At 44.7% G+C, this 1,060,164-nt stretch overlaps 4 protein-coding genes across 5 annotated transcripts; 2 read left to right on the forward strand and 2 right to left on the reverse strand.

The window, feature by feature from the left end:
- Nucleotides 1-72,330: 72,330 nt before the first annotated feature.
- Nucleotides 72,331-75,759, reverse strand: PDCD6IP (programmed cell death 6 interacting protein). The gene has a single exon (XM_063953172.1). It carries the CDS (start codon nucleotides 75,447-75,449, stop codon nucleotides 72,843-72,845), a length of 2,607 nt encoding a protein of 868 aa, XP_063809242.1. The 5' UTR covers nucleotides 75,450-75,759; the 3' UTR covers nucleotides 72,331-72,842.
- Nucleotides 75,760-75,872: 113 nt separating this feature from the next.
- Nucleotides 75,873-186,823, forward strand: RAB20 (RAB20, member RAS oncogene family). The gene is made up of 2 exons (XM_063953173.1): nucleotides 75,873-76,386; nucleotides 185,702-186,823. Exons 1-2 carry the CDS (start codon nucleotides 76,212-76,214, stop codon nucleotides 186,214-186,216), a joined length of 690 nt encoding a protein of 229 aa, XP_063809243.1. The 5' UTR covers nucleotides 75,873-76,211; the 3' UTR covers nucleotides 186,217-186,823.
- Nucleotides 186,824-197,545: 10,722 nt separating this feature from the next.
- On the reverse strand, nucleotides 197,546-909,466 carry COL4A2 (collagen type IV alpha 2 chain). Of its 2 annotated transcripts, XM_063953175.1 has the most exons (50): nucleotides 909,056-909,466; nucleotides 650,488-650,635; nucleotides 615,654-615,755; nucleotides 611,334-611,385; nucleotides 529,454-529,534; nucleotides 384,160-384,294; nucleotides 384,008-384,052; nucleotides 380,406-380,522; nucleotides 378,297-378,368; nucleotides 376,111-376,146; nucleotides 375,959-376,021; nucleotides 366,776-366,811; nucleotides 361,002-361,043; nucleotides 359,180-359,227; nucleotides 355,738-355,785; nucleotides 352,651-352,695; nucleotides 351,837-351,899; nucleotides 346,401-346,445; nucleotides 345,882-345,935; nucleotides 341,403-341,469; nucleotides 336,988-337,098; nucleotides 336,760-336,906; nucleotides 321,652-321,744; nucleotides 321,007-321,170; nucleotides 317,020-317,092; nucleotides 311,626-311,732; nucleotides 295,779-295,962; nucleotides 294,542-294,589; nucleotides 292,177-292,251; nucleotides 291,865-291,972; nucleotides 287,882-288,103; nucleotides 287,061-287,222; nucleotides 285,672-285,842; nucleotides 285,124-285,267; nucleotides 284,130-284,255; nucleotides 281,501-281,682; nucleotides 276,556-276,619; nucleotides 276,392-276,466; nucleotides 269,795-269,902; nucleotides 269,227-269,334; nucleotides 267,787-267,858; nucleotides 267,576-267,701; nucleotides 265,563-265,679; nucleotides 245,587-245,748; nucleotides 245,395-245,493; nucleotides 230,425-230,571; nucleotides 224,603-224,719; nucleotides 207,738-207,929; nucleotides 204,774-205,060; nucleotides 197,546-198,284 (listed from the first exon to the last, which is right to left on the reverse strand). In XM_063953175.1, exons 3-50 carry the CDS (start codon nucleotides 615,722-615,724, stop codon nucleotides 198,030-198,032), a joined length of 5,166 nt encoding a protein of 1,721 aa, XP_063809245.1. In that variant the 5' UTR covers nucleotides 615,725-615,755; nucleotides 650,488-650,635; nucleotides 909,056-909,466; the 3' UTR covers nucleotides 197,546-198,029. The 2 variants fall into 2 exon arrangements, with proteins under 2 accessions (XP_063809245.1, XP_063809244.1); XM_063953174.1 differs by lacking the exons at nucleotides 650,488-650,635; nucleotides 909,056-909,466 and adding an exon at nucleotides 616,517-616,647.
- Nucleotides 616,793-879,374, forward strand: COL4A1 (collagen type IV alpha 1 chain). Its single transcript, XM_063953177.1, has 52 exons — nucleotides 616,793-617,012; nucleotides 706,151-706,207; nucleotides 748,533-748,622; nucleotides 748,704-748,748; nucleotides 753,822-753,866; nucleotides 753,951-754,013; nucleotides 754,113-754,166; nucleotides 756,043-756,069; nucleotides 759,576-759,656; nucleotides 760,191-760,253; nucleotides 768,027-768,062; nucleotides 768,147-768,188; nucleotides 769,893-769,973; nucleotides 773,078-773,122; nucleotides 775,722-775,781; nucleotides 776,860-776,904; nucleotides 782,041-782,094; nucleotides 782,403-782,444; nucleotides 782,683-782,776; nucleotides 785,625-785,660; nucleotides 787,434-787,589; nucleotides 798,996-799,091; nucleotides 801,407-801,496; nucleotides 807,656-807,726; nucleotides 817,435-817,626; nucleotides 819,432-819,600; nucleotides 819,730-819,822; nucleotides 820,999-821,103; nucleotides 822,136-822,233; nucleotides 827,145-827,295; nucleotides 827,951-828,064; nucleotides 835,855-836,022; nucleotides 840,567-840,656; nucleotides 841,241-841,387; nucleotides 841,542-841,640; nucleotides 841,984-842,073; nucleotides 842,561-842,700; nucleotides 846,931-847,057; nucleotides 847,140-847,220; nucleotides 847,786-847,884; nucleotides 849,097-849,147; nucleotides 850,215-850,400; nucleotides 851,109-851,242; nucleotides 851,338-851,410; nucleotides 851,503-851,574; nucleotides 853,437-853,565; nucleotides 853,650-853,748; nucleotides 854,207-854,419; nucleotides 861,521-861,698; nucleotides 872,062-872,176; nucleotides 872,277-872,449; nucleotides 874,504-879,374. The coding sequence occupies exons 1-52, from the start codon at nucleotides 616,944-616,946 to the stop codon at nucleotides 874,583-874,585; spliced, it is 5,010 nt and encodes a 1,669-aa protein (XP_063809247.1). The 5' UTR covers nucleotides 616,793-616,943; the 3' UTR covers nucleotides 874,586-879,374.
- Nucleotides 909,467-1,060,164: the final 150,698 nt, after the last annotated feature.

Raw genomic sequence — 1,060,164 nt, forward strand, 5'->3', positions numbered from 1 at the left:
ATTAATAGCAATTGTTATTAAGTTGTATTTCTTGTACATTTGTATCGGTTATATAAGATTGAGCTAGAGTTCAGTAATACCTAGCGTTATATAAACAATGCGATCGTGATCAGAATCAAAAGTTAACTTTCAGTGGAACTAACTCCTTTGTTTTTAATTTAGGTAGTATGTTGTTAGTTAGTGTTAGTTAGGGATTTGTTATTTTACTTTGCACGTGTTTGTATTTTTAACTTACATCATCTTGTTGTTATATACAGGAGTTGCTTAGCAACCCCCTCACTGACTGTTTCATTGGCTCTCACTGTCCGGCGCTGCCCGCTGACGTCATCCTTTGGAGACCCGCATATGCAGCGGACAGACGCGGCGGGAATGGCAGCGCCGGACAGGTGAGTAGTGTTACTCATTATGAGCACTGTTATTTGGGTATATAAGTAGTTTCTGTCTGCACCTTTACATGTACTGTTTGTCCCTGAAGACGGGGTTTTCCCCAAAACGGCGTAGGACCGATATTAAAAGGCTTTTGCATTATTGATGAGTCTGCTGAGTGCCGCCATTACCAAGCATCTACATAGGATTTCATTATCCCTTGATGGCACCGCAGCAAGTATCTACTACCCACAAGTGAGTGCCGAGCCTTCCCACAGCCTATATATATATATATATATATATAAAATTATCCTTTATATTGCGCTACAAGGGATCTGCAGCACCCAATTACAGAGTACATAAATGAAAAATCAAAACGGGACAATAGTGACTTACAGTTGAAGACAATGTAGGACAAGTAAAGTGTAAATAAACATAGTTGCATCAGCAGATGACACTGCAGAGCCGGCCATAGGCATAGGTAAACTAGGCAATTGCCTAGGGCATTTGATATGCCTAGGGGCATCAGCAGTTTCTGCTGATTAAAATGATATGCAGCATGCCTATATTCTGTGTGTAGCATTTCATATGCAGATACAGCCACAGTCTCACACAGTATATAGGCATGCTGCATATCATTTTAATCAGCAGAAGCTGCTTGTGCATCCTAGCCACATAGCAATGCAAATAAGATGCATTTTCAGAAAAAAAGGTGCCCGACGTTAGCATTGAGGCAAGATTTATGAGGACACATCTGTATCCAAGCAGTGGCCACAGTGTTAGCAGCAGTGTGAGTGCTGTGTGCATGTGAGCGGGTTGGTTGTGCAGTAGTGTTCAGAATATGTGTAAGGAGCATTATGTGTGTCATGTAAAAATGCATTAATAATGTGCAACATATGTGTAAGGGGCACTGTGTATGTCATTATGTGTATGAGGGCATTAATAATGTGCGGCATATGTGTAACAGGGTACTACTGTATGTGTGTCATTGTGTGTAAAGGGGCACTAATAATGTGCAGCAAATGTGTAGGTGGCACTATGTGTGTCATTATGTGTATAAGGGCATTAATAATGTGCGGCATATGTGTAAGGGACATTATGTGTAAAAGGGCATTAATAAAGGTCATAATGTGTAAGGCGCATTATGTTTATAAGGACATTAATAATGTGTGTCACATGTGTAAGGGGCATTACTGTGTGGAAATATGTGTATAAATGCATTACTAATTTGTGGCATTATGTGTATAAGGTGCTCTACTATGTGGCGTTGCATATAGAAAGGGCACTACTGTGTCATCTAGTGTGAATAAAGAGCAATATGGTGTGGTGTAATGTGAATAAGGAGCAATTCAGTGTGATGTAATGTGAATAAGGGGCTCTACTGTGGAGAGTAACGTTTATAAGGTAAAGTGATACTACTGTGGTATGTAATATGAATTATGGACACTATCGCATGATCAAATGTGAATAAAGTTGCAGTACTGTGTGGCGTAATTGGAATTGGGGTTACTATTGTGTGGCCATGCCCCTTGCCAGCAAAAACACCCCCTTTTTGGGATGTGCGCCAAATGTGTGAGCTGTTCCTATTTAAAATATAGGGGGTACAAACACCAAAATAAGGACTGCTATAGGTGAGGGGTGATGGTGCTGGGAAAGAGGTGCAAGGTCAGAGGCGGAACCAGCGGTGGTGCTAAGGGGCATCAGCCAAAATCTTTCCTAGGGCATCATATTGGTTAGGGCCGGCTCTGTGACACTGACACAAGTATCAGGATGGCAGAAGCCATGGGATTAGGTGCCATTGAGCTTGTGTAAGTTAGAGAAGGATAAGCACATGAGGGTTGAGGGCCCTGCTCGTGAGAGCTTCCATATGATATATATGTATATATATATATATATATATATATATATAAATAGATGTATGTATTAGTGATGAGCACCGGAAATTTTTCGGGTTTTGTGTTTTGGTTTTGGGTTCGGTTCTGCGGCCGTGTTTTGGGTTCGAACGCGTTTTGGCAAAACCTCATCGAATTTTTTTTGTCGGATTCGGGTGTGTTTTGGATTCGGTTTTTTTTTTTCAAAAAACCCTAAAAAACAGCTTAAATCATAGAATTTGGGGGTCATTTTGATCCCAAAGTATTATTAACCTCAATAACCATTATTTCCACTCATTTTCAGTCTATTCTGAACACCTCACACCTCACAATATTATTTTTAGTCCTAAAATTTGCACCGAGGTCGCTGGATGACTAAGCTCAGCGACCTAAGTGGCCGACACAAACACCTGGCCCATCTAGGAGTGGCACTGCAGTGTCACGCAGGATGGCCCTTCCAAAAAACACTCCCCAAACAGCACATGACGCAAAGAAAAAAAGAGGCGCAATGAGGTAGCTGTGTGAGTAAGATAAGCGACCCAAGTGGCCGACACAAACACCTGGCCCATCTAGGAGTGGCACTGCAGTGTCACGCAGGATGGCCCTTCCAAAAAACACTCCCCAAACAGCACATGACGCAAAGAAAAAAAGAGGCGCAATTAGGTAGCTGTGTGAGTAAGATAAGCGACCCAAGTGGCCGACACAAACACCTGGCCCATCTAGGAGTGGCACTGCAGTGTCACGCAGGATGGCCCTTCCAAAAAACACTCCCCAAACAGCACATGACGCAAAGAAGAAAAAAAAGAGGCGCAATGAGGTAGCTGTGTGAGTAAGATAAGCGACCCAAGTGGCCGACACAAACACCTGGCCCATCTAGGAGTGGCACTGCAGTGTCACGCAGGATGGCCCTTCCAAAAAACACTCCCCAAACAGCACATGACGCAAAGAAAAAAAGAGGCGCAATGAGGTAGCTGTGTGAGTAAGATAAGCGACCCAAGTGGCCGACACAAACACCTGGCCCATCTAGGAGTGGCACTGCAGTGTCACGCAGGATGGCCCTTCCAAAAAACACCCCCCAAACAGCACATGACGCAAAGAAAAAAAGAGGCGCAATGAGGTAGCTGTGTGACTAAGATAAGCGACCCAAGTGGCCGACACAAACACCTGGCCCATCTAGGAGTGGCACTGCAGTGTCAGGCAGGATGGCCCTTCCAAAAACTACTCCCCAAACAGCACATGACGCAAAGAAAAATGAAAGAAAAAAGAGGTGCAAGATGGAATTGTCCTTGGGCCCTCCCACCCACCCTTATGTTGTATAAACAGGACATGCACACTTTAACCAACCCATCATTTCAGTGACAGGGTCTGCCACACGACTGTGACTGAAATGACGGGTTGGTTTGGACCCCCACCAAAAAAGAAGCAATTAATCTCTCCTTGCACAAACTGGCTCTACAGAGGCAAGATGTCCACCTCATCATCATCCTCCGATATATCACCGTGTACATCCCCCTCCTCACAGACTATCAATTCGTCCCCACTGGAATCCACCATCTCAGCTCCCTGTGTACCTTGTGGAGGCAATTGCTGCTGGTCAATGTCTCCACGGAGGAATTGATTATAATTCATTTTAATGAACATCATCTTCTCCACATTTTCTGGATGTAACCTCGTACGCCGATTGCTGACAAGGCGAGCGGCGGCACTAAACACTCTTTCGGAGTACACACTTGTGGGAGGGCAACTTAGGTAGAATAAAGCCAGTTTGTGCAAGGGCCTCCAAATTGCCTCTTTTTCCTGCCAGTATAAGTACGGACTGTCTGACGTGCCTACTTGGATGCGGTCACTCATATAATCCTCCACCATTCTTTCAATGGGGAGAGAATCATATGCAGTGACAGTAGACGACATGTCCGTAATCGTTGTCAGGTCCTTCAGTCCGGACCAGATGTCAGCATCAGCAGTCGCTCCAGACTGCCCTGCATCACCGCCAGCGGGTGGGCTCGGAATTCTGAGCCTTTTCCTCGCACCCCCAGTTGCGGGAGAATGTGAAGGAGGAGATGTTGACAGGTCGCGTTCCGCTTGACTTGACAATTTTGTCACCAGCAGTTCTTTGAACCCCAGCAGACTTGTGTCTGCCGGAAAGAGAGATCCAAGGTAGGTTTTAAATCTAGGATCGAGCACGGTGGCCAAAATGTAGTGCTCTGATTTCAACAGATTGACCACCCGTGAATCCTTGTTAAGCGAATTAAGGGCTCCATCCACAAGTCCCACATGCCTAGCGGAATCGCTCTGTGTTAGCTCCTCCTTCAATGTCTCCAGCTTCTTCTGCAAAAGCCTGATGAGGGGAATGACCTGACTCAGGCTGGCAGTGTCTGAACTGACTTCACGTGTGGCAAGTTCAAAAGGTTGCAGAACCTTGCACAACGTTGAAATCATTCTCCACTGCGCTTGAGACAGGTGCATTCCACCTCCTATATCGTGCTCAGTTGTATAGGCTTGAATGGCCTTTTGCTGCTCCTCCAACCTCTGAAGCATATAGAGGGTTGAATTCCACCTCGTTACCACTTCTTGCTTCAGATGATGGCAGGGCAGGTTCAGGCGTTTTTGGTGGTGCTCCAGTCTTCTGTACGTGGTGCCTGTACGCCGAAAGTGTCCCGCAATTCTTCTGGCCACCGACAGCATCTCTTGCACGCCCCTCTCGTTTTTTAAATAATTCTGCACCACCAAATTCAAGGTATGTGCAAAACATGGGACGTGCTGGAATTTGCCCAGATTTAATGCACACACAATATTGCTGGCGTTGTCCGATGCCACAAATCCACAGGAGAGTCCAATAGGTGTAAGCCATTCTGCGATGATCTTCCTCAGTTGCCGTAAGAGGTTTTTAGCTGTGTGCGTATTCTGGAAAGCGGTGATACAAAGCGTAGCCTGCCTAGGAAAGAGTTGGCGTTTGCGAGATGCTGCTACTGGTGCCGCCGCTGCTGTTCTTGCGGCGGGAGTCCATACATCTACCCAGTGGGCTGTCACAGTCATATAGTCCTGAGCCTGCCCTGCTCCACTTGTCCACATGTCCGTGGTTAAGTGGACATTGGGTACAACTGCATTTTTTAGGACACTGGTGAGTCTTTTTCTGAGGTCTGTGTAAATTTTCGGTATCGCCTGCCTAGAGAAATGGAACCTAGATGGTATTTGGTACCGGGGACACAGTACCTCCAACAAGTCTCTAGTTGGCTCTGCAGTAATGATGGATACCGGAACCACGTTTCTCACCGCCCAGGATGCCAAGGCCTCAGTTATCCGCTTTGCAGCAGGATGACTGCTGTGATATTTCATCTTCCTCGCAAAGGACTGTTGGACAGTCAATTGCTTGGTGGAAGTAGTAAAAGTGGTCTTACGAGTACGACTTCCCCTCTGGGATGACCATCGACTCCCAGCAGCAACAACAGCAGCGCCAGCAGCAGTAGGCGTTACACGCAAGGATGCATCGGAGGAATCCCAGGCAGGAGAGGACTCGTCAGAATTGCCAGTGACATGTCCTGCAGGACTATTGGCATTCCTGGGGAAGGAGGAAATTGACACTGAGGGAGTTGGTGGGGTGGTTTGCGTGAGCTTGGTTACAAGAGGAAGGGATTTACTGGTCAGTGGACTGCTTCCGCTGTCGCCCAAAGTTTTTGAACTTGTCACTGACTTATGATGAATGCGCTGCAGGTGACGTATAAGGGAGGATGTTCCGAGGTGGTTAACGTCCTTACCCCTACTTATTACAGCTTGACAAAGGCAACACACGGCTTGACAAATGTTGTCCGCATTTCTGTTGAAATACTTCCACACCGAAGAGCTGATTTTTTTGGTATTTTCACCAGGCATGTCAATGGCCCTATTCCTCCCACGGACAACAGGTGTCTCCCCGGGTGCCTGACTTAAACAAACCACCTCACCATCAGAATCCTCCTGGTCAATTTCCTCCCCAGCGCCAGCAACACCCATATCCTCCTCATCCTGGTGTACTTCAACACTGACATCTTCAATCTGACTATCAGGAACTGGACTGCGGGTGCTCCTTCCAGCACTTGCAGGGGGCGTGCAAATGGTGGAAGGCGCATGCTCTTCACGTCCAGTGTTGGGAAGGTCAGGCATCGCAAACGACACAATTGGACTCTCCTTGTGGATTTGTGATTTCGAAGAACGCACAGTTCTTTGCTGTGCTTTTGCCAGCTTGAGTCTTTTCATTTTTCTAGCGAGAGGCTGAGTGCTTCCATCCTCATGTGAAGCTGAACCACTAGCCATGAACATAGGCCAGGGCCTCAGCCGTTCCTTGCCACTCCGTGTGGTAAATGGCATATTGGCAAGTTTACGCTTCTCCTCTGACAATTTTATTTTAGATTTTTGAGTCCTTTTTTTACTGATATTTGGTGTTTTGGATTTTACATGCTCTGTACTATGACATTGGGCATCGGCCTTGGCAGACGACGTTGCTGGCATTTCATCGTCTCGGCCATGACTAGTGGCAGCAGCTTCAGCACGAGGTGGAAGTCGATCTTGATCTTTCCCTATTTTTGGAACCTCAACATTTTTGTTCTCCATATTTTAATAGGCACAACTAAAAGGCACCTCAGGTAAACAATGGAGATGGATGGATACTAGTATACTTATGGATGGACGAGCGACTGCCGACACAGAGGTAGCTACAGCCGTGGACTACCGTACTGCGTCTGCTGCTAATATAGACTGGATGATAATGATATAAAAAATATATATATATCACTACTGCAGCCGGACAGGTATATATTATATAATGACGGACCTGCTGGACACTGTCAGCACTGCAGACTCCTAAAGTAAGCTACTAGTATCAAGAAGATAGAAAAAAAAAAAACCACCACATGTAGGTGGTATACAATTAAAGATGGACGAGCGACTGCCGACACAGAGGTAGCTACAGCCGTGGACTACCGTACTGCGTCTGCTGCTAATATAGACTGGATGATAATGATATAAAAAATATATATATATATCACTACTGCAGCCGGACAGGTATATATTATATAATGACGGACCTGCTGGACACTGTCAGCACTGCAGACTCCTAAAGTAAGCTACTAGTATCAAGAAGATAGAAAGAAAAAAAACACAACAAGTAGGTGGTATACAATTATGGATGGACGAGCGACTGCCGACACAGAGGTAGCTACAGCCGTGGACTACCGTACTGCGTCTGCTGCTAATATAGACTGGATGATAATGATATAAAAAATATATATATATCACTACTGCAGCCGGACAGGTATATATTATAATGACGGACCTGCTGGACACTGTCAGCACTGCAGACTCCTAAAGTAAGCTACTAGTATCAAGAAGATAGAAAAAAAAAAACACCACAGGTAGGTGGTATACAATTATGGATGGACGAGCGACTGCCGACACAGAGGTAGCTACAGCCGTGGACTACCGTACTGCGTCTGCTGCTAATATAGACTGGATGATAATGATATAAAAAATATATATATATATATCACTACTGCAGCCGGACAGGTATATATTATATAATTAATGACGGACCTGCTGGACACTGTCAGCAGAATGCGTTTATAGAATAAAAACACCACACGACGAGTGTTTAACTTTTTCAGGCAGACAATCACAATATACTGGTGGTCAGACAGTGGTCACTGGTCAGTCACACTGGCAGTGGCACTCTGGCAGCAAAAGTGTGCACTGTTAAATAATATGTACTCCTGCTACTGCTCCCCAGTCTCCCCCACAATTAAGCTGTGTGAGCACTCAGCACAGTCAGATATACATAGATGATGCAGCACACTGAGGCTGAGCACAGATATGGTATACTGTTACTGTGTCACTGTGTATCATTTTTTTTCAGGCAGAGAACGGATTATATTAAATAATAATATAATAAAACTGCACTGGTGGTCACTGGTCAGTCACTAGTAAACTCTGCACTCTCTGAGTACTCCTAAGCTCCAGTAAATCAAGTGTCTCACTCTCACTCTCTCTCTTCTAATCTAAATGGAGAGGACGCCAGCCACGTCCTCTCCCTATGAATCTCAATGCACGTGTGAAAATGGCGGCGACGCGCGGCTCCTTATATAGAATCCGAGTCTCGCGATAGAATCCGAGCCTCGCGAGAATCCAACAGCGGGATGATGACGTTCGGGCGCGCTCGGGTTAGCCGAGCAAGGCGGGAAGATCCGAGTCTGCCTCGGATCCGTGTAAAAAGGCTGAAGTTCGGGGGGGTTCGGATTACGAGGAACCGAACCCGCTCATCACTAGTATGTATGTGTAGATGTGTGTGTGTGTGTGTATACACTCACACACACACACATCTATGCATACAGATGTGTCCACTTACAGCTTTGCTTTTTTACCAATTTGGCACAACATGCACAACACGGCTAAGCCGTTTTTCACGAGTAGCGAGTGAATAAAGTTTGAAAATTTTATTTGCCTTAATAGAATATGTATAAAGTAACATATTAAACAAGCAAATTAAGAAAAATGACAAGGCATGACTAAATCTCTGAGTCTAAGGCATGCAAAACTGTGCCATACATGACGGGATATAGCAAAGATGTATGTGGACACATCTGTACATACATCTATTTCAATATATATAGCATATATGTGACATATATATATATATATATAGTACATACACATCTATGCATACATACATCTGTTTCAATATATATAGCATATATGTGATATATATAGATATATATATATAGATATAGTACATACACACAGTCACACACACACATCTACGCATGCATACATACATACATACATACATACATACATGCTGTACATACATCTATTTCAATATATATATATATATATGCTACCATAATGGATGCTAGCGTGCGGTGTAATGTGACAAACGGGTGCTACCATGCTGAGTGATATGAGTAATGGATGCTACCGTGCAGAGTAATGTGACAAACAGGCACTACCATGCAGAATGTTGTGAGTAATGGATGCTACCGTGCGGTGTAATGTGACTAAAGGGCGCTACCAGCAGAGTGATGTGAATAACGGATGCTACCATGCGGTGTAATGGAACTAACAGGCGCTACCATGCAGAGTGATGTGAGTAACGGGCGCTACTGTGCAGTGTGATGTGACTAACGGGCGCTACCGTGCAGTGTAATGTGACTAACAGGCGCTACTGTGTGGTATAATATGAGTAACGGGCGCTAACGTGCAGTGTAATGTGACTAACAGGCGCTACCGTGCAGAGTGATGTGAGTAACGGGCGCTACCGTGCAGTGTAATGTGACTAACAGGCGCTACCGTGCAGAGTGATATGAGTAATGGGATCTACCGTGTGGTGTAATGTGACTAACAGGTGCTACCGTGCGGTGTAATGTGACTAAAGGGCGCTACCATGCAGAATCATGTGAATAACATATGATACTGTGCGGTGTAATGTAACTAATGGGTGCTACCATGCAGAGTGATGTGAGTAATGGACGCTACCGTGCAGTGTAATGTGACTAACGGGCGCTAGCATGCAGAGTGTTATGAGTAATGGATGCTACCGTGCAGTGTAATGTGACTAACGGGCGCTACCATCCACAGTGATGTGAGTATCGGACGCTACCGTGTGGTGTAATGTGACCAACAGGCGCTACCGTGCAGAGTGATGTGCAGGGCCGCCATCAAGGGGGTGCTGCGGGTACTGGCGTCCGGGGCCCGGATAGACAGGGTGGCCCGAGAGCAGACTGTGGACCAGCAGCAGCGTGAAGACAGCGCTGCTGCGGCAGTGGCATTTTGAATGTTCCGCGGTCAGCAAGGAGATTGTGGTCCAGCAGCCTGTCAAACATGAAGACAGCGCTGCGGCATTTCAAAACTCCGGCTGCCCACGAGCCAATCATAACTCGCGGCCCGGCAGCCAATCAGAAGCAGCTACATTAGCCGCTCCTGATTGGCTGTCGGTCAGCGAGCTGCAATTGGCCCGCGGACAGCAGGAACTTTTAAATGCTACAGCGCTGTCTTCATGCTTGGCAGGCAGGCTGCCGGACCACAATCTGCTGCTGGGACCACCTGTCTGCGGGGGAAAGGGTGCTCTAGGAGGCAGCAGAAGCAGCAGCAGCGGTCGCCACCTCCCACCATCATCCATCAACATATCTAAGGTACGTACATGAGCATTCTGTGCCCTTTGCCTTCCCCACTAAAGTCCAGCCATCTAGTTAATGTATTACACCCCCCCAAGTCCAGTCTGCCCTGCCCTGGAGCCCCCTATTAAGAGCCAGCTTTCTCTGCCCTGTGCCCTCATCCAAGGTCTAGCCTCCCCTGCCCTGTGCCCCTCCATTAAGGTCCTGCCATCCCTGTTCTATGTCCCCCATTAAGGTCCAGCCATCCCTGTTCTGTGTCCCCTGTTATCATCCAGCCTTCTCCTTCTTTTGCCCCCCCCCCCCCATCCCCCAACCAAGGTACTGCCTTTCCTGCCCTGCACACCTTCTTAAGGGCCGGCCTTCCCTGCCCTGTGCCACCCCCCGCCATGTCTATCATCCCTGTGCCCCCAATAGGTCCAGACCTCCCGTCCCTGCATCTCCCTTTGGTCCTGTCTTCACTGTCCAGTTTCAGTCCTCCCGTATCCATACATCACTGATCTGTCATATATTGCCCCCATCACAAGCCGTTACCCTGTGCCCTTTACAAATCACTTTTCCTCTTGCCCTGCCCCTCATCCTGCCTCACCACTATATATTTATTATGGATCACCACCCTCACATCCCAAACTTAAAAAGATTAAACAAAAAATTTGGTTTACACCCTAATTGATGGCATACGCCCACTGTAGCTCCACCCACCTTTTTTTTAGGGGGGGCCCTGCCTATTTCGTCAGTCCTGGGCCCCACAGTTTCTGATGGCAGCCCTGGTGATGTGAATAACGTATGCTCAGTGGCGGAACTAGCGAGCGGTGGGCCCAGGTGCGACAAAATGCTTTGCCCCCCCCCCCTCATCCCACTCAAGTCCATCCCCTCACCCCTGGAGAGGATCTGGTGAGGGGGACCTGCTCAGGGCCAGAGAAATGGATACCTAGCAACAGTGCTATAACTAGACATTTTAGCACTGTGTGCAAGAAACGGCATCGGAGCCCCACCCCTGCATGCAAAACAGGGGCAGTGTGTGTTGTAGGCGCGCGCAAAAATACATAGGGGCGTGGCTTCGTGGGGAAGGGGTTTGGCCACAAAATAATACCAATTCATAAAACGGTGCACAGTAGTCTCCATTATTGAAATTGCGCTGCACAGTAGCACCACTACACCAGGTATTGACCCTTTTACACCTTACGGCGGACAGATTCCCCTTTTTACACATTACGGCAGACAGCGTCCCCTTTTTACACATTAAGGCAGACAGCGTCCCACTTTTTACACATAACGGCAGACAGAGTGCACTTTTTTTTACACATAACTGCAGACAGCGTCCCCCTTTTTACACATAACGGTAGACAGCGTGCCCTTGTTACACATAGCGGACAGGCGATGCTGACTTTAGAAGGCACAGGAAGATTCTGCCTTATAAGGGTGAGGAATTGTTTGGGGATGGTCTCTGGGACCTCGTATCCACAGCAACAGCTGGGAAGGAAAAAATTTACCTCAAGTTTCCTCACAGCCTAAGAAAGCACCGTATTATAAGGTACAGTCCTTTCGGCTTCAGAAAAGCAAGCGGGTCAAAGGCGCTTCCTTTCTGCACAGAGACAAGGGAAGAGGGAAAAAGCTGCACCAGACAACCAGTTCCCAGGATCAAAAATCTTCCCTCGCTTCCTCTGAGTCCACCGCATGACGCTGGGGCTCCACAGGTGGAGCCAGGTGCAGTGGGGGCGCGTCTCGGGAACTTCAGCGACCAGTGGGCTCGCTCACAGGTGGATCCCTGGGTTCTGCAAGTAGTATCACAGGGATACATGCTGGAGTTCGAGCCGACTCCCCCTCGCCGTTACCTCAAATCAGCCTTGCCTGCTGCCCTCGAGGGGAGGTAGTACTGGCGGCAATTCACAAGCTGTACTTCCAGCAGGTGATAATCAAGGTACCCCTCCTTCAACAAGGCCGGGGTTACTATTCCACAATGTTTGTGGTACTGAAACCAGACGGTTCGGTGAGACCCATTCTAAAATTGAAATCCTTGAACACTTATATACGAAGGTTCAAGTTCAAAATGGAATTGCTCAGGGCGGTTATTGCAAGCCTGGACGAAGGGGATTACATGGTATCACTGGACATCAAGGATGCTTACCTGCATGTCCCCATTTACCCTCCTCACCAGGAGTACCTCAAAATTGTGGTACAGGACTGTCATTACCAATTCCAGACGTTGCCGTTGGTCTGTCCCCGGCACCGAGGGTATTTACCAAGGTAATGGCCGAAATGATGATACTCCTTCGAAAAAAGGGAGTTATAATTATCCCGTACTTGGACGATCTCCTTATAAAGGCGAGGTCCAGGGAGCAGTTGTTCGTCGGAGTAGCACTATCTCGGGAAGTGCTACAACAGCACGGCTGGATTCTGAATAGTCCAAAGTCGCAGCTGGTTCCTACGACGCGTCTACTGTTCCTGGGTATGGTTCTGGACACAGAACAGGAAAAAGGGTTTCTCCCGGAGGAGAAGGCCAAGGAGTTGTCATCTCTAGTCAGAGACCTCCTAATACAAATACAGGTGTCGGTGCATCAATGCACGCGAGTCCTGGGAAAGATGGTAGCTTCTTACGAAGAAATTCCATTCGGCAGGTTCCATGCAAGGATCTTCCAGTGGGATCTGTTGGACAAGTGGTCCGGGTCGCATCTTCAGATGCATCGGCTGATAACCCTGCCTCCAAGGGCCAGGGTGTCGCTGTTGTGGTGGCTGCAGAGTGCTCATCTTCTAGAGGGCCGCAGATTCGGCATACAGGACTGGGTCCTGGTGACCACGGATGCCAGCCTTCGAGGCTGGGGGGCAGTCACACAGGGATGAAACTTCCAAGGACTATGGTCAAGTCAGGAGACTTCCCTACACATAAAGATTCTGGGACTAAGGGCCATTCACAATGCCACAATGGTCCTTACGGAGTTCCCAGCATCCACTAGGACGTCAGAGAAAATAAGATTTTACTCACCGGTAAATCTATTTCTCGTAGTCCGTAGTGGATGCTGGGCGCCCATCCCAAGTGCGGATTGTCTGCAATACTTGTATATAGTTATTGCCTAACTAAAGGGTTATTGTTATGAGCCATCTGTTAGTGAGGCTCAGTTATATTTCATACTGTTAACTGGGTATAATATCACGAGTTATACGGTGTGATTGGTGTGGCTGGTATGAGTCTTACCTGGGATTCCAAATCCTTTCCTTATTGTGTCAGCTCTTCCGGGCACAGTATCCTAACTGAGGTCTGGAGGAGGGTCATAGAGGGAGGAGCCAGTGCACACCAGGTAGTCCTAAAGCTTTCTTTAGTTGTGCCCAGTCTCCTGCGGAGCCGCTATTCCCCATGGTCCTTACGGAGTTCCCAGCATCCACTACGGACTACGAGAAATAGATTTACCGGTAAGTAAAATCTTATTTTTGATGCGATTGTCTGTTTGGGCGCAAGCCACGCTTCGGTAATAACCTCAATATGTCAACACCCTTTTCATCCCCTTAGGGGAGGTTTATTAAAATTCTAATTATGTAGTTTTCCTATTTCCCACCTGCAGAATATCTATGTTAAATTTCATCTTCCCAACATATCGGGAAGTAAGAGAATTAGGGGTATATTCAATGAAAGTCAGATCCATTCCGACGTGCATTTGTCGGAATGGATCCGACAAGCCCTATTCAAATGAGCGGCCAAATCCGACTGTCGGATTTGTCCGCTCATTGGTGTCCCGTGCTGCTGCTGTGGCCGGGGAGAGGTATCTGCAGCGGCCGGGGGGACCTGTCAGTGGCGCCGGGGAGACATCTGCGGCGGCTGGAGGAGTCGTCGGGCGGCCGGGGGGACCTGTCAGAGGTAGTGCCCTGCAGCCCGCCGCACCGCTACCCGGTCTCATGTCCTCAATCCAACTTTTTTAAAAGTCGGATTGAGATGGTCGAAAAGGCACGTAGATCGGCAGCTATTCCGCCGATCCACGTGCTTTTCGACAAGTCGAATCCCTCGACTTTTCGAATAATTTGGGGTTATATTTGAATAGGTCGGAACCCCTTCCGACCTAAAAAAGTCGAAAACTGACGTCTTCTCGACAGACGGCAGCTTTCGACTTCAATTGAATATACCCCTTAGTGATGAGTGAGTCAGTCAGTGAGTGAATGAGTAAGGGCTTTCGCATTTATATAGATAGATGGAGTCAAGATTGCAGCAATAATGTGTGCAATTTTTAACATTAAGTCAAAATATATATTAAAAAAGCATTTATTTAAAAAACATACACATCTAGGGGGATGCGGAAACATTGCCGGCAGTCGGGAGCCCGGAGGTCAGGATACCGACCACTGACAATGCCGACAGCCAGAATCCTGGATAACAGGAGCTAATTCCGTTCGTGGGTGTCCACAACACCCATAGAGTGGGAATAGAACCTGTGGCAAGCGCAGAGAGCCACCTAGCCCACAGTGTGGCGAGCCCGCAAGGGGCTTAGTTGCGCTCACCCCCTTGGCATACCATACCCAACGCCATCTGTGAAGTTATTCAGAGATGGTTGAATGCAGATGTTTGCATATGCAGCCAGATCTCCATTAATCTCTGCACATGTTGGGGTACACTCAGCACAGGGCAAGGCGGCCCAGCATGTGTGAGGCAGCGTCCCGATGCATCCGCAATCCAATTTCGAATGCATCGGAACTAAGGTTGACCCCTGGCAGCGCAGCCGTCAGCTGGCATTTTTTTTTTATCGGAGTAGTTGTGTGTGACGTCATGCAGCCACCCCGACAATGGGCCCCGGCCCGCCCCCATTCACCCCGCCTCCCCAACACCACATCACCGCCCTGAAAATGCCCGCTGCTGTTAATCACATTACGGTTGCATCCATCGGGTCTGCAACCTCAATGTGTGTGTCCGTGCAGCCTCTGTGCGGCCGCTGCGCGTGCGCAGTTTGCCACCATTGCCAATAGCTCCCGGGTCTGAATGACCCTTTTGGTGCAACTGCCTAAAAAAAGGCAAACCTTTAAAACAAAACAAAAAACATGTCTAGTGCAACTGCCTGTAAGCCTTGCAGTCAGGACTGGGTGGAGTACTTTGCCCTCTGCCAGAATTGGGATACATTCCCTCAGAATAGTATGGGGAGGGGTGTTGCTGTGATGTGGGCAGGCCCGGCGCTACCCGCTCAGCAAAGGGATGCAGTGCAGGTAGGTGCCGGGCAGGAGAGGCGCCTTCACTGCTCTGCATCCCAGCTGAAGCGCCGTCCTGTCCCCCCCTGCTGCTGCTGCTGCGCCTGCCCTGTCACACTGACAGGCAGCCGCAGCAGCGCCGGCAGCATGAAGCCTTCTCCTCTCTCCCCTGTGACAGGGAGAGGAGTGTCAGTGATCGTTTGGCTGAAAGGGGGCGGAGCTACACGGACCAAGGGGGCGGAGCTACACAGGATCATGCTATTGAAGATCTGGCCAGCACAACTGTGGTAAGTGGATGTAAAAAGAGTGAGAGAGAAAGTGTGTGTGTGTGTGTGTGTGTGTGTGTGTGTGTGTGTGTGTGTGTGTGTGTGTGTGTGTGTGTTTGTATTTATGTATATACTGTATTTATGTATGTGTGTATCTGTATGCAGAGCCGTAATGTGTAAAAAGGGGACGCTGTCTGCCGTAATGTGTAATAAGGGGGATGCTGTCTGCCGTAATGTGTAATAAGGGGGACACTGTCTGCCATAATGTGTAAAAAAAGTACACTGTCCGCCGTAATGTGTAAAAAGGGGGACGCTGTCTGCCGTAATGTGTAAAAAGGGGACGCTGTCTGCCGTAGTGTGTAAGAAGGGGACGCTGTCTGCCGTAATGTGTAAAAAGGGGACACTGTCTGCCGTAATGTGTAAAAAGGGGACGCTGTCTGCCGTAATGTGTAAAAAGGGGACGCTGTCTGCCGTAATGTGTAAAAAGGGGGACGCTGTCTGCCATAATGTGTAAAAAGGGGACGCTGTCTGCCGTAATGTGTAATAAGGGGACGCTGTCTGCCGTAATGTGTAAAAAGGGGATGCTGTCTACCGTAATGTGTAAGAAGGGGACTCTGTCCGCCGTAATGTGTAAAAAGGGGGGCGCTGTCTGCCGTAATGTGTAAAAAGGGGACGCTGTTTGCCGTAATGTGTAAAAAGGGGGATGCTGTCGGCCGTAATGTGTAAAAAGGGAAATCTGTCCGCCGTAATGTGTAAAAGGGGCTCTACCTGGTGTAGTGGCGCTGCTGTGCGGCGTAGTTTGAATAATGGAGACTACTATAATATGTAATATGAATTGGTATTATTTTGTGGCCACACCCCTTCCCATGAAGCCACGCCCCTAATTTTTTTGCGCGCGCCTGCGCGCGCAGTGCCCCTGTTCTATATACAGGGAGGCCGCCAATGCCCTCTCTTGCACACAGCGCTAAAATGTCTAGTTACGGCACTGTCTGTGTGTAGGGCCATAACTAGCGCTGCACAGGGTGTGTATGGGCAGAGAGTTCACATCCATAGGCTTACACGGATCTCCTGCAGCTCAGGGGCCCAAGAGGCCATGGTAACCCTCCGGCCCTGCATGTAAAGTATGGGAGGGCGCAAATTTATATTTTGCAGGAGGGCGCCGAACACCCTAGCACCGGCCCTGGGTGTGGGGTCTTGGACTCTAGCAAACAAATGAGTTCAGTTATGAAATTGTTTGCTTCTGTTCCTATTTCTAAAACCTCTGCAGTATCCATCTCCCTCAGCTACTCAACCAATATGGTGATCATTGTTTCAGTGGCTTGATCCAACTAATAAAATAAATAAATAAATAAATAATAATAATAATAATAATACTAATAATAAACACATAAATAAAAATAATAAATATTATTAATAATAATAATAATAATAAAAAACAAAAACACATTAGGACCAGCAACCTACAAAACACGGGGGGTCATTTCGAGTTGATCGCTAGCAGCCGTTGTTCGCTGGGTACCGATCATTGAAAAAAACGGCTAATCTGCGCATGCGTTCACACTCCTGCAAAGCGAAAATACACTCCCCCGTGGTCGGCGACTATGCGTTTGCACGGCTGCTAAAAACTGCTAGCGAGCGATTAACTCGGAATGACCCCCACTGTCCACATCCATCTTCTGATCTCTTTCCTGCAGATTCGCTCTTGCTACAGAATCGGGCACATTTTCCATAAGCTGTGTCAGTTTCAACTCGTCCAAAATGTGGGGTTAGTAACTGACCAGGACAGCTGCTGAGTGGCACTTAGTACAAAGGGGGTCAATCAGACCTGATCGCATGCTAGGTTTTTTCACTGCGCTGCGATCAGGTCAACTGTGCATGCGTATGCACCGCAATGCGCAGGCGTGTCACACGGGTACAAAGTGGATCGTTACTGTGCATGGGTTTTACGAAGAATCCATTCGCACAGCCGATCGCATGGGAGATTGACAGGAAGAAGGCGTTTGTGGGTATCAACTGACCATTTTCTGAGAGTGTTTGGAAAAACGCAGGCGTGTCCATGCGTTTGCAGCGCGGGTGTCTGATGTCAATTCTGGGTCCGGACAGGCTGAAGTGATTGCAGCGGCTGAGTAAGTTCTGGGCTACTCAGAAATGGCACAAAACTTTTTTGTACCGCTCAGCTGCACATGCGATCGTACACTTGCAAAGTAAAAATACACTTCCCTATGGGCGGCGACTATCTGCTCGCAGCAGTGCAAAAAAACCCTAGCGAGTGGTCTGAATTAGGCCCATAGTGGGGATATTTTCCTCATGAATGAAAAGAGCCACTGCTAAACGTACTGCAAATAAGCACAGCAGTGACATTTATTTATGTATAGGCACAAACGTGTTAATTGTATCTCAGTCTGGCCTACTGCTTCTTCTATACTAATAATTTTTGCTACTGCCTGCCAGCTCTTCAGTCATCGTCTGTGACAAGGGAGAGTCACAGTATCTGCTTTTAGGGATTGTTTTTATGTTAGCAGAACTTTATGAAGAAAGGGAAATGGGGTTAAATAGAGTTACCAAACAGTGTTGCATCGTTCACGGGGCCTAATTCAGACCTGATCGCTCGCTAGGGGTTTTCTGCACTGCTGTGAGTAGATAGTCCCAGAAAATGGTCAGTTGACACCCACAAACGCCTTCTTCCTGTTAATCTTCTTGCGATTGGCAGTGCGAATGGATTCTTTGTACAATCCATCGCACAGCAACTATCTGCTTTGTACCCATGCCACGCGCCTGTGCATTGCGGTGCATATGCATGCGCAGTTCTGACCTGATCGCAGCGCAGCGAAAAAACCTAGCGTGCGATCAGGTCGGAATGGCCAGAAGCTTTCTCACTGCCAAGTCCTGCCAATTCGCAATGCCTGCTCTGCAGCTTGGAGAGGACATCATCACTCAGCTCTTCCCGTCCACCAATGAGCATCTTTTAAACATAACCCAGGTGAGTAACCATAATCCACCCATTCACCACAGCCTATCCTGCACAGACCCGGAAATAAGTCTGGTCATGGACAGAAGACACATAACCCAGGTTGACAGACCTATGGGTCACTGTGAAAGGGGCATTACTTATGCAAAAAATTCTGTTTTGGACCCATGCAGCTGGCGTAAATGGGGCAGGACTGGGATGGGTTTTGGTGATTCGGCATAGGCGAAAATAAATTTACTGGTAAACTAATATTATGAACCATATCGCCATTCACCTTGTTGATTCAGGTAGAGCATATCAAAATAGAATTTAAAACATAGGGGGTCATTCCAAGTTGATCGCTCGCTAGCAGTTTTTAGCAGCCGTGCACTGGGGAGTGTATTTTCGCTTTGCAGAACTGTGAACACTTGTGCAGCAGAGCGCCTGCAAAAAAATTTTGTGCAAAACAAGACCAGCCCTGTAGTTACTCTTCGTGTGTGTTGATTCAAACAATGGTGGGACGGCTTTTGACGTCACACACCTGCCCAGCGTTCGCCCAGGCACGCCTGCGTTTTCCCAGACACGCCTGCGTTTTTCTAAGCACTCCCTAAAAACGGTGGGTTGACACCCAGAAACGCCCACTTTGTGTCAATCTTCCTGCGTTGTGTCGCTAGAACCTGTGCAAAACCACAAAGACCTTTGTACCCGTACGTCACGCGTGCGCATTGCGGTGCATGCGCAGAAATGCAGATTTTTAGCCTGATCGCTGCGCTGCGAACAACGGCATCTAGCGATCAACTCGGAATGACCCCCATAATTTGTAATTATTCTACTATAAATGTCTTAAGAAAATTCAGATGGAGGCGGTATAGATGGAAAAGCACTGCACCACCACATCCACATTTCTATAAATATTATGCCACAAGACACGGGTTAATTAAGGTGAAAGATTGGTTGCAGGCTGGACATACTTATAAACAGTGGCATCAAAACTATAAATGATTGATTCCGGCCTAGCTGTATGTGTCCTAGGCTGATTGCTACAGGCAGCAATGTGAGCAGAAAAATATAGAAATACCAAACAACCCCCTCCAAGATATTAGTGTATTATTACATCATAATGCGTACACCCCCTTAAATAAATCAAATATATATTTTCTGTGGTACTTTATCATTTAAGCTATAAATTGACTGTAGTAATATTTACATAAATATATTAATATTTTTATGGCCATCATGTGCTTATGAGATTGCTGTGAACTTTGCACAGGGCTAGGCTAGAACAACACTGTTGTCAGGCAACATTTAGTCATTCTCATCAATATGCTGACTGAATCTGAAACAGACAATCCAATATAGACTATGAAAGATTCATTAAAAAAAAACAACTCAGCCACACATATTAACAAATGCAAAAACAGGAAAAAAAATATGCAAAACTATTTTGGTGTTCTGTAGTGTGTAATAGTGTATAATAAGTAGAGATGAGCGGGTTCGGTTCTCAGAAAACCGAACACTACCGGACTTCACGTCATGAGCCCGGATCCGAGTCAGGCTCGGGTTTTCCCGCCTGACTCGGAAACCAGAACGAGGCAAAACGTCATCATCCCGCTGTCGGATTCTTGCGGGATTTGGATTCCATATAAGGAGCCGCGCGTCGTGGCCATTTTCACTCCAGTCTCAGAGAGTGTAGTGAGAGGACGTGTCTCTGTCCTCAGTGTCTGTGTGAGGGCGGGAAAGTGGGGTGGCGATTCTAGTGCTATCTTGTGCTGCTCAGTCCAGTGTAGTCAGTGTCTTATGCTGCATCAGTCTAGCCAGTCACAGTGTTGGTGTCCTCTGCTGCTATATGTCCCCAGTGCTGCTGGCTGCTGTATAAGTCCCTTGCAGTTTTGCCGTGTTGTCTTGCATCAGACCAGGGGTAGTGTCTTTCTTGTGCAGCATCAGTCCAGTGACCACAGTGTTGGTGTCCTCTGCTGCTATATAGCCCCAGTGCTGCTGGCTGCTGTATAAGTCCCTTGCAGTTTTGCTGTGTTGTCTTGCATCAGACCAGGGGTAGTGTCTCTCTTGTGGCGCGTCAGTCCAGTGACCAGTCACAGTGGTGGTATCCTCTGCTGCCATATATCCAGTGTTACTGGCGTATAATACCAGTGATATTGCCGTACAATTCCCGTGATATTGCCATATAATTCCTGTGATACTGGCGTATAATTACAGTGATATTGCCGTATAATTCTCTGGATACTGCCGTATATACAGGGCCGGATTAACAATGGGGCTGATGGAGCTGCAGCTCCAGGCCCACCTTTAAAATAAGCCCACAGCAACTACATACTGCTGTAAACAGGAAAAAAAAATTCCTGCTACAGCAGCTTCTTGCCAGTGACGCTGCGGTGTGGTGAGCACAGCTGCAGTGCAGAGCCAACCTGCCAGCACCTCTATTTACTGCCGGCTGCAGGGCACGAGGATCCAGCCAGCGGCACTAGGACCCAGCACTGCTCTGCTGCTGGCATCTCCACAGTGTAGATGAGGGGATGAGTGGGAGGGAACAGGGCAGGCCCTACCATTACACCAGGTACTCGCAGCATGGACCACGACCCCAATTTACCGGGAAGCTCATGCTGCATTCCCTGCTCTGGCGGCTCCCGCGGTGTTCTCTTCTCAGCCGCTGCTTCCTCTAGATGCCAGACGGGCCGTCCGCGGCTGTGCCGTGATTGGCATCCGCGGAAGGCCGGGTGTCCCCTGTTGCTGTCACTGTCCGGTGCAAGTGGGTCAGAAACCCCGGAGCCCCTTATTATCGCATTACTGGAGCCACCATCTGCAAGTGACAGGTACTGTCATATACAGAATATATTACATAACCCAAAACTCTGCTATTACCCCCTCCCCTCTCTAACCAGACTAATCCTTCTCGTCCTCCTGTCACCAGGCTAATCTTCCCCCCCAGACCAGGCTAACCCCCCCTCCTCCCCTTGTCACCAGGCTATCCCCCCTCCTCCCCCTGTCGCCAGGCTACCCTCCCTCCTCACCAGCCTAATCCACCCTCCTCCCCCTGTCACCAGGCTAATCCCCCACACACCCCAGACCAGGCTACCCCCCCCCCCTCCCCCTGTCACCAGGCTATCCCCCCTCCTCCCCTGTCACCAGGCTACCCTCCCTCCTCACCAGCCTAATCCACCCTACTCCCCCTGTCACCAGGCTAATCCACCCCCCTCACCAGCCTAATCCACCCTCCTCCCCCTGTCACCAGGCTAATCCACCCCCCTCACCAGCCTAATCCACCCTCCTCCCCTTGTCACCAGGCTAATCCACCCCCCTCACCAGCCTAATCCACCCTCCTCAACCTGTCACCAGGCTAATCCACCCCCCTCACCAGCCTAATTCTCCCTCCTCCCCCTGTCACCAGGATAACTGACCCCCCTCACCAGACTAATCCTCCCTCCTTCCCTTGTCACCAGGCTAACCTGCCCCCGCTCACCAGGCTAATCCTCCCATCCTCCACCTGTCACCAGGCAAATCCCCCTCCTCCCCCTATAACCAGGCTAACCCTCCTCACAAAAATAATCCCCATCCTCCCCCTGTCACCAGGCTAGCCCTTACCAAACTAATCCCCCCCTCCCCCTGTCACCAGGCTAACCCCCCCACCAGCCTAATCCCCCATCTTCCCCATCACCAGACTAATCCCCCTCCTCCTCCCCCTGTCACCAGACTAACCCCCCTCCTCTTCCTCACCAGGCGAATCCCCTTTCCACCCTTGTCACCAGGCTAATCCCCCTCCTCCCTCATCACCTGGCTAATTCCATCCCCCCCCCCCCCCGACCCACCAGAACACCTGACTGTTCTTCCCCCTGTTTTTCTCCCATCTTCCACTGTTCTTCCCATATCTCCCTCCCCTCTTCCTCCCATATAGCCCCTATTCTTCCTCCCATCCCCCGGGTGCCTCCCATCTTCCCCTGTTCTTCCACCTGTCTTCCCTTCCTTCTTCCTCCCATATTCAAAATAGGGACCACCCAAAAAATGGGGTTTGGTCTCACTGAGAAGGGGCATCACCACACAATAGTACCCTCCTTACAGTGACGTGAGGCAGGTGAGGCAGAGCTTTTCCTGTCACACTTACGTTTAAATCAGAGTTTTGACTGACTAAAGTATATGAAAAATACTAATAATTTGTTTGAAATATCTTCTTTAAATTATTCTAATAATTTTTATAGCCTAAACTGTGGGGTAAAAAGTCTATGGCAGGAGAGGCAGTGCCTACCCTGCCTGTCTTTTCCGCACATCTCAGATCAAAACTCACCAAATTTCCAGGAGTTTATACTGCTGCACCTGTGTATAATGCCCAGATGTACCCTTTGGCTCATAGATTGCATGTAAATCTGGCTGTGGGGTCAGCCAGTGCCTCCTGATCCATTTAGCTCACCGCACGTCCCTGCCTCCTTATACACCTTACACCACACAGCAGCGCTCCTTATACACCTTACGCCACACAGCAGCGCTCCTTATACACCTTATGCCACACAGCAGCGCTCCTTATACACCTTACACCACACAGCAGCGCTCTTTATACACCTTACGCCACACAGCAGCGCTCCTTATACACCTTACGCCACACAGCAGCGCTCCTTATACACCTTACGCCACACAGCAGCGCTCCTTATACACCTTACGCCACACAGCAGCGCTCCTTATACACCTTATGCCACACAGCAGCGCTACTTATACATCTTACGCCACACAGCGGCGCTCCTTATACACCATACGCCACACAGTAGTGTTCCTAATACACCTTTCGCCACACAGTAGTGCTCCTTATACACCTTACGCCACATAGCAGCGCTCCTTATACACCTTACACCACACACCAGTGTACCTTACACACCATACGCCACACAGCAGTGCACCTTAAACATCTTACGCAACACAACAGCGCGCCTTACACACCTTACTCCACACAGCAGTGTACCTTACACACCATACGCCACACAGTAGTGCTCCTTATACACCTTACGCCACACAGCAGCGCTCCTTATACACCTTATACCACACACCAGTGTACCTTACACACCATACGCCACACATCAGTGCACCTTAAACATCTTACGCAACACAACAGCGCTCCTTACGCACCTTACTCTACACAGCAGTGCTCCTTATACATGTAATCCCACACAGCAGCACTACTTATACACGTAACGTCACACAGCAGCATTCCTTATACACATAATGCCACACAGTAGTGCTCCTTATACATGTAACGCCACACACAGGAGTACTTACTATACACAACGCCACACAGTACATGCCTTATGCACATTACAACTCACTGTAGTACTCTTTATACACGTTATGACACACAGTATGTGAGTGCACTATTTTTATAGACAGATAGTTAAATATATACACACACAGTAAAACACACATACACACACATAGTAAAACACACACAAACACACAGGAAAACACACACAGCAAGATACATATATACACACTCTGGTATTTACAGTTTTTTCCCACAACATACTGTACTGTACTGTACTGTGCGCCCCTCCTGGCTAGCTCTCTGGCACCAGCAACGCTCTTCAGGGCAACTGCTGACGTCTCCTGGACACAGCATACTTCCGAGACTCTCCCTCCCCTTCTCCCAGCATGCAGTGGTGGGCCCTCAGCCAGCTAAGACAGAGCTGCATACCTCCCAACTGTCCCGATTTTTAGCGGGACAGTCCCATGTGCACAGCGTCTATACACAGGTGACAAAGGGACTGGTGGCATTCCAGCAACTCATAGAGTGCTGGGCATTCACCCAGAGTGACAGAAAATGAGGGGCATGGCTCATGATTGTGGCATTGCCGCAAAGCCTCGCTCCTTTTACATAGACCACACCCCTTTTTTGGGAGCACGCACCTTCGACTTGTGAGAGGTACCTATTTAGGGATTCAAAATGTTGGGAGGTATGGAGCTAGTCAGAGGAGAGTGTGACAGCCAGAAAAGAGGATTAACCAATTGGCTGAGGTTAGGCGCTGGATTAGGACTGGTTCACTACCAAGCAGCTGCCAAAAAATAGGGTTAGTCACTCCTAACAATTGTAAACAGAAAACAAGAGCAAAGGAGGCAGTGCTAAAATGATAAGATGGATTGTCTGCAAAAGGTACACATGATTTAATCAATAAATTATACATACATACATAAACATAAGTTAAAGAAATCTTAAAAAGTCACCAGACCATAGCAATCATTCTCAACCAAGTGTGACAGCCAGTAGTGCGCACTGTGCAGAGTTCAAAGAGGGGTGATGATCTCATCACTCCTCTCCTTTGCTGGTGCCGGGGACCACATTTGTGCTTCCTTCATTGTTAGGTTCCGCAGTGTAATGGCGGGCAGGATGTAATGAGTCAGTCTGACTCATTATACTGCTACCGACTGTGTGCCCCTACACAGAGGCGGGCCTCAGTGCAATGTATCGGCACAAGTTCCCCCACTGCTTCCTCCCTTCTTCCTGCCATCTTCCCGTCTCCCTCATCCCCTACTGCTCTTCCCCCTACAGTATATGCCTCCTGTCTTCCTCCCATAGAGCCCCTATTCTTCTTCCTGTCTTTCTCTCGACTTCCTTACATCTAGACCCTGTTCTTCCTCCTGTTTTCCTCTCATCTTCCACTGTTCTTCCCCTTTTATTCCTCCCCTCTTAACATAATAATTAATTACTAGTAATAGTAATATAATTATTTAAGCACTGGGATTTTTCTGTTTCCAACTCACGTACACACATACAAAATAAATATATATATATATATATATATATATATATATATATATATATAGCACTGGACACACACCCATGTCAGTAGCCACACCCCCACCATGCTGGCCACACCCCTTGCAGCGACACACAATAGGCCCTTCATAAATTTCAGCTCCAGGACCATGAGGACCTTAATCTGGCACTGGCCGTATATGTCTAGTGATATTGCCGTATAATTACAGTGATATTGCCATATAATTCCCGTGATACTGGCGTATAATTACAGTGATATTGCCGTATAATTCTCCAGATACCGGCATATAATTCCTGTGACATTGCCGTATAATTACAGTGATATTGCCATATAATGCCCGTGATGCTGGCGTATAATTATAGTGATATTGCCGTATAATTCTCGGGATACTGGTGTATAATTCCTGTGATATTGCCGTATAATTACACTGATATTGCCACATAATTCCCGTGATATTGGCGTATAATTACAATGATATTGCCGTATAATTCTCTGGATACTGGCGTATAATTCCTGTGATATTGCCGTATAATTACAATGATATTGCCATATAATTCCCGTGATACTGGCGTATGATTACACTGATATTGCCGTATAATTCTCGAGATACTGGAGTATAATTCCTGTGATATTGCCGTATAATTACAGTGATATTGCCATATAATTCCCATGATACTGGCATATAATTACAGTGATATTGCCGTATAATTCCTGTGATATTGCCGTATAATTCCTGTGATATTGCCATATAATTCCCGTGATACTGGAGTATAATTACAGTGATATTGCCGTATAATTCCTGTGATATTGCCGCATAATTCCTGTGATACTGGCGTATAATTCCTGTGATTCTGCCGTATAATTACAGTGGTACTGGCGTATAAGTCCAGTCCAGTGATACTGCCGTATATGTCCAGTGGCACTGCCGTATATGTCCATTGATACTGCCGTATAATTCCAGTGATCCTGCCGTATAATTACAGTGGTACTGGCATATAAATCCAGTCCAGTGATACTGCCATATATGTCCAGTGATACTGCCGTATATGTCCAGCGGTATTGCCGAATAAATCCAGTTATCCTGCCGTATAAGTCCAGTGATCCTGCCGTATAATTACAGTGGTACTGGCGTATAAGTCCAGTCCAGTGATACTGCCGTATATGTCCAGTGATACTGCCGTATATGTCCATTGATACTGCCGTATATGTCCAGCAGTACTGCCGTATAAGTCCAGTGATCCTGCTGTATAATACAGTGGTACTGGCATATAAGTCCAGTCCAGTGATACTGCCGTACATATATATATATATATATATATACCCTATTGCAAAGCGGATTACTGGGGCCATAACAACTATGCTGGTGTTAGACGTGCATCCGGTATCCGCCACTAATGCAATGGGACTGCAGTGCCACTCCTAGATGGGCCAGGTGTTTGTGCCGCACACTTGTGTCGCTTAGCTTAGTCAAACAGCCACCTCGGTGCAACCTTTTGGCCAAAAAATAATATTGTGAGGTGTAAGGTGTTAAGAATAGACTGGAAATGATTTTTCAACAAAGTCAGAAGGCTTAGCGGCCTGGAAAACGCATTTCCCTCACATAGACCTAGGTAGGACCTTAAAGGCACACACAACGGCATGTACAACCCTTTCTTCAGCTAGATACAAGGAAATGTTTCTTAACATTCTACATAGGACGTATCTTGCACCCCATAGGAGATTCCTGATAGGTCTTTCTCCCTCTCATGATTGTTGGAAATGTGGTGGGGCCCAAGCAGATATTTACCATTGCCTATGGCTTTGCCCATTGATTAAGAGGTTTTGGGTGCAAATCCGTAGATATGTAGTGGACTACCTAGTAAAATATTTACATTTAACGCCAGAATGGGCACTTTTTGGTATCTTCCCAGACAATCAACGACTGTCCAAAGGCAGCAAGAAGTTGTTGTTAGCTGTTAGCGCGGCAGCTTTCAAATCCATTCTGCAAGTTTGGATTCTCCCTGAACCCCCGTCACTGACTTTATTTAAAACAAAGTTGTTTTACCTTTTTAGGATGGAGTGGGTGGGGATGACATTAGAAAAGGACAATAAAGCAGAAAAGTTTTTTGATGTTTGGGAAAGTTATGTGGCCACATTGTCTGCCCCTATGAAATCGCAACTCCATAAATCCTTAACGAATAATGGCCCTCATTCCGAGTTGTTCGCTTGCAAGCTGCTTTTTAGCAGCATTGCACACGCTAAGCCGCCGCCTACTGGGAGTAAATCTTAGCTTAGCAAAATTGCGAACGAAAGATTCTCAAAATTGCGAATAGAAATTTCTTTGCAGTTTCTGAGTAGCTCGATACTTACTCTGCCACTGCGATCAGTTCAGTCAGTTTCGTTCCTGGTTTGACGTCACAAACACACCCAGCGTTCGCCCAGACACTCCCCCGTTTCTCCAGCCACTCCCGCGTTTTTCCCAGAAACGGTAGCGTTTTTTCACACACACCCATAAAACGTCCAGTTTCCGCCCAGAAACACCCACTTCCTGTCAATCACACTACGATCACCAGAACGAAGAAAAAACCTCGTAATGCCGTGAGTAAAATACCAAACTTCTTAGCAAATTTACTTGGCGCAGTCGTAGTGCGAACATTGCGCATGCGCAATTAGCGGAAAATCGCTGCGATGCGAAGAAAATTACCGAGTGAACAACTCGGAATGAGGGCCAATCTGTGGTATATGACTAGGGTAGTGGGGGGGACCCTCCCATTGCCCTGTAGTGCCCTCCTTTTTCTGTCCTGGGGAGTGGGGGACTGGTGCGGATGCTATTTTTATTGATTTTTATTTTTTGGATTGTTGTATGTATTGGGTAATTTATTCACCTGAAAGAGACAACTGTTTTACTGTACTATTATGTTGACACTCCATCATGCCACAGAGACTATGTACAATGTCTGTAGTGTTTGTATTTTCTTACTTTGGATTCGGACTCCACAAACAAAGTCAACTGGAAGGTGTCAATGGTTAAAGTTTATTGTGATAAGTGGATGACATGTACAACTTCCTTAATAATAATTGTATTCTGTTTGCTGATATATGCTTTGCTTCAATAAATATATATATAAAAAAAAAAAAAAGAATAGACTGGAAATTAGTGGAAATTAATGGTATTGAGGTTAATACCATAGGATCAAAATTACCCCCAAATTCTGTGATTTTAGCTGTTTTTATGTTTTTTAAAAAATCATCCAGATCCAAAACCAAAACACGAAAGGGTGGTTTTGTCAAAACCAACCCAAAACCAAAACATGAGCTGGGAATTAGAACCAAAACCAAAACACAAATCAAGAAAAGTGCTCGCCGAACATCTCTAGTAATAAGTAGAGATGAGCGGGTTCGGTTTTCAGATAACCGAACCCTACCGGACTTAACGTCACGAGCCCGGTTCCGAGCCAGGCTCGGGTTTTCCCGCCTGACTCAGAAACCCGAACGAGGCAAAACGTCATCATCCCGCTGTCGGATTCTCGTGGGATTTGGATTCCATAAGCGGCCATTTTCACTCCAATCTCGGAGAGTGTAGTGAGAGGACGTGTCTCCGTCCTCCAGTGTCTGTGTGGGGGCGGGAAAGTGGGGTGGCAAGTCTTGTGCTGTGTTGTGCTGCTCAGTCCAGTCCAGTGTAGTCACAGTGTATAGTGCTGCATCACTCCAGGCAGTCACAGTGTTGGTGTCCTCTCCTGCCAGTGTAGCTGTATAAAGTGTTGTGCTGCTTCAGGATGAGGATATGGGTGTTGCTGGCGCTGAGGAGGAAGTTGACGATGAGGATTCTGATGGTGATGTGGTTTGTTTAAGTCAGGCACCAGGGGAGACACCTGTTGTCCTTGGGACGAAGAAGCCCATTGTGATGCCTGGGCAAACTACCAAAAAAGCCACCTCTTCAGTGTGGAATCATTTCTCCACAAATCCGGACAACAGGTGTCAAGCCATCTGTTGCCTCTGTCAATCTGTAATAAGTAGGGGTAAGGATGTTATACGTCACCTGCTGCGCATTCATCAGAAGTCAGTGTCAACTTGTGAAACTTTGGGTAAGAGCGCAAGCAGTCCACTGACACTTAAATCCATTTTTCCTCCTGTACCCAAGCTCCTGCAAGCCACACCACCAACTCCCTCAACACCAACTTCCTCCTTAGTCAGGAACGTCCGTAGTCCTGCAGGCCATGTCACTGTCAAGACTGAGGAGTCCTCTCCTAACCGGGATTCCTCCAGAGGATCCTGGAGTGGTACGCCTGCTGTTCCTGCCGCTACTGTTGTTGCTGCTGGGAGTCGCTCGTCATCCCAGAGGGGAAGTCAGAAGACCACTTGTACTACTTCCAGTAAGCAATTGACTGTCCAACAGTCCTTTATGAGGAAGATGAAATATGACAGCAGTCATCCTTTTGCAAAGTGGATAACTGAGGACTTGACAGCTATGTTGGTGTTAGAGGTGCGTCCGGTATCCACCATTAGTTCAGTGGGACTTAGAGAATTGATGGAGATAGTGTGTCCCCGGTATCAAATCCCATCTAGGTTCCACTTCTCTAGGCAGGCGATACCGAGAATGTACACAGACGTCAGAAAGAGTCACCAGTGTCCTACAAAATGCGGTTGTATCCAGTGTCTACTTAACCACGGACATGTGGACAAGTGGAACAGGGCAGACTAAGGACTATATGACTGTAACAGCCCACTGGGTAGATGTATGGCCTCCCGCAGCAACAACAGCAGCGGCACCAGTAGCAGCATCTCGCAAACGCCAACTCGTTCCTAGGCAGGCTACACTATGTATCACCGCTTTCCATAAGAGGCACACAGCTAACAACCTCTTACGGAAACTGAGGAACATCATCGCAGAATGGCTTACCCCAATTGGACTCTCCTGGGGATTTGTGATATCGGACAACGCCAATATTGTGCGTGCATTACATCTGGGCAAATTCCAGCACGTCCCATGTTTTGCACATACAATTAATTTGGTGGTGCAGAATTTTTTTTTAAATGACAGTGGTGTGCAGGAGATGCTGTCGGTGGCCTGAAAAATTGCAGGACACTTTCGGCATTGCGTGCCGAAGACTGGAGCGCCAACAAACACTCCTGAACCTGCCCCGCCATCAACTGAAGCAAGAGGTGTTAACGAGGTGGAATTCAACACTCTATAAGCTTCAGAGTATGGAGGAGCAGCAAAAGGCCATTTAAGCCTATACATCCACCTACGATATAGGCAAAGGAGGGGATGTATAGGCACCTGACTCAAGTGCAGTTGAGAATGATTTCCGTCTTGTGCAAGGTTCTCCACCCTCCGAAATTGTCACATGTGAAGTCAGTTCAGACACTGCCAGCTTGAGTCAGGTCATTCCACTCAGGCTTTTGCAGAAGAAGCTGGATAAATTGAAGGAGGAGCTAAGACGGAGTGATTCCGCAAAGTATGTGGGACTTGTGGATGGAGCCCTTCATTCGCTTTGCCAGGATTCAAGGGTGGTCAATCTATTGAAATCAGAGCACTACATTTTGGCCACCGTGCTCGATCCTAGGTTTAAAGCCTACGTTGTATCTCTCTTTCCAGCAGACACAGGTGTACAGAGGTGCAAAGACCTGCTGGTTAGTAAATTGTCAACTTAAGTGGAACGTGACCCGTCAACAGCTCCTCTTTCAATTTATCCCGCCACTGGGGCTGCAAGGAAAAGGATAACATTTCCTAGCCCACCCGCTGGCGGTGATGGAGGGCAGTCAGGAGCGAAAGCTGACATCTGGTCCAGACTGAAGGACCTGCCAACGATTACTGACATGTCTACTGTCACTGCATATGATTCTGTCACCATTGAAAGAATGGTGGAGGATTATATGAGTGACAGCATCCAAGTAGGCATGTCAGACAGTACGTACGTATACTGGCAGGAAAAAGAGGCAATTTGGAGGCCCTTGCACAAACTGGCTTTATTTTACCTAAGGTGCCCCCCCTCCAGTGTGTACTCCGAAAGAGTGTTTAGTGCAGCCAGTAACCTTGTCAGCAGTCGGCGTAGGAGGTTACTTCCACAAAATGTGGAGAAGATGATAATCATCATAATTAATTATAAATTCCTCCCGGAAGACCTTTACCAGCAATTGCCTCCAGAAAGTACACAGGGACCTGTGATGGTGGATTCCAGTGGGGACGAATTAATACTCTGTGAGGAGGAGGATGTACATAGTGAAAGGGGTGAGGAATCGGAGGGTGATGATGAGGTCGACATCTTGCCTCTGTAGAGCCAATTTGTGCAAGGAGAGACTGATTGTTTATTTTTTTGGTGGGGGCCCAAACAAACCAGCCATTTCAACCACAGTCATGTGGCAGACCCTGTCGCCGAAATGATGGGTTTGTTAAAGTGTGCATGTCCTGTTTATACAACATAAGGGTGGGTGGGAGGGCCCAAGGACAATTCCATCTTGCACCTCTTTTTCTTCTTTGCATCATGTGCTGTTTGGGGCCTATTTTTTAAATCTGCCATCCTGTCTGACACTGCAGTGCCACTCCTAGATGGGCCAGGTGTTTGTGCCGCACACTTGTGTCACTTAGCTTGGCCATCCAGCTATCTAATTGCACCTCTTTTTCTTCTTTGCATCATGTGCTGTTTGGGGACTAGTTTTTGAATAGTGCCATCTTGTCTGCAACTGCAGTGCACTCCCAGATGGGCCAGGTGTTTGTGCCGCACACTTGTGTCGCTTGGCTTAGTCATACAGCCACCTCGGTGCAACTTTTAGGCCTAAAAACAATATTGTGAGGTGTTCAGAATAGACTGGAAATGAGTGGAAATGAATGTTATTGAGGTTAATAATACCGTAGGAGCAAAATTACCCCCAAATTCTGTGATTTTAGCTGTTTTATGTTTTTTTTCAAAAATCATCCAGATCCAAAACCAAAACACGAAAGGGTGGTTTTGACAAAACCAAGCCAAAACCAAAACACGAAAGTGGAATTAGAACCAAAACCAAAACACAAAACACGAAAAGTGCCAGTCGCACATCTCTAGTGTGTGGGGGGGTTTATTTTTTTAATTTTGGTGGATGTGGTTTTTTTTTAAGAGGGAGGGGGGTTGTTGCTAATAGTAATGATGCAGAACATTATGAAGGCAGACTGTCTAGTATTTAGATAAGAGTACCCAGAAACTAGTTTGCACAGTGCAAACTGCTCCAATTTCTTGTGGAGGGAGTGTCAGTAAGACATACATGGAAGTACTCTACATATTGCCACCCTAGCATATTATGTTTTTTTTTGTTTTTGATTTGTCAATTTCTGCTACAGTATAACACATTTTAGAAAATTGTATCCCCAAGACATTTGCATAATGCCATCCCGCAACACTGAATTTGGGAGTTTCATGATCATTTAAAATAATTGATAGAATCTGCACTATAGAGAACATTTACTTCTTTTGTAGGTCCACTGATGGCAAAATACATTTGTTATTATCTGTCTAATAAAGACAGAAATTATTGCGTTTGTATTGTACGGACTCAGTATGATATCCCGACTGTCGGGATCCCGTCTGTCAGGAGGCTGCTGCCGGGATCTTGACAGCTGGAATAACAGTGGCGAGCGCAGTGTGTCCTCTCGCGGCCGGGATTGTGACCACCGGTATCTCACCAGGTGTTGGGATTCCAGTGTAGGGCTCCCGGCAGCCAGCAAACTGAATGCCTCCTGTATTGTACATCTGCCAGCACTCATGAAATGGTATGAATTGTTTTGGGAGATCTAGCAATATCAAACCAAGTCATAAGTCCAATTATATAAACATGCTACTTGTGGGCACTAGCATGATTTTGGCAAAATAGCTGCTAGAGGCAATTAGTTTTAAAGCAGACTCCGGTTGGTTTTACCTTAACAGCCATGGTCTTATCACATGCGACTGCACCGCCCTACTGTGTCCCCCAGTTTTTGACGAGATCTGTCCTGCAGATGTGCATAATATTTAAAAAAAAACTTGTTTTTTTTACTTCCGGTTTGATGGAGTGAGGAGCTCTGTTTCTGAGCTCCGTTCCCCGTGTTACTCTGTTCCGCTGCTTGAACTATCTCCATAAAATGGAAATATGGTCGGCTTCTCGCAAGGCTAAAACCTTATCATGGGAAGGACACAAGCTGCATATTTTTCATGACTGCTGAGCTGTCAAGGGCTAGGAAGTCCTATTTACCTGTTTGCTCCCATCTCGTGGCTGAGGGTCGCAAATTTGGATTACTGTATCCCTCCAGGCTTCGTATATATGATGGAACCTCTTTCAAAGATTTCTCCAACCCACCTGATGACATGGCCTAACTCCAGGAGCTCTCCCAAGCCAAAGACACTGACATCTCCAACTCTGTAGGGTGATACCTCTTGCCCCATACAGCATCTTTTCCTGGCCTACTGATATGCTACCGCCTTTCCTCCGTTGCTGACTATGATTGATTATGGCGTATTGTGTGCGTCCACCTCTGCTCGCACACCCCTGGCTGTTTACCCATTTGATGTTTATGTATATGTTTACAGCATTCTGTTGGTTCTTATGAAACATATTTTATATGTTTATTTTTCAGTGTTCACTGTGGAGGTCTCCTGGCCTCAGTTTCAGCATTCCCTTATCTGGGGGGTGGGAACGGATCTGTTGTTTCCCGCCGGATGAGTGTAGCTGTCGCTATGTTATTCCTCCTTTTGCATTTAGGAAGTCCCGCATCAAATGCGTGCTTTTGCTTCCCTTTTCTTACCTTTGTCTCTCCCCGTTTCCCTCTTGTTGTTTTCCTATTCTCCCGTCTTCCTTACCTCTCCCCTTATGCACTACTTTCTGCTTTACAGGTATGCTGGATGATGACATATTGGCCCTCATTCCGACCCGATCGCACGCTGCACTTCTTCGCAGCGGTGCGATCGGGTCTGGCATGCGCGGCCGGGCAACGACGCTGACAGCGAAGAAAGCGGTCGCAGTGGCGACCGCAAGAAGATTGACAGCAGGAAGGCATTCTGGGGACGTTTGAAGCCGTTTTCGGGGAGTGGTAAAAAAAACGCAGGCGTATCCAGGTGAACGGAGGGCGGATGTCTGACGTCAAAGCCATGACCATCATTGCTGGATCCGTCGCACAGGGTAAGAATGTCCAGGGCTGGTCTTGTTTTGTGTGAAACTTTTTTAGCCTAGCAGGGCTGCACAAGTGATCGCAGCCCTGCTATGCTAAAATACACTCCCTCATAGGCGGAGATTAGTTGATCGCACCAGCAGCAAAAAGTTGCTAGGTGTGATCAACTCGGAATGAGGGCCTTTGTACTGGGTTTATGTACTGGCAGCCTTTTTATTTCTTTTCCCGATTCCTTGATTAATGCCTGATCTACTGTACACTGTGCTACGTGGAACGTCAGCGGAATTAATTCCCCAGCAAAGAGGGAGAAACTTCTGCTCTATTTGTAGAAAAGCGGCGTGGATGTGGCAATTCTCCAGGAAACACACTTAACTTCTCCTGAGATGGCAAAACTGGGTATGTCTGGGTGGTCTGTGTTGGCTTCTTCTTCTTAAAATTCCAAAGCCCGTGGTGTAGTCATCCTGGTTAGATGCTCCCTCCCTTTCGAAATTTTGCACGTGAATGCAGACAATCTTGGTAGATTTGTTGTGGCTTATGTTGATATGCTAGGCAAGCAGTTCACGCTAGCTAACATATATGCTTGCCCCCCCTTACTCTAGGTCCTTTTTTCAACAGCTGATTACTCTTTTGACCACTGGGGGATAACCTTATTATTGGGGGAGATTTCAATTTGGTTTCTTCTCAATTATTAGATAAATCAATGGTACGTGGAACTCTTCCCTCCCTCCCCATGGTGGGTGTCCCCCTTTTTTCCAAACCGCTACAGGTTGTGGATTTATGGTGCGCTTTATACCTGACTGATAGGGACTATTCCTGTCTCTCAGCAGCACATGGCTCTCTCTCCCAAATAGATTATCTTTTTGTCTCTCACGCTCTGTTCCCTGAAGTCACTGATTGTAATATTGCCCCTATCTCTCTCTGACCACGCTTTGGTTTCATCTACTATTCATTTCCCCGATGAACAGGGCTCCTCTAAATTGTGGAAATTCCCCTCCAGATTGTGTAGTTCCTCTATATTTAAATCCTTCTTGGATGCTACATGGGATTATTTTTGTACGACTAACCCTGAGCATATCCAGTCAGACCCATCTTTGTTTTGGATGTCGGCGAAAGCTGTTCTCAGAGGGGCAATTATTTTGTTCAATGCAGCTTCCAATAAGAAAATACTCTGCCCAATACCTGTTGCTCTGGGATTCTCTATCCAAGGCCTTTCAGCTATACAAACTGGCCCCTTCCCCCGCCACGAAGCAAGTCTACCTTCTTTCAAAGACTCATTTCGATGAGTTCTTGACTGAGAGGGGTGACAGATACCTCTTTCGATCCACCACAAGTTTCACAGATTTGGCAACAAGTCCGGACGCTTACTTTCTAACCTGCACCTTTTCTCCTGCAGTTGTTCATCCCCTTCGCACACAGCAGGGCACACTGACTTCCACGAACAAGCAAATTGCTCACATTATGCAGCTTTTTTACAAAAACCTTTACTCTTCAGCGGTCCCCGGCAACACTCCCCTTGCCTCTTATTTGACGCCTCCTCCCCTGGCTTCCACATCTCCTTTACGTCGCTTTCACTTCCCAGACACCTTTATCTGTGCTATACAAATCCTGTACTCATTTCCTGCTACCCAGATCTCCTGTAACGGCTTTCTTTCTCATCCTTTCATCATAGAAAAAGGGACACGACAGGGCTGCCCGCTTTCCCCACTCCTCTTTGCCATTGCCCTTGAACCCTTAGCTATGGCCCTTAGTTTGTCTAAAGAATATACAGGTATTCATATTGGTGACATTGAGCTTAAGGTTGCTCTGTTCGCCGATGACATGTTGTTATTTGTCTCTAACCCGCTTTCTTCAGTCCCGGAAATTTTACGTTTGATTTCGGACTTTGGGAGGACAGCGGGCTATAGGATCAATGTCACCAAATCTGAACTATTGCCTGTACGCATCCCCCCTCCTCTACTCTCCTCCCTCACACTTGCCTCCCCCTTTACGATTACTCAATCACATTTTAAATATTTAGGGGTTAAAATTTCCCGTGATGTGTCTAATATTTACATAGAAACATAGAATTTGATGGCAGATAAGAACCACTTGACCCATCTAGTCTGCCCTTTTTTTAACCATATTTTTATCTCAAAACTTATTTGATCCTTATTTCTTTGTAAGGATATCCTTATGTCTATCCCAGCATGTTTATATTGCTCTACTGTCTTAGCCTCTACCGCCTCTGATGGGAGGCTATTCGACTTATCCTCTACCCTTTCTGTGAAGTAATTTTTCCTCAAATTTCCCTTGAACCTCCCCCACTCCAGTCTCGGTGCATGTCCTCGTGTCCTATTGCGTCTCTTCATTTGGACTTGGAGAATGTTTCCCTCCTGGACGTTGTTAAAACCCTTGATATATTTGAAAGTTTCTATAATGTCCCCCCTTTCCTTTCTCTGCTTCAAACTATACATATTGAGATTTTTTTAGTCTTACTGGGTATGTTTTGTGATGTAGAAAATGCACAATTTTAGTTGCCCTTCTTTGTACAGTCTCTAATGTATTAATGTCCTTTTGAAGATATGGCCTCCAGAGTTTAACACAATATTCTAGATGGCATTATTACTTCTTTCTTTCTGCTGCTGATTCCTCTCCCAATGCAGCCAAGCATCTGACTAGCCTTCCTCATTGCTTTGTTACATTGCTTACCTGTCTTTAAGTCACCTGAAATAGTGACTCCAAGATCCCTTTCCTCCTCAGTAGTTTCCAGTATAGTGCCATTAATACTATATTTTTGAGACTCAAGTGCATGATTTTGCATTTTTTTGGCATTAAACTGTAATTGCCACACTCTTGACCATTCCTCTAGTCTACCTAGATCCTCAGTCATTTGTTTTACCCCACCTGGTGTGTCTATCCTGTTGCATACCTCTGTGTCATCTACAAAAAGGCATACTTTCCCTTTAATGCCATTTGCAATGTCACCAATAAAGATATTAAAAAGCATTGGTCCAAGTACAGATCGCTGGGGTGCTCCACTGGTAACATTTCCCTCCTGTGAATGCACTCCATTTACCACAACTCTCTGTTTTCTATCCTGCAATCAAGATCTTATCCATTCAATAATCCTAGTATCCAATCCCAAACTTCCAAGTTTATTTAGCACTCTGTGATGTGGAACAGTGTCAAAAGCCTTACTAAAGTCTAGATAAGCTATATTCACGGCTCCACCTTCATCCATCACTTTAGTCACACAGTCAAAAAAGTCAATAAGATTTGTTTGACATGATCTCCCCCCAATGAATCCATGCTGTTTGGGATCCTGTAAATTGCTGGATTTGAGATAATCTACAACTCTTTCTTTTAAGAGTGTTTCCATCAATTTCCCTACTACTGATGTAAGTATCACTGGTCTGTAGTTGTTTGCCTCTACCTTGCTTCCACTTTTGTGCAGTGGGAATACGTTCGCTCTTTTCCAGTCCTCTTTAATTACTTTTGTAGCTAATGCCTGGTTGAATAATTCTGTCAATGGTGCTACCAGCACCTCTTTAAGTTATTCTAGTATCCTTGGATGCATCCCATCTGGCCCCATAGATTTGTCCACTTTCAGCTTTGAGAGTTCTGTTAGGACCTTCTCCTCTGTAAATGTACTTGTTTCATTTTCCTGAATATCCCTGCAACTTAACTGTGGCCCCTTCCCCTCTCTTTCAGTAGTGAATACTGAGCAAAAATAATTATTAAGATGATCTGCTATTACATTGTCTCCCTCAACAAGACTCCCAGTCTCTCTCTTTAGTTTTATAATTCCACCTTTTGTTTTTCTCCTTTCGCTTATATACCTAAAAAAAGTTTTGCCTCCTTTACCCACTGACTAGGCCATTTTCTCCTCAGCTTGTGCCTTTGCACATCTGATTACCTTCTTAGTCTCCTTCTGTCTAACAAGATATATCTCTTTGTCTTCATTATTTTGTGTCTGCTTATATTTCCTAAAAGACATCTTTTTGTCTTTCACAATATTTGCTACTTCTTTTGCAAACCACACAGGCTTCCTTTTCCTTGTGTTTTTCCTAACACTTTTGATACAAAGGTCTGTTGCTTTTAATATTGCACTTTTTAATGTTTCCCACCTCTCCTGCACTGCTTCCAAGTTCCTCCACTCTGCTAACGAATTGCTTACACATTTTCCCATCCCTACAAAATCAGCCTTCCTAAAATCCAACACCTTTGTTTTTGTATGGGATGAGTCAGTCTCTGTCTTTATGCTGAACCATACTGCTTGATGATCACTGGATCTCAGGTTATCACCCACTTTTACGTCCAATATTCTGTCTCCATTTGTAAGTATTAAGTCTAATATTGCGACCTTTCCGAGTGGGCTCCCTCACCAATTGGTGGAGGGATGCTCCCTGAAGGGAATTTTAAATGTCTCTACTTCTAGTGGAACTAGCAACAGACACCTCCCAGTTTACATCAGGAAGATTAAAGTCTCCCATGATTATTACCTCTCCTTTTAATGCCATTTTAGTTATGTCCTGCAATAGGTTCTTGTCCAGTTCTTCTTCCTGTCCTGGTGGCCTATATATCATGCCAATACGAATAATCGACTTCTCCCCTGTTTCTATGGTCACCCAAAGGGCCTCAGTTTCTTCTTCAATACCTTGTATTAAGGTAGTATTTATGCTTTTTTTTTATACATACATTGCTACCCCTCCTCCGATTTTTCCCATTATGTCCTTCCTAAATAAAGTATATCCCAGTATAGCTATGTCCCAGTCATGAGTTTCATTGCACCATGACTCTGTAATTGCCACAATATCTAGATCATCCCTTGTCATTATTGCATAGGTAGATTATTGTTATCTCTACTACGATTCCCAGGTTGGTAGGATGGGCTACCCTTCCCCTTTCCTTGCTAGGCAGGATTGCTGTCCTCAAAACTGTAATTTTTCCTAAAATATTCTACATTATACAATCACTTCCAATCCTTCTCTGTGACTCGGATGAACTCCGGCTACGACACATTTTCTGTGGCAGGGAAAGAAACCAAAAATTGCCTACTCGAAACTTGTGATGGATAAATCAGTTGGTGGTGCTGGTGTTCCTGATTTTCTCTCCTACTCCCTAACGGTCTTCCTTCGCTATTCTGCTGACTGGCTTCTGGGCAAAAGTACCTATACTGATCTGGCCTTGGATGTTAATATTTTTAGACCCTTTTCCTCCTGTGCTCTTCTACATATAAAGAAGTCCTAAATACCTCCTTCTATTCTGGAACACCCACTGTTTTGGGATACTTACTTTAGCTGGGTGAAATTACATAAAAAATTGTGGAGTGATCACACTGCTTCCCCTTATGTATCTCTATATGGGAACCAGTCTTTCACTCTTTCTCTTCATAATGCTCTATTCCTCCAGTGGCGAGAAAGAGGGCTGTGCTCCGCTACCCAGGCCTTCGATCCCGGAGGCCATATTACCTAGTTTGCTATGCTGAGAGACAGGTACTTCCTTCCGTTCTCACACTTCTTTATGGGGGTCATTCCAACCTGATCGCACTCTAGGATTTTCTGCTGCACTGCAATCTGGTCACTACTGCGCATGCACCGCAATGCGCAGGCGCGTCGTACGGGTACAAAGCGGATCGTTGCTGAGTGATGGATTTAACGAAGAATCCATTCGCACAGCCGATCGCAAGGAGATTGACAGGAAGAGGGCGTTTGTGGGTGTCAACTGACTGTTTTCTGGGAGTGTTTGGAAAAATGCAGGAGTGTCCAAGTGTTTGCAGGGCGGGTGTCTGACGTCAGTTCCGGACAAGAACAGGCTGAAGTGATCACAGCAGCTGAGTAAGTTCTGAGCTACACAGAAACTGCACAGAACTTTTTTGTAGTGCTCGGCTGCACATGCGATCGCATGCTTGCAAAGCAAAAATACACTCCCCTGTAGGCGGCGACTATCTGTTCGCAGCGCTGCAAAAAATAGCTAGCGAGTGATCAACTTGGAATGACCCCCTATGTTCCCCCAAATTAGGCACTATTTATCCTCACTGAAACTTGAGTCCTATCTTCATATTCCCACCTCTCCTCTAGCGAAGGTCCTTAAATACTGGGAATCACACGCTTATAAAATTAAACAAATTTATATTCTCATAGTGAATTTGCCCTCTAAACCCTGTCTAAATAAACTGATTGCTTCATGGTGTCGAAGTAAAAATTATTACTACACAGAACATACAAACTCCAAACAGAGAAGTCTCTGTTCGTGCGCATACACAGGATATACGGTAGCATACGCATTCACACAGACAAGCCACACAGATATATTCAACACATATTTCATACAACACAAACATTACACATAGACAAAACATGTCAAGCACCAGACATTATAATGTTTTTATATAATAGAGTGTAACATCAGATATATATGTATTATTGGAATGGAACAAGTTAATTATATCATGCTTAGTGTCTAAATGATCAGGAGAATGTGTGGATCAATTTGATAGCTATGGGTAAATTGTAGCACATTGCAACGATTCGTTATGATTAAATGTATGAATATGAAGCCACATTCTAATTGAACAAAAGACTTCCTGAAGACTTGAAACTAGCTTCACAGCATGGCCCTGGGGGCAGGCACATGTGCCAGCAACATAGGACAAAAGCCCTCACACTGACCTATGAGCCGTTGAGTTCTTCAGAGGTCTGGCCTCTGGACCAATGGAAGGAGACCGAAACCAACAGACTGTTAACTCCCACTGTTTTGATATTCAGTAGGCAGTTTTTCTAAGATATAGTTAGTTGCTTGCTGAGGGGGAGAGAGATGGAGACGACTGTGCACTGAGCAACAGGGTGAAGTATGCTGGCTGGAACGGATTCTTTTGTAACTGTAACTGCTTCTTGTGTAATTGTAACTCTGTACCCATATATATATATATATATATATATATACATGTTATACCTAATGATATACTGTACATGTTATTTTGTATGCATACCCCTTTTAATATCAAATATATATATACCTCTGAGCGTTGGACCTCAGTAATACCATGTGTGCGACTGCTTGCTTTCTCTTGAGGTATATAGTGCTGCAACGTTCAGCACACTTTTATCGTATATGGTAATAAGATGCGCCTTGCATCCGCAGTATATATTAATGTTAGCATTTGAAATGTTTATTTAAAATAATTGGAAATTCACAATGGCAATTGGATATCCCGGATATTGTTTTACTATGACTCCCTATTACAGCATTATCGCTCTACCATAACTATTTTAAGCTCGGCTTACTTGCAAGAAGTACATATCAACTCTATCCACAGAGATTATCTATCTCCTTGTGTTCAAGCGTTTATCGACCCTACAGTTACCAATAGATGCCCCAAATGTAGAAGGGCAAGAGCCAAGTTGTACCACTGTTTCTGGAATTGTACTAAGATTAGGCGTTTCTGGAATAAGCTATTTCTGTTAGTCAATAAGCATTTCTCTATTTCTCTTAGGCCTGATCCCCTGGCATGCCTATGTATGAATTTCTCTGTATGGGATAATGTTAAAGGTGTTAAATTGCTTTTCCCTATGCTAACTATGCTTTTCACTATTTCAGAAAAGGCTATCTTAAAACATTGGTTTGCGAGGTCTGCCCCTTCTTAACAGGTATGGGGCTAATTCAGTAAGGATAGGAAATTCTGCCAAGCAGCAGAATTTGCTATCCTTTCCCTAGCATGCTGGGGGCCGCCCAGCATGCTGACCTGAGCCTCCGCACCTTCAACAAGCAGAAATTGTGAGTGATCGCATTTTCTGCTTATTAGCAGAAATACTGGATGCCTCCTGCCGGCGCAGCTTAGCTGTGTCTGCAGGAGACCCGCCGCTTTCTCCCTGATCACAGCGACTGCATGACATCACGCAGCTGCCATGATCAAGCCAATGACAAGCCGCCGTTCGCGCCGCACCGTCTCCTCCTTGGAAACGGCGCTTTGACCGCGACCGCCTCTGCCTGATTGACAGGCAGAGGCGATCACATTTTCTGCGGCCCACCACAGAAAGTGCAGGCGCATGCACAGGACGTGCGCTGCACATGCACCCGCTGGGCGAACGTAAAAATTCCGGTTAGATCGCGATTTGCGATCCAACCTGAATTATGTTGCAATATTTATATTTTGACCATAGATCCACTGTTCTTACTGGGTATTCAGGCCTTGCGGGTTTCTATATAAAGTGGGGCCCTTATAGGTCTATGTTGGATCATGCTACTCAATCTCAGACAACCTCGGGCTTTGCAAATTCCTCTTGGGTGATGGCCAAGTGAATTATGCATATTCCATGTCTCTTCTTTTTTCTCCCCTTTGCTCCCCTTCTTTCTAACTCTACCCCTCTCTTTTTTTTCCATGATTCCTGACTTCATTCTCTTCTCACTGTCACTATGTATACTTGTATTTCAATGGGGTGGTGGTCGGGAGACCGATGGTCACATGACCTCCACCAACATCCCACCCCCTCACTATCCCGATGGTCGGCATGCCAACCAACATAGACTATTTTCACTTGTGGGTGTCCACAACACCCATAGAGTGGGAATAAAACCTGTGACGGCCGCAGGTTGCCACCAAGCCCGCAAGGGGCCTGCTGCACTCACCCCTCCCCGCCGGGATCCCGGCGGCGGTATGCCAACTGGCGGCCTCCTGACCGCCGATCAGCCATAGTACACCCATTTCAATGTGATATTATTGTATGGCTTCCAGTACACTATTTGCGACCATATGCTGGTTTCATCATCACTGCTACTGGTGTAATATTATGTTATTATAGAAGTGCTTATATTCCACCCCTCCCTTGCTATCCCTTCACCTTCTCTTCACCCCCCATGTCCAGTGTCTCCCTGCTCTCGCGGGTACTGGTAGTACCCTCGCTCTTATTCCCTGCATTTTGACAGATTTTATATATCTTACTACTTGGCCTAAGTTTGTACATGAAGTTTATTATGAGATCCCTTTTCACTCTGTATGACTTACATTGATTCTCAGTACATTACATACTGTCTGTTTTTCTATTGTAAAATACAATAAAAACAGTTTAATAATAAAAAAACAACTTTTTAAACTATATTGAATAAAAAATTGTAAAAATAAGATTTTAATTACCTACAGGTAAATCCTTTTCTCGTAGTCCATAGAGGATACTGGGGTTTCATTTAGTACCATAGACGGGTCCACTAGGAGCCATGGGCACTTTAGGAATTTGATAGTGTGAGCTGGCTCCACCCTCTATGCCCCTCCTACCAGACTCAGTCTGGGAAACTGTGCCTGAGGAGACAGACATACTTTGATAGAAGGAGGGATAAAGATAGTGATAAGATTCCGAACCAGCACACAAAAAACCAGAGGAAAGCTACGGTAACCCAACTTTAAACAGGAATAGCAACAGCTGAACCAACAATACTTAACCAAGTAACAGTGCAGGAAGAACGAAGCACCGGGCGGGCGGCCAGTATCCTCTATGGACTACGAGAAAAGGATTTACAGTAGGTAATTAAAATCCTATTTTCTCTTACGTCCTAGAGGATACTGGGGTTCCATTTAGGGAGAGTGCTGAGGGACCTGCAGAATTGATTGGCCTCTGAGGACCTTCAGTTTTGCCAAAGTATTGAACATGTAGAACTTAGCAAACGTGTTCGAACCTGACCAAGTAGCTGCTCGGCAGAGCTGTAAAGCCGAGACACCCCGGGCAGCCACCCAGGAAGAACCCACCAGCCTAGTAGAGTGGGCCTGTACAGATTTTGGAACCGGCAAGCCTGCCGTAGAATAAGCATGCTGGATAGTGAGCCTGATCCAGTGTGCAATTGTCTGCTTTGAAGCAGGACACCCAATTTTATTGGGATCATATAGGATGAACAGCAAGCCGGATTTTCTGTAACTAGCTGTCCTCTTTATGTATACCTTCAAAGCCCTCACAACATCCAAAGACTTTGAAGTAGTGGAAGTGTTGGTGATAACCGGAACCACAATAGGTTGGTTGATGTGGAATGCAGACACCATTTTTGGAAGAAATTGCTGACGAGCTCTGAGTTCAGCTCTGTCTTCATGGAAAATTAAATATACGTTATGGTAAGAACTTACCGTTGATAACGGTATTTCTCCTCTGTCCACAGGTTTCCACAGGATAACATTGGGATATGATGGCGCGACAGCGGATTGGCACCAAACGATCACAAGCTTTCTAGCCTCCTAGAATGCACCGGGCTCGTCCATATAATCCCGCCCACTGACTCAGTCAAATCAGTTGTTTCCAAAGCATTTAGGCAGGAGCATTATGTAGAACCCTATTCAGGTGAAAAACACACATGCACACTCTTCCATGCAAAAGGGAAGATTTTAGTGAGTATAAAGATTCTCAAATCAGGTGAGTCAGGGTGGGATCCCTGTGGACATAGGAGAAAGTTCTTACCATAACGTATATTTCTCCAGCAGGGTCCACAGGTTATCCACAGGATAACATTGGCACTTCCTAAAGCAATTTTTAGTGGTGGGGACGCTCCTGATTAATAGGAGAACCTTATGCCCGAATTGAGCATCATGAGAGGCAAAGATATCCCAGGCATAATGTCTGATTGAATGTGTTTATTGGAAGCCATGTGGCTGCCTTATATATCTGTTCTGCTCAAGCACAATATTGTGCTACCCATGAAAGACCTTCCTTACATGTAGAGTGAGCAGAGACATTAGCCGGGACAGGGAGACCAGCTTAAGAATATGCTTCTGAAATCGTCATTCGAAGCCATCTTGCTAGCGTCTGTTTAGTAGCAGGCCATCTCCTCTTGTGAAAACCGTAGAGGATGAAAAGAGAATTTGTCTTTCTAATGGCACTGGTACGATCCATGTAGATCCTTAATGCCCGGACTACATCCAGCGACTCATCTCCCGCAGAAAATCCCGATTCCTGAAAAACCGGGAACATAATATCTTCATTAAGGTGTACTATAGATCACCCTTTAGTAAGATACCCAGACCTAGTTCTGAGAACTACTTTATCTGGATGACATCAGAAAAGGAGATTAACATGACAGTGCTCCTAAACCCGACACTCTTCTAGCTGATGCCATAGTCAGCCGAACGAGAACTTTAGCTGTCAACCATTTAAAATCAACTTCACTTAGTGGTTTAAACAGAGCAACTTGACAGGCTTTGAGGACTAGATTTAGATTCCCTGACCCTGTAGTAGGAAAAAGGGAAGGTTGAATGCGCAGCATTCTCTGGGAAAAAGTGCGCACATCCTGCATTTTGGCATTTTTCTTTCTGAACCATACAGTCAATGCTGACACTTGTATTTCCAAGGAAGCCACTGCTAAACCTTTATCTATTCCTGTTTGAAGGAATGCTAAAACCCTGGAAACTCTGCAAGATTTCGGGTCCATACTTCTTTCATTGCACCAATTAATATAAGTTTGCCATATTTGGTGATAAATACGAGTCAAGGAAGTTTTTCCTTGCTCGGAGCATTTGTGAGAATCCTCTGGACCTCAGTATATAGATTTCAAGAGCCACACCATCAAAACAGTTGATCCAGATATCTGTGATAATCAAGGACCCTGTCTTAATCTGGGCGTAGAGTAAACAGAAAAAGTATTTAACATTTTCTGTGGATCCGTGTACCAACGCCTTCTGGGCCATGCCGGGACTTCTTAGAATCCCGGCATCTTTGTTGTATTTTCCTCACTATCCTGAGTAGCAGGATGATTTGAGAAACACACAAGAGAAATAAAATTCCCATTAAAAAGACATCCACAAAGATCACTTCCTTTGTTCCTGACCCGATTATGGCTTTTGTTGTTCAGATGGGACACCATGAAAATTATCTCTGGCCAAGCCCATTTGTCTACCCAAGTCTGACACAACTTTAGGGTGTAAAGCCCATTCGTTTACCTGAATGACATGTCGACTGAGAAATCAGCTCTTCAGTTTAGGGCTCCCAGAACAAACCCTGCGGACAAGGCTGGAAGATGGAGTTCTGCACACTTTAGTATGTGATTTACCTCCTTTCTTGCTATTTATCTGCGTGGTCCTCTCTGAAAGTTGAGGTACACTACTGCCATTACCTTGTCCTTGCGGATCTGGACCGATCTTCCTTTAGGAATGTCCCGTGCCTGAATCAGGACCCAGTATATGGCCTGAAGTGCTAACAGATTTATTAGCAGACACCTTCCTTCTGTGGTCCATAATCCCCGGAATCATAATTTTCCGGATAATGGCCTCCATAGCCGTGAAGACTTGTATTTGTTGGCAGGATTTCCCCACCTGGTATCCAAAAAGAAAAAAGGTATCCTCTGATTTAGATGGAATGTCTGTAGCCCCCAGGCCACTTCTTACCTTTATTTGCCAGTACCACGTACTTGTTTGTGTGCTGTCCATCTGGCCCATTTACTGCACCTGGTATTCACAGATGGTCTTGCGCTCAGAGAATTTAACCAGGTACAACACTGCTTAACTTCCAACATCAATTGAGATTGGACATATCCAGTGTGATGCGGCCTTAGATGGAGGAGATGCTGAAAAAAGTCTTGAGTGGAATTATGCCCACTCCACCATGTGTATTGTTAACACCATTAAACCCATAATTCGCATTGCTGCGTGAATTGATATTGTTTGACATTGTAACCACTCTCTTAGCTTTGCCTTGGATATCTTGTTCCGAGGTAACTACTTTCTGCAAACTCGAATTCAGTATAGCCCCACCGTGAGTATGTTATGGAACCAGAGATGATCCCATTTACGAACCACCCGTGCCTCTGCAGAAAAGTTATTTGTATGTTGTAGATGACATAGAACCTTTCCTGTATTTGTGTCAGGATAGGAAGGTGGTCAAGGTATGGCAATTTTCTTAACCTCTACTAACGGAGATAAATTGCCATAATCATTTTGGTAAATAATCTAGGGCTGTGGCTAACCCAAAGGGTAAGGCCTAACTGAAATTTTGCTGAAGGATGGTAAACCTTGAGATGACACTGATGGACAGTGTTACAGGAGTCTGAAGGTAAGATTCCTGACTTATCCAGTAATACCATATAATATATTGGCTCCCCACCCAACTATGGAGTTGCCTCCATGTTAACAGTGTTACCGAAATTTCTCTGTTTTGGAAATTGATAATGGGGTGAGGGATTGTTTTTGACCCAGGTGGGAATCAAACCCCCCCCCCCCCCTCCCCCATTGTGCATGGATTACTGGAATGACTTTTCCTGACAAAACATTTTCTGAATTGCTTCATGCCAATCCCTCGCCTAAGCCTCTACCCGAGATGGGCTGAGACCGAAACCTTTTTAGGAGAATGGTTCCAGAAAGGAAAGTATAACCTTAGAAATACCGCTTCTTGCACCTATGCATCTGTCTGTAGATTGCTATCAAATCTGTGCAACTGAAGAAGTCAGCCCCTTATCCTTCTGGAATCCGCCAGAAGGAGACCCGCACCATCATGCCCACCATGGCCTCTGGTTTGGAAGCTGGCCTCTGGTTGCCGTTGCTTCTTTGCCTTACCAAACTTATTGTATTGGGGCGGTTACGTTCCTTTATGACCGACAAGGCCGAACCAGACCCCTAGATTTGGGGTTATATGTGGAAGGAAACATGACCTTCTTGGAGTCTGTTTCTGACTCCGGAATAACTGTTAACTCCAACAGAACTTCCAGCCAAGGCAAAAATTTCCAGAACCTCCTTAGATTCTGAACAGCTTTCCATGTATGTGAACCAAGCTGTTCTTGAACAGCGATTGTTATGCTGATGCCCTTGAACATTAGTGTTCATATGAGGTATATAGGATTCTTACTCCCTTGCAGGCGCTGAAAACCTGTCTTCCAGTACCTCGGCCCAATGTACCTGCAGCACCTGGTATTTCAAGGTGGTCTCTCCTCTGAGAACTAACCAGGCCAAACACTGCTTAGCTTCTAAAATCTAGTGAGATTGGGCCTATCCAGTGTAGTGTAGCTGTAGATTGCAAGGTAAAGCCCTGGCTGGCCTTATGACTGCCCCAGACAAAGACAATATGGTCTTATTCTTTTGATGGCAGAGGCCCTATAGATTTTTGCATTCTCTATTTTGGGAGGCACTACCCTATTTTAAACAGTCCCTAGGATGAAAAAGATATTGGAATCCCATTTACCGGGCATTCTACTTTATTGGGTGCAACCCAAACCTTTTTCCTGAATTCTGCCCTCGTCCAGAGGCCCTTTTGGGACGTTTAAACAGAAGTGCCTTATTTTTTACCCCAGGCTCTGCTGCCTCTATTGACAGACTAGCCTATTTTTGCTCTCATTTATTCAGCTTATTTATTTAGCTGATCTCTTTTACCTGTTCTTCGTATGCTGAAGTAGAGTATATAGAGCTTTCATCGTCTGATGATTATCATGTGTAGCCTGTGAAATTGATGATTTATTTACATTCGGTTCATCAGCTTGTCTTATTGGAGACGCTGTTGGGGATATACCACAATCAGTGAGCAACATGTGTTAATATTGTAAGAATTAACATTTCAGCTAAAAACTGTACAAGGTCTGTGCAAACATCGCCTCAATGCGTCTCCATACCTGATGTAAATCAGGAATGTATTATGCTAAACAGCAAATCCTTTATACACATAATCATCCTGTACCAGATCATAGAGGATATTAGTTTTTGCCAAACAACAACATATGAGTGTTTTTGTCAGTGTATGCCACCCTTAGACATGATAAATACTCAGCATATATATATATATATATATATATATTTTCACATACATCATATGAGCAGATTATCAACTACGAACACATCTCACAGCAGGTGGGAGTACATATTACTGAATTCTGTTCTATACAGATCTTTAAAGTATTCAGACGCATTGCGAAGAAAACCACAGTAATGTACATAAAACGTATATGCAATAGGCACTAAACTTAACTATTCATACTAAGAAAAGTAGATAGAAATTTAGTGCTGTATAACCCGTACTCAGTAGAGGGGATACAGGGAGACTCACCCCACTTCCAGGATCGATCAATATGTTAGCAAACGCTGAGTGGATCCAGACGCTACTAGTGTACACTGCCGCTCCAGTAATTTTTAGTGGACACAGAAGCTCAGTGAACGTTAGTGCATGCAGACGCTCATGTCTGTGACCTAGTCTCTTAATGGTAAACCTTAGTGTATACAGATGCAGCGCCTATGCTGTGACCAAGTCCCCTCGTGGTAGCGTCTTAGACAGAAGTGAAGCAATCAGTTCCTGACGGGAGACGCACGGTAACTAGTCATGAACTGGGGGGGGGGGAGGGGCGACCAGGAAAGTGTCTGACTCCCCACTGCTGACATCAACCCTTGGGATCGCAGCCTCAAACTAATCCTGGCGCCTTATGATCCCTAAGGCCTTCTAAGCGGAACCGATGCCTTACCTTCTCCCCGTGCTTCGGCCACAGTCTGGTAACGTCTGCTGGACCTGCTAGCAACATCCGACACAGACGCCCGTCGAGACAGCACTTGTACCGTGGGTAAGCGTTGTTGCGACCCGGCGAGAGTTGTTGGAGTGACTCTTTCCAATATGCGTGTAAGACGCTGTTAGGAAATATCACTCAAAAACATCTAAGACTATAAAAATGAATCAGATAAAGCTTAGGGCTGCCAAACAAAGCAGCCCTGGGACCATGGTCCAGCTCCTGCCGCACCAAACAAAAAAAATGATTGGACTGAGACGGTGAGCGGGATTATATGGACGAGCCCGGTGCATTGTGATCGTTTGATGCCAATCCACTGTCGCTCCATCATATCCCAATGTTATCCTGTGGATAACCTGTGGACCCTGCCGGAGAAATAGGGGATCTTGTGAGACATAACCCCCAGCTCCGACACACGTCTTGCTGAAGCCAAGACCAACAGTGTGACGGTCTTCCATGTAAAATATTTTACGGCCACCTCCTGTAATGGTTCAAACCAGTCCGATTGGAGGAACTTCAGCACCAAATTGAGATCCCAAGGTACCGCAGGAGGCACAAAGGGAGGTTGGATGCGCAGAACACCTTTCAAGAACATCTGGGCCTCAGGGAGAGAAGCCAATTGTTTTTGAAAGAAAATGGACAAGGCCAAAATCTGAACTTTTACGGAGCCCAGACGTAGGCCCACATCCACACCTGCCTGCAGAAAAAGCAGGAAACGTCCCAGGTGAAATTCCACCGCAGAATAAGTTCTGCTCTCAAACCAAGAGATGTATTTCTTCCAAATACGGTGGTAATGTTTAGACGTTACCCACTTCCTGGCTTGGATCATAGTCGAGATAACTTTATTTTGAGATCCCTCTCCTGGCTAAAATCAGCCGTTCAACTTCCATGCCGTCAAATGTAGCAGCGGTAAGTCCTGATAGACGAACGGGCCCTGTTGTAGAAGATCCTCGCGAAGAGGTAGAGGACACGGATCCACGAGGGGCATCTATGGAAGGTCCGCATACCAGGCCCTTCTTGGCCAGTCCAGAGCAATGAGTATTGCTTGAACCTTTTTCCTTTTTATTCTTTTGAGAATTCTTGGGATCAGAGGAAGTGGAGGAAACACGCACACCATCTGATAGACCCATGGAGTTGTCAGAGCGTCTACTGCTTGTGGGTCTCTCGACCTGGAACAATACCGCTTGAGCATCTTGTTGAGACGAGAGGCCATAAAGTCGATTTGTGGATATCCCCACCTACGTGTCAAGCACCTGAACACTTCCGGGTGAAGGCCCCACTCCCCCGGGTGCAGGTCATGTCTGCTGAAGAAGTCTGCTTCCCAGTTGTCTACTCCCGGAATGAAGACCACTGACAATGCCATAGCGTTTTTTTCTGTCCAGAGGAGAATTCATGACACCTCAGACATTGCTGCCCTGCTTTTCGTTCCTTCCTGGCGGTTTATGTACGTCACATTGTCATACTGGACTTGAATGTCCCAATCCTGAAGAAGATAAGAGGCCTGCAGAAGGGCGTTGTATATGGCCCTAAGTTCCAGAATGTTGATTGGAAGGATGACTTCCTGACTTGACCATCTCCCTTGAAACTGCACCCCCTGGCTGACTGCTCCCCAACCTCGAAGGCTTATGTCCGTGGGTTAACAGGATCCAGTCCTGAATTCCGAACCTCGACGAGATGAGCGGTCTGTAGCCACCACAGAAGAGAGATCCTGGCTTTTGACGACAGACGCATGTGAAGATGCGATCCATACCATTTGTCCAACAGATCGAGCTGGAAGGGTCTTGCGTGAAACCTTCCATATTGAAGCGCCTCGTAAGAGTCCACCATTTTCCCCAGAAGGCGAATGCATCGATATCCTGGTTGGCTTCAGGACATCTCGAACCATCGACTGGATTTCCAATGCCTTTTCCAACGGAAGGAACACTCTCTGCAACTCCGTGTCCAGTTACAAAGAAAATTGGAAAGTGGTGGGCGCAACACCATATAATCTTACATATAATGAAACGATGGACTGAAGGATTCTCTCTTAGTCCGACAGCAAGGGCTTAGTGGGTCTGAAGTGAATTCTCTCTGTATGTCTTCTCAAGGTATGGTTTTTATCTCGGTATGAAGAGACAAATCATAGAACAAACCAGTTTGACAAAAGACAACAGATTTATTCACACTAAGCACTCACAATTTAGCATTTAACCACATGTGAAGTGGATGGGGCTAGCTGGCATCTGGTACTCAAAGTTACCCTCCCAAAAGGTACTGGAAACTCCGGAATCCACAGCACATCAGGAGAAAACGACAGTCCAGGTCAAACAGCTAGAGCCCTTCACAATCGAACGCCACCATAGCGGTGGTGCGTGCATTAAGCAAACCAAGCTCTTTTATGGCTTCCACCATAAAGTTCACAGAGTCCTGTATATGCTGCAGGAGTATAACAACATCCTCCCTAGGCAAGGAATCCAACCCCTCAATTAGGTTACCTGGCCATTTAACAATGGCTTTTGTAATCCACACACATGCAATAGAGGGCTCTGGGCCACCCCAGCAGCTGTGTACAATGATTTGAGTGTAGTCTCAATTTTACGATCAGCCGTGTCTTTTAGGGAGGCTGCACTAGGGACAGGCAATACAATTTTTCGTGACAGTCTAGAGACTGATGCGTCCACTATCGGTGGATTTTTCCATTTTTTTTCTATCCACCAGAGGAAAAGGAAAAGATGAGAGCAACCTCTTAGGGATTTGAATTTTTTTATCAGGATTAACCCATGGTTTTCCAAACAGGGTATTCAATTCCTTTGACGCAGGACTTCTTTTGTACATTAAAATAAGATTCCTCACACTCCTCTGACACTTTATCAGGAATTTGCAGAACATCTCAGATAGCCTCTATAAGAGCCTCTATTCCCTGTAACAGAGTAGCATTCCCACTCTCCAAATCCACCTCACCTTCCTCCTGTTAGGCGCGGCGGTTTTTGTCCGCGCTCTGACCGAGCAGCGGTCACGGCCGCCGCGCCTCTCGCTCTCTCTGCTCCCGCACGGCGCCTAGCAACGCCGGGACGCCGTGCGCGCGATAGCCGCCGGGTCCCTGGCAACGCTAGGACGCCGTGCGCCCAGGGCCGCCGGGTCCATAGCTATGGGGACGCCACATGCGGACCGCGTTCCCCGTTGCCATGAGAGTACTCACACCTGTTCTTCCCTGGTCGTGCAGCAAGGCAGCTGCACGACATTCATCAATCAGGCTCTGCACTGCCATTGGAGGGTTCCCTGTTATATGCCTCCTCAGTGCCTCACACAAACGCCGGTGATAGCTTCCTGCATGCTGTTCCTGCCTGGTAACGTATGTTCCGGTTTTGGCTGTATCTGGTCGATCCTGCTCCCTGGGCTCCAGAGTCCTGGAGTTCTGAAGCCGGTCCTGGGAATCCTTCCTGTCCAAAACGAACCTGTTGCAGTCATCCGAGGGTTCTCGTTATTTGGGGTTCTCTCCCGGTTTCGTGAGTAGCGGCTTGCCGCTTTTACTTTGTATTTCTTTTGTGTTGGAGGTTTTTGCGGAGGTTTCCGCTTTTCACTGTCCTCCCCGGAACTCGGCGGTGCCGTGTAGGGGAACGGACAGTGGTATCATTTGTTGTCCTTTTTCCTTGGCGGCGTGCCGCACATACCTTTAGTTTTAGGGTAGTTAGTAGCCCCTAGCTTCTGTTTGTTTCAGTTAGAGGTCCCCTTGTTATTACCCTGTCTCGGTTCACGCTTTGTCTCTCTCTAAGACCTGGGGGCATCGGAGTTGGGCAGACCTAATCCGCCCTTCAAATGCGGCTGCCGTGGGCCCAAGAAACCATAGTCGTTCAGGCGTGAGTCGACCACACGGGTAAGACAACGGAGGTAGGGTGCTAGGGGTTATTCCCGTACCTCTCCTTAGTTCAGCGTCACGTTCTGGTGCTCTGAACTCGCATCACTTCATCTCTCCAGTTCTGAGCATCAGGAACGTAACACCTCCATGTCGGACCAGTCAACGTCAGACTGCCGGATATGGGCCAGAGATCGTTTCTGCGGACAAATGGGAGGAGATTGAGACGCTGGTTTGTGGCCTGAGTCTCTATTCATAAACTCATCCACAGTATGTCTTAAGTATTTTCATTGCGGGATAGTTTTGTAGAAATATTTGAGATCATTCCCTTAATGGAATTAACCCATTCCGGTTCAGCCCCACTATTCTGGGAAGGTGCACTGGCCTGAGTACCCAGTAGTGAGTCCCCTGGTGAAGAGAAACACTCCGCTGTACAAGAAACACACTCTTTGCCTGACAATGTAAATGTGAACACACACACACACACACACACACACACACACAGGAAAAGGTTAAGCATAATGAACCCACAAAGAGCCCTTCAGGGAGACACAGAGTTAATTGGAGCCAGCCCCCACCGCGCCCTTATCGCTAATGCCAAGCTTAGCCGGGTCACAGACTAAGTAGCAGATAGAGGACTTAGTACACTAATAATCGCTGATAGGGGACTTAGTACACTAATAATCGCTCCCCCCATTCTTCTGGCTCTGTTAGGGGTGGCGGTGTACTGCAGAAATGTATGCTCGCCGTGGTGGGGCTTGTAATAGTTCCCTCAGGAGCTCAGTGTCCTGTCAGCAGGGAACGGGACTATTAACCCTTCAAGAGGTTGGGCCGTTCCCCCCTACCTCTAAGTCCCACGACGCAGACAGGCTGGTGCCAACCAGCCCGGTATGAAAATAACAAACATAATATAAATGCAGAAAACTCTTCAGGAGCTTCCTTCAGTGTGGCCGGCTCCTCCGGGCACATTTTCTAAACTAAGTCTGGTAGGAGGGGCATAGAGGGAGGAGCCAGTCCACACTATCAAATTCTTAAAGTGCCCATGGCTCCTAGTGGACCCGTCTATACCCCATGGTACTAAATGGAACCCCAGTATCCTCTAGGACGTAAGAGAAAAGTAAAACAATTACAATTTTATGAAGTTTTCATAAGAAAAATCATAAGATAAAGTGGTTAATACTAATTGCAACCTTTACCCTAGCGTTCATTCTAGCACGCTGCACCTAGTTAGTGAGGATAGCATATTTTATACGTGACGTATCACTACAGCTACTGTTGCAATACATCACAGCTAAAATGTGGCCTTTCAAGTATGCCCTCTTAACAGGTTAGGTGTAGGGTGCTAGAATGAAGATCTATTTCACCAAAATTGTGCCGCTACAGGCTATTACCATGGTCTGACTACTTTTTACTCCTTTTGAGCCACTGCCTGTACCTCATTAAGGATTATAAATGTATGTACCCCCCAGGAAAGTGTGGTAGTCAAATATGTGATTATGTATCTGAAAGCAATGTAGAGGAATGGTATGTTATATACACACAAATTTGGCATATTTTTTACCTTCTGACATATTGTATATGACAAATACATTCAAACGTTTCATTAAATGTGGAATTATTTTAGGAACAGACGTTTGATACTTTCCAGGTTCTCCAATTTGGGTTAATGCAGAGTTGGATGCAAGTCACTGCAGGTAGAACATCCCAATTCATATGCTTGGTTTTACATTCACCATTATCAGTGTGCACTTGCCCTGACTATCCTTGGTGCAGAAGAAATTTTTGAAAACAAGTGTATTTACACATACATATAACCCATCAAAACCTACAGCCACCTCAGTGTACTAAACAAACACCCTATTACCATCCAGATATGCCCCCTCAGGCACAAGGTGATCTGAAACTGATCTGCATACTTTTCTGCATTCCCCATATTGATGAGCATTCAGCTCTGCAGTATGTGCAGCACACCAGAGAAAAGTCTGAAAACCAAACTCATGTTCAACTGGACACCAGTACCATTATCTCCAAGAGAGAATTATAGAACAAAGGATATTTACCACCCTCATATGGTCCATGAGCACTAATTTAAAAATAGCTATTTTAAAGTATGGTCCACAAATTCGACAGGTTTTGGCCCCGTTTCCGACCATCTTGGTTCGACTTAAAAAAAAAAGTTGAACTGAGATGAGGGACCTGAGAGGAGGAGAGCAGCGGGGAGACAGGGGACAGCAGCGTTACAGGAGGATGTGTAATAGCCGCCGCTCACGTCAGCGTCCACCCAGCTCCAGCAAGTGAGGTCCCGGTTGCTGGAGCCGGGTGGACGCTGCCGTAAGGTCAGGCGGCTGTGCCACATCCTTCTGCAGCGCTGCTGCCCCCGTCTGTCCACGGCTCTCCCCCTCTCATCTCAATTCGACTTTTTTTAAAGTCGAATTGAGATGGGCTTTGAATAGCCCTTGTCAGATCCATTCCGACAAATGCATGTTGGAATGGATCTGACCCTAATTGAATATACCCCTAAGGGATAATGGGAGAGATGTACTAAGCCTGGAGAAGGCATAAAGAAGTGATAAAGCAGTGATAAGTGCAAGGTGATAACACACCAGCCAATCAGCTCCAATATGTAAACTGACAGTTACGAGCTGATTGGCTGGTGTGTTACCACCTTGCACTTATCACTGGTTTATCACTTATTTATCCATTTCCCATGCTTAATACATCTGCCCCACTCTGCAGTCCCCCAGACTTGCATCTTACCTTGTGACAGCAAGCAGGTCCCTCCTCCTCCGAGCCACCATCTTCCCAGTGATATTCAGGAAGATGGCGCATGCACACAAGAGATAAAAGGCTCTGGCACAAAGCCAGAGTTTTTGCTTTCTCTGTGCAGAAACGGGTGTGTTGTTAGATAGCTTAAACTTAGGTCAACAGTGTCTAGGTCGACAGTAAGTAGGTCAATATGGTTTCTAGGTCGACTAAGAGTCTAGGTCGACATAAGTTTTTTCACTTTTTTTGGTGTTGTTTTCTCCGTACAATGACAGGGTACCTCAATTAGTGCACAGTGTCCCCTTGGAAGCTCGCCATGCTTTGGGAAAGGTGCCTCGCTGCGCTCGGTACAGGTTACCGTTCCCAATTGTGGTCCACGTGAATGGTAAAGTATGAAAAGGTTCCAAAAAAAAAAAAAAGAAGTGGAAAACTGATGTCGACTTAAGAGTCCCTGACGGCCTACTTACTGTCGACCAATAGACTGGATCCCGCAGAAACACCTTACCAAAGAGGTCACTGGGAAGATGGTGCCACGGAGAGACACACTTGTCAGCACAAAATAAGCATACTCTAGCACAGTGTATGCAGTGCAGGACACATGTAGACCGTACATGTACACCATCATATACACTACAAATGACCAAATTTAAAGGAACACAAAATGTGAAGGAAAAAAAAAATACGATTTTACTCACCGGTAAATCTATTTCTCGTAGTCCGTAGTGGATGCTGGGAACTCCGTAAGAACCATGGGGAATAGCGGCTCTGCAGGAGACTGGGCACAACTAAAGAAAGCTTTAGGACTACCTGGTGTGCACTGGCTCCTCCCTCTATGACCCTCCTCCAGACCTCAGTTAGGATACTGTGCCCGGAAGAGCTGACACAATAAGGAAAGGATTTTGAATCCCGGGTAAGACTCATACCAGCCACACCGTATAACTCGTGATACTATACCCAGTTAACAGTATGAAATATAACTGAGACTCGCAACAGATGGTTCAACAATAACCCTTTAGTTAAACAATAACTATATACAAGTATTGCAGACAATCCGCACTTGGGACGGGCGCCCAGCATCCACTACGGACTACGAGAAATAGATTTACCGGTGAGTAAAATCTTATTTTCTCTGACGTCCTAGTGGATGCTGGGAACTCCGTAAGGACCATGGGGATTATACCAAAGCTCCCAAACGGGCGGGAGAGTGCGGATGACTCTGCAGCACCGAATGAGAGAACTCTAGGTCCTCCTCAGCCAGGGTATCAAACTTGTAGACTTTAGCAAATGTGTTTGACCCCGACCAAGTAGCTGCTCGGCAAAGTTGTAAAGCCGAGACCCCTCGGGCAGCCGCCCAAGAAGAACCCACCTTCCTCGTGGAATGGGCTTTTACAGATTTAGGATGCGGCAGTCCAGCCGCAGAATGTGCAAGTTGAATCGTGCTACAGATCCAGCGAGCAATAGTCTGCTTTGAAGCAGGCGCACCCAACTTGTTGGGTGCATGCAGGATAAATAGCGAGTCAGTCTTTCTGACTCCAGCTGTCCTGGAAACATAGATTTTTAGGGCCCGGACTACGTCCAGCAACTTGGAATCCTCCAAGTCACGAGTAGCCGCAGGCACCACAATAGGCTGGTTCAAATGAAAAGCTGAAACCACCTTTGGGAGAAATTGGGAACGAGTCCTCAATTCCGCCCTATCCTTATGAAAAATCAGATAAGGGCATTTGCATGACAAAGCCGCCAATTCTGATACACGCCTGGCCAACGCCAAGGCCAACAGCATGACCACTGTCCACGTGAGGTATTTTAGCTCCACGGATTAAGTGGTTCAAACCAACGCGACTTCAGGATCCAGCCGTGCTGTTGTAGCACTGCCCCAGCTAGTGCTACTCCGATCAACAACTGTTCCCTGGACCTCGCTTTTATAAGGAGATCGTCCAAGTAGGGGATAATTATAACTCCCTTCCTTCGAAGGAGTATCATCATCTCTGCCATTTCCTTGGTAAATACCCTTGGTGCCGTGGACAGACCAAACGGCAATGTCTGGAATTGGTAATGACAGTCCTGTACCACAAATCTGAGGTACTCCTGGTGAGGGGGGTAAATGGGGACATGCAGGTAAGCATCCTTGATGTCCAGTGATACCATGTAATTGTTATGCACACCAGTGCCTGCAGGAAAGTACTGGTGTCAGGACTGTTATGCACTCCAGTGCCTGCAGGAATGTACTGGTGTTTGAACTGTTATGCAAAACAAATGGACTCACAGACAGACTAGGGAATATGACATAACGTACACAGAAGGTGGTAGGGTAACAAAATACACACAACGTGAACAGAGAAGCCCAGAGGCTAAGGAACTGGGTATCTCCCTTGTATTAGAACTGCTCAGATGTGAAAAGCAAGATGTTGTGTTTTAATACATAGAAAACCCGAAATGCTGTTGCTAAGGGCAACAGCAAAACCCTAAAGGGTTACCAACGGGTGTGGCAGTAAACTCCTTGGTCAGAGATGGAATGATAGACACAAGGAGATTCTCCACAATCCTAATTCTCACTTGCAGTGCACAGGTTCGGTTTACTGCCACTAAACTGACCCCTGACACCTAGCACAGCGAGACAGGATTAGACAGGCAAGTCTTAGAATACAGCCGCAAACTTGCTAAGTTCACAGAGTAGTAACAGAACCCCAGCAAGCTAAACGACTGACTCCAGTCTTACTGCTAGGTCTGGATTGGCAGAGTGTAATACCAAATCCCCAGGCCTATTTGCAGTAAGCAACAAACAAATACAAAGCTACACAGTACTGGCTAACTTTCAGAAACTGACTAACCAACAAAGATTCAGCAGCATCTGCTTACCCTGAAAAGAGGCCTTATAAAGCAGGTGCTGTCCACGCCCCACTCAGACCTCACAGACTGTGAGCACAAAAACCAGCACCGGATCCCCTGCCATGCACAGAGCCTATAACCACTGCACAGCAAAAGACCCGAACCGGAGTATCAGCTGCGCTCAGGTTACTCCGCTAGCACTTGTCTCCCGGTTGCCATGACGACGTGGCAGCACAGGGCAGGAGACCCTAACAGTACCCCCCCTCTGACGAGGGGTCAAAGAACCCCTACCACCGGGTTTATCGGGGAACTGCGAGAAGAAAGCGTATCAGTCTGGGGGCATGAAGATCACAACTGCGCACCCACGACCGCTCCTCCGGGCCATACCCCTTCCAGTGCACCAAAAATGACAGCCGACCCCGAACCACCTTGGAGTCAAGAATCCTTTCAACAACAAACTCCCTCTGGCCACGTATCAGAAGAGGGGAAGGTCTTCCACTGGAAGAAGGATTACTAATCGCCCGTTTTAAAAGGGAACAATGAAATGTTTTATTGATACCCAAAGAACGGGGCAGATCTAACTGAAATGCCACCGGATTGATAACCCTGGTGATCTTATAAGGGCCGATGAACCGGGGGCCTAACTTATGAGATGGCTGTCTCAACTTCAAATTCTTGGTAGACAACCAGACGAAGTCTCCTAATTTGAAGCTGCAGGGTCTTTTCCGCTTATCAAAAACCCTTTTGGTCACTAATGACACAGACACAAGGGCTTTCTTCACTTTCCGCCAAATACCTCTAAGGACCGAAACCACAGAGGAACCACCAGGCGTGGAGTCCAGGGGGTCAAAAGAATTGGCCTTAGGATGATGCCCATACACACAAAGGAAGGGAGAGATCCCTGTAGCAGAGTGAGCCGCGTTGTTATAGGCAAACTCCGCCATGGACAGATGAGCAACCCAGTCAGTCTGACACTTGGAGACATAACACCTGAGGAACTGCTCCAAGGACTGGTTCACCCTTTCAGTCTGCCCATTAGACTGCGGATGGTAGCCCGACGACAAGCTGACAGAAATCTGGAGATCGGAACAAAATGCCCTCCAGAATTTGGCCACAAACTGGGATCCGCGGTCAGAGACCACATCAAGTGGCAACCCGTGGAGACGCACAACATGCAGCATAAATAATTCAGACAGGCGTCTGGCCGATGGCAGCCCAACCAGTGGAACGAAGTGCGCCATCTTCGAAAACCTGTCAACGACAACCCAGATGGCTGTCATCCCCGAGGATTTGGGCAAGTCCACCACAAAATCCATTGAAATGTGGGTCCATGGCTTAGATGGGATAGAGAGTGGATGTAGTGGGCCAACAGGAACCCCTCTAGGAGTCTTATTTCGGGCACAGATGTCACATGCCCGAACCCACTGATCCACATCCTTAGCCACCGAGGGCCACCACACCGCCCTAGATAGCAACTCCCGAGTTCTGGCAATACCCGGGTGACCTGCAGACTTCTTGGCATGGAATTCCAGGAACACTCGCTGTCTTAACCTAGGAGGCACAAACAAAAGACCTACCGGAAGGTCTGGAGGAGCCTGCTCCTGTGCTCTAAGGACTAATGATAAGAGGTCCTGGGTAATGCCCACTTTAATACATGATGGGGAAACAATGGGCAACGGCTCCTCGGTGGTCTCCTGGATTGGAGCAAAACTCCGCGAGAGCGCATCAGCCTTGATGTTTTTTGACCCAGGGCGATATGTTATCAAAAAATTAAAGCGAGCAAAAAACAAAGCCCATCGTGCCTGCCTGGCATTGAGACGCTTCGCTGACTCTAAATATGCCAGATTCTTATGGTCAGTGAGAATTGAGACCACAAACTTAGCCCCCTCAAGCCAGTGTCTCCACTCCTCGAGTGCATCCTTAATAGCCAACAATTCCCGGTTACCCACGTCATAATTCATCTCGGCAGGCGAAAATTTACGGGAAAAGTAAGCACAGGGATGAAGGCGATTATCTGACACTCCCATCTGAGAAAGCACTGCCCCAATACCCATCTCAGAGGCATCCACCTCCACCACAAAAGGACGCTCTGGATCTGGGTGTCGCAGCACCTTGGCCGAAACAAATGCCCTTTTGAGACGGGCAAAAGCCGCTTTAGCCTCACAAGACCAGTGAGCAACATCCGCCCCTTTCTTAGTGAGTGCCACCAAGGGCGCCACTATAGACGAAAATCCAGCGATAAATCGTCTATAAAAATTCGCAAAGCCCAGGAAACGCTGAAGCGCCTTCAAACTAGTGGGCTGCACCCAATCCAGGACTGCCTGTACCTTGGAACCCTCCATTTGGAAACCTTCTGGGGAGATAATATATCCTAGAAATGCGATTTGCTGAACTTCAAATTCGCACTTCTCCAGCTTCGCCCCAAGCCGGTGGTCTCTGAGTTTCTGGAGGACTAAGCGTACATGCTTCCGATGTTCCTCCAGGGAATGGGAGAAGATTAGGATGTCATCTTAGTATACAACTAAGAATCTATCCAAATATTCCCTGAGCACATCATTCATGAAATCCTGGAAGACTGCCGGGGCATTACAGAGCCCAAAAGGCATCACCAAATATTCATAATGCCCCGAGTGGGTATTAAAGGCAGTCTTCCATTCATCCCCCTCTCTTATTCGGATTAGATTGACCTACGCGGTGCGTACAATCTTAGAAAAAATGGTGGCAGTACGAAGCTGGTCAAACAAGACCGAAATGAGAGGCAGTGGGTATGAGTTTTTAATCGTGATACGGTTCAATTCCCTGAAGTCGATGCAGGGTCGCAACGAACCGTCCTTTTTACCCACGAAGAAGAACCCCGACCCAACTGGAGACTGTGAAGGTCTGATAAATCCCTTAGCCAAGTTCTCCTGAATGTACTCTGCCATAGCCTGAGTCTCAGGACGTGACAGGGAGTACAACCTGCTCTTGGGAAGCTTAGCATTTGGCAACAAATCAATGGCACAGTCATAGGAGCGATGGGGAGGTAGTACCTCTGCAACTTTTTTGGAGAACACGTCCGCAAAATCTGCATAACACCCTGGCAATCCTGGCAAACTTAGCTGCGAGAACCTGACTGGAAGGCTCAAGCAACTCCTGAAACAATCAGTACTCCAACTAAGAATCTCCCCAGAGACCCAGTCAAATTGAGGATTGTGGGCCCTTAACCAGGGTAACCCCAACACCAATGGGGCAAAAGTACAGACAGTCACATAAAAGGACAATTTTTCAGAGTATGTGGCTCCAATAAACAAAGAAATCTGGCTAGTGCAAGAGGTAATTTTACCTTGGGATAATGGTTCCCCGTTTAACCCACAAATCTCAATTTCCGATGCCAAGGGTACTAAGGGAACAGAGTGTTTCAGGGCGAATTGGCGGTCCATAAAAACCCCGTCGGCCCCACTGTCCACAAAGGCCTCAGTCTTGACAGTTTGACCGAGGATCTTCAAGGTCACCGGAATGATAAAAGTCTTCTTGGGAAATTCTGACTTCTGGCCTGACAGGATATTTCCCATCACCCTCAGGCCCTGAAGTTTTCCGGCTTTTCTGGGCATGATACTACCACATGACCTTTATTCCCACAGTACAAACACAACCCCTGCTGTCTCCTCCGCATCTTCTCACGCGAGGAGAGGCGGGTAGCCCCAATCTGCATAGGCTCCTCGGAAAATTCCTCAGAGTCTGAGGTTCCCTTGGGAAGGAAGGAAATCTCAGTCTCCCTTTCAAGCCTACGCTCTCTCAGCCGTCTATCCACCCGGATGGATAACTGCATGAGCTGATCCAAGCTATCAGGCAAGGGATGTTGTACCAGTTGGTCCTTTATCTGGTTAGAAAGACCTCTTCGGTACTGGTGTCTCAGGGCTGGGTCATTCCACTGGGTATCATGGGCCAACCTCCGAAACTCCGTACAGTAAACCTCAACTGGCCTTCTCCCTTGCTTAAGGATCGAAATCTGAGCCTCGGCTGAGGCCGTCTTGTCAGGGTCATCATACAACATGCCCAGTGCCGTAAAAAAAGCATCAACACTTTTAAGCGACGGACAGTCAGGCTGCAACCCATATGCCCAGACCTGTGGGTCTCCTTGTAGCAAGGAAATCACTATGCCCACCCGCTGAATCTCCGACCCAGAAGACTGAGGCCTAAGCCGGAAGTATAGCTTGCAGCTCTCCTTGAAACAAAAGAACTGCGAGCGATCTCCAGAAAAACGATCCGGGAGATTTACTTTCGGCTCCTTAACCCCTGCAGGTGCTGCTGCTGCGGGAGCTCCGCCAGCAGCCTGGGAGGTGTGCATTTTAATGGACAAATCATTACATTTTTGAGTCAGGACCTGCACCTGATCAACCACCTGTTGCAACGTATTTTGAGGGGTATGCTCCATATTCCCACAAAATTTCAACAGGAGTATTGGGCTGCTGAATATGTTATGCACACCAGTGCCTGCAGGAAAGTACTGGTGTCAGGACTGTTATGCACTCCAGTGCCTGCAGGAATGTACTGGTGTTTGAACTGTTATGCAAAACAAATGGACTCACAGACAGACTAGGGAATATGACATAACGTACACAGAAGGTGGTAGGGTAACAAAATACACACAACGTGAACAGAGAAGCCCAGAGGCTAAGGAACTGGGTATCTCCCTTGTATTAGAACTGCTCAGATGTGAAAAGCAAGATGTTGTGTTTTAATACATAGAAAACCCGAAATGCTGTTGCTAAGGGCAACAGCAAAACCCTAAAGGGTTACCAACGGGTGTGGCAGTAAACTCCTTGGTCAGAGATGGAATGATAGACACAAGGAGATTCTCCACAATCCTAATTCTCACTTGCAGTGCACAGGTTCGGTTTACTGCCACTAAACTGACCCCTGACACCTAGCACAGTGAGACAGGATTAGACAGGCAAGTCTTAGAATACAGCCGCAAACTTGCTAAGTTCACAGAGTAGTAACAGAACCCCAGCAAGCTAAACGACTGACTCCAGTCTTACTGCTAGGTCTGGATTGGCAGAGTGTAATACCAAATCCCCAGGCCTATTTGCAGTAAGCAACAAACAAATACAAAGCTACACAGTACTGGCTAACTTTCAGAAACTGACTAACCAACAAAGATTCAGCAGCATCTGCTTACCCTGAAAAGAGGCCTTATAAAGCAGGTGCTGTCCACGCCCCACTCAGACCTCACAGACTGTGAGCACAAAAACCAGCACCGGATCCCCTGCCATGCACAGAGCCTATAACCACTGCACAGCAAAAGACCCGAACCGGAGTATCAGCTGCGCTCAGGTTACTCCGCTAGCACTTGTCTCCCGGTTGCCATGACGACGTGGCAGCACAGGGCAGGAGACCCTAACAGTAATCCCCTTCGTCCAGGCTTGCAATAACTGCCCTGAGCGATTCCATTTTGAACTTGAACCTTCGTATATAAGTGTTCAAGGATTTCAAATTTAAAATGGGTCTCACCGAATCGTCCGGTTTCGGTACCACAAACATTGTGGAATAGTAACCCCGTCCCTGTTGAAGAAGGGGTACCTTGACTATCACCTGCTGCGAATACAGCTTGTGAATTGCCTCCAGCACTGCCTCCCTGTCTGAGGGAGCTGTCGGCAAGGCAGATTTGAGGAAACGGCGAGGGGGAGACGTCTCGAATTCCAGCTTGTACCCGAGATACTATCTGTAGAATCCAGGGATCCACCCGTGAGCGAGCCCACTGGTCACTGAAATTCTTGAGACGGGCCCCCACCGTACCTGGCTCCGCCTGTGGAGCCCCAGCGTCATGCGGTGGACTTAGAGGAAGCGGGGGAGGACTTTTGTTCCTGGGAACTGGCTGTATGCTGCAGCTTTTTCCCTCTACCTCTGCCTCTGGGCAGAAAGGACGCGCCTTTAACCCGCTTGCCTTTCTGGGGCCGAAAGGACTGTACCTGATAATACGGTGCTTTCTTTGGCTTTGCGGGAACATGGGGCAAAATGTTGATTTCCCAGCTGTAGCTGTGGAAACGAGGTCCGAGAGACCATCCCCAAACAACTCCTCACCCTTGTAAGGCAAAACTTCCATGTGCCTTTTAGAATCAGCATCACCTGTCCACTGCCGAGTTCCTGGCAGAAATGGACATTGCGTTTATTTTAGATGCCAGTCGGCAATTATCCCTCTGTGCATCTCTCATGTATAAGACTGCATCTTTAATATGCTCTATGGTTAGCAATATAGTGTCCCTGTCTTAAGGTACAGAGCATCTGACCATGCAGCTGCAGCACTGCACATACATGCTGAAGCAATAGCTGGTCTCAGTATAATGCCTGAGTGTGTATATACAGACTTCAGGATAGCCTCCTGCATTCTATCTGCAGGCTCGTCTAGGGCGGCCGTGTCCTGAGACGGTAGTGCCACCTTCTTTGACAGACATGTGAGCGCTTTATCCACCCTAGGGGATGTCTCCCAACGTGACATATCCTCTGGCGGGAAAGGGTACGCCATTAGTAACTTTTTAGAAATTACCAGTTTCTTATCGGGGAAAACTCACGCTTCTTCACACATTTAGTTCATCAGATGGGGGAAAAACCACTGGAAGCTTTTTTCTCCCCAAACATAATACCCTTTTTTGTGGTACCTGGGGTAATATCAGAAATGAGCAACACATTATTCTTATTTTTTTTTTGCCGTAATCATGTAACGGGTGGCTCTATTGGAATGTACAGTAGTCTCATAGTCGTCGACACTGGAGTCAGTATCCGTGTCGACATCTGTGTCTGCCATCTGAGGTAGTGGGCGTTTTAGGGCCCCTGATGGCTTTTGAGATGCCTGGGCAGGCACGGGCTGAGAAGCCGGCTGTCCCACATCTGCTATGTCGTCAAACCTTTTATGTAAGGAGTTGACACGGTCACGTAATTCCTTCCACATGTCCATCCACTCAGGTGTCGACCCCGCAGGGGGTGACATCACATTTATCGGCATCTGCTCCGGCTCCACATAAGCCTCATCAAACATGTCGACACAGCCGTACCGACACACCGCACACACACAGGGAATGCTCTGACTGAGGACAGGACCCCACAAAGTCCTTTGGGGAGACAGAGAGAGAGTATGCCAGCACACACCAGAGCGCTATATAATGCAGGGATTCACACTACCCACAGTGATTTTTCCCTTATAGATGCTATAATACACAGATTTGCGCCTAAATTTAGTGCCCCCCCTCTCTTTTTAACCCTTTGAGCCTGAAAACTACAGGGGAGAGCCTGGGGAGCTGTCTTCCAGCTGCACTGTGAAGAGAAAATGGCGCCAGTGTGCTGAGGGAGATCGCCAAAAAAGGGGCGGGGCTGACTTCTCCCGCTCTTATAATCATAATGTGGCAGAGGTATTTTACACATATATAGCTTATTAGGCTATATTATGTGTGATTTGCCACTCTTTCTTATTGCTGCCCAGGGCGCCCCCCCCCCCCCAGCACCCATCAGTGACCGGAGTATGTGGTGTGCACAGGGAGCAATGGCGCACAGCTGCAGTGCTGTGCGCTACCTTAATGAAGACCGGAGTCTTCTGCCGCCGATTTCCTGGACGTTCTTCTTGCTTTTGGCTCTGCAAGGGGGACGGCGGCGCGGCTCCGGACGACCGAGGCTGGGCCTGTGTTCGATCCCTCTGGAGCTAATGGTGTCCAGTAGCCTAAGAAGCCCAAGCTAGCTGCAAGCAGGTAGGTCCGCTTCTCTCCCCTAAGTCCCTCGTAGCAGTGAGTCTGTTGCCAGCAGATCTCACTGAAAATAAAAAACCTAAAATATACTTTCTTTTCTAGGAGCTCAGGAGAGCCCCTAGTGTACATCCACCTCAGCCGGGCACAAAATTCTAACAGAGGTCTGGAGGAGGGTCATAGAGGGAGGAGCCAGTGCACACCAGGTAGTCCTAAAGCTTTCTTTAGTTGTGCCCAGTCTCCTGCGGAGCCGCTAGTCCCCATGGTCCTTACGGAGTTCCCAGCATCCACTAGGACGTCAGAGAAATAAGTGTTTTCAATGGGGTATATTTACTAAGGTCCAGATTTTGACCGAGATGCCGTTTTTTCTTCAAAGTGTCATTTCGGTAATTTACCAAGCAAAAATCTCGGCAGTGATGAGGGCATTCGTAATATTTTGGAAGTCCTAGGAAAAAAATCACGAAATCGGTCAAATACACCTGCAATTTGGTAGAAATCGGTAATTTACTAAAAAGTGCAAATCACAAACACTGCCGACAATAGCCAAACACTGCCGTGCAGAAATACAATTCGTGAAAAAGTGCTAAAAAAAAACAGACCTGCTCTTTTATCCCGTGTTTGGATAGGCATGCAGGGATCCATGAGATCCATGCATGTTTATCAGTGGGAAGGGGATGGGAAAGTGTGTATTTTTTGAAAAAAAATTGCGTGGGGTCCCCCCTCCTAAGCAAAACCAGCCTCGGGCTCTTTGAGCCGGTCCTGGTTGCAAAAATATGAGGGGAAAAATTATAGAGGTTCCCCCATATTTCAACAACCAGCACCGGGCTCTGCGCCTGGTCCTGGTTCCAAAAATACGGGGGACAAAAAGCGTAGGGGTCCCCCGTATTTCTGAAACCAGCACCGGGCTCCACTAGCCAGATACATAATGCCACAGCCGGGGGACACTTTTATATAGCTCCCGGCGGCCCTGGCATTACATAACCAACTAGTCACCCCTGGCCGGGGTACCCTGGAGGAGTGGGGACCCCTTCCATCAAGGGGTCCCCCCCCCTCCAGCCACCCAAGGACCAGGGGTGAAGCCCGAGGCTGTCCCCCCTATCCAAGGGCTGCGGATGGGAGGCTGATAGCCATTGTGTAAAAAAAATGAATATTGTTTTTAGTAGCAGTACTACAACTCCCAGCAAGCCTCCCCCGCAAGCTGGTACTTGGAGAACCACAAGTACCAGCATGCGGAGGAAAACCGGGCCCGCTGGTACCTGTAGTACTAATACTAAAAAAAATACCCCAATAAAAACATAAGACACACACCTTGAAAATATAACTTTAATACATACATCCACACCTCCATATACACATACTTACCTTATGTTCACACGAGGGTCGGTCCTCTTCTCCATGTAGAATCCATGGTGTACCTGTGGAAAAAATTATACTCACATACTCAAGTGTAGAAGCCTCTTCTTCTTGTAATCCACGTACTTGTCAAAATAAAAAAACGGACACCCGACCTCGCACTGAAAGGGGCCCCATGTTTTCACATGGGACCCCTTTCCCCGAAACCCCCTCTGACTTATGTCTAAGAGGGTTTCTTCAGCCAATCAGGGAGCGCCACGTTGTGGCACCCTCCTGATTGGCTGTGTGCTCCTGTACTGTATGACAGGCGGCACACGGCAGTGTTACAATGTAGCGCCTATGCGCTCCATTGTAACCAATGGTGGGAACTTTGTGGTCAGCGGTGAGGTTACTTTCGGTCACCCGCTGACCACAAAGTTCCCACCATTGGTTATAATGGAGCGCATAGGCGCTACATTGTAACACTGCTGTGTGCCGCCTGTCATACAGTACAGGAGCACACAGCCGATCAGGAGGGTGCCACAACGTGTCGTTCCCTGATTGGCTGATGGAACCCACTTAGACATGTCAGAGGGGGTTTCTGGCATTCGGGGAAAGGGGTCCCATGTGAAAACATGGGGCCCCTTTCAGTGCGAGGTCGGGTGTCCGTTTTTTTATTTTGACAAGTACGTGGATTACAAATGGATTACAAGAGGAGCCTTCTACCCTGGATTTTGTGAGTATAATTTTTTCCACAGGTACACCATGGATTCTACATGGAGAAGAGGACCGACCCTCGTGTGAACATAAGGTAAGTATGTGTATATGGAGGTGTGTATGTATGCATTAAAGTTATACTTCAAGGTGTGTGTCTTCTGTTTTTATTGGGGTATTTTTTTTAGTAGTAGTACTACAGGTACCAGCGGGCCCGGTTTTCCTCCGCATGCTGGTACTTGTGGTTCTCCAAGTACCAGCTTGCGGGAGAGGCTTGCTGGGACTTGTAGTACTGCTACTAAAAACAATATTCATTTTTTTACACAATGGCTATCAGTCTCCCATCCGCAGCCCTTGGATGGGGGAGGACAGCCTCGGGCTTCACCCCTGGTCCTTGGGTGGCTGGAGGGGGGGGGGGACCCCTTGATTGAAGGGGTCCCCACTTCTCCAGGGTACCCCGGCCAGGGGTGACTAGTTGGTTATGTAATGCCAGGGCCGCCGGGAGCTATATAAAAGTGTCCCCCGGCTGTGGCATTATGTATCTGGCTAGTGGAGCCCGGTGCTGGTTTCAGAAATACGGGGGGACCCCTACGCTTTTTGTCCCCCGTATTTTTGGAACCAGGACCAGGTGCAGAGCCCGGTGCTGGTTGTTGAAATATGGGGGAACCTCTCATTTTCCCCCCCCATATTTTTGCAACCAGGATCGGCTCAAAGAGCCCGAGGCTGGTTTTGCTTAGGAGGGGGAACCCCAGGCAATTTTTTATTTTATTTTAACACTGTTTTTTTTTAAATAAAGGTGCACAATGAAGCCCAGCACGGATCTCTCAGATCCGGCCGAGATTCATTGTATTAAAGTCGGCAGTGTTTTACAAGTCACTCACGTAAAACACTGCCTAAAAAAACAAATGACATCGACATCGGTAAAACCGAAAATGCAGAATACGGCAGCTTAGTAAATTATTCGTAATAAATTCAAAAAGTTGCATATTTACACTTTCGATGCCATTCGTGATTGAACTTTGACCTCAAACGGGAAAATACGAATCTTAGTAAATATACCCCAATGTGTGTAAATATACTCTGCACGGTCAACAAATCCACTTTGCATCAGAATCATATTTACCAGTATGCGCCGTGCACTCCAACTTAATATTCCTGAATAATACTGCTGAATCTGAAACCCTGTTTAATTTAGTGTGGAATAACCCTCAGAGATAAGGGCGATGTATCAAACCTAAACCAAGTAAAGTTACCCATAGCAACTAATCAGCTTATATCATTTATTAAACACATTATATAAAAGCATAGCTAGAAGCGAATTGTTACAGCTCACCTAAATGTAATAAACCATTGAGTAAATCAGTGTACCCCTTTAAGAAAAGATTTACTGTCAGTTTTTTTGGGGGGAAGTTAAAGGTCATATAAAGTTAAAAGGAGTTTAAAGGATTTAAAATGCAATCTGTAAATTTACACTCATGTTTGCGAATGGACCTATTTTGTGCACTGAAAAAGGAAATAAAGCAGAAACGAAACCACAAGATACCTAAAACAGATGGTCATGTGATGTCTGCAGGGCAACCTCTGTCATAGGACAGAGAACAAACCGTCTCGGCAGGTAAAGCAAGGTAGGGTTTCAGGTTCTGCAACAACTGATGGGCTGCAGGATGCACATCCAAGAAGATTATTAATAAACCAAACATGTAGTTGTGGAACATGCTGCAAATGTGGTTAAAATAAGACCTGCCAAGGTAAACGGATGTAGGACAGACATCAAATGTGCACTTACAGTAGGCATGTGTTACAGCTATATGTAAAACTCACCTTTCGCGTCTATTTGAGCCATTGGCTGGGCAAGTATAAATATGCCTGAAAAGGATGCTGGACTGGTTGCAGCATGCTCATGTAGCTCCTGAGAAAGTTTAGAACATCAAATTGTAGGAAACTGGGTGGTTTCATGGAGATTGGCTCCATGTGTGAACATAAAAGATTTAGGTCTCCAAATGCTCAGCCTACAAATCCAGTGATGAGGGAACTTTTGGCACTCCAGCTGTTGTTGAACTATACATCCCAGCATGCCCTGCTACAGTTTTAGCATGGCCAAATAGCAAAACTGTAGCAGGGCATGCTGGGATGTGTAGTTCAACAACAGCTGGAGTGCCAAAAGTTCCCTCATCACTGGACTGTAGGCTGATGAGGGAACTTTTGGCACTCCAGCTGTTGTTGAACTACACATCCCAGCGTGCCCTGCTAGAGTTTTGCTATTGGCCATGCTAAAACTGTAGCAGGGCATGCTGGGATGTATAGTTCAACAACAGCTGGAGTGCCAAAGGTTCCCCATCACTGCTACACCAACAGCTATAGCAAATGCTTACATTAATGTAAGCAGCACATTATAGCAGGGGGTCTCCAGGATGGGGGACAATACATCAACACTAAAAAAATAAGATTTGGCATAATTGTATGCAAGGTACTCCTTTAGAGGTGCATAAATAATAAAATACAGTATTAGATTAACTAATGTACTTCAGCCTATTATACCTGCTAAAGGTGCAATTTTAAAAAAAATAAAAAAAATTCACTTATGATTTTCCTTTGAGATTGTGAAAAGACATGGGCTCAATCCAATTAACGCGCCCCCACACTCGAAGCCCTATGGGGCTGTAGACAACAATCTCTTAGTTTTGAATACAAAACGGCTATATACAGTGCTACCACCAAGCTTACCTATTTGTGACACCTTAATAAAATAAATATTGCTCCTGCATCAGTAAGGCGTTTCTAGACACCATATAAACACATCTATGAGAAACAGCCAGTGTAAGCCACACTTCTGGGTGGGTAATTACAGAACAAAAGCTTGCAGCGAGATAGATCTCATAGTTACACTACATATCAAATAACGTCACCACCAACACACACAGTATGGATTTCTATTTGTGACTGTTGGAACACCTTGTCATACTTAAATCTATCAACATTCAACTTAAACTTTTTTAGGTTTTTGTAGATTTGAAAGAATCTTTTACCACAACCATTTACAGATGGACAAAAAGCTTATTTCTGTACCCTAAGAGCTGTACATCATATAGGTCTAACAATAAATTGAGCCAAAACAAAGACAATTTGCAAAATGTAGCAGTTGTTTTATAAACTATATTTGAATTATACATCTTAGATTAACATTCTCAAGCTCTGCTGTGCTTTTTTAGGTTTATTTTTCATTATGATGATTTACAAGGCTTTTTGATTAATAGACAAAAAAAATAGCATACAATAACCGAACTGTAGAGAAATAAAGAGTAAAAAGAAAACAAATGAGAGAACATCCCAATTTTAATATATGAAAGAGCATAGGGATACCAGGGGCGTGTGTACATTATCAAAGGATCCCCAAATCAGTGTAAGGTCATCTTTGTCAGGCAAAACTATGAGTCATATTTTCATTCTGATCACGCGTAAAGGTATGCAGGCAGAAACAGCTTAGTGCACTCAGAAGTTTAACTCAAACTGTTCTTAGAACTCAAGACAGAAATTAGGGAGTTTTATATTTCTTATATAGGGCACTAAATGCCAGTGAAAGTGTTTTTTTTTCTTTTTTAGTTTTCTTAAAGCATTTTTTTCTAAGCACTTCTTACTGAGGTTGGTAAAAAGGCGGCTGAGGGCATGGGAAACCAGGTTGCTGAGTTGGGTAAGGGGCCTGACCTGCTTGGGGTTGATACAAGTAGGGAGGCATGGTTTGGCCATACATATATGGATTATAACCAACAGGCATAGGCATTCCATAATACCCTGTATATCCTGGGTAGGTTGGGAACGGAGGACCCTGTGCCTGCGAAGGTATAGTGTTAGGAAGAGGCTGTGTGGGTGCAGGGGCGGAGGCACCTGGTACCGCAGGATTCATATTTTGTCCTGCACTAACAGGAGCTGGGGCACTTGCAGGAACGGATGGTGGAGGAGGACGTGGTGGGGGCTGTTTATTAGCATAGACGTTTCTTGGTGCTGGTGTTGGAGTGCTCGATGTTGCAGTGCCAGCAGGAGGGGTGGGTGCTGCAGTTTGGTAACTTGGTACTGCTGGCATTGAAGGAGCACTTGGTTCTCTGGCAATACTTTGCTGCAAATCCTTCAGCAATTCATCTCTCTCCGTCTTCCGGGCAAATACAATATCACTGCACTTGCCTTGAAACTTCAACAGGATTTCAGTGAGGTCATTGTAAAACTGTGTGCCTTCTCTTAGATTAGCTACAAGCTCTATATAGCTGTCATGCCCAGCAGCCAATTTTTTCAAAACTTCTTCTCTTAAGTTAGCTTCACTGTTGGATTGCTTCATCTTTGAAAATTCCTGGTGGGAAACTTGAATATTGCTGATTAATTCCTCCTGCTTTGCCAAGTTTCTCTGCATTTTATCAGTGTAGCTTCCGTAGATGCGATCAAGCTCAGTCACAGATAAAGCCTCTTCGTTAATGGCTCCATCCTGTGCCAAAGCAGTAAGAAATTTGGTGGTCATGTCAAAATTGACAGACTTGATATCATTTTCAAGTTGCTCTCTTTCTCTCTTTACTTCATCTAAGTTGGCTAACAAGGATTTCAGTGTTGTCACTACCTCGCTGCCCTGCATGGTTTTTGCTGGATTGGCAGAAGGAATTGCTCCATTGAGGTCTGCTTCTCCCTTACACAAAATTGAAATAGCTTCACGTTGAGACTGGTAGCGCTCTTTCACAACGGCATCTGCTCCAACTGCTTTATCCAACACGCTACGGAAGTTGCTGCCCTCCGTTCTTAGGGGTTTGTAAAGTTCATTGGAAGGTGTTCTTTGCCATCTCTCCTTAAACTTTGCTTTTAACTCATTGTCTGTAGCTTCCTCTTCATCCAAAAACTTCAGCGATGCATCAAGAATTTCTTTATTTCTCTGGAGAAGTTCTGGAAGGTCTCTGATTAACTGATCAATTGTCTGGATGCCACCTTGTTCGATTACAGCCTTTGACTTCTGCAAAATGGACTGGGGGATACTGTCACCTGATACATCTTCAATAGCAGCAGGAAGATTTAAAGAAGCAAGTACCCCGTTACATAAAGTTGTAGCATCTCTCATCTTAGCAATGGTTGTGTTGATGAGGTCCGCCTTCCTCTGATTGTAGACACTCAGGGACTGCTGCACTGCCAAAGGTACCATCTTTTCAAACAGATCACTGTACTTCGGGCTCAGCGGGGAGGTTACTGGAGTTGGTTTTACAAGAGCAGCTTTTCCAATTGGATCGAGATCTTTTAAATCTGGGACTCGGTCATGGTAAATGAAGTCGTTGTCTTTCTTTGCAGCAGTGAGAGCACGGCTGATTTTGTCAGACAGGTCTTTGGCGCTGACATACTCGTCATACCTGGAGGACACTGTTTTCACCAGATCTGCGGCATGCTGCAGCCGGCCCACCTCTTCCCCAAATTTCTTCTGCTGCTTGGCCAGGACGGACTGGTGGTACTCGGCATAGGCCTGCATAATGCAGTGCTTGGCGGCCAGCACTGGGAAGACCTCCTTGGGCAGAGCATCTTTGTACTGACACTGCTTGAAAGCATCACCATAGAAGTCTGCAGCCTGGTTGGCCAGCTTGGCAATGAGGGCATCCTTCATCTTGTCTCTGGTAGCTTTCATGAAGAAGACCTCCTGGGCCTGGGCCAGCATGATGACACTCAGCGTGCCCACCGTGTCTGGGGAGATGTCTACGGTGGGGTCCCGGTTGAGGGCGGAGAGCACAGTGTCCTTGATGTGGGAGAAGGCCCCGGCGGCCAGCTGGTAGTACCGGGAGGCGGCTTTCATGGCCTCGTCGTTGTCCAGGTTCTGCTCGGAGGCGATCTGGCTGGCCAGGGCCCCGATGTTGAAGAGCACGCAGGTCTTCTCGTAGCCCAGGCTGGGCAGGCCGAGCTTCACCGAGCCCCCGAACAGCGAGCCCTTGTCGAAGGCGTCCTTCCAGGTGAAGGTGAGGCAGAGCTGGCCCTCCGCGAACGGGAACTTGGGCTCGATGGAGCCGAGCTGGTCGTAGTAGCGCATGACGGTGTCCAGCGAGCTCTCATGCTTGTCCAGCGGCCGGCCCACCGCGCTCTTCCGCAGCTTGCCCAGCTCCTCCACCGCCCGGCAGTACTCGGCCTGCTCGGTCCCGGGCGGGTACGTGTTCTGGATGAACTTACACAGCGGCTTCACCAACTCCACCTCCGACGTCTTCTTCAGCGGCACGGAGATGAAGGAGGCCATGGCGGCGGCTGCGGAGTGCGGGAGATCGGGCTGTAGTGACGGCTCTGCCTCTCCCTGTGCTCCGTCAGTATCGGCCGAGCGAGAGAAGCTGTTTCCGGGTGCCGCCTCCTCCTGCCCCCGTCACTCGGTCACAAGGTGCTGCTGCGGCGTCTGAGTCACCTGCGGGAGGAGAGCGCACTGTCACTTCCTGCCCCAGCCCCCTCACACACACTGCTGCTACTGTCTCTATGCCGTGGTCAGTGACACAGACAGGTAACAACAAGACAGCGCTCGCTGCTGCTGCCACCTGCTGGCCGGGAGAGCGGGGACCGCGCAGAGCTAGTATACGTACATGTGCTGGGGACGCCGGACACCTGTCACTATGACTATGCGGCTGCTGCAGCTCATTATTATGGAAGGGGGCGGGGCCGGCAGGGGAGGGGGCTGTGATGAGGGAGCTGACTTCCTGCCCTCTCCCTATCCCGTCCTTGTTTTGCCAAGTTAGCAAAGTTTTGCAGAACTTGCAGAAGTGCGAGTGCAGCAGCAGAAGAGGCAGCGACAGCTATACCCCAGCTCACTCACCCTCCATGTACTGACCAGGAGCATAGTTCCAGGGGGCAATGTGTCACCAGGGAGCCCCCACACCTGGCCTCAGCATCCTAAGGGGGCAGATGGGGCTATAAAGCTCCTTACATTGTTTGGAGCAAGACACCCCCACCCCAGGGCGCCTGCAGCACTGTTACCCATAAGCCAGATCTGGGGCTCTGCTGCCTCCCTGACAGCATGATGAAGAAACCAGACCTAAAGATTGTGCTTCTGGGGGACATGAACGTGGGGAAAACCTCCCTCCTGCACCGGTACATGGAAAGGCGGTTCCAGGACACAGTCAGCACAGTTGGGGGGGCTTTCTACCTTAAGCAGTGGGGACCCTACAACATCTCCATTTGGGACACTGCAGGTACAGTATTGCTAATGCTACAAGTATCTGGCCTTCATATGTATTATTATAGCATGCACTCCAGCACCCATTTGTTCTTACGTGTTCCAGTATTGCAATAGATTACATGCCACACTACTAGACAGATCCTCTTAGAAATGCTGAATCCTAGCAGGAACTGGCATCCAGTAGCCTACATCATACATAGTTGTTTGGCAGGCTACTCCGCAAATACCATCACATGCTGTTTTAGTAAATTCTTGTGGGACGGCTTATACAAGGAAATAATTAATGTGGCATTACCTGAAGTATATGTAATTATTATTTGCGATAGGCTTTAATTCACGTTTTCCAGTGTTGCACAAACTCAGAATGTTATAAGTTTATTGCTGTATTACATGTACGTACATTTGTAATGTTGCAGCTTAGGGTAGGTTAGTATGTACCTGCTTTATGTCTTTTCTAACATGGGTCTGCAACAATCTTCTTTAGTGAATGTAGAACAGAGAGATTACCAGGTGACCATAGGGTTGGTGTATCAAGCAGTGAAGAGTGGAGAAGTAGCAACCAATCCGATACTACCTATCTTTTTATAGAATGTACTTGATAAATTCTACATCAAAGCTGATTGGTTGCGATGGGCAACTTCTCCTCTGGTCCACTCTTTTCACTGCTTGATACATCAACCCACAGGACTCTACAAGGCTGTACTAGAGAGACATTAGACCTTCACATACAACTATTCTACATAAAAAAAACCCCAGAAAATATTGATTTGGCACTCTATAATTCAATATTCATTGGAGGAGGCATCACTATAAAGCGTATCAAAGGTAATGTTCCTATGTTAATATTAAGGGGATTCTCTACAAAAGGTTTCAGTTTTCCCTTAGCTTGGTGAATCTGTGTTCGCATCAGTCAGTCACGTTACTTAACAAATGTAAATAGCTTGTTTGATGGGAACAGATCTGTAAAGTTGAGGGAATCTTCTGATGTTAGTAAATTGCGCCCTCAAGTGTAGTTGTCTGAATTCCAACATTGGTCCTTTTATCTGCAGTGCCTTGCAAAGATCGTGCTCTGTATGACATTAACGTTTAATAAATGATTTTCTAGAACAGTGTGATTATACAGATTACAGCACTATATGTACCATAGTTCAGTCTATATTGAAACCTTCTATTTCTATAGGTCACACTGCTATATATAGATACTTTTCATATGATCTGAAAATGTTGCCGTAGTAGAGTTTCCCATGTCACAATTTCCATTCATTGAACAAGTGAAAAAGAGAAGTGGTCATCTTAGAATGTCTTTTCTTCTTCATCTGGGGGATATTTAAGTTTGCGTTGCTTTACAAAGTGAATACACTATTCTTTACCTAAAGCGGAACAGAATGTGGTAATAAATTGATCATTACAATAAATTTGTATGTTACGTGCTCTGGGAACTTACATTTTCTGTAAGGTCTTATTTGCACACACACGTACACACACGTACACACACACACACACACACACACACGTGTACACACGTACACACACACACGTACGTACACACACGTACGTACACACACGTACACACACACACACACACACACACACACACACACACACACACACACGTACACGTACACATGTGCTAAGCAGATGTGTACAAAATGCATAAAAAAATAGCACGTCTGTTAGTGATGCATTGTTAACATGTTCTTTATTTGTTGTGGGTTTCACAGTCCAATCTATTATACTGGTAGCGAGCATTAATAATGTTTGAGAAATAGTGCCTTTTGCACTCTGAGGCAGAATGGTCCTGAAGTTAGGTTTGCAGTGCATCTTGCATGTCTTCACGCTGTGCATGCTCTGACTCTCAAGCTCCATACACACTACACGATCCCAGTCGATGCCGATCTTGGTGGCGGGGGGAAAGACACACATGCAGCACCTGCAGCATGGCTGTCATTAACGAAGACCTCCCTCGTCTGTAGTACATGTTCAGACGAGGCAGGGGGTCGTTAACGACATTGAGTGTACACACTAGACGAGAAAGTAAAAGATCTCGCTCAAACTGGCCCTTCTGAGCGAGATCTTTTGCTTTCTCGTATAGTGTGTATGGGCCTTCAGTGTATGTAAGTACAGTGGTGCAAAGTCTTTTGCTACTCTATCGCATCTCCACTTGCAGCTGAAGGGACATAACTACAGTAGGCGGTAAGGGGGTGCTGTCAGTTAGGCAGAAGTCAGTGAGGGTGTAGTTTATTTATTATTTATTTATTACCAGTTATTTATATAGCGCACACATATTCCGCAGCGCTTTACAGAGAATACTTGGCCATTCACATCAGTCCCTGCCCCAGTGGAGCTTACAATCTATTCCCTACCACATGTACACATACACACATTCACGCTAGGGTTAATTTTGTTGAGATCCAATTAACCTACCAGTATATTTTTGGATTGTGGGAGGAAACCGGAGTACCCGGAGGAAACCCACGCAAGCACGGGGAGTTGCTTGGTTATGCAAAGTTGGGCCTGTTTTCAAATTGATCTTTTGCAACTGGTGGGGATATCCAGTGTGTGCTGACATGGCTACTACAACAAATGTATGAGTAGGTCCAGTTGCACAGATATGTATAACTTTATGCACAGAATGAGTGACCAACTATGGTCAACTTGCATTCAACTTTTAATCAGCCTTAATCTATTTAAATATGGCATCATGATTTTACTGTGCAGTGGTGGTGGTGATCCTATAAAAATTAATTAATTCTATTTCTCTGACGTCCTAGTGGATGCTGGGAACTCCGTAAGGACCATGGGGAATAGCGGCTCCGCAGGAGACTGGGGACAAAAGTAAAAGCTTTATGACTAGCTGGTGTGCACTGGCTCCTCCCCCTATGACCCTCCTCCAAGCCTCAGTTAGATTTTTGTGCCCGGCCGAGAAGGGTGCATGCTAGGTAGCTCTCCTGAGCTGCTTAGAGTAAAAGTTTAAATAGGTTTTTTATTTTCAATGAGACCTGCTGGCAACAGGCTCACTGCATCGTGGGACTAAGGGGAGAAGAAGCGAACTCGCCTGCATGCAGAGTGGATTGGGCTTCTTGGCTACTGGACATTAGCTCCAGAGGGACGATCACAGGCTCAGCTTGGATGGGTCCCGGAGCCGCGCCGCCGGCCCCCTTACAGAGCCAGAAGAGCGAAGAGGTCCGGAAAAATCGGCGGCAGAAGACGTTCCTGTCTTCAATAAGGTAGCGCACAGCACTGCAGCTGTGCGCCATTGCTCTCAGCACACTTCACACTCCGGTCACTGAGGGTGCAGGGCGCTGGGGGGGAGCGCCCTGAGACGCAATAAAACACGTTTTAAACCTTATATGGCTAAAGAAATGCATCACATATAGCTCCTGGGCTATATGGATGCATTTAACCCCTGCCAGTTTAAAAAAAAAAAAAGCGGGAGAAAAGGCCGCCGAAAAGGGGGCGGAGCCTATCTCCTCAGCACACAAGCGCCATTTTCCCTCACAGCTCCGCTGGAAGGACGGCTCCCTGACTCTCCCCTGCAGTCCTGCTACAGAATCAGGGTAAAACAAGAGAGGGGGGGCACTAATTGGCAGATAATACAAATACAGCAGCTATAGAAGGGAGAAACACTTATATAAGGTTATCCCTGTATATATATAGCGCTCTGGTGTGTGCTGGCAAACTCTCCCTCTGTCTTCCCAAAGGGCTCGTGGGGTCCTGTCCTCTATCAGAGCATTCCCTGTGTGTGTGCTGTGTGTCGGTACGATTGTGTCGACATGTATGAGGAGGAAAATTATGTGGAGGCGGAGCAATTGCCTGTAATAGTGATGTCACCCCCTAGGGAGTCGACACCTGACTGGATGGTCGTATGGAAGGAATTACGTGACAGTGTCAGCACTTTGCAAAAAACTGTTGACGACATGAGACAGCCGGCAAATCAGTTAGTGCCTGTCCAGGCGTCTCAAACACCGTCAGGGGCTCTAAAGCGCCCGTTACCTCAGATGGTCGACACAGACGCAGACACGGATACTGACTCCAGCGTCGACGGTGACGAGACAAACTTAATGTCCAGTAGGGCCACACGTTACATGATCACGGCAATGAAGGAGGCTTTGAACATTTCTGATACTACAAGTACCACAAAAAGGGGTATTATGTGGGGTGTGAAAAAACTACCCATAGTTTTTCCTGAATCAGATGAATTAAATGAGGTGTGTGACAAAGCGTGGGTTTCCCCCGATAAAAAACTGCTGATTTCTAATAAATTATTGGCATTATACCCTTTCCCGCCAGAGGTTAGGGCGCGTTGGGAAACACCCCCTAGGGTAGATAAGGCGCTCACACGCTTATCAAAACAAGTGGCGTTGCCGTCTCCTGATACGGCCGCCCTCAAGGAACCAGCTGATAGAAAGCTGGAAAATATCCTAAAGGGTATATACACACATACTGGTGTTATACTACGACCAGCAATCGCCTCAGCCTGGATGTGCAGCGCTGGAGTGGCTTGGTCGGATTCCCTGACTGAAAATATTGATACCCTGGATAGGGACAGTATATTATTGACTATAGAGCATTTAAAGGATGCATTTCTATATATGCGAGATGCACAGAGGGATATTTGCACCCTGGCATCAAGAGTAAGTGCGCTGTCCATTTCTGCCAGAAGAAGTTTATGGACACGACAGTGGTCAGGTGATGCGGATTCCAAACGGCATATGGAAGTTTTGCCGTAGAAAGGGGAGGAGTTATTTGGGGTCGGTCTATCGGACCTGGTGGCCACGGCGACGGCTGGGAAATCCACCTTTTTACCCCAGGTCACCTCTCAGCAGAAAAAGACACCGTCTTTTCAAACTCAGTCCTTTCGTCCCCATAAGAGCAAGCGGGCAAAAGGCCACTCATTTCTGCCCCGGGGCAGAGGAAGGGGAAAAAGACTGCAGCAGGCAGCCTCTTCCCAGGATCAGAAGCCCTCCCCCGCTTCTGCCAAGTCTTCAGCATGACGCTGGGGCTTTACAAGCGGACTCAGGCACGGTGGGGGCCCGTCTCAAAAATTTCAACGCGCAGTGGGCTCACTCGCAAGTGGACCCCTGGATCCTGCAGGTAGTATCACAGAGGTACAAATTGGAATTCGAGACGTCTCCCCCTCGCCGGTTCCTGAAGTCTGCTCTACCAATGTCTCCCTCCGACAGGGAGGCAGTATTGGAAGCTATTCACAAGCTGTATTCCCAGCAGGTGATAATCAAGGTACCCCTCCTACAACAGGGAAAGGGGTATTACTCCACACTGTTTGTGGTACCGAAGCCGGACGGCTCGGTGAGACCGATTTTAAATCTGAAATCATTGAACACTTACATAAAAAGGTTAAAATTCAAGATGGAGTCACTCAGAGCAGTGATAGCGAACCTGGAAGAAGGGGACTATATGGTGTCTCTGGACATCAAAGATGCTTATCTCCATGTCCTAATCTACCCTTCTCACTAAGGGTACCTCAGGTTTGTGGTACAAAACTGTCATTATCAGTTTCAGACGCTGCCGTTTGGATTGTCCACGGCACCACGGGTCTTTACCAAGGTAATGGCCGAAATGATGATTCTTCTTCGAAGAAAAGGCGTCTTAATTATCCCTTACTTGGACGATCTCCTGATAAGGGCAAGGTCCAGGGAACAGTTAGAGGTCGGAGTAGCACTATCTCAGGTAGTGCTACGTCAGCACGGGTGGATTCTAAATATTCCAAAATCGCAGCTGATTCCAACAACACGTCTACTGTTCCTAGGGATGATTCTGGACACAGTCCAGAAAAAGGTGTTTCTCCCGGAGGAGAAGGCCAGGGAGTTATCCGAGCTAGTCAGGAACCTCCTGAAACCAGGACAAGTGTCAGTGCATCAATGCACAAGGGTCCTGGGAAAGATGGTGGCTTCTTACGAAGCGATTCCATTCGGAAGATTCCATGCAAGAACTTTTCAGTGGGATCTGCTGGACAAATGGTCCGGATCGCATCTTCAGATGCATCAGCGGATAACCCTATCTCCAAGGACAAGGGTGTCTCTCCTGTGGTGGTTGCAGAGTGCTCATCTTCTAGAGGGCCGCAGATTCGGCATTCAGGACTGGATTCTGGTGACCACGGATGCCAGCCTGAGAGGCTGGGGAGCAGTCACACAGGGAAGAAATTTCCAGGGCTTGTGGTCAAGCATGGAAACGTCTCTTCACATAAATATCCTGGAACTAAGGGCAATTTACAATGCCCTAAGTCAAGCAAGGCCTCTGCTTCAGGGTCAGTCGGTATTGATCCAATCGGACAACATCACGGCAGTCGCCCACGTAAACAGACAGGGCGGCACAAGAAGCAGGAGGGCAATGGCAGAAGCTGCAAGAATTCTTCGCTGGGCGGAAAATTATGTGACAGCACTGTCAGCGGTATTGCGCCAGGTCAAGGGACCCTCAGGCGATAGCGGTGGACGCTCTGGTAACACCGTGGGTGTACCAGTCAGTGTATGTGTTCCCTCCTCTGCCTCTCATACCCAAAGTATTGAGAATCATAAGAAGGAGAGGAGTAAGAACTATACTCGTGGCTCCGGATTGGCCAAGGAGGACTTGGTACCCGGAACTTCAAGAGATGCTCACGGAGGACCCGTGGCCTCTACCTCTAAGAAAGGACCTGCTCCAGCAGGGACCTTGTCTGTTCCAAGACTTACCACGGCTGCGTTTGACGGCATGGAGGTTGAACGCCGCATCCTGAAGGAAAAAGGCATTCCAGATGAAGTCATCCCTACCCTGATCAAGGCCAGGAAGGATGTAACCGCGAAACATTATCACCGCATTTGGCGAAAATATGTTGCGTGGTGTGAGGCCAAGAAGGCCCCTACAGAGGAATTTCAACTGGGTCGTTTCCTGCATTTCCTGCAAACAGGACTATCTATGGGCCTAAAATTAGGGTCCATTAAGGTTCAAATTTCGGCCCTGTCAATATTCTTCCAAAAAGAACTGGCTTCAGTGCCTGAAGTTCAGACGTTTGTCAAAGGGGTACTGCATATACAGCCTCCTTTTGTGCCTCCAGTGGCACCTTGGGATCTCAATGTAGTGTTGAGTCTCCTAAAGTCACATTGGTTTGAACCACTCACCACTGTGGAATTAAAATATCTCACATGGAAAGTGGTCATGCTGTTAGCCCTGGCTTCAGCCAGGCGTGTCTCAGAATTGGCGGCTTTATCATATAAAAGCCCTTACCTAATTTTTCATTCAGACAGGGCAGAACTGAGGACTCGCCCTCAATTTCTCCCTAAGGTGGTTTCAGCGTTTCACATGAACCAGCCTATTGTGGTGCCTGCGGCCACTAGGGACTTGGAGGACTCCAAGTTGCTGGACGTAGTCAGGGCCCTGAAAATATGTTTCCAGGATGGCTGGAGTCAGAAAATCTGACTCGCTGTTTATCCTGTATGCACCCAACAAGGTGGGTGCTCCTGCTTCTAAGCAGACGATTGCTCGTTGGATTTGTAGTACGATTCAGCTTGCACATTCTGTGGCAGGCCTGCCACAGCCAAAATCTGTAAAAGCCCATTCCACAAGGAAGGTGGGCTCATCTTGGGCGGCTGCCCGAGGGGTCTCGGCTTTACAACTTTGCCGAGCAGCTACTTGGTCAGGGGCAAACACGTTTGCTAAATTTTACAAATTCGATACCCTGGCTGAGGAGGACCTGGAGTTCTCTCATTCGGTGCTGCAGAGTCATCCGCACTCTCCCGCCCGTTTGGGAGCTTTGGTATAATCCCCATGGTCCTTACGGAGTTCCCAGCATCCACTAGGACGTCAGAGAAAATAAGAATTTACTTACCGATAATTCTATTTCTCATAGTCCGTAGTGGATGCTGGGCGCCCATCCCAAGTGCGGATTGTCTGCAATACTTGTATATAGTTATTGTTACAAAAATCGGGTTGTTTATTGTTGTGAGCCATCTTTTCAGAGGCTCCTACGTTTATCATACTGTTAACTGGGTTCAGATCACAAGTTGTACGGTGTGATTGGTGTGGCTGGTATGAGTCTTACCCGGGATTCAAGATCCTTCCTTATTATGTACGCTCGTCCGGGCACAGTATCCTAACTGAGGCTTGGAGGAGGGTCATAGGGGGAGGAGCCAGTGCACACCAGCTAGTCATAAAGCTTTTACTTTTGTGCCCAGTCTCCTGCGGAGCCGCTATTCCCCATGGTCCTTACGGAGTTCCCAGCATCCACTACGGACTATGAGAAATAGAATTATCGGTAAGTAAATTCTTATTTTTTAATGCTGTTACATGTGGTTAATCAGTTGCTGAAGAGCACATTAAATGGGATGGTATCGGGATCCCAGCGCTTGGGATACCGGCGGTCAGAATACCAACAGCGGCATCCCGATGTGCAGAATCCCAACACCTGGTAGGTAACTAGTCTAACCTTAACTCCTTATCCTCCTATCCCTAACTCTCCCTTCCCACAGCCTCTAACTCTCACCCCGCAGCCTAAACCTAACCTCCCCCCTCGCAGCCTGACCCTAAACTGCCCCAGCATACTTACAATCAGGATGCCGGCAGTTGGTATTCCAGCGTTGGGATCCCGGTGACTGTATTTCGACTGCTGGCATCCCAAACGCCAGTATGCTGACCGGATACTGATTAAATGCAGATAGATGTGGAGTATATTGTTACTGGATGCTTGTATTTATGCATATGGGCATAGTGTCGTAGTGTCACTATATAGCAGTACTGGAACTGTTGTTTTATTCTGCATGTTGACTCAAATTTGTTCCATGAGTCTGTACAAACCCTTAAAAACCATGTTTAATTGCCAAATGATGGATCATCACTTTGAAAATCTTTGCTATGCAGACTACAGTATAAATATAAATATGTGACATTAGATACTAAGAAGGTAGGAACAGCACTAAGCATTGGGGTATTTCTCCCCTGAACAGCTGTTGACCATCTGCTGCGTTCATGTGTTGCAGAGCTAATCCATATTTGAAATATAAAGGGGTACCAGTTACAAATTATAATGTCTGAGTAGTTTCAATCAACTACTCTGTGTATGCAGTTATAAGTAAAACTGATGTCATTTAACCTGTATCCTGCATAACCATCGTTTTCACCATCCTATGATTAAGTAGGTAGTCTTGTGACTAATATGTATAATTTGGCATACAAAGAATATTATTCAGAACATTTGTTTGTTAAAATCATTGGTAAAAATGTACTTACTATCCTGAAGTAAACTTTACTTTCTTAGTATATATAAAATATATTATTATTATTATTATTATTATTATTATTATTATTATTATTATTATTATTATATAAATATTATTCTTGCTGTTCTGCAAATAGTTTTTTTTTCTTTTAATAAACCTAATGATGATGATTATTAGTATCCTTTATTTATATAGCATCAACTTTGTCCTTAGCACTGCAGTATCTGAAAGTTAAATGTGAATCTGTAGTGATAAATAGGGGGTCCGTAAAACAGAATGCAACAGCTAACCCTTTGTAAGTATGTGTGTTTTTTTTGTGGTTTAGTTATTTGCAAAAATAAATGTCAAAGGGGCAATTCGGTTAGCTGTAGGGTTTTAGCTCCTGGGTTAAGTGCCCAGAGTCATTCAATTACTGCCTGTGGTAAGCCAGCTAATAGGTCAGAGGGTGCACTTAACGCATACCCTCCAACTGTACCTTTTTAATAGGTACAGTACCTTTTCTCTGACGTCCTAGTGGATGCTGGGAACTCCGAAAGGACCATGGGGAATAGCGGCTCCGCAGGAGACTGGGCACAAAAGTAAAAGCTTTAGGACTACCTGGTGTGCACTGGCTCCTCCCCCTATGACCCTCCTCCAAGCCTCAGTTAGATTTTTGTGCCCGAACGAGAAGGGTGCACACTAGGTGGCTCTCCTGAGCTGCTTTAGTGAAAAAGTTTAAGTATAGGTTTTTTATTTTCAGTGAATCCTGCTGGCAACAGGTTCACTGCACCGAGGGACTAAGGGGAGAAGAAGCGAACTCACCTGCGTGCAGAGTGGATTGGGCTTCTTAGGCTACTGGACATTAGCTCCAGAGGGACGATCACAGGCCCAGCCATGGATGGGTCCCAGAGCCGCGCCGCCGGCCCCCTTACAGAGCCAGAAGACAGAAGAGGTCCGGGAAATCGGCGGCAGAAGACGTCCTGTCTTCAATAAGGTAGCGCACAGCACCGCAGCTGTGCGCCATTGCTCTCAGCACACTTCACACTCCGGTCACTGAGGGTGCAGGGCGCTGGGGGGGGGGGGGGGCGCCCTGAGGCGCAATAAAAACACCTTAGATGGCAAAAAATGCATCACATATAGCTCCTGGGCTATATGGATGCATTTAACCCCTGCCAGTTTTTCCTTAAAAAAGCGGGAGAAAGGCCGCTGAGAAGGGGGCGGAGCCTATCTCCTCAGCACACTGGCGCCATTTTCCCTCACAGCTCCGTTGGAGGGAAGTTTCCTGACTCTCCCCTGCAGTCCTGCACTACAGAAACAGGGTAAAACAAGAGAGGGGGGGCACTAATTTGGCAGATAAATCAATACAGCAGCTATATAAGGGAAAAACACTTATATAAGGTTATCCCTGTATATATATATATAGCGCTCTGGTGTGTGCTGGCAAACTCTCCCTCTGTCTCCCCAAAGGGCTAGTGGGGTCCTGTCCTCTATCAGAGCATTCCCTGTGTGTGTGCTGTGTGTCGGTACGTTGTGTCGACATGTATGAGGAGGAAAATGGTATGGAGGCGGAGCAATTGCCTGTAATAGTGATGTCACCCCCTAGGGAGTCGACACCTGACTGGATGGTCTTATGGAAGGAATTACGTGATAGCGTCAGCACTTTACAAAAGACTGTTGACGACATGAGACAGCCGGCAAATCAGTTATTACCTGTACAGGCGTCTCAAACACCGTCAGGGGCTCTAAAGCGCCCGTTACCTCAGATGGTCGACACAGACACGGACACTGACTCCAGTGTCGACGGTGAGGAAACAAACGTATTTTCCAGTAGGGCCACACGTTACATGATCACGGCAATGAAGGAGGTTTTGAACATTTCTGATACTACAAGTACCACAAAAAAGGGTATTATGTGGGGTGTGAAAAAACTACCTGTAGTTTTTCCTGAATCAGATGAATTAAATGAGGTGTGTGATGAAGCGTGGGTTTCCCCCGATAAAAAACTGCTAATTTCTAAAAAATTATTGGCATTATACCCTTTCCCGCCAGAGGTTAGGGCGAGTTGGGAAACACCCCCTAGGGTAGATAAGGCGCTCACACGCTTATCAAAACAAGTGGCGTTACCGTCTCCTGATACGGCCGCCCTCAAGGAACCAGCTGATAGGAAGCTGGAAAATATCCTAAAAAGTATATACACACATACTGGTATTATACTGCGACCAGAAATCGCCTCAGCCTGGATGTGCAGTGCTGGGGTGGCTTGGTCGGATTCCCTGACTGAAAATATTGATACCCTGGACAGGGACAGTATATTATTGACTATAGAGCATTTAAAGGATGCATTTCTATATATGCGAGATGCACAGAGGGATATTTGCACTCTGGCATCAAGAGTATGTGCGCTGTCCATTTCTGCCAGAAAAGGGTTATGGACGCGACAGTGGTCAGGTGATGCGGATTCCAAACGGCATATGGAAGTATTGCCGTATAAAGGGGAGGAGTTATATTGGGGTCGGTCTATCGGACCTGGTGGCCACGGCAACGGCTGGGAAATCCACCTTTTTACCCCAGGTCACCTCTCAGCAGAAAAAGACACCGTCTTTTCAGGCTCAGTCCTTTCGTCCCCATAAGGGCAAGCGGGCAAAAGGCCACTCATATCTGCCCCGGGGCAGAGGAAGGGGAAAAAGACTGCAGCAGGCAGCCTCTTCCCAGGAACAGAAGCCCTCCCCCGCTTCTGCCAAGTCCTCAGCATGACGCTGGGGCCTTACAAGCGGACTCAGGCACGGTGGGGGCCCGTCTCAAGAATTTCAGCGCGCAGTGGGCTCACTCGCAAGTGGACCCCTGGATCCTGCAGGTAGTATCTCAGGGGTACAAATTGGAATTCGAGACGTCTCCCCCTCGCCGGTTCCTGAAGTCTGCTTTACCAACGTCTCCCTCCGACAGGGAGGCGGTATTGGAAGCCATTCACAAGCTGTATTCCCAGCAGGTGATAATCAAGGTACCCCTCCTACAACAGGGAAAGGGGTATTATTCCACGCTGTTTGTGGTACCGAAGCCGGACGGCTCGGTGAGACCTATTTTAAATCTGAAATCCTTGAACACTTACATACAAAGGTTCAAATACAAGATGGAGTCACTCAGAGCAGTGATAGCGAACCTGGAAGAAGGGGACTATATGGTGTCTCTGGACATCAAGGATGCTTACCTCCATGTCCCAATTTGCCCTTCTCACCAAGGGTACCTCAGGTTTGTGGTACAGAACTGTCACTATCAGTTTCAGACGCTGCCGTTTGGATTGTCCACGGCACCCCGGGTCTTTACCAAGGTAATGGCCGAAATGATGATTCTTCTTCGAAGAAAAGGCGTCTTAATTATCCCTTACTTGGACGATCTCCTGATAAGGGCAAGGTCCAGGGAACAGTTAGAGGTCGGAGTAGCACTATCTCAAGTAGTACTACGACAGCACGGGTGGATTATAAATATTCCAAAATCGCTGCTGATTCCGACGACACGTCTGCTGTTCCTAGGGATGATTCTGGACACAGTCCAGAAAAAGGTGTTTCTCCCGGAGGAGAAAGCCAGGGAGTTATCCGAGTTAGTCAGGAACCTCCTGAAACCAGGCCAAGTGTCAGTGCATCAATGCACAAGGGTCCTGGGAAAAATGGTGGCTTCTTACGAAGCGATTCCATTCGGCAGATTCCACGCAAGAACTTTTCAGTGGGATCTGCTGGACAAATGGTCCGGATCGCATCTTCAGATGCATCAGCGGATAACCCTGTCTCCAAGGACAAGGGTGTCTCTCCTGTGGTGGTTGCAGAGTGCTCATCTTCTAGAGGGCCGCAGATTCGGCATTCAGGACTGGGTCCTGGTGACCACGGATGCCAGCCTGAGAGGCTGGGGAGCAGTCACACAGGGAAGAAATTTCCAGGGCTTGTGGTCAAGCATGGAAACGTCATTTCACATAAATATCCTGGAACTAAGGGCCATTTACAATGCCCTAAGTCAAGCAAGGCCTCTGCTTCAGGGTCAGCCGGTGTTGATCCAGTCGGACAACATCACGGCAGTCGCCCACGTAAACAGACAGGGCGGCACAAGAAGCAGGAGGGCAATGACGGAAGTTGCAAGGATTCTTCGCTGGGCGGAAAATCATGTGATAGCACTGTCAGCAGTGTTCATTCCGGGAGTGGACAACTGGGAAGCGGACTTCCTCAGCAGACACGACCTCCACCCGGGGGAGTGGGGACATCACCCAGAAGTCTTCCACATGATTGTGAACCGTTGGGAAAAACCAAAGGTGGACATGATGGCGTCCCGCCTCAACAAAAAACTAGACAGATATTGCGCCAGGTCAAGGGACCCTCAGGCAATAGCTGTGGACGCTCTGGTAACACCGTGGGTGTACCAGTCAGTGTATGTGTTCCCTCCTCTGCCTCTCATACCCAAGGTACTGAGAATCATAAGAAGGAGAGGAGTAAGGACTATACTCGTCGCTCCGGATTGGCCAAGAAGGACTTGGTACCCGGAACTTCAAGAGATGCTCACGGAGGACCCGTGGCCTCTACCTCTAAGAAAGGACCTGCTCCAGCAGGGACCCTGTCTGTTCCAAGACTTACCGCGGCTGCGTTTGACGGCATGGCGGTTGAACGCCGGATCCTGAAGGAAAAAGGCATTCCGGATGAAGTCATCCCTACCCTGATCAAAGCCAGGAAGGATGTAACTGTGCAACATTATCACCGTATTTGGCGTAAATATGTTGCGTGGTGTGAGGCCAGGAAGGCCCCTACAGAGGAATTTCAACAGGGTCGTTTCCTGCATTTCCTGCAAACAGGACTGTCTATGGGCCTAAAATTAGGATCCATTAAGGTTCAAATTTCGGCCCTGTCGATTTTCTTCCAGAAAGAACTGGCTTCAGTTCCTGAAGTTCAGACGTTTGTCAAGGGGGTACTGCATATACAGCCTCCTTTTGTGCCTCCAGTGGCACCTTGGGATCTCAATGTAGTTTTGGGGTTCCTAAAATCACATTGGTTTGAACCACTCACCACTGTGGACTTAAAATGTCTCACATGGAAAGTGGTAATGCTGTTAGCCCTGGCTTCAGCCTGGCGTGTCTCAGAATTGGCGGCTTTATCCTATAAAAGCCCTTACCTAATTTTTCATACGGACAGGGCAGAATTGAGGACTCGTCCTCAATTTCTCCCTAAGGTGGTTTCAGCGTTTCACTTAAACCAGCCTATTGTGGTACCTGCGGCTACTAGGGACTTGGAGGATTCCAAGTTGCTGGACGTAGTCAGGGCCCTGAAAATATATGTTTCCAGGACGGCTGGAGTCAGAAAATCTGACTCGCTGTTTATCCTGTATGCACCCAACAAGCTGGGTGCTCCTGCTTCAAAGCAGACTATTGCTCGTTGGATTTGTAGTACAATTCAGCTTGCACATTCTGTGGCAGGCCTGCCACAGCCAAAATCTGTAAAAGCCCATTCCACAAGGAAAGTGGGCTCATCTTGGGCAGCTGCCCGAGGGGTCTCGGCTTTACAACTTTGCCGAGCAGCTACTTGGTCAGGGGCAAACACGTTTGCTAAATTCTACAAATTTGATACCCTGGCTGAGGAGGACCTGGAGTTCTCTCATTCGGTGCTGCAGAGTCATCCGCACTCTCCCGTCCGTTTGGGAGCTTTGGTATAATCCCCATGGTCCTTTCGGAGTTCCCAGCATCCACTAGGACGTCAGAGAAAATAAGAATTTACTTACCGATAATTCTATTTCTCATAGTCCGTAGTGGATGCTGGGCGCCCATCCCAAGTGCGGATTGTCTGCAATACTTGTACATAGTTATTGTTACAAAAATCGGGTTATTATTGTTGTGAGCTATCTTTTCAGAGGCTCCTCTGTTATCATGCTGTTAACTGGGTTCAGATCACAAGTTGTACGGTGTGATTGGTGTGGCTGGTATGAGTCTTACCCGGGATTCAAAATCCTTCCTTATTGTGTACGCTCGTCCGGGCACAGTATCCTAACTGAGGCTTGGAGGAGGGTCATAGGGGGAGGAGCCAGTGCACACCAGGTAGTCCTAAAGCTTTTACTTTTGTGCCCAGTCTACTGCGGAGCCGCTATTCCCCATGGTCCTTTCTGAGTTCCCAGCATCCACTACGGACTATGAGAAATAGAATTATCGGTAAGTAAATTCTTATTTTTTTTATGGTCTGTACCGATTTTTGGCTCTCCAAACTTCCATTGAAAGTATAGGAAAAGGGGTGTGGCCACTCCCCCCTTTACCCGTGACCACGCCCCTTTTTCTAATTTGTACCGATTTTTATGTGTAAAATATTGGAGGGTATGTTAACGTGGATTTCTGCTTGCACCCTCATGAGGTACGAGTGCAAAAATCCATGTTAACTAGTGCTGTCAGGGCTAATCACGATGTTACCGCATGCAGTAATTGCATAGTTACAGGCTCTTCATCTGGGAGCGCTTGCCCAGGATATTATACTCTGTGGCAAGTGCCACAGATGATTGGCGGAGTATGTGGAAGTCTGGCAAGACAAACATGAACAGCATAGTTATGCAGAAAAAGGTGAAAGGATGCAGCCTGAGCAACATGCATACAGACTCAATTCCGGATAAGACATGACAGGGACACACATACTTTAGAAGACTGGATAGTTGTGGGACGTGCTGTACCATGCCTGTGAAAGCTTACAATTAAGGGACTGGGTAAGGAGAGACGGTGGGACCAATTGGAGTCGTAGGCATGCAGGATCAACTGTGGTGCACAGGGGATCAGTATGGGATCCCGGCATACTAAAGGTCAAATGTCACTATACCGACATCGGCATCCCGGGTGCCAGAAAACCAGCAGTGGGGCAAGTGCATTGAGGTCCCTTGCGGGCTCGCTGCACTCGCCACGCTGCGGGCACGGTGGCTCACTTGACTCGCCACAGCTTCTATGCTCCCTCTGTGGATGTCATGGATACTCACAGGGCGAGAATCGCCTACCTCGATAGTATTCCGGCGGCTGGATAGTACCCCGTCGGGATTACAGCGTTGGTATTGCGACCGTCGGGTGGGATTTTAACCCTATACCGTGCACAGTACTGCAGGATGCAGAGGCCTAGATGGGTCATAGCACAGTAAATGCCAAAGTGGAGAGTGTGGGTTACGCCTGATGAAGGAGAAGCTGAAAAGTGCAAGTTTCAGAGAGAGCAAATCGGATAGGTCAGTGCGCTGTCTAACCATCAGCAACTATATATTTACAGAGCACAGATTTTAGTGGATACAAAAATATACTGATAGGTTATTGACTTCTGACTAAAAAACAGAGACATGTGAGGGTGTAAGCTCCAATGTGACAAGGACTTGTGTGAACAATAAATATATAACCAACAGATGCGACCACACCAGCAAGTGCTTTATCTGATCTGATCACACAGGATGCGACCAGTCAGCTGCAGAGTAGAGAAAATTCCTTCTGCTGCCACTTTCAGAGGGACTGGAAGGTCCTTCTGCCTTCCTGCAGCCTCCCCCAGTGTTTGCTGTGCTGCTGATCACTACTGATCGGTCAGCACGGCAAGACACCCCACCCAGCAGCTGAAGACAATAGCAGCTGCTGTGTAGGTGTAAAGTACCCCCCCCCCCCCCCCCCCCCAAGCCCCCAGGGCCATCTTTTCATATGGGCTCAATGGGCCCCAGGAGTATAAGGTATAAAGTATAAGCTGAGGGTCCTCTGTTTCCAGTGGTACAAGATTTTTGAAAATAAACACTGGGAAACCGGAGATATCCGGCTTCAAAGCAGTGGTCCCCATCCGAGCCTGTTAATTGCTCTTCCCAGCCAGATTCTATTTCCAGTGACTGAAAATATGTGCAGTCAAGCAAGCTGCCCTCCCACCAGAAAATGATGAATATTAAGCCCACTCCGCTATTTACCTCTCCCTTGCGTATTAAACACCCCCTACCACTCTAGAAGTCATGTACCAAGACCCCTTCATTCAGCCCAAAGCCCCCTTCTACAGTCTCGTGTTCTCCCTCCTGCCCCATCTCCCATCATCTGTGAAGTTACTGCTCCAGGTCCTACATGCTGAGCGGAAGATAGAACACCCCCTACCGCTCGCGGGAAATCAATGCTGCCACTGCTAGTAACACCTAACCCTGCCCCTGGACAAAGCAATGCTACTAGGGTTGCCACTTCATCCCTTTAATTCTGGACACATATTAATTACACAGGTTCTGTGGCTGGCTCACTTAATGACTCCATTTCACCTGGTTTTAATCAGCCACAGAACCTGTGTAATTAATGTGTCCAGAATTAAAGGGATGAGGTGGCAACCCTAGTAGCATTGCTTTGTCCAGGGGCCTACACTGCTGTTGAGATGACCCTGTGTATCTGGTGGCTGTCCCGGCTTTTAGATTTTTCCTGAGAAATTCTACGTAAAAAGAGATACAGGTTGAGTATCCCATATCCAAATATTCCGAAATACGGAACTTTTTGAGTGAGATCGTGAAACCTTTTGTTTTCTGATGGCTCAATGTACACAAACTTTGTTTAATACACAAGTTATTAAAAATATGATATTAAATGACCTTCAGGCTGTGTGTATATGAAACATAAATGATTTGTGTGAATGTACACACACTTTGTTTAATGCACAAAGTTATTCAAAATATTGGCTAAAATTACCTTCAGGCTGTGTATATAAGGTGTATATGAAACGTAAATGATTTGTGTGAATGTACACACTTTGTTTAATGCACAAAGTTATTAAAAATATTGGCTAAAATTACCTTCAGGCTGTGTGTATAAGGTGTATATGAAACGTAAATGCATTCTGTGCTTAGTCTTATGTCCCATCACCATGATATCTCATTATGGTATGCAATTATTCCAAAATACGGAAAAATCCGATATCCAAAATACTTCTGGTCCCAAGCATTTTGGATAAGGGATACTCAACCTGTATATAGAAAATAAGTCCACTCTATGAAGGATCAGTTCATCAAAAAGGGACATAGTAAGAACTGTCTGGATAATATCCTAGAGAGGATGTAGATAAAAATAAGATTTTAAACCTACCGGTAAATCTATTTCTCCTAGTCCGTAGAGGATGCTGGGGACTCCGTAAGGACCATGGGGTATAGACGGGCTCCGCAGGAGATAGGGCACCTAAAAAGAACTTTGACTATGGGTGTGCACTGGCTCCTCCCTCTATGCCCCTCCTCCAGACCTCAGTTAGAGAACTGTGCCCAGAGGAGATGGACAATACAAGGCAGGATTTAACAATCCAAGGGCAAGATTCATACCAGCCCACACCAATCATAACATGTAACCTGGAACATACATAACCAGTTAACAGTATGAACAAAAACGACAGTAACGGTCCTAGACCGATGTCAACTGTAACATAACCCTTATGTAAGCAACAACTATATACAAGTCTTGCAGAGTTTCCGCACTGGGACGGGCGCCCAGCATCCTCTACGGACTAGGAGAAATAGATTTACCGGTAGGTTTAAAATCTTATTTTCTCTTACGTCCTAGAGGATGCTGGGGACTCCGTAAGGACCATGGGGTTTATACAAAAGCATCCAATCGGGCGGGAGAGTGCGTATGACTCTGCAACACCGACTGAGCAAACGCTAGGTCCTCATCAGCCAGGGTATCAAACTTGTAGAACTTAGCAAAAGTCTTTTACCCCGACCAAGTCGCCGCTCGGCAAAGTTGTAAAGCCGAGACGCCTCGGGCAGCCGCCCAAGAAGAGCCCACCTTCCTAGTGGAATGGGCCTTAACCGAATTTGGTACCGGCAATCCAGCCGTAGAGTGAGCCTGCTGAATCGTATTACAGATCCAGCGAGCAATAGTCTGCTTTGAAGCAGGAGCGCCAATCTTATTGGCCGCATACAGGACAAACAGAGCCTCTGTTTTCCTAATTCTAGCCGTCCTGGCTACATAAATCTTTAAGGCCCTGACTACGTCTAGGGATCTGGAATCCTCCAGGTCACCGGTAGCCACAGGCACCACAATAGGTTGATTCATATGGAACGACGAAACTACTTTAGGCAAAAATTGCGGACGTGTCCTCAATTCAGCTCGATCCACATGAAAAATCAAGTAGGGGGTCTTGTGTGAGAGAGCCGCCTATTCTGACACTCGCCTTGCTGATGCAAAGGCCAACAACATGACCACCTTCCAGGTAAGAAATTTCAACTCAACCTTGTTAAGCGGTTCAAACCAGTGTGATTTTAGGAACTGCAACACCACGTTCAGGTCCCATGGTGCCACTGGAGGCACAAAAGGGGGCTGGATGTGCAGCACTCCCTTTACAAACGTCTGGACTTCTGGAAGAGAAGCCAATTCCTTCTGAAAGAAAATCGAGAGGGCCGAAATCTGTACCTTAACCGAGCCTAATTTCAGGCCCATATCCACTCCTGTCTGTAGGAAGTGGAGAAAACGACCCAGATGAAAATCTTCCGTAGGTGCATTCTTGGTCTCACACCAAGACACATACTTTCGCCAGATACGGTGATAATGTTTTATCGTCACCTCCTTCCTAGCCTTTATTAAAGTAGGGATGACCTCTTCCAGAATCCCCTTTTTTGCTAGGATTCGGCGTTCAACCGCCATGCCGTCAAACGTAACCGCGGTAAGTCTTGAAATACACAGGGCCCCTGCTGCAACAGGTCTTCCCTCAGAGGAAGTGGCCAGGGGTCTCCTGTGAGCATCTCTTGTAGATCCGAGTACCAAGCCCTTCGAGGCCAGTCTGGGACAACGAGTATCGTCTGTACTCTTCTTCGTCTTATGATCCTCAACACTTTCGTGATGAGAGGAAGAGGAGGGAACACGTAGACCGAGTCGAACACCCACGGTGTTACCAGTGCGTCTACTGCCACTGCCTGAGGGTCCCGAGACCTGGCGCAATACCGCCGAAGTTTCTTGTTGAGGCGTGACGCCATCATGTCTATTTGAGGAGTTCCCCAAAGACGTGTTACGTCTGCAAAGACTTCTTGATGAAGTCAGTGGCGGATCTTGCCATGGGCAAGCAGGACTTTTGCCCGGGGCGCCGCCTTCCGGAGGGCGCTGGCGCCTTCCGGAGGGCGCCGCACCGTGGCAAGATCCGCCACTGCTGCCCGCTGTGTCCCTGTCCGCCTCCGCTGCCGTCCCCGTCCCCATCCCCGTCCCCGTCCCCGTCCGCCTCCTGAAGGGAACTAGACGCTATGCGTCTAGTTTCCCTTCCTGGAGAGTAACTTTGCTGAGCGGTGCGCGATGACGTCATCGCGCACCGCACAGCAAAGGTCCTCTCTACGAAGGGAACTAGACTCATAGCGTCTAGTTTCCCTTCGTGGGGAAGACCTTTTGCTGTGCGGTGCGCGATGACGTCATCGCGCACCGCTCAGCATTCAAGCGGCGCTTTTAATGTACAGGGGGCGTAATTGACCACGCCCCCTGTATTAGGCCACACCCCATTTCCTGCCCGGAGCGCAGAGCGCCCTTGAACCGGCCCTGGATGAAGTCCCCACTCTCCTGGATGGAGATCGTGTCTGCTGAGGAAGTCTGCTTCCCAGTTGTCCACTCCCGGAATGAAGACAGCCGACAGAGCGCTTACATGATTTTCCGCCCAGCGAAGGATCCTTGTGGCTTCCGCCATTGCGACTCTGCTTCTTGTCCCGCCTTGGCGGTTCACATGAGCCACTGCTGTGACATTGTCTGATTGAATCAGAACCGGAAGGTTTCGAAGAAAACTCTCCGCTTGTCGAAGGCCGTTGTAAATGGCCCTGAGTTCCAACACATTGATGTGTAGACAGGACTCCTGGTCTGACCAAAGACCCTGAAAAGTCTTTCCCTGTGTGACCGCTCCCCATCCTCGGAGGCTCGCGTCCGTGGTAACCAGGATCCAGTCCTGAATCCCGAACCGGCGACCCTCCAGCAGGGGAGCACTCTGCAACCACCACAGGAGGGACACTCTGGTTCCTGGGGACAGAGTTATTTTCCGATGTAAATGCAGATGGGACCCGGACCACTTGTCCAGAAGGTCCCATTGAAAAGTCCTTGCATGGAACCTTCCGAAGGGAATGGCCTCGTAGGCCGCCACCATTTTCCCCAGAACTCGAGTGCATTGGTGAACTGACACCCTTTTCGGTTTTAGCAGGTCTCTGACCATGTTCTGGATGTCTTGGGCTTTCTCTATTGGGAAGAAAACCTTAATTTGTTCCGTATCCAGTATCATACCTAGGAACGGTAGACGAGTTGTCGGAATCAACTGTGACTTCGGTAGATTTAGAATCCAACCGTGTTGCTGGAGCACTCTCAGAGAGAGCGGCACACTGCTCAGTAATTTCTCTCTTGATCTCGCTTTTATCAGGAGATCGTCCAAGTATGGGATAATTGTGACTCCATGCTTGCGCAGGACCACTATCATTTCCGCCATTATCTTGGTGAAAATCCTTGGGGCCGTGGAAAGTCCAAACGGCAACGTCTGAAATTGGTAATGACAATCCTGTACAGCGAATCTCAGGTATTCCTGATGGGGGGCATATATGGGGACATGAAGGTACGCATCCTTTATGTCCAGAGACACCATAAACTCCCCCTCCTCCATGTTGGCTATTATCGCTCTGAGTGATTCCATTTTGAATTTGAATCTTTTTATGTACAGGTTTAGGGATTTCAGATTCAAAATCGGTCTGACCGAACCGTCCGATTTCGGGACCACAAATAGGGTTGAGTAGTAACCTCTTCCCTCCTGGTGCAGGGGAACCTTGATTATCACTTGCTGTATACACAGTGTTTGAATTGCAGCTAACACTACATCCCTTTCCGATGTGGAAGCTGGTAGGGCCGACTTGAAAAATCGGCGCGGGGGGCACCTCCTCGAATTCCAGTTTGTAACCCTGTGAAACTATTTCCAACACCCAGGGATTCAGGTCCGATCTGACCCAGGCCTGACTGAAAAGTCGAAGACGTGCCCCCACCGGTGCGGACTCCCTCAGGGGAGCCCCAGCGTCATGCTGTGGGTTTTGGAGCAGCCGGGGAGGACTTTTGTTCCTGGGCACCTGCCGAAGCAGGTGCTCTCTTGCCTCTGCCCTTACCTCTGGCGAGGAAAGAGGATCCCCGACCTCTTTTGGACTTGTGCGACTGAAAGGACTGCATCTGATAAGGTGTTGCTTTCTTTTGCTGTTGGGGAAATAAATTTGATTTACCTGCTGTAGCTGTGGAAACCAGGTCCGTCAGCCCATCCCCAAACAATACATCACCCTTATAGGGTAGTACTTCCATATGTTTTTTGGAATCCGCATCACCCGTCAATTGGCGAGTCCATAAGGATCTTCTCGCTGAGATAGACATGGCATTGGCCCTAGAAGCTAGCAATCCAATGTCCCTTTGAGCATCCCTCATAAACAAGACTGCGTCTTTTATATGTGCTAGAGTTAGGAATATAGTATCCTTATCCATAGTATCAAATTGATCTGTCAGCTCATCTGTCCAAGCTGCAATTGCGCTACACACCCATGCCGACGCAATCGTCGGTCTTAGCACAGCACCCGTATGAGAATAAATACCCTTTAAGGTAGTTTCTTGCCTGCGATCTGCAGGGTCCTTAAGGGCCGCTGTGTCAGGAGACGGTAGCGCCACTTTGTTGGACAAGCGCGTCAGGGCCTTGTCCACAGTGGGGGGTAATTCCCAAATCTCCCTGTCCTGCTTAGGGAAAGGGTATGCCATAAAAATTATTTTGGGGATCTGCGGTCTTTTATCCGGAGTCTCCCAAGCTTTTCCAAAGAACTCATTTAATTCATGAGATGTGGGAAAATTAATAATCTGTTTCTTTTCCTTAAACATGTGTACCCTTGTGTCGGGAACCGAGGGTTCATCCACAATATGCAACACATCCCTTATTGCCACAATCATACACTGAATAGTTTTAGTCACCCTAGGGTGCAATTTTACTTCGTCATAGTCGACACTGGAATCAGAATCCGTGTCGGTAGTAGTGTCTTGTGTTAAGGGACGCTTTTGAGACCCCGACGGGCCCTGTGAGTCGGTCCAATCTGAGGATTGACCGCCTGATGTCCCCCCTAAACCAGCCTTATCAAGCCTTTTATGTAAAGATGTCACACTTGCATGCAACGTATGCCACATGTCCATCAAATCTGGAGTCGGCACAACCGACGGGGACACCACTCATTTGCTCCACCTCCTCCTTGGAGAAGCCTTCCGCCTCAGACATGTCGACACACACGTACCGACACCACACACACACAGGGAGTTACCTATAAGGGGACAAAACCCCAACCAGGCCCTTAGGAGAGATAGAGTATGCCAGTACACACCAGCGCTTAAAAACACTGGAATATATGACCAGATAGCGCTGTTATATGTTTACAATTGTAATCTCCACTCACTGCGTCGCCAAAGTGCCCCCCTCCTCCTTTTTCCAACCTGTGAAGCTCAGCAGGGGAGAGAACAGGGAGCCAGCGTTTTCTCATGCAGCCTCTGTGGAGAAAATGGCGCTGGTTAGTGCTGAGGATCAAGCCCCGCCCACCCGACGGCGGGCTTCGGTCCTATCATCTTATTCTAATAAAATGGCGGGGGTCCGCGGATTTACTGTCCCACAGCCTAATCCATCGTATTTATGGCCAAATTGAGGTTTATTGCTGCCCAGGGCGCCCCCCCCCCCCCCCTGCGCCCTGCACCCTTCAGTGCCTTTTGTGTGTGTGTGTGACTGGGAGCAATGGCGCGCAGCTTACCGCTGCGCGCTTACCTCATGAAGATCTGATGTCTTCTGCCGCCTGAAGTCTTTTCCTCAATACTCACCCGGCTTCTATCTTCGGCATCTGTGAGGAGGACGGCGGCGCGGCTCCGGGGCGAACCCCAGGTGAGACCTGTGTTCCGACTCCCTCTGGAGCTAATGGTGTCCAGTAGCCTAGAAACCGTGCCCAACTTTACAAGCCAGCTCTGCTTTTCTCTCCTCAGTCCCACGATGCAGGGAGCCTGTTGCCAACAGGACTCCCTGAAAATAAAAAACCTAACAAAATTCTTTTTCCACAGAAAACTCTGGAGAGCTCTCTGCAGTGCACCCATTCTCCTCTGGGCACAAGATCTAACTGAGGTCTGGAGGAGGGGCATAGAGGGAGGAGCCAGTGCACACCCATAGTAAAAGTTTTTTAGGTGCCCTATCTCCTGCGGAGCCCGTCTATACCCCATGGTCCTTACGGAGTCCCCAGCATCCTCTAGGACGTAAGAGAAAGAGAGGAAGGTTTTGTTGCAAAAAAAACTTAAAGAAAAGGGAGGAAGACTTTTCGTTCTCTTTTGTAACTACATATAATAGTGAATATAAAAGTATTGAAAAAATATTAAGGAAACATTGGAGTATCTTTAAAACAGACCCAATTTTAGAAAAAAATATTAAAAGACCAACACAAAATAATATACAAACGCACACCGAATTTAAAAGCGCTTTTAGTTAAGAGTGCCCCCACACCTACTATGGGAAGGTAAAGGTTTTTTTCAGACGTGGTTTATGCACTGGTTGCAGACTCATTAAAAGCAATGTAGGGAATAAGATGGAAACATTTATATCCAACCCTACAAAAAAATCCTACTAAATTAATCACTTTGTTACATGTGGGAGTAATAATGTAGTATATCTCGCACAATGTAAGTGCATGAAGCAGGTTGGGTATGCGTGACTGGCAGTCAGCATACATCCACCGGTATCCCAGCAGAGGAAAGTCGGGGGGGAGGGGGGGAGTGCAACAAACCCCTCACTGGCATGCTGCGGTTCCCACGCTGCAGTTGCCACAGGTTCTATTACCACACTATGGGTATCGCGGCCCCCCACGAGTGGGAATAGTCCCTGTTAGTCAGCATGGTGACTGTCAGGATTCTCGGGGCGGGATGTAGGGGGAGGTGTTGTGAGGTCACATAACTACATCCCCATGAAACAATATGTAGGAAGGACCAGTAGACCCATTAAAATTAGGATGGGAGAGCATATTAAGATTATAAAAAAAAAAGGTGTGGGAAATCATTGTTTGTCAGCACACTGCAAAGAGAGATACACGAATGTTCTGTGAACAGTATAATTAATTATAAAATGAATGATCAAGTTAAGGGAAATTGGAGAAGGGATGATGTCACAGCTGCTTTAGCCCGAGCTGGGATGTGTTGGATTCATGAGTTTAAAACATTGCAGCCTTGTGGATTAAATGGCAGCTTCTAAATCAAGTGGTTTCTGTAAGGAAATTACCCTTGGGTATTTAGCGTTAAAAAAGAGAAACCATTTATGTGCCTTATCCCTGTGGGGGTTCTAACCATCGGGATGCCGTGGTCGGTATTCTGAACACCGGCAAATCAATCTCAACCCCTCTGGAAGGGGCCGTGACGCAAGTTTGGGAACCATTGGACTTAGCCATTGCAACAGAGCACATATATATTTTCTTTCCTAATTTCATTCTTTACTGAACTGATCAAGCTTGCTATGATTGTATGGCACGTGCTCTATTGTTACCAGTTTTGCCTTTGTTCCCGGAAATGCTTTGAGATCATATGAGTTATAGTGGTCTGATATGGACACTATACTAAACTGTCTGCCAGCTTCTAGATGTTCACCCCAGATACTCGACCTCTCACCCCTAACATGTAACTGTAAACAGTAAAGCAAAGCAATTCCTTTCTAATGAAATGTGTGAACATTATATAATCCCATTCTAAAGGCCCCATACACTTATGCGACAACATGTCGCAGGCGATCACAGGCAATTAACCCGGCAGCCTCCCGGAGGGCAATGATCGCCCAAGATACATTGTATGCTTTCCTTTTGCATATGATGTGTCTTGGGGCGATCCCAGCCATGCCCCCAGGTCGGACCTGATTGAATGTGCAGCACATTCAATCTGGAGGATCCGATCCGATGCTCAAGGGAACGCGCATCGGATCGTAAACACCACCAAAATGCCTGATTTCATCCGATATATCTGGCCAAATGCCCGAAATCGGATGAAATTGGGCATTATCGTTCTAGTGCCCTTTAGATTGCTCCCAGTCACCAAAAGCTGCAAGTGCAACTGTATTAGAAGTAAGCATAAAATAAGAAAATATGCATCCTACATGGACCAAACATTTATGCATAGTTGCGAGATTTTTAGTGGTGGTGTAGGTTTAAGAGAGGGGAGGGGGGAATTATGCATTGAAATTTTGGGACAACAGTCTAACCTAAATTATAGTTCTGAAGATTTTATTGTATAGCCATGGAAACTTTTGCTTGTGAAAAGCAATAGATGATCTTTGTTAATGTGTACCTACCATCTAATCTGGGGTTAGTCAGACTTTCATGTTTGAGTCACAGAAAGTTTCTCATGAGATCAGTGCACATGCTCCTGCCAGTGAATAAGATAATCACGCTCTAATATTCCTGAATATACACATCAGCTCAGAATATGAAGACACGCTAACAACTACATTTACCAGAAGCTATGCAGCTCTAACACATAGTACATGTTACATGTGTTTATTTATATTTTGGACGTTTAGATATACCCTAGATTGTAAGCTCCTTGGAGCAGGGCCCTGTTCCCTCCTGTTCTCAGAGCCCTCTTCTCTCGCACTTCATTTACTGCTCTCTTACTCAGCGACTGTCTATACCCGCATCTCCTCTCGCTCGTAACCATTCAGTTCTTTCTTTTTTTTTTATATATACCGTATATACTCGAGTATAAGTCGACCCGAATATAAGCCGAGGCACCTAATTCTACCACAAAAACCTGGGAAAACTTATTGACTCGAGTATAAGCCTAGGGTGGGAAATGCAGCTCTAGCCGTACACAGCCCTCAGTGCCAGATATGCCCTCATACTGCCAGATATGCCCCCACAGTGCCAGATATGCCCCCACAGTGCCAGATATGCCCCCACACTGCCAGATATGCCCCCACACTGCCAGATATGCCCCCACACTGCCAGATATGCCCCCACACTGCCAGATATGCCCACAGTGCCAGATATGCCCCACAGTGCCTGATGTGCCAGATATGCCCTCATGCTGCCACATATGTCCCTCATGCTGCCACATATGCCCCTCATGCTGCCACATATGCCCCCTCATGCTGCCAGATATGTCCCCTCATGATGCCACATATGCCCCCTCATGCTGCCAGATATGCCCCCTCATGCTGCCAGATATGTCCCCTCATGCTGCCAGATACGTCCCCTCATGCTGCCAGATACGTCCCCTCATGCTGCCAGATATGTCCCCTCATGATGCCACATATGCCCCCTCATGCTGCCAGATATGCCCCCCCATGCTGCCAGATATGCCCCCTCATGCTGCCAGATATGTCCCCTCATGCTGCCAGATATGTCCCCTCATGCTGCCACATATGCCCCCTCATGCTGCCAGATATGTCCCCTCATGCTGCCACATATGCCCCCTCATGCTGCCACATATGCCCCCTCATGCTGCCAGATATGTCCCCTCATGCTGCCACATATACCCCCTCATGCTGCCAGATATGCTCCCTCCCCAAGTGCCAGGTATGCCCCACAGTGTTGTTACTTACCCCTCCGTCGTTCCCGCGCTGTCTTCTGGAGGGACACGAAGTGCACAGCGTGCGGCTCTCCTGTGTCCCTCCTGCATCTTCGGCGGCCGCGGCAGGTCTATTAAAGGAAGTGCCGGTTCGTGATCAGAGGTCACGAACGGGTACTTCCTGTAATAGAACCGCCGCTGCTGCCGCCGGAGATGCAGGAGGGACACAGGAGAGCCGCGCGCTGTGCGCTCCGTGTCCCTCCTTCACACTGCTCTGCCTCTGCCTGTCACTGACTCGAGTATAAGCCGAGGTGGCTTTTTCAGCACAAAAAAAAGTGCTGAAAAAGTCGGCTTATACTCGAGTATATACGGTAATCAGTTTTATTAAGGATTTTCAAAAGACATGAACAAGGAAAGAAAAACACCTATGCAGTTACAAGTACAGAAACACCGACACAAGTAAAGCAATATACACAAATCTAATTGTACAAATGTCAAAAGAAGAGGTAGCAAACCTGCAGAAGGGAGTGTAACCTTCAGAGGTAATATATACCAAATGTGCAGGCAGTTGGAGTTTAACAGCCAAGGAGAGAGGTATATTCTAAGGCAGGCCTGGCCAACCTGTGGCTCTCCAGATGTTGTGAAACTACACATCCCAGCATGCCCTGCCACAGTTTTAGCCTTCCCTAATAGCAAAACTGTAGCAAAGCATGATGGGACTTGTAGTTTTACAACAGCTGGAGAGCCACAGGTTGGCCAGGCCTGTTCTAAGGAAACATCGCAAGGAATCCAGCTATGTCTGCAAAAGGGCTGTGGTAGGGGTATTAGTTACTATGCAAGGGAGTGGCTAAGTAGGCCTGGGAGGCCTTGTATTCCAGCCAAGGGGACCATGTGGAATCAAATTCACGAGACTTGCCTATCGATGAGAGGAACAGATCCTCCATTATCATAAAATAATCTAGTTTGGTGAACCACGCACGCCTCGTAGGAGGGAGGTGGGACCTCCACATGGACGGGATTACAGCACTCGCTGTGTTACTGAAATGACGCAATAGGGAATGTTTGTGTTGAGACATATTAGTACCATTGCTTATAGTGAATGGGTCAGACAAGGTGCCATTTACGCGGACTCTTGCTGTCGGGGAGTCATACAGGGCCATTATCCAAGAAAATGCATTGGGACCTAAGCCTATATGCTCCAAAATGGATTCCATAAATTTTCCAACTGACCCTATCAAATGCCTTTTCGGCGTCAGTAGAGAGCAGAATAGTAAGGGTTGAGCTGTGGGATGCCAAATGGATGAGGTTGAGGATTTTGGTTGTGTTGTCTTTGGCCTCTCGGCCAACCACAAAACCTACTTGGTCATTATGAATCAAAAGGGGGATCAGCGCACTCAATCTATTCGCCAAAATCTTCGCGTAGATTTTGAGGTCTACGTTGAGGAGGGAAATGAGTCTGTAGCTGGAGCAGACCGAAGGGTCTTTGCCCTGTTTCGGTATCCCCGAAACATGGGCCTCCAGAGAATCTCTGGAGAAATGAGAGCCAGACACAATCGAATTAAACGCTCAGAGGAGTAGGGGGAGCAACCTATCTTTAAACACCTTATAGTATGCGATAGTGAATCCGTCGGGGCCAGGGCTTTTTCCGGATGGCATAGAGGAGATGGCCTGATCTAGCTCTTGGGCAGTGAAAGGGGGGCTTCCAGTATACTGAGCTTCGAGGGTGGGAGGACAGGATAGTCAATGGACTTGAGATAGTCCCTTATTTTATGGAGTGAAAGGTGGAGGTCTAAATCTGAGGGAGCACTTTCTAGATTGTAAAGCAAGGCGTAAAATTGTGCAAAGCAAGCCCCAATCTCAGGTGATTTTAATTTGGGGATCCCTCTGGCGTCCTTCTCCGAACTAATAAACGAAGCCAAGTGTTGGGCACGTATAGCGTGAGCCAGGACTCGGCCAGGCTTATTGCCCCATTGATAATATTTCCGTTTACATTTACGAATGGAGTGAATTATATTATCAGAGAGGAGTTTATTCATCTGTGAGCGGGCTTCCGACAATTCCACAAGGGTCACATCTGAAAGGGATACCTTGTGAGAGGTCTCGAAGGCATGAATCTTAAGTAAAAGTCCTGAGATCAGAGATTGCTTCTGTTTCTTTTTATAAGTGCCCAGTTGTATCAATTTGCCGCGGAGGACACATTTATGTGCTTCCCACACAGTAAGGTGGGAAACATAGTCTGTGACATTCGTGGCAATATAATCATCTAGGGCCTTGTCTAAGGCGTCCTTACAGAGTGTATCGTAGAGAAGAGACTCATTGAGTCTCCAGGTCCATTGTTTATGGGGACCATGAGGGAGGGCCAGTGTCAAAGTCACTGGGGCGTGGTCAGACCAGGTGATAGAGCCAATAGTGGCATCTATGAGAAGCGGGAGATGTCTATGGCTAAGAAATAAGTAATCAATGCGGGAGTAAACCCGGTGAGGGTGTGAATAAAAGGAGTAGTCACGCCCTGAGGGGTTGAGGGCTCTCCAGGAGTCAGCTAGTTGTTGTGTGTGGAATAGACGTTTAACACGGCGATATTTGGATGCAACAAATCTAGAGGTTTGGGATGACGTGTCAGTTGAAGTCCAACGTCCAGTTGAAGTCACCACCTAAAACGATGACACCCTGGAATAGAGAGTCTAACCTCGGGAGGTGGGAATTGAAGAAAGACAATTGGGCCTGGTTCGGGGCATAAATCACTGCAAAGGTGAACATTTGCTCAGAGATTTTGCAAGTCAAAAGGAGGATCCTACCCGGTACTACCCTATGTACGGTAACGTCCGAAACACGCAAGTCCCTGGAGAAAACGATAGCCACTCCCTTGGATTTGCTACCTGGGGTGTTACAATAATATGCCGTGGGGAAGTAGCGACTGGTGAGAGAGGGGTTACGAATTCCAACCTTAAAATGGGTCTCCTGCACTAATGCAACATCTGCTCTTTCAGATCTCAGTAGACGTAGAAGGCGAGATCTCTTCTCCGGCGTGTTAAGACCACGCGCGTTGAGGGACAGCACTTTAATCTTCCCCAAGGTACTCATGGTGGAATGAAGTAAGGACAATTCCCATAAATCTGAAAGGGGAGGGAGAGAAAAGGGGGGGGGGGGGGGGGAGGAAGAGCAAGCATGGAAAAAGAGACAAAGAAGAAAGAAATACAAAAACAATATAATATCAGCGAGAGACCCGCAGGAGAGAGACCGAACTGTATCACCTTCAGCCTCCCTACCGACATAAAGCCAAAGGCGGGTTTAATGGGGGGAACGGGAGTGAACCGCCACAGAAACCACGGTGAAAAAACATGTTTAAAACTGACACAAAAAGAGAGGAGAAAATAAAGAATCCTACACTAAGAGAAGTGGCCAGCGGGGGACAAGGGCAGCAGAAAAGTCCACAGCCCTCACCTCCCTCCGGCCAATCATGAGCAAACAAATTAACTAGTCATCAGTAACCTCCGTAAACAGCTAGGAGTTAACACTAAACATATGGAAGGACTCTTCGAAAAAGAAAAAAATACCCTCCATCATTACATTATCAGCATGAGTCTCTATAGGAGGAAAAAAGAACATGAACAACATTATCATTCAGAAGGGTCCTTTACAGCAAATCAGTCTTGGAGGGAGACACAGTCGACTGGACTCTTTTTTTTTTTTTTTCTTGGTGACCCTGGGAAGTCACCTGGCCTAGCACGGAGTTGGACAGACGGGGCCCCGTAAATCTAGCCTGTGCAGATGGGGCCTTGTCAGCAACCGGAGGGGCAGGATAATGTGTTATAAATGACCCGAGGGCCGTAGCTAAAATAGCCCCTGGCCTGACGGTATTCGCTACAGGGGGCGGGGAGAGGCAGTGTGGGGTGCGGTGGGAGCAGCAAGGCAGCAGGGGGAACCACCAGAAGCACAGGGGCGCCACCTCAGAAAACTGCCAAATCTAGCCAGGGGACCGCACGCTTACAAAGAGCTCGTGAGGCGGGAAGAGGGGGAAGGAGGCTACCCCAGGCAGATCGGGGCGGCGGGATAAACACACCCGGGCACAGCTGGTCACCTCCGCCGGGCCTCGGCTGTCCCTCCCTCCGCCTTCCACTAGTAAAGATGGCCGCCACTGGAACTCCGGAGCTTCGGTCGGGTCCCGAGTCTCCCCCTCCGCACGTTGGACTCCGGAGCGCAGGCTGGGAGTAAGCGCAGGGCAGGAGCAATGTTTAGGAGTCCCGGTGAGGCATCCCAGGGGATCTCTCCACATGGTGGGGGGACGGTCACAAATCAAGGCCCCTGCTTCAGGGAAGTGAGTGGGCCGCAATCCGCAGGAGCCAGGAAACCGTCTCTCCGACTCCGCAGCACCAGCTCACTGCTATTTCCACAAATGGGTGATGCAGGACAGGGCCTTTAAACAGAGAACGAACGTGGGGAGGTTATATTAGCTGTAAAAACTCCCAGGTCCCTGGGAGCTCTTGGAAAGTACAGCCTGCCCGATCAGCCTCCAGGCCACGCCCCCCCATTCAGTTCTTTCAGTGGCTGCCCACCCCTAGTAGTACTCCGATAACGCCTTGGCTTCCTTACATCTCAGCTGTATTGTGTAATGAGAATTCTGTTGCTAATTGTTACCTGTGCTCTGTTTTCGTTTTTCTGTTACTGTAATGCTAAGTCCTGTGTACCCTGTATTGTCTGCGTGCAGTTTGTACGGTGCTGCGAACCACTTGTGGCGCCTTATAAATAAAATGTAATAATAATATATGTTTAATAGAAGGACCTGACAACATTAATCCCCATGGTGTTTGATTGAAACTCCCCACTAAAGTGACCTCTCTGAAATCATCCAATCCTGGTGGATGAGATTATTATGATGTATTAAAGTATTTTCTCGGACGTCCTAGTGGATGCTGGGGACTCCGTAAGGACCATGGGGAATAGACGGCTCCGCAGGAGACTGGGCACATCTAAAGAAAGCTTTAGGACTATCTGGTGTGCACTGGCTCTTCCCCCTATGACCCTCCTCCAAGCCTCAGTTAGATTTCTGTGCCCGGCTGAGCTGGATGCACACTAAGGGCTCTCCTGAGCTCCTAGGAAGAAAGTATATGTTAGGTTTTTTATTTTCAGTGAGACCTGCTGGCAACAGGCTCACTGCACCGAGGGACTAAGGGGAGAAGAAGCGAACCTACCTAAGTGGTGGTAGCTTGGGCTTCTTAGGCTACTGGACACCATTAGCTCCAGAGGGATCGAACACAGGACCCGACCTCGTCGTCCGTTCCCGGAGCCGCGCCGCCGTCCCCCTTACAGAGCCAGAAGCAAGAAGGTGGTCCGGAAAATCGGCGGCTGAAGACTTCTGTCTTCTCCAAGGTAGCGCACAGCACTGCAGCTGTGCGCCATTGCTCCTCATGCACACCACACACTGCGGTCACTGATGGGTGCAGGGCGCTGGGGGGGGGGGCGCCCTGAGCAGCAATATTAACACCTTGGCTGGCGAACTGAGTGACACCATATATAGCCCCAGGGGCTATATAGGTGTTTATTAACCCCTGCCAGAACTTTTACAATAGCGGGAGAAAGCCCGCCGAAAAAGGGGCGGAGCCATCTCCCTCAGCACACTGGCGCCATTTTCCCTCACAGCTCTGCTGGAGGGATCGCTCCCTGGCTCTCCCCTGCAGTCCTGCACTACAGAAAAGGGTTAAAAAGAGAGGGGGGGCACAAATTAGGCGCAGTGTGTATATATATATATATATATATATATATATATATATATATATATTATGCAGCTATAAGGGAAAACACTCTCTATAGGTGATATCCCTGTGATATATAGCGCTCTGGTGTGTGCTGGCATACTCTCCCTCTGTCTCCCCAAAGGGCTTTGTGGGGTCCTGTCCTCTGTCAGAGCATTCCCTGTGTGTGTGCTGTGTGTCGGTACTGCTGTGTCGACATGTATGATGAGGATAATGATGTGGAGGCGGAGCAAATGCCTGTGAATGGGATGTCACCCCCTGCGGGGTCGACACCGGTGTGGATGGACTTATGGAAGGAATTACGTGACCGTGTCAACTCCTTACATAAAAGGTTTGACGACATAGGACAGCCGGCTGCTCAGTTTGTGCCTGTCCAAGCGTCTCACATGTCATCAGGGGCTCTAAAACGCCCGCTACCTCAGATGGCAGACACAGATGTTGACACGGATACCGACTCCAGTGTCGACGACGATGAGACTAGTGTACCTTCCAATAGGGCCACCCGTTACATGATTGAGGCAATGAAAAATGTATTACACATTTCTGATAATACCCCAGATACCACAAATAAGGGTATTATGTTTGGTGACAGAAAACTACCAGTAGTTTTCCTGCATCTGAGGAATTGATATGAGGTGTGTGAGGAAGCGTGGACTTCCCCCGATAAGAAATTGATAATTTCTAAGCAGCGTACCCTTTTCCGCCAGAGGATAGGTCACGTTGGGAAATAACCCCTAGGGTAGATAAAGCGGTTACACGCTTATTAAAAAAGGTGGCACTACCGTCACGGATACGGCCGCCCTGAAGGACCTGCTGATAGAAAGCAGAAAACTACCCTTAAAGCTATATACACACACACGGGCATTATATTGAGACCTGCTATTGCCTCGGCATGGATGTGCAGTGCGGCAGCTGCGTGGTCAGATTCCCTGTCGGATAATATTTATACTATAGATAGGGACAATATTTTGCTGAAAATAGAGCATATAAAAGACGCTGTCTTATACATGCGTGATGCACAGAGGGATATTTGCCGACTGGCATCACTAATAAGCGCTATGTAAAACCATTGCCGCCAGACGGGGGTTATGGACTCTGCAATGGTCGGGCGATGCCGATTCAAAACGGCACATGGAAGTTTGCCCTAGAAGGGGGTGGAACTGTTTGGGGATGGTCTTTCAGACCTCGTTTCCACAGCTATGGCTGGGAAATCAAAACTTTTGCCACAAGCTACCCCACAGCAAAAGTAAGCACTGTATTATCAGGTACAGTCCCTTCGGCCCCAGAAAAGTAGAGGGCTAGAGGCTCATCTTTTCTGCCAAGAGGAAAAGGTAGAGGGAAAAAGCTGCAGCACACAGCTAGTTCCCGGGAGCAGAAGTCCTCCCCTGCGTCCGGTAAGTCCACAGCATGATGCTGGGGCTGCTCAGGCGGACCCGGGTACGGTGGGGGCCCGTCTCAGAATTTTCAGCGCACAGTGGGCTCTCTCACAGGTGGATCCCTGGGTTCTTCAAACAGTATCTCAGAGGTACAGGCTGGAATTAGAGACGTCTCCCCCCCGCCGTTTCCTAAAATCTGCCTTACCGGCAACTCCCTCTGCCAGGGAGGCAGTGTTGGTGGCTATCCAAAAAACTGTATTCACAGCAAGTGATTATCAAGGTACCCCTCCTTTAACAGGAAAAGGGTTACTTTTCCACAATGTTTGTGGTACCGAAACCGGACGGTTCGGTGAGACCCATCTTAAATTTAAAATCCTTGAACACATATAACAATAGATTCAAGTTCAAGATGGAATCGCTCAGGGCGATTATTGCGATCCTGGACGAGGGGGATTACAGGGTCTCTCTGGACATCAAGGATACTTACCTGCATGTCCCCATTTACCCTCCTCACCAGGAGTACCTCAAGATTGTGGTACCGGACTGTCACTATCAGTTCCAGACGCTGCCGTTTGGATTATCCACGGCACCGAGGGTCTTTACCATGGGTAATGACCGAAATGATGATACTCCTTCGCAAGAAGGGAGTTTTAATTATCCCGTACTTGGACGATCTCCTGATAAAGGCGAGGTCCAAGGAACAGTTGGTAAGGGGGTAGCACTTTCTCGGGAAGTGCTGCAACAGCAGGACTGGATTCTCAATTCCAAAGTCACAGCTGGTCCCGACGACACGTCTTGTGTTCCTGGGAATGATTCTGGAAACAGACCAGAAAAAAGTGTTTCTTCCAATGGAAAAAGCCGAGGAGTTGTCATCTCTAGTCAGAAACCTCCTAAGACCGGGACAGGTGTCGGTACATCAATGCACACGAGTCCTGGGAAAAATGGTAGCTTCGTACGAAGCAATTCCATTCGGAAAGTTCCATGCAAGGATTTTCCAGTGGGACCTGTTGGACAAATGGTCCGGGTCCCATCTCCAGATACAGCAGCGGATAACCCGGTCGGCAAGAACCAGGGTGTCGCTGCGGTGGTGGCTGCAGAGGGTTCATCTACTAGAGGGCCGCAGATTCTGAATACAGGACTGGGTCCTGGGGACCACGGATGCCAGCCTTCGGGGCTGGGGTGCAGTCACACAGGGAATAAAATCCCAAGGACTATGGTCCAAACAGGAGTTTTCACTTAACATAAATTTTCTGGAGATAAGAGCCATTTACAAGGCCCTAAGCAAAACAAGGCCCCTGCTTCACCAGCCGTACTGATCCAATCAGACAACATCATGGCGCTCGCCCATGTAAACAGGCAGGGCGGCACAAGAAGCAGGAGGGCGATGGCAGAAGCCACAAGGATTCCCCGTTGGGCGGAAAATCATGTGGTAGCACTGGCAGCAGTGTTCATTCCGGGAGTGGACAACTGGGAAGCAGCTTCCGCAGCAGACTCCACCCGGGAGAATAGGGACTTCATCCAGAAGTCTTCCAAATGCTGGTAAACCGTTGGGAAAGACCACAGGTGGACATGATGGCGTCCCGCCTCAATAAAAAAAAAAAGATATTGCGCCAGGTCAAGGGAACCTCAGGCGATCGCTGTGGACGCTCTAGTGACACCGCGGGTGTACCAGTCGGTTTATGTGTTCCCTCCTCTCCCTCTCATACCCAAGGTACTGAGGATAATAAGGAAAAGAGGAGTAAGAACTATACTCATTGTTCCGGATTGGCCAAGAAGGGCTTGGTACCTGGAACTTCAGGAGTTGATCTCAGAGGACCCATGGCTTCTGCCACTCAGACAGGATCTGCTGCAGCAGGGGCCCTGTCTGTTCAAAGACTTACCGCGGCTGCATTGACGGCATGGCGGTTGAACACCGGATCCTGAGTGAAAAAGGCATTCCGGAGGAAGTCATTCTTATCCTGATCAAAGCCAGGAAGGATGTCAGCCTGAAGTTCAGACGTTGTAAGGGAGTGCTGCATATTCAGCCCCTTTTTTGTGCCCCAGTGGCACCTTGGGATCTCAATGTGGTTTTGAAGTTCCTGGAATCACATTGGTTTGAGCCACTTAAAACCGTGGATTTGAAATATCTCACAGGATAAGTGGTCATGTGTTGGCTCTGGCTTCGGCCAGGCATGTGTCAGAATTGGCGGCTTTGTCATAAAAAAGCCCTTACCTGACTTTCCATATGGATAGGGCAGAGTTGAGGACTCGTCCTCACTTTCTCCCGAAGGTGGTATCAGGTTTTCACTTGTACCAACCTATTGTGGTGCCTGCGGCTACTAGGGACCTGGAGGATTCCAAGTTACTGGACGTAGTCTGGGCCCTGAAAAATTATATTTCCAGGACGGCTGGAGTCAGGAAAACTGACTCGCTGTTTATCCTAGATGCACCCAACATGCTGGGTGCTCCTGCTTCTAAGCAGACTATAGCGCGCTGGATTTGTAGCACTATTCAGCTTGCGCATTCTGCGGTGGGACTACCGCAGCCTAAATCTGTAAAAGCCCATTCCACATGGAAGGGGGCTCATCTTGGGCGGCTGCCCGAGGGGTCTCTGCTTTACAACTTGGCCGAGCTGCTACTTGGTCAGGGGCAGACACGTTGCAAAATTCTACAAATTTGATACCCTGGCTGAGAAGGACCTTGAGTTCTCTCATTCGGTGCTGCAGAGTCATCCGCATTCTCCCGTCCGTTTGGGAGCTTTGGTATAATCCCCATTGTCCTTACGGAGTCCCCAGCATCCACTAGGACGTCAGAGAAAATAAGATTTTACTCACCGGTAAATCTATTTCTCGTAGTCCGTAGTGGATGCTGGGCGCCCATCCCTAGTGCGGATTGTCTGCAATACTTGTAAATAGTTATTGTTACACAAATCGGGTTGTTATTGCGAACCATCTATTCAGAGGTTCCATTGTTATCATACTGTTAACCGGGGTTCCTATCACGAGTTATATGGTGTGATTGGTGTGGCTGGTATGAGTCTTACCCGGGATTCAAAAATCCTTCCTTATTGTGTCAGCTCTTCCGGGCACAGTGTCCTAACTGAGGCTTGGAGGAGGGTCATAGGGGGAGGAGCCAGTGCACACCAGATAGTCCTAAAGCTTTCTTTAGATGTGCCCAGTCTCCTGCGGAGCCGTCTATTCCCCATGGTCCTTACGGAGTCCCCAGCATCCACTACGGACTACGAGAAATAGATTTACCGGTGAGTAAAATCTTATTATTTTTTTTTTAAGTAACCATTACTGTATGTGACAGCATCATGTTAATGAGCTTACAGACTAAAGCTGGGTATCCACTGAGCAATATGTCGTCGGTTCCGGCGGATTGGGACCAACATAATGCTCATATTGGCGCAAATCTTACACTGTGTATGCTGATATGCGGGTGCAATGCGCAGGCGCGGCGTACAGGTACAATGAGCATCGTGGATTTGCACAGAGTCTAACGAACATTCCTGTCGCACGGCCGAACGCAGGAAGATTGACATGAAGTGGGCGTTTCTGGGTGTCAACTGACCGTTTTCAGGGAGTGCTTAGAAAAACGCAGGCGTGGCAGAAAAAACGCAGGAGTGGCTGGGCGTTCACTGGGCGGGTGTGTGATGTCAAAAGCCATCCCTCCGTCATTAGAATCAACGCACACGAAGAGTAACTACAGGGCTGGTATTGTTTTGCACAAAAACATTTTGCAGGCGCTCTGCTGCACAAGTGTTCACACTTCTGCAAAGCGAAAATACACTCCCCGGTGGGTGGTGTGCAAATGCATTATCTACTGCTAAAAACTGCTAGCGAGCGATCAACTCGGAATGACCCCCATAGTCTGACTTTGAGCGTATGGATGGATGGATGAGATACATATGCCAGTATGAGGAAAGTAAACACATAAGATTACCCCATTCAGCTAAGGCATATTAATGTGAGAGCCAAGCTATTTGGGATAAGGGAGGTGTAATTCTGTTTCCTTAAGGCTGGAGCGTAGAGACTTGTGTGGTAGAATGTACTCAATAAGCAGCAGGTGAGTGTCCGCTCTGATGATGGATGGGAAGATAAATTGAGACTGTGCAGTGGAAACCATGTGATACATTGATTTATGTAGAACTCAGAGTCTAGATATTGACCATGCACAATCAAGTCAGACAAAACTACTATAAAGAGGTCATGGAACAGAGGAAGAGCTGAACACTACTCCTTTCTGGAGCGTATTTTGCATGTTTTCCCTCTGCTTATGGTCCACAAGTATGGCTCATGTGGGACATAACTGGGCTGTAATAAGGCGTGCTCACGTAGGCTTTAAGTTCAGTGAGGGCATGGTAACAGAATATGCAGTATATACAGAGCTCTGTATACCCATAATGAGGCCTGTTTCAGGTAGATCTTTTGCACCTAGTATAGAGCTGCTTAAAGTGCACACCGACAGCAATGACCAGTATCAAACCAAGTGCCTGGCCGCAGAAACGTGTACAACTGTACGGGCGAATGCATGCATTTATCCTGTGCACGCACTGCAGGATAACTTAGGCTTGACTAGTAATCACCTCTACATCAACCCCACAGTGTTGATCTAGAAACGGTAAATGCTTAATAATGACCCCGCACCCAGTTTTTCCATCATCTCTATTGTTGTATATCATTACATCACAGGTTAAGTGGGTAATACGCCCATACGTACTGAAATATCTGCTTTCTCTAACGTCCTAAGTGGATGCTGGGGACTCCGTCAGGACCATGGGGAATAGCGGCTCCGCAGGAGACAGGGCACAAAAATAAAGCTTTAGGATCAGGTGGTGTGTACTGGCTCCTCCCCCTATGACCCTCCTCCAAGCCTCAGTTAGGTTTTTGTGCCCGTCCGAGCAGGGTGCAATCTAGGTGGCTCTCCTAAAGAGCTGCTTAGAAAAAGTTTTTTAGGTTTTTTATTTTCAGTGAGTCCTGCTGGCAACAGGCTCACTGCTACGAGGGACTTAGGGGAGAGAATTTCAACTCACCTGCGTGCAGGATGGATTGGATTCTTAGGCTACTGGACACCATTAGCTCCAGAGGGAGTCGGAACACAGGTCTCACCCTGGGGTTCGTCCCGGAGCCGCGCCGCCGACCCCCCTTACAGATGCTGAAGATTGAAGGTCCGGAAACAGGCGGCAGAAGGCTCTTCAGTCTTCATGAAGGTAGCGCACAGCACTGCAGCTGTGCGCCATTGTTGTCACACACTTCACACCAGACGGTCACGGAGGGTGCAGGGCGCTGCTGGCGGCGCCCTGGGCAGCAATATATAATACCTTTTATGGCAAAAGAATACATCACATATAGCCATTGAGGCTATATGTATGTATTTAACCCATGCCAAATGTCTAAAACTCCGGGAGAAAAGCCCGCCGGAATAGGGGGCGGGGCTTATTCTCCTCAGCACACAGCGCCATTTTCCTGCTCAGCTCCGCTGTGAGGAAGGCTCCCAGGACTCTCCCCTGCACTGCACTACAGAAACAGGGTAAAACAGAGAGGGGGGGCATATTTTGGCGATATTGTTATATATTTAAGCGGCTATAAGGAACAACACTTATATAGGGTTGTTCCCATATATATTATAGCGCTTGGGTGTGTGCTGGCAAACTCTCCCTCTGTCTCCCCAAAGGGCTAGTGGGGTCCTGTCTTCGATAAGAGCATTCCCTGTGTGTCTGCTGTGTGTCGGTACGTGTGTGTCGACATGTATGAGGACGATGTTGGCGTGGAGGCAGAGCAATTGCCGATAATGGTGATGTCACCCCCCAGGGAGTCGACACCGGAATGGATGGCTTTGTTTATGGAATTACGTGATAATGTCAGCACATTACAAAAATCAGTTGACGACATGAGACGGCCGGCAAACCAGTTAGTACCTGCCCAGGCGTCTCAGACACCGTCAGGGGCTGTAAAGCGCCCTTTATCTCAGTCGGTCGACACAGACACAGACACTGAATCTAGTGTCGACGGTGATGAAACAAACGTATTTTCAAGTAGGGCCACACGTTATATGATCACGGCAATGAAGGAGGCTTTGCATATCTCTGATACTACAAGTACCACAAAAAGGGGTATTATGTGGGGGGTGAAAAAACTACCTGTAGTTTTTCCTGAATCAGAGGAATTAAATGATGTATGTGATGAAGCGTGGTTTAACCCAGATAGAAAAATGCTAATTTCAAAAAAGTTATTAGCATTATACCCTTTCCCGCCAGAGGTTAGGGCGCACTGGGAAACACCCCCTAGGGTGGATAAGGCGCTCACACGCTTATCAAAACAAGTGGCGTTACCGTCTCCTGATACGGCCGCCCTCAAGGATCCAGCAGATAGGAGGCTGGAAACTACCTTAAAAAGTATATACACACATACTGGTGTTATACTGCGACCAGCCATCGCCTCAGCCTGGATGTGCAGTGCTGGGGTCGTCTGGTTGGATTCCCTGACTGAAAATATTGATACCCTGGATAGGGACAGTATTTTATTGACTATAGAGCAATTAAAGGATGCTTTCCTTTATATGCGAGATGCGCAGAGAGATATTTGCACTCTGGCATCGAGAGTAAATGCGATGTCCATATCTGCCAGAAGGAGTTTATGGACGCGACAGTGGTCAGGTGATGCGGATTCCAAACGACATATGGAAGTATTGCCGTATAAAGGGGAGGAATTATTTGGCGTCGGTCTATCGGATCTGGTGGCTACGGCAACTGCCGGAAAATCCACTTTTTTACCGCAGACCCCCTCCCAACAGAAAAAGACACCGTCTTTTCAGCCGCAGTCCTTTCGTTCCTATAAGAACAAGCGGACAAAAGGACAGTCATATCTGCCTCGGGGCAGAGGAAGGGGTAAGAGAGGGCAGCAAGCAGCCCCTGCCCAGGAACAGAAGCCCTCCCAGGGTTCTGCAAAGCCCTCAGCATGACGCTGGGGCCTAACAAGCGGACTCGGGAACGGTGGGGGGTCGACTCAAGAATTTCAGCGCACAGTGGGCTTGCTCACAGGTGGACCCCTGGATTCTGCAGGTAGTATCTCAGGGTTACAGGTTGGAATTCGAGAAGTCTCCCCCTCGCCGGTTCCTAAAGTCTGCTTTGCCAACGTCTCCCTCAGACAGGGCGACGGTATTGGAAGCCATTCACAAGCTGTTTGCTCAGCAGGTGATAGTCAAGGTACCCCTCCTACAACAGGGAAAGGGGTATTACTCCACGCTATTTGTGGTACCGAAGCCGGACGGCTCGGTAAGACCTATTCTAAATCTCAAATCTTTGAACCTGTACATACAAAAATTCAAGTTCAAGATGGAGTCACTCAGAGCAGTGATAGCGAATCTGGAAGAAGGGGACTTTATGGTGTCCCTGGACATAAAGGACGCTTACCTGCATGTCCCAATTTGCCCTTCACATCAAGGGTACCTCAGGTTCGTGGTGCAAAACTGTCATTATCAGTTTCAGACGCTGCCGTTTGGATTGTCCACGGCACCTCGGGTCTTTACCAAGGTAATGGCCGAAATGATGATCCTTCTACGAAGAAGAGGCGTATTAATTATCCCTTACTTGGACGATCTCCTGATAAGGGCAAGATCCAGAGAACAGCTGGAAGACGGAGTAGCACTAACCCAACTAGTGCTGCAACAACACGGGTGGATTCTGAATTTTCCAAAATCTCAGTTGACCCCGACGACACGTCTGCTATTCCTGGGAATGATTCTGGACACGGTTCAGAAAAAGGTGTTTCTTCCGGAGGAGAAAGCCAGGGAGTTATCCGAACTTGTCAGGAACCTCCTAAAACCAGGGACAGTGTCTGTGCATCAATGCACAAGAGTCCTGGGAAAGATGGTGGCTTCTTACGAAGCGATTCCATTCGGCAGATTCCACGCACGAACTTTTCAGTGGGATCTGCTGGACAAATGGTCCGGATCGCATCTGCAGATGCATCAGCGGATAACCTTATCGCCACGGACAAGGGTGTCTCTTCTGTGGTGGTTGCAGAGTGCTCATCTGTTAGAGGGCCGCAGATTCGGCATACAGGACTGGGTCCTGGTGACCACGGATGCCAGTCTGAGAGGCTCGGGAGCGGTCACACAAGGAAGAAACTTCCAGGGAGTATGGTCAAGCCTGGAGATGTCTCTTCACATAAATATACTGGAGCTAAGAGCGATTTACAATGCTCTAAGTCTGGCAAAACCCCTGCTTCAGGGTCAGCCGGTGTTGATCCAGTCGGACAACATCACGGCAGTCGCCCACGTAAACAGACAGGGCGGCACAAGAAGCAGGACAGCAATGGCAGAAGCTGCAAGGATTCTTCGCTGGGCGGAAGATCATGTGATAGCACTGTCAGCAGTATTCATTCCGGGAGTGGACAACTGGGAATCAGACTTCCTCAGCAGACACGATTTACACCCGGGAGAGTGGGGACTTCATCCAGAAGTCTTCCACATGATTGTGAACCGTTGGGAAAAACCAATGGTGGATATGATGGCGTCCCGCCTCAACAAAAAACTGGACAGGTATTGCGCCAGGTCAAGAGATCCTCAGGCAATAGCTGTGGACGCTCTGGTAACACCGTGGGTGTTCCAGTCAGTGTATGTGTTCCCTCCTCTGCCTCTCATACCAAAAGTACTGAGAATTATACGGCAAAAGGGAGTAAGAACGATACTAGTGGCTCCGGATTGGCCAAGAAGAACTTGGTACCCGGAACTTCAAGAGATGCTCACGGAGGATCCGTGGCCTCTACCTCTAAGACGGGACCTGCTTCAGCAGGGACCGTGTCTATTCCAAGACTTACCGCGGCTGCGTTTGACGGCATGGCGGTTGAACGCCGAATTCTAAAGGAAAAAGGCATTCCGGAAGAGGTCATTCCTACACTGGTAAAGGCCAGGAAGGAGGTGACTGCACAACATTATCACCGCATTTGGAGGAAATATGTTGCGTGGTGTGAGGCCAGGAAGGCCCCCACGGAGGAATTTCAACTGGGTCGATTCCTACATTTCCTGCAAACAGGATTGTCTATGGGCCTCAAATTGGGGTCCATTAAGGTTCAAATTTCGGCCCTGTCGATTTTCTTCCAGAAAGAATTGGCTTCATTTCCTGAAGTCCAGACTTTTGTAAAAGGAGTACTACATATACAGCCCCCGGTTGTGCCCCCAGTGGCACCGTGGGATCTTAATGTAGTCTTGGATTTTCTCAAATCCCATTGGTTTGAGCCGCTCAAATCGGTGGAGCTGAAGTATCTCACATGGAAAGTAACCATGCTACTGGCCCTGGCTTCAGCCAGGAGAGTATCAGAATTGGCGGCTTTATCATATAAGAGCCCATATCTGATTTTCCATACGGACAGGGCAGAACTGCGGACGCGTCCTCATTTTCTGCCTAAGGTGGTGTCAGCGTTTCACCTGAACCAGCCTATTGTGGTGCCTGCGGCTACTAACGAGTTGGAGGATTCCAAGTTGTTGGACGTGGTCCGGGCATTGAAAATATATATTTCAAGAACGGCGGGAGTCAGAAAGTCTGACTCACTGCTTATATTGTATGCACCCAACAAGATGGGTGCTCCTGCTTCTAAGCAGACGATTGCTCGTTGGATTTGTAGCACAATTCAACTTGCACATTCTGTGGCAGGCTTGCCACAACCTAAATCTGTCAAGGCCCATTCCACAAGGAAAGTGGGCTCATCCTGGGCGGCTGCCCGGGGAGTCTCGGCATTACAACTCTGCCGAGCTGCTACTTGGTCAGGGACAAATACGTTTGCAAAATTCTACAAATTTGATACCCTGGCTGAGGAGGACCTTGAGTTCTCTCATTCGGTGCTGCAGAGTCATCCGCACTCTCCCGCCCGTTTGGGAGCTTTGGTATAATCCCCATGGTCCTGACGGAGTCCCCAGCATCCACTTAGGACGTTAGAGAAAATAAGAATTTACTTACCGATAATTCTATTTCTCGTAGTCCGTAGTGGATGCTGGGCGCCCATCCCAAGTGCGGATTGTCTGCAATACTTGTACATAGTTATTGTTACAAAAAAATCGGGTTGTTGTTTGTTGTGAGCCGTCTGTTCAGAGGCTCCTACGTTTGTCATACTGTTAACTGGGTTCAGATCACAAGTTATACGGTGTGATTGGTGTGGCTGGTATGAGTCTTACCCGGGGTTCAATATCCTTCCTTATTGTGTACGCTCGTCCGGGCACAGTATCCTAACTGAGGCTTGGAGGAGGGTCATAGGGGGAGGAGCCAGTACACACCACCTGATCCTAAAGCTTTATTTTTGTGCCCTGTCTCCTGCGGAGCCGCTATTCCCCATGGTCCTGACGGAGTCCCCAGCATCCACTACGGACTACGAGAAATAGAATTATCGGTAAGTAAATTCTTATTTTTTCTCTAACGTCCTAGTGGATGCTGGGGACTCAGTAAGGACCATGGGGAATAGACGTACTCCGCAGGAGACTGGGCACTCTAAGAAAGATTTAGTACTACTGGTGTGCACTGGCTTCTCCCTCTATGCCCCTCCTCCAGACCTCAGTTAGAATATGTGCCCGGACAGAGCTGGGTGCATTTTAGTGAGCTCTCCTGAGCTTGCTAATAAGAAAGTATTTTAGTTAGGTTTTTTATTTTCAGAGAACTTCTGCTGGCAACAGACTCTCTGCTACGTGGGACTGAGGGGAGAGAAGCAAACCTACTAACTGCGGCTAGGTTGCGCTTCTTAGGCTACTGGACACCATTAGCTCCAGAGGGATCGAACACAGGAACCTAACCTTGGTCGTCCGCTCCCGGAGCCGCGCCGCCGTCCCCCTCGCAGAGCCAGAAGACAGAAGCCGGCGGGTTGAAGCAAGAAGACTACCTCCTGGCAAAAGCAGCATATATACAGCTGGGCACTGTAATATGCATGAGCCCCCGCCATTAATTTTACACAAAATCGCGGGACAGAAGCCCGCCGCTGAGGGGGCGGGGCCTTCTTCCTCAGCACTCACCAGCGCCATTTTCTCTCCACAGCTCCGCTGAGAGGAAGCTCCCCAGGCTCTCCCCTGCAGACTCACGGTAGAAAGAGGGTAAAAAGAGAGGGGGGGGGGGCACATAAATTTAGCGCATTAATCATATATACAGCAGCTACTGGGTAAACACTAAGTTACTGTGTGATTCCTGGGTCATATAGCGCTGGGGTGTGTGCTGGCATACTCTCTCTCTGTCTCTCCAAAAGGCCTTGTGGGGGTCCTGTCCTCATATAGAGCATCCCCTGTGTGTGTGGTGTGTCGGTACGCGTGTGTCGACATGTTTGACGAGGAGGGCTATGTGGAGGCAGAGCAAGTGCAGATGAATGACGCGTCTCCGCCGACACCTGATTGGATGGATATGTGGAAGGTGTTAAATGATAATGTAAACTCCTTGCATAAAAGGCTGGATAAAGCTGATGCCTTGGGACAGTCGGGGTCTCAGCCCATGCCTGATCCTACAGCGCAGAGGCCGTCAGGGTCTCAGAAGCGCCCACTATCCAAAATTGTTGACACATATCGACACGGATTCTGACTCCAGTGTCGATGACGATGATGCAAAATTGCAGCCTAAAATGGCTAAAGCCATCCGCTACATGATTATAGCAATGAAGGATATATTGCACATATCAGAGGTAAACCCTGTCCCTGACAAGAGGGTTTATATGTATGGGGAGAAAAAGCAAGAGGTGACTTTTCCCCCTTCACATGAGTTAAATGAGTTATGTGAAAAAGCGTGGGATTCCCCCGATAGGAAAGTGCTGATTTCCAAAAGGTTACTTATGGCATACCCTTTCCCGCCAACGGACAGGATGCGCTGGGAATCCTCCCCTAGGGTAGATAAAGCTCTGACACGCTTATCTAAGAAGGTGGCCCTGCCGTCACAGGATAAGGCCGCCCTAAAGGATCCTGCCGATAGGAAGCAGGAAAGTATCCTGAAGTCTGTTTATACACATTCAGGTACTCTACTAAGGCCGGCGATTGCGTCAGCCTGGATGTGTAGTGCTGTAGCAGCATGGACAGATAATCTGTCTGAGGAATTGAATACCTTAGACAAGGATACCATTTTACTGACCCTGGGGCATATAAAAGACGCTGTCCTATATATGAGGGATGCCCAGAGGGACATTTGCCTACTGGGCTCTAGAATAAATGCAATGTCAATTTCTGCCAGAAGGGTCCTGTGGACTCTGCAATGGACAGGTGATGCCGACTCCAAAAAGCACATGGAGGTTTTACCTTACAAGGGTGAGGAATTGTTTGGGGACGGTCTCTCTGACCTAGTTTCCACAGCTACGGCTGGGAAGTCAAATTTTTTGCCATATATTCCCTCACAGCCTAAGAAAGCACCGTATTACCAAATGCAGTCCTTTCGATCACAAAGAAGCAAGAAGGTCAGAGGTGCGTCCTTTCTTGCCAGAGGCAGGGGTAGAGGAAAGAAGCTGCACCATACAGCTAGTTCCCAGGAACAGAAGTCCTCCCCGGCTTCCACTAAATCCACCGCATGACGCTGGGGCTCCACAGGTGGAGCCAGGAGCGGTGGGGGCGCGTCTCCGAAATTTCAGCCACCAGTGGGTTCGCTCACAGGTGGATCCCTGGGCTATACAGATTGTGTCTCAGGGATACAAGCTGGAATTCGAAGTGATGCCCCCTCACCGTTACCTCAAATCGGCCCTGCCAGCTTCCCCCATGGAACGGAAAGTAGTGTTAGCGGCAATTCACAAGTTATATCTCCAGCAGGTGGTGGTAAAGGTTCCCCTCCAACAGGGAAGGGGATACTATTCCACAATGTTTGTGGTACCGAATCCGGACGGTTTGTTCAGACCCATATTGAATTTAAAGTCCCTGAACATTTATCTGAAAAGATTCAAGTTCAAAATGGAATCGCTCAGAGCGGTCATTGCAAGCCTGGAAGAGGGGGATTTTATGGTGTCTCTGGACATCAAGGATGCTTACTTGCATGTCCCCATTTACCCACCTCATCAGGAGTACCTCAGATTTGTGGTACAGGACTGTCATTACCAATTCCAGACGTTGCCGTTTGGGCTCTCCACGGCACCGAGAATATTTACCAAGGTAATGGCGGAAATGATGGTGATCCTGAGAAAGCAAGGAGTCACAGTTATCCCATACTTGGACGATCTCCTCATAAAGGCGAGGTCCAGAGAGCAGTTGCTGATCAGCGTAGCACACTCTCAGGAAGTGTTGCAGCAGCATGGCTAGATTCTGAATATCCCAAAGTCGCAGCTGATTCCTACGACGCGTCTGCCCTTTCTGGGCATGATTCTGGACACAGACCAGAAGAAGGTGTTTCTCCCGGCGGAGAAGGCTCAGGAGCTCGTGACTCTAGTCAGAGACCTCTTAAAACCGAAACAGGTGTCGGTGCATCACTGCACGCGAGTCCTGGGAAAGATGATGGCATCGTACGAAGCCATTCCCTTCGGCAGGTTCCATGCGAGGATCTTTCAGTGGGATCTGTTGGACAAGTGGTCCGGATCGCATCGTCAGATGCATCGGCTGATCACCCTGTGCCCGAGGGCCAGGGTGTCTCTTCTGTGGTGGCTTCAGAGTGCTCACCTTCTCGAGGGCCGCAGGTTTGGCATACAGGACTGGGTCCTGGTGACCACGGATGCAAGCCTCCGAGGATGGGGGGCAGTCACTCAGGGAAGAAACTTCCAAGGGTTGTGGTCAAGTCAGGAGGCTTGTCTGCACATAAATATCCTGGAACTAAGGGCCATATACAACGCCCTGAGTCAAGCGGAGCCTCTGCTTCGCAACCAACCGGTGCTGATTCAGTCAGACAACATCACCGCAGTGGCTCATGTAAACCGATAGGGCGGCACAAGAAGCAGAGTGGCGATGGCGGAAGCCACCAGGATTCTTCGTTGGGCGGAGAATCACGTGCAAGCACTGTCAGCAGTGTTCATTCCGGGAGTGGACAACTGGGAAGCAGACTTCCTCAGCAGGCACGACCTCCACCCGGGAGAGTGGGGACTTCATCACGAAGTCTTCACTCAGATTACAAATCGATGGGAACTGCCACAGGTGGACATGATGGCATCCCGTCTCAACAAAAGGCTACAAAGGTATTGCGCCAGGTCAAGAGACCCTCAGGCGATAGCTGTGGACGCACTAGTAACACCGTGGGTGTTCCAGTCGGTCTATGTGTTTCCTCCTCTTCCTCTCATACCCAAGGTGCTGAGAATCGTAAGAAAAAGAGGAGTGAGAACAATACTCATTGTTCTGGATTGGCCAAGAAGGACTTGGTACCCGGAACTGCAAGAAATGCTCACAGAGGACCCATGGCCTCTGCCTCTCAGACAGAACCTGTGCAAAAGGGGCCCTCTCTGTTCCAAGACTTACCGCGGCTGCGTTTGACGGCATGGCGGTTGAACGCAGGATCCTAGCGGAAAAAGGCATTCCGGATGAAATTATTCCTACGCTGATAAAGGCTAGGAAGGACGTGACAGCAAAACACTATCACCGTATATGGCGAAAATATGTTGCCTGGTGTGAGGCCAGGAAGGCCCCTACAGAGGAATTCCACCTGGGCATGTTCCTGCACTTCCTACAGTCTGGAGTGACTATGGGCTTGAAGTTGGGGTCCATAAAGGTCCAGATTTCGGCCCCATCCATTTTTTTTTTTTTCAAAAGGAACTGGCTTCTCTTCCTGAAGTTCAGACGTTTGTTAAGGGAGTGCTGCATATTCATCCCCCTTTTGTGCCTCCAGTGGCACCTTGGGATCTCAACGTGGTGTTGGGTTGGGTTTCCTGAAATCCAACTGGTTTGAGCCACTTAAGACCGTGGAGCTAAAGTATCTCACGTGGAAGGTGGTCATGCTATTGGCCTTCGCTTCGGCTAGGCGTGTGTCAGAATTGGCGGCTTTGTCATGTAAAAGCCCCTATCTGGTTTTCCATATGGACAGGGCAGAATTACGGACTCGTCCGCAATTTCTGCCGAAGGTGGTGTCATCTTTTCATCTGAACCAACCTATTGTGGTGCCTGCGGCTACTCGTGACTTGGAGGATTCCAAGTTACTTGATGTAGTCAGGGCTTTGAAGATCTATGTAGCCAGGACGGCTGGAGTCAGGAAGACTGACTCGCTGTTTATCCTGTATGCATCCAACAAGCTGGGTGCTCCTGCTTCAAAGCAAACCATTGCTCGCTGGATCTGTAGCACGATTCAGCAGGCTCATTCTGCAACTGGATTGCCGCATCCAAAATCAGTGAAAGCCCATTCCACAAGGAAAGTGGGCTCTTCTTGGGCGGCTGCCCGAGGGGTCTCGGCGTTACAGCTTTGCCGAGCAGCTACTTGGTCGGGTTCAAACACATTTGCTAAGTTTTACAAGTTTGATACCCTGGCTGAGGAGGACCTTGTGTTTGCCCATTCGGTGCTGCAGAGTCATCCGCACTCTCCCGCCCGTTTGGGAGCTTTGGTATAATGCCCATGGTCCTTACGGAGTCCCCAGCATCCACTAGGACGTTAGAGAAATTAAGATTTTACTCACCGGTAAATCTATTTCTCGTAGTCCGTAGTGGATGCTGGGCGCCCGTCCCAAGTGCGGACTTTCTGCAATACGTGTATATAGTTATTGCTTAATAAAGGGTTATGTTATGTTGGCATCCATTGTTTGATGCTCTGTTGTTGTTCATACTGTTGACTGGTTAAGTTTATCACAAATTATACGGTGTGATTGGTGTGGCTGGTATGAGTCTTACCCTGGATTCCAAAATCCTTTCCTTGTAATGTCGGCTCTTCCGGGCACAGTTTCCTTAACTGAGGTCTGGAGGAGGGGCATAGAGGGAGGAGCTAGTGCACACCAGTAGTACTAAATCTTTCTTAGAGTGCCCAGTCTCCTGCGGAGCCCGTCTATTCCCCATGGTCCTTACGGAGTCCCCAGCATCCACTACGGACTACGAGAAATAGATTTACCGGTGAGTAAAATCTTCATATATCTGCATACAAAAGTTCACCAATCTCTGTCTCAATCAGACATCAAACAGTTATGCAGTGAGGTGGTAACCTCATGTGCAGCGATGGAAAATCCCTTATTTTAAAAATAAAGGGATTTAATCATTGTAAGCTGTATAATAAAAAAAGCTGTTTTTGTTCGTAATAGTCAGTAGTGATTGAAAATGTTTTATAATAAAACACAGCCCAGATATTCATTAATACACTTTATATCAGTTGTATGATCTGAAATGGATATCGTGTACCCTTTATGTTGCCTTTTTTGACATGGTAACCTGTAAACACTGAATACCTGTCCTACCTCTGCCTCTACACTTCCTATCTTCTTGTGTTACATATTATTAAACATTTATGAATATACCTTCATTACATAGATGTCCTGATTATTTACTACTTGCTGGTGGATTTGTCGCTGCCACAATCTGATAGCCAGTCAATCATTAACTCAAAAGTACCCATGAATAGTTCAGTTTGGCCTGTTTTTTTCAACCACTGGCAATCTGATCATACACATACTGACATAATGGGGAAATGTGAAAGTTATCCAAAGCAAGAGTTTGGATGGATAAATATTTGCTTAGCTAGTCCTGTATTTTGAAAATAGCTCTAAAAAACGGTACCATAATATATGCACTTAAAATGAAATAAAAACGGAATAGTTTGAATAACCGATTACAAAGTGGTCCATTCGCAGATAACTGTACCTGCAGTTGTTATAATATTTAGGTACAAACATGCATAGAACTTAAAAATATATTACACTCACTGCCGGAGTCGGCACACGCTGTGTGCGATATAGGACGGCCGCCATCTTGGATCCCGGCCGCGTCTGGGCTCCAGCTGCCGGAGAGCGCACTGGGCATTGCGCGTGCCCCGCTGCGGCTGCCTGCAGGTCTGCAGACTCTCTACCTCCCACCCACGCTCCATGCAGGCCCCGCTTCCGTACCTTCGGAGACGGCACACGCTGTGTACAGCAGGCGGTAGTGGCCATCTTCGCTCCCGGCTGCGCCGGAAGCTCTACCACCAGGGAATCTCCAGCCTTTCACCGAAGGCTGTGTTAGGGAAAGGTGCAGTGTGCAGCCTAAAATGGCTAAAGCCATCCGCTACATGATTATAGCAATGAAAGATGTGTTACACATCACAGAGGAAACCCCAGCACCCTGCCTTAATACCACCTGCTTCTTACCAGAGGCTGCATTAGCGGTTACAGGACTCTCCCCTCCTACCTTCCACACAGGCTTTTTATATGGTCACAGGGGAACCACACTGCACCTTGCTTGTCCTTTCCCTGCCTCACAACAGAGGTTGCATTCTACCTGCCCTCTGCCTAACTAGCACCTTAGATCTCATTGGGGGCCAGGAGACTCCCTTCCCTATTGCCGTGTGTGTTTCTGCCTGTTCCTACACCCCTCTCCCTGAGTGCAACAGTGTTTTCACCAAAACTGCATACTATCTAACAGTGGAACATTCCTCCAACATATCATTGTTTGGGACATTCTCTTTTATTTTGTGTTGAGTCATATTTAAATTACAACACCGGCCATGGAGCGGTATGTTGCTAAAATGCCACGGGCACTCAAAGGCTCTCAGAATAAAAATAAAACGGCATGTAAAGATAAAGATATTTGTTCGGATCACACCCTATCCCCCGCCTCACCCGGCCGGGGTGATTCCACGGATACACTGGTCGCATCTAACGGATTCAGTCCGTCTTCTGTTCAGAGGGCTAAAGAAATCTCAGACATTATCTCACCCCTTTTGGATGCAAAGCTACAGTAGCTCCGTTGATGGAGGCCATTAACTCAGCTGCTGCTCAAATAACGCAACACACCAAATGGCTTGTCGAAGCGGAGGACCGTATTTCCACTTTGGAAGATGACCAGCTTGAGGCTAAATCACAACTGCAAACACACAATGCCAATCTTGCGGCTTTAAACGATAAAATCGAAGATTTGGAAAATTGCAACTTGCAGAATAATTTACGGCTCATTGGCCTTCCGGAATCTGTTAGACCTAGAGATCTACTGGATCTGGTCTCTCGCTGGCTTCCTAACACTCTGGGTCTCCCTTCCTCGCCCACGTCTTATATGGTGGAAAGAGCTCATTGCATTGGCCCTGACAAACAAGCTTCACAAAACCGCCCTAGACCAGTGATCTTCAAGCTATTAAATTACCGGGATAAAGTGAAAATCATGGAGACTTACTGCAAAATCTCCAACTTCAGCAACTAGGACTCCAAACTGCTCCTTTTTCGGGACTTTTCGTTTCAAGTTTCTTCACGGAGACGGGAATTTTCTCCGATCTGTAAGGAACTTTTCTCAAAAAATATCTGATTTGCACTCCTTTATCCTGCAAAACTTTCATGCCGGCAAACCGCATTATTTTGACACCCATGACATTGCTCAGACCTTTCTTAAATCTTTATCTTCACCTTCGACTGACTCACGTATGGATAATGCTGATTGACTGTCCATGGTCTGATAAGTATTGCTAAGACATGTCTCCCTTTTCTTTTTCTAATGAGTTACATACTGTTTTGTTTGTATTTTTTTTTACTACACTGTTACTGTTGCGAGGGGTTCTCCCTGCTATACTGCGGATACCGGGGTGGAGAGATATTGTTTATCCATTTTCTCTGTCTGTTATTTTCTCTTTTTCGATTCGTACTAATATTTTTGTTATTTCTCTAACGTCCTAGTGGATGCTGGGGACTCCGTAAGGACCATGGAGAATAGACGGGCTCCGTAGGAGACAGGGCACTTTAAGAAAGAATTTGGATACTGGTGTGCTCTGGCTCCTCCCTCTATGTCCCTCCTCCAGACCTCAGTTTTGAATCTGTGCCCGGACGAGCTGGGTGCACCTTAGTGAGCTCTCCTGAGCTTGCGAGGAAAGAAAGTATTTTGTTAGGATTTTTTCTTTTCAGAGAGAGATCTGCTGGCAACAGACTCTCTGCTACGTGGGACTGAGGGGAGAGAAGCAGCCCTACTCACTAGAAGATAGGTCCTGCTTCTTAGGCTACTGGACACCATTAGTTCCAGAGGGATCCCGGAGCCGCGCCGCCGTCCCCCTCGCAGAGCCAGTAGACAGAAGCCGGCGTCAGAAGCAAGAAGACTTCGAAATCGGCGGCAGAAGACTCCAGTCTTCATATGAGGTAGCGCACAGCACTAAACCCACACACTCCGGTCACTGTAGGGTGCAGGGCGCAGGGGGGGGGGGGCGTCCTGGGCAGCAATTAGGTACCTCCTGGCAAAAGCAGCATATATACAGTTGGGCACTGTATATATGCATGAGCCCCCGCCATTATTTTTAATCAAAACGCGGGATAGAAGCCCGCCGCTGAGGGGGCGGGGCTTCTTCCTCAGCACTCACCAGCGCCATTTTCTCTCCACAGCTCCGCTGAGAGGAAGCTCCCCAGGCTCTCCCCTGCAGAATCACGGTAGAAAGAGGGTAAAAAGAGGGGGGGGGGCACATAAATTTGGCGCAAAAACAGTATATACAGCAGCTACTGGGTTAACACTAAGTTACTGTGTGACTCCTGGGTAATATAGCACTGGGGTGTGTGCTGGCATACTCTCTCTCTGTCTTTCCAAAAAGTCTTGTGGGGAAACTGTCTTCAAATAGAGCATCTCCTGTGTGTGTGGTGTGTCTGTACGCTTGTGTCGGCATGTTTGACGAGGAAGGCTATGTGGAAACAGAGCGGGTACAAATGAATGTGGGGTCGCCGCCGACACCCGATTGGATGGATATGTGGAAGGTTTTAAATGATAATGTTAATTACTTGCATAAAAGATTGGATAAAGCTGAAGCCTTGTGACAGTCAGGGTTTCAACCCATGCCTGATCCTACAGCGCAGAGGCCGTCGGGGTCTCAGAAGCGCCCACTATCCCAAGTTGTTGACACAGATATTGACACGGATTCCGACTCCAGTGTCGATGGCGATGATGCAAAGTTGCAGCCTAAAATGGCTAAAGCCATCCGCTACATGATTATAGCAATGAAAGATGTGTTACACATCACAGAGGAAACCCCAGTCCCTGACGAGAGGGTTTGTATGTATGGGGAAAAAAGGCAAGAGGTGACCTTTCCCCCTTCACATGAGTTAAATGAGTTATGTGAAAAGGCTTGGGAATCTCCAGATAGAAAACTGCAGATTTCCAGACTGATGCTTATGGCGTATCCTTTCCCGCCAACGGACAGGTTACGCTGGGAATCCTCCCCTAGGGTAGACAAAGCTTTAACACGCTTATCCAAGAGGGTAGGCCTGCCGTCACAGGATACGGCCACCCTAAAAGATGCTGCGGATAGAAAGCAGGAGGGTATCCTGAAGTCCATTTATACACATTCAGGTACCCTACTAAGGCCGGCGATTGCGTCGGCCTGGATGTGTAGTGCTGTAGCAGCATGGACAGATACCTTATCTGAGGAACTTGATACCTTGGACAAGGATACTATAGTACTGACCCTGGGGCATATAAAAGACGCTGTCCTATATATGAGAGATGCCCAAAGAGACCGCCTACTGGGCTCTAGAGTAAATGCAATGTCGACTTACGCCAGAAGGGTCCTGTGGACTCGGCAATGGACAGGCGATGCCGACTCAAAAAGGCACATGGAGGTTTTACCTTACAGAGGTGAGGAGTTGTTTAGGGACTGTCTCTCGGACCTGGTCTCCACAGCTACGGATGGAAAGTCAAATTTTTTGCCATATATTCCCTCACAGCCTAAGAAAGCACCGTATTATCAAATGCAGTCCTTTCGATCACATAGAGGCAAGAAAGTCCGAGGTGCGTCCTTTCTTGCCAGAGGCAGGGGTAGAGGAAAGAAGCTGCACAATACAGCTAGTTCCCAGGAACAGAAGTCCTCCCCGGCTTCCTCTAAATCCGCCGCATGACGCTGGGGCTCCACAGGCGGAGCCAAGCCCGGTGGGGGCGAGTCTCCGAAATTTCAGCCACATGTGGGTTCACTCACAGGTGGATCCCTGGGCTATAGAGATTGTGTCTCAGGGTTACAAGCTGGAATTCGAAGTGATGCCCCCTCACCGTTACCTCAAATCGGCCCTGCCAGCTTCCCCCATAGAGAGGGAGATAGTGTTAGCAGCAATTCACAAATTGTATCTCCAGCAGGTGGTGGTAAAGGTTCCCCTCCTTCAACAGGGAAGGGGTTACTATTCAACAATGTTTGTGGTACCGAAACCGGACGGTTCGGTCAGACCCATATTGAATTTAAAATCCCTGAACATATACCTGAATAGGTTCAAGTTCAAGATGGAATCGCTCAGAGCGGTCATCGCAAGTCTGGAGGAAGGGGATTTTATGGTGTCTCTGGACATAAAAGATGCTTACCTTCATGTCCCCATTTATCCACCTCATCAGGAGTACCTCAGATTTGTGGTACATGATTGTCATTACCAATTCCAGACGTTGCCGTTTGGTCTGTCCACGGCACCGAGAATATTTACCAAGGTAATGGCAGAAATGATGGTGCATCTGCGAAAGCAGGGAGTCACGATTATCCCATACTTGGACGATCTCCTCATAAAGGCGAGGTCCAGAGAGCAGTTGCTGATCTGCGTAGCAAGCTCTCGGGAAGTGTTACAACAGCACGGCTGGATTCTGAATATTCCAAAGTCGCAGCTGATTCCTACGACGCGTCTGCCCTTCCTGTGCATGATTCTGGATACGGACCAGAAGAAGGTTTTTCTCCCGACGGAGAAGGCTCAGGAGCTCTTGACACTGGTCAGAGACCTCTTAAAACCAAAACAGGTGTTGGTGCATCACTGCACGCGAGTCCTGAGAAAGATGGTGGCGTCATATGAGGCCATTCCCTTCGGCAGGTTCCATGTGAGGACCTTTCAATGGAATCTGGACAAGTGGTCCGGATCGCATCTACAGATGCATCGGCTAATCACCCTATCCCCCAGGGCCAGGGTGTCTCTTCTGTGGTGGCTGCAGAGTGCTCACCTTCTCGAGGGCCGCAGATTCGGCATTCAGGACTGTGACCACGGATGCAAGCCTCCGAGGGTGTGGGGCAGTCACACAGGGAAGAAATTTTCAGGGTCTGTGGTCAAGTCAGGAGACTTGCCTTCACATCAATATCCTGGAACTAAGGGCCATATACAACGCCCTCAGTCAAGCGGAGACCCTGCTTCGCAACCAATCGGTGCTGATTCAATCAGACAACATCACCGCAGTGGCTCATGTAAACCGCCAAGGCGGCACAAGGAGCAGGGTGGCGATGGCGGATGCCACCAGAATTCTTCAATGGGCGGAGAATCACGTACGAGCACTGTCAGCAGTGTTCATTCCGGGAGTGGACAACTGGGAAGCAGACACGACCTCCACCCGGGAGAGTGGGGACTTCATCAAGAAGTCTTCACGCAGATTGCAAGGCGATGGGAACTGCCACAGGTGGACATGATGGCATCCCGCCTCAACAAAAAGCTACAGAGGTATTGCGCCAGGTCAAGAGACCCGCAGGCGATAGCTGTAGACGCACTAGTGACACCGTGGGTGTTCCAGTCGGTTTATGTGTTTCCTCCTCTTCCTCTCATACCCAAGGTGCTGAGAATCATAAGAAAAAGAGGAGTGAGAACAATACTCATTGTTCCGGATTGGCCAAGAAGGACTTGGTATCCAGAGCTGCAAGAAATGCTCACAGAGGACCCATGGCCTCTTCCTCTAAGACAGGATCTGTTGCAACAGGGGCCCTGTCTGTTCCAAGACTTACCGCGGCTGCGTTTGACGGCATGGCGGTTGAACGCCGGATCCTAGCAGAAAAAGGCATTCCGGATGAGGTTATTCCTACGCTGATAAAGGCTAGGAAGGACGTGACGGCTAAACATTATCACCGTGTATGGCCAAAATATGTTGCTTGGTGTGAGGCCAGGAATGCCCCTACAGAAGAATTCCAGCTGGGCCGTTTCCTTCACTTCCTACAGTCGGGAGTGACTTTGGGCCTAAAATTGGGGTCCATTAAGGTCCTGATTTCGGCCCTATCCATTTTCTTTCAAAAAGAACTGGCTTCTCTTCCTGAAGTTCAGACGTTTGTAAAGGGAATGCTGCATATTCAGCCCCCGTTTGTGCCTCCAGTGGCACCTTGGGATCTTAACGTGGTGTTGAGTTTCCTGAAATCACACTGGTTTGAGCCACTTAAAACCGTGGAGTTAAAATATCTCACGTGGAAGGTGGTCATGCTATTAGCCTTGGCTTCGGCTAGGCGTGTGTAAGAATTAGCGGCTTTGTCACATAAAAGCCCCAATCTGGTTTTCCATATGGACAGGGCAGAATTGCGGACTCGTCCGCAATTTCTGCCAAAAGTGGTGTCATCTTTTCATATGAACCAACCTATTGTGGTGCCTGTGGCTACTCGTGACTTGGAGGATTCCGAGTTACTAGATGTAGTCAGGGCTTTGAAGGTTTATGTAGCCAGAATGGCTAGGGTCAGGAAAACAGAATCTTTGTTTATCCTGTATGCTTCCAACAAGCTTGGGGCGCCTGCTTCAAAGCAAACTATTGCTCGCTGGATCTGTAACACGATTTAGCAGGCTCATTCTGCGGCTGGGTTGCCGCTGCCTAGATCAGTTAAGGCCCATTCCACAAGGAAGGTGGGCTCTTCTTGGGCGGCTGCCCGAGGGGTCTCGGCATTACAGCTTTGCCGAGCGGCTACTTGGTCAGGTTCAAACACTTTTGCAAAGTTCTACAAGTTTGATACCCTGGCTGAGGAGGACCTTGTGTTTACTCATTCGGTGCTGCAGAGTCATCCACACTCTCCCGCCCGTTTGGGAGCTTTGGTATAATCCCCATGGTCCTTACGGAGTCCCCAGCATCCACTAGGACGTTAGAGAAAATAAGATTTTACTTACCGGTAAATCTATTTCTCGTAGTCCGTAGTGGATGCTGGGCGCCCGTCCCAAGTGCGGACTTCTTCTGCAATACTTGTATATAGTTATTGCTTAAATAAGGGTTATGTTATGGTTGCATCAGGGTTATCTGATGTTCTATTGTTGTTTATACTGTTAACTGGGTAGGTTTATCACGAGTTATACGGTGTGATTGGTGTGGCTGGTATGAGTCTTACCCTGGATGCCAAAATCCTTTCCTTGTACTGTCAGCTCTTCCAGGCACAATTTCCTTAACTGAGGTCTGGAGGAGGGACATAGAGGGAGGAGCCAGTGCACACCAGTATCCTAATTCTTTCTTAAAGTGCCCTGTCTCCTGCGGAGCCCGTCTATTCTCCATGGTCCTTACGGAGTCCCCAGCATCCACTACGGACTACGAGAAATAGATTTACTGGTAAGTAAAATCTTATTATTTTGACGGTTTTTAGAACCGTCCCACTGGGTTCAAAAAATTTCAAAAACCTTTGACAGGTGGCAAATGTTATGTTATTGTAGTTTTTATACACATTGTGGTACAACTTGGTTTTTCTTGATTATAAAATGTACCTTTTCTTGATATTTATCTTTAGTCCCTCCCCTGCTCGCTGTGTAAGGTGGTTGGACGCTTTATTATGGCTTCTCCTTTCATGTTCTATCAGACTGGGTATCGGATAATGTCAGGACCTATTGCTACTGATGTCTCCATGGATAGTTCTAAGACTTCTTTTAAGCTGGTCTCTTGGAATGTGGAAGGATTGAACACTCCAATTAAGAGGAAGAAAATTTTGAGTCCTCCTTAAAAAGTTTCATCCAGATGTATTCTTACAAGAGACACACTGGCGAATTACAGACCCTAACAAAGTAAGGGATACCTGGATTAGTTATTTTAGATGTGCCTCTTGCACTACAAAAACCCGGGGAGTGCTACTTCTATTTCGTAAATCATTACACTATGAGATTAAGGACAAATGGGTAGATCCTGAGGGGTGGTTTTTATTCTTGAAGGTAGATATTAAACAGGAGAGGTTCACTTTAGCGTGCATCTACGCCCCCAGAGGAACGAATTTATTATTTTTTTCATATCTTTTTGTCAATCTACAAGGTTGGCTGGAAGTCTCTTTAATTTTGGGGGGTGACTTAAATGCAGTCTTTGATCCTTTCGCTAAATGTGTCAGGTGGACCCAGACAGTCGGGTGTGAGTAGATCCGCTCCATCCACCTTGTCGCTACTGTTGGATTCATTACAAATATTAGATCCCTGGCGGTTCTTATATCCAGACTCTAGAGAGTACTCCTTTTTCTCTCATCCACATAAGTTATTTTCCCGATTAGACTATTGGTTGATATCAGGTTCACTGATCCATAGAGTTGAAGACTTGACTGTAGCTAACATTCTTCTATCTGACCATGCCCCTATAACCCTTACACTTACCCTGACAACACCCCGCACATACTCTCATAATTGGCGCTTTCCAGATTATCTAAGCTTCTCTGAAGACTTTAAACTTCACTTAACACAATCTTTTTCTAATTATGCTCATGACAATAGTGTTCATTGTGATGACATAAATCTTTTTTGGCAGGTTTTGAAACCGGTTCTCCGGGGCCACATATTATCAAATGTCACCACTAGAATAAAAACAATTTCAGGAAAGACTATCTCATGCGACTCGGAAAATCGCCTCGTCATACTCTCCATTATTAGCTGACCCTTCCGAATCTAACAGATTGTTATACAAAGATGCCAAGTCAGTCCATGATACCCTTTGTTCTGAGCAGGATAAATTGTTCCTATCATTTCAATCTAAAGTATTTTCGCTGGAGTAATCGCCTCGGGAAATTATTAGCAAACTTAGTCTAGGCCTCCAGTGGTCCTAAAAACATCTCATCTATCCGAACTACTCAGGGAACACTGACACTGACCCAGGATAAATTAGTGACGCTTTTCTTGTTTTTTTTTTAAATATATACACTGCGCCCCCTGACCAACCCGCTAAAGGTATGGACTTTTTTTAATTCAGGCAGGCCTTCCCAGGCTTTCTGAAGGTGATAGAGAAGCTCTTAACGCTCCCATTTCAGATGCGGTTATTAAATTCCTACCAAATGGGAAAAATCACGAAACCAGATGGCCTATCTGCCGCGTATTATTAACTTCTATCCCCACACCTATGAGAACATCTTTCCAAACTTTAATACTCTATTCTTGCAGGTCACTCTGCCCCACCTGATTTTAACACAGCCAGGGTTAAAGTCCTACCCAAACCGAATAAGGACCTCACTTTGGTTTCTTCTTATAGACCAATTTCCCTTTAGAACCAAGATTTCAAGATTTTCACAAAAATTATTGCTTCTCGTCTTCAGTTGGTTTTGCCCAAATTGTTACACCCTGCCCAGACAGGTTTCCTATGTAACAGACATTCAGTCCACAACGTTCGCTCCTTATTGGCGGCCATGATTAAAACACACAGCTCTCTGGAGATGGGAAACATAGTTCTAAGTTGTGATGCCGATCAGGCCTTTGATAGGGTCTAATGGGCTCATATTGGTAGAATCCTTCAACATCAGGAATTTGGCCCTGACTTTTTTTACATGTATTCCGCACTCATTATAAGCAACCACTGGCTTTCTTGACAATCAATGCCCGTAATACCAGTTACTTTACACTACATCGAGGTACTAGACAGGGTTGCCCCTTATCTCCGCTTCTATTTAACTTGGCGTTAGATCCCCTCTTTCAACATTTTTTGAAAGAAGATAGATGGCATGGTATTTAAATTGGCCCATTTGGAACTTAAATTACTTTTACATTTTAGTAATCCCGACACGGCATTGCCACACTGACTCTCTCCATTTTGAATTCCTTTGAATTAGTGTCTGGTTTTAAGATTAGTTATTCAAAGACAGGAGCCTTGGCCTTCTTTTCCTCTGCCAATCAGGCTGGGGTACCGCCTTTCATTTCACTGGCAAATGATGATTGTATCACCTACTTAGGTAACAAAATTCCCAGTCATCCTCCAATTTATACACCTTAAATTTCTCCTCACTACTTGCTAGAACTTACACGGATTTCTCTAAATGGGCTCATCTCCATTTTAACATACACTGGTCGTTGTCACTTATTTAAAATGATCAGCTTCCCACGTTTCTTATACGTGTTGCAAATGCTTCCGTTTATTCCACCCAAAAGTACATTCACGCAACTAGATAAGGCATTGACCAAATTTTACAAGCAAGTAGTTACGTACAGAGGGTTTTATCCACTTTAACCATGACTCATAAGACTAATACTTTAGATGGAACATTACGCCATGATCCGGGTGGTCATTTCTCCACTGCTTTCATAAACACCCACTCACGACCCTTATTTAATCTGGACTCTGGTACTGTGGGTTTGTTGCAATGGAAACTAGAATTTCCAGACCTCCACATTAAAGTCCATTCTGGATGCTTATATCTTTTTAGATAAAACACTATTATCAACCTATTATCAACCTCGTATATGGAGATGCATCAAAAAATATTACATAGGGCCTATGTTTCACCTAACTTAAGTTTCTCTGACGTCCTAGTGGATGCTGGGGACTCCGTCAGGACCATGGGGAATAGCGGCTCCGCAGGAGACAGGGCACAAAAGTAAAAGCTTTAGGATCAGGTGGTGTGCACTGGCTCCTCCCCCTATGACCCTCCTCCAAGCCTCAGTTAGATTTTTGTGCCCGGCCGAGAAGGGTGCAATCTAGGTGGCTCTCCTAAAGAGCTGCTTAGAGTAAAAGTTTTGTTAGGTTTTTTATTTTCAGTGAGTCCTGCTGGCAACAGGCTCACTGCATCGAGGGACTTAGGGGAGAGAAGTGAACTCACCTGCGTGCAGGATGGATTGGCTTCTTAGGCTACTGGACACCATTAGCTCCAGAGGGAGTCGGAACACAGGTCTCACCCTGGGGTTCGTCCCGGAGCCGCGCCGCCGACCCCCTTGCAGATGCCGAAAAGTGAAGAGGTCCAGAAACCGGCGGCAGAAGACTTTTCAGTCTTCATAAGGTAGCGCACAGCACTGCAGCTGTGCGCCATTGTTGTCAGCACACTTCATAGCAGCGGTCACTGAGGGTGCAGGGCGCTGGGGGGGGCGCCCTGGGCAGCAATGATAGTACCTTATTCTGGCTAAAAATACATCACATATAGCCCCTGGGGGCTATATGGATGTATTTAACCCCTGCCAGGTCTCAGAAAAACGGGAGAAGAAGCCCGCCGAAAAGGGGGCGGGGCCTATTCTCCTCAGCACACAGCGCCATTTTCCCTCACAGAAATGCTGGTGGGAAGGCTCCCAGGCTCTCCCCTGCACTGCACTACAGAAACAGGGTTAAAACAGAGAGGGGGGGCACTTATTTGGCGATATGACTATATATATATTAAAATGCTATAAGGGAAAAACACTTATATAAAGGTTGTCCCTGTATAATTATAGCGTTTTTGGTGTGTGCTGGCAAACTCTCCCTCTGTCTCCCCAAAGGGCTAGTGGGGTCCTGTCCTCTATCAGAGCATTCCCTGTGTGTGTGCTGTGTGTCGGTACGTGTGTGTTGACATGTATGAGGACGATGTTGGTGAGGAGGCGGAGCAATTGCCTGTAATGGTGATGTCACTCTCTAGGGAGTCGACACCGGAATGGATGGCTTATTTAAGGAATTACGTGATAATGTCAACACGCTGCAAGGTCGGTTGACGACATGAGACGGCCGGCAAACCAATTAGTACCTGTCCAGGCGTCTCAAACACCGTCAGGGGCGTTAAAACGTCCTTTTACCTCAGCCGGTCGACACAGACACGGACACTAACTCCAGTGTCGACGGTGAAGAAACAAACGTATTTTCCTTTAGGGCCACACGTTACTTGTTAAGGGCAATTAAGGAGGTGTTACATATTTCTGATACTACAAGTACCACAAAAAAGGGTATTATGTGGAGTGTGAAAAAACTACCTGTAGTTTTTCCTGAATCAGATAAATTAAATAAAGTGTGTGATGATGCGTGGGTTTCCCCCGATAGAAAATTATTGGCGGTATACCCTTTCCCGCCAGAAGTTAGGGCGCGTTGGGAAACACCCTTTAGGGTGGATAAGGCGCTCACACGCTTATCAAAACAAGTGGCGGTACCGTCTCCAGATAGGGCCGCCCTCAAGGAGCCAGCTGATAGGAGGCTGGAAAATATCCTAAAAAGTATATACACACATACTGGTGTTATACTGCGACCAGCGATCGCCTCAGCCTGGATGTGCAGCGCTGGGGTGGCTTGGTCGGATTCCCTGACTGAAAATATTGATACCCTTGACAGGGACAGTATTTTATTGACTATAGAGCATTTAAAGGATGCATTTCTATATATGCGAGATGCACAGAGGGATATTTGCACTCTGGCATCAAGAGTAAGTGCGATGTCCATATCTGCCAGAAGTTGTTTATGGACACGACAGTGGTCAGGTGATGCAGATTCCAAACGGCACATGGAAGTATTGCCGTATAAAGGAGAAAAAGACAACGTCTTTTCAGCCTCAGTCCTTTCGTCCCCATAAGGGCAAGCGGGCAAAAGGCCAGTCATATCTGCCATGGGATAGAGGAAAGGGAAGAAGACTGCAGCAGGCAGCCCATTCCCAGAAACAGAAGCCCTCCACCGCTTCTGCCAAGTCCTCAGCATGACGCTGGGGCCGTACAAGCGGACTCAGGTGCGGTGGGGGGGGGTCGTCTCAAGAGTTTCAGCACGCAGTGGGCTCACTCGCAAGTGGACCCCTGGATCCTACAAGTAGTATCCCAGGGGTACAGATTGGAAATTCGAGACATCTCCCCCTCGCAGGTTCCTGAAGTCTGCTTTACCAACGTCTCCCTCCGACAGGGAGGCAGTAGTGGAAACAATTCACAAGCTGTATTCCCAGCAGGTGATAATCAAAGTACCCCTCCTACAACAAGGAAAGGGGTATTATTCCACACTATATTGTGGTACTGAAGCCAGACGGCTCGGTGAGACCTATTCTAAATCTGAAATAGTTGAACACTTACATACAAAGGTTCAAATCAAGATGGAGTCACTCAGAGCAGTGATAGCGAACCAGAAAGAAGGGGACTATATGGTGTCCCGGGACATCAGGGATGCTTACCTCCATGTCCCAATTTGCCCTTCTCACCAAGGGTACCTCAGGTTCGTGGTACAGAACTGTCACTATCAGTTTCAGACGCTGCCGGTTGGATTGTCCACGGCACCCCGGGTCCTTACCAGGGTAATGGCCGAAATGATGATTCTTCTTCAAAGAAAATGGACGATCTCCTGATAGGGGCAAGGTCCAGAGAACAGTTGGAGGTCGGAGTAGCACTATCTCAAGTAGTTCTACGACAGCACGGGTGGATTCTAAATATTCCAAAACCGCAGCTGTTTCCGACGACACGTCTGCTGTTCCTAGGGATGATTCTGGACACAGTCCAGAAAAAGGTGTTTCTCCCGGAGAAGAAAGCCAGGGAGTTATCCGAGCTAGTCAGGAACCTCCTAAAACCAGGAAAAGTGTCAGTGCATCATTGCACAAGGGTCCTGGGAAAAATGGTGGCTTCTTACGAAGCGATTCCATTCGGTAGATTTCACGCAAGAACTTTTCAGTGGGATCTGCTGGAAAAATGGTCCGGATCGCATCTTCAGATGCATCAGCGGATAACCCTGTCTCCAAGGACAAGGGTGTTTCTTCTGCGGTGGCTGCAGAGTGCTCATCTACTAAAGGGCCGCAGATTCGGCATTCAGGACTGGGTCCTGGTGACCACGGATGCCAGCCTGAGAGGCTGGGGAGCAGTCACACAGGGAAAAAATTTCCAGGGAGTATGATCAAGTCTGGAGACTTCTCTCCACATAAATATACTGGAGCTAAGGGCAATTTACAATGTTCTAAGCTTAGCAAGACCTCTGCTTCAAGGTCAGCCGGTATTGATCCAGTGGGACAACATCACGGCAGTCGCCCACGTAAACAGACAGGACGGCACAAGAAGCAGGAGGGCAATGGCAGAAACTGCAAGGATTCTTCGCTGGGCGAAAAATCATGTGATAGCACTGTCAGCAGTGTTCATTCCGGGAGTGGACAACTGGGAAGCAGACTTCCTCAGCAGGCACGACCTCCACCCGGGAGAGTGGGGACTTCATCGGGAAGTATTCCACATGATTGTGAACCGTTGGGAAAGACCAAAGGTGGACATGATGGCGTCCCGCCTGAACAAAAAACTGGACCGGTATTGCGCCAGGTCAAGAGACCCTCAAGCAATATCTGTGGACGTTCTGGTAACACCGTGGGTGTACCAGTCGGTGTATGTGTTCCCTCCTCTGCTTCTCATAACCAAGGTACTGAGAATTATAAGACGTAGAGGAGTAAGAACTATACTCGTGGCTCCGGATTGGCCAAGAAGGACGTGGTACCCGGAACTTCAAGAAATGCTCACAGAGGACTCATGGCCTCTGCCGCTAAGAAGGGACTTGCTTCAGCAAGTACCAGGTCTGTTCCAAGACTTACCGCGGCTGCGTTTGACGGCATGGCGGTGGAACGCCAGATCCTAAGGGAAAAAGGCATTCCGGAAGAGGTCATTCCTACCCTGGTCAAAGCCAGGAAGGAGGTGACCGCAAAACATTATCACCACATGTGGCGAAAATATGTTGCGTGGTGTGAGGCCAGGAAGGCCCCACGAAGAAATTTCAACTCTGTCGATTCCTGCATTTCCTGCAAACAGGAGTGTCTATGGGCCTCAAATTGGGGTCCATTAAGGTTCAAATTTCGGCCCTGTAAATTTTCTTCCAGAAAGAATTGGCTTCAGTTCCTGAAGTCCAGAAGTTTGTCAAGGGAGTATTGCATATACAACCCCCTTTTTGTGCCTCCAGTGGCACTGTGGGATCTCAACGTAGTTCTGGGATTCCTCAAATCACATTTTAAACCGCTCAAATCTGTGGATTTGAAATATCTCACATGAAAAGTGACCATGCTGTTGGCCCTGGCCTCGGCCAGGCGAGTGTCAGAATTGGCGGCTTTGTCTCACAAAAGCCATATCTGATTGTCCATTCGGACAGGGCAGAGCTGCGGACTCGTCCCCAGTTTCTTCCTAAGGTGGTGTCAGCGTTTCACCTGAACCAGCTTATTGTGGTACCTGCGGCTACTAGGGACTTGGAGGACTCCAAGTTGCTAGATGTTGTCAGGGCCCTGAAAATATAGGTTTCCAGGACGGCTGGAGTCAGGAAAACTGACTCGCTGTTATCCTGTATGCACCCAACAAACTGGGTGCTCTTGCTTCTAAGCAGACGATTGCTCGTTGGATTTGTAGCACATTTCAACTTGCACATTCTGTGGCAGGCCTGCCACAGCCTAAATCTGTCAAGGCCCATTCCACAAGGAAGGTGGGCTCATCCTGGGCGGCTGCCCGAGGGGTCTCGGCATTACAACTCTGCCGAGCAGCTACGTGGTCGGGGGAGAACACGTTTGTAAAATTCTACAAATTTGATACCATGGCTAAAGAGGACCTGGAGTTCTCTCATTCGGTGCTGCAGAGTCATCCGCACTCTCCCGCCCGTTTGGGAGCTTTGGTATAATCCCCATGGTCCTGACGGAGTCCCCAGCATCCACTAGGACGTCAGAGAAAATAAGATTTTACTTACCGATAAATCTATTTCTCGTAGTCCGTAGTGGATGCTGGGCGCCCATCCCAAGTGCGGATTGTCTGCAATACTTGTACATAGTTATTGTTACAAAAATCGGGTTATTATTGTTGTGAGCCATCTTTTCAGAGGCTCCGCTGTTATCATGCTGTTAACTGGGTTCAGATCACAGGTTGTACAGTGTGATTGGTGTGGCTGGTAGGAGTCTTACCCGGGATTCAAAATCCTTCCTTATTGTGTACGCTCGTCCGGGCACAGTATCCTAACTGAGGCTTGGAGGAGGGTCATAGGGGGAGGAGCCAGTGCACACCACCTGATCCTAAAGCTTTTACTTTTGTGCCCTGTCTCCTGCGGAGCCGCTATTCCCCATGGTCCTGACGGAGTCCCCAGCATCCACTACGGACTACGAGAAATAGATTTATCGGTAAGTAAAATCTTATTTTCCTCATTGGGGCTGCCCCTACGTCTAATGGTTTTAAATGTGGCTCGCCAGAAGCTGATCTCGTCCACTGCTTGTGGTCCTACCCGAAGGTACAGACCCTGTGGCAAGCACTTCACCTGTATATTACAAATGATTTGAAAATTCCATTTATTATTGATAAAACCTGGGCATTCTGGGGCATTTTCCCTAAATCTCCCTCCACCAGATTATCTAAAGGGAACCGTATTCTACTAGTCAAATTGGCTGCTGCCGCAAAAAAACCGATACTCTCCCAATGGATTTCCGCTGAATCCGTTTCCATTTCATTACTGCAGAATCTTTCACCTAGATTGGACCAACACCGTGCTTCAAAAAGAAAAGTTTACTGGGAAACATTTTAACATATGGTTCCCATATGTTCACACTCTATCCCCGTTATTTAAAGAAGCTTTACGGAAGTGTTTCCAGTCTACCAAATGGTACAATTTAGAAGTCCTTGATTCCGGTGCCCCGTTGTAATTGCCCCTGACTTATGTAGGTGCATGTACATTTTTACCAAAGAACATAAGCTTGTGTGATTATTATGGTAATGTTTATAGGGCGATGTTCAGTTGGCCATCACTCCTGATCTCCCATCTAAAGTGACTGGAGATCGGTGGGGGAGATATTCAATTGTGCTTATTTATCACAGTTTTTTGCCCAGAGAGGTAAGGTTTAGCTGCGCAAAGCAGCTAAACTTGACCAAACTAATGGTTGCGACATGAATAGTCCAGTTTAAGCACTGAAACAGTTCACATTTTGCTCATTTCAGCTTGCTACCCCCAGGGGGTGTGAGCTAAAATGTGTATGTGTGTGTGTGTGTGTGTGTGTGTGTGTATATATATATATATATATATATATATATATATATATATATATATGTATGTATGTATGTGTATATATATATATCTATCTCTTACGTCCTAGAGGATGCTGGGGACTCCGTAAGGACCATGGGGATAGACGGGCTCCACAGGAGACATGGGCACTTTAAGAAAGACTTTAGGATTTGGGTGTGCACTGGCTCCTCCCTCTATGCCCCTCCTCCAGACCTCAGTTGATTGCTGTGCCCAGAGGAGACTGGGTGCTTTTCAGAGGCTCTCCTGAGTTTCTGACAAAGTATTTTGTTAGGTTTTTTTTTTTCAGGGAGCCTGCTGGCAACAGACTCCCTGCATCGTGGGACTGAGGGGAGAGAAGCAGACCTACTTCTGTGAGTTGAAAGGCTCTGCTTCTTAGGCTACTGGACACCATTAGCTCCAGAGGGATCGGTACGCAGGTCTCATCCTCGCCGTCCGTCCCGGAGCCGCGCCGCCGTCCTCCTCACAGTGCTGAAGGTAGAAGCCACGTGAGTATGAGAAGTTAGAAGACATCAGAGGCGGCAGAAGACTTCAATGTTCTTCACTGAGGTAACGCACAGCACTGCAGCTGTGCGCCATTGCTCCCATTCACCTCACATACTGTGTCACTGTAAGGGTGCGGGGGGGGCGCCCTGGGCAGCAAATCTCTCCTGGCAAAAGATGGGTATATACAGCCGGCCACTGTATATACCTACGAGCCCCCGCCAAAGTTTTGTATTTTAGAGCGGGACAGAAGCCTGCCGCCGAGGGGGCGGGGCTTCTCCCTCAGCACTCACCAGCGCCATTTTTTCTCCACAGCACCGCTGAGAGGAAGCTCCCCGGACTCTCCCCTGCTTAGATCACGGTGACAAGAGGGTTTTAAAGTAGAGGGGGGGCACATAATTGGCGAATTGAGTATAAATGCGCTATCTGGGTAAACATAAATATTGTGTTTTTGTCCTGGGTTATTATAGCGCTGGGTGTGTGCTGGCATACTCTCTCTCTGTCTCTCCTAAGGGCCTTGTGGGGGAACTGTCCTCAGATAAGAGGGTTCCCTGAGTGTGTGGTGTGTCGGTACGTGTGTGTCGACATGTCTGAGGTAGAAGGCTTTTTGAGGGAGGAGGAGGAGGAGGAGCAAATGAATGTGGTGTCGCCGTTGACGGTGCCGACACCTGACTGGATGGATATGTGGAATGTTTTAAGTGCCAATGTAAATTTATTGCACAAAAGATTGGATAAAGCTGAAGCTAGGGAACAGTCAGGGAGTCAACCCATGCCTGTACCTATGTCGCAGGGACCTTCGGGGTCCCAAAAGCGCTCACTATCCCAAATAGTTGACACGGATACCGACACGGATTCTGACTCCAGTGTCGATTATGATTATGCAAAATTACAGCCAAAGGTGGCTAAATGTATTCGATATATGATTATTGCAATCAAAGATGTTTTGCATATCACAGAGGAACCCCCTGTCCCTGACAAGAGGGTACACATGTATAAGGGAAAGAAAACTGAGATATATTTCCCCCCCTCACATGAGCTGAACGAGTTATGTGAAAAAGCTTGGGAATCTCCAAACAAGAAACTGCAGATTCCCAAAAGGATTCTTATGGCGTATCCTTTCCCGCCAACGGACAGGATACGGTGGGAATCATCCCCTAGGGTGGACAAAGCTTTGACACGCTTATCCAAAAAGGTAGCGCTGCCTTCCCAAGATACAGCTACCCTCAGGGATCCTGCTGATCGCAAGCAGGAGGTTACCCTGACGTCCATTTATACACATTCAGGTACCTTAGACAGACCGGCTATTGCGTCGGCATGGGTGTGTAGTGCTGTAGCAGCATGGACAGATACCTTATCAGCGGAATTTGATACCCTGGATAAGGATACCATCCTATTGACCCTAGGACATATAAAAGATGCTGTCTTATATACGAGAGATGCACAAAGAGACATTGGTCTATTGGATTCGAGAATAAAAGCTATGTCGATCTCGGCTAGAAGAGTACTTTGGACCCGACAATGGACAGGTGATGCCGACTCAAAAAGGCATTTGGAGGTTTTACCTTACAAGGGTGAGGAATTGTTTGGGGAAGGTCTCTCGGACCTGGGGGTTATTTTACTAAGATGGGAGTTCTATTTAAGATGGGATGTTGCCTATAGCAACCAATCAGATTCTACTTCTCATTTATCTAGCACCTTCTAGAAGATAATACCTGGAATCCGATTGGTTGCCATGGGCAACATCCCATCTTAAATAGAACTCCCATCTTAGTAAATTTACCCCCTGGTCTCCACTGCTACGGCAGGCAAATCTAATTTTTTACCTTCTATTCCCTCACAACCTAAAAAAGCACTGCATTATCAAATGCAGTCCTTTCGATCAAATAGAAACAAGAAAGGCCGTATATCGTCCTTTCTTGCCAGAGGTAAGGGCAGAGGGAAAAAGCTGCACAACACAGCTAGTTCCCAGGAACAGAAGTCCTCCCCGGCCTCTGCAAAATCCACCGCATGACGCTGGGGCTCCACTAAGGGAGTCCGCCCCAGTGGGGGCACGTCTTCGAATTTTCAGCCACATCTGGGCCCACTCACAGGTGGATACCTGGGCAATAGAAATTGTTTCCCTAGGTTACAAAGTGGAATTCGAAGAGGTGCCTCCTCGCCGGTTTTTCAAATCTGCTCTGCCAACGTCTCCCCAAGAACGGGAGATAGTGTTAAATGCAATCGACAAATTTGTATCTTCAACAGGTGGGGGTCAAGGTTCCCCCGCTTCAACAGGGCAGGGGATATTACTCAACCCTGTTTGTGGTCCCGAAACCGGACGGTTCGGTCAGACCCATTTTAAATTTAAAATCCCTGAACCTATACTTGAAAAGGTTCAAATTCAAGATGGAATCGCTCAGGGCAGTCATCGCCAGCCTGGAAGGGGAAGATTTTTATGGTATCTCTGGACATAAAGGATACATACCTTCATGTTCCCATATATCCACCTCATCAGGCGTACCTGAGATTTGCGGTACAGGATTGTCATTACCAATTTCAGACGTTGCCGTTTGGGCTTTCCACGGCCCCGAGAATTTTCACCAAGGTAATGGCGGAAATGATGGTGCTTCTGCGCAAGCAAGGTGTCACAATTATCCCGTACTTGGACGATCTCCTCATAAAAGCGAGATCAAGAGAACAATTACTGAACAGCGTGTCACTTTCACTGAAGGTGTTACAGCAACACGGCTGGATTCTCAATATCCCGAAGTCGCAGCTGGTTCCTACGACTCGTCAACTCTTCTTGGGCATGATTCTTGATACGGACCAGAAAAGGGTGTATCAGCCGATAGAAAAGGCTCAAGAACTCGTGACTTTGGTCAGGAACCTATTGAAACCAAAACAGGTGTCAGTACATCACTGCACGCGAGTCCTGGGAAAGATGGTGGCATCTTACGAGGCCATTCCATTCGGCAGGTTCCATGCACGGACCTTCCAATGGGACCTACTGGACAAATGGTCCGGGTCGCATCTACAAATGCATCGGTTGATCACCCTGTCCCCCAGGGCCAGGGTATCTCTCCTGTGGTGGCTACAGAGTGCTCACCTTCTAGAGGGCCGCAGATTCGGCATTCAGGACTGGGTCCTGGTGACCACGGACGCGAGCCTCCGAGGTTGGGGTGCAGTCACACAAGGAAGGAACTTCCAGGGTCTTTGGTCAAGTCAGGAGACTTGTCTTTACATCAACGTCCTGGAGCAAAGGGCTATATTCATTGCCCTTCGTCAAGCAGAGACATTGCTTCGCGACTTACCAGTTCTGATCCAGTCAGACAACATCACCGCAGTAGCTCATGTAAACCGCCAGGGCGGCACAAAGAGCAGAGTGGCAATGGCGGAAGCCACAAAGATTCTACGCTGGGCGGAAAACCATGTAAGCGCCCTATCTGCAGTGTTCATTCCGGGAGTGGACAACTGGGAAGCAGACATCCTCAGCAGGCGCGACCTGCATCCGGGAGAGTGGGGACTTCATCAGGAAGTCTTCACACAGATTGCAAGCCAGTGGGGCCTGCCCCAGATAGACATGATGGTGTCCCGCCTAAACAAAAAACTGCAGTTATTGCGCCAGGTCAAGAGACCCTCAGGCGGTAGCGGTGGACGCACTAGTGACACCGTGGGGGTTCCACTCAGTATGTTTTTCCTCCTCTTCCTCTCATCCCAAAGGTGTTGAGAATAGTAAGAAAAGGAGGAGTTCGGACAATTCTCATTGTTCCAGATTGGCCACGAAGGGCCTGGTACCCGGAATTGCAGGAGATGCTCACAGAAGATCCGTGGCCTCTTCCTCTAAGACAGGACCTGTTGCAACAGGGGCCCTGTCTGTTCCAAGACTTACCGCGGCTGCGTTTGACGGCATGGCGGTTGAACGCCGGATCCTAGCAGAAAAGGGCATTCCAGATGAGGTCATTCCTACTCTGAGAAGGATGTGACCGCTAAACATTATCACCGTATATGGCGTAAATATGTTGCTTGGTGTGAGGCCAGCAATGCTCCTACGGAAGAATTCCATCTGGGCCGTTTCCTTCACTTTCTACAAACTGGAGTGAATTTGGGCCTAAAAGTAGGCTCCATTAAGGTTCAGATTTCGGCATTGTCCATTTTCTTTCAAAAAGAATTGGCTTCACTTCCAGAAATACAAACTTTTGTAAAGGGAGTGCTTCATATTCAGCCTCCTTTTGTACCTCCGGTGGCGCCTTGGGACCTTAATGTGGTTTTGAGTTTCCTTAAGTCGCACTGGTTTGAACCACTTCAGACAGTAGAGTTAAAATATCTCACTTGGAAGGTGGTCATGTTGTTGGCCTTAGCTTAGGCTAGGCGAGTGTCAGAATTGGCGGCTTTGTCTCATAAAAGCCCCTGTCTAGTTTCCATATGGATAGGGCGAAATTGCGGACCCATCCTCAATTCTTGCCTAAGGTGGTGTCATCCTTTCATATGAACCAACCTATGGTGGTGCCGGTGGCTACACAAGACTTGGAGGATTCCGAGTATCTGGATGTAGTCAGGGCTTTGAAAATTTACGTGGCCAGGACGTCCAAAGTCGGGAAACCTGAAGCGCTGTTTATCCTGTATGCAGCCAACAAGGTTGGCGCTCCTGCGTCAAAGCAGACTATTGCTCGCTGGATCTGTACCACGATTCAGCAGGCGCATACGACGGCTAGATTGCCGTTACCTAAATTAGTCAAGGCCCATTCCACTAGGAAAGTGGGCTCTTCTTGGGCGGCTGCCCGAGGGGTCTCGGCACTACAGCTGTGCCGAGCGGCTACTTGGTCAGGGGCAAACACGTTTGTGAAATTCTACAAATTTGATACCCTGGCTGAGGAGGACCTCCTGTTTGCTCAATCGGTGCTGCAGAGTCATCCGCCCTCTCCCGCCCGTTTGGGAGCTTTGGTATAATCCCCATGGTCCTTACGGAGTCCCCAGCATCCTCTAGGACGTAAGAGAAAATAAGATTTTAAACCTACCGGTAAATCTTTTTCTCATAGTCCGTAGAGGATGCTGGGCGCCCGTCCCAAGTGCGGACTACTTCTGCAAGACTTGTATATAGTTTTGCTTACATAAGGGTAATGTTATGGTTGCTTTCAGTTTTCGACTGAAGCTATGTTGAATTTCATACTGTTAACTGGTTAGTTCAGAGGTTCTCAAACTCGGTCCTCGGGGGCCCACACAGTGCAAGTGAAATAATTAGCTCCACCTGTGGACCTTTTAAAATGTGTCAGTGAGTAATTAATACACCTGTGCACCTGGGTTACCTGCAAAACATGCACTGTGTGGGCTCCCGAGGACCGAGTTTGAGAACTTCTGGGTTAGTTTATCACAAGTTATACGGTGTGATTGGTGTGGGCTGGTATGAATCTTGCCCTTGGTTTAACAAAAATCCTTTCCTTGTACTGTCCGTCTCCTCTGGGCACAGTTTCTCTAACTGAGGTCTGTAGGAGGGGCATAGAGGGAGGAGCCAGTGCACACCCAAATCTTAAAGTCTTTCTTAAAGTGCCCATGTCTCCTGCGGAGCCCGTCTATCCCCATGGTCCTTACGGAGTCCCCAGCATCCTCTACGGACTACGAGAAAAAGATTTACCGGTAGGTTTAAAATTATATATATATATATATATATATATATATATATATATATATATATATATATATATATATATATATATATATATATATATATATATAAAAAAACGTGTGTGTAGTGTAGACCTAATCCTGCGCTGTATTGACGTACACTCTGTTAGATAGAGTACATAAATAGAATACAAGAAATAGAATGTCCAAGGGAGCTATGTATAATATGATTTCTTAATGGAATCTCTTCCAAATTGTGACCACATTCAATTTAAAAACCTTCAATTTATTCACATATTAACATTGAAAAATGTATACAATTGCTGCATCAGTGTCATATGGCTAAAACATCCACATTTAAAATACAGACATCAAATCCATCGGTAGTGAAAAATATTTCAGTTCTTATTCCAATGGTGCTTCTCAAGCCATAGATGTCTGATGATATTGCATCTGAACTTAACCCAACGCGTTTCGTCCGACTGAACTTCATCAGGGGTTCATATCAAATGGATCGGAAAAGAGCTCCATTGGGTAAATGACTGACCTTATTGGCGTGCTGTTCCCACAGTAAAAAAAATCAATATGATAATGTAATAATAAAACAATGACGTTGAGATTCACTAATAGCCACAATCACATTTGTGTTCATCAAGCTTTCCAAAGTGATTGGCTCTCCTGATCAGGCGTGGAGACACTGCTGTCTCCATCTCAAAATAGAAAATTTGTCTCTTCAGGGGGGGTTTCCAGTTTCCAGGCAGAGAGGCAGAGCCCACAAATCGAGACTGTCCTCATATTGTCAAGATTACAGATGAGAATACGTGAATACCGACAATTGAAAATAGCATCCAAGTACGTGATGTGTGATACTGCCATGGCGGATTTTGGGTCACTGCAATTCCCACCATGTTATGTGTATTGCGTTTTGCTACAATGAATGTTTTTACTTTAAAAACACTTCTCATTAAGAATTTTATTTTTTTAATAAAGCCTAGAGCAGAGATTTTCAACCTTTTACAACTTGGGGCATACTGAACAAGATTTAAATATTTCCAATGCACATTCCAATATAATGGTGATGCATGGTGCAGTTGCGTGTCCTAGGATGTCATGTCGCAGCTTCTCCATAGGTAACACCTGAGCCACATCTGAGAAAGCCAGAAGAGCCCAACACTGCCTGGGCCCAAAATTAGAGCTGGCTCTGCAACCACAAAACCCACCAGTATTGATCTTTCCAGGGCCTCAGTAGCGTCAAAACACTGACAGGCCTGGCTGTGCTTCTATGGCGGCACACCTAGAGACTGCTCAGGGCACACTAGTGTGCCACGGCACAGTGGTTGACAAAACACTGGCCTAGAGTATAAGAACAAAATGGTAAGAATCACCGTTAACATGCAGAATAAGTTTTAGATTTTATTCATGTTGACAGTCAAAACTGAGAATAGATACATTTCCAGGGCCACATTTTTTAAACCTAGAATTCCATTAAAATCTGGAAGCGCTAACAAGAATTGCATAATTTTACCTTGTTCCAAGTTTTCTTCTCACATTATCTATTTCACACAAACTAACACCGCTTACTGCAACTGAAGAATAAATGGTGAATAATGGGATGAGACCAAAATGTCACAACTGAATTGGGATATTATGTAATTAGTGACAAAGGCCATTAAATTAACTTATGCACAGTTGTATGTGTAAAAAGTGTTTTCCTTTTTTTTTTTAATCAAATTGTTTTTTCATAACAAAGGGTGTAATTCCAAGTTGATCGCAGCAGGAAATTTTTTTAGCAGTTGGGCAAAACCATGTGCACTGCAGGGGGGCAGATATAACATTTGCAGAGAGTTAGATTTGGGTGGGTTATTTTGTTTCTGTGCAGGGTAAATACTGGCTGCTTTATTTTTACAATGCAATTTAGATTGCAGATTGAACTCACCACACCCAAATCGATCTCTCTCTGCACATGTTATATCTGCCCCCCCTGCAGTGCACATGGTTTTGCCCAACTGCTAACAAAAATCCTGCTGCGATCAACTTGGAATTACCCCCAATATGTTAAGTGTCTGCATTTTTCTATTGTATAACTGTTCCAATGACTGTGGACAGAATAACAAAATTATGCTTTCCCACCCACTTTACTGCTGACTCTGGGAATATTCAGCAGTCAGGAACCAGATGATATTGAGGGGTCTATTTACTAAGCCTTAGATGTAGATAAAGTCACTGGCTGGTACTTTATCTCCAATCGGCTCCTGTCATTTTTCAAACACAGCCTATGGCATAGCAGTTAGGAGGCGATTGGCTAGTACTTTATCTCCAGCGACTTTATCTCCTTCCAAGGCTTAGTAAATAGACCCCTAAGAGTCCCACTGGGCTTGTTTTAAAGTCACATTTCAGAATTATCAGTTGTACCTCGGCCATGTAAAAACCTATGCACGAGGCAAAATTGTTGAGGCAGTGGAACCATTGGAAGGTAGCCATTCAGGAGTGAGCATTGTGATTTTAGTGTAACTAGGAATTCTGATGACCGCTGAAATGGCAATTTTATAGTTCACTTTGACTTTTCCTATTCCTACTTGACGTAATGCCCGTTAATGTAGTGGCTTCTATCTGTTGTCCTCTGCAGCTACGCATGGAATGTTGTACGTGCATGTAGAATGCACTCCAAGTTTTATAGATCTCTTGCTATTTCTGGGGTGCTCTCACTATTTGACAGGTGCCTGAAATGACTTTGTGAAGTGATCCCTTTGAGGCAGAACGTTGTGAAATGGTGGTTTATCACAAGAGCAGCTATAACCAGGCAGGCCTAAATGTTCTAATAAAGAAAGATGCCTGGTAGTCCTATTACATGCACTACCATGTATACAGTAAATTCTTTCTGTCCTATAGTTGTACTGCCACTTGCTATACTATTCAGATGTTTTACATTCCTGCAGAAACCTTCCCACTGCTGTAACAATTCCAATCCCACTGATATTTGAGACTAACTGCTTCTTTGTTAAAACTGGTAGAATTTATTTGTATTCTATTTGATGAACAGTAGAAATGTAACACTAAAGACTTATAATTCCAAAAAATGTGTGTACTTGATCATTTGTAAATGGCTGAAAGAAGAAGCCCTTGGTATTCTAAATGGCCTTTTCCCTCATCACCAGCAGATGCATGTGTGGTATTGTAAATCTGTGAGTAAACATCTGCATTATTCTCTAGCTCATGGCTCTCCCAAGTAATGTAATGGAGAGGGTCACATGTCTGCTACAACTATCTGCTCGTGGGCCGACTACCACTGAAAAAATGATCTCCCCAAACACAATCTGTATAGCGTTACAGGAAAGCTGAGGTTCATTTTATACTTTCCCTTTAACAAAGCAAGGCCCAGCAACTTATGCTACATTTACACCACGGAAATACACCAAATAAAAATCTCTTGAACATAAAGTTGTGGTGGAATTTCATGCAAATCAAATTTCACAGTGGAAATCGCCATTTCGTAGAGTTGTTAAGTTTGATTTTACTTCATTCCACATTCAGTGCTTTGTACTTGTAAATTGTGCAGAGTTTATCGTTTATAAATTGAGTTGGTTCAGTGACTGCTATCTCCGTTCGTGGTGTGGTTGGGAGTCTAATAAGAGAGCGGCCGATATTGTGCAAAAATCATAGGTGGGAAAGGCCAAGGCTAGAGAAATATGTGAAATTTCACACTAATGTATTTTGTATTTTAATGTTTTCATTTAAGTCGCTGGTTTTAAATGGGGAAATTACATTCTTAGCAATAAGCATTGCTCATTTAAAACAAAAATAGAATTGAATTGATATCCAGATAAATACATGTAGCAGGATGTAAGGAAGGTTGAGTTCAGTGGGTGTGCGGGATGCCGAACTCTGACTTTTTTTATTTTTCAAAGGGGCAGAAATTTACAAGACATGGTTTAGCCTTGTACATGATTGCCCCTTTAAAGAAAACGGCCGCTGAACTCTGACTTCATTACATCCTATCCCAACTCTTTTTTGATGTTTATCGCTTTCAGTGGCAACTTTTTTCCTCTTTTAATGACCTACCAATGGGTTAAGGGTTTTACAGAATGTGTCGCCCATGTGCTTTACAGGTGACATGGAATTATAAATTCAGATGACGACACTTTTTGTGTTCAGGTATATTTCTGATCTTTAAGGAATGGCATGTTTCTCATACGTCCTAGATGATGCTGGGGACACTTCAAGAACCATGGGGTATAGACTCGATCTGCAGAAGACATGGGCACTTTAAGACTTTCAAAGGGGTGTGAACTGGCTCTTCCCTCTATGCCCCTCCTCCAGACTCCAGTTTAGAATCTATGCCCAGGCAGACTGGGTGCACTCTGAGGAGCTCTACTGAATTTCTCTGAAAATACTTTTAGGTTTTTTATGTTCAGGGAGAACTGCTGGCAACAGTCTCCCTGCGTCGTGGGACTTAGGGGAGAGAAGTCAGACCTACTTCTGTGAGTTTAAAGGCTCTGCTTCTTTGGCTACAGGACACCATTAGCTCCTGAGGGTCTGATCGCTAGGTACGCCTAGATGCTCGTTTCCAGAGCCCACCATCACCCCCCTTGCAGAGCCAGAAGTCAGAAGACAGGTGAGTAGAAGAAGATCAGAAGACTTCAGTGACGGCTTTGAGGTACCGCACAGCGATCGCACTCTGCGCGCCATGCTCCCACACACAGCGGCACTACAGGGTGCAGGGCTCGGGGGATGGGGGGGGCGCCCTGGGCAGCATTTGAGCCTCACTAACTACCTGGCAAGAGCGGACTAAGTGCCAGGGCACTGTCCGGACCCACGCCAGTATATATTTTTTTTTAAAAAGAGCGGGTCTGAAGCTCGCCATTACAGGGGCGGGTCTTAGCCCTCACAGCACACAGCCCGGCGACATTTTCTCTACACAAGGATGCAGAGACGCTGGTCCTCCTCATACTGCTGTACAAGTCACAGGGTGCAAAACGGGGGGTGCAGTTGTTTTGGTGCATTATATGTAACCTATAAAAGCGCTGCAGGTCTGTTACATCTTCTGTGGTGTTTTCAGTCCGGGATTAGGCGCTGGGGTGTGAGCTGGCAATACTCCCTCTGTGTCTCTCTGACAGGCTTTACTGTGGGTCTGTCCCCTATAGGCCCAGTGTGTCTGCGTGTGGTGGGTGCACGTGTGTCGGCATGTCTGAGGCGGAGTGTTCTTCCCAGGAGGAGACTATGTAAGGGACACAAACGGCTGTGGGAGTGACCCGGTCGGCACCGCCGACACCGGATTGGGTGAATGTTTTGAGTGCCTTGAATGCTAATGTGGCTCTGATAAATAAAAGATTGGATAAATCTGAGTCTCAGAACCAGGCTTGGAAGAAATCCGTAGAGGATGTGTTGTTTCAAGTCTAGACCCCCTCGGGGTCACAACAACGTTCATTTGCCCAGCTGGCAGACATGGATACTGACACGGACTCTTACTCAAGTGTCGACTCTAGTGATGCCAGATTAGATCCAAATCTGGCAAAGAGCATTCAGTACATGAGTGTGGCTATTAAAAAGAGGTATTACATATCACTGAGGACCCTACTGTTCCTGATACTAGGGTCTGTATGTATAAAGGGAAGAAACCTGAGGTAACATTTCCTCCCTCTCATGAACTGAACACGCTTTGTGAAAAGGTTTGGGAAAATCCTGACAGGAAGTTTCAGATTCCCAAAAGGATTGTAGTGGCGTATCCGTTTCCCTCTGGGGATAGGTAAAAATGGGAGTCACCCCCCATTGTGGACAAAGCTCTGTCACGGCTGTCAAAAAAGGTGGCTCTTCCGTCCCCAGACACGGCAGCCCTAAAGGATCCTGCGGATCGTAGACCGGAAAATACTTTGAAATCCATTTATGTCACCACGGGTACGCTACTCAGACCATCTGCATGGGTGAGTAGTGCTATCGAAAAATGGGCAGATAACTTGTCATCTGAAATTGATACCCTGGATAGGGATAGCATTCTTTTGACACTAGGTCATATCAGGGACGCTGCAGTCTACCTAAAGGAAGCTGCGAGAGATATTGGCCTCTTGGGATCACGGGCCAATGCTTTGGCAGTCTCAGCTAGGAGAGCATTGTGGATTCATCAATGGAATGCTGATGCTGACTCTAAGAAAGCTATGGAGTCTCTACTGTATAAAGGTGGTGTATTGTTTGGTGACTGCCTCGCTGATTTGGTATCTACGGCTACCGCGGGTAAGTCATCATTTTTACCTTATGTGCCTGCACCACAAAAGAAAGCACACTATCAGATGCAGTCCTTTCGGCTCAATAAATACAGAAAGGGCTGAGGGTCTTCCTTCCTTGCTACTATAGGAAAGGGAAAAGGTAAACGATCACCGGCCGTGGCCAGTTCCCTGGAGCAGAAGTCCTCCCCGGTTTCTGCCAAGTCCACCGCATGACGCTGGGGCTCCTCTGCGGGAGTCCGCACCGGTGGGGGCACGTCTCAGGCTCTTCAGTCAGTTCTGGGCTCGTTCGGCCCTGGACCCTTGGGTCTTAGAAATAGTGTCCCAGGGGTACAAACTGGAGTTTCAAGACGTTCCCCCTCACCGATTTTTCAAATCGACCTTACAAGCTTCTCTTCCAGACAGGGAGGTGGTATGCGCCGCAATACAAAAATTGTGTCACAATCAAGTCATTGTCTGGGTTCCCCCGTCACAACAGGGAGAAGGCTTTTATTCAAGCCTGTTCATGGTCCCAAAGCCAGACTGCTCAGTCAGACCAATCCTGAACCTCAAATCCCTCAATTTCTACCTAAAAAAATTAAAATTCAAGATGGAGTCCCACCGGACAGTGATCACCAGTCTGGAGGAGGGGGATTTTATGGTGTCGGTAGACATAAAGGATGCCTACTTACATGTTCCCATTTATCCCCCACATCAGGCTTACCTGAGGTTTGCAGTTCGGGATTGTCATTACCAATTTCAGACATTGCCGTTTGGTCTGTCCACGGCTCCGAGGGTTTTCACCAAAGTAATGGCCGAAATGATGGTTCTCCTACGCAAGCAAGGAGTCACGATTATCCCGTACTTGGACGATCTCCTGATTAAGACGAGATTCAGGGAACAATTACTGCAGAACATTACGCTATCCCTGACAATTCTGCAGCAACATGGTTGGTTCCTAAACTTGCCAAAATCACAGTTGGTTCCGACGAGATGGCTGTCGTTTTTGGGAATGATTCTGGACACAGAATTACAGAGAGTTTTTTTTCTTCCAGTGGAAAAGGCTCTAGAAATTAAGAACCTGGTCAAACAACTCCTGAAACCGCCAAGAGTATCGATCCATCAATGCACTCGGTTGCTGGGGAATATGGTGGTGGCCTACGAGGCCATTCAGTTTGGCAGATTCCATGCCAGAGTGTTTCAGTGGGACCTGTTGGACAAGTGGTCCGGGTCCCATCTGCACATGCACCGAAGGATAACCCTGTCTTCCAAGACCAGAATCTCACTCCTGTGGTGGCTGCACAGCTCTCACCTACTAGAGGGACGCAGGTTCGGGATCCTTGACTGGATCTTAGTGACCACGGATGTGAGTCTCCGAGGCTGGGGAGCAGTCACACAGGGGGAAAACTTCCAGGGAAGATGGTCAAGCCAGGAAATGTGTCTACACATAAACGTTCTGGAGTTAAGGGCCATTCACAACGGCCTTCTACAAGCGGAACATCTTCTTCGCAATCAGTCCGTCTTGATTCAGTCGGACAACATAACAGCAGTAGCGTACATAAACCGCCAGGGCGGAACAAAGAGCAGAGCGGCTATGGCAGAGGCCACAAAGGTTCTCCGTTGGGCGGAAAGGCATACAAGCGCTCTGTCAGCGATCTTCATTCCAGGAGTGGACAACTGGGAAGCAGACTTCCTCAGTAGACACGATCTCCATCCAGGAGAGTGGGGGTCTTCATCAAGAGGTCTTTGCAGAAGTGACAAGTCCTTGGGGAATTCCTCAAATAGACATAATGGCGTCTCGCCTCAATAAAAAACGTCAGAGATATTGTTCCAGGTCGAGAGACCCTCAAGCAATAGCAGTGGACGCCCTGGTGACACCGTGGGTGTTTCAGTCGGTATACGTGTTTCCTCCGCTTCCACTCATTCCAAAAGTGATAAAGATCATAAGAAGAACAAAGGTTCAACCAATCCTCATTGTCCCAGACTGACCAAGGAGGGCTTGGTATCCAGATCTTCAAGAATTACTCATAAGAGATCCCTGGCCTCTTCCTCTGAGGGAGGATCTGTTACAGCAGGGGCCGTGCGTGTTCCAAGACTTACCGCGTCTTCGCTTGACGGCTTGGAGTTTGAACGCCGGATCCTAGCCAGAAAGGGTATTCCCAAGGAAGTCATCCCCACTCTTATTCAGGCCAGGAAAGGAGTAACGTCTAAACTTTAGCACCGTATTTGGAGAAAATACATGTCTTGGTGTGAATCCAAGAAGGCTCCTACGGAAGAATTTCAGTTAGGACGTTTTCTCCATTTTCTACAAGCCGGTGTGGATGCGGGCCTAAAGTTGGGCTCCATTAAAATACAAATTTCAGCCTTATCGGCTTTCTTCCAAAAACAATTGGCCTCCCTTCCAGAAGTTCAGACTTTTGTGAAAGGCGTGTTGCACATCCAACCTCCCTTTGTGCCCCCTGTGGCACCGTGGGATCTTAACGTGGTGTTGCAATTCCTTCAATCTCATTGCTTTGAATCTTTACAAAAGGTGGAGTTGAAATTTCTCACTTGGAAAGTGGTCATGCTGTTGGCCTTGGCATCCGCCAGGTGGGTGTCTGAATTGGCGGCCTTGTCTCACAAGACAGCGTTCCTGCTCTAAGCGTTTTGAAAATGAACAGTTAAAAAAACAGTTCCTGCATTGGACTGAACTTAATCATCTTCCCTTTTCTTCTCATCCTCAGGTATGTTCAAATGTCCCCATGTAATCTGGCTATTGCTATCTGCACCTATTCAAAACTTCCATATTTTTAAAAAAGTATGTTCAAATCATTTGTTAGACAGTTTTTGTGATTTTTGCTTTTGTTTGTAATGTAAAATACCTGTGTTTCAAAGCTTGGTCAGTGCCGCATATTTAATTAAGGCTCACTGGGCTGGTGTTTGTTTAATCAATCAGTGTGTAATGTAACACCTTTGATTGGTGGAACATATGCCTCAGCTGTAGTTGGGTCAATTTCCCATAGTATTTCTTTAACTTCAACCATGCACAGCTGTGCATGTCAGCTGTGCGTTCCAATACTCAAAGCGTTCCTGCTCTAAGCGTTTTGAAAATGAACAGTTAAAAAAACAGTTGAACAAACATTGAACAGCATCAAGAAAGAAATCTGGAACATTATGCGGCCTGTCCTCACCTCTGCCATGAAAACACCAGGACCAATTCCTACTACTTCTGTGTCCAAGAACATCATGACTGCCCCCAGGACTACCCCCAAGCTCAGCAGGGAACTGAGGGACGTGCGCATCAGGACCAGACTTTGCTGGGTCAGTTCCATTGGACATTAGTGTGCACCCCACATTCTCACACCCACCCGCACTGCTCTCATGAGACCAGGACATTTATCTTTTTCACAAAATAATGTTAGTACAGCTTTTTTTTTTTTTTTTTTTTTTTTTCCTGCAAATGTGTCTTTCTCTTCTCTTTCTTCTTACACAATACTTCCACCCCACTGTGTGCTATTCCCGTACATGTGTACCTCCATTGGTTGCACACCCTGCCAGCAGTAACCTATGCAGTGCGCCCCACATGGCTGCCTCGGTGGTTCCCCTGTGGGCGGGGTGTGCTTCATTTGGATCTTTCCATGCAGGGTATAGCATACGCCTACACACGTGTCAGTTCTCCCATACATGCATTTGGCCCCTGTATGGCTCATCTCCCTCTGTGTAACCTTGTAGTGCGCCCAACATGGCTGCCTTATCTGGTGCGCTTGTGGATGGGATGAAAAATGTGTGGACCTGATGTTTCTATTGGAACCCTACTCTGAACTTAAGGACTCTGCAATCTCCCCATTTTGTGTTCTCTTCTAGGGGTGGACTATTCCACCGTGGGTAATCCTACGCAGTGCGCCTAAGATGGCTGCCGCACCTGGTGCCTTGTGATGGTGGAATACACAACCCCTGGAGGTTATTACTCAAAATGCCTACACCAATCATGCATTATTCCTTCTGTGTCTTTGTCTGTGTGGTTTATCTTTTGATGTAATGCTTAAATCTTCTGTATTATGTGCATTGTGTGAGTTCTAGTTGGCGCCGCGGATGGCTGCCTCGGTGCTGCTCTGCCAAGCAGCCTTAGTTTTTAGTCTTAAATGTATAATATGTCTACTGTACAGTTGCATATGTGCAGTATGAACTCATATGTGTAATGTTTGTAATGTATGCTACTTTTTTTTTTTTTTTTTGTCCTCCATGTTGCTGCTTGGCAATGCATTGTACCACAAAGAATTCCTAGTGTACGTGAGTACACCTGGCCAATAAAGCTGATTCTGATTCTGATTCTGATTTGATCTTCCATGAAGATAGAGCAGAGTTGAATACTCGTCAGCAGTTTCTGCCGAAAGTGGTTTCGTCGTTCCACTTGAACCAACCTATTGTGGTGCCAGTGGCTACTGACCCCTTGCTGGAATCGAAGTTTCTCGACGTAGTCAGAGCTTTGAAAATTTATGTGGCCAGAACGGCTCAATTTAGGAAAACGGAGGCTCTGTTTGTCCTGTATGCTCACAACAAAATTGTGGCTCCTGCTTCCAAGCAGACTATTGCGCGCTGGATCTGTCATACGATTCAGCAGGCTCATTCTACGGCTGGATTGCCGTTACCGAAATCGGTGAAGGCCCATTCTACCAGAAACGTGGGCTCATCCTGGGCGCCTGCCCGAGGGGTCTCTTCTTTACAACTTTGCCGAGCGGCTATTTGGTCGGGTTCAAACACATTTGCGAAGTTCTACAAGTTTGATACCCTGACTGATGAGGACCTCATGTTTGGTCAATCGGTGCTGCAGAGTCATCCGCACTCTCCCGCTCATTCAAGAACCATGGGGTTTATACCAAAGCTCTAGAAGTGTCCCCAGCATCCTCTAGGACAGGGATGGGGGAACCTTTTGGCCCTCCAGCTGTTGTTGAACTACACATACTAGCATACCCTGATACAGTTTTGCTATTTGGCCATGCAAAAACTGTTGCAGGGCATGCTGGGATGTGTAGTTTAGCAACAGCTGGAGGACCGCAGGTTCCCCACCCCTGCTCTAGGACGTATGAGAAAATAGGATTTTAATACCTACCGGTAAATCCTTTTCTCTTAGTCCGTAGAGGCTGCTGGGCGCACGTCCCAGTGCGGGCTGTATCTGCAGTTATTAGTTATGGTTACACACAGGTTGTGTTACGTTTATGGTCAGCCTGTTGCTGATGTTGTTCATGCCGTTGACTTGCGTTGTGTTGAATGCCATGTTGTACGGCGTGCTTGAGGTGTGAGCTGGGTATGTATCTCACCTTAGTTTAACAATAAATCCTTTTCCTCAAAATGTCAGTCTCCCTGGGCACAGTTCCTATAACTGGAGTCTGGAGGAGGGGCATAGAGGGAGGAGCCAGTTCACACCCCTTTGAATGTCTTAAAGTGCCCATGTCTCCTGCGGATCCCGTCTATACCCCATGGTTCTTGAAGTGTCCCCAGCATCCTCTACGGACTAAGAGAAAAGGATTTACCGGTAGGTATTAAAATCCTATTTTTTGCTATTTTAAATCCTCCAGGATTGTCAGTCTCATCTTTATGTAAAGTGCTACTAAGAAAAGAACCCCCAGTCACACACAAGCTTTAGTATTTCATTCCAGGAAATGAGTAAAGCTGCCAAAACGCACAAAATGTGCACTTGCCAAACATGCTCCTTGGTAGGAGAAGAGGTTGTCTGATCAAGTAACTATCTATCAGATGACACATAGGGAGGAAGTCAGTTAGCCACAATCATTTTTAATTTTTTTCCCCATGAAAAATGGGCTTTTATAGCTACTCACGAAAAACAAACCTATCCCCTTTATTGTCAACTTTACCCGCAGCAATTCTCCTTAGGTTTTAACGTGGATTTTTGCCACCTCCTGAGCAGGTGAAAAGTTTGGGGAAAATCCCTATTTTAAGGTAAAAATGTCAGGACGTGGTTCAGAACCACTGTGGCACCCCTTAAATGACTTGGGCACGTAGAAGTTTTTAATTATTTTTATTAGGCCACTAATGACATGTCATTTTTTGGGTGGAAAAATGCAAAATGCAGGACATTGGGGTACAAGGTATGGGACAGGTATATGGGGGTGCTTTGAGTGGGACCGGTGTTTATAGGCTTGCAGGTGGGAGTAATTGGGGGGTTTTTTGCATTTTTTTTTAAAGTGGCTTAAAATGACCCATATGCTATTACCCATTTTTATTTTGAAGTAGCGCATCTGTCTTTTTTTTTCTCTTACGTCCTAGAGGATGCTGGGGACTCCCTAAGGACCATGGGGTCCGCAGGAGACATGGGCACTTTAAGAAAGACTTTAGGTATGGGTGTGCACTGGCTCCTCCCTTTATGCCCCTCCTCCAGACCTCAGTTTACCACTGTGCCCAGAGGAGACTGGGTGCATTACAGGGAGCTCTCCTGAGTTTCCTGTTAGAAAGTATATTTGTTAGGTTTTTTATTTTCAGGGAGCCTGCTGGCAACAGACTCCCTGCATTGAGGGACTGAGGAGAGAGAAACAGACCACTTTAATGCTAGGCTCTGTTTCTTAGGCTACTGGACACCATTGGCTCCAGAGGGATCGGTACGCAGGTCTCACCCTCGCCGTCCGTCCCAGAGCCGCGCCGCCGTCCTCCTCGCAGAGCCGGAAGATAGAAGCCGGGTGAGTATGAGAAGAAAAGAAGACTTCAGAGGCGGCAGAAGACTTCATGATCTTCACTGAGGTAACGCACAGCAGTAAAGCTGTGCGCCATTGCTCCCATACACCTCACACACGGCAGTCACTGTAAGGGTGCAGGGCGCAGGGGGGGCGCCCTGGACAGCATATGAACCTCTCTTTTTAGCAAAAAAAATAATAAATAAATATATATATATATATATATATATATATATTTCTCTATCGTCCTAAGTGGATGCTGGGGTTCCTGAAAGGACCATGGGGAATAGCGGCTCCGCAGGAGACAGGGCACAAAAAAGTAAAGCTTTACTAGGTCAGGTGGTGTGCACTGGCTCCTCCCCCTATGACCCTCCTCCAGACTCCAGTTAGATTTTGTGCCCGAACGAGAAGGGTGCAATCTAGGTGGCTCTCCTAAAGAGCTGCTTAGAGAAAGTTTAGTTTAGGTTTTTTTTCTTTACAGTGAGTCCTGCTGGCAACAGGATCACTGCAACGTGGGACTTAGGGGGAAAGTAGTAAACTCACCTGCATGCAGAGTGGATTTGCTGCTTGGCTACTGGACACCATTAGCTCCAGAGGGATCGAACACAGGCCCAGCCGTGGAGTCCGGTCCCGGAGCCGCGCCGCCGACCCCCTTGCAGATGCTGAAGCGTGAAGAGGTCCGGAAACCGGCGGCTGAAGACTCCTCAGTCTTCATAAGGTAGCGCACAGCACTGCAGCTGTGCGCCATTTTCCTCTCAGCACACTTCACTGGGCAGTCACTGAGGGTGCAGAGCGCTGGGGGGGGGCGCTCTGAGAGGCAAATATAAACCTTATACAAGGCTAAAAATACCTCACATATAGCCCATAGGGGCTATATGGAGATATTTAACCCCTGCCTGACTGGAAAAATAGCGGGAGAAGAACCCGCCGAAAAAGGGGCGGGGCCTATCTCCTCAGCACACGGCGCCATTTTCTGTCACAGCTTCGCTGGTCAGAACGGCTCCCAGGTCTCTCCCCTGCACTGCACTACAGAAACAGGGTAAAACAGAGAGGGGGGGCACATTAATGGCTATATATATATATATTAAAGCAGCTATAAGGGAGCACTTAATATAAGGATATCCCTTGTATATATAGCGCTTTGTGGTGTGTGCTGGCAGACTCTCCCTCTGTCTCCCCAAAAGGGCTAGTGGGTCCTGTCTTCATTAGAGCATTCCCTGTGAGTTTGCGGTGTGTGTCGGTACGTGGTGTCGACATGTATGAGGACGATATTGGTGTGGAGGCGGAGCAATTGCCAAATATGCAGATGTCACCCCCCAGGGGGTCGACACCAGAATGGATGCCTTTATTTGTGGAATTACGTGATGGTTTATCTTCCCTTAAACAGTCAGTTGAGGACATGAGGCGGCCGGACAATCAATTAATGCCTGTCCAGGCGCCTCAAACACCGTCAGGGGCTGTAAAACGCCCTTTGCCTCAGTCGGTCGACACAGACCCAGACACGGGCACTGATTCCAGTGACGACGGTAGAAATTCAAACGTATTTTCCAGTAGGGCCACACGTTATATGATTTTGGCAATGAAGGAGACGTTACATTTAGCTGATACTACAGATACCGTAAAACAGGGTATTATGTATGGTGTGAAAAAACTACAAACAGTTTTTCCTGAATCAGAAGAATTAAATGACGTGTGTGATGAAGCGTGGGTTGCTCCTGATAAAAAGTTGATAATTTCAAAAAAGTTATTGGCATTATACCCTTTCCCGCCAGAGGTTAGGGCGCGCTGGGAAACACCCCCTAAGGTGGACAAGGCGCTCACACGCTTATCCAAACAAGTGGCGTTACCCTCTCCTGAGACGGCCGCACTTAAGGATCCATCAGATAGAAAGATGGAAGTTATTCAAAAGGATATATACACACATGCAGGTGTTATACTACGACCAGCTATAGCAACTGCCTGGATGTGCAGTGCTGGAGTAGTTTGGTCAGAATCCCTGATTGAAAATATTGATACCCTAGATAGGGACAATGTTTTACTGTCGTTAGAACAAATAAAGGATGCATTTATCTATATGCGTGATGCACAGAGGGATATTTGCACACTGGCATCTCGGGTGAGTGCTATGTCCATTTCAGCCAGAAGAGCCTTATGGACACGACAGTGGACAGGCGATGCGGATTCAAAACGTCACATGGAGGTTTTGCCGTATAAAGGGGAGGAGTTATTTGGAGTTGGTCTATCAGACTTGGTGGCCACGGCTACTGCCGGGAAATCCACTTTTTTACCTCAAGTCACTCCCCAACAGAGAAAGGCACCGACCTTTCAACCGCAGCCTTTTCGCTCCTACAAAAATAAGAGAGCAAAGGGCTTGTCGTACCTGCCACGAGGCAGAGGAAGAGGGAAGAGACACCAACAGGCAGCTCCTTCCCAGGAACAGAAGCCCTCCCCGGCTCCTGCAAAAACCTCAGCATGACGCTGGGGCCTCTCAAGCGGACTCGGGGACAGTGGGGGGCCGTCTCAAAAATTACAGCGCGCAGTGGGCTCACTCGCAGGTAGACCCCTGGATCCTGCAGATAATATCTCAGGGGTACAGGTTGGAATTAGAGACGGATCCTCCTCATCGTTTCCTGAAGTCTGCCTTACCAACCGTCTCTTCCGAAAGGGAGAGGGTGTTGGAAGCCATTCACAAGCTGTACGCTCAGCAGGTGATAGTCAAAGTACCCCTATTACAACAAGGAAAGGGGTATTATTCCACTCTATTTGTGGTACCGAAGCCGGATGGCTCGGTAAGGCCTATTCTAAATCTGAAGTCCTTGAACCTCTACATAAAAAAGTTCAAGTTCAAGATGGAGTCACTCAGAGCAGTGATAGCGAACCTGGAAGAAGGGGACTTTATGGTATCCTTGGACATCAAGGATGCGTATCTACACGTTCCGATTTACCCCGCACACCAGGGGTACCTCAGGTTCATTGTTCAAAACTGTCACTATCAGTTTCAGACGCTGCCGTTCGGATTGTCCACGGCGCCTCGGGTCTTTACCAAGGTAATGGCCGAGATGATGATTCTTCTTCGAAGAAAAGGCGTATTAGTTATCCCATACTTGGACGATCTCCTAATAAGGGCAAGGTCCAGAGAACAGCTGGAGACAGCTTTAGCACTATCTCAAGAGGTGCTAAGACAACACGGGTGGATTCTGAATATTCCAAAATCCCATTTAATCCCGACAACTCGTCTGCTGTTCCTAGGAATGATTCTGGACACGGTTCAGAAAAAGGTTTTCCTTCCAGAGGAAAAAGCCAAGGAGTTATCCGATCTGGTCAGGAACCTCCTAAAACCAGGAAAAGTGTCAGTACATCAATGCACAAGAGTCCTGGGAAAAATGGTGGCTTCTTACGAAGCAATTCCATTCGGCAGATTCCATGCAAGAATATTCCAAAGGGATCTGTTGGACAAATGGTCAGGGTCGCATCTGCAGATGCACCTGCGAATAACCCTGTCACCAAAGACAAGGGTGTCACTTCTGTGGTGGTTGCAGAAGGCTCACCTATTAGAAGGCCGCAGATTCGGCATTCAGGATTGGATCCTGGTGACCACGGACGCCAGCCTGAGAGGCTGGGGAGCAGTCACACAAGGAAGAAACTTCCAGGGAGTATGGACGAGTCTGGAAAAGTCTCTTCACATAAACATTCTGGAACTAAGAGCAATCTACAATGCTCTAAGCCAGGCGGAACTTCTCCTGCAAGGAAAGCCGGTGTTGATTCAGTCGGACAACATCACGGCGGTCGCCCATGTAAACAGGCAGGGCGGCACAAGAAGCAGGAGTGCAATGGCAGAAGCTGCCAAGATTCTTCGCTGGGCGGAGAATCACGTGATAGCACTGTCAGCAGTGTTCATCCCGGGCGTGGACAACTGGGAAGCAGACTTCCTCAGCAGACACGATCTTCATCCGGGAGAGTGGGGTCTACATCCAGAAGTCTTCAACATGTTAATAGACCGTTGGGAAAGACAAATTGTAGACATGATGGCGTCTCGCCTCAACAAGAAACTGGACAAATATTGCGCCAGGTCAAGAGATCCACAGGCGATAGCTGTGGACGCACTGGTAACTCCTTGGGTGTACCAGTCAGTGTATGTGTTTCCTCCTCTGCCGCTCATACCAAAGGTATTGAAGATCATACGGCAAAGAAGAGTAAGAACAATACTAGTGGTTCCGGATTGGCCGAGAAGGACTTGGTATCCGGAACTTCAAGAGATGCTCACGGACGAACCGTGGCCTCTACCTCTGAGAAGGGACCTGCTACAGCAGGGTCCCTGTCTTTTTCAAGACTTACCGCGGCTGCGTTTGACGGCATGGCGGTTGAACGCCAGATCCTAAAAGGGAAAGGCATTCCAGAAGAAGTCATTCCTACCTTGATTAAGGCACGGAAGGAAGTCACCGTGAAACATTATCACCGCATTTGGCGAAAATATGTAGCGTGGTGCGAGGATCGGAGGGTTCCGACGGAGGAATTCCAACTGGGTCGTTTCCTACATTTCCTGCAATCAGGATTATCTATGGGTCTCAAATTGGGATCCATTAAGGTTCAAATTTCGGCCCTGTCAATATTCTTCCAAAAAGAATTGGCCTCTGTCCCTGAGGTCCAGACTTTTGTCAAGGGAGTACTGCATATACAGCCTCCTGTGGTGCCTCCGGTGGCACCGTGGGATCTAAATGTAGTTTTAGATTTCCTCAAATCCCATTGGTTTGAACCATTGAAAAAGGTGGATTTGAAATATCTCACATTGAAAGTGACTATGTTACTAGCCCTGGCCTCTGCCAGGAGAGTATCTGAATTGGCGGCTTTATCTTATAAAAGTCCTTATCTAATTTTCCATTCGGATAGGGCAGAACTGCGGACTCGTCCGCATTTTCTCCCTAAAGTGGTATCAGCATTTCATCTGAACCAACCTATTGTGGTGCCTGCGGCCACTAGCGACTTGGAGGACTCCAAGTTGTTGGACGTTGTCAGAGCCTTAAAAATATACATTTCAAGGACGGCTGGAGTCAGAAAATCTGACTCGCTGTTTATATTGTATGCACCCAACAAGTTGGGCGCACCTGCTTCTAAGCAGTCGATTGCTCGTTGGATTTGTAACACAATTCAACTTGCACATTCTGTGGCAGGCCTGCCACAGCCTAAAACTGTAAAAGCCCACTCCACAAGGAAGGTGGGCTCATCTTGGGCGGCTGCCCGAGGGGTCTCGGCATTACAACTCTGCCGAGCAGCTACGTGGTCGGGGGAGAACACGTTTGTAAAATTTTACAAATTTGATACCCTGGCAAAGGAGGACCTGGAGTTCTCTCATTCGGTGCTGCAGAGTCATCCGCACTCTCCCGCCCGTTTGGGAGCTTTGGTATAATCCCCATGGTCCTTTCAGGAACCCCAGCATCCACTTAGGACGATAGAGAAAATAAGAATTTACTTACCGATAATTCTATTTCTCGGAGTCCGTAGTGGATGCTGGGCGCCCATCCCAAGTGCGGATTATCTGCAATACTTGTACATAGTTATTGTTAACTAATTCGGGTTATTGTTAAGGAGCCATCTTTAAGAGGCCCTTTCTGTTATCATACTGTTAACTGGGTTTAGATCACAAGTTGTACGGTGTGATTGGTGTGGCTGGTATGAGTCTTACCCGGGATTCAAAATGCCTCCCTTATTGTGTATGCTCGTCCGGGCACAGTACCTAACTGGAGTCTGGAGGAGGGTCATAGGGGGAGGAGCCAGTGCACACCACCTGACCTAGTAAAGCTTTACTTTTTTGTGCCCTGTCTCCTGCGGAGCCGCTATTCCCCATGGTCCTTTCAGGAACCCCAGCATCCACTACGGACTCCGAGAAATAGAATTATCGGTAAGTAAATTCTTATTATATATATATATATAATATACAACTGGGCACTGTATATATAAAGAGCCCCCGCCAGTTTTTTAGTATATTTGAGCGGGACAGAAGCCCTCAGCACTCACCAGCGCCATTTTCTCCACAGCACAGCGCTGAGAGGAAGCACCGCGGACTCTCCCCTGCTTATTCCACGGTGAAAGAGGATTTTAAAGAAGGGGGGGGGGGGGGGGGCACATAATTTGGCGTGTGTGTGTGTGTGTATATGTATATATATATATATATATATAACAGCGCTACTGGGTGAACGTATATTTATTGTGTTTTTTCCTGGGTCATATAGCGCTGGGTGTGTGCTGGCATACTCTCTCTCTGTCTCTTCAAAGGGCCTTGTGGGGGAACTGTCTTCAGATAAGAGGATTCCCTGAGTGTGTGGTGTGTCGGTACGCGTGTGTCGACATGTCTGAGGTAGGCTCTCCTAGGGAGGAGGGGGAGCAAATAAATGTGGTGTCTCCGTCGACAATGCCGACACATGACTGGATGGATATGTGGAATGTTTTAAGTGCTAATGTAAATTTATTGCACAAAAGATTAGACAAAGCTGAAGCTAGGGAACAGCCAGGGAGTCAACCCATGTCTGTCCCTATGTCGCAGGGACCTTCGGGGTCTCAAAAGCGCCCACTATCCCAAATAGTAGACACAGATACCGACACGGATTCTGACTCCAGTGTCGACTACGATGATGCAAAGTTACAGCCAAAATTGGCTAAATGTATTCGATATATGTTTATTGCAATAAAAGATGTTTTGCATATCACAGAGGAACCCGCTGTCCCTGACACGAGGGTACACATGTATAAGGGAAAGAAACCTGAGGTAACCTTTCCCCCCTCACATGAGTTGAACGAATTATGTGAAAAAGCTTGGGAATCTCCAGACAAAAAACTGCAGATTCCCAAAAGGATTCTTATGGCGTATCCTTTCCTGCCAACGGACAGGATACGGTGGGAATCCTCCCCTAGGGTGGACAAAGCATTGACACGCTTATCCAAAAAGGTAGCGCTGCCATCCCAAGATCCGGCTACCCTCAGGGATCCTGCTGACCGCAAGCAGGAGGTTACCTTGAAGTCCATTTACATACATTCTGGTACCTTACTCAGACCGGCGATTGCGTCGGCCTGGGTTTGTAGCGCTGTAGCAGCATGGACAGATACCTTATCAGCGGAAATTGAGACCCTAGATAAGGATACCATTTTATTGACCCTAGGGCAGGCATGTCCAAACTGCGGCCCTCCAGCTGTTGAGAAACTACATATCCCACCATGCCCTGACATAGTTTTGCTGTCAGAGAATGCTAAAGCTGTGTCAGGGCATGCTGGGATGTGTAGTTTCTCAACAGCTGGAGGGCCGCAGTTTGGACATGCCTGCCCTAGGGCATATAAAAGATGCTGTCTTATATATGAGAGATGCTCAAAGAGACATTAGTCTACTGGGTTCTAGAATCAACGTTATGTCGATTTCTGCTAGATGAGTCCTATGGACCCGGCAATGGACAGGTGATGCCGACTCAAAGAGGCATATGGAGGTTTTACCTTACAAGGGTGAGGAATTGTTTGGGGAAGGTCTCTCGGACCTGGTCTTCACAGCTACAGCTGGTAAATCAAATTTTTTGCCTTATATTCCCTCACAGCCTAAGAAAGCGCCACATTATCAAATGCAGTCCTTTCGATCACAAAGAAACAAGAAAGTACGAGGTGCGTCCTTTCTTGCCAGAGGTAAGGGCAGAGGAAAAAAGCTGCACAACACAGCTAGTTCCCAGGAACAGAAGTCCTCCCCGGCCTCTACAAAATCCACCGCATGACGCTGGGGCTCCGCTAAGGGAGTCCGCACCAGTGGGGGCACGTCTTCGAGTTTTCAGCCACATCTGGATTCACTCACAGGTGGATCCCTGGGCAATAGAAATTGTTTCTCAGGGTTACAAGCTGGAATTCGAAGAGGTGCCTCCTCGCCGGTTTTTCAAATCGGCCCTACCAGCTTCTCCCCCGGGAAGGGAGATAGTGTTAAATGCAATTCACAAATTGTATCTTCAACAGGTGGTGGTCAAGGTTCCCCTACTTCAACAAGGGAGGGGATATTACTCAACCCTGTTTGTAGTCCCGAAACCGGACGTTCGGTCAGACCCATTTTAAATTTAAAATCCCTGAACCTATACTTGAAAAGGTTCAAGTTCAAGATGGAATCGCTAAGAGCGGTCATCGCCAGCCTGGAAGGGGGGGGATTTTATGGTATCTCTGGACATAAAGGATGCATACCTTCATGTTCCCATTTATCCACCTCATCAGGCGTACCTGAGATTTGCGGTACAGGATTGTCATTACCAATTTCAGACGTTGCCGTTTGGGCTTTCCACGGCCCCGAGAATTTTCACCAAGGTAATGGCGGAAATGATGGTGCTCCTGCGCAAGCAAGGTGTCACAATTATCCCGTACTTGGACGATCTCCTCATAAAAGCGAGATCAAGAGAGCAGTTGCTGAACAGCGTCTCACTTTCACTGAAGGTGTTACAGCAACACGGCTGGATTCTCAATATCCCGAAGTCGCAGTTGGTTCCTACGACTCGTCTGACCTTCTTGGGCATGATTCTGGATACAGACCAGAAAAGGGTTTATCTTCCGATAGAAAAAGCTCAGGAACTCATGACTCTGGTTAGGAACCTATTGAAGCCAAAACAGGTGTCAGTGCATCACTGCACTCGAGTCCTGGGAAAGATGGTGGCATCATACGAAGCCATTCCCTTTGGCAGGTTCCATGCGAGGACTTTCCAATGGGACCTACTGGACAAGTGGTCCGGGTCACATCTACAAATTCATCAGTTGATCACCCTGTCCCCCAGAGCCAGGGTATCTCTCCTGTGGTGGCTGCAGAGTGCTCACCTTCTAGAAGGCCGCAGGTTCGGCATTCAGGACTGGATCCTGGTGACCACGGACGCGAGCCTCCGAGGTTGGGGTGCAGTCACACAGGGAAGAAACTTCCAAGGTCTTTGGTCAAGTCAAGAGACTTGTCTTCACATCAACATCCTGGAACTGAGGGCCATATACAACGCCCTACGTCAAGCGGAGACCTTACTTCGCGACCAACCAGTTCTGATCCAGTCAGACAACATCACCGCAGTGGCTCATGTAAACCGCCAAGGCGGCACAAGGAGCAGAGTGGCAATGGCGGAAGCCACCAGGATACTTCGCTGGGCGGAAAATCATGTAAGCGCACTGTCAGCAGTGTTCATTCCGGGAGTGGACAACTGGGAAGCAGACTTCCTCAGCAGACACGACCTGCACCCAGGAGAATGGGGACTTCATTAGGAAGTCTTCGCACAGATTGCAAGTCAGTGGGGACTGCCTCATATAGACATGATGGTGTCCCGCCTCAACAAAAAGCTACAGAGGTGTTGCGCCAGATTAATAGACCCTCAGGCGGTAGCTGTAGACGCCCTAGTGACACCGTGGGTGTTCCAGTCGGTCTATGCGTTCCCTCCTCTTCCTCTCATACCCAAGGTGTTGAGAATAATAAGAAAAAGAGGAGTGAGAACAATTCTCATTGTTCCAGATTGGCCACGAAGGACCTGGTATCCGGATCTGCTGGAAATGCTCACAGAAGATCCGTGGCCTCTTCCTCTACGACAGGACCTGTTGCAAGACTTACCGCGGCTGCGTTTGACGGCATGGCGGTTGAACGCAGGATCCTAGCGGAAAAAGGCATTCCGGATGAGGTCATTCCTACGCTGATAAAGGCTAGGAAGGACGTGACAGCTAAACATTATCACCGTATATGGCGAAAATATGTTTCTTGGTGTGAGGCCAGGAATGCTCCTACGGAAGAATTCTATCTGGGCCGTTTCCTTCACTTCCTACAGACTAGAGTGAATTTGGGACTAAAATTAGGCTCCATTAAGGTTCAGATTTCGGCCTTATCCATTTTCTTTAAAAAAAAAATTGGCTTCTCTCCCAGAAGTACAGACTTTTGTGAAGGGAGTGTTGCATATTCAGCCTCCTTTTATACCTTTGGTGGCGCCTTGGGACCTTTAATGTGGTGTTGAGTTTCCTTAAGTCGCACTGGTTTGAACCACTTCAAACGGTGGAGTTAAAATATCTCACTTGGAAGGTGGTCATGTTATTAGCCTTGGCTTCGGCTAGGCGAGTGTCGGAATTGGCGGCTTTGTCTCATAAAAGCCCCTATCTGGTTTTCCATATGGATAGAGCGGAATTGCGGACCCGTCCTCAATTCTTCATAAGGTGGTGTCATCTTTTCATATGAACCAACCTATTGTGGTGCCTATGGCTACGCGAGACTTGGAGGATTTCGAGTCCCTTGATGTAGTCAGGGCTTTGAAAATTTACGTGGCCAGAATGGCTAGAGTCAGAAAAACAGAAGCACTGTTTGTCCTATATGCAGCCAACAAGGTTGGCGCCCCTGCTTCAAAGCAGACTATTGCTTGCTGGATCTGTAACACGATTCAGCAGGCGCATTCTACGGCTGGATTGCCATTACCAAAATCGGTCAAGGCCCATTCCACTAGGAAGGTGGGCTTTTCTTGGGCGGCTGCCCAAGGGGTCTCGGCACTACAACTATGCCGAGCTGCTACTTGGTCGGGTTCAAACACCTTTGCAAAGTTCTATAAGTTTGATACCCTGGCTGAGGAGGACCTCCTGTTTGCTCAATCGATGCTGCAGAGTCATCCGCACTCTCCTGCCCGTTTGGGAGCTTTGGTATAATCCCCATGGTCCTTACGGAGTCCCCAGCATCCTCTAGGACGTAAGAGAAAATAAGATTTTAAACCTACCGGTAAATCTTTTTCTCGTAGTCCGTAGAGGATGCTGGGCGCCCGTCTACTGGGCGGACTACTTCTGCGAGACTTGTATATAGTTTTGCTTATATAAGGGTTATGTTATAGTTTTTATCGGTCTTGGACTGATGCTATGTTGTTGTTCATACTGTTAACTGGGTAGTTTATCACAAGTTATACGGTGTGATTGGTGTGGCTGGTATGAATCTTGCCCTTGGATTAACAAAATCCTTTCCTCGTACTGTCCGTCTCCTCTGGGCACAGTTTCTCTAACTGAGGTCTGGAGGAGGGGCATAGAGGGAGGAGCCAGTGCACACCCATATCTAAAGTCTTTCTTAAAGTGCCCATGTCTCCTGCGGAGCCCGTCTATTCCCCATGGTCCTTACGGAGTCCCCAGCATCCTCTACGGACTGCGAGATAAAGATTTACCGGTAGGTTTAAAATCTTATTTTTTCAGTGGTTTAGAATAATGCATATAATAGCAGTCAATTGATACATTTTAAGAACCTCAGATACTTTTGTCATTGCCAATAAAATATGTATTTACTGCTATCCTGTATTAGTTTCTCTTGTGTTTCTTTTTTTTGGGGTGGGGGGGGGGGGCACAGGCAGATTTCCCCATTTTCACCTGTACTTAATTCTTGCTTATGTTACAGGCGTTATCATGTGAATGGCGAGTACACAATTTTCTATTTGAAAAGCCCAATAACGGGAGCACGCATACTGGAAATAATGGAATTATTATGTGTTATGTGCGTTAGAGCACGTTAACACCTTATCACAGCTAATTGAATTCCCCCATAGTGACACATTTTTAAAAAAAGGTGGGGAATGGTTAAACTTTGCACCACTCCCCTCCTGCATAGCACCTCCTTTCTACATTTGTGATCTGTACACTGCGATGCGATCGCAGTTCTAGTTGAACATGCAACTTACTCAGACCTACTCAGACTAGCAGTAGCAGTGCAGCTTGTGAGGACAAATAAACTGCGTCTGGGATGCAGTCCTTTTTCCTCTCTACTCCTGGCCGCCCCCGCTCCCTGGACATCTGCCTATCAATCGGGCAGAGGCATTGGCAATGCAATCTCAGGACCTGTTCTGCACATGCGCAGAACAGGTCCTGCGTGTGCGCAGTTTCCCAACCATCGGGAAACTGCAGATTGGGTTGCGTAAGCGATCCAAGCAGAAAAGAGAGTTCACCTCCTACCAGGTTCCGGCCAACCTTCTGTATAAGGAGTAATTACCCTTATGATTACCAACCTGGGCCCAAGTTTCCCTATTATTGTCAGGTTTAGTATACACATAGATAGGGAACAAGGGGGCTAATTCAGACCTGATCGCTGCTGTGCGTTTTCGTAATGCGGGCGATCAGGTCTGAACTGTGCAGGTGCAGCAGTGTGCCAGCGCATGCCAGAGATGCGATCGGCATCTCTGCCCAGCGATCACCTCTGGCTGATTGACAGGTAGAGGTATTCGCTGGGTGGGAGGGGGTGGGCCGGCGGCGTTTGGCCGCATTGGGGGGGGGGGGGTTGGGCTGTGGCGGCTGCGTGACATCACACGCAGCTGCTGCGACCCAGAGAGCAACTGGTAGCTCCCTGCCGGTATGCAGGAGCTGCGCTGGTAGGGAGCTACTCTTCAGGTACAAAAGCATCGCCGCAGTGCAATGCTTTTGTACCTGTGTGGCAGGGGCAAACTTCTACGATCAGGTCTGAATTAGGCACAAGGTTTCTTACTCTATTCTGGGCCTAAAGCCCGTATTTAACAAGTATCAAGGTCCTAGCACCAAAAGTTACAACACAACACATGCTTAATTGTGCTGAGGCACTTTATGGTTGCTTCATAGGGCTTATTCTCCAAACTATATATTTGAGCCTTAATAACATTGATTTACATGGGCACAGGAGGACAGGGCCTAATGTTCTAATGCGGTCGTAATCCTTAGTGGCCTAATATCTGAGCCTAATGCCCACTATTGCTATTGGCCAAAATAACAAGGTCCCATCACCCTGGTGGCCTAGTGGGAATGTTAAAAACACTGGTGCCCCATTGGAGCCATGACAGATCTGCCCGTCCTTGGTAGGCATAGAGGGGTCCCTCCTGCACCAACCCTCTCGGAAGTCAACATCATTCCACTGCTTGGCCTTGTCGGCTTGCCTGTTGTCGGCCGCTTGACTTGAATCAGGCTTCATCTGGATGGCAAGAGGACCAGTATAAGCTGTCTTGAAAGAGCTCTGTTGCTGCCAGGGCTTAGGTACCCAGATGTCTTCTTTCTGCCTTAAGCATTCTTCCACCTACTTACTGCCTCTTCTGTTGTTTAGCATTCTGGCTGGTCTTTTCTTTCATCTTATTGATCTCTTTTCTCCCTCTCAGCTGATGCAACACGTTTTGATTGGCTCACCATGGATGCGCCTCATTGGCCCACTCACTGCGAGCCTTGATTGATGACAAATGTAAAGTGCTGCTAGTTGGTTAGCTGGGCTTGAATTTCTAGAGATTTAAGCCTTCAGTTCTAACCCTAAAACTGGATACACAGTCAGCTGATCCGGTAAAAGCTCCCAATCAGCTGAATATTGTGTCACCAGCTTGTCCCTTGCGAGTCCTGTACACACTGCTAGAAATAGCTGTGTGTACAGGCTCCTACAGAAATGGGAGATCGGGCGGATAAATATTAAACAGCAGATGAGATGTGGGCTCAATATCCCGGCCGTTGCAGGTGCGTTTTAAGCTGTTTCTCTGTTCCTGCAACGGACCTGCATACACAACGATGCTTTTGTCGGCTCATTCACCTGATATAGGGGGTCATTCCGACCCGATCGCACGCTGCAGTTGTTCGCAGCGGTGCGATCAGGTCTGAACTGCGCATGCACCGCGACCACAATGTGCAGGCACGTCGCTGCCTGGCGACAGGAGACGCCGTGCAGCGTGGGACCATACGAAGAAGGCGATCGCAAAGTAATTGACAACTGGGTGGCAACTAACCATTTTCTGGGAGTGCCGTGTAAAACATAGGCGTGTCCAGGCGTTTGCAGGGCGGGTGTCTGACGTCAATTCCGGGACCTGACAGGCTGAAGTGATCGCAGTGTCTGAGTAAGTTCAGAGCTACTCAGAAACTGCACAAAAACTTTTTGCACAGCTCCCCTGCACAAGCGATCACACAATTGCTATGCTAAAATACACTCTCCCATAGGCGGCGACTATCTGATCGCACGGCTGCAAAAAATTGCTACTGTGCGTTCAACTCTGAATAACCCCCACTGGGTGATCCGGACATGTATTGGTGTGTACTGAGCTTAACAGACTCCAATGCTACTCACTGGAGCCGTCTTCTCCAGCAACAGAGATTATTACCATTTTCTGCATTAAAAAAATTGTAAAATTGAGATCATTTCTGACACGGGAAAAGTAGTAGTTTGTTGTCATATACCCCCCGCCCCCCCTCCCCCTCTTGAAATGTATAAAATAAATAAGGGAACACATATGGATTGTGTGTGTGTGTGTGTGTGTGTATACTGGAAGTGCAGTGACATTTGGATCCTGCTTTGAACCACACATGTGCTGCTGTACATGCAGGTTCCCCATCAGGGCTTGGAGCATGGAGTCAGGCGTCTCCATTGCCTCTGGGATTTACGCCCCTGGTGGATTACAGCTGTATTTGTTCTGTCCATGTAGAGACACCTAAACATTTTATCTAATAGTAACCACACGTCGAGGGGGCGGGGCTTCTTCCTCAGCACTCACCAGTGCCATGTTTTTTCTCCACAGCACCGCTGAGAGGAAGCTCCCCAGCCTCTCCCCTGCAGTTACACGGTAGAAGAGGGTAAAAAGAGAGGGGGGGGCACATAATTAGGCGCAAAAATCAATATAAACAGCAGCTACTGGGTTAACATTAAGTTACTGAGTTATTCCTGGGTTAATAGCGCTGGGGTGTGTGCTGGCATACTCTCTCTCTGTCTCTCCAAAGGGTCTTATGGGGGAATTGTCTTCAGATGAGCATTCCCTGAGTGTGTGGTGTGTCGGTACGTGTGTGTGTCGACATGTCTGAGGTAAAAGGCTCCCCTAAGGAGGAGATAGAGCAAATATGTGTGTGTGAGGGTGTCTCCGTCGACAACGCCGACACCTGTTTGGATATGTGTAATTAAGTGCTAAGGTGAATTTATTGCACAAAAGATTAGAGAACAGACAGGAAATCTACCCATGTTTGTCCCTATGTCGCAGAGACCTTCAGAGTCTTTCAATGACCACTATCCAAAATAATAGACACTGATATCGACACGGAGGTTGACTCCAGTGTCGACTACGATAATGCAAAGTTACAGCCAAAATGGCCGAAAAGTATTCAATATATGATTAGTGTAATAAAAGATGATTTGCATATCACTGATGACTCATCTGTCCCTGACACAAGGGTACACATGTTTAAGGGGAAGAAAGCTGAGGTAAATTTCCCTACTCTCATGATGAAAAAGAGCGGGAATCTCCAGACGAGACTGCAGTTTCCCACAAAGAGTTCTCAGGCAGTATCCTTTCCCCACTAGGGCCAGGATAGGATGGGAATCTTCCCCTAGGGTGTCACGTTTGCCCAAAAGGTAGCCCTGACGTAACGGCTATTCTCAGGGATCCTGCAGATAGCGTGCACATTCTGGTACACTACTCAGACCGGCGATTGCGTCGGCATGGGTTTATAGCGCTGTGGCAGCGTGGACAGGTACCTTATCAGCAGAGATTGAGACCCTAGTATGTAGATTATATATATATATATATATATATATATATATATATATATATATATATATAGAGATATATATATATATATATAGAGATATATATATATATATATATATATATATATATATATAGAGATATATATATATATATATATATATATAGAGATATATATATATAGAGAGAGATATATATATATAGATATAGATATATATATATATATATATATATATATATATATATAGAGATATATATAGAGATATATATATATATAGAGAGATATATATATATATATATATATAGAGAGATATATATATATATATATATATATATTTATTAAAGATGCTGTCTTAAGATATATATATATATATATATATATATATATATATATATATATATATATATATAGAGAGAGAGATATATATATATATATAGAGATATATATATTTATATAGAGATATATATATATATATATATATAGAGAGATATATATATATATATATATATATAGAGAGATATATATATTTATTAAAGATGCTGTCTTAAGATATATATATATATATATATTAAAACATGCCCAAAGAGACATGAGTATACTGGGTCCTAGAGTCAAAGCTATGTCGATTTCTGCTTGATGTGTCCTGTAGAATATGCAATGGACAGATGATGCCGACTTAAGAGGCATATGGAAGGCTGAGGATTGTGTGGAGAAGGGTTCTCGTACCTGGTCTCCACAGCTATAGCTGGTAATTCTGATATTTTGCCTTATATTCCTGCACAGGCTAGGAAAGCACGACATTATTAAATGCAGCCTTTCGAACAAAGAAACAAGAAAGTCCGAGGTGCTTCCTTTCTTGCCAGAGGCGGGGGCAGAGGAAAGAAGCTTCACAACACAGCTAGTTCCCAGGAACAGAAGTCCTCCCCGGCCTCTACAAAAATCCACTGCATGTCGCTGGGGCTCCACAGGCGGAGCTAGGCCCGGTGGGGGCACGCCTTCGTAAGTTCAGCCACAAGTGGGTTCACTCCCTGTTAGATCCCTGGGCAATAGATATTGTGTCTCAGGGATACAATCTGGACTTGGAGAAGATGCCCCCTCATCGACGGCCCTGCCGGCTTCCCCCCACGAGAGGAAAACAGTATTAACTGCAATTCACAAATTGTATCTTCAACAGGTGGTGGTCAAGGTTCCCCTCCTTCAAGAAGGAGGGGGTTATTATTCGACCATGTGGTAGTCCCGAAACCGGACGGTTCGGTCAGACCCATATTGAATTTAAAATCCCTGAACATATACCTGAAAAGGTTCAAGTTCAAGATGGAATCGCTAAGAGCGGTCATTGCAAGCCTGAAAGGGGGAGATTTTATGGTGACTCGGGACATAAAGGATACATACCTTCATGTCCCCATTTATCCACCTCATCAGGCGTACCTCAGAATTGCGGTACGGGATTGTCATTACCAATTTCAGACGTTGCCGTTTGGTCTCTCCACGGCCCCGAGAATGTTCACCAAGGTAATGGCGGAAATGATGGTGCTCCTGCGGAAGCAAGGTGTCACTATTATCACGTACTTGGACGATCTCCTCATAAAAGCGAGATCAAGAGAGCAGTGGCTGAACAGCGTATCACTTTCTCTGGAAGTGTAACGGCAACACGGCTTCTATATATTCCAAAGTCGCAGTTGGTTCCTACAGCTCATCTGCCTCTCCTAGGCATGATCCTAGACACAGACCAGAAAAGGGTTTATCTCCCGATAGAGAGAGCTCAGGAGCTCGTGACACTGGTCAGGAATCTATTAAAACCAAAACAGGTGTCAGTGCATCACTGCACTCGAGTCCTGGGAAGGATGGTGGCATCATACGAGGCCATTCCCTTCGGCAGGTTCCATGCGAGGACCTTCCAATGGGACTTACTGGACAAGTGGTCCGGATCACATCTTCAGATGCATCGGTTACTCACCCTATCCCCCAGGGCCAGGGTGCCTCTCCTGTGGTGGCTGCAGAGTGCTCACCTTCTCGAAGGTCGCAGATTCGGCATTCAGGACTGGGTCCTGGTGACCACGGATGCAATCCTCCGAGGGTGGGGGGCAGTCACATAGGGAAGAAATTTCCAAGGGCTGTGGTCAAGTCAGGAGACTTGCCTTCACATCAACATCCTGGAACTAAGGGCCATATACAACGCCCTACGTCAAGCGGGTCCCTGCTTCGCGACCAACCGGTTCTGATTCAGTCAGACAATATCACCGCAGTGGCTCATGTAAACCGCCAAGGCGGCACAAGGAGCAGGGTGGCGATGGTAGAAGCCACCAGAATTCTTCGCTGGGCGGAGAATCACGTAAGAGCACTGTCAGCAGTGTTCATTCCGGGAGTGGACAACTGGGAAGCAGACTTCCTCAGCAGGCACGACCTCCACCCGGGAGAGTGGGGACTTCATCAAGAAGTCTTCACGCAGATTGCAAGGCGGTGGGAACTGCCACAGGTGGACATGATGGCATCCCGCCTCAACAAAAAGCTACAGAGATATTGCGCCGGGTCAAGAGACCCTCAGGCGATAGCTGTAGATGCACTAGTGACACCGTGGGTGTTCCAGTCGATTTATGTATTTCCTCCTCTTCCTCTCATACCAAAGGTGCTGAGAATCATAAGAAAAAGAAGAGTGAGAACAATACTCATTGTTCTGGATTGGCCAAGAAGGACTTGGTATCCGGATCTGCAAGAAATGCTCACAGAGGACCCATGGCCTCTGCCTCTAAGACAGGACTTGTTGCAACAGGGGCCCTGTCTGTTCCAAGACTTACCGCGGCTGCGTTTGACGGCATGGCGGATGAACGCCGGATCCTAGCAGAAAAAGGCATTCCGGATGAGGTTATTCCTACGCTGATAAAGGCTAGGAAGGACGTGACGGCTAAACATTATCACCGTATATGGCGAAAATATGTTGCTTGGTGTGAGGCCAGGAATGCCCCTACGGAGGAATTCCAGCTGGGCCGTTTCCTTCACTTCCTACAGTCGGGAGTGACTTTGGGCCTGAAATTGGGTTCCATTAAGGTCCAGATTTCGGCTCTATCCATTTTCTTTCAAAAAGAACTGGCTTCTCTTCCTGAAGTCCAGACGTTTGTAAAGGGAGTGCTGCATATTCAGCCCCCTTTTGTGCCTCCAGTGGCACCTTGGGATCTTAACGTGGTGTTGAGTTTCCTGAAGTCACACTGGTTTGAGCCACTCAAAACCGTGGAGTTAAAATTTCTCACGTGGAAGGTGGTCATGCTATTAGCCTTGGCTTCAGCTAGGCGTGTGTCAGAATTAGCGGCTTTGTCACATAAAAGCCCCTATCTGGTTTTCCATATGGACAGGGCAGAATTGCGGACCCGTCCACAATTTCTGCCAAAAGTGGTGTCATCCTTTCATATGAACCAACCTATTGTGGTGCCTGTGGCTACTCGTGACTTGGAGGATTCCGAGTTGCTTGATGTGGTCAGGGCTTTGAAGGTTTATGTAGCCAGAATGGCTAGGGTCAGGAAAACAGAATCTTTGTTTATCCTGTATGCTTCCAACAAGCTTGGGGCGCCTGCTTCAAAGCAAACTATTGCTCGCTGGATCTGTAACACGATTTAGCAGGCTCATTCTGCGGCTGGGTTGCCGCTGCCTAGATCAGTTAAGGCCCATTCCACAAGGAAGGTGGGCTCTTCTTGGGCGGCTGCCCGAGGGGTCTCGGCATTACAGCTTTGCCGAGCGGCTACTTGGTCAGGTTCAAACACCTTTGCAAAGTTCTACAAGTTTGATACCCTGGCTGAGGAGGACCTTGTGTTTGCTCATTCGGTGCTGCAGAGTCATCCGCACTCTCCCGCCCGTTTGGGAGCTTTGGTATAATCCCCATGGTCCTTACGGAGTCCCCAGCATCCACTAGGACGTTAGAGAAAATAAGATTTTACTTACCGGTAAATCTTTTTCTCGTGGTCGGTAGTGGATGCTGGGCACCCGTCCCAAGTGCGGACTTCTTCTGCAATACTTGTATATAGTTATTGCTTAAATAAGGGTTATGTTGGTTGCATCAGGGTTGATTTGATGCTCCGTTGTTGTTCATACTGTTAACTGGGTAAGTTTATCACGAGTTATACGGTGTGATTGGTGTGACTGGTTTGAGTCTTGCCCTGGATTCCAAAATCCTTTCCTTGTACTGTCAGCTCTTCCGGGCACAGTTTCTCTAACTGAGGTCTGGAGGAGGGACATAGAGGGAGGAGCCAGAGCACACCAGTATCCAAATTCTTTCTTAAAGTGCCCTGTCTCCTGCGGAGCCCGTCTATTCCCCATGGTCCTTACGGAGTCCCCAGCATCCACTACGGACTACGAGAAATAGATTTACCGGTAAGTAAAATCTTATTATTCCACTAACCTGATAGAACAATCTTTTTTTTTCATCATAAATAACACTGCAGCTGGTAATGTGGCTCTTGCTGCTGGCAGCGATGCTTTATTGTTATGGATCAGGAGGAAGTTGCTATTTTGCAGGGACGGTTACTCGGGCTTTGAGGTAGAAAATATGTATAACACTTACCTGAGAAAAGATGTTTATAACCCCGGTGTAGCAGCGTGGCTGGTGCCGGCACCGCTGTCACATGTCTGCCAAGCAGCTCTGTCCGAGGCGCAGGCTCCTCACCTGTATGCGCTCCAGAAAATTCTGCCTGAGGGGCGGACCCGACCCTCCACTGTAAGTAAAAGGTATTTGTTTTCACTTGGCTTTGCTACAGTGGTAATCGGGAGGCTGGGCGCTGTTTCTAGGTGGCAAGCCTCCTGACGAGCAAAGACTGGGTGGAATTATAGAAACCTGTCTGGCTAGCTTTAAGCTGGGTACACACTGAGCAATATGTTGTCCGATCCAGCAGATCGGACTGACCTATTTCTCAATTCGGCGCATATTAGGCAGTGTGCATGCCTAGTATGCGCGTGTCCGGTGGTCGCTAGCATCGTTTTGATATGCTGCACATCAAACCTGGCGATATCGCTGGCGATACAATGTATGCTAATGAAGGTCTGAACAGTGATCGTTCCATTCTTCATTAACAGTGCTCAGTGTGTACCCAGGTTCCGATATGTCAGTCCATCAAGCCAACATATCGGCAGGATACGCCATGCTCCAGTGTGTACCGAGCTTCAGTGTGTCTATCATTTGTCATTGATGCTGCTGTTGACTGTGAATAAGGTTAGCTACACGCTGTACTGCATGTCTGTTATTAATGTGTCACTTTAGCTTAGTAGTCTTGTGACAGCATCAGTCGGAAATGAGAATCTTAGTTACTGGGGATGTGGTCAGAAATCTCTACTTTTGTCCAGGATGGAAAGCCCTATGTAAGCACTTAACTACTTCCCCAAAACTGCTAAATGATATTAGCAAATAACTACTTTTGTTATATACAGCAACCAATAACCTGTATCTGTGACGTACAAGAGTCTTATTTATATTATAAAGTGCGTGTTCACAGGCCAGAGGATATAACAACGATAAATGAGTTACAGCAGAGTCTATGGGATACATTGTTGGCATTGCTAGATGCTAGATCCGTGACCAAGCCAAAGAACATCTAGGGGGCCATTCAATTGTTATACGAATTGTGCTGATTAATAGTTTCCTGACAAAGCAAGTCAGTTGTTGCTCTCATCATGTGCAAATGCCAGGAGCACACACCTTTCTATTCGCAGCCTCTCGAGGTGGCGAGCATTCATGTGCAAAAAATCTGCAGTTTGGGTGCAATAACCAGGACTTTGGGCTGGTTTAGCTGCTTTACGTGGCTAAACCCGGTCTATTTTGGTGAGACAAGCATGATAAATAATGGGCGCCCGTTAATTGGGGCGGACCGTAAAACAATTCAATTCCCCCATCATATTGGTCAATTCAACTAGATTCCATTTAGTTGCACCTGCGAGTCGGGGGGCAAATTGCTTGCTTGTTCGCAGCGTCTCCACACTATTGCAAGAACAACTAACTCCCCTTACGTCTAGTTGCATTGATCCCATTATGTTTGCAGGTTGTCTCAGAACCAATTAGTATGTAAGGACTCTCCTATACGAAGCAAGGGTTCCATAGTAAATCTGTTTAAAAAACAAAAACACGGATTGCATGGTTTGTGAAGAGTCTCCGCATAAGCCAACTTGCTAAACGTGTATGTTTTTTGCTCTGGGATTTTGAGACTTGTAGAAGGTTTGTAGTAGAGCAGTGAGTGGGACTTACCACTGTGTGGATGAGGTAATTAAGGCATTTGCAAAGAAAAAACTTGCTGTAATTTTTGCCATACAGACATTCACTATGTATTGTTGATTCTGTTTCAGGAAGGGAACAGTTTCATGGCCTGGGTTCTATGTACTGCAGGTCAGCTTCTGCCATCATCCTGACCTATGATGTTAGTAATATGCAGAGTCTCCTGGAACTTGAAGAACGATTCCTGGGCCTAACAGACACAGCCAGTGACGACTGCATCTTCGTTGTGGTAGGGAACAAAATTGACCTCACTGAAGATTGTGAAGCAGAAAATGATTTAGAAGTAGATAGGCCTCGTAGCTCCAGTACTTCCAAGGTACGCAAACAAGTTACCAAAGAAGATGCGATTGCCTTATATAAGCGGATCATGAAATATAGAATGGTGGATGACAGTCATGCTCCAGCTGCAGAGAAGATGTGTTTTGAAAGCAGCGCCAAAACTGGATACAATGTTGATGTCTTGTTTGAAAGTGTTTTTAACATGGTCATTCCATTGATTGTTAAAAAGAGAGCCAATGAACCATATGACACCGTCAATCTTGCACAAATCAGTCGGGAAAAACAGACTAAAAAGGGCTGCTGTTAGCTTTTTGCACTTCTCTATCCCAGGGTAATTTAGATAGCCATTGACACTGGCTAGTAGATGGAATTGATTTGCGCCTGTCACACCATGCCACAATCAAATAGAAACAAATTGGAACAAACCGGATTTTGCACAACCTTTAGGAGCACAACATTGTAAGCATACCTGAGTTACTACCTAGTCTCTGTTATATATCCCTGCAGTGAGGTGCCCGCTACGGTTTGTCAAGTCATACGTTGCCAAGGGACTGCAGCTTTTTAGTACATTTATTTATAACATTCGACACAATTCCACTACCTAACAATGTTTTTTTTATTATGCTAGTGTGTCGTGCACTTGGAAAAATTTTGTATATCAATATTTGTATGTAATTACAGTTTTTTTTGTATTTTTGATCAAATTTATAATATGTATAATAATTACTTTAAAAAAGTCTGGTGGCTTAGGCTGTCCCGGATAAACCTGCCCATTTCTGTATGTGCTTTATCATGAATAATACAAATATGTAGTTTATTATGTCATGTAATTTATGATCATTACTGACAAGTGATTTATCACTAATCCTGTATCAATTACTGATCTTACATTAAATTCACAAAGAAGAACTTTATTTTATTTTTTTAATTATGTCACTGTGGTGGTGTCGAGAACTGCACAATAAGCCATAGACCATTCCTTAATTTTCAAATTGGCTAGAAGTTTGAGCTTGGCTTAAAACCCACTTAACTTCAAGTTTGGGCACTAAATAATACAAAGCCGCTGCAAAAACATATTCTATGGGTTGGGTACGAAATCCGGGCAGATGGGATCTTGACTGTCCGTTGACCAAAAGTGGACAGAATCCTAATACATCCTGGTAAGTATTTTTAATATACCCCTATCCCTAATCCTAACCCCCGCTCCCCCAAGCCTAAACCAAACCTCCCCCACCCCCACAGCCTTACTCTCTCACTTGCCTAACCATCCAACCCCTGTACTTGCCACTGGGATGTGTTGGGATTCTGTCCGTCGAGATCCCACTGTCGGTCTTCTGACTGCTGGTATTTTGACTGCATCCCTTATTCTACTATTTTGGTGCTTCATCACATTTTACTATGAGAACATCGGACAAACATAGGGGAACCAGGATGAATGGGGACTTCGTCAAAAGTTCTAAAAGTAAATAATGACAAAACAAATGCAAACTTATGGGATTTCTGCTCCTTACTGTGTACAACAAAACTGTAATATGTTTGTGATCGTGTTGATTAACCATTGAGGCAAATTATTTCAGATACATTAGCCAAGTATAAATTGTTTTTACCCTATTCATGAACAAACTAATTTAACATAAGGTTGACGAGTACTTGCCAAATCCACCCTATGTAAGAGATGATTGGTGGCGTCTTACGTCTTCCATCATGATGAAATTCAGCAGGCACAATGTTGTGTCAGTGCTGCTCTGAGACTGCTGACGACACCACTGGCAGCCTTTAGGATCCAGGAACGGTGCCAGGAACACTTTTATTTGGTTCCTGACACCTCAATGGTAGTGTGCAGCATTCAGAGCAAACACTTTCTGCTCCCTCCACATTTGAGGAAGAGGCCCTGTGAAGTCAGTTGGCAGAAAATTGTACAGGAGCAAACGTATCTGGTGTATACACAGATTAGAATTCCAAGCATAGTGATTTAGATCCAGGTTATGAATATTTTGTGTGTGAGAAGTAAAGTGCTACTCTGCATGAGCGGTCTGCTGACAGCGCCTGTGTTAACGGAGCGTGCAGGGGTATGACCATACAAATCCCTCTCCTGGAAACATTGTGCTCTGTACCCGGAGTTTTTATTCCTTGCCATTCATCTCATGCAGACTGAGTTCTCATACGGTCCATATTAATTCTCTAACAAATTCATTACTCATTACTGTTTTACACAGTAATATATATATATATATATATATATATATATATATATATATATATATATATATATATATATATATATGTACAAGGAACACACAGGTTGAACAGTAGTTATTCCGGGTTTTTTTTATTAGGCATGTTTCTACTGTAGAACTAATTTTATTCTTTTTAGATCTTGCTGCAAGTATATGTTTTATAGCACATATTTCTGAGCAATTGCTTCACGCAGATGTGTTTCCTTTTGAGAAAACACTATGTAGGGTGATGTTCACTGATTGTGAAAGAGCAGATGTTCAAAATGCAAAAATTGCAGATTAAAGACAATGGGCCTTATGAACCAGAATAAAACCTGACCTAACATTTCCACTTTCAGATCAGTCCTGGAAAATACCACTGTGCCTACTTTTTTAGGATTATTTGTCCAGTTAAATAGGCATGGCGGAAAGAATGAACTCCAGGTCCTGTTTAGTACTGCATTACAGCTACCCTCTTTCATTAATTTCAACTTTTCCGCCTCAAATACATCACATTTTAGTTAAACTGATTTAAATAGTTTGCACTAATGCCACGAAACCTTTAAAATAAAAATACACACTGTATCAAAAACACTGGTAAGTCGCTATGGAAAATTAAAAATGGCAGCACGGAAGATGCGGTTGTATACAGAAGGACTGGTTTGCTTATTTTCAACTACCGGTACAAATTCAGTGACATTTATGGAACAATAAAGGTTTGTAATTAAACAATTGGTAAAGAAAACATTTGCTACAGTATACTATGTGCAAGTCTTCTCTATGCTGACCTCCACTGTTATGTATGACTGTGCGATTACTGGTAATAAATGAGCATGCCCATAGAACGCTATTATACTTTACTGAGCACAAACTATCGTGTCAGTTTAGATGCTACTGGAGATTTGGCAAAGGCTACTCAGAAAGCTTATACACTGAGTGGCCACATTAGTATGACCACCAGGCAATTTTATACAAAGTATCTATTTGGCAGATAAAGCTGACATAAATTTAGGATGTCTAACTCTGTATAAGAATGGCATGGTGAAGGTATGCAGAGACTAATATATGTATAACTCGGAAAGTAATGTGTAAATGACACTATCTGAAGGACTTTGAACGTGGAATGACTCTTGGTGCTCGCAGCAGTGTAATCATTAGCAAAATGGTTGCACTAGTGAGATGTTCCAGGGCAGCAGTTGTTAAAGTGTAGACAGAGTGGACCAGCAGACCATAAACTGGGCTTAAGGCCTGTTATCGTAAACGGATACTGGATACTTAAGCGCAACGGAGATTGGTCAGACTTCTTCAGTACCGCAGACTGGCAACCGTGCATCAGGTTACGTATTATCTGAATCAGGGACCAGTTCCAATGGCCTCTCAACAAACCGTACACAACACATCACATTGTATAGGCCAGTGGTTCTCAACCTCGGTCCTCAAGTACCCCCAACAGTTCATGTTTTCCAGGTCTCCTAACAGGATAACAAGTGAAAAAATTTGCTCCACCTGTGGGTCTTTTGTAATGTGTCAGTGAATAATGAATGTACACCTGTTCAACTGCTAGGTGACCTGGAAAACATGAACTGTTGGGGGTACTTGAGGACCGAGGTTGAGTACCACTGGTATAGGCTACAGAAGTAGGAGCTATTTACCCGCAGAAGTGATGTGCTATTTATTTCCGTGATCACTGTAAATCCTCATTTTAATGATTATTTATACAGGTAAGCTTTATTGGAACAAATATGGAATATTGTAAAGCATTTTTTCACCAAATATGAGAAGGAGCTATAAACCTTTGAATATATTTTTGGTATGTGTTTGCGTACCGTAGTGTAGTGAAATGTACTTTGTTTTCACTGTCAGAGAAGCTGAGTTAGTGCATCCGGATAGTATTCACAGCGCTTCACTTTTTCCACATTTTGTTATGTTACAGCCTTATTCCAAAATGGAATAAATTCCTTTTTACCCTCAAAATTCTACACCCAATACCCCATAATGACAATGTGAAAAACGTTTTTGGGTGATTTTTGCAAATTTATAAAAAATTAAGAAATCACATGTACATAAGTATTCACAACCTTTGCTCAATACTTTGTTGATGCAGTAATTACAGCCTCAAGTCTTTTTGAATATGATGCCACAAGCTTGGCACACCTATCTTTGGGCAGTTTCGCCCATTCCTCTTTGCAGCACCTTTCAAGCTCCATCACGTTGGATGGGAAGCGTCGGTGCACAGCCATTTTCAGATCTCTCCAGAGATGTTAAATTGGATTCTAGTCTGGGCTCTGGCTGGGCCACTCAAGGACATTCACAGAGTTGTCCTGAAGCCACTCCTTTGATATCTTGGCTTAGGGTTGTTGTTCTGCTGAAAGATGAACCATCGCCCTAGTCTGAGGTCAAATGTGCTCTGGAGCAGGTTTTCATCCAGGATGTCTCTGTACATTGCTGCATTCATCTTTCCCTCTAGCCTGAGTAGTCTCCTGGCGCTGAAAAACATTCCCACAGCATGATGCTGCCACCACCATGCTTCACTGTAGAGATGGTATTGGCCTGGTGATGAGCGGTGCCTGGTTTCCTCCAAACAAGGAACATCTCAAGGATGATCAGTGGAAACAGGATGCACCTATGCTCAATTTTGAGCTTCATGGCAAAGGCTGTGAATACTTATGTACATGTGATTTCCTAGTTTTTAATTTTTTAATACATTTGCATAAATCTCTAAAAAAAAAAAAAGTGAAAGAAGGATGTAACATAACAAAATATGAAAAAAGTGAAGCGCCGTGAATACTTCCTGGATGCACTGTATAAGGTTATTGTTGGGTGCTGCGCACTTTGCAGGAGGCTAGTTCCATATCTGCAGTAACCATATATACAACTTCTTACCTATCCTACTTGTGTTCATTTCGTGCTTCAGACAAATAGAATAGGGGATGTACATTATTACATATCCTTTGCATAGTGCTGTTCATATTAGTTCACTTTTTATGCAAGTTTCTTTATCGAATATGGTAAATAAAATAGAGGCGTGATTAATTATAAAATATAGTTTTATTTGGGATAATTACATCATAGATCTGGGAACCTCCAAAATAAAACATACAAACAAAAGTGGGTAACAAATATGGTGTTTATAGAAACAGTGTGAATATTTTTTTGGTATGGATGATTTTTTTTTATTATTTATTTAGTTTTTATAGTTTTGTATTACCTCACTGTCCATCAGTGTAGCACTGAGTACATTAATTGGTGACAAACAGATTTCTCTTGTAGCTACAGTTTTATTATGATTGTGTGATAGTCTGGTTATGAGGCTGTCAACAGTGTGGAAATGCAGGACCTCCTTAGGGTAAGTGTAGACTAGCCATCACGCCAATGCATGCTAATCCTATAGTGGGATACAAGAGGGGCTGTGTCATATAGAAGGTGACCTGCAGTTACTGTACATAAGGCTCGTCAAGTGACCTGCATTAGTATCCTGCCATCAGGGTATTTGAGCCTTTACGTGAGATCAGAACTTCAAATGTGCTTAGGATTTGCAAAGCTCCTTTATTATATACTGTACACAGTATTAGGTAATTGCTGTCCGTGGCTTTCATCAGATCACTTTACAGAAATATTGCCTTACAAATCAAGTTCCTAGAAGAAGGGGATCACATTTTGTTTTCTTTTTACAGGGCCACATTCATCACCTAGCACACTATTACTATTGTTATGGTCTACAGTGATCTGGTTGATCTTTGTAGCTTTAATCTGATATATTTTTTCAAATTTGTTTGTTATTCTCACAACTGTCTCCTCGCATTCCTATCTTCCTTATGTCTCCGATCTCTACCGTCTCCTCACGCTCTTATCTTCCTTACGAGCGATTACTACACATCTGCCATGGCCATTGTAGGTTTGTGTAAGCTGGGTCACTATAAACTGAGGAAAATACTGTCTATTATACAGGTTGAGTATCCAATATCCAAATATTCTGAAATACTGAATTTTTTGAGTTAGCGTGAGATTATGAAACCTTTGTTTTCTGGTGGCTCAGTGTACACAAACTTTGTTTAATACACAAAGTTATTAAAAATATTGTATTAAATTCTGTGCTTAGACTTATGTCCCATCAACATGATATCTCATTATGGTATGCAATTATTACAAAATACGGAAAAATCGGATATCCAAAATACTTCTGGTCCCAAGCATTTTGGATAAGGGATACTCAACCTGTATTACAGAATAGTGTCCGTTTATTTTGTACAATGCAGGAAGATGAATGAAACCAAATCACTTAGTAATGGTGGTATAAAAAAGCCACACAAGTCCAAGCAACTGTGTTTGAGCCAAGCAGTAAAGAAGGCATCGGCCCCATGGACAATGAGCACTAAGGTTCCTTCATTCTAGTTTGAATTGAGATGTTCAAGCGGCACTCAGATTCAGCAGCTATGGAGGCATTAATATAAGGTCTCATTTAGAGTTAAGAACAAATCCAGCTGAAGGTTGCAAATCTGTACCTATACCAGAGGTTCTCAATCTCTGTCCTCAAGGCACCCCAATGGTCCAGCTTTTAGGTATGTATATCCATGGATCAGCACAGATGTTTAAATCAAATTTACTGAGGTGCTAATTAAGTCCCCTGTGGACAAGCATGGATAAACTTGTGGTGCCTTGAGGGCCACGTTTGAGAACCTCTGACTTATACCATGCTCTGATGCAGGTGCAATTTTTTGTTTATTGATGGGGGAAAAACTGGATGATTTTGCATGTAGCGCACCCTTTACGCTAACACGTAAGAGGTAAATGGCGTTAGCCATGAGGTTACAGCGGTTTTACTTCCCATATATGGTAGCCATTTGATCCTGGGATTTTGGGCTAAAATTGGCCAGGATTGAATCCCAAGATTGGAGCTTTCAATCCCTGGATTCGGGCCATGCTTTTTTTTAAATGCCGGGTAGCATCTGAGCCGGTTCAACATACGGCTCAGACGCAGCCCAGCACTCCCTGCCCCCGGCTGTGCGCACAGCCTGGCGTGACATAGTGTTAAGGTGGGTACACACTAACAGATATATCTGCAGATCAATTGATCTGCAGATATATCTATGGATGGATCGAGCAGTGTGTTCAGCATACACACTGCTCGATCCGTCGGGGACTGACGTCATGAACTGGGCCGGCGTGTACACACGCCCGCCCAGTTCAGCTGTCAATCACCGTCGGCCGACCGCCCCGTACACGCACAGCGACGCGCCAATATATCGGTAGATATATTGGTCGTCGGCTGTGCTGCGCGGCCGACGCGATACGTCTGTGAACGACGGAGTACACAGACGTATCGGCCGTACACACTGGCCGACGGTCACGCGATATATCGGCCGTTCAGGAGAACGGCCGATATATCGACCAGTGTGTACGGGCCTTTAGAGGTCACGGTGCACAACACAGCACAAGCCTCGCTGCCGGCCTGGAATGCCCACACCTGCTGCCCATACTCACTGTCTGCCAGACTCGGCAATAGCACCGCTGCCTGCCGCCCAGACCCGCCAACAGCAGGTCCTGAGAAGAGTATTTTTTTATTTCTTTTTTTTAACCCTAGCCAAAACCGGGATTGACCCTTGTTCAATCCCGAGTCCCGGCACTGAAGAAACAGCCTCCCTACTCCCCTGCAATGTATGCAGACAACTCATACTGAACATAATCAGTCCTCACTTTTTTCAGTTTCTCCCCTGCAGCACAATATGGTTATGTTGAGGTGCAAAGCTGGAGTACAGACTGAGGTACAGAGTATTTAAACTCATGTTGTAAAGATATAAACAGTCTCTGTGTATGCTTTTTCCCTGCCTTTTAACCTTTTATGACTCTTATTAGAAAACAAAAAAGAGCCATAAAGGGTTTTGGGTTTTTTTCCATGTCCCCGAGGATGTTCATACTACTTGTGATTAAAGCGCATTGGAAGGTATACAAACCTACAACCAATCACTAACATTAGCACCAAGTCTGATACTCCCGTGCCAGGCGCATCGTGTGAATTAACATCTGGGCATCTTAAAGTTGCCAGCATACCGCACAGGTATGAAGATCAGCTAACGGAAATTCAGAGCAACAACAAGTACTGCTAAATAAGGCGTGTGCAACACTCAAAGGAGAACAGTGGGGGACCGAAACCTACAAGAGGACAGAATATTGCTCACCATCAAAAATCTCTAACATTTACAGTCTAATTTGAACACAAGCACTTTGGGACTACAATCTTTCACAAAAGTGTTGATCATGTTAGTCTGCCATAAAAGCCAAAAATGTTGCACATATATTTCCTTTCATTCTTTTGTTAGAGCTTAAAAATGCAGCTTACTTAAATTTGTATATATTTTTTATTTTACCCTTTGTTTCTAACACAGATTCTATTAGGGATTCTTATAAAATCATATATGTGTTTTCAGTATGTTTTGTAAATTGTTTTTTTCTCCTATGTCATATGACAGGAACTGAAAGCCAGCCAAATTACATATATTGCAAAAGACAGTGATCTGTACAAATACATAATTAAAGGATTTAAAAATATATAAAATAATCACATAAAAATATACTTTAAAGAAAGCAATAAATGAAACTTTTTATAATAACAAATACAATAAATGACTTTTAACATTAGTGTCTTATAGTAAAGAAGATCCGTGTACACATACTGTTTGCCTGTTGTACTTTTATTTACTTGGCATCTGCCAAAGCTCTAGGTGATCTGTTCTAACTCACCCTTCTATAAGTGCTATGGGACCAACTCCTTTCTAGATACCACTCTGAAATAAAATACAAGAGCACTGCTTGCAGTTTTGCATTTAAAGAAGATGTGCAGCAATGATGAATATTTAATGGTAACCCCCCTATCGAAGCAGGAGAATGGTGGGGGTCTAACATACAGGTCACACCCCATATGCTGATTCTTTGCCCATGCCCGGCTGTGGAATTTTTAATTTCACCTGTGCTGACACCTGTTGTGCAAAAAGCCCTGGTTAAACAGCTGCAGCAGCCAACCAGTGAGATCCTCTTACCACAGGAGTGCCAGCAGCTCACATTTATCTGCCACAGCTAAAGAAAGAGCATTTGTAGATTTAGGTGACAGGTGATTATATCCTGGACATCAGAGCATTCAACCACTAAGTATGATTATTTAGTATGGGTGGACATTTCAGTATTTTGTCATAAGCATAGTAGTGTCATTGCTGTCACCAAACTGCAATATTGCCTTTGGTAGAAATACTCATTCTGATGTATTATATTTATGTTAAGCATGTGTTATCTGAGTGACTTACGTGTTTTATTGTACTGCATAAATTACAGGCAGTTTGAAATGCAAATGAGCACAAACTGTATTTAGTTTGTGGTGATGTAAGCTCTTTGTTCTACTTATATGAAGATGCCCCCTTGTGGACAAAAATGTTTTTCTTTAGGTCTATTGTGTAATCCTGTGTTGCGCAACAACGAATCATTCCACAGTGACGACTGAAATAAATAGATTGTGTCTGGGAATGTAAAGGAGGCATAAATAGCTGCTCAATTTTCTCTTTTAATAAATTTTGGTTTGCAAGGCACAATGTATCGAATTAAGAGAAACTGCCTCATAAGACAGAAACAAAGTATGTATGATATGACAGTATATGGCAAGCAGTGACGTGCGGTGAGGTGAGGCAGAGCCTTTTTAGTCATACTAACGTATAATCCAGAGTTCTGCATATATAAAGTATATATATAAAATACAAAGACTATGGGGGGGTTATTCAGACCTGGATGCAGCCGTGCGTTTACAGGTGGTCCGCGCACTAGCCGTTGTGCTCATGTGCGACCTTACACATTGCGGCCGCATCCAGGAAGGATGCAGCCGCAGTGTGATTGACAGCGGCGGCCATTGGGGGGTGGGGCGTACCCAACAGGGGTGGCCAGGACCGTTTTCCAGAAGAAGAAAAAAATGGTGGCAGACCGCCTTACGCCAGGGGTCAACCTTAATTACGATGCGGCCACAATCTAATTGCGGAAGCATTGGGAGGAAATGTGAGATGAACGCAGATCTGGCTGCGTATGCAGCGATCATCTCTGAATAAGGTCCTATATTAGAAATATCTTCTTTGTGTTATTTTATTCATTTTTATAGTCAAAACTCTGGAGTAAGACATCTATGACAGGTGAGGCAGTGCCTCCCCTGCCTATCTTTTCCGCACATCTCTACATCACCACATTTCCAGCAGTATATACTGATGGCAAGTACAGTATTTGCATTCATAGACACATTTCTATTGTTCTTTTTAACATGTTTTGCAGATTATATGCAAGGTATTGTGGGTAAGTACAATATTGTCATTCAGATTGCTTGTCATGTGCAAATCTACATGCTGGTATATTGCACTGTATACTAGCATTCTGTTACTGATAAAAAAAATATAAAAGAAAGGGTGCAGATGTGGTTTATGGGAGTAATTCCAAGTTGATCGCAGCAGGAAAATTTTTAGCAGTTGGGCAAAACCATGTGCATTGCAGGGGGGGGCAGATATAACATTTGCAGAGAGTTAGATTTGGGTGGGTTATTTTGTTTCTGTGCAGGGTAAATACTGGCTGCTTTATTTCTACACTGCAATTTAGATTGCAGATTCAACTCACCACACCCAAATCTATCTCTCTCTGCACATGTTATATCTGCCTCCCCTGCAGTGCACATGGTTTTGCCCAAATGCTAAAAAATTTCCTGCTGCGATCAACTCAGAATTACCCCCTATATACGTAATAGGATAATACAAGGTGTACGCCCCATAGTCAAGGTATTGTCAAATAATGGCACATCCATGTTATTTACCTTGCCTGTGAGCAAACGCTGCACATCATAGCTATTTTATCCATGTATTCTATTCATTTGTGGTCCAGGAGTCAAGCTGAATACAGGTGGTAACATTTATCACATATTATAGTTATTTGTGAGACTGGACTGGTTATTGATACAGAAAAATAAACCTGTTTTAAATGTGGTAAAGCGAACAGGATTATGAAAATTGTACCAAAAATTCTGGCACAGAGTTACAATCTCAGGATAGAGGAGAAGCATTGTACAGTATATACATGAAGTACACCTCATAGCAAGAGAAGATCCCTGTGCTGTCCTTCTCACATGCCAGGAATAGCACTGGTTTTGTAGCGTGAAAACAGATTCCTAACGCATGCCCTTTGTTCTAGTGTAACATACTGTATTGCATGATCTGTGAGGTGCTGCTAGAGAGATGGCTACAGCTCAACTTGCCTTACTAACTGATTGTTGCCCAGATTTATCAAGCCTTGGAGAGTGATAAATAGCACCGTGATAAAGTACCAACCAATCAGCTCTTAACTGTCATTTTTCAAACACAGCCTAGAAACATGGCAGTTAGGAGCTGGTTGGCTGGTACTTTATCACCGTGTTATTTATCTCTCTCCAAAGCTTGATAAATCTGGGCCTATGTCTTCTCCTTGGTGTGATCTGCTCACTCATGAAACTTATTACTCCAAACTTGAACAGTTGTCCTGAGGTGGGAGCTAGTAGGAGTGTGAATCATTCTGAGTGCAGCGGCCAGCCATCCAAGTGCCACAGTAACTATTTTATTTTCTTTGGCAAAACTACTGACAATACCTAGCACCTCATATTGTAAATATGTACGTGCTTAGGTTCATTCACATGACGTTGTGTCCTAAATCCATATCACTGTAATAACATTGGTCCCTACTATATGGGTGAGTAACAAAGGAAATAACAATATATGCAGGACGCTATATATGTTTGTTTTTTTAAATAAATGTGAAATCAACTTGTACTTTGCGAGGTAATAAGTTAAAATCGAGCACCATTATAAATCTTGTTAATTTTTTTCTTATAAAAAAGATAATAAGCATATTTTCTTTTCTTTTACAGATTCTTCATGCAAACTTGGCATCGGCTGATATTAGTTCGAATCAGTCCAGCTTTCAGTGTATCTGCAAGCGGAGAGGTCTGGAAGGGCTGCTCAATAGTTGTAAGCCAGAAGCTGTATTTGTTAGCAAAGTAGTGGCAAGTCCCACGGCCACCATTGCATTCAATGAATGGAGTTGCTCTGAAGTCTTCCAAGCAGCTGCCTGGAGAAGAAAGGGATTGTCCTCCTCCCTCATCACCTGCGGCTGTGTGCTGTGATAAAGCAAAGGGGACAGAAGGAAAAAAAAGGCTTAGTCTGGACTAAAAAATGGATGTCCAGCAGCTGGTGGATGCCCAATGCTCCGGCAGCTGCTAGGTAGCTCGCAGGCTCGTATAGTGTGCCTGCTTTGTGACACCATCCAAGGGGGTGACGGCAAAATAGCAGCTCTGCTATTCTGGTGTCACCCGGTGCAGCCCGCACCCCCGTAGTGACAAGCTGGTGGTGGCAGGCTTCTGTACACTGATGCCATTGTTAATACATCCCCGCCATTAGGAGCATGTTCCACTGGGGACAGTCACGTGACCCTGACATAGGTATTCAATACGTCCCGGCCTGCTGCAGAATGAATCTAGATGAGGTGGACCAGGCCAGCCCCGGGAAGGTTTACTGGCCACAGTATACTCCTGTTCAGCCCAATAAGGCATGCACTATGGTGTGGCGCCTCTGTGCAGTCGCACTGGCTGAACAGGCCTTGAGCTAGCCCTAAGTTAACACAAACACGGTACAATGGTCGTCAATTTGACTAAGCAAAATCACACATATTATTTAGAAGTGATGTTATTTTTCATTCCCTCAATATTTATCAGGGATTCCCATGATTACAGAGCATGTGTGATTGTTATGCATTTATGATCTGTTAAATACAAACATTGCCTGTAACTTGAATTTAACAGTATTGCAACAAACTTCCACATTACTTTCTCTTACGTCTTAGAGGATACTGGGGTTCCATTTAGTACAATGGGATATAGACGGGTCCACTTGGAGCCATGGGCACTTTAAGAATTTGATAGTGTGGGCTGGCTCTTCCCTCTATGCCCCTCCTACCAGACTCAGTTTAGAAAATGTGCCCGGAGGAGCCAGTCACGCTTATGGAAGCTCCTGATGAGTTTTCTGCATTTATTTTGTATGTTTGTTAATTTCAGGCAGGGCTGGTTGACACCAGCCTGCCTGCTTCGTGGGACTTAGGGGGGTGAACGGCCCAACCTCTTGAAGGGTTAATGGTCCCCTTCCCCGCTGACAGGACACTGAGCTCCTGAGGGAACTATCCGCAAGCACCACCACGGCGAGTGTACATTCCCGCAGCATGCCGCCACCCCTAACAGAGCCAGAAGAATGAAGAGTGGTGAGTACTAAACTGGCGTCCCGGCTAGCGGGTCACCGGCCACAATGGCGGCATGAGGTTACAGAGACGTATAGCTTCTAACCGGGGCGGAATGCGTCTCCAGACACAGTACACAGCTGTGTCTCAGTACACTGTACACAGTACCCACACTGGCAAAACAGCCTTAAAACGGTTTTCTCTCCATTTTAAGCACCAGATTACCTCAGCCAGTATAAAAAAAAGCAGGAAGACCACGCGCCATTGAAGGTGCGGGGCCTTCACTATGAGCGAATCCAGCAGCTCACCAGCGCCATTTTCCCTCTGCAGTGGACACAGACGCTGACTGACACGAACGCGCAGCTCCTCCGGAGAGACTCCAGATTACCTCAGCGGTACCAGGGGTCATAGCAGGGAGGAAGCGATTATTAGTGTACTAAGTCCACTTTCAGGGTACTTAGTCTGCGACCCGGCAAAGCTTGGCATTAGCGATAAGGGCGCGGTGGGGGCTGGCTCCAAATAATTCTTGTGTCTCCCTGAAGGGCTCTTTGTGGGTTAATTGTGCTTAACCTTTTCCTGTGTATGTGTGCGCGCTGTCACATTTACATTATGTCAGGCAAAGAGTGTGTTTCTTGTACAGCGGAGTGTTCCTCTTCACCAGGGGGCTCACTACTGGGTACTCAGGGCAGTGCACCTTCCCAGAATACCGGGCTGAACTGGAGTGGGTTAATTCCATTAAGGGAATGATCTCCAATATTTCTACAAAACTATCCGAAATGAGAAAGAGACGCAATACTTAAGACAGACTGTGGATGAGTATATGAATAGAGACTCAGTCCCCAAACCAGCGTCTCAATCCCCTCCCATTTGTCCGCAAAAACAATCTCTGACCTATATCCTGCAGTCTGACTCTGATGCTAACGGGTCAGATATGGAGGAAGGCGAGGTGGATTTGGAGGGGGGGGGGGGGGGGGTTAGGATGCTACTCTGTCACAGGAAATAGAGGCTCTTATAGAGGCTATAAGAGATGTTCTGCAAATTCCTGATAAGGTGTCAGAGGAGTGTGAGGAATCTTCTTTTAATGTAAAAGAGAAGTCCTCAGTCACTTTTCATGCATCAAAGGAATTGAATACCCTGTTTGAAGAACCGTGGGTTAATCCTGATAAGAAATTTCAAATCCCTAAAAGGTTGCTCTCATCTTTTCCTTTTCCTCTCGAGGATAGAAAAAAATGGGAAAATCCACCGATAGTGGACGCTTCAGTCTCTAGACTGTCACGAAAAATTGTATTGCCTGTCCCTAGTGCAGCCTCCCTAAAAGACACGGCTGATCGTAAAATTGAGACTACACTCAAATCATTGCGCACAGCTGCTGGGGTGGCCCAGAGATCCATTATTGCAAGTGCGTGGATTACAAAAGCCATTGCTAAATGGTCAGGTAACCTAATTGAGGGGTTAAATTCCTTGCCTAGGGAAGATGTTGCAGCATATACAGGACTCTGTGAAATTTATGGTGGAAGCCATAAAAGAGATTGGTTTGCTTAATGCACGCACCACCGCTATGACAGTGTCGGCAAGGGGCTTGTGGCTACGACAGTGGACTGCTGATGCGGACTCCGGGAAAGGTGTGGAAGGCCTACCATTCACAAATGGATCTCCAAAGCTACTGCGGGTAAGTCTACGTATCTTCTGCAGCTCCCCCAGCCAGGAAAGCTTATTCAGCTTCAAATTTACAGTCCTTTTGGACAGCCAAGTTTATGGGAAAATCCAGAGATGCTTCTGCGGTCTCCAGAGGCGCAAGAGGTAAACCACACAAACCAGCAACTGCAGGTGCTCAGGAACAGAACTCAGACTCTGCTTCCTCAAAGCCTTCAGCATGACGGTGGACCACGATGCCTGGAGGACTGTCAGGTGGGAGCCCAACTAAAATTCTTCAATCACATCTGGTCAAGTTCGTGCTGGGATCCCTGGGTCATAGATCTTATTTCCCAGGGCTACAGATTGGAGTTCCAAGAGCTCCCACCTCACAGATTCTTAAAATCAGGCTTACAAGCTTCACAAGAGGCAAGTATTACTTACAGCAGGCCATCCAAAAACTGGTACAGATTTAAGTCATTGTTCCAGTTTCACCTCATCTGCACAACAAGGGGTACTATTCCAACTTATTTGTAGTACCGAAACCGGACGATTCGGTACGACCAATTCTGAACCTCAAGTCCTTGAACCCATTCTTAAGAGTGTTCAAGATGGAGCCTCTGAGAGTGGTGATCTCAGGTCTGGAGAAAGGGGAATTCCTAGTGTCTCTGGATATCAAGGATGCGTACCTTCACATTCCGATCTGGCTGCCTCATCAGGCTTATCTATGATTTGCACTGCAGGACTGTCACTACCAGTACTAGGCCCTGCCATTTGGTCTCTCCACGGCACCGAGGGTGTTCACCAAAGTGATGGCAGAGATGATGTTTATACTCCGCAAGCAGGGAGTGAACATAATGCCGTACCTGGACGATCTTCTGATAAAGGCGCCATCCAGGGAGAGGTTGCGGGACAGCATTAGTCTCTCAACCACACTTCTACAGGATCACGGGTGGATTCTGAACCTTCCGAAATCTCACCTAGAGCCAAGACGGAGGCTCCCATTCCTGGGATTGATACTGGACACGGAGTCGCAGAAAGTGTTCCTTCCGTTGGAAAAGGCATTGATAATCCAGTCGATGGTTCAGGATGTCCTGAAGCCAACCCGGATATCAGTGCATCTATGCATTTGCCTTCTGGGGAAAATGGTGGCCTGTTACGAGGCGCTTCAATACGGAATGTTTCACGCAAGACCCTTCCAGCTCGATCTGTTGGACAAATGGTCTGGATAGCATCTTCACATGCACCAGAGGATCCGACTGTCGCCAAAAGCCAGGATCTCCCTTCTGTGGTGGCTACAGAGTTCTCACTTCGGCGAGGGTCGGAGGTTCGGAATTCAGGACTGGATCCTGCAACCATGGACGCAAGCCTCAAAGGTTGGGGAGCAGTCACTCAGGGTGTGCAGTTTCAAGGAAGATGGTCAAGTCAGGAAGTCATCCTTCCAATCAACATTCTATACATCAGGGCCATATACGACGCCCTTCTGCAGGCCTCTTATCTCCTTCATGATCGGGCCATTCAGGTCCAGTCAGACAATGTGACGGCAGTGATGTACATAAACCGACAGGGCAGAATGAAAAGCAGAGCAGCAATGTCAGAGGTGTCAAGAATTCTCCTCTGGGCAGAAAAAAACGCTGTGGCGTTGTCAGCGGTCTTCATTCCTGGAGTAGACAACTGGGAAGCAGACTTCCTCAGCAGGCACGACCTGCACCCGGGGGAGTGGGGCCTTCACCCGGAAGTGTTCAGGTGCTTGACATGGCGATGGGGATATCCACAAATCGACATGATGGCCTCTCGTCTCAACAAGAAGCTCAAGCAGTATTGTTCCAGGTCGAGAGACCCATAGGCAGGTGCGGTAGACGCTCTGACGACTCCATGGGTCTATCAGATGGTGTACGTGTTTCCTCCACTTCCTCTCATCCCAAGAATTCTCAAAAGAATAAAAAGGGAAAGGGTTCAAGCAATTCTCATTGCTGCGGACTGGCCAAGAAGGGCCTGGTTCGCGGACCTTCTGGAGATGCTCCACGAAGATTCGTGGCCTCTTCTGCAACAGGGCCCGTTCGTCTATCAGGACTTACCACGGCTACGTTTGACGGCATGGAAGTGGAATTGCTGATTCTAGCCAGAAGAGGGATCCCTAACAAAGTTATGCCGACTATGATCCAAGCCAGGAAGGGGGTAACGTCTAAACATTACCACCGTATTTGGAAGAAATACGTCTCTTGGTGTGAGAGCAGAAATTATTCTGCGGTGAAATTTCATCTGGGACGTTTCCTGCTTTTTCTGCTGTGGATGTGGGCCTACGTCTGGGCTCCATAAAAGTCCAGATTTCGGCCTTGTCCATTTTCTTTCAAAAACAATTGGCTTCTGTCCGTGACGTCCAGATGTTTTTGAAAGGTGTTCTGCACATCCAACCTCCCTTTGTGCCTCCCACGGCACCTTGGGATCTCAAGTTGGTGCTGCAGTTCTTCCAATTGGACTGGTTTGAACCATTACAGGAGGTGGACGTAAAATATCTTACGTGGAAGACCGTCACACTGTTGGCTTTGGCTTCAACAAGACGTGTGTCGGAGCTGGGGGCTTTGTCTCTCAAGAGCCCCTATTTAATTTTCCATGAGTACAGAGCTGAACTCAGAGCTCGTCAGCAATTTCTTCCGAAAGTGGTGTCTGCGTTTCACATCAACCATCCTATTGTGGTTCCGGTTATCACCGACACTTCTGCTACTTCAAAGTCTTTGGATGTTGTGAGGGCTTTGAAGGTATACGTAAAGAGGACAGCTCGTCACAGGAAATCCGACTCGCTGTTCGTTCTATATGATCCCAATAAAACTGGGTGTCCTGCTTCAAAGCAGACTATTGCACGCTGGATCAGGCTTACTATCCAGCATGCTTATTCCACGGCAGGTTTGCCGGTTCCAAAATCTGTACAGGCCCACTCTACTAGGTCGGTGGGTTCTTCCTGGGCGGCTGCCCGGGGAGTCTTGGCTTTACAGCTCTGCTGAGCGGCTACTTGGTCTGGTTCAAACACGTTTGCTTAGTTCTACAAATTCGATACTTTGGCCTCTGAGGACCTTCAGTTTGGTCAATCAGTTCTGCAGGAACCTCAGCACTCTCCCACCCAGTTTGGGAGCTTTGGTACATCTCCATGGTACTAAGTGGAACCCCAGTATCCTCTAGGACGTAAGAGAAAATAGGATTTTAATTACCTACCGTTAAATCTTTTTCTCGTAGTCCGTCGAGGATACTGGTCGCCCGCCCGGTGCTTCGTTCTTCCTGCACTGTTACTTGGGTAAGTATTGTTGGTTCAGCTATTGCTGTTCCTGTTTAAAGTTGGGTTAGCATAGCTTTCCTCTGTTTTGTGTGTGCTGGTTCGGAATCTCACCACTATCTTTGTCTATCCTTCTCTCAAAGTGTGTCCGTCTCCTCGGGCACAGTTTCCTAGACTGAGGCTGGTAGGAGGGGTATAGAGGGAGGAGCCAGCCCACACTATCAAATTCTTAAAGTACCCATGGCTCCTAGTGGACCCGTCTATACTCCATGGTACTAAATGGAACCACAGTATCCTCTACGGACTACGAGAAAAGGATTTACCGGTAGGTAATTAAAATCTTATTTTTTGTGTGTGACATTATTAACATACATCCTCATCCAGTTTTGTAACTAGTTCCTAAATACAGTCTAGGTATCATTACACAATCTATTCAAATTTGTCAGAATAAAATAATAATAATAATAATAATAATAATACCATAACAAATGAATATCCAATCCACAGGCTCCGCCAGCCACTTGGGCAGAATGGAATGGAAGTATCTTGGCTGTGGACAGCAACTGCGACAGCAGGAGCCTCACAGACAGTGCAGCGACTTATGTAGGGTTTAATTTCTTCATCTGCCACAGGCATCATTGGAAGTGGAGCTGTGGTTGACAGCCAGTAAGACTTATCATTACGACTGGCATAATAGCACAGATCTCCTGGGTTACAGTATAGGAAAGGCATTGTATTGAAGCGCTGCAGGCAAGAACCAGCAAGACCTATAGAAAAAAAAACCAACAGCTGATTACATTACTAGAAATTTTCTTATTGTGTCTTCTTACGACTATTTTACCAACTAAGGAAATGCCTAAAACAGTGCAAATCATTGACTGAGCGATACAAAAGCATCTCTGGCCCTGCTGTGCGCGCACAGATTAGCAGTATATTATTGTTAGTGCCAATAGAAAAAAAGCTTTCTGTTTTGTATACATATATGGCATTAATATTGCCATGCAGCTCAGCTGGTACCATGGGCCTGATTCAGAGTTGGACGCTATGCCAATGTTTTTGCAACCGTGTGATTATCGGCACATGCATTGCGATTGGATTACACATGTGTAAAGGTGCCTTTGTGAGTATGCTTGCAGTGAGGATTTAATTGCAGAGTGATTGACAGGAAGTGACCAATTGGGGGTGGTAACGGGGAGTGGCGGCAAAATCGCAGGCTCTATATGGTTGCGTCTGGTGGATTTAGCAGAATGCACACGTGCCATAGTGAACATAAGCATCTCTGTGTATCTCCAGACGTCTCTGCCTGTTTCCCTCCAACATGAAATGGGTGTTTCTGGGTGTCAGCTGGGCTGGTGCACGGAAGACAATCATCTAGTGGGAGTGGCATGGGCATGTAGCCAGTGTTGTGCGTATGACGAGGGGACACCTATTTAAGATGGATCTCTTGCACGCAGCATGGGGCAGGTGTAAGTGCTGTTACTAGTGCTGATACCTGAGCTTGTGATTGGAAAACAGTGGGGGCAGTGATATGCATAGACATGACGACATGTGTACAGCCGCATTAGCATTCCATTACCAAGTGCGGTTGCATACAGAGCTGCGTGCACCTCTGATCAGGCTCAATGTGCAAAGGCTCTCCAGCAGTAAAGTGCCTGGTGGTATGTTACTGTATTAACCATGGACAATACAGTATAATGTGGTGGTATGTTATTGTATGTAGACATGGACAATACAGAATACCTGCGGTGGTATGTTACTGTATGTAGACATGGACAATTCAGAATATCTGTGGTGGTATGTTATGTACACAAGGACAATACAGAATACTTACGGTGGTGTGTTACTGTATGTAGACATGGACAATACAATATACCTACGGTGGTATGTTACTGAATGTACACATGGACAATGCAGTATACCTGCAGTGGTATGTTATGTACACATGAACAATTCAGTATACCTGCGCTGGTATGTTATGTACACATGGACAACACAGTATACATGCGGTGGTGTGTTATGTAGACATGGACAATTCAGAATACCTGCGGTGTTATGTTACTGTATGAAAACATGGAAATTATAGTACACCTGAGGTGGTATGTTACAGTATGTAGACATGGACAATACAGTATACCTGCGGTGTTATGTTACTGTATGTAGACATGGACAATACAGTATACCTGCGGTGTTATGTTACTGTAGTCCATACATTATAGTACACCTGGGGCGGTATGTTATGTACACATGGATAATACAGTATACCTACGGTGGCATGTTACTGAATGTACACATGGACAATATAGTATACCTGCGGTGGTATGTTATGTACACATGGACAATACGGTATACAGTACCTGCGGTGGTATGTTATGTACACATGGACAATATAGTGCATGGGAAACTAGACAGGACTGCTAAGTTACAATTTTCAAGTTTTGTGTTGCTGAAGTGTAATGGTGTGTACACACGGTGAGATTTTTTCTTACGATTTTGACTATATAGTCAAAATCGTAAGAAAAGTTAGTGCAGATCGCAAGGTGAAAGTCACCTTGCGATCCCGATTTGATGCCGATGCGCGGTACCGCGCGGTCGGCATCGCAAGAATAGATAAACTGTGCAGGCAAGTCAATTTTGACTATCTCTATAGAAGAGATAGTCAAAACTGACACTTAGCCAAAATCGCACATAGTCATTATCGCAAGCACATAATGAGTGTGCTTGCGATACTGACTATGTGCCGACCTGGCCCCTGTCGCATAGTGAGAATCGGGCATAGCCCGAATCTCACCGTGTGTAGGGGCCATTAGATATGGGTGTGACTGACATTTATAGACATGTTGAATTAGCTTCTCATCATGGGGATTTCAGTGACTTTACAGTTTATATAGGCTTTATCCCGTGAATACTATGTTTGGCTTATATTGTTTATTTTTTTATCTACTTTTGTAGCATTAAAAACTCCTACCCTAATATAGCTCTTCCTGATTGTCAGCAGCTCCTCGTAATGTCACTGTGCTGAAAGTACCGGAGACAATGTAGTCGGTCATATCCAGACTCCAGCCCTGAAGGGGCACCTCCTCCATTGCTCCGGTGTCAGTGCCTGATTACCTGCTGTATTGGCCCCATATGGCCTGAAGCAACTTGAAAAATCAGAAAAAATCTGTGCTTCCAGACGGGGCGAGGTGTGGACAGAGCTGTAGGGTTAGGCTGCGGGGGAGGGTTAGGGTTAAGCTTCGGGGAGGTTAGGGTTAGGCTGCAAGGAAGGTTTAGGATTAGCGTTACCTTCCTCCTGCGCCCTTATCAGGATTTCAAGCAGTCGGTATGCTGGTGTCGGTATTCTGACCACGGTCATCCTGACTGCTGGTACTGTATGTCGTACCTAACCTGATTTGACAAATGTAACATTTAACATCAAAATCTTATTTTAAATGGAGAGCAAGGTACCCAAGTCCTGATTGTGTGCTTTCTCCTGCCCTTCAAAATACAGAAGACTGTATCCGCTCCATAGTTTTCCCATGCCAACAGGGCACATTGGCTCTTGGTCAGTCTGACTGTGCTTCACTAGGAGATAGCCAATGTTCACACTTCTTCCTGGCATGCCTGGCATCCCAGCAGTGCCTGGTACACCCGCATCTCCTGCAAAATACAGGCAATGTTAGTACATACTGTGCAAGCCTGTCACATTTATACATAATTATTGCTCCTATAAATACATTTCTCTATCGTCCTAGTGGATGCTGGGGTTCCTGAAAGGACCATGGGGAATAGCGGCTCCGCAGGAGACAGGGCACAAAAAGTAAAGCTTTTTCCGATCAGGTGGTGTGCACTGGCTCCTCCCCCTATGACCCTCCTCCAGACTCCAGTTAGATTTTTGTGCCCGGCCGAGAAGGGTGCAATCTAGGTGGCTCTCCTAAAGAGCTGCTTAGAAAAAGTTTAGCTAGGTTTTTTATTTTACAGTGATTCCTGCTGGCAACAGGATCACTGCAGCGAGGGACTGAGGGGAGAAGGAGTCAACTCACCTGCGTGCAGGATGGATTGGCTTCTTGGCTACTGGACATCAAGCTCCAGAGGGACGATCACAGGTACAGCCTGGATGGTCACCGGAGCCACGCCGCCGGCCCCCTTGCAGATGCTGAAGACAGAAGAGGTCCAGAATCGGCGGCTGAAGACTCCTGCAGTCTTCAAAAGGTAGCGCACAGCACTGCAGCTGTGCGCCATTTTCCTCTCAGCACACTTCACACGGCAGTCACTGAGGGTGCAGGGCGCTGGGAGGGGGGCGCCCTGGGAGGCAAAATGATTACCTATAAAGGCTAAAAATACCTCACATATAGCCCTAGAGGCTATATGGAGATATTTAACCCCTGCCTAATTTTTCTAAATAGCGGGAGACGAGCCCGCCAGAAAAGGGGCGGGGCCTATCTCCTCAGCACACGGCGCCATTTCCTCTCACAGCTCCGCTGGTCAGGACGGCTCCCAAGTCTCTCCCCTGCACTGCACTACAGAAACAGGGTAAAACAGAGAGGGGGGGGCACATTTATGGCGATATTTTGATATAACAAAGCAGCTATAAGGGAGCACTTAGTATAAGGCTATCCCTGATATATATATAGCGCTTTTGGTGTGTGCTGGCAAACTCTCCCTCTGTCTCCCCAAAGGGCTAGTGGGTCCTGTCTTCGTTAGGAGCATTCCCTGTGTGTCTGCTGTGTGTCGGTACGTGTGTGTCGACATGTATGAGGACGATATTGGTGTGGAGGCGGAGCAATTGCCAAATATGAGGATGTCACCCCCTAGGGAGTCGACACCGGAATGGATGCCTTTATTTATGGAACTACGGGATAGTGTCAACACGCTAAAGCAGTCGTTTGACGACATGAGGCGGCCGGACAATCAATTAGTGCCTGTCCAGGCGACTCAAACACCGTCAGGGGCTGTGAAACGCCCTTTGCCTCAGTCGGTCGACACAGACCCAGACACAGGCGATGACTCCAGTGGTGACGGTGACGAATCAACCGTATTTTCCAGTAGGGCCACACGTTATATGATTTTGGCAATGAAGGAGGCGTTACATTTAGCTGATACTACAGGTACCACTAAACAGGGTATTATGTGGGGTATGAAAAAACTACCTATAGTTTTTCCTGAATCAGAAGAATTAAATGACGTGTGTAATGAAGCGTGGGTTGCCCCTGATAAAAAGCTGATAATTTCAAAGAAATTATTGGCATTATACCCTTTCCCGCCAGAGGTTAGGGAGCGCTGGGAAACACCTCCTAGGGTGGACAAGGCGCTAACACGCTTATCGAAACAAGTGGCGTTACCCTCTCCTGAGACGGCCGCACTTAAAGATCCATCAGATAGGAGGATGGAAAATATCCAAAAAAGTATATACACACATGCAGGTGTTATACTACGACCAGCTGTAGCGACTGCCTGGATGGGCAGTGCTGGGGTAGTTTGGTCAGAGTCCCTGATTGAAAATATTGATACCCTGGACAGGGACAATATTTTACTGTCGTTAGAACAAATAAAGGATGCATTTCTTTATATGCGTGATGCACAGAGGGATATCTGCACACTGGCATCACGGGTAAGTGCTATGTCCATTTCGGCCAGAAGAGCTTTATGGACGCGACAGTGGACAGGCGATGCGGATTCAAAACGGCATATGGAAGTTTTGCCGTATAAAGGGGAGGAGTTATTTGGAGTCGGTCTATCAGATTTGGTGGCCACGGCTACAGCCGGGAAATCCACCTTTCTACCTCAAGTCACTCCCCCACAGAAAAAGGCACCGACTTTTCAACCGCAGCCCTTTCGTTCCTTTAAAAATAAGAGAGCAAAGGGCTATTCATATCTGCCACGAGGCAAAGGTCGAGGGAAGAGACAGCAACACGCAGCTCCTTCCCAGGAACAGAAGCCCTCCCCGGCTTCTACAAAAGCCTCAGCATGACGCTGGGGCTTCTCAAGCGGACTCGGGGACGGTGGGCGGTCGTCTCAAAAATTACAGCGCGCAGTGGGCTCACTCGCAGGTAGATCCCTGGATCCTGCAGATAATATCTCAAGGGTACAGGTTGGAATTAGAGACGGATCCACCTCGCCGTTTCCTGAAGTCTGCTTAACCAACGTCCCCCTCCGAAAGGGAGACGGTTTTGGAAGCCATTCACAAGCTGTACTCTCAGCAGGTGATAGTCAAGGTACCTCTTCTACAACAAGGGAAGGGGTATTATTCCACTCTTTTTGTGGTACCGAAGCCGGATGGCTCGGTAAGGCCTATTCTAAATCTGAAGTCCTTGAACCTGTACATAAAGAAGTTCAAGTTCAAAATGGAGTCACTCAGAGCAGTGATAGCGAACCTGGAAGAGGGGGACTTTATGGTATCCTTGGACATCAAGGATGCGTATCTCCACGTTCCAATTTACCCCTCACACCAGGGGTACCTCAGGTTCGTTGTACAAAACTGTCACTATCAGTTTCAGACGCTGCCGTTCGGATTGTCCACGGCACCTCGGATCTTTACAAAGGTAATGGCCGAGATGATGATTCTTCTTCGAAGAAAAGGCGTATTAATTATCCCATACTTGGACGATCTCCTAATAAGGGCGAGGTCCAGAGAACAGCTAGAGATGGGATTAGCACTGTCTCAAGAAGTGCTAAAACAGCACGGGTGGATTCTGAATATTCCAAAATCCCAGTTAATGCCGACAACTCGTCTGCTGTTCCTAGGGATGATTCTGGACACGGTTCAGAAAAAGGTTTTTCTCCCGGAGGAAAAAGCCAAGGAGTTATCCGAGCTTGTCAGGAACCTCCTAAAACCAGGAAAGGTGTCTGTACATCAATGCACAAGAGTCCTGGGAAAAATGGTGGCTTCTTACGAAGCAATTCCATTCGGCAGATTCCACGCAAGAATTTTCCAAAGGGATCTGTTGGACAAATGGTCAGGGTCGCATCTTCAGATGCACCTACGGATAACCCTGTCTCCAAGGACAAGGGTGTCTCTTCTGTGGTGGTTGCAGAGTCCTCATCTATTGGAGGGCCGCAGATTCGGCATACAGGATTGGATCCTGGTGACCACGGACGCCAGCCTGAGAGGCTGGGGAGCAGTCACACAAGGAAGAAACTTCCAGGGAGTATGGACGAGCCTGGAAACGTCTCTTCACATAAACATTCTGGAACTAAGAGCAATATACAATGCTCTAAGCCAGGCAGAACCTCTGCTTCAGGGAAAACCGGTGTTGATCCAGTCGGACAACATCACGGCAGTCGCCCATGTGAACAGACAGGGCGGCACAAGAAGCAGGAGTGCAATGGCAGAAGCTGCAAGGATTCTTCGCTGGGCAGAGAATCATGTGATAGCACTGTCAGCAGTGTTCATCCCGGGAGTGGACAACTGGGAAGCAGACTTCCTCAGCAGACACGATCTTCACCCGGGAGAGTGGGGACTTCATCCAGAAGTCTTCCACATGCTGGTAACCCGTTGGGAAAGACCAATGGTGGACATGATGGCGTCTCGCCTCAACAAAAAACTGGACAGGTATTGCGCCAGGTCAAGAGATCCGCAGGCAATAGCTGTGGACGCGCTGGTAACGCTTTGGGTGTACCAGTCGGTGTATGTGTTTCCTCCTCTGCCTCTCATACCAAAAGTATTGAGAATTATACGGCAAAGAGGCGTAAGAACGATACTAGTGGTTCCGGATTGGCCAAGAAGGACTTGGTACCCGGAACTTCAAGAGATGATCACGGAAGATCCGTGGCCTCTACCTCTAAGGAGGGACTTGCTTCAGCAGGGTCCCTGTCTGTTTCAAGACTTACCGCGGCTGCGTTTGACGGCATGGCGGTTGAACGCCGGATCCTAATGGAAAAAGGCATGCCGGAAGAAGTCATTCCTACTTTGATTAAAGCAAGGAAAGAAGTAACCGTGCAACATTATCACCGAATTTGGCGAAAATATGTTGCGTGGTGCGAAGATCGGAGTGCTCCGACGGAGGAATTTCAACTGGGTCGATTCCTACATTTCCTGCAATCAGGATTGTCTATGGGTCTCAAATTGGGATCTATTAAGGTTCAAATTTCGGCCCTGTCGATTTTCTTTCAAAAAGAATTGGCTTCAGTCCCTGAAGTCCAGACCTTTGTTAAGGGAGTGCTGCATATACAGCCCCCTGTGGTGCCTCCAGTGGCACCGTGGGATCTCAATGTAGTTTTGGATTTTCTAAAATCTCATTGGTTTGAACCACTAAATAAGGTGGATTTGAAATATCTCACTTGGAAAGTGACCATGCTTCTAGCCCTGGCTTCTGCCAGGAGAGTGTCAGAATTGGCAGCTTTATCTTACAAAAGCCCATATCTGATTTTCCATTCGGACAGGGCAGAACTGCGGACTCGTCCGCATTTTCTCCCTAAGGTGGTGTCAGCATTTCATCTGAACCAGCCTATTGTAGTGCCTGCGGCTACAAGTGACTTGGAGGACTCCAAGTTACTGGACGTTGTCAGAGCATTAAAAATATATATTGCAAGAACAGCTGGAGTCAGAAAATCTGACTCGTTGTTTATATTGTATGCACCCAACAAGATGGGTGCTCCTGCGTCTAAGCAGACGATTGCTCGTTGGATCTGTAGCACAATCCAACTGGCACATTCTGTGGCAGGCCTGCCACAGCCTAAATCTGTAAAGGCCCACTCCACAAGGAAGGTGGGCTCATCTTGGGCGGCTGCCCGAGGGGTCTCGGCATTACAACTTTGCCGAGCAGCTACGTGGTCAGGGGAGAACACGTTTGTAAAATTTTACAAATTTGATACTCTGGCTAAGGAGGACCTGGAGTTCTCTCATTCGGTGCTGCAGAGTCATCCGCACTCTCCCGCCCGTTTGGGAGCTTTGGTATAATCCCCATGGTCCTTTCAGGAACCCCAGCATCCACTAGGACGATAGAGAAAATAAGATTTTACTTACCGATAAATCTATTTCTCGGAGTCCGTAGTGGATGCTGGGCGCCCATCCCAAGTGCGGATTATCTGCATAAATTGTACATAGTTATTGTTAACTTATTCGGGTTATTGTTGTAGGAAGCCATCTTTAAGAGGCTCCGCTGTTATCATACTGTTAACTGGGTTTAGATCACAAGTTGTACGGTGTGATTGGTGTGGCTGGTATGAGTCTTACCCGGGATTCAAAATCCTCCCTTATTGTGTACGCTCGTCCGGGCACAGTACCTAACTGGAGTCTGGAGGAGGGTCATAGGGGGAGGAGCCAGTGCACACCACCTGATCGGAAAAAGCTTTACTTTTTGTGCCCTGTCTCCTGCGGAGCCGCTATTCCCCATGGTCCTTTCAGGAACCCCAGCATCCACTACGGACTCCGAGAAATAGATTTATCGGTAAGTAAAATCTTATTATTTACATACATACATACATACATACAAGAATGACTAGAACTGAACAATAGTATGCCTAGGTGTATTAAAAATTAAACCCAAGCACAAATGTTATGTTTTGGTTATCATGTATGTCTGATCATGTCAGTTTAATAGAGATGAATGATTAGATCAATACATTACTGATTTATTAGATTTTGTGATTCTGTGTCAACAAAGTACTGTAGGTGAGAACATTTTTTTCTTAATTTTCAGGATTCAGAAAGTAACCAGAGAGGTAATAAACACAACATGCTTGCAGATGAATGCAAACTCTTTCCTCATGCTGCCTCTCCATAAGGACTAATAGAAATTAATGGCGAGATGCAATAGAACTCATACAATGTAATAAGATGTGTGAACATTAAAACTTGCATGTCTCCTGCAATCATGCAACTCGCAATGGCAAAACTCGCATCCAGATGTTTTGCCATTGCACACATAAGACTCGAGCAATGTAATAGGGTACAAGTTGTAAACTCGAACCTAACACACTAATTAAAAACAGACCAGCTTCGGGGGTGGGGGGGGGCAAGTTTGACAGAAGCATGCAAAGATCAGAGAGATCCGTACCGCCGAAAATAATGAGACCAGACAGGTATTGGCTTGGTAAATGGTCCGCTTTTATTTAAATATATGTATTATTACTTATATAAATGTATGGTGGGGAAGAAAGAATGGTCAAGTATTGCACTAACGACACCTATCTGGATAGTAAAAAAAAAATTGGGATGACGATACAGGCCTTCTGCCAGGCCCTCAGACAAATAATGAGGCCTTCTGCCAGCACCTAAACCCAAAAATGAGGGCCTTCTGCCAGCTCACTTCCACATAAAATTTTCCTAGGTATCCAAAACCCTTCCAATGACCACCATGACAGGCCCATCTGGAAAGATGGATGTGGTATAATAGATCTACACAAATTAGAAAGACAGTCACCATATGGTTGACAGGTACAAAAGGTTGACAATAAAGGTTGATACAAGTTTTTTTATGTTATTTCCAAAATGTGTTCATTTTACAGTCTGTGACCATGGTTAGTGCAATGTAGACCCTCAGAGGCTTGCTTTGCTCGCCACGCTTTGAGAAAGGTGACTCACTCTGCTAGCGCCGCACTCGTCACAGGTACTATTCCTAGTCATAGTCCACGTGGATGGTAAATGAAGCAAAAGTTTAAAAAAATCCCCCCCAAAACTTGTGTCAACCATTGTCATGTGGACCTTTTGATCCTGTCAATATATTGCATGTCGACCTATTGACTGTGTAACTAGACACTATACATTGGAATCTGGACAGATTGTGCACCCTGCTGGGGTGAGCTAGCACCATCAGCCTAACAGAGTATTAGAAGGGAAAGTACCTGGAGATCTACTTGTTTCTGCTATTGTTGACGACTAACGTGTAACGTATGTGCATCCAGGGCAGACGTATCTTATTAGTAACAGGCCATAGCAGTAGCGCACGCAGGAGGGATTTCTGAGTACCCAGAAACCCCCCCTGACGGATCAAAATTATGATTTTTTTCCCCAGGACGGAGACAGCCTCGTCTCCGTGTCTGCAACAGCCGCGGACCCGCAGCCGCAATCGGTGCTGCCTGGTCACTGCCGGCTCATCAGGTGGTATCCATGTACCTGATGCGGAGTGCTGACAGCTGAACACATGCAGTGGCCCGGCGGTGTGCTGCGATCACAGCTACGAGCAAGGAGAGATCTGCACCGACGCAGTGTCAGGGAGGATGGAAGCTCTGTGTGTAAATATTAAGTGTTTGTATACCCTGTGTTTGTAAGTGTGCTGTGTGTATGAATTTGTTGTGTGTAAGTATGCTACACTATGTGTATGTGACACTGTGTGTGTCTTTCAGAAAACACTGACTGTGTCTGGTGCTATTCAATATATAAATATATATATCTCTCTATTTATATACATATATTTATATATATATATATATATATATATATATATATACGTGTAGGTGTGCATATGATATCACACATACACCCAACGCGCACACATATATACCAACCACTTTATTATGAGTATTAATTAATATACCTTAATAAGAACCCATATGTTCTAAAAAAATCATATAAAGCAGCGAAGGTAAATTGGCTTGTGGATATAGCCAACAAATTTCACCTGATAAAAATCAGATGCAAAACTACTACACAATATTAAATCCCCTCGCGCTGATAAAATAAAATTGAGTCAACAGGGCATGAATGTACTCAATACATTAATTACTTGATAACATTTTTAATAAAATCAATCATATAAAGAATACTATCACAAGAAGTTAATATGCGCATAAAACCCCCCAAATAAACGTGCAAGATATATATTAAAAATACTTAAGCATAAGAGGTGAATCATATATCTATAATTGACCACAGTAGACTGAACTAATGATCGCAAAGATGTTAATGTCCTTATTTAGTTCTTAAGTAGGACAGTCCCGTACGGTGTACTATACAGTATAATGTCCCCTAGATTGGATATCATGCAATAAGCGTAGATGGAGTTTTTTTTACCAATATCCGTGTGCTCACAGGTAAGTAATCGCTGGGGAGAAATTGCTTTCAAGTCCCGGAAGATGAAATCAAGGACCCGGGGCTCGGCGCACCACAGGCGCCTAGTTGCTGAATTGACTCCCGTTTATTGGCCGCCACTTATAGCGTCCTCTGTCTCCTGCTTGGCGACCTCAACAAAGCGGTACACACACCTTGTGGCTACGGAGGATATAGTCCGGCTTCCGGGGCTCGGCGCACCGCAAGGGCCTAACAGCTGATGGAGCTCCCGTCTTCCAGCCGCAGCGTATAGCGTCCTCCCTTCTCCCGCTTGTCAGCCACAACCAGCAGCGTTGCACACGTACTCGCATCAATAGGGGACATAAATTGGTGTCAACTGGGTCACAAGTAGGGCACTTTCTCTGACGCGTTTCGCTCCTAATTGAAGCTTCCTCATAGAAGCTTCAATTAGGAGCGAACCCAGGCTGTTGTAAAGGTCGTAAAATATATTCTAGTTTTGTCTGACCACAGCAGTAATAAACCTATATAGTGGTAGATGCTCAATTAGCTTAGTGATATCGCTCAGGTGCTTGCAAGGGAGGGGTATTTCTAAGCAAGAAAAAAATCATTTTGTTTTCCCCCAGCACCCTGAATGATAACAGTAACCAGATTTAAATCCTACACAATGGGGGTAATTCTGAGTTGATCGCAGCAGCAAGTTTGTTAGCAATTGGGCAAAACCATGTGCACTGCAGGGGGGGCAGATATAACATTTGCAGAGAAAGTTAGATTTGGGTGGGTTATTTTGTTTCTGTGCAGGGTAAATACTGGCTGCTTTATTTTTACACTGCAATTTAGATTTCAGTTTGAACACACCCCACCCAAATCTAATTATCTCCGCACATGTTATATCTGCCTCCCCTGCAGTGCACATGGTTTTGCCCAACTGCTAAAAAAATTCCTGCTGCGATCAACTTGGAATTACCCCCAATATTAGAATTCAGAGATCTTGGTTACATATATTTGTGCAAATGTATGAATAAGCCCCCAAGCTGCGTCAAGGCCTCTCTGTATATTGGGGGTCCCTGGCGCTATATCTAGGTGCAGGGTGCGGCACCCCAAAAATCAGCATATATTAGAAAGCCCAGGGCAGAATACCAGTGAAAAAATAGGATTTTGGTTACCTACCGGTAAATCCTTTTCTCATAGTCCGTAGAGGATGCTGGGGTCCATATTAGTACCATGGGGTATAGACGGGTCCACCAGGAGCCATTGGCATTTTAAGAGTTTAATAGTGTGGGATGGCTCCTCCCTCTATGCCCCTCCTACCAGACTCAGTCTAGAAACTGTGCCCGAGGAGACAACATACTTCGAGAGAAGGAATTACACAGATAGTGGCGAGATTCATACCAGCTCACACAAACATGAAAATCGTCAACAGCTGAAACAGTAAATAACGCAGAACTTACCTAGGAACCAGGTAACACTGAACTATAAAACCAATGCAGGAAACAAAGCGCTGGGCGGGCGCCCAGCATCCTCTACGGACCACGAGAAAAGGATTTACCGGTAGGTAACCAAAATCGTATTTTCTCTAACGTCCTAGAGGATGCTGGGGTCCATATTAGTACCATGGGGATGTACCAAAGCTCCCGGAGAGCGCGGAGGCTCCTGCAACACTGCCTGACCAAACTTGAGGTCATCGAACTTGTAAAACTTGGCAAACGTGTTCAACCCAGACCAAGTAGCTGCTCGGCAGAGGTGTATCGCCGAGACACCCCGGGCAGCCGCCCAGGAAGAACCCACTTTACGAGTAGAGTGGGCCTTTATGGATTTCGGACACGGCAATCCTGCCGTGGAATAAGCATGCTGGATAGTAAACCTGATCCAGCATGAAATTGACTGCTTAGAAGCAGGACCTTTAAGTTTCTTTGGATCATAGAGGACAAACAGAGAGTCACTTTTCCTATGACGAGCCGTCCTCTTCACGTAAATCTTCAAAGATCTCAAAACATCCAAGGCCTTTGAATTAATTGAGGAGTCAGTAGCCACTGGCACCACAATAGGCTGGTTGATGTGGGAAGCCGTCACAACCTTAGGCAGAAACTGTGGACGAGTCCTAAGTTCCGCCCTGTCTTCATGGAAGATCAGATAGGGGCTTTTACAAGATAAAGCCCCCAATTCCGACATGCGTCGCGCAGAAGCCAAGGCCAACAAGGTGACCGCCTTCCACGTGAGAAACTTGAGATCAGCCTCCTGTAGAGGCTCAATCCAAGCAGATTGTAGGAACTGCAACACCACATCCAGATTCCATGGAGCCGTAGGTGCCACAAAGGGAGGCTGAATGTGCAGAACCCCTTTCAAAAAGGTCTGAACCTCAGGAAGAACAGCCAATTGTTTTTGGAAGAAGATGGACAAAGCAGAGATCTGGACTTTGATGGAGCCCAGTCTCAGCCCAATATCCACCCCTGCTTGCAGAAAAAGGAGAAAACGACCAAGTTGAAACTCCACCGCCGGAAACTTCTTGGCCTCACACCAAGAAACATATTTCTTCCAAATGCGATGGTAATGCTTAGACGTTACCCCCTTCCTGGCCTGTATCAGGGTAAGAATAACTTCACTCGGGATACCCTTCCGAGCTAAGATCTGGCGTTCAACCGCCATGCCGTCAAACGAAGCCGCGGTAAGTCTTGATAAGCGAATGGCCCCTGCAGAAGCAGATCCTCCCAAAGAGGTAAAGGCCGTGGATCTTCTAGCAGAAGATCCAGCAGGTCCGCCTACCAAGCCCTCCTTAGCCAGTCCGGAGCAATGAGGATTGCCAGAACCTTTGTTCTTCTCACGAGTTGAAGAACTCTTGGTATCAGAGGAAGTGGAGGGAACACATACACTTACTTGAACACCCAAGGTGTCACTAGTGCGTCCACTGCCTGTGGGTCTCTTGACCTGGAACAGTACCTCCATAGCTTCTTGTTGAGGCGGGAGGCCATCCTGTCTATGTGAGGAACCTCCCACCAACCGGTTAACTCCTCGAACACCTCCGGATGGAGGCCCCACTCCCCTGGATGGAGATCGTGTCTGCTGAGGAAGTCTGCTTCCCAGTTGTCTACGCCCGGAATGAAGATTGCCAACATCGCCACCGCGTGCCTTTCTGCCGCGACGAGGATCTTTGACACCTCTGCCATGGCAGTTCTGCCCTTCGTTCCACCTTGTCGGTTTATGACTGCACCTGAACAGCCCGATCCTGTAGAAGGTGTGCTGCTTGTAGAAGGGCGTGATCCAGTCTTGAATTCTGAACCTTCTCCCTTCCAGAAGGTGTGGAAGTTGCAGCCACCAGAGGAGTGAAATCCTGGCTTTCGGAGACAGGCGTATCCTCTTGTGCATGTGTAGGTGAGAGCCCGACCACTGGTCCAAGAGGTCCAGTTGAAAGGGTCGAGCATGAAACCTGCCATACTGCAGAGCCTCGTAGGTGGCAACCATCTTCCCCAGAAGGCGTATGCATTGATGAACCGATACCCGGGTAGGCTGTATGACATCCCGGACCATTGTTTGAATCACCAACGCTTTCTCCGCCGGGAGAAAAACCCTCTGCATTTCCGTTTCGAGGATCATTCCCAGGAAAGACAGCCGCCTTGTCGGCTCCAGATGATACTTTGGAAGATTCAGGATCCAACCGTGCTTCCTGAGCAGCTGCGTCGTGAGTGCACCGCAACAACCTCTTCCTGGATGATGCCTTGATCAGGAGATCATCCAGATATGGAATTATGTTCACCCCCTGTTTGCGGAGGAGAACCATCATCTCCGCTATCACCTTGGTGAAGATCCTTGGTGCTGTTGAGAGGCCAAACGGCAGCGCCTGGAACTGATAGCTTGATGCGGTGCCCAAATTGGAATGTGTAGGTAAGCATCCTTGATGTCCAGGGACACCAGGAATTCCCCCTCCGACAGCCCTGAAATGACAGCTCTCAGAGATTCCATCTTGAATTTGAACTCCTTGAGATAAGGGTTCAAAGATTTTAAATTTAGAATAGGCCGTACCGAACCATCCGGTTTCGGTACCACAAAAAGGTTCGAATAATAATCCTTGTTCCGTTGTTGAAGAGGGACCTGAACAATGACCTCTGACACCACCAATTTTCTGATGGCTTCCAGAAGAATTGTCCTGTCCGCCAGCAGAGCTGGTAAGCCTGACTTGAAGAAACGGTGAGGCGGGGGCTCTTGAAACTCCAGTCTGTACCCTCTGGACACTATATCCAGAACCCAGGGGTCCAGACCCGACGACACCCAGACGTGGCTGAACTGCCTGAGCCTCGCCCCCACCTGACCTTCCTCCAGGCCAAGCTGTCCACCGTCATGCGGAGGACTTAGGGGTATCAGAAGCGGGCTTCTGGGTTTGGGAACCTGCGGGAGCGGGTTTCTTTCCTTTGGCACGACCACCTCTGAAGAAGGTGTTCAAAGGCTTATTATTTCTAGGCCTCGCGGCCTGAAAGGACTGTGACGTGTTAGATGAAAAGGGCTTCTTCGTAGCCGGTGCAGCCGAGGGGAGAAAAGGCGACTTACCCGCGGTAGCCGTGGCAATCCACGCATCCAGCGCCTCCCAAAATAGAGCCTGACCTTTGTACGGAAGGCCTTCCACACACTTCCTGGATTCCACGTCCGCAGACCAGTTGCGCAGCCAGAGACCTCTGCGAGCCGAGACTGACATGGAGGAGATCCCCGCAGCCATGGAACCCAGGTACTTCATGGAATCCACCAGGAACCCTGCAGAATCCTGAATATTACGCAAAAACAAATCAACGTCACCTTTGTCCAGCGTAGAAGATTCCTACTGCAGAGTGATCGACCACCTGGTAATAGCTTTAGCAATTCAAGCACAGGCTATAGTAGGCCGCAATATAACCCCCGAAGCCGTGTAAATGGATTTCAGCGTAGCATCCACCTTGCGATCTGCTGGGTCCTTCAACGCGGTAGATCCCGGGACCGGTAAAACTACCTGTTTGGACAGCCTGGATACAGAGGCGTCGACTATCGGTGGGGAATCCCACCTCTTCCTATCCTCCTCTGGGTAGGGAAAAGCCACCAACACCCTCTTGGGAATCTGGAATTTATTTTCCGGAGTTTCCCATGCGTTTTAAAGATAGCATTCAATTCCTTGGATGCCGGGAAGGTGAGGGGGGGCTTCTTATTATCTGTAAAGAAGGCCTCCTCCACCTGTTCCGGAGCTGTGTCAGAGTCGGTGTCCGTGTCATCCTGCATAATTGCAAGCGCACGTTTATGAGAATGTACCGCCGGGGACCCCGAGGAGGCAGAATCAGACCATACCACCATAGAGGACTGGAGGACCTGAGTGGCGTGCTCAGTCCTAGCAACTATATCAGAAATCTGGGAAATAGTCCCCCTCAGAGAGACTAACCATTCTGGCTCTCTAGCTGGGATCTGCGCTAAAACTGTGCAATCCTGATTACATGGTATGGAGTCCTCCTGGGAGGACAAATCCTCTGCAGCATATGACACATTGTCCCTAGACATGTTACCACCCACCCACACACATACATACAACACCCCACAAACACACAGGGTATTATGCAGGCAGAGTTTCTCCCCCAGGCAGAGAGACGGAGAGATTGGAGCCAACCCACACACAGCGCTTTGTAGGCAAAGGGAGTCCCTTCCCAGCGCTGACTGTGCCCCTTAATAGGTGACACAGCCTATTATGCAGCCTCCCCTCCCTTCTACAGCCCCCTGGTACCGTACAGACTGCTGGAGAAAGCTCTGGAGGGACCTGGATCCAGTGGAGAGCGACTGCAGGCAGAGAAAATGGCGCTGAACGCTGCTGGGTCCGCTCTGAGAAGCTCTGCCCCCTTCAATGGCGCCGGCTTCCCGCTCTCAAGAAGATTATACTGGCCTGGAGGATTTGGCTGACCTGGATCCGCAGACCCCGACATGCAGGAAACGACCAGTGCAGGGTACCGTGCTGGCCCAGGGCGCTCCCCCCCAGCGCCGCACAAGGTACCGCTGAGCCTTCCAGGAGCGCGCTCCTAACCCTCTAGCCGCCCACTTCACACTGTCCCCCCGCTTGCAAGGGGGGACAGTGACTCACTCGCCATCTTCAGCTCCTGAAGGGGTGGCGGCCAGCTGCCGGAGCGAGCGTTCCCCTGCGGCGGGGCGCGATCGTACCCCTCTGGAGCTAGTGCCCAGTCAGCGGGAGCAGTGGCTCAAGAACCCGCGAGGCGGACACTGCTCCCCCCCCCCCCCTCATGCTCCCCCCCCTCAGTCCCACGCTGCAGGGAGGCTGTCGCCAGCAGCCTCCCTGTAAAATAAAAAAACTGAAAACTCTGTAGAGCTCCCCTAGCTGTGACCGGCTCCTCCGGGCACATTTTCTAAACTGAGTCTGGTAGGAGGGGCATAGAGGGAGGAGCCAGCCCACACTATTAAACTCTTAAAGTGCCAATGGCTCCTGGTGGACCCGTCTATACCCCATGGTACTAATATGGACCCCAGCATCCTCTAGGATGTTACAGAAAAACTATAGTGTTAATAAATTAGTGTTAGGAAGCCGAAGCTATATACAAAAAGTGATACAAAAATAATGAGATGTAATTAAAATAAAGAAATAGTCTTAGTGAAGACACTAGATCACAGCAGTAACAAATGGCATTTGGGAAACTACAATAGTGGGAAGCAAAATAAAAGAAAGGATCTGTTGGATTCACATATACGGTCACACACTCGATTAGGAACACCGAAATGCTTATCTGGAGTTGTAAACTTATTTTGTTGCACAAACTGCAATTTTTTTGTACTGCGCATGTACAGAATTTTATTTACGCATTAATCCATTTGTCAATTTAGCACTTACACCTCCTTACACTTCTAGAAGCAGATTGGAGGTGTGTACAGTATGGGTGTGTACCCAATGAGCGTGTCTTGTTCTGTGCTGATACTTTTACATGGATTGTGGGTATATTTTATCTATAACATACATCTATCCAGCTCATGTCTATTGGGGCTAGGGTGGCCAATCCCGGCCATTTTTTCAATCCCGGGTATCGGGATTGAAAAATAGTCAATCCCGGGATACCCAGGATTGATTTGTTTCCTGTGTGCCCCACCCGCACCGCCCGCACACATAACTCACCATACTACACGGGCGGCTGGTCTGTGCGGCGGGTGACTGGCGGTTGGCTGTGCATTGTGACCTCTGACTTAATGTCACGCTGCGCAGGGGAAGCCTAGAGGAAGGAGCCGGGCAGCGTCTGAGCCTCCTGAGATCACTCAGTGCTGCCCGGCATTAAAAAAATAAAGGGCCACCTGATCCCAAAATCCCCGGGATTGGAGCTTCCAATTCCGGGATTAAATCCCGGATGATTTTTGGCTTAAATTGGGACACGACACTGGATCTGAGCCATACCATACACAGCAGCTAACATTCACCACACTGGGACCTAACAACAAGCAGAAACTAATCCACCTGCTATAGTCATATAACACTGCTTCAGCATCACCAGATAACTTGTACATACTGTAGTAAGGAAAAAAGATATACAGCGCTCATTGACACAGTGTGATCTAAAAAGGTAAGTATTTAATAATTGTTTTTTTTTTTAAAAAGACTTAGACAGTTAAAAAACATGCAATCTAAGATATAATGTGTCTCAATATTGACTTCAGGTGGACTTATAAATCTATTAATACAGCTTTGAGAAAGCTGCCTGGAGCAGTGAAACGCGTTGGCTTGAGACCTGTGTGGACATTTGCCAACTAGCACCATCACCACGCCACCATCTACAGTCAGGACCTTGCATTCTTCTTGCCTCCGTGAACCAGGACTCCTACTGGCATCGCCATTGCCTATTACATCCATAGGAGAACCCACACAATGGAACACGGAGTTCCGAGTGAACTGTGAACCAGGACCCCAACAATTGTCGCCGTTGCCATACGGACTTGTACCTTACGGGAGCCTCTTTAAACGGAACACAGACTTGGTAACCACATCCAATTGGATGAATTATTATACATCTGGTCCGTTTTTATGACTGTATATGTGCTGGTTTTAATATGTTGATGAGTGCCAAACATACCAGTTGGTGTCAGTATTAATAGATTTATAAGTCCACCTGAAGTCAATATTGAGACACATTGTATCTTAGATTGCATGTTTTTTAACTGTCTAAGTCTTTTTTTTTAAAAACCTATTATTAAATACTTACCTTTTTAGATCACACTGTGTCAATGAGCGCTGTATATCTTTTTTCCTCCTCTTGTTATTGAAAGGGTTTGACTACCCCTTATCTATTCAGCTGCTAGGAAAAGCACACTCATCACAGCGCCTGTATATATACTTGATATATATAACTTTTCAACATACTGTAGTAACCATATACTTTAGTACACTCTCATTTACCTTTATATCCCACAGGGCCCCTCTGTCCGGTAGGTCCCTGTTCTCCGCGAGTTCCAGGTCTAGCAGATGTTCCAGGTACACCCGGTATGCCTTGTTTACCGTATGGACCCTGTAGACCTGAAAGGTACTGTAGTTCAGCGTACTCATAAGTTTTAGGAATTTAATAATCATTAACTTAATATTTCTCCCATCTCATGCTCATCACGTACCAGAATTTACTATCACTGTCATCAAAAAAAATCAGCACTTCCCATGCTTGTGACCTCTTGGCTTATCCCTCACATCTAATCATTGACCACATGCTGCCAATTTCCCTCATGCAATATCTAAAGAATATGCCGCTATTTGGGACACTGTGGGCCTAATTCAAGTTTGATTTCAAAACAACATTTTCCTCTAATGGGCAAAACCATGTGCACTGCTGGTGGAGCAGATATAACACGTGCAGAGAGAGTTAGATGTGGGTGAGTTATTTTGTTTCTGTGCAGTGTAAATACTGGCTGCTTTATTTTTACACTGCAATTTAGATTTCAGGTTGAACACACCCCACCCAAATTTAACTCTCTCTGCACGTTATATCTGCCCCACCTGCACTGCACATGGTTTTGCCCATTATCAGAAAATGTTGTTTTGCAATCAACCTTGAATTAGGCCCTGTGTCAACCAAGATCTTAGACCATACACTCATTATATCTCATCTTGACTGGTATAATACTCTAACTGCTTTATACCTTCACAGACTGAGCCCAATACAGTCAAATATAAGCATCTGCATTGCTCTTTCTACCTCAAAAGATAAAACTCAAAGTAGTATTCTTAATCTACAATTACATCCACAATCAGCCCTGTCCTGCCTTCCATTGTGCTTATCCTAAACTCTGTTGCTTACCAGTCCTCCCTGGAATTCTCCCTCTCAGTTTATGAAACTTTAATCAGTCACAGACAAGTCACCTTCCATTAACCATGACAACCCTTTTTCCCCCATCCTTCCCTAAACTTTACCTTTAACACAGTATCATCCAGCTTACCTCCACCCAGCTCAAACCTTAGTGGGAATTCAAATGTTTGAAAAGTCGGTTGGGTGTCTGATTTTTCTTATCTAATAGACAGGAAAAAACAGACACCCAACCGACTTTTCAAACATTTGAATTCCCCACCTTGTGTCTCTCCTGTTCAGTTTTCCCTTTTACATTGTATGCTCTCAAGATAATTATATTAATATATGTAACTCTGTGATGTTAAACATATACTACTAGGTAATTCATCACACCCTACGGGCGCTCTTCACACTGTCGTAAGGGTCTACGCCCCCTTAACCCTTGCACACCCTTGCAGCGTGCAATATTTGTATTATATGGAGTATTACCTCCAATCATAATTGTGTGTGTGGTTAAATATTGAAAGGACAAAGGGCATGCGATGGTTAAGGGGTCGTAGCCCCTTGCAATGGCGTGAACAGCGCACGCATGGCCTGATGAATCACCTAGTAGGTGCGGTGGTTGGGGGAGTGGCGAGTGCGGGGGAGATCTGGATGGGGAAGGGAGTCCGGGGGTGTGCGGGTGGTGGTTGTGGTGGTGCCGTTGGTGGGGGAGGAGCGGGTGCGTGGGTGCCACGGGTGGGGATCCGGAACCACCATGGGTGCACAGGGTGCCATGGGTGAGGGAGGGGCGGGTGCGGAGGGTGGAGGAGGGGGCCCAGAGCCACCGTGGGTGGTGGAGGGAGGGATGCAGGGGTGCCGCAGATGGGGCCCAGAGGTACAGCGAGTGGGGGAGGGGCGGGTAATGCTTCTCCTGCTTCTCCTCCTGGAAGCAGCTAAGCTGCTGTCCTCCCTTTGGAAGTGGCTTTCCCGGACACTCGCACGACAGCCAAGCAGCCAGTCACTATTGTTAGCGCCAGTGACCCAACGCGCTGCATTACAGGGAAGAAGAGGCACTCAATAAACTACAGCTCCCAGCAGGCCTTAGCGCCGGAATGCTTTGGCGCTAAGGGCTTTGGAGGGTATGTTGCTGCAGAGGCAGTGGGCCTATTTTGGGGTGTGGACCTGGAGCTACAGCTCCATAAGCCCCATTGTTAATCCTGCTCTGGGAACACACAGCAGCCAAAGGGCAGAACCTCCCATTGGATGTAACCTGTGTGGGAGGGCGTTTCTCGCCCAATCAGCTGTGGACTGGGTGTGATAGACCTGCTGCTAACCCAATGAGAGCTCCTAGCCACTCCCAGCATTATCCACACAGTCACAGAGTGACAGATCTGGGCTATTATATACAGTAGGTGATATTACATGTAAATTCCATCAGCAACTTTGGTGTATGTAATAGGATTGTATGCAGACTAAAGACCTTTGTTTAAAGGCCAATACCAGCACATCCTACAAAATCTGAAGACAGGATAGGATTTGCAATCTTCAGTCTAGGTTGATGGAACATATTCAATTAGAGAACACTTTTTTAATGAGTTACTAAAATGAGTGATGCGTATACCTGCACGAATGACGAGCTAAGATATAGGGCCAAATGTAATAGAGTGAGAGTTTCAGAAAGTGAGAGATTTGGTAAGGTGTTTCAGTTTTTTTTAAATTGGCAATCATTTACACTGCAAAACCAGGTTGATCTTGCTGTGTAAATGATTGCCACTTTAAAAAAAAAAAAACTACAATATCTTACCACATCTCTCACTTTTTGAAACTCTCACTCTATTACATTTGACCCAGGGGTATATGCAATAGCGGGCGAATCGGCAAAAAAGGCGAATTCCGGGCCGTTTTCGCCTCCAAAAATCAATTCGCCTATGCAGTGCAGTCATTTTTCGCAAAAAAACGGCCCGTCAAAATTCGCCTTTTCTCAATTCGCGTTTTTCCGAATTCGCCTTTTCTGCAATGGTACAGATGCTGCAATTCGCCTCCAGCATATTCAATTCAAGTTTGGAAATTCGCCTGCAGTGCTTTTAGACAGCAAATTCGCGATTTTCCATCCGCCACACTTTGGAGGGTGAAAACAAATAAAAAAATTTTAAACATGTTTTTTTTGGTGTTTTTTTTTTGGGGAATAGCAGATCTATTTATATTAGAAGGGATTAGGTACTTTTTTTTTTTTTTGGGGAGGCACAAATATTATTTATATATTTTTTAAAATATTTTTTTTTTTTTTTTTTTTTTTTTATTGCTGGAACGGTAAAATCCGAAAAAAAAATGGCGTGGGGTCCCCCCTCCAAAGCATAACCAGCCTCGGGCTCATTGAGCTGGTCCTGGTTCTAAAAATGCGGGGAAAAAAATGACAGGGGATCCCCCGTATTTTTAAAACCAGCACCGGGCTCTGCGCCTGATGCTGGTGCCAAAAATACGGGGGACAAAACGAGTAGGGGTCCCCCGTATTTTTAACACCAGCATCGGGCTCCACTAGCTGGACAGATAATGCCACAGCCGGGGGTCACTTTTATGCCGTGCCCTGCGGCCGTGGCATTAAATATCCAACTAGTCACCCCTGGCCGGGGTACCCTGGGGGAGTGGGGACCCCTTCAATCAAGGGGTCCCCCCCCCCCAGCCACCCAAGGGCCAGGGGTGAAGCCCGAGGCTGTCCCCCCCCATCCAATGGGCTGCGGATGGGAGGGCTGATAGCCTTTTTGTGTTCAAAAAAAAGATATTGTTTTTTCCATTAGTACTACAAGTCCCAGCAAGCCTCCCCCGCAAGCTGGTACTTGGAGAACCACAAGTACCAGCATGCGGGAGAAAAACGGGCCCGCTGGTACCTGTAGTACTACTGGAAAAAAAATACCCAAATAAAAACAGGACACAGACACCGTCGACAGTAAAACTTTATTACACACTGCCGACACACACATACTTACCTGTGTTCACACGCCGACATCGGTCCTCTTCTCCATGTAGAATCCCGGGGTACCTGAAAAGCAAAGTTCAATATACTCACCTTAACCAGGCTCCAGAGATAAATCCACGTACTTGGCAAAATAATAAAACGCATTTACCCGCTCCATAACGGACTGAAAGGTGTCCCATGCTGACACATGGGACACCTTTCCACGATTAAGATCTGTCAGTGACAGTTGTCACTGACAGGTCTCTAAGCCAATCAGGAAGCGCAACTTCGTTGCACTCACCTGATTGGCTGATCGCTGTGACAGCGCATCGCACAGCTCCCTCCATTATATTCAATGGTGGGAACTTAGCGGCTAGCGGTGAGGTCACCCGCCGGTCAGCGGCTGACCGGCGGGTGACCCCACCGCTAGCCGCTAAGTTCCCACCATTGAAAGTAATGGAGGGAGCTGTGCGAGGCGCTGTCAGTGTACAGACGGCGTCCAGCCAATCAGCTGAGCGCCACGGCAGTAGCGCTTCCTGATTGGCTGAAGGGACGTCAGTGACAGGGAGTCACGTGACGTCCCGACATTCGGGAGAAAGGAGTGTAATGTGAAAACATTACACTCCTTTCTAGTCCGGTGGACCGTGATCGTTTTTTTATTTTACAAAGTACGTGGATATACCCCTGGACCTGGACCTCTGGACGGACGCTGGAAGGTGAGTATAATTTTTTGACAGGTACCCTCGGATCGTCGGAGATCGTTGCAGTCGGCGTGTCAACACAGGTAAGTATGTGTGTGTCGGTGTATGAAATAAAGTTTTACTATCAAGGTGTGTGTGTCCTGTTTTTATTTGGGTATTTTTTTCCCAGTAGTACTACAGGTACCAGCGGGCCCGTTTTTCTCCCGCATGCTGGTACTTGTGGTTCTCCAAGTACCAGCTTGCGGGGGAGGCTTGCTGGGACTTGTAGTACTAATGGAAAAAACAATATCTTTTTTTTTTACACAAAGGCTATCAGCCCCCCCATCCGCAGCCCATTGGATGGGGGGGGACAGCCTCGGGCTTCACCCCTGGCCCTTGGGTGGCTGGGGGGGGGGGACCCCTTGATTGAAGGGGTCCCCACTCCCCCAGGGTACCCCGGCCAGGGGTGACTAGTTGGATATTTAATGCCACGGCCGCAGGGCACGGCATAAAAGTGACCCCCGGCTGTGGCATTATCTGTCCAGCTAGTGGAGCCCGATGCTGGTGTTAAAAATACGGGGGACCCCTACTCGTTTTGTCCCCCGTATTTTTGGCACCAGCATCAGGCGCAGAGCCCGGTGCTGGTTTTAAAAATACGGGGGATCCCCTGTCAATTTTTTCCCCGGATTTTTAGAACCAGGACCAGCTCAATGAGCCCGAGGCTGGTTATGCTTTGGAGGGGGGACCCCACGCCATTTTTTTCACAGATTTTACCGTTCCAGCAATTGGGCAGGAAGGCGAATTCAGCACGCCCACTGCTCGCCGATTGGCCGGAATCCGCCTGCGGGAGGGGCGAATCTGTTTTACATTGAATATAGTGAAACCAGGGTCCCGGCGACAGGGCTGCAGCTGGCGATAGCGGGCGAATCACACAGAGGCGGATCTAATGCCGCGATTCGCCCGCTATTGCATATACCCCATAGTCTCCATATAATAAGTCTACAAAAAATGATGGGGTAACTCAGATACATTGCTTCATAGATGATTTCATTGGCATGAATTGGTATCTATACCGGAATGCTTGTGTGTACATTCAGCTTACTGTTAGCAAGTGCTGTAGTTTGGAATATGATTCTGTAATGGTTTACACCAGAATATGATATCAGTTTTTTCTTTAGCACAGAAAATGTATACTCTACTTTGATTTAGAAGAAAAACTTTAACTTTATACTTTTGAATTATATAGTTAAATAAAAAATGATTTATTTAAATTCCTTTTAGTTGCTTCACACATTTTCAGTATTTAACATTGCTGCTGAAATATTCTTACCTTCATCACCAGGAGGTCCCCAAGGTCCTATGTCACCTCGTAAGCCTACAGGGCCAACCAACCCTATTTCACCAATAACCCCTCGTTCTGCCTCCTTGCGCACTGATGCAGCGGGTAAGCCAGGAATTCCAGGTTGACCCTGCAGCCCTTCAAAAGTCAAGAAACAGATTATTTTTTCTTTTAATAATATTATTCAAAATCATACTTACCCTACTGTTATATGGACAGGGTGTCTGCTGATTATAACAATATACACCCCAGTGTTTTGTATCGACACTGCCATCACTGATGGCACATTTAGATCAGTAGGCTAAATTATAAGCTGACTCCATGCCCATAGTTAAATTGGCTTCTCAGTTTTTACATGACAAAGTGGGTTTAGGAGCAATATGGATTAGTATGTACTCTTTAATCAACAAATAATTTGTGTTTAAATGAATTTAATTTTGTAACATAAGGGAATAATTAATTATTAATATCTTCAGCCGCATCTCTCAGCTATTTACATGTAACATTTGGGTTAGTTAAAAACATTTCATAAATGTATGATTTGAAATCGTGATTATTTAGTCACTGTTAGGAAGACACAATGTTTACAGCGTGGCTGCAATGACATCAGTGTGGCTACAATTACATTTCTGCTATAGAACTACAGCGTGGCTACACTGACATATCTGCTATAGAACGACAGCGTGACTACACTGACATATCTGCTATAGAACTACAGCGTGGCTACACTGACATATCTGCTATAGAACTACAGCGTGGCTACACTGACATATCTGCTATAGAACTACAGCGTGGCTACACTGACATATCTGCTATAGAACGACAGCGTGACTACAATGACATATCTGCTATAGAACTACAGCGTGGCTACAATGACATATCTGCTATAGAGCTACAGCGTGGCTACACTGACATATCTGCTATAGAACTACAGCGTGGCTACACTGACATATCTGCTATAGAACGACAGCGTGACTACAATGACATATCTGCTATAGAGCTACAGCGTGGCTACAATGACATATCTGCTATAGAGCTACAGCGTGGCTACACTGACATATCTGCTATAGAACTACAGCATGGCTACAATTACATTTCTGCTATAGAACTACAGCGTGGCTACACTGACATATCTGCTATAGAACGACAGCGTGACTACAATGACATATCTGCTATAGAGCTACAGCGTGGCTACAATGACATATCTGCTATAGAGCTACAGCGTGGCTACACTGACATATCTGCTATAGAATGATAGCGTGGCTACACTGACATATCTGCTATAGAATGATAGCGTGGCTACACTGACATATCTGCTATAGAATGATAGCGTGGCTACACTGACATATCTGCTATAGAATGACAGCGTGGCTACAATGACATATCTGCTATAGAATGACAGCGTGGCTACAATGACATATCTACTATAGAATGACAGCATGGCTACAATGACATATCTGCTATAGAGCTACAGCGTGGCTACACTGACATATCTGCTATAGAATGATAGCGTGGCTACACTGACATATCTGCTATAGAATGATAGCGTGGCTACACTGACATATCTGCTATAGAATGATAGCGTGGCTACACTGACATATCTGCTATAGAATGATAGCGTGGCTACACTGACATATCTGCTATAGAATGACAGCGTGGCTACAATGACATATCTGCTATAGAATGATAGCGTGGCTACACTGACATATCTGCTATAGAATGATAGCATGGCTACACTGACATATCTGCTATAGAATGACAGCATGGCTACAATGACATATCTGCTATAGAGCTACAGCGTGGCTACACTGACATATCTGCTATAGAATGATAGCGTGGCTACACTGACATATCTGCTATAGAATGATAGCGTGGCTACACTGACATATCTGCTATAGAATGATAGCGTGGCTACACTGACATATCTGCTATAGAATGATAGCGTGGCTACACTGACATATCTGCTATAGAATGATAGCGTGGCTACACTGACATATCTGCTATAGAATGATAGCGTGGCTACACTGACATATCTGCTATAGAATGATAGCGTGGCTACACTGACATATCTGCTATAGAATGATAGCGTGGCTACACTGACATATCTGCTATAGAATGATAGCGTGGCTACACTGACATATCTGCTATAGAATGACAGCGTGGCTACAATGACATATCTGCTATAGAATGACAGCGTGGCTACAATGACATATCTACTATAGAATGACAGCATGGCTACAATGACATATCTGCTATAGAGCTACAGCGTGGCTACACTGACATATCTGCTATAGAATGATAGCGTGGCTACAATGACATATCTGCTATAGAATGATAGCGTGGCTACACTGACATATCTGCTATAGAATGATAGCGTGGCTACACTGACATATCTGCTATAGAATGATAGCGTGGCTACACTGACATATCTGCTATAGAATGACAGCGTGGCTACAATGACATATCTGCTATAGAATGATAGCGTGGCTACACTGACATATCTGCTATAGAATGATAGCATGGCTACACTGACATATCTGCTATAGAATGACAGCATGGCTACAATGACATATCTGCTATAGAGCTACAGCGTGGCTACACTGACATATCTGCTATAGAATGATAGCGTGGCTACACTGACATATCTGCTATAGAATGATAGCGTGGCTACACTGACATATCTGCTATAGAATGATAGCGTGGCTACACTGACATATCTGCTATAGAATGATAGCGTGGCTACACTGACATATCTGCTATAGAATGATAGCGTGGCTACACTGACATATCTGCTATAGAATGATAGCATGGCTACAATGACATATCTGCTATAGAGCTACAGCGTGGCTACACTGACATATCTGCTATAGAATGATAGCGTGGCTACACTGACATATCTGCTATAGAATGACATTGTGGCTACACTGACATATCTGCTATAGAATGACAGCATGGCTACAATGACATATCTGCTATAGAGCTACAGCGTGGCTACACTGACATATCTGCTATAGAATGATAGCGTGGCTACACTGACATATCTGCTATAGAATGATAGCGTGGCTACACTGACATATCTGCTATAGAATGATAGCGTGGCTACACTGACATATCTGCTATAGAATGATAGCGTGGCTACACTGACATATCTGCTATAGAATGATAGCGTGGCTACACTGACATATCTGCTATAGAATGATAGCATGGCTACAATGACATATCTGCTATAGAGCTACAGCGTGGCTACACTGACATATCTGCTATAGAATGATAGCGTGGCTACACTGACATATCTGCTATAGAATGACAGCGTGGCTACACTGACATATCTGCTATAGAATGATAGCGTGGCTACAATGACATATCTGCTATAGAATGATAGCATGGCTACAATGACATATCTGCTATAGAATGATAGCGTGGCTACAATGACATATCTGCTATAGAATGATAGCGTGGCTACAATGACATATCTGCTATAGAATGATAGCATGGCTACACTGACATATCTGCTATAGAATGATAGCATGGCTACAATGACATATCTGCTATAGAGCTACAGCGTGGCTACACTGATATATTTGCTATAGAGCTACAGCGTGGCTGCAATGACATCAACATGGCTACAATGACATATCTGCTATAGAACTACAGCGTAACTACAATGACATATCTGCTGTAGAATGACAGTGTGGCTACAATTACATATCTGCTATAGAGCTACAGAGTGGCTACACTGACATATCTGCTATAGAATGACAGCGTGGCTACAATGACATATCTGCTATAGAATGACAGCGTGGCTACAATGACATATCTGCTATAGAACTACAGCGTGGCTACAATGACATATCTGCTGTAGAACGAAAGTGTGGCTACAATTACATATCTGCTATAGAGCTACAGAGTGGCTACACTGACATATCTGCTATAGAATGACAGTGTGGCTACAATGACATATCTGCTATAGAATGACAGCGTGGCTACAATGACATATCTGCTGTAGAACGAAAGTGTGGCTACAATTACATATCTGCTATAGAGCTACAGCGTGGCTACACTGACATATCTGCTATAGAATGACAGCGTGGCTACAATGACATATCTGCTATAGAATGACAGCGTGGCTACAATGACATATCTACTATAGAATGACAGCGTGGCTACAATGACATATCTGCTGTAGAACTACAGCATGGCTACAATGACATATCTGCTGTAGAACGACAGTGTGGCTACAATGACATATATGCTATAGAGCTACAGCGTGGCTACAATGACATATCTGCTATAGAGCTACAGCGTGGCTATAATTACATATCTGCTATAGAGCTACAGCGTGGCTACAATGACATATCTGCTATAGAACTACAGCGTGGCTACATTGACATATCTGCTGTAGAGCTACAGCGTGACTACACTGACATATCTGCTATAGAACTACATTGTGGCTACAATGACATATCTGCTATAGAGCTACAGCGTGGTTACAATTACATATCTGCTATAGAACGACAGTGTGGCTACACTGACATATCTGCTATAGAATGACAGCGTGGCTACAATGACATATCTGCTATAGAATGACAGCATGGCTACAATGACATATCTGCTATAGAGCTACAGCGTGGCTACGTTGACATATCTGCTATAGAACGACAGCGTGGCTACATTGACATATCTGCTGTAGAGCTACAGCGTGACTACACTGACATATCTGCTATAGAACTACATTGTGGCTACAATGACATATCTGCTATAGAGCTACAGCGTGGTTACAATTACATATCTGCTATAGAACGACAGTGTGGCTACACTGACATATCTGCTATAGAATGACAGCGTGACTACAATGACATATCTGCTATAGAATGACAGCATGGCTACAATGACATATCTGCTATAGAGCTACAGCGTGGCTACAATGACATATCTGCTATAGAACTACATTGTGGCTACAATGACATATCTGCTATAGAGCTACAGCGTGGTTACAATTACATATCTGCTATAGAACGACAGTGTGGCTACAATGACATATCTGCTATAGAATGACAGCCTGGCTACAATGACATATCTGCTATAGAATGACAGCATGGCTACAATGACATATCTGCTATAGAATGACAGCATTGCTACAATTACATTTGCTCTGTGTAAAGGCTTGTCTTTTTTAAGTGCTGCTTGGATTTCTAAGTGTGAGTTGTAAACAGCAAAAAGGTGAACTCTGATTAATCTCTGTCTATCCATATAGGGATAGTAATATTGTGAGAGAAAGTTAATCTGATTCTGATTGTTTGTATCTATACTATTTCTTTTTTTGTTTTAATATATCTGTACTGGGTTTTTTTTTTTGGAGGGGAAAAAAAAGTGTGAGGTGAAAAGCCAGAGGGATTAACTCAGGTGTGAGTAATCAGGAGGAGGGGCTGACTAAAACAGCTGGCTGAGCCTATATAAGCAGTGATTAGACTCTTTGGAGCTTGCTCTATGTAAAGGCTTGTCTTTTTTAAGTGCTGCTTGGATTTCTAAGTGTGAGTTGTAAACAGCAAAAAGGTGAACTCTGATTAATCTCTGTCTATCCATATAGGGATAGTAATATTGTGAGAGAAAGTTAATCTGATTCTGATTGTTTGTATCTATACTGTTTCTTTTTTGTTTTAATATATCTGTACTGGGTTTTTTTTTTGGAGGGGGAAAAAAGTGTGAGGTGAAAAGCCAGAGGGGTTAACTCAGGTGTGAGTAATCAGGAGGAGGAGGGGCTGACTATATCAGCTGGCTGAGCCTATATAAGCAGTGATTAGACTCTTTGGAGCTTGCTCTGTGTAAAGGCTTGTCTTTTTTAAGTGCTGCTTGGATTTCTAAGTGTGAGTTGTAAACAGCAAAAAGGTGAACTCTGATTAATCTCTGTCTATCCATATAGTGATAGTAATATTGTGAGAGAAAGTTAATCTGATTCTGATTGTTTGTATCTATACTGTTTCTTTTTTGTTTTAATATATCTGTACTGGGTTTTTGTTTTTTTTGGAGGGAAAAAAAAAGTGTGAGGTGAAAAGCCAGAGGGGTTAACTCAGGTGTGAGTAATCAGGAGGAGGAGGGGCTGACCAAAGCAGCTGGCTGAGCCTATATAAGCAGTGATTAGACTCTTTGGAGCTTGCTCTGTGTAAAGGCTTGTCTTTTTTAAGTGCTGCTTGGATTTCTAAGTGTGAGTTGTAAACAGCAAAAAGGTGAACTCTGATTAATCTCTGTCTATCCATATAGGGATAGTAATATTGTGAGAGAAAGTTAATCTGATTCTGATTGTTTGTATCTATACTGTTTCTTTTTTGTTTTAATATATCTGTACTGGGGTTTTTTTTTTGGAGGGAAAAAAAAGTGTGAGGTGAAAAGCCAGAGGGGTTAACTCAGGTGTGAGTAATCAGGAGGAGGAGGGGCTGACCAAAGCAGCTGGCTGAGCCTATATAAGCAGTGATTAGACTCTTTGGAGCTTGCTCTGTGTAAAGGCTTGTCTTTTTTAAGTGCTGCTTGGATTTCTAAGTGTGAGTTGTAAACAGCAAAAAGGTGAACTCTGATTAATATCTGTCTATCCATATAGGGATAGTAATATTGTGAGAGAAAGTTAATCTGATTCTGATTGTTTGTATCTATACTGTTTCTTTTTTGTTTTAATATATCTGTGCTGGGTTTTTTTTTTTTTTTTTGAGGGGAAAAAAAAAGTGTGAGGTGAAAAGCCAGAGGGGTTAACTCAGGTGTGAGTAATCAGGAGGAGGAGGGGCTGACCAAAGCAGCTGGCTGAGCCTATATAAGCAGTGATTAGACTCTTTAGAGCTTGCTCTGTGTAAAGGCTTGTCTTTTTTAAGTGCTGCTTGGATTTCTAAGTGTGAGTTGTAAACAGCAAAAAGGTGAGTTAGAATACAGAAAAAGGTGAGTTTTATAATACACAATCAGGAACACACATTTGCAGTACCATTAAACTTCTGGTGAGGCTGCAAGGGGCTGACCTTGTGAGTGAGTGAGAGGGTCTCTTACTTGGAGTAGCAGAGGGGCTGTGATTGTGCGTGTGTGAGGGGCTTTTTTTATTATTATTAGCAGGAGCTGGAAGCCGAGTGAAAAGGAGGTGCAGTGAGCTGGAACAACTGCAACTGCTAAGTGGAGTATAGGTGCCGCAAGAGAGAGTACTACGGCTGCATAAAAGTGAAGGACCAAGAACCGCACAAAGATAGATAAGTATAAGTCAGCTTAATTATTGTATAAGTGAGATTGCTTGTCTTCTACTTTTTATTTTTGCTGCTTTTTCTTTGAGAGTAACAGGGAGTTAGACCTTACAAACAATATGGGAGGGGCTGTGATTGGGGACCTCACTCAGTGCATGTCGTGCAAGATGTATGCACACCTGGAGCTACCGGCCCAGTGTGATTACATCTGCACGAGGTGTGTGCGAACTGTTGCCCTGGAAGCCCAGGTAACTGATCTAGAGCAAACAGTTACGCGACTGAGGGAGATTCACAATCTCGAGCGTAGTTTAGACAGAACGGTGGAGGAGTTGCGGGAGGGGTCACTGGTTGAAGAGGATGATGATCAGGTAGCCAGTTGGGTCACAGTTAGAAGGAAGAAAAAGAGGGGGAGGCTCGACATCTCCGAACTATCAAACCCGAACAAATTTGCCCGATTGGACGAGGAATCGGAGGATGATAGTGAAGAAATGACGGTGCCGGAGGAGACTGCTCCCTCTAGCATCCAGAGGTGCGGTCCCTCTGGCGCGGTTGGGATAAAAGATAGAGAGGTACCTAGTCAGATGGTGGTGGTAGGGGATTCTATCATCAGGAAGGCAGATAGAGCAATCTGCTACCGGGACCGTGATCGCCGTACAGTCTGTTGTCTCCCGGGTGCTCGGGTACGGCACATCGCGGACCGGGTAGATAGATTGTTGGGAGGGGCTGGGAAAGACCCGGCGGTCTTGGTGCACATTGGCACCAATGACAAAGTTAGCGGAAGGTGGGATGTCCTTAAGAAAGACTATAGGGACTTAGGAAAGAAACTGAAGGCAAGGACATCTAAGGTAATATTCTCGGAATTATTACCCGTGCCACGCGCTAGTCCAGGGAGGCAGAGGGAGATTAGGGAGGTAAATGTGTGGCTTAGAGATTGGTGCAGGAAAGAGGGGTTTGTGTTCCTGGAACACTGGGCGGACTTCTCAGTCAGGCGCCATCTCTTTTGTCGTGACGAATTGCACCTGACTGAGGAGGGGGCAGCGGTGCTGGGGGAAAGGATGGTTAGAAGGTTGGAGGAGATTTTAAACTAGGAGCCTGGGGGGAGGGTTTAGCTAGAAACTACGGGTCATGCAGTGAGAATAGTGGGGATGGCGGTAGTAAACGAAATGGGGGAGAAGTTGGGGGGAGGGTAAGAGCAGGCGGTAAGGTTACTAACATGGGTACTAAACAAGATTTTACCAAAGCACTAACCAATGACGATTACAGGTCATCATTGCTATATAAGGTGAAAGATGTCCCTAACGCAAGGGAAAATACTTATCTTAGTTGTATGTATGTAAACGCCAGAAGCATTACTGGTAAAAAGGGTGAACTAGAAATACTTGCAGCGAGCAAACAGTATGATATTATAGGCATTACTGAAACTTGGTGGGATGAATCTCATGATTGGACAGTCAATGTAGAGGGCTATACACTGTTTAGGAGAGACAGACTAAATAAAAAGGGTGGAGGGGTGTGTCTTTACGTAAAGCCGTTTTTAAAACCTGATATACGGGAAGATATTCAGGAGGGGACTGTGGACACTGTCGAGACATTATGGGTAGAAATTGCATGCGGGGAAAAAGGAATAAAAAAGTTAGTATTGGCTGTATCCTATAGGCTGCCCGGTATCAACGCATCTGATGAGGAATTGTTACTAAAGCAAATTGAAAGAGCAGCAGGAGTAGGAGACATAGTAGTGATGGGAGATTTTAACTATCCAGAGATAAACTGGAAAAACGATTCATGTGATACTGCTAGGGGCAATATGTTTTTAAACACACTTAATGATAACTACTTAGTCCAACTAATTGAGGAACCAACTAGGTACAATGCAATCTTAGACCTGGTATTAACAAACAATGGGGATTTGGTATCAGGTATTATAGTAGGGGAACCCATAGGAAACAGCGACCACAATATGGTCACATTCAATATCAGTTTCCATAAACAGCCCTATACTGGCTCAACTAGGACTCTAAACTTTAGCAAAGCAAATTTTGAAAAGATGAGGGTATTTTTCAGGGATATTGAATGGGAAGGTTTGTTTTTAGGGAAACATACTACGGAGAAATGGGAGGTACTAAAATTCCTGCGAGCTAAAAATACACTCAAATTTATTCCTATGAGTAGCAAAAAAAGGAATAAAAATCATAAACCGATGTGGCTTAACAAAAAGATTAAGGAACTTATGGGCAAGAAAAGGCGAGCATTTAAAAAATACAAATCTGATGGGGAAGCAGAGTCATTTCAGCACTATAAGGAATGTAACAAAATCTGCAAAAAGGAAATAAGAGCGGCTAAAGTAGAAACTGAAAAACTAGTAGCAAAGGAAAGCAAAGCGAATCCCAAAAAAAACTTTAAATACATTAATAGCAAGAGATTAAAGAAGGAGAGTATAGGCCCTTTAAAAGACAAGTTGGGAGTCTTAAGCAAAAATGATAATGACATAGCGGACACACTAAATGAGTTTTTTTCAACAGTATTCACTAGAGAGGACCCAATTCAGGGACTGACACACAATCTCAATAATGAGAATATCCCACTGATAGGTACTTATTTAAGCGAGGAAGTAGTCTGTGACCGATTAAAACATTTAAAGATTAATAAATCACCAGGGCCCGATGGTATTCACCCAAGAGTTCTAATGGAGCTTCACTCTGAAATGGCAAAACCGCTATCTTTGATCTTTAAGGATTCAGTTATATCAGGTATGGTTCCCAAAGACTGGCGTATAGCGGAAGTAGTGCCTATATTCAAAAAGGGAAGTAAAGCTGAACCAGGTAATTATAGACCAGTTAGTCTTACATCTATAGTGGGGAAAGTATTGGAAGGTATTCTAAGAGATAGTATTCAGAAGTTCCTTGAAGTCAATAAGGTCATAAAAAGGAATCAACATGGGTTTATGAAGGACAGATCCTGTCAAACCAACTTACTTGGCTTTTATGAAACAGTAAGCGCAAACCTAGATCAGGGTAAAGACGTGGATGTAATCTTTTTAGACTTTGCCAAAGCGTTCAATACTGTACCACACATGAGACTTATCTACAAGCTACAAGAATTAGGGCTAGGAAGCACAATATGCACTTGGGTCAAAAACTGGTTAGATAATAGGGAGCAGCGCGTTGTGGTTAATGGATCTTTTTCAACTTGGACTGAAGTGCTAAGTGGTGTGCCGCAAGGCTCAGTATTAGGACCGCTATTGTTCAATATTTTCATTAACGACCTAACAGAAGGTCTAGAGAGCATGGTGTCAATTTTTGCAGATGATACCAAATTGTGTAAGGCTATAAATACAGAGGAGGATGCCGAGTCTCTTCAGAACGACTTAGTTAAATTAGAAGCATGGGCAGCCAAATGGAGAATGCGCTTCAACACAGACAAGTGTAAGGTAATGCACTGTGGTAACAAGAACAAAAATTACACCTACCTACTAAATGGGGTAAAATTAGGGGATTCTGTACTGGAAAAGGACTTAGGTGTCCTCATAGAAAGCAAGCTAAGCAGTAGTACCCAAAGTAGGACTGCAGCAAAGAAGGCTAATAAGATATTAGCATGCATAAAACGGGGTATTGATGCTAGGGACGAGAGTATTATACTCCCGTTATATAAATCACTAGTGAGACCACACCTTGAATACTGTGTACAATTCTGGGCACCGTACTACAAAAAGGATATCCTGGAGCTTGAAAAGGTACAGAGCAGGCCGACCAAATTAATTAATGGCATGGAGACGATGGAATACAAGGAAAGGCTTGAAAGACTAGGCATGTTTACTTTGGAAAAGCGGAGACTAAGAGGGGATATGATCAACATCTACAAATATATAAGGGGACAATACACAGAGCTTGCGCGGGACCTGTTTTTGGTTAGATCAACACAGAGGACTCGTGGACACTCGCTCAGGTTAGAGGAGAGGAGATTCCGCACAATACGGCGTAAAGGCTTTTTCACGGTAAGGACAATACGTGTTTGGAATTCCCTGCCCGAGGGAGTTGTAATGGGGAATCTGTCAACACCTTTAAGAATGGGTTAGATAAATTCCTAATGGATAAGGATATCCAGGGGTATGGTGCATAGTCATGCATTATAGTTACTATAAATAGGGATACAATGCAACGGCTGACAGCAGCATCAGTCAGAAATTTTAGTCAAATCATCATGCATAGGAGACCACAAATAGGTTGAACTCGATGGACAATTGTCTTTTTTCAACCTCAGATACTATGGGGTAGATTTATTAAAATGCCGTTTTCGTTCCTTATATGCTGGGACCCGCTTCACCACATTATCGTGGTGAAGTGGGTCCTCTTTTCCAATGCATTTACTAAGGCTGCTGTCTTCGTTATGGGAGTGCGTTATCTCACCCTGCTAGTGATACGCGTCCTCTCATAACGTCCGTCTCCCTTGGCCGCAGTTGTCACTTATGCGCCTGCGCCGTACATTTACTCCCAGCATACCTTGCGGGAGTAATGCTGGCGCATGCGCGGTTTGCTTTGCTGGATGCTGGAGCCTTTGTATGTTTAACAATAAAGTTTATTGAAAGACACGGAAAAAAAAAGAGGAACTGCTTGGAGACCTGCAGCGCCGATTCTGTGAGGCGAAGAGGAACAGGGTAGGAGAGACCAACGTTCAGGCACACCGAACGTTTATAAGTAAGCAAGCTTATCGGGGCTCTGCCTAACAGATAGAGGCGCCGATAAGGCAGAGGGCGCATACCGCCCCTGCTTACAATATCACTTCGACGGGATAATACATCAGGGGATGCGCTATTTGCGGCACATAACGTGTGCATATAGCGCATTATCCCTTAAAGAAGGATAGTAAATCTACCCCTATGTTACATATCTGCTATAGAACTACATTGCGGCTACAATGACATATCTGCTATAGAATGACAGCGTGGCTACAATTACATATCTGCTATCAGTGGTCGAAGTGGGGCGGTATACGGCGGTATGGTATACCGCCACTTCTCCACAGACCCGGAAGTTTATTTTTTTTAATTGCAGCAGCATGCAGGGGACCTGCGTCCCCTACAAGACTCTGCAGCATACAGCGCTGGAGCAGTGTGTCTGTCCCCAGCGCTGGTGGACCGGCAGGACGTGGCGGCATACAGCGCTGGGATCAAGTGTCTGATCCCAGCGCTGATGAGGCTGCAGCGGCGGAGGCATTCAAAGATTGGCGCCATCTGTGAGCTAATCGCGGCATACGGATCTGCGGGCAATAACAGGCGGGCGCGGCGAGCCAATCAGCGCTCGCCGCATCATAGACCCCACCCCCGGCATCTGATGTCAGATGCCGCTGAGACGAGGAGAAGAGAGGAGGCCACGCGGAAGAGCGGCGAAGAGCGCTCCAGGAGGAAGAAAAGTCGGCGCCGCTGGCCAGGACAGGCCAGCAGCAGAAGACAGAAGGGGCGGCGCCGCTGGCCAGGATGGGCCAGAGGCAGAAGACAGAAGAGGCGGCGCCGCCGGCCAGGACGGACCAGCGGCAGAAGACAAGCTGAGGACAGGAGAGGCCACCAGGGGTGGAAAGGAAAAGAGCTAACGAAGCTCTCCCCTGGTGCCTCTCCCACCAGGACAGGTAGGCCCTCGGTGAGGGCACCTGTCACCCCCTTCCCCTCCCTCCCTCCCTAGACCATCAGGGTTCGGGCACTAGGCCCTTGGGCACAATCAGGCTACAGGCCTGTGGCGCAGTAGGTGGGCACTAGGCCCGGGCGGTTAATTCAGGCATTAGACTTGTCCCAATGTAGAGGGCATAAGGCCCTAGTTCAGAGTGCCACTTTAGGTAAATAAGGTGACCCTGGGCACTAGGCCCAAATCACCCAACTGGCCCCATGTTAGGCGGGTTCTAGGCCCGTGGGTGAAGTCAGGCCTCTGGCCTGTGCGCAGTTAGGGGGCGCTAGGCCCAGTTAATAAGTGTTCCCCCTCAGGTGATTAAGGGGGATCTGGGCGCAAGGCCCAGGTCACTCCAACCTGTCCCTGGGGCAATGTGCCTATAATCAATAGGGGATAGGTAGGGGTCTCACTGTCCCTGCTGTCACTCTCCCTGTCACTGTCCCTAAGTCCTTGCTGTCACTCTCCCATAATTGTGGATCATACCGTGTGTCATAATTTGAATTGTGGATCATACCGTGTGCTATAATGTGCATTTCGGCTCATTCTGTGTGCTATAATGTGAATTTCGGCTCTTTCAATGTGCTATAATGTGAATTTCGGCTCATTCTGTGTGCTATTATGTGAATTTCGGTTCATTCAGTGTGCTATAATGTGAATTTCAGCTCTTTCAGTGTGCTATAACGTAAATTTTGCTTATTCTGTGTGCTATTATGTGAATTTCGGCTCATTCTGTGTGCTATAATGTGAATTTCGGCTCTTTCAGTGTGCTATAATGTGAATTTCGGCTCATTCTGTGTGCTATAATGTGAATTTCGGCTCTTTCAGTGTGCTATAATGTGAATTTCGGCTCATTCACTGTGCTATAATGTGAATTTCTGTACTTTCGGTGTGCTATAATGTGAATTTCGGCTCTTTCAGTGTGCTATAATGTAAATTTTGGCTTATTCAGTGTGCTATAATGTGAATTTCGGCTCATTCAGTGTGCTATAATGTGAATTTTGGCTTATTCAGTGTGCTATAATGTGAATTTCGGCTCGTACCGTGTGCTATAATGTGAATTTCAGCTCATACTGTGTGCTATATTGTGAATTTCAGCTTGTACCATGTGCTATGATGTGAATTTCAGCTTGTACCGTGTGCTATATTGTGAAATTCACATTATAGCACATGGTATGAGCCGAAAATTTGAATTTCGGCTTGTACCGTGTGCTATAATGTGAAATTCCGCTCGTACCGTGTGCTATAATGTGAATTTCGGCTTGTACTGTGTGCTATAATGTGAATTTCGCCTCGTACCGTGTGCTATAATGTGAATTTCGGCTTGTACCGTGTACTATAATGTGAATTTCGGCTCGTACCGTGTGCTATAATGTGAAAGGGGCACCAGTACTAGATAGTATAAGGGGTTCTACTACACTGACCAGGCCCTCTTCTGAGTGGCCACACCCCTTTGAGTGGCCACGCCCCCTTTTCAGGAGCGTGCGCATAATTACATCCTTAACTTTTGCATACCCCCACTTCAAAATTTCCACTTCGACCACTGTCTGCTATAGAACTACATTGTGGCTACACTGACATATCTGCTATATAACGACAGCGTGGCTACAATTACATATCTGCTATAGAACAACAGCGTGGCTACACTGACATATCTGCTATAGAACAACAGCGTGGCTACAATAACATATCTGCTATAGAACAACAGTGTGGCTACACTGACATATCTGCTATAGAACTACAGCGTGGCTACACTGACATATCTGCTATAGAACTACAGTGTGGCTACACTGACATATCTGCTATAGAACTACAGCGTGGCTACAATTACATATCTGCTATAGAACAACAGCATGGCTACAATGACATATCTGCTATAGAACAACAGCATGGCTACACTGACATATCTGCTATAGAACAACAGCGTGGCTACACTGACATATCTGCTATAGAACTACAGCGTGGCTACAATGACATATCTGCTATTGAACTACAGGATGGCTACAATTACATACTGTATCTGCTATAGAACGACAGTGTGGCTACAATTACATCTGCTGCTATAGAACTACAATAAGGAAAATGATTGTGTTACACACCTGTGGGCCCTCTGTCACCCTTTGGTCCTTTAGGACCTCTGTCTCCTGGAAATCCAGGTTTCCCAAATAAACCATCCCTTCCCTGTTGACCTTTTTGTCCTTTAGGTATAAAACAAAGAAAGAAATGTGTTATTGTAACAAGTATATTGAAGGATATCATTGATACAACAATGGGTAAACCATGTACACTACCTTTTACTCCTGGATTTCCAGAGATACCAGTGATGCCTTGCTGACCTCTGTCACCAGGAATTCCTTTAACACCATCAAATCCTTGTAATCCGAGTGATCCTGGTAATCCTTTAACACCAGCTTGTGCAGATACACCTGGTCTTCCCGGAGGACCTGTGTAGCCTGTAAGCAAATACAGAAGATTATCACAGTTCTATGAGGAGGTATGGGTTCAATGCTTTCACCTGTATTTGCATTACTTGTAATAAGGGTGCAAAGTCTCATGCATTCGTGGTCTTCACCAAGGACCCCTGTAGGGATGCTTGTACTTCATTGTGCCTGTTACATAGGCCATTGTCCCTAGTACCAGATACAGGCATGATTGATAGATGATAGTTATCACTATGAGAAGTCAGCAAGCCAGGGTCTGGTATACTTGAGGTCCTGTATAGGTCCCCTGTCATTGTTGCTCCTCCCCACATGTCCGCCAGCTTCTGGAGAGCAGCAGCCTCTTTTTTAATTCAAGATGGCCGATGTGAAACTGCTGTATACGATAGAGCAGTCTCTTGGATTGAAAGTGAGGCTGCCTCTGTCATGGAGCTAGCTGAGATGTGGGGAAGAGACCATAGCCTGCCTCTCGACCATAGCCTGCCTCTCTCAGATTGCGTGATTCTGAGTCGCATTCAATCCGCAAACAGGATTGACAGATGTGGATGCTGCTAGTATTGCTACTGTGTTCTTAGACAGTAGTGATGCTAACATATGGTAATGCAGCAAGAGGCATCTGCATGCATGTTTGATGTGCTGCTGCTGAGTCTGAGGATGCAGCATCAGATCACTCTGCGGAACCATCGGCCATTTGCGTAACCTTCATGTTACTCAGACTGGCCATTCCAGCAGTAAATGAGGCCAGGAAATCTGCATCGGAAAACTCGAACCCTGGCCTCTGCCCTTCTAGAAAACGGAGGCGAGCTCCACCCTCAATGGCCGCAATCTGTCAATAAGGCTGCAGCTGTCTAGCACTGAGCTTGCAGGACTCATTCTGCACATATACGCAGAACAGGTCCTGCACACGCACAGATCACCCACCATCGGATTTGTACATAAACCATTGGGTTTGCGTACAAAACCCATCATACTGATATTCACGTAGTTGAGTTTTGTTTACAACTGCTCAAGCACACACATATTACTGAATACCCCAGAGTGCATGCATTACACAGTGTATGTACATAGGTGCTGATGAGAGTGGGTCAGGCAACATCAGAAATGTAGCGGTCATTCCTGAGTGGTGTCTTGAAGGTGGCTAGTAGTGCAGGCAAAAATGGTCCAATAACTGGGCGTGTTACGGGAATGTTGCGAGGCGTCAATGCAGGCAGTTGCATTCCCAGACACACAGCTGCAGGGATAGAAGGCTGTGGTCATCCATAGGGCTGGTGCAAGTGTTTGATGGTGTGACAGATGGTGGCGTGCAATGATGCACCAAACAGTATTACAGCGTGCACCGACGCTAAACGTGGGTGTCTCAGTCTTGCACATTCGGCCATACGGATGTACATAAGGGAGGTAGTTTGTAGTGCTTTTATAGACTACCCACATCCCGTATGACTCTTGAGTCTATATGTTGCAATATCTCCCGTATATCCACTCTTTCTTTCACATGGCACCCATCCCAAGGAACGTCATGAATGTGCACAGGGAGACCCTTGATGTTGACACCAGGACGCAGATGCGGTAACATCAACATCCTCTGTCCGTAATAGTGAAAACTTTTTGAAGATTTGCTGATGCTGGTATCTGGTCCCACTGCACTTACATAAAATCTTCCAATCCTCCGCTGAGCTTTGTTGGGATGGGATGAAGTCAGGAGAGCACTCTGTACCACTCTGGACTTGTCCAAACTTAGCGTACAAGTGAACTAGCGTACACAATCTCATCACTCTTGCCACTGGCATCACGATCCATACTTTACCTACTTATTTCTGTAGACCTAGACCTATTCCTGGTGTTTTGAAAAACAGCCAGAAACTCATATGGCATATACTTAATGCAGCAAAATGTCGGCACTTAATTGGAGGTCTGCTGTTCCACAAAAGAAGTGGTCTGCTTCACATACAAGATGGAGCATATAACATCTCCATTTGGTCACTTTGGCTGACGTATCATAATGCTCCTCCTCCCCATCCCTAGGTGTATGATTTAGTCCTGGCTTGAGTGTGAGCATGCTTGCTTTGATTACTCATATCAATGGAATCTACTGATAAACTAATGTTATGCTACTATTTAGGGGGATGCATTTAGCAGCCCGGCTGTCAGGAGGCCAGAATTCCAACATCACTCAGGAGATCGGTGCGGGATCACCGACAGCTGTCACCCTGAAGGTGAGTATAGGGGTTCGGGTGTTAGGATTAGGCACTAGGGAGGGTTAGCCCTAGAGGCCACCCCCCAAGAGTAGCCATATCTGATACTCCCGTAGGGTTAGCCCTAGCCGCCACCCCCAGAGGGTTACTGTAGGGGATGGGGGAGGGGGGGGTAGAAACACCCCTCTGATGTTGGGATCTTCAATGTTGAGATGCCGTGGTTGGTCATGTGACCGCCGGCATCCCGACCGCCGGGATATAATATGTATTCCATTTAGGGTACCTGTCCATTTTTCTTATTGCCTATGTAAATATTTCCTTTATTATCCCTTCTCCCTATTGCCTCTGTTTTCCCTCTCCCTTTACTCAGTTAAAAGCCTTTAAATAAAAATATTAGGGGCATAAACATTTACCAGGGAGCAAAGAATGCTATTAAGCTTCTCAATCTTTATTCTTGTATGTCTGACCACAAAACTGATATGTCTACCTACTATGGGGCCGATTCCTTCTATACAACTGTATGTAAATGCCGCTACAATCCCTTCCCTGGGGAACAAGCGTGCTTCTGAATGTACAATTACTAGTACTAATTTGAAAATATTCTTCTGAAGACATTTTTAATACAAGGCAGCTTCAATGTTAACTACAAGATTGAACATTAGCCAAAACATAATAATAATAATCATCATCATCATCATCATCATCATAATAAACTATATTACACTGTATATGTATGTATAAGAAATAATTATTATACAGTTATAGCATTTATCAGAAAAAACTAGGTTAGTGCTCAGTGATTTTCAAGTTATGTACATTAAAGGTCAGAAAGTTGCCTAAAATAAGATTAAGGGATTGATTTACTTTTGCAAGCCACTGTTTCCCTGTGTGTTTAAGCCCTACATTTCAAAGGAAACGCTTTTTAGCAAACACCCTATTAAATGCACTGTCCTTTTAAAGTCTGAGCTTAAACACGACAGGAAGCGGTGGCTTTTGTAAGCAGCAACTACAAAATCACCTAAAAAAATCATATTATATTTTAGGGTACTTTTATCTGCTGCAGTCACTGATGGTAATTTCTTAGGCCTACTTGGTATAGGGTCTGATTCATAGGTGCCGCTATTTGCATCACTGCTGTGTGTTTGGACGCAGCAGCGATGTGAAAATATGCTAATGCCGCATGAGGGGCCTGACGACCAGAAAAAGCCTGCGCCACCGGGTTTTTCTAATATTTCGCCCCCACAACTGAATATGCCCCTGAGTCATTTTAAATCATTTTTTTAAGGAGAGAGCTTCAGTTTCCTCAGGTATTCAATTATTCAGACATTATTTTCAATTTTCCAGCGGCGGCTGCAGCCCCTGGGCACACCCATTGAAGCACACCCATTTGAACTGTTCCTTTCACTTCTCTTAACAAAAGTAAGATATCCTTAACAAAATCCTCAATAGCCAGCCCTTAGAGTAGAGATGAGCGGGTTCGGTTCCTCGGAATCCGAACCCGCCCGAACTTCAGGTTTTTTTACACGGGTCCGAGCGACTCGGATCTTCCCGCCTTGCTCGGTTAACCCGAGCGCGCCCGAACGTCATCATCCCGCTGTCGGATTCTCGCGAGGCTCGGATTCTATCGCGAGACTCGGATTCTATATAAGGAGCCGTGCGTCGCCGCCATTTTCACACGTGCATTGAGATTGACAGGGAGAGGACGTGGCTGGCGTCCTCTCCGTTTAGAGTGACTAGAGTACTAGAGAGAGACACAAATTTTGGGGAGCATATAGGAGGAGTACTACTTGCTGCTGATAGTGTGACCAGTGACCAGTGCCACCAGTTTAATTAATCCGTTCTCTGCCTGAAAAAAAACGATACACAGTGTGACACAGTCACACATACCATATCTGTGCTCAGCCCAGTGTGCTGCATCATATACTGTATATCATTATCTGACTGCTGAGTGCTCAGTGCTCACTGCTCACACAGCTTAATTGTGGGGGAGACTGGGGAGCAGTTATAGCAGGAGTACATTTAAGTACAGTGCACACTTTTGCTGCCAGAGTGCCACTGCCAGTGTGACTGACCAGTGACCACTGACCACCAGTATTGTGATTGTCTGCTGACCACCAGTATATTGTGATTGTCTGCCTGAAAAAGTTAAACACTCGTCATGTGGTGTTTTTATAAACGCATTCTTCAGACAGTGTCCAGCAGGTCCGTCATTACATAATATATACCTGTCCGGCTGCAGTACTAGTGTGATATATATATATATATTTTAATTTTATCTCATTATCATCCAGTCTATATTAGCAGCAGACACAGTACGGTAGTCCACGGCTGTAGCTACCTCTGTGTCGGCAGTCGCTGGTCCATCCATAACTGTATACCACCTACCCGTGTTTTTTTTTTTTCTATCTTCTTGATACTAGTAGCTTACTTTAGGAGTCTGCAGTGCTGACAGACAGTGTCCAGCAGGTCCGTCATTACATAATATATACCTGTCCGGCTGCAGTACTAGTGTGATATATATATATTTTTTAATTTTATCTCATTATCATCCAGTCTATATTAGCAGCAGACACAGTACGGTAGTCCACGGCTGTAGCTACCTCTGTGTAGGCAATCGCTGGTCCATCCATAATTGTATACCACCTACCCGTGGTTTTTTTTTCTATCTTCTTGATACTAGTAGCTTACTTTAGGAGTCTGCAGTGCTGACAGACAGTGTCCAGCAGGTCCGTCATTACATAATATATACCTGTCCGGCTGCAGTACTAGTGTGATATATATATATATATTTTAATTTTATCTCATTATCATCCAGTCTATATTAGCAGCAGACACAGTACGGTAGTCCACGGCTGTAGCTACCTCTGTGTCGGCAGTCGCTGGTCCATCCATAATTGTATACCACCTACCCGTGGTTTTTTTTTCTATCTTCTTGATACTAGTAGCTTACTTTAGGAGTCTGCAGTGCTGACAGACAGTGTCCAGCAGGTCCGTCATTACATAATATATACCTGTCCGGCTGCAGTACTAGTGTGATATATATATATATTTTAATTTTATCTCATTATCATCCAGTCTATATTAGCAGCAGACACAGTACGGTAGTCCACGGCTGTAGCTACCTCTGTGTCGGCAGTCGCTGGTCCATCCATAATTGTATACCACCTACCCGTGGTTTTTTTTTTCTATCTTCTTGATACTAGTAGCTTACTTTAGGAGTCTGCAGTGCTGACAGACAGTGTCCAGCAGGTCCGTCATTACATAATATATACCTGTCCGGCTGCAGTACTAGTGTGATATATATATATATTTTAATTTTATCTCATTATCATCCAGTCTATATTAGCAGCAGACACAGTACGGTAGTCCACGGCTGTAGCTACCTCTGTGTCGGCAGTCGCTGGTCCATCCATAATTGTATACCACCTACCCGTGGTTTTTTTTTCTATCTTCTTGATACTAGTAGCTTACTTTAGGAGTCTGCAGTGCTGACAGACAGTGTCCAGCAGGTCCGTCATTACATAATATATACCTGTCCGGCTGCAGTACTAGTGTGATATATATATATATTTTAATTTTATCTCATTATCATCCAGTCTATATTAGCAGCAGACACAGTACGGTAGTCCACGGCTGTAGCTACCTCTGTGTCGGCAGTCGCTGGTCCATCCATAATTGTATACCACCTACCCGTGGTTTTTTTTTCTATCTTCTTGATACTAGTAGCTTACTTTAGGAGTCTGCAGTGCTGACAGACAGTGTCCAGCAGGTCCGTCATTACATAATATATACCTGTCCGGCTGCAGTACTAGTGTGATATATATATATATTTTAATTTTATCTCATTATCATCCAGTCTATATTAGCAGCAGACACAGTACGGTAGTCCACGGCTGTAGCTACCTCTGTGTCGGCAGTCGCTGGTCCATCCATAATTGTATACCACCTACCCGTGGTTTTTTTTTTCTATCTTCTTGATACTAGTAGCTTACTTTAGGAGTCTGCAGTGCTGACAGACAGTGTCCAGCAGGTCCGTCATTACATAATATATACCTGTCCGGCTGCAGTACTAGTGTGATATATATATATATTTTAATTTTATCTCATTATCATCCAGTCTATATTAGCAGCAGACACAGTACGGTAGTCCACGGCTGTAGCTACCTCTGTGTCGGCAGTCGCTGGTCCATCCATAATTGTATACCACCTACCCGTGGTTTTTTTTTCTATCTTCTTGATACTAGTAGCTTACTTTAGGAGTCTGCAGTGCTGACAGACAGTGTCCAGCAGGTCCGTCATTACATAATATATACCTGTCCGGCTGCAGTACTAGTGTGATATATATATATATTTTAATTTTATCTCATTATCATCCAGTCTATATTAGCAGCAGACACAGTACGGTAGTCCACGGCTGTAGCTACCTCTGTGTCGGCAGTCGCTGGTCCATCCATAATTGTATACCACCTACCCGTGGTTTTTTTTTCTATCTTCTTGATACTAGTAGCTTACTTTAGGAGTCTGCAGTGCTGACAGACAGTGTCCAGCAGGTCCATCATTACATAATATATACCTGTCCGGCTGCAGTACTAGTGTGATATATATATATATTTTAATTTTATCTCATTATCATCCAGTCTATATTAGCAGCAGACACAGTACGGTAGTCCACGGCTGTAGCTACCTCTGTGTCGGCAGTCGCTGGTCCATCCATAATTGTATACCACCTACCCGTGGTTTTTTTTTTCTATCTTCTTGATACTAGTAGCTTACTTTAGGAGTCTGCAGTGCTGACAGACAGTGTCCAGCAGGTCCGTCATTACATAATATATACCTGTCCGGCTGCAGTACTAGTGTGATATATATATATATTTAAATTTTATCTCATTATCATCCAGTCTATATTAGCAGCAGACACAGTACGGTAGTCCACGGCTGTAGCTACCTCTGTGTCGGCAGTCGCTGGTCCATCCATAATTGTATACCACCTACCCGTGGTTTTTTTTTCTATCTTCTTGATACTAGTAGCTTACTTTAGGAGTCTGCAGTGCTGACAGACAGTGTCCAGCAGGTCCATCATTACATAATATATACCTGTCCGGCTGCAGTACTAGTGTGATATATATATATATTTTAATTTTATCTCATTATCATCCAGTCTATATTAGCAGCAGACACAGTACGGTAGTCCACGGCTGTAGCTACCTCTGTGTCGGCAGTCGCTGGTCCATCCATAATTGTATACCACCTACCCGTGGTTTTTTTTTTCTATCTTCTTGATACTAGTAGCTTACTTTAGGAGTCTGCAGTGCTGACAGACAGTGTCCAGCAGGTCCGTCATTACATAATATATACCTGTCCGGCTGCAGTACTAGTGTGATATATATATATATTTTAATTTTATCTCATTATCATCCAGTCTATATTAGCAGCAGACACAGTACGGTAGTCCACGGCTGTAGCTACCTCTGTGTCGGCAGTCGCTGGTCCATCCATAATTGTATACCACCTACCCGTGGTTTTTTTTTCTATCTTCTTGATACTAGTAGCTTACTTTAGGAGTCTGCAGTGCTGACAGACAGTGTCCAGCAGGTCCGTCATTACATAATATATACCTGTCCGGCTGCAGTACTAGTGTGATATATATATATATATTTTAATTTTATCTCATTATCATCCAGTCTATATTAGCAGCAGACACAGTACGGTAGTCCACGGCTGTAGCTACCTCTGTGTCGGCAGTCGCTGGTCCATCCATAATTGTATACCACCTACCCGTGGTTTTTTTTTCTATCTTCTTGATACTAGTAGCTTACTTTAGGAGTCTGCAGTGCTGACAGACAGTGTCCAGCAGGTCCGTCATTACATAATATATACCTGTCCGGCTGCAGTACTAGTGTGATATATATATATATATTAATTTTATCTCATTATCATCCAGTCTATATTAGCAGCAGACACAGTACGGTAGTCCACGGCTGTAGCTACCTCTGTGTCGGCAGTCGCTCGTCATCCATAAGTATACTAGTATCCATCCATCTCCATTGTTTACCTGAGGTGCCTTTTAGTTGTGCCTATTAAAATATGGAGAACAAAAATGTTGAGGTTCCAAAAATAGGGAAAGATCAAGATCCACTTCCACCTCGTGCTGAAGCTGCTGCCACTAGTCATGGCCGAGACGATGAAATGCCAGCAACGTCGTCTGCCAAGGCCGATGCCCAATGTCATAGTACAGAGCATGTAAAATCCAAAACACCAAATATCAGTAAAAAAAGGACTCAAAAATCTAAAATAAAATTGTCGTCGGAGAAGCGTAAACTTGCCAATATGCCATTTACCACACGGAGTGGCAAGGAACGGCTGAGGCCCTGGCCTATGTTCATGGCTAGTGGTTCAGCTTCACATGAGGATGGAAGCACTCAGCCTCTCGCTAGAAAAATGAAAAGACTCAAGCTGGCAAAAGCACAGCAAAGAACTGTGCGTTCTTCGAAATCCCAAATCCACAAGGAGAGTCCAATTGTGTCGGTTGCGATGCCTGACCTTCCCAACACTGGACGTGAAGAGCATGCGCCTTCCACCATTTGCACGCCCCCTGCAAGTGCTGGAAGGAGCACCCGCAGTCCAGTTCCTGATAGTCAGATTGAAGATGTCAGTGTTGAAGTACACCAGGACGAGGAGGATATGGGTGTTGCTGGCGCTGGGGAGGAAATTGACAAGGAGGATTCTGATGGTGAGGTGGTTTGTTTAAGTCAGGCACCCGGGGAGACACCTGTTGTCCGTGGGAGGAATATGGCCATTGACATGCCTGGTCAAAATACCAAAAAAATCAGCTCTTCGGTGTGGAAGTATTTCAACAGAAATGCGGACAACATTTGTCAAGCCGTGTGTTGCCTTTGTCAAGCTGTAATAAGTAGGGGTAAGGACGTTAACCACCTCGGAACATCCTCCCTTATACGTCACCTGCAGCGCATTCATAATAAGTCAGTGACAAGTTCAAAAACTTTGGGCAACAGCGGAAGCAGTCCACTGACCAGTAAATCCCTTCCTCTTGTAACCAAGCTCACGCAAACCACCCCACCAACTCCCTCAGTGTCAATTTCCTCCTTCCCCAGGAATGCCAATAGTCCTGCAGGCCATGTCACTGGCAATTCTGACGAGTCCTCTCCTGCCTGGGATTCCTCCGATGCATCCTTGCGTGTAACGCCTACTGCTGCTGGCGCTGCTGTTGTTGCTGCTGGGAGTCGATGGTCATCCCAGAGGGGAAGTCGGAAGACCACTTGTACTACTTCCAGTAAGCAATTGACTGTCCAACAGTCCTTTGCGAGGAAGATGAAATATCACAGCAGTCATCCTGTTGCAAAGCGGATAACTGAGGCCTTGACAACTATGTTGGTGTTAGACGTGCGTCCGGTATCCGCCGTTAGTTCACAGGGAACTAGACAATTGCTTGAGGTAGTGTGCCCCCGTTACCAAATACCATCTAGGTTCCACTTCTCTAGGCAGGCGATACCGAGAATGTACACGGACGTCAGAAAAAGACTCACCAGTGTCCTAAAAAATGCAGTTGTACCCAATGTCCACTTAACCACGGACATGTGGACAAGTGGAGCAGGGCAGGGTCAGGACTATATGACTGTGACAGCCCACTGGGTAGATGTATGGACTCCCGCCGCAAGAACAGCAGCGGCGGCACCAGTAGCAGCATCTCGCAAACGCCAACTCTTTCCTAGGCAGGCTACGCTTTGTATCACCGGTTTCCAGAATACGCACACAGCTGAAAACCTCTTACGGCAACTGAGGAAGATCATTGCGGAATGGCTTACCCCAATTGGACTCTCCTGTGGATTTGTGGCATCGGACAACGCCAGCAATATTGTGTGTGCATTAAATATGGGCAAATTCCAGCACGTCCCATGTTTTGCACATACCTTGAATTTGGTGGTGCAGAATTTTTTAAAAAACGAGAGGGGCGTGCAAGAGATGCTGTCGGTGGCCAGAAGAATTGCGGGACACTTTCGGCGTACAGGCACCACGTACAGAAGACTGGAGCACCACCAAAAACGCCTGAACCTGCCCTGCCATCATCTGAAGCAAGAAGTGGTAACGAGGTGGAATTCAACCCTATATATGCTTCAGAGGTTGGAGGAGCAGCAAAAGGCCATTCAAGCCTATACAATTGAGCACGATATAGGAGGTGGAATGCACCTGTCTCAAGCGCAGTGGAGAATGATTTCAACGTTGTGCAAGGTTCTGCAACCTTTTGAACTTGCCACACGTGAAGTCAGTTCAGACACTGCCAGCCTGAGTCAGGTCATTCCCCTCATCAGGCTTTTGCAGAAGAAGCTGGAGACATTGAAGGAGGAGCTAACACGGAGCGATTCCGCTAGGCATGTGGGACTTGTGGATGGAGCCCTTAATTCGCTTAACAAGGATTCACGGGTGGTCAATCTGTTGAAATCAGATCACTACATTTTGGCCACCGTGCTCGATCCTAGATTTAAAACCTACCTTGGATCTCTCTTTCCGGCAGACACAAGTCTGCTGGGGTTCAAAGACCTGCTGGTGACAAAATTGTCAAGTCAAGCGGAACGCGACCTGTCAACATCTCCTCCTTCACATTCTCCCGCAACTGGGGGTGCGAGGAAAAGGCTCAGAATTCCGAGCCCACCCGCTGGCGGTGATGCAGGGCAGTCTGGAGCGACTGCTGATGCTGACATCTGGTCCGGACTGAAGGACCTGCCAACGATTACGGACATGTCGTCTATTGTCACTGCATATGATTCTCTCCCCATTGAAAGAATGGTGGAGGATTATATGAGTGACCGCATCCAAGTAGGCACGTCAGACAGTCCGTACTTATACTGGCAGGAAAAAGAGGCAATTTGGAGGCCCTTGCACAAACTGGCTTTATTCTACCTAAGTTGCCCTCCCACAAGTGTGTACTCCGAAAGAGTGTTTAGTGCCGCCGCTCACCTTGTCAGCAATCGGCGTACGAGGTTACTTCCAGAAAATGTGGAGAAGATGATGTTCATTAAAATGAATTATAATCAATTCCTCCGTGGAGACATTGACCAGCAGCAATTGCCTCCACAAAGTACACAGGGAGCTGAGATGGTGGATTCCAGTGGGGACGAATTGATAATCTGTGAGGAAGGGGATGTACACGGTGATATATCGGAGGATGATGATGAGGTGGACATCTTGCCTCTGTAGAGCCAGTTTGTGCAAGGAGAGATTAATTGCTTCTTTTTTGGTGGGGGTCCAAACCAACCCGTCATTTCAGTCACAGTCGTGTGGCAGACCCTGTCACTGAAATGATGGGTTGGTTAAAGTGTGCATGTCCTGTTTATACAACATAAGGGTGGGTGGGAGGGCCCAAGGACAATTCCATCTTGCACCTCTTTTTTCTTTAATTTTTCTTTGCGTCATGTGCTGTTTGGGGAGTATTGTTTTGAAGGGCCATCCTGCGTGACACTGCAGTGCCACTCCTAGATGGGCCAGGTGTTTGTGTCGGCCACTAGGGTCGCTTAGCTTACTCACACAGCTACCTCATTGCGCCTCTTTTTTTCTTTGCGTCATGTGCTGTTTGGGGAGTGTTTTTTGGAAGGGCCATCCTGCGTGACACTGCAGTGCCACTCCTAGATGGGCCAGGTGTTTGTGTCGGCCACTAGGGTCGCTTAGCTTACTCACACAGCTACCTCATTGCGCCTCTTTTTTTCTTTGCGTCATATGCTGTTTGGGGAGTGTTTTTTGGAAGGGCCATCCTGCGTGACACTGCAGTGCCACTCCTAGATGGGCCAGGTGTTTGTGTCGGCCACTAGGGTCGCTTAGCTTACTCACACAGCTACCTCATTGCGCCTCTTTTTTTATTTGCGTCATGTGCTGTTTGGGGAGTGTTTTTTGGAAGGGCCATCCTGCGTGACACTGCAGTGCCACTCCTAGATGGGCCAGGTGTTTGTGTCGGCCACTAGGGTCGCTTAGCTTACTCACACAGCTACCTCATTGCGCCTCTTTTTTTCTTTGCGTCATGTGCTGTTTGGGGAGTGTTTTTTTTGGAAGGGCCATCCTGCGTGACACTGCAGTGCCACTCCTAGATGGGCCAGGTGTTTGTGTCGGCCACTAGGGTCGCTTAGCTTACTCACACAGCTACCTCATTGCGCCTCTTTTTTTCTTTGCGTCATGTGCTGTTTGGGGAGTGTTTTTTTTGGAAGGGCCATCCTGCGTGACACTGCAGTGCCACTCCTAGATGGGCCAGGTGTTTGTGTCGGCCACTAGGGTCGCTTAGCTTACTCACACAGCTACCTCATTGCGCCTCTTTTTTTCTTTGCGTCATGTGCTGTTTGGGGAGTGTTTTTTGGAAGGGCCATCCTGCGTGACACTGCAGTGCCACTCCTAGATGGGCCAGGTGTTTGTGTCGGCCACTAGGGTCGCTTAGCTTACTCACACAGCTACCTCATTGCGCCTCTTTTTTTCTTTGCGTCATGTGCTGTTTGGGGAGTGTTTTTTTTGGAAGGGCCATCCTGCGTGACACTGCAGTGCCACTCCTAGATGGGCCAGGTGTTTGTGTCGGCCACTAGGGTCGCTTAGCTTACTCACACAGCTACCTCATTGCGCCTCTTTTTTTATTTGCGTCATGTGCTGTTTGGGGAGTGTTTTTTGGAAGGGCCATCCTGCGTGACACTGCAGTGCCACTCCTAGATGGGCCAGGTGTTTGTGTCGGCCACTAGGGTCGCTTAGCTTACTCACACAGCTACCTCATTGCGCCTCTTTTTTTCTTTGCGTCATGTGCTGTTTGGGGAGTGTTTTTTTTGGAAGGGCCATCCTGCGTGACACTGCAGTGCCACTCCTAGATGGGCCAGGCGTTTGTGTCGGCCACTAGGGTCGCTTAGCTTACTCACACAGCTACCTCATTGCGCCTCTTTTTTTCTTTGCGTCATGTGCTGTTTGGGGAGTGTTTTTTTTGGAAGGGCCATCCTGCGTGACACTGCAGTGCCACTCCTAGATGGGCCAGATGTTTGTGTCGGCCACTAGGGTCGCTTAGCTTAGTCATCCAGCGACCTCGGTGCAAATTTTAGGACTAAAAATAATATTGTGAGGTGTGAGGTGTTCAGAATAGACTGAAAATGAGTGGAAATTATGGTTTTTGAGGTTAATAATACTTTGGGATCAAAATGACCCCCAAATTCTATGATTTAAGCTGTTTTTTAGTGTTTTTTGAAAAAAACACCCGAATCCAAAACACACCCGAATCCGACAAAAAAAATTCGGTGAGGTTTTGCCAAAACGCGGTCGAACCCAAAACACGGCCGCGGAACCGAACCCAAAACCAAAACACAAAACCCGAAAAATTTCAAGTGCACATCTCTACCTTAGAGCCCATTTTTTCGCAAACACACCTAGCTCTGGAAACTCATCCTGATCCTATGTGTTTACAGACAAAAAATAAAAATTATTTATCTGAAAAAAAAAGGGGTATAATTGGATAAAGAGGGGAAAAAATTATCATGAATGTAAAAAAAAAAAAAACCACGGAAAAAGGATGGAAGATTTTCGGGACTATTTGGATACTCCCCTATGTATTAATAATCTGTATTATGGCGGATATTTTTATTTTGAATAAAAAAATATCCCCACTATATACTAAACTTAACTCACAGGGACAGCTATTTAGCTACTGCTGTCCCTCCCAGTTACTTACACAGCATATTGGAGGAGTCTTTCACATCTGTCGGAAGATCCTTCTTCTACATACTGTAGGCTTAAAGCAGTTTATGCCAGCTGAAGATGGTGCAAATTGAAGATTTCATAGTTTGGTACATAGGGGTCAGATCATAGGCCCTCATTCCGAGTTGATCGGTCGCAAGGCGAATTTAGCAGAGTTACACACGCTAAGCCGCCGCCTACTGGGAGTGAATCTTAGCTTCTTAAAATTGCGACCGATGTATTCGCAATATTGCGATTACTAACTACTTAGCAGTTTCAGAGTAGCTTCAGACTTACTCTGCCTGTGCGATCATTTCAGTGCTTGTCGTTCCTGGTTGACGTCACAAACACACCCAGCGTTCGCCCAGGCACTCCCACCGTTTCTCCGGCCACTCCTGCGTTTTTTCCGGAAACGGTAGCGTTTTCAGCCACACGCCCCTGAAACGCCGTGTTTCCGCCCAGTAACACCCATTTCCTGTCAATCACATTACGATCGCCGGAGCGAAGAAAAAGCCGTGAGTAAAAATACTTTCTTCAAAGTAAAGTTACTTGGCGCAGTCGCAGTGCGAACATTGCGCATGCGTACTAAGCGGATTTTCACTGCGATGCGATGAAAAATACCGAGCGAACAACTCGGAATGAGGGCCATAGTCCCCATTGAAAATAATAGGGCCAGTGATCTGCAGTGCTAATTAGCCATATGTAGGAGAAATCAGGGAGATCTCCTGCATAGACTATTAGTACATAGCAACAAGCCATAAAATGATGCACGTCAACAGTTAGATCTATCGAAGAGCATTTCTTTATGAGCAAAGTTGTAGCCATTTGCAAAAGAATGAGCTTATTTTTTCTTGGACAAAACCTGGAGGTGCCACTTCTTTTAATTAAATATCGTATATGTTACACACTATAATCTTCTGGCAAACTGAGGGGCAGATTTATTAAGCCTGGTGAAGTGATGAAGTGGAAGGTGATAACACACCAGCCAATCAGCTCCTAACTGTCATTTTTCAAACCCAGACTGTAAACATGGAAGATAGGATCTGATTGGCTGGTGCGTTATCACCTTCCACTTTATCACTTCACCAGGCTTAAGAAATCTGCTCCTGAGTGCTAAAATTACAAGTAGCCAGTCAGCAGGGAAATTCCTTTGTTAGCATCAGTAGGTGCCGGAAAGTGCAGTTTGGTTATGCAAAAAATTAATTGGCAATGTCAGGAGGCTGTTTAAAAAAACGGACTACATTTTAAAGCTGCCAAGAGTGTTTTAAAGTAACCTTTAGCAAATAGTATACCATAAAGTGACTACTGCTAATTACCACTATGGGGTATATTCAATTGAAGTCAGATCCATTCCGACATTCATTTGTCGTAATGGATCCGACCTGGGCTATTCAATGACATCTCAATTCGACTTTTAAAAAGTCGAATTGAGATGCGGGAGGGGAGACGGGGAGAGTCGCGGGCAGACGGGGGAGAGCAGCGCTGCTCTCCCCCATCTGCCCGCGACTCTCCCCCGTCTCCCCCCCTCCCCCAGTCTCTCTGCCTCTCCCCCGTCCCTCCCTGCATCACAGCCACCGCTCATGGCAGCGTCCACCTGGCTCCAGCAAGCGAGGTCTCGCTTGCTAGAGCCAGGTGGACGCGGCTGTGACATCCTCCAGCGCTGCTCACCCCGTCCCCGTCTCGGCTCTCCCCATCTCCGGCGCTGCTGTCCCCATCTCATTCGACTTTTTTTTAAAGTCGAACTGAGATGGTCGAAAAGGGGGCCAATTTTTCGACACAAGCACGTGGATCGGCAGCTATTCCGCCGATCCACGTGCTTTTCGACATTCATCGACTTGTCGAAAAATTTGGGGTTATATTGAATAGGTCGGAACCCCTTCCGACCTAAAAAAGTCGAAAACTGCCGTCTTTTCGACAGACGGCAGCTTTCGACTTCAATTGAATATACCCCTATATATCGCATCATACCGATGCAATATATATAGTAGTGTTATGTAGCCATCAGTAATACTTACAGTACCTATCCAGCGATCACCTCTGTGATCCAAGCAAGCAGTGCAGAGAATTAAATATTATGGGTCCGATAAGGCACCTTTACACTGAGCATGCACCGGCATCCACCACGTCAGAGGGCGGACACTGGTCACACAAAATAGAACTGAGACACAAAACGCAAACAAAATACACCCCCATATCAGTGCATGAAGAAGCAATTCTAACACTAATGAAGGGCACGGCTGGAAAAATCTTATACTTCTCCACGGTATACCCCTTCTTAAATACAACAAATCAGTGAAAAGTATTTTTTTTCTGAAGTGCTTTGTGAAACAGGGCTTTCACTGCTGCATGAATAGACCCTTCACTCTCTGAAAAAATAGAAAATTAAAAACCCATATTTTCCTATCTTTGATATTGGTTTGTTTTTGTAAAGCATGAGTTCTCTTATTTTTGCTTCATTTATTTATTTTTCTAATTTTTATAGATGAATTGCTGCTGTCAAATATGGCGATTGTAAAATACAAAGAGCATAATGAGTAGACGACTCCCTCCAGTGGTCAGATACAATAGCTGCGGCTCCTTTTCTTCAATACTGTATGTGAAACAGGTTTGAGAGGTCTATTTACCATAGGGAGAAAATCCATAAATCCCGAATAAAAGCTTTTTGTATTTTTTTTTCCTACAGAAAATAGGGGTTTACCGTACTTAAGTAGCTTATACAGCTGCTAATAGCATTATCCGGCTACCTCTGGCGACAGACCCTTTAGTAAGAAATCTGATAAAACCAGCAGAGTAACATTTTTATACAGCAGTGCAGGGGTGGGGAACCTCAGGCCCGAGGGCCGTATAAGGCCCTCAAAGCCACTTGATCCGGCCCGGCCAGGCTCACCTAAACGAGAGGAGATGCCGAGCGTCCGCTGAGATTTTACCACCAGCGGGCGCCCGGCTCCTCAGCAGCAGCCGGACGCAGGAGCTCACTCCTGACCTCCAGCTTCTGGCTCAGGCAGTGTACATGTGTGGCTGTGCGGCACTATGGGAGAGACGTCATGACATCTCCCATAGTTTCGAGGAGAGGGAGGGCAGCGGTCCGGAAGCAGGAGTAGGGCTGGTGAGCATTGTGGGTTTTTTTTCTTTATTTTAATGTGTGTGTGTGTGTGTGTGTGTGGCACTACTAGGGGGCATATCTAATGGGGCATAACTACAGGGGGCATATTTAATGGGGCATAACTGACGGGGCATATCTAATGGGCCAAAACAACTGACAGTGGGCATAACAACTGACTGGGGGCAAATCTAATCGGGCATAACAAGTGACTGGGGGCATAACTACTGACTGGGGGCAGGCTAATTTTTAAGTTGATAATTTTTGTATGGCCCCCAAAGGATTTTATAAATATCCAAATGACCCTTGGTAGAAAAAAGGTTCCCCACGCCTGCAGTAGAGTATAAAATGTAAATATACAGTACTGATTATATGAAAACATAAGCATTTAAGTTTCCATATAATCAGCATATAAAGTTACTAATACATGAACTCTCTTTAGTGCTTTCTAGTTATAAGACATTAGATGCATGAACGTCATCAGGTATACATCACAAGCACATTCTTTTATCACTCAGTTTAAGGGGTCTTTTTATGAAACCATGAAAAGCCCTAATTCCAGTGAAAAAGGATGTTTACACTGATACAAGGTTTTTTGTTATATTTATCAAGGGCTATCAGCGGTGGTGGCTGTTTTTATGTATCATTAATGGTAGCTTTATCCAGTGATAGCTTCCCCCGCACTTGCAGTACAAATGCTGCCACTTTCCTTCTATCACTATCTCTGTTTCCAGAGGGCGACACTGGTGACCAAAAAAGGAGAAAATAATTTATTGCTAAAATAAAGTATTTTTTCCATTGTTAATAAATGTAATTATTTTTCTAACTTCCATTAATTGTTGTTGTTGTTTTTGTTTAACAAAACTGCTACTGTAAGCCTGAGAACAGGTTTTAAGTACAGTACACGTGTGTGATCTGGCAAAAACGTCATGCATTTGACAGAGGGACCTGACAGACCAGTTACGAGGTAAGTCTTGGCATACTGCTACCTGGGAGCTGAGCATCATACAACTGCCCAGGCAATTCTTTTTTACTTTTTTTGTTAAATAAGTTTAAATAATATTTTCTATCCCTACATTGAACGATGATGAAAAATCTGTCTTTGGGCCTCTTTGATAACTATGAGTTCCTATTTGGCTCTGTTTTCCCCCTCCTCAGATCATGATACTGCCCGTTACCAGGGCCGGTTCTAGCCCTTGTGGCGCCCCGGGCAAAAATGGGGGCGTGGCTTCATAAAGGGGCATGGTCAGGTATGCCCCCTGTAGAGTTGTGCCCCCGTTTGTGCCCCCTGTAGACTTGTGCCCCCCGTAGAGTTGTGCACCCTGTAGAGTTGTGCCCCCGTTTGTGCCGCTTACAAAAAAAAAAAAAAAAATATATATATATATATATATATATAATTAATACTCACCATCCCCGCTCCTGATTCCCGACCGCTGCTTACCCCCATCTCCATCTCTGGCCGCCGGCGCCACTCCTCTGATCTATGGAAGAGACGTCATGACGTCTCTCCCATAGCACAGCATAGACACTAGAGGTCAATTATGACCCCTAGTGTCTATGTGCCGCTCCCACAATGCCGTGCGGTGCGTCGCGCACCGCACAGCTGTGACAGCACAGCGCCGGGGGGCACCACCAGTAGTGGATCTTGCTACGGCGGCTGCGCCCTCTGGAAGGTGGCGCCTCGGGCAAAAGTACCGTGTGCCCGTAGCAAGATCCACTACTGCCTGTTACACATAGCCATGTCCTACTTACACAATCACAGTGAGTCCCCTGCCTTTGACCAGTACACTAATCTCCTGCTATGAACATTCTAATGATCTAATTGTCTACAGTTTCTTCTGTCTCACAAACTTCAACACTAAGAGCATCCTGGGAGAGCAGGAGTCTGATGAGAGAGCCATGTGCTGGATTGGATGGAAATCAGGCGCATCTGCTCTCGCATTGCCTGTATGCAGAATTGTTCACATCTTGTGTTATGCCTGCCCCTTAGGGTTTGCCACCTCATCCCTTTAATTCTGGACACATATTAATTACACAGGTTCTGTGGCTGGCTGACTTCAAGATTCCATTTCACTTGGTTTTAATCAGCCACAGAACTTGTGCGAGAAGAAATGCCGTCACTCGGTGTCACAGGGCACTGTATTGAATAGCCCCGGGAGCTAATTACTGACGTTATTCAACTGTCATCGAATTGAATCCTGACCATTGTTACTATGATCCGGAGGTCATAACTCCTTCATCCATTAAAAAAAAACAACACTACATTTTCAGAAAATTGTTACCTAACACCTTTACCCACTTCTTCAATTGTTAAACACAGCCCAAAACATATAAAAACATATATACAAGATGGAAAACATCTACTACAATAATTATGGAATTTTATTTGGATTAAATGAAATAAATTGCTTAAACTGTTTATTTACGTATGGGTGGTTACATTTGGTAAACATGTTTGACATTTGTTTTTGCATGTAATTACTATATTACTTTATGCATATCCCTTTCTCATTAGCTACAGGAATAAAATACAGGTATAACATCACCATTTTTTCCCTTTGGCTAATTCTCAGATTTACTGCCTAAATTCCAAGCTGATGTCTTATTTTATCAAAGATTGATTGATAGACTGGATAAATAAATGAAATACCTATTGTTGTTTTTAAATAATTGTATCTTTCTGCTGTTTTTGAGCCATGCCTTACAGTATATCATGTTATTTCTTTTCATTGCCTGGTTCTACCAAACAAACGAATTGGCAAGATGTCTCGCTGCAAGATTCCTTGCACATCCTGGTGTTTGAAAAAGTAGAAAAATGTATACATATAGTTTACCTGGCTGTCCGCTAGGTCCTGGAGCCCCAACATCTCCGGGTATCCCCGACCGGTTGGCAATACCAGGAAATCCACGCATTCCAACAAATCCAGGTAAACCCATGGTACCAGGAGAACCTAATGCCAACACAACACATTCCCAATAAGAAGGTTTACCATCAGCAACCATTAATCTAATGAGTTGGACTTTTTACAAAGCAAGCATATTCAGTTCAAACATATTTTCTATATGACTGTGCATATATATATATATATATATATATATGTATTTTACACATATCTTTATGGTATACTTCTGTACAGACTATGGGCCTGATTACTGTTTGTAAGTAAAGCTAAAAAGCATGTAACTTTGTGTCTGGAACAAACCATGGGGCAGATGTATTAACCTGGAGACGGCATAACGAAGTGATAAACTAGTGATATGTGCAAGGTGATAAAGGCACTAGCCAATCAGCTCCTAACTATTAATACATCTACCCCCATGTTACCATGCAAGGGGAGGAACTACATTTATATTTTTTCCTGTGCAGGGTAAATACTGGCTGCTTTTGCATGTACGAATGTTAGACAGATTTATTTTTAACACACCCCACCCAAATCCAAATCTCTCTGCACGTTACATCTGCCCCACCTGCCGTGCAACATAGTTTTGCCCAGTTGCCTGATTTTTTGCTATGCTTACAAACATAAATCAGGCCCTATGAGCATGCTTATGGTTTGAGACAGAACTCCGGTATCACAGGGGTGGAGGTTTAGCATATACACACTATGGTACCTTCAGGATGGGGGCGGGAGAGCACCACTGAAAAATCTGCTCATAGTCAACGCACACCGTCCATCCCACTATAACTATAGCACCACCCTCTTCATTTTTTATTTCTCTTAAACTACACATGGCTTAGCCCAATGAGCACAAGATAACATTTGACTGTATTTAATGACATGTATCACTTCTGCACTACAAATTTAGACATAAATTGCTTTCAAAGAAAAATATGCAATCTGTGTAATATGTAGAGGTGCAGGCTTCTTGAGATGCATGTGAATGTGTATATTATATAAAATGCAATTTTTTAAATCATTTCTACGAATTGCATAAGATGTGCTAAAAGCATATGATACATTACAGGCTGAGTCTCCCATATCAGAAATTCTAAAATACACAATATTCCGAAATAAGGATATTTTTGAGCACAACTGAGATATTCAGGTCAGTGTACACAAACTTTGTGTAATGCACCAAATTATTGTATAAAATGACCTTTAGGCTGTGTGTATAAGGTGTATATGACACATAAATGTATTTCTTGTTTAGACTTGGGTCTCATCCCCAAAATATCTCATTATGGTATGTATATATTCCAAACTACAGAAAAATACAAAATAATTCTGGTCCCAAGCATTTTGGATATGGGAGACTCAACCTGTATAACACATCTCACACTACTAGTGTATCTGTAGAGGTATTTAAGGTGGCCATACATTAGAACGGCTCGCAAACGAGCAATGTTGCTAACAATTTCTCTTGAACTCCCCTGCAGCTCCCTGGCAGTCCTGGACTCATGCTATAGATCTTTAAGATCTTGCAAAAGATCTGATGCGTGGCCATATCCAGGAGCATGCTGTCGTTGACGATAGCTTCCGATCTTGCCTGAGAACTGAAGATATGACAATCGATCCGCGGGACTGCGTATCGGATCGCTATCATTAGTAAAAGGTTCACAATTTGCACTTTTACGAATGATATATCGATCCGATGTGTCAAAATCATGCATATCATCATGCAGGACATGTAAGGTCTGTGCGAATGACCATAATCATCATCATCATCATCACCACAGCCTACTGTATGCATCAGGGCAGAAGCCACCACAATGGAAACTCCTTCTACTGAAATGCACATTTTGTGCTACCGAGTTGGATTTAAATCCAACTTTACATTAATTTATAATAACAATAATACATGGACAGATGTCTAAATACATATGTGTGTAGAACTGGTACACTAACCTGGTTCTCCTTTGGCTCCTTTAGCACCTACATTGCCAGGAAATCCAACAACCGTGCTCTGCTCTCCCTGACTGCCCTTTTCGCCAGCACTTCCTCTTAAGCCTGGTAGGCCAGGTACATCAGCCCCTGTTTAGAAGAATGCACAGATATTTACATCCTGTTCTAACAGTGATTGTCCTATTTACTAAAGCTCTATTGATGCAAAATGTACCTGGCGCCCCCTGATATCCTTTTCTGCCTGCTGGACCTTCAAGGCCAGAAGTTCCTCTTGGTCCAGGAAAGCCTGTAAGAATGAAATAACTGACTATAGTTTTATAGAATTAAGAGATTGTATGTTACAATAGTAGATTCCAGCTTTAAATAGTTAAGGTATGTATAAGGAACGATACAGGAGTACAGTGACCTGCTATAAACTGATCACTCCACAGTAATATCCCCTTTCAGATTCGCAGAGCCGGGTCGCACCCAGTTATTTGAACACGGCTTGAGACCTGGCTTGAGACTCCTTTCAGACTTGTGACCCAACCTGGCATATTCCCGGGTTGGTGACATCACTGCCGACACTACAGAAGGCAGCGTTTAGAGATGATCATCTCCAAGCTCCAGGTGCTGGTTCGCCGTGACCCGGCTTACCATGCACTCTGCACCGCATCACGGGTCGATTGCAGCTTCAACCTAGGTCGCGACCTGGGATGAAATGCCAGGACGCTCGACCAAAGATATTCCTTCAGGACCTTTTTAGACTAAGCAAAATCCTGGGTTCATGTGCGTTCACGTGTCCTGGTGCAGGCAGCAGCTCTTCCAGTGGCTGACGCTGCTGCTGGTCATAGGGTCTGGGGACAGGCAGAATCATCCCTGTGCACTGAACAGCAACTCCGGCTAGGGGGCCCCCGAAGTCAGGGGCACCCGGTGTGCTTACCCCCTAGACCCCCCCTTAATCCGGCACTGGCCATACAGCTAGGTATTACTAGGGGAAGATGGCCATAAAACTAGGTATTTACTAGAGAAAGATGCCCAAACAGCTACTTAATACTAGAGGATGATGCCAAAACAACTAGTTAATACTAGAGGATGATGGCTATACAGCTAGGTATTACTAAAGGAAGACGGCCACACAGCTAGGTATTACTAGAGGAAGACGTCCACACAGCTAGGTAGTACTAGAGAAAAACAGCCACACAGCTAGGTATTAGTAGAGTAAGATGCCCATACAGCTAGGTATTACTAGATAAAGATGGATTTACAGCTAGGTGTTACTAGCAGAAGATGATCTTATAGCTAGGTATTACTAGAGGAAGATTGCCATGCAGCTAGAGGTAGGAAACCCAGAACATATACACAATATTAAGTAAGTCACTACTTACATTATATAGTAATGACACTGAGGAATGCTCCTCCAGAGAAAGAACCGATTATTACTCCTAAACTATTGTGTAAAGCCTAGACTGAAAATGAACGTCTCTTCCTCATTTGCATCTATCAAGACTACTACACATTGTGTTGTAATATATTTAACAGGTGGGAGAGGTGCAGAAAATCAGCACTTTGTAGAGATCTCTTAGGATAAAGAATATCCAGTCATGGTCATTAGTATCATATATATATCTCAGCCATGAACTATAAACAATACTAGAGTGATGTGGAGTTTTACCTTGCTGACCAGGTAAACCTGGATTTCCAAATCTTCCTTTTTCACCAGTAGTCCCTGGGAATCCAGGCTCTCCCTGGTCTCCAGGCAATCCCAAAAGGCCTGGCAACCCTGAGAAATAAGAAATAAACACACATATATATATTATGACAGCCAAATGCAATAACCAGACTGAAGATTAGAGAGATAAAACAAATGAAACTGTTTGTATATTACTGGTTACTGTAAGGGGGAAATGTAATAGCATGCAGGCATCGGTGAGATCCTGAGGATTCCAGCCACTGTTTTAAAGAAACAATAATTTAAAAGGACTTTTACATGACTGCCTCTTTAAGACATCAGGCGGACTTGGGGGAACTCACCGATGCCTGCATTTTGCAGGCTGCTACAGTTATCCATAAGAATATTAAAAAGTAACGCACATCTCAAGTACATCGCTTCTTCCTAATAAATTGATAGGCTGTATTTTTTTTTTCATATTGGTGGAGAATACAAAGTGGTATGTTAGTAGTACACTTAAGAAAACCAACAACATGATATTCTTTATTGCTTATTATCCAGAAAGTAATACCTGTTTGCCCCTTGTTTCCCGGTTGTCCAGTTTCTCCTTTCATCCCTTCAATGCCACTTGTTCCTCTATCTCCAAAGAATCCTTTGTCGCCAAGTCTTCCTGACTGTCCTGTAATCACCCAAAGATCCAGATTTGTTAGCACTTTTAAAGCAGGTGTATCCTAAATATAAACTCAGTAAACTCTTAAAGTACCCACAAAATTAAACTGTGGGGGAAATGTATTAAGCCTGGAGAAGTGATAAAGCAGAGATAAGTGCAAGGTGATATCGCACCAGCCAATCAACTCCAATATGTAAATTTACAGTTAGGAACTGATTGGCTGGTGTGTTATCACCTTGCACTTATTACTGCTTTATCACTTCTCCAGGCTTCATAAATCTGCCCCTGTGTTCTAAATTAGAGTTGGCTGCAATTACATCTTAAGTCCCAGATGTAAAATGTATTCAAGCTGCAAGTGCTTGTATATGCAAAGTTGAAACTATTGCAAGATTGAAAGAGTAGTTTATTTGTCCACTTTACACCAGGCATACATCACATACACTTAAATCCATGTTCTTAACCATTTGTTTTACAGGCAAAATACACATTCTCCATTAGACTTCAATAAAATGCTATCTCATAGTCAAGAGCAGGAACAACTATCCATCAAAGTAACAAAGAAAGCACCTATCAGGGTTAGCAGAGAACTTGCAATCAGCCAGGCAAAGCTGTGTTCTATTGCTTGCATCATCCTCATCCTCATCATTATTGTACTGCACATGCCTTCATCCACCCGCAATTTATGCAGACATAAGTGAATCCATGTGCAGTTCTGCATCTGTTTGCAACTGTCCTAATATGTCCTTATGTTACTCGATCTATGGACCGTATTCAGGTTGGATTGCTAATCTTGCTAAGAAGCAGTTGCTGCGATAGAAATAGAGAAAAAAAATCCCATTTCAAAAATTGTGACTGCAGCTCAATGCGCGATGTGATCGCATAACCATATGCAAATACCGTAACATTGAAAAGTTTTTCCATCTGCGTCAGTCAAGGTCTTCCACAATTCGGCATACACAAGAGGCTGGAAATGGTCATTGCTTAAGTCAGAGACCCACCCGAAAAATGGCATCTGCTGGATTGCGTTTTCTCAATTTTGCGATCCAACCGGAATAGGGTCCAACGTTAGAAGACTCTACCCTCCCCATCCAGCTTTTTCCATTGCAAGAAGGCATATGTACCGGAATGACACAGCTGTGCATTTGGCCATATGTGCATGACCATACTTTTATAGGACTGTCCCAAACAAGTTTATGAGATTTGTCCACAGTGAATGAGCATAGTTCTGACTCTTTGTCACTTACTGTCTTCTATTGACATACAACCAGGTGCAGATTTAAGGGTGAGGGCGTCCCTAGACACAACAGTAATGGCCGCCCCCGCCTGCCTAATTTTTTTATTTATTTAATGATTGGTTATAAGCCCTCATTTGATCATATCCAATTTAATAGAATAATAAAAAGCCACTAACTATAGCATTTTAATTATCTATAACTATTTACTAAGTAGGACAGCTTACAGGGACAGCATGTGCATGTCCTACCCATTTACGTTCCATTGAAGATGGCATATGGTACAGTACAATGGAAATATTTAGCAGTTACTGGTATTTTTCGGGCTGACAGTACCCACACAAGCATTCAAGTAGCCCCTAAACAGGTGCCGCCCCTAGGCACTGCCACTTGAGTCACAGCTAAAAGATGTGTTGCTTGAAACGGTGTTCTGAAAATGTCTCTATTTTTAGTTTTGACACACTGTATATTGCAGATCATATTGTGTGGCATAAAGGGTAAGGCTCCCTTAATTTCAATATGCTAAACTGGGATACTGGTGTCATGAAATTACTATGTATATAAAATCTGCTCTACACTTCTTTTTATGAAGCATAATTATTTAAAACTATAAATAGATGATATAAAATGCAATTAAAGTGTCATAATGCATGATGCAGAGCGCAGAGCCATGTAGGCAGAACAGCACATCTACAAAATGAAAGAGGTGCTGCATTTTATTTTAAAATGTTCTCAACTATGTTCATAGCAGTTGTACAGAATCCACTTAATCTGCCCAACATCTGGCATAAATATATTTCTCCAAATGTGTGGTTCTTTGTTATATAAACAAGCCAAGGCCTAATTTATCAAGGGCATATGAGGTGTCATACGCGCAAGCAGGGGGGGTTTCCGAGTACCTAGAAACCCCCCCTGGCTGCCGATCTTTTGTGCAGCAGTTGCCGTTTTTATTTTTACACGGATTACCACCGGAGCTCATTGCCTCTTACTTTAAGCACTGAGCGCTGTGAGCCGACGCTGGCTGCAGGCAAGTAAGAGGAGCAGCATCTACTCACAGGCTGGTGGGACTTGTGAGGTCAGCAGCGCATGGTAGCGGCGCTGTCTTTGCATCTTCACTCCCCACCTCGAACGCAGCAGCAGCAGCGAAGTGATGTGTTCGAATATGCCGCTGGCGGGTGGGCGCCGGTAATCTATAATAAAGTATGCTCTCCTTGACCAGCATTACTGCAGGGACGGAAGGGGATGAGAAGAAGAGCGGAGGAAGTGAGGAATGTCTGTGGTGCCAGTACTGTCTGTTTATTGGGGGGGGATGTTTGTGGTGCAGGGGCTGTCTATAGGGGCGGGGAGGTAGTTATTGTGGTGCCAGTACGGTCTAACTATGGGAGGGGGGGAGGAGGAGGAGGAGGGTGGTTGTGCTGTGCCAGTATTGTATATGTATGGGGGTGGGGGATGGTTGTGGTGTGCCAGTATTGTATATGTATGGGGGTGGGGGATGGTTGTGGTGCCAGTATTGTATATGTATGGTGGGGGTGGGAGATGGTTGTGGTGCCAGTATTGTATATCTATGGGGGTGGGGGATGGTTTTGGTGCCAGTACTGTACGTCTATGGGGCAGGGTGGTTGTGGTGCCAGTACTGTCTAACTATGAAGGGGGGGGGGGGGGGGGTTGTGGTGCCAGTATTGTATATGTATGGGGGTGGGGGATGGTTCTGGTGCCAGTATTGTATATGTATGGGGGTGGGGGATGGTTGTGGTGTGCCAGTATTGTATATGTATGGGGGTGGGGGATGGTTGTGGTGCCAGTATAGTATATGTATGGCGGGGGTGCGAGATGGTTGTGGTGCCAGTATTGTATATGTATGGCGGGGGTGGGAAATGGTTGTGGTGCCAGTATTGTATATCTATGGGGGTGGGGGATGGTTTTGGTGCCAGTACTGTACGTTTATGGGGCAGGGTGGTTGTGGTGCCAGTACTGTCTAACTATGAAGGGGGGGGGGGGGGGTTGTGGTGCCAGTATTGTATATGTATGGGGGTGGGGGATGGTCGTGGTGCCAGTATTGTATATGTATGGGGGTGGGGGATGGTTGTGGTGCCAGTATTGTATATGTATGGGGGTGGGAGATGGTTGTGGTGCCAGTATTGTATATCTATGGGGGTGGGGAATGGTTTTGGTGCCAGTACTGTACGTCTATGGGGCAGGGTGGTTGTGGTGCCAGTACTGTCTAACTATGAAGGGGGGGGGGGTGCCAGTATTGTATATCTATGGGGGTGGGGGATGGTTTTGGTGCCAGTACTGTACGTCTATGGGGTGGGGTGGGGTGGTTGTGGTACCAGTACTGTATATCTATGGGGGTGGGGGATGGTTGTGGTGCCAGTATTGTATATCTATGGGGGTGGGGGATGGTTGTGGTGCCAGTATTGTATATCTATGGGGGTGGGGGATGGTTGTGGTGCCAGTACTGTATATCTATGGGGGTGGGAGGATAGTCTAGGAGCCGCTGCTGTCTGTCGGGGGGGAACGGTCATGGTGCCAGTCCTATCTGTCTATAGGCAGTGGGGGTTTTGTGGTGCCAGTACTGTCTGGGTATGAGGGGGAAAATGGTTGTGGTGCCAGTACTGTCTGTCTATGGGGGTGGGGGGATAGTCTAGGAGCCGCTGCTGTCAGTCTGGGGGGAGGGTGAATGGTCATGGTGCCAGTGCTGTCTGTCTATGGAAACCCCCCTTTCAAAATCCTGCGTTTGCCACTGGGTGTGCAGCAAAGTGAAATGGTTTTGCACCAAGGACCCTAGATGGACGTCTACAATCCATGGCTTCTCATTTTTTTCACATATCTGTAGATATCTTGCAATGTTTGCATGGTCTCACGCATGTGCAGTGGAGCCAGCAAGGAGGTAGAAGACAGCGCATCAGCTCTAGGCTTGTGCTCTGTGGCTCTGGCAGGGATCGCTGGAGGGGGGAGTGTTCTCTACTACGGCGGCCGAGATGACAATACATTTTGGTGTTATAACTTCCTGCAGGATAACTGCCGCTATAGTACATCTGTCCAAGTTTGGCAGTTCCAATGCTCTGACCAATCAGAGCACTCCCATTAATTCCTATGGCAGAGTCTGTAATGGACTTGTCATTTGAAAAGGACTTCCATAAGAAGCAGTTGTGCTCTGTTTTAGAGGGTTTTTGTGCCACGTTCCAGGAAGCCTACATATACGCGCCTAGTGGGAAAATCCACCACTGCCTACACGACCTGAAGAGGACCTTTCCCAAGGGATTAGTAAATTATAAATTGGTGAACGAGGGGTCTAGAGATGTTGTTTTTAAATGCAATATTACCACACTGTGTACTGTGTTTATTGTAATAGTTTTTACAGGTATACTACAGGCCTTGTGTGCTATGCCATGCTGGCGCTGGTGTTACAACTAATATTATACTATTAACTCCACACCCACACTGCTACGTGTATTGCAATAGCCCTAGTACTATTGATGCTATGGCTCAGTATACTAAGGAGGGGGGATCATACACATATTTGCAGGACTCCCCTATAGGAATCCCGGCCTTAGTGGCTTCAAGATCAAGGGCTTAATACTTAAGTCTGCACAGACCCTAATGATTTCTACAAACAAACCTGTCTGAGGTCATTTATTTTGGCAATTTTCTCAGTGTGTTTGTGGTGAGTTCTAAACCCCCTGTATATACTAAATCAGTGGTTACAATACTTATAATGGTAAAAAGATTGATGGTCAATTGATACTTTCTAAAGTGTGGATACTTAAGGTGCATACACACTTACTGAGAAAATGAACGACGTCGCTCATTTTCACCCTTCCTGAGCAACGTCATTCACTTTCTCGGCAAGTGTGTATGCCGCCGCCGCCGCCAAGTGATGCGTGGCCCCGTTGTTCGTTAATGACCCTCACTGTCAGCCGTGCATGCAGCTCAATTTGGACAGTCGTCCAAAAGCTGCGTTCACGGCCCGGCCGCTGCGCGACGTCACTGACGATATGGTCATCATGTCGCTCAGTGTGTATGTTCTGCCGCCTACCGCCCTGGCCCGGGAGGGAAAACACTAGGAAACGTAGCTCATAGAGCACTTCGCCTAGTGCGTACCCACCTTTGGCGGGATTGCACTGGTTGTACCCCTAGTAAATCTGCAGGGATACAATCCCACGGGAAAATTTAAAAAAATAAACAGAAAACCTAATGCTTAGTAAATATACTGATCAGAGTAAACTAGCTGCTGTGATATTCAAAGACAGGCAATACAATATTTGTATCATTTATTTACATTACATTTGTGACGTACATTAGTTCATTACTTCTACTATAGTGTGTGACGACTTTTTTAGGTTTAGTTGCAATTTTATTGTATGCATTTTTTTTTAGACATTTCATATACCTTACAGGGCATGTTATAATATTGGGGGTAATTCAGACCTGATCACAGCAGCAAATTTGTTGGCTAATGGACAAAACCATGTGCACTGCAGGTGTGGAAGATATAACATGTGCAGAGAGATAGATTTAGGTGGGGTATATTGTTTCTGTGCAGGGTAAATACTGGCTGCTTTATTTTTACACTGTAATATAGATATCAGTTTGAACACACCCCACCCAAATCTAACTCTCTCTGCACGTTATATCTGCCCCCCTCCCCACTGCAGTGTACATGGGGGGTAATTCCAAGTTGATCGCAGCAGGAATTTTGTTAGCAGTTGGGCAAAACCATGTGCACTGCAGGAGGGGCAGATATAACATGTGCAGAGAGAGTTAGATTTGGGTGTGGTGTGTTCAATCTGCAATCTAATTTGCAGTGTAAAAATAAAGCAGCCAGTATTTACCCTGCACAGAAACAAAATAACCCACCCAAATCTAACTCTCTCTGCACATGTTATATCTGCCCCCCTGCAGTGCACATGGTTTTGCCCAACTGCTAACAAATGTACTGCTACGATTAGGTCTGAATTAGGCCCAATGTCTTCATAGACCACACTGGTATACGTACAATAGGTCACAATGATGACAATATATGTTTAGTAAGGTCAGCTACAATAAGATAATGGTCAGTAGGTTCTACACAGGCCATAGTATGAAACCACATTTCTAGATGAATCCTTGGAAGCTGAGCATTTTTTTATTTTCAGGGACACTTGGGCTTTTATTGTGACAGACACAGAATTAGAAACTGCTGGCAGGATCTTGGGAAAAATAAGAACAAGTGTGGCAAGGAAATACAGCTTTCTGCCCCTATCACAAACACACAATGATGTACCTGGGAATCCGGGGTCACCTATCGCTCCCTTGAGTCCTCTCTCCCCTGGTATATTTAGAGTGTCTCCACTTTCTCCTGAAAACAGAAACGTATATATACAGAAGTCAGAAGTCATTCTGCATGTCATTGTTCATTTGAGAAAATGTCATTTATACAGCACCTACCTTTGTCTCCGAAAACACCCTTTGCACCTGGAAATCCATAAATACCAGGGAGACCCGGCGAACCCTTCATGGGAAAATAATGAATGAGGTCAGTGTGTGGCGCATGCTCAATCCCTGGTAATCAAGTAAACATAAACTTAATTCTAGCATTACTAGCAGCAGGATGTAGTAGTGGCTCATTGTGTCAGAAAGGAACTTCATTCTAACATTACTAGCAGCAGGATGTAGTAGTTGCTCACTGTGTCAGAAAGGAACTTCGGCTCTCATTCCGAGTTGTTCGCTCGCAAGCTGCTTTTAGCAGCTTTGCACACGCTAAGCCGCCGCCTACTTGGAGTGAATCTTAGCATAGTAAAATTGCGAACGAAAGATTAGCAAAATTGCGAATAGACACTTCTTAGCAGTTTCTGAGTAGCTCCACACTTACTCGGCATCTGCGATCAGTTCAGTGCTTGTCGTTCCTGGTTTGACGTCATAAACACATCCAGCGTTCGCCCAGACACTCCTCCGTTTCTTCAGCCACTCCCGCGTTTTTCCCAGAAACGGTAGCGTTTTTTCGCACACACCCATAAAACGGCCTGTTTCCGCCCAGAAACACCCACTTCCTGTCAATCACACTCCGATCACCAGAACGAAGAAAAAACCTCGTAATGCCGTGAGTAAAATTCCTAACTGCATAGCAAATTTACTTGGCGCAGTCGCACTGCGGACATTGCGCATGCGCATTAGCGACTAATCGCTCCGTTGCGAGAAAAAAATACCGAGCGAACAACTCGGAATGACCACCTTCCTTCTAACATTACTAGCAGCAGGATGTAGTAGTTTCTCACTGTGTCAGAAAGGAACTTCATTCTAACATTACTAGCAGCAGGATGTAGTAGTTGCTCACTGTGTCAGAAAGGAACTTCATTCTAACATTACTAGCAGCAGGATGTAGTAGTTGCTCACTGTGTCAGAAAGGAACTCATACCTCACAACTGTCCCGATTTTGGCGGGACAGTCCCATTTTTTACGGTCTGTCTCGCTGTCCCACCCGCGGGTCGCAGTGTCCCGCGGGTGGGGGGGCAGTTGGGAGATCCCCCACTGTCACTCGCTGCTCTGAGCAGAGCAGCGGTGAATAGATGCTGTGCACATGCGCACAGTGTCTATTCACGGCAGAGAGGGACAGGGGGCATGACCAGCAGCTCTCACAGCGCTGTTCATGCCCCCATAATGATGTAAACGGGGGCGTGGCTTGCTATCGCGGCACTTGCTGTGAGGCCACACCCCCTTTCCAATAGGCCCCACCCCTAATTTCGGGCGCGTAAGTGTCCCTCCTTCATGCACTCCAATGTTGGGAGGTATGGGAACTTCATTCTAACATTACTAGAAGCAGGATGTAGTAGTTGCTCACTGTGTCAGAAAGGAACTTCATTCTAACATTACTAGCAGCGGGATGTAGTAGTTGCTCACTGTGTCAGAAAGGAACTTCATTCTAACATTACTAGAAGCAGGATGTAGTAGTTGCTCACTGTGTCAGAAAGGAACTTCATTCTAACATTACTAGCAGCGGGATGTAGTAGTTGCTCACTGTGTCAGAAAGGAACTTCATTCTAACATTACTAGCAGCAGGATGTAGTAGTTGCTCACTGTGTCAGAAAGGAACTTCATTCTAACATTACTAGCAGCAGGATGTAGTAGTTGCTCACTGTGTCAGAAAGGAACTTCATTCTAACATTACTAGCAGCAGGATGTAGTAGTTGCTCATTGTGTCAGAAAGGAACTTCAGTCTAACATTACTAGCAGCAGGATGTAGTAGTTGCTCACTGTGTCAGAAAGGAACTTCATTCTATCATTACTAGCAACGGGATGTAGTAGTTGCTCACTGTGTCAGAAAGGAACTTCATTCTAACATTACTAGCAGCAGGATGTAGTAGTTGCTCATTGTGTCAGAAAGGAACTTCAGTCTAACATTACTAGCAGCAGGATGTAGTAGTTGCTCATTTTGTCAGAAAGGAACTTCATTCTAACATTACTAGCAGCAGGATGTAGTAGTTGCTCACTGTGTCAGAAAGGAACTTCATTCTATCATTACTAGCAGCGGGATGTAGTAGTTGCTCACTGTGTCAGAAAGGAACTTCATTCTAACATTACTAGCAGCAGGATGTAGTAGTTGCTCACTGTGTCAGAAAGGAACTTCATTCTAACATTACTAGCAGCAGGATGTAGTAGTTGCTCACTGTGTCAGAAAGGAACTCATACCTCACAACTGTCCCGATTTTGGCGGGACAGTCCCATTTTTTACGATCTGTCTGAGCAGAGCAGCGGTGAATAGATGCTGTGCACATGCGCACAGTGTCTATTCACGGCAGAGAGGGACAGGGGGCATGACCAGCAGCTCTCACAGCGCTGTTCATGCCCCCATAATGATGTAAACGGGGGCGTGGCTTGCTATCGCGGCACTTGCCGTGAGGCCACACCCCCTTTCCAATAGGCCCCACCCCCTAATTTCGGGCGCGTAAGTGTCCCTCCTTCATGCACTCCAATGTTGGGAGGTATGGGAACTTCATTCTAACATTACTAGAAGCAGGATGTAGTAGTTGCTCACTGTGTCAGAAAGGAACTTCATTCTAACATTACTAGCAGCGGGATGTAGTAGTTGCTCACTGTGTCAGAAAGGAACTTCATTCTAACATTACTAGAAGCAGGATGTAGTAGTTGCTCACTGTGTCAGAAAGGAACTTCATTCTAACATTACTAGCAGCGGGATGTAGTAGTTGCTCACTGTGTCAGAAAGGAACTTCATTCTAACATTACTAGCAGCAGGATGTAGTAGTTGCTCACTGTGTCAGAAAGGAACTTCATTCTAACATTACTAGCAGCAGGATGTAGTAGTTGCTCACTGTGTCAGAAAGGAACTTCATTCTAACATTACTAGCAGCAGGATGTAGTAGTTGCTCATTGTGTCAGAAAGGAACTTCAGTCTAACATTACTAGCAGCAGGATGTAGTAGTTGCTCACTGTGTCAGAAAGGAACTTCATTCTATCATTACTAGCAACGGGATGTAGTAGTTGCTCACTGTGTCAGAAAGGAACTTCATTCTAACATTACTAGCAGCAGGATGTAGTAGTTGCTCATTGTGTCAGAAAGGAACTTCAGTCTAACATTACTAGCAGCAGGATGTAGTAGTTGCTCATTTTGTCAGAAAGGAACTTCATTCTAACATTACTAGCAGCAGGATGTAGTAGTTGCTCACTGTGTCAGAAAGGAACTTCATTCTATCATTACTAGCAGCGGGATGTAGTAGTTGCTCACTGTGTCAGAAAGGAACTTCATTCTAACATTACTAGCAGCAGGATGTAGTAGTTGCTCACTGTGTCAGAAAGGAACTTCATTCTAACATTACTAGCAGCAGGATGTAGTAGTTGCTCACTGTGTCAGAAAGGAACTCATACCTCACAACTGTCCCGATTTTGGCGGGACAGTCCCATTTTTTACGGTCTGTCCCGCTGTCCCACCCGCGGGTCGCAGTGTCCCGCGGGTGGGGGGGCAGTTGGGAGATCCCCCACTGTCACTCGCTGCTCTGAGCAGAGCAGCGGTGAATAGATGCTGTGCACATGCGCACAGTGTCTATTCACGGCAGAGAGGGACAGGGGGCATGACCAGCAGCTCTCACAGCGCTGTTCATGCCCCCATAATGATGTAAACGGGGGCGTGGCTTGCTATCGCGGCACTTGCCGTGAGGCCACACCCCCTTTCCAATAGGCCCCACCCCCTAATTTCGGGCGCGTAAGTGTCCCTCCTTCATGCACTCCAATGTTGGGAGGTATGGGAACTTCATTCTAACATTACTAGAAGCAGGATGTAGTAGTTGCTCACTGTGTCAGAAAGGAACTTCATTCTAACATTACTAGCAGCGGGATGTAGTAGTTGCTCACTGTGTCAGAAAGGAACTTCATTCTAACATTACTAGAAGCAGGATGTAGTAGTTGCTCACTGTGTCAGAAAGGAACTTCATTCTAACATTACTAGCAGCGGGATGTAGTAGTTGCTCACTGTGTCAGAAAGGAACTTCATTCTAACATTACTAGCAGCAGGATGTAGTAGTTGCTCACTGTGTCAGAAAGGAACTTCATTCTAACATTACTAGCAGCAGGATGTAGTAGTTGCTCACTGTGTCAGAAAGGAACTTCATTCTAACATTACTAGCAGCAGGATGTAGTAGTTGCTCATTGTGTCAGAAAGGAACTTCAGTCTAACATTACTAGCAGCAGGATGTAGTAGTTGCTCACTGTGTCAGAAAGGAACTTCATTCTATCATTACTAGCAGCGGGATGTAGTAGTTGCTCACTGTGTCAGAAAGGAACTTCATTCTAACATTACTAGCAGCAGGATGTAGTAGTTGCTCACTGTGTCAGAAAGGAACTTCATTCTAACATTACTAGCAGCAGGATGTAGTAGTTGCTCACTGTGTCAGAAAGGAACTTCATTCTAACATTACTAGCAGCAGGATGTAGTAGTTGCTCATTGTGTCAGAAAGGAACTTCAGTCTAACATTACTAGCAGCAGGATGTAGTAGTTGCTCACTGTGTCAGAAAGGAACTTCATTCTATCATTACTAGCAGCAGGATGTAGTAGTTGCTCACTGTGTCAGAAAGGAACTTCATTCTAACATTACTAGCAGCAGGATGTAGTAGTTGCTCATTGTGTCAGAAAGGAACTTCAGTCTAACATTACTAGCAGCGGGATGTAGTAGTTGCTCACTGTGTCAGAAAGGAACTTCATTCTAACATTACTAGCAGCGGGATGTAGTAGTTGCTCATTGTGTCAGAAAGGAACTTCAGTCTAACATTACTAGCAGCAGGATGTAGTAGTTGCTCATTTTGTCAGAAAGGATACATTGTAGAAAATATTTGACTCAATTATGCAAATTTTATATACGTATATACTTCACTAGCAGGCACTTACTCTGGGACCGGTAAAACCAGGGAATCCACGAATGCCTGGTGGACCGACTTGGCCTGGAACCCCTGGATAGCCAGTGAGTCCAGTTTGTCCTGATTCTCCTTTATTGCCAGGGTCATAGTTTGGCATTCCTGGTAAGCCTGACTGGCCCGGCTGCCCGGGATGACCAGGCATTCCTTTTGATCCTGAAGAAGAACAACAAACATAACATTTGTAAAAGCATCCGTCATGCAATCTCACTCTAGTTTTCCTGTTTGTTCTGCCTTATGCAGATAGTCTGACTAAATAATCAGTACAATCTACTATATAAAAGCAAATCCACAATTTACAAGCGACAATCGTGAAATTTTACATTCGAAGCGTGTTAAAACACGGCGGAGGCAACTAAAACAATTAGAAATCCCTAGCACCCCTAGGGGGGCAGACAGCAGCACAAAGTATATCAGGAGACAGCATAACTCCGGAATTGCTGGAGCAAAGTACTCAAAAATTGGTACACATATGCCTTACAATCTGGCAACAAAGACTGTGGGGTTAAGACACCCCTAGCACCCCTAGTGGTGAGGCAGCAGCACAGAGTTTTTCAGCACAATGCATAACTCTGGAATGCCTGGAGCAATTTACACCAAGCTTGCTACACATATGACTTACACTCTGGGAACAAACACTGTGGGGGTAACACACCACTAGCACCCCTAGGGGTGGGCCAGCAGCACACACTATATGAGGACATGCATGATATGTCAGTGATGACAGAGCTGCATGTGATAGGGCCAGTGACATGATGTGAGGAGGGAAATGCAGGTAGCACAAACACACACACTGAGAGTTATATAGTGGAAGTAGCACGGTCCCCCAGCAGCACAGAGTATATCAGGAGATACATAATGTGCTGCGCTATATAAGAAACTGTAAAAAAAAAAATCAATAATTTCACAGGGGCACTGACATGATGTGAGGAGGGGAATGGAGGCAGCGGGAAGCCACAACTGAGAGTTGTATAATGGGAAGAGCAGGGTCCCTTGGGGGACCAAAAAGGGGTCCGGCCACTACACAAAGTGCGTCAGGGAAGCAAGATATGCCTATATACTAGATCTCCAACCAATGTAAATTAACGAACAACTATCATTCTAATTTACCATCCTCATCCCGTAGCGAAGCACGGGTATTCATCTATCTACAATGTTATTTATACTGTGTGGTTAATATTTATATGTAATTTTGTAAACAGACAGTCTTAAAATCCCGGGCAATGCCGGGTACTCCAGCTAGTACATAATAAAACATATAGTGAAATTTATAATCACAGAATATGGCATTTTACTTTTTTTAAATGAATGCAAATGTATCATGTAGAAAAAGCATTGAGATTTACTATTAACTGTATTTTCACTTTCAGTACTATAGTTTACATATGGGGCGGGATGTAATGCCATCCGAGTTGGCTGGAGGTGTGGGTCGCTGGGGGAACTCAGGCTTTTTAAAGTGGCAATCATTTACAAAGCAAAACCATGCCTTGTAAATAATTGTCGCTTTATTAAAAAGTCCGAGTTCGGCCGGCAACCCCAACCTCCGGCCAACTCGGATAGCCCATGACTCAAGTAGAGTTGGATGAAATTCTTTTTTTTTTGTTGCCTAATATGTATATGCATATGTCGGTATGAAGATGTTGTTGCATCTAAGGCTCTGGCCACACATAGCGGCCAAGCAGGTCCCGTTCAGCGTGACACGTTTGGCCAGAAGGAGCAGGCACCCACACATGTGTGGCAGTCCCGCCTCGGGCTGGACGACAGGACAGTGGGATTTCAATGTGAACACATACATTTCAATGTATGTGTTCACACAGTGCGGCTGTACACTGTGTTCTAATGAAATCCTGTGTGTCACTAACGGATCCTGTTCTGCGGGAAGGCAAATGAAGAGTGTTTTCAGGTATTTGCCACTGGAGTAAGCCTAGAGATATATGCATGTACCACTGTCAGGAGCAGTATGTTCTGAAGGTGCTGCAGGGCTTGTGCAATGAGGCACAATGTTAATGATGATGACTGGCGGACTTAGCTAGCAGCTTGTGATTCCCAAGATGATTCTCATTTGAGTTTCAAAGAGGGATGCACTAGATGTAAGTAATCTATTAATTAGTATTTGTATTTATATTTTCTACAAAAAATGTGGTTTAAGAACTTATGGATAACTGTCTATAGACAATATTCTCTCGTGTATATTATACTTAATTAAATTAATAGTAATGCGACTCTATCATGTCACATCTCTTCATTATCATTATGCTTTCTGTTCTCCATTGTTGTGTGTAAGTACTGTATACTCATTTCTACTTATAGCATTACCCTGGCACATATGCTAGTGCCGAAAAGCTGGGCACACTGTGAGATGCTTCTGACATATGAATGTAATCTCGCTTTTTTATACATAAGATTATAATGTAAATGCATCCAGTGTTACATGGGTCCCACAGTATGATAAGATAACCTTGCCATATAGCTGCAATAGTATGCTGAGATTACATAGAAAATCCATCTTCAGGTGTTTTACTGGCTAATGGTGCTTCCCTTGAATTATCTGCCACCAAATGTGCTTCAGTAACATATTATACAGGCGCATTCAAAATCCTTACCCTTAAGGCCTGTTTCCCCTTTAAATCCATGAGGACCAAGATCTCCTTTATCCCCCTTCATCTCCATTATCATCTCTGGCTTTATTTCAGGTTTAGGTCCTGGTGGACCTCTTTCACCACGTTCTCCTTTATATTCATAATCAGAGACAAAGTTCAAAGGTTATATACATTGCAGTTTTATTTTTATTGTGCTGTATAAAGCTATACCATATTTTTAGAGGGAAATGGCACAGTACTACATCATTTATATTACAGGACATATCAATTGTGGCTACAGAGGAATCTAAACAACTAAAAAGATAGGCAAATCTGGGGGGTTGAGGTATCAAGGTCTCCCTGTTTGCTTGCATCAAAATTTAAAATAGATACATTATGAACCTAGAATCATTTATCAAGTGGGTACTTGTCATTTCTCATTTGAATATTTTTTTTTAAATACAATAAAAACAGATATAACTAGTCTTTTTTTTTTTTTACTAAATCTACTGTACCCTACTAAACAATGTCAATAATATGTGAATTATGGAAAGTATGCCTTAATATAATGCAAATATAACCACGTAAAAATCTGTATAAATCAAGAAAATCTCAGCACCACCTGAAAGGAACAAAACATAAGAGACCTGATAATAATATTCCCAAATAGATTTGCAAAAGGCCAATATAAAATATGTGTAGAACCACCTGGAAACATGATATTACTGAATCTAATTACAGGAAAAAAAAAATATTTTACAGGGTTTGTATGTTCCAATACTTTTAAGTTCCGCACAAATTCAAGTAGTTGTGAACAGTGTGGCAATGGCTTCCTGTCACAGTGGCTGATTTCTGATCACAGTCAATGGAGGTGCTGCCTTAATTGGCTTACTGAATTTGGCCCTATATATATTTAATATCACCTAATAGCAATGTTTTGTAAACTAAACCAACTGAAAATGATTTGATTAAGCAAAAATGCATTATTATTAAATGAGTCATTTTTTTTTTTTATTACCTTTTATGCCTCCTTGTCCTGGAAACCCTTGTAATCCTGCTACACCAGGGTTGCCAAATTGTCCCTTTGGTCCTCTTCCTGCAGGCCTTCCCTTCTCACCTTTCATTCCTTCAAATCCAGCCATGCCGCGTGACCCTTTTATTCCTGTTTTACAAGGGGTGAAAAAGAAATTCTGTTTCTTGTCTATAGTGTCTTTAATTTGATCTCCCTCTACGTGCTCAGTTTGTTGATTGAGAAAACTATAGAAAGTTCATGCAAGGAATTGGCAAAAAGGAATCATGAAGATAGAAAGGACAGACACTATTTCAAATATACTCTAATTATTACAGTGGGGTCCAAGAGTAAAGGTCTTACTACATACTGTATGATAATTAAAGAAGACGGAGACTCTCTAAACTTGTAGTAAGAATAATGATTGCAACATGTTTGAGCCACCTCTCTATTGCTGTCAGTTGAATACACAGTGTAGTGACTCAGGCCTATCTACATTCTACTGACCGTGCTTAGTGTTTCCACACTACTCCAAGCTGCAACTGTCTTTTATTTACCTTTTACACCAGGGTGTCCATCCATTCCCGGCAAACCAGAAAAACCGGGATTTCCTGACCTTCCCCTTATGCCAACAGTTCCCACAGATCCTGCATCTCCAGCCAGGCCTTTTATCCAGGATTGTCCAGGCTGTCCTTGCACTCCTTCATCCCCTCTCTGTCCTTGTGAACCTGTGTTTAAATTGTTACAATGACATGACGACATATGGTATTTATACATCATTTCACTGTATATTGGGTATACAATGGATTAGATACGGGATCCCGGTGGTCGGAATCCCAGTGGTCAAAATACAGACACCGGAATCCCGTCCGTCAGAATGCCGGCAGGGGAGCGAGTGGAATAAAGCACCTTGCGTGCTCAGTGGCTCGTTTCGCTTGCCACAGGTTCTATTCCCACTCCATGTGTGTCGTGGACACTGAGGAGTGGGAATAGCTGTGGCAGCCTGCCGGCATTCTGGAGGTCAGGATACCGGCGTCTGTATTTTGACCACTGGGATCCCGACTACATCCCTATACAATATATATGTTTTTACTTTATGATCAATTTTATTATGGTAAAATAACATTGTAGCATTTTATGTGTTGTGTGTATATTTCCACAAAAAGTAAATATGTTTGACCTCTGAACTAAACTGTGCTGCCCAGACATCATTACAACGCTCATCCATCCCTTGTTCATTTTGTGTAAAATATTTATACAGAAAGTAGGTTAATAGAGCTTTTTGCATTCTTCCTTTCCAAGCGTATGTCTTTAAACGTAACCATGGAACTTAGGTTATATTCAGTGGTAACTTGTGTTTAATATTTAGATATATTAATCAGTCGCGTTTGCACGTACACAAACATGTGCCTTATGCTGTTGCACAGCCAGGCCAGAGCGTGAACTGTCACAGTGCATTGTTGCTTAGGAAACACGCACATAGTATACCCATCCTTTGGGGTCAGGAAAACTGCAGACATTTTTGTGCTCTAGCAAAGAATGAAAGATTAATATTATGTCATATGCCTGCCAGTAGGACTATGCATATGACCCTGACATTTATTATACAGTGGACTCATCCATATAATAATGTACAACATGAAAAGATACATACTCAAAAAGCATATTTCATTAGTAAAGCCGCTGTGCAATACTGTACAACTAAAATGCGAGCGATCACACAGGACTCGTTATGCGCATGTGCAGTGCACCCACAATCGGATTTGTACATAAACCATCGGGATCAGGTTTACATACGTATCGGATTTAGGCCCACTAATGGGAGTGGCCACAGTTGAAACTTTCTGCTGTGCATATATAGTTTGGGTTAGGTGGAAAATCATTTTATGTTTAGGGCAATATATGAAACTGATTTATCAATTACATTTACAGCTCTGCACTCTCACCTGGAAGTCCCTGGGATCCAACTGTGCCTGGCTTTCCTTGCTTTCCCGGCATTCCTGGAAATCCACCATTACCTGATGTTCCAGGTAAACCGGGAGATCCGGGAATTCCAGGATCACCCTGAATTCCTTTTTGTCCAGAATTCCCCGGTCTACCATTGATACCTAATAAAAAAAAAGTAAAGCATCTATGAAGCATAATAGAGTCAGTAATTGGCAGCAAGGTGAAAAACAGATTAGCTGGTCAATGGACTGCAAATGGAATCTGCCCCCAATGTGGCTCCCCCACCCACCCCCCAATGCGGTGCATACCTAAGATTTTTTTCATATTTTCTAAGGAGGAGGGCTGACCACGCCTCCCTGCATTGGCCACACCCCCTCCAGTACCTAGGCCCGCCACAGATGTTGGTGCCCCTGCTAGTTGGCTCATGAGACCTAGTATACTGTGCAATAGTACAAACATGCATTTAGAAAGTAACAATCATGATCCCCTCAATGTACAGTGCTGAGCACAAAAGTTACAATGCATTAAAATGTAGCACTGTTTAATTGTGGAATAATATGACAAATTACATGAAGATGGACATTACCATTTAGTTATTTAGGGCTGAAAAAAATATTTATGAGATGGCATGTTGAAACAGAGCAAACAAAAAGATATGGAAGCCTGTTATAAACTGTATGAGTAGGCTATATCATGATTTTGATAATGACAATATTTTTTGGGAAAGCATATCTACTAAAGAATGTTGTGGCAATAAATTTTTGGACTAAACAATAGTGGTTATTATTATACAAATTGGGAAAGTATTAATAGTAAGTACCTTGGAACCCTGGAATGCCAGCGTCGCCTAGTTTGCCTTTTAGGCCTGGTAGACCAGGAAGTCCAATATCTCCCGGGGATCCAGAAGGAGCTCCCAAGACCTCACCAGCACTACCTTTTACTCCATCATATCCCTGTACACCGGGCTTCCCAGCAGGACCAGGTGCCCCAGGCAAGCCTGATTGGCCAGGTTTACCACGGTCTCCTCTTCGACCTGGGAATCCTGCATAAAAAAAGAAAAGAAATACCTTAATTGACACTACAAGTGGATTTATACAGACACTAATAGGAAACAAATGTAAGTGTGATTAATTTTAGGAATTTCATAAAAAATTCCAGATCTGTAATCATAGTTGACCATGGTCCAGTGTGAATAACTCACTATGTGCAGCTGGCAGAACATAAGGCCATTTAGCTCTATGTGTGGGTTCCATCTTCTATAAAGGTTCAAAATATGCATTTTTGCACTGTGGTCAAAACTATCTTATCCTTCCATCCATATGCAGATTTGCTTGAATTTTGTGTTAATGACTTCTTAGGGGCTGGATTCAATTATCTGCAGTAATTAACCATGAGCTAATGCAGTGGCTGGGGCTAATCAATCATAGACCGCAGCAATTGGCAATAAACCCACCAGATGCACTTAATGCTGATTTCTGTTCGAGCCTGAGGGATGCTCAAACAGAAATCCGTGGTAAGTGCCCTTATCACGAGTGCCACGAACATGTTAACCCATAGCTTTGGGTACTTACAGATGTGTGCACTTACATCTTTGCTATTTTGCTCAATTTGGCACAACATTCAAAACACGGCTAAGCTGTTTTTCACGAGTAGCGAGTGGATGGATTTTAAAATTTTGTTTGCCATAATAGAATATGTATAAAGTAACATATTAAAGAAGCAAATTAAGAAAAATCACAAGACATGGCTAAATCTCCGAGTCTATGGCATGCAAAACCGTGCCGTACATGGCGGGATATAGCAAAGTTGTACGTGGACACATCAGTATCTTATTACCTATGGGTTAATGCGTGTTAGCTACAGCTTTACCACGCAAGGAAACAGGGATGTAAATTGAATAGTTCCAGGAGTAAAAGTCTGAGGCAACAACCGTTTCCTAACACGATAAGCTTTCAAAGCCAACCCTTAGAGAGATGGAACAGGGGAGGAAGGGAAGTTCCTAGCATGAAGCATGTACAGTGAGGCGAGTACAGCTCATGCAGACACAACAAAGATGCATATGTACCTGTCAGAAGGTGCATATCGTGTGTGCAAAATATGCCCTGATAGATGATGGTAACTGCTTAGTTTTGGCCGAGTACATCAAGACCTGTCTCACAGATGCTATAGAAGTGATTAGTGTGGCTGCAGCATTCCATTTGAATTATGTAGTCGCTATATGCATTCAGTCAACAGCTAGTATTCGGTGTCACAACCTTCAGGGTAACACAACTGTGATAAAGGATCAGGATCCTGGCGTTGAGGAGAGAGATGCCGGAATCCTGTCATTCAGAGTCGCCTCACGTGCTTGCTGCGCTCGCCATGCTTTGGGCCTACACTATTATATTCCCCCGAGGGGGAAGTGGGGGCTTTGGTCGGGATTCTGACCAGCTGCATTTCGACAGCTGTCGGGATTCCGGCATCCCGATGTAGATGCCCAGTCTCTATGTGCTCCAGATTTGCTTCTCATTCTAATAATCTTTGGCGTTTGTTTCTAAACTGGTCCTCACTTGTCACATTACGTGCTAGAAGTGTCCTGCAGTGTACTGTTTTTATTACAGTGATATCACAATGCAACAATCTCTACGATTTTGATTCATTTGTGAACACTAAAAAGTAACATATTAGAGAAGAGCGTTAGATAAGACATCAGTCACATCTAAAGTTGTGGCATTTCCAGGCCAGTCCTGTTTTTCAGGTGCCTAAAAGATCTGCACAGAGCTGTAGCAGTGTCCTGGAAGTAAGCATACAGTACCTCCCAACTGTACAGAAGTATATATATATATCTATGTTCAGGTGCTATTTTTTGAGCCGTTTCTCCTGCTGTTAAAAGGAGATAGGTGGTAATTCCAAGTTGATCGCAGCAGGAAATTTTTTAGCAGTTGGTCAAAACCATGTGCACTGCAGGGGGGCAGTTATAACATGTGCAGAGAGATATAGATTTGGGTGTGGTGAGTTCAATCTGCAATCTAAATTACAGTGTAAAAATAAAGCAGCCAGTATTTACACTGCACAGAAACAAAATACCCCACCCAAATCTAACTCTCTCTGCAAATGTTATATCTGCCCCCCCTGCAGTGCACATGGTTTTGCCCAACTGCTAAAAAATGTCCTGCTGCGATCAACTTGGAATTATCCCCATAGTTTCCTGCACAAACTTAGAACAGAAAAAAATAGAAAAATAAAATAAATAAATATATATCTACAGTATATATATATGTATATATATATCAATATATATATATGAAACTGCGCTGGTATAAACACAGACAGGTGCTATAAAATTTACCATACAATCTATTCTTACACAAATTCATTAAACATCTCCATAGAATACATAAAAACACTTCTTATAGGGCCTTTTTTTTCTTTTTCTTTTTTTTACCTTGTCTCTAGTTTGATGCAATATGTGATTTTACTCATAGCACAATAGCAAGCCAGTAAGGGAGAAATGACAATTTATATATGCTGAGCAGCCTTTCGAGTTGTATAATCCAGTCTTTTTAGTATATTTACCAGTCCTGTGGGTTTCTGAGAGTTTGTCCACTCTAGTGACAGTCCAAATATGATTATGGGCTCCACCACAGTCGTAGGTTCCCTTTGTCCGCAGGAGCTGTTGCTTGAAATCCCAGTGGCTATAGAAGTCCAAGCGTGTTTCCAAAAGTGTTCCTGGCTGTGCACACGTTCCAGAGGCTGGTCACCTACCTCCCAACTGTCCCGATTTTTGGGACTGTCCCGCTGTCCCACCCGCGGGCCACAGTGTCCTGCGGTGTGTGTGTGGGGGCAGTTGGGAGGGTCCTGTCACTAATTAAATTGCTGCTCTGCAGCGTTAATAGAGTTGGTGGGTTGCTGTTGAGAGCGGCACACCATGGGGGGAGTAATTGGTGGGTTGCTGCCAGGAGTGCACATCACAGGTGGAGGGTAATTGGTGGGTGGCTTTCCAGGAGCGTACATCCCAGGGAAGGGAAGGGAAGGGAGGGTGGGTAGTTGGTGGGTTGTTGCCAGGAACGCACATCATGAGGTAGGAAGGAGCAAGAGAGTAAATGGTTGGTTGCTGCTTGGAGTGCACATCCCAAGGGAAAGGAAGGTGAGGGGGTGGAGTATTTAGTGGGTTGCTGCCAGAAGTGCACACCACAGGGGACATAGGGGTAGGTGTGTGATTGCCAAGAGCTCAGTGAGAACATCAAGGGGGAAGGAGAGATTACTTGAGAACTATTTGCCAGTGTTCACAGGTGGGGGATAGCGCCACCAGAGCTCTTGCAGGCGGAGCTGGCTGCGTGGTTACTTGCCCGGAGAGCTCACCTTTGATTGCATCCCAGAGATTTCCTGTTGTCATGGGGGCATGTTGGTTGCTGGGACCTAGTGCTTAGCAGTAAACAGAGGCACTGAGGAGGAGCGTGCTTTAAGTCCAGTAGATGCTGTTGGTGGGGTGGGGTGGGGTTGGCTACTCCCCGGGCAATAGCCCTGGCCGCCTGTTTTGGCCTGCAAAGTACCAGTGACCCAGACCCCGTGCCGGCAACTACCAGGAACCCACGGCGACAATTAAAGATTTTAAAAAGTCTGAATGGTGAAGGGGGTCATCGGGCCCCCTAAGCCGTAGGGCCCCACAGCAAGCGCATCCCCTCCACCCTCTATAGTTATGCCACTGAATGTAGCATTTGAGTTTGTAATAAACAGAAAACGAAATGAGAAGAAGTCCCTCATTAAACAGTATGGTACAAAGTAGACAATGGTTTAATCTAGTAGTGAGCAGAAAATCAATACCTGCTGCACCCGGCAAACTGTCAAGTCCAGGATCACCTCTGTCTCCTTTAAAGCCAGTGACTCCGTCAGGACCTGGTACTCCCAACTGACCTTTTGAACCTCTTATACCTGATGTGAGGAAATAAAAAAGGAAATAATATGTATATGCGTGCATATTGTTTCGTTTTCAGTGTATTAATAATATTAATCATGATTTTACAGTAACCTAAACTGTTACCAATGCATTTGAATTGTAACTGCTATGCTTAATATTTTGCATCTTACCAAAAGGACTCAGTCTGCTTACTAGGGCATACAATAAAATAGTCCTACCATTATATCCCGGTAATCCAGGAGGTCCTGGGGCTCCAGCTGGCGCAAGAGGTGGAGCTAATACACAGCCATTACCTGTAAATGATAGTACAGTCGTGTCAGAGCTATCTGGGGTTACATTTTTATGAAATTTTGTTCTGATCCTGTGAAAGCTTTATAATCCATATGATAAAACAACACCCTTTTTCTGGTATCAATTGCATGCTCTGTTATGATGCATTAAGCCTGGAATTACAGTCTATTGTCACATTGTGTTTGATAAGTGTTGTGATGATCCCTATGCTTTGTTTGTATTTTCTGACTAGAATTAATAACTTTCTGTCAATGGGACAGTCTGGTCACATAATCAGCAGACAGACATTACAAGCAGACTTTTATTAATAGTTATTTATATAGGGTACATATATTACACCGCCATTTACAGAGAATATTTGGCCATTCACATCGGTCCCCGCCCCAGTGGAGCTTACATTCCCTACCACATGTACCGCACACACTAGGGTCAATTTACTTGACAAAAGCCAACAATGTCTATAGTATTAAAGTGATTGTGTATTGAATGCAGTGTCAGGGGTATCCCAGAAGTTTATATAATGTTACCAGAATGAAACTGTACATGGCCTAGGTGCTTATTTAAGGTGTACTGTATTTTAATAGCAGTAGATGGGTTCAGTAGAACAGCATATCCTGCTCTTACAGACTTTTCTGCGTAATAATTTTCTTGTCAACACAATAAATTAAAATTGAACACTTGGGGGTATATTTCATAAAGTTCAGGTTTTTAGAAGTGGAGATGTTGTCCTTAGCAACCAATCAGATTCTACTAATCATTTATCTAGCACCTTCTAGAACCTAATAGCTAGAACGTAACTGGTTGCTGTGGGCAACATCTCCAGTTCTGTAAACCTGCACTTTAGTAAATATACCCCTTTGTATGAAAAAAATGTTCCTTGGGGCTGAGACTGCCTATGGACCATAGACAGTTACAAATCATCAATGGTTAAACGCCAATATTAGATAGTTTTGCCATCAATGGCAAAGAAACAGTGGTTCTCCACGATCAATGGTGAGTGCACCATTGGGCATCCCTACTTGGAGCTAAGAATGTAAAAATTTAATAATGGGCCTAATTAATAGATAAGTTGTACGCTATGCTGAAGTTTTCACAAATTGAGCAATTATCAGCAGACTGTGCATGTGCTGCGATCACACTGCGCATGTGTAAAGGTGCATTTGCAAGTCCGTTTGCAGTGAGGATTTCATTGCAGAGTGATTGACAGGAAGTGACTGTTTAAAGGAATTAATGAGAAATGGCGGTAAAAACCCAGGCATGTCAAGGACATTTTCGGGGCGTGTATATGCTGTCAGCTGCGATCATGTATGCAGAGAATCATGACGCCACCATCGCTACTGCCATGTTCAGTCTGCGTAGCCATAGACCTACTCGAGCAGTCAACGTTCCCCATTATTGTGTACAGTCTGCGAATGTGTACGCAATTGCGAATGAGCTGCGATTTCTCAGGTGGGTTTCTCTTTTCATTCCTGGGAGGCAGCTTCACTTGCTAACATTAGCAATTCTACAACCCCAAAAAATCGCAATTGGAATTGCATTAGCGTACAACTCTGAATCTGGCCCAACGTTTCATACTTCTGCTAAGTATAGTGTATTCAACCCGCTAGGGCTGTTGAGACATCAACGGGGCCCGAGTACTGAGGGGGGCATAGTCCCTCCACTCCCCAAAAAATAAAATAATGAAAGGTACTGTACTATGAGCTTAAAATTTGCACAACAACAACTTATTCCATTAACATGCAGGAGGCCGCCCAGCACATGGCAAGGCCGCCCCACAAGCCGGCCCCCCTTCCTGTGGAAATGTGAGCGCTTCACTGAACAGCGGTGCACTTGCATATTAAGGGTAGCCCTCTGCCTGCGCTGCCTAGCTGCGAAGGTAGACGATGGGCGGCCATGTTTTGGGTAGCAGAAATGGTCCGGACACATCTCCGTTGTCCAGACCACTTCCCCCCAATGCCGCATCGACGCCCCCACCTGCACCGCGAACGCCTCCGCCTGTCAATCAGCCAGAGGCGTTCGCATAAGTGAGATGCCATCGCATCTTACTGTGTACTGATGCGTTCCATACTGAATTAGGCCCAATGCCCAGTCAGCAGCTGGCCTGGGGCCCCCCAGGCTCCACCAACAGGGCTGAGCCCAGATAACCTTTACTCTCCACATCTTCCTCTCTGCACACCTACATCCTTCTTCAAGTGCTCATTGGCTACAGAGAATGGTAAAATGTACAAACTTCAGCACTGTGTATAACATGGTGTCCATGTTATACAGTACCTTCATAGTAGACCATCTTACCGTTTTGGCCTATTTCATTATCTTCACCAGGCACCTTGAAACAGTCACCTATGATATAAAATTAAACAACTCAGTCACATGACCTGTCTGGAGTCTGGTGACGAACACCCTAATGAGCCATACAGATATATTGTATTATTATTAATTATTTTCGGATCAAAGTTGCAGTCACTTACATGATTATTCCATTAACTCACATTATTCCATTAACTCAATATGGAATATTTTTAGCTGTTTCATATTGAAATAATTAACTTTTATTAGATAAGTGTCAAGATCTTAGAAATGCTTTCAAAACTGTTAAATGAGGAGTTTTAACAAAGTCATGCAGGAATTAGAGCACAACTATTGCACTACCACATCTAACCAGCAGGAAGTGTGACACACTACATGTTGGCATTTCTACCCTTTGTCTTCTCTACATAAAGCCAACTGCAGAGGTGGAGCAGAGGAAAATAAGACTGGTTTCAGAGTTAAGAGCAGACTGAAGGGGATAAGGAGGGAGATATATAGGATGGTGAGGATTAGATTGCGGTAATCAAGGCAAGAGATGATGAGGGCATGGATAAGCATTTTAATGGCTTTCAGGTTAAAAAGGGTGCCTGATCCTGAAAATATTGCGGCGATGAAAACATGAAGATTGTAAGGTACTGACACCAAGACATCAGACTTGGTAAGCAAAGGATAGGGAGATATTGTCAATGGAGAAGGGGGAAGGAGTGAAGCTTTGGTGCGGGGAAAGGCCATAAATATAGTGTTAGAGTGGCTGAGTTTAAGTAACATATACAAGGAGATGACCCATTGGCAGCAGGTGATGCTGGAGAGGAAAGGAGTAGATAGGTCATGGGAAGAGAGATAAATTCAGCTGTAATAAGCATAGAGGTGATATTGAAGGCAGAAGTAACTAATGAGCTCCCTGAGAATTGGAGAGTTCAGCTCTGTTCTGTACTTTTCTGGTCATATTTGCTGTCTTAGCTATTTAATAATAATGTCATTAAAATATAGTCTTATCCAGGGCTACAATCAGAGAGTACAGGGTGTACGGGATTAGAGGGCCTAGTGGGATTGGCAGTCACAGAGGGACACTGTATACTGACAGTATACTGACTGATTGTATACTGACTGTGGTACACTAAGAAAATACAGGTTCTTTCCCCAAGGTTGCCACTAATGGTAATCATGACTTAGATCCACAAATGAGTACATCAGTTATGTCAGTTATGAAAATAGATCATACCTGGTAAACCTTGTATTCCAGGATTTCCTTGCAATCCATTGAGTCCTGGCTTCCCAGGAGCCCCGCGTGCACCTTTTGGACCTTGCAGCCCAAGACCTGGTTGTCCAGTGTTCCCTCTAGGTCCTTCATTGCCTGGAGGACCTGGAAACCCAGGTTCACCAGTAACGCCTTTAATAACTTCACCCTATGTAAAACAGATTCTATGTGTTAGATCAGCATTTAAACAAGTTGATTTTGATATATATACACATACATACACACACACACACACACACACACACACACACACACACACACACACACACACACACACACACACACACACATGTTTTGTTTTTTGCTGTTTTCCATCATTACTGCGAAACAATTTTTTTTTTGTATAATCTGTTTTTATTTAGGACAATGTAAGGATTACATCACATTTTGACAGAAAAAGAAGGAAATTATCAGGACATACAATGAAGGTCTATTACATCATAGAGATGAGCGCCGGAAATTTTTCGGGTTTTGTGTTTTGGTTTTGGGTTCGGTTCCGCGGCCGTGTTTTGGGTTCGACCGCGTTTTGGCAAAACCTCACCGAATTTTTTTTGTCTGATTCGGGTGTGTTTTGGATTCGGGTGTTTTTTTCAAAAAACCCTAAAAAACAGCTTAAATCATAGAATTTGGGGGTCATTTTGATCCCAAAGTATTATTAACCTCAAAAACCATAATTTACACTCATTTTCAGTCTATTCTGAATACCTCACACCTCACAATATTATTTTTAGTCCTAAAATTTGCACCGAGGTCGCTGTGTGAGTAAGATAAGCGACCCTAGTGGCCGACACAAACACCGGGCCCATCTAGGAGTGGCACTGCAGTGTCACGCAGGATGGCCCTTCCAAAAAACCCTCCCCAAACAGCACATGACGCAAAGAAAAAAAGAGGCGCAATGAGGTAGCTGACTGTGTGAGTAAGATAAGCGACCCTAGTGGCCGACACAAACACCGGGCCCATCTAGGAGTGGCACTGCAGTGTCACGCAGGATGGCCCTTCCAAAAAACCCTCCCCAAACAGCACATGACGCAAAGAAAAAAAAAGGCGCAATGAGGTAGCTGACTGTGTGAGTAAGATAAGCGACCCTAGTGGCCGACACAAACACCGGGCCCATCTAGGAGTGGCACTGCAGTGTCACGCAGGATGGCCCTTCCAAAAAACCCTCCCCAAACAGCACATGACGCAAAGAAAAAAAGAGGCGCAATGAGGTAGCTGACTGTGTGAGTAAGATAAGCGACCCTAGTGGCCGACACAAACACCGGGCCCATCTAGGAGTGGCACTGCAGTGTCACGCAGGATGGCCCTTCCAAAAAACCCTCCCCAAACAGCACATGACGCAAAGAAAAATTAAAGAAAAAAGAGGTGCAAGATGGAATTGTCCTTGGGCCCTCCCACCCACCCCTATGTTGTATAAACAGGACATGCACACTTTAACCAACCCATCATTTCAGTGACAGGGTCTGCCACACGACTGTGACTGAAATGACGGGTTGGTTTGGACCCCCACCAAAAAAGAAGCAATTAATCTCTCCTTGCACAAACTGGCTCTACAGAGGCAAGATGTCCACCTCATCATCATCCTCCGATATATCACCGTGTACATCCCCCTCCTCACAGATTATCAATTCGTCCCCACTGGAATCCACCATCTCAGCTCCCTGTGTACTTTGTGGAGGCAATTGCTGCTGGTCAATGTCTCCACGGAGGAATTGATTATAATTCATTTTAATGAACATCATCTTCTCCACATTTTCTGGATGTAACCTCGTACGCCGATTGCTGACAAGGTGAGCGGCGGCACTAAACACTCTTTCGGAGTACACACTTGTGGGAGGGCAACTTAGGTAGAATAAAGCCAGTTTGTGCAAGGGCCTCCAAATTGCCTCTTTTTCCTGCCAGTATAAGTACGGACTGTGTGACGTGCCTACTTGGATGCGGTCACTCATATAATCCTCCACCATTCTTTCAATGGTGAGAGAATCATATGCAGTGACAGTAGACGACATGTCCGTAATCGTTGTCAGGTCCTTCAGTCCGGACCAGATGTCAGCATCAGCAGTCGCTCCAGACTGCCCTGCATCACCGCCAGCGGGTGGGCTCGGAATTCTGAGCCTTTTCCTCGCACCCCCAGTTGCGGGAGAATGTGAAGGAGGAGATGTTGACAGGTCGCGTTCCGCTTGACTTGACAATTTTCTCACCAGCAGGTCTTTCAACCCCAGCAGACTTGTGTCTGCCGGAAAGAGAGATCCAAGGTAGGCTTTAAATCTAGGATCGAGCACGGTGGCCAAAATGTAGTGCTCTGATTTCAACAGATTGACCACCCGTGAATCCTTGTTAAGCGAATTAAGGGCTCCATCCACAAGTCCCACATGCCTAGCGGAATCGCTCCGTGTTAGCTCCTCCTTCAATGTCTCCAGCTTCTTCTGCAAAAGCCTGATGAGGGGAATGACCTGACTCAGGCTGGCAGTGTCTGAACTGACTTCACGTGTGGCAAGTTCAAAGGGCATCAGAACCTTGCACAATGTTGAAATCATTCTCCACTGCGCTTGAGACAGGTGCATTCCACCTCCTATATCGTGCTCAATTGTATAGGCTTGAATGGCCTTTTGCTGCTCCTCCAACCTCTGAAGCATATAGAGGGTTGAATTCCACCTCGTTACCACTTCTTGCTTCAGATGATGGCAGGGCAGGTTCAGTAGTTTTTGGTGGTGCTCCAGTCTTCTGTACGTGGTGCCTGTACGCCGAAAGTGTCCCGCAATTCTTCTGGCCACCGACAGCATCTCTTGCACGCCCCTGTCGTTTTTTAAAAAATTCTGCACCACCAAATTCAAGGTATGTGCAAAACATGGGACGTGCTGGAATTTGCCCATATTTAATGCACACACAATATTGCTGGCGTTGTCCGATGCCACAAATCCACAGGAGAGTCCAATTGGGGTAAGCCATTCCGCGATGATCTTCCTCAGTTGCCGTAAGAGGTTTTCAGCTGTGTGCGTATTCTGGAAAGCGGTGATACAAAGCGTAGCCTGCCTAGGAAAGAGTTGGCGTTTGCGAGGTGCTGCTACTGGTGCCGCCGCTGCTGTTCTTGCGGCGGGAGTCCATACATCTACCCAGTGGGCTGTCACAGTCATATAGTCCTGACCCTGCCCTGCTCCACTTGTCCACATGTCCGTGGTTAAGTGGACATTGGGTACAACTGCATTTTTTAGGACACTGGTGAGTCTTTTTCTGACGTCCGTGTACATTCTCGGTATCGCCTGCCTAGAGAAGTGGAACCTAGATGGTATTTGGTAACGGGGGCACACTGCCTCAATAAATTGTCTAGTTCCCTGTGAACTAACGGCGGATACCGGACGCACGTCTAACACCAACATAGTTGTCAAGGCCTCAGTTATCCGCTTTGCAGCAGGATGACTGCTGTGATATTTCATCTTCCTCGCAAAGGACTGTTGGACAGTCAATTGCTTACTGGAAGTAGTACAAGTGGGCTTACGACTTCCCCTCTGGGATGACCATCGACTCCCAGCAGCAACAACAGCAGCGCCAGCAGCAGTAGGCGTTACACGCAAGGATGCATCGGAGGAATCCCAGGCAGGAGAGGACTCGTCAGAATTGCCAGTGACATGGCCTGCAGGACTATTGGCATTCCTGGGGAAGGAGGAAATTGACACTGAGGGAGTTGGTGGGGTGGTTTGCGTGAGCTTGGTTACAAGAGGAAGGGATTTACTGGTCAGTGGACTGCTTCCGCTGTCGCCCAAAGTTTTTGAACTTGTCACTGACTTATTATGAATGCGCTGCAGGTGTTGTATAAGGGAGGATGTTCCGAGGTGGTTAACGTCCTTACCCCTACTTATTACAGCTTGACAAAGGCAACACACGGCTTGACACCTGTTGTCCGCTTTTCTGTTGAAATACCTCCACACTGAAGAGCTGATTTTTTTTGGTATTTTCACCAGGCATGTCAACGGCCATATTCCTCCCACGGACAACAGGTGTCTCCCCGGGTGCCTGACTTAAACAAACCACCTCACCATCAGAATCCTCCTGGTCAATTTCCTCCCCAGCGCCAGCAACACCCATATCCTCCTCATCCTGGTGTACTTCAACATCTTCATCTTCAATCTGACTATCAGGAACTGGACTGCGGGTGCTCCTTCCAGCACTTGCAGGGGGCGTGCAAATGGTGGAAGGCGCATGCTCTTCACGTCCAGTGTTGGGAAGGTCAGGCATCGCAACCGACACAATTGGACTCTCCTTGTGGATTTGGGATTTCGAAGAACGCACAGTTCTTTGCGGTGCTTTTGCCAGCTTGAGTCTTTTCAGTTTTCTAGCGAGAGGCTGAGTGCTTCCATCCTCATGTGAAGCTGAACCACTAGCCATGAACATAGGCCAGGGCCTCAGCCGTTCCTTGCCACTCCGTGTGGTAAATGGCATATTGGCAAGTTTACGCTTCTCCTCCGACAATTTTATTTTAGGTATTGGAGTCCTTTTTTTACTGATATTTGGTGTTTTGGATTTGACATGCTCTGTACTATGACATTGGGCATCGGCCTTGGCAGACGACGTTGCTGGCATTTCATCGTCTCGGCCATGACTAGTGGCAGCAGCTTCAGCACGAGGTGGAAGTGGATCTTGATCTTTCCCTAATTTTGGAACCTCAACATTTTTGTTCTCCATATTTTAATAGGCACAACTAAAAGGCACCTCAGGTAAACAATGGAGATGGATGGATACTAGTATACAATTATGGATGGACTGCCGAGTGCCGACACAGAGGTAGCTACAGCCGTGGACTATTGTACTGTACTGTGTCTGCTGCTAATATAGACTGGATGATAATGAGATGTAGTATGTATAAAGAAGAAAGAAAAAAAAAAAACCACGGGTAGGTGGTATACAATTATGGACGGACTGCCGAGTGCCGACACAGAGGTAGCTACAGCCGTGGACTACCGTACTGTACTGTGTCTGCTGCTAATATAGACTGGATGATAATGAGATGTAGTATGTATAAAGAAGAAAGAAAAAAAACCACGGGTAGGTGGTATACAATTATGGACGGACTGCCGAGTGCCGACACAGAGATAGCTACAGCCGTGGACTACCGTACTGTGTCTGCTGCTAATATAGACTGGTTGATAATGAGATGTAGTATGTATAAAGAAGAAAGAAAAAAAAAACCACGGGTAGGTGGTATACAATTATGGACGGACTGCCGAGTGCCGACACAGAGGTAGCTACAGCCGTGGACTACCGTACTGTACTGTGTCTGCTGCTAATATAGACTGGATGATAATGAGATGTAGTATGTATAAAGAAGAAAGAAAAAAAAAACCACGGGTAGGTGGTATACAATTATGGACGGACTGCCGAGTGCCGACACAGAGGTAGCTACAGCCGTGGACTACCGTACTGTACTGTGTCTGCTGCTAATATAGACTGGATGATAATGAGATGTAGTATGTATAAAGAAGAAAGAAAAAAAAAACCACGGGTAGGTGGTATACAATTATGGACGGACTGCCGAGTGCCGACACAGAGGTAGCTACAGCCGTGGACTACCGTACTGTACTGTGTCTGCTGCTAATATAGACTGGATGATAATGAGATGTAGTATGTATAAAGAAAGAAAAAAAAACCACGGGTAGGTGGTATACAATTATGGACGGACTGCCGAGTGCCGACACAGAGGTAGCTACAGCCGTGGACTATTGTACTGTACTGTGTCTGCTGCTAATATAGACTGGATGATAATGAGATGTAGTATGTATAAAGAAGAAAGAAAAAAAACCCACGGGTAGGTGGTATACAATTATGGATGGACTGCCGAGTGCCGACACAGAGGTAGCTACAGCCGTGGACTACCGTACTGTACTGTGTCTGCTGCTAATATAGACTGGATGATAATGAGATGTAGTATGTATAAAGAAGAAAGAAAAAAAAAACCACGGGTAGGTGGTATACAATTATGGATGGACTGCCGAGTGCCGACACAGAGGTAGCTACAGCCGTGGACTACCGTACTGTACTGTGTCTGCTGCTAATATAGACTGGATGATAATGAGATGTAGTATGTATAAAGAAGAAAGAAAAAAAAAACACGGGTAGGTGGTATACAATTATGGATGGACTGCCGAGTGCCGACACAGAGGTAGCTACAGCCGTGGACTACCGAACTGTGTCTGCTGCTAATATAGACTGGTTGATAATGAGATGTAGTATGTATAAAGAAGAAAGAAAAAAAAAAAACCACGGGTAGGTGGTATACAATTATGGACGGACTGCCGAGTGCCGACACAGAGGTAGCTACAGCCGTGGACTACCGTACTGTACTGTGTCTGCTGCTAATATAGACTGGATGATAATGAGATGTAGTATGTATAAAGAAGAAAGAAAAAAAAAACCACGGGTAGGTGGTATACAATTATGGACGGACTGCCGAGTGCCGACACAGAGGTAGCTACAGCCGTGGACTACCGTACTGTGTCTGCTGCTAATATAGACTGGTTGATAATGAGATGTAGTATGTATAAAGAAGAAAGAAAAAAAAAACCACGGGTAGGTGGTATACAATTATGGACGGACTGCCGAGTGCCGACACAGAGGTAGCTACAGCCGTGGACTACCGTACTGTACTGTGTCTGCTGCTAATATAGACTGGATGATAATGAGATGTAGTATGTATAAAGAAGAAAGAAAAAAAAAACCACGGGTAGGTGGTATACAATTATGGATGGACTGCCGAGTGCCGACACAGAGGTAGCTACAGCCGTGAACTACCGTACTGTGTCTGCTGCGACTGGATGATAAATAATGATATAAAAAATATATATATATCACTACTGCAGCCGGACAGGTATATATTATATAATGACGGACCTGCTGGACACTGTCTGTCAGCAGAATGAGTTTTTTATTTTATAGAATAAAAAAACACCACACAAGTCACACGACGTGTGTTTAACTTTTACAGGCAGACATTCACAATACAATATAGTATACTATATACTGGTGGTCAGGTCACTGGTCAGTCACACTGGCAGTGGCACTCCTGCAGAAAAAAAGTGTGCACTGTTTAATTTTTTAATATGTACTCCTGGCTCCTGCTATAACCTAACTGCTCCCCAGTCTCCCCCACAATTAAGCTGTGTGAGCACAGTCAGATATTATACATAGATGATGCAGCAGCACACTGGGCTGAGCACAGATATGGTATGTGACTGAGTCACTGTGTATCGTTTTTTCAGGCAGAGAACGGATTATATTAAATAATATAAAACTGCACTGGTGGTCATACTGGTGGTCAGGTCACTGGTCAGTCACACTGGCAGTGGCACTCCTGCAGAAAAAAAGTGTGCACTGTTTAATTTTTTAATATGTACTCCTGGCTCCTGCTATAACCTAACTGCTCCCCAGTCTCCCCCACAATTAAGCTGTGTGAGCACAGTCAGATATTATACATAGATGATGCAGCAGCACACTGGGCTGAGCACAGATATGGTATGTGACTGAGTCACTGTGTATCGTTTTTTCAGGCAGAGAACGGATTATATTAAATAATATAAAACTGCACTGGTGGTCACTGGTCAGTCACTAGTATAACTAACTAATACTATCAGCAAAATTCTGCACTCTCTGTCTGAGTACTCCTCCTAAGCTCCAGTAAATGAAGTGTCACTGTCTCACTCTGTCACTAGTATAACTAACTAATACTATCAGCAAAATTCTGCACTCTCTGTCTGAGTACTCCTCCTAAGCTCCAGTAAATGAAGTGTCACTGTCTCACTCTCACTCTCCTATCTATTTCTTCTCTAAACGGAGAGGACGCCAGCCACGTCCTCTCACTATCAATCTCAATGCACGTGTAAAATGGCGGCGACGCGCGGCTCCTTATATAGAATCCGAGTCTCGCGATAGAATCCGAGCCTCGCGAGAATCCGACAGCGTCATGATGACGTTCGGGCGCGCTCGGGTTAACCGAGCAAGGCGGGAAGATCCGAGTCGCTCGGATCCGTGTAAAAAAAGCTGAAGTTCGGGCGGGTTCGGATTCCGAGGAACCGAACCCGCTCATCTCTATTACATCATAGCCTTAAAGAGTAGGGCAGCGTATCACCCCCAGCGCTGGGGGTTGGTACAGGTACTGGCATTAGTAGGTGTTTCTATAATATCCATTTGGTGTCCGTTCGCTGTCCTTCCATACAATAATGTAATCGTGGTATCTTAAGTAACATTGTGGAGAAGTTATAGAAAAGAGAGAAGAATGAAATGAGAGAAAGGGGAGGGAAAGAACGTAGTGTGACCAAGCTGGGGGGGCTTTCGAATTGGGGAGGAGGTGCGGTGCAATCTCTCTATTTAATCAGTTGCTTGGTTAAGTCATTTGGTAGCATAGACATAGTCTTTGTAGTCTTTGGAGGACATGTAATCTATCCAGGGCATCCATGTGGTCATGAATTCTGAGAGTTTGTCTCTGGAGACCAGGAGGATGTTTTCCATATTCATATAATAACTAATTCTAGTAAACCATAGTTTCCTTGTGGGTGGGGGTTGAGATCTCCATAGTGTGGGGATGACTGCCAGCGCAGCATTAGACAGGTGGCGGAGTAGTGAAGTTTTGTGCTGAGCCAATGAGATTGAGGAGTGGGAAAGTAACCAAAACGCTGGGTCTGTGGGGACGGGAGCATGGAGTATGTCTTGAGAGATGGATACAACATCAGCCCAGAATGGTTTTAGTAGGGGACAGTTCCACCAGATGTGCATTAGGGAGCCTGTAGCGTTAAGACATCTCCAACATCTGTCCGTCACTCCAGGATACATGAAGTGGAGGAGAGAGGGGTGTCTGTACCATCTCATTAAGAGTTTATATTGAGTTTCCCTAACTTGTATGCATACTGAGCTTTTATGGGATTTAAGGAATATCATCCGCCAGTCTTTGTCTGTTAGGGGAATCCCGAGATCCCTTTCCCAGGCCAGCTGGAAGGGTGTGGGTTTCTGAGCTCCTGGAGTCTGCAGTAGTCTGTAAAGTGAGGAGATGGTATGTTGGGGGGGGGGGGGGGGGGGGGCATGTAGCAACGCACAGCCTCTCGAACTGTGTCAACTCTCGTGAGGCCTGGAGATACCTACGCTCGGAGTATAAGAAGTGTCTAAGCTGTAGGTATTTCCAGAAGTCATGTTGTGGGATTTCCCATTTTGATCGTTTTTTCGAGAATTGTTTAACTCCTGAGGAAACTGCCAGCTGGCCCACCCTAGAGAGACCTTCAAGGGCCCAGTCACGAAAATGGGAGGGTATTAAGCCGGGTTGGAAGTCGGGATTAGCTAGAAAAGAGGTCAGTGGGCCAAAACCGGAAGAGAGGGAGGGCCAGCGGCGTGCTTTTTTCCAAAAGGAAAGGGTCGAGGTGATGGTTGGGTGAGGGGATGGGGGCTTGGGTAGGGAGGGGAGCCAGGGAAAGATCTCTGGGAATTGTTGCATGTATAGCCCCTCTATAGCCACCCATTGCTTTGTGTCTTGACTCCTCGTCCAATCCAGAACCCTATTGAGCAATATTGCCCAATAGTAGCCTCTGATATCAGGTAACTGAAAACCACCACTTCGAGTGGAGCGGATCATAATGGATCGGCTGATTCTTGGTCGTCTCCGAGACCAAATAAATTGTTGTATCAAGAGTTGGATGGACCTGAACCAGGAGTCTGGGATCCGTATGGGGAGGGCCTGTTGTTTGTAGAGTAATTTGGGGAGAGTATTCATTTTTACAACATTCACCCTCCCCAGCCAAGAGAGTGGTTTGAGGTACCATCTGCTATAGTCAGCCCTGAGTGTTCGAAGGAGGGGGGCGAAGTTTAAAGTGTATAAACAAGACAGGTCATTTGGCAGCTGTATTCCCAAGTAGGACAAGTGGGAGGCATTCCAGGTAAAGGGGAAGGATCGCTTAAGTTTAGCTATTGTGTCGGGGGAGGGGGGGGGGGGGGGTGGAGATGTTCAGGGCGCATGATTTGGACATGTTGATCTTAAAGTTGGAGAGTGTTCCAAAATGGGAAAGCTCCTGCATAAGGTGAGGGAGGGAGGAAACCGGGTGTGTTATTGTGGCTAGTAGATCGTCAGCAAACAGGGAAAGTTTGTGCTCTGTATCACCAATCCTCAGGCCCGTAATGCTATCATTGGCCCTAATAGCTCTAGCAAAAGCTTCGATACAGAGGACAAAGAGTAGAGGGGATAGTGGGCAGCCCTGTCGTGTCCCGTTGCTTATGGGAAAGGAGTCGGATAAAGATCCGTTTACTCGAACCCGAGCTATGGGTGATCTATAAAGTCCCATTATTCTATCAAGCATCCGGGGACCCAATCCAATATGCTCCAGCACAGACCTCATAAAACCCCAACCGACCCTGTTGAAAGCCTTTTCGGCGTCGGTGGATAGCAGCACTGTGGGTGGTCCACCCTGGGACGCGATGTGGATCAGGCTCAGTACCTTAGTGGTATTGTCCTTTGCCTCACGGTTCGGGACAAAGCCCACCTGGTCGTTATGGATTAGGGAAGGCAGGAATACGTTCAGTCTATTTGCCATTAGTTTTGCGAAAATCTTGACATCGACGTTTAGGAGGGATATGGGCCTATAGCTGGAACATACCGAGGGGTCCTTACCGGGTTTGGGCAAGACAGAGATGTGTGCCTCCAGGGACTGGCTAGTGAAGTAGGTTTCTGCGGAAATTGGATTAAAGGCTTGAAGAAGATAGGTGGATGTGAGGTCTTTGAATTGTTTATAGTAGGTGAGGGTGAAGCCGTCCGGCCCTGGGCTCTTACCAGATGGCGTCATGGCCAGGGCAGTCTCCAATTCTTGTTGGGTAAAAGGTAGCTCCAGAGCTTCCCTATCTGAAGGTGGTAGGACGGGGTAGGACACTTTTTCTAGATATGCCTTCGCTTGTAAAAAGTCGTAAGGGGTGGCGGTGCCATCAGGTCGGTTCTCTAAGTTATATAAAAGGGAGTAATACTGTTTGAAGCATGCCGCAATTTCTGGGGTTTTGAATCGGAGAGTATTTCCGAGATCTTTTATATTGTTAATATACAAAGAGGAGCGTTGGGCCTTGAGAGCCTGGGCCAGGAGGCGACCAGGTTTATTACCCCACTGGTAATATTTGGAGTTGCATTTACGAACTGAAAGTTGGATACTATCAGTAAGGGTTTTCTTTAGCTGGGCCCGTGTATCCAGAAGTTCTAAGTAATCGGACTCCGACAGAGTCGTTTTGTGCAGGGACTCAAAATGGTGGAGTCGGTCTAATAGTTTGGTGATTAGTGCTGACCTCTGCTTCTTCATAAATGTCCCCAACTGTATGAGCTTACCTCGTATGGTGCATTTATGTGCTTCCCACAGGGTAATTTTTGAGACATCGTCGGTGTCGTTTATGGAGAAGAATTCAGCCAGGGCTTTTTCTATTTCACCCTTACAATATTGGTCTTGCAGCAATGACTCATTAAGACGCCAGGTCCATTGACCTGGGGTAGTCTGGGGGGTCGAAAGCGTCATGTGTACTGGGGCATGGTCAGACCAGGTTATCGAACCTATGGAGGAGTCTAATAAGGGGAGATGCCTATGGCTCAGAAATAAATAATCAAGGCGGGAGTAGGCATTGTGTGGGGGGGAATAGAAGGAGTAGTCTCTGTCCGAAGGATGAAGAATCCGCCAGGAGTCAGCCAACTGGAGGTCGTGAAACAGTCGTCTAACCTGTCGGTATTGACGTTGGGAAGCCCGGGGAGCGTTAGAAGATGAATCTAAGGATGGATCCATTATCCAGTTCAGGTCGCCTCCTAGAACAGTCACCCCTGAAAGGAATGGTTCTATTTGGGAGAGTGCGGTGCGGAAAAATGGAACCTGGTCCTTGTTTGGCGCGTTAAGTGCAATAAATGTGTATGGGCAAGTGCATATGGTACAACGAACTATCAGGAGTCGAGCCGGGATCAACTTATGGACTGATACGTCTGACAGCTGGAGAGTCCTGGAGAACACTATCGCTACACCCTTTGATTTAGAGTCTGGGTTATTATTACAAAAGGCCTGGGGGTAATGGTAGTTAGTCAGGGGAGGATTTTTAGCTGAGATTTTGAAATGCGTCTCCTGGACCAGTGCAACATCTACTCTATCAGCCCAAAGGGACCTCAAAAGGGATGATCTTTTCTCCGGTACATTGAGACCTTTCGCGTTAATCGATGCGACTTTAATTTTGCCTGTAGACGTCATAGGGGATATGTGTTATAATGGAGGGCGGTGGGTCCAGAATGGTCAATAGAGGAAGAGAGGGAGAAGTAGGGAGGAAAAAGAAAAGGACAGAACATGGAGAAAAAACAATGAAAACATTCAAAAAACCCGCAATGGAGTAACCGATCCAACTAAGGATCGGGAACCCAAGAGGCCAAACAGCCAGGAGCGGGTATGGGGCGGGTGAGGGAGCCACCGCCAAAGGCAAAACGATAATGAGAAAAAAGTATGCATTAAACAGTATACATGTATAGATTTAACTAATTACAAGCAATAAACTATAAGCCTTAAACCTCATCAACATAGTGAAATCTTCGAATAGGAGGATGCAAGAAATTCCGTAATAATAGAACAGGAAATTACAATAATAATCAACGACCCAAGACATGTTGGGGGGGTAGGGTGAGGGCGGAACCTCAGTAACAGCGTGGGTTCACTTGGGGGTTCTTCAGACGTGTGAGATGGTATAACGTTGTAACCTGAGAATAGTGTCACGTTGCAAACCTACAGAAACTTTTTAAGTAAAGCTAAAACAAAAAAGGAATCTCAGGTAGTCGGTCAGGTAACACGTGAATCCTTATTGGAGGGGGATCCATTGGTGCTCTTCCCTCCAGCCTTTCGCACCACTTGCCAAGATGATCCTGTATTCAGGGATTGGTGAGATGGTAGCTCTGGGATAGGGAAGTCCCAATCGCGTAGATCAGGTTTTGGTATACCAAGTCCTATACAGAACTCTGGGAGATCCAAGTAGGAGTTGAGGGTGTGGGTTTTCCCGGATGAGGAGACCTGAAGATTAAAGGGAAAGCCCCACCTGTATTTCAATTGGCGTTTGCGGAGTTCATCCGTTAGGGGCTTGAGGGCCTTCCGCTGTTGTAGTGTATGCCAGGACAAGTCTTGGTAAATTTGGATCGCGGAACCGTTGAAGTCCACTCCATCAAGTTGGCGGACTTTGCGCATGATGTCCTCTTTTTGGGAGAAATAATGCAACCTGCATATGACATCGCGTGGTCTGTCTGCGGAGAGACCTCTTGGTTTCAAGGCGCGATGAGCCCTATCGAAAGTGATGGTATCATTGGGGTCGTTGCCTAGGATCTCGTTGAAGATCTTTGTAAGAGCGTCGATCAGGCCTGTTTGAGGGACCTCCTTTGGTAGACCCCGCACACGAATATTATTTATCCTCCCTCTGTTGTCCAAATCTGTTATCCGTGTTTGGAGGGAGCGGATCTCCGATGATTGGGCTTCGATGACGGTCGTCAATGATTTTAGGAAAGTGTCAGAGGAAGTTTGGTGGTCCTCCAAGCTCGACACCCGATCAGAGATGTGAGAGATATCCTGTCTCATTGCGGCCAGTTCACGCCTCACTGTGTCTTGCAGGTCTTGTTTAGTGGGGAGATTTTTCATATAGGCTAATATGTCCTGCAGGTCCTTGCCTCCCGGGGAGTGAGCATGTGGTGTATCTGTGTTTGGGGAAGACTGGTGAGGGGTCTGCGGGAGGGAGGGGGAGGTTGTTGTAGGAGAGTTGTCTGTTGGAGCAGGCGAGGTAGGTTGTAAAAAGGGCCTCATTGCAGATTGCGACATGTTCCCCCGAGGAGTTGGTTTGCCGGTCTTCTGAGAAGATTTCTTGTTCTTGGGCATCACTCAATCAGCATCAAGAAGCTTAATTTCCTTGAGATCAAGTTGACGAGGTGAAATACGATTACATGGTTTGCATAAGAGTGCCTTCAGCGGCGCGACTCCCTATGGGTTGGCATTAGCAGCACATTACGGCATCGGTGGCCACGGCAACCGATCCAGGTGCATGTCTTATAGCATTGTAGGCACTAAGAGACTGAGAAGCTATTATATAATTTCTCTTGTGTAAGCAAAAGTTTGCTTCTCCACTAAATTACCCCAAAGTGACCGCCAGGGGGAGCCTTCTAAGTGAGTTATAGCTTGGGATCTGAGGATTGGTGTGTCTCAGGCCTGTGTGGAAATGGAGTCCCTGGCTTCAAGGGGGAAACCAGGCCACAACCCGCAGGGGGGTGTTAAGGCCCCCTTCAGCTTTGTGGAACCAGCCCTCCTAGCAGTGGAGCAACTGAGCCATTCTGGCTTGTATGTGTGAGCACTGTGGTGAGGGAGGGATGCGCCTCTATACAAGAAACGGCGTGTCAGGTAGGTCTGTGATCCCTAGCCACCTCGTGTTTTTTTTTTTTTTTTCCGGGGCTGTGTGTCCAAGGGTGGGGAGAGCCCTGGGGTCTGTAGAGTGTGGAGGGAGAGGGGTGAGTGTGTCACCTCCGATGCGGCCGGGCGGTTCGGGCGGAGGGATTCGCCGCACCTCGGGGATGCAGGAGAGAGGCGGCCAGCTCGTGGGAGTCCCGGCAGCTCCTTGCGGGCAGCTGGCGCGGCGATCGCGGGCTAAGCTCCGTCTATGGAGCAGACTCACCGCTTCGTGTAGGCCCGTCCCTCCTCTCCTCTGGTGAGTCTCGTTGGGCACGGGGAGGGCGGCAGGATCTCGCTATAAAGCCCGTGTGTAGCGGGAAGTCGTCTTCGGGTGCAGCATCTACTCCAGGCCCCGGTCTCTGTCTGGGGAGGAAGGCCGCAGTCCGCAGGAGCGCTTAAAAGCGCTCCCCGACTCCGTGGGTTCCTCAGGAGCCGGCAGCAGGATAGGGGGGATCTCTGGGGTATCGTCTGGCCGTTTAAGGGTGCGGGTGAATAGGGTTAGGAGGCCTTATATGTGCCAGTTCAGGGAGAGCTGGCGAGAGGCACATCCACTTCACTTGCCAGCCAAGCCACGCCCCGAAACAATTATTTTATAAGAAACACTGAAATAATTTTCAAAGATTTCTTTTTGACACATACTGAGCCAGGAGTACAAATCATGTAATTACTTAAAACAAATAACATCACAGCCTTCCACGCTGCATATAACTGGAGATTTCGTAACTGACTATATGTACAGAATTCCCATCTTTTTTCGTAACATTCTGTTTTACATGGTCTGAGCAAAAGAAAAATGTCACCTTTGTTGTGTGTATGTGTTTTGCATGACCTGATTACATGAGTTATTAGTCACTGTATTACCACAAATGTCCAGGTGATCTATGTAAGGCACATTCTAAGTCAGACGCAGCGGTCATGTTGGACACACTGGAGCATTGTAGAAGGTGACTGGAAGGTAGCAGGAGGTGGCTAGAAAATGGATGGCAATGCTACATCTTATGGGAATTTTGGAGGAGTGTTGTGGGCATGTCAGGGAAAGTGGTTCCATACAAAGACGTTACACTGCTCACATACATGGATGGACAACCTGCACCTGCCATAGGGCTGGTGCAAGTTTCCATGTCGCTTCTAAAGATGCACCAAACGGTATTTCAGGGTATACAGATGCTGCCAGTGGGCTTCCCAATCCTTGCACATTCAGATGCATGGATCTCCACCAGGAAGGACTTTGCAGCGGCATTAGCAGCAAAAGATGCAGCCACGACCACGTCTGTGTCCGACTCAGGATCATAATGTGCTTCCATATGTATTTCAATCTGAATTCATCTTATTACATGAAAAGTATTTGATTAAATATTTGGCCTACTCACAGGAGGCCCCGGTAAGCCAGGAATACCATGTGCTCCATCCTTTCCTGGAAGTCCTTCAATCCCAACAGCACCAGGAATACCAGAGTCACCTTTTGCACCCTTCACACCTTCAGAAATAGTAAAGGTTAGTGATTACCATTACACACATCAGTATGCCTTGTGTCAGTGGCAGGTATACACACATGCTGAGAAATAATGTTTGCTCCATGTCTACAGCACTACAACACGGCCCTAATTGTGAGACGAGTAAATATAATGGTCTGACACAAACATATTGGTATTCCATACAGAAAAATTAGTATATGTAATAATGCTTCTGAGTGTGTGTGTATATATATATATATATATATATATATATATATATAAAAATAAACCAAGAAAAAAAATAATTGTGATAAATCAAATTGGAAATCATCTACATTGCAGTACTAGACATATACTGCAATTTGAACTACTTACATTATTACATGCATTGTGTTTATACATTTGTTAACTATAGGTTTGGTTTCACTATCACTTTTGCATGTGTAGGTGAGAGCTAGGAAGTGGAACACATATATAACACTGGATGCCTTCATTTTTCTGTTTGTTACTGCCATTTACGTCTATAAAGATCTTCCACATACATGTTCACAATGCATTCCGAGATTTGAGAATCAGAAACTAAAAACTAGAACTTCACCCTGTAGCTTGCAGCTTTGACCATTTGTATGTTGGATTAACTGGGAATGAAAATGTATCACAGGTATGTGCAGCCATATATAACCATACCAGACCATATGACCACAATAGGGCCCAGGAGCACATTGGGCCTTGTCCAGGACGAAAAAACGTGACATTAAAGTATGCATTAAGAGGGCTTCATAATGAATGCATACAGGCAGTTATGATATTTGTAAATGATGTGCCAGATTGCACGTAATACTGTCCTCTACTGGACACTGACTGGAGATAGAGCAGTGTAAATGATGTGCCAGATTGCACGTAATACTGTCCTCTGCTGGACACTGACTGGAGACAGAGCAGTGTAAATGATGTGCTAGATTGCACGTAATACTGTCCTCTGCTGGACACTGACTGGAGACAGAGCAGTGTAAATGATGTGCCAGATTGCACGTAATACTGTCCTCTGCTGGACACTGACTGGAGACAGAGCAGTGTAAATGATGTGCCAGATTGCACGTAATACTGTCTTCTACTGGACACTGACAGGAGATAGAGCAGTGTAAATGATGTGCCAGATTGCACGTAATACTGTCCTCTGCTGGACACTGACTGGAGACAGAGCAGTGTAAATGATGTGCTAGATTGCACGTAATACTGTCCTCTGCTGGACACTGACTGGAGATAGAGCAGTGTAAATGATGTGCCAGATTGCACGTAATACTGTCCTCTGCTGGACACTGACTGGAGATAGAGCAGTGTAAATGATGTGCCAGATTGCACGTAATACTGTCCTCTGCTGGACACTGACTGGAGATAGAGCAGTGTAAATGATGTGCCAGATTGCACGTAATACTGTCCTCTGCTGGACACTGACTGGAGACAGAGCAGTGTAAATGATGTGCCAGATTGCACGTAATACTGTCCTCTGCTGGACACTGACTGGAGACAGAGCAGTGTAAATGATGTGCCAGATTGCACGTAATACTGTCCTCTGCTGGACACTGACTGGAGATAGAGCAGTGTAAATGATGTGCCAGATTGCACGTAATACTGTCCTCTGCTGGACACTGACTGGAGACAGAGCAGTGTAAATGATGTGCCAGATTGCTCGTAATACTGTCCTCTACTGGACACTGACTGGAGACAGAGCAGTGTAAATGATGTGCTAGATTGCACGTAATACTGTCCTCTGCTGGACACTGACTGGTGATAGAGCAGTTTAAATGATGTGCCAGATTGCACGTAATACTGTCCTCTACTGGACACTGACTGGAGATAGAGCAGTGTAAATGATGTGCTAGATTGCACGTAATACTGTCCTCTACTGGACACTGACTGGAGACAGAGCAGTGTAAATGATGTGCTAGATTGCACGTAATACTGTCCTCTACTGGACACTGACTGGAGATAGAGCAGTGTAAATGATGTGCCAGATTGCACGTAATACTGTCCTCTGCTGGACACTGACTGGAGATAGAGCAGTGTAAATGATGTGCCAGATTGCACGTAATACTGTCCTCTGCTGGACACTGACTGGAGATAGAGCAGTGTAAATGATGTGCCAGATTGCACGTAATACTGTCCTCTGCTGGACACTGACTGGAGATAGAGCAGTGTAAATGATGTGCCAGATTGCACGTAATACTGTCCTCTGCTGGACACTGACTGGAGACAGAGCAGTGTAAATGATGTGCCAGATTGCACGTAATACTGTCCTCTGCTGGACACTGACTGGAGACAGAGCAGTGTAAATGATGTGCCAGATTGCACGTAATACTGTCCTCTGCTGGACACTGACTGGAGATAGAGCAGTGTAAATGATGTGCCAGATTGCACGTAATACTGTCCTCTGCTGGACACTGACTGGAGACAGAGCAGTGTAAATGATGTGCCAGATTGCTCGTAATACTGTCCTCTACTGGACACTGACTGGAGACAGAGCAGTGTAAATGATGTGCTAGATTGCACGTAATACTGTCCTCTGCTGGACACTGACTGGTGATAGAGCAGTTTAAATGATGTGCCAGATTGCACGTAATACTGTCCTCTACTGGACACTGACTGGAGATAGAGCAGTGTAAATGATGTGCTAGATTGCACGTAATACTGTCCTCTACTGGACACTGACTGGAGACAGAGCAGTGTAAATGATGTGCTAGATTGCACGTAATACTGTCCTCTACTGGACACTGACTGGAGATAGAGCAGTGTAAATGATGTGCCAGATTGCACGTAATACTGTCCTCTGCTGGACACTGACTGGAGATAGAGCAGTGTAAATGATGTGCCAGATTGCACGTAATACTGTCCTCTGCTGGACACTGACTGGAGATAGAGCAGTGTAAATGATGTGCCAGATTGCACGTGATACTGTCCTCTGCTGGACACTGACTGGAGATAGAGCAGTGTAAATGATGTGCCAGATTGCACGTAATACTGTCCTCTGCTGGACACTGGAGATAGAGCATTGTAAATGATGTGCCAGATTGCACAAAATACTAAAAAATACTATCCTCTGCTGGACACTGACTGGAGATAGAGAAGACATCATGGTAAGCATGAATGTATGATATATAATAATAATAATAATAATAATAATAATAATATTTATATAGCGCTCTTTCTCCAACAGGACTCAAAAGCAATGCACATAATACAGAAGATTTAAGTAATATAGCAATAGACAAGTCACGCAGACATAAAAAAGAAAATCTAGAGCACACAGTACGCATAATGCAAGGTTGATGTAGGCATTTTGGGTAATAACTTCCACGGGTTGTTTATTCCACCCTCACAAGGTACCAGGTGAGGCAGCCGTCTAGGGCGCACTGCATAGGATTACTCTGGGTAGAATAGTCTACCCCTACACGAGATGACACAAAATGGGGTGATAGGAGCGTCCTAACCCTCAGAGTAGGGTCCCAACAAAAGCGTCAGGTCCATGTATTTTTCATCCCATCCACAAGCGTACCAGATATGTAATGCACACTTGTCTGGAATGTCTCCTGGATTTCCTGGAAAACGCCTAAATTACAGGGAGCTCGCCTACACTCCCAAGAAAGTAGACCAGCCTCCTGGACCAACCCATTCCCAGTGAAAAGGGTGGTCATGGGGCTGTAACTCAGATTGAGCCATATTATCACAGCCCGGTTCCTCATTAAGGGCCTGTTGCAGACTTGCATGCTACAGTATCTGCACTCAATGTTGATGTTCATGTAGCCGAGAGATTTCTTACAACTGCACATGTGCAGATATGTCTGAAAAGTCCTATAACGCATCCATTACACAGAAAGTGTGCACACAGGTGTTGTTATGATCGATTCAGACAGTATCAGAAATGTGTTGGAAATGGTCTGTTCAGTAGGAGTATTTAATAGGAGTGTTGCTGGCGTGGCAATACAAATGGCTGCATTCCCAGATGCACAGCCACAGGCGTAGGAGGCCGTGGTCAGATGAACAAACTGCACCTGCCATAGGGATTGTGCAAGTTTCTATGATGAGACCGGTGGATACACCAATCAGTATTAAAGTGTGCATGGACACTAAAAGTGGGCGTCTCAGACCTTACACATATGTCGGAATGGATGTGCACAACGGAAGGCGTAGGCAGCATATGCATAAACTGCAATATGGGCAACCGCCAAGAGATGATGCTGTGTATGGTTTTGTGTGTGGCTCACAATTAGGCCCCAAGTGATGTGTTGAGTGGCAGGTGACTAGGCCACCATGATGCAGTTTGTGATACCATTTGCCCCCATATGCAATCTGGATGATCCCTCTATGATCTCCTAGACAGGACCCAGCTGCAGTGCAAGCATTTCCACAGACTTCACAAATAGAGATGTTCTATTACTCTTATTAGAAAGATAAGCAAACTAAAGTGAACGAGCAGATGGTAGCACCAAATATGTGTCTGGAGTGTGGCGTGCTGGAAATATGAGCCTGATAATAAACTTTGCTTGGTAAGTTATTCTTTATACGTTTTAGGTACTTCCGTTGAGTGAGTGTTAAGGGGACCATACACTTGTGACTTCTCCGAGGGAGAAGTTGCATAAGAGTTCCCTTGAACCGCTCGGCAGTGGTCCTATTGCATACAATGTATCATGGGGGTAATTCCAAGTTGATCGCAGCAGGTAATTTTTTAGCTGTTGGGCAAAACCATGTGCACTGCAGGGGGGGGGGGGCAGATGTAACATTTGCAGAGAGAGTTAGATTTGGGTGGGTTATTTTGTTTCTGTGCAGGGTAAATACTGGCTGCTTTATTTTTACACTGCAATTTAGATTGCAGATTGAACTCACCACACCCAAATCTGTCTCTCTCTGCACATGTTATATCTGCCTCCCCTGCAGTGCACATGGTTTTGCCCAACTGCTAACAAAGTTCCTGCTGCGATCAACTCAGAATTACCCCCATATGCGATCCCAGCCATGCCTGCAGGAACCGATATATCTATAGTACAGTACTTCCAATCTAGGTGCACCGATCTGATGCTCACGGGACCGCGCATCGGATCGGAGGAAACGCACATGCAATTTGCCAGTTTTTATCCGATTTATCGGCCCAAAATGTCTGAATCGGATGAAATCGTGCAAAATCGCCCTAGTGTATGGGCACTGTATCTGCAACAAAGGGAACAACAAATACAAACTGCCTTGTGCTTACTGTATCTGGGGTTATAGGTTCCTAGAAAGTAACAATTAGTGAATTCACTACACGTGTACATTTACCTTTCTCTGTAGCAAACACAGTGTCTCCTTTTTCTCCAACGGGGCCAGGTAGACCAGGGATGCCTGGAAGTCCCTTTTAATTAAATTTATAGAAAAGGATTAATTACATCAGAATGTATTATCCCATAGATAGTGACATAAGGTCCAGGTGCCTGGAATCCTTACTCAAGGTCAAACTTAAGCTGAATACACACCTGTACCATCACAGTTTCCATGCAATTTTACTTTCAATTTCACTGACCACCGGAATTCCCAAAGTGCCAATCCATGGGTACACACCTTTACAATATACTTTTGATCCATAAAACTAATCTGTCTAAAATATCTGCTGAAAATACATTACGGCAGCACTGCTGCTGGTGGAGGAGCATCGGACAAAATAGCTGAAAGTGCATACACACTTTCTGTCTGATATTGTACCATCAAATCTGATGAAAATTAAACTGCACATAAAACCAGATCTTTCAATATGACCAGTTTTCTTCTGATAAAACCTGATCAAAGGTGCATACACACTCTTGAGATATCACATAAATGGGTCAGTATTCAAAAGAACGGCCCAGCAATTATACAGGTGTGTACCCAGTTTTACACCCGTGAATGCAGTTTCATTTTGTATTAACAGGTCATGGAGAAGCAATGCAGCTGCGGGGGTGGGCAGGGATGTATGTACCCATTGGCCAGAATGGCACTCACCAGGGGTTTTAGCCAAGGAGGGGCGCCATCTGGCAGTGCCCCCCATGGCCAGGGGGTAGAATCAAGTAGTAGTGCCAGTACCTGGTGTGCCGCCCTGTACAGTACCTGGCCTGGAGACATGCAGGCAGAGGCCACTATTATTGGCGCCGGTGTCTGCCACCTCACAGTGAAGAAACTCAAAATAAACAACAGCTCCCAGCAGCCCTTACTGCCGGGAGCTGTAGTTTATTTTGATCACTGTAGTGCGGTGAGGTGCCGGACACAGCGGCGACTGGAGTCTCAGGATCATGCTGAGACAGGGCACTGATTTCCCGGCTAAAAGCGCATTTTGTGAGCGTCAGCAGGGCTTCTCACTGGGTGGCCGGCAGCTGTTGACGAGGAAGGCGCCCGGTGCTTAGGAGGCTGGTGCTGGGACAGGAGCTCCAGTGTGGACAGCGAGTCCTCAGACAGCAGGTGGGACCCTTAACTGACACTCAGTGGTGGCTGCGATAGAGGTACTTAGCTGGGCTAAGGGTGTGATTCCGACCTGATGGCTAGCAGGCTACTTTTAGCACTGCTGCGACCAGGTAGTCACCGCCTACAGGGGAGGGGGGATTCGCTGTGCAGGGCTGCGAACCACTGTGCAGAGAGCTGCACAAACAAAAGTTTGTGCAGTTTCTGCACAGCTCAGGACTTACTCACTCGCTGTGATGATCTTGTCCGGAGCTGACGTCAGGATCCCTACCTAGAGAAGGCTGGACACGCCTGCGTTCGCCCGGACACGCCTTCAAAACAGTGAGTAGACACCCCCAGCCGGGCTCTTCCTGTCAATCTTCTAGCGTTTGCGCCACTGCGAACGCTTTCTTCATTCATTTCGTCACTGCACGGCGAAGGCCATCACCGGGCAGCAAGGCGCCTGTGCATTGCCGCCTGCGCATGCGCAGTTCTGACCTGTTCGCACGGCTGTGAAAAATTGCACCGTGCGAACGGGTCGGAATGACCCCCTAAATTCAGTCTTAATCTCGCAGCAGTTTAACTGGCCCCATCATGTGGCAGCTGTGTTGGTTCCTGAGCTGGATGCAAATGCAATCCACGAATGTCTTCCTTCAAATATACCATACAGTATTATTTAGCATAGTAATACCCATATCAGCACAATGTAGTGCACCTATCTCTTACACTAATTTAGAGAATTTATAGGAGAGGATAAATTAAGCCTATTCCTTCCAGGCTCAGTAAATACACTGTATCCAATTATACGTATTTGATCAGTCACATCCACCAAAGTACATTGAAGCACACAGACAATTCAATGTGAATACATACTCATATGTTTCTCTAATCAGATGATGGATCTCTATTATAAACTGCAACATAATATGCTTGGAGAGAGCTTGAGTCCAAATACATGTATAATGGGGGTCATTCCGAGTTGTTCGCTCGGTAAAAATCTTCGCATCGCAGTGATTTTCCGCTTAATGCGCATGCGCAATGTCCGCACTGCGACTGCGCCAAGTAAATTTGCTATGCACTTAGTAATTTTACTCACAGCTTTTTCATCGGTCTGGCGATCGTAATGTGATTGACAGGAAATGGGTGTTTCTGGGCGGAAACAGGCCGTTTTATGGGCGTGTGGGAAAAAACGCTACCGTTTCCGGAAAAAACGCAGGAGTGGCCGGAGAAACGGAGGAGTGTCTGGGCGAACGCTGGGAGTGTTTGTGACGTCAAACCAGGAACGACAAGCACTGAACTGATCGCAGATGCTGAGTAAGTCTGGAGCTACTCAGAAACTGCTACGAGGTGTGTAATCGCAATATTGCGAATACATCGTGCGCAATTTTACTATGCTAAGATTCACTCCCAGTAGGCGTAGGCTTAGCGTGTGCAAAGCTGCTAAAAACGGCTTGCGAGCGAACAACTCGGAATGACCCCCAATGTCCTCAGATTATAGGTTTTGCAAGCAGTGCAAGGATCAAATGCGCCCAGGCTTGGTAATGACTCCACTCAAAGAGACAGATAGGTAGTATACTATGCAGGAGTTAGGGTAAATGCCCTTGTGTGTGCTGTTTGACAATACTGTGCCACTGCGGTGTATATATCCACTGTGGGTAGCAATCCCTTTCTGCGGTCGATGTGGTATCGGGTCCCAATATGCAGTCAGCTGACCGGAACCAGAAGTGATGCGCGTTTTTCCTTTTAGCTTGATCACACTGTGTGGGCATAATGTGTAATGGGCACTAATACCATACCCTCCAACTGTACCTTTTTGGCCTGTACAGTACCGAGTTTGATGGTCTGTACCGGCCAAAAGGGCGTTGTACCAGTTTTCAGTGTCTCCCATTACAATGGAAGCCTTGTTGGAGCGCCTTTTAGCCACGTGACCACGCCCCTTTTCTGTTTTTGTAACGGTTTTTAGCTGGGCAGTGTTGGAGGATATGTAATACTGTGTGGGTATCATGTGTAACGGCACTAATACTGTGTGGCCATAATGTGTAACGTGCACTAATATTGTGTGGGCATAATGTGTAAGGGGCACTAATACTGTGTACAACTAAAGGTGGCAAGCTCTGAAAAGCTGAGCTTTCCAAGAGATTGGTAAAATGTGCCAGCAGCAGTCCCCATTGATAATTGTCAAATAATTCTGCTGTATAGTGTGGGATGGTAGGACTGTGTATCATCAGTGAAACATGCAAAACGTCACTGCCGAATGAGGCCAATATTTTCCAGTTTGGATTACCCCAACAGTTTGGGCCAATAGTTTTTCTTTTCATTAGTGGACCTAAAAATATTTCTTCTCATATTCAAACTGTTAAGGTGAAAAAGTCATTAATAGTGAAAAAATGACAAATTTGTTTGTATTATTTTACATAATTTGTCATTTTAAAAATAACATTTTAAATTGCATTTTCTGCTACTCCTGATAAATTACTCATATTTGACCTTTGATCACTCTACCGGGTTAATGTTATTGAATTCTGAACTATGATTAAGGGGGGCATTTACTAAGCAGTGATAAGAGTGGAGAAGTGAGCCAGTGGACCAATCAACCAATCAGCAGCTCTGTATCATTTTATAGTATGCAAAGTATAGATGTTACTTCAGTGTTGATTGGTTGCCAATGCCATGGGCAACTTCTCCACTGGCTCACTTCTCCTCTCTTATCACTGCTTAGTAAATGTCCGCCATAATCTCTGACTACAAACACTAGCAGACCTGGAAACAGCTGAAGAGCCACAGACTGCCAAATACGGGTGTAATAATTTGACCTGTCCTCCCTAAATTGAGAATACAATATAAAAGGAAATGTCTCACCTCAATACCGGGGGTACCTGGCTGCCCAGGACCTCCTGTATCTCCTGCTTCTCCTTTATTACCAGGTATACCAGAAGGACCTGAGAAACCTACAGGACCAGGATCTCCAGCAGGTCCTCTTGCTAATTCAGCACCAGAAGAACATTTACAATCTCCCTGATCACCTGGAGAATATGAGACATGGGTGGCAGAAAATACAAAGACATCAATGTGTTGTCATCTAGCATTCTCTTCACTCAGAAACTAATAATAATATTTATATTTAGTACTATGCGTATGAAAGCATGCAGAAAACGTACAGATGCGATAGCTTACGCAATGGTTCTGCACCAGATTGCGCAATTACAGCCTCTCACACTATTATATTGCTTTATCCTGATTCAGGTAGTGATTTCTTGTCAAAATACCAGTCTACTGTCTATAGCTGGGTACACACTGGGCGATAGTGCATGCATTTCTCACAGAGAAAGATAGTCTGTTTTAAAAACGAGGCACAGTAGGTTTTATTTATAGAGGCGATAGCAAAACATGAATTAGCACAATGACTATGTTTAAGTTTGCAGATAATTCATGAACAAATATGCTTCAACTAATTTTAAAGAGATTTTATTTAAAAAATTGAAGCTTGATAAAAAATAAGATCACCTTTAATTCCTTTTGAACCAGCAAAACCGGGGAATCCATTTGGTCCATTTTTTCCTGGTGCTCCCTGGAAACCTTTTCGCCCAATGCGTCCACCTACAATTACAATATATCAATATATAAAAGCATAACAGATGAACACATTTTATTAACTAATAAAATTACTAGATAATAGATTCAATAGAAAATGGCATGTAGAAGTACAACCTCACTAACTGGTGGAAAAAGTGGATAGCAAGACTATAAAAGGCTGCCCTAACCCATACTTGCCTACTTGACCCTCTCCATGAGGGAGAAAATGCTCTGTTCCTGGACTTTCCTGGTAATGTATGATTGCCATCACCTGTGGTGAAACGCCTTTCTTATCAATTAACTAGCTCACCACAGGTGATGGCAATCATACATTACCAGGAAAGTCCAGGAACAGAGCATTTTCTCTCTCATGGAGAGGGTCAGGTAGGCAAGTATGCCCTAACCTAGACTGTGAAATCGTGTGCGCAATGCAGGAGGTATAACTTATGAGAACAGTTTGTGTATGTAAGTCTTCCAGTCAGTTTTACCAGCTGACTATTCAGAATTTGATGTGAGCCATTTTTAACACAGATCTCACGAGTAGATGGTCTCTCCTTATTGTCCTCAGTTTAAAGAACAGACCTCCAGTTCAGCATGTGATATGCATTTTAATTTTCTTTTTGTGACATCTCTTAATTGTTAACATTTCAAATGTGGTTGTCTGGATGGTTTTCAAACTTTACATTTTCTATGTACCACTGTGCGCTGGCGCATGCCCGATGGCCGAAGGCCGTCGTTCCCTAGGAATCGCCTCTACCTGATTGACAGGCAGAGGGGGTCACTGGGCGGGAGGGGGTGGCACGGCGGCGTTTGGCCGCCGATATGGGGGCGCGGTCCGGCCAATGCAGCCACTGCGACCAGGGGCAGTGACGATCAACTCCTGGCCAGCCGCAGGAGCTGCGCTGGCCGGGAGTTACTCCACAAGTACAAAAGCATCGCCGCTGTGCAATGCTTTTTTACTTGTGCGGGGGGACACAGACATGCGGGGCGGACTAGTTCAGGGGCAAACACAGGATTTAGATAAGGGGGTTTCCGTTGTGTATGTATATGACCATGTATGTGTATCGTATATAGAGATATATATACAAATATATATATACCAGTGACGGGCGGTGAGGTTAGTGGCTGGAGAGGCACACATGGGGGTGTGGGTGTGGATCATTAGATCGACAGTTTCTAGGTCGACAATGTTTAGGTCGACCACTATAGGTCGACAGTCACTAGTTCGACAGGGTCAAAAGGTCGACATGAGTTTTTTTATATATTTTTTTGGCGTTGTTTTCTTTGTAGAGTGACCGGGAACCCCAATTAGTGCACCGTGTCCCTTCGCATGCTTCGGACAAGGTGCCTCGCTCCGCTGCCGCTTCGCTCGGCACAGATTACCGTTCCAATGGTAGTCCACGTGGATCGTTAAGTATGAAAAAGTTAAAAATTTTTTTTTTAAACTCATGTCGACCTTTTGACCTGTCGACCTAAACATGTCGACCTTCTGACCCTGTCGACCTTCTGACCCTGTCGACATAGTGACTGTCGACCTATAGTGGTCGACCTAAACATTGTCGACCTAGACACTGTTGATCTTCAGACCGGATCCCTGGGGGTGTAAAGGGGAAGGGAGGGATAAGCATTCACTCACCCCAATTCCTTTGACATTCTCTGACTCCCACTGTCTGCGGCCGTAAGCACGGGGGAAGGATGAAAGAAGCTACGGGAAAGGGTGATCCCTGCTGGCCGGGGAGGGGGGGGGGGTCGAGTCTTAGTATCTGCGGCTGCAAGCTCCGGTGGGGGGGAGGGTCTAAGTACCCACGGCTGCAAGCTGAGGTGGGAGGTCAGGTCTCAAACTGCAAGCTCTGGCGGGGGGGATTGGTGCCCACGGCTCAGAAGCACTCCACGGTCGCTATTTAGTTATTTATTGATGAAAAACCCTAATAAATAATAAATAGGTCCAATAGTGGGCAACATAATAATACAGTGTAAATATGGGCAGGTGATATGAAATACACTCACCCAGCGGAGTGTAAACAGAGGAGGAGGCCCGTGTGCAGCCTCCTCCGTCTGGGCCCCCTCCTCTCTAGCCAGCAGCACAGTAAAGTCTGAGCATTAGGGGCACAGACTCTATTGCGCATGCGCAGAACTCTGGGGAAATGTTGTGGGGGCCATTTTCCCTGAGACTTCTTTACTGAGCATGAGCAAAACGTCAGAAATATGGGCCACCCTCAATATTTCAAATAAAAGCATTTGCTGTAAATGTAGGTTACTACAACATATTTATACAACTACACTGCTCAAAAAAATAAAGGGAACACTAAAATAACACATCCTAGATCTGAATGAATGAAATATTCTTATTAAATACTTTGTTCTTTACATGGTTGAATGTGCTGACAACAAAATCACACAAAAATTATCAATGGAAATCAAATGTATTAACCCATGGAGGTCTGGATTTGGAGTCACACTCAAAATTAAAGTGGAAAAACACACTACAGGCTGATCCAACTTTGATGTAATGTCCTTAAAACAAGTTAAAATGAGGCTCAGTAGTGTGTGTGGCCTCCACGTGCCTGTATGACCTCCCTACAATGCCTGGGCATGCTCCTGATGAGGTGGCGGATGGTCTCCTGAGGAATCTCCTCCCAGACCTGGACTAAAGCATCCGCCAACTCCTGGACAGTCTGTTGGTGGATTGAGCGAGACATGATGTCCCAGATGTGCTCAATTGGATTCAGGTCTGGGGAACGGGCGGGCCAGTCCATAGCATCAATGCCTTCGTCTTGCAGGAACTGCTGACACACTCCAGCCACATGAGGTCTAGCATTGTCTTGCATTAGGAGGAACCCAGGGCCAACCGCACCAGCATATGGTCTCACAAAGGGTCTGAGGATCTCATCTCTGTACCTAATGGCAGTCAGGCTACCTCTGGCGAGCACATGGAGGGCTGTGCGGGCCCCCAAAGAAATGCCACCCCACACCATTACTGACCCACTGCCAAACCGGTCATGCTGGAGGATGTTGCAGGCAGCAGAACGTTCTCCTTGGCGTCTCCAGACTCTGTCACGTCTGTCACATGCTCAGTGAGAACCTGCTTTCATCTGTGAAGAGCACAGGGCGCCAGTGGCAAATTTGTCAATCTTGGTGTTCTCTGGCAAATGCCAAATGTCCTGCACGGTGTTGAGCTGTAAGCACAACCCCCACCTGTGGACGTTGCGCCCTCATACCACCCTCATGGAGTCTGTTTCTGATCGTTTGAGTAGACACATGCACATTTGTGGCTTGCTGGAGGTCATTTTGCAGGGCTCTGGCAGTGCTCCTCCGTTCCTCCTTGCACAAAGGCGGAGGTAGCGGTCCTGCTGCTGGGTTGTTGCCCTCCTACGGCCTCCTCCACGTCTCCTGATGTACTGGCCTGTCTCCTGGTAGCGCCTCCATGCTCTGGACACTACGCTGACAGACACAGCAAACCTTCTTGCCACAGCTCGCATTGATGTGCCATCCTGGATGAGCTTCACTACCTGAGCCACTTGTGTGGGTTGTAGGGAGGTCATACAGGCACGCGGAGGCCACACACACTACTGAGCTTCATTTTGACTTGTTTTAAGGACATTACATCAAAGTTGGATCAGCCTGTAGTGTGTTTTTCCACTTTAATTTTGAGTGTGACTCCAAATCCAGACCTCCATGGGTTAATAAATTTGATTTCCATTGATCATTTTTGTGTGATGTTGTTGTCAGCACATTCAACTATGTAAAGAACAAAGTATTTAATAAGAATATTTCATTCATTCAGATCTAAGATGTGATATTTTAGTGTTTCCTTTATTTTTTTGAGCAGTGTATATTAAACACATAAAACAGTTGCAGGCAACGTCTAATAGTCATGTAAATATTTATCTAATATGCTCTACAACCATATTTTTGCATGTATTACATTTTTGCATATATTATTTACCCAATATGTTCAGTTCATTAACATAAATGCATTGTTATGCAAAAATGAACCAACACAATACACAATCTTTTACACGTACTATGAAATACAACAGGTCTTTTGGAGCAGTGATTACATGACAGTGCAGAGTCTAAGAACCTATTTATTAATCCCCGGGTTTTAGACCAGATAATTCCAATTCTTATTGCTGCTTATCGCCCCAATAAGAAATTAAGGTGCTTCTAGAAGTATTAAAAAACGCATGCAGGCTCTTTGGGCGATATTATGTTTGATAGAAAGCTACAAGAATGGTTTTCTGTTTCCCCTACACTAGAGACTTTTATTCAGTAAATATCTACAATTGCATCAATGGCTACAGAGCCTTCATTTGAGCTCACATACTGTAACTGCTGCTCCAAAGTATATTTTGGAGAAGTTTTAATTGGCTGAACCCAAGAGGTGTACAGTATTTCCTGGTGGTATAGTTTATTAATACATACATCCCAACTGTCCCGATTCCAACGGGACAGTCCCGCTATTCAGACATTGTCCCACTATCCCACCCGCTGGTCGCAGTGTCCCGCAGATGGGGGTGGCAGTTGGGAGATCCTGTGATCACCGCTGCTCTGCCCAGCTGCTCAGGAAGCACTGGGCCCCACAAAAAAAAAATACAAAAGGGGGGGAGGGGGGTTGTGCAGCGAGGACCACCCCCTTCTGTGAAGGTGCCGCCCCTTCTTTTGAAGTCACACACACTTTTCGGCCATGTCTCCGGCACGGCAGATCCCGCATAGAGTAATTCAAAAGTTGGGAGGTATGTTAATAAGTGCTTCCAAACTTGGTACTATATGCTGGAGGGGGGCCTTGGTATGCACACCATAATTACAAATATAATGAGAGATGCTATCATGCTGAAAAACGAGATTTATGGTAAGAACTTACCTTTGTTATATCTCTTTCTGCGAGGTACACTGGACTCCACAAGGATTGGACAATGGGGTGTAGAGTAGGATATTGATCCGAGGCACCAACAGGCTCAAAGCTTTGACTGTTCCCAGAATGCACAGCGCCGCCTCCTCTATAACCCCGCCTCCCTGCACAGGAGCTCAGTTTTTAGTTAACCAGCCCAATGCAGTAGCAGGAAAAGAGACGACAACGGTTAGTAGCCACATACACCACACTCTCACGACAAGAGAAGTGTCAGCGGCTAATGCCATACCAACCCAAAGAAGCTAAGTGCATCAGGGTGGGCGCCTTGTGGAGCCCAGTGTACCTCGCAGAAAGAGATTTAACAAAGGTCAATTCTTACCACAAATCTCATTTTCTGTTGCGGGGTACACTGGGCTCCACAAGGATTGGACAATGGGGATGTCCTAAAGCAGTTCCTTATGGGAGGGGACGCACTGTAGCGGGCACAAGAACCTGGCGTCCAAAGGAAGCATCCTGGGAAGCGGCAGTATCGAAGGCATAGAACCTTATGAATGTGTTCCCGGAGGACCACATAGCCGCCTTGCACAATTGTTCAAGGTTCGCACCACGTTGGGCCGTCCAAGAAGGTCCAACAGACCGAGTAGAATGGGCCGTAATGTGAGCAGGAGCTGACAGACCAGCCTTCACATAAGTATGTGCAATCACCATTCTAATCCATCTGGCCAGGGTCTGCTTGTGAGCAGGCCAGCCACGTTTGTGAAATCCAAACAAAAGAAAGAGAGAATCAGATTTTCGGATAGAAGCAGTTCTCTTCACGTAGATACGGAGAGCCCGTATCACATCCAAAGACCGCTCTTTTGGAGACAAATCAGGAGAGACAAAGGCCGGAACCACAATCTCCTGATTAAGGTGGAACAAAGAAACCACCTTAGGTAAATATCCGGGACGAGTCCTAAGAACCGCCCGGTCACGGTGAAAAATCAGATATGGGGAACTGACAAGGCACCCAGATCCGCACTCTTCTAGCAGAGGTAATAGCCAGCAAGAACACCGCCTTAAGGGAAAGCCACTTAAGGTCAGCTGAACCCAGGGGTTCAAACGGAGGCTCCTGCAATGCCTCCAAAACCACCGACAAGTCCCAAGGAGCCACAGGCGGGACACAGGGAGATTGGATACGCAACACACCCTGAGTGAAAGTATGAACATCAGGTAAAGTCGCAATTTTTCTCTGAAACCACACCGACAAGGCCAAAATATGAACCTTGAGGGAGGCCAGACGCAGGCCTAAATCTAGTCCCTGCTGCAGAAAAGCCAAAAGTTTGGCTGTACTAAACTTGGAAGCGTCATAATTATTAGATGCGCACCAAACAAAGTAGGAATGCCAGACCCTATAGTAAATCCGAGCAGAAGCCGGTCTCCGGGCCCGCAACATAGTTTTAATGACCTCTTCAGAAAAACCCTTAGCCCTCACGACGGAAGCTTCAAGAGCCACGCCGTCAAAGACAGCCGGGCTAGGTCCTGGTAGACACAGGGGCCCTGAACGAGGAGGTCTGGGCATTGTGGAAGCAGAAGTGGACGCTCTGACGATAGGCCTTGCAGGTCTGAGAACCAGTGCCGTCTGGGCCACGCCGGAGCTATGAGAAGCAGATTTCCTTTTTCTTGCTTGAATTTCCGAATTACCCTGGGCAGGAGTGACACCGGAGGGAACACGTACGGCAGCCGAAACCTCCACGGCACCGCCATCGCATCCACGAATGCTGCTTGAGGATCCCTTGTCCTTGCACCGAAGACCGGAACCTTGTGATTGTGTTGAGACGCCATCAGATCTACATCTGGAAGACCCCACTTTTCCACTAGGAGTTGAAACACTTCTGGATGGAGGCTCCACTCGCCGGCATGCACGTCCTGACGACTGAGAAAGTCTGCTTCCCAATTCAGGACTCCCGGAATGAATATTGCCGATATGGCCGATAGATGGCGTTCCGCCCAACGAAGAATCCGTGAGACTTCCTTCATTGCCAAACGGCTTCGAGTGCCGCCTTGATGATTTATGTAAGCCACTGTGGTGGCGTTGTTCGACTGTATTTGAACAGGACGGTTCTGAATTAAATGCTGGGCCAGGTTCAACGCATTGAAGACCGCCCGCAATTCCAGAATGTTGATCGAGAGGAGAGATTCCTCCTTGGTCCACCGACCCTGAAGGGAGTGTTGCTCCAGCACCGCGCCCCAACCTCTTAGACTGGCATCTGTCGTCAACAGGACCCAGTTGGATATCCAGAAGTGACGGGCCCTGCACAACTGTTGGTCCCAGGGCCACCAAAGTAGCGACAGACCTCTGGAGTCAATGAGATCATGTGAGACCTGATCCAGTGAGGCAGGCCGTCCCACTTGGCTAGAATCAGCCTCTGGAGGGGGCGAGAATGGAATTGAGCATACTCCACCATGTCGAATGCTGAGACCATGAGGCCAGGCACCTGCATCGCCGAATGTATCGACACTTGTGGACGAGAAAGAAAGCAACGAATCCTGTCCTGAAGCTTCAGGACTTTCTCCTGAGACAAGAACAACCACTGGTTGTGAGTGTCCAATAGCGCTCCCAGGTGCACCATGCTCTGAGCAGGGACCAGGGAGGATTTCTTCCAGTTGGTGAGCCACCCGTGGGCTTGTAGAAACCGGACCGTCATATTTAGATGACACAGGAGAAGTTCTGGGGAATTTGCCAGGATTAACAAGTCGTCCAGGTACGGCAGTATCCTGACCCCTTGCTGGCAGAATACCACCGTCATCACCGCCATTACTTTGGTGAAGACTCGCAGAGCCGTTGTTAAACCAAAAGGTAACGCCCGAAACTGGTAATGAAGGTTGCCAATAGCGAACCTCAGGTATTGCTGATGTGACGCTGCTATAGTAATATGCAGGTAAGCATCCTGTATATCCAGGGAGACCATGTAGTCCCCAGGTTCCAAGGCCAGAACTATAGAGCGAAGGGTTTCCATACGGAACTTGGAAACCTTCACAAACTTGTTCAATGCCTTGAGGTTGAGAATGGGCTGGGAGGACCCAGTCGGTTTCGGGACTAGAAACAGCGGAGAATAGTACCCCCGGCCCCTCTGAGCAAGAGGCACCTGTACTACAACTCCTGTATCCAGGAGAGTCTGTACCACCGAATGCAGAGTGTTTGCCTTTGTCTGGTCCGACGGGACGTCTGCCTGGCAAAATCGATGAGGGGGTCGGTTTTTGAAGGCTATGACGTAACCTCGAGTGACGACTTCCCGTACCCAGGCATCTGAAGTGGTCTTCAACCATTCCTGGGTATACCCTAGAAGCCGGCCCCCCACCCTGGGATCCCCAGGGGGAGGCCCGCCACGTCATGCGGCAGGCTTATCGGTCTTGGAAGCTGGCTGACGGGCAGCCCAGGCTCTTTTGGGCTTCGACTTACCAGGTTTGGAAGTGCGGGCCTGCTTGTGGTACGCCTGACCTTTTGCTTTACCTGAAGGGCGAAAGGGGCGAAAGAACGTACCTTTAGCCTTCGACACAGAAGGAGCGGTATTTGGTAGACAGGCAGTTTTAGCAGTAGCCAAGTCAGCCACTATCTTATTTAAGTCCTCCCCAAACAGAATATCTCCCTTGAAAGGGAGTACCTCCAGGGTTTTTCTAGAGTCCAGATCCACAGACCAGGATCTCAGCCACAATATCCGGCGAGCCAGGACTGACGTAGTAGAGGCCTTGGCTGCTAGGATACCGGCATCCGAAGCCGCCTCTTTAATATAGCGAGAAGCTGTGACAATATATGACAAGCATTGTCTAGCATGGTCAGAGGAGATTTCAGTATCTAACTCCAAGGCCCACGCTTCAATAGCCTCGGAAGCCCATGTAGCTGCAATAGTGGGCCTTTGCGCAGCATCCGTGAGGGTGTAAATCGCTTTCAGACAACCCTCCACACGCTTATCCGTAGGCTCTTTTAGAGACGTGACAGTAGTGACAGGCAGAGCTGAGGAAACCACCATCCTGGCCACATGTGAGTCCACTGGAGGAGGCGTTTCCCAATTCTTAGACAGCTCTGGCGCGAGGGGATAGCGAGCCAGCATCTTCTTGTGTGGCACAAACTTCGTACCCGGGTTTTCCCAGGGTTCCTGATGTATATCCACTAGGTGGTCAGAGTGAGGTAAAACTTGTTTAACCACCTTCTGACATTTGAACCTATCTGGTTTCTTAGGAGGGACGGATGGCTCGGGATCATCCGTAATATGTAGAATTAACTTAATAGCCTCCAAAAGATCAGGAACATCCACATGTGAACTACCCTCCCCATCAGCCGTATCTGAGTCAGAACCTGTGGGGTCAGTATACGTGCCGTCTTCATCAGACGAGGTGTCAGTGACAGCAGTGGATTGTGAGGAGACAAGCGCTCGCTTAGAGGACCCCTTGGACTTAGGTGAGCGATGGTCAGACTTTTTAGTAGTCAGGGACTGGTACAACTTCTTTAACTGAGCAGATAAATCGTCCGCCCACGGCGGGTTAGCTGCAGGGACCATATACGGTTGTACCGGCATTGGGGGTCCCATAGGGGGTGTTAGTTTATGAACTAGCGTATGCAGAAGCGTGGAAAAAGCGGCCCACGGTGGGTCAGTATGTGCCTCTATTGCCACAGTCCCACCGGGGGGCAAGGAGCTCCCAGAACCAGAGCCCACAGCTGCTATATTCTCCTCATATGGGTCTGTGGCTTCAGCAACACCGGCAGTGTGTTCAGCCCCAGAACCGTTACCCTCAGAAGCAGACATGATATAACTTGCAGTATGAGGTAACACAGTACAATTATCAGCAGCACTATACCTCTAAACCCAAACCCCTGCGCAGTGTAGTCAGCACTAGCAGAGATAAAGGAGAGATATGGTGACTAAATCACAGAGAAAAATACGTAATACAGTATATCTTTGTGAAAATCCTATATTAGATAAAACCTGACGCACCAAGCCCCCTTAGGTTATAGAATATAGGGATAGCAGGTTGCGTGAAAGACACGAAATGGACACCACTCAGCTATCAAATGCACACACAGATAGTCACAGTTTGTACAATGCAGAGGTTATTACTGACAATAATACTGCACTGGACTAGCTTACACAGCTATATAACAATAGATATAACAGTACACGGTAAGAACTGGATGTATATCACAGGGTAATTGTACTAGAAAACCCTGACTAAATGCACTCATTCTTACTAACACTGACTAAAAAAGGCAGGTAGAATACTTAAGTGTCATGTAAAGTCACAGCACTGACAACCAGGCGGCTTTACATAGGAGGATTTGCCCAAGCAGTCCCAGGAACAGTGAGCTGAGGGATAATGGCGCCGCAGGCACTGACAGGGAGTGAGGAAAAGACAGGTATGCAGCTCCAGGGCGGGAACACTTGCTAGAAATGGCGCCCTGGGGCTGGGGGAGGGGCTTCAGGTCTAAGCCTTATCCCCTCTGCTGGCAAAACCACCGGGTACTGTGGGTGATATAAGAACTGGTTTAGAGAGAAAACCTGACCTGCGCCCATGCCCTGGTGATCTAGTGGGATCACCTGTATCCACAGTGTCCACCGCCAGCGCGTGCGGCCCGCCTCCCACTGACCATGCCGGATCGCGATAAAGACCACTTACCACCTCCCGAAGCGCAGCCAAGCGATCCTGGAGAGCCCCAGCCGTGTGTGTCTAACGTGAAGAAAACCGGAGCCTCCACTGTAGGTACCCGGCAACCAGGGCTCGGGAGTGTACAGCGCCGCTGGGGAGAGCTGGAGCTGCAGCAGTGAATGTCACAAGACATTTACCACCGCTGCTGCCCTTGAAGTCTTCACTTTTTACCTCATAAAAAGCTTTTCTTAGGGCTGCCTGGAGCAGCCCCTCTGTTCAGTGCCTGCTTACTGCAGCACCAACTTACAAAACTGAGCTCCTGTGCAGGGAGGCGGGGTTATAGAGGAGGCGGCGCTGTGCATTCTGGGAACAGTCAAAGCTTTGAGCCTGTTGGTGCCTTGGATCAAGATCCTACTCTACACCCCATTGTCCAATCCTTGTGGAGCTCAGTGTACCCCGCAGCAGAAATTGTAGTTCCGCAAAGAAAGAAAATGTAATGCCAATGTACACTCTGTAGTACCAAGCACTGCTAATCAGAATAATTATAATAAACTCTGCAATATAACATAGAGCCAAATCGAGGTGCTTGGTATTCTTTTTGGCCAAAAAGTATGTCAAACACCTCAGTTTTTGCTCTATGTTTTCTCTTTCTTTGTGAAACCTGGTAGTACTATACCAGCTCTTTCAAGACAGGAAATAGATAACTCTACAACTTATATAGATGATAATTTGAACTCCATATTTCAAACGTGTTTTACCATTTCTAAATGCATTTCCCATACAGAAACATTGTATAAACTAATCTACAGGTTGTATTTGATCCCTGAGCGGCTACATGAAATATGGCCTGCTGTCTCCAGTCACTGCTGGCATAAGTGTGATCACGAAGGCTACCTATTTTTTTTTTTTTTTTTTATGTAATAAGATTCTTCCTTTGTTGCAACAGATATTTGTGCTAATTTTCAAGGCAACAGGGAACAATGTACGCCCAGACCCCCTTCCTGCCAGGGACGTGCAGTCAGGGGAGGCAGGGGAGGCAGTGCCTCCCCTGTCATTAATGATTAAGATAATACAAAGAAGATGCATATGACACATATTCTGTGTCATATGTATCTTCTTAATATTATTCTTAGCATTGCTCCATTCTTTATGAGTTTGTGAGGCACCGATCGTGGTGCCTCCCGTTGTCACTGGGGAAAAGTATGGGAGCAGGGGGCGGGCACGGGCGGGGGACTAGCCATGGGCAGTAAAAGCCCATTGAAAATATATGGGAAAGCGGCACCATTAGAGGTGCCGCTTTCATACAGGGACGTGCTTTCAACCTATGAAAGCACGTCCCTGTCAGTGAGGCCACAGTGATTGGCCAGCGGATCCGTCACTGGATCCGTTGTCAATCACTGTGTGGGCGACGCTGGCGGAGGAGGTGCGGGCGGCTGGATGCGGCAGTGGTGCGGGTGGAGGGATGCGGCGGTGGTGCGGGCGGCGGCGGTGCGGGCGGCGGGTTGCGGCGGCGGTGCGGGCGGCAGAAGTTTACCTTTATCCTGCAGAGTTTGGCAGCGGAGCGGTACCAGTTTCAAAAATGGCGCCTCAGCGTCATTTTTGAAATTCAAGATGGCCGCCACGAGCCAATCACGGCACGCCGTGTCATCGCCCCGCCCCCTTCGGCTGACTTATATAAGTCAGCGCGAGGCAGAGGAGCGTCAGTCCGACGGCGGCGGAGGAGCTGTGAAGAGCTCCTGAAGAAAGAAGACGCCGGAAGTCCTGGATGGGCGGCGGCTATGCAAAAGAGCTTAGCAGCCGCCGCCCACCAGGTGAAGACGCTGGAAGCCCTGGGGATGTGGCGCCCCCCAGGTGAAGACGCAGGAAGCCCTGGGAAGGCGGCGGCCACGCAAAAGAGCTTAAAGGCCGCCGCCCCCAGGTGAAGATCCAGTTTAATAAAACTTATTTTTAAGACTGTGTGGTGTTTTATTTTAATATTTTCTTTACAGGTGGACTACAGGTGCCAGCGGGCCCTTTATGTCCGGGCATACTGGCACTTGTGGTTCTCCAAGTGCCAGCATGCTGGGGCAGGCTTGCTGAGACCTGTAGGCCACCTGTAAAGAACAATATTAACATACAATGAACCCCGCACCCACCGCCACCAGGGGTGCTGGTTATTGCTCGGGAGGGGGGACCCCATTTTTATTTTTTGGGGTTCCCACTTTCCGAGGAATTCCAACCCTGGGCTGACTGGCTCGGGGGGATGATTAATGTTATGGCAGGGGGACCCCACACTGAGTGTCTCCCCTGCTATGGCATTACTCCCCCTGGCTGGTTCTGCCTAGTGCTGGTTTTACTGATGTGTCGGGGGACCACACTTTTTTTTTTTTTCAGGGGGAGGGGGGAAGCTTGTTAGCTGCCAGTGCCTCCCCAACAAGTGACCTCACCGCACGTCACTGCTTCCTGCACTATTTCACTGTCATTATGGGGACGTTGCCTTAGGGGATAGATATGTAATGGGACATATTTTAACTGCTACAAAAGCCCTTAGAGCTCATCATTGGCATTCAGACATTATACTGCGTCTTGAAGCAATAAAAGCCAAAGATTCAATTCATGCCCATTATGACTTTAAGATAGCAGGTGTTTCCTATTCCTCACTTTGCCAATAATCCATTTATGAAGTGGTTGGGTGGAAAGATTATAAAGCTACCTCCAGGCCAACTGCCAGTGCAGCTAGTACTTCTTTGGCCTCCTATCCTTTATAGGGGACTAGGTTTAAGTTTTCAATTTGCTTCCATCTCCATGTCTTAAGGGCCCTACTCACTTGGCGATGTGCCGCCGAGGTGCCCGACGGCCGATACGGCCGACGAGCGACCCGGCGGCGGGGGGGCAGTGACGGGGGGAGTGAAGTTTCTTCACTCCCCCCGTCACCCGGCTGCATTGAAGTGCAGGCAAATATGGACAAGATCGTCCATATTGGCCTGCATGCACAGCCGACGGGAGACCAGCGATGAACGAGCGCGGGGACGCGCATCGTTCATCGCTTAAGTCTCCACACTGAAAGATATGAACGAGTTCTCGTTCATTTATGAACGAGATCGTTCATATCTTTCAGAATATCGCCAAGTGTGTAGGGCCTATTAGTGTTGGAGTTTGTATAACTGGCTGTGTGTCTTTTCCTATGGATATAGTATGTGTTATCACTGTACACAGTTGATCTATTGACTTTTTATTTTTATTTTTCTGTATCCATGTCTTGATGTATTTTTCCTTTCCTCCTACCCTTTTCTTCTTCTTATTATTATTATTATTGTTGTTGTTGTTGTTGTTGTTGTTATTATTATTATTATTTCACTTGCACTATTTCATAAAAAAATAATAATATTGAAAAAAAAGACCCTCTGCAATATAATATTCTGGCTGAGGAGATGAACGTTGCTCTGTAAAAGGGTTCAGTATGATTTACAGATGGTCGGGATGCCGGCCGTCAGTATACCAACAACGAAATCCCGGCCGTCATTATCCGGCAGCAGGGCGAGCGCAAAGATTCCCCTTGCGGACTTACTGTGCTCGTGGGCGCTCCCGAGTGGGAATAGCCCCTGTGAGCCAGGATTCCGGCTGTCAGTATTGTCAGCAGTCGGGATTCCGGCTTTTGGTATTGTCAGCAGTCGGTATCCTGACTGCCGGAAAATTAACTGCATCCCCCATAAAATGTGTATCAAGTAAGGAGACCTCTTTTAGAGTGCTTTGCATTTCAGAATCTGCTCTCCACACACACACACACACACACACACACACTTATGCACACACACGCACACGTTCTTAAATAAAATGTATTGGAAATGTATGTGAAAAGTGGACTAGATTTTCATCTTTCATACATCTATAGCTCCCAAACATATGGTGAGTAGTTATTAATGTTTGATACAGGATTTATATCACTCAGTGGACACTATATGCTGCGGGCTTTAACAATATTCATATTACTAACGTAAACTTAATACCCAGGACTTAATTATTTTATTTACTATGATCCTGTGTTACCTATTACAATGTACAAGCTTAAAATCTGTAAAAATAAGTTCAAGGGTTGTCCATCCTAGTCAGGAGTATTGTCGTAATCATGTCCAGTCCTTAAGGTCCTCCCTGTAGAGAATCATGACTTATTAAACGTAGACATACTGTATGAGACTCTAATGGAAACTGTAGAAGGACTAGGCGTGACACAGGCTGCACTTATTGATTTATCAACATGTAGAACAACTCCATAAGTGACAAGGCTAGTCCCGAGCAATTAGGCTTTTGAACTAGATTTTTCAAATAACACAAGGAAGCTGAATACACAAATATTAATTATTCTCTCATCTGTTCTGCTTTTGTGTGACTGATGAAAGATATGCACAAACTCACGCAGAGATCACTTATATCTTTGGGGAAATACCAACACAGCCACCTTGCCAAAACAGTTCTGTGCTCAAAAGCAAGTTGAAACGTGTCCTGCTTTTATGCGCAGAAACGGAATGTATTTCATTGTGTCCATGAAATCTAAATTCAATACTACGGAGATATTTATAGTACATAACTACCTGGATATCCGGGCAAACCCGGAGGACCTCGTTGCCCAGGTTCTCCTTCTTCTCCGCCATTTCCAGGTTGAAAAGCAGGCAAGCCTGGATCCCCTGGGTATCCTTTGTGACCTCTTTCACCTTTCAAACCTGTAGATCCAGGTGCTCCTATATCAATTAAAGCAATGTTAAAACAGCACCCAACGATTTAAGAAGAATTTGAAAGAAATACTACAAAATAACATTTACCTGGAAATGGACTAGGTTGTCCTATTAAACCTGGAAAACCAGGACTTCCTTTTTCTCCATGTTGCCCATCGAGACCAGCATTCCCAGGAAATCCAATGTCTCCTTTAGACCCTATAGATGGACAGAAAATTAAGAGAGATTGTTACTAACAAGATACACTATGGAACCAAATTTTTATTTTATTTTATTACCAGTGATTCAGGACACTTTAACCTACCTAAACTAACAAGTCGAGTCACTATCATTTCTTTACAAGCAGTACATATTTAATAGCTTAGTTGAAAGCAAAAATAATCTCTGAGGAAATATTCACTCTAATGGATTCATCCCGTCCCCAAAAGTTGAGAAAACCAATTACTCTAGAGCTATACCTATATGGTTTCTAAAACGATTAATCAGGAGTATAAGCTGACAGCTCCAGTTTTTGACCCGACAATGTTCAAACTGTATACCAATGTTTCTCTACAAAACTGTAAAGGGCCCCATACACTACAGCGCGCATTGGATCGGACCGGATGTAAAACACATCCGATTTGCCACTTTCCATCTGATTTATTGACCCGAAAGGTCGAAATCGGATGAAATCGGGCATTATCATTCTAGTGTATGGGGCCCTTTCCATAGCAACATTAATTATTCCCTTGAGAAATGATAACTTTATGTGTAGAGTTTAGTACTGTATTTGCTTCATACAATATAACCCTCCTCTTAATCATGGGGACAGTGGAAGGGTCACAGTTCTCTAGCTGTTACTTAAACCATGATTTACATGTTTGGTTGGTTTTAGTTACATATATCACTGTGGCAGTGTACAGTAGTTACACTTTCCTCGATCCCTTATCTGTTATTACTAATTTATAATTCTGCAGAGTGATATGTGAAAACCACTGTCACATGGGGGGAGATGTATGATCTTGTTTGTAAAAATCATAAACTGTCTAGCCCTGCTCACTCATTATTGTGGAGAAGCAGGGACAAATACCGACCAGATATATTATACAGGTTGAGTATCCCTTATCCAAAATGCTTGGGACTAGAGGTATTTTGGATATCGGATTTTTCCGTATTTTGGAATAATTGCATCCCATAATGAGATATCATGGTGATGGGACCTAAATCTAAGCACAGAATGCATTTATGTTACATATACACCTTATACACACAGCCTGAAGGTAATTTTAGCCAATATTTTTTATAACTTTGTGCATTAAACAAAGTGTGTGTACATTCACACAATTCATTTATGTTTCATATACACCTTATACACACAGCCTAAAGGTCATTTAATACAATATTTTTAATAACTTTGTGTATTAAACAAAGTTTATGTACATTGAGCCATCAAAAAACAAAAGGTTTCACTATCTCACTCTCACTCAAAAAAGTCTGTATTTCGGAATATTCTGTATTTCGAAATATTTGGATATGGGATACTCAACCTGTAATATCATTTACCAAAGATGGAGATTGTTACCTAGTCTGTCTGGCTACCCGACATTCAGGGATAGTGCTGTGTAAGTGTAGCAGCAACATAGTCAGCTGCTGACATTGATAGCTACAGTTGTCGGAACAGTCAGTGCCACTGACCATTCATAGCTTGCCTCACCAAACTGGTGCTCTAACTATAGCGCCCCTGTCATTCTGATCACTTTCCTGCATCATTACATGCAAGCAAGCAGTAGCTGCAGCACGTACCAAGCCATATACCAAATAACAATGCTTAATACATCGCCACCCAGAGGTGCTTTGGTACGTCCCTCTGAGCTCTGTCTGCACTCTTATCCTCCCAGATTTTCTCACTCTGCTACCATCACATGAAATGCTGACAGTCAAAGTCTCCGTCAGTGATTCCCCATGCATGTGGTATTCCTGGTAACAATGGGAACACATTTCTTTCTAGAATAGGCCACAGATAGCATCTACTGTACTTTAGAAAGATGATCGTATAACTACTCTGGCAACAGATATGATTTTCTCAAAAAAGTCAAGTAATACCTTTCCTACTGTATATAACACATACACAATTACATCAATCACTACTTTTGCTAATTAAGGGGTCATTCCAACCTGATTGTAGGTGTGCTAAATTTAGCACAGCTACGATCGCTGACACAGACATGCACGGGGACGCCCAGCACAGGTCTAGTCCGCCCTGCATGTCTGGCCCGGCCCCACCGCACAAGTACAAAAGCGGGCTTTTGTACTTGTAGAGTAACTCCCAGCCAGCACAGTTCCTGCGGTTGATCGGGAGTTACTTGTCGCTGCCAGGGTCGTAGCGGCTGTGTGTGACATCACGCAGCCTCTGCGGCCCGCCCCCCGCACCGAAAATAGCGTCCAAATGCCACCGTGCTGCCCCCTCCCGCCCAGTGACCGCCTCTACCTGTAAATCAGGCAGAGGCGATCGCAAGGCAACGACGGCCGTCAGCCATCTGGCTTGCGTCGGCGCACTGCGGCACCAGCGCATGCGCAGTTCTGACCCAATTGCACCGCTGCAAAAAACTGTAGCATGCGATCAGGTCGGAATGACCCTCTAAGTCTTTGTCAGCAGCTATCATGGGTGCAGGCAAGGGTTTGAACCATGTACAACCTATGACAACAGATAACTCAGAACCAGTGTGTGGGCTAGAAATGACTGACATATTCATCATGAAAAAATTGTGAAATGAGAATTTTTAGTTTTCAGTTCTCATAGTATTCTCTCACAACTTTTTCATGAGTCATCCTACTCCCATGAGAAAATAATCACTTTCGAAAAACTGGCCTTTTTGAGAAGACAATTTTTCGAAAAAGTGATAATTTTCCCTCTGGCTGCAGCACCTCCACCCACACCACCTCTGTACAGAGCCGGCCCTAACCAATATGATGCCCTAGACAAAATTTTGGCTGGTGCCCCCTAGCACCACCGCTGGTACCGCCTCTGACTTTGCACCTCTTTCCCAGCACCATCACCCCTCACCTATAGCAGTCCTTATTTTGGTGTTTGTACCCCCTATATTTTAAATAGGAACAGTTCGCACATTTGGCGCACAGCCCAAAAAGGGGTGTGTTTTTGCTGGCAAGGGGCATGGCCACACAATAGTAACCCCAATTCCATTTACGCCACACAGTACTGCAACTTTATTCACATTTGATCATGCGACAGTGTCCATAATTCATATTACATCCCACAGCAGTATCACTTTACCTTATAAACGTTACTCCTCACAGTAGAGACCCTTATTCACATTACATCACACTGAATTGCTCCTTATTCACATTACACCACACCATATTGCTCTTTATTCACATTAGACGACACAGTAGTGCTCTTTCTATATGCAATGCCACACAGTAGAGCACCTTATACACATAATGCCACACATTAGTAATGCATTTATACATCTAATGCCCCACTGTAATGCCCCTTAAACATATGAGACACCTTATTAATGTCCTTATAAACATAATTTGCGTTACACATTATGACAGCCTTTATTAATGCCCTTTTACACATAATGTCTTACACATATGCCGCACATTATTAATACCCTTATACACATAATGACACACATAGTGCCCCCTACACATTTGCTGCACATTATTAGTGCCCCTATACACATAATGACACACATACAGTAGTACCCTGTTACACATATGCCGCACATTATTAATGCCCTTATACACATAATGACACACATAGTGCCCCCTACACATTTGCTGCACATTATTAGTGCCCCTATAAACATAATGACACACATACAGTAGTACCCTGTTACACATATGCCGCACATTATTAATGCCCTTATACACATAACACACATAGTGCCCCTTACACATATGTTGCACATTATTAATGCATTTTTACATGACACACATAATGCTCCTTACACATATTCCGAACACTACTGCACAACCAACCCACTCACATGCACACAGCACTCACACTGCCACTAACACTGTGACCTCTGCCTCTGCTTGGATACAGATGTGTCCTCATAAATATTGCCTCAATGCTAACGTCGGGCACCTTTTTTTATGAAAATGCATCTTATTTGCATTGCTATGTGGCTAGGATCACAAGCAGCTTCTGCTGATTAAAATTATATACAGCATGCCTATATACTGTGTGAGACTGTGGCTGTATATGCATATGAAATGCTACACACAGAATATAGGCATGCCGCATATCATTTTAATCAGCAGAAGCTGCTGATGCCCCTAGGCATATCAAATGCCCTAGGCAATTGCATAGTTTGCCTATGCCTATGGCCGGCTCTGTCGAATGTTACAGCCGCGGCACCCTAGGGACCACAACCAACACCAAAACTATCTACAGTAACATATGTGTTCAATAGAAAATCAGTTCCAATGTGTGCATGTGGATTGTATTATTAAGCTTTAAATTTGTTTGAAATAAGACAGATATTCCTATGTACCTTTTCGTGTTGCAGGCTGTGTAACGTAAGTTACTGGTCCTTGAGCACCAATTTCCCCTTGATCTCCCTAGGTTAAAAAAATTACAAAAAAAACAGAACATTTTTGTTGACATAACTGTTCATAAAAAAAATCTGTGAGTAACCTACAGTATGTATTTTGTTAATTAGCAATATTGTTGCCTACTAAGAAGAAATACATTAAATTGCCTTGAGTTTGTTCTGTGTTGTTGTCAAAAACCTTTCCTCACTGAGCCAGGCATTAAACCACTCGAGGCGAGATGTAATAGCATCCGAGATTGCCGGAGGTGCGGGATTCCGGCCAATGTCGGACATTTTTTTAAAGGGGCAGTCATTTACAAGACATTGTAAATGACTGCCGTTTTAAAAAAAAAATTCTGAGGTCAGCCGGCATCTGGCACCTCCGGCAATCTTGGACGCTATTCAGGGCCGGCTCTACCATTAGGCAGCTTTAGGCGGCTGCCTAGGGGCGCCAGCCACTGGAGGGCACCACTGAATTCATCTAATGAAAAACTAAATGAAGCATGTTGTCTGTATGCAGGTTAGTAATGAACTTACAGATGGGAGGATGAAACACAATAAGGAGCATAGAAATATATGTATTTCTGTGTGTATATATGTATGTATACACATACAATTAAAGGGATGTAGGTGGCATCCCGGCGGATGGGATGTTGCATTCAGAATCCCGACAGCCAGCAGCCTAAATGTTAGTATGACGGTTAGGGTTAGGCTGGGGGGAGGGAGGGCTAGGGTAAGGGGTAAGGTTAATTAATTTCATACAAATTTTGGAATTATGGTGGTCCGGATGCTGCGGGATATTCTGGCCAGTGCATCCTGTACCCAATCCCAACTGAATATCCCCCCCAGATACCATATACAGTATTATAGAGTAGATAAAGAATAGATGGCACTGAAGGAATTTTAAAGTGAAAGTACAGTATATTGTGAAAAAAGTCACAAAAACTTTAAAACTCCTTGAGAGTTGTCCCATTTCTCTGTATATGTATTAATGATGCAATTCACCCCAGCTCACCTAGTGGGCACCTGCATCTCCCGTCTGAGAGGGCAAAAGATTTGCCTGGGGTGCCGCAAGACCTTGCACCGGCCCTGACGCTATTACATCTCGCCTTTTATCTTTACAAAGTTTTAGGATTTTCAAACCATTTACTGAGTTGTTTCTGTAAAGCAGCTTATTACACTGAGGTTATATTTTCATCCGTTAGTTTTCAGTGGTGAACAGGAATTCCATATAGCCTTAAGCAACAGAATAGAAACTGACTAATGCTTTAATCATTTCTTCTAACCAAGACGGTATATGATTTGTCTGTACCATATATAATAAGATTCCCACTAACAAAAATTTCCTTTGAAATGTCTCTTTACCCAGAAGAACAATAATCTTCAGTAGTGTTTTAGGGGATGTGGTATATCCTGGCAGTAACTAATAGAGAAACAGTGGAGGTTTTGTGGGCAGATCAGAGAGTTCTTATGTCATTTTTATTACTACCTGTCTGTTTCCATTCACTATTATGCCTCCCATGTCTCTTTCTTTTGCCATGAATACTGGATAAATATAATGTGCTCCCCATCAGCTGAACACAATGGCAGACATCAATGACATAGTGTGCAGACTATTAAGCAGCTATGGTTCCAGATGTGTCCACTGCAGGATGGATCCATCTGGTGACTAGGATGTTTTATGGACACATTGCTGTGCTACAGTATATCTGTTTTTCTACAACTGTACTAATATGAGTAGCGAAAAGGAGGCTTTAATGACCGTAAGATGAGGTCTGTATATGAAAGTCATCTGTACATTATTGTAGCGGTTGGTGGTTGTATCATTTACTGACATTTTTTCATACTATGTAAACAATCTACATCATTTCCTTTGCTGTCAGTAAATTTGCTGTTAGTTGACAGTTATAGAGCCAAAGGGAAGGCAATTTATGGAATAGGTGTGTTGCATTGACTAAGGTCATTCAATACTTAAGCCCAAAGTCTAAGGAGGGTATCCTACTAGCCGGGGTAATTTGTCACATGGAAAAAAAACTATTGAACAGAAGAGTGCCTGCAAATTTATTAAAAGTATACTGACCGGTCAAATAAAATTAGAACATCTTCAAATTCAACATGTACAGTATGTAGAGCAGACATTTTCACAGCTTAAATAGCAGCTTTAAAATATACCATCAGATATGCATAAATCAACTGGATTTACCTATTCTGGGAGGTGGATCTATAATGTTTTAGTATAGCAGACAAAGGAATAAAAAACTTGTCTGTTGTTATAATTGTGTCCGCATTTAAAACATGATGACATTTTCTGTCAGACTAGTTTTCCCATGTCATATTTTTTTTAGTGCAGAGGCACTCTGCTGTTATACACCCACAAGCATACTTTCCTGCCTTTTGCTGCTTAATTTAATAAATATTTTCTAGACACTTATATATTTTATATATTTGATAATACTGTTTATTAGCACCAGGCTATTTGTGTTGTATATACATGGGGAAAAAAAGGCTTTTATCACGATTTTTGCCTGATCGTCATTATAGGGCTATCCTTTTATAGCCCGTTTTTTCCGTGCACAAAAACACATATGATCTGTGAAAAGCCACAGATCTATGTATTTTCGAGGCAGTGATCATGAAAAAACCTCTTACTTATCGTGGATTTGGTTTTGCCTGCCTGAGGCTTGCTAAACCAAATCCCTGAAAAGTGCTGGCATCACGGCTAACAGGATAGTCCTGGGTGAGTCAATTAGCTATAGTAAATTACAGCAGCTAATTGGATATGGCCCTAAATGTCCACGTAATTATTTATTTGATATTTGAAGGTCTGTGTGACTCAGTTTATCAATATAGTGATATTAAACATACATTTCCCATCCTATTAGTGCCAATCATAATATTACTGCACATCACATACGTGTGTACTACTGTAGAAGCCCCCAGACATGCGGTGAGCTTAGTGGTACAGCCAGGCTGCTGGTGTTTTCAGCAGTCTTATTGGAGAAAATCCAGATAGAAACTGCCATTTATTAGCAAACACTTATATACGTTTTTTTTCTTAATTTGTGTATTACCATAACATTGTCATGATATAGTTTGCTAGACAATATGTCATAACTGCACTGCACTGCACTTGTAGTTTGAAATACAAGCACCAATGCTTAAAGAAACATATACAGTAATACAGGGGCAAACGCAAGATTTTTAAGGGGTGGGGGGAGGTTTCCAAATATTAGAGCGAGTAGAGAGAGTGCACATATGTGGAAACCTCCAACCTACTGCAAGTGTGTGTGTGCCTATGTGTGTAAGAGAGCCAAGGAAACATGGGGAGGGGGGGAGAGACAGGGACAGATAGACAGACATGGGGAGAAAGGGCAACATGAGAAGGGAGAGAGAGAGAGAGAGAGAGTGACAAACATGCGGAGAGAGAGCGATAGACATGCAGAGAGAGAGAGACAGGGTCAGAGAGAGACAGTTATGGAGAGAGAGTGACATGGGGAGGGAGAGAGAGATATACAGATATGTGAAGAGACAGACATGGGGAGAGATAAACACTGGGAGAGAGATACATGGGGAGGGAGACAGATATAGGGAGGGAGGAGACATGGAGAGAGAGACAGACACAGGGAGGGAGGAGACAAGGGGAAGACAGACACGAAGAGAGAGAGAGTGATAAGGGGAAGGTGAGAGAGACTGACATGGATAGGAACCCAGAGAGAGGGACACATAGAGAGAGAACGGGGAAAAAAAAGACATGGGGAGGGACACAAGGATAGACAGATATGGATAGAGAGAGAGAAAGAGACAGACATGGGGAGGAAAGACAGTGGGTACTCATCCGACCAACCCCCCCCCCCACCCTTTCCCTCCAGCATAGGAGTCAAGAACCTGCTGCAGAGCCACTTCCTCACCCAGCCAGTTCTATCTCAAATGCCCATGGGAACTGCCTGAGAGGAGCTGACCAGGTCAGGAAGTGACTCTGCAGCTCCTACTAAGTTCAGCCAGGCCAGCCTCCAAGTAAATATTATGAGGTTGTACTGCAGCTGCGCATTACAGACACAGCCTGCCCTTCAGCCCTGAAGCTCATCCGTCTCCACTACAGGATAACATCGGTCATCTGTGCCGATAGACTGTGAGATATGCCATAGTAAATAACTGAACCTAGAGGAAAGTGTGCTGTAAAATGTCTTTGAGAAAAATGATGGAGTAATTTGAAAGAAATAACTGTACAGTACGAGGAAGAGAGCATCAACATGTATCATTACGTGTGTTGCATCTAAAAATCCATAGTGCTTCCTGTAAATATAAAAATAACTCCTACTGAGCACACATGTTCATATAACTGTGTATCTCTGATAAAGCTAAATGTTTTAGTTATGCATGTTAACTAAGGGAACATACAGAAGAATACGTCTGAACTAAACAGTGGAGTAACTTATTTACCTTTATTCCAATGAAGCCAGTTGTTCCAGGATTACCACTTGTCCCAGGCAATCCCTGTTAAATTGCAAATAATATTTTTTTTAATTTAAGTAGAAGGGAAAACAAACAACTGATTATATTGGTTGAATATTATTATTATTAATAATAATAATAATAATAATTTTATTAATATAGCACTTCACATTTGCAAATAAAAAAATAACACGATACAAAATAAACTTAAACTGTAACAGACTACAGAATAGAAACTCGAAAATTTGTTTTAATTCTTTGAAATGAAAGGGACACTAACAGACAGCTTGGTAAAGCGGTACTCTAAGAATATGTTTGTTGAAGATTTCTAGAGTGGCAACATGGGTAAAATGAGTTTAATTATGTGAAAAACGTGGGGAGGACGTTCCTCCTTAGCTTGTTAATGAAGTGTGCCACACTTAAACCTTAGTTAGAATTGATATTGTCTATTAAGTACTCAACACATAGATATATTCATGGGAATAGTTCAAACAAGCTCTCACTTACGTCTTTTCCTGTTTCCCCGCGCAGTCCATCATTGCCAGCAGTCCCCTAGAAATTCAATCAAATTATTATGCTGTATATCAAGTACACCATATTCTAATTTGTATTATAAGTATCTTTTGGATGAACTATGGAGGTATTTGCATACGTAAAAAAGCCAAAATGTGACAATTCTCATAACGTTAGCCAGTTCATGCTTTCTATTTATGTTACAGGTTGAGTACCCCGTATCCAAAATGCTTGGGACCAGAAGTATTCTGGATATTGGATTTTTCCTTATTTTGGAATAACTGAATACCATAATGAGATATCATGGCGATGGGACACAAGTCTAAGCACAGAATGCATTTATGTCTCATATACACCTTATACACACAGCCTGAAGGTCATTTAATACAATAATTTGTGTTAAACAAAGTTTGTGTACATTGAGCTATCATAAAACAAAGGTTTCACTATCTCAGTCTTTCTCAAAAAATGCAGTATTTTGGAATATTCCATATTTCGGAATATTTGGATATGGGATACTTAACCTGTACTTGATGGGAGATTACTGTGGTTTACAAACCATCTGTTACAGTATATTGACAGTGTTCTATGCTAGTTTACATTTTACAATGGTTCTAATATTCTTAACATGTTATTTGCAAGGCAGTTAATAGAACAATTTAGATGTGGTTTTTGTATTGCCCTCTAAATATTCCTCGTTCCCGTCCCCATCCGTGCAGTGGCACACCCCGTACCTTCTGCTGGCGGTACCCATCTTCTGTGTGCATCTTTTGCTGGGATTACTTTAGCGACTTTATGCACATACAGGTCAGGGACGTGCAGTCAGGGGGCGCTAGGGCGGCAGTGCCTCCCCTGTCATTAGTGGTTAAAAATAATACAAAGAAGATACTCATGACACATATTCTGTGTCATAAGTATCTGCTTTGTATTATACTAACCAAATATACATTAAAAATAGGTTTGGGAGGCACTGATAGCTGTGCCTCCCGGTTACAATAGAAAACTGCGGGAGCGGGGGGAGGGGGGAGGGGCGGGCGAGGTCAGGGCCGAGCCGTGGGCATTAAAAGCCCATTGAAAATAACATCTAGTTTATGTGCCTCGGTGACAGGGGCGTGCTTTCAATGCACGTGAAAGCACGCCCCTGTCAGTCAGGCAGATGTGATTGGACAGCGGATCTGTCACTGGATAACAGCTGTCCAGTGATGGATCCGCTGTCATCACTGGTTGGGCAGCGGGATGTGCGGCGGGGATGCGGCGGATGTGCGGCGGGGATGCGGCAGAGGTGCGGGCGTTAGTGGCGACAGGACCCGGCGGGGATAGCTGGCATGACGGCAGGCCTGGATCCAAGAGGATCCAGTCCCTGTCTGTCATATTGCAGAGTTCGGCAGTGGAGCGATTCCAATTTAAAAAATGGCGCCGATGGCGTAATTTTTTAAATCTAAGATGACTTCTGCAGCCAATCACACCTCGCCGCGTCATCACCCCGCCCCTCAGGGCTGGCTTATAGAAGCCAGCGTGAAGCAGCGGCTGTCAGTCCGCCGGCAGAAAGTGAGCATGCAAGAGCTCCCGAGGGCAGAAGATGCCGGGAAGCCCTGGGGAGGCGGCGGTCATAGAAAAGAGCTGCCCAAAGGCCGCTGCCCCCCAGGTGAAGACGCTGTACAATAAACTTTTTAAAATAAAATGTGTCTTGTGTTTATTTTAATATTTATATTATTTACAGGAGGACTACAGGTGCCAGAATGTCATGGCATGCAGTCACTTGTGGTTCTCCAAGGGCCGGCATGCTCAGGCAGGCTTGCTGGGACCTATAGGCCATCTGTAAAGAACAATATTATAACATAAACCCCGCACCTACCGCCACCAGGGGTGCGGGGCATAGCTCGGGAGAGGGGGACTCCATTTATATTGTCTGGGGTCCCTACTTTCCGAGGAATTCCAGCCCTGGGCTGACTGGTTTGGGGGGACGGGTCCTTTAATGTGATTGGAGTGGGACCCCATACCGAGTGTTCTCCCTGAAATGGCAGTACCCCTTCCCGCTGGCTGGTTCAGCCTGGTGCTGGTTATGGTTAAGTATGGGGAACCCCATATATTTTTTTTACTTTTCATATGTAAGGGGGAGGGGGGTTAGGAATCATACAGTGCCTCCCCAAACACTGACCTCACCGTATGTCGCTGATATGGCTGCAAGCCCTTCCCTGGTGTACAAGCGTGTCTGAATGTAGATGCTCATATACCGCTTGGTGCATCTTTAGATTAAAACGTGCACCAGTCCCATGCTAGTTGCAGATTGTCTTCCAGTATGGCCTCCAATGTCTGTGCTTGCGACCAGTTCGGCAACATGCCTGCACCACTCCCATATTACACTCCTGAGATGGACCATCTTTGTCCATCCGCTTAGCTACCTCCCTACTACCTCACAGTCGCTGCCAAGGAACGCTCAATACACTTTCAAGACATACTGTATCTTAGACCATGCGTGACTCTGTGCACATGGACTCTGGATGTATCTGCCGCAGGAATTAGGGGTACATTTACTAAGCAGTGATAACAGCGGAGAAGTGAGCGAGTGGAGATATTTCCCCATCAACCAATCAGCGGCTCTGTATCATTTTATAGTATGCAAATTATAGATGTTACTTCAGTGTTGATTGGTTGATGGGGCAACTTCTCCACTGGCTCACTTATCCGCTCTTATCACTGCTTAGTAAATGTACCCCTTAGACACAAAAGCAGTAGAAAAAAGTTGCTCAACTACATGCAATATGGACATTGAGTCTGACTTAGAATCAGCCACGGAATCTGTCTTAGAAAAAAATCAGTCCGCCAGGGGGCAATTTACGGGTACTCAAAAATCCCCCATGTGCGTATCCCTGGAAGACCCTACTCCTTTTATCATGTAAGGGGCAAGGATCTCCATTTTGTATCGAAAACTAGCCAGGTTGTTTAGCACTGGGGTTGGTTGATGAATGCCAATGGTGTTTAACATAAAATTACTTTATCGCTTGTGTGTGGCGCTACCCCACGATGCATCCGCAATTTAATTGTGGACGCATCTATTTAAGGTCGACCCATACCTGCGCAGCCTGACTGCACTGGCAGGCAGTCTGGCGCTACTTTTTTTCTTGGAGCAGCTGTGTGTGACGTCACGCAGCTGTCCCGAAAATGCTCACAACACACCCCGTCTTCAGGGACGTGCCCACAATGTGAATGACTCCGCAGGACAATGCGGCCACTGCGTATGCGCAGTTTGCCGATATTCAGCAAAGCTGAGATGTAGCCGCATTAGCGGGTAAATCTGAATAAGGTCCCATGCTGTGGTGGTACATAGTGTGGACTGCACAGAAGGTGATAGGATACTTCCACTCAGGGGCGGATTGGGACACCGGATCAGTTTCCGGTTAGCCGGTCCCGACGTTCCCTCAGTGGCCTTCACTCAACCGTATTGGGTCGGCTGCCGCGATCGGCAGCTTTGGGAGACCGCATATGTGCAGGAGCTTAAGTCTCTGATGTGCCACGCTACCTCCCGGTTCCCGTCCCTCTGCACCTACAAGCGAGGAGGTCCCCACTGCCACTGATCTCCTTGTGTCATGGGACTGGGCTGCGGCGTCTCACTGCAGCGCAGGCTTAGTGACTGACTGCGCTGCATGTAAGAAAATAGAGGAGGGTCCCAGGGAGAGAAGCGCGGCCGGTGCCTGTCTCAGCCTACCCACCACGCTGAACAAGAGCTGCCGAATTGCTATCTCTGTCTCCTGCAGCCACTTTCAAAAGGAACCAGCCACCATGGAGGAACTGCCCCCAGCCACAGCCTAAAGGTAAATACACAGCTCCCCCCCATCACAGTTCTCCCCTCCACACAGATCCCCACACACAGCCCTACCCTCCTCACACATCACCCCCCCCCCCACAGCCCTACCCTCCTCACACAGAACCCCCCCACAGCTCTCCCCCCCACTCAGATCCCCACACACATCCCTAGCCTCCTCACAGAGACACCCCCACTCAGATCCCCACTCACAGCTTTCCCCCCTCCCACAGCTCTGTGTCTTACCACTCAGATCCCCCCAACACACCTCTCTCCCTCTTACACTGCTCTCCCTCTCCGTTAGATCCCCCCCTCATAGAGCTCTACCTTTCTCACACAGACACCCCCCTTCCCCCCACGCACACTGCTCTGCCTTGCCTCTGCACTTAGATCCCACCAAACAGCTCTCCCTCCCTATGTAACTCATCGCTAAATAGATTTACAGGAAGGGATGAGAGGGTCTTACACACATGGATGGGATGGTAATGATATCCCAGCGGACGGGATGCCAACTGTCAATATACCAACAGCGGCATCCCGGCCACCAGAGTACCAGCGGGATGAGCGTAAAGGGACCCCTCGCAGTCTCGCTGTGCTCGGAACGATTCAGGCGCGGTGGCACACTGCGCTCGCCACAGGTTTTGTTCCCGCTCTATGGGTGTTGAGGAAACCCACAAGTGGGAATAGCCTTGGCGAGTACTGTCAGCATTCCCGGCTGTTGGGATTTTGGCGTCGGGATCCCGATCGCTGTGATATTAACTACATGCCACATGGATATATCAGCATACAGTATGTCCCCTTGCACATACAGTAGTGGCCCGTGTTAGTTGCAGAGGGGGTCAGATGAATAGTAATTTTTTTTTTAAGGGGTTGGCCATGACTCTCCATATTTTGCCACACTCCACCTGTACTTCGATCCATATCTGCTCTCCCCTACAGTAGCGGATCTTGCCACGGGCAAGCAGGACTTTTGCCCGGGGTGCCGCCTTCCGGAGGGCGCCGGTGCCATCCGGAGAGCGCCGCACCATGGCAAGATCCGCCACTGTGCCCCCCGCAGTGCCCCCCGCTTTGAAGGGAACCAGACGCTATGCGTCTAGTTTCCCTTCATGGAGAGGTCCTGTGCTGTGCGGTGCGCGATGACGTCAACGTGCTCCGCACAGCATAGTGGCACAGACACTAGGGGTTATAATTGACCTCTAGTGTCTATGCTGTGCTAAGGGAGAGACATAATGACAACTCTCCCATAGATCCGAGGAAAGGAGAAGAGCGGCGCCGGCGGAGGAGGAGGTCTGCAGCGGTCTGGAATCAGGAGCGGGGATTGTAAGTATACTTTTATTTATTTTTTATTTTTCTTCCAGCGGCGCTACAGAGGGCACAAATGGGGGCGTAACTGACCACGCCCCCATACGAAGCCACGCCCCTATTTTTGCCAGGGGCGCCACAAGGGCAAGAACCGGCCCTGCTCCCCTGCCCTGACCCGGCCCCTATTTAGGGCTGCTTCCAGAAAGTTCCCAGGCTGGTTTTGTATCCCAATCCGCCCGTTTTCACTATAGTTTACAATCTTGTCTATACTCATTTATTTTTGTATTTAATAATGTTATTCTTGAACTGTGCTGCATGTAATTTACCCTTTGTCCTGGGAAGCCCATGATACCTTCTTCTCCCTCCTCTCCGCGTAAAGCTGCTTCACCCTAATAATGTGCAGAATATCGAATAAGAAAAAAAAAATTATGTTAGACATTAGCATGATTCAAATTGTATCTGGGAGCAATATTTTAGAAAAAGTATATAAAAATAAATAACATACATAGAACTTTTGCATATCTACGTTAACTGTTTCTATATAGGCCATGCATAATAACATACATAACAGTTATATATACAAATATACATAATAGAAAGATGCAGTTTTCAAGATTAAACAATGTATAAGATCTTCCCACTCTTCAGATGTGTCCTCCTACACCCTTGCTGCAGTCACGTTAAACATCCCTTCTAGTCTTGCTATGCCGTGCTGTGACTTGGTAACGCTAAGCGTCTTTATGTGCGACTTTTTCTATTAAAATTAATTTTAGTTTAATTGCCATGCAAATAGGAAATCACTGTAGTGTAGTATTTCATATGCAGTCGCACACAGAATATAGGCATGCCGCATTTCATTTAAATCAGCATAAGCTGCTTGTGCGTCCTACTTCCTTAGTGATGGGAATAAGACGCACTTCAGCAAAAAAGACTATCGACGTTAGCAGAGCTGCCCGGGAACCGCCGTCTGACACACGCCAGGCATTTTGCGGTGCACGGCGTATTGAGGCAAGATGTATGAGGACACATCTTAAATAATAAAAGTTACATAGGAAGAGATGATCAATATAATACAAATAAAAAAAGATAAATATAATAATGAAGTTGTCTAAATAACAAAAGTTTTAGTAAAAATATTACCGTATGTCCAGGACTTCCTTTTTCACCTTTTTCACCTTTGTCACCCTAGAAATAAACATTACATTTAATAATGCAATAAGCATGGCATTTTAATGTAAAAGGTAGAGTGTGTTCATATTTCTCTGTGAATGAGTAGAGACCATTTATAAAGATGTAAAACTAGCAAACTAGCAGAGTTTTTTCTATTTGTCCAAATGGCACCTATGTTTTGGGCAACTTGATGCACTTTAACGCTGGGCCAAAGGAGCATAAATCAGAGAAAAACACTGGAAAGGCATAAAGCTGGAAGAAGTTGCCTGTTGCTCATCACTAGAGCGGAACAACCAAAGATGCATATCCATTGGCCTGGGCATCCATATATGCCGGGCCTCTTCTAGGATGACTGCAGTCTCAACAAACTGCATGTGGCTTTCCTTAAACTGCAGGTATTTCATCCACACGTCACCTATGGTTAGTCTTTGACCCTCCAAACTGCAGGATAGTATATCCTTCAGAGGGGTGTAGTATGGTATGCTGGCGGCCGGGCTCCCGGCGACCAGCATACCGGCGCCGGGAGCCCGATCGCCGGCATACCGACAGTGTGGCGAGCGCAAAGGAGCCCCTTGCGGGCATGGTGGCGCTTCTCCCTCCAGGGGGGTCGTGGACCCCCACGAGGGAGAATATCTGTCGGTATGCCGGGTGTCGGTATTCCGGCGCCGGTATACTGTGCGCCGGGATCCCGACATTTGGCATACTGAAGACCACCCCCTTCAGAGGGCACAATCACCAGCAACATGAGGCAGCATAAATGATTTTTGATAAAACATTTTCTTAAAATTTAACCAAGAAAAAAGTTGACTGAGTTCAAGAATAGTATAAAACATTAGGAGGCATATTTATCAATATGTACCTAAGGTGCCCTGATAGTTTGGTATCTGACGCGCAGCAGTATTTGGCATTGGATACCACATTACCGAAGCAATTCAGGATTGCTCCTAAAAGCAGCTGTCCCCGGGATCCCTGACATTGCCAATTTTGCCACTAATTACTAGCGGCATAACTTAACATACCAGTGTTGGATAGTGCACATGTGTGAACTAAATTCACGTATGCACACTGCCGGAGGGCACGCAGTGCAGGTCTTCGTAACCCTGCTCTCCTTACAAAGGAAAGGATCGGGGAGTTGGGAACCAATGCCATCTGAAGATCCCACAGGCACAACTGATTGCAGCTACATTTAATCTTTATATATATATATATATATATATATATATATATATATATATATACTTTTTAAATGTAATATTTTGCAGATCCCGGCTGCTCACAGCACCAAGTACTGTTCAAGAACTGAATAGTTCTTAGAGCCAGAACGCATTCCTCTGCCTAGCCCTGCTTTCCTTAAGATACCTCATCGATATCCAGAACACTACCCACAGGAATGCTTGCACCAAACGCCAACCTGGTGATCCATTAATGCCTAAAGTGGGCGTGCATGCTTACATGCTACGCACATTCCCCCAATCTAGGCTCTCACCAAAAAAAAAAAAAAAAAACCTTCTACGGACCCCACTTACCCACCTACCCATATACCATAACAGCTTATTAGATGTCCATCTTATCTGTATTTGTATAAATTTGAGGGCTTTTAATTGTGTGCGCTTTTGTTTTTACTTGGTATTATTTATACTATGCACTATATGGGCCTGCTCCTGATTCACACACAATCTGCACACAGGACCTGATTCAGTGAGGATTGCAAATTCTGCTAAGTAGCAGAATTTGCAATCCTTTGGATGGCATGCTGGGGCCTGCCCATCGCAGAGCAAGGCCGCTTAGCATGTTAACAGCCGGCCCCCCCTTGACCACGCTGAAATTGCGGTCGCACCGCAATTTCCGCATGATTGCTAAAAATGGGGTAGCCTCCTGCCAGCGCAGCCGCAGGAGGCCTACCGCCATTTTAGTGATTGCAGCGGCTGTGTGTGACATCATGCAGCCGTCCTGATCACGCCCCCGGTCACTACCACTGTTTGCCTGGCGCCGCCCCTGTTTCACCGTTGCCACCCCCACATCACTCCGTCTTGGAAATGGAGCGTTGCCGCGTATTGCGATCCAACCTGAATCAGGCCCACAGTGCGATGTTCCGGTAGTTGAGTGATTTTTTTACAACTGCACATGTGCAAAATGTTCTGATTACCCCTACAATGCATGCACTGCACTGAGTGTACACACACAGGGACTGCTGCCATCAGTACAGGCAGCATAAGAAAGGTGGCGGAAAAGTGACGAATGTTTCTGAGCAGTGTCTTGAACTGAATGCAAACAAAGCCTGTCTCATGGGTGTGTTGTGGGAGTGTCACGGCATGTCAGTGCAGTCGGCTGTGTTCCCAGACACACAGCCACAAGCATAGAAGCCCATGGTCAGACAGATACACCACAGCTGCCATAGGACTGGTGCAAGGTCTGGTGGTGCGACCAATGGTGGTGTATAAGGACAAATCAATCCGTATTACAGCGTGTACGAGCACTAATAGTGGGTGTCTCAGTCCTTACACAATCAACTGCATGGATGTACACAAGGGAAGGAGTGCGTAGGCCTTTTGCATAAACTTACAGATGGACGACCGCCAACAGATACTGATGCATTTGCTTTTGTGTGTGACTGAGAATCAGGCCCTATATATACTATTTATCTTACATATACACTAACTATACAAATAAGTCTGCACCTGCTCACCTGGGTTGCCAACATACTAACCACAGAGAGATGATGGAACACATAGAAAAAGAACACCCTGATCAATAGCTGGTGACCCAGGGAATGACAGGATGATATACTGTTCTCATTAATGTCTGTCTATACAGCCAAAAGAAGGACAAACTAAACTTTGTGTACATTTATTTCACACCCATTCCTATAGCTTAGTCCTTTATATACAGCCACCAAAAATGTATCACATTGTACTTAATTCTGTTTGTTCCTTCAGTTAATATAACAAATTACACAAAATAGTAAAAGTGGAAATTAGAGTTTTTACAGAAGCTAAGGGAGACCACGCAGGAGCAGAACATAAGTGTAATTACTCATTTCATCAGTGAGATCCTTACCAGATAATCAGTTAGGGTTGTAGTAGATGACTGCACAGTCTCTTCTCTCTGTAGTAGAGGGAAAACCTCAGAATCACTGACACTTTCTTTCACTCTCCATCTGAACATGAATGTCAGGCTGCTTTGTGACCTGCCTTTGTGCAATTTTTTTATTTTTTTTGTATAAGAAGCTATAAAATAACTAGATTGATACATTTTGAAAAAGCAATGCTATCTTACCCAGCATGAGTAGATTGTATAAAGTTATGTAAAATTAGGAAATCACAGATTAAATAGCTACAACTGCAACGGCAACTCGTCCACTTCGCATGCGGTGCAAGTTAATTGAATTGACCCCAAAGGTACCTACAACTGCAACAGTAACTTGCCCTCCTTGCATGCTGGGCGAGTTACATGAATCGACCACTATATTCTGCACTTACGGTAGCTCCAGACTTGCTGATTTTTTATTTTTTTTTACAAAAGTCAAGTCTGGGGCTAAATTGGGGCGTAAGGGGTGGGGTGCGGGTGGTGGTGGGGAGGGGGGGGGGGGGGGCGTTCCGCTCCCACTGCCTTTTTCTAAATATATTGGTGGAGTGTGGTCACCGTATTCCATGCCAGCAACCTCCACAATGTGCTCCTTCAAGGACCTTTATTGTCCAAATACTTCATATTTGTGATTGTGACACAGTGCTTCGGCTTGTTAGACTTCGTGGCCCTCTTAAATATGACAAGCTCTGCTTATCCGTACTAAGTCCTGGATTTCCAAAAGAATCTTTCCAGTTCACTTCCTCCAAGCTAAAAGACAGCTTAGAGATCTGCAGATCCAACACTCAATGCTATTTCCTGCATGTCTCTGGGTGAAGGCTGATGGGCCTACCCACTTCTTCAGTTCTCCTTCAGAGGCGGAGGCTTGGCTCGATAGGAGACAGGAACATTATTGATTCTGCTTGGTTATATTGCTGACTCCTCTACTCCAGTATTATTTATGCCTGACTTCTGTACTTCTTCTGCTCCTGTACTTTTTTAGTGATGTATATTATGTTAGTGTGCTGTAGGCTTTTCTAGAGTCTTCCTCTTCTTTATATGGTGCTATGGGCTTTGCAGCTTGCTCTGCTGTCTGTTTGCAGAAGGTATTTAAAAAAGGGATAGTTTGTTTAGGGATAGAAGTAAACCAGAACTTTAGATGGTTCACAGGTTGGGACGGGACATGCAGGGTAACTGAAACTTGTATGTGTACCTTAAGTGTTACAGTAGAGGTTGAGTGACAGTCGGTATGCCACAGTATAATAACTGGGTTCCAGGACAATTTTCAGAGATCTGCATCACCAAACAAAATTATCCTGACTTGTGTAAAAATGTTCCTACAAACAGGGTCCATGGCCAATAATAATAAATTACGTTACGGCAGACCCCGTTGTGAACAATGACCGACGCCGGCATTCCACACGGCGTCCTGAGTTCAGCGGCCACGTGGGATGCCGGCTGAAATTGGACATTTTTTTAAAGGGGCAATCACTTACAAGGCATGGTTTTGCCTTGTAAGTGATTGCCACTTTAAAAATCGCTTGAGTTCGGCCAGCATCCCACACAGCCACCAAACTCAGGCAACATTACATCCTGCTGCATGTGTTAGTATTTTACTAATGCATAAGCATCTGTTTTTTATTTCTTGTTGTACAGTATGTTTGTGTGTGCAGCTAGCCGACTAGTTGGCTTTTTGTCCATTTACCCCTTTTTGTTCCCCGGTACTAGCACTTCTCAATGGCTTAAGCAAATAGTAGTAGGGGGACTCAGTCTTCTCACATGGAATGTCCATGGTCTTAATGACAAAATAAAATGGTCCCTTGTTTTATCTCAGGTATAAAACAACAACATATAGGGGTATATTCAATTAAGGTCGAAACTCCACTTTTTCAGGTCAGAAGGGGTTCCGACCTATTCAGTCCCGAGCATTTTTATTCGACAAGTCGGGGAATTCGACTTGTCGAATAGTACGTAATTGGCGGTATAGCTGCCGATTCGCGTACTTCTGAGGGAAACGGGGCCAAATTCGACCTTCGATCATCTCAGTTCGACTTAAAAAAAAGTCGAACTGAGATGAGGGACCTGAGAGGAGGAGAGGGGGGGAGAGCCGCAGACAGACAGGGGACAGCAGCGCTACAGCACAGCGCTGCAGGAGGATGTGTCATAGCCGCCGCTCCCGGCAGCGTCCACCCGGCTCCAGCAAGTGAGGTCCTGCTTGCTGGAGCCGGGTGGACCCTGCCGTGAGGTCTGGCGGCTGTGCCACATCCTCCTGCAGAGCTACTGTCCCCCTTCTGCCCGTGGCTCTCCCCAGTCTGCCTGCGGCTCTCCCCCCTTTTTCCCCTCTCCGGTCCCTCATCTCAATTCGACTTTTTTAAAGTCGAATTGAGATGGGCATTGAATAGCCCTTGTCGGATCCATTCCGACAAATGCATGTCGGCATGGATCCGACCTTAATTTAATATACCCCTTAGTATGGATATTACTTGTCTTTTAGAGTACGCCTTAAAAAATATACTAAAAATTCTGTGTGGGCTGGATGTACCACTCTATTTTTCCCCATAAGTCTAGGTGTTGCTCTATTTTAATCCGGAAACATCTCCGGTTTCATATGGACCTTCTACAGGTGGATCCACATATGAGGATTGTTTTATATTTTTACAGACAAGAAATGGGGTCAAATCAATGGACAATTCACCCTGTGTATTTCTATGTGTTACACAGAGCTTATCGTTCCTATGTGTTGTCTTCTCAAAATGGGTCTTTGAAGTACAGCTGACTGCCTTAAATGTAGAGCCCCTGATAGTGGCTTTTGGCACCTTCTTTGGAATTGTTCAGGGTAAATGCTTTTTGGTTGTGTTTTGGATTCTCATTATGTCTACTGCCCCTACGTTTCCTCCTATGTAGCCCAAAACATATTGAGGAAAACTTTAATAAGAATATCTATAAATAAGTCTTGTACTTTTGTACTCATGTTAAGGTTATTACTGCTAGGGCTTGGTTTGCTCAAGAGCTCCCTGATATCCACAAATGGAAGCCATTAGTGATTGACAAAGCAAATCATGAATGTTTTTATTATGCAGGTAGGAATTAAACTTCTAAATACTGTAAGATACGAGTCCGTTGGTCCACACCTGCTTGGGACTGCATGGGGATGTCCCACTACGTCATAAGTTATACCTTTCCGGTCCCCCCGCTGTGCTCAGCCCTGCAGCCAAACTTTCCTTGTAATGTTGGCTTATGGATGTTACTGGTCTTTTTTCCTTTTGTATTTCTAGTCCTATTTAATTACTATGTACTGTTCTAACTGTACATGTCAGTATTGTGCAAATGTTTTCTTTTGACATCACTTTATTTCATATTTATCTTTTGTACTGTTTTGTCTTTTCTGTACTGCAATAAAATAATACTTGATTTAAAGAAGAAATAATGTGATTACCCCCTCTTGGCAGTTTGTGCATTGAGGTCCAGGTGGGCCTTGTTCACCCTATAAAAATATACAGTATTACGTAAATAGAAATGGAATGATACAGAACAGAACATTCCTGCCTACAAAAATGTAACTGGCAATTGCTGTTGTTCTTATAAGCGATTAAATGATCTACCGCTCTTATATGAAGGAAACAATGCAGAGAATATAGAGATGTTAAATCTACTGAAAAAAATGAACAATAAAGAGAATAAGAATGAACACTGGACTGCTGCTGCCTGTGACACCATTCATTCAGCTTTTACAATCTATGTACCAAGGTGGCAGGTTTGAGGGCCTGCTTACATTTTGCAGAATAAATAATGCATTAGGTTGGTCCAATAACAAAAATATGGGGACAACAACTTTGAGTCTAACACAGCACAATAAAATACAAACCCACCTGTTTGGAAGTGGCATGAACTTAACATTTTAATACTGTGTGTATGTATACTAACTCAGCGTAGAGCACACTGTTGTGCATATTGGAAAACAATGGGGGTCATTCCGAGTTGTTCGCTCGCTAGCAGATTTTCGCTGCCATGCAAACACTAAGCCGCCGCCCTCTGGGAGTGTATATTAGCTTTGTAGAAGTGCGAACACTTTTATCGCAGAGCGGCTACAAAAATAATTTGTGCAGTTTCAGAGAAGCTCAAAACCTACTCAGCGCTTGCGATCGCTTCAGACCATTCAGTTCCTGATTTGACGTCACAAACATGCCCTTCGTTCGCCCAGCCACGCCTGCATTTTCCCTGGCACGCCTGCGTTTTTCCACACACTCCCTGAGAACGGTCAGTTGACACCCAGAAACGCCCACTTCATGTCAATCACTCTGCGGCAGCCAGTGCGACTGAAATGCATCGCTAGACCCTGTGTAAAACTACATTGTTCATTGTAATAGTACGTTGCGCGTGCGCATTGCGCCACATACGCATGTGCAGAACTGCCATTTTTTAGCCTGATCGCTGTGCTGCAAACAAATGCAGCTAGCGATCAACTCGGAATGACCCCCAATATAGGTATTGGTTATGATATATGGAAACGTATTACCCAATAATAAAACAAGGCACTGTGCTCTGATTGCAACAAATACTCTATCCCCATGTCATTAGTATCCGTACACATGTAGGTAAAAGATGAAACTGCTAAGCATAATAGGTTGAGAAATAGTGCCTTTGTTGTTTTAATCACATATGAGGACATGAGTTTTCACTCTTCATAAAACACTTATGATGACAGCTATTTTACTGATCACTAATCAGAATATTTCCGACTATTAATTCACCAGGCACCTGCACTCATGAATATTAGCCAAACAGTGCCTTAGTGATATAGCTGGTTCATAGTGGATTCATGAGCTGCAATCCGTATTGGATGTGCCCACTCTGCTCTGGATGATGTCAATGTGTATTGTGCTACTGTATTTGTACAAAATAATGATCATTTAAATAACTGACATACATAACAATGAAAGCCATGTACATTCATATCATACCTGTTTTTCATAACTTCAACACAAACTGAATGGAATACATATATATTATGGCTTCCATGTGATAATGAGAAACATGTCAATTCACTTTTGGACTTTAGATATCTTAAATAGGTTTCTGCAGCCTAAATTATTTTGTGTATTCTATTATTTACAAAAACAGTATACTGTATGCATAAAAAAAGGTATTTTTTTATATTGTATTTACTTTGCTTTGACCCTACAATGAAATCAGTAGTTAATATGAGCACAATCAGAGCCACGATCCAACACAAACCAGATATTGTGCTTGTTCTTTACCTGTTCTCCCTTTATCCCATGAATACCAATGCCTTTACTGCCCTAAAAAGAGATGTGTAAATATGAGACGTGGTTTAAAGACACAATAAAACACAATCACAGAGAGTGAATAACACATATTAGTAATAAAATGTAATAAGAATAATTGCAGATGGAGTTGTTTTTATTTTGCTTGGCGTTGCGTAACTGTGCCAGATTCTGAGACTTTGCATTGCCAGAGTAATACGGTAATGGTCAAGTTATTGGCTGGTTACTTTGATTATTGGTTGTTTAAAGGATATGTGCAGGCAAATAATTTGACAAATAATTTATTAGCTTCTAAGAAGTAGTGGCCAATATAAATCATGAATTATCCATATCTCTTTTGTTATCACTTCTCCACATAAACTTATAGCTTATAGCTTCGGCTTCCTAAATACTAATTTATTAACACTATCGTTTTTTTACTGGTATGCTGCCCTGGGCTTTCTGGCTTATGCTGGTGTTTTGGGGTGCCCCACCCTGCACCTAGATATAGCGCAAGGGACCCCAAATATATAGAGACGCCTTGATGCGGCTTTGGGGCTTATTCACACATTTGCGCAAATATGTGCAACCAAGATCTCTGAATTCTGATATTATGTGGGATTTATATCTGGTTACTGTTATCATTCACGGTGCTGGGGGAAACAATGTCTCTCTTTTTTTCTTGCTTAGAAATACCCCTCCCTTCCGAGCACCTGAATGATATCATTAAGCTGATTGAGCATCTACCATTATATATGTCTGTTGTGAGAAGCAGAGAGGTTCCTGCATTAGGAGGAGGTACAGGCCCTGACATGCCACATGGAGCATTATGGGGTTGCTCCAAGGTAGGTATCTCTTAGCTTAGACATATTGTAGTAAGGAGCCATTATCATGTGGCTCCTTGCTGGTTAATCATAGACTCAGATTGGGGTAACGGAGGTGTTGGGTGTGGTGCCTCTGGACTGGCTGAGCTGGATGGCTTTAGTGTGGCATACCTTTACATTCTATGAACACTTTTCACTTATTAATTTTTTAACACTATTTCTCTATTTTAATTACATTTCATTTTTGTATCACCTTCTTTATAGCTTCGGCTTCCTAAATACTAATTTATTAACACTATAGTTTTTTCACTGGTATGCTGCCCTGGGCTCTGGCTTATGCTGGTGTTTAGGGGTGCCACACCCTGCACCTAGATATAGCGCTAGGGACTCCAAATATACAGAGACGCCTTGATGCGGCTTTGGGGCTTATTCACACATTTGCACAAATATGTGTAACCAATATCTCTGAATTCTAATATTATGTGGGATTTATATCTGGTTACTGTTATCATTCAGGGTGCTGTGGGAAACAATGTCTCTCTTTTTTTCTTGCTTCTCCAGACACCCAGACATACTGTACTTTCCTTTCTACTTCTCCATACACACATACATACATACATACATACATACATACATACATACAGTACATACATACATACATACTTTCCTTTTACTTCTCCATACACCCATACAAACATACTTTCCTTATACTTATCCATACACCTGTACACCCATACATACATACATACATACATACATACATACTTTCCTTCTACTTCTCCATACACACACATACTTTCCTTCTACTGTTCTTTCTACTTCTCCATACACACATGCTTTCCTTATACTTCACCATGCACCCATACATACTTTCCTTCGACTATCCTTTCTACTTCTCCATAGACCCATACATACTTTCCTTCTGCTTCTCCATACATACATACATACATACATACTTTCCATCTACTATCCTTTCTAATTGCCATACACCCATACATACTACTTCTCCATATACACATACTTTCCTTCTACTATTCTTTCTACTTCTCCATACACTAATACATACATACTTTCCTTCTACTTCTCCATACACACATATTTTCCTTCTACTATCCTGTCTACTTCTCCATACGCACATATTTTCTTTCTACTATCCTTTTTACTTCTCCATACACACATACATACTTTCCTTCTACTTCGCCATGCACCCATACATACTTTACTTCGACAATCCTTTCTACTTTTCCATACATCCATACATATACATAATTTCCTTTCTACTTCTCTATACACCCATACATACATACTTTCCTTTGACTATCCTTTCTACTTCTCCATACACCCATGCATGCATACATACATACATACATACATACATACATACTATCCTTTCTACTTCTTCATAAACCCATACATACTTTCCTTCTACTTCTCCACACACACACACACACACACACACACACACACACACACACACACACACACACACTTACTTTCCTTTTACTTCTCCATACAGCCATTCATACATACATACATACATACATACATACATATATATATACATACATACATACTTTCTATTTCTCCTTACATCCAAACTGTCCTTCTACTATCTTTTCTACTTCTCCATACACCCATACACACATACATACATACATACATACATACTTTCCTTCTACTTCTACATACACACATACTTTCCTTCTACTATCCTTTCTACTTCTCCATACACTAATACATACATACTTTCCTTCTACTTCTCAATACACACATATTTTCCTTCTACTATCCCTTCTACTTCTCCATACACACATATTTTCTTTCTCTTATCCTTTCTACTTTTCCATACACCCATACATAATTTTCTTTCTACTTCTCTATAAATCCATACATACATACTTTCCTTCGACTATCCTTTCTACTTCTCCATAAACCCAAACACAGTTTCCTTCTACACACACACACACACACACACACACACACACACACACACACACACACACACACACACACACACACACTTTCCTTCTACTTCTCCATACACCCATACATGCATACATACATACATACAAACATACATACTTTCCTTCTACTATCCTTTCTACTTCTCCATACACTAATACATACATACTTTCCTTCTACTTCTCAATACACACATATTTTCCTTCTACTATCCCTTCTACTTCTCCATACACATATTTTTTTTCTCTTATCCTTTCTACTTTTCCATACACCCATACATAATTTCCTTTCTACTTCTCTATAAATCCATACATACATACTTTCCTTCGACTATCCTTTCTACTTCTCCATAAACCCAAACACAGTTTCCTTCTCTACACACACACACACACACACACACACACACACACACACACACACACACACACACACACACACACACACACACACACACTTTCCTTCTACTTCTCCATACACCCATACATGCATACATACATACATACATACATACTTTCCTTCTACTATCCTTTCTACTTCTCCATACACCCATACATACTTTCCGTCTGCTTCTCCATACATACATACATACATACATACATACATACTTTCCATCTACTATCCTTTCTAATTGCCATACACCCATACATACATACATACATACATACATACTTTCCTTCTACTTCTCCATATACCCATACATACATACATACATACTAACTTTGCTTCTACTTCTCCATATACACATACTTTCCTTCTACTACCCTTTCTACTTCTCCATACACTAATACATACATTCTTTCCTTCTACTTCTCCATACACACATATTTCCCTTCTACTATCCTTTCTACTTTTCCATACACCCATACATATACATAATTTCCTTTCTACTTCTCTATACACCCATGCATACATACTTTCCTTCGACTATCCTTTCTACTTCTCCATACACCCATACATACATACATACATACATACTATCCTTTCTACTTCTTCATAGACCCATACATACTTTCCTTCTACTTCTACATACACACACACACACACACACACACACACACACACACACACACATACTTTCCTTCTACTATCCTTTCTACTTCTCCGTACACTAATACATACATACTTTCCTTCTACTTCTCCATACACCCATTCACACACACATACATACATACATACATACATACTTTCTATTTCTCCTTACATCCAAACTTTCCTTCTACTATCTTTTCTACTTCTCCATACACACACACACACACACACACACACACACACACACACACACACACACACACACACATACTTTCCTTCTACCTCTACATACACACATACTTTCCTTCTACTATCCTTTCTACTTCTCCATACACTAATACATACATACTTTCCTTCTACTTCTCAATACTTACATATTTTCCTTCTACTATCCCTTCTACTTCTCCATACACACATATTTTCTTTCTCTTATCCTTTCTACTTTTCCATACACCCATACATAATTTCCTTTCTACTTCTCTATAAATCCATACATACATACTTTCCTTTGACTATCCTTTCTACTTCTCCATAAACCCAAACATAGTTTCCTTCTACACACACACACACACACACACACACACACACACACACACACACACACACACACACACACACACACACACACACACACACACACACTTTCCTTCTACTTCTCCATACAACCATACATACATACATACATACATACATACATACTTTCTACTTCTCCTTACATCCAAACTTTCCTTCTACTATCTTTTCTACTTCTCCATACACCTATACACACATACATACATACATACATACATACATACATACATACATACATACTTTCCTTCTACTTCTACATACACACATACTTTCCTTCTACTATCCTTTCTACTTCTCCATACACTAATACATACACACTTTCCATCTACTTCTCCATATACACATACTTTCCTTCTACTATCCTTTCTACTTCTCCGTACACTAATACATACATACTTTCCTTCTACTTTTCCATACACCCATACATAATTTCCTTTCTACTTCTCTATAAATCCATACATACATACTTTCCTTCGACTATCCTTTCTACTTCTCCATAAACCCAAACATAGTTTCCTTCCACTTCTCCACACACACACACACACACACACACACACACACACACACACACACACACACACACACACACACACACACACACTTTCCTTCTATTTCACCATACACTAATACATACTTTCCTTCTACTTCTCCATATACACATACTGTACTTTCCTTCTACTATCCTTTCTACTTCTCCATACACTAATACATACATACTTTCCTTCTACTTCTCCATATACACATACTTTCCTTCTACTATCTTTTCTACTTCTCCATACACCTATACACACATACATACATACATACATACAAACTTTCCTTCTACTTCTCCATATACACATACTTTCCTTCTACTATCTTTTCTACTTCTCCATACACCTATACACCCATACATACATACTTTCCTTCTACTTCTCCATACACCCATACATACATACATACATACATACATACATACTTTCCTTCTACTTCTACATACACGCATACTTTCCTTCTACTATCCTTTTTGCCTTCCCTGCTGCTTCTTAACATGTATGTCCCCTCTATAATAACAATAACTCTTACACACAATGTCCCTTCTATTGTCATCCTGCTACAACCCAACTTTCTTTTATCGCTTTAAATTCTCCATGCATGCATCAACTTTGCTGTTCTATAGTCAGTATATTCATGCCTTCTACTATCCATATACTTTTCTCTGTATGCGCATTCTTTTAGCTCTTTTACATTCATTTCTGTAAGTAAGCTGTTTACTTCTCCAAAGTTTTCCTCCTACATCTCCACAAACAGTCTCTCCAAGTATCCTATAATCAATTCTTAGTTCTCATATCTGTTACTATGACACCAAGAGAAAGCAGCAATAGCATAATTATTCCTTACTTGTGGTCCTGGTGGTCCCGGAGGTCCTGGAGAGCCCTACAAATTCAATGCCATAGCATGAGATGTTAAATGAGAAGTTACAGTACATATCTTATCTTATGTATTTACCACTCAAATGATATGGCCCTTAGAGGTTATTGTCAGGTGATCATCAAACATACATGTATTTTACTATCTTTTCTACACTTTGGACATAAGGTTGTGGCGAAATTAAATGGCAAGTGGGAGGAGTCCTAGAGTTAATAGGAATAATTAAGACAATTTAGGCAGAACACTGGCTTCTTTAAAGAGTTGGGTCTCTGAAGTATTTCTATAGATAGTGGTTTCATGTTAGGTGCAGAGTAGATGAGAGAGTAGCGTACTTTTGTTTATAAAAATAATCAAAAGTTATTTAAAATGAGTATTTTGAATACAGTATTCTGATGAATGAAGACAATCTGATAGATTGTTCAAAGACATAACTTGAAAATAGTCTTATTTTCAAGTAATGTTTGTTTTTGTCCAATAGGATAGGTTTACTTCTTGGGAGCTGCTGCAATATCAGCTCTGGAAGACAGATGGCAGTGCACTATCAACACTAACACTGTAAATAAATGTACTGCAATACCAGCTACAGACAACAGGTGCAATGCACTGTCAACACTGACAACTTTACGCTTTACTTATTATACTCAGCACTTCTGCTAAAGATCAAGTAAATCAGGACTAAGAGACCGCACCTGCATGTAGTCTTTAGAAGGCTTTGTTCCTCATGGCTTGTCCTCTCAGGACTAAGGGGGACATGTACTAAGCAGCAGGGGTGACAGAACGTGTTGTGGTTGGGGGGCATATATAAAAATAAATATTGGCGCTCCCCCCCACGATTATCTACCCCCACCCCCACCCCACCCCATGCGGGGAGCACTTACCCCCCAGATCACCGCAGAGTATCTGACTTCAAAATCTGGCACCGCAGCGTGCTGCCCGGTGTCCTCCTGTCCCAGCCGGCTCTCAGATGCATTACTGGGAGAAGGCGTGGCCATGCTGAGCCTGCTGGGACATCCCCGCCTCCTCCCAGTAATGCCTCTGTGAAGAGCCAGGTGGACAGGACACGGGGCAGCAAGCTGCGGCGCCAGAGTTTTGAAGTCACATTCTCCGCAGTATCTGGGGGGTAAGCGCTCTCCCTCCCCACGCCTGCGCCTCTGCCATGTTTGGGGAGGCATGCTACCCCCTTGCCCCCCCCCCCCATTCTGACGACTATGCTAAGCAGTGATAGAAGTGAAGCGGGCCAGTGGAGAAGTTGCCCATGGCAACCAATCGGTTGTTCTGGATACTTTTAATAAGAATTTACTTACCGATAATTCTATTTCTCATAGTCCGTAGTGGATGCTGGGACTCCGTCAGGACCATGGGGAATAGCGGGCTCCGCAGGAGACAGGGCACATCTAAATAAAGCTTTTAGGATCACATGGTGCGTACTGGCTCCTCCCCCTATGACCCTCCTCCAAGCCTCAGTTAGGTACTGTGCCCGGACGAGCGTACACAATAAGGAAGGATCTTGAATCCCGGGTAAGACTCATACCAGCCACACCAATCACACCGTACAACTTGTGATCTGAATCCAGTTAACAGTATGATAACAAAAAACGAAGTAGCCTCTGAAAAGATGGCTCACAACAATAGTAATAACCCGATCTTTGTAACAATAACTATGTACAAGTATTGCAGACAATCCGCACTTGGGATGGGCGCCCAGCATCCACTACGGACTATGAGAAATAGAATTATCGGTAAGTAAATTCTTATTTTCTCTAACGTCCTAGTGGATGCTGGGACTCCGTCAGGACCATGGGGATTATACCAAAGCTCCCAAACGGGCGGGAGAGTGCGGATGACTCTGCAGCACCGAATGAGAGAACTCCAGGTCCTCCTTAGCCAGAGTATCAAATTTGTAAAATTTTACAAACGTGTTCTCCCCTGACCACGTAGCTGCTCGGCAAAGTTGTAATGCCGAGACCCCTCGGGCAGCCGCCCAAGATGAGCCCACTTTCCTTGTGGAGTGGGCCTTTACAGATTTAGGCTGTGGCAGGCCTGCCACAGAATGTGCAAGTTGGATTGTGCTACTGATCCAACGTGCAATCGTCTGTTTAGACGCAGGAGCACCCATCTTGTTGGGTGCATACAATATAAACAACGAGTCAGATTTTCTGACTCCAGCTGTCCTTGAAATATATATTTTTAATGCTCTGACAACGTCCAGTAACTTGGAGTCCTCCAAGTCGCTAGTAGCCGCAGGCACCACAATAGGCTGGTTCAAGTGAAAAGCCGAAACCACCTTAGGGAGAAAATGAGGACGTGTCCGCAGTTCTGCCCTGTCCGAATGGAAAATCAGATATGGGCTTTTGTATGATAAAGCCGCCAACTCTGAAACTCTCCTGGCTGAAGCCAGGGCCAATAGCATGGTTACCTTCCATGTAAGGTATTTTAAATCTACCGATTTTAGAGGCTCAAACCAATGAGATTTGAGAAAATTCAAAACTACGTTCAAATCCCACGGTGCCACTGGAGGCACTATTGGGGGTTGTATATGTAGTACACCTTTGACAAAAGTTTGTACTTCAGGCACTGATGCCAATTCCTTCTGGAAGAAGATTGATAAGGCCGAAATTTGAACTTTAATGGACCCCAATTTTAGGCCCATAGACAATCCTGCTTGCAGGAAATGTAAGAATCGACCCAATTGAAATTCTTCCGTTGGAGCCTTTTTGGCCTCACACCACGCAACATATTTTCGCCAAATGCGGTGATAATGTTGTACAGTCACTTCCTTTCTAGCCTTAATCAAGGTAGGAATAACTTCCTCTGGAATGCCCTTTTCTTTTAGAATCCGGCGTTCAACCGCCATGCCGTCAAACGCAGACGCGGTAAGTCTTGGAACATACAAGGTCCCTGCTGAAGCAGATCCCTTCTTAGAGGTAGAGGCCATGGATCCTCCGTGAGCATCTCTTGAAGTTCCGGATACCAAGTTCTTCTTGGCCAGTCCGGAGCCACCAGTATTGTTCTTACTCCTCTTTTCCGTATAATTCTCAGTACCTTTGGTATGAGAGGCAGAGGAGGGAACACATACACTGACTGGTACACCCACGGTGTTACCAGAGCGTCCACAGCTATTGCCTGAGGGTCTCTTGACCTGGCGCAATATCTGTCCAATTTTTTGTTGAGGCGAGACGCCATCATGTCCACCTTTGGTCTTTCCCAACGGTTCACAATCATGTGGAAGACTTCTGGATGAAGTCCCCACTCTCCCGGGTGAAGGTCGTGTCTGCTGAGGAAGTCTGCTTCCCAGTTGTCCACTCCTGGGATGAACACTGCTGACAGTGCTATGACATGATTCTCCGCCCAGCGCAGAATCCTTGCAGCTTCTGTCATTGCTCTTCTGCTTCTCGTGCCGCCTTGTCGGTTTACGTGGGCGACTGCCGTGATGTTGTCCGACTGGATCAACACCGGCTGACCCTGAAGCAGCGATTTTGGCAGGCTTAGAGCATTGTAGATCGCTCTTAGCTCCAGTATATTTATGTGAAGGGACGTCTCCAGGTTTGACCACACGCCCTGGAAGTTTCTTCCCTGTGTGACTGCTCCCCAGCCTCGTAGGCTGGCATCTGTAGTCACCAGGACCCAGTCCTGTATGCCGAATCTGCGGCCCTCTAACAGATGGGCACTCTGCAACCACCACAGGAGAGACAACCTTGTTCTTGGTGACAGTGTTATCCGCTGATGCATGTGCAGATGCGATCCGGACCATTTGTCCAGCAGATCCCACTGAAATGTCCGTGCATGGAATCTGCCGAATGGAATCGCTTCGTAAGAAGCCACCATCTTTCCCAGGACTCTTGTGCATTTATGTACTGACACAGTTCCTGGTTTTAGGAGGTTCCTGACAAGTTCGGATAACTCCCTTGCTTTCTCCTCCGGGAGAAACACCTTTTTCTGAACCGTGTCCAGAATCATTCCCAGGAACAGCAGACGAGTTGTCGGGGTCAATTGAGATTTTGGAAGATTCAGAATCCACCCGTGTTGCTGAAGCACTACCTGGGTTAGTGCTACACCGACTTCCAGCTGTTCTCTGGACTTTGCCCTTATCAGGAGATCGTCCAAGTAAGGGATAATTAATACGCCTTTTCTTCGTAGAAGAACCATCATTTCGGTCATTACCTTGGTAAAGACCCGAGGGGCCGTGGACAAACCAAACGGCAGCGTTTGAAACTGATAATGACAGTCTTGTATCACGAACCTGAGATACCCTTGGTGTGAGGGGTAAATTGGGACATGCAGATAAGCATCTTTTATGTCCAGGGACACCATGAAGTCCCCTTCTTCCAGATTCGCTATCACTGCTCTGAGTGACTCCATCTTGAACTTGAATTTCTGTATGTACAGGTTCAAGGATTTCAGGTTTAGAATAGGTCTTACCGAACCGTCCGGCTTCGGTACCACAAATAGTGTGGAATAATACCCCTTTCCCTGTTGTAGGAGGGGTACCTTGACTATCACCTGCTGAGAATACAGCTTGTGAATGGCTTCCAAAACCGACGTCCTTTCTGAGGGAGACGTTGGTAAAGCAGACTTTAGGAACCGGCGAGGGGGAGACCTTTCGAACTCCAACATGTAACCCTGAGATATTATCTGCAGGATCCACGGGTCCACTTGTGAGCGAGCCCACTGATTGCTGAAAATCTTGAGTCGACCCCCCACCGCTCCTGAGTCCGCTTGTAAAGCCCCAGCGTCATGCTGATGGCTTTGTAGAACCCGGGGCGGGCTTCTGGTCCTGGGCAGGGGCTGCTTGCTGCCCTCTCTTACCCTTTCCTCTGCCTCGCGGCAGATAAGACTGTCCTTTTGGTCGCTTGTTTTTATAGGAGCGAAAGGACTGCGGCTGAAAAGACGGTGTCTTTTTCTGTTGGGAGGGGGTCTGAGGTAAAAAAGTGGATTTGCCAGCAGTTGCCGTGGCCACCAGGTCCGAAAGACCGACCCCAAATAATTCCTCTCCTTTATATGGCAATACTTCCATATGCCTTTTGGAATCCGCATCACCTGACCACTGTCGCGTCCATAAACTTCTTCTGGCAGATATGGACATCGCGCTTACTCTTGATGCTAGAGTACAAATATCCCTCTGAGCATCTCGCATATAAAGAAAAGCATCCTTTAATTGCTCTAGAGTCAATAAAATACTGTCCCTATCCAGGGTATCAATATTTTCAGTCAGAGAATCCAACCACACTACCCCAGCACTGCACATCCAGGCTGAGGCTACTGCCGGTCGCAGTATAACACCAGTATGTGTGTATATACTCTTCAGTGTAGTTTCCAGCCTCCTATCTTCTGGATCCTTGAGGGCGGCCGTATCAGGAGACGGCAACGCCACTTGCTTTGATAAACGTGTGAGCGCCTTATCCACCCTAGGGGGTGTTTCCCAGCGCGCCCTAACCTCTGGTGGGAAAGGGTATAATGCCAATAACTTCTTGGAAATTAGCAGTTTTCTATCTGGGTTAACCCACGCTTCGTCACACACGTCATTCAATTCCTCTGATTCTGGAAAAGCTACAGGTAGTTTTTTCACCCCCCACATAATACCCCTTTTTGAGGTACCAGCAGTATCAGAGATCTGCAAAGCCTCCTTCATTGCCGTGATCATATAACGTGTGGCCCTATTGGAAAATACGTTTGTTTCTTCACCGTCGACACTAGATTCATCTGTGTCGGTACCCGTGTCGACTGACTGAGGTAAGGGACGTTTTACAGCCCCTGACGGTGTCTGAGACGCCTGAGCCGGTACTAACTGGTTTTCCGGCCGTCTCATTTCGTCAACTGACTTTTGTAATGTGCTAACATTATCACGTAATTCCATAACTAAAGCCATCCATTCCGGTGTCGACTCCCTAGGGGGTGACATCACCATTACCGGCAATTGCTCTGCCTCCACACCAACATCGTCCTCATACATGTCGACACACACGTACCGACACACAGCAGCCACACAGGGAATGCTCTAATCGAAGACAGGACCCTCTTAGCCCTTTGGGGAGACAGAGGGAGAGTTTGCCAGCACACACCAAAAACGCTATAAATGTATATAAACAACCCTAGAAGGTGTTGTTTTTGATATAAGCGCTTTTAATATATCAATATCGCCAAATTATGCCCCCCTTCTCTTTGTTACCCTGTTTCTGTAGTGCAGTGCAGGGGAGAGTCCTGGGAGCCTTCCTCACCAGCGGAGCTGAGCAGGAAAATGGCGCTGAGTGCTGAGGAGAATAAGCTCCGCCCCTTTTTCGGCGGGCTTTTCTCCCGGGTTTTAAGAAAACTGGCCTGGGTTAAATACATACATATAGCCTTAATGGCTATATGTGATGTATTTATTTTGCCACTAAAGGTATTTAATATTGCTGCCCAGGGCGCCCCCAGCAGCGCCCTGCACCCTCCGTGACTGAATCAGTGAGACGTGTAGCAACAATGGCGCACAGCTGCAGTGCTGTGCGCTACCTTCATGAAGACTGAGGAGTCTTCTGCCGCCTGCTTTCCGGACCTCCGTCTTCAGCGTCTGTAAGGGGGATCGGCGGCGCGGCTCCGGGACGAACCCCAGGAGGACCTGTGTTCCGACTCCCTCTGGAGCTAAGTGTCCAGTAGCCTAAGACTCCAATCCATCCTGCACGCAGGTGAGTTGGAAATCTCTCCCCTAAGTCCCTCGATGCAGTGATCCTGTTGCCAGCAGGATTCACTGAGATTTAAACCTAAAAAAACTTTTTCTAAGCAGCTCTTTAGGAGAGCCACCTAGATTGCACCCTTCTCGGACGGGCACAAAAACCTAACTGAGGCTTGGAGGAGGGTCATAGGGGGAGGAGCCAGTACGCACCATGTGATCCTAAAAGCTTTATTTAGATGTGCCCTGTCTCCTGCGGAGCCCGCTATTCCCCATGGTCCTGACGGAGTCCCAGCATCCACTAGGACGTTAGAGAAATAGTATGCAAATTATAAATGTTACGTCAATGCTGATTGGTTGCCATGGGCAACTTCTCCACTGGCTCTCTTCTCCACTTTTATCACTGCTTAGTACATGTCCCCCTGAGTAGCTTAGCTGGACATGGATGTGTCAAGGGACTGGCATTTCAGCGCAGGGGTGTAGCGAGGGTGGCTCCAGTGGAGCTCGAGCTCTGGGTGCCGGAAAAGTTAGAGGGCGCACTGCTGCCTGCCCCCCCCCCCTCTCTCTCGGCACATTATACCGTGACCCGCTGTACAGGCAGCCGCAGAGCGGGAGGAGGAAGAGCAGAGGGGGCGCACACTGACTCGGGCTCAAAGACTAGGTAGGGAATAGGGCAGGCTTGAGGTCACAGCAGGTGACACTGACAGACAGCACATGCCAGAGCTCTTCCTGCCCTCTTTATATGTCTCACGGTCTGCTTGTAGATGTGCAGCAGGGTTACTTCTGTCCTGATACGCCACTCTCTGCCCCCGCTGCTGCAGCACCTCTTTCTACCCCAGCTGCTGCAGCACCTCACTCTGTCCCCGGCTGCTGCAGCACCTGTTTCTGCTCCCGGCTGCTTCAGCACCTCTTTCTGCCTTGTCTGCTGCAGCACCTCTCTCTGCCCCAGCTGTTGCAGCACCCCTCTCTGCCCGGCTGCTATAGCACCTCTCTCTATATTAATGCTGTAGCACCTCTCTATGCCCCAGCTGCTGCTGCAGCACCATTTCTCTGCATTAGAAGCTGCAAAGTAACATGTATAAGCGGCTCTACTGTGGCATAACGTGTATAAACGGCTCTACTGCTGTGTAACATATATAAGCGGCTCTACTGTGGCATAACATGTATAAGCAGCTCTACTGTGTTGTGTAACACGTATAAGGGGCTCTACTGTGTGGCGTAACATGTAAAAGGAGCTCTACTGTGCGGCGTAAAGTGTATCAGGGGTACTACCGCGTGGTGTAATGTGAATAATGGACACTACTGTGTGTGGTAAAATGGGAGTACCGGACACTACTGTGCGGTGTAATCTGTAGTGGTACTATTCTGTGGCCATGCCCTTTCCCCATGAAGCCATGCGCCTCTATTTGTTGTACGCCTTCGGCGTGCACTATTCCTATTTTATGCATGGGGTGCCCAAAGGAAACTTTCACCCTAAGCTCCACAAGGTCTAGAACCACCCCTGTCACCAGTTTAGGATTTTGTAATATTTTTTCTTTTCAAATGTAACATGCACCCAATTCAGTACAGGGGAGGGGGGCGCCGAAACATACCCTTGCTCCGGGCACCATGGCCCTCATTCCGAGTTGATCGCACGTAGCAACTTTTTGCTGCTCGTGCGATCAACTTGACGCCGCCTATGTGGGAGTGTATTTTAGCATGGCAGGGCTGCGATCGCTTGTGCAGCCCTGCTATGCTAAAAAAGTTTCCTGCAAAACAAGACCAGGGTAAGACTTACATACCCTGTGCGACGGATCCAGCGACGAAGGTCCCGGGATTGACGTCAAACATCCGCCCTCCAAACGCCTGAATCCGCCTGCGTTCACCTCACCACGCCTTGAAAACAGTCAGTTGATGCCCCAGAATGCCTCCCGCCTGTCAGTCTTCATGTGATCGGCGCTGCGATCACTTTCTGCGCTGGCTGCGTCGCTGCCTGGTGACCACCGTTGCCGGGCAATGACACGCGTGCGCATTGCGGGTGCCACTCAGCTGCAGTCCCGAGCCATTGGCACCGCAACGAAGATCCGATGCGTGCGAACGGGTCATAATGAACCACAATGGCACCAAGCTACACCTCCGTTTCAGCGCATGCGCAGTAGTCAAGGGGGAGCGGCCACAGCTCCCGGGGGGGCCTGCCATGAGTCAGGGTGGCCTGTCATTTGCCAGGAGTGCCAGATGGCCAGTTCAGCCCTGGTTGTGCCTCGGATAGCATCTACAGAAAAGTTATTATGTTGTGGGAGCAACCAGCATTGTGACACACCCCACAGAATCTCTTGTGAAATAATCAGTAACACCTATAGATCTTATGTTAGTCAGTATATGAAAATGCATGTGAAACAGTCAGGAGAAATGGAAAACATGCATTGTTAGCAGGCCTTCAGAACTGGATTTGAGCGATTAGTTATTCTTATCTTATTCTTTTTGAGAATACTGTGTAGAATTATCCATCAGAACTGAGGAAATATACTTACAGGAAATCCAGAAGGACCCATAGGGCCAATAGACCCCACTCTTCCAGGAGGACCACTTGGACCCTGCAGATGACAGTAGGTAATAAATGTGTTGCATGTGTTCATCACATTAAATGAAAATGTAATACAATATACAGTATGCATATACTTACTGGGTGTCCAATATATCCAGGATCGCCAGGATCCCCCTACAAGAAGAAACAGCAAAAATGTTGACAATGGTTATGTGATACAATAGTGACCCCAATATTCCTGTGGAAGTAAGTGGTTATGGACTCCGTTATATTCAGTACTTAGTGATATCCTTGCTTCAATAATCATTTGAATCATAGGCCTAATCTAGAATAGTTTTAATGTTCTGGCTGACACAGGCATAAACTTTAAAGAAAGTGCAGTTGAAAATATATATTTGTGGCTGTATCAAAAATATGTTCAAAATATTATCCCAGTTAAATGGAGATTGACTATCACTGTTCTATCCTTCATTAGCATGCAGTTGTCGCTAGCGATATCGGCAGGTTTCATGTTTGATGTGCAGCACAACCAACATGACGACATAGCTAGTAACCGCGGGCACCCACATATCGGGCACACACACTGCCCGATGTGCACCAATGTGGGCGATCTGTCGGATTGGATGACATATCGCTCAGTGTGTACCCAGCTTTAGAAAACAACTCCCTCTTGGTAGCTACGTTTTCAATCACCATATGTGCAAGACCCAACAGGTGTCCTCCATGTGTACTTTTATAATGTCTGGAACTGTACGATACACATCCCCACTTTTCACATAACCTAAATGCTCCCTAATTTTATCCTTACAATGTCTAGTGGTTTGCCTGGTATAATGCTTACCATAAGGGCAGCAAAGGAGATAAATGACACAATTGTTCTTTCAAAATAAATGTTCTGTTGTTGTATGGCTTTTATCCTCTGTGTTCCTTGTTAAACATGTATATTTCCCAAACTGTCCCCTCTTCTAGATTATTACTGAATGTTGGGTCAATATGTAATACTGGTAAATTTTTCTGGGTAACAATTCTAAACATATTTTATCATGTGAACTCTAATCAGTAACAAAAACAGAAAAATTATTACATTTAATTAGAGCCATTAATACTACAAAATAATGAATTTTCTCCCTGTTACAATATTCAAATGCATCTCCATTCTATATAATCTTAAAATCTGTCCCACTGGAATGTCACCAAGTGAACTCATGGGAATACCACTATTTGCCACGAGTATAACACAGAATGTACGAGATAAGTGGTAGCTAGAATCTGATTGGTTGCTTTGAATAGCGCCCTGGGGGTGGCACTGTCCTGCCCCATGGCATCTGCATGTGGCTTGCCAGAATGGCACCATGCAGCCAGTAGTGTTATAGTACAACTGTATTGTTTGTTATCTGACCAGACTGGCATCATCTATTTTCTGTTCACAACTCTCACCACTAGAGGGTGTCAATCTATAAATCTAATTTAAAGTACTTTTTTTTTATATACTAGCAGCTTTTCAATAATATTCTATCATTTCAATGTATTCTGATATTTGCCTTTAATAATTAAATTCACAGTTTTGTTATAATATATTTCTAAACTATATATTTCATTTTTACATTCATGGTGTGTCAATATGTTCAGGTATAGCATTCTCCATATACATAGTTCTATAAATGTCCATTAGTATTGTATCCTCCATCTTTCCTCCTAAAGTGATGTCAACTTTTGTTTTTACAGAACAGAGCTAAACCAAAGTGAAATTATGTCAAATATACATCTAGATCAGAAATAACATGCTCAGTTGTCCAAGATTTTGGTGGTGTTATCTCCAGAAATGTGATGTGATTTCCACCAATCTATAGAAAGGTTTGTGAAGGAAGAACATGGCCTCACAGTTGATGAGATGGAGAGAGCAATATAACATGAAAGAGGCGGTGATAAAGTGGTAATAGGTTTACATTTGAAACCAACTTGTATTCATTGCAGAATATGCAAATCATTTTTCAAAGGACAATTCCAAACTGGAACATGGGCATGCACAAGATGAACAATTAGTCCCATTTGTAGAAAATAACTTGCTCTGTACAACTATACACCTGGTTTGCCTTATTATAAAGTGCCACTTAAAATGAAGGATGCAGCACAGTGCAAAGGGCTCTCCACAGAGATTTAGAGATACAAGAAACAGATGGCATAAAGCAATAACAAATAAGTAACAAATCCATGTTTCTAAAGTTTATGTTTACATTTTACTATTTAAATGAAATTGTCCATTTAACCAAAGGTTTGGCTTCATAAATCAAAGTCTGCTTTAACATTATAAATGATACACTTACTCTCAGCTTAATTCTTTGGTCCTGTGGAATATAGTAAGGGTCGCCTTTTTGGCCTTTGATACCTTGTCCGCCCTGTAACATAAAGGAAAATGTATTATATAATGGGAAGAAATATATTACTCAAAGCAAGTGTATTTAGAAAATGATTGCTTTTAATCTCTAAACACAATCTATGTTAAATGGATAATGTGAATAATTATCTATATATATATATATATATATATATATATATATATATATGTAAAATTTCTCAATATTACACTAGTGGGCGTATATATATTTGCCTTCCTTTATTTGTATGACAAATTCTCGGAATCCTTATATTTGGCCAACACCGTCCACTGAATTGTTATTGAAAACAAGACAGTATCCAGGATGCAATGATTGTATATACATGTGTTAATTAGATACATTAAGGTTTCTTATGCAAACATTGGGGTCAATCCAATAATGTGCAAATGGTGCGAGCTGCTGTTGCCATGGCATTGGCCCCCTCACGTCCTGATTTGTCAGAATTTGCTCAAAAATCCGTTAACTACTGTATATGTTGTTCAGTCAATTGAAGGAAGATATATCGGCCAGTGTGCATTAGGGAAAAACAAAAAATGTTTTTAAAAATTGCACCATGGCAAGCCCATGCTGCACTGCAGGTGGGGCAGCTTTAGAAAGTGCACGGAAAAGTAGGGAAGGGGCATGTCTTAGCTTAATTCTAAATGTCAGTGTCTGCTACTGTACTGTACATGCAAAAGCAGACAATATTTTCCTTGCATGTAAAATTAAATATTGCACTGCAGCATGGTTTGTTCAGGAGCAAATTGATAGTTTATAGCAGTGGTTCTCAAACTCAGTCTTCGGGACCCCACATAGTTCACGTTTTCCATGTCACCCAGCAGCTGCACTGTGTATCACCAACTGTCACATTAAAAAAATCTACAGGTGACCTGCAAAACATGAACTGTGTGGGGTCCTGAGGTCCGAGTTTGAGAACCTGTGGTTTATAGCAAATTGTTAGACTATTGTTTCCATTGTAATACTGCTTAATGAAATGTAGGGGCATTAGACAATCTAAAGAACAATACATTACAAAAGTTGTTTACGTGTGCTTGTGACATCCCTATGCATAGATATGTCACACCTGGGGGTAGATTTACTAAAGGTTCAAAAAATTAAAAGTGGTGGTGTTGCCCATAACAACCAAAGAAATTCTAGCTATCATTTCTCTATTGCATCCTAGAAACTGATAAACAGAATCATTTTCAGAACTTTTAGTAAATCTGCCCACTGGAATTCATCAGAACAGGGTGGAGCAGGTTGGAGTGCTGCTATGGAATCGCCCTCTTTGTGCATCCATTGCAATATAAAACCTTAAAAAGATGATGATAGTCCTAGGCGTCCAATATTTAAATAAGTAACAGGAAGGATAACTGGGCAAACTTTGACAGTGACCACAAACCATTGTATCCATAAAACAATAGGCAGGATTTTAAAAGGCTTTGATCCCTTTTTCATCCTGACTCCAGTGCTCAGCAGGCATACATTCAAAAGTATTCTGCTTAAAAGTGTAACATTTCCATACCAGACACATACAAGGGGTACATTTACTAACACTTCTAAAAATGAAAAGAGGTGATGTTGCCCACAGTAACCAACCAGATTCTGTCTATCATTTCTCTATTACATCCTAGAAATTGAATGACAGAATCTGATTGGTTGCTATAGGCAACATCCCTCTTTTCATTTATAGAAGCTTTAGTAAATTGATCTCAAGGTCCTTTAACTCTACACACCCGCAAGATAGGCTTGCCGAGTATGCTTGTGCATCCTATTCACATAGCAATGGGAATAAGATGCATTTACTGCACAAAAAGACACTCAACGCTAACACGTTGTATGGGACCTGTCACTTTACTCACGCCACCCATATCCTGCTATGTGGTGTTTTGAGGCAAGATGTGTGAGGACACATCTCTATAAATGGCATTAACTAATATGTTACAAAACATATTCACATTTACATCTATGTATATTTAAAACACAATTCCTGAGCATGTAATTTCATACTGTATCTTAAATATTTCTGGAACTGTTTCTTCTCCACGTGGTACTTACAGGATACCCGGAGTTACCGCTTGGCCCTTGTGGTCCTGCCTCACCAGCATCACCTTTCGTTCCATTGCAGCCATCATGTCCTGGCTTTCCTCTATGACCACCTTGTCCCACATGACCCTGAGAATAATATAATTTATAAATGTTATTACAGCCTGGAGCCTTTAGTACTAACTTACTCATTTTTACCACTCATTTGCAAACTACTATAATGATAATTCAGATCCAATATCTATTGCATTGCTTCATGCTATATTGCTCAGCTGACCCATTGTGAGAGATACCCAGGGACCCAAAATGTACTGTGTTTGCACTGAACCACCATGCTACAACATGTGTGTCCTGTTAGGAAAGTTGCTCTAAGAAGAGACACAATTCACAAGGGTCAGGCAAGTTGTGTTCTTTCCTGCCGGTGGTCCCACAAGGATTTGTTGAAAATAAACAGCAGAGGCTGATAAGCCCAGACAGAAGTCATAGTAACTACAGCCAATTACTGTATTTGTCCAGAAATTTCTTGGTGGTCCCCTGGCTGTAGTGAAGAATCCAAAGAATCTGAAAATTTGATTTAGAAGTTAGGGCAGCAGGAGATAAGCTTGAAACGGGACTCTCCTGCAGAATCCAGGAGGGTAGGCAACTATGTGTAAGACTTTCATGAGAAGGCAGAGGAGAGCACAAAGAAGGAGGTATACTAATATTCTTGCCATTACCACTGCCACACTATGACATGGGGTACAAAAAAATTAAGAGTTTGATTATGCACTAACAATGAAACATTATTGTGTCATATAAATGAATCATATTTGTAGAAAATTATAATTGATATTGCAGCAAATAAATAATAAATTGCAAGAACGGGTTGTAATGGAGTCCAAGTTTGCCCGACGTGCAGGATGCTGGCCGGACTCGGACGTTTTTTTAAAGGGGCAGTCATTTACAAAGCATGGTTTTGCCATGTAAATGACAATATACTTCAGCGCAAAGTATACAGCACAATTAGTGTGAAAGGTAGGCCTGACAAAATTAAAAGCAACAATCTGCTTAAACAATCCAGATGGAAACCACACGTTTCATGTAAAGTGGGTGGAGAGACTAACGTATTTTGTCACTTCTGTGTAACATTTTCCTAAAAACCTGCACTTCATGTGAGAAATGAGTGAGAGATATTATAACAGTATCTCCAGCGAGAATCCTTATATTAGATAAACACTGTAATTAACACCTCATGTATGTTTCAATTATTGTTCTATTCGCTGAGACTCAAAATCACTCTCTTGACATTGTGTGTCTTTTTGTCTAATTAGAAATAGTTATTTTTATGACTTAATATCAAGGATATTATTCTTTTACTGAATGTCCGCACAAAATAAAGGTTTGAATTATATCTTATTATAACTGTGTTGTAGCCTTTTGTTCAGATGTCGGTACAGCCAAGCGCCATCTCTCTTTTTTAAATTAATTTACAATCACATATTTAATTGATTAATTGGGCATAACATTTAGTATCACATTCACAACCATAATTTTATAAAATTATTTATTTGCAAATTAAAACTCACGTGTTGATTGCTTTATAGAAAATTACAGTCCAGAGCTATATTGGGATGACACTAATCATCAGATCAGTAGTGTTGGATAGTTAAAGGCTGCTAAAATGCATATTACTATATAAATTGGATAGTAAAATTCACAAGAATATAAGCAAAATGAATCGTAGACTAAGGATATTGACAATAAAACGGGCAACGACATATTGGGACATTTTCTCCTATGCACACCACGCATGTTGTCAGTTTGTACACGGAATGTCATTACAAATGCCTGTCTTAATGACTGATAACATAGCAGAATAGATGCACTATTATGGATAAGATGATTTATACTTTTACTTAGACATTTGTACATGACACAAATATCTTTTTAATTTCGGATTTAATTCTATTTAACATTTAGGGGCCCTTTCATGTCCGTTTACTAGAAGCAACATTCAGAACCAAGAAGAGTCCATACTGGTTTTGCTCACTATCTATACACTATGACCTTATCCATACACTCTGGAGTTATGAACCTATTATTAGAAGCAGAGTTGAATGCAGGTCAGCTCACTAATTATGTATCCGTAGATAACTTGGTGTTGTCAGTTCTTATTTGGTTATACTGACAAGCATCATGGGAAATGTAAAAACATAATTATGCAATGATAATCTGAAACCTCTGTATATAAAACCAAGCATAAAGCCTGAACTCCCAAGATGTACTACTAAATGGTCATGTTTTACATGGACATCAGATCTTACACAGGTAACCAACCAGCAGGTGGGAATTACCTCGGGTTTGGTATTTAATACCAGCAATCGGGATGCTGGCGGTCACATGACCGACAGCAGCATCCCGACACTGAAGATCCCGACAGTGAATGAGGTAAGTATTTTTACCCTCCGGGGGCGGAGGCTATGGCTAACCCTAACCCGTACACCGATACTCACCTTTGACATCCCGGCTGTCGGTGTTCCAGCTCCAATCTCCTGAGTGGTGTCGGGATTCTGGTGTCGATTACATGACTGCCGGCATCCCCACTACCAGAATGCTGAAGATATCCGATTACCTTGGGTTCAGTATTTAATACCGGCAGTCGGGATGTAGACAGCCTCACCTCTCATTGTACAGCTGGCATTGTCAACTTTATTCTATTTTGAACTTACATCACCTCCATTTTCATCTTAGTGACATATTAGGAAGCTACAAAGGAATCGTCTTGGTAATATTTGATCATCACTACTACAACACCATGGCATTCTAAACAGGAGAGGCAATCTCACGTATTTTCTCCTATCTCAAAATGGGTAAGGTGTTTTGCAAGTCATTGTTTTGGGGGAGTTTTGGCACTTGTTGAAATACAGTAACTACAAATAATATGCATTTCTCTGAGGCGAACAAAACTTGTGGGACTTATACAGCTTCCTTCACTTTCAGTCATGACTACTATTAACACCTGGGATTGTCTGCTAAGAAACAGATACAATAACAACACATTTACCATTTTAACCATGAAACAGTAATTGAAATAATGATTTTAAACACAAATTTGATTTACACTACTGTTCTCTCTACTAGTTCTGGCTCCAATCCATTCAGTCTACTATCGTCAGGATACCACTTCTCAATCTTCTTCATTTTAGACAGTGTGGCTAACACAATATTTCATCCCCTTTCTGGTCATAGTAACCACTCATAACCTTGTACATGTGTCAGTGTAGCATTAACGCAATGTTTGGTCTTTACTGTTTCTAAAAACTCAGGGGACCGTTTATCAGTGAGTGATAAAACTCATTGTAAATGATAAAACTTGTTCGTATGATAAATGGTGCTCAGCCAGTCAGCTCCCAACTGTCATTTTTCAAACACATGACAGGAGATGATTGGCTGGAGCCCCATTTATCATATGCAGCAAGTTTTATCATTCACAACGAGTCATTGATAAATGAGCCTCTCAATGTTTTGTACACAGAGTTTTCCATTCACGTATGAATATATTTGATTGTATTGTACTTTTTTATTTTAGTTGTTAAATAGCTTTTTATTCATGTGCATAGTATGCTCGTACTTACAGGTACGCCATCTGCCCCTGGAAAACCGGTAACACCACTCAGGCCCTTAAAAAAAATTAAATAAAGTTAAAAGTATTTACAAATGTACTACACACAAAGTAATTCATAGGTAAAACATGTTAGCACATTGAAGGCAAAAACAACATGCTTACCTTATCTCCAAGATGCCCCATATTCCCCGGATGGCCTCTTTCACCCTTGTCTCCTTTACGACCTGGTAACCCTGTTATTCCAATAAGTCCTGGTGGCCCTTGGCTACCTTGATCTCCAAGTTGTCCTGGTTGCCCCTGAAGAAGAAAAAAAAGTAAGGTAAGAATAATATTTCTAGACAAACAGATGACAGTGTGGTTAATAATTATTACAGACTTATTTTCCTGCTGTTTAAATCTGCTGCAAGTTATTGCAATAATAATAAATGACTTTCAGTTTTGAAGCCACTTATCCCCCCCAAAAAAAGAGAAAAAAATAATGAGAGCTTGAACCTTCCTAGCTACAATGAGATATTACCGCAGCAGTAGTTTTGCAAACGTGTAGTCCTCTATAATAATAAAATAAAAATTTGCAAATGGATAATAGAAAATATGCTGCTACACTAGCTTTAACCTGACAACTCCACACAGATGGCATGAATACCTTGAATAGTTTAGTAACTTTTTTCACATGTTTATACTACATTGTAAATCAGTGTTGAACAACTCATGGTTCTCCAGCTGTTGTGGACTTTTTCATTCCTGCATGGAGCCATGGTGGCAGCACATGCTAGGACTTGCAGTTCTGTAACGGATGATGACATCTGCCAAGTTTACTGAATTCAACTTTTCAGATCATACAACGTCATTCAAAACAAACAGTCTCAGTCTGGACAAGGTAGTCAGGGTACTCCCTTCTCCACTTATCCCATAAGGATAACCTGCACCAGTGGATGAACTTACCCACGTTTATTGTTAATAAATATAAAACAGATGCTTTCCCTGTTGACGGGATGCAGTTAATATGCTGGCTGTCGGGATCCCGGCGTCTAGGATACAGACGCCAGAATCCCGACAGCCGGTAAAATCCCGCCCATATTCCTACTCAGGTGGTGGGTCCACACCACCACCCTGAGTGTGATGCCCACCAACGGGCCCGAAGTGTGGCGAGCACAGCGAACCTGCAAGGGGACTCGCTGTCTCACAGCCGGGATTCCTGCTGATGGGATGCTACTGTCAGTATAGTGACAGCCGGCATCTTGTCAGCCGATCTCCCTATGTATTCCCTTGTTACACAGCAAAGTGAAGCTCAGATAGGTACATTTATTTATTATTATTTATTACCAGTTATTTATATAGCGCACACATATTCCGCAGCGCTTTACAGAGAATATTTGACCATTCACATCAGTTTCTGCCCCAGTGGAGTTTACAATCTATATTCCCTACCACATGTACACGTGCACACATTCATGCTAGGGTTAATTTTGTTGGGATCCAATTAACCTACCAGTATATTTTTGGATTCTGTGAGGAAACCGGAGTACACGGAGGAAACCCACGCAAGCACGGGGAGAATATACAAACTCCACACAGTTAGGGCCATGGAGGGAATCAAACCCATGACCTCAGTGCTGTGAGGCAGTAATGCTAACCATTACACCATCCGTACTGCCCATAAAATGGTATAGACTTTCAATGTTATTATTATTATTATTATTATTATTGTTGTTGTTTATTAAGAAGGTGCCACAAACATTACTCAGTGGGGAATAGGGCATATTCTAAGTAAACCAAGACCCCCCTTCTGCAAATGCCTCTTACCTGAAACCATGTTCTGGACTATGCTGCTCATTACGAATGTAATATACTCTATGGGTGCCATGTTGTTAGCTATTTGAACTGCACTGTACATGTGTTTGTCTAAAAAAATTATATTTTAGTATCAGTAACATACCACACCTGTCAGGGGGCTAGTTAGTTTTGCAGTCTGTTCATTGGGTCAAAAACAGGTATTGCTTTACTTTCTTTTGCACAAGTGGATCTATTGGGACCAGGAGCTTTGGAAAGGGGTTGGGGCACAGGTCAATGTTTGGGGTTATGATGGCAACAGTACTCACAATGTCACAGCAGCAACAGCAACACAGAAAAGGTCATCTATCAGCGATGGTAAGCAGGCTTGCGGTAGTGGGTTTAGTTGAGGAAAGCTAATAATTATATAAGTTATAAGTGGGTTTTAACAGGAAAGCATTTCTATGACAAAAAGCCTTCTGTATTGTATGACGTTTTTAGTATTAGACTGCTCTCTGTATTGTACTGCAGTCATAGAAACGCTTTCTGTATTGTATGACAGTCACTAGAATGCTTGCGGTATTATATGGCAGTCACTAGAAAGTCCTCAGCATAGTATGGTTTTCACAAAAATGCTTTCTGTATTGTATGGGGGACATAAGAATGCTCTCTGTATTTAATGGCAGGCACTAGAATGCTCTGCGTTATTTACTGTTGCTTTTCTGTGCATGATGGTTATATTAATGCATTTTTATGTTCAAACTGATTTCAGTTATATTTTGAATTGATCACTGAACATAATGTACTGATACAAATAAGCATTATATTTTTCTGTATGGCTGTTCAGTTGAGTCACAACTTCCCTCTCCCAGACCAGATTGAGAGTACTGGTCCCTTCCTCTATATTCGCTGTACTCTCTGAATGGATCCCTATTTCCTTCAAAATCCAAATCAAATGACTAGTTTTCAAAGCATCAACAACCTGCCCTTTACTATCTGTCACTTCTGTGCAAAATACTCTCCCACACTCCAATGTAGTTCTGCCTCTGGTAAGGACCACTCTCTCCATCTACAAGACTTCTCTCATGCTGCAACCAAACAATAGAATTTCCAGTCATCTTGTCAGTCTCTGCCTCTACCCTCAGATCTTTAAATGGCCTACGAAAACCCATTCTTTGATGACACAATGGCCACTTGATGTCTATCATTGATTTAAAGGGTCAGGTTGTGGTCTAATTTGTTACGATTTTAAAAAGAAAAGGTTAGCTGGTATGGACTAGCCATATTGTTTTTATTCCATATGAGAATAATATGAAATACTGTACTGTAGAAACATATTGTATTTTCAAATGAAAATCCCCATAGTTCTCATTGAAGTACACCTGTCGCTATTTTGTCAGCTGAACTACCAGTATTAGACAAGTGTTGCACAGATGTTACTGGCTCTTAGTTAATTTGCTGGATTATAATGAATGTTAGCTCAGCACTTAAAAAAAAAAATTGTATTTATAGTTTCAAAAAATGTGCATTAGCAACAACAAAAAATAAGAATTTACTTACCGATAATTCTATTTCTCGTAGTCCGTAGTGGATGCTGGGAACTCCGTAAGGACCATGGGGAATAGCGGCTCCGCAGGAGACTGGGCACAAAAGTAAAGCTTTAGGACTACCTGGTGTGCACTGGCTCCTCCCCCTATGACCCTCCTCCAAGCCTCAGTTAGGATACTGTGCCCGGACGAGCGTACACAATAAGGAAGGATTTTGAATCCCGGGTAAGACTCATACCAGCCACACCAATCACACCGTACAACCTGTGATCTGAACCCAGTTAACAGCATGATAACAGAGGAGCCTCTGAAAAGATGGCTCACAACAATAATAACCCGATTTTTGTAACAATAACTATGTACAAGTATTGCAGACAATCCGCACTTGGGATGGGCGCCCAGCATCCACTACGGACTACGAGAAATAGAATTATCGGTAAGTAAATTCTTATTTTCTCTGACGTCCTAGTGGATGCTGGGAACTCTGTAAGGACCATGGGGATTATACCAAAGCTCCCAAACGGGCGGGAGAGTGCGGATGACTCTGCAGCACCGAATGAGAGAACTCCAGGTCCTCCTCAGCCAGGGTATCAAATTTGTAGAATTTAGCAAACGTGTTTGCCCCTGACCAAGTAGCTGCTCGGCAAAGTTGTAAAGCCGAGACCCCTCGGGCAGCCGCCCAAGATGAGCCCACCTTCCTTGTGGAATGGGCTTTTACAGATTTTGGCTGTGGCAGGCCTGCCACAGAATGTGCAAGCTGAATTGTACTACAAATCCAACGAGCAATAGTCTGCTTAGAAGCAGGAGCACCCAGCTTGTTGGGTGCATACAGGATAAACAGCGAGTCAGATTTTCTGACTCCAGCCGTCCTGGAAACATATATTTTCAGGGCCCTGACTACGTCCAGCAACTTGGAGTCCTCCAAGTCCCTAGTAGCCGCAGGTACCACAATAGGCTGGTTCAAGTGAAACGCTGAAACCACCTTAGGGAGAAATTGAGGACGAGTCCTCAATTCTGCCCTGTCCGTATGAAAAATTAGGTAAGGGCTTTTATAGGATAAAGCCGCCAATTCTGAGACACGCCTGGCTGAAGCCAGGGCCAACAGCATTACCACTTTCCATGTGAGATATTTTAAGTCCACAGTGGTGAGTGGTTCAAACCAATGTGATTTTAGGAACCCCAAAACTACATTGAGATCCCAAGGTGCCACTGGAGGCACAAAAGGAGGCTGTATATGCAGTACCCCCTTGACAAACGTCTGAACTTCAGGAACTGAAGCCAGTTCTTTCTGGAAGAAAATCGACAGGGCCGAAATTTGAACCTTAATGGACCCTAATTTTAGGCCCATAGACAGTCCTGTTTGCAGGAAATGCAGGAAACGACCCAGTTGAAATTCCTCTGTAGGGGCCTTCCTGGCCTCGCACCACGCAACATATTTACGCCAAATACGGTGATAATGCTGTACGGTTACATCCTTCCTGGCTTTGATCAGGGTAGGGATGACTTCATCCGGAATGCCTTTTTCCTTCAGGATCCGGCGTTCAACCGCCATGCCGTCAAACGCAGCCGCGGTAAGTCTTGGAACAGACAGGGTCCCTGCTGGAGCAGGTCCTTTCTTAGAGGTAGAGGCCACGGGTCCTCTGTGAGCATCTCTTGAAGTTCCGGGTACCAAGTCCTTCTTGGCCAATCCGGAGCCACGAGTATAGTCCTTACTCCTCTCCTTCTTATGATTCTCAGTACCTTGGGTATGAGAGGCAGAGGAGGGAACACATACACTGACTGGTACACCCACGGTGTTACCAGAGCGTCCACAGCTATTGCCTGAGGGTCCCTTGACCTGGCGCAATACCTGTCTAGTTTTTTGTTGAGGCGGGACGCCATCATGTCCACCTTTGGTTTTTCCCAACGGTTCACAATCATGTGGAAGACTTCTGGGTGAAGTCCCCACTCTCCCGGGTGGAGGTCGTGTCTGCTGAGGAAGTCTGCTTCCCAGTTGTCCACTCCCGGAATGAACACTGCTGACAGTGCTATCACATGATTTTCCGCCCAGCGAAGAATCCTTGCAACTTCTGCCATTGCCCTCCTGCTTCTTGTGCCGCCCTGTCTGTTTACGTGGGCGACTGCCGTGATGTTGTCTGACTGGATCAGCACCGGCTGACCTTGAAGCAGAGGTCTTGCTAGGCTTAGAGCATTGTAGATGGCCCTTAGCTCCAGGATATTTATGTGAAGTGATGTCTCCAGGCTTGACCACAAGCCCTGGAAATTTCTTCCCTGTGTGACTGCTCCCCAGCCTCTCAGGCTGGCATCCGTGGTCACCAGGACCCAGTCCTGAATGCCGAATCTGCGGCCCTCTAGAAGATGAGCACTCTGCAACCACCACAGGAGAGACACCCTTGTCCTTGGTGACAAGATTATCCGCTGATGCATCTGAAGATGCGACCCGGACCATTTGTCTAGCAGATCCCACTGGAAGGTTCTTGCGTGGAATCTGCTGAATGGGATTGCTTCGTAAGAAGCCACCATCTTTCCCAGGACCCTTGTGCATTGATGCACTGAGACTTGACCTGGTTTTAGGAGATTTCTGACTAGTTCGGATAACTCCTCCGGGAGAAACACCTTTTTCTGGACTGTGTCCAGGATCATCCCTAGGAATAGAAGTCGTGTCGTCGGGATCAGCTGCGATTTTGGAATATTGAGAATCCAACCGTGCTGGCGCAGCACTATCTGAGATAGTGCTACTCCGACTTCCAACTGTTCCCTGGATCTTGCCCTTATCAGGAGATCGTCCAAGTAAGGGATAACTAAAACTCCCTTCCTTCGAAGGAGTATCATCATTTCGGCCATTACCTTGGTAAAGACCCGGGGTGCCGTGGACAATCCAAACGGCAGCGTCTGAAACTGATAGTGACAGTTCTGTATAGGTTTAAAATTGGTCTCACCGAGCCGTCCGGCTTCGGTACCACAAATAGTGTGGAATAGTACCCCTTTCCCTGTTGTAGGAGGGGTACCTTGATTATCACCTGCTGGGAATATAGCTTGTGAATGGCTTCCAATACTGCCTCCCTGTCTGAGGGAGACGTCGGTAAAGCAGACTTTAGAAAACGGCGAGGGGGAGACGTCTCGAATTCCAATTTGTACCCCTGAGATACCACCTGAAGGATCCAGGGGTCCACTTGCGAGTGGGCCCACTGCGCACTGAACTTCTTGAGTCCGCTTGTAAAGCCCCAGCGTCATGCTGAGGACTTTGCGGAGGCGGGAGAGGGCTTTTGTTCCTGGGAACTGACTGTTTGTTGCAGCCTTTTTCCTCTCCCTCTGCCACGGGGCAGAAATGAGGCGCCTTTTGCCCGCTTGCCCTTATGGGGCCGAAAGGACTGCGCCTGATAATACGGCGTCTTCTTAGGTTGAGAAGCTGCCTGGGGTAAAAATGTGGATTTTCCAGCAGTTGCCGTGGTTACCAGGTCTGATAGACCTACCCCAAATAACTCCTCCCCCTTATAAGGCAATACGTCCATGTGCCTTTTAGAATCCGCATCACCTGACCACTGCCGCGTCCATAAACCTCTTCTTGCAGAAATGGACAGCGCGCTAACTCTTGATGCCAGTCGGCAAATATCCCTCTGTGCATCACGCATATATAGAAATGCATCCTTCAAATGCTCTATAGTCAGTAATATACTGTCCCTATCTAGGGTATCAATATTTTCAGTCAGGGAATCCGACCACGCCAGGCCCGCACTGCACATCCAGGCTGAGGCGATTGCTGGTCGCAGTATAACACCCGTGTGAGTGTATATACATTTTAGGATATTCTCCAGCTTTCTATCGGCAGGTTCCTTTAGGGCGGCCGTATCAGGAGAGGGTAGTGCTACCTGTTTAGACAAGCGTGTGAGCGCTTTATCCACCCTAGGGGGTGTTTCCCAACGTGCTCTATCCTCTGGCGGGAAAGGGTACGATGCCAATAACCTTTTAGGAATTATCAGTTTTTTATCGGGGGAAACCCACGCCTCATCACACACTTCATTTAATTCCTCGGATACAGGAAAAACTACAGGCAGTTTTTTCTCACCAAACATAATACCCTTTTTAGTGGTACTTGTATTATCAGAGATATGCAATACATTTTTCATTGCTTCAATCATGTAACGTGTGGCCCTAGTGGAAGTCACGTTTGTCTCCTCATCATCGACACTGGAGTCAGTATCCGTGTCTGTGTCTGCCATTTGAGGTAACGGGCGTTTTAAAGCCCCTGATGGCGTTTGAGACCCCTGGACAGGCACAAGCTGAGTAGCCGGCTGTCTCATGTCGTCAACTGTCTGTCGTAAAGAGCTGACATTGTCATGCAATTCCTTCCATAAGCTCATCCACTCAGGTGTCGACTCCCTAGGGGGTGACAACTCTATAATAGGCAATTGCTCCGCCTCCATCTCATTTTCCTCCTCAAACATGTCGACACAATCGTACCGACACACCGCACACACACAGGGAATGCTCTGATAGAGGACAGGACCCCACTAGCCCTTTGGGGAGACAGAGGGAGAGTATGCCAGCACACACCAGAGCGCTATATATAGACAGGAATACCACTATAAAATGTGCTTTTCCCTTTATAGCTGCTGTTAGTAAACTGCGCCAAATTAGTGCCCCCCTCTCTTTTTTACCCTTTTCTGTAGTGCAGGACTGCAGGGGAGAGTCAGGGAGACGTCCTTCCAGCGGAGCTGTGATGGAAAATGGCGCCCGTGTGCTGAGGAGATAGGCTCCGCCCCCTTCTCGGCGGCCTTTTCTCCCGCTTTTTGGTGAGTTCTGGCAGGGGTTAAAATACATCCATATAGCCCTGGGGGTTATATGTGGTGTATTTATGCCAGCCAAGGTGTTTACATTGCTGCTCAGGGCGCCTCCCCCTGGCGCCCTGCACCCTCAGTGACCGAAGTGTGAAGTGTGCCTGAGTAACAATGGCGCACAGCTGCAGTGCTGTGCGCTACCTTGTTGAAGACTGATGTCTTCTGCCGCCGATTTTTCCGGACCTCTTCTTGCTTCTGGCTCTGTAAGGGGGCAGGCGGCGCGGCTCTGGGACCGAGCTCCGAGGCTGGGCCTGTGTTCGGTCCCTCTGGAGCTAATGGTGTCCAGTAGCCTAAGAAGCCCAAGCTGGCTGCAAGCAGGCAGGTTCGCTTCTTCTCCCCTTAGTCCCTCGATGCAGTGAGCCTGTTGCCAGCAGGTCTCACTGAAAATAAAAAACCTAAAACTAAACTTTCACTAAGAAGCTCAGGAGAGCCCCTAGTGTGCACCCTTCTCGGCCGGGCACAAAAATCTAACTAAGGCTTGGAGGAGGGTCATAGGGGGAGGAGCCAGTGCACACCAGGTAGTCCTAAAGCTTTACTTTTGTGCCCAGTCTCCTGCGGAGCCGCTATTCCCCATGGTCCTTACGGAGTTCCCAGCATCCACTAGGACGTCAGAGAAAAGAAAACAGACAGTACATAGCGAGAGAGCAAGCAGGATGTTTCCAGTGTGAGGCTAAAAGACATCTAGCAGTAGTGAGGATTTGAGCTGCCAATTTATCCTCCTATCTGTCCAATGACATAGGGGAGACCTTAGAGAAAGAACCATGGGTTAACAGTTATGAGGGAAATGAATACAGCACTCAGAAGGTCTGCAATCTAACACCAGAATAAGACTATTTTGAGATAGGTCCACCAAATGTGAATAAAGGCACCATGATTCCCATGTCCCCTCAAACAAAGGGTAGAGATACAGAATGTACCAGCGGTGTAGGACTGTCCGGCGATGTCAGCTTCTACAGCAGCCTCCTGTCCACCTCCTGTTACACTGATGGGTGTGGCACTCCAGGCTTTCCTTGGTGACCAGCTTCTTCTGCCTGCTCCAGGATCCAAGGGCAGGGGTAAGGGGCACAATTACTGTAGGCATTATATGTGTAAGGGGCATAACTACTGTGGGCATTCATTATGAGTATAAGCAGCACAACTAAAGTAGGCAATGTGTGTGTAAGGGGCATAACTACTGTGGGCATTATGTGTATAAGCGGCACAACCACAGTGGGCATTGTGTGTAAGGGGGGGGAGTTTGTGCAAGCTATCAACAGGGGGGTTGTATGTTCAGTTTGTCTGGGGTTGAAGTGTCTGTGCAAGCTGTCGTAAGGGTGTGTGTGTGTGGTGTGGGGGGGGGGGGGGAGATTGTTGCCATACAATGACTTACTGGGGGGGAGAGTGTTTGAGGAAGGGGGGCCCCAAATCAATGCCTTCTTTAGTCTCTGGGCCAAACCATGACATTATATAACAATGTCATAAAAATAGATCTGCCTTGATAATTCAGAGAATAGCAGGGTAGTTTTCTTATAAAGAGAGTTGTTACAAGTCAAGAAAACCCCTAGATAACACATTTTCTGAGTTCTCCAAGCAAAGTTGTAATTATGCTGTAGCTGGTACAAGAGGGGGGAGGGGGGTATATGAAGCGGGAGGGCTTCAGTCTGAGAGAAAAATAAGATTTTACTCACCGGTAAATCTATTTCTCGTAGTCCGTAGTGGATGCTGGGAACTCCGTAAGGACCATGGGGAATAGACGGGCTCCGCAGGAGACTGGGCACTCTAAAAGAAAGATTAGGTACTATCTGGTGTGCACTGGCTCCTCCCTCTATGACACTCCTCCAGACCTCAGTAAGGATACTGTGCCCGGAAGAGCTGACACAATAAGGAAGGATTTTGAATCCCGGGTAAGACTCATACCAGCCACACCAATCACACCGTATAACTCGTGATACTACACCCAGTTAACAGTATGAAATATAACTGAGCCTCTCAACAGATGGCTCAACAATAACCCTTAGTTAGGCAATAACTACATACAAGTATTGCAGACAATCCGCACTTGGGATGGGCGCCCAGCATCCACTACGGACTACGAGAAATAGATTTACCGGTGAGTAAAATCTTATTTTCTCTGACGTCCTAGTGGATGCTGGGAACTCCGTAAGGACCATGGGGATTATACCAAAGCTCCCAAACGGGCGGGAGAGTGCGGATGACTCTGCAGCACCGAATGAGAGAACTCAAGGTCCTCCTCAGCCAGGGTATCAATTTTGTAGAATTTAGCAAACGTGTTTGCCCCTGACCAAGTTGCAGCTCGGCAAAATTGTAAAGCCGAGACCCCTCGGGCAGCCGCCCAAGATGAGCCCACTTTCCTCGTGGAATGGGCTTTTACTGATTTAGGATGCGGCAATCCAGCCGCAGAATGCTCCAGCTGAATTGTGCTACAAATTCAGCGAGCAATAGTCTGCTTAGAAGCAGGAGCACCTATTTTGTTGGGTGCCTACAGGATAAAAAGCGAGTCAGTTTTCCTGACTCCAGCCGTCCTGGAAATATAAATTTTTAAGGCCCTGACTACGTCCAGTAACTTGGAATCTTCCAAGTCCCTAGTAGCCGCAGGCACTACAATAGGTTGGTTCAAGTGAAAAGCTGATACCACCTTAGGGAGAAACTGGGGACGAGTCCTCAATTCTGCCCTATCCATATGGAAAATCAGATAAGGGCTTTTACATGACAAAGCCGTCAATTCTGACACACGCCTGGCCGAAGCCAAGGCCAATAACATGACCACTTTCCACGTGAGATATTTCAAATCCACAGTTTTAAGTGGCTCAAACCAATGTGATTTTAAGAAACTCAACACCACGTTGAGATCCCAAGGTGCCACAGAAGGCACAAAAGGGGGCTGAATATGTAGCACTCCCTTTACAAATGTCTGAACTCCAGGCAGTGAAGCCAGTTCTTTCTGGAAGAAAATCGACAGAGCCGAAATCTGGACCTTAATGGAACCCAATTTTAGGCCCATAGTCACCCCTGACTGTAGGAAGTGCAGAAAACGACCCAGCTGAAATTCCTCTGTTGGGGCCTTCCTGGCCTCACACCACGCAACATATTTTCGCCAAATACGGTGATAATGGTTTGCGGTTACTTCTTTCCTGGCTTTTATCAGCGTAGGAATGACTTCCTCCGGAATGCCCTTTTCCTTTAGGATCCGGAATTCAACCGCCATGCCGTCAAACGCAGCCACGGTAAGTCTTGGAACAGACAGGGCCCCTGCTGTATCAGATCCTGTCTGAGCGGTAGAGGCCATGGGTCCTCTGATATCATTTCTTGAAGTTCTGGGTACCAAGCTCTTCTTGGCCCATCCGGAACCACGAGTATCGTTCTTACTCCTCGTTTTCTTATTATTCTCAGTACCTTTGGTATGAGAGGCAGAGGAGGGAATACATAAACCGACTGGTACACCCACGGTGTCACTAGAGCGTCCACAGCTATTGCCTGAGGGTCCCTTGACCTGGCGCAATATCTAGTTTTTTGTTTAGGCGGGACGCCATCATGTCCACCTGTGGCCTTTCCCAACGGTTTACCAACAGTTGGAAGACTTCTGGATGAAGTCCCCACTCTCCCGGGTGTAGGTCGTGTCTGCTGAGGAAGTCTGCTTCCCAGTTGTCCACTCCCGGAATGAACACTGCTGACAGTGCTAAGACGTGATTTTCCGCCCATCGGAGAATCCTTGTGGCTTCTGCCATCGCCATCCTGCTTCTTGTGCCGCCCTGTCGGTTTACATGAGCGACTGCCGTGATGTTGTCTGATTGGATCAGTACCGGCTGGTTTTGAAGCAGAGGCCTTGCCAGACTTAGGGCATTGTAAATGGCCCTCAGTTCCAGAATATTTATGTGTAGGGACGACTCCTGACTTGACCAAAGTCCTTGGAAATTTCTTCCCTGTGTGACTGCCCCCCAGCCTCGAAGGCTGGCATCCGTGGTTACCAGGACCCAGTCCTGTATGCCGAATCTGTGGCCCTCTTGAAGATGAGCACTCTGCAGCCACCACAGTAGAGATACCCTGGTCCTTGGAGACAGGGTTATCAGCCGATGCATCTGAAGATGCGATCCCGACCACTTGTCCAAGAGGTCCCACTGAAAGGTTCTTGCATGGAACCTGCCGAATGGAATTTTGCTTCGTAAGAAGCTACCATTTTTCCCAGGACTCGTGTGCAGTGATGCACCGATACCTGTTTTGGTTTCAGGAGGTCTCTGACTAGAGATGACAGCTCCTTGGCTTTCTCCTGCGGGAGAAACACTTTTTTCTGTTCTGTGTCCAGAACCATCCCCAGGAACAGTAGGCGTGTGGTAGGAACCAGCTGTGACTTTGGAATGTATAGAATCCATACGTGCTGTTGTAGCACTTCCCGAGATAGTGCTACTCCGACCAACAACTGCTCCTTGGACCTCGCCTTTATAAGGAGATCGTCCAAGTACGGGATAATTAAAACTCCCTTTTTTCGAAGGAGTATCATCATTTCTGCCATTACCTTGGTAAAGACCCTCGGTGCCGTGGACAGTCCAAACGGCAGTGTTTGGAATTGGTAATGGCAATCCTGTACCACAAATCTGAGGTACTCCTGGTGAGGATGGTAAATGGGGACATGTAGGTAAGCATCCTTGATGTCCAGGGATACCATGTAATCCCCCTCCTCCAGGCTTGCAATAACCGCCCTGAGCGATTCCATCTTGAACTTGAATTTTTTTATGTATGTGTTCAAGGATTTCAAATTTAAAATGGGTCTCACCGAACCGTCTGGTTTCGGTACCACAAACAGTGTGGAATAGTAACCCAGTCCTTGTTGAAGTAGGGGCACCTTGACTATCACCTGCTGGGAATACAGCTTGTGAATTGCCTCTAGCACAGCCTCCCTGCCTGAGGGAGTTGTCGGCAAGGCAGATTTGAGGAAACGGCGGGGGGGAGATGCCTCGAATTCCAGCTTGTACCCCTGAGATACTACTTGAAGGATCCAGGGATCCACCTGTGAGCGAGCCCACTGATCGCTGAAATTTTTGAGGCGGCCCCCGACCGTACCTGGCTACGCCTGTGGAGCCCCCGCGTAATGCGGTGGACTCAGAGGAAGCGGGGGAAGAATTTTGATTCTGGGAACTGGCTGACTGGTGGAGCTTTTTCCCTCTTCCCTCTTCCCTCGTCTCTGTGCAGAAAGGAAGCGCCTTTGACCCGCTTGCTTTTCTGAAGCCGAAAGGACTGTACCTGATAATACAGTGCTTTCTTAGGCTGTGAGGAAACCTGAGGTAAAAAATTTTCTTCCCAGCTGTTGCTGTGGATACGAGGTCCCAGAGACCATCCCCAAACAATTCCTCACCCTTATAAGGCTCTATGTGCCTTTTAAAGTCAGCATCACCTGTCCAGTGTCGGGTCTCTAATACCCTCCTGACAGAATGGACATTGCATTAATTCTGGATGCCAGCCGGCAAAATATCCCTCTGTGCATCCCTCATATATAAGACGACGTCTTATGTTCGCAAAATAGTATCCCTGTTTGACAGGGTTACAGACCACGCTGCAGCAGCACTATCTGCAGGTCTCAGTCTAGTACCTGAGTGTGTAAATACAGACTTCAGGATAGCCTCCTGCTTTTTATCAGCAGGTACCTTCAAAGCGGCCGTATCCTAAGACGGCAGTGCCACCTTTTTTGACAAACGTGTGAGCGCCTTATCCACCCTAGAGGATATCTCCCAGCGTAACTTATCCTCTGGCGGGAAAGGGTACGCCATCAGTAACTTTTTAGAAATTACCAGTTTCTTATCGGGGGAACCCACGCTTTTTCACACACTTCATTCACTCATCTGATGGGGGAACAAAACACTACCTGCTTTTTCTCCCCAAACATAAAAACCTTTTTTTTTTTTTTTTAGTGGTACTTGGGTTAATGTCAGAAATGTGTAACACATTTTTTATTGCCGGGATCAAGTCACGGATGTTCCTAGTGGATTGTGTATATGTCTCAACCTCGTCGACACTGGAGTCAGACTCCGTGTCGACATCTGTGTCTGCCATCTGTAGGAGCGGGCGTTTTTGAGCCCCTGATGGCCTTTGAGACGCCTGGGCAGGCGCGGGCTGAGAAGCCGGCTGTCCCACAGCTGTTACGTCATCCAGCCTTTTATGTAAGGAGTTGACACTGTCGGTTTATACCTTCCACCTATCCATCCACTCTGGTGTCGGCCCCACAGGGGGCGACATCACATTTATCGGCATCTGCTCTGCCATCACATAAGCCTCCTTATCAAACGTGTCGACACAGCCGTACCGACACACCGCACACACACACAGGGAATGCTCTGACTGAGGACAGGACCCCACACAGCCCTTTGGGGAGACAGAGAGAGAGTATGCCAGCACACACCAGAGCGCTATATAATTTTGGGATTAACACTATATTGAGTGAATTTTTCCCAATAGCTGCTTGTATATACAATATTGCGCCTAAATTTTGTGCCCCCCCTCTCTTTTTAACCCTTTGAGCCTGCAAACTACAGGGGAGAGCCTGGGGAGCTGTCTTCCAGCTGCACTGTGAAGAGAAAATGGCGCCAGTGTGCTGAGGGAGAAGCCCCGCCCCTTTTTCAACTGACTTTCTCCCGCTTTTTCTGGAATACTGGCAGGGGTAATTTTACATCTATATAGCCTCTAGGACTATATATGATGTAGATTTGCCAGCCAAGGTGTCATATATTGCCCTCAGGGCGCCCCCCCCCAGCGCCCTGCACCCTCAGTGACCGGAGTGTGAAGTGTGCATGAGGAGCAATGGCGCACAGCTGCAGTGCTGTGCGCTACCTTGGTGAAGACCGAAGTCTTCTGCCGCCGATTTTCCGGACCTCTTCTTGCTTCTGGCTCTTTAAGGGGGACGGCGGCGCGGCTCCGGGAACGAACACCAAGGCCAGTTCCATGAGGTCGATCCCTCTGGAGCTAATGGTGTCCAGTAGCCTAAGAAGCCCAAGCTAGCTGCAAGCAGGTAGGTTCGCTTCTTCTCCCCTTAGTCCCTCGATGCAGTGAGCCTGTTGCCAGCAGGTCTCACTGTAAAATAAAAAACCTAAAATAAACTTTCTTTCTAGGAGCTCAGGAGAGCCCCTAGTGTGCATCCAGCTCGGCCGGGCACAGAAATCTAACTGAGGTCTGGAGGAGGGTCATAGTGGGAGGAGCCAGTGCACACCAGATAGTACCTAATCTTTCTTTTAGAGTGCCCAGTCTCCTGCGGAGCCCGTCTATTCCCCATGGTCCTTACGGAGTTCCCAGCATCCACTAGGACGTCAGAGAAATTAATGTTATACCCTGAAATTGTCTCATAGGTGGAAAGATTTTCGACAATATCTGGGAGACACAAATGGGAAAAGGAAATGGTAAGCAGGACATCGTCTGCAAATAGGGAGATATTGAACTCAGTGGAGTTTATGCGAATGCCAGTAATGTCAGGGAAGAGGCGGATCTGAGTGGCCAGTGGTTCTATAATTACAGAAAATATTAGAGGGGACAATGGAAATCCCTGTCGAGTACCACTGAAGAGAGAGAAAGGCTAGGAGACAACACTATTTACAAGGAAATGAGATAACGTAGAGAGTAGAGAGCATGGACCCCAGTAACGAAGGCACCATCAAACCCAAAGTGGAGAATACTTTCAAGTATACAAGCACTGGCGTATTTATAAAGGGTTAAGTGTGTGCGGTGCACATGGGCCCACACCGCACACCCTGCACCCATTAATTTAAATACTTACCCTCCAGAGTCCCACAGCGCAGCTGCAGAAATCACTGGGAAAATGGCGTGGCGCCAGTTTCCCGGTGATTCACGCATGCGCAGTAGGAAAATCACTGGGTAAATGGCCACCACACAATTTTCCCAGTGATTTGGGCATGTGCTCTAGGCTCTAGACCAATAGGTACAGGTGACAAATCTGTGTCACCTGTGTGTGGTCTGTATGGCCTTGGAGATTCCCACGTAACCCTGGACGGGACAGTGTTCACACCTGTCAGCACGTTTAGGATTAGCGGTCATTCAAAACTTCCTTTTGAGTGTTTAGGAACTCCTGTCAACCGGAGTCACTCCAGGGCTGTACAGCCACCCTATGTTTCTCGACAGGGTTGTGATGACTTGGGTCTAACATGTCCTATGAATACTCTCAGCATTAAATGTACCTATAATTGCCTCCTAGACTCAATGTGAGTCAGTTTTCTTTATTTACCATACATAAGTAGACACCTATGAATGGGATAAGCTTCCCTATAACCATAATGCATGTCATTATTATATTAACTATAATCATGTTACTTCTTTCAGTGTTCTTGAGGGTTAAAATATATATAAAAAATAAAAATAAAAAACATATATAAAAAACAAATAACAAAAAATAATACAATATAACTCAGTTGTTTCCCATTCTAAGTGATATGAGCGCTATAATATTTGTCACTATTTATTATGCAATGCTTGGTGTGTACAGTGAGATGCTAATATATGATTACATCTGGTCATGTGGGCTGTATAATAGTATGCTGCTGAGGGACATAGTAATTATTAAAAACGAGTTACTAACCTATGTGGGTACAATGACCTCATCATATTAAATGTATATATTCATTTATAATTGGTTTCTGATTAGCCCATCAGTGGGAATATATGTCTGTAGCTACATAATTGGAAGCCTTTGGTTGCATGACAGCGGGTTGATAGTTACGTGCACGTTCAGGTTACTTAGCAACCAGCCTCACAAATATGCTTTATCCGGAGTTCCGATCACGTGACAGCGGCGTCACGCATTGCACACCACGCGGATACACGCATGAGTTGCTCAGCAACCAGGGCGCCCTAGTAAAGCTTTTTGCACGTGACGCCGCCTGTCACGTGACCCGGAAGGAACGCACAGCGCTATACGGAGCCCCGGAGAAAAACTTCCCCATCTTCATATATCAGCTTGGGGATATTCATGTAAGTTTTATATTCATTATGGGGACACTACCATCCCAGTAATTGGGGGAGGGAAGTTTCTGGAATTAATGCATCTGATTAAAAGCGGTTGTCCATAATAAACAGGGGGTGAGTCATGTGACTACATTGACCTCTGACCCTCTTGATCATAGAGATTTATTTCATTGATTTGCTGTTTCTTAAAGTTCTTTTTCATGTGGGTTTGCCTCCCAATCTTTTCTATGTATATTATGAGTATACTATCTATAGAATTTCTGTATTTTTAGCATGACTGTGGATGATTGACTATTTTTACATCACACCTGTGGGGCATCAGGTCATTAAATGGGGTATAAATAGATCCCAAAAATCAGATGGAGCCATACTTCTGATGAAGCTAGGTGACCTAACCTAGGGAAACGCGTTAAGTGTTGAAGCTGCGACGACTATTACAAGTGTTCCACTTTCAAGACGGATCCAGATATGGACTTTCAAACCTGCCTTTTTTGAACTCTGAGGAATTTCATCTGTACAGCATTGATGGGAGAGACCCAGGTTGTTCCATTGCCACAGCTTGCTTGCTGAAAAATCTCCACACCTCTGGAAGCCTCCATCAACACGGGTAATACCAGCTGTACACATTTCCTCTCACCAGAGAACTTTGCACAAGGCACTTAGTCCGGGATCCTTTTGTGGACACTGAAAGCAGCCACCTTTAAACATTTCTCAGCTCCATATATGCCTCAATTTCATATCGGATATATATGTTCAGGATGTTTTTAGTTTTTTAGTTTGTGATGTATAGGTAATAAATTTTATGTCATTTTCATTGAAATTGATCCACAGTCATTATTAATATTGGAGAAACACATAAGCGCCAGTTTACACTTTCTTATTCTGAAATATTTTCAGGGACTGACAATCCCTTCTGGCAGCTGTGACAGCGCGTCTGGGCCATTTTCTTTTCTCTGCTCTAGGCTCTGGGACAGCGCTAGGGTTCCCTAGGGACCCTATTGCCCAGAGCTGTACAGCGCTGCCGGCTAGAGAAGAGAGGGCAAAGATGGATCCTGCACATCTCTAGGTCCTCCTCCTCTCTAGAAACGCCCCTGTATACAGGACCAGTCAATTCTGTCAAATGGCTTCTCCGTGTCAAGAGAAAGCAGGAGAGTAGGCGTAGTGGCAGAATGGACAATATCGATTACACATCTGGGGCAAAATGTAATAGAGTGAGAGTTTCAAAAAGTGAGAGATTTGGTAAGGTTTTGCAGTTTTTGTTAAAGTGACAATCATTTACACAGCAAGATGAACCTGGTTTTGCAGTGTAAATGATTGCCACTTTAAAAAAAAAATGAAAAAACCTTACCAAATCTCACTTTCTGAAACTCTCACTCTATTACATTTGGCCCCTGGTGTTGTCTCGTGCCTGCCTCCACGGGAAAAGTTCAGCACTTCTAAATTCCCAGTCTCCTTACAGGGGTTTATTATGTCTCATTTCTTATAATTATTGAAATAAAACTGCAAATTTGAAATATTTGCTCTGTCATGTTCTACAATGTAAAATGCCTCCAACAGATCCGAGATTTTTTAGTGTTCCTTTGTACTAACAATGTTTAACTAGGAACTGAAGGAAATTACACAATTGTTAGACTATGCCTTTCCAAGGAGGAAACTGTAATTCTAAACAGGGCTTATTCTTTCCAAATCTCCAAACAGCACGTTTTTTCCCCAGCAGCCCACAAATTTAATCATGACTGACCTAGTTTCTGTTCCCATAACAATAGAGTGATTTTGGTTTAACAAAAATAAGCAATGCTAATTAAAATAAATCAAATAATCTAAATCTAAATCAATATAAATGTAATTGAAATAAATAAAATACATTTCATAAATGAATACAGCAAATCAAGTTACAGCATTTAAATTTAAACTGCATTTACTGGATATTTACCAACCCAGTAGAAATAAAAGCGGAATACAGGACTGGCTCTGGCCTCTAGGCCAGGGGTGGCCAACCAGTCAGAGGCAAAGAGCCAGAAAAGGTCCGTAGTAAAGGGCAAGAGCCACTAGTTGTCACAAAGCCACACCCCATTTTTGTGCGCGCACCTTTCGGTATGACATTTGTAGGAGTATGACCTTGTGTCATAACCCCGTTTTTAGTCATGTTGTACAGTGCCACATACGTATAATGCCCCAGTACAGTGCCACATACATCTAAAAATGCCAAAAAATGGGTGCCTCTACAGTGCCAGATACATATACGCCCCCACAGTGCCAGATACACATATGTCCACACAGTGCCAGATACACATATGTCCACACAGTGCCAGATAAATATATGCCCACAGTGCCAGATACACATGCCTCCACAGTACCAGATACACATGTCCCCACAGTGCCAGCTATGCCCCCAGTGCCAGATACACATGTCCCCACAGTGCCAGCTATGCCCCCACCGTGCCAGATATGCCCCCACAGTGCCAGATATGCCTCCAGTGCAGATACACATGTCTCCACAGTGCCAGCTATACATGTCCTAAAAGTGCCAGCTATGCTCTCAGTGCCAGATACACATGTCCCCACAGTGCCAGCTATGCCCCCAGTGCCAGATACACACGTCCCCACAGTGCCAGCTATGCCCCCAGTGCCAGATACACATGTCCTTACAGTGCCAGATATGCCCCCAGTGCCAGATACACATGTCCTTACAGTGCCAGATATGCCCCCAGTGCAGATACACATGTCCTTACAGTGCCAGATATGCCCCCAGTGCCAGATATGCCTCCAGTGCAGATACACATGTCCTTACAGTGCCAGATATGCCCCCAGTGCAGATACACATGCCCCCGCAGTGCCAGATATGCCCCCAGTGCAGATACACATGTCCTTACAGTGCCAGATATGCCCCTAGTGCAGATACACTTGTCCTTACAGTCCCAGATATGCCCCCAGTGCAGATACACATGTCCTTACAGTGCCAGATATGCCCCTAGTGCAGATACACTTGTCCTTACAGTGCCAGATATGCTCCCAGTGCCAGATATGCCCTCAGTGCCAGATACACATGTCCTTACAGTGGCAGATATGCCCCCAGTGCAGATACACATGCCCCCACAGTGCCAGCTATGCCCCCAGTGCAGATACACATGTCCCCACAGTGCCAGCTATGCCCCCAGTGCCATCTACACATGTCCTTACAGTGCCAGATATGCCCCCAGTGCCAGCTACACATGTCCTTACAGTGCCAGCTATGCCCCCAATGCCAGATACAGATGCCCCCACAGTGCCAGCCATGCCCCCCGTGCAGATACACATGTCCCCACAGTGGCTCCCCCCCCAAAGTGCTGCTTACCGTGCTGCTGCTGTGAGGGGAGGAGAGCGCAGCGCGCACCTCTCCTGTTCCTCTGACTCCGGCGGCAGTGTCTATCTTCAATTCGGTGCCGGCCTGTGAGCCAATCAGAGCTCGCGGTCCGGCAGCCAATCAGGAGCCTTAGCTGCCGGACCGCGAGCTCAGATTGGCTCATGGGCCGGCGCCGAACTGAAGATGGACACCGCCGCCGGAGTCAGAGGGGCAGGAGAGGCGCACGCTGCGCTCTCCTCCTCTCCACTCACACGCCGGAGACCATAGAAGTTGCTGTGTGTCAGGCAGTGGTGGCCGGGAGCGGATCAAGAAAGGGCCGCATGCGGCTCGAGAGCCGTGGGTTGGCCACGTCTGCTCTAGGCACTTGACTAGGGCAATCTTGAGCCAGATGGAGTACCTTGGTGTGGTCTGAGCAGAGGCAGCTACACTAACTTCTGATTGTGAGTGCTGTGGTCCACCTGTTTTGTCCCGTTCACTAGAGATGTGCACTTGAAATTTTTCGGGTTTTGTGTTTTGGTTTTGGGTTCGGTTCCGCGGCCGTGTTTTGGGTTCGACCGCGTTTTGGCAAAACCTCACCAAATTTTTTTTGTCGGATTCGGGTGTTTTTTTTCAAAAAACCCTAAAAAACAGCTTAAATCATAGAATTTGGGGGTCATTTTGATCCCAAAGTATTATTAGCCTCAAAAACCATAATTTCCACTCATTTTCAGTCTATTCTGAATACCTCACACCTCACAATATTATTTTTAGTCCTAAAATTTGCACCGAGGTAGCTGTGTGAGTAAGATAAGCGACCCTAGTGGCCGACACAAACACCGGGCCCATCTAGGAGTGGCACTGCAGTGTCACGCAGGATGGCCCTTCCAAAAAACACTCCCCAAACAGCACATGACGCAAAGAAAAAAAGAGGCGCAATGAGGTAGCTGTGTGAGTAAGATAAGCGACCCTAGTGGCCGACACAAACACCGGGCCCATCTAGGAGTGGCACTGCAGTGTCACGCAGGATGGCCCTTCCAAAAAACACTCCCCAAACAGCACATGACGCAAAGAAAAAAAGAGGCGCAATGAGGTAGCTGTGTGAGTAAGCTAAGCGACCCTAGTGGCCGACACAAACACCGGGCCCATCTAGGAGTGGCACTGCAGTGTCACGCAGGATGGCCCTTCCAAAAAACACTCCCCAAACAGCACATGACGCAAAGAAAAAAAGAGGCGCAATGAGGTAGCTGTGTGAGTAAGCTAAGCGACCCTAGTGGCCGACACAAACACCGGGCCCATCTAGGAGTGGCACTGCAGTGTCACGCAGGATGGCCCTTCCAAAAAACACTCCCCAAACAGCACATGACGCAAAGAAAAAAGAGGCGCAATGAGGTAGCTGTGTGAGTAAGCTAAGCGACCCTAGTGGCCGACACAAACACCGGGCCCATCTAGGAGTGGCACTGCAGTGTCACGCAGGATGGCCCTTCCAAAAAACACTCCCCAAACAGCACATGACGCAAAGAAAAAAAGAGGCGCAATGAGGTAGCTGTGTGAGTAAGATAAGCGACCCTAGTGGCCGACACAAACACCGGGCCCATCTAGGAGTGGCACTGCAGTGTCACGCAGGATGGCCCTTCCAGAAAACACTCCCCAAACAGCACATGACGCAAAGAAAAAAAGAGGCGCAATGAGGTAGCTGTGTGAGTAAGATAAGCGACCCTAGTGGCCGACACAAACACCGGGCCCATCTAGGAGTGGCACTGCAGTGTCACGCAGGATGGCCCTTCCAAAAAACACTCCCCAAACAGCACATAACGCAAAGAAAAAAAGAGGTGCAATGAGGTAGCTGTGTGAGTAAGCTAAGCGACCCTAGTGGCCGACACAAACACCGGGCCCACCTAGGAGTGGCACTGCAGTGTCACGCAGGATGGCCCTTCCAAAAAACACTCCCCAAACAGCACATGACGCAAAGAAAAAAAGAGGCGCAATGAGGTAGCTGTGTGAGTAAGCTAAGCGACCCTAGTGGCCGACACAAACACCGGGCCCATCTAGGAGTGGCACTGCAGTGTCACGCAGGATGGCCCTTCCAAAAAACACTCCCCAAACAGCACATGACGCAAAGAAAAAAAGAGGCGCAATGAGGTAGCTGTGTGAGTAAGATAAGCGACCCTAGTGGCCGACACAAACACCGGGCCCATCTAGGAGTGGCACTGCAGTGTCACGCAGGATGGCCCTTCCAAAAAACACTCCCCAAACAGCACATGACGCAAAGAAAAAAAGAGGCGCAATGAGGTAGCTGTGTGAGTAAGATAAGCGACCCTAGTGGCCGACACAAACACCGGGCCCATCTAGGAGTGTCACTGCAGTGTCACGCAGGATGGCCCTTCCAAAAAACACTCCCCAAACAGCACATGACGCAAAGAAAAATTAAAGAAAAAAGAGGTGCAAGATGGAATTGTCCTTGGGCCCTCCCACCCACCCTTATGTTGTATAAACAGGACATGCACACTTTAACCAACCCATCATTTCAGTGACAGGGTCTGCCACACGACTGTGACTGAAATGACGGGTTGGTTTGGACCCCCACCAAAAAAGAAGCAATTAATCTCTCCTTGCACAAACTGGCTCTACAGAGGCAAGATGTCCACCTCATCATCATCCTCCGATATATCACCGTGTACATCCCCCTCCTCACAGATTATCAATTCGTCCCCACTGGAATCCACCATCTCAGCTCCCTGTGTACTTTGTGGAGGCAATTGCTGCTGGTCAATGTCTCCACGGAGGAATTGATTATAATTCATTTTAATGAACATCATCTTCTCCACATTTTCTGGAAGTAACCTCGTACGCCGATTGCTGACAAGGTGAGCGGCGGCACTAAACACTCTTTCGGAGTACACACTTGTGGGAGGGCAACTTAGGTAGAATAAAGCCAGTTTGTGCAAGGGCCTCCAAATTGCCTCTTTTTCCAGCCAGTATAAGTACGGACTGTGTGACGTGCCTACTTGGATGCGGTCACTCATATAATCCTCCACCATTCTTTCAATGGGGAGAGAATCATATGCAGTGACAGTAGATGACATGTCCGTAATCGTTGACAGGTCCTTCAGTCCGGACCAGATGTCAGCATCAGCAGTCGCTCCAGACTGCCCTGCATCACCGCCAGCGGGTGGGCTCGGAATTCTGAGCCTTTTCCTCGCACCCCCAGTTGCGGGAGAATGTGAAGGAGGAGATGTTGACAGGTCGCGTTCCGCTTGACTTGACAATTTTCTCACCAGCAGGTCTTTGAACCCCAGCAGACTTGTGTCTGCCGGAAAGAGAGATCCAAGGTAGGTTTTAAATCTAGGATCGAGCACGGTGGCCAAAATGTAGTGCTCTGATTTCAACAGATTGACCACCCGTGAATCCTTGTTAAGCGAATTAAGGGCTCCATCCACAAGTCCCACATGCCTAGCGGAATCTCTCCGTGTTAGCTCCTCCTTCAATGTCTCCAGCTTCTTCTGCAAAAGCCTGACTCAGGCTGGCAGTGTCTGAACTGACTTCACGTGTGGCAAGTTCAAAGGGCAGCAGAACCTTGCACAACGTTGAAATCATTCTCCACTGCGCTTGAGACAGGTGCATTCCACCTCCTATATCGTGCTGAATTGTATAGGCTTGAATGGCCTTTTGCTGCTCCTCCAACCTCTGAAGCATATATAGGGTTGAATTCCACCTCGTTACCACTTCTTGCTTCAGATGATGGCAGGGCAGGTTCAGGCGTTTTTGGTGTTGCTCCAGTCTTCTGTACGTGGTGCCTGTACGCCGAAAGTGTCCCGCAATTCTTCTGGCCACCGACAGCATCTCTTGCACGCCCCTGTCGTTTTTTACAAAATTCTGCACCACCAAATTCAAGGTATGTGCAAAACATGGGACGTGCTGGAATTTGCCCAGATTTAATGCACACACAATATTGCTGGCGTTGTCTGATGCCACAAATCCACAGGAGAGTCCAATTGGGGTAAGCCATTCCGCGATGATCTTCCTCAGTTGCCGTAAGAGGTTTTCAGCTGTGTGCGTATTCTGGAAAGCGGTGATACAAAGCGTAGCCTGCCTAGGAAAGAGTTGGCGTTTGCGAGATGCTGCTACTGGTGCCGCCGCTGCTGTTCTTGCGGCGGGAGTCCATACATCTACCCAGTGGGCTGTCACAGTCATATAGTCCTGACCCTGCCCTGCTCCACTTGTCCACATGTCCGTGGTTAAGTGGACATTGGGTACAGCTGCATTTTTTAGGACACTGGTGACTCTTTTTCTGAGGTCTGTGTACATTTTCGGTATCGCCTGCCTAGAGAAATGGAACCTAGATGGTATTTGGTACCGGGGACACAGTACCTCCAACAAGTCTCTAGTTGGCTCTGCAGTAATGATGGATACCGGAACCACGTTTCTCACCACCCAGGATGCCAAGGCCTCAGTTATCCGCTTTGCAGCAGGATGACTGCTGTGATATTTCATCTTCCTCGCAAAGGACTGTTGGACAGTCAATTGCTTGGTGGAAGTAGTAAAAGTGGTCTTACGATTTCCCCTCTGGGATGACCATCGACTCCCAGCAGCAACAACAGCAGCGCCAGCAGCAGTAGGCGTTACACGCAAGGATGCATCGGAGGAATCCCAGGCAGGAGAGGAATCGTCAGAATTGCCAGTGACATGGCCTGCAGGGCTATTGGCATTCCTGGGGAAGGAGGAAATTGACACTGAGGGAGTTGGTGGGGTGGTTTGCGTGAGCTTGGTTACAAGAGGAAGGGATTTACTGGTCAGTGGACTGCTTCCGCTGTCGCCCAAAGTTTTTGAACTTGTCACTGACTTATTATGAATGCGCTGCAGGTGACGTATAAGGGAGGATGTTCCGAGGTGGTTAACGTCCTTACCCCTACTTATTACAGCTTGACAAAGGCAACACACGGCTTGACAAATGTTGTCCGCATTTCTGTTGAAATACTTCCACACCGAAGAGCTGATTTTTTTGGTATTTTCACCAGGCATGTCAACGGCCATATTCCTCCCACGGACAACAGGTGTCTCCCCGGGTGCCTGACTTAAACAAACCACCTCACCATCAGAATCCTCCTTGTCAATTTCCTCCCCAGCGCCAGCAACACCCATATCCTCCTCATCCTGGTGTACTTCAACACTGACATCTTCAATCTGACTATCAGGAACTGGACTGCAGGTGCTCCTTCCAGCACTTGCAGGGGGCGTGCAAATGGTGGAAGGCGCATGCTCTTCACGTCCAGTGTTGGGAAGGTCAGGCATCGCAACCGACACAATTGGACTCTCCTTGTGGATTTGGGATTTCGAAGAACGCACAGTTCTTTGCGGTGCTTTTGCCAGCTTGAGTCTTTTCATTTTTCTAGCGAGAGGCTGAGTGCTTCCATCCTCATGTGAAGCTGAACCACTAGCCATGAACATAGGCCAGGGCCTCAGCCGTTCCTTGCCACTCCGTGTGGTAAATGGCATATTGGCAAGTTTACGCTTCTCCTCCGACAATTTTATTTTAGATTTTGGAGTCCTTTTTTTACTGATATTTGGTGTTTTGGATTTTACATGCTCTGTACTATGACATTGGGCATCGGCCTTGGCAGACGACGTTGCTGGCATTTCATCGTCTCGGCCATGACTAGTGGCAGCAGCTTCAGCACGAGGTGGAAGTGGATCTTGATCTTTCCCTAATTTTGGAACCTCAACATTTTTGTTCTCCATATTTTAATAGGCACAACTAAAAGGCACCTCAGGTAAACAATGGAGATGGATGGATACTAGTATACTTATGGATGGACGAGCGACTGCCGACACAGAGGTAGCTACTGCCGTGGACTACCGTACTGTGTCTGCTGCTAATATAGACTGGATGATAATGAGATGAAATCAATATATATTATATCACACTAGTACTGCAGCCGGACAGGTAGATATATTTATTATGTAATGACTGATGACGGACCTGCTGGACACAGTCAGCTCAGCAGCACCGCAGACTGCTACAGTAAGCTACTATAGTAGTATGTATAAAGAAGAAAGAAAAAAAAAAAACCACGGGTAGGTGGTATACAATTATGGATGGACGAGCGACTGCCGACACAGAGGTAGCTACAGCCGTGGACTACCGTACTGTGTCTGCTGCTAATATAGACTGGATGATAATGAGATGAAATCAATATATATATATATAATATCACTAGTACTGCAGCCGGACAGGTAGATATATTTATTATGTAATGACTGATGACGGACCTGCTGGACACTGTCAGCTCAGCAGCACCGCAGACTGCTACAGTAAGCTACTATAGTAGTATGTATAAAGAAGAAAGAAGAAAAAAAAAACACGGGTAGGTGGTATACAATTATGGATGGACGAGCGACTGCCGACACAGAGGTAGCTACAGCCGTGGACTACCGTACTGTGTCTGCTGCTAATATAGACTGGATGATAATGAGATGAAATCAATATATATATATATATATATATATATAATATCACTAGTACTGCAGCCGGACAGGTAGATATATTTATTATGTAATGACTGATGACGGACCTGCTGGACACTGTCAGCTCAGCAGCACCGCAGACTGCTACAGTAAGCTACTATAGTAGTATGTATAAAGAAGAAAGAAAAAGAAAAAAACCACGGGTAGGTGGTATACAATTATGGATGGACGAGCGACTGCCGACACAGAGGTAGCTACAGCCGTGGACTACCGTACTGTGTCTGCTGCTAATATAGACTGGATGATAATGAGATGAAATCAATATATATATATATATATATAATATCACTAGTACTGCAGCCGGACAGGTAGATATATTTATTATGTAATGACTGATGACGGACCTGCTGGACACTGTCAGCTCAGCAGCACCGCAGACTGCTACAGTAAGCTACTATAGTAGTATGTATAAAGAAGAAAGAAAAAAAAAAAAAACACGGGTAGGTGGTATACAATTATGGATGGACGAGCGACTGCCGACACAGAGGTAGCTACAGCCGTGGACTACCGTACTGTGTCTGCTGCTAATATAGACTGGATGATAATGAGATGAAATCAATATATATATATATATATAATATCACTAGTACTGCAGCCGGACAGGTAGATATATTTATTATGTAATGACTGATGACGGACCTGCTGGACACTGTCAGCTCAGCAGCACCGCAGACTGCTACAGTAAGCTACTATAGTAGTATGTATAAAGAAGAAAGAAAAAAAAAAACCACGGGTAGGTGGTATACAATTATGGATGGACGAGCGACTGCCGACACAGAGGTAGCTACAGCCGTGGACTACCGTACTGTGTCTGCTGCTAATATAGACTGGATGATAATGAGATGAAATCAATATATATATATATATAATATCACTAGTACTGCAGCCGGACAGGTAGATATATTTATTATGTAATGACTGATGACGGACCTGCTGGACACTGTCAGCTCAGCAGCACCGCAGACTGCTACAGTAAGCTACTATAGTAGTATGTATAAAGAAGAAAGAAAAAAAAAAAACACGGGTAGGTGGTATACAATTATGGATGGACGAGCGACTGCCGACACAGAGGTAGCTACAGCCGTGGACTACCGTACTGTGTCTGCTGCTAATATAGACTGGATGATAATGAGATGAAATCAATATATATATATATATATATATATATAATATCACTAGTACTGCAGCCGGACAGGTAGATATATTTATTATGTAATGACTGATGACGGACCTGCTGGACACTGTCAGCTCAGCAGCACCGCAGACTGCTACAGTAAGCTACTATAGTAGTATGTATAAAGAAGAAAGAAAAAAAAAAAAACCACGGGTAGGTGGTATACAATTATGGATGGACGAGCGACTGCCGACACAGAGGTAGCTACAGCCGTGGACTACCGTACTGTGTCTGCTGCTAATATAGACTGGATGATAATGAGATGAAATCAATATATATATATATATAATATCACTAGTACTGCAGCCGGACAGGTAGATATATTTATTATGTAATGACTGATGACGGACCTGCTGGACACTGTCAGCTCAGCAGCACCGCAGACTGCTACAGTAAGCTACTATAGTAGTATGTATAAAGAAGAAAGAAAAAAAAAACACGGGTAGGTGGTATACAATTATGGATGGACGAGCGACTGCCGACACAGAGGTAGCTACAGCCGTGGACTACCGTACTGTGTCTGCTGCTAATATAGACTGGATGATAATGAGATGAAATCAATATATATATATATATATAATATCACTAGTACTGCAGCCGGACAGGTAGATATATTTATTATGTAATGACTGATGACGGACCTGCTGGACACTGTCAGCTCAGCAGCACCGCAGACTGCTACAGTAAGCTACTATAGTAGTATGTATAAAGAAGAAAGAAAAAAAAAAAAAACCACGGGTAGGTGGTATACAATTATGGATGGACGAGCGACTGCCGACACAGAGGTAGCTACAGCCGTGGACTACCGTACTGTGTCTGCTGCTAATATAGACTGGATGATAATGAGATGAAATCAATATATATATATATATAATATCACTAGTACTGCAGCCGGACAGGTAGATATATTTATTATGTAATGACTGATGACGGACCTGCTGGACACTGTCAGCTCAGCAGCACCGCAGACTGCTACAGTAAGCTACTATAGTAGTATGTATAAAGAAGAAAGAAAAAAAAAAAACCACGGGTAGTATACAATTATGGATGGACGAGCGACTGCCGACACAGAGGTAGCTACAGCCGTGGACTACCGTACTGTGTCTGCTGCTAATATAGACTGGATGATAATGAGATGAAATCAATATATATATATATATATATAATATCACTAGTACTGCAGCCGGACAGGTATATATATTTATTATGTAATGACTGATGACGGACCTGCTGGACACTGTCAGCTCAGCAGCACCGCAGACTGCTACAGTAAGCTACTATAGTAGTATGTATAAAGAAGAAAGAAAAAAAAAAAAACACGGGTAGGTGGTATACAATTATGGATGGACGAGCGACTGCCGATACAGAGGTAGCTACAGCCGTGGACTACCGTACTGTGTCTGCTGCTAATATAGACTGGATGATAATGAGATGAAATCAATATATATATATATATAATATCACTAGTACTGCAGCCGGACAGGTAGATATATTTATTATGTAATGACTGATGACGGACCTGCTGGACACTGTCAGCTCAGCAGCACCGCAGACTGCTACAGTAAGCTACTATAGTAGTATGTATAAAGAAGAAAGAAAAAAAAAAACACGGGTAGGTGGTATACAATTATGGATGGACGAGCGACTGCCGACACAGAGGTAGCTACAGCCGTGGACTACCATACTGTGTCTGCTGCTAATATAGACTGGATGATAATGAGATGAAATCAATATATATATATATAATATCACTAGTACTGCAGCCGGACAGGTATATATATTTATTATGTAATGACTGATGACGGACCTGCTGGACACAGTCAGCTCAGCAGCACCGCAGACTGCTACAGTAAGCTACTATAGTAGTATGTATAAAGAAGAAAGAAAAAAAAAAACCACGGGTAGGTGGTATACAATATTATATATATATTATATACAATTATATATATATATATATATATATATATATTAAACTGGTGGTGACTGGTGGTCAGGTCACTGGTCACACTATCAGCAACTTGCAAGTAGTACTCCTAAGCAGACAATCACAATATATATTATACTGGTGGTCACAGTGTGGTCACAATGGCAGTGTGGCACTCTGGCAGCAAAAGTGTGCACTGTACGTTATATGTACTCCTGAGTCCTGCTCTCAGACTCTAACTGCTCCCCACTGTCAGTGTCTCCCCCACAAGTCAGATAATATACAGTCACACTATCTATCACTTCAGCAAGTAACTAGTACTCCTCCTAATGCTCCCCAAAATTACTACTGTGTCTCTCTCTACTGTCTCACTCTCTTCTCTATAAACGGAGAGGACGCCAGCCACGTCCTCTCCCTATGAATCTCAATGCACGTGTGAAAATGGCGGCGATGCGCGGCTCCTTATATAGAATCCGAGTCTCGCGATAGAATCCGAGCCTCGCGAGAATCCGACAGCGGGATGATGACGTTCGGGCGCGCTCGGGTTAACCGAGCAAGGCGGGAAGATCCGAGTCGCTCGGACCCGTGTAAAAAAACATGAAGTTCGGGCGGGTTCGGATTCCGAGGAACCGAACCCGCTCATCTCTACCGTTCACCTCCCTGTTTTTTGCGTTAGGCACCAGGCAGTGGCGGTGATTATACATAATACCCCGGAGTGGCTGGCTAAGAAGAGCTTGCTAGTCTAGGATTATAGAAGTGTTGGTGAGAGATGCCCTTAGAATGGGTGGCTGCAAGCAGGGCAGTCGAGAGCCAGGATGGGCCCAGGTACTTTTCAAGGGGCGTGGCCTAATCACAGGAGGTGTGGTCATGTACCCTTAGAAAAAATACTGAAAAAAATAGTATTTTAAGCACCTCCATGGCCACACTGTAGCCCAGTACACAGTGGTGTGTGATGGGCTGAGGAAAAGAGCTGCATCTGCTGCTGCCAGGTAAAGGGGTAGTGGCCTGGGCCCCTACTGGACCCTCACTGGGCCCCTCCATCAGACCTGGGCCCGGGTAATTTGTACCCTCTACCCCTCTCTCGGCATCACTGGCTGCAAGTAGGATGAGATGGAGTGGCAGGATGAGATGATGGAGCTCCTACAGTGAGATATAAAGGTGTTGCTCAGTGCTTGCAGAACTGATCTGCCAGCCAGGATCCTGAGTCACAGTGAAACTAGGACCGCAGATTTGCTTGCTGTCACTGTACCAGTACTGTGTCAGCAATGTAAGCCAAGTGCAAGGGGGCAGAAGCTGAGCTCTGATGGGCAGTGTTAGCAAATAAGGCTGGCATTGAGGGGGATCTGGCATATAAGGGTGATATACTTTGCAACTCTAATACAGTAGTTTCCATTATTTGTAATTATAATTAAGATAATTAAGATGCTGGTGCAACACTGCTTGGAGGTGGCATCGTTTTCTGAAAGGCGGCCGAGTCACCAGCTAAAATCATACCTAGGGGACCAAATTGGTCAGAGCAGGCCCTGGAGGAAAGGGAGTTAGTTTAGGTAGGCATGAGCATACAGGATCTAAATTACACTTAATGGTATTCTATATTCATTCACAACGCTCAGGGTATTTTAATGTTGCTCTAAACCATCAGACTTAGGAAAGAGTAGTATACTGTATACAATTGCTAACTGTATGCTAATATTTGCTATATATGCTTCAAATTTGTACTTAATTGAACCACCCACATATTCATGCACACTGTACAGACTGACAGCACAATCTGCATTGATGATAAGAGCCTAGCTAATCACTGAAGCATTACTACATTGAAATGTATGTGTAGAAAGTATTCAGCCAGAATCTCTACTACTAATTGTCAACAAAAATAAACCACTCTAGATAAGATTAGAGGCTTGTGAAAGTCAGAAATCGCAATACATAGGAACGTAGAGTGTTGACAGCTGATAAAGACCAACTGGCCTATCTAGACTTGTTTAGTAATAGTTTATTTTCAGTAGTGGCAAGCATTTATCCTATTTATTATACAGGAAATCTAACAACAAAATTATAAACCTTTTGCTGCTTGTTAAACGGAGTAAAGATGTCTTCCCCATAGAGTCGATGGGAATGGTGGTACAGTGCGCAAAGTAGGGTAACGCCAAAAAGTTTCTGATTTATCTGGCATTAACCCTTTGTTCAGTAACGCAATGTGAATGGGTTTATGCAGAAATTAGGCACAAAAGTGCTTGCTAAATGAAGCCCAAAGTTCTGAAGTAGTAATACCAATGTTTTGCCGCCCAAATTATTTTACTTTTTCCACCGCATTTATCTTCTAATGCTGAGTAGATTGAAGTGACGTAACTAGAGATTTTGGTGCCCTGTGCCAGAAAGTGCATTTGTGCCCCAACAATATTTTAAAATTGGGAAAGTGTGTGCCAGAAAAAGAGATTGGTTTTGTGGGGAAGGGGCGTGGCAGTACAGTACCCCCAATTCAAATAATGCAGCACAGTAGTGTTCCTTATTCACATCACCTTATACACCAAACAGCAATGCCCCTTACACATTACACCCACATAGCAATGCCCCATACATATTACGCCCAGAAAGCACAAATAGCACTATAGAGTCAGTGGGGCAGATGTATTAACCTGGAGAAGGCATAAGGAAGTGATAAACCAGTGATAAGTGCAAAGTGATAAACGCACCAGGCAATCAGGTCCAATATGTAAATTAACAGTTATGAGCTGATTGACTGGTGCATTTATCACCTTACACTTATCACTGGTTTATCACTTCCTTATGCCGTCTCTAGGCTTAATGCATCTGCCTCAGTGTTCCTTCACTTAGCTCTCTTCTCTAGTCCTGCTGCCCGCCCAAACGTTGCAGCTCTTTGGCGCAGGACACTGTGGGAATGGATAATGTCTTTCCCAGTCCCATGAGATACTGCAGGAGACGCCGGAGCGGGAGGACAGCACTGCATGCTTTAATGTATGTAGCGGAAGGCCCAGGTCTGCATCGCTACATACATTACAGTGGGCAGAGCTGCAGCTGACAGGGGTGCAGAGTACATAGGCGATCATGGATACATGCGTCCGGTTCAGGGCATGTGTGCTGTGTGCCGAGCACCGCCCACATCACCCTAGATACGGCCCTTGTGGACTGCATTTTATTTTACATTTTACTACTTTATTGCATTTAACCAGGAAAAGAAATTGAAGTCAATACAATTGATAGAGTTTATTCAGCGGTGGATTTTGCCTTTGAGATGCAGCCCTCCCAGTAAAATCTGCCACCTGCTGGTACTGCCTAGCAGTGACAGTGACTCCCTATTACAAGTGCTCCTACTAATCATATGCTGTACAGGCAGTCCCTACCAATGGGACTATCAGCCCATACTGCAATAGCAGATAGTGCTTTCCATGGGCATCAGAGGCAGGAGCTGATGCTGATTATGTCTATTAATATAATGGTATAAAACTTTTAGGACCCCTACAATATTGTTATAAATGATTATTTCCTCTGGCCTGGTAACAACAATTACCTACATTACAGTTACTGGACATCTTGCTAAAGGGTTATTTCCAAACACGACAAAATTTATTCAGTGGAGAAAAAGGACAATTTTTGCCACACTTCCTTTTCACAGAACATTTCACTGGTTTATAAGCACATCTGGTGAAGTGTAACACTGAGGGGGTCATTCAGATCTGATCGCTACTGTGCGTTTTCACACAGTGGGCGATCAGAGCCGAACTGCGCATGCATATGCACCGTGCCAGTACGTCGCAAGGCTGCAACGGGCATCGGCTCCCTGCGACGGGATGGTACGAAGGATCTATTCGCACGGGTGTTCGCAAGGAGATTGACAGGAAGCGGCCATCAGTTTGTACAGCTCTGCTACACATGCGATCTCACACCTGCACAGAGAAAACCCACTCCCCTTGTAAGCGGCGACTATCTGATCGCAGCAGTGCAAAAAACGCAGCCCAGCGATCAAATCTGAACGACCCCCTGAGATAGAACGCCATGAACTGTGCAAAATCACTGTCTCTCAAAGATGCATGAATAAAGTATAAGAGCAGGGCTTCTCCCCTCCTGTGCCTTTCCGTTTCTTACTTATACTATCTTATACTCCATACTCCCTTTGATGGCACTCAACCCCTTGTTTTCCATACTTGTCCTATATTGTCTTGAACTGTGAGCGCTATTTTGTTCATTTGTTTATGTACTCTGTATTGGGCGCCGCGGATCCCTTGTGGCACAATATAAATTAATAATAATAATAATAATAATACTTCACTAGACAAAGTTAATGTTTTACATTCAGTTATCCCCTTAAAAAACATTTACAATCCATTTGCATGTACATTTATGTGTAACTCAGAAGGGAAGTACAATAGTAGAAATCTAATTATATAAATTATTTGATTTAAAATACATAGCAAAGTCATATGTGGGTTTCACAGCAGCCCTGTAGTGTTACGCAGATAGTCTCACACCTGTTTTGAGAAAAAAAAAATTCACACTGAGGTTCTGGCACGACAATTATTGTGTAGTAGTAGTGGGTGGGAGGGTTCATAAGTATTCACAAAGCAGATGTTTTTTGTCAGCAGGCATTGGACTCTCCAAGGGCTGCACTCCATCTGTCCTGGGTTTGATATTTGTGAGAACATTCTTTTCTACCAGAAGTGTTCCCTAATGAAATGTTTGAAGATCGCCAACATACAGAATGATAGTGAGCTTCTCAAAATAAGAAATACTCAGATGACTCAGTCACTGCGGATGTGAATATAAATCCCTCCAGGAAAATTCAAACGGAAATGTAATTAATTTTAGATACAGCTATTAACTTTTATAAAAATATATTTGATGTCCTGGAAATAGGGATTTAAGGGCCTGATTCAGAGATTGATGTAGTAGCACAGTACTGTAGCTGCGTCCAGGGCCGTAGACAGGCTGCTGGGGCCCCAGTAATGCAGAGGGTCATGGATTAGGGCCTAATTCAGACCTGATCACTGTGCTGCAAATTTGCAGAAGTCTGCGAGCATATAGTCACCGCCCAGAGAGAGTGAAAACCCAAGTGCGCGAATGCAAGCGCACGCCGTGCGAAAACTTCGCCAGGCAGCGGACATCTGCAAATCCGTTCGCAACTCACTCACCATCAAATTATTTTTCCAGTCTGTGCAGTCAGGCCATAGCCCAGGACTTACTCCTACAGTGCGATACAAACAGGCTGATTGGGTCCAGAGCTGACGTCACACACCCTCCCCAAAAACGCTTGGGGATGCCTGCGTTTTTCCTGACACTCCCAGAAAACTGCCAGTTACCACCCACAAATGTTCGCTTCCTGTCAATCGCCTTGCGAACGCCTTGCAATCGAAATTTTCACACCATCCTGTCGCTGTTTGGCATCATGCCTGCGCATTGCGATGGATATGCATCCACAGTCATTCGATAATCGGACGCTGTGCGATTTCGCACAACGGCGATCAGGTCTGAATCAGGCCCTTTATCGTGAAGGTATGGCCACATCACCTTTAAAAAAAACAAAAAAACAGGAAAAACCTAATGTGCCTTAGAGCATTGGCAAGAGTACCTCAGCCAGGGTCAAATTTGTGTGGAGGCGGATTTAACTACTCCGCTGCAGGCAGAGGACACTGCTGCACTTGGCGGAAGCAGCCTTCCTGGACCCACCGCAGCGCAGCACACAGCATTAGGACAGGGAATCCTGTCCTATTGCATCTAGAGGGACACCTCTCAGAAGCAGTTGGTAATTTTATGCCCCCATAATAATACCCTAGCTCATTTTCTGTACCATAATAGTGCCTTAGTTAATGTTATGCCCCTTAGTTGTGCCCTAGTTTCTTTTATGCTCCATAGTAGAGCCCTAGCTCATGTCATTTCTCATTATAGGGCTGTCAGTACACATTATCTAACACAATACCACCAATTTACTCTAATACAGTGTCCCTAGTACCTATTATGTCACATTACAAATCCACTAACTCATATTATTCCACTGTTTAGGGACACTACTTCATATTGTGCCACATTAGTACCCCCAGGTCATATGCTGTTACATTCTAATAGCCTCCAGTCCATTTTATACCACTGCAGGGCCGTAACTTGGGGGGGGGGGGGGGGGGTTTGGGGCATGCGCCCCGGGTGCAGGATTTCAGGGGGTGTTGAGGAGTTACAGAGAAGCAGGGTTTTGTTTTTAATCGGCAGTGTTGTGCTGCTCCAGTGAGACAGCAGACGGCTTCTGGGGCAGTGTCTCTGACCCACCTGTCTGGCTGCAGCTGCCTCCGAAGCTGTGCAGGTGAGCTTCAGTACCTGGGATCTCTCCTATGTCGGCTACTGTCTTAAACTCTCGTTTTTGCCATGCAGTGCTGCGACTAGTGTGCGGTGCACCATACAAGCTATAGAAGCGAGCTGTTGGTGCTGTGTTTTTCAGCAGGCTATGATTCCGGCTGCCTGCCCAGCACCAACCGATAACAAGCTGCAGGCTACACCACACTGCCCAGGGCTTATGCTTGCTAACAAGTGCAGTCACCGATGATACAGAAATCAAAGGTTCACTTTGCTAGCTGTCCACTTGACAGTGGAAACTTAGAGCCTGGACAACCTCCAACTCTCACCGAGCATCACTACAGCAGCTTTGTGGTGAGTTTAAAGACAGACTTTATTATCGGCACTGTGCTCCCAGGTAGCAGTATCAACCTCCGCTTTGCCTCGCAGATGGTGGGATTAGGTGTAGTATATAGGGTATGTAGTGTAGTGTATAGGGTCATGTAGTGTAGTGATGTAGTTCAGCATTTAGGGGATGTAGTATATCGATACAGTGCAGTGGGTAGGGGAATGTAGAGCAGTGATGAAGTGTTATGATATAGGGGGTCATTCCGAGTTGATCGCTAGCTGCCGTTGTTCACAGCGCAGCGATCAGGGGAAAAAAATCGGCATTTCTGTGCATGCGTACGCGCGACTTATGGGTACAAAGTTCTTTGTGGTTTTGCACAGGTTCTAGCGAAGATTTCAGTCGCATGGCACAACGCAGGATGATTGACATGAAGTGGGCGTTTCTGGGTGTCAACTGACCGTTTTCAGGGAGTGCTTAGAAAAACGCAGGCGTGCCAGGGAAAACGCAGGCGTGGCTGGGCGAACGCTGGGCGGGTGTGTGACGTCAAAAGCCATCCCACCAACGTTAGAATCAACACACATGAAGAGTAAGTCCAGGGCTAGTCTTGTTTTGCACAAAATGTTTTTGCAGGCGCTTTGCTTGATATAGGCGTTCGCACTTTTGCAAAGCGAAAATACACTCCCCGGTGGGCGGCGACAATGCGTTTACACGGCTGCTAAAAACTGCTAGCGAGTGATCAACTCGGAATGACCACCATAGTGCAGTGATATAGTGGGGAGCATGTAGTGGGGCATGTGACACATAGGGCATCTGAGGCACATAGGGGAATATTGTCCAATAGTATCCACCTTTTTTTTTTTCTTCAACATTTTTCATAATCTAAGTATTTTAGTCTGACAAGGTTTTTTTTTTTTTTTTTTTTGGGGGGGGGGGGGGTGTTTGTTTTGGGGGGCGGGCGCCAAATTACTGCCTTGCCCCGGGTGACGAAAATCCTAGTTTTACCACATTACAATGTACAGGTCCAGTGGCATACCTTGATATATTGCAGGTACCAAGGCAATGTGTAAGGGCCCATGGGGGTAATTCCAAGTTGATCGCAGCAGGAAATTTTTTAGCAGTTGGGCAAAACCATGTGCACTGCAGGGGAGGCAGATATAACATGTGTAGAGAGAGTTAGATTTGGGTGTGGTGTGTTCAATCTGCTATCTAAATTGCAGTGTAAAAATAAAGCAGCCAGTATTTTATACCCGGCACAGAAACAAAATGACCCACCCAAATCTAACTCTCTCTGCAAATGTTATATCTGCCCCCCCTGCAGTGCACATGGTTTTGCCCAACTGCTAAAAAATGTCCTGCTGCGATCAACTTGGAATTACCCCCTATATGTACAACCCAATGGGGAAAAATGTATACAACACATGTAACAGCGGCAGGGAAAAAGGACCTCAATTAACTAAATTGAGCTTTAAAACCGTTAATGGCAGATATTGGATGAATATTTAATACTACCAAAGCCATCATGGCATCAGGGATCCACTGTGCAACTGGGTGACAGTTAGCCTTTTCAAACTGTATGTAGGACTACCTCCGATCATTAGTGAGGATATTGATGATGAAGGTGTTGGCGGTGGAGATTGCAGGTGCTGGGATCTAGCTGAGAAAAGTGAGCTAGGTGATGCTGGACTGCTTATTAGCATACGTTTCTGATAGTGACAAAAACTTTTGATGAACTCGTTGCATATAACAGAAAAGAAAGGAGTATTATAGATGGTAAACAGAGGCGTAGCTAGGGTTTTCGGAGCCCAGGGCAAGATGGAAAATGGCGCCCCCCCCCAAAAAAAAAAAACAGCAAAAGAAGCATGTGCGCGCGTGGCGAAAAATGGGTGTGGCTACACACCATAAGGGGTGTGGCCACTCTCCAGAAGGGGTGTGGCCACTGAAAATGGTCCACAGTGCCAGTTACATTGCCCCACAGTGCCAGATACAATGCTCCACAGTGCCGGATACATGCCCCACAGTGCCAGATACATTGCCCCACAGTGCCAGATACTTGCCCCACAGTGCCAGATACATGCCCCACAGTGCCAGTTACATGCCCCACAGTGCCAGATACATGCCCCACAGTGCCAGATAAATTGCCCCACAGTGCCAGTTACATGCCCCACAGTGCCAGTTACATTGCCCCAAAGTGCCAGTTACATGCCCCACAGTGCCAGATACATGCCCCACAGTGCCAGATACATGCCCCACAGTGCCAGTTACATTGCCCCACAGTGCCAGTTACATGCCCCACAGTGCCAGTTACATTGCCCCACAGTGCCAGCTACATGCCCCACAATGCCAGTTACATGCCCCACAGTGCCAGTTACATTGCTCCACAGTGCCAGATACATGACCCACAGTGCCAGATAGATGCCCCACAGTGCCAGTTACATTGCCCCACAGTGCCAGTTACATGCCCCACAGTGCCAGTTACATTGCCCCACAGTGCCAGTTACATGCCCCACAGTGCCAGATACATGCCCCACTGTGCCAGATACATGCCCCACTGTGCCAGTTGCATGCCCCACTCAGTGCCAGTTACATGCCCCACTCAGTCCCAGTTACATGCCCCACTCAGTCCCAGTTACATGCCCCACTCAGTGCCAGATACATGCCCCACTGTGCCGCCCCCCCCCCGGTCACTCACCGCTTGTTGATATCTATGTGAGGGGAGGAGAGCGCAGCGCAGCACCTCTCCTTCCCTTCACCGTTCCAGGTCTCCGGCGGCTGTCTGGCGCCGGTTCGCTAGCCAATCAGAGCTCGCAGACCGGCAGCCAATCAGGAGCCGGTCCGCAATCTCTGACTGGCTAACGCCGCCAGAGACCGGACACAGCAGCGCTGCTGGCAGCGGTGGTGAGGGGAGGGAGAGACGCTGCGCTCTCCTCCCCTTACATTTCGGCGTGACAGGGGCGAGTGGGGCATTATGCCCTGGCCGCCGGAGGCGCCCTCTCCTGGGCCTGCCAGGGCGCCCAGGGCACGTGCCCCACTCGCCCTACCCTTGTTACGCCTATGATGGTAAATATCCATACCTCTACTTACTGTGCCTTTACAAATGCCACAGATGGCTTGACAACTGTTGTCAGGATTTGTGTAACAATAATTCCACACATAAGACCAGGATTTCTTGTTCTTTTGCCCAGGCATGACAATAGCCTCCTTCTTATCACAGGCAAGAACTGCTTCCACTGGTGCCTGACTTACAAAAATCCTCATCATCAACCTCCTCAGTAGCGCTGGCAACACAAATATCCCCCTCATCTTGTTGCACTTCCACAGCAGCATCCTCAATATCTATATCAGCATGTTGAATTGTACTACTCATCCCCACGTTTGCAGAGGGTGCAGAAAAGGTGGAAGAAGGATTCTCTATGAGAACAGTATTGGACTGGTCAGGCTTACACATAGCACTTGTGGATAAACTTAAGACTCTCCTCATGTATTTGTTTGGTCTACTGCATTAGTAGTTTTTTTCAGCACTGATTTTCTGGTTTGAATTTTTTGACACCTCTTCTAGACTGAGTGAGAAGGTCTTGCAACAACATGAGAGACGGAAGATGCCACTGACAGTTGTAGAACCACTAGTCATAAATAAAGGCCGAAGCCTGAGTCTTTCCTTGACACTGTGTGGTGTATGATACAGTATAGTGGCAATTTTATGTTTTTCGGCTGTAAGCTTTCCCTGTATTAGAAGTTATGTTATATCTTTAACGTTGTCAAGTATTGTTTAATACATTTAAATCACTTCTCAACCCTTCTTCCCCCAACCCACCAGCGACTACCAAGGCGCAAGATCTTGCTTCCTACTTCAAGGACAAGATTGATAAGATCCAAGATGAAATGGTATGCTCTTCCTCAACCAGTGACCTACTCAATTCCCTACCTGAACCTTCTGGCACTTTCTCTTCATTTGATCCCACAAATGAAGATGAAGTATCAACACTCTTCTCATCCTGCTACTCTACTACCTCTCCTCTTGATCCTATACCCTCACAAATAAGAAAAGCTCTGTCTCCTGTGCTCATCCCAACCTTAACTAACATCTGTAATCTCTCTCTCTCTACTGGTATCTTTCCTTCACTGTTCAAGTATGCAGTTATTACTCCCATTCTGAAAAAAAAAAAAATCTGAACCTAACTCTCTCTCAAACTACCGTCCCATCTCTCAGCTCCCATGTCTCTCCAAGCTACTTGAGAAACTTGCCTACACTCGCCTCACACACTTTCTTAATTCATACAACTTACTAGACCCACATCAATCAGGCTTTTGCTCCCAACCCTCCACAGAGACAGCACTGACTACAGTAGTGAATGATCTGGTCACTGCAAAGTGTAAAGGCCATTACTCACTACTTATTCTTCTAGATCTCTCTGCTGTTTTTTAATACTGTTGACCACTCTCTTCTCATACTAACACTGCAATCCCTAGGTCTTCAGGACATGGCCCTCTCTTGGTTCCTATCCTACATATCTAATCGCTCTTTCAGTGTCGGTTTCTCTGAATCCACCTGCTCTTCGCTACCTCTTTCAGTAGGAGTACCGCAGGGCTCAGTCTTAGGTCCTCTGCTTTTCTCAAGCTATACCTCATCTCTTGGGAAACTAATCAGCTCTTTTGGATTTCAGTATCATCTGTACGCAGATGATACTCAAATCTACCTATCCTCCCCTGATTTGTCTCTATATTGGGCCGGGTCACTGAATGCCTTTCTGCTGTTTCATCTTGGATGTCATCTCGCCACCTCAAACTTAATATTTCTAAAACAGAGTTAATTATATTTCCACCGCCAATTGCAGTTACCAAACTGATATTTCTATCACTGTTGAAAACTCTACAATCAACCCTACACCACAAGCTCGCTGCCTACGTGTCATACTTGACTCAGAACTGTCCTTTGCTACCCACATTCAATCTGTCTCAAAATCATGTTACATGCATCTAAGAAACATATCCAAAATACGATCATACCTTACACAAGACACTGCTAAAACTCTAATCCATGCTCTCATTATCTCCCGCATTGATTATTGCAATAGTCTTCTTACTGGTCTTACTAAGAAGAAACTCTCAACATTACAATCCATTCTGAATGCAGCTGCAAGGCTAATATTCTTCACTATACATTCATCGTCTTCAGACCCACTATGTCAGTCCCTCCATTGGCTACCTGTATTCTAACGTATTCAATATAAATACTGTTACTTACACACAAGGCTATTAACCATACTACACCAACATACATCTCTTCGCTTATCTCAAAATATCTCCCAACCCAGCCCCTTCGCTCTTCACAAGATCTACATCTCTCATCCACACTCATTACTTGCTCCCATGCATGATTACAGGACTTTCTTCGGGCTGCACCCACTCTGTGGAATGCCCTACCACATACATTAAGACTCTCCTCTAGTCTTCAAACCTTCAAGCGTTCCCTGAAAACTCACCTATTCAGACAAGCTTATCAAATTCCAGATCCGCTCACATTACCTTCATAGCTTTCCTATCCAATTATATCCCCACAGTACAGTCCACACATATCCCCCACATATTTAATTCTTCACTCTTCCTGCCTCCTGACCCTGGTTCAACACTGCTGTGATATCATGCAGCCCACCAAGAACCTTTGCAATCTGGTGGACAACTATGCAATAGATAGCACCTATCCTTGTGTATCAATGCCTATTTCCCCATAGATTGTAAGCTTGCGAGCATGGCCCTCCTCCCTCTATGACTGTTTGTTTTTACCCAGTTTTGTCTTCTAATTGTGTCCAGTAGTAAAGCGCAACGGAATTTGCTGCTCTATATGAGAAACTGTTAATAAATAAATAATAAATAATATTGTTTTGATTTCAGGTGCCCTTTCTTAATCCCTCTATGCCCTTGAGCATAGGCTTTAGTAGATTTTGATGTACTAATATCACGATCATTATGACTGGTAGCATCCACAGCACTTGTACTTGGTTGCTGCTCCTGCTCTTCTATCAACTTAGTGCTTATATTTATTAACGCAGCACCCACTGGGCTTTATTGAATGCACAAGTTGTACCAAAAAAAAGAACTTTTTTTTTTTAAATAAATTTTATTTAAAGGTTTTAAATGCATCACAAACATGGCACAGAATAGATAAAGTCAATGCATAAAAGAACAGATGTGATGACAAAAAAATCTATAACTCAGCTTAAACTACTGAACTTGTGAGCTAAGATTAGAAAAACAGAAAGAAAAAGCAGAGGAAGAGGGGAAAAGAGGGAGGGGGAAGGCTGAGACTGTGGATGTCAGAAACTTAGCAGGATTTAAATCAAATATGGAAGGATAAGAATGCCTGAGTTCCAATGCTCGTGCAAAGACAGATAAAACATACAGTAGCACAAAAAATGGCATTAAGTGGTAAGGAGGGAAGCATATGCACTAGAATTTTTGTAACCATGCCAACTAAGCCAGATGGACCTAAACACATCATGTTTGTCTACCGAGGAAAACTGAATATCATCCATGGAAATGTAAAATCCATTCTCTGGCACCATTCACTCATGGAGGGGGGATGTCAGGAGCACCAATGGAAAGGTAGAAACACCCTTGCAGCGTTCTTGATATGCTTTAAGAGAGACTTTTTATACAAGAACACCGGCATATCAGAATATGATAAAAGCCAGATCCCTGGTCCCGTCGGGACAGAAGATCCAAATAATTATTTGGCTAGAGCAATTACACTGTTCCAGAAAGGTTGTCAGGAATCGTCTTACCAGGCTGGCATCCGTCCGCCGCTGCGGACTCCGTCCTGGCTCCCTGCGGTCACCTGTCACCTATGCCCCTGCCATGGGACATCATCTGGATCCTGGGGGTACTCCTGAGCCAGCGGGCGTGTGCACGCCGCGTCCCCGCTAGGCCGCGGCGTGGGCGCCGCCATGACAGTCTCCAGACACTTTGTATGCTGCGGCCAATCCGGTGCGTGGCCGCACCCACTTTCCTTTCCTCCATCCAATCCCGGCACACCATGGGGTATATAGGAGGCTACAGTTCCACCTCACAGGCATCCTGGACTTTGTGTCATTCTGACAACCTGCATGAAAGGATCAGCTCCTGTCTCTCCTGAGTTCCTGCTAGAACTTATACTCCTGGTGATTCTCCTTACTCCCGTGGAACTTCAAGGCTCAGCAATACCAACAACCTGCATTGGGCTTCACACTCATCACCACCTTGTGTGCTTCAGCCTGCGGTTGAAGACTAAACTCCAGGTGTGTTCATTTCCTCCACCTGTGACACAGCTTGCTGCTGCCAGTGCCCCATCACCTGCACTGTGAGTTGGTCTCCTGCTAATGCTCAGGTTTGCAATACTTCATCTGCCTTAGTTCTCCGTTTTAAACCCTGCTCTGGTTCCCACACCAGAATCATTCCATTGACTTTCATTCTGTTGTTTATATTCTGGATATGATTTCTCAATTCATCCATCACCCATTGCCATAGACTTTTGTTATCATTTCAAGTATTGACTTTTCATCTGCTATTATTTCTGCTGCATTTCTGTTATACTTTCTGCTGAATAAATACCATTGCGCTCATGCGCAAGAACGTGTTACAACCTCCTCGTCTCTTTCCTCCTACCTCCACTGACCCACTAGCGCCCCCTCCGGGGACACAGACCAAACACAATCTGACAGTAAGTCCAGGATCGATGGACTCGGATGGTGGACGGAGTGTGGGGTCAGAGGCCTTGCAAAATCTGGTCTCCCGTCTGGATGGTCAAGAGGTTGCGCAGCAGCAGATGCTTCACTTTCTACAAGGGATGTCCTCCCGATTGGATACACTGCAGCAGTCTCTGCCAAGTGTACTCTCACCTACTGTTACCCCAGCACCTGCCAGTGCTGTAAGTTCTTCTGTGTCGGCTGCATCAGCTCCAGTGTCACGTCTGCACCTGCCCGTGCCGAGCAAATATGATGGCAGTCCTAAATCATGTCGCGGGTTCCTAAACCAGTGCGAAATACAGTTTGAGTTATTGCCACATAACTTTCCTACACCAAGGTCCAAGGTTGCCTACATCATTTCCTTACTCTCCGGATCTGCTCTGAATTGGGTGTCTCCCCTGTGGGAACGTGCTGATCCCCTGATCAGTAACTACTCTGACTTCGTGTCAACCTTTAGACGGATCTTTGACGAGCCCGGTCGTGCAACATCAGCTTCGGCAGACCTGATCCAAATTCGTCAAGGTAACCGAAGCATGGGACAATATGTCATCCAGTTCCAGACGTTGGCTGCAGAGGTCCAATGGAACAACCAAGCTCTGGTAGCAACCTTCTGGCACGGACTTTCGGATCGGATCAAGGACGAACTGGCAACCCGTGACATTCCTGTTCAACTGTCTGACTTGATCTCCCTGTGTATAAAGCTGGACTCTCGCATCCGCGAACGCAATAGTGAACGCGCTCGGAGTGAGTCTCGCAGAGTAAGGTTCATACCTCCTGTACAGTTTCAGCCTCCTTCTTCTTCTGACGAGCCTATGCAGGTAAATAGGTCCCGCCTAACCCCTGAGGAACGGGCAAGAAGAATACGAGAGAGGCTCTGCCTATACTGTGCTGCTGCGGGTCATCAAATTAACTCCTGCACAATGCGTTCGGGAAACGCCAGGTCCTGACTTGTATGGAAGGAGTCAAGTTGGGATCATTCTGTCAAACTCCTTCTCAACAGGATCTCATTCTTCCAGTGACGCTAGAAACTTCTGCTGGGCTCCAGTCTGCATCAGCATTAGTGGACTGCGGTGCTGCAGGAAATTTTATCACCCAAGCTGCGGTAAACAAATTCTGCCTGTCTACCTGTGAACTTTCTTGTCCTGTTTACATTACTGCTGTGGATGGTAGTAGAATCACCAAAGGGAACATTTCACATCAAACTACCCCAGTGGTTCTGGGAGTTGGATTTCTCCATTCAGAAATTATCAAGTTCCTGGTCATTCCTCAAGCCACCCAGGAGATTGTCTTGGGCATGCCTTGGCTCCAGCTACATAACCCACAGTTCGACTGGACAACGTTGCAGCTTACCTCATGGGGTTCACACTGTCATCATTCCTGCTTAGCCCAAGTGTGTCCTCTTAAGTCCACCGAAGTGAAGTCACAGCCAAGTCTCCCAGCAGTCTATCAAGACTTCGCAGACGTCTTCTGCGAAAAAGCTGCTGATATCCTGCCGCCCCATAGGGAATGGGATTGTCCCATTGATCTCCTTCCTGGCAAGAAGCCACCCAGGGGGCGCACCTATCCTTTGTCTGTTCCTGAAACAGAGGCGATGAGTAACTACATTAAAGAGAATCTTCAGAAAGGATTCATCCGTCCGTCATCATCACCCGCTGGCGCAGGTTTCTTCTTTGTCAAAAAGAAGGATGGAGGACTGCGTCCATGCATTGACTATCGGGGTCTCAACGACATTACTGTCAAGAATAGTTATCCTTTACCACTCATTACCGAACTGTTTGATAGAGTTAAGGGGGCTCGCATCTTCACCAAGTTAGATCTCCGCGGTGCCTATAACCTCATCAGAATCCGGAGTGGTGACGAGTGGAAGACAGCCTTCAACACTCGAGATGGCCATTATGAATACCTGGTAATGCCATTTGGGTTGAGTAATGCTCCAGCGGTATTCCAACACTTCGTGAACGAGATTTTCCGTGATGTCCTGTATAAGTACCTCGTTGTTTACTTAGATGATATTCTTATCTTTTCTCAAGACCTTCCATCTCATCGCCTACAAGTCTGTGAAGTTCTCCGACGTCTTCGTGAGAACCGTCTCTACGGGAAGTTATCCAAATGCACCTTCGAAGTTCCCTCTATACCCTTCCTGGGGTATATAATTTCCGGATCGGATCTTCAGATGGACCCGGCAAAATTGGAAGCCATTGCCAATTGGTCCATTCCAAACTCCCTCAAGTCTATCCAGCGATTCCTGGGTTTTGCCAACTATTATAGAAAATTTATTCGAGGATTCTCCACTCTCATCGCTCCTATTACCAACCTGACTCGGAAAGGGGCAGATCATTCCAACTGGTCAGAAGAAGCCTTGGCAGCCTTCCGGAAGATCAAGCTAGCCTTTATGTCTGCTCCAGTGCTGTCACAGCCAGATGTCGACAGGCCGTTCGAATTGGAGGTAGATGCCTCTAATGTTGGGGTTGGAGCTGTTCTCTCCCAGAAGGGATCTGATGGGAAAATCCACCCTTGTGGATTCTACTCTCGCAAGTTTCTACCTGCTGAAGCTAACTACTCCGTGGGAGATCAAGAGTTATTGGCAATCAAACTGGCTCTCGAGGAATGGAGATATCTCCTAGAAGGGGCCAAACATCCGTTTAACATCTTCACGGATCATAAGAACCTGCTATACCTAAAAGCAGCTCAGTGCCTTAACCCCCGCCAGTCCAGGTGGGCTATGTTTTTCTCACGTTTTAATTTCAGGCTTCATTTCCGCCCAGGTTCACAGAATGTGAAAGCCGACGCATTATCCCGGTCCATGGAATCAGACGAGGGAACATCTGACTCTGTGCCACATTCCATCCTGAGTCCCGTGGTTTTCGCTACCTCTCAAGTCTCTCCAGCTCCACCTCCGGGTAAGACTTTTGTTTCCCCAGAACTCCGTCCCAAGTTGCTAGCTTGGGCCCACCAATCCAAGTTTACTGGTCATCCTGGTGTCCTGAAGACATTCAAGTTCCTTTCTGCGTCATATTGGTGGCCAAAGATGAAAGTGGACATCCAGGATTTCGTGGCATCCTGTCCAAAATGTGTGCAGCACAAGACTCCTCGTCAGTCTCCAGCAGGTCAGTTGCAACCCTTATCAGTCCCTAGTCGTCCTTGGTCTCATCTATCAATGGACTTTATCACTGATCTTCCACCTTCTCAGGGACATAACACTATTTGGGTTGTAGTGGACAGATTTTCCAAGATGGCTCATTTCGTTCCTCTCCAAGGTCTCCCTTCTGCCCCGAAACTAGCCCAGATCTTCCTACAGGAGATCTTCCGTTTACACGGGTTACCCTCCGAAATAATATCTGATCGGGGGGTACAGTTTGTTGCTAGGTTTTGGAGGGCCCTCTGTTCTGCCATGCAGATAAAATTGAAATTCTCGTCTTCATACCATCCTCAGACGAATGGGCAGACAGAGAGAGTCAATCAGGAACTTGAGACTTTCCTACGGCTATATGTGACATCCTCCCAGGATGATTGGTTTAATCTGCTCCCATGGGCCGAGTTTGCCCATAACTTTCGTTACCACACTGCTACAGACACGACACCCTTCTTTGCAGTCTATGGGCAACATCCCCGAGTACCTGAGTTTCAAGAACTTCCTCACATAGATGTTCCTGCTGCCACTACTGCTCTGACCCAGTTTTCCTCCATTTGGAAAAGAATCCACATTTCTCTCAAAAAAGCCTCCAGTCGTTACAAGGTCTATGCCGACCGTAAGAGACGTGCGGTTCCCCATTTGAAACCGGGGGACAGGGTTTGGTTATCAACCCGCAACCTTCGTCTCAGGGTTCCATCCATGAAGTTCGCACCACGCTTCATTGGTCCTTACCCTATTGAGAGTGTCATCAACCCAGTGGCTTACAAGTTAAAGTTACCACCTACACTTCGTATTCCTAATGCCTTTCACATCTCTCTCCTCAGACCTCTAGTCCTAAACCGCTTCCAGAATACTCTTCCAGCAGGTCCCAAGGTTCGAACTCAGCGGGGCGTGGAATTTGAGATCAGCAAGATTCTGGACTCTCGTTGCCGGTATGGACGTCTCCAGTACCTGGTCGATTGGTTCGGTTATGGCCCAGAGGAGAGAAGCTGGGTGAATTCATCTGATGTCCATGCTCCTAGGTTGGTCCGTGTTTTCCACAGTACTTATCCCTCCAAACCACGTGGGTGTTCGGTGTCCACCCCTAAAGGAGGGGGTACTGTCAGGAATCGTCTTACCAGGCTGGCATCCGTCCGCCGCTGCGGACTCCGTCCTGGCTCCCTGCGGTCACCTGTCACCTATGCCCCTGCCATGGGACATCATCTGGATCCTGGGGGTACTCCTGAGCCAGCGGGCGTGTGCACGCCGCGTCCCCGCTAGGCCGCGGCGTGGGCGCCGCCATGACAGTCTCCAGACACTTTGTATGCTGCGGCCAATCCGGTGCGTGGCCGCACCCACTTTCCTTTCCTCCATCCAATCCCGGCACACCATGGGGTATATAGGAGGCTACAGTTCCACCTCACAGGCATCCTGGACTTTGTGTCATTCTGACAACCTGCATGAAAGGATCAGCTCCTGTCTCTCCTGAGTTCCTGCTAGAACTTATACTCCTGGTGATTCTCCTTACTCCCGTGGAACTTCAAGGCTCAGCAATACCAACAACCTGCATTGGGCTTCACACTCATCACCACCTTGTGTGCTTCAGCCTGCGGTTGAAGACTAAACTCCAGGTGTGTTCATTTCCTCCACCTGTGACACAGCTTGCTGCTGCCAGTGCCCCATCACCTGCACTGTGAGTTGGTCTCCTGCTAATGCTCAGGTTTGCAATACTTCATCTGCCTTAGTTCTCCGTTTTAAACCCTGCTCTGGTTCCCACACCAGAATCATTCCATTGACTTTCATTCTGTTGTTTATATTCTGGATATGATTTCTCAATTCATCCATCACCCATTGCCATAGACTTTTGTTATCATTTCAAGTATTGACTTTTCATCTGCTATTATTTCTGCTGCATTTCTGTTATACTTTCTGCTGAATAAATACCATTGCGCTCATGCGCAAGAACGTGTTACAACCTCCTCGTCTCTTTCCTCCTACCTCCACTGACCCACTAGCGCCCCCTCCGGGGACACAGACCAAACACAATCTGACAAAGGTACTATAAGTGTACAATCCCACCAGATGTGGAAAAGTGTACTTTTCGCCACTCCACATTTCCAGCAGAGAGGGGACACTGAGGGCAAGTACTTATGTATCGTATCTGGGCATCGGTACCATCTTTTTAAGACCTTATATTGTATCTCAAGGACCTCAAGACTGGAGGAGCAAGCATTACTGACACTATACACCTTGTCCCATACCACTTTGTACCCTTTAGTCGCTAAATCCCTATCCCACATTTGTGTGAAAGAAGGACCATCCCTAAAAAGGCCTTCTAAAAGTATTTTATAGACACCAGATATGACATGGGCTTTGGGAGATTTTTTGAGTGCACATCATCTCAAAGGGAGTCAAATTTTTACCAAGCACCTTCAGTCCTCCTAGTGAGAACATAAAATGGCAAATCTGGAGAAAGTGCCAGTATTTAGAGTCTTGGAGAGTGAATTCACTTTGAAGGATATAGAAGGATTTGAATGTACCATTAGTGAGAAGATGACACACTCTCACCACCCCAACATCAGTCCAAGAACGAAACTCCTCCTTTCGAGTAACCGTTATAAATGACGGATTGTGAAGAAAGGGAGTCAACGGAGAAGTAACTGAGGAGAAACCTTCTTTGGATCTAAGTTTTCTCCACAAAGCCAATGTGGGACCTATAGTGGGATGAGTCCCAAATGGGATCTTATGGCCCCAGGGAAGGTACTGTAATGGTAGAGGGTAAGAAAGAGTCTCAATATCTACCCACTGCCCCCCCCCCCCTTGTCCAGTAAAGAACCTTACATACAGCATCGCTTGGTGATAGGTAGATAACATTGGGAGTTGTTTTACACCCTAATGCTTACATCTAAACAAGAGGGAATACTCAAGTCTGGGTTTCCTCCCTCCCCATACAAATTGCCGGATGGCACAGTGCAGAACTGAAAGGAACCCAGGTGGAATCTTCACTGGCAGTGTTTGGAACAAATATAGTACTTGCGGGAGATTATTTATTTTAATACTGTTCATTCTGCCCAGCCACGAAAATGGTTGCGAGGATCAAACCTTTACGGATCTTCTTTAAAAGAGGGGTATTGTTCAGCGAGAACAATTTGTCAGTATTATTGGCCAACAGAATCCCTAAATATGTAAGATGGGAGGTACTGTATGTCAATTAAAGGGAAAGGATTGCATCAGCACCTCCACCATTTCTATGGGGACAGATATGTTTAAAGTCGAGGATTTTGTATAATTGATCTTAAAATTAAATACGCGGGCAAACTTACTGAATTCCGACATTAAACATGGTAGTGCTACTATAGGATTGGACACAATGGCTAGCAGATTGTCTGCAAACAATGCCAATCGGTAATCTGTGAGACGTAAAGACAACCCAGTGATATTGGGATTTGACCGTATAGCCCTCGCCAAAGCCTCCATGCGAAGCAGAAAGATCAGTGGCAAGAGTGGGCAGCCCTGGCATGTACCGTTGGATATTGGTATCCTGTCAGATAAAATACTATTCACTCGTACATGGGCAAAAGGCAAAGTATAAAGTGCTAAAATCCTATTTAAACACTTAACCCCCATTTCTAAATGCTCCAAGACCCTTCTCACAAAGCTCCAGTCCACCCTTTCAAATGCCTTCTCAGCATCAGTAGATAAGAGCACAGTAGGTATCAAGGAATTAGATACTGCAAGTATAAGATCTATTAATTTCATTGTATTATCTTTAGCCTCTCTCCCAGGTACAGAACCCACCTGGTCAGAGTGGATCAAAGTTGGGAGTAAGAACTTCAGGTAGTTTGCTAGTAGTTTAGCAAACAATTTGATATCAACATTAAGAAGTGAGATAAGGCGGTAACTGGAACAACGGAAGGGTCTTTTCCCTCTTTCGGAATGACTGTAATATGGGCGGTCAAACAGTGGGCAGAGAAAGTATTCTCCACAGAAAACTCATTGAAGGCAAAGAAGAGAAGAGGGGCTAGGTCATCTACAAATAATTTGTAATACGCTATAGTGAAACCATCTGGCTCTGGACTTTTACCCGTAGGGGTAAGTTTAATTGCTTCCTGTAGTTCATCATCTGTAAAAGGGGATTCCAAGGCTTGTACAACTTCGTCATGGATTCAGGGAAAATCAACCTCCTGAAGGTAGTGTTAGATCTCGGCACACTGTAGGTGTTCATCTTGGGAGGAGAGTGCTAGAGTCAAATTATAAAATTTGAAGTAGAAGGCCTGAAAACGGAGCTTGCAATCTGCTTATCTGTGTGCTTCAGAGAGGCAAGATGGTAAAATAAAGTTTTTTTATTTCACAAATGACAAATGCACACACAGACTCGCAGTGCTTATATGTATTAATGCAGTGGGGCTCTGCACCTAGTGGGCTTAATTGGACACACACAACAAGTTTCCCCCCCCCCACAACTGACAACAACTTCATTAAACACTTTTCCAGGCACCAATAAAGGGTTAATGTTGCCCTGTATTAGGAGCTCTGGGCTGCAATGTAGGCAGCAACAAAAAACAGAAATAATGAAAGAACGGCTGCGCTGTATATCAGGAGACAATTAGAGAGTGAGAGCCAACGTGTAAAAATGCATGAATTTATTAGCAATACATAAGAGATTAAAACATCATATTATAATATTATTAAAAATGATATAAGAGAGCACACCTAAATTGTCTCAAGTTATTATTAAGTATCTAATTTAGCATTTGCTAATATTAGCTATTGTAAGTATGTTGGGTGAATGTCCGTACTTCACAAGTTGCCGGTAATAGCTGAGATAGTAACTGGTAAGCAAATTGCAGTAGGTGCAGTCCTGGAAAATCAGATGCTTGGCATCACCAAACTGAGTAGATGTAAAGGTGTTTTACCTCTCTGGTGGGCTGGTCATAAGCCGATGCGTCCTCGGCCAAGTGTCCTGCAATGCCCACTAACACTGTGCAGCGGAGAGGGGGTGAAATAGCCGCCGGGTTGGTGTATCTGGCTGGAGCGGTATGGTGAGAGGCGGCAGCCTGCAGCGGTAAGCAGATCAGATGAGGATCTCACTGGATCAGTTCGGGTTGCACCTAATGCAAACACCTGAGCAAAGGTGTGCTGAGAGGCGGGATCCTGACGCATTTCGTCACGCTCCACGTGACTTTATCGATATCTATTTATCTATTGCTCCTCACACCACTCCACATAGTGTTTTTGGCTGCGCAGTCTCTCAGGAGAAACTCATTATAGGTATTAACACTTATATTTTGTTGTTGAGGCGCTGTATAGCAGTCAATCGTTTCTGTTTCTTTTTAGCAACAAAAAACACCAGTTTGCCTCAAGGGTTAATGCTGCCCTAGTATTAGGAGCTCTGGACTGCAATGCAGACTTACACCACCAGTGTAACTGACTGTGCACCAAAAAATAAAATAGAGGGTTATTGTTATGGTTGATAAAAACAATAATGTAATTAAAATACAAATAAATAAATAATGCTTCCCTTAGGAGCTCTGGACTGCAATGTAGGCAGTGACAAAAAACACCATTGTGTGGACTGTACACCAAAGGTTAATGCTGCCCCTGTATTGGGAGCTCTGGGCTGCACTGCGGGCTTACAGCCCCAGTGTGACTGACTGTGCACCAATAGATATAATAGGTGGTTAAGGTGGTTAAAATAAAGAAATAAATAAATAATGGCAATGAAAATAAATGCTTCTCTTAGGAGCTCTGGGTGATGTGCAGTGTGTGCAGTGCCCAAGTAAAGAGGATAATAATGGTATCTGCACTGGCAGTCTAGTAGCTGTACTCTCATTCCAGCATCTGCTGTGAAATTGTGCGCAAATCACTGCAGGTGGGACTTATATTGAATCCAAGACTCTTGAGATCCAACGCAGCGGACTCCCTTATATCCCTCAAGTTTAGGCAGGCTCGGATTTCAGGAAACTAAGCCCGCACATCTCTATAAAGTACCAATCAGCTTAAAACGGTCAAATTACATGCTGTTTGAAAAACGACAGGAGCTGATTGGTTAATATTTTCTCTCTCTAAGCTTTAAATCTCTTCAGTGTCGGATTGGGGCATGTAGGCCCACCGGGGGAATGCAGTGGTAGGGGCCCATGTTTAGAGTTGTAGCCAGTCCAGTGTGGTTTGCGGCCTGCCACCTCATTGGTTTGACCAATGATTAGAGAGTGCAAAGTCTGGGCCCTTTCATAAATATATACAGTAAATTCAGCTGCTGTATGCATTATAATGTACCAGATTACTTATCAGCAAGCACTGTAGAAAATACACCATAGTACAGTATAAGATAACATATGTATAATGTATAATTCAAATGCAGAGTCTGGAACCTGATCCGTAGAGCAGGAGGTGGGCCACCAAGCAGTGGGGCCCACCGGTGGTTTCCCCTGTACCCCTGTGGGCCAGTCCAAGCCTGCATCTCTCCCTTTGTTAGTTGCAGCCCTCACCCCTTTTAAAGGGCATGTACACCACTTTGCCCTTTATATATTTAGTAAAGTTGGCTTTCTGTACAATTATATGATATATTGCTTTACACATACTGTACTAATCAGGGAAATTATAGATTTAAGGCCCGTGTAAAATCCATAAATTAATAACAGCTTGTAAGGAGATGCACAGAGCAATGAGAAGAATGTTTCACGCAAACAATCCATTAGCGTGTGAATGAAACGGAATGAAAGCAGCAAGTTTCATTTGGAAGAAGTGGGTGGTAAATTCTATCAAACAAAGCAGGTCTGCAGATACTATCTCAACCACAAAACCATCAGGGGTTATATTTCATATGCTTTGTTTTACAACTGCATAAAATGTAGAGATAGGATTGTCATTACAATGTATTATTGTTATTAGCATTTATTTATAGAGTGCCGCAAAGTTCAATATATACAATCTGTGTGTGCAGTACATGTAGTGGGGAGACACAAAGGGCCTGCAAAGGTGTGCGCAAAAGCACGCAGCACCGTTTACTGGCAGTCATCAGTCTGGGAGTTTATGCAAATGTATTCTAACTTCTTCCCATGTTTACATCTGTGCTCTGTTATAGCTTATTTCCTTAATTGATGACACTGTTTATGTGTTGGAGGCACTGCAGTGTGGCATAATTATGCATTGGGGCACTGTTGTGTGGCATAATTATGTATTGATGCACTGTAGTGTGGCATAATTATGTATTGGAGGCACTGCAGTGTGGCATAATTATGTATTGGGGCACTGTTGTGTGGTACAATTATGTATTGATGGCACTATACTGTGGCATAATTATATACTGAGACACTGAAATACGGCACAATGATGTAATAGGGCACTGTAGTGTGACATAATTATGTATAGGGGCACTGTCGTGTGACATAATTATGTATGGGCACTGTAGTGTGACAGAATTTTGTTTTGAGGTACTGTGGTGTTGCATAATTATGTATTATGAATATCACAAACAGGAGGTACGCTAGACTGCCAGTGTACAGCATTATATAATAGATATTACCTTCCATCAGATATACCCATTCCATCCTATACCCCAACTTACCTGCTAGTGATCTCATCTATACATAGTGACATAGTGATGCCACAGCATTCTGGAAGAAGGTCCCACCAATGCTATGAGGAGTGGCTATTAGAGGAGATAAATGCTGACAACTGCGCACTGTGTCCACACCCTACTTCTATTTCCTCTCTTTTGCGCTTCATCTCCAGTTTCCTCCATTAGCTGCTTTTCAACCCTACTACTTGTTTTGACTTCCCCCTCACTCCGTGCCCACCCCAGACTCTATTTTCCACGGTGTGAGAGTCTCACCCTGTGTTTCCGCAGCTCCCTGTGTGTCTGTCCTTGTTTCCTTCATGTTTATCTAGACCAAAGGTGCTTCCCCTGTTTCAGGCCTGACCCAAAAGCCTTAATCCAACTCTGTGGTCGTTACGTGACATCACCCTTACATCTTCAATCGCCATCTCACCAGGATAAGTCCCAATCCCGAAAACAAGAAATTGCTTTATTTAAATATGACACTACCAATAACAGGATTGCAGTCAATAATTACTCCAGGGGAGTCAACCTCTGGTAACAAATATTATTATTATTATTATTATTATTATTATGATGATTAACGACTTAAATAGCACTAGCATACTCTGTTACGCTTTATAATTGGGAAAAAAACAGCAACAAAACAAGAGTAGGTAATAACATGCAGGCAAAGAGGTAAGAGGTGCCTGCTTGCTAAATTACAATCTATAGAGCAATATGCAATGATACATACATAAGGATACTGTAGGTGATACCTATTGCATTTTGGTCCAACACAGATTGCAGATTCTTTTATAAATTACAAAATATATTTAAACAAGGGAGCGCTAAGAACAGGGTCAGTTTAAATCACACATTTATTACAATCCACATATAAACAGCAAATAAAATCAAGGATAATATCCGGATATTAAAAACAATATAGTGCACTCTTTATTTAGTCCCATGCCCTGAGCTCGAATTAGTAATTGTCTATTCACACAGATAGATCCGTACAATCTCCACTGGTACGCATTAATTGTGTCCAATTGTAACCATGCTGTCTTGATAATTAATTGGCTTTAAACAAGGCAACCTTCTTATTATTTGTATCCAGCAAAAATGTATCAGTCACTGGAAGGCTCCTTAATAGATAGCAGTAGGGGGAGAGCGCTGTGTAGTAAATGGATGCACAGCGGTATGCTACGACCCCTACGTCCCAGCCGCAGCACGTCTTTTGAAAGGTTACTCACAGCCGCCTCTGCTTCCCTCGGGGTGCAGACCGTTTTGCACTCGGTCTTGCTGTTGCTTTATCCCTGGTCAGGTTTCCATTGCGCTGCGTGCGGTAGTGGGATCCGTTCGTGAAAGAGCTCCGGGCACCGGAATCCAAGTAGTGAACGCCCCTCTAATAAATGTGTGATTTAAACTGACCCTGTTCTTAGCGCTCCCTTGTTTAAATATATTTTGTGGTTTTTGGTAATTGGTGGAACAGTACCACCGGTGGGAGCAGTAGAGATTAGGTGTGTTTTTTTAATCAATTATGGGTAGTAATTAACAGATTTCTTGGTGGTATTATCATAAAGCGCTGTGTATTTTAGAAATATTTAGTCTTTTATAAATTGAGAGGAATTTTAACTCCAGTGAAAAACACATTTTCACTAGAGAAAGGTGTTATCTCCTTTTGATAAATATACTTGATAAGCACAATATATTTGGGGAAAAGCGCAGTTTTGTGTTGTATGTGAACAAGGCAAGATCTTGACTGTTTTCATTTCCCCGTGTTCTTTCTTTCTGATTTTAATTTCCATTTCCATATAAATCACAAATGGAGCTGAAAATACATTTCTGAGAGTTACATTTCTCACAGGAAGAAATGAAAAATACTTTCTATAAAAGGATTCCAATATCAATAGGAAGAAAAGAAAGATGTCATTAGTCTACTAACAATTGGATGTTGTTTCTCTTTTGTTTTAATTGCAATGCAAATATTACATTTGTATAGCTTTTACATTTGTATTATTAGTTTTATATTTGTTGTCTTTAAACAAGCTCCTAAATTCAAAATATTACCTTAAAAAAAAGATCTACCAGAATCAAATATCCCACCAGCATCTGCATGCTCCAAAAGCACAGAAGTCAACCTACATGCACATGAGATGGATCTATTCCTTGCAGTAACCACCAGCTGCAACCCAGAAACGCCCATTTCACATAAAGAGACCTGACAATGGGGGTCATTCCGAGTTGATCGCTCACTAGCAGTTTTTAGCAGCCGTGCAAACGCATAGCCGCCGCCCACGGGGGAGTGTATTTTCGCTTTGCAGGAGTGTGAACGCCTGTGCAGCAGAGCGCCTGCAAACACATTTTGTGCAAAACAAGACCAGCCCTGAAGTTACTTATCCTGTGTGATGATTGCTGCGACGAGTGACACGGTTATAACTTCAGATACCCACCCAGCAAACGCCCGACCACGCCTGCATTTTTCCAAACACTCCCAGAAAATGGTCAGTTGACACCCAGAAACTCCCACTTCCTGTCAATCTCCTTGTGTTCGGCTGTGCGATTGGAATCGTCACTAGAACCAGTGCAAAACCACAATGGACTTCGTACCCGTATGTCGAGCATGCGCATTGCGGTGCATACGCATGGGCAGATTAGCCATTTTTATCACTGATTGCTACGCAGCGAACAACGGCAGCTAGCGATCAACTCGGAATGACCCCCTATGGACAGATCACTTCATATGCACTTTCAATATGTATGTATGCATGATATGCTGTCCGACTCAGAACCTGGCCATTTGTGCTCTATGATAATTTATATCTGTAAGAGTTTAACAACATATGTTTATATTTGACTAAATACTAAATGTACCTAGATTTTTTTGTTTCAAAGCCCAGAAGCTTGTAAAATATATTTTAGCAACATGAAACGTTTTGGAGTTCTGATTTATTTTTTAATCAATTAAACTCTGCCCTGGAAAATTTAAAGAAAATAAAAATAAGTTTCCAGGAAACTTAATGCTGGGGATGAGGAAACTTTCTACTAGCTCTTAAGTTAAACTGTTGAACCCAAACCAAAATAAAATCATCCACATTTTTAAACTAACCTATTTTCTTCTACTGGCTTATGCCATCTTTAGATGGCATTAACCTGTTGTATCCCATGGGCTACATGTCAGCCATTTTATTTAAAAGGGATCCAGAGGCTCTGACGGCACAATGGGAGCCCATATCCCAAAATATCAGTTATGCATGTGCTGAACATTTTCTGATTGGCCAATAAACAGGGTGCAGATGGGCAAGCAAGATGTGAACCCTGAATACAAAAGGTGGTCTGATCAAAATCAAGCATACCTTAAAAAAAAAATGCCAGATTGGTATAACATTAGTAGAACTGGACAATGGAACACAAAATTGCTCCTTTACTAACCCAGGCATGCAATCAGTATCACGCTCACCTTGGTTCTCGTACTGTCAGTTAGTACTATACACCAGTAACAAGCATTGCTATGGAAATAGTACACTGAGTACTATTGAGTACTATTTATATTTGTCCCTCTTCTGGGAGAATTGGGGGGGGTTAGGGAGCTTTGAAAAACTATACCTAATTAAAAAGAAAGTGTCACACATTTAAGCAAGGACTATAGGTGTTGGAACTAATCGTAAACAAAAATATTCCAAAAATAAGAAAATTATAATTAATTTCTAAATTTTAGATCATTAAAAAAAAAAAAAAAAATTATATTTGATCTGTATCAGAAGTGTCCAAGCTGAAAATATAATTGCCATATTTTATTGCTTACTAGATAATCATGGAAACTGAACATTTCTATTTAAAAAGTTAAATTACTTTTTATTATTAAAAAATAGTGTTCAAATTAAAAAAAATTTAAATGATAATTTTGATCAAACAACGAACACAAACGCTGAACCTTGAACATGAACTACAAAACAAATGTGCAAATTGCAAACCCCAAACTCAATTTAGGTTTGAGGATTGGGGGCCTTATTCAGCTTGGATTGCTATTGAGACAGAAATTGTGATTTTCTCAGAACTGCTTCTGAGAAAAACGCATGTGGAGAACCACCCAGAAAGGTAAAAGACGCCCATGGTACAGTCGCAAATTTGTGTATGCAATCGCATATACAGAAATCAAGTACTATCAACAATTCCAGTTGACCCATTTTTACGCAGGGGGATGTTGCAAGCAGTCGGGATCCCGGCAGTCAGGATATTGACACCGGAATCCCAACCGCTAGAAATGACGACAGCCGGAATGCCGACTCACAGGGGCTATTCCCACTTGTGTCGCTATCCTGACCGCCGGGGTACTGGCCGCCGGCATACCATACCCAGCCCTACACAGGATATACAGTACGCAGCTGCAGTCACAGCAATCGCAGCTGACGTTAGATGCACGCCCTGAAAACGCCCATAACACGCCTGCGTTTTCCCAAAAACTCCCCAAAAACGCCATGTTGCCTCACACAAACAACCACTTGCAATCGCACTTTTGCTGGCCCTGCGATCGCATTACGAATGCATTTTGGCCTTTGCGCACATGCAGTCGCAGCACATGTGCAGTCATCCAATAATCATCGAATTTGCAATTTGCAGCTGTAGCTGAATAAGGCCCTGGGTGTGATTGAAATTTAAATTTGATAAAATTCATATGATTAGGAGTACCCTCCTATGGTTTTAAGAAAAAAGTGTTGCTTTCAATAAATTCTCATTTACAATGTCTTTCCAATAACTGTTATTGTGTGCAGAATTTACAAATCCAGTATATAAGGTATAGCTTTGTCCAATAAAAGGAAATCATGTGTACAATAAGCAGAAATGTATCCTTGAACTCAATAATTTGCTGCCATTTGTATACGTTCTTGTTAATTTTATTAAAGAACTAACTTATCAAGGCACAGATCTTGATATAAACCTTTTGTATCTCATAACATTCTTCAAATAAACACGGTGACCTCCATTCATAAAACAACATCTGCACAGTATGATATTCAGAAATGTCAAGCAGCCCACACAGAAATTCCTAAAATACTGACACTAGATTTTATTAGCCTTTCATCAGTTTGATGACTGGTGGTCTGCTCAAAGACATTGATGTATCATCATTGGGTCATCTAATTGATTTTAATTATACAATGGGAAATTGCATAACTCTCAAGCCTCTCTTGACTAGGACTACACTTTCTTGCACTTACCATATACCAGATTTGGTTTAAATATTTTTGTAACGCAAAATGGACAAATGGAGAACATGCAATGCTAAACAGTAAAAAAAAGAGTAAAGTGAAAAAGAAAAGAAAAAATAAATAATAAATAAATAAATAAATAAATACAAAGAATAAACTGAGCTGAAAGTATAATGACTAGTTCATTTTATAAAAAAAAAATGATGGGGGTCATTCTGATCTGATCGCATGCTGCCGTTTTTCGCAGCGCAGCTATCAGGTCACTAGTGCGCATGCGTATGCACCGCAATACGCAGACGCACTGTACGGGTACACAGCGGATCGCTGCTGGGTGATGGATTTAACGAAGAATCCATTCGCACAGCCGATCGCAAGAAGATTGACAGGAAGAAGGCGTTTATGGGTGTCAACTTCAGGGAGTGGTTGGAAAAATGAAGGCGTGTCCAAGCAATTGCAGGGCAGGTGCCTGATGTCAATTCCGTGACCAGGAAGTTCTGGGCTACTCAGAAACTGCACAAACTATTTTTGTAGTGCTCGGCTGCACTGGCGTTCGCACACTTGCAAAGCTAAAATACACTCCCCTGTGGGCGGTGACTATGCGTTTGCACGGCTGCAAAAAGTAGCTTGCGAGCGACCCCCTATGGCCTTTACTTACAAAGCGGCGGCTTTTGTAAGCCGTCACTTCACGGAGATGAAAATGTTAAAATGGAATCGCACTTAGTGTAAAGCATGACAGGCTTTACACTGACTGCGAGTGCCTTTTTAAAGTTTCACCTCCAACCCACCAGGAAGCTTTGTCAATAAAGCCCTTTGGTTTATTTAGAGTTGGATGCTTTTAGCATACTCAGGGGTGTCAAGAAGGGAAGGGGGCGTGGGCACTGGGCACTACTTACCTGGGCTGATCAAATCAGAGCGGTGTCCAGAAGGGAAGGGAGCGTGGGCACTACTTACCTTGGCCTGGGCTGATCAAAGCAGAGCGGTGTCCAGAAGGGAAGGGGGCGTGGGCACTACTTACCTGGGCTGATCAGAGCAGACAATGGGGCTTGGATCACCGATCGCCCTGACTGCTCTGCCCACTACTATAGAGGCACAGCCAGTGGAGAGTGCGCCTTGGAACCATCCTCTGTGCTTAGTGGAGTTGTCGTTTAACCTGCTGCTCTCTCTCAAAGTTCAAAGTTGACGAATTAACCCCCCCCCCCAACACAGATAGTATCGGGCTCTTCAGAGTTCTCGACGACCCTGAGCATACTTAGAAAAAGGTGTACATACAAAAACCTCAAATAACAACAAAATATTAACATACACATTTTTTCAATTGGGGTAGCATGAAGTAAACATGGAGATATAGAGTAACAGTGTTAGTGGTGTTGAAGTCACATTACCATATTTGTAGACAAGTCTTACAGTATATACACAAGGCAACAGTATCTTGACAGTAATTAAAGTTGCATTTCATAAAAAGTAGAATTTAATATAAATTAAAATTAAATTGTAGTCAATTTAAATAATATTTTTTCTCCTTTAAAAAAATAATTTCAATCTATGTTTCTGCTGTAGACCAGCTAAAATTACCATTAAGAAATAGGAATAGATAGGCGCTAATTAATTAAGTACTATTGGTAAAATTTACTAAAGTTCTAAAAATTAAAAGCTGTGGTATTGCCCATAACAACGAACCAGATTCTGTCTATCCTTTTCTAGGATGTTAGAATCTGATTGGTTGCTATGGGAAAAATCACTTTTAATTTTTAGAAGCATTAGTAAATCTACCCCTATGGAGCTGGAGCAGCCAATATACATGGTCGAATCACATTATTATGACCACCTCCTACATTTGACATCGGTAGAGCGTAGCCCATGAAGTACGTCACGTGTTGTGCGCTGGCTTGGTGAGTATATAAGATGTGCGATATGCCGTACGTACACATATCACACGTTGCTGTCATGTGTAAAAGGGGCGATTTATCCGAGTTGCAAAAAGGGATGATTATCGGCTTTCGGGCCAAGAGTGGCAGTATTTCTGAAACAGCGCAGTTTGTATACTGTTCATGTGCTGCTATGGTGAAGGTGTATCGTGACTGGACAAATGGCACCATTGTGAATAACTGACGTGGAAACTGCGGACCACCATGTGCCCGATGTAAGAGGTGATCGTCGACTACGAAGGTGCGTGAGGGCCGACCAAAGCACTACAGTGGAGCAGCTCACAGTCAAAATGAACCTGGGGGCTACCAGACGTGTGTCTAAAACAACAGTTCAGCGAACCCTGCTGAGTATGGGGCTCCGCAAACGGATGGTCACTGCACCTAGCTGGTGGTCATATTAATGTGACTAGACCGCGTATATTTATGCAATCATAATGGACTACATAGTGCTGCTTTTCAAATTTAGGTAAAACATGCGGATTGTGATAAAAAGTGCCCAAAGAGAAGCACGTTAACAGTATTCAAAACATAATATACATATATAGGTGCACACATTTTGTATGAACATGTGTATTGTATGACAAAAAAACAACAGATGCACAACTGCAAATAAGCCCTGATGTTTATTTTAAACTACAAATAAATAGAAAATTATCAAAATAATCCTAATGATATGCTAGAAATCATAAATAAAATTACCAGTTCTAAATGAGATTCTAATATATTTATATAGGATTAGAATACACAATAAAAATGCTAACTAGTTACAATTTTATTGGTATTGCCAGTCACAATTTTGGAAAAATAACCATTACTAAGCAAATATTCAATGGTAACAGATGATCCTGCCACCATAAAACACCACTTTGTTGGTGTGGAGGATTCACTGAATAAAATCGTTCCCACTTATTTGGTAACCATGGTAATTTATCCTACTCACTAGTCTCATATGTGGGGAGTAGTGATGGATCCTTAGGATGAGGCAGCCTTTTACTATTATAATTCTACTAAGTGCTTTTCTGCCTAACAAATGTCATTGTTTTATGTTATGTGGATGAAAACAATTTGTGGAGTTTCCCACGTATCGAATTCCCTGGTTAAGGAAATCCACAAAATATGTATAGATCATCATAAACATCTGGTAGTTTAGTACCATTCCACATGTTCCCATATTCAGTGGGAAGAATTTGAGTATGATGCTGCCTGCAAGGAGATGGTATGCTATTTAAAGAAGAGACATGTATGACGTGAATTGGCAACCACTGTGAGTTGCAAGAGAGCTGCTGAGTCACACCCGGTATCCTTTGTAAAACATTCAACTGTCCCATGAGCCAAGTATAAAAGAAAGCAGAAGAAGATTGATCTTCCCTGAGTTATTACCCTATAAATTGGAAACATTTTCCTGGTGACATGTGGGCATGGTGGAAACAATATTCATAATTGCAGGAAGTCACATCTGCGCTGGGATATGATATGATACAGCAGCTGGGATATATTTTTATGTGTAAAATCTCCTAATAATAATATATGGTGTTTAAATATTGCTGTTTTGTTAATAATTATTTGATTTTTACTTTATAAATTCTTCCTTGAACTGTTAAAAGCCCCAAACATCAAAACTAAAATTTTCGGGTGGGAACCAAAGATACATTGGAGGTAATTTATAAAAAGACAGGAGGTCCATTCCAAAACTCTTTAATTTTGCACTGGTGTGCTTAGAAGGGTTATCTAGCATACATCATTGTACAGTACATGCAGCTCCAGGAAAACATCTGAAGGGATGCACTGTGTATAAGTATAAAAATCATGTCACAGTCCAACCTAATACATAAGAACCACTTGTGCACAATTTTGGCCACCATACTACAAAAAGGCTATCCTGGAACTAAAAAAGGTTCAGAGACGGGCAACCAAATTGATTAAGGTGATGCTAGAATATGAGGAAAAGCTTGCTAATCTAGACATGTTTACACTGGATATGAGGAGATTAAGGGGGTAATTCCGAGTTGATCGCAGCAGGAATTTTGTTAGCAGTTGGGCAAAACCATGTACACTGCAGGGGAGGCAGATATAACATGTGCAGAGAGAGTTAGATTTGGGTGTGGTGTGTTCAATCTGCAATCTAATTTGCAGTGAAAAAATAAAGCAGCCAGTATTTACCCTGCACAGAAACAAAATAACCCACCCAAATCTAACTCTTTCTGCACATGTTATATCTGCCCCCCCTGCAGTGCACATGGTTTTGCCCAACTGCTAAAAAAGTTCCTGCTGCGATCAACTCAGAATTACCCCCTAAGAGGGGACATGATTAACATTTACAAATATATAAGGGGACAATACACAGATATTGCAGGAGATTTGTTTTTGGTACGCTCAACACAGAGGACGCATGACCATCCACTTAGGTTAGAGGAGAGGAGATTTCGCACACAGAGATGTAAAGGTTTCTTCACTGTAAGGACAATACATGTTTGGAATTCCCTGCCTGAGAGAGTAGTACTGGTGAACTCGGTCATTACTTTTAAGAATGGGCTAGATAAATTCCTAATGGATAAAGCTATACAGGGTTATGGTGGGTAGATCACGCACTATAGCTAACAAAAGAGGAATAAACATAACGGCCAACATTCACAACAGATAAAATTGTCCTAAAAATAATACAGTGTAAGAGACCACTAATAGGTTGAACTCGATGGACAAATTGTCTTTTTTTCAACCTCAGAAACTATGTAACCTCTGTCATTAAATTACACATATATAAACATAAATATTTTGTTGCTTAATAGAAAGACTAATTTTGTACTTTAAGTGAATCATGCAAAAGAGGGGATCACCTTTACCACTGAGGGGGACACTTTTTATTCTTTTTGCTTGGGATTTGCCCCTGTGCAGCATGAAGGAAAAGAAAGCCTTCTATAACACTATACAGGCCTAAGTCATGAACCCCAATCCTATTGCAACACGGATTTGGGATTTTGGATAAGGGATACTCAACCTGTATTTTGTAGAATGGGAATGACCGTGTGCAATTCGCACAGCAGAAAACCATCTCAAACATGCGCCCTCTCCACCCCTTTATCTCATTTCAATAACTTTACAGTTCAATAGAAATTCTCATACATGTAGTCAGAGCTCTGCAGAAGTAGGCGCACTGGTTTGACTACTCCATACTTAGCAAGGACCAACATCATTCTGTCTAACACCACCCCATTGTTGTGCAAACCACTGGTTTTCACACACGTGGTCCTTTTGCTCTGTATAAACCTACAAGATTGATTTTGTGATGTACTTAAACTTTTATTGTATTTACTAAATTAACTACATTTTTCCGTATTAATCTGAAATTCATCTGTATTGCTACTAAAAAATGTTATACCTCTCCACTTATATTATAGGTAAAGGCTCTCATCTCAATCATGATGGGAGTGAGACAACTGATAATACAGTCATTTAAGTTACTGTGACATCACTGCCTTTGTGTATCAGTCCACCAATCCCCACAGTGCATTTCTGCCAAGTTGTCAGTTAATCTCCGTGGAGTCTATTTACTAAGCCTTGGATGGAGATAAAGTGGATGGAGATAAAGTACCAGCCAACCAGCTCCTAACTGCCATGCCACAGGTTGGGTTTGAAAAATGACACTTAGGAGCTGATTAGCTGGTACTTTAACTCTGTCCACTTTATCTCCATCCAAGGCTTAGTAAATAGACCCCTGTGTCTTGTGTCTGATGATAGCCTTGACCTTAACATAACAACGATCATAGACATTATACGGGATAGTAGATTGCATATCTGTAGATCCATATGCTCTCATATTTACTGTGTTCCTTAAGATATTCAGGGGTAGATTTATTAAACAATGGTTTGTCAAAGCCACCTGATAATCAGTGGCATTGATCAATATTTTTAAAAATGCAATAGGAATAACTAAATAACTAAACCAGGCTTGCTTAACATCTATTTCTATTGCACTATTCGTCAAAGCCACTCCTTAGAAAATGTATTGCTCAGTGTTGGCACAATCATTTTGATTTCAGTTTTATCAAACTGCCACAAGTTCAGAGATATAGGTGACATGGATGTACATATAGGAACATCCTGATCTGCGTCCATTTATGGCAGAGCATGTGTCTAGCCCAGTGGTTTCCAAACTTTTTTGAATCACGGCGCCCTAGAGTATCAGACTTTTTTTCACGGCACCTCTAAGCCAAAAGTTTCTTATTGAGAAATTTAGAAAGAAATATTAATTTAGTTAAATTGTATTTATATGTCATCCTTAGGTTCAATTGTGTGGTGAGGGACAAGATTTGCTTCTGTGTGTCCCCATATTTTATTACTGGCAGCCACCAGCGCTAGTTTTGCCTATTACATTGACCATAAATAATCTGAATTGGTCCTTGACCACCAATCCAAGGCACCCCTGCAAGTGTCCCGAGGCACCCCAGGGAGCCACGGCACACAGTTTGGGAACCACTGGTCTAGTCATTTATCTCAAACAATGTCAGACTTGGCAGATGTGGAAATGTCCTGAATCGGTGCATACATTTTGTGCGAAAGTGTAATCTCCTTCCCCTATATAAAGTGGCCCAGTAGCTGGTATCATTGACAGATTATACCCCTTTCACACCGCAAATATAACCCGGGATATTGCCGGGTCGAGCCAGATCAACCCGGGTCGAGGTGCAGTCTAAAAACACCACTTATCCCAGATATCCCTGGTCGCGTAACCCTGCATTTCAACCCGGGATAAAAGCAGTGTTATACCCCTTTCACACTGCCAATGCCGGATCCCACCCGGGAATTGGAAGCGAGTACTTCCCGGGTGGGATCTGGCATTGGCAGCTTCTGCAGGCTTTCCCGACCCGGCAATAAGCCGGGCGGGTTGCCATAGCAGCGAGGGGCGGAGCCGACGGTGGGGGCCGAGCTGGCGGTGGGAGATGAGCTCATCTCCGCGCCGCCTCTCCCTATCTAATAAACGGGACCTGGGTTGCATCGACCCGGGAGCCCGTTTGTGCAGCCACTGAACCGGTATTCAACCCGGGTATAACACTGCTTTATACCCTGGTTGAATTGTCGGGTCAATGTCCCTTTCACACCGCATGCCGACTTGTGCCAACCCGGCAATATGCCGGGTCGATACCGGGTTATTTGTGCGGTGTGAAAAGGGTATTATACACGGGTTGTACCCAGGTCAATGTGCACTCTAAAGTGTCCAACCCGGGTTATTCAACCCTGCATTCATGTAAAAGTGCTGATTGGCTGTTCTTTGTGTGCCTTGATGATGTCAGCAGCCTGAGCCTTTCTACAGAGGAGAGAACAGAGAGCATTAACAATTTGAGCTATTAATAATTAGGGGCGAGGCAGAGATTGCTAGGCAGCTTTCTGCATACCTCCCAACTTATTAAAAGTATAAAGAGGGACCTTGGGGCACGCCCGAAAAGGGGGCGTAGCCTATATGAAAGGGGCATGGTCTTGTGGCAGTACCGCGATTGCGAGTCATGCCCCACTTGTACAGTCACTGAGTGGGCATGCTCAGTGCTTTCTGAGCTACTGGCATGACCCCTCTCCCTCTGTCACCTGTGAATAGACACATGCGCACAGCGTCTATTCACCGCTGCTCTGCTAAGCAGAGCAGCAGTGAGAGGAGCCTCCCAACTGCCCCCCTACACCGCGGGACACTGTGGGCCGCGGGTTGGACAGTTCCAAAAATACGGGATTGTCCCGCGAAAATCGTGACAGTTGGGAGGTATGCTACTGGAACAGTTAAAGATGCAATTGTATATAAAAACATAGCTCTGTCAGCCATGATTCCTGCAATGCTGTGAGCTGTCCCCACCCTCTCATTTTGTCCCCTTCTAACACCCTTCTTTCTGAGCCAAAAAGAGTCCATTTAAAATGAAATCCATGTTGTTTTAATTGCTGACCCGGGTTGAGTTAAAAGGAGCCAACCCTGCAGTAACCCGGGTTGAAAGTGTAGTGTGAAACGGTCTGACCCGTGTCCGACCCGGGTCCAAAATACTGGGTCAGACCCGCGTGTGCGGTGTGAAAGGGGTATACATGTGTTATCTATGGCTATAAGCTATATCTGAATTTCTATGTACAAATTTGGCTAATTACCACCTCTAGTTGTGCTTGTTTGATGGTTTGCTGACTTCATCTTTATATAACTTTACTGTACTCAGTCATTGGATTCTTCATTTTGTACTTCCATTCCCATCAGTGTCATGTCATAAATCGCATTAGGTTTGTGCACAAGCCCTGGGGAAACTGTGTACTGGGAAGCATGTCTAACTTTAAGGGAGACAAACCAGAGCCAGATTTCTGTTTGTCAGGACTGTGAGCAGAGACTGGGATAGAAACAGGGGCATATTAATGTGTTCCAATGTTTCTCAGTTTGTGGTCACTGCGGATTTATAAGGCTATCTGCACCGCTGACCTATTGTCTGTTAGAGCCAGGGCCGGCTCTACCATTAGGCAGTTTTAGGCGGCTGCCTAGGGGCGCCGTTCTCTGGAGGGCGCTACTGAATTCATCTAACAAAAAACTGAAGGATATCAATGTGCCCTCTCCTTTTACACTGCGCTGGCAACTGCTGCGGGTCTAATCAGGTACAGCCGCCGCTATCAGGCTGTATCACATAGTGTCTCAGCATTTCCTCTGTGCTAACCCATGTAACATCAAGTCATGTGAAGGCACATAGGGGCGGATGTAACTGTGGATCCTGGGGGGGGCGCCCCCACGTCCGCTTCTCATAGCCCTGATGCACCTCCTCCAGTCCCCTGGATCCCGGCTTTCCAGCAACAAGCAGCACCTGACTACATGTCAGCTGCCAGCAGCGTCGCTGTAATGCTACTGTCACTTGTAAGAGGAACCAATTACCAAGGAAAAGCTGGAAACAACTTTTAGGTAAGTAACCCATGAGGGTTCTGCAGGACCACAGACAGTGCAGATCTTACAGCCCGATGTATACAGCATAATAGGGAAAGGAAAAGACAACAATGGGAAAGCGCTATTTAATCTGTAGTAGATTTTTATTATTTTAATAGATTTATCACATATCACTATATTTGATACCGGCCAGCATCAATACCCATAAAAATATTTTTACAATGACTCCATATTCCTATTAAAACATTTCATTTACAATATTGTAATCATTATGTTTACTAAAAAGCAACAAACACAAAAGCAGCTGCACCTAATGTGCTATTGGCAACTTTAGGTGCAGCTGCTTTTGTGTTTGTTGCTTTTTAGTAAACATAATGATTACAATATTGTAAATGAAATGTTTTAATAGGAATATGGAGACATTGTAAAAATATTTTTATGGGTATTGATGCTGGCCGGTATCAAATATAGTGATATGTGATAAAATCTATTAAAATAATAAAAATCTACTACAGATTAAATAGCGCTTTCCCATTGTTGTCTTTTCCTTGTTCTATATAAGGGGTTTGAAACCAATTACCCCTGGGAAAGCAGCTCTTTTTTTCTGTTCAATAGTGGCGCCTGGAATTTCTTTTTATAATAGGGAAAGCACTGGGGCACAATGCAGTACAGGGGGTCAGTAATGTGGAGGTAGGGGGGTCAGTAATGAACTTACAGATGGGGGAATGGAACACAATAAGGAGCAAACGACTGTGTGTGTGTGTGTGTGTGTGTGTGTGTGTATATATATATATATATATATATATGTGTGTGTGTACACATATAATTAAATATCCTCACCAGACCCCCTAATGCAGATGCATTTCTCGACACTTAGCGAAAATGTGAAATTGGCCTCAGTGTACTATACAATACCTAATATGCCGGCTAGCGTGTATACATAGGCAGAAAGAATGGTCGCCACTCAAGGATTTGCAAGTGAAAGCATACTGCAAATAAAGTCACAAAATGTTGTGACTTTGTTTACAAATACTTTTTCACCTTAAAAGTCCTTGAGTGTTGTCCCTTTTCTCAGTATATGTATAATGATGCAATTCACCCCAGCCCACTTAGTGGCCACCTGCATCTGCCCTCCGAGAGGTGGTGGTGTTTTTTTTTTTTTAGGTTAGGGGGCACCAGGCTGAAGCTTTTCCTAGGGTGCAGAGAGACCTTGCACCAGCCCTGGTTAAAGCATTACCTCATGACGGCAATGAGTGGATTCAGTATGATATACAGGTGGGCGGGATGCTGGCTGTCCATGTCCCGGCAGCAGCATCATGCCCATCAGAATGCCGGCAGTGGGGTGAGCGTGCGCTCGACACAGGATCTATTCCCACCCTAAGGGTGTCGTGGACACCCACGATTGACAATAGTCCTGTTTTGTCGGGATACCGGCTGGCGGTATTGTTGGCTGTCCAGATTCCAGCTTTGGTGTCCTGACCGCCGGGATTCCGACAGCCGGCAAATTGACCATATCCCTAATGAGTGCTGTATCAGTTTGAAGTCTGCTTGTTATTGGACCCTGCTCGTTTTGACTTTTCTTGTCTCTGCCTGCTCTGACCGCTGCTTTTCATTACAATTCCTTGTCTGCTGCCCATATGTGTATTTTATTTGCATTGGTCTTGCTTGTCTACCACCTGTACTGACCACGATTTATGATTCTGAAATTTTTAGTCTTGCCATGTGTGTATAACTTGCTTCCCTGACTACGTATCTAAGCTTTTGTCTGTGCACAGGGATCTAGTCTCTACTGTTCTGTTTGTGTGCACCCATCTATATATTGAACCTATACTGTACAGTAGTACACAAGACTTGAGGGAACCTGAATGAACACATTGTTCTCTGTGACAAATACGGGCTGTTATCAGTAACTACTGTACCAGATGGAGTCCTGGAGATTTATCTGGGTAGCCGGTGGCATACATTATAACATGCCCAACTTTACGGATAGTAGTCATGATCATGTATTGGCAAACCAGTTACAAGACATGTACCAGCTGGTACAGGATTTTCCATGTAAAATACTGCTGAGGAGACAATATCCAGGGCCTCAGATTGCTGCTTCTGAAGGCCTAGAGCTTAAAGTGCATCCCCCAGACTGGTTTCCTGGATTTTAGTAAACATTACATTTTTATCAAAATTGTTTTTGAAAATTAAATTTTTATCTCAGACCACAGTCTTCAAGGTCATAATTTCATTTCTCAAGGATGATTCATAGTCATGCACATTTAGGGGGACATTTACTAAGCAGTGATAAGAGCGGAGAAGTGAGCCAGTGGAGAAGTGCCCATGGCAACCAATCAGCACTGATGTAACATCTATAATTTGCATACTATAAAATTATACAGAGCTGCTGCTTTGTTGATGGGGCAACTTCTCCACTGGCTCACTTCTCTGCTCTTATCACTGCTTAGTATATGACACCCTAAGTCTTGAGCCTACAGGTAGAGCAGTTGGGGCTATTATATGACAACCTTGACCGAGTCACCTCAGTAGAGAATAACCTCTGTTCCTTGTGACAAGGACACTTACCTGTAGAAGACTTCTATGCTTAGTTCAGGCAGTGGTCCATTGAATATGGTTAGATTCATCCAACTAGGTTAAACATTGATATTACAGTATAGAGCGCCTGAGCATTATGGACTTTAATGCAGCTAGCTCATCAAAATTGATTGATGTGTAATACACAGGAACCTTTAGCATAATTCTTACCCCACTATATCCTCAAACTATTCTCATCTGGTGGAGCATATTCAGAGTGGAGCTTTAAGTCATCAGCAGAGGAGAAACAGAAGCAAAGGTTCGTTGGTCTCTACCAGTACTATGGAGGAAATACCCATCCATGCCTTAAGAAGTCAAGAGATGACAGAGCCGAGGTGTGCACAAGGAAGCACATCTAAATCTATAGGTATATGCTTACACACAGAATGCATTGTAAAAATCCATCAAGTGATTCAGCTGGGAATTATATGGCCATGACTTTATCCCAGACACTGACAACTTTGCACCTATTGCAGCCTGCCTCAATCTCTGATTTTTCTGACTATTCATTGTCTACTGTCCTGACCATGGTTTGTGATTCTCTTAGCCCCCTACTCTGATTTGGGATTTATAGCGGAAAAATCTTGCCATTTGTATCACTTGTTACTTTGTATACAGATGTAGCCTCGCTCATCGTGGCCACATCTGCCGTGCACAGGCACTCTCGTCGCGGCCGGCTAGGTACTACCAGGCCTAGCCACGCTGAACTGCAAATGTACCTGCCCCATTCACTACGGATGGGGCACGTGCGCATCTAAGGCATGCACACACCTTGGATGTGCATGTGGTCGCACCTAACAAGGCGCATTGATGTGCAGATGTGTCCTCATACATCTAGCCTCAATACGATACGCAGTGTGAGATGACTGGTGCGAGTGAGACGTCAGGTCCTGTGCAACTCTGCTAGCTCTGGGCATCTCGCAACATGATGCAAGGAAACTGTGCTGATTAATTTGACATGCAACACTTGTATATTGTGTGTGACTAAGGGCATCTTGAATGTGATACATTCCGCCACTCATCGCAAGCATGAGGGTAATTATTAGCACAGTATGCTTGAATAAAGTCTACAAAGGACAGCTCTCGTGGTAAGAGCTGTTCTCTGCGATAGAAAGACTTCTGGGTTTAGGACCTGGGAGACCTTCTGCGCATGTGTCTCGTTACGTATGTACCAAGGGGTGTGTTGGAAGGGATCTGATTGGATTCTTCTCAGGTGGAAACATAGAGAGAAGCCCATAGGCCCATAGTTTATGTTAACTTTCATTTTGTTACACTCTGAACTGCTATACCCATGATGTAACATCACACCCACACATAGGGGTTTAGTTACAAAGAATCGGGTATATGCCTGATATTTAAAAGGTCAATGCTTTTACTAGCTATGTCTTGGTAGTAAAAGCAATACCCTTTTCAATATCGTGCAAAAATACACTTCAGAAATAAACCCCATAAGGTGGGCCCACACAGTCAAAAACTTCTATTGTCTTTAGCTTGAATTAAGCCAGCTTTCTAAATTATTGAGTAGTGTTAGTACAGTATACAGTATATACACTGATTTCGTAATGTATTATTTTGATAAGTTCCTGGCTACCTATGTCATTTGGAATATTGATTGTGAGAGACCCCAATTATAGGAACATCTTGTAACTAATATAGGGGGTGATTCAAATCTGATCGTGGATGTGCTAAATTTAGCACATATACGATCAGTTACTTGTGGGGGGACGCCCAGGGCTAGTTTGTCCCACATGTCAGGCTCTGCTCCCTCCGCACGGCGGCGATGCTTTTGCACCTGCCCAGTACCTCCCTGCCTGCTCAGCCTAGCTGCACTGGCGGCTACCCGACGTATCCCGGGTTGAAGCGGCTGTGTGTGACCCCTGCAGAGGTACGGACACACCTGCGATGTCCAGACACACCTGCGTTGTCCAGAGCGCGCCCCCCAACTGTGTTCTAATGCCATTGGCACGCTCCCTTCCGCCCTGCGACCGCCTCTGCCTGTCAATCAGGCAGAGGCGATCGCAGCCCTGAGATGCTTTTAGCACTTACTAGGCCTCCTGGGATGCACACGCGCAGTAAGGGCTTCAGACTGTGATCACTGCTGCTACAGTGATCCAATCTGAATTAGGCCCCTAGAGTACACTGTTTATGCCAAATAGGTTTGCATGTTATATAAATGCTTGTTTGTGCTGTTCCTGTGCAAAAGAACAAAGTTTGAGTGATACCTCCCTGGGTAAGGGGAAACACCAAAGCAAGCTATGTTGTACATTTGGAAACTGAACAAATCAGAATTTTCATGGCTGATGTCATTGCACAGTGCTACAGATTAAGAAAATATCTAACAAAAGCCAAACAGATCATACTGGAAGACAGAAGGAAGGGATGAACCAGCCCTTTGGCCCTGGGACTGCTGCTACACCAAAGGCTTGCCCGCAATAGATATTTATTATGAACTAGTTCCATATGATATGATATTCCAAATATTCCTTTTTGTTTAGAAGTATATTGTATATGCACTGACGTGGACTTGTTGCGGTTATAGTGGTAGAGGAGGGTAGTCTGTGAAATAACTATTACTTTTCAGATCCGTTACAACAATAAACAGGAGAAGCAACATATAAAACTATTGTATGTAAATGATAAATAAGTAAAGAAAACATTATTTTTCCCAATTATACATATGAGAAATGTTAAGCAGTGCATTTGTGTTAGTGAAAGAGTTAACATACAAAGTGGCCACAGAATTAAAACTACTCCCACACCATTCCTGTACACCCTCATTAATGTTTGCCACAAAAGGCTATTCATGTCAAACAAACTCTTGTCAATACACCAGATAATTTAGAAATGTTCTATCCATCCCATGTTCCTTCCTGCTAAATAACTTATTTTGATGTAACCATGGAAAATCTGTTTCTGGCATATCCATTAATCTGATCTGGTAACACAGCTAGTACAAATACTCCTACACAATACTATATTTTTCTCTATTGCTAGCTGACCAGTTTGGATGAGGTTCTGTGAATCAATATCAAAGCATTTGGAAAATATTGTTGGTGCATGACATGTTGTTTCATACAAGTACAGAAAATAGTAGAAAAACAGTAAAATATGTAGCTAATACCAGCATAGCATCACAAACACTTTGATCACTACAGCTTAGTGACACTCCTTTTGCTTTGGAGTACTTGCTAATAGGGGATCCAGTCAAGATCTTGGCAGTCAAAATACCGATGCTGGGATCCCAACACTACTCAGAATGCCGACAATAGCATCCTGAATAAGGTCACCTGCCCAGCGACGGAATCCCGACCGCTGGGATCCCGAACGTACAAGTACCGGGACACTGGAGAAGTAAGCCACAAGGGGGGGTTTAGGGTGTTTGGGAGGTAAGGTTTAGGCTGCAAGGGGAGGGTTGGAGTCAGGCTGCACGCCGGGGGGTTAAGGTTAGGCTGCGGGGAGGAGGGTTAGGTTTAGACTGTGTGTGCGTGCGTGTGTGTGTGTGTATGTGTGTGTGTGTGGGGGGGGGGGGTGTTAGGTTCAGACGCTACCACAGAGGGTTAGGGTTAGGCTGCGGGTAGGTTAGGTTCAGGCTGCTAAAAGGGAGGTGTCATGATCCAGACTATCTCAAGTAGAAATAGGCCTGTTAAAATCAATAAATACAAATTTGTGCTGCGCTCAATCCTGGTGATTGTAATGTGCTTACCCCTCAATTTGTTATCACTAATTGTCTGTATGGTTTTAGGTACAATATAACCTACACAGGAAGGTGATATATGAGACAATAGCTTTTATAGTTGACCAGTGTAATTTATAAAGTATAGTATATACCAGATCGTGGATGAAATAATTATGTGGCAACTGTATTTTTTAAAGTGCTAAGCTCCGTTTATTTAGGCAATTTAGTCCAGTATTGTCCATATCATTTCTCAATGTCACCCTTTCTTAATGCGGCGTCCCGCATGCAAGTTTCACCAGATTCTACTTGGTACAGTCTTTTGAGTACTCAATTGCTTCTGCAGTAATACTGTAAAAGGTACTTGAGTCTTCACGGTGTGGAGCACTCAATGTTCATTCATATGGTACACAGACACAGTGGTTTCCTCCGGACTGGCTTCCTCCTCTCACCCTGGCTGTCCGTGGTGACACCATTCTCCCAGAGGAAGGCCTGACAGAGGCTGAAACGCGTTGGAGGCACCACTGATTTTATTATCCACATTTCATTTATCATTGCCGCATGGAGCAGAGGGGACGAGACGATCCATGAAAGAACTGGTCACGTGACCCGGACATTCAGAGAGCGCGCTCGTAACTAAGCAACCGCAGGACGAGGAACGGAGGAAGAAGTCGGTGTCGGAACTCGGGTCATCATCGGGAAAAGACAACAGGTGAGTGTCCGTATGAGGCGGGGTTAGCCTGGTGAGCAGCTCCGTAGAGCGCCCCCCGGACTCCCTTGTCTCAGACAGGCTGCTCAATCGAACCGACTGGCGCACGGGGAACGTCCGAAGCAGGACGCACCATGGACAGCCAGGGTGAGAGGAGGAAGCCAGTCCGGAGGAAACCACTGTGTCTGTGTACCATATGAATGAACATTGAGTGCTCCACACCGTGAAGACTCAAGTACCTTTTACAGTATTACTGCAGAAGCAATTGAGTACTCAAAAGACTGTACCAAGTAGAATCTGGTGAAACTTGCATGCGGGACGCCGCATTAAGAAAGGGTGACATTGAGAAATGATATGGACAATACTGGACTAAATTGCCTAAATAAACGGAGCTTAGCACTTTAAAAAATACAGTTGCCACATAATTATTTCATCCACGATCTGGTATATACTATACTTTATAAATTACACTGGTCAACTATAAAAGCTATTGTCTCATATATCACCTTCCTGTGTAGGTTATATTGTACCTAAAACCATACAGACAATTAGTGATAACAAATTGAGGGGTAAGCACATTACAATCACCAGGATTGAGCGCAGCACAAATTTGTATTTTTTGTTTCTATTTTGGAGGTTGGTCACCTTTAAGTGCGGCAGCTTATCCGAACAAAAAGGGACTCAGTGCGCAGTTAAGCAAACAAATTTTGATTTACTGTTAAAATCAATGTATGTGATATCAATATTCTGATAGATGTATCAATGTACCAGTGTGTGATAACTGTCTTTGCATGTTAAATGGTATAAGCTTGATTGATCTGCTGGTCTTTCATTATAGCCACAGAACGTCAGAGACACACTGGCTACTCAGGTGTGAAATTCCTCCTGACCAGAGCTAGTTTAATCACCTCAGAACAAAAGTCATGGCCAGAAAGGTGTTAAGCCCTTCCCGGCCTGTGTCTCTCAGAACTGGCCGTTTGTTTACACAAGAACCATGGCCAGAGCTTCAAAGGCTATTAGAAGATAAGGCCATTCGCCCCTGAGAGAGTGGCTGGGAAGCCCAGTATGAGCTGGCACTCAATACCTTCCGTGTTAGGAAGAGTTAAAATTAATCTGAAAGAGGGGGGGCTGAAGGGGGAATGCAGCCTGAGTTTTAAATAGGAGAAACACAGGCTGTTCGGCGTTCATTTTGCAGGAGGCTATCAAAGGATAACAGATGATTCATAAGTCAACAGGATGGCCTTATCCCATAACTATTGAATCCAAAGAGACTGGATTGGTTTGTTTAATTTCCCTATTTTTTATTTTATTTGAAATTGTATTTACATGTGTTACTATTTGACTTTTCAACTGTTATATTCTTGTAACTTTCTTTTTTCTGTAACATTAAGCTATGAAGTTTATACTTGGATTAAAAATTCTTAATTTTAGTTCTGACTGTCTGTGCTTTCCAACCCAAAGCCTCGAGAGGTCAGGTTACCAAATTTTTACGTATTAATAACTTTGTATGCGGGTGAGAGCAGAAGCTCACCCTGGACGTGGTCCCTAAAAGTCGCTTGGCCTGGCAGATGCAGCGACTGGTACTTCTGCTGGTGGCAGAATACCCCGGTGTGACAAGGCAGCGTTCTCGGATTGATGTATCTGGAGAATCGCTGCACTAGGATCGTGACAGGAGGATTAGGGGGCCATGTGGGGAATGTAAGTATACTTACCTTCCCTTGTCAGAATTCTGACCGTCGACATCCCGACCACCAGCATTCTCTACTAAACCGCTTATAGTATTTGTTTTCTATATGACCCAACAAATTTTCTTTTACATCTGTAATGCTCTAGTTTGCCCTGTAAAGACCATTATGAAGTAATCTACCCTTCACCTTTTCTAATACATAGCCATACCATATACAGCTTATAAAGGGTAAGGGTGTGTACACACGGTGAGATATTTTCTTTCGATTTTGACTATATAGTCAAAATCGCAAGAAAAGTTAGTGCAGATCGCAAGGTGAAAGTCACCTTGCGATCCCAATTCGATCCCGATGCGCGGTCCCGCCAGGTCGGCATCGCAAGAAAAGATAGACTGTGCTGGCAAGTCACTCCTTGCTAGATCGGTGTACTATCTAGTTCAACTCACATGTCAATGACATCTCACATAAGCTAAAATCGTAAGCACACATAGTCCATATCTCAAGAAAAGTTAATCAAGATCTGTGCTATCTGGGCTCCAGGGAGTTCAAAGGAAATCGCAAGTGAAAATCGGGCATAGCAAGGATCTCACCGTGTGTACACACCCTAAGTAAATCAATTGGCAGTTTAATAATAAATGAAAATATCAACAGAAGAATTACTCTGCTTTGGTGACAAGTGGTCCACTGTCCTGCATAAGAGGACAGTGAGCTCTGCATTGCCGAAATAGCCATGTTAGGCAATGCTGCCTGCACTTGCTCCCAGTAGTTATTAGGAAGTACACTGATGAGCCAAAACACTATGGGGGTATCCAACTTGCTGCGATAATGCAATCATGGCTATAGTTATCGCACTTATCTTCCATTAAAACAGCTTATCAATGACTGCGCTCTCCCATTTTTCGGCCTATCCTATTCCAAATGGCGAAAAAAGGGATTCACGCGATAATTCTAGCAGGGAAAACCAGAGATAAGTATAGGACAAACAGGGGAAATCTTCCTGTACCCCCCAAAAAGACAAACTAATATAGGAAAACATTATAAAAGTCTAATAGTGGCTATAATAAAAGTTTGTGGTGTAATTAAATCGGGTCAAATGGCTGTTATATGCATTTTTTTTTAACTGTGAAAAATAATAGTAAGCTAATTTTTTTCCAGGAAAGTAAGTGCTCTCATTAAATTTGGAGTACATACAAATTGGTATAAGTATATATTTGAGTCATGTTAGGATACTTTTTAAAAAAAAATTGTAAAACAGACTGACTACTCCCACCTGCAAGTCTAAAAACACCTGTCCCACTCATACAGCATCCCTATATACTTGTCACATACCCTGTACCCCAATTTCCATACATTTTTTTAGCCTAAAAATGACATGTCATGAAAGACATCTTAGTACCTAATTAGTCATTCAGGGGGTTTCCCAGGGGTTCAGAACCAAATCTCCATATTTGTATCATAAAATAGGGATTTTGCACTACTCATCACCTGCTCTGAGATGTTGAAGAGAAATTTGTGACAAACCCTATGGAGACTTTTTGCCTATAACTTTTCACAGCTATTTGGATACCAAGTTATCACAAATGCGCTACAAAGCCTTGTTTTTATTGTGGCTAATTGGATACCCCCCTATGACCACTTGCCTAATATATTATTGTGTGCCACTAATACAGCTATGACCCACAGATATATGGGCTACTGTAAATTGCAAGGTGGATCAGATTTGACTTGTTGTTCCAACACATACAGTACCACAAATGATTGATTTTATTGATGTGTCCGGTGAATTTGGAGGCCAGGGCAACACCTTGAATTCTCTATGAACAATCTTTGCAGTATGGCATGATGCACTGTCCTGCTGAAATAGGCCACTTTTGTCAGAGAATAACATTGCCATGAAAGGATGTACCTGGTCTTCAATGATGCTTACAGATCTGTCCCCACTCATCTTTGCTGCAGTCACATTAAACAATAGTTCTAGTTGGGCCTATTCGTGAGCGTGCTAACTAACGAAGAGTGTATTTTCGTGCATCTCTTTCCCTGAAAATGTGTCTCACTCGCATAAGCAGACTTTGACGATTAAAATGATATGCAACATGCATGGCAAGCCTGTATCTGCATATGAAATGCTACATTACAGTGTTTTCCTGTAAAACACTGTGATGTAGCATTTCCCGGAAAACACTGTAATGTAGCATTTCACATGCAGATGCAGCTGCAGTCGCATACAGAATAAAGGCATGCCGCATATCATTTTAATCAGCAAAGTCTACTTATGCATCTTATTTGCACAGCAATGCGAATAAGACACATTTCCAGGGAAAGAGACATCTTATTTACATAGCGAAGCAAATAAAATACAGTTTTGGGGGAAAAAAGACACTTGGCTCTGACTGAGTCACATGGAACCTGGCGGCTCTCATTTGCAGTGTGCCGCGACACATTATATACGGAGGCTAGATGAGCAAGGATGCATCTGTAGACTGTAGGTAGGTATGAAACTGTATGTGTCAAATTTACATCCACATGAATAACCAACCCTAGGGTTTCCAAGCAAAATACTGGCCGATACATTAAACTTATCAAGATCACTCAGGGCTTTATACATGCCTAAATCTGCCCTGGAACAACACCGCCACCAGGGGTGGATTGGCCATAGGGCTCACAAGAAAGATTCCTGGTAGGCCGACGTGACTGTGGGGCCTGTTTTGTGTGTTGTCATGTGGCTCCATCCCTCGCATGACAGGAAGCCCACTGCACTCAGTACACTGCATTGTCCCCATTCATTCTGTTATTCCATCTCTGCAGTACAGCAACTCTGCTATTCAGTGATGCTGCCATGGCTACACAGTATGTTATACCGCTGGTGCTGTCCATGTCAGGCCCCTTCTACAAAGTTTTACAGGGCCATTTTTAGTTCGAAATACGCCCCCAGTCTGCAGCAAAAGATGCAAAGAAGACCGCATTTGATACAATCAGGCCCTATGAGGAAGGATCCAGCCCCCTCAACAGACCCAACCCCTCATCAGACCACACCCTCATTAGATTTGCTTCCATAATTTTCCCGGACAGGTTTTCCATACCAATCCTCCCCTGAAGGCCACGATCCAGGCCCATCCAGCCATTCTCAAGTATGACACCCCTATCCTCCTGTATTCAGCAAACTCTCTGCAGGAACTAATTTTCAGATGTTGTTAGCTCCTTGTGGGCCACTCCATCCTATTAGAAGGAGTTCCGGGGTACAAAGAGGGATCCAAATCGATCCATTCACCTCCAGTGGCCATCTCTGTGTACATGCGTGAACGGCTGGCCAGCAATGTAACTTCTACCGGCAGTGTAAACTTACACTGCTAAGTACTATCAGTTAAAGTAACAGTGATAGGGCTCGCTGGACAGCTGATTTTCAGAGCAGCTGACCCGCAACCTGAGCAATACACAATTGAGCCGTTACTTAAGTATCCACTGCTGCAACTCATGGTGAGTTGGATACTGAATTATGATTGGCCCCCAATAATGAACAGACTCCAAGTGCATTATTTCACTTTGTAACAAATAGGTTTTAATAAGAATCAACAATTTCCTCTTTAAGCCAAGTGAAATTACATCATGTGATATTTGGGGAGAGTTCTGCAGGAAGTTTCATTAATTAAATAGAAGCAGCAGGGTCCCATGAAATATTATAATAAAAGCAAAGTTTGCTTCACAAATGCAGTCTAATGAATGTTCTTGAATTAAAGTTGTACGTTACAGTTATTATGACATGAATAGAAGCTGTGCTCCAATTCTAATCCAGGAGTATTTTTTCAAGTTTAATATAAATATATATATATATATATATATATAGCCAAAAGAAAGAGGCGGCACTCCCAGCGTTTTTCAATAGTGCAAATACTTTATGGTCATAAACGACGTTTCGGGGGGTCTCACCCCGTCATCAGGATACTATCCTGATGACGGGGTGAGACCCCCCGAAACGTCTACATTGGGATTCACCGTCTCAAGGAGGGCACCCCAGCCAGCTATTCTAAGGTGTCGCTGTCCCTTTGAGTGCCGGGTTGCACAGTGGTATATATATATATATATATATATATATATATTTAAATACTGCAGAGACAATATAATATATGTCAAACAATAAGGAAATATGTATGTTAACCAACTAAAACAAAAACAAAAATATTATTTATATTCTACTTGTTGTGAAAAATTGAGTTCAGATATTTCAAAACACAGCAATGAAGGAATAATTAAAACCAGAAGCAGAGGTTGGACAAGGGTCCGGGATTTCATCCAATAAAAATCATTGTGATAGATTGTAGAATATTTGAACAGTGGTTCTGTTTTCATTGGCCTGTGAAAGAGAGCAGCAGATATTCCTTGAGGACCATTCAAGACCATTTGTTTGGCCCAATGCTATGACAGTACGTGGCCTCTGTCATGATATGGCAAAACAAAATTAATTCAATTGAGAAAATGAAGCAGAAGTGTAAAAGTAAAACATCACTTGGATTCAATAATAAAGTATTCAAATTACTAAAATATACAGTATGCACTGTTCACATACAAAGACAATGTGTATGATGCAAAGTGAGCATTAAGCCGGAATGCAAAACCTACACAACACACATACATTAGTGGTGCTGGCGGCAGGAGTCGCACAACCCTCCACACGGCCCTGGGTACAATCACCAAGGGTTTTAGCTCTTCTGTATGACAGTGCTTACACTTAGGCATGGATTTATATTCATGCATTTCCTAGGCGTTCCGTGTACAGTTCTAAAGCTCCAATTCCAAAGGCCCAGTCTTTCTATCTGTAGTAAAGTTATAACTGTATTCTACCAGTAATTAAAACGTTCATATATTTCTACAGCATATGTTGTAAAATCCCTGGGCATGTTTCATTTGGCCTTGCTAGTAATGCCCCCCCCCCCTCCCCCCCACCTTCCTCATACCTCTTGAAACCAGCTCCCTACACTTGCTCCACTGCACCATCTTTCTGGTGATAAATACAGAAGCTGGGTCATGTGCAGAAGAGAGCAAAGACAGGGCCAGAGTCTTTGCTAGCTCCTGTGTGCAACCATCTTCCTGCACACCCTACACCCAGGATAGATACGCTGTGCAATACAATATTAAATACAAAAGTGCACGTCAAGCCAGGAAAGCATTATTTTATTATCTTACTGGACTACAAAATTAACTGCATTTAGTAGGTAAATTGTCAAACAGGTCCTTTAATAGCACATTCTGCTCTTCAGGACCTGTAATAACCAAATGGGGCTACACTGCGTATGTGTCTACCTAAACCCGCATGCTCAGAAAAATAAAAAGGAGACCGTGAGGATGGCCTGGCCCCTTTACCTTTGACCCTGTAGTGGCTACACCCCTGTTGCGGGTGTCCTTCAAAAGATGTGATACAGACAATCAGGGACAGCAAAACCCCCCTTACTTAAATGCAATGTCAGGGTAATAAGCATTATATCAATCTTAGCAATCCTTGCTAAATTGCAATGACCAGTGATAAGCAATGTTCAATTTCAATTGTCCACTGTTTTAGATAGAGGATTTCATTAATATATAAGTATTGGAACTGCAATGTAGCTGCTTCTAGATCTCATATGGAATGATCTCTTATATGATCCACTGACTGATCGCTGGAAGATAATTTAGCCCCTAGTATATAGGCGCCAGAGTAATAATAAGAATTTACTCACCGGTAATTCTATTTCTCGTAGTCCGTAGTGGATGCTGGGAACTCCGTAAGGACCATGGGGAATAGCGGGCTCCGAAGGAGGCTGGGCACTCTAGAAAGATCTTAGACTACCTGGTGTGCACTGGCTCCTCCCACTATGACCCTCCTCCAAGCCTCAGTTAGGTACTGTGCCCGGACGAGCGTACACAATAAGGAAGGATTTTGAATCCCGGGTAAGACTCATACCAGCCACACCAATCACACCGTACAACTCGTGATATGAAACACAGTTAACAGTATGAAACAATAGAGCCTCTCAACAGATGGCTCAACAATAACCCGATTTAGTTAACCATAACTATGTACAAGTATTGCAGATAAACCGCACTTGGGATGGGCGCCCAGCATCCACTACGGACTACGAGAAATAGAATTACCGGTGAGTAAATTCTTATTTTCTCTAACGTCCTAGTGGATGCTGGGAACTCCGTAAGGACCATGGGGATTATACCAAAGCTCCCAAACGGGCGGGAGAGTGCGGATGACTCTGCAGCACTGAATGAGAGAACTCCAGGTCCTCCTCAGCCAGGGTATCAAATTTGTAGAATTTTTGCAAACGTGTTTGCCCCTGACCAAGTAGCTGCTCGGCAAAATTGTAAAGCCGAGACCTCTCGGGCAGCCGCCCAAGATGAGCCCACCTTCCTTGTGGAATGGGCATTGACAGATTTTGGCTGTGGCAGGCCAGCCACAGTATGTGCAAGCTGAATTGTACTACAAATCCAACGAGCAATAGTCTGCTTAGAAGCAGGAGCACCCAGCTTGTTAGGTGCATATAGGATAAACAGCGAGTCAGATTTTCTGACTCTAGCCGTTCTGGAAACATATATTTTCAGTGCCCTGACAACGTCTAGCAACTTGGAGTCCTCCAAGTCCCTAGTAGTCTAGGCACCACAATAGGCTGGTTCAGGTGAAACGCTGACACCACCTTTGGGAGAAACTGGGGACGAGTCCTCAATTCTGCCCTATCCATATGGAAAATCAAATAAGGGCTTTTACAAGACAAAGCCGCCAACTTTGATACTCGCCTGGCAGAAGCCAAGGCCAATAACATAACCACCTTCCACGTGAGATATTTCAGATCCACGGTTTTTAGTGGTTCAAACCAATGTGATTTTAAGAAACTCAACACCACGTTGAGATCCCAAGGTGCCACAGGAGGCACAAACGGGGGCTGACTCTGCAGCACTCCTTTTATAAATGTCTGAACTTCAGGTACTGAAGCTAGTTCTTTTTGAAAGAAAATCGACAGAGCCGAGATCTGTACCTTAATGGAACCCAATTTAAGGCCCATAGTCACTCCTGCTTGCAGGAAATGCAGAAATCGACCTAGTTGAAATTCCTCTGTTGGGGCCCTTTCGGCCTCACACCATGCAACATATTTTCGCCATATGCGGTGATAATGAGTTGCTGTAACCTCTTTCCTGGCTTTAGTAAGCGTAGGAATGACTTCCTCCGGAATGCCCTTTTCCTTCAGGATCCGGCGTTCAACCGCCATGCCGACAAACGCAGCCGCGGTAAGTCTTGGAACAGACAGGGCCCCTGCTGCCGCAGGTCCTGTCTGAGTGGCAGAGGCCATGGGTCCTCTGATATAAATTCTTGAAGTTCTGGGTACCAAGCTCTTCTTGGCCATCCACGAGTATCGTTCTTACTCCTCGCCTTCTTATTATTCTCAGTACCTTTGGTATGAGAGGCAGAGGGGAGAACACATAAACCGACTGGTACACCCACGGTGTTACCAGAGCGTCCATAGCTATCGCCTGAGGGTCCCTTGACCCGGTGCAATATCTTTTATAGCTTTTTGTTGAGGCGGGACGCCATCATGTCCACCTGTGGCCTTTCCCAATGGTGTACAATCCTATTGGAAGACTTCTGGAGGAAGTCCCCATTCTCCCGGGTGGAGGTCGTGTCTGTTGAGAAGATCTGCTTCCCAGTTGTCCACTCCGGGAATGAACACTGCTGACAGTGCTAACACATGATTTTCCGCCTATCGGAGAATCCTTGTGGCTTCTGCCATCGCCATCCTGCTTCTTGTGCCGCCCTGTTGGTTTACATGGGCGACTGCCGTGATGTTGTCTGATTGGATCAGTACCGGCTGGTTTTGAAGCAGAGGCCTTGCCGGCCTCAGGGCATTGTAAATGGCCCTCAGGTCCAGAATATTTATGTGTAGGGAAATAACCTGACTTGACCAAAGTCCCTGGAAATTTCTTCCCTGTGTGACTGCCTCCCAGCCTCAAAGGCTGGAATCCATGGTCACTAGGACCTAGTCCTGTATGCCGAACCTGCGGCCCTCTTGAAGATGGGCACTCTGCAGCCACCACCGTAGAGATACCCTGGTCCTTGGAGACAGGGTTATCAGCCTATGCATCGGAAAATGCGATCCGGACCACTTGTCCAACAGGTCCCTCTGAAAAGTTCTTGTATGGAACCTGCCTAATGGGATTGCTTCGTAGGAAGCTACCATTTTTCCCAGGACTCGCGTGCAATGATGCACCGCTACCTATTTTGGCTTCAGGAGGTCTCTGACTAGAGATGACAACTCCTTGGCTTTCTCCTCCGGGAGAAACACTATTTCTGGTTTATGTCCAGAACCATCCCCAGGAACAGTAGACGTGTCATAGGAACCAGCTGTGACTTTGGACTGTTTAGAATCCAACCATGCTGTTGTAGCACTTTCCAAAATAGTGCTACCCCGACTACCAACTGCTCCTTGGACCTCGCCCTTATAACGAGATTGTCCAAGTACGGGATAATTACAACTCCCTTTTTTTTTGAAGGAGTATCAACATTTCGGCCATTACCTTGATAAAACACCCTCGGTGCCATGTACAGTCCAAACGGCAGTGTCTGGACTTGGTAATGGTAATCCTGTACCACAAATCTGAGGTACTCCTGGCGAGGATGGTAAATGGGGACATGCAGGTAAGCATCCTTGATGTCCCAGGATACCATGTAATCCCCCTCGTCCAGGCTTGGAATAACCGCCCTGAGCGATTCCATCTTGAACTTGAATTTTTGTGTTCAAGGATTTTAAATATAAAATGGGTCACACCGAACCATGCGGTTTCGGTACCCTAACCCGTGTGGAATAGTAACCCCGTCCTTGTTGAAGTAGGGGCACCTTGAGTATTACCTGTTGGGAATACCGCTTATTAATTGCCTCTAGCACAGCCTCCCTGCCTGAGGGAGTTGTCAGCAAGGCATATTTTAGGAAACGGCTGGGGGGAGACATCTCGAATTCCAGCTTGTACCCCTGAAATACTACTTGAAAGAAACAGGGATCCACCTGTGAGCGAGCCCACTAATTGCTGAAATTTTTGAGACGGCCCCCCACCGTACCTGGCTACACCTGTGGAGCACCCGCGTCATGGTGTGGCCTCACAGGAGGCGGGGGAAGAATCTTGATTCTGGGAACAGGCTGACTGGTGCAGCTTTTTTCCCTCTACCCTTGTCTCTGTACAGAAAGGAAGCGCCATTTGACCAGCTTGCTTTTCTGAAGCCGAAAGGACTGTACCTTTGTCTGTGAGGAAACCTGAGGTAAAATTATTTCTTCCCAGCAGTTGCTGTGGATACGAGGTCCCAGAGACCATCCCCAAATAATTCCTCACCCTTATAAGGCTCTCTATGCGCTTTTTAAGTCAGCATCACCTGTCCAGTGACAGGTCTCTAATACCCTCCTGACAGAATGGACATTACATTTATTTTGGATGCCAGCCGGCAAAATATCCCTCTGTGCATCCCCCATATATAAGACTACGTCTTTAATATGTTTTTATGTTTTCCAACTAGTATCCCTGTTTGACAGGGTCACCGACCACGCTGCAGCAGCACTATCTGCAGGTCTCAGTCTAGTACCTGAGTGTGTAAATACAGACTTCAGGATAGCCTCCTGTTTTTTATCAACAGGTACCTATTAAAGTGGCCGTATCCTAAGACGGCAGTGCCACCTTTTTTGACAAACGTGTGAGCGCCTTATCCACCCTAGGGGATATCTCCCAGCGTAACTTATCCACCTGGCGGGAAAGGGTACGCCATCAGTAACTTTTTATAAATTACCAGTTTCTTAACGGGGGAACCCACGCTTTCACACACTTCATTTATTCATCTGATGGGGGAACAAAACACTGCCTGTTTTTTCTCCCCAAACCTAAAACCCATTTTTAGAGGTGCTTGGGTTAAAGTCAGAAATGTATAACACATTTTTTATTGTCGGGATCACGTCACGGATGTTCCTAGTGGATTGTGTATATGTCTCCACCTTGTCGACACTGGAGTCAGACTCCGTGTCGACATCTGTGTCTGCCATCTGAGAGAGCGGGCGTTTTTGAGCCCCTGATGGCCTTTGAGACGCCTGGGCAAGCGCGGGCTGCGAAGCCGGCTGTCCCACAGCTGTTACGTCATCCACCCTTTTATGTAAGGAGTTGACACTGTCGGTTAATACCTTTCACCTATCCATCCACTCTGGTGTCGGCCCCACAGGGGGCGACATCACATATATCGGCCTCTGTTCTGTCACCATATAAGCCTCCTCATTCAACATGTCGACACAGCCGTACCGACACACCGCAGACACACAGGGAATGCTCTAAACGAGGACAGGACCCACAAAAGCCCTTTGGGGGGACAGAGTAAGAGTATGCCAGCACACACCAGAGCGCTATATATATACAGGGACTAACTGAGTTATGTCCCTAATAGCTTTTATATAATATACTGTATACAGTGCCAATTTTAATGCCCCCCCTCTCTTTTCCCTCTTACTGTACTGTAGAATTGCAGGGAAGAGCCAGGGAGCTTCCCTCCAGCCGAGCTGTGAGGGAAAAATGGCGCCAGTGTGCTGAGGAGATAGGCTCCGCCCCTTTTTCGCGGCCTATTCTCCCGTTTTTTATGGAATTCTGGCAGGGGTATTTACCTCATATATAGCCCCTGGGGCCATATATTGAGGTATTTTAGCCAGCCAAGGTGTTTTTATTGCTGCCTCAGGGCGCCCCCCCCAGCGCCCTGCACCCTCAGTGACCGGAGTGTGAAGTGTGTGAGAGGAGCAATGGCGCACAGCTGCAGTGCTGTGCGCTACCTTGGTGAAGACAGAGTCTTCATGCCGCCGATTTTCCGGACCATCTTCTTGCTTCTGGCTCTGTAAGGGGGACGGCGGCGCGGCTCCGGGACCGAACATCAAGGCTGGGCCTGCGGTCGATCCCTCTGGAGCTAATGGTGTCCAGTAGCCTAAGAAGCCCAATCCGGCTGCAAGCAGGCGAGTTCGCTTCTTCTCCCCTTAGTCCCTCGCTGCAGTGAGCCTGTTGCCAGCAGGTCTCACTGAAAATAACAAATTCTAAGACTATAACTTTCTAAGAGCTCAGGAGAGCCCCTAGTGTGCATCCAACCTCGGCCGGGCACGAAATCTAACTGAGGCTTGGAGGAGGGTCATAGTGGGAGGAGCCAGTGCACACCAGGTAGTCTAAGATCTTTCTAGAGTGCCCAGCCTCCTTCGGAGCCCGCTATTCCCCATGGTCCTTACGGAGTTCCCAGCATCCACTAGGACGTTAGAGAAAACAAAATAAAATAAATTATAAGGCCCAGTTTATTGCTGCTTCTTGGTGCCCAGCATACATGAGTTTGGTGGAAGAGAGAGACCGTGTAGACTAATTGCTAATGACCACATGGAAAAGTAGTAGTCATACTTATGCTTATCTGTATTGGCAGCTTGTGGGGTTGGCAACATGCAAAGCACTTTTTTTTTTTTTTTTTTGCAGTGCAGCATGCGCAGTCTAGGGCAGCCTCCAAGAAGTAGCTGTATTGGGCCCAATATTCCTATTGGTCTTTCTACAGAAAACTGACCAAGAGGAGTAATGCCTGGTGAGATGATTGGTTTCCGGATTACTGGTCCACATACATTAGGTCAACAGTCATTAGGTTAACACCATATGGTAGACGGTGACAATAGGTTGACATATGATACTGGAAAAGGTCGACAGGTTCAAAATGTTTACTGGTTCATATGGTCGACGTGACAATGGTCAACACACATATGGTTGACACATGGTTTTGTTCTTCATGTTTTCTGACTTTTTTCTACCTTGACTATCCATAACACAAATCATAACGTTTAGAAACCTTGTGGTGAGCGAATAGGAGCGAGACACTATGCCTGAAGCGTGGTAAGTGAAGCGAGATAACCAGGGGACACATTTCAACAATTGGTGGTCCCAGATAGCAAAACTATCTACACTAGCCCAAAAAAATGCAAAAAAGTGGGTAGATCATTGTAGACCATTGTTATGTCAACCTTTTGACCCTGTCAACCTTATGTCAACCTTTTGACCCTGTCAACATTTTGTACCTGTCGACCTTTCATACGCCGACCTTTTGTTCATGTCAACCTACTAGTGCCTGTCAACCATATGGGGTCGATCTAATGACTGTACTGTATACCTAATGCTTGTATCTCCTACACCACACCCATATGATTCCTGCCAGAGTTCAGTGACGAACATGAAAATTATAAGAATAGACTGTGCCATATACTGTAGATAGCAGTAAGTATGTAAGCTCTCATGAGCAGGGTCCTCTTCCCTTATGTGCTTTTATGTCTCTCACTTAACATATCTTCTTTTCAATACTCCCTTTGATGGCACCAAATCCCTCCTTTTCTGCCACCCTGATACTGATTTCAGTGTTGTTTGCTGACGCAGCCAAGATTACATACCCTGTCCTTGTCCTATATTGTATTGTATTGTAAGTCACTCTTTTCTTGTTTTTGCTTATTTGTTTATGTACTCTGTGATTGGGCACTGCGCATCCCTTGTGGCGCCATATAAATAAATGATGATGATAATAATAATAATAATAATAATAATAATAATAATAATAAAAAAATAATAATATGTCCTGCTTCTTAAGATAACACCTCTAGACTTAGCCTAGATCTTCTTTCTTGATTTCATAGACTTATAGTACATTAGTTTTTATAAACTAGATAATTACTCAACAATCAAGATAATACCAGCGATCATCATGCCCCATTCATTAGCAGTTTTTAAAATGTATAAATGTTTGTTTACCTTTACTATGAATAATAATAGGAAACGACTGTATTGTATACACATTGTAATTGCCAGCAATGATATGAAAGCAGTAGAATGTAGAAATACTAAGGTACAGGCAGGTTATGGCTGCTTCAGTGACAAAACTGTTTTTTTTTCAAGGTTAAGATTTCAGCTCTGACTTGTGCCTGCTGCCTGTACAAATGCCACAGATACCAAGGCATTCATAATGTGCTAATGTATTGCCATATATAGTGTTCACTACTACTGTACTGCTATAAATGGGATAATGCGAGTACATAGCTTTATGACATCAAATGAAACCTCCCTGCAAAGAATACAGCAGATTTCCAGCTTATGTCTCTTGGTGTTTGCAACACACAAATGATGGTAAATGAAAATGTATAACAATACAGAATAGTTTCATAAAGAGTTCTGCACATACAAAAAAATTCCTCAGTATGCTTTGTCTGCTTTGGTTTCATGCACTTCCTGCACTTTTTATGTTTGTTATTAGACTAATAAAGATATTTGCACTAAAAAAGTTCCTTAGATACGCTAGTAAAGACTGGGTTTTACTAATGACATCAAATTATTTTCTATTACTTCATCAATTAGAGTGGTCCAGTATTAAATGCTGGCATATAAGAACCTGGCGGTCATAATACCTACGCCGGGATCCCGATTATTGAAAGACTGACAGGGGTGAGTGTTTTCCTCTCTACCCTACCTCCTAGCCCTGACCCTCTGTTCCCGCAGCCTAACCATAGCCTACCCCATAGTATCTGTCCCTGGAGATGCCAAAACCTAACCCCTCATTCCCACTGCCTAACCCTATCCTTTCCCCACAGCCTGACCCTCCCCCCTCCCCAGTGGTGCCTAACCTTAACCCTACCTCCCCACAGCCTAACTCTAACCTCCCCCCCGCAGTATAACCCTAACCCCCCATCTGGCACCTAAACCTAACCCTCCTCCCCCGGCCCTAAACCTATCCCGTCGGCTAGACTTATAGTCGGGCTGTCGGGATTCTGGCGTCGGTCTCCTGGCCCTTTCGGAGTGCCGGCATCGGGATTCTAAAGGGTATTGGGATTCCGACATCAATATTTTGACTGCTGGGATCCCGACTACCGGCATCTTGACCACATATCACTTAGAGTAATATGCTTTGATATATGTTACTTATTGGGTAATGTTCATATAGCTTCAGAAATATGCTGTGATGATAACCCTTTCAGACCGCATAGCTGGGTGGCACCCAGAGATTGTACACGGCCCTTCCCAGGTGCGACCTGGCTGAGATCCCTTTCATACATGTAGCCCAACCAGGCTTATTGCCGGGTTGGTGACGTCACTGCCAAAACGTGCGGAGGCAGAGCTTGGAGATGAGATGATCTCCACGCACTGCCTCTTCTTATTAAGTCAACAGGTCCTGGGTTGCATCGATCTGGCTTACCCGTTCATACTGGAACGCGAGCCGGGTTGAACACGTGTTCAATGGCTTAGCCTAGATAAAACACTATACAATTATCTGGCAGATAATATGCCAGATTTAGCTGGTTGGAATGAAAATTTGTTAATGGATAAGAGCAAATGGCAATCGACCATTTACTCCCAAAAACTGCAAAATGGACAAAAACAGTCATTAATCCATGGTTGGTTAAATTTGTGTTTAACCAATTTGTATGAACAACAGGTTTTGTTAGTTTTCCAGTGTTTGGGAGCAAATGGTCGATTGTCATTTGCTCTCATCCATTACCAGGTTTTCATTCCAACCAGCTAGATCTGGCAGATTATCTGCCAGATAATTGTATACAGAGATGTACGGTGGGCACGTTTCGTGTTTTGTGTTTTGGTTCTGGTTCTATGCTTGTGTTTTGGATCTGGATTGGTTTTGCCAAAACCATCCTTTCGTGATTTGGTTTTGGATCTGGATGATTTTTGAAAAAAACATAAAAACCGCTAAAATCACAGAATTTGGGGGTAATTTTGATCCTACGGTATTAGTAACCTTAATAACATTCATTTCCACTAATTTCCAGTCTATTCTAAACACCTCACACCTCACAATATTGTTTTTAGGCCAAAAGGTTGCACCAAGGTGGCTGTATGACTAAGCTAAGCGACACAAGTGTGCGGCACAAACACCTGGCCCATCTAGGAGTGGCACTGCAGTGGCAGACAGGATGGCACTTTAAAAATAATAGGCCCCAAACAGCACATCATGCAAAGAAGTAAAAGAGGTGCAATGAGGTAGCTGTATGACTATGCTAAGCAACACAAGTGTGCAGCACAAACACTTGGCCCATCTAGGAGTGGCACTGCAGTGTCAGACAGGAAGGAACTTTAAAAAAAAATAGTCCCCAAACAGCACATCATACAAAGAAGTAAAAGAGGTGCAATGAGGTAGCTGTATGACTAAGCTAAGCAACACAAGTGTGTGGCACAAACACCTGGCCCATCTAGGTACCACTGGATTTATACGGCAGTACCATTGGACATATATGGCAGTATCACTGGACTGGATTTATACGCCACTACCACTGGATTTATACGGCAGTATCACTGGATTTATACGGCAGTACCGCTGGACATACTGTATATGGCAGTATCACTGGACATATATGGCACTATCACTGGACTGGATTTATACGCCAGTACCACTGGATTTATACGGCAGTACCACTGGACATATACGGCAGTATCACTGGATTTATACGGCAGTACCACTGGACATATACGGCAGTATCACTGGACTGGATTTATACGGCAGTACCACTGGATTTATACGGCAGTACCACTGGACATATACAGCAGTATCACTGGAATTATATGGCAGTACCACTGGACATATACGGCAGTATCACTGGACTGGATTTATATGCCAGTACCACTGGATTTATACGGGAGTACCACTGGACATATACGGCAGTATCACTGGAATTATATTTATATGGTAATACCGCTGGACATATACCGCAGTATCACTGGATTTATATTTTTATGGCAGTACCGCTGGACATATACGGCAGTATCACTGGACATATATACGGCAGTACCACTGGACATATACAGCAGCATAGGGACACCACCACTGGACTGATGCAGGACAACACAGCACCACTGCAATGGACTGGACTGATACAGCAGCACTGGACATATGGCAGCAGAGGGCACCACCACTGTGACTGGACTGATGCAGCACAATACACCACCACTGGACTGATGCAGGACAACACAGCAAAACTGCACTGGACTTATACAGCAGCACTGGACATATGGCAGCAGAGGACACCACCACTGTGACTGGACTGATGCAGCACAAGACACCACCACTGTACTGATGCAGGACAACACAAAACTACTGGACTGGACTTATACAGCAGCACTGGACATATGGCAGCAGAGGACACCACCACTGTGACTGGACTGATGCAGCACAAGACACTACCACTGTACTGATGCAGCACAACACAGCACCACTGGACTGGACTTATACAGCAGCACTGGACATATGGCAGCAGAGGACACCACCACTGTGACTGGACTGATGCAGCACAAGACACTACCACTGTACTGATGCAGGACATTGAGGACGGAGACACGTCCTTTCACTACACACTCCAATGCCAGAGTGAAAATGGCGGAGACGCGCGGCTCCTTATATGGAATCCAAACCCCGCGAGAATCCGACAGCGGGATGATGACGTTTTGCCTCGTTCTGGTTTCCGAGTCAGGCGGGAAAACCTGAGCCGGGCTCGGATCCGGGCTCGGGTAGTGAAGTCCGGTAGGGTTCGGTTCTCAGAGAACTGAACCCGCTCATCTTTAGTTGTATAGTGTGTACCTAGCTTTACACACACAGAGGAATCCTCACAGGTGATTTAATTAGGAGTGAGCAACACAACAGATGCTGCAGCTGAAAGCTGAGAACTGCCTGGCACCTTGCTGGACTAAAGGCCCGTACACACTGGTCGATGTATCGGCCGTTCTCTTGAACGGCCGATACATCGCGGGACCGTCGGCCAGTGTGTACGGGCGATACGTCTGTGAACTCCGTCGTTCACAGACGTATCGCGACGGCCGCGCAGCACAGCCGACAGCCAATATATCTAACAATATATTGGCCCGTCGCTGTGTGTGTACGGGGCGGTCGTCCGACCGCCCGTACACATGCTGCGGCGGCCGGCGGTGATTGACAGGTGAACTGGGCGGGCGCGAGCGCCCGCCCAGTTCATGACGTCAGTCCCCCGACGGATCGGGCTGTGTGTATGCACAGCACACTGCCCGATCCGTACATAGATATATCTGCAGATCAACTGCTCTGCAGATATATCTATCAGTGTGTACCCACCTTAAGAGAAAGCCCTGCAGATCAGGAGGTAAGTTTCAGAGAACACTAGTAGAAGCATGAAATAGTCTTGGATCCTGACAGTATGTGTATGTGCAATGGATACGTTTTTAATATATGTTATTGACCTAATTCAATCATAGAAAAGATAAACATTTCTGAATGTTTTTTGGTTAAAAAAATACTACAGCAGTTAAGTGGTTAAGGAAAAAATCAGGGATATTCCATATTGTATTTCTTCTTTCTGACAGTAGGCACTAATTCCATAATTAGACAATACATACTCCCAGGGCTGGGAAATACTTCACAATTATATATACTTTGGCTATTGAAAGGTAAAAGCTGTTAAAGCCATTTTAGGCTCATTTATACTCATTCTCACAACTACAGGCCACTGTGTCCTTTCTGTAGGTGAGATGTTCTCCACAGGCCCCAATTAGATGGATATCCGTTGCCATATCTATAATGGGTGCAAGGTGTGCAGTACACACAGACAACTGGGTTTAGGGGGGCCAACCCTGCACACCCTGTACCCATAAGATTTTAATTACCCCTCTAAATCCTGTGGCAGCCAACGCCACGCCATTTTCCCGGCAGTTTGTGCATACATAAGAGCTGTCCACGGTAGCAAGACGCAGGCAGCGTGTCCCAGAGATCTGAATATGCGCAGTAGACTCTAGCATGATGCCAGAGTCTACAATGTTGCCATCGAGGAAGGGGCCCACACGGAGCCTGCATACGGGCCCGCTCCTTTCTTAAAATGCCCCTGTGGATATCATATATTTTTTCTTTCCTTTGTTACTTGGTTAGTAAGTGAATAGCATGCAGCTGCTATGCTATTAATATAATTACTTATATATCTTGTAATAAGCAATATTCACTTTAGAGGTTACCTTTTTGCCAGGGAAAACATTAGTACCTCTTTTTTTTTTTTTTTTAACATTTTTTTATTGCGGTATCATCAGATGTGTTACAGGAAAAGTAAACTATGCCATAAATAGTGATATGAAAGGCAGGGTTTTCACATGCATAAATGTAGAGACAACAAACAAAATCGACAGAGGATAAAACAGCAAATATGACTCCTAATGTTGTCAATGAAGCTCAAAAGATGTCAGATTATCGTGCGTGAACAACAACATAACAGAAATGAGCAGTACATTTCTATATAGATTATTTGAAGCCTGGGAGTAATTAAGAAAAAACAATTGGTGGTTCGCCTATAGCAATTTTTGTTAGGTACCATACAGTGTTCTTTACGCTATGGTGAAGTTGTTGCTTGACAAAGAGAGGTAGTGTATCTATATATGATTCCCACATCGTAAATTTTTTTTCCACTTTCTTGTCTTTTTGTAATAGCGTTTCCATCCAATCCATCTTAAAGATAAAGTTGAGCTTGGATAGGAACAGAAGTATCTGTGGGGGTGTGCTATCCAACCAACCCTGGAGTATAGTCTTCCTCCCTACTGCACTCAGATCGAGTAGGAGTCTTGTGCCTTCAGGAGTAATACGTTGGGCAGGGTCAAATACACCCAGGATTGCCCATTCCGGAATGAATGGAACATGGTTTACAAGTTTGGCTTCCGCGTATCTGCGGATTAGGTGCCAAAAATACTTGACCATGGGGCAAGCTCATAAACAATGAAAAATGTCAGCTTCCTCCTGATGGCAGCGCGTGCAGGCATGTAGTACCTCTTTTTTAATAGTGTTGATACTATGTTTTATAATCTGTGTTTTTCCTACACAAGCAGCATGGCCCCACATGAGTCAGATCTATCATCAAGCCAGGTTCAAGTGTGTTTCAGTTTTTTGAGAGTGGAGGTCTCTATTTTCTTAAATGACCACTATACAGTAAATGTATGCCCCATTCCAGCAAGCAGACAGACTTTTCAGCTATTGTTGGTGCATTTAAATCACTGCTGTTAATTTTTCTACCATACACAATGTTGTTTTGTTATTCTTTGTTTCAAGTTGTGTTTGTTTGCTCAATTAATGTTACATAATAGCCAAGTCAGAAATTGCCATACTGTGAATCAGGGCAGTGTGTAAAGCAATAATAACAGTTTCCTAACTCCTGTTTGGTGCATCAGCCATTTCAGTGCAGACTAACCCTGTCTGAGCTAATACTCATGTTCATTGTGTTTATATACATATTACTTATTCTTTAGCAACCTCTTAATGTTGACTTGAAAAAACTTACATCAAGGTGACGTTCTGTCCGACCATAAAACCAATCCTATACTGTAGTTTAGTTAAGCTTCCATAATAGAAAATAAACTGGTCCTTAAGATATCCCAAAATTCCATACAAACAAGTTCACTGTGAGAATTAAAAGATATTTATTTATTCATTCATTCATTCATTCATTCATTCATTCATTCATTCATTCATTCATCCAACCCCACCCACCAATAGAAACTAATTATTTCCATATATGGTCTTAGATAATGCAAATTCTGGTTTATATCAAAAACTAGCATCATGACACAGGAAATGACCACTTGCAGCTGTGTAATTAATTGTCCCCAGTTCTACAATTTTTCTTCAAGGACACTTATTTTCATCAGCAGAGGTAATGTACATGCTGCATAGTTCAGATGACCCATGCAGACAAATGGTTGGATACTGTGGGAATCAGAAACCACTAGAATAATAAAGCAACAGGGAATAACTATTCAACCTAAGTTAAAATACAGTTGTCTCTATTTTACATTCAGATCTGTGATATAAAGGATCCTTTTGTTGAATATATTCCAGGAATGTGACCATCTGAAATAAATTGTGGAAGTCAAAGGGCATGGGAATCCACTGTCAATTCCCCAGTGGATAATTGATGACTGCAGTACATTGCACTGCAAAAACGTACTGTACAACCTGAAAAATGCTGACACTGGGCATGCTATACATCTCATGTGGCTTTACACATGACAATTTGAGGGCACAGGACAGCCAATTAAGAACCAAGTGATCTTCGTACTATTCCTTTCCATCTCAAACTAAAATCCATACTTAAGAAAGTTAGTACCATAAAATTGTAACATGGTAAACTTAATATCACTTCAATTCATACTTTGTTTAAAAATATTTAATTACCATAATAACTTCAAAGAGGGCTGTACATTAAAGTGTAGTTGTTAAAACTTCCAATGATAAATCTAATAGGAAGCCGTACAGTAACTCATTTTCATGAAGTAGTATACATTGTCCATCAAAGGTACAAGCATGCTATAGCATTTCTTTCAGCTAACAACTATTCATTGCAAAGGACTTGAATTCAACAGTAAGTATTTTTTTTATCCAGTGCTAAAACCTGCTCTGGTTGGTCAATGAAAAGGTAAGGTCATGTATGTATGTATGTATGTATGTATGTATGTATGTATGTATATTATACCTTCCCCATTAACAGATACCGCTTTCACATCGCAAATGCCGGATCCCACCCGGTAAGAGAAACGTGTCCTTACCGGGTGGGAACCGGCATTTGGTCTCCTTTGATGGCTTTCCGACCCGGCAATATATACCGGGTCGGTTGCCATAGCAGCGGGGGGGCGCAGCAGGGGCGGGGGTGGAGGCGGCGCTGGGAGATGAGCTCATCTCCTGCGCCGCCTCTCCCTATGCTGTGAATGGGAACCGTGTCGCATCGACGCGGCTCCCATTCACACTGCGCCTGACCCGATATTCAACCCGGGTATAATCCTTCTTTTATACCGGGTTGAATTACCGGGTCAGGCGACCCGCTAATGCGCCGAAAGTGCTTTCACATCGTACACTGACCCGTGTCGACACGGCAATATGCCGTGTCGATACCGGGTTATTTGTGCGATGTGAAAGGGGTAAGAGATGGCTCTTTGTTTTTAACAAAACGCTCTTACATAGTCCACTGGCTAAACCTATATAACTAGTACTTTTAATTGTAATGAAAATATAAGACCTAGGGGTATATGCAATTGCGGTCGAATTCCCGAAAATGTCGACAAACGGGACATTTTCGCCAAAAAAATTTGACAATGCAATACAGTACTTTTCGCCAAAAAAACGGCCATTCGAAATTCGACTTTTTGAAATTCGACATTTGTCAAATTCGACATTTCTGCAATGGTACAAATGCGGCATTTGGACAAAAGTATATTCAATTGAAGATTGTAAATTCGACAACAGTGCTTTTAGACAGTAAATTCATCATTTTCAATCCGCCACACTTTGCTGGCCGGAATCTAATAAAATTTTTTAAAAACATGTTTTTTTTAGTGTTTTTTTTTATTGGTAATAGCATATCGATTTATATTATAAGGGATTAGGTACTTGGTTTGTCTATTTAGGAGGCACAAGTATTATTTATATATTTTTAAAAATATATATATATATTTTTTTTAATGGAATGGTGTAAAAATCAGGAAAAAAAAATGCGTGGGGTCCCCCCTCCAGCCGGTCCTGGTTGCTTAAATACGGGGAAAAAAATGACAGGGGATCCCCCGTATTTTAACAATCTGCACCGGGCTCTGCGCCTGGTCCTGGTGCAAAAAATACGGGGGACAAAAAGAGTAGGGGGTCCCCCGTATTTTTTGTACCAGCACCGGGCTCCACTAGCTGGACAGATAATGCCACAGCCAGGTCACTTTTATACAGCGCCCTGCGGCCGTGGCATTAAATACCCAACTAGTCACCCCTGACTGGGGTACCCTGGAGGAGTGGGGACCCCTTCAATCAAGGGGTCCCCCCCCAGCCACCCAAGGGCCAGGGGTGAAGCCCGAGGCTGTCCCCCCCATCCAAGGGCTGCAGATGGGGGGCTGATAGCCATGTGTAAAAATGTAAGAATAGTGTTTTTTGCAGAAGAACTACAAGTCCCAGCAAGCCTCCCCCGCAAGCCGGTACTTGGAGAACCACAAGTACCAGCATGCGGGGGAAAAATGGGCCCCCTGGTACCTGTAGTTCTACTGTAAAAAAAAATACCCAAATAAAAACAGGACACAGACACCGTGAAAGTATAACTTTATTACATACATGCCGACACACATACTTACCTATGTTGACACGCCGACTCTGGCCTCATCTCCAATGTCGACGTCCGGGGTACCTGAAAATAAAATTATACTCACCTTATCCAGTGTCCAGTTCTTTTTTTATGATCCACGTACTTGGCAAAACAAAACAATGCATTTACCCGAACCAGACGGACTGAAAGGGGTCCCATGTTTACACATGGGACCCCTTTCCCTGAATGCAGAGACCCCCTGTAAGTACTGTCACAGAGGGTCCCTTCAGCCAATCAGGAAGCGCCACTTCGTGGCACTCTCCTGATTGGCTGTATGCGCGTCGGAGCTGTCAGACGCGCATCGCACAGCCCCCTCCATTATCTTCAATGGTGGGAACTTTGCGGTCAGCGGTGAGGTCACCCGCGGTCAGCGGCTGACCACGGGTAACCCTACCGCTGACCGCAAAGTTCCCACCATTGAAAGTAATGGAGGGAGCTGTGCGATGCGCTGTCTGCCAGCTCAGACGCGCAAAGCCAATCAGGAGAGTGCCACGAAGTGGCGCTTCCTGACTGGCAGAAGGGACCTTCTGTGACAGGAGTCACAGGGGTCTCTGCATTCGGGGAAAGGGGTTCCATGTGTAAACATGGGACCCCTTTCAGTCCGTCTGGTTCGGGTAAATGCGTTTTTTTGTTTTGCCAAGTACGTGGATTATAATAAAAGAACTGGACACTGCATCAGGTGAGTATAATTTTATTTGCAGGTACCCCGGACGTCGACATTGGAGACGATGCCAGAGTCGGCGTGTCAATATAGGTAAGTATGTGTGTCGGCATGTATGTAATAAAGTTATACTTTCACGGTGTCTGTGTCCTGTTTTTATTTGGGTATTTTTTTTGCAGTAGAACTACAGGTACCAGCGGGCCCGTTTCCCCCCGCATGCTGGTACTTGTGGTTCTCCAAGTACCGGCTTGCGGGGGAGGCTTGCTGGGACTTGTAGTTCTTCTGCAAAAAACAATATTCTTACATTTTCAACAAGGCTATCAGCCCCCCATCCGCAGCCCTTGGATGGGGGGGGGGGGGGGACAGCCTCGGGCTTCACCCCTGGCCCTTGGGTGGCTGGGGGGGGACCCCTTGATTGAAGGGGTCCCCACTCCTCCATGGTACCCCGGCCAGGGGTGACTAGTTGGGTATTTAATGCCACGGCCGCAGGGCGCTGTATAAAAGAGACCCCCGGCTGTGGCATTATCTGTCCAGCTAGTGGAGCCCGGTGCTGGTACAAAAGATACGGGGGACCCCTACTCTTTTTGTCCCCCGTATTTTTTGCACCAGGACCAGGCGCAGAGCCCGGTGCTGGTTGTTAAAATACGGGGGATCCCCTGTCATTTCCCCCCCCGTATTTTGGCAACCAGGACCGGCTCAAAGAGCCCGAGGCTGGTTATGCTTAGGAGGGGGGACCCCACGCAATTTTTTTTCGGGCTTTTTACCGTTTTTTTCCGTTTTTTAAACATTTTTAAAAATCTAATCAAAATCCGTCAAATCGTCCGTTTTTCGACAGCGGGACTGTCGAATTCATTATTTATTGAATATGTCGCTTTCCGGCACCCACCTGCCGGAATTCGACGGTCGAATTGTGTCGAATTTAAAAACGGGCGAAAAAGTGCCGCAATTCGCCCGGAATTGCATATACCCCATAGCCTACATATTACCAATATATTAAAATATCCTCAAAATATCAAAATAATTTTTAACATTCTATCAAATGTCTACAATTTTCCAACCAACTCTAAACCCCACCCATTAATTCTGATGTCTCTGGATGAAACCTGTCTAGACTATCTAGTTATTAATTTCAATGTCTCTGGATGCCACCTACCTAGACTATCTAGTTATTCATTCCCATGTCTCTGGATGCTACCCGCATAGACTATCTAGTTATTAATTCCCATGTCTCTGGATGCTACCCGCCTAGACCATCTAGTTATTACTTCCCATGTCTCTGGATGCCACCTACCTAGACTATCTAGTTATTAATTCCCATGTCTCTGGATGCCACCCGCCTAGACCATCTAGTTATTACTTCCCATGTCTCTGGATGCTACCCGCCTAGACTATCTAGTTATTAATTCCCATTTCTCTGGATGCCACCCGCCTAGACCATCTAGTTATTACTTCCCATGTCTCTGGATGCTACCCGCCTAGACCATCTAGTTATTACTTCCCATGTCTCTGGATGCCACCTACCTAGACTATCTAGTTATTAATTCCCATGTCTCTGGATGCCACCCGCCTAGACCATCTAGTTATTACTTCCCATGTCTCTGGATGCTACCCGCCTAGACTATCTAGTTATTAATTCCCATTTCTCTGGATGCCACCTGCCTAGACTATCTAGTTATTAATTCCCATTTCTCTGGATGCTACCCGCCTAGACTATCTAGTTATTAATTCCCATTTCTCTGGATGCCACCCGCCTAGACTATCTAGTTATTAATTCCCATGTCTCTGGATGCTACCCGCCTAGACTATCTAGTTATTAATTCCCATTTCTCTGGATGCCACCCGCCTAGACTATCTAGTTATTAATTCCCATTTCTCTGGATGCCACCCGCCTAGACTATCTAGTTATTAATTCCCATTTCTCTGGATGCCACCCGCCTAGACTATCTAGTTATTAATTCCCATGTCTCTGGATGCTACCCGCCTAGACTATCTAGTTATTAATTAAATGGCGAGAGATCTTGTCAGAGGAGAACACACTTGCCATAAAGGGCTAAAGATCTGGTAAGATCCCACAGCCAGACATATTTTTGGGTGCCAATTAAATAACATCCCCACAAATAGTAATTGCTCAGCTGTAAATCTTTTCATTTAAGTTGTTAGAGCCAAAACTCTCCAAGATCTTGGGCCAGATGTTCTAAGCCTTGAAAAGTGATGAACTGCACTGTGATAAAAGTACCAGCCAATCACCTCCTAACTGTCATTTTTCAAACCCAGCCTGTAACATGACAGTTAGGAGCTGATTGGCTGGTATTTTATCATTGTGAAATGTATAACTTTTCAAGGCTTAGTACCGCTCCTCCACTTGTTTTTTACCTTATGACACAAGTTAAACTCTAAACGCCTGTTCAAGTTATTATCCCATAAATTCAGCAAGTAAAAATGTAAACTATTTTATTGATTGGTGTGACCTTACACGCATCCATCATTCGCACCATCAAAACTTGCACCAGACCATGACCTCCTATGCTAGCAGCTGTACATCTGGGAATGCAGCAGCTTGCATTGACTCATCCTCAAAACACCCATAATATGCCCACTGAACAGACCATTTTTGCATACACACAGGGGCGGCTTCAGCAGTGGGGCTGCAGCACAGTCCAAAATTCAAATAGGGGAGCCACACCAACTGCCAGTGAGTCCCGGCTGGCGATGTGTAAGAGCCCTCTGATGAAGTGATCACACAAAACACGTAGAGGCGTGGCCTATCAAACGTGGTGTGTGCCCGGCATATTGTGGTGAGCAGTGTCCAGACGGATCCTATGGTGAACAGTGGATACGGTGTATGGTCCTGACTCCTTTCCCTAGTGAAGTGTTCCAGTATTGCCGTGGCTTTCTGTTTTACATCTTGTGGTATCCAGCCCACAGCGGTGAGATAATTGGTATGAGACTGCAATTTGTATTATAGTGTTTTACAAGAACTGTTTTTAAGTGAATAAAATTGATTTGCACTATGGTATACCTCCTAACATGACCCTCTCCAGGAGGGACAGAATGCTCTGCTCCTGGACTTCCCTCTTAATTTATGATTGCCGGCACCTGTGCTGAAACACCTTTCTTATCCATTATCCTGTTCAATACAGGTGACGGCAATCATAAATTCAGAGAAAAGTCCAGGAGCAGAGCATTGTGTCCCTCCTGGAGAGGGTCATGTTGGGAGGCATGCAGTATGGGCACCTTCTTTTCTTCCATGTTTTCCAGATAAATTAATCACCTGGGGTCTGGAGATTATAGAAAGAGGAGACGTGGCACATGAAGAGGATCTAGTGCTGGATGTAGTTCTTTGTGACATAGTACCCGATTCAGACCTGATCGCTGCTGTGTGTTTTTGCACAGCAGGCGATCAGCAATAGACTGCGCATGTGTATGCACCGCAATGTGCATGCGCATTGGCAACAACAGGCATCACCGGTCAGCATCATACTGGTGCAAAAATTCTAATCGCACAGCCATTCGCATACTGATTGACAGGAAGAGGCCATTTGGGGGTGGTAAATGACCATTTTCTGGGAGTGTCAGGGAAAATGCAGGCGTTCCCAAGCGTTTTCAGGGAGGGTGAGTGACGTCAGCTCCGGCCCTGATGAGCCCCGTTCTCATCACTGTAGGAGTAAGTCCTGGGCTGCGCAGAGAGTGCACACAGTAGAAAAATCATTCACTGGCGAGGTGCGAACGGATTTGCAGCTGTCCACTGACTGAGGGATTTTTAGCAGCTCGGCGTACACGTACGATCGCACACTTGCATGGTGAATATACATTACCCTTGGGTGGCGACTATATGAATGCAGGACAACAATTTAGCAGCCCAGCGATCAGGTCTGAATCACCCCCATAGATTCTGCATACTCCTTTTCTTGGGAAAAGGGATTTATATTATATGGACTAAAAGCGCACCTGTACATATTTGTAATTACATATATGGAAACAATAGTGGTATGGCGCCCGTATCAGGGTCATAATCTTAGTTGCCCTCTTCTCAGTCCTTGTATGATGATAAAAACACACTATTAAAAGTCCATTATCATCATACAAGGACCGAGAAGAGGGCAACTAAGATTGTGACCCTGATATGGGCGCCATACCACTATTGTTTCCATAGTCTACCCTGTGATTCTCACCAACAGGTTATTGAAGTGGTAACAAGCTGCCTATCCTAATATTTAGAATTAGTGTGAGGAGGGGTATTGTATTGATATATGGCTTGATAAAAGCGCTGACAGGCGCTGAAACGTTATCTGCAAAGCTTCTTTGTACTGTGATTTTTTACCATCCGTGAGTGCCGCCGTTGGAATTATATATATATATATATATATATGAATATATATATATATATATATATATACACACACACACACACACACACACACACACACACACACACACACACACTATTAATGCCAGGCGCACAGATGGAGAAAGTAGATTTCACAAAATGAAGACGGCTGTAAAATGTACATGCACAGCAGTAAAAGCTTACATTAAATAGTGTGTGACGGATACACTAACTACTCAAACAAGTTGTGAATGTTAGACTGACAGTTCGAACTGCAGTAATTGAGTACTCTTGACAATAGTTACCTGCTTCGTTAAACTATACAATTATCAAAATTGGCTTGTATTTAATTCTAATGACCCTTTTACGTTAGCTTGCCACCACCATGTGCTCGTCTGCTTCTCATCTGACAGATTGTTTAGCCTGGATAGAAAAGACGTAAGACTAGTCTCAGCACATTCCTTCCAAGAATATTCTGTGTGTGACAGCCTGAAAACCTACAGATCTGAGACTCTTCCTGGAAGTGTACATTCAGGAATACATTCTTACAGCAAGGATTGGTAGAGACTAATAATGCTCTTTGCCAGAAGCTAAGGAATCCTTTCCTTTTCTAGTAATGCATGATACACTTATGTCTTTAATGGTACTTACAGATAGCAGGAACTGTTATTCTGTCTGGAGGTATGTTAATCTTGTGAGCATCACTAATTTAAATAAATATGATATTTATCATATTTTATATTTTTTTTATTATTCATCATAAAGAGACAGCCCCATAACAATGCGCAGATGCGCGTTGTGCTGCACCTGCCCCCTGATGGCGCTCCAGCTGACATAACTATACAACCCAGAGAGAGGGTGGGTCACATGCATCCAGCTCACTAGCCTTCAGCTCAGAGCATCTTACAGACACTCCAGGTGACAGAACAGATCCACAGCACTAGGGGAGAACACATAGCATCTCTGCCCACACAGTGTGGGAACCGTGAGCGCGGACCACAGTGGAGGATAAGTATGGCTAGAACCACCCCCAGGCTGTGCCATCCTTTGCGGCAGTGCACCCCTTCTTATGGCCCTGTGTAGACAATCATGAAATGTTGACATGTAAGAATATCGACATTTAGTCCTGGTGGCCCAGCGGTGACTTACCTGTTCTCGGAGTCTGCAGCAGCGTCTTCCAGGTCCTGGCAGTCATGTGATCATCACTTCCGGGTCAGAACGCCTCTGGCATTCTGGTATTTCTACCCTGTCTCTAATCCCTACCCTTCACCCTCTTTCCAGTGCCTAACCCTAACCCTCCCGCTTCCAGTTTAGCGTTAATGTCGACATTAAGACAATGCTGACATTTCACCCGGCAACATTATGTAGATTGACTGCCTGCCGACATTTTAACAATGATGACATCATGATTGACCATATTGCGGTGTCTACATTAAGAATGTCGACCTTTTGATCATAACCCATTCAGAATACATTTATTACATAGGTAGCCTTTGATGGAGATAAAATCGCTGGAGATAACGCACCAGCCAATCGGCTCCTAATGGTCATTTTTCAAACACAACCTGTGACATAGCAGTTAGGAGCCGACTGGCTGGTCCAGTGACTTTATCTCCATCCAAGGCATAGTAAACAGACCCCTACATTCTTGAGATTGACGTGATACTTGCAAATAAAGGGACAAATAATGGATTATCTGCCTTTATTCCCCATGTCTACTCTAGAGTCAGTGATCGGGGATGGGTTGACCTTGAATGGTCCTTAAAGATATATTAGAATCTGTGACCCATGGGCCATGGCACTTTTCGTAATCAGTTTCAAAAGGATGAGCGGTGCATAAGCAAACTTACAGCTCAGGCCTTGGCTTCCGTTCCAACATGAGTGCTACATGTATGGTGTTTAGGGTGGTCTTCCCCAGGTGCTCAAATAACATCTTTCAGCTGAAAGACTTGCTGGCAGGTAATGTTTAGTGTTTAACAAAATTGAACCTGGTATATGGTGAGGCCCTGAATTCTGCACGGAATATGTAGCTTCTGCAAGATAAAAATAGAAGCATAACAATACATATAGCTTGATGCCTCTGACATGTATTTACACCCGTAATAAAATAAAGACACAGACATTGCAATGAACCTGATTCAGAGATGTAGTCTAATTCATTCTCCGTGATTTAACCAATTTGTCTGAATGACAGGTTTTGTCCATTTTCCAGTGATTGGGAGCAAATGGTCAATTGTCATTTGTTCTCACACATTATCAGATTTTCATTCCAGCCAACCAGATCTGGCAGATGATCTACCAGATAACTGTATAGTGTATGCCCAGTATAAGGTACCTTGGCGTCTGGGCAGATCAATCGTGCGCAGTCGGCTGATAATCACTAAACTGTGTAAATATCAGTACTGTGTACATTTCTGAATCAGTCCCAGTGTTCTTGGATAATTCCTGTATGTTCAATGGGACATATCCCTCCACTACAAAGTGATTACAAAATAAGCCATTTTACACTGCTTAAAAATTATATCATTTAGAAAAAAGTGTACAACAGTATATGTGAAAAACAGAAAATGGGAAACAAACTATGCTGAGTTACATTTGAATTAAAATGTAGGTGAAGCAGTGTGGCCTTCATCCCCACCCATCATTGACTAAAAATGGCTGCGGTGACAACCGATGGGGGATGATTGGAATGTGGCGGGAATAAGAATAAATGTATTAATCAATATATATTAATTAAAATGTACTGCATCATAGACCTGAACTAATGGGGAGATGTTTAAAATTTTCTAAAACAGACATAGTTCATAGCAACCAATTTGATGTACTGCAGTCAGATATTTAACACATGTGCTATTTGCACCTGTTTATCAAGTTTAGTAATTCTAAGTATATGTACGTAAGCTAGCTATAATTATTAGCTGGAACCAGGGCTGTCTAACAGCATTGTAGACCATGGGCAAAGCAATGTACGGGGGTCCTTACCCACCAGTGTCGTGCGGTGAGGCAGAACCTTTCCTGTCATAGTTGCGTATATGCCAGAGTTTTGACTATATAAAGTATATGAAAAATACAAAGAATATATTATACATATCTTCTGTGTATTATTCTAATCATTTTCATAGTCAAAACTCTGGAGTAAAAAGTCTATGGCGCCTATCTTTTCCACACATCTCTGATCAAAACTCTCCAAATATATACTTCTGCACCTTTGAAAAACGCCCACATGACCCTTTGGCTTATATATTCTGTGTAAATCTGACTCTGCTGCCACCCATTCCAGCCTGAAGAGTGGCTAGGCAGCATTCTACAAGCCTTCCAGCCTGCAGCCAGACAGTGAATGGCTGTCAGCACTTTGATTGGCAAATCACTCTAGTCATCCACCAATCAACATCTTGACAGTCATTCACTGTCTGGCTACAGTATGATAGAATGCTGCCTGGCCACTCTGATTGTGTGTAATTCACAATCAGAGCAGCCATACAGCATTCTCTACCTGCCTCCGAAGAAGCTATGGGGGCATCGGTCCAGTCCGGCCCTGCTAAAAGAAACTATAAATAGCTTCCTAGTGTGCCCATATGTCAAGATGGCACTGCAGTTAACCAAATCTATGTAGTGTGTGTCTGCAGGCTAGTAGAAGGTACTGAGTCAGTCCCTGCTGCTCCCCCTAGTAACCTGCAGATGCACAGATTGACCAACTATTTGTTGAAAAAAATAACACCCAGTGGAGAATCAGGCCAATCATAGAGCATGGAATGTGGAGAAGTCAATCTAATAAACATATACCAAATAAGCCAATTAAGAAAATTCAGTACAGGCGCTATAGATATAGAATAACCACACTAATATATTTAACTTATTTTTGCAGCTCTCACACAGTGATCTGAAACAACTGAAAAGATAAATAAAATGAACATATAGACTTGACTATATAAGAGAGCGCGAAAATAATATAATATAAAAACAATTTATTATGATTAAAAAGTCCAATTGGTAAATAGATCAAAATTTGTTATAATAATAAAACCACATCACATCACTTGAACCATTATAAACCAGTAGACTTATGTCCATGACCAGTCCCAATTTGAACGTATTTATAGATGTCCAAAGATTCTTACATGGACAAAGATGTAAATAAATGTCCCGGACCAATAAATGGCTCCCTGTATTGAAGAATAAATGTGGATGTATACCTTATTAAGGGTACTGGCCTTTTTGATATAGTGGAGATATGTGCCGAAGTAGAGCTTGACACTCTGCTGGATATGATTTAATGATCCTCCTCATCCATGTAGTGCAGTCACAGCCCCTGTGATTGGTACATAAAATATCTCACCGCTAGCATATTTGTGCCTCCCATCCTTTGAACTCCAAACGGTGTACTTGTAGCCGTGGAATGCAGGGAGACGCTGCCAGACCCTATAGCACAAGGGCTGAGGCAGCGATGTAGAAGACGGTGAATCCCAGACTGGGGCAGCGCAGCCGCAAGCAGCACGGGCGGTCTGCAGATGATTCGTCCCTGACTGGGACAGAGCGGCCGGCAACAAAAAAGGTGATCTGCAAGGAGGTGGATCCCAAAGCTGGGATGAAACAGCTGTCCGAGGCACAGGTAATCACCACAGTGGCAATGCCGGTATTGAAAGCTGGTAACAAGGTGGGTGAAGTGGCTATCACCTTTACGCGTTTCTCCGACGTAGCTGGCTGTCGGTTTCCTCAGAAGGTAATCCTGATACTAGGGAGTCCCAGGTATTTAAAGGCATTATCCACCAATCGGTGCTGATTAAGCCCATATGTTAATTATCAACAGGTGCTCCCTCATCCTGCAGGTCAACCCCATGCAGGTGTATAACAGGAATTTTAACTAAAACATGTGGTTTTCATTGTATCAATGGTTCAATAGTACAGAAATGTACATACAATGCACATTACATAGAATTATACATATAACCATCTAAACCATTATGAATAAAAAAAGGGGAAACAATACATTTCCATCCTAAATGATAATATGTGCATCACGGAGAGAAATAGAAACAATTTAAATGGGTCTTTTTTCAGGGTTAAGTACAACTTCCAGCATACTCATAATTAGTGGAGTCGCTGTGGCTCAGCACACTAATAGCCAGTACCAGTAAGCACTAAGGTGCAAGTTCGAATCTCACCTGTAAACCATTTAAAAAAAAAATATATATATTAGTTAGTCAATTAGAAGTCAATCTACAAGAAGCAGCAAATGTCACATGTGTATAGCCTTATGAGCCATTCTACCCAAATTGTGCTAGGGGAAGTATCCATTTAAGGGACAGTAGCAGAAGGGGAGTTTTACTGGGGCAATACATCTGTCAAACCGCAATGTAGGTGCATAAGCCGTCTATTCATTTATTGTGCTTGACATTAACTATAAACTTTAAGCTAGTTTATCAACTAGAAATAAAGACACGGACACAACTGCGTTGGATTAAATGGTCATTGAATTTATTAATTGGAATGACCTCACTCGTAGTGGGTGGCCAGGAAGACGCTACCACTAACCAGCTCTAGTCACGATCTTACAAAATGGCCGCGACTAAACGCCCCAACTGTCATGGGTGCGATCAGTGGTGTAAGTTCATCACAGTTGCCTGGAGGCAAGTTCATACCAGTTGCCCCCCCTTATATTTAGGTGTGTGTGTTTGTGTGTGAGTATATATATATATATATATATATATATACACACACACACACACACACACACACACACACACACAGTGTTCTGAATTTTTTTTTCTATACTGTGTATATACATTTCATTGTCTTTTATTTTAAATCACACATTTCTTAGCAGTCATACCCAGGATTAGAACCCACTGACAGCAGACACTTTACTGATGGAGCTATTTGCTCCAGTACAGGAAGCATGAGAATTGTAACTATATGAAGTTATGTGTAATTGTCAGAGAAGTAACTTCATATAGTGAAAAGATAGCGGCAGCCATCAATTAACTTACTTCAATGGTGTCACAGAATGGGAAGAGAAGAGCCCCCCTTCAGAGCAGGAGCCCGGCGGCAGATGACTCCGTTGCCTCCCAGAGTTCTGCCTCTGGGTGCGACTGAAACACCCCATCTATATATATCAGCAGAGTGAGGACACTCCCCAAGGAAGCGCCCCTCGCCCCCCCCCCCCCCACAAGGGCAGGACACACTCGCCGTCCTTCAAAAGGGGTAAGTGCCCCACAACCCCACTTATGCTACAAGTGACCGCTGGCCAATAGCGCCTTCCCACCCACTAAGTCTGAAAGAAAGATAATAGTAAGCCAAATTAAGAAGAGCCAAATTAGATAGCCAATAGGGCGGGTGGGTGGGCTTCCAACCGACAAGAGGAAGCAAATCTGGAAGTTTCTACCCTTCATGCACTAAAACACCTCCCCTACACTCACCGATAGGCTGGCCCTAACCAATTACAACTCACTCAAAACTCTGATATGCCTAGCAACAAAGGACATCTTCAACCAATCACAAAAATGTAAGCCTCTTATATAGATTTCGTGCCTAGCCAGGCACTCTCCTTATCAAATAAATGGCACAAAATCAGATCATAATGGCTGTAAATATATCAACCTCAATAAGTGTTATATTTAATAATATTATGACTTTACATTGCATGGTTATTTTGTGATTTCTAGTATTCATTATGTTAGGTAACTGGAAGCAAAAATTCTAATTAGATATATTAGTTAGTCATTTTGGCACTCCATAATCTATACCCAGCATAATCAGATGCCTGAGTCTATTGCCTGGCTGTAATGTATCAGGTACTGATTATGAACTCCTGGAATATTGGCAGAAGAAGGTAGACCAGAGTGCAGAATGGTCACAATTTACCACTCAAAGCTTTCCTACTTGTGATCAAATGTATTGCCTAATTGTATGTTCACATTTTCCACAAGCAGTCATTGTTTATTTTCCAAAGTGCACGGAGCAAGATGGCAGCTTTTTCCCACACTTCACCTCTGCCATTTTGATAGTTGCAAATGACCTTAAAGTTTATGGTTGGCTGGTGGTGTGTGAAATGAATGACCCTGGAATACCTTAATCCTAGTTGAAGTTCTTATGGGAAATATTGCTTTGTTCCCAATGGATATCAGTTCATGTGTCAAACCACATAAATTCCATACTGTAATATTGTCAGTATTCAGTCAAGAGACTTCAGAAGTGAATTTTGCAAATGTCATCTGAGGACAATCCCCAGAAAATCGAGAATCATGTTACATGATGCAAAAGGGTCTGGGAAACATATCATGCTGCATATTCTTAAATAACTGTGTCACTCTAAGGATTAGCAATGTACTATGTTATTACAGTAAAACAAAAGTACTGTACAAGAAAAAAATAAAACAAGGACTGAGAACAGCTGTAGCTGGACTATCTTGAATAGGGTTTTCCAGCATATAGAAACTTTTCTACATTTTCTGACTTTAGATATACAGTATTGTGACACATTTCTGTAATAAGCACTTAGGGCCTAATTCATGTTTGCATGGGATCGGTATGATTTACCGGCGCATGCGATGCCGGCCATCAGTATACTGACAGCGACCTGTTAATTGCGCTTCCTAGCCAGATATCTCAAGTTCTGTCTGACTGGGATTTTTTCTGAGGTTATTCTCCAAAAGCTGGGACTCTCCCCTTTCAGTGGACACTGGTAGTTTGTCTCTACTATACCCAGAACCAGAGATATCAGCCTTCCAGCAGCTGGTTCCTGCTCCAGCTCCACACGCCTGGTATACAGTTTTATATTTTGTTGGTAGATTGCTCTGGCTTCTGAACTCTGATCCCCAAGTCCCTGGTACCTACTGAAAGGTGGGACTCTCTAGTTTTTTTATCCTATAGAAAGCTAAGAAATCTATATTCTGGAACTGGAGATATCTGCAGACAAGCAAGCTGCCCTCTCACGGTAAAATGATTAATATTAAGCCCATTCCAATATCCCGCCCCCCCTTCCCTCCTGCATATTAAACACCCCCTAAGACCATGGAAGGCATGTACCGGGGGCCCCTTCATTCAGCCCAATGCTTCCTTCTACAGTTTAATGTGCTACCTACAGCCCCATCTGTGCAGTAATGAAGTAATTAGCAGAAATTACTGTTCCAGGTTATATATGCTGAGTGGAAGATAGAACACCCCCTACAGCCTGCAGGACATCAAAACTGCTGCTAATAGCACTCCCCACTCCTACCACTGGAGGATGGGTAGGGCCCATGGCCGGTTCTAGACCTTGTGGCGCCTGGGGCGAAGGTTTCCTGTGTTGTCCCCCCCCCCCCATCCCCGGTAAAATGATGCTGGTGCACACCGAAGGCACGCGGCCAAAAATAGGGGTGTGGCCACAGTTAGTAGTTGTGCCCCCTGTAGCTGTGCCCCCAGTAACTGTGACCCCTGTAGCGGTGCCCCCAGTAGATTTGCCCCTTGTAGCTGTGCCCCCAGTAGCTGTGCCCTCTGTAGCAGTGCCCCCTAGCTGTGCCCCCAGTAGATTTGCCCCAGAAGCTTTGCCCCCAGTAGTTGTGCCCCCTGTAGCTGTGCCCCAGTAGTTGTGTCCCTGTAGCTGTGCCCCCAATAGTAGTGCCCCCAATAGTAGTGCCACCAGTAGTTCTGCCCCCAGTAGCTGTGCCCCCTGTAGTTCTGCCCCCAGTAGCTGTGCCACCAGTAGCTGTGCCCTCAGTAGTTGTGACCCCTGTAGCTGTGCCCCAGTAACGCCGCTTACAAACACACACAATAAAAAAACAAAACACAATACTTACCAGCCCTGCTCCTGCTTCCGGCATGCTGCTGCGCTGCCCTCCATCTCTGTCTGCCGGCTCCTCTCTATGGCGTCTCTCCCATAGCAGCGCCGTACTGACACTAGAGGTCAATTATCAATTATGACCTCTAGTGTCTCTCAGTGGAGCCGGCTGCAACGGGCGCCCACAAAGCCCATGGTGCCTGCTGCAGCCGGGGACAGGGGAGCGGGGATCAGTAGCGGCTCTTGCCACAGTGGCGGCGGCGCCCTGGGGACAGCGGCACCCCGGGCAAAAAGCCTGCTTGCCCGTGGCAAGAACTGTTACTGGTAGGTGCCCCAGTACATTACTTTGCCCAGGGGCCTACACTGCTGTTAAGATGACCTTGGGCGTGTCACGGGCATTTTCGGGGTGTGTATGTGCTGACACCTGAAAGCTTGTACGTGCAAAAACAGTGCACTACTACTGTGCCTATTCTGGGTAGCCAGGACCTATCCTTAGCCCCGGCGTTACTTGTTTCTGCATATAGGCTGCAAATGTGTATGCAGTTGTGAATGAGTTTGCAATAGTTCCGGTGGGTGTCTCTTATCATTTCTGGGTAGCGGCTTCACTTGCTTACATTAGCAGTTCTGTAGCCTAGACATTTGCACTTGCTAATGCATTAGCTACAAACATGAATTAGGCCCTTAGGTCATTCTTACTTTTGCTTTCTCTCTACTCATCTGTGTACACCTGCTTTTAGTCTGAGTTTCAGCATTGCTGTTCTAGCGATATGCAGACTGTGCTAATTACTTTTTATTTGGTAATCTCTATGAGTTGAGATACAGCTGTGTAGAACACATGCTCTATTTCATTTTGTTTGGATCATTTCCAGGCATATATCTCATATTGGGGTCCCATGCATGTGCAGTTTTCATCATGATCTGACTGATCTCATTAAACTGGATTCAAACTGAACTTCTTCAGATTCTAAATTTGCAGGATTGACAGGTCTACTGGACGCACGACTGACTTCTAGCAAATGTATTTAATGTGTATGAATTGCAAGTTGCTTAACTGAACAAGACCTTTGCGTTAACCTAATACAAGAAACAAGGGAGTGCTAATGGTGCCCCGTCTCATTCCGGCATATGGATAAATAGCTAAATAAATGCAGGAAACTTATTACAACTTGTTTGAAGTAGCTTATCTGATTATGTTGAACATCACAATCACAGCCAGTGGACAGTTTCACTGCTCCAAGGTATCCAAAGACTTCTTTGTGATGAAGCACATTGGGTGGACACTCTCTGTCTGGTGACTCTCGCTTGTCAGCCTTGATGCCACATACCCGTGACCCTATTGAATGTGGACTGGCAGTGATTGTGTGACTTGATGTTTCAATTATTCAGGTAAGATTACATTTTGATGCCCTCCTGAATATGTGACATTTGCCAGTGGCTACCTTTCATTCAAGTGGCTAGCTAAGGATATCTTGGAGGAGTGAAACTGTCCATTGGCAGTGATTGTGATGTTCAACATACATACATACATACATACATACATACATACATAAATACAGTACATACATACATACATACATACATACAGTACATACATAAATACATACATACATACATACTTAGATATTTTTTCTTTTCTGAATCTAAGAGGTCAATATAACAAAAGATCTGTTATTTCAATGGGAAAATTAATGGTAATGTCAACTAAATACACCTTTTGTGTGAACTATAAAATGTAGCATAACTTTTATAGTATAATAAAAGGTTCTGAGGTAAAGAGCATTGAGCAAATCTCCCCTCTGCATGAACCATAGTTTGTTTCTTCCAGTGAAAAATGGTCCAGTGTCTATATGGGGAAAAAGCTTTAGACCACAGCCCAGTAATGAAAGCAGTTTAAATGGGTTGGGAACAAAATTGCGCCATTCAGAAGACCAACAGCGGAATCCTAATGACTTCCGATTAAGTATTTCACCCTACCCCTATACCTAACCCTTATCCACACTTTCCACAACCTAATCCTAACCTCCCCCTCCCGCAGCCTAACCCTAACCTCGCCCACCCCTATACCTAACCCTAACCCACCCTTTCCCCAACGTAACCCTAACCTCCCCCTCCCGCAGCCTAACCCTAACCTCCCCCACCCCTATACCTAACCCTAACCCACCCTTTCCCCAACGTAACCCTAACCTCCCCCTCCCGCAGCCTAACCCTAACCTCCCCCACCCCTATACCTAACCCTAACCATCCCTTTCCACGACATAACCCTAACCTCCCCCTCCCACAGCCTAAACCTAACCTCCCCCACCCCTATACCTAACCCTAACCCACCCTTTCCCCAATGTAACCCTAACCTCCCCCTCCCGCAGCCTAACCCTAACCTCCCCCACCCCTATACCTAACCCACCCTTTCCCCAACGTAACCCTAACCTCCCCCTCCCGCAGCCTAACCCTAACCTCCCCCACCCCTATACCTAACCCTAACCCACCCTTTCCACGACATAACCCTAACCTCCCCCTCCAGCAGCCTAACCCTAACCTTCCCCACCCCTATACCTAACCCTAACCCACCCTTTCCCCAACGTAACCCTAACCTCCCCCTCCCGCAGCCTAACCCTAACCTCCCCCACCCCTATACCTAACCCTAACCCAGCCTTTCCCAAACGTAACCCTAACCTCCCCCTCCTGCAGCCTAACCCTAACCTCCCCCACCCCTATACCTAACCCTAACCCACCCTTTCCCCAACGTAACCCTAACCTCCCCCTCCCGCAGCCTAACCCTAACCACCCCCACCCCTATACCTAACCCTGACCCACCCTTTCCCCAACGTAACCCTAACCTCCCTCTCCCGCAGCCTAACCCTAACCTCCCCCACCCCTATACCTAACCCTAACCAACCCTTTCCACGACATAACCCTAACCTCCCCCTCCCGCAGCCTAACCCTAACCTCCCCCAACCCTATACCTAACCCTAACCCACCCTTTCCCCAACGTAACCCTAACCTCCCCCTCCCGCTGCCTAACCCTAACCTCCCCCACCCCTATACCTAACCCTAACCCAGCCTTTCCCAAACGTAACCCTAACCTCCCCCTCCCGCAGCCTAAACCTAACCATCCCTTCCGGAGCCTAATCTTAACCTCCCCCACCCCTGCAGCCTAACCCTAACCTCCCCCTCCCGCAGCCAAACCCTAACCTCCCCCACCCCTATACCTAACCCTAACCCACCCTTTCCCCAACGTAACCCTTACCTCCCCCTCCCGCAGCCTAACCCTAACCTCCCCCACCCCTATACCTAACCCTAACCCACCCTTTCCACGACATAACCCTAACCTCCCCCTCCCGCAGCCTAACCCTAACCTCCCCTACCCCTATACCTAACCCTAACCCACCCTTTCCCCAATGTAACCCTTACCTCCCCCTCCCGCAGCCTAACCCTAACCTCCCCCACCCCTATACCTAACCCTAACCCACCCTTTCCCCAACGTAACCCTAACCTCCCCCTCCCGCAGCCTAACCCTAACCTCCCCCACCCCTATACCTAACCCTAACCCACCCTTTCCACGACATAAGCCTAACCTCCCCCTCCAGCAGCCTAACCCTAACCTCCCCCACCCCTATACCTAACCCTAACCCACCCTTTCCCCAACGTAACCCTTACCTCCCCCTCCCGCAGCCTAACCCTAACCTCCCCCACCCCTATACCTAACCCTAACCCACCCTTTCCCCAACGTAACCCTAACCTCCCCCTCCGGCAGCCTAACCCTAACCTCCCCCACCCCTATACCTAACCCTAACCCACCCTTTCCCCAACGTAACCCTAACCTCCCCCTCCCGCAGCCTAACCCTAACCTCCCCCACCCCTATACCTAACCCTAACCCACCCTTTCCCCAACGTAACCCTAACCTCCCTCTCCCGCAGCCTAACCCTAACCTCCCCCACCCCTATACCTAACCCTAACCCACCCTTTCCACGACATAACCCTATCCTCCCCCTCCCGCAGCCTAACCCCAACCTCCCCCAACCCTATACCTAACCCTAACCCACCCTTTCCCCAACGTAACCCTAACCTCCCCCTCCCGCTGCCTAACCCTAACCTCCGCCACCCCTATACCTAACCCTAACCCAGCCTTTCCCAAACGTAACCCTAAACTCCCCCTCCCGCAGCCTAAACCTAACCATCCCTTCCGGAGCCTAATCTTAACCTCCCCCACCCCTGCAGCCTAACCCTAACCTCCCCCTCCCGCAGCCTAACCCTAACCTCCCCCACCCCTATACCTAACCCTAACCCACCCTTTCCCCAACGTAACCCTTACCTCCCCCTCCCGCAGCCTAACCCTAACCTCCCCCACCCCTATACCTAACCCTAACCCACCCTTTCCACGACATAACCCTAACCTCCCCCTCCCGCAGCCTAACCCTAACCTCTCCTACCCCTATACCTAACCCTAACCCACCCTTTCCCCAACGTAACCCTAACCTCCCCCTCCCGCAGCCTAACCCTAACCTCCCCCACCCCTATACCTAACCCTAACCATCCCTTTCCACGACATAACCCTAACCTCCCCCTCCCACAGCCTAAACCTAACCTCCCCCACCCCTATACCTAACCCTAACCCACCCTTTCCCCAACGTAACCCTAACCTCCCCCTCCCGCAGCCTAACCCTAACCTCCCCCACCCCTATACTTAACCCTAACCCACCCTTTCCCCAACGTAACCCTAACCTCCACCTCCCGCAGCCTAACCCTAACCTCCCCCACCCCTATACCTAACCCTAACCCACCCTTTTCACGACATAACCCTAACCTCCCCCTCCCGCAGCCTAACCCTAACCTTCCCCACCCCTATACCTAACCCTAACCCACCCTTTCCCCAACGTAACCCTAACCTCCCCCTCCCGCAGCCTAACCCTAACCTCCCCCACCCCTTTACCTAACTCTAACCCACCCTTTCCCCAACGTAACCCTAAACTCCCCCTCCCGCAGCCTAACCCTAACCTCCCCCACCCCTATACCTAACCCTAACCCACCCTTTCCCCAACGTAACCCTAACCTCCCCCTCCCGCAGCCTAACCCTAACCTCCCCCACCCCTATACCTAACCTTAACCCACCCTTTCCACGACATAACCCTAACCTCCCCCTCCCGCAGCCTAACCCTAACCTCCCCCACCCCTATACCTAACCCTAACCCACCCTTTCCCCAAAGTAACCCTAACCTCCCCCTCCCGCAGCCTAACCCTAACCTCCCCCACCCCTATACCTAACCCTAACCCACCCTTTCCCCAACGTAACCCTAACCTCCCCCTCCCGCAGCCTAACCCTAACCTCCCCCACCCCTATACCTAACCCTAACCCACCCTTTCCCCAACGTAACCCTAACCTCCCCCTCCCGCAGCCTAACCCTAACCTCCCCCATCCCTATACCTAACCCTAACCCACCCTTTCCCCAACGTAACCCTAACCTCCCCCTCCCGCAGCCTAACCCTAACCTCCCCCACCCCTATACCTAACCCTAACCCACCCTTTCCACGACATAACCCTAACCTCCCCCTCCCGCAGCCTAACCCTTTCCTCCCCCATCCCTATACCTAACCCTAACCCACCCTTTCCCCAACGTAACCCTAACCTCCCTCTCCCGCAGCCTAACCCTAACCTCCCCCACCCCTATACCTAACCCTAACCCACCCTTTCCACGACATAACCCTAACCTCCCCCTCCCGCAGCCTAACCCTAACCTCCCCCAACCCTATACCTAACCCTAACCCACCCTTTCCCCAACGTAACCCTAACCTCCCCCTCCCGCTGCCTAACCCTAACCTCCCCCACCCCTATACCTAACCCTAACCCAGCCTTTCCCCAACGTAACCCTAACCTCCCCCTCCCGCAGCCTAAACCTAACTATCCCTTCCAGAGCCTAATCTTAACCTCCCCCACCCCTGCAGCCTAACCCTAACCTCCCCCTCCCGCAGCCTAACCCTAACCTCCCCCACCCCTATACCTAACCCTAACCCACCCTTTCCCCAACGTAACCCTAACCTCCTCCTCCCGCAGCCTAACCCTAACCTCCCCCACCCCTATACCTAACCCTAACCCACCCTTTCCACGACATAATCCTAACCTCCCCCTCCCGCAGCCTAACCCTAACCTCCCCCACCCCTATACCTAACCCTAACCCACCCTTTCCCCAACGTAACCCTAACCTCCCCCTCCCGCAGCCTAACCCTAACCTCCCCCACCCCTATACCTAACCCTAACCATCCCTTTCCACTACATAACCCTAACCTCCCCCTCCCACAGCCTAAACCTAACCTCCCCCACCCCTATACCTAACCCTAACCCACCCTTTCCCCAACATAACCCTAACCTCCCCCTCCCGCAGCCTAACCCTAACCTCCCCCACCCCTATACTTAACCCTAACCCACCCTTTCCCCAACGTAACCCTAACCTCCCCCTCCCGCAGCCTAACCCTAACCTCCCCCACCCCTATACCTAACCCTAACCCACCCTTTTCACGACATAACCCTAACCTCCCCCTCCCGCAGCCTAACCCTAACCTTCCCCACCCCTATACCTAACCCTAACCCACCCTTTCCCCAACGTAACCCTAACCTCCCTCTCCCGCAGCCTAACCCTAACCTCCCCCACCCCTTTACCTAACCCTAACCCACCCTTTCCCCAACGTAACCCTAAACTCCCCCTCCCGCAGCCTAACCCTAACCTCCCCCACCCCTATACCTAACCCTAACCTACCCTTTCCCCAACGTAACCCTAACCTCCCCCTCCCGCAGCCTAACCCTAACCTCCCCCACCCCTATACCTAACCTTAACCCACCCTTTCCACGACATAACCCTAACCTCCCCCTCCCGCAGCCTAACCCTAACCTCCCCCACCCCTATACCTAACCCTAACCCACCCTTTCCCCAACGTAACCCTAACCTCCCCCTCCCGCAGCCTAACCCTAACCTCCCCCACCCCTATACCTAACCCTAACCCACCCTTTCCCCAACGTAACCCTAACCTCCCCCTCCCGCAGCCTAACCCTAACCTCCCCCACCCCTATACCTAACCCTAACCCACCCTTTCCCCAACGTAACCCTAACCTCCCCCTCCCGCAGCCTAACCCTAACCTCCCCCATCCCTATACCTAACCCTAACCCACCCTTTCCCCAACGTAACCCTAACCTCCCCCTCCTGCAGACTAACCCTAACCTCCCCCACCCCTATACCTAACCCTAACCCACCCTTTCCACGACATAACCCTAACCTCCCCCTCCCGCAGCCTAACCCTAACCTCCCCCATCCCTATACCTAACCCTAACCCACCCTTTCCCCAACGTAACCCTAACCTCCCCCTCCCGCATCCTAACCCTAACCTCCCCCACCCCTATACCTAACCCTAACCCAGCCTTTCCCCAACGTAACCCTAACCTCCCCCTCACGCAGCCTAACCCTAACCTCCCCCACCCCTATACCTAACCCTAACCCACCCTTTCCACGACATAACCCTAACCTCCCCCTCCCGCAGCCTAACCCTAACCATCCCTTTCCGGAGCCTAATCCTAACCTCCCCCACCCCTGCAGCCTAACCCTAACCTCCCCCACCCCTGCAGCCTAATCCTAACCTCCCCCACCCCTGCAGCCTAACCGTTCCCTTAGTGCCTAACCCTAGCCCCTTACCTGTGCCTGGATTCTGACCATCGGAACCATCTGTCGATCTTCTGACAGTTGGGATAACGACCGCCGGGATTTTTACGGTAATCCCATTTACATTATATTGTTTATGGATAGAGCTTTAATATATAGATGTCATGAACAGTGGTGGAGTTTAAAGCAAAAGAATCTGCAACAATGACATGTTTTCACATAGCTGTGTCTAATATGGGTGCAGAGAGATTCCACTCATAGTGGACTACTTTAAATAAAGTCTGATTATAAAAATGACAATACAATACTCTACATCTTTGTTAATGATCCCCATTTGTACAGTGCACCTCATGTTCTGAACTGAAGTGATGAGCTGTTACCTACAACTGGGAAATTCAGCAAAAATTATTAAATTAAGCATTATGTGCCATCCTTAGATTCAGCTATGTTGTGGTGGACAAGGTTGCTTTTCTGTTGTCCATAATTTTATGACTGTCAGCCACCAGCTCTGGTTTTGGCTATCACATTGACCATAAGTAATTTGATATAGTACTGGACCACTAACTCTTAGCACCCCTGCAAGTGCCCTGTGGCACCCAGGGTGCCAGGGCAGTAGGTTTGGGAACCATTGGGCTAGTTAATAATTTCCCTGTTAAATGTTTCAACGTGTTTCTTAAACTTTATTCAACTTTTCTGTCATAAAAATAGCCAACGTGAGCAAATAATTTCAATTCCAATTCTTACAGAAACCTATTTGCTGTACACAGTGAGTTCATGATATACAATCTTCATAAGATAAAAAATTACTGAGTGCCATCTTCTTGTGGTACCCCCTCTATAACCAGCACATACTGTATGCTGAGTAGATCTAGCATTGTGCCATAGCATACTGTGCGTGCTTAGATCCTCTGGAAGATTGGGCAGGGTGGCATTTTCCCTGTGACTTCTCTACTGTGCATGTGCAGATCTACAGGAAGATGCACCCCTGCAGCACTGGTGTAGAGGTATGTACAGTTTATGAGTGCATGGATTACGGTGTGGGCCCCCGCATCACACATATGTATATCTAAAATGTGTGGACAGATTAGGGGCATATTAAATTACGAGTAGCTGCGGGTCGTACCGCAGGAGAACAGCCTCGAGCTTTAATGCCCGGAGCTATTAAGTTTTAAGCTAATTTCTTCTCACAGTAAACACACAGCTAACACGCATTAGGTTCTGGGTTATGTGCCAGGAGCTATGGGTTAAAATACTTGCGGCAGGTGCAAAAAGCTCTTACTTACTCCATTCACACCTCAGATTGGGGCAAGCAGAAACTTGTGGTAAGTGCAGCCTGTGGACTGCAACTGAATAGCTCCGGGCACAGCAACAAGCCCTAGGAAAGCTCTGCAGCTAATTCAATATGAACCTAAAGGGGGGTACACATGGAGAGATCCGTGCTTAAATTCTAAGCAATCTGACTAGATTGCTTAGAAGTTAAGCACGGATCTCTCCGTGTGTACCCCCTACAGCGACAGCGATGCGCGGCCCCGCGTGTCGCTATCGCTGGTGCTAGATTTGCCTACCCCGCCGCCCCCGTCGCTCAGCACACATTGCGCCATGCTAAGCGGGGGGAGAGATGTGTGCTGAGCGGTCACTGATAGATCGCTCAGCACACATGTCTCCCCGTGTGTACGGGGCTTAAGTGGTATATCCTAGATTCATTCTAAAATACAGTGGTAATTAAAGTTAAGAAATATAATATATGTTTGAATCACTGGGTGCCAAGTAAATAGATAATTAAATGTGTTTTAGGCTGTCACCTTATGCTGTATAAACTCTGTTTACAGAAATGGAACACAAAAAGAAACGGTAGCAAACAGCACTACCTTAACCACTGGATAAACAGATATACAGTATCAAGAATATATAGAATGTGTATATATTCAATAGTGAATTGGAGTCAGATAACTTAAAAATAAATGATTTAATATATAAAAATACATGTAAGTTCACATTAAACAATACACCTGATTAAAAATTGGCTTAACCTCAATGTTACTGTGATGCATATGACTTAGAATCACCTATTCATGTTTTCACTTGCAAGATCCATTCGCAAAACCTACTCCTTTGCCTGGATGTGCTCTTAACTGTGAATGCATGTGCGCGACCCTTCACTATGCGATCACATCCTGGAAGGATGCAATCACATAGTGATTGACAGGCGATGGGCGGCATTGGGTGGGAGAAGATAAAAAACATGGTGCTGGAACTCCATGCTGCATAGGCAGGAATCATCCTCTATTTGAATTGCGATCGCATCGCGGTCAGTGCCACACATGCTTGCACTCTGCTGGGTGGCCCCCAACATGTGATTTTAGTAATTGCAGATTTTGCTAAGATTGCTAAATCTGCAACCAACTCTGAATAACCACTGAAGTCCGGAGTAGCTAATATCTAATTGTTAGAAGATAAAAGTACAGGCAAGACTACGAGAAAGAAAGCCAGACTCAGTAATGTCAGAACAATCCCAACAGTAGAATTGCTATCAGGATGCCAATCTCATATGTATTTTATCTCCAAAGATCTCACTATTATGATCTGAATAATGTACTTCATCTTCTCTTTTAGGGTCACAATGGTCAGTCTGGGACTTTACTATAGAGCTTTGCAAATGTCATGAGAATGACTTAATTATGTTTCAGCATGCAACAGTAATAAACACAGACAAAACATAGACGATAGCAGCACTAAGCTCATCAGTGAACGATGAACATAACCTCTTATTTTAAACCAATCACCACATTTCCAAATCTGTGGCCTGACAGCGTGGAAAACTGGATCACCCCACCCGTATTGTTTAAAACTGAGAGTTTATGTGGGAAACATTTTTCAGTTCTTCCATATCCTCAAAGGCATTAACAAAACATATTCACATTCCTCTGAGACTAAACAGATACATACAAATAAACAAGATCTGTTGTTTTCTGGGTACATATTATACTTTTAAACAAATGGTTCAAAAGCTGTGAGTGTAAACATGCCTGTAGAGTGTAGACAGCCTACTGGGTTACATCCCACCATGCAGGACAAATCTGCCGTGACAGACTTCAGCACCTGTGGACTAATGTAGTATATTAGCTGTAAATAAAATGTGTCTGCTTTGTACGCTCTACTGGACTTATTAAATAGCAATTGTAATAGTTTAATAGGAAAGAATGCTACGTCGCCAGTGGGATGGTGCCATCTGTCCAACTTAGGCACTCTAATACAGCCTAATGCTGCTGAAAAGTGTAGAATATACAGTACTTACAATGAAACATCTACTTCACAGTACTGGGCAGTACAGGTCCGCCAAGATAAATGATGGTCACCAGTATGAAGTAGGCAGGGCCACAGCATGAATTCTGGTGCCCACAGGTAAGAGGGACTGGTCTGCAGAGCTGTGCAACAAGCGATTGGTGGAAAGGACATATCAGGCAGTGTGTGGTGCAGGGTCAACCTGCTTCAGAGTCAACAAGAAGACATCAATAACGAAGCCATGCTTAACCCTCTGTTCCACGCTCTCTATGTACCCCATCTGTGTCACCCCTGTCTGTCTACCCCTCCCCTTTAGAATGTAAGCTCTCATGAGCAGGGCCCTCTTCCCTCATGTGCTTATCCTTTTCTTACTTTAATAATCCTCAACTGCCCAGATCCCGCAGTTTTTTGGCCACCTTGGAACTTATCTCTATGTCGTTTACTGGTGTAGTTCTGCTTAGTTACCCTGTATTTGTCCTATATTGTCTTCAACTGTAAGTCACTGTTTTCCTGTTTTGATTATGTGCATATGTACTCTGTAATTGGGCGCTGCAGAACCCTTGTGGCACCATATAAATGAAGGATAATAATAATAATAAATGCTGCCGAGTCCTCTATCGCCCCCCCCCCCCCCCTGTATTGGCAAGTATGTATGTACTTGCCAATGCAGGATCCCGTTGCTCGCCGGATACACATTGTTATGAAGTGTAGCCAACCTAAGGGTCCCCGATTGTTTCCTATCTGCAGAAGGACTTTTTGCACTGGCTCTTCACTGGTAAAAACTGATTGTCGTCCTATGTTCAGTGAAACATACTTTGCTCGTTTTTGGACTTGATTCTAAGATGGACTTAAAAGTCTAAAAGCGGATTCTGCTATTATCAGCAGACTATGCATGCACCAAAGACAGCAAATGCTTCCTGCTCTTGCACGGCACAATGCATATGCACCTTGACGGACTGTGTGTGGGTGGATTGCTCGGTCCATGAAATGGACATTGCTGAAAGGCAAATGGATGGTTACCATTGCATGGAACAGATTTATGTCACAGGAGTGTCATGGGAGTGCTGTGAGTATGCGGCCTGAATTCCGTGCTTGTTTGAAGCCTGCGGATGGAGATGGGATGCCTGTTTCAGATGGATCTTTTGCACCTAGCAATAGGTAGGTGCAAGTGCGGATACTAATTATGGCAGCTGCAGATGGGAGGACAGTGGATGGAGTAATGCATGAAGATGACTTGCATGATCAGATGTACTTGTATTAGGATAAAGTACATCCGCATCTGCCTGCACCTTCTGTACAACTCAGAAGTACATTAGCAGTACATTATGAGGCACACTGCCCAAAGTAAACAAAGCTTCAAACACATTAAAGTGCTATATGTAACAAAGACATTACCAACGTGAAATCACTTTCATAATCAGTTGAATACATAAATGGGGTTAAGCCAGTCAGTGTTTAGTAGAAAAATGGAATAAGCAATCACAGGGGATGTGCCAAAGTGGTAAGAGGGTGAGATAACAATGACATATCACTTCTCACACTGCACTTCTGAGCACCTAGCCATACCTGTGACTGTATGACACTCCAGTACATTACTGTGTAATGTACAAACTAAACCTGTGTAATCTGCTCAGAGCAGCGAGACACTGCGACTCGCAGGTGGGGCAGCGGGACAGACCATGGAAAACAGGACTGCCCTGCCAAAATCTGGACAGTTGGGAGTTATGTGTAACCTGGGCGCATTTATTAATAAAGTAATGGAATCACCATGCTGTAAAAACTGAATCACCAAGTGGGTAATGAACATGGTAAAGTGTACTAATTACAGTATGTTTGGTACCTACTAATGCAACTACTACTATTATTATTATCCTTTATTTGGATGGCGCCACAACGGTTTTGCAGCACCTAACAAAGGCCCTCATTACGAGTTGTTCGCTCGCTAGCTGCTTTTAGCAGCATTGCACACGCTAAGCCGCCGCCTACTGGGAGTGAATCTTAGCTTAGCAGAATTGCGAACGAAAGATTCGCAAAATTGCGAATAGAAATTTCTTTGCAGTTTCTGAGTAGCTCGACACTTACTCTGCCACTGCGATCAGTTCAGTCAGTTTCGTTCCTGGTTTGACGTCACATACACACCCAGCGTTCGCCCAGGTACTCCCCCGTTTCTCCAGCCACTCCCGCGTTTTTCCCAGAAACGGCTGCGTTTTTTCACACACACCCATAAAACGGCCAGTTTCCGCCCAGAAACACCCACTTCCTGTCAATCACACTCCGATCACCAGAACGAAGAAAAATCCTCGTAATGCCGTGAGTAAAATACCTAACTTTTGAGTAAAATAACTAAGCGCATGCGCTCTGCGAACCATGCGCATGCGCAGTAAGCGACTAATCGCAATATAGAGAAAATCGGCAACGAGCGAACAACTCGGAATGAGGGCCAAAGTACATAAAAACACGAAAACAATGACTCACAGTACAAGACAATGTAGACTAAGTACATGGGGCCTAACTCAGACCTGATCATAGATGTGCTAAATTTATCACATCTACGATCAGTCACACAGACACGCGGGGGGACGCCCAGAGGGCTAGTCTGCCCCGCATGTCAGGTCCGACCCCCTGCACAAGTACAAAAGCATCACACAGCGGCAATGCTTTTGTACTTTAGGAGTAGCTCCCTGTCAGCGCTGCTCCTGTGTGCTGGCAGGAGCTACTCGACACTGTGAGGGTCACAGCGGCTGTGTGTGATGTCACGCAGCTGCCGTGGCCTGCCCCCCCCAACGGTCTGGGCACGCCTGCGTTGCCCGGACTGTGCCCCCTAAGCGACAGCCAAACACCGCCAGCCCGCTCCCTCCCGCCCAGCTACCGCCTCTGTCAATCAGGCAGAGGCGATCGCAGGGCTGAGACAGCTGTCGGCTGTCTGGCATGCGCCGGCGCACTGTGGCAACGGCGCATGTGCAGTTCAGACCTGATCGCTGCTGTGCGTTTTCTGAATTAGGCCCATGGCACATAAACATTTCTGTATCAGGGGACAAGACACTAAAATAATCAGGATAGCAGAAACCGAGCGTTAGGCGCTGTTGTAGGGAATGTGGAGTAGAAATTGTCTGACGGAAATGCACGTGATGGGAGAGGGCCCTGCTCTGAGAGCTTACATTGTGAAGAGGATGAGCAGACACTGGAAGGTGATCACAGTTGGGGATTCCTGGAAGAAGACCCCTACGGTATTTGTGACTTTGACTTGGATTAACCAAAAGTGGACAACCCTTTTAAGACGTGAAATGCCCTCGCTTATAAACCAAAGTTCTACATTAAAATTATATAGTAGGGTGTAAAATACCAGTGCATAACATATTAATCTCCATCACAGAAAAATTACTTTTTACCATTACTTGAACTGTTCCAATCAACATATATCTGCAAAGTTTACATTATTTCTTTTGTCTACTGTTGTGAATGACATGACTAATGTGAATAAACCACATTGTATGGTATTTCCTCTTTACATTTACTTCACATCAGTGCAAGAGGAATTCTGTTCTTAAGGGACATGACAAAGCAGGTGCACATTACATCTGTGCATGAGTAATACTACTGTATGTTTGAGAACAAATAACTAGAACACAGAGATATATGTAAGTTTTATGTGTCCTACTTAAATCTGTTCAAACCACAGCTCTTATAACAGGTGCAGGGAAAGCAGAGTGTCCCTGTAGATAATACAGATGATGCAAACTGTTCTGCCAGAAACATGAACTATCAACCAGAGTCCTGGAACTCACACGCTCATGTGTTACACCCCCCTTTATTAATAGGCTGGGAATAGTTTAAGTAACATATTGTTACAGGGGGGAGATAACACATCCAAGAACTTCTTGTTTTTTGTTTCTTATAGCGTTCATTCATTTCAAAATACAATTAAAACACAAACAGCTGACGCAAATGCAATTGTTAGTACACTCCCTTATTACTTCAGTAAACAAAATGTGATATGTACTAAGCTGAAAAAAATGGTTTTGTGTCAGAAGCAGTGTCGGACTGGGGCATGAAGGGCCCACCGGGGAAATGCAGTCATAAGGGCCCATACTTAGAGGCTTGGCTAACCAGTAGTGCATGTTCTGAGCCCCTTGATAAATATATAAAGTAAATACTGCTAGTGCATGGTATCCGTTTGGATGGTCGACCATATAAAAGGTCAACAGTCATTAGGTCTACCACTATTGGTCAACAGTGCCATGGTCGACATGGACATATGATCGACACCTGTAAATGGTCGACACAGGACAGGTCGACACATGAAAAGGTCGACATGGCTTTAAAAAAAAATATTTTGAACTTTTTCATACTTTACCATACACGTGGACTACGATTGGGAACGGTAAACTGTGGCGAGCGCAGCGGTAGCAGAGTAAGGCACCTTGCCCCATGCAAGGGGACGCGGTACACTAATTGGGGTTCCTGGTCATGTTATGGAAAAAATGACACCAAACACAGTAAAAAAATCCATGTCGACCTTTTCATGTGTCGACCTGTCCCATGCCGACCAGTTTCATGTGTCAACTATTAGTCCCTGTCGACCAGGCAGAGGAGCCCACCGGGAGGGTTTCCCCTGTGGGCCAGTCTGACCCTGGTCAGAAGACATCTATATTCTCTCTAGCTCTTTTGTATTTCTACTAAAATTGCAGAAATACAATTAGAGACAGTTGCCAATGACTGGTGAATCCAATAATGCTTGTTGTTGTTGTCATGTTCAGTAATGTGATCGTGTAAGATTGTTTCCAACTATCCACATACTGGGGCAGATGTATTAAGCCTGGAGAAGGCATAAAGAGGTGATAAAGCAGTGATAAGAGCAAGGTGATAACGCACCAACCAATCAGCTCCAATATGTAAATTGACAGTTATGAGCTGATTGGCTGGTGCGTTATTACCTTGCACCTATCACCGCATTATCACTTATTTATGCCTTCTCCAGGCTTAATACATCTGCCCCACTGTACAGTGGCCTAGCACAATCACTATTCTTGCACAGTGCTAGACTGAGTACAGTGCACATACAAGACTTGTTTACCCCACCAAACTTGTGCATGCAGAGGTGTGTGCAAGGAGGGTGGGTGGAGAGTGGAGAGATGTGATCACTGATTTGGTATGCAGTGTATCAAAGAGGAGCACAGAAGGTTCCCGCAGTTCTGATCTTGCTGAAAGTTATGGGTCTGTTTATCAATAATCGCATACTCAACATTAGTGCCGCGAATTGCATTGCGAGATGTGATTATCAATGTCAGGATGTATAATTCTACACCCGCAGGTTCGGAGCATTGTGTTCAGGAGGTAGCAGGACTCATGTGCATGCTGGTAGCCTCTGCCAGTTACTTATGTGATCTGTAGTTCATAGAGTACAACGGACTAACGACATCCGTTAGCTGCATGGCCCAAGCTCGGGAATGCTTTACATTCCGTAACTTGGTAAATCTGACAGCATGGCACCCCCTCATAGAAACCTAAGGAGGTTGTGGCTGCTTTCGGGGATATTGGAGCTATCTGCTGCTGTCCCTCTGTGATACATAGGAATAAAACTTAAAATTTGCAGACCCCCCCCCCTCCTGAAAATGGGTATTTTCAGGGAATTAAATATGTATTGATAAATTAGCCGCTTAATCACATGAGCATCAGCAGCAGAGTCGGAGGACCCCGCAACCACAGGATTACTTAGAGGATGATTTTCGACTGATGTGCATCTGATGGCTGCGTCTTTGTACACAAGCATCGGATCTTAAATGCCTCCAGTGGGCGTCTTAATGAAAATCCCACTGCCTGCAACATTTGCATATTTTTGCACAGCTGCGGAGTATGGAATTGCAGCTTTGAAGACATTTGCGTCCATCTCTAAACCAGGGACTAAGTTTATATTTGCTCCTAGGTAAGAGAATGAACGTTGAAAAGGCAGCTCCATACCACAGGATCACACAATAGGCTCTGTTTAGTGTAATCCCTCTCCTAGCCATTTTCCTATTTAAATAGTTATACGTTTAAAACAAGAGTCAAAGTATGATAATTGAAACAAATCACTGTAATACCTGTAATAAATCACTTAACATTAAAAACTACAAATTATTACTTGGAAATGGTCTGTTGGATTGAGAAATATTGCCGAATTCCAATGGTAATTGAAAGAATAAGATAATTTTACCATCTGTACCTTGAACATTGTATAATCATCAAACCAGCGCAAGCCACAAAATATGGAGTATATATTCTATAATTATCGACTTGGATTTTTAATTGTATATTTTCCCTGTCTTAATCTTCATTTCATGCATGTTTGTCCCTCCAGTTTTGAAGTGGGAGGAGAAAGAAAAATGTATATTAGATCTGTCAGGACGTATGTTTTGTTTGGGCTCTGAACTGGGACCACTGTGCAAGACTGGTTGGGACTGGAATGATGGTCTTATGATGCTCTTCCTCATACAGTCACTGGCGTAACTACAGCCCCTGCCGCCATCGCGGTGGCTTGGGGGTGCCGGCACTGTTTATGCAGCCATCCGCATGCAAATCTGCTTAAATGTCCATCCCAAAATGGCTGCTGCCTCGTCATAGACAGATGCTATAGGTCATACAGGGAAGCAGATTTGCTGGAGGAGCTGGTAATCAGGTGTACAAGAGTAGTTACTGCTAGTGAAGTGACTGCGGACACTGATAGGACAGGCACCCCGCTGGAGATGGATGGTATTCACACACTGGTATAGGTTGTGCACTCTGTAGGTAAGAGTGGTAATGCACACAGGTAATGGATGTGCACTGCAGACTGTGACTGAATACATGCAGGTGATGAATGTGCACTTTGCAGGTAGTAAGTGCAAATACATGCAGGTACTGGAACTGGACAGACAGTAGTGGTAACTAGTGGCGGCTGCTGCCCCTGGGCCACAGCTCTGACCACACATTGCAAGGGGGAGCCAGTCAGCACATATAAACATACATGTGATGTTGTATGTAATATATGTGCTGACTGCCTTACCCAGGGATCAGCCGCCGCCGATGTGTGCATAACTGACCTGCCTGCTGCCAAATCACGGGGGACACCACTCTGCTTATCTATCATCTTCTATATGCCTGGCCACAGACTCCTGTGAGCCAATGGGAGTCTGGGGGCAGCCTTTTACAAGATGACAAGCAGAGTGCTGTCCCACGTGCTTCGGCAGCCGGCGGGTCAGTGATACACACAACGGCGACTGCTGTCCTCTGAGTGAGGCAGCCAACATATACATTACAAATAACATCACATGTATGTTTATATCTGCTAACCAGATTCTCCCTGCAATGTGTGGTCAGTGCTGCAGCCCAAGGGCAGCAGCCGCCACTGGTGGTACCTACACAGGCTTTGCAAGCTGGAGATGATGAGCAATGTGGAAACTGCACAGGGTTGCAGTGGTTAACTGCACAGGCTTTACTTGCTGGAATTGATGAGCAGTGTGGAAACTTGCCCTTTGCAGATTGTACATGGGACTGCACAGTTACAGTGAATGCATATTGCAGGCAGACATTGCTCACTGGTGAAGACAGAATGCAATGAGCAACAGGAGCTACAAATGAACTCAAGAACTTTGATATGCACAATGGAGTGTGTGCTGGACAGGAGAAATCAGAAATCAGGAAGCAGAGCTGCTGACACTGAAGCCAGGAACAGGTAATGCACAAGCTGTGCTGGCAATGAGCGGATGCACATGAGAGGTTTAAATAGGGCACACTGATCAGTCATTGGTGCTTCTGTAGAAGTTACCCCCTGTGATTGGGAGAAACTGTGGGTCAGTTGATCAATCCAATATGGCCTTGCAGCTAACTGGACTCAGTATGTTTATGTATACTATAGTGGCCAGCAGATGAAGTGACAGTGCCGTAACTGATAACAGGGAGTCATATTCCACTGCGCGACAATATCATCATAATACTAACAGAAAACATACTTCAGGAGAGAAATATTGGTCTGTGGGAGGCAGAGGCCAGTAGGCAAGATTATTAGAATGCTGAAAAGTCTAGATGTGGCAGAGTCAGTGTCATTATATATATATATATATATATATATATATATATCCATGTATATTGGCACTCAAGAAAAATCAACCATATTACCTTGGTGATCCATTCCAATCATAGGGCTGCCATGACACAATAGTAAAAGAGAAAGGGACGGCACTCAAAGGATTTATCGAAAAATGCTATATTAAATTCATAAATGATTCATCATCCAATATCAACGCTTCGGTGTGCTATACACCGTCTTCAGGATATATGTAAATCATAACAAAGAAGTGAAAAAAAACTATTTTGTTCAAGCGGAAAGTCTGCAGTTAAAGCACATCTTGTTTGTTTCATTTCAAATCTATTGGAAACTGGATGGTTAGGGTACCCCAATGTCAAGCCGAGAGTATAAATAAAGCCAATACACACAAACATAAAAAACAGAGACAACGAAATTAGACATTGCAAGAGAGAGTTTGTGTGTATTGGCTCTATTTATACTCTCGGCTTGACATTGGGGTACCCTAACCATCCAGTTTCCAGTTGTTTATACGAGGGTACACAGTGGTGGGGCCGTGTTGATTGCAGTTTATGCTGCTTCCTTGGTAACCTTCGTGTGTAGCCTCTGATATGACTGTGTGTGGATGGAGATGTGAGGCCCACAATGTTTTCCGCTTGAACTGAAGGGAAAATGCCCCAAGATCAAGCAGGAACTGAAGACATTTGCAGTAGAAGCCTGGCAGAGCATCACCAGGGATGAAACACAGTGTCTGGTGATGTCTATGAGTTCCAGACTTCAGGTTGTAAATGCCTGCAAAGGATTTGCAACAAAGTATTAAAAAGTGAAAGTTTGATTTAGGATTGTTTAGTTTGTCCCATTATTTTTGGTCCCTTAAAAAGTGGGAGGCACATATAGAAACCGTTCACCTGATTTGGATGTAAATACCCTCAAATTAAAGCGGAAAGTCTGCAGTTAAAGCACATCTTGTTTGTTTCATTTCAAATCCATTGTGGTGGTGTATAGAGCCCAAAATATGAGAATTGTGTAGATGTCACAATATTTATGGACCTGACTGTATATATATATATATATATATATGAAAAGTATATATATATATATATATATATATATATATATATGAAAAGAAAGTGGAGGGCGCAGATGTAAGTAAAAGATTTACAATTCCATTTATTAAGAAACAATGCTCACATACATCTCAGCTTTACTTGATGAACTCAGTTCTCCATACAGCGGCCGAGCCTCAGGAACTCTCCCACTCGCACTTGCTCACACGGCCAATCACAAGAGTCGCGGGTGCCGCTCGATGTTTCACCGGGACCAGGACACAATCACAGCAAAATGTCTCTAGCTCCACAGGCCACGCCCAGGGGCCTGTGGAGCTAGAGACATTTTGCTGTGATTGTGTCCTGGTCCCGGTGAAACATCGAGCGGCACCCGCGACTCTTGTGATTGGCCGTGTGAGCAAGTGCGAGTGGGAGAGTTCCTGAGGCTCGGCCGCTGTATGGAGAACTGAGTTCATCAAGTAAAGCTGAGATGTATGTGAGCATTGTTTCTTAATAAATGGAATTGTAAATCTTTTACTTACATCTGCACCCTCCACTTTCTTTTCGTTACATGCTTATTGGAATCAGTGGCTCTGATTCATAAACGGAGGAAGCGGCAGCATACATCAGAGATAACGGGACGCAGGACTTTAATAATGGATGAATATACTAAAGGAAAGTGTGTTTGAATGCGCAGCCTTTTATCTACACTTATATATATATATAAAGGGGAATAGGGGGAAATTGGAAGCCACAGTGTTAGATATTGGAAGGGGCAGGTTCCCCCAGCAGCACAGAGTAATGCTGTAAGGCATATATCAAACTGATGGAGGAAGACGGTGGTACCACAACACTCGGACAATTCCATACTGAGGTAGGGAACTTGGAATTAATATTTTTTCTATAGCTGGTTATAGATCTAATCATAGCGACAATATGTATTTCTCACAGGACACACCGCAATAGTATAAAGGTAAGTTTGCATAAATAAAATAGTAAGCACCATATAATATTTCACCCTGGTCCACGTATTCCCAACCTCGGTCCTCAAGGCACACTAACAGTGCAGGTTTTGGGGATATCCAGGCTTCAGCACAGATGGTTACATCTAAATAACGGAGGTACTAATTAAGTCATCTGTGCTCAAGCATGGATACCACTAAAACCTGGACTGTTAGTGTGCCTTGAGGACCGAGGTTGGGAATACCCGCCCTAGTCAGTTAAATAGCTAGACAAAATTCTGGTCTTAAACAAGAAGTAGACTATGGTCCACTTATTATTATTATCATCATCATCAACATTACAAACTGAATTGTAAGCTTTTTCCTGGAATAACCTTTTCATAGTTAAATAACCATGAGGAATGCACAGAAACTATTTGCTTATCAAGAATTAAATGTTATGTGAACATATTAACTTGCACTTAGCTAAGTAAGTGGGACATGTCATGTAAATTTGACATCTATAGTATTTTCCATTTATGTTTCTTTAATGTTATAATACGTCATTGAAGTGCCTCTAATTCTTAGAAATTCTGTTTACTCTGGGAGACAAACTCTTTTCTTGCCAATAAAACATTTAGTCAGGCCAGAGTCAGATTTATGTTCAAAGTAACTGGAGAAGCAGATATGAGTTCTTCAATGCAAGTACTCACTTATGAGTTTCCCACAGCTTTCAAGAATTCTGGGCTAGGATTTAGGGTTTTAGAATGATCCCTACATATGTGCTTACAAGTCCTGCAATTATATCACATAAATTGTATGTTAAAGTGTAGCTGACCCACTCACAAATATTCTGCCTACAGATGACTTTATTTCTTATCGTTCAACTTTAACACACAATTGTATGACAGAGATACCTAGTAGTGATGTGCACCAGACATTTTTCAGGTTTTGTGTTTTGGTTTTGGATTCGGTTCCGCGGCCGTGTTTTGGATTTGGACGCGTTTTGGCAAAACCTCCCTGAAATTTTTTTGTCGGATTCGGGTGTGTTTTGGATTCGGGTGTTTTTTTTTACAAAAAACCCTCAAAAACAGCTTAAATCATAGAATTTGGGGGTCATTTTGATCCCATAGTATTAACCATAATTTACACTCATTTCCAGTCTAATCTGAACACCTCACACCTCACAATATTATCTTTAGTCCTAAAATTTGCACCGACGTCGCTGGATGACTAAGCTAAGCGACCCAAGTGGCCGACACAAACACCTGGCCCATCTAGGAGTGGCACTGCAGTGTCAAACAGGATGGCACTTCAAAAAATAGTTCCCAAACAGCACATGATACAAAGAAAAAAAAGAGGTGCACCAAGGTAGCTGTGTGACTAAGCTAAGCGATCCAAGTGGCCGACACAAACACCTGGCCCATCTAGGAGTGGCACTGCAGTGTCAGACAGGATGGCACTTCAAAAAAATAGTCCCCAAACAGCACATTATGCAAAGAAAAAAAAGAGGTGCACCAAGGTCGCTGGATGGCTAAGCTAAGCGACCCAAGTGGCCGACACAAACACCTGGCCCATCTAGGAGTGGCACTGCAGTGTCAGGCAGGATGGCACTTCAAAAAATAGTCTCCAAACAGCACATGATGCAAAGAAAATAAAGAGGTGCACCAAGGTCGCTGGATGGCTAAGCTAAAGCGACCCAAGTGGCCGACACAAACACCTGGCCCATCTAGGAGTGGCACTTCAGTGTCAGACAGGATGGCAGATTTAAAAAATAGTCCCCAAACAGCACATGATGCAAAGAAAAAAAGAGGTGCCTGACTTAAACAAACCACCTCACCATCAGAATCCTCCTTGTCAATTTCCTCCCCAGCGCCAGCAACACTCATATCCTCATCCTGGTGTACTTCAACAGTGACATCTTCAATTTGACTATCAGGAACTGGACTGCGGGTGCTCCTTCCAGCACTTGCAGGGGGCGTGCAAATGGTGGAAGGCGCAACCTCTTCCTGTCCAGTGTTGGGAAGGTCAGGCATCGCAACCGACACAATTGGACTCTCCTTGGGGATTTGTGATTTAGAAGAACGCACAGTTCTTTGCTATGCTTTTGCCATCTTAACTCTTTTAAGTTTTCTAGCAGGAGGATGAGTGCTTCCATCCTCATGTGAAGCTGAACCACTAGCCATGAACATAGGCCAGACCCTCAGCCGTTCCTTGCCACTCCGTGTCGTAAATGGCACATTGGCAAGTTTACGCTTCTCCTCAGACGATTTTGATTTAGATTTATGGGTCATTTTACTGAACTTTTGTTTTTTGGATTTTACATGCTCTCTACTATGACATTGGGCATCGGCCTTGGCAGACGACGTTGATGGCATTTCATCGTCTCGGCCATGACTAGTGGCAGCAGCTTCAGCACGAGGTGGAAGTGGATCTTTATCTTTCCCTATTTTACCTTCCACATTTTTGTTCTCTATTTTTTAATGTGTGGAATTATATGCCAGTAATATATCAATAGCAATGGCCTACTACTATATATACTGCGCACAACTGAAATGCACCACAGGTATGGATGGATAGTATACTTGACGACACAGAGGTAGGTAGAGCAGTGGCCTTCTGTACCGTACTGCTATATAGTATATACTGGTGGTCAGCAAACTGTGCAAAACTGAAATGCACCACAGGTATGGATGGATAGTATACTTGATGACACAGAGGTAGGTAGAGCAGTGGCCTTCTGTACCGTACTCCTATATATTATATACTGGTGGTCAGCAAAATTATGCACTGTACTCCTACTATATACAATGCAGCACAGATATGGAGCGTTTTTAGGCAGAGAACGTATAATACTGGTGGTCACTGGTCAGCAAAACTCTGCACTGTACACCTCCTATATAATACTGCTGGTCCCCAGTCCCCACAATAAAGCAGTGTGAGCACAGATATATGCAGCACACTGAGCACAGATATGGAGCGTTTTTCAGGCAGAGAACGTATAATACTGGTGGTCACTGGTCACTGGTCAGCAATACTCTGCACTGTACTCCTCCTATATAATACTTGGTGGTCCCCAGTCCCCACAATAAAGCAGTGTGAGCACAGATATATGCAGCACACTGAGCACAGATATGGAGCGTTTTTCAGGCAGAGAACGTATAATACTGGTGGTCACTGGTCAGCAAAACTCTGCACTGTACTCCTCCTATATAATACTGCTGGTCCCCAGTCCCCACAATAAAGCAGTGAGAGCACAGATATATGCAGCACACTGAGCACAGATATGGAGCGTTTTTCAGGCAGAGAACGTATAATACTGGTGGTCACCGGTCACTGGTCAGCAAAACTCTGCACTGTACTCCTCCTATATAATACTGGTGGTCCCCAGTCCCCACAATAAAGCAGTGTGAGCACAGATATATGCAGCACACTGAGCACAGATATGGAGCGTTTTTCAGGCAGAGAACGTATAATACTGATGGTCACTGGTCAGCAAAACTCTGCACTGTACTCCTCCTATATAATACTGCTGGTCCCCAGTCCCCACAATAAAGCAGTGTGCGCACAGATATATGCAGCACACTGAGCACAGATATAGACCGTTTTTCAGGCAGAGAACGTATAATACTGGTGGTTACTGGTCACTGGTCAGCAAAACTCTGCACTGTACTCATCCTATATAATACTGGTGGTCCCCAGTCCCCACAATAAAGCAGTGTGAGCACAGATATATGCAGCACACTGAGCACAGATATGGAGCGTTTTTCAGGCAGAGAACGTATAATACTGGTGGTCACTGGTCAGCAAAACTCTGCACTGTACTCCTCCTATATAATACTGCTGGTCCTCAGTCCCCACAATAAAGCAGTGTGAGCACAGATATATGCAGCACACTGAGCACAGATATGGAGCGTTTTTCAGGCAGAGAACGTATAATACTGGTGGTCACTGGTCAGCAAAACTCTGCACTGTACTCGTCCTATATAATACTGCTGGTCCCCAGTCCCCACAATAAAGCAGTGTGAGCACAGATATATGCAGCACACTGAGCACAGATATGGAGCGTTTTTCAGGCAGAGAACATATAATACTGGTGGTCACTGGTCAGCAAAACTCTGCACTGTACTCCTCCTATAATACTGCTGGTCCCCAGAATAAAGATATTTGCAGCCCCCTGAAAATTCTGAAACAAAGTGAGAGGACGCCAGCCACGTCCTCTCACTATCATTTCCAATGCACGAGTGAAAAATGGCGGCGACGCGCGGCTCCTTATATAGAATCCGAATCTCGCGAGAATCCGACAGCGGGATGATGACGTTCGGGCGCGCTCGGGTTAACCGAGCAATACTGGAGTATCCGAGTATGCCTCGGACCCGTGTAAAATGGGTGAAGTTCGGGAGGGTTCGGATTCCGAGGAACCGAACCCGCTCATCACTAATACCTAGCTTCATTTCTGACCAAGAATTAACACAATACTTAAACACACAAATACAGATGCACTGGGTCACACATTCACAAAGATGCACAGCATCACACATACCTTTCTAGAATACTATGGGCTCCTGCACAAACACACACTGGATCTCTCACATACAGAAAGGGGTGCACTGAGAACCACAGAGAGACACATAGATACAGAGACTGGTGCCTATGAAGTGTGGTCTGGCTGGAGTTCCAGACACAGTGGAGGGCCTGGATTTGGAAAGAATATGCAAGGATTCAGGCCCCACCAATCACAGTAGCCCAATTCCAAAATGTTGTCATGAGCAAGCCATTTACAGCTCAAATGTCATCTCCACACCTTTTGACGCTGGCTTAGATTAGCCAGCTCGAGGTAACGGAGGGGAGTCCGGTGGTTGAGAGGGAGAAGTCCTGGAGGCCATTACTAAGAGCTATAAACAGGTTGACACCCACAAGGTGAAGACAAAAGAGCCAATGCCCAGAAGAGGGGTTGGTAAAAATTTCTTGTTCAGCATTAATCTATAGGACTGGTTGATCCAATGTTTGTGTATCCCGCAAGACCACCATCGTTATGGCATGAGGCCAATGGGAATAATCAGAAACTGGGTCTGGAGCATAAGGCAGCATTAGGCCCCTTATCTTTAATCAAGGGCACTGTTAGGCAGACAGTAGGCCCAATGCGCAGGCAATAGGCCTGACCCTAAGAGGCATTAGGCCCTATTAGCATTGCAACAGGCATATTTTTAGGCAGGAGCTTGGCCTGAGCCGCAGAAGGCATTAGGCCCTGTAGGAAATTTATTTTGGTCCCTTAGTAAACGGCAGTAGGCCAAGGTCAGATAAGGGCATTAGGCCCTGCAACACTGCTGTGCATTGCCCTTTGTGAGTTGGACATTAAATAGTATAGGCTCCGTGGTAAGCCACTTTGTCATTGCCTCTCCTGCAGTCAGGCCTCCATCAAAGGTAGGCTGTGGGTAAGGTACCTGCTTGCTTATTGTTGCATTGTTTTGGATCTATTGTACTGTACATTGTTGATAAATGTACTGTTGGGAAGTATAGGAGAAGAGAGGCGGTAGGGAGTGCACTGCACCCAGCCTGTATTGTGGTTGTAGATCGGGTCAGCTGGAATTAGGGCCCTGAATTGTGAATGTGTAGCCAGGCAGTTGTGGGTGGTGCGCACGCTTAGGAAAAAGGATAGTCTATACTGCCATGTGGGTGAGTTGTTTCTTTGCGATTCATTGCTGAGATTGTGACCGTTCAGCCAGTAAAGTAACAAGAGTACTTTCAGTGCGTGGATCTATGTTAGTGTATAATCCCTACCCCCTTCCTTTTGGGCGAATTTGATTCAATGCATGTTGGTGCTTGGCGCTGAGGACAAATGTGCAAATGATAACCATCCACTGATCCCAGTGGGTGTGATCCAGGTGTAGTGTGTTTCTCCTTCATTGCAGGGGCCGAGAGCAGGACTTTTCACATATACCATCCTCATGTGACCTGTGTTCCAGCACCATTGCTCGGTGTTTACTGGCGGCCTGAAGGTGAGAGTTAGGCGTGAGGTAAGTGTCAGACTAAGGAGTTCATTCAAGTTGGATCGCAATTGGCGATCCAACTGGAAAAATTACAGTGATGTAATTGGAAACGCCTTTGCCTGTTAATGAGGCAGAGGCATTCGCGGGTTGGGAGAGGTATGGCAATGCTCTGTTTCCTAGGCAGAGACGGTGCGTTGCAGGGGCAGCGTCATGGAAATGGAGGCATGGCGGGGCAAACAAGGGGTGTGGCATGGGCGTGATTGGGGCGGCTGCGTGATGTCACGCACAGCCGCTCCGATCAAAAAGATGGCGGCAGGCCTCCTGCCGTCGCAGACAGGCTGCGCCGGCAGGAGGCATCTATATTTTCTACAAACACGCTGAAATTGCGGTCGCAGAGGGGGGGCGACAGTTAGCATGCTGGGCAGCCTTGCATGCAAGCAAAAGGATTGTAAATTCTGTTAAAAAGCAGAACTTAAAAAGCAGAATTTGCAATCCTTACTGAATAGGGTCCTAAACCTGCATGGCAGCAGACTTTCTGTCGCCCCTCCCCGTCTTATAGTGACCCGTTCATACATACAATATTGTAATCCCTTCCCCCTTACACCTTATACAGTAGGTTGATTATTTTGCTGCACCTTACCCCCACCCTCCCACCTGTTCCTAATGTTTTATTATACTGTAGTTGAAACATTAATTATAAAACCTCACCATTCCATGAGGTTGTTCATACCATGGTTATTTCTGGTTTTCTGAAAGATTCATGTGTACGCATATTGGTTATATTATTTTCATATGTTTTTAAATATTGTTCACTATAAATAAATGGGTTATTTTATATATGACTACCTGTTACTGGTCTTTTTTTTTATTGCAGACAATGATCTCTGTTGCTTTCCAGGGGCATGGAGTGACAGTTCGTCCATTGTGCTACCTAGCTTTGCTCTCTTAGCTGTTTTACTGTAAACTACTTTGCTGTTAATGATGGCGGAACTTTGCATGGTGCTTCTGCAACCTGGGGGGTCTTCAGAGGCATGTATCGCGGTTGAGGTGCCGGACAGAAGTACCAAATTTTTTTTAGCTGCCATCGTTGACAAAATAGCCAAAAGCTCCATCATTTATTCAAATTCCAGGCGCAGTGACAAGAAGGAGGAACTAGAAGAATCAGGCTGCAAACATTTCCAGTTAGGTACACCACAGGCACCATGTTGTGGGCCTAGACAGCGACGCCCACAGACAGCATGTAAAAAGGATGTGGTGTTTGACCAAGTGGCACAAGAAAAATCACATAGCTACTGCAAGACTTCACCTTGCAGAGTTTCTGTGGTGGATGAAAATCGGGACGAATGATCCTTTCAAAGCCATTCTTGGAGCAATCCATCAATTCAAAGCACTACTTAGTATTTGGTTAAATACAAAATGAATGCCACAAACCAAAATGTTACTTTTGTTAGGAGGGTGTAATTTAAACATAGCTAATAAAGTGATTAAAAAAATAAAAATCATACAAAAGAAATAGCAATAAAAGGTCATCAATTTAACAGCAAAGTATCATTAATTCTTTACAGGACAGCATGCGTGGTACCTTCTATACGTTCAGTATTCAGGGCCTAATTCAGACCTGATCTTAGCAGCAAATTTGTTAGCAGATGGGCAAAACCATGGGCCTAATTCAGACCTGATCGCTGCTGTGTGTTTTCGCACAGCAGCCGATCAGGTCTGAACTGCACATGCGCCGGCATATGCCATACAGCCAACAGGGTCTCAGCCCTGAGATCACCTCTGCCTGATTGACAGGCAGAGGCAGTCGCTGGGCTTGCCCGGACTGTGTGGGGGCGGGCCACGGAGGCTGCGTGACGTCACACGCAGCCGCTGCGACCCGGACAGCAATGAGTAGCTCCCTACCAGTGCACAGGAGCTGCACTGGTAGGGAGCTACTCTTCAAGTACAAAAGCATTGCCGCTGTGCAATGCTTTTGTACTTGTGCGGCGGAGTAGGGCCTGACATGCGGGGCGGACTGTACTGGGCATCCCGCTGCATGTCAGGGAAGCTGATCGTAGATGTGCTAAATTTAGCACATCTACGATCAGGTCTGAATTAGGCCCCATGTGAACTGCGGGAGGGGGGGGTCAGATATAACATGTGCAGAGAGAGTTAGAGTTGGGTGGGTTATATTGTTTCTGTACTGGGTAAATACTGGCTGTTTTATTTTTACACTGCAATCTAGATTTCAGTTTTAACACACCCCACCCAAATCTAACTCTCACTGCATATGTTTTATCAAACCCCCCCCCTTACACCTGGCGCTTCTAATCATGTTTATGGCTGGAATTTAAAAGGGAAATGCTTTTACTAGTTGTGTTTTGCTAGTAATATCATTGCTCTTTTACATTTCAGGCATAAACTTGTTTACAAGTGCCGGGTTTTAGAACTCAATGCTTAGTAAATAAACCGCTTAATCTCTATACAAATTTTGGTGGCTTGATAATCACATAACATGTTGCATGCTGATATAATCAGCAGCAAAGTGACAGAGACATAAGAGGCCTGAATGCCACACATTTTAAGCTGTCACCACTTACTGCCTTTTTTATGGTCTTAACAAGTTGAATGCACCTCGGCCGTAGATGCTCCCACTTTGTATGCCTGGGAAGAGAAGCACCTATGCAGTCTGCCACTCAAATACGTACATCCTTTGATGTACTATTGTTCCAAATTGTCATTAGTGCGACCTTGCACCAGCATATACACGTGCCCTCATATAACTGTACTACTAGCCTCAATACGCCGTATGGCGCAAGATGCCTGCACGACTGAACCACTCTGAGAGGTGTACTGTAGCATCTTTTTCTTTCAATTTAGTGTCTTGTATGCAATGCAGATGCAGCGAAACATCATACAGTTGCAGATAAGGCAAAACGGAACATAGCGTGAGTAAAAGCCATGGCCGCCGCATTGTAGCACTTCGTGTACAGATTCAGGCTCAGTCACACACAGATGTACAAATGTTGAACGTCAAATTGATCAGTGCAGTCTAGCTAAGTAGTTTTCACTTTCAGTTGTATTATTTGTGTGAATAAGACACACATTTTGAGCAAAATGGATGCGCTAGTAGGGGTTGTTTGTCACGACTGAAGCCACAGTTTATCCCGGTAATCCTGGAAACTGTTCAACTCTATAAAGGGGTTGCGTTCGTTAGGTCGACATGCATTAGGTCGACAAGCATTGGGTCGACCACTAAATGTCGACATGCACTAGGTCGACAGGTTCATTAGGTCGACATGTGCAAGGTGAACAGGTCAGCTCTCACGAGTAGGGCCCTCTTTCCTCATGTGCTTATCCTTTTCTTACTTTAATAATCCTCAACTGCCCAAATCAAGCAGTTTTTTGGCCACCTGGAACTTCTCTGTCATTTACTGGTGTAGTTATGCTTAGTTACCCTGTACTTGTCCTAAATTGTCATTAACTGTAAGTCACTGTTTTCCTGTTTTGATTATGTGCATATGTACTCTGTAATTGGGCGCTGCGGAACCCTTGTGGCGCCATATAAATAAAGGATAATAATAATAATAATAAATAATAATAAATGTCGACATGAGGTTTTCACAAATTTTTTTATTTTTTGACCTTTTTCATACTTTACGATCCACGTGGACTACTAATGGTAACAGTAATCTGTGCCGAGCGCAGCGAGGCACCTTGATCGAAGCATGGCGAGCGAAGCGAGCCATGCGAGGGGACGCGGTGCACTAATTGGGGTTCCCCGTCACTCTTAGAAGAAAACGACACCCAAAAAAGTAAAAAAAAACACCATGTCGACCTTTTGACCTGTCGGCCTTGCACATGTCGACCTAACGACACTGCCGAACTAGACACCCTGTCGACCTAGTGCATGTCGACCTTTAGCGGTCATCCAATGCATGTCGACCTAATGTGTGGCGACCCAACGACCCATACCCCTATAAAGTGCCAGTTGCATCGACATGCAGCACCACAACAGAGCTATTTTCCACTCTGTGCTATACATACTGTATGAAGCAACATGATAATGCCAAAGGGACAGGGCCATAAGCACCAGGAAGTAGAGCAGTGCCTGGAATGTTTTAACGACACAGCAGGCTGCTCTGCTGTCTGTAGTGGGCAGTTTCAGGCACCCTCCAAGCCATATGCAGGTGTCATAGAAACATAGAAACATAGAATTTGACGGCAGATAAGAACCACTTGGCCCATCTAGTCTGCCCCTTTTTTATTTTATCCTTTAGGCAATCTCAACCCTTTTTTAACCTTGATTCTTTGTAAGGATATTCATATGCCTATCCCAAGCATGTTTAAATTGCCCTACAGTCTTAGCCTCTACCACCTCTGATGGGAGGCTATTCCACTTATCCACTACCCTTTCTGTGAAGTAATTTTTCCTTAAATTTCCCCTGAACCTCCCCCCCTCCAGTCTCAATGTATGCCCTCGAGTTCTAATACTTCTTTTCCTTTGAAGAATGTTTCCCTCCTGAACTTTGTTAATTAATAATTAATTAACTTTGTGTCATGGGGCAGCCATAGGGCCTTGCGCTGAGGTGGGTGGCACAATTCACACAACCCCCTTTTTTTATTTTTTTATTTTGTGTAAATCTTTATATTTGGCTCCCCACACTAATATGTGTCTCATATCAGTCAGATTGGGTGATTCAGAGTATAAAGATACAATATGCTTTCTACTAGTTTTACAAACATGACACATGCCATTTGGGCCAGTTTTGCAGTACACAAAAGCAGCCAGGTTTGCTAGATACGTATTGTACTAAGCATAAAGTATGCTGAGGTTCTAGGCGTAGTTCCACATATAAAGTGTTTACTGGCAAATAGATAAATAAATAAATAAATTAGCTTGCTGGTACTTACACGGCTGCCTTTCTCTGGCAAACACTGACAACCTTCACTGCAATCTCTTCCTCCACAGGGTCCTGTGTATGACTTGCCACCCTAAAATCAAATGCACAAAATATATTAAATTCATCAAATGTATTAAATCAGCATACAAAGGAAAAAAAAAATGTGGCTTAATGCAATTGTGGATTCACTAAGTGACAAAGGATGGTTCTGTCACTATATTCTGAGATGAGCCAACATGGTTTTTGGCAGAATATTGTTTAAACTATTTCATGGAGCAAAATGCAGTGCAATGTTTGCAATAGTTACAGCCTGTAAAATATTTCCTCATTTTCTTTAAATCCATAAAACAAATGTTGTCCTCATCCAATATTCCAAGCAATGAGGCAGAAGGTAGTTTTCAAGAAAGAAAGAAAAAAACTGATTTACACATTGAATGACTTTTATCATTTCTATAAATCTATATTTTATGAATTCTGCACTATGTTGTACAAAAGTTCTGACAAGCAATAGACTATTAAGCAAGTCATAAACTGTGGTCATAAAGTGGGTACACACTGGGACAACTCGCAAACAATGCAATGTCATTAGCGACGGGACCCGGCGGGGGTGCCGGCTTGGCAAGTGCATACACATTTGCTGATGCTGGCAGCGCCAGCAACATGTGGGGGTGGGGGGGATGGGAAGCTGGGGCCATGCTGCATTTAGCAACATGGCCCTTGCTGGTGATGTCGCCTCATGGACCTGCATGCAGGTCCGACGATGTTGCCCACGATGCGCGGGAGCCTAGTGTTTACACACCTATAGCGTTTACAGTTTCATTTACATATTTTCCTATAGTAATTTTTCAGTCTGAACTTCTCTGTCTGGAATACAGTGTGGCTATCTGCATATCAGACAGAATTCAGTATCTTTTATATTAGCGGGAACTTCTGGCTACTATCTCAAAGTAAGGGTTCAATTCAATTAGGAGTGAATTTGAATTTGCAAAAGCGAGTTTGTTTTTTGGTATACAACGTGTGTAAAACTAGTTACTGAGAGAATCAGAAATTAATTTCACATTTTCAAAAATAACTGTACAATTCATGTTCTGTTAGTAATCTTGCAAGGCTTGTCACATGAAAATGGGCCAATTCAGCAGCTACAAAAAATGTAATGTTTAAATCCAGTCAGTTGAAATACCAGAAGCAATTTCAAGAACAATGATGTAATGTTTATTAGAGCCTCAGCATGATGTACAACACGCACCCTATATATTTACTAGACTGTTTAAATCCTGTGGAAAATCCCACTTGTTTCCAACAAGATACAACATATTTGCTTTGATCATTATGTTTCCTCTTTTGTTTAATGTTTCTCAGTAGCTCAGCATTTATTGCAGCAGTACTTATGAACATTACTGAGCAATAGAAGAAAAGCCAGGTTGCACTTTAGGTGTGGTAGATTTAAAATGTGCAGAGAGATTTAAGCCCCGCACACACTGGGTGATATGAATGTACAATATGAACGATAATGTTTTTATAAAAGATCTATCGTTCATATCATCCAGTGTGTACGCTTGAACGATGCGCGCACCTGCTGGTCGTTTAATGTAGTCTTCAGTCGTCTGCACATGCAGCTCAATATTGCCTATATCATTCATGTTCATTGATGCTGATAGTCATAGTTCAGTCAGGGCCGAAACTATGATTTCTGTCACCCGGGGCAAAGCAGCAAAGTGTCGCCCCCCCCCTCCTCCCGTCGACATTCATAATGTTGACAGCAGAATGTCAACATGATTCAACGTGTCGACATCCTCAGAATGCCAATGGATAGGCAACACTGGGAGGGTCAGGGTTGGGCTGCAGGCGCGGTTAGGGTTAGGCTGTGTGTGTGTGGGGGGGTGGGTTAGATTTATATGACTGCTTAACCATTAGGGACATTAAGTTGACATTCTCATGTCAACATGTGGTCTTGGTAGGCATGATAAATGTTGACATGGTTACTGTTGACATGCGGTGTATAACATGCCAGCCTAATGCATGCAGACATGACAAATTGTCATTATGAACCACTGTACAGGTAGACTGCGTATCAGTTGAGAATGCTACACCTACAGCATGTGTGTACAGGTGTGTACGTCCATACTCTGTTCTACTGACATGCCAATGTTCTGCCTCTCCAGGTATAAAGGGAAAGAATAGAACAATACTGATAAAATGAAATACTACCACATTTTATTTAACTTGACTTTAAAACCCCCAATGCCAAAATAATTAAATGGGTCCAAAAGAATGCAGAGCAAACGCCAGATGCCCAGTGCCCATTAGCCACCAAAAGTGTTGAAATCATTTTTAGTGAGCTCAATGTTTGCTGGTGTTCTTCCTAGATCGTGAAGGGGTCTATTAAGAAATTCAATAGATGTTATCTGAAATAGCATTTACTCACTGTCTGACTTTACAGCAGGTCATCCTGTCAGCAGTGAGATTTACAGCCACGCAGTGCAGCCACAGGCAGCCGGCCAGACAGAGATCTGAGCGTGCAGACAGGAGCATTAGCAGCTCGGCACTCAATAGTTACAGACTGTCACAGACATCATAATCAATCCATGAGCTCTGATCCCGGCAAAGCACTGCAGCATCCACGTAGCGGGATGGGGTCAGAGTGATCACAGCGCCCCTATCCATCCAGCGCCCGGGTCACATAGCCCCCCCTAGTTGCGGCCCTGGTTCAGTGTGTATGTATGAACGATATGAAATCATTCATAGTTCAAATCATTCATAGATCACATCGTTCATAATATCGACCAGTGTGTACGGGACTATAGATTGAGGAAGGGGTCTGTCCTAGTTCAAATCTAAATTGTAGTGTAAAAACAAAACTCTCTAGCATCCGTACTGCATAACAACAAGAGTGATTTCACCATATAGTGCATAACAACAAGAGTGATTTCACCATATAGTGCTACATGTACTTCTATAAGGTGTGGTATAGAAAACATACAGTTTTTAGATAGTCAATAGGTCAACATCATATGGTCAACAGGGTCAAAAGGTCAACAGGCAAAAGGAATACAGTACAAAAGGTCGACTGGGTCAAAAGGTAGAGATGGAAATGGTCGACACAAGTTGTTTTTTTATCATCTGTCACCCCAAATTAGTAGAAATGTAGACGCACACCACGCTTCAGGCAAGGTGCCACACTTCGCTACCGCTGTGCTCAGCACAGGTTACTATTCCCAGTCACATTCCACGTGGATGGTAAACCAAGCAAAAATGTACAATTTTTTAAAAAAACTTACAAAAACCTGTTGAACATACGTGTCGACCTTTTGAACCTGTCGACCTTTTGTACTGACTGCAATTTATCGGTCAACATTTTGACCCTATTGACCTATTGATTGTCTATCTAGACACTGTCTATCCATAGTCCGTATACTAGAGTATAATATTCTGCTAATAATTGACTATATTGTACTGCTTCTCATTCCTTATATACCACAGAGCAGGGCCGGACTCGCCATCTGGCACTTCTGGCAAATGCCCAGCTCTGGTCGGGTGCACGGCACACAGCGGGCCGAACAGCTCCACCTTCCAACACTCTTCTTGGCCACCCAGCATATAGAGACTGGGGCGTGCCGCAAGGCCAGGCCCTCGTGACTTGTGGCACTCCTGGGCAGACTGGGAATGCCAGGGCTGATTTAGAGCCCCAGTCCATCTCTGCCATAGAGGCACAGTGTCTGCTGGAGAACACAGTTTTTCCGTCACATAGTCTCTATGAAATATGACTAAACCAGCAGAAATGAATGTAAGCATGAAAAGAAGAATGCATGTCTATTGGATTTTGTTTCATGGGTGTCTATGAATAGGCTATTGTTTTTTGCTCACATTTAATACAATGCGTCAATTCAAAGTACAAAAAACACATCTTTAAGGCACATTAACTGTCATTTCCACTGTCTTGTTACAAGAACAGGACATTCTGTTTTACCACAGGCAGCATAAGACGTCTAGTATTAGCTATAAATGCTGTACACTGTAGAGTTTATGTCAGTAAGCGCATTTATGTTTTACAGATAAAAGCTCAAGCTTAGTGCCAACATTATCTGATCCACTTGGCTAATGTCAACATTTTTGAGTTCCAAACCTTTTTTTTCTTGCAGAGACAATATTTTGGAATTGTATTTGAGTGTAAATTCCATTTAAAGTGCTTGTTAAGCCTGAGATGACTATTTGCTTGCATGTGCTCTACTTTCACTATTACTAAGTATTTTGCTTAATCATTCTCTCTCCCTTCAGTGCCTTTTAGACATTTATTTATAACATAATGCAGAGTTGTTTATTTCGATTGCCCGTTGCTATCGCAGGGGTGCAACTATAAGCATAGTAATCCTTGCATTAGCTATGGGTCCATCTGCACAGAGGTTCCTGTCCGGGTGTAATATGAAAAGTCGACAATGTCAGCACTAAAATGTTGACAGGTTCAGAATGTAGATATGGACATTAGGTCGATGAGCAAACTGTCAACTTGGTTAAAATGTTGACATATTCATATTGTCTACATTTAACATGTCAACACCAGAATATTTTTTTTGCATATTTTATCCTAACCCAAAGTCCTAACCCTATCCCTAATCCTAAAAATAACACAAAAATATAATGTCACCATTCTGGTGTTGACATGTTAAATGTTGACATTATGAATATCTTGATATTTGAACCATGTTGACATTTGTAAAAGTTGCGCCATGCCATTGTGGGACTTGGTTGCGCCAAGCTTCCATTTTTGCATTTTGTTTGCAATTGCGGCTGTATCTGCATCAGAAATGGCACATTACTGTTTTCCATGAAAACACTGGAGCATAGCATCTTGTATGCAAATACAGTCGAAGTCACACACAGAATATAGGCATGCTGCATATCATTTTAATCAGCAGAAGCTGATTGTGCATGCTTTTCTGCAAGTTTGCGTCTAAGACGCATTTACGTGGGGAAAAACACAAAAAAGATGCTCTGCGCTACCGAGTCACAGGGCACTCATGCTTTTTATGTAATGTAGTGCACGGAGCAAAGATGTAAGAGGACACATCTGTACAGATGTATCCTTATACACCTTTCCTTTTTGCTTGATTTGGCATGGGTTGCATAGCATGGCTAAGACGCTCCACCACCAGTCATGAATGAATGAATTCCCAATTGATTTTTGATGCAAAACAATTTGTGCAAAGTAGCAAGGGGGGGAGGGGGGTCGGTGTACTTGGAAACCCTTCTGGCCACCTATCTATCGCATAACAGGTGACTGACTGATTTATTTATTCATATACAGTGGTCTATTTTCCCGTCCACCTAAGCATAGCCGCAGCTGCTCTGTTATGTATACAGTGAGTCACAATGAGGGGCTGGCCACTGGAATGTAGGGGGAGCAGCTCCTCTCAGGCTCTTCTCGCATGCCCAGCTTGAGTGGTAGTGGCGCTCTCTTGTGTCCTCAATCCTCACAGTATTTCCACTGTGGCAGCGAGGTGACATCTCTGTATATTCCGGGGGCGAGCGGGTAGGCTATAACTTATGCTCTTTGACAATTCATGAGTGCGGGGAGTGGAGGGGGAGGAGGTGAAGCATGATGGTGTTTGTGCTGCTATCTATGGAGGGAGAGGGGGAATTATGGGGTGGGAATGATCTCCATTTAGCTTTCTCCCTCTCACTCCCTCCATGTAGCTCTAATTTTCTATCTCTCCATGTATATCTCTTTCTATCTCTCCATGTAGTGATCTCTTTATACCTCTCTCCCTCTCATCTCTCTCTCTTGCCATGTCTGTCTCTGTTGCCATTTCTTTCTCTCTCGCCATCTGTATCTTGTTCTCACCATGTCTCTCTCTAGCCATGTCTTTCTCTCTCTTGCCATATCTCTCTCTCGACATGTCACTCTTTCTCCCTTCCCAATCCTCTCTCTCATGTCTCTTTCTCTCTCTCCCACCCTTCATATTCGTACATATCTGGAATTCCCCCCTTAAAAATCCTGTGTTTGCCCCTGATTAAAGTAGCATATTTTAAGAAAAATCACAAAGCGTGACTATGGCACAGATTAGATTGCATGGCTAATATGACCATATGACTTAAATGAGGAAAGGTGTATATAGACACATCTGTAGTGTTAATTGGCATATCTCGTAACAACATACAACAATAAAATGACAGACAATGTAAGATACTGTATGATGTGAGGGTAGGGCAACTCCCTAATTTGTAGGACAAGCAATGGTACTATAAGTCATAGGGAGGGGAGGCATTTCTGCACATGATGAGTTGGTATACATGGTAAGGGTGAGCGCACAGTATCAGAGTGGTTGAATAGTCTTGGAGACAAAAGATAAGTAGGAATAGTTGGCATGGATAGTGCATATGGAGGAACAAGAGGAAAGAGGGTCCTGCCCATGAAAGCGTACATATTAAGGAGAGGGGTGAATAGTTGGCAGCTGATCTGAGTGGAAGAGAAGGTCAAGGGGATAGAAGTAAGTGAACATTAGGAGGAGAGCTAGAATGCTTTGATTAATATGTGTGTTTTGAGTGCATGTTTGAAGCAGTTCTAATACAGAAAATAGACATTTAAAAGATAGACAGTCATTAGGGCGACAGTAAAAGGTCGATAGTCAGATGGTCGACAGGGTCAAAAGGGTCAAACGGTCGATAGTCAAACGGTCGACAGGGTCAAAAGGTCGACAAAAAAATGGGGGTTGTTTTGTGTTTTCAAAAAAAATGTTATCCTATTTTTTTTTTATATGCAGGTTCGCTTCGCTCGATACTCTTTGGTGTGGTGGCTCGCTCGCCACAAGGTTACTAATGGTAATAGTTTGCGACATGGATAGTCAATATTATGAAATATGTCCCCTTGCGGGCTCACTTCGCTCGTCACGCTTCGGGCTCGGTGTCTCGCTCAGCTCCAATTCTCTCGCCACAAGGTTACTAAAGGTAATAGTTTGTGACATGGCTAGTAAATGCAGCAAAAGTTGTCAAAATAAAAAAAAACATAAAAACACGTGTTGACATTTTGACCTTGCCGACATTTTGACTGTCGACAGTTTGACCCTGACGACCTAATGCATGTCGACCATTAGTGGTCAACCTATTGACTGTAGACCCTATTAGTGTAGATCTATAGACCAGATACCGTTTGAAGCTAGCAAGTAAGGAGGGTGAAAGAGGGGGTGAAGTCATGGAAGCAGTGGGAGAGAAGGTAACCAGTGTGGAATTGAGGCAGTGATCAGTGAAAAAGTGTATAGGGTGTGGACAGAAAACAAGTTTTATGGTAAGAACTTACCTCTGTTAAAACTCTTTCTGCGAGGTACACTGGGCTCCACAAGGATAGACATAGGGGGTGTAGAGTAGGATCTTGATCCGAGGCACCAACAGGCTGAAAAGCTTTGACTGTTCCCAGAATGCATAGCGCCGCCTCCTCTATAACCCGCCTCCCTGCACAGGAGCTCAGTTTTTAGTTAACCAGCCCAATGCAGTAGCAGGAAAAGAGACGACAACAGTTAGTAGTCACATATACCACACTCTCACGACAGGAGAAGTGTCAGCGGCTAATGCCATACCAACCCAAAGAAGCTAAGTGCGTCAGGGTGGGCGCCTTGTGGAGCCCAGTGTACCTCGCAGAAAGAGTTTTAACAAAGGTAAGTTCTTACCATAAAACTCGTTTTCTGCTGCGGGGTACACTGGGCTCCACAAGGAATAGACATAGGGGATGTCCTAAAGCAGTTCCTTATGGGAGGGGACGCACTGTAGCGGGCACAAGAACCCTGCGTCCAAAGGAAGCATCCTGGGAAGCGGCAGTATCGAAGGCATAGAACCTTATGAACGTGTTCACAGATGACCACGTAGCCGCCTTGCACAATTGTTCAAGGGTCGCACCACGGCGGGCCGCCCAAGAAGGTCCCACAGACCGAGTAGAATGGGCGTTAATGTGAGCAGGAGCCGAGAGGCCAGCCCTCACATAAGCCTGTACAATCACCATTCTAATCCATCTGGCCAAAGTTTGCTTGTGAGCAGGCCAGCCCCGTTTGTGAAATTCAAACAGCACAAAGAGAGAATCAGATTTCCTAATAGAAGCAGTTCTCTTCACATAGATACGGAGAGCCCGTACCACATCCAAAGACCTCTCTTTGGAAGACAGATCAGGAGAAACAAGTGCCGGAACCACAATCTCCTGGTTAAGGTGGAACGAAGAAACCACCTTAGGTAAGTATCCGGGACGAGTCCTAAGAACCACCCGGTCACGATGAAATATCAGATATGGGGAACTACAGGACAAGGCACCCAAATCCGACACTCTTCAAGCTGAGGCAATAGCCAGCAGAAACACCACCTTAAGATCAGCTGAACCAAGAGGTTCAAACGGAGACTCTTGTAACGCCTCCAAAACCACCGACAAGTCCCAAGGAGGCACAGACGGGACATAGGGAGGTTGGATACGCAACACACCCTGAGTAAAGGTATGCACATCAGGTAAGGTCGCAATTTTTCTCTGAAATCACACCGACAAGGCAGATATTTGAACCTTGAGGGAGGCCAGACGCAGGCCTACGTCCAGGCCCTGCTGAAGAAAAGCCAACAACTTGGCTATACTAAATTTGGAAGCGTCATAATTGTTAGATGCGCACCAAACAAAGTAAGAATGCCAGACCATATAGTAAATCCGAGCCGAAGCTGGTTTCCGGGCCCGCAACATAGTTTGAATGACCGCCTCAGAAAACCCTTTAGCCCTTAAGACGGAAGCTTCAAGAGCCACGCCGTCAAAGACAGCTGGGCTGGGTCCTGGTAGACACAGGGGCCCTGAACGAGGAGGTCTGGGCGTTGTGGAAGTAGAATTGGACACTCTGACGATAGGCCTTGCAGGTCTGAGAACCAGTGCCGTCTGGGCCACGCTGGAGCTATGAGAAGCAGAATTCCTTTTTCTTGCTTGAACTTCCAAATTACCCTGGGCAGAAGTGACACCAGAGGGAACACATACAGCAGCCAAAACCTCCACGGCACCGCCAGCGCATCCACGAATGCTGCTTGAGGATCCCTTGTCCTTGCTTCGAAGACCGGAACCTTGTGATTGTGTCGAGACGCCATCAGATCTACATCTGGAAGGCCCCACTTTTCCACTAGGAGTTGAAACACTTCTGGATGGAGGCCCCACTTGCCGGCATGTACGTCCTGATGACTGAGAAAGTCCGCTTCCCAATTCAGGACTCCCGGAATGAATATTGCCGATATGACCGGTAGATGGCGGCCCGCCCAATGTAGAATCCGTGAGACTTCCTTCATTGCCAAACGGCTTTGAGTGCCGCCTTGATGATTTATGTAAGCCACTGTGGTGGCGTTGTCCGACTGTACTTGAACAGGACAGTTCTGAATTAAATGCTGGGCTAGGTTCAATGCATTGAAGACCGCCCGCAATTCCAGAATGTTGATTGAGAGGAGGGACTCCTCCTTGGTCCACCGACCCTGAAGGGAGTGTTGCTCCAGCACCGCGCCCCAACCTCTTAGACTGGCATCCGTCGTCAACAGGACCCAGTTGGATATCCAGAAGGGACGGCCCCTGCACAATTGTTGGTCCTGGAGCCACCAGAGTAGCGACAGACGGTCCTCCGGAGTCAATGAGATCATGTGAGACCTGATCCGGTGATGCAGGCTGTCCCACTTGGCTATAATTAGCCTCTGGAGGGGGCGAGAATGGAATTGAGCATACTCCACCATGTCGAATGCTGAGACCATGAGGCCCAGCACCTGCATTGCCGAATGTATCGACACTTGCGGACGAGAAAGGAAGCAACGAATCCTGTCCTGAAGCTTCAGGACTTTCTCCTGAGACAAGAACAACCTCTGGTTGTGGGTGTCCAATAGCGCTCCCAGGTGCACCATGCTCTGAGCAGGGACCAGGGAGGATTTCGTCCAGTTTATGAGCCACCCGTGGGCTTGTAGAAACTGGACCGTCATATCCAGATGACGTAGGAGAAGTTCTGGGGAATTTGCCAGGAATAACAAGTCGTCCAGATACGGCAGTATCCTGACCCCTTGACGGCGGAGTACCACCGTCATCACCGCCATGACTTTGGTGAAGAAACTGGTAATGGAGGTTGCCAATTGCAAACCTCAGGTATTGCTGATGTGACGCTGCTATAGGAATATGCAGGTAAGTAGCCTGTATATCCAGGGAGACCATGTAGTCACCAGGTTCCAAGGCCAGAACTATAGAGCGAAGGGTTTCCATACGGAACTAAAACCTTCACAAACCTGTTCAATACCTTGAGGTTGAGAATGGGCCGGGAGGACCCATTCGGTTTTGGGATTAGAAACAGCGGAGAATAGTACCCCCGGCCCCTCTGCGCAAGAGGCACCTGTACTACGACTCCTGTATCCAGGAGGGTCTGTACCACCGAATGTAGAGTGTTTGCCTTTGTCTGGTCCAACGGGACGTCTGTCTGGCAAAATCGATGAGGGGGTCGGTTTTTGAAGGCTATGGCGTAACCTCAAGTGACGACTTCCCGTACCCAGGCATCTGAAGTGGTCTTCAACCATTCCTGGGTATACCCCAGAAGCCAGCCCCCCACCCAGGGATACCCCAGGGGGAGGCCCGCCCCATCATGCGGCAGGCTTATTGGTCTTGGAAGCTGGCTGACAGGCCGCCCAGGCTCTTTTGGGCTTTGGCTTACCACGTTTGGAAGTGCAGGTCTGCTTGTTGTATGCCTGACCTTTTGCTTTACCTGAAGGACGAAAGGGGCGAAAGGAAGTACCTTTAGCCTTCGACACAGAAGGAGTGGTATTTGGCAGTCAGGCAGTTTTGGCAATAGCCAAGTCAGCCACTATCTTATTTAAGTCCTCCCCAAACAGAATATCTCCCTTGAAAGGGAGTACCTCCAGGGTTTTTCTAGAGTCCAGATCCACAGACCAGGATCTCAGCCACAATATTCGGCGAGCCAGGACTAACGTAGTAGAGGCCTTGGCTGCTAGGATACCGGCATCAGAAGCCGCCTCTTTAATATAGCGAGAAGCTGTGACAATATATGACAAGCATTGTCTAACATGGTCAGAAGAGATTTCAGCTTCTAACTCCAAGTCCCATGCTTCAATAGCCTCTGCAGCCCATGTTGCTGCAATAGTGGGCCTTTGTGCAGCACTCGTAAGGGTGTAAATCGCTTTCAGACAACCCTCCACACGTTTATCTGTTGGCTCTTTTAGAGACGTGACGGTAGTGACAGGTAGAGCTGAGGAAACCACCATCCTAGCTACATGTGAGTCTACTGGAGGAGGCGTTTCCCAATTTTTAGACATCTCTGGCGCGAGGGGATAGCGAGCCAGCATCTTCTTTTGAGGCACAAACCTCTTACCCGGGTTTTCCCAGGGTTCCTGATGTATATCCACTAGGTGGTCAGAATGAGGTAAAACTTGTTTAACCACCTTCTGACGCTTGAACCTATCTGGTTTCTTAGGAGGGACGGATGGCTCGGGATCATCCGTAATCTGCAAAATCAACTTAATAGCCTCCAAAAGATCAGGAACATCCACATGTGAACTACCCTCCCCATCAGCAGTATCTGTGTCAGAATCTGTGGGGTCAGTGTAAGTGCCGTCTTCATCAGACGAGGTGTCAGTGACAGCAGTGGATTGTGAGGAGATAAGAGCTCGCTTAGAGGACCCCTGGGCTTGGGCGAGCGAGGGTCAGACTTTTTAGTAGTCAGGGACTGGTTCAACTTCTTCAATTGAGCAGATAAATCGTCCGCCCACGGCGGGTTAGCTGCAGGGACCACATACGGTTGTCCCGGCATAGGGGGTGTTAGTTTATTCACTAGCGTATGTAGAAGCGTGGAAAAAGCGGCCCATGGTGGGTCATTATGTACCTCCGTTGCCACAGTCCCACTGGGGGGCAAGGAGCCCCCAGAACCAGAGCCCACAGCTGCTATATTCTCCTCATAGGGATCTGTGGCTTCAGCAACACCGGCAGTGTGTTCAGCCCCAGAACCGTTACCCTCAGAAACAGACATGATGTAACTTGCAGTATCAGGTAACACAGTACAATTGGCAGCAGCACAATACCTCGTACCCAAACCCCTGCACAGTGTAGTCAGCACTAGCAGAGATAAAGGAGAGATATGGTGACTAAAACCACAGAGAAAAATACGTATTAAAGTATATCTTTGTGAAAATCCTATATAAATATAAAACCTGACGAACCAAGCCCCCTCAGGTTATAAAATATAGGGATAGCAAGTTGAGTGAAAGACACGAAATGGACACCACTCAGCTAGCTAATGCACACACAGATAGTCACAGTTTGTACAATGCAGAGGTTATTACTAACAATAATACTGCACTGGACTAGCTTATATATATAGCTATGTAGTCAATAGATATAACACTGCACAGTAAGAACTGGATGTATATCACAGGGTAATTGTACTAGAAAACCCCAACTAAATGCACTCTTTCTTAACTAACACTGTCTAAAAGGCAGGTAGAATACTTAAGTGTCATGTAAAGTCACAGCACTGACAACCAGGCGGCTTTACACAGGAGGATTTGCCCAAGCAGTCCCAGGAACAGTGAAGCTGAGAGAAATGGCGCCCACACACTGACAGGGAGTGAGGGAGAGACAGATATGCAGCTCCAGGGTGGGAACATTTGCGGGAAATGGCGCCCTGGGGCTGGGGGAGGGGCTTCAGGTCTAAGCCTTATCCCCCTGCTGGCAAAACCACTGGGTACTGTGGGCTCTTTATTAAACTGGTTTAGAGAGAAAACCTGACCTGCGCCCATGCCCTGATGATCTAGTGGGATCGCCTGCACTGCCACAGTGTCCACCGCCAGCGCGCGCGGCCCACCTCCCACTGACCGCGCCGGATCGCGATAAAGTATGGGGCCCACAAGCGGGACCCACTCACCACCTCCCGAAGCGCGGCCACGCGATCCCGGAGAGCCCCCGTCGTGTGTGCCTGACCATGAAGAAAACCGGAGCCTCCTGCTGTAGTTACCCGGCAACCAGGGCTCGGGAGTGTACAGCGCCGCTGGGGAGAGCTGGAGCTGCAGCAGTGAATGTCTTTGACATTTACACACAGCTGCTGCCCTTGCAGTCTTCACTTTTTCTTAGGGCTGCCTGGAGCAGCCCCTCTGTTATGTGCCTGCTATCTGCGGCACCAACTACAAAACTGAGCTCCTGTGCAGGGAGGCGGGGTTATAGAGGAGGCGGCGCTATGCATTCTGGGAACAGTCAAAGTTTTTCAGCCTGTTGGTGCCTCGGATCAAGATCCTACTCTACACCCCCTATGTCTATCCTTGTGGAGCCCAGTGTACCCCGCAGCAGAAAAAGGGTTTTACACAGTTGTGATTGCTGATATAAAGACATATGTGAATGATAGAGAAGACAAATGGGAAGAAATAAATAGACATGAGGGCATGTGCAAACAATATATTAATAATGGCCGCTTCTGCTCTACTGTAAGTGCTGGTGACACATTTGCACTGCTTGCTGCATTCTTACAAAGGGGGTCATTCCGAGTTGTTCGCTCGGTAAATTTTTTCGCATCGCAGCGATTTTCCGCTTAGTGCGCATGCGCAATGTCCGCTGTGCGACTGCGCCAAGTAAATTTGCTATGCAGTTAGGTTTTTTACTCACGTTTTTTCCTTCGTTCTGGTGATCGTAATGTGATTGACAGGAAGTGGGTGTTTCTGGGCGGAAACTGGCCGTTTTATGGGTGTGTGCGAAAAAACGCTGCCGTTTCTGGGAAAAACGCGGGAGTGGCTGGAGAAACGGAGGAGTGTCTGGGCGAACGCTGGGTGTGTTTATGACGTCAAACCAGGAACGATAAGCACTGAACTGATCGCAGATGCCGAGTAAGTCTCGAGCTACTCAGAAACTGCACAGAGATGTCTTTTCGCTATATTGCGAATCTTTCGTTCGCAATTTTAAGAAGCTAAGATTCACTCCCAGTAGGCGGCGGCTTAGCGTGTGTAAAGCTGCTAAAAGCAGCTTGCGAGCGAACAACTCGGAATGACCCCCAAAGTTACCTGGATAACTCACCATTAATCATTCCAGGGAAGGGTGGTTGCATAGAAAGGATGGATTCCCAACATGGAAAGAGTGGTTTTATTTAGATTTTTTAAATAATTTCTTTAAAGTAACGTAAAGACTAAAACCTATTTAAATCCTTGTGTCACAAAACTACAAAATGCAATTTGAGATACTGAAACAACAGTTCTTGGCCGAAAGGCTTCTAGTGTTCTTTAATGTATGAAGTCTAAACAATTAGATATTGCAGGCTCTAGCTTTTATCGTACAGTAATTTATTCTGGTAAAAATAGATACTTCAGGCTACATATACAGTAGACATGGCAAAGTAACTACATAAAAACACTTTAACTACTAAAACAAAATGTTTAGTTACATAGGAACTCTTCAGGATAAGTCTCAAGACTGCTGAATCCAAACATGCTGTTATCATTTACAAACAACTTGTTTAAAACGATATAAACACATAAATATTTAACTTCCTCTTGGTTTTATCCAATTCATGTCAGCTGATACAAATTTCACATCCTTTTCATTAAGCTCTCATCCTTTATTTTGGGAAAACCTCCCTATCATGCAGCTAATAAACATCTTTGACAAACACCTGTATAATGAAAATTATATTGTAAATATTGGTGAACAACAGCTGTCTCGAGCTGAAATATTTTAGCCTAAAAACTAAACAAACAAATGTTTCCCATGAGCAGTAAAATGTGCTCTGCTTGGTTGTGTCTTTAAACAAATATGCATCTTTCCTTCATTCCCGATTGCTGAGGTTGATAATCTACATTACCAGGAAAATCAGCCTACCTTAAAGGGGGGTACACATGGAGAGATCCGTTCTTAAAATCTAAGCAATCTGACTAGATTGCTTAGATTTTAAGCAAAGATCTATTGTGTGTATGCCCCACAGTGATAGCAATGCGCGGCCCCGTGTGTCGCTATCACCGGTGCTAGATTGGCCTGCATGCAGGCACAATCTAGCACATCGCTCATTTCACCCGCTGGGTGAAATGAGCAGCCCCCCTCGCTCAGCACACATTGCGCTGTGCTGAGCGGGGGGAGAGATGTGTGCTGAGCGGTCTGTGACCGATCGCTCAGCACACATCTCTTCCTGTATGAACTGCCCTTCAGTCTCATAGGGAATATCGGACCTCCTTAAGGGCCTTACAGATGGGGAGATGTAGAGGGAGATGTGTGCTGAGCTCCCCCACTCAGCACAGTGCGATGTGTGCTGAGCGAGGGGGGTGACGGTGGGGGACCACTCATTTCAGCCAGCGGGTGAAATGAGTGATGTGCTAGATTTTGCCTGCATGCAGGCCAATCTAGCACCGGTGATAGTGATGCGCGGGGTCGCACATCGCTATTGCTGGGGGGCATACACACAAGATATCCGTGCTTAAAATTTAAGCAATCTAGTCAGATTGCTTAGATTTTAAGAACGGATCTCTCCATGTGTACCCCCCTAAGAGTCACAATTATCCTAGTCTATTGAAATAGATGTATCTTATGCCCTAGATATAGATACAGTTAATTTTTGGGATAAATGGGACAACTGCTTCTCCATGGTTCACTTTCAACCTAGCTCTCTATCATAGAATTCCCATGCCAGCCTCGCCCCCAAGTACCCTCATAAGTTTGCCCTTGTCTACCCACTTAAAATACATATTTTTGATACTGGTTAACTTCTGTTTTGTACGCCACTGCAGTCACTTATCACTTGTCTGGCCATAGCTCACTGTTTAAGATCGTTTTCAGACCCTAAACGTTAGACATATGGAATGGTTTACTGCCATATATATTACCTTATATTCATAGGAATCACTGTTTACTTATTTAATTCTAGCATACTTTAATATTAATATAGTTGCCCTTAGTACAGATAACCTATCTTTTGATATTGCTTTAATACTTTGTTTCTAGGTAAAATAAGAATTTACTTACCGATAATTCTATTTCTCGTAGTCCGTAGTGGATGCTGGGGACTCCGTCAGGACCATGGGGATTAGCGGCTCCGCAGGAGACAGGGCACAAAAGTAAAAGCTTTAGGATCAGGTGGTGTGCACTGGCTCCTCCCCCTATGACCCTCCTCCAAGCCTCAGTTAGGATACTGTGCCCGGACGAGCGTACACAATAAGGAAGGATTTTGAATCCCGGGTAAGACTCATACCAGCCACACCAATCACACTGTACAACCTGTGATCTGAACCCAGTTAACAGCATGATAACAGCGGAGCATCTGAAAAGATGGCTCACAACAATAATAACCCGATTTTTGTAACAATAACTATGTACAAGTATTGCAGACAATCCGCACTTGGGATGGGCGCCCAGCATCCACTACGGACTACGAGAAATAGAATTATCGGTAAGTAAATTCTTATTTTCTCTGACGTCCTAAGTGGATGCTGGGGACTCCGTCAGGACCATGGGGATTATACCAAAGCTCCCAAACGGGCGGGAGAGTGCGGATGACTCTGCAGCACCGAATGAGAGAACTCCAGGTCCTCCTCAGTCAGGGTGTGCCCCTGACCAAGTATCAGCTCGGCAAAGTTGTAAAGCCGAGACCCCTCGGGCAGCCGCCCAAGATGAGCCCACCTTCCTTGTGGAATGGGCATTTACATATTTTGGCTGTGGCAGGCCTGCCACAGAATGTGCAAGCTGAATTGTACTACACATCCAACTAGCAATCGTCTGCTTAGAAGCAAGAGCACCCAGTTTGTTGGGTGCATACAGGATGACAGCAAGTCAGTTTTCCTGACTCCAGCCGTCCTGGAAACTATATTTTCAGGGCCCTGACAACATCTAGCAACTTGGAGTCCTCCAAGTCCCTAGTAGCCGCAGGTACCACAATAAGCTGGTTCGGGTGAAACACTGACACCACCTTAGGGAGAAACTGGGGATGAGTCCGCAGCTCTGCCCTGTCCGAATGGACAATCAGATATGGGCTTTTTTGAGACAAACGCCGCCAATTCTGACACTCGCCTGGCCGAGGCCAGGGCCAACAGCATGGTCACTTTCCCTGTGAGATATTTCAAATCCACAGATTTGAGCGGTTTAAACCAATGTGATTTTAGGAATCCCAGAACTACGTTGAGATCCCACAGTGCCACTGGAGGCACAAAAGGGGGTTGTATATGCAGTACTCCCTTGACAAACTTCTGGACTTCAGGAACTGAAGCCAATTCTTTCTGGAAGAAAATCGACAGGGCCGAAATTTGAACCTTAATGGACCCCAATTTTGAGGCCCATAGACACTCCTGTTTGCAGGAAATGCAGGAAACGACCGAGTTGAAATTTCTTCATGGGGCCTTCCTGGCCTCACACCACGCAACATATTTTCGCCACATGTGGTGATAATGTTGTGCGGTCACCTCCTTCCTGGCTTTGACCAGGGTAGGAATAACCTCTTCCGGAATGCCTTTTTCCCTTAGGATCCGGCGTTCAACCGCCATGCCGTCAAACGCAGCCGCGGTAAGTCTTGGAACAGACATGGTACTTGCTGAAGCAAGTCCCTTCTTAGCGGCAGAGGCCATGAGTCCTCTGTGAGCATCTCTTGAAGTTCCGGGTACCAAGTCCTTCTTGGCCAATCCGGAGCCACGAGTATAGTTCTTACTCCTCTACGTCTTATAATTCTCAATACCTTGGGTATGAGAAGCAGAGGAGGGAAGACATACACCGACTGGTACACCCACGGTGTTACCAGAACGTCCACAGCTATTGCCTGAGGGTCTTTTGACCTGGCGCAATACTTGTCCAGTTTTTTGTTCAGGCGGGACGCCATCATGTCCACCTTTGGTCTTTTCCAACGGTTCACAATCATGTGGAAGACTTCCCGATGAAGTCCCCACTCTCCCGGGTGGAGGTTGTGCCTGCTGAGGAAGTCTGCTTCCCAGTTGTCCACTCCCGGAATGAACACTGCTGACAGTGCTATCACATGATTTTCCGCCCAGCGAAAAATCCTTGCAGTTTCTGCCATTGCCCTCCTGCTTCTTGTGCCGCCCTGTCTGTTTACGTGGGCGACTGCCGTGATGTTGTCCCACTGGATCAATACCGGCTGACCTTGAAGCAGAGGTCTTGCTAAGCTTAGAGCATTGTAAATTGCCCTTAGCTCCAGTATATTTATGTGGAGAAAAATCTCCAGACTTGATCATACTCCCTGGAAATTTTTTCCCTGTGTGACTGCTCCCCAGCCTCTCAGGCTGGCCTCCGTGGTCACCAGCATCCAATCCTGAATGCCGAATCTGCGGCCCTCTAGAAGATGAGCACTCTGTAACCACCACAGGAGAGACACCCTTGTCCTTGGAGATAGGGTTATCCGCTGATGCATCTGAAAATGCGATCCGGACCATTTGTCCAGCAGATCCCACTGAAAAGTTCTTGCGTGGAATCTGCCGAATGGAATCGCTTCGTAATAAGCCACCATTTTTCCCAGGACTCTTGTGCAATGATGCACTGACACTTTTCCTGGTTTTAGGAGGTTCCTGACTAGCTCGGATAACTCCCTGGCTTTCTCCTCCGGGAGAAACACCTTTTTCTGGACTGTGTCCAGAACCATCCCTAGGAACAGCAGACGTGTCGTCGGAAACGGCTGCGATTTTGGATATTTAGAATCCACCCGTGCTGTCGTAGAACTACTTGAGATAGTGCTACTCCGACTTCCAACTGTTCTCTGGACCTTGCCCTTATCAGGAGATCGTCCAAGTAAGGGATAATTAAGACGCCTTTTCTTTGAAGAAGAATCATCATTTCGGCCATTACTTTGGTAAAGACCCGGGGTGCCGTGGACAATCCAAACGGCAGCGTCTGAAACTGATAGTGACAGTTCCGTACCACGAACCTGAGGTACCCTTGGTGAGAAGGGCAATTTGGGACATGGAGGTAAGCATCCTTGATGTCCAGGGACACCATATAGTCCCCTTCTTCCTGGTTCGCTATCACTGCTCTGAGTGACTCCATCTTTATTTGAACCTTTGTATGTAAGTGTTCAAAGATTTCCCATTTAGAATAGGTCTCACCGAGCCGTCTGGCTTCAGTACCACAATATAGTGTGGAATAATACCCCTTTCCTTGTTGTAGGAGGGGTACTTTGATTATCACCTGCTGGGAATACAGCTTGTGAATTGTTTCCAATACTGCCTCCCTGTCGGAGGAAGACGTTGGTAAAGCAGACATCAGGAGCCTGCGAGGGGGAGACGTCTCGAATCTCCAGTCTGTACCCCTGGGATACTACTTGTAGGATCCAGGGGTCCACTTGCGAGTGAGCCCACTACGCGCTGAAACTCTTGAGACGACCCCCCACCGCACTTGAGTCCGCTTGTACGGCCCCAGCGTCATGCTGAGGACTTGGCAGAAGCTGTGGAGGGCTTCTGTTCCAGGGAATGGGCTGCCTGCTGCAGTCTTCTTCCCTTTCCTCTATCCCTGGGCAGATATGACTGGCCTTTTGTCCGCTTGCCCTTATGGGGACGAAAGGACTGAGGCTGAAAAGACGGTGTCTTTTTCTGCTGAGATGTGATTTGGGGTAAAAAAGGTGGATTTTCCAGCTGTTGCCGAGGCCACCAGGTCCGATGGACCGACCCCAAATAACTCCTCCCCTTTATACGGCAATACTTCCATGTGCCGTTTGGAATCTGCATCACCTGACCACTGTCGTGTCCATAAACATTGTCACAATCCTGACTGTAGGTTTTATATTTGGTGACTTACCTCTGCCATCTGTCCTGGATCCTGTGTCTTTTCACTCACGGAGTTAAACAGCTTGTCAGCACTATGAGTTTTCCTGAGTTCTCTGCCTGAGAGGTAATAGTTAATTAGCTCCACCTGTGGTGATCTCCTGTGTGAGGCTGAATTCAGTAATCTGAACTTTAGGTCTAAAAGCAAGCATCCTGTGTTTTGCAGAAGTCCAGGCTTCAGTGTTCTCTCGGCCTGCTAGGCCTCATTCTACATCACAGCCTTGGCTAGAGTAGTCACATGACAGTGTCTGTTCACCTGACCCAGAGTTGTCCAATCCTCTGCCAGCCTGAGACTGTCTGCATCACCTCATCCTGCTCACCAATCATCAAGGACCAGGAAGTATAAATCAGGAGGCTGAGTTAGAATCTGGGCCAGTTCCTCGTGTCACATACAGCCTTGTGTGAGTCTTTATGCTGAGCTCCCTTAAGGTAACCTTTGTACCTAAGTTCCTGTGGAAACTCTGTTCCCTTGTTACCGTTTGGTTTACTTGTGTGTTGCCATTTGATTTCACCATTTCCCTGAGTCTCAATGTAAAGGCACAGCTGCAATGTTTCGTCTTAAAGGCACAGTACTGAATTCCGTGTTCTCCCCTGAAAACCACAGCTGTCGTGTTTCAGTTTTACTACTGTTGTAGTTGGGATCTCCAGAGCTCAGTACTTCCGTGCTTCCAACACCTCCGTGCCTCAGCACCTCCGTGCTTCCAGCACCTCCGTGACTCAGCACCTCAGTGCCTCAGTACCTCAGTGCTTCCAGCACCTCCGTGCCTCCGTGCCTCTGCACCTCCGTGCCTCAGCACCTCCGTGCTTCCAGCACCTCAGTGCCTCAGTGTCTGCAGCGGAATTCTTTCTCCAGAGATTCTCTGACCTTCTGCTCTAAGACTCCTGACCAACTGCAGATTTTCTACCAGATGTTACTACAGTTACAAGAACTTTTGCCTAGTATTCTCTCTGTGATGCCTGATCTCCTCAGGAATACTACCAACGTTGTTGATCCTGTTTTGTCCCAACCAGTTAATAGAGTCTCTTCCTCTGTGCAAGGAAAAGTTGTTCATCAGAGCTATCCACGGCCCAAGCTCTCTGAAACTGAACGTCAGCGGCGTAGGGAGCTACACCTCTGTCTTTACTGTGGAAATTCCGGTCATTTTGTTAAAGACTGCATTCTTCGCAAGCCAGGGAATGGTGACAAATCTCAGTATCACAGTGCTCATGTCTACAAGTCATCCACAGTAGCCGATCCTGCTACTGCTGACGGGGGTATCAAGATGGCTACTCTGAAAGAGACTCAAATTTATGACTGGGGTCCGGTGATTAAAAGACCTTATCCCAAGTTGGGTGTCCAGAGAAGAATATTCAAGCCATTTAGAGTCACAGAGGAGTCCGGGTGTCCAGCCCCAGGAGGGGCGTCTTCAGAGTGTCCAGCCCCAGGAGCGGCGTCTTCAGAGTGTCCAGCCCCAGGAGGGGCGTCTTCAGAGTGTCCAGCCCCAGGAGGGGCGTCTTCAGAGTGTCCAGCCCCAGGAGGGGCGTCTTCAGAGTGTCCAGCCCCAGGAGGGGCATCTTCAGAGTGTCCAGCCCCAGGAGGGGCGTCTTCAGAGTGTCCAGCCCCAGGAGGGGCGTCTTCAAAGTGTCTAGCCCCAGGAGGGGCATCTTCAGAGTGTCCAGCCCCAGGGGGGGCGTCCGTGTCTTCAGCCCCAGTGAGGGGTTCAGAGAGTCTACAGAGCGCTGCCCAGCCAGAGAGACTTCAGAGCGCTGCCCAGCCAAAGAGACTTCAGAGCGCTGCCCAGCCAGAGAAACTTCAGAGCGCTGCCCAGCCAGAGAGACTTCAGAGCGCTGCCCAGCCAGAGAGACTTCAGAGTGCTGCCCAGCCAGAGAGACTTCAGAGCGCTGCCCAGCCAGAGAGACTTCAGAGCGCTGCCCAGCCAGAGAGACTTCAGAGCGCTGCCCAGCCAGAGAGACTTCAGAGCGCTGCCCAGCCAGAGAGACTTCAGAGCGCTGCCCAGCCAGAGAGACTTCAGAGCGCTGCCCAGCCAGAGAGACTTCAGAGCGCTGCCCAGCCAGAGAGTCTTCAGAGTGCTGCCCAGCCAGAGAGTCTTCAGAGTGTTGCCAAGCCAGAGAGTCTACAGAGTGCTGCCCAGCCCCGCGAAGAGGGGGCTCTTGCCTCAGCCCAGCCCCGTGAAGTGGGGGCTCTTGCCTCAGCCCAGCCCCGTGAAGTGGGGGCTCTTGCCTCAGCCCAGCCCCGTGAAGTGGGGCCTCTTGCCTCAGCCCAGCCCCGTGAAGTGGGGGCTCTTGCCTCAGCCCAGCCCCGTGAAGTGGGGGCTCTTGCCTCAGCCCAGCCCCGTGAAGTGGGGGCTCTTGCCTCAGCCCAGCCCCGTGAAGTGGGGGCTCTTGCCTCAGCCCAGCCCCGTGAAGTGGGGGCTCTTGCCTCAGCCCAGCCCCGTGAAGTGGGGGCTCTTGCCTCAGCCCAGCCCCGTGAAGAGGGGGCTCCTGCCTTAGTTCAGCCCCGTGAAGAAAGGGCTCAGTCCGTCCCGGTTCCATCCGGTCCAGCAATACTCCAGGCCCAGCTTGGTCAGTCCGTCCCGGTTCCAGCCGGTCCAGCAATACTCCAGGCTCCGCCTGGTCAGTTCGTTCCAGTTCCAGCCGGTCCAGTGTTACTCCAGGACCAGCCTGGTCAGTCTCCTTTGGTTCCAGCCAATTCAAGTATCCTCGGATCCAATCCAGTCCTACTCGTCCAGTCAAAGATTTCTCCAGTTTCAGCCACTAAGCTTTCGTCTGATGGTTTACCACCTATTTACTTCGATGGAGATTTACTGCAATACGCCGCTCTGGTTGAACAATTTCTCTCTCGGATGGAGTCTGATCCTTCAGGTGCAGTAACTCCTTCCAACGTTACTCGATATCTGTTCCTGGCATTCAGAGGAAGAGCTTTGGAGTGGGCCAACATGCTTTTTGAGAGTAATGATCATGTGTTCCATGACTTACAGACTTTTAGTAATGCTGTGGTTAAAGAATTTGGTCCTAAACCTATGGAATCTGACTCGGTAAAGAAATCATGCTCTAAAGGGAATGCAGAAGGAAGTTTGTGCTGTCCTCCCAGGGATAATCTAAGAATCTCCTTCGGTAAGAAGCCGACTATTAAAATTGCTCATGTTGGAGTCTCTCCTAGCCCAGAGAATTTAAAACTCCAGTGCACCTCCTTTTCATCTGCAAACTGTGTATCTATGGGAAATTCATATCTTCCATTAGACTTGGACTCAGACTCTGAATTTGATCCAGTTCATGATGCTACTCCTTTCTTGGGAGGCCCCATGTTTTCTAAGGAAGGTTTTTCTTTACAGGAGATCCCGCTGTCCTTGGTCAAAACCAAACGTTCCCGTAAGAAGAAGAGGCATCAACGAAGGTCCTAAATTCTTCTGTATGAATTTCTCAAGTTCCTCTAAGATTCAAGATGGGTGTCCGGAGTCCACCCTTGAAGAGGGGGATACTGTCACAATCCTGACTGTAGGTTTTATATTTGGTGACTTACCTCTGCCATCTGTCCTGGATCCTGTGTCTTTTCACTCACGGAGTTAAACAGCTTGTCAGCACTATGAGTTTTCCTGAGTTCTCTGCCTGAGAGGTAATAGTTAATTAGCTCCACCTGTGGTGATCTCCTGTGTGAGGCTGAATTCAGTAATCTGAACTTTAGGTCTAAAAGCAAGCATCCTGTGTTTTGCAGAAGTCCAGGCTTCAGTGTTCTCTCGGCCTGCTAGGCCTCATTCTACATCACAGCCTTGGCTAGAGTAGTCACATGACAGTGTCTGTTCACCTGACCCAGAGTTGTCCAATCCTCTGCCAGCCTGAGACTGTCTGCATCACCTAATCCTGCTCACCAATCATCAAGGACCAGGAAGTATAAATCAGGAGGCTGAGTTAGAATCTGGGCCAGTTCCTCGTGTCACATACAGCCTTGTGTGAGTCTTTATGCTGAGCTCCCTTAAGGTAACCTTTGTACCTAAGTTCCTGTGGAAACTTTGTTCCCTTGTTACCGTTTGGTTTACTTGTGTGTTGCCATTTGATTTCACCATTTCCCTGAGTCTCAATGTAAAGGCACAACTGCAATGTTTCGTCTTAAAGGCACAGTACTGAATTCCGTGTTCTCCCCTGAAAACCACAGCTGTCGTGTTTCAGTTTTACTACTGTTGTAGTTGGGATCTCCAGAGCTCAGTACTTCCGTGCTTCCAACACCTCCGTGCCTCAGCACCTCCGTGCTTCCAGCACCTCCGTGACTCAGCATCTCCGTGCCTCAGCACCTCAGTGCCTCAGTACCTCAGTGCTTCCAGCACCTCCGTGCCTCCGTGCCTCTGCACCTCCGTGCCTCAGCACCTCCGTGCTTCCAGCACCTCAGTGCCTCAGTACCTCCGTGCTTCCAGCACCTCCGTGCCTCAGTACCTCCGTGACTCAGCATCTCCGTGCCTCAGCACCTCCGTGCCTCAGTACCTCCGTGCTTCCAGCACCTCCGTGCCTCAGTACCTCAGAGCTTCCAGCACCTCCGTGCCTCAGTACCTCCGTGTTCCAGCACCTCCGTGCCTCAGTACCTCCGTGCTTCCAGCACCTCCGTGCCTCAGTACCTCCGTGCTTCCAGCACCTCCGTGCCTCCGTGCCTCTGCACCTCCGTGCCTCAGCATCTCCGTGCTTCCAGCACCTCCGTGCCTCAGCATCTCCGTGCTTCCAGCACCTCCGTGCCTCAGCACCCCAGTGTCTCTACGCACCTCAGTGCCTCCAATTACCTCAGTGCCTCCACGCACCTCAGTGCCTCTACGCACCTCAGTGTCTCTACGCACCCCAGTGTCTCTACGCACCCCAGTGTCTCTACGCACCTCAGTGCCTCTACGCACCTCAGCGCCTCTACGCACCTCAGTGCTTCTACGCACCTCAGTGTCTCCAAGCACCTCAGTGTCTCCAAGCACCTCAGTGTCTCCAAGCACCTCAGTGTCTCCAAGCATCTCAGTGTCCCCAAGCACCCCGTGCCCTTTAGCACAGTTGTACCGGTTATTCTTCACTGATTCATCAGCGCCTTTCCAGTTCTGTCTTTCAGGAGACCTTCAGCGTCCACACGTGCTTCCTGTCTGCCGACCTCATCCTGCATGAGGAGAACCTGGATTCGGCCATCTCTGCCGCGGTTCCTCTTCCCAGTCACCGGAAGAGACCCCGAGTCCACAACACTTCCAAACCAGGTCAGTGGTGGTATTCGTGTAGTCCTCCAGTCGCCCGCGCAGACTTCGCTAGCACCGGGTTCACAAAACCTTAGTCATGACAAACATCTTCTGGCAGATATGGACATCGCACTTACTCTTGATGCCAGAGTGCAAATATCCCTCTGTGCATCTCGCATATATAGAAATGCATCCTTTAAATGCTCTATAGTGAATAAAATACTGTCCCTGTCAAGGGTATCAATATTTTCAGTCAGGGAATCCGACCAAGCCACCCCAGCGCTGCACATCCAGGCTGAGGCGATCGCTGGTCGCAGTATAACACCAGTATGTGTGTATATACCTTTTTAGGATATTTTCCAGCCTCTCAGCTGGCTCCTTGAGGGCGGCCCTATCTGGAGACGGTACCGCCACTTGTTTTGATAAGCGTGTGAGCGCCTTATCCACCCTAAAGGGTGTTTCCCAACGCGCCCTAACTTCTGGCGGGAAAGGGTATACCGCCAATAATTTTCTATCGGGGGAAACCCACGCATCATCACACACTTCATTTAATTTATCTGATTCAGGAAAAACTACAGGTAGTTTTTTCACACCCCACATAATACCCTTCTTGTGGTACTTGTAGTATCAGAAATACGTAACATCTCCTTCATTGCCCTTAACATGTAACGTGTGGCCCTAAAGGAAAATACGTTTGTTTCTTCACCGTCGACACTGGAGTCAGTGTCCGTGTCTGTATCTGTGTCGACCGACTGAGGTAAATGAGCGTTTTACAGCCCCTGACGGTGTTTGAGACGCCTGGACAGGTACTAATTTGTTTGCCGGCCGTCTCATGTCGTCAACCGACCTTGCAGCGTGTTGACATTATCACGTAATTCCTTAAATAAGCCATCCATTCCGGTGTCGACTCCCTAGAGAGTGACATCACCATTTCAGGCAATTGCTCCGCCTCCTCACCAACATCGTCCTCATACATGTCGACACACACGTACCGACACACAGCACACACACAGGGAATGCTCTGATAGAGGACAGGACCCCACTAGCCCTTTGGGGAGACAGAGGGAGAGTTTGCCAGCACACACCAAAAACGCTATAATTATACAGGGACAACCTTTATATAAGTGTTTTTCCCTTATAGCATTTTAATATATATATACATATCGCCAAATAAGTGCCCCCCCTCTCTGTTTTAACCCTGTTTCTGTAGTGCAGTGCAGGGGAGAGCCTGGGAGCCTTCCCACCAGCATTTCTGTGAGGGAAAATGGCGCTGTGTGCTGAGGAGAATAGGCCCCGCCCCCTTTTCGGCGGGCTTCTTCTCCCGTTTTTCTGAGACCTGGCAGGGGTTAAATACATCCATATAGCCCCCAGGGGCTATATGTGATGTATTTTTAACCAGAATAAGGTACTATCATTGCTGCCCAGGGCGCCCCCCCCCAGCGCCCTGCACCCTCAGTGACCGCTGCTATGAAGTGTGCTGACAACAATGGCGCACAGCTGCAGTGCTGTGCGCTACCTTATGAAGACTGAAGAGTCTTCTGCCGCCGTTTCTGGACCTTCACTTTTCGGCATCTGCAAGGGGGGTCGGCGGCGCGGCTCCGGGACGAACCCCAGGGTGAGACCTGTGTTCCGACTCCCTCTGGAGCTAATGGTGTCCAGAAGCCTAAGAAGCCAATCCATCCTGCACGCAGGTGAGTTCACTTCTCTCCCCTAAGTCCCTCGTAGCAGTGAGCCTGTTGCCAGCAGGACTCACTGAAAATAAAAAACCTAACAAACTTTTACTCTAAGCAGCTCTTTAGGAGAGCCACCTAGATTGCACCCTTCTCGGCCGGGCACAAAAATCTAACTGAGGCTTGGAGGAGGGTCATAGGGGGAGGAGCCAGTGCACACCACCTGATCCTAAAGCTTTTACTTTTGTGCCCTGTCTCCTGCGGAGCCGCTAATCCCCATGGTCCTGACGGAGTCCCCAGCATCCACTTAGGACGTCAGAGAAAGTAGGTTATGTAACAGCAACAATGTTTTGTTTGTTTTTTATTCTTTTAGTAGAATTTCAATGTGATCTTACTATTCATTTTGTTTTCCTTTTCTCACTGTTATGTTTATGTTCCCTTCTGTTTAGTTGTTTCAATATTGTTTTTCTTTTTCTATGTTTTTCTCTCTCCCAATAATCTATCTGGGCCATTGTAACCCCACCACTACAATGTTTTGCAATCTCGCTTTAGCCATAGTTCATATTGATAACCTTATGTTAGATCTTTTATTATTATTATTTTTTACACTGTTTGTTCTTAATATACCAAGTCAGCTCAGTATACACTCCAGAGATGGTCCTGTTTGTTTGGATAAGAAAATTAAGAAAATTGGTTAAGGAATAGACATTCGGGTACTTTATTGTCGACACTGTGGTTCTGGTTATTAACTCTATTATGCTTTTTTTTCATTATCACTTGCTTCATGTATTGCCTTTATTTATCACATATTGATGCACCGCTGTTTCTATATCGCAGGTAGTTGGCGGTACTCACAGACAATAATCAATCAGAAACAAGATTACTTCTTCAATGTTTCGATTTTAGTGCAAAATCGTCATCAGGAATACACTGTTTCTATATATATTGTATACACATCATTTATTTGCAATGTCGACATTCTATTCATGTCTAATCATGTCTAATCTGACTTTTCTATTAGAACTGTATCATTATTTCATGCTTCAATAAAAAGATAAAAAAGAGAATATGCATCAAATTGCAGAAATTGTTCATTTAGACAAATCACTGTTCCTTCCATTTCCCCTGTTCTGTCTGGCAGAGAGAGCTGAACCATTCAAGAGACTTGAGGCCATATTTAGAACTGAAGCTGCCCTAAGTAATTTATCCAAATACTCCCTAAATTACTACACATGTGCCCCAAATTCTCATGTACCTGATTCCTAACTGTTACTATAATGTTATGTATTTTCTGTTAATTTTTAAATAAAACACAATTGACATAGTGTTAGCAGCAGGCTTAGACAGGCAGAATCCTCAGATGGGCCACAACCTTAGTATCTTTGGATGCTGGCTGCCGGCTGAACTACTTCCTACTTCAATAAACATTTGGAGCTTGAAAGCCAAACAGTTTATGTACTGAAAGTACTTTGGCCTACTAGTACAAGTTCTATCCTTGCTACAACTGTAAGGGACAGAGCAAAATACTGTAATAGGCCACTTTTCATGTTTTTTTCTCCCATATTAAATACTGGAGAATTGGTGAACTAATACGTTTTTGTGTTTCACATATTTGTTAATTTGTGTATAACAATTTGTATGTTAGAATTTTAGTTGTATTTATGATTTAGATTATGATGTATTTTACATCAGATACTAGACCTTAAACAGTCAGTTTATATATGGTTTGTTACAGAACTAACTGCAATGCATTGGCATTTGTTCTGTCTAATTCTGGCAGGTGCCATATCTCTTTTGCTTTGCAAGGCTTCTTATTAAAGCATAATTAGATGTAACACCCTAATTTAGAGGTTCCCAAACTGTGTGCCGTGGCTCCCTGGGGTGCCTCGGGACACTTGCAGGGGTGCCCTGGGCTGGTGGTCCAGGACCAATTCAAATTATTCATGGTCAGTATAATAGGCAAAACCAGTGCTGGTGGCTGCCAGTCATAAAATATGTGGTCAAACAGAAGCAAATCTTGTCCCTCACCACACAACTGACCCTAAGGATGACATATAAACGCTATCTACTTAATGTATTATTTCTTTCTAAATCTCTCAATAAGAAATTTATGGCCTAGGGGTGCCGTGAAAAAAATTCTGATATTCTAGGATGCCGTGATTCAAAAAAGTTTGGAATCCACTGCCCTAACTATATTCGCATACTCAAAGCTTACTTGCCTAGGCGCTGCATTTAGGGTGTCTGGCGGGTGCCACTATATCCTGTTCTGTCCTGCTATCATTGCATGCATTGCACACCAACTTACACAACATCTAACAGTGTGTTATCAGCGGAAAGATTGTATGTTGAGCAGACAGACGTCTGTATGATCCTTATGGACTTCTTATTATTATTATTTGTTATATGTACCCATTTTAACTTGTTCTAACTGATGACACTATGACTGGTTTGTGTTTGAATCCACTTTAATTGATTTGTGAAATGTACATTTCTCATTCACTTTCTTGTATTTCACACTTGCTCGATATGCTTTTTTTTTCTTTTGTTGAAAAAACAAACTTAAAACAGATTTGAAAAAAAAAAAGTTTATTGCCTATCTTACTAAAAATGGGGATATAGACACAAGGGGGGGTATTCAATTGTTTGAAAAGTCAGCTGGGTGTCTGTTTTTTCCTATCTAATAGACAGGAAAAAACAGACACCCAACTGACTTTTCAAACATTTTCATTCCCCCCATAGAGTGTATTGCAACTGCACCAGGATTTTCAGGGACAGATGACTGCAAGTGATTATGTTTTTGGAAATTTAAGTAGGGAAACATTACGTATATTGTATAACGTGAGAGTAAGGAGTTAAGATAATGGATGAAAACTCAGAGTGGGATAAAACCAATATACAATACACAGCTGGAATTCAATACAGACATTGTAAGGATCTCATACAGCGTTTGCACCTCATAGATGAAGGACAAGATCTGCTTTTGTTGTTGAATGCCATTACTGTCTCTCTGTGTATATTCAAGCAGTGCAGTCTTTTACTTGGATATATTCTTAAAGAAATTACATCTAGTGAGGTTCAAGTCCCAGATAATAAAATAAACAGTTCTATTAGGAGAGTGAAGTCCATGAACTGATGAAGATGATTGTACTGTATGTATTCTGTATCAGATTGTCAGCTGGAAGGCTCTGAAATGTGAGAGCGGCTCCTTGCTGTGTAGCCACATAGGAGCTTATCAGCACCATCATAAAGTCCTTACAACACACACTTTAATTTCTACAACATATTTATGTTAGAGTTTTTATCTGTCATTTCCTTGTCTGTAATACTGTATAAATAACAAGCAATGTCGTATGATCTGCCAGCAAAATGAGTGATGGTGTTTCCATAAGGAATGAGGAGAATCTCAAGATATTCATTTCAGGGTTTTTTTCAATGAACAGTTTCAAAAACTTGTCTTTCTTTGAGAAGGGAGGGTAGGTTTAAGGGGTTACATGTAGGATAAGGGGTAATGATGGCACTTCAGTTGGCATTAGCTACGGGGACTAAACTCCAGAGGTTTAGTACATCTCACAGCATCACATAATCCATACAAATCTATGGGGGATGTGGCTGCTGTCGGAAATGGAGGGACTGCAGCAGCTATCGGAGATATCTGCTGCGGCCACTCTTCATACATTGGGGACATACTTAATATTTGTGGGTACCCCATGAAAATGTATATGCTGCAAATATGGAATTATTAATAGGCCCTTGGCCCCTCAGTATGGTGCCATTAAGACACAGGCTGCAGTTAGAGCATATGTAATTAGGACCATCCATTTACAAGCAGAAATGTGGTAAAAACCTGTTTTTCCTGGGTTTTTACTACATTCTCAAATGTACTAAAGCCCTGATGCCAGTGCTACGATGCGGAGGTTAACACCAGCTATAGAAGCCTATGAGCTTTTTACCACATCCCACTGTGTGAAGGATCCTACTGGATCCCTCCCAGCATGCCCCGCGGCTGCAGCGTCCTTCTGCACATGCACAGATGGACTACCAGATCATAAACACAGAAATCCAGGGACCGGAGTGCATCTTATTGGTAGAGCTGTCCTTTGCAATACTAATCGCATATGTTAGTGCATATGCGATTAGTATGGATGCAATGTGTGGCGGGATGTACACTGCAAGATTAGTACCTCCCGTCCACTGACCCTTCCATTGGCACACTTTACTTAACTAAAGCTGGGTACACACTGGCCGATTTATTAGCCATTCTGTTGAACGACTGATATATCGCTGGCCCGTTGGCCAGTGAGTACGTGTATCAACGATATGTCTGTGAACGCCATCATTCACAGACATATTGTGTCGGCCCTGCTGCAAACACGATGACCAATATATCTACAGATATATTGGTGCATCATTGTGTGTGTATGGGGGTCAGCCGACCGCCTGTACACATGCTGCAGAGGCTGCTGGTGATTGACGTCTCAACTGGGCGGACGCATCCAAACCCCATACACATAGTCCAGAACTATAAGGCGGCACTACACGGACTTTGTAAGAAGAGAAACAGCCAATCCATCTTATTCAATCTGATTGAATAAACTATGATTATTAAATCAGATTATTCTTACAAAGTCCGTGGAGTGCCGCCTTATAGTTATGGATTATATATATACAGACCCATTGATGCAGATATATCTATCAGTATGTACCCAGCATGACATTTTTATTTGGACTACTGCAGGAAAGAAGATTAACATCTATTTTTTGAAGGGGGAATGCAATGTACTTTATATATTAATGTCAAGTTTGGATATAAGTATTTAATATTTCTGTTTGTATTTAATGATATTTTATATTGAACATTTTCCATATGTTAGCACTATCTAATAAAACACTTGTGTGTATATGACACTTAATTATATTATTATATCATATACAATACAGTATTATGACTTTTTCATTTACTACTAACCTGTCAGGTCACATCTCTACACTATTCCCACACTAACTGTATGCTATTCTCTATGCAAGGACATATTAATGGACACATGGGCAGTGTCGGACTGGGGCATGAAGGGCCCACCAGGGAATGCAGTGGTAGGGGCCTATGCTTAGGGATGTGGCCAGTCCCAGAGGGTGTATGGCCAGTAAGAGCTTGGCTAACCATTAGCGAGTGCATGGTCTGGGTCCCATGATAAATATATACAGTAAATAAATGTACTAGATTAATAACAGCAATGCACTATAGAAAATATATCATAGTTCTATGCAGTATAATGTAACATAAGCATAATGTATAAATAGTGCACAGCCTAGAACCTGATCCCTAGAGGAGGAGAAGGGCCCCCAGGCAGTGGGGCCCACAGAGAGATTCCCTTGTGCCCCTGTGAGCCAGTCCGACCCTGCACATGGGCCTGGGGCTGAAAATGTTCAAGGGCCTATACTGAGAAGCGAATGAGGTGTGGCCAGTGATGTGAGGGTGTACCAGACCGACATAGGTGTGTACACCCCCTACACTATCAGTCCCAATGTCTCCGTAAAATATAAGAAAAAGTATAAAAATTGCTGACCGTGTGGTCAGCTGGTGGCTGGTCATCATCATGTTGTCATGATGATAGACCAATTTCTATATGGAGGCCTGGAGCTGCAGCTCCATCTGCCCCATTGTTAATCTAGCCCTGTGTCTATACTACCGCAGAGTGTCTGTATACACACTACTATAGAGTGTCCGTATACATAAAACCATAGAGTGTCCATATACATAAAACCATAGAGTGTCCATATACACACTACCATAGAGGGTCCGTATACTTGGCACAAGTGCTAATGTGTTTGAGCTGGACAAATGTTGAGATGAACCGAACTTAGTATGTACATACATTTTTTGTGTACATATTTTCTCCATGTCCATTCTAACATTATAGCATTTCCAGGACAACAAAAACTTGTCAATTTATGGCTAAAAGAAAATGACAGTGGACTCCAACAAACACATTTTTTCGTGTTGAAATAGAGAAATAGAGAAGGTGTTCCTCTCTCTTCAAAAATGTGAATTAAGTCAATAAATCTCACTGTACCATCCACTCTTCCCTTAACAATCACCAACTGGCCAATAGTTTTTTTTATACTTGGGAGAATATAAATGAGTATAAGGGGCCTATTAGTCCAACTAAGGGATACATGTACTAAGGAGACACTTACCCTGGTGATAATGACACTCCTGCTACGCCTATTATCGAGGCGAAGCAGGAGCATTTATTGTGGTATGCAATAAGAAAATACACATGGATGTGGATGAACGATAATTCACATCTTTGACTATTAGTACTGAGACACACAGCGCACTTTCATGTAGTCTGCATGTGTGCAGTGCCCAGAGTTGGTGTAAGTGCGATAGGAGGCCGCTTCGCTTGTGCAACTGATTGAGAAAAAATATAATTTAAACAAACTTTATTGTCAAACGAACATTCTGACATTAGTTTCAGTACTTGCTGCTTCCTTCACACTCTCCTCAGTGAGGAGAAGCAGTTATTATAGGCAGCTAAGGCCTGCAGGTGACAAAGTCTGCGCTGGAGAAGACACCCATCGGAAAGTGACTTTTGATCTTAGTAATTTCTGTGTAATCAAACCTTCTTCAGTGCTTCCAGGTAGAAGACGAGATATTCCTTTTTTCCTTATCTCACCGAAGTACATGTAGACCTTATTCTGTCCTTAAACATTAGGTAACGGCTGTTTCCCCATGTTTATGGCAGCATTACATATTGCTGATATTTAACAAACTTATCAGCCATGCACCGGCATTAGCAGCAGCTGACCCTATAGTTTTCTATGGGGATGGCTTTATGGGGCTATTTAACAAGCTTTGTTTTTCCTTAAGTTAATGCCATCTGAACATAGTGTTAGCCCAGTTTGAGATGGAGCTGTTCATGGTGTCTATCACATTTGAGATGTGGTATAGAAGTTAGACGATAGACAGTCATTAGGTTGACACCATATGGTCGACAGGGTCAAAAGGTCGACAGGGTCAAAAGGTCAACACAAAACGATGTGGTTTTTTTTGCGTTTTTAAATACTTATTTTACCCAAATTTGTTGAAATGGGTCCCCTTGCGGGCTCGCTTTGCACGCCACGCTTCAGGCTCGGTGGCTCGCTCCAGTCCGTTTTCCACAAGGTTACTAAAGGTAATAGTTTGTGACATGGATAGTAAATGAGGCAAAAGTTGTAAAAGCATGAAAAAACCCTGTTGACCTTTCGACCATGTTAACCTTTTGACTGGTGACTATATGGTGTCGACCTAATGACTGTCTATCTTTTAACTGTCTATCTATACATTGGAACCATGGCATTGGTTTCAGTTTGTATGGCTGTGTCTGAACCATCTCTTTACCTTTTTGCAATCAACATCAAGTCTTATGCCTTTCATCTGATTCAATGTATGTTCTATTATCAGTTTCTTGTAATTGTCATTACCTATGTACTGTATATGATGGGATTCATTGACGTTTAATATATGGTAGCATGCTGCCTATTTACCAATACAGTGCAATCCAAGGTGGTTATTCAGAGATGGACCCAGATCGGGTTATTCAGAAATGGACACAGATCTGCTTCTGCAGCAAGATCTGCGTCCATCTACTTACATGCTGGGGGCTACCAAGCACAAAGCAAGGCCACCCAGCATGTGTGTGGCACCACCCTGCGAGAAAAAAAAACCGGCACCAAGGCTGTGCAGTCAGAGGTCAACCACAAATCAATACATTCGCAATTAATGGTGCCATTTTTTTCTCGGAGAGGCTGCGTGCGACATCACACTGCTGCAACTACAAGTACTTTGACATCCACAATCAGCCACCGCACAAACCTCCACCAATATTTATCTTTCTGCAGCAGGTTACATTGGTTTCCACAGGGAAACTTTGGGGTGTGTAGAGTGGATCTTGATCCAGAGGCACCAACAGGCTAAAGGTTTAGGCTGTCCAAGGATGCATTGGGGTCTCCTCTATAACCCTGCCTCCAGGCACTGGGAGCTCAGTTTCAGTTGGTGTCTGCAACAGCAGGTCACTTAACATGTGGGTTGCACTGGGCAGCCCTTAAAAAGCTTTTTCTGACAAAAAAATTCTTAAAAAATGGTCTGTCAGCGCTGTATGTCATAGTGACACTTCAGCGCTGCAGCTCCATCACCTCCCAAGCGGTGTCGCATGCTCCCACGGCCTGTTCCCGGGTACTTACGGTGGAGATGCTCCGGCTTTAGGCACACAGTCGCAGTCGCTCTCCTGGTTTGCATGGCTGCTACTGGGAGGAGGTAAGAGGGTTCCTCAGGTGGGACCCGCCATTAAATCGCGTTCCATCCGCAACCTAGGGAGATGGGTCGCGGCGCTGGCATGGACACTGTCACCGAGCAGGGACCCCACTAGACCACCAGGGCAATAGAGCACAGGTCGGGAGTACTAACGCCCCATTTCTCTATCGTCCTAGTGGATGCTGGGGTTCCTGAAAGGACCATGGGGAATAGCGGCTCCGCAGGAGACAGGGCACAAAAAGTAAAGCTTTAGGATCAGGTGGTGTGCACTGGCTCCTCCCCCTATGACCCTCCTCCAAGCCTCAGTTAGATTTTTGTGCCCGGCCGAGAAGGGTGCAATCTAGGTGGCTCTCCTAAAGAGCTGCTTAGAAAAGTTTAGCTTAGGTTTTTTATTTTACAGTGAGTCCTGCTGGCAACAGGATCACTGCAACGAGGGACTTAGGGGAGAAGAAGTGAACTCACCTGCGTGCAGGATGGATTGGCTTCTTGGCTACTGGACATTAGCTCCAGAGGGACGATCACAGGTACAGCCTGGATGGTCACCGGAGCCTCGCCGCCGGCCCCCTTGCAGATGCTGAAACGAGAAGAGGTCCAGAATCGGCGGCAGAAGACTCCTCAGTCTTCTTAAGGTAGCGCACAGCACTGCAGCTGTGCGCCATTTTCCTCTCAGCACACTTCACACGGCAGTCACTGAGGGTGCAGGGCGCTGGGAGGGGGGCGCCCTGGGAGGCAAATGAAAACCTTTTTTGGCTAAAAATACCTCACATATAGCCTCCGGGGGCTATATGGAGATATTTAACCCCTGCCAGAATCCGTTAAGAGCGGGAGACGAGGCCGCCGAAAAAGGGGCGGGGCCTATCTCCTCAGCACACCGCGCCATTTTCCCTCACAGAAAGGCTGGAGGGAAGGCTCCCAGGCTCTCCCCTGCACTGCACTACAGAAACAGGGTTAAAACAGAGAGGGGGGGCACTAATTTGGCGTTAGAAATATATAAAAAAGATGCTATAAGGGAAAACACTTATATAAGGTTGTCCCTATATAATTATAGCGTTTTTGGTGTGTGCTGGCAAACTCTCCCTCTGTCTCTCCAAAGGGCTAGTAGGTCCTGCCCTCTATCAGAGCATTCCCTGTGTGTGTGCTGTGTGTCGGTACGTGTGTGTCGACATGTATGAGGACGATGTTGGTGAGGAGGCGGAGCAATTGCCTGTAATGGTGATGTCACTCTCTAGGGAGTCGACACCGGAATGGATGGCTTATTTAGGGAATTACGTGATAATGTCAACACGCGCCAAGGTCGGTTGACGACATGAGACGGCCGACAAACAATTAGTACCGGTCCAGACGTCTCAAAAACACCGTCAGGGGTTTTAAAACGCCCGTTTACTTTAGTCGGTCGACACAGACACAGACAGGGACACTGAATCCAGTGTCGACGGTGAATAAACAAACGTATTCCTTATTAGGGCCACACGTTAAGGGCAATGAAGGAGGTGTTACATATTTCTGATACTACAAGTACCACAAAAGAGGGTATTATGTGGGATGTGAAAAAACTACCGTAGTTTTTCCTGAATCAGATAAATTAAATGAAGTGTGTGATGATGCGTGGGTTCCCCCCGATAGAAAATATGGGCGGTATACCCTTTCCCGCCAGAAGTTAGGGCGCGTTGGGAAACACCCCTTAGGGTGGATAAGGCGCTCACACGCTTATCAGAACAAGTGGCGGTACCGTCTATAGATAGGGCCGTCCTCAAGGAGCCAGCTGACAGGAGGCTGGAAAAATATCATAAAAAGTATATACACACATACTGGTGTTATACTGCGACCAGCGATCGCCTCAGCCTGGATGTGCAGAGCTGGGGTGGCTTGGTCGGATTCCCTGACTAAAAATATTGATACCCTTGACAGGGACAGTATTTTATTGACTATAGAGCATTTAAAGGATGTATTTCTATATATGCGAGATGCACAGAGGGATATTTGCACTCTGGCATCAAGACTAAGTGCGATGTCCATATCTGCCAGAAGATGTTTATGGACACGACAGTGGTCAGGTGATGCAGATTCCAAACGGCACAAAGGTGTATTGCCGTATAAAGGAAAAGGAGTTATTTGGGGTCGGTCCATCGGACCTGGTGGCCACGGCAACTGCTGGAAAATCCACCGTTTTTACCCTAAGTCACATCTCTGCAGAAAAAGACACCGTCTTTTCAGCTTCAGTCCTTTCGTCCCTATAAGAGTCATATCTGCCCAGGGATAGAGGAAAGGGAAGAAGACTGCAGCAGGCAGCCCATTCCCAGGAACAGAAGCGTTCCACCGCTTCTGACAAGCTCTCAGCATGACGCTGAGACCGTACAGGACCCCTGGATCCTACAAGTAGTATCCCAGGGGTACAGTTTGGAATGTCGAGACGTTTCCCCTGCGCAGGCTCCTGAAGTCTGCTTTACCAAGGTCTCCCTCCGACAAGGAGGCAGTATGGGAAAAAATTCACGAGCTGTATTCCCAGCAGGTGATAATTAAATTACCCCTCCTACAACAAGAAAAGGGGTATTATTCCACACTATATTGTGGTACTGAAGCCAGAAGGCTAGGTGAGACTTATTCTAAATCTAAAAAAATTTGAACACTTACAAAGGTTCAAATCAAGATGGAGTCACTCAGAGCAGTGATAACGAACCGGGATCCATGTCCCAAATTTGCCCTTATCACTAAGGGTACCTCAGGTTCGTGGTACAGAACTGTCACTATCAGTTTCAGACGCTGCCGTTTGGATTGTCTACGGCACCCCGGGTCTTTACCAAGGTAATGGCCGAAATGATGGTTCTTCTTCGAAGAAAAGGCGTCTTAATTATCCCTTACTTGGACGATCTCCTGATAAGGGCAAAGTCCAGGGAACAGTTGGAGGTCGGAGTAGCACTATCTCGGATACTGTTACAACAGCAGGGGTGGATTCTAAATATTCCAAAATCGCAGCTGATCCCGACAACAAGTCTCCTGTGCTTAGGGATGATTCTGGACACAGTCCAGAAAAAGGTGTTTCTCCCGGAAGAGAAAGCCAGGGAGTTATCCGAGCTAGTCAGGAACCTCCTAAAATCAGTGCATCATTGCACAAGGGCCATGGTAAAAAAAATGGTGACTTCCTTCGAAGCAATTCAAGTCGGCAGATTTCATGCAAGAACTTTTCAGTGGGATCTGCTGGACAAATGGTCCGGATCGCATCTTCAGATGCATCAGCGGATAACCCTATATCCAAGGACAAGGGTGTCTCTCCTGTGGTGGTTACAGAGTGCTCATCTTCTAGAGGGCCGCAGATTCGGCATTCAGTTTTGGATGTTGGTGACCACGGAGGCCAGCCCGAGAGGCTGGGGAGCAGTCACACAAGGAAAAAATTTCCAGGGAGTGTGATCAAGTCTGGAGATTTTTCTCCACATATATATAGCTAAGGGTAAATTTATAATGCTCTAAGCTTAGCAAGACCTCTGCTTCAAGGTCAGCCGGTATTGATCCAGTGGGATAAAACATCACGGCAGTCGCCCACGTAAATAGACAGGGCGGCACAAGAAGCAGGAGGGCAGTGGCAAAAACTGCAAGGACTTTTCGCTGGGCGGAAAATCATGTGATAGCACTGTCAGCAGTGTTTCATTCCGGGAATGGAAACTGGGAAGCAGACTTCCTCAGTAGGCACGACCTCCACCCGGCAGAGTGGGAACTTCATGGGGAAGTTTTCCACATAATTGTAAACCGTTGGGAATTACCAAAGGTGGACATGATGGCGTCCCGTCTGAACAAAAAACGGGACAGGTATTGCGCCAGGTTAAGAGACCCTCAGGCAATAGCTGTGGACGGTCTGGTAACACCGTGGGTGTACCAGTCGGTGTATGTGTTCCATCCTCTGCTTTTCATACCTAAGGTACTGAGAATTATAAGACGTAGAGGAGTAAGAACTATACTCATGGCTCCGGATTGGCCAAGAAGGACTTGGTACCCGGAACTTCAAGAGATGCTCACAGAGGACTTATGGCCTCTGCCGCTAAGAAGGGACTTGTTTCAGCAAGTACCATGTCTGTTCCAAGACTTACCGCAGCTGCGTTTGACGGCATGGCGGTGGAACGCCGGATCCTAAGGGAAAAGGCATTCAGGAAGAGGTCACTCCTACCCTGGTCAAAGCCAGAAAGGAGGTGACCGCACAACATTATCACCACATGTGGCGAAAATATGTTGCGTGGTGTGAGGTCAGGAAGGCCCCACGAAGAAATTTCAACTCGGTCGATTCCTGCATTTCCTGCAAACAGGAGTGTCTATGGGCCTCAAATTGGGGTCCATTAAGGTTCAAATTTCGGCCCTGTCGATTTTTCTTCCAGAAAGAATTGGCTTCAGTTACTGGAGTCCAGAAGTTTGTCAAGGGAGTATTGCATATACAACCCCCTTTTGTGCCTCCAGTGGCACTGTGGGATCTCAACGTAGTTCTGGGATTCCTCAAAACACATTGGTTTAAAACCAGTCAAATCTGTGGATTTGAAGCATCTCACATGAAAAGTGAACATGCTCTTGGACCTGGCCTGGACCAGGCGAGTGTCAAATTGGTGTTTTTTTTTTTCTCAAAAAAGCCCATATCTGTTTGTCCATTCGGACAGGGCAGAGCTGCGGACTCGTCCCCAGTTCTCTCCCTAAGGTGGTGTCAGTGTTTCACCTGAACCAGCTTATTGTGGTGTCTTGCGCCTACTAGGGACTTGGAGGACTCCAAGTTGCTAGATGTGGTCAGGGCCCTGAAAATATAGGTTCCAGGACGGCTGGAGTCAGGAAAACTGACTTGCTGTTATCCTGTATGCACCCAACAAACTGGGTGCTCTTGCTTTTAAGCAGACTTTTGCTAGTTGGATGTGTAATACAATTCAGCTTGCACATTCTGTGGCAGGCCTGCCACAGCCAAAATATGTAAATGCCCATTCCACAAGGAAGGTGGGCTCATCTTGGGCGGCTGCCCGAGGGGTCTCGGCTTTAAAACTTTGCCGAGCGGCTATTTAGTCAGGGGCAAACACGTTTGTAAAATCCTACAAATTTGATACCCTGGCTAAGGAGGACCTGGAGTTCTCTCATTCGGTGCTGCAGAGTCATCCGCACTCTCCCGCCCGTTTGGGAGCTTTGGTATAATCCCCATGGTCCTTTCAGGAACCCCAGCATCCACTAGGACGATAGAGAAAATAAGAATTTACTTACCGATAATTCTATTTCTCGGAGTCCGTAGTGGATGCTGGGCGCCCATCCCAAGTGCGGATTATCTGCATTACTTGTACATAGTTACAAAAATCGGGTTATTATTGTTGTGAGCCATCTCTTCAGAGGCTCCGCTGTTATCATACTGTTAACTGGGTTCAGATCACAGGTTGTACAGTGTGATTGGTGTGGCTGGTATGAGTCTTACCCGGGATTCATAAATCCTTCCTTATTGTGTACGCTCGTCCGGGCACAGTACCTAACTGAGGCTTGGAGGAGGGTCATAGGGGGAGGAGCCAGTGCACACCACCTGATCCTAAAGCTTTACTTTTTGTGCCCTGTCTCCTGCGGAGCCGCTATTCCCCATGGTCCTTTCAGGAACCCCAGCATCCACTACGGACTCCGAGAAATAGAATTATCGGTAAGTAAATTCTTATTTTAATAAGGCTCGCTAGTACCTGGGGTGAAAGTCCAGCATAGGGGAGCCGGCCCTTGACCTGTAGCCTCTCCCCAACCCAGGGCGCCATCTACTGCAGATTTTCCCACCCTGGAGCTGCCTCACACTCTCCCTCACTCCCTGACTTAGACGTGGGCACCATTTTCTAAGCATAGTTGCGGCTGGTCCCTGGGACTGCAGGGCAAGGTCTCCCTGGTAAAGCCACCTGTATACAGTGCTGTGACTTTACAAACACTTGAGTATTCTACAGGTCTTTATACAGACAGCGTTAGTTAAGAGAAAGTGTACCTATTACAGGATATATTGTACGAGTATTCTGATATATACCTCCGGTCTAGGACCGTGCTGTGTTATATATATATCTGTACATATACAAGTCCAGTGCAGTTTTATTGTCATAATAATTATCTGCATTGCCTGTGACTGTGTGTGCCTGTATCTGCTGTGTGGTTTCACTTTCAGTGTTTCTCAGATATATCTAGCACTATATTCTGTACCCTAAGGGACTAGGTGCGTCAGGGTCATATATATAGTGCATCAAAGTATTTACATTACGTGTATTCTACTGTGTACTCAGTCACATAATAACGGGATTTAATCGCTGGTTTTGTGTACTGTGTCTACAGTCACATACAAACGGATTTATTTGCAGGTATTGTACTCTGTCTGGCTTTATCGTACTAAGTCCCTCTGTTGTTGCATTTGTGTACAATGTCTAACAAAAAGGGCAGTAAGTCTGTGGACACTCCTGCATCATGCAGAGCATGCGCCAAAGATTTACTAGAGGGGGAAGCTGTGTATGATGGTCTGTGTACTATGTGTCATACATCTCCCAATGAGTCTGCAGCTCCAATTAGGAGCCACCCTGGGCTGCATTGACAAACCTACTGGGTACTCCGGTGGAACACCTTTCGCCCCCTATGGGACCACCTGTGCCATTACAGCCACAAATTATTCCTATATTTAATCCGCCTTGGGCGGAAAATTTGTCTAACCAGTTGAAGCAATTGCGTCATTCCTTGGTCAGGAAAAAATCTACTCAAGGTCACTCTCGTGTCTCTGGGTCATCTAAGCGGGCTGCTTCCTCCTCACAATCCACTAATCTCTCAGATGTTTCATCTGAAGAGGAGGGGGAGCATACTGTCCTCTCAGACACTGAATCAGGTGTTTCTGACGAGGATTCTCCATTGCAAATTGATGTCCCTGCCCTTGTGGTTGCTATCAAGCAAATCCTACAAATCACTGATGATGAGGATTCCACTACTGTGGCTAAGAAAACTGATATGTTTAAACAGCAGAAGGTGGTTAAAAATCTACTACCCCATTCTGACCATTTGGTGGACATCAAGCAGGAGCCCTGGTCTAATCCAAACGGGCCTTTGCTCGCTATCCTCTCCCTGCAGAGTTATGTAACAAGTGGGAAAATTCACAGCCAGTGGATTCTCATGTAACTTGCCTAGTCGTGTCATCCACTCTGCCTGTCACCACTGTCACTTCACTAAAGGAAGCGTGTGGAGGGATGCCTGAAGTCTATTTACTCCCTTACAGGTGCTGTACATAGATCCATTATTTAAGCATGGGTTCAGGCATTAGAGAAAGAGCTGCCCGAGGACATACTGTATCTGGCAATGCCAGACAATACCTGTCTCATATTACCACCGCCGCTTAATACATTCAGGAGGCGTCCTCTGAGGGTGTGTTGGCAGCCAAGGCGTCGACTACGTCTGTCCTGGGTCGCCGTATTCTGTGGTTGAGGTCATGAAAGGTGGACCTAGACTCCAAAAGGAGGTACTCCCCTTTAAGGGGGACATTTTGTTTGGGGAAGACCTAAATAAAATTGTGTCTGAATTGGCGGCTGTTAAGACTGCCTTTCTCCCAAATACTAATCCTTCTGCACAGAAGGCTAAAGGTACCACTTTTTGTTCCTTTCGACCTCAAGGGAAAGCAAAAGGTCAGGCATACCCGAGACAATCTCGTGCTCACTAAACCAATAAGCACAAGGCAAAGCAGTCATGAGTGGCCTGTCAGTCTGCCTCTAAACAAGTCAAGCCTGCCGCATGACGGGAGGGCCTTCCCCTAGGGGACCCCAAGGTGGGAAGCCGACTTCTGCAGTTTACCCTGGTCTGGTTAAAGACCGATTCAGATGCATGGTTGCGGGAAGTTGTCTCTCACGGGTATGCAGTCTCCTTCAAGAGACGTCCCCCTCGCCAGTTTTGCACCATGGTTATCCCTTCAGATCCATTAAAGGCGCAAGCTCTACAAAAGGTTGTGGGTTCCCTTCTAAATACAGGAGTAGTAGTGCCGGTTCCTCTGGTTCAGAGAGGCAGAGCTTACTACTTGACCCTGTCTCTAGTTCCATAACCTAATGGGTCTTTCCGGCCTATACTCAACCTCAAATCATTGAACAAGTTTGTGAGAGTGTCCAAGTTCCGTATGGAAACACTGCACTCAATTGTACTGGCTATGGAACCCGGAGACAATATGGTATCCCTGGATATACAGGATGCATACCTGCATATACCTATTGCCATGTCACATCAGCAGTATCTGCGGTTTGTTATTGGCAAACTCCAATATCAGTTCCAGGCTCTACCATTTGGACTGGCTACGGCTCCTCAGATCTTCACCAAGGTCATGGCCGTAATGACGGTCCATCTCCATCGCCAGGGAGTCAGGATCCTGCTGTATCTGGTCAACTTGCTGATTCTAGTAAACTCCCACGACGTCCTCCTCAGTCATCTGCAACTGACTGTAAGCTTCCTACAAGTCCACAGGTAGCTCATCAATTGGGATAAATCCTCGCTGGTCCCAGCTCAGAGCATGGTGCACCTGTGAGCACTCCTGGACACACACAGTCAACGACTGTTTCTGTCTCCAGAAAAAGTCCTGAGACTTCAAGACAGGATAAGATGCTTTCTTTGTCGCCAAGAGTGTCGATACGCCTGGCAATGCAAATACTTGGCCTGATGATGTTGGCATTCGACATGGTAGACTACACTTAATCTCATTCTCGCCCTCTGCAGAGGTTAATCCTTTCCAAGTGGGATGGCCTACCTCATCGGATCAGATCTCACATGATCACTTTGACTCCGGAGGTTCATCTGTTGCTGACCTGGTGGCTACAGGACCAGCAACTGAGCAGGGGCCGTCCATTCTTGATCCCCGACTGGGTCCTGCTGACAACGGACGCCAGTCTGAGGGGATGGGGTGCGGTGTTGGAGCAACACTCTTTTCAGGGTCGCTGGACCAAGGAGTGATACAGCCTCAGATCAAAATAGTGACCAATGGTCGAAATTCCTAATTGTTTTAAGCACCAGCCAGCCTGTGTAAACTGAAGCTTACTCAGGTATGCCGTTGGATCTGGACACCCGGGTACAGAAACCCTGACGATTCAGACCCTGAATAGATCACGCCTTAAAAGTGGTGGCCCCCCCCATTTTGAAGAATGGGGCTAGGTGCTGCTCCCGCTCTGCCCCCAAACACCACAGCATGTCAATCATGCTGCGGCTAACAGAAGGCTGTGAGCGATATCACAAGACCCGTTCTACACATGCGCTGAACGGGTCTTGCGCCTGTGCAGATCCCCAAACATCGTTTAAGCACGTAAACCATTGGATCTGCATACAAATAGTAATAAGGCAAAGAGTGCTGTCCCTATTATTATGCTGCCTGCAGAAGTATATGGAGTAGTTGGGAATCATTAAATCCTGATTGCGGCTTTCAACAAAAATGATCATTTAGAGTAAACCCTTCAAGCTATTGAAATTTAAGGAATGTATTTCTAAAACGTAGATCCCATTACTTTAACATAATAAACAGACTATTAGGACACTATTATAGTACATTACCAGTACTGACCCTGTTAGCCTCCATAAAGTCTCAAATGTCCCATATGTGGCCAAATGTTTAGCTTCTGGTGAGAGCAAAAGCTCTACACATCACTCTCTAGTGTGGACCACACTCCCACTTTCTATCAGTAGGTATCTAATTACAGCAGGACTTTTGGATGACTATATTTTTGTAGTAGTAACACCATAACATATATTACGGGAATGACTGCAGGATCACAGTAGCCTGGTTAATTACTTCCGGTCTGTCTTATGCTGTCAGTTGGGCAGTTGAGAGTCTGGCTGAGCCCAGGTACTTTTCAGGGGTATGGCCTAATCACAGGAGGCGTGGTCATGCATCCTTAGAAAAAAATGGTATGTTAAGTGCCTCCACGGCCACACTGCAGCCCAGCACACAGCAGCGTGTGCTGGGCTGAGGAGAAGAGCTACAGCTGCTGCTGCCAGGTAAGAGGGAGTGGGCCTGGGCCCCCACATCAAACCTAGGCCTGGGTAATTTGTACCCTCTCATAGAAACATAGAAACATAGAATTTGACGGCAGATAAGAACCACTTGGCCCATCTAGTCTGCCCCTTTTTTTTATCCTTTAGGTAATCTCAACCCTTTTTGAACCTTAATTCTTTGTAAGGATATTCATATGCCTATCCCAAGCATGTTTAAATTGCTCTACAGTCTTAGCCTCTACCAGTAGAGGCTAAGACTGTAGCCTCTCCTCCCCTCTCTCGACACCACTGGCTGTCAGAGGGTGCACTAATAATACCAGCACTCAGACTGCTCTCTGCTGACACTAAAGTGAGCAGGGACTGTTCATCCTGTCATACAGGATTGTGCCCACTCAGAAAACATTGCATGCAGAGCTATGAGTCCTTAATTGCTCCTATGTGACAGGGAACCCGTGTTCTTCATTTACTTTAATGAATCAACACAGAGAATGATGAAAAACATGCATATTTTCCTGCTTAAAACTTCAAATTTAAAGTGGAATATATTCTGGAAACAAAATAAAATTTTATTTGGTAGACAGAAGGCTTAGTTTACACAATGGGTCTTATTTACATATGGGCCTGATTTCTACAAGGGGCACATTGCTGCACATTCACAGAATACAATTACTCAAGGAAATATTATGTTGAGCAACAGGGGTGGGCTAGACAGCAGGACTGAAAGGAAGATGTACTAAGCAGTGAAAAGAGGGGAGAAGTGAGCCAGTGGAGAAGTTGCCCATGGCAACCAATCAGCATTGAAGTTACGTTTCTAATTTACACACTATAAAATTATACAGAGCAGCTGATTGGTTGCCATGGGCAACTTCTCCACTGGCTCACTTCTCCACTCTTTTCACTGCTTAGTACATCTCCCCCTGAGAGCTATTTAAGCTCCAAACCTGCCCCATTATAGCCTAATTGAGCTCCCTACCATGGTGCCCAGGCATTTAGATATGATAGTCTATGACTAGCCGGTAGGGGTAGAGTGTGTCCAGCGCTGCTGCCTCACCCTGAGAGGATGCCAACCCTGCCCTGACTTTCCCAGCTCTATTTCTATTAGTCTAGTGCAAGATGCCTAGGCTAACAGATAGGACATCAGTGCAAGGGGCTGACCCACTCACCTCCCCTTGAGCACCCCCCCCCCACTTTGTTCTTCACGTCCCCTTCGGGAAATGTCATGCTGAGGAAGGACTTCTAGTTGTTTGTAAAAGATTAGTCTAATTGGTAAATGGATTATGGTCTGTGTTTCAACTGTGGAGCAAAATTATTTCTTTATTAATTTTTTTCAGGGGAGGGAGGGGGTGGCAAAGGAAATGTTTGGTCTGGGCTCCACATGGTATAGAACTGGCCCTGAGTAAGCTATGGTGCTAGTAAGTGTAGAGACTACAGTATATTGATTAATGTTGTTATTGCAGGGAGCCACAATACACTGACTGTAGGGAAAATTGAGTGTACAACATGACAAAAGGACATAGAATGTAGACAAATAGCAGCGAACACAAGGTTTGGAGGTCCCTATTTGTGAGTACATGCATATGGTATATACTATACAGATGTGTCATCATACAGCTTTGCTGCAGTTGCGCCAAACAGCCCCTCTTGGCTCGCCAGGTCCCATAAGACTCTGCTAGTGTCAGACATCTTTTTTTGCGAAAACATGTGTCTTAGTCGCAACGCAATGCAACTAGGACGCACCAGGAGACCGATTAATTTAATATGTGACACATATATCTGTGGGTGACTGCATCTCTGAAGCTGCATATGAACTGCTACGATGCAGCGGTCGCAGCTTTTTTCCATATCAAGTTCCTTTGTGCTCCGTATACAGACTGAGCTCTGTATACAGACTCAGTCACACACATCAGCAGAGTCTCCTGGTGCATCATGTTGCAAATAAGACGCATTTACGGCAAAAAATTATGCCTGACGCTAGAGACCTATCAGCTCACTTGTGCCAGGCATCTGTTGCTGTGTATGTAGCCACTAACAGTAAGCTATGGTGCTAGTAAACATGGGCCTGAGTCACACACTGCTGCGACCACTTTAGTGTCTTTTTGCTGTAGTTGGGTCTGCGACTTTATGCAAATGCTAGTAAAAGTCATTCGCATGGTGTACAAGCATGTGTCTGAATGTGCAAGCACTGGTATATCCACTTTGTGCATGTTTAGACTCAACAATCCATCTTGGTGTGTCTTTAGGCGCAACCATAGGACACATGCCCGAAACTTGCACCTCCCCAACGCTAGGAGCAGAATCTCTGAGTACAACCTCCAATGTTAGCCATTAAGCATCTGGCTTTGCAACCAGTTATGTGACATGCCCATGACATGCCCATAAGACAATACATCCCTGTGCTCCTATATACTTCCCAAGAACACTGAATACATTTCCAATACATATTTGGTAATGTGCCTTTCAATCGGCCCTGTGACTCTGTGTATAGATACCATAGGACACATGCACTGTACAACTTTATAGCTACTTAGATGCATGCGCAGATGAAAAACTAACTATTTGTGTGAATATCAGCACTGCACCTGACTCAGAATCAAATTGTACTCTGTATTATGAGATAGCATTATATAATATTTACCCAACTGTAATAAAAATCTTTGAATAATAATTTGTTGGTGCTTCAGTGTCAAGCAAGAAATTGCAGGTCTGACATGACACCCACCATGACAGGTATCATTAATGTCTTTGCTATACTTATTAAAAGCAGGGCATACATGAACTGCATAATGTACTATTATAGGTGTGTTCTCCTGTTTAATGAGTATGGAAGTCACAACTACCATAGAAATCTGTGACCACTGTAGTGACAGCTGTTCTAGCTGCATCTATTGTAGACTTGGCAGATTGCCCCTGTGGTAAAACCTTCTCTTTTTACCAAATGTATAAAAGGGTAAACTATGGCCATCAAATTGCTAGGTATGCCTAGTGACCTATGGATTACCTGCTCACAATAGGCATGTCTGTCACAATGGCAATGCCTACTTTACAAGGGCCTGGTAAACATACTTGCTTGGTCTATTCCACTATAAGCACCCACGGTATAGAGCTGGAAATAACTGTGGCACATGTTGCACTGGAAATATATATTTATCAGCAGAACACATAATAAGCATATCAGGATGCAACTGTCCCTATGTTTATTCCTGGTTTGCTATTAGTCTTCATCATCAGTGTGTATGTGTACCTATACTCTATACTAGCTACAAAGATACAGAATGTCTCCAAACAGGCATATTGTCTCCAAACAGGCGGGAGCTCTTGCTACGTCCCTGGCCACGAGGTGTACAGCGTGCCATATGATGCAGTTGCACACACACTTACTGAACTTTGCCTATGTGAGAACACCTCTGCAGTCCTAATTGTGGATGAGATTGAAATGTGAATGACACTGCTCAGTTCCGGAGTACATGCAGTGCAAAGCATGTACTCTGCATTAGCCCCAATATACACAAAATAAGGGATATGCAGATGTACCTGAGGCCTAGATTTGTTTTATCACTCCTCACCCTTTTATAACCACATCTAGCATACAGATATATGAGCATATTATGCAGCTCAGAATACAGCCCATGTTACAGAACTTGATCATACCCCAATAATTAAAATATATTTCAGCCCCAAGTATATATTCACAGCTCAGTTCTGTCTACTGTATGCATTGCCTCTAGCCACTATACAAAGCAGTCCCATAGGCAATCGCCATGTGCCCAACTACCAACATTCATCACTCATGGCTTTGGGACACCCACAAGTAGCACAGACAAGCATTCTCAATGGTCCACTGGACAAATGACTAAAACATTAGTGTAAATATTGCCCCTTGGAAGCAATGTTATAACCGCTGCCTCTATTACACCAGGCAACTTCTTCATCCTGCAACTACATGTAACTTCTTTTAGCATTTTTATAATTCATCTAAATGGCGTTTACAATACTACTTAAATAACACATTGGGGGTCATTCCGAGTTGTTCGCTCGCTGACGATTTTCGCTATACTGCGATTAGTCGCTTACTGCGCATGCGCTTAGTTATTTTACACAAAAGTTAGGTATTTTACTCACGGCATAACAAAGCTTTTTCATCGCTGTGCAGATCGTAGTGTGATTGACAGGAAGTGGGTGTTTCTGGGCGGAAACTGGCCGTTTTATGGGAGTGTGCGGAAAAACGCAGGCGTGTCAGGGAAAAACGCGGGAGTGTCTGGAGAAACGGGGGAGTGGCTGGCCGAATGCTGGGCGTGTTTGTGACGTCAAACCAGGAACGAAACGGCCTGAGATGGTCGCAATGGCTGAGTAAGTCTGGAGCTATTCAGAAACTGCTAAGAATTTTCTATTCGCAATTCTGCTAATCTTTCGTTCGCACTTCTGCTAAGCTAAGATACACTCCCAGAGGGCGGCGGCTTAGCGTGTGCAATGCTGCTAAAAGCAGCTAGCGAGCGAACAACTCGGAATCACCCCCTTTGTATATATCCTGTAATAAACAATGTGCTGATGTGATATTTCATAGTTCATATTCTCATTGAAATTAGGCAATTATGTTATTATGCTAAATGACCTTATTACACAATTTTAAAAAGTAATCTATTGACAATCACAGTAAATAGTTCTAACAATATAGTCTACTTAAACATTGCTTGCTATTTCCTGGTCTTAAAAAAACCAAACATTCTATTGTTGTCTTCTCACAAAAACATGGTAGATCGCCACTGTAATGCAAATAAACATTTGTCCCTCTTAATGACTGATCAAAGAAGATAGCGAGGTAGGGGGGCTATGTAACAAGGATCGCTGGATGGTGATAGCAGAGGATATTCAGAGAAAAACTTTTTTTTTTCTTTTTTAGTTTAAATAAAGTTTTTTTTGTTGTAATGGGAATAGGGTAAATATATTACAGGTGTAACTGGAGGTCCAAGTCCAAGGCTTCCAGTTCTATGGTTCATGTATGGTCTGGCAAAGCCAGCTCATCCATGCACACATGCAGCTAAACTGGATGGCAGTGTTAAGACTTCTCATTGTGCTACCAGATAGCATTGCCTAGAGCAGACTGTCACTTGTCTCCAACAATATTTTCTTGGTAAATTGTGGCTACAAATGATTTGTTGTTGCTGTTGCAATAAGCAGTGATAGAAAGTCTGTGTTATCACTACAAATATATAGGGGACTTTCTCTTTCTTTCTCTAATGGGGCACATACATCTACGTTCTGCCGAAGCCAATTTGATTTGCCGATCAAAAACCACTGATTGGCAGATCTTGATCATCAACGATAAGTCTGGGAATCAGCAATATACTGCATGTAAAAAATCCCTGACTCGCTTATTATGATTATTTTTGGGTCGGAAACCGGCAATTCGAGGATTTCCAACATGTTGTATTTTCACAAAAGTCTGATCCAGTCATCAGTAAAATGCATAATTGCCCCAATAACTGTCTGATGTATGGGCCTCATTACTCTCTCTGATCATCTTACGTAGCCAGCCTGTCACCTAGCAGCGTGCAACTCAGAATTACGCCGATAATAGCATCATGGCTGTTCAACTAGCACCCAACATATTACATGTAAACTTATGTATAGAATCATCTACAGCATCTATTGACCAGTTGTAATCATGCTCATTACGTTATACGAAACATGAACATCTAATTTGTTACATAAATATGGTCATACATCGCTTGTAATGCAGGATAATTCTATGTATGGTGGTTATGCATGAGGGAATCACATAGATTCTTGTCTATTACTGTACAGTTTTGGAATGTATAAATACTTAAAAACATACAGAAGTATTTATACAGGTTTCCTCATTGCCTGTGTAATGTAATGTCTGTAGTCTTCAGAGGGTTTACTCAGGTATGATAATAATTTCATTAGGTGCTTTTCATCATAGGTTTTGATACCTATAAATGTGTCAGCAAGAACAAGAATTCTCAGAAGATGTAATTTAGTAAATAGAAACCAGATGTGTTCCTGATAAACTCTGTACAGAACTTTTCCAAAATATTTAGAAACTAAAATGGATTAGCTTTCATTGTAGAATTGATCTTACATGTAACAGCTGGCATGTGAATGTGCTTTTAAGATCCTGATCACGCTATCCATCAGTTATAAAGAATACAGGTACTGTAATAACAGAGCATGCATGTAAATAATTTAATTATAATTTCTCCAAATGTCCCAGTACAGAAGGCTTCTAAAGGCTGATATGGGTAACCACCATGTCTAAATACCATAGAGAATGTGACTCCCCATGTGTAATAATGTATGTACTGTTAAATCTTTGGATTGATGTAGCAGATACTGGGCTGCAAAGTCGTTCACAGAGCCCCAAATGAAATGATGCAGCATGAGTGACATATTGCTGGCGTTTGGAGGCAGCGACAGGCAGCATTACAGTAAACAGGAGCTTGTCGTCCCTGTCTTCATGTGCGTTCTTAAGCCAGTGGCTACATCTTTGCATCCTCCGATGACCGATGTTCATGCAGATGATCCGATGCTGTGTCCTTGGAGCAGCAACAGATCAGTTAAGCCAACAGGAGGCGTCTGTTTACACAAGACACCTCCAGCTGCATTAGCATATTAACACACAGCCGCATAATTTATGTAAAACAAAAATGAAGCAGGTATTGTTGGAAAAACAATTGCTGCTACAACACTCCTGAACATGAGTAACATTGTAAGTGGAATGGGCAATTGGAGACAATGATTCCATTTCTGGGGCAGTATGGCTGGTATAATGGTTAGCATTACTGCCTCACAGCACTGAGGTCATGGGTTCCCACCATGGCCCTAACTGTGCGGAATTTGTATATTCTCCTCGTACTTGCGTGGGTTTCCTCCGGGTACTCCGGTTTCCTCCCACAATCCAAAAATATACTGGTATGCTTTAATATCTTTGTTGGTGACATTGCAGATGGTATTGAAGGGAAGATATGCCTTTTTGCAGATGATACAAAGATATGCAACAGGGTAGACACACCGGGAGGGGTAAAACAAATGATTAATGACCTAGGTAGGCTTGAGAAATGGTCAAGAACGTGGCAACTACAGTTTAATGCTAAACAATGCAAAATCATGCACTTGGGTCTCAAAAACCCAAAGGCTAAATATAGTATCAAGGTATAATGGAAACTACTGAGGAGGAAAGAGATTTAGGAGTCACTATTTCAAGTGACTTAAAGGCAAGAAAGCAATGCAACAAGCAATGAGAAAGGCAAGTCAGATGCTTGGTTGCATAGGGAGAGGAATCAGTAGCAGGAAAAAAGAAGTGATAATGCCACTGTATAGGTCATTGGTACGGCCCCATCTGGAATACTGTGTCCAGTTCTGGAGACCCTATCTCCAGAAGGATATAAATACATTAGAGAGTGTACAAAGAAGGGCAACTAAAATGGTGCATGGCCTACATCACAAAACTTACCCAGAAAGGCTAAAAGATCTTAACATGTATAGTTTGGAGGAGAGAAGGGAAAGGGGGGACATGATAGAAACTTTCAAATATATCAAGGGTCTTAACAAAGTTCAGGAGGGAAACATTCTTCAAAGGAAAATAAATATTAGAACTCGAGGGCATACACTGAGACTGGAGGGGGGGAGGTTCAGGGAAAATTTAAGGAAAAATTACTTCACAGAAAGGGTAGTGGATAAGTGGAATAGCCTCCCATCAGAGGCGGTAGAGGCTAAGACTGTAGGGCAATTTAAACATGCTTGGGACAGGCATATGAATATCCTTACAAAAAATTAAGGTTAAAAAAGGGTTGAGATTGCCTAAAGGATAAAATAAAAAAGGGGCAGACTAGATGGGCCAAGTGGTTCTTATCTGCCGTCAAATTCTATGTTTCTATATAAATTACTGGTAATAAATAAAAATAATAATAATAATAATAATAATAATAATAATAATAGTAATAATAAAAATTTCTCATGCATTGTACTAATGTACAGTGTACAATGCTTAAAATTAACTTCAGTGGAAATGTGGCATAAATCATCCCCAGCTCATGGTCCAAGGATATACAGTAAGTGTGCCCCGATCTCCCCTTTGCAAACTCCCATTAGAACTAGATGGATTGACAGTGCCATAAAGGAAAGCACACAGGGCCTGATACAGATGCGGTCGTAATGTCAATGCAGGAGCAGTCTTTTTTAGTGACGGAACTACGAGGCATCACACGTGTAGCAGCTGCCCGCAACTAAACAGAGACACCCACCGAAACCATTGCAACATGTTCAGCAACTGCATACTCCCTGCAGCACAGATGCGAGGTACACTGGCTCCCTGAGTGCCTCCATGGCGGCACAGAATAGCCATGATAGCTGCGATGCTAGTGCCATGTTTCAGGTGTACAAGACCACAGTTGCGCTACGAGGCACTCCTTGAAAATGGTCATGACATGCACGATTTTTTGCAGACACTCCTTGTTACCTATCCCAAATGGCCTCTTCCTATCAATCAGTCTGTGACTGATTCCTCACTGTGAGCGGCGTCGCAGATTCCTTGGCATGTGCGCACAGCGGCCGTGATGCATGTGCAGTCTGCTGATAATCTCTCCGATGCAACACCATCAACATTGTGATGGCATCTGAATAAGGCCCACAGTCAGCAACAATACTCAAATAGTCTGTGGTGTTTTTTTAAATTCAATAGTTTTTTATTGGAATTTTAAAGTTTTGCGTTAACAACTTACACAACAACAAAACAACAAAAACAGACATAAAGACCAACATACAGACAGCTGCAATTATGTAAAGAAAAATAAAAAAGGACACATAATACAACAGATGGATGAGAATTCGGATAAAGCTATATAACTGCAGAGCACTGGTGACCTGGAACAAAACAGTCCTAGTATACCACGTTCAATTTAAGTACATGCACAGCGGAGTTAGCGCAATATATCGTAGTATAACAGAATAGAACAAGGCTGGCCGCGGGCTATCCACCCCCAAAGTGTCCCAAGAGAGAGAAATAAATACAGATCTGAACCTTATTTATCCTTAAAATATCTAGAGCCCATCCACTTTCCCCAAACTGTAAGCAATTTTTTCTCTGCTTTCCTAGCCAGGAACACAAATTTTTCATGCGCAATGGTTTCATTGACCAAAGAGATCCATGCCTTAGGTATCGGGGCGTCCCCAGCCAACCACAACCGAGCTATGCTAACCCTAGCCAGAGCACACAGGTTAATGACATATCGCATGCTGGGCGGATCTAAGGCCTCCTCGTCTATGACCAGCAATGCACATGTTACAGGCGTAAAAATGGGAGAGGGAATACCAGTATCAATTATAACACGTACAACTTCTTTCCAAAACAACGACACCCTAGGGCATGACCAGAGAAGATGCCAAAAGTCAGCTCCCAGGCTTCCACACTAGGGCACCTAGAGCTATGAGATCCCCCAATATGCGCCAGCCTCACTGGGGTCATGTACACCCTATGCAGTATATATAATTGTATTTGCTGGTATCTAACAGAAGAATTAGAGATCCGATGGGACCCCAAAGCATTCTTCCATACATCGTCCGACATTGGACCTACATCCAACTCCCACTTACCCCGAATGGGAAGCTAGAGGGTCGGTATGGTGCATCTGGAGAATACAACCATATATCCTAGAGACCAGGTGTCCTGATTCCAGTGTCTGCAACATCGATTTGACCGGGGAATCGGCGAGGGTTGGAGGGCCATCAGGAAATTGGGCAGCCAGAGCATGTCGCAGTTGAAGGAACCGAAAGAAAAACCCTGAGGGAACATTATGCTCTTGTTGAAGTTGCTGAAATTATTTAAGTGTCCCATCACTATATAAATGGCCCAAAGAGTACACCCCCCAATTTCCCCAGACCTCCCGGACTTGAAGCTGACATAGTTCCGGCAGCCCATAGACGTTATCTAGTGGGGTATCAGGATCGATACCATGGCCACGCATCACAGAGTGCACCAATTTCCAAATCAAAATGGATTGTTTCATAAGTGGCAGTGCGGACATTTTGACGCAGCCACAGAGGAGTAGCTGTAGTGGGGAACCACCAGGGTAGTCATGACTCATCATCGGTGAGTGCAAGGCCAAGGCATCGAAATCGCTAACCCATTCCCAAATATGCATCAGTTGCGCCGCATAATAATAAAAACGGAAATTGGGAAGAGCCAAACCCCCCAGTTCCCGTGTCCTGGTCAGGGTATCCAGTCTCAGACGTGCCCGCTTACTAGCCCATATCAGAGAGGAAAGCAACCCATCTATTTGTTTGAAGATCTTCTGAGGAATATAAACAGGAGACTGCTGTAAAATATACAAAAGTTTGGGCTGGAAAACCATTTTCACCATATTAACTCTCCCTGTAACCATCAAAGGCAGCTTTCCCCAGGCCTTCACCTTACCGCGAAGGTACGTTATTTGTGGTGTGATATTAAGGGAGGAAAATTCCTGGGGATCATTAGACACCCAAATGCCCAGATATTTGAAGGAGTCCACCCACCGTAATGGGAGAACAAGTAAAGGGGAGGCAGGAACCCCACCCCGGAGTGGGATAATAGAGGATTTCTCCCAATTAATCAGGAGCCCAGAGTATCGCCCGAACTCGTTAATAATTTCCAAAATCCTGGGCATAGACTCAGCATAGCGATCCACAAACAACAGAATGTCATCGGCATATAAGGCCACCCTGTCCTCCCGAGTACCCACTTTAAAACCAGAGATCCCTACGTCCGCCCTCAGGAGGCATGCAAGGGGTTCAATAGCCATTGCAAACAAGGTAGGGGACAATGGGCATCCCTGTCGCGTTCCTCTAGATAAAGGAAAGAAGTGAGATACAAATCCATTTACCGCCACTCTGGCTGAAGGAGAAAAATACATTAATCGAACATATTTAATAAAATTTGGGCCTATACCGAATCTACGCATGATTTCCCACAAATAATCCCACTCCACAGAATCAAAAGCGGCATCCAATGAAACAACTATAGAGGAGGAGGAGTCTTTGCGGGGAATCTGCAAGTGAGTAAACAGACGTCTAAGATTAATGGAAGTCGATTTATTGGGCAGAAATCCCGTCTGATCCGGGTGTATAATATGAGAGATAACTGTATTCAATCTACCCGCCAGTACCTTGGCCAAAATTTTAACGTCAGTAGGCAAAAGGGATATAGGGGGTAATTCCAAGTTGATCGCAGCAGGAATTCTGTTAGCAACTGGGCAAAACCATGTGCACTGCAGGGGAGGCAGATATAACATGTGCAGAGAGAGTGAGATTTGGGTGTGGTGTGTTTAATCTGCAATCTAATTTGCAGTGTAAAAATAAAGCAGCCAGTATTTACCCTGCACAGAAATAAAATAACCCACCCAAATCTAACTCTCTCTGCAAATGTTATATCTGCCACACCTGCAGTACACATGGTTTTGCCCAACTGCTAAAAAATTTCCTGCTGCGATCAACTTGGAATTACCCCCATAGAGCGATAGGACTCAACTTTCCTAAGATCCTTGTCAGGTTTAGGAAGAACCACAATCATTGCCTCCGCCATAAATGGAGGAAGAGACTCCTGTGCAAAGATTTGGCTATACAACTCAAATAAATGAGGGACGAAGAAGTCCAAATGTTGCTTATAGAGTCTGTGGTGTTTATTTAATGGTCATCTATATATTTATAGCAGAAGGATGAATTTTGTAAATTACATTTTTCTATGATGCCGTTGTCTGAGCAGGGTCAAATTAAAGTTGTTACTCTGTAGATTTTAAGAAAAATATTGGCGTTTTAATTGGTTGCTTCATTTCGGAATTATGTGGCAAGACGTCCAACTGCCATTTACAAGGCATCATCATTGTGCTCTGGAAAATGTGACAGTTGGTGAACTCTCCCTGTGTACCTGCTGGGTGATATGAAACATTTGACCTGCTAGGTGGTCTGAAAACTGTGACAGTTATTTGCAGCCAACCACTAAGCATAGATTTTTCAAAATTTAACACCTAAGGGGGTGAAAAGGGGTAATATGTTCCGCCCAGCAAACCTTTGCCCGGTTGAAATTGGGCACATCAGCTACAGTAGTTTGGTATTAAGGGGCCTAATGTGTACAAAGAAAACATTCCTTACATCAGTGGTTCCCACACTTTTTTTTTATCTTTCCACCTTATAGTATCTGCATTTTTTTTCACACCACCCCTTAGAACAACAGTTTCTTATTGAGAAATTCTGCACAAATTATTAAATTAAGTCAAATATGCTTACATGTCATACAAGTTGAGTTGTGTGGTGGTAGACATTGTTGCAATTCTGTTTGTCCACATACAGTATTTTATGATTGGCAGCTACCAGCCCTGGTTTAGCCTATCACATGGACCATAAATAATTTTATTTGGACCTGGACCACTAACTCATGGCACCCCTTCAAGTACCCTGCAGCACCCAAGGCTGCCACGGTACTCAGTTTGGTAACCACATGCCTTTCACCATAACTCCACCACCAGCCAAACCTTTACACAAGGCAGGATGATCCATGGTTCATGTCATTTACATTAAATTCTAATGCTATATTCTGCATGTCACAGCACAAATCAAGAATTGTCGCAATAGACAATGTTTTATTTTCAACTATCCAGTTTTTTGAGTCAGTGCCAACTGCATCCTCAGTGTTCTGTTTCAACTTACAGTAGTGAAACCCAGTGTGGTGTTCTGCAGTGTGGTCTTCTGTGGTCTTCTGTAGTCTGTCCACTTTAAGGATGGATATACTGTGCATTCATAGAAGCTTTTCTAGATACCACTCTTGTAATGCATGGATATTTGAGTTACAATCACCTTCCTGTCATCTTGAGCCATTAAGGTCATTCTCTTCTGACTTCTCTCAGTGACAAGGCATTTTTGCCAAAAGAAGTCCTAAAATTTGATGTTTTTGTTTTGAACGCCATTCTTTTTAAACTTTAGAGAATGTTGTGCATAACAAATTCCAGGAAATCAGCAGTTTTTTGAGATACTTTAACCATCCCATCTGACACTAACTCATTTCATTGGCAAAGTGTGTTAGATCAAATTTCTTCCCAATCCTAGTGTTTGTGTTTGAATTGAATAACTGACCCTCTTTTATGAATTGAGTTGCTGTCACCGTAAACCTGCTCCACATTGTAGGCTCTCTCAATTGGAACATACCTGTATCTACTCACGTAACAACTAGGTTACAATCTGCTGCTTATATCACACATTCCTTGTCCCTTATAGCTCACTGTTAGGATTGAAAAATGCTCCAATAGAAAAGTAATAAAATAAAACTCATAAGATATACTCAAGATGGAGCAACTTTACCAAATTTACCTTCAAACTTAAAATCTGTACTGTAGGCAGATGTGGAGAGATTGGTTGCTAACAATAGGGAATAGGGAAGAGAGGGTGTTAGTAATATTTTAAAATTACCTGAGGGCACTTCTTAACTGCAGTTATACTACAGTGATGGCTGCTTCCTCTCCATGTCAGTAATGAACTGAGAGTTGGCAGCATCACTAAAATACACACCCCTCTTGTGCATCTACAATCATCCACAACACACTCCCTAGATAGATGAAGGTTACGCCACATAGGAGGACGCTGCAATAGTCTAAGTGAAAGATGACAAGTCAATGCATAATAGTTTTGAGTGCATCTTGGATTACAAAAAATAGTATATTTTAGCACAAGATGGGGGAGGCTGCAGTTCTCGTACAATTTATTTGTTTTGTAGACACTTGAGTGCTGTTCTTGAGCGCTATATGTGTCTGCACCATGTAATATAACAACACCATTCTAGGTCTTTATATACACAGCAGCAATCATTCCAATACAATTCCATATTGTGTCAAATTAAATATCCCCAGTGATTGTATAAGACTGATTGGTTGACTGTTGAAGGAATCATTTTCATATGTCCCCTTATAATTGGCCACATGGATTCTATTAAGAATCCACACTGAAATGCAAATGGCAATAATTATTTTCAGTTGAACATGACTCCTTATGAACTTTCCACGTCATGCTTTTCACACTCATTCATTTTGTATATAATAATAATAATAATTTTATTTACATAGCGCTCTTTCTCCAATAGGACTCAAGGCGCTTAACAGATACATAGCATAATATAGTACAGAAAATAATGAAGTACATTTTCATAAAATACAGAAGCATGAAGATACTAAAAGGGACATTATGGAAATGCTTGAGTAAACAGAAAAGTCTTGAGTCTACTTTTGAAGGATTCTATAGTTGGGGCCTCTCGCACTGTGCGGGGAAGTGAGTTCCATAGAGTAGGAGCCGCATGACTAAAAGCTCCACCCCCAGATGAATTACGGTAGATTCTAGGTACTGCTAAAAGTCCTTCATCTATAGATCGCAGTAATCGAGTGGGGCAGTATGGGGTCAGAAGCTGTTTCAGGTACCTTGGGCCTTGGTCATGTAATGCTTTGAAACTCAGTAAGCCAATCTTGAAGATGATTCGCCATCGTACAGGCAGCCAGTGAAAGGAGTAGAGGATGGGTGTTGTGTGGCTAGAACGGGGCTGGTTGGTTAATAGCCTGGCAGCTGTGTTTTGCACCAGCTGTAAGCGCTGCAATTCTTTTGCTGGTAGACCAAGGTAGAGGGCATTACAGTAGTCTAAACGAGATGATACAAATGCATGTATGACTTTTGGCATATCATCTGAGGGAATTAAGTGCTTGATTCTGGCTATGTTCCTCATGTGAAAGAATGAGGATTTGATTGTGGCTGATATCTGATGTTTAAGTGTCAAGCCACCATCCAGGACAACGCCAAGATTCCGCACACGATCACTGGTCTGTAATTCTGAATCCCCGAGTGTAAGTCCAGTTGGTTGGCTATGCTGCAGTCTTGTCCTTTGATGTTGCGGTCGTATCATAAGGACCTCTGTTTTATCCGGGTTCAGTCGCAGCCAACTGGCGCTCATCCACTCCTGTAGTTCAGCTAGACAGCCATTTAGGGTTGCTATTGGGTTATCAGTGCCCGGAGCAAAGGACAAGTACAGTTGTGTATCATCTGCATAGCAGTGGTAGACCAGGCCATGGCGCCTGATTATTTCGCCCAATGGGAGCATGTATACTGCAAAAAGCATGGGGGATAGTATAGAACCTTGTGGGACACCACATGGCAATGGCACTGGTGGTGATGAGTATAATCCAGATGATACTCTCTAAGACCTGCCTGTGAGAAATGATTTGAACCAGCTTAGGACTGTGCCATCCAGACCACAGAAATGTATCAGTCGCTCAATCAGAAGCCCATGGTCCACGGTATCAAATGCTGCCGAGAGATCCAGAAGGATTAATATTGAACAGTCACCTCTGTCTTTTGCCATCAGAAGATCATTTAACACACACACACCAGGGCTGTTTCAGTGCTATGTCTTCTCCTGAATCCTGATTGAAATGGATCATAAATATCATGGGTTGTCAGGCGGGTTCCCAGTTGATTTGCAATGACTTTCTCAATAACCTTTCCTAGGAAAGGAAGGTTTGATACCGGTCTGTAGTTGGTCATGCAGTCGGGATCTAAATTAGTTTTTTTAAGAAGCGGTCTAACAATTGCTTCCTTTAGGGGTCCAGGAAAAATGCCTGTCTGCAAAGAGCATTGAACAATTTTTGTAAAGACAGGACCAATTATATCCATACAACCTATTAGAAGCTTGGTTGAGGCTGGGTCCAGATCACAGGTGGTGGGACGCAAAATCCGAGCAATTTCAGCAGTGTCCTTTACATCCACTGGATCAAAGCTGGTCCATGAAGGCAGGTAGCTTATATTGGCAGGCTTTGTAGTTTGGCACTCCTTTGATGGCACTGTGGAGATTCCAGCCCGGATGGTGGATATTTTATCTGCAAAGAAGTTTGCAAACTCGTTGCATCTTGCCTGGGAGAGGGTTTCATCAGTCTGCAGGCATGCTGGCTTGCAAAGCATCTCCACTGTGCGGAAAAGTTGAGCTGGCCTATTGTTTGCTGCTGTGATCTCATTTGACAGGAACTGTGCTTTCTTACGAGTGATTGTCGATTGATATTCTTCGTTATGCTTTATTAGTTTTATTTTGTCATCCACTAGGTTAGTCTTCCTCCATCGTCTTTCCAGTCAACGCCCCCTTTTCTTGAGCTCACTAATACTGCTGTCGAACCATGGAGCTTGACGTTGTGGTTTCCAAGGTCTTAAACGCACAGGGGTGATAATATCAATTGCAGCCATAACATCCCTATTATAATAACGGACTAGGGAACAGGGATCTTCACAGGCACCCAGTATAGCAGAGAGATTCAGATTTGCTGCAAGAGCCTGGGGAGTCATACCCCTCCTTGGACGATACCTGGTCAACTCCACGGGCAGAGATCTTAATTGAGGGGTTGCAACTAAGAACCAAAGGGAGTGGTGGTCTGACCAGATGACTGGGTTTATTTTTAGGTCAGTGACTTCTAATCCAATCTGAAAGACAAGGTCAAGAGTGTGACCACTTTTATGTGTGGCAGAAGGAATGACCTGTGTGAAGCCCAGACCATTCATTGTGCACAGGAGGTCTTGGCCAAGGCGTGAGAGCTCATCATCCACCCATGCATTGAAATCCCCGAGGATGAGCCATCTTTGGTGTTCCAGAACCAGGCCAGCAACAGTGTCTGCAATTTCTTGTAGAAATATCTTTCCATCTCCAGGTGGCCGGTAAATGAGAAGTACTCTGAAACCTAATCCTGTCGAACTCCGGGCAGCAATGCACTCAAATGAGCGAGTAGTTTCAATAGGGTGGACCCTAAGTTTAAGTTCTTTTTTGAAGCAGATAGCCACCCCACCACCCCTGCGGTCCAGTCTTGGGTTGTGGATGACAGAGTAGTTTGTTGGTACTGCAGCCTCCAATATAGGTGCTGCATTTTCATCTAGCCAGGTCTCTGTAATACAGGCTAGATCTGCAGATTCAATAAGGTCAGCAATTGTTGCAGTCTTGTTTCTTATATGCCAGTGAAATGGATGGATAGTTTCAAGACAGCTGCTGGCTGTGCACTTATTCACATGTACATGACAGTAGAGAAACTGACATCTAAAATGAAGATATGATTTCCGTTTTCTTACAACAATAATTGGAAAACTCCTACAGAAATTCTTCCTGCCTTTACATATAAGCCAACAGCCTGCTGCACTAATAGAAAACAGAAGTTAGCCAACTGACCTGCAAGGTTAAAGATTGTCCCTGTCTACTAAACTTATTTATTTCCTGGAGCAAAAGCAGAATTTGGTTGTCATCATTTTACTATCTATATTGTGAATGGACATAAATTATTTCTTTTCTTTTTTTTCTACCAATTACTCTTTTTTTTTTTTATCTTCAGCACTGTACAGCCAATGGATTCCAGAGGAATGCTGGTTACCTTATGTAACCCATGCTGCTAAAATACAGCTTTTTGGATTATGGAATGAGAAGCCAGAGTAACAAAGCTGACCAGCAATGTAAACATACATAGAATAAGTAAAGAAATGCTTTACTCTCCTTGGAAAGTGCAAGTGTTATTTATGATATATTTATTCTCGGGCCTAATAATTCTGGTATACCAAGTTTAGGACCTCTTTCGGTAAGGATTGCAGTTTCTGCTAAAAAGCAGTTTCTGCGATCAAATAGTTGCCGCCCAGAAATTGAGAAAAAATGTCCATTGCAGAAATTGCGAATGCATCGCAATATGTGGTATGATCACAAAACCATACGCAATTACCGGAAAATCGAAGATTTTTGCTATCTGCGCCAGGCAAGGTCATCCACAATTCTTGTGACACAAGAGGCCGGAAGTGGTCATCACTGACGTCAGAGGCCCTCCTTAAAAATGTCTGTTTCAGACACACCCAGAAAACATCAGATTTCCACCCAGAAATGCCGGCTCACTGTCAAACAGCGTCTGCATTGCAATCACAATATGTACGCATTTTCTGTTGGCATTTGTACTCGCGCATGCGCAATGCGAACGCTGCTCATGCGCAGTGGTTCGATAATCGGACGGATTGCGATTCACAAATTTTGCATTCCTTACAGAATGAGGTCCTTAATTTGTAATTTTAAGAGTTCATTTGGATCTCTATTAATAGCACAAACAATAGATAAACAGTAAACACATTCCATTAAACAGTAACAAATACTAATCTCTCAAGCATTCAAAGGTTCTCACCAGTGTAACCTTTAGCGATATTCTGAAATGTAGCAGAAAGTTTTCAGGTCCAAATTATCTTTTTTTTTGTTCTGGCATATAATCTTTTATTTCCTCCCTGTGTAATTCACATGCATTAAATGTAACGCTAGTTTAATATTAGGTTTAAAAATGGAAATTAAGCTAAAGCTCTTTAGCACAATTAAATGTAACTTTATTTTTTGTAATATGGTTAAAGATTCATAAAAAAAAATGTATGTTGGCAATTTACAATTTACTATAGGTATTATAAACTAAACAGTTGTTTCACTAAAATAAAGGGTTAATAAAAATAAGTGGATAAGGGGCTAAAATAAAATATAATTTCATATTATGTGGCTCAGTTGTAAATAGATTTATTTTGCTCATTAGACTTTGCTACAAAAATAAATCTTTTGTGAATACCAGTGGGGTCGGTGAGGTGAGACAGGTGAGGTGGAGACGTTTGCGCCAGAGTTTTGACTGTATAAAGTATATGAAAAATGCAAAGAATATGTTAGAAATATCTTCTAATCATTTTTATAGCCAAAACTCTGGAGTAAAAAGTCTATGGCAGCACCTACCTTTTCCGCACATCTCTGGTCAAAACTCACCAAATTTTCAGGCGTTTATACTGCTGCACCTGTGTATAATGCCCACATGGACCCTTTGGCTCATACATTGTGTTTAAATCTGGCTCTGGTGCTAGACAGTGTCTCCTGAGTCATTTATCTCACCGTACATCCCTGGTAAATACGTATAATCTTAAACAGTATCCTTTCTAGCAACCCTATGAAATGTCAGCAGTGAAATTCTGTATGGAACAGAACATGGACAATTACTGTAAAATGATTCCTATATATTTAACTAACGATTTTAACACAGTGGCTCACACTACACACACTTTTAAACAACCTGATACTTCGGCGGACGTGCTTACAGGGTGAGGCAGGTGATTTCAGATACACCCTCGTGTTGCACTCCAAGCCCTTCTCTTGGCCTTCTTTTAAATTAATCTGAGTGGCAGAGAAGAGAGCTCTGTGATATGTCTTATATTCTGACCACTACCCTCTAATTGGATGCTGTGTGGATGGCCTGGCATCGTTGAGCACTGAATTTTAAACTTGTTCGAAGTTGAACTGACTGTTTTTGCCTAATCAAGAAGAAGTGATGTAGTGCTCAGCACAGATGTTCTCAGAGGGGAACTGATGTATGATTAGTTCATCTGTGGAGCAGTATGGCAGCCTGGGTGAATGGGGAGGAGTGTGGTCAGGTGGATAATACTTTGAAAGATAGTTAATCCTGAAAGATGAAGGCTTAATGATGGAGGATAAGAGCGGTTCACAATGATATAAAGGGTGAATTGAGAACAATGATGATGATAGTGGGTTAATGAAGGAGTATGAGATGTAAATGATCAGTTATTGAAGGTTTATGAGAAAGAATAAGGGGTTATTTATTGATTGAGTGATGGATTAATTAGTAGACTTAAACCATTTTATTGGAGGTGCACACCCTAATAAAATGTGCTGTGCACACCTATGCACTAATCTATTGGGAGACATGCATGGAAATGGCTTCAAGTAGCTTCCAATTTATCAGTATCATGCATGTTTGTGCCAATCTCTGGCTCCGACTATAGCCTCCTTAATGTTACTTTTGGAGTCAATCAAGGCTCTGTTCTGGAATCATTATGTATTTCCCTATTTATACATTACCTACCAAGAAAGTGTAAATCAGCTTATATGTACATGTGTGAGGATGATACTAACTTGTCTGCATACACCTTAAATGTTTCTGACCTTATGAATGTATTGCAATCTGATTTATCTCATATGGGGAACTGGTCAACTTAAAACAATATATTTTAGAAAACAGATCAAAATTGTCATGTTATTTCACCTAATCTATTCATCAATATCTAGGTATAAATATTTGGTTTGGGTTAAGGGTATACATCCTGACAACTAAACTGTTCCAAACTAGGCTTGATATATAGAAACAAACTCTGCTTAACTCTTATTTGCACGACTATACACAATGGGGATATGGTTTATGGTAGATTCTCTCACATTACTGCAATCTGGATACTCGTTACAGTTGGCATTTTGTCTTCACGTGTTACTACAAAGCACACTATTATGAATAAATCTCAAAATTAATAGGTTTCTCTCTTATGCTCTAACAAGTGAATTAGCCTTCAGAAGATTGTTTTGGACACTCTGTGGGGAGAGACATCATGACATCTGGATGTCTCATTTGATGATCTGCCCCTGTGAGGAGCCATCCAAGGAAGTAACTGGTGCCTGAGGGGAATGAACCAGTTACTCCCAGCCACAGCCAGCTTATAAAATAAAAATGTGAAGAGGCACATTTATTTTAAGTTATAGGAGGGGATTGTGATATTTAAAATATTTAAAAAGTGGTGAGAGGGTTGTGATAAGCAGAAAAATAGGATTTTAATTATCTACCAGTAAATCCTTTTCTCGTAGTCCGTAGAGGATACTGAGGTTTATTTAGTACCATGGGGTATAGATGGGTCCACTAGGAGCCATGGACACTTTAAGAATTTGATAGAGTGGGCTGGCTCCTTCCTCTATGCCGCTCCTACCAGACTCAGTCTAGGAAACTGTGCCCGAGGAGACGAACATACTTTGAGAGAAGGATAGATAAGGATAGTGGTGAGATTCCGAACCAGCACACACAACAAGAGGAAAGCCAAGCAAACCATACTTGAAACAGGAACAGCAATGGCTGAACCAACATAACTTAATGAAGTAACAGTGCAGGAACAACGAAGCACTGGGCGGGTACCCAGTATCCTCTACGGACTACGAGAAAAGGATTTACCGGTAGGTAATTAAATCCTATTTTCTCTTACATCCTAGAGGATACTAGGGTCCATTTATTACCATGGGGATGTACCAAAGCTCCCAAACTGGGTGGGAGAGTGCTGAGGTTCTTGCAGAACTGATTGACCAAACTGAAGGTCCTCAGAGGACAATGTATCAAACTTGTAGAACTTAGGAAAACGTGTTCGAACCTGACCAAGTAGCTGCTCGGCAGAGCTGTAAAGCCGAGACACCCCGGGCAGCTGCCCAAGAAGAACCCACCGACCTAGTGGAGTGGGCCTGTACAGATTTTGGACATGGCAAACCTGCCGTGGAATAAGTATGCTGGATAGTAAGTCTGATCCAGGTGCAATTGTCTTCTTTGAAGCAGGACACCCAATCTTATTGGGATCATAAAGAACAATCAGCGAGTCCGTCTTTCTGTGACGAGCTGTTCTTTTCACATACACCTTCAAAGCCATCAAAACATCCAAAGACTTTGAAGTAGCAGAGGTGTCGGTGAAAACCGGAACCACAATAGGTTGGTTGATGTGAAATGCGGACACCACTTTAGGAAGAAAATGCTGACGAGTTCTGAGTTCAGCTCTGTCCTCATGGAAAATTAAATAAGGACTTTTGTGAGGCAAAGCCCCCAGCTCTGACACACGTCTTACTGAAGCCAAGGCCAACAATGTGACTGTCTTCCATGTAAGATATTTTACGTCCACCTCCTGTAACGGTTCAAACCAGTCCAATTGGAGGAACTGCAGCACCACATTGAGATCCCAAGGTGCCGCAGGAGGCACAAAGGAAGGTTGGATGTGCAGAACAACTTTCAAGAATGTCTGGACCTCAGGGAGAGAAGCCAATTGTTTCTGAAAGAAAATGGACAAGGCCGAAATCTGGACTTTTATGGAGCCCAGACGCAGGCCCACATCCACGCCTGCCTGCAGAAAAAGCAGGAAACGTCCCAGATGAAATTCCACTGCAGAATAATTTCTGCTCTCACACCAAGAGACGTATTTCTTCCAAACACGATGGTAATGCTTAGACATTACCCCCTTCCTGGCTTGGATCATAGTCGGGATAACCTTTCTAGGGATCCCACTCCTGGCTAGAATCAGCCGTTCAACTTCCATGCCCTCAAATGTAGCCGCGGTGAGTCCTGTAGGATGAACGGGCAATGTTGCAGAAGATCCTCGTGAAGAGGTAGAGGCCATGAATCTTCGAGGAGCATCTCCAGAAGGTCCACGTTCTTGGCCAGTCCGGAGCAATGAGTATTGCTTGAACCTTTTCCTTCACTTTAGAATTCTTGGGATCAGAGAAAGTGGAGGAAACACGTACACCATCTGATAGATCCATGGAGTCGTCAGGGCGTCTATCGCCACAGCCTGTGGGTCTCTCGACCTGGAACAATACCGCCTGAGCTTCTTGTTGAGACCAGAGGCCATCATGTCGATCTGTGGATATCCCCATCGACTTGTCAAGCACCTGAACACTTCCGGGTGAAGGCCCCACTCCCCTGGGTGCAGGTCGCGTCTCCTGAGGAAGTCTGCTTCCCAGTTGTCTACTCCCAGAATAAATGCCGCTGACAATGCCACATCGTTTCTTTCTGCCCAGAGGAGAATTCTTGACACCTCTGACATTGCTGCTCTGCTTTTCGTTCCGCTCTGTCGGTTTATGTACGTTACTGCTGTCACATTGTCCGACTGGACCTGAATTGCCCGATCATGAAGAAGATGTGAGGCCTGCAGAAGGGCGTTGTATATGGCCCTGAGTTCCAGAATGTTGATTGGAAGGATGACTTCCTGACTTGACCATCTTCCCTGAAACTGTACCCCCCGAGTGACTGCTCCCCAACCTCTGAGGCCATCACAGAAGGGAGATCCTGGCCTTTGGCAACAGACAGATCCTCTGGTGCATGTGAAGATGCGATCCAGACCATTTGTCCAACAGATCAAGCTGGAAGGGTCTTGCGTGAAACCTTCCGTATTAAAGGGGGCACCATTTTCCCCAGAAGGCGAATGCACAGATGCACCGACACCCGGGTTGGCTTCAGGACATCCCGAACCATTGACTGGATTACCAATGCCTTTTCCAACGGAAGGAACACCTTTTGTGACTCCATGTTGGATAGCATGCTGTAAAGCTATACTTGCCTCTTGTGAAACTGGCAAGCCTGACTTGAAGAATCTGTGAGGTGGGAGCTCTTGAAACTCCAGTCTGTAGCCCTGGGAAATAAGATCTTTCTCTTACGTCCTAGAGGATGCTGGGGTCCACATTAGTACCATGGGGTATAGACAGGTCCACTAGGAGCAATTGGCACTTTAAGAGTTTGAGAGTGTGGGCTGGCTCCTCCCTCTATGCCCCTCCTACCAACGTTAGAATCAACGCACACGAAGAGTAAGTCCAGGACTGGTCTTGTTTTGCACAAAATGTTTTTGCAGGCGCTCTGCTGCACAGGCGTTCGCACTTCTGCAATGCGAAAATACCCGGTGGGCGGCGACAATGCGTTTGCACTGCTGCTAAAAACTGCTAGCGAGCGAACAACTCGGAATGACCACCTCTGTGTCATATGCTGCAGAGGATTTGTCCTCTCAGGATAATCTCATTCCAGGTACTCAGGATTGCACTGTTTTAGCGTAGATACCAGCAAGGGAACATGAATGGTTTTCCTCTTTCAAATCTATGATGGCTGAGATTTCTACTAGGGTTGCACATAATGAATCTGCAACTCAGGTTTTACAGAACTCTATGGCAGTTTGGTCCGGTTCTGTTACCTCAGGACCTCCCTCTGTAGGTTCCTATAAACGTGCTCTTGCCCAGATTATGCAAGATGACACGGATACCGATTCTGAAACGGCAGACGGTGATGGGGATGTGCTCAGGAGGACCGCATCGCTTGCTAAAGGGGTGCAGTTGATGATAGAGGCTATAAGGGATGTGTTGAATATTACAGATACAACACCTGAGCAGGTTGAGGAGGCTTACTTCACAGACCGTAAGAAAGCCTCGCTAACCTTCCCTGCGTCCAAAGAATTGAATGCTATTTTTGAAAAAGCGTGGGAAAACCCGAAGAAAAGATTCCAGATCCCTAAAATGGTTCTGGTTGCTTTCCCCTTTCCGGAGGAGGATTAAAAAAAAATGGTAAAACCTACCCATAGTGGACACGTCTGTATCCAGACTCTCAAAAAAGGTGGTTTTAACGGTTCCAGGATCTACCGCCTTAAAGGAGCCGGCTGATAGCAAAGTTGATGCTACGCTCAAATCCATATACACGGCTTCAGGGGCGATACTACGTCCTACTATTGCCTGTGCATGGATTTCCAAAGCTATAGCAAAGTGGTCAGGCACTTTACTTGAGGATTTAGATACAATGGATAAAAGTGACGTTGATTTGATTTTACGTAACATTCGGGATTCTGCAGGATTTATGGTGGAATCCATGAAGGACCTGGGTTCAATGGCTGCAGGAATTTCTTCCATGTCTGTCTCAGCTCGCTGAGGACTGTGGCTGCGCCAGTGGTCTGCTGACGCGGAATCCAGGAAAGGTGTGGAGACCCTACCCTACACAGGTCAGGCTCTCTTTGGGGAAGCGTTGGATGCGTGGATATCCATGGCTACAGCGGGTAAGTCACCTTTTCTCCCCTCAGCTGCACCTGCTATGAAGAGGCCTTTTTATTCAGCAGCTTCACAGTCCTTTCGGATTACTAAAGCGAGAAAGGCCAAACCGTCCAACACCTTCTTTAGAGGAGGTCGACCAAAATCCAAGAAACCTGCTGCTGCAGGTTCCCAGGAACAAAAACCTGCTTCAGGTACGCCAAAGTTCTCTGCATGATGGTGGACCACGCGGCCTGGAGGTAGGGCCGGTGGGGGCGAGACTCAGACATTTCAGTCACGTTTGGGTGTCGTCCGGCCTGGATCCCTGGGTACAACATATTGTGTCCCAGGGATACCGACTGGAATTTCAAGATCTCCTTTCTCACTGGTTCTTCAAATCAGGCTTGCTGGCTTTGCCGACAGACAGGGTTATCCTACAGGGTACCATTCAGAAGTTGGTGGAGGTGCAGGTTATTGTACCGGTTCCTCCACAGATGCAAGACAAGGGTTACTATTCAAACCTTTTCGTGGTACCGAAACCGGATGGTTTGGTCAGGCCCATTCTGAACTTAAAATCACTAAACCCCTTTCTGAGGGAGTTCAAGTTCAAAATGGAGTCTCTGAGGGCGGCGATATCAGGTCTGAAGGAGGGGGAATTCCTGGTATCCCTGGATATCAAGGATGCGTACCTCCACATTCCGATTTGGCTGCCGCATCAAGCTTATCTCTGGTTCACACTGTTGGGCTGTCACTATCAGTTCCAGGCCCAACCATTCGGCCTCTCCACAGCACCGAGGGTATTCATCAAGGTGATGGCGGAAATTATGGGTCTCCTCCGCAGACAGGGGGTGAACATAATTCCATATCCGGACGATCTGCTGATAAAGGCATCGTCCAGGGAGTAGCTGTTGCAGTCCATTCTTGTCACGACCCACCTGCTCAGGGAACACAATTGGATCCTGAATCTTCCAAAATCACATTTGGAACCAACCAGGGGGTTGTCCTTTCTGGGTATGATCCTCGACACGGAAGTGCAGGGGGTATTTCTTCCACTGGAAAAGGCGTTGGTGATACAAACAATGGTCCTGGGTGTCCTGAAGCCAGCCCGAATGTCGGTTCATCAGTGCATTCGCCTTCTGGGGAAGATGGTGGCCTCTTACGAGGCTCTGCAGTACGGAAGGTTTCATGCTCGGTCCTTCCTACTGGATCTCCTGGACAAGTGGTCGGGATCCCATCTACATATGCACCAGAGAATACGTCTGTCGCCAAAGGCCAAGATTTCACTCCTCTGGTGGTTGCAACTGCCTCACCTTCTGGAGGGCCGCAGGTTCAGGATTCAGGACTGGATCCTTCTAACCACGGATGCAAGTCTCCGGGGCTGGGGCGCAGTCACTCAAGCGGAGACCTTCCAAGAAAGGTGGTCAAGTCTGGAAGCCGGCCTGCCGATACACATTCTAGAACTAAGAGCCATCTACAACGGTCTTCTCCAAGCGGCCCATCTTCTGAGAAATCGGGCCATTCAAGTGCAGTCGGACAATGTAACATAGTAACATAGTATCTGAGGTTGAAAAAAGACAATTGTCCATCGAGTTCAACCTATTTGTGGTGTCCTCTGCATGATGATTTGACTAAATAGTAACTATAATGCATGACTATGCACCATACCCCTGGATATCCTTATCCAATAGGAATTTATCTAACCCATTCTTAAAGGTGTTGACAGATTCCGCCATTACAACTCCCTCGGGCAGGGAATTCCAAACACGTATTGTCCTTACCGTGAAAAAGCCTTTACGCCGTATTGTGCGGAATCTCCTCTTCTCTAACCTGAGCGAGTGTCCACGAGTCCTCTGTGTTGATCTAACCAAAAACAGGTCCCGCGCAAGCTCTGAGTATTGTCCCCTTATATATTTGTAGATGTTGATCATATCCCCTCTTAGTCTCCGCTTTTCCAATGTAAACATGCCTAGTCTTTCAAGCCTTTCCTTGTATTCCATCGTGACAACAGTGGTTTACATAAACTGACAGGGCGGAACGAAGAGCAGAGCTGCAATGTCAGAAGTAACAAGAATAATCCTCTGGGCAGAAAAACGCGCATTGGCACTGTCAGCAATCTTCATTCCGGGAGTAGACAACTGGGAAGCGGCCTTCCTCAGCAGACACGATCTCCATCCAGGAGAGTGGGGTCTCCATCCGGAGGTGTTCAAAGAGGTAACAGATCTTTGGGGTGTACCTCAAATAGACATGATGGCCTCTCGTCTCAACGAGAAGCTTTGGCGATATTGTTTCAGGTCGAGGGACCCGCAAGCAGTGGCGATGGACGCCCTAGTGACTCCGTGGGTTTTCCAGTCGGTGTACGTGTTTCCACCACTCCCACTCATTCCAAGAGTGCTAAAGCTCTTAAGGAGTACAAGGGTTCAAGCGATCCTCATTGCTCCAGACTGGCCAAGAAGGGCTTGGTATGTGGATCTTCTGGATCTACTGCTAGAAGAGCTGAGGCCTCTTCCTCTTCGGGAGGACCTGCTGCAGCAGGGGCCATTCGCCTATCAAGACTTATTGCGGCTGCGTTTGACGGCATGGAGGTTGAATGCCAGATACTAGCTCGGAAGGGCATTCCGAACAAGGTTATTCCTATCCTGATACAGGCTAGGAAAGGAGTAACGTCTAAACATTACCATCGTATTTGGAAAAAATATGTATTTTGGTGTGAGTCCAAGAAGTATCCTACGGTGGAGTTTCAACTGGGACATTTTCTCCTCTTCCTGCAAGCAGGTGTGGATATGGGCCTGAGGTTGGGATCCGTAAAGGTCCAAATTTCGGCCCTATCCATTTTCTTCCAGAAACAGTTGGCTGCCCTCCCTGAGGTTCAGACTTTTTTGAAGGGAGTTCTGCACATCCAACCTCCCTTTGTACCGCCTACGGCGCCCTGGGATCTTAACGTGGTGTTGCAGTTCCTCTAGTCAGACTGGTTTGAACCTCTACAGGAGGTTGAGGTCAAGTTTCTCACGTGGAAGGCTGTCACTTTGTTGGCCTTAGCTTCTGCTAGACGTGTGTCGGAGTTGGGGGCTTTGTCATGTAAAAGCCCATACTTGATCTTCCATGAAGATAGAGCTGAGCTTCGGACACATCAGCAGTTTCTTCCGAAGGTTGTTTCGGCATTTCATATCAACCAACCTATTGTGGTGCAAGTTGCGACTGACTCCTCAATTTCATCAAAGTCCTTAGATGTTGTATGGGCTCTAAAAATCTATGTGAGGAGGACTGCTCGTCACAGAAAATTGGACTCTCTGTTTGTCCTGTATGATCCCCAAAAAAATTGGGTGTTCTGCTTCTAAGCAGACGATATCTTGCTGGATCAGGTTCACTACCCAGCATGCGTAATTCTATGGCAGGCTTGCCGTGTCCTACGTCTGTTAAGGCCCACTCTACTCGTAAGGTAGGTTCTTCCTGGGCGGCTGCCCGGGGTGTCTCGGCTTTGCAACTCTGCCGAGCAGCTACTTGGTTCGGGTCGAACACGTTCGCAAAGTTCTACAAGTTTGATACTTTGGCCTCTGAGGACCTTAAGTTTGGTCAATTGGTTCTGCAGGACCCTGTGTGCTCTCCCTCCCGTTCTGGGAGCTTTGGTACATCCCCATGGTACTAATGTGGACCCCAGCAACCTCTAGGACGTAAGAGAAAATAGGATTTTAATTACCTATCAGTAAATCCTTTTCTCGTAGTCCATAGAGGATGCCCGCCCAGCGCTTTGTTTTCCTGCAGTCATTATCTGGTTCAGTAAAACTTTGTTTTTAGTTGAGTACTGCATTATTACTTGGTAAATAATGTTTCAGCCATTGCTGTGTTTGAAGCTAGTTAGCTTGGTTTGCCTTGTATGTGTGAGCTGGTGCGAATCTCACCACTATCTGTGTATAATCCTTCTCTCGAAGATGTCCGTCTCCTCGGGCACAGTTTCTAGACTGAGTCTGGTAGGAGGGGCATAGAGGGAGGAGCCAGCCCACACTCTCAAACTCTTAAAGTGCCAATGCCTCCTAGTGGACCCGTCTATACCCCATGGTACTAATGTGGACCCCAGTATCCTCTACGGACTACGAGAAAAGGCTTTACCGGTAGGTAATTAAAATCCTATTATGACCCAGGGATCCTGGCACGAATCTGACCAGATCTGACTGAAGAATTGTATTCGGGCTCCCACCTGACAGTCTCCCAGGCATTGCGGTCCACCGTCATGCTGAAGTCTTTGAGGAAGCAGAGCCTGAGCTCTGTTCCTGAGCACCTGCAGTTGCTGGTTTGCGTGGTTTATCTCTTGCGCCACTGGAGGACTTAGAAGCACCTCTGGATTTGCCCTTGAACTTGGCTGTCCGAAAGAACTGTAACTAAGAAGCTGAATAAGTCTTTTTGGTTGGGGGGGCTGCGGAAGGAAGATAAGTAGACTTGCCCGCAGTAGCTGTTGAGATCCATTTGTCTAGTTCATCTCCAAACAAGGCCTCTCCTGTGAATGGTAGGCCTTCCACGCCTTTCCTGGAGTCCGCGTCAGCAGCCCACTGGAGTAGCCACAAGCCCCTGCGTGCCGACACCGCCACAGCAGTGGTGCATGCATTAAGCATGCCTATTTCCTTTATGGCTTTCACCATAAAGTTCGCAGAGTCCAGTATATACTGCAGGAGTAAGACAACATCCCACCTAGATAAGGAATCTAACCCTTCAATTAGGTTACCTGACCATTTCACAATGGCTTTAGTGATCCACGCACATGCAATAGTGGGTCTTTGGGCCACCCCAGCAGCTGTGTACAATGATTTGAGTGTAGTCTCAATTTTACGATCAGCCGTGTCTTTTAGGGAGGCTGCCCCAGGAACAGGCAATACAATTTTACGTGACAGCCTAGAGACTGATGCGTCCACTATCGGTGGATTTTGCCATTTTTTCCTATCCTCCAGAGGAAAAGGAAAAGATGAGAGCAGCCTTTTAGGGATCTGAAACTTCTTATCAGGATTAACCTATGGTTCTTCAAACAGTGTATTCAATTCCTTTGACACAGGAAAAGTAACTGAGGACTTTTTCTTTACATTAAAATAAGATCCCTCACTCTCCTCTGATACCTTATCAGGGATATGTAGAACATCTTTGATAGCCTCTATAAGAGCCCCTATTCCCTGTGACAGAGCCACACCCCCCCCCCTCCAAGTCTACCTCACCTTCCTCCAAGTCTGACCCATCAGCGTCAGAGTCAGATTGCAGGATATGGGCCAGAGATCGCTTTTGCGGACAAAAGGGAGGGGACTGAGACGCTTTTTTGGGGACTGTGTCTCTGTTCATAAACTCATCCACAGTTTGTTTTAAGTATTGCGTCTCTTTCTCATTGCGGGACAATTTTGTAGAAAGAGTGGAAATCATTCCTTTGAGAGAATTAACCCACTCCGGTTCAGCCCCGCTAGCTTGTGAACCCTGAGTACCCAGTAGTGAGCCCCCTGATGAAAAGGAACACTCCGCTGTACAAGAAACACACTCTTTTCCTGACATAATGTAAATGTGACAGCACACACACACACAGGAAAAGTTTAAGCACAATTAACCAACAAAGAGCCCTTCAGGGAGACAAAAAGTTGTTTGGAGCCAGCCCCCACCGCGCCCCTATCGCTAATGCCAAACTTAGCTTGGGTCGCAGACTGAGTACCCTGATAGAGGACTTAGTACACTAAAAGTTGCTCCCCCCCTGTTATGCCCCTCTGGTACCGCTGAGGTAATTTGGAGTCACACCGGAGGAGCTGCGCGTTCCTGTCCTGTCAACGTCTGTGTCCACTGCAGAGGGAAAATGGCGCTGGTGAGCTGCTGGATCCTCTCATAGTGAAGCCCCGCTCCTCCAATGGTGCGCGGTCTTCCTGCTTTTTTTATACTGGAGGAATCTGGTGCTTAAAATGGAGAGAAACCGTTTTAAGGCTGTGTCGCCAGTCTGGGTATTGTGTACAGTGTACTGAGACGCAGTTGTGTACTGTGTCTGGAGATGCATTCCGCCCTGTTTAGAAGCCGTGCGTCTCCATACCCTCGTGCCACCATAATGGCCGGCGCCCTGCTAACTGGGACCCCGGCTCAGTACTCACCACTCTTCTGGCTCTGTTAGGGGTGGCGGCGTGCTGCGGGAATGTACGCTCGCCATGGTGGGGCTTGCGAATAGTTCCCGCAGGAGCTCAGTGTCCTGTCAGCGGGGAAGGGGACCATCAACCCTTCAAGAGGTTGGGCCATCCCCCCCCTAAGTCCCACGAAGCAGGCAGGCTGGTGACTGTCAACCAGCCCTGTCTGAAAACAACAAACAGAGAAAATAAATGCAGAAAACTCTTCAGGAGCTTCCTTCAGCGTGACCGGCTCCTCCGGGCACATTTTCTAAACTGAGTCTGGTAGGAGGGGCATAGAGGGAGGAGCCAGACCACACTATCAAATTCTTATAGTGCCCATGGTTCCTAGTGGACCCGTCTATACCCCATGGTACTAAATGGACCCCAGTATCCTCTAGGTCGTAAGAAAACTATGTAAGATGGTAATGGGCTTTAAATATATAAGGGGGTGATGGGCATACAATATATAAGGGGGAGTAATGGGTTTAATATATATAAGGGGGTAATGGGCATGACATATATAAGAGAGGTTTATGGGCACCAGAATTTAACTCTACACATGTCCCATGCCTCTCAGAAGTGATATTTTTATGCCATATCCTTTATGTGCCATGGATCCTCTGCAGATGATCCTTATGTGCCAGCAGAACCCTCCAGGTGCACCTTACGTGCCATCAGACCCCTACTGACGCACTTTATATGCCAGTCCTCATGCTCTTTACCTGCTATTACCCCCTTCACCCTTTTTCACTGACCTGCTCCCAGGTTATCACTGCAATTTTAGCAGCAGTGGAAAAGGGGTATTATTGACAAGTCTCTAGGTTCCAGCTAACCACCAATAGTCGTTATATAGCTAAATGTGTGCAGATAGTCGGTAAATGTGTACAGACAAAATGACTCAAATAAAAGTAAACAGAACCAATTAATGTTTATGGAGTGGGTATTAAAACATGGACATTATTTCAAGTGTTTTATGTGCATTTTCAAAGCCTATTAAACTACCGTTACTTGATCCTGATAGTCCAAGAAATATTATAAGTGAGTAAACCTCTACACAAGACAAGGGCTCACTATATTTTATTTTGTCTCAGAAGCTTTAACGACAATACAGTTCCATCAGAATGCTCATTAACTAGACAGTACACAAGGTACTAAAGAAGCTCTGAGATGCTTTAGTGAAAGCACTTCAAATTACCTGTTAAAGCGAGGACAAAGTACAAGGTCTGTCCACACTTCAGCTAGCCTGAGTGTAATCACAAATAGTTGAAGTATTTTTAGGGTGACAAAGTGAAATTGAAGGCAAGCTTATCTGCTTATCTAAAAATTGTTTTGTTTTACTCTCTCCTTCATTAGATATGTCTTCCTCTTCTTAGGGATTAGGCCACTGCCATCAGTACTGAGAGATTTCAGATAAAGTAGTGTCTATGGTGGTCATTCCGAGTTGATCGCTAGCTGCATTCGTTCGCTGTGCAGCAATGAGGCAAAAAAAAGGCACTTCTGCGCATGCGTATGCGGCGCAATGCACACACGCGGCGTACTATTACAACGAGCGATGGAGTTTCACACAAGGTCTAGCGAAGCTTTTCATTCGCACTGCTGGCCGCAGAGTGATTGACATGAAGTGGGCATTTCTGGGTGTCAACTGACCGTTTTCAGGGAGTGTTCGAAAAAACGCAGGCGTCCCAGGAAAAACGTAGGCGTGGCTAGGCGAACGCAGGGCGTGTTTGTGACGTCAAAACAGGAACTTAACAGTCTGAAGTCATCGCAAGCGCTGAGTAGGTTTTGAGCTACTCTAAAACTACACAAAAAAACTTTGTGGCTGCTCTGCGATCCTTTCGTTCGCACTTCTGCTAAGCTAAAATACACTCCCAGTGGGAGGCAGCATAGCGTTTGCATGGCTGCTAAAGTAAAAACAGCTAGCGAGCGATCAACTCGGAATAACCACCTATATACAGGACACTACCTTACCTCTCTGAAAGCTATGGGACTGATGGCAGCTAGTGCGCTTCTGTTTAAGGACTGATCAGATAAGCATTTTTTTAATTATTACTTGATGTAAACATATTGGGGTATATGTCTTCCTCTTCTTAGGGATTAGGCCACTGCCATCAGTCCTGAGAGATTTCAGATAAAGTAGTGTCTATGGTGGTCATTCCGAGTTGATCGCTAGCTGCATTCGTTCGCTGTGCAGCGATGAGGCAAAAAAAAGGCACTTCTGCGCATGCGTATGCGGCGCAATGCACACACGCGGCGTACTATTACAACGAGCGATGGAGTTTCACACAAGGTCTAGCGAAGCTTTTCATTCGCACTGCTGGCCGCAGAGTGATTGACATGAAGTGGGCATTTCTGGGTGTCAACTGACCGTTTTCAGGGAGTGTTCGAAAAAACGCAGGCGTCCCAGGAAAAACGTAGGCGTGGCTAGGCGAACGCAGGGCGTGTTTGTGACGTCAAAACAGGAACTTAACAGTCTGAAGTCATCGCAAGCGCTGAGTAGGTTTTGAGCTACTCTAAAACTACACAAAAAAACTTTGTGGCTGCTCTGCGATCCTTTCGTTCGCACTTCTGCTAAGCTAAAATACACTCCCAGTGGGAGGCAGCATAGCGTTTGCATGGCTGCTAAAGTAAAAACAGCTAGCGAGCGATCAACTCGGAATAACCACCTATATACAGGACACTACCTTACCTCTCTGAAAGCTATGGGACTGATGGCAGCTAGTGCGCTTCTGTTTAAGGACTGATCAGATAAGCATTTTTTTAATTATTACTTGATGTACACATATTGGGGTATATTTACTAAGGTCCCGATTTTGACCGAGATGCCGTTTTTTCTTCAAAGTGTCATTTCGGTAATTTGCTAAGCAAAAATCTCGGCAGTGATGAGGGCATTCGTAATATATTGGAAGTCCTAGGAAAAAATCACGAATCAATACACCATCGGTCAAATACGCCTGCAATTTGGTAGAAATCGGTAATTTACTAAAAAGTGCAAATCACAAACACTGCCGACAATAGCCAAACACTGCCGTGCTGAAATACAATTCGTGAAAAAGTGCTAAAAAAAAACAGACCTGCTTTTTTATCCCGTGTTTGGATAGGTATGCACGGATCCATGAGATCCGTGCATGTTTATCAGTGGGAAGGGGATAGGAAAGTGTTATATTTTTGGAAAAAAAATGCGTGGGGTCCCCCCTCCTAAGCAAAACCAGCCTCGGGCTCTTTGAGCCGGTCCTGGTTGCAAAAATATGGGGAAAAAAATGATAGAGGTTCCCCCATATTTAAACAACCAGCACCGGGCTCTGCGCCTGGTCCTGGTTCCAAAAATACGGGGGACAAAAAGCGTAGGGGTCCCCCGTATTTCTGAAACCAGCACCGGGCTCCACTAGCCAGATACATAATGCCACAGCCGGGGGACACTTTTATATAGGTCCCGGCGGCCCTGGCATTACATAACCAACTAGTCACCCCTGGCCGGGGTACCCTGGAGGAGTGGGGACCCCTTCAATCAAGGGGTCCCCCCCCTCCAGCCACCCAAGGACCAGGGGTGAACCCCGAGGCTGTCCCCCCCATCCAAGGGCTGCGGATGGGAGGCTGATAGCCGTTTTGCTAAAAAATTAATATTGTTTTTAGTAGCAGTACTACAAGTCCCAGCAAGCCTCCCCCGCAAGCTGGTACTTGGAGAACCACAAGTACCAGCATGCGGAGGAAAACCGGGCCCGCTGGTACCTGTAGTACTACTACTAAAAAAATACCCCAATAAAAACATAAGACATACACCTTGAAAGTATAACTTTAATGCATACATCCACACCTCCATATACACATACTTACCTTATGTTCACACGAGGGTCGGTCCTCTTCTCCATGTAGAATCCATGGTGTACCTGTGGAAAAAATTATACTCACAAAATCCAGTGTAGAAGGCTCTTCTTGTAATCCATTTGTAATCCAGGTACTTGTCAAAATAAAAAAACGGACACCCGACCTCGCACTGAAAGGGGCCACATGTTTTCACATGGGACCCCTTTCCCCGAATGCCAGGAACCCCCTCTGACTTATGTCTAAGACGGTTCCATCAGCCAATCAGGGAGCGCCACGTTGTGGCACCCTCCTGATTGGCTGTGTGCTCCTGTACTGTATGACAGGCAGCACACGGCAGTGTTACAATGTAGCGCCTATGCGCTCCATTGTAACCAATGGTGGGAACTTTGTGGTCAGCGGTTGACCGAAAGTAACCTCACCGCTGACCACAAAGTTCCCACCATTGGTTACAATGGAGCGCATAGGCGCTACATTGTAACACTGCCGTGTGCTGCCTGTCATACAGTACAGGAGCACACAGCCAATCAGGAGGGTGCCACAACGTGGCGCTCCCTGATTGGCTGATGGAACCGTCTTAGACATAAGTCAGAGGGGGTTCCTGGCATTCGGGGAAAGGGGTCCCATGTGAAAACATGTGGCCCCTTTCAGTGCGAGGTCGGGTGTCCGTTTTTTTATTTTGACAAGTACCTGGATTACAAATGGATTACAAGAAGAGCCTTCTACACTGGATTTTGTGAGTATAATTTTTTCCACAGGTACACCATGGATTCTACATGGAGAAGAGGACCGACCCTCGTGTGAACATAAGGTAAGTATGTGTATATGGAGGTGTGGATGTATGCATTAAAGTTATACTTTCAAGGTGTGTGTCTTATGTTTTTATTGGGGTATTTTTTTAGTAGTAGTACTACAGGTACCAGCGGGCCCGGTTTTCCTCCGCATGCTGGTACTTGTGGTTCTCCAAGTACCAACTTGCGGGGGAGGCTTGCTGGGACTTGTAGTACTGCTACTAAAAACAATATTCATTTTTTAACAAAACGGCTATCAGCCTCCCATCCGCAGCCCTTGGATGGGGGGGGGGGACAGCCTCGGGCTTCACCCCTGGTCCTTGGGTGGCTGGAGGGGGGGGACCCCTTGATTGAAGGGGTCCCCACTCCTCCAGGGTACCCCGGCCAGGGGTGACTAGTTGGTTATGTAATGCCAGGGCCGCCGGGACCTATATAAAAGTGTCCCCCGGCTGTGGCATTATGTATCTGGCTAGTGGAGCCCGGTGCTGGTTTCAGAAATACGGGGGACCCCTACGCTTTTTGTCCCCCGTATTTTTGGAACCAGGACCAGGCGCAGAGCCCGGTGCTGGTTGTTTAATTATGGGGGAACCTCTATCATTTCCCCCCCCCATATTTTTGCAACCAGGACCGGCTCAAAGAGCCCGAGGCTGGTTTGGCTTAGGAGGGGGGACCCCACGCAATTTTTTGGGGGATTTTAACACTGATTTTATTTTTTTAAAAGGTGCACAATGAAGCCCAGCACGGATCTCTCAGATCCGGACGAGATTCATTGTATTAAAGTCGGCAGTGTTTTACAAGTCACTCACGTAAAACACTGCCTAAAAAAACGAATGACATCGACATCGGTAAATCCGAAAGTGCAGAATACGGCAGCTTAGTAAATTAGTCGTACTAAATTCAAAAAGTTGCAATTTTACACTTTCGATGTCATTCGTGATTGAACTTTGACCTCAAACGGGAAAATACGAATTTTAGTAAATATACCCCATTATTTCTTACTTGCATCAATAAAAATATGCTGTTTGCTTTGGTTTTTTTTTTTTTTTTTTAAATTCTACACTTTGTTACTATGCTTGTTTTTATGTTTACTCTACAAGACAACTACCTAAGGAAAGAGACTGTAGGACCAAACAATTTTCAGATAAGCATGCTTTGATTTTTAATAAATGATATTGGGCTTTACTTGCACAATTTTTGCTTTATTATCCTGAAAGTATTACAGTATAGGGAACCTATCTTTGTTACTTCCATAGATTATTTTCACTTGACAAAAACAACTGGTAGTCTTGAAGACAGGGTGCCACCTGCCACTGAGATAGGGTGTTGAGAATAAACTTTGAGAAAGACTTATCTACAAGGATTCTTAACCAATGAACAAAGAGCGCTTTTTAGGGATTTATCGACAAAACAACACATAGGCCCTTATGTAATAGCCTTTTAGTTGCAGGCATGGCACCATTCCAGTGCATTAGCACTTTAAATCTATAGCATGTATAAATTTAAAACGTTGGTCTGTTGGTGTTGTTTTCAGTACAATCATCTCAAGTCCTCGAGTGCCGTTTACTGCTTGGATTTTGCATTTACTTGGATTTAGGCACCAGGGCAAGGACCTAATCTTGTGCATCAGAGTGCACAAATTGCGGACTTATTATTCAATGAAAAATAACATACTCACAGCATGGACACACCCAGCAAGCCAAGCCACCAGCACGAAAGAAAGCAGGGTCCTAAACAAAAAAAAGAAACAAATTGGAACATAATTATAAACTACCTTGCATTTAAAGATGGATAATAAAAATAAATATTTTAGTAATTTCCTTCATTTAGTAAATACACATAGTAGTCCATTGGTGCAAAGTGCATCTGAAGACATTCTGGATAATAATGCCACTTATTTATTTATTTATTTATTATATTTATCCCCAAAGGATTATAGTTTACCTTTATTCACTCTATAGTCCAGATCTAGTATAGGTAAGGTGTGGTCCTTTTATCTTGTTCCGCTTTTACACTATGTGCAGCACATGAAGTTTGGCCTTTCACAAAATAATTAAAAACTATACAATACTCACCTTTTATTATACTGTAAGTATCATTTGTCTGCTACCTTCTCACAGTCTGTCTCATCCTAAACCAGTGTTTTCAAGTTGCAGTCCTCAAGAACCCTGTCTTAGACCATTACGCCATGATATTTCTTTGCCTGCTTCTAGATCTATACCCTACACCAGTGGTTCTCAAACTTTTTTTAATCACGGCGTCCTAGAGTGTCAGAATTATTTTCACGGCCCCCCTAGGCCAAAAGTTTCTTACTGAGTAATTTAGAAATACATTTTAAATTAAATAAATTGTGTTTATATGTCATCCTTAGTTTCAGTTATGTGGTGGGGGACAAAATTTGCTTCTGTTTGTCCACATATTTTATGATTGGCAGCCACCAGCACTGGTTTTGCCTATTACATTGACAATAAATAATTTTAATTGGTCCTGGGCCACTAATCCAAGGCACCCCTGCAAGTGTCCTGATGCACCCTAGGGTGCAACCACTGCACTACACATTTCTTGTGTAAATATACAAATCTACAGTAAACATACTAGTGGGCTTACCATACTATTCCTTTGAATCGAGACACTAATGAATTACACATGTTCTCTAGCTGCTTAAAACAAGGTGAAATGCAAGTTTTACGTCAGCCAGCCACAGAACCTGTGTAACCCATAAGTGGCCTGGTTTAATGGATAGTATAATAAGCCTACGTATTAGGGGTGATATAGAGTTCCACACAAGTCCATTAACTGGATGGGTCTTGCAAATTTTTATCACTGCACATACTCCATAGCCCAAAAAAATCCACTTATTTCTGAATGGGCGTAACTAGGAGGCAGCGGGGTGTTAGTACGTAGGCTAAGTTGAGTGAGGGTGTGCGGTGGGCATGCAGGAAGAATTACGGGCTATGCTGAGTTGTGCGTATGCAAAAATTCCTCTGATTTCTGATCTCTTGCACCAGGTGTAGCCTAGGGTTGGTGCAAGCATGCCCTGATAATGACAATGGCTACGGGATGGATATGGGGAAAGTGTGGTCACATAGATGCATACAACAGTGCATACAGGCCAATATCCACATTTAGTTTCATGTATATAATGTCAGTGCAAGTGCAGCTGATGTGGGTGCAACTTTGAGCTAGACCCTGCCTTTGTATCCAAAACTTCATAGTGGTACCCATTTTTCTTTGTTTCCTTTATACAGTACCTTACCAGTATCAAGCATACCTGAAAAATATTTCTATGTATGACCATTCAGAAGCTATTACAATGACTTACTAAAACTACACAAATAATTATTACCTGATATTATAGAAAACAGCATGTACAGATGTTTCTTGCAGATACATAATTTGCATAATAAAAGTATGGCTACATCATCCCATTTTACTCTCACTGGATGAACTGTTCAAATGTAAAAATGCATACACACGGTGCAATGTTTTCTTACAATTTTGATTATATAGTCAAAATCGTAAGAAAAGTTAGCACATATCAAACCGTGTATTTACAGCTTGCAATACCGATGCGCGCTCCAGTGGGGTCGGTATCGCAAGAAAAAATAGACTGTGCAGGCGAGGCAATTTTGACTATATTGTGTGCAATCTAGTACATAGTATAGTCAAAATTGCACATAGTCAAAATCGCAAGTAGAGATAGTCAGAATCGGTGCTTCTGTGCTTCAGGGAGTTCAAGGGAAATCGTAAAGTCAAAATCGGCACTTACATATCTCACCGTGTGTATGCACCTTAATAATGATTTTTGGCCAGGAAAGCAATTGAATTGTATTGCTTTAGGTACTTTCATGTGCATATACATATGACATTTTTTTTAATTATTATCTCCTATATAATAGCCCAGATCTGTCACTCTGTGACTGTGTGGATAACGCTGGGCGTGGCTAGGAGCTCTCATTGGGCTAGCAGCAGGTCTATCACACCAAGTCCACACCTGATTGGGCGAGAAACGCCCTCCCACACAGGTTACATCTAATGGGAGGCTCTGCCCTTTGGCTGCTGTGTTCCCAGAGCAGGATTAACAATGGGGCTGATGGAGCTGCAGCTCCAGGTCCACACCCCAAAATAGACCCACTGCATCTGCAGCAATATACCCTCCAACAATTTACACATAAAAATCGATACAAATTCGAAAAGTGGGCATGGCCACAGGTACAGTGGCGTGGTCACGCCCCTTTTCCTATACTTTCAATGAAAGTTTGGAGAGCCAAAAAACTGTACAGACCATAAAAAAAGGCACTGTGCCTGCCAAAAAGGTACAGCTCGAGGGTATGCCACTGCATCTGCAGCAAGTCTCTGTGCTGTAGATAGGGGGGGGAAAAACAACCTTTTACTGCAGCGTCCTATGTCCTGCTGCCAGTCCACCTATCCTCTCAATCAACAATACCCACTCCCTAGCTGCAGCCCTGCAGCTAGGGAGTGGGGAACAAAAGCTGCTGCGGCCACCGGCATAGATGTGTATGAAAGCTGCACAGCGGAAGGCTTTCATAGCCCTCCCTGCGCCGCATACTCTCTGAGCCCCGAAGCCTCCTCTGCGTGTGATGTCACAGAAGTGCCTCCCCGCCACAGCCACGCCCAGATCCCCTGACTCCGCAACACAGCACCTGGGTTGCCGGCCTGGAAACCCCGAGATGGCTAATGTAACGGATAGAGTGGCTGATATCGCGGAGGGTAATGTCTGGACGCTGAATCAATGTAAAACGTGACAGTGCTGTGCAGTGCAGTGAATGTGCAGGGTCACTGACACTGCACAGCACTCTCACCTTTTACAATGATTCAGCGAGTCAGTCAGTTCTGCCAGCCAGTTACTATTGTTAGCGCCGGTGTCCCAACGCGCCGCATTACAGGGAAATAGATGCACTTAACAAACTACACCTCCTAGCAGCCCTTAGCGCCAAAGCATTCCGGCGCTAAGGCCTGCTGGGAGCTGTAGTTTATTGAGTGCATCTTCTTCCCTGTAATGTGGCGCGTTGGGACACCGTCGCTAACAATAGTGACTGGCTGCTTGGCTGCTGTGCGTGTCTTCGGGAGAGCCACTGCCAAAGGGAGGATAGCAGCTAAGCTGCTTCCAGGAGGAGAAGGAGAAGCATTACCCACCCCTCCCCCACTCGCAGTACTTCCAGGCCCAATTTGCGGCACCCCGACACACACCCCCCTCCACCACCCGCGGTGGCTCCAGACCCCCTCTGCACCCACAGCATCCCCGCACCCGCCCACCCGCCGCAACACCGAACCCGCCCTTCCCCCACCCGCGGCACCACCGCACCCGCGGTGGCTCCGTACCCCCACCCACGACACTCATGCACCCGCCCCTCCCCCACCCATGGCACCACTGCACCAGCCTCTCCCCACTCGCGGCACCCCCGGACCCCTCCCACATCCGCGTCTCCACCGCACCCGCCACTCCTCCAACCACCGCACCTACTAGGTGATTCATCAGGCCCTGCGTGCGCTGTTCACGCCGTTGCAAGGGGCTACGACCCCTTAACCAATACATGCCCTTTGTCCGTTCAATATTTAACCACTCACAAAATTATGATTGGAGGTAATACTTCATATAATACAAATATTGCACGCCACTAGGGAGTGCAAGGGTTAAGGGGGCGTAGCCCCTCATGACAGTGTGAAGAGCGCCCGTTGGGTGCGATGAATTACCTAGTTATTATTATTATTTTTATTATTATTATTAACATACAACACCCTGAGTAGGTCATTCTTCCCCAGGCCCTCACTTCCTGCATTGTGAGCACTATGTAAACTATGTTTTGATGGTTATACTGAGTCTTAATCTTAAATAGAAAGTTTTGATTCTTCTTTTAAACAGTGTTCTGACTCCTTGGTTGGCTTGGTCACATGTGCAATTACAAGTGACATTACTGTACCCCTCAGGCTCACACAATATAATCTGATTTGTACAGACGCTTCCACGTCTACTTACCATGACACAACATGCTGTCCCCATTGTGAGCAGCTCCTAGGGTATCTCCTACTGGCTGCGGTGTGCACCATTCTGGCAGCTGTTCTCTTCCAGGAAAATAATCTGTTAGGTCAACCAATAAAAATACATTTTGACACATGTAACTTTTTGTACAATGTCAGGTATAGATAAAAAAAGTGTCCATGATTTGTATTTATATAAAAAGTTCATGAAATGTGTTAAATCCATAAAAGATAAAAGTCTCTTAAGACATATAAAATTACATGCATGACATGAAGAATAGTTAACAGCTGTAAAATATGAATAACCTCTGGATTTACTGTCTGAAAGTAATTTCATACTGAAGAGGTTTGTCGTGGGAGATTAAACAGCTGCCATAGACAATTACAGTACCCTTTATGTGGGAGCATCAGCTCCCTTTCCTGCTTGGCTATCCTGCAGTCAGTGACTGACATGTGCAGGTTTTACTTACTGTACATACAGTGTCAGCGCTACAGTGTTAACGCTCAAAGCAATAGTGGAGCAGTATACTGTATATACACTATATAGGACTACAGCATGATAAATAAAGAACTGATGAGATTGGGGTAATCATGACCTAGTTTTCCAGAGATACTATCTACACCAACATAAGTACAGTGATGAGAACATAGAGTACTGCTGAGACTCTATAGTAACAGCGCGGCGCCTCTATAGTAACAGTGCTGAAACTCTATAGTAACAGCGCAGAGACTCTATAGTAACAGCGTAGAGATTCTACAGTAACAGCGCAGAGCCTCTATAGTAACAAGTAACAGCGCTGAGACTCTATAGAGCTGGGAAGTGGGGGACATAGCGCAGAGAGCTCGGTGCACATCACTCACCAGCAGCTGCAGCAGCAGGGCGCCGCTCTCCTGTCACTGCGGACAGCGCACAGTTCCCGGCTCCCCTCTACGTCTCCCTCCTGGCCGGTGTATAGTAACCTGCATGCACCGTCCTTGTGCTGCTGACTGCAGAACTACACAGGGAAACAGGACGGGCTCTGCAGTCTCATTGAGGATCTGCTCTGTTGAGGGTGGGGGGATATGTGGTGGGTGGGGTGTCAGCGCCAACAAACTCTGCAATCTCTCCCCATAGATCAGTTCATGCTCAGCTCCTACTAGAGAAGAGGAAACTTCTGAGGAGATGGTACCAGGTTATACAGCGGCATTTGCACATTATTAAGAAGAGGGTCAAGAGCTGAGCTGAGCTACTGCCACCGACCTGCCCCGGGGTGTCTTTGACCGCACAGGGTATCTCTGGCGCTGGACCATGAGCTGGGAGCTGCTGGTGGCGGCACTTCTCCTGCTGCAGGGGCTGCTGAGCGGCGTGGAGTCTGCGGTGAGTGCACCTTACCCCACAGTGTAGCCTCACTTCCCACAGCCATAGTCTGTGCCCTAATAATAGCCATCCTACAGTGCCACAGGCAGCCAGTGGTACCACGCCACAGCAACTCACCTAGCACGTACAGTACATGAACTGAGGGAAGTGTTCAGTAAGCATGTCAGGTCTTGCAAATGCACTTGTACTGTTTATAGGGGTTTATCCCATACCTGTAGATCACTTACCTGTAGATTCCATAGATCCCTTACCTGTAGATGCTATACCTGTACCAGAACTCAAGCTTCAAAACTTTGAAGTCTATACAAATGAGACAGTATGATACACACTGTAGTATGGCTGGTACAGTACTGTATGTTCTGACTGACAGGCGTTGGTCAACTTTGACATCTAATGTTACTTGTTCATCTGGCGTCACATAACCTAATAGTGATATCACTGTGCAGGATCTCTCAAGAGTAGTGTAACTGCACTATTACCTAGGTTCTCCAGTCCCCTGTCCCTAGAAGTATTTAAACCTGGACTGTTTATACTGTAGAGAGGTACAGTTATACAATTAGATGAAAAATGTGTCACTTGTCAATAATTGTTAATCATTTTAGTAAACTTTGCAACTAGCACTGTAGCCGTAGGGGGACATTTATCAAATCTTGCTGAGAGATAAACTACTAATAGCACAAAATATACTGTTTATCAAAGTGTTCCATGATGTTCTCCTAACTACTGTACATAATAACATAAAGTGAATTTGAAGTGATCATGGAAGGGGAATTTCATGAACATACAAATTTCCTGTTAGCATGTCACAAAGTCATTGAATAACTTTAAACTTTAGGGGATAATTCAATTTTCCGAGACGTGCAGCAATTGTCTGGCTAGGAATCTGTGCACATATTTCTGCACAGCTATGTGGATTGCAAAAGTACTGCCTTCCCAAACAAATTGCACAGAATGGAATTGCAACCTCCCCCCCTCCCCCACCACCACGAGAGTCTTTTAAATTAGAATCTATAACTGATTATTTAAAAAGACAAAAGCAGTATGTTACATATGGAAACATTTGCAAATACTGTATATTTATGAATAACTTTAGCTGCATTTCCAGTTTTGGTCAGTGTATTTTAGCTATATGTAAATCCCTATGAAGCATGATCTTCTGGGATTTGGTGTAAGCCAGAATGGTCTGGACTTCGGAACGCCGGAATGGCTCACTGCAGCGACCTCTGCCGATGTGGAGCTCTCTGTACGCAACTCTGTGCACCGTTTGCTGTGTAACAGCTATCACATACATGGGGACGGACACAGAGAGCGCCACAGCAGCAGAGGTCGCTGCAGGGCCTCTGCTGCTGTGGCGCTCTCTGTGTCCGTCCCCATGTATGTGTTTCAGAGTCTGGATCGTTCTGGCTGGTTTGCTCCTAGTCCATCTGCCCGAGTGCAGCAGCTGCTGGTCAGGAAGAGGCTGTAATATCTCCATGCACTGTTTCCTGTGTGACAGCTGTACATACACTGCTGCGTACAGAGAGCTCCACAGCAGAGCAAGTTGCTGCAGGGATAATGGGGGTCATTTTGAGTTGATCGCTTGCAAACGCTATGCCGCCACCCACTGGGAGTGTATTTTAGCTTAGCAGAAGTGCGAACGGTCGTATCGCGGAGCACCTGCAAAAATTTTTGTGTAGTTTCAGAGTAGCTCAAAACCTACTCAGCGCTTGCGATCACTTCAGACTATTCAGTTCCGGATTTGATGTCACAAACCCGCCTAGCGTTTGCCCAGCCACGCCTGTGTTTTTCCGCACACTCTGTGAAAACGGTCAGTTGCCACCCAGAAACGCCCACTTCATGTCAATCACTCTGCGGCAAGCAGTGCGACTGAAATGTATCGCTAGACCCTGTGCAAAACGACATCGTTCGTTGTGCCCGTACGTTGCGCATGCGCATTGCACCGCATACGCATGCGCAGAACTGCCATTTTTTAGCCTGATCGCTGTGCTGCGAACAAATTCAGCTAGTGATCAACTCGGAATGACCCTCAATGTCCTGTGTTCCGGAGTTCAGACTGTTCCGACTGTTCCGACTTTCACCCAGTCCCTGTTCTTCTGCAATCTTTTTTTGCTTGTGATTAGGGCCGTCTTTCTTTTGATAGAGCTCAGCATTGAAACAGGATCTATGTATTGAAGAAATCTTAGCCTTAAGTCGGGTACACACTAGAATTATCTCAGCCTGATATGTCATTTCCAGCCAAATCGGAACAATATATCGGCCAGATCATTCAGTATGTCCCTGTGTTCGCTCGCTCCCGCGGGTCGTTAGCGATGTTCTGCTTGGCCCTTACACAGGGTCAACCAGAAGACAACACTATTGATGCCATGATGCTAAATGCAGCATGTCATAGTCCGTCACTCTCTTTTCTCCTGCATCATGAAAGTGTGTATGCCCTTGCCGACGCAAGATCCTGTCGCCCACCGGATCGGCCGGCTACACATCATTCTGATGTGAAGTTGGCTGTAGTGTACAGACGAGCCCATATCTGGCAAAGTACATGCCTTCAGCAGTACATGTGTTTACTCATACATTTTACAAATCTCACTGAAAAACTGAAATTAGAGTTGCTTTTCTAGTTGCCTTTTAGGGCTTAAGAGATTCTTTAATGATATAGCAGGTTGAGCTTTTAAAGATGTAAAACTAAAGTTTACATACACACTCACTGTAAAAGTTTGAAACTACTTCTAACACTGCTGAAGTAAGTTCATGCAAGACAAGCGTTGCAGGGCTGCATTAGTAGCACAGCACTCACTGTGGAGCGAATCACAGTGTGTGGGTGGAGCATGTTCCCTATGCTATCATATGCTGAATGCTGATGTGCTCCTTATGGGGCAGATGTATTAACCTGGAGAAGGGATAAAGAAGTGATAAAGCAGTGATCAGTGCAAGGTGATAACGCACCAGCCAATCATTACGGATTTGAAAAATTACAGTTAGGAGCTGATTGGCTGGTGCGTTATCACCTTGCACTGATCACTGCTTTATCACTTCTTTATTCCTTCTCCAGGCTTAGTACATCTGCCCATTTGTCTCATAATCTTTTGGGTGTGGTTCATACTGTCGACAGTGTCTAGGTCGACCATGTCTGGGTCGACCACTATAGGTCGACAGTAACTAGGTCGACAGGGATGCTAGGTCGACAGGGTCTCTAGGTTGACATGGTCTAGGTCGACAGGTCAAAAGGTCGACATGAGTTTTGAATGTTTTTTTGGTGTCGTTTTCTCCGTACAGTGGGGGTAATTCTGAGTTGATCGGAGCAGGAACTTTGTTAGCAGTTGGGCAAAACCATGTCCACTGCAGGGGGGGCAGATATAACATGTGCAGAGAGAGTTAGATTTGAGTTTGGTGTGTTCAATCTGCAATCTAAATTGCAGTGTAAAAATAAAGCAGCCAGTATTTACCCTGCACAGAAATAAAATAACCCACCCACATCTAACTCTTTCTGCACATGTTATAGCTGCCACACCTGCAGTGCACATGGTTTTGCCAAACTGCTAACAAAGTTCCTGCTGTGATCAACTCAGAATTACCCCCAGTGACCGGGAACCCCAATTAGTGCACCATGCTCGCCATGCTTCAGGCAAAGCGCCTCGCTGCGCTCGGCACAGGTTACTATTCCCAGTCGTAGTCCGCGTGGATTGTTAAGTATGAAAAAGTAAAAAAAAAAGAATAAAAATGTGACCTGTCGACCTTGAACATGTCGACCTAGAGACCCTGTTGACCTTGACACCATGTCGACCTAGTTACTGTCGACCAATAGTGGTTGACCTAGTTACTGTCGACCTAGAGACCGGATCCCAATCTTTTACCCATGTAGTAAATTTGTCAAAATATATAAACAGCCATAATCATCTCTTTACATAGAAAGTTGGGCATGTACTGCTTCTTATTTTTGTCTATCATATTCAGCATCTACAGCTGATTAAATAATAATAGACTCTGGAGATCTGCATCCATTGACAAGAGATTGGTAAGTGTTTAAACATGGAATGTTGTACATGCAGCAAAACCGTGCTTACTAAGATTTCTCACAATAAATTTTGCATAGTAGGCTACCTATCTCATCAGGTTATCACTTGACTTTTTTGTTTGTTTTTATCCATCAAATTCAACTGAAATGTCAATCACTTCACATATTCTCATCCTCCAGGGCCCAAGAACAGCAGTATGGTACTATTATGCTGAGCACACACAGAATGTATGTGTTTCTGTTTACAGTCCTTAATAGACAGCTGCTGGTGTCAGGTTTTATAACTGGCCCATTACTGAATGGGTGAACAACCCGACACCAGCACCTGCCTCATCAAAACTATACATTGAGCTATGCTATTTACTGTCCAATTTAATGTTGTCTATACCTTATTTCAATTTTTGAATGCTAAATAATGACCACATATAGGGCCTAATTCAGACCTGATCGAAGCAGCAAATTTTTTAGCAGTTGGGCAAAACCTTGGGGGTCATTCCGAGTTGATCGCTCGCTGCCGATTTTTGCAGCGCAGCGATCAGGTAAAAAAATGGCAAAACTGCGCATGCGTATGCACCGCAATGCGCATGCGCGTTGTACGGGTACAAACAGCATCGTTGCTGTGCAATGCTACTAGCGACGATTCCATTCGCACAGCCGATCGCAAGGAGATTGACAGGAAGAGGGCGTTTATGGGTGTCAGCTGACCGTTTTCTGGGAGTGTTTGGAAAAATGCAGGCATGTCCAAGCGTTTGTCTGACGTCAATTCCGAGACATGACAGACTGAAGTAATCGCAGCGGCTGAGTAAGTTATGTGCAACTTTTTTTGTAGTGCTCGGCTGCACAGGCAAAATACACTCCCCTATAGGCGGCGACTATATGAACGCAGCGCTACAAAAAATAGCTAGCGAACGATCAGGTTTGAATGACCCCGATGGTTTTGTCCTTCTGCTAACAATCAGGTCTGAATAAGGCCCACAATGTATTACTCTACTGTAAGCATTTTTGGGATTTGGTTCAGGATAGTTTTCCTGTACATGATGTGTTTTGTTCACAAGTTAGAAAGTCATTCTGTTCTGGTTTCTGTGGATACTTCAGCAGAACCTATGAGAAAGTACTGTCAGCCCTGGAAGTACTCTTAAGGCCAGTACTGACAGGAGAGATGTGTGCTGAGCGATCTTAACACAGACCGCTCAGCACACATCTCTCCCCCCACTCAGCACTGCGCGATGTGCTGAGCGAGGGGGGCCGACGACGGGGGGCCGCTCACTTCACACAGCGCTGAAGTGAGCGACCCGCTAGACTGAGCCTGCATGCAGGCTCAATCTAGCACCGGCGATAGCGATGCACGGCCTATCGCTGGGGGGCAAACACACGGCAGATCCGTGCTTAAAATCATAGCATTCAAGTCAGATTGCTTAGATTTTAAACACGGATCTCTCCGTGTGTTCCCCCCTGTATCCATTTTCTTATACTACACCGTCTGGATAACATATTGTAATGCATTGCCAGATGTTAGAAGCTGGAGTACACTGCATGCTTTGAAAAAATTTGGACTGATCTCCTGGATTGTTGATAAATGTTACCCAGTTGTTGTACTGCTGGAAATAATTCCATTTAATGCTTGTCCTGGGACCACTGTTGCTTGTGCTTGTATGTTGCTCATTCTGTTATTCAGTAGCCCTTCTCATGTCTTATATTTTTATACATGTACTGTAATCAAGAACATAAATTGATTGCTGTTGTTAGAAGTTCTGCAGCGGTGGGTGGATGGCTAGAGGAAAGGCCATAGAGCACAATTTTTGCAATTGAAGGGGCACATTTGTAGGTGGGTGTTCCTGTCTCTAGGATTTGCTGGACTCTCCTATAAATCTAATTAAATGGTTTGTCCTGAAGTTTCCCCCCAATATGAAGGACTTATATTATAGTTACACCAAGCATGATGTAATTCATGCACAATTGGAAGCATATGAAAGGGGATCACCTTGTTACTAGCCCAAGTGTCGTCCTGGTTATGTACTACATGATGAAACAACAGGATACTGGGGCAGGAGAGGTACTTGGCCACCTGTAAGCTACACACAGGGTCCTGGGGGTAGATGGTAAGTGTGGATGGACCGGGTTCCCATCCATTTGGCATAGACCAGGTCTTATAGGCTTCTTAGCCCAAGAAGCTGCTTCATCAGCCAGCACCTGGTTGCTGGGTTTAAAGCAGAGTCTCTCCCATTAGTCAGGGCTCCTGAAGGCAGTTAGTGTCCAGGTGATAGGCCTGCTAGGGACAGTGGGATCCGGAAGACTGGGGCACTAGTGTCAGGATGCCGGGACCTGAAGGGTTCCTTATTAAGTAAAAGGGAGTGAGGCAGGGCCTAACCTCCCTGGTTGTTTATACTAAAGACAGTGTTCTTTGTTTTATGTATTTCTCTGTATTTGAACAACCTGAATAAAAGGTATTTGTTGTTTTTGCACAAGCCTGGAGTCGATCGCTGGTGGAATTTTTGTAGCAGAGCACATTCTAGTAAGACTCCTGTTACAATACAAAATAACCAATTTAAAGATTGTGAATACTACTGCTGTAATAGGCGGGAAGTAACAGGCTAATGGTGACAAAATGGTAGCTAGCTCAACCATGAAACTGATATTGAGAAGAATTTAAGTGACGGTAATGGGAATATTTATGATTGGTGTCTGCGGTGGCCCTGAAAGTATATTTCCGTATGACAACATATAGTTATTATAATGACTCTGATAGGATCCGATCCCAGCCAAGAGGATCCCAATCTCTAATGACAGCTATGATAGGGTTGCTATATTTCACAAATAAAAAAACAGGACACATTCGCTGGCATCCTGCCGGTACAGTCGACGTGCACCGCAGCCTGGTGCTGGGACAGAGGTTGCATCACTGCTTACACGGAAGCAGCAGTTATCCAATAATATGTGTAGAACGGTAACTAGACACCCTGTGCCAGAAAGAGAATTGGTGCCCCTCCATATTCAAAACAGGGACAGTGCTCACCGAAGGCGTGGCTTCATGGGGGCATAGCCTAATAGGAAAGCGGTGTGGTCACAGAATAGTCACAGAATAGTACCAATTTACATTACACCACACAGCAGTGTCCATTATTCACATTGCACCAACCAGTAGTGTCCATTATTCACATTACACCACACAGCAGTATCCTTTATTCACAGTACACCACACAGAAGTGTCTGTTATTTACATTACACTACACAGCAGTGTCTATTATTCACATTACACTACACAGCAGTGTCCGTTATTCACATTACACCACACCACACATTAGTGTCCGTTATTCAGATTACAGAACACAGTAGTGTCCGTTATTCACATTACACCACAGAGTAGTGATTGTTATTCACATTACACCACACAGTAGTATCCATTATTCACAGTGGTGTCCATTAGTAACATTACACCGCATTTTAGTGTCTGTTATTCACATTTCAGCACGCATTAGTGTCCGTTATTTACATTACACCACACAGTAGTGTCCGTTATTCTCATTACACCACAAAGCAGTGTCCATTATTCACATTACACCACACAGTAGTGTCCATTACTCACATTACACCATACAGCAGTGTCCATTATTCACATTACACCAAACCACACATTAGTGTCCGCTATTCAGATTACACCAGACAGCAGTGTCCGTTATTCACATTACACCACACCACACATTAGTGTCCGTTATTCAGATTACACAACACAGTAGTGTCCGTTATTCACATTACACCGCAGAGTAGTGATTGTTATTCACATTACACCACACAGTAGTATCCATTAGTCATACGAAGATGGCATTAATGGGACCAAGCTCCAAATAGTTACGTTTTTCAGAGCTTGGAGAATTGACCTTGAGCTGGAGGATAATGGGAATTATAGTCTATAGCAGGCTTTTTCAACCAGTGTGCCGTGGCACACTAGTGTGCCGCGACCAGTTGCAAGGTGTGCCGCGGAGCCAGAGCAGCTTCCAGCACCTTCAGAGTGAACTGTTGGCCCGGGCTGTTCTTAGAGGATCATTCATGCTCCGGCTGTGACCTATGCCTTGATGACGCAGCGGTGTGATATCATAGGTCACGGCCACCGCATCTCACCACCCAGCCAGCCCACCCGCCTGCATACACATCTTCCAGTTCCCGCCTGCATCCACAGCTTTCCTTGCCCACCCACATCCACACCTGCCCGACCGCCCGCTGCTCAGTATTCGCAGCACTCCACTGTGAACATCCTCCGCCACTGAGGGACAGGGAGGAGGACAGCTGACCGGTATGGGCTAATATTTGTTATGTTATTTCTCCTGTGGGGAGCAATAGGATTTATGGATTTATGGGGGGAACAATGTGAATAATTCATGTGGGGAGCAAAAGGATTTATGTGGGGAGAAATGTGATTGATTTATGTGTGAGCAACATGATTTATGTGGGGAGCAATGTGATTAATTTATGTGGGGAGCAATAGGATTTATGTAAGGAGCAACATGATTTATGTGCAATGTGATTGTTTTTTCTGTGTAGGCCGATGTGTGTGTGTGGATTTTTTATTACTGTGAGGGCCAATGTGTGTTTTTTAGTTTTTTTGCTGTGGGGAACGGATGGTGTGCCTTGGCAATTTTAAAATATTGTTTGGTGTGCCGTGAGTGAAAAAAGGTTGAAAATCACTGGTCTATAGCTTTAGTTTGTCCTGTGCAGTAAATAGCTCCAATATATTATGTGTTAGGTTCTTTTTAAATAGGCAGGTTACTTATAAAAGGAGAATTTATCAATAAGATAAAAAATCGGGCGCTTTAATGAGCTGTTTAATTAAGCTGCTGCTAAATATTCGGGATAGTCACACCCAAATTATATTACAAACCAAAATTATATTATATATATATTTTATGGTTCTTTTTTTAGGTTACTTATAAAAACATATATTGTTTTTTTTTTTTTTTTTTCGGGAGAAATTATTGGTTAAATAAATCCCCAAGAGAGAGGTTCTAAAGGGAAGTACCATACTGTATATCATGGATCCAACTAAAAATGTGAGGAGCTAGTGTTAAATCATATAGACAGCAAGTATGAGGGTAGCAAGTGGTATGTTCTGGGAGATCAGTGGGTGATAGGGTATGGGGGCAGTGGTGGAGAGCCTCATATGTCAGTGGATCTTGTGGCAAGACTTTATAGATAGTAGTGTATAATATACAGTATATAATATATAACTAGATGTGATTATCTCTTGCACAGTCCTCTTTTGGTTTGCTTCACCTTCCCCCACGACATATCATTTGGAGCATTACATAGACTGACCATTGGTTTTAGTTTTACATTTTGTTACTTGATAAATAGATTTATCTGTCTTCCATTGGGTATATCATGTGTCAATGCATCACAAAACTACCATGCCATGCATTCTGGAATTGTTTTACTTTTACCTCTTTCATTCCATTTTAAAAAAAGTTGTATATTTATTGCTGAGTCTAAACCATTAGTTTAGTGTTTGTTGTTGGGGTAAAACATTAATAGGCAAGATATGTGAAAAACCCTGTGGGATAACCATTAATTGTAACAGGTTACTGAACCATGAATTGAAAGTGCATTTGCCAGAATGTCATTCCATCATAAGCATTGTAATATGTAAATGTTCCCAGCTCCCAGGAATCTCAATTGTAAGTACAGAAAGTCTTCAATGCCTTTAACATTACACTCTACATACATTTTTTTTCTATTGCGATCAAAGCTTACCTCATATATAGGGGGGGAGGAGGTGGATCCAATTAGAAGTGAAAAAACATTGGGTGCAAAAAACGTCCATTTTTCTATTTTTTTTGGGATGTTTCACCAATATTTTTTTACAGGTTATCCAATTTGGATCACCCGTAAAAAGTGGGACAATTAGAAATGGTAAATTACAGCGGGTAATTGTATACTCCCCATAGCTTCTTTTAAACACTAGACACTTGGCACATTGTCACTTTTGAAATTGGTGTAACCAATAATTTAGAAGGAACTAGCTGAATACTCATGCTTCGCTACGGAATTCCTGGTAAAGTAATTAGACTTACAACAGGACATGCTCCAGGCATTCCAGAGTTATGCTGGAACCAGTGCCGTTTCTAGCGGCGGACGAGCCGTGCAACCGCACGGGGCACCCGCCGCGGCACTTTGTGTGTCCTTATCTCCTCTTCTCCCTCTTCCCGAGCACTCCTGCTCGGGGGGCGGAGTTTTGCGGAATGACGCGTTTGCGTCGTGACGTCACGACGCAAACGCGTCATTTCGCGAAGCCCCGCCCCCCGAGCAGGAGCGCTCGGGAAGAGGGAGGAGAGGAGATAAGCCTGGAAGGAGGAGGCGGCCGGCGCGAGGGACGTGAAGCGGCCGGACCCGAAGAGCGGGAAGATGTAAGTATTATCTCTCTCTCTCCCCCTTCCTCCCTTCCCCACTTGACACCTGCCTGCCGCACTGTGTAAAATGGGGGCACCTGCCTGCGTACTGTGTAAAATGGGGATACCTGCCTTCCGCACTGTGTAAAATGGGGGCACCTGCCTGCCGCACTGTGTAAAATGGGGGCACCTGCCTGCGTACTGTGTAAAATGGGGGCACCTGCCTGCGTACTGTGTAAAATGGGGATATCTGCCTGCCGCACTGTGTAAAATGGGGGCACCTGCCTGCGTACTGTGTAAAATGGGGATACCTGCCTGCCGCACTGTGTAAAATGGGGGCACCTGCCTGCCGCACTGTGTAAAATGGGGGCACCTGCCTGCGTACTGTGTAAAATGGGGGCACCTGCCTGCGTACTGTGTAAAATGGGGATATCTGCCTGCCGCACTGTGTAAAATGGGGGCACCTGCCTGCGTACTGTGTAAAATGGGGGCACCTGCCTGCGTACTGTGTAAAATGGGGGCACCTGCCTACGTACTGTGTAAAATGGGGATACCTGCCTGCGTACTGTGTAAAGTGGGGATACCTGCCTGCGTACTGTGTAAAATGGGGATACCTGCCTGCATACTGTGTAAAATGGGGATACCTGCCTGCCGCACTGTGTAAAATGGGGATATCTGCCTGCCGCACTTTGTAAAATGGGGACACCTGCCTGCCGCGCTGTGTAAAATGGGGGCACGTGCCTGCCGCGCTGTGTAAAATGGGGACACCTGCCTGCCGCGCTGTGTAAAATGGGGACACCTGCCTGCCGCGCTGTGTAAAATGGGGACACCTGCCTGCCGTACTGTGTAAAATGGGGACACCTGCCTGCCGCGCTGTGTAAAATGGGGACACCTGCCTGCCGTGCTGTGTAAAATGGGGGCACGTGCCTGCCGCGCTGTGTAAAATGGGGACACCTGCCTGCCACGCTGTGTAAAATGGGGACACCTGCGTGCCGCACTGTGTAAAATGGGGGCACGTGCCTGCCGCGCTGTGTAAAATGGGGACACCTGCCTGCCGCGCTGTGTAAAATGGGGACACCTGCCTGCCGCGCTGTGTAAAATGGGGACACTTGCCTGCTGTAATGTGTAAAATGGGGACTTTTTATTTTTATTTTTTCCCCCCTGTGGTGGGCGTGATGATATCAGACGAGGCCATGCCCACTTTAATGAGACCACGCCCATTTTAATCAGGCCACACACCCTTGTCGGGGGCATGCTTTTTCTTTTTATAGCTATGTGGGGGGGCACGTTATTTTTTTTAGAGCAATGGGGTAGGGGGCGCATTTTGAAATCTCGCACGGGGAGCCAAATTGTCTAGAAACGGCCCTGGCTGGAACATACATACACACATCCATTTTCCATTTTTATATATATAGATAGATAAAATGGAGGGAGGATAGCCCTACAGACACAATGCTGCATGTAATACTGATCTATAGGATCATAGTGGGATAAAGGGCTTTACGTTCCAGCTCATGGACCATCTGGGGAGGCATAAAATACAAAATATTAGGGTAGAAGGACCCTCCGGCTTGCCAGGGACCATCCCACTTCACCGAGGCTACCACCATGGCCACAGCCCAGGGGTGAGAAATACAGTGGGGTGCGTACCGGGCTCGAACTTGGGGATCCGGGCCTGGAAGTCTGCTCCCTCACTCATGCCCACATCTGCAAAGGAAAACAGGAGACGCCTATAGCGGAGAAGGCCGGCCAGACCCGGCCACACACTCACACTCAGGCGGGAGAGGGGAGGTGGGGGAGGCTCATTTACTCAGTCCGAGGCTACCACCGTGCTCGTCGTCGCTCCCGCTCTCCTCCGAGCAGTGTCCGTTGGATGCACTGGACGGGCTCTTGGAGCCATTGGAGCGCCTCTTGGCCAGGATCTTGGCCAGGAAGTCGGTGCTTCTGTCCAGCATGCCTGGCATTGCGGCTCCCGGGGTAGTCGTTGGCGACTCCTTTTTAGTAGGTAGATAGAGGCTCCGGGCTGCCAACAGCGCACTCACACGTAGCCTCAGCACACCGCCAGGTAAGGGGTATCACTGCGCCCACCAAGCGTGTCCTGCGTACACCTCACACAGGTGGCCCGGCGTGATCAGAGGGACGAGTGGGGTTACAGGAGGCGTTGAACCGTGGTCGTATCACAGGCAGCGATGCTGGCCGCGCCTGGGCTTATTCATCTCCGCGACCATGAAAACTATGGATTTTTACATGTCACTACCTTCCCACCCCTACCCCTAGGGGTGTCTTATCCCCACAGTATTTTTTTTCCAGGTTGTAAGTCATATGTGTACCAAGTTTGGTGTACATAGCTCAAGGCATTCTAGAGTTTTGCTGGAACATATATACATACACACACATCCATTTTTATATACAGTATATAGATTATTTCAATGTTGTATTTCTCCGTGAAATTTAATGTACCGGTATATTAAACAGAGATGAGCGGGTTCGGTTTTACTCGGTTCTCAAAATGGCATCTTATTGGCTCACGGATGTCACGTGTTTTGGATAGTCAATAAGATGCCGATTAGAGAACCGAGTAAATCCGAGTAAAACCCGAACCCGCTCATCTCTAATATTAATCAAATTGTTTTTAATGGTTTATAATAAGAGTGCCCCCAACAATAACAGTTTATTTTCCCTTTTTTGTGTGCATACTGTTTAAACTGTAGCGGAGCACCAGAAACCACTCTATGGTGATTTCAATTAGCCGCAGCAAATTACCGTGGCTAATTAACCCCCTACATGGCTATCCAAGTAACCCCGAAGCGCTACCGGCTGCAACATTTATCTGGGATTTTTTCTTGGGACTCGATGAGACCCCTAAACAAAATCCCCGAAAAGTGCTGTGTTTTTGCGGACGCAAATGCGAAAACACATACAGTAGGTCTGGAAACTAATCCCGGATCCAATGTGTTTTTCGAGCAAAAACAGGATTGACTTTTGCAAGTAAAAAGGACTTTAATTGAATTGCCTGAAAAAAATTGGGGAAAAATAGCAGTAAAGCCAATTTTCTTAAAATGTATAGTGCACAATTGAAATCCTCCTATGGGGTATAATAAATTGAAGTCGGATCCTCTCCGATGGAGAGGATCCGACACGGCACTATTCATTTTCATTGAATAAGTCGAATGCATATTCGACCTAAAAACTGTTGAAAAAGTGCAGTTTTAAAATACTGTTTACCTTATTTCTGTGGAGTATCTTCCTATACATATTTCATAAAATATTTCATACAATATTCTGATTGTATATTAATAAGTTGAACCTGTGTGAGAAAACTCCACCTACAGTACTCCTACACTTCTGTATCATGTAAGAGCTGTGATTATTCAGCTGTTCAATACAGAGCGCAGTTGGATGTAAGAAAAGGAAACTTTGCATCCATGTTGTTAGTTGTACTTCCTCTGAAAGCAGAAGTTCCCCATGAACGAACAATGCAGTCATGTCTTTCCTTATACGCAATCCAAGATTAAAGGAAGTAGGAGCCAAAATAAATGATTGTCCTGTTGTAATTTTTGGACTGCATTATTTCACCCATTACCCCAATTCTTAAATGTTTTTAATTAATACAGATACTTTTTCCCCAAAATGTCATTATATATGTCACAAAATCATGAATTACATTCTTGCGAAAAGTAACATTATTTTATAGCAACTTCATGCTTTCAAAGTAATTTTTTGTTGTTGCCTGGGCAGCAGGGCTGGGGAGCCACACACTAAACCATCCACTCTGACTACTCTTTTTTACTACAGTCTGACTCCTCTGTAATTGTGTCTGACTCTACAACTGCGACTCCACAGCCCTGCTGGACAAGATATGTTCTTGTCAGGATATACTGTATTAGTATGTTTTATTATGTGTTCTGGAGCTTTCAATCCAACAGTCCTGAGTTGAAAAACATTTGCTTACAATTTCACAGATGAAAAAATGCGTTTGCTAAATAACTGCAATCACATGCCTATGTAAATTTGCAGGAATCAAAAGTTGCATGCAAGGTTGTCTTAACAGCATTGTAGGTCCTGGGCAAAGCAATGCGCTGGGACCCCTACCCACCTATTCATGGGAATATATAAAAAAAATCATAACTTGCTCCTCCTGCAGTGGCACAACTTTCACTGTCTGGCTGCAGGCTGGGAAGCTGGTAGAATGCTGCCTGGCTTCTCTTTTTGTGTGTAATTCCCAATTAGAGCAGCCGGGCTACATTCTCTACTTCCCTCCCAAGAAGCTACAGTGGCACCAGTCCAGGTGGCAGATGCCCATAGTCCCAGCCTGCCCCTGCTTGAAGGCCCCTATAATTATGTAGCCCTGGGTATCTGCCCAGTTAAGATGGCCCTGGATGCATGCAGGTCTGCTACAGCTTCACTGGTGGATCAGCCAATAAGAAGCATCCAGCTAATGATTGGAAAAAGCATTCGCAAGTGCCGCCGTAGTTCGGGAAAACGGGTGCATCTTGCCCTCATTTTCCAAGAGTGACGAGGCCATGTATTGCGTCGTGGACGCAGTTTCATCAGCCTCACAAGGCCAACTACAACAGCAAGTCTGAGTAAGCTCAGGCTTTCTCAGCCTTCCGTCGCAGATGAACATGACTGACTGATGGTTGCGAAGTTCATCTCAAATGCAATCGCATCGCAAATGCAAGAAGGAGGTGCTATGCATCTGCTCCTTCATTTGCATTGCTAAGGATTACAATCACAAAGCTGCTGCAAACAGCTATGCAATTGCAATCCTTAGTGAATTAGGCCCAAAGTCCCATGTAATCACTATCAGCATGTATTTGCACCAGCCTTCTGACACCCTCAATTCATACACCTACTGTTAGGTGTATATACACCTCTGTGTCGGTCTGCATCTATTCTGTATACACAAACATACTCTTACTGTACTGGGCCTAGACTAGACCGCCCCTTACCACCCCTATTCTGCCACTCTATTTGCAAGCAGGCACAAGTATTAGATTCAAGTGAATTTGCACTAGAGCATATGAATGCAACCTGTTTTCTGGGCATCTGCAGAACCAATGTGGCTATTTTACGCTATACAAACTGGTGTTAGTCCAGCTCAGCATCAGCCCCAAAGTATACCTCTCACCTTTTAACAATTGTGATACGGGACCTTCGTGCCAAGAAAGGGGGTGGGGCATGGCCTCGTGTGGGCAGGAGTGCCTCACGATACGTCCAACAGTTTCATCATTTTGGGGCATGACCAGCGGTCCCGGAGCAGCAGGGCAGCCCAGCCCCCAGGTTCACTCTAATGCACTGGTTAGATGCAGTGAGCATGCACACAGCATCTATCCAGATATCACCCGCTGCTTTGCTGTGCAGTGGTGTTCACAGACTCCCTAACGTCCCCCCCTCCCCCTGTGCACACGGGGGATACTGCGTCCCGCAGGAGGAACAGCGGGACAGTGTCCAAATAGTGGGACTGTCCCGCCGCAATCACAATAATGAAAATGAATTACATATAATACTGGGTATAATAACATAGTACGTACCTTCTTCACCTGCACTAGTCCATAGGACATGTTAAGAACGTGTGAAGACAGCACGGTACATGTATAAAGATATTGTAAGTGTATAATTCTTGGTTTGATATATCCCATTTTATTTTACATAGTAAAAAAATAAATAAAACCTGAGTTGTATGCAGTATTTCTACAGTATACTACAAGCAACTTCAGAACCTACTGTCCCAGAAACTTCCTAAAAAGTAAATATGTCACATCAAAGGCCTGTTCTGATCTTATTCGGTAACCCGCTATGCTTGCATGTGCCCTTGATCAATGAGAACTACAACTAGTTATGTTGAAAGAAATCTTATTGAAATTGGCAGAATGATTAAATGATGGACTGTTGCAATGTAGATTTACCACTCTGCTTTTTTCAAAGGGAAATAAATGAGTGCTGTAGTGTTTTTATTTTTATATCTGTAAGGGTTTTGTTTTCATTCTGCATCATAGACCAGGAAAGATCAAGGTTTTCTTATGGTTTATTATCTAGTTGAAAAGTTTGTGACCTTCTGGAAGCCTAAATCACAATTCACAATCACAAGTTTTCATTCTGTGTGAGGAATTTCAATGAGCTGCAACAAGTGAAGATAGGAAAACTGGAAACTTGACTGATATGAAAAGTGTCACAGAGGTTCTGCACTGTGTAAAAGGCTATGATTTTACAATTATCTTAGAGGTGGTATTATTCAATAACTATCTATTCTACTGTATACAATAAGTTAATGTTGGTCACATGAGCACTCCATTGGGAAACATCTGCAATGCTTGAAATTAATTTGGTGGGGATGGACCATATGTACAGCATGCAGACAGATTTTAAACATTTTTACGTTTGTAATACATAAATGATGAAGTAAAATAACACATAACATAACTGAGGTATAAAACAACAGAACATGTAAATGTGTATATTTTGATGGGGTGGCTTTTAATGATGGCTTCATCCAGGGACTGATTGGGATGGCAAACCGGCCTGGGAAATTTCGGAAGCAGCCCTAGATGTGTGTGAGTGGGGGTGACAGAGGGGGGGGGAGTCTGCAGAGAGGTGGTCTGATGGCCAGAGGCATCGGAAGGGGGGGGGGCAAGGGGGCAGCATGCCCTCCAAAAACATGTAAGAGGCGCAGGCAGTGGGGAGGGGGAGCACTTACCTCCGGATCGCCGCTGGGACTCCTACTTTAAAAAGTCTGCCGCCAGCGCTGCAGTGTGCTGCCCCCTGTACTGTGCTAGCCGGTTCTTCACTGGTGCATTTCTGTGAGGAAGTGGGGATGTCCCAGCAGGCCCAACATGGCCACGCCTCCTCCCAGTAATGCATCCCTAGAGCGAAGAGCCGGCCAGGACACAGGAAATGGGGCAGCACGCTGCGGCGCCAGTGGCATTCTTTTAAAAGTAGGAGTAAATGAGGGGGGATGGCGAATCAGGAGGGGGGGGAAGCGCCAAAATTTATTTTTTTACTATGCCCCCCCCCCAACCACAAACCATTCCGGTACCCCTGCTGATGGCATATCTAGATGGGTCTGATGGTATATAAAGGGCCTCCTGATAGTCTGATAGCATATAAGAAAGTGTAAAACAGGAGGGGGCAGAGACTTCACCCCTGGCTTTCAGTTTTTGGAGCTTGGCCGGTTCTAATGGGCACCTTATAATAAATGGGCTTATTACATAAAACTACACATGTGTAACGGGCTCATTAGTGATGATGAATGGGTCCTTTTTTGAGTAGCAGACCTCTCCAATTAACTGATATATTAGGCTAAGAGCGAGCCAAACCAACAGGTCTGTTTTGTTATGGGCTCATTCACACACAGTAATAATGAATTAGCAGGCTTTCACCATGTATTATCTAATGTTTCCTATGCACTTTTTGGGGGTCATTCCGAGTTGATCGCTCGCTAGCAGTTTTTAGCAGCCGTGCAAACGCTATGCCGCCTCCCACTGGGAGTGTACTTTAGCTTAGCAGAAGTGCGTACGTTTTTTTTGTGTAGTTTCAGAGTAGCTCAAAACCTACTCAGTGCTTGCGTCAGACTGTTCAGTTCCTGTTTTGACATCACAAACCCGCCCAGTGTTCGCCCAGCTACGCCTGCGTTTTTACTGGCACGCCTGCGTTTTTTCCGAATACTCCCTGAAAACGGTCAGCTGACACCCAGAAACGCCCCTTCATGTCAATCACTCTGCGGCCACCAGTGCGACTGAAATGCTTCGCTAGACCCTGTGCAAAACTGCATCGTTCATTGTGGCCGAACGACGCGCGTGCGCATTGCTCCGCATAAGCATGCGCAGAAGTGCCATTTTTAGCCTGATCGCTGCGCTGCGAACAAATGCAGCTAGCGAACAACTCGGAATGACCACCTTTATGCGTTGTGCTGCTACCAACATAATCTATAGTGCTGGTTGCGTACTTTAACGCGTGAGACATTGGTTATGCTGCAGTCTAAAATGCTGGTGATAACACAGGGGCGAATGTGTGTAGTTAGCAGTGATCTCCAGAGAAGATGTAACATAAAGTAGCACATTGGATGCATAAACAGTACACATTGCATTGATATCGCATACTTGCTTATTCTCCCAGAATTTTTGGGGAGTTCTCTTATATCTGGGGAATTTAGCCAGGCTCCAGGATCCCACCTACTTCCTATCAGATCTCAATTATGTGATTTGCAGAAAATCGTGTAATCATGCTCCCAGCCTCCGCAGCACAATGCTAAAAATCATGTTATTATACAGCAGGGGACATTTCCGCAAACACACTATAGTCTGTGACCTACCGAGAGCTCCTTCCTCCAGTATCTCCCTTAGCGGTCAAAGAAGCATTAAGTATGGGGTTATTTAATAGCCATACTACATAAAGCCTATGTGATTAATAGTAGTCAACGTTTCAGTGTCTTCTATTATGATGCCATTTTCATCAGGACATAAAAAGCATCAACATTTAACTTATATAACAGAAACATCCAATGAACAAACGCCAGTTCCCTGGGCGAGACTGCACACTTAGCCAGAAGCGCTTAACAGGTGATGTCATCAAGCCTGGCACACCACACCTGACTCATCACACCTTCACCATGGCAACAAACAGCTTTGCACAAAAATGCAAAGTACTACACGTAAGCAAAATGTCCCTCTGAGGGCGGCATGTGACCCGGCCCAGCGGGGACTGGCCCATGTTACTGCTGGCCCAAGCCGCTTCAGCACCACATAACTAAAATATTACTTCTCCTTTTCCACTGTGGCCCACCGATACCCAGATAAACACATGGCCGGCCACAGTATCTCATTTCTTTATAAAACCCCAATGGATTACGTTGGATTACGAGAAGATAAATATTCTAGGGCTTCCACTGCACTTCAGAAAATTTAGGGGGTCAAATGGAGCTATAAACAATATTAAAACAAAATATGGAAGACAAAATTTGTACTTTATGAAGGTGGAACATTATTATGTAGTTCAGAACTTTTTTTTGGGCTGTTTTGGAGAGTTTCCAAAACAGCAGCTTGATAAATCTTGGGCTTTCTATTCCTTACCGGGGTAAAACCCAGTTGGTCATGTGTAGTTTGGAGTTTTGAAAAGTGGTCCTTTTGAGGCGGTTTTGTCTTTCAGAAAAAAAGGTAAAATAAATACAGTTTTGACAAATGTAAAGTTCTCCCCAAATCTTTTTTTTTGTGAGTGCATATTTAGGTGTACTGTAAAAAATTCTTGTTCACATGTTAGGTTGCTTCTATCTAATTAGTATGGTAATTGATATTCACTGCACAAAAGTCTTGCAGATGCAAATTACTTTATAGCTTGTTACAAGGTCACTTGGTTGTTTATAGAAAGTCCCAGAGGTTGTTTTATTCCACATAATGTAAAGCTTAACCTGGAAAAGGAAATGCTATGCTTGCCAGTGGCAACATTCAGGCACATGTTTCTCATCACTGTCGTTCATCCGGTGCTCAGCACCATGACACAAACAACTAGCAAAGTCAGCTGTATAAGGTAAAGTTTAAGTATACTGTATACAAAGCTTGACATCAATTCACGCACACAAACTCTCTATTTTATATATTATATAGTATTTATTATATACAGATTGAGTCTCCCATATCCAAAATTCCGAAATATGGAATTTTGAGAGCAAAGCTGGGATAGTGACACCTTTGATTTCTGGTGGCTTAATGTACACAAACTTTGTTTCTCTAACGTCCTAGTGGATGCTGGGAACTCCGAAAGGACCATGGGGAATAGCGGGCTCCGAAGGAGGCTGGGCACTCTAGAAAGATTTAGGACTACCTGGTGTGCACTGGCTCCTCCCACTATGACCCTCCTCCAAGCCTCAGTTAGATTTTGTGCCCGGCCGAGGTTGGATGCACACTAGGGGCTCTCCTGAGCTCTTAGAAGAAAGATAGTCTTAGGTTTATTATTTTCAGTGAGACCTGCTGGCAACAGGCTCACTGCAGCGAGGGACTAAGGGGAGAAGAAGCGAACTCGCCTGCTTGCAGCCGGATTGGGCTTCTTAGGCTACTGGACACCATTAGCTCCAGAGGGATCGACCGCAGGCCCAGCCTTGATGTTCGGTCCCGGAGCCGCGCCGCCGTCCCCTTTACAGAGCCAGAAGCAAGAAGATGGTCCGGAAAATCGGCGGCATGAAGACATCAGACATCAGTCTTCACCAAGGTAGCGCACAGCACTGCAGCTGTGCGCCATTGCTCCTCTCACACTTCACACTCCGGTCACTGAGGGTGCAGGGCGCTGGGGGGGGGCGCCCTGAGGCAGCAATAAAAACACCTTGGCTGGCAAAAATACCTCAATATATAGCCCCAGGGGCTATATATGAGGTAAATACCCCTGCCAGAATCCAGAAAAAAGCGGGAGAATAGGCCGTGGAAAAGGGGCGGAGCTATCTCCCTCAGCACACTGGGCGCCATTTTTCCCTCACAGTTCCGCTGGAAGGAAGCTCCCTGGCTCTCCCCTGCAGACTACTCTACAGAAAAGGGTAAAAAAGAGAGAGGGGGGGCATTTAATTTGGCGCAGTATATAGTTTATATTAAAAAGCAGCTATAAGGGACATAACTCAGTTAGTCCCTGCCTTATATAGCGCTCTGGTGTGTGCTGGCATACTCTCACTCTGTCCCCCCAAAGGGCTTTTGTGGGTCCTGTCCTCTATATTGAGCATTCCCTGTGTGTGTGGAGTGTGTCGGTACGGCTGTGTCGACATGTTTGATGAGGATAATGAGGTGGAGGCGGAGCAGATGCCTTTAGAAGGGATGTCACCCCCTGGGGGGCAGACACCTGAGTGGATGTGCTTATGGAAAGAAATGAGTGCACGTATAGACTCATTACATAAGAAATTTGACGACATGCCGACTGCGGGACAGCCGAGTTCTCAGCTCGTGCCTGTCCAGGTGTCTCAAAAGTCATCAGGGGCTCTGAAACGCCCGCTATCTCAGATGGCACAAGTAGATGTCGACACGGATACTGACACCAGTGTCGACGACGAGGAGTCAAATTTAATGCCCATGAAGGCCATTCACTGCATGATTGAGGCAATGAAAGAGGTGTTAAATATCTCTGATTTACATCCAGGTACCACAAAAAAGGGTATTATGTTTGGGGAGAAAAAACTACCTGTAGTTTTTCCCCCGTCAGATGAATTAAATGAAGTGTGTGAAGAAGCGTGGGCTTCCCCTGATAAGAAATTGGTAATTCCTAAGAAGGTACTAATGGCGTTCCCTTTCCCGCCAGAGGATAGGTTACGTTGGGAAACACCTCCTAGAGTGGATAAAGCGCTCACACGTTTGTCTAAAAAGGTGGCACTACCGTCTCAGGATACGGCCGCCCTTAAGGAACCTGCTGATAGAAAGCAGGAGGCGATCCTGAAGTCTGTATATACACACTCAGACATTATACTTAGACCAGCTATTGCGTCAGCATGGATGTGCAGTGCTGCCGCTGCGTGGTCCGATAAACTGTCAGAAAATATTGACACACTAGACAGAGACACGATTCTGCTAACAATTGACCATATCAAAGTCTTATATATGAGAGATGCACAGAGGGAAGTCTGCCGGCTGGCATCTAAAATAAGTGCATTGTCCATCTCTGCTAGGAGATGCTTATGGACTCGCCAGTGGACTGGAGATGCAGATTCCAAAAGGCACATGGAAGTTTTGCCTTATAAGGGGGAGGAATTATTTGGGGATGGTCTCTCCGACCTAGTTTCCACAGCAACATCTGGGAAGTCAGCATTTTTACCCCATGTCCCCTCACAGCCTAAGAAGGCGCCATTTTATCAGGTTCAGTCCTTTCGGACCCAGAAAAACAAGCGGGGAAAAGGAGGGTCTTTTCTCTCTAGAGGCAGAGGTAGGGGAAAAAGGCTGCAACAAACAGCAGGTTCCCAGGAGCAAAAGTCCTCCCCCGCTTCCTCTTCCAAGTCCGCAGCATGACGGTGGGGCTCCACAGGCGGAGCCAGGTACGGTGGGTGCCCGCCTCATGAAATTCAGCGATCAGTGGGCTCGCTCACAGGTGGATCCCTGGATCCTTCAAATAGTATCTCAGGGGTACAAGCTGGAATTCGAGGCGGCTCCACCCCACCGGTTCCTAAAATCTGCCTTGCCGATTGCTCCCTCAGACAGGGAGGCGGTGCTAGCAGCGATTCACAAGCTGTATTCCCAGCAGGTGATAATCAAGGTACCCCTACTTCAACAAGGCCGGGGTTACTATTCCACACTATTTGTGGTGCCGAAACCGGACGGTTCGGTGAGACCCATTTTAAATGTGAAATCCTTGAACACATACATAAAAAAAATTCAAGTTCAAGATGGAATCGCTCAGGGCGGTTATTGCAAGCCTGGAGGAGGGGGATTACATGGTATCCCTGGACATCAAGGATGCTTACCTGCATGTCCCCATTTACCATCCTCACCAGGAGTACCTCATATTTGTGGTACAGGATTGCCATTACCAATTCCAGACGCTGCCGTTTGGACTCTCCACGGCACCGAGGGTATTTACCAAGGTGATGGCGGAAATGATGATACTCCTTCGAAAAGAGGGAGTTTTAATTATCCCATACTTGGACGATCTCCTAATAAAGGCACGATCCAAGGAACAGTTGTTAGTGGGAGTAGCACTATCTCAGGAAGTGCTGCGCCAGCACGGCTGGATTCTGAATATCCCAAAGTCACAGCTGGTCCCGACGACACGTCTAATGTTCCTGGGAATGATTCTGGACACAGTCCAGAAAAAAGTGTTTCTCCCGGAGGAGAAAGCCAGGGAGTTGTCTTCTCTAGTCAGAGACCTCCTAAAACCAAAACATCCCGGGAGTGGACAACTGGGAAGCAGACTTTCTCAGCAGGCACGACCTCCACCCGGGAGAGTGGGGACTTCATCCAGAAGTCTTCCAAATGATTGTAAATCAGTGGGGTCGTCCACAGGTGGACATGATGGCGTCCCGCCTAAACAAAAAACTAGAGAGGTATTGCGCCAGGTCAAGAGACCCTCAGGCGATAGCTGTGGACGCTCTAGTGACACCGTGGGTGTACCAGTCAGTTTATGTGTTCCCTCCTTGTCAGGTCCGGGTGTTTTTGTGAATCCGTTAACCTGGAACCAACCACAGGGGTAGGTGCTGGGGTATGAAGAAAACAGGGAGGACGAAGGAAGTTCCGTTTCATATATTTATTAAAGTAACAATTCAGTAAGGAGTTAAATGACTAGTTGTTAATCATCATTATACTGAAGTATTGCAGGAATGACAGAAATAATATGCAAGAGAAAACTCAGAAATAAATAAAAGAAATGTTCATGGAAACATATGCAAAAACAAGCTGAAGAATAAATGTTGAATTGTCCAAATATAAACAGGCTTTGATGCTGAACTGCAGATTGTGTTTAACTGGTTAATGCAGACATGGAGAATTAACTGTAAGAATTTGCAATGGAGTTTTAAGAGTTAACTGAGAGACTGTGAAGAATTATCCTTGTAATGACAACATAGAAAAAGTACTGAATTGGGTTACTTGCGGGTTCCGGAGATCACTGTGAAACTGTAGTAGATGGCGAGGTGATGAATGGGTTAAATGCAGAGTTGAACAAACGAACAGCTGAGGGAATTGGAATCCTCCAGACTTTGTATGATAGGCAGACAGACAAGGTAACCTCATGCAGGACACTGGGAATCCAAGTGTTTCCAATAGGTGTGCAATTGACTGATAGCACAATGGAGAGCCGGTAGATCTCTGGCAGTGAAGGCTGCAAAACGGACCTCTGGGAACGGAGGCGATATCTGGACCACGGGAATCACACAGGAATGCACGGAGAGAGTTCAGAGCTAGAGCACAGCTTTGATACAACAAAGCACTGGCCCAGAGTGACATAATCCCAGCCTACTTAAAGGCAGCACAAGCACGGGATTGGCTTACACCTGCCCACAGGTGTTTTCACAAGTGCTCAGTATTAGCTATTTGGTCTCCAACATGGCCACCTCCTATACAGCAGACACACCGCAGTGCCTTAGGCCATTTGGTCCCCGCACTCACAGTTCCCAGACTCTGCATTACCTGTGCCATTGATCACGCCGTGTCCCCACACGGGCGCACAGCACCGCGAGCAACCGCACTGGCAACGGATGAACCCCAGAACCCGCAAAGGTGAGAGACCGGTTCGTGACAGTACCCCCTCTTCTACGGGTGGTCTCCGAACACCTTTGAACCTTGTCAGGATTTTTGAAGAAGTATTTCTGTACCAGTCTTAGAGCATGAACATCTTCAGAGAAAACCCAGGATCTCTCCTCCGGGCCGTAACCCTTCCAGTCGACCAGAAACTGTAAACGTCCATATCGGGAACGTGAGTCCACAATCTCTTTAACTTCAAATTCCTCATTCTGCAAAGAGTGAACTTTAGGAGATTTGGACTGGGTAGTACGGAACTTATTGAGAATCAAAGGCTTCAATAAAGATGTATGAAAGGCGTTAGGAATTCTCAAAGACGGTGGCAGCTTGACTTTGTATGACACAGGGTTGAGTACCTTTACAATGGGAAATGGACCAATAAACCTGGGAGCAAATTTCTTAGAAGGAACTTTGAACTTGAGATTGCGCGTAGAAATCCAAACTTGGTCTCCCACTTTGTAATTCGGTACAGCTTTACGTTTTTTATCTGCAAAAGATTTATAACGAGCGGAAGTTTTGACCAAGGACTTACGTACACAACTCCAGATGCTAGATAGACGTTGAAGCTCTTGATCTGCCGCTGGGACCTCTAGGGCTGGTAATGGATGAAACTCTGGCACACGAGGATGAAAGCCGAAGTTAATATAAAAGGGCGTAGATTCTGAAGATGAATGGAAGAGATTATTATGAGCAAATTCTGCCAATGGAAGGTAGTCAACCCAGTCATCCTGTGAGGACGATATATATAGCCGGAGAAATGTTTCAAGGTCTTGGTTGACTCTCTCAGTTTGTCCATCTGTCTGAGGATGATATGCAGAAGAAAAGTTCAACTTGACATTTAAAGATGAACAAAGCGACCTCCAAAACTTGGCCACAAACTGTGTTCCCCGATCAGAAACAATTTCTCGAGGAAGGCCATGCAACTTGAAGATTTCAGAGATGAACAATCTGGCTAGTAAAGGGGCTGATGGTAACCCAGTTAATGGAATGAAATGTGCCATTTTCGAAAATCGATCCACTATCACCCAAATGGTATTTCGCCCTTTTGATGGAGGTAGATCGGTCACGAAATCCATTGAGATATGAGTCCATGGTTGTTTGGGTATGGATAGTGGATGTAACAAACCTGGTGGAGAACTTCTTGGACTCTTATGTTGGGCACATTTAGGACATGCTGCTATAAACTCTTGGACATCGGCTTTGAGACGTGGCCACCAATAAGACTGTTGAATAAACTTGAGAGTCTTTAGAACCCCAGGATGACCCATGAAGGAAGAGGAGTGAGCCCAGGTAAGCAGCCGTTTTCGAAGACTTGTGGCGACAAAGGTCTTGCCAGGCGGAGGAACTGGAGAGGTTCGAGTCATTAAAAAGGACCTAGGATTCACAATGGCTTGATTCGTGGTAGCATCATTTAATTCAGAAGAAGCAAAGGACCGGGAAAGGGCATCTGCCTTTTTGTTCTGAGACCCTGGACGATAGGTGAGTTTGAAATCAAATCGTGAGAAGAAAAGCGCCCATCGGGCTTGTCGTGGATTCAAACACTGAGCTGACTGCAGATACAGAAGATTCTTATGATCAGTATAAACTGTAATGCGATGTTGAGCTCCTTCTAGAAGGTATCTCCACTCCTCAAATGCCAACTTGATGGCAAGTAACTCTTGCTCACCGATTGCATAATTACGTTCTGCCGGGAGGAACTTACGGGAGAAATATCCGCAGGGATGGACCTTTTTATCTTCAAAGACTTGTGACAACACAGCTCCTACTGCTTCTGTAGATGCATCCACCTCGAGTAGAAAGGGACGATTCAGATCAGGCTGTCGAAGAATGGGGGCTGACACAAAGGCTTGCTTTAAATCAGAGAAGGCTTTGATTGCTTCTGAAGACCAGTTCGTAGGATTTGCTCCCTTACGAGTTAGGGCTGTGATGGGAGCAGCTAACGTAGAATAATTCTTAATGAATCTCCTATAGAAATTAGCAAAGCCGAGAAATCGCTGAATCCCCTTGAGAGTTGTAGGAGTGGACCAATCTCGGATAGCTTGTACCTTACCGGGATCCATACATAGCTCTGATCCAGAAATGATGTAACCAAGGAACGGTATGGAAGATACTTCAAAAGTGCACTTCTCTAACTTACAATAAAGTTGATTTTTCCTCAGACGTGTCAGTACCTCTTTAACTTGGTGACGGTGAGACTTTATATCCCTAGAGAATATTAGGATATCATCCAGGTACACTACTAGACACTTGTAGAGAAGATCACGAAAAAGTTCATTCACATAGCTTTGAAAAACTGCAGGTGCATTACAAAGACCGAAAGGCATTACAAGGTATTCGTAATGCCCATCCCGGGTATTAAAAGCAGTCTTCCACTCGTCCCCTTCTCGGATGCGGATTAAATTGTAGGCCCCTCGGAGATCCAGTTTTGTAAACACAGTAGCTCCTTTTACCCGGTCAAATAATTCTGGAATTAAGGGTAATGGATACTTGTTTTTCACAGTGATCTCATTGAGTCCACGGTAATCTATGCATGGTCGTAACCCACCGTCCTTCTTCTTAACGAAAAAGAATCCGGCTCCTGCAGGTGAAGAAGATGGTCTGATAAATCCTTTGGTTAGATTTTCTTGTATATAATCAGACATAGCTTGCGTCTCTGGGATGGATAGCGGATAAATTCGTCCCCTAGGAGGTGTTTTACCCGGAACCAGGACAATTGGGCAGTCCCATTCGCGATGAGGAGGTAGAGAGTCTGCTGCTTGTTTACTGAAAACATCCGCAAAGGATTGATACACCGGAGGTAGGTCGGGAAGGCTGATTGACCGGAGAGGTACAATTGAGGCTAAACAGTTCTTGGTACAAGATTTACCCCATGAAAGGACTTCCATGGTTTGCCAATTAAGTTGAGGGTTATGTTTCTGCAGCCAAGGTAAACCAAGTATCACATCTTGAGAGGCTTTGGGAATCACGTAGAAGGAGAGGTATTCGGAATGGAGCACACCAACTTTCATCTTGAGACATACGGTTCGATGAGTAATTATACCATCTGGAATTCGACTTCCATCCACTGCTGTAACGGCAACTGCTGCTTCCAGAGGCATGGTTTGAACTTTAGACCGCATGACAAAGGCTGAGGAGATGAAGTTCTCGGCTGCCCCAGAATCTAGGAGAGCTGAAACTTTCACTGTAGAACTTGGCACTTCTAATTGAATAGACAAGGTCGGCTCTTTCCCAGAACGTGATTCTAGAGTAACTCCTAGCTTAACCTCTCTTGAATAAGCTAGGAGCGAGAGTTTCCCGGTCGGAGTTTGCAGAATTTAACTAAGTGTTCAGAGGACCCACAGTACATGCAGAGGTTACCCTGTCGACGACGAAGTCGTTCCTCTTCTGTGAGGCGAGAGCGCCCAATCTGCATAGGTTCGTCTGTCGTTACCGGAGACTGTGATGAAGAATCTTGTCGAGGCCTAGGATGATAACGTGGACTGGATCGCTCTGCCCTGGATTTCTCTAAACATCGCTCCCTGTAGCGTAGGTCAAGTTTGTTACAGAGAGAAATCAATTCATCCAGTTTAGTTGGCACATCCCGGATAGTTAAATCGTCCTTGATTCTCTCAGAAAGTCCATTCCAAAACGCGGCGATCAGGGCCTCCTCATTCCAGTTTAACTCTGAAGACAACGTGCGAAACTGAACAATATATTGATTGACAGGACGTAAACCTTGACGTAGACGGAGAATCTCCAAAGATGCTGAGGTGGTCCTGCCGGGTTCGTCAAAGATTCTCCGGAAAGAAGATACAAACTCTTTGTAATTAGAGAGGATAGGATCACCTCTCTCCCATAATGGTGATGCCCACTCCAGAGCCTGACCGGAGAGGAGGGCAATAATATATGCGACCTTAGAACGAGCTGATGGGAAACTGGCGGACATCAGTTCGAACTGGATCTCGCATTGATTCAGGAATCCCCTGCAAAGTTTTGGAGTTCCGTCAAACTTACTCGGAGAGGGTAACTGCAAGCGGGACGTAGGCAGCATCACAGGAGAAGCTGTAGTGGTAACTGGGACAACCGGAGTTGGAATCTGGACTTGAGACGTTTTAATTGCTGTATGAAGAGTCTCTAAACGGTCTGCCATAGTTTGCATAAACTGCACTATTTGTGTCTGTATAGACTCCTGGTTTTCCAGACGGGAAAGGATATTTGACGTAGCACCGCCTCCTGCGAATTGGTCACTTGACGGATCCATGTGGCCAGTGCTTACTGTCAGGTCCGGGTGTTTTTGTGAATCCGTTAACCTGGAACCAACCACAGGGGTAGGTGCTGGGGTATGAAGAAAACAGGGAGGACGAAGGAAGTTCCGTTTCATATATTTATTAAAGTAACAATTCAGTAAGGAGTTAAATGACTAGTTGTTAATCATCATTATACTGAAGTATTGCAGGAATGACAGAAATAATATGCAAGAGAAAACTCAGAAATAAATAAAAGAAATGTTCATGGAAACATATGCAAAAACAAGCTGAAGAATAAATGTTGAATTGTCCAAATATAAACAGGCTTTGATGCTGAACTGCAGATTGTGTTTAACTGGTTAATGCAGACATGGAGAATTAACTGTAAGAATTTGCAATGGAGTTTTAAGAGTTAACTGAGAGACTGTGAAGAATTATCCTTGTAATGACAACATAGAAAAAGTACTGAATTGGGTTACTTGCGGGTTCCGGAGATCACTGTGAAACTGTAGTAGATGGCGAGGTGATGAATGGGTTAAATGCAGAGTTGAACAAACGAACAGCTGAGGGAATTGGAATCCTCCAGACTTTGTATGATAGGCAGACAGACAAGGTAACCTCATGCAGGACACTGGGAATCCAAGTGTTTCCAATAGGTGTGCAATTGACTGATAGCACAATGGAGAGCCGGTAGATCTCTGGCAGTGAAGGCTGCAAAACGGACCTCTGGGAACGGAGGCGATATCTGGACCACGGGAATCACACAGGAATGCACGGAGAGAGTTCAGAGCTAGAGCACAGCTTTGATACAACAAAGCACTGGCCCAGAGTGACATAATCCCAGCCTACTTAAAGGCAGCACAAGCACGGGATTGGCTTACACCTGCCCACAGGTGTTTTCACAAGTGCTCAGTATTAGCTATTTGGTCTCCAACATGGCCACCTCCTATACAGCAGACACACCGCAGTGCCTTAGGCCATTTGGTCCCCGCACTCACAGTTCCCAGACTCTGCATTACCTGTGCCATTGATCACGCCGTGTCCCCACACGGGCGCACAGCACCGCGAGCAACCGCACTGGCAACGGATGAACCCCAGAACCCGCAAAGGTGAGAGACCGGTTCGTGACACTCCTCTACCTCTCATACCAAAGGTATTGAGAATAATAAGAAAGCGAGGTGTAAACACAATTCTCGTGGTTCCGGATTGGCCAAGAGGAGCGTGGTACCCGGAACTTCAAGAGATGATCTCAGAGGACCCGTGGTCTCTGCCGCTCAGACAAGACCTGCTACAGCAGGGGCCCTGTCTGTTCGTTTGACGGCATGGCGGTTGAACGCCGGATCCTGAAGGAAAAGGGCATTCCGGAGGAAGTCATTCCTACGCTTATTAAAGCTAGAAAAGAGGTTACAGCAAATCATTATCACCGCATATGGCGGAAGTATGTTGCATGGTGTGAGGCCGAAAAGGCCCCAACAGAGGAATTTCAACTAGGTCGATTTCTGCATTTCCTGCAAGCAGGAGTTAATATGGGCCTAAAACTAGGCTCCATTAAAGTACAGATCTCGGCTCTGTCGATTTTCTTTCAAAAAGAACTAGCTTCAGTACCTGAAGTTCAGACATTTGTGAAAGGAGTGCTGCATATTCAGCCCCCATTTGTGCCTCCTGTGGCACCTTGGGATCTCAACGTGATGTTGAGTTTCTTAAAATCACATTGGTTTGAGCCACTAAAAACCGTGGATCTGAAATATCTCACGTGGAAAGTGGTCATGTTATTGGCTTTGGCTTCAGCCAGGCGTGTGTCAGAATTGGCGGCTTTATCATGTAAAAGCCCTTATCTGATTTTCCATATGGATAGGGCAGAATTGAGGACTCGTCCCCAATTTCTCCCATAGGTGGTGTCAGCGTTTCACCTGAACCAGCCTATTGTGGTGCCTGCGGCTACTAGGGACTTGGAGGACTCCAAGTTGCTAGACGTTGTCAGGGCCCTGAAAATATATGTTTCCAGGACGGCTGGAGTCAGAAAATCTGACACGCTGTTTATCCTGTATGCGCCCAACAAGCTGGGTGCTCCTGCTTCTAAGCAGACTATTGCTCGCTGGATTGTAGTACAATTCAGCTTGCTCATTCTGTGGCAGGCCTGCCACAGCCAAAATCTGTAAATGCCCATTCCACTAGGAAGGTGGGCTCATCTTGGGCGGCTGCCCGAGGGGTCTCGGCTTTACAACTTTGCCGAGCAGCTACTTGGTCAGGGGCAAACACGTTTGCAAAATTCTACAAATTTGATACCCTGGCTGAGGAGGACCTGGAGTTCTCTCATTCGGTGCTGCAGAGTGATCCGCACTCTCCCGCCCGTTTGGGAGCTTTGGTATAATCCCCATGGTCCTTTCGGAGTTCCCAGCATCCACTAGGACGTTAGAGAAAATAAGAATTTACTCACCGGTAATTCTATTTCTCGTAGTCCGTAGTGGATGCTGGGCGCCCATCCCAAGTGCGGTTTATCTGCAATACTTGTACATAGTTATTGTTAACTAAATTGGGTTATTGTTGAGCCATCTGTTGAGAGGCTCAGTTGTTTTATACTGTTAACTGGGATTCATATCACGAGTTGTACGGTGTGATTGGTGTGGCTGGTATGAGTCTTACCCGGGATTCAAAATCCTTCCTTATTGTGTACGCTCGTCCGGGCACAGTGTCCTAACTGAGGCTTGGAGGAGGGTCATAGTGGGAGGAGCCAGTGCACACCAGGTAGTCCTAAATATTTCTAGAGTGCCCAGCCTCCTTCGGAGCCCGCTATTCCCCATGGTCCTTTCGGAGTTCCCAGCATCCACTACGGACTACGAGAAATAGAATTACCGGTGAGTAAATTCTTATTCTAATGCGCACAATTATTAAAACCTTCTGGCTGTGTATAAAGTGTATATGAAACAAATGAATTTTGCGTATGTACACAAACTTTGAATATATATATATATATATATATACTTATGAACAAAAGGAATCAAAGTCCCGTTGTGATCAATGTTTCAACGCTTAATTTGTGCGTTTTCATCAGGATGAATGAAAACGCACTAATAAAGCGTTGAAACGTTGATCACAATGGGACTCCATACAATAGGACCCTGCCGGACTCTGTAGTTTTTTTCAGCAGGGCACCAAGACGCAGTTGCTGAGAGACGGCTCTACCAAACTATATATATATATATATATATATATATATATATATATATATATATATATATATAAAATATTAAATATATTGCATAAAATGACCTTCAAACTATGGGCCTAATTCAGACCTGTTCGCTCGTTAGGTGTTTTTTGCAGTCCTCTGTTCGCATAGTCACCGCCCATTAGGGGAGTGTATTTTCGCTTAGCAAGTGTGCGAACGCATGTGTAGCAGAGCTATACAAACAGATTTTGTGCAGTCTCTGAGTAGCCCAGGACTTACTCAGCCGCTGCGATCACATCAGCCTGTCCGGGACTGGAAATGCCTGCATTTTTCCAACCACTCCCAGAAAACGGTCAGTTGACACCCACAAGTGTATTCTTCCTGTCAATCTCCTTGTGAACGCCCGTGCTTAAGGATTCTTCGCACAAACCCATCACTGAACGGCGATCTACTTTGTACCTGTACGATACGCCTGCGCATTGCGGTGCATAATCATGCGCAGTTCAGACCTGATCGCAGGCTGTACGAAAACACAGCCTTGCGATCAGATGTGAATTAGTCTCAATATGCATAAGGTGTTTATGAAACATAACTGCATAATGTGCTCAGACTTGGGTCCCATCCCCAAGATATCTCATTAAGGTATGCACATATTAAAACCTATGGACAATTCCTCTGATATCCAAAATACTACTGCTCCCATGCATGTTGGGTATGGGAGACACAACCTGTATGATTGTGTATATGTATATATATATATATATATATATATATATATACACTGCTCAAAAAGATAAAGGGGACACTAAAATAACACATCCTAGATCTGAATGAATGAAATATTCTTATTAAATACTTTTTGTTCTTTACATAGTTGAATGTGCTGACAACAAAATCACACAAAAATTAGCAATGGAAATCAAATTTATTAACCCATGGAGGTCTGGATTTGGAGTCACACTCAAAATTAAAGTGGAAAAACACACTACAGGCTGATCCAACTTTGATGTAATGTCCTTAAAACAAGTCAAAATGAGGCCCAGTAGTGTGTGTGGCCTCCACGTGCCTGTATGACCTCCCTACAACCCCTGGGTATGCTCCTGATGAGGTGGCGGATGGTCTCCTGAGGGATCTCCTACTAGACCTGGACTAAAGCATCCGCCAACATTCAACTATGTAAAGAACAAAGTATTTAATAAGAATATTTCATTCATTCAGATCTAGGATGTGTTATTTTAGTGTTCCCTTTATTTTTTTGAGCAGTGTATATATATATATATATATATATATATATATAATCCACTGTGGTGACCGGCACTCACTCCAATAAGCACAGCGCCCCGGTGCCCTCCAAAGTGTAGATGCAGAGAAACTAAGGACACTGGCAGCACTCAAAGGCTCTAAGCAGTTATACAAACAACCACTGCGGACACAGCGTGTGTTCTAACGTTTCAGAATTTAATTCCTTTTTTAAAGAACAAAGATGAACAAGTGTTACTCACCTAAATAGCACCCTCCACCAGTGAAGAGACACCCACTGCCGCAGCGTTGTCCCGCCAGGATTCACGCACTGACATCATCAGAGCTGCGCCCGATCCCGGCCAGTGCGTCTGACCATCCCCCAGTTGCCATGACGACAAAGGGCAACACCTAACAAACAAAAAATGAAAATAAAAATAGAGAAGTGTGAATAGAGACTGAGCGGGGCAATTAGAAAACAGTCCAGAGAGATACAATTACATGTAGACATATATTCAAATAGGATACAAAATGGGCATTACATAAATACAATAGGGGAATGTCATAGAAGAGAGTCAATCCACCATAGAGTCAATCCACCATAGAAATACTATGTGATAAGACTCACTACGAGCATAGAACTACTGAGAGAGAAACTGATAGATAAAGAAACTAAAGGAAACATTTCAAGGATAGGTACTCATTGAGACCAAAGGGATGGATGGTATTAAGGTTAAAAATCCGTCTTGCTTCTGTCTTCAGAAGCAATTTGTCCCAGTCTCCTCCACAGATAGACTGGGAGGCCTGATCGATCATCTTATAGCGGAGTGTGGCCAGGGAATGTTTCTGATCTCTGAAGTGCCTGGCTACAGGCTAATCACAAGGCTTACCCTCTAACGCATAACGAATTGCACAACGTTGTGCCACCATCCCGTTAATTAAATTCCAATACGTTAGAATGCACGTTGTGTCTGCAGTGGTTGTTTGCATAACTGCTTAGACCCTTTAAGTGCCACCAGTCTCCTTGTTTTCTCTCTCTCTCTCTCTCTCTCTCTATACATACAGTATATATATATATAAATATATATATAAATATATCACCAAGTGCGCTAGTATATACAATACTGAATTCGCTTCAGGACAGAAGATGTGGATCAATTGAAAGTACCAAGGATCTTTGATGGTTGAATGGAATCAGGACACCTGAAATGGACCCTCTCACCAAAAATATCACCCAAAAAGATAATAACCAGACATTGTTTTATTTATACAATGTGTTCTTTAAAACATACATAAAAAATTTGTCTTACACCAATATTACAAGTATGTCGATGTACAGTAGATGTTAATATGGCTCACCCTCACCTTATCAAAAGGTGTGAGCTCTGGGTGAGACAATACTAATACAGAGACACAGTATTGTAGATTGGTGAACCCTACGCATTTCGTCACAAGGACTTCTTCAGGGGTGTTAGGACGGTTTTACTTAAAAGATGATTGAGACCATCAGTCTCTCCGCTGAGGACTTTCACACTGTGGTACTTCCACTCATTAGCAGGGATGTGTGCTCCTTTGAACGTCCCACTTTTACTTAAAAATCGCATCCACAAATGCCCTATGAAAATGAGAAAAACGCTCTCACTGGACCCACATACTGTATATCATATGCTCAGATTACAAATTAATGTGTGTGCATGGATCACCAGGCTAAGACTTAGCCTGGTGATCCATGCACACACATTCATTTGGAATCTGAGGATATGATATATGTGAGTCCAGAATAACTCTCAGTGAATGTATTGGTCACCAGTGAGAGCGTTTTACATCTGTGATCCCAACAGACGGCTTCACCCGGCGTCATCGGTCGAGACTGAGTGTGATAGACCGGATCACTAACAGCCTCATCAAGAAGCTATACACCCTGGACATTCCACAGAGCTACCGGCTCACTATTCCGTTCTGACAGGAGGAGAGAGAAATCCAAACACTGCAGCCAGCGCGGTGTAACAATGAGACCGAATACGGGACCTCCGGCATGGCAAGACGCAGGATCACAAGATCATAGGATCAGGTGTTCATATTCTCATTTATCATGGAGGGTAAGACTGAAAGTACTGTATGGATCAAGTAGATGAAGGTGAGATTTTGAACAGCAACTTGCAGCTTCCATACCAGACTTGCAATGCAGATGAACAGAAAAGGAAGACCTCACCAAAATCCCTTAATGAAACAAACGTTGATGTCTCATTGGAATCAGTGGATGTTAAGAAGGAAGAACATAAGACTTTTATCCCACAAGCATCAGGCAGAAACAATATGGACATGGGGAGATAAGATCCTAGAGAAGAGCTCTATTTGATCTGAGATTGTATGACTTTTGAAGATTCCCAGTGGTTATATACCCTGAGTTATTCCAGAAGGAGCGCGCATCTGCAAACTGTGAACTTGTATTGCGCACTCCGGGAGGGGGCAGCCAGGTCGGCACAGTGATACTCAGTTGGGTGGCGTGTCTACAAATAGGTGTGTGTGTCTGGGGGGGGGGGGGGGGCACACGAAGGCTATGGCTGCGCTATAGCACCATCGCAGACACGCCCTGCCATGCAATGCCACGATGACCTGCATTGAACAGCGGGGGACGTGGCTACGATGACTCAATTCAGCGCAAAATGTGTCATCGGCCACCTGGTTCGCCCATTTCACTTACTGTAAATGGGCAGCGGGGTCAGTGGGGGTGCGGGCGGATCTGGGAGGCTTGCCCACTTTTCCTGGGGGGGAAGGGGGGTGCAGGAGCTTCACCCGATTTTTGGGAGCCTCACGGCCGTTCCGGTAGAATAGGCAGGTATGAATATATATATATATATATATATATATACAATATCGGGTTTAGACCCTATTAACGCGCTATGTGAATGAGCTACAACCTCGGGATTTACCCCCTGTTAGGTGGGGTACAGTACAAAGATAAAAGAAAAAAAGTTTCTCAAAGGAGCTTGCACTAGTGCTCTGGTATATAACAGTATAAATTGTATCCTTATTTGTTATTCTTAAAAAATATTATTTTAAAAAAAAAATACAATACATAAAATTGTTTAAATCTTCAGATTACATTCAATAATACTTTATACATGAGATGATTGAGAAAAATGTTCCATTCTAATCATATAGCATTATGACAGTGACTCTTCATTTGAAGAACGCAATTGTTGTCTCAAAAACCCAACGCGTTTCGTCCGGCGGACTTCATCAGGGGCTTTATAATCAAGAGACTTCAATACAGATAATCAGCACAATAAATCTTCGATAAGTAGACACATTATCAGAACGATATCAGATAAAATTTACCTCATGGATTATCACTTTGCTTATTCAAAAGCTCATAAGACAATTAATTCCCAGGATTGGGCAAAAATGTTTTTACAAAGAGCCAGTACAAATGACTGTCGCAATGCCTTATGCTCAGATGCAATGGCTGTGCAGTAGGGAGACCCCTGTGTGCCCACAGTGGGTGTCCTGATCCAGCACGTGTGTCACCCAGCAGGCTTCTTCACAGACACTGTCCCAGGGAATTAATTGTCTTATGAGCTTTTGAATAAGCGAAGTGATAATCCATGAGGTGAATTTTATCTGATATCGTTCTGATAATGTGTCTACTTATCGAAGATTTATTGTGCTGATTATCTGTATTGAAGTCTCATTCGCCAATGTGTTTATTAGGCTTAAAGCATAGCAGTAATGTTTCGGGCAAAGCTTCGCCCTTCATCAACCAACTTTATAAGTCTTTATACTTATGTGTATATATAGATACACGCACAATTCAAGTTAGGAGGCACTCACATTAAGTGGTCCCAGCTGTTCCTAGTGCTCTCCCAAGTACTCTAAGATGTAAAGTCCTAATACAGTCACAGAAAAGGCAGCACTCAGGTATAATAAAGAACAACAGACATAGGGGTTCACCAACGTTTCAATGTTATTCCATCGTCTTCTGCATCTCACACTAGGCAATTTCAACTTTCCCATTGACAACCGCACTGTCTGTGCCTCCACAAAGTATTATTCAGATCCCCATTGTCCTATTGTTGCTTTCAACTAATTTTCACCCACCTGCTCCTCCTCACTTTCTTCCTAACAGCCCTCATTCTGCTACTTCAAAGGTAGAATCAAGACTATTCTATGAGATATTTCTTCAAGCCAAATTACCATGCACCTTTTCCTATACTCCCCAATTCTCCCTCAGTTTATTCCTCCCAGTAACTAAGGGGTCTATTTACTAAGCCTTGGATGAAGATAAAGTCGAAGGAGATAAAGTCCTAACTGTCATGTCACAAGCTGTGTTTGAAAAATAACAGTTAGAAGGTGATTGGCTGGTACTTTATCTCCATCCACTTTATCTCCGTCCAAGCTTAGTACATAGACCCCTTTATATGAAGTCTCTGAGCTAATCTCATGTCGTGGACACCCAGGAGTGGGAATAGCTGTGTCGGCGCTGCCGGCATTCTGGCAGTCGGGATTCAAGGTGTCGTATTTTGACTGTCGGGATTCCAACTACATCCCATGTATTTGGAGGGCCTGACTCTATCCATATGGTGTTGTGGATGTAAAGATACAGTACACATTATTACGCACTGTAGTAAGAGCTACAGATGCTACAATGAGATGTTGCTTTGCAAACAAGATACTAATCTGAACCTGAACCATTGTGGTCTGTTTATGAAGTTGATAAAAGCACTTTCTCCTGTGTTTTGGCTAGAGAAAGGGCTCTTAATTTAACAAAAGGTTTACATTTAACAAGTAGTCAAAAGCATCACCTTTTGATGGTGTTAGTTACACCTAGCTATGGGGACCCAGGGAAGAGAGGCTTTGCAACATGTATGTGCATATTGGGCCTAATTCAGATCTGATAGCTAGGGTGCGTTTTTTGCATCCCTGCGATCAGGTAGCTGCCGCCTACAGGGGGAGGGGGAAATCGCTGTGTAGGGGGGCGATCGCATGTGCAGGAGAGCTGCACAAACACAAGTTTGTACAGTCTCTGCACAACCCAGGACTTACTCTTCCAGTGCGTTGATTGGGTCCGGAGTTGACGTCAGAAAGCTTCCTACAAACGCCTTGTCCGTCCTGCGTTTCTCTGGACACTCCTTAAAAATGGTCAGTTGCCATCCACAAACGGCCTCTTCCTGTCAGTCACCTTGCGATCGCTTTAGTTGCACATCCCTTTGCTGCCTGCCGATCCCCGTCGCGGCAGACCGATGCGCCTGCGCATTGCGGTGCATACGCATGCGCACTTCAGACCTGATCGCAGGCTGTACGAAAACGCAGCCTAGCGATCAGGTCTGAATTAAGCACATTGTCTGAACCTTTTGCTGGCAGTGCTAGGCTGTTGGGGAAACTCATGGTAAATTGATTCAGTAGGCCATCTGGTATTAGTGATACCACAGTTTCAGGTTAAACAGACCTCTAAAGTTTGCAAAATCTATTTGTCAAACTTGTTACCAACCTATCATTAACTTGGGGGTCTATTTATCAATATGTAGCAAAAGAAAAGCTGTTCTATCAATACCTATAGCTCTTCTGAGTGGCCGGTGCGAGTACTGCGGTACCTGGGTTTTTTTTCAGGACTGATTATTAAAGGAATTAAATACAGTATAAAAGTTTTCCAAACAATGGGAAATAAATTATTAAAACCAAACATACTGTAAATAGGACTTTAACCATTTTACTGAGAATTTCCAAGCGACAACATATTGGAAGTAAAGGGTTTGCTGTTCCTAGGAAGCTCCAGCTGGCAGTCTTTTCTACATACTTTAATTGGTAGTTAATTAACCTAAGAACTTGGTCTGTTGATGGCTCTTGACCTAACTACCATAGCTGAAAAGAATTAATTTAGAGCAAATTTGTTGCAACAATGAATTTATGTGAGAACGATGTAATTAGTTAATGGTGTTTATAAAGGGCCAGAGTGGTGAACAACATGGTCTGGAGTGTATTTGCTTTTAATGGCCTGCAGCTTCTGTGGGGCAAGACACAACCTCTTATGTGGGTGCACCGCTTCCCAGAAGATTGAAACCAGGCTCGTTATGCTTTTTACCAACTAAATTGTTTATTCTTATGCCTTGTCTATATCACACATTTCACATTACTGTACTGAAACATATGTTCTAGGTTCCACATGTGCAGCGCTTTAACAATGATAATTATGGTGTTTTGTTAAGGGGAACTTGCAGAAATGTGTGCATTTATTTTGAATCTGGTCCCAAGAGTTCTAAAGTTAAAAATAAAGCTGCACGTTTATAAACATTTCATTATGCACTAGAGACTATTGCTGCTGCAGTACAACTGTGCATTGCCTTCAGACATTAACAGATAATATAATTCTTCATTTAAAGTAATAATATTTGGGCCTTAATTCTAGCACTATTACATCAAGTGCTGCTATAAGCATGGAAATATGTTTTGTTTAAAATTTGATATAGGCATTTTTAGCTTAATGTAAACCTCCTCTTTTACTCTGAAATGGACTTTAATTCTCAGCATTGTGGTGACATTTGTGGAAAATCATAGACTTGCATTTATTCAGTGTTTTGGTGTAACTGCTGGTAACTACCATCCACATGATCAGGAGATGTGTGAGGCACAGTGATCAATGGGCCTGAATCATGGGGGTCATTCCGAGTTGATCGCACGTAGCAACTTTTTGCTGCTGGTGCGATCAACCTGACGCCGCCTATGGGGGAGTGTATTTTAGCATAGCAAGGCTGCGATCGCTTGTGCAGCCCTGCTTTACTAAAAAAGTTTCAAGGAAAACAAGACTAGCCCTGCAGCTACTTACCCAGTGCGACGGATCCAGCGTTGAAGGTCCCGGCTGTGACGTCAGACATCCGCCCTCCAAACGCCTGGATCCACCTGCGTTGGACTCACCACGCCTGGAAAACTGTGAGTATCCGCTATGGAACGCCTCCCGCCTGTCCGTCTTCTTGCGATCGCCGCTGCGATCACTTTTCTCGCTGGTGGTGTCGCGTTATCGCCGGGCAATGAAGCGCCTGCACAATGCGTCCGCCGCGCATGCGCATTTCCGACCCATTCGCACCACAGCGAAGACCCGCTGCATGCAAACAGGTCGGAATGACCCCCATGTTTGTTGTAAAGCAAAGAAGCAAGCCTCTGGGCAAAACCATGCTGCCCTGCATGTGGGGAAGATGTAACATGTGCAGAGTGGTGTGGTTCGTTTTATCGACAGTATCTAGGTCGACAATGTTTAGGTCGACCACTATAGGTCGACAGTCACTAGGTCGACATGGATGGAAGGTCGACAGGGCTTCTAGGTCGACATGTGCTAGGTCGACAGGTCTAAAGGTCGACATGAGGTTGTTGGGGGTTTTTCCGTTGTTTTCTACGTAAAGTGACCAGGAACCCCTATTAGTGCACCATATCCCCTTGCATGGCTCGCAAGCTTCGGGCAGGTTACTTTCCCAATCGTAGTCCACGTGGATCGTAAAGTATGAAAAAGTAAAAAAAAAATGTGAAAAACTAATGCCGACCTTTTTCCATGTTGACCTTGTCCATGTCAACCTAGTGACCATTTCGACGATAGTGGTCAACCTAATAAGTGTCGAACTAAGTGCTGTCAACCTAAAGACCGGGGCCCAACACAATAGCTATCAATAGTAATATTTAAACATATAGGGCCTGAGGTGGAGGCTGCTGCATCCATTCTTCTGTCTGTTGTCAGAGTGGCAACTGTGAAAATATGCAAATGGTAGTATCAGCTCCTCCCATGGTGTAGTTCCCTGTGTCTAAATGTGCAAGGACCAAGACACTCACTTTTATCATCTCTTTACTCAGTAATACCACTAAAGTTTCTTCTGATGTCACCATCGGTACACCATCGCTCGCCTATGGAAAGTACAGCTTCTCCATCTGACTCTGGCCTCCTATGGCTGTAGCTGTGCATCTGTGAATGTAGCCGCTTATATTGACATATCCGTGTCACTCCCATTACATGCCCATGAGATGGACAATTTTGGCGTGCACTTCTATCCACCTCCAAGTCAACGCCTAGGAGTAGGAACATCTTCAGTCCCATTCCTGATACCATCTGTATTGATTGCAGAAGGATCTTTGTGAGTAAACTCTATGTAATGCAGCGTAAAATTGTTTGTTTTAAAATCTATTTTAAATATCATCCATGGTTGAAATCTTAGGTAATACATTTTTGTCTGAGCTGCCAGATTGCATTAAATATGTGTGTGGTTCTCAGGCAATTTTTTTTAATTTATATTGCTTAATATTTAGTTATCTCATATATACCTAGCTATATGCTAAAAGGAGTTACCTGTTCTAGGTAGTTTGCAAACATTGCATCATGGACCATATGACAGCTCTACATCTCCATTGCATATTCTTACTCAGATTACAATACAAACAGATAACTAAATATGCAGAATTGTTCTAGCTGTAAATTCACAAGCAATACGTAAATATCAATTTACTGATAAAAATAGAAATTTACTGATATGAATATATAATTTATAGAAAAATATCAACAATTCATATAAATGCATGTATTGCCATGATACTAATAAAATCTAACAAAGTATAGACATTATTATTATATATAGGTAATAAATTCTTAAAATAATATTCAGAAACATTCATGTGCTATTCATGAATAATATCTCTCTTGCAATGCTGAGGTAACCCAGGTCGCGGCTCGTTGTAAAACGGTCCCCAAAAAATAAACCGGGTCTAATGACCCAGGAATCCAACCCGGGTAGCGAGCAGGATTGGACCTGGGAAGGACCCGGGTAACGGGGCAGTGCAAATGGAGAACCCACGTATTCCAACCTGGGTCCTGTTGCAAGCAGAGGTATCCCCGGCACTTGGAGATGATGTCATCACCAAGTGCCGGCAGAATAGTTAACACTGTACCATTGTGTAGTGTTAACAGAGTCAACTCAGGAATAACCCGGGTTGTGTAAAAGCGGTATTATAAAGCTTAAGTTGTTGCCTCTCATCTTCAGGACAATGGAAATGTCCCAGATACATTTGGAGAGAAATTACGGAATTACCAGACAAAGTTGCACATAGAATAAAGTTATAGCGCTCATAAAGAAAATAGTGTTCTCACTAATTAGGAGTAATGAACTCAGTAGTTATATCTAAGCTGTGAAAATAAATATTTCACAACAATTCTCTAGTTGTTATTTGGCACATTGGCAATACATGAACATTTTAGTGTTAATAAAAAATATAAAGATACTTTTTCCATCACTTATTTCCAGAGGGCATTCATGCGTAGGAGGAATTTGGGAACATGTTCTTCACCCCCTTGTTGTCTTGGCCAAGCCACTAATGTTGCTTAAGGCTACTGTACATATACAGGAGAAAAAGATTTCACAATTTAAAGAGACCCTACAGTAAAATGTAATTCATTACAATGGAGTAATCAGTTGTAAAGAATAAGCTATGTGACAATACAATTTCCCTATGACATTATGGGGGTAATTCAGAGTTGATCGCAGCAGCAAATTTGTTAGCAGTTGGGCAAAACCATGTGCAGTACAGGGGGGGGGGGGCAGATATATCATATAACATGTGCAGAGAGAGTTAGATTTAGACCTTTTGAACCTGTCTACCTTAAGTACTGTTGACCTTTTACCTATCAACATATTGACTCTGTTGACCTTTTGACCATGTCGACCTAATGCATGTCGACCATATGTTGTTGACCCATTGACTGTCTAGATAGTGTAGATCTGTCATTCGGATATTGTATTTATTATAGAAGTGTAAATATGCTTTGGGACTGATTTTGTGACATAAGGAAAAAATTATTTTTTTTTTTTTTTTTTTTTTTACCATGTTTCTCTTGTGTTGTGCATACTGATACAGCCAATTTAGGTCTGGGGCCTTCAGTATCCATGGTAACTTGAATAGTTATGAAGTGTCTGCTCGGAAACATTTGTTGTACTTAGTACCTCACGGATTTCACCTCTCTGATTACTTCACCCTCAAGAGAAATACTAGAAAACAAACAATACACTTTCATGATATGAACTTAGACTAGAGATGTAACATGTAAGATTTTATATTATTTGATAATAATGCGTTTGGCCTTGTGATAGTCTTTTCTGTCTTTGTTTGAAAAACATGTTAAACATAAGAAAACAATAGAGACTGTAGTCTAGAGAGATGCCTCATTGTTCCTGGAAGTTGTATTACGTTTGATGTCTTAGCAACAGGCAAGTTCTGGCCAGCATTTTGGAAGTGGCTTTGCCTCAAACAAGATCCTTAACAATACAAATAAACCATCAATTTATTTCTACAAAAGCACAAAGGAAGCACTCAGTATGAAGAAATAAACAAGTGGACAAAGTAGGAATGTAGAAGGCAAAATCACGTTTTCTGTTGTGTTTTCCGTCTGTTGATGAATAATTCATACCCAGACGGTGTAATCAACTGATTTGATTTTGGTTTTCATTTTATATTTGTATCACAATTTTAATCACTGCTAGACACATGTGCTGCATTTGTCTGTCCCCTGTTGATTGATGACATTTTTCAGTTGAAGAAATTCCGGTCATGTGTTTGGAGATTAGATTAAAGTTTATTTTTCCAAATGTACAAAAAAAAAACACGTGGCACTCTAATTAGACCCTTGTTGTAGTTTCAAAAAACGGTCTCACCCATATGATGTCACTGGAGTTAATGGGGCATGTTTATATTTATTTGAGGACAGCTTTGTCTAGAACAGACATCTGCAAACATCCTCTGAGTACTGTAGATGTGTTTTGTAGCCTTTCTTTAAGAAGAGTACTGTATATCACAATGCTCTATTTTATTGCACAAGTTGCATAAAGTTTGCAGTGTGTTTAACATATTTGTTGACATTGTTTTAAAGCAATGCCTTCTTGTTTCTCAAGTACCTTTTTAGAAATAGGAATTTTTATTTCTGCTTATTTCGGCAAAATCACTTGTTACCAGAATTTAACTAAATCCAGTAATATTACTGGGGCAGCTAAGCAATAGTCAGTTGCAATGATGATGCTGGACCTCAGCAGTAAGGATAACCTTACAACTTTATCAGGCCAGCCTTTGCAGGTGTACGCATGCATAGTTAGTGGAAATAATACTGTAGATATGAAATTTAAATTCCACTGATGGTGAAAATATTATATATAAACTACATTTATTAAAGAAAGAAACATGTTTTAAAACATTTTTTTCCATGAAATAGTCGCCGCCCGTAGGGAAGTGTTTTTTTGCTTTGCAAGTGCGTGAACGCATGTGTAGCAGAGCTGTACAAACAGATTTTGTGCAGTCTCTGAGTAGCCCAGGACTTACTCAGCCGCTGCGATCACTTCAGCCTGTCCAGGACGTCAGACACCCGCCCTTCAAACACTTGGACACGCCTGCGTTTTTCCAACCACTCCCAGAAAACGGTCAGTTTCCACCCACAAACGGCTTCTATCTGTCAATCTCCTTGCGATCGCCCGTGCGAATGGATTCTTCGCACAAACCCATCGCTGAGCGGCAATCCGCTTTGTACCTGTGCGACGCACCTGCACATTGCAGTGCATACGCATGCTCAGTTCTGACCTGAGCGCAGCGCTGCAAAAAACACTAGCGAGCGATCAAGTCTGAATTACCCCCATTGCTTTATTTCAATCAATCAGTTTTGTTTGTTTTTGTTTTTCAGTTTACTGATCAAACTGTGAGAAAGCTGATTAGCGGTTTTGCTCCATTCCATGCCATAATGCCTCGTCCTTGTACTATTTACCTATAATCTTTACTTTGGCCCATGCTTAGATCTGAGACTGGCGACTGTTAGTAGACAGGAGCTGTTCTCCTTTTTACTGAAATTCTATCATTCAGTATGCTTATGAAATTTAGATTCTTCTGTGTACAGTATATACACATAGGCGTATCTATAATGGGTGCAGTGTAAGCAGTGCACATGGGCCCCTTGGTACAGGGGGAAACCACACCACACATCCTGCTCCCATGTTCAATTACATACATCTCCGTAGTTCCGCGTCGGCATTACTGCTGCAGCAGAAATCACTTGGAAAGTGGCGCGGCAGCCATTTCCTGGTAATTCACGAAAGCACAGTAGAGCTTTGTCGCCGGAAACATTGCAGATGCCATATTTCCGGAGACCTGTCCATGCTCAGAGTCAACTGTGACACACAGAGTAGGGGGCCTGCACGGAGTGTGCATACTGGCCCCCTCCTCTTTTTAACCACTCCTGTATATACAGATTTTTTTGATCAAAAACAGTCACGATATCTAGAATTATTGAGTGTGTGTATCTTAAGATCTAGGTGCATTAAAATGCCGATATCTTATATTCATTAACAAGTGCAAAAATAATAGTTTAATAGAGGTGTTTGTTTCAATTTCTAATATAATTATTTATTTGAAGCAAATTAAATTAATTTACATATCTCTTCATAGTTAATATTTCTTCTGGGATTTTCTGTGAAAGTTCATAAATATGCCAAAATGAAGTATAGAAATTCCTTTCTGCATGGACAGTTACTGCTAGACGGAAGCAGCTGTATCAATATATTAGTCACACTACAGTAGTCCCTAAAAGTGTCTATTGTGACTCAAAGTGATCTGAATAAGCTACAGTCTTATTTTCCAAATCATTTTCTCACAGTAAACTCAAGCAGCCTGTATATTATGATGTTGTTGTTTTGATGTGGTTGCTTGGCTGCTGTGGACTAATAGCATAGATCTACTTTGACAACTGAAGAAAAAAAAATTCCAGATGTAACTTAACAGCCATAGTTCCTACCAGAGGAAACAAGTCTAGAGTGACAGCTACAGTATAGGTTCCTTGAGACTTTTTCATTTGGCCCTCTATAAAAAAAATATTTTACATTTCTACATGACCCTGAAATGTGTAAAATCAAACTATAGTACAGTAGTAATTTAACACATGTGCAGCAAAGATCTTGATAACGTCACATGTATTGTGCCTGTAGTAGGTCTATTAACAGCATTGAAAGGGCAGCATACATGTCTGAGTGGAGAAGTGTAAGAAATAGATGTTTTGTGTAAAAAGAAACACATTGAAAAATGTTTTCATGAAATCTCCTTAAAATTGAATACAGATGTTCTTCAAATCTGTCAATAAGTTAATTGCATTATTTTTTCAAAAGTCAGCGAGAGTGTAGTTACGTTTCTCACGGGTATTTCATTTCAGGCAATTTCTGTTTTTGTGTTATGGCTTCTTAGAACCTCATTTAAAATTGTTGAGCCAAGTATGAGAATTTTGTTTTTCTTGTTTTTTTTGTACAACCTACATGTTTTCTTAATAAAATACATGACTTGAGCTCAACAGAACAAGACAAAATGACTTATATTAGTTCAATTTGTCTTCAGTACTGTGACAAATTAGTGCAGATGGTGTTCAAAATGCAAAATTGGTCTTACAAGAAAATGGTGAGTGCGGGCAGCATACCCTTAGCAAAGTCACAAGCAAATTAAAAGGGTCCAGGCAGCAGTCAGTACAGTCATGGGTCACAGGCTGAGGTCAGGAAGTAGGCTGAGCAACAGTACTATAGCACAGCATGTAAATGCTATAACTGACAAGTTACTAACACTAAAAGCTGCAGCTACCAATGACAATCCGTCACATGTCCCCAGAGATATATAGACATGTGTCTTACTGCATAACACAAAACAGGGCTAACAGGGAAAATTAACCACAACAGACAGTAAAAAAAATCACAGCTACCTATTTCTAACATAACCGCAGCAGTTTTGTTACGTTAAACATGAAGAAAACAAAATAATATTAATAACCAATATAAAAACAAACATATATATATATATATATTAGAGATGAGCGGGTTCGGTTTCTCTGAATCCGAACCCGCCAGAACTTCATGTTTTTTTTCACGGGTCCGAGCGACTCGGATCTTCCCGCCTTGCTCGGTTAACCCGAGCGCGCCCGAACGTCATCATGACGCTGTCGGATTCTCGCGAGGCTCGGATTCTATCGCGAGACTCGGATTCTATATAAGGAGCCGCGCGTCGCCGCCATTTTCACACGTGCATTGAGATTGATAGGGAGAGGACGTGGCTGGCGTCCTCTCCGTTTAGAATAGATTAGAGAGACACTTGATTTACTAATTTTGGGGAGCATTAGGAGTACTCAGTACAGTGCAGAGTTTTGCTGATAGTGACCACCAGTTTTATTTATAATCCGTTCTCTGCCTGAAAAAAGCGATACACAGCACACAGTGACTCAGTCACATACCATATCTGTGTGCACTGCTCAGGCTCAGGCCAGTGTGCTGCATCATCTATTATCTATATATAATATTATATATATCTGTCTGACTGCTCAGCTCACACAGCTTATAATTGTGGGGGAGACTGGGGAGCACTACTGCAGTGCCAGTTATAGGTTATAGCAGGAGCCAGGAGTACATAATATATTATATAGTGAGTGACCACCAGACACACAGTGCAGTTTATTTAATATATCCGTTCTCTGCCTGAAAAAAGCGATACACACAGTGACTCAGTCAGTCACATACCATATCTGTGTGCACTGCTCAGGCTCAGGCCAGTGTGCTGCATCATCTATATATATTATATATCTGTCTGACTGCTCAGCTCACACAGCTTATAATTGTGGGGGAGACTGGGGAGCACTACTGCAGTGCCAGTTATAGGTTATAGCAGGAGCCAGGAGTACATAATATTATATTAAAACAGTGCACACTTTTGCTGCAGGAGTGCCACTGCCAGTGTGACTAGTGACCAGTGACCTGACCACCAGTATATATAATATTAGTAGTATACTATCTCTTTATCAACCAGTCTATATTAGCAGCAGACACAGTACAGTGCGGTAGTTCACGGCTGTGGCTACCTCTGTGTCGGCACTCGGCAGCCCGTCCATAATTGTATATACCACCTAACCGTGGTTTTTTTTTCTTTCTTTATACATACATACTAGTTACGAGTATACTATCTCTTTATCAACCAGTCTATATATTAGCAGCAGACACAGTACAGTGCGGTAGTTCACGGCTGTGGCTACCTCTGTGTCGGCACTCGGCAGCCCGTCCATAATTGTATATACCACCTAACCGTGGTTTTTTTCTCTTTCTTTATACATACATACTAGTTACGAGTATTCTATCTCTTTATCAACCAGTCTATATATTAGCAGCAGACACAGTACAGTGCGGTAGTTCACGGCTGTGGCTACCTCTGTGTCGGCACTCGGCAGCCCATCCATAATTGTATATACCACCTAACCGTGTTTTTTTTTTCTTTCTTTATACATACATACTAGTTACGAGTATACTATCTCTTTATCAACCAGTCTATATATTAGCAGCAGACACAGTACAGTGCGGTAGTTCACGGCTGTGGCTACCTCTGTGTCGGCACTCGGCAGCCCGTCCATAATTGTATATACCACCTAACCGTGGTTTTTTTTTCTTTCTTTATACATACATACTAGTTACGAGTATACTATCTCTTTATCAACCAGTCTATATATTAGCAGCAGACACAGTACAGTGCGGTAGTTCACGGCTGTGGCTACCTCTGTGTCGGCACTCGGCAGCCCGTCCATAATTGTATACTAGTATCCAATCCATCCATCTCCATTGTTTACCTGAGGTGCCTTTTAGTTGTGCCTATTAAAATATGGAGAACAAAAATGTTGAGGTTCCAAAATTAGGGAAAGATCAAGATCCACTTCCACCTCGTGCTGAAGCTGCTGCCACTAGTCATGGCCGAGACGATGAAATGCCAGCAACGTCGTCTGCCAAGGCCGATGCCCAATGGCATAGTACAGAGCATGTCAAAACCAAAACACCAAATATCAGTAAAAAAAGGACTCCAAAACCTAAAATAAAATTGTCGGAGGAGAAGCGTAAACTTGCCAATATGCCATTTACCACACGGAGTGGCAAGGAACGGCTGAGGCCCTGGCCTATGTTCATGGCTAGTGGTTCAGCTTCACATGAGGATGGAAGCACTCAGCCTCTCGCTAGAAAACTGAAAAGACTCAAGCTGGCAAAAGCACCGCAAAGAACTGTGCGTTCTTTGAAATCCCAAATCCACAAGGAGAGTCCAATTGTGTCGGTTGCGATGCCTGACCTTCCCAACACTGGACGTGAAGAGCATGCGCCTTCCACCATTTGCACGCCCCCTGCAAGTGCTGGAAGGAGCACCCGCAGTCCAGTTCCTGATAGTCAGATTGAAGATGTCAGTGTTGAAGTACACCAGGATGAGGAGGATATGGGTGTTGCTGGCGCTGGGGAGGAAATTGACCAGGAGGATTCTGATGGTGAGGTGGTTTGTTTAAGTCAGGCACCCGGGGAGACACCTGTTGTCCGTGGGAGGAATATGGCCGTTGACATGCCAGGTGAAAATACCAAAAAAATCAGCTCTTCGGTGTGGAGGTATTTCACCAGAAATGCGGACAACAGGTGTCAAGCCGTGTGTTCCCTTTGTCAAGCTGTAATAAGTAGGGGTAAGGACGTTAACCACCTCGGAACATCCTCCCTTATACGTCACCTGCAGCGCATTCATAATAAGTCAGTGACAAGTTCAAAAACTTTGGGTGACAGCGGAAGCAGTCCACTGACCAGTAAATCCCTTCCTCTTGTAACCAAGCTCACGCAAACCACCCCACCAACTCCCTCAGTGTCAATTTCCTCCTTCCCCAGGAATGCCAATAGTCCTGCAGGCCATGTCACTGGCAATTCTGACGAGTCCTCTCCTGCCTGGGATTCCTCCGATGCATCCTTGCGTGTAACGCCTACTGCTGCTGGCGCTGCTGTTGTTGCCGCTGGGAGTCGATGGTCATCCCAGAGGGGAAGTCGTAAGCCCACTTGTACTACTTCCAGTAAGCAATTGACTGTTCAACAGTCCTTTGCGAGGAAGATGAAATATCACAGCAGTCATCCTACTGCAAAGCGGATAACTGAGTCCTTGACAACTATGTTGGTGTTAGACGTGCGTCCGGTATCCGCCGTTAGTTCACAGGGAACTAGACAATTTATTGAGGCAGTGTGCCCCCGTTACCAAATACCATCTAGGTTCCACTTCTCTAGGCAGGCGATACCGAGAATGTACACGGACGTCAGAAAAAGACTCACCAGTGTCCTAAAAAATGCAGTTGTACCCAATGTCCACTTAACCACGGACATGTGGACAAGTGGAGCAGGGCAGGGTCAGGACTATATGACTGTGACAGCCCACTGGGTAGATGTATGGACTCCCGCCGCAAGAACAGCAGCGGCGGCACCAGTAGCAGCATCTCGCAAACGCCAACTCTTTCCTAGGCAGGCTACGCTTTGTATCACCGCTTTCCAGAATACGCACACAGCTGAAAACCTCTTACGGCAACTGAGGAAGATCATCGCGGAATGGCTTACCCCAATTGGACTCTCCTGTGGATTTGTGGCATCGGACAACGCCAGCAATATTGTGTGTGCATTAAATATGGGCAAATTCCAGCACGTCCCATGTTTTGCACATACCTTGAATTTGGTGGTGCAGAATTTTTTAAAAAACGACAGGGGCGTGCAAGAGATGCTGTCGGTGGCCAGAAAAATTGCGGGACACTTTCGGCGTACAGGCACCACGTACAGAAGACTGGAGCACCACCAAAAACTACTGAACCTGCCCTGCCATCATCTGAAGCAAGAAGTGGTAACGAGGTGGAATTCAACCCTCTATATGCTTCAGAGGTTGGAGGAGCAGCAAAAGGCCATTCAAGCCTATACAATTGAGCACGATATAGTAGGTGGAATGCACCTGTCTCAAGTGCAGTGGAGAATGATTTCAACGTTGTGCAAGGTTCTGATGCCCTTTGAACTTGCCACACGTGAAGTCAGTTCAGACACTGCCAGCCTGAGTCAGGTCATTCCCCTCATCAGGCTTTTGCAGAAGAAGCTGGAGGCATTGAAGAAGGAGCTAAAAGGGAGCGATTCCGCTAGGCATGTGGGACTTGTGGATGCAGCCCTTAATTCGCTTAACAAGGATTCACGGGTGGTCAATCTGTTGAAATCAGAGCACTACATTTTGGCCACCGTGCTCGATCCTAGATTTAAAGCCTACCTTGGATCTCTCTTTCCGGCAGACACAGGTCTGCTGGGGTTGAAAGACCTGCTGGTGACAAAATTGTCAAGTCAAGCGGAACGCGACCTGTCAACATCTCCTCCTTCACATTCTCCCGCAACTGGGGGTGCGAGGAAAAGGCTTAGAATTCCGAGCCCACCCGCTGGCGGTGATGCAGGGCAGTCTGGAGCGACTGCTGATGCTGACATCTGGTCCGGACTGAAGGACCTGACAACGATTACGGACATGTCGTCTACTGTCACTGCATATGATTCTCTCAACATTGATAGAATGGTGGAGGATTATATGAGTGACCGCATCCAAGTAGGCACGTCACACAGTCCGTACTTATACTGGCAGGAAAAAGAGGCAATTTGGAGGCCCTTGCACAAACTGGCTTTATTCTACCTAAGTTGCCCTCCCACAAGTGTGTACTCCGAAAGAGTGTTTAGTGCCGCCGCTCACCTTGTCAGCAATCGGCGTACGAGGTTACATCCAGAAAATGTGGAGAAGATGATGTTCATTAAAATGAATTATAATCAATTCCTCCGCGGAGACATTGACCAGCAGCAATTGCCTCCACAAAGTACACAGGGAGCTGAGATGGTGGATTCCAGTGGGGACGAATTGATAATCTGTGAGGAGGGGGATGTACACGGTGATATATCGGAGGGTGAAGATGAGGTGGACATCTTGCCTCTGTAGAGCCAGTTTGTGCAAGGAGAGATTAATTGCTTCTTTTTTGGGGGGGGTCCAAACCAACCCGTCATATCAGTCACAGTCGTGTGGCAGACCCTGTCACTGAAATGATGGGTTGGTTAAAGTGTGCATGTCCTGTTTTGTTTATACAACATAAGGGTGGGTGGGAGGGCCCAAGGACAATTCCATCTTGCACCTCTTTTTTCTTTTCTTTTTCTTTGCATCATGTGCTGATTGGGGAGGGTTTTTTGGAAGGGACATCCTGCGTGACACTGCAGTGCCACTCCTAGATGGGCCCGGTGTTTGTGTCGGCCACTAGGGTCGCTAATCTTACTCACACAGTCAGCTACCTCATTGCGCCTCTTTTTTTCTTTGCGTCATGTGCTGTTTGGGGAGGGTTTTTTGGAAGGGACATCCTGCGTGACACTGCAGTGCCACTCCTAGATGGGCCCGGTGTTTGTGTCGGCCACTAGGGTCGCTAATCTTACTCACACAGCTACCTCATTGCGCCTCTTTTTTTCTTTGCGTCATGTGCTGTTTGGGGAGGGTTTTTTGGAAGGGACATCCTGCGTGACACTGCAGTGCCACTCCTAGATGGGCCCGGTGTTTGTGTCGGCCACTAGGGTCGCTTATCTTACTCACACAGCGACCTCGGTGCAAATTTTAGGACTAAAAATAATATTGTGAGGTGTGAGGTATTCAGAATAGACTGAAAATGAGTGTGAATTATGGTTTTTGAGGTTAATAATACTTTGGGATCAAAATGACCCCCAAATTCTATGATTTAAGCTGTTTTTTAGTGTTTTTTGAAAAAAACACCCGAATCCAAAACACACCCGAATCCGACAAAAAAAATTCGGTGAGGTTTTGCCAAAACGCGTTCGAACCCAAAACACGGCCGCGGAACCGAACCCAAAACCAAAACACAAAACCCGAAAAATTTCAGGCGCTCATCTCTAATATATATATATATATATACAGTTGTGCTCATAAGTTTACATACCCTAGCAGAATTTGTGATTTTCTGGCCATTTGTCAGAGAATATGAATGATAACTCACAAACTTTTCTTTCACTCATGGTTAGTGGTTGGGTGATGCCATTTATTGTCAAACAACTGTGTTTACTCTTTTTAAATCATAATGACAACAGAAACTACCCAAATGACCCTGATCAAAAGTTTACATACCCTGGAGATTTTGGCCTGATAACATGCACACAAGTTGACACAAACGGGTTTGAATGGCTACTAAAGGTAACCATCCTCACCTGTGATCTGTTTGCTTGTAATCAGTGTGTGAGTATAAATGGTCAGTGAGTTTCTGGACTCCTGAAAGACCCTTGCATCTTTCATCCAGTGCTGCACTGACGTGTCTGGATTCTGAGTCATGGGGAAAGCAAAAGAATTGTCAAAGGATCTGCGGGAAAAGGTAATTGAACTGTATAAAACAGGAAAGGGATATAAAAAGATATCCAAGCAATTGAGAATGCCAATCAGCAGTGTTCAAACTCTAATTAAGAAGTGGAAAATAAGGGATTCTGTGGAAACCAAATCACGGTCAGGTAGACCAACAAAAATTTCAGCCGCAACTGCCAGGAAAATTGTTCGGGATGCAAAGAAAAATCCACAAATAACTTCAGCTGAAATACAGGACTCTCTGAAAAAAAGTGGTGTGGTTGTTTCAAGATGCACAATAAGGAGGCATTTGAAGAAAAATGGGCTGCATGGTCGAGTCGCCAGAAGAAAGCCATTACTACGCAAATGCCACAAAGCATCCCGCTTACAATACTCCAAACAGCACAGAGACAAGCCTCAAAACTTCTGGAACAAAGTAATTTGGAGTAATGAGACCAAAATTGAACTTTTTGGCCACAACCATAAACGTTACATTTGGAGAGGAGTCAACAAGGCCTATGATGAAAGGTACACCATTCCTACTGTGAAACACGGAGGTGGATCGCTGATGTTTTGGGGATGTGTGAGCTACAAAGGCACTGGAAATTTGGTCAAAATTGATGGCAAGATGAATGCAGCTTGTTATCAGAAAACACTGGAGGAAAATTTGCACTCATCAGCCCAGAAGCTACGCATGGGACGTACTTGGACGTTCCAACATGACAATGATCCAAAATACAAGGCCAAGTCGACCTGTCATTGGCTACAGCAGAATAAAGTGAAGGTTCTGGAGTGGAAACCAATGGGTGTACTAGACACCCAAAACCCCAGGCGCAAGATTCTAGAGTTTAATTAATTCACTTGTGTTCAGTAATCACTAGCTGCACCAACTGAGGCTTTGCGAGAGCCTATAAACATACTAAAATACAAACGAAGGTGTCAGTGCGCTTCAGTGACTCTAAACACAGTGATATTTTATGGGTGTTTGCTTTTACTAAAAAAACATGAGACTTGTTATAATATAACCATTTACTAAGAATAAATAGTATTACACTTGTTAAAAAAGACAAGATAAAATGTATCAACTCAGTGTTCAAATTAGTCCAGACATGTGTTCTAAGGGCTTTTTAGACATTAAAGAGGAAATGTTATTAAGCTATTATATTTTTAAGTCAGAAATACCCTTACTGTATGCAGTATAGTTTTATATATAACTTTCTTGAACAAATACATATAAGAGTTAGTAACTAAAACTTTTATTTCACTGAAAATATACCTCTGACTGAGTAGCAAATGTCAAAGTATCAGACAGATTTTACAAGTCCTTTAAGTTTAGAAATCCTTTTTGTTAGACACAATACAAGATAGTTGTAATAAATGGAGAAGGAACCTTGACATTGAACAGGAAATTCTTAATCTTGACAGTATTATGTTTAAAGTATGTGTGTGAAAAAGGTTAGGGTATTTAGGGCCTAGTTCACAAAAGTTCCTTTTTTATTACCAAACAACATTACTCTTAAAGATGTGATTGCAGTAAATAAAAAAAAATATATATATAATCAAAACTTCTTTGCTGGTTTCTCTGTTCTAAAAGATGTACAATTAGTCTCCATTTCCAAATTTGTTGTAAAAAAATATGACATTTACAAAATGTTTATTCAAATTTTAGGAAGGAATTCATACTGTTCATTTAGAAATTGATACATTTGTGCCTTGAACAAATGTAAGAAAAGATGCATGTAAGAAAAACATATTGTATGTGAGTATGTTCAGTCTGATGCATCACAAGAAATATCCAGCATTTGTGCCAGGTGTACAAGTGTGAGTACACACCTGATAACTTTGAGAAATTATAGCTTTCATAGTGTTAATAGTAAATAGTCCCATTAAACAAATTGTACACAATGTAATAATGTAATTACATATCTATACACAAAAGAAACATGAATTGTGACAATATTATAAATAAATGTGAAAGTCACATGTTTAATGTAAATATAAATAAACACAAAAAATTATGGATAAAATTAAATCAATTTAAATACAAATAACTTTTTGTTTTCCTCTTTAAAATCATACAGAAAATGTCTGTGACTTGATGTTATATAGCTGCAACGCTAAACAATTACGTGGAATCAGAAACAGCTAGGTAGTGATCATCATTATAATTGCATAATACTGAACCCACCCTCCATCACCCACAATATTCTTAAAGCTGCAGATGTGTTCTTTTCTAAATGTGTTGCAGTTATGTGACCATGATCTTACTGTACACAGCTTTACCCTGTTTTGCCTCATTATGCGTAAAGAGACACAAACCAACTATATACAAAAATGTACATATGGATGTATGCTTATACATTTATGGTGCCCTTGCACGGTGCTGAAATCAGACATTAAATAAAACAGGTCTCCAATCAACTGTAAACTACTTAAATAAATGTTATTGAATTTCAAACATAGCAAGAATGGGGTACAAAAAAAACAGGGAGGGAAGGGGCACTGCAAAAATGAAACTCGAGCTAAATGAAGCAATTTAAACCAATCAAACTCAATGTTAATCCATATATAGTATCTAGTATAACTAGGGGATACATTGGATTACCCAAGCATTGAAAAAGAGTATGCATTGTAGCAGAGAGTGTAGAGAAGTGGGAGGAGAGGATAGAAGGGACTCGGTAGCATTCCGAGGCATCTGAGACTATGATGGGAAGCCAAACTGTTTCACTGTATTAGAGGTCACCATAATAGTCATTCCAAGAAGACCAAATGCTCATTGGTGAAGTTCATAGCTTGGTTTCACTGATCCAAGCCCATTCATCAGAGTTCAGTTTGGTAGTTCAAAGGTTTATTGTGGGTTGCTTAAATAAAGGTTGCTATAAACCCCCTTTTAATCAGTCCTAGTTGGGTAGGTCGTTGCAGTGAGGAAGTTAGGGATCAAAATGTATGTGTGTTGGGGACATCAGAGAGACATCTTGGTAGGAGAATGCATGAGGAATAATGAGGGAAATGTTATAGTTAAACTGAGTTAAGTTATGCACTTCATTCCAATACTTAATTTTAGGACACCGTATTTGGGTCATGGTGCCCTCATGTACACTACTCTTCCAGCAACTTAGGCAGGAGAGAGCCATATACCATCTTTGACATTCTTGTAAGTGTTCTCCTTGATATGAACACTGATGAAGCTCATAGCTCTGTTTTTTCAGATTCAGGCTGGCTCTTAGGATGTCAATCTCCTCTATGTCTTCATCCGACTTGATTTCATGTGAGTCTTTCAAAGGATAATTGGGGAATGTTTATAGGCTAAACAAAAATTAATAGGAACCGCTTTGAATCATACCTATTTAGAAAGGTGTTTTTCAGGGTTGAAAAAAAACACCTTTTTGCGGGCAGTTGTCAAAGCGGAGTGTAAGTGCTTGTACTAGAGATACTGAAAAAACCTTTGGGACAGACTGTTGAAGTGGTCTTGCAGCTCATAAAATAATAAAAGGGATAATGTGCAGGAGAAAAGATCACTGAGAAAGTTTAACTTTGTGCCTTGACCAGTCTCCAAATGACTTACATTCAAATCCTGGAGGGAACTCTGGGTTTGTTTTGTATTGAATTCTTTATAAATTTGAAGACTCTAGCACACTAACACCAAATGGAAAGTGTTTAAGGGTGGGGACCTGAGCAAGTAGAATTCTATGGTGTTGATTCAGTTAGCTGCAGGCACTCACAGGGGTGAGCTAACTGAATCAACCCTCATATTTTGATGTGATCCAAAATAATGAGTATCAGGCTTGAAGGTTGGGAAAGTCTGCTTCAATGCCCACCCACACTCCCATGTGTATATATGCTTAGGTGAGGTGGACAGCTACAAGTAGTAATTCTAGACGCTGAGTAAACACAAGCTTTTATCTGTAGAGCGTTTGCAGTTCTGCCATGAAAATGTTTGGGCTTCAGTTCTTTTAAGGGAGCATAGCAATGCATGCAAGAAAAGCCCTATTGTGCATACCGGGGCCCATTGAGATGCTATGCTTCCTCAAAGTGGTGATTCTGAAGGGAGCAGCACAATAGTTGGGGCATGAGCCTGAGCACTTTGCCTATTCCAATCCTCTTGGCACCACTGAGCATTTGTATAAGATCTGCAAGCAAACCCTGGGTCTCGGACCTGACCAAACAACCTAGAAATATTTGTTGGACATTATTCAGAAATTGATTTGAACATATATGACATACCACTCCCAATTAGGAAAATGTTTGAAATCTACAAGTCAAGTAGGTAGAATTTGTGATTTCAAGTGAGAAAAATAAGGTTTCCCAGGTCTTTTACAAAAACAGCTATTTTGCATCACAAATAAAGTTGAAAAAGGGCAAATTTTTGTTTCTATGATTTCATGTTAGAAATAAGCTTTTGTTAATCAACTAAAACTTTAGAATACATTTACTAAAGCTTCTACAAAGGAAAACTGAAGATGGTGCCAGAAGCAACCATTCAGATTTAATTTTGCTAGTACTTTCTAGAAAATGATAGCTACTATCTGATTGATATCTTGGCTGGAAGATACTGTATATATGGGAGCTGGTTTGCAACATTTCCAACAGCTGCTCTATAAACCACTACTGACATGCGTGCTACAATGCTGTGAATTGGGATACTCACTTATGTAGGAATTATTCATTTTCATAGACTCTTGTTTTTGCATAAAGGATAATTGTACATTGATCTTTTTCTAAAAAGTCACTATAAAGTGCTCCATTCATTAACTTGGGAATCTGTCCTGCTTTAGTTGAATTACATATTGACCTTTATCTGAAATATTCACCCTTGGCTATTTCATGATAATGGATCCAGCGCCTTTAAGTCTGCCATATAAATGGTACTTTTGTTAAATCGAAACCCAGAACATTCCAAAACAGTATCTGCAGACTGGGGATGTAAATTACTGTATGAATTAAGAGTGATTTTAATTAATTGTCCTAATATTTTCCTTTATTTAAGGGTAGAAAGGACTTAATAAGAAAACGTAAATGCAAAGGCGACTTCTGTAAGATAAAACAACATAGTTTGCTGAGTAACAGTAAAAGCTTCAATTTATCCTCCACTGAACAATCTGATCTTCCTAATCCCAAGTAAATGTTCTATATTTGTATATCTCTTAAATACATAATCAAATGACAAAGCTACAGCTACAGAAATCTATCAGATTAAGATATATTTATAGTCCTCAAATTGAGAGGGGTTAGCACTAAAGTTACCCTTATTGGCAGGTTTGCTTGGCCACTTTCTTCATTAAAAACATTTGGGGTGGGTGGGATTCAATTGACCCTGTTAAATTTACAAGTGTGGTCTGCTGCACTTCAGGGCTAATTGGATAGCCCCGGGTGATCAATTAACCTGCCATAAATTACCTTGGCTAATTTTATTCCCCCCTAAATTGGCCTAAAGATGGATTATATGTGGGCATAAAAGTATTAAAATGTCATTTTGCTGACCACAATACAAATACTGATCAAATTGCTAAATCTGTCTAGGGGCTTTAATGCCTTGCAATGCTTCTTGAATCTCAAAGCATTTCAAATAAAGATTTCTTAAACCATAAGGGGGAATCCAAGTGCCTGCTGACATTTGCTACCTAATTAGCTCTAAAGATTGCCTGACCCCAGCACTTATTTGGGATTTTTGAGATCCTGAAACACAATCCCAGATAAGGGGCCTATTTTCACATTCGGTGGCATATCACGGATTCTATGGGCAGTATTCAATTCTTTCTGCCTCCTTCCACACCCGTTCTGTTTCTTCTGAAGGGCGTGGTATCATAATTTCAGCTTGCTACCCCCGGGGTTGCGAGGCATCCTAACCCTTTACGCAGCTAAACCTGATTACTATGGTTGCTATATGCACGATAACGGGGATTACTTTAGCAAAGAGATTGGGCATGATATAATTTGAATACCGCCCTATGTGTTTTTGCACGAAAAACAGGTAATTTTTCAGGCATTAAAACAGGCTCCAATTGGATTGCCAGCAAAAATAAAATTAAGGTAAAGTCACTGTTTTTACCATCCGAAAAATTATCACTGGCAAATGAATTTCCCCTGAATATTTTTTATTACTTTCACTAATATCTATTTATCACCTATTTTGTATAGCATACCACAAAGGTCAACTTAAGCTTTGGCACATGAAGTTCTGGCCATCTAGGTTGTCATTTTCAACCAAAGGAAATTGACTCGATTCATTTAGGGATCTATTTATCAAGATGATGCAAAATCAAGATGTAATAAAAATCTTCTTTTGCTATAATGTAAGTGAAAGTGTTGTCAGGGCAGTGGAGTGATGCACAGCTCACTGGTGATACTGGCTGACAGCAGTAAGAATAGACTTGCATGGTCAGAGGCCAGTCCGGCTCCCTCCATGCCCATTTGTGACTGATTATACGGATTATAGTGTAGATTATAGTGTAAGCATTTTAACCACACCTACTGCAATATTTACTTGAAAGAAAAGAAGAGTGATACTTGTTGGTAGCAGTTAGTACAAACTATATTTGGATCATCTGAACCATACCTACAACAATATATATATGAGTAAACAAATACTATTCAAAGTCTGAGTAAATTGAAAGGCCAATGTTTTGTACAGTATTTAAAGTGTGTATGCGATTCTTATTACGGTCATAAACCTATACTGTGATTTTACATTGAAAAATATATATCTTTTTTAATACTTGCTAAGCAGATGGTATACTTTCAGGTATTATACCTTATGTACAAATTAATTATATTGCAATTATCTATACCCTCGCCTATTGCTGTATAATTTCCCCCATGCTTTTTGCAGTATACATGCTCCCATTGGGTGAAATAATCAGGCGCCATGGCCTGGTCTACCACTGCTATGCAGATGATACACAACTGTACTTGTCCTTTGCTCCGGGCACTGATAACCCAATAGCAACCCTAAATGGCTGTCTAGCTGAGCTACAGGAGTGGATGAGTGCCAGTTGTCTGCGACTGAACCCGGATAAAACAGAGGTCCTTATGATAGGACTGCAACATCAAAGTACAAGACTGCAGCATAGCCAACCAACTGGACTTACACTCGGGGATTCAGAATTACAGACCAGTGATTGTGTGCGGAATCTTGGCGTTGTCCTGGATGGTGGCTTGACACTTAAACATCAGATATCAGCCACAATCAAATCCTCATTCTTTCACCTGAGGAACATAGCCAGAATCAAGCGCTTAATTACCTCAGATGATCTGCCAAAAGTCATACATGCATTTGTATCATCTTGATTAGACTACTGTAATGCCCTCTACCTTGGTCTCCCAGCTTACAGCTGGTGCAAAACACAGCTGCCAGGCTGTTAACCAACCAGCCCCGTTCTAGCCACATAACACCCATCCTCTACTCCCTTCACTGGCTGCCTGTAAAATGGCGAAACATCTTCAAGATTGGCTTACAGAGTTTCAAAGCATTACATGATCAGGGCGCAAGGTACCTTAAGCAGCTTCTGACCCCATACTGCCCCACTCGATTATTGCGATCTGTAGATGAAGGACTTTTAGCAGTACTTAGAATCTCCCGTAATTCATCTGGGGGTCGAGCTTTTAGTCATGCGGCTCCGACTCTATGGAACTCACTTCCCCGCACAGTGCAAGAGGCCCCAACTATAGAATCCTTCAAAAGTAGACTCAAGACTTTCCTGTTTACTCAAGCATTTCCATAATGTCCCTTTTAGTATCTTCATGCTTCTGTATTTTATGAAAATGTACTTCATTATTTTCTGTACTATATTATGCTATGTATCTGTTAAGCGCCTTGAGTCCTATTGGAGAAAGAGCGCTATATAAATAAAATTATTATTATTATTATAATTTCAGTGAAAAACTAGAATTTGACAACCAATTTTCTAGCATGATAGTCCAGCACATTCAGCTGTGATTATGTCTGTGAATCACAGGTGTTTAAGAGGGTATCTGTCTCTCGGTTGACAATACTTACAGTAGGTTGACACTGTCTAGGTCGACCAGTATTGGTTGACAGTAAGAAAGGTCGACATGGTTTCTAGGTCGACAGGGACTCTAGGTTGACATGTTCTAGGTCGACATGACAAAAGGTCAACGTGAGTTCTTCAATTTTGTTTTTCATTTTTTGAACTTTTTCATACTTTACAATCCACGTTGACTACAATTGGGAATGGTAACCTGTGCCGAGTGCAGCGGTAGCAAAGCTCCAATAATCTTTGGCCAAACCTGCTACCACTGTAATTATTTCAGTGGAAAAATTTGCTTGAAAGTATGGGTGAACTGAAAAAGAATCTACTACTAAAACAATACCCAAACTGTTTCAACTGTGTAATACTGTATAACTTACGTGTACAAAGTTACTGAAATGCCATATAGGGCAGATGAGCATTGCTAACATACAAATCTGTGCAGTATAAAGTCTGAGCTATGCAGACAGCAGTGTATGTGGGTGTAAAGGGCCCCATACACTACAGTGACATGTCGGACCCTCATGTTGCATAAGACTTCCCTTGAACCGCCCGGCAGCCTCCCGGGCAGAAGGATCGCATAGGAAACATCGTATGCGGTCCTTTTGCATATGATGTATCTTATGTGATCCCAACCATGCTGGTGGGATCCAAGAAATTACAAGTGCAGCACTAAGGACCTAGGGGCTCTGATCCGATGCTCATGGGAGCGCGCATCAGATCGAATCGGATGTAAAACACATCCGATTTGCCACTTTCCATCCGATTTATCGACCCGAAAGGTTGAAATCGGATGAAATTGGGCATTATCGTTGTAGTGTATGGGGCCCTTAAGAGTGACGTTATTTAATAGGTATTGAAATGTAGGAATCAAGATTCAAGAAGGGATTCATGTTCACTCCAGGATATTTATATAGCTCTGATAGATTTTAAGCTTTCTCTGCCAGGTAGAAGGAGCATATGGAGATTTTATTTTTAATCTATATATAGTGCACAATCTACTAACCAAACAGAAATGGGGTAAATTTCTGACTCTTCTCATTTTGTCACCCATAAGAGTAATTTCTAATCACCATTAAGTCTAATTTTCTTAGCATATATCGCAGCAATCAAAGATTATTTTCAGTTTTCAGTTATCAATAACATGTGCTGCCAGGTCAGTACCTCTGATAAGAACCTACCCTGGAGAAGTCCCTAGTCTAGAGCTAGTGATTGCTCTGACCACTGTTCTTACCTGACCAATACACTGTAGAAACAATTGCTGATAGGAGAGAGTAGAGGAGCATGAAGCCTGCCAACGTAAAAGAAGAACATCCCTCTCCAGCGATGCTCTCCCTCTAGGCCAAACCAGTTAACTCCATTTTCAAGCTCAAACTCTGAAAAGTTAAGCTTTTCGGAGATTGTCAAATGGTCCTTACCGTGGTATTCTGTGTTTGCTAATGTAGGAAATATCCCTGATATCTCCTGCATTAGGATTCTGTTAAACATTCCTGATATTAAATAGTTGTTTCCATATGGTTTTCGGTTAGATAGACACCAAAACTGACAGGTCCTCTTTAGATAACACACTTCCTTTACTACCACTAGGAACTATTACTGTACTCGCCACTTTTACAGTTTGACTATGATTGGGTGTGGGGCTCTCTCTAAAGAATCAGGCTAGCTTTGCTAAATTATTTGGTGGAACCGAAATGAAGAAAGTCAGTCAAAAAATAAAATGTTAGTGTATCATTTGATGTAACCTAATTATATGGCACGAGCTGTATCCACTTTTTTACTTAGTTGGTCAGAGTTATGTTACTCAGTGGGAAGGCGTGGGATGTCAGAGACTCTAAGCCAGAGAAGCTGGGAGTTGACAGTGAGCCATGAACACAAGAAAATGCTTTTTTGTTTGGGTGTTCCAATGTGCTGGAACAGCAACAAATTTGTGTTCCTGCTTGGGAAGTATTGTTTTCTATTCATTGTATTGCCCTTATTAAAAGCAGGCAAAAAAATCTGCAATAAAATGCATGTATATAAACACATTATATAATGCTCTCTACATTTAAGGTCTACTTGTATGGCCATGAAATATTGTAATAGTTGTTGTGGAAACAGACGTATAATGGGAATACATCTGCTCATTCGATGTATATAGCCAAGTCTACGATTATGGAGAGTACATAGTGAACTTTTAATTCTATGAGGAATTTTTACAGATGTCCTGGCAGAAGAGAAAACCACACATTTTGTGTCTGAACATGTTGTTTAATATGTGGAATGACAATGTAACAAAGACATTTTATTTCTAATATCAATTCAGAAAGAAGAGATACCCGTATTTTATCTTACAGGTGCTGGAGTTATTCATTTAGATCATTTGTGAGGGCAGGAAATGCGTCTGCAGCCAGGGAAAGTAACTGTAGCAGAACATGGAGATGGGGGGAGTGTACAGATACAGGGGCAGATTTATTAAGCTCGGTGAAGTGATAAAGTGGAAGGTGATAAAGGACCAGCCAGTCAGCTCCTAACTGACATTTTTCAAACCCAGCCTGTGACATGGCAGTAAGGATCTGATTGGCTGGTCCTTTATCACCTTCTACTTTATCACTTCACCGAGCTTAATAAATCTGCCCCACAATTACTCAACAGAGGCTCTGGGTATTGCTATAGTAACTTACTGTGCTATACGTACTTACTGCATGAGGGAATTTGTGTGGTGCCTAGCTTATGTATAGTTGTGGACAAGCCTTTCTCTCTTCGTATTCTGCATGGTATACACTTTTAAATGTATGGAATAATTTGATTTCCAATACAGTATGATAACTAATTTGTTGAAGGGGTAAGATTATGTGATGAGTTAGGATGTTTAATGTACTCTATAAAGAGTGCGCAATAATACTTTGTAATCTAGAGTGGACATGCCCATCATCCAAGGGGCATGGATTATTTTAGTCAGTGCTTGGCTGCTCTCCAGACCCTTCCCATTCTTTTGAAATGTACAGCATAGTAGTGCACAGAGCTCATCCTTCACAAGCAGAGTACTGTTAGCAGGATAGTCCAGCCGCTAGGACAGATTACTGTGATGTGTGAGAATAAAGTAGACAGTTTCTTGTGAATTTGTGAATGTAATATAGATTGTTAGTGGAATGTTAGCATACAGTAGGACATTTTAAACCAAGGTCTGTATAAAAGCACCTCTATTCCATCAAGTAAGTGATGGTAGGGAAGAGCACTACAAATTAAGATGCCAGTCACAATTAATCTGCACTGAAGCACTAAATTTATGTCTGTGGCTATTATGTCCACCCACAAAAAATATAGTTGACACTCTATACATGTGATGAAATAATGCTGTGGCTTAAGCAATATTAGTGACAAGTGGGTCCAGGAAATAGCATATGGTTCCTGTGTTGCCGGCAGTTCTTAGTGTGGGAAAGTCTCTTCCCTGCTTAGTACAATATGGACAGAATAAAAAAAACTTTTAAGGTGCAATAATTAATGGGTGCCCACTGTTGCAATTCATATGTTTTGGACACATATATCAAATTATCTTGCTTATTGCGCCTAATTTATAGTGGCTAAACATGATTAAACTAATGGGCGCAAATGGAAAAGTGCTGTTTGAGCACCAAACAGAAAACTTTTTGCACAAATGTAACTGCTGTGGCTAATGAGCGTCTGCTCGGAGAAACAATTAAATAGCTCTGTTTAGTTCAGATGCCTTAAAAAACTATTGAATTCCGCCCATTAAGTTGATTACACTTAACATTAGTGACTCATATGGGAGCATAAAAAATTAAACCAAAAGGAAAGATTGTGTCAGCTTGTGATAACTGTGTGCAATATGAAAGCAGAAACTTATTCTGGGTACACACTGATATATATATCTGGAGATCAACTGATCTGCAGATATATCTATAGCCGGATCGGGCAGTGTGTTGTGCATACACACTGCCCGATCCGTTGTGACTAACGTCACGAAAAGGGCGGGCATTTACATGTGCCCATCCAGTTCAGCTGTCAATCACCGCCGGCTGCTGCAGCATGTGTATGACCACCCATACACACACAACGATGCTGCAGGGCCAACGCGATATGTCTGTGAACGACGGCGTTCACATACATATATCTGGTACACACTGGCCGACGGGCCAGCGATATATTGGCTGTTCAGTAGAACAAATGATGTACTGACCAGTGTATACCCAGCATTACTCATAAAATGGGTCTCTGTTGACACTCATTAAGTCTCCAATAATCTGGCATATGTAGAATGAGGGCCTCAATAAGATGCACATAATGTAGCTGTAATTAAAACATTTTTATGCATTCAGAAATAAATTAAAAACTGTATTTAAAGACTGGCACATCTATTCGACCATATTGCCTCCATCCATCAATCATCTGCCAAAAGCAGCCATCAGCAGCAGCATCACACAATTGCATGAGCCCTATCCTCCCCACTGAATACCCCACAATCCATCAGCACTCCTCCAACACACCCACAGAATACTATGTGTGAATGCTTTGTTGTCGCAGTAACATCCACTAAGTCACAAGTGGAGATGGAAATGAATCATCCATAATTACTTTAAAAGGAATACATGATCTTGCAGACAAAATAGTGTACAACTCTGAATAAGGCCCAGAGTCTCACTAGGTCCTGGGGGTCTGAGAAGTTCCCTCCTGTCTACATACTGTAGTATATATGATCCTGGGCCTTGGGATCAGAAGAGTATCTGTTAAACTCCTCAAATGAGAGTTTAGCACATGCTCCTCTGTGGGATTAAATGCCACACCACCAGCTCAATCCTCAAACCGCATGTAACCTTGGCTATACTAGGCTGCATTTTAATATCTAATTGCAAAAAAAAACAAAAACATTTCATTAATAATCATATAGAGAATGATACTGTAGTTGCTTAAATCAATTTATTTATATAACAAATTCCCCCCCAGCACACCGCAGTGGACCAGCAACATAGTTTACATCCTACATAATAATAGAAATGCAGAGATCTAAGGTACATATATTTGCAAACTTAGCGTAAACCAGCAGCCACTGTTAAGCTGGGTACACACTAGACAATATTTTGGATGATTTGTGGCTTTTGGTCACATAGGAATGTCAGATGGTTCACATCCTCCTCCTGTGCGTCACCTATCATATGCAGTGCAGGCAGATCTGAAGATATTTTTAACGATTATGTTCAAATTGTCTAGTATGTATGCACTACCTGATAGATATATATATATATATATATATATATATATATATATACACAACAAAATGACCTAATTATGCAAGATATATCGTTATGTTGCTTGAGGATTGTACAGTGTGTACGGACTTTACTGTTTGTTCTTGAGGGAAATCGAGATGACCATGGCGTCATTAGCACATCTTAGGTGCCTCTGCTCTGGTGTTCTTACACTACATGATAATAGCACCACTTTGGGTCATACCTTTATGTATTTCTAAATTGAAAGCAAAGTCGCCAGGAGGCACTCCTAGATCCTGATGCTTGTAGTTTCATTTTGGAGGATCTAGGTTGCTGTCATTCCAGCTACATGCTTCCAGCTTCCAGCTACATGCCTCTCAGAACAGTGATACACAGAATGGTAGTTGCTCAAATGAATTTATTAGCCTATTACAGGACTTACACACTTTGAATGCATCTATGAGCAGATTCACTTGAGTTAATAAATGTCCTTGCATCTCACTATATAAATGACAGCAACCCTTGGAATTGGTTGATGTAAACCTTCCTAGCCTTAAGGGATATACTCTGGCTACTAATTATAGATGTGACGTGCATTGGACAGGAAGTAGAGGCAGTTATACAAATGTTGCTGTAGAATATGTGTCTGGCCCCAGTATTCACTTAGCTAGCCTACTTCATATCAAAACATCCCAACTCTCCTCAAGGATAATCTACTGATATCATCTACACGTAAAGCCTAGTGAGTGATACGAAGTCATCTCAATTAAGAGAGGAGAGGGCCCATATGCACCTTCTTTGTGGGCCCCCTCCTCTCTGGCAGCATCTGCAGCACTGTAGACTCTGGCTTTCCGCCACTATCTACTGCGCATTTGCAGGTTTCTGGGAAGATGGCAGCTGCGCCTTTTACTCAGCATCTCTACTGTGCATACATAACTCATTGGGAAAAAGGCCGCATCCATTCTACAGTATCTCAGTGGATTGTTCCCAAGGTGCCAGATATAGCTTTAACGTTACCCAGGTTAGCACACCCTTTTAAAATGGATTGGACAGAGACATCTATAGATGCAGAGGGGAGAAAAAAATTCATTCCTATTTGGCTTCCATACATCCCTTCCTTTTTACTAGGGTTAACAAATTCCTTAGGAAGATGGATAACTTGACTTATTGGTATCAGTTGGAGCTGCTTGTGACAGTCACAGCCCCATTGAGAAATAACAGTATGTTTATATGTGGTCCTGATTGCCCTGGCTGAAAGAATGAGATGTATGGGTATGCTATGACATTTTGCTTCTCACCTACATTTTTATGTTGCATTGATTGCCATATACATAATGCCGATGTGAATATAATCTGCTTATTCTAACCATAGCCATTGTGATTTATGTATTTTTTGAGCTTTCAATTAAATATGTTTCCAAAAAAAGGAAATATACAGCAGGTGGCAGCCAAACTCTGAAGGGGTTCACTGGGCTGTAGAAGGCTAATGATGATCTGGCCTGGAGTCAATCCAAATATCCAAATGTAAGCAAAAGAATAGGCTAGTTGTGAGGGGTTCTTGTGAAACATCTGCTACAAGACTGGCATATTGAACTGAAGTGCATACAGTGTCTCCAGCTTGTTAAGCATTTTATGGTTTCCTTTGACATTACATACCAGTGTATGGGGCTACTGCAGAAAATTAAGCTTTTACCAGGTTATCAAATGTAGTGTAAAATGATTCTCGTAGAAAACAGTTGCATTTTCAGCATCCAGTAGATCAGTATTTATTAGCCCATTGTTTTTAAAACTGCCGCGTTTTTTGGCCCCTGGATTTAAAGGGACAATAATAATAATATGTATAAAACATGCCTGGTTTTGTATATCATATTATGCCGCTTTTATTTCTAGTGTCACTATTTTCCACCAGCTTTGACTTTTAATGTAAATCAGATTTGCATTTACAATATATTAATTTTATTAAAACTGTTTATCCATCGCCAACATAATATGCAGCTCTTCACGGGGGTGGTCTTCTGTTTGCCGGCGGTCGGGCTCCCGGCGCTCAGTATACCGGCGCCGGGAGCCCGACAGCCGGCATACCGACACTTATTTTCCCTCGTGGGGGTCCACGACCCCCATAGAGGGAGAATAAAATAGTGTGGCGCGCGTAGCGCGCCACCGTGCCCGTAGCGTGGCGAGCGCAGCGAGCCCGCAAGGGGCTCATTTGCGCTCGCCAAGCTGTCGGTAAGCCGGCGGTCGGGCTCCCGGCGCCGGGATGCTGGTCGCCGGGAGCCCGACCGCCGGCCAGCCGTAGTGAACCCCTTCACGGAGTCCCTTATCCAATGGAGCATAAATGCAAATTTCTCAAACATAGGGACACAAATATGCACACATGTACACACTGGCTCCAATTCATTTTGCATACAAGTAAGTTCTTTGGAACCTAAGCATTCGTAAATACTCAAAGGATTGGGTTTAAATCTCTTTTTTTGGTGCCATAGGTCCCAGTTCCACAGCTACTTCTTTTAAGATCATATTTGGCCAAATACAACACACATTTTGAACTAATTTTATTGCTATTGCATTTATTATCATTAAAACCACTAATGGGCAAAATATACTGTATTTCAGAATGGATCTGAACGTATGATCAGCAGAATGTATGTAATTGGATACATACATTAAAGTGTAACAAAGTCATGTATATATTTTGACATGCAATAGAGCAGTGGTTCTAAACTCCAATCTTCAAGTACCCCCAACAGATCATGTTTTCAGGATCTATGTCTATGGAAACTGTTGGTATAATCATTGAACAAAATAGACAAATTTACCTGTGCATGATTAAAAAACAAATCCTGGAAACATAACCTGTTGGGGCTATTTGACAATTAGGGGTTGAACATCTGCTATTGGGGATAGTTTGTATTGCCATATGAACCTTTCTTTGGATTTTAGAATATCTGTCACTGAAGAACTGATATACAGTAAGTCTACGGTATATAAAACATCCATGAGCTTTTTTACAAAACCATGTTGCACTGCAGGTGGGGCAGATGTGACATGTTCAGAGAGATTTAGATGTGAGTGGGGTCTGTCCAATATTTGTGGGCTACATGTAAAAGCATCCAGTATTTACCCTGCACTGAAAAATATAACCCTCCAAATTCTAAATCTCTCTGCACATGTTACATCAGCCCCACCTGCAGTGCAACATGGTTTTGCCAGTTGTGTGCTTTTTTTGCTTTACTTACAAACATGAATCAGGCCCATAGTTCTAAAATAGTGTTTTTCTCCTTGAGTGCACTAGTCAGGACCCTGGACAGCACCTACAGTTGTGACCATCACACAGATGTCCTCAGCTGGTCTAAAAAATGAGTTGGACTTTCATCTGTAGTACACCTACTTAATGTCTGACCCTTCTCCCTTGCCCATTGTAATGCAATATAAAGGGACTTAATTTCATGCTGAATGTTATTAACCATTTTCTCTTTACAAACTGACATAGAATCTTACGACTTAATAAGCTGGTTCAAGAAGAAAACTTACTTTGCATGAGAAATCACCTTGAATACAGAGAATAAAGGTTAATAAACAAAATTATAAACATTTATTATGGCTTAGGTATTTTAAATTCAATACAACAGTGATGTCTAAATCATGTATACTTGAAAAACTAATTCATAACAGGAATATGCCATATAGTGCACCATGAAAGGTGAAATCCCCTGTAATTACAGTGTTTAATAACAGTACTGCAGGAGGCACTGACATTTCTTTATTTACAGGACATATGTGATAAGGGTCAAGAATAAAACACAGGAAGTTATGTTTGAGCCTGTTTCCTGTCTAGTCAGTTGTTGTGGATTAACTGACCCATTTCCTTCTATTTACAAAAAAGAAAAAATCAGAAAATAGAAATAAAACAAAAACAGTTTTCCAGCTGGAGTTCACTGAATTGATGAGATTTGTACATGTCAGATCTGGGCTAATTTGTGTTCCTGGACTGGAGTCTAGGGTTGGAGTAGCAGGAGAAGCTGTGTGCAAGAAACTGGGTGGTTTAATGAATTTGGGAACCCAAATGGAACTTTGAAAACTCTAGGAGAAGCTAGAGGAACAGGTATATGTGAATAATGGAGATCTACGGAACTTGAAACAACTGAGCAAGGCAAGACCGGTGAAGTTCAACGTAGAAACCGGTTAGGGCTAGCAAGGTTTGACTCTGGAGTTAGGCTGAGACCAATAAAATACCAGATTAGGATATATAAAAGACTTGGTACTAAAAGAGTTTGGGGCACTGGAGACAGAACTGTGGGCAGCAGAGCTGTGTTCTCAATCAGATGTAGAAGTACTGGTCACCAGACTGGGACTGGTTGCTTCAGTATCAGGAATGCTGAACACCGGGCTGGTAACTGTGGCACTGGAGACAGGGACAATGGACTCTGGGCTGGTATCAGTGGTGCTGGACACTGGACTGGGACAAAGTGATAACTGGAACTGGACATGTGGCTCTGACTGGTATACTGGACACTGAGCTGGAACCAGTGGTACTTGAACTGCACACCAAGCGAGTACCGTTATTACTGCTTTGGAACCAGTGGTGTTGGAACCGGACATCGGGCTGGTACTGGCAGCACTGCACACTGGGTTGGAGCCAGTGGTACTCGAACTGGACACTGTGATGGTGCCAGTGCAGTCACTAGCGAGTGTTAGGCCCAGGTGCAATAATATGCTTTGCCCCCCAACCTCCAACCCCAAACTGCAGTCCCTTTTGTGTGCTAAAGGCGTGCACATGAAAAAGGGCATTCCCTCATGGGGAAGGGAGCTGGCTTTGTAGTACATAGGGTATCACTATTATTTATGTACAATGCAAAATAGTCTTCAATCAAATCAGGATAATTCTATTTGATTGAAAATAATTTTTCATTATACATGAATAATACCCTGTGTGCTTTGTACAGTGTGTAGGTAATTTACTTACCTGGGCCCATGCCAGAAATGCAACGTGTGATTGCTACTGTTTATAATACTGACAACATTAGTGACCACCATATACTACAGACAGCGTAATTGATCGCCAAATACTTCAGAAGTATTACTAACCATCATATAATACAGATGGCATTGTTGACCCCCAAATAATACTGACAGAATTAGTGACCACCATGTACTACAGAGGAGCATTAGTGACAACCATATACTACAGAAAGCATAAGTGACCGCCATATACTGCAGACAGCATTAGTGACCACCATATACTGCAGACAGCATAAGTGTATATATATACACACACACACACACACACACACACACACACACACACACACACACACACACACACACACACACATATCTATATATATGTGTATGTGCTAGTATTTACTTTTTTATTTTGTTTTTCACAACATGCATTGCATGGCATCTGACATATATGGTCCTGAGCAGACCGGACACATTGTTCTCTCTTGCATCACCGCTCACCGCTCATCGCCCGGCCATATACACTGGCCGAGTTTGAGCTCAAAGTAGCTCAAAACGCCAAAAGTGAGCTACTTTGAGCTCAAAATCGGCTAGTGTGTATGGGCCTTAAGCCTTGGATGGAGATAAAGTGAACGGAGATAAAGTACGAGCCAACCAGCTCCTAGCTGTCATTTTTTAAACTCAGTCTCTGATATGGCAGTTATGACCTGATTGGCTGGTACTTTATCCCTGTCCACTTTATCTCCATACATGCCTTAATAATAGACCCCATAATTTGAACGGGATGTAGTAGGAGACTGCACGGGCATCTAAAAGCCGGGATCACGGCATCGGTATGGTGAACTCAACCCGTTTGAACCAGTAATAAAACTATAATTAACTTTCCAGAAATTATATAATTTGCAGAATATATCAATTCATACTGCAACCTAATCTGCAGGAGATGCATGTGTCTGGGCATACATACATACATACATACATACATACATACATACATACATACATACAATGTCAAATGGGCATATGCTCTGAAAAATACTATAGACTACAAAATCAAAGCCGTCACTAATTGGACTTGCACTTTTCATAATGTAAATTGTTCTTGTAATCTCTGCTGGTGGTCTTGGTTGTTGTCCTTAGTTTTAGGTCACAAAAACACATTTATTTATTTTTTCCCAGATGTAATTGAGCAGTCTCCAATTTTAGTGCTGTGTAATTAGCTGAAGCTGAGCAGTCTGATAACCAGATGGAGCACCTTTATTTAACAAGGCGTGAGTGACACAATTGTACATTATAGGCCTTATTCTGAATCCACACGTAATCTGTGCACAATGCTAATGTTCACGTAATTGAGCAGTTATTTACAAGTGTGCACAAGTGAAACGTTCTAAAAACCCCTACGGCATATGCGCTACACATTCTGTAAGCACAAAAGTGCTGTTATGTTTGGGACAGGTGATATCAGATGGAAAAGTGATGGGCAATGACTGGGTGGTGGCTTGAAGTGAACACTAAAAAAAGTAAATTTGCGATGCGTATAAGAATGCACCAATCGCTACTACAAGGTGCATTGGTGCTAAAAGTGGGCATCTCAGTCCTTGCACATTCAGAACGCACACAGATGTACACAAGGGAATGAGTTTGTATCAACATTTGCATAAACTTGCAGATGGGCAACTGCCAATAGACAGTGCTGTGTTCACTATTGTGTGTGACTCAGAATCCGGCCAAATGTGGTTACAGAGGGCACAGAAAGTAAAGGTTTATGTAGAATGTGGAAAACAGGACGGCACGCCAGAGCAGACAGCATGAAAAAACGACCAGTAGTCACTGTACGCTATATTGACAAAAGTATTCAGACCCCTGACCATTACACCAACAGGGACTGTAATGACATTGTATTCAAATACTGATATACTTATATACTGATACAGCCTGTTTGCTTTGCCTTGAAGTTCATAAACTGGTGTAGTTATTCACTGAAGAACATAGTCAGATATAACAGTGACACCTACAGTCTGTGATATATTGCTACAGTTTAAATGTGAACACATTTTTATATATCTTGATTAATTTAATGTCTGCCACTAGGATGTCCTTGCATGTTATATACTTGTATGGAAACATTTAACAGAGTCATCACTAGAGTTCACGGTACCCAAGGCAAATAATAAAATGTTGCCCATTGAAAATGGTTCATTACACTTTTTTGCTTGTTTTTGCTACCTCCCAGCTTATGTTTCTCCGTCATTAGTTGGTCCAATGTCAGATCCACAAGCTCATATACCTGTGCTACAGTATATATAAGTATCATCCATGACCCCACTGGTTACAAGATAAAACAAATCGAGAATACATTATCTGCTGTGCCTCTGCGGACACACAAATCCCTTCTCTGTGATTGCCCATCACCATTTAATGTGTCTCCAACAGTTTGCCACAGTGATCTCATCCTACTCAGGATCCCAAACCATGCCTCACCAGGATGAGATGGAATCTGCTGGCATACAGGCTACTATCCTTGGAAGCAGCAGTGATGGGGCTGTATGGTAATGCAGCAGGAGGCACCTATTACAAGCAGACACCACTTGCTGCAGCAGTGATCCGACCTGTGTCATAGGACGCAGCATTGGATCTCTCTTCCACCATCGAATAGCTTCCGGTATCCAAGGTGCCAGAAAATCTCCATCTTACAATTAAAATTCTTGACCTCTTCCCTCCCCATAAATGGTTGTGACGCGCTTCCGTTTTCACAAACAGAACCCGCTGCCACCTCCCCGAACAGAGGGCCCACATCACCGGAAAGGTGGGTTAACTCTCCCCCACATCAGATTGGCTTGGAATAATACATGCTGATATTAGGACCACAAAACAGAGGTGAAGCAGGTCCATAAAAATAAAGGCTGCAGCCGGCACCATAATACATCTACCCCACAGTTCGTAAAATGACAGTCAGAAGCAGTGTAGGACTGGGGCATGAAGGAATGCAGTTGTAGGGGTTCAATGAAGTTAGGGCATGCAAAGCTGATGTGGTTATGGTGAGTAGATCTAAGTGGTGTGGTAGCAAATGTTGCAGTGCCGCAGTGGCGACCATATAATGCAGGGAGCATTGCAATGCTCGCTATATAATGCAGGGAGCAATGCAGTGACCACCAAATAATACAGAAACAACACAGTGACCACCAGATAATAGAGAGCAATGCAGTGACCAACATATAATACAGATACAATGCAGTGATCACCAGATACTACAGAGAGCAACGCATTGACCAACATATAATACAGAGAGCAATGCTCTCTTAATTAGAAAATCCTGTACAATGTAAAACAAAGACACCCAATAATATGTCCAGATTATTTGCATTTATAAATATGTGCTTGTGGATAGCTGCCATATGAGGATCTCCTTCTGGTGGTTAATCAATCAGTAGCCACAGCCACACACACTACCCCCATAACCACACACACACACACACACACACACACACACACACACCTGCTATAACTTCACACACACTGCCCCAATACACACACACACACACACACACACACACACACACACACACACACACACACACACACACACACACACACACTATACCGCTATAACCTCACACACAATGCCCTCATTGGATCAGTATGATATCCTAGTTGTCTGGATACCGGCGGTCAGGAGATCGACGCCGGGATACCAGCACCAAGTGTAGCGTGTCCCCTCGCGGGCTCGCTGTGCTCGCGATGCTTCGGTTGCCACAAGGTTATATTCCTCCTTGGGTGGTGGTGTGGACCATCACCCAAGTGGGGATTTCAACCATATGTCAACCCACCCCCCAACCAGATGTCAACCCACCCCCCATAGGCACACACACACACACACACACACACACACACACACACACACACACACACACACACACACACACACTCACACACACACACACACACACACACACACACACACACACACACACACAGTACCCCCATAGCCACACTCGCATGGCTTTATCTTTATGCTGCGTCCTCTGGCAGGTTCTTGTTGCTGCTCTGCACTGCACCTGGCATCCTCTGCAGCTGCTGAGATTCTCAGGCTGGAAGTGAACTGAGGCCAAGACCACAGGTCTACCTAGGTGCTATGGTGCCCGGAGCACCATAGCGTATGTATGTTATAGCGCCCCCTATAAACCCCCTCCCCCTATATACCCCCTCCCCTATAAAGGGGAGGGGGTATGTTATAGCGCCCCCTCCCCTTTACTGAATTAAGAGTCTAACCAACATGTGTTGGCATGTTACATTTGAAAAGAAAACATATTTAAAAATCCTAAGCTGGTGAGCTCAGGGTGGAACTCGGGGTGCATCAAAAATATAGGAGTGTGGCTTCATGGGGATGGGGTGTGCCCACAGAATAGTACCAATTCACATTACATAGCACAGTAGTGTCCATTATTCACATTACACCACACAGTAGTACCCCTTATGTACGTTATGCTACATACAGTAGTAGAGCCCCTTATTCACAATACACCACACAGTAGAGCCCCCTATACACATTACACCACAGTATAGATGATTATACACAGGACAGAGAGTGGTGCTGCAGCAGCCGGGGCAGAGGGTGGTGCTGCAGAAGCCTGGGCAGAAAGTGGTGCTGCAGCACCTGAAGTAGAGACATGTGCTGAAGCTTCAAGGAAAAGTGAGATGATGCAGAGGCTGGGGCAGAGAGAGGTGCTGTATGAGCTGGGCAAGAAAGGCACTACAGCAACAGGGGTAGAGAATGGTGCTGCAGGATAGAAGTAGCCCTGCTGCACAGCTACAAGCAGACATATAAAGATGGTGGCCGAGCTCCGGCATATGCTGGCTGTCAGTGCCTTCTACTGTGTTGCCTCTGGCCTGTCACAGTCCACCACTTATTTTCAAGTATGATGTGCAGCCCTTTCAGGTTTAATGTTACGGTTCCAAAAATATCATATAGTCCAACACTATGGGGTGTCTTCAATTCAAGTTGGATTTCCAGACTTGTCGGATTAACGGGAGTTTAAGGTCGAATCCAGATTCGACCTATTCAATCATACTCCCGTTTATCCGACAAGTCAGAAAATCCGACTTGTCGGAAAGCACCTGGAGCCACGTGTTTTGTCAGATTCGTGGCCAAATCAGACAGGTTTTAGACCCGTTTCCGACAATGGGGGGTAATTCAGACCTGATGGCTAGGCTGCGTTTTTCGCTCAAAGCGGATCGCCACTCAGTGACGGGTTTGTGCGAAGGATCCATTTGCACGGGCATTCGCAAGGAGATTGACAGGAAGAAGGTGTTTGTGGGTGGCAACTGACCATTTTCTGATAGTGGTTGGAAAAACGCAGGTGTGTCCAGGCGTTTGCAGTGCGGGTGTCTGACGTCAATTCTGGTCCCGGACAGGCTGAAGTGAATAACTCCTGGGCTACTCAGAGACTGCACCAAATCTCTTTGTACAGCTCTGCTAAATCTGTTTGTACAGCTCTGCTACACATGCGATCGCACATTTGCACAGCTAAAATAAACTCCTCTATGGGCGGTGACTATGTGACCGCAGGACTGCAAAAAAATCCTAGCGAGCTATCAGGTCTGAATTAGGCCCTATGTGCACTGCAGGTGTGGCAAATATAACATTTGCAGAGAGAGTTAGAGTTGGGTGGGTTATTTTGTTTCTGTGCAGGGTAAATACTGGCTGCTTTTCTTTGCACTGCAATTTAGATTCCAGTTTGAACACACGCCACCAAAATCTAACTCTCTCTGCACGTTATATTTGCCCCACCTGCACTGCACATGGTTTTGCCCATTAGAGAAAAAAATTGCGTTCAGGTCTGAATTAGGCCCACAATACATGAAAAATGAATTGCACATAACCAATAATATCTACCCCCCCTGCAGTGCACATGGTCTTGCCCATTAGCTAACAGATTTGCTGCTGCGATCAGGTCTGAATTAGGCCCAATGTCAATCCGACTTTAAAAAAAATCGGATTGGCATAATCGGGAACAGCCGCTAATTGAATACTGAGATGTCGGATCCTTTCCGTCAGAAAGGATCCGACATCAATTGAATACACCCATATGGGGTAAATTTACAAAGATGGGATTTATTTTTAAGATGGGATGTATAGCAACCAGTCAGATTCCAGGCATTATCTTCTAGATCTAGAAGGTGCTAGATAAATGAGAAGTAGAATCTGATTGGCTGCTATGAGCAACATCCCATCTTAAATAGAACTCCCATCTTAGTAAATTTATCCTTAATAGTCTAATAGGTATTAGTATCCTATCATACTGTATAAGTAAAAGTATATTTTGTTATAGAGTGAGTGACTGATGTTCTAGTATGGAAAGATTGTGTGCTACACAAGAAGTCTGTGTGTACCTTCCTAATGTTCTCCCTTAGCTGCCCCATCAAAACGTTATCTTTCCTAAGACATTGCTATCAGGAGTGCCAATATGTTCATCTGCACTGAGTGTGGTTTTCCTAAGGAACAATAACATCCAAACTCATGTTTTACACATTTATTATTTACAGGAGTTTAAGCGTATTTATTTTAATATTGTTATCAATAGCAGTCTGGTCTTTTATGCAACTACAATGGAGCATACAATCATACAAAAATGTCATCCAGAGTTTTCATGGCAATGACTATTCATGAGATGAAAATGTATACAGTACTAAAATTTAATATGACTGACATTTTTATGGCCTGGAGATCATAAAACACATTGCCGGTTTCAAGTGTAAAGTTGCATATTTTTTTAGCTGGCAATGTATCATATTCAGAGAGAATGTTAATGGTAAATAAACACAGAAGAGTATAGAATTAAAAGCATATTTCATCTGTGGCATCAGAGTGCATGTAGGATTGGTCTCATTGTTTTACAAATCATTGTACAGTACAAAGTGTTTTCAAATACATTTTATGCAGACAGTGAATGGGTAGATCATGAGCGTCTATCCAAATTACTTTCTTTCTAAATATTCTATTCAGTGCCACATCTTCCACTGCAGGATTTAAAGGGGCAACTACTGTATTTATTAGCAGTCTACAGTATATTGCACACACTTATTACACAACGTTTTACAGAGAATATTTCAGTCACTGCCCCAGTGGAGATAACAATTAATATTCCTTATCACACATACACACACTAGGGATATTTTTTGTCAGCAGCCAATTTAATCTACCACTGTGTTTTGGGGGGTATGGTAGAAAGCCCATGCAAGTGTGAGGAGAACATACAAACACCACACAGATAACTGGTAATTACCCAAATTCTATGAAGCAGTAATGCTAATCCCTGTGCCAACATTGCTGCCCAACATGCTTGGTTCTGTATTGAATAAAATTGCCCCTCTACATCTAATGGCTGAAATCAAAGAAAACATGGCAGCTTTGAAAAAAGCTTGATAGTAAATTTAGCCATACACGTTAAAGCAATGCAAGAAGAAGTATGTACATTGCGCTTCTAGTGGGCTTAGTATTGATATGGTGGTGGTGTATGGGGCTGCACAAGCGTTCGCACTTCTGCAAAGCTAAAATACACTCCCCAGTGGGCAGCGACAATGCGTTTGCATGGCTGCTAAAAACTGCTAGCGAGCGATCAACTCGAAATGACCCCCACTGTCCCTCTGTGCCGTGCTGCTGAGGGAGACAAATGTGGGGAGAGCTGTTCTTTCATTACTAGTTTTTTAGGGGACATAGGCACACCTCCCTGTATTTGGCCACTCTCCTTCAGTACCCAAGCCCATGGCCTTTCTCTGCGGGCCTGGCTGTTGCCGATGCTTCCAGGCCATTGCATCAGCACTTCACCCAGCTCACCCCTAAGCTGAACTGCTACCTTGGTTTCTCTTAGTGTTCCATGTGAAAGCACCATTACAGTCCAGGTTTTGGACTCAAGCATGTATATCTGTAAAACCTGGACAGTTATGGCGGAGTGTGAGAGTCTCTGCTCTGATGTAAAGTGAAACAAATAAAGAAAACGTTTATATATATATATATATATATATATAAGTAGTCCATAAGGCCCAGTACTCCTGATTAGGGAAGCCAATCCCTTCGCTGGGGAGCGCTGTGGACGCTCAACACTGATCCCTCAATCCCCAGGATTGGAGCTTCCAATCCCGGGATTGAATCCCGTCCGTTTTTGGCCCTAAATCCCGGGATCCCGCCAATCCCGATCCCGGGATTGGCCACCATACTCCCGATACTATCAATACTTAGCTGGTTGCTTGCATGGCAGTGACGTGCGGTGGGGTGAGGCAGGGGAGGCAGAGCCTTTTCCGTCATACTAATGTTTGTGCAAGAGTTTTGTATAAAGTATATGAAAAATACAAAGAATATGTTTTAAATATCTTCTTTGCATTATTCTAATAATTTTTATAGCCAAAACTCTGGAGTAAAAAGCCTAATTTCCAGGAGTTATACTGTTGCACCTGTGTATAATGCCCAGATGTACGCTTTGGCTCATATATTGCATGTAAATCTGGCTCTGGTGCCAGCCAGTGCCTCCTGATCTATTTAGCTCACCGCACGTCCCTGCAAGTGCATGGGATATGGAAATAGCATATCGATTGAGCTGCACTCCAAGCATAGAATGGGACGCTAAAGGCCCATACACACTTGCCGATAAAATGAGCGATGTCGCTCATTTTCCCCCTCCCTGAGCGACGTTGCTCATTTTATCGGCAAGTGTGTATGCCGCCAGCGACGACCAATGCGCGGCCCCACGGGTCAACAACGATCGTCGCTGTCGGCAGTGCATGCATGCAGGATCTGGACTGTCGTCCACGACTTGCATGCAGGGCTGGCGGAGGCGTGACGTCACTGAGCGATATAAGCGGTCACATCACTCAGTGTGTACGGTTGGTCGCCAGCCGGCCGGCCCGGGAGGGGAAACACTAGACGACGTCGCTCACAGAGCGACATCGTCTAATGTGTACGGACCTTAAGTCAGCGTAGTATGGCAACGTTTCAATGCCTTTAATCCATCACAGCATTTTCATCTGTTTGGCGTTATCGTTCATGCAACGCAAGCCACACATCGGTAATGATGTCATTATGTGAACTCCCTTTTCATTCCCTTAGGGGAGGTTTATTAAAATTTTAATTATGTAGTTTTCCTATTTCCCACCTGAAGAATACGTATGTTATATTTGAGCTTCCTAACATATAGGGAAGAGAATTAGTGATGAGACAGTCAGTCAGTCAGTCAGTCAGTCAGTCAGTCAGTCAGTCAGTGAGGGCTCCACATTTATATAGATATGACAGGAAAGGCTCTGCATCACCTGCTCACCTCACCGCACGTCACTGCATGATTATAGAAATCTAGAATACATGACCTTTGGGTGTGCTTGAGGATTGAACCAATGATCTACACAATGGGGGTCATTCTGAGTTGATCGTTAGCTGCCGTTGTTCACAGCGCAGCAATCAGGCTAAAAATCGTCATTTCTGCATATGCACTGCAATGCGCAGGCGCGTCGTACAGGTACAATGAGCATTGTGGGTTTGCATAGAGTCTAACGAACATTCCTGTCGCACGGCCGAAGATTGACATGAAGTGGGCGTTTCTGGGTGTCAACTGAACTTTTCAGGGAGTGCTTAGAAAAATGCAGGCATGGCAGAAAAACCGCAGGCGTGGCTGGGTGTTTGCTGGGCGGGTGTGTGACGTCAAAAGCCGATCCCCCATCGAGAGAATCAACACACACAAAGAGTAACTACAGGGCTGGTCTTGTTTTGCACAAAAAGATTTTGCAGGTGCTCTGCTGCACAAGCGTTCACACTTCTGCAAAGCGAAAATACACTCCCAGTGGGCGGCGACAATGCGTTTGCACAGCTGCTAAAAACTGCTAGGGAGCGATCAACTCGGAATGACTCCCACTGCCCAATACATTTGCTGCAGCCTCCCTCAGCAATGACAGGGTTACCCTTCCACAAAAGTTTTTTTTTGTTCCTCTTAAAACACCACTTGTCGACCTTCACATACAATAACTAACAATAACGATGACCTGTAGCCTTATTTCCACATCACTGATTTGCTTTACTCTGCTGTTCCAGCAATATCTTAGTCCCTCTTTGTTTGGAAATGTGATTAGATTGTGCTCATTTTGTCCTTCAGGCTCTTTATAATTCCACCTAGTGCCAGTTCAGAAAATACATATATATTTCAACATTCACATTTTTGTATTCTGTAATATGATTTGATTCATTTTGGATGCTATCAAAATATAAATGTTCTATATACGGTAGCCATAAACCTGAACATATTTGTCCTACTACAATGCTATGGAATACGGTAGTGTAGTACGAATGGACAAGATAACATGGAGGAAAGTAGCCTTACTCCACGTGGGTATGTCGACCTTTTGACCTGTTGACCTAGTACATGTCAACCTAACGGCCATGTCGACCGAATGGCATTTGTGACCTTCAGTGGTTGACCTAATGAGTGTTGACCTAAGTTGTGTTGACCAAACGACCGTAACCCCTCCACGTTATAAGCACATTAGTAGAGACTGGAGACGATGGGCCTAATTCAAGGTTGATTGTAATACAACATTTTCATCTAATACCCCTTTCACACCGCACAAATAACCCGGTATCGATCCGGCATATTGCGGTGTGAAAGCGCCAAGTCCGAATTCCCGGGTCGATGCGACCCGGGACTCATTTACTAGATAGGGAGAGGCGGTGCGGAGATGAGCTCATCTCCCAGTGCCACCTACGCCCCCGCCGCTATGGCAACCGACCTGTCATATTGCCGGGTCTGGAAGCCAGCGAAAAGGGTAGGAGAGTCTCCAATGCCGGATCCCGCCCGGGAAGGACCCATTTCCAATTCCCGGGTGGGATCCGGCATTAGAGATGTGAAAGGCGTATAATGGGCAAAACCATGTGCAGGGCAGGTAGGGCAGATGTAACGTGCAGAGAGAGTTAGATTTGGGTGGGGTGTGTTCAAACTGAAATCTAAATTGCAGTGTAAAAATAAAGCAGCCAGTATTTACCCTGCACAGAAACAATGTAACCCACCCAAATCTAACTTTCTCTGCACGTTATATCTGCCTCACCTGCAGTGCACATGGTTTTGCCCATTAGAGGAAAATGTTGTTTTGCAATCAACCTTGAATTAGGCCCGATGTACAGATAAGATAATTCTCGGGAGCCATATGCAGTGTTCCATTGGACAAAGAAATTTCACTTTCTTTTGGTGTTTGGTCATCTAGTTAAAAAATTATTTGTCATTTGGGACACAAATACTTCATTACTTGTTTATTACCAGTTATTTATATAGCGCACACATATTCTGCAGCGCTTTACAGAGAATATTTGCACATTCACATCAGTCCCTGCCCCATTGGAGCTTACAATCTGTATTCCCTACAACATTTACACGCACACACATTCACATTAGGGTTCATTTTGCTGGGAGCCAATTAACCTACTAGTATATTTTTGGATTGTGGGAGCAAACCCGTTACCTCCCCTCATTCAGAAAAGAGCATAATATCTGAGTCTATTGCGCACACCCAGGTCTCCCGGAACATGGCACCCGCACCTTGTACCTGGGGACATCTCTAGTGAGCATTCGCAAATCACCGGAAAATGGCCATGTTGGCCATTTTCCCAGTGGTTCATGTCTACAGTGCCAGCAGCCTCCGTGGGACTTCGGAGGGGTAAGTAGGTGCAGGATGCGTGGTGTGGACCCCTCTGGACCTGCACTGCACACCTTGCACCCACTATAGAAATGCCTATGGAAGCAAGTTTAGCACAACCCACCATGGATAAGGTGGATGAATTGAGGGAGGCTGATGTTAGTGTTCTCACATGAACAGTATATTGTAATGTTCTGTTCTATTAAAAAATAAGACAACCCCCCCCCCCCCACGAAAATCTAAAGTTGCCAACACTAGTCTAACTAAGCGAGTGGTCACATAAAGGCATGCAGAATAGTCTTTGGATGTTTCGGGCACAGGAGGAGATGTATCAAGTATTGCAGTGGAGAAGTTGTGCAAAGCATTCAATATGCTTCATTTATTTAGCACAGTCAATGACATTTAGGAGCTGATTGGTTTCTTTGCACAACTTCTCCACTTTATAGCTCTCCAAGGCTTGTTAAATCTCCCCTATCATTTATATATGCAATGGTGATTTCTGCTATACTCTATATCTACAGGGCTTATATACTATCTGGTATTATACAGCAAATATAGCCACATGAAATAACAACGTTAACTCTTCTGATATACAACTAGTGACTGGTATTAATGAACAATAACAATATAACTGTGCTACCAATCATGTAGACAGATAGGCTTTGAGCTGGGACTAGTCACTTCCATGTCCCATGGATACAGGATAAAAGATCCTACATTGTAAGCATTACAGCATTCTTGTCTTTGTGGCTTTATCTGAAATTATTACATGTAAATATCTAAAGGTTCTTGTGGAAAAATATTCTTAGGGTATATTTACGCTTTTATGTTTCAGTTTGTTATAAGTAAGTGAAATAACTGTATCCTGGGGAATCTCCAGCATCAGACCTCCAGCTAGGATGGCAGCCAGGCCAGAGATATTTCAGAATGTAGTAAGAGGTGGCTAGGAATGCCGGAGATAAGCAGGGCAGCACATCCATAGCTCCTTATTTGGTTCAGATGCTGGCAGGTTGAATGCAAAGTAGCAAATTAATCCTAATCAGGTATTTTAAAAAGGAATGAACCAAAATGCAAAAACTGCATGAAGAGATAATGAGAAATGTATGACGTAATGGTGGACGCTTTCATCAGCAACAGTTCACGCAGCAATGACAGATAGTGTACTGATTAGATAAATACTCCATATTGCATCAGAAGATGTTTAAGATACAAAATACTTTGAATGTTTTACGATTTGTATGATGTGGTGTGAAATGTGATTAAATCTAGTGCTACAGTACTTGTTAATGGATAAATGTGAATATATTCTGCATCATTTCCATGATCCTGTGCCAGTCTTTTGTCAGCTGTAGTTAATGGTGTGGCAATGGAATCAACTTTAGCTGCAAGGTGCAGACCTCTGGGTTTATCAAACCACTTTATCTTACTATTAAAAAGGATTTAGGGGTCAGGCCACCCCTTAGCACATTATTGGCCGCCCCCCTATCACATCACTGCCACCTTCATTTTCGGTCAGTCCGGATGATTTGAGACCACCAAAGTAGCCCCAACCTCACCCCACTACCACCTCCTTAACCACAATTTTCTGCTCGTTGTTTCACTCCTGTCAGTTACAAAATAAAATATTTAAAAAATAAGTCGTAATGACAAGTAAAAAGAATCACCTGGCCTCATCAGCCTGGTGTGCCGCCCCCAGCAAGTGCCGTCTCTAGGCACATGCCTCATGTGCCAAGTGGGAAATTCACCACTGGATTGTATAAAACTATATAGGGCTGTGTTTTTTTGTTGTTGTTTTTTTTAAAGGAGCATTTGCCTTGGTCCCACCAGGACAGGAGTGGGACTTGGTAATAATACAGCATAAATAAATGAGGCTCTAAAATAACTTTTATTTAGCTCCCACTCCCAGTGTCTTAGAGTGTCCTACAAGTAATCCTTATTTTAAAACAGAAAGTCCATATTTTCATGTTGCTAGTTCAAGGTTATCCCAAGATATCCTTTGTCAAATAAAAGAAAATAAAAATGCATTATTTAACCCAATTCCTAAACTACTGTTAAACTACAGTATGCTCTAAATGTTTGGTTTTTATCATAGCCCTGCTAGAAATTACCAGACAATACTAATTATACCACTAGAAACAAAAAATAAAGTGTAGTGTTACAATTGCCTATGGTATTCGCAAAGGATATGATGGCCATTCATTTGATCTGTATCGTGGGACCATTCATTTCTTAAAACAGCCCTGAAACTATTACAGGTATACAGTATGATGACTATTTTTTATCCTGCTGTGATACACCTCACCTTTACTACTGCTCTGAAGTTACATTTCAAGCATTGCCTCAGAACTCAGAAAGTAGTTTATACTGTGCTGTAAAAAGTCAGCCTTGAGCCAGAAATACGCCGATCTTCCTCAAGTGTCTTTCTTATATACAGTACGTATTAGAGTACAGATCTGTGCATATCCTATTATTAATCGAGGTTCCAGATGATTAAAAAAAAAAAGAATTTATATCATCAGTATAGTCTCTCATACTGCTTTCAGACATGTGACCCTGGAATTTGCCAGATCTAGCAAGCTGTCAAATTCCCGAGTCTCAGCTCCGTGTCCTTGGTCAAGAGCAGGATCGTGGACCCGGAACTTATAGATGTATCCTCATACAGTATTGCTGCAATGCTTATGCCCCGCTATGCCTTTCACTTCAATGGAAGCCACGTGCGCATGTGCCTCTCTCCCACTGAGTGTAAGAGGAGTCGACAGCAATGCGAACAGACGCGGCATGCCGTCCCACTACAGCATGTTGCTATTTGTAGTCCCGTGTCATTTACATTCACACATACAGAAATCCCAGGAGTTCACGTGCGAAAACCTGAGATTTCCATGTACATGTGAAAGGGGTATAAGTGGACAGAATAGGGAAAAAGTAATGACAATGCTAACATCTTACCAACACAACTCTAATGCTGGCCATACATTAGTACAAATCGCTTTAGATGCAAATCTTACTAATGATCCCCCCTGCCAGCCATAGGGCATGCGATAGATTGTACGGTGCTTTTGCACCGTAAAATCTATTGTACCTCCGCAATTGCTGGGGGCCGGGATCTCCTGGTCATATGTGCAGCACATATGATCAGCTGATGCAACGTGCGACCCGCCGGGCTAAGCATCTCATCATATTCGCACCCATTAACATGCACAATGCATGCAATGGGTCGAATGATAGGTGGATATCGTATATTCGTACACTATATCGAACTAGTGTATGGCCAACATAAGAATATTTAATCTAATCAATACAACATGATTTTTGGTATCCGTTGTACAGATTGCCTACTCACCAAATTATAATTTTTATAATATTCTGTTGAAATGAAATATGCAGGTCACTATTCCAAGATGTTTGTCATCAGAAAAAAAAATGCTGGATATTGTCCATAGACAATATATACAGACTAGTTACCAGCCCGCCAAAATGACGGTACAACATAATAGTCAGGAGCGGATTGGAAAAAAATTGTACTAGTGGCCCCACATGGGCAGCACCAGAGGTGTAAGGTCTAGCCATGGGCCATGGCAGCAGTACCCTCCCCCCAAGACTTTCCAGATAGTGGGCATGTCCAGCATCAAGGGGGAAGTTATAAAGAAATAAAATTAAATATTATGAGCACATTATATGATACACCTTCAGAATTTAGGAAACAATATAATTCTTTAGAAAGATATATTTTCTTGCTTATTACACCAACAGTATCCCAATCACTATTCACTCAATCTTATATGTCAGCCAAGCAGGCAGATAGAGCATACACTAGATCATCTGCAATCACAGGCTAAGTGGCACATTAATTTTCATATATGCAAATTATTTTGCATCTTATTCATTATGTCTATAAAAAGGACCACATGTCCTCAAACAAAACAGGCCCCACGGGTGCGTCGGCCCACCGGTAATCTTCCCTGTAGACCCTATGGCCAATCCGCCTCTGATAATAGTAATGTCTGCATTGGCTGCAGTGCGCTGCTGAATGGAGCGATAATTAAATTGTTCAGTTGGGAGCCATCTACTGGCCGCCCGTGTGCAAAACATTTCCCCCCATAGAGGTGAGGAGCAGCATTAGCCCATTATTATTTTATAGGATGTGTCCTCATACATCTCAATACGCCACACAGCATGAGATGCCTAGCATGAATGAGCTGCCAGGGCTTGTGCAATTCAACTAGAATCTTAGTCGCAGTGTGATGTGATTAGGATGGGGAGACTGTGCTGATTCATTTGATATGCGCCACTTGTATATTGTGTATGACTGAGTCTATGGGGGTCATTCCGAGTTGCTCGTAGCTGTGCTAAATTTAGCACAGCTACGATCATTCACACTGACATGCGGGGGGACGCCCAGCACAGGGCTTGTCCGCCCCGCATCAGCCGCACAGCGGCGATGCCTTTGCACTTCAAGAGTAGCTCCCGACCAGCGCAGCTTTAGTGTGCTGGCCGGGAGCTACTCGTCGCTCCCTGGCCCGCAGCAGCTGCGTGTGACTTCACGCAACCGCCGCGGCCCGCCCCCCCAACGGTCCGGCCACGCCTGCGTTGGCCGGACCGCGCCCTCTAAACGGCGGCTTAACGCTGCTGTCCAGCCGGGAGCTACTCGTCGCTCCCCGGCCTGCAGCGGCTGCGTGTGACTTCACGCAACGCTGCAGCCCGCCCCCCCAACGGTCCGGCCACGCCTGCGTTGGCCGGACCGCGTCCTCTAAACGGCAGCTTAACGCTGCTGTCCAGCCCCTTCCCGCCCAGCGACCACCTCTGCCTCAGAGGCGATCGCTAGGCAACGATGGCTGGCATGCGCTGGCGCACTGCGGTGCCGGCGCATGCACAGTTCCGACCCGATCGCTGCGCTGCAAGAAACTGCAGCGAGCGATCAGGTCGGAATGACCCCCTATATATGGACAGAGCACAATAGAACTTGTGTTGGAAAAAAGCTGCGGCTGCTACATTGTATCACTTCATATGCAGATTCAGACTTAAGTGCACACAAATATACAGGTGTAATATATCAAATCACTCAGCACAGTCTCCTGGTGTATCCTAGACACATCGTGTTGCGACTAAGACGCATTTTAGTGAAAAGAAACCCGACACTAGTAGAGTCTTGTGGTACAGTATCTGGCGTGACGAGAAGGGCTGCTTGGCGCTGTGACTGCAGCTACAATGTATGAGGACATGGGTTGTGGCTGGGAGACCGGCGCTCGGGATCCCGAAGGTCAGCATACCGACCCCTAGATTCCAGAAGCAGAATGCCGGGGCGGGGACGAGCACAATAAAGCCCCTTGTGGGATCTCTGTGCTCACCACACAGCGGGCTCGGTGGCTCGCTGCACTCGCCACAGGTTCTATTCCCACTCTATGGGTGTCGTGGACACCCATGAGTCGGAATAGTCCCTTTGGGTCGGCATTTTGTCTTTCCGCTTTTTTAGTGCTCAGGATCCCGACGTCAGCATGGTGACCGCCAGGATCCCGAGCGGCGGTCACAAGACTAAATCCCAAGGACACATCTGTAGTGTTTTGCTTTAAGTTTTCTACATTGGAGTGTTTGTGTCCTGTCTGACCTGCTTACTATCGGTTCTGAAGGGTGATTGATAATCTATTTGTGTAGGTCAATGCTCCAGTAAATGTTTTGTGGTTAACAAAATGAATAAGTAAAATAAATATTATTAAGATGTATTGAAACTGTTTCTTCTGCCCCATGAGAATGTTATTCATGTATTATGAAGCAGAAGCCCTATTACTTGTACATGATCTACATTTTCAGAATTCTGTTATGCACAAGACAATAAATGCACTGTTTATTTGCATTTCGTGATAAAACACAGATTTTAATAGACAAAAGAAATGAAAATAATTGTATTTTATTTTTTATAGGCATGTAACGGATGTGGAACGAGCAAATGTGACTGCACTGGAGTGAAAGGACAAAAAGTAAGTATCATGAATTTGTATTTTTATAGAGAATTCCAACATATTCTAAAATAATCAAAGCTCAGTGCACTGACCTAGCATATATAATGGTGGCAGAGTGTCTGATTTTACATAAGTAAGTATTGGTGAGATGTACTAAGCTTTGGAGAGAGATAAAGCGGAGAGAAGATAAAGTACCAGCCAATCAGCTCATAACTGCCATGTTACAGGCTCTGTTTGAAAAATGACAGCAGCTGATTGGTTGGTATTTTTTTTATATCTCTCTCCACTTTATCACTCTTCAAGGTTTAGTACATCAGAATACCACTGCTGTTTGAGAATATCAAGAATATCAAATATACCCAAGTATTGTGAGATTTGTTATGCCCAATGCAAGGATATCATGTTGTGCTGTCCTAATCCATCTGTAGAGATACTCAAAACATAGAAACAACCACTTGCGTAACAGCTTTCAGATGTGTTCTTCGATAATATCTATGATAATCACTAATATTTGAAGGCTCCATTACTGTTGCTCTAACCATGAAAATCTTTGTTTTCAACAAACAGGTAAAGAGAATCTGTTGGTAGGTGTCTTCCCTCTGCTTGTAGTTACATAATATATTACAGACAAAGGTTTTCCCCCCTTGAAATATATTGATTGGTCCAGACACCTACCTGTTCATGAATCAGACACAGCTTGTATTATTAGTGTTTGAACCTACTGATCATGTGGGAGACTTTCCAAAGTAAAAATTATCCACTCATACCAAAGTAGACTAAATTCAACTGTTTGAGGGCATGTGATCCTTTCATTATAATACGTGGGCTCTCAAAAAGTTTACTGAGTTATTTATAATTATTACATTTTATTTATAAGGCGCCACAAGTGTTTTACAGCGCCGTACAAAGGCCAGTACAGGGAGACAAAACTTAGCATTACAGTAAATAAATAACAAAAATAGAGTACAGATAACAAAGAGCACCACAATTCTCAAAACATAACACAGCTAGGATGTAAGTAGCGAGGGAGTAATCATCGTACTACTAGGAGCTGGTGGCCATAGATAGAGATGAGCAGGAGAAAAAGCAGGTAAAGATGGTTGCTGAGTAGGAGAGGGCTGCGAGTGAAATGTGTCGAGCAGAGGACTTTGACAACAAGAGGAAAGAGGGCCCTGCTCTGAGGAGCTAACAATCTAGTAGGAAGGGGCGACAGACAGATGACATGAGGTGCAAGCAGGCGGGAGGTAGCCTGATGGCAGGGTGTAACCATACAGAGATGGTCAAGGCTTGAGGCAGGGGGATGGAGGAGCAGCCTGAATGAAACAGTTCAGCAGTTGAAGCGTCAACACTTCTAGACCTGAGACCCCTATTTCTCAGACATATCCAGAACAGTTACATCTCTAGTAATCCATCAGAGGAATTTTAATTAATGGGCAAAAAAGGGGCATTTGCGCTTGGCACATCATTAGACATACCAGTAATGGTGCCTAAATAAGACAGACCCTAAACAACTTACATTTCTAGCTATCAGACAGAGACAACAAATAGGGAGAACTGCTCTTTCACAGGTGTTGTTTCTTGATTAAGATGAATTCCCTACTTACTGTAGGACTTAACTGTAAGCTTAGCTCACACTCTAAAAGAGTTCAAATCCGAACAGATAATTTTTGTCACCCTAAATTCTAATAATGTAAGAAACTTTCTTACTGTGTAATTTAAGCCTGAGGAAGCACAACATCAAAAAGATACCCCTTGGGAATATGGGTCAACTAAGCATCAAACACATTAATGATAAACCTAATTATATCAAGTTAAACAGCATTTAGCTCATTAACCCTAATTATCAAGGTCTTTTTCCATGTGGATTATGAGTTAAATCTACAGCAGTGCTTCTTCAACCCGGTCCCCAAGGGATCCTATTCCTAACACAATAGATCTAAAGTGGCACTAACTATTGCTGAGGATAGCTTGAAAACATGCAATGTCAGGTTTCCATGAGGACCGAGATTGAGAAACACTGGTTTAGAGCTTCATATATATATATATATATATATATATATATATATATATATATATATATATATACTGTATTTATCAAATGTGTGAACAATAGTACTTTTCATTTTAATAGTGTTTCATAGAAAAAATTTGGATATACCTTTTTTCTGACATAAGATAAGCTTACCTTAGAATAATGATGTACAATCTAAAAGTCAGTGGACTTTAGCTCACAGGCTGAATGCTCTTTACTAAGCATTTACCTGTATACCCAGGTTGAGTAATATAACAATAACTGTTTATGATGTAATTTAGAGAAATCTCCAGTTTTGCTGCAGCTAGTCCAAATAAAGGAAAGCTGACTGTTTACAAGGATTTAATGGCCATTGACACTTATTAAAAGTCACTTATGGTCCTCAAAATGTGAGAGCATATATTATATTTCTATTTGTGAAAGGAGATAACAAGAACACCTGCATTCCAATTTTTGGAATGGGCTCTGAGTATCTACTGTATATGAGGGTCCAGCTGGAAATGTGCATTGTGTATGGGCTAACATTATCCAACCAATTACCACTTTTCAACAACACAACATAATTATTTTAACTTTTTCATTATTCCTAAAGTACAGCTGTATTGAAAATCATTTATGACTTAAATTAATAATGAAATGTTAATTTAAATGACTGAAATGCATAAAGAGTTGTGCTTTACTGGATAAAGTGTCCCTAAAATGTTCAAGCAGCATCCATATTGATAGTACAGTATATGCCAATGTCTGGTTGCCTGATTTCCACCTTTTAATGCAAGTAATTCTGCAGACACAAAAAATGCGCATTCCAGCCATTCACTAAATATCAGTCACACCAATAAATGGGCCTTCTCGCCTTGGTTCCCCTTTAAATAATCTTGTTCTATAAAATTAGCCCTCATTTTTGCATGTGGAAACAGATTACGGGTAACAGTTGCAAGTTACAACTCATAACCTAGGAGCATAACTTTTCTTTTACCTACATTCAGTTGTACCTGTTATTTTACAGCCCAGTTATATATGTTTTTATAATCTTTTCTTGTAGAAAGTTACTCTAGCCCTGTGTCGTCAGGAAATATAGGGGTATATTCAATTGAAGTCGAAAGCTGTGTCTTTCGAAAAGACGACAGTTTTCGAGTTTTTTAGGTCGGAAGGGGTTCCGACCTATTCATTCTAACACCAAATTATTCGACAAGTCGAGGAATACTTGCAGATCCGCGTGCTTGTGTGTCGGTTTTGGCCCCCTTTTCGACCACCTCAATTCGACTTTAAAAAAAGTCGAAGTGAGATGTGGGAGCAAAGACGGGGAGAACCGCGGGCAGACGGGGGGGGGGGGGGAGAGCAGCGCTGGAGCATGTGTCACAGCTGCCGCTCACAGAAGCATCCACCCGGCTCCATCAAGCGAGACCTCACTTGCTGGAGCCGGGTGGATGCTGCCGTGAGCGTCAGCTGTGATGCGGGGACGGGGAGTGGCAGATGCGGGGACGGGGAGAGGCAGAGACGGGGGGGTGGGGGGGGAGATAGGGGACAGCCGCGGGCAGACGGGGGAGAGCAGCGCTACAGCAGCGGCTATATCGAATTGAGAATGCATTGAAATGAATGTTGGAATGGATCCGACTTCAATTGAATATACCCCATAGACACTCTATTTTCTAGGTCATCTACAAGATCATTAATAAAAACAATGAAATAGACAGGACCTAATATTCACCCCTGTGGTACATCGATAATAACTCTACCCCAGTCCGACAATATTCTGTTGTAACTATTTATTGGCTTTTCTACTTGTGTAACTGCTATGTGGAAGAGTATAGGACACTTGTGCAGCAATCCAAATATATCAACTGCACTATCAAGATCCAGTTTGAAATTCAGCAGCCCATGAAAACTGATCATAGTTGTTAGGCATGACTGGACCTTTGTGAAACCCAGATGTCAGGACCTTGGGGGTCATTCCGACCCGTTCGCACGCAGCGGTTTTTTGCTGCTGTGCGAACGGGTGCGGAATGCGCGGCGGACGCAGGGTGTATGCGCGACGTTGCCTGGCAACGGGGGTCGCCGGGTTACGTTGCAGCTTCCGACGGGAGCGGTCGCAGTGGCGACCGCTAAGAAGATTGACAGCAAGAAGATGTGGATGGGCATCACCGGACTGTTGGAGAGCGTTTTCGGGGAGTGGTGAGTGAAACGCAGGCGTGTCCAGGACAATGGAGGGCGGAGGAGTGACGTCAAAGCCGGCCCCATCATCGCTGGATCCATCGCACAAGGTAAGTATGTCCAGGCCTACTCTTGTTTTGCTTGAATTTTTTTTAGCTTAGCAGGGCTGCACAAGCGATCGCAGCCCTGCTAAGCTAAAATACACTCCCCCATAGGCGTGGACTGTTGATCGCAGCAGCAGCTAAAAGTTGCTGGCTGTGATCAACTTGGGATGACCACCCTTGTTGTATGAGAAACATATAGTGTAATTACTGCTGCACAACCTATTTCACACTCACAGATCCTGTTGGAGACACTCAAAGCAAATTGTCTGCTCACATCCCAGTAGTCCCACAAATCTCAATTTGGGGGCATGCAACCCTTTCATTTTAAACTATGGGGGGCCTTTTATTTTAAGTTATGGGGTACCCACAAATCTAGTATCCTCCAGATGTTATATGCTACTGTGGTCACCCCATTTCTGACAGCATCTGCACCCTCCATAAGTTTCCATGGGGACTGCGAAGCTGCCAAGCTCTGGCCTTAACAAGCTCTGACTCCCTGTCCGTTGGCCCCCAGTGATGCATGTGCCGGCTGATGGTCATGCATAAGTATTGGCTGCCGATGGCTGCTCGTGCGTTACTGCATGTGCATTGGCTGCCAGGAACCCACACCATTATGCTATCACACTGCTTCCAGCTCTTCATTAGGACGACCTCTTTTTAGAGCCCTTCTCCTGGTAAGAGCATTGCAGCACATTGACATGAAAATGGGTGAAAAATATTACATTGAAAATGCAGATTGTGATAAATATGCCCCATGGTCCTTAAAAAGTTCTGCACAGTAAAACAGTTCAGTAGCTTCACCACACTGTGAGACCCAGGCCCCCATTTCTCAGAAATCTTCTGCAACTTTTTAAGGGGGGGGGGGGTACACATGTAGCGATATGTGCTTAAATTCTAAGCAATCTGACTAGAATGCTTAGAAAAGAAGCACACATCGATCCGTGTGTATGTCCATAGTGATAGCAATGTGCAGCCCGCGCGTCGCTATTGCTGACTCTAGATTGGCCTGCATGCAGGCACAATCTAGTCAGATCGCTCACTTCACCACTGAGTGAAGTGAGCATCCCCCGTCCCACCCCCTCGCTCAGCACACATCGCGCTGTGCTGAGCGGGGGGAGAGATGTGTGCTGAGCGTTCTGTACTAGATCACTCAGCACACATCTCCCCTTTACAGTGTAATTTAAACAAATGGAAGAATATATAAAAATGCTATTAGTGCCTCTATTCATGGTTTTAAAAAGAAATTCATCCTTGTGATTTGTTGCTCTCTTTTATGTCACGCAGTGTCCTTAAAATAAAAGGTTTAGAAAAAAATAACAAAATCCATTCTATTAAGTTAGGTTACACAATATAACCCTATCCATTTGGAACTTTTTTCATCTGTTTGTACAATACTACATTTTAATTGTAATAGTGTTTTCATATAGAAAACTATTAGATATTATTTTCCACATATAAACCAAGCTTACCTTAAAATAATGACATCAATTCTAGCAGACATGGGCAGAGATATAAACAGAAAAGATAGAGTGGACAGTAAAGGGGGGTACTCACGGAGCGATCACTGCTTAAAATCTAAGCAATCTGACTAGATTGCTTAGATTTTAAGCAGTGATCTCTCCGTGTGTACCCCTCACAGCGATAGCGATGCACAGCCCCGCTCATCGCTATTGCTGGTGCTAGATTGGCCGTCATGCAGGCCAATCTAGCGGGTCGCTCACTTCACCCGCTGGGTGAAATGAGCGCCCCCGCTCCCCCCGCACGCTCAGCACACATCGCGCTGTGCTGAGCGCGGGGAGAGATGTATGCTGAGCAGTTCGCTCAGCACACATCTCTCCCACATCGGCTGGTGAGTACTGGCCTTTATTCACAGGCAGCTGGTAACTGTATGTACTGAGCACTACCCCTTATGCACAGACTCAGTGACATCACAGTAGCTGTTTATGATGTAATACACTGAAATATCTAATCTGCCTGCATCTTGTAAACATATCAAGGAAAATGTATTACTTTCTAAAGAATTTAATGACCACTGATGTTTATTACTGGTCACTTATAAGCCTCAAAATTTGAGGTTATGCAGTGTACATGACTAATAACTTTAGCCCAGCTTGAATATATTCTAATCATAACTATTCTTTGTCTTTTCTCCTTTCCCCTGGACCTATTACTTGTCTAATGTAAATGTTATATGGAAGCGTTTAGGACATTTTTACAATAATCCAAATATAGCACATCAATAACAGTACCAAGTTCCAGCATAAAACGCACCACTTCATAAAAACGAATCATACTGGTTAGTCATGACTGGTTCTTAATGCAACCCAGCTCACAAGTTTGTGTTGGGTAAGCAGCATTTCATGATTTGCCTAATTTTCTGCTACACAACTTATTTCCTGTTTTCCATGGTTTTCTCCTTTCAGATTAGATATAAAAACAACATGTTGAAAATATCAGATTTTCCTTTATGTGCAATTGTTTGTCCTAAGTTATCATTTAATGGTCCATATTTTTACTAGTTTAATTATCTGTTCTTCTTTTTAGTCTATGAAGATTTTCTTCAAGAATGTGCAACATACGGATAAACATTTATAGTTTTATTTTCTTGTTGTCTAAGGTCCAAATTCAGATGTTGTCGCAAATCTGCTATTGTATGCAAATCGGTCAATGTTTTCTTACTGCGCGTGTGTCTGAGCGACAGTGCGACATGCAGCAAGTGAAATGCAATTGCGGTCGCAGTGAGGAATTAGCCGCATAGTCAGTTACAGGAAGACAGCGTTTGGGTGGTGGGAATGGGAAAAAGCATCAGGTAAACGCATGCGTGTCATGGCCATTCAGATGGAGTTTTCTGGGTGTGCATAAATTAGCAGTTGTGATCTTACTTGCTACTGGAGAGCATTCAGTGTCCCAGGAGAGCTGCTCAGCCTGCAAGCGTCTACAGAGGCACTCAGACTCTGCGACATGACCCAGTTTGCAACGATGGTGCCGATGTATCAGCAATTATACGCCATCGGATGGAAATGATGCAGTGGGCATCCCTATTCTCAGTTTAGCTTCTGCCCATATTAGCATATAATTGCTATTGCATACAGCAAAAGATAGCAACAGCAGTAGCAAGTAAAACCACATCTGAATTAGGCCCTATGTTCTGGAAAAAAAGGTTTGGCTCTAGACTTGTTATCCTTAGCAATCTACTGTATATTTTAGCTTTAATCCTTTTTACATATGTTGGTGCATTCCTTGTATTTTCATAGTGGATTTTAAGTCTCTTCTAGTTTTAACAGTTTAAATGCACTGTTTCCTCCCTTATCACCTCCAATGCTTTACTACTTAAGCCCATTGGCTGCATTATGGCCCTCATTCCGAGTTGATCGCACCAAGCAACTTTTTGCTGCTGGTGCGATCAACTAATCTCCGCTTATGGGGGAGTGTATTTTAGCATAGCAGGGCTGCGATCGCTTGTGCAGCCCTGCTATGCTAAAAACGTTTCCTGCAAAACAAGACCAACCCTGGACATACTTACCCTGTGCGTCGGATCCAGCGACGATAGGCACGGCTTTGACGTCAGATATCTGCCCTCCGTTCGCCTGGACACGCCTGCGTTTTCCTTTCCACTCCTCGAAAACGGCTCCAAACGGTGAGTTGCCGCCCCGGAACAACTTCCTGCAGTCAATCTTCTTGCGGTCGCCGCTGCGACTGCTTTCTTCGTAGTCAGCGTCGCCGGGCAGTGATGCGAGTGCGCTTGACGGTCCCCACGCGTGCGCAGTAGTGACCTGGTCGCAGCTGTGCGAACGAAAGCACGCTGCGATTGGGTCAGAATGACCCCCTTTATTACTAGTTTTTCGATCCATTTGGTCATAGTTGTTGTAGCTTCCATTAATACTTTTTATTGAAACTCAAGTGAAACGTGAACATGGTTCTGATCACTATTTCCTAAATGCCCCTAGGTTTGGTGCTACTATTAGGTGGACCTCAGCTGCCAAGGTTTTCGGCTGACCGCAAGCATAAATTCTTAACACTGCTCCTAACAGAGTTGTTGTAAGCCACCTCATACAAATAGAACTTATAAAGGTACATTTTTTTAAATATATATATTTAAATGCAGTATTTATATAGAAGTCAGTTGCCACATGGTAAATATATATAAATCGAAGCAACACTTGGGGGATGGTTTAACAACAATCAATGTGCTGCAATGTTTGGCTGCACACATTTCTGTCTATTACGGTAGATCAACAGCACTCATTTTCCTGAACATGTCTAGGGGCTGCAAGGAAAAACTAGCGATGTTGCTGTTCACACTGTGCCATTACGGAACACCCCCTTGGGATCCTGGCAGCGGAATGCGTGCGCAGGGGGGGGCGTAACTAGCCCCTTGCGGGCTCGCCACAGGTTCTATTCCCACTGTATGGGTGTCGAGATTGTGAGGGAGCGGGATGTAGGGGGTGGTTATGTGACTGTCGGTCTCCTGACTGTCGGTCACATAACTTCATCCCCCTTGGTGTAATCTATAATAATAAAGTACAATATTGCTCTGCCTTTGGAAATGTAATTATTAGTAACCTAAAACATATTGGTCCTCATTCCGAGTTGATCGCTCGCTAGCTGCTTTTAGCAGCAGTGCAAACGCTAGGCCGCCGCCCTCTGGGCGTGTATCTTAGCTTAGCAGAAGTGCGAACGAAAGGTTAGCAGAACTGCTCGAAAAAATTTCATGCAGTTTCTGAGCAGCTCAAAACCTACTCCTACCTTGCGATCATTGCAGACAGTTTAATTCCTTGTTTGACGTCACAAACACGCCCTGCGTTCGGCCAGCCACTCCCCCGTTTCCCCAGGCACGCCTGCGTTTTTACCTGACACGCCTGCGTTTTTTAGCACACTCCCAGAAAACGGCCAGTTACCACCCAGAAACACCCACTTCCTGCCAATCACTCACCGATCAACATAGCGACAGAAAAACGTCGCTAGACCTTGTGTAAAACTGCATAGTTTTGTGTGAAAGTACTTGGCGCGTGCGTACTGCGGCCCGTACGCATAAGCAGAAATGCAGATTTTTAGCCTGATTGCTGTGCTGCGAACAAAGGCAGCTAGCGATCAACTCGGAATGAGGGCCATTGCCTTTTAATGAGCACAAAAAGAGAAACGGTCATCAAAATAAAATGCTGACCCAAATTCCTATGCTCTGCCGATCATTGCTGACTTGGTTTGTCTTTTGGATTCTCCTGACTGCTCCTGCCTCTGACTTTGGCCTTTTCACGGATTATGGGGGGTAATTGTGTCAGGGGGGCTATTCAATTAGCCCTGATAAGCAGGCAAAGCAAAATCCCTGAAAACAGACCCATTTTCATCCGAGAACGGGGCAGTTTCTACTGAAAACACACAGGTATCACTGAACCTGAGTGTTTTTGGGTGAAAAGGATTTTTTTTTCCAGGTGACCTACTTGGAAACGGCGAAAAAAAATATTGAAGAAACATCAGGAAAAATTATTATTATTTTTTTTTGCTCCTGATGCTTCTTCATAGGTGATTGAATCCCCCCCTTTGAGTTTGTCTGCCACCAGCCCTGACCTAGTATTTGCTAACAGAGGGGAAAAGGTATCAAACCTTCTAAAGCGTTGAGAAGTTGCTCATGACAGCTAATCAGCTTCCAGCTAGCATTTATTATTAGCATTATTTAGCATCTATTAAGTACATTCTAGTGTAATGATAGTTAGAAAGTGATTATTTGCTATGGGCAAATTCTCCGCTTGTCCACTCTATATGGTTTTATCCCCCTTTTATCTGTTAGCCACCAGCTGTGACCCAACCTTTTCTAAAGTGACAGTCGCTACCATCTGAGCCTCACTGTATATTCTGCCGGTATCAGTCATGTGTCTGGTCACTGCTGATCATTACTTGGACACATCCACAGACCCCATATGTTTCTAGTTTACAGTAGCTTAATTTTTTGGATCTTGCATCTTGATCGCTAATGTCTTTGATGTCATTAGCAGCTGTAACTTATAGGCAGTAACCCTTACCTCCCCTCCTGTAGCCTAACACTAACCTTACACTCCCGAAGCCTAACTCTCTGGTGCCGCAGCCTAACCCTAAGGCTAGGGCCACACATAGCAGCCAAGCCGGTCCCGCTGAATGGGACCCGCTTCCCCGGGTGGGGGGTTTTGTGTGTACACGGGTCCTGTTCTGCGGGGTGCCGCAGAACAGGATCCGGCCAGTGACACACGGGACTTCAATAAAGCGCAGTGCGGCACTGTGTGAACACATACAATGAAATGTATGTGTTCACATTGAAGTCCCGCTGTCCTGTCATCCAGCTCAACCGCCGCATGCTGCGGTTGGATCCGGCGTCGGCGGGACTGCCGCACATGTGGGCGCCTGCATAGTGCAGTCTCCTTCCGGCCAAGTGGGTCCCGCTCAACGGGACTCACTTGGCCGCTGTGTGTGGCCCTACCCTAACTGGCCGATGAAGAATGTCAACATGGCATGACAACAATGCTGATATCATAGCTGTTGACGTGGTGTCGACAATTATGAATGTTGACTTTGTAAATGTCAACATCATGAGTACATCACGTTATTTGTTCTAATTATAGCTATTCATTAATATGTTAAATGCTTCTTTTTTTCATCATTTTGTGTAAAATAACCAGATTGGTAATGACTTCTGCAGATCAGCCATTCTTAAATGCAGCTCAGGATCACAAGAAAGGAAAAAATAGGACTGAGTAGGAAATGTCATATATCAGAGGAGAAGTAATCAAGTCCAAATTAACAAGGGGAAGCCTTGGGATGAGATGTAGTAAGGATCCCTGCAGACAGAATCTCAACAGCGGAATCCCGACCTGCACAATGCCAACAGATACCGACGGTAGGTATTAGGGTTAATGGTAGGGGTAGGGTCCATCTTCGAATACTCACTGGGATCTGTCTGCACCCCCAGTCCACCCAATTCCACTTACCTCTTGCTGATCCTCTCTCTAGTGTCACCACTGTCATCCTGTGTGTGCTGTTGCCAGTTCAGCAGCAGAAAGCAGGCCCCGGCAGACTTGGGAGGTGGAAGTACCGCTGGGGAGTATGTGTAGAGCCTCTGCTGAAATGAATGCACTGACTGGTCCCCTTGTCTCTCCATACTTTTGCCCCTGCAGTACATCTCATGAGGGGCTGGTGGATAACCAAGGTGAGATTGGTATGTGGGGTCAGGCTGAGGAGAGAGATTATACTGCAGGGGAGTGACGAGTAGCAATCAGGGGAGGGACGGGCCAGCACATTTGATCAGTTGATTGATCCCAGGGAAAGAACCAGCCACCATGAAGATGTACAATGTCGGGAGCCGGAGCAGCAGCCTATAGGATTATGCAGCCTGGGCATGGAAGGTGAGGAGAGAGCAGACTCTGGGTGCCCACGCAGTGCTGACTGTATCACAGCACATGTGACTGTCAGTGCTCTGGCCTGCACCGGGCCAGGGAGTAGGGGTTAAGAGTGTTCATAGATGTGGCTATGGCTGGTAAAATCTACTGGCGCTACTAGCAGTATGTAGATGAAGGATGTCTCTTTGATAGGCAGACCGAGCAGTGCCCCCCCGGGAGTCGGCACGCCCAGGCAGCTGCCTAAAGCTGTCTAATGGTAGCACTGGCCCTGGTGTTATGAATGACTCTCTGCATTACTGGTGGAAGAGGTCAGAGCTCAGACAAACCGTCATTACCTGCTAACAAGATGGCATCATTTATGTCACTCATATATATATATATATATATATATACTGTATAAAATAATTATTCAAAATAATTATTCTTATTTCAACAAAATTATGCTACAGTATGTGTGCAATGTTGCAATAATTCACCAAACTATTTGTGACATGGAGTCAAAATACTGTGTTGTCCCTTCTCATTGAATGTACGAGTATATATGAATATATGAATATCGTACATCATCAACTCTCCACACCATTAGACATCTAACCAACTGAAGGTTAGACAGCGATTTCTATTAATAAAATTGAAGTTTTAGGTCTTTTAAGCCTACCCCACAAAAAGTGAAAAACTACAAATTACATTTATTCTTTAAAATTATGATATATTATCAAAATAATTCAGAAATAGGATTCCCAACTCCAGCTGTGAATCCTATTTTTCAGGCCAATGTGTTTATTTCTGTATTATTTTCCATCACGTTTACTCTATCAAAATATAATCATATGAGGAAGAAATCTCATTTGTTCCCATTGCTACAATCATGAAATTGATTTAAAGACACAAAATTCCAGAACTGTGGAATTTCATGTATGATAATGCAGAGGGATAATCCTGACAGCTGGCTGGTTGAGATCATATATTGAATCCTTAATATCAGTCTTCCAGCTGCATCTTTTCCCAGAAGACCATAATAGATGTCTTGGCTTCCCACAGCACATTAATACCAGTCTGGACAGATAATTTGTCATGGATTATTCTACTGGCAACGCATCCCATCCTCTGGCTATGATGTATGGAAAACTATTATAACTATTACACCTATGAATATAAATTAAATTAGTGTCTATTTATACACAAACACATGCATTTATCAATGTTGTGTATGTGTGTCCTACAGTACCCAGTACTGTGTGCGTTGTCTAGTGATGTGCACCGGACATTTTTCGGGTTTTGTGTTTTGGTTTTGGATTTGGTTCTGCGGCCGTGTTTTGGATTCGGACGCGTTTTGGCAAAACCTCCCTGAAAATTTTTTGTCGGATTCGGGTGTGTTTTGGATTCAGGTGTTTTTTTTACAAAAAAACCCTCAAAAACAGCTTAAATCATAGAATTTGGGGGTCATTTTGATCCCATTGTATTATTAACCTCAATAACCATAATTTACACTCATTTTCAGTCTATTCTGAACACCTCACAATATTATTTTTAGTCCTAAAATTTGCACCGAGGTCGCTGGATGGCTAAGCTAAGCGACCTAAGTGGCCGACACAAACACCTGGCCCATCTAGGAGTGGCACTGCAGTGTCAGGCAGGATGGCACTTCAAAAAAATAGTCCCCAAACAGCACATGATGCAAAGAAAAAAAGAGGCGCACCAAGGTCGCTGTGTGACTAAGCTAAGCGACACAAGTGGCCGACACAAACACCTGGCCCTTCTAGGAGTGGCACTGCAGTGTCAGGCAGGATGGCACTTCAAAAAAATTGTCCCCAAACAGCACATGATGCAAAGAAAAATGAAAGAAAAAAGAGGTGCAAGATGGAATTGTCCTTGGGCCCTCCCACCCACCCTTATGTTGTATAAACAGGACATGCACACTTTAACGAACCCATCATTTCAGCGACCGGGTCTGCCACACGACTGTGACTGAAATGACTGGTTGGTTTGGGCCCCCACAAAAAAAGAAGCAATCAATCTCTCCTTGCACAAACTGGCTCTACAGAGGCAAGATGTCCACCTCATCATCATCCTCCGATTCCTCACCCCTATTACTGTGTACATCCCCCTCCTCACAGATTATTAATTCGTCCCCACTGGAATCCACCATCTCAGATCCCTGTGTACTTTCTGGGGGCAATTGCTGCTGGTGAATGTCTCCACGGAGGAATTGATTATAATTCATTTTGATGAACATCATCTTCTCCACATTTTCTGGAAGTAACCTCGTACGCCGATTGCTGACAAGGTGAGCGGCTGCACTAAACACTCTTTCGGAGTACACACTGGAGGGAGGGCAACTTAGGTAGAATAAAGCCAGTTTGTGCAAGGGCCTCCAAATTGCCTCTTTTTCCTGCCAGTATACGTACGGACTGTCTGACGTGCCTACTTGGATGCGGTCACTCATATAATCCTCCACCATTCTTTCAATGTTGAGAGAATCATATGCAGTGACAGTAGACGACATGTCAGTAATCGTTGGCAGGTCCTTCAGTCCGGACCAGATGTCAGCACTCGCTCCAGACTGCCCTGCATCACTGCCAGCGGGTGGGCTCGGAATTCTTAGCCTTTTCCTCGCACCCCCAGTTGCGGGAGAATGTGAAGGAGGAGATGTTGACGGGTCACGTTCCGCTTGACTTGACAATTTTCTCACCAGCAGGTCTTTGAACCTCTGCAGACTTGTGTCTGCCGGAAAGAGAGATACAACGTAGGTTTTAAATCTAGGATTGAGCACGGTGGCCAAAATGTAGTGCTCTGATTTCAACAGATTGACCACCCGTGAATCCTGGTTAAGCGAATTAAGGGCTCCATCCACAAGTCCCACATGCCTAGCGGAATCGCTCTGTTTTAGCTCCTCCTTCAATGTCTCCAGCTTCTTCTGCAAAAGCCTGATGAGGGGAATGACCTGACTCAGGCTGGCAGTGTCTGAACTGACTTCACGTGTGGCAAGTTCAAAGGGTTGCAGAACCTTGCACAACGTTGAAATCATTCTCCACTGCGCTTGAGTCAGGTGCATTCCCCCTCCTTTGCCTATATCGTGGGCAGATGTATAGGCTTGAATGGCCTTTTGCTGCTCCTCCATCCTCTGAAGCATATAGAGGGTTGAATTCCACCTCGTTACCACCTCTTGCTTCAGATGATGGCAGGGCAGGTTCAGGAATGTTTGGTGGTGCTCCAGTCTTCGGCACGCGGTGGCTGAATGCCGAAAGTGGCCCACAATTCTTCGGGCCACTGACAGCATCTCTTGCACGCCCCTGTCGTTTTTTAAATAATTCTGCACCACCAAATTCAATGTATGTGCAAAACATAGGACGTGCTGGAATTTGCCCAGATGTAATGCACACACAATATTGGTGGCGTTGTCCGATGTCACAAATTCCCAGGAGAGTCCAATTGGGGTAAGCCATTCTGCGATGATGTTCCTCAGTTTCCGTAAGAGGTTGTCAGCTGTGTGCCTCTTCTGGAAAGCGGTGATACAAAGCGTAGCCTGCCTAGGAACGAGTTGGCGTTTGCGAGATGCTGCTACTGGTGCCGCCGCTGCTGTTCTTGCTGCGGGAGGCAATACATCTACCCAGTGGGCTGTCACAGTCATATAGTCCTGAGTCTGCCCTGCTCAACTTGTCCACATTCCGTGGTTAAGTGGACATTGGGTACAACTGCATTTTTTAGGACACTGGTGACTCTTTTTCTGGGGTCTGTGTACATTTTCGGTATCGCCTGCCTAGAGAAATGGAACCTAGATGGTATTTGGTACCGGGGACACAGTACCTCAATCAAGTCTCTAGTTGCCTCTGAATTAACGGTGGATACCGGAACCACGTTTCTCACCACCCAGGCTGCCAAGGCCTGAGTTATCCGCTTTGCAGCAGGATGACTGCTGTGATATTTCATCTTCCTCGCAAAGGACTGTTGGGCAGTCAATTGCTTACTGGAAGTAGTACAAGTGGTCTTCCGACTTCCCCTCTGGGATGACGATCGACTCCCAGCAGCAATAACAGCAGCGCCAGCAGCAGTAGGCGTTACACTCAAGGATGCATCGGAGGAATCCCAGGCAGGAGAGGACTCGTCAGACTTGCCAGTGACATGGCCTGCAGGACTATTGGCTTTCCTGTGTAAGGTGGAAATTGACACTGAGGGAGTTGGTGGTGTGGTTTGCAGGAGCTTGGTTACAACAAGAGGAAGGGATTTAGTGGTCAGTGGACTGCTTCCGCTGTCATCCACAGTTTTTGAACTTGTCACTGACTTCTGATGAATGCGCTGCAGGTGACGTATAAGGGAGGATATTCCGAGGTGGTTAACGTCCTTACCCCTACTTATTACAGCTCGACAAAGGCAACACACGGCTTGACACCTGTTGTCCGCATTTGTGTTGAAATAATTCCACACCGAAGAGCTGATTTTTTTTGTATTTTGACCAGGCATGTCAATGGCCATATTCGTCCCACGGACAACAGGTGTCTCCCCGGGTGCCTGACTTAAACAAACCACCTCACCATCAGAATCCTCCTTGTCAATTTCCTCCCCAGCGCTAGCAACACCCATATCCTCATCCTGGTGTACTTCAACAGTGACATCTTCAATTTGACTATCAGGAACTGGACTGTGGGTGCTCCTTCCAGCACTTGCAGGGGGCGTGCAAATGGTGGAAGGCGCAAACTCTTCCCGTCCAGTGTTGGGAAGGTCAGGCATCGCACCCGACACAATTGGACTCTCCTTGGGGATTTGTGATTTAGAAGAACGCACAGTTCTTTGCTGTGCGTTTGCCAGCTTAAGTCTTTTCATTTTTCTAGCGAGAGGATGAGTGCTTCCATCCTCATGTGAATCTGAACCACTAGCCATGAACATAGGCCAGGGCCTCAGCCGTTCCTTGCCACTCTATGTCGTAAATGGCATATTGGCAAGTTTACGCTTCTCATCAGACGCTTTCAATTTTGATTTTTGGGTCATTTTACTGAACTTTTGTTTTTTGGATTTTACATGCTCTCTACTATGACATTGGGCATCGGCCTTGGCAGACGACGTTGATGGCATTTCATCGTCTCGGCCATGACTAGTGGCAGCAGCTTCAGCACGAGGTGGAAGTGGATCTTGATCTTTCCCTATTTTACCCTCCACATTTTTGTTCTCCATTTTTTAATGTGTGGAATTATATGCCAGTATCAATAGCAATGGCCTACTACTATATATACTGCGCACAACTGAAATGCACCACAGGTATAGAATGTAGATGGATAGTATACTTGACGACACAGAGGTAGGTACAGCAGTGGCCTACTGTACCGTAATGCTATATATTATATACTGGTGGTCAGCAAACTGTGCAAAACTGAAATGCACCACAGGTATGGATGGATAGTATACTTGACGACACAGAGGTAGGTACAGCAGTGGCCTACTGTACCGTAATGCTATATATTATATACTGGTGGTCAGCAAACTGTGCAAAACTGAAATGCACCACAGGTTTGGATGGATAGTATACTTGACGACACAGAGGTAGGTACAGCAGTGGCCTTCTGTACCGTACTCCTATATATTATATACTGGTGGTCAGCAAAATTATGCACTGTACTCCTACTGTATACTACAATGCAGCACAGATATGGAGTGTTTTTCAGGCAGACAATTTAACGTATACTGGTGGTCACTGGTCAGCAAAACTCTGCACTGTACTCCTCCTATATAATATTATACTGGTGGTCCCCAGTCCCCACAATAAAGCAGTGTGAGCACAGATATATGCAGCACACTGAGCACAGATATGGAGTGTTTTTCAGGCAGACAACGTATACTGGTGGTCACTGTCAGCAAAACTCTGCACTGTACTCCTCCTATATAATACAGCTGCTCCCCAGTCCCCACAATTAAGCAGTGTGAGCACAGATATATGCAGCACACTGAGCACAGATAAGGAGCGTTTTTTTCAGGCAGAGAACGGATAAAACTGGTGGTCACTGATCAGCAAAACTCTGCACTGTACTCCTCCTATATTAATAATACAGCTGCTCCCCAGTCCCCACAATTAAGATATAAGCAAGCACAAATATTTGCATCAACAATGAATAAACGGAGAGGACGCCAGCCACGTCCTCTCCCTAACATTTTCAATGCATGAGTGAAAATGGCGGCGACGCGCGGCTGCTTATATAGAATCCAAATCTCGCGAGAATCCGACAGCGGGATGATGACGTTCGGGCGCGCTCGGGTTAACCGAGCCATACGGGAGAATCCGAGTATGCCTCGGACCCGTGTAAAATGGGTGAAGTTCGGGGGGGTTCGGTTTCCGAGGAACCGAACCCGCTCATCACTAGCGTTGTCATTGTGACTTGTAGCCGTAATTTTTTTTAAACCGACATGTGGGCACACTTTGAAAGATAACAATATATTGCAGACACCTTCAAATGTTTTTAACCACATTAATTGGATATACACCAATCTCTGCAGCATAACAATTGTAACTGGACTATTTGGAACCAAAAATATACGTGTGGGTGCATTTTGTGCTTAAATGCCCCAATATCTGTATCCTACATAACATAGATAATGTCCTTTTTTACATTTTTTGGAACTTCCTGCATCAATATTCACTGAGCGACTTTTGTGAGTTTGCCTGTCTGTTTGGAAATGTTGATAAAAAGGTTAACAATTTAAATTCAAAGTTCAAACCACTGGTGTGTACACACGGTAAGATTTTTTCTTTCGATTTTAACTATATAGTCAAAATCGCAAGAAAAGTTAGTGCAAATCGCAAGGTGTTATGCCACATGCGATCCCGATTCGATCCCAATTCATGGTCCCGCCAGGTGGGTATCGCAAGAAAAGATAGACTGTGCAGGCAAGTCAATCCTTGCTAGATCGGTGTACTATCTAGTTCATCTCACATGTCAATTACATCTCACATAAGCCAAAATCTCACATAAGCCAAAATCGTAAGCACACATAGTCCATAGCTCAAGAAAAGTTAGTCAAAATCGGTGGTGCTGGGCTCCGGGGAGTTCAGGGGAAATCGCAAAGTGAAAATCGGGCATAGCAAGGATCTCACCGTATGTACACACCATGACACTTTCTGACCTCCCAGCATTCATTTCAACTTTTCTTTTTTTTCCTCCTAAAATACAATACTGCTCAGTTAAAAGTCATTCAGGTTTGAAATAAATCAAGAGAGAGATGGGTGCATTAGATTCTTTTTTTACATATGTCACTAACAGACATTAAATAATGCAATTGGTCGAAATGCCCCTACAATTTCCTATATAAAGTAGACTTAAAAGGTCCATTTAAAGTATTAGCCAAACCGTTATCTCTGCCTTCATAAATTTCCATAATTTAAAAAAGTCATATTGTACCAAATTTTTATAGACATTGAAGGGGGTATGCAATTTGCTCCGGTAATCTCGGAGCTGTTGATTTTGCCCCCCTGCCATTCAATAGAGGCCCGTTTCACCCGTTTTTAGGAAAATTTTCGCCAATGCCTATTCACCTTTTCTTTTTTTTTTGTGAAAAGGCATTGGCGAAAAATGCCTCAAAACCAGTAAAAACTACCTGCGTTTTTCGCCAACACAGGTGAGAAAACGTGGATTTGCTGATCCATGGCCCTCATTCCGAGTTGTTCGCTCGCAAGCTGCTTTTAGCAGATTTACTCACGCTAAGCCGCCGCCTACTGGGAGTGAATCTTAGCTTCTTAAAATTGCGAACGACGTATTCGCAATATTGCGATTACACCTCTCTTAGCAGTTTCTGAGTAGCTCCAGACTTACTCGGCATCTGCGATCAGTTCAGTGCTTGTCGTTCCTGGTTTGACGTCACAAACACACCCAGCGTTCGCCCAGACACTCCTCCGTTTCTCCAGCCACTCCCGCGTTTTTCCCAGAAACGGTAGCGTTTTTCCGCACACACCCATAAAACGGCCAGTTTCCGCCCAGTAACACCCACTTCCTGTCAATCACACTACGATCACCAGAACGATGAAAAAGCCGTGAGTAAAATTCCTAACTGCATAGCAAATTTACTTGGCGCAGTCGCACTGCGGACATTGCGCATGCGCACTAAGCGGAAAATCACTGCGATGCGAAAAAAAATACCGAGCGAACAACTCGGAATGACCCCCCATGTTTTTTGCTCCTGCTGAAATTTTCGCCTAGGCGAAAAAATGGCCCTGCTATTGAATAGGGTGAATCCCTATTCGCCCTAAAAACAGCGAAGTCACGTTTTTTCACCTAGGCAAAAAAAAAAAGGACCTAATTGCATACCCCCCTTAGTTACACCATTTAGTTACAAAATATTCCATTAGGATACTTCATCTTCATGTCTAATTTTATATCTAATTTGTGGGACTAAATTACTTATATATATGCTCCCAGTTGTTATCAATATTATTAGTATTTATTTATAGAGAGCAACAAAGTTTCACAGTGATGTACAGATCTGTGAGACAAAATGGGGTACAGAAAGCAACAAAACAACATGGTGATCAGAATCAGGCCCCAAGTGTTTGCAATGGGAAGGTTTCTGTAGAACTTGGAGCTATTGTAGTATTTACTTTATTGACGTGCCTATGTTAAGGATTGAGCATTAGACATGGAATAGACATCTTGTAAGACTGGTCAGAGGACCCGATTCAGACCTGATCGCTGTTTTGCAAATTACACTGTCCTGCGATCAGATAGTCGCCGCTCAGGGGGAGTGAAAATTTGCACGTGCAAGTGTGAGATTGCATGTGTACGCTGTGTGAAAATTCCCCTCAGTCAGCGGACTGCTGCAAAACCAGTTGCATCTCACTCACCATCAAATTATTTTTCCATATTGTGCAGTATGTGCGTAGCCCAGGACTTACTCCTACAGTGCGATCCAAACAGGCTGATCGGGTCCGGAGCTGACGTCACACACCCGCCCTGAAAACGCTTGGGAACGCCTGCGATTTTCCTGACACTCCCAGAAAATGTCCAGTTACCACCCACAAATGTCCTCTTCCTATCAATCACCTAGTGAACAGCCATGCGATCGAAATTTTTTCACTATCCTGTTGCTGTTTGGCGACGAGCATGCTCATTGTGGTGCATATGCATGCGCAGTAGTTCGCTAATCGCCTGCTGTGCGAAAACGCACAGCAGCGATCAGGTCTAATTCGGGCCCCCTTCACATTGCGCATTCGTCCCGATGTTTAACACACAGAGATGCAGTACATATTTGGATGCAGAGAGGGTGAATGTTAGAGAACGTTCCTGGGAGGTAACCGGGGAGTGACTAGGCAGACATGGGCGTGTTGCAGGAGGTGTCGTTGACAGCAGCTGCATCTAATGACCGTTCACACAGCGCGCCATGTACAGATGGAGAAGCTGCAGCTACCATAGTGCTGGTGCAAGTTTAGATATTGAGTCTGATGGTGCGTCTAAAGGCATACCGAACAGGGGGCCTGGTCTGTGGGTAAGGGGGCGCGGGCCACGCCTCCCATTTTAGTCACAGTGGGGGCATGGCCAGTGCTCTCTGAGCTGCTGGCCATGCCCCCAGTCCCTCTGCCTCCAGAGCAGCAAGTGACAGGAGCCTCTCAACTGCTGGCCCGCCGCCCCCCCCCCCCCTCCCCACACACACACACACACACACACACACACATACAACACCGCGGGACACTGCGGCCCGCGGGAAGGATAGCGGGACAGTCCAACGCAAATTGGGACCGTATGGGAGGTATGATATCATTGCAGATTAGCACAGCTGCAAGTGGGTGCAATAGGCAGCAGTATTAGCATTAAGACTCAGACACAGCGCCTGCACTATATGCAGCAGTGACTTGAAATCAGGCTTACTCAGGATACATTTTCTTATTTCCTTATTTATTTAAAAAAGAAAAAGAAAGAAGTCATGCCTATTGTCTGTGTAATGTTTGTGTTTCCTTCCTAATGACTGGTTGCAGTGTGCACAGAGCAGCATTATCATAGTGTAATATGCACAATGACATCTGCCACTGGGCTATAGGGAGAGGATATAGAAGTCATTACAATGATTCCTCTGTTATAAACATGCTCAGTGAGACACATCCTTATTTGGTCTTTAGAAACCACCAATGTAGTTTATGTGAGGTGACAGGTTCTAGCCTCTCTTATTGTTCCCCATACTCACACCATTGTCAGATAAGGGTTATTTAAGAGCCATAAAAAATGTGGAGGTGGAGAGCATTTTAAATTGACAAATGTGAATACAATATGAGTACAAGGCACGTAGACTGAAGCTTTTTAATGTTTATCTGTGAATAAACTGAGTACAACATTTTGGGTTAGCCTTAGAAATATGCATTCCATCAGATGTAACTGGTCTCCTCTGATGTGACATACTCATCCTCTAATTACTGCACGCATGTACACTTTGCTTCTCAGCAAATATTGTTCTTTGGTGTATCATTCTTCTGTCTTATTTCTACAGTGTGGTGTTTTATTTATATCGGTTGATTCTGTTTTCTGCCAGGGGAGCCAAAGGTGGTAATGACAAGCACCTTATTACCACAACCTCGCCAGAGGTGTACAAAGCTAGTCAATTCCATACAACCAATGAGTTAGGCAAAGGTGGATTTAGGGGTCAGGCTGCCCCTAGGCACAATATTTTTGGCCGCTACTCCCTCAACAAAAACAAATATATATATATATATATATATATATATATATATACGTACGTACGTACGTACGTACGTACGCAGTATATATGTCTCGTACTGTTCCTCCCTCCATATCGTCGCATAACCTTCTCATTACCCCTTTCATAGCTCTCTCCAGTTTCCTCCATATCTCACTGCCCTCCTCCCTCCACAGCTCACGCTGCTCTCCTCACACCTCACTGCCTCCCCCACAGCTCCCACCTGCTCTAACCTAAGCTCACTACCCCATCATACCTCACTGCCCACATAACTGCTCTCCCACTCCTCACTGCCCCCTACTGCTCACATTGCTCCCATCACACTCATACTGCATGAACTCCTCCCCCCTGCACACTGCCCCTCTACTGCTCACTTTGCACACACATAAACTTACCTCACAATCAGCAGAGTAATTCTGTCACTCTGTAGCTTGCTGGGGATCTGTGCCACCCCCAGCAAATAGTGCCCTAAGCAAGTATGCACATGCCTAGTGGGAAATCCGCCACAGGAGACAGGAATATCACGCGGATTTCATACTCTTCACCCTCCTGTATTCATCAGCTTATATTGTTCCATCAGGTAAAATGGTGTACATTGATGCCACTATCTGCCATTCAGAAACCTGATTGCCCATCTCTGGTTAGCTCCCTTCATCAGAAGGAGGTAACATTAAGCTTCCTCTCAAATTAAAACCATTTTGAGATACTACTAACTCATACTCAGGTAACCACGTGCAAATATAGGGCTATGATGTCACAAAAGCATTTGTAATGCACTTTAGTTTTAGTAATGAGGTAAAGTAAGAAGTGTTATATAATGAGATTTTAAACCTACCGGTAAATCTTTTTCTCGTAGTCCGTAGAGGATGCTGGGGACTCTGTAAGGACCATGGGGAATAGACGGGCTTCGCAAGAGACATGGGCACTTTAAGAAAGACTTTAGGAATGGGTGTGCACTGGCTCCTCCCTCTATGCCCCTCCTCCAGACCTGAGTTAGAGAAACTGTGCCCAGAGGAGACGGACAGTACGAGGAAAGGATTTTTGTTAATCCAAGGGCAAGATTCATACCAGCCACACCAATCACACCGTATAACTTGAGATATACTAACCAGTTAACAGTATGAAAACAACATAGCATCAGTCCAAGACCGATGAAAACTATAACATAACCCTTATGTAAGCAAAACTATATACAAGTCTTGCAGAAGTAGTCCGCACTTGGGACGGGCGCCCAGCATCCTCTACGGACTACGAGAAAAAGATTTACCGGTAGGTTTAAAATCTTATTTTCTCTTACGTCCTAGAGGATGCTGGGGACTCCGTAAGGACCATGGGGATTATACCAAAGCTCCCAAACGGGCGGGAGAGTGCGGATGACTTTGCAGCACCCATTGAGCAAACAGGAGGTCCTCCTCAGCCAAGGTATCAAACTTATAGAATTTTGCAAAGGTGTTTGAACCCGACCAAGTAGCAGCTCGGCACAGCTGTAGTGCCGAGACACCTCGGGCAGCCGCCCAAGAAGAGCCCACCTTCCCAGTGGACTGGGCCTTAACCGATTTTGGAAACGGCAATCCAGCCGTAGAATGAGCCTGCTGAATCGTGTTACAGATCCAGCGAGCAATAGTCTCCTTTGAAGCAGGGGCGCCAACCTTGTTGGCCGCATATAGGACAAACAGTGCTTCTGTTTTTCTGACTCTAGCCGTTCTGGCCACGTAAATTTTCAAAGCCCTGACTACATCAAGGGACTTGGAATCCTCCAAGTCGCGCGTAGCCACAGGCACCACAATAGGTTGGTTCATATGAAAAGATGACACCACCTTAGGCAAGAATTGAGGGTGGGTCCGCAATTCTGCTCTATCCATATGGAAAACTAGATAGGGGCTTTTATGAGACAAAGCCGCCAATTCCAACACTCGCCTAGCCGAAGCCAAGGCTAACAACATGACCACTTTCCAAGTGAGATATTTTAACTTCACCGTTTGAAGTGGTTCAAACCAGTGCGACTTAAGGAAACTCAACACCACGTTAAGGTCCCAAGGCACCACCGGAGGTACAAAAGGAGGCTGAATATGCAGCACTCCCTTTACATAAGTCTGTACTTCTGGGAGAGAAGCCAATTCTTTTTGAAAGAAAATGGATAAGGCCGAAATCTGAACCTTAATGGAGCCTAATTTTAGGCTCAAATTCACTCCAGTTTGTAGGAAGTGAAGGAAACGGCCCAGATGGAATTCTTCCGGAGGAACATTCCTGGCCTCACACCAAGCAACATATTTTCGCCATATACCGTGATAATGTTTAGCTGTCACGTCCTTCCTAGCCTTTATCAGAGTAGGAATGACCTCATCCGGAATGCCCTTTTCCGCTAGGATCCGGCGTTCAACCGCTATGCCGTCAAACGCAGCCGCGGTAAGTCTTGGAACAGACAGGGCCCCTGTTGCAACAGGTCCTGTCGTAGAGGAAGAGGACACGGATCTTCTGTGAGCATTTCCAGTAGATCCGGATACCAGGTTCTTCGTGGCCAATCTGGAACAATGAGAATTGTCTGTACTCCTCTTTTCCTTATTATTCTCAACACCCTTGGGATGAGAGGAAGAGGAGGAAACACATAGACCGACTGGAACACCCACGGTGTCACTAGGGCGTCTACAGCTACCGCCTGAGGGTCTTTTGATCTGGCACAATACCTCTGCAGCTTTTTGTTGAGGCGGGATGCCATCATGTCTATCTGGGGCAGTCCCCACTGACTTGCAATCTGTGCGAAGACTTCCTGATGAAGTCCCAACTCTCCTGGATGCAGGTCGTGTCTGCTGAGAAAGTCTGCTTCCCGGTTGTCCACTCCCGGAATGAACACTGCTGACAGTGCGCTTACATGATTTTCCGCCCAGCGAAGAATCCTGGCGGCTTTACATGAGCCACTGCGGTGATGTTGTCTGACTGAATCAGAACTGGTCGGTCGCGCAGTAAGGTCTCCGCTTGACGTAGGGCGTTGTATATGGCCCTCAGTTCTAGGATGTTGATGTGAAGACAAGTCTCCTGACTTGACCAAAGACCTTGGAAGTTTCTTCCCTGCGTGACTGCTCCTCAACCTCGGAGGCTCGCGTCCGTGGTCACCAGGATCCAGTACTGAATGCCAAACCTGCGGCCTTCTAGAAGGTGAGCACTCTGCAGCCACCACAGGAGAGATACCCTGGCTTTGGGGGACAGGATGATCAACTGATGAATTTGTAGATGTGACCCAGACCACTTGTCCAATAGGTCCCATTGGAAAGTCCTTGCATGGAACCTGCCGAAGGGAATGGCTTCGTATGATGCCACCATCTTTCCCAGGACTCGAGTGCAGTGATGCACTGACACCTGTTTTGGCTTCAATAAATTCCTGACTAGAGTCATGAGTTCCTGAGCTTTTTCTATCGGAAGATAAATCCTTTTCTGGTCTGTATCCGGAATCATGCCCAAGAAAGTCAGACAAGTCGTAGGAACCAACTGCGACTTATGGATATTGAGAATCCATCCGTGTTGCTGTAACACCTTCAGTGAAAGTGATACGCTGTTCAGTAACTGCTCTCTTGATCTCGCTTTTATGAGGAGATCGTCCAAGTACGGGATAATTGTGACACCTTGCTTGCGCAGGAGCACCATCATTTCCGCCATTACCTTGGTGAAAATCCTCGGGGCCGTGGAAAGCCCAAACGGCAACGTCTGAAATTGGTAATGACAATCCTGTACCGCAAATCTCAGGTACGCCTGATGAGGTGGATAAATGGGAACATGAAGGTATGCATCCATTATGTCCAGAGATACCATAAAATCCCCCCCTTCCAGGCTGGCGATGACCGCTCTGAGCGATTCCATCTTGAACTTGAACCTTTTCAAGTATAGGTTCAGGGATTTTAAATTTAAAATGGGTCTGACCGAACCGTCCGGTTTCGGGACCACAAATAGGGTTGAGTACTATCCCCTCCCTTGTTGAAGCAGGGGAACCTTGACCACCACCTGTTGAAGATACAATTTGTGAATTGCATTTAACACTTTCTCCCTTTTCGGGGAGAAGCTGGTAGGGCCGATTTGAAAAACCGGCGAGGAGGCACCTCTTCGAAATCCAGCTTGTAACCCTGGGAAACAATTTCTATTGCCCAGGGATCACCTGTGAGTGAATCCAGATGTGGCTGAAAACTCGAAGACGTGCTCCCACTGGGGCGGACTCCTGTAGCGGAGCCCCAGCGTCATGCGGTGGATTTTGTAGAGGCCGGGGAGGACTTCTGTTCCTGGGAACTAGCTGTGTTGTGCAGCTTTTTTCCTCTGCCCTTAACTCTGGCAAGAAAGGACGCACCTCGTACTTTCTTGTTTCTTTGTGATCGAAAGGACTGCATTTGATAATGTGGCGCTTTCTTAGGCTGTGAGGGAATATAAGGTAGAAAATTTGATTTACCAGCTGTAGCTGTGGAGACCAGGTCCGAGAGACCTTCTCCAAACAATTCCTCACCCTTGTAAGGTAAAACCTCCATATGCCTCTTTGAGTCGGCATTACCTGTCCATTGCCGGGTTAATAGGACTCGTCTAGCCGAAATGGACATCGCGTTGATTCTAGAACCCAGTAGACTAATGTCTCTTTGAGCATCTCTCATATATAAGACCGCATATTTTATATGCCCTACGGTCAATAAAATGGTATCCTTATCTAGGGTCTCAATACCCGCTGATAAGGTATCTGTCCATGCTGCTACCGCGCTACAAACCCAGGCCGACGCAATCGCCGGTCTGAGTTTGGTACCAGAATGTGTGTAAATGGACTTCAAGATAACCTCCTGCTTGCGGTCAGCAGGATCCCTGAGGGTTGCCGTATCTTGCGCTACCTTTTTGGATAAGCGTGTTAATGCTTTGTCCACCTTAGGGGAGGATTCCCACCGTATCCTGTCCGTAGGCGGGAAAGGATACGCCATAAGAATCCTTTTGGGAATCTGCAGTTTTTTGTCTGGAGATTCCCAAGCTTTTTCACATAATTCGTTCAACCCATGTGAGGGGGGAAAGGTTACCTCAGGTTTCTTTCCCTTATACATGTGTACCCTCGTGTCAGGGACAGGGGGTTCCTCTGTGATATGCAAAACATCTTTTATTGCAATGATCATATATCGAAAACATTTAGCCACTTTTGGCTGTAACTTTGCATCATCGTAGTCGACACTGGAGTCAGAATCCGTGTCGGTATCTGTGTCTACAATTTGGGATAGTGGGCGCTTTTGAGACCCCGAAGGTCCCTGCGACATAGGGACAGACATGGGTTGACTCCCTGGCTGCTCCCTAGCTTCAGCTTTGTCTAATCTTTTGTGCAATAAATTTACATTAGCACTTAAAACTGCCACATATCCATCCAGTCAGGTGTCGGCGTTGTCGACGGAGACACCACACTCATTCTCTCCTCCTCCTCCCCCTGAAAGCCTTCTACCTCAGACATGTCGACACATGCATACCGACACACCACACACTCAGGGAATCCTCTTATCTGAAGACAGTTCCCCCACAAGGCCCTTTGGAGAGACAGAGAGAGAGTATGCCAGCACACACCCAGCGCTATATGACCCAGGAAAAAACACTATATAAATATATGTATATGTTTACCCAGTAGCGCTGTTTGTACATATATAAATGCGCCAAATTATGTGCCCCCCCCCTTCTTTAAAACCCTCTTTCACCGTGGTTAAGCAGGGGAGAGTCCGGGGAGCTTCCTCTCAGCGCTGTGCTGTGGAGAAAATGGCGTTGGTGAGTGCTGAGGGAGAAGCCCCGCCCCCTCGGCGGCGGGCTTCTGTCCCGCTCAAATATACTGAAAACTGGCGGGGGCTCTTTATATATACAGTGCCTAACTGTATATATATCTATTTTTGCCAGAAAGAGGTTTATATGCTGCCCAGGGCACCCCCCCTGCGCCCTGCACCCTTACAGTGACTGCCGTATGTGAGGTGTATGGGAGCAATGGCGCACAGCTTCACCGCTGTGCGTTACCTCAGTGTAGATCATGATTTCTTCTGCCGCCTCTGAAGTCTTCTTTTCTTCTCATACTCACCCGGCTTCTATCTTCCAGCTCTGTGAGGAGGACGGCGGGGCGCGGCTCTGGGACGGACGGCGAGGGTGAGACCTGGGTACCGATCCCTCTGGAGCTAATGGTGTCCAGTAGCCTAAGAAGCAGAGCCTTGAAACTCACAGAAGTAGGTCTGCTTCTCTCCCCTCAGTCCCTCGATGCAGGGAGTCTGTTGCCAGCAGGCTCCCTGAAAATAAAAAACCTAACAAAATACTTTCTGACAGGAAACTCAGGAGAGCTCCCTGTAATGCACCCAGTCTCCTCTGGGCACAGTAGTAAACTGAGGTCTGGAGGAGGGGCATAGAGGGAGGAGCCAGTGCACACCCATTCCTAAAGTCTTTCTTAAAGTGCCCATATCTCCTGCGGAGCCCGTCTATTCCCCATGGTCCTTACGGAGTCCCCAGCATCCTCTAGGACGTAAGAGAAAATACATTTACCTCATAATTCTCAGTTTTTATGCAGGATCAAATAGCTTAATGAGTAGGGTGTTTAATTGGAATGCAACAGGTTATGAGTTTGAATCCTGGGTATGGCAGTATATTGAAATGTGCTATTTAATAAAGGGTATTGTAACTGAATAACGAGTTCTCAAGTTAAGTGCATGAATGTGGTATAAAGAGGATCTGTGTCCAAATCCGGAGCATCATTGCATGGAATGTCACTGGGATAAATTTAGTCCTGCCTCTTCCTCCCGAGGCATGCGCCTTATGCCACTATTGGAAAAATGTGTGTGGGGAATGGGGGCACCGATTCTCTTTCTCTATCGTCCTAGTGGATGCTGGGGTTCCTGAAAGGACCATGGGGAATAGCGGCTCCGCAGGAGACAGGGCACAAAAAGTAAAGCTTTAGGATCAGGTGGTGTGCACTGGCTCCTCCCCCTATGACCCTCCTCCAAGCCAGTTAGATTTTTGTGCCCGGCCGAGAAGGGTGCAATCTAGGTGGCTCTCCTAAAGAGCTGCTTAGGAAAGTTTAGCTTAGGTTTTTTATTTTACAGTGAGTCCTGCTGGCAACAGGATCACTGCAACGAGGGACTTAGGGGAGAAGAAGTGAACTCACCTGCGTGCAGGATGGATTGGCTTCTTGGCTACTGGACATCAGCTCCAGAGGGACGATCACAGGTACAGCCTGGATGGTCACCGGAGCCTTGCCGCCGGCCCCCTTGCAGATGCTGAAGTAAGAAGAGGTCCAGAATCGGCGGCAGAAGACTCCTCAGTCTTCTAAAGGTAGCGCACAGCACTGCAGCTGTGCGCCATTTTCCTCTCAGCACACTTCACACGGCAGTCACTGAGGGTGCAGGGCGCTGGGAGGGGGGCGCCCTGGGAGGCAAATGAATACCTATTTTGGCTAAAAATACCTCACATATAGCCTCCGGAGGCTATATGGAGATATTTAACCCCTGCCAGAATCCGTTAAGAGCGGGAGACGAGGCCGCCGAAAAAGGGGCGGGGCCTATCTCCTCAGCACACAGCGCCATTTTCCCTCACAGAAAGGCTGGAGGGAAGGCTCCCAGGCTCTCCCCTGCACTGCACTACAGAAACAGGGTTAAAACAGAGAGGGGGGGCACTAATTTGGCGATATGCTTATATATATATTAAGATGCTATAAGGGAAAACACTTCTATAAGGTTGTCCCTATATAATTATAGCGTTTTTGGTGTGTGCTGGCAAACTCTCCCTCTGTCTCTCCAAAGGGCTAGTGGGTCCTGTCCTCTATCAGAGCATTCCCTGTGTGTGTGCTGTGTGTCGGTACGTGTGTGTCGACAGGTAGGAGGACGATGTTGGTGAGGAGGCGGAGCAATTGCCTGTAATGGTGATGTCACTCTCTAGGGAGTCGACACCGGAATGGATGGCTTATTTAGGAAATTACGTGATAATGTCAACACGCTGCAAGGTCGGTTGACGACATGAGACGGCCGACAAACAATTAGTACGGTCCAGACGTCTCAAAAACACCGTCAAAGGTTTTTAAAACGCCCGTTTACTTTAGTCGGTCGACACAGACACAGACAGGGACACTGAATCCAGTGTCGACGGTGAATAAACAAACGTATTCCTTATTAGGGCCACACGTTAAAGGCAATGAAGGAGGTGTTACGTATTTCTGATACTACAAGTACCACAAAAGAGGGTATTATGTGGGATGTGAAAAAACTACCATAGTTTTTCCTGAATCAGATAAATTAAATAAAGTGTGTGATGATGCGTGGGTTCCCCCCGATAGAAAATTATGGGCGGTATACCCTTTCCCGCCAGAAGTTAGGGCGCGTTGGGAAACACCCCTTAAGGTGGATAAGGCGCTCACACGCTTATCAAAACAAGTGGCGGTACCGTCTATAGATAGGGCCGTCCTCAAGGACCAGCTGACAAGGCTGGAAAATATAATAAAAAGTATATACACACATACTGGTGTTATACTGCGGCCAGCGATCGCCTCAGCCTGGATGTGCAGAGCTAGGGTGGCTTGGTCGGATTCCCTGACTAAAAATATTGATACCCTTGACAGGGACAGTATTTTATTGACTATAGAGCATTTCTATATATGCGAGATGCACAGAGGGATATTTGCACTCTGGCATCATGAATAAACGCGATGTCCATAACTGCCAGGAGATGTTATGGACACGACAGTGGTCAGGTGATGCAGATTCCAAACGGCACAGTATGGCCGTATAAAGGAAGAGGACTTGTTTGGGGTCGGTCCATCGGACCTGGTGGTCACGGCAACTGCTGGAAAATCCACCGTTTTTTACCCTAAGTCACATCTCTGCAGAAAAAGACACCGTCTTTTCAGCCTCAGTCCTCTCGTCCCTATAAGATCATATCTGCCCAGGGATTGAGGAAAGGGAAGAAGACTGCAGCAGGCAGCCCATTCCCAGGAACAGAAGCGTTCCAGCGCGTCTGACAAGTTCTCAGCATGGCGCTGAGACCGTACAGGACCCCTGGATCCTACAAGTAGTATCCCGGGGGTACAGATGGGAATGTCGAGACGTTTCCCCTTCGCAGGCTCCTGAAGTCTGCTTTACCAAGTCTCCCTCCGACAAGGAGGTAGTATGGGAAAAAATTCACAAGCTGTATTCCCAGCAGGTGATAATTAAATTACCCCTCCTACTACAGAAAAGGGGTATTATTCCACACTATATTGTGGTACTGAAGCCAGAAGGCTAGGTGAGACTTATTCTAAAAATTTTTTTTTGAACACTTACAAAGGTTCAAATTAAGATGAAGTCACTCAGAGCAGTGATAACGAACCAGGAAGAAGGGGACTATATAGTGTCCCGGGACATCAGGGATGCTTACCTCTATGTCCCAAATTTGCCCTTCTCACTAAGGGTACCTCAGGTTCGTGGTGCAGAACTGTCACTATCAGTTTCAGACGCTGCCGTTTGGATTGTCCACGGCACCCCGGGGTCTTTACCAAGGTAATGGCCGAATTGATGATTCTTCTTCGAAGAAAAGGCGTCTTAATTATCCCTTACTTGGACGATCTCCTGATAGGGGCATAGTCCAGGGAACAGTTGGAGGTCGGGGTAGCACTATCTCGGATACTGCTACAATCAGCACGGGTGGATTCTAAATATTCCAAAATCGCAGCTGATCCCGACGACACGTCTGCTGTGCCTAGGGATGATTCTGGACACAGTCCAGAAAAAGGTGTTTCTCCCGGAAAAGAAAGCCAGGGAGTTATCCGAGCAAGTCAGGAACCTCCTAAAAACAGTGCATCATTGCACAAGGGTCCTGGTAAAAATGGTGGCTTCCTACGAAGCAATTCCATTCGGCAGATTTCACGTAAGAACTTTTCAGTGGGATCTGCTGGACAAATGGTCCGGATCGCATCTTCAGATGCATCAGAGGATAACCCAACATCCAAGGACAAGGGTGTCTCTCCTGTGGTGGTTATAGAGTGCTCATCTTCTAGAGGGCCGCAGATTCGGCATTCAGGATTGGATGCTGGTAACCACGGAGCCCAGCCTGAGAGGCTGGGGAGCAGTCACACAAGGGAAAAATTTCCAGGGAGTGTGATCAAGTATGGAGACTTTTCTCCACATAAATATACTGGAGCTAAGGGTAAATTTATAATGCTCTAAGCTTAGCAAGACCTCTGCTTCAAGGTCAGCCGGTATTGATCCAGTGGGAAAAACATCACGGCAGTCGCCCACGTAAACAGACAGGGCGACACAAGAAGCAGGAGGGCAATGGCAGAAACTGCAAGGACTTTTCGCTGGGCGGAAAATCATGTGATAACACTGTCAGCAGTTTTTCATCCCGGGAATGGAAACTGGGAAGCAGACTTCCTCAGCACGACCTCCACCCGGGAGAGTGGAAACTTCATTGAGAAGTTTTTTCCACATGATTGTAAACCGTTGGGAAATACCAAAGGTGGACATGATGGCGTCCCGTCTGAACAAAAAACGGGACAGGTATTGCGCCAGGTCAAGAGACCCTCAGGCAGTAGATGTGGACGTTCTGGTAACACCGTGGGTGTACCAGTCGGTGTATGTGTTCCCTCCTCTGCTTCTCATACCTAAGGTGCTGAGAATTATAAGACGTAGAGGAGTAAGAACTATACTCATGGCTCCGGATTGGCCAAGAAGGACTTGGTACCCGGAACTTCAAGAGATGCTTACAGAGGTCTTATGGCCTCTGCCGCTAAGAAGGGACTTGCTTCAGCAAGTACCATGTCTGTTCCAAGACTTACCGCAGCTGCGTTGTCGGCATGGCGATGGAAAGCCGGATCCTAAGGGAAAAAAGGCATTCCGGAAGAGGTCATTCCTACCCTGGTCAAAGCCAGAAAGGAGGTGACCGCACAACATTATCACCACGTGTGGCGAAAATATGTTGCGTGGTGTGAGGCCAGGAAGGCCCCACAAAGAAATTTCAACTCGGTCGTTTCCTGCATTTCCTGCAAACAGGAGTGTCTATGGGCCTCAAATTGGGGTCCATTAAGGTTCAAATTCGGCCCTGTAAATTTTCTTCCAGAAAGAATTGGCTTCAGTTCCTGAAGTCCAGAAGTTTGTCAAGGGAGTATTGCATATACAAACCCCTTTTTTGTGCCTCCAGTGGCACTGTGGGATCTCAACGTAGTTCTGGGATTCCTCAAATCACATTGGTTTAAAACCAGTCAAATATGTGGATTTGAAGCATCTCACATAAAAAGTGACCATGCTCTTGGCCCTGGCCTGGACCAGGCGAGTGTCAAATTGGTGGTTTTTTCTCAAAAAAGCCCATATCTGTTTGTCCATTCGGACAGGGCAGAGCTGCGGACTCGTCCCCAGTTCTCTCCCTAAGGTGGTGTCAGTGTTTCACCTGAACCAGCTTATTGTGGTGCCTTGCACCTACTAGGGACTTGGAGGACTCCAAGTTGCTAGAAGTTGTCAGGGCCCTGAAAATATGTTCCAGGACAGCTGGAGTCAGAAAATCTGACTCGCTGTTTATACTGTATGCACCCAACAAGTTGGGTGCGCCGGCTTCTAAGCAGTCGATTGCTCGTTGGATTTGTAACACAATTCAACTTGCACATTCTGAGGCAGGCCTGCCACAGTCTAAATCGGTTAAGGCCCATTCCACAAGGAAGGTGGGCTCATCTTGGGCGGCTGCCCGAGAGGTCTCGGCATTACAACTCTGCCGAGCAGCTACGTGGTCAGGGGAGAACACGTTTGTAAAATTCTACAAATTTGATATCCTGGCAAAAGAGGACCTGGAGTTCTCTCATTCGGTGCTGCAGAGTCATCCGCACTCTCCCGCCCGTTTGGGAGCTTTGGTATAATCCCCATGGTCCTTTCAGGAACCCCAGCATCCACTAGGACGATAGAGAAAATAAGAATTTACTTACCGATAATTCTATTTCTCGGAGTCCGTAGTGGATGCTGGGCGCCCATCCCAAGTGCGGATTATCTGCAATACTTGTACATAGTTACAAAAATCGGGTTATTATTGTTGTGAGCCATCTTTTCAGAGGCTCCGCTGTTATCATACTGTTAACTGGGTTTAGATCACAAGTTGTACGGTGTGATTGGTGTGGCTGGTATGAGTCTTACCCGGGATTCAAAATTCCTCCCTTATTGTGTACGCTCGTCCGGGCACAGTACCTAACTGGCTTGGAGGAGGGTCATAGGGGGAGGAGCCAGTGCACACCACCTGATCCTAAAGCTTTACTTTTTGTGCCCTGTCTCCTGCGGAGCCGCTATTCCCCATGGTCCTTTCAGGAACCCCAGCATCCACTACGGACTCCGAGAAATAGAATTATCGGTAAGTAAATTCTTATTTTCTGACACAGGGCACCAAAACGTTTAGTTATGGCTCTGGTGATTTGCAGACAAAGCACACAAAGCTACAATTTGTAAGCTTGTGAGTAGGGCCTTCCTACCTCTATGACTGTTATTACCCAGTTTTTTTAATCATTGTTTCCAATTGTAAAGTGCAATGGAATTTGCGGTGCTATATGAGAAACAGTTAATAAATAAATAAATTAATTAATTAATACAAAGAAAGTGACAATAATGTAAAGACCAATATACAGTGTGAGGATGGGTCATGCCACAAAGCTGCGCAACATACACATCCCAGAGTTGAACTCTCCAGAGCCCAGATAGCACAGATTTTGACTAACTTTTCTTGAGATATGGACTATGTGTGCTTACGATTTTGGCTTATGTGAGATTTTGGCTTATGTGAGATGTAATTGACATGTGAGATGAACTAGATAGTACACCGATCTAGCAAGGATTGACTTACCTGCACAGTCTGTCTTTTCTTGCGATGCCGACCTGGCGGGACCGCGCATCGGGATCGAATCGAGATCGCAAGGTGACTTTCACCTTGCGATCTGCACTAACTTTTCTTGAGATTTTGACTATATAGTCAAAATCGAAAGAAGATATCTCACTGTGTACACACCCTAAGTCTTATTTCTGTCTGACCTCAATAGTGTTGCCAACTTCATATATTTATTGTCATTATAACATTTCAAGTCTTACAGTACTAAATAATACAATAAGTACCTTTAGCAAACTTTTTACTAAAATAGCCTTAATTTCTTTATCTACCGTACTGCCCTTTCCTGTTGGTGGACAATGGAATTAGTAAGCCAGATGGAGCAGTTATTTTAAGGCAACAACAGAGAGAGGAATCTTTATCCGGTGATGTTTCCTTACCTCCAAGTAATGACATAGATGAACATAATACACAATGTTCTATAAACTGAGGAAATTGAGAAAACACATGACAGCTGATCATTATAGCAGAACAGCCCATTTATTTCATTTGTTACTGTTTAGAATTCCTCCTAATATATTATATTCATGTTAATAAATATTATATGTGTATGTATAAGTAAAGATACAATTTGGTCACAAATAGACAATTACAGTATCTGTTTATTTAAGAACATGGCTAGTCACTAGGAGATGCAGTACGAGGAAGCAGAGTCTTCTTGGAGTTTCACTTACTTACCAGGCTGTCTATAGTAGGCTAAATATTCTGTGGCCTAGGAATAATATTATGTATATAGGAAAAATGAAATAAACATAACTGAAAGGTAAATTCATTTATTGCATAAAGAATGTTGTTAACCTATGACCCACAGAGTTCTATCCTCTAATTATACAGTGCTTTCAGTTTTGATAGTCTTTATGAAAAATACTCTGCGTTTAATCTAACGTAAAATGTGAACACACCAAATGATTGCCTTCAGAAACCTATTCTGAGTCCCTGGATAAGCTTTGGGTGTGATGGGCATCAGTAAGTGAATTTAAAACATCATAAACGTGTAAAAAACATAATTATGTATATACAGTACATACAGTATAGGCCTAATTCATGTTTGTAAGTAAAGCAATAAAGCACACAAGTGGGCAAAACCATGTTGCACTGCAGGTGGGTCACATGATAGATTTGGGTGGGTTATATTGATTCTGTGCAGGGTAAATACTGGCTGCTTTTGCATGTAGCCTACAAATGTTAGACCATTTTATTTTTACCCTGCAGTTTAGATTTTAGTTTGAACACATCCCAACCAAATCTAATCTCTTTGCACATGTTACATCTGCCTCACCTGCAGGGCAGCATAATTTTGCCCAGTTGTGTGTTTTTTTTTTGGATTTACTTATAGATAGGAATCAAGTCCCTAGGAAAGTCAAAATATTAAAAAAATCTTAGTTAACATATTAAAAAGTGTAAGAAATAGCATCACTTATATAGTTAAGTAATGTATGTACATTTTCAAATTTGGTATAAATAGCTATCGTAGTAGACTTTTACCTGCAAATTACCATAGCAATGTCATTGCCAACTGATATTATGGGGTATATGCAATTGCGGTCGAATTCCGGCTGGAATTCAACCGTTTTTAAATTCGACACAATTTGACAGTCAGACACCCTCCCGCCGGGACCCGAATTCGACATATTCAATAAAAAACGGATTCGACAGTCCTGCTGTCGAAAAACGGACCAATTGACGATAGTGTGCGTCCTGGATTCGACTTCATGGACGTCACAAAACTGAGTAAAACATCGTGAAAAAAAATGCGTGGGGTCCCCCCTCCTAATCATAACCAGCCTCAGGCTCTTTGAGCCGGTCCTGGTTGTAAAAATACGGGAAAAAGAATGACAGGGGATCCCCCGTATTTTCACAACCAGCACCGGGCTCTGCTTCCGGTCCTGGTGCCAAAAATACGGGGGACAAAAAACGTAGGGGTCCCCCGTATTTTTAACACCAGCACCAGGCTCCACTAGTCAGAGAGATAATGCCACAGCCGGGGGACACTTTTTTATCGGTCCCTGCGGCCGTGGCATTAAATCACTAACTAGTCACCCCTGGCTGGTGTACCCTGGAGGAGTGGGGACCCCTTAAATCAAGGGGTCCCCCCCTCCAGTCACCCAAGGGCCAGGGGTGAAGCCCGAGGCTGTCCCCCCCATCCAAGGGCTGCGGATGGGAGGCTGATAGCCAAGTGACAAAAATAAAGAATATTGGTTTTTTGTAGCAGAACTACAAGTCCCAGCAAGCCTCCCCCGCAAGCTGGTACTTGGAGAACCACAAGTACCAGCATGCGGGGGGGAAACGGGCCCGTTGGTACCTGTAGTTCTACTGCAAAAAAAATACCCAAATAAAAACATTACAAGCACACTGTGAAAGTAAAACTTTATTACATACATGCACGCCGACACACACATACTTGCCTATGTTCACACGCCGACTCTGTCCACTTCTCCAAGTAGAATCTACGGGGTACCTGAAAATAAAATTATACTCACCATAATCCAGTGTAGATCTGTCCGAGACAGGAGTCACGGCGGGTCTCAGCAGTCAGGGAAAGGGGTCCCATGTGTAAACATGGGACCCCTTTCAGTGCGTGGATCGTCTTTTCCGGTTTGTTTTTTTGCAAAGTACGTGGATTACAAAAAAGAAGAGGACAGATCTACACTGGATTATGGTGAGTATAATTTTATTTTCAGGTACCCCGTGGATTCTACTTGGAGAAGTGGACCGAGTCGGCGTGTGAACATAGGTAAGTATGTGTGTGTCGGCGTGCATGTATGTAATAAAGTTTTACTTTCACGGTGTGCGTGTACTGTTTTTATTTGGTTATTTTTTTTTGCAGTAGAACTACAGATACCAGCGGGCCCGTTTCCCCCCGCATGCTGGTACTTGTGGTTCTCCAAGTACCAGCTTGCGGGGAGGCTTGCTGGGACTTGTAGTTTTGCTACAAAAGACAATATTCTTTATTTTTGTCACTTGGCTATCAGCCTCCCATCCGCAGCCCTTGGATGGGGGGGACAACTTTGGGCTTCACCCCTGGCCCTTGGGTGGCTGGAGGGGGGGACCCCTTGATTTAAGGGGTCCCCACTCCTCCAGGGTACCCCGGCCAGTGGTGACTAGTTGGGGATTTAATGCCACGGCCCGGTATAAAAGTGTCCCCCGGCTGTGGCATTATCTCTCCAGCTAGTGGAGCCCGGTGCTGGTGTGAAAAATACGGGGGACCCTACATCTTTTGTCCCCCGTATTTTTTGCACCCGGACCGGACGCAGAGCCCGGTGCTGGTTGTGAAAATACGGGGGATCCCCTGTCATTCCCCCCCCCCGTATTTTTACAACCAGGACCGGCTCAAAGAGCCCGAGGCTGGTTATGCTTAGGAGGCATTTTTTTTCAGGATTTTTAACCCATTCCCACTCCTTCCCACTGAAAAACATGCTCTGATCTCTCCATATTATTTTAGTCAGTAAAAAAAAAAAAAAATTATTTTAAAAATATATAAATAATACTTGTGGCTCCTAATAGACAAATCCCTTCTAATATAAATAGATATGCTATTACCAATAAAAAAAAACACAAAAAAAACATGTTTTTTAATTTTTTTTATTAGATTCCGCCAGCAAAATGAGGCGGACTGAAATTGACGAAATGACTGTCGAAAAGCACTGTTGTCAAATCGACATTCTTTAATTGAATATACTTTTGTCCAAAAGCCGCATTTTTACCATTGCAGACATGTCGAATTTGAGTAAATGTCGAATTGCAAAAAGTCGAATCTGAATCGGCAGGTTTTTTGTCGAAAAGTACTGTATTGCATTGTCGAATATTTTTTTTTGTGTCGAAAATGCCCCGTTTTTCGACATTTGCGGCAATTGGACCGCAATTGCATATACCCCTATATGGGTAATGAACCACCTCTTGTGAAACATACTGTAGGCCTGTAAAAAGAGTGTCACCTTAAAATGAAACAGTTTGTAAGAATTTTGCTTTTGACCTGCTAATTACTGGTTACAAATAATTTAGCTTTAAATATATGGGTAGACAACAGGTTTTTTTTATTTCTTTTTTTTAATTTTATTCATAGTAACTGACTATAATACTAAGCCTCATGTTTTAGTGGTTCCCATGATGTAAAATTAATGGGAGATGACTGACAACACTTAACTAGAAAGACATTTTATGAAAACAAAAAAACAAACAAAACAAAAACATCTTGCAGTGCAAGAGAACTGGCATTTCCTGGACTGCATTTCAGTGACTTCTCGGTGCAGTACCCCCCCTTGTGGCCAAAAATGTTTGTTTCTACTCTGAAATCATTTGTATATAAAAAGTAAATGCTTTTTCTCTCCACTTTAATCTCCGAAATTTGATAACTTATTATTAGTACTTTAGATGCTGAAATATGTAAAGTTCACAGACAAATAATTGCAAAAAAAAAAAAAGGGGTATGCTTTCATTTAAATAGCCAAGCATTTCTGATTTTGATGATACTGATCATATCTTACACAAGGCACTGCAAAAACTCTAATCCATGCACTCATTGGTGGTCATTCCGAGTTGCTCGCTAGCTGCATTTGTTCGCAGCGCAGCGATCAGGCTAAAAAACGTCAGTTCTGCGCATGCGTATGTGGCGCAATGCGCACGAGCGTCGTACGGCCACAATGAACGATGTCGTTTTGCACGGGGTCTAGTGAAGCATTTCAGTCGCACTGGTGGCCGCAGAGTGATTGACATGAAGTGGGCGTTTCTCGGTGTCAACTGACCGTTTTCAGGGAGTGTTCAGAAAAACGCAGGCGTGCCAGGAAAAATGCAGGTGTGGCTGGGCGAACGCTGGGCAAGTTTGTGACGTCAAAACAGGAACTGAACATTCTGAAGTGATCGCAAGCGCTGAGTAGGTTTTGAGCTACTCTGAAACTGCACAAAAATGATTTGTAGCTGCTCTGCGATACAACCGTTCTCACGTCTGCTAAGCTAAAATAACACTCCCAGTGGGCGGCGGCATAGCGTTTGCGCGGTTGCTAAAAACTGCTAGTGAGCGATCAACTCGGAATGACCCCCATTATCTCCGGCATTGATTATTGCAATAGTCTCTTTACTGGTCTTCCAATGAATAGGCTCTCACCACTACAATCCATTTTGAATGCAGATGCAAAGCTGATTTTCCTCGCTAGCCGTTCATCGGCTGCAGATCTACTCTGTCAGTCCCTCCAATAGTTACCGGTATTCTAACATATTCAATATAAAGTACTTTTACTTACACACAAGGCTATTAACCAAACTGCGCCTACGTACGTACATCTCTTCACTCATCTCAAAATATCTCCATACCTGACCTCTCCACTCTGCACAAGATCTATGTCTCTCATCCACATGTATTACTCGCTCCCACTTTGAACTACAGGACTTTTTCAGGGCTGTACCTACTCTTTGGAATGCCCTCCACAAACAATAAGACTCACCTCTAGTCTCCAAATCTTCAAGTGTCCCCTGAAAACTCACCTATTCAGACAAGCTTATCAAATTCCGGGCCCACCCACATAACCTTTAATGTCTCCTATCTAATTACATCCTCTGTGTACAGTCCACACATACCCTCACATATTGTTTTATTTCTTCACTTTCACATCCTCCTAACCCTTGGCCAACAATTCTGGGTGATCATATCATACAGCCCATTGAGAACCTTTTCAATCTGGCAGGACCATTATGCAATAGGTAGCACCTATCCTTGTGTGTCAATGCCTATTTCCCTATAGATTGTAAGCTTGTGAGCAGAACCTTCCTACCTCTAGGTCTGTCTGTTATTACCCAGCTTTGTTTTATTACTGTTGCCCCAATTGTAAAGCGCAACGGAATACGCTGCACTATATAAGAAACTTATTAACTTCGTTATTAGATAAATAAAATACCCAGTAATTAACAGTACACCATATTGCCATAAAAGTAGTTATTAATCTTATGAATTATTATATTTTTCATACAATACTTAATGCTGCATTATGACTGAATATACATTCCTTGCTAGAGTTGCATGCAAACCTTTTTCCTTAGCTCTACTGGTTCTGTGATATAGAAGTGTAAATATATAAAAATTAAAAAAGGTCACCATCTGCAAACCCCTCAACAGTGTGCAGTGGGGTTGGGAGGACCAATTACAGGCCAGAGACAGTGGATGCTACACTTGATGGAGCAGTCACCTCGGAAAATACTTTTGATGTGATTATGCAGAATTATTGCATGAATGCTAATGCTATTCATTTTAAGACATACGTGATTGCCTAGATTCTAGCTCCAAATGGCATGGCTCTGTCAGTACTTGAGCTAACAATATAATTGATCCCATTAATGAAGATTACCAGCTCTGCATTATAAAGTGACTTATGTTGTGTACATACAATCTATTGTTTCTGTGCAGATTTCTTCTTTGCCCATGGCTCGCTATTACTCTGGAAATAGTATGGTGTGGGCTGTGGTGGGTTTAGCTCATACATGGCCATATGATCTTCTTAAGGCTTAAAATGGTTTTGGTATTTAGCGGGAGATACATCAGACTTTCTAAAGAGGACAAGTAGATAAGTTGCCAATAGCAACCAATTAGATTCTAGCTATTATTTTATGAAATGTACTAGATAAATGATAGCTAGAACTGGTTGGTTGCTATTGGCAACGTCTCCACTTGTCTTTGTTTGATACATCTCACCCTAAATAGTTAGTTGAAAATGAATCTTAGTAACATACTTAGTAGTAAATAAATATATTTGGTAGCCACGGCCAATCATGAAAGAACCTTGTATGAAAGTTACAGTATATAACCTCTGGTCCCTGTCAGGGGCAGTATTACTAGAGCAATTTTCTCTATTCTACTGTAAGCTACTATGCAACTGCTGGGCTGCGCTTTATGATGTATTGTCCCAAAATGTTATCTATTTTATGTATACAGGAGCTCTGAGCATCTAGGGAGAGCGTCAATATGTCTCCCTAACCATAAGAAGCCCAGCAGTGTGTTTGACATGCTAATAAGCAAGTTGCAGTATACCATTCATTCACCTTCAGCATATTACACACGTTCCCTGATCTTTGCATATATATTATACTGTAGATGATTATCTTTAAAAATACAGAATCCACAGATTTTATATATACTGTTATGATTCGAACAATCTTCTGTACTTGATTGCATTACAATGTTACCTTTCTGCTTTCTACAGGGAGATAGAGGATTGTCGGGTCTACCTGGCGTAATTGGGTTTCCTGGATTTCAAGGACCAGAGGGGGCACCTGGACCCTTGGGTCAGAAGGTAATATAATATTTGCAACAATACTTAAATTATAGATTTATCTTTTCAAATCCTTACACGTTGTTTATCTTCCTATTACAGGGTGACACCGGTGAGCCAGGACTTCCAGGCACAAAAGGAAACAGAGTAAGTTGCTTGTAACATAATATGTAAGAAGTCAGTGAAACTAGCTGTAACAGTAATTACACTGAGCAATAGCATTTTACCAGCACAAATAACACTTTCTTGTAGCTGTCTTATTTGTGTGAGTTTCTATATGTGTGTGTATATATATATATATATATATATACACATACATACATACATACATACATACATACATACACACACACACACACACACACACACACACACACACACACACACACACACACACACACACACACAGGGACGTGCGGTGAGCTAATTAGCTCAGGAGGCACTGACTAGCACCAGAGCCAGATTTACATGCAATATATGAGCCAAAGCATATACAGTATCTGGGCATGATTATACACAGGTGCAGCAGTATAAACGCCTGAAAATTTGGTGAGTTTTGATCACAGATGTGTGGAAAAGATAAGCAGGAGAGGCACTGCCTCACCCCACCGCACGTCTCGCCACTGACCATACATATATTGATATTACAAAAATAAAATGACGGCTGTAGCTGTGGCACATTTTCTATTTGAACTCATTTTCATTTTCTAGGTGCAACACTGCAAGGTGAAAAATACTTAGACCACACATCATTACGCAGTGTTGTGTTTAATTTTGCAAATAAATTTACCATTCTGGGAATGACTAAATACAGTAGGAGACCCTAAAAAGCAACTTTGAAAAAACCCTATCGTACTGTATAATGTACTAGTGGAACACTCTCCATCATGATTAAAATGGAAGTTAGAAATGATAATCACACTATCTTCTCTTGATAAATTTAAATTAAGAAAATACTTTACAAGTCATCTTGTTTTAAAAAACATATTTATTAAAAAACCAAGCAAAACTTGTGTACACAGATAGTATGGTCTTCCATTCTGTACCATTTGTGATCAATTGGGAGAACTGACAGCATATTGTAAAATGGCTGAGGAACTTATAACTATTCTGTCATGGAATCTGCAGAAGAATAGACTTATTATATACACACACACACACACACACACACACACACACACACACACACACACACACACACACACACACACACACACATAAATAAAGAAGTGTAATAGGTCTCGTAATGCTATTGCTGTGCTTCTATTGTATGAATGTTTTCCTGTAGTGCTGACATTTTTACTTATTGCTGTATTGATAATCGCACTGAAGATTTGTAAGTTTAAGGTGACTGCTAATATATACATATACAGTATAAATATAAGAGACAAAAAGTAAAAGGTCGCCTCCTAGTGTAGTAATGTAGTAATTGTAGTATGTTTAAAAAACAAACTACACAGTGCTTAGTTACGTACCAGAACTCAAAATGAGTGATGAATATCGATATCACTATTTCTCTTTCCAGTTCCCCTGTATAGTGTCTTAGATGATCCAAGGAGCTTAGGAAGAAAAGACTAGATACAGATGTGTCCTCTTACATCTTTGCTCAGTGAGCTACAAGTTGCATACCACATAATGCATGAGTGCCGTGAGACTCATTTTTCCTGTGGAAATGCGTCTTTATCACAACGTAATGCAATATGATGCATGAGCACCTTCTGCTGATTAAAATGATATGCAGCATGCCTATATTCTGTGTGTGACTGCGACTGTATTTGCATACTAAATGCTATGCTATAGTGGCATATGTGATGCAGATACAGCCGCAATTGCCCACAGAATATAGGCATGCTGCATATCATTTTAATCAGCAGGATCTGCTCATTACTTTGCGAATAAGACACATTTTCACAGGAAAACATGCAAAAAAAGGTGCTCAGTGCTACCGAGTCCCACCACGGCATGGTGAGACTTCAAGGGCTGTTTAGTGTGACTGCAGCAAGGATGTAAGAGGACACATCTGTGTAGTGTAACACCACGATTTGCATAGTGGTAAGGTACTAAATTCAAAAATTGCGCATGTGGTACAGTGTCGCTCAAAAGCAGGGTTTCTTCAAAGAAATATACTGTACATGTATACACCTGAGACCAATTCAATCATGTGAAAAAGCTATGTATGATTTCAAATTACACCAATTACACAAAGAAAAGTATATTGCACACAGTCCCACATAAAGTGCTGTTGTACCAGAACATTGCACTCTGGTCCTCTCAGAATTGTACCTTTTTTCACTTTTCAAACTTTGTATGATTTTTTTTCTATAACTCAGAACAAGAACCATCTAGAGCACAGGTTCTCAAACTCGGTCCTCAGGACCCCACACAGTGCATGTTTTGCAGGTAACCCAGCAGGTGCACAGGTGTATTAATTACTCACAGGCACATTTTAAAATGTCTGCAGGTGGAGTTAATTATTTCACTTGTGATTCTTTGAGGAGACCTGCAAAACATGCACTGTGTGGCGTAATGAGGACCGAGTTTGAGAACCTATGATCTAATGCACAGGTTCTCAAACTCGGTCCTCAGGACCCAACACAGTGCATGTTTTGCAGGTCTTCTCACAGAATCACAAGTGAAATAATTAACTCCACCTGCAGACATTTTAAAATGTGTCTGTGAGTAATTAATACACCTGTGCACCTGCTGGGTTACCTGCAAAACATGCACTGTGTGGGGTCCTGAGGACCGAGTTTGAGAACCTGTGCTCTAATGCAATACCTGTATGCACATCAAACTTATTCTGACAAAAGACAAACATGAAAAAATAATGCTTTTACAGGAAATAATAAAAATTAAGCTTATCTGCAGTATTCCAGGCATTAACATTGCAGTATAAACAGATTTGTATCCAAAAGCAAGGAACAGTGGTCCACAATCATACATACCCAATGCATTTTATCCACTCATGATATTTTAGGATTTCCTCAGGTGGATCACAATATGACATACACTTTTACTAACTATAAAGCAGTTGTGCACAACCATTTCTAATCCAAGAGGCATCATATTCATTGGAGGGTCCACAACATACCATCTTAACCTAATTATTATTATTATTAATAATAATAATAATAATTTTTATTTATATGGTGCCACAAGAAATCTGCAGCACCCAATTACAGAGTACATAAACTGCCGTTGAAGGGAGTATGGAGAAGATAGGTAAAGTGAGAGAAAGAAAATCACATGAGGGAAAAGGACTCTGCTCGTGAGAGCTTACATTATAAAGGGGTGGGGTAGACAGAAGGGGTCACATAGATAGGGTCCTCATTGTATGCCCTGGGCAAAGCAAAGCACTGTGGCCCCCACCCACACATTCATAGGAATAAAAAAATCACTCCTGCAGTCCCGTGTTGTCACTCCACATGCTTCCATACAGTGGATGGCTGTCAGCACTCTGATTGGTGGATAGCTCCAGCCATCCACCAATCAGCATGCTGACAGCCATTCACTGTCTGGCAGCAGTCTGGGAGGAAGTTAGAGAATGCTGCACTCTGATCAGTGGATAGCTCTAGCCATCCACCAATCAGCATGCTGACAGCCAGCAGTCTGGGAGGCAGGTAGAGAATGTTGCCTGGAGGCACTGATTGTGTGTGGTTCACAATCAGAGCAGCCGGGCAGAATTATCTGCCTGCCTCCCAAGAAGCTCCGGAGGCGCCAGCCTTGGGTGCCGATGTATCCTGGCCCATCCCGTGCCTGCTCGAAAACCTCTAGAATCGTATGGTCCCTACGCTGTTGCCCAGTATGCCCAAACGTTAAAATGACCCTGGTACATAATAAAACTTTACTTGCGCAAAACATGTACAACATACAATTTAGTAGTGGGACAGGCCTTGCAGCATGATTAAAAGGTCCTTTTAGAGACAGACAGAAGTGAGTGCAATGCAGCAAAGCAAGCACAACCAAGCAGCACATTCCCCTTCTTCCTGTAGCAACAGATTTCCTCACCTCTGCACCATCACAACGCCATAGCAATACATCCTCCTACACTGCCACTATACCCTCTCTATTTGGCTCCCAATACTGTATGGTCAGTACTAGTGCCATTAATTGTGCCCCCTGTGACATTAAATTGTTTTGGACATTTTTTGGCTTCAGACATGTAAATAAATGTGGGTTTGTGACTTTGTGTGCTCTGCATGCAACAGTTTGCTTAAAAGCCCCAGTCCAGCTCTGATTATGGGACTGAAAATAAATTATACAAAATTATCTAAAATACAGCAGAAACCAGACATTTGCTGTTAGCAGGCAATTAAATAACTTCTTGTATTTACTTTTGTTTAAAAAAAAAAAAAGCAATTGCCAAATGAATTGTCTGAACAGTTTGGCTTATTCCATAATGCAATCATTTTTTCCTAGGCTAGAAGCTGTGTCTCACTCTGCCTGTCGGAGTACAGCTAGAGCAGTAGGTGGGAAAGCATTTAGTAGCAATTTGGTACTCCCACCAGAGAGAGGCTGCAGGTTGTGCATGGCTGTTATAAAACCAGCAAAGTGACCAAGTTAGAAGATGTCACTTCTTACTACGTCATTACATGCCTGTGTTCACCAAAATGAGGCCAGAGTGGTATCTCCAGTAGCTACAGCGCATGCACCAGTTGTATTCAGAGCATGTGCAATATATGGACATTGTGGAGAGACCAAGGCCTGGATTTATCAAGCCTTGGAGAGTGATAAATAGCACGTGATAAAGTACCAACCAATAAGCTCCTATTATTTTTCAAACAAATAACCGCGGCTTGATAACAATCTATGAAATTATAAACAAAAGTGCTACCATGGTTAGTGAGTCTACAAACACTTTTTCACTGGTGTAATGATATTGATGGTAGCCCTTTTCTAGTAGACATTAAGGTTATATGGTTGACGCCATTTTATGATGGTTTACAGGAAAATCTTGACGGTGGCCATTTTCTTGGTGAACGGACAGAAATATATATAATTTTTGTAGCTTTTCTGTAACAGGATTACAAATGACAAGATTACAAATAAACAAGAGATAAGATGAAAGCCTTTATATACTGTATATATTACATGTATTGTTATTAACTATATAAAACGCTAACTATGTTTTGTTTAAACCTCTGAAAATGTATTTATTTTTCCATCTGGTCTGGATTTTCATTTGGTAAAATAACGGTTTTCTGCTTCCAATTTGTACAGGGCCCTCCTGGATCTGCTGGATTTCCTGGAAACCCTGGTCTTCCTGTATGTATAGGTGTCCTGTGGAATAAATACTCATTGCATTTGGGATAGTACCATAAAATATTTTTCAATTTATTTTTTTTACAGGGCATACCTGGACAGGATGGCCCTCCTGGCCCAATAGGAATTCCAGGTTGCAACGGTACAAAGGTACAAAAAAAATTATATTTAACTACCTGTGTGCTGAAGATAAATACTGGCTTTAATTCATTGCATTAACAAAATTTTTGTCTGCGCATTTTACTTTAGGGTGAAAGGGGACCACTTGGCCCTCCTGGACTTCCAGGATTACTTGGCTATCCAGTAAGTGTTACATAACATGATTAATAAACAGTTTAGATAAGAGGACCAGAATAGATACCAAAAATTCACTTAAACACTTAAAATATAGGGGATCTAGTGACCCCATAGTATTTATGATACAGAACAGAGAAAAAAATTAAATAACCCTAGAACTTTTACTTTCAAACGTTGCAACAATCTTAAAACATAAAGTCCCTGTAAAAATGACAAGCAGATGTGCCAAATAGATATTATTAAGTAGAATAAATTGATAAGGCTAAAGGTTGACAGATCTGGCTAGTAATGAGCATGCAGATGCAGTGCACAAAAAAGCCAATTTAATTTAGTGTTACACACAGACATTATTAATTATTGTATTCTAAACTGCTACTGGGGAAATATATACAGTATAATGCATTGTGTTATTATGTGTATGTACTATTTGCTGCTGGTTGTTCAGAGAGTTCTCTTTGCTTATTCCACTGTCTACAAAGCAAAGAACACTCTACCTACAGTATACTGTAATTCCAAACTGCATGAACTCACTTCTATAAGAACCTTGTTTGTGAGTGTAGAGGTTAGTTGTGTTCTGGTTACAGTACTTGTTGTAACTCAGGGGCAGATGTACTAACCTGGAGATGGCATAAGGAAGTGATAAACCAGTGATATGTGCAAGTGATACACACACCAGCCAATCACCTCCTAACTGTTAATTTACATATTGGAGCTGATTGGCTGGTGTGTTTATCACCTTGCACATATCACTGGTTTATCACTTCCTTATGCCTTTTCCAGGTTAATACATCTGCCCCTCAGTTCTTGCAGCTAACTAGAATATTCCCACAGATACACTTACTGTATGAGTGCACATAATACTATTAATATATAATTGCTATTTAATGAGTTTATGGTGACTATGCAAGGAATTTAATTAGCAGCGCTAATTAATCCATGGGGTCTTATTCAATTAGCCCCGATAGCTGGTAGTATCTGGGATTTTTTTTCACCTGCCCGGAGGCAGGAGAAAAAAATCCCTGATAACTAACCTGTTTTCGCAGCCGCGAGTGTGAAAACACATAGATCCGGTTAGTTATCCCGGATACTGTGTTTTTCCGACGAAAACAGGTCAGCTTTGTGCGAATAAAATGGGACTCAATTGAATTGCCCAATAACACCATCAGGCAGTAAATTATTGTAAAGTCACATTTTTTTCACGCAAACTCTTTTTGTGATCATTTGAATCCTCCCCTATAAATGAGAAGAATGCACTGTGTACTGATTTGCTAGTCAGACAGTCTATCAATGATTTTCTCCAGTGATACTGTTTGTCCCTGCAGCTTAATTAATCAGTCGTGGGGCTAAATGTAATATTCTCCAAGTTGCCGGAGGTGCGGGACGTTGTATGAGTCTGCCTGTTTTTTCTAAAGCAGCAATCATTTACAAAGCAAAACCAGGTTAATTTTGTCTTGAAAACAATTGCTGCTTTAAATAAACGTGCAGACTGACACAGAGTCCTGCACCACCAACAACTCAGAGACCATTACATTTAGCCCATGGTGTTTAGACAATATGTGTGCTCAAAAGGCAGTAGGAACACTGACAACTGGTAGTTCCAATGGCTAGCCCAACTAAATCATTCAGCAGTCAGGCAAATTAACTGAAACCCGATGGACTGTCTGGTGGTGTTGGGTATATTCGTGGACAAAGATACCTCACATCAGAATTCAAATGAAATGTAAAGTAATAAACAAAATAACATTCACCATATAAAACACAACAATGAATGTTGTGTAACCATTTAAATGTGTTAGTAGACTGCAATTTATTCTTTGTACTTTTACTTTTTTTAAACATTATTTTTATTTTAAAGTCTAACAATGTCATCATGTCATTCTAGGGCCCCCCAGGATTACAAGGAATTAAGGTATGATTTAGTGTCCATTTTACTATTCCAAAGCCCTACATGACCAGGGCTGAAGTACCTGAAGCAGTTTCTGAATCTTTACTGTCCCGCTCGATTACTACGATCTGTAGATGAAGGAAAATTAACAGTACCTAGAATCTACCTGAATTCATCTGGTAGACAAGATATCAGCTTTGCGGCTCCGACTCTATGGAACTCGCTTCCCCGCACAGTTTCATAGGCCTCTACTCTAGAATCCTTCAAAACCAGACTCAAGACTTGTCTGTTTACTCCCACATTTCACTAATGTCCCTTGTTAAGTCTGTTTGTATTTTGTGCTGTAAAGGCAAATGTAAAGCAATTTGAATTCTGTTGGGAGAAAAGTGCTATATAAATGACATTATTATTATTATTGTTATTAATGGTGTAGTGTTAATATACTGAAAGCATACAACATTTATTAAAACAATCTTCCAGCATACAGTATACTACTGTACATAAAATAATGTCCCTATCATAGAAATGAGTAGAAAGATATATGCTCTGATTCAGAGTTGGAGGCATAGCAAATAAGGCAAGTGACTATATGCCTGGGCCAAAACATGCTGCATTGCAGATGGGACAAAATTAAAATGTGCAGCGATTTACGGTGAAATGTAATTAGAATGGAAGGTCAGTTAAAGAAAAGTTACACTAGTAAGTGTTATATAATCATCTTGAATTAATAGTTTAGTAATTCCTATGTAAGGAAGTATTCTGGAGTTTTGTGTAACAGGAAAGAGCTATAAGAAACAGGTAGGTATCTGGTGGGTCCTGAGCTGGCCACATGGGCCACCAGCAAAACGTATAGCCTAGTCTTATGGGTTTAATAAACTTTTTCTGTTGCTTGTACTTTTACGTTGCGCAGTTACTGTGTATGCCCTTTGTATTGTACCTTTATTTATGTATAATACAAATAAATAAATAAAATGTTTGGCTTCTAAAGAAACAGGATGGTACGAGGATTGTCCAAAAAGTAATGCCTTAATGCTCATAACTCAAAATTTATTATAGAGACACGTTTGAAAATTTGCAGTAAAATACTTTGAAGTCTTAGTAACAGAATGACTATACTCAAACAAATCACCATCTGCCCTCAAACATTTTCTCCACCTCTCAACTAAATCTGTGAAGCCACTTTGGAAAAATTCCAGGGGTTGGTGTTTGACCCAGGAACGTATGGTGTTTTTAACAGCCTCTATATCATCAAAATGTTGACCCAGGAGACAGTTTTTGAGAGGGCCAAGCAGATGAAAGTCAGAATGGGCCAAATCAGGACTGTATGGTGGATGTGGATTATTGCCCACCTAATTTTAGCAATGTTGCCATCTAAGTGTGAGGTCTGTCATTGTCGTGGTGTAAGATGACATTTGACAGTGGAATTGTTGACTTTTTTTGCGGATGACTTCTTTCAGCTTCTTAAGTGTTCAAGTAATTGATGAGAATAACACCTCGGCAATGACTTTGTTTACGGATCGCTGTGATTAAAACTTTTTTGGCCTAGGTGAACTTGGGTGTTTCCATTGCTTTGATTGGGCCTTTGTTTCTGGGTCATAAAGGAATACCCAGGTCTCATCTCCTGTAATTACATTTTCCAAAAAGTCTCAGGGTTGGCTTCAAAGTTGGTCAAAAGGTCATTCACACATCCACCCTTTGGGCCTTATGATCACTGGTTAATTGCCTTGGAACCCATTTAACACACACTTTACGATATCCAAAATAATTGATTAGGGTTTCTACAGTGCCATGGCTACATTTGAGTTCATCACTGATGGTCACACGACGGTCTTTCTGAATCATGGCATCGACTTTGTGTCAGTTCTCTACTGTCACTGCAGTTAGTGGTCTGCTACCACGAGGTTTGTCGCACAGGGACGATTGTCCCAATTGAAAATGCTACATCCACCTTCTGACATTGCTATAGTCAATTGTACGTTCACCATACACTTTTTTTCAGTCTTCTGTGGATTTCTGTAGCACTGCAGCCTTCTTTTTCCTTAAATTCAATGACGGATCTTTGTTTCATCTTGGATTCCATAGTATTTCTTGGACTACCTAACAAAAATACATATATAGCTACCAGACATATTAAACTACAAACTGACAAAGTTTCAAATAAATGTTGCATATTATGTCAAAGTTATGAGCATTTAGGCATTACTTTTTGGACAACCCTATATATCACACATCGCATTTTCAATGCGATATATCCCGCCATGGATCACATGCATAAAGGCATTTAGTAATGCCATATGCATGTACAATTGCAATTTAATTAGCAAAGGAGAACTCTTTTGATATATGACACAGGGGTCTTTCTGCGCCTGTGCAGTCATCGGCCAGCATATGCATGAGCAACTGGGCCACTGGATCCCTTTCGGGGAATTCTATGTAAAGAAACTCATAGGCTTCTATTTGGCATTGCCTACAGGGAAAGTTTTGCTTTCCAGAGCTTAAAACATATGGGAACTGTGGTCAAAACTGAGAAAATGGCAGTTTTTGGCTCTTGAATAACAACTTTTGCAGGTCTTTCTCAGGTATTGTGCAGAAGCCAATGTTAAGTCATATAGAAGAGAGTTGTAGGAATGACATTGGTGGGTATCCAATTAGCCGCGGTTAATTACCGTAGCTAATTGTCTCGCCGGGAGTTATCCAATTATCCCTGCCTCAAAAAGGGCTGTTTCTACAGAAAAAACACAGGTTTCACTGAACTTGTGTCTTTTCCGGAGATAGTGTATTTTTCTTACAGGCGACCCAATTGTAAAAAACATACAGTTGAAACATCAGGCAAAATCGCGAAAAATGTTTCTCGTGCCCAATGTTAATTCACCTGTAATTGGATACTCCTAATTGTCTGTTTTAATCCGTATGTCAAACAATTTGAAGGCCAATGGGAGAAAGGAGACACTATACAAGGGTAAATGTAATAGCCCGTGAGTTGTAAGTCTTTTGGCGATGTAGTCACTAGATTTAAATCAGTAAAAATGTAAAAGGCAAAACCAGGTTGGTTCCAACTATAGATCCTAAATCGCTGAAAACTTGTGGTGGCCTGCAACTCACAGGCTGTTACATATAATAAAATATCTTTCCTGACCTATTACAGGAAATGGAAAATAGAGGTGTGGATTGGAAAAGCTAATTATTAAAATAATAGTTATTTTAACATTAATTATTAATAGATTTTCCCAACAGTCCTCTGTTCCAATGTGAAACTGTCACATTTTGGAAAAATCTGGAGAACCCAGAAATAAATGAATAAAAAAAAAATTGTGTGTTTCGTGCAGATAATCATCACTTAGTTTATACTGTACGTAATGTACTCACCTATAAAGTCCATTATACAATCACTTATTGTGAAAGTTTTTGGTGAAAACTTCTCTTTATCGCTCCCAATCATTGCTGCTGGTACCTAAATTATTCAAGGAAGGGTTTTTAATGGGGAAAAAAATACTTCTACACTGGTCATCTCCTCTTTATTTGTTTTTAAGGGTGATCCTGGAGATTTTATCGGTTTAAATGGATTGCAGACAAAAGGGGAGAAAGGTTTACCAGGAATTAATGGTTTACCAGTAAGTTCATTCAATATTTATACTTCAAAATATCCAAAGTGTGTTTTAAACTATATTATAATGTATATTATAGTTTTATATTTACATATTTAGGCTTTAGGCCCTCTGTCATTAATTACTTGACAGTTGTTCTAGGGAATCTCGCAGTTGTAAAATGCATATAATAGGGTGTTGCACTAGAATAATTTTTTTCCACATACAGTACATTCTTGATTTTACAGAGCATCTCGCGTTATCTGCATGCACGTGCTATAGGTAAAACACATTGCAAATTACAATGACTCCCAAATTTCACATTAATTTTCCATTGCATTTTTACTAGCTTTTTAGAAAAAAAAATAAAAACCCGACACCTCACTCAATGCCAGTGGGTACTTGGTCTTAAGGGTGCATCTCATAATTATTTAGTGCTTTAAGTACCTTGGACAGATGTAACCTCAGCCAATATAATGTAACTTAATCCCATTACATTTTTAAATGCATACATTTTCAATGCAGCATATATTTTACTGTTTTCCTTTTACATGCATACAGGGAACTCCTGGATTGCCAGGTTTAGAAGGTCCAGTGGGGCCACTCGGACCATCAGGTCGTCCGGTAAGTACTTGTGTTATGATACATGTCACAGAACACTTACATAAAACGTGCCATGAGGGGGGAGAGAAAGGATGAAGAGGGAGCTGAGAGGGAAGGGGGGTGGAAGATATGAAGTGGGAGGTGAGGAGGGTTGGTCTTAGCCCACAGTAACTAGTCTCACACACACACACACACACACACACACACACACACACACACACACACACACACACACACACACTGTAAGGGCAGGAGCTGACTGCAGGGATGGAGAGGACCCAGCATGCAGGCAAAGAAGGGCTGTGGGTAGGGGCGTTTTAAGAGTGGAGGAGGCCTGTGTGCAGCCTTCTGTATTAGGGGCCCCCTACTCTCTGACAATGCACAAGGATTTAATACTTACCTCCTCGGAGTTCCCTGGCGGTGCAGTATCAGTGTAGTAGCCGGAGAGGGGATTATTTTCATCCTGACATTTCCTGTGGTAACCCTAGATGGCAGCTGCACTGCGCATTGCGACCTAGTACATTGACTGGCACCTCTCAAATATTGGGGTAGGGGAGTTGCCCAACAGATTCTCCTAAACACCTATGCCCACAGCGGCTTTTTCCTCCTTATTATGCAGACAGTAAAATGAAGTAGCTTAAACTGGCATCTTCCAGTACAGGTGTATAGACTATAATAGGTGCTAGGTGCTTTATTGCATTAGTGTTGCAGATTACAGTACCTACAGTACTACTAGGCATGGCCAGGCCCCCACCACGTACCTTTTATACTGCACAAATAGGGTCCTCTGAAACCAGACTGCCGCTTTCTACATTTAGTGGCTGTGCAGCATTTCAGCTTTATATCATCTTCCATGTGATTGCACCTCAGAAAGGAATCTCCAGATCTGGGAAGTACAGATGTGTCCTCATACATCTAGCTGCAATACACCACGCAGTGCAAAATGCCTGGCAGGATTGAGCCACCAGGTCCCGTGCAACTTTACTATTGTCAGGCATCTTTTTTTTGCCAGAAATGCGTCTTAGTTGCAAGTTCACAACATAGGGCCTAATTCAGCATCAATCACTGAAGTGCGCATGCGCGAGGACTTAGATTGCGATCGCAGTCTTAAGTGCTGGTGGGGGGCAGTGACGGGGGTGGCGTTTCTGCATTTTGTGACTATCGTCGCGGTGTTGGGGGGGCCCTTTTCCGGACAATAGAGCCATGTCCGGCTCAATTGTGGGGTGGGCTGCGGCGGCTGTGTGATGTCACACGCAGCCGCTGCGACCCAAAACATAGGGGCCCTGCACCTGCCTTCGCAGCAAGGCTAGGCTAGGCTGTGATGGTAGGGGGACTACCCTAAAAATGCGAGCATTTCGCTGTTTAGTGAAGCACTCGCACTTTAGTGGGTGGCGGGGGCCCGGCATGCAGGGTGGCCTTGTCCTGTGCTGGGCGGCCCTCTGCATGCTGGTGGAAGGAGTTATAGTTTGGTACATTTTTGCAAAACTACAACTCATGCTGAGTCTGTATTTGAAGCAGAAAGGAACTGGGCATGGAAAACAGCCATATATACAAGTATCACATATCACACATGCGATAAAGACGCCTGACGCTAGCAGAAACTCACAGACCCTAGCGATCCGGGAGGGGCTGTTTGGCACAAATGATGTATGAGAACACATGTGTATTGTAATAAAGGCTAAGTGCTGTGATCCCTCAAAGCCCATATACTGCCATGATCTCCTGACTATGGATGTGAGCTTCTGGTGGTTTCTGCAACTCCAAGGAGGATCCAGCAAACTTCCAGTGTACAATAGAATGCAGCCCATTCAGTGCCTTTCATTGAAACATCTTCATCAGAAATGTGGACTCCCCTTAATGCTAAATACACATGGAATCTGTTGTAACAATGCTGCTATATTGCTGTGAACTACAGATGCATCCGCGTACATCTAGCCTCAATATGCCATGCAGTGCGAGATGCCTGGCATGAACCGCCAGGTTCTGTCAGCATTCGGAGTCTTACCTTCGGTTCTGGTCTCTGCGGCCTTCCTGTTAGCTGGCTGGTGTGGCTGCAGTGGATAGGAGCTGCGGCAGCGAGTTCCTCCAGTGCGGCTGCCATGTTTCTGGAGGCTGGGGTCCGGGTCCTGTGTAGCGGAGCATGGCAGCCAGAGGTGTCTATTTCCAAGTGTTCTGTTACTGGAGTGCGGCGTCTGGGAGGCTGAGGCTTGAGGAAATGGCTGTGTGCTGGTTCCACATGTGTCCTCTGTGCAGGGAGCCGCCATGTTGGAGACCAAGCCAAGCCAATAGGTATCCCAGTTCGCATCCAGCCAATCCGGTGCAGTCTTCCCTTATAAAAAGGGGTTGATGCTTAGTCATGATGCCAATGCTTCAAGTTACTTGCAGCTGTAAGGTGCTCAAGCTCTGTGCTCCCAGGTTAACCCCTCATATCCTGGTTCTGTTGTGGCCGCCTGGTGGTCAGTTCTGTTATTGCAGTCCTTTGCCCTCATCTTCTCTTGCAGTTTAACCGCTGGGTCCTCTATCTGGTAGAGGGTCTCTGTTTGCTGACGGTGCTCACAGTGATCCTCTCTTCAACATCTTTCTTCAAGTCGTCTCTTCGTTCAGTGTTCTTCAGCATCGTTTACAAATCACAAGTCAACTCTTCATTCAGTGTTCTTCAGCATTGTTTACAAATCACAAGTCATCTCTTCATTCCGTGTTCTTCAGCATCATTTACAAATCACAAGTCATCTCTTCATTCAGTATTCTTCAGCATCATTTACAAGTCACGAACATTTAGTCTTTCAGAATTCACTCAGACTTATCTCCTAGTCGTTGTATATGATTGAGGTCTCAGTAAAGCTGAATTAATCTTTCTTCAGTGTATCGTTTTCGTTCATTGTCCTCATTGCCTACCCCTCTACATCTTCGGGCCTAAATCTTCAATCCATGAGTAAAAACTACATTCAGCCACCTCGTTTCCTTCCTTTGCCGATAGCTGCTCCCTCAGTCAATTATCAGTTGTCAGATCCCCAACTCAAGCCAAGTGTGACAGGTTCCATGCAACTCTGCTAACATTGGGTGTCTTTTTTTTTGCTGAAAATGTGTGTTAGTCATAACGCAATATGACTAGGATGATCGAGGACACTGCTGATTAATTTGATATATGACACTTGTATATTGTATGTGACTGAGTCTGTATACGGAGCAGAACAGAAATTGTATTGGAAAAAAGCTGCGGCTGCTGCATTGTAGCACTTTGTGTACAGATTCAGAGACTCAGTTGCACACACAAATGTCATATATCAAATTAATCAGCATTCTAGTCATATTTCAGTATGACTAAGATGCAGCTTTGGCAAAAAAAAGCCTAAAAGATGCCCAACGCTGAAAGACTCTCATATGACCTGGCATGCCAAGAGGGGCTGTTTGGCGTGACTGCAGTAAAGATGTATGAGGACATACCTGGGCCACCATTACTATATACTGTGTATATATATATATATATCTATTTATATATATATATCTATATATATATAATTTCCCAGATAGAAAGATGGCACTCAGAGGCTTGAAGGTACACATGCAAAAAAACTGTATTGAGATCGACGTTTCGGGGTGCAACCCCCTTTCTCAAGATTACATTACAGCACACAAATACATGACAAGAATGTAAAACACTTACCCTCTAAATACCCCACCACCAAGTGCACAAGCGGCTCCCGCCGGCGTCCGCGTCCCCGAGCACTTCCGCAGCTCCCAGCCGGACTTCCAGTCCGTGCGTTCCACTTGACGGCGGAAGTCAGACCTGCGTTCCACCTGTTGCTATGGCGATGCCACTGCATACAGGCAGTGCAGCGCTTCCCTAGCCCTCACGCTGACCGCTCTGTGTATGTTGAGAGTCTGACAGGTACTTCGGGGATCACAGTGGCTACAGCGGCAGGCTCCAAACCCTCACCTATGTGACAAAATGTTGAAAAAGCATTAAAAACACGGAGTGTCAAAATACTGGCTGAATAAATCGATGTATACATCAACCTGACCTCTATATAGAAAGAACACAGACTATCCTAATACATAGTTATAGCGGCAACAGCAGGTAAAACATATTAATGCAAAATACTCATGTTACTTAGTGGACACTTAGACTAGGGAGTTCCAATTGATCTTTTCATTCAAACCATACGGTTGTACTGAATTCAATTTAAAAATCCAACTGGTTTCTAGATTCAATAATTTCCTCAATCTATCACCACCTCTAATCGATTCCTTTACATGATCAATGATAAAATATTTCAGAGAATTTAAACAATGGCCCTGTACTTTGAAATGTCTCGCCACCGGTTGCTCAATTTCCTTCCCCGAAAGGGCCGCCTTAATGGCAGATCTATATAGAGCCATCCGCTCCCGGAATTTCCTGATAGTTTGGCCCTCATAATAAAAGCCACATGGGCATACTATAATGTACACAACATGCGTGGTAGTGCAAGTCAACACATGTCGAATGTTATATACCCGCTCATTGTGAGGATGTTTAAACGTCTTGGTACTAATCATAAATTTGCAGGTTTCACATTGTGCACATTTATAGCATCCCGGAGCTTTAAAGTACACATTAGAAGCTTTGGGCATATTCATCCCTGTGATGTCTGTATGGACCAAAAAGTCTCTTAAATTGCGTCCACATCTAAATGCCGCCACCGGCCGGATTTCCCTCAACCCGGCAAATCTTTATCAGATTTCACAATGGGCCACAGGGCTTGGGTGGCACGTCTGATAATTGGGCTTGCTGTGGTGTAGTCACTTGACCAAGGCAAGATTTCTTTGCTGTCCTTCACCTTAGCAACCAATAAATCTTCACGTTGTAGTGCCAGGACTTTATGGTTTAAACAAAGTAATTCCTTTTCGGCATAGCCCCGTGCTACAAATTTATTAATAAGATCATCCAGATGCTTAGGTACTAGCTTAGGATCACTGGTTATTCTTGCCACCCTCACCATTTGGGAGAATGTCAGTCCCTTTTTCAAGGCTTCCGGATGGTGGCTGCAACCAAGATCGTATTTCTGTCCGTAGGTTTATAATAAATCTCAGTGGACAAGATGCCACCCTTAACTTGAACCATCACATCAAGGAATTGGGCAGATTCCTCACTATATGTACTATATGTATATGTAAATCTGATGGAGTTGTTAAGCGCATTGATAGATGTTATAATTTCTTCAAATCGACATGCACCACCTCACCATAACATAAACACGTCGTCAATATAACGAGTGTATAATAATATATGTTGCGAAATGTTCTCATCTGTGAAGAACAATTTCTCCTCTTGTGCAAACATATAGATATTCGCATATGATGGTGCGACTGAAGATCCCATTGCACAGCCTTGTTCTTGGCGATACAATTTTCCGTCATAGAAGAAGAAATTCCGATGTAAAGTCAGGGATAACAATTGAAGAAACAACTCTTGATCAAACACTGTAGTAGAAAGATGTTCACTTAAAAACAACTTCATCGCGTCAAGTCCTTCCTCATGCGGTATAGACGTATAGAGGCTGCAAACTTCCAAACAACATAATAATGTGTTGGGCGGCAGCACATGGAAACTGGTTAATAGATTGAGGAAACTTGTAGTGTCCTTCAGGAATGCTTTCTTCCGAGGGAGCAATGGTTGAAGAATGTGATCCAATAGACGTGAAACCGGCTAGTACAAAGAGTCCCTGGCCGAGATAATAGGTCTGCCCGGCGGTTGTACTGGATTCTTGTGTAACTTTGGGAGTGTGTAAAGGATGGGCACCACAGGAAATTGCTGGTACAGAATAGTAAATAACTTTGGAGAGATTTTTTCTTCTTGTTTGGCCAAAGACAGGATACCATGCAGTTCTTTTTGATATTGTATGGTGGGATCACCACGAAGTCTCACATACACCCCGGGATCAGACAATTGTCTTTCAATCTCCAAGCGATAATCTGTAATATTCATCACACAAATTGCTCCGCCCATATCCGCGGGCCTAATTATGATGTCCTGATATGCCTCAAGATCTTTAAGCGCTTTATATTCCATTTTAGACAGATTGTGACGTACTGGAACAGGATTACTAGTGTATTTAATGACTGATTCGTCCATAAGCCTAACAAATGTCTTGATTGAAGGATTTGTGGAAATAGGGTCAAATGCAGAAGTGGAATTGCATTTTATAAATTCACTAAGTGCTGGAGTATTGTCAGGGACCGGTTTGCTCTGATAGAACTCCCTGAGACGTAGCTTCCTAGAGAAGCTATGAAGATCCTTCCTCCATTGAAATTCGTTATGAAAATTTGTAGGAACAAATGATAATCCTTTATTAAGCACTTGAATTTCCACTTCAGACAACACCCGATCCGACAGGTTAAAGATTAGGTCACTTTGTAGTTTTTTCTTGGACCACCTCTTGTTTTGACCACCCCGGCGGGTGGCAGATTTTTTGCAGAAGGACCACGTGCTTCTGCCCCTAAAGGGGCTGCCTGACCTTGGGTATTCTCGTCGGAATCAGTAAAGACAAAATCACTGTCGCTTTCGGCTGTGGTCGACGGTGGGGTCTCCGCATTCTTTTTTCTTATTTGCCAGGGCGACGTTTTCTTGTTTGCCCCGAATATTTTTGTAATTTTTGCTTACCACCACCTGTTAACCACCTATGCACAGCATTTTCTTCATAATCCTGATCCACAATCTGTTTTTTTGTTATTCTCAAATATATATATATATATATATTATATATGGGGAGTCCCACACTCTCACCCAGCGCAGGTAACGGCTGGGGTGCCAAATCAAAGTCTGATCCAATCACTGGGTCAAACTCATAGTACAGTACAGTGTTTCTCCACATTGACCGTGGAGAAAGATAGCACTCTCCAGACTTTTTATAGTATATGCAGTAAAGTCATTTATTCACAAAACTTGGTTCCATGTATATCTTCATGTCACAAGCAGGGTATATAACAAAAAGGCTCACCAACGTTTCGGTCCTTGTTCGGACCTTTCTCAAGGTATTAGCCAGTCTCTCAAAGCAAAATCAGGAAAACAGCAGCGTCATTGTCAACATCAAAAGCAGATACCGGTTCCTGCTTTTGATGTTGACACTGACGCTGCTGTTTTCCTGATTTTGCTTTGAGAGACTGGCTAATACCTTGAGAAAGGTCCGAACAAGGACCGAAACGTTGGTGAGCCTTTTTGTTATATACCCTGCTTGTGACATGAAGATATACATGGAACCAAGTTTTGTGAATAAATGACTTTACTGCATATACTATAAAAAGTCTGGAGAGTGCTATCTTTCTCCACGGTCAATGTGGAGAAACACTGTACTATATATATATATATATATATATATATATATATATATATATATATATATATTTTCACTGTGTAAAAGGCAGTATGCATACAGAATATTACTGTCATGTTTGAGATCCTGAGTGATTTCTGACCAGATGGAGAAGGAATTGGCATTAGTTGGTTAGCTTTATACTGTTTGTATATTGCAATTATACATGGAGCTAACATTCCCTGTTTTTAGTGAATTTTCTTAGAAGAATGATGCCTTAACATGCCCAGCCTCTTGATGTGCAAAAATTACACAGATTTTGTCAGGTGTACAGTTAATATTCTGATTAGGATTGATCTAGCCCTGTGAACATTCCAAGGTACTGATTGGCTACAGAATGTACTTAGCTAGTACTTACCCACAAATATTGCTGACAAATTAATGTGACAAATTAACTCATCTTGAATTCTAAATTCTACATGTCAGTGATTCATTTTTATTTCAGGGATTACCTGGACCACCAGGCCTACCAGGATCAAAGGTAGGTATAGATTAAAAATGTACATAATGATGTAATTGTTAAATAAAATACCTCTATAATATTACTTATTTTGCATTTCTGCAGGGCTCAATGGGCCTAAGTTTCCAAGGAGCACAGGGTCAGAAGGTAAGCAGTTATGTACCAGGCTTTCTTAGTGGAATGTATTGTGTCTGTTTATGGTTTCTTCAAATTCTGACATAAAACATTGTTTTTAATATATGAACCTCTTACAATAAACCATGGAATGGCTGTTAAAATACTTGCTGTTACATTCCATGTGTATTGGGTAAGTAATTTCTAGGTATGTTAAACACACTGATCATTTTTAGATATGTTAAACACATACTTGCATTTAAAATGATTAAAAAAAATATTCATAAATGTTACTAGGTAGATTCTACTTCATGACATGCCAACCCATGTGTAACAGCTATACAGGTTTATTTATGAAGATGCCACAATAACAAAGTTCTACCATCACCACTTATTGCACAGACTACTTATAACATTTCACTTGGACAGCCGAGTGATACTCACCTCCCTGGTGATACTGGTTGGCAGCAGTGAGGGGAGTCTTACCGCTTTCGCCAATCACTCCTTACTACTTCTCCAGAGACTTTAGTAGATATAAAAAAGCACTATCTTTGGAAAGTTTTCTCTGGAGAAATGGACTTTTTTCCTTTAGTAAGTAGATCCACATGCCTGGTGAACACAGGCTAATGATATTATATAGTTGCTTTTTTAAAAAAAAAGTACATTACTCTTCCCAGTGTATATTTTGGTTCAGCTCCGGTCTCCCAACCATAAAAGGAGGATATCATGGTGGTATCGATTCCGAGCATTGGAGACTAAAAACTGATAACTGGCTTGTTAAGTTAAGTAGGAGATGAATCTTTCTAGGTCATTGACTGAGGAGGACTGGACAATTATATGTTGTACATGTTTCCTTGGAAATGGTCTTAAAACTGATCCAGAGTGTGCTCACCTCTGACAAGACAGCATCAAATTTGGCCCACTATCTCTAAATATTGTGGATGTGTTGAAGATATTTTCTGGGCCTGCCCTTTCTAGAGCCGCTATGGGTAGAGGTGATCGTCATGATTTGTAAAGTGACAGGGGTGTGTATTCCTGTAGACCCACTAATTGCTCCGCTTCATTTTTACCCTGGAGACTTGCTACTGGGGGATAGGTATCTATAAGCCGCATATTAGTGGCAACTAAGGCTTCCATTGTGCAACTTTGGAGGACCGCTTCTGTGCCCAGCATACTGGCTATAGAAAATAAGGTTCAAAAACACTGCGATTTCAAGACAGCAGACTGTATTTACTCTGCCTCTGTCTCATCCACCCATGTGCAATGGTTAAGATGGAGTAAATACAGGGAGGAGCAAGGACATCCCTCCACTTATAGTAAGGCTAACGATCTCAGCATCCTACATTCACCTAACTCTGAGCCTTGAAGTCTCATGACCTGTGTTTTGACATTTTGTTGATTACTTAAGTTCATGTTGTATACTATGAGACTCATGTGTACCACCCAGTCTTAATTTCTCCTCTTCTCTTTATTGTATCCAAATTTTCATTTGATTTTAACTTCATTTAAAAAAAAACTATTGTGAAAAAAAAGTACAGTACTCCCATCTATACAGTCCCACCCTTGCTACATGACAGGTTTTTTATTAAAGCTGTTGTTATATAGTGGGAGCACTTATTTACTTTTACAGTAGTTATATTTTGTTACTTTACTTCAGATTTGTTTTTCAGGCATCACCTTAATTATTAATTGATCCTGATTTCACATAGTTTAATTATTTGTACCTGTTTTTTGTAGGGTGAACCAGGACCTCAAGGACCTCAAGGACCCCATTGTGAAGCATCCGCTGGCAGTACTAATTGTTCAGTATTGTATAAGGTAATGCATTTATTTATATTGGTTATATAATATTTATTAATTATTCCTGCCTAGATACGTGTGATAGTATATGTTACTGTTATACAAATTAAAGGGGCTATCCAATTAGCCCCGAACATTTATTGGGCATTTTTGGGGGAACCCGCAGAGTCCCCGAAACAAAACCCTCAATAAGTGCCATTTTTTCATGTCCGCAGTTGCAAAAACACAATTAGTCTGGGAACTTATCCTGCATCCCATGTGTTATCGTGCAAATACTGGATTGTTTTAGCGAGAAAAAAAAGGGGCTTTACTTGAATTGCCCGAAAAGAATTGCATTGACCAAAAATTGTGATAAAGCCCATTTTTTTCTCTCGAAAAATTCACGTGAACAATTTAATTCCCCCTAAGGGGTATATTCAATTGGTGTCGAAAACTGCCGTCTGTCAAAAAGACGGCAGTTTCCGACTTTTTAAGGTCGAAACGTGATTCGACCTATTCAGTGCTTTTCAACAAGTTGAGGCATTCGATTTGTCGAAAAGCACGTGGATCGGGCGGAATAGCTGCCGATCCACGTACTTGTGTCGAAAACGGGGCCAAAACCGACAGGTCTTGGCCCCCTTTTCGACCATCTCAATCTGACATCAAAAGATGTCGGACTGAGATGCGGACCCAGAGGAGGAGAGGGGGAAAAGCCGCAGGTAGACGGGGGGACAGGCGGCGGGCATACAGGGGAGATCAGCGCTACAGTAGCGCAGCAGCAGGATGTCACTCAGCCGCCCGACCTCACGGCAGCTTCCACCTGGCTCGGGTGACTGAGTGACATCCTGCTGCAGCGCTACTGTAGCGCTGATCTCCCCTGTATGCCCGTCGGCTGTTCCCCGCTGGTCTCCCCGCGGCTCGCCCCCCTTCTCCTCCTCTGCGTCCCTCATCTTAATTCGACTTGAAAAAGTCGAATTAAGATGAGATTGAATAGGGGTTGTCGGATCCATTCCGACAAATACACATCGGAATGGATCCGACTTTAATTGAATATACCCCTAAGTGTGTTTTTTGGCAAAACTGGCAAATAGTTTAATACAGTGTGGTTCCCAAACCTTTTTGAATCTTTGAAACGCCCTAGAGCATCAGAATTTTTTTCACTGCACCCCTAGGCCAAACGTTTCTTATTGAAAAATTCAGAAAAAAACATTTAAATGATGTTTATATGTCATGCTTAGCTTCAGTTATGTGGTGAGGGACAGGACTCACTTCCGTATGTCCTCATAGCTTATGATTGCAAGCCACCAGCACTGGTTTTGCCTCTCACTTTGACCATAAATTAATTTGCATTGGTCCTGGACAACTAACCCCGGGCACCCCTGCAAGTGCCCTGAGCCACCCCAAGGTGCCACAACACACAGTTTGGGAAACACTGATTTAATAACATATTATTAATATTAAAGTATTGTTGTTATAGTTACTGGTGATTATGCTGTAAATCACTGACAGGATTAGCATAACTGAATATCCCTAATTATAAAAATGCCCTTTTTTTTTTCAAGATTTTTTTTTTTTTATCAAATAATAAATTATAATGCAGGTGGTTTTAAAGACTTAACAGTGTTAATATGACTAATGTAGTGAAGTGGGCTCGTAATATTGTAATACTTGCACTATTGTACTATCATAATTAATAACTAATTTTATACCATTAAATGTATTATTACTCAACCATTAATAACCCACTCACAAAGTAATAAATGGGAAAAATACCTGTACAAATACGGAAATGGCAATTATATTCATATCTAGAAAGACTACACACATGACATCATTTTTATTAAGTACTGTGCATACAGTATTTTAATTAACATTGGATATGCAATAATAATCTTTACACATAAAATAAAACAGAGTAATTAAACATGATATAACAGGATTACATTATCAGTACAGTACAGTATGTCTTTGCTTAATGTGTGTGTGTGTGTGTGTGTGTGTGTGTGTGTGTGTTGAGGAGGGCAAAGCCTAGTGTTTGCAAGAGGTGTTTGAGGGAGGTGCAGGGCTGCCACCAGAAATTGTGGGTCTGAGGCCTCCAAAGCATAATCCCTGATAAGTGCCGGCATCGGGGGGAGGAGCGCGGTGCATTGGGCCTAATTGGATAGCTTCCTGTGATACAATTACCTGCGCTCATTGACTGCGAGTAATTGGATACCCCCCATAATATTAAAACTAAATAGCAATAAAAATTATTACAAATATTATCTCTCACTCTCTCTCTCTCTCTCTCTCTCTCTCTATATATATATATATATATGTACATATATATTTTATCTATTTTTTAAATCTTTAAAGATTAAAAAAAAAAGAAGGGAAAAAAGCATATTTTTTTTAAAATAATTCCCACTGATTTAAGAACTGCCATGATAGTTGTTAAATAGGCTTCCCCATGCACAGGCAGTCTTTTCACCTATAAAGTGAGAAAAACCCCTAGGGATTTATTAAAGGAAAATTGTGCTTACCTGCCACCCTTGGGTTCATTTATGGGGCGGTCACTTCTGATTGTCAGCAACTAACCTTGCAATGGGACAGAAGTACAGGTGCTGAAGAGATCAGTGACACAGATGGTGGAGAAGGAGCAGAGGCACCGATGATTGAGTGGGGGCTGGGAAACACATGGTAATAGGGGGCAAAGGCCCAGATTGTAAAAGGTGGCAGAGGTACAGATTGTATAGTGGGCTGAAGCACAGGTGGAGATAGAGCAGGGGAACTCACATTTCTTCATCTGTTTGGCGCCAGGTCAGTGAAAGAAGGGGGAAGGAAAGAGGGTAGGAGATATGAGTTTGCATATATGACTTTCTCTTTATCATCACAATGACTGCAGGAAGAAAAGATTGATACTTATATTTATGTGTCCGTTATTGTTACCAAAAAGCAATAATTATTTATTTTTTATTCTGGCTTCCAGAATCTGGATAACATGTTTCTGGATAAAAGATGCTAGACTTGTTGTATGTTAAAATGACATGCAGGGTTCTGATGAAGGTGTTTTTTTCAGTAGTTCCAAGGATTTGTTTGTTTTCATCCTCTTTGATGTCCAGTTTTATATCTACAGTAATGTTTGTCTTCTGGTGTCTTACTAGGGAGATAAGGGTATGGCAGGCGATAAAGGTGACCAGGGAATTCCGGTAAGTCAAACTTATAAGTTATAATATTAATATTGTATTCATCTCCATCAGGCAGATGTATAGCCATACTGAATTTGCAATGTACTTTGTAAGGCCATTGTGGTCATTATTCACTCTAGCTAATGACCTCTTGTTTTAATAAGTCTATCACTGTAATTCATTTTCAGTGGATGGACTTTTTGTTCCATTTAACTGAGCTGACCTTACCTATATTGATAAATCAGAAAGAAAGAGAGGAAGGTACTCTTCTTTTGCTGGGGGCACTTACCTATATTGGTTATTTTATATCATGAATACCTTGATAGAGAAACGCATATTATTCCTTTACTATTCTTTAATAGAGTTTAAATGAATTTAACTTTTTGTAAATGTATTTACTGCCCATCATAGAAATAAGTGTAGTCATTAAATATGCTATGCTTTTTCTACTGTACTGTTTTCATCAGAATACATACCTTTTACCGGCGACAAGGATCCCCACAACAGCAGGATCCCGGCTACCAGTATGCCAGCTGCGGGGCGAGTGCTAGAAAGCACCTTGCAGGGTCACTGCGCCCGCCACACTGTGGGCACGGTGGCTCGCTGCGCTCACCGCAGGATCTGTTCTCCCTCTACAGGTGTCGTGGACACCTACAGAGGGAGAAAAGCCTGCGGCGCTGGTATTCCGGCGGCATTTCACCGCCTGTCGGGATTCCGGCATCGGCATTGTGACCACCGGGATCCCGACAGGTGGTCTCGTGATTGCCTCTTATTTTCATCATGTGTTTTTGGATGTTTATGTTTGAAAAATAAATTAACTGTAACAAAAGTAATTTTTTTTCTCATTTCTTTAGTGCTGCACTTTCCCACACTCCAACATAATTTACAAATGAGGGATGTCATCCCTCTTGCAGGACTTTTGTTCCCTTTTCCATTTCAGCTATAGATTTACAATATTGGGAAACCTCACTTATAAAGGAATGTCTGACTGAGTAGTAGGTCCACAATCCGGGTGGTCTTTAGTTTGTCGGCTGTTGGGGTCCCGGCGCACAGTATACCGGCGCCGAAATCCCGACAGCCGGCATACCGACACCATTTCTCCCTCATGGGTGTCCAGGACCCCCCTGGAGGGGGAATAGATAGCGTGGTGTGCGTAGCGTGCCACCGTGCCGGCAGCGTGGTGAGCACACAAGGGGCTCATTTTCGCTCGCCATGCTGTCGGTATGCCGGCGCCGGTATGCTGTGCGCCGGGACCCCGACAGCCGGCATACCATACTACACCCCACAATCCATTTTTTTTTATCACAATCTATTATTCAGTAATAATAGTATAGGTTGAGTCTCCCATATCCAAAATGGTAAAATATGGAATATACCAAAATATGGATTTTTTTCACCACAACTGAGATAGTGAAACCTTTGCTTTCTGATGGTTCAGTATACACAAACTATGTTTAAAGCATAAAATTATTATTAAAAATATTGTATAACATTATCTTCAGGCTCAGTAACCTGGGATGATGTGTAAATATAAAATCAATATTAAGAGATATTGAAATAAAAATAAATAAATAAAAAACGTATCTGACTCTTATTTCCTTGTTTGTCTTTCACATTCATTGTTATGGTTTTTTTTCCATTGGTACTGTACATAGAATGAAAGAAATGCCACAATGTATAATATGTTTCATAAAAACTTATAGGTAATGGTAATCAAGACCGTATGTGTTTAGTATTTTTTATGTCAATATCTCTTAATATTGATTTTATATATACACATCACCCCAGGTTACTGAGATATTAGCGACATCTTCCTCACTACACCGCAAATTTCCTATACAGTCTATCAGGATCTTTGGGATACATCCGTAAGTGTTGTTAGGAGGCTGCAACCGTCTATAGTGAAGCGCCCAAATCCCACACTTATTATTTTCAGGCTGTATTAATAAGGTGTATATTAAACATAAATTAATTTTGTGTATGTACACAAACTTTGTTTCTTGCACGAAATTATTAGAAATATTGTATAAAATGACCTTCAGCCTGTGTGTATAAGGTGTATATGACACATGAATGCATTTCGTGTTTAGACTTCAGTCCCATCTCCAAGATATCTCATTATGGTATGCAAATATTCCAAACTACGGAAACATCCAATATCCAAAATACTTCTGGTCTCTACTCAAGCATTTAGGAATAATAATATTGTGGCCAATAAAATGTACCTGTTACACCACCACCACCTCCACCAGTTTCTAGTTGGTGTTTTACAAGTAGAAATAAATAGTTGTTCATAATGACATGCATATGTACCAGTGATGGGCAGGGCGACAGCTGGCCCTCCTACCCCCTGCTTTATTGTCATACTTGTGTGTTATGGCTTGCAACAATTGTTAAATATGCATGATGATATATTATGACAGCTACCTTAGTTATAAATTCTATTGATTAGTTGTATTATTTGTAATCTATTACTGAGATTAAGGTTAATGTTTGGTCCCTTTGGAGGTTAGAGGGCCGCCCATGCGGCCTCTGAAATGCATCAGACTACCTGTCACTGATATATACTGCTGCGTGTAGGTTATGCTAAACTCTTATTTCTAATGTCTCTTTTGTTTAGGGAAGTCCTGGATTAAGCATCAGAGGTGAAAAAGGAGAGCCTGGAAAACAAGGACCAAGAGTGAGTTTGGTTTTTTTTGGGGTCAATTGTTACAGCAGATTGGGCAATGCATTGTATATTTACCTACATTTCTTATGATAAGATATGATTACAAGTGAACCATGACACAAAGTTCACAAGTTCTGGTTGGAAATGTGGACATTTCCCAAATGGGAATGTTTCCAGCTACAGTTTGGCCTGTGGAGCACGAGATATAGTAATCAGTGTTACTCTGATATTATATATCCTATATAATAAAAGGCTTACCCTGCTCCTCACCTCTATGGGAGAATTGAAGTGTTTTTTGCGCGCTAGCGGCCACTAGATGGCGCCCAATGGAGCAATTCAGTTGCTGCTCCATTCAGGCGCGCACAGCCGCCGGCGCTGACATTACTGTTCTATTGCTCGGACTGGTAACTAGTAATATATATTTAGCCAGGATAAATTTTGGAATTACAATGTTGAAATTTGAAAATGCATTTGCACTGTAAAGTGATCAGCAGCAATGTACTGTATGTTGTTGCTAAGCAAAAGACTAAGCAACAAACTGCACTGAATATTGCAATAAAATAATCACACTGCAATTAATGATTCCCCATAAAAAATGCAACAGTCAAATAAAATCGTAATACTCCCCTTGTCAGAGTGCAGGAATGAGTGCTTTTCCCAGGACTGGTGTATACACCTTTATGTGATCTATTATATGGAATGCTGTGTACTTGAAGTACAGTACACCATACTCGAAATATATCAGATTACATTGACTCAATACCCTTCTCTTTTTGCCACGTGGTCCTTGGCATAACTGTCCTCATTATGTTGTTTAGCAGTCTCCCCGCAGTAACTGTAAGTGATGGTGATCATTTTAGCATTTCTACTGTATACTAAGGTTATTCACCTTTGTTTCAAGGAAAAAGCTCTAAAGCCATAGACAGAACTTTAGATACTGTAAATATAAGAGTGCAGTAAAATGATAAGGAAAATGATAATGTAACGCACTCCACTGGTAATTCAGTTGCTCCTCTCTGCATATATGTACAGTAAATTACTGTATAAATGCACTGTATTTAATGCATACATTCTATTTGTCTTAATTTAGGGGAAACCTGGAAAAGATGGAGAAAAGGGAGAAAGGGGATTTGATGTAAGTATATGTTGTTGTTCAAAATAAACATACAGTATACAGAGACTTAAATATGTAACCGATTAACTGGCTTTTTTTATCTTCTCAAAAACTGTTGGGTTCTCTTTTAATTTATTTGTAGTTTAGAAAATATTTTTTAAAACATATTTAAATATTTTATTGAAAAAAGATACACCTAAGGGGAAATTCACCTCCCTTATTGTGTCCATGGGCCCCAATTGTAAAAGTACCTCCCAGACCCCAATGTCAGTAGATGCCCCAGCAGCAAAAGATCCCCATTGGATTATACCATTCAAGTGATGATATAATCAAAGTGGCACAACCCCCCTTCCCTACCAGTGTCCATAGTCCCCCTGTAACTGTAGCCCGACATGTGTCACTATATATGTGTACAGGGCTGGATTAAGACTGGTGGGGGCCCAGGGCAACGAAGGTGTAAGGGCCTCCACTACTAAAATTGCTGCCAAAGGCCCCTTCCCGGCACGACAGACACACATATACATGACGTCACTCATGGTCCGCAACCTGGCCAGGTACAGTGCACTGGAGCAGCAGACGCCGGCGGCTCACTGACAGTGTATTGCAGGATTTCACTATACCACTGTACAAGGAGAATATCCTCAGCGGCCACTGTTAATGGGGAGACTCCGCAAATTAAACACGCAATGTGTGGGAGCCCCAGGATGGATGCCCCTGTCGCCCCTCCCTTAATCAAGCCCTGTATGTGTTTGCTGTCTCCTCCCAGAGTAAATAAAACTTTTTTTGTGGGTATAACCCCTTTCCCCACCACTCCCCAATGGCAAAAGATAACCCTTGTTATATCCACCCCAGGACAATGTCCTGTCGCTAAGCATTGCCCTTCATTCTTAAAGTAGAGCGCAGCAGAGTGTGGGTTAGGGGTGATTAACTATCAGTCCCCCCTGCTACAGTTCTCTGCACTTGCCTAGATCAGCCTTACAGAGAGGCGAGGAGTTCCCCTCCTGGCACTTATATGTTTTTGTGTATTCGCCCCACACTGCTGTTAGCACAGCATTCAGGGTTGCAATTTTGGCAGTGATCTCAGTGGTCATAGACTGTGTCAGCAAAAGCCCATCTTGCCGCAGTCGCATAGCCACGCGACCATGTCAGGTAAGTGGTTAATTATTTAGTGCCATGTTTAGGCAAAATATCAGATGTGGTCGTATCTAACAGCAGTAGTAGTCAGTGGTGAACTTCCCATTAGGCATGTGCCTAGGAGCAGTACTTGTTGGGGGACGGCTCCTGGCTGCTTGTTTCAGCATTGTCAGGCCGAAATTTACCAGTAACTGCAAAACATTTCACTCTACTGAACCATACACCACCTTGAGTAGAGTGTAAATGGGTAGGACATGCACAGGCTGCCCCTGTACGCTGTCCTACTTAGTAAATATGTATACATAATTAAAATAAGATGAAATAGTTCATAGCTTTTTTATTATTGGACTACATAATGAGAGTTTATAAATCGAACAATGAAAATAATAACACTGGGCAGAGGGGGGCGGCCATTACTGTTGTGCCAAGGGGCAACCTGATTCCTAAATCCGCGCTTGGTAGTAATATACAGTAGCTTATTGCATAGATTTGTAAAGGTTAAATATCTTGAAACATGGATCCATAGCACTTTATTGCTTGATAAAATAATAAATTATGGCAGAGTAGCCTTGTCTGGATTGTGCAATGCTGTAATAGTATGATTAAGGGGCATATCTATCACAGTACACATTTATATGCGGGTGTGATCAATCTTCACATAAATTTGCATCTTGAAAATGTATATTTTCAAGCAAATTTACAAATAAACTCTTGCAAGGACACGAGCTCATATAGGAAGCCATCACAGCGAACAACTGGAAGCAGAATGAGAGCTTACGCCATCTCTCTGCTTCCCGACTTGGGTCCACTGCAACCAGTGCGCATGTGTGTCCCTCTCCATTAAATTGTGCGATTTAATAGCCGTAGGGTATATATGGTAAGCACAGTGGGTGGGGCCAAGTTCCAGAATCCCTTGCATTACAGAGCTTGGTAAATCCGACTGCATAGCAGCCCCCACATGGGGACTGCATTTGCAGTAGGAAATGGAGGGGCCGTGAAGATATCTGCTGTGATCTGTCCATGGTAAATCTGGGGGATCCTTAATATTTGCAGGTGACCTCTGAAAACTGTTGTTTTCAGGGGATATCCCATAATATTGAAATATAATATGTCCCTAAAACTGTGCTAATTCTTTGCTATAGTGAAAAAGGGAAAATCTTAATTACAGTATGTCTCCTGTCACTTGTGAACTTAAAGCTGTACATACACCTAAAGATTTATTGTCCAATCTGGCTGGAACAAAAATCTGCTAATGGATGGGAGCAAATGACAAGTGACCATTTGCTCTCAAACACTGAAAACACAAAAAATGGTCAATCAGACAAATTGGTTAAATCCATTCAATTTAACAAATTTGTCTGAATTACCATTTTTGTCAGTTTTCGTGCATTTCAGAGCAAATGGTCAATTGTCATTTGCTCCCATACATTACCAGATTTTCATTCCAGCCAGCCAGATTGGACAATAAATCTTTAGGTGTATGAACATTAAGCATTGTGTTTCCCAATAGTATTAAAAACATCTATTCAGTGTTATTCACTAAAACTCAAGGTCTAATTTTGAACCAGCTAATATGTTTGGTGTGAGTTTGTGCCTCATGTAAAATGACAGACCAACTGATAAATTTACTAAGGAGCCAGTTGGAAATCTGCGACTTTCACCAATAGCTTTAAAACGACAATAGGAGTAAATATTAAATGCATTTATGGCTACTACCATTTTAAGCTGCCGATGATCTGCCTCGTTGGCAACCCGCTCCTTAGTCCTGGTGAGAATAGGCTACCAAACCTTCCTGTCATGTTTTAGTTATTTTGGAATGCATTTTCTGCACAAGTAGAGGTTTGTGTTGGTGGTCCCTTTTTGGTGGAGTGATTCTACCTAGTGTTCCAAGCATATTCAATTGAATATATACAGAACATGTTGAACAATGGTAATTCCTGAATAAAACACATGCAATGTGGTGACACTGCTGCGTTTCTATGATGCACATGCTTATTATGAAGAGAAACATTTGATAAGTAGTGTTATTTGTATACATTTTGCTAAAACATGTTACTGACAGAAATATGGGTTCATGACTTTTGGCCGTCTGCCTTCATTGGTTCTAGAAATAATGCAGCCTACTGAATCTTAGCATTGTAGACAAAAACAGTGCAAGTGTCTTCCAAATGAATTCCTAGCAATGGACCCAGGGATTATTTTAAGGAAGCTGAGCTGTACATTGTCCAATCATGCCAATGAGCCGATAATCATCTGTTTGGGCCCATAACTGAGCAGTGTATTGCTGCGAAAGCTTAGTAATTATCGGTATATCGGGCATGCAAAATTGTCCAGCGGGTCAGATAAATCCAATCATTGGTTGGCTGCATCTGACAGTGTATGTGCTGCTGCAGCCGACTGCTCGACATTTCCTTTATTCCTTCATGGCGGAGGAATGGGAAAAGGTTGCCTCCCGAGGGGAGGACCCCACATATCGTGGTCATACATTGAAATATCTCACAGTGTATGACCACGATATCTGATAGGTTTCAGTCTGTCAGATAAAATATCTGTTGGTCTGACAGACATTTTGGGGCCCATTTATTTATATCAGGTTTTAGACCCACTATGTGTGGAAAAAATAAATTAATTTCTTCTGAGATGTATTAAAAGTCACATCCAGGGACAGGGACTAATTCATGTTTGTACGCAGTTTCAGTCATCACGCAGCTGAGTGGTAATCGCCAAACTGCGCGTGTGCCACAATTGCATCGCGCATGCACCAAGGTACCTCTGTGATGCTGCTTATAGTAAGATCTTCAATGCAGAGTGATTGACAGGAAGGGACTGTTTGGGAGCGGTGAAGGGAAGTGGTCACAGGCACGTCATGTCTGTTTTCGGGCATATATCTGCCTTCAGCAGAGAGAAATATGGTGCCAGTGTCGCTACTGATGCGGCCAGTGTAGACTCACTAGAGGTGTCTATGTTTTTTACTGTATTGGTGCTGCTTATGTGAACACAGTTGCTGAGGACTCCAGTTATTTTTTGCAGCTTGCGATGATTAGCAAGTCTATAGCTTGAAAACTCGTAGCAGCGTAGGGATGTGCGTACAAACATGAATTAGGCCATTCGATAGGAGCCTGTCCCTGAGATATGTAAAGTGATTGAATCAGTGATCACTTTACTTTATACTGTGAACCAATTGTGCATGAGCTGTTGTGAGACAGGGCATGCACAAGTGTGTTACCGGGGAGTGATCTGGAGATCTGCGATAGCCCATACGCTATAATGGCTGACGCCAAGCTACAGAATGCTACTGTGATTGAAAATGGAAACTGAAGCAGATATTGCCATATCTTCTGCAGAAGCCCTATAATACATTCAGGGTATACTTCTTTTTACGGGTATGCCCCAAAAATATCTATTTTGGGTGAATTTCCCGCAAAGCGTGTATAATAAATAAGCCCCTTTATCTGCATTGTACAATTTAAGTTAAGTTTAAAAAATGATAAACAGACACTGACATGCAAATAATTGGTGGGAATATAAGGAAATAGAAATACCATAAGTAAACAATTGTGCTAAGATGATGAAACAAAGACTGTTCCTACAATTCAGTCACCCTAGGCCTGGACACGCCAGTAATCTGCACTTTAATAAATGAGCCACGTGTTTTTTTGCTTAGTAAATATATTCCATAGGACTAGTTTTGCCAATGTCCTAAATCACAACTTATAGGGAATATTCAATTGTTTAAAAAGTCGGTTGGGTGTCTGTTTTTTCCTATCTAATAGACAGGAAAAAACAGACACCCAAACGACTTTTCAAACATGTTAAATAAAAATAAGTCTTTAGTGTAGTAAAATAATAAAAGTATATATTTGTGCCTTATTTTATTGTTGTAGGAATAAAGAAATGTATGCAAACTCTAAATACACAAAAATATTACACAAATGATTTAATTGGTGAACATTGGTGAAAGGTAGGTATTTAACTTTAACTTCCATGTTATAATGAATATCTCTCAATCATTGTTTTTATCAGGGAAACCCAGGTAGCCCAGGTTTTCATGGAATTCCAGGACAACCTGGACAAAAAGTAAGTATACAGTAATTTACTATATTTATGAATGACACTTACAAACGTGCAATAAATAAGAGTAATAGCAGCGAGACACAGTATTTTCAGCATGTATACCTGTCCATTAGCAAAAAAAAGGTGTCAATGGATCAGTGTCATAATGCTTTAACTCCCTCTTAAAATGTTACCCTTATGTTTTCCCTTAATTCATAACTTGTGATTTAATACTGCTTCATTAACCCTCCCCCACTTGGTAACTCCCTATCTATCTCTATGTCTGTCTACTCCATACTATGAATTACATACTGTAACAATTCTTTTTACAGGGGGTAAAAGGGGATTCCGGACCACAGGGACCTCCAGGAATCGTAAGTTGTGTTTTTTTGTTTTGTTTACAGAATCTACATTTTAGCTTTTACGTTTCACACATGAGCAACACGTGTTTAGAAATCTACACTAGACAAGCACTCAGCACTCTCCTGTCCACTGACACAGCTGATGAAATGTCTCATTAATCAAGAAGTTGGGACGTTTGGAATGGTTATTAACCATAATAACTCAACAAATGAACAATTTAAACTCTTCATACTCCTATGGTGTTTTTAGGTAATACATGATGGTCAGCACACTGTTACTGGGGAGAAAGGAGACGCTGGACCACCTGGCTATCCTGGTAGAGAAGGAGAGAAGGGCGCTAAAGGTAGGAACCCTGGCGTGTGATAGATTATGTAAGGCACTATGCACTGGAATGTTTAGATGGATACCTGGATGTGTAACTATGTGTCCCCCATTACCTCACTACAGGTGTCATTTAAACCATGTTTGTGGTGAATACACCTGATTTCATTAGCGGTGGATAATGATTACATGTCATCTTAGCAGCATCTGCATTTTACATGTTCCACAGTTGGGTAGATCACAACGTTCATAATTAAATGAATGCTAGGCACACTTGGGCACTTAACCACTTAACTGACAATTTTTGCCTACAAAATCGCACAGAAGTTGTCTGTTTTTATTACTTAATAAAGTTTATCCATTTGTCATCTTAGCAATTCAATTAAAGAATGAATGAAATATTTGAAGAATCAATTTAGTAAATCAGTCTTGGAAACCACCAAACATGTTATGACTGGTTTCAGACACAGAGGGGTACATGTAATAGGGTTTGAATTGCTAAAGGGGCGGGGCTTCAGGTGAGAATGCACATATTTTTAAAGTGGCAATCATTTACATGGCAAACCAATCTATTTCTTCCTTGTAAATGCTGCTTTAACAATACAACATTCTCATCCGAAGTCCCGCAGCTCCGGGAATTCAAACCCTATTACATTTACATTTACCCCCTAAGCTGAATTTTTTAGCACATTGTGAGATTTTTAGTGGTTAATTTATTATTATCAGTTTCATTATGTTCAATTTTGAAATCTTAATATAATCAGTGGAACTTTAAATATTCAGCAAATATTAACAAATGAGTTAAACACTAAATTAATAACTTACTAATTTTTTTTAATGTAAATATAAAAGGTCAATTAATACCCCTTTCACATCGCAAATGCCGGATCCCACCTGGGAATTGGAAACGGGTACTTCCCAGGAGGGATCTGGCATTGGACGCTACTGCTGGCTTCCCTGACCCAGTAATATGCCGGGCGGGTTGCCATAGCAGCGGGGGCGGAGGCGGGGGCGGAGGCGGCGCTGGGAGATGAGATCCCTGTTGCCATTGACCCGGTATTCAACCCAGGAATAACACTGCTTTATTCCCGGGTTAAATTGCCGGGTCAGGCGATCCGGGATTTCGGCTATGGCGCTTTCACTCCGCACGCTGACCCATGTCGACACGACAATATGCCGGGTCGATACCGGGTTATTTGTGTAGTGTGAAAGGGGTATAACATTGCTTGCAAAGTCAGTCCAATGGAAACACATACAAAATAATCCAAGGTTATTGGAAATAGACTTGACTCGAATTGTCTGACTAGCCTGTCTAGCTTGTAATGGAAAACACGATAGACAGAGATTTCCTACTTGGTGCACATGCTTGAAACCTATTGAAATTAATTAGTACATTAAAATGAATGGGAAAAACTTCAAGGATGCTGAACTCTCCTTCTTTAAATCAATAGAAATAGTAAAAAAAAAAAAACAGATATATAGATTAAAAGTATCACGCAGACCAAGGAAGGGAATGATTTGCAGAAGGAGAGGATGGTCCAAATTGTCAAAACCAGCATAGAGCTATTGATGAAGTATTAGAAGATCTGCATCCTGCTGTTTACCAGTGGTGAAAAGAACATCTGTAGGAGCATCACTTGCACTCAGAAAGTGCTATCACTTTAACCCACTGTACAGGGTATTTAAGGAGATTCTCCTAGATACCCCAAATATGCTCCTGAGGAAGCTGGATGTAACCAGTGAAACGCATTGAGCTTAATGCTACCAGTTATTAAACCACTGGGACTTTGACCTACCGATTTCTGTCAATCATTTGGACCACTACCCGCCTTCTTGGAGAATATCTGCAGCATACCTGTGGCTTCTATACCCCCTCAGCGCTGAAAGGATTCATTACCAGCTGACAATTTACGGGGACAGCTAATCCACAAATAGGTACACAGCGGTTTTCCACACCTATTGGAGTCTGGATAGAATTACAACTAACATCCAGTAAAAACATGCTGCTTAATATAGTGACTTAACTCTGTACAAAGGGAGAGTCCTAGCCAGAGAGATATTGAACTTTAGAAAAAATCCTGAAGTGGTTGCACTTACTGGTATTAATATCCATGTGACGTTTTTATTTTCTTATCAAATGTGTTTTTATGATCATTTTAAATAAATGTGTCATTATTAACAAGCCGTTATACATTTACTAATATTCTCACAGCTAGCGCTGGTATCAGTTGTATTTATATAGATTAGAGATCTGGGTCAAAATAATCCTGCTTTTTTGTTATTGTTTTCTATATGCTTTAAATCAATATCAAATCCTCACTTCCCTGAATCTATTTTCCAAGCATCTATTGAGGGCTTATGCTGGGCATACTGTACATTAAACAATTATCTGGGCGCAACTGATCTGAAAATATTGATCGATGGGACATGCTGAATCATCCAGCATGTATGTCCAATGCAATATTTTTTTAAATTACAAGTTTCTGGCAGTGTATACACTGCTGCAGCTGACCGGCTGACATTTTCCCTGTTCTTTCACAGAGGAGGAATGGGGAAATGTCTCCTCTCCAGGGCAAGAACCCAAATATGGTGGCCTATACACTGTGAGATATCTCTGCTGGGTGTCAGGCTGTCAGATAAAATATGTGTCTGATAGGCAATTTATCTGACCTTGTATACCCAGCTGTATTAGTAAACAAAATTTACTTATTTGGTTGTTCTTATAAATTCTATCTTCACCTTCATCATGGGATATGGTGGTATCGTTGTTTAATAATTGATAAACGTAATCACTAGTTTAACTATTTTGCATAACATTTTTTATACAACTGAAAAAGAAAACTAAGCTTGTAATTTTCCATTGTTTCAAGGTACATCTGGAATACCTGGACTTCCTGGACTACCAGGTACAGTATGTATAGAGCACATACCCAGCACCCATATTTAATTACCTCTCCAGAGTACCCCGTAGGCTACCGTGGACATTTTCCCGGTGATTTATGAATGCACAGTACAGATTTGGCTCTGGTAACATGGCAGGCGCCATGATTTCAGAAACCCACGTATGTGCACTCATAGGCGTGCGCAGGGAGGGTGCCTGGTGCGCACAGGCACCCCCTAATGTCCGGCAATCCGATCTCACATGCCTGATGCAGCGATCGCCGAGCAGGCTGATTACTGTCCCCTCTGCCTTGCACCCTGTCAGGACTGCATTACTGACTGGACGCCTGGGTTAATCAAGGGTGCCACTGCCACCGGCTTTCAAACTCCCGTCTCCACCTCAATGGACAAAAACAGCGTGATGTGACGTGATGACATCATGCTGCTCGCACGCCCACCCGTCACACACCCACCTCTCTCCTTCTATTCTATGCCAATGCCAGCCACCGATGAGGAGCAGCATGCAGCCAGCGTTCCTCTTAGGGAGACAAATTCAATACTGGCAGGCGGTCGGCAGCAGCATTGACACGTAACACGTTTTTCCATCAGCAGCAGTAACTAGTCTGCGACTGTCAGTGTCAGTGAGTGACTGCAGCTTGTAGGGGAAAGAGAGGAGGAGCCAGACCAGGCTGAGGAGAAGCAGTGTAATTGCAGAGAGTGCCATCAGGGGTGTTTGTTTGGTGAACACCACAACATCTGACAATGCATCTGAATTATTAGGATTGGTACAAGGGTGGATATTTTATATTACGTTTACCGTCAATAGATGGTGCTAGACACACCCAAAAGGTGGTGCTAGACACACCCCTCCAACAGTGCACCCCCTAATAAAATGTGCTGCACACGCCTATGTGTGCACTACAGATTATTCTCCGGTAATACGGCGGGCACCATGTTTCCAGAGACTTGCAATTGCGCAGAGTTTATGGCACCGCAGAGACGGGGGGCCCACAAAGAGGAGTGTGGACATAGGTTCTCTCCTCTCTTAAGCCGCCCTTGTCTGGATAAGTTGTAAAGGCTGGTTATCTGGGATTTTGTTTTGCAAGCCTGAGGCATATAAAATTAATCCCAGATAACTGCAGCACATTGCATATCAGGAGATGAGTGTGTTCAGATTGCGGCAGGTTGTCACCTGTACACTCATGATTGTGTAAAGAGATGACTGCATGTTGTTGACCATGACATGATATCAGAACGTGGAGACATGCAGGTGGCTACAGACTAAGACCCAAATGTATTAAGCCTTACAAAGTAATAAAGTGGAGACTGATAAAGTGTGATAAAGTACCAAAAAATCAGCTCCTAACTGTCATTTTCAAACACAGCCTGTAACATGACAGGAGCTGATTGGCTAGTATTTTATCACTCTTTATCACACTCTACTATATCGTGTTTTAATGTCTAATACATTTGGGCCTGAGAGTTTAAAAGTAGAAGGGGCGGGGTCTTCCAACAGCATCGGATTCTGTCAACCCTATGTGGGAGTATTTGGGTATTAAATGTACCTATATGTAAAAATTCATTCAACTTTCTTCACATTTAGAATCATATTAAATATCTTGCAAGTGCAAGTGCGTAACTACCATAGGTGCAGGAGGTGCAGCTCCCATATGGCCCAGGGCTGAGGGCAGTCCACCTTCCCTGTCAAAGTTACATGTGTTATATCCATACCTTCAAATATCTAGTTACACCCCTGTCACTTACATTACTTTATCTATGTTTTTATTTGTACCTTGTAGGTCTACCTATTTCTGGTCCACCTGGAGCACCTGGATTTACAGGAGATAGAGGTGAAAAAGGAGAACATGGAATACCTGGGTTATCTCTAACTGGACAAAAGGGCAGAGAAGGGCCACCTGGATCTCCTGGATTGCCTGGTCCACCAGGCAAAATAGGTAAGGGAATTAAATATCTGTGCATATTTTTGCCTGCAGATAAATGTAACTGGAGCACAGGGCCGGTGCTAGTGTGTTTGACGCCCCCCTGCAAATAATACATTTGCGCCCTCCCATCCGTAAAAAAGGGATAGCGCGCACTGCAAAAAGGGGTGTGGTCACAAAAGGAAGGGGCGTGGCCACAATGGTACCCACAATTCAAATTACGCAACACAGTATTACAATCTTATGCACATTAACTCAAACGTAGTGTCCCTGATTCATATTATGCCACATAATAGTGCCCCTTATTCACATTTAAAATCGATGACAGGGCCAGTTCTAGATCTTGAAGAGCTCAGGGCAACAGTTTCCTCTGGCCATGCTCAGAATAGGGACAGTGCGCGCCAAAAATATAGGGCCACAGAATAGTACCAGTTCACATAACCCCACACAGTAGTGTCCGTTAGTCACATTACACCGCATAGTAGTGTCCGTTAGTCACATTACACCATACAGTAGTACCCTTATACACCTTACGCCATACAGGAGAGCCGCTGTTACACATTACGCCAGAGTAGAGCCCATTATACACATTATGCCAGATACAGCCAATTATACACATTATGAAGGTCATTGAGACCCCGCTGTAATAGCGGCCCTCAACGCAGTTTGCCAGTGGCAGCAAACTGTGCATGCGCAGTGGGCATGAGGCCACACACATTGCGGTCGATTCCCCAATGGATGCGACCACAATGTGATTGATAGACGACAGCGTAGCGGAGTTAAGGTGTTGCGGGGGTGACGCCGGTAAAAAAGGGGGCAGGCCGGGACGTCACACACAGCCGCTCCCATAAAAAATGGCTGCTGACCAGGCTGCACTGTCAGGGGTCAACCTTAGATCAGATGCATCCCCAATCAAATTGCGGATGCATCGGGAGGCGGCGCCACACATGCTGGGTGGCCCTGCCTTGTGCTGGGCAGCCCTCAGCATGTCCAGAGATGAACGCAGATCTGGCTGCATATGCAGCCATCTGCGTTCATCTTTGAATAACCCCCTATGCCAGATACAGCCCTCATTCCCTCCACAGTGCGGCCCAAGTACCTGCAGGAGGTCCCGACTCTAGCGCTGCGCCTCCTCTCCCTTCTCCGCCTCCGGTTTCTTGCAGGCTCCGTTACTTCAGCGGCTGTAGGATTTCGGCAGTGATGACGGGGGGGGGGGGGAGGTGAGCAGGTAATAATTACCCAGGCCTGGGTCTTATAGAGTGGCCCAGCACAGACCCTGGTCTGCCGTACTCCCACCACCATCCCTCTTTACTGGGCAGCAGCATAATGCTGGGCCGCTGCCTGTTCCTGTATAGGTGGGGAGGGGGGCTGATCACACTGTTCATGTTCCTACACTGAATTTACCCTGCCTGAGGGCTGGCTGGGGGCTCAGGGATCATCAGGCGCCATAAAGATTTAAAAAAAATTTTTTTTTCATAAGGGGACGTGGCCACGCCTCCCGCGATTAGGACACGCCCCCAATACAGTTCGGAGCGCGGGATGGCGGCGGCAGCAGAGCAGTGTGAGGGGTCAGTCTGCACAGTGCCTGCAGTCTCACTGGGGAGGAGGAGGGGGGGGGGGGAGCCGCGCTACCCGCTGCCAGCGCCGCTACCTGTCATCCAGACTGACAGGCGCAGCGGCAGGATAGCAGAGCAGGGAGAGCGCCTCTTCACCTCAGCGCCTCCCTGCATTGCATACCCTTGCTGAGCGGGTAGCGCCGGCTCTGCTGGAGCATCTGTGACAAAAAAGTTAATCTAAGGGGGAATTTCAATTATCTACAGATAATAACAGCAGAACAATATTGCTCCTTTAACTGGACACCTCTATGGGGGTGAGAGATAACAACAATCTTTTGTCTGGGATGTGCTGCCATTACCAGCAATTCCATGCCGTTCCAATGACACATCGTGTCCATTAATTTTTGAATTGGCCCCTATGAACTTAAATTTGTTTTAAGGCTCCTAACAATATATGAACTTTGGTAACTGTATAGAAGATATTTAATGATGAATAATATGTCAAATAAAATAGCAAAAGAGAGGATCTTGACCATATAAAGTCCATGTGCTCCTTGCCTTTGTACACAAAACGAAGAAATATTAACCAGACATTGCATCTGGATTCCGCCACATCCAGAATCATTGTTCTCCCAAAGCCCAGAAAAGATTCTGCTCTTTGCTACAATTATCATCCCATTTCCTTGATCATTTCCTTGATCAACACTGACCTGAAACTGTTCACTAAGCTTTTAGCAAATAGAATGAATGAAGCACTGCCATCTTTAATACATCCAGACCAGGTGGGCTTTATTCCTACTTGTCAAACCTATAACAATACTAGACATACCATAGAGTTGATCCATCTTATTACCATTGAAAAAATTCCTTGCTTATCTTGGCCTAGACGTGGAAAAGGCATTTTCATGTTCATGTATGTTTATGAACTTGTCCTCGGTTGGCATATGAGGCAATTTTTTGCAGGCCATTAAAGCTCTTTACTCTCAGCTATCATCGTCAGTTTTAACGAATGGTCTGCACTCCTCACGCTTTGCTCTGGGAAATAGGACGAGACAGGGGTGCCCTCTCTCACCTCTTATCTTTGTGCTCTGTATTGGACCATTGGTGGCTAGAATTAGTACTATTCCGGACACCAGGGAAGTCGAATTTGGGAGGAGTCGGACTTGGTATAAGTTGTTTCTTTTTGTGGATGATAACCTTCTCACATTGACTAACGCCTTAGTGTATCTTCCTAATCTTCAGTCAGAGTTCAAGACATATTGCTTATGGCTCTCTCTCCAGATACAAAATCAAAAGCTCTAAGTCTAAAGCTATGGTTCTTTGAGTTCCCTCGCAAGTACATTCAAGCGCCCTACTGCAATCAAATACCTCTGCATTTTTATCACTAAGTCTTTATCCCTCTTAATTCATGATTTGGCAGGATTAATGCTGTAAAAATGAAACTCCTTCCTTGGCTATTGTAAGTGGTCCCCCCATGCTGACCTTATGTAACTGTTTCATTTTGGCAAATCGTAGACCTCATGTTTGTAGATCTGTCTTAGATAAATGGTGCCTGGGGGAGGCCTTGGTCTCCTGGTACATTATTCTTCTTACCATGCAGTACAACTTAACCGTTTAATTGTGCATCATTCTGACCCGGGTTGTAGGAGATGGGTGGATCCTGAAAATGCTATGCTTCAGGAGGGAAGGGTGGATGGGATTATGTGGCTTGCTAAATCACTTAGACCAGCCTTGGCTTATATGATCCTGACTGTGTGATTCACTCTTAAGTTGTAGGACAGACTTCGTATATATCTTATGATTTAGACCTGCCCCTCTCCTATGTTCCTTATTTGGAACCATCCCTTATTTCCTCCCAGATGTGGGGTATTTAAGGCCTCTTTTTAGTAGGGGATAAAGATCGACAAGTTTAGGTATTTGAAGGGCAAATTTGCTCCAGCGCTGTTTTCTGGCCTTCAGTCTCACTGCTGAGTTAGGGGGTAATTCCAAGTTGATCGCAGCAGGATTTTTGTTAGCAATTGGGCAAAACCATGTGCACTGCAGGGGAGGCAGATATAACATGTGCAGAGAGAGTTAGATTTGGGTGGGGTGTGTTCAATCTGCAATCTAAATTGCAGTGTAAAAATAAAGCAGCCAGTATTACCCTGCACAAAAATAAAATAATCCACCCAAATCTAACTCTTTCTGCACATGTTATATCTGCCTCCCCTGCAGTGCACATGGTTTTGCCCAATTGCTATCAAAAATCCTGCTGCGATCAACTTGGAATTACCCCCTTACTTTGTGTCATTATCAATACTTGCAGATTGTTAGCTTTGTTAACTCTCAGCTTCCTTCACATAAACTTCGGATGATGTCTCGGTTTCAATACATTGCATATACTTGATGGTCTGGAGCGGCAACATCTCTTCTCTGTATCACTCCATTCCGACCCTGACTCCTTTAGACAGAGAACCGCATGAACTAGCTTATTAGGTAGATTCATCAATTCCAATTGATGACAGTGGCTGGTCCACCATTAGGACAAGAATTGCTAAAGCTTCCATCAGTGTGACCATAAGGGAAACATTCTATAAGGTATATACACGATGGATGGTACCTGGTGCCGTCAAAGCTTCACACCCTATTTCCGTTATTATCAAATTCCTGCTGGATACAATATGGTGAAGAGTGTACGTTCCCCCATACATAGTGGTCTTGCACAGTTATTGAGTCCTATTAGGAAGAAGTATCTGAGATGTTATATTGTTTCTGTAGTGCTTTTGAGTGTCCCAGTCCGTTAGCAGGCATCAAGACAAATAAGTAGTCTATATTTGTAATACTGCAAAATCTTTGCTATAATTTGAAATCTCTGGTAGCACCCTCATTAGAAGCTGTTTGTTCTCGTGTGCACTTTCTGGCCTCAATGGAATCTCGGGTTTACAAAATGACAGAGTGACTATCTTTCACAAAAAATGGTCCTCATGGTATCGATTTCAAGCCCCACATCTTCCTGGTCTCTGACAATGTTATTGTCTTTTCCTTTTAACTTCTTTTTTCTTTTCTCCCCCACCCCTTCATTCTAGTTGAGTCACATTGGTACATAAATTATATTTCCCTTGATTTACCCTATTTTTAGTCCCCTTTATGTCTATTCCTTATCACCACTCAGCCCATGATTTATTGTTTTGGTATTATGCATATGCTGTTTGGGCTCTGATTTGTATGTATGTATATTATTGTTTTATTCATCTTCTATTTACCCTGATATCATAATTTCTGTTTAGAATTTTTTTTCTCTATCGTCCTAGTGGATGCTGGGGTTCCTGAAAGGACCATGGGGAATAGCGGCTCCGCAGGAGACAGGGCACAAAAAGTAAAGCTTTTCCAGATCAGGTGGTGTGCACTGGCTCCTCCCCCTATGACCCTCCTCCAGACTCCAGTTAGATTTTTGTGCCCGGCCGAGAAGGGTGCAATCTAGGTGGCTCTCCTAAAGAGCTGCTTAGAAAAAGTTTAGCTAGGTTTTTTATTTTACAGTGATTCCTGCTGGCAACAGGATCACTGCAGCGAGGGACTGAGGGGAGAAGGAGTCAACTCACCTGCGTGCAGGATGGATTGGCTTCTTGGCTACTGGACATCAAGCTCCAGAGGGACGATCACAGGTACAGCCTGGATGGTCACCGGAGCCGCGCCGCCGGCCCCCTTGCAGATGCTGAAGTCAGAAGAGGTCCAGAATCGGCGGCTGAAGACTCCTGCAGTCTTCTAAAGGTAGCGCACAGCACTGCAGCTGTGCGCCATTTTCCTCTCAGCACACTTCACACGGCAGTCACTGAGGGTGCAGGGCGCTGGGAGGGGGGCGCCCTGGGAGGCAAATGTAACCTATATAAAGGCTAAAAATACCTCACATATAGCCCCCAGAGGCTATATGGAGATATTTAACCCCTGCCTGATTTCTCTAAATAGCGGGAGACGAGCCCGCCAGAAAAGGGGCGGGGCCTATCTCCTCAGCACACGGCGCCATTTCCTCTCACAGCTCCGCTGGTCAGGACGGCTCCCAAGTCTCTCCCCTGCACTGCACTACAGAAACAGGGTAAAACAGAGAGGGGGGGCAAATTTATGGCGATATTTTGATATAACAAAGCAGCTATAAGGGAGCACTTATTATAAGGCTATCCCTGATATATATATATATAGCGCTTTTGGTGTGTGCTGGCAAACTCTCCCTCTGTCTCCCCAAAGGGCTAGTGGGTCCTGTCTTCGTTAGGAGCATTCCCTGTGTGTCTGCTGTGTGTCGGTACGTGTGTGTCGACATGTATGAGGACGATATTGGCGTGGAGGCGGAGCAATTGCCAAATATGAGGATGTCACCCCCTAGGGAGTCGACACCAGAATGGATGCCTTTATTTATGGAACTACGGGATAGTGTCAACACGCTAAAGCAGTCGTTTGACGACATGAGACGGCCGGACAATCAATTAGTGCCTGTCCAGGCGACTCAAACACCGTCAGGGGCTGTGAAACGCCCTTTGCCTCAGTCGGTCGACACAGACCCAGACACAGGCGATGACTCCAGTGGTGACGGTGACGAATCAACCGTATTTTCCAGTAGGGCCACACGTTATATGATTTTGGCAATGAAGGAGGCGTTACATTTAGCTGATACTACAGGTACCACTAAACAGGGTATTATGTGGGGTGTGAAAAAACTACCTATAGTTTTTCCTGAATCAGAAGAACTAAATGACGTGTGTAATGAAGCGTGGGTTGCCCCTGATAAAAAGCTGATAATTTCAAAGAAATTACTGGCATTATACCCTTTCCCGCCAGAGGTTAGGGAGCGCTGGGAAACACCTCCTAGGGTGGACAAGGCGCTAACACGCTTATCTAAACAAGTGGCGTTACCCTCTCCTGAGACGGCCGCACTTAAAGATCCATCAGATAGGAGGATGGAAAATATCCAAAAAAGTATATACACACATGCAGGTGTTATACTACGACCAGCTATAGCGACTGCCTGGATGTGCAGTGCTGGGGTAGTTTGGTCAGAGTCCCTGATTGAAAATATTGATACCCTGGACAGGGACAATATTTTACTGTCGTTAGAACAAATAAAGGATGCATTTCTTTATATGCGTGATGCACAGAGGGATATCTGCACACTGGCATCACGGGTAAGTGCTATGTCCATTTCGGCCAGAAGAGCTTTATGGACGCGACAGTGGACAGGCGATGCGGATTCAAAACGGCATATGGAAGTTTTGCAGTATAAGGGGGAGGAGTTATTTGGAGTCGGTCTATCAGATTTGGTGGCCACGGCTACAGCCGGGAAATCCACCTTTCTACCTCAAGTCACTCCCCAACAGAAAAAGGCACCGACCTTTCAACCGCAGCCCTTTCGTTCCTTTAAAAATAAGAGAGCAAAGGGCTATTCATATCTGCCACGAGGCAGAGGTCGAGGGAAGAGACAGCAACAAGCTCCTTCCCAGGATCAGAAGCCCTCCCCGGCTTCTACAAAAGCCTCAGCATGACGCTGGGGCTTCTCAAGCGGACTCGGGGACGGTGGGGGGTCGTCTCAAAAATTACAGCGCGCAGTGGGCTCACTCGCAAGTAGATCCCTGGATCCTGCAGATAATATCTCAGGGGTACAGGTTGGAATTAGAGACAGATCCACCTCGCCGTTTCCTGAAGTCTGCTTTACCAACGTCCCCCTCCGAAAGGGAGACGGTTTTGGAAGCCATTCACAAGCTGTACTCTCAGCAGGTGATAGTCAAGGTACCTCTTCTGCAACAAGGGAAGGGGTATTATTCCACTCTTTTTGTGGTACCGAAGCCGGATGGCTCGGTAAGGCCTATTCTAAATCTGAAGTCCTTGAACCTGTACATAAAGAAGTTCAAGTTCAAGATGGAGTCACTCAGAGCAGTGATAGCGAACCTGGAAGAGGGGGACTTTATGGTATCCTTGGACATCAAGGATGCGTATCTCCACGTTCCAATTTACCCCTCACACCAGGGGTACCTCAGGTTCGTTGTACAAAACTGTCACTATCAGTTTCAGACGCTGCCGTTCGGATTGTCCACGGCACCTCGGGTCTTTACCAAGGTAATGGCCGAGATGATGATTCTTCTTCGAAGAAAAGGCGTATTAATTATCCCATACTTGGACGATCTCCTAATAAGGGCAAGGTCCAGAGAACAGCTAGAGATGGGATTAGCACTGTCTCAAGAAGTGCTAAAACAGCACGGGTGGATTCTGAATATTCCAAAATCCCAGTTAATGCCGACAACTCGTCTGCTGTTCCTAGGGATGATTCTGGACACGGTTCAGAAAAAGGTTTTTCTCCCGGAGGAAAAAGCCAAGGAGTTATCCGAGCTTGTCAGGAACCTCCTAAAACCAGGAAAGGTGTCTGTACATCAATGCACAAGAGTCCTGGGAAAAATGGTGGCTTCTTACGAAGCAATTCCATTCGGCAGATTCCACGCAAGAATTTTCCAAAGGGATCTGTTGGACAAATGGTCAGGGTCGCATCTTCAGATGCACCTACGGATAACCCTGTCTCCAAGGACAAGGGTGTCTCTTCTGTGGTGGTTGCAGAGTCCTCATCTATTGGAGGGCCGCAGATTCGGCATACAGGATTGGATCCTGGTGACCACGGACGCCAGCCTGAGAGGCTGGGGAGCAGTCACACAAGGAAGAAACTTCCAGGGAGTATGGACGAGCCTGGAAACGTCTCTTCACATAAACATTCTGGAACTAAGAGCAATATACAATGCTCTAAGCCAGGCAGAACCTCTGCTTCAAGGAAAACCGGTGTTGATCCAGTCGGACAACATCACGGCAGTCGCCCATGTGAACAGACAGGGCGGCACAAGAAGCAGGAGTGCAATGGCAGAAGCTGCAAGGATTCTTCGCTGGGCAGAGAATCATGTGATAGCACTGTCAGCAGTGTTCATCCCGGGAGTGGACAACTGGGAAGCAGACTTCCTCAGCAGACACGATCTTCACCCGGGAGAGTGGGGACTTCATCCAGAAGTCTTCCACATGCTGGTAACCCGTTGGGAAAGACCAATGGTGGACATGATGGCGTCTCGCCTCAACAAAAAACTGGACAGGTATTGCGCCAGGTCAAGAGATCCGCAGGCAATAGCTGTGGACGCGCTGGTAACGCCTTGGGTGTACCAGTCGGTGTATGTGTTTCCTCCTCTGCCTCTCATACCAAAAGTATTGAGAATTATACGGCAAAGAGGCGTGAGAACGATACTAGTGGTTCCGGATTGGCCAAGAAGGACTTGGTACCCGGAACTTCAAGAGATGATCACGGAAGATCCGTGGCCTCTACCTCTAAGGAGGGACTTGCTTCAGCAGGGTCCCTGTCTGTTTCAAGACTTACCGCGGCTGCGTTTGACGGCATGGCGGTTGAACGCCGGATCCTAAAGGAAAAAGGCATGCCGGAAGAAGTCATTCCTACTTTGATTAAAGCAAGGAAGGAAGTAACCGTGCAACATTATCACCGAATTTGGCGAAAATATGTTGCGTGGTGCGAAGATCGGAGTGCTCCGACGGAGGAATTTCAACTGGGTCGATTCCTACATTTCCTGCAATCAGGATTGTCTATGGGTCTCAAATTGGGATCTATTAAGGTTCAAATTTCGGCCCTGTCGATTTTCTTTCAAAAAGAATTGGCTTCAGTCCCTGAAGTCCAGACCTTTGTTAAGGGAGTGCTGCATATACAGCCTCCTGTGGTGCCTCCAGTGGCACCGTGGGATCTCAATGTGGTTTTGGACTTCCTAAAATCTCATTGGTTTGAACCACTAAAAAAGGTGGATTTGAAATATCTCACATGGAAAGTGACCATGCTTCTAGCCCTGGCTTCGGCCAGGAGAGTGTCAGAACTGGCAGCTTTATCTTACAAAAGCCCATATCTGATTTTCCATTCGGACAGGGCAGAACTGCGGACTCGTCCGCATTTTCTCCCTAAGGTGGTGTCAGCATTTCATCTGAACCAGCCTATTGTAGTGCCTGCGGCTACAAGTGACTTGGAGGACTCCAAGTTACTGGACGTTGTCAGAGCATTAAAAATATATATTGCAAGGACAGCTGGAGTCAGAAAATCTGACTCGTTGTTTATATTGTATGCACCCAACAAGATGGGTGCTCCTGCGTCTAAGCAGACGATTGCTCGTTGGATCTGTAGCACAATCCAACTTGCACATTCTGTGGCAGGCCTGCCACAGCCTAAATCTGTAAAGGCCCACTCCACAAGGAAGGTGGGCTCATCTTGGGCGGCTGCCCGAGGGGTCTCGGCATTACAACTCTGCCGAGCAGCTACGTGGTCAGGGGAGAACACGTTTGTAAAATTTTACAAATTTGATACTCTGGCTCAGGAGGACCTGGAGTTCTCTCATTCGGTGCTGCAGAGTCATCCGCACTCTCCCGCCCGTTTGGGAGCTTTGGTATAATCCCCATGGTCCTTTCAGGAACCCCAGCATCCACTAGGACGATAGAGAAAATAAGATTTTACTTACCGATAAATCTATTTCTCGGAGTCCGTAGTGGATGCTGGGCGCCCATCCCAAGTGCGGATTATCTGCAATAATTGTACATAGTTATTGTTAACTAATTCGGGTTATTGTTGAAGGAAGCCATCTTTCAGAGGCTCCGCTGTTATCATACTGTTAACTGGGTTTAGATCACAAGTTGTACGGTGTGATTGGTGTGGCTGGTATGAGTCTTACCCGGGATTCAAAATCCTCCCTTATTGTGTACGCTCGTCCGGGCACAGTACCTAACTGGAGTCTGGAGGAGGGTCATAGGGGGAGGAGCCAGTGCACACCACCTGATCTGGAAAAGCTTTACTTTTTGTGCCCTGTCTCCTGCGGAGCCGCTATTCCCCATGGTCCTTTCAGGAACCCCAGCATCCACTACGGACTCCGAGAAATAGATTTATCGGTAAGTAAAATCTTATTTTTTGTTGCAATACTGCACAGGTTCTCAAACTCGGTCCTCAGGACCCCACACGGTGCATGTTTTGCAAGTCTCCTCACAGAATAACAAGTGAAATAATGAGCTCCACCTGTAGACCTTTTAAAATGTGTCAGTGAGTAATTAATACACCTGTGCACCTGCTGGGTTACCTGCAAAACATGCACTGTGTGGGGTCCTGAGGACCGAGTTTGAGAACCTATGCAATACTGTATATACGCATCTTATTGTGTATAATTTTACTGAAAACCGCAATAAAATTGTATAAAAAAATAAAAAAATAAAAATAAATTAACCTATGTTAACATGGTACGGAAAATAGATTGCAAGTTGCGCTTGGGTTCTAGGCACTGATGCGGGCGGGGACTGATGTGAATTACCAAATATTCTCTGTAAAGTGCTGCAGAATATGTGCACTATATAAATAAGTGATAATAAATAAAATAAATGAGCTCTGTGGATTTTATAAGCAATAAAAATGATACACTGAGGCCACAGAAGTCATAACCATTACCTGTACCCCCAAATACACTTTATTATTACACTCATTACATGGTATATTGTACAGGACTTCCAGATAGCACAGAATCCAGTTTAAACTTCCAACAGTCCAGATTATCCACATTATTGCCAATTGGCAGTCATATATTAATTAGAGCTGAGCGGGTTCGGTTTTACTCGGTTTTACTCGGTTCTCAAAACGGCATCTAATTGGCTCACGGATGTCACGTGTTTTGGATAGCCAATAAGATTCGGTTTTGAGAACCGAGTAAAACCGAATCCGCTCATCTCTAATATTAATTAGCATGTCTTGTCTTTTGCTGTGTATTTACATATTATATTTTTATAGTTCCATTTATTTTGTGATAATTTATTGTGCAGTAACTTTTGTTTATTATAACAATAGATCCAACTCAGGAATGCATTCCTGGACAGCCCGGTGACACAGGATCACCTGGATTTCCGGGTCAACAAGGATTTACAGGAGAAAGTGGACAGAAAGGTATGTCCCTAGTATATTAAGCACCTTTATTGTTATTACTAGAATATTTAGTTAATCGATGACAGAATATTTCTCACTGTTGCTCAGAGATGGAAATCAGTTCAGATTTACTAGTGCATTACTTAAACATTGCTTAGAAGTCTGAGTGCATTCCAACAATATGATTCTGCAGGTTTTTAAGGCATAGTTTAATTATAGTAGAACACTGAATATGCATGGCCAATTATCCAAATGGAATGCCATTCTGCACTGTATTTGTACATTTGGTGGGTTGGGGCTGTAATGCCGGCGGTCAGGATCCCGGAGGTCAATATACCGACCCCGAGATCCCGGCCGCCATACTGCGCTCGCCACAGGTTTTATTCCCACTCTATGGGTGTCGTGGACAATCACGAGTGGGAATAACCCCTGTTAGCCGGCATTCTGTCTGGCGGCATTGTCAGCAGTCGGGATACCGGCATCGGTATCCTGAGCGCCGGGATCCTGACGGCAAATCAACTGCATCCCCATTTGGTTAGGGTAGTATTAGAAATGTGAAGGCCAAATTCTGCTGGTGATATGTGCTAAAAAATATACTGTGAAATGCAGATCAAATTTATTTTTTTTCAGAACAGTTTTATATTAAATTTCACTTATACAGTATTTATCTGAGAAAATCTTCAGTGGGCTAATGTTTTAAGGAAACACATTCCATTGTATTCCCCAAAATTCAATATTGAAACTCACGGCCATACATGTTTCTGAACTTTGAGAAAATTGCACTATGTAAGGCAGGTGTAAAGAAGGTACCCTAGCATTATAAACTGAGAGGAGAGTGTTGCCCTGCCCATATGACTAGCTCAGGCAACTGCCACACCCCCAGACAAACCCAGCCCCGGGCAATTAGCTGTGAACTGGGATAATTAGCAAAGTTATGGACCACTGGAGTGGCAACTTTTTCACTCCCATGTTCCTAGGATAATAAACCATTATCCATCTTACCAAAAAGGTGAAAATATAGGCATAAACAATGTTAAAATAAATAGTAGAATATGATTCCCCAAAACTGTTGTTCACCATTTTATTAAAGATCAGATAAATAGTTCTTTATTCATCTGTCATATTACAAATGGGAAATAGACTAATATATATATATATATATATATATATATATATACACACTAGCAGGCGGCACTCACAAGTCTTGTAAAGGAGAATAACTCAAACGGACAGCGTCACAGTGTTCGACATTTCAGTTGTGTTAAGACTTTTTTCAAGAACAAGTGTACAATGATGTAAACGTACCTTAAATAGTGTGCTCCGTCCAGAACAACAGGCTCAGCTTCCGGTCGCCGCCAGTCCCCATCGGATGACGTAATCATAGCGCACGCACTCCTGTTCGCGCCCGCCGAACGCGCCACTCGTCCCCCTGTCGCCGTGGCCACGTCCGGCGCACGCAGCTGGAAAGCAGCGCCTGACCCGCCTCTTAGTTGGGAAGGTGACGCCGGGTGGTTACCATGACGCCCTGTGGACGGAGAGACACAACACACAACACATACATAATAACAAGTACATGGTAACATAAAACAAAGTGTCAAAACCAAACAATCATCTGGTGTGAATGTGAATAAAGCGTGATGTAAGTGAAAGTGTTGTGCTTACCAATTCATGAAACTGAGCGATGTGAATAAATAAAAAACGTATCAGAACTAATGAAAAGGACATGTGAAAAATTTATGTTGAAAATATCTTGATCAGATAATAATATGTTAGTGAAAATTAAGTGAGGGTAAAAATATAAATTTGAAGTCCTGTGTTACCACCGACTTAGTGTAATCTACTAATGCTGTTATTATAAAGATAAATACTGTATCATAAAAATTATCGTTAACTATTGCCACCAAGCATTGCCAAGGCGCACAGCTCCAAAACAAACACCATTGAATACGTATATGTTCTAAAACACCAATGAAATCTAATCTATTAATTAAGGGATCATATGCTTGAAAAGAAGTCAAATTCATAAGGCCCATATCTCCATCAGAAAAGTTGAATCACTGTGCTGCTTCCTATACTATATGTCTGTATAATCATATCGATCCCACTTTGAACCACACAAGTGCTGGTATACATGCAAGTGCCCCTTTAGAGCTTTGAGCACAGAGGCTGGCAGCTGCTGGGAGTTCCGCCTCTGTACCTTTGCTTACAAATGTTATTGAACGTGAGCCTTATTAATAGGTTGGTGTTGTTAACATTATTCATGGAGACACTGCAATGCAATTTCTACATGATTACAGTATAACATATACTACATCTTTATATCTTAATATTTGTAGGTGATAAAGGAGATGGTTGCCCAGCATGTGACACCCTGCCATCACCACTTCCCGGGCCACCAGGTCCTCAAGGTCATCCTGGACCAGCAGGTGAGATTGTGTACAATTACTAAACTTGACTTTTGAGAAAATGAAAATAAAAGGTATATCTAATAAAACACAAGAGGAAATGATTCTATGCCCCTACATGATTGATTGATTGATTTTGTGAAAAATAGAGTGGACACACCTCTAGGTAGAAAGCGATAACAGTTTAGGGACCCACAATAATACCACCAGAACCTTCACAGTATTAACATTTCTATGACTGTACAGACTTGGATTGAACATAACAAATTTCTGGAAAAAGGAACCAAATTTAGGACACATATCAATAGGGGTTATAGAAACACACATAATAAAACAAAGTGCCTTTCCTTTATGAAAGTTGCAAGAGAGTGTTCTACAGTAGGCAACAGGAATGTTTTAAATGAAGAAAGAATGCAAGAAGCTGATTGGGATTAACTACTATTCAAGCGTTTCTTACCTCAACAGCTGATGCAACTTTTTAATTCTTTACACGTATGTGTGCTCTCACCTTACTGTTCACTGCTTTTGCACTCAGTGGGGCAGCAGAAGCATCATCACCTTGATTACCTTTATCATGCATTCTGAATATCAATCTATGAGTATACCATCCATATTAAGGCAATTATGAATGACCAATATACAGTATGCTATTTATTGAACATGTATGCATTATTCATACAAATTAAGTAATAATGGTCTGCAGATAACAATTCAAAGGGGTTTGGTTAAAATTCAGTGAAAGTAAAGTGAAATAGAAAAACACATCTTTGTAATCATATACAGTATGTTTTCATATGGCTGTTATTAAATCTTATCCTAATAATTTATGAATAGCAATACTAAATGTGGATAAAGTATGCTTTTGCATAATCAAATATCTTTTGTTATACAGTGACAGTGCATGGGTGAAAAACAATATCTGTCACATTGTATGTTTATTTTTTTTACTGCAACAATTGTAGCGCTGTATTTCCAAGAAATCATTCAACTCCATACATCAGCCCCATGAGGTTTTTATACTGGAGTTTGATTTGTCTGACTCTGTACATTCAGGGGTAAATTTACTCTAGGTCTAAATCTATGGGGTAAATTTACTAAGATTCGTATTTTCCGAAAAAAGGTCAAAGTTCAATCACGAATGACATCGACAGTGTAAAACTGCAACTTTTTGAATTGATTACGATGGATTTACTAAGCTGTCGTATTCGTGTTTTTCTTTTCTTCCGATGTCGATGTCATTCGTTTTTTTTTTACAATCAATCTCGGCCGGATCTGTGTGATCCGTGCTGGGGTTCTTTTTTTTTATTATTTTTAATTAAACAATGTAAAATCCCCCAAAAAAATGCGTGGGGTCCCCCCTCCTAAGCATAACCAGCCTCGGGCTCTTTGAGCCGATCCTGGTTGCAGAAATATGGGAAAAAAAATGACAGGGGTTCCCCCATATTTAAGCAACCAGCATCGGGCTCTGCGCCTGGTCCTGGTCCCAAAAATACGGGGGACAAAAAGAGTAGGGGTCCCCCGTATTTTTAAAACCAGCACCGGGCTCCACTAGCTGGACAGATAATGCCACAGCCGGGGGTCACTTTTATACAGCGCCCTGCGGCCGTGGCATCAAAAATCCAACTAGTCACCCCTGGCCAGGGTACCCTGGGGGAGTGGGAACCCCTTCAATCAAGGGGTCCCCCCCCCCCAGCCACCCAAGGGCCAGGGGTGAAGCCCGAGGCTGTCCCCCCCCATCCAATGGGCTGCGGATGGGAGGGCTGATAGCCTTTGTTGTAAAATAAAAGATATTGTTTTTAGTAGCAGTACTACAAGTCCCAGCAAGCCTCCCCCGCATGCTGGTACTTGGAGAACCACAAGTACCAGCATGCGGCGGAAAAACGGGCCCGCTGGTACCTGTAGTACTACCACTAAAAAAATACCCAAAAAAACACAAGACACACACACCGTGAAAGTATAATTTTATTACATACATACACACATACATACATACTTACCTTATGTTCCCACGCAGGTCGGTCCTCTTCTCCAGTAGAATCCAAGGGGTACCTGTTGAAGAAATTCTACTCACCAGATCCATGGGTCCAGGCTCCTCGGCAAATCCAGGGTTAATCCACGTACTTGAATAAAACAAAAAAACGGTTGCCCGACCACGAACTGAAAGGTGACCCATGTTTGCACATGGGTCACCTTTCCACGAATGCCAGAAACCCACTTTGCCTTCTGGCTAAGTGGGTTTCTTCAGCCAATCAGGGAGTGCCACGTTGTAGCACTCTCCTGATCAGCTGTGTGCTGCTGTCCTCACTGACAGGCAGCACACGGCAGTGTTACAATGTAGCGCCTATGCGCTCCATTGTAACCAATGGTGGGAACTTTCTGCCCTGCGGTTGACCTAAAGTGACGTCACCGCTGAGCAGAAAGTTCCCAGCATTGGTTACAATGGAGCGCATAGGCGCTACATTGTAACACTGCCGTGTGCTGCCTGTCAGTGAGGACAGGACCACACAGCTGATCAGGAGAGTGCTACAACGTGGCACTCCCTGATTGGCTGAAGAAACCCACTTAGACAGAAGGCAAAGTGGGTTTCTGGCATTCGTGGAAAGGTGACCCATGTGCAAACATGGGTCACCTTTCAGTTCGTGGTCGTGACAGCGTTTTTTTATTTTATTCAAGTACGTGGATTACCCCTGGATTTCCCGAGGAGCCTGGACCCCTGGATCTCGTGAGTATAATTTTTTCAACAGGTACCCCTTGGATTCTACTGGAGAAGAGGACCGACCTGCGTGGGAACTTAAGGTAAGTATGTATGTATGTGTGTATGTATGTAATAAAATTATACTTTCACGGTGTGTGTGTCTTGTCTTTTTTTGGGTATTTTTTTAGTAATAGTACTACAGGTACCAGCGGGCCAGTTTTTCCGCCGCATGCTGGTACTTGTGGTTCTCCAAGTACCAGCATGCGGGGGAGGCTTGCTGGGACTTGTAGTACTGCTACTAAAAACAATATCTTTTATTTTTCAACAAAGGCTATCAGCCCTCCCATCCGCAGCCCATTGGATGGGGGGGGACAGCCTCGGGCTTCACCCCTGGCCCTTGGGTGGCTGGGGGGGGGGACCCCTTGATTGAAGGGGTCCTCACTCCCCCAGGGTACCCCGGCCAGGGGTGACTAGTTGGATTTTTGATGCCACGGCCGCAGGGCGCAGTATAAAAGTGACCCCCGGCTGTGGCATTATCTGTCCAGCTAGTGGAGCCCGGTGCTGGTTTTAGAAATACGGGGGACCCCTACTCTTTTTGTCCCCCGTATTTTTGGGACCAGGACCAGGCGCAGAGCCCGATGCTGGTTGCTTAAATATGGGGGAACCCCTGTCATTTTTTTCCCCATATTTCTGCAACCAGGATCGGCTCAAAGAGCCCGAGGCTGGTTATGCTTAGGAGGGGGGACCCCACGCAATTTTTTTTAACAACAAAAAACACTTTCCCACCCCTTCCCATTGATATACATGCACGGATCTCATGGATCCCTGCATGCATCTCAAATCACGAATAAAAAAAGCAGGTCTGTTTTTTTTTAGGACTTTTTTGCGAATTGTAATTTTTCACGGCAGTGTTTTGTGTTTTTTTGCTTAGTAAATGACCGAGATTCGTATCTAAACAGGCGTAATTTGACCGATGGTGTATTCATTCGTAATTTTTTACCTGAACTAGAAAAAAATTACGAATGCCCTCATCACTGCCGTGATTAGTGTTTAGTAAATGACCGAGATTGACCGAGATGACACTTTGATGAAAAAACGGCATCTCGGTCAAAATCGGGAGCTTAGTAAATATACCCCTATGTCGTGTTGCAGGGGCTAAATCACACATTTACAAAGAGACAATTTTTTTTAATGTTGATTTTTAAATTTACTAACATTTAAAAATCAATATTGAAAAAATTGTCTCTTAGTAAATGTGTGTTTTAGCCCCTGAAACACATCGATTGAAATCGATTTAAAATCTGTTTTTTTTTCTAAAGAAAACCGCCCCAATTAAAGTGACCTTTAGTACATTTACCCCTAAGTGTGTTTTCTTTTAAATTAACCGAGGTTCAAGTTTTCATGCTCAGGCCATATACAGTACATAAAGGGCATTTTAATTACAATTTGTAATTCAATTTAATTTCATATGGAAACAGTATCTATAGAATTGAGCAACAACAGAACAATACTCTCTATGTACATGACGTGTACATGTATAATATACTGTATATTGTATATCATTAAGGTAACACAACTCTTGCATTTATTACTGATACTGTCAAGCTGCATATTTGCAATATGGGTGTTAAGATATAGGTTTGAAAGTACAGAGATATAGCGCTTCTATATGGGTTCGTTATGATATGTAGTCTTGAGTGCAGCTTGAACCCTGGCAAGGGTACCCAGCCCCTGTATGCAGTATTGAATAGTTTAGGAATGTGGGGTCTAGCGCTCTCCAAGAAATAAGAAAGTGTGGAAGATTTATCTGTTTAATGAAAAACAATGTGGCAATGGTTCATAACATTCTATAATGAAAACAAAATAACAATAAGCGATATATTACTAAAAAATGCTAACTGTGTATTTGCTAGTAAATCACAGTTCAGAATCACTACTTAACTTTATTCTGAACTGTGACTTACTAGCAAATACAAACAGTTACCATATTTTAGTGATACACCGCTTATTGTTATATTGTTTTCATTATAGAATGTTATGAACCATTGCCACATTATTTTTCATTAAACAGATAATTCTTCCACACTTTCTTATTTCTTGGAGAACGCTAGAACCCACATTCCTAATCTATTCAATACTGTGTTAGGATATACCTTTGTGCTGAAATGTCTGATCATTTTAAATCTAGATATAGCTGCATTTTGCTACAGGTTCTCAGTACGGAAATGCATAGCGCTGTACCACAAAATTTGACATATTGTGCATGATGTACAGATGGGTCCATATTTATTTTGACTTCTTTGCTGCGCCTAGACACACCATGGTTTATTAACATAAACCCTTCATCTATTGTTCTCAGCTGCAATACAATACAGAGAACAATACATCAGGGAATGAAGTCACTACAGCAGGGGATTAAGTCTGATTGACCTTGCTCAGTTAATCCTATTAAAGGTCAAGATAAACGTGGACCCATCTGTAGTTTAAAGTCTATTCAGGCTTCATTGTTCAGTGGACAGTGGTAAAATTTGGTTTTGTTAACTTAATATTATTTATTTTAAGTTGTCAAAATAATAGAGATGGGTGTTTTTAGTCACAGCAACAGGAGAATATGGTATGTATGCCTCATTAGGGGTAACAACCATGTATACAGTCATTAGACTAATAACATAGTTTTGGTCCATATTGTTAAGTGGCAGCATATCCTGTATGTGAATACAAACTAGCGATTGCTGAATGAAGTCATCTTCACAGACATCAGGGTGTAAGTATCCAGGATTACTCCTGCCTGGGCAGTGCAGAACATATTGGTTTCCAAGCATCTGATGTGTCATGAAACACTGAAAGACCACATGATCAATCAGGTCATGTGATAGATATCCTGCCCAATAAGATCTTAACCCTCAGTAGGGCTTATAACGATCTTGGACACACAGTAATTTCTAAATTCTGCAGTTTGCCACAGTAGGGAATAGGGCTTCTGGATGTGGTAGTCAACTGCCCAGTACCTTATCATTTTCAGTATCTTTCTGGTGCCCAAGATGGATAGTTCCAATTTGTGGTTCAGGCCTGGTGGAATGTCTGGTGTTGCTAAAAGGTGTGATCATGTCCAGGCCACTGTTTCCTTTTCCTATTTGTGCTGTCTCTGGGTCCCCATCATAAGAATCCCATGGGAAATTTGCTGGATTAACACCCTAATCCAACACTTTTTCTGTGACTATCAATAAAAAGGAACCGGAATCCTGAGCATTTGGTCTTCTGAGACACAGATCTGAAGATAGTTAATACCCTAATCCTAATCCTGGGTCTCAGAAGTTTCACTGCTCAGAATTCCTTTTCCTCTTCATTGACGGCCCATTGCCCTGATGCCTGTGTGTGAAATATTACTTACTGACTGCATCATCCTACAATTTAATTATCACTATTGGTATGTTGTTTACTACTTCTTTTGGTTTTAAAACATTTCCGAATATTTGTTTTTTAAGGTGCTTCTGGCCAACCAGGAATCAAGGGAGACAGAGGAAAGACAGGTTTTGATGGCTTACCGGGAGCACCTGTAAGTAATGTGCTTAGTGGTTCTGTAGGAAATGTAACAATATGATTTTTAGTTTAGTGGGGCTGAACATTACAATAATTTAACTAGAGTAGTAATATACCAGATTACTTTATATATAGACTTGCCTTTAGTTCAAATGCACTTGAAGTATCACCTTCTCTATATTTCTACTTTCACATATCCCTATTTAATGCCTGTTTCTCTGCAAGTAAGGACAGTCACGCAGGTTCACATTTCTCTACCAACTGCTTCATTTATATGTACAAATGGGTGATTGAAAAATGTATGTGGTTAGTGAGAGGGGATGCGGTTAAGATACCAGCTGTTGGGATCCTAGCAATCACAGTCCCGACGCCGGAATCCCAACACCCGTCAGAATGCCAACACCGAAATCCTGACAGGTTCAGGAGAAATACGCTGGAATCCCAACAGCCGGCAACCCGACAGTAAATATAGCGGGTGGGTTAGGTATATGGCCAGGAAGAAGAAGGTTAGGTTTATCCGCTGCCTGGGGGTGTTAGGGTTAGGCTGTGGGCAGGGGGGATTAGGTTTAGGCACCACTGGGGGGAGGTTAGGGTTAGGTACTAAGGGGGAGGTTATGGTTAGGCAATTGGAAGGGAGGGTTAGGGGGTAGGGGAGAGGGGATAACATAGTTACTACGCCCATGTCAAAATTGTAAAGATCGGGAAGTTGGCGTCGGTATTGTGACCGTCGACATACCGTCCACCAGTCACACATACCAAACCCAGTGAGAGAGCTTCCGAAAATTGGTTTTGGAACAAGGAAGAAAAGATTGGTCTTAGGTGGCGCACTAATGCAAATGATTTTAAATTTAAAATATAACTTTTATTTCATATACTTAAAAAGCCTGTAACTGTGAAATATTAAAATGAATTAAAGGACAAGTGAAAGACAAAGTGCAACCTGTGATTATTAAAAAACCACACACTACACCCACTATGCTGTGCAATGTCTCTATATAAAATACTTCAATTATTGTGTACAATGACCTCGATTATGAATATGCGTGCTTATCAGAGAAACAGAAGTTCCACCTAAGTGAACCACAATTCTGTCAATCAATTTAATATAATATGGGCTCCTTAAGTGTACTGTAACATGTATGTTATTAGACATTAGATCTGATAGAGTAGACCGAATAAACTCAATATGTCCCAATTAGCTCCTTGCCTGTCAAAATTGTGACTACATCATCCGATGTTCCCACAATATACGCTATACCACTATCCTTCTTGATACTAATTGATCTCTTTATATTAACACATAATGCTGTATCACCACTGATGAGCATCAATCAAATTTGTACTGACAATTATATAAAAGTACAATGTTGGTCAGCAGTTCCAGACTCTGCTGTCAGTGCTGTCCCATATGGTGCATTGTACTGTATTGTAGAGTGCTGTTCTTGTAATTTCCTTCTACAAATAACTATTGGCAGCTTGCCCAATCGTATAGATAATCTGGGGACAGAACTATTGTACCTGGCTAGTGTTCTCAGTCTCTGCTGTCACCGCTGCCTCATGCAATGCAATTGTACTATTATAGCACACAATACGTAACTTTCAGTGCCCTCTTATTAGTTGCTGCTGGCAAATTGCTTATTCAAACAGCGTGAATGTAATAAAAATTCCTCATGTGGCTAGCGTTGTCAATCTCGGTTGTCGACGCTGCCTAGCATAGCGCTATGTATCCATCTGGGCACAATAATTCTGGTTAAATCCCCTCTTGTTAATTACTGTTGGCAAGTAACCTGTTAATGCAACTTTTTCTGGGAATACAGATCAAAAATTAATAAATTGTCAGTATTCTGCTCGATTTCTTATTAACAGTGAGAGTTGTCCTAGTAATTAGTAATGTGGGAGAGAAAAGGGTGTTTTAGTATCAGCGTGTTTTAGATCAGGTTCAGGAGCTAATTAGGATATTCCATACACAAGATGCACTAAAAAATAATATTGTGAAATAAGCTTAAATAAGCTTTATGTGCTAAATACCCCTCCTGTATATCTATATGATTTCAATCATCATAGTTCACAGAATCCAGGCCAGCAGCTTACTGCAGTATTTGTCATGCAGGTTTATGTATACACTCTATCCCTAAGTGCATCAGAGGATGTTGTGACAGGCTTTAATTATGCACAATATATTTCACAGCTTTTAGTCTGCGGTTGCAGGCTGATACACTGGGATTTCAGACTGTTACATATTATCTGTCACAACTGAGGGCCTGAGCTGACGGGAGGCAGCCTCAGTTGTAGGGGCTGAGATGTACCGGAACCTGGGAGGTTGTATCAGACCCCTGGACATGTAAGTAACATGAATAATAACTGCCCGAAGGCGTGACCACGACAACTTGGATAAAAGTCAATGATGTTTATTATGACAACTCCGCAACACAGCAGCAGTAAAAGAAAACGTAAAAGTCAGCAAAGAATAAATACAGTTCCTGGGTACTACAGGATGGCAGGAGCCACAGGGCACTGGTAGTGTGAGATAGTTCTTATGATCTTCTAGATGGAAAGTCCTTACCAGGCCCGACTGTAGCAATGGAGATAACCCAGGATTGTGCCAGCTGGTGTTCCAGGAAAAGCTGGGTTGCTGAAGATAAAACAGCTGCTGTGGATACTGGCTGGAACCAGACTGTTGTTAGCACGGAGTGGATACTGGCTGGAACCAGTTAAATAATAAATGAACTTGGGAGCGATGAAATATGAACTGAAATGTAGAACTTGAGAGCGGAGAAATAATAATACCGGTGGAGAGTGGTAAAGTGTAGAAAGGACACCGGCCCTTTAAGGGAAGCTGTACTCTGCTGGAAGCTGAGCTGGAAGCAGGTAATGTTGTAGCTGGAAACAGATGAATCCACAATGGATTGGAGAGTCAGGCTACACCGCAGGTGGAATGCTGGTGCGGGTCTCTATGGTGGAAGTCTTGAGACAGGAGCTGGAACCTGGAAGACAATCACAGGAGAGAGACAAACAGGAACTAGGTTTGACAACCAAAGCACTGACGCCTTCCTTGCTCAGGCACAGTGTATTTATACCTGCAGCAAGGAAGGGATTGGCTAGGCAATTATGCAGATTAACAATACTGACAACAGATTGGAGGAAATGATCAGCTGACAGAATCCAAGATGGCTGCGCCCATGCAGACACTTGGAGGGAAGTTTGGTTTGTAATCCATGTGGTAATGAAAACAGTAATGGCGGCGCCGGCCACTGGAGACAGGAGACGCCAGGCTGACAAGTGCACATCCAACCACGCGGACACAGCGGAGGCCGCGGCTGACGTAATCGCCACTCTGACACTCTGCATGCAGAAGCTCAGGGACGGCGGCGGAGGCCGCGGGAGACGCCATGCCAGATGTAATAAGGCGTTACTGTGACAGCGTCTCAGAGAGACAGGAGAGGATGCAGGAATGTGAACATTAGGATAACAGATGGGATCCGGTCCTGGAGCGCTGAGCCAGCCTTAGGAGGCATCTGATGGGTAAGAAATGGCGTCCAGATACCCGGATCGTGACAGCACCCCCCCCTTTAGGAGTGGCCCCAGGACACTTCTTTGGCTTTTGAGGAAACTTGGAATGGAATCTCCGGACCAAGGCAGGAGCATGGACATCAGAAGCATTGGTCCATGAACGTTCCTCAGGGCCGTAACCCTTCCAGTCAATAAGATACTGTAGTTGACCGTAACGGTGACGTGAGTCCAGGATCTTGGCCACTTCATACTCAACGCCTCGTTGAGTTTGGACTTTCGGAGTTGGAGGAAGTGAGGAATGAAACCGATTCAAGATTAGCGGTTTCAACAGTGAAACATGGAATGTCCTGGGTATCTTTAAGAAGGGAGGCAACTGGAGTCTGTAAGCAACAGGATTGATGACTTGATCAATTTTAAAAGGACCGATGTAGCGAGGTGCAAACTTCATACTGGGAACTCTTAACCTCAAATTCTTCGTGGATAACCATACCCGATCACCCACCTTGAGAGCAGGAACTGCTCGACGCTTCTTATCCGCAAACTTCTTGTACCTAAACGATGCCTTGAGCAGAGCTGATCGTACGCTCTTCCAGATATTGGCAAACTGATGCAAGGTGATATCCACTGCGGGAACAGAAGTTGCTGGAAGCGGTTGGAACTCAGGAACTTTAGGGTGGAATCCAAAGTTAGTGAAGAATGGTGTTGAAGCAGATGAAGAATGATACTGGTTGTTATGACAGAACTCGGCCCAGGGAAGTAATTGAACCCAGTCATCTTGAGAGGAGGACACATAGATGCGGAGGAAGGCCTCCAAGTCCTGATTCACCCTCTCGGTTTGACCATTGGTCTGAGGATGGTAAGCCGTGGAAAACTTTAGCTTGACTTGGAGGACTTGACATAAACTTCGCCAGAATTTGGCTGTGAATTGAACTCCTCGATCTGAGATAATTTCTTCAGGAAGACCGTGGAGTCGGAAGATCTCTTGTATGAATACTTGAGCCAACTTGGAAGCTGACGGAAGACCGGTGAGAGGAATGAAGTGTGCCATCTTGGTGAACCGGTCAACTACCACCCAGATGGTATTGAACTTGTTGCACATGGGTAAGTCTGTAATGAAATCCATCGACAAGTGGGTCCATGGTCGACGGGGAACGGATAGTGGAACCAGTTGCCCCGCAGGCGACTGGCGGGATACTTTATGTTGGGCACACTTTGGGCAAGATGCAATAAACTCCAAGACGTCCTTTTTCAGAGATGGCCACCAATAGGACCTAGAGATAAACTCCAGGGTTTTTTGGATACCTGTATGTCCGGCAAAACGGGAAGCATGGGCCCAATGCATGAGCTTCTTCCTTAGCATCGGCTTCACAAAACTTTTCCCTGATGGGGGCGTAGAGTCCATCCCTACCGTGGAGAATGCCAACGGATTTATAATAGGATGCTTGTCTGAAGACTCTGACTCATTTTCTGGCTCCCATGAGCGGGAAAGGGCATCGGACTTGCGATTCTGGATTCTGAGAGCCCGGAAAGAACTGGAGTTTAAAGTCGAACCTGGAAAAGAAAAGTGCCCATCTGGCCTGACGAGGGTTGAGACATTGTGCGCCCTTCAGGTATAAAAGGTTCTTGTGGTCTGTAAGTATGGTGATTGAATGAGAAGCTCCCTCCAACAGATACCTCCACTCTTCTAGAGCGAGCTTGATGGCTAGCAACTCCTGGTCGCCAATGGCATAGTTGCGCTCAGCTGGGGAGAACTTCCGGGAGAAGAAACTGCAAGGGTGTAAATGGCCATCTTTAGCCCTCTGAGATAACACCGCTCCTACTCCAACGGAGGAGGCATCCACCTCTAAGATGAAAGGAGAGTCGATGTCAGGCTGTTTCAGAACAGGCGCAGAGATGAACCTTTGTTTTAAAAGATGAAATGCTTGCATGGCTTCTTCAGACCACTTGGACGGGTTAGCATCCTTTCTTAGTGAAAGCAGTAATAGGCGCCACAATGGTGGAAAAGTCTCGTATAAACTTTCGGTAATAGTTGGCGAACCCTAAGAACCTCTGGACCCCTTTGAGGGTTAAGGGTACCGGCCAATTTTGGATTGCTTGTAGTTTCTCAGGATCCATCTCTAGTCCGGAACCGGACACAATGTACCCTAGAAACGGAATGGACTTGACTTCAAAGACGCATTTTTCTAATTTGCAATAGAGATGATTGACACGGAGACGGGACAGAACCTCTTTAACCCAAAAACGATGTTCCTCTAAATCGTTGGCAAAAATGAGGATATCGTCTAGATAGACCACGACATGACGGTATAGAATGTCTCTGAAGATCTCATTGACAAAATGCTGGAAGACAGCTGGAGCATTGCTCAATCCGAAGGGCATGACGAGGTACTCATAATGTCCGTCACGGGTGTTAAAGGCGGTCTTCCACTCGTCACCCTCATGGATCCGGATGAGATTGTATGCACCTCGCAAGTCCAGCTTTGTAAAGATGGTAGCTCCGCTAACTCTGTCAAAGAGCTCAGTAATCAGGGGTAAAGGATAACGGTTCTTGATGGTAATGTCGTTCAAACCTCTGTAGTCGATGCACGGCCGCAGACCACCATCTTTCTTTTTTACAAAAAAGAAGCCTGCGCCGGCTGGAGAAGAAGAAGGTCGAATGAACCCCTTTGCTAGGTTCTCTTTAATATATTCCTCCATAGAATGCGTCTCAGGCAGAGACAACGGATAAGTTCGGCCTCGAGGTGGAACCTTCCCTGGAACGAGATCAATCGGACAGTCCCATTCTCTATGAGGAGGAAGGATATCAGCAGAAGCTTTACTGAACACATCCGTGAAATCTTGATATGGAGGAGGTGGAACATCAGACGACCTGGGGGAGGAAGAACAGACAGGCAATACTTTAAACAAACATGTCTCAGCACAGGAGGAACCCCATGCCAGGATTTGCGTAGTCGTCCAATCAATTGTAGGATTGTGAAGACGGAGCCATGGAAGGCCCAGGACCACAGGATGTGTGGCTCTTGGAATCACTAAAAAAGAAATAAGTTCGGAATGAAGAACTCCCACTCTCAGACGAACTGGTAGATTCCTTAAAGAAATGACTGCATCAAAAATTTTGCTGCCATCCACGGCAGTTAAAGAAATGGACGAAGGAAGTCTCTCGGTGGGTAGGGACCACCGTTTAACATAGGCTTCGGTAATAAAGTTCCCAGCTGCTCCGGAATCAAGGAGGGCAATGACGTTCCGATAACGTTGAGCAACTTGAAGCGAGACTGGGAGATTACAATCTTGAGGAGATGGAGAGGAGATCATTACTCCTAGCCGGCCCTCTCCTTGGCGAGCTAGGATTTGGAGTTTCCCGGACGTTTGGGACAGGCATTAATGGTGTGAGACGGAGCTGCACAATAGAGACAGAGAAACTCGGAGAGACGTCTTCGGCGCTCAGCAGGAGTTAAACGGGAACGGCCAAGTTGCATGGGCTCATCTTTAGATGGTGACAGTTGACGAGGAGGAGGAGCAGAAGATTTTGGAGCAGATGATCTTCAACGCTCAGTTGCTCTCTCTCTGAAACGTAAATCAACTTTCGTGCAGAGTGAGATTAGCTCATCTAACTTAGAAGGTAAGTCTCTGGTAGCTAACTCATCTTTAATACGCTCAGATAAGCCATGCCAGAATGCAGCATACAGGGCCTCGTCGTTCCATGCCAGTTCGGATGCCAGGATCTGGAACTGTATCAGATATTGTCCTACAGTACGTGACCCCTGGCGTAAACGGAGAATCTCGGATGAAGCTGAGGTTACCCGGCCTGGCTCGTCGAAGATGCGCCTGAATGTTGACACGAAGGCAGTGTAGGAAGATAGCAGGGTGTCGGACCTCTCCCATAACGGTGATGCCCAATCAAGGGCTGAGCCACTGAGAAGAGAAATAATGTAGGCAATTTTTGTACGGTCACTGGGAAAATTGCCAGGTTGTAGCTCAAACTGAATCTCACACTGGTTGAGAAATCCCCTGCAGAATCTTGGAGATCCGTCAAATTTTGCTGGCGTTGGAAGATGAAGACGTGGAGCAGAAATGGGTAAGGTGGGTGGGGTTATAGCTGGAGTCACTGTGGTTGACGCACCAGACGCGCCTGATCCACGGAGAGTTGTCTGAATCCCATCCAGCCGAGTAGAGAGATCCTGGAGACAGCGGATGATGTGGCCCTGTGCAGCCTCCTGATGTTCTAGTCGGGCTGCCAGTTCTTGCATCGGCCTGGCCGCTTGATCCTGGTCTCCGGCTGGATTCATTAGGTCAGTGCTTACTGTCACAACTGAGGGCCTGAGCTGACGGGAGGCAGCCTCAGTTGTAGGGGCTGAGATGTACCGGAACCTGGGAGGTTGTATCAGACCCCTGGACATGTAAGTAACATGAATAATAACTGCCCGAAGGCGTGACCACGACAACTTGGATAAAAGTCAATGATGTTTATTATGACAACTCCGCAACACAGCAGCAGTAAAAGAAAACGTAAAAGTCAGCAAAGAATAAATACAGTTCCTGGGTACTACAGGATGGCAGGAGCCACAGGGCACTGGTAGTGTGAGATAGTTCTTATGATCTTCTAGATGGAAAGTCCTTACCAGGCCCGACTGTAGCAATGGAGATAACCCAGGATTGTGCCAGCTGGTGTTCCAGGAAAAGCTGGGTTGCTGAAGATAAAACAGCTGCTGTGGATACTGGCTGGAACCAGACTGTTGTTAGCACGGAGTGGATACTGGCTGGAACCAGTTAAATAATAAATGAACTTGGGAGCGATGAAATATGAACTGAAATGTAGAACTTGAGAGCGGAGAAATAATAATACCGGTGGAGAGTGGTAAAGTGTAGAAAGGACACCGGCCCTTTAAGGGAAGCTGTACTCTGCTGGAAGCTGAGCTGGAAGCAGGTAATGTTGTAGCTGGAAACAGATGAATCCACAATGGATTGGAGAGTCAGGCTACACCGCAGGTGGAATGCTGGTGCGGGTCTCTATGGTGGAAGTCTTGAGACAGGAGCTGGAACCTGGAAGACAATCACAGGAGAGAGACAAACAGGAACTAGGTTTGACAACCAAAGCACTGACGCCTTCCTTGCTCAGGCACAGTGTATTTATACCTGCAGCAAGGAAGGGATTGGCTAGGCAATTATGCAGATTAACAATACTGACAACAGATTGGAGGAAATGATCAGCTGACAGAATCCAAGATGGCTGCGCCCATGCAGACACTTGGAGGGAAGTTTGGTTTGTAATCCATGTGGTAATGAAAACAGTAATGGCGGCGCCGGCCACTGGAGACAGGAGACGCCAGGCTGACAAGTGCACATCCAACCACGCGGACACAGCGGAGGCCGCGGCTGACGTAATCGCCACTCTGACACTCTGCATGCAGAAGCTCAGGGACGGCGGCGGAGGCCGCGGGAGACGCCATGCCAGATGTAATAAGGCGTTACTGTGACAGCGTCTCAGAGAGACAGGAGAGGATGCAGGAATGTGAACATTAGGATAACAGATGGGATCCGGTCCTGGAGCGCTGAGCCAGCCTTAGGAGGCATCTGATGGGTAAGAAATGGCGTCCAGATACCCGGATCGTGACATTATCAGACTGTGTTATATATACACACTTTTATCCCTAAATATATCAGAGAGTGTTGTAACAAGCTTTAATTATATACAATGTGTTTCACAGCTTTTAATCTGCAGCTGCAAGCTGATACACTGGGATTTCAAGCTGTTACATATTATCAGGCTGTCAGTATTGCACAGTCCTTCATATGCAAATGAATATGCAGTGTGTTAAAGTTCTCTGCTGCTGCGTGATAGCTTAATGGCCCTTAATCGTGGGTGCAGTGTTCAGCTTAAGATATTCATTCTATGGTTTGTAATCACACTTTGCACCTATAATATAAGCCTAATCATGGTCCCCTATTGTCTAAAGTTCATATTCCTCAAATCATATTCTGAATAAAGCACATATCATTGACAAGCACATTTTAGTAAAGCATGTGGGTGAGGTGTGAATCGCCAACACGTGTTTCACAGTTAGTTTCCTCAGGGCTTCCGAAAATTGCACTGGCAGATGCTCAAGTGGGCACAGACCAATTCTCAAATGATCCGACCAGGAATGATATCAAACTTGGTGATATTATACATCATAGAAAACACATTTTGAAAAAAAAACGACTTTTGTTTTCCTAGGGACTACAGGGTATTCCTGGTCAGACAGGGAAATCGGGAGAAAAAGGAGCACCTGGGGAGGTGTATTTTGAACCTAGGCTGAAAGGTGATAAAGGAGATCCTGGTATCCCAGGACAGCCAGGTTTTACTGGAAGAGAAGGAAGACCTGGAAGAGATGGTCAGCCAGGCCAGCCTGGTCCCAGAGGTGTTTCAGTAAGTTGTGTGTTTCTTTCAAACCAATTGTTGCATGTTGCATTGGTATTTTGCCGACATGGTGCTCTGAGTTATCCATGAAAAACGCAATCACTATATATATATATATATACATACACAGATATATATATATATATATATATATACATATATATATATAAAACACATAACAGGACTAAGCAAGTGTAAGACAGCACAATACATATTTATATATATATATATATATATATATATATATATATAAATATGTATCCACCCACAATCACCCACAATCAGCTGGCACTCCAAATCTGATACAGCTACACCGGTGCCCAGTAGAGATAAATCAATATGAGTGCACAAAATAACTGGCACTCTGGAGTCTAAACAAATATATCAAAGTAGCTTTTATCCAAGTCAACGTTTTGGGGGTCTTAGCCTCGTCGTCAGGACATAACATGTATGCTGTACTGTTATGTCCTGACGACGGGGCTAAGACCCCCGAAACGTTGACTTGGATAAAAGCTACTTTGATATATTTGTTTAGACTCCAGAGTGCCAGTTACTTCGTGGACTCACATATATATATATATATATATATATATATATTGTTCTAGTATATATATATATATATATATATGTGTGGAAGAAAAATGTAGGTGGTAAATGGCGCTACTCCTTCCATTAAAGCCTGAAAATGTCCTTTTCCCTTTTAATGCTTTTTATGCCATGCAAATAGGTGGTTGGAATTGGGGTGACACCAAAGGTGGTGGCCACAATATATATGAAATACTGCACTAGGAGGCTCCTATTCTCACCTTTTGTCTTATATATATATATATATATATATATATACATATATATATATATATATATATATTTTTTTTTTTTACTATATCTATATCCATAGTAGGTCTATCTATTTATTTTATTACCATTTATGTATATAGCGCACACATATTCCACAGCACTTTACAGTGAAAATTTGACCATTCACATTAGTCCCCGCCTCAGTTGAACTTACAATCTATGGGCCTAATTCAGACCTGATCACTGTTGTGCGAATTTGCAAGGCAGACGATTATCGATTGACTGCGCATGCGTACGGATTGTAGTGTGCACGTGCGAGGCCAAAACTGCAAAATAATCCAGAGATTTTTTTGATCGCTAGGCGTACGCAAGTTGATTGACAGGAAGCGGATGTTTAGGGGTGGTAACTGACAGTTTTCTGGGAGTGTCAGGAAAAACTCAGGCGTTCCCAAGCGTTTTTAGGGAGGGTGTGTGTGTGACATCAGCTCCGGCTTCGATCACCCTGTTTCTGTTGCACTGTAGGAGTAGGCCCTGGGCTACGCACAGACTGGAAAAAACATTTGATGGTGAATGAGTTGCGAACGGTTTTTCAGCTGACCGGCGTTTGCAAAGATTTTCACAAGGTCTACACAGACTTGCATGGGGCGGATTTTCACTTTGTCTTTGCGGCGACTATCTGATCGCAAACCTCTGCAAATTCACAGAGGAGCGATCAAGTCTGAATTAAGCCCTATATTCGCTATAACATGTACACGCAGACACATTCATGCTAGGGTTCATTTTTTGTTGGGAGTCTATTAACCTACCAGTATATTTTTGAATTGTGAGAGGAAACCAGAGCACCCATAGGAAACCCACGCAAGTACGGGGAGAATATATAAACTCCACACAGGGCAATGGTGTAAATCAAACTGCTGTAAGGCAGTAATGCTGCCCATAACTATCTATCTCTCTATCTATCTCTATCCACATACAATATTTATAATGTTTTTTTTATTTTTTTTAAACTCCTTTAGGGAGGAATTGGTGCAAAAGGGGAACCTGGTCCAGCTGGGGACAGCGGTTTTCCTGGTATACCCGGAGAACAAGGTTTTCCAGGGCCTCCAGGAGCAGGTCCAGCAGGACAACCTGGGGAAAGGGGAGATCCTGGAGTGCCTGGATTTGCAGGGTTACCTGGCAACCCAGGTAAATATGTTTGTTGCAGGCTGTCAAATGCCCAGAAGTAGCAAAAAATACATTTTTGGCTTCATCAGTGTAATACAACAAATCAGATATTCCCAAAGGGCATCAGCTAGTATATTGTTTTCTTTCTAGGGAGTAAAGGTGAACCTGGAAAAGCCACTATTATAAGTGGACCGCCAGGCCCAATGGGAAATGCAGGATCTCCAGGATTCCCGGGAAATCCAGGTATAGTATGCTATCTTGATGCTTATGATCGTCCTTTCACTGTATTATTTATTTCTTCAATTATTGAAACATTGGAAAGTCTAGTTAATTCCCAAAGCCTATATACAACATATTGTGATATATGTTCTTTAATTGTTAACTTTTAATTACATTAATATTCCATATAGGTAGGTTTACCATTCCATCCCTTTAAACTAGGACTCTCATGTATTACACAGGTTCTGTGGCTGACTAAAACCAGATGAAATGCAGCTTGAATTCAGCCAGCCACAGAGCTTGTGTAATTCATCAGTGTCCCGGTTAAAAGGATAGTATGGTAAGCCTACACGTAGCTCAATTACATGTTTTTTCATTAAAGAAAGTGATAATAATTGTTAAATTCATGTAGTACATTATACAGTGAGTCTCTGCAGTAATCCTCACTGTCTAAAAGGACTAACTATATTTTAGTTTTTCTGTTTTTTACTTCTTTATGTACAGTAAGTTCTTTGATGGTGTTTAAAAGACTGTTCACAGTATTCACCATACAGTATATTTGTTAGTGTTGACTTCTCTATGCCATAATCTCTTTATTTCCTCCAATTGTTACCTGTTGGTCTAATTGAGGTATGCCTGTCCTCTCATGGTGCAATATCTTTGGCATAGTCTGGTAAAAAGGGAGATAGGTGACATAACTGGGGTAGGGTCTGACATTATTGGTTGGTAGACAGATCTAGAAGGACTAAAAATATGACCAATCACAGTAAACAAGTAGCAGGCAAACCTTGGGATGTAATGGCGTCCGAGTTTGCTGTAGATGCAAGATGCCGGCCGAACTCGGATGCTTTATTAAAGCAGCAGTCATATACAAGTTAATTTCATGCCTTGTTAATGAAGGCTGCTTTAAAAAAAAAAACGTCAGAGTTCGGAAGGCATCCCACACCTCTGGCAAACTGAGACGCCATTACATCCCGCCGCCAATGTTTTCACAGCCTGGAATTATAGGTGAAACTATTTGCTAGGCACAGTTAAGCAAATAAAATATTTTAGGGTACTTTACTCTTTGTAATGTAAACATAAATTGTTATACATCATTTACCTTACCTGGTCCTACTAGCCTGAATTAATCTTATTGTAACTACTTGTTAATAGTCAAAAACATGCGTGTCTAAAATATGTAATATGTGTAATCTGTAGGAGAGAAGGGCGCTCCTGGATTCCCAGGACGATCTGGGTTCCCTGGAGAAAAGGGTGAACCTGGTGTTGAGGGTAAAGGAATTCCTGGGCCTCCAGGTGAAAAAGGTGAGTATCTTCTAACTTTAGACTGTCTCTCACTTTCTTTGGAGAATGTTGGACCAAATAGAATGTGCAGACCCTTCAACATGAAACTTTTCATTGGTTACAAAATGCTCTGCTCCTGGGCTTTCCTCTTAATTTATGATTACTGTCACCTGTGTTGAACTAGTGAATTGATGAGAAAGGTGTTTCAACACAAGTGATGGCAATCATGAATTAAGAGGGAAGTCCAGGAGCTGCACAGCATTTTGTACCTGATGGAATTGGACATGTTGGAGGGTCTGAATGTGATGCGAGAAAATTCTGGCTAAACCCTAGAGTGAGACTCTGTAATCACTATTTAAAAACAATAAGATCCAACATGAAAGAGTAGCCAGCTAGTTAAAGATCAGATGGGACAATTAGATGCTAAAGACCTATGGCCCTACACACTTGCCGATGTGTATGCGTGATATGAACACTTTCATTCAGTAATGAACAATAAATCGTACATATCGCTCAGTGTGTATGCACCAACGATGAACGATGCACGTTCCCCCGATCGTTCATTGTTGGTTTTCCCTCATTTAGCATAGCAAACCAATTTGGACGATGGTCGTTAATTGTTGAAAATTACATCATCCAAATCGGAAACATCGGCAAGTGTGTAGTGCCCACTAGCACTTGTAGTTAGCATCTACACCATCATAAGATATGTAACTTGTGGTGTCTGCTGCTAAATGTTGAAAACTCACATTTATTTATTTAATTCATCTGGTAAGTCATCAGATTGTCCGCATACTGTATATGTTTGTGCAGGTTTAGCCATATACTTTATTTTTCTCAATACTGTTAAAGTAAAAATGATAAAGTCTTGACACAGCTGAATTTATTGACCGTTTTAACTTCAATACTTATGAAGACAATGCTTAGTAAATCAGTCATAAAAAGGCGTATGTGTGATAATTCATCTTACTACATGAATATAAATGTTTGTAATTATGTTTATCAGTGGTTAGAAAGGTCATTTTTGTTAATTTTGAAAATATGAATTTACAGGTTATCAAGGAATGGATGGTCCACGGGGCGTAGATGGCATTTCTGGTCAACCGGGTCGTGATGGTTTACCTGGCGTGCAAGGATTGCCAGGACAGAAAGTAAGTAACAATGTAGTGTTACAATATAATGATACAGACAACATAATAGAAAGGAAATAAAATTCCTTTAACTTAATTGTTGTTCGTTACCTCTGTATACACTTAGGGGCTGGTTCTGAGGTGTGACCAAATTAAAAAAAGCAAGTAACTCTGCACCTGGACAAACCATGCTACAATGCAAGGGGTGCAAATACTTTTATAATTTTTGTCATGCAGGGTAAATACTGGCTGCTTTTACATGTAGCCCACAGATGCTGGACCTCTTTATTTTTACAATGCAATTTAGATTTGAGCTGGGACACGCCCCTCTGAAATCTAAATCTCTCTACACATTTTACATCTACTCCACCTGCTGTGCAACATGGTTTTGATGCAAAGATACTTGATTTTATTTGCTTTGCTCCAAACACTAAATCAGCCCCTTAATACAGATTCAGCCATAATACGCCATGCAGGGTGAAATGCCTGGTGTGAGTGTGCCGCCAGGTCCCATGTAACCTGTGTTTCCAAACTTCATTACATTTTATGTATTGCAATTGTTGTGATTAAGTTATGGATCATGAGATATTGGCAACATAGAACCATGTGTGTGTTTTAACTGTATTATACTTTGAGGTTTTTTATCATTAATTTCTGTTGAGTTTTAAACATATTTATATATACTCCTTTAGGGCTACAGACAATTGATCCACCAGACAGATAATGGTACATTTATGTGGTCTTATACACTCCAGACTTGCCCTTCTTATCAAAATAATGCTGGCCTACAGAGTGTCACACCTCCCCACCTTAGTGACAGCATGCTAACCACCCAAATGCAAGCAAGGATATACATACTGTACTGTTCATATTTCTCATATGAAACTTAATTTAACATTTAATTGGATTGGTCTCTGTGATTCCTATCGGATCCATTTTGCCTGTGGATTTGCCTAAACCACAGGTTCTCAAACTCGGTCCTCAGGACCCCACACAGTGCATGTTTTGCAGGTCTCCTCACAGAACCGCAAGTGAAATAATTAGCTCCACCTGCGGACCTTTTAAAATGTGTCAGTGAGTAATTAATACACCTGTGCACCTGCTGGGTTACCTGCAAAACATGCACTGTGTGGGGTCCTGAGGACTGAGTTTGAGAACCTATGGCCTAAACCATATTACGTATCTGTATCACAGGTTATTATTTGGGAATGATAACTGGGACTGACTGAAGGTCTAATTGTAGTTGTGTAGGGAGAATTTAAGGCTTCCCTTTTGAAGTGATTAGCAACAACAAAAACTTTATATAGTGGCAGAAGTTGTATAATAAATAATAAGTGTGTGAGATAACGAAGACTGCAATCATCTTTAGACAGACCAGGTAGTCGTTTTTCTTTATTAAATCTGTATCACACTGATGTTACACAGACTCAACTGAGTGCCAATTGTGGTTATTTACAGCAGTTAGAGACTGTGATCTCTCAGAAGTGGGTCTGTAACAGTAATACTAGAGTTAGCAAAATGACACCTACTGTAACATACTGTATTATCATCATCATTGATTTGTAAGGCACCAGCATGTAATAAGCACAACATTCACTACATTGTGGATATATTTGTCTAATGCTTTGCATTATTTTACATATCGTATGCCACAAATCAGAAAAAAAGTATAATGCGGATCACTTGCTAAATAATCTATGTGCTCCTCTACTGCCCACTGGCACCTAGGTCTCCTAATGGATGATCCTACCCTGAGCCCAGGTCATATTGCATGTATACGAGAAGTTTTCGGATGCACAAAAAGTATTATATTTACAAACAAAATGAACATGACATTTTTTTAAAGTATTCATTGGAGGAGTCTATGTAAAGTTACATATGCTCAAACCACTTGGTGAAGCAGCTGGACCAGTCCAAAGCAGGTATGTCTTCTACTTGCTCGATGAAGGTCTCCATTGCAGTTTCTGGTAACTCAAAATTAATTCCATGTATCTTGCTCTTGATTTGTGGGAACACAAAGAAGTTAGAGGGAGCCAGGTCTGGACTGTACGGTGGATAACCAAACTCCTGGATGCGTTCATGGGCCAGAAAATCCATCACTTTGGGCAGGTGCATTGTTGTAATGGAGACGGAAACCATGAGCTCGAGTTTTTGGATGGGGCCTGGAAATGGATTCCAGCACTTGCAGCAGGCATTGGTTGAAGTATCAGTCCGCATTGACAGTGCGCTGCTGCATGCTACATGACCAGTCTTGGCCACAAAAGCAACCACCATCTGCTTGTCCACGCTGCACTCACGTCGGAATTTATGTAGTGATGCACCACCAACTGGGGTCCACTGGGCTAGATCCAGGATTTATCGCCACTGATGCTTTCCCAGACAGAGTTTGAGCGACCACTATCAAACTTGGACAGCATGATGCGGCACCAAGTCACCCGAGCCTCCTGCTCTTGAGTAATCTGATGGGGCGCCCAGCATGAAGAAACTTTGCTCAGGCCAAGCTTTTTGTGGAGTATCAAGCGGATGTATCCCAATGAGATGCCTATCTCCTTCTCGAACCGGGCCATGGTCACCCTGGCATCCACCTCAACTATGGCCTGCACTGCAGCAACATTGTTCTCAGTGATGGTGGACACAGGTCGGTCGAAGCGCTCCTTGTCTACCATGGACCGTTTCCTGCGTCGAAATTCTGTAAACCACTCAAACACAGTAGTCGGGATGGTGCTCCTTCCCCAAAACCAGCTTGCAGTCGGTCAAAACTCTCCTGAACCAAAACAAATATCCTTTAGAGACTCTCAGTGCTGTCTCTTTACTGAAGCTGTCTGAAACTCCGTTTCTTCCAGTTAATATATCACGCTGTACTCCCAATTCATAAAAACAAAATCCATTTTATTCATAAAAAGTCTCTATAGAAACTCCTGAGCTTTCTGGTTCACAGCGTTCTCTTGATTACATACAGGTAACAGCGGTTACAAAAAAGGAGTTATCTCACCGGATTCTCTGGACGTTTTTCTGTTATCAGGTGTCCGTGTGAAGGTCTCTCCGCTAAACGCCTCTCGGTGATTCTCTCTCTCCGCTGCCTCTATCGTTGTCCACCATCAGCCGCCGACGCGTTTCTACCCGTATCGGGTCTTAATCATGGCACGGGTAGAAAGGCGTCGGTGGCTGATGGTGGATTTGGTCACTATTGTATATTTTGGCAACAACGCGCTTCTTGTAGAACAGCGGGAGGAGCGGCACAGGACGACGATAGAGGCAGCGGGGAGAGAGAATCACCGAGAGGCGTTTAGCGGAGAGACCTTCACACGGACACCTGATAACACAGGCAAAGTGGAAGGTTTTGGATAGTAGTCTGCAGTCACAGCTGAAAGGTCAGGTGTTAGCCGGCAGCACCGAGTACAAACGACCTGAGGCGGGGAAGCAGTACCGTATAACAGAAGAACGTCCAGAGAATCCGGTGAGATAACTCCTTTTTTGTGACCGCTGTTACTTGTATGTAATCAAGAGAACGCTGTGAACCAGAAAGCTCAGGAGTTTCTATAGAGACTTTTTATGAATAAAATGGATTTTGTTTTTATGAATTGGGAGTACAGCGTGATATATTAACTGGAAGAAACGGAGTTTCAGACAGCTTCAGTAAAGAGACAGCGCTGAGAGTCTCTAAAGGATATTTGTTTTGGTTTGGTTGTACTTAGCTGATGGGCTGATCAGCTTTTTTCCGGTAAGAGACACAGCTGCAGTCTTAAGTGAGAGCGCTTTTGGATGAGTTCCCTTTTACCTTTGTATTATAGTTAAAACTCTCCTGAAGTCGCAGACCTCTTGTAGTCCTAGAAGATCATGGCCCACAAGTGGCGCCTGTTGACCTCCATAACAAATTTGCGAAGGAAGTGAACATGCTGACTTCTTCAGTGTGCAGTGCTGCTTATATATTCATTGTGGTATATATACATTATGAGACTACAATTAAATAAATGTTAACTACAATAATATTGTGATATGTAGCTAAAGGTGAAGGAAGCAGATTGTTGTTGTGGTGCTAAGAAAATTAATTCAGACAGCAAGATACTTTCATACTTTTTCATGTATCCCAAGAAGTGCTGTTTTGTTGACAGTTATAGGAATAGTTTCTAATTAAATACAAATTACCATCATAATGTATGGTAGGTTCGAATATGTGTCATTTTTTATTTCCTTATTGTTATTTTATTTTTCACTTTTTCCATTTTTCTTGTCCACAATTTTTAGCCTTTAAAATTCACAAATTAGTAAATTAATTTGAATATCATTATGAGTTTCTCCTAATTACAATCTTCCAGCTGCAGTGGAATATATATTTTGCAGGAAATTTAGAAACTGTGGGGCAGATTTATTAAGCCTGGTGGAGTGATAAAGTGAAAGGTGATAAAGCACCAGCCATTTAGCTCCTGTCATTTTTCAAACCCAGCCTGTAACATGGAAGTTAGGAGCTGACTGGCTGGTGCGTTATCATTTTCCACTTTATCACTTCACCAGGCTTAATAAATCTGCCCCTGTGAACCTAATTAACTATTTCTCCAGAGTTGCTCAGGATGTGAATGCTGGGGTTTAGGAAAATAATTTTTGAGTGTCCATTAAGCATTACCTTGAGCCAAGGGTAATAAGCATAATATAGACATGACCAGCTATCTATTCCTACCATGTAGCAGCTGTGTGAGAACCTCATAACAGTTGGGAATTATGCAGGGATTACTAGTGCATGCAATTTTAAAAATTATCTGGACGTCAGATTGCCACCCGAAAATGTCCTCAATATAATATGCTACTGGGTGTAAATCAGGATTGGAAAATGGATTGTGAGGTGCATTTTTAAACTTTCTCTCTGCTTTTATTAGATCATCTGTGTTACATGTAGGAGAAAAAAATATTTTAATTTCTTATTTGTCTAATATTTAGGGTGACCCAGGGCAAGGTCTTCCAGGACCTAAAGGCCTAGCTGGACCACCGGGTCCTTCTGGATTCTCTGGAGAGAAAGGAAATACAGGGCAAGCGGGTATCCCTGGAGAACAAGGTCTTCCAGGAATTCCAGGTTATTCAGGGGCTAAAGGTAATATACAGTACATACTGTACCATGTATTTTAATCAGAAATGACACTTTACAGCCATAAACCTATGTAATTTGTAATAGCATATAAGGCAGTGTCATATTTTTTTAACGAAAGAACGCTTCTAAAAAGGTTTTTTTTTGTCATTGAAGGCTAACACGTCAGTTGTCAAGGAAGGAGAGAGTTAGCGTAGAGACTTACAGTAGTTCATGCTGACTGAAGAATATAAAGCATGAGGTTGTCGCCTTCATGTGCAGTTTGAATTTACCATAATGAGAGGTGCTTTATTATTTTCTACGGGTGTAGTACAGCATACCGGCGCCGGGAGCCCGACCGCTGGCATACCGACAGCGTGGCGAGCGCTAAGAAGCCCCTTGCAGGCTCGCTGCGCTCGCCATGCTGCGGGCACGGTGGCACGCTACGCGCGCCACACTATTTTATTCTCCCTCCAGGGAGGTCGTGGACCCCCACGAGGGAGAATAGCTGTCATTATGCCGGGTGTCTGGATTCCGGCGCCGGTATAATGTGCGCCGGGATCCCGACATTCGGCATACTGAAGACCACCCATTTTCTACCATAGTGACAGATAGTGTGACTGTTTGGCTTTTAGACTTGAAATTAATAACATATTAATCATCATGGTTTTTTTTTTGGAAGGTGATACTGGTCCTTCTGGAGCACCTGGCTTACGAGGTAACCCTGGAGTTCCAGGATTTGGTCCACAGGGAGAACCAGGGCTTCAGGGGCCACCAGGGTCCCCAGGAGTTTCAGGTAATATTTTCACATAGTATTCTATTATACAGTATTATGTTATATACAATTTCAAGACCGAATATCATGCTGAAAATGACACACACTGACCAGCTGAAAAAGAAATAGCAGTTTCTCTTCAAGACATATAAATATACATTTCCTAATGTCCCTTTTCTTGTAATTGGGTTGCTAATTTGCATAATGTCACAATGGTAACATTTTTTAAATGAGGCTGTCTCTATCACGCTACAAATGCTCAGCAAGCTAAGGTAGAAATGCATCAAACTTTCTAAAGAATGGAGAAGTATAGATGTGCCCTCATTACACCCTTGTTGCAGTCACGCCCCTCTCGGCACGCCAGGTCCCATGAGACTCTACTAGCATTGGGTATCTTTTTTTGCTTAAAATGCACATGTAATGTAATGCAAGTAGGATGCACCAGGAGCCTGCGCTGATTAATTTGATATGTGACACCTGTATATATTTGTGCAACTGAGTCTCTGAATCTGTGTACGAAATGCTACAATGTAGCAGCCGCTGCATTTCCAGTACAAGTTCTGTTGTGCTCCTTATACAGACTCAGTCACACACAGATATAAGACTGTCACATATAAAATAAATCAGCATAGTGTTCTGGTGCATCCTAGTTGCACAGCATTGCGACTAAGACACATTTTCGACAAAAAATTATGCCAAAAGTTAGTAGAGTTCCATGGAACCTGGCGGCTCACTCCCACTAGGCATCTTACACTGTGTGGCGTATTAAGGCTTGATATATGAGGGTAAAAAGAAGTATGGAAATCACTTAAACAGTGCTAGACTGATAATAAGCATATCACCAATCCTTTAGATGGGTTCAGTATGATATCCTGGCTGACGGGATGCCGGCTGTCAGAATCCCGGCAGTGGCATCCCGCCAGCCAGAAGTCCCCTCGTGGGCTCACTGCGCTCGCCATGCTTCGGGGCCCTGTGGCGAGCTTTGCCTGCCATGGGTTCTGTTCTCCTTTGGTGGAGGCATGGGGATCCCGACAGCTGGTATATTAACTACATCCCCTTTAGATAGATGGATTCCCTTTTTCTCAAACTTTTCCTTAGCGGCTTAAATTAATGTGCTCAGAAGGAATAAAAAGTGAAAGGGGTACATAGTGACATACAGTTTTTAATACAGATATAATAGATAACATCCAATGCACAAATTAAAACACTTAAAAGACAATATCAAAATGAAATAAGACATTCATCACACATGGCGGATCTGTGAATGGCTGAAAATCAACAATTAACGGCGGGAGTGTAGAACTTTGAAAGCAGTTTTAAGAAAGTATTTGTGGAATATATTCCCCTCAGTTTAGGTCCCAGGTCACTCACTGTTGCGGGTCCACGATCACCATTTTGGAATCTCGAAAAATACCCCAGCGATAGGGTTGAAATGCGTTAGTTAATGGGGGATGTGCAGGATCACACCTCTTAGTTTGTTGTTTAATTTCCACAAAGTCTGGGCGTGCTGTTCCACTGTGCATGAGCAAGCCTGCAGCTGCTTTATTTTATCCATTACAGCCTCTTGATAGTTTTCATTGAGGATATTATTGTTTTCTAGAGATGAGGAAACATTTCAAAAATTATATTTTGCTTTCAGCATGAGAAATTAGCATATTTCTCATTCAGAATTTGACCTGTATTTTTATTTGTATTATAACAATGGTTTGCGTAGCAGCTGTCCAACCGCAATTATGCATTATAAAGGAATAGCAGAGAATCTGTGTGGTGGACAGAGGAAGTATTGTACAAGAAAGTCAGCAGGACTTGGCTACAAATAGCCAGAATATTTTGGTTTTGGAAAATCGTCAACACAGTAGTAACTGGAAAGACAATTTCATGGTTAAATTGGAAGGTCGAAATAAGTTTCGGCTGGAACATAGGAACCGTATGGAGTACCACTTTGTCATCCTGGAATACGATAAAAGGTGTTTGGAAAACAAAACTGTGAACTTAGAAACACGCTGAGTTGGGGCAGTAGTTATAAGGAAAACCAGATTGTAAAGGTCCATACACACTGGGCAATTTTTAGCCGAAAGCAGCCCACTTTTGGTGTTTTGAGCTGCTTTCAGCTCAAAACCACCCAGTGTGTTTGCCCCGGCGGTGAGCGCTGATGCGCGCTCCCGCTTCATCGGTCGGCGGCCTCCGTTCATCTGCTGGTATTACCAGTAGATGAACGGCGGGGTGAACGGCTTTCCATAGCATCCTGCTATGGAAAGCTGTTCACCCCCGCTGACATCGCTAGGCAGGGGGGAAAAGCACTCAGTGTGTATGCACTGAGCGATTTTCAGCCCAGCGATGTCAGCCATCATCGCTGTGCATACACGCTGGGCAGTGTGTATGCACCTTAAGTAATGAATCAAGATCTGCTGAATGTAAGAGCTTGAATAGAGTCTGTGTAAGAGCTGATAGGACCAGATGAAGAATTCACGGTGCCACCGGCAGATAAGATGGTACCCTGTAAAAAGGTTCAGGCTTTTGGAAGAAAAGCCAGATGCCACTGAAAGTAGATTGACAGGACCAAAATCTGTACTCTTACAAAACAAAACTGAAAAAGGCTTCCATACCCCCCTATGAAGGGAGGCCAAGAAATGAGATGAAACCTGAAGATATGAACTCTTCCGTTCATGCCACAAGATATAGAATTTCCAAACTCTGAGATAATAGCTAAACCTGTGTCTAGGCTTCCTGCATATGGGATGTAGTTATGTGACTGGCGATCATGAGACCGCCGGTCACATTACCTACCCCTGCATCTTGCCTCCTCACAATCCCGACGGTTGGCATGCAGACCAACAGAGACTATTCCCACTCTGGGTGTCCACGACACCCATAGAGTGGGAATAGAACCCGTGGCGACCGCAGTTCGCCACCAAGCCCGCATGGGGCTTGTTGCACTCGGCCCCCCCCCACCGGCATTCCACTGCCGGTATGCTGACCGACGGTCTCCTGACCGACGGTCACGCAATACACACCCCTGCATACAGTAGTATGGACTACCGAGAGAGAAAAAACTTTTAGCCTCTAAAAGCTCATTACAATAATGAAGCCAGTAAAGCCAACAGAAGATGAATCTTGTGTAGCAACGGACCATGTTGCAGCAGGTCCAAAGCTGTCCGTACACCTAAAGATTTATTGTCAGATCTGGCTGGTTAGAATGAAAACCTGATAATGTATGAGAGCAAATGACAATTGACCATTTGCTTCTAAATGTCATTAAACTGACAAAAATGGTCATTCAGAAAAATTAATTAAATCAAATGGATTTAACCAATTTGTCTGACCATTTTTGACAGTATTCCAGTGTTTTAGAGCAAATTGTCAATTGCGTTTAGCTCTCATCCATTATCAGGTTTTCATTCCAACCAGCCAGATCTAACAATAAATCTTTAGGTGTATGGCCAGCTTAAGTAGAAGATGCAACTGGAGACCTACCGACATTCTTGGACTTGCATGGCCAGTCTAGATTACCAATATCTGTGAATGCCTGATGTGCTTGAGACCTGAGACAACATTGGGCTCATTTGAAATAGATACTCTAGATGAAAATTCCCTAGACTAGGCATGGTATCCACAGCGGGATGCGGTCGGGATGCCGGAACCCGAAATACCGGTGCCAGAATCCCGATACATGGCAAAATCCCAGTGCCAGAACTCCAACATCAATTGGAATACTGACGCAGAATCCCGACCACCGGCATCATGAATGTAAGTATTCCCAGGACACCTACATTTTAGCCTCATGAGGTACATTAGATTTAGGCTGTAGGGGGAGGATTAGGATTAAGCTGCAGGAAAGGGAGGGTTAGGGTTAGGCTGCAGGGAGGGGAGGTTACGGTTAGGCTGCAAGTGGGGGAAGGTTAGCGTTAGGCTGCGGGAAGGGATGCTTAGGGGTGAAGTTATGTGTATTCTGTCCATTAGGATGCTGGTGTTGGTCTTATGACCGCAGGAATCCCATCTGCCAGGAATTCTCATGTATTCCTCCACAGTATAAGATATTCAATACCTAGATCCTGTGCAAAACTATGAAACCTCGAAAGAGTGTCGAAAGGTTATGAGGTCCATTCACAAAAGACTTCACTTTCTGAAGGAACTGTTGGTGGACCACTTGATTGAGGGACTCTTACCCCAGGAGAAACGTGTTTGTTGCATAAACACCGCAAAGAGTGTGAAACATTAATCTGTGCCCAGGAAAGATTCTGGCTGCCTTTGTTATTGCAGCCCCGCTCATCATTTGCGCTAAGTTACATATGATGCCACCACGGCATTGCACTGCCAAACTAACTGTTGGAGTCCGATGAAATGTGAAAAGGCTGCCCGGCCCGACGGACGTAAGAGAGTCAGAAACCTGTCTCGGAGCTTGAGCACATTGATGAGCAAAGCCATCAGTGATGGTGTCCAAAAGGAAGCTAAAAAACATAGTTGCATACCTCCCAACATGACCCTCTCCAGAAGGGACAGAATGCTCTGCTCCTGGACTTCACTCTTAATTTATGATTGCCCTCACCTGTGGTGAAACACCTTTCTTATCCATTAACGTGTTCAGCACAGGTGCCAGCAATTATAAATTAAGAACAGAGTATTTTGTCCCTCCTGGAGAGGGTCATGTTGGGAGGTATGTAGTTGTATGGCACCCAAGTCTATGAGACTTGCGTATGTGGTCACAATTACCAAACTGCAGTGACCAATGATAATATTTGCAATAAACAAACTTAAACAAGTCAACCCTGGAGACTTATGAATGCTGTCAGACAGAACAAGTAAATAGAGCCAAGAGGGATGCCACACAACCTTCTGAATTTGCGGAGAATGACTCAATGAAACTCCAATGAGACAACCTGACATACTGAACAGTCTAGATGGTGGGGCCCATCGTGCTGAACAACATTATACACTACCAGATCGACAGACAAGGCCCTAACAGAGCTGTTGTAACCGCCGTCCGTAAGATATGTGCTTTGGACTCAAGAACACTCACTGGAGTGAAATGTCAACCTATCCTAATAGCTGAACGCTTTGACAAGGTATCAGTTGAGCTGTGATTGAGAATTATTAGAATTGTGTGATCTAGGCGATTATGTAATTGGGCAGTTGACTTGTTGTACACTTTGAGACTGGCTAAAGAAGGAATGAGTGAGAAAACTTCTTTGCGCCACAAGGTTGCCCTAACTGACCTGATTTACATAATAATAGAGCCTGTAATTGGAGAAAAAGGATTACCTGCCAAATCTGAGATTCCAGTAAAAATGAACTCCCCACTAACTGGTAATCACAGCACAAACAGTTAAGCTTGGCCAGAACAAGCTGGCCGTCTTCAGAATGAGGAACAAGATGGAATAGTACCCCACTTTTCGCATCAGCTATGGAACTGAGCAATAACCCAATCCAAGAGAAGCAGTGCAGTCCAGACTTCCGGGATTAAAGATTGAACCATTTTCAAAAGATGACCATAATCCTGGCGTCTGAAGACAACTTAAAACAATGGTCATTACTTGAGCAGCCGACAAATTGGCTAAAAGAATAGGGGGCCAAGACTTCTTTACATCTTGTGGATGCACCACCCAGAATGGATGAGTCAAAACCTGGAATTGTGGCCCCCGATGATAGGGCAGTCACCATAAGAAAAATGCGTAGGCCACCAGAGGGAAAAACATTATCCAGTCTTGGACCATTTTAAGTTTAAATAGCCTAAAATCACCCATGCAAGGCTACAATCTACCACAGTAGACTTGAGACAACTGTATGATTAGCTAGCGGATCTCTAAATGATGCTGAACCCAAAACAGGAAAGCCAAAGTTGCATCAACCACTGTGGGAGCGAATTCCAGTAGGACATAATCGAAGCAAGTTTCACTAATAAACATAATTTGTTACAGGAATGGAGAACAGAAGATTTGGCACCATATAGGTTGCCATGATGAAAATGGAAAAATCAGAATAAAGAAAAGTAACTACTTTTCTGCGCTGACTGAATGGACTGACAGCCATCCACTTGGCGATCCATGTCGAGAGCATGGAGCACAGCAGCCTTGAGGTCTGCCATGCCCTGAGAATAAGTCTATTTAACAGGGGTCATTAAAATTAATTTCAACCTGAACGCTGTGGATGATATGCTTGATACTACAGTATTTCACAGTAGGCAATTGAATATCAGGCAGAAGACCACGGTTAGGTGGTATATACTAATGTGACAGCTCTGCGGAATGTGAACCCCTGTACATTGTAACTAGAGTACCTCTGGAAAATTAACCCGGAGTACCCCATCGCAAATACAGGAAGAACTTTATACAGTGAGGGCCATGTTGGGAACCGAACCCACAACTTCCGTGCCGTGAGGCAGTAATGCTAACCATTATGCTTACCGTACTGCCTTTGCAACTGCATGACTGCAGACTAAGCAATAGTAGCGTACTATACCCATTCAAATGGCAGATAATCACACTGGGTGACACAGAACCAGCACAATATATAGTCTTAATGACACAGCAGTATAAACTGATAAACACAAACAGGGGAGTGTGAGACACAGCAATATCTATAGCGTACATAAATACACATAGGTGAGAGTGACACAGCAATACAAACTGATAAACACACATAGGATTTAACATTGGCAGCTATACAAAAAATTGATACAGTGTACTTAACTTGTTAGTAACAGAGTAGCTGCAGGGGAGAGGAGTGTGCCTCCTGTGGAAGTGCAGTATCACCCGTCACGGCATAAGCATAGTTCCTACTGTACAGCTACAGGAGGGGGAGTGCAGCACTGTAATCTCCGCCCCTTTCAATCCCCATGATCCCAAGACCCTGAATACTTCCCTTAACAAGGAAAACACCGGTCCCAGCCCCCTCCCTGCTTGTGAGTGGGGCCACTGCTAGGAAACCAGCATCCGCCATTCAGGACAGCGCTGTCCTCCCAGCACCCTCTAACAGGGCCAGGCGGACTCTGCTGAGACTGGAGTGCAACAGAGGGGTTCCCACTTCCACGCACCCCCCTTCTCCCACAGGTGTTACACTATTGCTGTGTTCTGCTACAGGCAGCCCAAAGTCCTAGTCTTGGGAAGAACAGTAAAAAAATTACAAAGAAAAATAAACATTCTAACTAATGAGGGTTGCATTATAGCCCTAAAAAATGTGCCCTCACTCCAAGGCAAGTAAAAAGAAACTGGAATTCTGGGGTTGCAGGGGGATAGGAGCATACTCTTAAAGCTACAGTTTATTTTAGGTGCCAGCTTCAGCCCAACCTGCAATCCCCATGGGCCAGTGTTCCCAGCCTTGCTGAAAGAGAAATATACAGATGTGTCCATTTACATTGTTGCTGCGGGAGGCTGTGTACTGTGGCTTGCATAGCGCAGCCTCCCACAGCCACAGTTCCCCCATTGTCTGCTATTGTTAGCCTTCCCCCTGCAAAACTGATGGTTAGCAGGAGCACAAGCTCCCGCTACCACCGCTAATACCCTGCGCCATCTTCCTTATGAACGGGTAGAGGGAGCATTGCTGCCTGCTACTTTTTCCGGCTCCCCCTGCTCGTTGTCCTGTGCTACACACGATCCAGCATCGCAGGCAACAGTGTATAAGGACACATCTCTAAATGATCAAATTGCTTGCAACAATAACAGTGTGCTGCATTGAACCATGTAGTTTGTTTATTTCACAACTATCTAACTAATGGCAAAAATACCTTTTACAGTATAAATACTTAATCTGTGAGAGGGTTCTGAATGTTTATTTTATTGTCAACATTTAATGTTCCTAGTTCATGTACTTTACAGGTCCCATTGGCCCAAAAGGAGAGCGTGGTCATCCTGGTTTCCCTGGGACAGATATGCCAGGACCAAAGGGAGATAAGGGGACATCAGGTTTTCCTGGAGTCATGGGCATGCCAGGGTTACCTGGGCAACAAGGTGGACCAGGAAAAGATGGGGATCCAGGAGCACAAGGTATAATAATAATTATTTTATTTTAATAACTATTTTCTCCAGCAGGTCTCAAAGTAGCTATACAAGCATTGAAAACACACTGCAGCACAAACGTTTTAGTATTACAGCTTGAAGACAACAAAAAGAAAAATAGCATAACGGGCACAATGAGCTTAATGCAGGGTTGTGGCAGCCATTTTGGTTAATAAGTACCACAGGTTACATAACCCAACCACGAAAGGTACCAATGAAGACAGACATTTTGGGCGCACTTCTTAGGTTACCTTGGGTGTAATTGACAATAACCAGAAGACATTACACAAACTGTGGAAGTTGCAATGTACTAAAGCTGTAGGCAGAGCCCTTAACAATTAGTTCCAAGTATTTTTCATCCCACCCACGGGCATACCAGGTGAGGCAGCCATCTTGGCCACATTGACATACCAGGTGAGGAAACCTTTTGGGCCCACCACAAAAGTTACAATCTGAGAGAATAAGCCATATAAGGAAATAAGAAATATACTGGTGACTGCAATGTATGTAATATGATATACACTGGATGAATAGATCTATGTGTTGTTCACTCACCCAAGAAAAATAACATCCGAGGCACCCTGCATAGGTTACATTTGGCTGGGTGTGCAATTAGCATAAGTATAACATCCAGGTGGAAGAAAGAAAAAAAAAATAGAGAAGCTGAATACATAGGCTTAATACGGCAATATTCCAACAATGGTGACAACACTATAAAAAGTAGGGTAAAGTTAATAACTTAGCAAATTACAAATAACAGAGCTAACTGGAATAAGCCTAACTGGAATAAGCCTCACAATGCTGCCTACGCTTAGCATCTTCCTCGCTTGACTTTGTGGTCTTGTCATATTCAGCAGTTTGTTGCGTGCGACTGGGCTGCAGCACTGCTGTTGAACCGTCTTCGACATACATGGTAACAGAATAATAACCGAGGTGGCATAAGATAAAAACACTAAGGTGCGTGTTTAGTGGAAATGTTGCTATTATCTTTTAGAAGGTGCTAGATAAATGATAAGTAGAATCTGATTGGCTGCTATGGGCAACATCTCCAGTTCTATAAAGCTGCAACTTGGTAAATATATCCCATAATTAGGTAAATGTATTATAGTATTTTACTCCTTGCTTTGCCTCATTAACGAAGTGAAGCAGGAAGGGACATCGTCTAGATGTATTAACATCTTTTCTGCCAAAGCGGGGGAGTGATAAATCCCCCCTCCGGGGATGCCCCCTGAGCACGCTGCGCATTGACTCAATGCTGATGCGCTGTATCTCCCTACCCAGCCGGCTCCTCTGCGCATGTGCGGGATCTCTCTACTCACGCGAGATCCCCTGCGCAGTCAGGAGCAGGCACCCACCACAGCCAGGGTCAGCTCTGATCCTGCTGTGGAGATAGGGCATCACCACCTACAGCTGTTGAAATCAACAGCTGCAGGTGAACCATAGAAACATAGAATTTGACGGCAGATAAGAACCACTTGGCCCATCTAGTCTGCCCCTTTTTTACCATATTTTTTCCTCAAACCTTATTTGATCCTTATTTCTTTGTAAGGATATCCTTATGTCTATCCCATGCATGTTTAAATTGCTCTACTGTCTTAGCTTCTACCACCTCTGATGGGAGACTATTCCACTTGTCCACTACCATTTCTGTGAAGCAATTTTTCCTAAAATTTCCCCTGAACCTCCCCCCCCCTCCAGTCTCAGTGCATGTACTCATGTCCTATTACTTCTCTTCATTTGAAGATTGTTTCCCTCCTGGACTTTATTAAAACCCTTGGTATGTTTGAAAGTTTCTATCATGTCCTCCCTTTACCTTCTCTGCTACAAACTATACATGTTAAGATTTTTTAGTCTTTCCTGGTAAGTTTTGTGATGTAGGCCATGCACCCTTTTAGTTGCCCTTCTTTGTACACTCTCTAATGTATTTATATCCTTCTGAAGATATGGTCTCTAGAATTGAACAGATAAGGCCATACTAATGACCTTTACAGTGGCATTATTGCTTTCTTTCTGCTGCTGCTCCCTATGCAACCAAGCATCTGACTAGCCTTCCTCATTGCTAGTCCGTTCATACATTGCCAATGCATATCGGCTTGCTCTCATTTAGATAGCAGTGCCGATATATGGACAGGGGGCATAGTGCTCCTGTCACTGAGCCTGCACTACAGCTGTCATACATGGGGGAGAAGCAGTATCAGAACACATAACGTGCGCTGATATCACTTCTTCCCCATAACGACCATTCATACATTTTACCTCAATGTGAGTAGGCCAAAGTGCAAATCCAGGTAAACTGATGCAATTTGCCAATGTCTAGTCACATTTTCTCACAGGAAACATATGGTTACTGTATCTTATCACTCTCTAAAACTTGTAGCGCTGCGCAGCAATGTATCATTTGTACCATTTGCTGGGGCAATCTATAGGGTTTTCTTATGATCTGCTGGCTGATGGGATGCCGGCTGTCAGTATCGCAACAGCAGCATGCAGGCTACGGGATGAGCGCTTCGAGTCCTCTTGCGGGCTCGCTGTGCTGGGCTCGGTGACTTGCTGTGCTCGCCACAGAATTTATTCCCTCTCTATGGGTGTAGTGGACACCCACGAGTTGGAATATCCCTGTTGAGTCGGTATTCCGGCTGTCGACATTGGTGGCTGTTGGTATTCTGGCGTTGGTATCCTGACCCTGGGATCCCGACAGATGGCAAATGAAACGCATCCCATCTACAGACATGAGCATGACTCACATACTGTTGTCTAAGCATTTCAGCATCATGCATAATCACTTAATGTATGCAATCTTTGAACACAATTTTATTAGCATGTTAGCATACATTTCTTCAACCCGATACTGACTTATTTCAGAGAGATCCATCACTGGCAATTGTTAAAGAAGTCTCACTTCAAATAGCTTACTAGAACTATCTGTATAACTCAGCATAACAAGTGTGAAACTGATCAAAGTGAATATCTAATGTTTTCCTTCACAGTCACATATACAGTACACCTATTGGTGACTGCGATGCACTTACTTGTGGCACCAGAGGATGTGTTCCACAACCCCTCACAGTAGCTCTTCTATGCTTTGGCTCTTCTATGCTTAGGGCCTCCAAATAGGAGGTCTATAGTACAAGGTTACCTGGTGGCATGGGCACATGACAGCAGGTGTAGCACAATTCACATAAATGCTCAGAACTCCTAAACATATACACAATCTACCTGCAAATCACACTAGAACCCGGGTGGTCTTCAGTATGCCGGCGGTCGGGCTCCCGGCGACCAGCATACCGGCGCCGGGAGCCCGACAGCCGGCATACCGACAGCCGGCATACCGACACTTATTCTCCCTCGTGGGGGTCCACGACCCCCCTGGAGGGAGAATAAAATAGTGTGGCGCGCGTAGCGTGCCACCGTGCCCGTAGCGTGGCGAGCGCAGAGAGCCTGCAAGGGGCTCATTTGCGCTTGCCACACTGTCGGTAAGCCGGCGGTCGGGCTCCCGGCGCCGGTATGCTGGTCGCCGGGAGCCCGGCCGCCGGCATATCGTAGTGAACCCCTAGAACCCGTATCTCCAGCAAAAATACCAATTTTCATCAGATTTAGTGTTTTTCTCCTTATCCTAAATAAACATTTCTATGGTAAGTACAAAACATTTTAATATCTTAACTTACTGGTTGCATATGTGCTGTAAGTGCACCCAGCCTGTATACTATGCCAGTAAGACTATTTTGTACACTATCAATGAAGTTTAGTGTATCACTGTATCTAGTGCTATCCTGAACCTATAATGTATAATCGGTATATGTACCAGCCTAAGCATCCATATCCAGCTTAATATATTTAAAGCCATCCTATGAGAAGCCTAGAAACCACCACTTAATGTAGTCCGGAGACCTGTCTGCCAGTGGACTAATTTCAGAAACATGAATACTAATTTGGTCATTTAGATGCAAGCCCATGAAATATTTACAGCAGGAAACTCCACTATTCTTTTTTTTCCTTTGGACAGATATATTCAATGGGACAAATTAAAATGTTTATCATTTTGGGGCAATTATATTGCTTTAATCGTTTTTGATATATAATTAGAACTGTACCAGGAGAAGTGTCTGAAGCAGTGTGAAATTGTTATTTAGAAGCAGTTGTCACATTCCTTGCACAAGACAGCAATAATTAGTACCTGCTAACATACCATGTTATCTGGCAATGCAGTTGTTTCCTTATTCATGTAGCTTCTTTCAGACGTAATTAGACACGAGGAGAAGCGAACACCATTTTTATAAGTATTGAAAATATCCCTGAAACTGACCCTGTTATTCTAGCTAAGCGCTGTAATTACCTTCTATTTTAATCCCATGTAATCTATTATTTCTATAACCTCCTGACCTGTGAGGTTATTTGATGGTACTACACCTATTAAATATGTATGAAGAACACACTTGTGTTCACAGGGGAAAGCCATTTTTATGGTAAGAATAGAAATAATGGTCAAACAATGTATAAAGCATATTTTGAATTTTTTTCACGTTATATTTTAGGACAAAAAGGTGAAATGGGTTTTATGGGAGTTCCAGGAATCCCAGGTCAACTAGGTGCACCAGGAAGTCCAGGACAATTTGGGGAAAAAGGTATATCAAATCTCTGTGTTTACTGCCTAAACACCTTAAAACTAATTGATCCCAAATGTTTCTGTCTGAGTCCTAAATTCAACTTATTTGCATTTACCATGTATTTCATTGTGTGTTTTGATGCTTTCCAGTGTATGTGGCTTTGTTTAACCATAGTTTGGACTGGGCAAGCGGTACCAAAATCCAGGGGGCAAGGTCTAGGGGGAGGCACCATCGCTGCTCCCTGGCACCTGTATTTAGCATGCATGGTGCCTAGAAAGCCAGGCTTGGAGTATCTTTAGGGTGCGCAGGGCGCTCAACATCTGCCTGGTTCTGGGTTGCCCAGTGCATACTTAGGACGCCCAAGGTGCTGAAATTATTCCTGGTCCTGGTGGCCCTGTCCCTTTGTTGTGATGTCACAAGTTCAAGGGGCAGGGCCAACTCAAGGTGCTTATTTGCCCTGCTATGTTCCAATTTATTTCTCCAGAATTGCACTGTACAGTATGTCTGTCAAGCAGCATCCTGTTTGTTGTGGGTATTTTTTCCTTATGTACATGCAGTTAATAGGATCATACATTATTCTTAACTTTACTAATTAATTTCAGGTGATCCTGGTCTTCCTGGACTCCGCGGTGAGATAGGATTCCCAGGCTTTAAAGGTGAAAAGGGAGAATCAGGTATACAGGGATTTCCAGGAACAATTACAGACATGGAAAGCATGAAGGGTGACAAAGGAGAGCAAGGCGAAACAGGTACTGACATGTGACTGCTATATCTTGTGTGCTGTACTGTATATTATGAACGATTGGTATATATACAGTATATATACACTGTATGTATATATATATATATATATATATATTACACCAGTCTTACTTAATAAACACCTTTTTATTCCATTTTTAGGATTTACTGGATTTGAAGGAGAAAAGGGTTCACAGGGTGATTTGGGAAGCCCCGGAATACGTGGGAAAGACGGAGAGCCAGGAATGCCAGGGAAGCCAGGTAATGATGTTATCTTTCTTCCATTCCTTTAAGCTATACTTGTATACTTGTTGTCCTTTAAAGGAGCCAGTACTAAAGATATCTTGATATAACATTTTTAGTAGCTTCCATACTCTGTACAAGTGTTTAGACTTAATTGATTTCTATAATGATTTCACTGATTTCTTTCTGTTTCCTTTACTAGTTCTAAGAAATAAAAATTATTTTAAAAAAAGGCCCATTAGAAACAAAGCACTGGCTTTATGTGTATTTATCACATGGTCAAATTAACTGTAGCAAGAAGTTGACCTGAAGTCATATAGTATATACTTATGAATAATGAACTATGCCTATGCACTTACAGGACCAAAAGGAGAGAAGGGTGTCCCAGGATTACCAGGATCTCCGGGAGCTTTTGGTGACAAGGGAGCAATTGGAGAAATGGGTTTGCCAGGTGACCATTGTACAATATCGTATCTCCTAATAATATTATTACATTTTATACTGCACCAAAATATTATGTTTTATAATCACGGAATGCTTTTATTTACATCAATCTATGTCCTATTGGAGCTTCGAAATTAATTTCCTACTGCAGACATAAAACATGCACACACTAGGATCAGTTTAGTCACCAGTCAATGAACTAATCTTTAAGGTTGGACTGAGTAAGGCAAAGAAAGTTCCATCCAGATTGCACACTTGTCAGAATGTAAACTAACGCCACAGCTAAAGCAGTATAGTAACATGTGCCTAGTGTAAAAGGAGACAGCCATTCATTTCTGTTCATTCTGGATGAAATCTCATATTATCATACTGAGCTTGCACTTGTAGTGCTTCAAAACTAGATATATTAGGAAGAATTTGATTATTGTGGAATTGGTGGTGGTGGGGCAATGTTATATCATAATGTCTTACTGAAACACACATTTCACACTTAGGGTTTGCTGGACCAAAGGGTGAGCATGGAACTCAGGGCACTCCAGGTATGCCTGGGGTCTCTGGGACCAAAGGTGAAAAAGGATTGAAAGGAGAAGATGGTCTTCCAGGTGTTGGGATTCCAGGGCTTCCTGGTATAAAGGTACTTTCTGAAACTCTCATGAGCTTAATATCACTTTGCATGTTAATCAGTTGTACTACTCCAGTAGTCCAATAGCAAATGTATCTGGATTCACTATGAGAAGTATACTCTAACCACAAGTGTACTACAGAATTTCTAGTCCATATTCAATGCATCCTGCAGTTACTGCAGTTGGAATGCTGAAAGAACCACCAACATTAAACTGCTGGCTGCTGTTTATTTAAGTCAGGGTCCTGGCAGTAGGAGTTCCAGAGACAAAAGGGATGTTTCAGAGTTGTATGCAAGTCAGCCACAGCTGCGCCCACATTTTTTGCTATGTATGAATGTCCCCCTATCGCCCAGTTATTACAACCTTTCAGCCGTAAGTGTGCAAAGAATCATCCACAAAACAGACTTGGTGTGCAATTCTTTATCAGCCCCAAACTCAGTGACAAGTCAGGGATATCAGCGTCAGAATGGTTGTCAGATGTAGCCTGGGGTCAGAGGCCAGGTAGTCATTCAGCAAAGCAAGTAATCAGAGCTGGACCGTGGGCACAATAATCAGACAAGTAGTGCAGCTGTTTTCCGACCTTACAGTATATCCCCTCTTATTGCATGAAGTACAAGTTCTTCTGAATGGACCTGTGCCATATGGCTTCTATCACGGATCACATGGCTGCACCACTGTTACCAAACATACAGGAGCTAGGGTTCAGTCTCACGCTGTAGTCTCAGTCAAGCTATATTTCTCTTGTGAGAGCGTGACAGATAAACTGGGAGGTGTTACCCAGCTCCATATTCTGAATCTGTCAGAGGAGCAGATGATGCCCCCCTCCCTTCCCATGCTCCAAAGACGGTAAGGTGTGTGGTGATGGGGACTGTATTGCCTTGGTGTGTGATAGTTAGGCACACAAGGCTGAAGTTGGTGCACACAGGATACTCCGCGTGAGCACCAAGAAGTTTAACAAATAACCTATTCTTAGAAGATTTAAACTTTAAAGCATCAAATACCAATATGAAAGTGCTGGAGGGTGCAACACAAGGAGTACATACTATTCTAGGAGGTGCACACACAAATGCACAGAGTACAGTACTGCAGATAGTAAATACTGCAGAATGCTTGGATAGAAATATTACAGTGAATGTTGGCCATCATAAAAGCATATCTCACAAAGGCCACAAAGATAGACTATTGATAGGATTTTGAGAGTTGGAATCACAGTCCAATCCAGAACAATGTACGTGCAGTACATTACCCCATACAGAGCAAAAAGAGGAATTATCATATAATAATAATGGCAGTTGAAAATTATAGCAATAGCAAAGATGGATTATCTATCTATATATATGCAGAGACCGCTGGTCAGCATAGCTCCTCCGGTATTCCAGCAGCGGAATGCCGGAGGGGGGGGAGGGGGGAGGGAGGGGGGAGGAGGTCGAGCGCAACAAGCCCCTTGCGGGCTCGGTGGCTGGACACCCACGAGGAATAGTCCCTGTTGGTTGTCATGCCGACCGTCAGGATTGTGAGGGGGCGGGATGTAGAGGGAATTATTGTGACTGGTGGTCTCCTGCCCGCCAGTCACATAACTACATCATATATATATATATATATAAAAATGTGTGTGGGGGGAAGAGAGAAATCATTAAATGTGGAGCTCGCTACATATACACCAATAAATAGACACTAATAAACATGTTCTACAAAAAGGATAATCTCTTAATAAAACAGTACAACAAAGATATATTTTAAAAGGTTTGAACTGTTTGCCTGGAATGCCATGGTTGGTTAAAAAGTGTAGGGGACTCCCACACATAATTTTTTTTTCTTTCTTTTATACATATGGAAGTAGGCAGTGTCCTCCAAAAGTGTCCGCTTACATCTCTCTTTCTCTGTATGTATGTATATATATATATATATATATATATATATATATATATATATACTGCTCAAAAAAATAAAGGGAACACTAAAATAACACATCCTAGATCTGAATGAATGAAATATTCTTATTAAATACTTTGTTCTTTACATAGTTGGATGTGCTGACAACAAAATCACACAAAAATTATCAATGGAAATCAAATTTATTAACCCATGGAGGTCTGGATTTGGAGTCATTAAAGTGGAAAAACACACTACAGGCTGATCCAACTTTGATGTAATGTCCTTAAAACAAGTCAAAATGAGGCTCAGTAGTGTGTGTGGCCTCCACGTGCCTGTATGACCTCCCTACAACCCACACAAGTGGCTCAGGTAGTGCAGCTCATCCAGGATGGCACATCAATACGAGCTGTGGCAAGAAGGTTTGCTGTGTCTGTCAGCATAGTGTCCAGAGCATGGAGGCGCTACTAGGAGACAGGTCAGTACATCAGGAGACGTGGAGGAGGCCATAGGAGGGCAACAACCCAGCAGCAGGACCGCTACCTCTGCCTTTGCAAGGAGGAACAGGAGGAGCACTGCCAGAGCCCTGCAAAATGACCTCCAGCAAGCCACAAATGTGCATGTGTCTACTCAAACGATCAGAAACAGACTCCATGAGGGTGGTATGAGGGCCTGACATCCACAGGTGGGGGTTGTGCTTACAGCCCAACACCGTGCAGGACGTTTGGCATTTGCCATAGAACACCAAGATTGGCAAATTTGCCACTGGTGCCCTGTGCTCTTCACAGATGAAAGCAGGTTCTCACTGAGCACATGTGACAGACGTGACAGAGTCTGGAGACGCCAAGGAGAACGTTCTGCTGTCTACAACATCCTCCAGCATGACCGGTTTGGCAGTGGGTCAGTAATGGTGTGGGGTGGCATTTCTTTGGGGGGCTAAACAGCCCTCCATGTGCTCGCCAGAGGTAGCCTGACTGCCATTAGGTACCGAGATGAGATCCTCAGACCCCTTGTGAGACCATATGCTGGTGCGGTTGTGCCTGGGTTCCTCCTAATGCAAGACAATGCTAGACCTCATGTGGCTGGAGTGTGTCAGCAGTTCCTGCAAGACGAAGGCATTGATGCTATGGACTGGCCCGCCCGTTCCCCAGACCTGAATCCAATTGAGCACATCTGGGACATCATGTCTCGCTCCATCCACCAACGTGGCATTGCGCCACAGACTGTCCAGGAGTTGGCGGATGCTTTAGTCCAGGTATGGGAGGAGTTCCCTCAGGAGACCATCCGCCACCTCACCAGGAGCATGCCCAGGCATTGTAGGGAGGTCATACAGGCACGTGTAGGCCACACGCACTACTGAGCCTCATTTTGACTTGTTTTAAGGACATTACATCAAAGTTGGATCAGCCTGTAGTGTGTTTTTTCACTTTCATTTTGAGTGTGACTCCAAATCCAGACCTCCATGGGTTAATAAATTTGATTTCCATTGATAATTTTTGTGTGATTTTGTTGTCAGCACATTCAACTATGTAAAGAACAAAGTATTTAATAATAATATTTCATTCATTCAGATCTAGGATGTGTTATTGTAGTGTTCCCTTTATTTTTTTGAGCAGTGTATATATATATATATATATATATATATATATATATATATATATAGGAAGTATACTCCTTGAGGAGGGCACCTGAGCAAGCACCCAGGTGGAGAGAGGGTGCCGGACTGCAGCGAGGAGTATATATATATATATATATATATATATATATATATACACACACACACACACAGTGCATTCAGAAAATATTCACAGCGCTTCACTTTTTCTACATTTTGTTATGTTACAGCCTTATTCCAAAGTGGAATAAATTGATTTTTCCCCTCAAAAATCTACACACAATACCCCATAATGAGAACGTGAAAAAAGTTTTGGGGAGATTTTTGCAAATTTATAAAAATAAAAAAAATTACAAATCACATTTACATAAGTATTCACAGCCTTTGCTCAATACTTTGTTGATGCACCTTTGGCAGTAATTACAGCCTCAAGTCTTTTTAAATATGATGCCACATGCTTGGCACACCTACTGTATCCTTGGGCAGTTTCGCCCATTCCTCTTTGCAGCACCTCTCAAGCTCCATCAGGTTGGATGGGAAGCGTTGGTGCACAACCATTTTCACATCTCTCCAGAGATGTTCAATCGGATCCAAGTCTGGGCTCTGGCTGGCTGGGCATGTTATTTTATTGTGGTCTGAAAACATTATTTTATACTTTTATTTTTAACATAATTGCTTTATTACTAACTTGTAACTTAGCTAGAAAAAAATGGAGAACATGTTATGTTTAAAAAAATCTTTATGTTGAATGTAGGGTGATGCTGGTCCCGATGGTCCTGCAGGTTTCCCAGGGGAAAGGGGTGAAAAAGGTCAAGCTGGCATCCCAGGCATGCCTGGATTACCTGGATTAAAAGGAGCAGCGGGGACAGAAGGATATCCTGGTAAGCATTTTTTTTTCAATAAATATCTTTGCAAGAACAGGAATATGTGGCTGTAGCTTAACTTAATTACTTTGCCCCATAGGCAGCCCAGGAATACCTGGTGACAAAGGAGCCAAAGGCTTCCCTGGATCGCATGGCATTCCCGGTTTCAAAGGACAACCAGGTGATTAATTTATTTCTTTCAGCCACATCCTTTGGGATTTATACTAGTTGCTCTGTTTAACAAGCACTTCAGACATACGAGCTCTATGCTAGTAAGCATGTTCACACATATATGGTGGATGTTGAAGTAAAATATACAAGAAACTTGCAGAAATCACAGCTGTCTCTTGGTTGTATGGTGCTGTGGTCATCCAATCAGGAGTCAGCTGTCATTTGTAGATGGTATGGACTATATCTCCTATCTCAGATAGTATTAATATTACTATTGTTTATATAGCACCACCTTTTACCCAGCATTGTACAGTATTGTCACTCACTTCAGTCTCTGCTTTATTAGATCCAGGGCATGTTTAAAAGACACAAGTCCCTCAGATTAAAAAAAAAAAAGGATAGCACTGATATAACTTGGCAAATATAAAGTAAACATACAGTATAGCTTTAGTACTGTATCACTGTAAATGAATGTGCTTTTGTTTTAAGTGCAAAAATGTCTACTAGTAAAATGTTAGTAGATCCAAATTTTGAGAACAAATATGAATGATTCAACTGAAGTTGTATTTACCCAGGTGAATCTGGAATTGTCGGGATCCCTGGTTCAACTGGAGAAAAAGGTGAACGTGGCCATGATGGGATCCCAGGAACACCTGGTGAAAAGGGAGATCCAGGTAAGATCAAGAGCTGTTATATGTGGTTCTAATCTTACGTAAAAGATTTTTTTACCTGTTTTTTTGTTTCTGTTTTTGCAAATTTACATGTTTTATAACATGTATTTCGCTAATTCCAAATAAATCACCCCCGTCCTTCATGAATCCTGCTTTACATCTAGACCTCTGTCTTTTGGACTTTTTCTGCGTTTTTGTTATCATAAGACTTGTCAGGCTGCACAGTAAAGAGTCTACCCTTGGCTATGGTTTGTCGTACAGCTGAAGACACCTCAACTTAAATCTAGTCAAACCGTAAACCTGCGGAAGTGCATTATAGAGCTTCTGAGGCACTAGTAGACCAGTCCTGCCGGAATGAGTCCACGCTTCAATTCATTAGCTTAATATAACAACAAATGCTCATATTGTTTCTTACTCAGAGGCACCAACACAGCAAACTGCTGAAAGGTAAATTAAGGAAAAGTAGACAGTTGTTTTTATACTATTGATAACAAGCCAATGCCTAATAAGCATACCAGATTCTCAAGGGAAAAATAAAAACATTAGCTTGTCATTGGAGAACTAAACTTGTGCTTAAAAGCATTCACATAGTGGAGCCGATTCTGAGTTGGGTTAAAGTGAAAACAATCAGGAGAAACTTTACACCTGGAACAAACCATGTGGCAAATACAATTTTTGTAAAATTATGTTTTCGCTTGTAGGGTAAATACTGTTTGCTTTTGCATATAGCCCATACATGCTGGATACAGGTCCAGCCCTGACCAATTTAGTGCCCTAAGCAAGTTTTTGGTTGGTCAGTGTGGGACCCTTTGTGCTGAAAAAGAGGCATGGGCTCATGGAAAGGGCGTGCCTCGTGACTATCGAAAATCACAATGTCGACATAATGACTATATACCCTTCAGGGAACATGCGATTTCTTCTCAGAACTTGGTGACTTACTTATATGCTGTAACTTAATTGTATGATATACTTAATGTGTTTGTAGTACAGTACTTAGGGGGAGATGTACTAAGCAGTGATAAAAGTGGAAAAGTGAGCCAGTGGAGAAGTTGCCCATACCCCTAAGTATCAACAAAGAAAAGATAGGTGTCATGTTATTACATTTTCCTTTCAGTTTAATGGATTCTATTGCACTTGTTATATAATTATTCCAAAGTCTTTGGTATTGTTTATACTTTATTAATTAGTTTGTTATTTCATTTGCACAATTTTAAGGATTGCCAGGGAGAGGATTTCCAGGATTTCCTGGAGAACGGGGAGAAAAAGGTAGGAAGAACTTCGAAAAAGAAATAGGCTATTGTGAAAATGGTGGAAATTAGTACTTAATAATTCCAAATTGTAGTCATTTAACCATTTTATACCTATGCATTGTATTAGTCTTCTTAAAATATTCAATCAACTAGAAATACAAATAATAATATACAGTACAGGTAGTTGTAGACTTGTACATGGGGAAGCTATTGGCACTTACCATAAGACACCATTGCTTAGCACTTACTGTTAAATTGGCATTAAAGTGCACCTGCAGATCTGCTTACAGTTAGTGAAGGCAAACAATATTCATAAGAATATATATATATATATATATATATATATTATATTATGTATTTCTAAATTAATGTGTATAATCCGGCGCTCCAGCTGTTATGTGTAGAGTGAAATAATAATAGATAGCAATAGACGGCAAGCGGCACTTCAAGACTTGGAATTAGTGCACAAGTGCTTTTAATAGATAAACGTTTAGGGGGATGTGACCCTGTTAACAGGATATTTATGTATATATATATTAGAATTTTTATATATATATATATATATATATACCCACCCAGATGTACTGTATTAAAATCACATACAGGGACAATGTATAAAGTAAATGCAATGTATGCAATGTATAAAGTAAAGTGATGTTATCAGCATTACCACATTACTGTTATCCCGGGGGGGGGGGGGGGGGGATTCGGGTTCCGTAGGATAGAAGCAGAAACAAAGAATTTGCCGGCAGATTAGAACCACTTGGCCCATCAAGTCAGCCCTTGTACTTACACATATTATTTACTCACTAAAGTGTCTGAAACCTCGAGTTAATTCACTTTGAAGAGAGTCAACATCCTGATCTGATTTAATTATCTTGCATACTGTAGTTTAGTGTCCTCTGCAAAAATGGACACTTTACTCTCAAGACCATCTCCTACTGTATGCCATTTATAAATATGTTAAACTGTAAAGACCCTAGTACAGACAATATAATTGTTAGATAAATAGTATGCTATGTTACTGTGTTTTACTGTTGTAGTAGTTTTGAACAAACTACTAAGATAAATCTTGTTTGCTAGGAATCAAAGGTGATGTTGGTTTCCCTGGCTCTCCTGGAGCCACCGGCATACCAGGATTTAAAGGTGATCAAGGGTTTCCTGGAGCTCAGGGCCCACAAGGGCCAGCAGGTTTTCCTGGACAGCCTGGAATAGCAATGGAAGGACCTAAAGGTGATAGAGGACACCCAGGTTCACCAGGATTTCCAGGTAAGAAATATTTATATTAGTCCTCTCTGCACCTGACCAGTATCCAAGCTCTTTATGGTAAACTGTTATGTACTGCCAACTAATTATTAATTATATTTTAATATAAAACATAAGCACATAATTGTGTTTTATTTAATAACAAAAAGAATATGCTTATCATGTAGCCTACAGTAAAAAATGTACAATTAAATATATTATCAAAACAGAATGTTTGGCCCCCCAAAGCAGATTCCCAAACAATCCCAGGTTGAATGAGAGTAAGACCTTAGGCTTTGATGAATAACCTACTCTAGGGTCAGGTGTGTAGGGATAATTATTCATATTCAAACATTTATAATTCACATTCTACAGAGCGTCATGAATCACATGGTTTCCTCTGTATATATTATCTTCTGAAGATATATTAGTGTGGCATATTTATTATTAAAAATCAGTATGTAAGAATAAAGGGTTTTCCTCAATCTCCTCAGATTATATTCCATTATCAAAGCAATGCTTTGGCAGGGCTTTCAGTACCATGTTTTTGCATTTTGAAGCCCCCTAAATGGTTTCAGTATAGACCTGATGGCGAACTTTAAGTAGAGGACTACTTGTCTATTAAATATCTGCTGTAACCTACTTTGAATAAATATTGCCCATTACATATTGTAATCTTAATCTTGCAATAAAAGATAGCTGCACTTCTTCTTACACAGCATATTGTTTCAGGTGCCCCAGGTGCTGTGGGTGTCCCTGGTTCTCCAGGGCAGAATGGTCTAAAAGGAGATAAAGGAGATGCAGGTTGGCCTGGAGCTCCTGGCTTTCAGGGAGTTAAAGGTGAACCTGGAATTCAAGGACCTCCTGTAAGTGATTTGTACACTCTGCATGTAGTTATTAATGAAGTTTTTAACTATTGAATCTGTAAAAAGAACCACAATAGTTCTGTTCATTATTTTAGGGTGATATAGGTGTGTCAGGTCTACCAGGAGATAAAGGAGATATAGGTCCTCAAGGATTTTCTGGAATACCAGGTACATCTATGCACATCCTATTTAGATATACACAATTGCAATATACTTAGACATATATCCATACCAATGTATCGCCTTGTCTGTGTTTTTAGGCATAAAAGGCTCAGAAGGTCCCAGTGGACAGAAAGGAGAAGAGGGAGATGGGGGTCCTCAAGGGCAGAAAGGTATGTTGGCTTTTCCTTGTAGTAGTTTCTAAAATTGGTACTCTGCATCTCATTGTTGGTTAACTGACAAACTTTACATTCTATCAGTAAGTTTTTCTGGGAAGTTTAATTTTCTATTCAGTATCATCATACGAATTCCTGTACATTATGATCCAGAATTTCAGTTTCCTCCATTACAGGAATAAAGTAAATGAGATTAGTGATCAGTTATAAAGTGAAAGGTGCTATTTTAGCATCACAAATTGACAATTGTGGTTCATGCTGCTCCAAGATAGTGTAATTTACTGGAAAAGCAAAAATTGCCGGGGGTGAATTTAGGTGTCAGGCCACCTCTAGGCACAGCATTATTGGTCACCCCCCATCATATCACTGCCCCCTTCAGGTTGGAGCCTCCCGACTGCCAAAGCAGCACCACCACCACCACACTGTACTCACCATTGCCCCCTCCTTCCTCACCGGTTACAAAATAAATAAAAAAAAACAAGTGGTAATGTAAAAAAAAAAAAAAAAAAAGTTCTGGGAGAAACTAAAGTTCCTTATAGAATGCAGGAATCTACTATGAGTTGCCAAAATAGGTATGATTCTGCAAGAAAGAGGTTTCACTGTCTGACCCAGGACAAATAAACCCCACAGGATGGATGTTGAGTATATTTTAAGGCATTTTGGTGTTGTTGGATGCATTATAGCCAAGCAAATAGAGCATATACAGTATTTGCACATCCTTGGATGTGGCTTATAATCTTTATCATCAATAAGGCTCATTAGGACATCAACTGTTCAGTTTAGGTACTTTAGATAAAGTCTAAGCATTATAATGCTCAAGTAAACCAATGTATTTGAAATCTATAAATACAACATTCTGACACTTGAATTAAAGACAACCCCAATTAACCTTTAGATAATTTAACAGCAAACAAAGAGTCAAGCAAATAGTATTAATGGTAACAAAAGGAAATGTTCTAATTAAAGTTGTGATAGATAAACGAATAGTGAGTAGATTGTAAATGTGAGACTAGACTGTATTTTAAGGTGGTGTTTTGCTGATCATGCATATCTCTGTCACAGTACAAAGTTTGTGCCTGCGCAATCTTACACATGAATCTAGATGTGCAGCTATGCGTGCTTCACAATAATCACAGCTGTATACATACATAATTCATGTACCATGAATGAATCCATTTTATATGACCCCCAATGAATTATAATCATGCTTACCGACTTCCAGCTGCTCTCTCCAGGAGAGAACAGCCTGGTCGGCTCAGCACGGGGGCGGGGCAAGGCAATGATGAGCAGAGGGGGCGGAGGGAGGCAAAACGGAGGCAGGGAGGAGATGGTATGGGGGCACGGTTACCGTGGAGCATCATTTAAGCCATGCCCCCTGCTCTATAATGCTGATATTACCGGCATTATACTGCAGGGGGCATGGCTATGATGAATTGCGTAATCGACTGCCCGGTCCCCCCACTTTACTCACTAAGTGGGCGGCCGGGCGGGGGGGGGGCTGAAAAATCAGGAGACTTGCCTGCTCTTCCGTGGGGCCGGGAGGTTCACCCGATTTTCGGGAGCCTCCCAGCCATTCCGGGAGAGTAGGCAAGTATGATTATAATTAGCTTCGGACATCACCATCTGTTTTAACATAGAACTGTGGTCACACCCTCTACTGTGTTTTGATCTGAGTTCCATTAATGTAATGATAAGTTGACAGATGGGGTGTAAGTTATACATAAAATGTCTAAAACAAATCTAAATAAGCAAACACCTGAGCTAGGCAAAGAAGTTTTAGTTTAAACTCAATGAGAAAGTTTAATGAACTAGTTAAGTTATGTAGTAACATCTATTTCATTGTTTGATTTTTTTTTTAGGCTCACAGGGTCCCCCAGGGCCTGCAGTCGAGTCCCAGGTATTCAAAGGAGATCCTGGTCCACCTGGACCCATAGGCCCTATTGGCCCTAAAGGAATTTCTGGATCCCCTGGTCCTAAAGGAGACAAAGGTTGGAGTGTTGTTTTAATCGGTCTCTGCTAGTCTATTCCACATAACCAGTGTACTATAACATGTATCCCTTTGTTCTCTATAGGTCCAGTTGGGGCAGTTGGATTGCCTGGGCCAGCTGGATTGCCAGGACTTAATGGCAACCCGGGTAACAAAGGAGATCCTGGAAACAGTGGCCCAACTGGTATGTTATCATTCATTTAACATGCTGTTGGAAACAGACATGCCAACTACAAGTTTAGTCTCCCAAATATTGGGACCTTAAGTATTTTGGATTTGTCTGTATTTGGAATATTTGCATTCCATAATGAGATATATTGGGGATGGGACCCAAATACATTTCTGTTTTTATGATACACATAGCCTGAAGATAATTTTTATACAATATTTGTTATAATATTATGCACAAAACAAAGTTTTGTACATTAAACCATCAGAAACCAAAGAAGTCACTATCTCAGTTGCTTGAAAAAATGTTGGATTTCAGAATATTTTGGATATGGGAGATCCAACCTTTAACACATTTTCCCTTAATCTGAATTGACATGTAATAGTCACAATATTACAATCAGTATATGCTAGCAATAGCTTGAAAGTGATGAATTACCCAAATCCTCAATATGTATGCTTTAATATTATCAGGTCCAAGAGGCTATCCAGGTCCACCAGGTTCAGAGGGCTTACCCGGCCCAATTGGCTTACCTGGATCCCCTTCTATGGCGCATGGCTTCCTTGTGACAAGGCACAGTCAGACAACGGAAGAGCCTCAGTGCCCTCTTGGGACAGTTCCAGTATACACTGGTTACTCGTTGCTCTATATTCAGGGAAATGAAAGAGCACATGGTCAGGATCTCGGTGAGTATGGTGTTATTAGCTTTGTATAGTATCTGTAATTAGTTTATAGACATTGGGAGAGATGTAGCAAATCTTTCTAAGAAATAAAGTGGAAAAGTTGCCCGTAGCAACCAATCAGCTGCTTCGGAAACCCATTTATCTAACACAGTTTATAAAATGACAGAAGCTGATTGGTTGGTATGTTCAACTTCTCTACGTTATCTACTTACACGTTTTATACATCTCTTCCTTTGTACTAAATGAAATACATGCAGTTGTGACCTTATACATTGTTGCTGCAGTCGCACCGATCAGCCCCTCTCATTGCAACATGATGTGACTAGGATGCACCATGAGACCGTGCTGATTAATTTGATATGTGACACTTGTACATGTATATGTGTGCGACTGAGTCTCTGAATCAGCATATGATGTGCTATGATGCAGCAGCCTTGGCATTTTTTCCATGCCAAGTTCGTTGTGCTTCTTCTACAGACTCAGTTGCACACATATATACAAGTTTAACTTTTATTTATATGAGATGCCCCACTCATTTTTACTATTTTTCTACATGTAAATATGCCAATGCTATGCTCTTACTTTTTTGCTATGCACTTTATATTGGATTAAAGAGACTATTTTTCTGGATGAATATTGGAGTTCTGGTTCTTGTGCAATATCCATGTGGGTGTTAGCATTCACCTTTATCTATTACATTACCGGCACACATACATTGCTTCAAGGACGTGTGTGGATTCCTCATATATACACATATATGTATATATACACACACATATACACACAGACTATATTGACAAAAGTATTTGACCACACCTGATAATTACTGATTTCAGGTGTTTCAATCAGATCTGAAGAGCTCCGCGACATCACGTTTGGTACTGTTATGTGATGCCACCTTTGCAATAAGTCGGTTTGTGAAATTTCATCCCTATCCACTGTCAACTGTAAGTGATATTATTAGAAACTGGAAGCATTTAAGAACAACTTCAACTCAGCCACAAAGCAGAAGACGCAAAATCACAGAACGGGGTCAACGACTGCTAAGGAGCATTATGCATAAAAGTCGCCATCTTTCTGCTGAATCCAAAGCTGAAGAGTTGAGAAATTCCACTAGCATTAGTGAAAGCCAAAAAACTGTGCGGCGGGAGCTTACTGGAATTGGTTTCCATGGCCGAGCAGCTGCATGCAAGCCTCACATCACCAAGTCCAATGCCAAGCGTAGGATGGAGTGGTGTAAAGCACACCGACACTAGACTGTAGAGCAGAGGAAACATGTTCTGTGGAGTGACAAATCATTTTTCAATATTTGGCAGTCAGATGGGCGAGTCTGGGTGCATTGTGCCAACTGTGAAATTTGGTAAAGGAGAGATAATGGTATAGGGCTGTTTTTCAAGGTTTGGGCTAGGCCACTTATCTCCAATGAAGGGCAATCTGAATGCTTCAGCATTCCAAGACATTTTGAACAATACTATGCTTCCAACTTTGTGGCAACAGTTTGGGGAAGGCCCTTTTCTTTTCCAACATGACTGTGCCCCAGTGCACAAAGCAAAGACTATAAAGACGCGGTTTGAGTTTGGTGCGGAAGAACTTGACTGGTTCACACAGAGCCCTGACCCTTCGAGCACCTTTGGGATGAACTGGAACAGAGATTGCGAGTCGGGCCTACTCATCCAACATCAGTGCCTGACCTCATAAATGCTCTACGGAATGAATGGGCACAAACTGCAACATAAATACTGTTGAAATATGTACAACAGACTATGGGTTTGTTTATATGCATGTAGTTACCGTACAGGGGCAGCAGATGGCGCTGTATACTTACAGAGGTGTATTGTTTGTCTGCTGTATATGCATGTACTTGTTTGTTCTTCCTCCTCACGTGTGTGTTCTAGAAAAGTCTCTGAGGAAAGGAGGTGAGCTGAGCAGCTCATGTTACTGACATGTTTAAGTTAAGAAGCTGTTACTGAAACCTGTTGTTATATTGATCCTGGTACTCAGTACTATATAAAGAAGATATACATCTCAAGTCTCGTTATGTCTGAATACAAGGTAACTCCTGAGGTGATCCTTTATCTATAAGACCTCCTGCTGCACACCTATGGTATCAATCCATCGCACTATGCCAACAGGTTATGGGCCCAGACTGGAGTCTATACAAGATAAAGTTTTCAGGAGTGCATCCTAAGCAGCATCCAGATCACGAGTTGCACTGCAAGTCCCAGCAGGCGCAGACAGGAGACTGTGTAACGTACACAAGAAACAACCCAGGAGAACCTTGGAAAGAAAACTGTGAGTAAAACAAGTTTAATACCACAGAAGAATAGAGAGATCTATACAAGGAAGGGTTATGGCAAATTACACAGATCTCAGACTAGCTGCTAGCAAGCTTTCTAATGAGAACTATCAGACATGGAAGTTTAAAGTAGAAATGCTATTAACCAGAGATGATTTATGGGATGTTATAAATGCAGACAGACCTGAAGGAGAGGATCAGCAGTGGATTAAGAAGGACAGACAGGCAAGAGCCACTATAAGTTTACTGGTGGAAGATGAACAGCTTATACACATAAGACAAGAGAGTACAGCTAAAGACATGTGGACAGCATTACAGAGAGTGCATGAAGGATCAAGTTTGAACAGCAAACTATTCCTATTAAGAAAATTATACCAAATGAGATTTAATAAAGGCAAGACAATGCAAGAACACATCAGTGCACTACTAGAGATAACCATACAGCTCAGGTCAATGGGAGAAGAAATCAAAAGCAACCACATAGTAGCTATCCTCCTGTGCAGTTTACCAGATACATACAGTGCACTAATAAATGCACTAGAAATGAGACCTGAAGCAGAAATCACACCAGACTTTGTGAAGAACAGGCTCATAGAGGAGTATCAACGCAGAAGGGAGCTTACAGAGTGCAATACTGAAAATGACACAGAGAAAGCACTTAAAATGGCGGACACTAAGCCACACACCAGGGAAACAAGAGCATGTTTCAGATGCAAGAAAGTGGGTCACCTGAAAAAAGATTGCACCATATGGAAGACAGAGCAGCACAAACCACCAGAAAGATTACACAAACAAAGAGCCAAAGCCACACTTACAGAGATACAGGAGCACACAATTGGAATGGAACATTTAAAGCGACAGTAACCCAATTGTCAGAAAAGTGGTATGTAGACTCAGGAGCGGCTAGTCATATGACAAATAACAAGGACTTCTTTACTGAACTTGATTTGAACCATAAAGAAACAATCTACCTAGCAGATGGAACAAATATCATTGCAGAAGGGAAAGGGAATGGTCAATTCCTATGCTCGAAGGGTAATGGCAGCTATGCAGAAATACCCGTAACAGATGTGCTATATGTTCCCAAGCTTGAAGGAGCACTGCTATCAGTAAAGAATCTAGTAGAAAAAGGACTTACTGTAAAGTTTCAGAATAATAAGTGTTTTATCCAAAATGGAAGAGAAACGCTAGCTACAGCCAGAATAAAAGAACATTTATACTGTCTGGATATCGCAGCACAGCAGGCAAAGCTGAGTACACAGAAACACGCTGACTGTATTCACAAGTGGCATAGAAGATTAGGATACAGACACCCAGATTGCATAAAGGAAATGCAGAGGAGAGACCTAGCCAGGGATCTCAAAGTGTCAGACCGTTCGGAAATGATGAAGTGCCAATGCTGCATAAAAGCAAAAGCAACAAGGACGACAATTCCTAAGAAAAGTGAAAACAGAGCTTCCAGACCACTAGACCTGGTACATAGTGATATATGTGGTCCTATGAAAACGCGAACCGTAGGAGACAAAAGGTATATGCTGACATTCATTGACGACTACTCCAGGTTCACAGTCACTTATCTAATAAAAAGTAAATATGAAGTCTTAGAAAAGCTGCAAGACTATGTGACCATGACCAGAAACAGGTTCAAGAGGAATATGCTAACTCTTCGCAGCGACAATGGAGGCGAGTTCACAGGACAGAAAATAGAACGGTACTTAAGAGGACTCGGTATTGAGCATCAGAAGACAGTACCATATACACCAGAGCAAAACGGTGTATCTGAGAGGAAAAACAGATCACTAACAGAAATGATAAGGTGCATGCTTACAGATTCAGGACTACCTGATAAATATTGGGGTGAAGCAGCAGCAACAACCACCTATCTTCAAAACAGACTACTTTCCAAAGCAGTGAGGAAGACACCATATGAGCTGTGGCACGGTAAGAAACCCAGCTTAAAGCACATTAGAGTTTTTGGATGCAGAGCCTTCGTCTACATTCCCGCTGAAAAACGAAGCAAGTTGCAGAACCGAGCAGAAGAGGGAGTTCTAGTCGGCTACAGCGAACATTCAAAAGGCTACAGAATCTTAAATCCAAGAACTGGAAAAATAGTTATAAGCAACAGTGTGACATTCATAGAAGAAACACGAGATGATGTCATAATTCCAGTAGACTCTACTGAAGAAGAAAGCACTGAATCCAAAGAAACAGATGAAGTAGAGATCACTCAAGAAGTTGAAGTACAACACAAGACAAATACCAGCGACACTCGTGAGAGTACATCCGAGGGGGTGAGACGCTCTTCAAGAGAAAATAAGGGAAAAGCACCTGCACGTTTATCTTACAAAGCAAAAGCTATTAACATACAAGAACCTGCATCATGGGAAGAAATTGCTAATTTTTCTGAAAGAGAAGCACAGAAATGGTTAGGAGCCGCAAAAGAAGAAATGGAATCAATGGAAGACAATCAGACATGGACATTGACCAGACTACCAGTAGACAAAAAGGCCATAGGATGTAAATGGACTTTTAAGGTCAAGTATGATTCTGAAGGAAAAATAGAAAGATACAAGGCAAGACTGGTTGCTAAAGGATATTTACAGAAATTTGGAGAAGATTATGATGAAACGTTTGCTCCAGTTGTGAAGCACACTACCATTAGAACCTTACTCCTAACAGCAGCCATAAAGGGTATGCAAGTGAAACATTTCGATGTAAAGACGGCTTTCCTACATGGTGAACTAAAGGAAGATATATACATGGAACAACCACCAGGCTTCGTGAATTCTCAGAACCCAGATCATGTATGTAAACTTAACAAGAGTATATATGGTCTTAAACAAGCAGCAAGAGCATGGAATACAAAGATAAATGGAGTTCTGACAGAAAAAGGATTCATTAGAAGCAAAGCAGACCCATGTCTCTATACAAAATTGATAGAGGAAAGATGGTTCTATGTATTGATTTACGTGGACGATTTGCTAGTTTGTTTTGAACAAGAAGGGGACGAAATTGAATTGCTTCAAGAACTAAACCGTCAGTTTGAAACAAAAGACCTCGGCCACATAACGCATTACTTGGGAATGCAAATCTCAAGAGAAGATGATGGAACATTCACACTAAGTCAGGAATACAAAATTCAGGAAACCATTGAGGAATTTGGTATACAAGATGCAAAGACAGCAAGCACTCCTATGGAGACAAGTTATGAAAAGGAACCAAATGATCAGAGCAACCTGTTACAGGATAACCATCTATACAGAAAAGCCATAGGAAAATTGCTATACATTGCGACCGTCACCATACCAGATATCTCCACAGCAGTCGGGATTTTAAGCAGAAAAGTCTCTAAACCAACCAAGATGGATTGGAATGCAGTTAAGAGGGTAATTCGTTACTTAAAGGGAACGATTAACAAGAAGCTTAAGCTCTCAGCAAACACAAGTCACAAGTTAACAGGATATGTTGACGCAGATTGGGCTGGAGATACAAGTGACAGAAAATCCACAAGTGGATATCTATTCTCTATCGGAGAAGGATTAATCAGCTGGACAAGCAAGAAGCAGTCTACCGTAGCACTATCTTCTATAGAAGCTGAATATATCGCAGCAGCTCACGCAAGTCAAGAAGTGGTATGGTTAATGCAACTACTATCAGACCTAGGAATGCCTCAAGAAGAACCTATCAAGATATATGAGGATAATCAAGGATGCCTTGCATTAGCGCAAACAGAAAGAGTGAACCCAAGAACCAAGCACATTGATGTCAAGCATCACTTCCTGAGGGATCTACAGGAACAAGGTCTTATAGAGTTGAACTATTGCCCAACAGAGGATATGACAGCTGATATCATGACTAAGCCTCTTACCAGAGAGAGACATTGGAGACTTACGTCAAAGATGGGTCTACCTGAAGAAACCCAGTCTGTTGAGAAGGGGTGTTGAAATATGTACAACAGACTATGGGTTTGTTTATATGCATGTAGTTACCGTACAGGGGCAGCAGATGGCGCTGTATACTTACAGAGGTGTATTGTTTGTCTGCTGTATATGCATGTACTTGTTTGTTTCTCCTCCTCACGTGTGTGTTCTAGAAAAGTCTCTGAGGAAAGGAGGTGAGCTGAGCAGCTCATGTAACTGACATGTTTAAGTTAAGAAGCTGTTACTGAAACCTGTTGTTATATTGATCCTGGTACTCAGTACTATATAAAGAAGATATACATCTCAAGTCTCGTTCTGTCTGAATACAAGGTAACTCCTGAGGTGATCCTTTATCTATAATACCTCCTGCTGCACACCTATGGTATCAATCCATCGCACTATGCCAACAAATACTCCAAAACCTTGTGGAAACCCTTCCAAGAAGAGAGGAAGCTGTTATAGCTGCAAAAGGGGGACCGACTCCACGTTAAAGTATATGTATTTGAATACAGTGTCATTACAGTCACTCTTGCTGTAATTGTCAGGCGTCTGAATACTTTTGTCCATATAGGGCCTAAATCCTTTTGCCATGTAGAAGTGAGTTTGCATATCAACTTAATCAGCACAGTCTCCTGGTGCATCCTAGTTTAATAACGTTGTGAATAAGACGTATTTTCAGCAAAAAAGATGCCCGATGCTAGTGAAGTGGTACAGGAACTGTTGGCTTACTCACGCCAGGCATCTCCCTTGTGGCATAGTGAGGCTAGATGTATGAGGACACATCTGTACACTGCTGTTTATATTATTCTTCATGCTAACATGGAAATTTAGCCAAAAATGAATGTGTTCAGTATGACCATTATATCTAATATTGTCTTTCTGCTTTAGGTGCTGCTGGAAGCTGTCTCCGTAAATTCAGCACTATGCCTTTCCTGTTTTGTAATATTAATAATGTATGCAACTTTGCATCAAGGAATGATTATTCCTATTGGCTATCCACTCCCGAACCAATGCCAATGAGCATGGCTCCCATTTCAGGGGAGAATATAAAACCTTTCATCAGCAGGTAAATTTTTTTTTTATATATGACATAACTAACCAGGTGTTACTTAGGGATGTGATTCTAGAAAGCAACTCTTATGAGAAGGAATAAGTCCCTAAAAAGACAATCAAAACAATATAATATCAGCTTTAAACACATATATGCATATTAAAACATCATATAGCCATATATGTGTAGTATAAAAATACACTGCTCAAAAAGGGTGGTAGTCATGTGACCGCCGGTCGGCTGACCGACAGTCACATGACCTCCTCCGTGAGCCCGACGGCTCACTATCCCGATGGTCGGCATGCCGACCAACAGGGACTATTTCCACTCGTGGGTGTCCACGACACCCATAGAGTGGGACTAGAACCCGTGGCGACCGCAGGTCGCCACCGAGCCCGCATCGTGGCGAGCGCAGCGAGGCCGCAAGGGGCTTGCTGCACTCGCCCCTCCCCGCCGGGATCCCGGCGTCGGTATGCTGCCGGGATCCCGGCGTCGGTAAGGTGACCGGCGGTCAGGAGACCGCCGGTCACCCGTACTACACCCCTCAAAAAAATAAAGGGAACACTAAAATAACACATCCTAGATCTGAATGAATGAAATATTCTTATTAAATACTTTGTTCTTTACATAGTTGAATGTGCTGACAACAAAATCACACAAAAATTATCAATGGAAATCAAATTTATTAACCCATGGAGGTCTGTATTTGGAGTCACACTCAAAATTAAAGTGGAAAAACACACTACAGGGTGATCCAACTTTGATGTAATGTCCTTAAAACAAGTCAAAATGAGGCTCAGTAGTGTGTGTGGCCTCCACGTGCCTGTATGACCTCCCTACAACGCCTGGGCATGCTCCTGATGAGGTGGCGGATGGTCTCCTGAGGGATCTCCTCCCAGACCTTGACTAAAGCATCCGCCAACTCCTGGACAGTCTGTTGTGCAACGTGGCGTTGGTGGATGGAGCGAGACATGATGTCCCAGATGTGCTCAATTGGATTCAGGTCTGGGGAACGGGCGGGCCAGTCCATAGCATCAATGCCTTCGTCTTGCAGGAACTGCTGACACACTCCAGCCACATGAGGTCTAGCATTGTCTTGCATTAGGAGGAACCCAGGGCCAACCGCACCAGCATATGGTCTCACAAGGGGTCTGAGGATCTCATCTCGTTACCTAATGGCAGTCAGGCTACCTCTGGGGAGCACATGGAGGGCTGTGCGGCCCCACAAAGAAATGCCACCCCACACCATTACTGACCCACTGCCAAACCGGCCATGCTGGAGGATGCTGCAGGCAGCAGAACGTTCTCCTTGGCGTCTCCAGACTCTGTCATGCCTGTCACATGTGCTCAGTGAGAACCTGCTTTCATCTGTGAAGAGCACAGGGCGCCAGTGGCGAATTTGCCAATCTTGGTGTTCTCTGGCAAATGCCAAACGTCCTGCACGGTGTTGGGCTGTAAGCACAACCCCCACCTGTGGACGTGGGGTCCTCATACCAGCCTCATGGAGTCTGAGTTTGAGTAGACACATGCACATTTGTGGCTTGCTGGAGGTCATTTTGCAGGGCTCTGGCAGTGCTCCTTCTGTTCCTCCTTGCACAAAGGCGGAGATAGCGGTCCTGCTGCTGTTTTGTTGCCCTCCTACGGCCTCCTCCACATCTCCTGATGTACTGGCCTGTCTCCTGGTAGCGCCTCCATGCTCTGGACACTACGCTGACAGACACAGCAAACCTTCTTGCCACACCTGAGCCACTTGTGTGGGTTGTAGACTCCGTCTCATGCTACCACTAGAGTGAAAGCACCGCCAGCTTTCAAAAGCGACCAAAACATCAGCCAGAAAGCATAGGAGCTGAGAAGTGGTCTGTGGTCACCACCTGCAGAACAACTCCTTTATTGGGGGTGTCTTGGTAATTGCCTATAATTTCCACCTGTTGTCTATTCCATTTGCACAACAGCATGTGAAATTGATTGTCAATCAGTGTTGCTTCCTAAGTGGACAGTTTGATTTCACAGAAGTGTGATTGACTTGGAGTTACATTGTGTTGTTTAAGTGTTCCCTTTATTTTTTTGAGCAGTGTATATTTCTGCAGCGGGGTGCACTGCGTTCCACAGGGAATACATCGGGGGTGTAGAGTTGGATCTTGATCCGAGGCACCAACAGGCTAAAACTTTGATTGTTCCCAGGATGCATTGCACCGCCTCCTCTATAACCCCGCCTCCAGACACTGAAGCTCAGTTTGTAAGTTGGTGCCTGCAGAGCAGGTCACTAACAGGTGGGGCTGTGCTAGGCAGCCCTGAAAAGAGCTTTTTAAGACAACTTCAAGGGCTGCAGCACTGTTTATGTCATACTGACATACTGTGCTGCGGCTCCATCATCTCCCCAGCAGCGCTGCATACTCCCACGGCTGGGTTCCCAAGTACTTGCAGCGGAGGCGCATCGGTCCTCAGGCACACCACCTCTGACGCTCTCCTGGATCGCGTGGCTACACATCAGGGATGTGGTAAGAGGGTTCCCCAGGTGGGACCCGCCGGTAAATCGCAGTCCGGTTGCGGTCCCAGGAGACAGACTGCGTGGACACTGTACTGCACAGGGACCTCACTATATCCATCAGGGCAGGGAGCAAAGGTCGGATTTAACAAAGATCCGTTTTACATAGGCTCCACAGTACCTGGTGGTGAGGACCAGCATAGGGGATAAGGCGCTGACCTGTAGCCTCTCCCCCAGCTCCCGGCGCCATCTACTGCTGGTGTTCCCGCCCTGGAGCTGCATTTTACTCTCCCTCACTCCCTGATAGAGATTCTGGCGCCATCTTTACAAGTAGCTGCGACTGGTCTCCGGGATGATATATATATATATATATATATATATATATATATATATAGTTTTACTTGTCCAGTGCAGTTTTATTGTTTATCTGTAATAGCTTCTGCATTGTACCTGTGACTGAGTGTGCCTGTAGCTGCTGTGTGGATTTCATTCTCGTGTATCACACTTCTTGCTATCACTATATACTATCCCCTGGGGGGCTAGGTGCATCGGGGTCTCATATATATATATATATATATATATATATATATATATATAGTGCTACACAGTATACACTGTTTTGTATTTTTTACTGTGTATTTCAGTCACCTCATACTGCTTTAATTCTCTGTTTGTGTCCTGTGTTTACTGTCAAATAAATCAGGGGGTTATTTGCAGGTATTGTGTTTGTCTGGCTATATTGTACTGTTACGCTCTAAGGCTACATTCCATATAATGTCTGCCACACAGCGCGGGAAATCCGTGGATGCTTTTGTATCATGCAGAGCTTGCACCAAGGATTTACCTGAGGGGGAAGTTCAAGCTGATGGTTCAGGCACTGGGTGCCATACCTCTCCCAGTCAGCCTGCAGCACCTGTGACCAATCAGGAACCACCTTGGGCAGCGTTCTCAAGTACGGCTGAATACACTTGTGACACGTCTTAAGCCCCCTGTGGGAACCCCTGTGCCATTACAGCCACATATTGGGGGTCATTCCGAGTTGTTTGCTCGTTGCCGATTTTCGCAATGGAGCGATTAAGGCAAAAATGCGCATGCGCATGGTTCGCAGTGCGCATGCGGTTAGTATTTTAGAACAAAACTTAGTAGATTTACTCACGTCCGAACAAAGAATTTTCATCATAGAAGTGATCGGAGTGTGATTGACAGGAAGTCGGTGTTTCTGGGCGGAAACTGGACGTTTTCTGGTAGTGTGCGGAAAAATGCAGGCGTGTCAGGGAAAAACTCGGGAGTGTCTGGAGAAACGGGGGAGTGGCTGGGCGTGTGTGTGACGTCAAACCAGGAACGAAACGGCCAGAGCTGATCGCAATCTGTGAGTAGGTCTGGAGCTACTCAGAAACTGCTAATGTTCTATTCGCAATTCTGCTAATCTTTCGTTCGCTATTCTGCTAAACTAAGATACACTCCCAGAGGGCGGCGGCTTAGCGTGTGCAATGCTGCTAAAAGCAGCTAGCGAGCGAACAACTCGGAATGACCCCCATTGTCCCTGTAGTTAATCCGCCCTGGGTGGACACTCTGTCTACCCAGTTACAACAATTAAATCAATCTTTGGTTAGACAAAAATCTACCACACGCCCTTCTGGTGCAAGGGGTCATCTAAGCGGGCCGCTTCCTCCTCACAATCCACTAATATCTCAGATAATTCGTCTGATGAGGATGGGGAATATACTGATCCGTCAGACACTTATACAGTACCTACTGACGAGGAAACTACAACTCAGGTTGATGTTCCTGACCTAGTGGAGGCTATTAAGCTGATTCTTCAAATTGATGATGATATAGATCCCACTACTGCGTCGAAGAAACCTGATAGTTCAAACATCAGAAGGTTACTAAAGTAGTCTTACCACATTCTGACCATTTTAATTGATATACGTCAGGAATCCTGGTCGTCTCCAGGAAAGAAATTTTCCCTGTCTAAAAAGATGCTAGCTCATTATCCTATCCCTGTGGAGTTGAGTAAAAAGTGGGAAACTCCACCACCGGTGGACTCTCATGTCTTGTGGTGTCATCTACCCTGCCTGTTACCACCGTCACCTCACTGAAGGAGCCGAAATCTATTTACTCTCTTACCGGTGCTGTACATAGACCCACTATAGCAACCTCCTGAGCCGCAAAAGGAATTGAAGCATGGGTTCAGGCATTAGAAGAAGAGCTACCTCAGGATATTTCTGACACTGCCAGACAATATCTGTCTCATATTACCACAGCCTCCCACTATATTCAGGAGGCATCCTCTGAGGCAGGTGCAATGGCAGCCAAACCATCTACTACGTCTATCCTGGCTCACCAAATTCTGTGGTTGAGGTCCTGGAAGGTGGACCTGGACTCCAAAAAGACCTTGGAGGTGCTCCCTTTCAATGGAGATATCCTTTTTGGGGAGGATCTGAATAAGATTGTGACAGATTTGGCGAATGCTAAGACTGCGTTTCTCCCGAGTATTAATCCTTCTGCACCAAAGGCAAAGAGTACCACTTTTCGTTCCTTTCGACCTCCAGGGAAAGCAAAGTGTCACGCATACCCGAGACAGGCTCGTACTTCCAAATCCACTAAGCCCAAACCTAAACAATCCTGGGCCGCTCATCAGGCTGCTTCCAAAAAAGACAAGTCTGCTGCATAATGTGGCGTTCCTCCCGCTGGGGGACCCCAGGGTGGGAGGCCGACGTCTGCAGTTCGCCCAGGCCTGGCTACAGACCACTTCGGACGCCTGGGTGCGGAAAGTTGTCTCTCACGGGTACGCAATCTCTTTCAAGAGACGTCCCCCTCGCCAGTTCTGCTCAACGTTTATCCCTTCGGATCTGTTGAAAGCGCAAGCTCTACACTTGGTTGTGCAGTCCCTCCTGGACACAGGAGTGGTAGTGCAGGTACCCCTGTCCCAGAGAGGCAGGGGATACTATTCGACCCTGTTTGTAGTCCTGAAACCAAATGGGTCCTTCCGGCCTATACTCAACCTCAAATCATTGAAAAATTTGTGAGTATCCAAATTTCATATAGAAACCCTGCGCTCTATTGTACTGGCCATGGAACCAGAGGACTATATGGTATCCCTTGACATACAGGATGCTTACCTGCACATACCTATTGCCATTTCGCATAGGCAAATTCTGCGGTTTGCTATTGGCAACCTACATTATCAATTCCAGGCTCTGCCATTTGGACTGGCCACGGCCCCTCGGATTTTCACAAAGGTCATGGCCGTGATGACGGCCCTTCTCCGTCGTCAGAGAATCAGGATCCTGCCGTATCTGGACGACTTGCTGATTCTGGCAAACTCCCAAGATGTCCTCCTCAGTCATCTGGAAATGACTGTCCAATTCCTACAAGCCCACGAGTGGCTCATCAACTAGAAGAAGTCTTCGGTGATCCCTGCTCAGGGCATAGAGCACCTGGGGGAACTGCTGGACACACACAGCCAGAGACTGTTTCTGTCTCCAGAGAAAGTCCTGAAACTTCAGGACAGGATCCGATACTTCCTATCTCGCCCAAGAGTGTCAATACACTCGGCGATGCAGGTACTAGGCCTCCTGGTGTCGGCTTTCGACATGGTAGAGTATGCTCAATTTCCTTCCCGCCCTCTGCAGAGGTTAATACTCTCCAAGTGGGACGGCCTGCCTCATCGGATCAGGTCTCAAATGAGCTCCTTGACTCCGGAGTGTCGTCTGTCACTGTGCTGGTGGCTACAGGACCAACAGTTGAGCATGGGCAGTCTCTTCTGGATCTCCAACTGGGTCCTACTGACAACGGATGCCAGTCTGCGGGGTTGGGGCACGGTGCTGGAGCGCCACTCTCACCAGGGTCGGTGGACCAAGGAGGACTCTCTCCTCCCGATAAACATTCTGGAATTGCGGGCAGTGTTCAATGCCTTGGCTCTTGCCCTGCCTCTGATACAGAACAGGCCTGTTCAAGTACAATCAGACAATGCCACCACGGTGGCATACATAAATTATCAAGGCGGCACCTGAAGCCGCATGGCAATGATGGAAGTGTCAAAAATCCTTCTTTGGGCGGAACGCCATCTGCCAGCAATATCGTCAGTGTTTATTTTTGGGAGTCCTCAACTGGGAAGCAGATTTCCTCAGTTGCAGGACGTGCACACCAGAGAGTGGAGTCTTCATCAGGAAGTCTTTCAACTCCTAGTGGTCAATTGGGGTCTACCAGATGTAGACCTAATGGTGTCTCGACACAATCACAAAGTTCTGGGCTTCGGATCAAGAACAAGGGATCCTCAAGCAGCGTTTTTGGATGCACTGGTAATTCCATGGAACTTTCGGCTGCCATACATGTTCCCTCCAGTGTCACTCCTGCCCAGGGTGCTACAGAAGTTCAAGCAAGAAGGAGGAATACTACTCGCTCCAGCGTGGCCCAGATGGCATTGGTTCTCACACCTGCAGGGTCTGTCGATAGAGCATCCTCTTCTACTTCCTCAATGCTCAGACCTCCTCGTTCAGGGCCCTTGTGTCTACCCAGACCTGGCCAGGCTGGCTTTGACGGCATGGCCCTTGAAGCTTCACTCCTGAAGGCCAAAGGATTCTCCGAGACGGTTATCCAAACTATGCTGAAGGCCCGCAAACCTGCTTCTGCAAGCATTTATTATAGGGTCTGGAATTCTTACGTCACCTGGTGTGCTGCTATGAATTACGATGCATACAAGTTCGGCACTGCCAGACTTTTGGCTTTTCTGCAACAAGGCCTGCACTTAGTCCTTCATCTGGCCTCCCTCAATGTTCATATATCTGCCTTGTCGGTGTGGATTCAGAGGAAAATTGCATCTATTCCGGACGTTCATACTTTCACTCAGGGTATTTTACAGATTCAGCCTCCCTATGTCCCTCCTGTGGCTCCATGGGATCTGTCGGTTGTCTTGAATGCCCAGCAAAAGTCTCCATTTGAGCCTCTTGAGTCTGTGGATCTTAAATGCCATACGCTTAAGGTTGTCTTTCTGCTGGCTATTGCCTCTGCTAGGAGGGTGTTGGACTTAGGCGCTTTGTCCTGACGTCCACCCTTTCTGATTTTTTACCTTGACCGGGCAGTTCTTAGAACTCGCCCTGGTTATCTGCCTAAGGTTTTGTCATCTTTCCATCTTAACCAAGAGATCGTGGTTCTGGCTTTTTTCTCTTCTGGTTTGTCCTCCAAAGAGTGGTCTTTGGATGTGGTATGGGCTCTCCATATTTACGTAGAGAGGACTGCCTCTCTCAGTAGGCCAGATACCCTTTTTGTTCTTTTTGGTTTTCACAAACGTGGCTGGCCTGCGAATAAGCAAACTTTGGCCAGATGAATTAGAATGGTGATTGCAGAAGCCTATGCGCAGGCTGGACTCCCAGCTCCTGCTGCTATCAAAGCCCATTCTACTTGGTCTGTTGGACCTTCTTGGGCGGCCCGCCGAGGCGCGTCCACTGAACAATTGTGCCAGGCGGCTACGTGGTCCTCAGTGAACACGTTCAGTAGGTTCTATGCCTTTGATACTTCCGCCTCCCAGAATGCTTCATTTGGACGCTGGGTTCTTGTGCCTGCTACAGTGCATCCCCTCCTATGAGGAACTACTTTAGGACATCCCCGATGTATTCCCTGTGGAACACAGTGTACCCCGCTGCAGAAAAGGAGATTTATGGTAGACTTACCATGGTTAAATCTCTTTCTGCGAGGTACACTGGGTTCCACAGGGCGCCCACCCTGACTCACTTAGCTTCTTTGGGTTTGTATGGCATTAGCCACTGGTCCTTTCTCCTGTCGTGAGAATGTGGTTCTATGTGATTAACATCTGCTGTCTCTTTTACCTGCTACTGCATTGGACTGGTTAACGAAACCGAGCTCCAGTGTCCAGAGGCGGGGTTATAGAGGAGGCGGTGCAATGCATCCTGGGAACAGTCAAAGCTTTAGCCTGTTGGTGCCTCGGATCAAGATTCAACTCTACACCCCCAATGTATTCTCTGTGGAACCCAGTGTACCTCACAGAAAGAGATTTAACCATGTTAAGTCTACCATAAATCTCCTTTTTTGATCTATAAATACATTTTATAACCCCATACATACTGTATATACTTAAAAACAAATTGAAATGAATGCACTACAGTTTCCAGTTACACTTACAGTATATACAAATGTGTCCTCCTACATCATTGTTACACTCACGTTAAACGGCCCTTCTAGTATGGCGTGACTAGGTAGCGCAGAGCGTCTTTATGTGCGACTTTTTCCATTTAAATGTATCTAAGTCACACTGCTATGCTAGTAGGATGCACAAGTAGCTTATGTTGATTAAAATGATATGCAGCATACCTAGATACTGTGTGTGACTGCGACTGTATCTGCATATGAAATGCTATGTTACAATGTTTTCCTGGAAATCACTGTAACATGGCATTTTGTATGCAGATACAGCCGCGGTCACACACAGTATATAGGTATGCTGCATATCATTTTAATCAACATAAGCTGCTTGTCACATAGCAATGTGAATAAGACACATTTTAGGCAAAAAAGACGCCCACCATTAGCAGAGCTACACGGGAGCTGCCGGCTGACTCACGGTAGGCATATCCTTCGGCATAGCGTATTGAGGCAAGATGTATGGCAAGATATGGGGGTAAGCAGTATCAGCGCACGTTATGTGCGCTATACTGCTCCCCCCCCCCCCATGTATGATGGCTGCAGTGCCGGCTAAGTGACAGGGGCTTTATGCACCCCTCTCCATATCGGCACTGCTATCAAAGAGATAGCAAGCCGATATGCGTGGCCAATGTATGAACGGTCAGCATCGCTGACTATTCCCACACCTGCAGCTGTCGATTTCGACGGCTGCATGGTGTCGATGCCCATACACCACAGCAGGGACAGAGTTATCCCTGGCTGCGGCGGTGCCGGCTCCGGACTGCACTGGGGATCTCGCGTGAGTAGTGAGATCCCGCGCATGCGCAGTGGAGCCGGCCGGGCAGGGAGACACAGCGCATCATCTCTGAGCTGATGCGCTGTGCGCTGCCTCGGCAGACAAGATGTAGTTGTTGATGTCCCGTCCTGCTTAGCGTGCCGCTATAATATATTTACCCTAAAGTGAGGTGAATACTCTGATGTTGTTGGTAATAGTCCACTCTTGGATTTGTCCTTAATTAATAACTTAAACTGAAATTCTCCTCAAACCACTCAGAAATTTTAATTTTTTTTAAATTACTTTTGAAAGTTTTACAGGAATCTTATTTAAAAAAAGTAAAATTATCCAATTATTTTTATCCATAGGCCCCATTATAAAATAACTTCTCGTCCCCAGTGGTCTTAAAATCTAATTAGACTAGCCACCACAACCCCTTAGTAGCAAGAAACAAAACCTGTTTTATAAACCCCGCACTCAACCCTGTGAAAAAAACCCTTTTGGCACCCCACCGCCACCCTGTGACTGTGTATTTTTTTTTATTATTATTATTTTACCCCCATCCAGCAACTTTTACTTTATATTTATCCACCCCACCCGCAATTATTATTGATCCCGCACGCCAATAGCCATACCCTCCCTCCTCCCCCACATGCAGAGCATGTGTCAGTGGGGACTGATGATCAGACCCCCCTTCTGCAGCTGGTCTCTGCATCAGTCAAAATGTGCTGGGAGAGGAACTAAGTTCCTCTCCCCACACTGTGCTTCCCAGAGCATGCACTCCAGAATGCCAGCCGCACGGCTTTCTGGGGCACGATTTTGGAAGTGATACAGCAGTCACAGACTGCTGCATCACTCCGGGGGGATACAGGGAGTCAGAGGAGATCCTTTCATTTTTTATTCTATAACTTCTTGGGAGCTTATAGTACTAGGCTTGATGTAAGTTCACTACTAGCAATATATTCATTTTATAGGTGCAGTGTCTGCGAAGCACCTGCTATGGTAATGGCAGTCCATAGCCAGACAATCCAAATACCGCAGTGTCCAGATGGATGGATGTCACTATGGATTGGGTATTCATTTGTAATGGTGGGTGCTTTTGTGCGTTTATTTATTTACATGGATGAATTATGATATTCTTTTCCTAATGAAAATATATTTGAAATATATGCCTTTTTCTTAATTCTAGCAAACCAGTGCTGGTGCTGAAGGCTCTGGTCAGGCTCTGGCCTCACCAGGCTCTTGCCTGGAAGAATTCCGCAGTGTACCATACATTGAGTGCCATGGACGAGGAACTTGCAACTATTATGCCAATACTTACAGCTTTTGGCTTGCTACTATAGAGAAGAGTGAAATGTTCAAGTGAGTGACAAAGCACAGCCAAATGAACTCTTGTATTTTGCACAATCACAATACAAACCCAATTGGTTGCTATCATGGTTGAAATATAAATATGAAATATGAAAAAAAGATCCAAGTAGACACAGAAATTCTCATTTAAAACCATAGGCATGTGAAATAAATCTGCTTAGTTTTTCAGGTCGAATATAAAATGTACATAACGAATTAACCAAAAAGCAATGGCAAATTTTACCTATGGGCTGCAAGGTTGCAGCGCCCACCAGTAAAATCCACCACTCATCTGTGAGCCCCCCAGTCCCCCACTATGTGAATTGGCAGTGGCTTCCCATTGGAAGCGCTTTATGCTAATCACACATCAGACAGGCAGTCCCAGTGGGAGTTCTTTCCCTGGGACTGCCAGTCTGGACTGCCATTTGTAGAGAGAGCGCATCTAATGGGAAGCTACTGCCCTGCTATTACCGCAGCCCTATCTGGCTTCTGGAGCCTGCAGCCAATGCAGCCCCTAGCCGATGCTGTTTTTGACATACACAGAACATATACACACATATACATACATGCAGACAAACACATACTTAGAAAACATAAATTTACACTCACAGAGAGCACATACTCATACATATACATACATAGAACATATACATATGCACACAAATAGAGCACATACAGTACTTACACACATACATATATAGACACACACACACACACACACACACACACACACACACACACACACACACACACTGACTTCTGGAGTCTGCCCCGAGGAAGAGGATGCTGCAGCAGGAAGTCACTGATGACGAGTCTGAGCACGGGCACTTTTCATCATTAGGCCCTGCCCCCACAGCATAATGCTGTGATTCATGGGTCGGTTGGGAGGGAGCTGAGCCCATATGATGATCCCTCCCATCACCACCGACCCATAAATCGCAGTATAAGGCTGTGAGGGAACAGGGCTCCAAATGCCGGCAATGGGACCATGGCTAAGTTATACAAAAAAACATTTGGTCCACTGGGAAGGGGGGTTGTTTCTGGATACTCAGAACTCCCCTGCGTGCGCTAGTGATACTCATTGCACAATAGATAGGAGCAGTAGGTCAGCCAAGTTGAGGGGCTGCAGGGTGGCTGAGGGTAGGTGCTGTTGCAGCATGGGCAGTCCCTCCACAGGAGGAAGGTAGGTACCACTGTTGGTAGAAAGTCACTTCAAAGTCCAACTTTCTAACATTTTATCGCCACATCGTTCATTACTTTCAACCTCTACATTTTTCTCTTGCAGTATTGCTTTGTTTAGCTTTATGTATTACCCCTTTCACATAGCTAAAATAACCCGGTACTGTATATTGCCGAGTCGAGGTGCGTTGTGAAAGGGGTATGTTGCAATTTCCCGTGTCGACTGACCTGGTATTTCATCCCGGGAATAAAGCAAGGTTATTCCCGGGATGAAGTGCAGTGTGAAACTGTCGAGACAGGCATTATTCCGGGTTGGTGCCACCCGTCTGAAAGGGGTCTCAAGCGGGTCGCACCCGGGAAGGAGCCATGCACAAGTCCTGGGTGTGACCCACTATAGCGATGTGAATTGAATAATCAGTGTGAAACTATTTTGTCTTTATTACATGTGCATCTTTTGTGTGCATTTATTGTATTGGTCGAAGTGCGTCCAGTAGTGCCTCATTTCACAAAAGTGCAGCTTGTGTTATTGAAAGTGTAGCATACACCCAATCTGTGCCAGCATTGCAAGGCGAAAAGACAAAGCAAGGAGCTCTCTTCTAAATGCACCTTCTCCACTCCATTGTATCAATTAAGTAATTGCACATTGCAAAACAAATTCTATTTTTTCCATATGAATTGCTAGGTATGTACAGTCATACAGTGTGCCTAGATTAGGGCATATCACAGGGTGTCATGTGTATTTCTGTAGTGTGAATGTCTGTGCCTGAGAGAAGCTTTTACAAAGAACCTGAAAATGTGTAGGTAAAATAGTTTTGTTCTACCAGCCTAACACTTAATGATATTGTTACAACACTGCACAATATTTTACCATTGTTTAATATTCACAGGAAACCTACACCTTCAACTCTCAAAGCCGGAGATCTCCGAACCCATGTCAGCCGCTGTCAAGTATGCATGAGGAGGACTTAATAGAATAGAGTAATTCAACATATGGTGCTATTTGTTTAACATGAAAAGCCAAATACTTTATCAATGTACCTCACTATAGTACAACAAGAAAACAGTAAAGTGCGTTATAAGAACTCTCATAACTAGCCCTGTTTTACTGATCCTTGTCCGCTCAAAGAGGAAAGAATACCAAGACTAGATGCTTTTATGGCATACAAGATGGCACTTTGAAATGACATAGTATATAATATAATGCACTGATGCTTTATAACAGCAGAAGCTGACTTCTTAATTCATAAGGTGCTAGGAGATATACAGTACCTTATGCTGTGACTCCACTTATTCTTGTACTATATTTTTTAGGTTCTGTTTCAGAAATATAAATATTTGTTATCATTGTATAATTTTTGTTTTCTACATATGAATTGTCTGTATAAAGTAAAACAGAGATACAGTATTTTAAAGCTAAAGATTTAAAACAAGAAATACTTATTTTTTGCTCCATCTTTCCATAAAAGTGAAAACCGCAAAAAGACACCAATTGGCAGAAGATAATAGCTTATGTCTTTTGTTAATCAAATTTATGTTTCATCTTGTACTGTAGCTAAGAAGAAAAAAAAATTACAAAAGTGAAAAGTTACACTACCTTTAGTGTAAAGTGGAAAGGTAGTGGAATTGTAGTCCAGCGCCCTCTAGCTGGAGATCCGGGTACTGCTGTATGCAGCTGTTTTTCCCCCACAGTATAGCAGCAGCTCCTATTACAGCCCTGGCTGAAAAACAACCATTCACAAGTTACAATCAAGAGATTATGGAAATTGGTTGGCCTTCCCTTACTCTTCCCCATTCACAACAATGATAAGTAGGTTAAGAAAATCTATTTATTGGTTGTGCTCTACATTACAGAGTCATTCAGGGAAAATGGCTCCATATAGCAAGCTCCAAGGATCTAGGTAGCGTAGTGAGGATATGTACTACAACTAGGTGGGAATGTAGATTTCTTATATCAAATAATGCAGGTTGTTACTAACTGGAGCTTCTAAAACTGCTAATTATTTTCTCATAAAGCTTCTCTATTGCGAGAGACATTTCCCTGTTTTCCATAGAATGCAAGAAAATATTGACAGAGAAAGGCTTAAGATACATATACATTATAATTACAATACATTCCTAAGTATACAAGTAAAATACACGTGCCAAATGCAATACCTTCTAATAAATCTATAGTTTTCCAGCACAACCTATATTTTAGTAATTTATGTCAGTAATAAAAGAGTATACACTAATTTTTATATATAAATGTTTTATATATATATATATATATATATATATATACTGTATCATGTGGTTTTATTCTTTACACAATTATTCCACCAATAACACTAAAAAATTTTCAATTTACAACTTTTTCTGTTCTAGTAATTTAGATTTTACCAATAGGAAGGCCTGGCAAGATTTCACACTTTGCCAACAGATAGGCCTTGTAAGATGTCACACTTTGCCAACAGATAGGCCTGGTAAGATGTCACACTTTGCCAACAGATAGGCCTTGTAAGATGTCACACTTTGCCAACAGATAGGCCTGGTAAGATGTCACACTTTGCCAACAGATAGGCCTGGTAAGATGTCACACTTTGCCAACAGATAGGCCTGGTAAGATGTCACACTTTGCCAACAGATAGGCCTGGTAAGATGTCACACTTTGCCAACAGATAGGCAGAAATAATAACAGTTTTCTTAGCATATCCTCTATGAAACAAATGGGTGCATATTACTATTACTGTAGGTGCAACGTATGTTAGCAGGATGTCTCAGTATTCGTCACAGTGCATTAACAACTGTACATGCTAAGAATATACCATTATTATACATACTGCACACATAGGGGCTGACTCTGAGTTGGACGCAGCTGCGGCTGTCCTTACATCTTTTGTCGCAGTTGCGTGTGAGACTCTATGCTATTCCCGCTACAAAGCCCTTCCCTGGTGTACACCCGTATGCCTGAATGTGCAAGGACTGAGATTCCCACTGTCAGCATCTGTATTTTGGTACGTCTTTAGATGCCACCATTGGTCACACCATCGAAAATTGCTCCAGTACTATGTCAGGTGTAGTTTCGCCATCTAAGTGTGGCCTGTTATGTAAGCATTTCAGCATTTCAGCGACATGCCCAATACACTCCTGCAACAATCCCAGAAGACGCAACATCTTTGTGTGTCTTTTTAGCCACCCGCCTGTTATCTACCAATTAACATCTAGGAATGGTCCATACACTTCTGTTACTGTGTGTCCAAATCTTTACTGTGACTCTGTAATTACAAAATCAGAACGCATGCGTGGTGCTACTTAAACGCATATGCGGTGCTACTCAGACACATACACATACAGAAAAACATGACTCCACTGCTCCTGACTCAGAATCAGACCCATAGTGCATTGGTCCAGGCTACATTTACCAGACCTCGAAACATCAGTCATCAATAGATCATCACTACATAGGTTACACTCATTGTGGACTGTGATAATTAGCAGAGTGATGATCATTGCAATCTAGTAATCATTATTCTGCAGGGGCTGAACGTGGTATTTCTGTGTCCCATAGCATAATTTGGGGGAGGGCCTGACAAAGCCGAATCCACACTTTGCTCTCTTCACACATGCGAAAGGCAGGAAGATGTGTAGTTCAGTCCATTCTTGGGAGGAATCTGTAAGGTGCAATTCTAAAACACTGTAGATACTGTAAAATGAAGCTAGATCAATTGCATTTGTGTGACGGAATGTGACAAAATATAAATGTGAGAGAGTGAAAATCTGCAGTGATAAGGCTATATTTAAGGGAGTTGGAGAAACCATTTACAGTGCCTTGCTAAAGTATTCACCCCCCTTTGCATTTTTCATGTTTTGTTGCCTCAGAACCTGGAATTAATTTCAGAATTTTATTCACAAAACATGGCTACAACTTTGAAGATGTTTTTTATTTTTTTATTTTGAAGCAAACAACAAATAGGACAAAACAACAGAAAACTTCAGCGTGCATAACTATTGACCCTCCTAAAGTCAGTACTTTGTAGAGCCACCTTTTGCGGCAATTACAGCTGCAAGTCGCTTTGGACAAGTCTCTATGAGCTTGCCACTGGGATTTTTGCCCATTCGGAAACCATCCAACTGCTCCAGCTCCTTCATGTTGGATGGTTTCCGCTTGTGAACAGCAATCTTCAAGTCTGACCACAGATTCTCAATTGGATTGAGATGTAGGCTTTGACTAGGCCATTCCAACACATTTAAATGTTTCCCCTTAAACCACTCGAGTGTTGCTTTAGCAGTATGCTTTGGGTCATTGTCCTGCTGGAAGGTGAACCTCCAACCCAGTCTCAAATCACAGGCAGACTGAAAAAGCTTTTGCTCAAGAATATCCCTGTATTTAGCACCATCCATCTTTCCCTCGACTCGAAACAGTTTCCAAGTCCCTGCTGCTGAAAACATCCCCACAGCATGATACTGCCACAACCATGTTTCACTGTGGGGATGGTGTTCTTGGGATGATGGGATGTGTTGGGTTTGCACCAGACATAGCGTTTTCCTTGGTGGCTGAAAAGTTACATTTTAGTCTCATCTGACCAGAGCACCTTCCTCCATACATTTGGGGAGTCGTCCACATGCCTTTTGGCAAACTCAAAACGTGCCTTCTTATTTTTAACACTGAGTAATGGCTTTTTTCTGGCAACTCTTCCATAAAGCCCAGCTCTATAGAGTGTACGGCTTATTGTGTTCACATACGCAGATACACCAGTCTCTGCTGCGGAATTCTGCAGCTCCTTCAGGGTTGCCTTTGGTCTCTGTGCTGCCTCTCTGATTAATGCCCCATTCCCCGGTCTGTGAGTTTTGGTGGCCATCCCTCTCTTGGCAGGTTTGTTGTGGTACCATGTTGTTTCCATTTGAAGATGATGGATTTGATGGTGCTCCGGGGGATCATCAAAGATTTGGATATTTTTTTATAACCCAATCCTGACTTGTACTTCTCAACAACTTTGTCCCTGACTTGTTTGGAGAGCTCCTTGGTCTTCATGGTGTGATGCCTCTTGCTTAGTGGTGGTGTAGCCTCTGGGGCCTTTCAGAAAAGGTGTGTTTATACTGACAGATCATGTGCCACTTAGATTGCACACAGGTGGACTTCATTTCACTAATTATGTGACTTCTAAAGGTAATTGGTTGCGCCAGAACTTTTGAGGGGCTTCATAGCAAAGGGGGTGAATACATATGCACATGCCAATTTTAAAAATTTTCTGTATAAAAATTCTGTTTTATATAAATTTTTCTCATTTCACTTCACCAACTTAGACTATTTTGTGAGTATCCATCACATAAAATTCAGATTAAAAAAATTAATAAATTACAGATTGTAATGTAACGAAAAAGCCAAGGGGGTGAATACTTTAGCAAGGCACTGTATGTAGAGGATATACCATACAAAACTATGTTTACCAATTATATTCCTATGTTAAATAATCTAACAATGGGTCCATTAGCAGTTCCATGAGCTCAGTCCGGTTTGTTATTAAAGTTGATATTTAAAACTTTGCGTCAGATTTGTATTTTTTATGTTTTTTAGAATAGTATATCTTACAGTGTTACTGAAACCTAAAAAAAGTTTTCTAGAACTTGAAGAATCACAGAAATTTGATGAACTAATGTTATTTTGTTTTTCAATTGTTAATTCCCTGAATTGGTTTTTGTGATTGTGCATAACAGAAAAATTCCAATTTGTAATAAAACCACTTGTGTATTTTTTTACTGATGGACTACTTTAAAATGATTGCAAGTGTTATGTTTTTTTTTTAATTCTTTTAAATCTTTAAATATTCTTATATTAAATGTCTTTCTTACGGCCTTACTTAAAACTACAGTAGAATAATGAGCAGAGTTTCATTTTGTATATAAAATATCTGCCCTTGTTTATTAAGGTCAAACAACTTTTATAAAAGTAAGGAGGATCAGGTACTTATGTAATTAAAAGTAATGTAACGTTAAATATTTAAAAACACACTTCTGTTCCTGGCTATATAGAATCACTTAGGAGAGCTAATAAATAACCATCAATACAAAGATATTTGGCACAATAATAAAATCATTAAAATGTATTAAGACACCTAGTGGAAATTATTTATCTAAAATGAACTCAGACAGAGTTGACTAACACATAAAAGTTAAGTTTTTTTTACTGAATACATTAAATTAGATGGTTTGGCTGATAAAGTGTTGCAACAGTCAGCTCCAGGTAAAGCACACTTAACAAATAGAGTGACTTCAATGCCCTAACATGACCAAAACTGTGGAGTGTCACTTCCCCTTTACTGGCATAGAATTGGATACTTCACACAGAGCGACCAGGTCCCACCACGGTGCCAGGACAAACAAGCCTCCTTTGAAGCCAAAGTGCTCCACACCTACCTATTGTACCACATGTGGCTGGGCAATACTTTCTGCACCAGCTGCACTTAATCTAACAGGAAATAAAAGTTAGTGCAAGAAAAATGAATCAACAAAAATAGCAGTAAATGCACAAAATTGGGCAAAAGAGCAGGAGATCCAACTAAAAAATGCAACTCCTAAACCCATTCATTGGGCTGGATGTAATGAAGTCCTAGATGACCGGAGGTGCAGGTTCCCGGCTGAACTCGGATGTTTTTAAGGCGCCAATCATTTACAAGGCATGGTTTTGCTTTGTACATGATTGGCGCTTTAAAAAAACCCTCTGAGTTTGGCTGGGAGCCCATACCTTCGTCCAACTCTGACTTCATTTCATCTGGCCCATAGACTCCAATAACTTCTTCCCAAGAAATTACCATATGACTGCTAATCCCCAGACCTGTTGTTAATAATTTCAATCCTTTTTATCCCGTAGTAGAAGGTTTCATAGCCGAAATAGGCTAACACACAATACCTGGACTCTTATTTCCCCTCATGCCTAGCACTGCCTTCAGTTATTTTAAGATGTCTAGTGGTTGATGGTCACAAATAGGCCATAGCCCTTAGCACTGAATGACTTATCTAAAATAAAAACTCAGAGTCAGTTGATGGGCATAAAAGATAGCAGGTTAAATTACCCGTGTGGCTGTTTAACAACTACTAGCTCTAGCCAAATAATAGTTAACAGAAGGACCAACTAGAAAGTCTCTACACAATCTGAACTGTGGAGTTTCACTTCCCCTTACCTTGGCAAAGCACTGGACACTTCACACAGAGCACAGTACCCAGGCTACCCCCGCACAGGCTAAACAAAATTGCTTTCCTTTTAAAGGGAAGTGCTCCACAGTTGCACCACTGAAAAGCACCCCTTTCCTGCCAGTCAGGATCAAAGAATCACAGCCCGCCACCCCCCAATCCACAAAAGACATGAGACACTGCCAGAAAACACCAAGACCATTGTTATTAGGGGGTGTAGTATGGTATGGGGGCGGCCGGGCTCCCATCGGCCAGCATACCGGCGACGGAATCCCGACCGCTGGCATAGCGACAGCTGGGCGAGCGCAAATGAGCCCCTTGCGGGCTCACTGCGCTCGCCACACTGCGGGCACGGTGGAGCACTATGCGCTCCACGCTATCTATTCTCCCTCCAGGGTGGACCCCAAGAGGGAGAAAAGGTGTCGGTATGCCGAGTGTAGGGATTCCAGCACCGGTATACTGTGCGCTGGGATCCTGACAGCTGGCAAACTGAAGACCACCCTTATTAGGTTATACCTCAGGAGACCTGTAAAGATGGTGAAATTTTAACTGCAGCAATGGTTCTGTACCAATCTACCCACAAGATGCAGAACAAAAAGTGATACTACCACATTAATTTATTTCTTGTCCTATCTAAAGTATATCTATCCTGTGAAGCCCTCCATACCAGCATATGTATCATTTTCCATAGTCATAATGAACCTAAGATAAATCAGAATTATTATTTTAAAAAGAGGTCTGTGACTTTTAATTGATCCATCTCATTCCACCTAAATGAAACACCAACCAGTTAGGCCTACCCCATTTGCTAGTGGCTGAATACACTCAACGAAGCCCTCAGTTACCTAACCAAAGAACCATCCAACCCTCATGAAAATCCAGGCTGTAACAATCATTAATTGTAAGAATGTCCGACCAAACAAACTTGCTGGACAGACTTCCTAGCCAAGGAAAAGAGAATACCAACTCAAATTGTGGTAAAACCATAAAAAGCCTCCAGGAAACCACAAGCCAATAAGGTCCCCAAAGAGGAAGAATTAGTAAAATCCCTTCACGCCCCATAACAATGATGGCAAACAACTAACTGTGCATCCTGGGTTACCAAGCAGAGAAGCACAGTTCACACCTTAGTGCAACTTTATGATTTATACACTGATCATTTCCATCTTCAAACAGGTAATCCCAGAGCAGCAGGGCACATAGGCTAAAAGGGAGACTACCAAAATCCATACTTATTAAATCAACAATATTTAAAATATTGTTTAAACACTGTCTCAAGCTGGTATTTGTTAAGATGCAATGAATCAGAATTAAACAGATTCTGAATTCCTCAATCAAAGAAGCCTCTAATAAAGACAAAGACAATTCAATTGGCTATCGAGAAGCAGCACCCACAAGACCTCTCATTTTTGCAAAAAAAAAGACACTGACCAAAGTGGACTCCATGGGCCAGATATAATGATGAACAGAGTTGGATAGTAGTGTGGGTTTCCAGGCAAACTCGGATGTTTTATTTACAAGGCAAAACGATGTTTAACAGCATACGGGATCACAGATGCAGCCATCAACCCACCCATAAAACGTCCACGACATGCATGTGTTCTTCAAGCAGTCCCTGTTACCTCCCCCAAAAGGTGCCTGTCTGGATAAAAGTAGCATGTGAGGGTTCACAGATGGGTTTTTGTGCATGTGCTGTGAGATGTATGCGCAGTTTACCTATAATCTCTCGTTTGCAAAAAAAAAACAGTAAGCATAGCTTACGATCATGAATCAGGCCCAACGTTCTAGAGCTCAGCTGTTTGCATACCAAAGAGATTCCTATTGCTGGGCACACTCATAAGGCACCATAGCTGTATTGCAGTTTAGAAGAAAGACTTTTTTATCATTAGAATTTGTGTTTCACTTAGGGATGAGACCGGGTTAAGGCTAAGGTTATAGTGATAGTGGAGCTTTGCCTAAGGTGGAGAGTTATCTTAGGGTCAGAACTACGATTGGCTTCGTGTTTCCAAACCCCAAGTGTGACCCTACATGTAAACCCTATCCGTTTGATAGATAGACAGTGTCTAGTTAGACAGTCAATAGATAGACACCATATATTAGACATTAGGTCGACAGGGTCAAAAGGTCGACATGAAAAAGGTCGACAGGTCAAAAGGTCGACATGGTCAAAAGGTCGACATGAAAATGGTCGACAAAAACGATAGACAAATGTTTTTTTTAATGTAACATGTTTTTGGACTATTTCATACTTTATCCATGTCGGCATAGAGTTGGTTATAAACCTTGTGGCGAGCGCAGCGAGCCACCGTGCCCGAAGCATGGCGAGCGAAGCGAGCCCCGCGAGGGTATGCCTTTCTACAATTGGGGGTCCCAGATGACAAAACTATCCACACAAACCACAAAAATGCAAAAAACACGGTGTCTACCTTTTTCATGTCGACCTTTTGACCATGTCGACCTTTTGACCTGTTGACCTGTCGACCTTTTTCATGTCTATCTTTTGACCCTGTCGACCTTTTGACCCTGCCGACCTAATGTCTGTCTAACATATGGTGTCTATCTATTGACTGTCTAACTAGACACTATCTATCTTTCATACTGGAACCCATGTAAACACAATGATGAGGGAATCAACGCAATCAACAAAGTCACACGTGGCCCACCCAGCTCAGTGCTCCCCTCATATATCACCCTTCCCCCGTGCCTTTCCAGCTAATGTCCTCACCGCACATCACTGGTGAAAACTGTACTAATGTTTGCAAGAATAATGGGCCTAATTCAGACTTGATCGTAGCCGTGCAAAATTTTGCATGGCTACGATCAAGTCTGAATTAGGCCCATTAGTTACTCAGACATGCGGGGGGATGCCCAGTACAGGGCTGGCTCTGCCCCGCCGCACAAGTACAAAAGCAATGCACAGCAGCAATACTTTTGTACTTGACAAGTAGCTCCCTACCAGCGCAGCTCCTGCGCGCTGGCAGGGAGCTATTTGTCACTGTCCGGGTCTCAGTGGCTGTGCATGACGTCACGCAGCCGCTGCGGGCCACCCCCCGCATGGTCCGAGCACGCCTACGCTGCCCGGACTGTGCCCCTAAAACGGCGGACAAACGCCGCCGCCCCACCCCTTCCTGTCAGTGACCGCCAGGTAGAGGCAATCGCACGGCTGGGACCGCCGTCGGCTGTCTGGCATGGGGCGGCGCACTGCAGCGCCGGTGCATGCGCAGTTCAGACCTGATCGGCTTCTGTGCGATCAGGTCTGAATTAGGCCCAATGTCATTATACCATTTGTGGAGGTATGATATATATATAGCTTCCAGCTCAGTGGCTCAAATATTTTTGCATGGTGGAAGTATTTAAAGCAGAGGTTCTCAAACGTCCTCAAGGCACCCCAACGGTCCAGGTTTAAAGTCTATCCATGCTTGGCCACAGGTGACTTAGGGGGTCATTCCGAGTTGATCATAGCTGTGCTAAATTTAGCACAGCTACGATCATCTTCCCTGACATGCGGGGGGACGCCCAGTCAGGGCTAGTCTGCCCCGCATGTCAGTGCCGCCCCCCACAGAAGTGCACAGGCATCGCACAGCGGCAATGCCTTTGCACTTCAAGAGTAGCTCCCAACCAGCGCAGCTTTAGCGTACTGGCCGGGAGCTATTCATCACTCCCCAGCCCGCAGTGGCTGCATGTGACGTCACGTAGCTGCTGCATCCCGCTCCCCTGTTCAGTCACGATTGCGTTGGCCGGACCGTACCCAGGAAACGGTGGACAAGCGCCACCATTCCGCCCCCTCCCGCCCAGCAACCCCCTCTGCCTGTCAATCAGGCAGAGGCGATCGCCGTCCTGCTACGGCCTTAGGCCGTCTGGCATGCGCCGGCGCATGCGCAGTAGAGACCCATTCGCTCGGCTGCGATAAAAAGCAGCGAGCGAATGGGTCAGAATGACCCCCTTAATTAGCACCTCAGTCAATTTGATTCAACCATCTGTGCTGAGCTATGGATATACCTAAAACCTGGACTGTTGGGGTGCCTTGAGGACCGCGTTAGAGAACCCCTGATTTAAAGGAAGAATCCATTCATAAATACTGTCTATGATAAATGTTTCACCAAGATAAAGTACCAACCAATCAGCTCCTAACTGTCATTTTTCAAACACAGGCCCAGATTTGTCAAGCCTTGGAGAGTAATAAATTGCATGGTGATAACGTACCAGCCAATCAGCTCCTAACTGCCATGTTACAAGCTTAGGTTGAAAAATTACAGTTAGGAGACGATTGGTTGGTACTTAATCACTGTGCAATTTATCACTCTTTAAGGCTTGATACCTTAAACTGGGCCACAGTCTGTAACATGGCAGTTAGGAGCTGATTGGTTGGTACTTTATCACTGTGCCAAGGCTTGTTAAAACTGGTCCATAGTGCATCATAGTGGGAGTGGCCGTGCCTCCAGTCAGCATACCTAGTGCATCATAGTGCGAGTGGCCATGCCTCCAGTTAGCATACTTAGTGCATCATAATGGGAGTGACCGTGCATCCAGTCAGCATATTTAGTGCATGATAGTGAGAGTGGTAGTGCCTCCAGTCAGCATACTTAGTACATCATAGTGGGAGTGGTCATACCTCCAGTCAGCATACTTAGTGCATCTTAGTGGGAGTGGTCATACCTCCAGTCAGCATACTTAGTGCATCATAGTGGGAGTGGTCATGTCTCCAGTCAGCATACTTAGTGCATCATAGTGGGAGTGGTTATACCTCCAGTCAGCATACTTAGTGCATCATAGTGGGAGTGGTTATACCTCCAGTCAGCATACTTTGTGCATCATAGTGGGAGTGGCCGTGCCTCCAGTCAGCAAACTTAAGAGAAACCACCACAGGGTCAAACCAGTCAAATTGGAGCTGCCTCACTGAAATTAGAATGGTTGGTAGGAGTGCTTTAACTGCATAAAACATTTTGGGAGTCAACCATAAAAGTCTTGATAGTTTACTAAAATTCCTTGTAATCACTTACAGTTTTTTAAGGAGTCTTAGAAAAAGCAAATAATAATACACAAGATGTGCCTAAATAAAAAAAAAAAGAAAATAGTGGACAGTAAGCTTTGAGGTGCCTGATTCTGAGTCGGATGCACTGCTGATGTCAGGCAGCTGAGCAATTATTTTGTACTGCACATGTGTAAGTCGCACTTGACATCCGTCCAGACTTCATGCACTCAAGTCACAGTTGTGATTGAAACTCACAGTGTCAGAAATGTATTGAAAATGTACTGGGTGTTCCTGGGCGGCGACTGGGAGATAACGGGGAGGTAGATGGCTATACAGATGCATAAAAGGTCCGTGTTACGGGTGTGCTATGGAAGTGTCGTAGGTGTGTCACTGAAACAATTGCTAATTCAGACACTTCATCGCTCACCTTGGAGGCCAAACTCTGATGGACAATCTGCACCTAGCATGGGACAGGTACAGGTTTTGATGGTGTGTGCAATGGTCATGTCTAAAGATGCATCAGCTGAATTGGGTGCATGTTACATTTGAAAAGGAAAAATATAACAAAATCCTAAATTGGTGACAGGGGTGGTTCTAGACCTTGTAGAGCTCAGGGTGAAAGTTTCCTTTAGGCACCCCATGTATAAAATAGGAACAGTGCACGCCAAAGGCGCACAACAAAAATATAGGGAAATGGCTTCATGGGGAAGGGGCATGGCCACAGAAAAGTACCAATACAGATTACAGCGCACAGTAGTGTCCGTTACTCCCATTACACCACACAGTAGTGTCCATTACTCCCATTACACCGCACGGTAGTGTCCGTTACTCCCATTACACCCCACAGTAGTGTCCATTACTCCCATTACACTGCACAGTAGTGTCCATTACTCCCATTACACCGCACAGTAGTGTCCATTACTCCCATTACACCGCACAGTAGTGTCCATTACTCCCATTACACCGCACAGTAGTGTCCGTTACTCCCATTACACCCCACAGTAGTGTCCATTACTCCCATTGCACCGCACAGTAGTGTCCATTACTCCCATTACACCGCAGAGTAGTGTCCATTACTCCCATTACACCGCACAGTAGTGTCCGTTACTCCCATTACACCCCACAGTAGTGTCCATTACTCCCATTACACCGCACAGTAGTGTCCATTACTCCCATTACACCGCACAGTAGCCCATTACACCGCACAGTAGTGTCCGTTACTCCCATTACACCCCACAGTAGTGTCCATTACTCCCATTACACCGCACAGTAGTGTCCATTACTCCCATTACACCGCACAGTAGTGTCCATTACTCCCATTACACCGCACAGTAGTGTCCGTTACTCCCATTACACCACACAGTAGTGTCCATTACTCCCATTACACCGCACAGTAGTGTTTGTTACTCCCATTACACCCCACAGTAGTGTCCATTACTCCCATTACACTGCACAGTAGTGTCCATTACTCCCATTACACCGCACAGTAGTGTCCATTACTCCCATTACACCGCACAGTAGCGTCCATTACTCCCATTACACCGCACAGTAGTGTCCGTTACTCCCATTACACCGCACAGTAGGGTCCATTACTCCCATTACACTGCCCAGTAGCGTCCATTACTCCCATTACACCGCACAGTAGTGTCCATTACTCCCATTACACCGCACAGTAGTGTCCGTTACTCCCATTACACCGCACAGTAGTGTCCATTACTCCCATTACACCGCACAGTAGTGTCCGTTACTCCCATTACACCACACAGTAGTGTCCGTTACTCCCATTACACCGCACAGTAGTGTCCATTACTCCCATTACACCGCACAGTAGTATCCGTTACTCCCATTACACCGCACAGTAGTGTCCATTACTCCCATTACACCGCACAGTAGTGTCCATTACTCCCATTACACCGCACAGTAGTGTCTATTACTCCCTTTACACCGCACAGTAGTGTCCGTTACTCCCATTACACCGCACAGTAGTGTCCATTACTCCCATTGCACCGCACAGTAGTGTCCATTACTCCCATTACACCGCACAGTAGTGTCCATTACTCCCATTACACCGCACAGTAGTGTCCATTACTCCCATTACACCGCACAGTAGTGTCCTTTATTCCCATTTTACCACACACAGTAGTGTCTGTTATTCCCATTATACAGCACAGTAGTGTCATTATTCACATTACACCACACAGTAGTGTCCATTATTCACATTACACCACACAGTAGTGTCCATTATTCACATTACACCACACAGTAGTGTCCATTACTCCCATTACACCGCACAGTAGTGTCCGTTATTTTCATTTTACCACACACAGTAGTGTCTGTTATTCCCATTACACAGCACAGTAGTGTCCATTATTCACATTACACCACACGGTAGTACCCCTTATACACTTTACGCCACACAGTAGAGCCCCTTTTGCATGTTACGCCACACAGTAGAGCCCCTTATACGCGTTACACAACACAGTAGCTGCTTATACAGATGGGTCCACGGTTATTTTGGCTAGTTTGCTGCGCCTAGGCACAACATGGTTTATTAACATAAACCCTTCATCTATTGTTCTCAGCTGCAATACAATACAGAGAACAATACAGCAGGGGATTAAATCATTACAGCAGTGAATTAAGTCCGACTGCCCAGTCTCAGTTAATCCTATTAAAGGTCAAGATAAATATGGACCCATCTGTACATGTTATGCCACAGTAGAGCCGCTTATACACATGCCACAGTAGAGCCGCTTATATACGTTATGCCACAGTAGAGCCGCTTAAACATGTTACTCTGCAGCTTCTAATGCAGAGAAATGGTGCTGCAGCAGCAGCTGGGGCATAGAGAGGTGTTGCAGCATTAATGTAGAGAGAGGTGCTGTAGCAGCCAGGGCAGAGAGGGGTGCTGCAATAGCTGGGGCAGAGAGAGGTGATGCAGCAGACAAGGCAGAAAGAGGTGCTGGAGCAGCCGGGAGCAGAAACAGGTGCTGCAGCAGCCGGTACAGAGTGAGGTGCTGCAGCAGCTGGGGCAGAAAGAGGTGCTGCAGCAGTGGGGGCAAAGAGTGGTGTAGCAGGACAGAAGTAACCCTGCTGCACAGCTACAAGCAGACTGTGAGACATATAAAGAGGGCAGGAAGAGCTCTGGCATGCGCCGACTGTCAGTGTCACCTGCTGTGGCCTCAGGCCTGCCCTGTTCCCTACCTAGAGGTAAATTTACTAAGATTCGTATTTTCCCGTTTCAGGTCAAAGTTCAATCACGAATGACATCGAAAGTGTAAAACTGCAACTTTTTGAATTGATTACGACTAATTTACTAAGCTGTCGTATTCGGGTTTTTCTTTTGTTCCGATGTCGATGTCATTCGTGGTTTTTTTTCTATTTTTACGGCAGTGATTAGCAAAACACTGCCGACTTTTTTACAATGAATCTCGGCCGGATCTGTGTGATCCGTGCTGGGGTTCATTTTTTTTGTTTTTTTTAAATTAAACACTGTCAAATATTTTAAAAAAAATTGCGTGGGGTCCCCCCTCCTAAGCAGGGCCGTTTCTAGACAATTTGGCTCCCAGTGCGAGATTTCAAAATGCGCCCCCCCCCCATTACTATAAAAAAAATTGCGTGCCCCCCCCATATAGCCAGAAAAAAAGCATGCGCGCGCCGGAGGCGCGCGCGCTCCCGACAAGGCTGTGTGGCCTGATTAAAATGGGCGTGGTCTCATTACAGTGGGCATGGCCTCGTCTGATATCACACCCACCACAGGGGGAAAAAATAAAAATAAAAAAGTCCCCTTTTTACACATTACACCAGGCAAGTGTCCCCATATTACACAGCGCGGCAGGCAGGTGTCCCCATTTACAAAGTGCGGCAGGCAGGTGTCCCCATTTTACAAAGTGCGGCAGGCAGGTGTCCCCATTTTACACAGTACGGTAGGCAGGTGTCCCCATTTTACACAGTACGCAGGCAGATATCCCCATTTTACACAGTACGCAGGCAGGTGTCCCCATTTTACACAGTACGCAGGCACGTGCCCCCATTTTACACAGTGCGGCAGGTGTCCCCATTTTACACAGTGCGGCAGGTATCCCCATTTTACACAGTGCGGCAGGTATCCCCATTTTACACAGTGCGGCAGGTATCCCCATTTTACACAGTGCGGCAGGTATCTCCATTTTACACAGTGCGGCAGGTATCCCCATTTTACACAGTGCGGCAGGTATCCCCATTTTACACAGTGCGGCAGGTATCCCCATTTTACACAGTGCGGCAGGTATCCCCATTTTACACAGTGCGGCAGGTATCTCCATTTTACAAAGTGCGGCAGGCAGGTGTCTCCATTTTACAAAGTGCGGCAGGCAGGTGTCCCCATTTTACACAGTACGTAGGCAGGTGTCCCCATTTTACACAGTACGCAGGCAGATATCCCCATTTTACACAGTACGCAGGCAGGTGTCCCCATTTTACACAGTACGCAGGCACGTGCCCCCATTTTACACAGTGCGGCAGGTGTCCCCATTTTACACAGTGCGGCAGGTATCCAAATTTTACACAGTGCGGCAGGTATCCCCATTTTACACAGTGCGGCAGGTATCTCCATTTTACACAGTGCGGCAGGTATCCCCATTTTACACAGTGCGGCAGGTATCCCCATTTTACACAGTGCGGCAGGTATCCCCATTTTACACAGTGCGGCAGGTATCCCCATTTTACACAGTGCGGCAGGTATCCCCATTTTACACAGTGCGGCAGGTATCCCCATTTTACACAGTGCGGCAGGTATCCCCATTTTACACAGTGCGGCAGGTATCTCCATTTTACACAGTGCGGCAGGTATCTCCATTTTACACAGTGCGGCAGGTGTCAAGTGGGAGGAGAGAGAGAGAGAGAGAGAGAGAGAGAGAGAGAGAGAATACTTACAACTTGCCGCTCTTCGGGTCCTGCGCGCCGGCCGCCTCCTCCGTCGATGGTTATCTCCAGTCCTCTCCTCCCTCTCTCTTCCCCCCGAGCGCTCCTGCTCGGGGGGCGGGGCTTCGCGGAATGACGCGTTTGCGTCGTGACGTCACGACGCAAACGCGTCATTCCGCGAAGCCCCGCCCCCCGAGCAGGAGCGCTCGGGGGGAGAGAGAGGGAGGAGAGGAGTAGTCACAAAGTGCCGCGGCGGGCGCCCCGTGCGGTTGCACGGCTCGCCCGCCGCTAGAAACGGCACTGCTCCTAAGCATAACCAGCCTCGGGCTCTTTGAGCCGATCCTGGTTGCCGAAATATGGGAAAAAAAATGACAGGGGTTCCCCCATATTTAAGCAACCAGCATCGGGCTCTGCGCCTGGTCCTGGTTCCAAAAATACGGGGGACAAAAAGAGTAGGGGTCCCCCGTATTTTTAAAACCAGCACCGGGCTCCACTAGCTGGACAGATAATGCCACAGCCGGGGGTCACTTTTATATAGTGCCCTGCGGCCGTGGCATCAAAAATCCAACTAGTCACCCCTGGCCGGGGTACCCTGGGGGAGTGGGGACCCCTTCAATCAAGGGGTCCCCCCCCCCCAGCCACCCAAGGGCCAGGGGTGAAGCCCGAGGCTGTCCCCCCCCATCCAATGGGCTGCGGATGGGGGGGCTGATAGCCTTTGTTGTAAAAGAAAAGATATTGTTTTTAGTAGCAGTACTACAAGTCCCAGCAAGCCTCCCCCGCATGCTGGTACTTGGAGAACCACAAGTACCAGCATGCGGCGGAAAAACGGGCCCGCTGGTACCTGTAGTACTACTACTAAAAAAATACCCAAAAAAACACAAGACACACACACCGTGAAAGTATAATTTTATTACATACATACACACATACATACATACTTACCTTATGTTCCCACGCAGGTCGGTCCTCTTCTCCAGTAGAATCCAAGGGGTACCTGTTGAAGAAATTATACTCACGAGATCCAGGGGTCCAGGGTCCTCGGGGAATCCAGGTGTAATCCACGTACTTGAAAAAAATAACAAAACGGACACCCGAGCCACGCACTAAAAGGGGACCCATGTTTGCACATGGATCCCCTTTTCCCGACTGCCAGAAACCCACTCTGACTGATGTCTAAGTGGGTTTCTTCAGCCAATCAGGGAGTGCCACGTTGTAGCACTCTCCTGATCGGCTGTGTGCTCCTGTACTGAGTGACAGGCGGCACACGGCAGTGTTACAATGTAGCGCCTATGCGCTCCATTGTAACCAATGCTGGGAACTTTCTGCCCTGCGGTTGACCTAAAGTGACGTCACCGCTGAGCAGAAAGTTCCCAGCATTGGTTACAATGGAGCGCATAGGCGCTACATTGTAACACTGCCGTGTGCCGCCTGTCACTCAGTACAGGAGCACACAGCCGATCAGGAGAGTGCTACAACGTGGCACTCCCTGATTGGCTGAAGAAACCCACTTAGACATCAGTCAGAGTGGGTTTCTGGCAGTCGGGAAAAGGGGATCCATGTGCAAACATGGGTCCCCTTTTAGTGCGTGGCTCGGGTGTCCGTTTTGTTATTTTTTTCAAGTACGTGGATTACACCTGGATTCCCCGAGGACCCTGGACCCCTGGATCTCGTGAGTATAATTTCTTCAACAGGTACCCCTTGGATTCTACTGGAGAAGAGGACCGACCTGCGTGGGAACATAAGGTAAGTATGTATGTATGTGTGTATGTATGTAATAAAATTATACTTTCACGGTGTGTGTGTCTTGTGTTTTTTTGGGTATTTTTTTAGTAGTAGTACTACAGGTACCAGCGGGCCCGTTTTTCCGCCGCATGCTGGTACTTGTGGTTCTCCAAGTACCAGCATGCGGGGGAGGCTTGCTGGGACTTGTAGTACTGCTACTAAAAACAATATCTTTTCTTTTACAACAAAGGCTATCAGCCCCCCCATCCGCAGCCCATTGGATGGGGGGGGGGACAGCCTCGGGCTTCACCCCTGGCCCTTGGGTGGCTGGGGGGGGGGGACCCCTTGATTGAAGGGGTCCCCACTCCCCCAGGGTACCCCGACCAGGGGTGACTTGTTGGATTTTTGATGCCACGGCCGCAGGGCACTATATAAAAGTGACCCCCGGCTGTGGCATTATCTGTCCAGCTAGTGGAGCCCGGTGCTGGTTTTAAAAATACGGGGGACCCCTACTCTTTTTGTCCCCCGTATTTTTGGAACCAGGACCAGGCGCAGAGCCCGATGCTGGTTGCTTAAATATGGGGGAACCCCTGTCAATTTTTTCACCATGGCCCTCATTCCGAGTTGATCGGTCGCAAGGCGATTTTAGCAGAGTTACACACGCTAAGCCGCCGCCTACTGGGAGTGAATCTTAGCTTCATAAAATTGCGACCGATGTATTCGCAATAATGCGATTACTAACTACTTAGCAGTTTCAGAGTAGCTCCAGACTTACTCTGCCTGTGCGATCATTTCAGTGCTTGTCGTTCCTGGTTGACGTCACAAACACACCCAGCGTTCGCCCAGGCACTCCCACCGTTTCCCCGGCCACTCCTGCGTTTTTTCCGGAAACGGTAGCGTTTTCAGCCACACGCCCCTGAAACGCCGTGTTTCCGCCCAGTAACACCCATTTCCTGTCAATCACATTACGTTCGCCGGAGCGAAGAAAAAGCCGTGAGTAAAAATACTTTCTTCATAGTAAAGTTACTTGGCGCAGTCGCAGTGCGAACATTGCGCATGCGTACTAAGCGGATTTTCACTGCGATGCGATGAAAAATACCGAGCGAACAACTCGGAATGAGGGCCCATATTTCTGCAACCAGGATCGGCTCAAAGAGCCCGAGGCTGGTTATGCTTAGGAGGGGGGACCCCACGCAATTTTTTTTGAAAAAATAAGCACTTTCCCACCCCTTCCCACTGATATACATGCACGGATCTCATGGATCCGTGCATGCCTATCCAATCACGAATAAAAAAAAAAGGTCTGTTTTTTTTTAGCACTTTTTTACGAGTTGTAATTTTTCACGGCAGTGTTTGTTTTTTTTTGCTTTGCACTTCTTAGTAAATGACCGAGATTCATACTTAAACAGCCGCGTTTTGACCGATGGTGTATTCATTCGTGATTTTTTTCCTAGGACTTCAAAATATTACGAATGCCCTCATCACTGCCGTGATTATTGCTTAGTAAATTACCGAGATGACACTTTGATGAAAAAACGGCATCTCGGTCAAAATCGGGAGCTTAGTAAATTTACCCCCTAGTCTCTGAATCCGAGTCAGTGTGCATCCCCTCTGCTTCTCCTCCTCCCACTCTGCGGCTGCCTGTACAGCGGGCCACGGTATAATGTGCAGAGAGAGGGGGGGCAGGCAGCAGTGCGCCCTCTAACTTTTCCAGCGTCCAGAGCCACCCTCGCTACACCCCTGACCACACCAGGGAAGGGCTTATAGCAGTATTTGCATAAAGTCTCAGACATGCATCAGCAAAAGACGCAGACACGGACACCGCTCCATCTGATTCAGAATTAGGCTCTAATTGAGGAAACATTTTTTTATCTTTTGTTAATAATTTTGGAAACATTTTTATAAAAATAAATTTTCAGCTTTCCTGACATAAATAATTGATTTTACACTTTTTTCATTCTTAAATTTGCTATACAATTATATATTCCAAGCTGTTAATTTTTATTAAATAACTACTGTGGTTCCTTTTTCCCAAAGTTTAATTTTTGAGTCACCCACAATGAAATATCAGTCCTAACATCCAGCAGGTGGAGCTATCACTCTGTTTTATGTTACTACGCTTAACTAAGGAAGCAGTAGGAAGGAGTTACTTCTACTATCACAGACATTGGCCCTCATTCCGAGTTGTTCGCTCGGAGATTTTCATCGCATCGCAGTGAGAATTCTCTTAGTGCGCATGCGCAATGTTCGCACTGCGACTGCGCCAAGTAACTTTACTATGAAGAAAGTAAGTTTACTCACGGCTTTTTCATCGCTCCGACGTTCGCATTGTGATTGACAGGAAATGGGTGTTACTGGGCGGATGCACGGCGTTTTAGGGGCGTGTGGCTGAAAACGCTACCGTTTCCGGGAAAAACGCAGGAGTGGCCGGGGAAACGGTGGGTGTGCCTGGGCGAACGCTGGGTGTGTTTATGACGTCAGCCAGGAACGAAAAGCACTGAACTGATCGCACAGGCAGAGTAAGTCTGAAGCTACTCAAAAACTGCTAACTCGTTTGTGATAGCAATATTGCGAATACATCGGTCGCACATTTACGAAGCTAAGATTCACTCCCAGTAGGCGGCGGCTTAGCGTGTGTAACTCTGCTACATTCGCCTTGCGAGCGAACAACTCGGAATGAGGGCCATTGTAATACACATAGGGGGTAATTCCAAGTTGATCGCAGCAGGAAATTTTTTAGCAGTTGGGCAAAACTATATGCACTGCAGGGGGGGGGGGGGGGGGGCAGATATAACATTTGCAGAGAGAATTAGATTTGGGTGGGTTATTTTGTTTCTGTGCAGGATAAATACTGGCTGCTTTATTTTTACACTGCAATTTAGATTGCAGATTGAACTCACCACACCCAAATCTATCTCTCTCTGCACATGTTATATCTGCCTCCCCTGCAGTGCACATGGTTTTGCCCAACTGCTAAAAAATTTCCTGCTGCGATCAACTTGGAATTACCCCCATAGTTGTTGTTCAGTGTCTCTATTATTAATATATGCTTAAATGTAATATGCAGTAACCGTAATGTACTAACATATCACACAACATTCAGTAAAATATTGCAGGGTAGAGGAGCTTAAACTAATTTGATAACATTCAATATTGATATTGTAAGAATCACAGTATAAATATTCATATTGACTGCCAATCAGAGGCGTATCTAGGGTAGGGCGAGTGGGGCACGTGCCCTGGGCGCCTTGGCAGGCCCAGGAGAGGGGGGCGCCGCAGGCGGCCAGGGCATCATGCTCCACTCGCCCCCGTCAAGCCGAAATGTGAGGGGAGGAGAGCGCAGCATGTAACTGGCACTGAGTGGGGCATGTAACTGGCACTGAGTGGGGCATGTATCTGGCACAGTGGGGCATGTATCTGGCACTCAGTGGGGCATGTATCTGGCACTGTGGGGCATGTAACTGGCACTGTGGGGCAATGTAACTGGCACTGTGGGGCATGTAACTGGCACTGTGGGGCAATGTAACTGGCACTGTGGGGCAATGTAACTGGCACTGTGGGGCAATGTAACTGGCACTGTGTGGCAATGTATCTGGCACTATGGGGCATGTATCTGGCACTGTGGGGCAATGTAACTGGCACTGTGGGGCATTGTATCTGGCACTGTGGGGCATGTATCTGGCACTGTGGGGAAATGTATCTGGCACTCTGGGACAATGTAACTGGCACTGTGGGGCAATGTAAATGGCACTGTGGGGCATGCATCTGGCATTGTGGGGCAATGTAACTGGCACTGTGGGGCAATGTAACTGGCACTGTGGGGCATGTATCTGGCACTGTGGGGCAATGTATCTGGCACTGTGGGGCAATGTATCTGGCACTGTGGGGCATGTATCCGGCACTGTGGGGCATTGTATCTGGCACTGTGGGGCAATGTAACTGGCACTGTGGGCCATTTTCAGTGGCCACACCCCTTCTGGTGCGTGGCCACACCCCTTCTGGTGTGTGGCCATGCCCATTTTTTACGGCGCAAACGCCGGAGGCGCGCGCACACATGCTTCTTTTGGTGTTTTTTTGGGGGGGGGGGGGGGGCGCGCCATTTTCCATCTTGCCTTGGGGTATGGGTCGTTGGGTCGAACCAACTTAGGTCGACAGTCATTAGGTCGACCACTATAGGTCGACATGCATTAGATCGACAGGGGCACTAGGTCGACATGTGCTAGGTCGACAGATCAAAAGTTCGACATGAGTTTAAAAAAAAAAAATAATAATAATTTTTCGACCGTATCCCCATTCTTGTTGCTTATGGTCTTCATTTGAGTGAGCTGAACCAATGCAGCAAATGCACACACGCAACAGAGATATAGGGGGTCATTCTGAGTTAATCGCTCGCTAGCAGTTTTTAGCAGCTGTGCAAACACTATGCCGCCGCCCACTTGGAGTGTATTTTAGCTTAGAAGAAGTGCGAACGTTTTTATCGCAGAGCGCCTGCAAACATTTTTGTGTAGTTTCAGAGTAGCTCAAAACCTACTCAGCGCTTGCGATCACTTCAGACTATTCAGTTCCGGATTTGACGTCACACACCCGCCCAGCATTTGCCCAGCCACGTCTACATTTTCCCTGGCACGCCTGCGTTTTTCCGAACACTCCCTGAAAACGGTCAGTTGCCACCCAGAATTGCCCACTTCATGTCAATCACTCTGCGGCAACCAGTGCGACTGAAATGCATCGCTAGACCCTGTGCAAAATATACCGTTATGGTAAGACCTTACCGTTGATAACGGGATTTCTCCTATGTCCACAGGTATCCACAGGATAACATTGGGATATGCCAGAGTGACAGCGGAAATGGCACCAAATAGTCACAAGCTTTCTGGCCTCCCAGGATGCATCGGGCTCCTCCATATAATCCCGCCCACCGACTCAGTCAAATCAGTTGTTTTCACAGCAATTAGGCAGGAGTATCATGTAGAACCCTATTCAGGCGATAAGAACACACATGCACACCCTTCCATACAAGAGGGAAGAGGTTTAGTGATTGTCAAGATCCTCAAATCAGGTGCGTCAGGGTGGGATCCCTGTGGACATAGGAGAAATACCGTTATCAACGGTAAATTCTTACCATAACGGTATATTTCTCCGGTTGGGTCCACAGGTTATCCACGGGATAACAATGGGATTTCCCAAAGCAATTTTTAGTGGTGGGGACACTCCTGATTGGACAGGAGAACCTTACGCCCGAATTCAGCGTCATGAGAGACAAAAGTATTCAAGGCATAATGTCTAATGAATGTGTTAATGGAAGACCATGTGGCTGCCTTACATATCTGTTCTGCTGAAGCACCATGTCGTGCTGCCCATGAAGGACCTACCTTATGTGTAGAGTGAGCAGAGACATTAGCTGGGACAGGAAGATCAGTTAGAGAATATGCTTCTGAAATCATCATTCGAAACCATCTTGCTAGCGTCTGTTTAGTAGCAGGCCATCTTCTTTTGTGAAATCCGTAAAGAATGAAGAGAGAATCTGTCTTTCTGATGGCACTAGTACGATCCACGTAAATTCTTAATGCACAGACTACATCCAGCGACACTTTTCCCGCAGACAGTCCCGATACCTGAAAAGCCGGGACTACAATTTCTTCATTCAGGTGAAACTTTTAGACCACCTTCGGAAGATAACCAGATCTAGTTCTGTGAACTGCTTTATCTGGATAAAAGATCAGAAAAGGAGACTTACACAACAGTGCCCCTAAATCTGACACTCTTCTAGCTGACGCCATTGCCAGTAGAAAAAGAACTTTAGCCGTTAACTATATAAGAACTGCTCTCTTAAGTGGTTCAAACGGAGCCCCCTGAAAGAATTTAAGAACCAGATTTAAATCCCAGGGTACTGCAGGAGGAACAAACGGTGGTTCAATGTGCAACATTCCCTGAAAGAAAGTACGCACATCCTGCAGGTTTGCAATCTTTCTCTGAAACCATACAGTTAATGCTGATACTTGAACTCTCAAAGAAGCCACTTTTAAACCCTTATCCATTCCTGCTTGGAAGAAATCTAAAATCCTGGATACTTTCAAAGATCTTGGATTCATACCTCCCTTGTTACACCAAAGAATATAGGCCTGCCATATTCGATGATAAATCCGAGCTGAAGAAGGCTTCCTTGCTCTAAGCATGGTTTGAATTACCTGTTGTGAAAAACCTCTTGATTTCAGGATAGAGGTTTCAACAGCCACACCGTCAAAGACAGCCGTTCCAGATGGCTGTGACAACAAGACCCCTGCGTCAGTAGATCTGGACATTGAGGAAGCAGAATTGGAGCTTCCAGGGACATCCTTAGCAGATTTATGTACCAATGTCTTCTGGGCCAGGCTGGAGCTATTAGAATTATGGCTCCTTTTGCCTGTTTTACTTTCCTCACTACCCTGGGCAACAGGGAGATAGGAGGAAATAGATATGCCAGATGAAATTCCCATTTCACTGACAGTGCGTCTACAAGGATCGACCTGGGATCCGTTGTTCTCGACCCGTATGCTGGAACTTTGTTGTTCCAACGGGACGCCATGAGATCTATCTCTGGCAGACCCCATCTGTCTACTAGAGTTTGAAATACCTCCGGGTGTAATGCCCATTCGGTCTCCTGAATGGTGTGTCGACTGAGAAAATCCGCTTCCCAGTTTAGCACTCCTGGTACAAACACTGCGGACAATGCCGGAAGATGAAGTTCTGCCCACCATAGTATGTGAGTTACTTCTTCCATCAGTCCTTTGCTGTGAGTTCCCCCTGATGGTTGAGGTACGCTACTGCTGTTGCATTGTCTGGACGGATCTGGACTGGTCTTCCCCGCAGAATGTCCTTTGCCTGAACTAGAGCCATATATATGGCCCTTATTTCCAACAAATTTATTGGCAGGCAACTTTCCTTCGTGGTCCATTTTCCCTGGAACCAAACATTTTTGAACACTGCTCCCCAGCCTTGAAGACTGGCATCCATTGTCAGTACTTGCCACTCTGCTATCCAAAAGGGTCTCCCCTTGTCTAGATGGTCCATCTGTAGCCACCAAGCTAGTGACCTTTTTACGCTTACTGGAAGCTTTATCATCTGTCTCTTTATTGTCTGATGTCTTCCATCCCATCTGGTTAGAATGAGGTGCTGTAAGGGTCTGGAGTGGAATTGTACATATTCCACCATGTCGAACGTTGACACCATCAGACCCATCAGTCGCATTGCTGCATGGACTGAAACTGTCTGACTGTGCAACAATTCCTGAGTCATTACCTGTACCTTAGAGATCTTCTTCTCTGGAAAGATAATCCTTTGTAGACTTGAATCCAATATGGCCCCCAAGTGAACCATCCGTTGTGATGGATTCAGGGAAAACTTCTCCCAATTTATGAGCCATCCGTGTCTTTGTAGACAAGCTATTGTCTGTTGAAGATGGCCCAAGAGTAACTACTGGGATGGAGCCAGGATTAACAGATCGTCTAGGTGTGGAAAAATTCTTATTCCCTGCTTGCGGAGATAAGCTGCCATAACCACCATAATCTTGGTAAATACCCTGGGAGCTGTTGCTAGCTCAAAGGGCAAAGCCTGGAACTGATAATGCTGTTGGAGGATGGCAAACCTGAGGTAACACTGATGTGACCATGCTATGGGCACATGCAGGTAAGCATCCTGTACATCCAGAGATAACATGTAATCTCCTGGTTCCATGGCCAATGCTATGGAGCGTAACGTCTCCATGTGAAACTTTGGAACCCAAATGAATTCGTTTAACCCTTTGAGGTTGAGAATTGCTCGGAATGATCCATTTGGCTTCTGGATCAAAAACAGGTTTGAGTAAAACCCCTGTCCCCTTTGTGTCAGGGGTACCGGGATAATTACCCCAGACTGAAGCAATTTCTGAACTGCTTCTTGCAAAGCCCTGGCCTTCGACTCTATATGAGATGGGCTGGTGCAAAAGAACAATTGAGGAGGCTGCTTCCTGAAAGGGAAACCATAACCGAGAGATACCACCTTCTACACCCAAGCATCTGTCGTCGACTGGCGCTAAATGTGTGCAAAGTGAATCCTCCAGGCGGAGGCCCGTACCCTCAAACTGATGGCTTCTGCTCTGGTTTGGAAGCTGGCCATCTACTGGCCCACTGCTTCTTGTTCCTAGCTGCTTCTTGCTCCTTTAGATCTACCTTGCCATCGAAACGGCCAAAATTTTGCTCCCCTCGATTTAGGGGCATAGCTAGCCGGAAACGTAACTTCCTTGAATTCAGCTTCCGACTCCAGGATATCTGTCAATTGCTTTCCGAACAGAATATTCCCAGTGAAAAGCAAAGCTTCAAGAGCTTTCTTGGATTCTGCATCCGCTTTCCAAGTGCATAGCCAGACTGCTCTACGAGCGGCTACCGTTAAGGCTGATGCTTTAGAAGCAATCGTACCCATAACAATTGCTGCTTCTTCCAAATATTGCGCAGCTTGTTTTATATAGCCTAGCTGAGACACCTGCTCCCTGGTAGGTATGGCGAGGCCACTCTCTAATTCCTCCGCCCATTCTACCACTGCTTTCGCCATCCAGGCTGAAGCCATAGCTGGCCTTACCACAGCCCCTGAGAGAGAAAAAATATTTTTCAAGAAACCATCTACTCTTCTATCTGTGACATCATCCAATGAGGTAGACGGTAATGGTAAAGCAGACTTACGCACAAGTCGTACAACATGTGCATCTACCTTAGGAGGAACCTCCCTTTTTGAACAGTCCCCAGCTGAAAAAGGATAATAAGAATCCCATTTCTTCGTAATCTTATACTTTTTATTAGGAGTAGCCCACGGTCCTTCCATAATTTCCGTCAGATCCTCTGACTCCGGAAACTCAGTCTTAACCGACTTTGGATGTTTAAACTTAGGTGCCTAAGATTTTAACACTGCCTTGGCTGGTTCCTCCAGACACATAATAGCTTTCATGGCATCAATGAGCTCAGCTATATCCTCTGGGCTGAAGCCCTCCGACTGGTCGTCATATGGGGTATTTGAATACACTGTATCCTCATCTGTTATATCATCTTGTGTAGTCTGTAACATTGATGTATCTACCCTGGTATTAATAGCCTGGCAACTTGTAGAAGCTGGTGGCATCAAACCATAAGGAGGGAGCTGCATGTATGGGTTAATAGTGTAACCTATTCCCGGGGGTGGAACTGCAGGTGCTAATCTGTTAGTTATTGTAGACAAGGTCTGTGCGACCACACCCCTTCTTGCAGAGCGTTGCCCCTCATAAGTAAGATACTAGGCTATTCCATGCAAAATCCTTTTACCAGATAAGCATGTTAAGGGTGTCCCTGATAAAGTATCCTCGTCTTTTGCCGCTCACAGACATAGTAAACAAATACTACATTCTCTGTGACTGAAAATCACCTATATAGATATAGAAGTGACATCAATCTGACCACAATCCGAGCACCTGAATTGAGTATCAGAAACCATGCTTGACAAACATATAAAAGTCAACAATCACACTAGCATACTAGTGATATGGGTACTCAAATGCTGGCTCCCAAAATGGCTGCCTGACCTTTTGCATGCTCCTGATCATCTCCATAAAACAGCTTACATTCACCACAACTGACCTATGAATCATCATAAATATCCAAGAACTTACCTTTAACTTGTACTACTCTACGCGGACATCTCATCAAAACCAACGGATTGCATTCCTGCGCTGAGATACACACTGGATTGAATCCTGGATTGAATCCCCTGCATACATCCACTGAGAAGTCCTTCAGTTTGGCAGCTACTGTACTCTGCATTGGACATCCCAGTTAAGGTACTGTGGACTACAACCTATCTTTGGCTCCATCCAGCCCTTCACTTAGACATCATCCACCTCTGTTCTCTGAGCAACAAATAACTGACTTATTGCATTAATCAACTAATATCAGTATATTCAGGCTCTGAATTGCTGAAGGCTCACTGTTTCAAACTGCAGGATCCATCCACTAGGACACGTTATCACTACCCCCACAAGAAATCTACTTCAAAGGCCTCTCACACTGAGACTTTTCACACCTACACAATAGGAATTGGATTCTAACATCTTTCCACAAGACTGCCTATCCTAGGACAATTGACTAAATCAGCAGTTATTTTATTTATCACTAGCTTCAAATATACCCAATAGGTTATAGCAATAACTCTGTTCATAAACCCATTATAATTTTGGATCAAATACCGATATGGGGTAAAACAAAATACAAAAAGGAAAAAAAAAAAAACACTTCTTTCTCTCCCTCTCTCATCATCATCATATGCAGCTCATACTTATAGTAATCTGTCATTGACGACCCAATGTATACGTATTCCTCCAGCTTCATTCTTTCACTCCACCCACCATGTTCCGCAGTTCCTATCACACCATCAAAGGCTTCTATTCTCCAATCCCTTCGCATTTTAAAAAGAAAACACAGGTGCATTCGTGGGAAACGAGCAGACCGGAAACTTCTTTTACCCGGTAACCACCTAAGTCTTTTGACCACCTGCTCACCCCCATATTCAAAGAACAATCAAATAGAAGTGATACCCAAAAGACGGCCCTGTGTTTGGAAGAACAGAACTGTCAACTCTCACTTTGTGACCCCCATACCCAGAGCTTCTGCACTTAACATAAAAAAACTGAAGGCCCTCTGGTATGCCCAATCAGATCAGTCCTTTGTAATGCCAGATCTATAAGAAACAAGACTGCAACAATTGCTGACCTTATTGAATCTGCAGATCTAGCCTGTATTACAGAGACCTGGCTAGATGAAAATGCAGCACCTATAGTGGAGGCTGCGATCCCAACAAACTACTCTGTCATCCACAACCCAAGACTTGACCGCAGGGGTGGTGGGGTGGCTATCTGCTTCAAAAAAGAACTTAAACTTAGGGTCCACCCTATTGAAATTACTCGCTCATTCGAGTGCATTGCTGCCTGGAGTTCGACAGGCTTAGGTTTCAGAGTACTTCTCATTTACTGGCCCCCTGGAGATGGAAAGATATTTCTACAAGAAATTGCAGACACTGTTGCTGGCCTGGTTCTGGAACATCAAAGATGGCTCATCCTCTGGGATTTCAATGCATGGGTGGATGATGAGCTCTCACGCCTTGGCCAAGACCTCCTCTGCACAATGAATGGTCTGGGCTTCACACAGGTCATTCATTCTGCCACACATAAAAGTGGTCACACTCTCGATCTTGTCTTTCAGATTGGATTTGAAGTCACTGACCTAAAAATAAACCCAGTCATCTGGTCAGACCACCACTCCCTTTGGTTCTTAGTTGCAACCCCTCAATTAAGATCTCTGCCCGTGGAGTTGACCAGGTAAAAGGGGGCGTAGACTGGAAAGACGATGGAGGAAGACTAACCTAGTGGATGACAAAATAAAACTAATAAAGCATAATGAAAAATATCAATCGACAATCACTCGTAAGAAATCACAGTTCCTGTCAAATGAGATCACGGCAGCAAACAATAGGCCAGCTCAACTTTTCCGCACAGTGGAGATGCTTTGCAAGCCAGCATGCCTGCAGACTGATGAAACCCTCTCCCAGGCAAGATGCAATGAGTTTGCAAACTTCTTTGCAGATAAAATATCCACCATCCGGGCTGGAATCTCCACAGTGCCATCAAAGGAGTGCCAAACTACAAAGCCTGCCAATATAAGCCACCTGCCTTCATGGACCAGCTTTGACCCAGTGGATGTAAAGGACATTGCTGAAATTGCTTGGATTTTGCATCCCACCACCTGTGATCTGGACCCGGCCTCAACCAAGCTTCTAATAGGTTGTATGGATATAATTGGTCCTGTCTTTGCAAAAATTGTTCAAAGCTCTTTACAGACAGGCATTTTTCCTGGACCCCTAAAGGAAGCAATTGTTACACCGCTCCTTAAAAAACCTAATTTAAATCCCGACTGCATGACCAACTACAGACTGGTATCAAACCTTCCTTTCCTAGGAAAGGTTATTGAGAAAGTCGTTGCAAATCAACTGGAAAGCCGCCTGACAACCCATGATATTTATGATCCATTCCAATCAGGATTCAGGAGAAGACATAGCACTGAAACAGCCCTGGTGTGTGTGTTAAATGATCTTCTGATGGCAAGAGACAGAGGTGACTGTTCAATATTAATCCTTCTGGATCTCTCTGCAGCATTTGATACCGTGGACCATGGGCTTCTGATTGAGCGACTGATACATTTCTGTGGTCTGGATGGCACAGTCCTAAGCTGGTTCAAATAATTTCTCACAGGCAGGTCACAGAGAGTATCGTCTGGATTATACTCATCACCACCAGTGCCATTGCCATGTGGTGTCCCACAAGGTTCTATACTATCCCCCATGCTTTTTGCAGTATACATGCTCCCGTTGGGTGAAATAATCAGGCGCCATGGCCTGGTCTACCACTGCTATGCAGATGATACACAACTGTACTTGTCCTTTGCTCCGGGCACTGATAACCCAATAGCAACCATAAATGGCTGTCTAGCTGAGCTCCAGGAGTGGATGAGCGCCAGTTGGCTGAGACTGAACCCGGATAAAAAAGAGGTCCTTATGATGCGACCACAACATCAAAGGACAAGACTGCAGTATAGCCAACCAACAGGACTTTCACTCGGGAATTCAGAATTACAGATCACTGATCACGTGCGGAATGTTGGTGTTGTCCTCAGAGCCGGCCTTAGGCATAGGCAAACTAGGCAATTGCCTAGGGCATTTGATATGCCTAGGGGCATCAGCAGCTTCTGCTGATAAAAATGATATGCGGCATATTCTGTGTGTAGCATTTCATATGCAGATACAGCCACAGTCTCACACAGTATATAGGCATGCTGCATATTATTTTAATCAGCAGGAGCTGCTTGTGCATCCTAGCCACATAGCAATGCAAATAAGATGCATTTTCATTAAAAAAAGGTGTGACCGACGTTAGCATTGAGGCAAGATTTATGAGGACACATCTGTATCCAAGCAGAGGCAGAGGTCACAGTGTTAGTGGCAGTGTGAGTGCTGTGTGCATGTGAGTGGTTTGGTTGTGCAGTAGTGTTTGGAATATGTGTAAGGAGAATTATGTGTGTCATGTAAAAATGCATTAATAATGTGCAACATATGTGTAAGGGGCACTATGTGTGTCATTATGTGTATAAGGGCATTAATAATGTGTGGCATATGTGTAACAGGGTACTACTGTATGTGTGTCATTATGTGTATAGGGGCACTAATAATGTGTAGGGGGCACTATGTGTCATTATGTGTATAAGGGCATTAATAATGTGCGGCATATGTGTAAGGGACATTATGTGTAAAATGGCATTAATAAAGGTTGTCATAATGTGTAAGGTGCATTATGTTTATAAGGATATTAATAAGGTATCTCATATGTGTAAGGGGCATTACTGTGTGGAATTATGTGTATAAATGCATTACTAATGTGTGGCATTATGTGTATAAGGTGCTTTACTATGTGGCGTTGCATATAAAAAGGGCACTACTGTGTCGTCTAATGTGAATAAAGAGCAATAGGGTATGGTGTAATGTGAATAAAGAGCAATTTAGTGTGATGTAATATGAATAAGGGGCTCTACTGTGAGGAGTAATGTTTATAAGGTAAAGTGATACTACTGTGGTATGTAATATGAATTATGGACACCAGGGCCGGACTGGGACTAAAAATAGGCCCTGGCATTTTTGAAGCACACAGGCCCACCTCTGTGACTCCTCCCCTTACTATTCCTGACTCCTCCCACTTATTAGTCTATGCTCTTACAAATATAATATAATAACATACAAGTGTACATCATTTTCTATTAAAATACACACAACCAGTGGTTGAAGTGGAAATTTTTAAGTGGGGGTATGGAAATGTGAAGTTTGTAATTAAGCGCGCGACGAAGGCGCTCGCGCTCCAGAAAAGGGGGCGTGGTCACTCAAAAGGGGGCGTGACCTTCAGTGTAGTTTACCACACCATACAACCCTTATACGCATTATGCACCACAATAGTAGGACCCCTTATACTATCTAGTACTGGTGCCTCTTTCTCATTATACCACACAGTATGAGCCAAAATTCACATTATAGCACCCGGTATGAGCCGAAATTTACATTATAGCACACGGTATGAGCCGAAATTGACATTATATGCCCACAATAGTGCAGTGCCAGATCCACAATTGCCCCCACAGTGCCAGGTATACAAATGCTCCCACAGTGCCAGGTATACAAATGCCCCCACAGTGCCAGGCATACAAATGCCCCACAGTGCCAGGTATATAAATGCCTCCACAGTGCCAGGTATACAAATGCCCCCACAGTGCCAGATCCACAAATGCCCCCACAGTGCCAGATCCACAAATGCCCCCACAGTGCCAGATCCACAAATGCCCCCACAATGCCTTGTATACAAATGCCCCCACAGTGCCAGATCCACAATTGCCCCCACAGTGTCAGGTAATACCTGACACTGTGGGGGCAATTGTGGATCTGACACTGTGGGGGCAATTGTATACCTGACAGGTATACAAATGCCCCCACAGTGCCAGGTAAACAATTGCCCCCACAGTGCCAGGTATACAAATGCCCCACAGTGCCAGCCAATTGCCCCCACAGTGCCAGGTATACAATTGCCCCCACAGCAGCCAGTGCTGCAGCTGCTTACCGCTGCTGCACTGCTGCTTCTCCTCCGGGCTCCGGCTGTGAGGGACGGGTGAGTCAGGAGAGGAGAGCGCCCGCCAGCGCAGCTGTGTCTGGTGCGGCGGCGTATAGCGGACTTCGTTCAAAACAGCCGCCGGTTTGTGAGCCAATCAGAGCTCGCGGACCGGCGGCTTCTGATTGGCTGCTGGTCCGCGAGCTCTGATTGGCTCACGAACCGGCGGCTGGTTTGAAGTCCGCTATACGCCGCCGCGCCAGACACAGCCGCGCTGGCGGACGCTCTCCTCTCCTGACAGCTGAGACACGCTGCCGCCGGACTGAGCGGCAGCGTGTATCAGTGAGCGCTGGACCGGCCCACGTGGCCATCGGCCCTTCTGGCATTTGCCAGAAGTGCCAGATGGCCAGTCCGGCCCTGATCGACACTATCGCATGATCAAATGTGAATAAAGTTGCAGTACTGTGTGGCGTAATTGGAATTGGGGTACTATTGTGTGGCCATGCCCCTTGCCAGCAAAAACACACCCCTTTGTGGGCTGTGCACCAAATTTGTGAACTGTTCCTATTTAAAATATAGGGGGTCCAAACACCAAAATAAGGACTGCTATGGGTGAGGGGTGATGGTGCTGGGAAAGAGGTGCAAGGTCAGAGGCAGAACCAGCGGTGGTGCTAGGGGGCGCCAGCCAAAATATTGCCTAGGGCATCATATTGGTTAGGGCCGGCTCTGGTTGTCCTGGATAGTGGCTTGACACTTAAACATCAGATATCAGCCACAATCAAATCCTCATTCTTTCACCTGAGGAACATAGCCAGAATCAAGCACTTAATTCCCTCAGATGATCTGCCAAAAGTCATACATGCATTTGTATCATCTCGATTAGACTACTGTAATGCCCTCTACCTTGGTCTCCCAGCAAAAGAATTGCAGCGCTTACAGCTGGTGCAAAACACAGCTGCCAGGCTGTTAACCAACCAGCCCCGTTCTAGCCACATAACACCCATCCTCTACTCCCTTCACTGGCTGCCTGTAAGACGGCGAATCATCTTCAAGATTGGCTTACTGAGTTTCAAAGCATTACATGACCAGGGCCCAAGGTACCTTAAACAGCTTCTGACCCCATACTGCCCCACTCGATTACTGCGATCTGTAAATGAAGGACTTTTAGCAGTACCTAGAATCTCCCGTAATTCATCTGGGAGTCGAGCTTTTAGTCATGCGGCTCTGACTCTGTGGAATTCACTTCCCCGCACAGTGCCAGAGGCCCCAACTATAGAATCCTTCAAAAGTAGACTCCAGACTTTCCTGTTTACTCAAGCATTTCCATAATGTCCCTTTTAGTATCTTCATGCTTCTGTATTTTATGAAAATGTACTTCATTATTTTCTGTACTATATTATGCTATGTATCTGTTAAGTGCCTTGAGTCCTATTGGAGAAAGCGCGCTATATAAATAAAATTATTATTAATTATTATTTATAGCAGTCAGTCACATGTTAATTATTAGACATTGTCATATGAGAATATAATCAACCACAGAATACTTTTCTAGTATGTAGGATTATAATTACTGCACTTCTGTTTTTAAACAGCTATTACCACAAGTTTTCTCAGACATGTTATGCAGAAAACAACAGTACTGTACAGATCTCATATGCATTGTGTACCAAAATTAGAACAGAGTGTGGGTTGGTGTATCCGGGGCGCCCTCTTTCTGTGGTCGTGTGAGAGGGCCAACGCAGTGGTCTCCTTGTCAGATAAAAAGTCAACTCAATACAATTGTACTGACATGAAATAAAATACAGAATTTAATATACATTCACATACAAAACAACTGATAAAAGCATACCAATAAGGTAAGCTAGGAGCCGCAGGTGTTATATAGGGCAGGGTGGTCCAAGCTTCACCCTGCTCTGGCTCCCAAGCTTAATGAAGGGTCATTAACCCCTGGAAGCGTGATGGTAATCAAATGTTCAAAAAATTCATATAACATAAGAAAGCGTACCAGAAAGGTAGCCCAGGAGCCGCAGGTGTTATAACAAGCAGGGTGGTCCAGACTTCACCCTGCTCTGGCTCCTAAGCTTACCACCGGGTCGATGTCCAATGTGTGGAATATTCGGATTCCTAGTAGATCCAGTACCAACGCGTTTCGAGATCTGCGATCTCTTCCTCAGGGCTTGATGGTGTATCCTGTTTCCATAGCTGGCTTTTAAAAATGGTGGATGATTGATTCCAGGTCACAGGTCACCGGACCAGGAAATGGTCGATTGGAGTCCAAAACTATCTTCTTGAGTAATTAATATACTACTACAATAATAACCACTCATGGTGGACACAGTGGGCAGGTTTAGAAATAAACTAAGCTAAAAATTAAAACAACCGTCCGGCCGGGCGACCGGAAGTGACCCGGACCGGAAATACGAGACCGGAAGTGCCGAAAGGGAATGTGCGGCCGAGAGTATATTATTAATTTCATCGAATAATGCGTGCGGTGGAGAACTCTATTAGTGTGGGAGGCTGAGCCATAGCTTATGAGGGTGAGGTGATATAGAGCGCTTATACTCAGAGCGCTTGTGTGCGTCCGGACGGAGTGATTCCGAAACCGGAAGTGACGCGCTTGTTTGCGTGTCACCGACCGGAAGTGACGGACGGAGCTCAGCTGAACAAGCGGCTGTGAACCGCATGAGATTGTAGAGATAGTGATTAGGGGAAAAAACATATGAGTAAAGTAATGAAAAGTGCATTTCTAAATAATGCACCACCCTGCTTGTTATAACACCTGCGGCTCCTGGGCTACCTTTCTGGTACGCTTTCTTATGTTATATGAATTTTTTGAACATTTGATTACCATCACGCTTCCAGGGGTTAATGACCCTTCATTAAGTTTGGGAGCCAGAGCAGGGTGAAGCTTGGACCACCCTGCCCTATATAACACCTGCGGCTCCTAGCTTACCTTATTGGTATGCTTTTATCAGTTGTTTTGTATGTGAATGTATATTAAATTCTGTATTTTATTTCATGTCAGTACAATTGTATTGAGTTGACCTTTTATCTGACAAGGAGACCATTGCGTTGGCCCTCTCACACGACCACAGAAAGAGGGCGCCCCGGATACACCAACCCACACTCTGTTCTATGTTTGATTTTTTTTGGGAAGAGGAAAACCCCAGAGGTGTACCCTAGGCTGCCCATTACCTTTCTAGCGCCAAATAAGTTTTCCCACACCCTTTCAAGCTACCAAAATTAACTATTCATACTAACAAGTAGAAATAATTTTAGTACTGTACAATCCTTACTCAGTTAGAGTGGGATACAGGGAGGCTCACCCCACTTCCAGAATCAATCAATACGCCCGACAGACGCTGAGTGGATTCAGACGCTACTGGTGTAAACTGGCGATCCGGTAACTGATGAGAGACACAGACACTCAATAACGGACCCAGACGCTCAGTGAACGATGAGTGTATGCAGACGCTCCTGTCTGCGACCTGGTCTCGGCGGCAACTCTAGTGTACACAATCGCATCGGGAGACGCACGGAAATTGGTCATGAACTTGGGGGAGGGGCGACCAGGAGAGCGTCTGACTCACCCTGCTGACATAAACCACAAGGATCGCGGCCTCAGCCTAGTCCTGGCACCTATGATCCCTGCAGCATAGCGCTGTTGCACTTAAGAGTGGCGGTGCATCAGCCACTGTTTGGTAGTCTCCTCCAATACAGTGCGGCTGTGTCCGAATTCCTCTAGTAAGTAGAATCGATGCCTTATCTTCTCCCCATGCTCCGGCCACAGCCTGGTAACGTCTGCTGGACCTGCTAGAACATCCGACACAGACGCCCGTCGAGACAGCACTAATACCCGCGAGTAAGCGTTGTTGTGACCCGGTGGAGAGGTGTTGGAGCGACTCTTTTCAGTATGCATTTAAGACGCTGTTAGGAAAGATCACTCAAAACTTAGTAAGACTATAAAAATAAAATAACAAAAGCTTAGGGCTGCCTTAGCAGCAGCCCTGTGACCATGGTCCAGCTCCTGCCGCACCAAATAAAAAACTGATTTGACTGAGTCGGTGGGCGGGATTATATGGAGGAACCCGATGCATCCTGGGAGGTCAGAAAGCTTGTGACTATTTGGTGCCATTTCCGCTGTCGCTCCGGCATATCCCAATGTTATCCTGTGGATAACCTGTGGACCCAGCCGGAGAAACTGCATCGTTCGTTGTGCCCGTACATCGCGCGTGCGCATTGAGCCACATACGCATGCGCAGAACTGCCGTTTTTTAGCCTGATCGCTGCGCTGCGAACAAATGCAGCTAGCGATCAACTCGGAATGACCACCATAGGGAGGGTGAACTGGATATGAGAGGTACTAAATCTGTCTATCATTGGGTAAGACTCCACGTACTCCTCTGCTAACAACTTATAGGACAGGAGGAAATCACAAACTTCCCAGAATTTTTTTGTTATCATTAAAACATTAATGCAAAAAAAATAAAATAAACTGGTTTAATCCAACACACACCCAAACACACAAACGATTCAAACAAAAAGTTTTTGTTTTGTTTTTTTAACAGTCTAATTTCCAACCCTTCTAGAAAATATCAATTATAAATGTTGATACCTGAAAAATGTCAACACTGACATTGTCAAAATGTCTACACTTGCATTAAGGTTAGAGTTATGGTTCCTGTTAGGGTTACTGTTATGATTATCGTTATCATTAGGGTAGGGTTACCATTAGGGTTAGTCATAGACAGACCTGAAATAACAGTGTCAACATTACAATCATTTCAACAATACATCAGTGTCGGCTATGGGTCGTTGGGTTGACAGTCATTAGGTCGACAGTCATTAGGTCAACCACTATTGGTCAAAATGCATTAGGTCGACACGGTCATTAGGTCGACATGGTCATTGGGTCGACATGTACTAGGTCAACAGGTCAAATGGTCGACATGAGGTTTTTTTTAAAACTATTTTTGGTGTCGTTTTCTTCGTAAAGTGTCGGGGAACCCCAATTAGTGAACCATGCCCTCTCGCATGGCTCGCTTTGCTCGCCGTGCTTCGGGCAAGGTGCCTCGCTCCACTACCGCGGAAAAACTCATGTCGACCTTTTGAGCTGTCAACCTAGTACATGTCGACCTAATGACCCTGTCAACCTAATGCATGTCGACCAATAGTGGTCGACCTAATGACTGTCGACCTAATGACCGTATCCCTCAGTGTCGACATGTTCAATGGCTTCATAAATAAACATGTGGTCATGGTCAATGTCAACATAACAATCAGGTCCACATTCTCATATCAACATTATGAATGTTAAAATAATGAATGTATATATAGGGCCCGATTCAGACCTGATGGCTGCTGTGAGTTTTCACACAGCGGGCGAGTATCGATTGACTACCCATGCGTATGCACTGCAAAGCGCAAGTGCGTTGCCAAACAGCGACAAGATGGTGCAAAAATTTTGATCGCACAGCCATTTGTAAACTGAATGAAAGGAAGAGGCCGTTTGGGGGTGGTAACTGGCCGTTTTCTGAGAGTGTTATGGAAAACGCAGGCATGCCCAAGAGTTTTCTGGGAGGGTGTGTGACGTCACCTCCGGCCCCGATCAGCCTGTTTGTATCGCATTGTGGGAGTAAGTCCTGGGCTGCGCACAGACTGCACACACTGGAAAAACCATTCGATGGTGAGCGAGGTGCGAACGGATTTGCAGATGTCCGCTGACTGAGGGACATTTGTAGCACGGCGTACACATGCTATCACACACTTTCACGGGTGAATTTACACTCCCTCTTGGGCAGTGGTGCAAGTAGTTACTGTGTGCGTGCGCCGAAAAATTGGGTGTGGTCAAATGCTACATGGGGCGTGGACAATGAAAATGGAGGCGTGATACACATATTGGGGGCCAGATACACTTTTGACACCAATAGTGCCAGATACACATATGCCCCCACAGTGCCAGATACGCCCCCACCGTGCCAGATATGCTCGACATCCTACAGTGCCAGATGCACAAATGCCCCATGGTGCCAGGTGCACAAATACCCCACAGTGCTAGTGTCAAGGCTGAACCTGTTCAGCATATACAAAGAGACTAGTGACTCATCATGAATGAGTTAGTCCCCTCCCCCAGAAAATAGATAACACACTGCTGACCACACAGGAGGTTAGTTCCTGTTTTGGTCTCAGAGGAAGATGGAATCCCAGCATTACTTTACAGAGAGAGAGAGAGAGATATAAGATACATTGAGGGAATGGTATTGTATGCTGGCATGTAACTGTAACTGTATGTAACTGTTTGTTTTAACTACTTACTGTGTGAGTGTAACCATGTAACTATAGGTATACTGTACTTTGTAATATATTGAATCCATATCCTTTTAATAACAAATATATACATCAATGAGCTTTGGAGCTCAGATAATGTGTGGGTGTAATGTTTTCTATTATGGGATGCAGTGTTTTGCTATGTATAGTGCACATTCATGGCACATGGTAATAAGATGTGCAGGCGTTTACAATAAATATTAGAGCGGGCATTTTAAATATTTGTGAGGAAACAATTTGGCATTCACAGATGGGGGCTCGTCCGGGATATCAGGTTCTAATGATGCACTGTACATTACAAACGCGTCTGTAATCGACCGGCTCCGATGGATGCATCGCGAAGCTGATGAAAATAACATCCACGTGTATTGTTGTGTGATCAGTAAGCCAATGATATGAAATTTCAAGGGACAATGCGTTTCTCATAATATTTAAGATGCTAAAATGTATTTTTATTGTTGCAAAACAAAGTTCAAATAAGTCATATTGTGTTTGATTCAGATTGCATTGCTAATCTGTTAAGTAGGGTTAAAAGTACATTTAAAAGTTGCTGCATAGCCTTGATATATTTTTTTTTTAACTCAGGCCTAAAATAACTTCTGGTGCTTGTATAATGTGATTTCTTTATGACAAAGGAAGCTGCATGGTCTGTCCTCCATTTTGGACTAACCACATGGCCTGTCCATCATTTTGTGTAAACCTCATGGATGTGGAAGGGGGAGGAGCAGTGGCCATCTTAGGAAGGTCATTTTCTAAATAGCTGATTTTCATTCTGCTCAGAACAATCAGCTTTCCTTGGTCACATCAAACACCATTTATGAGTTACCAATGCATTTATTTAACCCATGCCATAATCAATTACAAATAGTTTCAATTGGGCCTAGTGAGAGTAAATGGTGAGATAGATGCTTGGCTTGGTTTTTAGAAATTGCACAGATAGAAAAAGGAAAGAAAGGGGTTTTGGTGTTTTTTTTCTCTTTTTCCTTCCAAGACTTGTACAATCTGCTTGCTAAAAGATAGCCATTGAAATGCAAATTAACCTGTATAACTGCTTTTTCTTAGCAGTAAAAAAAAACACTTTTACAGGCAGGCAAAAGCACATAGCTTTGATATGCAAATTAGAAGCACTGAATTGGTAAATGAGTCTCATAGGAGACCAGTGAATGGTACATATATATAATATTATTATAATCAGTGTATGTTCTGCAAGATAGCTATCCAATCTGAATTATATCATTTAAATTATTGATTATTGCTAGAGTCATTATAGATCTGTGTGAAATAGGATACATTTGTTGCTATATAGGTAAATTTGAAATAACAGTATTTTAAGGAAGTAAGTGTAAAGACACAAACGCAGGTCTGCATAAAAGTTTATACAGAACAAGTTGTGTCTAGTGGGCAATAGTAATTAGTATTGTTCACATTTATAGAGCTGGGTGATTTGTTTTATTGCGGACGCAGGGTTTTGTACAAGTGTCTCGGACAAAGTAAAGGACTGCGCACGCAGCGTAAGAGACACGCACGGTCGCGTGTGTGTACGCAAAGAGCGTAAAAGTTGGGCACTAAGTACAAATTACACAATAGTGTTGTTTAGTTCAAAAGTGGGATAGTAGACATTTAATACAATAGCACATAACTATCAGATTTCAAAAGCAGGTTGCTCTAAATTTAGTTTAAAAACTGTATTGCCACTGGGGTAAAGCTGCCTATCTGAATGAAAATATTTTCTGTACGGAAAAACCAAAGTGTATTTGAGTGAGTGAAAGTGGAGCGAGTGGAGCTGAACCCAAGAACTAAGTGTTCTGAAGTGGTCTGAAGTGGTAACACCGGGTTAGTAGAGGCCCGGCGGCATAGGGGTCGTAACCTTGCGTAATTAGAACTGATGTGGTCTGAAATGGTCTTAGTGATCCCATACACTGAAGTGGTGTGAAGTGGTCTGGAGTGGTCTAGGCTAGGTGGTCTACAGCAATCGTAGGGCATATAGATAACTAGTATCTATAGGCTGTGCTATTGCATCGCATGTCCGTGTGTTCTGCACAGCACAACGTGATACCATTGTGTCATATGCGCTGTGGGAGAGCATACGCAGACGTGATTGCATAGACAAAAGGGGTTTTTCTTTGACAATGTCGGGAAATCTCCTTGGTGGGCTTCACTGGAATGGGTGAAGGATAGTTATCTAATTTCTCTGTTTTTCACCCTACAAACAATTCCAGTTGAAAGATACCGAAAAGGAATTTTTCGCTGCCTCTCTCAGGAAAATATTCCAAACAGAACTTCCACCGAAAGAAATTACGGTGTTGTAAGGTCTGATAGGAGCCCTAAGTTGGGTACATTGCCTTCGCTATCAACAGTGTATCGTAATACTGGCCAACGTGGGCGGAGAGCGAGTGGAAGGCGCTTGGAGATACTTCCACCGTCTACTTACATTGAGTATTTTGGTGTTTGTGGGAATTTTTTTTGTTATTAAAAGAGACCCACAAATATGGGAGCCAGTTGCTCAAGTGAGAGACGTTTGTGCAGGGTTCAGGCAGAAGAGTTAGGACCGAGAAGGTCATGTGTGAAAAATCTGAAGTGGTCTAAGTGATGGTTCACACACAGAAGTTTTATGCAATGAATGGTTATGTATGCCTGACAAAAATGGGGTACCATTCCCTAGGGTAAGCAGCTTTGAACCAGAGGTATTGCAGAACTTAAGGATAAGGATATGTCTGATAAAATCCCCAAAACAAAGGGTCAGACATACAAATTGTTTAAAGCTGCGGCAGCAAGAGGGGTTGGTGAGTTTGATCCTAAGGTATTGAAGGTGGTATGTCTAACCAAAGTCATATAAGACAAGAATGGAAATATAAGAACTGTTTGAACTTGTAGCAACAATAAACAAGTAGGAAGGAAGGAAAAAAAAAAAGAGAATGCAAGTACACCGCCATATGTAGATGTGGAAGCAGTTACGGCCAGCATACAAACTATAGAAAATAATAAAAATATGAAAAATATGGCTGTAATCTATATATGTACTAATGAATGTTGAAGTTTTATTTAGGAGGAGAAGGTGACCTGATCGTTTTCAGCCATTTCTCATGCACCCAGAGGAGTATCCAACCGGTAAAAGAAGAGAAGTAGCCTGTGGGGGAAGTGGCTGAGACCAGTGGAACAGGTAAGTATGGTATCATTTGTGTGCATATATAGTAAAACCCAAAAATAAAAAAATAAAAAAAATCAAGAAAGTAACATCAGAAATGGAGAAAAAACCTGTCCGCACATTAGTATTTGCCAGTAGGAAAGCGGACAGAGACAAGGTAACCCCCGGGTATTTCTTTCAGTTACCATATAAAAAGTATTAATTCCTAGTAATGCCCCTAGTAAAGATGAGCTCGGAAATGTTTGTTGGACCATGTACAGACCCTTAATACGGGATGAGAAGGATTCAATGAAATACTTTGCATGACCTAGAAGCTTGTTAAACTTTTTTTTTGTTTTTGTCTCTTGCAGTAATAGAAAACTCTCCATCTGGATAAGACCACTGGTAAACACTAATTCGGCAAATGGGAGGTGGCTGTCCCTGTGCAAATGGACGGGCTCAATAAGGCATTGAGTGTCAGGGTGCAGACTTCTTTGCAAAATTGGAAAGGGGTCACAGTAGCTAATCTTAGATAGTGTGCTATTGAACATCACAAGAATAGTGCTAGGCACAGAGAACAACAGGTAGAGAGGTTGAGGACGGTAAGTATACTGGCACATACAGGAAAGACCCATCAGTCCAAACCCCAGATCCCTAATGGTCAATAATATGTTACACTTGTAGGAAGGAAGGGCATTTTGCCAGAGATTGTAGGAGTAGTAGGACACATAGTCAATATAGATCCCCTAGACAGAAAACACAAGCCACATTATTAAACACATAGACAGGGAACAAGGGACATATAGTAAGGAATCATAAGCCATATAGAAAACACAGATTCGGCTATTGGGAAGAATAAAATAAATGCAACATTACCCTTTGACAAAACTTGAAGACTAATGTCGCATTCTACTGTTCTAGATGCATGTCCATCACAGGTAGAGGAAATTATCTCACAGATACCGGGTTCCCTATGAACTTAGGATGGACAGGACACTGGATTGATGGCTGGGATAGTCCCAATAGCGATACGATAAACACAGACATTTTTTTTAAGGGGAGTAGACCAAGTAGAGAATCACTTCCCCGTAGTGCCCAATCCAGTTGTCAAATTTTTATAAAATCTTCTTCACCTCTACAAACTCATCTGTCACCAACCTCTATTCTGTTTCTCTACAGTTTCCTCTTCATCTTTTGCGTTCACACAGGGTGGTACAATAAATGGACCCAAGTACAGTTCAAACTCCACATGCCTAGGTCCTTCAGCGTTCAGCCCGAACCCAGTATATCTCAACAGCACGATGACACCAGTATTACTGCAGTGTGCCTTGTCATGCACAAAGGGTGGAGAATGGGAATACTGGTGAAGGGAAATTTTGTATAGACACTGATATGCCTGTTGGTGAATGGCAAACCTGACATTTTCTTTTTCATTTTCTTCTTCTTTCTCTCCTCTAGAGATGTTTCTTTTTTCTTTTTTTTTGAGTTATGCTCATGGTACTCTACATTGCAAACACACGATAGTTAAATTAAGATAACAAAAAAATTGTGTTCCCTACAGGAAAAGGCAGTCTGGAGGACAAAGGGATATGGCCAGGAGTCCTCAGGACTGTGGGCAGGTGGACACGGTAAGCCAGTAGCCCCCAGAGCATACCTTCCAAGTCTAGCTGAGGTGGCACACGGTCTGACTCATCTAGGCAAAGAGGGTAGGTGCAGGCTGATGAGAGTCTACTAGTGTGCGCCAGGATTCTATTCTCATACAGGTAAGAGAGCAATGACCTGTCTTGCTTGCTTGAGGAAGAATATTGGTAAAGCAATACCAACAGAGCCATCCCATATCCCTCCTGCAGACGGATCTTTTCAGGAAATACAAATCGACTTCGTACAGTTAACACCCTTTAGGAATTATTGTTATGTATTGGTGTGCACTGATGTTTTCTCAAACTGGGTAGAGGCATTTCCTGCCGCCATGGATGCTGCTGTGTTTACCACAAAGGAAAATTGCGCAGACATTTGTGTGTAGATAATGGTACACGTAGAAGTAGGAGCAAAGCTTGAAATTGTACTATTGTGATCATAGATACTGCCACTAGTATTATGTAGCTTCGGAACCACTCCCAGATCTTCACTCAATGAATCATCCTCTTCGAAATTTGTTTTTGTTTTGGTATTTGTGTCTTTTTGGTTGTTTTTGGAAGACAACCTCATGTCATGATTGATCCGCACAATGATCAGAAATACACCAATGAGGTGACAGTACAGAACCTTATTGAGATGAGCCAGCATTTGAGAACTTGACAAAAGAATTTGAAACTGTAGATTGCTGGTATGCCAAATACTAACTGTCTTGATTGTGAACCAAGAGACTGTGTGATTGTTCTTACGCTCAGGTTGCCTAATAGACAGGTGGGAAGGACCATACCAAGTTTTGGTGACAGCACTATCCCAGTGAAAGTAGCCAAGAGAGAGTCTTGGGTCCACGATTCCCATTGCAGGAAAGTCGGTAGTCCGGAAGGAACTCGTAAATGGAGTGAGATCGCAAAAGTATCACCAGAGACTCTGTTCCGTGGAGACTGAGAGGCGGCACTGTTGAACACTACCTGAGCATACTAAAGGATTGCAGAAAGACCAGTCATTGTAATTGATTTGTTATGAACAAGAGTTGTTTTGTTCTATTTCTCTTTTCTCTCTTTCCCGCTGACAAACATTTTCTTTCAGGATATTCTATTTTTGCGAGGTTTTTTTATGAGGAGTCGAGTGTGGGACTGGAACTGGTTCTGTAGGAAGGAGTGATCTCCTTATAGGATCCCAGGATTAGCCGATCAGTTTGTTAAAGTCAGAGAAAAATCAAAGTTCTAGTAGTTATGGAGTGCAGAGGTAATCAGAAACAATCAGACAATGGCTATTCACACATTGCAGATAAAGAGCTCATTAATTTATGTGGCAGAAAGGTTTATGAGTGGCTCTCCCCGAACTCCGAAGGTTTATGTTATTTAGGAAGGACACTACTTATAACCCTTGTTCAATGATTAAACAGACCTAGCATACGTTCCAGAAATGGAAATAATGTTCAGAAAATGATAGGAATATGTAGATCATGAAAATTTTCTATGTCACTGTCACGATTTGTTTGTGTCTTCTTCATCTACCCAGCAGAACCTCAATCGAATCCAAACATCAGTGTACAAAGACGTAGGTACATGTATGTGTGAAATGTTCGTCGCAAATCAGACATTATAGGCCAAAACACTGTCCCAGCATACTCTATAGGTTGAATGTTGTCCCACACCCAACCAGTGGTCCCGTGACCGCTGAGTGCATATAGAGGATGTCTTGTCCTCCTCCCTGTCTTCCCCAAATATAGTCAAGTGTCTGATTTGCGAAATGCATACATACTTGTGTCTAGGTCACAGATTATGGTATGAAATATTTTTTTCTTATGTTAATAATTGATGGCAGTTATTGTTTACTGCCAAAGGGTGGACTGTCGAAGTAAAAAATATTACATAAAGAGAACATACAGACTACACACATGAGTCGCTATACTTGCAAGTACGCGCAGCGAGCACAGCAATATATGGTAACACACGCATTTACACGGACATGCCACAGAGATGGATTCGACACTTATTTCATACAGTACATAACTATAATAATATCAAGCGCCAGACATCATGATGATTTAAAATTCTAGATAATGAAGTAATGTCATGTATGTGTATTATTTGAACGAAACCAGATAGACCTGTCATATTTACTATTAAAGCAACCAGATTAATGTGTAGATTCATTTGATACTTGTTATAAAGTTGTAGGAAATTCCAACAAATAATTATGATTAAATGTATGTAAGCTAAAATCACTTTTATTAGAACAATAGATATTCCAAACAGGTAGTGGACAGAAATCTCAGGCCAGCCCCTTTGGACGTCCCCAAGGCTGAACCTGTTCATCATATACAAAGAGACTAGTGACTCATCATGAATGAGTGAGTCCCCTCCCCCAGAAACTAGATAACACACTGCTGACCACACAGGAGGTTAGTTCCTGTTTTGGTCTCAGAGGAAGTTGGAGTCCCAGCATTACTTTACAGAGAGAGAGAGATATAAGATACATTGAGGGAATGGTATTGTATGCTGGCATGTAACTGTAACTGTATGTAACTGTATGTTTTAACTACTTGCTGTGTGAGTGTAACCATGTAACTATAGGTATACTGTACTTTGTAATATATTGAATCCATATCCTTTTAATAACAAATATATACATCAATGACCTTTGGAACTCAGATAATGTGTGGGTGTATTGTTTTCTCTTATGGGATGCAGTGTTTTGCTATGTATAGTGCACATTCATGGCACATGGTAATTAGATGTGCAGGCGTTTACAATATATATTAGAGCTGGCATTTTAAATATTTGTGAGTAAACAATTTGGCATTCACACTAGATACACAAATGCCCCCAGTAGTGCCATATATGCCCCCACAGTGTCAGATACACATTGCCCCAGAGTGTCAGATACACATTGCCCCAGAGTGTCAGATATACATATGCCCCCACAGTGCCAGATATGCCCCCACTGCGCCAGATACACATAAGCCCCCACAGTGCCAGATACACATATGCCCCCAGAGTGCCAGATATGCCCCTTCAGTGCCAGATATGCCCCCACAGTGCCAGATACACATGTTCCCACAGTGCCAGATATGCCCCCACAGTGCCAGATACACATATGCCCCCACAGTGCCAGATATGCCCCCACAGTGCCAGAAATGCCCCCACAGTGCCAGATATACCCCCACAGTACCAGATACACATGCCCCCACAGTGCAAGATATGCCTCCACAGTGAGAGATACACATGCCCCCAGAGTGCCAGATATGCCTCCACAGTGCCAGATATGGGGCTGGCACTATCTTCTGGTGCTGTGGAGAGGAGAGCGCAGCACACGCTCCTCCTGTCCCTCTCCTGCCCTCAGTCCGGTCTCCTGAACTGGCGTCGATCCGCGAGCATATCAGGGCTTGTGGTCCGGCAGCAGCGGCTCCTGATTGGATGCTGGTCCGCGAGCTCTGATTGACTCACAAATCGGCTCAGTGCACGCCGCCAGCGGTGCCGGACTCAGGGGACTCGCAGGCAGGAGAGGCGCATGCTGCGCTATCCTCTCTCCAACACCTGGTGCCTGCAAGGTGGCAGCCTGGCGTACCTGCTGGGATTTTCTTACAGGTACACCTTACTGCCCCATACCACCATACTTGCAGTACTGCTCTTGGGCGACAACTGTCTGATCGCAGGACAGCAAAATTAGCAGCACAGCGATCAGGTCTGAATCATCACCTGAATCCCATACAGGTGCAATGTTGGGGTGCTATGTAATCCAGAGTACAAGCAGGTACATTGTTGGGGTGCTAAGTAAGTAATACTACATGCCGGTACATTGTTGGAGTCCTATGTAAGCTACAGTACATGCAGGTACATTGGGCCTAATTCAGCCTTGTACAATGTAAGCTATAGTATATGCAGGTAGATTGTTGGGGTGCTAAGTAAGCTTAGAGTACATGCAGGTGCATTGTTGGGGTGCTATGTAAGCCAGAGTACAAGCAGGTACATTGTTGGGGTGCTAAGTAAGTAATACTACATACGGGTGCATTGTTGGAGTCCTATGTAAGCTACAGTACATGCAGGTACATTGGGCCTAATTCAGCCTTGTACAATGTAAGCTATAGTATATAGAGGTAGATTGTTGGGGTGCTAAGTAAGCTTAGAGTACATGCAGGTGCATTGTTGGGGTGCTATGTAAGCTAGAGTACATGCAGGTGCATTGTTGGGGTGCAATGTAAGCTAGAGTACATGCAGGTACATTGTTGGGGTTCTATATAAGGTAGAGTACATGCAGGTACATTGTTGAGGTTCTATATAAGGTAGAGTACATGCAGGTACATTGTTAGGATGCTATATAAGGTAGAGTACAGGCAGATACATTGTTGGGGTGCTATATAAGGTAGACTACATGCAGGTACATTGTTGGGGTTCTATATAAGGTAGAGTACATGCAGGTACATTGTTGGGGTTCTATATAAGGTAGAGTACATGCAGGTACATTGTTTGGGTGCTATATAAGGTAAACTACATGCAGGTACATTGTTGGGGTTCTATATATGGTAGAGTACATGCAGGTACATTGTTGGGGTTCTATATAAGGTAGAGTACATGCAGGTACATTGTTAGGATGCTATAGAAGGTAGAGTACATGCAGATACATTGTTGGGGTGCTATATAAGGTAGACTACATGCAGGTACATTGTTGGGGTTCTATATAAGGTAGAGTACATGCAGGTACATTGTTGGGGTTCTATATAAGGTAGAGTACATGCAGGTACATTGTTTGGGTGCTATATAAGGTAGACTACATGCAGGTACATTGTTGGGGTTCTATATATGGTAGAGTACATGCAGGAACATTGTTGGGGTGCTATATAAGGTAGAGTACAAGCGGGTTCATTGTTGGGGTGCTATATAAGGTAGAGTACATGCAGGTACATTGTTTGGGTGCTATATAAGGTAGAGTACATGCAGGTACATTGTTGGGGTGCTATATAAGGTAGAGTACATGCATGTACATTGTTGGGGTGCTATATAAGGTAGAGTACATGCAGGTACATTGTTGGGCTGCTATATAAGGTAGAGTACATGCAGGTACATTGTTGGGGTGCTATATAAGGTAGAGTACATGCAGGTACATTGTTGGGGTTCTATATAAGGTAGAGTACATGCAGGTACATTGTTGGGGTTCTATATAAGGTAGAGTACATGCAGGTACATTGTTGGGCTGCTATATAAGGTAGAGTACATGCAGGTACATTGTTGGGGTGCTATATAAGGTAGAGTACATGCAGGTACATTGTTGGGGTGCTATATAAGGTAGAGTACATGCAGGTACATTGTTGGGGTTCTATATAAGGTAGAGTACATGCAGGTACATTGTTTGGGTGCTATATAAGGTAGAGTACATGCAGGTACATTGTTGGGGTTCTATATATGGTAGAGTACATGCAGGTACATTCTTGGGGTGCTATATAAGGTAGAGTACAAGCGGGTTCATTGTTGGGGTGCTATATAAGGTAGAGTACATGCAGGTACATTGTTGGGGGTGCTATGTAAGCTAGAGTACATGCAGGTGCATTGTTGGGGTGCAATGTAAGCTAGAGTACATGCAGGTACATTGTTGGAGTTCTATATAAGGTAGAGTACATGCAGGTACATTGTTGGGGTTCTATATAAGGTAGAGTACATGCAGGTACATTGTTAGGATGCTATATAAGGTAGAGTACATGCAGATACATTGTTGGGGTGCTATATAAGGTAGACTACATGCAGGTACATTGTTGGGGTTCTATATAAGGTAGAGTACATGCAGGTACATTGTTGGGGTTCTATATAAGGTAGAGTACATGCAGGTACATTGTTGGGCTGCTATATAAGGTAGAGTACATGCAGGTACATTGTTAGGATGCTATATAAGGTAGAGTACATGCAGATACATTGTTGGGGTGCTATATAAGGTAGACTACATGCAGGTACATTGTTGGGGTTCTATATAAGGTAGAGTACATGCAGGTACATTGTTTGGGTGCTATATAAGGTAGACTACATGCAGGTACATTGTTGGGGTTCTATATATGGTAGAGTACATGCAGGTACATTGTTGGGGTGCTATATAAGGTAGAGTACAAGCAAAATCATTGTTGGGGTTCTATATAAGGTAGAGTACATGCAGGTACATTGTTGGGGTGCTATATAAGGTAGAGTACATGCAGGTACATTGTTGGAGTGCTATATAAGGTAGAGTACATGCATGTACATTGTTGGGGTGCTATATAAGGTAGAGTACATGCAGGTACATTGTTGGGCTGCTATATAAGGTAGAGTACATGCAGGTACATTGTTGGGGTGCTATATAAGGTAGAGTACATGCAGGTACATTGTTGGGGTTCTATATAAGGTAGAGTACATGCAGGTACATTGTTGGGGTTCCATATATGGTAGAGTACATGCAGGTACATTCTTGGGGTGCTATATAAGGTAGAGTACAAGCGGGTTCATAGTTGGGGTGCTATATAAGGTAGAGTACATGCAGGTACATTGTTGGGGGTGCTATGTAAGCTAGAGTACATGCAGGTGCATTGTTGGGGTGCAATGTAAGCTAGAGTACATGCAGGTACATTGTTGGAGTTCTATATAAGGTAGAGTACATGCAGGTACATTGTTGGGGTTCTATATAAGGTAGAGTACATGTAGGTACATTGTTAGGATGCTATATAAGGTAGAGTACATGCAGATACATTGTTGGGGTGCTATATAAGGTAAACTACATGCAGGTACATTGTTGGGGTTCTATATAAGGTAGAGTACATGCAGGTGCATTGATGGGGTTCTATATAAGGTAGAGTACATGCAGGTACATTGTTTTGGTGCTATATAAGGTAGACTACATGCAGGTACATTGTTGGGGTTCTATATATGGTAGAGTACATGCAGGTACATTGTTGGGGTGCTATATAAGGTAGAGTACAAGCGGGTTCATTGTTGGGGTGCTATATAAGGTAGAGTACATGCAGGTACATTGTTGGGGGTGCTATATAAGGTAGAGTACATGCAGGTACATTGTTGGGGTGCTATATAAGGTAGAGTACATGCATGTACATTGTTGGGGTGCTATATAAGGTAGAGTACATGCAGGTACATTGTTGGGCTGCTATATAAGGTAGAGTACATGCAGGTACATTGTTGGGGTGCTATATAAGGTAGAGTACATGCAGGTATATTGTTGGGGGTGCTATGTAAGCTAGAGTACATGCATGTACATTGTTGGGGTGCTATATAAGGTAGAGAACATGCAGGTACATTGTTGGGCTGCTATATAAGGTAGAGTACATGCAGGTACATTGTTGGGGTGCTATATAAGGTAGAGTAGATGCAGGTACATTGTTGGGGTTCTATATAAGGTAGAGTACATGCAGGTTCATTGTTGGGGTTCTATATAAGGTAGAGTACATGCAGGTACATTGTTGGGGTTCTATATAAGGTAGAGTACATGCAGGTACATTGTTGGGGTTCTATATAAGGTAGAGTACATGCAGGTACATTGTTGGGGTTCTATATATGGTAGAGTACATGCAGGTACATTCTTGGGGTGCTATATAAGGTAGAGTACAAGCGGGTTCATTGTTGGGGTGCTATATAAGGTAGAGTACATGCAGGTACATTGTTGGGGGTGCTATGTAAGCTAGAGTACATGCAGGTGCATTGTTGGGGTGCAATGTAAGCTAGAGTACATGCAGGTACATTGTTGGAGTTCTATATAAGGTAGAGTACATGCAGGTACAATTTTGGGGTTCTATATAAGGTAGAGTACATGCAGGTACATTGTTAGGATGCTATATAAGGTAGAGTACATGCAGATACATTGTTGGGGTGCTATATAAGGTAAACTACATGCAGGTACATTGTTGGGGTTCTATATAAGGTAGAGTACATGCAGGTACATTGCTGGGGTTCTATATAAGGTAGAGTACATGCAGGTACATTGTTTTGGTGCTATATAAGGTAGACTACATGCAGGTACATTGTTGGGGTTCTATATATGGTAGAGTACATGCAGGTACATTGTTGGGGTGCTATATAAGGTAGAGTACATGCAGGTACATTGCTGGGGTTCTATATAAGGTAGAGTACATGCAGGTACATTGTTTGGGTGCTATATAAGGTAGACTACATGCAGGTACATTGTTGGGGTTCTATATATGGTAGAGTACATGCAGGTACATTGTTGGGGTGCTATATAAGGTAGAGTACAAGCCGGTTCATTGTTGGGGTGCTATATAAGGTAGAGTACATGCAGGTACATTGTTGTGGGTGCTATATAAGGTAGAGTACATGCAGGTACATTGTTGGGGTGCTATATAAGGTAGAGTACATGCATGTACATTGTTGGGGTGCTATATAAGGTAGAGTACATGCAGGTACATTGTTGGGCTGCTATATAAGGTAGAGTACATGCAGGTACATTGTTGGGCTGCTATATAAGGTAGTGTACATGCAGGTACATTGTTGGGGTTCTATATAAGGTAGAGTACATGCAGGTACATTGTTGGGCTGCTATATAAGGTAGAGTACATGCAGGTACATTGTTGGGGTGCTATATAAGGTAGAGTACATGCAGGTACATTGTTGGGGTGCTATATAAGGTAGAGTACATGCAGGTACATTGTTGGGGTTCTATATAAGGTAGAGTACATGCAGGTACATTGTTGGGGTTCTATATAAGGTAGAGTACATGCAGGTACATTGTTGGGGTTCTATATATGGTAGAGTACATGCAGGTACATTCTTGGGGTGCTATATAAGGTAGAGTACAAGCGGGTTCATTGTTGGGGTGCTATATAAGGTAGAGTACATGCAGGTACATTGTTGGGGGTGCTATGTAAGCTAGAGTACATGCAGGTGCATTGTTGGGGTGCAATGTAAGCTAGAGTACATGCAGGTACATTGTTGGAGTTCTATATAAGGTAGAGTACATGCAGGTACAATTTTGGGGTTCTATATAAGGTAGAGTACATGCAGGTACATTGTTAGGATGCTATATAAGGTAGAGTACATGCAGATACATTGTTGGGGTGCTATATAAGGTAAACTACATGCAGGTACATTGTTGGGGTTCTATATAAGGTAGAGTACATGCAGGTACATTGCTGGGGTTCTATATAAGGTAGAGTACATGCAGGTACATTGTTTTGGTGCTATATAAGGTAGACTACATGCAGGTACATTGTTGGGGTTCTATATATGGTAGAGTACATGCAGGTACATTGTTGGGGTGCTATATAAGGTAGAGTACATGCAGGTACATTGCTGGGGTTCTATATAAGGTAGAGTACATGCAGGTACATTGTTTGGGTGCTATATAAGGTAGACTACATGCAGGTACATTGTTGGGGTTCTATATATGGTAGAGTACATGCAGGTACATTGTTGGGGTGCTATATAAGGTAGAGTACAAGCCGGTTCATTGTTGGGGTGCTATATAAGGTAGAGTACATGCAGGTACATTGTTGTGGGTGCTATATAAGGTAGAGTACATGCAGGTACATTGTTGGGGTGCTATATAAGGTAGAGTACATGCATGTACATTGTTGGGGTGCTATATAAGGTAGAGTACATGCAGGTACATTGTTGGGCTGCTATATAAGGTAGAGTACATGCAGGTACATTGTTGGGCTGCTATATAAGGTAGTGTACATGCAGGTACATTGTTGGGGTTCTATATAAGGTAGAGTACATGCAGGTACATTGTTGGGCTGCTATATAAGGTAGAGTACATGCAGGTACATTGTTGGGGTGCTATATAAGGTAGAGTACATGCAGGTACATTGTTGGGGTGCTATATAAGGTAGAGTACATGCAGGTACATTGTTGGGCTGCTATATAAGGTAGAGTACATGCAGGTACATTGTTGGGGTGCTATATAAGGTAGAGTACATGCAGGTACATTGTTGGGGTGCTATATAAGGTAGAGTACATGCAGGTACATTGTTGGGGTGCTATATAAGGTAGAGTACATGCAGGTACATTGTTGGGCTGCTATATAAGGTAGAGTACATGCAGGTACATTGTTGAGCTGCTATATAAGGTAGAGTACATGCAGGTACATTGTTGGGGTGCTATATAAGGTAGAGTACATGCAGGTACATTGTTGGGGTTCTATATAAGGTAGAGTACATGCAGGTACATTGTTGGGGTTCTATATAAGGTAGAGTACATGCAGGTACATTGTTGGGGTTCTATATAAGGTAGAGTACATGCAGGTACATTGTTGGGGTTCTATATAAGGTAGAGTACATGCAGGTACATTGTTGGGCTGCTATATAAGGTAGAGTACATGCAGGTACATTGTTGGGGTTCTATATAAGGTAGAGTACATGCAGGTACATTGTTGGGGTTCTATATAAGGTAGAGTACATGCAGGTACATTGTTGGGGTTCTATATAAGGTAGAGTACATGCAGGTACATTGTTGGGGTGCTATATAAGGTAGAGTACATGCAGGTACATTGTTGGGGTGCTATATAAGGTAGAGTACATGCAGGTACATTGTTGGGCTGCTATATAAGGTAGAGTACATGCAGGTACATTGTTGGGGTGCTATATAAGGTAGAGTACATGCAGGTACATTGTTGGGGTTCTATATAAGGTAGAGTACATACAGGTACATTGTTGGGGTTCTATATAAGGTAGAGTACATGCAGGTACATTGTTGGGGTTCTATATAAGGTAGAGTACATGCAGGTACATTGTTGGGGTTCTATATAAGGTAGACTACATGCAGGTACATTGTTGGGGTGCTATATAAGGTAGAGTACATGCAGGTACATTGTTGGGGTGCTATATAAGGTAGAGTACATGCAGGTACATTGTTGGGCTGCTATATAAGGTAGAGTACATGCAGGTACATTGTTGGGGTGCTATATAAGGTAGAGTACATGCAGGTACATTGTTGGGGTTCTATATAAGGTAGAGTACATGCAGGTACATTGTTGGGGTTCTATATAAGGTAGAGTACATGCAGGTACATTGTTGGGGGTGCTATATAAGGTAGAGTACATGCAGGTACATTGTTGGGCTGCTATATAAGGTAGAGTACATGCAGGTACATTGTTGGGGTGCTATATAAGGTAGAGTACATGCAGGTACATTGTTGGGGTGCTATATAAGGTAGAGTACATGCAGGTACATTGTTGGGGTGCTATATAAGGTAAAGTACATGCAGGTACATTGTTGGGCTGCTATATAAGGTAGAGTACATGCAGGTGCATTGTTGGGGTGCAATGTAAGCTAGAGTACATGCAGGTACATTGTTGGAGTTCTATATAAGGTAGAGTACATGCAGGTACATTGTTGGGGTTCTATATAAGGTAGAGTACATGCAGGTACATTGTTAGGATGCTATATAAGGTAGAGTACATGCAGATACATTGTTGGGGTGCTATATAAGGTAGACTACATGCAGGTACATTGTTGGGGTTCTATATAAGGTAGAGTACATGCAGGTACATTGTTGGTGTTTTATATAAGGTAGAGTACATGCAGGTACATTGTTTGGGTGCTATATAAGGTAGAGTACATGCAGGTACATTGTTGGGGTTCTATATATGGTAGAGTACATGCAGGTACATTGTTGGGGTGCTATATAAGGTAGAGTACAAGCGGGTTCATTGTTGGGGTGCTATATAAGGTAGAGTACATGCAGGTACATTGTTGGGGGTGCTATATAAGGTAGAGTACATGCAGGTACATTGTTGGAGTGCTATATAAGGTAGAGTACATGCATGTACATTGTTGGGGTGCTATATAAGGTAGAGTACATGCAGGTACATTGTTGGGCTGCTATATAAGGTAGAGTACATGCAGGTACATTGTTGGGGTGCTATATAAGGTAGAGTACATGCAGGTACATTGTTGGGGTTCTATATAAGGTAGAGTACATGCAGGTACATTGTTGGGGTTCTATATAAGGTAGAGTACATGCAGGTACATTGTTGGGGTTCTATATAAGGTAGAGTACATGCAGGTACATTGTTGGGGTTCTATATATGGTAGAGTACATGCAGGTACATTCTTGGGGTGCTATATAAGGTAGAGTACAAGCGGGTTCATTGTTGGGGTGCTATATAAGGTAGAGTACATGCAGGTACATTGTTGGGGGTGCTATGTAAGCTAGAGTACATGCAGGTGCATTGTTGGGGTGCAATGTAAGCTAGAGTACATGCAGGTACATTGTTGGGGTTCTATATAAGGTAGAGTACATGCAGGTACATTGTTAGGATACTATATAAGGTAGAGTACATGCAGATACATTGTTGGGGTGCTATATAAGGTAAACTACATGCAGGTACATTGTTGGGGTTCTATATAAGGTAGAGTACATGCAGGTACATTGCTGGGGTTCTATATAAGGTAGAGTACATGCAGGTACATTGTTTTGGTGCTATATAAGGTAGACTACATGCAGGTACATTGTTGGGGTTCTATATATGGTAGAGTACATGCAGGTACATTGTTGGGGTGCTATATAAGGTAGAGTACAAGCGGGTTCATTGTTGGGGTGCTATGTAAGGTAGAGTACATGCAGGTACATTGTTGGGGGTGCTATATAAGGTAGAGTACATGCAGGTACATTGTTGGGGTGCTATATAAGGTAGAGTACATGCATGTACATTGTTGGGGTGCTATATAAGGTAGAGTACATGCAGGTACATTGTTGGGCTGCTATATAAGGTAGAGTACATGCAGGTACATTGTTGGGGTGCTATATAAGATAGAGTACATGCAGGTACATTGTTGGGGTTCTGTATAAGGTAGAGTACATGCAGGTACATTGTTGGGGTTCTATATAAGGTAGAGTACATGCAGGTACATTGTTGGGGTTCTATATAAGGTATAGTACATGCAGGTACATTGTTGGGCTGCTATATTAGGTAGAGTACATGCAGGTACATTGTTGGGGTGCTATATAAGGTAGAGTACTTGCAGGTACATTGCTGGGGTGCTATATAAGGTAGAGTACAAGCAGGTACATTGTTGGGGTTCTATATAAGGTAGAGTACATGCAGGTACATTGTTTGGGTGCTATATAAGGTAGACTACATGCAGGTACATTGTTGGGGTTCTATATATGGGAGAATACATGCAGGTACATTGTTGGGGTGCTATATAAGGTAGAGTACAAGCGGGTTCATTGTTGGGGTGCTATATAAGGTAGAGTACATGCAGGTACATTGTTGGGGGTGCTATATAAGGTAGAGTACATGCAGGTACATTGTTGGAGTGCTATATAAGGTAGAGTACATGCATGTACATTGTTGGGGTGCTATATAAGGTAGAGTACATGCAGGTACATTGTTGGGCTGCTATATAAGGTAGAGTACATGCAGGTACATTGTTGGGGTGCTATATAAGGTAGAGTACATATAGGTACATTGTTGGGGTTCTATATAAGGTAGAGTACATGCAGGTACATTGTTGGGGTTCTATATAAGGTAGAGTACATGCAGGTACATTGTTGGGGTTCTATATAAGGTAGAGTACATGCAGGTACATTGTTGGGGTTCTATATAAGGTAGAGTACATGCAGGTACATTGTTGGGGTTCTATATATGGTAGAGTACATGCAGGTACATTCTTGGGGTGCTATATAAGGTAGAGTACAAGCGGGTTCATTGTTGGGGTGCTATATAAGGTAGAGTACATGCAGGTACATTGTTGGGGGTGCTATGTAAGCTAGAGTACATGCAGGTGCATTGTTGGGGTGCAATGTAAGCTAGAGTACATGCAGGTACATTGTTGGAGTTCTATATAAGGTAGAGTACATGCAGGTACATTGTTGGGGTTCTATATAAGGTACAGTACATGCAGGTACATTGTTAGGATACTATATAAGGTAGAGTACATGCAGATACATTGTTGGGGTGCTATATAAGGTAGAGTACATGCAGGTACATTGTTGGGGGTGCTATATAAGGTAGAGTACATGCAGGTACATTGTTGGGGTGCTATATAAGGTAGAGTACATGCATGTACATTGTTGGGCTGCTATATAAGGTAGAGTACATGCAGGTACATTGTTGGGGTGCTATATAAGATAGAGTACATGCAGGTACATTGTTGGGGTTCTATATAGGTAGAGTACATGCAGGTACATTGTTGGGGTTCTATATAAGGTAGAGTACATGCAGGTACATTGTTGGGGTTCTATATAAGGTAGAGTACATGCAGGTACATTGTTGGGCTGCTATATTAGGTAGAGTACATACAGGTACATTGTTGGGGTGCTATATAAGGTAGAGTACATGCAGGTACATTGCTGGGGTGCTATATAAGGTAGAGTACATGCAGGTACATTGTTGGGGTTCTATATAAGGTAGAGTACATGCAGGTACATTGTTTGGGTGCTATATAAGGTAGAGTACATGCAGGTACATTGTTGGGGTTCTATATAAGGTAGAGTACATGCAGGTACATTGTTGGGCTGCTATATAAGGTAGAGTACATGCAGGTACATTGTTGGGGTGCTATATATGGTAGAATACATGCACGTACATTGTTGGGGTGCTATATAAGGTAGAGTACAAGCGGGTTCATTGTTGGGGTGCTATATAAGGTAGAGTACATGCAGGTACATTGTTGGGGGTGCTATATAAGGTAGAGTACATGCAGGTACATTGTTGGGGTGCTATATAAGGTAGAGTACATGCATGTACATTGTTGGGGTGCTATATAAGGTAGAGTACATGCAGGTACATTGTTGGGCTGCTAAATAAGGTAGAGTACATGCAGGTACATTGTTGGGGTGCTATATAAGGTAGAGTATATGCAGGTACATTGTTGGGGTTCTATATAAGGTAGAGTATATGCAGGTACATTGTTGGGGTTCTATATAAGGTAGAGTACATGCAGGTACATTGTTGGGGTTCTATATAAGGTAGAGTACATGCAGGTACATTGTTGGGCTGCTATATAAGGTAGAGTACATGCAGGTACATTGTTGGGGTGCTATATAAGGTAGAGTACATGCAGGTACATTGTTGGGGTGCTATATAAGGTAGAGTACATGCAGGTACATTGTTGGGGTGCTATATAAGGTAGAGTACATGTAGGTACATTGTTGGGGTGCTATATAAGGTAGAGTACATGCATGTACATTGTTGGGCTGCTATATAAGGTAGAGTACATGCAGGTACATTGTTGGGGTGCTATATAAGGTAGAGTACATGCAGGTACATTGTTGGGGTTCTATATAAGGTAGAGTACATGCAGGTACATTGTTGGGGTTCTATATAAGGTATAGTACATGCAGGTACATTGTTGGGGTTCTATATAAGGTAGAGTACATGCAGGTACATTGTTGGGGTTCTATATAAGGTAGAGTACATGCAGGTACATTGTTGGGGTTCTATATAAGGTAGAGTACATGCAGGTACATTGTTGGGCTGCTATATAAGGTAGAGTACATGCAGGTACATTGTTGGGGTTCTATATAAGGTAGAGTACATGCAGGTACATTGTTGGGGTTCTATATAAGGTAGAGGACATGCAGGTACATTGTTGGGGTTCTATATAAGGAAGAGTACATGCAGGTACATTGTTGGGGTGCTATATAAGGTAGAGTACATGCAGGTACATTGTTGGGGTGCTATATAAGGTAGAGTACATGCAGGTACATTGTTGGGCTGCTATATAAGGTAGAGTACATGCAGGTACATTGTTGGGGTGCTATATAAGGTAGAGTACATGCAGGTACATTGTTGGGGTTCTATATAAGGTAGAGTACATGCAGGTACATTGTTGGGGTTCTATATAAGGTAGAGTACATGCAGGTACATTGTTGGGGTTCTATATAAGGTAGAGTACATGCAGGTACATTGTTGGGGTGCTATATAAGGTAGAGTACATGCAGGTACATTGTTGGGGTGCTATATAAGGTAGAGTACATGCAGGTACATTGTTGGGCTGCTATATAAGGTAGAGTACATGCAGGTACATTGTTGGGGTTCTATATAAGGTAGAGTACATGCAGGTACATTGTTGGGGTTCTATATAAGGTAGAGTACATGCAGGTACATTGTTGGGGTTCTATATAAGGTAGAGTACATGCAGGTACATTGTTGGGGTTCTATATAAGGTAGAGTACATGCAGGTACATTGTTGGGGTTCTAAATAAGGTAGAGTACATGCAGGTACACTGTTGGGGTGCTATATAAGGTAGAGTACGTGCAGGTACATTGTTGGGGTGCTATATAAGGTAGAGTGCATGCAGGTACATTGTTGGGCTGCTATATAAGGTAGAGTACATGCAGGTACATTGTTGGGGTGCTATATAAGGTAGAGTACATGCAGGTACATTGTTGGGGTTCTATATAAGGTAGAGTACATGCAGGTACATTGTTGGGGTTCTATATAAGGTAGAGTACATGCAGGTACATTGTTGGGGGTGCTATATAAGGTAGAGTACATGCAGGTACATTGTTGGGCTGCTATATAAGGTAGAGTACATGCAGGTACATTGTTGGGGATGCTATATAAGGTAGAGTACATGCAGGTACATTGTTGGGGTGCTATATAAGGTAGAGTACATGCAGGTATATTGTTGGGGATGCTATATAAGGTAGAGTACATGCAGGTACATTGTTGGGGATGCTATATAAGGTAGAGTACATGCAGGTACATTGTTGGGGTTCTATATAAGGTAGAGTACATGCAGGTACATTCTTGGGGTTCTATATAAGGTAGAGTACATGCAGGTACATTGTTGGGGATGCTATATAAGGTAGAGTACATGCAGGTACATTGTTGGGGTTCTATATAAGGTAGAGTAAATGCAGGTACATTGTTGGGCTGCTATATAAGGTAGAGTACATGCAGGTACATTGTTGGGGTGCTATATAAGGTAGAGTACATGCAGGTACATTGTTGGAGTTATATATAAGGTAGAGTACATGCAGGTACATTGTTGGGGTTCTATATAAGGTAGAGTACATGCAGGTACATTGTTTGGGTTCTATATAAGGTAGAGTACATGCAGGTACATTGTTGGGCTGCTATATAAGGTAGAGTACATGCAGGTACATTGTTGGGGTGCTATATAAGGAAGAGTACATGCAGGTACATTGTTGGGGTGCTATATAAGGTAGAGTACATGCAGGTACATTGTTGGGGTTCTATATAAGGTAGAGAACATGCAGGTACATTGTTTGGGTGCTATATAAGGTAGACTACATGCAGGTACATTGTTGGGGTTCTATATATGGTAGAGTACATGCAGGTACATTGTTGGGGTGCTATATAAGGTAGAGTACAAGCGGGTTCATTGTTGGGGTGCTATATAAGGTAGAGTACATGCAGGTACATTGTTGGGGGTGCTATATAAGGTAGAGTACATGCAGGTACATTGTTGGGGTGCTATATAAGGTAGAGTACATGCATGTACATTGTTGAGGTGCTATATAAGGTAGAGTACATGCAGGTACATTGTTGGGCTGCTATATAAGGTAGAGTACATGCAGGTACATTGTTGGGGTGCTATATAAGGTAAAGTATATGCAGGTACATTGTTGGGGTTCTATATAAGCTAGAGTACATGCAGGTACATTGTTGGGGTTCTATATAAGGTAGAGTACATGCAGGTACATTGTTGGGGTTCTATATAAGGTAGAGTACATGCAGGTACATTGTTGGGCTGCTATATAAGGTAGAGTACATGCAGGTACATTGTTGGGGTGGTATATAAGGTAGAGTACATGCAGGTACATTGTTGGGTGCTATATAAGGTAGAGTACATGCAGGTACATTGTTGGGGTGCTATATAAGGTAGAGTACATGCAGGTACATTGTTGGGCTGCTATATAAGGTATAGTACATGCAGGTACATTGTTAGGGTGCTATATAAGGTAGAGTACATGCAGGTACATTGTTGGGGTTCTATATAAGGTAGAGTACATGCAGGTACATTGTTGGGGTTCTATATAAGGTAGAGTACATGCAGGTACATTGTTGGGGTTCTATATAAGGTAGAGTACATGCAGGTATAATGTTGGGGTTCTATATAAGGTAGAGTACATGCAGGTACATTGTTGGGCTGCTATATAAGGTAGAGTACATGCAGGTACATTGTTGGGGTTCTATATAAGGTAGAGTACATGCAGGTACATTGTTGGGGTTCTATATAAGGTAGAGTACATGCAGGTACATTGTTGGGGTTCTATATAAGGTAGAGTACATGCAGGTACATTGTTGGGGTGCTATATAAGGTAGAGTACATGCAGGTACATTGTTGGGGTGCTATATAAGGTAGAGTAAATGCAGGTACATTGTTGGGGTTCTATATAAGGTAGAGTACATGCAGGTACATTGTTGGGGTGCTATATAAGGTAGAGTACATGCAGGTACATTGTTGGGGTTCTATATAAGGTAGAGTACATGAAGGTACATTGTTGGGGTTCTATATAAGGTAGAGTACATGAAGGTACATTGTTGGGGTTCTATATAAGGTAGAGTACATGCAGGTACATTGTTGGGGTTCTATATAAGGTAGAGTACATGCAGGTACATTGTTGGGCTGCTATATAAGGTAGAGTACATGCAGGTACATTGTTGGGGTTCTATATAAGGTAGAGTACATGCAGGTACATTGTTGGGGTTCTATATAAGGTAGAGTACATGCAGGTACATTGTTGGGGTTCTATATAAGGTAGAGTACATGCAGGTACATTGTTGGGGTGCTATATAAGGTAGAGTACATGCAGGTACATTGTTGGGGTGCTATATAAGGTAGAGTACATGCAGGTACATTGTTGGGCTGCTATATAAGGTAGAGTACATGCAGGTACATTGTTGGGGTCCTATATAAGGTAGAGTACATGCAGGTACATTGTTGGGGTTCTATATAAGGTAGAGTACATGCAGGTACATTGTTGGGGTTCTATATAAGGTAGAGTACATGCAGGTACATTGTTGGGGTTCTATATAAGGTAGAGTACATGCAGGTACATTGTTGGGGTGCTATATAAGGTAGAGTACATGCAGGTACATTGTTGGGGTGCTATATGAGGTAGAGTACATGCAGGTACATTGTTGGGCTGCTATATAAGGTAGAGTACATGCAGGTACATTGTTGGGGTGCTATATAAGGTAGAGTACATGCAGGTACATTGTTGGGGTTCTATATAAGGTAGAGTACATGCAGGTACATTGTTGGGGTTCTATATAAGGTAGAGGACATGCAGGTACATTGTTGGGGTTCTATATAAGGTAGAGTACATGCAGGTACATTGTTGGGGTTCTATATAAGGTAGAGTACATGCAGGTACACTGTTGGGGTGCTATATAAGGTAGAGTACATGCAGGTACATTGTTGGGGTTCTATATAAGGTAGAGTACATGCAGGTACATTGTTGGGGTTCTATATAAGGTAGAGTACATGCAGGTACATTGTTGGGCTGCTATATAAGGTAGAGTACATGCAGGTACATTGTTGGGGTGCTATATAAGGTAGAGTACATGCAGGTACATTGTTGGGGTTCTATATAAGGTAGAGTACATGCAGGTACATTGTTGGGGTTCTATATAAGGTAGAGTACATGCAGGTACATTGTTGGGGGTGCTATATAAGGTAGAGTACATGCAGGTACATTGTTGGGCTGCTATATAAGGTAGAGTACATGCAGGTACATTGTTGGGGATGCTATATAAGGTAGAGTACATGCAGGTACATTGTTGGGGTGCTATGTAAGGTAGAGTACATGCAGGTACATTGTTGGGGATGCTATATAAGGTAGAGTACATGCAGGTATATTGTTGGGGATTCTATATAAGGTAGAGTACATGCAGGTACATTGTTGGGGATGCTATATTAGGTAGAGTACATGCAGGTACATTGTTGGGGTTCTATATAAGGTAGAGTACATGCAGGTACATTGTTGGGCTGCTATATAAGGTAGAGTACATGCAGGTACATTGTTGGGGATGCTATATAAGGTAGAGTACATGCAGGTACATTGTTGGGGTGCTATGTAAGGTAGAGTACATGCAGGTACATTGTTGGGGTTCTATATTAGGTAGAGTACATGCAGGTACATTGTTGGGGTTCTATATAAGGTAGAGTACATGCAGGTACATTGTTGGGCTGCTATATAAGGTAGAGTACATGCAGGTACATTGTTGGGGTGCTATATAAGGTAGAGTACATGCAGGTACATTGTTGGAGTTCTATATAAGGTAGAGTACATGCAGGTACATTGTTGGGGTTCTATATAAGGTAGAGTACATTGTTTGGGTTCTATATAAGGTAGAGTACATGCAGGTACATTGTTGGGCTGCTATATAAGGTAGAGTACATGCAGGTACATTGTTGGGGTGCTATATAAGGTAGAGTACATGCAGGTACATTGTTGAGGTGCTATATAAGGTAGAGTACATGCAGGTACATTGTTGGGGTTCTATATAAGGTAGAGTACATGCAGGTACATTGTTTGGGTGCTATATAAGGTAGACTACATGCAGGTACATTGTTGGGGTTCTATATATGGTAGAGTACATGCAGGTATATTGTTGGGGTGCTATATAAGGTAGAGTACAAGCGGGTTCATTGTTGGGGTGCTATATAAGGTAGAGTACATGCAGGTACATTGTTGGGGGTGCTATATAAGGTAGAGTACATGCAGGTACATTGTTGGGGTGCTATATAAGGTAGAGTACATGCATGTGCATTGTTGGGGTGCTATATAAGGTAGAGTACATGCAGGTACATTGTTGGGCTGCTATATAAGGTAGAGTACATGCAGGTACATTGTTGGGGTGCTATATAAGGTAGAGTATATGCAGGTACATTGTTGGGGTTCTATATAAGGTAGAGTACATGCAGGTACATTGTTGGGGTTCTATATAAGGTAGAGTACATGCAGGTACATTGTTGGGCTGCTATATAAGGTAGAGTACATGCAGGTACATTGTTGGGGTGCTATATAAGGTAGAGTACATGCAGGTACATTGTTGGGGTGCTATATAAGGTAGAGTACATGCAGGTACATTGTTGGGGTGCTATATAAGGTAGAGTACATGCAGGTACATTGTTGGGGTGCTATATAAGGTAGAGTACATGCAGGTACATTGTTGGGCTGCTATATAAGGTAGAGTACATGCAGGTACATTGTTGGGGTGCTATATAAGGTAGAGTACATGCAGGTACATTGTTGGGGTTCTATATAAGGTAGAGTACATGCAGGTACATTGTTGGGGTTCTATATAAGGTAGAGTACATGCAGGTACATTGTTGGGGCTCTATATAAGGTAGAGTACATGCAGGTACATTGTTGGGGTTCTATATAAGGTAGAGTACATGCAGGTACATTGTTGGGCTGCTATATAAGGTAGAGTACATGCAGGTACATTGTTGGGGTGCTATATAAGGTAGAGTACATGCAGGTACATTGGCCCTCATTCCGAGTTGTTCGCTCGCAAGGCGAATGTAGCAGAGTTACACACGCTAAGCCGCCGCCTTCTGGGAGTGAATCTTAGCTTCTTAAAATTGCGACCGACGTACGCGCAATATTGCGATTACAAACGAGTTAGCAGTTTCTGAGTAGCTTCAGACTTACTCTGCCTGTGCGATCAGTTCAGTGCTTTTCGTTCCTGGCTGACGTCATAAACACACCCAGCGTTCGCCCAGGCACTCCCACCGTTTCTCCGGCCACTCCTGCGTTTTTTCCGGAAACGGTAGCGTTTCCAGCCACACGCCCCTAAAACGCCGTGCATCCGCCCAGTAACACCCATTTCCTGTCAATCACAATGCGAACGTCGGATCGATGAAAATGCCGTGAGTAAACTTACTTTCTTCATAGTAAAGTTACTTGGCGCAGTCGCAGTGCGAACATTGCGCATGCGCACTAAGAGAATTCTCACTGCGATGCGATGAAAAACTCCGAGCGAACAACTCGGAATGAGGGCCATTGTTGGGCTGCTATATAAGGTAGAGTACATGCAGGTACATTGTTGGGGTGCTATATAAGGTAGAGTACATGCAGGTACATTGATGGGGTTCTATATAAGGTAGAGTACATGCAGGTACATTATTGGGGGTGCTATATAAGGTAGAGTACATGCAGGTACATTGTTGGGCTGCTATATAAGGTAGAGTACATGCAGGTACATTGTTGGGGATGCTAGATAAGGTAGAGTACATGCAGGTACATTGTTGGGGTGCTATATAAGGTAGAGTACATGCAGGTACATTGTTGGGGATGCTATATAAGGTAGAGTACATGCAGGTACATTGTTGGGGATTCTATATAAGGTAGAGTACATGCAGGTACATTGTTGGGGATGCTATATTAGGTAGAGTACATGCAGGTACATTGTTGGGGTTCTATATAAGGTAGAGTACATGCAGGTACATTCTTAGGGTTCTATATAAGGTAGAGTACATGCAGGTACATTGTTGGGGATGCTATATAAGGTAGAGTACATGCAGGTACATTGTTGGGGTTCTATATAAGGTAGAGTAAATGCAGGTACATTGTTGGGGTGCTATATAAGGTAGAGTACATGCAGGTACATTGTTGGGGTGCTATATAAGGTAGAGTACATGCAGGTACATTGTTGGGCTGCTATATAAGGTAGAGTACATGCAGGTACATTGCTGGGGTGCTAATTAATGTAGAGTACATGCAGGTACATTGTTGGGGTGCTATATAAGGTAGAGTACATGCAGGTACATTGTTGGGGTGCTATATAAGGTAGAGTACATGCATGTACATTGTTGGGGTGCTATATAAGGTAGAGTACATGCATGTACATTGTTGGGGTGCTATATAAGGTAGAGTACATGCAGGTACATTGTTGGGCTGCTATATAAGGTAGAGTACATGCAGGTACATTGTTGGGGTGCTATATAAGGTAGAGTACATGCAGGTACATTGTTGGAGTTCTATATAAGGTAGAGTACATGCAGGTACATTGTTGGGGTTCTATATAAGGTAGAGTACATGCAGGTACATTGTTTGGGTTCTATATAAGGTAGAGTACATGCAGGTACATTGTTGGGCTGCTATATAAGGTAGAGTACATGCAGGTACATTGTTGGGGTGCTATATAAGGTAGAGTACATGCAGGTACATTGTTGGGGTGCTATATAAGGTAGAGTACATGCAGGTACATTGTTGGGGTTCTATATAAGGTAGAGTACATGCAGGTACATTGTTTGGGTGCTATATAAGGTAGACTACATGCAGGTACATTGTTGGGGTTCTATATATGGTAGAGTACATGCAGGTACATTGTTGGGGTGCTATATAAGGTAGAGTACAAGCGGGTTCATTGTTGGGGTGCTATATAAGGTAGAGTACATGCAGGTACATTGTTGGGGTGCTATATAAGATAGAGTACATGCAGGTACATTGTTGGGGTTCTGTATAAGGTAGAGTACATGCAGGTACATTGTTGGGGTTCTATATAAGGTAGAGTACATGCAGGTACATTGTTGGGGTTCTATATAAGGTATAGTACATGCAGGTACATTGTTGGGCTGCTATATTAGGTAGAGTACATGCAGGTACATTGTTGGGGTGCTATATAAGGTAGAGTACTTGCAGGTACATTGCTGGGGTGCTATATAAGGTAGAGTACAAGCAGGTACATTGTTGGGGTTCTATATAAGGTAGAGTACATGCAGGTACATTGTTAGGATACTATATAAGGTAGAGTACATGCAGATACATTGTTGGGGTGCTATATAAGGTAAACTACATGCAGGTACATTGTTGGGGTTCTATATAAGGTAGAGTACATGCAGGTACATTGCTGGGGTTCTATATAAGGTAGAGTACTTGCAGGTACATTGCTGGGGTGCTATATAAGGTAGAGTACAAGCAGGTACATTGTTGGGGTTCTATATAAGGTAGAGTACATGCAGGTACATTGTTAGGATACTATATAAGGTAGAGTACATGCAGATACATTGTTGGGGTGCTATATAAGGTAAACTACATGCAGGTACATTGTTGGGGTTCTATATAAGGTAGAGTACATGCAGGTACATTGCTGGGGTTCTATATAAGGTAGAGTACATGCAGGTACATTGTTTTGGTGCTATATAAGGTAGACTACATGCAGGTACATTGTTGGGGTTCTATATATGGTAGAGTACATGCAGGTACATTGTTGGGGTGCTATATAAGGTAGAGTACAAGCGGGTTCATTGTTGGGGTGCTATGTAAGGTAGAGTACATGCAGGTACATTGTTGGGGGTGCTATATAAGGTAGAGTACATGCAGGTACATTGTTGGGGTGCTATATAAGGTAGAGTACATGCATGTACATTGTTGGGGTGCTATATAAGGTAGAGTACATGCAGGTACATTGTTGGGCTGCTATATAAGGTAGAGTACATGCAGGTACATTGTTGGGGTGCTATATAAGATAGAGTACATGCAGGTACATTGTTGGGGTTTTGTATAAGGTAGAGTACATGCAGGTACATTGTTGGGGTTCTATATAAGGTAGAGTACATGCAGGTACATTGTTGGGGTTCTATATAAGGTATAGTACATGCAGGTACATTGTTGGGCTGCTATATTAGGTAGAGTACATGCAGGTACATTGTTGGGGTGCTATATAAGGTAGAGTACTTGCAGGTACATTGCTGGGGTGCTATATAAGGTAGAGTACAAGCAGGTACATTGTTGGGGTTCTATATAAGGTAGAGTACATGCAGGTACATTGTTTGGGTGCTATATAAGGTAGACTACATGCAGGTACATTGTTGGGGTTCTATATATGGGAGAATACATGCAGGTACATTGTTGGGGTGCTATATAAGGTAGAGTACAAGCGGGTTCATTGTTGGGGTGCTATATAAGGTAGAGTACATGCAGGTACATTGTTGGGGGTGCTATATAAGGTAGAGTACATGCAGGTACATTGTTGGAGTGCTATATAAGGTAGAGTACATGCATGTACATTGTTGGGGTGCTATATAAGGTAGAGTACATGCAGGTACATTGTTGGGCTGCTATATAAGGTAGAGTACATGCAGGTACATTGTTGGGGTGCTATATAAGGTAGAGTACATGCAGGTACATTGTTGGGGTTCTATATAAGGTAGAGTACATGCAGGTACATTGTTGGGGTTCTATATAAGGTAGAGTACATGCAGGTACATTGTTGGGGTTCTATATAAGGTAGAGTACATGCAGGTACATTGTTGGGGTTCTATATAAGGTAGAGTACATGCAGGTACATTGTTGGGGTTCTATATATGGTAGAGTACATGCAGGTACATTCTTGGGGTGCTATATAAGGTAGAGTACAAGCGGGTTCATTGTTGGGGTGCTATATAAGGTAGAGTACATGCAGGTACATTGTTGGGGGTGCTATGTAAGCTAGAGTACATGCAGGTGCATTGTTGGGGTGCAATGTAAGCTAGAGTACATGCAGGTACATTGTTGGAGTTCTATATAAGGTAGAGTACATGCAGGTACATTGTTGGGGTTCTATATAAGGTACAGTACATGCAGGTACATTGTTAGGATACTATATAAGGTAGAGTACATGCAGATACATTGTTGGGGTGCTATATAAGGTAGAGTACATGCAGGTACATTGTTGGGGGTGCTATATAAGGTAGAGTACATGCAGGTACATTGTTGGGGTGCTATATAAGGTAGAGTACATGCATGTACATTGTTGGGGTGCTATATAAGGTAGAGTACATGCAGGTACATTGTTGGGCTGCTATATAAGGTAGAGTACATGCAGGTACATTGTTGGGGTGCTATATAAGATAGAGTACATGCAGGTACATTGTTGGGGTTCTATATAGGTAGAGTACATGCAGGTACATTGTTGGGGTTCTATATAAGGTAGAGTACATGCAGGTACATTGTTGGGGTTCTATATAAGGTAGAGTACATGCAGGTACATTGTTGGGCTGCTATATTAGGTAGAGTACATACAGGTACATTGTTGGGGTGCTATATAAGGTAGAGTACATGCAGGTACATTGCTGGGGTGCTATATAAGGTAGAGTACATGCAGGTACATTGTTGGGGTTCTATATAAGGTAGAGTACATGCAGGTACATTGTTTGGGTGCTATATAAGGTAGAGTACATGCAGGTACATTGTTGGGGTTCTATATAAGGTAGAGTACATGCAGGTACATTGTTGGGCTGCTATATAAGGTAGAGTACATGCAGGTACATTGTTGGGGTGCTATATATGGTAGAATACATGCACGTACATTGTTGGGGTGCTATATAAGGTAGAGTACAAGCGGGTTCATTGTTGGGGTGCTATATAAGGTAGAGTACATGCAGGTACATTGTTGGGGGTGCTATATAAGGTAGAGTACATGCAGGTACATTGTTGGGGTGCTATATAAGGTAGAGTACATGCATGTACATTGTTGGGGTGCTATATAAGGTAGAGTACATGCAGGTACATTGTTGGGCTGCTAAATAAGGTAGAGTACATGCAGGTACATTGTTGGGGTGCTATATAAGGTAGAGTATATGCAGGTACATTGTTGGGGTTCTATATAAGGTAGAGTATATGCAGGTACATTGTTGGGGTTCTATATAAGGTAGAGTACATGCAGGTACATTGTTGGGGTTCTATATAAGGTAGAGTACATGCAGGTACATTGTTGGGCTGCTATATAAGGTAGAGTACATGCAGGTACATTGTTGGGGTGCTATATAAGGTAGAGTACATGCAGGTACATTGTTGGGGTGCTATATAAGGTAGAGTACATGCAGGTACATTGTTGGGGTGCTATATAAGGTAGAGTACATGTAGGTACATTGTTGGGGTGCTATATAAGGTAGAGTACATGCATGTACATTGTTGGGCTGCTATATAAGGTAGAGTACATGCAGGTACATTGTTGGGGTGCTATATAAGGTAGAGTACATGCAGGTACATTGTTGGGGTTCTATATAAGGTAGAGTACATGCAGGTACATTGTTGGGGTTCTATATAAGGTATAGTACATGCAGGTACATTGTTGGGGTTCTATATAAGGTAGAGTACATGCAGGTACATTGTTGGGGTTCTATATAAGGTAGAGTACATGCAGGTACATTGTTGGGGTTCTATATAAGGTAGAGTACATGCAGGTACATTGTTGGGCTGCTATATAAGGTAGAGTACATGCAGGTACATTGTTGGGGTTCTATATAAGGTAGAGTACATGCAGGTACATTGTTGGGGTTCTATATAAGGTAGAGGACATGCAGGTACATTGTTGGGGTTCTATATAAGGAAGAGTACATGCAGGTACATTGTTGGGGTGCTATATAAGGTAGAGTACATGCAGGTACATTGTTGGGGTGCTATATAAGGTAGAGTACATGCAGGTACATTGTTGGGCTGCTATATAAGGTAGAGTACATGCAGGTACATTGTTGGGGTGCTATATAAGGTAGAGTACATGCAGGTACATTGTTGGGGTTCTATATAAGGTAGAGTACATGCAGGTACATTGTTGGGGTTCTATATAAGGTAGAGTACATGCAGGTACATTGTTGGGGTTCTATATAAGGTAGAGTACATGCAGGTACATTGTTGGGGTGCTATATAAGGTAGAGTACATGCAGGTACATTGTTGGGGTGCTATATAAGGTAGAGTACATGCAGGTACATTGTTGGGCTGCTATATAAGGTAGAGTACATGCAGGTACATTGTTGGGGTTCTATATAAGGTAGAGTACATGCAGGTACATTGTTGGGGTTCTATATAAGGTAGAGTACATGCAGGTACATTGTTGGGGTTCTATATAAGGTAGAGTACATGCAGGTACATTGTTGGGGTTCTATATAAGGTAGAGTACATGCAGGTACATTGTTGGGGTTCTAAATAAGGTAGAGTACATGCAGGTACACTGTTGGGGTGCTATATAAGGTAGAGTACGTGCAGGTACATTGTTGGGGTGCTATATAAGGTAGAGTGCATGCAGGTACATTGTTGGGCTGCTATATAAGGTAGAGTACATGCAGGTACATTGTTGGGGTGCTATATAAGGTAGAGTACATGCAGGTACATTGTTGGGGTTCTATATAAGGTAGAGTACATGCAGGTACATTGTTGGGGTTCTATATAAGGTAGAGTACATGCAGGTACATTGTTGGGGGTGCTATATAAGGTAGAGTACATGCAGGTACATTGTTGGGCTGCTATATAAGGTAGAGTACATGCAGGTACATTGTTGGGGATGCTATATAAGGTAGAGTACATGCAGGTACATTGTTGGGGTGCTATATAAGGTAGAGTACATGCAGGTATATTGTTGGGGATGCTATATAAGGTAGAGTACATGCAGGTACATTGTTGGGGATGCTATATAAGGTAGAGTACATGCAGGTACATTGTTGGGGTTCTATATAAGGTAGAGTACATGCAGGTACATTCTTGGGGTTCTATATAAGGTAGAGTACATGCAGGTACATTGTTGGGGATGCTATATAAGGTAGAGTACATGCAGGTACATTGTTGGGGTTCTATATAAGGTAGAGTAAATGCAGGTACATTGTTGGGCTGCTATATAAGGTAGAGTACATGCAGGTACATTGTTGGGGTGCTATATAAGGTAGAGTACATGCAGGTACATTGTTGGAGTTATATATAAGGTAGAGTACATGCAGGTACATTGTTGGGGTTCTATATAAGGTAGAGTACATGCAGGTACATTGTTTGGGTTCTATATAAGGTAGAGTACATGCAGGTACATTGTTGGGCTGCTATATAAGGTAGAGTACATGCAGGTACATTGTTGGGGTGCTATATAAGGAAGAGTACATGCAGGTACATTGTTGGGGTGCTATATAAGGTAGAGTACATGCAGGTACATTGTTGGGGTTCTATATAAGGTAGAGAACATGCAGGTACATTGTTTGGGTGCTATATAAGGTAGACTACATGCAGGTACATTGTTGGGGTTCTATATATGGTAGAGTACATGCAGGTACATTGTTGGGGTGCTATATAAGGTAGAGTACAAGCGGGTTCATTGTTGGGGTGCTATATAAGGTAGAGTACATGCAGGTACATTGTTGGGGGTGCTATATAAGGTAGAGTACATGCAGGTACATTGTTGGGGTGCTATATAAGGTAGAGTACATGCATGTACATTGTTGAGGTGCTATATAAGGTAGAGTACATGCAGGTACATTGTTGGGCTGCTATATAAGGTAGAGTACATGCAGGTACATTGTTGGGGTGCTATATAAGGTAGAGTATATGCAGGTACATTGTTGGGGTTCTATATAAGCTAGAGTACATGCAGGTACATTGTTGGGGTTCTATATAAGGTAGAGTACATGCAGGTACATTGTTGGGGTTCTATATAAGGTAGAGTACATGCAGGTACATTGTTGGGCTGCTATATAAGGTAGAGTACATGCAGGTACATTGTTGGGGTGGTATATAAGGTAGAGTACATGCAGGTACATTGTTGGGGTGCTATATAAGGTAGAGTACATGCAGGTACATTGTTGGGGTGCTATATAAGGTAGAGTACATGCAGGTACATTGTTGGGCTGCTATATAAGGTATAGTACATGCAGGTACATTGTTAGGGTGCTATATAAGGTAGAGTACATGCAGGTACATTGTTGGGGTTCTATATAAGGTAGAGTACATGCAGGTACATTGTTGGGCTGCTATATAAGGTAGAGTACATGCAGGTACATTGTTGGGGTTCTATATAAGGTAGAGTACATGCAGGTATAATGTTGGGGTTCTATATAAGGTAGAGTACATGCAGGTACATTGTTGGGCTGCTATATAAGGTAGAGTACATGCAGGTACATTGTTGGGGTTCTATATAAGGTAGAGTACATGCAGGTACATTGTTGGGGTTCTATATAAGGTAGAGTACATGCAGGTACATTGTTGGGGTTCTATATAAGGTAGAGTACATGCAGGTACATTGTTGGGGTGCTATATAAGGTAGAGTACATGCAGGTACATTGTTGGGGTGCTATATAAGGTAGAGTACATGCAGGTACATTGTTGGGGTTCTATATAAGGTAGAGTACATGCAGGTACATTGTTGGGGTGCTATATAAGGTAGAGTACATGCAGGTACATTGTTGGGGTTCTATATAAGGTAGAGTACATGAAGGTACATTGTTGGGGTTCTATATAAGGTAGAGTACATGAAGGTACATTGTTGGGGTTCTATATAAGGTAGAGTACATGCAGGTACATTGTTGGGGTTCTATATACGGTAGAGTACATGCAGGTACATTGTTGGGCTGCTATATAAGGTAGAGTACATGCAGGTACATTGTTGGGGTTCTATATAAGGTAGAGTACATGCAGGTACATTGTTGGGGTTCTATATAAGGTAGAGTACATGCAGGTACATTGTTGGGGTTCTATATAAGGTAGAGTACATGCAGGTACATTGTTGGGGTGCTATATAAGGTAGAGTACATGCAGGTACATTGTTGGGGTGCTATATAAGGTAGAGTACATGCAGGTACATTGTTGGGGTGCTATATGAGGTAGAGTACATGCAGGTACATTGTTGGGCTGCTATATAAGGTAGAGTACATGCAGGTACATTGTTGGGGTGCTATATAAGGTAGAGTACATGCAGGTACATTGTTGGGGTTCTATATAAGGTAGAGTACATGCAGGTACATTGTTGGGGTTCTATATAAGGTAGAGGACATGCAGGTACATTGTTGGGGTTCTATATAAGGTAGAGTACATGCAGGTACATTGTTGGGGTTCTTTATAAGGTAGAGTACATGCAGGTACACTGTTGGGGTGCTATATAAGGTAGAGTACATGCAGGTACATTGTTGGGGTTCTATATAAGGTAGAGTACATGCAGGTACATTGTTGGGGTTCTATATAAGGTAGAGTACATGCAGGTACATTGTTGGGCTGCTATATAAGGTAGAGTACATGCAGGTACATTGTTGGGGTGCTATATAAGGTAGAGTACATGCAGGTACATTGTTGGGGTTCTATATAAGGTAGAGTACATGCAGGTACATTGTTGGGGTTCTATATAAGGTAGAGTACATGCAGGTACATTGTTGGGGGTGCTATATAAGGTAGAGTACATGCAGGTACATTGTTGGGCTGCTATATAAGGTAGAGTACATGCAGGTACATTGTTGGGGATGCTATATAAGGTAGAGTACATGCAGGTACATTGTTGGGGTGCTATGTAAGGTAGAGTACATGCAGGTACATTGTTGGGGATGCTATATAAGGTAGAGTACATGCAGGTATATTGTTGGGGATTCTATATAAGGTAGAGTACATGCAGGTACATTGTTGGGGATGCTATATTAGGTAGAGTACATGCAGGTACATTGTTGGGGTTCTATATAAGGTAGAGTACATGCAGGTACATTGTTGGGCTGCTATATAAGGTAGAGTACATGCAGGTACATTGTTGGGGATGCTATATAAGGTAGAGTACATGCAGGTACATTGTTGGGGTGCTATGTAAGGTAGAGTACATGCAGGTACATTGTTGGGGTTCTATATTAGGTAGAGTACATGCAGGTACATTGTTGGGGTTCTATATAAGGTAGAGTACATGCAGGTACATTGTTGGGCTGCTATATAAGGTAGAGTACATGCAGGTACATTGTTGGGGTGCTATATAAGGTAGAGTACATGCAGGTACATTGTTGGAGTTCTATATAAGGTAGAGTACATGCAGGTACATTGTTGGGGTTCTATATAAGGTAGAGTACATTGTTTGGGTTCTATATAAGGTAGAGTACATGCAGGTACATTGTTGGGCTGCTATATAAGGTAGAGTACATGCAGGTACATTGTTGGGGTGCTATATAAGGTAGAGTACATGCAGGTACATTGTTGAGGTGCTATATAAGGTAGAGTACATGCAGGTACATTGTTGGGGTTCTATATAAGGTAGAGTACATGCAGGTACATTGTTTGGGTGCTATATAAGGTAGACTACATGCAGGTACATTGTTGGGGTTCTATATATGGTAGAGTACATGCAGGTATATTGTTGGGGTGCTATATAAGGTAGAGTACAAGCGGGTTCATTGTTGGGGTGCTATATAAGGTAGAGTACATGCAGGTACATTGTTGGGGGTGCTATATAAGGTAGAGTACATGCAGGTACATTGTTGGGGTGCTATATAAGGTAGAGTACATGCATGTACATTGTTGGGGTGCTATATAAGGTAGAGTACATGCAGGTACATTGTTGGGCTGCTATATAAGGTAGAGTACATGCAGGTACATTGTTGGGGTGCTATATAAGGTAGAGTACATGCAGGTACATTGTTGGGGTGCTATATAAGGTAGAGTACATGCAGGTACATTGTTGGGGTGCTATATAAGGTAGAGTACATGCAGGTACATTGTTGGGCTGCTATATAAGGTAGAGTACATGCAGGTACATTGTTGGGGTGCTATATAAGGTAGAGTACATGCAGGTACATTGTTGGGGTGCTATATAAGGTAGAGTACATGCAGGTACATTGTTGGGCTGCTATATAAGGTAGAGTACATGCAGGTACATTGTTGGGGTGCTATATAAGGTAGAGTACATGCAGGTACATTGTTGGGGTTCTATATAAGGTAGAGTACATGCAGGTACATTGTTGGGGTTCTATATAAGGTAGAGTACATGCAGGTACATTGTTGGGGCTCTATATAAGGTAGAGTACATGCAGGTACATTGTTGGGGTTCTATATAAGGTAGAGTACATGCAGGTACATTGTTGGGCTGCTATATAAGGTAGAGTACATGCAGGTACATTGTTGGGGTGCTATATAAGGTAGAGTACATGCAGGTACATTGGCCCTCATTCCGAGTTGTTCGCTCGCAAGGCGAATGTAGCAGAGTTGCACACGCTAAGCCGCCGCCTACTGGGAGTGAATCTTAGCTTCTTAAAATTGCGACCGACGTACGCGCAATATTGCGATTACAAACGAGTTAGCAGTTTCTGAGTAGCTTCAGACTTACTCTGCCTGTGCGATCAGTTCAGTGCTTTTCGTTCCTGGCTGACGTCATAAACACACCCAGCGTTCGCCCAGGCACTCCCACCGTTTCTCCGGCCACTCCTGCGTTTTTTCCGGAAACGGTAGCGTTTCCAGCCACACGCCCCTAAAACGCCGTGCATCCGCCCAGTAACACCCATTTCCTGTCAATCACAATGCGAACGTCGGATCGATGAAAATGCCGTGAGTAAACTTACTTTCTTCATAGTAAAGTTACTTGGCGCAGTCGCAGTGCGAACATTGCGCATGCGCACTAAGAGAATTCTCACTGCGATGCGATGAAAAACTCCGAGCGAACAACTCGGAATGAGGGCCATTGTTGGGCTGCTATATAAGGTAGAGTACATGCAGGTACATTGTTGGGGTGCTATATAAGGTAGAGTACATGCAGGTACATTGATGGGGTTCTATATAAGGTAGAGTACATGCAGGTACATTATTGGGGGTGCTATATAAGGTAGAGTACATGCAGGTACATTGTTGGGCTGCTATATAAGGTAGAGTACATGCAGGTACATTGTTGGGGATGCTAGATAAGGTAGAGTACATGCAGGTACATTGTTGGGGTGCTATATAAGGTAGAGTACATGCAGGTACATTGTTGGGGATGCTATATAAGGTAGAGTACATGCAGGTACATTGTTGGGGATTCTATATAAGGTAGAGTACATGCAGGTACATTGTTGGGGATGCTATATTAGGTAGAGTACATGCAGGTACATTGTTGGGGTTCTATATAAGGTAGAGTACATGCAGGTACATTCTTAGGGTTCTATATAAGGTAGAGTACATGCAGGTACATTGTTGGGGATGCTATATAAGGTAGAGTACATGCAGGTACATTGTTGGGGTTCTATATAAGGTAGAGTAAATGCAGGTACATTGTTGGGGTGCTATATAAGGTAGAGTACATGCAGGTACATTGTTGGGGTGCTATATAAGGTAGAGTACATGCAGGTACATTGTTGGGCTGCTATATAAGGTAGAGTACATGCAGGTACATTGCTGGGGTGCTAATTAATGTAGAGTACATGCAGGTACATTGTTGGGGTGCTATATAAGGTAGAGTACATGCAGGTACATTGTTGGGGTGCTATATAAGGTAGAGTACATGCATGTACATTGTTGGGGTGCTATATAAGGTAGAGTACATGCATGTACATTGTTGGGGTGCTATATAAGGTAGAGTACATGCAGGTACATTGTTGGGCTGCTATATAAGGTAGAGTACATGCAGGTACATTGTTGGGGTGCTATATAAGGTAGAGTACATGCAGGTACATTGTTGGAGTTCTATATAAGGTAGAGTACATGCAGGTACATTGTTGGGGTTCTATATAAGGTAGAGTACATGCAGGTACATTGTTTGGGTTCTATATAAGGTAGAGTACATGCAGGTACATTGTTGGGCTGCTATATAAGGTAGAGTACATGCAGGTACATTGTTGGGGTGCTATATAAGGTAGAGTACATGCAGGTACATTGTTGGGGTGCTATATAAGGTAGAGTACATGCAGGTACATTGTTGTGGTTCTATATAAGGTAGAGTACATGCAGGTACATTGTTTGGGTGCTATATAAGGTAGACTACATGCAGGTACATTGTTGGGGTTCTATATATGGTAGAGTACATGCAGGTACATTGTTGGGGTGCTATATAAGGTAGAGTACAAGCGGGTTCATTGTTGGGGTGCTATATAAGGTAGAGTACATGCAGGTACATTGTTGGGGGTGCTATATAAGGTAGAGTACATGCAGGTACATTGTTGGGGTGCTATATAAGGTAGAGTACATGCATGTACATTGTTGGGGTGCTATATAAGGTAGAGTACATGCAGGTACATTGTTGGGCTGCTATATAAGGTAGAGTACATGCAGGTACATTGTTGGGGTGCTATATAAGGTAGAGTATATGCAGGTACATTGTTGGGTTCTATATAAGGTAGAGTACATGCAGGTACATTGTTGGGGTTCTATATAAGGTAGAGTACATGCAGGTACATTGTTGGGGTTCTATATAAGGTAGAGTACATGCAGGTACATTGTTGGGGCTCTATATAAGGTAGAGTACATGCAGGTACATTGTTGGGGTTCTATATAAGGTAGAGTACATGCAGGTACATTGTTGGGCTGCTATATAAGGTAGAGTACATGCAGGTACATTGTTGGGGTGCTATATAAGGTAGAGTACATGCAGGTACATTGGCCCTCATTCCGAGTTGTTCGCTCGCAAGGCGAATGTAGCAGAGTTACACACGCTAAGCCGCCGCCTACTGGGAGTGAATCTTAGCTTCTTAAAATTGCGACCGACGTACGCGCAATATTGCGATTACAAACGAGTTAGCAGTTTCTGAGTAGCTTCAGACTTACTCTGCCTGTGCGATCAGTTCAGTGCTTTTCGTTCCTGGCTGACGTCATAAACACACCCAGCGTTCGCCCAGGCACTCCCACCGTTTCTCCGGCCACTCCTGCGTTTTTTCCGGAAACGGTAGCGTTTCCAGCCACACGCCCCTAAAACGCCGTGCATCCGCCCAGTAACACCCATTTCCTGTCAATCACAATGCGAACGTCGGATCGATGAAAATGCCGTGAGTAAACTTACTTTCTTCATAGTAAAGTTACTTGGCGCAGTCGCAGTGCGAACATTGCGCATGCGCACTAAGAGAATTCTCACTGCGATGCGATGAAAAACTCCGAGCGAACAACTCGGAATGAGGGCCATTGTTGGGCTGCTATATAAGGTAGAGTACATGCAGGTACATTGTTGGGGTGCTATATAAGGTAGAGTACATGCAGGTACATTGATGGGGTTCTATATAAGGTAGAGTACATGCAGGTACATTATTGGGGGTGCTATATAAGGTAGAGTACATGCAGGTACATTGTTGGGCTGCTATATAAGGTAGAGTACATGCAGGTACATTGTTGGGGATGCTAGATAAGGTAGAGTACATGCAGGTACATTGTTGGGGTGCTATATAAGGTAGAGTACATGCAGGTACATTGTTGGGGATGCTATATAAGGTAGAGTACATGCAGGTACATTGTTGGGGATTCTATATAAGGTAGAGTACATGCAGGTACATTGTTGGGGATGCTATATTAGGTAGAGTACATGCAGGTACATTGTTGGGGTTCTATATAAGGTAGAGTACATGCAGGTACATTCTTAGGGTTCTATATAAGGTAGAGTACATGCAGGTACATTGTTGGGGATGCTATATAAGGTAGAGTACATGCAGGTACATTGTTGGGGTTCTATATAAGGTAGAGTAAATGCAGGTACATTGTTGGGGTGCTATATAAGGTAGAGTACATGCAGGTACATTGTTGGGGTGCTATATAAGGTAGAGTACATGCAGGTACATTGTTGGGCTGCTATATAAGGTAGAGTACATGCAGGTACATTGCTGGGGTGCTAATTAATGTAGAGTACATGCAGGTACATTGTTGGGGTGCTATATAAGGTAGAGTACATGCAGGTACATTGTTGGGGTGCTATATAAGGTAGAGTACATGCATGTACATTGTTGGGGTGCTATATAAGGTAGAGTACATGCATGTACATTGTTGGGGTGCTATATAAGGTAGAGTACATGCAGGTACATTGTTGGGCTGCTATATAAGGTAGAGTACATGCAGGTACATTGTTGGGGTGCTATATAAGGTAGAGTACATGCAGGTACATTGTTGGAGTTCTATATAAGGTAGAGTACATGCAGGTACATTGTTGGGGTTCTATATAAGGTAGAGTACATGCAGGTACATTGTTTGGGTTCTATATAAGGTAGAGTACATGCAGGTACATTGTTGGGCTGCTATATAAGGTAGAGTACATGCAGGTACATTGTTGGGGTGCTATATAAGGTAGAGTACATGCAGGTACATTGTTGGGGTGCTATATAAGGTAGAGTACATGCAGGTACATTGTTGGGGTTCTATATAAGGTAGAGTACATGCAGGTACATTGTTTGGGTGCTATATAAGGTAGACTACATGCAGGTACATTGTTGGGGTTCTATATATGGTAGAGTACATGCAGGTACATTGTTGGGGTGCTATATAAGGTAGAGTACAAGCGGGTTCATTGTTGGGGTGCTATATAAGGTAGAGTACATGCAGGTACATTGTTGGGGGTGCTATATAAGGTAGAGTACATGCAGGTACATTGTTGGGGTGCTATATAAGGTAGAGTACATGCATGTACATTGTTGGGGTGCTATATAAGGTAGAGTACATGCAGGTACATTGTTGGGCTGCTATATAAGGTAGAGTACATGCAGGTACATTGTTGGGGTGCTATATAAGGTAGAGTATATGCAGGTACATTGTTGGGTTCTATATAAGGTAGAGTACATGCAGGTACATTGTTGGGGTTCTATATAAGGTAGAGTACATGCAGGTACATTGTTGGGGTTCTATATAAGGTAGAGTACATGCAGGCACATTGTTGGGCTGCTATATAAGGTAGAGTACATGCAGGTACATTGTTGGGGTGCTATATAAGGTAGAGTACATGCAGGTACATTGTTGGGGTGCTATATAAGGTAGAGTACATGCAAGTACATTGTTGGGGTGCTATATAAGGTAGAGTACATGCAGGTACACTGTTGGGGTGCTATATAAGGTAGAGTACATGCAGGTACATTGTTGGGCTGCTATATAAGGTAGAGTACATGCAGGTACATTGTTGGGGTGCTATATAAGGTAGAGTACATGCAGGTACATTGTTGGGGTCCTATATAAGGTAGAGTACATGCAGGTACATTGTTGGGGTTCTATATAAGGTAGAGTACATGCAGGTACATTGTTGGGGCTCTGTATAAGGTAGAGTACATGCAGGTACATTGTTGGGGTTCTATATAAGGTAGAGTACATGCTGGTACATTGTTGGGGTTCTATATAAGGTAGAATACATGCAGGTACATTGTTGGGCTGCTATATAAGGTAGAGTACATGCAGGTACATTGTTGGGGTTCTATATAAGGTAGAGTACATGCAGGTACATTGTTGGGGTTCTATATAAGGTAGAGTACATGTAGGTACATTGTTGGGGTTCTATATAAGGTAGAGTACATGCAGGTGCATTGTTGGGGTGCTATATAAGGTAGAGTACATGCAGGTACATTGTTGGGGTGCTATATAAGGTAGAGTACATGCAGGTACATTGTTGGGCTGCTATATAAGGTAGAGTACATGCAGGTACATTGCTGGGGTGCTAATTAATGTAGAGTACATGCAGGTACATTGTTGGGGTTCTATATAAGGTAGAGTACATGCAGGTACATTGTTGGGGTTCTATATAAGGTAGAGTACATGCAGGTACATTGTTGGGGTTCTATATAAGGTAGAGTACATGCAGGTACATTGTTGGGGTGCTATATAAGGTAGAGTACATGCATGTACATTGTTGGGGTGCTATATAAGGTAGAGTACATGCAGGTACATTGTTGGGCTGCTATATAAGGTAGAGTACATGCAGGTACATTGTTGGGGTGCTATATAAGGTAGAGTATATGCAGGTACATTGTTGGGTTCTATATAAGGTAGAGTACATGCAGGTACATTGTTGGGGTTCTATATAAGGTAGAGTACATGCAGGTACATTGTTGGGGTTCTATATAAGGTAGAGTACATGCAGGCACATTGTTGGGCTGCTATATAAGGTAGAGTACATGCAGGTACATTGTTGGGGTGCTATATAAGGTAGAGTACATGCAGGTACATTGTTGGGGTGCTATATAAGGTAGAGTACATGCAAGTACATTGTTGGGGTGCTATATAAGGTAGAGTACATGCAGGTACACTGTTGGGGTGCTATATAAGGTAGAGTACATGCAGGTACATTGTTGGGCTGCTATATAAGGTAGAGTACATGCAGGTACATTGTTGGGGTGCTATATAAGGTAGAGTACATGCAGGTACATTGTTGGGGTCCTATATAAGGTAGAGTACATGCAGGTACATTGTTGGGGTTCTATATAAGGTAGAGTACATGCAGGTACATTGTTGGGGCTCTGTATAAGGTAGAGTACATGCAGGTACATTGTTGGGGTTCTATATAAGGTAGAGTACATGCTGGTACATTGTTGGGGTTCTATATAAGGTAGAATACATGCAGGTACATTGTTGGGCTGCTATATAAGGTAGAGTACATGCAGGTACATTGTTGGGGTTCTATATAAGGTAGAGTACATGCAGGTACATTGTTGGGGTTCTATATAAGGTAGAGTACATGTAGGTACATTGTTGGGGTTCTATATAAGGTAGAGTACATGCAGGTGCATTGTTGGGGTGCTATATAAGGTAGAGTACATGCAGGTACATTGTTGGGGTGCTATATAAGGTAGAGTACATGCAGGTACATTGTTGGGCTGCTATATAAGGTAGAGTACATGCAGGTACATTGCTGGGGTGCTAATTAATGTAGAGTACATGCAGGTACATTGTTGGGGTTCTATATAAGGTAGAGTACATGCAGGTACATTGTTGGGGTTCTATATAAGGTAGAGTACATGCAGGTACATTGTTGGGGTTCTATATAAGGTAGAGTACATGCAGGTACATTGTTGGGGTGCTATATAAGGTAGAGTACATGCAGGTACATTGTTGGGCTGCTATATAAGGTAGAGTACATGCAGGTACATTGTTGGGGTGCTATATAAGGTAGAGTACATGCAGGTACATTGTTGGGTTTCTATATAAGGTAGAGTACATGCAGGTACATTGTTGGGGTTCTATATAAGGTAGAGTACATGCAGGTACATTGTTGGGGTTCTATATAAGGTAGAGTACATGCAGGTACATTGTTGGGGTTCTATATAAGGTAGAGTACATGCAGGTACATTGTTGGGCTGCTATATAAGGTAGAGTACATGCAGGTACATTGTTGGGGTGCTATATAAGGTAGAGTACATGCAGGTACATTGTTGGGGTGCTATATAAGGTAGAGTACATGCAAGTACATTGTTGGGGTGCTATATAAGGTAGAGTACATGCAGGTACACTGTTGGGGTGCTATATAAGGTAGAGTACATGCAGGTACATTGTTGGGCTGCTATATAAGGTAGAGTACATGCAGGTACATTGTTGGGGTGCTATATAAGGTAGAGTACATGCAGGTACATTGTTGGGGTCCTATATAAGGTAGAGTACATGCAGGTACATTGTTGGGGTTCTATATAAGGTAGAGTACATGCAGGTACATTGTTGGGGCTCTGTATAAGGTAGAGTACATGCAGGTACATTGTTGGGGTTCTATATAAGGTAGAGTACATGCTGGTACATTGTTGGGGTTCTATATAAGGTAGAATACATGCAGGTACATTGTTGGGCTGCTATATAAGGTAGAGTACATGCAGGTACATTGTTGGGGTTCTATATAAGGTAGAGTACATGCAGGTACATTGTTGGGGTTCTATATAAGGTAGAGTACATGTAGGTACATTGTTGGGGTTCTATATAAGGTAGAGTACATGCAGGTGCATTGTTGGGGTGCTATATAAGGTAGAGTACATGCAGGTACATTGTTGGGGTGCTATATAAGGTAGAGTACATGCAGGTACATTGTTGGGCTGCTATATAAGGTAGAGTACATGCAGGTACATTGCTGGGGTGCTAATTAATGTAGAGTACATGCAGGTACATTGTTGGGGTTCTATATAAGGTAGAGTACATGCAGGTACATTGTTGGGGTTCTATATAAGGTAGAGTACATGCAGGTACATTGTTGGGGTTCTATATAAGGTAGAGTACATGCAGGTACATTGTTGGGGTGCTATATAAGGTAGAGTACATGCAGGTACATTGTTGGGCTGCTATATAAGGTAGAGTACATGCAGGTACATTGTTGGGGTGCTATATAAGGTAGAGTACATGCAGGTACATTGTTGGGTTTCTATATAAGGTAGAGTACATGCAGGTACATTGTTGGGGTTCTATATAAGGTAGAGTACATGCAGGTACATTGTTGGGGTTCTATATAAGGTAGAGTACATGCAGGTACATTGTTGGGGTTCTATATAAGGTAGAGTACATGCAGGTACATTGTTGGGGTTCTATATAAGGTAGAGTACATGCACGTACATTGTTGGGGTGCTATAAAAGGTAGAGTACATGCAGATACATTGTTGGGGTGCTATATAAGGTAGAGTACATGCAGGTACATTGTTGGGCTGCTATATAAGGTAGAGTATATGCAGGTACATTGTTGGGGTGCTATATAAGGTAGAGTACATGCAGGTACATTGTTGGGGTTCTATATAAGGTAGAGTACATGCAGGTACATTGTTGGGGTTCTATATAAGGTAGAGTACATGCAGGTACATTGTTGGGGGTGCTATATAAGGTAGAGTACATGCAGGTACATTGTTGGGCTGCTATATAAGGTAGAGTACATGCAGGTACATTGTTGGGGTGCTATATAAGGTAGAGTACATGCAGGTACATTGTTGGGGTGCTATATAAGGTAGAGTACATGCAGGTACATTGTTGGGGTGCTATATAAGGTAGAGTACATGCAGATACATTGTTGGGGTGCTATATAAGGTAGAGTACATGCAGGTACATTGTTGGGCTGCTATATAAGGTAGAGTACATGCAGGTACATTGTTGGGGTGCTATATAAGGTAGAGTACATGCAGGTACATTGTTGGGGTTCTATATAAGGTAGAGTACTTGCAGGTACATTGTTGGGGTTCTATATAAGGTAGAGTACATGCAGGTACATTGTTGGGGTTCTATATAAGGTAGAGTACATGCAGGTACATTGTTGGGGTTCTATATAAGGTAGAGTACATGCACGTACATTGTTGGGGTGCTATAAAAGGTAGAGTACATGCAGGTACATTGTTGGGGTGCTATATAAGGTAGAGTACATGCAGGTACATTGTTGGGGTTCTATATAAGGTAGAGTACATGCAGGTACATTGTTGGGGTTCTATATAAGGTAGAGTACATGCAGGTACATTGTTGGGGGTGCTATATAAGGTAGAGTACATGCAGGTACATTGTTGGGCTGCTATATAAGGTAGAGTACATGCAGGTACATTGTTGGGGTGCTATATAAGGTAGAGTACATGCAGGTACATTGTTGGGGTGCTATATAAGGTAGAGTACATGCAGGTACATTGTTGGGGTGCTATATAAGGTAGAGTACATGCAGGTACATTGTTGGGGTGCTATATAAGGTAGAGTACATGCAGGTACATTGTTGGGCTGCTATATAAGGTAGAGTACATGCAGGTACATTGTTGGGGTGCTATATAAGGTAGAGTACATGCAGGTACATTGTTGGGGTTCTATATAAGGTAGAGTACTTGCAGGTACATTGTTGGGGTTCTATATAAGGTAGAGTACATGCAGGTACATTGTTGGGGTTTTATATAAGGTAGAGTACATGCAGGTACATTGTTGGGGTTCTATATAAGGTAGAGTACATGCAGGTACATTGTTGGAGTTCTATATAAGGTAGAGTACATGCAGGTACATTGTTGGGGTGCTATATAAGGTAGAGTACATGCAGGTACATTTTTGGGGTGCTATATAAGGTAGAGTACATGCAGGTACATTGTTGGGCTGCTATATAAGGTAGAGTACATGCAGGTACATTGTTGGGGTGCTATATAAGGTAGAGTACATGCAGGTACATTGTTGGGGTTCTATATAAGGTAGAGTACATGCAGGTATATAAGGTAGAGTACATGCAGGTACATTGGTGGGGTGCTATATAATGTAGAGTACATGCAGGTACATTGTTGGGCTGCTATATAAGGTAGAGTACATGCAGGTACATTGTTGGGGTGCTATATAAGGTAGAGTACATGCAGGTACATTGTTGGGGTTCTATATAAGGTAGAGTACATGCAGGTACATTGTTGGGGTTCCATATAAGGTAGAGTACATGCAGGTACATTGTTGGGGGTGCTATATAAGGTAGAGTACATGCAGGTACATTGTTGGGCTGCTATATAAGGTAGAGTACATGCAGGTACATTGTTGGGGATGCTATATAAGGTAGAGTACATGCAGGTACATTGTTGGGGTGCTATATAAGGTAGAGTACATGCAGGTACATTGTTGGGGATGCTATATAAGGTAGAGTACATGCAGGTACATTGTTGGGGATGCTATATAAGGTAGAGTACATGCAGGTACATTGATGGGGATGCTATATAAGGTAGAGTACATGCAGGTACATTGTTGGGGTTCTATATAAGGTAGAGTACATGCAGGTACATTCTTGGGGTTCTATATAAGGTAGAGTACATGCAGGTACATTGTTGGGGATGCTATATAAGGTAGAGTACATGCAGGTACATTGTTGGGGTTCTATATAAGGTAGAGTAAATGCAGGTACATTGTTGGGGTGCTATATAAGGTAGAGTACATGCAGGTACATTGTTGGGCTGCTATATAAGGTAGAGTACATGCAGGTACATTGTTGGGGTGCTATATAAGGTAGAGTACAAACAGGTGCATTATTGTGCTATGTAAGGTAGAGTACAGTGGGTGCATTGTTGGGGTTCTATGGTGGTAATTCCGAGTTGTTCGCTCGGTAATTTTCTTCGCATCGCAGCGATTTTCCGCTAATTGCGCATGCGCAATGTTCGCACTGCGACTGCGCCAAGTAAATTTGCTATGAAGATTGGTATTTTACTCACGGCATTACGAGGTTTTTTCTTCGTTCTGGTGATCGGAGTGTGATTGACAGGAAGTGAGTGTTTCTGGGCGGAAACTGGACGTTTTATGGGAGTGTGTGAAAAAACGCTACCGTTTCTGGGAAAAACGCGGGAGTGGCTGGAGAAACGGGGGAGTGTCTGGGCGAACACTGGGTGTGTTTGTGACGTCAAACCAGGAACGACAAGCACTGAACTGATCACACTGGAAGAGTAAGTCTCGAGCTACTCAGAAACTGCACAGAGAAGTCTTTTCGCAATATTGCAAATCTTTCGTTCGCAATTTTGATAAGCTAAGAGTCACTCCCAGTAGGCGGCGGCTTAGCGTGTGCAATGCTGCTAAAAGCAGCTTGCGAGCGAACAACTCGGAATGAGGGCCTATATAAGGTAGAGTACAAACAGGTGCATTATTGTGCTATGTAAGGTAGAGTACAGTGGGTGCATTGTTGGGGTGTTTTGTATGCGCAAGTACAAACAGGTGCCTTGTTGGTGCTTACATTAAACAAAAGCTAAAATAAAAAAGTGTTGTCTATAAGGATTGTTAGATGACATGAGAGACAAAATATATATTTTGTTTTTGTTATTTACTAGCAGTGTATGTTTTAAGTATTGAGACATGTTGCATTCTGTATTTTTGTATGTCTGTGCAAGCTGGTATGCAAGTACATTTTGTGATTAAAATGTCCTTCCTTTCTGTTCTGGAGAACAAGGGGTTGTACTTGCTTCTATTTGTGTTCTGAGTACTGTGGGTAAATTTAGCATCTCACAGATGTTTCACGGCAGACTGCTATTATCTTTTTCTGTTTTTAGTGTTCCATTGTTACATGCTGCAAATCTTTGATTGCTGTTTACTTTGTTCTATATTACTCTCTGTTTACTGGAGGTGCTAGCATTTTATATACTTGTATGTCCATTATTAAAATGCAGCATTTAATTTGCAATATGGTCAACTGCTCTCTGCACACATGCATTCCAAGCACCTTGACTATGGTCCTTATTCAACAGTGATCGCATCCACGATGCAAGAGCATTGTGTCGATATTTGGCCCAGTGCGCACGTGTAGTTCCCAATCTGCATGTGCGTGGGCCATCCAATGCGATCGCATCGCATTGATGCAAATGTCTCTGCCTGATTAACAGGCAGAGGCATTCGCAAAGGCGGGGACGTGGTGTTGCAGGGTGGCTACAAAAAGGGCGGGTCAGCACCGTTTTCAGGGTGCCCGCATGACGTCACATGTGGCTGCTGCGAATAAAAACATGGGCGCCCTGCGCCTGCCTTTTCAGGCAGACAGGCATCCCTAGTTCAGCGATGCGATCGCAATTGAATTGTGATTGCATCGCTGGTGGGCATTTGCATGCGATTGTCAATAATGTGGCAGGTCGCATTGTTTTTTTAAAATGGTGCCACGGTGCATTTTTAAAAAAAAGAAACACCACCATTGAAAACACTACCCAGTGCTGATCTCTCATACAGGAAAATAGCTAGCTGCGGTCCCATGCCCTCTGCAATTGCCATCAAGCTGGCTCCCGCAGCACCACTGCCATGCTGATGGTGTGCTGGGCTGGAGGGGCCGGAGATCGGTCGCAAGCTCTGGTCTCACTCTCAGCAGCCTATGCACTCAGTGCTGTGTACCGGTAAGAAATTCCTAGCCGGTATGCAGTACCGCCGGGCCACCACCTTGCAGACACTGAATGTCGGATAGAGGAGATCGCAGCATGCGCCTCTCCTCTCCTGCCTGCCCAGTCACTCCCTCTGAGTCCGGCAGCGGCGCATATTACACTGAAACACTGGTTCATGAGCCAATCAGAGCTCACGGACCGGCAGCCAATCAGGAGCCGCCGCTGACATACGGCAAGCTCTGATTGGCTCGCGGACCGGTGCCAAATCTGATGAACAGGATGCCGCCACTGCAGGATGACTCGGAGAGTGGACTGAGGGCAGGAGAGGGGCAGGAGGGGCGCGTGCTGCGCTCTCCTCTCCCCAACAGCAGCAGCAGCAGCACCAAGGTGAGTTGCATTGCGGGGGGCATATCTAGCACAGTGGGGTCATGTGTATCTGGCAAAGTGGGGGAAGATCTGGCACTATTTGGGCATATCTGGCACTGTGGCGGCATATCTAGCACTGTGGGGGCATGTGTATCTGGCAAAGTGGAGGAATACCTGGCACTGTTTGGGTATATCTGGCACTGTTTAGGCATATCTGGCACTGTGGGGGCATTTCTGGCACTGTGGGGGCATGTGTATCTGGCACTGTGGAGGCATATCTAGCACTGTGGGAGCATATGTGTATCTGGCACTGTGCGGGCATATCTGGCACTGTTGGGGCATATGTGTATCTGCGACTGTGCGGGCATATATGGCACTGTGGGGTCATATTCGTATCTGGCACTGTGGGGACATATGTGTATCTGGCACTATTGGGGGTATATGTGTATCTGGCATGGCAATATTGGGGGCATATGTGTATCACGCTACCATTTTCATTGTCCATGCTCCCATTTTTTGGGATGGCGCACGCACACAGTACCAATAAGATTTTTCTTCTACTTGCACCATTGTATACACTACAATATTTGCAGGCTTGTTGGCGGTAGACAGGCCTTGCGCTACCAGCTCTGAAAAGGGATACAGAGCAGGAAGGCAACTGGCTCGAAGGGCGCTCTCCCTGCTCTGCATCCCGCTGCTGCGCGAACCTCCCTTGCTGCCAGGCCAGTACAGTGTAGTAGTTTGGTGCCGCTGTCACTGTGCATATGAACATGCACATAGGGGTCAGGGGACATGCAGCCAGGGCTGCCAAGAGAAACCCTGGGCCCCAGTACAACAACTTATCGGGCCCACCCGGAGTGGGTGTGGCCACAGTATGTATATTTATCTATTTATATATAGCAGTAATGTACTGTACGGTAATGTATGGATGCATGTATTATAGAATATTAATTTAGTATTTATAAGACACAGTGCTGTGTCTGTTACTCACAGTTCTCAGCTCACAGTGTTGCAGCCTAACAGACCAAGGTGACCAGCCCTGCTGCTGATTCTTACAACTGAGCTGAGCTGCGCCACTTCTTAAACCCATGGGCCATGCCCGGCCAGCTGCATGCCTGCCCAGCTCTCATTCCCTGCCCACCTCCCAGAGCTTGCTGATTCTGAAGAGGCCTTCCAGAGCCCGCTGCAGAGATTGACTTGTGAGATGATGATATCATCTCACGAGATCCTAGCAGCGGTGTGGCGGCTGGAAGTGGCTGTGAAGGACGTCCACGACAAGGGATAAACAGCCAGGTGACACACACATACATTCCCCCTCCTGGAAGTCCGACTCGCCGCTCGCACACCCGCCCGCCCACTGATTTATAATAACGACAAAAATATATCCCACCCAAAAAAATGGCTACTGGTGTGCTCTGGCCTTGGCCCCCAGGCATGCCCCGACCTAGGTAATCTGTACCCCCTCCCCCCTCTCTCGACACTACTGCAGTGAACTGTAGTGCAGTGTGATCATAGCACAGGGGGTGGAGTTTTGGGAGGGATGGGTGGAGTTTCGGGGGTGGAGCCAGCCATGTAACTGCATATGCAGTATGTCCCTCATTTCCTCTACTGCTGCTGGCTGTGATGAAGCTGCAGGTGTTTTGGATCCTGCCTTATAGCTGTGTGTACAGGTTGTACACACTGCTGCTGTCTGGCTTAATTCAGGATCGTTACTGTTTTATGCACAACCCCATTTTGCCAACACAGTAGCTGGCCCCACCCTGGGACCAGCCACCAATAAGCTGTGCTCCTTTCCAGACTGGTCCCTCCTCTCCTGTGTTCCATCTCTATCCTACTCTTCTCCCACTCCAGTATTCATGCTGCCTCAGCCTGCCTATGATTGCCTCCTTAGTCCTACTAGCATCTCTTCTCCAGCCCTCCCTTTTTTGTGGGTGCTCATGGCTGCATAGGTACACAAAACAGTAAGTAGGGGAGATGTTGGAGGGGAAACAAAATCTGTTTAGCCATTATGTCTATAAGTGGATCTTCTGCATCCATTATGCATATATGCCGCTACTACTGGGGGGCATTATTCATGCATAAGCGCACTACTACTGGGGCCATGATGCATAAGTGGCGCTACTACTGGGGGCATTATGCATAAGTGGAGCTACATACTACTGGGGGCATTATGCACAAGTGGAGCTACTACTGGGGGCATTATGCATAAGTGGCGCAACTACTGGGGGCACTATGCATAAGCGGCGCTACTATTGGAGGATCATTCATACATAAGTGCACTACTACTGGGGGGGCATTATTCATAAGTGATGCTACTATTGGGTGCAATATTCATAAGTGGCGCTACTACTGGGGGCATTATGCATGCATAAGCGCACTACTACTGTGTGGTGTAATTTGAAATGGGAGTACTATTGTGTGGTCACGCCCCTTCCTTGTAAGACCACACCCCATTTTGGGTGTCCCTTTGTAAAGTATGGGAGGGCGCAAATTTATAGTTTGCAGGGGGGTCTACTGGATTTTAAGCATGTTTAAAAACCAGGAGACAGGACAGGTGACCAGGATCGGGTGAACGGGTCAATCGGCAGAGGGTACACACTTATCAAATGTCCAATGACGTGTGTTAAGGTGAGGCATATACTCCAGTTATGCCAGTTTTGACAATATAAAGTATATGAAAAATACAAAGAATAAACAGTGCATCCAGAAAGTATTCAAAGCGCTTCACTTTTTCCACTTTTTGTTATGTTACAGCCTTATTCCAAAATGGAATACATTAATTTCCCCCCTCAAAATTCTACATACAATACCCCATAATGACAATGTGAAAAAGTTTGTTTTTTTTGATTTTTGCTAATTTATTAAACATAAAAAACTAAGAAATCACATGTACATATGTATTTACGGCTTTGCTCAATACTTTGTTGATGCACCTTTGGCAGCAATTACAACCTCAAGTCCTTTTGAATATGATGCCACAAGCTTGGCACACCTATCTTTGGGCAGTTTCGACAATTCCTCTTTGCAGCACCTTTCAAGCTCCATCAGGTTGGATGGGAAGCATCGGTGCACAGCCATTTTCAGATCTCTCCAGATATGTTCAATCGGATTCAAGTCTGGGCTCTGGCTGGGCCACTCAAGGACATTCACAGAGTTGTCCTGAAGCCTCACCTTTGATACCTTGGCTGTGTGCTTAGGGTCGTTGTCCTGCTGAAAGATGAACCGTTGCCCCAGTCTGAGGTCAAGAACGCTCTGGAGCAGGTCTTCATCCAGGATGTCTCTGTACATTGCTGCATTCATCTTTCCCTCTATCCTGACTAGTCTACCAGTTCCTGCCGCAACAAGACATCCCCACAGCCTGATGCTGTCACCACCATGCTTCACTGTAGGGATGGTATTGGCCTGGTGATGAGCGGTGCCTGGTTTCCTCCAAACATGATGCCTGGCATTTATGCCGAAGAGTTCAATCTTTTTCTCACCAGACCACAGAAATTTGTTTCTTATGGTCTGAGAGTCCTTCAGGTGCAATTTTGGGAAACTCCATACAGGGCTGCCATGTGATTTTTACTAATGAGTGGCTTCCGTCTGGCCATTCTACCATACAGGCCTGATTGGTGGATTGCTGCAGTGATGGTTGTTCTTCTGGAAGGTTCTCCTCTCTCCACAGAGGAATGCTGTAGCTCCGACAGAGTGACCATCGGGTTCTTGGTCACCTCCCTGACTAGGGCTCTTCTCTCCCGATCACTCAGTTTAGACGGCTGGCCAGATCTAGAAAGAGTCCTGGTGGTTCCGAACTTCTTCCATTTACGGATGATGGAGGCAACTGTGCTCATTGGGACCTTCAAAGCAGCATATATGTTTCTGTACCCTTCCCCAGATTTGTGCTTCGTGACAATCCTGTCCCTGAGGTCTACAGATAATTCCTTTTGCCTTCATGCTTGGTTTGTGCTCAGACGTGCACTGTCAAGTAAGGGACCTAACTTTTTTTATGTTGTCATGTGGTATTGTGTGTAGAATTTTGAGGGAAAAAAGGAATTTATTCCATTTTGGAATAAGGCTGTAACATAACAAAATGTGGAAAAAGTGAAGCGATGTGAATACTTTCCAGATGCACTGTATTACAAATATCGTCTCTGTATTATTCTAATCATTATAGTCAAAGCTCTGGAGTAAAACGTCTATGACAGGTACCAATCTTTTCTGCACATCTCTGATCAAAACGCAGCAAATTGACAGCAGTATATACTGCAGCACCCAATTATAATGCCCACATGAATCCTTTGACTCATATATTGATTGTAAATCTGGCTCTGGTACTAGCCAGTGCCTCCTGAGCCATTTACCTCGCCGCAGGTCCCTGCCAATGTCGGACAAACCAGACGATCAGAAGCTGGATCTCCAGAGGGTTGTACAAATGTAGGGGTGTGGTATGGAAGGTAGATAGTAACTAGGTCGACCACTATTGGTCAACAGTAACTAGGTCGACAGGGTGTTTAGGTCGACATGGTCTAGGTTGACAGGTCAAAAGGTCGACATGAGTTTTTTAGTGCACAGTGTCCCCTCGCATGGCTCACTTTGCTCGCCATGCTTCGGGCAAGGTGTTTCGCTCCACTACCGCTGCGCTCGGCATAGGTTACCGTTCCCAGTTGTAATCCACATGGGTCGTTAAGTATGAAAAGGTTCAAAAAAAGAAAAAAATCGTGATAAACTCATGTCGACCTTTTGACCTGGAACATGTCGACCTAGAGACCCTGTTGACCTAGAAACCCTGTAGACTTAGTTACTGTCGACCAATAGTGGTCGACCTAGACAGTGTCGACCTAGTTACTGTCGACCTAGAGACCGAATCCCGGCATAGAGATGCAATCACATCATTGCAGTCCCGCCCCCCGCTATGCAATGCCCACAGTACTGGCATTGCAAAGCAGGGGCAGGGCTATGATAAATCAATACACAAAATGGAAAGCTGCTCAATCAGATTGTAATATCACTCAGGTGCTAAAAGGGAGGGGTAATTCTGTGTAGGAAAAAACTGTGTTCCCTAATGCACACCAAGTGAAAAATATTACTACATAATAGTCAGATAATACGGAGATCTTAGCTGCGTATATCTGCAGATATAGGGTTAAGCCCCCAGGCCGATCGACAAGGCTTCTCCGTCACTGGGGGTCCCTAATACTAGGTAAGGGTCCGGGGTGCAGGACCCCACGATGTCGGCACAGGTCGGCCACCCCAGGTCAGCACACAGGTGAAAATTAATAGGGGTTAATAAGAAGCACAGAAGTGCTATGTAAGTGGTGTGATTAAAATAATATGTACAAAGTGATAGGGAAAATCATAAGTGTTAATAAAGTGTTAGGGTGTGCCGACCCGAAGCAGCCCAGCCATACCGACACAGGGGCCACCGCACCCCACACCCACCCCATAAATAATTACAAATATGTCTGGGTTAAATTCCCAGTGTAAGGCCACATGGTAATGGCTCCTACAGCATCTGAGAGCCAGCTTACCTGGGGATACCCCTGGCTTCCCCTATGGCACTTCTGGAGTCAGCAATCCCTCCTAATGCTGACCCATCTATGCCTCTCTAAATACAATACACAAAATGGAAAGCTGCTCAATCAGATTGTAATGTCACTCAGGTGCTAAAAGGGAGGGGTAATTCTGTGTAGGAAAAAACTGTGTTCCCTAATGCACACCAAGTGAAAAATATTACTACATAATAGTCAGATAATACGGAGATCTTAGTTGCGTATATCTGCAGATATAGGGTTAAGCCCCCAGGCCGATCGACAAGGCTTCTCCGTCACTGGGGGTCCCTAATACTAGGTATGGGTCCGGGGTGCAGGGCCCCACGATGTCGGCACAGGTCGGCCACCCCAGGTCAGCACACAGGTGAAAATTAATAAGGGTTAATAAGAAGCACAGAAGTGCTATGTAAGTGGTGTGATTAAAATAATATATACAAAGTGATAGGGAAAATCATGTGTTAATAAAGTGTTAGGGTGTGCCGACCCGAAGCAGCCCAGCCATACCGACACAGGGGCCACCGCACCCCACACCCACCCCATAAATAATTACAAATATGTCTGGGTTAAATTCCCAGTGTAAGGCCACATGGTAATGGCTCCTACAGCATCTGAGAGCCAGCTTACCTGGGGATACCCCTGGCTTCCCCTATGGCACTTCTGGAGTCAGCAATCCCTCCTAATGCTGACCCATCTATGCCTCTCTAAATACAATACACAAAATGGAAAGCTGCTCAATCAGATTGTAATGTCACTCAGGTGCTAAAAGGGAGGGGTAATTCTGTGTAGGAAAAAACTGTGTTCCCTAATGCACACCAAGTGAAAAATATTACTACATAATAGTCAGATAATACGGAGATCTTAGTTGCGTATATCTGCAGATATAGGGTTAAGCCCCCAGGCCGATCGACAAGGCTTCTCCGTCACTGGGGGTCCCTAATACTAGGTAAGGGTCCGGGGTGCAGGACCCCACGATGTCGGCACAGGTCGGCCACCCCTGGTCAGCACACAGGTGAAAATTAATAGGGGTTAATAAGAAGCACAGAAGTGCTATGTAAGTGGTGTGATTAAAATAATATGTACAAAGTGATAGGGAAAATCATAAGTGTTAATAAAGTGTTAGGGTGTGCCGACCCGAAGCAGCCCAGCCATACCGACACAGGGGCCACCGCACCCCACACCCACCCCATAAATAATTACAAATATGTCTGGGTTAAATTCCCAGTGTAAGGCCACATGGTAATGGCTCCTACAGCATCTGAGAGCCAGCTTACCTGGGGATACCCCTGGCTTCCCCTATGGCACTTCTGGAGTCAGCAATCCCTCCTAATGCTGACCCATCTATGCCTCTCTAAATACAATACACAAAATGGAAAGCTGCTCAATCAGATTGTAATGTCACTCAGGTGCTAAAAGGGAGGGGTAATTCTGTGTAGGAAAAAACTGTGTTCCCTAATGCACACCAAGTGAAAAATATTACTACATAATAGTCAGATAATACGGAGATCTTAGTTGCGTATATCTGCAGATATAGGGTTAAGCCCCCAGGCCGATCGACAAGGCTTCTCCGTCACTGGGGGTCCCTAATACTAGGTAAGGGTCCAGGGTGCAGGACCCCACGATGTCGGCACAGGTCGGCCACCCCAGGTCAGCACACAGGTGAAAATTAATAGGGGTTAATAAGAAGCACAGAAGTGCTATGTAAGTGGTGTGATTAAAATAATATGTACAAAGTGATAGGGAAAATCATAAGTGTTAATAAAGTGTTAGGGTGTGCCGACCCGAAGCAGCCCAGCCATACCGACACAGGGGCCACCGCACCCCACACCCACCCCATAAATAATTACAAATATGTCTGGGTTAAATTCCCAGTGTAAGGCCACATGGTAATGGCTCCTACAGCATCTGAGAGCCAGCTTACCTGGGGATACCCCTGGCTTCCCCTATGGCACTTCTGGAGTCAGCAATCCCTCCTAATGCTGACCCATCTATGCCTCTCTAAATACAATACACAAAATGGAAAACTGCTCAATCAGATTGTAATGTCACTCAGGTGCTAAAAGGGAGGGGTAATTCTGTGTAGGAAAAAACTGTGTTCCCTAATGCACACCAAGTGAAAAATATTACTACATAATAGTCAGATAATACGGAGATCTTAGTTGCGTATATCTGCAGATATAGGGTTAAGCCCCCAGGCCGATCGACAAGGCTTCTCCGTCACTGGGGGTCCCTAATACTAGGTATGGGTCCGGGGTGCAGGGCCCCACGGTGTCGGCACAGGTCGGCCACCCCAGGTCAGCACACAGGTGAAAATTAATAGGGGTTAATAAGAAGCACAGAAGTGCTATGTAAGTGGTGTGATTAAAATAATATATACAAAGTGATAGGGAAAATCATAAGTGTTAATAAAGTGTTAGGGTGTGCCGACCCGAAGCAGCCCAGCCATACCGACACAGGGGCCACCGCACCCCACACCCACCCCATAAATAATTACAAATATGTCTGGGTTAAATTCCCAGTGTAAGGCCACATGGTAATGGCTCCTACAGCATCTGAGAGCCAGCTTACCTGGGGATACCCCTGGCTTCCCCTATGGCACTTCTGGAGTCAGCAATCCCTCCTAATGCTGACCCATCTATGCCTCTCTAAATACAATACACAAAATGGAAAACTGCTCAATCAGATTGTAATGTCACTCAGGTGCTAAATTGGAGGGGTAATTCTGTGTAGGAAAAAACTGTGTTCCCTAATGCACACCAAGTGAAAAATATTACTACATAATAGTCAGATAATACGGAGATCTTAGTTGCGTATATCTGCAGATATAGGGTTAAGCCCCCAGGCCGATCGACAAGGCTTCTCCGTCACTGGGGGTCCCTAATACTAGGTATGGGTCCGGGGTGCAGGGCCCCACGATGTCGGCACAGGTCGGCCACCCCAGGTCAGCACACAGGTGAAAATTAATAGGGGTTAATAAGAAGCACAGAAGTGCTATGTAAGTGGTGTGATTAAAATAATATGTACAAAGTGATAGGGAAAATCATAAGTGTTAATAAAGTGTTAGGGTGTGCCGACCCGAAGCAGCCCAGCCATTCCGACACAGGGGCCACCGCACCCCACACCCACCCCATAAATAATTACAAATACGTCTGGGTTAAATTCCCAGTGTAAGGCCACATGGTAATGGCTCCTACAGCATCTGAGAGCCAGCTTACCTGGGGATACCCCTGGCTTCCCCTATGGCACTTCTGGAGTCAGCAATCCCTCCTAATGCTGACCTATCTTTGCCTCTCTAAATACAATACACAAAATGGAAAGCTGCTCAATCAGATTGTAATGTCACTCAGGTGCTAAAAGGGAGGGGTAATTCTGTGTAGGAAAAAACTGTGTTCCCTAATGCACACCAAGTGAAAAATATTACTACATAATAGTCAGATAATACGGAGATCTTAGTTGCGTATATCTGCAGATATAGGGTTAAGCCCCCAGGCCGATCGACAAGGCTTCTCCATCACTGGGGGTCCCTAATACTGAGTATGGGTCCGGGGTGCAGGACCCCACGATGTCGGCACAGGTCGGCCACCCCAGGTCAGCACACAGGTGAAAATTAATAGGGGTTAATAAGAAGCACAGAAGTGCTATGTAAGTGGTGTGATTAAAATAATATATACAAAGTGATAGGAAAAATCATAAGTGTTAATAAAGTGTTAGGGTGTGCCGACCTGAAGCAGCCCAGCCATACCGACACAGGGGCCACCGCACCCCACACCCACCCCATAAATAATTACAAATATGTCTGGGTTAAATTCCCAGTGTAAGGCCACATGGTAATGGCTCCTACAGCATCTGAGAGCCAGCTTACCTGGGGATACCCCTGGCTTCCCCTATGGCACTTCTGGAGTCAGCAATCCCTCCTAATGCTGACCCATCTATGCCTCTCTAAATACAATACACAAAATGGAAAGCTGCTCAATCAGATTGTAATGTCACTCAGGTGCTAAAAGGGAGGGGTAATTCTGTGTAGGAAAAAACTGTGTTCCCTAATGTTTTTTCCTATGATAAATCAAGCATGGGAGAGCGGAGGGTGTGCGGGGGGTGCAAGCAAGTTGTGGGAGACTTGCCCACTTTTACCAGGTGGCCGGGAATGCCACACGATTTTCGTCAGCTTCCCGACCATTCCGGGAGAGTAGGCAAGTACAAGTACAGTATGGTATACCCAGCTTAAGAAGAGCACACAGATGTCTGTTTTATTTTTATCCAAAGAACACAGGTGTTCCATGTGCGCCGGACAAGGGCAAATGTGTTGGGATGCCCGTGGTCATGTGACCGACGCTGGAAAACCCGACACCACTCCGGAGACCAGCGCCGGATCACCAACAGACGAGATGCCGAAGGTGAGTTTAGGGGTTCTGCCCTAGGTTTGGGGCCCAGGGGTGTTTGGGTTTGTCACTGAGGGTGGTTAGGCTTATCATTAGGGGGGGGGTTAGCCATAGCTGCTATTTCTGCAAGGGTTAGCTGTAGCGGACACCACCAGGGGATTAGGGTATGGGACAGAAGGACAAGATATACTTACCCACTCCGAGGCTGACATATTCAGTGTCGGGATGCCGCGGTCAGTCATGTGACCGTCGGCATCCTTGTTCCATACCACTTCTTCATCATCAACTTCCAATTAATCCTTTTAATATATATGTGTATGTAATAGCATGCCAAAAATGCATCTTATTCTCATCACTGTGCAAATAAGACACACAAGCAGACTCTGCTGATTAAAATAATATGCAGCATGCCTATAGTCTGTGTGCGACCGCCAGTGGCAACTTTCCCATTAGACACGTGAGGCACATGCCTAGGGGCGGCACTTGTTTGGGGCAGCACTCGGATGCTTGTGTTGGGACTGTCAGCCCAAAAGGTACTATTAACTGCAAAATATTTCCACTGTGCTGTACCGTAAGCCATCTTCAATGGAGCGTAAATGGGTAGGACATGCACAGACTGTCCCTGTAAGCTGTCCTACTTAGTAAATATGTACACATAATAAAAAATAAATAAAATAAAAAACCATAATTAGTGGCCTTTCTTTATTATTCTGTTAAATTGGCAATCATCAAATACTGTAATCAATAGAAATAACAAAAGTAAGCAGGTGGGGGTCGACCATTACTGTTGTGCCTAGGTGTAGCCTCACACCTAAATCTGCCCCTAGTGACTGCGCCTGTATCTGCATCCGAAATTCTACTGTACTGCATTTTGTATGCAGATACAGTCGTGGTCGCACGCAGAATATACTGTAGGCATGGTGCATATAATTTTAATCAGCAATAGTTACTTGTGCACCCTATTCACATTGTTTTGCAAATAAGATGCATTTAAAAGTAAAAAGTTGCCACGAAAAGACTACCAAGTCACGCCACGGCATGGTGTGAAAAGATAGGCTGTTTATCGTGCAAGGAGGCTAGATGGAAGTGGACACATCTGTGTCAGCATGGCTTTTCTCACTTGCAATGTACATTAAGTAGATTACCATCAAGTAACTCACGGACAAAAAGGGTCTAACTGCAATATGCTTGGAACGGGATGGTACTGGAATCCCGGTGGGTGGGACAGTCAGAATGTCGACAGCAGCATCTCAATGTTTGCAACCTAACCCTAAACCTTAACCCTAGTACTTACTGTTGGGATCTGTCGGTATTCTGACTATTGGAATCCCGACCACTGGGGTATTAATTACACCCCTCTGTGGTGCTTGGTACTTAAGGACACATGAACTATCCTTGATCTTCATGACCCCATTAGCAATTGCTGTAAGTGCCATGTATCCTGCCTCAGTTGTAGATAAGGCTACGGTAGGCTGTATATGAACAGTCACTGTTTAGAGTCCTATTAGATAATAGTTTGTTATGATAAAAAATAAGATTAAATACTTGAACTGTAATTAAATACAGTTAAGGCTTAGTCCAATTACTGTAAAATACTCTCCTTGTTCCTCTTTCTAACAATAAAATAACATTATTAGAGTAAGAGTGGTAGCACACTAATACACTCATAAAGATGTAGCTTTAGTTGTAGTTAAATATGTAGGTTTTGGAGGCTGCTAGGACATGCATTAGAGGACAGCTGGTCAGTAACATGCATTAGAGAACAGCAGGTCAGTAACAAGCATTAGAGAACAGCAGGTCAGTAACATGCATTAGAGGACAGCTGGTCAGTAACATGCATTAGAGAACAGCAGGTCAGTAACATGCATTAGAGAACAGCAGGTCAGTGACATGCATTAGAGGACAGCTGGTCAGTAACATGCATCAGAGAATAGCAGGTCAGTAACATGCATTAGAGAACAGCAGGTCAATAACATGCATTAGAGGACTGCTGGTCAGTAACATGCATTAGAGAACAGCAGGTCAGTAACATGCATTACAGGACAGCAGGTCAGTAACATGCATTAGAGGACAGCAGGTCAGTAACATGTATTAGAGGACAGCAGGTCAGAAACATGCATTAGAGGACAGCTAGTCAGTAACATGCATTAGAGAACAGCAGGTCAGTAACATGAATTAGATGACAGCAAGTCAGTAATATGCATTAGAGGACAGCAGGTCAAAAAAACATGGATTAGATGACAGCAGGTCAGTAACATCATGCATTAGAGGACAGCAGGTCAGTAACATGCATTAGACAACAGCAGGTCAGAAACATGCATTAGAGGACAGCAGATTAGTAACATGCATTAGAGAACAGCAGGTCAGTAACATGCATTAGAGGACAGCAGGTCAGAAACATGTATTAGAGGACAGCAGGTCAGTAACATGCAATAGAGGACAGCAGATCAGTAACATGCATAAGACGACAGCAGGTCAGAAACATGCATTAGATGACAGCAGATTAGTAACATGCATTAGAGGACAGCAGGTCAGAAACATGCATTAGAGAACAGCTGGTTAGTAACATGCATTAGAGAACAGCAGGTCAGTAACATGCATTAGATGACAGCAGATCAGTAACATGCATTAGACGATAGCATGTCAGAAACATGCATTAGAGAATAGCAGGTCAATAACATGAATTAGAGAATAGCAAGTCAATAACATGCATTAGACGATAGCAGGTCAGAAACATGCATTAGAGGACAGCTGGTCAGTAACATGCATTAGAGGACAGCTGGTCAGTAACATGCATTAGAGAACAGCAGCCCAGAAACATGCATTAGAGGACAGCAGGTCAGTACCATGCATTAGAGGACAGCAGGTTAGAAACATGCATTAGAGAACAGCAGGTCAGAAACATGCATTAGATGACAGCAGATCAGTAACATGCATTAGAGGACAGCTGGTCAGTAACATGCATTAGAGAACAGCAGGTCAGTAACATGCATTAGATGAAAGTAGGTCAGTAACATGCATTAGAGGACAGCAGGTCAGTAACATGTATTAGAGGACAGCAGGTCAGTAATGTGCATTAGAGAACAGCAGGTCAGTAACATGCATTAGAGAACAGCAGGTCAGTAACATGCATTAGAGGACAGCAGGTCAATAACATGCATTAGATGACAGCAGATTAGTAACATGCATTAGTGGACAGCAGATCAGTAACATACATTAGAAGATAGCAGGTCAGTAACATGCATTAGAGGACAGCAGGGCAGAAACATGCACTAGAGAACAGCAGGTCAGTAACATGCATTAGAGAACAGCAGGTCAGTAACATGCATTAGAGGACAGCTGGTCATAACATGCGCTAGAGAACAGCAAGTCAGTAACATGCAGTAGAGGACTGCAGGTCAGTAACATGCATTAGAGGACAGTTGGTCAGTAACATGCATTATATTACAGCAGGTCAGTAACATGCATTAGAGAATAGCAGGTCAGTAACATGCATTAGAGGACAGCAGGTCAGTAACATGCATTAGAGGACAGCTGGTCAGTAACATGCATTAGAGAACAGCAGGTCAGTAACATGCATTAGATGACAGCAGGTCAGAAACATGCATTAGAGGATAGCAGATCAGTAACATGCATTAGACGACAGCAGGTCAGAAACATGCATTAGAGAATAGCAGGTCAATAACATGCATTAGAGAAATAGCAAGTCAATAACATGCATTAGAGGACAGCAGGTCAGAAACATGCATTAGAGGACAGCTGGTCAGTAACATGCATTAGAGAACAGCAGGTCAGTAACATGCATTAGAGGACAGCAGGTCAGTAACATGCATTAGTGGACAGCAGGTCAGTAACATGCATTAGAGAACAGCAGGTCAGTAACATGCATTAGAGGACAGCAGGTCAGTAACATGCATTAGAGGACAGCTGGCCAGTAACATGCATTAGAGAACAGCAGGTCAGAAACATGCATTAGAGAATAGCAGGTCAGTAACATGCATTAGAGGACAGCAGGTCAGTAACATGCATTAGAGGACAGCTGGCCAGTAACATGCATTAGAGAACAGCAGGTCAGAAACATGCATTAGAGGACAGCAGGTCAGTAACATGCATTAGATGACAGCAGATCAGTAACATGCATAAGACGACAGCAGGTCAGTAACATGCATTAAAGGACAGCTGGTCAGTAACATGCATTAGAGTACAGCAGGTTAGTAACATGTATTAGAGAATAGCAGGTCAGTAACATGCATTAGAGAATAGCAGGTCAGTAACATGTATTAGAGTACAGCAGGTCAGAAACATGCATTAGAGGACAGCAGATCAGTAACATGCATTAGAGGACATCAAATCAGTAGCATGCATTAGAGGACAGCAGATCAGTAATATGCATTAGAGAGCAGCAGGTCAGAACCATGGATTAGAAAACAGCAGGTCAGTAACATGCATTAGAGAACAGCAGGTCAGTAACATGAATTAGAGGACAGCAGGTCAGAAACATGCATTAGAGGACAGCTGGTCAGTAACATGCATTAGAGGACAGCTGGTCAGTAACATGCATTAGAGAACAGCAGGTCAGTAACATGCATTAGAGGACAGCAGGTCAGTAACATGCATTAGAGGACAGCAGGTCAGTAACATGCATTAGAGGACAGCAGGTCAGTAACATGCATTAGAGGACAGCAGGTCAGAAACATGCATTAGCAAACAGCAGGTCAGAAACATGCATTAACGAACAGCAGGTCAGTAAAATGCATTAGAGGACAGCAGGTCAGTAACATGCATTAGAGGACTCCAGATCAGTAACCATGCATTAGAGGACAGCAGATCAATAACATGAATTAGAGGACAGCAGGTCAGTAACATGCATTAGAGGACAGTTGGTCAGTAACATGTATTAGAGGACAGCAGATCAGTAACATGCATTAGAGGACAGCAGGACATAAACATGCATTAGCAAACAGCAGGTCAGAAACATGCAGTAGCGAATAGCAGGTCAGTAACATGCATTAGAGGACAGCAGGTCAGTAACATGCATTAGAGGACTCCAGATCAGTAACATGCATTAGAGGACAGCAGATCAGTAACATGCATTAGAGGACAGCAACATGCATTAGAGAACAGCAGGTCAGTAACATGCGTTAGAGTACAGCAGGTCAATAACATGCAGTAGAGTACATCAGGTCAGTAATGTGCATTAGAGAACAGCAGGTCAGTAACATGCATTAGAGAACAGTAGGTCAGAAACATGCATTAGAGGACAGCTGTTCAGTAACATGCATTAGAGAAGAGCAGGTCAGTAACATGCATTAGATGAAAGTAGGTCAGTAACATGCATTAGAGGACAGCAGGTCAGTAACATGTATTAGAGGACAGCAGGTCAGTAATGTGCATTAGAGAACAGCAGGTCAGTAACATGCATTAGAGAACAGCAGGTCAGTAACATGCATTAGAGGACAGCAGGTCAATAACATGCATTAGATGACAGCAGATCAGTAACATGCAATAGTGGACAGCAGATCAGTAACATACATTAGAAGATAGCAGGTCAGTAACATGCATTAGAGGACAGCAGGGCAGAAACATGCACTAGAGAACAGCAGGTCAGTAACATGCATTAGAGAACAGCAGGTCAGTAACATGCATTAGAGGACAGCTGGTCATAACACGCGTTAGAGAACAGCAAGTCAGTAACATGCAGTAGAGGACTGCAGGTCAGTAACATGCATTAGAGGACAGTTGGTCAGTAACATGCATTATATTACAGCAGGTCAGTAACATGCATTAGAGAATAGCAGGTCAGTAACATGCATTAGAGGACAGCAGGTCAGTAACATGCATTAGAGGACAGCAGGTCAGAAACATGCATTAGAGGACAGCAGATCAGTAACATGCATTAGAGGACAGCAGATCAGTAACATGCATTAGAGGACAGCAGGTCAGTAACATGCATTAGAGGACAGCAGATCAGTAACATGCATAAGACGACAGCAGGTCAGTTTCATGCATTAGAGGACAGCTGGTCAGTAACATGCATTAGAGTACAGCAGGTTAATAACCTGCATTAGAGAATAGCAGGTCAGTAACATGCATTAGAGAATAGCAGGTCAGTAACATGCATTAGAGTACAGCAGGTCAGAAACATGCATTAGAGGACAGCAGATCAGTAACATGCATTAGAGGACAGCAAATCAGTAGCATGCATTAGAGGACAGCAGATCAGTAATATGCATGAGAGAGCAGCAGGTCAGAACCATGGATTAGAAAACAGCAGGTCAGTAACATGCATTAGAGAACAGCAGGTCAGTAACATGAATTAGAGGACAGCAGGTCAGAAACATGCATTAGAGGACAGCTGGTCAGTAACATGCATTAGAGGACAGCTGGTCAGTAACATGCATTAGAGAACAGCAGGTCAGTAACATGCATTAGAGGACAGCAGGTCAGTAACATGCATTAGAGGACAGCAGGTCAGTAACATGCATTAGAGGACAGCAGGTCAGTAACATGCATTAGAGGACAGCAGGTCAGTTACATGAATTAGAGGACAGCAGGTCAGAAACATGCATTAGAGGACAGCTGGTCAGTAACATGCATTAGAGGACAGCTGGTCAGTAACATGCATTAGAGAACAGCAGGTCAGTAACATGCATTAGAGGACAGCAGGTCAATAACATGCATTAGAGGACAGCAGGTCAGTAACATGCATTAGAGGACAGCAGGTCAGTAACATGCATTAGAGGACAGCAGGTCAGAAACATGCATTAGCAAACAGCAGGTCAGAAACATGCATTAACGAACAGTAGGTCAGTAAAATGCATTAGAGGACAGCAGGTCAGTAACATGCATTAGAGGACTCCAGATCAGTAACATGCATTAGAGGACAGCAGGTCAGTAACATGCATTAGAGCACAGCAGGTCAGTAACATGCATTAGAGGACAGCAGGTCAGTTACATGAATTAGAGGACAGCAGGTCAGAAACATGCATTAGAGGACAGCTGGTCAGTAACATGCATTAGAGGACAGCTGGTCAGTAACATGCATTAGAGAACAGCAGGTCAGTAACATGCATTAGAGGACAGCAGGTCAATAACATTCATTAGAGGACAGCAGGTCAGTAACATGCATTAGAGGACAGCAGATCAATAACATGAATTAGAGGACAGCAGGTCAGTAACATGCATTAGAGGACAGTTGGTCAGTAACATGTATTAGAGGACAGCAGATCAGTAACATGCATTAGAGGACAGCAGGACATAAACATGCATTAGCAAACAGCAGGTCAGAAACATGCAGTAGCGAATAGCAGGTCAGTAACATTCATTAGAGGACAGCAGGTCAGTAACATGCATTAGAGGACTCCAGATCAGTAACATGCATTAGAGGACAGCAGATCAGTAACATGCATTAGAGGACAGCAGGACAGTAACATGCATTAGAGAACAGCAGGTCAGTAACATGCATTAGAGTACAGCAGGTCAATAACATGCAGTAGAGTACATCAGGTCAGTAATGTGCATTAGAGAACAGCTGGTCAGTAACATGCATTAGAGAACAGCAGGTCAGTGACATGCATTAGAGGACAGCAAGTCATTAACATGCATTATAGGACAGCAGGTCAGTAACATGCATTAGAGGACAGCAGGTCAGAAACATGCATTAGATGACAGCAGATCAGTAACATGCATTAGAGGACAGTAGGTCAGAAACATGCATTAGAGGACAGCTGTTCAGTAACATGCATTAGAGAAGAGCAGGTCAGTAACATGCATTAGATGAAAGTAGGTCAGTAACATGCATTAGAGGACAGCAGGTCAGTAACATGTATTAGAGGACAGCAGGTCAGTAATGTGCATTAGAGAACAGCAGGTCAGTAACATGCATTAGAGAACAGCAGGTCAGTAACATGCATTAGAGGACAGCAGGTCAATAACATGCATTAGATGACAGCAGATCAGTAACATGCATTAGTGGACAGCAGATCAGTAACATACATTAGAAGATAGCAGGTCAGTAACATGCATTAGAGGACAGCAGGGCAGAAACATGCACTAGAGAACAGCAGGTCAGTAACATGCATTAGAGAACAGCAGGTCAGTAACATGCATTAGAGGACAGCTGGTCATAACATGCGTTAGAGAACAGCAAGTCAGTAACATGCAGTAGAGGACTGCAGGTCAGTAACATGCATTAGAGGACAGTTGGTCAGTAACATGCATTATATTACAGCAGGTCAGTAACATGCATTAGAGAATAGCAGGTCAGTAACATGCATTAGAGGACAGCAGGTCAGTAACATGCATTAGAGGACAGCTGGTCAGTAACATGCATTAGAGAACAGCAGGTCAGTAACATGCATTAGATGACAGCAGGTCAGAAACATGCATTAGAGGACAGCAGATCAGTAACATGCATTAGACGACAGCAGGTCAGAAACATGCATTAGAGAATAGCAGGTCAATAACATGCATTAGAGAAATAGCAAGTAAATAACATGCATTAGAGGACAGCAGGTCAGAAACATGCATTAGAGGACAGCTGGTCAGTAACATGCATTAGAGAACAGCAGGTCAGTAACATGCATTAGAGGACAGCAGGTCAGTAACATGCATTAGAGGACAGCAGGTCAGTAACATGCATTAGAGAACAGCAGGTCAGTAACATGCATTAGAGGACAGCAGGTCAGTAACATGTATTAGAGGACAGCTGGCCAGTAACATGCATTAGAGAACAGCAGGTCAGAAACATGCATTAGAGAATAGCAGGTCAGTAACATGCATTAGAGGACAGCAGGTCAGTAACATGCATTAGAGGACAGCAGGTCAGTAACATGCATTAGAGGACAGCTGGCCAGTAACATGCATTAGAGAACAGCAGGTCAGAAACATGCATTAGAGGACAGCAGGTCAGTAACATGCATTAGATGACAGCAGATCAGTAACATGCATAAGACGACAGCAGGTCAGTAACATGCATTAAAGGACAGCTGGTCAGTAACATGCATTAGAGTACAGCAGGTTAGTAACATGTATTAGAGAATAGCAGGTCAGTAACATGCATTATAGAATAGCAGGTCAGTAACATGTATTAGAGTACAGCAGGTCAGAAACATGCATTAGAGGACAGCAGATCAGTAACATGCATTAGAGGACATCAAATCAGTAGCATGCATTAGAGGACAGCAGATCAGTAATATGCATTAGAGAGCAGCAGGTCAGAACCATGGATTAGAAGACAGCAGGTCAGTAACATGCATGTGAGAACAGCAGGTCAGTAACATGAATTAGAGGACAGCAGGTCAGAAACATGCATTAGAGGACAGCTGGTCAGTAACATGCATTAGAGGACAGCTGGTCAGTAACATGCATTAGAGAACAGCAGGTCAGTAACATGCATTAGAGGACAGCAGGTCAGTAACATGCATTAGAGGACAGCAGGTCAGTAACATGCATTAGAGGACAGCAGGTTAGTAACATGCATTAGAGGACAGCAGGTCAGAAACATGCATTAGCAAACAGCAGGTCAGAAACATGCATTAACGAACAGCAGGTCAGTAAAATGCATAAGAGGACAGCAGGTCAGTAACATGCATTAGAGGACTCCAAATCAGTAACATGCATTAGAGGACAGCAGATCAATAACATGAATTAGAGGACAGCAGGTCAGTAACATGCATTAGAGGACAGTTGGTCAGTAACATGTATTAGAGGACAGCAGATCAGTAACATGCATTAGAGGACAGCAGGACATAAACATGCATTAGCAAACAGCAGGTCAGAAACATGCAGTAGCGAATAGCAGGTCAGTAACATGCATTAGAGGACAGCAGGTCAGTAACATGCATTAGAGGACTCCAGATCAGTAACATGCATTAGAGGACAGCAGATCAGTAACATGCATTAGAGGACAGCAGGACAGTAACATGCATTAGAGAACAGCAGGTCAGTAACATGCATTAGAGTACAGCAGGTCAATAACATGCAGTAGAGTACATCAGGTCAGTAATGTGCATTAGAGAACAGCAGGTCAGTAACATGCATTAGAGAACAGCAGGTCAGTGACATGCATTAGAGGACAGCAAGTCATTAACATGCATTATAGGACAGCAGGTCAGTAACATGTATTAGAGGACAGCAGGTCAGAAACATGCATTAGATGACAGCAGATCAGTAACATGCATTAGAGGACAGTAGGTCAGAAACATGCATTAGAGGACAGCTGTTCAGTAACATGCATTAGAGAAGAGCAGGTCAGTAACATGCATTAGATGAAAGTAGGTCAGTAACATGCATTAGAGGACAGCAGGTCAGTAACATGTATTAGAGGACAGCAGGTCAGTAATGTGCATTAGAGAACAGCAGGTCAGTAACATGCATTAGAGAACAGCAGGTCAGTAACATGCATTAGAGGACAGCAGGTCAATAACATGCATTAGATGACAGCAGATCAGTAACATGCATTAGTGGACAGCAGATCAGTAACATACATTAGAAGATAGCAGGTCAGTAACATGCATTAGAGGACAGCAGGGCAGAAACATGCACTAGATAACAGCAGGTCAGTAACATGCATTAGAGAACAGCAGGTCAGTAACATGCATTAGAGGACAGCTGGTCATAACATGCGTTAGAGAACAGCAAGTCAGTAACATGCAGTAGAGGACTGCAGGTCAGTAACATGCATTAGAGGACAGCTGGTCAGTAACATGCATTAGAGAATAGCAGGTCAGTAACATGCATTAGAGGACAGCAGGTCAGTAACATGCATTAATGACAGCAGGTCAGAAACATGCATTAGAGGACAGCAGATCAGTAACATGCATTAGAGGACAGCAGATCAGTAACATGCATTAGAGGACAGCAGGTCAGAAACATGCATTAGAGAACAGCAGGTCAGTAACATGCATTAGAGAACAGCAGGTCAGTAACATGCATTAGAGGACAGCAGGTCAGTAACATGCATTAGAGAAGAGCAGGTTAGTAACATGCATTAGAGGACAGCAGATCAGTAACATGCATTAGAGGACAGCAGATCAGTAACATGCATTAGAGGACAGCAGATCAGTAACATGCATTAGAGAACAGCAGGTCAGTAACATGCATTAGAGAACAGCAGGTCAGTAACATGCATTAGAGAACAGCAGGTCAGTAACATGCATTAGAGGACAGCAGGTCAGTAACATGCATTAGAGAAGAGCAGGTTAGTAACATGCATTAGAGGACAGCAGATCAGTAACATGTATTAGAGGACAGCAGATCAGTAACATGCATTAGAGGACAGCAGGTCAGTAACATGCATTAGAGGACAGCAGGTCACAAACATGCATTAACGAACAGCAGATCAGTAACATGCATTAGAGAACAGCAGGTCAGTAACATGCATTAGAGGACAGCAGGTCAATAGCATGCATTAGAGGACTCCAGATCAGTAACATGCATTAGAGGACAGCAGTTCAGTAACATGCATTAGAGAACAGCAGGTCAGAAACATGCATTAGAGAACAACAGGTCAGAAACATGCATTAGAGAACAGCAGGTCAGTAACATGCATTAGAGGACAGCAGGTCAGAAACATGCATTAGATGACAGTAGATAAGTGACATGCATTAGATGACAGCAGGTCAGAAACATGCATTAGAGAACAGAAGGTCAGTAACATGCATTAGATGACAGCAGGTCAGTAACATGCATTAGAGGACAGCAGGTCAGTAACATGCATTAGTTGACAGCAGGTCAGAAACATGCATTAGAGAACAGCAGGTCAGTAACATGCATTAGAGGACAGCAGGTCAGAAACATGCATTAGAGGACAGCAGGTCAGTAACATGCATTAGAGGACAGCAGATCAGTAAAATGCAACAGACGACAGCAGGTCAGAAACATGCATTAGAGAACAGCAGGTCAGAAACATGCATTAGATGACAGCAGATCAGTAACATGCATTAGAGGACAGCAGGTCAGAAACATGCATTAGAGGACAGCTGTTCAGTAACATGCATTAGAGAACAGCAGGTCAGTAACATGCATTAGATGACAGCAGGTCAGTAACATGCATTAGAGGACAGCAGGTCAGTAACATGCATTAGATGACAGCAGGTCAGTAACATGCATTAGAGGACAGCAGGTCAGTAACATGCATTAGAGGACAGCAGGTTAGTAACATGCATTAGAGGACAGTAGGTCAGAAACATGCATTAGATGACAGCAGATCAGTAACATGCATTAGAGGACAGCAGATCAGTAACATGAATTAGAGGATAGCAGATCAGAAACATGCATTAGAGAACAGCAGGTCAGTCACATGCATTAGAGAACAGCAGGTCAGTCACATGCATTAGAGGACAGCAGGTCAGTAACATGCATTAGTGGACAGCAGGTCAGTAACATACATTAGAGGACAGCAGGTTAGTAACATGCATTAGAGAACAGCAGGTCAGTAACATGCATTAGAGGACAGTTGGTCAGTAACATGCATTAAAGGACAGCAGATCAGTAACATGCATTAGAGGACAGCAGATCAGTAACATGCATTATAGGACAGCAGGTCAGTAACATGCATTAGCGAATAGCACGTAAGTAACATGCATTAGAGAACAGCAGGTCAGTAACATGAATTAGAGGACAGCAGGTCAGTAACATGCATTAGAGGACAGCAGGTCAGTAACATGCATTAGAGGACAGTTTGTCAGTAACATGCATTAGAGGACAGTTGGTCAGTAACATGCATTAGAGGTCTGCAGATCAGTAACATGCATTAGAGGACAGTAGATCAGTAACATGCATTAGAGGATAGCAGATTAGTAACATGCATTAGAGGACAGCAGGTCAGAAACACGAATTAACAAACAGCAGATCAGTAAAATGCATTAGAGAACAGCAGGTCAGTAACATGCATTAGAGGACCGCAGGTCAATAGCATGCATTAGAGGACTCCAGATCAGTAATATGCATTAGAGGACAGCAGTTCAGTAACATGCATTAGAGAACAGCAGGTCAGAAACATGCAGAGAAGAACAGCAGGTCAGTAACATGCATCAGAGGACAGCAGGTCAGAAACATGCATTAGATGACAGCAGATCAGTAACATGCATTAGATGACAGCACGTCAGAAACATGCATTAGAGAACAGAAGGTCAGTAACATGCATTAGATGACAGCAGGTCAGTAACATGCATTAGAGAACAGCAGGTCAGTAACATGCATTAGAGAACAGCAGGTCAGTAACATGCATTAGAAGACATCAGGTCAGTAACATGCATTAGAGAACAGCAGGTCAGTAACATGCATTAGAGAACAGCAGGTCAGTAACATGCATTAGAGGACAGCAGATCAGTAAACTTGCATTAGAGGACAGCAGGTCAGTAACATGCATTAGAGAAGAGCAGGTCAGTAACATGCATTAGAGGACAGCAGATCAGTAACATGTATTAGAGGACAGCAGATCAGTAACATGCATTAGAGGACAGCATGTCAGTAACATGCATTAGAGAACAGCAGGTCAGTAACATGCATTAGAGAACAGCAGGTCAGTAACATGCATTAGAAGACATTAGGTCAGTAACATGCATTAGAGAACAGCAGGTCAGTAACATGCATTAGAGGACAGCAGATCAGAAACATGCATTAGAGAACAGCAGGTCAGTAACATGCATTAGAGAACAGCAGGTCAGTAACATGCATTAGAGGACAGCAGGTCAGTAACATGCATTAGAGAAGAGTAGGTCAGTAACATGCATTAGAGGACAGCAGATCAGTAACATGTATTAGAGGACAGCAGATCAGTAACATGCATTAGAGGACAGCAGGTCAGAAACATGCAGAGAAGAACAGCAGGTCAGTAACATGCATCAGAGGACAGCAGGTCAGAAACATGCATTAGAGAACAGAAGGTCAGTAACATGCATTAGATGACATCAGGTCAGTAACATGCATTAGAGAACAGCAGGTCAGTAACATGCATTAGAGAACAGCAGGTCAGTAACATGCATTAGAGGACAGCAGATCAGTAAACATGCATTAGAGGACAGCATGTCAGTAACATGCATTAGAGAAGAGCAGGTCAGTAACATGCATTAGAGGACAGCAGATCAGTAACATGTATTAGAGGACAGCAGATCAGTAACATGCATTAGAGGACAGCAGGTCAGTAACATGCATTAGAGAACAGCAGGTCAGTAACATGAATTAGAGAACAGCAGGTCAGTAACATGCATTAGAAGACATCAGGTCAGAAACATGCATTAGAGAACAGCAGGTCAGTAACATGCATTAGAGGACAGCAGATCAGAAACATGCATTAGAGAACAGCAGGTCAGTAACATGCATTAGAGAACAGCAGGTCAGTAACATGCATTAGAGGACAGCAGGTCGGTAACATGCATTAGAGAAGAGTAGGTCAGTAACATGCATTAGAGGACAGCAGATCAGTAACATGAATTAGAGGACAGCAGATCAGTAACATGCATTAGAGGACAGCAGGTCAGTAACATGCATTAGAGGACAGCAGGTCAGAAACATGCATTAACGAACAGCAGATCAGTAACATGCATTAGAGAACAGCAGGTCAGTAACATGCATTAGAGGACAGCAGGTCAATAGCATGCATTAGAGGACAGCAGGTCAATAGCATGCATTAGAGGACTCCAGATCAGTAACATGCATTAGAGGACAGCAGTTCAGTAACATGCATTAGAGAACAGCAGGTCAGAAACATGCATTAGAGAACAACAGGTCAGAAACATGCATTAGAGAACAGCAGGTCAGTAACATGCATTAGAGGACAGCAGGTCAGAAACATGCATTAGATGACAGTAGATCAGTGACATGCATTAGATGACAGCAGGTCAGAAACATGCATTAGAGAACAGAAGGTCAGTAACATGCATTAGATGACAGCAGGTCAGTAACATGCATTAGAGGACAGCAGATCAGTAACATGAATTAGAGGACAGCAGATCAGAAACATGCATTAGAGAACAGCAGGTCAGTCAGATGCATTAGAGAACAGCAGGTCAGTCACATGCATTAGAGGACAGCAGGTCAGTAACATGCATTAGCGGACAGCAGGTCAGTAACATGCATTAGAGGACAGCAGGTTAGTAACATGCATTAGAGAACAGCAGGTCAGTAACATGCATTAGAGGACAGTTGGTCAGTAACATGCATTAAAGGACAGCAGATCAGTAACATGCATTAGAGGACAGCAGATCAGTAACATGAATTAGAGGACAGCAGATCAGAAACATGCATTAGAGAACAGCAGGTCAGTCACATGCATTAGAGAACAGCAGGTCAGTCACATGCATTAGAGGACAGCAGGTCAGTAACATGCATTAGTGGAAAGCAGGTCAGTAACATGCATTAGAGGACAGCAGGTTAGTAACATGCATTAGAGAACAGCAGGTCAGTAACATGCATTAGAGGACAGTTGGTCAGTAACATGCATTAAAGGACAGCAGATCAGTAACATGCATTAGAGGACAGCAGATCAGTAACATGCATTATAGGACAGCAGGTCAGAAACATGCATTAGCGAACAGCACGTAAGTAAAATGCATTAGAGAACAGCAGGTCAGTAACATGCATTAGAGTACAGCAGGTCAGTAACATGCATTAGAGGACTCCAGATTAGCAACATGCATTAGAGTACAGCAGATCAGTAACATGCATTAGAGGACAGCAGGTCAGTAACATGCATTATAGAACAGCAGGTCAGAAACATGCATTAGAGAACAGCAGGTCAGTAACATGCATTAGAAGACAGCAGGTCAGTAACATGCATTAGAGGACAGCAGATCAGTAACATGCATTAGAAGACAGCAGGTCAGTAACATGCATTAGAGGACAGCAGCTCAGTAACATGCATTAGAGGACAGCAGGTCAGTAACATGCATTAAATGACAGCAGATCAGTATCATGCATTAGAGGACAGCAGGTCAGTAACATGCATTAGTTGACAGCAGATCAGAATCATGCATTAGATGACGCCAGATTAGTAACATACATTAGAGGACAGCAGGTCAGAAACATGCACTAGAGAACAGCAGGTCAGTAACATGCATTAGAGAATAGCAAGTCAGAAACATGCATTAGAGAACAGCAGGTCAATAACATGCATTAGAAGACAGCTGGTTATAACATGTATTCGAAAACAGCAGGTCAGTAACATGCATTAGCGAACAGCAGGTCAGTAACAAGCATTAGAGGACAGCAGGTCAGTAACATGCATTAGAGGACAGCAGGTTAGTAACATGCATTAGAGAACAGCAGGTCATTAACATGCATTAGAGGACAGTTGGTCAGAAACATGCATTGGATGACAGCAGATCAGAAACATGCATTAGAGGATAGCAGATTAGTAACATACATTAGAGGACAGCAGGTCAGAAACATGCACTAGAGAACAGCAGGTCAGTAACATGCATTAGAGAATAGCAAGTCAGAAACATGCATTAGAGAACAGCAGGTCAATAACATGCATTAGAAGACAGCTGGTTATAACATGCATTCGAAAACAGCAGGTCAGTAACATGCATTAGCGAACAGCAGGTCAGTAACAAGCATTAGAGGACAGCAGGTCAGTAACATGCATTAGAGGACAGCAGGTTAGTAACATGCATTAGAGAACAGCAGGTCATTAACATGCATTAGAGGACAGTTGGTCAGAAACATGCATTGGATGACAGCAGATCAGAAACATGCATTAGAGGATAGCAGATCAGTAACATGCATTAGAGGACAGCAGGTCAGAAACATGCATTAGCGAACAGCAGGTCAGTACCATCAATAGAGAACAGCAGGTCAGTAACATGCATTAGAGAAGAGTAGGTCAGTAACATGCATTAGAGGACAGCAGATCAGTAACATGTATTAGAGGACAGCAGATCAGTAACATGCATTAGAGGACAGCAGGTCAGTAACATGCATTAGAGGACAGCAGGTCAGAAACATGCATTAACGAACAGCAGATCAGTAACATGCATTAGAGAACAGCAGGTCAGTAACATGCATTAGAGGACAGCAGGTCAATAGCATGCATTAGAGGACATCAGGTCAATAGCATGCATTAGAGGACTCCAGATCAGTAACATGCATTAGAGGACAGCAGTTCAGTAACATGCATTAGAGAACAGCAGGTCAGAAACATGCATTAGAGAACAACAGGACAGAAAAATGCATTAGAGAACAGCAGGTCAGTAACATGCATTAGAGGACAGCAGGTCAGAAACATGCATTAGATGACAGTAGATCAGTGACATGCATTAGATGACAGCAGGTCAGAAACATGCATTAGAGAACAGAAGGTCAGTAACATGCATTAGATGACAGCAGGTCAGTAACATGCATTAGAGGACAGCAGATCAGAAACATGCATTAGAGAACAGCAGGTCAGTCACATGCATTAGAGAACAGCAGGTCAGTCACATGCATTAGAGGACAGCAGGTCAGTAACATGCATTAGAGAAGAGCAGGTCAGTAACATGCATTAGAGGACAGCAGATCAGTAACATGCATTAGAGAACAGCAGGTCAGTAACATGCATTAGAGGACCGCAGGTCAATAGCATGCATTAGAGGACTCCAGATCAGTAATATGCATTAGAGGACAGCAGTTCAGTAACATGCATTAGAGAACAGCAGGTCAGAAACATGCAGAGAAGAACAGCAGGTCAGTAACATGCATCAGAGGACAGCAGGTCAGAAACATGCATTAGATGACAGCAGATCAGTAACATGCATTAGATGACTGCACGTCAGAAACATGCATTAGAGAACAGAAGGTCAGTAACATGCATTAGATGACAGCAGGTCAGTAACATGCATTAGAGAACAGCAGGTCAGTAACATGCATTAGAGAACAGCAGGTCAGTAACATGCATTAGAGAACAGCAGGTCAGTAACATGCATTAGAGGACAGCAGATCAGTAAACTTGCATTAGAGGACAGCAGGTCAGTAACATGCATTAGAGAAGAGCAGGTCAGTAACATGCATTAGAGGACAGCAGATCAGTAACATGTATTAGAGGACAGCAGATCAGTAACATGCATTAGAGGACAGCATGTCAGTAACATGCATTAGAGAACAGCAGGTCAGTAACATGCATTAGAGAACAGCAGGTCAGTAACATGCATTAGAAGACATCAGGTCAGTAACATGCATTAGAGAACAGCAGGTCAGTAACATGCATTAGAGGACAGCAGATCAGAAACATGCATTAGAGAACAGCAGGTCAGTAACATGCATTAGAGAACAGCAGGTCAGTAACATGCATTAGAGGACAGCAGGTCAGTAACATGCATTAGAGAAGAGTAGGTCAGTAACATGCATTAGAGGACAGCAGGTCAGAAACATGCATTAGATGACAGTAGATAAGTGACATGCATTAGATGACAGCAGGTCAGAAACATGCATTAGAGAACAGAAGGTCAGTAACATGCATTAGATGACAGCAGGTCAGTAACATGCATTAGAGGACAGCAGGTCAGTAACATGCATTAGTTGACAGCAGGTCAGAAACATGCATTAGAGAACAGCAGGTCAGTAACATGCATTAGAGGACAGCAGGTCAGAAACATGCATTAGAGGACAGCAGGTCAGTAACATGCATTAGAGGACAGCAGATCAGTAAAATGCAACAGACGACAGCAGGTCAGAAACATGCATTAGAGAACAGCAGGTCAGAAACATGCATTAGAGGACAGCAGATCAGTAACATGCATTAGAGAACAGAAGGTCAGAAACATGCATTAGAGGACAGCTGGTCAGTAACATGCATTAGAAGACAGCATGTCAGTAACATGCATTAGAGGACACCAGATCAGTAACATGCATTAGAGGACAGCAGGTCAATAACATGCATTAGATGACAGCAGATCAGTAACATGCACTAGTGGACAGCAGATCAGTAACATGCATTAGAAGACAGCAGGTTAGTAACATGCATTAGAGGACAGCTGGTCATAACATGTGTTAGAGAACAGCAGGTCAGTAACATGCAGTAGAGGACTGCAGGCCAGTAACATGCATTAGAGGACAGTTGGTAAGTAACATGCATTAGATGACAGCAGGTCAGTAACATGCATTAGAGAATAGCAGGTCAGTAACATGCATTAGAGGACAGCAGGTCAGTAACATGCATTAATGACAGCAGGTCAGAAACATGCATTAGAGGACAGCAGATCAGTAACATGCATTAGAGGACAGCAGATCAGTAACATGCATTAGAGGACAGCAGGTCAGAAACATGCATTAGAGAACAGCAGGTCAGTAACATGCATTAGAGAACAGCAGGTCAGTAACATGCATTAGAGGACAGCAGGTCAGTAACATGCATTAGAGAAGAGCAGGTTAGTAACATGCATTAGAGGACAGCAGATCAGTAACATGTATTAGAGGACAGCAGATCAGTAACATGCATTAGAGGACAGCAGGTCAGTAACATGCATTAGAGGACAGCAGGTCACAAACATGCATTAACGAACAGCAGATCAGTAACATGCATTAGAGAACAGCAGGTCAGTAACATGCATTAGAGGACAGCAGGTCAATAGCATGCATTAGAGGACTCCAGATCAGTAACATGCATTAGAGGACAGCAGTTCAGTAACATGCATTAGAGAACAGCAGGTCAGAAACATGCATTAGAGAACAACAGGTCAGAAACATGCATTAGAGAACAGCAGGTCAGTAACATGCATTAGAGGACAGCAGGTCAGAAACATGCATTAGATGACAGTAGATAAGTGACATGCATTAGATGACAGCAGGTCAGAAACATGCATTAGAGAACAGAAGGTCAGTAACATGCATTAGATGACAGCAGGTCAGTAACATGCATTAGAGGACAGCAGGTCAGTAACATGCATTAGTTGACAGCAGGTCAGAAACATGCATTAGAGAACAGCAGGTCAGTAACATGCATTAGAGGACAGCAGGTCAGAAACATGCATTAGAGGACAGCAGGTCAGTAACATGCATTAGAGGACAGCAGATCAGTAAAATGCAACAGACGACAGCAGGTCAGAAACATGCATTAGAGAACAGCAGGTCAGAAACATGCATTAGATGACAGCAGATCAGTAACATGCATTAGAGGACAGCAGGTCAGAAACATGCATTAGAGGACAGCTGTTCAGTAACAAGCATTAGAGAACAGCAGGTCAGTAACATGCATTAGATGACAGCAGGTCAGTAACATGCATTAGAGGACAGCAGGTCAGTAACATGCATTAGATGACAGCAGGTCAGTAACATGCATTAGAGGACAGCAGATCAGTAACATGTATTAGAGGACAGCAGATCAGTAACATGCATTAGAGGACAGCATGTCAGTAACATGCATTAGAGAACAGCAGGTCAGTAACATGCATTAGAGAACAGCAGGTCAGTAACATGCATTAGAAGACATTAGGTCAGTAACATGCATTAGAGAACAGCAGGTCAGTAACATGCATTAGAGGACAGCAGATCAGAAACATGCATTAGAGAACAGCAGGTCAGTAACATGCATTAGAGAACAGCAGGTCAGTAACATGCATTAGAGGACAGCAGGTCAGTAACATGCATTAGAGAAGAGTAGGTCAGTAACATGCATTAGAGGACAGCAGATCAGTAACATGTATTAGAGGACAGCAGATCAGTAACATGCATTAGAGGACAGCAGGTCAGAAACATGCAGAGAAGAACAGCAGGTCAGTAACATGCATCAGAGGACAGCAGGTCAGAAACATGCATTAGAGAACAGAAGGTCAGTAACATGCATTAGATGACATCAGGTCAGTAACATGCATTAGAGAACAGCAGGTCAGTAACATGCATTAGAGAACAGCAGGTCAGTAACATGCATTAGAGGACAGCAGATCAGTAAACATGCATTAGAGGACAGCATGTCAGTAACATGCATTAGAGAAGAGCAGGTCAGTAACATGCATTAGAGGACAGCAGATCAGTAACATGTATTAGAGGACAGCAGATCAGTAACATGCATTAGAGGACAGCAGGTCAGTAACATGCATTAGAGAACAGCAGGTCAGTAACATGAATTAGAGAACAGCAGGTCAGTAACATGCATTAGAAGACATCAGGTCAGAAACATGCATTAGAAAACAGCAGGTCAGTAACATGCATTAGAGGACAGCAGATCAGAAACATGCATTAGAGAACAGCAGGTCAGTAACATGCATTAGAGAACAGCAGGTCAGTAACATGCATTAGAGGACAGCAGGTCGGTAACATGCATTAGAGAAGAGTAGGTCAGTAACATGCATTAGAGGACAGCAGATCAGTAACATGAATTAGAGGACAGCAGATCAGTAACATGCATTAGAGGACAGCAGGTCAGTAACATGCATTAGAGGACAGCAGGTCAGAAACATGCATTAACGAACAGCAGATCAGTAACATGCATTAGAGAACAGCAGGTCAGTAACATGCATTAGAGGACAGCAGGTCAATAGCATGCATTAGAGGACAGCAGGTCAATAGCATGCATTAGAGGACTCCAGATCAGTAACATGCATTAGAGGACAGCAGTTCAGTAACATGCATTAGAGAACAGCAGGTCAGAAACATGCATTAGAGAACAACAGGTCAGAAACATGCATTAGAGAACAGCAGGTCAGTAACATGCATTAGAGGACAGCAGGTCAGAAACATGCATTAGATGACAGTAGATCAGTGACATGCATTAGATGACAGCAGGTCAGAAACATGCATTAGAGAACAGAAGGTCAGTAACATGCATTAGATGACAGCAGGTCAGTAACATGCATTAGAGGACAGCAGATCAGTAACATGAATTAGAGGACAGCAGATCAGAAACATGCATTAGAGAACAGCAGGTCAGTCAGATGCATTAGAGAACAGCAGGTCAGTCACATGCATTAGAGGACAGCAGGTCAGTAACATGCATTAGCGGACAGCAGGTCAGTAACATGCATTAGAGGACAGCAGGTTAGTAACATGCATTAGAGAACAGCAGGTCAGTAACATGCATTAGAGGACAGTTGGTCAGTAACATGCATTAAAGGACAGCAGATCAGTAACATGCATTAGAGGACAGCAGATCAGTAACATGAATTAGAGGACAGCAGATCAGAAACATGCATTAGAGAACAGCAGGTCAGTCACATGCATTAGAGAACAGCAGGTCAGTCACATGCATTAGAGGACAGCAGGTCAGTAACATGCATTAGTGGAAAGCAGGTCAGTAACATGCATTAGAGGACAGCAGGTTAGTAACATGCATTAGAGAACAGCAGGTCAGTAACATGCATTAGAGGACAGTTGGTCAGTAACATGCATTAAAGGACAGCAGATCAGTAACATGCATTAGAGGACAGCAGATCAGTAACATGCATTATAGGACAGCAGGTCAGAAACATGCATTAGCGAACAGCACGTAAGTAAAATGCATTAGAGAACAGCAGGTCAGTAACATGCATTAGAGTACAGCAGGTCAGTAACATGCATTAGAGGACTCCAGATCAGCAACATGCATTAGAGTACAGCAGATCAGTAACATGCATTAGAGGACAGCAGGTCAGTAACATGCATTATAGAACAGCAGGTCAGAAACATGCATTAGAGAACAGCAGGTCAGTAACATGCATTAGAAGACAGCAGGTCAGTAACATGCATTAGAGGACAGCAGATCAGTAACATGCATTAGAAGACAGCAGGTCAGTAACATGCATTAGAGGACAGCAGCTCAGTAACATGCATTAGAGGACAGCAGGTCAGTAACATGCATTAAATGACAGCAGATCAGTATCATGCATTAGAGGACAGCAGGTCAGTAACATGCATTAGTTGACAGCAGATCAGAATCATGCATTAGATGACGCCAGATTAGTAACATACATTAGAGGACAGCAGGTCAGAAACATGCACTAGAGAACAGCAGGTCAGTAACATGCATTAGAGAATAGCAAGTCAGAAACATGCATTAGAGAACAGCAGGTCAATAACATGCATTAGAAGACAGCTGGTTATAACATGTATTCGAAAACAGCAGGTCAGTAACATGCATTAGCGAACAGCAGGTCAGTAACAAGCATTAGAGGACAGCAGGTCAGTAACATGCATTAGAGGACAGCAGGTTAGTAACATGCATTAGAGAACAGCAGGTCATTAACATGCATTAGAGGACAGTTGGTCAGAAACATGCATTGGATGACAGCAGATCAGAAACATGCATTAGAGGATAGCAGATTAGTAACATACATTAGAGGACAGCAGGTCAGAAACATGCACTAGAGAACAGCAGGTCAGTAACATGCATTAGAGAATAGCAAGTCAGAAACATGCATTAGAGAACAGCAGGTCAATAACATGCATTAGAAGACAGCTGGTTATAACATGCATTCGAAAACAGCAGGTCAGTAACATGCATTAGCGAACAGCAGGTCAGTAACAAGCATTAGAGGACAGCAGGTCAGTAACATGCATTAGAGGACAGCAGGTTAGTAACATGCATTAGAGAACAGCAGGTCATTAACATGCATTAGAGGACAGTTGGTCAGAAACATGCATTGGATGACAGCAGATCAGAAACATGCATTAGAGGATAGCAGATCAGTAACATGCATTAGAGGACAGCAGGTCAGAAACATGCATTAGCGAACAGCAGGTCAGTACCATCAATAGAGAACAGCAGGTCAGTAACATGCATTAGAGAAGAGTAGGTCAGTAACATGCATTAGAGGACAGCAGATCAGTAACATGTATTAGAGGACAGCAGATCAGTAACATGCATTAGAGGACAGCAGGTCAGTAACATGCATTAGAGGACAGCAGGTCAGAAACATGCATTAACGAACAGCAGATCAGTAACATGCATTAGAGAACAGCAGGTCAGTAACATGCATTAGAGGACAGCAGGTCAATAGCATGCATTAGAGGACATCAGGTCAATAGCATGCATTAGAGGACTCCAGATCAGTAACATGCATTAGAGAACAGCAGGTCAGAAACATGCATTAGAGAACAACAGGTCAGAAACATGCATTAGAGAACAGCAGGTCAGTAACATGCATTAGAGGACAGCAGGTCAGAAACATGCATTAGATGACAGTAGATCAGTGACATGCATTAGATGACAGCAGGTCAGAAACATGCATTAGAGAACAGAAGGTCAGTAACATGCATTAGATGACAGCAGGTCAGTAACATGCATTAGAGGACAGCAGATCAGAAACATGCATTAGAGAACAGCAGGTCAGTCACATGCATTAGAGAACAGCAGGTCAGTCACATGCATTAGAGGACAGCAGGTCAGTAACATGCATTAGAGAAGAGCAGGTCAGTAACATGCATTAGAGGACAGCAGATCAGTAACATGCATTAGAGAACAGCAGGTCAGTAACATGCATTAGAGGACCGCAGGTCAATAGCATGCATTAGAGGACTCCAGATCAGTAATATGCATTAGAGGACAGCAGTTCAGTAACATGCATTAGAGAACAGCAGGTCAGAAACATGCAGAGAAGAACAGCAGGTCAGTAACATGCATCAGAGGACAGCAGGTCAGAAACATGCATTAGATGACAGCAGATCAGTAACATGCATTAGATGACTGCACGTCAGAAACATGCATTAGAGAACAGAAGGTCAGTAACATGCATTAGATGACAGCAGGTCAGTAACATGCATTAGAGAACAGCAGGTCAGTAACATGCATTAGAGAACAGCAGGTCAGTAACATGCATTAGAGAACAGCAGGTCAGTAACATGCATTAGAGGACAGCAGATCAGTAAACTTGCATTAGAGGACAGCAGGTCAGTAACATGCATTAGAGAAGAGCAGGTCAGTAACATGCATTAGAGGACAGCAGATCAGTAACATGTATTAGAGGACAGCAGATCAGTAACATGCATTAGAGGACAGCATGTCAGTAACATGCATTAGAGAACAGCAGGTCAGTAACATGCATTAGAGAACAGCAGGTCAGTAACATGCATTAGAAGACATCAGGTCAGTAACATGCATTAGAGAACAGCAGGTCAGTAACATGCATTAGAGGACAGCAGATCAGAAACATGCATTAGAGAACAGCAGGTCAGTAACATGCATTAGAGAACAGCAGGTCAGTAACATGCATTAGAGGACAGCAGGTCAGTAACATGCATTAGAGAAGAGTAGGTCAGTAACATGCATTAGAGGACAGCAGGTCAGAAACATGCATTAGATGACAGTAGATAAGTGACATGCATTAGATGACAGCAGGTCAGAAACATGCATTAGAGAACAGAAGGTCAGTAACATGCATTAGATGACAGCAGGTCAGTAACATGCATTAGAGGACAGCAGGTCAGTAACATGCATTAGTTGACAGCAGGTCAGAAACATGCATTAGAGAACAGCAGGTCAGTAACATGCATTAGAGGACAGCAGGTCAGAAACATGCATTAGAGGACAGCAGGTCAGTAACATGCATTAGAGGACAGCAGATCAGTAAAATGCAACAGACGACAGCAGGTCAGAAACATGCATTAGAGAACAGCAGGTCAGAAACATGCATTAGAGGACAGCAGATCAGTAACATGCATTAGAGAACAGAAGGTCAGAAACATGCATTAGAGGACAGCTGGTCAGTAACATGCATTAGAAGACAGCATGTCAGTAACATGCATTAGAGGACACCAGATCAGTAACATGCATTAGAGGACAGCAGGTCAATAACATGCATTAGATGACAGCAGATCAGTAACATGCACTAGTGGACAGCAGATCAGTAACATGCATTAGAAGACAGCAGGTTAGTAACATGCATTAGAGGACAGCTGGTCATAACATGTGTTAGAGAACAGCAGGTCAGTAACATGCAGTAGAGGACTGCAGGCCAGTAACATGCATTAGAGGACAGTTGGTAAGTAACATGCATTAGATGACAGCAGGTCAGTAACATGCATTAGAGAATAGCAGGTCAGTAACATGCATTAGAGGACAGCAGGTCAGTAACATGCATTAATGACAGCAGGTCAGAAACATGCATTAGAGGACAGCAGATCAGTAACATGCATTAGAGGACAGCAGATCAGTAACATGCATTAGAGGACAGCAGGTCAGAAACATGCATTAGAGAACAGCAGGTCAGTAACATGCATTAGAGAACAGCAGGTCAGTAACATGCATTAGAGGACAGCAGGTCAGTAACATGCATTAGAGAAGAGCAGGTTAGTAACATGCATTAGAGGACAGCAGATCAGTAACATGTATTAGAGGACAGCAGATCAGTAACATGCATTAGAGGACAGCAGGTCAGTAACATGCATTAGAGGACAGCAGGTCACAAACATGCATTAACGAACAGCAGATCAGTAACATGCATTAGAGAACAGCAGGTCAGTAACATGCATTAGAGGACAGCAGGTCAATAGCATGCATTAGAGGACTCCAGATCAGTAACATGCATTAGAGGACAGCAGTTCAGTAACATGCATTAGAGAACAGCAGGTCAGAAACATGCATTAGAGAACAACAGGTCAGAAACATGCATTAGAGAACAGCAGGTCAGTAACATGCATTAGAGGACAGCAGGTCAGAAACATGCATTAGATGACAGTAGATAAGTGACATGCATTAGATGACAGCAGGTCAGAAACATGCATTAGAGAACAGAAGGTCAGTAACATGCATTAGATGACAGCAGGTCAGTAACATGCATTAGAGGACAGCAGGTCAGTAACATGCATTAGTTGACAGCAGGTCAGAAACATGCATTAGAGAACAGCAGGTCAGTAACATGCATTAGAGGACAGCAGGTCAGAAACATGCATTAGAGGACAGCAGGTCAGTAACATGCATTAGAGGACAGCAGATCAGTAAAATGCAACAGACGACAGCAGGTCAGAAACATGCATTAGAGAACAGCAGGTCAGAAACATGCATTAGATGACAGCAGATCAGTAACATGCATTAGAGGACAGCAGGTCAGAAACATGCATTAGAGGACAGCTGTTCAGTAACAAGCATTAGAGAACAGCAGGTCAGTAACATGCATTAGATGACAGCAGGTCAGTAACATGCATTAGAGGACAGCAGGTCAGTAACATGCATTAGATGACAGCAGGTCAGTAACATGCATTAGAGGACAGCAGGTCAGTAACATGCATTAGAGGACAGCAGGTTAGTAACATGCATTAGAGGACAGCAGGTTAGTAACATGCATTAGAGGACAGTAGGTCAGAAACATGCATTAGATGACAGCAGATCAGTAACATGCATTAGAGGACAGCAGATCAGTAACATGCATTAGAGGATAGCAGATCAGAAACATGCATTAGAGAACAGCAGGTCAGTCACATGCATTAGAGAACAGCAGGTCAGTCACATGCATTAGAGGACAGCAGGTCAGTAACATGCATTAGTGGACAGCAGGTCAGTAACATACATTAGAGGACAGCAGGTTAGTAACATGCATTAGAGAACAGCAGGTCAGTAACATGCATTAGAGGACAGTTGGTCAGTAACATGCATTAAAGGACAGCAGATCTGTAACATGCATTAGTGGACAGCAGATCAGTAACATGCATTATAGGACAGCAGGTCAGTAACATGCATTAGCGAATAGCACGTAAGTAACATGCATTAGAGAATAGCAGGTCAGTAACATGAATTAGAGGACAGCAGGTCAGTAACATGCATTAGAGGACAGCAGGTCAGTAACATGCATTAGAGGACAGTTTGTCAGTAACATGCATTAGAGGACAGTTGGTCAGTAACATGCATTAGAGGTCTGCAGATCAGTAACATGCATTAGAGGACAGTAGATCAGTAACATGCATTAGAGGATAGCAGATTAGTAACATGCATTAGAGGACAGCAGGTCAGAAACATGAATTAACAAACAGCAGATCAGTAAAATGCATTAGAGAACAGCAGGTCAGTAACATGCATTAGAGGACCGCAGGTCAATAGCATGCATTAGAGGACTCCAGATCAGTAATATGCATTAGAGGACAGCAGTTCAGTAACATGCATTAGAGAACAGCAGGTCAGAAACATGCAGAGAAGAACAGCAGGTCAGTAACATGCATCAGAGGACAGCAGGTCAGAAACATGCATTAGATGACAGCAGATCAGTAACATGCATTAGATGACAGCACGTCAGAAACATGCATTAGAGAACAGAAGGTCAGTAACATGCATTAGATGACAGCAGGTCAGTAACATGCACTAGAGAACAGCAGGTCAGTAACATGCATTAGAGAACAGCAGGTCAGTAACATGCATTAGAAGACATCAGGTCAGTAACATGCATTAGAGAACAGCAGGTCAGTAACATGCATTAGAGAACAGCAGGTCAGTAACATGCATTAGAGGACAGCAGATCAGTAAACTTGCATTAGAGGACAGCAGGTCAGTAACATGCATTAGAGAAGAGCAGGTCAGTAACATGCATTAGAGGACCGCAGATCAGTAACATGTATTAGAGGACAGCAGATCAGTAACATGCATTAGAGGACAGCATGTCAGTAACATGCATTAGAGAACAGCAGGTCAGTAACATGCATTAGAGAACAGCAGGTCAGTAACATGCATTAGAAGACATCAGGTCAGTAACATGCATTAGAGAACAGCAGGTCAGTAACATGCATTAGAGGACAGCAGATCAGAAACATGCATTAGAGAACAGCAGGTCAGTAACATGCATCAGAGAACAGCAGGTCAGTAACATGCATTAGAGGACAGCAGGTCAGTAACATGCATTAGAGAAGAGTAGGTCAGTAACATGCATTAGAGGACAGCAGATCAGTAACATGTATTAGAGGACAGCAGATCAGTAACATGCATTAGAGGACAGCAGGTCAGAAACATGCAGAGAAGAACAGCAGGTCAGTAACATGCATCAGAGGACAGCAGGTCAGAAACATGCATTAGAGAACAGAAGGTCAGTAACATGCATTAGATGACATCAGGTCAGTAACATGCATTAGAGAACAGCAGGTCAGTAACATGCATTAGAGAACAGCAGGTCAGTAACATGCATTAGAGGACAGCAGATCAGTAAACATGCATTAGAGGACAGCAGGTCAGTAACATGCATTAGAGAAGAGCAGGTCAGTAACATGCATTAGAGGACAGCAGATCAGTAACATGTATTAGAGGACAGCAGATCAGTAACATGCATTAGAGGACAGCAGGTCAGTAACATGCATTAGAGAACAGCAGGTCAGTAACATGCATTAGAGAACAGCAGGTCAGTAACATGCATTAGAAGACATCAGGTCAGAAACATGCATTAGAGAACAGCAGGTCAGTAACATGCATTAGAGGACAGCAGATCAGAAACATGCATTAGAGAACAGCAGGTCAGTAACATGCATTAGAGAACAGCAGGTCAGTAACATGCATTAGAGGACAGCAGGTCGGTAACATGCAGTAGAGAAGAGTAGGTCAGTAACATGCATTAGATGACAGCAGATCAGTAACATGAATTAGAGGACAGCAGATCAGTAACATGCATTAGAGGACAGCAGGTCAGTAACATGCATTAGAGGACAGCAGGTCAGAAACATGCATTAACGAACAGCAGATCAGTAACATGCATTAGAGAACAGCAGGTCAGTAACATGCATTAGAGGACAGCAGGTCAATAGCATGCATTAGAGGACAGCAGGTCAATAGCATGCATTAGAGGACTCCAGATCAGTAACATGCATTAGAGGACAGCAGTTTAGTAACATGCATTAGAGAACAGCAGGTCAGAAACATGCATTAGAGAACAACAGGTCAGAAACATGCATTAGAGAACAGCAGGTCAGTAACATGCATTAGAGGACAGCAGGTCAGAAACATGCTATAGATGACAGTAGATCAGTGACATGCATTAGATGACAGCAGGTCAGAAACATGCATTAGAGAACAGAAGGTCAGTAACATGCATTAGATGACAGCAGGTCAGTAACATGCATTAGAGGACAGCAGATCAGTAACATGAATTAGAGGACAGCAGATCAGAAACATGCATTAGAGAACAGCAGGTCAGTCACATGCATTAGAGAACAGCAGGTCAGTCACATGCATTAGAGGACAGCAGGTCAGTAACATGCATTAGCGGATAGCAGGTCAGTAACATGCATTAGAGGACAGCAGGTTAGTAACATGCATTAGAGAACAGCAGGTCAGTAACATGCATTAGAGGACAGTTGGTCAGTAACATGCATTAAAGGACAGCAGATCAGTAACATGCATTAGAGGACAGCAGATCAGTAACATGAATTAGAGGACAGCAGATCAGAAACATGCATTAGAGAACAGCAGGTCAGTCACATGCATTAGAGAACAGCAGGTCAGTCACATGCATTAGAGGACAGCAGGTCAGTAACATGCATTAGTGGACAGCAGGTCAGTAACATGCATTAGAGGACAGCAGGTTAGTAACATGCATTAGAGAACAGCAGGTCAGTAACATGCATTAGAGGACAGTTGGTCAGTAACATGCATTAAAGGACAGCAGATCAGTAACATGCATTAGAGGACAGCAGATCAGTAACATGCATTATAGGACAGCAGGTCAGAAACATGCATTAGCGAACAGCACGTAAGAAAAATGCATTAGAGAACAGCAGGTCAGTAACATGCATTAGAGTACAGCAGGTCAGTAACATGCATTAGAGGACTCCAGATCAGCAACATGCATTAGAGTACAGCAGATCAGTAACATGCATTAGAGGACAGCAGGTCAGTAACATGCATTATAGAACAGCAGGTCAGAAACATGCATTAGAGAACAGCAGGTCAGTAACATGCATTAGAAGACAGCAGGTCAGTAACATGCATAAGAGGACAGCAGATCAGTAACATGCATTAGAAGACAGCAGGTCAGTAACATGCATTAGAGGACAGTAGCTCAGTAACATGCATTAGAGGACAGCAGGTCAGTAACATGCATTAAATGACAGCAGATCAGTATCATGCATTAGAGGACAGCAGGTCAGTAACATGCATTAGTTGAGAGCAGATCAGAATCATGCATTAGATGACGCCAGATTAGTAACATACATTAGAGGACAGCAGGTCAGAAACATGCACTAGAGAACAGCAGGTCAGAAACATGCACTAGAGAACAGCAGGTCAGTAACATGCATTAGAGAATAGCAAGTCAGAAACATGCATTAGAGAACAGCAGGTCAATAACATGCATTAGAAGACAGCTGGTTATAACATGCATTCGAAAACAGCAGGTCAGTAACATGCATTAGCGAACAGCAGGTCAGTAACAAGCATTAGAGGACAGCAGGTCAGTAACATGCATTAGAGGACAGCAGGTTAGTAACATGCATTAGAGAACAGCAGGTCATTAACATGCATTAGAGGACAGTTGGTCAGAAACATGCATTGGATGACAGCAGATCAGAAACATGCATTAGAGGATAGCAGATCAGTAACATGCATTAGAGGACAGCAGGTCAGAAACATGCATTAGCGAACAGCAGGTCAGTACCATCAATAGAGAACAGCAGGTCAGTAACATGCATTAGAGAAGAGTAGGTCAGTAACATGCATTAGAGGACAGCAGATCAGTAACATGTATTAGAGGACAGCAGATCAGTAACATGCATTAGAGGACAGCAGGTCAATAGCATGCATTAGAGGACTCCAGATCAGTAACATGCATTAGAGGACAGCAGTTCCGTAACATGCATTAGAGAACAGCAGGTCAGAAACATGCATTAGAGAACAACAGGTCAGAAACATGCATTAGAGAACAGCAGGTCAGTAACATGCATTAGAGGACAGCAGGTCAGAAACATGCATTAGATGACAGTAGATCAGTGACATGCATTAGATGACAGCAGGTCAGAAACATGCATTAGAGAACAGAAGGTCAGTAACATGCATTAGATGACAGCAGGTCAGTAACATGCATTAGAGGACAGCAGATCAGTAACATGAATTAGAGGACAGCAGATCAGAAACATGCATTAGAGAACAGCAGGTCAGTCACATGCATTAGAGAACAGCAGGTCAGTCACATGCATTAGAGGACAGCAGGTCAGTAACATGCATTAATGGACAGCAGGTCAGTAACATGCATTAGAGGACAGCAGGTTAGTAACATGCATTAGAGAACAGCAGGTCAGTAACATGCATTAGAGGACAGTTGGTCAGTAACATGCATTAAAGGACAGCAGATCAGTAACATGCATTAGAGGACAGCAGATCAGTAACATGCATTAGAGGACAGCAGATCAGTAACATGAATTAGAGGACAGCAGATCAGAAACATGCATTAGAGAACAGCAGGTCAGTCACATGCATTAGAGAACAGCAGGTCAGTCACATGCATTAGAGGACAGCAGGTCAGTAACATGCATTAGTGGACAGCAGGTCAGTAACATGCATTAGAGGAGGGCAGGTTAGTAACATGCATTAGAGAACAGCAGGTCAGTAACATGCATTAGAGGACAGTTGGTCAGTAACATGCATTAAAGGACAGCAGATCAGTAACATGCATTAGAGGACAGCAGATCAGTAACATGCATTATAGGACAGCAGGTCAGAAACATGCATTAGCGAACAGCACGTAAGTAAAATGCATTATAGAACAGCAGGTCAGAAACATGCATTAGAGAACAGCAGGTCAGTAACATGCATTAGAGGACAGTTGGTCAGTAACATGCATTAAAGGACAGCAGATCAGTAACATGCATTAGAGAACAGCAGGTCAGTAACATGCATTAGAAGACATCAGGTCAGTAACATGCATTAGAGAACAGCAGGTCAGTAACATGCATTAGAGAACAGCAGGTCAGTAACATGCATTAGAGCAGTGGTGGCCAACGCGTGGCTCTTGAGCCACATGTGGCTCTTTCTTTATTCAAATGTGGCTCCCAACACTCAAAGTCACGTAACCACAAGAGATCTGTAAACCGCTGCACTCCAGCCAGACATGCAGCAGCACTATGTAGACTGAGAACTGAGGGAGCCAAACACACATGGGGGAGCTGGCTGGAGTGACACAGGCGGGTGCTGGCTGGAGTGACACATGGGGGAGCTGGCTGGAGTGACACAGGCGGGTGCTGGCTGGAGGGACACATGGGGGAGCTGGCTGGAGTGACACAGGCGGGTGCTGGCTGGAGTGACACAGGCGGGTGCTGGCTGGAGTGACGCAGGAGGGAGCTGGCTGGAGTGACACAAGCGGGTGCTGGCTGGAGTGACACAGGCGGGTGCTGGCTGGAGTGACACAGGCGGGTGCTGGCTGGAGTGACACATGGGGGAGCTGGCTGGAGTGACACAGGCGGGTGCTGGCTGGAGTGACACAGGAGGGTGCTGGCTGGAGTGACACAGGCGGGTGCTGGCTGGAGTGACACAGGAGGGTGCTGGCTGGAGTGACACAGGCGGGTGCTGGCTGGAGTGACACAGGCGGGTGCTGGCTGGAGTGACACAGGCGGGTGCTGGCTGGAGTGACACATGGGGGAGCTGGCTGGAGTGACACAGGCGGGTGCTGGCTAAAGGGACACATGGGGGAGCTGGCTGGAGTGACACAGGCCGGTGCTGGCTGGAGTGACACAGGCGGGTGCTGGCTGGAGTGACGCAGGAGGGAGCTGGCTGGAGTGACACAGGCGGGTGCTGGCTGGAGTGACACAGGCGGGTGCTGGCTGGAGTGACACAGGCGGGTGCTGGCTGGAGTGACACATGGGGGAGCTGGCTGGAGTGACACAGGCGGGTGCTGGCTGGAGTGACACAGGAGGGTGCTGGCTGGAGTGACACAGGCGGGTGCTGGCTGGAGTGACACAGGAGGGTGCTGGCTGGAGTGACACAGGCGGGTGCTGGCTGGAGTGACACAGGCGGGTGCTGGCTGGAGTGACACAGGCGGGTGCTGGCTGGAGTGACACAGGCGGGTGCTGGCTGGAGTGACACATGGGGGAAGTGAAGTATATTATGTGAATCTGGCTTTCCAATATATTTTATGTGAATCTGGCTTTTTCAATTATTTGATGTAGAAGTGGCATTTTCATTGTATTTTATGTTGGATATGGCTTTTTCAATGTGTTTTATACAAGGGGCGTGGCCTAGCAGGCACGAGGTCACACCCCATTTTTGCAAGTGCGCCTTCGGCTCCAAGTCGGCTCTTTGATGTACCAAACAAGATTTCTTGGCTCTTTGTCTCTGACTGGTTGGCCACCCCTGCATTAGAGGACAGCAGATCAGTAAACATGCATTAGAGGACAGCAGGTCAGTAACATGCATTAGAGAAGAGCAGGTCAGTAACATGCATTAGAGGACAGCAGATCAGTAACATGAATTAGAGGACAGCAGATCAGTAACATGCATTAGAGGACAGCAGGTCAGTAACATGCATTAGAGGACAGCAGGTCAGAAACATGCATTAACGAACAGCAGATCAGTAACATGCATTAGAGAACAGCAGGTCAGTAACATGCATTAGAGGACAGCAGGTCAATAGCATGCATTAGAGGACAGCAGGTCAATAGCATGCATTAGAGGACTCCAGATCAGTAACATGCATTAGAGGACAGCAGTTCAGTAACATGCATTAGAGAACAGCAGGTCAGAAACATGCATTAGAGAACAACAGGTCAGAAACATGCATTAGAGAACAGCAGGTCAGTAACATGCATTAGAGGACAGCAGGTCAGAAACATGCATTAGATGACAGTAGATCAGTGACATGCATTAGATGACAGCAGGTCAGAAACATGCATTAGAGAACAGAAGGTCAGTAACATGCATTAGATGACAGCAGGTCAGTAACATGCATTAGAGGACAGCAGATCAGTAACATGAATTAGAGGACAGCAGATCAGAAACATGCATTAGAGAACAGCAGGTCAGTCACATGCATTAGAGAACAGCAGGTCAGTCACATGCATTAGAGGACAGCAGGTCAGTAACATGCATTAGTGGACAGCAGGTCAGTAACATGCATTAGAGGACAGCAGGTTAGTAACATGCATTAGAGAACAGCAGGTCAGTAACATGCATTAGAGGACAGTTGGTCAGTAACATGCATTAAAGGACAGCAGATCAGTAACATGCATTAGAGGACAGCAGATCAGTAACATGAATTAGAGGACAGCAGATCAGAAACATGCATTAGAGAACAGCAGGTCAGTCACATGCATTAGAGAACAGCAGGTCAGTCACATGCATTAGTGGACAGCAGGTCAGTAACATGCATTAGAGGACAGCAGGTTAGTAACATGCATTAGAGAACAGCAGGTCAGTAACATGCATTAGAGGACAGTTGGTCAGTAACATGCATTAAAGGACAGCAGATCAGTAACATGCATTAGAGGACAGCAGATCAGTAACATGCATTATAGGACAGCAGGTCAGAAACATGCATTAGCGAACAGCACGTAAGTAAAATGCATTAGAGAACAGCAGGTCAGTAACATGCATTAGAGTACAGCAGGTCAGTAACATGCATTAGAGGACTCCAGATCAGCAACATGCATTAGAGTACAGCAGATCAGTAACATGCATTAGAGGACAGCAGGTCAGTAACATGCATTATAGAACAGCAGGTCAGAAACATGCATTAGAGAACAGCAGGTCAGTAACATGCATTAGAAGACAGCAGGTCAGTAACATGCATTAGAGGACAGCAGATCAGTAACATGCATTAGAAGACAGCAGGTCAGTAACATGCATTAGAGGACAGCAGCTCAGTAACATGCATTAGAGGACAGCAGGTCAGTAACATGCATTAAATGACAGCAGATCAGTATCATGCATTAGAGGACAGCAGGTCAGTAACATGCATTAGTTGACAGCAGATCAGAATCATGCATTAGATGACGCCAGATTAGTAACATACATTAGAGGACAGCAGGTCAGAAACATGCACTAGAGAACAGCAGGTCAGAAACATGCACTAGAGAACAGCAGGTCAGTAACATGCATTAGAGAATAGCAAGTCAGAAACATGCATTAGAGAACAGCAGGTCAATAACATGCATTAGAAGACAGCTGGTTATAACATGCATTCGAAAACAGCAGGTCAGTAACATGCATTAGAGGACAGCAGGTCAGTAACATGCATTAGAGGACAGCAGGTTAGTAACATGCATTAGAGAACAGCAGGTCATTAAAATGCATTAGAGGACAGTTGGTCAGAAACATGCATTGGATGACAGCAGATCAGAAACATGCATTAGAGGATAGCAGATCAGTAACATGCATTAGAGGACAGCAGGTCAGAAACATGCATTAGCGAACAGCAGGTCAGTACCATCAATAGAGAACAGCAGGTCAGTAACATGCATTAGAGAAGAGTAGGTCAGTAACATGGATTAGAGGACAGCAGATCAGTAACATGTATTAGAGGACAGCAGATCAGTAACATGCATTAGAGGAGAGCAGGTCAGTAACATGCATTAGAGGACAGCAGGTCAGAAACATGCATTAACGAACAGCAGATCAGTAACATGCAATAGAGAACAGCAGGTCAGTAACATGCATTAGAGGACAGCAGGTCAATAGCATGCATTAGAGGACAGCAGGTCAATAGCATGCATTAGAGGACTCCAGATCAGTAACATGCATTAGAGGACAGCAGTTCAGTAACATGCATTAGAGAACAGCAGGTCAGAAACATGCATTAGAGAACAACAGGTCAGAAACATGCATTAGAGAACAGCAGGTCAGTAACATGCATTAGAGGACAGCAGGTCAGAAACATGCATTAGATGACAGTAGATCAGTGACATGCATTAGATGACAGCAGGTCAGAAACATGCATTAGAGAACAGAAGGTCAGTAACATGCATTAGATGACAGCAGGTCAGTAACATGCATTAGAGGACAGCAGATCAGTAACATGAATTAGAGGACAGCAGATCAGAAACATGCATTAGAGAACAGCAGGTCAGTCACATGCATTAGAGAACAGCAGGTCAGTCACATGCATTAGAGGACAGCAGGTCAGTAACATGCATTAATGGACAGCAGGTCAGTAACATGCATTAGAGGACAGCAGGTTAGTAACATGCATTAGAGAACAGCAGGTCAGTAACATGCATTAGAGGACAGTTGGTCAGTAACATGCATTAAAGGACAGCAGATCAGTAACATGCATTAGAGGACAGCAGATCAGTAACATGCATTAGAGGACAGCAGATCAGTAACATGAATTAGAGGACAGCAGATCAGAAACATGCATTAGAGAACAGCAGGTCAGTCACATGCATTAGAGAACAGCAGGTCAGTCACATGCATTAGAGGACAGCTGGTCAGTAACATGCATTAGTGGACAGCAGGTCAGTAACATGCATTAGAGGAGGGCAGGTTAGTAACATGCATTAGAGAACAGCAGGTCAGTAACATGCATTAGTGGACAGTTGGTCAGTAACATGCATTAAAGGACAGCAGATCAGTAACATGCATTAGAGGACAGCAGATCAGTAACATGCATTATAGGACAGCAGGTCAGAAACATGCATTAGCGAACAGCACGTAAGTAAAATGCATTATAGAACAGCAGGTCAGAAACATGCATTAGAGAACAGCAGGTCAGTAACATGCATTAGAGGACAGTTGGTCAGTAACATGCATTAAAGGACAGCAGATCAGTAACATGCATTAGAGAACAGCAGGTCAGTAACATGCATTAGAAGACATCAGGTCAGTAACATGCATTAGAGAACAGCAGGCCAGTAACATGCATTAGAGAACAGCAGGTCAGTAACATGCATTAGAGGACAGCAGATAAGTAAACATGCATTAGAGGACAGCAGGTCAGTAACATGCATTAGAGAAGAGCAGGTCAGTAACATGCATTAGAGGACAGCAGATCAGTAACATGTATTAGAGGACAGCAGATCAGTAACATGCATTAGAGGACAGCAGGTCAGTAACATGCATTAGAGAACAGCAGGTCAGTAACATGCATTAGAGAACAGCAGGTCAGTAACATGCATTAGAAGACATCAGGTCAGAAACATGCATTAGAGAACAGCAGGTCAGTAACATGCATTAGAGGACAGCAGATCAGTAAACATGCATTAGAGGACAGCAGGTCAGTAACATGCATTAGAGAAGAGCAGGTCAGTAACATGCATTAGAGGACAGCAGATCAGTAACATGAATTAGAGGACAGCAGATCAGTAACATGCATTAGAGGACAGCAGGTCAGTAACATGCATTAGAGGACAGCAGGTCAGAAACATGCATTAACGAACAGCAGATCAGTAACATGCATTAGAGAACAGCAGGTCAGTAACATGCATTAGAGGACAGCAGGTCAATAGCATGCATTAGAGGACAGCAGGTCAATAGCATGCATTAGAGGACTCCAGATCAGTAACATGCATTAGAGGACAGCAGTTCAGTAACATGCATTAGAGAACAGCAGGTCAGAAACATGCATTAGAGAACAACAGGTCAGAAACATGCATTAGAGAACAGCAGGTCAGTAACATGCATTAGAGGACAGCAGGTCAGAAACATGCATTAGATGACAGTAGATCAGTGACATGCATTAGATGACAGCAGGTCAGAAACATGCATTAGAGAACAGAAGGTCAGTAACATGCATTAGATGACAGCAGGTCAGTAACATGCATTAGAGGACAGCAGATCAGTAACATGAATTAGAGGACAGCAGATCAGAAACATGCATTAGAGAACAGCAGGTCAGTCACATGCATTAGAGAACAGCAGGTCAGTCACATGCATTAGAGGACAGCAGGTCAGTAACATGCATTAGTGGACAGCAGGTCAGTAACATGCATTAGAGGACAGCAGGTTAGTAACATGCATTAGAGAACAGCAGGTCAGTAACATGCATTAGAGGACAGTTGGTCAGTAACATGCATTAAAGGACAGCAGATCAGTAACATGCATTAGAGGACAGCAGATCAGTAACATGAATTAGAGGACAGCAGATCAGAAACATGCATTAGAGAACAGCAGGTCAGTCACATGCATTAGAGAACAGCAGGTCAGTCACATGCATTAGAGGACAGCAGGTCAGTAACATGCATTAGTGGACAGCAGGTCAGTAACATGCATTAGAGGACAGCAGGTTAGTAACATGCATTAGAGAACAGCAGGTCATTAACATGCATTAGAGGACAGTTGGTCAGTAACATGCATTAAAGGACAGCAGATCAGTAACATGCATTAGAGGACAGCAGATCAGTAACATGCATTATAGGACAGCAGGTCAGAAACATGCATTAGCGAACAGCACGTAAGTAAAATGCATTAGAGAACAGCAGGTCAGTAACATGCATTAGAGTACAGCAGGTCAGTAACATGCATTAGAGGACTCCAGATCAGCAACATGCATTAGAGTACAGCAGATCAGTAACATGCATTAGAGGACAGCAGGTCAGTAACATGCATTATAGAACAGCAGGTCAGAAACATGCATTAGAGAACAGCAGGTCAGTAACATGCATTAGAAGACAGCAGGTCAGTAACATGCATTAGAGGACAGCAGATCAGTAACATGCATTAGAAGACAGCAGGTCAGTAACATGCATTAGAGGACAGCAGCTCAGTAACATGCATTAGAGGACAGCAGCTCAGTAACATGCATTAGAGGACAGCAGGTCAGTAACATGCATTAAATGACAGCAGATCAGTATCATGCATTAGAGGACAGCAGGTCAGTAACATGCATTAGTTGACAGCAGATCAGAATCATGCATTAGATGACGCCAGATTAGTAACATACATTAGAGGACAGCAGGTCAGAAACATGCACTAGAGAACAGCAGGTCAGAAACATGCACTAGAGAACAGCAGGTCAGTAACATGCATTAGAGAATAGCAAGTCAGAAACATGCATTAGAGAACAGCTGGTCAATAACATGCATTAGAAGACAGCTGGTTATAACATGCATTCGAAAACAGCAGGTCAGTAACATGCATTAGCGAACAGCAGGTCAGTAACAAGCATTAGAGGACAGCAGGTCAGTAACATGCATTAGAGGACAGCAGGTTAGTAACATGCATTAGAGAACAGCAGGTCATTAACATGCATTAGAGGACAGTTGGTCAGAAACATGCATTGGATGACAGCAGATCAGAAACATGCATTAGAGGATAGCAGATCAGTAACATGCATTAGAGGACAGCAGGTCAGAAACATGCATTAGCGAACAGCAGGTCAGTACCATAAATAGAGAACAGCAGGTCAGTAACATGCATTAGAGAAGAGTAGGTCAGTAACATGCATTAGAGGACAGCAGATCAGTAACATGTATTAGAGGACAGCAGATCAGTAACATGCATTAGAGGACAGCAGGTCAGTAACATGCATTAGAGGACAGCAGGTCAGAAACATGCATTAACGAACAGCAGATCAGTATCATGCATTAGAGAACAGCAGGTCAGTAACATGCATTAGAGGACAGCAGGTCAATAGCATGCATTAGAGGACTCCAGATCAGTAACATGCATTAGAGGACAGCAGTTCAGTAACATGCATTAGAGAACAGCAGGTCAGAAACATGCATTAGAGAACAACAGGTCAGAAACATGCATTAGAGAACAGCAGGTCAGTAACATGCATTAGAGGACAGCAGGTCAGAAACATGCATTAGATGACAGTAGATCAGTGACATGCATTAGATGACAGCAGGTCAGAAACATGCATTAGAGAACAGAAGGTCAGTAACATGCATTAGATGACAGCAGGTCAGTAACATGCATTAGAGGACAGCAGATCAGTAACATGAATTAGAGGACAGCAGATCAGAAACATGCATTAGAGAACAGCAGGTCAGTCACATGCATTAGAGAACAGCAGGTCAGTCACATGCATTAGAGGACAGCAGGTCAGTAACATGCATTAATGGACAGCAGGTCAGTAACATGCATTAGAGGACAGCAGGTTAGTACATGCCTTAGAGCACAGCAGGTCAGTAACATGCATTAGAGGACAGTTGGTCAGTAACATGCATTAAAGGACAGCAGATCAGTAACATGCATTAGAGGACAGCAGATCAGTAACATGCATTAGAGGACAGCAGATCAGTAACATGAATTAGAGGACAGCAGATCAGAAACATGCATTAGAGAACAGCAGGTCAGTCACATGCATTAGAGAACAGCAGGTCAGTCACATGCATTAGAGGACAGCAGGTCAGTAACATGCATTAGTGGTCAGCAGGTCAGTAACATGCATTAGAGGAGGGCAGGTTAGTAACATGCATTAGAGAACAGCAGGTCAGTAACATGCATTAGAGGACAGTTGGTCAGTAACATGCATTAAAGGACAGCAGATCAGTAACATGCATTAGAGGACAGCAGATCAGTAACATGCATTATAGGACAGCAGGTCAGAAACATGCATTAGCGAACAGCACGTAAGTAAAATGCATTATAGAACAGCAGGTCAGAAACATGCATTAGAGAACAGCAGGTCAGTAACATGCATTAGAGGACAGTTGGTCAGTAACATGCATTAAAGGACAGCAGATCAGTAACATGCATTAGAGGACTCCAGATCAGCAACATGCATTAGAGTACAGCAGATCAGTAACATGCATTAGAGGACAGCAGGTCAGTAACATGCATGATAGAACAGCAGGTCAGAAACATGCATTAGAGAACAGCAGGTCAGTAACATGCATTAGAAGACAGCAGGTCAGTAACATGCATTAGAGGACAGCAGATCAGTAACATGCATTAGAAGACAGCAGGTCAGTAACATGCATTAGAGGACAGCAGATCAGTAACATGCATTAGAAGACAGCAGGTCAGTAACATGCATTAGAGGACAGCAGCTCAGTAACATGCATTAGAGGACAGCAGGTCAGTAACATGCATTAAATGACAGCAGATCAGTATCATGCATTAGAGGACAGCAGGTCAGTAACATGCATTAGTTGACAGCAGATCAGAATCATGCATTAGATGATGCCAGATTAGTAACATACATTAGAGGACAGCAGGTCAGAAACATGCACTAGAGAACAGCAGGTCAGTAACATGCATTAGAGAATAGCAAGTCAGAAACATGCATTAGAGAACAGCAGGTCAATAACATGCATTAGAAGACAGCTGGTTATAACATGCATTCGAAAACAGCAGGTCAGTAACATGCATTAGCGAACAGCAGGTCAGTAACAAGCATTAGAGGACAGCAGGTCAGTAACATGCATTAGAGGACAGCAGGTTAGTAACATGCATTAGAGAACAGCAGGTCATTAACATGCATTAGAGGACAGCAGGTCAGAAACATGCATTAGCGAACAGCAGGTCAGTACCATCAATAGAGAACAGCAGGTCAGTAACATGCATTAGAGGACAGCAGGTCAGTAACATGCATTAGAGGACTCCAGATCAGTAACATGCATTAGAGGACAGCAGATCAGTAACATGCATTAGAGAACAGCAGGTCAGAAACATGCACTAGAGGACAGCTGGTCAGTAACATGCATTAGAAAACAGCATGTCAGTAACATGAATTAGAGGACACCAGATCAGTAACATGCATTAGAGGACAGCAGGTCAATAACATGCATTAGATGAAAGCAGATCAGTAACATGCATTAGAAGACAGCAGGTCAGTAACATGCATTAGAGAACAGCAGGTCAGTAACATGCATTAGAGGACAGCAGGTCAGTAACATGTATTAGATGACAGCAGATCAGTATCATGCATTAGAGGACGTCAGATCAGTAACATACATTGGAGGACAGCAGGTCATAAACATGCACTAGAGAACAGCAGGTCAGTAACATGCATTAGAGAATAGCAAGTCAGAAACATGCATTAGAGAACAGCAGGTCAGTAACATGCATTAGAGGACAGCTGGTCATAACATGCATTAGAGAACAGCAGGTCAGTAACATGCAGTAGAGGACTGCAGGTCAGTAACATGCATTAGAGGACAGTTGGTCAGTAACATGCATTAGATGACAGCAGGTCAGTAACATGCATTAGAGAATAGCAGGTCAGTAACATGCATTAGAGGACAGCAGGTCAGTAACATGCATTAATGACAGCAGGTCAGAAACATGCATTAGAGGACAGCAGATCAGTAACATGCATTAGAGGACAGCAGATCAGTAACATGCATTAGAGGACAGCAGTAACATGCATTAGAGGACAGCAGGTCAGTAACATGCATTAGATGACAGCAGCTCAGTATCATGCATTAGAGGACAGCAGGTCAGTAACATGCATTAGAGGACTCCAGATCAGTAACATGCATTAGAGGACAGCAGATCAGTAACATGCATTATAGAACAGCAGGTCAGAAACATGCATTAGAGAACAGCAGGTCAGTAACATGCATTAGAAGACAGCAGGTCAGTAACATGCATTAGAGGACAGCAGATCAGTAACATGCATTAGAAGACAGCAGGTCAGTAACATGCATTAGAGGACAGCAGCTCAGTAACATGCATTAGAGGACAGCAGGTCAGTAACATGCATTAGATGACAGCAGCTCAGTATCATGCATTAGAGGACAGCAGGTCAGTAACATGCATTAGAGGACTCCAGATCAGTAACATGCATTAGAGGACAGCAGATCAGTAACATGCATTAGAGAACAGCAGGTCAGAAACATGCTCTAGAGGACAGCTGGTCAGTAACATGCATTAGAAGACAGCATGTCAGTAATATGAATTAGTGGACACCAGATCAGTAACATGCATTAGAGGACAGCAGGTCAATAACATGCATTAGATGAAAGCAGATCAGTAACATGCATTAGAAGACAGCAGGTCAGTAACATGCATTAGAGAACAGCAGGTCAGTAACATGCATTAGAGGACAGCAGGTCAGTAACATGTATTAGATGACAGCAGATCAGTATCATGCATTAGAGGACGTCAGATCAGTAACATACATTGGAGGACAGCAGGTCAGAAACATGCATTAGAGAATAGCAAGTCAGAAACATGCATTAGAGAACAGCAGGTCAGTTACATCCATTAGAGGACAGCTGGTCATAACATGCATTAGAGAACAGCAGGTCAGTAACATGCAGTAGAGGACTGCAGGTCAGTAACATGCATTAGAGGACAGTTGGTCAGTAACATGCATTAGATGACAGCAGGTCAGTAACATGCATTAGAGAATAGCAGGTCAGTAACATGCATTAGAGGACAGCAGGTCAGTAACATGCATTAATGACAGCAGGTCAGAAACATGCATTAGAGGACAGCAGATCAGTAACATGCATTAGAGGACAGCAGATCAGTAACATGCATTAGAGGACAGCAGGTCAGAAACATGCATTAGAGGACAGCAGGTCAGTAACATGCATTAGTGGACAGCAGGTCTGTAACATGCATTAGAGGACAGCAGGTTAGTAACATGCATTAGAGAACAGGAGGTCAGTAACATGCATTAGAGGACAGTTGGTCAGTAACATGCATTAAAGGACAGCAGATCAGTAACATGCATTAGAGGACAGCAGATCAGTAACATGCATTATAGGACAGCAGGTCAGAAACATGCATTAGCGAACAGCACGTAAGTAACATGCATTAGAGAACAGCAGGTCAGTAACATGCATTAGAGGACAGCAGATCAGTAACATGCATTATAGGACAGCAGGTCAGAAACATGCATTAGCGAACAGCACGTAAGTAACATGCATTAGAGAACAGCAGGTCAGTAACATGCATTATAGGACTCCAGATCAGCAACATGCATTAGAGTACAGCAGATCAGTAACATGCATTAGAGGACAGCAGGTCAGTAACATGCATTAGAGAACAGCAGGTCAGTCACATGCATTAGAGAACAGCAGGTCAGTCACATGCATTAGAGGACAGCAGGTCAGTAACATGCATTAATGGACAGCAGGTCAGTAACATGCATTAGATGACAGCAGGTCAGTAACATGCATTAGAGAATAGCAGGTCAGTAACATGCATTAGAGGACAGCAGGTCAGTAACATGCATTAATGACAGCAGGTCAGAAACATGCATTAGAGGACAGCAGATCAGTAACATGCATTAGAGGACAGCAGATCAGTAACATGCATTAGAGGACAGCAGGTCAGAAACATGCATTAGAGGAAATCAGGTCAGTAACATGCATTATAGAACAGCAGGTCAGAAACATGCATTAGAGAACAGCAGGTCAGTAACATGCATTAGAAGACAGCAGGTCAGTAACATGCATTAGAGGACAGCAGATCAGTAACATGCATTAGAAGACAGCAGGTCAGTAACATGCATTAGAGGACAGCAGCTCAGTAACATGCATTAGAGGACAGCAGGTCAGTAACATAAATTAGATGACAGCAGATCAGTATCATGCATTAGAGGACAGCAGGTCAGTAACATGCATTAGTTGACAGCAGATCAGAATCATGCATTAGATGACGCCAGATTAATAACATACATTAGAGGACAGCAGGTCAGAAACATGCACTAGAGAACAGCAGGTCAGAAACATGCACTAGAGAACAGCAGGTCAGTAACATGCATTAGAGAATAACAAGTCAGAAACATGCATTAGAGAACAGCAGGTCAATAACATGCATTAGAAGACAGCTGGTCATAACATGCATTCGAAAACAGCAGGTCAGTAACATGCATTAGCGAACAGCAGGTCAGTAACAAGCATTAGAGGACAGCAGGTCAGTAACATGCATTAGAGGACAGCAGGTCAGAAACAAGCATTAGAGGACAGCAGGTCAGTAACATGCATTAGAGGTCAGCAGATCAGTAAAATGCAATAGACGACAGCAGGTCAGAAACATGCATTAGAGAACAGCAGGTCAGAAACATGCATTAGAGAACAGCAGGTCAATAACATGCATTAGAAGACAGCTGGTCATAACATGCATTCGAAAACAGCAGGTCAGTAACATGCATTAGCGAACAGCAGGTCAGTAACAAGCATTAGAGGACAGCAGGTCAGTAACATGCATTAGAGGACAGCAGGTCAGAAACATGCATTAGATGACAGCAGGCCAGTAACATGCATTAGAGGACAGCAGATCAGTAAAATGCAATAGACGACAGCAGGTCAGAAACATGCATTAGCGAACAGCAGGTCAGTACCATCAATAGAGAACAGCAGGTCAGTAACATGCATTAGAGGACAGCAGGTCAGTAACATGCATTAGAGGACTCCAGATCAGTAACATGCATTAGAGGACAGCAGATCAGTAACATGCATTAGAGAACAGCAGGTCAGAAACATGCACTAGAGGACAGCTGGTCAGTTTCATGCATTAAAAGACAGCATGTCAGTAACATGAATTAGAGGACACCAGATCAGTAACATGCATTAGAGGACAGCAGGTCAATAACATGCATTAGATGAAAGCAGATCAGTAACATGCATTAGAAGACAGCAGGTCAGTAACATGCATTAGAGAACAGCAGGTCAGTAACATGCATTAGAGGACAGCAGGTCAGTAACATGTATTAGATGACAGCAGATCAGTATCATGCATTAGAGGACGTCAGATCAGTAACATACATTGGAGGACAGCAGGTCAGAAACATGCACTAGAGAACAGCAGGTCAGTAACACGCATTAGAGAATAGCAAGTCAGAAACATGCATTAGAGAACAGCAGGTCAGTAACATGCATTAGAGGACAGCTGGTCATAACATGCATTAGAGAACAGCAGGTCAGTAACATGCAGTAGAGGACTGCAGGTCAGTAACATGCATTAGAGGACAGTTGGTCAGTAACATGCATTAGATGACAGCAGGTCAGTAACATGCATTAGAGAATAGCAGGTCAGTAACATGCATTAGAGGACAGCAGGTCAGTAACATGCATTAATGACAGCAGGTCAGAAACATGCATTAGAGGACAGCAGATCAGTAACATGCATTAGAGGACAGCAGATCAGTAACATGCATTAGAGGACAGCAGGTCAGAAACATGCATTAGAGGACAGCAGGTCAGTAACATGCATTAGTGGACAGCAGGTCAGTAACATGCATTAGAGGACAGCAGGTTAGTAACATGCATTAGAGAACAGCAGGTCAGTAACATGCATTAGAGGACAGTTGGTCAGTAACATGCATTAAAGGACAGCAGATCAGTAACATGCATTAGAGGACAGCAGATCAGTAACATGCATTATAGGACAGCAGGTCAGAAACATGCATTAGCGAACAGCACGTAAGTAACATGCATTAGAGAACAGCAGGTCAGTAACATGCATTAGAGTACAGCAGGTTAGTAACATGCATTAGAGGACTCCAGATCAGCAACATGCATTAGAGTACAGCAGATCAGTAACATGCATTAGAGGACAGCAGGTCAGTAACATGCATTATAGAACAGCAGGTCAGAAACATGCATTAGAGAACAGCAGGTCAGTAACATGCATTAGAAGACAGCAGGTCAGTAACATGCATTAGAGGACAGCAGATCAGTAACATGCATTAGAAGACAGCAGGTCAGTAACATGCATTAGAGGACAGCAGCTCAGTAACATGCATTAGAGGACAGCAGGTCAGTAACATGCATTAGATGACAGCAGCTCAGTATCATGCATTAGAGGACAGCAGGTCAGTAACATGCATTAGAGGACTCCAGATCAGTAACATGCATTAGAGGACAGCAGATCAGTAACATGCATTAGAGAACAGCAGGTCAGAAACATGCACTAGAGGACAGCTGGTCAGTAACATGCATTAGAAGACAGCATGTCAGTAATATGAATTAGTGGACACCAGATCAGTAACATGCATTAGAAGACAGCAGGTCAGTAACATGCATTAGAGAACAGCAGGTCAGTAACATGCATTAGAGGACAGCAGGTCAGTAACATGTATTAGATGACAGCAGATCAGTATCATGCATTAGAGGACGTCAGATCAGTAACATATATTGGAGGACAGCAGGTCAGAAACATGTACTAGAGAACAGCAGGTCAGTAACATGCATTAGAGAATAGCAAGTCAGAAACATGCATTAGAGAACAGCAGGTCAGTAACATGCATTAGAGGACAGCTGGTCATAACATGCATTAGAGAACAGCAGGTCAGTAACATGCAGTAGAGGACTGCAGGTCAGTAACATGCATTAGAGGACAGTTGGTCAGTAACATGCATTAGATGACAGCAGGTCAGTAACATGCATTAGAGAATAGCAGGTCAGTAACATGCATTAGAGGACAGCAGATCAGTAACATGCATTAGAGGACAGCAGATCAGTAACATGCATTAGAGGACAGCAGGTCAGAAACATGCATTAGAGGACAGCAGGTCAGTAACATGCATTAGTGGACAGCAGGTCAGTAACATGCATTAGAGGACAGCAGGTTAGTAACATGCATTAGAGAACAGGAGGTCAGTAACATGCATTAGAGGACAGTTGGTCAGTAACATGCATTAAAGGACAGCAGATCAGTAACATGCATTAGAGGACAGCAGATCAGTAACATGCATTATAGGACAGCAGGTCAGAAACATGCATTAGCGAACAGCACGTAAGTAACATGCATTAGAGAACAGCAGGTCAGTAACATGCATTAGAGTACAGCAGGTCAGTAACATGCATTATAGGACTCCAGATCAGCAACATGCATTAGAGTACAGCAGATCAGTAACATGCATTAGAGGACAGCAGGTCAGTAACATGCATTATAGAACAGCAGGTCAGAAACATGCATTAGAGAACAGCAGGTCAGTAACATGCATTAGAAGACAGCAGGTCAGTAACATGCATTAGAGGACAGCATATCAGTAACATGCATTAGAAGACAGCAGGTCAGTAACATGCATTTGAGGACAGCAGCTCAGTAACATGCATTAGAGGACAGCAGGTCAGTAACATGCATTAGATGACGCCAGATTAATAACATACATTAGAGGACAGCAGGTCAGAAACATGCACTAGAGAACAGCAGGTCAGAAACATGCACTAGAGAACAGCAGGTCAGTAACATGCATTAGAGAATAGCAAGTCAGAAACATGCATTAGAGAACAGCAGGTCAATAACATGCATTAGAAGACAGCTGGTCATAACATGCATTCGAAAACAGCAGGTCAGTAACATGCATTAGCGAACAGCAGGTAAGTAACAAGCATTAGAGGACAGCAGGTCAGTAACATGCATTAGAGGACAGCAGGTCAGAAACATGCATTAGAGGACAGCAGGTCAGTAACATGCATTAGAGGACAGCAGATCACTAAAATGCAATAGACGACAGCAGGTCAGAAACATGCATTAGAGAACAGCAGGTCAGAAACGTGCATTAGAGAACAGCAGGTCAATAACATGCATTAGAAGACAGCTGGTCATAACATGCATTCGAAAACAGCAGGTCAGTAACATGCATTAGCAAACAGCAGGTCAGTAACAAGCATTAGAGGACAGCAGGTCAGTAACATGCATTAGAGGACAGCAGGTCAGAAACATGCATTAGAGGACAGCAGGTCAGTAACATGCATTAGAGGACAGCAGATCAGTAAAATGCAATAGACGACAGCAGGTCAGAAACATGCATTAGAGAACGGAAGGTCAGAAACATGCATTAGATGACAGCAGATCAGTAACATGCATTAGAGGACAGCAGGTCAGAAACATGCATTAGAGGACAGCTGTTCAGTAACATGCATTAGAGAACAGCAGGTCAGTAACATGCATTAGATGACAGCAGGTCAGTAACATGCATTAGAGGACAGCAGGTCAGTAACATGCATTAGATGACAGCAGGTCAGTAACATGCATTAGAGGACAGCAGGTCAGTAACATGCATTAGAGGACAGCAGGTTAGTAACATGCATTAGAGGACAGTAGGTCAGAAACATGCATTAGATGGCAGCAGATCAGTAACATGCATTAGAGGACAGCAGATCAGTATCATGCATTAGAGGACAGCAGGTCAGTAACATGCATTAGAGGACTCCAGATCAGTAACATGCATTAGAGGACAGCAGATCAGTAACATGCATTAGAGAACAGCAGGTCAGAAACATGCACTAGAGGACAGCTGGTCAGTAACATGCATTAGAAGACAGCATGTCAGTAATATGAATTAGTGGACACCAGATCAGTAACATGCATTAGAAGACAGCAGGTCAGTAACATGCATTAGAGAACAGCAGGTCAGTAACATGCATTAGAGGACAGCAGGTCAGTAACATGTATTAGATGACAGCAGATCAGTATCATGCATTAGAGGACGTCAGATCAGTAACATATATTGGAGGACAGCAGGTCAGAAACATGTACTAGAGAACAGCAGGTCAGTAACATGCATTAGAGAATAGCAAGTCAGAAACATGCATTAGAGAACAGCAGGTCAGTAACATGCATTAGAGGACAGCTGGTCATAACATGCATTAGAGAACAGCAGGTCAGTAACATGCAGTAGAGGACTGCAGGTCAGTAACATGCATTAGAGGACAGTTGGTCAGTAACATGCATTAGATGACAGCAGGTCAGTAACATGCATTAGAGAATAGCAGGTCAGTAACATGCATTAGAGGACAGCAGATCAGTAACATGCATTAGAGGACAGCAGATCAGTAACATGCATTAGAGGACAGCAGGTCAGAAACATGCATTAGAGGACAGCAGGTCAGTAACATGCATTAGTGGACAGCAGGTCAGTAACATGCATTAGAGGACAGCAGGTTAGTAACATGCATTAGAGAACAGGAGGTCAGTAACATGCATTAGAGGACAGTTGGTCAGTAACATGCATTAAAGGACAGCAGATCAGTAACATGCATTAGAGGACAGCAGATCAGTAACATGCATTATAGGACAGCAGGTCAGAAACATGCATTAGCGAACAGCACGTAAGTAACATGCATTAGAGAACAGCAGGTCAGTAACATGCATTAGAGTACAGCAGGTCAGTAACATGCATTATAGGACTCCAGATCAGCAACATGCATTAGAGTACAGCAGATCAGTAACATGCATTAGAGGACAGCAGGTCAGTAACATGCATTATAGAACAGCAGGTCAGAAACATGCATTAGAGAACAGCAGGTCAGTAACATGCATTAGAAGACAGCAGGTCAGTAACATGCATTAGAGGACAGCATATCAGTAACATGCATTAGAAGACAGCAGGTCAGTAACATGCATTTGAGGACAGCAGCTCAGTAACATGCATTAGAGGACAGCAGGTCAGTAACATGCATTAGATGACGCCAGATTAATAACATACATTAGAGGACAGCAGGTCAGAAACATGCACTAGAGAACAGCAGGTCAGAAACATGCACTAGAGAACAGCAGGTCAGTAACATGCATTAGAGAATAGCAAGTCAGAAACATGCATTAGAGAACAGCAGGTCAATAACATGCATTAGAAGACAGCTGGTCATAACATGCATTCGAAAACAGCAGGTCAGTAACATGCATTAGCGAACAGCAGGTAAGTAACAAGCATTAGAGGACAGCAGGTCAGTAACATGCATTAGAGGACAGCAGGTCAGAAACATGCATTAGAGGACAGCAGGTCAGTAACATGCATTAGAGGACAGCAGATCACTAAAATGCAATAGACGACAGCAGGTCAGAAACATGCATTAGAGAACAGCAGGTCAGAAACGTGCATTAGAGAACAGCAGGTCAATAACATGCATTAGAAGACAGCTGGTCATAACATGCATTCGAAAACAGCAGGTCAGTAACATGCATTAGCAAACAGCAGGTCAGTAACAAGCATTAGAGGACAGCAGGTCAGTAACATGCATTAGAGGACAGCAGGTCAGAAACATGCATTAGAGGACAGCAGGTCAGTAACATGCATTAGAGGACAGCAGATCAGTAAAATGCAATAGACGACAGCAGGTCAGAAACATGCATTAGAGAACGGAAGGTCAGAAACATGCATTAGATGACAGCAGATCAGTAACATGCATTAGAGGACAGCAGGTCAGAAACATGCATTAGAGGACAGCTGTTCAGTAACATGCATTAGAGAACAGCAGGTCAGTAACATGCATTAGATGACAGCAGGTCAGTAACATGCATTAGAGGACAGCAGGTCAGAAACATGCATTAGAGGACAGCTGTTCAGTAACATGCATTAGAGAACAGCAGGTCAGTAACATGCATTAGATGACAGCAGGTCAGTAACATGCATTAGAGGACAGCAGGTCAGTAACATGCATTAGATGACAGCAGGTCAGTAACATGCATTAGAGGACAGCAGGTCAGTAACATGCATTAGAGGACAGCAGGTTAGTAACATGCATTAGAGGACAGTAGGTCAGAAACATGCATTAGATGGCAGCAGATCAGTAACATGCATTAGAGGACAGCAGATCAGTATCATGCATTAGAGGACAGCAGGTCAGTAACATGCATTAGAGGACTCCAGATCAGTAACATGCATTAGAGGACAGCAGATCAGTAACATGCATTAGAGAACAGCAGGTCAGAAACATGCACTAGAGGACAGCTGGTCAGTAACATGCATTAGAAGACAGCATGTCAGTAATATGAATTAGTGGACACCAGATCAGTAACATGCATTAGAAGACAGCAGGTCAGTAACATGCATTAGAGAACAGCAGGTCAGTAACATGCATTAGAGGACAGCAGGTCAGTAACATGTATTAGATGACAGCAGATCAGTATCATGCATTAGAGGACGTCAGATCAGTAACATATATTGGAGGACAGCAGGTCAGAAACATGTACTAGAGAACAGCAGGTCAGTAACATGCATTAGAGAATAGCAAGTCAGAAACATGCATTAGAGAACAGCAGGTCAGTAACATGCATTAGAGGACAGCTGGTCATAACATGCATTAGAGAACAGCAGGTCAGTAACATGCAGTAGAGGACTGCAGGTCAGTAACATGCATTAGAGGACAGTTGGTCAGTAACATGCATTAGATGACAGCAGGTCAGTAACATGCATTAGAGAATAGCAGGTCAGTAACATGCATTAGAGGACAGCAGATCAGTAACATGCATTAGAGGACAGCAGATCAGTAACATGCATTAGAGGACAGCAGGTCAGAAACATGCATTAGAGGACAGCAGGTCAGTAACATGCATTAGTGGACAGCAGGTCAGTAACATGCATTAGAGGACAGCAGGTTAGTAACATGCATTAGAGAACAGGAGGTCAGTAACATGCATTAGAGGACAGTTGGTCAGTAACATGCATTAAAGGACAGCAGATCAGTAACATGCATTAGAGGACAGCAGATCAGTAACATGCATTATAGGACAGCAGGTCAGAAACATGCATTAGCGAACAGCACGTAAGTAACATGCATTAGAGAACAGCAGGTCAGTAACATGCATTAGAGTACAGCAGGTCAGTAACATGCATTATAGGACTCCAGATCAGCAACATGCATTAGAGTACAGCAGATCAGTAACATGCATTAGAGGACAGCAGGTCAGTAACATGCATTATAGAACAGCAGGTCAGAAACATGCATTAGAGAACAGCAGGTCAGTAACATGCATTAGAAGACAGCAGGTCAGTAACATGCATTAGAGGACAGCATATCAGTAACATGCATTAGAAGACAGCAGGTCAGTAACATGCATTTGAGGACAGCAGCTCAGTAACATGCATTAGAGGACAGCAGGTCAGTAACATGCATTAGATGACGCCAGATTAATAACATACATTAGAGGACAGCAGGTCAGAAACATGCACTAGAGAACAGCAGGTCAGAAACATGCACTAGAGAACAGCAGGTCAGTAACATGCATTAGAGAATAGCAAGTCAGAAACATGCATTAGAGAACAGCAGGTCAATAACATGCATTAGAAGACAGCTGGTCATAACATGCATTCGAAAACAGCAGGTCAGTAACATGCATTAGCGAACAGCAGGTAAGTAACAAGCATTAGAGGACAGCAGGTCAGTAACATGCATTAGAGGACAGCAGGTCAGAAACATGCATTAGAGGACAGCAGGTCAGTAACATGCATTAGAGGACAGCAGATCACTAAAATGCAATAGACGACAGCAGGTCAGAAACATGCATTAGAGAACAGCAGGTCAGAAACGTGCATTAGAGAACAGCAGGTCAATAACATGCATTAGAAGACAGCTGGTCATAACATGCATTCGAAAACAGCAGGTCAGTAACATGCATTAGCAAACAGCAGGTCAGTAACAAGCATTAGAGGACAGCAGGTCAGTAACATGCATTAGAGGACAGCAGGTCAGAAACATGCATTAGAGGACAGCAGGTCAGTAACATGCATTAGAGGACAGCAGATCAGTAAAATGCAATAGACGACAGCAGGTCAGAAACATGCATTAGAGAACGGAAGGTCAGAAACATGCATTAGATGACAGCAGATCAGTAACATGCATTAGAGGACAGCAGGTCAGAAACATGCATTAGAGGACAGCTGTTCAGTAACATGCATTAGAGAACAGCAGGTCAGTAACATGCATTAGATGACAGCAGGTCAGTAACATGCATTAGAGGACAGCAGGTCAGTAACATGCATTAGATGACAGCAGGTCAGTAACATGCATTAGAGGACAGCAGGTCAGTAACATGCATTAGAGGACAGCAGGTTAGTAACATGCATTAGAGGACAGTAGGTCAGAAACATGCATTAGATGGCAGCAGATCAGTAACATGCATTAGAGGACAGCAGATCAGTAACATGAATTAGAGGATAGCAGATCAGAAACATGCATTAGAGAACAGCAGGTCAGTCACATGCATTAGAGAACAGCAGGTCAGTCACATGCATTAGAGGACAGCAGGTAAGTAACATGCATTAGTGGACAGCAGGTCAGTAACATGCATTAGAGGACAGCAGGTTAGTAACATGCATTAGAGAACAGCAGGTCAGTAACATGCATTAGAGGACAGTTGGTCAGTAACATGCATTAAAGGACAGCAGATCAGTAACATGCATTAGAGGACAGCAGATCAGTAACATGCATTATAGGACAGCAGGTCCGTAACATGCATTAGCGAATAGCACGTAAGTAACATGCATTAGAGAACAGCAGGTCAGTAACATGAATTAGAGGACAGCAGGTCAGTAACATGCATTAGAGGACAGCAGGTCAGTAACATGCATTAGAGGACAGTTTGTCAGTGACATGCATTAGCGGACAGTTGGTCAGTAACATGCATTAGAGGTCTGCAGATCAGTAACATGTATTAGAGGACAGTAGATCAGTAACATGCATTAGAGGATAGCAGATTAGTAACATGCATTAGAGGACAGCAGGTCAGAAACATGAATTAACAAACAGCAGATCAGTAAAATGCATTAGAGAACAGCAGGTCAGTAACATGCATTAGAGGACCGCAGGTCAATAGCATGCATTAGAGGACTCCAGATCAGTAATATGCATTAGAGGACAGCAGTTCAGTAACATGCATTAGAGAACAGCAGGTCAGAAACATGCAGAGAAGAACAGCAGGTCAGTAACATGCATCAGAGGACAGCAGGTCAGAAACATGCATTAGATGACAGCAGATCAGTAACATGCATTATATGACAGCGCGTCAGAAACATGCATTAGAGAACAGAAGGTCAGTAACATGCATTAGATGACAGCAGGTCAGTGACATGCATTAGAGAACAGCAGGTCAGTAACATGCATTAGAGAACAGCAGGTCAGTAACATGCATTAGAAGACATCAGGTCAGTAACATGCATTAGAGAACAGCAGGTCAGTAACATGCATTAGAGAACAGCAGGTCAGTAACATGCATTAGAGGACAGCAGATCAGTAAACTTGCATTAGAGGACAGCAGGTCAGTAACATGCATTAGAGAAGAGCAGGTCAGTAACATGCATTAGAGGACAGCAGATCAGAAACATGTATTAGAGGACAGCAGATCAGTAACATGCATTAGAGGACAGCATGTCAGTAACATGCATTAGAGAACAGCAGGTCAGTAACATGCATTAGAGAACAGCAGGTCAGTAACATGCATTAGAAGACATCAGGTCAGTAACATGCATTAGAGAACAGCAGGTCAGTAACATGCATTTGAGGACAGCAGATCAGAAACATGCATTAGAGAACAGCAGGTCAGTAACATGCATTAGAGAACAGCAGGTCAGTAACATGCATTAGAGGACAGCAGGTCAGTAACATGCATTAGAGAAGAGTAGGTCAGTTACATGCATTAGAGGACAGCAGATCAGTAACATGTATTAGAGGACAGCAGATCAGTAACATGCATTAGAGGACAGCAGGTCAGAAACATGCAGAGAAGAACAGCAGGTCAGTAACATGCATCAGAGGACAGCAGGTCAGAAACATGCATTAGAGAACAGAAGGTCAGTAACATGCATTAGATGACAGCAGGTCAGTAACATGCATTAGAGAACAGCAGGTCAGTAACATGCATTAGAGAACAGCAGGTCAGTAACATGCATTAGAAGACATCAGGTCAGTAACATGCATTAGAGAACAGCAGGTCAGTAACATGCATTAGAGAACAGCAGGTCAGTAACATACATTAGAGGACAGCGGATCAGTAAACATGCATTAGAGGACAGCAGGTCAGTAACATGCATTAGAGAAGAGCAGGTCAGTAACATGCATTAGAGGACAGCAGATCAGTAACATGTATTAGAGGACAGCAGATCAGTAACATGTATTAGAGGACAGCAGATCAGTAACATGCATTAGAGGACAGCAGGTCAGTAACATGCATTAGAGAACAGCAGGTCAGTAACATGCATTAGAGAACAGCAGGTCAGTAACATGCATTAGAAGACATCAGGTCAGAAACATGCATTAGAGAACAGCAGGTCAGTAACATGCATTAGAAGACAGCAGATCAGAAACATGCATTAGAGAACAGCAGGTCAGTAACATGCATTAGAGGACAGCAGGTCAGTAACATGCATTAGAGAAGAGTAGGTCAGTAACATGCATTAGAGGACAGCAGATCAGTAACATGTATTAGAGGACAGCAGATCAGTAACATGCATTAGAGGACAGCAGGTCAGTAACATGCATTAGAGGACAGCAGGTCAGAAACATGCATTAACGAACAGCAGATCAGTAACATGCATTAGAGAACAGCAGGTCAGTAACATGCATTAGAGGACAGCAGGTCAATAGCATGCATTAGAGGACAGCAGGTCAATAGCATGCATTAGAGGACTCCAGATCAGTAACATGCATTAGAGGACAGCAGTTCAGTAACATGCATTAGAGAACAGCAGGTCAGAAACATGCATTAGAGAACAACAGGTCAGAAACATGCATTAGAGAACAGCAGGTCAGTAACATGCATTAGAGGACAGCAGGTCAGAAACATGCATTAGATGACAGTAGATCAGTGACATGCATTAGATGACAGCAGGTCAGAAACATGCATTAGAGAACAGAAGGTCAGTAACATGCATTAGATGACAGCAGGTCAGTAACATGCATTAGAGGACAGCAGATCAGTAACATGAATTAGAGGACAGCAGATCAGAAACATGCATTAGAGAACAGCAGGTCAGTCACATGCATTAGAGAATAGCAGGTCAGTCACATGCATTAGAGGACAGCAGGTCAGTAACATGCATTAGTGGACAGCAGGTCAGTAACATGCATTAGAGGACAGCAGGTTAGTAACATGCATTAGAGAACAGCAGGTCAGTATCATGCATTAGAGGACAGTTGGTCAGTAACATGCATTAAAGGACAGCAGATCAGTAACATGCATTAGAGGACAGCAGATCAGTAACATTAATTAGAGGACAGCAGATCAGAAACATGCATTAGAGAACAGCAGGTCAGTCACATGCATTAGAGAACAGCAGGTCAGTAACATGCATTAGAGGACAGCAGGTTAGTAACATGCATTAGAGAACAGCAGGTCAGTAACATGCATTAGAGGACAGTTGGTCAGTAACATGCATTAAAGGACAGCAGATCAGTAACATGCATTAGAGGACAGCAGATCAGTAACATGCATTATAGGACAGCAGGTCAGAAACATGCATTAGCGAACAGCACGTAAGTAAAATGCATTAGAGAACAGCAGGTCAGTAACATGCATTAGAGTACAGCAGGTCAGTAACATGCATTAGAGGACTCCAGATCAGCAACATGCATTAGAGTACAGCAGATCAGTAACATGCATTAGAGGACAGTTTGTCAGTGACATGCATTAGCGGACAGTTGGTCAGTAACATGCATTAGAGGTCTGCAGATCAGTAACATGTATTAGAGGACAGTAGATCAGTAACATGCATTAGAGGATAGCAGATTAGTAACATGCATTAGAGGACAGCAGGTCAGAAACATGAATTAACAAACAGCAGATCAGTAAAATGCATTAGAGAACAGCAGGTCAGTAACATGCATTAGAGGACCGCAGGTCAATAGCATGCATTAGAGGACTCCAGATCAGTAATATGCATTAGAGGACAGCAGTTCAGTAACATGCATTAGAGAACAGCAGGTCAGAAACATGCAGAGAAGAACAGCAGGTCAGTAACATGCATCAGAGGACAGCAGGTCAGAAACATGCATTAGATGACAGCAGATCAGTAACATGCATTATATGACAGCGCGTCAGAAACATGCATTAGAGAACAGAAGGTCAGTAACATGCATTAGATGACAGCAGGTCAGTGACATGCATTAGAGAACAGCAGGTCAGTAACATGCATTAGAGAACAGCAGGTCAGTAACATGCATTAGAAGACATCAGGTCAGTAACATGCATTAGAGAACAGCAGGTCAGTAACATGCATTAGAGAACAGCAGGTCAGTAACATGCATTAGAGGACAGCAGATCAGTAAACTTGCATTAGAGGACAGCAGGTCAGTAACATGCATTAGAGAAGAGCAGGTCAGTAACATGCATTAGAGGACAGCAGATCAGAAACATGTATTAGAGGACAGCAGATCAGTAACATGCATTAGAGGACAGCATGTCAGTAACATGCATTAGAGAACAGCAGGTCAGTAACATGCATTAGAGAACAGCAGGTCAGTAACATGCATTAGAAGACATCAGGTCAGTAACATGCATTAGAGAACAGCAGGTCAGTAACATGCATTAGAGGACAGCAGATCAGAAACATGCATTAGAGAACAGCAGGTCAGTAACATGCATTAGAGAACAGCAGGTCAGTAACATGCATTAGAGGACAGCAGGTCAGTAACATGCATTAGAGAAGAGTAGGTCAGTTACATGCATTAGAGGACAGCAGATCAGTAACATGTATTAGAGGACAGCAGATCAGTAACATGCATTAGAGGACAGCAGGTCAGAAACATGCAGAGAAGAACAGCAGGTCAGTAACATGCATCAGAGGACAGCAGGTCAGAAACATGCATTAGAGAACAGAAGGTCAGTAACATGCATTAGATGACAGCAGGTCAGTAACATGCATTAGAGAACAGCAGGTCAGTAACATGCATTAGAGAACAGCAGGTCAGTAACATGCATTAGAAGACATCAGGTCAGTAACATGCATTAGAGAACAGCAGGTCAGTAACATGCATTAGAGAACAGCAGGTCAGTAACATACATTAGAGGACAGCGGATCAGTAAACATGCATTAGAGGACAGCAGGTCAGTAACATGCATTAGAGAAGAGCAGATCAGTAACATGCATTAGAGGACAGCAGATCAGTAACATGTATTAGAGGACAGCAGATCAGTAACATGTATTAGAGGACAGCAGATCAGTAACATGCATTAGAGGACAGCAGGTCAGTAACATGCATTAGAGAACAGCAGGTCAGTAACATGCATTAGAGAACAGCAGGTCAGTAACATGCATTAGAAGACATCAGGTCAGAAACATGCATTAGAGAACAGCAGGTCAGTAACATGCATTAGAAGACAGCAGATCAGAAACATGCATTAGAGAACAGCAGGTCAGTAACATGCATTAGAGGACAGCAGGTCAGTAACATGCATTAGAGAAGAGTAGGTCAGTAACATGCATTAGAGGACAGCAGATCAGTAACATGTATTAGAGGACAGCAGATCAGTAACATGCATTAGAGGACAGCAGGTCAGTAACATGCATTAGAGGACAGCAGGTCAGAAACATGCATTAACGAACAGCAGATCAGTAACATGCATTAGAGAACAGCAGGTCAGTAACATGCATTAGAGGACAGCAGGTCAATAGCATGCATTAGAGGACAGCAGGTCAATAGCATGCATTAGAGGACTCCAGATCAGTAACATGCATTAGAGGACAGCAGTTCAGTAACATGCATTAGAGAACAGCAGGTCAGAAACATGCATTAGAGAACAACAGGTCAGAAACATGCATTAGAGAACAGCAGGTCAGTAACATGCATTAGAGGACAGCAGGTCAGAAACATGCATTAGATGACAGTAGATCAGTGACATGCATTAGATGACAGCAGGTCAGAAACATGCATTAGAGAACAGAAGGTCAGTAACATGCATTAGATGACAGCAGGTCAGTAACATGCATTAGAGGACAGCAGATCAGTAACATGAATTAGAGGACAGCAGATCAGAAACATGCATTAGAGAACAGCAGGTCAGTCACATGCATTAGAGAATAGCAGGTCAGTCACATGCATTAGAGGACAGCAGGTCAGTAACATGCATTAGTGGACAGCAGGTCAGTAACATGCATTAGAGGACAGCAGGTTAGTAACATGCATTAGAGAACAGCAGGTCAGTATCATGCATTAGAGGACAGTTGGTCAGTAACATGCATTAAAGGACAGCAGATCAGTAACATGCATTAGAGGACAGCAGATCAGTAACATGAATTAGAGGACAGCAGATCAGAAACATGCATTAGAGAACAGCAGGTCAGTCACATGCATTAGAGAACAGCAGGTCAGTAACATGCATTAGAGGACAGCAGGTTAGTAACATGCATTAGAGAACAGCAGGTCAGTAACATGCATTAGAGGACAGTTGGTCAGTAACATGCATTAAAGGACAGCAGATCAGTAACATGCATTAGAGGACAGCAGATCAGTAACATGCATTATAGGACAGCAGGTCAGAAACATGCATTAGCGAACAGCACGTAAGTAAAATGCATTAGAGAACAGCAGGTCAGTAACATGCATTAGAGTACAGCAGGTCAGTAACATGCATTAGAGGACTCCAGATCAGCAACATGCATTAGAGTACAGCAGATCAGTAACATGCATTAGAGGACAGCAGGTCAGTATCATGCATTATAGAACAGCAGGTCAGAAACATGCATTAGAGAACAGCAGGTCAGTAACATGCATTAGAAGACAGCAGGTAAGTAACATGCATTAGAGGACAGCAGATCAGTAACATGCATTAGAAGACAGCAGGTCAGTAACATGCATTAGAGGACAGCAGCTCAGTAACATGCATTAGAGGACAGCAGGTCAGTAACATGCATTAAATGACAGCAGATCAGTATCATGCATTAGAGGACAGCAGGTCAGTAACATGCATTAGTTGACAGCAGATCAGAATCATGCATTAGATGACTCCAGATTAGTAACATACATTAGAGGACAGCAGGTCAGAAACATGCACTAGAGAACAGCAGGTCAGAAACATGCACTAGAGAACAACAGGTCAGTAACATGCATTAGAGAATAGCAAGTCAGAAACATGCATTAGAGAACAGCAGGTCAATAACATGCATTAGAAGACAGCTGGTTATAACATGCATTCGAAAACAGCAGGTCAGTAACATGCATTAGCGAACAGCAGGTCAGTAACAAGCATTAGAGGACAGCAGGTCAGTAACATGCATTAGAGGACAGCAGGTTAGTAACATGCATTAGAGAACAGCAGGTCATTAACATGCATTAGAGGACAGTTGGTCAGAGACATGCATTGGATGACAGCAGATCAGAAACATGCATTAGAGGATAGCAGATCAGTAACATGCATTAGAGGACAGCAGGTCAGAAACATGCATTAGCGAACAGCAGGTCAGTACCATCAATAGAGAACAGCAGGTCAGTAACATGCATTAGAGAAGAGTAGGTCAGTAACATGCATTAGAGGACAGCAGATCAGTAACATGTATTAGAGGACAGCAGATCAGTAACATGCATTAGAGGACAGCAGGTCAGTAACATGCATTAGAGGACAGCAGGTCAGAAACATGCATTAACGAACAGCAGATCAGTAACATGCATTAGAGAACAGCAGGTCAGTAACATGCATTAGAGGACAGCAGGTCAATAGCATGCATTAGAGGATAGCATGCATTAGAGGACTCCAGATCAGTAACATGCATTAGAGGACAGCAGTTCAGTAACATGCAGTAGAGAACAGCAGGTCAGAAACATGCATTAGAGAACAACAGGTCAGAAACATGCATTAGAGAACAGCAGGTCAGTAACATGCATTAGAGGACAGCAGGTCAGAAACATGCATTAGATGACAGTAGATCAGTGACATGCATTAGATGACAGCAGGTCAGAAACATGCATTAGAGAAGAGAAGGTCAGTAACATGCATTAGATGACAGCAGGTCAGTAACATGCATTAGAGGACAGCAGATCAGTAACATGAATTAGAGGACAGCAGATCAGAAACATGCATTAGAGAACAGCAGGTCAGTCACATGCATTAGAGGACAGCAGGTCAGTAACATGCATTAATGGACAGCAGGTCAGTAACATGCATTAGAGGACAGCAGGTTAGTAACATGCATTAGAGAACAGCAGGTCAGTAACATGCATTAGAGGACAGTTGGTCAGTAACATGCAATAAAGGACAGCAGATCAGTAACATGCATTAGAGGACAGCAGATCAGTAACATGCATTAGAGGACAGCAGATCAGTTACATGAATTAGAGGACAGCAGATCAGAAACATGCATTAGAGAACAGCAGGCCAGTAACATGCATTAGAGAACAGCTGGTCAGTCACATGCATTAGAGGACAGCAGGTCAGTAACATGCATTAGTGGACAGCAGGTCAGTAACATGCATTAGAGGACAGCAGGTTAGTAACATGCATTAGAGAACAGCAGGTCAGTAACATGCATTAGAGGACAGTTGGTCAGTAACATGCATTAAAGGACAGCTGATCAGTAACATGCATTAGAGGACAGCAGATCAGTAACATGCATTATAGGACAGCAGGTCAGAAACATGCATTAGCGAACAGCACGTAAGTAAAATGCATTATAGAACAGCAGGTCAGAAACATGCATTAGAAAACAGCAGGTCAGTAACATGCATTAGAGGACAGTTGGTCAGTAACATGCATTAAAGGACAGCAGATCAGTAACATGCATTAGAGGACTCCAGATCAGCAACATGCATTAGAGTACAGCAGATCAGTAACATGCATTAGAGGACAGCAGGTCAGTAACATGCATTATAGAACAGCAGGTCAGAAACATGCATTAGAGAACAGCAGGTCAGTAACATGCATTAGTAGACAGCAGGTCAGTAACATGCATTAGAGGACAGCAGATCAGTAACATGCATTAGAAGACAGCAGGTCAGTAACATGCATTAGAGGACAGCAGCTCAGTAACATGCATTAGAGGACAGCAGGTCAGTAACATGCATTAAATGACAGCAGATCAGTATCATGCATTAGAGGACAGCAGGTCAGTAACATGCATTAGTTGACAGCAGATCAGAATCATGCATTAGATGACGCCAGATTAGTAACATACATTAGAGGACAGCAGGTCAGAAACATGCACTAGAGAACAGCAGGTCAGAAACATGCACTAGAGAACAGCAGGTCAGTAACATGCATTAGAGAATAGCAAGTCAGAAACATGCATTAGAGAACAGCAGGTCAATAACATGCATTAGAAGACAGCTGGTTATAACATGCATTCGAAAACAGCAGGTCAGTAACATGCATTAGCGAACAGCAGGTCAGTAACAAGCATTAGAGGACAGCAGGTCAGTAACATGCATTAGAGGACAGCAGGTTAGAAACATGCATTAGAGAACAGCAGGTCATTAACATGCATTAGAGGACAGTTGGTCAGTAACATGCATTGGATGACAGCAGATCAGAAACATGCATTAGAGGATAGCAGATCAGTAACATGCATTAGAGGACAGCAGGTCAGAAACATGCATTAGCGAACAGCAGGTCAGTACCATCAATAGAGAACAGCAGGTCAGTAACATGCATTAGAGGACAGCAGGTCAGTAACATGCATTAGAGGACTCCAGATCAGTAACATGCATTAGAGGACAGCAGATCAGTAACATGCATTAGAGAACAGCAGGTCAGAAACATGCACTAGAGGACAGCTGGTCAGTAACATGCATTAGAAGACAGCATGTCAGTAACATGAATTAGAGGACACCAGATCAGTAACATGCATTAGAGGACAGCAGGTCAATAACATACATTAGATGAAAGCAGATCAGTAACATGCATTAGAAGACAGCAGGTCAGTAACATGCATTAGAGAACAGCAGGTCAGTAACATGCATTAGAGGACAGCAGGTCAGTAACATGTATTAGATGACAGCAGATCAGTATCATGCATTAGAGGACGTCAGATCAGTAACATACATTGGAGGACAGCAGGTCAGAAACATGCACTAGAGAACAGCAGGTCAGTAACATGCATTAGAGAATAGCAAGTCAGAAACATGCATTAGAGAACAGCAGGTCAGTAACGTGCATTAGAGGACAGCTGGTCATAACATGCATTAGAGAACAGCAGGTCAGTAACATGCAGTAGAGGACTGCAGGTCAGTAACATGCATTAGAGGACAGTTGGTCAGTAACATGCATTAGATGACAGCAGGTCAGTAACATGCATTAGAGAATAGCAGGTCAGTAACATGCATTAGAGGACAGCAGATCAGTAACATGCATTAGAGGACAGCAGGTCAGAAACATGCATTAGAGGACAGCAGGTCAGTAACATGCATTAGTGGACAGCAGGTCAGTAACATGCATTAGAGGACAGCAGGTTAGTAACATGCATTAGAGAACAGCAGGTCAGTAACATGCATTAGAGGACAGCAGATCAGTAACATGCATTAGAGGACAGCAGATCAGTAACATGCATTATAGGACAGCAGGTCAGAAACATGCATTAGCGAACAGCACGTAAGTAACATGCATTAGAGAACAGCAGGTCAGTAACATGCATTAGAGTACAGCAGGTCAGTAACATGTATTAGAGGACTCCAGATCAGCAACATGCATTAGAGTACAGCAGATCAGTAACATGCATTAGAGGACAGCAGGTCAGTAACATGCATTATAGAACAGCAGGTCAGAAACATGCATTAGAGAACAGCAGGTCAGTAACATGCATTAGAAGACAGCAGGTCAGTAACATGCATTAGAGGACAGCAGATCAGTAACATGCATTAGAAGACAGCAGGTCAGTAACATGCATTAGAGGACAGCAGCTCAGTAACATGCATTAGAGGACAGCAGGTCAGTAACATGCATTAGATGACAGCAGATCAGTATCATGCATTAGAGGATAGCAGGTCAGTAACATGCATTAGTTGACAGCAGATCAGAATCATGCATTAGATGACGCCAGATTAGTAACATACATTAGAGGACAGCAGGTCAGAAACATGCACTAGAGAACAGCAGGTCAGAAACATGCACTAGAGAACAGCAGGTCAGTAACATGCATTAGAGAATAGCAAGTCAGAAACATGCATTAGAGAACAGCAGGTCAATAACATGCATTAGAAGACAGCTGGTCATAACATGCATTCGAAAACAGCAGGTCAGTAACATGCATTAGCGAATAGCAGGTCAGTAACAAGCATTAGAGGACAGCAGGTCAGTAACATGCATTAGAGGACAGCAGTCTAGTAACATGCATTAGAGAACAGCAGGTCATTAACATGCATTAGAGGACAGTTGGTCAGTAACATGCATTGGATGACAGCAGATCAGAAACATGCATTAGACGATAGCAGATCAGTAACATGCATTAGAGGACAGCAGGTCAGAACATGCATTAGCGAACAGCAGGTCAGTACCATCAATAGAGAACAGCAGGTCAGTAACATGCATTAGAGGACAGCAGGTCAGTAACATGCATTAGAGGACTCCAGATCAGTAACATGCATTAGAGGACAGCAGATCAGTAACATGCATTAGAGAACAGCAGGTCAGAAACATGCACTAGAGGACAGCTGGTCAGTAACATGCATTAGAAGACAGCATGTCAGTAACATGAATTAGAGGACACCAGATCAGTAACATGCATTAGAGGACAGCAGGTCAATAACATGCATTAGATGACAGCAGATCAGTAACATGCATTAGAAGACAGCAGGTCAGTAACATGCATTAGAGAACAGCAGGTCAGTAACATGCATTAGAGGACAGCAGGTCAGTAACATGTATTAGATGACAGCAGATCAGTATCATGCATTAGAGGACGTCAGATCAGTAACATACATTAGAGAATAGCAAGTCAGAAACATGCATTAGAGAACAGCAGGTCAGTAACATGCATTAGAGGACAGCTGGTCATAACATGCGTTAGAGAACAGCAGGTCAGTAACATGCAGTAGAGGACTGCAGGTCAGTAACATGCATTAGAGGACAGTTGGTCAGTAACATGCATTAGATGACAGCAGGTCAGTAACATGCATTAGAGAATAGCAGGTCAGTAACATGCATTAGAGGACAGCAGGTCAGTAACATGCATTAATGACAGCAGGTCAGAAACATGCATTAGAGGACAGCAGATCAGTAACATGCATTAGAGGACAGCAGATCAGTAACATGCATTAGAGGACAGCAGGTCAGAAACATGCATTAGAGAACAGCAGATCAGTAACATGCATTAGAGAACAGCAGGTCAGTAACATGAATTAGAGGACAGCAGGTCAGTAACATGCATTAGAGGACAGCAGGTTAGTAACATGCATTAAAGGACAGTTTGTCAGTAACATGCATTAGAGGACAGTTGGTCAGTAACATGCAATAAGAGGTCTGCAGATCAGTAACATGCATTAGAGGACAGTAGATCAGTAACATGCATTAGAGGACAGCAGGTCAGAAACATCAATTAACAAACAGCAGATCAGTAAAATGCAATAGAGAACAGCAGGTCAGTAACATGCATTAGAGGACCGCAGGTCAATAGCATGCATTAGAGGACTCCAGATCAGTAACATGCATTAGAGGACAGCAGTTCAGTAACATGCATTAGAGAACAGCAGGTCAGAAACATGCATTAGAGAACAGCAGGTCAGAAACATGCATTAGAGAACAGCAGGTCAGTAACATGCATCAGAGGACAGCAGGTCAGAAACATGCCTTAGATGACAGCAGATCAGTAATATGCATTAGATGACAGCACGTCAGAAACATGCATAAGAGAACAGAAGGTCAGTAACATGCATTAGATGACAGCAGGTCAGTAACATGCATTAGAGAACAGCAGGTCAGTAACATGCATTAGAGAACAGCAGGTCAGTAACATGCATTAGAAGACATCAGGTCAGTAACATGCATTAGAGAACAGCAGGTCAGTTACATGCATTAGAGAACATCAGGTCAGTGACATGCATTAGAGGACAGCAGGGCATTAACATGCATTAGAGGACAGCAGGTCAGTAACATGCATTAGAGGACAGTAGATCAGTAAACATGCATTAGAGGACAGCAGATCAGAAACATGCATTAGAGAATAGCAGGTCAGTAACATGCATTAGAGAACAGCAGGTCAGTAACATGCATTAGAGGACAGCAGGTCAGTAACATGCATTAGAGAAGAGCAGGTCAGTAACATGCATTAGAGGACAGCAGATCAGTAACATGCATTAGAGGACAGCAGATCAGTAACATGCATTAGAGGACAGCAGGTCAGTAACATGCATTAGAGGACAGCAGGTCAGAAACATGCATTAACGAACAGCAGATCAGTAACATGCATTAGAGAACAGCAGATCAGTAACATGCATTAGAGGACAGCAGGTCAATAGCATGCATTAGAGGACTCCAGATCAGTAACATGCATTAGAGGACAGCAGTTCAGTAACATGCATTAGAGAACAGCAGGTCAGAAACATGCATTAGAGAACAACAGGTCAGAAACATGCATTAGAGAACAGCAGGTCAGAAACATGCATTAGAGTACAGCAGGTCAGAAACATGCATTAGATGACAGTAGATCAGTGACATGCATTAGATGACAGCAGGTCAGAAACATGCATTAGAGAACAGAAGGTCAGTAACATGCATTAGATGACAGCAGGTCAGTAACATGCATTAGAGGACAGCAGGTCAGTAACATGCATTAGATGACAGCAGGTCAGAAACATGCATTAGAGAACAGAAGGTCAGTAACATGCATTAGAGGACAGCAGGTCAGAAACATGCATTAGAGGATAGCAGGTCAGTAACATGCATTAGAGGACAGCAGATCAGTAACATGCATTAGACGACAGCAGGTCAGAAACATGCATTAGAGAACAGCAGGTAAGAAACATGCATTAGATGACAGCAGATCAGTAACATGCATTAGAGGACAGCAGGTCAGAAACATGCATTAGAGGACAGCTGTTCAGTAACATGCATTAGAGAACAGCATGTCAGTAACATGCATTAGATGACAGCAGGTCAGTAACATGCATTAGAGGACAGCAGGTCAGTAACATGCATTAGATGACAGCAGGTCAGTAACATGTATTAGAGGACAGCAGGTCAGTAACATGCATTAGAGGACAGCAGGTTAGTAACATGCATTAGAGGACAGTAGGTCAGAAACATGCATTAGATGACAGCAGATCAGTAACATGCATTAGAGGACAGCAGATCAGTAACATGAATTAGAGGACAGCAGATCAGAAACATGCATTAGAGAACAGCAGGTCAGTCACATGCATTAGAGAACAGCAGGTCAGTCACATGCATTAGAGGACAGCAGGTCAGTAACATGCATTAGTGGACAGCAGGTCAGTAACATGCATTAGAGGACAGCAGGTTAGTAACATGCATTAGAGAACAGCAGGTCAGTAACATGCATTAGAGGACAGTTGGTCAGTAACATGCATTAGAGGACAGCAGATCAGTAACATGCATTAGAGGACAGCAGATCAGTAACATGCATTAGAGGACAGCAGGTCAGAAACATGCATTAGCGAACAGCACGTAAGTAACATGCATTAGAGAACAGCAGGTCAGTAACATGCATTAGAGTGCAGCTGGTCAGTAACATGCATTAGAGGACTCCAGATCAGCAACATGCATTAGAGGACAGCAGATCAGTAACATGCATTAGAGGACAGCAAGTCAGTAACATGCATTATAGAGCAGCAGGTTAGAAACATGCATTAGAGAACAGCAGGTCAGTAACATGCATTAGAAGACAGCAGGTCAGTAACATGCATTAGAGGACACCAGATCAGTAACACGCATTAGAAGACAGCAGGTCAGTAAGATGCATTAGAGGACAGCAGCTCAGTAACATGCATTAGAGGACAGCAGGTCAGTAACATGCATTAGAGGACAGCAGGTCAGTAACATGCATTAGAGGACTCCAGGTCAGTAACATGCATTAGAGGACAGTTGGTCAGTAACATGCATTAGAGGATAGCTGGTCAGTAACATGCATTAGAGGACTGCAGGTCAGTAACATGCATTAGAGGACAGTTGTTCAGTAACATGCATTAGAGGACAGCAGGTCAGTAACATGCATTAGAGGACTGTAGGTCAGTAACATGCATTAGAGAACAGTTGGTCAGTAACATGCAATAGAGGACAGTTGGTCAGTAACATGCATTAGAGGACAGCAGGTCAGTAACATGCATTAGAGGACAGTTGGTCAGTAACATGCATTAGAGGACAGCAGATCAGTAACATCCATTAGAGGACTGCAGGTCAGTAACATGCATTAGAGGACAGTTGGTCAGTAACATGCATTAGAGGACAGCAGGTCAGTAACATGCATTAGAGGACAGTTGGTCAGTAACATGCATTAGAGGACAGCAGGTCAGTAACATGCATTAGAGGACAGCAGGTCAGTAACATGCATTAGAGGACTGCAGGTCAGTAACATGCATTAGAGGACAGTTGGTCAGTAACATGCATTAGAGGACAGCAGGTCAGTAACATGCATTAGAGGACAGCAGGTCAGTCATCTTTGTCTCTGGCATTGTCCTGACACCAGCTAGACTTTATTTAAATTACTTATACTCCTTTCAGACTGCATTGAGTCGCTCCCAGGACTTGTACATGGCTTCATCCCGGGAGCGACCCACTTGAGACCCCCTTGATACTGCGGCACCAACCCGGCATATTGCAGGGTTGGTGACGTCAGTGGCGATGCATGATCAGATGATCTCCAAGGTCCGCCTCTTCCTATATAGTGAATTGGTGATTACTTGTTCACACTGCACAAGGATCTGGGTTGAACAGGTGTTCTACCCTGGTCGCTACCTGAGTTGAAATACTGGATCGCTCGACCAGGATTATTTCAACTGGCCCCTTTCTGACTGCACAGTAAGCTGGGTTGCAGCGCGCTCATGTGCAATCATCTGGGTTATTGCTGGTGGTCAAGGGGCATAAGTGACAAAATAGTTTCACTTTGTATCAGCATTATTATGGTAAATTAAGGAACACCATCTCACAAACACATATAATACTTCCTCTGGGCAGGTGTTTATCTGGTACGCTTGACCAGGCTCAGATTTGTGTGCATAGGGCAGGGCACAGATCAATTATTATTACAGCTCTAGGTGGATAATGTATTTGAAAAAACTGACTGAAGCTCAGATCTTATCTCTTATTCCGATGTTTATGCCACCATAGCCACCTCTGACCTATGGAAACTACCTTGCTTTCCAGGAAGCTTGCATATGCAACTTTCACTTCTGCAATGCTTCTTGTAAACTGTTATTTACCTCTAGAATTTCATTTCCCTAAGCGTAAGCCAAATCAGCAACCTCTCCAAAACCATTTTGAAGTATCACTGAAATAACAACTCCTGTATCCTGAGATGCCAACTCACTAGTATAGTCAAGCCCGGTGCTAGGGTGTTCGGTGCCCACCTGCAAACTATAAATTTAGTGCCCTTCTACAAATGGAATACATGATTTGCTAGCTGTCAGGATGCCGGCAATCACATGACCAACAGCGGCATCCTGACAGCGGAGGGTTACGTATATTTATCCTGCCCACCCTAACCCTTGGGGGTGGCAGCTAGGGCTACCCCCCTTGGGTGTTGGCTATGTCTAACCCTTGCTTGGTGGTGGCTAGGGCTAACCCCCCATACTTAGCTTTGTGATGGCGGCATTTGGTGTTCCTGATTGGGGTCGGGATTCCGGCATGGTCCCATGACTGCTGGCATCCCGACAGCCAGGATGCTAGACGTATCCCCAAATATGTCCTATTGACATGTCTAACTACAATATTTCATAGTTTCAAATATAATGTGCAATATGTTGGAAAATAAGTGATTGAAATCGTGTCTATGCTGACTTTGTTTAATGTTCCAATAAAGAGATGTTAAAAAAAATTACACCTTCCTGTTTTAAGTTTTCCATTTTTTACACTATGTATGTATTCAACTGATATAATAAACTACAACAAAGAGAGGTAAAACATTGCAAACAGCAAACATTTATTGAATAATAAATTATTTTTAAATAAATATTAACTTAAAATGACAAACTTTGGTGGGGAGTTCAGAAGATAAAGAGTAATACTGAGGTACATTATTTCCAGTATATCCTATAACAGTGAGAGATAGTGGCCTTATCATAATTTTTTTAGTGCAAATAAAGTACAGTACCAAAATAACTAAACAACATTTATTTATATAGTCTATGCTTATACTGTACTTTGGGTATTCAACCAGTGAAGAAGCTTTATGTCCAGATACTTTAGCTGAAGTGATCATGGCATTCTCAGGGTTTATTGGAACAAGTTACAGCCATTTAGCCCTGCGTACTTTCATACTTGCAAACTTTGAAACCAATTCTTCAATTTTCAGCTGGTCACAAACATCACACTCAATAGCAACCATTGAGAGACTGACAAGCCTCTCCTGTGAAATGCTTGATCGCAAATAGTTTTTTATTAATTTTAACCTGGAAAAAGATCTTTCTCCACTTGCTACACTAACCGGAAGAGTTAGTAATATTCTGAATGCAATTTTCAAATTTGGGAATGACAGTTCATTGGAATGTATAAACTTAATTGCTTCATGTGGATTTTCTAAATTTTCCAATTCTGTTGAAAACAGATCCCTGAAGGCACACAGTTCATCGAATAATTCGTTTCCATTGTTATCACCATCTGATAAGTGGTTTTCCAAGTTAATGCACTGCTGTCTCAAATTTTCTTTGTCTTGTTCAGCAATGTTCTTTAGGTCATATAAAAACTTGAATCTATTTGTATGTTGCTGCAACTGTTCAAATCTTTCCTTGAGGGATGACATCACTACATCTAAAACAGTGTAGAAAAAAATTAACTCAGAATATATCTGCAGGAGCTTGAGGGGATTCATCTGAGTGCTCATAATCAAATTGGGTAGCCTTTCTTCTTTGACATATTTTTGAAGCAGGTTTAAATTGAGGCTCTCCATCAAGATCTTGGCATAGATGTCTGGAAGTTTCAAGCAAAGACTCATAACTTGCATCTGTGCGGTAGTCAGATACAAAAACTCTTCAATTATCAATTGCAGTCAAAGCAATGATAATATTTTCCCCAGCATTTTGAAGCATCTTGCTCACAGGATTAATATGATTTAGCAGGTCATGCCATAGTACAAGGGAGCACAAGAATTGGAAATCCTTTAAACTGGAGCAGAAATTCTTGGCTTGATTTCTTGAATCTCTATCAAATTTTTCATCACAAAAGATTTTGTATAACGAGTCATAAATTTCTCCAGTTTGATATCTGAGTGGCCGCAGAGCATCAATGCGACTTTCCCACCCTGTTTCAGATACAGGCTTAAGTGTCAAGGACGAAATATGTTTCTTGAGAACTCCCCAACGCTTCACAGATGCTGAGAAAAACTTAAATATCTCTTGAACAGTTCCAAAAAAGCTGACTGTTTCACAATTGACTTTGGCGGCATCATTTACAACCAAATTAAGGCTATGAGCAGCACAGGGCACATAGAAGGCACGTGGGTTCTTGTTTAAAATTAATTTTTGCAAGCCAATCTTTTTTCCTCGCATATTGGCGCCATTGTCGGAGCCTTGTCCTCTAATATTCTCAATATTAAGATTCCAGGAAGACAATTTAGTCAGAATGATCTCACACAAGCCTTCACCACTTGAATTATCCACTTCAAGGAAACCTAAAAAGTGTTCTTCAATTAGAACATTGTTTTCCTTGCACGAAACAAAACGTATGACAACAGTCATTTGCTCAGTGTGGCTAATGTCTGGTGTACAGTCCAGAATGATTGAAAAATATCTGGCCTCCTTGATAGAAGAAACAATCTTTTCTGTGATGGCATTGCCCAGTAATTCAATCATTTCATTTTGAATATCCTTGCTTAAATAATTAACTTTCGATCCTGTCCGGATTGTTATATGAGTAGCGATAACAGGAAAAATGTTTCCAAATAGTTCCACTAGTTTCAGAAAATTTCCATTGTTCTTCTGATAGATTTTATCAGATGAACCTCTTAGTGCAAGACACTGAGAACCAAGATATTTAATCATTTCAATAAGTCTTGTTATTACATCGATCCAATGTTTCTTTTCTAGTTCGAACAATCGTTGATTTTGGGAATCTAGTGTGGACTTATTCTTCAGATTTTTTTGTAAGTCGTACCATGTCTTCAAATGTTGTATGTGACTCAGACTTGTTTCGTGTGCGTGAAGAGCTTTGGATAAACTCTGCCATCGATTGTAGCCAGTAGATACAAAGCTGGAAGAGCCACTTGTATCTGATGGTGAAAATAATTTGCAGCAGAAGCAAAAAACACAATCTTTATCTGCTGAATAAACTAGCCAAGGCCTTGGCAGTAATTCACCATTTTCCATTTTACGATTATAGTACCTGTTGCTGAACTTCCGTCTATTGGCATCCATAGGGTAAACAATGGTTTTCTTCTGAATAGGGCCTGCTTCTATAAGAATCATTCTTATATTGTCTGTGATTTTGGGCCATTTAGCTGGATCCTCTAACTGAAGAGAATGCGATGATGATAATGGTAAACTTGTTTCTTCCTCTGTTTGGTTAGTTTCGTCTCCTGTCGCTATATCTGCTTCTGTTATGACATACAGATCTTGGCTAGTTTCAGAAGTGCTAGCTACATTTTCTTCCAGTTGTGGGTACTGACTTGTTGAAGTAATTGGTAGACTTTCTTCTTTTCATGATAATTCAATTGTAGCTGTACTTTCTTGGTCTTCATCCAACTGGACGTTCTCACTTGTAGAAGTACCAGATTCAATGTCTTCAGTTTGTGTGTTGTCAATAGTACTTTTTGCTTTTTTTATATAATTATTAAGTGCACCAGCTTGTTTTTTGAGGGCCTCCTCTTTTGCTGCCTTTCTTTTCTTGTTTTGCCAGCCTGAAACATTTTTTCCCCCTTCCATTGTAACAATGGAAACGTAACACCATTTAGGTATTGGTATATCTAGGAAAAATATACAAGTATTGATTACACATGGATATGAATGATCTCAACTCACTTCAACCAAACCAAAGATGAATTATGAGATTTAGAAATATACATCAAAGATGGAACACACATACCAGAAATATTAGGAAATATGTAGATTTTAACAGCTGTATATTACCTGCGTCATGGTTATGCCTTGCAAATGATTGCCGCTTTAAAAAAATGTGCAAAATCAGCCGGGGTCTCACAGCTCCAACCATCTCTTACAGCATTACATCCAGCCCTTTGTGTCATCTTCAATCGGTCAAGTTAAAGCTGAGCAACAAAAAATGCGCGTGGCTGGTCTTGGGTGTGGGGAGAGGTCCTTTAGACTCGCATCCACTTGAATAGGATAGGCTACAAAACAGTCTGTGCACAGGGCACACAGCAACATTGGTGTGAGTGGTGGGTGAAGCCACTGCTGCCAGTATGTATAGCACTGCTGGTTACCAGGGCCACTCCTGCGACAGGGTAAAGCATTACAACTATAAGAACTTAAATAAAAAAGAAAGAAGGGTGAGTGACTGAGAGGGTGAGAGTCAGTGGGTGACAGGGAGAGGATGATGACCGGGGAAAGGCAGTGGGAGATGGGCAATGGTGAAATTAGGGAGAGGCAGTGGGTGACGGGGAGAAGAAGTGTCGGATGGATACATGGTGACACCAAAGAAAGGCAGTAAGAGATGGGCAGAGGGTGATGCTGGGAAAGGTAGAGTATGACGCTGGGGACAGGCACTGTGAGACAGGCAGAGGGTGACATTGGGGAGAGGAAGTGGGAGATGGGCAGAAGATCCAATAGGTATCAATGATGTTGCTAAGAGTAACACAAGAAAACTCCTACTTGGGGCATGCTTCAATTAGATATGTTGAAACTACTTTTTATTAGTACCATTTAAAATAGAGGATTAAAAAAGATTTTATTAAGGTGAAACATACAATTTATAGTAGGTATCCGTTAGTATGGTATAGCAATACTGAGGTGAAATTGTTGTAAAATACAAACAGGGCCAGCAACAGGGGTGGTTAAAGGGCACACCTGTACCGGGCCCCAAGGATCAGAGGGTCCCCAAAGATATGCCGCTTAGTGCCTGGCAGGGATTTGAATGTCTTGTCTAAATAGGGCAGTGAGCTGTAGGCAGTGTGGCCGCAGTCTCAGAGTGACAGGAGACTCTCACACACAGTGACTGTGTATCCACTCTATCAGGTCCAGCTCTGTTGCAGGCAGGGACATGGCAGCAGATCCGCTAGCCGGGAATCCCGTGCCCTGCACTGACCTCTTCTAGTGCTGTGTGGTGTTCGGATCTGGGTACTGGGTAGTGCAGGACAGGTGAGTCTCTCCCCAGGGTAAGAGTGGCTTGGTGAGGGGACAAATGGTTTTGGGATGGGGTCTGGGAGCTGGGAATAGAGCATGGAGTCATTGGGGAGAGACAGATTGTGAGGTGTGTTGGAGGAAGTAGAGCGGAAGACACAGGCTGTGGTTTGTGTGAGTGAGTAAGAATACATATTTAGCAGAAAATCTGTTGCGCTTCAATATATATATATATATATATATATATATATACACTGCTCAAAAAAATGAGGCTCAGTAGTGTGTGTGGCCTCCACGTGCCTGTATGACCTCCCTACAATGCCTGGGCATGCTCCTGATGAGGTGGCGGATGGTCTCCTGAGGGATCTCCTCCCAGACCTGGACTAAAGCATCCGCTAACTCCTGGACAGTCTGTGGTGCAACGTGGCATTGGTGGATGGAGCGAGACATGATGTCCCAGATGTGCTCAATTGGATTCAGGTCTGGGGAACGGGCGGGCCAGTCCATAGCATCAATGCCTTTGTCTTGCAGGAACTGCTGACACACTCCAGCCACATGAGGTTTAGCATTGTCTTGCATTAGGAGGAACCCAGGGCCAACCGCACCAGCATGTGGTCTCCCAAGGGGTCTGAGGATCTCATCTCGGTACCTAATGGCAGTCAGGCTACCTCTGGCGAGCACATGGAGGGCTGTGTGGCCCCCCAAAGAAATGCCACCCCACACCATTACTGACCCACTGCCAAACCGGTCATGCTGGAGGATGTTGCAGGCAGCAGAACGTTCTTCTTGGCGTCTCCAGACTCTGTCACGTCTGTCACATGTGCTGAGTGAGAACCTGCTTTCATCTGTGAAGAGCACAGGGCACCAGTGGCGAATTTGCCAATCTTGGTGTTCTCTGGCAAATGCCAAACGTCCTGCACGGTGTTGGGCTGTAAGCACAACCCCCACCTGTGGGCGTCGTGACCTCATACCACCCTCATGGAGTCTGTTTCTGATCATTTTAGTAGACACATGCACATTTGTGGCTTGCTGGAGGTCATTTTGCAGGGCTCTGGCAGTGCTCCTCCCGTTCCTCCTTGCACAAAGGCGGAGGTAGCGGTCCTGCTGCTGGGTTGTTGCTCTCCTACGGCTTCCTCCACGTCTCCTGATGTACTGGCCTGTCTCCTGGTAGCGCCTCCATGCTCTGGACACTACGCTGACAGACACAGCAAACCTTCTTGCCACAGCTCGCATTGATGTGTCATCCTGGATGAGCTGCACTGCCTGAGCCACTTGTGTGGGTTGTAGGGAGGTCATACAGGCACGTGGAGGCCACACACACTACTGAGCCTCATTTTGACTTGTTTTAAGGACATTACATCAAAGCTGGATCAGCCTGTAGTGTGTTTTTCCACTTTAATTTTGAGGGTGACTCCAAATCCAGACCTCCAAGGGTTAATAAATTTGATTTCCAATGTTTTCCATTGATAATTTTTGTGTGATTATGTTGTCAGCACATTCAACTATGTAAAGAACAAAGTATTTAATAAGAATATTTCATTCATTCAGATCTAGGATGTGTTATTTTAGTGTTCCCTTTATTTTTTTGAGCAGTGTATATATATAGTCACAACTGAGGGCTGGGGCTGATGAGAGGAAGCCTCAGTTGTAGGGGCTGAAATGTACTTAAACTTAGAGGGCTGTATCAGACCCTTAGACATGCAGGTGGACTTGCAGTACCAGTGCCCGAAGGCGTGACCACGACAACATCAGTAAAAGTCAATAGGTTTTTTATTAAGCACAGTTCTAAAAATACATTGGCAGTACTATTCAGTATGGAATGAGCAAATGGAAACAAGACACAGTTCCTTGAAGTGCTGCAGAATAGAGGATGCCTGTGGGTGTGGTAATATCAGGTACAGTTCTAATAGACCAGGAGATGGAATGTCCTTAACCAAGACCAGTCTGCAGGGTAGTGAAATAATAATATGAACTGGACAGCAGGTGTTTCACTGGAAGCTGGTAGTATTGTTGAATGAGAGTAGACTGCCGAGTATGCCGGGTGGATCCGGGACAGATGATGAACTGTGAATTATTATGCACAAATTCAGCTAGAGTTTGATGATTCTGAAGATCGATGGTTAGTTGATAATCGATGGCGGAGCAACGATGATTCTTGGAAGCTGGACACCGCTGGAAGCTGAATGCTGGAAGCCGGTGTTAGTAATAGCCTGGAGTAGAATGCAATGGCAAACTGGGCACTGCTGGAAGCTGGTGTTAGCAATAGCCATGAGTAGAATGCAATGGCTGACTGGACACCGCTGGAAGCTGAATGCTGGAAGCTGGTGTTAGCAATAGCCAGGAGTCAGGCTGCACCGCAAGGTGGTAGGCTGGTGCGGGTCTCTAGTGGAGTTTGGAAGCAGGAGCTGGAAAACCTGAAGCAGAAACAACGACAAGGAGGAGAGACTGGTACACAGGGTTTGACAACCAAAGCACTGACAATTTCCTGGTTCAGGTACAGGATACTTATACCTGCAGCAAGGCAGGCATTGGCTGAGCAATTATGCAGATTCAGTAGAGCAGCGGATTGTTGGAAACTGAAGCATGTGACTGAAACCAACATGGCTGCGCCCATGTTAGCACTTGGAGGGAAAGCCAGCCTGGGAAACCACATGGAGATTCAGCTGCAATGGCAGCGGAGACCGCGGAGGGCAGGAGGCGCCACACTGGCAAATTGCATACTGGAACCACATGGATGACAGCGGAGGCCGCGGCAGGCATGAGACGTTACACTGAGAAATCTGTATACTAGGAAAACAGGAACGGCAGCGGAGGCCGCGGAAGGCTGGAGACGCCATTCTGAGATTTAACATGAGGCCGCTGTGACAGTGCTGCAAGATGGCAGGAGAGAAATGTAGAGTGTGGACATCAGCAACACAGATGAGATCCGGCCCTGAACCGCTGAGCCTCAGGAGACATCTGAATGGTAAGTAATGGCGTCCAGTTACCCAGATCGTGACACACACATATATATATATATATATATATATATATATACAGTATGTATGTATGTATGTATATATATATATATATATATATATATATATATAAATAATAATATGAGAGGACCCCAGGGATATCACTGTACCGGGCACCAAGATTTCTGTTGCCGGCCCTGAAAATACTGTCCCAGATTTCATAGGTAAGTCAATCTGGGTTTGTCTGGGGTACAGAGGAATCAATAAATCCCTGTAATAGGGTTTTCACAGAGAGTGTTCCTCTAAATTTTACACATGAACACTTTTTAAATACACCTGCTTTTTGCAGTTGAGTTGGTAGAAGCCCTGAACGGATCAGTGAGGTCCTTGTGGGTTTCAGTGTAAAAAAAAAGAAATAGTTTAAAAAAAACAACAACGTGGGGTCCCCCCTCCTAAGTATAACCTGCCCCGGGCTCCTGTGAGCTTGCCCTGGTTGCTTAAATACGGGGAAAAAATTGCGTAGGGGTCCCCCGTATTTTAACAACCAGCACTGGGCTCTTGGACTGGTCCTGGCTCAAAAAATACGGGGAACAAAAGATGTATGGGTCCCCATATTTTTGAAACCAGCACCGGGCTCCACTAGCCAGGGGGGTAATGCCACAGCCCGGGGACACGTTTATATTGGTCCACAGGGCCAAAGCATTTAGCTCCCCCAACTAGTCATCCCTGGCCGGGCAGCAATGGAAGAGTGGCGACCCCCTAAATTAAGCCCCCCCCCCCTCCAGGCACCCAAGGGCCAGGGATGAAGCCCGGGGCTGTCCCCAGCACCCCTGGGCTGTGGGTGCTGGGCTGATAGTTGTAAGTGTTAAAAAAAAGATAATATTGTCTTTGACTTGTGGAACTACAGGTCCTAGCAAGCCTCCCCCACATGCTGGTACTTGAAGAACCACAAGTACCAGCATGTGGGACATTAAAGGGCTCGCTTGTACCTGCAGTTCCAAGAGTCAAAGAAATATTAAAATAAACACAGTACACACACACACACACACACACACACACACACACACACCGTGAAAGTACAATTTTATTAAAGCATACAGTACATACAATCACACATACTTACCTACCTTCTCACGTCGCATCGGTCCCCTTGTCAAGTAGAATCCAAATGGGTTACCTGTAAAAATAATAATAATAATAATATATATATATATATATATATATATATATATATATACTCAACCAAATCCAGAGTAGAATGGTCCTCTTCGTTCCATGTAGGCATCCAGGGTTAAAAATGGCAACGGCTCTGTGACTGGCTATGCGCAGCTCCATAGGAATTAATGGAGCGTCTTTTTTCCATTACCCTAAGCGTTTAACGAGGGTAACCATAAAGGGCATCACCAATTGACCTGCGGTTAGAGTGGAAACTGCAGTTCAATTGGGGATGCCCTTTGTGATTTCCATTGTTAAGCACATGGGAAATAAGAAAAGACACTCCATTGGCTGTGGGTGACGCTGAGGATGATGCTAGGGAAAGGCAGCGTAAGATGGGCAGGCGGTCACACTGGGGAGAGAATGTGGGTGAAAGGCAGTGCGAAACCGCATTAAACAAAAAAAAAATAACATAAAAAAAGTAAGCTTACCTCACTATTACTTGATTCCAATTTATCCAATCGGAAATTGAGAGTAGGTCCTCACCTTCGCCAATACCTACAAAGTACAAAATATATGTTTATATTATAATTAATGTAGGAATTCTACATAATAAGAAGTTATAATATAATAAATAATATAATTCATATTTTAAAGAGTGGTAGGGAAAGGCAACAAAAAACGGGCAGAGGGTGACACTGGGGAGACATAAAGCATAACAGCCTTGGAGAGGCAGTGGTAGAGGGTGACACTGAGGGGAGGGAGACGGTGATGTTGGGAAAGGGCAGTGGGAGATGGGCAGTGGGTGACACTGGGGTGAGGTAGAGGATAACTGCGCTAGGGAGAGGCAGTGGGTGACACTGGGGATGGATAGAGGGTGGCGCTGGGGAGAGGCAGTGGTAGAGGGTGACACTGAGGAGAGGGAGACGGTGATGTTGGGAAAGGGCAGTGGGTGACACTGGGGTGAGGTAGAGGGTAACCACGCTGGGGAGAGGTAGTGGGAGATGGGCAGTGGGTGACACTCGGATGAGGTAGAGGGTAACTGCGCTGGGGAGAGGCAGTGGGAGATGGGCAGGGGTGACACTGGTAGAATTACAGGGTGACGCTGGGGACTGATAGTGGGTGATGGCTGAGGGTGATGCTGGAGAACAGCAGCGGGAGATGGGCAGGGGGTGGCCCCAGGGAGAGAGTGTCGGTGACAGACAGTGGGAAACTGCATTAATCAAAAACAAAAAATAACTCACTATTACTTTACTCCAATTGGTCCAATCGGGCAGCGACAGAAGGTCCTCACCAGGTGCCAATACCTGCAATGTACAAAATATATGTTTAGATTTTAATATAAAAAAAAAACATATAGAGACAGAGAGAGCAGGCAGCAGCTATAATACAATAGTGCGGGCCAAATATACAATTAGCTCTGATCGTTTCGGAGTTAATGAATTCGCCCCCCTAAATATTCAGTTACGAACCGTTTTCGTCCATTTTAGAGCCATTTTCGCCGATGTCTTTTCCCCTCTTTTTGTAAGTGAAAAGGCATTGGTGAAAAATGCCTCAAAATCGGCGAAAATGGTCCGCATTTGCCGATCCACGTGTTTTCCGCCCCTGCCGCATTTTTCACCTAGGCAAAAAAACGGCCCTGCTATTGCATAGGGCGAATCACCATTCGGACTAAAAACAGCACAAAGCTAAATTTTTTCGTCTAGGTGAAGAAAAAAGTAGCTAATTGCATACCTTCCGCTACCTGATACACAGTCACACACCTACATATACACGGTTGGGTGTGCGTTACCGCTGCTGGGGATCCAGTCGGTCAGCATACTGACCATGGGATCCTGGCGTCGAAATGCCGGCAGGGGGGGCGAGCGAAACAAGCCACTTGTGGGCTTGCTGCGCTCGCCACGCTTCGGGGTGGGTGGTGACTCTATGGGTGTCGTGGACACCCACAAGTGGGAATAGTCCCTGCTAGTCGGCATGCCGACTGTCAAATTTAGAGGGGGCGGGATATAGCCGTCCGTACTCTGTCGGTCACATAACTAAATCCCGATAAACATACCCCGCCCCACCCCCTACCATTATCTAAACCCCAATAAAGTTAAAATAAATAAGCACTATTAAATAAATATTTTAAACATTTATAATAAAAATAAAACACTTACCTTTTTTTCTGTAACTGCTTCTTCTGTCTTCACTCTTCAGCGTTTCCTGCTCCTCCTGTCTGCGTAGACTGACTCCTCTTTGGCGGCCATTACACTCCTCTCCACACCAGAGTCCAGTCCTGAGTCAGAGGAAGGGAGGGGAGGGAGAAGAAGGGAGGAGAGAAAGGGGGGGGGCGTTGCATAAGCAACAGAGGCAAGAGACCTATGGGAGGGGAGAGAGGGGGGTGGGCGGTACACTGCATAAAGAGAGGAGAGAAGGCCAGAGATAGGGCAAGGGGTGGCACTAGATTTAGAGAGCAGAGAGGGGGATAGGGCAAGGGGCGGCGCTGGATAATGAGGAGAGAGGTGATAGGGCAAGGGGCGGCGCTCAATATTGAAATCCTGGACGGAGGATGGAGGACGCATCGCCGCTGCCTGCCCCTGCTGCCTGTCTCCGCAGCATGACAGGTGCGGGCAGGGCGGCGCAGCGCTGTGTGTGGAGCCTGGAGCCGGAGGTGGGCATAGTGAGCTAGCCGCGCCGCTGCCGTACTTTAGTGTGCTGGGCTGCTGGCGCCGCTGAGCTACATGATATCAGCAGTAGCTGGCAGAAACAATATAGACAGAAGGGATGCAGTTGCAGGGAAGCGCCTCCCTGCACTGCATCCCTTTGCTGAGCGGGTCGCGCCGGCCCTGAGTATAGTAGAACTACAGCTCATAGGACAAACGGGGACAAGGTTAAGTATGATTTGCCAGTGGTCGGAATGCCGGCTGTCAGTATACCAACAATGGTATCCCGTCCATCAGAATCCAGACAGCCCCCCATTAAGCCCCCTAACCCTCACTTTTACCCTACCCTAACCCTTCCTTGTGGGTGCCTAACCCTAACCCTCCCAGCTTGGTGCCTAACCCTAACCCTCCCTTCCCCACTGCCTAAACCTAACCCTCCCTGCTAGGTGCCTAACCCTAACCCTCCCTGCCCAGTACCTAAAATTCCTTTTAGGCCGCCATGTTTTGAACACGGGTTATTGCACATGAGCCCGCATAACCCGTGTTCATGTGCAGTCTGAAAGGTGCCAGGGGAAATATCTCGGGTCGACCCGGTATTTCAACCATGGTAGTGAACAGGAGCTGGGTCGATGCGACCTGTTTCCCGTTCACTCTGTGAGGACGGGTGGCACTTGGAGATCATGTGATCTCCAAGTGCCACCCCTTTTGCGTCACCACTGACGTCAACAAAACGGCAATATGTCAGGTTGAAGACAGCAGCGGCAGGGGCCCCGGGGCAGGTCACACCCTGGAAGCTCCCATGTCAGGCTCCCGGATGCGACCCGGCTCAAGTGGTCTGAAAGAAATATAACCCTAACCTTCCCATCCGTGAACCCTAGCCCTGACCCCCATTCTGACGACTAAACTTTACCCCCCCCGACACCCCCCCGCGGCAGGATGCGACTGCATCCCACTGAAGGAAGGATCGGGATTCTGGTTTTCGGTATATAGACGCCGGGATCCTGAGTCCTATCTGGATGTGAACGCCGGTGTTCCAGCTGCGGATGGGATTCTGGCGTTGGTATTTTGAGCACTGGGATTCCTGCATCGATATCCTCACTGCATCCAGAGGGTTCAGTATGATTTGTCGATGGACGGTATGCCGGCTGTCAGTATCCTCACTGCATCCCGGACAGACTACTGTACATCATAGCATACCTTGTACCACTGACTGGAGTTTAATATAACGGTGGAGCAATTAGCTTGTTTGGAGCAGTTGTTGCTCCTAGACATTTCCACGTAACAAAAACAGCACTTACAGATGACCATAAAGCAGCCATAAATTTGTCAAAAGAGGTTGGATCCTATGACAGTGCCACATTAAAAGTGACTATACGACTATAGATATTGCTTTGTTGTATGCTTGATTTAATGCACCTGTATAGGTGTAGCTAAAATACCCAAACACAGTAATTAGAAAGTGGGTGCACACAGTATTGGTCACCTAGTTTTTATACATATATCATTTTTTTATTATTATTTTGACACTATAATATTTGGGAATGTGTTAAATCAATATTCCTTTTAAGATAAAATTGATTGGCCTACCTTTTATAGTTTTGACATACAATTTAAATTCCACTCTGTAGACTGTACTGGTCCACCTGTTTTCTGTGTCCCAAACAGGGGTGTATTGGGATGGAAAAACCAGCCTGGGAAATTAATTTGAAGCAGTCCTAATGGGAGTGGGAAGACGGGTCACATGGTTGTAACATAAGCCCACTTGGATCTTTCATCTACCCATTGCTCATTGCCTGAGGTAAAGGTAAATTAAGTCATTTCATAGCAAAGCCTAATGCACTGGCAAAATCCACTTAGTCAATTAATTTTTTTCTTTTCTTCAAATATACTTTTGTTTGACCCTCACTTTCAGATTCTATTTCCAGACATGAGAAATATAGCAGCTGAGCTGCACTAATTTCCAGTGTCATATTTGCTAATTGTTGCATTATTTTAAAAATATAGTTTTACTTGGTCTGAGCTATGAGATATTTATCTTCTGCACCTAGTAGGTCTTTGGCTATATGTATACCATTATATATCAATGATATTGCTGGCATCACACTGTTTAAGAAGCAGTGTAGCAATGGCTTTCTTTAAATTGATTCTCTACTTTCAGTTTCCTGTATTTTGCTACCTTATTTATTGTACACTACACAGAATGTAGGATAGCAGGAGATGAGTGTGTAGGGTGTGACATTACACTTACTGTGCTTAGGACGGCGTCAGCTCTACACAGCACCAGGGATGAACAAAGGGCAGGACATTTTCCAGGGATTTCCACCACAGCATTTATTAGAATTTCTAATGTATCACCATTATTACTTTGTTATAAATGCATTGCTTTGTGTAAGGAGAATATCCTGAAGGGACAATTTATAAAAATTTCTGCACTGTCTAGATAAGTGTGCTGTACCATTGTTGGATGAGGCATTTGGCATACTGACAGTTTTTAGGAGCTGTCAAACAGATGGCATAAACATAGAATCTGCATTATACTGCTGCTTACCTAACTAAGCACACATCCACCCATTTATCAGACAGCTACTCTGTATCTACAATTGCTATGAAAATTATCTCTCAGCACTATTCTGAGGAACTAGCTACGGCAAAAATATGTTTCAAATATTTTTGCAGTAACATGTTCAATAAATGTGCATTGGTTTTCTATAGCTATCAGACTATTATGTAAACCATGGAAACATGTTTTATTTATTTATAAGCACGAGCCAATTGCTACTTACTTAGTAGAATGCTCCCCCTATGATTTACATACTATTACAGTAAAAAAAAAAAAGTTTTACGAAAAAGAAATTTTTTTTTTCAAAAAAGCACTCGCCCCAAACAGACGAAAGGTACCCGGGTCCGCCCGGATGAACCCTCCCCCGTGTTCACCGCCGCGGCGCCCCCCGCTGGCCAGCCGAGGTAATACACGATTGAGAGGGGGGGAAAAAGTGAAAAACAGGCAAAAGACGAAAACACCCCACCCATTTGAATGCAAAGTTCCCGAGCGGCTGCCGGTCCGCGCGTGCGGCGCCCCCTGCTGGCCGCTTAAAAAAATTATAATAAAAGAACCCACTGTAGTGAATTTGCGATGTGCCCGGGCCGCCCCCGGTCTCCCCTCGTCGGCGCCCCCTGGTGGGGGGGAAATAAATGAAAGATTTTTTAAATTGCTTAAGTACCTAGGCTTCCGTCTCCCCATCTGGAGCTGAGAGGAGAGAGAGGAAGAAGACAAAAAATAAAATAAAAATAAATAAATAAATTTAGTAGTGGGAAAAAAAAGGGGGTAAAAGAATACCACAAAAACAATTCTATCTATCAATTTAAAAAATAAATAAAATAATAAAAATAATAATAATGAAGAAAAAGCAGGGAGAGACTACCCGGCCTGTCGGTCGGATCGTTTCTCCCCCGGTCCCCGCTGCGGCACCCCCCGCTGGCCGCCTGGCTCTTCGAAAGAGACGTGGTCCTTCAAAAAATGGAAAGGGAAGAGATCAGTAAAGACAAGATAGAATTGAAATGATATTAAAAAATAATAAAAAAAAAATACATAAAAAAAAAATCTGTCTACATCTACTACCTACAGATACGTACAGTACAGATAGAAAATGAAATAGTGAACGGATGGATGGATGGGAGAGAAGAACAACCCGGGCTCCCTCCGGCTTCCGCAGCCCGGGCTCCCTCCGGCTTCCGCGGCCCGGGCTCCGTACGTACGTACGTACGTACGTACGTACATACATACAGACAGAAAATGAAATAATGGACGGATGGATGGAAGAGAGGAACAGAGCCCGGGCTCTCGCCGGCTTCCGCAGCCCGGGCAACCCGTTGACTTCCGCGGCCCGGGCTCCGTACATACAGACAGAAAATGAAATAACGGACGGGTGGATGGAAGAGAGGGACAGAGCCAAGGCTCTCGCCGGCTTCCGCAGCCCGGGCAACCCGTCGACTTCCGCGGCCCGGGCTCCGTACATACAGACCGAAAATGAAATAACGGACGGGTGGATGGAAGAGAGGGAC

The sequence above is a fragment of the Pseudophryne corroboree genome, chromosome 2 (assembly GCF_028390025.1).
Source record: "Pseudophryne corroboree isolate aPseCor3 chromosome 2, aPseCor3.hap2, whole genome shotgun sequence".
Classification (NCBI taxonomy): Eukaryota; Metazoa; Chordata; class Amphibia; order Anura; family Myobatrachidae; genus Pseudophryne; species Pseudophryne corroboree.

Excerpts from the sequence above, each read along its gene's own strand:
- PDCD6IP (XM_063953172.1), bottom strand. The coding sequence starts at position 75,449 with ATGGCCTCCTTCATCTCCGTGCCGCTGAAGAAGACGTCGGAGGTGGAG.
- COL4A2 (XM_063953175.1), bottom strand. The coding sequence starts at position 615,724 with ATGGTGCACACCGCAGCCAGTAGGAGATACCCTAGGAGCTGCTCACAA. Across the intron at positions 345,936-346,400 it reads GCGGGGAAACAGGAAAAGAC|GGATTGCCTGGGACAAGTGG; the intron begins GTAAGTGAGAGC and ends GCAATTTAACAG. Across the intron at positions 295,963-311,625 it reads CTGGCTTACCGGGGCCTCCT|GGTGAAGTTATTAAAGGCGT; the intron begins GTGAGTAGGCCA and ends TGTTTTACATAG.
- COL4A1 (XM_063953177.1), top strand. The coding sequence starts at position 616,944 with ATGAGCTGGGAGCTGCTGGTGGCGGCACTTCTCCTGCTGCAGGGGCTG. Across the intron at positions 799,092-801,406 it reads AGGAGAAAGTGGACAGAAAG|GTGATAAAGGAGATGGTTGC; the intron begins GTATGTCCCTAG and ends TAATATTTGTAG. Across the intron at positions 841,641-841,983 it reads AGGAATGCCAGGGAAGCCAG|GACCAAAAGGAGAGAAGGGT; the intron begins GTAATGATGTTA and ends ATGCACTTACAG.
- RAB20 (XM_063953173.1), top strand. The coding sequence starts at position 76,212 with ATGATGAAGAAACCAGACCTAAAGATTGTGCTTCTGGGGGACATGAAC. Across the intron at positions 76,387-185,701 it reads CTCCATTTGGGACACTGCAG|GAAGGGAACAGTTTCATGGC; the intron begins GTACAGTATTGC and ends ATTCTGTTTCAG.